This window comes from Macrotis lagotis, chromosome X, assembly GCF_037893015.1.
Source record: "Macrotis lagotis isolate mMagLag1 chromosome X, bilby.v1.9.chrom.fasta, whole genome shotgun sequence".
Lineage (NCBI taxonomy): Eukaryota > Metazoa > Chordata > Mammalia > Peramelemorphia > Peramelidae > Macrotis > Macrotis lagotis.
Genome location: NC_133666.1, coordinates 63,956,193 through 65,109,625, shown reverse-complemented (window position 1 = coordinate 65,109,625; position 1,153,433 = coordinate 63,956,193). Strand labels below are relative to the sequence as shown.

The 1,153,433-nt window shown below is 37.6% G+C and overlaps 2 protein-coding genes, 1 long non-coding RNA gene, 1 other non-coding gene and 3 pseudogenes across 7 annotated transcripts; 1 reads left to right on the top strand and 6 right to left on the bottom strand.

Moving 5' to 3' along the window:
• Positions 1–103,208: 103,208 nt before the first annotated feature.
• LOC141502927 (uncharacterized) lies at positions 103,209–163,059 on the bottom strand. Its single transcript, XR_012472720.1, has 3 exons — positions 162,975–163,059; positions 158,047–158,096; positions 103,209–103,642 (listed from the first exon to the last, which is right to left on the bottom strand). It is a non-coding gene; the product is annotated as an uncharacterized LOC141502927 (long non-coding RNA).
• LOC141502102 (uncharacterized) lies at positions 123,392–123,719 on the bottom strand (annotated as a pseudogene).
• Positions 163,060–224,694: 61,635 nt separating the features above from the next.
• On the bottom strand, positions 224,695–1,082,254 carry DIAPH2 (diaphanous related formin 2). Of its 4 annotated transcripts, XM_074205516.1 has the most exons (28): positions 1,082,114–1,082,254; positions 1,022,978–1,023,010; positions 1,019,752–1,019,928; positions 1,008,704–1,008,808; positions 1,000,576–1,000,596; positions 908,013–908,152; positions 884,058–884,132; positions 883,907–883,976; positions 879,601–879,737; positions 877,686–877,794; positions 860,889–860,999; positions 856,402–856,520; positions 854,568–854,684; positions 852,438–852,556; positions 849,516–849,580; positions 847,325–847,429; positions 842,952–843,260; positions 840,998–841,112; positions 733,504–733,602; positions 731,770–731,864; positions 710,205–710,306; positions 694,226–694,465; positions 658,833–658,962; positions 541,658–541,781; positions 473,124–473,289; positions 422,361–422,496; positions 369,833–369,925; positions 224,695–228,119 (listed from the first exon to the last, which is right to left on the bottom strand). In XM_074205516.1, exons 1-28 carry the CDS (start codon positions 1,082,237–1,082,239, stop codon positions 228,055–228,057), a joined length of 3,303 nt encoding a protein of 1,100 aa, XP_074061617.1. In that variant the 5' UTR covers positions 1,082,240–1,082,254; the 3' UTR covers positions 224,695–228,054. The 4 variants fall into 4 exon arrangements, with proteins under 4 accessions (XP_074061617.1, XP_074061618.1, XP_074061619.1 ...); XM_074205517.1 differs by lacking the exon at positions 1,000,576–1,000,596; XM_074205518.1 differs by lacking the exon at positions 1,022,978–1,023,010.
• LOC141499687 (eukaryotic translation initiation factor 2D pseudogene) lies at positions 251,711–343,445 on the bottom strand (annotated as a pseudogene).
• On the bottom strand, positions 595,026–619,267 carry LOC141503064 (calmodulin-A-like). The gene is given in 2 exon segments (XM_074208183.1): positions 595,026–618,840; positions 618,843–619,267. Coding segments are annotated over 2 exon segments (471 nt in total). The 5' UTR covers positions 619,216–619,267; the 3' UTR covers positions 595,026–618,742.
• LOC141503675 (U6 spliceosomal RNA) lies at positions 607,986–608,086 on the bottom strand (annotated as a pseudogene).
• A 55,799-nt stretch (positions 1,082,255–1,138,053) lies between the features above and the next one.
• On the top strand, positions 1,138,054–1,138,126 carry TRNAT-AGU (transfer RNA threonine (anticodon AGU)). The gene has a single exon. It is a non-coding gene; the product is annotated as a tRNA-Thr (tRNA).
• The last annotated feature ends 15,307 nt before the right edge of the window (positions 1,138,127–1,153,433 follow it).

Genomic DNA, 1,153,433 nt, shown 5'->3' with positions numbered 1-1,153,433 from the left:
ATTAAGTGTTTGTATGAAGCTACAGACTTAAGGCAAAAACAAAAGACAAGAAAAGGGGTTACATTATTTCATATGATAAGGTTGCCTCAATTTCTTCTCATTGTTTGAACTTGCTAGCATAGATGAAAGTAGATAAAAATAATAGATAATAGTAGATAAAGTAATAGATAAATGTAATAAAGCTCACTCTAATCTATCTTCATAACCACTAGCTATTTAACATGACCTTTTTCTTTCTTTCTGATTTTTACCCTTTCTTACTTCTTTACTCTTTCTTTTTTGGTTTTTAGCCTTTCTTACTTTTACCCAGTTCTCTCCTTTTACCCCTAACATACAGTTGCAGATTTTCATATTTCTTTGATAGTCAACTTCACACATTAATTATTCTGTCTAAAGAAGAATACTCGAAATGTGATTCCAGGCTCAATGTGTATCTTTTCTTGCCCAATCACCATGTAAGTAACTGGAATGTGTACAGTTTTAATATGCTCCTGTAAACCTCCATGCCAATCATTCTGGTACCTTCTAAAGTTTCATTATTATTTCCAAATCCATTTTTTCCTTTGATGGTAATTTTGTTTCTGTGATTTTAGTTATCCTTTTTATAACTAACTTATTAAAACTGTTTTGTTTGTTGAACTCACAGCAAAAGCTGTGTTTTGATTCAGAGTCACAATTTTTTTGGAGATCAAAGGGATCTATATCTGAAAGGAGCCCCCATTATATCATACTCAACAATACTGACTCATTCTGTTTTCTTCCCACTCCCTTTCATTTTAAAGTATTGAGTACAATGTACAATGTACTGTGCTGGATTCACAGTGATCATTCTGTGACTTTCAATGGAATGGTACTTGTCCCTCTTCTTGTTTTGTCGACCATTTTTATGGGAACTATTCAAGAAATATCTCATATAGCAAGGTATCTTAACAAACACATTAAAAATATTTGACTTTCATGTAAATTATGATCAATAGAACCCTTGCTTTCATCTCTGTATTTGCTTTCTGTCATCTCTTGCTTCACTTAATATTCTTTTCTGTACTTAAAATTGCTAGTCTCTGTCAATTTTCAAATGTAGCAGCTTCAGTTGACTCCAATTTTCAACAAAACTGGCCTAAAGTAAAACTGTTTCAAATATGACAACGCTGATTTACAATCTTTGATGGTCAAAGGCCCAAGCAAAATCTTGAAAAATAAGGAAAACTGCTTGTGTATCTCAAAACACTCTAGTAACTGCCAAACACAGAAGAACCACTTAAATCATTTTCAATGGGATGTATAAAAAATAGTCACTACATAATAGGTATTTTGAACCTGAGCTAAGCCAGAACTGTCAAGAAAGTGGACATCCACATAAATCAATAAAGTAGTTTTCCATGCCAAAATCTCTCTGACATGCCTCCCATCCCCATTGGACTTTCTCATCAAAAGAGTATGGTAACTGAGGGATGATATATCTCAGTGAAAATAAATCACTGTCTTCAGACAATAATTATCAGTAAATTCATATTTGTAGAGAATTTTAGAGAGTATTTGTCTGTTTTTAGAGAATAGAGTCAAGAAGAATACAGCAGCAGAGGCTGGGTTATTATTTCCCTCTAAAAGATTATGTGATCATAGAATAACACCTGAGTGTAGTTCTTCCAGTTTGAAAGGTAGGTGCCCCCCCAGTTGACAGCTACCTCCACTTCATGGTACTCTGGAGGTCCATGTCCTTACATTGATAATTTGTGAGTACACACTAATGTTGTGACCTGCTAGATAATATGAAAGCTAAGGCATTTAATGAAATGACATTATAAGAAAAAAGGGACAGACTATTACCCCTGTAACCCTGGTGTACATTCTCCTACAAATACACACAGTATCACTGGAAAGAGAATACAAATATAAGTAACACAGAGAGAGGTATATATGTAGGTATACATATTTGGAAGGGTACTCACTTCTCCAATGCTGCAGGGCCAATGGTGTCTTTGAGTGATGTCATCGCACACTGCTCTCCTAGCTTGTACTGGATGGACTTGTTCCATACTACTATTGTAGTCCCTCCTGGGGATGCTATAAGATGCCATCCATCTGTTGCCTGAAGAACACTTTTCTACCACCTCTAATTTTGGACTCAGCTGACATCCTTTTGCAATCTCTTCCTCATGGAAGAGCAGGTGCCACCATGCTTTCCCTCTGTTAAGCCCATGCATAGATTTTTCCCCCCCTCTGGAAACCTTACATACCCTTACAGCCACAAAATAATCTCCTATTCTGCTCCTTCAGATTCTTGACTGTGTGGGCCTCCTACCCAACTAACGCCCTAGAATGTAAATCTAACTGTGGGCATCATTTCTGGATAGAAAAAAGCACGGGAAAATAATACAAAGCAGGGGTCCCATTCATCATCTCTTCTCTTGGGTAATTGTGTTTGTGGTCCATTTAGATGCAGTATGGTCCAAGTCTAAAAAGAGAGTTGACTTCAGACTCTTACGTCTGAATCACAGATTATGGTATAGATTTAGAACTGAAAAGACTTCGGAAGTCATTGAATCTAAACCTCTCTTTTTTAAGAAAGAACACTGATACACAGAGATGTGAAATGACTTGCCTCAAATCACACAGACACTAAAATGGATATTTTGAAATCCAAATTCAATGATATTTCTGTTACTTAGTATGACCAAAAGCACTTACCCTTTCTGTGGCCAAATTTCCTCGTTTAAAATTTTCTTTCCTTTATGTTTTAGAGCTAATGAAAGATTTTTAAACTTGTTAAAGATGTGAAATACAGCTATTGTCGAGCCAGACATTTTTGCATATGTTAAAACATCTTCATTTTTTTCCAATTTATGCATGATGTCAATTGAACTGAACAGAATCAAATTCATATACATCTAGGTTTGATCTCTTTTTCTTAATCCTATTAAACTGGTTCTGATTCTCAATCTATGATTCTATTTATTGAGAAAGGTGGTGGAGAGTTAAAGTTTTGGTGTAATATTGTGCTGCTCCAGAGTAGTTCGTTCTGTAAATAGTATCCAAATCTCAGAGCAACCAACTTGACGATTGTATTGTGACCATTAATGTTTGTTCTTCATTTTCAAAGAAGACCTCAACATCAGGAAGGTGATGCCATGACAAGCACGTGAATTGGATTTGAGTGGAGGGGGAGCTTTGTGTAGTCCCCAGCCTCACTTTTTCCTCCAAAGGCATCTGGGTCCAGTGGTCAGATAGGAATCAGAATGACTGGAGATGACCCTGGATGCAAGGCAATCAGGGTTAAGTGACTTGTGACCATTAGGTAACCTGAGAATACTAAGAGTTCTGAGACAGGTTTGAAAGGTGTTGTGCTATGAAATCATGTTAATGTTTCTTGTGTCTTTTTACTCATTTGTAGTGAATACCCACGCCATCTGGAAAAGGTTTTGGCCACTGTCTAGTCAATTTCTTCAAGTAGGGAAGACTCACTAACTTCCACTTTGGGGCATTGCTAATGGTTAGAATTGTTTTCTGTTCATCAGACCTAAAACTGACTCTCTGCAAACACACTTTACCTTTCTATCACCACCCTTTGATCCTGATTATGATAATATTAGACAACTCAGTGACAGAGTGGATGGAGTGTTAGGCTTGGAGCCAGGAAGACTTGAATTCATTGTGACTTCAGATAACTGTGACTGTGAACCAATCACTTAGTCTTAGTTTCCTTAACTGTAAAGTGGGAATCATAGCAGCAGCTACCTCACAACAAATAAAATAATAATTGTTAAATCCTTACCGCAGTGACTAGCAGTAAAGTCTATATAAACAATAACTGTTGTTATGATTATTACTATTTGATTTTTGCTCCTACCTGCCCCCAGGGCAATGACTAAGAAAAGGCTTTTGATCAGAAAAAAACATGGTGACTTTAGTTCATATACAGGCAAAGCACAGTAAGTATTTATCACTGAGAAACTTGGCAGTAGATTATGAAACAAAGAGCCACAAGGATGACTGGCTGTTCACTGCATAATGGTTAGACTGGAACAACCAAACAATCATCACTTTCTTCCCCTCTGAATCTCCTGTATTCCCTTTCAAAATTGATCTAGGAATAAATTTTCCACCAGTAAGTTTTGTCTGCTATCATTTCGGCTTAAGATTCTCAGTATTTTTCCTAAACTTTCTTTGACCTCATTTCATCCCATTTCTCCTGTTGAATAATAACTAATTAGTGGCTCCATAAAGCTGGATGTCAGAGTGGTAGTTTCTTAAAAGTTGGTCATTACTACAGCCATTTCAGATGGGTCACTTTTCTTCCATTTTCTACCCTAGGAGCCTTGCTGTCAAAAATAGAAATCCATCAATGTTTTCTAAAGAGGGAGTATAATGGACCTATATGTGTTACACCTGAGTACTTAATCCCTATTTTAAAGTAACTGAAGTCATGAGGGCAGCCAAAGCCCTTTTTTAAGCAGGGGGTGCAAATGGACTTTTATCTTATCACACTCCCCTAGCACATAACCCAATCCCATACACACCCAAACAGAAGAAATTTGAAGACTCTGAATGAGGTATATAGTATATACTCCTCCATGGAATGAGAGTGATCACCTAATAAAGGAAAATTACCTTGTCCTGAAAGCCAAGTGATTTGCTCCTAATAAGAAAAACAGCTCCTCTAAAGCTTAATGATATGAATTTGTTATCTTTTAGAAGTAAATGATTTCAGTAGAAAGAAAAATGGTCATCTTGAAAAAAGGTCATCTACCTAAAGCCCATGAGTATTTACCCTCAGAGAAATCTTTGAACTCCATTCTTCATTTGGAACTTCAAATCCCAACTGAGCATCTGAAATTATCTGCCCAGATCTGGTTCCATAGCCTCTCAGAATGTCAGGCAGCTTTCATCCTTCAAGTGACATCAATAGAATGGAAGGTCTCTGATGTCCAGAAATCTGAGTTTGGTATAGATTCCTTGTGCATGATCACACTGAAATGCTGGGATTTTTTTTAATGGAAACTTCATGAATAAAAATAGGGTTTTTTATCTAGTTGAATAGATAGAATTTTCTCACTGTGGCTCAAGCTCAAATGAAGTGAGCAGTGATTTTATCTATCTGTGGAAGACCACAAGCAAGTTCACAGAACTGAACTAGTTAATAATGGTTAAATATGGTTTAGCCATCCACTATAAGAAAACAAAGTGGATGATAAAATGCGTTTGGTCCAACTTGACACAGTCCTTGATATACAAGCCATCAAATGAGTATGTCAGCATTCAGTCCACTGTATTCCAGGTGCTATTCTAGATATTGGGGTTACAGAGACAATAAAGAACAAAATAGTACTTGCCTTGGGTCTTCAATTCTAGCAGTAATAAGTATCATGTACCCAAATAAGAATATGTCAGACATATCCAAAGTTACTGAAGAATTGAATTAGGTGAACAAGTCAGTGCTGGAAATGATAGAACCTTTTATTTGGCATGTTTAAAGAAAGGTCACATATTTTGTTTAGGGATACTCTAAGGATCAAGTGGAAAGGGCAATAAGGGAAGAACACTGACACCAGGGCTAGAATTGACATCACCACAGTAAGACAACCCCTCATCTTGGAGCTAGAACTGGATACGGTACCCCAGTTGTTTTTTCCACATTGGAGCCACATCAGATATCTAGAAAGGATTAGGAATTGACTGCAAAGGGATCGTAAGATCATTCTTCCTATTGTCAAGTTCCAAACCAGGTCTGCTTCCAGCAGCCTGGGTCATATATACCTGCCTCAGGACAAAGATGACTCTTTTCCATCAGGCCCTGCAAAATTACCAGGCCTAGTCTTATAACTTAAATGATATGCTTCAGTTCTATCTTAGCTATGCCCAGAGATGGTCAGACCATTAACCTTGCCATCACCTACTAGTGTTCTTCTTTCATGTTGATGAACTGTGGAATTACTTGATCATTTTTTATCATTTCCTGTTTTCCTTATGGCCTTTGACCCCTAAACTTTACTTTTTAATTTAATTTTAATTTTTCTAATAACATGCAAAGATAGTTTTCCCTTTTCATCCTTTTGCAGGCTTTTGAGTTCCACATATTTCAATCACCCTCCCTTCCCTCCCCTGTCCCGATGGCACCATCAAATGTGATATTTCCATATCAATTTTGCTAATCTTTTTTTTTAATTTTTATTAAAGATATTATTTGAGTTTTACAGTTTTCCCCCAATCTTGCTTCCCTCTCCCCACCCCACCCCACAGATAGCACTCCGTCAGTCTTTACTTTGTTTCCATGTTGTACCTTGATCCAAATTGGGTGTGATGAGAGAGAAATCATATCCTTAAAGAGAACAGAATTCTCAGAGGTAACCAGATCAAACCATAAGACATCTGGGTTTTTTTTCCGAATTAAAGGGAATAGTCCTTGTACTTTCTTCTAACTCCACAGCTCCTTATCTGGATAAAGATGGTACTCTCCTTTGCAGACAGCCAAAAATTGTTCCCAATTGTTGCGCTGATGGAATGAGCAAGTACTTCAAGGTTGAACATCACTCCCATGTTGCTGTTAGGGTGTACAGTGTTTTTCTGGTTCTGCTCATCTCACTCAGAATCAGTTCATGCAAATCCCTCCAGGTTTCCCTGAAATCCCATCCCTCCTTGTTTCTAATAGAACAATAGTGTTCCATGACATACATATACCACAGTTTGCTAAACCATTCCCCAATTGAAGGACATTTACTGGATTTCCAATTCTTTACCACCACAATCAGGGCTGCTATAAATATTTTTGTACAAGTAATGTTTTTACCCTTTTTCCTCATCTCTTCAGGGTATAGACCCAATAGTGGTATTGCTGGGTCAAAGGGTATGCACATTTTTGTTGCCCTTTGGGCATAGGTCCAAATAGCTCTCCAGAAGGGTTGGATGAGTTCACAGCTCCACCAACAGTGTAATAGTGTCCCAGATTTCCCACATCCCTTCCACCAATGATCATTATCCTTCCTGGTCATACTGGCCAATCTGAGAGGTGTGAGGTGGTACCTCAGAGAAGTTTTAATTTTCATTTCTCTAATAATTAATGATTTAGAGCATTTTTTCATATGGCTATGGATGGCTTCGATCTCCTCATCTGTAAATTGCCTTTGCATATCCTTTGACCATTTGTCAATTGGGGAATGGCTTTTTGTTTTAAAAATATGACTCAGTTCAGAATCATTAGTTGTAAAGATTGTTTCCCAATTTACTACTTTTCTTTTGATCTTGATTACATTGGTTTTATCTGTGCAAAAACTTTTTAATTTAATGTAATCAAAATCATCTAATTGGTTTTTAGTGATGTTCTCCAACTCTTCCTTAGTCATAAACTGTTCCCCCTTTCCATAGATCTGACAGGTAGACTAGTCTTTGATCTTCTCATTTGCTTATAGTATTGTTTTTTATGTCTATGTCCTGTAACCATTTGGATCTTATCTTGGTAAAGGGTGTGAGGTGTTGGTCTAATCTAAGTTTCTTCCATACTAACTTCCAATTATCCCAGTAGTTTTTATCAAAGAGGGAGTTTTTATCCTGGTGGCCTGACTCTTTGAGTTTATCAAACAGCAGATTACTATAATCCTCTCCTGCTTTTACACCTAGTCTATTCCACTGGTCCACCACTCTATTTCTTAGCCAATACCAAACAGTTTTGATGACTGATGCTTTATAATATAATTTTAGATCGGGTAGTGCTAAGCCACCTTCATTTGCATTTTTTTTTCATTAAGCTCCTGGCAATTCTTGATTTTTTATTTCTCCATATGAATTTACTTACAATTTTTTCTAGCTCATTAAAGTAATTTTTTGGAATTTTGATTGGTAGGGCACTAAACAGATAGTTTAGTTTTGGTAGAATTGTCATTTTTATTATATTAGCTCTACCTATCCATGAGCAGTTGATATTTGCCCAGTTATTTAAATCTGATTTAATTTGTGTGAGAAGTGTTTTATAATTGTTTTCAAAAAGATTCTGAGTCTGTCTTGGCAAATAGACTCCCAAGTATTTTACACTGTCTGAGGTTACTTTGAATGGAATTTCTCTTTCTAGCTCTTCCTGCTGTTTCTTGCTAGTCATATATAGGAAAGTTGAGGATTTATGGGGGTTTATTTTATAACCTGCAACTTTGCTAAAATTGCTAATTGTTTCCAGTAGTTTTTTAGATGATTTCTTGGGATTCTCTAGGTAGACCATCATGTCATCTGTGAATAGTGAGAGTTTTGTCTCTTCCTTCCCAATTCTAATTCCTTTAATTTTTTTTTTCTTCTCTAATTGCTGATGCTAACATTTCTAATACAATATTGAATAGTAGTGGTGATAATGGGCATCCTTGTTTTACCCCTGATCTTATTGGGAATGCCTCTAGCCTCTCCCCATTGAGTATAATGCTTGTTGATGGTTTCAGATAGATACTGCTAATTATTTTAAGGAACAGTCCATTTATTCCTACACTCTCTAGTGTTTTTAATAGGAATGGATGCTGTATTTTGTCAAAAGCTTTTTCAGCATCTATTGATATGATCATATGGTTTCCGATAGGTTTGTTATTGATATAATTGAGTATACTAACAGTTTTCCTAATATTGAACCAACCCTGCATTCCTGGAATAAATCCTACTTGATCATAATGTATTATCCTAGTGATGACTTGTTGTAGTCGTTTTGCTAAGATTTTATTTAGGATTTTTGCATCTATATTCATCAGGGAAATAGGTCTATAATTTTCTTTCTCTGTTTTAACTCTTCCTGGTTTAGGTAGCAGTACCATATTGGTTTCATAGAAAGAGTTAGGCAGAGTTCCATCTTTCCCCATTTTTCCAAAGAGTTTATATAGGATTGGAACCAATTGTTCCTTAAATGTTTGGTAGAATTCACTTGTGAATCCATCAGGCCCTTGAGATTTTTTTAGGGAGTTCACTAATGGCTTGTTGAATTTCTTTTTCTGAGATAGGGCTGTTCAGGTATTCAATCTCTTCTTCATTTAACCTGGGCAACTTATATTTTTGTAAATATTCATCCATTTCACTTAGATTATCAAATTTATTGGCATAAAGTTGGGCAAAATAATTTCAAATTATTACTTTAATTTCCTCCTCATTGGTGGTGAGTTCACCTTTTTCATTTATAATACTAGCAATTTGGTTTTCTTCTTTCTTTTTTTTTAAATCAAATTGACCAGAGGTTTGTCAATTTTATTGGTTTTTTCATAATACCAACTTTTGGTTTTATTTATTAATTCAATAGTTTTTTTGCTTTCAATTTTATTAATTTCTCCTTTGATTTTTAAAATTTCTAATTTGGTATTTGATTGGGGATTTTTGATTTGTTCTTTCTCTAATTTTTTTAGTTGCATGTTTAGTTCATTGATTTCCTCTTTCTCCAATTTACAGTTTTGCTAATCTTACGATTAATCCTCACTGTGACCTTCATTTCCCCTATCTTTCCCTTCCTAAGTCATCACCTTTTTCCTGGCTACACTTTCCACTTTTTTTAATTGCAATCCCTTAATGAACCAGCTAAACTCTACTCATGTCTTCATCAGACTTAGAGAAGATGCTCACTAATAAGAGGTGTCCAAGCTCTAGGCTAGCTGACTAGCAGATAAGGACTTTGAGGAGAAGGTCTGGAGTAGAGGCAGAACATAGTTATCTCTACCAGCAGTCCTAGAAACGAATTCAAATTTTGATTAAGTCTCAAACCTCCCAGCAGAATATAACAATAATACTGGAAAGTATTTTGTTTAAATTTCTCTCAAGACTCAAAGAGCAGAACATTAGTTCCAGGGTAAGTTCTGGATTCCAACTCTTTTAGTCAGTGCACTAGGATTGGTCTTTAGCATTCGTGTGGCCTGGAAAGAAATGTCTGCCCATATGTGATTCATATTATACAATGAATACCTTTAGATTTCCCCTTTATCCTTGTGGAGATATCCTCAACATCAACCAAACCAGCATTATTTTTTGTGGTTCACCGATACAGGGAACATGATGAATCAAAGAGAAAAGTGAAACAGCCCTGTCAAAAAAGGCCAGGTTCTTCAAGACTTAATCCTGGGGGGAGGCTAGGTGGCACAATGGATAGAGCACCATCCCTGGAGTCAGGAGTACATGAGTTCAAATCTGGCCTCAGACGCTTAATGATTACCCAGCTGTGTGGCCTTGGGCAAGCCACTTAACCCCATTGCTTTGCAAAAAAAAAAAAACAAAACTGTGTGAATAAAGAATAGAGACTCCCCATAAAGAAATAGAAGAAAGCATACCAGACCTTTACATCTAGCATGGTTTCCATTGTGTTAGATATAAAGGGAGGACTGGATGGAAGATCTATCTTAACATCTTAGTCTTATGATTTCCATTCCCAAAGATGCTTCTCTTTTGTTTTTAAGGTTCCTGCAAGGCAAATGGGGTTAAGTGGCTTGCCCAAGGCCACACAGCTAGGTAATCAGTAAGCGTCTGAGACCGGATTTGAACCCAGGTACTCCTGACCCCAAGGCCGGTGCTTTATCCACTACGCCACCTAGCCGCCCCTAAAGATGCTTCTCTTAAGAATGAATCCTCCTCCTTGATTCTGTAGACATAAAATGAGGTGTTTGGCCCAGATGACTTTAGAAGTCCCTTTCAACTTTAAGTTTATGATCCTTAGCACAACTACAATGATTACTGAATTCCACTGAACTAGGACATGTTTTTGACTTCCTTATATGGAGTTGATTTTTTCTTAGACATGTATATTTCCTGTCCATTTATTTTATGTAAATGTTCCTTAAGTTATTTGGGGGTGAGGAGAGACTGTTCTTTAACATCATTGGGTGTTTCTCTTGCCCCCATATATATTAATTGATATCATTCCAGGCTGAACCTTATTCTTTTTTGTGTTACCCTTGTTTCTAACCAATTAATCTTCTGTTCTCCAAAGCATTTGTGGTACTTAACATTTTGGTATCATTGGATAATTTAATGTGTTTCTTTTAAAATTTCATTTCTGGATCATTAATAAAGATGTTAAATAAAACTGGGCCTTATGAATATGGCACCCCAACATAAATCCATTGCATTATGCCATCTATTACCTGATGCTTCCTTTCCTTGACCTTTTTTCCAGTTTATGTGATGTCATTTTTTTTGCATTTCCGTCCCAGAGATTAACCTAGAATCTTTGCCCATGGCTTTATCTCCATTAGATTATAGCTCCTTAAGGGTTGGGGTTGCCTTTACTTTTATCACTTGTGCCTTCAGCACCTAGCATAGTAGTGGTCACATAGTAGGTGCTTAATAAATGTTGATTGGATTCAATTGGTCATTTATTTTCCTGATCACTCACATGATTCCCTAGTAATTATTTCCCTTGCTCAGTATTTTCCTGAAATTCTCATTTTCCTTAATCAATAAAGCCTGAAGCTTTACAATGGCCCTGGATGCACCAGAACCAGCCAGGAGGGTCAAGCGGACTGTTCATTTTTCTGGTGAACATTGATACCTCAGAAATTGGCCAAGCTGCAAATTGGGCTTCATTTATTATTTAGTTAATTAACTAGACTTAAAAAACCATTAATATTAGAATTAAGAGTCCACCCTAAAAGTGTGAGTATATGTTTGTTTTCTCTGAAAGAACCAAGTTCTTAAACCTTTCCCAGCATTCCTTTGAGGCCGGCAAGAGTGCCCTTCAAGGCTGAGGGGATGAAGTAATCAGGGCCTGGTGGACCACAGCAATAGCAACAACTAGAAACAACAATAACGGGCATTTTATAGTGTTTTCCATCCATTTTCTTGAGTCTCATAACACCCCTGACTTTGTTTTTTTTACATAATAACTGGAGTTATTCTTCATTGTAGATCACCAAATAATACATATACAAATAAAAATATTACCCAAGCATGCTGAATTAGTGCATTTATAATTAATGAATTGCAGATATGAAGACTTAAAAGAAAGGAAACTTTGGTTTTTTTCTTCTTTTATTAATTAATTTTACTCTTTTATTTATTTATACGTTACTAAAATAGTCTTGTTGTAAGAGTAAATATAATCACTTCTCCTTCTAAAAAATAAAAAAATAAACTCACGAAAAAGAAAGTGAAAGAAAGAGGGGCAAAATGTGCTTCCATCTGTGTTCCAATGCCATCTGCTCTGTCTCTGAGGTGGATCGCATTCTTTGTCATAAGTCCATCAGAGAAGTTACTTCCATAGTTGCGGTTGCTGATTGTAATTCCCGCCATCTATTCCTCCCCACTACCAATTATTATATTTTCTCTCTCCTTTCACTTTGTCCCTCATCAAAAGTGTGCTGTGGGACAGCCGAGTGACACAGCAGAGAGAGCACTGGCCCTGGGACCAAGAGGCCCCAGGTCTACATCCCAGCCCAGAGACCCAGCTACTACCCATCCACATGGTCCTGGGTAGGCCGTACAATCCCACCTTGCAAAAAGTAAAAGAGAAAATGTGTTATATCTGACTATCCTCTCCCATGATCTACCATCCCCTCTATCACCTACTTCCCTCCTCCCCTCCCCCTGTCCCCTTTCTCCCATCCCCTTTCTCTCCTTTTTCTTCTAAAATTCTATGCCCTTTTAAGGATATATGTTGTTTCTTTTCTGAGCCTTTCCAATGAGAATGAGGCTCCCTCAATCCCCCCCTCACCTTCCTCCCTTCCATACCATTGCAAAAACTATTTCTTAACTCTTTTACCTGAATTATCTTAGTCTTTTCATTTCCTTTTCACCCGTTGACTCCATTTTTAAAATATATTATACTTTCAAATTCTGCTCTCTTCATGAAAGGATTTGTATGAACTGATGCTGAGAGAGATGAGCAAAATGAGAAAAACATTGTACAACCTAATAGCAACATAGGGGTGATGACCAATTTGCTCAATCCAGCAGTGCAACAATAAGGTACAATTCTGGGGTAACTGAGATGGAAAATACCATCTGTATCCAGAGAAAGAATCATGGAGTTTGAACAAAGACCAAAGTTTAATACCTTTAATTTAAAAAAACCCCGTTATTTATATAATTTTTCTATCTTTTATGCTTTACTTTTCTTCCTTAAGGATATGAGTTCTCTCTCATCACATTCAACTTAGATCAGTGTATAGCATGGAAACAATGTAAAGACTAACAGACTGCCTTCTGAGTGGGAGGAGGGAAGAAAAATTAGGGGGAAAATTGAAAAACTCAAAATAAATAACATCTTAAAAGAATGCACACTCAATAAAAAAATTCAACTCTCCTGTAGCTTAACTATAAAAGCTCCTTCTAACTGATCTAATAAATGAGAAGGTTCCTATGAGTTTTATCAGTATCATTTTTCCATTCAGGAATACACAATCATTAAATCCCTCATAATTTTCCCTTCCCTTCTACTCTGTCTTTATTTCACCTGTACTGAGTCCTGTACTTGAGGATCAAACTTTCTGTTCAGTTCGGGCCATTTCAACAGAAACATTTGAAATTCCCCTGTTTCATTGAAAGTCCACCTTTTCTCTTGGAAGTGGATGTTCAGTTTTGCTGGGTAATTGATTCTTGGTTGTAATCCAAGCTCTTTTGCCTTAAAGAATATTGTATCCCAAACCCTAGGAGCCCTTAAGGTGGATGCTACTAAGTCCTGGGTAATCCTGACTGTATCACCACAGTATTTGAATTGTTTTGTTCTTACTGCTTCTAGTATTTTTCTCTTTGATTTGGGAGTTCTGGAACTTGGTTGTAATATTACTAGGAGTTATTTTTTTGGATCTCTTTTCAGAGGAGATTGTAGATTCAATTTCTATTTTACCCTCTGCTTCTAGAATATCAGGACACTGTTCCTATAGAGATTCTTTAAAAATGGAGTAGAGGCTCTTTTCCTGATCATGACTTTCAGGAAAAGCTCAATAATTTTTAAATTGTCTCTACTTGATTTGTTTTCCAGATACTTTATATTTTCAATAAGATAGTTCACATTTTCTTTTAGTTTTTCATTCCTTTGATATTGGTTTATTGTGTCATAATTCCTTGCAAAGTCATCAGCTTTCTGAGTCATCAGGTTTCTTTTGCTCCGTTCTACATTTGAAGGATTTGTTTTCTTCAGAGAGCTTATCTCCTTTTCCATCTGGCCAATTCTGCTTTTTAAGGTATTTTTCTCCTCATTAATTCTTTGGGTTTTTTTAGGTTTTTGCAAGGCAAATGGGGTTAAGTGGCTTGCCCAAGGCCACACAGCTAGGTAATTATTAAGTGTCTGAGACCAGATTCAAACCCAGGTACCCCTGACTCCAAGGCAGGTGCTTTTATCCACTACACCACCTAGCCGCCCTCTCCTCATTAATTCTTGAACTGTTTTTTCATTTGACCTAAACTAGTTTTTAGTATGGTCTTTTCTTCAGCATTTTTGTATCTCCTTGACTAAGCTGCTGACTTTGTTTTCATGTTTTTTCCTGCATCTCTCACAATTCTCTTTCCAATTTTTCCTCTACCTCCCTTACTTGATTTTCAAAGTTTTCTGAGTTCTGAAATAGCCTGAAACCAACTTCTATATTTCGTGGAGCGTTTGGATGCAGAGGATTGGAGTTTGTCATCTTCTGAGTGTATTTTAATCTTCTGTGGGACCAAAGTAATTGTATATGGTCAGGTACCATTTTTTTCTATTTACTCATTTCCCCAGTCTGTGCTGGTTTTAGGATGCTTACTGAACTTTTGAGTATTACTGGGACACCTCAGAAGGACCTCAGTATGTGAGTCTCTTACTGCTCTCCTGGTCTTTTGAAAAGCCATCAACAAACCCCTGTGGGGCCCCAAACTGTGACTAGGATCTGAATGTGGTCAAGCCCCAGAGTCCTGTCCCAGGGACAGAAGACAGAACTCAGCACTCTCCCCCAGCCCCCTTACCTTTTGTGGACTAAGCACTCTGATCACAGCTGCCAGGTGACTCACTGCTGCCTGCTTCCATTTCCTGGGATCTGAGCTGCGATGAGAGCCACAGCTATGCTGATGTCCACAGCTGCACTGAGTGGCATGCTGGCTCCCATACACTCTGGCAGAGATTTTCCTGCTGATCTTCCAAGTTGTACTTTGAGTTCTCTGGGTTGCCAGGTCAAGAAATTGCTTCTGCTACCAGGCATCCCAGCACCCAGCAGGCTGTATTGGGAAGACTGGAGCTCCTTCGCTCAGGTGAGATAATCATGGCTGTGCTGCCCCACCCTCCACCCCCATGGAACAGAATTTTCCCATGATTTTCCAGGCTGCCTTGGTCTGGAGAGTTCCTTCTCTGGATTTTGGTGAGTTCTGTCTCTCGAAAATTAAGTTAGAGTCATAATATTGTTTTAATTAATGAATTTATTTTGAATTTTACCATTTCCCCCCCTAATCTTGCTTCCCTCCCCCACCCCCAGAGAAGGCGAACTGTTAGTCTTGATATTGTTTCCATGCTATACCTTGATCTAAGCTGAATGTGAAGAGAGAGAAATCATATCCTTAAGGAAGAACAATAAAGTATAAGAGTTAGCAAAATTACATAAGATAAATGGTTTTTTAAAAATAAAGGTAATAATCTTTGGTCTTTGTTCAAACTCCACAATTCTTTTTCAGGATACAGATGGAATTCTCCATTGCAGATATCCTAAAATTGTAGATTCTCTCAATTTCTATTTTAACCTCTGCTTCTAGAATATCAGGACAATGTTCCTGTAGAAATTCTTTAAAAATGGATTTTTAAACTGATTTTAAAAATGATTTTTGCACTGATGGAATGAGCAAGTGCATTAAGGTTGATCATCACCCCCATGTTGCTGTCAGTGTGTACAATATTCTTCTGGTTCTACTAATCTCTCTCAGCATTATTTCATGCAAATTCCTCCAGGCTTCCCTGAATTCCCATCCCTCCTGGTTTCTAATAGAACAACAGTGTTCTATGACCTACATACACCACAGTTTGCTAAGCCATTTCCCAGTTGATGGACATTCACTCAATTTCCAGTTCTTTGCCAGCACAAACAGGGCTGCTGTGAATAGTTTTGTACAAGTGATGTTTTTATCCTTTTTCATAATCCCAGTAGTGGTATTGCTGGATCAAAGGGTATGCACATTTTGTTGCCCTTTGGTCATAATTCCAAATTGCTCTCCAGAAAGGTTGGATGACTTCACAGCTCCACTAACAATGGATTAGTGTCCCAAATTTCTCACATCCCTTCCAACATTGATCATTGTCCTTTCTGTTCATACTAACCAGTCTGAGGGGTGTAAGGGGGGTACCTCAGAGATGCTTTAATTTGCATTTCTCTAATAATTAGTGATTTAGAGCAATTTTTCATATCACTATGGATCGCTTTGACTTCCTCATCTGTTAATTGCCTTTACATATCTTTTGACCATCTGTCAATTGGGGAATGGCTTTTTTTTTTTAATTTGAATCAGTCCTCTGTATACTTCATAAACAAGCCCCTTGTCAGAAATACTAGTTGTAAAAATTGTTTCCCAGTTTACTACATTTTTTTTTTATCTTGGTTACGATGGTTTTGTCTGTGCAAAAGGTTTTTAATTTAATGTAATCAAAATTATCTAGTTTGTTTTTAATGATGTTCTCCATTTCTTCCTTGGTTATAAACTGCTTTCCTTTCCATAGATCTGATAGGTAAGCTAGTCCTTGATCTCCTACTTTGCTTTTAATATTGTTTTTTATGTCTAAATCCTGTATCTATTTTGATCTTATCTTGGTATAGGGTATGAGGTGTTGGTCTAATCCAAGTTTCTGCCATACTAACTTCCAGTTTTCCCTACAGTTTTTATTGAACAGAAAGTTCTTATCCACATAACTGGACTCTTTGGGTTTGTCAAACAGCAGATTATTACAGTCATTTCCTGCTATTGCACCTAATATGTTTCACTGATCCACCAACTCTATTTCTTAGCCAATACCAGACAGTTTTGATGATTGAAGCTTTTTAATATAATTTTAGATCTGGTAGGTCTAAATCACCTTCTTTTGCACTTTTTCTTTATTAAATCTTTGGAGATTCTCAACTTTTTATTTCTTCATATGAAATTTCTTACAAAGTTTTCTAACTCATTAAAGAAATTTTTAGGAATTTTGATTGGTAGGGCACTAAATAAGTAGTTTAATTTAGGTAGAATTGTCACTTTTATATTAGCTCAGCCTATCCATGAACAGTTGACATTTGCACAGTTATTTAAATCTGATTTTATTTGTGTGAGAAGTGTTTTGTAATTGTTTTCAAAAAGTTTCCAAGTCTGCCTTGACAGGTAGACTCCCAGATATTTTACATTTTACATTTACATTTACATTTACATTTACATTTGAATGGAATTTCTCTTTCTAGCTCTTCCTTACCTTGCTAGTCATATATAGAAATGTTGAGGATTAATGAGGGTTTATTTTATATCATATAACTTTACTAAAATTGCTAATTGTTTGCAGTAGTTTTTTTGGATGATTTCTTGGGATTCTGTAGGTATACCATTATGTCATCTGCAGAGAATTAGAGTTTTGTGTCTTCCTTCACAATTCTAATTGATTTCTTTTACTTCTCTTATCGCTGAAGCTAACATTTCTAATACAATATTGAATAGTAGTGGTGATAATGGGCATCCTTGTTTCATCCCTGATCTTATTGGGAATGTTTCTAACCTATTCCCATTTCACATAATGGTTGTTGATGGTTTGAGATAGATACTGCTTATTATTCTCAGGAACAATCTATTTATTCTTATGATTCTTATGCTCTCTAGTGTTTTTAGTAGGAATGGGTGCTGTATTTTGTCAAAAGCTTTTCCAGCACCTATTAATATAGTTCTATGATTTCTGATATGTTTGTTATGGATATAGTTGAGTATACTAAAAGTTTTCCTGTTATTGAAGCAACCCTGTATTCCTGGGATAAATCCTGCTTGGTCATATTGTATTATGCTAGTGATACCTTCTTGTAATTGTTTTGCTATGAGCCATAGTTTTAAGTTTTTTGGAATATTTTGGAGAGAGCCCCTTTGAAAAGGCTGCTCTGATGCCACCGTCTTGGCTCTGTCCCCACACACCTGACTTTACAGAGTCACTGCATGGGGTGGTGGGAATTCAAAGGGATAAAAAGCTGCAATCTCAGCCTACTAAGGAGTTTATTATCTGGGGAGAAAAACAGGAGGATTCTGGGAAATATTTAACAATAGGCTCTGAGGGGAAATGATGCATGACTCAATTTTTAGTTCAATCTTCATTACCAACACTTTCACCATAACTTTTTAAGTCTCCACGATCAGTAACACCATAAGTAAATCAAGTGCTTTTCTGTAAGTTAGTGATTTCCTGAGATATAAATGCTCACTTTCAAAACATAACCAACTTTCCTGGGAGAGGATCAGGAAAGGCCCAGGGAAACTTATGCTTGAGCAGAGCCTCAAAAGAAGCTTGTGACTTTAAAAGGCAGAGATGGACCTTTTTGTGTTCCAGTCTTGGAGGATGGTCTGTGAAAAGACAGAGAATAGGAGGTTGAAGGTAGTATAAGGAATAGTAACAAAGTAGTTGTTATGGAATGGTGAATCGAGTTGTTTACTTCCTGAGTGATAAAGGAGGAGTATATTTGCCCAAACAAGGAGTCTATTTGCCCCTCCAAGAAACAGAGAGAGAGAGAGAGAGCGAGAGAGCGCCAGAGCCAGAGCCAGTGCCAGCCCAGGACAGCTCCTTGGAGGTCTCCAGCTCACTTGGCTACTACAGTATTCCTGATGAACCAGCAAAAGAAACTGATTACCAGGCGTCTGGCCCTGTTCCCATTCTCACTTCTCATGCCAACATTTTCACCTTGCTTCACCAAATTTAGCTTAAAAAATCAAAACAACTAAATCTGAGTTTGTTAGGTTTGTTTTTGTCCACACGAGTTCATGAGCTATTTACTATCTTTAAAAATTTGAATAAAGGACAAAAAACGGTTGGGATTTGTTTAGTTTTTGTGTCATACTCTGTTTTCTCCCAGGGAAAAGAAAAGAAAATTCACTTTGTTTTTCCTTTTCAACCTCGGAGTTTTCAGTGCTTGTCTGTTTGATTATGAATCTTGATTCCATTGCCTGGATTATCTCTCTGAAATGGTAGAGCAAGACAAAGAAGTAATATGTACATGTTTAATTCATTAGCTGACCTTTCCCAGGTAGATATTAAAGTTAAAGATGCAAACATTTAGCTCTGCAATATAGAAATATTTAGATATGAGATAACTGTACCCAGGGGTTCGGGTTCTAAAATGTGTCTTTGGCCTTAAATTGATTTTCCTTTTTTTTCCCCTGTAAAGCCCCATTTGACTTTTTTACCTGCTAACACTGACAACTTGCTGAGGGAAGTTGCTTTCATTCCTTTTCTCCCAAAGTCATCTGGAGCAAAAGGGCAAAGTAACCATTCCTCCAAATTGATGACAAATGATATGGAAAGTACTCCATCTCTTTTGCTCTCCCCATCACCTTCTCTCAGTCATCACATTCTTCCAATCCCCACCCCCAGCCTCTTGGCAAGATTATGACTTAATTCTTTGGACCTTACAGAGATTGGTTCTGGAATCGTTTGCCTCTTTGTGGATAATTTTTACTTTTTATTTTTTATGACATATACTTTTACAGGAAGCTGTCCTTTGCTCCCCTCATTTTGTTTACCTTTTTTGACTAAGTCTATATTTTGACTGAAGCTGAATGGCAAAGATGGCTCCTTGTAGCTATGCTGGTGGAGCTTTTAGGGTACAAGTCAGTATAGGGAACTATATCATTCCCAGGGTGCCACGAGGAGTTAGTCAATTTCACACTTTTTTATTGCCTTATTTCTAGCTAAATGGAATGTGACCATTTCAAATAGATTGCATAATATCAGTAGATCAATAGGGATAGAGCACAGGACTTAGGTCAGGAAGACCTGAGTTCAAATTTCCCCTCAGATGTGATCCTGGACTAGTCACTTAATTGCTGTCAACCTCAGTTTTCCCAAATGTAAAATGGGATCAATAAGAGCATCTACCTCCCAGGATTATTGTGAGTTGCAAATGAGGTAATATTTGTTAAGTACTTCATGTAGTACCTGGCAGATGGTAGTTCTCTCCCCCGCCCCTTCTGACTCCAGGCCCAGCTCTCTTTCTAGTATACTAATATGGCTGTCTCTTCAAAGGCGTTCTAAGGATGAATTCGAGGGCTGGAAGAGAGCAGAAGGATGTATTAGAAAATGAAGGGAATGTCAAATCGAAAGATATACATTTTTTAAATGGCATCGTGCTCTGCTGAGTCAGATGATTTTTTGTAAACAACAAACAGCAGGATGAGTCTGCAAATCTCTGTACCTTTCAGACAGTTGAGTTACTGTAAAGTTCTAATCTCTTGTAACAATAATAATAATAAATAACATTTATAAAGCTTTCTTCAAGAAATTGAAACCCAGAGAGTTTTAATGCCTTGCCCTAAGCCGTGATTCCAACAGAGGTCTTCCTGATTCCAAGTTCATCTTTTCATTGCCCTAGATATTATTCTTATAAAAACTCAAATAAGAAGAAAATTTTTTTTTCTGGAAATGTTGCGATTTCCTTAATATCTATTGAGGAGTATTTATTGACAGTCTCACTAGGATTTTCCACTTTCCTCGTTCCACTTGGAAGTATCTGAGGTAAAAGCTCCCTCAGTGCTTTCAAAATTCAGCCACCTCCCTCCAGCTTCAGTGTGTGTGAAGTGTGGTATAGTCACTTACTTCTTTTTCTTAAAGGTCTTTTCCACTTCTTATTAAGGATTTTAATGAATTTTTTTACATCCTCTTCATTTTGCATCACTTTTCATTTGTTTTACCAAAAAACCTTTCCCAACATCTCTTAATTTTAGTACCTTCCCTCTAGTCATTTTTTCCTGGTTGTTTGTTGTCCTTCTTTCTTAAAGAGGACCAAAATGATATCACTGTGTTGGAGTCAAGGAAACTGTGTCCAATTATGGCTGATCTGACCAATAAAAGTTCAGATACTCTGTCACAGGTCAGGCACATATAATACATACGAACATTTAGAGTAGAGATGCCTCTAAATTTGTGTATCTCATTTTTCTTTTGAGCTACTGCAATTCTGTTTCATTCATAGAGCATGGCACCTTCTTTGATGTGGGCATGCCATGTTGTGTGATCCTTTGCCAATGTCTCCCATGTCATGCAATTGACTGCAGAATTCCTTGAGAGCGTCCTTGTGTCTCTTATCACCATGTGAGTGTTTACCTTGTTTGTGTATTCCATACAATGGTCTTTTAGACAAATGCATACTTGGCATTCAAATAACAGTGGTAGTTGTAGTCTCTCTAGTTTGCGTGTTTGACACTTCTTCAAGAAAGGCCCTCATTGTCTGGTGCTTTATCTTGCCAGCTGATCTTCAACATCTTGCTAAGACAAATCAAATTGAAATGATTCAACTAGCAGTTTTTCTGGTGGAGAACCTGTTTTCTTGGTATTATTAGACCAAAATTAGTACAAGAAGCAGAGATTGAAGCTGAGATGCAACAGTGTTTGGATTCAAAGGCTGGATTGAGTGCCCAGCCTTCTGTGAATAAAAAGTCACACACCAACTCTCCTCTGTTAGTCTTGTTTTGTAGCCTTTTCAAATTAGATAATTTACCTTCAGTATGGAAGCTGCCTTAATGTCAATACTTTCATTGAAGGCTGGAAACAGAATGGGAACAAGTGTAGAATCTTGTTTCACTCCGTTTATGACTGGAAAATTGCTAGAGTATCATCCGTTCTCTGGAAATGAGGCAAGTCTGATGTCATGAAACTGATGAACAATACTGATGAACTTTTCCAGTCTACCAAATTTTGCCATTATTTTCCACAAGCCCTCATGACTGCCAGTATCAAAAGCTTTGGTCAGGCCAATGAACATACCTTGGGTACAGATCCTTGTTTTTGACTTGATATTTATCTTGTGCTTTTGGGTCAGTAAACACTATATCAATAGTTTCTTGGCTTCTTATTGACAATTTATATTTTGCTTGACATATGTTTGCATGTTATCTTTCCCATTATGAACTTCTTGAGAGTAGGAACTGTCTTTTGCTTCTTTTTGTATCTCTAGCACTTAGCTTGATTGATTTGTTTCCAAGCCTGGTCCCTCTCCTTTCCTCCCCAGTAAGCCATTCCTTACAATAAAAAGGAAAAAAAAGAAAGAAGAAAAAGACAGTTTAGCAAAATTAACCTCCATGCACATCAAATTGGACAGTGCAAAACAATATTTTATAGCCTTCTTTCTCCAAAGAAGAGAGGAAGAGTAATCTTATTTTATCTCTTCAGAAACAACTTTGATTACTGTTGGTCATTTTCTTTCCTTTTACATTTTTGTCATAATTGAGATTACTGTTTTCCTGGTTCTGTTTGCCTCACTCAGCAGGAGTTCATATGTCTTCCCATGCTTCTCTGAATTCTTCATAGTTTGCTAAACCATATTAGTAATTCATTGCATATATGTACCATAATTTGTTTAGCCATTCACCACTTGATGGGCATCTATCCACTTTGGAGAACAAGGTGTTAGAATACAAATATGGTGGCTCTTCTGTCACTGATAAGGAAAATAGATCATCAAACACTGACAAATCTATTCCATTTCCCCACTATTTATTATCTTCCTGCCAATTTCATCTGTGAGTGTACTTGGGATGATGTGGTTCATTTGGGTCTCCTGCCAAATGTTCATTAGACTTGTTTTTGCTTTCACCACTTTTTGCTGTGTTACTCATCTTCCAGCAATCTCTCTTAGTGTTCTATAAATGAGGGAGGATTGTACATCAGTGTCATTCTTGGCTATCATCTCTTTCTACTTGGCAGAACCAAGTGTTTGTCACCTGCCTACTTCTGGATTCTTCACCTCTACTTTCTGGTGACCACTTTACCTCAGTTAAGATGTTGCAAAAATGCCAATGATGGTAATTGATATCTTTGTCTCTTTTTTTTTCCATTTCCTAATTTTAGCATTATTTTAATAGGTTGATTTGAAGTGATTGTAAGTATTCATTGTCAGTTTTTCATCTTTAGTTTTTCTTCTAAATTGATTTTTATTTTACCGTGCTTTTAATACTTCAGTGACCTAAATGAATACTGATTCTGATTATGTCAACCACTTTAGTAGCAAGTCATTTTCAGTCCATTAAGACATAGTACATTTTATTTCTTATCAATTTTCTGTGTTCATTATATTGAATTCAGTTCAATTTAGTACAGATTTATTAAGTATCTGCTATGTATTAGACATTGTCCTAAGTGTTGGGGATACAAATAGAGAAATAAAGAGGCCCTTCCTCAAGGAGCTTGTAATCTAATGTAAAAAGACATACAAAACAGATTTATAAAGGGAGGGGTAACACCACAGTGTACCCTGCAGAGGAACATAATATCCCAAGGAGTCAAAACCAAGGGGAGATGCTGATGGAAAATAAAGAGTTATTTGGAAAGTTTTGTGCTTCCTTCTCAAAGATGACTTCGGGAGGAGCTTACTGTTCTGCTCTCCAGCTCTCCAATCAGAGGAAAGAAGCACTGAGGGAATAGAGAACATGTTAGTATCAAAAGCTAAGTCGGTCTGTATGATGATAAAATTTTAGGTGATCGCCTAATACTGGGGGACATATGAAGAATATCCTTCTGACACCTTTCTTAGAGAAAACATTTGGGATATTTAAGCAAGATTCTTCTGAGAAATCTACAAGCACCTTGTACTCTTATTTCTCAAAGTAAGGCATAAATTTTGCCATCTCTCACTGTGTGGACCTTTAGCTTAAAATCACTCTGTGCTCAAGTGTGTCTTAATTTACATGAGTCTTTCAAGATCTTTGCAGAATTTCAATTCTACATTCTCAGGAATGAATCTTGGCACATATACTACAGTGCTGTTCATGGGGAGGAGGGGATGTCTTTTTGTTTATCCTTTCCATTAGCACTGCAAGATGAGGTGACAATATATCTCATGAAATGATGTGTCTGATGACCTGTGGGCCTTCATTCTGTATAGCAGCAAAATTGTTCCTTTTGTCTTATGGTTTATTTGTAGTGATGATGTGTATATTGATATGGTTCTATTACTCATATAGGATATTAATTTGTTGGTCACTGGACAAAGACCTCACAATGTTAATTTCATGTTTATAGACAATTCAAAATGGATGTAATTCTCAGACCCTCTAACTATTTTCCTGCTTCCCACCTATGGATGCAAAAAGATGCCACACATGACTGGAAAACATTTTTTTTTTATTTTCTTGTATTTATGGGTTGTCATAATGTTCATTCTTCCTAGTAGCCACCATACTGGTAAAGAACCCCTCCATTTTAAGTTGCAGAATCAGTCTGTTCTAGATGACTTTCCAGAGAAGAAAAGCCTGCCAGAGCTTGTATTCCATTCATACTGTGTTAGTGGTACTGAACCAAACCTAGAATCACCTCCAAAAGAAGATGAGGCATCAGGTCCAAGAAAGGGGTTTATGGAGGTTCACATATTTTTTTTTCTATTTTCCATTTTCTATTTTCAAACTCAAATTGCTTTCAATGTGCTATAGTCAGTAGGTTACTAAGAAGCATTGGCAATGTTTACCAATACTGGCAGAAATAGAATGATTAGGTAAATGCACTAAAAATCTAATCATATTTTCTTTTGTGAATATCACATTTATCTCCACATCTCTCCACAGGTACCACGTTATCCAATGCCCATCAGAAAAGATCTTTAAAAGATTCTCATAGAGCCAGAAAAAAGACAGTCCCATGCAAGTAAAAACTCACTTTATAGGAAAAATAATCACACTGAATTTCTGTAATTGAAAAGCACTAAAAATCACCGTAGTTTCAATTACTCATGGATTGTGATGAAATTTCACCTCGTGAAAATGTAGGAAGTTAACCAATTTATTTATTTCTTTTTAATGGTTGATACATGAATAAGAGTATTACTATGTTATTTAAATCTAATTTTAAAATATAATTTACATGATGAAAATTGCTCTACTTCTTAATCAGAGTCACTCTGGTGGAACTGCTTTAATAAAAATTTCTTTTTAAATATAATTTGACTTTCCCATTAGGAGAGGAATTTTTCTTTCTCCAAATTCCAACTTGTCTCAGTGCTTGATAACCATTTCTCAGATCCTGAAATATCTGAGGCCAGGGAAAGGAATGAGACTGTGATAGCCAGAGTCTCATTTCTTTGACATTTTTATCTTACCTAATATCTACTTCTTGTTGTGCCAAACCCTCATTTGCCCCCCCCATTTCCCTGAATCCAAATAGCACCAAAAGACAGAGGTGAAACTGAAAGTTTTCTGAGCTGTTCCTCTTCCCAGACTTGTTCATTCATCAAAATGCACCCAGCCTCCCTCAGCTCTTTCCTGCAAAGGTAATTCCCTTCCCATCACCAAGGAGAAGCTAGGACAGCATGAACAAGATATGCAACCTCAGGGAAAAGAAAGGAGATATGCAAACTAAACAGTCTTTTTATGGGTATCATAGGAGTGCATCAATTGTTGATACCAGAACTTGACAGGGTGAAATTGCATGGATTAGCTGAATCAAGACTTAGGGGTCGATGAATCCTTTTTGGGAGAGATGAATGAAGCATTCCTCTTTGTAATAATCATTTCTTCCTAACAGGAGCATGTTTTTTTCTTTTAACCTACTCACTTTGAAATCTGGCCTTGTCCCCCCCTTATTACTGTTTTTACATTTAACTTCCCTTGTAGAAAAAAAGACCCTGAAATTCTTTGTGACATTTCCAAGCCAAGGCTTTTTCGTTATCCAGATTCCATCTACCTCCTAGCCATGCACACTCCTCCTTCCAAGTCTTCCTAAGCTGACACGTGTACAAGAAACTGGCTGTTTACCTCCCCACATCATAATGGTCGATTAGTCATTCTGTACAGAAAAGAATGGCAGCGGCCACTGTGACCTCTCTAAGGACAGTGGGAAAAGGGAATGAAAGATGCTGTAGCAATTTTCTTAATTAAGAATTCAGTTGTAATGAGTTTCAGAGAAAAGTAAGCATCTTGAAATAGGAGTATTACCAAATGTGAATATGGCTCCACAAGAACAAGCAGATTTAATCTTAGGAATATGTCATTTTCATTTTAGCTAATGGACATGAGTGCTTTTGAAAATGGAAGTGAACTTCACATTAATGGAGCCAGTGTGCGTCACTCGAATAGAGTCCCATACAAGAGATTTTAGGCCCATCGTAGTTTTTGACATATTGTGTTAATGAGTTTATTGGGTCTTCTGAAAGTACTCTCTGACATATTTTGGGTGGGAAATTAGATTACAAGGCTAGTAAACTGCTATAGAATTATAATTAACCATAAATCATTAAAGTGTGAAGTTAAAAAATACCTTCTCAGCTGCTAAAAGCGATTAATAACAGTAAATAAAGAATAATGAAAAAGCCAATTACTCTGAACTGTATTTTAAATATACCCAAAGTAAATGAGCAAATATATCACATTAAGGAATACTAGATGCTTAAAGCTCTTTTATGTGTGTGTGTTCTCTTGTTCATACACCCACACACACATATAGAAACGTAGCCAATTTGGCCACAGAATGATTTTGAGGGGGGAGGGAGGATATCTTTGTAATCTGTTGACAAGTGATTAAATCAACCTTGAATTCATTCACCTAAGTGTCTGAAAACACTCAGTTGGATGAATATGTGCTGTTTTCCATTGAGATCATTCTTTTTTGTCTCTGTTTCATCATTTCTCCATTGAAAAGAACAATAAGAACAATAATGTTATTTCAGGTATGATTTTTTAAAAGAGCTCGGAAAGCATAAAATGCTTCATAAATGCCAAATAATATCCAATTGAATCTAAAAAGGCACAATACTGGAAACAGGCATTCAGTAGGTCACAATAACAGTCGAAAGCCCAAACATTGTCCCTGATGGTTTTGTCGATGGGAACAGATTATAAGGGAATAGTGGGAGACAGTTGGAAAGCAGGCTCCAACCAGATTATGAGAGACCTCCAAAGCCAAGTCAAGGAGCTAGGATTGTATTCTGTAGGCAATCAGGAGCCACTGCAGGGTTTTCTGCAGGGGAGCAATGTGATCAGAGCAGTGTTTTAAGAAGATAATTTGAGTGAATTGGAGTGAAGGAGATACAAGAGCCAGGGATGCAAGTTTCAAGGCAGTTGTAATAACCTGAATCTGAAATAAGGCCCTAGAGTTGAGTAGTAGCAGGAGAAATGGAAAAGAAGATATACTGGGGGAGAGATTAGAAATGCTCAGCAGGACTTGTGAATGGGTATGAAGGGGAGAGAAGAAGATAAGTTTCTTTTAGTTCTTTTTAGTGCGAGAATGATAGAATTGCCAATAGAAATAGAGAATTGAGTAAGAAAGAGGGGTTGTTTGGGGAACAAGTACAGTTTTAGACATATTGAGTATGAAGGTGAAAACAGGACATCTAGATATTAAAGATCATCCTAGAACAGTTAGTCAAATTGGGAACACGGGAGAAAAGAAGGCTCGAGATGAAGACTTGAAGAATCATATATACAAGATGTTTCAAAATGACTTCATGTAGCTTTCCACTTTAATAGCTCATTAAAAATTTTTGGGACACGTATGTTTGATTGAGAGCCACAAAGCATGCTTTGTTTCACAGAGGACCCAAAAAGCAGAAGATACTTCTCTTCTTCTCTGTGAACTTCAAGTCTTAGTAAAAGCTTGATGAAGGCATCAGGGCCTGTCCTGAACATACAGGCACCTTCTGGCTTCTAGAAACTTCTAGGTGTGAAGCAGTACCAGATGATTCAACCAATGATAATGATTATAATCATCATTCATGTTTCCACTGGATTAAATAGTAACCATGACCGTCTCAATCATGAATATCAGAACTTGCTCATCTATCCAAGCCAGCAAGAAATTGGAGCAGTTTGGAAGAGGAAGCAGTCTTGATGAGAAGTGGTCACTGGCCTGGATCAGCCGCTTTGTTCAGTGCCCTTCTTTACGCAGTTTGCATGAGAATCTGCAAGCATGCTGAGGGTAGACTTTGAGTCCTTTGTGCATGGCCAGTGATTATTGACAGCTTTTTCTTTCATCCATTTTTATAGGAATTCCTTGAAGGGAGGTATTTCTGAATCATTGCAGGAGGGAATCTGCAGAAGAATGGATTCTATGAACTGTTTGATGTGTTTTCTGGTTTAAGAACATGATTTACAAGACTATATATTAGTCCTTTTTCTAGGATAAGTATTTGTTTTAAAATCATTTGCAAGGTAATAGTACAGTAAAAACATTTTAACCGCCCCCCAACTTCTGATGATGTTATCCAAAGTGTTCTTTAAAATAAACGATTGTGTGTGTGTGTGTATGTGTATATATTAGGGTGAGAGAGACACACAGAATTCAGTTAACTTTATGCCTTGAAGATTCTGGCATTCTTCCATGCCTTGCCTGCCAGAGGAGCCAAAATTTGATTCAGGAGTTGCTGAAAGCTTCTCCATGCTGCTCTGGTGGCCCAGAGATTCTGGCTTTGGACAGCACCATCTGGACCAGTGTGAATGACAAAGTCAGAGCTCCCACATGCCTTTGCCGAGATGTGCAAATCAATTTCTGGGCAAGGGCACAGGCTGCCACTTTCCTTGGTGGCTCCAAGTGCTCCCAAGGTGTCATTGTGCAGACAGCACACAGAGGAAAAGGCAGGTTGTTCTGTTGCACAGTGTGTTGTAAATAGTCCAAGTTGCCAGCTGCAATTCATCCAGCCTTTTGGCAGCCCCTCTCCTCTGCCATTCAGGGGACCTTTCTTGCATACAAATGTCAACAAGTGTCTTCTCTTTGGCACTTTCTATAAATGGCACCAGTGATGGCTAGTGAAATGGAGCTGACATCAGCAGGATCTTTTTCAGCTCAGGTACATCCTTCTCAGCGTAATGAATGGTCCTGCTTGTCCTTTGTCTGTAGCTTGCTGTTTTGGGTCTGCCTGCTTTACTTTTCCCTGTCATCTTTGAAAAATGCCTTGGCTTTGGAGTGATTGCCGCAGAGTCCTCTGCCAAAGAATGTGATCCTGGACACTTCTCCCCAGTGTATCAGTGTTGTAACTTTCAAAGACAACCTGAGGAACTCCCCCAATGCATCACCTTGACACTCCCCAGCAAACCAGAACTATGTTGGGAGAGGACCATTTTATAGATAAGTAAACTGAGCTCCAGTGAGGTGACAAACCTTTCAGAGTCACACAGAGATCAAGTCTCATTGGCAAGCTATGAATGTGGACATTGAATTCTAATTTGAAATTCAGTACTCTTTCCATCATAGCTTACTTACAAGTGACATTCACCTTGGTCCTTACTATGGAACAAAGAGAAGGTTGGAATGGAGTGACTGTCTTTCAACTACATTTCCTAGGATTTCTGTAAACAGCAGTAAATCCACTTTCTTAGCCTCTTGAAAGTTCCTTCTGATAATTAGAATTGGCCACTTACATCATCCTCTGAGGTAAGTATCACATACATTAGTATACCCATTTCTTTTTAACTAATTGAGAAACTTAGATTCAGGAAGGTTAATTAAATTACTTCTGGTAAAACAGTGAATTGAGTTTATTTGACTTTCAAGAATGGTGGAAGCCAAGTCAGCAAGTAAGATATGAGTGGAAACAAGATCTCTCCTGACTGTAAATCCAGTGTGCTTTTCAAAATAGCATACTTGCTGGCTTGGCTTCTTCCACCATTCTTGAAAGTCAAGTGGACTCAATTCACTGTTAAGAAACAAAAAGTGGGGGCGGCTAGGTGGCGCAATTGATAAAGCACCTGCCCTGGAGTCAGGAGGACCTGGATTCAAATTCCATCTCAGACACTTCATAATTACCTAGCTGTGTGGCCTTGGGCAAGCCACTTAATCCCATTTGCCTTGCAAAAAAAAAACAAAAACAAAAAAAAAGGGCCAAATACTTCTCACACTCAGAGCTGCCAGTTAAAAATGATGTCACTGTCCAAGGTGTTTTCAAAGGTGCATGTGTGTCTGTCTAATGTCACTACTAATTGATTTCTGAGGAATAATTGATTTATCCATCCAGTTTGCCAAAGGAAAAAGACCATCCTAACAAAAGAAATACTGTAGGATCATTGAAGAGATTGTTTCCTTCTTGTGGCTGACTTGTCACTGACGGTATTTTCTTTACAACCTCATATGTGTCTATGGACTATTTACATATATTGCCTCATCATACATTGAGAACTGGGAGGGAGTTTAGAAGTCATCAAGTCATTCTCCCTATATTTGCAGATGGAGAAAATGAGGAAGAGAAGGGTTAGGTCTGTGTCTAGAAGAATATTATTGTACTAGAAAGGAGATGGGACTGCAGGTATGCATGTATGTGTTTTGTTAACAGTCTGGCCATATTAGAAAGTACTGTAGGACAGTTTTTCTGCTCATAGGATTTGGGAAATGGAAGGTTTCTTAAAGGCTGCTTCCTTTTGATGTCAGTACCCCTCTGTCCAATTGGGCCAGTGATACACCTGCCTCCCTCAGTAAGGCATGGTCGTTACTTATATATTTGAGACTAATTGCTCTTGGGACTTATGAAGTGTGTTTGGGAATGTTCTTGGAATTGTTCTAATATTGTCAATAAGATACTCAAAAACACGAGATCCACTTTGGTCAGTTTTATGTCCTTCGTGTGTCTAGATATGATCTGAATCAACCTTGTAAAGTTTACATCAGTATGTAAGCTTTTTGCTTTATTCTTTCTGTCTTCCATGGGTGATATTTCAAGCAAGTCCCTGGTATTAACAGTGGTTAAAATGGATAATTTGTTCCTTTTTTTCCCTTGGGAAACTGGAACATCAGGAAAAAAGAGAGTTTGGTATGTAATTTGGTCACATTTAAGTTCATATTCTTTATGCAAACTGTTGGCTCTGGGAAAATCTGTGATACCGATGGATTCACAGATGCTTTATCCCAGCCCTATAACACAAGGTCTTACATGTTGGCTTCAGGTCAAGTGTTTTAGTGCTCTACATCTTTCTCAGGGTGAGTCAGGGTTATCCTTGAGTTTTATAGAAAGTAAGTAAGTAACAAAAAGGAGGGGGAAAGGACCCATATAGACAAAAATATGCCTAGCGCATTTTGTTGTGTTAAAACAGTGGAAATTAAGAGAATCCCTGTCAAACGAGGACTGGTAGAATGAATTTTGATATATGGGTGAGCTAAATGGCATACTATTGTGCCATAAGAAATGACAGAAAGCACAGTTTCAAAGAAATCTGGGAAATTTTATATGAAACGAGGCAGAGGGTAGTTAACAGAACTGGAATAATAACTGATACAAAGGACAACAACATTCCAAGGGAAACAACTTTAAAAGATTTAAGTACATTCCTAACTATCCATTGACCACCCACAACTCTAGAAAACCAATGATAAAAGCTTGTATCTCTTTTAGTTAGTGAAGAAATGGTGACCTAGACTGAGACATAGGACAAAATGAGACTTGAATTTTTCAGGCATGACCAGGGTTTGACTTGATGTCACTTAGCCATGCATATTTGTTATGAGAGACAACTTTGGGGGTGGGGAAAGACAGTAAGGGTGAAGAGCACTGGTGGGACCCAAGGTTCTGCTGAAAGAGATGGCCCCTGTTTAAAAAAAAAAGAAAAAATTGACAGTGAAACACATGCATTCTTAAATGCACAGAAGAGAACAGAAGGAAGGTTAAAGAAAGAAACAAACTAGCAGAACCACTCTGGAACTAGAATGTTGAATTCATTATATTCTGATCAAGTCACTTAATCCCCATTTGTCTATTTCCTCTTCTGTAAAATGGGAATAATAATAGAACCTGCTTCCCACAGTCATTGTGAGGGTTAAATGAGCTCTTATTTGTAAGGTGCTTAGCATAGTGTCTGGAACATTATAGAAATGTTAATTCTTATTATAACTATTATTGCATTAACACACATACACACAAACAAGTTGTTTGGAATAGAGTCACAGTTTCATGCTCTTTTTTCTATTCTTTGTGTATGAAAAGGTACAAAAATGTTTTTTCTGCATTGAAGACTAATATAATTACTGTTGTTTACAGAAGACCTAGCAAATGTTGTTGGAAAGAAGCCACCCCAACCTTCTCTTTGTTCCATAGAGATTTGTGATAAACTAGCTGCTACACCAAGGGGAAAAAGAAATAAGCCATTTACATTAGTACTACAAATCTGGTATGCTAATGGAAAAGTGATGCTCCTGAAGGTTTTATCTTGTGTCTCATCTTTTACCAAGTACCTGAGAAGTCATAATTATTGAGATCTCATTTTGGCCACTGTGAGAAAGGCAGAAGGAGAAGGAAAAAGACAAAAGTTCCCTAGATATATAGTGAGATCAGAGTGAATGGTAACCCTTAGGGCTATGAAAGAGCCATGGCTTTTCTTTAGCTTATTTTATATCTTACTACTTTACCAAAATATTTATTTCTTTTGTGTTGAATCTCTAGACTTCTTAAGTATTGATCACAGCATCTTTAAAAAGCAGCAGTTCTATTTGCTTTTTGCCTGTGTTGATTCCTTTTCTGTTTTATTTTCTTAATATTTTTAGAATGCTGTAAAATAAGAGTAGAGGCAACTGACATCCTTGCTGTACCTTATTGGAAAGTTTTCTTTCATTTCTCCATAATGGATATCACTTGCTGTGGGTTTTAGGTAGACACTGTCTACCATATGAAGAATGAGTCCATTTATTCCAAAGCTTTTTAATTTTTTTTTATCAGAAATAAGTGGTATACAACTGGATTCCCATTAGTGCAAATATGAATCCCTTGAAGTCATCACATAATTTGATCTCACATGACATATTTCCATTAAGTTGGATTCAATTACTATATTTTGCATAATTATAACTTTGAATAGCACACATTTGAATACATATGACCATTTCAGAGATTTCCTACTAATTGGAACAGAATTATGTTGTCATGTATTTTCAGCATCTGTTGATATAATACTATGATTTTGCTGGTTTTATTATTAATATGGACTTTGTCATGTTTGTAGTTTTTAAAAAAAATTGCATGTATCCTACATCTTTGGTGTGAATCCAATCTGATAATAGTATAAAATTCTTGTAGCATATTATTATTGCTTCTTTTTCTAATATCTTATGCAATATTTTATATCAATATTCAATAGAGATATGAGTCTGCAATTTTCTTTCTGAATTCCCTGACATAGATACCATTTATCTCAAAGAAGAAGTTTGATGCGATGCTTTCTTTTCCTATTTTTGCAAACAAGTTTTCTAATATTGGAATTAGTCTTTGAATATTTGCTCTGATTCTCTTCTAAATCCATATGAACCTAAGGGATTTTTCCTTCTTCATTAAGAGTTCCATTATGGTTTATTCAGTTTTTTTGATGTTAGGTTGTTTAAGTTTATTCATTTTTTTCTTAAGCTGGACATTTCATATTTTTCTAAATTTTTATCAATTTCATTACTATCTAGTTGTGTAGATATTTTATTGAGAAAAATTTATTTTATTCTTTCTTCATTTATTTTGAATTCTCCTTTTTTGAGTTTTTATCTTTTTAAAATCAAATTAGCCAATAGTTTATTTTCTTCCTGAGAACCTAGATCAGTATTAGCAGTTACATAGGACTTTTTTTTTTCAATTTTGTTTATCTCTTCTTAAGCTTTCTGAATTTCTGTTTTTATATTTGGTTGAATTTTTAGTTTCTACACTTGCCCTCCCATTTCATTGATCTCTCATTGATCTCTCCTTTCTCTCTTTTGTTGATGAAACTATATAGAAATATAAATTTTTATTGAGGATTTCTTTTGCTACATATCAGAACTTTTGGTGTAGTTTCTCACTTTGTCATTTTCATTGATGGAATGATCCATGATTTCTATGATTAATTCTTTAACCCACCACATTTTTTAGAATTAAATTATAAAGTTATAATTTATGTTAGAATAATTTCTGTAAATGTTTTTATTGATTATAATTTTATTGTGTCATGTTCAACAAAGGCTATATTTAACTTTCCAGCATTTATTTTTGAGCTTTTTATGCTTTAACACTTGATTAATTTTTCCCTTGTGAAACTGAGAAATATCTCAGTTCCTTTCAGTGCTCATTCAGAAAGTGCCAGAGAGCTTTCCAATCTAATCTTTTTCTAAAATACTATTCAGATTCTTCGCTTCTATCTTGTTTGTCGTTTTTTGTTGCTGTTAGATTGACTTACTTCTTTTTTAATGCATTTATTTTTAAAAATGTATTCATTTATTTTCATTGCTATGCACATTTTATATTTTTAAGTCACAAAATTTCCTTCCACCCTCCCTTCCCAGCCCCCTCTCCTCAGTCACAATCAGGTTAGCATTGTACATACATATTTTGATAAACATGTTTATAGATTAGTCATTATCGGTATGAGGAATTAGGATTAAGGGAAAGAGATACAGAAGAGATCATTTTTATAATGTGTTCAGCAGATTCGCAGGGGCTGGTTTGTGTGTGTTTTGTTTTGTTTTTCTTCTTCTGAAGGGGGATTATATAGGCCATAGCTAGGCTAATACAGTTGCCCTAGCTCTCCGAACTGCTGAGAGGAGCTGCTTCCATCAAAGTTGTTCTTCTCACAATGTTTTTTGTTGATGTGCACATTGTTCTCTTGTTTCTGCTCCCTTCTCTCAGCATCAGCGATTGTTGCAGTTCTGAAAAGGGTATAATGCAGTTTTGATTTCTATTTCTCTCCATAATTTGATTAGCCTTTCCATTTCCCATTTAACATATATATATATATATATATATATATATATATATATATACATGTGTGTGTGTGTGTGTATTTATATTAATATATATTAATATATGTGTGTATATGTTGAATATTGTTGTTTCATTATCTGTGGTATCTTTGAACAGAATATATTTTTCTTGTTTATCACTTTTAAGCATGTCTATCTTTATTGTTGCCATGTCTCAGGTCCTAATCAGCACCTCTACTCTTTTTTTTTAACCTGAAGTACAAGGGAAGCATTTCAGTCCCTCATTTTGAACTGTGTCAGTTTAAAGGTTTGCTTTTTTGTAAATAACATTTTGCTTTCTAATTCCCTCTGCTACCCTGTTCTCCTTTTTATGTGAATTATCCCATTCCTATTCACAGTTTATTATGATTAATAATATGTTTCTCTTCAGATTATCCCCTGATGTTTTTCTTCTCTTTTCACCCCAGCTTTTCATTTATACAAATAAGATAGTAAAAAAGAAGGAAGGTGTTTAACATGAGTAATCTTTTATTCAAAGTGATCTGCTTGTATTCCTTTGCCCCATCCACTCTTCAACTATTCTTACCAGTTACTGGTTTTTACATTTTTATTACTACTTTATGATGTTTAAATTTATTTTACTTATGTCTGTTGCCTCCCTAACTCTACCCTCCCTTGGAAACCACTTCTTCCATCTCCCAGTCCTTAGCTGATTCTCTATTAAATTAAATGTATGACCATACAAACAGCATATGTGTGTGTGTGTGTGTGTGTGTACTTATGTAGACAATTTTTGCCTGTTTGAATAACACTGAGTGTTCATAAAGACGAATTTTTCCCGGCCTTTTCCTCTGAGGTTATATATTCTTATCCTCATGTACCCCGTTATGCAAAATAGTTATCTCCATTTTCCTTCATTTTCTTTACATTTTCTTTCCTATTTTAAGACAAACCAAACATCTTCAATTTGTCTTCCTTAAGTTCCTTTCTCATCACTGAAGACAACTGAGTTTTGAAGGAACTCTTCTTTGTCTGTTAGAGTATATATATTTTATCATCATTTAGGCCTTTCTCATTGTTCAAATATGTTTACTTTTTAATGTTTCCCCTGTCTCCTGTGTTTGTATCTTAAAGATTCTATCTAGTTATGGGATTTTCACCAAGAATTCTATTAAAGTCCATTTTTCCTGCTTTAGGGTTTTGTTAAGTTTTGCCAGGGTAGGTTTTTCTCTGTTGTAAGCTTTTCTTTATCTTGTGCAAAACTATATTCCAAGAGTTCCTTTCCTTTATAGTAATTATAGCATAGTCTCATGTGTTCCTAACTATGGTTCCTTGGTACTTGAATTCTTAATGTCTAGCCAGTTATGTTTTTTTTTTCTTTGACATGGAAGGTCTAGTTTTGATTCATGTATTCCTAGCTATTTTCAATTTGGATATCTTTTAGTAGAAGACCAGTGAATTCTTTCTATTTCTACTTTTCTCCCTGGCTCTAATAAATCTGGGTGGTTTTATTTTGAGGTTTTTTTTGTAATTTCTTGTAGTGTAGTATCCATGTTTTTTTGTTTGTTTAATTTTGAAAATAGGATTATTTTTAAATTCTGTCTCCCCAGTCTATTTGTAAGTTAACTTGTTTTGATAGTAGACACCTAATACGTTCTTCTAAGTTTTCAGTACTTTGCTCTAATATTTCTTATGGACTTCTCTTTACATTTTCTTCTCTTATTATAATTCAGTTTTCACTAAGATTTTTCATCTTCTTTTATAAGATATTTATTCTTCCAGAGTTTTTTCCACTAAGAAATTCTTATTTCAATTATGTTTTCATTTTTTTTTTCCTTTTGCTTCATTTCTTTCAGTCATTCTTGAAGTCCTTGTTCCAAACCCATTCTTTTCTCTTGGGCTTTACTCATATTTGTGTGTTCTTCTTTTTGGGGGGGGTGGGGAGATTAATCTCTAGGGTTCCCTCAACCCATATGGCTGTTCATTATGGTTTTTTTTATCTCTTTGATCCTATGTCTGTCTCTGTTTTATGGATGGCATTTTGTACTAGAGACCAGTTCTACCAAATCCTAGAGTAGGTAGACCTAGTTTGACCCTCACCTTTCTGTAGTTTGAATGCTGTTGAAACTGCAACAGTGGGGTGGCTAGGTAGCACAACGGATAGAACATGGGCCCTGGAGTCAGGAGTACCTGAGTTCAAATCCTGCCTCAGACACTTCATAATTACCTAGCTTTGTGACCTTTGGCAAGCCACTTAACCCCACTGCCTTGCAAAAACTAAAAAAAAAAAAAAAGAAAGAAAGAAAGAAACTGCAACTGTGACATCTCTTAAGGGAATGAGGTAGCTGGAACCAAATTCTACACTCTGTTGTGACCCCTGTGGCCTCCTCTCCTGATTGCCCAAAGATTATGTTGGCCTTGCCTAATCTCTGTCTCCTGTCATTGCCTAATTTCTGGTGCGGAGTTGGTTCCATCCGTGGGAATAACCTTGACAAGCCCCAACTTGAGAGATGGAAATCAGACTGGATTGTGACTTCCTGCAAGGCTTCACAGAATGTGCTCCCAGTCATTTAGCTGACATTGTGTCCTGAGGCTCTGAGTGTTGCAAGACATCTACTACCCCATCATCTCTCTGATGGTGCTAACATTTGCCCCTACTGTCACTCTGATGGATTAGGACTGAGATCCCCAAACCTTCAGGTCCTGATTTACAAACTTGCATCTGCTTTTCCCAATTCTTGCATGGCATTTTTCAGGCCCTGTGAGATTGTACTGGACTTAGGCTTCCCTTGAGTGCTTGCAGACTGATGGATGCTTGCGTTTACTTCTGCCTTCCCTGGCATAAGCCTCTCCTAGATCCCCCAGCCTTCTTCAAGCCATCTTCTTCTTCAGCCCTGGACTAGAGAAAGGCATGCACTATTGCTTCCCCTGGTCTCTTTTGATCATTATTCTAACCAGTGTCTTGATAGATCTTTGCTAGACTCCTCTATGGGAGAGCTAGACTCCTCTGTGGCCCTTCATATCACCATCTTGAGCAGAAGCTGAAAGACACATTTTCGAATTTCTTTAAAACTATATGAGATGGGGGCAGCTAAGTGGTGCAGTCAGGGCCCTGACTCTGGTATCAGGAAGACCTGAGTTCAAATCCAGCCTCAGACACTTAATAATTACCTAGCTATGTGACCTTGGGCAAGTCACTTAACCCCCATTGCCTTACCAAAAAAAGAGCTGTAGGAGATGTAGCTTTTTAGCATCCTGAGAAATCAGGGGTATGGCCAAGGAGTTTCTTAAAAGATCCTCAAACAGCAGATGGAAGGGAATAGAATGAAAAGTTCTGCCACCTTGATCAAGTCACTTGACCTCATTTTTCTCATCTGTAAAATGAGGAAGTTGGACAAGATAACATTTCCAGACCCTTCCATGTCTAAATCTATAATCCTGTATCCTGAGTGAAAATATTTGCATGTAGAATAAATTGGGAAAGGGGATAGGAAGGAATGTGTTGCATATTATGGGAGTGTTTATGCTCAAATTTAAATAGTATCATTTCCTAAAAATCTTGAATTATTTTCCCATTCTAACTCTGGTATGCATAAGTTACTTCCATATTTTAAAGACCTGTGATTTTATCATCCGTCTATAATTTAGTAGCTGTTCTTTGAGAGTTGCTGTGACTGAAACATTCATCCCCTTGGGGTTACCCTAATGATGAACCTCTTCAAACTTAGCTAGGCTAGTCCTTGGACAGCAGACACACCATCCATCACTAGTCCTGTACTTGAAACCTTTCCAGCTTGATAGGACCTTAGACTAGAGGATGTGTGTCACCAGCTTAATCTTGCAGAACTCAGAGTCAGCTCATACTATTTGTGACAACAGAAAAAGGCATCAAATCATGGTGGGTATTATTCACCAGGTTTTATAGATGGAAAAACTGAGGCACACAGTGGTTATATGATTTATTCAAGTCACAGAAGAATAGGGAACAGGACTCAGTTTCTTGACTCCTAGCCAAGAGTCTATATTCCTAATGAATGTTGCCTGAAGGCAAACTTTCTTTGATATCTCTTCCGACTTTGGATTTTTTCAGGCCCCAAAGAGAGTGATATGGAAACTACTAATGTAAATATCTTTGACATGGAATATTTAGCAAATGACTTGGTGATGGGTTGCATTGTCCCAAATGCTTATTACAGAAAAAGAAAGTTTCTTTAGACATCTGTTTTCTCAAAAACTCTTGGGCTTTCTTATTGGTAGTATTTAAAGAAAATTATTTTTAGTTGACATTTTAAATTTTAACGAGGAATGAGCAAACCATGTGTTGCTGCAAAACACAACATTTGCACTGGGATAAGGTAGGTGGTAGGCTCTAATGTCTCAACTGGTGTCTGGTCCCGCAGCTACATTCTTCTTTTTTTTTTGGCCTCTGTTCAGACCATTCCCATTCCTTTTATGCCCCCCTTCTCTCCACTCCCCCCCTTCCTCACATCTCTGCCTATTGAAATTGTATCCTTCTTGCAAGAACAAGTTCAAAGTTACCTCCCTCATGAAGCATTCCCAGATTCTTTCCTCCTTCCCCCACCCTGAAATAATCTTTTCTTCTTCAGCAATCATAGTAGGCCTTGGAAATCGGCCCCTTTCCTTATGTATTGCTGATCTGTTTTGTAGTCATTTCATTTCTGCTGAGCCTCAGTTCCATTACCTATAAAATGATGGGGTTGAGCTAGCAAGTTTTTTTATCCCTTTATATTCTGAGATTTGATGATTCCATGCACGTCCTAAGAGCCTCCTAGCCTGTAAGCATCATGAATACAGGCCTGGATATTATTTGTCTTTTTATCTCCCCCAACACCTGGTACTTTTCTGTGCACATAATAGGTATTTTAAAATATTGGTAAACTACAGTAAGCATATCAGGTGCTTTTAACCCCTTTCATAGCATCAACCCTCCAGAAGAGGGGCAGATCCCTCGCTTGAAACCACTTCATTTCTTTTCAAATCCCTTTGAATCTGCTTTTCACAGAAATAGTGATTGACTGACCCCCTCAATCCAACCTTAAGATCTTTGACACAGAAACCCTGGGTAACTTTTGGTGCTTTGAATGCCTGCTTGGTCCTCTTTTTTGACATGGGTCAGAGGTAAGGCCTAGGGAGTGGAAGTCACTTCAGGGGGTTAAAGTACAAGGCATATTAATAATAGTAACAATAAAAATTCTTACTACAATTTGTACAGCTTCTACTGTGCAGAATGGTCTACACTTATTATCTCATTTGATCCTCACAGTTACTCCGGAAAATAGCAGCTGTTGTTATTAACCTTGTTTTACAATTAAGGAAACAGAGGCAAGCAGAGATAAGTGACTTGCCTGGGGTCACACAACTACTAAGCGTCTGAGGCTGGATTTGAAGAAATAACAATATTCAAATTTGGAAATGGCTTGGAAGTGGAATCAGCATCTGTCTCTGCTGGCATGAGTCCATAAAAAAAGTTACCTGAATATACAGAGAGAGAATTTAAGTTTGGACCAGGAAATAGGAACCATGGCATGATGGGTAGAGATCTGGTCTCAGAACCAAGAAAACTTGGGTTCAAGTCTTTCCCCTAATACATACTAACTGTGTAACTCTGAGCAAGTCTCTTAGCTGCTTAACTCTAAAGGAAATTTTCTGAGATTATACTTAGAGAGAAGACAATGAACCTGCATTACTATATCTGGCCCCCACCAAAAGTTCCATCCACAAGTGAAATCGGGTCCCATCCTAGCTATTAAATATGATATTAGATTCTAGGGATACAAATGCAAATATAAAAAGAAAGTGATTCCTGTCCTCAAGAAATATGCATCCCACTCTGGGTAAACCCATTTTCCTAGTGAAGGTTCAATACAAAGTACACAATGCTTTGGGAAGGCTTTGAGGAGAGATGGACAAAGAAACCCTTGAGCTAAGTGCAAGTGTTAAAGGAGCCTTGGCTGTTTGCATCAATTATATGAGATTACAGTTTAATAGGACCCTTAGATCTTTTTTCTTTCAGACTAGCTGTTGATTAGCCATGCCCCACCCCATCTTGTACTTGTAAGTTCTCATTCTGAAACCAACTTATAGGACTTTACTTTTGTCCCTGTTAGATTTCGTATTTGGTTCAGCCTTGTTTCCTGGTGGGTTGGAATTTGTATTTCCCTGGCATCATCTTTGAAATCCATGCTCACCTCTACCCCATGAAGGTGCATCAGAGGAGGGAAACATCAGGAAAGCCCCTGTAACTAAGACATTAAACATCATTAACCCTGTGTTCCTTACTCTTTGGGGATTTTGGTGTATTTTTTTGCCTTGAGAGGATGGTTGTTTGTCCATTGTCTATAAATATGGGTCATGAGATATGATTTCATCCCCAAGGTTTAAATGCAATTAGTGGTTCAAACTCCCTGTAAGAAATGCCATGTTCTGCTACCTGTGAACAGAAGCAAGCTGTGTGCACTGAAAAATTAATTTATCTCTGATAAACAAAAGGAATGGATTTGCTGCTTTCATGGCTCCATTAAAGGCCTGACTGCCCAATGTCACAACCCTATTTGCTATTTTCTTCGAGTAATGTGAAAGTCTTCCCTCTTGCACACATTAATAAAAGGAGACCATGAATGAAGACAGAAACTATAAAGCAAAAACCCAAGGATATGAGATAACCTCACATTGCTTCAGGTCATATCCCATTATAATAAATATCATTAAAAATAAAAATCTTAGTACAGAAAACCAGAAAAAGATGTCTAAATTCTGGATGATGAACCACTCATTTCCAGTGGTATTTATGCTTGCAAAGTTTGAGCATGGTAGGAAAATTTAAACAATATCAAGCCTTTGAGCTAGAACTGGATCTCCTTTTTTTTAATTGTCTACATTTTTAAAAAATTTAAAAAGTATGGGGCAGCTAGGTGGCGTAGTGGATAAAGCACTGGCCTTGGATTCAGGAGTACCTGGGTTCAAATCCGGCCTCAGACACTTAATAATTACCTGTGTGGCCTTGGGCAAGCCACTTAACCCCATTTGCCTTGCAGAAACCTAAAAAAAGTAAACTTGGCATATTATTTAAACAAATAGTTATTTCTTCAGTTCTGCTGCCCCCTAAAATAAAAAGAACCATGCTACCTGAGCTTCAGCCTTGTCTTGCCTTCCCTAGCTTCTGATCTTTAGTGGTCTTTACTGGTTATCTTCCTCTGAAACTACTACCATAACTTGGCCTACATCACCTGAACTACTGGATACTAAATCCTATGGATCAACCCATGCCTCAATGTCCACTGAACTGTCATATTACTCACATACAGATGGGAGGATTCATAATGAATAGGGAGAAGAGATAAAGGAAGGGACAGGTATGAAGAAGGAGAAAGAACGAAAAGAAATATTTAATGTATCTGACAATTGATTAGTGTGTGAGTATACCCTTTCACTGACATTGATTGTAACCTCCCCCTTGCATGGGCACACACATGCCTCCATAAGAGATAGATGACTTTTGGGAGTTTCTATATAGGAAAAATTTATTTCTCTGTGGCCACCCTGTTCAGGATCTTTTTCCACCCTTAGCTAGATAGGGATCACTAGAGAGCAGATGTGTAGTCCATCATTAGGTCAGTATTCAATGACTTTCAGTTTGGTAAGACCTGTTTTTTTTAATTTTTTTCATGCATATGCACATATATATTTTAAGTTACAAAATTTCTGTCCATGCTCCCTTCCCACCCCCCCCTTCCCTCAGTGGATACAGTCAGGTTAGCATTGTGCATATATATTTTTGATAAATATGTTTACAGATTAGTCATTTTCTGTATGAAGTATTAGGTTTAAGGGGAAAAGATAAATAAGAGATAATTTTTATAAAATGTTCATCAGATTTTGAAAAGCTGTTTTGTTTTGTTTTTCTTCCTCTGGATGGGGATAACATTGTCCATAGCTGATACAATTTGGTTGTCCTAGCTCTCTGAAGTGCAGAGAGGAGCTGCACCCATCAAGGTTGATCATCTCACAGTGTTGTGGTTAACATGGGCATTATTCTCTTGGTTCTGGGCCCTTCACTCAGCATCAGATGCTTTATGTTGGTAAGTCTTATTGAATATTTGCTCACAGGGTCAACTCGAGGCCCTGATGAGGCATTAGAACAGGATTTTAGTGTCAGTTCTACCTAACAAAAATACATCCTCAACCATCCGTTCACCAGATTCTAGGTGAGAGGCAGTGTAGCAGAGTAGAGAGAAGGCCGTTCTTAGAGTCCAGGAGGACTAGATTCAAGTTCCAAACTTGACACATGTTATGAACAAAGCACTTAGCCTTTCGACATTCCAGACAATTCTTGGGAGTTACAGATGAGTTGTAAAGGTCAGAGGTCTCTCCATAATAATAATAATAATAATAATAATAATGAAATCATAGATCCATATCATTATCACCCTCACCACCAGCACCCCAACCAGAAAAGTACTAAGTACTGTGATAGACATAATATGGCATACAAAGCTATCTAGGTCTTGGAACTTAGAATCTAGAAGGAGAGATAAGACAAGGTTCCAGGGCAGTACAGTATACTGTGAATGGTACCAACTAAGAACTCTGGGGATGATTTTGATCTTATTTTAGTCAATAGAAAAGGCACTGTGTGAAAAAGAGATGCCTTGAAGGTTTTATCAAAATGACACATAGAGATAGATGTGGAAGGAAGGGGATGTGTGCCAGAGAGAACGATATGAGCAAAGTCATAGGGAAAAAGTTCTAGAATTGAGAAAAAAGCCAATAATCCCTATCAAATGAAATGCAAGTGTGTGAAAAAGGGGCAGTGGTGATAAAGTTGGCTCATCAATTGGAACCAGAGCACAAAGGCCTCTCAAAATTTAAGGAGTTTGGGTAGAATTTCATAGACCTTGGGGAGCATTGAAAGTATCTGAACTGGGAAGTGACACAACTGAAGAATCTTGGAAGGAAAGAAAATCCGATGATAATGTGCAGACTAAGAAGGTTGTAGAAGGCCTGCTGGGGTGAGGTAGTAACGGCCAGAAATTTTGTGATGAGAGTGAAAATGAAGGAAAAGATGCAGTTGTGAACTGAAGAGTTCTAAGTACACGGAGACAGCTCATCACCTCATCAGTGTTCTCTTGCATATACTCTACAGTGGGAGTCAAAACTCATTCTAACTTCATTCCTTATATATATAAATTTTGAAAGATTCTTTTATGAAATTAATTTCAAGGAGATAATTTTCTTGGACATGATGTTATTTGGTCCTTAGGTCATTCAGCTGCAGGATCATCAATACATTATCAGGAGACCATATGTTTTTAAGTAATTTTACCTAAACCTTGATTCTTTCATCTTGTCAAAGAGGAGACCTTCAAAGTGATAATTGTGAGCAGGCCATTGAAGGGCAGGAGAATATAAAGATACTTGAGCAAAATGGAAATCCTTTTCCTCTCTTCCCCACAGAGATGCCAGCATGCCATTTGTGTACTGGCGGACAGTTAACACTCAACTACTCTGCTTTTCCCTGGACTCTTTGGTATGAAAGTGTTATGACCACATAATCCAAATGTCTGATGACATTGTTTTAACTGACATGACCTACATAGATGGTGTTATGTTGGCTCTAGAATCAAGGAGGCTTAAGTTTGCATCCCATTTCTTGAGGAGATGTTACCAGTCAGTTTCTTCTCTGAGCCGTGGTTTCCTCATCTGTAAAATGGGGATAACTGGACCTACCTCATAGGGTGGTTTCAGGGTTCAAATGGAATAAAGTAAGTAGAGTACATCATAAGCTCCATGCCAGCTGTTATCACACTGGATATCCTGCAATTCAGCCCTACAAAGTGACGATGCTCTAAGAAGGTACCTGTCTGGTTTCTAATGAGCTCTCTAATGAGCTCAGTACTGATTCAACTTTCCTAAATAAAATTTGTGAATCGCAGTTGTCAAGGGTTAGCAAGATGCAATCAAATTGGTCAGTCGAATAAAATGGACAATTTCTAATTAACAAAAAAGCCAGTGATAGGGAAGGGAATGCAATTTTCTCTTTCCTTGGGAAGTGACTGGCTTATGTAATGCCAACGTTCCGGTGAACATTGTAAGTTTTCATTATGAAGACATTGGATTTATTTGAAATCTATTTTTTTAAAAAATCAATGTCTCTCTTCCACCTGAGGGTTGGTTTATGCTGCAAAAAATCACATTATTTTTCTAATATTGAAATAAGTGCTTCCCCAGTTAAAATAAATTATTTATTTCAATAGAAGAAAATTGACATATGTCTAAAGTGGTTTCGTTTCACATGATTTATTTTGTTTGCCGTATATAATGTTATCTCCTTTATGAATGAAGTTAAAGTTGGATTTTTATTTTTACTCTCCTTAGCTGTTATAATTTGGACAATTTCTGCCTCCAGTAAGTCTTGGTTGCTTTGTGTATATGTGTGCAGAAAACCAACTTGTGTAGCCACGTGGTTGCCTAAATTTTATGTAGCAGGCCAGTCATACAGATTAGGATTGCCCAAATCCAACACGGCCACTAAGCAGTACTGGAGCAATGGGCACTAGAAAAACACAGAGTTAAATGAGCAAACCTTCCAAATTCTTACCACCAGTTAGAGCAAATGAATATGGGAACAAATTGGCCCTCACTCCTCTAATCCCTGGTCTTCCTTTGGAAGGAAGGAGCTAGTAGTCAAACCCATGCTAGCAAATGTCTATACACAGATGCCCAAAGTTTAGGAGGGGGAAGGAGAAGTCAGAGGACCTAGTCCAAAGAGGGCATGTTTGACCTCACACATTTCATGAGATTAAATTTTCAATTTGAATATGTCTCTGGATGAGTATTCCTCATTCAAAAAAAAAAAAAAAGGATGGGGAAGGAGGGGAAAACATGCTAAAGGTCATTTGGATGAGTAAGTAGAAGGAGAAACATGCTATTTTTGACTTGGTGATTATTTACTATAATGAGAAAAAGAAAATTGATGAGGAAATAGGGAAATGAATGACAAAGATGCCACTGAAGCATGATGGAGTAGTAACAGATGATTCCAGTTATAACAACATTTGTTGGAGTACTCTTTCTCTTGACTTTCTTAAATGATAATTCTATCCTTTAAATGGAGGAGGAATCAATAGGGGGGAATTCTTTCCTGAATGTTCTTCTCAGTAACAGGGTGGAATTGGTTGCTTTGATGAAACCAATGGGAATCTTGAGAGGAAAGGACTGTCCTTTATTAGATTTTGTGATAGAGGAGAGGGAAGCTAGCCATAGCCTGAGGGAGAACAGATTTCAAAGGGTTCTGAGAAAAGGAGAGATACTTCTCAAGGACTAATGTTGTACAAAGTTAATCCTAGGAGCAATGGGAAACTCACAAGAAGGAAATTCTGAAGATACAAGGAGGATCAAAGAACAGGAATTATCTGGAGTAGCAGGTGTGGTTGCACAGGGAACTCACCAAAGAGCTTAGACTTTTAAAAATTATTTACGCAAAATGAACCAAGGCAAGTAGCAGAATATTAATATAAGTACATGATAAGATCATCATATAATAGCATTCAGAGTTTTAAATCCCAGAATGAGCAAAAATTCATATAAACAAAAGGGTTCTTTTATTTTGGTATTGTTGGAGTTTTTTGTTTTGTTTTTCTTAGATAATATTGGAAAGAATAGGAGGTTCCAAGAAAGGATGGGATCACTACTTGGTGGTGGTTGGGGTGGGGGGGTTTGAGACAATGAAGGCTGACAACTGAGAGAAGACCAAGTGCCTCAATTCCTTTGTTGCTTTTGTTATCTCTGTGAAGAATTCTTTATGTTCAGAAAATAGCCAAACAAATATTACTAAAAGGGCTTTTGTATCCAAGATAAGAAAGGAGAAAGAGATCACCAAACCATCCTTGGTTAATTCAAGTCATCTGAATTAGAACAGCCATATTCTTAAGTTCTAAAAGTTTTGCCAGCCATGATTACTTAGCAGTAGATTGCGGAAAACAGGAGAAACATTATAAGGAGGACCATCCTGATTTTTGCAAAGAATGAAGGAAGAGAACAGATTATAGGAATGCAAAAGGAGACACAGAAGGACAACTTTGCTAGTCATGTGTTTAATGTGTGAGTATATTGGTAAGGGGTTGTGAACTGATGCAGAGTGAAGTTGGAAAACCTCGAGCATTTTATTCAATGACAAAACCTTGTAAAGAAAAAAAAAACAGCTTTAGAAGACTTAATAATTCTGTTGAATTTTATGACCAACCATGATGATGAAGACCCATGATAAAGAATATTGTCCCCCTCTTGGCAGAAAGATGATAGACTCAAGGTAAAGAAGGAAGTATACTTTTGAAAAAGATGTGGCCATTGAATATAAGTATTTTGCTTAATGACATTTGGTTTTTTCCTTTGTTTTCAAATGGAGGTGACCAGAGGAATAGGTATTAGTTATTCTCCCCCCAAAAGGAAAGTGATTAAATATATTAAAATGCCTAGAAAAAAAAACAAAAGAAAGTGCAGACAGAAGCACAAATAGGACAAATATGAAAGTAACTCATTAAATTTCCTTTTTTATTTTTCATAAGGAAGAGAGTCCAAACTAGAGACTTGTGGTTTCATATACTCTTTATGATCTGCAATGTATGTAGAAATGTTCTCTTTTTGTTGTTGAATTTCAAAATAAAGACAATAATTTAAAATAGTATCCAGAAGACTACCAAGATGTGAAGGAGGCTATGTCATATGGCCATTGGGAGAAGGAACTTGACATGTCTAGCCTGGAAAATATAAGAGGGTGTGTTTGGGGATAGGAGGGAATTTAGTAGATTTTGGTGGGAGATGTTATAAATGAATGAAAAGAAAATCTGCTACAGTGAGAGAAGATTGTACATTTTATTCACAAACCTTGCAAGAAACATCTTACAAGATACAGATATCTCACTCTTAGGCTTGAGGCACAAATTAGTCTTCAAAGTCAGGTAATTTATGGTCCTCAGAAACTCTTTCCCCTCCCTCTTGGATGTTCATGGGCTCTCAGAGTTTGAGTTACAATCTAAGAGGTCCACCCATTCCATGATATGCCCCTAATTTGATCCCCCCACCACATCATCTGAATCATGATATGCTAATGAACCCCAGTCGTCACGGGGGGGGGGGGGGGGGTGGGGTGGGGGTAATATTCAATTACCTAATTGAGCAAAGTCAGTAGCATTAGGTCAAGATCTCTAGGTTACTCTTGACTGGTTGAGAACCAGTTTGGGGTTTGGTATCCCTGGAATGGGATTAGGAAAACTCTTCCAGTCTTTTGATTGACTGGGCCATCCCCCCTTTGTAATGTGAAGACCAACACCCTACATTTCTCACAGAGATATAAGTGACAACCATATTCTTATTCTTTCTTTTGAGAACTCATTCAGAGAGAAGGGAAAGGAGACAGAGTTCTGTTTGTGGTCAGATCCTGGTCTTCTATAACCCTCAGTGTGACCTGTGGTGGTTTTGGGGATTTTCATCCCATTTACTAAGAACAGGAACTCAGCCTGAGGTCCTAATATTTCTCCTTATCCACCTAGAGGGTGATGCTTAACATGAAACCGAAATTGTGTATAGAGTGGGAGTGCATTGAATGGCAGGATGTTGTTGTGTGGTCTTGATTGAATGTTATAAGTAAATGGACAGGCCAACATTGTGAATGCTTCTGCAGATGAGTAAAAGCTAAATAATCTCCCAGAATACATTATCTTGAGTGTGTTTGCCAGCTGTTCCCTGCAACCATGGGCTTTGGTTATTATGATAGAAAAAAAGAAATCTTATTTGAGGGCTTGGGAAATTTCCAACCTCTTCTTCTCAGTCCAATTTCTATGCTCTGTGCTGATAATTCCCAAGGTAATTATCCCAGAGTACATAGAACCTAGTAGGTGAGCTCTTTGAGCCAGGTGAGGCAAGCTGACATCTCGAAAGGATTTGGCTGCATGGAGAGTGAGAATGTCCAAAAGATTCTACTTCCTCTCCTTCCCATTTACTTCATTTCTCTCTGATTACACCCCCACTAAATGTGAAGGCAGAATTGGTTCCAACTTGAAAAATATGTCCCACCCTTCCCCTCCCCCCCCCCCCAGCCTAGTGACCAAGTTGTTCTTCAACTATTTAATGAGATTTCTGACAACTTAGAAGAAATGACCCCATAAAGAAGCAATCCTCACAGTCAATGCTATTTAGGTTACATACTTTAGTTAGCCTTTTCACCACCCTTTTTTCCCTTTACATTGCTTTTAGGATAGGAGTACCAAGGTCCTTTGGGATCATGTGTTCATGATCAAACAAAAGAGAATGGTGTTAGATTATCATATGAGGCCTAGAGCATTTATCAGATTGTCTTTGACTTTCCTTTTGCATGGTCTCTTTATTTGTTATTGGAATTCCACTTCTCAAAAGTGAGAACTCAAGTTTAAAATAAATCAAGGCTTCTATTCTTTGGGAGTCTTTATCTTTCCTGTTATCTTAAGTGCCTTGCATTCTAATTGTTACCCTACATTTTTAGTCACTCTTAAATCAGAGCGGGGTTGGCAGAGATTGTATGGAATGAATCCATAGGGTTTTTTTCTGTGTATGAGTGCAGCAGTAATCACAGGGAAGCAGATTCACTTTGGTCCAGATTTTTTAAAAGAGATTTTATTGTTATTTTTATTTTTGGATCAACTTGATTTTCCCTTATTCCCCTCATCTTGGTCCATTTTTATATCTTTCGTAAGGTAGCTTATCCTAGTGTGTCTTCAGGAGTGATTTCTAGGTATGACCCACCTCTATACATGTCAAGATTTGGCTATATATATATATATATATATATATATATATATATATATATTATATATATATATGTGTGTGTGTGTGTGTGTGTATGGAAGATATTTTTATCTTTAATTTATCCATTAGAGTCCACTGATGGCAAAAATCTCAATTTTTGAGGCTATTTAGAAAGGATATTGATTGATCAAACACCAGTCCATTATGATTTTAAGGGATTTACATGTTATAATATTCGATATTGCTAAAGGAAATCTTGTGTGAATATTAAGATTTGATTTTGGATAGCTTATACTATTTTCCATCTTTTTCTCAACCCATCTCTGTTCCTCAACATTTCTTAAGTACCTGAAGTATTTAGGGTTTAGGGAGAGGATTTAGTTTTGTGCCCTTGCCTTCTTAGAACTTACAGTTCAGTCAGCTCTATCTATACTTATGAGAAGCACTGATGTATGTCAGTGAATAAATGGAGATGCACATCATCTTAGACCTAAAAAATTTAAATATTTTTCTAATTACATGCAAAGAGAGTTTTCAACATTCATGCTTTTTTCAATGTTTTTCAGTACCACCTTTTTTCTACCACTTTCCCTTCCCTCTCCCCTCCCCATGGCCGCGAGCAATCTGATAGAGGTTGTACATGAAGAATCGTGTTTAACATATTTCCATATTAGTCCTTTTGTGAAAGAAGAATTAGAACCAAAGGGAAAAATCATAGGAAAGAAAGAAAAAACTTAAAAGAAATCTTAAAAAGCAGTTATAAAATGTTTTGCTCCTCATTCAGACTCCATAGTTTTTCTTCTGGGTGCAGATGGCATTTTTCATAACACGACCTAAAAGCTTTAAGACGTCTCATACATGTTTTAGTTGCAACATTTCCAATTCTGAACTCTATTTATCTCTCAAAACCTTTCCCTCTTCTTAACTTCTCTATTACCTTCAGGGGTACCATTATCCTTAAGGTCACCCAGACTCTCAACCTAGTTGTCATTCTCAACTCTTTAATCTCTACTCCCATAATCAGGTTGTTACCAAGCAGGGCCTATTTTACTTTTGTAACATTTCTCACATATGCCCCTTTGTGATCTCTTACTCTGCCACTGCCCTGGCACAGATGCTCGTCACCTTATGCTTACACTATTGCAGCAATCTGCTGGTTGTTTCCATATGCAGTTTCACCCCTCCAGTCTAGTCTATTCCCTACTCAGCTATCAAACAGATTTTCCTAAAAAGTAAATTCTGTATACTCTAATGGCTTCCAATTACCTCTTGTATCAAAAATAAAGTCATTTGTTTGATGTTTCAAGCCCTTCATAACCTGACTCTTAATACCTCTCCAGTCCTTTCACATCTTTTTCTCCTCAATTTACTCCTGGATCCTGTTGGCTCCTTGTTCTTCCTCAGCACATGGCCCTTCATTCTTTCAACTCTGCATTTTCTTTTTTTAATTACTTTTTATTTATTTAAGGCTATGAGATCAAGTGACTTGCCCAAGGTCACACAGCTAGGCAATTATTAAGTATCTGAGGTCAAATTTGAACTCAGGTACTCTTGACTCCAGGTTCAGTGCTGTATCCACTGTTCCTAGCTGCCCCTCAACTCTGCATTTTCACTGGCCCTCTCCCACACCTGCCTTTCTGCCCCTCTTTACCTCATCTTTCTGGCTTCTCAGGTCTCAGCTAAATATCACATATTAAGCAAAGAAGCCTTTCTCACTGACCTTTACCTTTCCTCTGATAATATCAAAAGTTTAGCCTGTGTATGTTGTGTTTGTACATACTTATTTGTATGTTCTCTCTCCATTAGATTGTAACTCCTGAAGCATAGAGATTTTCTTTTTCTGCATCCTCAGCAACTAACACATAGTAGGCTCCCAACAAAACTGGTTAAATTGACTTGGCTTGCATTCAGCAATAATCTCAGTGTGAGCTGATACATTTGTGACAAACCAGCAAGCAAATTATCTAGTAATCAGTAAACGTCCCATTAGGTTTTTTTCCCTTTTATATGGCATCTTCATTCCTAACACCTCCCTTTTCCCTACTTAAACAAGCCATCCATTCTAGGGTTGTTTTTGGTTTTTTTGTTTTTGTTTTTTATTTTTTGCAAGGCAATGGGGTTAAATGGCTTGCCTAAGGCCACACAGCTAGATTATTATTAAGTGTCTGAGGTCATAATTTGAACTCAGGTCCTCCTAATTCCAGAGTCGGTGCTCTATCCACTGTGCAGCCTAGCTGCTCCACAAGGTATACATTTTAGCAAAGAAAAAAAAATGAGATAAAGGGACAGAGGCAAGTTTGGTCATCTTTTCATAGGAGATAAACTTGGTCATTACAGCTACACAAGGTTCAATGTCATTTTTGTTCTATGCTTTCCATTTGCATCATTGTTACTGTCTGTATTGTTTTCAGGTTCTGCTTACTCTATTCTCTGTGTATCTTTCCATGCTTCTTAGTATTCTTCATATTCATTATTTGCCATAGCACATACTAACTACATTCATGTACCACAGTTTAGCCATTCCTTTTGTTTCTGATTTTTTCTTAACCAGTCTATCCTACTGTTGTATTTTTCCACTTTTAACTATACCAAGTAGAATCACATCTCACAGAGTGTAAGGATCTACCTTTGAGGTCATGTAATTCAACCTGATGATTGTACAGATAAGGAAACTGAGGTAGGCTAAGTGATTTGCCCAAAGTTGCAGAGATAGTAAGATGAGGGTTTTGATGATTCTACATTGATGTCAAATCACCAAACTGGAACTTCTGTGCCCTCTTAATTCTTATTTTTTTCATTATTTACTTTTAGATTATCCTTTCATTTCTTCAAATGAATATTGTTATTTTTTTTGTATTTTTCTGTAAGGTTTTCCCTTGGTAATTTAATGAATATAGCAACAAATATAAAAATTAATTTTGAAAGTATCATCATTTTTGTTTTATTACCTCAGCCCAACTATAAGCAATGAATATCTTGTCATTTTTTGTCATTCTTTATTTCTGTAAAGAGTGTCTTGTAATTATATTCATATGCCTTCATTGTGCCTCAATAGATTAACTTCCAGATATTTTAGGCTTCATGGAGTTATTTGAATAGGATTTTGCTTTCTATTATTTCCTCGGTTTTATTATTATTATCTAGAAATGCTTTTCTGTATGTGTGTTTATTTTGCATCCTATTCCTTTACTGAAATGTCATTTGCTCATTTTCTTTGTTAATTCTCTATGGTATTACATGTAAACCATCATATCATCAAAAAATAAGAGTAGTAAATACTTCTCTCAGCTAATGTTTATGCAGCTAATTTACTTCACTTGTTCATATATATATATATATATATATATATATATATATATATATTGCTGTTATAATTTCTTTTATTATGTCAAGCAGCAGTGCAGAAGGCCATCTTTCCTTCCGTTCAGTATTCGATATGATACTAGGAATTCCCCATTACAAATAATGCTAGGTTTTGGTTTTAGATATATTCATTTTTTGCTTTTGTTGACCAGTATCCATTATTTTTCATTCTTACTACTTCGTAATATAATTTGAGATCTCGTAAGGCTAGACTTCCTTCATTCTTCCTTTTTCATTATTTTCCTTGAAATTCTTGACCTTTTAGATCTTTAAATGAGTTTTGTTATTATTTTGTCTAGTTCCGGAAAGCATAATTTTGGTTTGCTTGTTCTGGCACTATATCTGTATATTTAAGTGGAATTGTCATTTTTATTACATTAACTTTACTCAACCATGAGCAGTTAATGTTTTTTTCATTTATTTAAGTCTTCCTTTATTTCTAGAAAGACTGTTTTGTAGTTATGCTTATATATAAGCCCTGAATGTTTTGATATTTGCCTGAGAGGAGCTAATCAACTCATAGCTACACTCCCCAAGAGCCAAGTCTCCTTTTCATTCTAACCTTTGTATACCTTGCCACCCCACTTGACTTGAACTCCTCCCTTTCTATTTATGGCTTCAAGAACTTGCTTCTGGCAAGGTTGGGCATCATGAGTGGTGTCTATGGTGACTGTTGTTTTTCTCTTCATCTCTGTAGGACTTCATTTCAAATGAAGTCTTTAATATGGGAGGTGCTCGTTAAGTTTTTTTATGCTGATGGCAATAAAAAAGGAGACATAAATGCATTCTGAATTGAATAAGTAAAGTTCCAATTTCTCCATTTTGCTCAGTTCTGTGCTTCTTACTCTGTGCTGTAAAAAAAAAACCAGCATGAACTCAGAGACTGATGTAAAACTCTAAACTATTCACAGACCCAGATAGGTATTTAAGTATTTTGGCTTGAAAAGTCCCCCTACCCCCAACACTAAATGTGAAAAAAAAACTAATAGTTGAAATGTCAGTAAGGTAAGTAATGAAGGTGCTGTCATTAATTTTGAAAGCCAAAATGCTTTTAAGGACTGCCTTATAGGAAAAAAAATTCTTTTTCCTTAGCAAAGTGGTGGTAAGTGCATTTATTGGGTAGGGAAAAGGGACCATTACCCAGATGCATTTGTCAGAGCCACATTTCCATTCCTCTCCTAATTAGTCCAGTAAGGAAGCCTGCTTTTTAAAAAAGTACAATTTAGGAGGAAACTTTGTATGGAGGGAATAAAAGGAACTTGGCACCAAAAGAGTGTTTTAAACCTAGGGGAATGGAAGTGGAAGAATCAGAATGGGTTGGGTGTAGGGAAGGGAATGAGGAGAGAAAATGGAAGTCATTTCTGGAGGGGAGAAATGTAGAATGAGCTAAATTCAATAAGGAGTAATATTCAAGCTGATCCAGAGGGTGAATATCTGGGTATAAGGCAGTATCCTAGTGCATGGAAGGCAATTTTTTGCTCTCTGTCTTAAGATAAGATCAAAGGAATAGTCTGAACTCACTTAGAGTCATTTGCCAGTGGGAAGAGCTGAAAATATTCTTCCCTCTCAGTTTCTATTTTCTTGTTAATGACTTAACAGAATTTGATTGCTGATTACCTGCTTCCTACATAAGATAGCACAGTCCTTCACAAAGCCCTTTCAAAAAATAGGTGACTTCCTCCCCACTTAGCAGTCTGGGAAGTACAGTTGTTTTCAGTGAGGTCTTATCACTTTTCAGCTTATCTTTTTACTTTCCATGGGCCTGATCTCTTTTAACTGCATTTTATAACCTCTATTAAAGGAAATACATTAATACCTTCCTACTAAAAACCACAATAAGCTGAATTCACACCCTACCTTTTGTTAAATACTCTGAGTTTCTTTGACTATTGAGCAAGAGACCTAATAGGCCTTTTATAATATGTACAGCCATCAGTAATATATACAGCCTCTGTTTATCTGTGCTATCATTTTGCCAAATTGCTAAGTTGTTCATTTTCGTAGCTGCTTGGAGGTCAATTATATTTTCGTTTCCAACAACATAATACATTACACTTACATAAGACTTGCCATGAGATATCTGACACACTATTTGCATTTATTTATATTAATGTGCGTTTTGCAAAATGACCTTTCTGAGTTTGTTTTGACTTTGTGCAGTTAGATGCACTCCAAAAAGTTGTGTAAAGTGAACGTTTGTATCATGTCATATTTGCCTGTTGGTTTTCTCTATCATTTTAGAGGTGGATATACAAAGAAAAATTTTCTCCTAATATAATTTTTTTAAAAAATCAGACTTAATCCTAACATTTCCTTCAAGTTGTATTCCATATTTTTTCTCCCACTCGTTCCATTTAATAAATATTAGTCAACTGGAGGAGCAACTCTGATAGTTATTGCATGCAAATACTACAAAAAAAGTATACATTATACCTTGGCTGTGTACAGAGTACTCTGGTGGCTCTTTGGAGTGATAGCAAGTTTAGCTAAAACACAATGCCTGTCCTCATGGAGCTTGTATCTTTGCAGATGAATGAGAAAACATGCACATTGTTCTAATGATTAATATCAAAATATCATTGGATTTGGGAGTTAAGAGATCACTGCTGATCTTTGAGACATTTTGATGGAATAATGCTAAAAGACATTTCAAGAGATAGAGAAGTGAGTGGCTAATGAGGGGGAAAGTTGGAGGCAGTGTTAGGATAAAATGATGGTTTTTAATGACAGGAGAGACTTGAATATATTTGTTAGCAGAAAAAGAGCCTGTAAGTAAAATCTGAGCCTAAGAAGAGAAGCAAATTCCTTTAAGAGATAGGTGGAATAAAGATACTGGGAGAACCTTAAGGTATTATTCTTAATAAAAAGAAAGTCTATCCCTTCCTCCAAAACAAAAGCAAATATTCTGTCTGCCTGCCTCCATGACTCCTTTCTCACTTGTCTACTTCTCTACACTTTATAAGATCACCATCCTATTTCAAACTCTTATCTCCCCTAGTGTAAACTTTTAGAACTGCCTTCTTACTGGTCTCTTTGCCTCAAATCTCTTTCCTCCAATTCATCCTTTATATAATTGCCAAGATAATCTTTCTAAAACACAGTTCTGACCATTTCAATCCCTTGGACAAAAATCTTCCATCAGCATACATTTATTTGAATAGGCTAATTCCAGATTCCCAAGATTTCTGACAAAAGAATAAAACCAAGAAGTTTTCAAAGTAAGAAATGCAATTTATCAAAAGTCATGAAAATGCACACCTTTTCACAAAGTAGTCATTGTAATATAGCTTCTGGACAATAGATATTCATATTTGTGTCATGAAGCTCTGAAATGTGATTATTGTGGACATCAATTTGGAATAATATTTGATTCCCAAGATTCAGAGTCAAAGTGATTCAGACCCTTTGATCCAGTGGTCCCACTAATGAACAATAAAGGATAGAATGGTCCCATCTGTTCAAATTTATACATAGCAGCATTTATGTGGTATACATAACTGGAAACCGGGTGCCCATAGATTAAGAGATGCCTGAATAGACTGTGGCATGTATATATAATGGCATACCATTGTATTATAAGAAATTGTATAGAAATGCCAAGAAATCTAGAAAGAAATTCAATGAACTAATGCATAATGCAGTGAATATTACTAGGAGGAAATATAATATACAATGATTATAAAGGGCCATCTATTAGTTTTCTAATATCTTCCCTAATCACACCTCTTCAAACTATGTTTTCCCCCCTCAGAACGTCTAGTGCTTTCCCTCTCTTTGCAACAACTACTGCTTTGTATTTTATATGTCATATCAGCTTCTCCTCCCTGTGCTGCTTAAAGGCAGGGACTATTTTTTTCAGGTTATCAAATTCATTGGTATACATTTCTAGAAATTAGCTCCAAATTATCCTCCCCCCCCCCCTTTGTTTAGGTTTTTGCAAGGCAATGGGGTTAAGTGACTTGCCCAAGGCCTCACAGCTAGGTAATTATGAAGGGTCTCAGGCTGGATTTAAACTCAGGTACTCCTGACTCCAGGGCCCATGTTCTATCCACTGCATCACCTAGCCATCCTTAAATTATCCTTTTTTATTGATATTTTATTTTTCCAAATATATGTTAGGAAAGTCTTCCAACATTCTTCCATGTGTATATGTATATCTTTAAGTTGCAAAATTTCCTCCCACCCTCCTTCAATCCTCCTCCCCTCAGTGCCAAGCAGGTTAACATTGTGTGTGTGTGTGCACATGTGTGTGCATGTGTGTATATATATATGTATATATATATATATATACATATATATATTTGATATACAGGTTTACCAATTTTTCATTTTCAGTATGAGGAATTAGAATTAAGAGAAAGAGATACATAAAAGTTAATTTTAGAATATGTTCATCTGATTCTGAAGGATTTTGTTTTGTTTTTCTTCCTCTGGATAGGGATAACATTGTCCATAGCTAGTCTAATATAGATGAACTGGCTCTCTGAACTGCTGAGAGGAGCTGCTTCCATCAAGGTTGTTCATCATACAATGTGGTTGTTAATGTGTACATTGTTCTCTTGGTTCTGCTCCTTTGACTTAACATCAGATCCTGTAAATCATTCCATGCTTCTCTAGAATCCAACTATTTATGGTTTCTTATAGAACAACAATAATCCATAGTATTCATGTACCATAACGTGTTTAGCCATTCCACAACTGATGGGCATCCCCTCAGTTTCCAATTCCTTGCCATACAAAAAGAGCTGCTATGAATATTTTGGAACATTTGGGACTTTTCTCATTTTTTTATGTTTTCTTCTGGATGTAGGCCTAGTGTTGGTTTTGCTGTGTCAAAGGTAATGAACAGTTTTATTGATCTTTGGGCATAGTTCCATATTGCTCTCCAGAGAGGTTGGATCCATTCACAACTCCACCAGCAATGTAGCGGTGTCCCAATCCTCCCACAAGCTCTCCAACATTGATCATTTTCCCTTCTTATCATGCTACCTCATAGTTGATTTAATTTGGATTTCTCTAATCAACAATAATTTGGAGCATTTTTTTCCATATTATTTATAGCTTTAATTTCTTTATTTGAAAACTATTCATGTCCTTTGACCATTTATCAATTGGGGAATGACTTGTAATCTTATAAATTAGATTCAATTCTGTATATATATGTATATATATATATACATATATATGTATATATATTTATACATATATATACATATATATATATTAGAAACAAGACCTTTATCATAATTCTAGATGTGAACATTGTTTTCAAGCTTTCTGTTTGTCTTCTAATTTTGTCAGCATTGATTTTATTAGTACAATATCTTTTTTAATTTAATATAGTCAAAATCATCCATTTTGCAGTTTATAATGTACTCTAATTCTTGTTTAGTGATAACTTTGGCCCCTTTCCATAAATCTGATAGAGTATTTCTTGGTCCATTAATTAATCTATGGTGTCACTCTTTATGTGTAAATCCCATACCCATTTTAACCGTATTTTGGTATAGGCTGTGAGATGTGGGTCTCTGCCTAGGTTTTTCCATACTATTTTCCAATTTTACCAACTATTTTTGTCAAATAATGAGTTCTTATCCTAGAAGCTGATGTCTTTCAGTTTGTCAAATAATAGATTGATGTAGACATTTTTCTGCATTTTCTTTTTCACCTTTCCTCATCCATTGATCCATTATTCTATTTCTTAACCAGTTACAGGCAGTTTTGATGACTAGGGCTTCATAGTATAGTTTTACATTTGGTAGAGCTATGCCACCTTCCTTAACATTTTTTTTTCATCAGTTCCCTTGCTATTCTTGACCTTGGGTTGCTCCAAATGAATTTTGTTACAATTTTTTTCTTGCTCAGTAGTTATTTGCTAGTTTGTTTAGGATGGCACTGAATAAGTAATTTAATCTGAGTAGAATTGTTATTTTTATTTTATTTGCTCTATCAGACCATGAATAATTGACATTTTGCCAGTTAGTTAGATCTGACTTTATTTGGGTGAGAAGTGCTTTATAATTGTGTTCATACAGTTTCTGGGTTTGTCTTGGGAGGTAGATTCCGAAGAATTTTATATTGTCTGTAGTTACTTTAAATGGAATTTCTCTTTCTATCTCTTGCTCTTGGCTTTTGTTGTTTACTTACAGAAATGTTGATGATTATGTGGGTTTATTTTATATCCTACCACTTTGTCGAATTTGTTTATTATTTCAAGGAGTTTTTTAGATGATTTTCTCAGGTTCTCTAAATATGCCATCATATCATCTGCAAAGAGTGAAAGCTTTGCTTCCTCATTGCCAATTCTGATTCCTTCAATTTCTTTTTCTTTCCTTATTGTTAAATCTAATATTTCTAATACTATATTGAATTGTAATAGTGATAATGGGCATCCTTGTTTCACCCCTGATTTCTTTGGAAATACTTCGAGTGTATTCCCATTGTGAATAATATTTGTCGATGGTTTTAGATAGATATTATTTATTATTTTAAGGAAAACTCCATTTATTCCTGAACTTTCTAATGGGGTTAAGTGGCTTGCCCCAAGGCCACACAGCTAGGTAATTATTAAATGTCTGAGGTTGGACTTGAACCCACATAATCCTGACTCCAAGGCCAGTGCTCTATCCACTGCGCCACCTAGACGCCCCTCTATTTTTTTTTAATAGGAATGGATATTATATTTTATCAAAGGCTTTTCCAGCATCTATTGAGATAATTAACTGATTTCTGTTGGATTTGCTATTGATATGTTCAATTATGTTGAATGTTTTTCTGATATTTAACCATCCCTGCCTACCTGCTATAAATCTTACCTGATTATGGTGTGTTATTCTAGTAATAACATGCTGTAGTCTCATTGATAAAAAATTTTTTTAAATATTTTTTGCATCAGTATTCATTAGGGAGATTGGTCTATAATTTTCTTTGTCTGTTTTGGATCTTCTTGGTTTAGATATCAGCACCATGTTGATGTCATAAAAGGAATTTGGCAGAACTCCTATTTTTTAAAAAGTTTATATAGAATAGAATTTAATTTTCCCTTAAATGTTTGGTAGAATTCACTTGTTAATCGATCTGGACCTGAAGACTTTTGCTTATTGAGTTTATTGATGGTTTCTTCAATTTCTTTTTTTCTGAAATAAGGTTAAGTATTTTTTCCCCTCTTCTGTTACTCTGGGAAATTTGTATTTTGTAAATATTCATCTGTTTCATTTAGGTTATCAAATTTATTGGCTTACAATTTGACAAAATAGTTCCAAATTATCTCTTTAATTTCCCTTTCATTGATGTTTAGATCATCCTTTTTGTTTTTGATACTGGTAATTAATTATCTTCTTTCTTTTATTAAATCAGATTAACCACAAATTTGTCTATTTTATTGACTTTTTCATAAGAACAACTCAGTTTTATTTATGAGATCAATGATTTTCTTGCTTTCAGTTTTATTAATTTCTCCCTTGATTTTCAGAATTTCTAATTTGGTATTTAATTGGGGTTGTTTAATATGTTCTTTTTTTCTGGCTTTTCATACCCAATTCATTGATTTCCTCTTTCTCTATTTTATTCATATAGGCATTTAGAGATATAAAGTTTCCCCTCAAAACAGCCTTGACTGCATCCCTCAAATTTTGGTATCATGTCTCATTAGTATCTTTTTTCTTGGATGTAATTATTGATTATCTCTTTTATTTGCTCTTTGATCCACTTATTATTTAAGATTAAGTTTTTTAGTTTCCCATTAGTTTTTGGTTTATCTTTCCATGACGCTTTGTTACATTTAATTTTTATTGCACTGTGGTCTAAGAAGTGTGTATTTATCATTTCTGCCTTTCTACATTTGATAAAGGTTTTGTGCCCTACTACAAGGACAGTTTTGATATAGGTGCCAAGTATTGCCAAGAAAAAGGAATATTCTTTTTCTATCCCCATTAAGTTTTCTCCAGAGGTCTGTCATATATAAGGTTTTTAAGATTTCATTCACCTTCTTAACTTCTTTCTTTTTTATTTTGTTGTTTGTTTTATTTAGTTTTGAGAGAGGGAGGTTGAGGTCCCCCATTATTAAAGTTTTCCTAAGTCTCATTGTAATTCACTCAGCTTTTACTCTAGGAATTTGGATGTGATACCACTAGGTGCATATATGTTTAGTAATGCTATAGCTTCATGTTTCCTTCCTTATCCCTTTTAATGAGATTGATTTTTGCTTTTACTTTATTTGAGAGCCACATCACTACCCCAGATTTTGTTTTTATTTCAGCTGATGCATAATATATTTTGCTCTATCCTTTTACCTTTACCCTGTGTTTATCTCTCTCCTTCACATGTGTTTCTTGTAACAAACATTTTGTAGGATTCTGGTTTTTAATCCATTCTGATATCTGCTTCCATTTTGTGGGACAGTTCATCCCATTGACATTTATAATTAAGATTTCTAATTCTCTATTTCCCTCTGTTCTATCTTTCCTCATTTTTATTTCTTCTTTCCTTTCTTCTTATTCATCCTCAGCAAAATTTTTCTCCTTTTCCCCTTTAACTTTTCTTTTAAAATTTGACTTTCAGTTTATTTTTACTTACACTTTCACCTTCCCTATTATCACTTTCTTCTTCCCTTTTCTTTCCCTTTCCTTGTCCCCCCTTCCCTTGTAGATTAGGATAGATTTTTAAAACCAAGTGGGAATGTATCTTATTCTATCTCTGGACCAAATCTAGTGAATAGACTTTACTCAGTGTTCATACTCTCCCTTCTTTCTCTCTAAGATTATAAATCTTTGGGGCGGATCCAACATGGTGGCATGAAGGCAGCATTTCCTGGGAACAGCCTCCCCCCCAAAAAAATCCAAAAGCCAACAAATTATGACTTTAGCCAAACTTTAGAGGGACAGAACTCACAGAATTACTCAGTGATGCATTTTCCCAGTCCAAGATAACTTAGCAGTTCCACAGAAAAGCTGTATTTCACAAGGACCAGGAGTTGGGAAAAAAACCCTGGTAACAATGAAGCCCCAGAACAGCTAGAAGGGGCAGGGAGAGAGTTCTGCTACACCAAGAATGAGTGTGGAGTGAGGGAGCACTGGCCACAGAACCTGCAGTGAGAATTGGGGGAAACCAGCCTTTACCTCCAGAGCACAGGTCACAGAAAGTAAGGGGGTCAGGGAAGATTGCAGAAATTTCTCTGCTCTCCCTGGGGGGCAGGACTGTGCTGTTTGCCCACACTCAGATCCAGGTTGCAGTTTGGACTTCCATAGTAAGATAGCCAAGCAGGACTCCTTCTTACAGCTCCAGGGCAGGGGAAGTGCTGTGCTTATCTACATATCAAAGCACAGGCAAGAGAGCATAAGTCCTTGGAGGAACAAAGGTCCCATTGGGGTATCCCCCAAAAAACCCCCAAAGCCTTAGAAGTGCTGTAAATTAGTCTTGGGCTGAGGAAATGAGTAAACAACAGAAAAAGAAGAATCTGACCATAGAGAATTACTTTAGTCTCATGGAAGATCAAAACACATATTCATATGATGACAAAATTGAAGCTTCTGCATCCAAAACCTTCAAGAAAAATAGAAAATGGGTTCTAGCAATAGATGAGCTCAAAAAAGACTTTGCAAAGCTATATTTTGTCAGCAAAGCAGAATTAAAGTGGGTCAAAGGAAAAGTGAGACATTAAAGTTAACAGCCATGCTTTTTATCAGGGCTTTTTGTCTCAAACATAGTGATGTTATCTTGGACCTCTTCAATGGAGAGACATGACCCAACTATACCCATATCCTTTAAGTCCAAATTCTTCAATTACATTCAACCCTTTAATTATCCTAAAAGAAGTAAAGTTCTCAATAATTAGAATTCTTTTTTAGGGTTGTATACAATTTGATGATCTTGACCAACATTTGTTTTGTTTTGTTTTTTTCTTCCCCCTTTTTATTTAACTTTTAATGAATTCTTGTATTGTATATTTGGTGAATGAATTCTCTTTTCTGTTCTGGTCTTTGTGTCAGGAAATTCTAGAAGTACTGTATTTTGTTGAATATCCATTTTTTTTCTCTAACAGTATATGCTGAATTTTGCAAGGTAGTTAATTCTGAATTGTAATCCCAGGTCCCTTGCCCTCTGTTATATGGTATTCCAAGTCTTCCAGGCCTTCAATGATGAGGCTGACAGGTCCTATGTGAGTCTGTTTTTCTTTTGTATTTGAATTGTTTTCTTTTTTGCTGCTTGTAGCATTCTCTCCTTTGAGACTTCAGGAATTTGCCTATAACAACCCTTGGAGTTTTTATCCTGGGGTCTCTTTCTGGAGGGATTCTGTATATTCTGTATATTATTTTCTTATCCTAAAAGATTGGACAGTTTTATCTAATAATTTCCTGCATGCAGTTTTCCAGGTTCTTTTTTTGATGAAGGCTTTCTTGTAGTCTGATGATTCGTAAATTGTCTCTTCTGGATCTTTTTCCCAGGTCATTTCTTTTCCCTGAAAGGTACTTTACACTTCTTCAGTTTTTTCAGCCTTTTTATTTTGTTTGATGGAATCTTAAAGTCTCATTGATTCTTTGGTTTCTGTTTTGTTCAATTCTAATTTTTAGAGTTTTATTTTCTTCAATTGCTTTTTGTGTTTCCTTTTTAAAGACATTTAATTCTCTGGTCAATTTTTGAGAATTTCCCTGCATAACTTTCATTTCATTTTCAGTTTTCTTGTTTCTATCTACTCTTTTTTAGCTCTTTGATGATCTTTTGGACTTGAGTCCAAGTCATAGACTGTTTTGAGACTTCCCCTGTGAGTGATTTTTTACTGATTTCTTCTTCAAACATGGGATTGTTACCCTCTTTGTAAAGTACTTTTCTATAGTGAGTGCCCTTTTAGCTTTGACACTCATCTTTGTTGTTTTAGCTCTATCCCTGGGGTATAGGGAATATAGATCCAAGGTTTTATGCTGGGGCTGTAGCCTCATCCCTGACTTGTTATTGGCCATGATGTTACCTATGCAGTCCAGGCCTTTGTAGAGGTTTGATTCCTCCTTTATGTCCAGGTTCAGACTTAGCAGTGGTTTGTTCCTGACCCAGTCTTGTCTTTTACCCCAGGGTTCCCAGTGTTCAGACTTTGTTTGGGGTTGGGACCCTCCCTGTTGGCTTACTGTCTAGCTGTCAAGACCTGGTTTACGCTGTGGTTAAAAGCCTCCTGCTGGTTTTCTCATTCTCCCATCACTTGGAGTTTGCTTCCCCTTTCCCTCCAAAGAGAAAGACCTGAACTGAACATCCTCCTCAATGCCTACCATTGAAAACTTCTGGAGCAGGTATGTGGCACAGTGGAGAGAGCACCAGCCCTGGAATCATGAGGACCTGTGTTCAAATTTGACCTCACACACTTAATATTTGCCTAGCTTTGTGACCTTGGGCAAGTCACTTAACCTCATTGCCTTAAATAAATAAAATTTAAAAAAAATAAAACTTTTTTGAATCTTCTCTTTTTCTTGGTGGAATCTGTAACTTGAATGTCAGCACAGAACCTTCATTTATCTTTGATAGGGAAATACTCTGGGAACGTGTTTGCTTCATGCCGCCATCTTGGCTGTGCTCTAGAATCGGTACTATGATTTTTAAATAATCATCATTATCATGTATATATATATTATATGTGTGTGTAATATATATATTATATAATATATATATATATCTTAGCCCAAGACTTCATCAATATTTTCTGAATTGACATGGAGAAGGGATAGGGAAAGAGTTGAAATGTTGTGGAGTTGGAACTGACATTCAATATAGCTCTAGGATTTAAAGTGTAGGTGGCTGGAAGGATGGTGACTATCATCACCTTCAACAGAGCTGTATTCGAGGGATGAGTTGATTTGAAAAATATGGAGTTTAACGTGTCTGAGTAAAATACAATAGGCAACTGGAGATGTAAAATTGGAGTTTTTAAGAAGAGTGGATTTGGAGGAATAAATTTACCAATTATCTGCTTAAAAGTAACAATTAAGAGGCGGCTAGGTGGTACAGTGGATAGAGCACTGGCCTTGGAGTCAGGAGTGCCTGAGTTCAAATCTGACGTCAGACCCTGGGCAAGTCACTTGATCCCACTGTCTTGTAAAAAAAAAAAAGTAACAACAATTGAAGGTACTACCTAGGAACCTGTAGAAAAGAGGTTCGTGACATTTTTGTGTTATGGATTCTTTTTTTTTAGTTTTTTGCAAGGCAAATGGGGTTATGTAGCTTGCCCAAGGCCACACAGCTGGGTAATTATTAAGTGTCTGAGACCAGATTTGAACCCAAGTACTCCTGACTCCAGGGCCGGTGCTATATCCACTGCACCACCTAGCCACCCACTGTGTTCTGGATTCTTTCAATAATCTGACCATTGTGGGTTTTTACTTATATTCATAATTGAAGAAGATTCTAAATTTTGGTTAGATGTTAGATATATATTATATATTATATGCACAGACACACACACATACACATGCATATATGCATTTTTTCCTTCAAGGTCATGGACCCCATGAAGTAAGTCGTTGGAGATCTATGGACCCCAGGTTAAGAATCCCTCCTCTACCCCATTAAGATCTCTTTCAATAACAACTCTGTGATCAACTGGGAAGGGATCCCATAGGGATCTTCCCTGCTTTGTGTCATCTGCAAATTGGTTCCTTTGCACTCTCTCACTTTGCCTTTTTTCCAAGTCATTAATAAAAAAACTTTCAAACAATACAAGGCCAACCACAGATCTGTAGGATACTCTGCTGGAGACCTCATTCCATGCTGATATTGGACCATTAACAACAACGCTACTGATTAACCAACAAGTTCTGTATCCGTCTGATTGCATTATTGTCTAGCTCATTCAGAGATAATAATTAACCTATAATAAGAGATATTCTATCAAAAACTTTGCTCAAATTTATGTAAAATATATTGACGGCATTCCCAGTATCTCCTGGTTTAGAATTCCTCTTTGAGGAGAAGGAAATGAGATTAGTCTGGTAAGAGACAGGTAGGTTCTTTGTCTTCACTGCTTCCTTTCTAGAGATTCACTAGGCATCTCTATGATGATCTCTTCTAGAATTTTCCTAAGCACACTGCTCTATTAACTGGTGGTTCTTCTGTTTTTTTCTAAAATTGGGGCAATTGTCTGCCTCTAATCTTAGTCTCCCTCCCATTTTTCATGATCTTTCACATATCACTGACAATGGTCCAGCAGTCATTTCTGCCAATTTTTTTCAGAGCCTAAGATAGATATCCAGCAGGCAGTTGGAGATGCAGGATATATTTACCTAGATGACTCTCAGAAACTATTTTCTTTTTAAAGTTTTTCCCTGAATTTTGTCATTGCTATCTATGAATTCAGTTGATTTGGAGGCATTTCTTTTGTATCTTATTTTTATAGTCGCAGTTTATAACTGATTATTTTCTGAAGTTTTCTAATATAATCAAATACACATAATTTTGCTTCCTCTTTGCCAATGTTTATGTCTAGAATTTTTTCCACTTATTTTTATTACATGTAGTATTTCTAGCATTATTTCAGATAACAGTGGAAAAAGGAAAAAATTCTTGCTTTACTCCAGTACTTGTTGGGAAAATTTCTGTCTTCTCATTGCAAATAGTAGATCTAATTATGGATATATATTTTTCTCACATTAAAAGTTCCTTCTATGACCATTCTTTGTAGGTTTCATTTTTTAGCATAAATGAATAATGTATGTTGTCAAAGGTATTTTTCTGAATTTGTTAATATAATCTTGTGGCTTTGTGGGATTTTTGTTTTTAATATATTTATGTTAATTCTTTTCCTAATGTTTATGCATATTGTTATTATCCATAATGGAAATCCAAATTGATTGTAGTGATTTTTTAAACTATATATTGCTGTAGTCTCTTTTTATTGGATTTTATTTAACATTTTTCCATTGATATAGCCATTAATAATATAGTTCTTTATTTTATCTTTCTCTAGTTTAAGTGTTGACCTCAGTTTGTCTCATAAAAATAGTTTGTTAGAATTTTTCTTACTCAAAGTTTGAGTACAGTTCATGTAGCATTAATATTAATTGTTCTTTAAGCATTAGATAGAAGTAATCTGTAAATATTTCTAGTACAGAGATTTATTTTTAAGTAGCTCTTTTATGACTAGTGCTATCTTTGCCAAGAAAATCCCAAATGGGGTCACAGAATGTCAGATAAGACTGAAACAACTGAAAAACAACAAAATTTTATTTTTTGAGACTGGATTGTCTTCATTTTTCTGTTAATTTGGTGTATTTTATATTTTAACTAATTGTTCATTTTTTTTATAGATTTTTTTTCAAGGCAATGGGGTTTAAGTGGCTTGCCCAAGGCCACACAGCTAGGTAATTATTAAGTGTCTGAGACTGGATTTGAACCCAGGTACTCCTGACTCCAAGGCCGGTGCTCTATTCACTGCGCTACCTAGCCACCCCTAATTGTTCATTTTTTAAAAAATTCTTAATTTTGCCAACATTTATGTGTAATAGAATCTTATCATTTTTATTCTTGGTTAATTTTGCCTCAATACTTTTTCTTTTTTTTTTTTTTAGTTTTTTTTACAAGGCAGCTAATGGGGTTAAGTAGCTTGCCCAAGGCCACACAGCTAGGTCATTATTAAGTGTCAGGGGCAGGTTTTGAACTCAGGTACTCCTGACTCCAGGGCCAGTGCTCTATCCACTGTTCCACCTATCCACCCCTTCTCAATACTTTTTCTACTTTTATTTACTTAGTTTTCCTTCTCTTTCTAGATGACCTTGTTAGTTATAGATTTATCAATTTTACTTGTCATTCCAAAGGAACAGCCTTTATTTTTGTTAATTGAATCTATAATAGAATACGTTGATGATTTAATCTTTTTTCTCTTGTAATTTTTAAGATTTCCTATTTTGTGCTTATTTGGGATTTATTTGTTGATTTTCTGTGAGTTTTTTCGTTGCATACTCAGTTCATCCATCTTCTCTTTTTCTGTTGATATTTGTTCTCAGTGATCTAGTTTTTCCATTGAAGACTGCATTAACTACATTGCAGAAATTTCTGTATGTTGTCTCATTGTTATTCTCTTCCACATAGTTATTCATTGTTTCTCTGCTTTGTTCTTTGACCTACTCATTATTCATGATGTCAATATTAAGTTCCCATTTAAGCCTATTTTTCTTGTGTTCCCTTTATTAGTTTTTATTGCAGATGAACTTACTTTCATTACTCTAAATATCCTGTATTGGTGCAAAAAGAACACTGGAATAAAATACCACTCGTTATATTACCTATGGCAAATGATTTGTCTTCCCTGGGCCTCCATTTCCTCATCTGCTGAGAGTATGCTAGCCCACATGGCTTCTAAGTCCCTTCTAAATTCTAAGAGACTAAAATTCTTTCACCACCCCCTAGCATGACTGCCTTTTTGGTTAGTGTATTTTGTTTCAAATCTAAGCAGGAGTTCACTTGCTAATTAGTAGTGTCCTCATTGGAATAACTTACTCTCAAATGGTTCTGCAAGCTAGAATGACCTTTGGGAGCCCCAGTTACTCCTACCCCTTTCAACCTGCTCTAATCAATCAAATTCCTTTTCATAAGTGCCAGTTGTCACAAACTACAGGATGCACAAAGCCAAGCCAAATAGGATTTGGCCCATCTGTTTCCCTCCTTTAGAGAATCCCTCTACAGTTTGTTCTTCTGCAGCTTTCTACTGGCCCTTTTGTTGCCTATGCCAGGGGGGAGTGCTGATGGCATGTTCATTCAAAGATACTCTTGCCTTTCACCATTGCCAAGAATACATGTTCCCAGATCTCTCGGGCTTGCCAATTCCCCCCAGGTCTTTGTACAATTGCCACACGTGGTCAGCAGCAGGTGTACCATACAGCCGGGTTCTAGTTCCTGTGCCTGCCTTCAGGCAGGTCCACACAGAGAATTCCAAACACTCTCTAAATTCTTTGGCTCTCTAAAGAATTTTTTTTTAACAAGAAACTCACTGACTCACTCTTAACCTGCGTTTGCATTAATGAGACACTCAGAATCTGTGATGCTCTGCAGCTCTAATATAAAACTCAAATAGAAAGAGGTGCCACGAATCTGTGCTGATCTGTGGGCCACCTAGTGACTAAGTTTTAAATTTTAAATTTTCTATGATTTATTGGGGTTTTTATTAAATATTCCCCAGTTCCATTTTAATCTGCTTCAGACTTCAAGAAAGGATAGTTTGCCATCTCTGCTATACAACTCCTATGCTATGTGATCCACAAGTACAAGGGTGCTTGTCAGGGTTAGGCCTAGATGGGGACAGAAACATGTATCCTTATGCATGCAGAGACTTGCTTGCATATGATTGACCTGTTTTCTCACTAGAAGGACACAGTTGTAATCATGTACAAAATGAAGATCCTTTTTATACCTTAAGATTACAGTTTGCTGAAACAATCCCAGTTTCACAATTCACCTTTTCGTCACCTCTCACATAACTTTGGATGGCAACTATGAAATAACACTTGTGGATTACATTCTAGCAGCTTTGTCCAATGCTCAAATGGGAAGCGAGTCTGGTTTCTGTGCTTCCTTAGAAAGGAATGACCCTTTTGAAGAAAGAATAATTAATATAAGTCTAGTTGTTGAAAATAAGTGCCTGGGTACTCACTGAGTTGACATGGCCCCTTCAAAGTGTCCCTTATGTTGCTTTCTCTTGCCGAGGAAGATACATTCTAGATACATTAGTGTAATTGCTCAGCACCCTATCCCTTTCCTGAGAGTCACGCCATTGGCAATAGAGATCTACACAAGGGGCACATTTAATTCAAAAGAAAATAATGGACTGTACGTCTCTGAGAAATGATCAAGGAATTTCAGTGGACAGTAGAGGCAAAGGAGGCAGCAGCCTAAGTCAATTCAAATGGCTATAAAGGAGGACAGCCTAGAATCAACAGTGACGGTGGCCTGCCTAATTAGTTGCGAAGTATTCTCAACCAGGTCTGGTTTCAACCAAATTTTGGAGCAGTCAAAGCATGAAAATTAAATTATATTATTCATTTGTTTGTTTAAAATATTTTTATTTATGTATTTTGTTTCTACACAGCAGAAAGCAAACACTCAAAACCTCTTGCAGAGTACAGTGTCTAAAAACAAATAAATGGACTCCCCAAACAGAGTAATTATGGCTTTCAAAAAGGATCAGTTTCATTTTTAAAATGTACTAACTGCTAATGGAAAGGAAAGCTGTATGCTCTAACCCTAGTTTCTTATTAATTTTATGTAGTCCATAATCTGACTTTTATCTTTAACTTTTTCCTTTTGTTATTATAAGCATTTCTTTTACATTATGTCTAAGTTCTTACAAATCATTTCTCAAAAAAAATCATTTCTCCATTCTTTGAATTATCTGTGGCCCTTGTGGCTCAATCTAGTCTTCTATAGCATTAATTTCTTAATGCTATAGAATATATATGCACAGTATATAACATAATTTATTAATGATATCATTAACTTATTAATTTTTTAATATTTCATATAATTATCAGTTTTTTCATCTATTGATATAGACTTAATATAAGATTTACAGATCATTAAGTTTAGCACCATTATTTTTTTTAAATGAGAAAATTGAGATCCTCAGAGGTTAAGAAACTTGTCCACAGTCCCACAGGTAGTGATTGACAGAGTCAGTATTTGAACTGAGAAGTTTTGACTCTAAATTCCCTGATTTGTCTCTTGTTTGTTGTTGGTACATCTACTATTTATATGATAGATTTATTCTTTTAGCCATTTCCAACATTTTGGCATTAGGAGCTTGTTAAGTCAGGTTGGAATTGCTTCACTCCGACTCACATATTCTATTTTTGTATTGATTTTGATCTTTGCTCAGTGTTCTGACTGCACATAGCTAACTGGTTTGAAATGAATGGCCTATCAGTGCTGGGTCTTGATGTATTCAAATATAATCAGTTTTATTTCGGGGATGCTTTTTTGAAGTTCTCATGTCCAGAGTCTCCTAAATCTCTTTTTTAATGAAAGCGTTTAAAAAAAAGAGGAGAATTTTCTGTATCATCTACAGACCTTTGACGTATCTTGTTTTTTGCCTCAAACCATGTTTTACCACATGTTTTTGGCCGTACTCTTCAAAGCCCACCTTTGCATTGCACTAAGTATTTTCTAAATCTGAAGCTTTAAAGCTCCCAAATATCATTAGCATATGCACCATATAACACAGAGAGTTGTTGTCAAAGTGTGGATCTTCATTTCATAACCTTTGGCTTTTTAAAGTATATAGCAAATTCCTTGAGATCTTTGCAAAATGGATCCTTCTTGATTCTGCTTCTTTTGAACTTTCTAATTATTTCTTTTGTGTATTATTGGGTTTTTTTATTATTTCCACACTCTCCCTTTTTTCCCCACTCCTCCACAGTAAACAGCCAAAAGAAAGAAAAAAGTCAAGTAGAGACAGACCAGTCCACACAGTGACCCTGGTCAAACATATCTGCCTCTTCCTGTACCTTGAGACCATCCCCAGGACTTGATGAAATGGGGAATAGCTCATCAGAGTTCTTCTGGAGACATACTTTAGTTAGTCATAAGCACGCTCTTTAAAATAAGTTCTTATTTTTATTCTGAACTTAAACACCAAGTAGAATGGGCCTCTGAATATACATGAAACTGCCTAACTCTATGATATATAGCTGGCTTTTCATTTTAAGGCTATAATAAGATTAACCTTGAGCTTTCAAGGCAGTCCTGTGTGTCTGGTCTTCTTTGTAGCAGTCATATATGTAAAGGACTTTGAAAAGCTTAAAGTTCGATGTAAATGACCTTTGGGGAATTGTGCAGTGATTTTAATGATCCCAAGATTCTCCCTACTATGAGGAAGGCAGAGGCATGGAAACAATGGATAGAGGGGCAGCAAGTTTCTAAGACCCTTCTTGTGACTACCAGTAGTATTCGAAGGATTTTAATATACTTTTTGGCTGTAAAATATCATGATCTCTAAAGATCTCTAAAGATCCAAAGGGTAATGGAGAATTTTATGGAAGGAATAAACAGGGTCCATCATATTATGCTGAGATTATTGCACAGAAGTAACATAATAGATGTCATGAAAAAGATATCTCCTACCTCAAGTCTCTCCCCATTCTATTCAATTCTTCACACATATATCAAAGTGACCTCCCCTACTTACTTTAGGGAGTGGTTCTGCAGCACTCCTAGGATCAAAAATTAACTCTTCTGTTCCACATTCAGCACTTTTGACAGCCTGACCCATCTTACTTTTCTAGCTTCATTGCATACCATTCACAGATGCTCATGCTGTCCTTTATTCGGCTCTCCTCACCTCTGTCCTCGCTGTTCCCTATATACTCCCTTCCCAGCTCTGCTTCTTAGATTCAACTGGAACACCAGTTTCTTTGAGTCCCATCGTAGCTTGCTGTTGCCCTCCCATCTCAGAAATTACCTTTTATCCATTTTGAATGTATATGAAAGCTCATGTGTTTGTCACCCCTGATAGAACCTCAAGGGCAGGCAGCATAAGCATCAAGACCCCTTGAAGACACAGGAGGAGACACTGCCCCAACATCCACCTACTGGCCAACCACCGCCAAGAGGCATAACTTCCCATCTATTGTTTTGGTGACCAGAGGACTCAAAATCAGAAAAAGGATAGGATTTCATTACTGGAAATGTCATTAAAGAAAAGACATTGGGGAAGCTGGGTGATACAGTAGATAGAACACTGGCCCTGGAGTCAGGAGGACCTGAGTTCAAATTTGACCTCAGACACCAATTACCCCAATGGGTGACCTTGGGCAAGTCACTTAACCCCATTTCCTTGCAAAAATCAAAACAAAAAAAAAGAAAAAGCATTATTCTTTCTTTTACCATTGGACACCAAGTACCTGTATGTTTTGTCTCCCTTATTAGAATGTGAATTCCTTAAGGGAAGAAAGTATCTTTTTTATTTGTGTCCCTAGAGTTTAGCTCAATGTGTGGTATATGGTAAGAACTTTTTCATCCATTCCTTAGTATCCACCTAATGAGATCTAGAGAAAGGCCTTCCTAGACACTGAATATTGGTTGGTTTTTAAGGCAGCCATGGACAAGAGTTGTGTAAGATGAGAAAGCTTGAATGAGTCACAGTGTACCCCAATGGTGGGAGAAATCACAAGTTCATTGAGGTATTGGTGTATCAAGCACATGACAAAGATATAAACACATTTTAAAAAAATTGCTGCCTATCCAATGAAAATAGAACCTTTAACAGTTCTTGAAATGAGACAAAATTATCTCTGAAAGGAGAATTGCAATGGATTAGCAATCAATGCATGTCTTATACTGTGTGGAGCCTGCCACGTAGCTACTGGAGAAACTGATCAGTGTTTCTTTGTCTACTTGAGAGAAGAAAGAAAAGAGCCAAATTTCCTTTTTTCTGATCAGCCAGGAATAAAGAGAGGTCCACAGGATGAGAGCTCAGAAGAGTTTGTCGTTAAAAGCTCTGACTACTGCTTCTAGGTATTCCAGATCATACTTGTGTGTTTTTGCCTGCTTCTCAATCCTCCATCCCCTACCCCTCATGCCTACCTCTCCCCTTGTCCTCTACATATTAGATGCAGTATTATCTATATTCTAAGATCTGTCAGATCCAAAGTATGTGGGAGATGGCAACCCTTTTCCAAGGAAACAAAGCAGTTACAGGGAAGTAATTTTCAGCCAGCTATAACTGCTACTGAGGCCATCCTTCAGAATTGCAATTTAGACCTTTTTGACCTTAAAAACACTTAAATCCTCTTTGATGCATCCTATCAACAATTCCAATTGTTCATTATTTGGAAAGCCTAATGACACTTTTGAGGTCCCAGTATGATATCTCTCAAAATTTCATTTCTCATTGAACAAAATTTTAATATGTTGTTTCCAATTCTCTGGTGCAACTTTGATTAATGTTGCATCAGTAATACACATTACTGATTGTTTTCCTTGCAGACCTGCACGTTCATAAAGCCCATGTGGAAAGATTTGTGTGAGACAAGCTGGGACAATGGTCCAGTATCTTGGTTGCCCTTATTTCCATACTCTTGGTGAAATTGTCCCACCTGAAAGATTGTACTTAGGGGCCAAGATCTCTCAAAAAAAAAACAAACAAAAAAAAAAACAAGCCCTGATATTTCCTTCATGCCTTCTACCCCAGAAATATAATTTATGAGAACTCATTTTTTTTCTTCAAATAATTTAGATTCTACAAAGTGAAAAAAATGATAATGTCAGAAGTAGGCTGCATTGAATGCTAACTGTCCTATATACATAGCAACTAACTTGGAAGCAGCCCGTTATTGCTAAGAAAAACAAAACAAGTAAAACAAAAAAAAAAAAAAACCTTTCCCAGTGAAATGATGTAAACTATAGCATTACTGGAGGAAACATTCAGAGTGTGGCTATTTTTGGACTATGTTGTTAACCTTTTTTTTTTCTTGTGAAAACTTCCACATTGCCCCTCAGTTAGATCTCTAATGAACATACATCCAAATTCCTTCCTTCTTTTCCATCCTATCACTGAAAAGTGCCTCCTTTTGCTCCGTTTTCTAAGGAATTGCTTACTTTTGCAGAAAACTATGTGGAATAGTCAGTCATTGCCTATGGCCAGGTTTCTGTCCTGACTTGGGGCCAAGCTGCAGCTGAAGCAATTGCTACATAAGCCACAGGCAGAAATGGCGCTCCAGAGGATCTGCTTGTGGAAGAAGGTGAACTGAGGTTGATGAATTTCTCTTCTTCTAGCCCTGTGTAAGGAAAGGTCCCCATTCCTTGGTACTGATACATATGAAGGCCACTTTGAAGAGCACTTAGCCAGGGTCTCCTGGAAAAGACATCAAATATGTCAGATATGTACAGTCTATCTACTCTCTTCTGTTTGCCTAACTCTTGAGATGACTTTGAAACCATGAAATCAATCAATCTTATAGCCAGCATTTCTTCTCTGCTTCCTCTGTGTGAGCCCTCTGTGGGACTGGGTGTGTTCATCACTTTGTTTCCAGGTGCTAGCCAAGGCAAGCCCAGAGCCCAAGGAATGCCCTCTGTCTTGGCTTTGGACCATTGATTCCTGCCCTTTGGGAGAGAGAAAGCCAAATGGTGACAGAGATTTCTAAAAGTAATCTGAGAAGCTGTTTAAGAGAGCGGTAAATTCTTGAAAATGGATTGCTGTGAATTCACAGGCTTATGTGTATTAAGGCCACCTTCTTTCTCCTGTTTGGAGCCTCCTAAGGAAAAGGGTTGTGTTGGCTTAGAGAGAGACTCCACAGGAAGGAAATCTTATTTTCCACCCCTATTTTTCTTGTGTGCCTTGGAGTTCCATTTCTTTCATTTACTGACAAATGCATTCTTGCTCCCATTAGCAGCACTACAGAGCCAATCTTTCTAGGAGAGATTGAGGACAGGATTTTACCTTCAATACCAACAAAATCATCAGCTAGGGTCTCACTCCTGAGTCTTTGCTCCTGAGAATGGCTAAGGCCAATGGGCTGCTTCCAGATTGCCAACTGACTTTTTTGACTTGCTAACTTGAACCACAACTTATCTGAGTTGGCATAAATGAATGTAAGACACAGTACACAAAAGGCAAAACAAATCTTTTCAGCTCTTAAGCTTATTTTTCAGTACTATTCCCTTCATTCCTAGGATTCATGAATTTGAGGCCTCAGACATCTATTTGTTCATCCCCTTCATTTTAGTAAGAAGGAAACCTAAAGAAATTAAACAGGCTTTGCAGATGCTTTCACTTGACCTCATCCAGACTTTTAGCCGCTAGAGAGGAGCTTGAGGGGCATCTCTTTCTCTGTCTGTGTCTTTGTCTGTCTATCTCTATCTCTGTCATCTCTCACTCTGTTTCTCTCTCATGGTTCTTCTGAGTTGCTCCTTTGCTAGGTTTTCATCCAGATCACACCAACTAACCATGGATATACCTTGAGACTATGATGGATTCTCTCTCTTTTTCCCTCTATTCATGGTGTCCCAAATAGTCTCATTTCAGTTTTCAACTTGCATAGAACAGATTTAAAAGAGATCTAAGGACAGAGTCTTGAGGATCCCCACTGTTAGAAGGTTTGATATGGCTGAAGTACCAATAAAGTAGACTACGTAGAGAACAGAAAGATATGAAGAGAATCAGGAAAGAGTTGTGTCATGACACCCCAAGGAGAAGAGAGTATACAGGAAGAGGTGATCAACAATGTCAAAAATTGCACAGAAAAGTCAAGAAAGATATGAACTGAGAGAAGACCATTAGATTTGTAAATTACAGGATTGTAAGTGGAACTGGGGGAGATCATTGGTAGCTTTAGAGAGGACAGTCACAGAGGTTGGAAGAACCCAAAGGAATAGAGAGAATTCTAGCTAGCAGGAATGGAAAGATAGTGAGGGTATTTGTTCTTGTTTTTTGACCATGGGAAAGACGTGGTCAGGTCGGTGGGCAATACAGAAGGAGCCAGTAGACAGGGAGAGAGTGAAGATGGGAGGGGGAGGCAATCTGCTGCAGAGGTAAGGAGAACTAAGATGTTGATCCATAATGCCCCTGGTAGCAAAGAATCTAATAGCCATAATAAGGAAAAACTGTACCTGATCAGTTTCCCAATTAGAAAGTTAGAATCAATGCCATGCAGGCTTTGTGAGTACATTTTCCACTAAGAGTATAAGAAAGTGTGAACAGAGCTTTACCTGTCGGTATAAGTGCAATGCACACACATACACACACCTCACCCCTGTACTCCCACTCTTATGAGAGCCCTGTAACACTCTTAGTTTAGACACTTGTCACCTAATAACAATTATTGCTTTATCCAAGCAATGCCAAGGAGCAAAGAAATCTACTAGACCCCCATTTTAGGCTCCTCTTTAGGACTATGCTTTAGTTTTAGTTCATTTTCCTTAGATTCTACCTAAAATGACACATCCTCGCAAGTAGCAACTAGATGTAAGAGAGAGGTTGATGCATCTCACAAGCCAGATGTGATTGTAACTACTAGATGCTCGAGTCTCATTGTAGCTATGGTCCAACAAAGAGATTGCTTCTCCTTTGGGTTGCAAGAAAAACTGTGCTGCTGTTAGATTACCAAATTATCCCTATCTCAGCTTCATAGCTTGGTTTATAGCCCTGGCCATGTTTAACTATTGACTCCCATCAATTCGGCAGTAGGTACCTTGACACTTTCCAGCCATGTTGAGAGTTTTGTCTACCGTGCAGTGATTAATGAGCACTGTGCTTTTGTTTTAGAGATTTGAAAAGGGGGGCAGGGAAAGAACTAGTCACAGCTCAGCAAAGCTTCTGCTATTAAATATATGTTCCAAAAAAAACCTTGCCTTCTAATCACAAACATGATCTGGGCAGCCCCCAGCAATTGCTAAGTATTACAACCAGTCTGACTCTTTGGATCCAAATGACTGATCAGTTCAGTCAGACACCTAATTGGCTGGTCAATTCAATCAAAGAAGCTTCAGTTTTTTTCTAACCAGCTATCAGAGTTCATCAGTACCAATTCTTAGGAACCCAAAAGTCTGCCTTGAAGAAAACAGTAGAAAAATACCCCCAAATCCAAGCAACTTTTTGAGATAAATTTGTTTGAGGAAGGAGGAGGGCTTAATAACTTTGGTTGATCCAAGGAGGAAAGGAGACCCAAAACCATCATGGCAAAGCCATCATTGATACCAACTGAGTAGCATCCACTGGAGAGATGTTCCACCTCTGAGGCACTTCTACCACCAGAGGAAAAAGTGCCATCATGTAGCTTCCTATTTTAATTAGTTTTCACTCTCTGGACACTAAGTTCCCTCCAAATTTGGACACCCTTGGACACAATCTCAATCTACAAACCTCATATAGAGCTCTGCAAGATAAGTATTCTTGTATTGTTTGTAAGACAGCTCCTTTTCTCTCCAACACACCAGTACTGTCTGTCATGTTCTTGAGTGGCATTTCCCATGCCCTAGGCAGTCAGAGAGGCAGATTCCTTTTGTCTGATATTCTTTTACCATTGGCAGAAAAGTGAAATTGTGAAGTTATTTCTCAGATTTCTTGAGCCTTGTAATAGAGGTCACACCTCCATTCTCTCTACTTTCATTTCTGCTATTGTCTTCCAAGGGACAAAAACTGGGAAGGTTGCTGATGTCACTAGCTGACCCCTTTGAAACACTTTTGAGTTTTCACATGGTAGGAACAGCAAGTTAAAATACAGTCCTTGAGGAGTCTGGCATTCAGCAAGTGCCTCATGAATGCTTATCAACTGTATGCTTTATCACTATGCAAAGCCCTTGGAGGAGGAGCAGGTTGTGGTCCTTTAGTTAAAATTTTTAAAAAACAAGCAGGATAAAAAGTGTTTCCTCTTCCAAACTCTAGTCTTGAAATGTGATGGGTAGGTAGTGGGAGTAATGACAGCAGGTGCAATATTATTAGCTAGGTTGTGTGTACTGTAAGAAAAAGCCAAGAAAAGAAAGAAGTAAGAGAACTGTCCAAACAGATGAGAGAAATAATGTGGCTGGGAGTAAGTGAAATCTGGAAGGCTCTTCCCTTGGGGAGCACCTAGCAAGCCCCCTGCCATCCAAACCTTCAGTTTCTGGTGCTTCTTCCCAGACTAAAACACTGAATCTGAACGATTAGAGGGGGAGGCAAGGGAGTCTGGGAATAGAATCCAGGCCCATCCAAGAAGAATGGGGGGAGAAGAGATGATTGAAGTTAAAACAAAAAGGGGAATGCTTGGGGAGTAGCCACTTCAACTCTAGTGTCACAGAAACTATGAATAAATAGCTGAATTCTTGGAACTCCAGGTACCAGTAGTGAAGAAATGGATTGCTTTGATTTCTCCCAAGGGTCAAAAAGTGTACCACTGATAGGCACCGAGCTGTCAGAGCTGAAGGAAAAAATGTGGGACTGGATGACTTACTTCCTACCATCTCTCTTTTAGTTCTGTCATTAACACTGAATGTAGATTTATGAGGACAGAGAAGGGAGATGGAGCTAAGCTAAGCCAAAGATTTGTGGGATGGCCCTGCCTAGGATGTTGATAGAGAGAAAGGGAGTGACTTAGCAGGGTTTGAGCCTGCCGCTCAAAAAAGCTCTGCAGATTGGGAGGTGCTAGAATCTAATTTGGGGATTAAGGTTCGGTCTCTCTTTTAAAAATCTTTAGTGTTTTGGATAAATGACTCTATCTTGAGCCTGAGTAGGCTGCTTCCCTAAGGGACTTCTGCCATATTTCAGAAACAAATACATTTGAATAGCTCAGTGAAGGCCATGCAAGAACAAACACAAAGGGAAAATGCCAAATGTCTCTGAGAATTGTGTTTTTTTCCCTCCCCAAATATTAGAAATACTGGCAGACATGTGTATGTGGGATCCAGATAATAGGCAAATGAGCCCGCTTAACCTCTGGGCCAAGAGAGCTCTATAGAACATTCGTGTCAGATTGTGTAATGTTAAGAGAAAGCCACACAAGATGTCAGAAACAACTAGGCTGGTATCCATCAAATAATACATTCACCATTGTTGAAGAAATGCACTGACATCCAATTAGGAGACTTTAAAAAAAGAAAAAGAATGTCTATTTTAGCAAGCTGTTGCTTAGGGTAAATTAATGTCATCGAAATTTAGAGCTAGAAGCAATATCAGTAAGCTCCTGGTTCAACTCCTTCATGTTACAAATGGGGAAACTGAGACCCCGAGTAGAGACGGGACTTTATATCAAAAAACAAAGAAATAGCAGTAGATAAAAAATGGTTACAGGGCAGTTCTAATACTAGGCTGTTTGGTGCAGTGTTAAGAGAGATGGATTAGGTACCAGAGAGCTCAGGCTTGAATCCTGACTGTGTGACCCTGGACAAGTCACTTCATCTGTTTCTTTTCTCATGTGTAAAATGAAGAGATGGGATTGGATGACCTCAAAATTCCAACTAGCTATAAAAATCACGTCACTGTTCAGAATACCCAATCAAATGTTACGCTCAAAATTGTTCTGTAACAGAATGGGCGCCTAGTGGACAGAAATAATTGAAAACAGGAGAGAATGCTATTCAGAGTCCTTTCAAGAACACCTTGAATGGGACTGTTGTTTTGGGAGGCCAAAAAATATACTTCTCTATACTATATTTTTAGGAGCTCCTGATTATTTACAGTGGTTGATCACAGAAGTGTTCCAGAATTGGCTTGATATGCAACTCTTACTCAGATGCTTCCATTCTAAGTTTTTCATAGCTGAGGATGAGATGGGGAAAGGAACAGGGTCAAGAAAAAAAAAGGGGGGAAAGGGGAAGGTAGGAGCGGTTTTGAGCTCCTACTATGTCTGTATCACAGGCATTTCACAAATATTATCTCAATCTCATTTTGGGATTATTCTGTCAAGTGAGAGATACTGATAACAGTGTTTTATCTGTGGCCTAAATCCTAATTACTATCAAGTACTGCTGCAAGATGAGTCTGGGAATATGATTAAAATTTGATGGAGACCATAGGATTAGATTCAGAAGGATAGTCTAGCCAGTCCCTTCATTTCAAAGGTGACAAAAGTAAGGGTTCAGGTTGAATAAAGTGACTTGCCTCAGGTCACATGGCTAGTAAATGACAGAGTTTGGTTTCAAACCAAGGGCCTGTGATTCTTAAGTCCAAGTCTTGTCCCATTGCCCAGTGGGACTGCTCGGGTACTATCAAGCCCCTTCTGAAGCTGACTAATTTTAACTCAGAAGCAATACTTTCATTTAATGGTTCAATTGGGTAATTAATGCAGTGCTAAATTTCATTTGTAGTATCACTCATGATGCTTCGAAGACTGAGAAATGTCACCCTTTGGCTTTCTTCTTACCCATCTATCTGGTTGTGCTCTTCTTATTCAGTCCCATAGCACTAATTAATAGCAGAAAATCGAGGAAATGCTTTGATGCCAATTTACAACAGATTCCTGGGGAGTAACATAGAATTTAGAGGGAAAGTCCTATTTTTAGTCTCATAGGAATAATAGAATAACAGAAGTACATTAAAAAATCATATCTTTGAAGAATTCTTGGGTGCCAAAGTCACTAGATGCATTGTACAGTTTTCTTATTACCCTCTCTTTCTCCTATTCAGTTCAAGTTTCATTTCATCATCCAACTTCAATGTCTGTCTAATAGGCATAAGTGGTGTACCAACTCTATATTGTCCATCTAATTACATTGACATTAGGTATGATCTGGATACTGCTGCTGTCTGCCTTTTAGATTTTCCTTCATCCTGTATGAATTGTTAAACTGAATCCTTGAGCAATTGTAGATCTCACTTCACAGGGTTCTGCAGTGTTCCAAAGTGCAGCACAAAGTCACCTACTAACAGGAATATCTAAATGACCTCATCATCTCTAGGAAATTCCTCTTTGATGTGGATCTTGTGCTGAATCTCTTCTGTGATAATGTTAAATACCTTTGAGAAGCATCAGTGTTCTGTGACTAACTTGATATTAATAATCCTAGAGTCATTGAACAAAAGTATCCTGTGTGATTTGGATATTTTCAAGGGAGACACGTTACTGAATCCAGGTCTGGCTGTAACTCCCCTTCATTTCCCATTCTTTGCCATTATAAATAGAGCTGTTATGAATATTTTTGTACAAGTGATGTTTTTACCTTTCTTCACGATCTCTTCAGGTTATACACCCAGTAGCAGTATTGCTGGATCAAAGGGGATGCACATTGTTTATTGCCCTTTGGATGTAGTTCCAAATTGCCCTCCAGAAAGGTTGGATCAGTTCATAGCTCCACCAACAATGCATTAGTGGTCTAGATTTCCCACAGCCCCTCCAACATTGATCATTGTCTTCTGTGATCATATTGCCCAATCTGACAGTTGTGAGGTGGTACCTCAAAGTGCTTTAATTTGCATTTCTCTAATCAGTAATGATTTTTCATATGACTATAGCTATCTTTGATTTCCTCATCTGAAAAATTGCCTTTGCATCTCAATTGGGAAGTGGCTTGTATTTTTATGAATTTAACTCAGTTCTCTTTATATTTTAGAGATGAGTCCTTCGTCAGAAGCACTAGTTGTAAAAATTGTTTCCCAGTTATCTATATTTCTTTTGATATTGATTAGAGTGGTTTTGTTTGTGCAAAAGGATCTTAATTTAATGTAATCAAAATTATCCAGTTTGTCTTTAATAATGTTCTCTGTATCTTTCTTGCTCATAAACTGCTCCCCTTTCCATAGATATAATAGGTAAACTATTCCTTGTTCGCCTAGTTTGCTCATAATATTGTTGTTTATGTCTAAGTGCTGCACCCATTTTGATCTTATCTTAGTATAGGGTGTGAGATGTTGATCTAATCCAAGTTTCTGCCATTCTAACTTTCAATTTTCCTAGCAGGTTTTATCGAAAAATGAGTTCTTATCCCAGAAACTGAACCCTTTGGGATTATCAAACAGCAGGTTACTATAACCATTTCCCACTGTCTCTTTTGCACCTAGTCTATTCCACTGATCCACCACTCTATTTCTCAGTCAGTCTAGCTTTTGTAAAAGCGTATCTGTCCCTTTTTCATCCCTTTCTCAAGATTAGGAGAAGCTATAATAAATAAGATCTACATGCTTCGCTAGCAAAAACCTACTTTGCTCAAATGGAGTGGTCCAAGTAGGCTACTAATTGGCATGATAGTATAGAATGGCCGGCCATAAAGACCTACACAAATTGAAAAGGAAGCACTGAAATCCATTATGACTAGCAGGAGGGCCAAGGGCTTAAATTGATTTTTTAAAATTTATTTTTATTAAAGATATTATTTGAGTTTTACAGTTTTCCCCCAATCTTACTTCCCTCCCCACCCCCACGGAAAGCAATCTGTCAATCTTTACTTTGTTTCCATGTTGTACCTTGATCCAAATTGGGTGTGATGAGAGAGAAATAATATCCTTAAAGAAGAGATAAGAAGTCTAAGAGGTAACAAGATCAGACAATAAGATATCTGTTTTTTTTTTCTAAATTAAAGGGAATAGTCCTTGAAATTTGTTCAAACTCCACAGCTCCTTATCTGGATACAAGGGCTAAAAATTGTATGGAAGACAGTTTGGTCATATTTACATATAGTCTGGGTAGTGTCATTTTTCCTCTTGAATCCTCAGTCTTTCCTCTCTAAAATGAAAGCATTAGGTTGGATGATAGTTCAGTTTCCTTTTGACCCACAAATGTGTGATTTATGAACATTTTCAGTATTGCTATAAAATCACCAACTTCTAATATAAAGAGGGATGATATCTCTTCAAAGAATGATCTATTGGTCTGGTAACTATAGTAGGAGTTAGCAAATTTGAACTTGCATTCTTTCTTCTGTGGGATACCAGGGTCTTGGGCCATTGACTTCCCGTTGGTATAAAAGTAGCATTGTTTTTATAGTGTTTCCATACAGAAAATTGTAAGAATGAAGTATTTGAAACTGATGGCATCCTTAGTGTTTTGTAGACATGGTGTCACTTTCTTGAAGCTCTGTAAGAGCCTTAGGGTTTGCAAAACATTTTTTTCTCATGACAATCTAGTAAAGTAATTAGTGCCTGTATCTTTATTCCAGTTTTAAACTAGAGAAAAAAACCTGAAACTCTAAGAGATTGTTACTTTCTGATGTTCACAGAGCTAATTAATGCATATCTGAAGTGAGACATGAACCAACTCTTAAGATCAAGTTTGGCATTCTTTATTGACATCAGGTGGGTCTTTACCTTTTTTTGTTTCATGGACCATTTGGATAAACTGGTGAAGCCTGTAGACTCCTTGGAGAATCATGTTTTTAAACTGTCAAAGGTCAGTGGTCACACATTTATTTGTCTATTATAGGTATCCACCATATCATATTGCCTTATGTAACTGGGATTACAAGATAAAGAATGACAACAAATGGGAGCTTTTCAGGAAAACCTCTAGGAGTTGTCTGTTCCTTGTAATATGTCTTGCTACTGCTTGCAGCCACTCCAGTTGGTGTCTGCTACTGGTATTGGGATACTTCCTGGTAGACCAGAATCTTCTGGCTCCTTCTTGAGTCTCTCACTTCACCTAAAGCTTATGATTTTCCCAAGGGAACTAAACCCTAGGAATGTGGCATTAATTCCTTGTCATTGATTTTGATTAAGCCAGACATACTGCTAATGTCATAAGTCAAGCCCACAAACATTTGATGAGCTCATTTTATTATTTATTTTTTCTCCTCCATTTTTTCCTCTCATTAGACCTCTTTTGTGTTTTTTCTTTTGAAATTTTCAAACGTGACAAGACTATTTTGCTGTGTGATTTTTATATGTGTGTGTTGGGGGGAAGAAGAAAAAAATAAGTGCTTTGTGTGTTGTTTTCCTTCCCATGCTTCCTCAGGTTTTTACCACTCTCTATTTCAGCTTGTTTACTTAATAAAAGAAGTTGGATTGTTTTATGGACACTGACTTTGGCAAGGAGCCTGATCACACTTGCTGAGCCTCCTAGTAGTGATGTCAAGGAATTAATTAAAATGCTGAGAGCAGGGTACCTACCCAGAGGGGCGACGAATGAAAATTCTAGAAAATAACTGTCTCCTCTTCTCCCTGTGTTTCTGTGTTGATTTGTTACAATACCTCTAGGACACAGTATGTCAGTTTCTATTTCACTATGCAAGGTGACATGAGGCAATATGACATGCCAATTGTTTTATGATAAAACTATAGGAGAAGATTCCACCTCCCATCCTGCCTCGCCACATGATGAACCAAATGAAGTGGCACTACCTGTCGATTTCTCTCAGCCAGGCTGGAGCCAGGTATCTTTGGAATACTTTATCTTTGTGGAACCACTTGAGTGGGACTCACTTGTGAACACTTGAAAGCCAGGCAATTTGCTATTCTCTATCACTGGCATGCATGCAACCATGGTATGGTATTTGGTTGGAGTCCACTATTTAAGATGTGTGCTGTATGCTCAGAGGAGCTAATAATCAAATTAGTCTTCTAACAAATGGCAATTTATAATGCTGAAACTAATGAGAGGTCAAAGATCTCAACTCTGCTTGGCGTTTTAATTATCCCATCCGATGTGACTCCATAGGAACATTTTTAGAGGAACAATGTCACACAGCTTTCAGCGGATACTTTAAGTTTCATTAAGAAGATTTACACAACCTAGTAGAGAAATGTGAAATATGCTCTTTAATTCCAAGTAGGGGAGAGATTTAGTTGTCTACTTCAGGGGTGGGAAGCAAACAGCCTTCATTTGATGTTCAATTAGAGTCACATTTGTGGAGCTTCTGCTTGCCCAGGAATGCGGTGGAGTGAGGCACTGCATAACAGCAATAACAGAGTTCAGTTAGGTGGTAACTCCCTTGAGCTAAAAAGCCTTAGTAGTGGGAGCTGGGCTCAGATAGAATGGACTTTCTTGGCAAGAAATGGGTTTGTTATTGAGGGATCTCTGGATAAATGGATCTTTGTCCATAATGTCATAGAGGGGCTTGCTGTTGAGATTTCATTTAGTCTGGATGATCTCCCTGCATTTCTTCATTTCTGCAACATGCATCTATTAAATACCTTCTGTATAAAAGGGACATTAGTGATAGATGCTGGGGATACAAAAACAAACGGAGAAAGATGAGTAACTGAGGCCTATGGAAAAGTGTGGAGCATTTAAACTAAGAAGCTAAGTACTTTAAGAGGTGAAGGTGAGGAGGGAGTACAAAAGGTATGGAGGTGAGAAGCCATGTCATATCCAAGAATACCACAGAAATATCTTTCACTGGAGCACAGAGAATTGAGGGAGAGGACTATGAGATTTGTCTGGAAAGAGTTTTATACCCCCTTATGAAGGGTTTTAAAATGACAAATGGAAAAGTTTGTATTGTCTCCTATAGGCAAAAGGGATCCACTGAAGTCTCTTGAGTGATATAGTGACAAGGTCAGACCAATGATTTAGGAATCTCCATTTGATAGCTTTGTGTAGGATAGTATCTGAGGGATATCAATTAGTACATTTCAGTAGTCTACGCTAGAGAGGATGGGGGCTTAAAGATATATAAATATAAATATAATGTTTATTATTTTACTTTTATTTTCTGTTCCAAATTCTCTCCCTTCCTCTCTATCCTACCCATTGAGAAGGCAAGAAATATAAGACCAATTATACAAATGATATGTAAATCATATTTCTACGTTAGTTGTATTCTGAAAAAAAAAATGAAGGAAAATATAGTTCATTCCACACTTTGCTTCTATCGATTCACTCTCTGGAGGTTGATAACATGTTTCATCATGAATCCTTTGGAGTTGTGTTGAATCATTGTGATGCTCAGAGTTTGTAAGTCATATTTGCTCATCCTTACAATATTGCTGTTACTATGTACAATGTCTTCCTGAGTCTACTCATTCTACTTCACATTAGTTCACATAAGGCTTCTTCAGTTTTTCTGAATCTATTCCATTTGTTATTTCTTTTAGTTCAACAGTATTCCATCACAATTATATATTACTTGTTCAGCCATTCCCCAATTGATGGACATTCCCTCAATTTCTAATTATTTGCCACCACAAAAAGAGTTGCTATAAATAGTTTCGTAAATATTGATCCGTTTCCTCCTTCTCTGATCTCCTTGAGGTATATACCTAGTAATGGTATTGCTAAAGTAAATGGTATACACAAGTTTATAGCCTTTTGGGCATAGAAACCATATTATTTTAATAGGATGCTGAAATGCTTCAATTCAGGATATTTTAAAAACAAAATTATCTTCTCTCTTTTCTTCTCCCCTACTTTAGCATACTCCTCTCCCTCCCCTATTTTTATTTTCTGAGAAAACCTGACCACCTTAGTACAACTGCTCTAATCACCCTAGCCTTTAGAGTAGCCAGATAGCAAGCTCTGACTGGTTGGGATGTGCTCCAAGTGAATTTCACATGTGAGTATACTTGCAAATATAATGTACTGAAAAGAGTCCCAATAGCCAGGGAATCCAGAATGTCAAATATTTTGTCCTTCATCTAAAAGAACTATAAGAAGAACAGATCTTGTAGAGTTTGAGTACCAACTACAAGATGAAGTTGTCAGTGGAGAAGTTAGTCCCATTGGACTAAGTCTTCTTGGAATAGAAATACCTTTTCCCTTAGAAGAGGTTAATTGGCAGCAACCAAGCTACTTTAAGGTCAGAAATGCAAACTCATCTATCCAATTCAGCAAGAATTTATTGAGTGTCCAATACATATCGGGTTCATAGTAGGTATTCCTTTCTTAGGGTGCTTATTTGAAGTACAAAAAGAATAATGCTGGAAAGTTGACCATATACGTATCAATATGACCACAAGATGACCATTTTGAATATGAAGAGGATCAACTACTGCATTTGCTGAATATTAATAGGAATATGGATAAGCACAGCAAGAGAACTGGAATTCATGGGTAAGAAGACACAATGCATGAAAAGGCCCAGTGGCATCTCCTTATTGTTTTATCTTGTTATTTGACTGCTTCCTGTGTGCCTCTCCAGCTAGTGTGTCAAATTTCAAAAAGCAGTTCTGATGTCTTGTATGTCTCCTTAGTTTAAGTGACTTGAATAATGAAGGTTGGTTATATCCTCAATGCCATCAATTAGCCTGTATTTGTTGACTAACAATCTTGGGTTAGGTACTGCAGACATGCAGGCAGTTGAAAATAAGTCAGATCTCCTCAATCACTTTGTGTCAAGTAGTGGTATCAAAATCAAATTGAAATGAGGGACCCCTGAACCATATATCTGGATCCCTGTGAGCATATATTGACTTAGAAAATCATATTTTAGCATTATATATGTTTTATTCCATTTTTATTGATTTTGTAAATATTCCCTAATTACATTTTAATCTGATTTGGGTTGCTCTTCGGAGTACCGCAGGCTACATGTTTGACACTTATGAATAGAATAAGAAAGAGTCAAAAGAAAGAGTAGTGGGGGAACTATTCTTTTGCTTTGCATAAAAGTACCATTTCCCATTCCCTAATGAGAGTACAACATAGAAAATATGCATTGATTGTGGTGACGGGGGGAGAAGAAGGGGAGGGAAACTACCAAAATGGAATAAAAAATTCAAAGGAGTTGAGTCTAGCAAGTAAGGGAAGAAAAGGATTAATCTCATGAAGGGATTGGCTTACAATAAAAGATGAAAGGAATTTAAAGTGTAGGTTTCTGTGAACACTAATAGTTTACACATATTTGAAAGATAGCCTAAAGAGTGTAGGAGGAATGTGTTACCCAAGAACAAGAAGGTTTAATTAATTAATTAAGTAGATAGGTAAAGGAATTGAATTGACCAACTTCTCAGCTCTCAATTCAATGAGCAGAAACCCTTCTCTTTCTCCTCAACATTATAGTGTCCCTACCCTTTTTCTGAATAGAACCTTGTTGAGGAAAAATTCTTCCATTCCAATTTTTTTCTTCTTTGAGCAAACACTTACTAGCCACCTACTATGGCTAGGTATCATTGATAAAAATGATAGCAGCAGCATCAAATAACTCCTGATCTCCAACTGCTTATGGCCCACTTGGGGGGGGGGTATTATAATTCATAGAGAAATACACATGATACATAGAAAAATGTGATTAAAGACAAAAGGAAGCATCCACATATAGTGTTCTAAGCAAATTTGAGGCAGGAGAAATCATTTTCAGCTTCAGGGATCAGGGAAGGCTTTATAGGAGAGGTAGCACTCAATTCTCAATTTAATTAAGCAATTATTGAATAACTTTTCTGTGCATATACTAAGACACTAAGTTGATAATCAGTTCCTCATTTGCTACGGGCAGTGAGAATTTCTTTGCTGAAAATGAGGAAAAATGATCCCAGTGAAAGTTTGGTTTAAGTTCTAATGAATGACTTCCAAGGGCAGAGTCAAGATGGTAGAATAGATGAAATAGTGAACTTGAGTCCCCCAACATTCCCCTCCAAAGAACTGCAAAATAATGTTTCAACTGGAGAGGCAGAGCCAACAAAATATCCAGGTAAGACATCATTCCAGTCCAACACACTTGAAGAGGTCAGAAAGAAAGATCTGTGGGATACAGTGGTTGAAACTGTCCAGGAACCCATATGGATGAAGCTCCAGTGGTACTAGGTAGTGGCCATAGAAACAGCAGCAGCTTCAGATGTCAGTTAGTGGGGGCTTCAACTTTTCCCTTTCAGAGCTATTTAGATAAAGGTAACCATGAAATAAATATGAAAGAAGTGAAGAAAATGAATAGAACTGTAGAAAATTTAAATATGATAGACCTCTGGAGAAAACTGAATGGGAATAGAAAGGAGTAGGCCTTTTCCCCAGTTGTACATAGGAAAATGGACTATGTATTTGGGCATAAAAACTTTATAGCCGGATACAGAAAAACAGAAATATTAACTATAACCTATTCAGATCAAAATTCTGTAAAAATGCTTAAAAAGGTAAATTTCCATCAATGGGAGAATTTGCCTATTTGGGAAATTATGCTTAAAATAACAGAAATAATGCAAAGGGAACTGTACAAGTTATCATCTCTACCAAAATGTAACCACAGGCAATGGTCACATAGCATAAAATTGGTTGAATTGATGTGGTATTTTCCACAGGCCTTTATTAATAGTGGATAGAACCAGAAAACCTTGTAGTCAGGAAATACTAGCTTTAGGTCCTACCTCTAACAGTTCCTGTCTGCATTTTGGCAAGTTATTTACTCTTTTCAGTATTTTCATGCTCTTCTCTTAGACTATAAGTTATAAATGATTTGCTAATCTGCACCAGTGAAAAGAATTTCCACCACGAATGGAACCATAGATGCTTCATCAAAACTGGCATTTTGATCAGAGGTTAAAATGAATGGGAAGTGGGGTTATAAAAGCAGTGCGTATCAGCTTATTCCTTGTGATATTTATTACTGTAATTGCCATAGCTTTTTTAGCCTCTCAGAGCACTAAAATCTTTCACTATTGGGGTGGGGGACACATCTTATGTTTGTCCCACCTTTGATTTGGGTTCTTTTTAGCTCTAAAAGTAGCCATTCGCTATCCTGCAGAACAGGTCAACACAAAGTGAATCTGATGGACTCACTAAGATGGATGAAACATCTAAATACTGTCAAAATGTCATTGGAGTGACTGGTTGTACCTCCATAGCTCCAACCTGGCAAGGATTACCATATTCCCTGGCTAAAGAGGGCTCCCGGGTGACTTTAATTGGAGAGAGAGGGGGAGACAACTGCTTGCTACCATTTGGTAGTTAATCAGAGGATGGAAAGAGGGAGTTACAGGGTTTGGAAGGGGAGAGTGTACTATGTTGCTAAAAGAACAATTTGGAAGTCTAAAGGTGTCTTTCTGCCTTCGTACAGTGCTCAGCATACAGTATCTGTTTAGGAAAGACTTGTTAACTTGCTTGGAGATCTTCATTTCTTCACCCCTCAGTTGTACTGCAAAGATCAAAAATGTCTGGGAGCATTTTCTTGAGATGTAGATACTGAGGCTCCATTTAACTGAATTAGGTGGAAAATTAATCTTTTACAAGGAGAGATTTTTATTTATTTTTTTAGTTTAGTCTTGAAAGCTGAGCAAGAGGTTTGATTAATGGGAAGATATTCCCTCAACTGTTCCAGGTGTGTACATGCAAGGGAGGCACTTTTCATCGACATCCATTTTAATACTAATATCCTCACAAAATTTAAGTACCACCTCTTGACTCTCGACAACTCTGTTTTTCAAGTCATTGATTCTACTTGTGCCAGAAGAGTGCCAAGAAATAATTGGTTGGCAATCTGTGACCTTAAATGAGTGCCACCTCTTCAGATAGGAAGCAACTTGAAGCATGGTTCTTGGACCGCATTGGATCATAGCTATTGAAATTGAAATGCATAGGGGTGGCTAGGTGGTGTAGTGGATAGAGCCCTGGAGTCAGGAGTACTTGGGTTCAAATTCGGCCTGAGACACTTAATAATTACCTAGACATGTGGCCTTGGGCAAGCCACTTAACCCCATTGCCTTGAAAAGTCTAAAAAAAAGAAGAAGAAATTGAAATGCATAGTACAAATAGGCAAACAATGAAAGACGAGGCTGCAGATGTAAGAAAAACCAAAATGTTGGCCTAAAGTAGTCATCTGGAGCAGTCAAAAGATAAAGACCATATAAGAACTCCTATTTCTCTATTTGGTTTAATTTCTACATATCTCTTTGATTTCCCCAGCAAAAGGATTACTAAAGAGAATTCAAGGATAAAGCTAATAAGGAGCAAATGAAATAAGGCAAAATGATCTATACCTTCTTTTGTGTTGTTAGTTATGAATTATACCCCCCAAAATGGCTTCTAATGTGCATCCAAGCCTTGGATTCTATTAAAAGCCTAAGACTTTGGCATTATTTTTGAAATTTATACGTTGAGAGCGACATGAAAAAGAGGATAAGGATATCAGAGAGTGAGGTGGGGGAGTAAAAGTGGGGACTTTTACTGGGTCATCCTTAAATCTCAAGAGTTTGTTAGGGATATAAGGGACCATTTGGTTCCATCAATACCTGCACTGGAGGTATAGTGCAATAGGAAGAGCAGTGGTTATACAGTTAGAGGAACAGAATTCAAAACCTGACTCTGCTACTTCCTATGTGTGTGACCCTGAGTGGATGACCTCTCTGGATCTCTCATGGATAAGCCAAGTTCTGAGGTCTGTCCTTAGCTCTAGATTTCTGATCCTGTGATTTTTGAGGGCCTTTGGGAAACAGAGATCTTACTGCATCTCAAGGCTTCCCATTTGGCTAATAGATAACCCTAAATGGTAGGAAATTATTCAGTCTTTCAAAGTTCAGTCTTTCTTGTTGTAGTTTTCACCTGTTGCTCTTGAGTGTGAACTCTGGGGTCAGAGCAAATCCAAACTCTTTTTCATAGAAGTCATTTAGTTGCTTAAAGACAGTTATACTTTCTGTACCTAAGACCTTCTTCAAACCGTATCACATGAAGTCCAGGCCCTTTTATCATCCTGATTGCCCTCACTGAACCCTCTCGGGGTGATTATTGTCCTTCCTAAATTGTGACGCACAGAACCGTGTACAGTGAGTATGCAGTCTCTCCAGGGTAACTAGAATGGAAATCACTGCCATTGTTGCACTAGGCACTGGACTCCTTTTAGTACAGCCTACAAACCTTCTGAGGCCTTACAGATTCAATGAGACACCCGAGCACACGTGCTCCGTAGGCTTCCTTTAGAACTCTGCTGAAATCAACAGTGAATCATCACCTTGCTGATGGGTCGGCCTGAGCGAGGCAGTGACATTTTGGTCAGACAGAGAATAGCTCTATCTTGTGACAGACTGTTTTGTCACATTAAGATTGTTTTTTGACACACCCCAAACCCTGCAGTCACACTCTGACCATAATGCTGAAGCACAATTTTGTCTGGAATAAGTCAATATAAAAGTGATGAGCAAAAGAAAAGTCCTGGGGTCAGTGACAATGGGAAGGACAGTTGAAAGAAGAGTCAGAATCACATCATTTAAAGGGGAAGGGATTTCAGAGTTATTTAATTCTGTTTCCCTTATTTTGAGTGAAAAAACTGAGGTTTCAGAAAGGCAAGTGCCCTGTCCAAGATAAGGTGATACTGAAACATAGAACTTCATTAGTAATATCCATATGAGTCCATCGTAGTGTTTTTAAGAGTTGAGTTGATCTTTCCTTGCTGTTGTTTTTGGGGATTTTTTTAAAGCAGTGTCCTTAACACTTCCTAAGTTCCAAGAGCTTAAATGAGCTACTACCTCCAGGAACCACTCCTTGATTCTGGCCTCTCAGGAGCCACCTGATACCTTCAAGTTTTCTTAAATAAATTGGGGTTTTGACAAGGCTAACACTTCTGGGATCTGGAAACTGTCATTTTTCCATGCCTGCCTTTCCCATGTTTCTTGTTCCCTCTTGTCTTTGTGCCTTAAAACTGCGGCTCAGTTTTAACTATAGCATTCAAGATATTTGTGTCCAAAAAAAACCATTTGTTTTTAAAGGAACAGATGTACCCTTCAGTCCCATTACATCTCTAAAATGCCCACATATAATGAATCCATATAATATTTTTTTTGTCTCAGCTAGCATAGCCATATGCAGAGAAGGGGCCACAATTACTTCCATTCTATTCCCCCTTCCGTACAGCATGGCCCAGATGGGATATATTTGACTGGATCAGGAAAGCACACTAGTATAAGATTCTGGGGCTCATACAAATCTCCCTGCACCCATGATTAGATTATTTCTGTGCCCACATCATAAGCATTGTACTCAGGGAAACATAAGCAGATTGTGTTACTGTTGTTTTTTAACAAAAGAGGTAACTAGAGCTCACCACATAGAAATGACTGGCCCAAGGTCATATAGCTAGTTAATGGAAGGGTCAGATTTGGATTCTAACTGCCCTAATTTCTGGTTCATAATACTCTACCACTTGGAGTATTACCACACTCACTCTCACACACATGTACATGTAGACACATGTTTAACCCATGAACGTAAGAAAGTTACCCTTCCTGCAATCACATCCAGAGTTTCCATTTAATCACATGCCCTGAGCAACACTTTGAGGTTACCATGAGGCGTAAATGGTAGCAATGTACATAAAAGCACCAAATACCAATTAGGTGTAACATGCACACATAGGCAGTAGTAGTTGATTAAATTGATCAGAACAATGAACTGTCTGACCATGGCATCTGTGGAAGTCATTTGCCAGTCACAGGGTGGCAGCTACCACTTCAAACAAAGTCTTCTTTGAGGATGCAAAGGTGGAAGCAATGTAGTCCTGTAGTACACAGAACATTGCCCTTGATAAAAGAAAGATTGGCATTCAAATCCTTACTAGCTGAGTAGCCCTAGGCAAGTCTCTTTACCTTGATGTTCCTCAGTTTCCTCTTCTCCACTTAGTACTTTTTATGCTTTTCCAGTTAAATGTAAAAACAATTTTAACATTCCTTTTTGAAACACTGGGTACCTAATTCTCTCCCTTCCTCTCTCCCCACCCTGCCTCCCCCAATGAGAAGACAAAATATTTTCATATTAGTCATGTTGTGAAAGAAAACAAATAAAAATTAAAACCTCAATAAAATTAAAGAATTTTTTTTAAAAAGTCTGCTTTGGTCAGTGTTCAGACACCACCAGTTCTTTCACTGGGGAGGGAGAGCATTTTTTATCATAAATTCTTCAGAGTTGCCTTGTATCATTGTATCGATGGGAATAGATAAATCGTTTGCAGCTTGATCATTTTCCAAGGTGGCTGTTACTTTGTACATTACAGTACATTTCATGTTGTATCAGCCTATGTACGTCTTTCCAGGTTTTTCTGAGTACATCTTGCTCATCATTTCCCATAGCAGAATAGTATTTCAATATAATCACATGCAACACTTTGTTTAGCCATTCCACAACTAGTGGGCATCTCCTCAATTTTCTACTCCCTGCTTACCACAAAGAGCTGCTGTAAATTTTTTTTTTGTGTTTATAGATCCTTTTCCTTTTTGTTATTTATCTCTTTTTGAATATAGACATAGCAGTGGCATTGCTAGGTCAAATGGTATGTTTGGTTTTTTAGCCCTTTGGGCATAGTTCCAAACAGTTCTACAGAATTATTGAATCAGTTCACAACTCCACCAACAGTACATTAACATCTCATTTTCCCTACATGCCTTCCAACATTTGTCATTTTCCTTTTCTTTCCTATTAACCAATCTAATTTTTAATTAAAATATAGTGTTTTAATACACCCTTCTTCAGTCAAAAATGTGTTAGAGCATTTTTTTCTTATAGCTATGGATAGCCTTGATTACTGTGAAACTTGTCCATATTCTTTGATCATTTATTATTGGAGAATGGCTCCCTTTTTTATGAATTTTTTTATAAATTTGACTCAATTCTCTATGTGCTTGAGAAATGAAGCCTATATCAGAGAAACCTCCTTCAAAAACTTCTTCACAGGGGTGGCTAGGTGGTGCTGTGGATAGAGCACCAGCCCTGGAGTCAGGAAGACCTGAGTTCAAATCTAACCTCAGACACTTAATAATTAATTACCTAGCTGTGTGGCCTTGGGCAAGCTACTTAACCCCATTTGCCTCGAAATATCCTAAAAATAATTTCACAACCACTCTTGCTAATTATATTTCTCTCCATCCTATCCACCCCCGTTTATTGTTCTCTCCTTTCACCCCGTTCCTCCTCAAAAATGTTTTGCTTCTAATTTCCCCCTCCTGCAGTCTCCTGTCCCTTCTGTCATTTCCATCTTCTCTGATTCCCTTCTTCCCCTACTCAGTTTGCTCTTCTTGAACAGGGGCGTGATAATGGTACCCCCAACCATCTGTGGGGGTCAAATGAGAGAACTCAAACTGTAAAGCTTTATGTAAATGCGAATGGTTTTATTGCTGTTCTTATTGATTCTTCTTGGCATTATTATTATTAATTATTATTATTATTATTATTATTATTATTATTATTATTATTCTCTTTGGGACAGAAGTTGTACCAATGGAGTTCCCAATACTGAATTGTTAATATTATTTGGAGCTAGTCCAGACCTTTCATTTTATCAGTGTGGGGAATTCCTCATATAGAAGTCACTTCTGTGTACACTCAACTCAGCAAATCCTCCAGAACTTAATCCTTGAAGACCTGCAGTGGTGTTTTCCCAATGACCCAACTACCCTATGTTAGTTCTGTCTGGACTTGAACCTTGGTCCTCCCAACCAAGACTGACTGGCTGGATCTTGATCTCGATCTCTCTCTCTCTCTCTCTCTCTCTCTCTCTCTCTCTCTCTGTCTGTCTGTCTGTCTTTCTCTCTCTCTCTCTCTCTCACCATTGGACCTTTTTGACATAGGATAAAAAAGTACAGCTCATATAGGACAGGATGTAAAAATTAAATTCTGGCAGTCCATCAGAGGACATAGAAAGCATCCTTAACAAATTTATAGATGAAATAAACCTTGAAAAAGTAATGAATACACTTGAGAATCAAAACTCAAAAATATCTGTACAGCCTGAAACTAACAAGATGAAATATAATAAGGATAAATGTAAACTCTTGCATGTAGGTCTAAGGTCCCTGCCAACTCTGAAGTTTTAGGATTCTCAGACCAGATGAAAGGAAAATGTAGGAGGGATGAAGAACACCTTTTCCACCCCCAGTGTCTGGGGCACATACATTTCTGAGTATAAAAGGGAGAATTGATCTTTTTTCAGGTCTAAGCATTTATTCAACACACTGTGTAAAATTGCATAGTTCTATTTTGACCATCGCTGTAAAACTGGGGAGTGGGGAGGGGGGGGCATTGCTTCTTTTAACAGTATTTAAACAGATCCCACCATTCAGTATTTTTAAAAGCAAAGATGATTTGCTACTACTTCAAATAGGAACAAAGCCTTCTTTCAGGATCCAAAAAGTGGGAGCACTAGGAGAAACTTAGAAAGTATGTGTGCCAGACCATTGGATATTGAACTGAAAGATGTGGGGCACATTTAGGAAGAAGTGTTAGGCTCTGAAAATTAAGAAATATGGCATCTCTGCATTGCTTCACTTGATGCCTATGAAAGACAGCATCTGCAAATGAGTTTGAGTGTTTTGTTTAGTTGCTTAGTTGCATTGGACTGGCCCCATTTAGGTTTTCTTGGCAAAGATCCTAGAGTAGTTTGCCATTTTCTTTTCCAGTTCATTTTACAGATTGGGAAGCTGAAGCAAATAGGATGAAGTGACCTGCCCAGGGTCACAGAGCTAATATGAGGCTAAATTTGAACTTAAGTCTTTCTGACTCCTGATCCAGTACTCTATCTACTGCAGCACCAGCTAGCTGCCCACAGCTTGTAAAGATGATCTGATCCAACTCTCTCCATCCAGATACTTTCCCCACTTTATTTGAGAACCCTTAGAGATGGGAGAGACTCCTAAAGGGGCCGCCTGGCCTTATTGCTACTCAATGTTAGGCAACTTTTCCTTATATCATACTCAAAGATGCTTTCATTCATTGATTCAGATTTGAGTATCTAGGACCAGGCAAACTATGCTAAAACTTTTGTCTACAAAACAGCCCCTCAGACACTTGATGAAAATGCCTTGCCACTCTATATTTTCCAGGCTTTCCATTCCTATTTACTTCATCTAGCATTCGTATGGCTACTAGATTGCACAGTGGTAGACTGTCAGCCCTGAAGTCAGGAGGATCCAAGTTGAAATCCAGCCTCAGATCCTTACTAACTATGTGACCTTGGGAGTGTCTCACATCCAGGACCATCTCCATTCATCCTAATTCCTATCTGGCCACCAGACGCAGATGGCTCTGGAGGAGAAAGTGGGGCTGGTGATTTTACTCAACAACCCCTCACTCAAATCCGATACTTGTACTTGTCATGGCATCACCTCCCTGATGTCATGGTCTTTTTCCACTAATGAAGTACAAACATCATTTGGTGTGGTTTCAAGTTCCCTGTCTTTATCCTTAGCATACTATCACCTGTTAATGATATTCCCAAAGGATGGTATCTGGAACTGGACATGATACTTGAGGGAGGTTCTAATTCTGGTTCCATGGAGGCAGCCTAAGCTATATTAGCTTTTTGGGTTCCTATGTCATACTCCTGATTCTCATTGGGTATCATGATACAAAAGGAAGCATGCTTAGTTTGGAATTATGGAATTCAAGTCCCAGTTCTTTCACAATACTCTTTTGTTGTTGGGAAAATTGCCTAACCTCTGTGTGCCTCAATTTCTTCATCTGTAAAAAAGAGGTTGGACAAATGACCCTTGGGTCTCTTTCAAGTCTAAGTCTGTGTTCCTGTGAACTTAAGTGCAACTGTCAGCTAGCTACAACTCCCCCATCGTATGCTTGTGCAGCCAAGTTTGTTGTTGTAACTGTAAAAATTTATATTTATTCCCTTTAAAATAGTTTAGTCTTATTGAATTCAGCCCATGAGCAAATCACGTGAGGTCTGTGTACCTCCTTTTGCACATCTGTAAAATGGGTTTAAGTGTACCAAATAATACATACTTCACAAGGTTGTCAGGTGGCAGTGTGGCATAAAGGAGTGTGTCCTTGCTCTGAAATCTGGAAGACCTGGATTTGTATTCTACCTTAAACATTGTATTAGTCATGTGACCATGGGCAAGTCATTTAACCTCTCATGAACCTACTTCTGTATGTTACCCCAGTATGAAGGCTCACTCCTCAATAGAAGAAGTGAAGGCCCTGTTCTGTGCATAGGGTGGAGTTGGTGAGAGCTGAGAGCATCAGTTCTCAGTCTGGCCTGTCTTCTTCAAAGACTGTATTGCTTTGGGCACTTCTGGTTTTCCACTTTGAGAGGAAAGAAGAAAAAGGGTGTGGGGAAAAGACTCTGGGAAGATATGAAATGAGCTGCTAGTCTCCATCATGTTCTTATTCCCTGCTAGCTACAGCAGAGGTTTAAGAGAACTTCCCCTTGGGTGAGATCCAGGACACACCCATTTCCACACCTACACCTTCCCTCCCTCTCCCCCCTCCCCCGCTTTTGGTGGATATCAGTCTCTCTGTCTGTCCCTCTTTCTCTCTTATCTCTCTTAAATCTCTCATTGGGAGAGCTCCAATATTCTGGATTGGTTGGAATATGGATCTCTTACGTATACCTTGTTTGATCTCTTCTTTCCTGCTTTGGGATAAAAGGATTTTCTTGGTTCAATGCTATGTGCGTGCTTTGTGGAACTGAGTTTCAGTGGGAAAGAGGTCAAGCCTTGGTTATTGAGCTTGGGCAGGGGGCCTCCTTCCCCCCAATAATGACAGAGGGATCTGAAATGAGCATGAACCTGATTCTCTCCGCTGAACTACCAATATTCAAGGATACAGAGAGACCTATCATTCTGGCTCAATAACTAAGGAGACCAGAGAGGCAGACTCTGCTTCTAGCCTCCTGCTTCCTCTCTTGACAAGAGTTTAAGTCTTCCGTGGAGCAGAGTGGGAGAAAAGGGGCTCGAAGGACATAGTCTGCCCCGCTTCAAGCTACACACTGGCCCTGGGCTGGAGGTAAAAGGAAAGACCCTAATCCTATGAAAGGGCCATATTGATAGTACTTCTCTCACAGGGTTGTACTGAGGGCTCTGTATAGCTTTTAAAAGTACTATAGAGGGGTGGCTAGGTGGCACACAGTGGATAGAGCACCAGCCCTGGAGTCAGGAGGACCTGAGTTCAAATGCAGCCTCAGATGCTTTATAATTACCTATCTGTGTGACCTTAGGCAAGTGATTTAACCTCATTGCCTTGCAAAAAAGCAAAAAAAAATGAAAACAAAAAAGTGCCATATAAATGTATGTTATTATTATTGGCATTCTATTCAGTCAAGCCCTTCAAGGATCCCTTCTCTGCCCCATGTCACCTCTCCCACTAGGGCTGCCAATTTAGTAAGTGTGACATTTTTATCTTCATCTGAAAAAAAGGTGAAGAACGAAGGGTCAAGGACAGAGCTTATGGCTATTTGAAACTTTCCTCCATGTTGATATTGATTCAGGGATTCCCACTTTCTTAATTTGATCATTCAACCAAACTGTCTGACGGTCATTCAGCCCATCTGTCTCCTTGTTGCCATCTTATTCAGAAAGATAATGTGAGAAAGGTTTGCAGCTACCTTGCTCTAGTCTCTCTACCTTTCCCTTGCCCTAGCATGATCCCCGTATTCGGCTTTAAAATGGTAAACCCTATTCAGGTTTACCTCTAACTCCTTACCCCCACCAGCAAGAGGATCCATGCTGGCAATTGTCCTCCTTGATTCATCCCACCTCACTCTGATGCTTCTCCATTCTATACTCCAGTTATCTTGTTTTCATTTACCCTTATATTCATTTGTTTTTGCTGTTCAGTCATGCCTAACTCTTTGCAACCCCAGCTTGAAATTTCGTAGCAAAGATCCTGTAGTGGTTGGCCATTTCCTTTTGTAGCTCATTTTACAGATGAGGAAACCGAGGCAGATAGGGTGAAGTGACAAGCCCAGGGTCACAAAACTAGGAAGTATCTGATGCTAGAGTTGAACTTAGGTCCTCCTGACTATAGACCTGGCACTCTAACCCCTGCACCACCTAGCTGCCTTGCACATTCTCCTAAAATGGTCTTAAATCATTATTTAGTTGTTCACTTCCTTTTCCACATTGGTTCTAGCATAGGGCCTTTACAATCTTTGAGTTACAGGGGACCTTAGAGCAAACATATGTAGCTGAGAATCCTTTCCACAAGTTAGTGTTTTCCAGTATCTGTGTAAAAACTTCTAGATTTTTATTGATATTGAGCCTCAATCTTCCCTTCCCTGTTCCTACTTTTGACCTCTGGAGTCAAGAAGACAAAAGCATTAATCTCTATTTATTAGATAAGACATCTTGCAACATTTGGAGGACAGTGATTATATCCTCCCTCCATCTTCTCTTCTTCAGACTCCTCTGTGCTTAGGGGCCCTCGTCTCCTCTAGCTGGGGCTGTCGTGATAACTGCCAAATTTGTCCCACTGGCTCAAGTCTCTCCTCTTCCCATTCAAACCTCCACACAGCCGTCCTTAGGCCTTTTTTTAATCTATACCCTGATAGTAATTGTGTTCATTCTGCATATGTGGACATGCTGACCATGCTGTCTCCATCTTCTGAGTGTAAGCTCATCTACAAAAGAAGGGCTTATTTCCCCACTTTCTAGCATTGTTTTGGGATTAAAGCAAGATGATATTTGTATAGTTCCTGGTATGTTCAAAATGCTTTAGAAATGTTACATAATCCGATTGTTGCTGACAATCATTAAGTGAATTTCTCAAGGGTAGAAACTTTTTTATGCTTTTGTCTTTTGCAGCCTTAGCACCTGGCAGATGGAGAATAAATGTTCATCAATTGATATATTGGTCTCCAACACTGTCACCATCTTGGTCTTCCTTTATTGAATATACTCTTCCTTGTCAACGTCCTTCCTAAAATATGAAATTGCAACTCCAACTCAGTACTCTATATGTGTTTTGGCAAGGGCAAAGTACAGAGGAATTCTTACTTCTTTTGTCTTCTAGGTGCTCCCTTCATGCAGCCTTAGGACAACATTAACTATGTTGGATGTCATTATTCACTCTTTATCATGTTGAATTTGCAGTCTACTAAAGACTCCATGTTCTCTTCAGAGAAACCATCATTTAGCCACCCATCCTATACTTGTAAAGTTGACCTTCTGCACCCAGGTTACATAATGTCCATTTTCTTCCTCACTGTAGACTTAGCTCTAGTTCTAGCCTGTTAAGATCCCTTGGGATATTGACTCTATTGTCTAAGCTGTTAACTTGTCTTTGTATTATTTGCAATTATTTTCAGAGTTATTGTGTCATTTATTCCAAAAATAAGTATTTCACCTTTAAATCAAGATCTTTCAACATGAAGCCCAGAGAAGTGTAGTTATGTTTGGAAGTTGTAAAATATGCATGTGATGGATACATGGAAATCATGCTGATATAATGTTTCCTTGATTGGAGCAGGCTGAGGGGAAGGTAGAATCTGATGAACTAAAATTCTTGAAGGGAAGGCTACCCAAAAAGACAAGTTCTCATGGACAGAAATCTGAAAATATGATAAAAACAATTCCAGTTAATAAGAAAAAGATAGTTTTCTAAAGAGACAAATAAGGGTGCTCATCAGACTATGTTGCTTTTAAAGAAACATAGAGAGAAATTAGAAGTGACATCAGGTAAGCAAAGGCTGAATACACAAGTGTGGTGTACTCCTATAAGAGCCATGTCAGAAGTGAGAAAAATGTCAGGATGAGGAAAGTGAATGGCAAGAATAGTATTTTTAAAGGTATATTGGTGATCATCATTAATATGAATGTATGTTTATCATAGTTATTCGTGTATAACCAACCTATTGCTTTCTGTCAGTGGGAAGGGGTTAGTCAGGGAGGGAGGGAGAAAAATGTGAAACTTAAAACCTTGCAGAAAATAAAGCTGTATTGAGGAAAGGTGGAGGATCACCTTAGATCCTTGGTTTGTAGTAGATGACACAGTAACAACTGATAACAAGAGAAGCCAGAGATGCTCAATTTTTCTTTTGCTTTTGTTTTCTCCACCAAAGAGATTGACCTTTGGATTGGAAATGAAGGAGCAGCTATGGCTAGTTTAGGAGAAAGTAAAAAGAACACCCAGTTGCCTCTGATGAGTTCATCACACCTGATGCAGATGACTTTGGGCAATGAAAAAATAATGGCATCCATACACTTGTCAGTAAATTTAGAAAGACTGGGAGAGGTATGGAAGCTCTGGGGAAGGGCAAATTCCTGATTTTCAAAAAAGATAAAAAGAATAGAGCCTTCACCTAGCTAGAAGAATGGTCTTAAACTTGAATTTCTAGCAAAATTCTAAGCTATGCTATTAACAAAGCAGTGTTAAGAAAGGGAATGATCTTCATCAAGAATAGGCTATGTTCCATCAACTTTATTTATCAGCAGCTTCCTAAACTGGTGGATCAGAAAAATGCTGTAGATAATAGTATGCCTATATGTCAGCAAAAATATGATAAAATCTCTTCTACTGTTCTTGTGGAAAAATAGAGAGATTCGGGTTAAGTAAAAGTGCCGTTAAGTGTGGGATAGATAGAAGTGTAATCGGGTGGCCTAAAACATTTGACCAGATAGATCAAAAAAGATTAAATGAAAAAAGAATAAATGTCGTTTCACACTTGGGCCCCCAAATCAACTTCACATGTACATGATGGAGAGACAATCAGTTGATCAAGGAAAGATCTAGGCGATACTAGCAAACCATAAACTCTGGATAAAGGTTGTAGTGTGATAAGGCAGCCAAGAGAGTGAATGTAATCCTTTTTATTAAGAGACAGCCACTCCAGAAATAAAAATGCAACAGTTCTGTCTTCATCGAACCACATTTGGTTTGACTCCTGGGCCCTATATTTTAAGAAGGATTGCTATTATTAATAAGCCAACTCAGCATGATGGTAATGGTGGCCCAGGAATTGATAGCATAAGGATGAGTTCAGTAAAATGAGAAAGTTCGGCCAGCCACATGAAGAGAGATTAGACCTGTTCTCTTTAACCCTAGAGACTAGCCCTTGAAACACTGGTCTGAGTGGAAGAAAGCTAATTATAATCTATTACCATTTAGATCTGTCCCAAAGTAGAGTAAGAGTTATTGGGTTGCCCTTCATTGGAAGGAGGTCTTCAAACAAAGGCAAAATGACTCATTGGCTCTGCTTTAGAAGACTCTTTTCAGATTTGGTTTGTACAGTAAGGACCAGTGTCGTCCCTTCTAACTTTTGAAACTGAGATTCACAGGAGTGTTCATAAAAATTTCATGGTAAGGCACCTTTCTCCTTTCAATGGGAACAGTACATCCATATCAGGATAAAAAATTCTTTTCTATCTGAACTGTCCAAGCAAATAGTAAGACACAATACACACTTGTTGCTCAATTGATGTTTTATTGCATGTCAAGAGGGGTAAGCAAATTCTAATCATTGAGTAGTTACTCAATTTTTACAGAAGTTTAGAAACCAAATGTTGGGGGTTTGGGGGTATTTTTTTTTGCTTCCCTCGCATCTTTTTTTTCTCTCAGGGACACTTGTTGACAGAAGGGCGTGTCAAAATGTAAATCAGAATCACAATAAAGAGTATCAGGAGAAACACTGTGGGCAGCACCACAGTGGTGATCTGATGCCGGCTCTGGATCATTGCCTGTCTCCGTTCCTTCTTATCCTTCCAATTTTCCTTCCTGGATTTACCCCGGTTATGACTTATCCTTCCAGGAATTCTTTGGAAAGCCATGTTGAAGAAGAACCTTTCTTCTCTTGTCTGCTGCTCTTCTCCTCTTTGGCAAGTATCTCAAGCTGGTTTTGCTGTCAAAAGAGGGAATAAGGTTAGTAAATCACAATCTGGTTTGGATGAAGTCAAGTTAACTCCGTGATTTCTGATTCCCTAAGAGTCCGCCAGCCACCACTGTAATAAAATGTTTAAGGATTTTGCCAAAATGGAAAATCTTACTCAGCCAACCTATACTGCCATCTCATTTTTGGAAAGAGAGATAACATTTGCCATTTTCTAGTCTTGTAGTACCTCTCCTATTCTTTATAATCTTTTCAAAGAGCACTGTTCCTTAGCAGCCAATCATATATTGATTTTTTGGTCTTCCCTGGGGTCATCTGAACTCCTTGGGTGCAACAAGAGGTTCTTCCTTTCCATCTCCTCACTTGCTTGGTTCTCAGGTTCCTAGGAACCATGTTTATTCTGTTCTTCCCAGAACAAAAATCATTTTCCTTAGAAGGGAAAATAGAAGCAAAAGAAAAATGTTTGACTTTATTATCCCATTTAACCTAAACAGCAAGGCTGCCCTTTCTGGGATCCTCCACTTGCCCCAATCCAAATAGCTTAGAAAAAAAAGAGGATGATGGGAGCTCATTCAGAGAGGAGATGTTTTGTTAGTGGTATCAAAGTGCCCCAAGGGAAAGAGGAACAATGTGGGCTATGTTTATATAATGACACTCTGTTCTTCAGGATTTTCAAGGCCCAAAGTGTGTGCTGAAAAGTAAAACAAAAACCCATAAAAGTGTCAAAAGTCATTAAGTACTGGAAGTCTTTCTCAGGCACTTTTTGATCTCTTGGACCATAGTACCTGGAACAAATTAGTAGCTTGATAGCTGCTTATTGAGTGAATGAATGAATGCATGAATGAATGCTTAGCTTATAGTTTCAATGATGTCATCTCCCCTTTCTAAGGAATCTGACCCATTTCACGCTCTTTTAGTGTATCCAACCCTTTCTTTTGCTACTTCTAGTTCATACCTATTTGGTTTTAACAGTGGAGATAGCCTGGTCCATGTGCCAGGAGGTGTAGGTTCAGAATTGCAGCAAAAACTTAGCCCTCCACCCCAAATAGAAGTGCGCTGAGAGTGGCTATTTAGAGGAAGCTCCCTGGTGCCCTAGGGAGAAATTTATCTAATTCCTTCTAAATCTGTTTAGCTTAGGCTCTGTGGTCCTGATTCTGCCACTGAGTTACTTAGCCAATTTGAAGAGGATTAGGGACATGCTTGACCCCTGTCTAAAATGGCAAGCATGTTAGTAACTCTGAGCGCACTGGGGCAAACAGAAAAATGCAGTCCACTTTGACAGCTACAAACCCAAAGGCCATGCTTGATACAAGTACAATTTGCAAATGTAGATTTTACCAGAAACCATGTAGGACCAACAGTCCTCCTCAGTACAGCAGCAAGTCCAGTCCCCAAGTTCAGTTCTTTTGACTCTTGGGGAGCTGCATATTGCTTCACCTCTCCTAGAATACCATATAATAAAACAATCCCAAAACTGATCAATGAAGAGAGACTTACTCCGTAGAGAAAGTTTGATTTCATGCTTGAAGTAACTCCCTATTTTGTCTAATATTATGCATTCAGAATCTTTATCCCTTCTGTGTCACCCTCTCTCCCCATCCCCCCCACCCTAAAGCCCCATCCTGGTTTGATTCCCTGGATCCTGTTTTATGTTTGGTTTTGAATTCATTTTCCTAGTTAGGGAGACCCTGCCAAGACAGGTATGCCAACAGTTGTTTTGGTACATAAAGAGTTAGAAGAATGTTCACCTCGTGGCTGTGTCCACCAAAGAAAGACAGTAGCTAAATCCTCTAGAGGCCACCTGCTGGATGGATCTCCAATCAGGAAATAACTGCAATATTGGTAAGACACAGAATAAGCAGGAAAACAAAGACAAATAATGGGTAATGGTAACAGCCAGTTTCTTCTTGGAATAGCATATAGAGCAGCTCCCCCCCTACCCTTTACCCTCTCTCATTCTGGTTCCTTCTTCCTTCCTTCAACATGCAACTAAATGTTGGCCACTTCCCTTTTCAGTCTCACTGACTAATTCAGCTGTTTCTTGAAACTGAACTTTGAAACATATGGGTGCACAGATCCATCTATATGCAGAAAGATTCTTTGAACAGAACGCAAACAGTTTGGCATTACATGCTAGGTATCACACAAGGAAATTTCTACCACACAAAAGAATGTATTTCCTTATTGTGACACTTAAGATAGCAATAGCAAAGACAAAAAAGATGGAGCTCAACTTGAAATTGTTCCACCCAAATGTTGTATGTTTCTTGATAACAGTATTAGCCTTCATTAGTTTCTTGTTCCTTCTCTTAAGTGTGGAAAGCCAAGCTCTACCATAGGATTGTTCTAAATGGATTTGCAGATCCAGGGACTAGAGTGATTGCATTTCACCTGATTTCAACCCTCCAGGTATATGTACAGGCCTTTCTTTTCACATCACACAAATATTCCCTTTTGCCCTTGAATTCTCTGACTTATTTCTGTTTGGGAGTTGCTGTGGAAATGACAATTTCCTTTATATGTTACCTTTTTTTCCTGGAAAGAGACCAAAAGCAAAGCAGTATCACTACAGGATTTGGGGAAGACATGGAAAAGAGAGAGACAAGTGATAAGGTTTGATCTATGTTACTGGAAAAGACTTGGGATTCAGCCAAATATCTAAATTATATTACTAATTCCAGTGATTTTCCAAAATTGTATGATGAAGCTCTGGATCATGTGCATCGCACTTGTGATATGAAAGAGAACTTTCTAACATTTCTAAGAGCCAGTAAGGCCACATAGCTTAGACACGGGACTATGCAGTGGTGGGATTCAGCCGGTTCACACCAGTTTGGCAGAACAGATGCCTAATTGTATATTGAGTTTATATTGAGCTAATTTTACATTGAGTTGTTATATTATTTGAATCCCACCACTGGATGTATATAATTTCCAAATAATACAATATGGATTATTTGGACTCATGGATTATTGCTGAATTGTCCATCTCTCTGAAAATAGCTAATGAAGGAAGACCACAAAAGACTAGAAAGTTTTCAGTTGATGAGCCCTGGCGCTCTTCCCTTAGTGATTGAAAAAAAAAGCACGGTGCAAATACTCATTAATATGAAATTCACTCATTCAATTTTTTTTAATTTTCTAGACATTATATATCATCCTTTTAGAAAAAGTTTTGAAATTATTTCTTTCTCCATGAATCTGTAGTCTTACATCTTAGTAAAAGTCAGTTTTATAAAACCAAGTGATCAAAAGAAATAAAGGATTGTTTCATGCGTTTTCAACTTCTACTCCCCATTCTTGCCCATTAAAAGGACTTCTGTGGTTAGTGGATATTATTATATACTTGAAATATTATTGTATAAATGTTAAGGATTTTGTGACATATTTCACATATTGGCCTAACAGCAGCTCCAAAGGCAGTACAGCATAGTAGAGAACAAACCTGAGTCACCATGATGTGGTTTCAAATGCCACCTGAGACAAGTGTCATCTATGCTCTTGGTAAGTGATGTAATCTCTCTGAGCTCTGGCTAACCCTTTGAGGCCCCACATTGAATAGCAGTTGCCAGTCTGTGTTGGACACTTCCTTGCCTTGAGACATGAAATCACAGGCACGTGTACTGCTCTCCTCTGTTTCCCACTTTCTCTTTCCACTTCTCAAACAGTGACTTACATCGTTCTCTAACCTGACAGTTTCCAAATTGTCTGGTTTGGAATGCCAAGTTCTCCATGACCTCATTGTTATAGGTACTCCTGATACCCATACAGGAAAGAAGTTTAGAATCCTAGAATCTTTAGGGCCAGAAGGGATTTTAGAATTATTCTTATCTACTTCCTTTGTTTTACAATAGGTAAACTGAGGCCCTGAGAAGGGAAATATCCTCCACAAAGTCACATTGTAGGGCACATGCAGTTCATATAGTACAACACTGTCTGGGTAACAGCGACTTGAAGGTAGCTCCATTATTATATTTGAAAGTACTGAGCCTACATGTGTTTAAAGTTATTCTGTGATTCAGACTTCTCATTAATTAAACCAGACTGGCTTCATCCCTCACCCCCAAATTATTTGGAAATTATGAAGTGCTGCATCGCGCCACTACTTGAATATAAACCACAAGCTGCAGAAAAGTAATTAATTACCAAGTGGAAGGTAACCTCAGACCAGATGATAGCATATTGGCCTGTAAGGACAATTCTAAGTTTACTGATGAAATCAATTTTTATCAGCTCACTTACACTCCATAATAAGGCCACTGTGGCCCTTCCTGCTCACGGCACATAAGTGAGAGCTAGTGCAGATTTGATTTTAATAAATACTGTCTGTGGGAAGCATGGACAGCAAAGAACAGATGTTGGAACCATATGATAACAGTGTGTCAGGATAAAAAACCTGGGCATTTCTATGGCACACCTGGTGTTTATGATACTTCGGCAACTTTTATAGCTAAAGCATCTGGCCCTGTGCTGCTGTTCTTTAATTTTCAAATACCCAGGATCTTATGCCTCTTGCAGTGTAGACATGTCCATCAGGGAAAAAAACAACATCAACAGGAAACCTGGCATGTGTCTCATAGAGAACCTGCTGCCTCTCTACAAGGAAGACATGTGAAATCTGTTAGTGGAATAAACCAATAGAAGAAAGTGTGACAATTCATCTTTCTGTAACCTTTTCATGCAGAATGGCCCTGAAGAAGAAAAAAGTGTTTCATCTAGAGCAGAAAAGGAAAATCTTTTGTGTTGTTAATTTCCCTTTCCTTTCTAGACCCTCTCTTTAAATGTAAGCTAGAGCATTTGTGGATGAGTGTGTTCAAAAATCAACACAACAGTGTTCTATACATTGTGTACTCTGCTGTTAGCTGCCTTGAGACAGAATGATGCCATCCATTGTACCAATTTGACTGATGAGTGTGTTCAAAACCTTTTTTCTAGGCCATGTTCATTGGTCAAAATATACCAGATTGAAAAATGGCCCCTTTGACATTTTCAGCTATCTTGACAGTCAAGTGAAAACATCATAGCAACCGATACAATCTCTATGTAAGATTAATATTAATAGTGACACCCAACATTACTCTAGTGCTCTCGGTTTTACAAAGGGTTGTCCTCACAGCCAACATATATGGTAACTCAGGATCTAGATTTTCACAGACGAGAAAACAGCTGCTGAGCTAAGACTCCAGGAGTCCAACTTCCATCCACTCCTCCTAGTTCTGCCCTCTGGAGCCAAAGAGAACAAAGTTGATTCCTCTACCATAGGACAGACAGCCCATCTGATAGTTGGAGTTATTTCCCCTAAATCCTCTCTCCTGCAGGTTAAAGTGCCACAGACCCTTCCCCCATTCCTTCCCCCAGAGCCCCAGTCTGGAGATTTTGCCCTTGGGTCCAAAGCTCAGAAGTGGCAGGGTGTGGCTGATTGTAAATGAAGAACCTTATCCACTCCACTAGCCTAAAACAAATGAAAATAGGAGAAAAATGGCCTCCCCCCAACACCAAGAGTAGGTTTGTAGCCAATATGGACAACTGTCCACTTACATTGCCTTAATAACTTATCAGAGTTGCTACTGCGATGTGTGGATTTAGACTGGTATCTGTGCCAAGGGCAGCAGAATATTAAGATCAGAATGGATTGTTGCATCGCAAACTGAAGTGAACTTATAACTGTAGTGAACTCAAGTCATAAAGGAAACTCAGTGACCCTCCCATCCAACCAATAATGGCAGAAATAGCCATAGTAGTATGGCTCCCTAATTGAAAGTTAGTCAGCTTTGTTTAAGAAGCAACCCATGTCACCCCTCCAGGGCAGGCAAGGCAGCCTAGCTGAAGTACCTAGGGATTCTGAGGGAGAGATGAGAGGCACCATGTGGTGAAGGGAAGTGAAACCACTACTATCACCACCTTGATCACCATCTCCCCTTCAGATCCCAATGATGAGAGCTCAGAATCCTGAACCCAAGAACCTTGGGAATAATTCAAATTGCCCCAGATGTATATTTAGCCATGTTGTTCAGCCCAGAGCTTTAAATAGAGTAGTTAATAAATGTTTTTTTCATTCAATCATCATCTGTCACAGATCATTTGGACATTCCTGATGATACTCACTTATAGCTTGTACACCTAGGTCTGCCCTCTGGGCCTAAACATGACCAGGCCAATGTCTATTCTCTCTGATAACCCTTCTCAGACTTACACACGACTTACTTGCACACAGGATAAAGTAAGCATAACCAGTCCCTGAAATGGCTCCTCGTGTGACATTATCTAGAGCCCATTCACCATTCTGGTTTTCTCCCCTGGATGCTCTCTTGCTTATCATTGTCTTTCCTGCAATGTTATATTCAGTGCTTAACATAATATCCAAAATGTTTTCTCTGTCCAAGCAGAGGACAGAACAACCATTTCCCCCCACCTTCTGGGGACCTTGCATCTTTTCATATAGTTTAGGAGATTTTCAACCTTTTGGGATGGCCCTGTCAGACAATTTAGTCATTTTAGTCTCTTTCCAGTCCCTAGATATTTTTGACACCTGCTATCTGGCTTTACCTTTGTCATCTTGGACAATGAAGGTTGATTGCTTTTTAATCCATAAGTAAATAGTTGACATTTATTCCTAGAAAATTTCATTTTATATTTGCCTCAAGTTCCTACCCTATTGAGCTCTTTTTAGATTCTTCTCATTAGTCCAATATGCTTGCCACCCTTGACAGCTTCTTCTCATTTCAAAATTTGATGAGAAATACCATCTGGGCCTTCAACTATGTCATTTAAAATATATCCCTGGGGCCCTCCACTATAGACATCATTCCAAACTGTTCTTGAGCCGTTCAGATATATTTGGAGCAATCCCATGCCCAGCGATTTATGCTGGGGCCCATTCTAAGATCTTTATCAATGACTGCCATAGAGGACATGCTTACCAACTTGAAGACAGAAGGAGCATGTTGAATGACAGTTGGCATCTAGCAGCATCTTGACAGTCAAAGACAATTTAGTAAAGTTCAGTATCAAATCTCACCCTAGGGTTCAAAAAAATCAGCTTCCTAAGTCCAAGATGGTGGAAACACTCTTAGCAGTTCATCTTTTAAAAAGATTTGGGTATTATTGTGGCTTGCACACTCACTATGACTCAGCAATGTGATATGACTGCAAAATTAAAAAAGAATGACCTCTTGGGCATCATTAAGAAAGACAGAGGGGAAGCTAGGTGGCACAATGGGTAGAGCACTGGCCCTGGAGTCAGGACCTGAGTTCAAATCCAGCCTCAGACACTTAATAATTACCTAGCTGTGTGAGCTTGGGCAAGTCATTTAACACATTGCCTTGCAAAAAAGAAAAAAAAAAAAGACAGAGCTTCCAAGAATAAGGAGATGTTGCTACTGCTATTGTAAACCAACATGAGGAGCCTTGTGTGGGTATGACAGTTGAGGAAATATGTTAAAGAGTGTCCAGGGATGGGTGCCTGGGAAAGGGAAGGGCCCAGATACCATGCTTTATGGGGATTTATATAAAAGGAAGTGTCCTTTGCAGTGATCACCACTTTCTATTTGAGATGTTCACTCCCCATCCTGTTAATAAAGGTATTCTTTAATTTTCCCAGGAAACAAACCCAGGTTCATCAGACTGGTTCCAAAAAATCTATTCTTTTTCCATTTTTTTGAAAATCAAGTAGAGTGCCCTTTTTCATGGACTCTCCATAATCTCTAATGGAGACTTAGAAAAATCAAATCAGCTAGTTCAGTACTGTAGGCTGATGTTCATCTGGACTCATAGACCTCTGCCTCTAATTCCCAGCCTTCTTGCTAGCCCCAAAGGCTGAAAGTTCATGCTCCACATCTAAGGAGGCTCTTTGACCCCCTCTCTGACATACTGCTCTGCTCCATCCTGCCTTCATTCACTGCTGAATGGGGAGTTCTTATGTGACCTGGGCTAGGACTGCTTGGCGCTTCCACCTCAAACTGTGAGAAAAATCTAAAAAGAGATCAATAGTTTAGGAACTTGAGCTAAATATAAAATGAAATATTCTAGGAATAAATGTCAACTATTTACTTCTGGATATCATTACTATAATAATAATAACAATTATTATTATTATTATTATTATTATTATTACTGCTTCTTCCACCTTTTGAGGGATGCAGTGATTGTTGAAGTTGAGTTATGAAAGGATATGACTACTCCTTGGGGTAGATTGACAATTAAAGTCATTGACCTAGAGCAACAGACAGCACGAACTGGATGTGAACATCTAGATACACAAACCCCACATAGTGCACTGTAGCCATTTTTTGCCATGCCATACCCCTCCCCTCCCACACGTACACATACCCTTTCCACGTTTAACTCTATCAAATCAACATTCCCATCTCTACAATGTGTATATTAATCAAAGTCCTATGTGGAGTCCTATGGCTCCACTATCCAGTAATTTCTGGATTCAGTTACCCTTCCCTAGCTACCAGTCTCATAGATACATCTGCATTTGCATGTCCATCTCTGTGTATGTACATGTATCTGCAGATGCATTTATATATCCATGTGTGTGCATGCCATATAAATGTATGCATTTATATGTGGATATACATTTATAGAAATGAATATTTGCGTGGGTCTTATTGATATAATGTACTCTTTTCCTTTTTGTACTTAGATCCTGAGCACTTAGAATAATGCTTGGCATATCATAAGCACATTGTAAATTTTTTAATTCATTTATTCATTGAGCTTTGCTAGTGATCTCTTACTATTTCTTTATTTATCTTCTGCTTCAGCTCCCCATTAGCCATTATTTTATATCCTATATTTATAGTCCAGTGATCATTTTCCTTGGCATACAAAATAGTATTGAATAGTTCTCCTCTTCATCTTCTTTCATAATTCTTAACCCCCAAATATCAGCCCTATTCTTTCTGAATCTCTTTTTCCCCAATCGCCTGATAAAACCTCCCCCACTCTCCCTATTTTGTTGTTCTTAGCCCCTCTGGCACAGTGGAATTATAGGCCTGCCACACTTTGTATTCATTCTCTTTACCTGCCCTAGCTCCATCTTCTTCATATATGTATTTAAACCTAAGCCAGTCAATGAATTCCTTGCCAACCACAAAATTCGCTTTGGGTCCCCATTTCCTCGACTTCTTCAGTATCTTTGTGTCTTCAGAATTTCATTCTTTCGAGCCTCCCATCCCTCTAGGGATAACTTTTTCTTATAGAATTTTAGGACATAGCATACCTGGCTTTCCTGTGAACCATTTGAAATCTGTTCCTCAGAACCTAGGTTGCACAAGAGACTGTACCAAATTTTCTTCTCCTTTCTCACAGATTTTAAGTTAGAATGGTCATTTTGCCCCTAAGGCCCCCATCATTTTTACTGCAGCAGCTTGTTCACTGTTGGTGAGAATAAGAACAGAATAACAAGCCCCCCTGACAGCTAGCTGGCATAGTGGAGAGACCACTAGACTTAGAATGAGGAAAAGCAGGATCCTAGTCTTACCTCAGATGCTTACTATTCATGGGACTCCAGGCAAAGCTAAGCTCTTGCAGTCTCATTTTGCTCATTAGGAATAATGATAATAATAATATTAATAATATTAATAATAATATTAATAATACCTATTTTGCAGGGTGGTTTTGAGGAGCGAATGAGAAATACATCTATAATATCCTGCAATCCTCAAAGTGAGATAAATTTTAGCTATTATTACTATTATTATTGTTGTTATTATTATTATTACTGCTTCTTCCACCTTTTGAGGGATGCAGTGATTGTTGAAGTTGAGTTATGAAAGGATACGACCGCTCCTTGGGGTAGACTGAACAATTAAAATCATTGACCTAGAGGAGCAGACAGCACAATGGAGCTGACGCTGAACCTCATCCTCATCCCATAGGATTTTTAATCTCTCCAGTCGGTCTCTACAGTTTGAAAACTTTTCTGTCTAAGGAGCTCAGAGATTATGTACAGCAACATCTAATTAAAATGATCTGAAGAGGGGGCGGCTAGGTGGCGTAGTAGATAAAGCACCGGCCCTGGAGTCAGGAGTACCTGGGTTCAAATCCGGTCTCAGACACTTAGGCCTTGGGCAAGCCACTTAACCCTGTTTGCCTTACAAAAAAAGAAAAAAAAAACTTAAAATGATCTGAAGTTCTTATGGATCAATGTAATGTTCAGGTGGTTCGGAACTATAGCTTAGTTTCAATTCCAGTATAATTCATTTGGTGAATTTTCCAGAATATAGTTTAAGGTCCTTATTTATAGAATGGGGATTGATAATCTTGTCATTCTGTTGGAAAATAGTGACCTTTTGATGTATAACTTTAGCCACCAGATCATGCCCTGTTAGATATTTTGATGGTGCTCAATTTTCCAGACGACAGTGAGTAATGGGTTACCCAGTATTTTCCATAGCTTTGAATAATGTACATTGGTGAGAAAGTTCAAAGTCCTTCGGAATAATCCTCCTGTAATTTCTGGGGATGATTATCTGGTCTGAAATTGCTATCATATACCTATCCATTAGCACAAATTCATATGATACAGCCCTTTGTTTTCTACTCCTTTGTCTATACATTGCTGGCTAAATCCACATAAATGTTGCTCATAGAGGGTCTTAAAATTCCACTTTTTAAATTTTTGCTGTCTTAAGGACGCTATCCAGTGATAAATCACCTTGGGTTACAGGCAACAAATTTAATGGGTGGTATTCTCCACACACCCCCAAATACTAGAAATTCAGGGTGTTCTTAATTATGAGGAAAAAGAAAAGGTGTTTATTCCTGGGATGATGTACAACATTATAACAGTTCATTCCCTCTATTCCTGACTCCCTCAGCAACCAAATATCCTGGTGTATGTCCATAACTACATTCTAGTTAGAATGTGAGGAGGACAAGGGAGCTTGACTAGTCTTGACTGTTGCTCAGTCAAACTATACCTACTTGTTTCAAAATTTCTGTGGATTATTCTGTAGTCTAAGTAGGCTTCTTTATCCTTTTCAGTTAGGAAGGATTACCCTTTCTACAATTAATTTAGAAGGACTGACCCTGCTGTTTGTTAACATTATGCTGTTGGGTTAGTTTGATTTTTGTTTGATTGTTTTGTGGGGGGGCACTTTTCAAAACTGCTCTGGTAAATTTTACAATTCCAAATTTGTGCATTGAGATTGTTATTGTCTACCTGTCAGTTGTTTAAACATGTTCTTCCCATTTGGCTTTATTGCTATTGATGTCATTGCTGCCGTTTTAAGAGGCAATACTAAAATTTGATTTTTTTATTCAGGGAATATTACCTAGAATTTGATTTCATATGGTGGTGATGCCAGAAATCTGAAAGGTCTCAGGATTGGTACTATAATATAATTATTTTAACATGTCCGAGAATGAGAGGTGCCATTGCATGAAACGATTTAAATGATTAACAGGATTGTGACATCAAATGGTGTCCTACTTGCCCCTTTATTACCCTCTGCTAAGCAGCCATGTTACTCCCATGTGATACTGATGAACAGCGGTTCATGATCGTAAGCTATTAATATTAACATCATTGAGCTGTATATATGGATGGGAATGGAAGATGGGAAATACATATATGACCAAGAAAGGAAGTGATGAGTAATGTAGCAAGAACAAGGAAAAGTCAATAGCTTGACTGAATCTAAGTCTAGTATTCATGAAGACTTATAATGATCCAGGGAATTCCTCTATGAAAGACATAGACAGGAATTTCACAGGACAGGAAGACATAGATAGATTCTGATTTCCCCCAGTGGAGGGCTGTTACATCATGTAGTTATACCATATTCAAAAATTATGCACACATCTTTCAAACTGGAATTATTATCTTTCTTAAGTTCATTAAAAGTATTACTATAGGGGCAATCAGGACTTGAGTTCAAATCCAAACTCAGACACTTAATACTTACTTAGCTGTGTCACTTGGGCAAGTCACCTAACTGCATGGTCTTGCAAACCCTCCCCCCACACCCCAAAAAAGTAACAAGAAATCAGTAATATATGACAAAAAAAGGTGTAAATTGGAGAGGTTCTCTAAACCAATCCTCTTACTTTCAAGATGACTGAAATGAGAGGCAGCTAGGTGGCGCAGTGGATAGAGCACCGGCCCTGGAGTCAAGAGTACCTGGGTTCAAATCTGGCCTCAGACACTTAATAATGCACTAGCTGTGTAGCCTTGGGCAAGTCACTTAACCCCATTGCCTTGCAAAAAAAATGACTGAAATGATTTGAGCAAGGTCACTCAAACTGGAATTAGAATTCAGGTCCTGAGTCTAAATTGATTATGCTTTCTACTGTACCACACTGTATATTCCATAGTGACTATGATTAGAATCAGCTTCAGTCATGACTACTGACAACACTCTGGCATGAACCTTTGCTCAATCCTCTCTGTTGATCAACAAACATTTCAACAAACATTTATTAAGTGCTTACTGCATGCCAGGCACACAAGTTCTGGAATATTCCACCATATGCTTTGTGAAGGTGTGGGTAGGCTGCCCAAGAACCACTCCTCAAACTATTTCTAATCACAATGGGATCCACACTGGGCAGGTGACATAACCTCTGTCAACAGCCTTGGACTGTAAGGTTAGCTATGTTTGCTATCAGGATAAGGATTCCCATGGTGGACCACCGAGCACATTGAGTGGTGCTCATTATTTCTTGTGGAGATGGAGAGATGTTCCCTGGACTCAGAGTCTGCCTTTAGCCAAACCATGGGAAGTAATCATCTTGTATTTATTCTAAGTCAATATATAAGAAACGAGCATTTGGCATGTCTTATGAGTGATATCAAAGGCAGACAAAAACAGTAACACATAGGCTATTTTCTGACATCACCCACCCTTTAGGAGCCCACAGATTTCTACTGTTCTCTAGTGTGCAAATTGTTGAAAATTTGCAAAGGGTCTTGATAGAGTTGGGTCAAAGAAAACAGAAAAAAATACAACTGCTATTTCTAAAGTCTCCTGTACAATTTAAACAAAAACAATACAAGTTTGTTCCCCTTTTAATTAGTATTAATAAAATAACACCACTGAGATTGCTTACTATGATAAGCACCCAGGAACCAATGAAAAATTATTAGCAAGTAATTCCTTATTAGCAAAGAAATTACACAATCATGCCGTTATACATAATTTTGAATAAGCAGCTTCTCATAATTATGAAATATAGAGTTATGGAATCTAATTTAAATAATTCTACTATTCTCTAAGGTTTTTAATCACACCTATAATTTTGTTCAGGAACAAAGATTATAGGTTTCCCTTTCATGGGGGAAGACAATTTACTTATCAACAAATTCTTATTATTTTATAATGGCTAGGTCTATTTTCCTTTTGGGCAATGGTTTTCAATTATTTTTTAATATACAAACGTTGCCATTAATTTAACAATGTAAGTGAACATTGGACCTGTCATAGTATTCTCTTTAGAGTCACTTCTGATCAAATTGTCTCCAGTAATATTGCATGCATATATATGTATATATATATGTATGTATATATATATATATATATATATGTATATATGTTTATGATTGATAACAGAGTGACTGCTGCTGATCTCTATCTGATGATGAGGTTTGTCCTTCATTCTCTAAGAAGACCAGGAGGTCAGGGAGATGATGCCATGACAAGCACATGAATTGGATTGGAGTGAGGGAAGTGCTGTACTCAGTCCCCAGTCTCACTTTCTCCACCTGAGTCATTTGGGTCCAGTGGCCAGATAGGATTCAGGATGACTGGAGATGACCCTGGATTGCCCAAGGTTGCACAGCTAATATATGGCAAGTGTCTGAGGTCAGATTTGAACTCCCATCCTCCTGACTCCAAGGCCAGTGTACCACCTAACTCCCCTGATTTCTGTCTTTGGTATTATTGAAAGAAGACCATCTTGGAGTCTCTACTTAACAAACTTATGGCTAGTAAAGTTTTCTCCTTTGGTTAGGAGCTTAATCCCCTATGGGGAGAAATTTGTCACTCACTGTTGACTACTCTTGATGTTAAATTCTGCCTCAGTTTCCATAGTAGCATCCATACCACCTGCTGTAGAACTTCAACTCACTGCTGTTAGTTAGGCAGCATTGCTAGAAATGGGACTTAAGGGTATCCTTAAAATATTTTCCTCCCACAGAAGATTATTCCCAGGGAAAATGATGAAAGAAAAGTAAGATCTACATATATTGATTTTTTCATCACCATTAGAGTCATTAACTTTTATTAATTAAAAAAGGAAGTTTCTCACTTTTCTGCCTACTAGACCTAAATGCTCCCAATTGTACTTTAACTCCAATCCAACCAGGACATGATATGGATTTCTTTCCAAGAAACTAGTTCTGTGCCTTCTTTCCCCAGGATATAACCACATCCTTCCCTCAGACTGAAGTGCAAGCAAGGTTAAAAATACTGGCTAGCCCACACCGATTTTATCCAGTAACAGCATTTACACAAGCACTCAATGAAATCAAAACCCTTTATGAGTGATTGAGAATGATTGTGTTGGTCGGGACCAAGTCGGTTCCCAGCAAAATTCTAGGCCGCTTTATTTGGAGAAATGTTCTTCTGTATTAGGGGAAAAGCTGTGCTGTTTCTGTCATTCTCAATAAGTGTTTCTTCAAATTAACCTGTCTGCTGTGAACCCAGACTACCAAGAAACCATGGGCTTAATTAATTGGATTGTAGAATATAGCCTCCAACACCTTGGTTCCGGCTTGAGCTAATATTTTCTAGACTTGAGTTCAGGGGTCATTGTACCAAGACTAAGGTTAAAGCTCATCTTGTTATTGTTTCAAGATCCCATTGGCTAACAGCCACACCAATGATGCAGCACTAAAAGAAGTTTTCTATACCCTTAGTTGAGTAGCTAGAAACTAAAGAGAAATAAGGCCCTCTAGATTGGTTACCTTTCCACTGTGCTAGAGTGTATGACTGGGGAGACAACAAAGGTCAAGTTTGCAAGGCCTTGTATCCCCTACCCAGCTTTAGAAAAAACATATATAAATCAGAGACAACAGCAGAAAGTTGAAAGTGCCCTTGGAAGCCAGTTGGTCTAACTTTCTACAAGTGAAACCTGAGGACTTCTAGGATTTGGAACTTGTGTTTGGGATAGTTATATCCCCTACAATCCCTAACCCAGTGTCTTCTGCTCTGTCAAGAGCACCCCCCTTCCCTTTCCCCATCTACCAAACAACAGGGCTATGACATTTCCAGGGAACAGTGATCATCTTTATCATATAGAGTTATTTGTTGTGGATCATAAAAAAAAAATGCTAGAACAATGGGTCACCTAGTGGGCAGCATAATTACTTTACTAGAAAGAGCCCTTCTTTAGCTCTATTGTCTATAATGCTCTACCTTTAGGCCAATTTGCTCTGTGTCCTGGCTCACATTCAAGTCAGGATTCAAAACATCTCCCTGATCATTAAAAATCACAACATCTTTCCATAATGGCAGTTGACTATCTTTTTTTGTTTTGGAAACTTTGCTTTCCTCCCTAAATAATAGCACAGCAGGCACTTCTGCTTCATGTCCTTTTTTCCATCTATGTTTTATTGGATAAAAGAGTACTTCTGAATTAGTAACATAACTTAAACCATTAGCAAGTATTTTTTCCAATCTTTGTTCCCATTTATGCTTGAATTTGTTTGTCTCCATGGAACAGTGCCTAAACAAAGGCTCTGAAAATTCCTAAGTTCATGAATCATCTTTTCTCCCATCCCAAAGATGAAGGAGTATAATGGCTGTGTTGCAGTCTTGATTTGTAAATATTTCCAGTGCAGTGCTTCCACCTTTATAATCATTTTCTAGGGGGTATTAAGCCATTGAATTCCATCTTCTTGCCCTGAACTTGGATTGAGGTTTCTTCTTTTTAAAGGTTGCTCTCTAGTGGTGGCTAGGTGGTGTAATGGATAAAGCACCGGCCTTGGAGTCAGGAGTACCTGGGTTCAAATCCGGTCTCAGACATTTAATAATTACCTAGCTGTGTGGCCTTGGGCAAGCCACTTAACCCCATTTGCCTTGCAAAAACATAAAAAAAAGGTTGCTCTCCTCCTCCTCCCACACATCTAGTCATCCTCAGGACCTAATCATCCTTTTGGGGGTCTGGCTTCTTGTGTTTGGACTTAACTTCCAATAAGCATCTTGTCTTCTTCCTCCCCCTCAGCTGCTTTGGTCCTGTAATAAAGGATGTTCTTAACAGAAACACTTGATGAACTTTTGGCTTTCTTGGACTTTCATCTTGCTCACACTAAGTTCCTATGAAATCATTCACTGTTCTCTTAGGGTTTTTTCCTCTGTTCCATATTTAAAACAAGAAGGTGGACTTCTCTGGCCTACCTCTTTGAGCTAGTCCAGTTTAAGGCCAGAATAGCTTATAGGAGCATTGGAATCTACTACTGTTTTACAAGTTTGCAAGGGACTCCTTTGGCTATATCCTACTGTATCTCCTACCTCTGAGCATTCAGACTGCAAGGCACTCGGATTGATATGCCAAAAAGCCTCTGTACTGCTCTTGTTGCTCATGGCAAAGCCAAGGAAGATGAATTCATCCATGAACAAATCTGGGTTCTTTTAAAATATTCATGGGCTAAGTGTCTGTGAAAATATCATGATATTATTCATGCATGGAGCCTGTGAATCTTTCTGAACTTCTGATACACAGCTCAGACCAGTTCTGGGACACATTTGAGTTATTAGCCCTTTCTGAAGGCAAATGATAACTCCAGCTCTTTATTAAAGATGAATCATTCTGCAAAATTGACCCCAATAAATTCAGGATAATTGGTGGGACATTCATCTAGATTAGAGGTTCTTAACCTGAGGTCCAAGGTTAAATTTGAGGGGGCCTGGGAACTTGGATTGGAAAAGCAGTTATAGCTTTTTCTTAACTTACTTTCTAGCTGAAATTCACTATTTCCTTTAAATTTAAAAAAAAGAACATTATTAAGCAAGGTTCCATAGGTTTCCTCACACAGCCAAAGAAAGTAGTAACACAAAAAGTTTTTAAAAGCTTCACCATACACTCATGCACAGAAGCAAAAAAATCTTAGCAACCTCTTGAACTCCAATTGCCAGATCATTTGATGGGTTTGCTGGCCTGTCACCTGCTCTTCCAAGATCAAAGTCAGTTTTGGTCAACTACCCTGAACATTAATGCCCAAGGTATAGCACATCTAAGGAACACATTAGAATATTCAAGGGACATATGGCCTCAGGTTGTACCTCTATGGGTCTTCTTGGTAGAAACTGGTTGCTCTAATTCAGAGGTGATGGAGATTCCTAGGGACCTTGGAACACTTAGAAGGCACCAGGAAAAGCTTGGCCACAACCCAAGATCCCAGGCAGATTCGTAGGATGTTGAGACTTCACAGACCAGAAGAATTATGGATAGGCCTTGAAATATGCTGTTACGACTCTTCGGTGGTTCAGTGGTATTCATCTTGGCATCATGGCATCCACATATCCGAGCACTAATGCAATAATGTTCTGTTGCTCAGGATGAATGTGGTTGGGGGGAGACTGTCACAAGGTTATGACAGCTCTGGAGCAAATCCCCTTTTGTTTCCTTTGACACTAACTATACCCAGAATTCACAATAGCACCTTGTAGAGTAAATTCCCTGCCCAATGAAGGTCAGCACCTCTTCTGCAATTTCTGATCTTTGAGAATTGCAGAGATGTTCAGTGACTTGTTTGTGGTGACAGGGGTGACAGATTTTGTTGACTCTAGGACCAGCTCTCTTTCCCCATCCCAGCACTGTCTCTATCTTATAGGCACCAACAATCATATTGATGGTTACTAATTGGAGACTAGAATCATTAACGAGTCTAGGGAATTTACTTTCCTCTTTGGAGAGTTTAATTTATCTCGTGATTGTGTAGCAAAGGAGTTTAGCCTTTGTCTTGGATCTTCACTTGCTGACTGCTCATTATGACCCCAGTACCCTTAAGTACCTGAAGTCTGCAGAGCTCTTCTGCAACAGTGGTTCCATCTTTTTCCAGACTGCAATTGATTTTTCTCACTGCGGCAGACAGAGGCACAATGTGCCCACTGAGCCATGGCTTGAACACAGTATGTGCACAACAGCCCTACCACAGGAGATGGGAAGACGGCCACTCTCACGACAGATAGGAGACTCATGAGCACTTTTCTTCTGACTTCAGTGTCAGAGGCAAATTGCATCATAAGAGTAAATTGGGACCTGCCATGTGGTCCCAGAGAAAGGAGAGGAATTTCAGACTATCTAGAAGGGTCTTCTCTGGGCAGACTGAGGAAAATGATCCACTGGGCAATGCTTCTTTTTTAGTGCTGACCCCACTGGATGAGCTGTCCCTCCAGACTCTCAGTAGGACTCTCAGGTGCCCCACTCAACCCACTCCCTACCTACCCCACCATAGAACCTACTGGCTCTTAGCTATTACAAAATAGATAAATGAATTCCTACTATAATGTAAATGACTCATATGGAGTTAATATGCTGTTTTTCCCAGGAGTGTTAACATTTTAACAAGGGATAATCCTTTAATCCAATGGAATAAATCCCTTAAAGAGACAGTTTGGTACAATGAAAAAAAATGTTCTGGACGTGGAGTCAGTAAACCTGGCTTCACAGTCTAGCTCCATGATCCAGTATCTGTTTGATCTTGGGAAATTAGTTTAGCTACTCTAGGATTTCGTCTCCTGATCTATAAAATGAGTGCGATGGTACTAGATGATTTCTGAAATTGGGAAAATCTCGATTTGAAGTCTGCCTCTGCCAATAGCTACATAAGCCTCAGTTTCCTAATCTATGAAGTGAGGCTAATAGTATAGTATCTGCTTCATAGGGTTATTGTGATGATCAAATGAGATCATGTATATAATACACATTGCAAACATGAAAGCATTTTGTAGGTGGTACATTATTAGCATCCCTAAAGTTATTTTGCATATATTGTGCTTTGGTTTACCTTTTCCCAAGGTTGGCCTGGATTTTATCACTTATGAAATATTTCTACCATAAATAATTGGATCTCCAACTAGAGAGGAACCTTGGAGGCCATCAGAAATCCACTATCTACAGTACCCCTGACAAATGATCAGTTAGCTTTTACTGAAAGGCTTCTCTAGAAGAAAAGTCCAGCTGACTCTAGATTATTCAAAGCCCTGAATGCCAAGCAAAGGAGCTAGACCTTGACTTAGTAGACAGAAAGGAACTTGCAAAGCCCTTTCAGGAGTGATGTGGCTAGATTAAGTGTCTTTGAAGAATTATTGTGTCAGTGGAGAGAATTTCAGAGGAGAAAGAGGATGAATGCCATTAGGAGAGTACCATCTGAGCTGTGAAGGAGTACCAGTGCTAAGATGGCAAATAGAGAAGATAGGATAGATATGAGAAATGTTATAGGATTTCGTAATTGTCTAGGTATGAAAGAGAAGACAGAGTCCAGCCTGGACGGCTGGGGGGGAATAGCAGTAAAAAATGGCACAACTGCAGTGAATAGAGCTTACTTACTGTGTTTACCTGGACCAACCCTTTCTCCTCCTTGGTTCTCTGTTTAGCTATCTATAAAATAAGAGGGCTAGATTTAATGACCTTTAGTCAAGGTCTTCTCAAATTCTTGATGGGTGATTCTATGATAATGAGTTCTCAGAACATGATGAGATCACTTGGGGCATCAATCAGTCACCAAGGATTTGTTGGCTGCCCACTATGAAGCAAGGGCTACATACTAGGTAGCTAACAAAACAAAAGCAGTGAGGTAGAGCGGGCTTAGCCGCCGAAGCCATAGTGGGTGCGGCTCTGACGCTTGAGCACGTACACCACGTCCATAGCCGTCACAGTCTTCCTCTTGGTATGCTCAGTGTAGGTCACGGCGTCGCAGATCATGTTCTACAGGAACACCTTCAGCACGCTGCAGGTCTCCTCGTAGATGAGCCTCCTCGTAGATGAGCCCCGAGGTGCGCTTGACGGTGCCGCGCCGGGCCAGGCGGCAGATGGCGGGCTTGGTGATGCCCTGGATGTTGTCCCACAACACCTTCCTGTGCTGCTTGGCGCCCCCTTTGCCCAGACCCTTGCCTCCCTTACCACGACCAGACATGGTGAGATACTGTCCTAAGCTGCCCCAAAAGAAGTGATCTTTTTTTTTTTTGGTTTTTGAAAGGCAAATGGGGTTAAGTGGCTTGCCCAAGGCCACACAGCTAGATAATTATTAAGTGTCTGAGATCAGATTTGAACCCAGGTCCTCCTGACTCCAGGGCCGGTGCTTTATCCACTGCGCCACCTTAGCTGCACAATGTTTTGTATACACAAAATGAGCAGAGGCAGAGGGAAGGCATTCCAAAGAGGGTGGCCACGACAAAAGTACAAGGTACAGCAATAGTGGAGAAAAATGGGCTGGAAGGGAGGAGAACCAACGTCCTGTTAGAGATCAGATGTAGGGCCAGGATAAAATGAGAGAGACAGAATAGAATAAATGAGAGTGGGAAGGAATAGAGTGGAGGTACATCTAGGAATAGCAACTGAGGGGAAAATACTGAAACAACTTCTCTGCTGGATGTATTTATAAAGAAAGCAACTCACCCCAGAGACAGAGCCATTGGAATGTGAACACAGACTAAAGTGCATTTTTTCTCTCTCTGTATTCTTGAGGTATGTATGGTATGAAAACAATGTAGAGACTATCAGACAGCCTTCTGTGAAGGGGGGAGGGGAGAACTGTAAAGTTAAAAACCTTATAAAAATGATAGGTAGATTCTACTATTGTATATAATTGGAAAACAAATAAAATAACAAATTTCTCCCCCCCCCCAAAAAAAAGGCAAAGGAAGAATGCCAGATGACCAGAGAAAGGTCAGCAGAAACTGGGATTCTATTTTGTTTGGTTTGCAAAAGACCAGAGAACCTTGGTGGTTTAGGCTACCATATTATTATATTTTCCTCTTAAAATACAATGCCTTTGAACTGGCCCCACAGTAAGGTTACTTTCTTGTATAAACAGACCATCGCACTGGGGAGTTATGAGTTATGCTTGCTCTGCTCATTTCCTTCCTTTCTCCCCTTCAGGAAGGCTTTCACTTTTCAAAAACTAGCTCCCCTCCCTTTATGGAGAAGAACTATCTTTTCAAAGCCTAGTAGGGCAAATGGGGACATCAAGTAAAGTGAAAAGGCAAAGGATAAAAAATTGCCCAAACTTTATTCTGGACTCTGTTGTTCTTAACAGGTTTCCCTTGTTCTTTCTAGAGGTATCAGAATTCAAAATTCATCTCTACGTTTGTACTCTTCTCCTTTGTCCAATTATTATAAATTAGATCCCCAAGTCCCAGGTTCAGGCTGAAAGGAACTTTTTTCGCACCCTAGGTTAGAAAACAATCTCTCTCTTTTACCTTTTATTCACTTATGAATCTTAACTTCAATACATCCCCCAGCTCAACATTTCTGCTGATCACGAACCTGGAAGCTTGTCTTACCCCCTCATCAGAAAAGGAAACCCAAGATTTCCCTCAGACATGGAAGGTGGCACCACCACATCAGTCTTGGCCCTTTGAACATTTCTCACTGCACCCACTACTACAATGCAAGCAAAATACAGGATGAAGCTCAACCTTTAGCTAACTTCTCCTGTCCAATGCAATGCCCCAGCTTTCATATCTTTCTGTTTACTCTGCTCTGAATTTTTCCATCTTCTATCCACAAATCCTTCAAGTATGCAAGAATGTATTAAGGGATTCTTTCCTGCCAGACCCTCTACTAAGATATGGCCATCCACAGAAAGGCAAAAAGAGTCCTTTCTGTCAAGGACTTCAAGTCTCCTCAGTGAGCCAGCATGCAAACAGTTATGTGCATACAAGATGAATTCTCGCAAAGGTAGAAGGCAGTGGGCAGAAAGGCTCAGAAGTCAAGGTGACTGACCAGCTCACAGTCAAAAGCATGCTACCAGTTTCATAAAGAATAAATCCCCTGTATGTGGAACTTTAAGGTTTGAACCCTTAAGAAAAATTACCCAGCATCCAAATGGGCTTCCCATCAAGTATGCAACTAAAGGAATGGAAGGTTTGGATTTGGGTCTTGTAGTTTGACTCTGTGAAAGCAGGAGCAGGAAGTTCTGGGTGGGCCTAAAATAGTTTAGTGCCGAGAACATTTGCTGGGAAGTAAAGAACAGACATCAACTGGGGAGAACCTCAAATTTTCTCCATCCAGGAAACACTCTTTGAAATAACCACATTCTTAAACCAGCTCACTGAAGCTACTTGAAAGCAATCAGGTGCTTTGGGGGAAGGAAAAGGAGAGATTGGTTTCAGGAAAATGAGTGGGTGATTCCTTGTACTGTCTCTAATATTTTTCACTTGATGCTTAATAAAAAAGAGGCAGAGGAAAGAAACTCTGCCCATTTCCACTCTGCTTCAGAAAATATGAATTCATTGCAATTCATTGCAGTATTATCTGTGTAGCAAAGGTGTCCCTCCCCCCACACACACACACTCACACATGTGTCATGGGGAAGTCATTGTGTGACTTGAAAGGGAAGCAGAATAGACATCTTTCATTTTTTTCTACCCTGACCTTTCTCCAAAGAATACTTAAATTTCTACCAAGAGGTTGGTGCCAGAAGCTCTACCACACTGCTCTCCGCAGATAGAAGGGCTACCCTGCTAGAATTACATAAATCTGCTCCCCTGAATATTGCCAATCTAGGGGTATGGATTTCAGGTTCCAGATAAATTTCTAATTACTGTTCTTTAATTGGGGAAACAGAATCCCAATCTCTATATCCCTGATAGGGGAGGAAATGAGATGTTAAATGACTCTCCCCAGTTTTCCTTTCACAAAGCCTGAAGAAGGTCTCAGTGAGAACTGATGGGGCAGCTAGTTTGTCTGTTGACTAGTTTGGGCCACAACCCTAAAGAGTGTCAAAAATCTCAGTCTGTCAAGCCCTGGAGACATTTCTGGAGTTGGAGACATTTAGACTCTGAGTAGCTTCGTGGGCTGAGAGTGGGGTGTCTATCCTCCCCACCCCCCATCATCCCTGGGTGTCCCACAGCTGAGCCATCTGTTCAATAGGACAGTCTCACAGTTTAAGGCAGGGAGTAGGGATTCATATTCTCTACACAAATATAAATACAGAGAGTAAGCATGTCATGGGAGGAAGAAGAGACAAAGAGAAAGGAAGGATGGAAGGGAGGGAGGGAGAAACAGAGAGAGACAGAGAATGAACATGAGCATACCCACACCGTGGTAGTTAAAGAATGTAGATGCCAAGAAAATCAGATTAAGGGAACCCAGGTGGGTGACACCTTGCAAAGCTGCTGTGTCCAGGGCGAAGTAAGATGAGGTAAGGTATAATAAATAGGATGAAGAGTCCAGGAGAGGGAAAGATATGGGCTTTGGATGTGGGTGGAGATAAAAGTCCTTTCTTAATGAAAAGAATTACAGATAGAGACTAGGAGTATGCTGGGAAAATCTGAGCAGTCACCTTTCTAAAAAGAAGGCCTTTTTCAAGTTTAACTTGCTTTATTATCATTTTCTCCATCATGTTCTCAAGTCCAGACAATCCAAGGTCTGTTCTGTAGAGTTTCCCACACAGGACAAAATGCTTTCCCTGCTCAGTGTGACCTATCATCCACCTGAGAGAAGTCTTCTCTTCTTTTATTTCCATTGATCCTAGGAATTATAAGTGCCTATTCCCAAATGTTTGCCCCAGACTGTATTTTAACATATTATGACTTTTCCTTATTCCAAGATGCCTATAAATGTCATTTCATGTTATCTTGAGGAGAGGGATGTAGTCCAAGGGGATTATCCTGATTTGGACATTTCTCTTTCTTAGCTAGAAATGCAATCTGCTCTGTTTCAGGGAAAGAGGAGGCAGAAATTTGCTAATGTGCACGATTATCATTAGCCTTTGGAGGAAGAGAGTGGGAAAGATGGCAGGGGAGAAGTGGAGTGGGACAGGATTGGGCAGACACTATTTTTGGGTGTCCTTTCAAATGTGGTTGGATGGATGTTTTCACTTCAAAACAGCATTATTCATGTCAAGCAAAGGAAAATACATCCCACCACCACACCCACATCCCCCATCCCTCCTACCCATCCACATCCACCCTCTGGCAGCCATCACACTCTTAGGAGAATAACAATCATTTACTAAGTTTTTCTTCTGCTTACCTATGTTACCTTGATGGATATGGCCAAAAAGACCAAAAGAAACAGGTCTGTCTTTTCCCAGGCTAAGATTTTTGGATTTTCTCTGATTCCAAACTTATTCAAAGTAATACAGTTTTAATAAACACGGAGCTAATAAAAATAGTCCTATTTTAAGCTTACAAATTGTTAGGACTATTTTCTGTAATGATTAATGATGAATCATTTTCTAAAGCTTAGGTCGTTCATCAAAGGAACGGCATGCCCTTACCTCAGGTGTTCTGGGAATCTCCAGCTCTACAGTACAAAGTTTTTATTCTGTCTTTTGCTGGAGAATTCCCCAGTTCCCCCAAAAATGTGAACAGGTCCACAGGAAAGCAGAAAATATCTCCACCCAGCTCTCTGTGACTCCCTGCCTAGAGCCATCTGAAGAGATGCAACCATCCCCAAATGTATACTACTACACACGGAGTCCCATTTCAAAAAAAACACTAGAAATGTTATCTGTAAAGGCCTGTATGGTGCTTCTCCCCATCTCCTTCTTTCAACTGTTTTGTGCTTGCTGCGTTATCTTCAAGGATTAAGAAAAATGAGATAGCTGACAATGTGGGTCTGCCCCAGAGCTCAGATGTTGAAAAAAATGAGACCATTTACATAGAGTCCATCTCTTAAAAGGTGTGATGTAGGAAAATTCTATTGCTGATGAAGGAAAGAAGATAGGCCAAAGACCAAGGCAAGGGAGTTGTTGAACAATAACCTGGTGGATTCTGTTCTTCTGAACTCAAAACAACTATTATGAAAAGATGAAAGAATAATGATCATATCAGAATGGTCTTGATAGCACACACACACACACCCTGTAATTTACCTCAGTTTCCCTCTCTGTCAAATGAGCTGGAGAAGGAAATGGCAAATTACTCCAGTATCTTTGCCAAGATAATCCCCCCTGGAGTCAGGGAGAGTCAGACAGTTCTACTCATCAATAAAACAACAACCTGTGATTTCATTGGTATAGAGGCTTTCCAATGAGTTCGTTCTTTTCCTTTTTCTTATTTTATCTTAGACAAAGAAAATGTCTTTTCTACAGTTTTAGTTCCCCTCTCACCTCTCCCACCTGAGCTTATTTGCTAGTCAAGGCCTCCAGGGTTGAACTTAGAGCTACTTAGGCCTGAAGTCAAGGCCTGACTGTGGGACCTTAAGAACCTAATAACCTCTCTCAGTCTCAGTTTCTTCATTTGTAAAATGACCTCTAAAATCTGTTCCATCTTGAAATGTAAGGTACTAAGATATAGGATGTGCTCTCATTGGCTCAAACTTCACCCAGAGTTATTCCTTGAAAACATCAAAAATTTCCTTGAAAACATGTTTTGTTTTTTTCTCTAAAAGGGCCTTCAGTTTCCATGAAAACACTAAGAATAACAGTATATCAAATAGAGGAAAAGTTTTATTGAATTTGAGAGAATGCAAAGGATTCATATCCAAGAGGGGATGTGGGTGGGTTGCAGGGGGGCGCTCTGTGGCTATAGTTCTGTGTGTGTGTGTGTGTGTGTGTGTGTGTGTGTGTGTGTATAACATCTACTCTCCTGCGACCCACTTTCCCTCAGGACCTGAAGAGTCCACATATATCTCATTGGCATTGCTTGGATGGAACCAGATTGTTTCTCACAATGTGACTCCCTATTCCCCCTTAATAAACATACAATTAGCATAACCTGCAGAACTCTCTCCAGGTTCTAGGGAAATTGTACTCTCAGTGAGTAAGCGGGGACAAAATGGATAAATCACTGAGCCTAGGGTCAGAAAGACTTGAGATCAAATTCAACCCCAGACACTTACAAGCTGGGCAGCTCTAGCAAGCCAGTTAGTCACTGCCTGCCACAGTTACCTCATCTGTAAAATTAGATGTTTGTAAAAAGCACTTTATAAATCTTAAATATCATGTAAACACTAGCTTTTATCATTGATACTTTTGCTGCTGCTGCTGTTCCTGCTATCACTTTTACTACCACCACATTCATTTCTATGTCTACACTAGACACAACACTGCCTCTTCTGGTGGCCTCCCTTTAATTTGTCATTAATTGAGATTTCCATATCTTTATATTTTCCTGGAAGCCTTTCAGTCTGCAGTTCCTTGTAGTGTTTGCACTACAGCGAGTTGGGGGGAAGGTTTTATGTGGTTTCAAGCCCCAGTCTTGTCTTGTGTCCCAAAAAAGCTACACACTAAAACATGATTGAATCTGTATCAAAACAAAGACCTCAGCAGTGAAGCAAGAAGACACAGGACAAAAAAATATACCCTGGTCAGGAGATGAAAGGAAAGAGAGTTATCTGAATTCTCTCACCACATGCCAAGGTGTGTCCAATACACAGCCAAATATTTTCACCCAGTAATTATTTTATAAGCTATTTTGTTTTCCAAAAGCTCCTCTGCCCTATTTGTTGCACCACTGTTTGGATGAGGGTTTGGTTTTTTTGTTTATTTACTTGTTTGCATGATGATCTCTCGTGTATAGACTACCTGCTGTTTTCTGTATTTGCTTATGTCATCTTTGTGGTATAGCATATGATCAATATTTGTATCAATTCTGTAGATCAAGGAAAAATACAAGTATACCTATTGCTTTTCCTATTAAATTCTCTCTCTCTCTCTCTCTCTCTCTCTCTCTCTCTATCTATCTATCTATCTATCTATATATATATATATATATTAGAACTAGTTTATTCAATAGCAAATTTTTTTCTCCAATTTTTCTTTTTTATCTTTGTGTTATATTTATGATATACTGATAATAGGGTGTTAAAATCCTTATTTGGGTTTTTTTTTCCCAAAGCTATGTGGGTTTTCTTTATAAGGTTTGCTGCAGAATTAACAGGCACGTGTGCATTTAAGATTGATATACTCTAGAGAACATTTTAAAATAATATAATATCATTTATATCCTTTATTGTGCTCGGCTATGAATTCAACTTTGTTCAATAGCATCCATGTCATTACCACTTTCCATTGTAAATTTTTGAACAGCCTCTCATTTTGAATATATTTAGATATGTCTAGGCTAAGGCACATTATATTGCTGACTACTCTGACTCTTTTGCATTTATTTGGGGAGGTTTATCCATTTTCATTTAGTATTACAATGGTTAGGTCTCTTATTTGGTCATTCTTACAACAAAAGGAAATATAAAACTTTTTATTCTTAATGTGAATCCAAAATTAACAAAACCTTAATAAACTTGCTTTACTTAATAATAATAAATCTCTCCGTTTCTTAACCTTAGACTTCATCAATGAGAGGAGTTTTACTTTAGGGTTATAAGGGATTATGTGGATTATACTAAACCTTGCTTTCCCACTTTAAAAAATTATTTCTTTGAACTCTTTAGTGATTAAGGCTGTCATTCTATTAGCCAGTGCTTTTATCTTGATTTAAAAAATAATTCTTATGTTTTTTTTTTTTTATTGAGAGGCTTGTTTGTTGTTAAACTACTTCCCTGAAATGGCTTTGTTCCTTTAAACTTTTCAAAGTCTGTTTGCTACTCAAATATCCATCTTTCATCTCCAAAAAGCATTCTCAGTTTTGTTGGGTGAATAATCCTAGACTCCTGGCTTGTCTTTCTCAATTTTGCAAATGTTATATTCCAAATTCTGCATCCTCCCTTATCTTCCTTGAAAAGTTTGCTTCTAATTCTAATTCTTTGGTCTGTGATTTTTGTGCTTCTGGCAGCTTGTATTTTTTTTCCTATCCTTGTAGCCCTGGAATATAATTTGGATATGGTAATTCTTGGGTTCTTATATCAACAATACTGACATTTATTTAGAACTTTACTTACATCCTCGTTTGCTCCTTACGACATCCCTGTGAAATGAGTGCTAGAGATGTGTGTTCCCATTTTACCGACCAGGAAAATGAAGTTAAATGACACGCAGCAGTTAAGCATCAGAGGTATTCCTTACTCTAGATCTAGCACTCTATTCACTCAATCATATTGTTTTCTTTGTCAGGGTCTTGTGCATTCTTTCCCCTCCTTCACGGCTAGTTCTTATTGCCGTTTTCACTTCCTGAAATATTAGAATCCTGATGTGGTATTTCCACTTATTATTGATCTTGAAAATCATTTACTAAGTCATGGTTAGCAGATCCAGCTTCATCTGTAAATGGCCTTGTGATAATGTCACTCCAAGTTTCTGCAAGTTCATCTCCCAACCACTGTTTTTTCTCTCTTATTGTAGCTTTAATCTTCTTTCTTCTTCCTTGATGCTATTGTGCAGATGAGCTCATATTCTAAACTAGTTTTGTCTTGGGTTGTTAATGTCTCTTTCCATGGCAAAAAGAATGAAGTGGGGAGTAACAGCTGATCAAATACCTAGGATGGAGGAGCCAGGCCCTCAGAGATGAACTTTGAAAATTGCTCAAAGGGCAATGCATGGCAAAATGGTACATGATAATACATAATTTCCTAATGCGCATAATCATTCTTAATAATGGTCTCTTCCATTTCTCAGAAGAACTAGTTAGGAGCACCAGATAGTACCATGGAAACGTTGGTTAGAAGTGTAGGATTTTTGTGCATCAAATGTAATTTGGGAGCCTGAAAGATTTCTGAAACGTTCCAGGCGTCTGGAGGCTCGAGCAGCACTAGGATCTCTGCCACGGGAAGATCACCCCACATTCCTCTTTTAGATTGTTTGCTCCCATTTTGGCATCCCTCACAATGCCTTAGAGCACAGTTAATATTTATGTAAGCTATTCAACAAAAACCTGTTGAAGTGAGGAAAACTAGTTTCTCTAAAATGTAGGATCAGTGTTTTTGTTAATGCTTTTATTTTGGAGGAGGTCGAGAGGGTGACTGTACCTACTTTTCAATAATTTGACAGTTCTCTTACATGAAAGACTTGAGTGCAGCAGTAATAGGTACTAAATAAGTGAGATAGAATGGTGCATTTGTGTTTTAAAAGCCCTTGAAAAGACTATTAAGATAGAATATATACTTGGTCTATAATCATAATCCTATTCATAAAAGTCCCAGAGGCATAAGCATGCTTGGGTTCCCTGGGACTAATAAACAAAGTTGAACTTTACTTGCAAATGGCACCTTAAAAAATCAGAGCCTGTCAATAACAGAAAGCATAGGACATCCAATTACCCAGAAAGACTCAGCCTTTTTATTATTTCCAAAATGCTCATAACCAAAGGTGAGCTGAGGGACTGGCCTCTAAGATTGGTTTGTGAAAGGCAGAGTACCCAGCATAATGTCAGAGAGATGACCAGAAAACGAATGCCTCTCCCCAAACTGTCTGCAGTGTCATCTCCATGGGGCAAAGAGTTGAGGGAAGAAATAGAATGCCGAGGATTGCAGGGTACCAAAGTTCAGGGGTGAGGGGGCCCTGGGATGATTACAGGGGCTTGGAGCCTTCCTGAGGCAGGAAGCCGGTATCTGCTTTGGGAGCACTTCTTAGAGGAGAAGGAGAATCTGAGACCCAATACAATTCTTTGGAACCAGGACTTCCACATTCAAGTCTCCATTCTCCCACTTCCTGGAGTACCTGTGACCAAGACAGATTACCAAATTCTATCTACTGAGATCATCCTGTCACTGCCTGGGAAGGGGAGAAAAAGAGCCTAGGAAAAGTACTCCTTTTCCCCAGGGAGTTGGACCAATGATCCATCCATCAGTATAGAAATCTTGAAAATATAGGAGCTGGGGCGGGCTAGGTGGTACAGTGGATAGAGAACCATCCCTGGAGTCAGGAGTACCTGGGTTCAAATCCAACCTCAGACACTTGATAATTACCTAGCCATGTGGCCTTGGGAAGCCACTTAACCCCATTGCCTTGAAATATCTAAAAAAAAATATAGGAGCTGATATTAGGAAAGTACTCCCTTATATATTATTATTGAATATTCATGATTTTTGGTAAATTTTATATATATATATATATATTTTATTATAAATTGAAGAGTCATCAACAGGAAAAACAATATTCAACAAACATCCAAAATAAGGAGTCCTCTTATATCAAACCTTTAGGACTAATTAAGGCAGGGCCAAATAAATAACCCAATAAAAGAAACCAAAGTTTCCTTTTGTTTTGTGCCACCTTCTAGGTTGGTGTGAAGTTGTGTTGCTTCTGGTCTCGTATTCCTTTGGCTTCCCTGCTTCCCTTTCGCCTCCCCATGTCCCTTTGCCTTTCCTTTCCTTCTCAGTGCTGGCTCTGTTATTTGGTAGAGGCCTTTCTCTGTTTCCTTGTATGAACTAGAGCCTTTGGTTTGTGTAGTAGTGTGATAAACCATGATATCTTAGGGCTCCACCCCAGTGGAGGACTTTGGGGTGCTTTCCCCCAAAACCAGACAGGTCACTGAAAGATAGGAGACTTTTCTTTATGGCCCTGATGCTTGATATTTAAGAGGAGTTTGAGGGCTGGACAAATCCTCTAAGGTGGGGCAAGGACAGAGATAGGGATCCAAAGTTGGGTGGGATATAACTTTGGAAATTGTGGGTTTGTTCCTAAGCATGACAGGAGGAGGAAAGGCCACACTCGGGCTCTGTCCAATAATCCTCAACATCCCTGGGAGCTATGGGGGATGCGCAGCTGCCAGTCATTTTCATTCCAGAGCAACATAAATCATGGATCTCATAGGGATAGGGTGGGCTCTTCACAAAGTATGTTTGATGACTTTACTCTGTTCCTTGTGACGGGCAGGAAATGTGATATATTAGTTAATGCAAGGTGCCTGTTTAGATCAGACAGTAACAAATATGGGATCTGGAAGGTTTTAGAAAATATCAAGCACAAAGATGGGGGATATCCAATGTCCAGAGGAAAAGCCCCCTTTGGCACTAAAAGAATGAGAGAGAGAGAGAGAGAGAGAGACAGAGAGACAGAGAGACAGAGAGACAGAGAGACAGAGACAGACAGGCAGACTGAGACATACAGAAACAGAAACAGAGAGACAGTGACAGTAAAAGAGGTAGAGAGAGCCTTTACTACCAGATATCATATATATGTATATATATATGTGTGTGTGTGTGTGTGTGTGTGTGTGTGTGTGTGTATGTGTGTGTGTGTGTGTATGTATATAGTCAAAGCCCAAGGTGGTTTCAGGGGAGGAGTCCAATTTGGGGCTTGGGAGAAAGTAGACATAGAGACTCTCTACCTGAGTAAAGTAAAGACAGAATGACAGGAGATGGCCAAGAAGACATTTGTGAACCATATGGATCCCAGATAGGGTGAGAAGCTCTTTTTCTATGGGGATTACCTCCTTTTATAATTATTTCTTCTTGAACTTCCAGAGGGACTTGCATGGGGTTTGGGATTGGTGATAGAAACCAATCACATCCTTATCCACACTTCCATCTAAGTGTTTTCAATTTGATTTGATCAACTCTTGAAATGCGACATTGGAGAGCCCAACAAAAAGAGAGGCCCCTGGTGCTAGCTAAGCAAAGGCTTAATAGGCATGATGGGGCTCCATTACAGTTTTATGCTGCTCAGAGTTTGCACTCTCCTGACCCTGTTAATGGGCCCTGTGATTAAGGATATCTGGGTCAAAACCTGATCATTCAAGGTCACTAAGATTGCTCCTTTGCCAAGAGAAGGTTTAGTAACCCAGGCAATTCATGAAATTCAAATATTTTTATTTGCAAAATAAAATGGAAGATATTTAAATTGTTGGAACAGGTCAAAATAATTTGTCTAATGGTTCCCCATGCAGTCACTTTGTAATCTAAGTTGACACTGCTGACAGTGGTATTTTCCCTAACCAACAGTGCACAAAGTCAAGCCAAAATGGTTGCCTGGTCCAGGGAGAGCCCAGGAATGCTAACGAATGGCAGTGAGAATGTCCTCGCTGTTGAAGGGTGATGCCACATCAATGGAAGAAAGGAATATATGGAGAAAAAGAAGGAAAGAATCAGGGTAGAGGGAAAGTTGTATAGAATGAACCAGTAGTGGAATCCTGCTGCTGAAATCTTATCTTCTGTCTCTTGATGTTCACCCACCCAACCACCCACTGACGTGGAAATAGGCCTTTCCCCTCACTGCACTGTAGCCTCCATGTGCTGATAATGCTCTGTGTGTTCCCAAATATGGCCAGTTCTTCTCTTAGTTCCTCCTTCCTTCAAACCTTATCCTAATTATGACCAAAACCCTCAACACCAGAATCTTTTCAAGATAGTAACCCCTGCTTGTGTGTGATTGTCAGAGGTAACATCAATTGTCACCTGTCCGCTTATACGTTAAGCCGTGGGCAAGGGACAGACTCAGGGACCAGACCTATAAGGTCTATGGTCCGGGGAACCTCTGCACTGTTGTGGTATGTTGAGGTAGCTCCTTCTACCAAAACAGTTCAGTATTTTCTTTGTAACTTGTCATCATAGACTCTACTAGACAGCACTGAATCAGGTTCAAAGTCAGGAAAACCTGGGTTCAAGTCTCACTTCTGACACATACTGGCTATGTGGCCCTGAGCAAGTCATGTAACTTGTTAGTGGCCTGAAGAACACTCGATAAGAGTAGTCCCAAGGGAGGAAGGGGAGCAAATGGGGAAGACCCAGAAAGGCCTCGGGAGCTAACAACAACCAGCAGGCACAGTGGACAGAACATTGAACTTGGCACCAAGGAGTTCCTGGGATCAAATATGGGCTTAGACACACATTAGCTGGGTGGCCCTGAGTCACTTAACCTCTCAATGCCTCCATTTCCTCATCTGTAAAATGGGGATAATTTTAACCATGGAATTTTATGGGAATCAAATGAGGTAATATTTGTGAAGTCCTTGGCAAACCTTAAAGTAGTACATAAATACTAATCTATTATAGACAGAAGCAAGGAGGGAAGAACATTCCAAGTCATATATAATAAAGATGGAAAGGTCACTTGCAACCTGACTGTGAAGGACTTTATATATGAAACAGAAGTTTGTATTTAATCCTAGAGGTCATAGGGAGCCACTGGAATTTACTGAGCAGGAGAGCACCCCAATCAGATCTCTGCTGCATGAATATCACTCAGGAAGCTATGTGGAGGATGGAGAGGAGAGGTACGCTTGCACCCCTGTGATTGGAGAGAAAGGGGTAGATAGAAGAGCTATGGAGGTAACATCAAGAAACCTTGACAATTGCTTGGTTGACTCTGAAGTTGTGAATCTGGGGAAGAGGAAGCATGGTGAAGCCCTTGAGGGAAATGAGGAATTCCAAGTTGGGGGGTTATTCCCCCAAATCAAGAGTCTGTTTGTGATTGACATTCCCTACCATGCCCTAGGTCATTCACTGACCTCTTGGGCAATCAACTCCCAAAAAAGAATTAAGAGGGCTCAGAGCCTCTGTTGGGTGCCCACCAAATGAGGCAGAACAAGAATTCTTACCAGGCCTCTGTTCACTGGCATTTTACTACAGTAGGAGGCCACCAGTACCAAGATCATATAATGGACTCTACAGTCTTGTATTTCAAATTTGCTCTTCCATCTAGTTTTTTTTCTCACTCTTCAAGAGTATAAGGTACCTATACCAAAACAAATTCTAGTTCTGGAGCATCAAGCCCTGACAATATTTCCTTTGAGTAAGTCCCTGAAATAGCAGCTGTTCCTCCTCTCTGCCCTATAACATTCCAAGAATACTTGGAAACCTTGAGTGAAGAAGAGTGAAAAAAAGATAGCAGCAATTTGCATAGGAGTGCATCCAGTTCACCCACAGCTCTCCCTCAGGATTACTTTCCAGATACCATGGGGATAGGAAGGATAGGAACTCCCCCTGTCACCTACCCTTTGAAGATTTCCTAAGAGAACAAATCTCCTCTATTGATGACTTTCTTTCTTAATAGAATCCCAGAATGTTAGAACTGAAAGGAATCACCTAGTCCAACCCTTTTAGAAAGAAGGAAACTGGGCCCAGTGGTTGGGTGGGGGGGGGGGAGGGAGGAAGCACATTACTTGAAGTCCTAAAACTGGTTGAAGGCAGAATCAAGGCTAAAGGCTAGTTTTCATTATATAACCTTATAGTATACTATTTCCATTCCTTCCTCTCCCCCACCCCACCCCCCATCCAATATTGTTTAACATTCAGACACTAACTCCCAAGAAGGGTCCCTCTCCTACCCTGCCTCCCCCACTGCCTACACCAGTACACTGTTTTTACGATTCCCTGGGATAGCATTCCAGGTGTGTGATGAGAAATTGATTGGTCTGAGATGTTCAGGATAGATTTGATTTTGAAGTTATAAAAATAATAAAATGTCATTCACTAATGAATATTCTTAATCAGCATATCAAGCCAATAGTAATCCAAAACAGACTTTTTAAAGCGTATGCCCTACTGATTATCATGATCACAATTAAGTCTAGAAAGACTAAAGGAAAACACCATCTCTTTAAAACAGCCCCAACCCCTACCTCTCTTTAAGTTAAGCTATGACATTTTCCAATTGATTTCTAGCTCTTTCTCCTAATCACATATCTAATTCCCCTATTGAATCCCACTGCCTATTTATGCGTGCACACACACCCAATTACTAGCTGCTGCAGAGAATTTTAAGGCTGCTAGATAGCTAGTGCACAAAATCCTCTCTGAAAAGCCAAAGTGGTAACTTTATCAAAATCCCCTGGATTTCTATTCCTCACTAGAGCAAAGATGCACATCTCAGCCTGCAACCACTTGCCCTCATGCTTGGGCTCTCTTTCAGAAGGGGCCCAAGGATGTGGCGGGGCTGAAGCTTTCCAAATTTATCAGGGCCTCCCCCTCACCCTCTCAGCTGCTGGAATACATGGCAGATGTGGGCTGGGGCTCCCTATCTATAGGTAAAGCATTCTTGAAAAATGAGACTGCCTGGTTCAGATGATTTTCGTCCAAGCATCAGGATTTAAAGGACTCCCTCTCACCCTCAGCAACAACTTCTTTTTGGACACTAAGGGATAACTTTTTCACTCAAGCCAACAGGATAGGCCTGTTTTTGTATTTCTGTGTGCATCCAAATGAAGAATGGTATTCTTAAAAGGAAAGTCAAATAGAGATTGATGTACAAGGGAGGAAATCTGTTTGTAGCTATGGGACTAAAGCAACCTCAGGCCCTTGTTGACACTTTGACATAAGAATCTACTAGACAGCTTAAGAATCTGGAGTCCAATACTCCTACTACCTGGATACTAAGTGGTGCAGTGGCTAGAGTGTTGGACTTGAATTCAAATCCTTCCTCAAACATTTACTAGCTGTGTGACCATGGCCAAGTCACTCAACCTCTGTCTACCTTAGTTTCCTTATGTACAAATTGGTAATGATAACAGAATCTACCTCCCAGGTTTGTTAAAACAATCAAATAAAATACATATTATGAAGAGCCTTGCAAGACTTAAAGCACTAGATAAATGTTAACTATCATCATCATCATCATCAGCCTGGCACTGTAAATTGAAGGCATTATTATGATTCTGGTCTCCTTGATCCATCTTACCCTCCCTATGCCACCACTCACATAGTTCTAGAGAGTGGGATCACTTTGGAAGGTTATGTTTGGCATAAGTGTGGTTTCCTTTAAGAAAAGCAGGCACATTCTGACCATGAACAATGCAGGCATCTCAGAACATTGTTAGTTGCTGCTGATGTTAGTATCCAAAGTCAGAGAGCATGGAATTGGGATTGAAATGGTCCTCTGAACCCAAAACAGACAGGGCCTCCCAGTGACCTCTTCCTGCCCCAGCAAGATCCCTGAGAGGTCTTCCCAGCATCACCCTGGATGTTAGAATGACATATCCTCATACCTGGATCCTTAGTTGTTCTAAAGAGCTGATTAAGGCTTTATAGTTATCTATCACAGAGCCAAATATCTTAGACCCTGGGGGAATTTAACTCATTGACTTTTTACAGAGTTGCTTTATAATGCTTAGGTATTAATATCATTTTCATTTCTCTTAATACCTAATTCATCTACTGTAATGCCTTCTCAGGATGTGGAGATAAGCCTGGCTTCCCAAAGACCATGCCAGGAGAATGCTCATGCTCAGAGAGGTCACTGGAAATCAGAGAGACTTTGCATAGCAGCCCCCTGACAGAATGGATTGCTTGTCATTAAAGGCCAGTCTACCCATGTTCAGAGGCATCTCCCAAGACTGGAAATCATGACAACTCATCTATTAAATGTCAGTGGACTTTTGATTTCTATTGGCAACCCAGATCCCATGCATGTTGTTTACAAAAATTCTACAGGCTGAATGCCCAAGCTAAAGGCGGGCTTGAAAGGTCCAAGTGAGTTTTGTTTTGTTTTTTTAAAGATTTTATGAATTCTAAATGTGTTCATAAAATATAACCTTTGGGAGTGAGGTATTTAATACTGAACTGCAGTAAAAACACATAAAAAATGTGCCAAATGGTTATACAAGGCCACATTAATTGACCCAAATTTGGTAACATTTTGGACTGCTACCTAAACTTGTAAATATGTCTTTTGGTAGACAATCACACAAAGTTCAAATAAAAACTTAGGTTAAATATGGCATCATTTTGCGAGCCACAAGTTCAAGTGTTCACTTTATACTTTTGGTTTAAATATTTTATTTCCAAGGATGAAAAAAGATCTGGCAAATGATAGCAAACCGAGGGAACTTGGCAGTTAGTCAGAAATATACCTGCTAAGCATATGCTTTAGCAGCCAGGAGAGGCCTTAGGCAAAGCAATGGTGATGACATCTAGGTTTCTTGAAAGCCCAAGCAAAGCCTAGTGATCATGACTGCTGTCCTCATCAGCAACCTCCAGAGTGAGTCTCCAGCTCCATAGAACTGGGCTTGGGAAAAGGATCACTTCCCCTTGAGACCCACTCTGCCCTCCACTACACACCCCAGTCTTCTGTCTGCTGGGGAGGACCCAGCCCCAGTGGGGACTAAGAGAGGAAGACAACACACAGAAAGACCCCAGAGGCAGACATTCTAGTCTAGGAAGACTTCAGAGTCTGTCCATGTGTGTGCAGTGGGAGTGAGCTGGATGGTAGACCCCTTGGAAAGGACTGTTTGTGAAGGGCAGCTGTAAAGTGCCAGAGAACCATGAGGGTGTGAATGGGAGTGCAAAAGAGTGAGGGACCTACTGCATAAATACAGCAGCAACTGCAGCCCATGTTCCCTCCTTGCAGACCCAGGTGTGCTGGGAAAAATGATGACGTCAGCCCCAACTTAGGACATAAAAGTTATTTCCTCTTCTAAGAAATGGCCTGAGAGGGCACCAGGTGGGGAGAAAGAAGGAAACAGCAAGGGCCAGAATCATTTGACAGGAAGCTGAGGGGCCACAGGAGGCAACGAAGGAATAGCTTTTGTACTTCGATTGCCAAATGCGCCTAGTGAGAATCTCATAAAGAAAGCGCACAGCCAAGACACCAATGAGCAGGTGAATGAGCAGGCGGGCTGCTAGCAGGTGTACCAAGTCATAAAAAACTCAGCTTTCCTCCACTCGCCAGCCTGTCCTTGATGGCTGCTCTTGCTGCTTCTCTCCTGGCATGACAAGATTGTTTCAGTGCCCGGCCTTTTGAAACACAATTATCCTCCACAGAGGGATCCAGAGGCTCTGTGTGGGTGGGAGGTCAGGGGGTCATCGAGCTCTTTTCCCTATGCCCAAAGAAGCCAGGCAAGCAGAAGGATTTAGTAAAACGCTTTGATAAGAAAAGGAGTAGGGAAAGCTAGCATTGTATGTTGACTCGAGAAGGCCTGGGCAACCTGGGCATTGGAGCATTCCCAAGTCTTTGCAGGTTCTGTCCATTATGGTACCTTCGGTACCATTTGGGCACACTAGCACCAATGTGTGAGTGTGTTATCATTCATTTGTGACCTCTTCACCTCCAGTTACCTCACTGCCATCTTCAAACTCATCTTCTAACTCTTGGTCATTGCTATTTGTCCATTCTTTCAGCTGAAGTTCTTTGGTCTGAAGAGTTTCACCTTTCTCTTTGTCAGAGCAATAAGAAGGGACAGACCACTGTCCATCCTGGCTTCTGGAACTGGCAAACAAAACCATCAGTCCATCTGCAAATCATGTGCTACCCCAGCCCTGGCACCTATGTTGTTCAGGCACATTGGGCAAAGACAAACAAGAAACTCTCTCTGCCCTCAAAGAATGAATCTGTGCATATGTATGGAGATATGGATGTACAGACACCAGAATATATATGTGCAAAAACTAGTAGCAGGCAGAGTCTGCCTCATGTCAAAGCTCAAGATTAAGGAGATTTGAGGGGAAATATCAGGAATTCTACATGGTAGATATAAGGAAGGGGGTGCATTCTGGGCACAGGGGGCCAGCCTGAGCAAAGTGCAGAAACAGGGCCATAGGAGGAAGAAGAGCATTTTGGTTAGAGAAGAGCAGTACATGCCATATAGTAAAAGAAGAAGGGGAGATTAGACCCAGCTTCTGAAGGGTATTCAATCCTGGAAGACCTTGTATTGGGCCCTAAGTCATAACGTACCACTAGGGTTTCCTGAGCAGGGGAGCAACCTGTATAGCTCTGTGCTTTAGGATTGTCAAGGAAGAGTATTCCTTCATTACCACTCACTTGACAGATCCATTCTGTTGTCAAAGCTTTGAATTTCTACTTTCTTGGTATTTCCCAGAGCCACCAGCTTAGTGCATCAGCACTCTTCTGATTCATCTCTTTGCCTCCCATCTCTCCTCACTTCATTCAAGCCTCCACTCAGAGGGGCCTCTTCCCAAGGGAGCTTCCTAAAGTTCATGGTCTGACCCCGCTACCAACAGTGGACCCCCTATATAGAAGGTACTCTTTGGTGAGCATTTGAAAGCCCTTCCCAACCTGATTCCTTGTTAGCTTCCCATTCTTCTTATATAGTATCCCCCTCTACACACCCACTCTTCTAGGCCCCTTGCCACTGGGCACATCAGACTCTCCATCCCTTGACTCTGTGTCTCGGTGTAGCCAAACTTATCTTCTGCTCCTATCTCCTTGCTTTCCTCCAGAAAGTCCCTACCCTCATGGAGCTTACAGTTGAATGGGGGAAACAACACACAAATAAATGTACAAAAATCAAGCTTTCTACTGATCTCCAGGGTCAATAAGTCCAGCAATAGTGTGAAACATGGATTGGTTGGGGTAGGCTAGAGTGATAAAGACTGGACTGGCTGTCTTATAAAGGGAGAGAAAAGCAGTGAAATGCCCAAGCACATCTTTTAGGTGAGTATCCTCCTAGAGAGTGGTGATAAAAAGGAGTGAGATTGCGGAAGATATATTGTGACGGTGAAATCCATAGGATTTGGTAACTGGCTTGCTAGGAACACATGGTTGTTTCTATATTATTCCTTCATACTAGTGGAAATGCTTACTTTGAATAATAGTCAATCAATAGATTGAGATGTCATTGGAGCTGTCAGAGGTGCTCAAATCGAGGCACTTATTGCAAGGACCTTTCCATGGGTCCACATACTGTTGGGCTGGTAAATGTTTAACAACCACTTTTCCAAGGGAAAGAAAAGGACACATGATACACAAGTTTAATCTTCATTTATTAGCCTTTTCTCCATCAGTTTCTTAGTTCCAGTAAAGCAACGAAACAAACCAAGCCCTGATTTGTAAGCCTTTGCCAATTCTCCAGTGTAAATGCTCCCATTGAAAATTTAACAATCAGTTCTTGGGTGCCAGTTGGAACTGGTATGCCTATGATCCCCACTCCCTTAGAGCCAGCAGGGGAGATGGGAGGGCTCTGATGTCCAAATGGAAGCTGGCAATAAGAAGCAAAGCCCTCTCTGGCCAGATCCCCACCTTCCTTTTGAGTCAGTCTCACTTTGATGTTAGAGGAAGGAGAGCTAAGATTTGTTTAAAAGGCCTTCTTGGACTAGATTCTGCCTCCTTTTGTCTGAGGCTCCAGTTTCTAATACAGCTAATTACTTCCCTTTGCTGTGCTAAATCAAGGTGGCTTTATAATAGAGATGACCTGGTGAGTTTAATTATTCTCTAATGTGCCTCAAGTGGGAAAGGTGTGTTTACTACATAAATAACCCAAAGAAAAGGGAACTGTTTTTTTCTCTTGTTTCCCTAAAAGCAGAAGTTGTGGGCCATGGGGGGGTGCATTTTAGACCCCCAACATGCAGTTCTCCCCAAACCAAGATACTCTGGTGAAGAGTTATTAGTAAGTACCTAAAGGGACCAAGATTTGGTTTGGGGGTTTTCAGGGATTCTTGAGGAAGGAGAGAAGAAGGGGCAGGAATGGAAAGGTTATGGTGGAGCAAGGGCAGGAAGGAACAGATTCAAAGCTCCCCCTTCCCTGCTTAGCTCCAACTGGAGGAAAAAAGACTGAGACTCCATGTTCTGCACAGATCCCTCTTAAGGCAGATGCCTTCATTCCCTCCCTAACTACTTGTTGTATATTTGTCTGTCTTCACTATCCACTCCTGTTGAATAATTTTTAAATGTACTTGCCTCCCCCTTAGAACACATACTCCTTGGAAGTTGAGATTGATTCATTTTTTTCCCCTAATATCCCCAGTGACTATGAGACCTGGCTTCAGTTTGGTGATGTTTAGGAAAAGCAAACCATTTCCCTTCCTCAGAAATCCTTTGGTGGTCCTTGAGAAGAGGGCCTGAGTTCAAATTTGCCCTCAGTTACTAGCTGTGTGACCTTGGGCAGGTCACTTAACCCCATTGCCTTACAAAACAAACCAAAAAAATCCATGGATAGAATGAAACTCCTGGAGTTTAGGGACTATTCTTTTGGGGTTTGGGTTTGTATTTTCACCCCTACCACAGTGTCTAGCATATAGTAAGACTAAGGACGCAGTAGTGATTTATTAAATATTTGGTGAATCAAAATGAGTTTGAGAATCTAATGACTATTTTCTATTGATATACATTGAGACCATTTATGTGCTGTGGAAAATATTAATATTCTTTGCAAGATATGAATGATAAATAAATACTGATTGTCTGCATGGAGGGGCTTATCATGGATTTGTAAACGTCCCACATAGAGCAGTTTAGTACCAGGGAAAGGAAAGAAATAAGCATTCATAAACTGCTGTATACCAGATTGTCTTTTCTTTTTTTTACAAATATTATCTCATATGATCTTCATCACAACCCTACAAGGTAGGTGCTGTTATTCTACCCACTTTACAGATGAGGAAATTGCCACAAACAGTAGTCACACAGCTAGTAGGTATCTGAAGCCACCTTTGAACCTGGTCTTCCTTGACTTCAAGTCTAGCACTCTAGTCATGTGGTACCTCCTAACAATCTTTTGAGAAATACTAAATTTACAGAAAATTACTATGAGAAAACCAGTGCAGGTTTCCATTTTTCAGGACATATACACTAGCTCCAAGTTTAAAAGAAAGCAATTGGTAGCTAAGATCAGGTTTAGCAAGATCCCATATTCTCCCCCAAATTACAGTGATTATGACTTTGGAGAATTGTATTTTTGGTTGGAAATGGAGTTAGTTCCCGAGCTCTGCAGAGAGTTTAAGCAGCATTAAAAGATCTAATTGTTTCAAAGCAAGAATTATTAACTTTCTGTGTGTCCTGGACCCTATGTTTTACTGGGTCCAGTTGTACTGTTCACAAGAGTCGATTGTAAAATTCTCAGTGAGTGTACTTACACCTTGAAAATTGGCAAATGCTATGAGAATCAGGGCTTGATTCATTGCTTTTGATTGTCCAGATTTAAGAAAGTAATGGAGAAAATGCTAATAATGAAGATTTGACTTAAGACTCTGTTGTATGTACATTTATTTTTTGAGAGCCAGTTGTTAAATATCCCGGCATAGACCCCTTTGTCAGTCTGGCAAAACCTACAAACCCCTTCTTAGAATGATGTTTTAAATGCATAGAATGAGATGACAAAGGAAGTCAATTATATGTAAATCCAGTGTTTTGGTGTTTGCTTTTTAAGATGAGCCCCGAACTTGAACAAACCAAGTGTGTAATGAACACTGACTGCAAGGCCTAGTATAGCAATCAATCATAAGCATCTATTAAGCACCTACTATTATAAGACTGAGCAGCTTTTAGAAAAAAAAAACATGATGTCAGCTCCAAATTGCAAGAGAAAAACAGCTCAAGCCTAAGAGTGGACAAGAAGTTAGGGAGCAGCTGAATTGGTAGATTGCCCAGTAAGGAGAAGGCTGAAAGCTTGGGGAGATGAGTCAGTGCCCTAGTTATTTTGAGAGAGATGGAAAGGGCAAGCTTGTGATTGGCAGTAATGATGCTTGCTCATTAGACTTGCCCTTGCATCATGCTGAATGATGGCTAATGAATGAACTGCGATGTTATAATAACTGAAATAAATTAGGGATAGACAAATCTGAGAAAGGGAGAGAAATTGCAGCTAATTGTTCATTTTCCTAAAACTGAAAGTAAATACTCAATTTACAATTCATTTTATATCCTATTCTCCCTCTTCTTTGCTGAAGTCAAGTAAAATCAAATTACTTCAAAAGAGGGGAAAAAGTTCTAAAAGGAACATGGAGGTTCCTCATTCTCAATGGTACACGGCCAGCCATTTGTTCTTAAGTGTTCTTATTCTCTATTCAGTATACAGAGATGGAGTCACAGCATGGAAGTTTTTGTTTTCTTTCTTAAAAATCAGAACGAAACTTTGAAAGAAGTTTCTTCTACAGATGGTGCCTTGGGACTATTTAGGGCCCTGAAATATCCCCTATATCCTGGACCTATGTTCATTCAGTACTAGGACATGCAGAGAATGGTAAAGATAGCTTAGAGATCCCTGGAAGAAAAAGGGAATCATAGTCCCAAGGGATTCGGTTCTTTTCATCATTTGTTCATCTAATCTTTCTGCCTTGACATAATCTATAATCTTCTTATCCCAAAACAGAGCAAAGCCAGTACATTTTAGGGGGATGAAATCCATTTATAGTAAGTGGGAATCCAAGGGTAGCAAAGAAATAATTGGGGGGGGGGGCACAGAGAAGGGTAGACTTTGGTGATTCCTTTTATTCTGGGAACATGAGTCCCCATGCCACCCTGGGGTAGTAGTGGTGCTACCATTTGCCCCTCCCCTCCCCCTGCCAAAGCAAACCCTATACATCATATTTCTGATTAACTCCACCAGATGAGTGGACTTATATTTAGATGCCACTGTATGAAACTTGGTTGTCCTTTGGGCAATTTCCTGTCTGCTTTTAAGGGCTATCTTTTAAGGAGTATATGGTTGAATAGGAACAGGCTGGCAATGGAATGAGAGCCATGGCTAACAGAGGTGTGCTATACTCATGTAATGGGGAGGATCGGAGGATGCCCTAGGAGTCAAGAAGACCTGATCTTAAATCCCTCGCAGTATTAGCTGTGTGAGCCTGAAAAGACAGCTTAATCTATCAGTATATGAGTAATGCTTGCTGTGTGAACTTGGAAAAATCTCTTTGCCTCAGTTCTGTTGTGTGTAAAAGTCAGGCGTTTAGACTCAGTGACTTCCAAAGTCTCTATCAGCTCTTAATCTATGGTCCTATGGTCTGGCAAATGATAAAAAACCAAGAGGAGGCCCTTTTCGCTTCATGTAGAACCTCTGTGAGAACACATAAACAAGTATTACATGGGGAAAGAAAGTATGGATGGGTTTCAGTCTGTACTGATTAAGAGAGTTCTGTCATTGAGGTCATTATAGCAGATTCACTGCAATAAGCAGTCTGATTCTGGATGATGAACAGAATTCTAGGAAGTTCCATGAATGTGCAGATAACATACATACCCTAGATCAATGAAGGAAGTTAGATTCAAGGTGAATTTGAAGGACATTCTATCAGGGGAGACAAGAAAAGCCATAATCAAGGAGACAATTCTTACTGAATTGATGATGTTTCTCCTTTGTTCTTGAAGAAGACCATGACATTAGGGGAACTGAGTCAGATGATTGTATTACATAGTCTTCTATGGCAATTTCTTCTCTGTTCAAGTTTTCTCCTATGTTAGCACACTCGTTTCTCTTCATAATCATGTGAGGTTGGTAGGATGGGAGTCTATTTCTACTTGCCAAACATTGAGAGGAAAAGAGACATTCCTTAACTTGCTCAAGGTCCTTATTTCCATGTCCCATGATAAAATGTTCATTCGGAAGAACCTGTGAATGAGTCACAGATCCCACTGAGGATTCTCAACTATTGTCTTAGCTGGGGCAGTTGTTGAACAGGGTTGAACTTGGGCAAAATTGGAAATGGACACTGCCTGCCATTTATATATTGCTTTCTAATATCCCAAGTGACCTCCCTACAACACCACTCGGAAGTATCTCTGTTGGATGGATGAAAAGACTCATGATCAGTGAAGTCATATGACTGGTCTAAGATGACTGCAAAGTGTCACCCTTAAAACCCAAACTTGGGTCTTTGGTCAAGTTAATAGACATGTGGGTCCTGGGCTTGATGAATGAGCATGTCCCAGGTAACTATATCTACTTCCCTTCCACATTCTCAAGGACCTACCTCCTCCCAGTAGAGTACCCCATAATTATAGAGTTGTACTAAGAATCAAAAACTGTAACTCATACACATGATGATTAGAATATCAGATTGCCATTACATAAGCTCCTTTCTTTTTGCAGCCCCAGCACTTAACACAAGTGTCTGCACAGGAACTGCTCAGTGTTTATTGACAACTGAAAATAACCCTCCCACCATGACACAGCATCACCTGGGCATCTTCTGAACCTTGGAGAATTGGAGGAATCCAAGCTGTGACAAGAATTCTGTTGGGAAGCTATCTGGGATCCAATAACCATTTCTGCTAAGTCTTACTAGGAAGTGGTGCATGTTTTATTTGGCAGTAGAGTTGGCCTAATGTAAGGATTCTGGAGTACACATGAACTAAGACATTTAAATTGTCTCTAGGGGAAAAAAACCACATCATCACCTTGGCGGGCTGGATAAGTCCAAATGTGACAAGTCTAAAGCAAATTCGTTAGATTGCACCATTCACTTGCTCCAAAATACTAATGAACATTCATTCATTAATGTGAATACTCTCCCATAATTCACTAAGCTGTTTTTTTGGTTTGGGTTTTTTTTTTTTGCTTGATCGAGTGCATCTTTAATCCAATTGAGTTTGGTAAAAATTATTTGTGAATATGATAAATCATTATATTTTTTATTAAGCATTGAATCATATATGGAATCTATGAGGCTGGCATATTACACCAAACCCAAGTTCACAGGAACCAATTTGAATTGCTGGGCTGAGGAAACTTTTTGGAAAGGCCTACCAAAAGTATCAGTTGCCACCACACCCAAAGTCTCCAGCCTGGGCTCTTGTTCTACCAAAATCTGAGGCTCTAGACTTTGTCCCTACCTCCATGCCAGGGACAAGTCCCTAAAGGACACGAGAGACAAACAAAGACATAACCTGTGCATAGCAGAGACAATCCTTCCTCATTGCTCTAGTTAAAAAAGGTGAGTTGTTCTATCTCCTGGCTGCCAGTACCTAAGCCTTAAGAAGACAGGTCGTCCTACATTGTGCCTCTTAATATAACCATTTTACTCCCTTCAGCAGTTGCCACATAATATCTTACTCTGTTTTTCTTATATGTCAGTGTCTTCTGCATGACTGTGGATGACTCACTGCCCCCACCCCAAAACTCAGTCATTGCCTTATAGATGAGATGTCTATATGCCTTGGTGAAGGGAGTTTATATATGGGGAGTTCCCCATACTGAAGAAGTCACAGGTTCAGACAAAAACAAAATAACAACTATGTGATGTGTCAGTGTCCTGCTCTGATGTGTCATTGTAGAGTCTGTGTGCCCCTGGCTTCTCATAGGCTATGTCAACAGAGAACAAGGTCTAGCAGCATTGACCAAGCCACAAAGTCTGCACATTCAAGCCCAGTGATGCTTGTCATTGGCCAATGTTCAGAGCTACTTGCCATTGGGTCACTTGGTGAGAAATGTTTGGGCCACAATGCCTTGGGAAAACCACCTGCTGTGCTACAGAGCAGTAGGGACCTGCAGCACCTCCAACACTGTCATCCCCACTCCCTACCTGTCATGAATATTCTCTCCCACTGAAATCTTGTATTTGATTGTGAATACTCAGATCTATCCCTGTTGTCTCCCCTTAAAAAACGTTTTGTTTCTTTGTCTCCTGGGCCAAGCATAGTGCCTGACAGGCAGCAGGGATCTCATAAAATGCAGCCCCCGACATGCAATAGGAGTCTCATAAAGCTCAGTACCTGAGATGCATTAGAGATCTCATATAGCGCAGAGCCCGACACACAGTAGGGATCTCATAAATGTCTGTTTGATCAGCAGAGGGAATATCTCCACTTACAAGCTCACAAACCTTGAAATTTTAAGGAAGTCATTTGGTTCCATGGGGAAATTATTTTAATTGAGTGTGCACTTCAGAGAATGAAAAAAAGAAACTGAATCTCATTGAAAGAAGGGAGAGACAGAGGAAGGAAGGACAGAAAGGGAGAGAAAAGAAAGGAAGGAAGAAAGAAGGGAGAGAAAAACAAATGGAGAGAAAAGAATAGAAGGAAGGCAATAGAAAGAAATGAAGAAAAAAGGAAAAAGGAAGGGAGGAAAAACAAAGAAATGGAGAGGAATGTAAAGAAGGAAGGAGGGAGGGAAGGAAGGGAAAAAAAAATGAGTTGTATGAATGTGACGTGCCACTGGGAATGAAATACAGCAGAGTGACTGGTGCTGGCTACTCTGTCCATTGAAATGATCACTAAACTCAGGAGTACCTACAGGAAGTGTAGAGAGGGGTCACCCAGAGACAAGTTAGGAAGAGCGTGTGAACTTGGATGAAAAGCTTTCTGTAATTTTGTGGATGGTTTTCAAGAGTTGCCTTGACCTTCAAACCCCTAACCTTGTGACGCAAGCTTTGAAGGCCATTGTTACACTTCTCCTTTCTTTCCTTTTCTCTGTCTTGGAAATCCTCAGGGACCTGACCTTTGAATTCCATCTGGCTCAAAGCTCATTTCTGAGGTCCAGACGTTCTCCTTTCTGTCCCTTTTAAGATCCACTTCTGCTTTAGAAATGCAGAGGCCAAAAATGAAAAACAACTATGGCAAAATGTAGGTGACAATGGCCTTGTAACAATTTGATTTCATTTCTCAGTCTTTCTGGAAATGGTTAAGATGGCCTTTGGGAAGAACGTCTCCTTCCGGTTTCTCCAATATATTTTTCCAGGCCCTTTCCACATTGGTCCTTGCTAATCTGGAGGCACAGTAGTGCCTGCTGACCAGACTGCAGCCTGTCACCTCCTTCTTGAGGGACTTAGCACTGACTGGTAAGACTGCAGGAAAAAAAAACCCTCCAAAAAATCATTTCTAATTACTGCAGTATCCATGCTTGAGCTGACCAGAAGCCTCACAAATCCAACCTTATTTCTCATTGGAGTAGAGATTCTTAGTGTTGTCGGCTGCTTTTCTTGATCCATGACAATGGGCAATTTTTACCAATCTACTTGGGTCTCACTAAGCAGCACTGTAGTTTTCAGCTAAGTGAGAAGATATGGCAACCAAGGCAAGAGATAGTAACTGATGTTTTGTGACTTAATGATCACTCATCACAAGTGGTGTTTGTTTCACCAGCTTGAATGCTTCAGAAAATTGGATTTTGAGTGAGTTTCTACCCCTTTAGCCCCTAAGTCTCTACTCATTCCCATGGAAGAAATTCTGATATAAAATGGAGCTGTGTTTGTTAATATATGTGTTTCCTGAATGGGCCCAATGGATGCACAGGCTGTATATCACTTTGTCAAAGAGCAGGCACAGTCATCTGCCACAAGAGAATGATCAGAGGTCAAAGTGGAAGTAGGCAGAGTGCTTGGAATCCAGAGAAGAGTTGGCAGAAGCTGCTCATAGCTCCTCTCCATGTGGACCCATTCATCTACCGAGTCCTCTGGAGGAAAATGGCAAAGCCTTTGGGCCTCCAAGTCACTCAGGCTGACTTGGCCAGTTTGTGTCTGCCTCTTGACTTTGGGGAGGAAATAGGAGAAGGCGCACAAGCTGGAAATGTGCTCTGGTGTCACACTATAGAGGCCTAACTTGGATCTGGGGTTTTAAAAGTGTTTTCAAATTGTCTCCAATGGAGTGAGGTTGTAATTAGGCCTAAGTGCTGTAGAATGATGGAGGTCAAGGAAACTTAATGTGCCACTCATTTCAGCCAGTCTTGGTGAGGAGTAGAGTGGTAGAATACAGGATGTCCTGGATCAAGGTCCAGTTTGTCTTCATATCTCATTTCCAGAATGTATTTGCTCAGGACCACTGAGATTTCCAAATCATCTCTTTAGTACAATGACTAAGTGGAGGGCCTACTGGCTGAAATGTTGTATTTTGACAAACTACTCCAAACTTGATACTGTGCCTCTTCCCCCTTCCCTTCCCTCCTTCTGGGCATTGGGGGGAAGTGGGTAAAGTGGTTACTGACAGAGCTGAATACCCCCTTGATGTGACCAAAGTAGTAGCCTTCATCTATATAGAAAGTCTCAAGGGAGAGGCTCAAGAATGGACCCCATCATAGTGCTCTCAGGAAAGGTAAACAGATTTCTCCATCTTAGCAGATTGCCAGCATGTCCATGAGTCAATCACCAAACACTTAAGGGGGCAATATGTACCATCCACTCTAGGATACAAAGATACACAGATAAAAATAAAGCCATCCCTGTCCTCGAGGAGCTTCTATTTCTGCCAGAAAAACCAAAGAGTAAATGTGTGCAAATTAAGTACAAGCTAATGGGGAGGAGAGCCTAACATTTAGCATTGAGAGAAAGTAGAGATTCCCAGAGGCTCAGAGGGAAGCAATTTGAGGCCCAAGAGGCCAGGTAGACAGGAGGTGTGGTGTTCTAGGCCTCCTCCCCCCAAATCTCTGACATTTTTGTACAACTTAAAAGAACAGCAAACAGCTATTCTCCCTTCAGCAGCTATATCAGAGGCAGTGAGAACAGAATTTTGATATGGAGGTTGTTTTCAGGAGCCTAATCAAGCCATTTGATTCTGTTAAGTGAGCTGGGATGTGGGAAAATCCTGGGCAGGCTTGACTGTCTGGAGAAGCTTATCAACATTGTGTGTTCACTCCACTAGGAAATGATGGAAACAATTGTAGGTACAGGAGAGATATCAAAGGGATTTGCTGTGACTGATAGCGCTAAATCAGACTGCCTCTTTGTACTCTGATTACTTGGTATATACTTCTCAGCAGAGCATTCACCATGGATGCAGGTCTAAAGACTGAGTGGGAGGGGTGGGCTAGGGTGGACTTAGGGGAAGAAACCACCATGGTCAGTCTGTGATCTTCAGCAAAGCCAAGAAATTAGGCAGCCTGAGATTTATGCTAGTGTGGCTCACGATTACAAGAGCACATAACAAGCCTATAACTGGTGGACCCAATAATCATGCTGTGGTCTCTCCATGTCCAGTGAAAGGGAACCTCCTGGAATGTACCCTGTTCAGCTGCTCAGGGCTTGTATCCTAGGCCTATCATGTGCGGGAGGTGGGCAGGACAGGGGTGATGTTTTTTCTCTCATAAATTTTGTTTCAATGTATTATACAAAACACCAGTGTGCTCATAAGTAACAGCTTGAACTTGACCTTTTGTACTTTTAGAAGAGTTCTGAAAGGCAGGGTTTATGCTTCATAAGGCACTCCCAACATTGTTCATTGTGCTTAGTCCAGGTTTTGTAACCCTTTAAATCTGTCTTCATGGACATAGCTGGAGTCATTGTGTGTAATGGTCTTTCATTTTGGTATGGTTCACTGAGCATCACTTCATACAGCCCTTCCCATATTTCTATGAATTCTTCATGTTCGCCATTCCTTAAGGCCCAGTAATAGTCTGTAGCATTCATATACCACAATCTGTTCAGCTCCTCCATAATCACTGAGCACACAACTTGTTTCCAACTCTTGGTGATTACAAATAGTGCTGCTCTGAGTCTTTTCCTTCAGATGGATCGTTTCTTATTGTCAAAAATATCCTTGGGGTATAAGTCTAATACCAGGATCACTGGGTCATATGTATGGACAGTTTTATAACTTTTCTTGCATAACTCTAAATTGTTTTCTAAAATGATTGGACCAATTCACAGCTCTACCAGCAGTGAATCAATTTGCCCATTTTCCTAGCCACTTCACTCTTTGAATTTTTCCATCTTTTGCTTCTGTTACCAACTTGATGAGTTTGGAATCATAACTTATGTGTTCTTTTATTTTGTATTTCTGTAATTTCATTGATGATTTTGACTTATTTTAGTATTTTAAGTCTCCATTGTTTTTAGTGCTACCTTTATTATATGAGAAAAAAGCTGCAAAAGACTCCTCACCTCCTCAAAGCATATTAACATTGAATCATGCTTTAGGTTTTACTTGTAATTCAAGTGTTTATATGATACCCTGTTACATTTCAGCTGCTTGGATATAAAAGGATTTTTAAAAGTATAGTACTAGATTCCTGAATAGAAAGTATAGTACTAAAAATATTCCTAGCTGCCCTGTTTGTGGTGCCAAAGCACTGGAAATCAAGTCAGTATCCTTCAGTTGGGGAATGGCTTAGCAAACTGTGGCATAAGGATGTCATGGAACACTACTGTTCTATTAGAAACCAGGAGGGATGGGAATTCAGGGAAGCCTGGAAGGATTTGCATGAACTGATGCTGAGTGAACTGAGCAGAACCAGACAAAACACTATACACCCTAATAACAACGTGGGGGTGAGGATCAACCTTGATGGACTCGCTCATTCCTTCAGTGCAATAATCACGGACAATTTTGGACTGTCTGCGATGGAGAATACCATCTGTATCCAGAGAAAGAATTGTGGAGTTTAAACAAAGACCAAAAACTATTACCTTTAATTTTAAAAAAAAGGTATTAAGTAATTTTACTATCTCTTATACTTTATTTTTCTTCGTTAAGGATATGATTTCTCTCTCACCCCATTCAACTTAGATCATTGTATACCATGGAAACATTGTAAAGACTAACAGACTGCCTTCTGTTGGGGGTGGGGGAAGAGAAGCTAGATGAGGGGGAAAATTTTAAAATTCAAAATAAACAAAATCTTTCTTTTATAAACAAAAAAATGTATAGTACTAGATTTCTGAATAGAAAAGAATGAGATTTTGCAACCTCACTGAAAGTCAGCTTTCTTCATCAGGCTTAGTTTTCCAGGGAAGGCAATTTTAAGGTTAAGTTCAATCTCCTTTGACTTATTAAGCCTCTGTTGATTTTTTGGGGTCATGATTATCTTATGCATGACATTTGGTGTTTTTTAATATGTGAATTTCTTCCTTGTGGCTGCTTATGATATTTTTTATACTAAAAATATGGAACTTGTTCAATACATTGTTTAATGTTTTAAACTTAGGATTTCTTCTTTTGGTTTGTATCTTTCATCAGTTCACACTTTACCCTTTGTTTGCAGTATTTCTGGACATGTTCTTTATATTATTTCCTCATCATGTAACTTTCGAACACTACCACCATTCAGTAGCACCATACCAAAATTACAGAATACCTTTTTATAAGGTGAATAAAACCACGAAATATAGACCTGTAAAGAAAATAAGTAACAGAAAGCATAACTAATAGTATTTCAAGTTGTAGGCTGTTCTTAATAAGTAGTTCTCTGTCCACTTCTCTTCAGAATGTATATGGATAACTTCCTAATTATTTCACCTAAGTATTTGTGTTCAGCTACTAATCCATGTACTTACCTCCAACACAAAACCAGTTAGCAATTTTCAAACAGCACTTGACAGTTTGAACAATGAAGATTGAACACAAATTCTCAGATCAAATAATTTTGAAGTTAGCAACATAGTCGCTAAATAGAAGTAAACAGAGAACTACTTATAAAGAACAGCCTACAACTTGGAAGTGCTGTCAGTTATCTCATCACAATCCCCTCATAACTCCCTTAAATTTCTGTAGTATCAATTAAATTGAGAACAGGTTTAGATATCCTCCTTCAGCATAAGGACAAAAAGCGTGTCCTTCAAGAAACAATCCCCTGTCTTTTCTGTCTAATCTGGAAGAATGAGATATAACTAAAATGGGCTCTTTGGGCTTTATGGAGATGGGGGAGGGAGTAAGGTAGAATCATGTAAGCCAATGGGAGAGAGAGATTTGGGGATAGATGGAGCCATTTTATAACTGGTTGTCAAGGTCGAAATATAAAGATTTGACAACAGATTGGACATGTATGGTCAAAGGGACTGAAGAGTTGAGGATAATACTAAGATTGCAATTCTCATTGCAATATATCATATTTATAACATATATAAATTATAAATAAAATATAATAATAATAATAACTGAGAGGAGGATGACATCACATTAATAAGGGGGATGCTATGAGGAAAGTTTGAGGAAAAATATAGTAAGTTATATTTTGAACGTACAAGTTTGAGCTGTCTCTAGAATAGACAGTATGGAATGTTCCAAAATAGTTGGTGCCTTGGAACTGGAGCTTTGAAGACTTTGGGGCTATACCTTTAGAGCTGATAATTGCATACATAGAATTGAGCTCCTGGAGCCTACCAAGTAAGATAATACAGAGGGTAAAGAGAATAGGGGCCCAGGACAGAGCCTTGGAATTTACTTATGGTTAATGGGTATGTCCTTGAGGGAGAACCAGCAAAAGAGAATGAAAATTTAGAGAGAACCAGGAGAGAAAAGTATCACAAAAACATAGATAGGAGAAAGTATGCAGGAGGAGAGGGGTGACTGATGGTCTTTTAAGGGTGCAGAGAAGTTTTGAGTAAAGGTCATAAGATGTGGCCATTAAGAGATTGTTGATAACTTTGTCCAGAGCAGTTTCTGTTGAATGATGGGATTTTTGTACCTCTAACTTATTTAACATAGTGCTTGGCACACAGTAGGCCCTTGATAAATGTTTGGTGATTGATTTCCATTCATCTTAAAGCTACAGAGATTCCCTTTTTAGGTAAAAGTTTAGTTCTTTTAAAAAAATTGCCATGAAATTTATTACTTTGAAATGGTGAAGGAAGAGATGGCTTGTCAGCCTAGGTTTCAGCCAGATCCTTTCACCTTGACCAGGTGAAGGCTCATGAGTTCACTGGAATATTGGAATATAGGCTTATAAGCATTGTATCTCCCCTTTCCTCTCCACAGGAACAATTAAATGATTCCACACAGCAAACATACACTGTCTAGCAAAACAAATTGCCTCCTCGGTCATGTCCAAATATGCATCTCATTTTACATTTTAAATCTGTCACCTTTTGGCAGGAGGTGTAGGTGTCATGATTTATCTTAGGCCTCCCAACTCATGGAATGATTGCATTAGTCAGTGTTTGGAAGTCTTTCACAGTTGTTTTTTCTCTAAAATGTTGTCATTGTGTAAATTGTTCTAATTCTGTTCACTTCACTCTAGATCAGATCATAGAGATCTCCTTGGTTTCCTCTGAAACTGCCTCCTATCCTTTTCACTTTTCTATTTTAACTCTAAAAAGAAAATCAAAGAATCCATGGTAGAAGACAGGAAAAATATTTGTATAAACCAAAAAAAAACCATGGGGACTAAATGGTGATTTGAAAAAAAGACAAGAAAAAGTTCCATTTAATTATAGAATTTGATGAAGAATGTATAAACTTCACAATTATTACCCAGTATGGGAAAGGACTAAACTCATTATTATAAATAAAACTCAACTGTTTGATGCATATAAAAAAATGAAAACAAGGATTCATATAGGGTGAGTATGCTATACAAGAACTAGATGTATTATACTTCAGGTAATTTCAAAAATCAGGATGGTGCAAACATGCATTTATTCAAGACAACAACAGAAACAGTAGTTACAATTGTATTAGAAGGTACCCTAGGTAAATCACATTGTCACTATTGAGCATTCATGAACTAAATGGAATAGCATCTTCATTCTTTAAGAAAAGTAAACTGAATTTCAAAAAGACACAATAATTGAAGAAACTTTAATCTTCCTTTTTCAGAGTCAGATAAATCTAACAGATGAACAAGAACAAAATGGCAGGACAGATTATTGGGGAAATTATATTAGAAAGCTATAGTGTTTAATGAGTTGAAATATTAAAGGCTATATGTGTATCTTGCCATTGCACAGTACTGTTATAAAAACTAATCATATGCTTGCATATAAAGAATTCACAAATAAATGTAAAAAGGAAGCAATATTAAACACATACTTAATAGACAGTAACATAATAATTTTTAATATATGTTAAAAAAAAACGTGAGCAAAAGATACAAACCCAAACTGAAACTAAGGAAAACATAAAAAGATGAGTGAGTCAAAGAAAAATAACCCAGGAGAATAATAAATAATTAAGTTAAAGGGAAAAAATATAAATGACAACTTACCAGAATTTAAAGAATGTAGCTCAAGAATTCCTCAGAGGAAAATGTTACCCCTGAAAGCATCATAGGAAAAAATCAATTAATCATCACATAATTAAAATATACCAGGGAAAACCAAAAAATTAAGAACCCTATAACAAGCACAAATGAGGAAATATGGAAAATCAGAGGAGAATTTGATAAAACTAGTATGGGGGGGGAGGGGGGAAAGACTCAAACTAATGAAGAAAACAAAGTTTTTTTTTTTATAATTGATTGAACCATTAACTAATTTCCTCCCCAAAGAATGAGGAAAATCAATTTTCTAAAATATAAAAAGAATAAAGTAGATTCACAGCAAATAGAGAAGGAATACATTATCAAAAACTATTATACATAATTATTTGCAAGCAAAATCAAGATTTCATGTATTTATTTAAAAGAAATTATAATGATGTCTTTAGTTTATTCATTACACTATTTTCTGGATAGATTTTACCTCCTCTCTCCCAAGAAATTAAACCCTCTTTGTATCAAAAGAAGACAGTTAAAAAGCAAACATACAGTGACTACATCTAATCCCAAATGCAACATCCTATCTCTCTTGTCTACTGTCTCTTTAGCAAAAGGAGAGAGGGAACTTTATTGCATTTTCTGCTTTCTAGAATTAATGGTTCTCCTATAAGGAGCTGGGATTCTCCCTTTCTTCACCTTAACTTGCTCTTAATATAACTTGTAATTACCTGCTTATCTATGTGTTGTCTCCATCACTGGGTAAGCTAGGTGGCACAGTGGATAAGAGTGCCATGTCTAGACTCAGAAAGACTCATCACCTTGAGTTTAAATCTGGCCTTAGACACTTATTAACTGTATATTCCTGGACAAGTCACTTAATTCAGTTCGCCTCAGTTTCCTCAACTGTAAAATGAGCTGGAGAAAGAAATGACAAACCACTCCAGTATCTTTGTCAAGAAAATCCCAAATGGATTTATGAAGAGTCATAGGTGACCAAAACAACTGAACAACAACCAACAGAGAAATAGATAAGTGGAACAGATAGTATTCAGAAACAGTAAAAGAGCAAAATAAAAATAAAACCTGCCCTGTGTTTAATAAACATCAGGGGAGAACAGCAGCCAGATCCACAAATCAAAATCAAAATCTTGATGCAACTTGAAAACTGTGGGTGAAGAATTCAGTGTCATACATTTTCAGATTAAAGGTCACATTACAAATAAATAAGAGGCAAACCGAAAGAAGTGCCTTTTGGAACCATGATCACAGAGAGAATTCATAACCCAACAAAGGACAGAGTTGATTAGAAAACACAAAATATTCAATTTCATTTATATAAAATTAGATGACAGGAACAAAGTCAATGCAGCTACAATCAGACTAGAAGCTAATGACAAAGTTTTATATTTCTGTGAAAACATTCTTTGAACATAGTAAATTGACATCAATTTATAAAACCAAGTACATTCTCCAATACTTATGTACCCAGAAGATACCAATCTAAAGAACCGCATCCAAATACTTCAAATAATCAAAAATTAGAGAAATACAGATGAAACAACTCTGAGGTATCATGTTTTGTTTATCAAATTGGTAAAAATGATAAAAAATAAATATATATAGTCCATCTGGAGAGACTATAGAAAGGCAGGCTATACACAGAGAGCAGAACTGTGAATTAGTCTAAGAATTCTGGAAAATGATTTGGTTTGTTCCTAACTGATACTGGTACTGTAATACTGTTTACTGGACAGCCATTATGTCCCATATATATGTCACACTATACATCACCACCCTTGGTAGTAGAAAATAAATTTTAAAAGTTTCTCACCCATTGAGTAATGATTGGACAAATTGTGGTTAGAAGAATAAAATGGAATGTTACTATGCTTTGTGGAATGATACATCTTAGGAATTAAGATAAACTTGTGAGGGCTGATAAAGAACAAAAGAAGCTGAAGGAGTTAGCAAGACAATACACAGTGCCTACAAGAATGTGAATTATAATCAAAATCAAGGCTATAGGACTGAGATTAAATGCACTTACAATATTAGTCCCATATGATTGGTAGACAGTATGCTGTATATACTCAGTTAGAGGCACAGCCGGTGGTCTTGCCCAAGTATTGTAGTTTTTATTATAATAGAAGGTTTGCAGGAAGACAGGATAGTGATGCGATTTTGGATTACAAAAGCAAAGTAAAATCATCAATAAAACAAAGCAAAATAAATCTCTTGTATTTATCCTTCTTATTTTCTCTAATTTGTAAATAAATACTTGCGTTCATCTATCTATTGCCATTTCTTTGATTTCAAGTAGTTAATTCTGTAGAGTATCTAGCCCAGTACCCTCTGCCTCACAACTTAATAAATATTTCATCATGAGGATGCTTCTTGATTCTGAAAGAAAATACAGCCTCAATTTCTACCAAAACTAAGAAAGGACAAAATGGAGAAACTATTCTAGTTGGGGAAAAAACCCAGTAATTTAAGTCTACAGGGTAAAAAGGAGAGAAGGGTTAGAATGTTAACCACACAAACAATTTGGAAAAGCTGTGGCCCTCTTGAGAACTCAATCTGGCTCCCCAGAAGGATAATGAAATAGGAAAGCACAATCCAAAAGCTGTCAAGGAGAAAGCACTGCTGAGAACCCCTTCTAAGAGCTGTTGGCTCTCAGTGTACTGGGGAGGATGGATACTCCCTGTAACTGTCTTTCAGAGTTCTTGTTTTTCATTCCATGGTAAATGAGGACAAAGTTGAGGGGAGGTGTCCCCTAAATGTGTTTAAGAAGTAAAAAAAAAAAGCATGAAGCTTGTGTTCTTTTTTCCTTTTTTTTTTTTTTTTTTGAAAACAAAACAAATTCAGAGCTGGTCTCTCTTAGGAACAAGCATTTATTTTGTTCTGCTGTATCTTTTTTTTTCCCTTAAGTGAAGTATGTGGTGGCTGGACATACTGTAATGAGCCCAGTGATGGATTTGGTCGCTAAATTATTTTGGTAGCTCATGATTGTCAGTCTGTAAGTGATGTATAATCACAGAGAATCTGCTTGTTGATGATTGACGGGGAAGGAAAAAGGAAGAGAGAGAAATCAATTTAGACATAATGACTTAGCTTGCTAATTTTACTAAGTGATTTAATAGTTACTGTAAGTTTCTCTCATGTTCATATACCCCTTTCCAAAAAAAATGCACTATAGCCTTGGATAGGACCATATACTACAAAAATAATTCCTGTCTTACAGTAGCCATTTAACTAACGAAGACTGAAGGTCTGAGCAAACACCTGCCTGAACTGCCTGGGGGAGGAGATGCCTGGACATCCTCTTGGTCCTTATAGGGAATTTTTCAACCAAGCAAGAAAATCTATTTCTATCAGATCCTTCAAAAAGCATCAGCCTGCTTTCAGCTCTACATTTGGCAGGCAGAGAATCCATTGTCTATCCAGAAGGATCATGTAGATTGCACAGAACCTGTCTCATGTTACCTGGCATCTTGAGAAGGAGGGAGAGAAAGGAGGGAGGGACAACAAATGTGGGACTGAATCTTTTACAAAAATTAATTTTGAAAGCTATCTTCTTTGCATACAAATGGGAAAAAATAAAACCCAGTAAAGAAAAAAAAGAAGGAACATATAGTCTCATCTTAATAATATTCTCATCATATTTAGATGTTATATGGAGATTTTAATCAAGATTACAACCCATTTCCCCAACACACATTAAAGAATGAGTTAGTCTTAAAAGGCAATTTAAAAGCATTCTGGATACTAGAAGTCAGGTTCTCCAATTCTGCTTCTTTCGATTATACTGCTCCATATTCCCAAAGGGTCTGACTTAGGTCCTGAGATTTGAAAGAATCCATTGGTAGATTTAATCTCCCACTGATTGTGAGGATAAAACATTTGTAAAGGGCTTAGCACATGGCCTGGGACATAGCAGGTATATAGTCCGTGGTTCTTCCCTCCCTCATTCTCTAATGTCCAGGGATGAGGAACATAAAGAGGCAGTCGATTCTACTTCTGGTCAGCTTTAATTATTCATTGTTAGGAAGTTGCTTATGTTAAAACCAAACCACCAACCTGCTTGATTATATTCCTCTGGACACATTATCATTTCTCAGGGTCCCAAAATGTGGGGCCCAGAGTCCACCAGCTTATTCCTAGATCCGTGGGCTCATCTCTCAGAAACTATACCTAAGTCCATGTATTCAACTTTCTCCATCATGTGCTGATTCAGATGAGTTTTCTCCCCACAGAAACCTCTTTTGCTGTAAATTACTAGCAAGCCTTCAAATATTGAGCCCTGAACTGGGGAAGTTAATTCCTTTCACCAGTTGTTTCAGATGGCTGAGATCTTTTTTGGATACTGAGGCTGTTAACGAGAAAATTTGCCACTCTGCTGGACTTTGCATCATGTGTCATTTACGGCTTCGTATAAGTCACTGATAAAGATGGAAAGCTTAAGCACTTTTTTTGGTTTGTTTTCATGGTGGCTTCTTCCCATGATGATGCTTCCCGCCTGTTCCCCAGTTATCACACATACTCCATGAGTCAGTCTCTCTCTCTCTCTCTCTCTCTCTCTCTCTCTCTCTCTCTCTCTCTCTCTCTCCTGTCTCTCTCTTTCTCTCCCCTTATTCTCAAGAAAGTTTTGCAGAAATATCAGCTCCTCTTATCTGTGGGTACTCATCCAAAGTGGTGAGGCAAGTACACCAAGCTCTAAGCTGCCCAACTAGCCATACCCAATTGCTCTTTGGCTCTAGGGCACTCCAGTCATACTTTTGGTCTGGTCCTCCCTTGACTGAGCATCACTTCCCCCAAAAGCTCTTTTAGGTCTGTCTTTTTAAAACACCAAGGATCCTAACCCTCATCAATCTATCCTTTACTTCATCAAGCTTCTTCAAACATTACAGGGGAAAAATATCACAGAAAAAAGGACTTACTGGTCAGAGGTCAAGGGGAAGATGGTGTCCACTTACTTGGCTTCTTCCAGACTGAAGCAAAGTCCCGTCCCTGGACACACTTAATCCAAACTCTTGACCAATGACCAGTGGCCAGCACTAGTTAGCCACACCTCTCTCCTCCCAGACTCCAAATTGGCACCTACTGCCCTCATTAGTCCCACTATAGTTAGGGCAGTCTTGATCTACTCTTGTTCTCTTTCTGAGCATTTTTACTCTAGCCCCTCCCTTACCAATGACCCTCACCTCTTGGAGACTTTCATACACATATCCTCACCCATAACCCAGGCCTCCCTCCCATGGTTCTGTTTCATCCAGTCCCTTTACTACCCCTACTCTACAGCCCCATACACAAACGTGCAAGACGTACCCCCCCCCCCCCCGGCCAACTACCTACACTTACCTCACTCTCTGGTGGTGTATGAGAAAGATGAAGAATGTATAGGAGGCCTCCAAAGGATATGACCTTGTGAAGGCTTCACAAAATTGAGTCAGTCTGTAACACTGGTGATAAAGTTTGTTCAGTCCTGTTATCAGGAGGCCTTGGAGTAGGAGTCTCTAGAGATACATTTAACATAGTCTGTTCCTAAAACCAGAACAAATAAAGATAAAACTTACTTTGGAGATCTAGCCACCATTTGGAGGAATGGGGAGTCATGTATGACATTGACAACTCATGTAGTCAAATGGACAAAGCCAGAAAAATTATGTGTCAAGGTCCTTTTCTATACTTTTTTAAATGTTTCATTAAATGTATCAGATACAAGGTTGCATCATAACTGACTCCTCCTATGCAGTCCCACTCTCTCTGGGCCTAAAGTCAAGGAAACCCCAAGTTCAAATTTGACTTCAAACATTTACCACTACCTGTGTGATCTCGGGCAATTGATTTAACTTCTGTCTGCCTCAGTTTCCTCAACTGAAGTGGAGATAGCCTATCAGCACCTACCTTGTAAGGGTTGCTATAAGGATTAAATGAAATAATGTTATATACAGCACCTAATACAGTTACTAAATAAATGCTTAATCCCTTCTCTTCCCTTCCTTTCTACTATATTTTCAATTTGGCAATTCATTGTACTGCTTAGCACTGTTAACATAATTCTAAATGGGCTGTGCTTTTCCTCAAATATTAACAATTTCTTCCATCTTTTGTGTTAAACCTGAGTGATCAGTGAGGTTCTCTGAATAACCATTTGGGTCCCCTCATCCCCAGACCCCCTTTCCTTCCCCATAAGAATCCTTTACATTTCTGCAATGTTTATTTGATTCTTGGAAATTCCTTTTATTTTCCATGATAGCATGTACACAATGACTAGAGCATGAAGGATCCTCTGGTTATCATATATGATGGTGTTAAAGTTTTTTGTTAGTTACATGGTTTTTTTCTCTTGTTTTTTGTTTGTCCATTGTCTCTCTTTGTCACACCATTTGGGATTTTCTTGGCAGAGATGCTGGAGTGATTTGCTAGTTCTTTCTCCAGCTCATTTTACAGATAATGAAATTGAGTTAAACAGGGTGAGTTGTCCAGGGTCACACTGTTAGTAAGTATCTAAGGGCAGATTTGAACTCAGGAAGATGAGTCTTCCTGACCTGAGGTCCAGAACTCTAACCACTTGCTTCACTGTGCCATCTAACTGCTGTGAGTTGCAGGAATATAATACAAGAAGACATCTAGTCTCTCCTTAAAAACTTCCTATCTTGAGGCAGCTAGGTGGTACAATGGATAGAGATCAACCCTGGAGTCAAAGGGACCTGAGTTCAAATTTCACCTCAGACATATGATACTTATTTATCTGTCTGACCTTGGGCAAGTCACTTAACCTTATTGCCTTGCAAAAACAACAACAAAACAAAACCCCCCAAACCTTCATATCTCACAGCATCTCAGAGTTGGAAATGAGCTCAGAGGCCTTCTAGTTTACTTCCTACCCTACTAAATAGTCTACCATTTGTTAGTGACTAGCTTTTGCATGAAGAGGGACCCCTCACTGGCACCCAAGGCAGGTCAGTCCACTTTGGAATTGTTCTCATTGGTAAAAAATCTTGTTTTATGCAAAGCCTAAATTTGTTCCTTCCTTCACGACTTCTATCCTTTGTTCCTATTTCAGAACAAGTCCAAATGACAGGCTTTCCTTAAGACAGTTATCAAGTTATCCCACAGTCTTTCCTTCTCTAGTCTAAATATGCTCAATTTTTCAGGAAGTTCCTTTTCAGGAACTTGAGACCCTTCACCATCCTGGCTATCCTGATTTCTATACTCCAAGTCCTTGAATAAATATTGTGCCCAATTAATACAGATATTGTTTGATGAAGGCAGAGGGTCCAGAAGGACAGTCATCTCCATCATCCTAGATGCTGCCTTTTTTAATGCGGCTTGAGATGGCATTAGCTATTCTGGCTGCCATATCATTAATTTATTTAAATCCTGAAACAGACATAGTATCTTAGATTATTTCCAGTTGGAAGGGCCCTGAGAGAACAACATCATTTTCAGATGAAGAAACTGAGGCCCAGACAAGTTCTGTGATTTGCTGAAAGTTACAGTTGCCAAGTAACAGAGCCAGGTTTCCAAACTAGGGCCCCCACTTCCAGATCCAGCTAGCTATGGCTACATTATGCCTGGGGAACAAGCACAACATTTCAGAGGGAGGGCATGAATATTTGGGCAAGTTTTCCTGAAGGACATAAGACTTCTTCTTGTTTCCAGGTAGGCAAGGTTGGGATAGGTGGAAAAAACTAGCAACTTTGCCAGCTCAAAGGTGTAGAGTCGAGAACAACCAAAGTGTCCATGAGAAGTTGAAGTGAGGGACTTTCCTTGGAGAGTGAGGTTCACATAGAGTAAGCCCAGGTAAAATAGGCTCCAGTCTACAAATGGACTTGGATGCCCACCTGAGAACTTCAGCAGTGGGGTGGTTATGAGTGCCTGTGATTTTTTTGATATTTATGTTGCTTTGGGGCTGGCAATGACTTCTTGATATAGTTATAATGAACACGGTGATTGAGAATATGGTATGTACCATATAGATGTATGTTGAGAAGCAGAAAAATGTCACACATAAGAGTTCCAAATCTATGGTTCAGGGACCATAAGTATTTATGTGACCCTTTTCACATGGTCCTCTAAGAAACAGCTGAGATATAATGAGTGGAAAGAAAAGCTGTGTTCCTATCTGGATTTTTCATGGCTACATGACCTTGAAGAAGTCCCCTCTCTTCTCAGAACCTCTGGAAAATGCAGTTGACTATGCTTGTTCTTCCTGTTCAGGGTTCAACCAAGATTGTAAACTTCTCCAGTAGATTGTAAACCATTCTCATTAGATTGTAAACTCCTTAAGGGCAGGAGCTGTCTTTTGCCTGTTTTATTATTCCCATCTCTTAACATACAGTAGGCACTTAATAAATGTTGATTGATTGATAGAGCTGGGAAAATACTTTGCAAAGCATGATATACTCTATCCTGTAAATGTCTGATATTGTTCTATTTGTATTAGCTCACAGGGTGCCAGAAATGAAAATATGACTCCCAGTAGTCAGGTTGACTTTGGCTATGCTCTTTGCCCCTCTCATTCTCAACATTAGCTCTTTGTCTGGATAGACCTCTGAAACCCAGGAAGCTACCCACTTACAGGGAGAACTGAACTGTCCATGACAAGTTTCCATGAATACTACATGGGAATTTTAAATATATCAGCTCTAGTTAGAATTGATTTCTTCCAGAAAATAGGTATTGGTTCCATCTGAAAAAAATACTTAATAGAGAAAATGCTCTGATGTAGCAACTGTATATTCAAGTGATAAATAGACTGAATGTTAGTACCTGATCTCAGTGGTAGTTTCAATATAATTGATTGTCATTGTTTCACTTAATGGGCATAGCTTTCAGGACAAATTGGCTGGTGTGCACATGAACTGGCTGGGATAATATGCCATTGTCATGTTTCTCAACTTACATCTTATCTTTTCACTAACTGATTTCTATAATTTCTTTCTTAAAATCTTCTCCAGAATGGATGAGTGAGTCACAAAGTTCAGAAATGGAAAGAAGACTGGTTTCAATGAATTTCAGGTAGGACTTTTCAATTTATATTTCAGTCTGAGCAAGAGTGATCTTGAAATTTACTTAACGGCTTATCTTAGATTCTAAATATCGGTATAGACTCCCAGCCATGGGTAGCTTGCTTATTGGATTTTCCAACTTGGGTCTCTGTTGATGGTCCTTGATCAAAAGATGAATGTAGTCAACCTCACCAGGTCCCAAACAGTCATGGTAGCATTCTCATCCTGATTCCCTCATCATCAATGCCAGTCTTCCTTCATCTTTCCACTTTCCTCCTTTCCCTCTCTCTTCACCCACTTTCACCCACCTATTCTTTTATCTCTCTCCTTTCTCTGAAATTTTGCTTTACCTTTACCTATTCCTTAGACCTGCCCCACTGTTGAGCCATTCTGGGAGCCAGGGGAAAAAAAATGGTCCTGAGAACTAGTCTTCAGGAGTTAAATGACTTTTTTGAAGACCTTGGAGAGCATTCAGTGACAGACCATGTGTGTGACTGTCAGGGTCAAATTGCTTGTTGGTATTAGACATGGTCTGGTGCACAAATTCTCAATGTGTCATTTGGGAATAGGACAAAACAGTGCCTGTCTCCATTAGTAGGATCTATGAGAGGAGCGATGAGTGGGAAAATGAGCGAGGGAAGGTAGAGAAGAAAATGAGGATATGGCCAACTTGAGCTATCTGTTAAATTGGAGATTTTTTAAGTTCCTTGAAGATGATGATGGTGAAAGGCAGAAGAGAGTGAGGAAGGAGGCATTCCTAAGTGTTTTCTACTTGTACTTAAGCATTTCTCCTCTATTTTGGCCAGCTGCTTCTGAATTTCTTGCTGTTGTGATCACTCAGCAGCCTGATCACATGTGTGGCGGAATACAGAATATGACTCTTTGGGGGGCCCAGGTTTGGGAAGTTATCCCTTGTACATGGGAACTGTAGAAGAGGAGTGTCGAACCTTTTAGCTTTTGGGGCCAGCCACATTACCCAATAAAAACTCCCAAAGCCCCCCCCCCCCAATTCAATACACATTCAGGAAAACAGGAAAACAATGCAACCCACACCACCAAATGAGCAAAAACAAATAGCGGCTATAAGAATGGACCCTGGAGGGCCCAGAAGGTCACAAGTTGGACACACCTGCTGTGGAGTATCCACTTTGATGTTTCTGTTCCCCCAACAAAGACTGATGAGACTTGAGAAGTAACTGGATGTGACCTGCATCTTGCTTGCTCCCCTCCTCTATCCATGCTGAGCAAGAGAGATGCCAGGGCAATGGTAGCATTTTCCCCTGCAGCAGTAGATTTGCAAACCATGAAGCCTGTTTCTACTTTAGGGTCTGAGTTAGTTACCCAACCTGTGTGGCATGTCCTTCTGCATTGTTGACATTGTCTATGGGGGAGAGAAGACAGAAAATATAAAATCAGATTTCATATGTAAGAGCTCAGCACCACGATCCATCTTTTCCTTTCCACAATTGACCCAGGCGTCTCTTCCAGCTTTGTTCTTATGGTTTCCTGAGCTGCCCTCAGGGGGCAAGGCAGGGGCAGGGAAAATCATTCCTATTTCACTCATGTCTTGACCTAAGGGATGTGAGGAAAAGGGAGGTTTCTGTCTCACTCCCTTGTCCTTAAGGATGGTAGGTACCTGAACCTGGAAATTTCTTCACCGCTTCCCCTTTGCCCATCAGCAACTTGCTTGTGCAGCAAAGGGCTCCCCAGAGTATGGAGCTTGTAGCAATTGCTCCCATTTGTGACCCAGGAAGGCAGCAGAGTGAACCCGTCCTAATGATGTTGACTCCACAGCTAGGATCTGGTTCCCCCCTACCCCCACTACCCCCTTGATGAATCTGCCATTAGAAGGGCTTCATCTTCCAAGCCCTTTCAAGAAAACTCATTGGTTGAAATATGAATCCCCATCCATCCTTCACACTGCCAGGTCATGGAGGAAGAGCAGTGGACTTGGGCTCAGAAATGCAGGAGAGCTTCGTTTCTTCGCATAATGATTGGAGAGCGGAAAGCAGTCGAGAAGCTATGGCATGAAAGTGATGTCTATCAAGTATGCAGTTAAGCATTACCTAAATATAATAAACTGCAGGCAGCAGCATCCACCCAGGGCCACACAGGCAGATTACTGCCTTATCCTTTTATATTACAGTATGACAAAACCACTTTCAGAGAGAAATTGGGGCTTCTTCACAGCCCTTGCGAAGTTATTACAAGCTTAGCCCTAGCCACATGGGCTGCATCGATAAACATGGATCCTTTAAAATAAAACGCCATTAAAAACAACAACTCATGTGGCTTCTCCACTTGACAAACAATCCCTGCTGGCCCTGGTGACGCTCATTGTCGCCAACTCTGACTCCTGGTTGGACACTAATTTCATTCCTCCTATGCTATTAAGAAGCTTTGGAAATGGGGAGGCTGTGAAGTTAACTTCTCTCAAGGAAAGCCAGACAAGTCACAGTGGAAGAGCTATGAGGTGAAGGCTGTTCAGATCTGGCTTCTGGAAAGTCATTCTTTCTCCATCAAGGCAAATGGAGGCCAGTACTTAGTTGGGGCCCTGCTGCTCAGGGGACAAGTGCTCTTTCCTAGATGTAAGATCCTCCAATTCCCTGTTCCATCTTTGGGAATGGGGCATTGACACTCACTTCATGGGGAAGCTGAAGGCAAAGAGGCAGTTACAAGCTAGGGATAATGAGTTTGGGGCACTTGGTTGCTTCTTAGTTGGGTTTGGACCAGAGCAGACCCACTTGGGGTCAAGAACTAAGGCTGGGGTTAAGGAGATACCATGGAGAGGAGAGATGATCCCACAGGATTTGCCCACCCAGTGCCCTGCTGCTTCAGGGAAATGCTTCAGGAAATATATCCCTTTGGGGTACATTTTTGGGAACACTAGAAACTCCCACCTCACAATGCCACCACCAATAAGTGACCAATCCTGCGTTTTCCAAGTACTAGTCCTTGGCTTTTAAGACATAGGTGATCTCTTTTCAAATGCAAATACACCCCAGGGAGCATTCATCCATTGTCAGTTGGGAACAACTTTCTTTCCCATCTGACTAAGAATGGAAATCAGTTTAGGAGGTTCCCAAGGGTGCAATGTGGAGGGCAGTAGGCAGCCCAGGGGAAGCGAAGGGTACAATCCCAAAAGAAAGGAAAATGGGAGGGTGCCCTAGACAAAGATGACTGACCTTCCAGTTCTGCCAAGGGCCAATCCTGCCTTAAAATAGTAATACATAGGCCCAGAATGAGGAGTTTCTTTCACTTGATACTGATGATTCATTTGTCATGAAGACCATGACATCAGGGAGATGATGCAATGAAAAGCAAGTGAATTGAATTCGAGTGAGGGGATGCTGTGCTAAGTTCTCAGCCTCACTTTCTCTTCCAGAGGCATTCAAGTCCAGAAGCCAGATAGGAATCAGGATAACTGGAGATGACCCTGGATGGTGGGGCAATCAGGATGAAATATGTCCAAGGACATACAGCTAGTAAGTAGCAAGCACCTGAGGCTAGATTTGAAATCAGATCCTCCTGACTCCAGGGCAGGTGCTCTATCCACTGTGCCACCTAGCTTCCTCCATATTAATGTCCCATAGTGTATTCATTGCTTGTAACCTGTTCAAACTCGGAAACACCTATTCTATATTGTTCTGAGATCTCCTGTCCTCACTTTGGCGTTTCTGATTGATCATTTCCATTGGAAGCCAAAGCCACCTGGGGAGTAGGGACTGGACTTGTGATTTCAGTGATGGAGGGGCTTCCAGATGAGAAAACCCCAAGTCCATACACAGGTTGGCTGACAATTTGTCTTCAATTTCTAGTCTTTACAGTTACCTGAAGCACCAAGAGGCTGTGTCAGCTGTGAAAATTGAACTCAGGGCCTTATTGGTGCCAAGGCTAGGTCTCTCACTGGGCTATATTCCCTCTCCTGGATTTCCCACTGCCATCATTTTCTGTTGGGAATTACTTGTGATGACTGACAGTCCCAAGGCTTGCTTGTTGTCACCAGATTCCATTCCTGAAGAGAAATCATTAGCTGTGTGGGGAACAAGCTTCCCTTCTCCTTAAATGGTAGAAAGCCAAGCCTTGTGGGCAGCTGTGGTTGATTATCAGGATTTTCAAATTGACTCCACTGCTGAATGGAAGCAAATTCATTCTCTATCTAATTTAATCTGTCCAGTCCTTTTGTGTTAAAGCATTGGTTACCATTTAAAGAGGGGGAGCTGATGGTATTGATCCCCCGTGCTTAAATTGGCCAAGGTGATCAATTTGGGTTGTAAACTTTTGATGTTTAAATGCATTACCCTTAATACCATTTAAGTATGATCAATTGTCAACCCCATTAACCCATAGTGTACAGCCTGGATTTAGAATTAATTCAGCCTTTCCAGGATGATGACCTATGAAGCACATTTTAATAATTCTTAAGCAAAGCAAGTGGGGCTGAATCTTGTAGCCTGGTGGTTTCCCTATGGGCTTTGCCTAAAACAGGACTTCTTTCTTTTTAGAGCAAATGACCAAAAGTCATCAACTTCTGCCCAAATACATTGTAATCATTTTTAAAAAAGGTATTATCATATGTCTTTACTGAGCATGTTAGGAAGGATTCATAGAATCCCAGAATTTGAGTATAGGAAGGGACCTCAGTGGCTACCATATACCACAGGAAACCCAACTATAACACACCCAGTCAATGGTTGTCACTGAACCCTGACTACCTAGGTATACCATTCCATTTTTAAACAGTTCTCATTGTTAAAAAAAAAAAAGTTTTTGCTGACACCAAACTTAAATTTGACAGTTAGCAACTTCTACTCGTTCCAGGGTTGCTCAGGGACCCAGTGGATAAAGCACTGGTTTTGGAGTCAGGAGGACAGGAATTCAAATCCGGCCTCAAACATTTGACTGCTACTGTGTGACCTTGCCAAGTTACTTAACCCAGATTGCCTTCCATCCATTCATCCAGTGATTTAGCACAGCCCCCCTCACTCCAATCCAATTTATATGCATGTCACAGCATCACCTTGCTGATGTTGTGGTCTTCTTCAAAAAGTGAAGGTCAAATATTATTATTATCTACCCATTCCTTCTGGTTTTACCTTCTGAGGCCATGTACCCCTTGAGTCTTTTCTTCTCCAAGCTAAGCATGCCCACTTCTTTCACCTGATGCTCATATGACAGTAATTCAAAGCCCTCCTCTGTTTGGTGGCCTTTCTCTAGAAGGTCTCCAGCTCACCTGTGTCTTTCTCAAGCCTTGTTTCTCACAACTGAAACTAGTATTCCAAATGAAGTATGATGAGGGCTTAATACAGGGCGATTGTCACCTCCTTGTTTCTGGAAACTTGGCTCCACTTGATGTGGACCAAAATCCCAGGAGCTTTGTTGACCACCTGTATTGATCTGCTGACATTTTTCCACATGGACAGTATGGATGTTGCACTCTACCAGAAGTCTTACTATAATTTAGGTAAATCATATCTCTCATATTGTCTTCATATACTAATTTAGTAATCTCGTCAAAAAAGGAAATGAGATAAGTGTGGTGTGACTTGATGCCAGACTGATTCTTTAGGTTTGCTGCTTCCCTATCCAAGATGTTAGCCAATCATCTTTTTCTCCATTCTAGAATTTTCCCCAGAATTGAATTCTTAGCCTATAGGTTGTAGATTATCTTCTCTCCCCTTCTTGAAAATCTAGACAACATTTACTGCAATGGGTTATTATAATAACATTTCATTAAAACTATGCAATGATTTTTTTTGAAAAGGAATTTTGCCCATCCAAGCCCAGTGTCTAGCTAGGCACTGATTGCCCTTCTCTTTCCCACCTCATCCTTTTGTATCATCCTGAATTGTTCAGGGTCTTACTTCTCTAACTTCTTAGAAGCAGCTAGCGCTATGTGCATCTGGAGGTGGGATTTCTCCCAAATGCCTCAAATTCAGTCTCTGATCAAACCCCTTCAAGTCACCTACAGACTTTTCTTTTCCTTCTTATGTAATTCAAGTTTTCATTCTCTCTTCTCTAAAGAAGTCAAAAGTCAAAAGCACTTTCTGGGGCTTAATAGCAGCATCTGTGGCTTTGTGCATCACTCTATGACTCATTTTTAGTCATTTGTGGGCCCATTATTGAATTCATGATGACCAAGTATGAAGGAAAAAATACTGGGATACTTTTAAATGAAACTCCTATTATATGTTTAATGACGTTGATACCACCTCAATCAGCTTCCCATTCATCTGATAATCCTTGCCATGGTTTTGATATTCTTTAATTTTTACTTTTATAAAGTAACTTGATGAGAGGGATATAATTTGAATTACCTTTGAAATTTTACAAATTTCAAATAAACATCTAATTTAGGTTTATTATGGAGCTGATGAGAATAAAATAATGATGCAGGATGAAGCCTTTGATGTAAAGAAAGGACTGATGAACAGCTAGCTATTGCTCTGTCCCAGCAAATGTTCTCTGGACACCATTCTACTCAGCCATAGTTGCAATAAGTATCAGACCACAGATGAACTATTAGAAAAGGGTCTCTCTTGTACCTCTCCAGTGGTACGCTAGTAAATGTTTAACAACAAACTCTATGGGAAAAATAATGTATGCCCACATACTTTTAAGTTTATCGTGTAACATTAACATTTTATCCATCTCTTTCCTGTCAGTGAACAAAACAATAAATCAAGTCTCTGATTGGTGCCCGTTGCTGATTTTTGAGGTGGAAATGCTCACACTAAACATTTATCAGTCAGCTCTCCCAAGGGTATGAAAATTGACTCTCTCATTCCACTATCCCTCTGTCCATATGATAATATTATTGTATTAAGTATTATGTATTATTAGAAGGGCAGTTGATTGTTTCTTCTTTACATGTGCTCTGAGTTAGAATTGTGCTTTTTATGTTTTTCCTTTCCCCAAATATCCCAAGCTATTCTTTCCTTCTCAACCAGCTTACATGAAATCTGCCTAAACTTGAAAATCCTTCGGTAGAATTCCATAGGAAGAGGGAGTTGGGGGGGGGGTGGTGCAGAGAGTGAAGTGGGGGGAGCTAAAGTATGATGTTTCTCTTCTTTGAAGTCCAAAGCATTTCTTCTTCCTTGATAGATCAATTTAGTGAGACTTAATCATGAGCTTACTTTCATTAAACCTGTAGACTAGGCAATGGGATCTACTGCAGTTGATTCGTTATAATAACATTTCCTTAAAACCATACAATGGACTTTTTTTTTTGAAAAGCAATTTTGCCCATTCAAGCCCAGTGTCTAACTAGGCATTGATTGGCTAAGACCCTAGGTACTGATGCCCTGCCCCAGTTTCTATCATTTCCTTGCCTGGGTGCTTTGCCCTGAGTTCATGGCCCTTCTGTAGGGAAATTGGACTCCTCACATTCCTTGGCTCTTTTCTTCTCTCCCCTCCCCCCAACTATGCTGGATACAGTTGTGTCTGTCTCTAATCAAAGACCTTAGGGACTCTTCCTCAGTTAGGCAAGAAGCTCAATAAGGCCTCACCGGGACCCAGTTTCTTTGCAGTGCTGCTAATTAGCTGCTTTACATTTCACCTCCACTGAACACCATCTGATCCAATGCTCAACAGAGTCATTTCCCCCTCCTCCCACCTTCCCAGGAACCCAAAGCTGTGGTTTCTGTGCTCTTTCTGCTAAGAGTAGTCCCCTTGTTCCTGATGCTCCATCAGGACTTTTTAATATTCAAAAGGTTGATGGGCCAGGAAAGAAATTACAAAAAGAGAGGTGGGGTGACCAGCATCCTCAAAGATAAGCCTTGAGTCAGTGTCCAATATGGACAATGGGGTTCCACTATTTTGCCAGGGTACAAGAGACCCTTCCTCTATCTTGTGTGGAGTCACATCTTGTTTTCTTAGAAACCTGCCTCTAAGAGTCCTGCTGGTTGGAAATGGTCTTTGTTCCCACCGTGGTGCTCTGGGTCATCCATTTTTCCAGATCTGGAACCACTGTTTGGGGGTGGGGGTAGGATGAGACTGAGGTGAAGGGGTTTAATCTAGGAACAAATACAGAGTCAGGAGCAGGTATAGCCTGTATATATATCTGTACATCCCCAAAGAGGGCTAAATCTATTTGCCTGCCAAACTCCTTGGAGGGAAGGTGAGGAAGGATACAGCTTGGTGGTCCTCCATGGATACCATTTGGGTACTCTCAAAGATTAGTAGGCCACTCATGCCAAAGTGCCCTTTCCCAAAAAGATTTATCTTTCCACCTAGACCCTCCCAGGTGTCTCAGTCTAGACTCACTGAGTACATGGCATAGTTCTGGCCTTCTAGGACTCTTTTGTGATCATGGGTAATATGCTTTCTTTATGAGTTGATAATTATAAATTTCTTTGAGAAGTGTGTAAAAGACTTGGTCTATAAATGTGTTCTCCATCCCACCTCCTAGAAGAATAGAAATTCTTTGAGAGCTATTTTTGATCCTTGGGTTTTTAAGAGGTCCATAATTAGATGTTTATTGAATTTACATGATGGATACAGTTGGATTGAAAGAACATAGATTTCCATCTGGAAAAGACCTGAGGCCATCCCTCTAACTCCTCCCCCAGTTTTTATAGATGAGAAAACTAAGGGTGTTGAGGAGTTCAGTGATTTATCCAAAGCCCAAATTCAAATCCTGCTTTCCAGACTCCAAATTTATCCTGTCCTTTCCACTGGAGGTGATGGGCTCCTAAAGTGTTTTAAGCCCCATTTATTCAAAATTTATGATAAACATCAGCTCCTGTTCATATTACCTTGTTCTCTCAGAAGAAAAGACCAAGTGAGTGACTTCCTTGTGTAAATGTATGGACTTTGAAGAGCTGTATAAATGGGATCCAGTCAGCAAGCTAGACAAGAATGTAATGGAAAAATTAACTGGTCAAGCAATTAATTGATCACATTGAATATGCTGGCATGAAAAGCTGAGGCTCAGTTCCTTTTTTCAATTGCTATTAAAAATAAAACTGTTCCTTTCCTGTTCCATAAATCTCACTTTTTACTAATTGAGACTGTCCTGCCCCTCAATAAGGCTGAAAAGAGGCTTTCTTCAACAAGTATATGGTCCTATCTATTCAGTGACTGAGCCATTTGTTGATTGGCCCACGACAAATAAACTAATAAAAGAGCTTGCCAAAATGCAACAAAATGTTCAATACAGTTCAAATCCATATTATATGTTAACATGATTTAAAAGAAGTAAATTAAAAAAAAAACTTATGAAACATTCTGACTTGAAAACCATGTCTTTTCTTTATGATTTAGGCCATGAGAAAAAGAATGAGGTCTCTTTTGGGCACTAGTTCGTTTATCCTGATAATCAGAAGGCAAAGCCAATAATCCAGATGGGTTAGAAGGAATACAAATCTTTCTTGTTATTTCAACAAAGTTGTTCAGCCCCTTCACAAATGGACCAGTTTCTGCATATGGGAAATAAAAAACTGTGAGCAGAAAGAAAGCTCCTGAATAAGTCTAGCCAAAGGCTACAGATGATGTCAGAAATCATCCCTCTCCTTCATGAGCTCTGTAGTCTAGCCACATTGGTCATTTGGCTTACCCCCGCCACTTTTCATCTCTATATATCTATCTCTTCAATCCCTTTTCCATGTGCTACCTCTCACACATAAGCCTTTCCAGGTATGTACATGGATTTTGTCCATTTCTTCTAAAAATTCAGCTTAGTTCCCATCTCTTAAAACAAGCCTTTCTCATCTAGTCCTGTACCCCACCCCCCCAATCCTCAATTCTGAAATCAATTAGTATTTACTCTGTATATGTGGTTGCTGTTGTTCAGTCCTTTTCAGTCATATCCAACTCTTCATGACCTTATTTGGGTTATTTTTTGGCAAAGATACTGGAGTGGTTTTGTCATTCTCTTCTCTAGCTGATTTTACAGATGAGGAAACTGAAGTAAACACAGTGAAGTGACTTGCCCAGGGTCACACAGCCAGAGTCTGAGGCCAGAATTGAACTCAGGAAGAAGGAGTCTTCCTGCCCTGAAACATGGCACTCCATCTGCTGGGCTACCTAGTTGCCTACTTTGTATATGTAAGAGAGCATGTGTAATGGGGGAAGGTGTCCTTGAGATACTTTAACTAAAGTGAAAGGTCTAGAAAGCTAAAGGATAGCAGAAGGCCTTCAGATGCAAAACAGACACTCCCTTCCCTGGAAAGGGTCTGAGCTTGCGCTGTTCAATTGCTTAATGAAGAGGAGAGCAAGTTAATGAAGGTTCACCCAGGACACAAAATGCATTCATCCCTTTGTCCTGACTACAAGGTTTCTTGAGATTTTCAAAGCAGCACAGGAGGGAAAATCACTGAATTGAAATGAAGTCATGAAGGATTGTACCATGGGAGAGGACAGGACCTCACCCCCTGAGTGTCTTGAGGTGCCGAGCAATCTCAAAGCTCAGGGAGACTATGAAGGAGTCCAAGAGAAGAACCTTCTGGCCATCCTGAGGGAAGGATTCTTGTTGTCAGAGCTGAAAGAACTTGAGCATTCCAGCTGAAGAGAGTCCATTTTCACCCAGCTGAGCTAATGGCTGAAAGCAAGAAAGACTCTTGCTCCCCCATTAAAGAGCCAACCCAACAGATGCCTCATTCAGGCTGAAATGCCATGTCCCAGAAGGGCCCGGACCCTGAGCAGCAGCTGCTGTCCCAGCAGCAGAGCAACCTCCTTGGCATTGTCTGGCAGTAACTGAGCTGGCTCAGGGGCCAGCACAGCTGCTGAGCGGCCTACTTGACCTGGCCTGAGCTGTGACTGGTCAGATCACCTACCCAGCCAACCCAGACACCACACTCTGTAAAGAACTTTCCATCCCAATGAGATCCCCCACCCATGCCACATGAAGAGTGAAGACAATGGAACAGCAGAGTCGCTTACCCAACCTGTAGTGGGAACATGAGGACTCTCCAGAAACAGGAAGGACATCAAATCCCTTCAGTTCTGGAGGTGTAACTTATATTAGCCATATATACTCTCTACATGTATACTCTATTCTCAGTTCATGCCTCTATTTTCTTTCTAATTTCTGTGTGTAACTGTGGGAGAAATGGAGCCTTCATCAAGCCCTATTCCTGGCATAACAATAAATACCTCTGGGAAAGAACTAGTATACTATACCATTGACTGATCATGAAGGGGAAGCACATACTTCATGAGCTCATGTTAGGAAGATAGCCACCTAGTTACTTTTGAAAGAAGTACTTTGGGGGCAACTAAGCAGCACAGTGGATAGAGCACTAGTCCTGGAGTCAGGAGGACATGAGTTCAAATCCAGCCTCAGACACTTTAAAATTACTTAGCTGTGTGACCTTGGGCAAGTCACTAAACCCATTACCTCACAAAAACCAAAAAGAAAGTACTACTTTGGGGTTTCTTGCCAGTGCCAGAATGAATTGGGCAATTGAGTCCCAAGAGAAGCAGTTGCACATATATTATATATTTAATTAGAGGTATACCTGTTTAGGGACACCTAGATGGTACAGTGGATAGAACATTGGTTCTTTCAGTCAGGAAGACCTGAATTCAAATTTGTCATCAGACATTTCTTAGCTGTGTGACCCTAGGCCACTTACTTCACCCATTTGCCTCAGTTTCCTCAACTGTAAAATGAGCTGAAGAAGGAAATAGCAAACCACTCTACAGTCTCTGCCAGGATGACCCCAAATGGGGTCACAGAGAGTTGGACATAATTGGACTGAAGGGCAACAACAGCAACTTCTTTTTGCTTCCATTAGGACTATAAGAACATTGGTTTAAAGCTGGAAGCGACCTTAAAGGTCACATCACTTTCACTTTACATATAAATAAAGTAAGTTGTTGAGAGGTTAAATTCCTTGGCCAACATCACCCAATGCAATTGTAGTTTCTCTAACTCCAAGGCCGAGACTCCTTCTGCAGTGCCATGCTGCTTCCCCTATTAGAATATAAGCTACTTAAAGGGAAATGACTTTTGTTCATACTTCATAGTTCATAGATTTTAAACTCAAAGGCCCTTGTATCCCCAGCACCAAGCCCACTGCTTAGAGTGGGACATTTCATCAACTCAGTCATTCATTCATTTATTCATTTGGACCTCCAGCTTTCGATCAGTGACCCTCTAAACTACATTGTCTTGTAAGGTAACAAAACTACTTTAGTGGAGAGTAACTGGAGGGCCACCTGGATATAACTAAGTTCCAATTACCTTACTCACCTCTTTTCTACATTTTGGTGGTAACATTAGTCCAAACTCTTGAGTGACATTAGACAATTTTTTGTTCTTTTGCTGCCATTATCCTTTTGTTAAGAGGCTACTCCTTGATAATTATTGCAGTAGTGGGGTATAGCTGTGAGCACAAAGGCTAATGGAGGACCAGAGACCCATTCCAAACCAAATATGTGTGTAATCTGGCCTCTCATCAGTTGGCAGGGACTGCCTCAATTCACCATCAGCTGTGACACCTGAGTGACTAGTCAGCTCCACTGCTTCAAGGTCTTCATAGAACTGTGGAGAGGTTAGCAAAAGTTAACAAAAGAAATGTCTGCTGGAAGAAACATCCTTTACTTGTGGTCCTCTTACTGGATAGCATGCTTTTCAGGAGGCAGCGTTCATCGTTCCTTTGAACCTTAATTGAAGCATGCTGGGTGACATGTCTTTGCCAATCTCTTCTGTCTGTTGAGACATTTATCACTGCTCTACCTAGAGATTTAGAGAATGAGATCATTGTCCCTTCAGACACTAACCTTATGAGTTAAAGGAGATAGAATTTTCCAGGTGAGTGAAAATGGAAGTTCCGTAAGGAGAGTGTTACAGAGAGCGTGACCGGCAGGTAGAAGGTGGTTTCTAGGAGAGCTTGAAACTAAGCCCTTTGAGTACCGATGACCCCATTCCTGGGGCTTGTTTTTACAGCTAACAGAACTCTGAAAAAGAATCTGAAAACATCTTCTGGGGAAGTTATGAGTCCCAAGTATGGTTGTAAGTGCATACAGTTCTAGGCCTAAAGTTGGGAAGATCTGAGTTCAGATTCAGCCTCAGAAACTGCTTAGCTGTGAGACCCTGGACAAGTCACTTCATAACTTGTCGGCTTCAGTTTTGTCAATTGTAAAATGGCGATAAGAAGGACCACAGTTCTTGTGAGTCTTAAATGAGAATGGTTATAAAGCATTAACCCAGGGCCTGGCACATAGGAAACACTATATAAATGGTAGCTGTTATTGCATTTTTATAAATTTATTATCCTACAAATATAAATTATATGAATTATACTATTATTAATTTATGCTTTCTTGCCCAAGTTCAAGAAACTCACTGCCTATTATGGAGAAAGTGTAGTCCTCAGTTTGTTATTTTACCTGGCAGACTTCATATCTTTATCTTATGACAACTGGGTAGCACAGTGGCTAGAGTATTGGACTTGGAATCAGGAAAACCTTAGTTCAAATTCAGCCTCAGACAATTCTTTTCTGACCCTTAACCTCTCAACGTCAATTTCTCTCTATAGAAAAGGGGTGCTGAAAGCACTCATCTCATGGTTTACATGGCTCATAGCTTTTATACTCTGAGCAAATGCTCTTATAGTCAGCTAGTCTCCAAATTTCTCTGTTTATGAAAGGGGAGAGAGCCCAATCATGAGCCTTCCTGGAGGGTTGTAAGGGTAAATGAATGAATGAATGAATGAATGAATGAATGAAGTAACTACACAGTGCTTTTTCAAAGGACTGATAAATCCAAAATAATCATATAAATAGGATTCATTTAAAACAATAGATAAATAGTGGGATCTGCCACCTTTTATCATTCGTGGCATCCAGAGAGTGAATGATTCAGAATGATTCACTTTGGTCAGCTTTTGTATCATGTACAATTTCAGAATTAACTCTTTGTGTCCCTTTCTGTTGAATCATTTGATGTGCCCACTGGGTACTAAGATGAGTCCATCTATATTGTCCTTGTGATATCCTTAACCTAGTTTCCTGGGAGCCAATTACTGATGAGGAGGAAATCTGTCATCACCCCCTAGGTGGCACAGTGGAAAGAGCACTGACCTTGGAGTGAGGAGGACAGGAGTTTGAATCCAACCTCAGACACAACACTCATCAGCTGTTTGACTTTACCCTGCTTGTTTGGCATCCAGGGAGGGTCATCTTCTGTCGTCCTGATGCCTATCTGGCCAATGGATCCAGATGGCTGTGGAAGAGAAAGTGAGGCTGGTGACTTAGCACAGTCCCCCCTCACTCAAAAACCAGTTAAGGTGCTCATCATGACATCACCTCCCTGATGTCATGGACTTCTTTGAGAGTGAAGAACAACCCAATGAAACATTATAGGCCTATGAAGGACATGGAACAATTACAGTGATGATCAAGGTGGAAAGTTGGACTGCACTGGGGAAATAGATAGGGAATGCAAATTAAAGCCAAGAATGCAGTGAACCTACCTGTAGTAGAAGTTACTAGACCGCAAACTTAAAAGGATTCCCCACCTCACGTGGGTATAAATTGCAATGTTTCATGAAAAGAGCTATATGCTTCTGTTCTTCCATAAAGGTGCACTCTTAGGCAGGGACTGTGTCTCAATGATTGTTGTATCCCCCTTAATGTGTTGCATTGTGCGAGCATTGTACGATATGAGACATTGTACAAACTCAGTTGTCAAATGAATGAAACTGTCTCAAAATTCGATCCCTATGCCTACCCTTCACTCTTTTGCCCAGCATGTTCACAAAATTGTTAAATGTGGCAGAGAGGTAGGGGGGTCTCATTGATTAACATGGGTAGATAGTGCCAATTGGGGGAAGTGGGTGTTTTCAGATACATTTCTAAGTTAGTTTTGTGTCCTGGTTATCATTGCATGGTTTGGATATGACACATTTGCCAAATATATGTGAAAGATTGATTCTTAAAGAGGAAAGAGATGATGAAATTGAAGGTATAGACAATGCTTTCAACTCTAAAACAGTTAATGGATTGATCCTGCTGTGAAATAGTGCTTGGAGATCGAAAAAACCAAATGAATCTACACTCAGGCTTGATTTCATTTCTGGATCAATGTGCTCTGGCTAAAAGCCGAATAGTGGTGTTCTCAGCAAGGTGTAAGAATGAACATATTCCTGTAGGCCTGCATGTTAGCTTAAGTACCCTTTTATTCCTAGACCAAGATCTTTCCACAGAAAAGTATTCACTGAGCATGGCTCCCTAGTGTGAAGGAAGCCCAAGATTTAAGTAATTCAAATATTCCTGTGAAATGCAAATATAATTTTGCTTATTAACAAGCACTAATGTCCTATAATCAGGGTATAAGTGTTAGAAAAACAATTATTTTCTTTGAGCTGTAAATTCACTTATTTTCTAACTATTATTCTTAGCTATGACGTGTTTTCCTCCCATATTCTCACTGACATAATAGTAAAAGTCAGATACCACCATTCAATTCCTTTCTTGCTAGGTCTTCCCTTTCCTTCCAAAAAAAGCTATAATAATACATTCTGAACAACTGTGCAGTTTTTTTTGCCGTAAGGTCAAAAGCTCTGTATTGGCTCCTTGATGATGATAACAACAAAACTGTCTTGGGCTTTTTTTCAGCTGGCCAACTAATGGGATCCATTTCCCACATTGAAACTGGGCTTCAGCCTCTAGCCCTTCCCCACCATCCTTCCTCCAGCTCCTAGAGAGACTCTCAGGAAGTTCATACCAGCCTCTTAGATGGGACTGGTCCTAGTCTGTGAGGAGCTGATTAGTGTGTTTGGATGAAAGAGTGAAAATCCCACTGCACTATCAACATGTGGTACTTGGAACAAGCAACTCCTGTAACAGACCTTTGGTGCCATTGCTGAGCACATCTGGGGTGGTGGGCAGGTCACACAACCTACGGCAGTTTTCTCTTCTAACAAATCAAAGTAAGCTATTCATGACAGCATCTATTACAATCAGGAAGAGAGAAAGAGAGAGACAGAGACAGAGACAGAGACAGAGACAGAGACAGAGACAGGGGCAGAGGCAGAGGCAGGCAATGAAGATGATTTGGGCAGGGAACTGGCCATGAGAATGCTTGATCTTTTCTCCCAGTCTTGATGCCCAGGCCTCTGTGGTTCAGGTCTGTCAGGGTTTGAGCATTTTCTGACAATTAATTAGCTGCACAAATGCTTAAAAGCTGACTCTGAATTATACAAAGATGTGACAGAGTCACTCCACTAAACAGGAAGAGGTAAACTAATGGAATGGCAGAGAGGTGGGAAAATGGAATGGCAGAGGATTTAATGTTTGTTTCCTCTTGCTATCTGTGTCCCTGGAAAAGGAAAATTTAATCAAGGGATGAATCCCTTGAAAATAAAGTGAAGGCAAAAAAGCAAAGCAAATCAGAAGTTAAGAGAATACTGAGCTTCATGGCAGTGACTGTTGTTGGGAGGTTCTCTGATCAAAGAGGAAAATGAGAAGCCTGTGAGTCTCAAGTGTGAAAGCTGGATGAAACCTATCTTTCCAAATAGGACACAGGCCACTGATTTCAAGGCCGTCAATGATCCCGACAAGCAAGAAACAAGAAGGGGCAAGTCAGGAGGGAAATGAGATCAGAAGAGGTGGGAAATAGTTATGCTGGGGTGACAGGATGACAGCAAATTGCACTAATGCTTGGTCAGACCCAAATGCCAGGGCCCTGAGAGGTGGGGATGGAGAAAGGATGATATGAGCTGTTGATCAGTTCACAGGACCCTCAATAGTAAAATACAGAGGAAGAGCCTACCAGAGTGAGGAGGGGAGAGGTCAAAATGGATCCCCAATCGAGTTGGGTCAACTGTTAACTATGAAGGCAGGGCAAAAAGATAGAGAGGAATGCCAGCTGAGAGGAGTCCTGCAAATGAGATGGTACCCATGGAGAAGAGGAAGGTATTACAGGAATAGATTTGTAGCATTAAAGGAACCAGGGCTGAGCTTGGCCATACCTTGGCTGCAGGGAGAGGGTGGCATGACTCCCCTTGGATGTGCTATCTGTGTTTGATGCCTAGAAGCAATTCTCCATGATGCCTTTGCGCAATCCATACCTGCAGCAGCTTCTTCTTCGGCATGGCCTCTGGCATGCTCTATGCTCATCTTAGCCTAGCCTTCAAGAAATTAATCAACACCAATGGTGTTTTCAGTGTGAAGGAACATGGGTTTCCCCAGAACCTGCTGTGCTGTGGTGGCTTGTGCTTCTGTCCAAGTTTGACCTCATTCCTACACACTTGACTGTTTGGAGTCAGGCCTGGAAAATTCAACTTTAGACCTTGATTGGAAGCTTGTCTTGGCTTATCTTTATTTTACACTGAGTAGTTAAGGCAACTTGAAACGCTTACCATGCATTGCTCAAAATCCAGGTTGCTAATTATATTGGTGAAATGGGCCGCTAAGTAAGCCTTAATTACATAATTAAGTTTCCTTGGGAAATATCTCCATTTTTCAGCCCCCTAAGTTTTGACAGACTCTAGGTAGCTAGTTTCCTGTCATATGAGATGCCCAGATATGCCACATGAGTGCTTGACTGATATTGAGAGGCTGAGGTGGTCCTGGCTTAACTCTGTGTCTCCTCCTCCTGGCAAGTTCTGTTCCATGTGACCAAGCTTTAGGTGGGGGGTCTGAAAACATCGGATGCCCTCTTTGGTTTGGGAGCAAAGGGAAGTTCTATGTATTTTACCCATGGCAAGTGAAGGCTGAAAAACCCTAAGGAGGGATCACATCAGACCAGTAGAGATTGGCCCACATGCCCAGTGTGGCCCATGTCAATATGGGGAGGCATCATGAGCTCAAAGCTGGCTTACAATCATGGAAGAAATGACTCCCTTTCTGGTCTTTGTCTCCTGGTGAAGTCTTTGGTGAGTACAGCAAGGAAGAGGCCATGAACACTGATATAAGGAGTGGATTGTACTCACAGACAAGTGGCCTTGCTGCTGTCTTAAGATCACCTCTTCCTTAAGATGCAGCAGATTTTTCAATCTCTGTGGGCCTACTTGAGAGTAACGAATCTGGCTCTAAGAGTCTCATGTGTTAATAACCTTGCATAAGCTACTCAATTGCTCATGCATAAACACTTAGGGAATAGTTTAGCTTTATCTACAATCTTGGAAAAATTTGGAGAGTTTTACTTGTCATGTGTCTTCCCTGGTTTGAGATGCCAGCCACTGTAGAATGGTTGTACCCATCAGGAGCCTATTTGGCTTCATCACCAAAATGGCATAAATTGCTATTTTCTTTTTTTTTACAAATCCAACCAAAGCTGTGGGATAGCTAGCCATTTCGGGGCTCCCTAGAGAAACTTCCATCAAATTCCACAAACATTTGCAATGTACCTACCATGTCTAAGCAACAAGGAAGGAAAATGTTCTGTCATTGTCAACTTCCCAAGAGCTTCAGCATCCAAGTGCTGCTCCCTTCATTTAGTTCCCAAAGGCACTTGGTGAGACTGAACCTTAGCAAATTCTAATGCCCCACAACCATGGCAGTGGAGAATGATGCTTTGAGAACAAATGAAAAGAGAGGCTGTCACCTTTTTTCTTCTAGTTCTTATACATAATCTGGTTATTTCCTTTCATGTTAGCAGTTGGGAGCTAGAGACAACCTTGGTTTCCAACAAGTGGCTCCCCCCCCCCCCCGCAATGCACACACAAAGGTCTGCTAACATAGCATTAGAAGCAGCAGTAGCCTTGTTCTTGGATGAAACCAGGGCAATGTTTTCCCATTTGTTTGAGTGCCACGTGGGCTTTCCATACAGACCTAGCCAGGAAAAAAAAAAGCTCAAATGCCCAGTGACTCTGGCTTGTCACTTTCTCTGGCTTGACAACTTCCCTGTATTTTAAGCTCCTCTAACATGATGTCAGCCCACATGGACAGCCACCTGACTGATTGCAAAGGCAAGAGAAGAAGATTTTGTCCATTCCTTCTATCTTAGAAAACAACAGTCTCGGTCACCTCTTCAAAAGTGTCCCTTTATTTGCAATATTGAGCCAAACCCTCAAACTCCCATCCACCCAACCACCCACCCCTTCTTTTTTTCAGAAAGAAGCCACATAGAGGCTGGTTCTGTTTCAAGGCAGCTGCAAAGTTTTCCTTTCCACAGGCTGGAAATGGAAGATTTTGAAGATTCAGCTCCTGCTCATAAACATGTTAGTCTGGGACCTCTGATTGAGTATTCTGTCATCTCTTTAGGAAAGAGAGTGACTCAGGTTCTTTCTCATCCAGATTTGGACCTTTCTGTCTGCATTGCCGCTTTCTCATACACAGGTCCAGGAACTTTCTTATTTGTGGGCACAGAAAATAAAAGGAGATTGTGTGTAAGCAAATCTTTCCAGCCTGAAAATGGAAAATGAAAGCAAGATAGCACAGTAATGAACACAGATGAAAATGGTTTTGTGTATTCTCCCAGATTTCTCGTGGGTGATAAATAGCCTTGGCTGAAGAGATTTTCAAGCTAGAAATCTTCATACCACTTGCCTCGATTATGCAATGAAATTAGAGACCAAATATAAAGATGTCAGTTATTTATCTGTAGCATTATGATAATTATAGAGCAGCAGCCTAAGTCCCTAAGTGAACCCAGGGCTTCACACAGTTATTTAAATACTATTCTCCCTATCAAGATGCCTGTTAAAGCTTAGTCCTGGAGAAAGACCAGTGGACCATTTACAGAGTACATCAGTTAGTCTTGCTGCCCCTTTTTTCCCTTTGTTACAAGAGTAAGGCAACTGGTTAGGGGTGGAGGAAAGGACATATTTGGAAATTAAGGTGATAGAAAAACAAAAGATTTCAGTACTATTTAAAAAAATAAAATGAAGAAAAAAATGGACTTGATTAGCCATGGGCATTGGACCTGGCCCAGTACTGAAAAGTGTATTCTTTGGTCCATAAAATTCGACATATGCACTGACTCCAGGTTCCTTGGCCCCCTGTCCATGTCCCTGCAGTGGAAATGGTATCTAGGGCTAAGGAAACATTTCTGCTTGAGAGTGGATGGTTTATGGAATCAAGGTAACTTGATATGTGAAAAATTCAATACCATTTGCAAAAGATCTCTGAATCTCCCCAGGAACTAATGCCTCCTCCCAATGATTCCCCCAATGCCACCAAACAAGGAGACCAAAGGGATGTATACCAAGGGCACCACCATCATTCCCGCCCTGTTTTGAATACACCAAGAGCAACCACAGGTCCAGATATGGGCTCTCCCCCGCTTGAACTCATCCCCATTCAAGCCAGGACATGATCTAGTCAGCTAGAGTTGCTGTCATAGCCTTCATGCTTTGGACCTCTGTAAATAACTCCTGTGTGCCAGGTGCCCAGATTAAAACTCAAAAACAAAAGGGTCCCTGCCTCTGAAGGACTCACAATTCAGCTGGATGAGACAATCGCACAAATAATGATGCAGAATAGATAGAAGGTCATTTAGGGATAGGACTCTAGTAAAAGAGAATACACAGTAATCACTCCAGACCCTATACTCTATCTGCCACAGTAGTGTATTATTTTGATTTATTTGTTTGCTTTTTATTTCATTTCTTTTTAATGACTCCAAATATTTTTCCCAATTCCATACAAAGATAGTTGTCCACATTTATCCTTTTGCAAGCTTTTGAGTTCCACCTAGTTCTACCACCCTCCCTTCTAACCCCTCTGCCCATGGCAGCAATCCGATAAAGGTTGTCCATGTATAATCGTGTTTAACATGTTGCATTGTGAAAGAGGAATTAGAACTAAGGGGGGGAACGTGAGAAAGAAAAAAAAATATATAAGAGAAAAAGTTTAAAATCATTCCTAGTATGCTTTACTGTGCATTCAAACTCCCTAGTTTTTTTCTCTGGATGTGCATGTCATTTTCCATAAAAGGTCTCTCAGGATTGTCTTTGATCACTGAATGCTGAGAGAATCCGTGTCCATCACAGTTCATTATCTCGCAATATGGCTGTTACTATGTTCAATGTTTTGTTCTACTCATTTCACTTAGCATCAGTTCATACAAGTTCATCCTTTTCTTAAGTCAGGCCACTCAAGGTTTCTTATACCATAACTTTCATACACCATAGATTGTTCAGCCATTCCCCAGCTGATGACCACCCCTTCAATTTCCAATTAATTGCCAGCACGAAAAGAGCTACTATAAATATTGTTTTACATGTAGATCTCTTCCCCCCTTTTTTATGATCTCTTTAGGATATAGACCTACTATTTCTAAATCAAAAGGTTTGTACAGTTTGATTGCCCTTTCTATATAGTTCCAAATTGCTCTCTAAAATGGTTGGATTGATTCACAACTCCACTAGCAATGCATGTGTCCCAGCTTTCCCACATTCTGTCCAGCATTGGTCATGTTCCTTTTTTGCCATTTTACCCAATCTGATCAGTGAGAGGTGTTACCTCAGAGTTGTTTTAATTTCTCTAATCATTGATGATTGGGAGAATTTTTATATGACTAGATAATTTTAATTTCTTCATCTGAAAACACCCTGTCCATGTGCTTTGACCATCAAGCAATTAAAGAATGAATTATAATCTTAAAAATTTGATTCTGTTCTCTCTATATTTTAGAAGTGAGTCCTTTACCAGAAACACTAGCTGTGAAAATTTTTCCAGTTTTCTGCAATTCTTCAAATTGTGGCTTCATTGATTTTATTTGTGTTAAAAAATTAATTTGATATAGTCACAATCGTCCAGTTTGGAATTTATGATGTTCTCTTCTCTTGTTTGGTCATAAACTTCTCCTCCTCCATAAATCCAAAAGATGGAGTATTTCTTGTTCTCTTAAGGTTTAAATCCTGTACCCATTTTGACCTTATTTTGATATAGGGTTTGAGGTGTGGGTGTTTGCCTAGATTTTGCCATAGTATTTCCCAGTTTTCCCAGCAGTTTTTATCATATAATGAGTTCTAATCCTAAAAGCTGGTATAGTTGGTTTTCTCAAACAGTACAGTATTATAGTCATTTACTATTGTTTCTTGTGTATCTAATCTAATCTACTGATTCACTTCTCTCTTAGCCAGTTCCAGATAAGTTTGATAACTGCCACTTCAAGATAGAGTTTTAGATCTGGTATGGCTAGGTCACCTGTCTTTGAATTTTTTGCATTAATACCCTCAAATATTCTTGACTTTTTGTTCCTCCAAATAGATTTTGTTACTGTTTTTTCTAGCACTGTAAAAATTATGCTGAATCAGTAATTTAATTTAGACAGAATTATTATTTTTATTATATTAGTTCAGACTTACCATGACCAATTAACATTTTTCTAATTGTTTACATCTGACTTTATATGTGTGAAAAATTCTGTTCATATACTTTCTGGTTTTGAATTGGGAGGTAGATACACAAGTATTTCATGTTGTCTAAAGTTATTATAAATGGAATTTCTCTTTCTGTCTCTTCCTGCTAGACTTTGTTGGTAATATATAGATACCTTGCAAAGAATGAGAGTTTTGTTTCCCCATTGCCTATTCTACGTTCTCCAATTTCTTTTTCTTTTCTTATTGCTAAAGCTAACAAATATTAGCTAATACAATATTGAATAATAGTGGTGATAATGGGCATACTTATTTCATCACTGATCTTATTGGGAATGTCCCTTGTTTGTCCCCATTACATGTAATGCCTGCTGATGGTCTCAGATCGATACTGCTTATCATTTTAAGGAAAACTCCATTATTCCTATATTTCTCTTGTGTTTTTAACAGAAATGGATGCTGTATTTTGTCAGTCTTTTTAACCACCTGTTGAGATAGTCATATGATTACTATTAATTTTGTTATTGATATGGTCAATTATACTGATTGATTTCCTAACATTGAACCATCCTGACAAACCTGTTAAAAGTTGTACCTGATCAGAGTTTATTATACTAATAATAACTTGCTGTAATCTTTTTGCTAAAATTTTATTTAAGATTTTTTCATCAATGTTCTTTAGGGAGATTGGTCTATAATTTTCTTTGTCTGTTTTGGTTCTTTCTGTCAATTCTATAACAATATTGGCATTGTAAAAGGAATTAGAGAGGACTCCACTTATTTTTTCAAATTATTTATTGGAGTTAATTGTTCTTTATTGTTGGGTAGAATTCACTTGTAAATTGATCTGACCCTCAAGAATTGTATTTAGGGTCTTCATTGAAGGCTTATTAAATTTCTTTTTTCTGGAGTAGAATTATTTAAGTATATATTTATCTTTTTCACTTATTTTCGGACTTACATTTCAGTAAAATAACTCCAAATTATTGCTTTAATATCTTCTTCATTGATGATGATTTTACTCCTTTCATTTTTTATACTGGTAATTTTGCATTCTTCTGTCTCTTTTTTTAAAAATCAGTTTAACCAAAGTTTTATCTCTTTTATTGTGGTTGTTTTTTTTCATAAAACCAATTCTTAGTTTCATTTATTAGTTCAGTAGTTTTCTTACTTTCAATTTTATTAATTTCATCTTTGATTTTCAGAGTTTTTATTTGGTATTTAATTGGAAATTTTTAATTTGTTCTTTTTCTAGCTTATTTAGTTGCATGTCCAATTCATTGATTGCCTCTTTCTTTAATTTTTATTGATACGTGCATTTAGAGACAAAACATTTTCCCTAATGACTGCTTTGGCTACATTCCACAAGTTTTGGTATGATGTCTCATTGTTGTCATTGTCTTGGACGAAATTGTTGATTATTTCTATGATTGTTCATTGATCCAATTGTTCTTTACTTTCCCATTAATTTTTTGCTTATCATTCCATGTCTGCATGTAATTTTTCTTGCATCATGATCTGAAAAGGATGCATTTAATATTTCTGCCTTTCTGCATTTGATTGTGAGGTTTTTATGCCCTAAGACATGGTTGATTTTGTGTAAATGCCATGTACTACCATATATTCCTTTCTGTCCCCATTCAGTTTTCTTCAGAAATGTACCTTATCTAACTTTTCTAAAATTCTATTCACCTCCTTAACTTCCTTCTTGTGTGTTTTTATGGTTAGATTATCTAGTTCTGAGAAAGAAAGATTGATGTCTCCCAGTAATATAGTTTTGCTGTCTATGTCTTCCTCCAACTCTCTGGCTTCCCCTCTAAGAATTTGGATGCCATACCACTTGCTGTGTATATGTTTAATATTGATATTACTTCATTGACTATGTTACATTGTAGAAAGATGTAGTTTCCTTCCTTATTTGATCCTTTAATTTGATCTCTTTTTGCTTTTGCTTTGTCTGAGATCAGGATTATTCTACCCTGCTTTTTTTTTTTTTACTTTAGCTGAAGTATAATATATTTTGCTCCAGTCTTTTGCCTTTATTCTTGTATGTATCTCTCTGCTTCAAATGTGTTTTCTTAAACAACATATTGTAGGATTCTGGTTTTTAATCCACTCTGCTATCTGCTTCCATTTATGGGAGAGTTCATCTCATTCACATTCACAGTTACGATTACTAACTCTATTTATCTCCTTCCTATCTTCCCCCGTTTGTATTTTCACTCTTCTTTCCCCTTGTTTCTCCTCACCAATGTTTTGCTTTTAACCACTGCCTTCCTCAATCTGCCATCTCTTTTATAATATCCCACCTCCCTTTTCTTTTCCCTTTCTCCTTTTTGTCCTTTTTTTTACTTTTACTTTTCTCTTCTATTTTATCACTCCATTCTTCCTTTTTCTTTCTCTTCTCCCCTGCTTCCCTATAGGGTAGAATAAATTTCGTTGTTTTATGTAATATTTTACTTTCCCCTCAATTGTTTCTTTTTTTTTTCTTTTTTTTTTTTAGGTTTTTTTTTTTTGGCAAGGCAAATGGGGTTAAGTGGCTTGCCCAAGGCCACACAGCTAGGTAATTATTAAGTGTCTGAGACCGGATTTGAACCCAGGTACTCCTGACTCCAGGGCTCTATCCACTATGCCACCTAGCCGCCCCCCCTCAATTGTTTCTTAAACCGTTTTAAATATTTTTAATTTATTTTTTCCAATTGATATTTCATTTTATTTTTCCAGTTACATGTTATGAAAGTTGTCAAGAATCATTCACATGCATATGCATATTTTTAAGTTGCATAATTTCCTTCCATCCTCGCTTCCCACCCCCCTCCCCTCAGTGGTGAATCGTCTGGTAAATATTGTAAATACACATTTGTGTTTAGCATGCTTATAGATTAGTCATTTTTATACGAGGAATAAGAATTAAGGGGAAAGAAAGCCATGAGATCGGGAAGAAATACATAAGAGAAATTTTTTAAAAAATCTTTCAGACTCTGCAGGGTGTTTTGTTTTGTTTTGTTTTTCTTCCTCTAGATGGGGATAGCATTATCTTTGGACAATGGTAGTCTACTAGGGTTGTAGGATAAATTTCTAAATCCAATGGGGAAAGTATGTTATCCCCTCTTTAAATCAAATATCTTCAGAGTGAGGTTTACTCAGTGCTCACACCCTTCTTTCCTTCTCCTTTATTAGGTCCTACTTCACGTGGATTTATTTATCCTCTAATGTCTCTGCCTTCTTGTCCCACCATAACCCTTTTTCTTTTCCCATGTTCTAATTGTTTTATAGCTGTCTTGTACTCCCTCCCTCCATCAAAGTGTGCTCCTTTCAGCTATCCTGATAAAAGTTCAGTTTTCAAGATCCATAAGCATCCTTACATCATAATCAGTTTATTCTCACACTCTTTTCAAGAACACCCCCTCCAATTGTCCCAATATAAATACAACCCTCAAGAGCTAAGAATTGAATCACATCACAGTCAAGTACCCACACCTTTTTGTCTCTATATCCTCCTTTCAACTTTCCTAAAAGAAATACAATTCTCAAGAGTTACAAGTATTGTCTTTCCAAGCAGGGATGTAAACAGTTTAGTCTTATTGACTAATATCTACCCCATTCCATTTACTTTTTTTTAACACATCTCTGAATTTCATATTTGAAGTTCAAATTTTCTGTACTGTTCTTTTTACAGGTAAGTTTAAAAGTCCTCTATTTCATTGAAAATTTACCTTTTGGGGGGCAGCTAGGTGGCACAGTGGATAGAGGACCAGCCTTGGAGTCAGGAGGACCCGGGTTCAAATCTGGCCTCAGACATTTAATAATTACCTAGCTGTGTGGCCTTGGGCAAGCCACTTAACCCCATTTGCCTTGCAAAAACCTAACAAAAGAAAAAAGAAAAAAGAAAAAAATATTCATCTTTTCCCCTGAAAGTGTATGCTAAAGTTTGCAGGGTAGTTATCACTTGCTTGTAATTCAAACTCCTTCGCCCTCTGGAATATCATATTCCAGGCCCTCTGTTCCTTTAATGTTGAAGCTGTTAAGTCCTAAGTAATCCTGAATGTGACTGCCTGGTATTTAAATTGCTTCTTTTTGGACGCTAGCAGTATTTTCTTCTGGTTTACTTCTATTATTTCAGCCTTTTGGTTTTGCTTAATGGAATCTTGGTGTCTCATAGCGTTAGGAGTTAAATTTAAACAATTCTTGTTTTTTAGGGTTTTAATTTCATCAGTTTTATGTTTATTTTTCTAATTGTTTAATGTTACTTTTAGATGAGTTGTTTTCCTTTTCCATTTTATTTTCCAACTGGTTCATATTACTTTTGAAATTATTGTTTTTTCCAGTCCATTATTCGTAATTCTAGGAGGTGCAGTGGATAGAATGCCAGATTTGGAGTCAGGAGAACTTGAGTTCAAATGTGATCTCAGACACTTAATAATTGTGTGGCTTTGGCCAAATCATTTAAACTCATTGCCTTGCAAAAAAAGTTATTCATAATTCTACTTTCCTCTCTGGATTTTAAAATCCTTTTTGAGCTCTTTGAAGAGGTCTTTTTTGGATTTGAGATCAATTCATAAAGCTCTTTGAGGCTTCACATGTAGGCATTTTGTTACTGCATTCTTCTGAGATGACAATTTTATTATCCCTGTCAGAATAGTAGGTGTTATGGGTGGCTTGGTGGCACCGTGGATAGAGCACTGGCCCTGGAGTCTGGAGGACTTGAGTTCGAATTCGACCTCACACACACTTAATAATTACCTAACTCTCTGGCCTTGGGCAAGTCACTTAACTCCACTGCCTTGCAAATAAAATAAAAAAGAATAGGAGGTGTTTATGGTTATCACATTTTTTGATTTTTTTGCTCATTTTGATAATTGAATTCTTGTGGCATAGGGTGTATGATCCCAGGGTTTTTTTTTTTGTTTTTTTTTTTTGCTGGGAGCCAGGGTTCTGGTCCAGGGCTTTCCACGCTGGCATTTCCAGGCTTTGTGGTTTACTCCCTGAGCTGGGAGTAAACTCCCTACCCAATGCCACACCAGTATTTCAGGGCTAGAATATTGCTTTCTGAGCTGGGTTTGGGACCCTCACTACTGGCCTCCTGAGCCAGGACCTGAGCTGTGATATGAATAATGCCTCTTACTGCTTCCCAGCTCTCCTGCCGACACTTGGCTATACTCCCCTTTTATGTAGGAGAAGTACTTTTTCCTGAAGTTCCTCAGAGATGTCTCACTGAAAAGTTGTTTCACTGATTTCTTTGTTTGTGTACTTTTGTGCATCTTGTTGCTTTAAGATTTGTTTAGAGGCCTCATTCAATGTTGTTTGACTCTGGGAGCTTCGTGGCTTTGTACCACCATCTTTGCTCCAACTAAAGGTATATACTTTTTTTTTCATTTTTAATTAAAGATTTTATTTATTTTGAGTTTTACAATTTTCCCCACAATCTTACTTCCCTCCCCCCACCTCCCACTGAAAGCAATTTACCAGTCTTTGAATTGTTTCCATGGTATACATTGATCCAAATTGAGTGTGATGAGAGAGAAATCATATCCTTAAGGAAGAAACATAAAGTATAAGAGATAGCAAGATCAGACAATAAGATATCACTTTTTTCCTAAATTAAATGGAATAGTCCTTGGACTTTGCTCAAATTCCTCGGTTCTTTCTCTGGATACAGATGGTATTCTCCATGGCAGACAGCCCCAAATTGTCCCTGATTGTTGCACTGATGGAATCAGCAATTCCATCCAATTTGGTCATCACCCCCATGTTGTTAAGGTGTACAATGATTTTATGGTTCTGCTCATCTTGCTCAGCATCAGTTCATGCAAATCCCTCCAGGCTTCCTTGCATTCCCATCCCTCCTGGTTTCCAATAGAACAATAGTGTTCCATGACATACATAGACCACAATTTGCTAAGCCATTCACCAATTGAAGGACATTTACTTGATTTCCAATTCTTTGCCATCACAAACAGGGCTGCTATGAATGTTTTTGTACAAGTGATATTTTTACCCTTTTTCATCATCTCTTTAGGGTATAGACACAGTAGCAGTATTGCTGGTTCAAAAGGTATGCACATTTTTTGTTGCCCTAAAGGTATGTTCTTAATGCAGAAGAAAGTTAATGTTGGAAAGTGGGAAAGGCTGGACTTTGAATGGAACCAGAGATTCCATGAGGCAGTGGTATAGAGTCCACTCATGTCATGGGGGGCTACCACCACAAAAGCACAAATGGTATGCTCCCTCTCATGTTTTTTTTTTTACTTTTGTTCTGATTCTTCTTTCACAACATAACAAATATGGAAATATATTTAATGCAGTTATACATGTATAACCTATATCAGATTGTTTGCCATAAAAGGGAGGAAGGGAGAAAAATGTATAATACAAAATCTTCAAGAAAATGAATTTTGAAAACTCTCTTTGTATGTAGTTGGGAAGAAAAGTTTCAGAGAGGATAAAACAGGGAGTTCTTGATGCCTGGATACTGCTAAAAGGGAAGGGAATATGACAATCAGGGATGCTGGTATCATAAAAGGAATTTGGCAGAACTCCTTCTATTTTTTTTTAAGTTTTTGCAAGGCAAATGAGGTTAAGTGGCTTGCCCAAGGCCACACAGCTAGGTAATTATTAAGTGTCTGAGACCGGATTTGAACCCAGGTACTCTTGACTCCAGGGCCGGTGCTTTATCCACTACGCCACCTAGCCACCCCAGCATGGGGTTTTACAGTGCTCTGTTACCCTGCTTAGAGTGAGAGGCCTAGGAAGGAGACCCATTGTTGGGTCGTATGCCTTCCCTTTTTCTTAGCTCAGATTTCCTGATAAGGAAAGCATTTTGCTTGCCCTCTATTTCCCTCTTAAAAAAGGCTTTAACTATGCCCTTTGAGGAAGAAGTTAAGGCAGAAATGAGCAGCATTTCTCCCTTCTTCATATAACAAACCAGAGACAAAATCTTACTGACTCCCAGACAGATTCTCAGTGGTAACCAATCTTGGAGGCCCAGTACTAACTTAAACAATCTTTCCCCTCCCAATCCTTGCCTCAGATAGTATTTTCTTCCCACTGGCTTTTCTCTTAAAATGGACTGTAGTGCCAACTTGGAAGAAAAACAAGTAGCCGTCTACATCCTAATATTTCTGACAATTACAGCAATCTCCACTTTGGTCAAGGAGAGACCTCGCTTTTGCAGCAGTGCTGTGGTTCACTACAAAAGCCACAGGCAAGTCAGCCTTGCTGATCCTGAAGGGCAGCAGACTGCGACAGGCCCAGCCACTGAGGCTGCCACTGAGGCTGCCGCTAATCAAGGTCTTTTGGATGCCACTGTCTTCCTGACCCCATTAAATCCCTCTGGCAGCCTCTCCCTGCCACAAAAGTAGTAGTGTCTGGCAGGCAAGAGCACAGCCAGCTGTTTTTGGTCCAACACAGGAGGAGGGAGCTAAACCCAGAAAGGGACCATCTCTTTCCCACAGGGTAAACTGCTGCAATCAAGGCAAAGTGCTCCTCTGCTCCGCAACAATCCATGGACCAGTGGTAGGCCTGAGAAGTGGACAAGAAGCAGAAACCTATTGTCACCAGTGGGTTTCCTACCAAGTTCTGACCATTGGTATCCCAGGCTCCATTTCTGCAGGATCTGCTGTAGCTGAGACAAATAAGGGCCCAGTTGGGAAGCTCTGCTTCCAAAGGACGGTAAAGTTGGTAGCTGCTGCCCAATTACAACAGGCTTAAGTACAAGGCAATACTCTATTGATTATGCTAATGATGCTCTCAGAATTAAGATGAAAATATTTGCTAGTATTATAATTTGTCAGATGTGCACATTGATTTTAAAAAATCAATCTTACATAATATGGCTAACGTGTACGTAAAGGAGAACTTCATTGGGGTCGTTCTCTCTCATCATGCATCTAATATATTTCACTGTAGGTTGTGTTACATGACATTCTAACCCCTTGACAAAGCAGATAATGAACTCGTACCATACAAAGAGAAATGATTAACCTATTTCTAATTACCTTTGGCAATCCGATTATATCTGAGTTCTTCCTGAGCAATCACATTTTAATTTGTGGGACTCGAATCACTAAGACATCCTGAGCCCACCCCAGCCCTAGAGCCCAGAGCCACACAGTAGGAAACAAAGAAAATGTTGGCAGTGGCGGCTGCTCAGGTTTGTGGCCTTCGAAATGGGGCTCCTCCATGAGGCCACGGGAGCTTCTCTCATGGCCCTGAGGGACCTGCCAACTTGCTTTCTGCATGAATTCTTGACCCAGTTTGCACGCCTAGTTAGGAACTGAAATTGTTTGACACTGGCAAAGTGCCTCCAACTCAACTACCAGACAAGACCAAATGAGGGAAATGAGGCATAAATAAATTCTCTTTGTCCAGGCTATAGACACAGAGGTAGGGAGGGCAATTTCTAGTTAATTTTCCAAGAGACCTCAGCTGCTGCTTCTGCTCACAGTGAGACTGCTGGGAAGGACTCTGCATTTCTTCCCTTCCCAAGGAAGGGATTTGTCTCTGATTACCTATTTGTGACACTTGAATACCTAGAAAAGGGTTCACATCAGAAACTCCATCCTGGGTCTCCTGAAATCACCTCAGACACCCATTCTGTGAGAGCAGCCCAAAAGTCACATACTATTTTTTTACTTAATTGAGAACATAGAGTACCCTCTCTTTGCCCCCAGAGTCAGCCAGGACTCATCTGCCAAGAGGCACCAGGGAGTTTGATCAGGAGTTGCTCTGAGCCTGTGTGGTAGGAAACTACAGGACAATATGCATTTAGGACTTGGTTTTAGAACTTGACTATGGGATATTCCCAAAGCTTTTTTAAAGGGGAGGAGCTGGCCACAAGACACCCACCCCAAGAGTGTTTTTGGACAACACAAAATAAGACACCCCCCCAAGCCTAGTCTAGCCTTTAGAGTCCAGTGGTGAAATGATGGAAAGTAGATACAAAGATCTCTGGTTTGGGGAAGAGAGAGCCATAAGGAAGGGGAGGAAAGGTACCTTCTGGAAGCAAATTTTACCATCTTGAAAAGGACCTCCTCAGGAAGTGAGTCAGTGTTTCCTGGAAGCATGTGGCTAATTATCACTTTGCACTTGTCTCACCCTCATGGACGACTCTGAAGAGAAGGCAGGGAGCTAGTCAAAACTTATGTTGTCTCCAAGAGTGTTGGGACTATTAGGAGAACTGGATGGTAATTAGTTTCTCTTGTTGATTGCCCAAGTATCTGGTCAACTACCAATTCCTCAGCCATCTGCTTAGAAATTTCTAAGATGGATCCAGGATTGCAAACATTTTCTGAAAGTCTTTGGAAAATGGCCCAGCTCACAGTGTGATTGTTTTGTCCTCCTCTTCTTTCCAGATTTACATGCAGCACAATATGTCTGTCTTTCAAGAGAAATCCAGAACTAAATCATCAGAGATTTGGGGTGGAGAAATAGTCCTTAGGCAAAGGAGCAAAATGGAGGCTTAATCAAAGCAAAATATCATATAATCATAGGCCAAGGCCAAGGCATCTCACCTCACAAAACTCAGCTCTTTGGCATTTTCATTCCGGATTTTTCTTTTTTCCTCCCACCTTCCCCTTTTCCCCCTCTGCTGGTTTCTTCGAGCTGCAGTAAATCATGTTGTGAAATAAGATGAGTTGAAATAGCAAAAGCATTAAGATTTCACATTCTGCAGCATAACAATCAACTGCCTTATGTTGGAATTCAAGCTTGTTAGGAAAGCTCACAAATATTATCGTCTCCTGTGGTGGCAATTTACTCTCTATCCAGAAAAGTGACTTTTCCTAGCAGAGCCAACATCAACCCTGCCTTGAGAACTGCAGCTGGGGTCCCTTACCCCTAATACTGACTTCTGCACTGCAGGGTATCCATTTCATATCTGAGAGTTATGGAAATGGTATCTGTATCTGAGGTGTTCTATTAATGACCCGATAGCAAAGGTGCTTCAAAAGGGCGTTTGTCTCCAAACAGCAGGGCTATGTCTTCGATGGAGCAAGTGCTCAAGGCTGTCAAATGTAGTCTGAAGTCCAACAGCAGGTTGTCTGGGCCAAGGAGACAAGGGAGAGGAGGATGAGCAGAGGAGAAAGAAGAGGAGAGGAGGGGGAGAGGCGAAAAAGGAGTAAGAAGAGAAAAGGAGAGGAGAAGAAGAAGAGGGAGTGGAAAAAGGGGGAGGAGGAGGACAGGGAGAGGAAGAAGAAGAGGGGACTAGAGATGCCCACCTCAAAAGTGCCTGATGACACATTGGAACACAGAGCATGGTTCAAATTATAGCCTTCCAGCTTGCCTCCTTTTCCTTTCATTCAACCCTGGGAATTTGAGGAAAAGTTGAGGTCAGAGGTACATATCAAATTCTTTAAATGAAGATCTTGGAAGGGAGTAGAGAGGGTGCTTCTAGATACAGCAGAATGCATCTAATACATGCCCCCCCCCCCGAGGGATGAAGAGACATTAGTTTTTTCACCTTGACTCTAAGAGGCAAGGTTATATTCTCCCTCCCCCTCCCAAATATAGGAATGGAAAGGAATGAATAAACATGGAGACTCTGCCCCAGTGTTGGAACTAAACTCACAACCAAGTTCCTCCCCAAATCTGACATTAGGTACATCATGGATCCTTAATGAGGGCTAATTACCTTACCCAGTTTAGAACCAGAAGGGGAAAAAATGTTCTAAATTGACAGATCAGAAGGGATAATATGCAGATTAGGAACAAGTCTTCATTTCCCTAACAAGCAAATAGTTACCTAATTGGGACTTTGACCGGGAAGATTAACCTGCAAACTATGATGAAATAGAGGCGATATTTTGATTCTCATCACTGAAGCTGGAATCTGTTGATTATGAATTCCTTCTCCTTGGCTGTAAATGGAAACTTTGGATCATGGGAAAAGAAGGGGTGGATTTTCTGGGTTCCCAGAAGCAGTGAAGATAACTCTAATGAAAGGCAAAATGGTATTGTATTTTGGAGGAGGAATGCCAGAAAAACTTGAGTTCAAATGTCACTGAGGGGGATGTTTGACCATGAACAAATCATTTAACTTCTCTGAACCTTAAGCAATTATCTAAAATCAGAAGTTAGAGTGAAGTTGTGATCTGCCATGGTGAAGAGTCATCCAAATCCTGTCCTTTATATTACTATATATGTGACTCTAACATCTTCTGTTAGGTGGCCTAGTCAAGGAAAATGTTTGAATCTATGTGTCATTTGTGACCAATGTGTTAATCAGAAAGAAATGTAAAAGGAAGGTCTAGAAACTTGCCAGAGGGCTGGGAATTGGGGAGAATTTGGAAGAATTGGAGAATGGGGAGGAAATGTTTTTGGAAACCAAATCATCAAACACTTCTGACAGTTAGATGCTTCCCTTCTTGTGCCCATGTTGATTCAGCAACCCCCATCTCCATTCTCCCCCTTCTGTTTCTACCATTGCTCAGGAAAGAATGCGGCATTCTGCTCTCCTCTGGCACCACTTTCCAAGCCAAAACATTGTTTCCCACTACATAGAACATAAGGCCCTTGGGGACAGGATCAATCTCCACTTCTATATTTGCACCCCCCCCCCGCTTTGCTTAGCTTAGTTCTTGGCACTGGGTAAGTCAATAATGAACAGTGCTTTTCTGTTGCATGCTCATTCATTCATTCAAAGTGCCTTATATATGCCAGTCACTGTTCTAGGTTATAAAGATAAAAGTAGAACAGTCCCTCTTCTCAAAGAGCTTCTTTTCTACTAGGAAGAAAATGGAAGCACTGACACAGCACACTTTGGCTAAATCATCCCTGAAGTGAAGAGCACTGTGCCTATAGCTGGCAGAACATATAAAGTCCATGCAGTTTCTGACCTCCTGAGGCTCAGCTCATGGTCCAGCCATTTATTCATGTAGATTGTACTAGAGAATGATTGCAGTAGGAGAACTCAGAGATTCTGGAGGCCAACTGAAGGACAAAAGGTCAGGGTGTGTTTTGTGGAAGAAGGTGACTGGTGTGGGGCTTTAAAGAATGGATAGGACTTTGATGGGAAGGCCATTGCCATCATCAGCAAGAGTGTGGGCAAAGGCAAACCAGGTGGAAAGCATGAAGACCAGGTGAGGGGCCAGAAAGTTCTCTGCTTTGGTTGAAGCAAAGGAGATTTGAAGATAAGACTGCTAGGGTAGACTGGCACTCCATCAAAGAAAGCCTTGAATGCTAGTGGGAATCTGACTCTAGTAATATGGAAGCCACTGAAGATTTGTGAGCAAAAATTAACCTATGAGATTAGTCTAAAGGCTGTGGTGTGGGAGAAAGTCATTGCCAAAGTGCAAGCAGGTTAGACATGCAGCCTAAACCAGGGCAGGAGCAGAGGATGGAGAGAAGAGCTAGAAACTGACTGGATGAGAGAAGGGAGACTAATCTGAGTTCTTCAGGACACAGACTGTGTATTGGCCCTTTTTTGTATCCTTAGCACTGTACCTTGAATACAGTAAGCATTTAATACCAGACTTGAAAATAGAAGAGCCTAGGTAAGTGGTGGGGGACCAAGAGAACTAGGGAAGAGCAAGTCAAGTCAGGAGGAGAAGCAGGTTGGAGTTTTAGAGGATTTTAGGGTGTCCTGAGGGAAGCCAATGAATCAAGGAGATGTTGAAGTTGAGTGGTTGCCCCTACAGACATTCGTTCATTCCTTAATTCATTCACTATTCAGTAAATGTTTATTATGTCATTTGTATTCAGGGGATTGATTATACTAGGCCCTGGGGAGATACAAAGGGAGGAATAGAGGAAGCAGAGATTTCCCAGAGGTGGTTTGATATGTGTGTCTGGAGTTCAGCAGAGGTTAGAATTAGAAATGTCAACTTGATGATCCAGAAATGGGTAATTAATTGCAGTGTTATATTCTCCGTGGATCATGTGCCTGGTAGTCCTTTTGGAGGTCTAGGTAAGTTCCCTGATGCTCCTACTAATGGATTGCTACCCATCTTTCCAACTGGAGAGTGATGTGTTCCACCTCCTGACTGTTTGCATCTTGTGCCCATTGCTCCACTTTCCAAGAATATCTAGGGTCACCACACTTCAATCTAGCATTATTCCTTCACACAGACACTGCACGACATCACTAAAGAACCTATGTCTAAATCTTGTCTTTGGGCTAGGCTCTGGGGATATAAAGACAGAAACTGGCAATGGATAAATACCTGTTGATGGATTGGTTGGTTAGTAACCCCAGAGCCAATGGATTATCGTCTGTATTCACCAATTGAGATAGAAATTGAATGAAAAACCTTAGTTTGATATTTTTTCATTAACAACAAGGCACCATCTTTAAATCATAGCAATGCAAAAACCCTTCAGTACTAGTGGTATTTTCATCTAGTTTGACAAAAGGAAAAATGGTGTATTGTCCTTTAATTTTCATCCAATGCCTTATGAATGCACAAATAATCGAGGCGATTTAACAAAGCCATGGAGCTAGTTCAAAGACAGTGTATCTTCTCTCAGGAAAAAAGAAAAGCCTTCCCAAACATCAATTAGAAACATTTATTAGTGGTATGCGATTGACAGTTCACATTTATTTCCAAGAAAATAGAATGACCTCTCTTCAGGCTGGAATACTTAAAAGGTTGCAGGTAGGCAGAACACTCCAGAGTAATTGCTCAAGACAAGTGACCTTTGGATTCGAGCATTAGTCAGTTTCAGGAAGAGAAAAGGACCATGGGCACAAGAGTTATTTGAGGTTCATCCTTCGATTTCTTCAATGCCTCCTCTAGTTTAAGGCATCAATATGTATTGTACATAAGTATTGATTGTCTTAATAAATGAAGGAAAATTAGGCATAGAAAATCACTTGGAGAATGATTGGATATTGACTGAGTCCAGCTGAATGGTGTCTGAATAGCTACATCTAGCTTTTTAGCTAAGGGTATTATTCTACATATGGCTATAGGGTGGGTTCAAGGAGGACTAGTACTGATGTGAGAGCTGCTGAGCCCTTTGGGGGGCTGCTTTCCCCCTTTTATGTCCACCTGAGCCTCCTAATTCTCACATGTGGCTCCAGGAATCTATAGTATGCAAGGTGGACACAGCCCACTAAACCATTTTGGCAGATGGGATAAACCAGTTTGGCGGTAACCAAGGTCATTGGAAGGGGGGGAACAATACCAAGCATGTGAAGCCTTCCACTGGTGAAATGGACTGATGAGAAGAGTTTGTTTGAATGGCCATGAAGGCAGATGGACAAACGGTTAGATATTGAAGATGCTAAGGTTATCCGTTGCATCTAGAGCCATCACTAGTTGTCTTGACTCTGTCTTGCCACTGGATCATGATGGCTCTGGAAGAGAGAGTCATTGCTTTCTTTTTAAAAAAAATATGACTCTAACTTCACAATCATTTTCCAATACTCTCTTTCATTGAACCCTGTCTCATAATGACAAAAATTGTCATAAATGGCAAAAAAACGACCAACTAATAAAGCAACAGTACCTCATGATATATATGCCATGCCATATCTGTGTTCCTCACTTTTCTTCTAAGATGGACTGACGGTTTCATCCTCCATTCTCAAGAATCCAGTTAATCTGCTTTCATCTATTTTTAGTGTTTTCTATTATTGTGGTCATAGTTTATACTCTTCCCTCAATTCTGCTCTCTTTGGAAGGTAAACTGGTACTCATGCTAGTGCTAGATTTAAAGTCACAAAGATCTGAGTTTGAATTCTGCCTTTGGCACTTACCAATTTTACGATGACAAGTCATTGAACTTCCATGAGCTGCAGTTTCCTCATTTGTAAACTTGTCAAAATGCTCATCCCAGTAAAATTTCCTTCTTCCTTTCTCATATGGTTTAGATTTTTTCCATGAAATTTGTTTATTTTGAGAACTTTTCATTCCATATAGTTTGGAAGTCATGAGTGAATGCTCAGTATGTTAACATCTATTAAAAAATTCTTAAATTTTTTGTGAGTCTTTGTTGTGACTGGGTAATTGTGGGCTCCACTATTATCTGTAAGGAGCTGTTTCCAGTTCGTCTTAGTTGTAGCATTCTCAAGTGTATTTTTGAGGACTGAATTTATAGCAGGGGGACACTTTACTCTGCAGTCAGTAAACATTGATTAACCATCTCCTATGAACCAAGCAATGGGAATAAAAATACATATAAAAACAAAAATTGTCCCTGTCCTCAAGGCGTTTACAGTCTAACTGGAAAGATAGCACACAATAGGAAAATGAAAAGGGGAATGGAAGAGGATTATACCTGATATCAGGACACGTGGAGTATTCCAAAGAAGTCCCCAAGCAGTGGAGCTGGTAGGAAATGGGGAAGACTATGTTTAACCACACATTTACGTTATGTTATATTAGTTTATTTAGTATACCAAGTCTTTCATTACAGAATTCTGGCCATGTCATGATATCTTTCTAAGTATTCAATAGGTGCTATATTTTGCATTATCTTTCACAATTGCCATTTCCATTTCCTTGCAAAGTCCACATCAATCAGTGAATCTGAGCTCTATGAGTTTTCAGTAATTTCTGGAAGTAATAATGCCTATATAACTATCATGAATCCCTGTTTCTTATGAACAAAGCTATTTGACTTGTGGTCATTCGTTCAATACTACTTTGTCAACCTAGTGTTTGTTTTCTGGGTCGAGTTCTTGTGGATGTCACCCATGGTGGATCTTTTGGTTACTTTCTTAGATTTTAGGTGTTTCAGAGGCTCTTTTTAGTGTTAAACCAACTGTTAGTTATATTGTATAAGTCTAGGGAACATATATCAGGAAGACTTAATTTTTTATAGATTTCTTGTGATAGCCGGCCCAGTATTCTCTTAATATTGGATAAGTTTTTGTTTGAGTTCTTTTAAAATTCATTTCTGTTACTCTTGTAATGGTGTATGTTGAGACTGGTATGGTGGAGGTATGAAGTTTTCATTGACTCAGTAGCAGTTGTTGGAAGTACTATGAGAAGCCCCTGGTGTGGAGACTGGGGCATGGGTTAGGGGTGAATCATTACATGTCCCTGAATGCAGAGCTCTTGGGTTTTAATAAATAGAATATGGTGGATATTGTCTTGCTGGAATTTCTTGCCTTTCTTCTCTCTTGAATGTTTTGGATGTACTTTTTTGCATTTCCTATTGTGTTTGAGGTGGAAGTAAAGAGAACAAAGTTGAGTCAGAACCTTTTACCTGCCATCTAATACAATTAAAACCAATGGGCCATACTAAGGACTATTGCTAAACTTCCATATAACATTGAGGACCCCTTTATTAATTAGCTTTTCTCTCTTACTGAAACTTACTACTGACTAGTTATATCATCACGGGGTTATGTAATATGCCTTGCCATTCTGATGTCCTTCTTCCTTCTCCTTTTGCCCATGATGCTTGCTGTTCCCCATCTCCCTCCATGGAGTCCTATTATTGGCTTGTTCTCAAGTCATTCTTTAGACATTCCCCTCCTCAAACTTATGTATCTTGAATTCCATCTCTTTATATTTACCACTTACTCTTAATTTCCAATTAATTAAGTTGTGCTAAGGTATCATTGATAGGTTAATGGTTTGCTTTGTTTTTGCTTCAAGATAAAATGTGTTTTTGAATAGAGATGAATGGCAGGAGTTTCAGATATATGAATAGATATTTTAGCATGGAGGAGGTATCTCTGGTTAAATAATGAATATATTAAATCAAGTTAATAAGTGTATCTATCTCTATGTATATAAAACCTAAGATATTCTGCATTTTGGGGTTAATATTGAAGAGAATAGGATCCCTGTTCTTCGTGGTCTTATGTTAAAACTGTATACAACTTGTCTCCCCCTTTAGAATGTAATCCATTGAAGGCAAGGATGTTATTGTTGCCTCTGCTTCCCCAGCATCTAATAGAGTTCCCTGGTCAGACTATGTCTATAGTATTGTTTTCAGTTTAAAATGGCACATATCTAAAGAGTATCCAAGGGTAACTAGGTGGCGCAGTGAATAGATCACCTGCCCTGCAGTCAAGAGGACCTGAGTTCAAATCTGGCCTCAGACACTTAATGATGACCTAGCTGTGTGACCTTGGGCAAGTCACTTAACCCCATTGCCTTGCAAAAAGCTAAAAAAATAAAAAAGAGTATCCAGAGAAGGGTAGCTAGGATAGTGAAAGGCCTTGAGTCTGCCTTATGAGTATTGATTAAAAGAAGTGACGATTACCTTGGAGAAGAGAAACAATATCCGAGAACGCAAAGGACTGTCTTGTGGAAAAGAAATCAGACATGTTCTTTTTGATCTCGAGAGTAGAACCAGGAGCAATGGGTAGAATTTTCAAAGGGGTCAAGAAAACAATGCACAATTAGTGGAAATGGCGGGGCGGGGGGGGGGGGGGGAGTTAGGTTTGAGAAGTGACAGGATGGATGGCTACTTAATGGGCATATTGGAGAGAGCATTCTTGTTCTCAAGTAGTAGTTGGCTAGGATGGCCTCTGACATTCAGACCTTCTTTCTCCATGGACTGAGAGCTAGTGTTTCCTCATTACTTCTTCCTTCCCCATGTTGAGACCAATTTCCAAGCACTCTGGTCTGAGGGCAGACCAGACATTCTAGGGAGTTCATGGAACCTCCTAATCTAGTCTGATTCAGACTTACTTCATTAAGGGCATTTTCCTAGATTTTAAAGTAAAGACTGAAGGCTCCATGGGCCTGATAAATACCTAAACATTTTCTAGGCAGTGAGTATCAAGAGTGTCTCTTCCTACCTAAGGAAGGCCCCTGGGAGATTCATCCCAACTGTTAGATTCCATCATTTTCACTGCATTCTTTCCTGGATTCCAAATGATTCACTTTGGTAGTGTGTCTTCCTGTTCACAATTTTATGACCTGATGAGCTCACCTTTTCAAAGGTATCATTTAAAAAACAACAGCAGTGACACTAAACCACCTTTTGTTCTGGGCCTTACTCATTTTAAGTCCTTTGCTACCTAACTTATGTAAAATTGGCTTCTTCGAATTACAGGCAAGTATTGCCATACCTAGTATCTTCCTGTAACTTTATAAAAATAGTTTTTATTTCCATATATACGTATAAATTTATAGATTCATACATATAAGACACACATGTGTATGATATATGTATATATAATGTGTATGTTTTCTGGTAAGTTAATTATCACACATTTCTACTTTTCATGTTTATTTTGAGTGGAATTTCTCTGTATCATTTCCCCCTGGTTTTCATTAATACTGAAGAAATACTTTTAGAAAAATGACATCTTCAGTGGGTGATATGTGGCAATCACTTGCTTAAAAAATGGTAACCATTTCTTCAACTTATGTCTGATAATTGGGAGAGAGAAACTTTGGCAGAAACCTAGTCGTTTTATATAACTGAAGCTTTTACTGAAAAAAAAAAGTTGAATGTATTATTGAGCAGAAATTGTGAGTATTACAAAGGAAATTCAAACTTCCCTTCATTTGCCAGGGATGATGAAAACTAGCTTAAATCTATGAGGTGCTGATGGAGAAAATTATCTGAAATCTGCAGAAATTTGACAGAGTTCTGAATTTCTCTGTTTTTGTTTGTATTTAATTTCCTAATTTCCAGTGTATGTAAGGGGATGTATAAGGGGGGGGGGAGCTCACTCATTTAAAGCTTATTTCACTAAAATAGCTTTTCATTTTCTTCAGCAAACTTTCTTGAAATCATCCAGTATCTCCTGGGTTAGTCAATCGCAGCTCAAGCACTTGGAACATCATTTACAACATCAATTTAAAAGATGTTTAGAATAGTCCCAACTGACTGGGGGACCCAATAAGTGGCCCAAAGCTTTGAGCAAACATGACAATGTCCATCACTGGTGGGTCTTGCCTTTCAAATGCCTTTCCTGAAATTGATGATACGGGTAGAGTGCTAACATGGGGATGTTTGAAGCCCTGTAGCCAATAGCCAAACCATGCCGGTCCATCTCAGCCACTTGTGTTTCTATTTTCTGACCCGCAAGATTCTCTACTGCATAGTTTACCTTGGTATGACAATAGTCACTGAACAAATATTTAAGTTTTCAAAATATATATTCCATCCCCCAGCAGTCCCAAGTCTATTATTTGCAAATTTTTGTTCATCTTTAGTTTGGCTGGAGGATCCCAAAATGTAGGGCTAAAGAAGGTTAATACTTTCCAGGCCTTGCAATTTCTGAACTGAGATAAAATCTGAGCATTATGTTACCATAGTTGCTAATGTAGTTACATCGCACCACATTGCTCCCACCATCACCTGTCTGTCCCTGAACGTCCCATGGGACCAAGATGCAGCAGATAACATACGGTCCTCTCATCCCTGTTATTTGCACTTAGTAATTTTGCCTTAGAAGCTACAGGTTTACACAAGCATGTTTGCATGTATTTGAGCTCACCTTGCCAAAAACACAGAAACATACACACACACACACACACACACACACACACACACACACAGCAGAAAGCATATACAGATATTCTCATTTGTTTAAAAATATGGTAATTGAGTACGTGGATGCTTAAGATGACACTAATAAGATTGGGTGACTCCAACCTCAATGTAGGACTATCACCACTGAACAACCTAGAAACCAGACTGTTTGTCAGTGGCCAGAGGTCTACAATATCTATGGTTGTTGCCAGCCTCCTCTTTGGTCCCTAAGATGGCAGACTTGGCAAAAAATGACTTTGGGACCAGTTTAGCTAAAGTCTGGACTCCATCCCTCTCATGGTATACCATACCACCTCTTTGTTGCCACTTTTCATTACTGAAACTTGACTTTTAATGCTGGGGGAGAAGCATTCTCTGCTGATGGAGTGATATTTGGAGGTTTCCATAAGAATTACGTATTGACTCTATCGAGTAACATGATGGAAGGAGAAGTGAACTTGAAGCTAGGAGATGAGCAAACAGATCTCCGGCTCACAGAATGACAGCATCCCTTCCACAACTAACCCTTTGCTTGGATACCTCCTATGACAGTGAGCCTACCACCTCCCCAGCAGCCTATCTTGATTTGTTAGGAAGCCCTGGACAGCTAGGTGGCACTGCAGTGAAAAACAGGTCTGAGTTTGAAGTTGGGAAGACCAGAGTTCAAATTCAGACTCAGAACCTTCTAACTGTGAGCCCTGGACAAGTCATTTGACCCAGTTTGCCACAGTTTCCTCATGTGTAAAATGAGTTGGAGAAGGAAATGGCAAACTACTCTGGTATCTCTGCTGTGAAAATCCCAAATGAGAGCACAAAAAGTCAGATATGACTGAAAAGGACTGGATAACAACAACAAACATTTTGTTGAGAGTGAGTTCAGAGTGTCTTCCCATCCCATACACCACTACCTCCTGCCCCCTTGCCCATTAAAGTTACCACATAATCATCTTGTAGACCTGGACTGACTGGAAAGATCATTTTGAAACCCTTTTAGTCCCAAAACTATGCAAAGTCTGTCTCTTTCCAAGAATCCAAAGAACTAGAGAATGTTGTGATGTACTGCCACTTTGCAAAACAGTAATCATTCCTGGGGATCAGTTGTTGCCTTGATCTGGAAACCACCGACATGCTGCAAATCTTGACCTTTCTGAAAGGTCTGCCAGTATTAGGCTCCCAGAGGGCTTGGAGAGCCTTCCAGTGACCTCACCTCTATCTTATCTAGACTTAGCTTGTTTGACTGTGCTACTGTACAAAATCAGACCTGCCCCTCATTCAGAGATATCTCTTCTAAGTCTTCCCAGTTGTGTCTTCTTTGTACTTATAACCCTATTCTTGGCACAAAGAAAGTAGGTAATAAATACATATAAATCATCCAGTTCTGTTTCCAACCTTAATGTCTTTGTTTTTTCTTTGTATTGATAGTTTATTTTATTTTTCCAGTGACATGTTATGAAAGTTACTCAGCATTTATCCACTTGTATATTCATAAGTTTTACAATTTTTTCCACACTCCCTTCCCACAATGTTCCCCTCAGTAGTGAACACTCTAGTGAACATTGTACATGTACATTTATGTTTAACATGTTTCCATGTTAGTCTTTTTGTGTATTAGGAATTAGGATAGTGGGAAAAGAAAGCAAGCCATGGAATAGGAAGGAAAAACATAAGAGAAATTTTTTTAAAAAAGTGAACATACAGTGTTCATTAAGATTCTGTAGGGTTTTTTGCTATTTTGTTTTATTTGTCATCTGGATATGGGTGGTGTTGTCAATAACAGGCCTCCCAGGCTTGTCCTAGCTTTCTGAGAGGAGGTGCATCTATCATAGTTGATCACCTCACAATGTTGCTGTTAGTGTGTAGAATATTCTCTTGGTTCTGCTCCCTTCACTCAAAATCAATTCACATAATTCTTCCTATGCTTCTATAGAGACGAACCATTCATGGTTTCTTATAGAACAATAGTACTTCGTTACATTCATGTACCATAACTTGTTCAGTCATTCCCTGATTGATGGGCTCCCATCAATTTCCTGTTCTTTTCCACTTTAAAAAGAGCTGCTATGAATAATTTGGAACATGTGGGACTTGTTTTTTTTTTTATGATTTCTTCTGGATATAGGCCTAATATTGGTATTATCTTGCCACAAAGGGTATGCATAGTTTTATTGCCCCTTGGGAATAGTTCCATATTGCTTTCCAGGATGCTTGGATAAGTTCACAACTCCACCAACAATGCTTTCATCTCCTAATTCTCCCATAATCTCTCCAGTATTGATTGTTTTTCCTTTTTGTCATTTTAGTCAATCTGAAAGAGGTGAGCATTACAATAACCTTATAGTTGTTTTAATTTGCATTTCTCTAATCAATAATGATTTGGAGAATTTTTCCATATGATTATATATAGCTTGAATTTCTTTGTTTGAAAATTACTTGTTCCCATCCTTTGACCATTTATCAATTAGGGAATGACTTGTAACTTTATAAATTTGATTCACTTCTTTATGTATTTTAGAAATGAGACCATTATCACAACCTCTAACTTTCCCAGCTTTCTGTTTTCCTCCCAATCTTGACTGCATTGGTTTAATTAGTGCAAAAACTTTTTAACAGTATGGTTAAAATCATCCATTTTTCACTTTTTAATGTACTGTATTTTTTAGTCATTAATTTCTTCCCTATCCATAGATCTGAGAGAGGATTTCTTGATCTGTTAATTGGTCTATGGTATGGCCCTTAGGTATTGTCTAAATGCTGTACCCATTTTGACCTTATCTTTGTGGAGGATGTAGAGATGTGAGTCTATGCCTACTTTTTGCCATACTATTTTCCATTTTTCCCAACAGTTTTTTTCAAATAGTGAGTTCTGATCCCAGAAGTGATTGTCTTTGGTTTTGTCACACAATACATTACTATAGTCATTTACTACTTTTTCTTTTGTATTTTATCCTAATCAGCTGGTACATTACTCTGTTTCTTAAACTTTCCCAGGCAGTTTTGATGATTGCCACTCTATAGTATAGTTTTAAATCTGGTACAGCTAGACCACCTTCCTTTACCTTTTCTCATTGGTTTCCTTGATATTCTTCACCTTTTATTGCTCCAGATGAATTTTGTTACTATTTTTTCTAGCTCTATTAAATAGTTTTTTGGTAGGTTAATTGGTATGGCACTGAATAAGAATTTTAATGTGGGTAGAATTGTCAGTTGTGTTATGTTAGCTCAGCCTAATCATGAACAATTGACATTTTTTTCCAGTGTTTACATCTAACTTTATGTGAAAAGTGTTCTGTGATTGTGTCGTGGCAGGTAGATTCCCAAGTATTTTATGTTATCTGCTGTTATTTGAAATGGAATTTCTCTTTCTATTTCTTGTGCTTGAACTTTGTTGTTCATATATAGAAATACTGATGATTTATGTGGTTTTATTTTTATATCGTACTACTTTGCTGAAATTGTAAATTATTTTAAATAGTTTTTAGGTCATTTTCTAGGGTTCTCTCAGTGTAAAATCATGACACCTGCAAAGTGCAGGGAAAAGTTCTGGGAGTATGCTAGCTTCACACTGACAAGTTTTCTCTCTCCCATATCTAGAGTGCCCCATACCTCTTCCTTCCTAAGTTAGTTATTGTATAACCATACTTTATTTTATTTTACTTCTCTTTATAGTCCTTTTCAGGTATTGCTTTTTTCTTTAAAAGATTGAAGGCTTGTGGTAACCCTGCTTTGGCCATATTTGCACAATTCTCCGAGTATTTCAGACTTGATTTTTATTATATCTGTTATGGTTCTCCATGAGCAGTGATCTTTGATGTGACTATTGTAGTTATTTTGGGGGAACTTATATAAGTTTGGAGAATTTATATCCATATATAAAACATTGAATTTAATTAATAAATGTTGTATGTATCCTGACTGTTCCACCCACTGCCCTTCCCCATTTCTCTCCCTCTTCTTGGGCCTCTCTATTCCCTGAGACACAATGATATTGAAATTAGGTCACTTAATAACCCTACAATGGCCTCCAAGTGTTTAAGGGAAAGCAAGAGTCAATTGATATGGCAAACTTCATTGTTGTCTTTTCTTTAAAAAAAGAAATTGCCACAGTTGCCCCACCCCAACTTCAGCAGCCACTACTGATCAGTCAGCAGCCATCAACATTGAGACTGGGCCCTCATCAGCAAAAAGATTATAACTCCCTGGAGGCCTAGAGTAGGGTTAGCATTTTTGTGCAATAATATGTTTCTAAAATTAAGATATATACGTTGTTATGCATAATAGTATTGTCTAATTAACAGACTAAAGCATATATGCACTGGGAAATCATAAACTCACTTTATTACAACATTTGTTTCACTGTGTTCAGGAACCCAACCCACCATATCTCCAAGTGTACCTGTATGTGATTTAGAGATGTAACATGGTATTCATTTAAAAACATTCGACGCCAGCAGTCATTTAGGGGACCCCAACAGAGATTTTGCTTCTTAGGCAAATATCCCCATCACTCTTCTCCCTTTCTAGTTAGTGCCATTTCCTTTAGCAAGTTATATGCTGGGCCCACATTTGGTGTTTATCAATTGTCCCATCTTGGTGAATTGCTATGCTTCTGACTTCTCCTTCACTGTTGTATGACCTTTTGCCATCCTGGCTGGCCTCTTCTGACCTCTTTTGCTTACTATTCATCCTACCTGATGTCACCTAGAGCACAGTATTCCAGATGTGGTCCTAAAGCAGTGCAGAGGCCAGAGGGGCCATCATTTCCCCATTTTCTTCCAATATGCTCTGAGATGATGAGCAGAGCCCAACATCTCATAAGCTTTCTCAGCTACTGTGTCACATCCTTTAAAAGCTTGTTTCTGTTTTGTCTTGGCAAAAAAATGTACCCTGTCCCATGGGGAATGGATTTGCAATCAGCCCACATGAGTCTGTATCCAGATTGTTTTTGGAACCCAGTATATAAGTCCTATTCTGATGTTCCCAAAGGAAACCCTGCAAGGGGCCTAAACCAAAGAAAAGAAAAACAACTGAGAGCGCCACCTCCAAGACTGAACTGGGTCCATGGTTGGGGACCCACGTTACATGGCCATTTTGTAATGACTGAAAACTATTACACACAATCTCTTATTGGCTGTTCTCAACAAGGACAAGTATAATCATGCCCTGCCCCCTTTAATAGATATTCCGATATTGAATTTGCCTTGCCCAAGGTTGGTTACCTGGTAAGTGAAGTAGGCAGGCCTCAGACTCCAGAGGGTCTCTATCAGCTGAATAACCCTGGCATTTTGATGCAAAAGTGTCCTCTAAGTTAAGAGACTCAAGTCCTCAGAGGATTTCCATGACAGCATATTAGAGCGTGAAACCAGTCACTTTTTGGTACACTTAGCAGGGCTGATTCTTAGAGGTCATGCGTTCAATTTGGGGCAATTACTGTCAGTTTAAACATTCAAGATGAAGGAAGATGGTGGGCAATTAATTAAGCAGAGAGGTCCATGAAGCTTGACCACTAAAGATTTAATGGAATGATGGACAGAATGGGGGACGTGAGAAGTAAAGGCCCAGAGTTAGCTCCAGGAAGGGGAGGAAGGTGGCTCTCTGCACTTTGTGCTGAGTGCTAAACCTTTTTGCTTTTGGTCCTTTTGCTATGACCTAAACAGACAACAAGGCCTGGAGTTGGTAACAGGGTGTTGTTCCAACTAGGAGATTCAGATAGAAGATAGATTGAAGACTGAAACTGTTCTCTAAAGAGCTGCTCCCTCAAGCATACTGTCAGACCTTCTAGGTTTGGAAAATGAATATAAAGGGCATTGCCTACCATATGCCTCCCTGGGTACTACTGACTTTTTGTAGTAACATAGAACCTGGGAGCTCAAAGAGTCTCTTATCTCAATCATGCTTGTGTAGGAGTCCCTTCAGGATCTTCAATGAGTATTCATTCAGTTGTTGCTTAAAGGGTGAAGCTATTCTATCTAAGGGAAACTCATTTCAGGGTGGGAGAGGCCTAAGGGTTAGGTTCTTGACATCCAACAGAACAAATCACCTTTTCCTCCAAGCAGAACAAGTCTATCTTTTCTCTAAGTAACACTCCTTCAAATACATGTCCCAGGTCATATCCCATTGAAGTCTTTCCTTCTCCAGGCTAAGTAGGCCCATTTCCTCTAACCAAGCCTTGTCATAGTGTATTCAAATCCTACAATCTTGAAAATTTGGTAAATGGGCTGGAATAGATGAGCTAGACATCAGCATCAAGAAGAATGTGCCAATCCTGGGATGGCTCTGCTGCCTCCCTCTCTAAGCCTATGTCTTAGTATTCGTTTCATAGATTAGTATGTGTGTAAAATATACATGTATGCATAGATTGACTTGTAAAGATGTACATTTTACATGCTTAAAGATCTTAGGTTGTAGGTCAGCCCCTGGCAAAAACTCTGATAATGCTTCTCAAGTTAAATGAGATAACAAATATGGAATGCACTGAACCCCTGGGATGGAAGGTGTTATAATAGTATCATTAATTTTAATGATAAGTACCTACTTTTTGCAGGTAGACAGATAATGCCTTTAATGTCAAGTGATAAGAATTCTGGGCCTGGAAGGCCCGAGTTCAAATCATTCTGCTGACATTCCTTAGCTATGTGATCCTGAGCAGGCCATCTAGCCTTAGTGTTCTCATTTGTACAATGCAGACCATGAGAACCTTCCAGGCTTATAATGAGCATCAAATGAAGTAATCTATGGAAAAAGCTTTGCGGACAATGCTAAAAATTTCTAGATGTTATTGTATCTGTTATTCCAAGTTTTGCCACCAACATAGCCTGCTATCCTCTCTACTCTTGGAATTTGAGTTGTTTTGAGCTCAGATGGGCTTTCTATTTTTCCTGTATATGTCTTGGCTCTTTGATGGTGGCTGATTTTGTCAAAATATAGCATCAAGGACATGTGCATACACATACAGACATGATGATCAACATTCTATTGTTTGGGACCATACTTCAGTTGACAGTTTGGGGAGAATAGATTGAAAAGTGCGAAGACCAGAAGCAGAAGATCAATTATCAGGTGATATTATTTAAATTAAGAAGGTTAATTATGATATACAATGACTTACTTGTTATTAGAAAGGTTAATTCCTCTGGCTATGTAAGTGGAGAAGAGAGAAGTTGAAATAGAGAATATGGAGATTGTTTAAGCAGAATGGGTGACTGATGGGAAATGGGAATTGATCATTCTGAATTGTGAACCTGAGGGAAAAGAATTGTTTTTACCCCTAGTCGAATTAGGGAAATTGGGAGGAAGGATGGGTTTTTACTGCTTTGGCCATATTGAGTGTGGGATGCCTGAAAAGGAATGAGGCTCTGCAGAGAGAGAGAGAGAGAGAGAGAGAGAGACAGAGACAGAGACAGAGACAGAGACAGAGACACAGACCAAGAGACCAACCAAGAGACCAAGACCACATATGTCAATCTGGGAGTCATTGACCCCATGGGAGCTAGGGAGATCAGTAAAACAGAGTAGGCAGAGTTAAAGAAAAAAGACCCAGGACAGAGCTTTAGGGGATGACTCTACCTCCTTTGTGGGAAGAAGATTGCCTAGAAAAGGAGACTGAAAAGGAATGAGCAGAAAGGTAAGAAAGGAACCAAGACTTGAGTTTTTTGTTCCTTTCCTAACCCCTTTTCCCAGACTCCCACCATCAATCCTACCCTGTCCTCTGTCCCATTCAGTTAATTCAGTCAGCATTTCAGTCAACACAAGCATCAGCTATGGGTAAGGATGCTGGGTTCTGGAACTGACAGGCCCAAAGTCAAAGCTGCCTTTTTTGAAAAAGGGAGTCCCCCACCCCAATTCTAGCCGTCTTTCATTTATTCCTTCAATGAATATTTATCTTCTTGTGCAGAAATGCAAGGGGGGAAATATAAAAATGAATAGAAGTTGATCTCTGCCCCCAGAAAGCTTTTGTGGTCTCTATTGGGAGAGAGAATACATGTGTACAAGTAAATGCAGCACATATCAGAACATTAGACATGTGAAAGGCCCAAGGTTTATGTTAGATCCTGGGCAAGAGATCATTTCCACTGGGTAGGAATGAAAATATCTTTGTGGAAGAAGAAGCACACTTGAAAGGAGGCAGGTGAACCTTGAAAAATTGGTTGTGATTGGATAGGGAGATCTTAGTGGAGGTAGGAGAGGTAGGAATTCATTCCAGGTGGAGGAAGTGGCAAGAGCAAACACCTACATTGGGCAACCATGGTACATCTGGATGTGAGGGCAGGGAAGACTAGTACACTTTGTCTGGAGGGTAGGTTCAGAAGACACCCGTGGAAGATCAGGTAGGTTGGGGCCAAGTTAATGGAGGGCCTTGAGTTTCAGGTAGAGTATGGACTTTATTTGGTAGTCAATGGAAAATCCTTAAAAGGTTGTGAGCAGGGGTTTATAGGACTCATTTGATGAATTAATGAGGGAGAAGGAGTTAATGGCTGATAATGACTTCATGTGTTATTCCTTCCATATAACACTTGCATTTAAAAGGGTCTTGCTTGAGCAGGTTCTTTTGGGGATCCCTTAAATGAGCCCACCTCCATTGTCTGTGGGGAAGCCGAGCTCCGGATGGCAGAATCCCTGGCTTGAGATGTTGGTGCAGCCCAGGGAAAGCAGGATGCATTTATCCATTACCAGGGAAGAGCAACCTCCAAAGGGTTAAACACACAATTCAATATACTGAGATTAAAGCAATTATTGTAAATTAGCTTAATCATTCCTCTATGTGCCTTCAGAGGCAGGTTTTTTTTTCCCATTGTCACTACCAAATAAATGAAGGCTTGTAAATACAGATAAACTTAATTTTTAAAGGATTATCTATGCTCAAAGGTTCCAATGCTTTTAATTAAATTTCCCCCGTTGTATAAAAACGAATGGCTGTGTTGTGGCAGTGTGAGACTTCAGGAGGGCACAAATGAAATGGTGGTAAAATAATGGCCCACAGTGTGGCATTTGGCTGTATTTTTATTTCAGAAAGCTAGTAGCTCTGGTAGGGCCTTGCATTGGCCAGCAGGAACCTTTTTTTCAGGCTCTTCCCTGTCAGCATTTGACTGGCTACTGGGACAGGGAGCTGGTCCCAAAGTACCTGTGATGTGGGGGCTAGGGGGGTGAGGTTGGAGGTCAGAGGAGGCCCAAGAGATGCTTCCTCTAGAGGGAGGTATGTTTGACACAACTTGTGGCCAAGATTGTCACCTTGGAAACTGAAGTTCACACTTGGGTGCTGGCAAGGGAGCTGGGCTGGGGAGGTGCTCTTCACACCTCTTTGATGGTCTAGGCTAGGCCCTGTTCCCAGGCTTTCTGGTACATCTGTAATGCTAATTATAGCTAGTTTCAGTAAATAGTAGGCTAAAGGAGATAGTTGTGAATGAGTTTCCAAGTTTCACTTGCAGCCACTCTCCTGATTTTGTGCCTCTGCTGGGGTGGATGGCTGAAGCTGGCCATGTGGAGGAGGGGGCCCACTCGGGACAGGAGGGATCTTGTCAGAGAAAGGAAAGGAGAATCGAAAAGTGCAGACAGATTAGAGCGAGAGAGTCTTTTTGGTTCAGTTTTTGCTGTTTGACAGTTAAGATGATCCCTCATTGGGCTACTAAGTGGGCCTGGTGGATTCCAGATCAGAGATATAGTTGATATATTAATACAGGGAAAAGAAGACTAGGTCCGGAAGTTGATATCTGAGGACCAGGAGGCTCTCTCTAATCCTACCTCAGTGACTTTGAGGAAGTCGCTTTCCTTCTATGGGGCTGTTTTCTCACCTGTTTCATGAAGAAACTGAGGCAAACACAGGCTAAGTGACTTGTCTTGGGTCACACAGCTGAATGACCTCTGAAACCCCCTTCACTCTAAAGTTTTGTTTCAGAGGCTGACTATAGACCCATGAAACCCCCCACCCCCATCCCAAGGGACTTGTGGTCTTGTAGAGGAGACAAGTGAGTGTCAGAAAGAGGTAGATTGCCACCAAGAAGGGTCTATGCTGAGTGGCTGATGAGTGGACCAGTGGCCTATTTATTGGGTAGTGTGCTACAACTTGAGCAGAGTGGCTGCCTGGTTGGACTGTTCTAGAAGTCTCTTTCTGGTTGGTGTTGGACCCTAGTGGGTGATACCACAGTAATGTGACAGGGGAATCAGTCAGCGAACTCTAACTTTTTAAGGGCCTGCAATGTGCAAGGTGTGCTGCTAAAGATTGGGGAGCCAAGGAAAGATGGGTGAGGAGCTCCTGGTCTAATGGGAGCAAATAGAGTTTGAGGCAGGTCTGGAATGGCAGCCTTTAGGGAGACAGAAGAGAGGAGGGCATTTCAGGCATTTGCAATGGTGTGAACCAAGGCTTGCTAGTCCTCTGATTGTGAGTCTGGATAGGATAGGCAATAAGGATCGTCACTGGTTCTGGGAACTCCCAGATAAGGGAAGTCAGTACATCATTACAGGTTAGCACATAGTCCAGGATCACACCAAGTCTTTGCTGTTTGCCCCCTCCCGGGGCAACAAAGGGAGCAACACAACTGAATTATTCTAAGATGCTGCATAAATTCCAAACTATAAACCATGAGTGCCTTAAGGAGGTGTATCCCACACCCACATTCATTCATCTATCCAAGATGGACAGTGGACCGGGCCTAAAAGCTAATCAGAGTGAGTAGTTTGGATTGCAGGTGGGAAATTTCCCAGTATTTTCTGGAACCCCAAGCTTCTCCATGACCAACCAAAAAGCAAGACGGTTAATTTCTGTCTGAGTAGAGGAGGCAAGGTGCAGTTGGGGCTGTCAGGAGACACAAACCTCAGGATCTAGAGACAAGAAGTGCCGAGTTTAAATCTAAATTCAGACACTAGCTATGTAACCTTGGACGAGTAACTTAACCCCTGTATTCCTCAGTTTCCTCATCTGTCAGGTGGTGAGTAGCTATAACACCTTTCTCCCAGGGCTCTTGTAGAGGATCAATTAAGAGAGTGTAAAAAGTACCTGACATATCATTGATACTAATGTAAATAATGTTAGTTATTGTTTATTATTATTATTATTATTATTATTATTTGGTTGCATGAGATACAAAGTAGGTAGCAGATTGTGTAGGGTCTTCAAAGGAGTTTGGGTTTTATCATGCAGGCAATGAGGTTGGCATGGGAGCAACACATAGTAGGTTTTAAATCAGGAGACCTCAGTTTGAATCCCAGTTCTTCTTTGCTGTGTGACCTCAGCAAATCATTTAACCTCTCTGGACCCTCATTTCGTCCATCTAGCAAACAAAGGGGTTGAGTCAGAGACGTCTAGGGCCACTTACTGCTTGAAATTTATGAGTGGGGCTGTACTCCACTCACCATTTCAATTTGGCAGTTGTATAGAGAATGGATTGGTGAGAGGAGCAGCAGGAAGGCCAATTAAGAGGCAATTATAATAATTCAGGAGATGGCCTGAACTATGTGAATGGAAAGAAGGGAATGGATGAGAATGAGTCTATAGAGGTGGGATGGACAATGAGGGGATGAAAACCACATTAAGCCATTATCCGTCGTTAATGCCCCCTCCCTCATTAATTCATCAAATGAATCATGGAAGCCCCTGTCCAGAGGAGACCCATTCACTACTGACTTTGGGACAAACTCGCCACTCCATACTCTACCCTGTCATGCAACTATATCAAAAGGAAGGATTTCTGGGTTAAAAAGATGGCATTTTTTTCCCAGAGAAGCTTGGGGTTACTTCCTGAAGCAATCCAACCCATTGTCTCCTCCCTCCTGTTGGCCTTTGGGCCCAGGTCACAGGCTCTCTGCAGTGTCCTAGCTATGCACATGTGCATGTTGGCTTTTATAGTCTGGGGCTGGTAGCTTCAAATAAATCAAGGTTACTATTGCTCCCTAGGGTAGGGGTGGTGGCAAAGGTTTGGTGCAACTCTTGTTTTGTGTAGAAATAGAGATGCCTCAGGTCCTGGCCACAGTGAATGTCCTGTAGTCTCTTGAGAGGATCCTGAGAAACAGGAGAAAGGTTGACCTGGAAGAAATCCACCAGGAGACTCTTTCAGGAACTCCCCAGTTATGTCTTACTCACAGTATGATTGAATGAGAAATTGAAACCTGGCCTAGGGTGAGGACAGGAGGGCTTCTAGTGAAGGAGAAAGGCCTGGCTTCCCCAGTTGATGGAGAGGGTTGGCCAGTGGCTCAATTACACTGTCTACCCCAAAATACCAATGAATTGTTAGCCAGAGGAGCAGACTCCACTGGATGACCCAGGAAGCACTTTTCCTATACCCATTTATCCTTTGACCTAGTAACTCCTGCCTTTTGGGGTTTCCATAGTGTCCAGAAAGATTGAGTGCCCCCTCCCCCAATAAGCTAGAGTTAGAATCAAATTTTTACGCTGAAAACCAGGAACTTTGGTGATTTGGCCCCCCAAGACATTTGCTCAGAAGGAAGCTGACCACATTACAAATAAAGCCCACATTTAGGACTCCAGCTTTGATATTTACACTTACAAAGGAGGGGAGGGAGGCTCCTGGATTGGTGAGGCCCATTGAGAAACCATTAGCATAATTGGAAGATGACCAAATCTCTCCCTGTATACTGAAGCTACTTGATAAAATCTTGACCTTGAAGGAAAGAGTTTTCCTTATCAAGCTTGGTGAGGTCCTTGTGGGTGTCAGACAATGACTCTGCTCCCCCACACACATACCCTTTACCGAGGTGGCTCCAGACCCTGGCCTTCGAGCTGGTTTTTAGGCTTCCATTATTTGCCACTCCCCCCATTTTCATTGGCGATGTTCTTGGCGAGATGATTGTAATGATCATAATGAGATAATGGATGCAAAAGTACTTTGAAAAGTACAAAATGGTCTAAAATGTATTTTCTTGCTCCATTTTTTAAGTCAAATACCCGGAGACAATTCTAAATATGAACATGACCACTCCCTGGCTCTTCTTTCATTTGGGATGCAAGGGGAGGGAGATGGAAAAAGTCAGAAGGATGAAAATTAAAGCTTCATTGGACTATTGGAGCATCTAATGAAATACTGTTCTACCTTCTTGACTCAAAGTATCTCATTTAATACTCATGGAAACAGGTGGACAAAGGTGAAGTGACTTATCCTAGGTCTCAGAGCTAGGAAATGACTCAGCCTGTAATTGAACTCAGGTTTTCCTGACTCTAGGCCTGGTGTTCTATCCACTAAGCCATCTAGCAGCCCTTTGAATTCTATAATCTTTGATTTATAAGATATCTTGGAGGTCATGTAGTGCGGGCTCCACATTTTGAGAGGAGGAAACTTGATTATCACAGTGGATCCAGCCCTTGCCCAAGGTGTCCCAAAGTTAGCTGCCAGCTATAAATGCTCATCCAGGACAGTTGTATTAGGATATGGGCTGAAATCCTGTCTTGAATGAGTGCTATTTTGTGACTTTGGGTAGATCACTTTCCTCCTCTGTTATTTTATCTGTCAGTTGCGGGGGGGGGGGGGAGGTTGGGACAGGCAGGTTCTTTCTAGCTTCAGAACTTGGGTAGTCATCCCTGGCGTGTCTCCCATGGCTGGACTTAAATAGATTAGTGGTTGGATATTGGTGTTTCCATTTGGTTTTCCTGTTACTGCAGCTTTGTTGTGGGAAATGACTGAAATGCCAGTAAAAAGCCAGACCAGGCCAGGCAGCGCTATTAGCCAATGAAAGAGCATTTGCTGAGCCTAGGTTTAAAACTTGGGGGCCATGGAAAATGGGATTTTTTTGTACAAATATTAACAACTGTTATTTCTTTGATTCTTTGCCCTGCCCTACTTCCTCGGCAGACTGCAGTCTTCCTGGGAAATCAGGATAGCAACAGAATCTACTTACCTTTTTGGCTGGAGAAAGGGTCCCAATCTTAATGCTTTTTAAACATTAATGGGATGCCTGAAACCCTGACCGTGAACTAATTAAAGGTCTCCTAGCAATGCTATGACGTCTTTGTGGAGCAAAATCTGATTCATGGCTTTGAGTGGCCAGGCCACTAAAGTCTTGGTTGACTCTCTTTGGACAGCAATTCAGTATTTTGGTTAAGGAAGAGAAGTCTAGGCCCAGGGTAAAGATAGTCAAATAATGGATGATCCAGATTCCAAACTTTTCTTTTCCACCATGGGTATGCTGGAACCAACTTTAACTGATTTGTGGGAGGTCATTATATGTTCAAGTGGAAGCTTTATCCCTCAGAAATTTCAGGACTTGATTTGTTGTTGAGAAAGTATTAATGATGAAGATTAAACCCCAAATCTTGTGTTTCATACAGTGTGTATATATCTCCCCTCCCAGGAGAGTCTGGTTGTTAAAGATTTATGAGGATACCCTGGAATTACTCTCTAAACCTAAATGGGAGGGCAGCAGAAGGCTCAGGAAATGAAGTTCATCACAGGACCAGATAATAATGATGAGGAGGATGATGATATGTAGTACCTAAGTTTTGCAAAGTGTGTCACATTCATTATTTCATTTAAATGTCATAATCCCCTGGCTCCAGACTCTTACTAGTTATGTTATTCTGAGAAACCACTTCACTGTTCTCAGTTTCCTTATCTGTAAAATGAGGGAGTAAGGGCTTAGGCTCGATAGTCTCCAAACCCTTTTCTGACCCAAATCTATGAGAGTAGCTCATATGCAGAGGAAATAGGAAGTAGGTGGGAGACCTATTATAGTAAGATGACGAGGTTGGTATTTTAAAAAATCACAATAACAAGTCTGAAAATGGGAAGACTCTCACTGTACCACAAGAGGAAATTGGTGAGGAATAAATCCTATAACGCCAAAAAAGTGTGAAAATATTCACAGGAAGGAGCAGGAAGTGGGAAGACTATCACTGTGGCATCATAGGAAATAGATAGAATTATGTCATGCCATTGTACAGCAATGACAAGGAGGTGTGAAAAAACTCCCCACAGGAACAAGAAGACCAGCACTAGCACAACAGGAGAGGTGGGTGTAAGTTGAAGGAACAGAGGATCCTCTCTCAAGGTGGGGCTGGATTTCCATGCTGGTGCCCCACAGAGAGAAGTGTGCCAATTTTCCCCACCTTCCTCCTTAACACTATAGAGTCTCAGTTGCAGACAGATGGTTTCTCTGGCTCTTGTTTTTTTTTTTTCTTATAGTCTGTTATTTCAATTGAATCCATTTCCATTCTTCTACTTAACTTTTGCATCAATATTGTAATAGGGACACATTGTTTGCTTTTTTACTCTCCCTAGTAAGGACTCAGCCTATCTTGACCTGAAGGAAAAAGTACAGCCTTCCTGATTCCTAGATGGAGTCACAAGAAGGAAACCATTTTTCTTGGCAAACAAATATATGTGCCCTTGGTTATCCTTCCTTAGGTCTAGTGAGAATCTCTTATGAGCGAGATCCCAGGGAAAGACCAGGGCTTCTAAGTAGCTTTAGTTCTTGTAGGTCAAGCCAGTTTAACCCAATCAAATTATCCTCAGCAAGGGTGATCACGAGCTAATTTTTAAGGGTTCTAGAAAATGAGTTTCCTAAAACCTAGTGCTCTTGAAGAGCTCCCTTCCCTGCCACCTCAGCTCCTTATGCCTAGAATTAAGGTTGGAATGATAAGCGTTCTGAGCCCAGCCTCAGGAGATACATCCTTCAGTCTCCAGCTACTTGGACTTAACGTATTTTGAAAAGTCCTTTCATGTCTACATTTTTTAGGAAGTGCTATATTAGTGACAGTGGGAGCTCCCTGTAGCCAAACTTCTCTGGTTTGGCCTAGAATTGGGCAATCCCATTGTCCTTCAGAGAAAAAAATGTGAGTCTTTCAAAAGGAAGTCCTCTCCAAACATGGGAACTTCACTTTGGGCATCCCTTATTCAACCAAAGGATACTATGTTGGGTTGTCAGTCCTGTTGAGATTTTCCTAGTCCCTATGAGGCCAGTTTTCCATGCTTTCCTCTTCTTCCCTTCTCTCCAACAATGAGGGCAAGGGCTAGGTTGCACAGTGGTTAGAGTCATCCTCCAGCTCTACTTGTGAACTTTTCTTCTCCCCCTTCTCCAATTTTGAAGAATCAATCTTCAAAACTTTAAACAAAGTCCTTCTTCCCTGTCCTTTTCTTGAAGTTTATGGATCTTATCCCGAGCAAAGATTTGTGGCTATTTTATTTTGTGTTTTGTTATGTGAATTCCAATGATGGAGCTCAAAAGGCTAGCATGGGAACACAGGTGTACGCACAAATGGCCCAGAGTTTGTGTGTATCGGAGTTGATTTTATTGAATAGTGTGTATTATTGTCACATAAAGGTTTCCCCCCACCCCAAGCCACTGACTGGATACAGTTTTAATGCTTAGCTGAAATGACAACACCTGCCCCCGTGGTAGCTCTGCCACCAGCAAACTCAGCACAGCCTGGGGGCTTCCCAGCCTCCAAAGTCAGCTCATAAAGAACCCCTCAATTGCAGAGGTAGTTGGTGGTTCTACTGTGGCCCACAGAAGGAAGCAGAGGGCCTCCTTAAATACAGTAGGGAAAATCATATCCAACTTAATTGGTTTTCAACTGTATGACCAGAACAGACCATACAAGAATTCAACAGACATTGGCACAGCCAAAGAGCAAGCATTCAACAAACATCAGGGCATGCAAAGTAGTATGTGCAGACAATGATGGCATTTTTAGCGATGACCCCCATTTGAGTTGACAACCAAGAATGAATTAGAAAAAATTCAGCTATATTCATATGCAGTGACTAGCAAAAACAGTAGAAGGGCTTGTGGCAGTATTCAGAGTATTTTGCAGAAAATCTGCATCAATGGACCTGTTGCTTTGACCAAGAGAAGATTTCAGCATCATTAGATTCTCTGCTCAGTGGTTACATATTTTTACTCTGTACTTTTTCTTTTGTGATAGTTTTTGCTCTGAGTCTTGGTGGCAGATAGTAGGGGGGAGGATCACTGTGGAGTTAAGAAACAATACTTTGTAAATCATTTCACTTGAATTTCACAAAAGCCCCTGAAAGAGCTGTTGTTTGTTTGTGTGTGGGGGAAGCATTTGGGATTGCTCAGAATACAAATATAGAATCTAGCAATAATGGTTCTTGAATTTATGTTTTAAATACTAGAAAATAAGGCAGGTTCATGTCTCAAAAAGGTGAAATATGCACACAGGTCACTCCTGTCCTCTTCTGAGCTTCAAATGCTCAATTGATTCCATGGACCGCCCCCCCCCAACCCGGAGTCAGGGTGAGCCTTTCAAATGGCTTGTACTGCTGATGCTGGAAAAGCTAACCAGGCCCAAAGGCTTGATGACATCTGCAGCACAGGCACTGTATGTTTTCAGAAGTGAAGATAATGTTCTATTATCAGCCATACAAGTGATACTCTCATGAAAATCACTAGATAAAAAGAGGGACACAGTGGCAGAAATAGGCATATCAGGATGCTGCTGGAGGTCCTCTTCTGCCTGGGACCGGTTCCCAATCCCATACCCTAGAAAGGAAAGCTGAGGGAAGGGAACCTCAACTTCTATTGAGTCCTTTCTACAAACGGTGGTCATTGTGTTGGATGGTTTTTCGAGTTGATGAAATCCTTCTCCTTTTGATGTAAGGCCAACTTCATTTTTTTCACTATTAGAAATTAGTTGTCTTTATGAGCAAACATCTAAGCCTTTCCATTTTTAGAACTCTTGTATAATAACAACCAAATTTACAAGAATGAGTTTTCTAACCAATTCCAAAACTGCCATGCAACACACTTCCCAAATGGAGCCTAAACCAACATGCAAGTCTAGTTTCTTGAGGGGAAAACTAGGGATCTCTTTTCTTTTTCTAGGTGTTTTTTTTTTTACAACAGTAGTTTCTATTTTAGTCTCTGACTGGAAGAAAACTAAGAATAACAACTCTTAAGCAGTTGATTTGGAGAACTGTTCCTTTGGGATTGTGAAAGCAGTGACCACATCTGAGGAGAGAGGATTGGTTTTGATTTAAGTGCTAGAGTGTGGTAGCCATGGGGGAGGGAGATAAGGACACTATTGATGAAATAATACAATTGACCTTTCAGGCTACTTGTGTTTGCCTGGGGGAGAAGGCTGTGTCTATAAAGGCAGACTAGTTAGGAGAAATAAGGCTTTTAGAGCTGTAAGATTCAGCACCCACCACCTGCCTACAAAAAAAAAAGGAAAAGAAAATCCAGTGGCTACCCTAGATGTTAAGGATCAAACTGGTTCCAGTGGTGTCTTTCAGCTGATGGGGAAACCCAAGCAAATCCAAATAATGGAACTATTATATTCTGGAAAACACGGGTGAGAACAGGAGAGGATTCCCCCCAAAAGTTAATAAGCTCTGGGGAGTTCTGTGGCCAGAATAACCAGAAAGCCTTCCTCTTTCAAGGACCAGTCCCTAAAATGTTTCATTGAGGAAGCTCTGATTTTAAATTGTTGGATTAAGTTCCCAATTTCCCTCTAGCCAGCTCAGTATTCTGGAACCAGTTTCCAAATATTATATAGGTTTGCGGTAGACAGGGTGAGAAAATGAATAGCTGTTGGCACTTCTGTCCAAACAAATGGTAGGGTGCCCTTGGGTGCTAGGGAGCAGACAGAAAGGATTTTCCACTGCCTTAGGCTTGGCTGGCCCTCTAATAGTGCCCCATAGCCCATGAACAGGGAGCAAGGAAGAAGACAAGGGCAGGTGGAAAGAAAGAAGCGCTTTTGTCTCGAAGACAGAAATCAGGATAACAGAATTTGTGAAATCATCCTTAGCAGAAACAGTTAAAATGTGAGGTGCTTTTTCTCAAAAATATCTGTATAAACTATCTGTATAAAGTATCCATATATATGTGCACAATTAGAAAATACCACTTTAAATAAAGTTTAAAACTCCCTCTCTAGCTGGTGCCATCGAAATTGGGGTCCGATTTTGTAAGCAGTAACAAACTCTAGATTGAAGAAAAGTTTAATTTCAGCGAAAGCACATGAATCCATTCGATTTCCTCAGGGACCAGAATCTAAATCAATTGAATTGCGCAAGTGCTAAGGTGGCTTCTCTTTAAGCTGTGTTCTCAGTCTTCTTTAAGAGGCACATTTTTGATCTTCTATGACCAGAAATGGACTGCTTCTTCACGGGGACCTCATCACTGTGGTGTGGAAGAAGCTATTTCTCTTTTCTTCTACTCTATCCAGTGCTGGGCTCTTCCTTTCCTTACCTGTCCCTATGCAGGATACCACCTGAGAATACACAATCAATGCAAGTCCTTATGCAGAAGAAATCCCCAGTGCTGTTGACTCTGCTAATTGTGTTCCTATCAGTACAATCATGGGGCTTTGGGATTTAGCAGTAGATTGATAGAGACACAGAACGCGTATTTGATTCACTTTCTTTTTTGTCACTCCAGTCCAGGCCAACTCTGTTCAAAATGCGCTTGGTTTCCATTGCCACTGGCGAGGGGACTCATGCTGAGGTGATGGCTCCATTGTGGCGGGAACGGGACCTTTCTAAAGGTGCTCGTCTGTTATCTGGAAGACAGAAAACACAAACTCTGTAAGCCTTAAGACCCTGGCTACTCCACAAGAGCAGGAGGTTTTTCAAACAGTTTTGAAAAATCACTTCAAATGGTCATGTAACTATGCAAGTCCCACGCACGTCTCATGAAGACACTGCAGCTGCTAGACTGAGTCTTACAGGTCTACAATCAACTGTAAAATGATTTTCTGGGTAAGAGAGGTCAGTGGAATAAAAGAAAGGAGAGGTGACGGTAAATTCATTGGCAGAGATGTTAGGGTGCAAGGCTGGATGGATGATGGTTAGTACCTTCCTCTTGTTGGGAAGTGTCTCTCGAATGGCTGTCCCAGAGGGCACCCCAGTGAGGGCTGAGCAGGAATGAGTGTGGGCTTTTTGCTCTTGACCTCTGTGTTACTCAGACCTGCCCGACTGTATCTGGAGAACCACAAGTTCATTAAGTTCTAGAGTCATTACGGGGATGAGGAATGGCTATCCCTCCCTCTCCTCCAACTGACACAGGAAAACAAGAGTTGGAGAGCACTAAGAGTTGCTGAAAAGAGTTTGTGCTTTAACAGGAAACTGCATCTTGATGATGACTATGATGTTATTATCACCTCTGCTTTAGACCCAACTGAATACAATTGATGTGGGTGACAATCCTTTTCTGACAAAAGCATAATATCCTTACTTAGAATAAGACTAGGTCCCTAGAAATAATGATTACTATCAGCACTTACATAAATGCTAACACTTTACACATGTTAATTTGCTAATTCACACAACATCCCCAGGAGGTAAGCCCATTTCCTTCTATCCTATTATCTCTGCTTTAGTGATGAAGGTTCCACAGCAAATCAATGGTAGAATCAGGGTTATGATGCAGAGTGAATGCTCAGACATTAGGTTATGCTGCTGTGGGAGGTAGAATTTGGAGCCCAGTACCCTTTAGATGGGGAGCTGGATAATGACAATTAGAAAACATGGGACATTCTGTCTGCTGACCAGTGGGACCTCCCCATTGCTTCTAGGTCCCTGATTTACAGATCAGGGTACAGGTAACTAGCACTTTTGACCTTGAATGGTCTTTTGTAATTCACTGAATTGACATGCTTCTATAAAGCCAGATTTCTTTAAAAAGCCCAGTGTGGGTTGGGTGAACTTTCTCCATGAGACATAGCTAAGTTATGGATTATTTGTTGATTTTGTATCACAGCTATAAGTGTAGAAATAACATTCATGGATAAAATTATCTCTTACTTAGATTAGATGTCACTGGTTGGCATAAAGATGAGCTCGGAATGCTCTTTTCTATTCCTTTTGGCAAATCTTTGAGAAAATGAGATTGTAATAGAAGAATTTCCACTTCTTGTCATTTTCTTCAGTGGAAGTATTCTATCCTAAAGCAGTGGCCATTTGAGATGAAAGGATGCCAAAGTAGTGGGGCATTGGGAAGGTAAGAGTAGTTCCTTAAACACAGCATCACTCTTCAAGTATCACTTGGGACCTTCCCTTTGGACCCTCTTTGGGAAGGTACCAAGGCTAAGCCTAGGACTTTTCAATGCTAGCTTGGTACAGGCAACAAAAGCAGTCCACAACAGAAAAATTGGCCGAGTAATAATTTTTCATCTGTATTGTCTGAGTTAACAGTATAAAGTATAATTACTTTCCTTTGATGGTTGGAGGAGAGGGATAGCCATTCCTCATCCTTGTAATGGCTCTAGAACTCACGGAATCTGTTCTGGTGCTCCAGATATAGTCGGGCAGGTCTGAGTAACACAGAGGCCAAAAACAAAAAGCCCACACTCATTCCTGCTCAGCCCTCACAGTGGGGGAACACTTGGTTTGGAGGCAAGAACACCTGGGTTCAGATGTGGTCTCAGACCCTTACTTGCATTTGACAGTAGTCTCCTTTCTTGAATGTGCAAGATCCAACATGGGGGGCAGAGTAGTGAGCATATTTCATCTGCAGTGTTTATCATACCACTTATGTTTCTACAGTAGAGCAAGGAGAACATTTCTCTGGAAACTGGGGCAGCTGGATGGTCAGTAGGTATAGCACTGGGCCTCAGGAAGACCTGGGTTCAAATCTGGCCTGAGTTACTTGATGTGTGACCCTGAGCAAATCACTTAACCCCTGTCTGCCTAAGGCTGCCTGTCTTCCTAAGGCTATCATCTTTCTATTGATTGAAGAAGAGAGGAGAGAGGGTTCTACCACTTGAAGGAATCAGGAAAGGGGCCTGTAAGTGAAGGGATTTTAATGCCCAGATGAGGACTTTCTATTTGGGGACAGTTTTGAGCCAGTGAGTATTCTAGAGCAGGAGAGTGACATAGATTCCTTTGGTAGCTGCAACTTGCAAAACAAGTGCCTTTTTGTAAAGAATGCTGCCTCAATTTTATGCCTATCTGGCAGCTCAGAAGCTGCTGTAAGGAATAGATTATATTTCTAAACCTCACATGTGGAGGATGAATTAGAAGCCAGAAGACCAATTAGGAGATTTCCACCCATCCATGCAAGACATGATGAAGGCCTTAAATGCAGAGAAGGCAGGGAGGGTAGGCAAAGGGAAGGTCAAGGATGACTTTGAAGTTGTTGATCTGGGTGACTAGAAAGATAGTGATAACTAACAGATAAGAGGCAGCCCGGGGATGTCCTAGTCTGGGAGAGCACTGGGTTTGGAGTTAGGAAAACCTGATTTCATTGTGGTCTCAGACCCTAGGTGCAAGTCACTTAATATCTATCTCCTTCAGTTTCCTCATCTACAAAACCAGTATTTATAACTAACTCCTCCCTTCCAAGATCGGGGTGAGGATATTTGTAGAAACTTTTGCAAACCTTAAAACACTGTATAAATGCTGGTATTATTAGTTGGGTGCATATATCAAGTTCTCTTTTAGGCGATTAAGTGCCCTGCAGAATTGGAAGGGTCTAATACACATTTGTGGTAGGTGCCTAGAACTCAGGAGAGAGATGTGGATAGATAGACAGTCATATCTAATTGAACCTGGGGAGGCGAGAAGTGCTCTACTGAGAACATGAAGAGAAAAGGGCCCAAGACAGAGCCTAGAAGGACATCTTTGGTTAGGAGGTAGGACTTCAACACACATATGGTTTGATGAGTCATGGAGGCTGACTGAGAAGGAGCAGTAGCACAAAAATCCAGGGAAGATCACCATGTGTATAATGGGGTAGAGAGCTCATGAAGAAGAACAGAACCAATTTTATCCAATTGTGCAATGAAAAGACTGATTCCATTTGAGAGATGAGGTAAAAAGCCAGAGTACAAGGGATTTGGGAGGTGAGGAAAGTGGCAGCAGCAACCAGTGTAGATAGCTTTTAAAGCTGTACAAGGAATAATCTGATGGGATGGGGCCAACTGGGGCAAGCTGCCAGAGGAGATGGACTTGACCATAAAAAGGGTCATCACTTTGAACTTGAAGCAAAGGAGGAAAGACTGGGAACTTATGGTAGGCAAGTCTCAAGTCATTTTTGAGTAGGATGGGGAGAAGAAAAGATCTGGACTTCTTGGAAGCACAATAGGGAGGTTCGTTAGGGAATGTTAAAGAATTGTCATAGAGAAGTGAGAACCCACTTAAAACTGAATAGCATAAACAGTGGTGGATCTAATTAGCAAGCTTATGGCTTTTTCTTTAACAATGTTCAGCAGGAACAGGAGTAAGACCTGAGAAGGTGAATGACCCATCATCACAAAAATGTTCAATAGTCAGTTTGTAGGGAGTGAGGCCCAGGGACCAATGAAAGGATTTGGGAAGCTATGGCCAGACAGAGCTGTCCTTCCTGGGGGTAAAACATAGTGACGGGTGATAGTAAGATCAAGAGTACAATCATTTCTCCATGCAGCTGAAGAAATGGGATGCCAAAGCAACTTATATTTTTAGTGTCCCCTCATCTAAGGGCAGGAGGAGAAGTCATTTCAGAGACAATGAGGGGATGAGATATGGAACAAATCAATTTCAGAAGAATTGGGGAAATATGCCCTGAATATTGAAGGGAGCTCTAATGATAAATTAAACAATTCCAGTGCAATTCCCATCTCAATGACACAGTTACACTTTTAAAGTAGAAACAGGTCATGCTGAGTAATCGATATCCTTCATTACGTGCAAAGAAAGTCACCCAAGGAAAAATGAATACTCACATTATGGTGGTATCTTAGGTTGGCAGAAGAGATGGAAGTTATTTTAATGAGGATGATAATGGAAAGCAATAATATTAAAGGACTTCCCAGACTACTGTGACTATAGACATACAACTCCCATTAACTGTAATAGGAGTTAAGCACATGTAATGATAACAAAATAGACCCCTAAATGTCTTTTCAATTGGAAATGTGGTCTAGGTACTCACATACTTTTACATGGAAAATTCTGATAGCAAAATTGATTTCACATTGAAATTGTCCAGAGTCTGGCATGGGCAGTTTCCTTGGACTAGGGTGGTGAGAAATGATCTGTCTGCACGCTGAACATCTTTGCTCTAATTGTGTTCATTATTAGTTTGATTATTAAGAGAAAGTCTCAATAGTTGCAATGGATTTATTCAGTAGCTTGTTATCATCATGCAACTCTGCTGTGCTAGGGGGAAAAGGGAATGATATTTTCTAAAACTATTGCAGTAAGATTCCATCACTTTTCTGTGTTTCCCTTTTTTTCTTATCCCTCCTGCCAGGTAGTAACTCTGCTCTCTATCTCTATTAAGACCCTTATAGTTTGCACACTTGCAAGTTTAATAATATCGAGGTACATTCTCAAACAAACTCAATTATAGTAACTTTAGGGAGATTGAAGTCCATGATAAAAGTAAAAGCACGTGGCCCAATAATATAGCTTTGAGGCACTAAAACTTAATCCATATTAAGCTCCAAATGTAGGAAATCTCTCTGCTTACTTTTATCTCCTCTAAACAAGATAGTTCCCAAACAGGCAGAACTAACCTCTGGGGATTTACAATGACTATCATTTACATAATTGATAAGTGGACTTCAGAGAGACTGTGCCTTGGAATTCAGTCAAAAATATGAGTCATGGGGAAAGAGAATCTATTATTTAGTATTTCAACTGTATAAAAAGTCTGTGGTTGATTATCTTTAAAGCCGATGCAAAGCCTTTTAACAAAATGTCATTTTTTTAATTCCATTTTAAATTCCAAACTTGACCGAGACCAAATAAAATGAGCATTTTGACATACAAAGTAGAAAAGAAAAAAAAGGATTGTACAGGAAATCATTTATCTGTTATACACAGCTTTCTTTTCCTTTTTGGTACATCCTAAATTCAACGTGTAACTTGAAAGCTGTTTCTTTTGAGCCTTCTTTTTTCTTCTCTTCCTGTGCATTTAAAGAAAAAAAGTTTCAATGACTTTCTTTTAACAACTATACAGATCGGCTGCCTTCTTCTCCCAGAATTAGAAAGAAAAGAAAAAGACCAAACCTCTGTAACAATTATGCTCACTCAAGCAAAGTTAAGTCCCAGATTATCCATGGCCCAAAATGTCTGTCTCATTGTGCCATTTGAGTTCATTATCTTTCTGGCAATTGATAATTTACGTTATGGTGTTGCTGTTACTGGATACATTATTCTCCTGCTTCTGCTCATTTCACTGTGCATCAATTCATACAAGTCTTCACGGTTTCTCTGAAGCATCACTTTCAGTCATCATTTCTTATGGCACAATAATACTCCATTATACTCATATAACCATAATTTGTTCCACCATTTTTCTTGGTTTCCCTCCCCCCCCCACCATTAGTTTCCAGTTCTTTGCTATAACAAAAAGAGTTGCTACAAAAATGTTTGTCCATATGAATCCTTTTCTTCTTTAGGTTAGAAAGCCTACTAGTGCTATCACTGGGTCAGAGAGAATACATAGTTCTAAATTGCTTTTCAGAATTACCAGGCCAATTCACAGATCCATCAATAGTGACTTAAGATACCCGTTTTCCTGTAGCTCCTTCAGTATTTGTCATCTAATAGGAATGAGGCAGAATTTTGCATTTTTTCATATAGTTTTTGATTGCTTGGAATTTTTCCTTTCATTGTATTAGGGGAATAATTCATTTTATTATCTATTTGAATGAGGTCCTTATATATAACTCAGATATGAAACGTTTATCAGAGAAGATAGTCCCCCAGCTAATGGTCTCCCATCAAATGAGAAGTTTTTGTACAAAGAAAACTAAGGAAAAAATTGTCTATTTTACCAAACCCTTACCCATAGTTGGAAAACATTTTTCTTTGTGCTGCTAATTTGTTTATGATGTGATCTTTTAGGTCTAAATCCAACTGGACTGTATCTACTTGAAGCTTATCTGAGCATATATGGTGTGAGATCTTGGTCTGAATCAAGTTTCTATTGGACAACTTTCCAGTTTTCATCAAATAGTGAGCCCCTTACTTAAGCAATTGAGGACTTTTTAAATCAGACACTTTGCTGCTAGGTTCATTTGCTGGATCTTTTGTAGCTAATCTGTTCCAATGAGAAGCTTTTCTAATACTAAATAGTTGTGATGATGTTTGAGATAAGGTGCTGCTAGGCCTTCTTCCTTCTCACTTTATTTCCCCATTTTTTCCTTGAACTTCTTGACTTTTTGATACTCCAAATAATTTCATTATCATGTTCTAACTCTATAAACTAATCTTTTAGAAGTTTGGAATGGCCATTCATAAATGAAGTAATGTAAATGGATGGAAAAAAAAACATTTATTATGCACTTGTTTTGTAGGAAGCACTGTGGATACAGTTAGAAAATAAGACAGTCTCTATTCTCAAGGTTCTCATAGTGGAATGGAGATAACTACATGGAAGACTTTAAGTCACAAGTCAGGTTGTAGCAGCTCTTCTTTCATGCCATCCTTCAGGTAGAAACTATCTGATCATGCCAAGAACCTTCTTTTCTGGGTCTCTAAAGAGCTGTGGCTATGTAGCTATGTAGCACTTGACAGAAACAACCTCCACAGAGGTTGTTTCCCTGGATCCTAGGTTATGAGGTCCTGACCATGAGCAATTTAATATTTTCCAATTGTTTAAGTCTTTCTGTTTCTGTAAAAAAAGTGTTTTATAGTTGTATTCATACTTTATATATATTCTATATTTTCAATAGAATTTCTCTTTCCAGTTCTGGTTGATCTGATTTCTGTGGGTTTATTTTATATTCTGTAACTCTGCTTGAGTTATTGTTTCAATTAATTGTTAGCTGATTCTTTAAAGATATCTGCACCATCGTATCATCTGTAAGAGACAATGCTTTCCTCTTTGCTTATTGCCTCAATTTTTTCTTCTCTTACCATAGCTAGAATACCTAGTGCTATATTCAATAACAGTGGTGAAAATGGACTTCCTTGTTTTATATCCACCTTATTGGAAAGGCGTCTAATTTATTTTGGTTACAAAAAATGTTGACTCTTGATTTCAAATAGATATAGTGCTTATTTTTTCCCAACAGAATGGGTGTTGAATTTTAGCAAAAGTCAATTCATCCTATCTGTTGATATAATCCCATGATTATTATGGTTGTAATTTTCTTTATTTTGGATCAGGCTGAATTCCTGGTCTAACTCTACTTATCTAAAACTACATATTCTTTTAAATTTTTTAGTATTTTTAAATCATTAAGAATATTGGTTTACACTTTTCTTTCTGTTTCTCTCTGGTTCAGGTATCATGACCACATTTATATCTTAGAAGGAGTTTGGTAGAATTCCTTCTTTTCTTATTTTTGTAAGTAGTTTATACAATATTGCAATTAACTGTTCTTTGAATATTTATAAGAATTCACTTGTAAATCTGAACTGTCCTAGGATTGTGTTTTTGCATGTTAGGTGAAAAATATGTTTGCTGTTAGGTATCTTTGGATGGTTCTCAACATAGAGAAATGAAGACACTGAATCTCAATACTTGGAAATGTCTACCAGATCTTCTCTGTGTGTCTCTCCCACTTTCACCTAAATATCATCTCTGATGTCCTGTCTCTAGCCTACTGAATGAATCAAACTTTCAACTCTTAGCTCTTGTTCTTTATACACATACATGGTGTCCCAAAACTCTTAGTATAATTTAAAAATCTAGCAATTTATATATAGATATGTGTTATATGTAGATTTTCATATATGTCCATATTTATATTTCATATATGTGAGATTGTAAAAAAGAAATGTGGTCATAAGTGACAAGAAAAGTGAAAATTATCCTTCCTCTCTCTTTTTGCCAGATTCAGTAAAGCTTTTCCTATCACTATTCTGGGAAGAATGTTCTTTATTCCTTAGATTATAAAAGCAAAAAACCTTCTGAAACAATTATTATTGTTTGTCCTTCTTTTCAAAGAAGACGGAGGACATGATATCCCTGGGTGATTTTTTTGACTGTCCTATGAATTGGATTTAAATGAGGCAGAGTACAGAAACAAATAATTTCAGGAAAGAAGCAGCAGAATAAAACAGGAAATTTCATTCAAAATAACTACCAATTGTAAAAAATATCTGGCAGTCTATCTACCAAGGTACATGAAGGACTTAAATGAATATGACCTAAATAACTGGAAAGATATTAATTACTCATAGTTGGGCTAGGCTCATGTAACAAAATTGGGGAGATTTAATGCCATAGCAATTTAACTAAAATTATTATTTTACAGATTAGGGGAAAATCTATCTAGAGGAACAAAAAGGTCAAGAATCTGTAGGGAAATAATGAAGAAAAAAAAGAAATGAAGAGGGCCTGACATGCCAGCTGTCCAACTGTATTCTAAAGTATCAGAACTCTAACCAAATTGGTACATCTTGAGAACAGAACAGATTAGATAAAGTAGAAGCATTTGAATACAATAGTATATATTATTTGTTAAACTTGAGGACACTAAGTACTAGACTAAGAACTCCCTATTTAGCAAAAATTAACATTTAGACTAATTTGTTTTAGACTAACATTTTCTGGCACATTCCAGGATAAACTCCAATAGGATATATCACCTGAATGTTAAGGCTATCTTAAGGGGTGGTGGTGGTGGTGCTAATGTAACAAGGTGATGATAAAAGAAAAATGAACAATTTTGATTACATAATTGCATCTACATAAGCAAAGTAGTGAGAATCAAAAAGGGAATATCGTTAATTTGGAAAAAATATATATATAGTCAAGATATACAAATGTATAGGAGCCATTCTTTAAAGTATTTGAACAGGTTCTTCTTCCAAATGAATAAAGGCGAGCTATTAACACTTATGAAAATGCTCCAAATCACTAATAACAAGAGAAATTCAACAACTTAAAACAACTCTGCCATCCCACCTCAATCCAGTCAGATTGCAAAGATGACCACAAAATGAAAATATGGTTAGCAGTTGTAGAAAGGCAAGCTTACTAGTGTGCTCTTGGTAGATCTGTGAATTGTTTTAACATTCTGGAAAATAATTTAGCAACTATCCAAAAAACATTACTAAAATAGTTGGTTCTTGTCCTTTTTTTTTAGGTTTTTTTGCAAGGCAAACGGGGTTCAGTGGCTTGCCCAAGGCCACACAGCTAGGTAATTATTAAGTGTCTGAGACCGGATTTGAATCCAGGTACTCCTGACTCCAGGGCTGGTGCTTTATCCACTGTGCCACCTAGCTGCCCCCTTGTTCTTGTCCTTCTTTGTCGAAGAAGACCAAAATGACATCACTATGTTTGGGATAAATGACAGTGTGGCTGATTAGACCAATATGAGCTTGGGATGCTTCACCACAGGTTGGGCACAAATAGTACATGAGAACACCTGGGGTGGGTACTTTAAACTTTCGGATGTCAAGTTTCCTTTGAGCTGATTCACTTCTGCCTTCCTCATAGAGCACAGCCCCCTCACTGATGCTGGCATGATAAGCTGGGTGATCTTGTGCCAATGTCTTCTGTGCTGTATGATCAATTCTAAAGTTCTTAAGAAGAACCTTCAGGGTGTCTTGGTATCACTTCTTCTGACCCCCTTGGGAACCCTTGCCTATGGGAGTTCTCCATAAAATAGGTTTTTTTGGCAAGTGATGTCTGGCATTCTAACAACTTGTTCAGCCCCTCATAGTTGCACTCTCTAGTAATGTTGGAATGCTAGGCTAAAACAGTACAGAGACTTTTAACCCAATCATTGATATTATTACACATGTATTCAAGGAATTTCAAGGACTCACTCACAGGTCCAAGAATAATTATGGGCACATTTTCCTTTGTATCAGAAGTGGCCATCCTTTGGGAAATAACTGCATATATTGTGGTAGATGAATATAATGGAATTTTACTGCATGATAAGAATTGAGGAACATGAAGGAAAAGAATCAGTTAAACTTATCCAAATCAAGCCTTAAAAACAATGTGAGGGAAAGAACTCTGAGCAAAGCAGTGACCAATCATGACTTCAAGACGGGAATGAAATAGTAGTACAGAACCATGTAAGCATCTTCAGACATGGCCAATGTGTATATTTTTCTTCCTTGAATATCCATATTTGTTATAAAGGAGGACTCCTACCTGGAGGACAGTTATGGATATGAAAAATAAACAACTCCCCCATCCCAGAAATACACACACTCACATGTATTGCACATAGCGAGAATGAAATTGAACTACTAAAACAAGATTGCCTCTCCCCAAAACCACTCACTGTTTCCCTGTAAAAACAGTCGAGTCCCACTGGACCATGATATTGAAAGTGTTCCTTGAAGTCTTTACTGTGAGTTTGCTCCATGAGATTATGTATATAGATGTATAACAATTATTAGATTTAATATCTGAATGAACTCAGGTTCCCATTAGAGCACAAATGCTTCAGTGACCCCATTATTTTGCTTCCACTGCTCCCAGACCTGATCAACTTAATTATTCTGACTAACGAAACATTTAGGGCATGAATTTCTGATTTGTTTTAAACCAAAAGGGACACTGAAAAGGCCTTCTGCTTAAAAAACAATCACAGTGCCAAAGGAACAACTCCAAGATTGATGGGACTTTATCTACTTGTTACCTCTTGGTTATCTGCATTCCCCTTGAGTCTCGCTGCCTGGCCATACAGTAGGCATATACTAAATGTTGATTGTTTAATTCACTCCAAGGATGCAGTGGCTGTCCTATTTTGATTACTTCTTAGTATCACTAGAGACAGAAAGCATCTTTTAACAGAAGAAGAGGGACCAGAGCTAAATTTTAGCTCTCAGATATATTTATCTTTAAGTATCTGCTATATCATCTTTAAAATAACTAAGGTACCAGAGCCATTGGCTAGGAAGGGGGAGAAAAGCAATCAGCCCACAGTTTCCACCTTCACTGTACACCTGCAATGGGCAGGCCCTTTGGTACTTGGATAGTTAAGGTGAAATTCTTTTTCTTCATAAGAAGACAGGGCATGTCAGCCCAAACAACCCACATCTGAACATTACCTGGGAGCCAGGGCAAGTCTCTTAGAGACTCTGAGTTAGAAGGGACCTTGAAGGCTGTCTAGTAGCTGCCTGGATAGGACGTTGCATCCCTGAGTAGTCATGTAGCCTTCATGTAAGCTCCCGCTCTGTGATCCTAGGTTGTTATATTTTATAGGAGTGGCAGGTCAAATGTAAGTCTAAGCCCTCTACTTATATGACAGCAGTTCATATTCTTCCCCACCACTTCACCTGCCAAGCCTTTTCCCCTCATGTTTTCTAGCCATACTTGAAGGGCAGTCCCCTTGTCATACTCACTGACCTTCTCTGAGTATGCTCTGATCTATCAATGTGATACTTCAAACATAAATCCAGTGTGATCTGCTTCAGGTAGAGAACTTGGCTGATTGTGTTGTATGACCTTGAAGAAGTCCTAGTCTGGCTAGATCTCGGTTCCTCAGTCACAGAATGATCTCTAAGAACCATTCTTAGATGAGAGTAACTTTCTTGGCTGACATATCACATTGTTGATTCCTCCCAAACTTGTGTTCACCCCTAGATCTTTTTCATCTTGATATAACTTCCCCTTTCATGGACAGACTTTGTGACCTCTTTGACTCTTTGACCTTTCCTTGTATTAAATTCAGTTCACAGTTCCAGATATAGTCTAGATATATTATATTCTGGATTCCCTCACCCAGTAAGTTATTGATTCCTCCCTATGTGTTATCCATGGATTAGAAATATATCCTATCTATGTCTTTATTCAAGTAATCAAAATGATGCATAGATCAGGGTCAAGGATAAACCTCAAGGACAGATGTATCTAAAAGCAATACCTTCCACACCACCCACTTTTTTCAAACTCAAATCTTATAACCGCCGAACCATTATTGGTAGCTTCCAGATTTCATTATTGCCAATTTTGAATATATGGTAATAGCTCAAAAGAAGTTCTATTTCTTTTCTACAAAACAGAGAAAGAAATATATACAATAATGAATCTGAAACTTTTATAGCACCGATTTATTTCTCATCAGTGAATGCATTTGTCCTTAAAAAGAATGAAACTGACATCAAAGTGGTCCCCTTGCCCCTTGCCGCCTTTCACTAATGATATGTAACGGCTGCTGAGCCTGCAGTAAACGTGTTTATGTCCAGTTGAATTCCCATCATTTTACAATCCAATATTATTAAAAATAAAAGGCAGTCCCAGGAGCCCAGCACCAGCTCCTGCTTCAAGGCATTTCCTGACATCAGCCTTCACTTTGCACTTCATCTTCAAGTCCCCTATTTGACAAAGCACCCAGAGAGTCAGGAAAGAAGTCTCTTTCTTTGCCTCCTCTCCAAAGGGGCCTGACAAGAGTCAATAGTAATTCCTTCCCAAGGCTACCATCGAAAAATGCCAGATGCATGTCCAAGGGGAAGCTTTCTAAATTCCTTACAATATTATATTAAAGAGCAGTGTAAGAATGCATTTGACTCAGTGGGATTTTTCTTCTTTTCTTGTTCACCACAATCCATTGTAGCAGTTGGCAGGTTAAGTAACAGGAGTTCAAGACCGCCAGGCAGAGGGGCTTTTTTTCCCCTTTGCAAGCACTATCAAAGCAATGGATTCAAAGATGGAAAAAGCAAGAGGAAGAAATCCACTTTTCAATAAAGGACATTCTTTCATAATAGAGCCAGTAAAACTCCCCAGAGCTTGTATCATTCTTTCTATTTCAAATTGAGGGGTTACCATACTTTTCTTCTCAGCCCACAACTCTTCCTGTGTACTGCAGTCATCTACTGCTGTATTTTTAATGTACTCCAAACAAATTCACTTATTATAAAATAGCAGTGACAACCCCAGCTTGTAACAAGTACAATGTAAAATAAAATATCTTCAATATCATCATAATAAAGGCAGCCTATCCATAATTACTATTTTTAGGTTACATAAAATATCCACATTTTTTATTCATGCTTGGTCTAACAGTTGCAATTCAGCACTCTGCAATATTTAAATGGAACTGAATATGCTATGAGAAAACTTTGGGGGAAAAAACAAACTGGGAGTTGGCACCGTGATTGGTGACTTGCTCGATTTTTTCTGTGAATTTGATGATTTCCTGGACCCCTTATGGAGGATCCAGGAAAGACATTGAATAAGGGTTAAATTATGGTATGAATGAGAATAAATCCATGTACACATTTCTAAATTTACTTCTATTAAAATAAGTTCCAGATAGGACAACTAAGAAGAGATTGCCACATTTCCATTGTCTAAGATATTGGTGGGGAGGGGGGGCAGAGAAGGTTAGGAAAGGCAAAGTCTTCTAGGCTACTAGTGATTTCAAACAGTGGAAGTGACGGAGTGGTGTACTTCCAGAGTGGTGATGGGAGATAGTTTGGTTTATGAGGAATGGTAAGAAATACAGTTTTCCGGAATCAGAATGCACAGTAAAGAAGAGTCATGAATAATGTGCCTGAGTTGTAAAAGACTAAATGCCAAACAGAGGACTTTAGAATCCCTGAAGTAAGGGGGATCCAGTTGAGTTTACCGAGGAGGGAAGAACTAGGGTAAGTCAGGTGCTTTAGGGCAATGATTTTCACAGCTGAGTATGAAGGATGGACTAGTAGAAGAGAGACTCAAGGTAAGGGAGCAGTTAGGAGGTCATGGTTTAGGTTAGTGGTTATAAAAGCATGAAGAAGACAAGAGACATGCAAGACCATCATCCCCAATGTTTCAGTCTTCCACTTACTAGTTTTGAGGTCTTTGTCTTTCCTGTCCTTAAACAAAACTCTCAAGTTCCTAAGATTTACTCTAGCACCTTGATTGACAATCCAAGACTCAGTTGGGTACGTGAATGTATACATGTGTGTCTGGTGGGAGTGGGGAAGGGAGGTTCTTTCCATCTGGGTCTGGTGTAGTATTTCTAATATACAAGGAGATGCCCTTCGGGAATTGCAACAAGCCTGAAACTTTGTTCCCTTGTTATGTATGTATTTATGTACTGTTTCCAAACTTGCTTAGGCTGGCCCTGAAATAAGGGTAGAGGATGAGCTGAGAGAAAGTCGATGACTTCATGGAGGTTAAATTAGGCCAAATAAGTGAGTAAAGCAAGAAAAGAAGGGATAAATAAGAGAATCAAAATCCTTTTATAGTTTCTCAGAGTTCACAGGTTATTTAGTTAGTAACGGATTAATTAACCAAAATAGTAATGACTTCCATATTTACAGAGCAGGGAGAAAGACTAGGGTCTATTTATGGCAATTTCAGGATAAGCAGTCTTGGCTCAGGGACACAATGACAAGAACCTAACTGTTGCTGCTTACAAGGAGTTTGCATTCTAGCAGAAGGAAACCACAAAATCACATATAAATATAGATGCAAAAAGGGGGAGTAGCAGGGGACTTGGGAAATGTTTAGTGTTGTCGGTAGAACTTAAGCTGACCCTTAAAGAGAGCTTGAGCTTTCTTGGCATGAGGGACAGTGAGTGCAAATATCTTGAGGTGGGAATGTTGTATTTGGATGACATCAAGGTGGCCAGTTGGGTTGCAAAGTGGAGAGTGATATAGGGGGTAACATGAAGTCACTCTGGAAAGATAAAATGGCAGCTATGCCAATAATCTGGGCCAGAGGAGATATGATGTTGAAGTGGGGGTATGACCACACCAGTAGAGAAAATGAGATGAAAGGGACTGATGCTGTGGAGGTAGATTAAGGTATTAGAAATGTTTCCTAAGTTGTGAACCTGGGTGACTGAAAGAAAGGATAATGGTGCCCTCAAGGGTGAGTTTGGTGAAAGATGACATGCTGATTTGAGATACCCATGAGATATCTATGTAGCAAAGTCCAGTAGGCTAGTTCCTAGAACTCGGGAGAGAGAACAAAAAGGGTGCAGGGGATCTCAGATGTGCCCAGAAGAGAGAAGACATGGATACTGAGTCTACAAAGGACAGGTAAGGGAAAAAAGAGGAGAGGCAAGTGTTACTAAACTCCAGGGAGTAGAAGGAGGGGTTGAGGGTCAACACTGCCAACCCCTGCAGAATGTTCAGGTTTGACAAGTCCTTTGAATTTGGCAAACAAATAGCCCTTCAGGTCCATGGTGGGGTTGGCAGGAATGAAACTGACTTATGGACTATATAAATGCAAGCTACTATTGGAGCAGCTGCATACCTACTGTATTCCTTCTGAATTCCATTGTATTAGATTCAGTCCAAGGATACAGAGCCTGTCCTTTTGGACCTGCCTCTCCTCTCCTGCAGCTCTGCCTCATAGGTTGAGGTCATCTGTGAAGTTAATGAGTCCGCCCACTATGCTTTTACTAATAAAAATGTTCAGTGTGAACATCCAAAGACATACCCTTAGGGTTAGGCAACATCTTGCCATGCTGATACTGAACCATCAAGTCGGGCGAACTTGTCATCTGTTTCTTAATCCTTAATAAAACATGAGATACTTGGTCAAAAGCTTTTCTAAATCTAGATCAACTTTCTATAGCATTTTTCATCTATTATTTTAGTGACACTAAAAAAAAGAATTGAGAAGTAAGTGGGAGGTGATATGGTGGAGGAAATGAGTCTTGGTGACATGTTCTGGAAATTAGGAGAGCTTGGTAATGAGAGCTTTAGAGAGTGGCAGGGTCAAGTGAAAGCTTTCTTAAACAGAGGGAGCTTAGGAGGCCTCTGGCCTTCTACAGTTTTCCTTAACAATTACACTTCAGACCAACACGTTCAGGCACTGCCATAACCCACATATATTTTTTAGCAATATGTGATAGTTTAGAAACATGGCACACTTTGATTAGCCATTTCCACATTGAAAGACGCGTGTGGCACCACTGACCCGACTCAGTAGGAAGCCGCCAACCCTAGAAAATGTGTGTCCTCCCAGTCTCATCAATATTGGCTTATATCATTTCTATTTATTTTTACTACTTTAATAAGTATCCACACAGGCCCTTTAGAAAGTCTGAACTGGCCTTACTTTAATTACAAGTGAGACTGGGCCCTTCATGCCTGTTTATTATCTGCTTTTGGCATCACCCTTCTTTCTGCAGATTCATTAGGAGTCTGTGGGCCTTAGGTCCCTGGAATCCAGGGGACAAAACCCCCTGAAGTCTGAGATAGAGAAATGGTGGCCGAGTTGATATTTCTGCCTTAGGTGGAGTATGGGGCAAAGGGGTTATATACCAGCCAAGCCACTTTCCCCTAAAGTCAATTTTTCTAGTAGTACTCGCAGTCGAAGTTTGGGAATCCATATCCAGAAATGAATATTTTTCCCCACATGGGTTACATCACAGGCATTGTGGTTATCATGGAAGAAGCCCAATACAATACTTAATATAGCTGGGAGATGAGATGAATACAGGATGGATTTATTTGAGGGTTTGGGATCTTCAGAGACCCTAGAGCAGTACCTGTCCCTTGCTATTCCTGAGTAAATTTGTGATGGATTGAAGGGAGGAGTTATCAAAAGGAAAAAAAGGAGTTTAGAAAAGGGAGAGTGGCAGGGGGCAGCCTAATGACAACTTCAGTTTGGAGTCACTCAACTGGTCAGTCTGGGGTGAGGGCATGAGGATAAATGCCCCATGGATGATGCTTTATTTAAGGGAAAAAACAACTCTTTCATGAACTGCCTCATTCATACTCAGTTTTGCAACACAACTGTTCATACAGCATGGATTCTTTTTCCTTAGTTTAATAACCCCCAGAGACCAGGTATTGGGTCTAGCACTGTCACCTGTATGCAGTAGCATATTAATGCATTTTTCTATAGCATTTGAAGCTTTGTCTAAGCTCCATATAGAATCTCATTTGATCCTCATATCAATGGAACTCAAGGAAGATCAAGATGAGGAAGAGGCCATTCAATTTGGCTATTAAGAGATGACTGTCAGGTGTAGTTGAATGACGTTCAAAGCCACATTGCCATGAGCACAGAACACTTTCTCTAGGAACTCAGCCACAAAGTGGAAAGAAAATACAGGACAGGAGCGGATGGGGATGGATGGATGAATGGGGAAGATATCAGAGAGGTCAGGAAGGGCTGAGTTCAAGGATGGAAGGCATGGATTTCTTCTGGCAAGAAGAGCCATCTCTTTGTTTGAAAGTGGAGTGAAGATGTCAGATAGATAGAAGCTGAGGGTGGTGTGGAAAGCAATTGCTCTCAGGACAGATGGATGTCCCAGAGCAATAGAAAGTTTCCTGTTTGCTTCTGTTCAATTTCTGAAGAAACACTAGACCTCCCCATTGGGCAATTTCACTGGGAATCCTAAGATTGCTATTGTACCATGAACTTAATAGCATGGAGCACATCACCCTAGGAGTATCCCTTGACTTATCTTTCCCCCCCAAACACACACACACAGCGTATTACTTTATCCATGGGGAAGGTCAAAGCAGTTGATTGAGCCAAACTGTAACCTCAAGTTATATAGCCTAGAATAACTTAAGTCATTCTTATGTTTTTTTTTTCAAAATGGACAAATTACTTCTTAAAATAATTCAATTCTAAATTTCTGAGATTGAGAAAGTAAGATGTAGAGTATAAATACCCTCCAGTGGAAAGAATTCATACTTTCCTCTCTAGGAACAGTGAAGACTGAATACTTATGGAGAGTCCTACTGATCTTTACTCCACCTCTTAGAAGACACTAATGTGGAGGATTAATCTAGGAAATACCCCAAATGCATCCACTTACATTACCATTATTTTTCCTATTCTCCGCCCCCCCCATGTGGACTTGCCTTTCTGTATGCATCTTACATATTTAAAGAGCTTAATGCTGATCATTATTTCATTTTAAAATTTTTATTTCCTACTCTAGGAAGCCTTATTAAGTTTTACAATACACCCTTTCCAGATTGTAAAAAAATAGAGTGGATCAACAGTCCTTTCTGAAATGTTTCAATTCCATAGGGACGTTTCATGAATTAAAAAAAAAATTAACAGGTTTTTAATTTTTCCCAGTGACAATTCAATAGAAAATATTATTGAAAAGTCAGTGAGGAAAAAATGCCTTTAAATTCTATCTATTATAGATATTTGATTACATGAGGGAAATCCAGATTGAATGTGCTGGTCTTAGGGCCATCTAAGAATTTTTACCGATGTTGGAAGGGCTGCTCTTTTCTCCTCATCTGGGACTCTACTAGCCATGGTAGCTACCTTTGGTTGAAAGGACCAATAAGTTTTTTTTTCCCCATTAAAATTCCTATTTGATACAAGTTCATAAATAATCATCTTCTTCTTGTCCCCATGCCCCCCCCTGCCCTTGCTGCTAGATTATCTCTTGATCTTAGTAGGCCTTGGGATTTGAGCTTTTTTGCCACTTCCCCCATTCCTCTCTCTCCTTCAACACCATTCCTCTGAGCTCAACTCAGCATCCCCTCATTCAGACTCAGAAAATCACTATGTGTTTCCTTTCTTTCTTTACAAAGGAGCAGCAGGAGCCACCCCTTTGTCTAGTGCCTCATTCTGGCCCCTTTTGGACCCAGGGCTGCACAAGCAATTCTGATGTGTTTCAAACCAAGTTATCAAATGCCATGATTGTGATCTGGAAATGTCTGGAAGGTCTGAGGGGAAGGCTTAGCAAATGGCAACAAAGGCCTGGAGAGGGCCTGGGTGGAGGGGGCGGGACTCAAAGGGCAAGCACAGCCAGGTTGGTGAAAGAAAACAAAGAGGGCCTAGTGTGATCATGAGGGGTGTCCAGAGAATACCTCCCTTCCAGGTCTCTAAAAATGCGCCTTCAGTATATGCTAGGCTGAAACTTTCCTTTCTGACAAATAAACCCAGAAAAAACCAAAATGGCAGAAAGGTGCTCAGATAAGTAAGGGAAAGGTTTTTTGGTGCTCTTGGCCTATAACTGGCTACATGAGCGACAACAGAGGTGGCCACTGTTTTCAAGAGAGTTTGAAAGGAGAGGAATGACCTCCATCAAGACTTTCCAGTTTACCTGGACTTGTCCATGGGAGGACCCCACCCCAGCCTTTCAACTGCATTGGGCCTCTCTCCCAAGGTGAACAAAGCCCGGTAGAGCCCATACACACAGAGTAGCTTAGAGAAGAAGTTTTAAATGTTGACTCATTGGAATGGCTTCTTCCTATTAGTGCATCCATTCTCTTAAGGTGGAAAAATGAAGTAACATCATTTGTGTCTGGGATGTAAAGGAAGTTAAGTTAGGTGCTATCTAACATGGCATGGGATACCGGCAGCCCTGAATTTGGGATCAAGCCAAAGCAATGCCAATGAGTTGAACTCAATGAATAAAGACTCTTTTACTTGAATGAGGCTGCTTGTATGCAGTTGTTTACCCCAGCCACTTCATTAATGTGGAATTTAGCATACATCTACATTAACAAATAATACAAGTAAGCCAAATTCTTTTAACTATCTTTAAGAAGACATTGGTTTTGAAAAGAAATAAGGACTTCCGGCCAAGATGGCGGAGAGAAGACAGGCACAGTTCTAAAGTCTCCTGATCTCTTCCCCATCTATCACATGAAACAAACCTCTTAAAAGAAATCTGAACCAGGAAACCCAGAAAGAAAAGCCAGGAGAGGAAAATCTAGCTCAGGATTTGTCTCGTCTCCCGCAGCAGCCTTGGCTGAGTACTGGCAGGTGAGTCTGAGCTCCGAGGGAAGATCTGCCCCGGATCAGCCAGATCAACCGCTGAATCGGAACTGGGAGTCTGAGAGCCGGACCTGCTGGATCAGTGGTGGGGCTGGACGAAGGGGGCTTGGGTCCGTGGGGAAGCAGAGGCGCTGGTGTTGGGGCTGTCCCCCTGGAGCTTGGGGAAGGGGCTGCGGGGAGAGGTCTGGTGCAGGAGAGCTGCGGAAACCATCCCTAGGCTCCTGGGGTCTGAGAAAATCTGAGCCCACGCCTCCATTGCACTGAGGCCTCCTCCCAAACAAATGCAAATTATTCTGCCTCAGGCCCAGGTGGGTGAACAAAAGAACCAGCCCAGCTGAGGAATGACCTCAGGCCAGGGTAAAGCCCACCATTGATTGAAGGCAAAAGAATTCAATAGCTCCAATTTCCTCCCTCAAGGAAAGGGAGAAGGCCTCCCAACCAAGATCACAGACATTCCAGAGAGGGCAACCAGCACCTCCTACTGGCCAGCCAGAGAAACTGCACTCAGTAAAGCCTTTAGAGATCCCAAGCCCAGGTGAACCAGCCCCAGTCAACTCAAGGTCTTAGCATAATGAAGAAGGGTCAGCAGAAAGGTGGATCCATAGAAAAATTCCTGGAAGGGAAAGACCCCAACCCAGAGAGGCCTGGAACATCTGAGGAGAAGACAATCTGGTCTCCAGCACAGAAAGACTTCCTTGAAGAAATAAAGAAGGAGTTTAAAAATCAACTGGAAAATTTGGGGGAGAAAATTAATACCTTGTAACAAGAAAACAAAACCTTAGAAAGTAGAATTGGACAATTACAAAATGAGAACAATTCTCTCAGATCCTCAAATGAGCAAATGCAAAAAGAAATTAATTCTCTCAAAACATCAACTGGTCAAATGGAAAGCTCTTTCAAAAGTAGAATTGACCAATTCGAAAAGGTTAATGAAGAAAACTCCTCCCCCCAAAAAATAATGGATTCTACAGAAACTAATGACTCCACGCGACAGCAAAAGTCAGTTAAACAAAATCAAAAAATAGAAAAAATAGAAGCAAATGTGAAATACCTCATCAACAAAACCACTGACCTCGAGAATAGATAGAGGTGGGGGAACCTGAAAATTATAGGACTTCCTGAAAACACTGAAGAGAAAAAAAGCCTGGACTTAATATTACAGGATCTAGTGATGGAAAACTGCCCTGACATCATCGAATCAGAGGGCAAAGTAGTTATTGAAAGAGTAGATCGATCCCCACCAGAAAAAGATGCTAAAATGAAAACACCAAGGAATATTGTGGCCAAACTGCAGAACTATCAGATAAAAGAGAAAATCCTGCAAGCAGCCAGAAAGAAACAATTTAAATATCAAGGAGCCACAGTAAGGATCACACAGAACCTGGCGGCATCAACTTTAAGGGATCGAAGGGCCTGGAATGAGATATTTCGAAGAGCATGGGAACTTGGAATGCAGCCAAGAATCTACTTTCCTGCAAAGCTGAGCCTTCTCTTCCAGGGAAAAAGATGGACATTTAACAAAATGGAAGAATTCCAAAAATTTTTGATGAAAAGACCAGAGCTAAACAGAAAATTTGGATATCAAACAGGAGGTTCAAGAGACACATGAAAAGGAAAAAAAAAGGGGGGGTGGTAAAAGGAAAAAAATGCAATCCAGCAAGTTGAAACTGGCTATATCCCAGCATGGGGAGGGGGGAGAGACTCTCATAAATCCTGAGAAATGTAACTCTAACAGAGAGAATATACCAAGCCAGAAATGATGGACATCCATGACCTATCCATGAGACTGATATCTAATGGGATGTAACTGGCTTTAATTCCACTGGGGAGAAAGACTAATAACTCTCAGGAATTTTGACTTTATTCAACAGAATATACTGAACTAGAAGGGACAGACAGTCAGAATTTTCTATGACTTAGATAGAATGATCTAAAAAAAAATAAACTACCTCCCTAAAAAGGGGGACAGGAAAGAGACGGGAGGAGGGAGGGGATCGAATGGGACAAATCTCTTTACACTAAGAGGTACAAAAAACCTGTGGTAATAGAGGGGAAGAAGGGAGTAGAGGAGAAACACCTGAATCTTCTTCTCATCAGACTTGGCTTAAAGTCAACCTACACATACTCAGTTAACTTATGAAACATCTAACCTTTCAAGAAGTAAAAGGGGAAAAGGGGAGGAGGGACAGAGAAAGGGAAGGGGAGTGGAGGAAATAAGGGGAAATAACAAAAGGAAGGGAAGGGAACAGGGAAAGGGGAAAGAAAGGGGAGGGTGTGATATGGGAGGGCAAACACACTAAAGGGGGTGGTATTCAAAAACAAAATACTGGGGAATATGGATAAAAGGGGGGAAAAGGGGGAAAATACAAAAAGAGGGAAGATAGCACAGAGGGCAAGAAAGAATTATTAATCATAACCTTGAATGTGAATGGGATGAACTCTCCCTTAAAACGTAAGCAAATAGCAGAGTGGATTAAAAAACAGAATCCTACAATATGCTGCTTACAAGAAACTCATTTGAAGCAGAGAGATACATATAGAGTAAAGGTAAAAGGTTGGAGCAAAATATATTTTGCTTCAGCTGAAGTAAAAAAAGCAGCGGTAGCAATCCTTATCTCAGACAAAGCAGCATCAAAAATAGATAGCTTTAAAAGAGATAAGAAGGAAACTTTATCCTCCTAAAAGGTACCATAGACAATAAAGTCATTTCAATATTGAATATATATGCACCCAGTGGGACAGCACCCAAATTGTTAGACGAGAAGCTGAAAGAATTACAGGAAGAAATAGACAGCAAAACTCTACTAGTGGGAGACCTCAACCTCCCACTATCAGATCTAGATAAATCAAATCATAAAACAAACAAGAAAGAAATTAGGGTGGTAAATAGATTGCTAGAAAAATTAGATATGGTAGACTTATGAAGGAAACTGAATGGGGATAGGAAGGAATATACCTTTTTCTCTGCAGTACATGGAACCTCTACAAAAACTGACCATGTACTAGGACATAAAAACCTAATGATCAATTGCAGAAAGGCAGAAATAGTGAATACATCTTTCTCAGATCACAATGCAATAAAAGTCATATGCAACACTGGGCCAAGGAGATATAGACCCAGAGCAAATTGGAAAATGAATAACCTCATCTTAAAAAATGAGTGGACCAAAAAACAAATTATAGAAAGAATTAACCATTTTATTCTAGATAATGATAATAATGAAACAACATACCAAAACCTATGGGATTCATTCAAAGCAACTCTCAGGGGATATATTATAGCTCTAAATGCATATATGAATAAATTGGAGAAAGAGGAAATCAATGAACTAAACATGCAACTAAAAAAAATTAGAGAAAGAACAAATCAAAAATTCCCAATCAAATACCAAATTAGAAATTTTAAAAATTAAAGGAGAAATTAATAAAATTGAAAGCAAAAAAAAACTATTGAATTAATAAATAAAACCAAAAGTTGGTATTATGAAAAAACCAGTAAAATTGATAAACCTCTCGTCAATTTGATTAAAAAAAAAGAAGAAAACCAAATTTCTAGTATTATAAATGAAAAAGGTGAACTCACCACCAATGAGGAGGAAATTAAAGTAATAATTCGAAATTATTTTGCCCAATTTTATGCCAGTAAATTTGATAATCTAAGTGAAATGGATGAATATTTACAAAAATATAAGCTGCCCAGGTTAAATGAAGAAGAGATTAAACACCTGAACAACCCTACTTCAGAAAAAGAAATTTAACAAGCCATTATTGAACTCCCTAAAAAAAAATCTCCAGGGCCTGATGGATTCAAAAGTGAATTCTACCAAACATTTAAGGAACAATTGGTTCCAATCCTATATAAACTCTTTGGAAAAATAGGGAAAGATGGAACTCTGCCTAACTCTTTCTATGAAACCAATATGGTACTGTTACCTAAACCAGGAAGAGTTAAAACAGAGAAAGAAAATTATAGACCTATCTCCTTGATGAATATAGATGCAAAAATCCTAAATAAAATCTTAGCAAATTGACTACAACCAGTCATCACTAGGATAATACATTATGATCAAGTAGGATTTATTCCAGGAATGCAGGGTTGGTTCAATATTAGGAAAACTGTTAGTATACTCAATTATATCAATAACAAACCTATCAGAAACCATATGATAATATCAATAGATGCTGAAAAAGCTTTTGACAAAATACAGCATCCATTCCTATTAAAAACACTAGAGAGTATAGGAATAAATGGACTGTTCCTTAAAATAATTAGCAGTATCTATCTGAAACCATCAACAAGCATTATACTCAATGGGGAGAGGCTAGAGGCATTCCCAATAAGATCAGGGGTGAAACAAGGGTGCCCATTATCACCACTACTATTCAATATTGTATTAGAAATGTTAGCATCAGCAATTAGAGAAGAAAAAAAATTAAAGGAATTAGAACTGGGAAGGAAGAGACAAAACTCTCACTATTCACAGATGACATGATGGTCTACCTAGAGAATCCCAAGAAATCATCTAAAAAACTACTGGAAACAATTAGCATTTTAGCAAAGTTGCAGGTTATAAAATAAACCCCCATAAATCCTCAACTTTCCTATATATGACTAGCAAGAAACAGCAGGAAGAGCTAGAAAGAGAAATTCCATTCAAAGTAACCTCAGACAGTGTAAAATACTTGGGAGTCTATTTGCCAAGACAGACTCAGAATCTTTATGAAAACAATTATAAAACACTTCTCACACAAATTAAATCAGATTTAAATAACTGGGCAAATAACAACTGCTCATGGATAGGTAGAGCTAAATATAATAAAAATGACAATTCTACCAAAACTAAACTATCTGTTTAGTGCCCTACCAATCAAAATTCCAAAAAATTACTTTAATGAGTTAGAAAAATTTGTAAGTAAATTCATATGGAGAAATAAAAAGTCAAGAATTGCGAGGAGCTTAATGAAAAAAAAAATGCAAACGAAGGTGGCTTAGCACTACCTGATCTAAAATTATATTATAAAGCATCAGTCATCAAAACTGTTTGGTATTGGCTAAGAAATAGAGTGGTGGACGAGTGGAATAGACTAGGTGTAAAAGCAGGAGAGGATTATAGTAATCTGCTGTTTGATAAACCCAAAGAGTCAGGCCACCAGAATAAAAACTCCCTCTTTGATAAAAACTGCTGGGATAATTGGAAGTTAGTATGGAAGAAACGTAGATTAGACCAACATCTCACACCCTTTACCAAGATAAGATCCAAATGGTTACAGGACACAGACATAAAAAACAATACTATAAGCAAATTAGAAGATCAAGGACTAGTGTACCTGTCAGATCTATGGAAAGGGGAACAGTTTATGACTAAGGAAGAATTGGAGAACATCACTAAAAACCAATTAGATGATTTTGATTACATTAAATTAAAAAGCTTTTGCACAGATAAAACCAATGTAATCAAGATCAAAAGAAAAGTAGTAAATTGGGAAACAATCTATACAACTAATGATTCTGACAAAGGACTCATTTCTAAAATATACAGAGAACTGAGACATATTTTTAAAACAAAAAGCCATTCCCCAATTGACAAATGGTCAAAGGATATGCAAAGACAATTTACAGATGAGGAGATCAAAGCAATCCATAGCCATATGAAAAAATGCTCTAAATCATTAATTATTAGAGAAATACAAATTAAAGCTACGCTGAGGTACCACCTCACACCTCTCAGATTGGCCAGTATGACCAGGAAGGATAATGATCATTGTTGGAAGGGATGTGGGAGATCTGGGACTCTATTACACTGTTGTTGGAGCTGTGAACTCATCCAACCCTTCTGGAGAGCTATTTGGAACTATGCCCAAAGGGCAACAAAAATGTGCATACCCTTTGACCCAGCAATGCCACTACTGGGTCTATTCCCTGAAGAGATGATGAAAAAGGTAAAAACATTACTTGTACAAAAATATTTATAGCAGCCCTGTTTGTGGTGGCAAAGAATTGGAAATCCAGTAAATGCCCTTCAATTGGGGAATGGTTTAGCAAACTGTGGTATATGTATGTCATGGAACACTATTGTTCTGTTAGAAACTAGGAGGGACAGGATTTCAGGGAAACCTGGAGGGATTTGCATGAACTGATGCTGAGTGAGATGAGCAGAACCAGAAAAACACTGTACACCCTAACAGCAACATGGGAGTGATGTTCAACCTTGAAGGACTTGCTCATTCCATCAGCGCAACAATTGGGAACAATTTTAGGCTGTCTGCAAAGGAGAGTGCCATCTGTATCCAGATAAGGAGCTGTGGAGTTTGAACAAAGTACAAGGACTATTCCCTTTAATTCGGGAAAAAAAACCCAGATGTCTTATTGTTTGATCTGGTTACCTCTGAGAATTCTGTTCTTCTCTTTAAGGATATGATTTCTCTCTCATCACACCCAATTTGGATCAAGGTACAACATGGAAATAAAGTAAAGACTGACAGAGTGCTATCTGTGGGGTGGGGGGAGGGAAGCAAGATTGGGGGAAAATTGTAAAACTCAAATAATATCTCTAATAAAAATTAAAAAAAAAATAAGACATTGGTTTTATATTACCTTATTTTTTTCTTCAGACATTGATGCCCTGGCAACAGCATGTTTTCCTGCTATCTTTGTTCTTCATTTTCTTTATGTCTTCCTCCCCCTAGTCCTGCTTACCATACCATCCCCCAGTAGAATTTTTTAAATGATGCCTCTCTGTAAAAATAGTTCAAGTCTCACCTTTTCAGCCAGCCTTCTCTCCTACATAAAAACTGTAAAATGAAACAAATGACAAAACCCAAGGGGGGAGGGGGACTGAAATTTTTCCTCAAGTTTGTGGTGACAGCCTCCTTTCTAAAGACCAGGAGGATGAAATTTCTCATTTGCAGCCCCTACAGGCCTACGTTTCTTTGTTGGCACTAAGCTGAGTGATATCCAGGGAAGCCACAGTGCTCTAGGGGAACCCTCTTCTGTCTCTGTCCCAGTGACACATTTTATGTCCAAATAACCCCATATGAATAATGGTGGGCCTAAGCTGAGGCCAGAATTGACCCCTTTCATCAAAGCCCTTCTAACTTATTGAACAACACCATCATATTAATGGTCTAATGAATGTCACATTCTATATTGGGTGCCCAGTAGAGTATGGGTTACCTTTGAAGGAGTGTCTGCCTAATTCTAAACATGGAACTGGATTGGGAAGTGATAACTAACCTAGCCATCCATGTGTTTAGAGAAGCAGAGAATGTCAGGCCTCAACTTAGGGAGACAAGTAAAAATGTGCCAGCAGATATTCATTATCAGTGTGACCCTGGTAAGCCAATGAACCTCTGCCTCAGTTTCTTCCTCTTCTGGTTGCTTTTGGGGATTAGGGGAGAAAATCTTTGTAAAGCACTTGGTCCAGGGCCTGGTCCCTAGTTTGGCACATAATAAATGCTAAGTTCCTACAGTCCTGCCTTGGACACAGGTGCCATAAATATGCCCATGAGAACAAGAAAGGCACATTTCTTGAAACCTGTGACGTAGTTGTTTCCTTCATGGTTATTTTTAATGAGAAGCTTCAGTACCACTTTTGCTCTAGGAGGAATGTCAAAGGCAGACTACAATCCAGAAAGCCTTGCCTCTACCTCCCTCAGAGCTAGCTCTATCTTACATGGGGCAGTATCAGGATGCCAAACCAAACCAGAGAGCCTGACCCTTAACAGTTAGAAATAATCGTCCAATAGCCCTCATTTTGTGCGCAAAGAAAATGGAAGGAAGGACCAGTGACGTGGCTGGGGGTACCCAGAGCAGAGTTGGAGGTGGGAAGGGTATAGAGTTCTGCAGTGAGCTATTTCTGGTTTGTCTTTAGTTCTGAAGGGAAGATTTCTTCCCTTTACACCCCCAGGATTCAATTCTGGGAAGAGAGACTTTGGAGGACATGCTTCCTCCTTTTCAGGATCCAGAGGGTGGGGGGAACCTCTCCATTCTCTATCCTTCCTGAACTCAGAAATGACTGCTTAACTGCCAAATCCAAGACCTTTTGACTAATCTTGATCTTTGGATGCCAGTCAAAACCCTTTGCTCCTTATGATTCTCTCTTCTTGAGGTATTTGTGATGCTGCTCTCAGACCTCCAATTTGGCTGCTCTTCTCAGATTCATTTGCTGACCCTTTATTCACACCAGACCTCCCAAATTTCATCTTGGGCCATCTCCCCTTCTCTCTATATACTAGTTCTTGGCGACCTCATCTGCTTATAAGGTTTTAATTATCATCTCTATGCTGAAGACTCCCAGAGCCCTATTTTTGGGCTTTAATCTCTGCCCCACCCCATGCCCACATTTCTAATTGCTTGTTGAACATTTTGAATTGGATGTCCAAAACTGAACACGTCATCTTTTCTCCCAAACGTGCCCTTCTTCTGAGTCTCTTTATATCTGTTGAGGGCAATACCACACTGCAAGTCACTTAGGGTTGCAACCTGGCACCATCACCAATTCCTCTCTCATTGCCATATCCACCCAGTTTCCAAATCTTGCCACGCCTCTCTCCACAGCAGCTATCAGCTCTATCCTTTCTCTCTACTACTAGGGCTGCCACCACTGTAGTTTCTGGTGCTGAATTCCCAACCTCAAGTCTTATGGCTCCAAAAGGATCCTCCCAAGTATAGATTTGACCCTGACATGATCAAGAACTCCAGTGTCTTCCTATTACCTTGAGGAGCAAACAGAACCTCAAGGGTTAACAAGACTGTCATTGAAAGAATAAGCATTTTGAACACACCCTCTCAGTTGTAGCTATAGAAACAATAAGGCATGGACCCACAAACCCAAATAAATGACTTCCATCTTTCCAAAGATGAATTCTTTACATTATCACTTGACAACATCAAAGCTCACAGCTTGACACAAAGAGTGTTAACAGAATTCCATCATCAATATAATCAAAATCAACCACAATAGACAATATGTGGAATAGATTCTCTTACTCCACAGCACTGTGATTTTTAATAATGAAATGTGATGTATTTAATTGGCAATACATTAGTATTAAATGAGATGATTTAAAAAATTGGTTTCCTAACTGTAGTGACCCTTTGTCAGACTTAACCCAAGCCACATGACTTAGAGTCTCTCATTATCTCTCTTGCCTGAACCACTGCAAATGGCTTCCTACTTTGGTTGCTGCATAAATATAAAAAAAAATCTGGACATTCCATATCCATGCTTGGGAAGCATTGGTGGATCCTTACTGCCTCTACCACAAAATACAATTTCTTCATCTTGGCATTCATAACAACTTTGTGCCTGCCTGCCTTTCCAGTTTTTTGTCTACATTCCTTCCCTTTACACAGGTTAGAATTCAGTCTAACAGGTCCACTTGTTTCTTGTTTACCCTGTGTCTCTGCCTCCTTCAAAGCTCAGCTTCTGGGAATCTCCTTAGTTCCTGCTGGTTCTACATACCCTGGGCTCATCATGGTGCCTGGACCCTTTTCAGTACTTCCTAACTACTCAGTGGATAGGATAGGATACTGCTCTGGAATGGATATGTAAGTGTTTAGTATTTCCTGGGAATTGAGTTACTGGGGGAAACAACCCTTTTTCGCCAAGACATCATCCCCCAGTCTCACAGAGCTTACAATCTAGGAAGGTATCTAGTATATTGTGTATTGGAGCTCAGAACATTTGAGAGTAATAAGACTTAATCTGAAATCCATTCCCCCTTGGCAAAGGGAAAATATTTCTACAAAGTCAAGAAAGGCTCTAAGTTTAGAAAGTATTGTGTTCTGCTTAAGCTGGGATTCCAAACAGAAGAATCAAAACTCCTTGTGATGGCCTTCAGCAATAAGAGCCAGAAGTGACATTAGAGTGCTCAGTCAGGAAACAGTTGTCAAGTGGCTACTCTGGGCCAGGTGCTGTGCTAAGGCCTGGGGCTACAAAAAGTGCCCAAAGATAGTTCCTGCTCTCAAGGGGGTCACAACCAAAAAATGCAAAATCTACAGGTTAAAGAGGGTAATAAAGAGGAGTTGGGAAGGGCAGCCTGTAGATAGGATTTTAGTTGAGACTTCAAGGAAGTCAGTGGGAGAAATGTGGAGGAAGCTTTTCCAGACATAGTTCCAGACAGAGTAGACAGCCAGAGCAAATGCCTGGAGCAGGAAATGGAAAATCTTGTTTGTGTCACTGGATCAAAGAGCACAAGGTGGCAAGGTTATGAAGGACTCTGAATGTTAAACAGAGCATTTTGTATTTGATTCTAAATGCAATAGGAAGACACTGGACTTAATTGAGTAGAAGACTGAGATTGTTGTACCTACACTTTAGGAAAATCACTTTGGTGGCTTAATGGAGGGTAGAGTGAAGTTTGGGGAAACTTGAGGCAGCAAATCCTCCAACACGTAGTAGTAGTAGTAGTCTAGGTGTGAGGTGATGAGGCCCGCACAAGAGTGAAGACAGCATAAGATGAAAAAAGGAGGGTTATTTGAGAGATGTCACAATCCACAGATTGGATAAGGAGAGGGTGAGATAGTAAGGAGTCAAGGATGATACCTAGGTGGTAAGCCTGAGGGGGAGGATGGTGGTGTCCTCGAAACTAATAGGAAAATTGTAGGGGAAAGAATAGTGAGTTCCATTTTTGGACATGTTGAATTTAACAGGCAGTTGGAGAAGTGAGATTGTGGATATATTTGAGAATTATTGGCATAGAGATGATAATTAACTCCATGGGAACTGAAGAGATCATCAAATGAAGTAGCATAGAAGGAGAAGAGAAAGAAACCCAGCCTTGTTGGACACCTATAGTTAGAAGGTGTGATGTGAATGAGGATAGAATAAAGGAGACTGAGAAGGAGGGATCAGATATGGAGGAGAGAATTATTGTTGGCTGCAGACTGAAAAAAAGGCCATTTGATTAGACCATTCCGAGATCATCGGTAACTTTAGAGAGAACCATTTCTGTTGAATGTTGAGGTAGTAAATCAGACTCTTAGACATTAAGAAGAAATGAAGAAGAGAGAAAGCAGAGTAGCAGTCTATTGTAGATGGCTTCCTCAGACTTCAGCTACAAAAGGCAGAAGATAGATAAGATGATAATGGTGATCAAGTGAGAATAAGAGTTTTTCATATAGAGGAAGACATGGTCATGTTTGCAGGCAATAGGAAATGAGCCAGTAATAGAGAAAGACTAAAAATAACTAATAGCCATCTAGCTGAAGCCCCTTATTTTACACAAGTGACTTTCTAAGGGGCCAGATCTAGGAAGCAGCACAGATGGATCTGAACACTGATCTTGTTAACTCCATATGCTACCCTGGTGGCTTACCTAGTAAATCTATGAACCCTTGTTCAGAATGGTTTTAAATGCATAAAATAATAGATAGGTTTACAAAGGAAACCAATTATATTGAAACAGTTATCAAAATTAAATATTTTATCTGTATAAAAGAAATTGCCTGAGCACATGGAGAAACACATTTGAACAGGAGGACACAAAAGTGACCTTCCCAAGGTCACAATACACCCCACAATAGCTTAGGACTCCATCCCTGGAGAGATAGAAGGTAATAGCTCTGCTCAGAGGATGAACACTTTTTGAAATCCGAAGGTATAATAGCTCTATCACCCTGATGACACTTGTGGGAGAAGAAGAAATAGATGGGAAAAAAAGACCCAGGCCTTTATGCCAATTTGCAAGTGTCTTTTCAACTCTGTCATTTTAATTGATTTTCTATCCAAAGATTTAATGACAGAGATGTGACACTGAAAATAAAAAGTAATGGCTTCATGTTATTAGTCTGATTTAAGCAAACATTTGAAAGCAATATTATGTTATGCCCTTAGCTGAAGGGCTAGAGCAATTATTATGAGAATGGCATTGGGTTCTGAAATTCCTTCAGGGGTGGGAGTACAGTTAGGAAGGATACTTTACTTTTAGAATCCAAATTATTCCAATTTCATACAAATCAATTTTCAGGTTTATTGTGCTGAATTTTCTTTGATTTCAAGAGACTCCCCTTATACAATCAGCCATATGGATCTTCCATATATTCAGCCTTATTTGCATTTCAGAAACCTCTCTAAATGGATGAAAATAGATTCCCCCCTCCCCACTATTGAGAGAGTACTGTATACTTCTACTTTAATTCAGTTAAAAAAGAGAGGAAATATTTAAAAGGAAAGAACAGCCTCTGAATTCAATTTATTCAGTTTCCCCCATTAAGACTAAGTTGAAAATTGGATATCCAATTTACCACCGAGAGGGTATTCACATATTTCTGTTCAATCCCTCATTGCTTCTAAATTCACTCAAAAGGCAAGATTATTAATTCCTCCTGACAGAAAATCAAGTTTTAATGAGCAGCTGACAGCCCTTAGGAATTACAAGGCAAATTCAATAGGATAGTTTTGACTAAATAATGTTCTTTTACATACATGAGAAACACATTATGCAGAGTGATGAACACATCATAAATGTTAGCTTGGGCATTAGATTTGGTACAAGTGAAGATTTTGATCAAAGCGGGGAAAGGAGGCCTTTCCACCCATTCCATTCTCTCTCCATTCACATGCACAGATTATATAGTTTGGTTTGTGACTATAGAATATCTGAATGTTTCCTGTCTTCCAGTATTGGGCCCAAATCATGCCAGCTTTCTATATTTCCTAGAACATCAAAGTCGACAGCTGAGCTCACAGGAGACTGAAAGAATGGGACAGACTGAAAAACTCTTTTTAAATGGATTATTTTCTTAATTTATTTTTTATCTTGAACCTTCTCAAGTACCCTTTAAAAAGAAGGAGACTCTAGATTGCTTTTCTAAGAAAGAAAAGATGAAAAGAATTCTAGCCCATTCAGTTAAGGCAACCATTAGAATACAGCTAAAGAGAACGTCATTGCTGACAATCAGGGAATCTGTAAGGCAAGGTGCCCTTTGACCTCAAACTGTTCAAGTAATATCTTGCTTTTCATTTTACAGGAAAATTGATTTCTAGTCAGTAAAAATGACACGGTCAAAGTGATTCTTCTATGTGTTTTTAGCTTTCAGAGACCCCCATAGGGAATCAACATCAAAATACAGATTGGTGCCAGAAAATGGAGATTCAGAAACTTTGAATCTTAATGCATTCATTTCACTTTTGTCTTTCTGTTTCCCTGAAAGAATACTGTACAACTGAAGAATAAGCTAGTAACAATTCATGTAAAAATCTCCAATGACAATGGCATTACTTGGATTTAAGTAATAAAAATAAAATGAAGGTATTTGACTTGGTACATTATATATCTGATATTCTATTAGTTTCCCCATTTGTTTTGAAGAGAAATGTCCTAGATGGGCTCAAAAGGAGGATCAAATGAAGGTGAGTACACAAGCATTTAAGCAGCACCTACTGTGCATCAGTTACACTTCTAAATAGTAGAAATACAAGGAAAGGTTAGGAAAAAAGATCCAAATAAGCCTGCCTTCATTTTGCTCTGCTATGTAGAGAACATGCATCATAATTGCCTTTTTGCCCGTGGAGGGTTGGGAATTTGTGATTAAAATAATAGAGCAACTGAAATCCAATGTCACTGCTTGATTAAAAGATCTTTATATTTCTTATATCTACCAGTTTTCAGGAGAATCATACAAGCAATTCATGAACATCATTCCTCCCCTCTTCAAATGCTTGTGACAGCAGTAGTAACCTTTATAATACTCCCCAAGGAGGTAGAGACTAGAAGTATGAAAACATGGATCCTTCAGTGGGGGGTTGCTGAAGAGACATTGCACTTGTACCATGGCCTTGCAGGGACTGAACTTAAAGATCCATGTGGTTGTTGACTTTAGAGGGACACAGTTCAGAAACTTAATACTGCTGCTCTACCTGAGGGACTCAGCAGCTCCTGAGTTTTCAAGACTGGAAATGTCCATCAAAGGACTGTTATTTGGATTTGTGAACATATTTTCAGAGAACCATGAACATTTCACAGAATTTACCTAGTCTGAGTCATAGTTTAACATATTCCCCCAGCAATAGTCCCCACTGTGCTCCTGGATATATTCCAGTGTATTTATCAGTTGACCTTACAATAACACTATGTCTCTTTTAAAGTAGCCTAAGATTTTAGCTTCTTTTGGATGGTATGGCATACTTCTGCCCCATTTGGAGTTTACTATCCCTTAAAATCCACTGATGTTTTCTGACACTAATATTCCCTCCCAGTCCTTCTTCATCCTAATCAAGTTATGCTTTTTCTGTAACAGTACAATCTATTAATCCTGTCAAAGAATGAAACACGAGGTTAGTTTAGCATAACTCATTCTTGATAATGCCAGGCTAGCTTTTGGGGATCACTGCTACCTTTTCTACATCTTTTACTAGCCATTTCTACTAGAAAATATTCTAGAATTTTGCTAGGAATTAAGCCAAGATCACTGGCCAACAGTCTACAGAATCCACCTTTTTCAAAAACTGGGACAATATTTTCCTACCTTCTAGGAACTAACTTCCATTTTACTCAGGTATCATTGATGGTGGCAACTTCTCTATTGTCATAGCTGGAACCTTTTAGACATCAAAAAATAGAAAAGACTTTACCCCAAGCAACATTGGACTCTCCATGATTTTTTCTCCATTAAATTACTTCCTTCTTCATCCTCTTTTCCCCATGTGATTGAGTTTGGTAAAATATATTGAAAATATATCAACAGATTTAACTAAAATGACATCTCAACAACTAAAAATCTCACAATAAGGTAACAAGAGACAATTCAGGACAGGGGATAATGCCATTTTGGAGTAGGAAGAAGAAATAGAAATGACATGGGTAATGCCAACATATCCCCTGGGGAATGGAGAGTGGTCATCCTTCAGTAATGAAGAACTAGAGCTGATACCTCTTAGTATCTAGCAAGAATCCTAGCAAGCTCCTCAATCACAAATGAGCTTTTCTTTTTCTTGTTATGACAAACTTACCATTTAGGGTCCTACTTGGCCATGTCCCTTTCTGAATCTCCTTCCTCTTCTCTGACTTAAAAATGTTTCCTCACTCCCTCCAAAAAAAGGTAGCAAAAGAAAAAAATCTCTTCCGCAACCAGTAAGTACAGAAAAGAAACACAAATCCACACACTGGTCTTGTCTGCACCCACTCTAGTCTGTCACCTCTCTGTCCCAAGGTGGCACCTGTTCACCTGGCATCAAGCAGGGTGCTGCCTCACTGTGTTCGGTAGCAGTGTGATGGAGGGGACAGTGTCCACGGCTTCTTTGTAGCCAGCAGAACCTTGGCCATTTCTTTAAGATACTGAATTATGGAGAGGCTATGATCTGTGTCAGTGGAGGGAATACCCACTCTAGGAATTCCCAAGTTGCTGACATGTTACCTCAATGCACCACTATTCCCCCCCCACTTCTGTTGCAGAGTTCAAATGAAAAAATGAAAAGCATTTTGCAGATCATACATAAAGCTATCATTCTGAGACAAGGGTTACCTACAACATTCAGAACCATTTCACAATGAATCCCCCAAGAATTTATCAAGTACCCATTATGTCATAGCCCCTCAGTGACACACTGGAGAGAAAACTACAACGAAATCTGTAGGAGCAAGCTGGGATGGAGAGAGAAGGGAATAAGCACCCTCTCTGTGCCAACCATTGCAGGGAGTGCTTTACAATGAGCTCATTTTATCCTCACAACCACCCTGGCAGGTAGGTACTATTGTTAGCTTCATTTTCCAGGTGAAGAAACTGAAGCAGAGACTTGCTCATGGTCACACAACCAGACAATGTCTAAAGCAAAGTTTTTGAATTCAAGACATCCTGACTTCACGGCCAGAGTTCTACCCACTCACTTACCTAGCTGTCTCATACCAGGAAAAAACAAACAAACATCTTCCTACTGTTATGATGCTTCCCCTCTGCCTAAGTGCCTTTACTTTCTAATAATAGCTGTCTTGCTTTGCCATATTTATCTGAGTCCACACCCATGGATACATTCATCTGTTTGTGCAAGTAGCATGCCGATTATTTCCAAGTAATCAATAGCATTTATTGCAACTTTCCAGTTACTTTAAAACAGGATTGGGTGCCATTTTCCAGAGAAATTTCCCTGCCCCCTGCATGGCTTCCTAATGGTTGTGCTCATGAGCTGCTCAACTTCCTTATAGGCCACACTCTGTGCTTAATGGGTCATTGGGAAGATGAAGCTGACTTCTTCCATTTGGGTAGGAGAGCCTATTAAGTAGTGTATGGATGTGGTTTGGGACCCTCACTAAATATATTTCACTTCTCTCTTTTTCTCTTATCTTTACCTAGTATTTTTCCTCAGTTTCCGCTACTTTAGATTCAGCATACCAGTTTGGCACTTAATTGTTGGGGATGAAATGTCATGGTTAATTGGGGACTTTGGTTACCCATGAGGAGCAGATCATTTCTTCCATACCTATGAGTACAGGTGTTTTGTTTTTCTCAATTCTCTAGCTGTTAGTTTTAATTTCCTTTATAACTTTTCTTCCCCGATAGCTTAAGACAGGTACATGGATACATACTATATAAGTTCCATGTAATTATATGATCTTCTGTAAGAAGAGTTACAGAATTGTAAGCAAAGAATGTCAAGTGCACCTCTCCATCCAATGAACAGAAAGGGACTGTAGAGTATCATCATCACTTCTAAAGGCAGTTTCCAATAAAGCTGTTGCCTCCTCTGCTTCTAGGCTGTCTGTATAGCTGACTATTCCAAGTTCAACACTTGTACTTAGATGAAATTTCACTACTTGAAAGTATGGAGTGTGGACAGGGTAGTAGAAAGAGCATTGGCCATGAGTTTGGATTCAGTATTCAATCTGAATTGCTGAATAGTCCTGTGCAAATCACTTAACCACTCATCCACAGTCTCTACATAAGGAAACTGGGGACAAATGGTAGCATTGTTACCGTACCTTTATGAGAAACAAATGAGATTTCTTATGCAAAGTACTTTTGCAAACCTTAACCTGCTAAAATAATGGCAAATATTGTTTGATGCGTGATTAATTTTTATATTCAACTTAATAATGTCTATTAAGCTTAGTGTTGTCATTTGAGGTGCCTTTTTATAAAAATGATAACAATTTTGAAACTCAACCAACTTAAATCTAAAGGTAAATCTCTAACAACATCATACTGAACCAGCTGCTATCCATGCAGGCAATCACTGTGCCAGGGGTTGAGAGGCCAAGACTAACTTTGATAAAATATATTTGAAAATATATCAACATTCTCTGCTTATATTTCATCACAGAAAACATGTGCCATAGAAGGACACAGAGTATACGTGGAAAAGAAAGAAAAGAGTTCAGGGAAGACAGTCTCAAAGGAAGTAAAGGATTCTTTAGGATATAATGGAGGAGGGAGAGTATTCCAGGCCTCAGGGGTTACTAAGAGGAGAGACAAGGAGACAGAGGCAAGCCCAAGTGTGTATTAGGAATGGCAAGAAGGGCAGTTTGGCTAGACTACATCCTGTGGGAAGGGGAATACTGTAGAATGAGGTTAGAAAGAGAGCTTGAGGCCAGGTTGTAAAGAGCTTTAAATCCAAACAGAGGAGTTTATTTATATTTTATCATAAAAGCAATAAGGAGAAATTGGAATTTTTGAAGTAGGGGACTGACATGGTCAGACCAAATCAATACTGGGTAGGAGTTGTATATGCAATTAAAAACCACTAGAAACTCATTTCGATTTGTCTCATAGGTTAGAGAATACAGATTTTTTAAATCTCTTGGTTTCTGTGTCCATTCAAATTTGCAAACTTTGAATTAGAAAATTGAGCTCAGAAAGCAACAACCACCAAACAATGATAGTCAACACATCAATTCACCCAAAGACGTTGGGGAAATAAAAAGATAAGAGAACTTTTGACTGCAATCCTATTGGTGACTCATTGGACTCTGTCCAACAATGTTTTCAGATGATGTCTACTAAGGTTGCCATTTTGATTTCCCCAGTCCCCTGTTTTTTGGTGCCAAGGAGCATTGGGCAATTTCTCAATGTAGTTGAGGTTGATATCCTTCTCTTGTTCAATTCTAGGACCATCTCTAACCACAAGACATATTGTGACCTCACTTCTTCTTTCCTCCACTCTACATCAGTTACACAGAGAGATGACCATAGCCTTGATTTTGCCATCACCCACAAATTCCAAATTCCATATTCATGAACTCAGATATCCCTTTATCTAATCTTCTGTCATTCCTGTTTCTCTTTACCTTAAAACTCCAAATCCTAGTCTTAATCTTCCTCACGACCATCAGTCCTCTCTACCCTTCAGATCTGTCCCAGGGTATCACCCTTGAACAGGTTATTTTCTCCATCTTCACCTCTTAGAGAATGGATTCAGCTTGACATTATTCTCTATTCTCAAATCCCTGGCCTCTATCTTATTGCCCTTAACATTTTGCTAAACCCCAACACTCAATTACTTCTATCATCTGTTTCCCTCACTCCTATTCCTATGATACTAAATGTAGCTGGAGGAAATCATGAAACCTGGATTTCATACAAGTTTATGCTTTTTAATTTAGTGCCACTTTAATGGGATAGCTGAACCCCCAACCCCATTTCTTTAGGCCACTGCCCATGTTACAGTGAAGGTGAGCCCACCAGACGGATGGAACTATTCTATGAATGGCTAAAGATTTTTTTTACACCTAGCCACAAAGCTGTTTAATCATTCTGATTGAATTAGAAAACCAGTTGTCTTAAAGTGGTGAACCAGGTGTTTTATATTCCCCTCTATTCTTTCTAATTATGCTGAGCATTTTCCAAATTAAAGTGGGTTTTAGGTTATAATGCAGTAACAAAATGAAAGACGTGCTGATTAAATATAGTTATTAAAAACTGGCAAATGTGAAAAGGTTATCTGAACAATAGCAAAAGGAGTTTTCAGGGTAACTTTTTAGCAAAAGATTGAATCAACATATAGTGGTCAACTTTCCTTCACTAGATGAATAGAATAAGATAGAAATCAACCATAAAAAGAAACCCAATTCAGTTTATCTTAACTTTGACTCTGTGAGAGAATTTCTGGCTCCCAGTGTCCTTTTCAATTTGTTTTTGTATAATGTGCTACAGATACAATTGATTAATGAACTGATTAGCAACTACTTTAATTATTTTCCAGTAGTTTTGTTCATTATCTGGAACAAAGTTTATCCTGAAACTTCTAGTACTATTGGGACAGCCAAAAGCAAAACTCCTTATTTCAAAACCAAACCAAACCAACAAGGTTTTCCTAATATGTGCTTCTACAGTGCAAGTCCAGATTATGAGGGGAAAATGGAAAATAAATGCAGTATATTTCTTTTGTAAAGCACACTCAATCTTAAGACTTTACAAAAGGTCAAGATTGGATGAAATAAAATGAAGAGGAATCCTTGCTTTTAGGAACAATTCACTTATCTTAAGGTATATCACATGTAGATCAGTCAATAATGAATGGATATGTTTTTGTTTCAGCATTTACTCATTCCAGAAAGCTAAATCTGACTAGTTAAAATTCAGCTAGTCAATTCTTTATAATCCTCTAGTCTTTTGTGAGTGTGAGGGCAGGACTGGGTAACAGACAGTTCTGTCCTTGACTCTGCCCAAAGAAGTAGTAGTGGCAGAATGGAAACATATGCCGGTCTGGGCAATAGCAGATTTGGATCTGCATCTTGACTCCACCACTACTAGGAAATGAATACAAGATGACCATTAAGCACATCACTGACCTCAGAAGGTTTCAATTCCCTCCTCTGTAAAATGGGGGAATGGATGATCTTTAATAATCCCTCATAGCTTTAATGTTATGATTATTTCTAACCCCAAATTCAATAGTCTTGTGTCTTATGAGGCTTACTAGAGTTAGTAGATAGATATCACTATCTTACAGCACAGACTTCTGTCCTCCCTCCACATATCACAATGAGGCTATACAGTTCTCATTCCAATAAAAAACAAAGCTTACTAGAGAGAAGGAAGTGATGGAAAGGGAGTTCAGGAGCTTCCAACAATGTATGTTTTTTGTCTCTCATGGCTAAATTGAGTACACCATTTCTCTGGTTGTTGAAAATAGTGCATTCTGTGGTCTTCTGGTCAAGATGGTGGTTCTGTGGAGGCAGACAGATCAGCTAGTTCCCCCTCTAATTATTCCACCAAAGACTTACAAATAACCTCAAGCCAAATAACGATAAAGGGAATGCATTGAGACACTACAGTACATTCTTCTAATCCTGACTGGCACCAAATGTGCTCCAGAAACCCATGGGCAATCTAGGAAAAGGGGAGACTACTATGTGTCTGGAGGCAGTAAAAATAATGAGCCTTCTAAGGAAGTCCCTGGAGAAAGTATCATCCTAACGACAGCAATCAAACACTCAAGGGAAAAAAAACAATGAATATTTCTATCAGAACTCTGAGAAAGCAAAAAAATATTAGAACAGAATCAAAAGATGAACAAAACTGAAGAAAATGTAAGATACCTGATATCAAAAACAAATGACCTAGAAAACAGGTCAAGGAGAGATATTTTAAGAATCAGGAAACTCTCTAAAAACCATGCTTTTTTAAAAAAGCCTAGACACTATATTTTAAGAAATCATAAATGAAAATTGCCCATAATGGAACCAGAAGGCAAAGTGAAGACAGGAAGAATCCACCAGTCACTTCCTGGAAGAAACCCCAAAAAAGCAAACTCTCAGGACAAATCTGGAGTTACCATATTAAAGGAAAAAAGTACTGCAATAACACAGAATTAAGGAGTTCAACTGCTAAAGAACCGCATTCTGGAATACAAAACAAAGGAAACTTTTACTATCGAAAAAAGATATAGATAGCATATGCAAAAAAGGATTTATTTCATTTTAGACTTTCTATTACAGTGCCTGCCTAGCAACAGGTTTTTTTTTCCCCAAGGAGTTTTTTATGATAAAATCACTGAATGACATAAGAGATAGGAATGAGTGATAATGTAAGGAGAGTCATTTCATTTCTCTTCATATTTTAATACTATCTCAGATTTCGTAATTATTAAGATGTTAATCTCAAAAAAGATATATCTTAGAATAGGATATAACAAAAAGCATAGACTTATAAAGCAACCTAACTTTTCTTACAGGCAAAGAAAAATGGATCTTTAATGAAAAGATCACAACTAAGGTGGAACTCTGAAATGTAAACACAAGAGTCCAGGAAAACCTAGGAAGGGCAACCTATGTAAACAATTAGAAAGGGCTATATGATGATGCAGGGCTAACATTCTCCTAGGGGGGAGAAGAAATAAGTGTCCTTTCAGAAGCTCAATGTCTTCAAGGATAGTGAGGAAATTAAATGGGAAAAAAAAGAGAACTTGGGAGGGGGTATATTGGTTCTGGTTTGAGAGTTTTGGAGGGAAAAGATAGAGGGTAAAAGTAACACACAGTTCGGGGAAGCTAGGTAACGCAGTGGATAGAGCACCAGCCCTGGAGTCAGGAGGACCTGAGTTCAAATCTGTCCTCAGACCCTTAATAATTACCTAGCTGTGTGACCTTGTGCAAGTCACTTACCCCCCACCCAAAAAAACCCAACAAAAGATTCAAAAAAAAGTAACACACAGTGTAGAAAAGAGGAAGGAGGTTAGAACTTGCAATTTTTTTGTAATTGAGGTATATGAGACAAAGAATATGCAAATTTGAAAGGTGTATGAGTAGGACCTGACTTGAGATAAATTCTGTTCTTATCTGAACTAGAGAAAAAAAGGAGCAGCCAGAAATAAAACACACTTCCCAACATTCAAGGACGAATTAAAACAAACAAAAAATCTGGAATCTAAAAGAGAAATGGGAGAAAGGCTGAACAAAGTTTATGGTTTATGAATGTAATGGAATATTATTAAACTTGAAGAAAACTTGAAAAAATGTCAAAGAAAGTTGGGCAATGTAAACAAGAAAGAAAGTGGAGAATAATTTTTACAAAAAAAAGAAAAGCAACTCTGAAAGACTTGGAAACTCTGATCAGTGCAATGAATAATTATGCCTCCAGAGGACCTTTTTGACACAGAGGTGATGGGTTTCATGTATTGAGATGCACAAAATTTCTAGGCACCATCACAGGATTTGTTTTGTTTGACAACACTCATGGTTAGATTTTTTTTCCTGTTTTAATGGGGGGGGGGAGAGGTGAGGTTAGCATTTGCTGCCTCCTACTAAAAACAAAATAGGCCATCATACTGCTTTCACAATGTAAAGAAGAATACAAAGACAAATGGACTAGTCTTACAAGTACTGTGGAATGTATTATGTACTATATACTTTATAAAAAAGCAAATGTTTTATAATGGTTTCATATATAAACTTCTTTTTGTGTTTTGCTGTTTATATAAAAATGTCTATTCTTGAAAAAAGAAACTATCAGATGTTGATGTCAGATTCTTAGTCATTAAAAAGATGTTAAATTAAGCATAATGCCATCTTTCTTGGGAAGGAAAAGGAACTACATTTTGAAAAGATTTTCATTGGTGATAGTTGTTTTTTTTTAAATAGCACTATTTAAAGGAGTTAGAGAAAATTCACTTAAATGGAATAAAGTACCATTAGCTGTATGGCTATTGTAGTAGATAGATCATTCCACCTGGATTCCAGAAGAATCATCTTCAAGAGCTCAAATCTGGCACACTGGCTGTGTGATCCTGAGCAAATCACCTAATCCTATTTGCCTCAGTTTCTCATCTGTAAAATGAGCTAGAAAAGGAAATGGCACACCATTTTGCCAAGGTCTCTGGCAAGAAAGCACAAAATTGAGGTCACCAAGTAGGACATGACTGATAAAATGACTCTACAACAACATTCATTAGATGAGACTGAGGATAATTAAAACAAAACTCAATTTATCTTATGAACAGGTGAAGTTTTTACATTCATTTTTTGAATTAACTGAGAGTTAAATTATCAGAGAGCCTGGTTCCTGGGGATATTTCTGTCACATAACCAAAAGATTTCAGTTTCCAAACTGCTAAGGATAATTGAGGTCCTGTAAAAGTTATGATATATTCAAACTATATTTATGCAAAGAATAAAATAAACACTCCTCCCCCTCTCCAAGATTTCAAGTGCATCTTCTAAGGAACTACTGTGAGTTCAGATGGGCTAAAATACCCAAGGCTCACACAGAAAGTATTCAAAGATAAGAATAGCATTCAATTCTCCAGCAATCTTCAAAGAGATTAAATTTATCCTTGTCCAAGAAATGCTAAATACTGTAATGACAGAGCTGAGACTGCCATTGATGATTTTTTGTAACATGTAATTTTGGGGCTCCATGGACCCTTCACTCAGGGGTCTTCATTTGTACTGTTTTCCACATTTAGTAAAATGTGGAGAATTGTTCTGTGTTACAAGCGCTTTATTTGTATGTCATCCATATGGAGTGTAAAGCAATTCTCTCATTCAGCCTGTGCTTTCCCCGAGGATGCATAAAAGATTGGCGTGCACACTGCTATTTGTCCAAATTGCCTTCAACTATGCTATTATGTATTGGGATTTTATTATCATAATCAATCATTTTTTTATTCCTTTCATCATCCTTCATCCACTGTATGTCTAGTAGATGGTTAAAAGTTCTGCTTAATGTTAAAATTGTAAATATCTTTCATTAGAATGAATTTAAATTTTTCCTCTTTTTTTTTTGGCCTTAAAATATCTATACTAGCCAGTGATCTCAGGTAGCAAAAGTTTTCTAAGAAATACAGCAAATTCTTAATTTGGAAGTCTTCAAATCATATTTTCCCCTTCACTTTTTTTTTTTTTGCAAGGCAAATGGGGTTAAGTGGCTTGCCGAAGGCCACACAGCTAGGTAATTATTAAGTGTCTGAGACTGGATTTGAACCCAGGTACTCCTGACTCCAGGGCTGGTGCTTTATCCACTGCGCCACCTAGCTGCCCCCTTCCCTTCACTTTCAATACAATGAATTGTCCACCTCATCCCTTATAGATATATAGATAAATAGGTATTTTTTAAAAGTACCACACCCAGAGAAAGTGATCAGCAATTCAATCTTGGAAACACTTCACTTTACATATGTTAAGTAATGAAGGCAGAGAAAAATGTGGAAAAGTATTTTTTAGACCCAAACCCTCAAATTGTTGTTTATTTGTGGAAAATGCTGAATAGAAAAGATATACAGGCAATTGTTACTATGAATAGCGGCTGCCTCTCACCAAGTGTTTTCTGAATATTATAAAATACTTATTTCCTCAACTACTCTCTACAAACAATTTGAAACTTCAAGCCTCAGCCTTTTTTTTTCTTCTACCTCCCAGCCTCATGGAATTCATGGCTTCTCCTGGGAAGCGCCCCCAGCTGCTCTGGCCTTCCCCTCCCAGTCGCCCTCCCATCCCTTGCTACCAAAGTTGTAGGTGGCTCCATGGCAACATTCTGCCTCCTTCATTAGGACATAAGCTCCTTGAGGGCAAGAGACAATTTGACTTTTTCTTTGTGTCCCTAGCACTTACACTACATTGCGCCTCACATAAAGTAGGCATTTAATAAATGCTTCTTTGTTCATCGAATGACTTATTTCATAATAGCAATAAATACTTCTATCACCAGGTGGTGTTTTGTTTTTGGGGTTTTTTTTATCTCATTTTAATGCCTAGAAATTTTCTTCTTCCTTGCTGGGAAAAAGCCAAAATATTTTCTTGTGAGCTTAAATGAAAGACTACATATATTTGAAAAATAAGAATGGAGAGGAATGAAAATCATGTTGACACACTCAAGTGCCCCCAAAGGAATTAATAGGAAAGACAGAAGCATGAAATTGAGATGGGAAGCAACAAATAGATTTTTGTAAAAGGGAAAGAGGAGTAAAAAAATGCCAGCCCAAAATAGAAGCTGAAAAAAAAAGACAAAATAAAGTGGTGGGAGGGGAGAGAAATACGAACATCTTGAAATGAAGGAACAGCATTTTCCTGAGCTTGTGGTAAAAAAATAGCTTTGGTTGACCTTGGCCCCAATAGTTTCCATTTGAAAATGCAAGCTAGATTCAAACTTCCTTCCTCAGTTTGTTTAATCCGTGTCTGTGAATTTGAACATAATAACTGCTAATAATATCCCTTTCTTCTGCTTTCATTTTAAACTTAGTTTTAAATGAATCATGTTAAAGAGACCACTGGCATGGATGCATATCTTTGTTATATATATATATATATATATATATACACACACACACACACACACACACACACACACACACACACACGGTATAGTCCAGTACTTGACACAGTGGCTGGCACATTCGTTATGCTCAGTGCTGTTTGATTTTTTTGTGACCCTAGCAAGTGATCCTCAGTGTTTTCTTGGCAGAGATAATTGAGTGGTATGCCATTTTTTTCTCCATTATATCCCCATTGTACAGATAAGGAACTGAGGCTAATAGGAGTCAGGTGACTTGTCCAGGGCCACACAGTAATTGTCTGAGGTTAGATTTGAAAGCAGAGCTTACTAACTCCAGGTCAGTTCTCTCTCCACTGTGCCACCTAATGGTGGTTGACACTTAATTGTATGATTGAATGGAGACTGCTTTTCTCCACCCAAAAACTATCTTTGTGAAAATTTAAAAAATAGACTTACGGGAGCTACCCTTCTAGAGGGCTTTTAAAACTGATTGAATAAAAAGATGGAACAATAATAAATCATCTTATTTCCCAAATGCCAAAAAAGTCCAGAATAAACCTTTCAGTGTCACTTATTAGAAAGTTGTGTTTTTTTAAGGGGAGGGGGCTAAGTGGGAGAGGTTTGTGTCTGATGGAAGGAAGGAGAACCCTTATCCCTTAGTGCCTGACATTTTTTTTTCCATTGGAAACTTTGAAAGTGAAGCAGAAAAGAAACCAAGTCCAGGAACTGACCCCAGTTGGGTGCTTTGGTTGGGTCCTGCTCTCTCAGAAAGGTCCTATTTCGGACAATCATCACCTACCTTGCCCTCTTCCTCTGTTCTATGCCTCATACACCTAATACCTCATTATCTGGGGGTGAGAAGATACTGGTCAAGCTCCAGCTAGAGGCTGACTGGGTGATCCCCAAGATCTTGGCGCAACTAAATTCAACTAGGAAACTGGAAAGCTCCACAGCTTACCTGGTGATCTCTAGCTTTTCTCTACTGCAGGTGTGTACACACATATACACAGTCCAAAGTGTTCAAATGAGCTTTTTGGAAATATTATGGTCATCAACTTCATGACACTTATAACACTCATAACACGTTTTGGTCTTATTTTAGTAAGTCATTTCCCAATGCCAATACTTGAGTGTATTTTTTGCAAAAAAAGATGTGGATAATAGCACTCTTTATAGAAAAATCAATGTACCCAAATAATCATAAAACAGAATACTGCATCCACACATGCATGCATTATGCAAGTACAAGTAGATCGCCAAGTGGTCTATCCATCTAAGAAGTTCCTTTTTGCTATGGGACGATATTCAGGAATATTCAACAGGTGTTTTTTCCCCTCAGAACAAAGCCATAAGTTTTACCCTTTCCACTAGCAAATTACACTAGACATTTCATTTCAAAATGGAGTTCCTCTAAACTCAGTCTGAAGCATGACAGTGAGGATGAAGCAATGAGATTGTCCATGGGACAACATTGAAAAATAATTTTAGTTTCAGGTAATTAGAAAAACAATTTAGAATGCTTACAATGAATTTTTTGGAATAGTTAATGACATTATAACAACTATTCAAACTAGTGATATGCTAATACATTTGAATAATTATCCCTCTAAAAATTGAATTGGAAGGTTTAATAGGATATAATTCAGAAGTCAAGCACTCCTAACAAAGTCAACTTAAAAGATCTGAGAATGTCCTTCAGGCACAATGTTATTTTATATTCTAATAGTACAAAATGGTCATCTACATCACTGCAAAACAGCCTCAATATTCACTAAAGTATCTGTCAATCCTTTTTGGACTTGTGGCCATATCTATAAACATGCACATTAGCCATTTCTCACATTTCTCTGGCACCTTCCCTAGAGGGGCCTCTAGTGTGTGCCATAGCTGGTACCAGATGCCAAGCTGCAACCATATCCCATACAACCTGATTTTCTGGCCACTCCCTTAGTACCCAAGGATGTAGGGAGAGATTGTGGTCTTCCTTTTCCAGAGAACCAAACAGGACAGTGAGTGCCCTTTGTCACAAAACTGGTTACTGATAGGCCAGAGACTATCATCCAGGCAGCCTGGAGGAGCTATAGAGCACTAGACTTAGAATCAAGAAGACCGGAGTTCAAATTTGGCCTCAGACATTTATTAGCTGTGTGACCTTCGGACAGCTTCAGTTTTCATGATTGTAAAATGGGGTCATAACTGCACCTACCTTTCAGATCACTTGTAAGCACTTAGTACAGTGCCTGGCCCATAGTAGCTCTCTGCTACTACTGTTATTATTAGTACCACCACCACCTAGTCTATCTTCAATGGCAGATGAACCATCCTTTCTACAATACTATGCTGCATATTTTGGTACACAGAGATGTGATATTTTTAATAGCATTCATTATATTAAGTTAAAAGGGATTCAGGGATTGGCTAGGCTGAATGATCTCTCAATTTCCAGGATTGAAATGTTATCCTTTATATGGAAAAAGGTCCTGCTATAGTAAAATAAGCAGTTGACTTGCAATAGGTTTAAGGATCCTCTCTGATAGTTAGTAGCAGGTGGAACTCTGGACAAGTCATTTAATCTGTGAGAGCATCAGTTTCTTTCTTTGCAAAATGGGGATAAAACTATTTGTATTCCCAGCCTTGAGAATCCTATCAAAATATGAGGCACTGCTAGGACTTCTGTTTGGTCCATTTCTTCAAAGCCTTTTCAATACAATCAGTCTAATAAGCATCTTTCAGGAGCTCTCATTGGAATGCAGAGCAATTCTCCTAGGGTAGCTATTGAGTCTATAGAAGAGGTCTCTTTTTGGTATGAAATGCTTAATGTTTAAATTAAGCATTTTATACAGGCTTTTGGAGAACTCTGCTCTCAAATTCCAATGGATCTGTGGATATCTGTGCTAACAGTGTACAATGGAAAAACGTAAATGGACCAATTCAGCATGAACATACTGCTTTCAATTGCAGTCAATTTCACCTTTACCATACAATTCAACAATCTACATTGACATCAAGCCTATTATAGAAATACAAGATGGAGAGATTAAATTTCAGAATCTCAGAAAACTTGCACTTAATTCCAAGTTTATCTATTTTTCAAATACTTCTGACCAAATACACATTTATCCCATGAATGCAGGGTTGGTTCAATATTAGAAAAACTGTCAGTATAACTGACTATATTAATAACGAATCTAACCGAAATCATATGATTATCCCAATAGATGCTGAAAAAGCCTTTGACAAAATACAGCATCCATTCCTATTAAAAACACTAGAGAGCATAGGAATAAAAGGAGTTTTCCTTAGAATGATAAGCAGTATCTATCTGAAACCATCAGCAAGCATTATATGCAATGGGATAAGCTAGAAGCATTCCCATTAAGATCAGGGGTGAAACAAGGATGCCTGTTATCACCACTACTATTCAATATCATACTAGAAATGTCAGCTTCAGCAATTACAGAAGAAAAAAGAAATTGAAGAAATTGGGAAGGAAGAAACAAAACTCTCATTCTTTGCAGATGATATGATGGTATACCTAGAGAACCCTAAAAAAAATCATCTCAAAAACTACTGGAAAAAGCAACTTTAGCGAAGACACAGGATATAAAATAAATCCACAAAAACCCTCAGCATTTCTATATATTAACAACAAGATACAGCAGCAAGTGTTAGAAAGTGAAATCCGATTTAAAATAACATCAGACAGGGTGGACAGAACACCGGCCCTGGAGTCAGGAGGACCTGAGTTCAAATCCGGCCTCAGACCCTTAATAATTACCTAGCTGTGTGGCCTTGGGCAAGCCACTTAACCCCATTTGCCTTGCAAAAACCTAAAAAAAATAATAAAAATAAAATAAAATAACATCAGACAACATAAAATATGTGGGAGTATACCTGCCAAGGCAGACTCAGAAACTCTATGAAAACAACTATAAAACACTTTTCACACAAATAAAATCACATCTAAATAATCGGGAAAATACCAATTGCTCATGGATAAGCCAAGTTAATATAATAAAAATAATTCTACCTAAATTAAACTACTTATTTAGTGCCACACCAATCAAACTTCCAAAAATTACTTCAATGAGCTAGAAAAAATTGTAAACTAAATTCATATGGAGAAACAAAAAGTCAAGAATATCAAGGAATTTAATGAAAAAAAAAATGCAAAAGAAGGTGACTTAGCCTTATCAGATCTAAAATTACATTATCAAGCATCAGTCATCACAACTGTCTGGTACTGGCTAAGAAATAGGTGGATCAGTGGAACAGACCAGGTGCAATAGCAGGAAATGATTATAGTAATCTGCTGTTTGATAAACCCAAAGAGTCCATTTTCTGGAATAAGAACTCACTTTTTTTTTTTTTTGCAAGGCAATGTGGTTAAGTGGCTTGCCCAGGGCCCAGGGCCACACAGCTAGGCAATTATTAAGTGTCTGAGGCCAGATTTGAACTCAGGTACTCTGACTCCAGGGCCGGTGCTCTATCCACTGTGCCACCTAGCTGCCCCAAGAACTCACTTTTTGATAAAAACTGCTGGGAAAAGTGGAATATAGTATGGCAGAAACTTGGATTAGACGAACATCTTATATCCTATACACCAAGATAAGATCAAAATTGGTGCAGGATTTACACATAAAAGACAATATTATAAGCAAATTAGGAGAACAGAGAATAGTTTACCTGTCAGATTTACTGAAAGGGGAGCAGCTTATGGCCAAAGAAGCGATAGAGAACATTGTAAAAAACAAACTGGATAATTTTGAATACATTTCATTAAAAAGCTTTTGCACAAACAAAATCACTGTAACCAAGATCAAAAGAATTGTAGTAAAAAATTCCATCAAATGGAGAATGGCTAATAAATTGTGGTATATGTACGTTATGGAACATTACTGTTCTATTAGAAACCAAGAAGGATGTAATTTCAGAGAAGCCTGAAAAGACTTGCATGAACTGATGCTGAGCAAAATAAACAGAACCAGAAGAACAGTGTATACCCTAACAGCATCATGGGGGTGATGATCAAACTTAATAGACTTTCTCAATCAATCAGTGCAACAATCAGGGACAATTTTAGGGGATCTGTGTGGAAGAATACCATCTGTATCCAGTGAAAGAACAGTGGAGTTTAAATGAAAACCAAAGATTATTATCTTCAATTCTTAAAAAAGTTGTCTTATGTATTACATTATTTTGTTATCTCTAATATTTTCTTTCTTCCCTAAGGACATTTTTTCTCTCAACAATTCAGTTTAAATATATGCGTATCATGGAAACAAATGTAAAGAGTATCAGACAGCCTTCTGTTGGGGGAGAAGGCAGGGAAGGGATGGAGGGGGAGAAATTGTAAAATTCAAAACCTTGCAAAAAATGATTGGTAGAAACTATTATTGTATATAATTGGAAAACAAATAAAATATTTATATTAAAAAATATCACTTTCTGAAGCAAATGTGATGGTTTACTCAGAGAGAACCCTAGAGTCAACACAAAATTAAAATGAACAATTAATAATTTCACAAAAGTAGTAGAATTTGTGGTATATTTCTGAATTATCAAAAGGTCTCCCAAATGTAGAAGATATTAAATTATGTATATTCTTTGGCCCGCCAATACCAATAAAAAGGCCTTTACTGCAAAGAGATCAAAGAAATAGGATTCATAAGTATGAAAATATTTAAATCAGTTGTTTTTCTAATGGTAAAAAAAGGTGAAACTAAGAGGGAATTCATCAAATGGGAAATAAACAAATTCAGAGATGTCAATAGACTAAGTAGAATACTACTTGTGTCCTAAGAAATGATTAAAGGAATTTTTTCAGTGAAACCTGAGAAGACTGTGTGAACTGAGAAGAATTGGAAGAACAATTGATAGACTAACCACAGTAAAAACAATCAACTGAAGAATTTTGGTCAATACAATTGAGACGCTAATCTAGATGTAGATCTGGGCCGAATTCTAAGGTGAACTAATCCAGAATTGAATTTTGCATGACTATGAATATTTGTTGGAAGAGTTTTAGTTATTTTTTAATGGGGGGGGGGAGAAGGGAGGTAGAGAAATACATTTTTGTTCAATGAAATACATACAATTTAAATTAAGAAATTGTTAGAGATTGTTACAAAAGAACCTGAGAAGACTGGCATGAATTAATGCAGAGTGAAACTGCAGAACTGGGAGACCAACTTATACAACAACAACAATTTCAAGACAAACTAGTTGGAAAAACTTAATTCTGATCAGTACAATGATCAGTTACAACTCCACAGGCTCAGGGATGAAGTAAGCCCACCTACTTTTGGATAGTGAGAGGATGGCCTCAAAATGCAGAGACACATATTTTTGCATCTGACACAGATTTTTGAATATGACACCATATTTTTGCATATAGTAGAATTGGTTTTCCTTGAGTGTGTGTATTAATTAAATGACTTAATTCTTTTTTCACTGAGAAAAGAAATTGAAAGAAGTGAAAATAAATGCTTATCAGCTAAAAAATAAAAGTTAATAAAAGAATAGTCATTTAAATGTGATTTCATTATTATGTGATCAACCAAGGTAACAGTTGAATCACAGGTGTTATCCAAGTACAATTTTGTTTTTAAAAACAGTTTTCATTTGATCAATTTGAGCTATAATGATAATATCTATTTTTCTTTCTCTAAAGGAGGGGTGTCAAATGTGGCCCACCACACTCTACAGTGCTGATCAACCAGAATAAAATGTAATTGGGAAATCACAATATTTAGCAAAATAAATAAAAATACAAGACAATAAAGACAATAATACATTTAAAAACTAAGTCTATATGTGGGTTGCAGTGTAGTTGAGTGGTTCATCTCTATTTTATTTGACACCCCTGCTCTAAAGTGCTGGCTTATGGCTTATATCTATAGAAACATGCTTGCATTAAAGACTAATTAGAATGATTTGAATGCTGATTAATTTCAACCCTAAAAACTCTTCCCTATCACCTCCTTTCTTCTCTTCTCCTTAGGAACATCACACAGGCATCATATTTTTCCATTGTAATTCACTTCTCATGACTCAATTTCTTCTACTTCCGACCCCCTTCTTTTTAAATCTTTTTTTCTTTTTCTTCTCACTTTTGCTAGTTAAAAAGAAAACCTCTCCCCATTTCTTCTTCCTATACATGAGCCAAAAACATTACCCTCATTATGTCTCATATGTCAACGGAGTGCCAGAGATAACATATCAAGAAAAAGGAAATCTATAAGTTCTGGAGTAAAATGAAATATAATAAAGCCATCTCAAGTTCTTAAAAAGTATCTTCAAGTTCTCCTCAGAATCACTGTAAATGCTTCCATCTCCCACTTCATCTCATCATTAAGCCTACTTTTTGCCCCTCAGCATCAGCCTATTTGCAGATCTCAAGGATCTGTAATTTTTTTCCCTATAAGCAGGTTTGAGCTACAGAGACAGATTGGAACCCTTCCATAATAAAAGTCCTTCGAAAGACACTGTGATTGAAAAAACACATCATGCTACAGCTAACCTGGGAATAAAACTCTCATATCAGGCACTGGTAGGATGAGTTAGAACTTGCCTTTGCCTGACAAAGCCTTTCAGAACCCAGCATCATCTATGTATATGCTACCATTAAGCCAATCGAGTAGGACTTTGAGCTTTTCAGCAGCATTTAAGATGCAAAATGGTTGTTATTCTATTTTATTGCTTCTCAGGCCTCAGACCCTTTATCTAGTCTTTTAATTCCTTACTCCTCATGTGGACTGCATGATGGATGCAAGGGAGAGTGAATTATGTCGATGAAGAGTGGCATAGTTTTTGTATTCCTCAAAAATTTGACTAGCAAAGTTTGGGTGAAATTTAGAATTAATGAAGAAGAGGGTAAAATAATCTGGGAAGATAAGCTACAAGAGCCTCTGAATTTAAGACCCAAGGCAACGAAAAGGGAATCTAGCTATCCATATTAGAAGAAATGGATAATATGTTACACAGGTCCTCTATCAATGATTTCGGAGAAGCCACTGGATCAAAAATCATGCAGGATCCAAAGATCAGGCAAAAATGACCCCAAATGGGGATGGTTAATCCTGAAGAGGAAATCAAAATACAGGTGCAGTGTTATACTGTAGGTAGAGTTGTGAACTGGTCCGACCATTCTGGAAAGTAATTTGGAATTATGTTAGGAAATGACTGAAATGTCTTTACTCTTATCTAGCAATCTCACTGCTAGGCATCTATACCAAAGAAAGTCAAAGACAGAAACAAGAGAAAAAAGACCCAATAAACATCAAAATATTTTTAGTGACACTTTTTGATGAAGTAAAGACATAGAAACAAAGAAGTTGATCAAATGAATAGTGGCTAAACAAACTGTGGTAAATGAATATTAGGGAATACTGTTGTATGATAAAGAATGATGAAAGTGAAGAATTCAGAGAAGCATGGGCAAATTTGTATGAATTGATGCAAAATGAACTTAATAATCAGAAAAACAATATTCACAATGACTACAATGAAAATGGAAAGTCCAACATTAGAAGTAAAAAGATATGATCCTGAAGAAGAGAAAAGAAAATGTCCCTCCTTTTTTTTTTTGCAATGCTGGGGAATTTTGCCTTAGTTGATGGGTTGACTTTGTGGACTGCTTTTTCCCCTCCTCCTTTTTTATTCTTTGCTACAGGTTGTGAGTCTGAGGAGAGGGAAGGGAAAGATTATATTTGGATCTGTAGGTAACGTAAAAAATTAACATCAAACATTACCAAAAAGTAAAAAAAAAAACTTTTGTTGTTCACTTGTATGCAACTCCCCATGACCCCATTTGGGGTTTATTAACAAAGATACTGGAATGGTTTGCCGATTCCTTCCTCTGTTCATTTGATAGATGAGAAACTAAAGTAAACAGAGTCAAGTGACTTGCCCAGGATCACACAGTTTATACATGTCTGAGGCAAGATGGGAACTCAGAAAAAAATAAGTCTGGTTTCAAGTCCAGCACTCTATACAATTGTGCCACCTAGCTGCCCATGAGAACCCAAAGAACATTCTAATTTACATAAGTGGAAGGAGTCCCATACTGATGGGCACATATATCTAACCAAAGTGTCAAAAGCACATGTTCCTCTTTAATTGAATTCTCACTGCTTAACTATTAATACTGCAAGAATGCCTTAAAACAATGACAACAACAACCACCTGAACTGCTGTATGTTTATGTTAGTTCAGGAGAATTATGAGTTGAGTTTTGGTAGGATCTCCTGGGAATCTCCTCATTTACAGCCCTATCTCTAGGGAAAAACATTTTCTGAATTCTAAATGATGACCATCCAAACATCTGTATATCTCATAACAGTATTTGTTTTTGAAATAAGGGCAAATGGGTGCCCGCTGGTGCCCTATGCTTGGATCTTCCTTTTTAGTTGCTACTTATACTCCTCCAACATTTTCTAGTGACCAAATCCACATTAATCTCAATATTCTGGTACATGTTCTACTTTGTAAATGAGTTGAGAAATGAGTGAAACATGGAAGAAACAAATAATAGCTAAATGTTCAAAGCACTGCACACCCCACAATAATTGTACTTTAAAAAATAAGCAAGTGTGCTCATATGAAGACAGATATTCTGTACCTCCCCCATCCCCATCCTGCCTTCAGATGAAAAAAGAACGAAAATACTTCAAACATTGAAAAAATACACTGAAGAGAGCAAAAGGGAGTTTAGAAAGGGACAAAAATAGGCAGGATGATTCTGATGCTACAGTATTAAGTATGATACACATTTTTTGAAAAGAGCAAATTGCAAAATATGGAAGGTCATGCTTTCACATACAATCCTCTTCTTCTGTTCTTCTTTGTATATTAAGATGTTTTTATGTATTCTGGCAAGTTCATAAAAATAATCCTTTTTAAAAAGCATCTAATCAGTTCCAAATTTTCCTAAACTAACATGCTTATTTATTTTTGACTAACACATATGAAACAGGAATCAAAATGATAATAAATATTTAGTATTCAGATCTTTGACTACTAAAAAGAAGTGTCAAAACATTTCAATCAATCAACCAGTATTTATTGAATACCCATCAATCAAAAGCAACAAATACTTTGGCTATTATGTTCCAAGCAATACACTAGAGCCTGGGGATATAAAAAGGTGGTTTTGCCACAGCCCCTGTCTAAGTAGTTTATGATCTAGCTGAAAAGAACTTATAGAAACAATGTGAGAATTATACAAACTAACACAGCTCCACTGGATGCCCTCTTCCTCACAGGGAGGAGAATCCTAGCTTCTTAGGGGCTAGGTTAGCTTTTGACCAAATACTTAAGGGCATTTCCATAATGCCTAAAGAGTAAACATCAAAAAACATAGGAAAATATGAACCTCGGCAGGCAATTAAGCATCAGGAAGGGAGTTGATGTGATTACTGCATTTAATAGACTTTCAAAGAGCATGTCAAATGAATGACCTCTAAGAAGTCCTTCCACGGTTAAGATTGTAGCATGCCATAGTGCTCAGCAGAAAATTATAGAAGTTGTTAGGTAGATAGTACCAAGAAATTTCAGGCATTGGAAAAGACAAAGAATTTATCCTTGTAACAAGGGATTAATAGGTATTTCTGAGCCTGGGATGGTGTTCTTGTCATTCATTCCTCTCCTACATCTTATCTGGCAAAACTTGCTTTTATGTTTTTCACAGCATATGTGATCATTAACTATGTTGGGGGGAAAGGAGGCAGGGAGGAGCAGAAGGAAGAAGAAGAGTCTGTTCTTTTTGAGAGGTTACTGAGATACTGATTCAAAATCTGCTTCACGTCCAGAGCACATACCACTGTGTCAAATAACTTCTGTGTGATTGTTCCTGAGATTTGTGGAGGCCACAATTTGCTCAGGGTGGGAAAAAACACTTCGCTGGAGATGTATACACTGCTGTTGGGGGGTCATTGTTCTGAGGAAACATGTCTGACAAGACCACTGAGACTAACTAGACCCACCATTCCACATCAACTATGCCATTTCTGGGAATTGTTCCAGGATTCTGATGAACTTCTCTGGACAGGCAAAACTGGGAAGCCATTGCCAGAGGCCTAGTTTGCTGACAGTGATCAAGGTCAAAATTATGGATTATGAAGTGGATATTGTTTCCACAAAGTGCATCTGACAGTTTCTAAATCTAAGGGGAAAAAAATTTTACCCAGTGGGATCCCCAAGCAATGGCTTGCTCTACACCCATCCCCCAACAAACCACTAAAGACATGACCTCTCCCTCTCCAAGTCTCTCCTAGTGCTTTGCTTCATTTTCTCTTTGGCACCATTTTCATTCTCCCAAGTATGGCTGTTGTTTGTGTGCCTGTCTTTTCTTTAATTAGACTGTAAGCTCCTGGAGAGCAAGCTTTTGGTGCTATTTATCTTTGCATTCTCAGGGCCTGGGCCAGCACCTAATGAAGAGTGGATTAGCCTTAGAAAAAAAAATTGTTGAGCCAAATCAATTGTCCTGACTACTCAGAATTTCCAAGAACACCTCCAACCCAGCAAATTGACAAAGATATCAAAAGATGCGAACAATCAATGTGACAAGAATTGGGGAAAGCCAGCCTCATTAATTCATCCTTGGTGGAGTGGTGACTTGGTAGAACAATAAAGTTCCTTACAATGCCCATTCCCTTTGCTTCAGAGATTCCTCTGCTACATGAAGAACTCAAGGACTGAAAGAAAATCCTCAATATACATCAAAATATTTATAGCAGGACCTTAGTGTTAGCATAAAAACTAGAACTAGAAGAGATGCCAATAAGTTGGGGAACAGCTAAACAAATTGTGCTATGTGAATATAATTCAATAGCAGTATGCTATAAGAAATGGTAAACATGCTAAATGCAGAGAAGCATGCAAAGACTTAGATGAAGTGGAGCAAAATAAAGTAAGCAGAGCCAGTAAAATAATATTGAGAATGATAACTACATTAATGGAAATAACGATCACCACAAAACAATAAAAACAAAATTTTATAAAGAAATTTTTCAAGTACAAATTAGAAACAACAGGCTTGAGATGAAAGGACACTTCTCTAAGTTCCTTTGCAAAACCCAGGGGACAGTGTATATGTTTTTGTGTGTGTGTGTGTGTGTGTGTGTGTGTGTGTGTGTGTTATAAAAGTGTATAATATAGTAAATAATGTCACCATTTTAAAAGAATATATTGATTGGTTTACTGAGTTTCTTTTTCTCTTTTCTGAAAAATTCTTTGTTTTAAAAAATGACTCTGAGAGGGGGCAAGAGAGAGATGCCTGAGTATATGTAGGCGATACAAAAACAACTTCCTAAAAAATCATCAATAAAATTCTATTTAAAAAAAAGAACTTACCTGAATGCTATAATTTTCACCCTAAGCACTCTTTTCAAGGTTCAAGGCTGCTATTACAGACAGGAAGAAGAGAAGGAACAGGGAGGAAAAAAATCTGCTTCTCTGTCCCTAAATTGGGTGAAATCTAGGTTACAGAAAGGGGAGGTGGTCTTCCAAGACAATATATACAGTGGCTTTTTTATTAAGAATTCTAGATTTGTGATCATGGTGGTTTTCTAGCCAAGAAAAACAAGGAAAAAGAAAAGATGTATTAACCCTGAGAGCAGAAGGTGAAGGTCTGAACGCTTAAGGAAAGTCATTTCCTCAGCAGATCCTAACTCAATTCTTGGTATCAATGAGTTCTTGGACTTACTTCTCAGAAAAAATTCAATTTAGTTAATTAAAGCACTAATTACAGCAGTCACCTTCTATATTGTTTTACCAAATGTGTGCCATGGTAGAAAGCATATGTCAAGGAGTCTACTTAACATATAAACTGCTAGACAGTTTCATTATGAAATGGAGAAATCAAACTCTCTACATATCACCCCAAATAAAAACTCTAGATTACCTGCAAAATTCTGGCACAGTATTTGGCTCTGTTACCCACAGCAATCGGAAAACAGAGTTTTACTTCGTATCTTGGATACTAACCTGTACACTGAAAACAGAGAACACATGTAGATACTTGCTGCTGATAGACAAACTGATAGCATTTAGACCATTAACAAAATCCTCCTTGTTCATGTTATTTAGGTTTTAAAGGCTTTGATAAACTTAGAATGACTTTTTAAATTTAGGTAGATATACCGAGTTGGTCCTCAATAACTGTATGATCTTTACTAATATTTTATACATAATCCTATTAAGAAGCAGGGGGAGGGGCTGGCAGAGTCAAGATGGCAGAGAGAAGTGAGGAAACTACTGGAGTTCTCCCAATTTCCCTGAGGAATAATGTTAAATCAAGCCTCTGAAAGAATTGTAGAGTAACAGAATCCACAAAAATATGGAGGGAAATAATTTTACAGCTCAAGAGAATTTAGTAGAACTCCAGGAATAGAATGTCTCACTTGCGTAAAAGCCAACCCAGCACAGGTGGTATCCAGCTAAGCCAGCAGGAAACTGTTAGTCACAACATACATCAGCAACCAAGGCCCATGGTCCAGGCTCAGCATGTCAGTTGTGAGGCCTCTAGCCCCAGGGCAGCAAATAAACTGCCAGCCATGTAACTGAGGGTGAGACTAAGCCAGGTGGGCCATCTTAGAGCAGTGGATAAGTCGCTAACCTCAGAGGATCCAGCACAGAAATCCAGTAACCAGATCACTGGCACCCAGTCCAAGAAGCTTGAAATAGTACTCCCCATTTCCCAGGAGCAGAGCTCCATCTTTAAAAATTGACTGAAAAACCAAAAAAGAGCCCTGACCCTAGAAAGTTACTATGATGACAGAGAATATCAAAATATAAATCCACAATAGGACAAAACTGTCAAAATGCCTACATGCAAAGCCTCAGAAGGGAATATTAATTGGTCTCAAGCCCAAAAAGTCCTCTTCTAAGAGGTCAAAAACGATTTTAGAAATTAAGTAAAAGAGTTAGGAGAAACAATAGAAAAAGAAATGAAAGTTATACAAGAGAATTATTTTAAAAAGACTCAAAAGCTTGAAAAAGGAAACGAAAATTGAATGAAGAAATCAACTCTTTCAAAAATAGAATTGGTCAAATGGAAAAGAAAGTACATAAGTTAACAGAAGAAAATAATTCCTTTAAAATTAGGCTGGACAAGTGGAAGCTAATGATTTTATGAGACATCAGATATCAGTCAAACAAGTTCAAAAGAATGAAAAAAAATAGAAGAAAATGGAAAATACCTCATGGGGAAAAAATTACTGACCTGAAAACAGAACCAGGAGAAATCATTCAAAAATTATTGGACTAACCTGGAACAATGATCAAAATAGGAGCCTGACAGTATTTTTCAGGAAATTATCAAGGAAAACTGCTCTGAAAATCTAGAACAAAAGATTAAAAGAGAAATTCAAAGAACTCCTGAAAGGGATCCCAAAATATAAACTCTGAGAATATTGTAGCCAAATTCCAGAACAGATTAAGGAGAAAATACTGCAAGCCACCAGAAAGATACATTCCAAATAGTAATGAACTGTAGATAGAATTACCCAGTATGGAACAACTTCTACATTAAAGGATAGGAGGGTTTGGAATATATTCTGAATGGCAAAGAAACTTAGATAACAACCTAAAATCAACTGCACAGCAAAAATGAGCATAATCTTTCAGTGGAAAGGATGCATATGCAATGAAATAGGGGACTTTCAAATTTACCTGATAAAAAGATCAGAGCCAAACCAGAAAATTTGATCTTCAAATACTGGACTCAAGAGAAGCATTAACAGGAAAGAAAAAACCATGGTTTTCAATAGGGTTAAAATGTTTTTATCCCTGCAGGGGAAGTTAAATACTTATAATTCTTGAGAACCATATCCCTATTATGACAGTTCAAAGAAGTATACTTAAACAGAGTGTGGGTAGAAGTTGACTGTAGTGTGCAGATCAAAAAAAATGAATTAAGGGATGAAAATAAGCATTGTACTAGGAGAAAAGAAAGGGGAGAGGGAGATAGGGTCTCATAAAAAAGCATTACAGTTTATAGAAAGAAGGATGGGGGGTGAGTACTGTTTGAACCTTTGTCTCATTGGTTTTGACTCAGTGGGAATACTAAGCCTTCCTCTTCTAGTTCATGGAAAGAATTCCCAAGGCTTGTGTCCTGAAGCCTTGTCTATGCTTCTAGTTAAGGTACACCAAGCTTCTAGTAAGGCTCCTGGGTTTGCCTTTTCTTCAGTTCTCACTCAGGTTCATTTTAAGACTCTCACCAAAGAACAAGGTAATCCTTTTATTCCTCCATAACTGATTTTATTTCCAACAGAAGCTATTCTAAATTTTCTCTTCCTTTCTAAAGCCATGCCTCTTTCCTCCTCCCCCTCTTCTTTCTTCGTAAAGTATTTAGTCTCTTTACTGAGAAAATAGAGACATTTAGTATGATTTCCATCTTCTCCCATTTTCTTCATCATATCTCTTTCTCTCCTCCTTTTTCCCATTTCTAATCCAAGTTGCTCTTTCTCCGTGCCCAGACTAACCCACACATGAAAATTTGATATAGTCTGTCAGTTGGTTGATGAGCGTTTATCAAGTGCCTCCTGCTAAGTAGGTCCTGGACTGTCTTTTTGACTTTTTGGATCTTCAGTCAACTCTTCTCTTGTCCCTTCTCTTGAATCTTCAAACTCTTCCTATCACTTCGTTCTTTACCTACTACCTTTCAGATATGCTCGTCTCCTTCATCCTTTAATATATTTCACTAAATCCACATAAATTATCATCATTTCTGTACATGACCAATAAAGTCCAAGAGCAAGAGATAGAAAGAGAAATTCCATTTAAAGTAACTGTAGACAACATAAAATATTTGAGAATCTACTTCCCAAGACATATCCAGAAACTATATTCATACAGTTGCAAAATACTTTTGACTCAACTAAAGTCAGATCTAAACAACTGGGAAAATGTCAACTGCTCATAGTTAGACTGAGCTACTATAATAAAAATGACAATTCTACCCAAATTAAATGACTTATTCACGCCATACCAAAGTACTGAAGAACTATTTTACAGGCATAGCAAAAATAGTAACAAAATTCACCTGGTCAAGAATATCAAGGGAATTAATGGGAAAAAATGCAAAGGAAGGTGACCTAGTCCTACCAGATCTAAAACTATATTATAAAGCAGCAGTCATCAAAACTGTCTAGTACTGGCTAAGAAATAGAGAGCTAGATCAGTGGATTTGATTAAGTACAATACAAAAGAAACAATATTAAATGACTAAAGTAATCCAGTGTTTAATAAGCCCAAAAGACACTAGGCTTTTGGGATAAGAACTCATTATTGGACAAAAACTGCTGGGAAAACTGGAAAATACAATGGTAAAAACTAGTCAAACACTCACACCTCACACCCTATACAAAAATAAGATTAGGATTTAAACCTAAAGGATGATGCTATAGATCAATTAAGAGAACAAGAAATACTCCACCTGTTAGATCCATGGAGGAGAAGAAATCTGTGACCAAACAAGAGATAGAGCACAAGATAAATTCCAAAATGCATGATTTGTACTATATTAAATTAATAATTTTTGCACAAATAAAGCCAAACAGCCATGATTAGAAGAAATGCAGAAAGCTGGGTGGGAAACAATTGTCACAATTACTGTTTCTGATAAAGGACTCATTTCTAAAATATAAAGAGAACTGAATCAAATTTATAAGATTTTAAGTCATTCATCAATTGATAATTAGTCAAAGGATATTAACAGGCAGTTTTCAGATGAAGAAATTAAATCTATTTATAGTCATATAAAAATGCTCCAAATTATTATTGATTAGTGAAATGCAAATTAAAACAACCCTGAAATAACATCTCATACCTATCAGAAGGGCTAAGATGACAAAAAATGAAAATAATGAATGTTGGGAAAACTGACACATAACACATTGTTAGTGGAGTTGTGAATTGAATAAACCATTTCAGAGAGCAATTTGGAATTATACCCAAAGGGTAATAAAAATTATACCCATTGATCTAGCAATCTAACTACTAGGTTTATATGCCAAAGAGATTAAAAAAAAAACTTTCACTAGTTCCCACCATCCCATCAAGCTACTGTCCTATATCTCTCCTTCCTTTCTCAACCAACCTCGTTGGAAAAGTCATGTATCTACTTGCTGCCTCCAATTTCTCTCTTTTTGCTCTTTAACCCTTTGCAGGGCTTCTGACTTACTATCAAAACTGCTTTTTCCAAAATTTGAAATGCTCTTATTGCAAAATTTCATGTCTTTTCTCAGTCCTAATTCTTCAAGACCTGTTGTCTAGTGGCAGTCCCAGGTTCACTGACACTACTCCCTCCTCTCTGGGTTATCACAGTTCTCAACTTCCGGGTCATCCTTTATCTACTGTCTCCCTGCTCTTTCTCAGTCTTTTCTGGCTCATTTCTATAGCATGACCTCTAACTGTGGGTGTCTCTAAGGAACTGTGTGTACCAGGCCCTCTTTTCTCTACTCTGTTTCTTCTCAGTAATGTCATGAGCTCCCCCAGTTTAAATATCACTTAAATGCTAACAAGGATCTACAGCTCCAGTACTGGTCTCTGCCTAGCTTCAGTCCTGCAGAGATTTTCAACTGGGCACTCTGTTGACACCATGAATTTAACATGTTGACATCTGAATGCACTTTCTCCTAAATTCTCTTCCTCTTGCAAACTTCCCTATTTTTGTTGAAGGTGCCTCACTTCAGTTCCACGGAGGAGCCATGCATTTGCCAGATATGACGACTTTTTACTCAATAACATCTTTCCAAACTAACCTCTACTCACATTGCTCGTCACCTCTTACCTAGATGACTACCACCTAATTGGCTCCCTGCCTCAAGTTCATCCTACTTACTGGTAGCAAATTAATTTTCCTTAAACGCAGGTCTGACCATTCAGTTGGCTCCCATAGCTCCCAATTGCCTCTGGAATTAAAAATTAAGTCCTATATTTAGTTTGGAAACCCTCACAAACTCACACAACTTTCTGGCTTCCTTAGACTCTATACTGGTCTCCTTTATGTTCCTCACTCACACTGCTTCATCTCCCACCTCTGTCTTTACACTGGATGTAGCACAGTGGGTGTTTAGTAAGAACATGTCCCTTGTCCCATGACCAACTTTTCCTCTCACCAAATTCTGCCTGCATCATTCCTAGCAGCACATAGGGCAAGTCTGAATTAAATGGGTCCAACAAAAGACCCAACATGAGTTTCCTCAGGGTCTACTCTTAGGGCTTGAGCGATATTGGAGAAAGGCAAGGCCTTCTTCTGTGTCCGAGTCTGAAGATCCACAAGTCTTTAGACTTCAGCTATTCACTTCCCACACTACTGTGAATGCTGGCTGAACAGAGAAGCTCTCTATAAGTTCTGTTCTCAAATCCTAGGACTCCAATGAATCAAGAGGAAGAGGAGGGACCCTTTAGAAATAGATCCTCTGGAGGATTAAACAAGGTAATGTACTTGAGAACTACTTTAAAACTGTAAAGAACCCTATGAATAAAAGGTGACTTGTTATCCAATCACAAGACATTTCCTTCTGCATAATCTAAACAGGTAACAAAGCATTTCTTTCAAGTTTACATTTGGCCACTTAAAGTATGTTTAAAATAACAATCTGGAAAATCTTTAAACATAAATCAGATGTGAGCAATCATCCCAAAAGCCTCCTTGCTCTTATATGAATTAGTGGGGTGGGAATATAATTACTAATGAGATCCAGATCATTGATACTAATACTCAAAGACTTCAACCTTTAGCCAGGCCTGAGATTACAGAAAGAAATAAGTTTAAAGAAAATTCAAATATAAACAGTTGTTAAAAGGCAACATTTCAAAATCCTTTGAAGGTGGATGGATGAGTTTAACAATTTCTTCTGCTTCTGTTTCTTCTTCTGCTTCTTCTGTTTCTTATACTTTCACTCTCTCATACTCTCATACTCTGACACTCACTTTCATACTCTGACACTCTCACTCTCACACTCTCACTCTCACAATCTCTCTCTCACTCTCTCCCTCCCTCCCCTCTTCTTTTTTTTTAGGTTTTTGCAAGGCAAATGGGGTTAAGTGTCTTGCCCAAGGCCACACAGCTAGGTAATTATTAAGTGTCTGAGATGCCACCTAGCCACCTCTTCCCCTCTTCTTTATACATCAAAAACTCTCATTTCAATTGGACAAGTTGAAGAATAGTAGATAGCTAAGTTTTAAGTAAAGCCTAGCAACCCCAACACCTCAGGGAGGCACATTGAATCTTACAAATTACTAAACTAAGAATTAGAATTGGAGACTGAGGGTCACACAGTTAGTTAACAGTTCCTTACACAAATAAAGAGGAGTTATTTCCTTTTTTCTTCTCCTTGTGTCCAATATAGATAGTGCCTCTTTGGGAAGCAATAGGTTTCTTTCACTTTATACACTATGTGTTACCAGAAATTTTGTATGTAAACCAAATGTCTGTAGATTAAATACATTTTGAATGTCATACATACAGGGTTGAGTTTAGATGATTTAAAGAAATCTTATGATCAACATCTTCTTTTAAGGAAAAGAATGCTTTTGAAAGACAACAAAAAAGGATTTTCCTCCAGATTACTGACTTTATAAGCCTGCATTTATTTCCCTGGGTAAGGTTCTCTAAAACTGAAGTATACTTATATACATTTAGGGAAAAGATGGGACAGAGACAAGACTCCTCATGGAAATAGATTTCAGTCAGTTACATAGCATTTGTTTAGTAAATGCTGCAAGCTGGCCACTGTACTGAATCCTGGCCATAGAATGGACAGTCCCTTCCCTCGGAGAGCTCACAGTGTAATTTGGGAGCTGGAAAGCAAACAGCCATGTAGAGTATAGATATAGTATTGATATGGTAAATACAAAAAATACAGAATAGCTTGGAGCTCATTTCTGAGGGAGGCCCTGACCTTGGGATGGCCTCCTTTCCCTTGTCTAGGTAAGTCACAGGTGAGAAAGTACCTTCCCCAAAGGAAACTGGCACATTCTTTGCCATTTCAAAGTTTCACCCAAACTGACTAGTCTGGTTTAGGCTGTCTGCCAGTGTAGTCATCAAAAAAGAATGCTGCCTGATGTTCTATTGCCCCTCCTGTCCTGGGGGAAGTAGGCAGGCTGTGGGCCATAAATAAACATGTTCAATGCTTTTTAAATTTCACAAGGAATATAGAGTAAACTTTCAATGATCTACGCTAATGGAGGGGAACCGTGGCATGGTTAATTCAAAATGGCAAATAATCTCCAAATCATTTATTTAGATTTGGAAAGCAATTGAAAATCCTCTGGGGCCTGGAAGTGTGAGTCATCAGTCAAGAAGATTAGAAAGCGATATGGCGTCAGAGCCACCTCTCTGAACAGCTGCGTCAGACTTGGCTCTGTGGGTTTGCATGGGCCAGGGTCAGAGGCAGAGGCCCCTGGAATGTCTATTTTCAGGATGTAAAGCTAAGGTGCAGGCATCCAGGAAGCAGAAAGCAATGAAGGAAAAAAGATGAAAAATGTGTTCCATTTTCTCTTGAAAAGGATAGGGATTTTAAAATCCTACAATACCACCCTTCTCCCTCCCCCAAGCTTTAAAAACCACATCAAGTCTCTAGAATGCAATTAACCACTGCTGCAATAGTCTGGGACATCAAAAATATATTCCAATTGGGTAGCTTGTATACCTGACATTTGGGGGGGGGGGGTGGAAGGGGGAACAGAGACCTGACTACACCAGGTGGGGAAGAGGCGACCTGGAGTAAATCTGCACCATAGACTACCCTCTGTTAGTCGTTTTCAAAGGTTAAAACCTCCAGATAATGGACTCAATAGTAAATCCTTTGCATTGTTAAGAAATCTGAGCATGTGTACAATTACAAACAACACCCCCCAACCCCAACCTCTTGTTAATTTTTTTACCATAAATCAAAACCTCAGTCTTTGTCTTAAAGAAATGGGAGTAGGCGGGAAGGGGGTTAGGGATGACTCTTTCCAGGGAATTGCCCACAAAGCTCTGTGTTCTCAGCTCTGTTCCTCCAGGGGCATAAGAACTGGCCAGGCAGCTTGGGAGTAGCCACTGAAAAACCCAGAGAGGGCTGAGCAATCCAGTTAGGCAAATGATTTGGAATTTTTCCCAATGACTTTTGTTTGACATATTAGCTTGTGAGAGTGTCAGGGGAAATCATGAAAGTGCATCTAGGTGGCATAGTGGATATGGACTGAAGTCAGGAAGACCTGAGTTCAAATTTAGCTTCAGACACTTATTAGCTGTAGGACCTTGGGGAAGTCACTTCACCCTATTTGCTTCACTTTCCTCATCTGTAAAATGAACTGGAAAAGGAAATGGCAAACTACTTTAGTATCTTTGCTAGGAAGACTCCACAAGGAGTCCGACACAACTGAAAAACAGCTGAGCAGCAATAATACAATTTGAGTCAATTAATATCTTACACAAGCAGCTTAAAATAGGATTCGCAGTATTAGTTCCCATATTTTTCTGGTTATGGCAGGGATCTTGCCCTATTGAAGAAAAACCAGAAATGTTCCAGAGATATATTTCCTCCAAGTCTAGAAAGGGTAGCTTATGTATTTCTACATCCCATAACCATTATCCTCCTTCAAGAGTCTACTGAGGTGTTCCTCTACCTTCTCCAGTCAGCTCCCCAGATGGGGAGCTCTCTCTCTCCTCCAAGTTCCCTCTAATTGCCCCTTTTTTGGTAAGTGTCTCAGGCCCCTTTAGAATGGAGGCTCCCTGAAAGTTAATCTTCACAGAACCTAGCAGATTATCTTCTTAGAAAATTCCAAGCATCTGAAAATTATTTGTTGAGTTGAATTGAAAAGAAGATTGGAAAGAGACACTGAAGGGCAAAAGTAATTTGCCCAAGGATATAACTCTTCTTATATCCTCTCTATGCCCATCAACAAGTACATTCTCAGTTCCCTCCTTTAGACATTCAGTTCTCATCTGAACCTAAAGTTTGCTCATGTCAACCTATCTAAGAAAGATGAGGGCATATTTCCTGCTATCTGCCTTTGGAAATTAAGGGTACAGCAATAGTCCAAGAAGCATATCATTGCATTGGTCCCCACTGAGGAAAAAAGTGTGGATAAGTACATATTTGTTTTTTTTACACACGTGCCTATATATGTATTTCCCAGCAGCCCTCATCACTTCCCCTCTCACACATACTTTCCCACCTGTCATTTTCTTTTACTTCTCCACTACAAAGTTCTAGTATTTCTAGGAGCACATATTCAGTGATTACCAGGTCCAAATACAAACTCTTCTGGTAGGCATTCAAAGCCTTTCTAACCTAGTCTTCCCTGAATGTGCCCCCAATCCCAGATTCCCTTCCTTCTGCCCCCCCCACATTTCTTAACACTTTTATTGCCCATCATTTTAATGTCGAGTGGCTCTGAGTTCCTTGACTGTTTCAGGGCCAAGACATTCCATCTTCAGCCGCCAGCATTCTCTCTGGACTGTCTCTGGGCCTGCAGTGCTCTACCTCATCAATTCTTCCTACAGACCTCATTGGCTTCCTTCAACTTCCAAGAAAAATCCCCCTTTCTATAAGAAGCCTTCCCCAGCCCCTCACAATTCTAGTAACTTCCCTCTGAATTATTTGCTGTTTCGTTTGTCGCTAGCTTGTTTGTATATGTTGGTTTGAAAGTTGTTTTCCCTATTAGCCTGAGATCTCCCTGAGGGTAGGACAGGTCTTTTGCCTTCTCTGTAGCATGGGCTTCATGTTGCATGGTGACCTTAGTTCAGGCAGGTTCACAATACAGATGACATTCAAATCTCAATCTGCTACTCACTCGTTTTCATTTTACAAAGGAGATGGGGGCACGGATGAGGGGTCAATTAAATGGTCTTGAAGGTTATTTCCAACACTAAAGAAAGTTATAATCCTAACTGCTTTCCTCACAACTCTTTGAGGTAGATGGTATTTGGTCAGTCAGTAAACATTTATTGAGCACCTACTATGTGCTAAGCACTGGGGCTCCAAAGAAAGCCCATGGACACAGTCCTTGTCTTGGAGCTCAGGGCTGTGTTCATTTTACGGATGAGAATGCTGAGGCTCCTGAAAGGAAAATGACTCCCACCAAGGTCTTCCATTTTCACACGAGTGCTTTTTCCCTGAAGTCCCCATCTCTGGGTGACTAGATGTAGGTCACTGTCAAGAATTCTGAAGAGAAAACTCAAGGAATGAGAATCTCAGGGCCAGCTGGAAATGAATTTAAGTGATCTGAAACCAGTCGAGTTTACATATCCATATACAAACCAGCAATCTTTTTAGCTTCTTCCTGCCCACTTTGATCCTAAGAACTCAGGATAAGGAAATGGAATAGAGCTTAGAAGTCATCCACTCCAACTCCTTCATTTTACATATAATGAAACTGAGGCTCAGGGAGGGGAAGTGACTTGCTCAGGGTCACCCAGCTGCTAAGTAGAAGAGTGAAGATTTGGATTCAGGTTCAATGACTCACAACTCAGTCCTCTGGAAGCTGCCTCCTGATCCTGGCTCCATGACTGTAATGCCAGGAGCAGGATCTCCTTACTGATGTGGATGGTGCTCCTCTACTCTAAACTTATGTAACAGTTTCATTTGTGTAAATCTTGTCGGCCTGGAAAAGGAGGGTGCCTTCCTGTTCATTTTGAAACCTCCCATGAGATAGTTAATGTGAATAGGGCCCCAATGATTTCACACACTTGAGTGTGACCCTTAGGGAGCAGAGTCCATTTAACTGGAGTGGGCCTTTTTCATTTGGATGCCCTAAACCACTAATTGGTTTCAATATGCACAATGGAACGCTGTGTAGAAAAGGAACAGGACCTTGGCCCCAATTAGTTTTCAACGGGTGATGCTTTTCACTAATTACCCAGCAAGCTGCACCCTTCTAAAGCAGAGTTTAAGCCCTGGGAGTACAACTCTGGTAGATAAGAAATGATTGCATTCCAAGGACAAAACCAGAGTTAACAGTGCTTTGTTTCTGTCACTTTGAGGATCCAAATGACTTTTTGTTTTATTAAACTATAAACAGGAGTGGGTGGGAGAGAATAAATGCAATGAAAGAGACAGCCATCTAGGTTTGTGGGCATCATTATCTTTTCTATAGAAATCCTACCCATGTAAATCAGGCTAAGTCTATTATAATTTCTATCAGTTATCTGGGCCAAATATGTAATCCCATTAGTTCTGACAAAGGTCAGGAAACTCAAAATAATCACTACATACAGTAGTATGTTTTAATTTCCTTCATTGATAATTCGGATCCTCAGAGTTGCTGCCTTTCAAGGCCTTACTGGATCAAGCATCAATCTTCACAAGAAGAAAGGAAGGACAATTTCCAACTAAGGAAATTGGTCTGGATTAAGACTACCTACAGAAAAATGAGGTCAGTTCAGGAGAAAAGGGCAAAAGGGAACAAAGAGTTTGAACAGACTGTTTTCTTTCTACCAGTATCTCTTTCAATCAAGTCAAAAAGGACCAAAATAAGGCCGCACCTTTTGACTACCAACTTTCAACACCTTTGGAAGTTAGCATGCATTACTAAAATAAAGCATGGCACTGTTCCATTCTGTGTGACCTTGGACAAATCACCTCACCACCATCAGCCTGTTTCATCAAATACGCAATGAGTTTGATAATACCTGCTTTGCTTGCTTTATGAGATCTTGAAGGAACAAAGTACATGGTGGACAGTAAGCAAAGTCCCTTGGAAACTGTAAAGTGTCAAACAAATGTAAACTAGGTGGTGCAGGGGATAGAGGACCAGACCAGAGTCAGGAAGACCTGAGTTCAAATCTAGCCTCAGACACTTGATACTTACTAGCCCTATGATCTTGGCCAAAACACTTAATCCTGACTGCCCAGAACTATCTCCAGGTGTCCTGATTTATATCTGGTCACTGGAGCCTGATGAGTCCAAAAGAGAAAATGAGGCTAATGACTTGGCACCACACCCCCTAATTCAAATTAAATTCACTTGCTTGTCATTGCATCCCCATCTTGGTATCATGGTCTTCTTTGACAATGAAGGACTAAAATCATGAGTTATGATAATTAACATAGGAGGAAGATGTTGGCACAATAGGATTCAAGTCTCAAAAGAGAAATAATTACTTTCTTTTAGGTTTTTTGCAAGGCAAATGGGGTTAAGTGGCTTGCCCAATGCCACACAGCTAGGTAATTATTAAGTGTCTGAGACCGGATTTGAACCCAGGTACTCCTGACTCCAAGGCTGGTGCTTTATCCACTACATCACCCCAATAATTACTTTTTAAGCATGAAAAAGGAAGCCTATCTAAGCTTGAGCTCTATCCAATCTCCAACTGAGAGACTTGAGGACTGGAAAATTAGACCCCAAATATACCTTTAATTGTCAATTTTCTGATCCTGTTCTCTCCTTTCTGTCCTAAATTTTGCTCCTCTCGTGCCCCAATGCAATTCGACCTATCCGATACAATTCTCATATTATAATTAACAAATGTGATTTCATTGTATAGCTCTTTCTCTGTTGCTCCTTTCTTACAACATTCAAAGAGACCTGGGTTCTCCCAGATGATATGGCATTCCCGATCCTCTTCTGTAGCACTAGTAGCTCCTTTTCCTCCTAGATGCTTTTTCATCTTTGTTTTTGTGATACTGCTCTCTTGGTTCTCCCTCCTACTTATCTGGATCACTCTTTTTAAATCTCTTTTTCTTGCATTTGATCAATTTGTGGGTTAGGGGGACCACTAACTTAATCTTTCTCTACACTTTCTCACTTCATTAACTCCCTGTAGTTTTAATTACATGCACACATATGTGTGTGTCTATATAGATATATAACATTCTGCTTTCTTTCCTAGTCTTATACCACCAGGTGCCTCCTGGACATTTCCTACCAGATGACCCATAAACATAAATAGTTCCAAAACAGAATTTTCACTCCATCCCCTGTCCCACCAAATGCACCCTTCTTCTAAACATTTTGTAATTCTGTAAAGGATAGTGCCATTTTTTTCTCATCCCGGTGTGCAATATGTTAGATTTATCCTCAACTCCGCACTCACCATACATCCTATCAGTTGATGAACTCTTCACAATTCGACCTCCATAACATCACTCACCTCTAATCCATTGTTACTATTTTCATAGCCATCCCTTTACTTTAGAACTTCATCACTTCCACACTACCACAATGAACTCTAAAATGGGCTCTTCATTGGACTCTCTGTATTACAGTCCTTCGTACACACAGCTTCTAAAGTGATTTTCTTTACAAGTTGATGTGCTGGTGTCATTCACCTACTCCAGGAGTGGGGTAAGTCCAGGTTGTATAAGGCCCGAAAAATCATTTGGTGGGGGTGCTTCCACAGCAACGGCAGGCAGAAGTCAGAATTCAATAAATCTAGGAGCTTTTTAGGGGTGAATTAATTAACTGTTTGACCAAATAAAGCAGAGCTAATTTTGAAGTGGATAATTTTGTATGAATGGAGAATGATATTATAAATATCCAAATGGCCCTTGCCAGAAAAAAAGTTCCCCCCCCCACCTCCACCTTGGCTGATGAATTTCAATGATTCTTTCTCTGTTGCATCTAGGATGAAGGAAGCTCCTGCCCTTGAGCTTTTCAATAATCTTCCCAACCTGTCCCTCAATAACCATACTTCCCTTCATGCATTCATTCTCAGGTCCAGCAAATTGGCTTTCCCTCTTTTCTTTCAGCAAAGTGCTCTATAGTCTTTCCCCTATGTGTCCCCATGTCTACCATGTACCCTTTCCTCTGGTAGAAGTCTTGGAGAAGCGCTCAGTTCTTTTTGCACTCAGATTGAGGACTTTCTTTCATATAGATCTGTTCCTACCCTCCAGTAACTTGGATGCATTGAGATTTATTTACTATATATTCACAATGTTTATTTATGTGTTGTCTCTCCTTACAAAACGGGAGCTCCTTGAGGACACAGACCATTTTATTTTTGTCTTTGAATCTCTAATACCTAGAACAGTACTAACATGTAGCAGTCACTTAATAAATGCTTATTTGTTGATTTATTATAGCTGTCTGTCCTCTCATTAAAATGCCACGATTTTATAAATCTTTAAATATCCAGAAAACCAGAGAATTCCTAATTCTTTTTGATAGGAAAGACTAATAATTAACTTGTCACATGCATATAAGTTACACTAAGACCAAGTACTATTATGAAATTCCTCTTTATTGCAATGGAACCAATTTTTACATTTTTTTAAAATTAAAAACCCTTTTAATTGTGATGCTGTGACTATCTAAATTACATAATGATGGTAGGGAACACTGTATCTAAGATTCTTTTATTCTAATGGTGCTAAGTAATATAAACAGTGATATACTATGAAGATCCTGCCCTCCAAGAGCTTCCAAGTGAATTGTAGAGAGATAATGTGCTCATAAATATGACAGTATGAAATGGACAGATTAGAGGTAACAAAGACTTCAGAGGAGTCTTTGAAAAAAACTTTCAGAGAGCTGGGCCTTCAAAAACGGACAGATTTTTGATCTTTGAGTCAAGTTTAATATAGTAGGTAGGGGGGAACCATTGGAGGTCTTTGAGTAGAGAAGTGACAGGTCTTTTTCAGTAGTCCTTGTAGTAGTTAGACCAGATGATTTGACTTATTGGGTAAAGCTGAGATTACAGAAATCATTAGATGGTTCATTTGCATGAATAGAAATTCCACAATAGCATTAGCTTCCTTAAAATTGTGAACAGGCAAACCAATAAGCAGGTTGACCACGTGCTCATGTTTTCACCTTAGCACCCTCTTATTCACTATTTACACAAATGAAGCTCAATAGATAGAACTTGGCATGCTGTAAGTCAAAATGGTACACCTTCCGGAAGAAATACAAATTGTAATTGCAATTGATCAGGTTTAAAGAAAACCAAAAACTAGAATACAAAAATTGTGATTGTCAAGTACCAAGGAGGAAACAAAAGCCTTTTAGGCCAACTCTCACCTCTACCTGAAACAATCCAGTCCATCAGACAATAATGAACTTCAGAGAAATGGAGATATATCAGTTTTCAAGTGTAACAACCAGCTTAGATCATAATAATTAAGAAGTGCACTGACAACCGAGATCTGCTGCCAACTAAAACTGCCTATTACCATTTTTTATACAAAGTATTTGGCATTTTCAATAACTTGGTATATGTGTAGAGTCAGCTTTAGGCTGTTCTCCATTCAGTCGGGATACTACAGATATAAGATCCTGCAACTTTGTGAAAAGGTTCGAAGGTTCCCAGATGGACGAGTTTAAAACCAACCCTCATTTGCCGCAGTGTGCTTCAGCAGTCACTATGGCAGAATTGACCTTTCTGTATTAAGCACTGAATATACTTTTTCTTGACAAGCCATCCAATTGACTTCCAAAGGCTCAGAAGGTACTGGGATCTACACTGCAAAATCTGAGATGGCTACTTACACAAAGAAGGTAATTATTAAACACCATCCGTTTTTAGAAGGAGTGAAGGTCTAGACAGGGGAACAACATGACATATGCCCTGTCTAGAAGACGTGCTTGTGATTCCAGCCGAGTGCTGCCTTTGATAATGTGGTTGTTGTGCCTTGGGTTGTTCCCCTGTGTTCTCTGCTGATGGATGCCCTTTCACTGGTTACTGCTCCCTGTTGAAAGTCACTGTTGTCAGCATCATGGCATAACATGACTAGTGTCACCCCCCCCATAATGATGCTGCTGCTGAAATAGACATGGCATAGAAAAGAAAAGGCAGCATCCGTCATCAGAGAAAAGGAAGAAGTCCAGAGTCATTCATTTCTAAGGAAGACTGAAGGGCCTCCAATGGGGACAAAGCATCTCTGTGACTTAGAGGCACAAGCTGAAACCAACCAAGGTCATAATCTCATATCCGACCCATCAAGTTCACATTTAAGAAATGTACCACATGACGAGGAGTTGCTGTCCTGGTTTGTCACAATCATAAGGACTTTGCTGAATTTGTCAACATACCTATTAGCATTTTAATCCCTAAAATAAGACCTATCTTTCTAATCTGCTTTAGACACTGAAAAGAAACAGGGTATTCTCAATTGATTACCATGTAGACAATAATCCTGGAAAAAAAAAAACCCAATCTAGATGATTTATTCAAAGTCTGTCTCTAGTTCAAACAGCAGAAATGAGGGTCATTTGGATTTTTTTCTTCCTTAATAAGAATCACATGTGACCAAGGACCAGTCTTATAACTGATGTGAAATGCAGTAAAGTATGGGATTTTCCTACATAATGGAAATGTCTTTTTATCACTCACAAGGTTCACATGGGTGCAGGAAAAACAAAACCAAACAAACATCCTAGAGGAGTTAGAGTTCTGACTGCAAGGGACTTGCAATACACCGAAGATGATATACAAAAGTAAAGATGGAGAATCTGGGAGTGGAAGGAGATTGAAGGAGAGGAGAAGGAAGTTAGCCAGATTTGTGATAACATTGATGTAGGGAACCCCTAATAAGTTCTGTACTCCACTTGAACTGGCTTGCCTGTCAGCACAAGAGTCAAACTGAAAGTGTTCCAAACACAATTCATCTTCTTCTCCCCAAACTCTTTCGTCTTCCAAACTTTCCTACTTCTTTCAAGGGTACCACCATCCTTCTAAATCCCAAAAGGGACCAAGGTTTAAAGCCTCAGTATTATCAAACTCACCTCATCCCACACATGTAACTGGTTGCCAAATCTTTTCTAATTCTACAACATCTCTCACATTCATCTGCTTCCCTTTATAATGGTCTCCACCTATATTCAGTTCTTTTTCACCTTTTGGTTGACTTAAACTTCATTATTATCCTTGTTGGTCTTTCTGCCTCAAATCTCTCTCCTCTCCAATTCACCTGCCAAAAGATTACTAAAGTGATTTTCCTAAAACTCAGATCTAACCATATCATATAACTCTTCTCAGTAAGGTTCAGTGGCTCCAGAATTCTCCCAGGAATAGTTACAAACATCTCTGCTAACCACTTAAACATCTTCACAACTGGCCACATACTACATTTCCAGTCCTATTACGTATTTCATACCTCCCCATGCTCAACAATCCTCCTAAACAGGCTCTAACAGGCATTCCATCTCCCATTTCCAGGCCATTGTACAGGCTTTCCTCCATTCCCTCCTCATCTTTGCCTTGGGAGATTTCTGATCTCCTTGCCACTCAATTCAAGCAACACCTTTGCCATCTACCTGTGGCTGAACCTTCTGGATCAACGGTCATGCCCCAGAGGCTGAACTCTTTTAGCATTTAACTTACTACTCTGGGACCTTTACTGCCCAGATGGGTGATAATGTCATATGACCGTTCATGATCTACTAGGTCTAGCTGGTTCCAGTTGTGCTTACTATTTATTCTATGCCAGAAGTGTCAGACTTCCTGCACTAAATTGTTGAATGGGGTCCAAGCTTGATTAAAATGAAACTGAGAAATGTTTAACAAAATTTATTTTAAAAAATACAACAAAGATAATGTTAATTTGTGGTTTTCTTAGTCATTCTATGATCTACAGGGATCCATTGCTATCTGAGTTTGCCATCACTGTTCGAGGTTATCCTCTTGTCCTCCATCCTTCACCAGTCCCAATAACCTCACTCCCTTAATTGCTGTGCTTTGAAAGAACCTAAGCATTCTAAGGGCAGAAGGAAAGGACTATTACCTTAAAACCTTAGGGGACCTCCTATGCAAAGGCAAGGTGGTGTGTGATGGAATGCTTTTCCCAGGAAACTTTAAATGAGTTCCATCTGAAAGTGCACAAGAGTGTGGGTAAAGTGAAGTCAAATGAAATAAGACAGAAAAGTAAATGGGTCAGATGACTGAGAGTTTGAAATGTCAGACTGAAGGCTTTGTTTTGGATCAGGCAACAGGGAGATGCCAAATACTGTTAAGAAGGGCATTGGCAAAACTCTGATGGACTTAGCTCCTGAGCAGTTTGGTGATAAAGAACAATTCTAAAAGACTTGTGATGGAAAATGCCATCTACCTTCAGAGAAAGAACTATGGAGCCTGAATGCAGACCAAAGCAGATGATGTTCACTTTTTAAAACTAATTTTAGGCTTTTTTTCTTTTTTTCTAATGGTTTTTTTCCCCTTTACTTCTGATTCTTCTTTTACAACATGACTAATATGGAAATATGTTAAACAGAATTGTAGGTGTATAATTATCAGATTACTCATTGTCTTGGGGAGGAGGGAGGGAGATAGAAAAATGTGGAATTCTAAAACTTACAAAAAAGATGAATGTTGACAAGTATCTTTGCATGTAGTTGGGAAAAAATTAAATAAATAATTTCAAAAAAGAAGAGGTTTGGCACTATTATTTGGCTGTCGTTTAGAAATAAGTTTGGTAGCTACACAGAGGATGGATTGGAGAATGGCAGAGAGAACAAGGAGAAGGCTCCTGTGAGAATTTAGGCAATATATGATCACAATCTGAATGAAAGTAGGAGCTCTGTGAATTAATAGAAGACAGCCATAGAATTTCTGTGAAGAAATCAAGCTCCATTTGATAAATGGACAAAGGATATGAACAGTTTTCAAATGGAGAAATTAAAGCTATATATAGTCATATAAAAAATGCTCCAAATCATTACCGATTAGAGAAATAAAAATTAAAACAACTATGAGTCTCCACCTGACACCTATGAGATGTTTGGCTAAGATTACAAAATGGGAAAACAATCAATGTTGGTGAGGTTGTGGGAGAATTGGAATATTAATGCATTGTTAGTAGAGTTGTAAGTGGATCCAACTATTCTGGAGAGCAATATGAAGCTATGCCCAAAGGGCAATAAAAGTGATCAAATTCCTTGATTCAGAAATACTAATACTAGGGCTTATATCCAGAAGAAATCATAAAAAATGAGAAAAGCCCTACATATTCCAAAATATTCATAGCAGCTCTTTTTGCAGTGACAAAGAGTTGGAAATTGAGGAGGTGCCCATCCACTGGGGAATAGTTAAACAAGTTATGGTAGATGAATGTTATGGAGTACTATTGTTCTATAAGAAACCATGAATGGTCAGACTCTAGAGACACTTGGAATGAATTACAGGAACTGATGATGAGTCAAGGGAGCAGAACCAAGAGAACATTATACACATCAACAACACTGTGAGTTGATGAACCCTGCTGGATGCAGCTCCTTTCAGCAGGTTCAGAGAGCTAGGATAACCTTAGGAGACCACTTATGGACAATGTTATTCCCATTTGGAGGAAGGAAAATAATCCCAACACCCTACAGAATCTGAATGAACACTACATTCACTTTTCAACATATTTCTATTATGTATTTCTTTCCTATCCCATGATTTTCTTTCTTTTCCCTTAATCCTATTTCCTCATGCCCAAAATGAAAAATCTACAAACATGTTACAGACAAATGTGTATGTTCAAAATTCACCTGACTGATCACCACTAAGGGAAGAAGGTGGGAAAGGAGGGTGGAAAGAAATTATGTAACTTAAAAATATGCTTATACATGTGGACGATGTTAAAAAAAACTTTCATAACATGTAATTGGAAAAACAAAATAAAGTATCAATTAAAAAAAAAGAATTTCTGTGAAGGTAATATAAATAAGATTTAGGACAGATTAGATGGGAATGGGGAGGGGAAAAGGAGCTGAGGGAGGAATATGTATTCCATTTTCAACATGCTCACTTTGAGATGCCAATGGGATATGTAAGAAGAAATGTACAACAGGCAGCTGGTAATGAGGGATCAGAGTTCAGGAAAGATACAAGTCATAAATCAATTTAGAAAGCATTGGCATAGAGTTGACAGTCTAAAAGGGGAATAAGATGCAAACACATATTGATAATAAATAATATCACTTAATGAATGCCACGATGAGGTTGTAAGCACCTACATAAAGTCTGAAGGTAAAGGTCATCCCTAACATGGGGAATGAGAGAAAGCCTAATGGAAAGGCTGGGGGTTGAAATGAAACTGAGATATGAGAACTCCAAACACAGGATCTAGAAAGGGAGGAATGGTGCAGAAGAGGTGTGGCAACCCAGCCATAATCTATTCCTTTAGCCTCAAACCTAAAAAATCTGTAAAACAGTAGAAAGGATAAAAACGACAGGATGAGGTAAAGTAATCAGGTTTTTGCCAAGGCACCAAACATTTATTCAGCATCTACTGTGTATACAATCCTTGCTAATTGTTTTAGAGAAGATACGATCTTTGGTCCTGCAGATCTCGCAGACTAGCAGGGCAGAAAACACCAAGAGTCACAGTTTCAATAGATATGATTTAATGAAAAGTGAATTAAAGAGCCACAAAACATAAGATACCTGAGGTCTAGGAAGGGTCATTAATGTCAGAGTTGGGGATGGAGGTCACAGAGATAAGAATGTGAGCAAAGATCTAGAACCAGGTAAGGTCAGGGCCTGACTGGAGAACCACAGAGGTGGGCAGAATGACTGAAGAGGTAAAGTCACATCTTTCAAGATTCTATCAGCCCTGCTCCTGGGTCTCCCTGTCCTGTAGATATAGAGGGTGGAAGGTTCCCATCCTAGGTCCTCCATTTCACTGGAGGCAGTGATCTCATTATTTCTCAGCTAGCTGCAGGATTACATCATGGCCCTGAACTCAGTGCCCTCCTACCCCCACAGGATGGTCCTATCCCTAGGATGGTGACAGAGTCAGGATACAACAAGCTTTCAAACAAAATGTGCATAAAACAAGGAAACCAAAGAGGTCAAATAGAATAAATGATATAGAATAAATGATAAAGTCTAGTCAGTCAGTTAATCAAGACACAGAAACTTCTCTTATGTGGCAGGGCCAGGAAAATGACAGGATTGAGCTAAGTCAGATATGTGGATAATAGAGAATTAGCAGAGATATCTTTCCAACTTGCCAGGTCAGAATTCAATCTCTCCATGGATCAGTCCCAAGGAACCTGGAGGATCCCAGGGTCAGCATTAGGAATGCCACTCATGGCTTGGCTACTATGGGAGAGGGAAAATGACACACAGAGCATTTAGGTGCCACAGGATGTCAGAAAAATATGGAGTCTCATTCAGTTTCAACAAAGAAGAACAAAGCAGCTGCCTAAAGGGGTGGAATAATTTAAAGGAATTTGCTTCCTTTTCCTGGCTTCCATCATGTTCATGGGTTTTCTTTTTCACATTGCTTTGCTTCCTCCCTCTCCTTGGTTCTAACCCAGTCCTTTCCTATTCCCATAAAGGAGCTCATCTCAACTATTCGAACCAGAGAAATTCACATACTGAGGACATGTAGGAAAAGTTCTTGGAGCCAGGAGACACTCATGTTTAACTCCTGACTCTGACACTTAGCAGTTTAGTGGCCATGGAGAAGTCAGTGAACCTCTTTGTGCTTTACTTTCTTCATCCATAAAAAAAAAAGGACAAATAAGACTCTGGCTACTTACCTCAAAAGGTTTGTAGTAAACCTTTAAGAGCTGTATCAGTGGAGGTAGTTGTTATTATTAGCATCAGTAGAACTGGAGATGAGATCAGAGTATTGGGGAAGTCGGTCTTTTTCCTTAGTGTCCTGGATGAAGTATTAGGAGACCTTTATTCTAGCTGCAATGTGCCACCAACTAGACCAAGTGGCTACCAGCAGACCTGGGTGAATGGTCAATTTGTTTAGTACTTTGAAACCTTATTTTCCACAACTTGAAAGCTCAAGTCATATGGGGCTTAGATTTTGAGTGGAACAGGCTCATCGAAACGATCTAGCCTGACATCGTCATTTTATAAATGAATTTTAAGGGCAAGATAAATGCAATGTCTTGTTCAGGACCCCAAAGTGCTAAGTTGCACAAGCTGCATTGAATCCAGGCCCTGGAACTTGCCAGTATGGATTTTCTTCATTATCGCTGATCAGCTGATGTCTGAGACCCTGTCTGGCTAGTTTCTAAGATTGATACAGCTGCACGCTAGATGAAGGAATTGAGCTTAACTATCATAATTTTCAAAGCAACGTGAGACGCTGAAAGGCATCTCTACCTTTACCTCAGGAGATCCTGTCTTGGAAGCATCTTTCTATCGAGTCACTTATTGGCATGCATATATATATATATATATATATATATATATATATATATATATATATTTATATGTATATGTATATAGGTGTGGGTGTGTCGGAACCCTGAAAAGGTATCATATTCATGTGGAGAAACAAAACACTAAATACAAAGGGTTCACAGAAACCAGGGGAAAGAAAACCCTATTTCCCCTAGGATAAGAAGCAATGTGGCAGAACTGAAAGAGCCACCATCTTTGAGGTCCAAGATCTGAGTTCAAGTTTTAGTTCTCAGGGGTTTGAGCACAAATCAGTCACCTGATTGTTCTAAGCCAATCATTATCATCACTTTACAAGACAAAAATGATCTCCTTTCCCTCTGAACTCCTTCCTAGGGAACCTTGTAGCTCTGTGGCTGCACATTTCTACCTTAGAAGTTAGGGTTAAGGTTAGATACTTTACTTTTGTACAAAACTTATCACCTCACTTAGAAGTAAGCTCCACAAGGGTAGAGAACTCGTATCATTTATTTTTACTCTTCGCCTTCCTACCTATAATGCCTAGCAGACCATTGTGCACATAGTTGGAAATCAATAAATATTTGTCGAATGAATTGCAACATTCACTTTTATGCATGATGACTTCCCACCAATTGTATGGAAGCCAGTATCACTATAAAGTTTCATTAGGTGAAATCCTTATTAAGGTGAAGAAGAGCTAATAATATTGCTAGTCTAACAATATCTATACCTGAAGAGGTTCTGCAGTTAGACAATGAGTATGAACCCACAGAAATCAGACACTAGAGAACAGGTTGGATCATACAGAGAAAAAGTGCATTTCTAATGAATCTAAGCTCCTCACAGAGGGTTCTCTTGGTGATTTTATATGGCTATGAACATTTCAAAGAACTACCAGTGCCAGTGACCCAAAGGAAAGAACAATCTTTGGTGGGCACAAGGACAAGAACGACATGGGAGGGGCAGCTAGGTGACTCAGTGGATAGAACACTGTCCCTGGAGTCAGGACTAGCACCCCAAGATTTATAAAGGAAGGGTTGCATAAAAGGCATATACTGCTACCGTCACTCAGACTAGACCACCTTCTAAGAGCATCAAGATCTAATTTGAAAAACCCACTGCTCACCCTGCACACACACAGAGATTCATGGGCTACTCCATTCTTATTGGAACTCTGACTCTGGGGACCAAAGAATGACTGCAATACCCATCTTTCATTGAATGTACATATGTTGATAGTATATCATCTTGGGTAGCACAGTGCATAGAGTTCTGGGCCTGGAGTCAGGAAGACCTGAGCTCAAATCCAACTCCAGATGATTACTTGTGGCACCCTGTCAAGTCACTTAACCCTGTTTGTCCAAGTCTGCCCTCTGTAAAGTGAACTGAAAAAGTAAATGGCAAACTACTCCAGAAACTTGTCAAGAAAATTTCCAATGTGGTCAGGAGTGTCAGACCCAAGTGAACAACAACACATTATCTAATTTACATATAATTAATATTGTGCTGTTAAGCCTCAATAGCCCAACCCAACAAAAATTTATTATGACATTTGGAAAGGAAGAGCAAATATGGCTCTCAATTAAATTTTTACTTATGAAATTCCCAGGACCAGCAAAAAATAATGGAGACGATGGGCAGACCTGAACTTGCTAGGACTTATGTGGTGCTTTTTTAGGGTACTCTGGTGGGGAGGAGAACAATATATTTTACACGTGCCCATTATGCTTTCAATGGAGAGGAAGAACCCCTGTAGGTCAGTTGAAAAGCTGGAGACATTTATTGGAATCGCCTATTTTAAAAGTTTGCCTTTTTGCACCTCCAATTTCATAATTCCAACATTTAATGATGATTAATTGTGCAGGACACATGTACGACAATAATGCAGCTAAATGATGCATTTGTAATTCAGGGGAAACAACATAATTAGTTCTCCACGGGTTCATCGATATATTATTCTACTAAACAGAATACTTGAAGGTCCCACTTGAGTTTTAAATGCAATATGAAGCCTTTATTTTAAGCATGGCTTCCTCTGTGTAATATTCTCATAATTATTTTCTAGCAACAAGAAATATTAGGTTGATTATTTTTATTCTAGCTGTTATCCTATCATGCTGTGAAGAAAGCAAACGCATGAATTCATTTATTTCAATACAAAAGTGAAGTATGGTATATACTAGTTTAAGTAGAATAAACAAGCAGAATAAAGAGAAGGGTTCTAAGGTGAGAAAATTCATCAGGAAAGGATGAATTGCAAATATTAAATAAGAAAAAATGTTATAAGAATGTAGCAAACATTTTGTTCCTAACAAAAAAACCCCACCAAGACACAAACCCAAACAACAAAACCTCCAAAACTCTGAGTAATTTATTAACAAAGAGAAAATCCATTTTTCTCAGTTGATTTTTTTTTAAACTGAAACTAAACTACCATCTTCTAAGTTGCCTCCTAGTGCAATAGGATAACATAAAGGCTCCTCAAGAGAGATTTTGAAGGCCTTGATAAACTTATTTTTCCAACCTCATTGGACATTATAGTCCCTCCTAGATTCCCCAGTCCAGTCAAACTGGCCTTCTCTCTGTTATTCACTCATAGCACAACTTGGATCTCGACGCCTTTGTACCACTTGGTCTCCATGCTTGGAGACACCTTCCTCTTCACCTCTTTAAAGATGTAGTTCACGTAGCACTTTCTACAGGAAGACTTTCCAGATCCTGTCAATGTCCTCTCTCCCTATTCACTGGGTGTGAACCTACTGTGTACATTCCTTTAATTTCTGACACACACACACACACACACACACACACACACACACATATATATATGTATGTATGTATATATATATGTATATGTGTATCTTTATCTCTATATCTATATCTATAAAATTCGGCAAAATCTGGATTAAAAATGACACCAGATGAGAAGGCCTGGACTGGATATGATATTCACAGCCTAAGAGAATACCTATAGCAATGAACATCTCAAACTCCTATCAAGTGATTCTCTCTTCTCTGAGTTTTCAGGCCACTGTTCTCTCTCTTCTCTCCTCTCCCTGAAACTGGAGCTAGATGTAGAAAGAAAAGGAGTCATTTTCATAGAAATTTTCATTAAGAGGCAACTAGGTGGCACAGTGGATACAGCACCGGTCCTGCAGTCAGGAGAACCTGAGTTTAAATGCGGCCTCAGCCACTTAATAACTGCCTAGCTGTGTGACCTTGGGCAAGTCACTTAACCCCATTGCCCTAAATAAAAATAAAATTACAAAAAGATGTTATCATTAAACTCACAAAAATGGATGATGAGAAAGTATACTGAGAGGAGATCCTTGGGTTATAAGTGCTATTAGAGGGTATGAGACAGAGGGTGATACCGCAAAGGAGACTCAGTTATATTATAAAATTAAAATTACATAAATATGTATTATAAAAAAATAAACTTAATAAGTGTTGCCATGAAGCAGTTAGGTGGTACACTACATAGAAGATCAAGCCTGGTATCAGAAACCTCAACTTGCTGAATTTAAATTTGGTCTCAGATAGTAGCTGTGTGACTCTGGGCAAGTCACTTAATGCTGTTTGCCTCAGTTTCCTGCATCTGTAAAATAAGTTAGAGAAGGAAATGACAAACCACTCTAGTACCTTTGCTAAGAAAACCGCTAATGGCATCACGAAGTCAGAGAACTGAAACAAATGTAAAACGACATAAAAATAAACAGAAAGATAAAATAAAGAATAAATATAAAAACAAAAATAAATGTCAATGAAGTGGTATTCTGGGGGTGTGTATGTGTGTGTGAGAGAGAGAGAGACAAAGAGAGATCTCCCCTTAGTTTCCTTTTCTGAATTCTCAATCACTATATCATATTCTCTAATTGTGGTAATAACCCTAAGGTTCTTTCCTTTCTCTATACTCTCTCACTTGGTGATATCATGATTTCATGTAAATTTAATGATCATTTCTAGGAAAATGACTCCTTTCTTTACATCTCCAACCCATTTCCTGTTGAAACTATAATTATGTCACTAACAATTATTGGATCTTACATAACTGAATGGTGTACATAAATCTCAAATTCATCAGAGCTTAAGACAGAGCTATAACTCTGTCCCCCAGTCCATTCCTCTGAATCCTCCTATCGCACCACAAAGGACACCTCCATGTTACTTTTGATCCATTACTCTCACTCAGAGAGCCATTTTCTTGCTCTGTCTTATTGTTGCTTTTTCCTCTTCACCCACTCATACCTCTCTTCTGGAGTCCTTTTACAGCCTCCTAAGTGGACTTCCTGACTCAAAACTTTCTCTATTCCAATCTATTCTCCATAGACTTACTAAAGTCATATTCCTTACCCACAAGTTTGCTCCTATTATTCAATAAACCTGCCCTGGACAAGTCACTGAAGCCTTGGTCTACTCAGTTTCCTCATGTGTAAAATGACATTAACAATAGCATACACCTACCTCCCAGGGTTGTTATGGGGATAAAGTGACAAAGTACCCATAAAGTTCTTAGGAAACCTTAAAGGACTATGCCATTTTATCATTATTAGCACTGCCATCTTTGTGATCAAATAAAATTTCTCTGGCTTTTCACAAATGATACATCATAATCTGGCTTCAACCCACCTTTCCAGCTTTGGGATACATAAATCCTTTTTCTGAACTCTAAAGTACAGCTAGGCTCACGCTGATGTATGGTTACCAATAGTCTTCCTCACAGCAAGTATCAATTAGGCACTGTAAATATTATCCTCATTTGACAAATAAGAAACTGAAGCTTAGTTGGGATTTGCCCTTAGTCAGTGAGTCGGTAAGTAGAAGGCTCACATTCCAGACTAATCTCCTTGCCTTCTTTTGGACAGGATTGGTAATCTAGTAGGCAAGAAGATACCTTGTTGGTAGAAGTTTTACAACATTCCAGATGATGTACAATTCCTGCCCCCTTTCTTCTTCTGATGTGATTACTATCTGCCAGATGAGAATGGTGCTGCAAGTAGTTTATCAAACTGTTAGGTAAAAGTTTGTTTTTGAAAATAATTATTTTGATAGTCAATTTCATTCTTCCAAAAGCTGAAAACACAAAAAAGACTAGCTTAAAGAGATTTATAATTTAACTCTAAATTTAACTCTAAAGAGTCCTATTTAATTATTAGTTACTTATCATTCTATACTCTACAATATGGTCAAGCTCACATTTATATATACTGATAGCTCTCCTTATAATAATGCATTAGATATTGTAATATTCTCCTTATCCATCAAATAATAAACAGAATTTTGATGGCAGTTACTTGCTTGTAGGCTTACATTTCAAAACGATCCCCTCCCCTTTCATCAGGATTACTAAATGAGAATGCTACAAGTAGTTAATGAGATTTCAGAAAAACATTTATTTTTGCTTTCTAGTTTTAGAACAGCAGAGCTTATTTTCGTAAAGAGTATTATGTCAGTTTATCCAAAGCTCAAAATACTTGTGGAGATGAGTAGCTCAAATATTAGAGCTTCAGGAACCCTTGGAACTTGACATTAGAGTCCCTTAGTGCTTTTCCAGGCCCTGGATGTATTGTTGAGGGATGTGATATTCTTCAAGCAGGAGCCAGTTCAAATGACTGATTTTATTGCCCTGGATTTGGACTTGAACAGCATTCTTTATCCCAAGGACCTGGTTGACAGTTGCACTGGCCTGGGCACATTGTTGAAGCACAGTAGCCACAGAATATGGATTAAGACCATAGAGCTCCAAATTCTGGACTAGAGTCACTTTTTTCTTCAATAATCTCTTTGCAAAGGTGATGTCAATGGGAAAGATTTTTCCTTTCTTCAAAATAGGCTCTTGTCCATTAAATGTTACTTTATAGGCAGGCTGCATCCTCTCTAGAATTCTTGCAAAGAGATCATCCCATGGAAGCTTCCCTACTGTGGACTGCTCCATTTCCTCCAGGAGGCACTCACACAAGGTGGGATCCAAATGAACAGTCTTTGTTTTCTGCATCAATCAGCTTGTTTTTCTGTGCATAATCCAGGATGGCTCTTTGGACCTCACTGGCAGAAAGAATGCTCCCTTTTTTGTAGCCATATTCCTTGAAAAGAGTAGTCATTTTGACTGGGATACAGTAGAGGGATTCAATCTCTGGAGCATAAGAAGATTGTTTGCTCACCAGGAAAACTTGAGCTTCCAGAAGGATAAAAGAAGTGATGCTGGGGTGTTTCCAATCAATGGCCACAATGCTTTCTATACCTTTCCTCAGCTCTTTCACTTGCAGGATATGCTGCTTCATCATTTGGTGTAGAAACTTTTAGAGTTTTTGTAGCTTGACTTCTTAATGTCCAGCTGTTGCCCTTTGGGGCAGCAAGAAAACATGTGACTGCCCAGAAAAATGCTAGTGAGTAAAGGAAGATCATCTTTAGTGATCCAGTACTTCAGGGCACAGAAGAAACATTTCTGTACTAGATCATCCATTTCTTCTTGAAGGGTCTTGTTAGGAGTGGCATCTTGCCCCAATCCTGTCCCAATGGAGTTCTCTAGGGTTTTCATAGAGGCATTCTCTTCAGCCACCCTGATCTCTGTCTTATTTTGCATGTCTCCCTGAGCACCGAGTCCACCTCTTCTGTTGCCTCCTCTTTGGCACTACCTTTGCATCCTGAAGGAACCTGGTCTAATGAGGTAATAGAGGGTGGGGATGACTTGCCTCCAGATCTCCACAAATAATCAAGGTAGGTGTGGAGCATAGTAAAGCCCACACCCATCAGACCAGAAGCCAGCATCTCATCAGTGGACATCAGGGCTATTCCAATGCCAACAGGGGCCTGGTTCCCAAGTAAGGTAATAGCACAGAGGTCACCCTCCTATACCACAGGCAGACCACCAGGGGCAACAGTAACACTGGCAATATCAGATCCGCCCCACCCATTAACTTCTTCAGTACTGTTGGCCATATTGTAAAACCCGGTAACAGATCTGGGTAGGCACACAAGGTATAAACGGTTGGGTACACATTTGTCTCTATTTCAAACAGAATTGGGTTTCTGCCACTCACATATACTTTTATGATATTACCTTTGTGAATGCAGAGTCACAAGACATTGAGTTCTTTCCTCCCAGAAATATGTTCTTTTTTGATGCAGCAGTCATAGAGTCTTGAAGCTTGCACCTGTTGCATATGGTGGCAGTTGGCTCCTCTCCGACAGACCTTGTGAGGCGGTTGCTAGACCATGGTTTCCCTAGACCAGGGGCTATGTAAGCACCTACATTATTTGACCTCACTTAGTAAGGAGGGGAGACTTCCACCCAGGCTCTGGTGGTAATTCCTGGTCCTTCTCTGAAGAGTCCGATAGAAACGAAGATCTGTTGAGATCAGTGCCATAGCCAAAGGTAGACAAAAAAAAATGTTGCCCCAGAAACCCTAGTAAAACTTTGAGAAAACATTATTCTTATAGCTAAAAGGGAGAGATATGATCTAAATGATAATATAATTACATGAGTTCAAAACTGGTTGGCTCACTGAACACAAAGGGTTAAATCACATAAAATTAATATATCAGGATGTCTATGTGGAGCACAATATGGACCTATGCCTGATCTGGGCTCTTTAACATTTTCCCACAATGACCTGGCTTAGCTGGAATGCTGATCCAATCTATAAAAGGGATAACCAACACATTGAACAACAAGCTCTAAAAAGTTCGGGACAGGGACAGGTTAGAACTTTGAGGAGAGACTAAAAAGATAATTTTAATAGGATTCAACATAAATTTCTACACTTGAATACAAAACCTCTCAAAATTTTTAACTTACTTTTTATTTTTCCTCAATTACATATAAAGATACCTTTCAACATTCACTTTTGTAAAATTTCCCTCTTTTATTCTTCCTCCCCAAGACAGCTAGTAATCTGATATAGGTTATGCATCTACAAGCATGTTAAATATATTTACAGATTAGTCATATTGTGAAAGAAGTCAGAACTAAAGGAAAACTAAACACTACCATGAAAAACCCCTGAAATTTAAAAAAAAAAAGTGAAAATAATATGTGATGATCTGTATTCAGACACCTTAGTTCCTTCTCTGGATACAAATGGTATTTTCCATCATGAGCCTTCAGAATTGTCTGCATTGAACTGATCATAGTTACAATGCTGCTGTCATAGTATAAAGTCCTAGTTATGCTTACTTTACTCTGCATCACTTCAACTAAGTCTTTCCAGGTTTTCCTAAACTCTTCCTGCTCATCTTTACAAGAGTAGTCCATCACATTCATATAACACTTGTTCAGTCATTCTCCAATGGATGGGCAGCCCCTCAATTTCCAGTCTTTTGCCACCATGAAAAAAAATGGAGATACAAAGACAAAAGTAAAAAATCCCCTGGCATGAAGGAAATATTGATTCTAGTATCAGGACAAATCACAGTTCCTGGAAGCCTAGCTTTCTCTTTCATTGTCCTTCAGGGAAGCAGGATGGAAGAGTACCTTGGATAATTGTTGAATTAAAGGACGTGATTCGGGAGCCCTTAGATTTTTGGAATCCAGCCAGCAGTCAAAATGAGGAGGGCCACCATAATTAATTGGTGTAGTCACATAAGCAATGCCTCACAGAATGTAAGTGTGGGAAGGGCCTCAGAGGACTCCAATCCATAGCCAGGAAGGGATCACCACTACAATCTACCTAATAGCTGCTCTACCAGCTCTAATTCCTATAAATTTGATTATTTTCAACATATATCCCTTCCTCATGGTCCTGTCCTCTAGAGTCAAACAGAAAGGATCTGATTCATCTACAGGGGGGAAAATTACAAACAGAGGGAAGATAGCATGGAAGGCTATAGAGAATTAGTAATCATAACCTTAAATGTAAATGGGATGAACTCGCCCTGAACATGTAAGCAAATAGCAGTGGATTGAAAACCAGAATCCTACAATATGCTGCTTACAAGAAACTCATTTGAAGCAGAGAGATACATAGAGAGTAAAGGTAAAAGGCTGGAGCAAAATATATTTTGCTTCAGCTGAAGAAAAAAAAGCAGTGGTAGCAATCCTTATCTCAGACAAAGCAGCAACAAAAATAAATAGAGTTAAAAGAGATAAGGAAGGAAACTTTAATCTCCTAAAAGGTACCATAGACAATAAAGTCATTTCAATAGTGAATATGTATGCACCCAGTGGGACAGCACCCAAATTCTTAGAGGAGAAGCTGAAAGAACTACAGGAAGACAGACAGCAAAACTCTACTAGTGGGAGACCTCAACCTCCCACTCTCAGATGTAGATAAATTGAATCATAAAATAAACAAGAAAGAAGTTAAGGAGGTAAATAGATTGTTAGAAAAATTAGATATGGTGGACGTATGGAGGAAACTGAACGGGGATAGAAAGGAATATACCTTTTTCTCTGCAGTACATGGAACTTATACAAAAATTGGCCATGTACTAGGGACATAATTCATCTACAGGTATTGGAAGACAACTATTATGATCTCCAGAGACTTCTCTTCTCTAGACTAAACATACCCCTTGTCTTTACATGACATGGCCTCAAAATCTGTTTTGCCATCTTGGGTAATCTCTTCTCAATAGTTCCCAGGCTATTCAAATCCTGTGAAGGTGGGGTCCAAAACTGCACACAGTTCTCCAGTGGGGGACCTATCTAGCACTAATAGTCCTAAAATATCTACACTTCTTAAGTGAGTCCAAGATCACCACCATTGCTGACCTGCTGTCCAGGTCTTCCCCCCCCCCCAAATAGCTGTTGGCTGGCCATCTCTCCATCCTATAATGCTTGTGAATTAAGAGAGGTTTTGATTTTGGAGAGCAATTTGGAACTATGCACAAAGGGCAATCAAACTGCAAATTGATTGAACAATGCCACTACTAGATCTGTATCCCCAAGAGATCATAAAAAAGAGGGAAGAGAGTAACATAAACAAAAATATTCATAGCAGCTATTTTATACTGACAAAGAATTGGAAGGATCATTGGCACACATAGGCATAAGTAATTGGTGAATCTAGGATGCCTTTGAGTCTCACCCAAGAACAAGAATCCTCACAAGAGCATTCCCCAGCTATGCTTGTCCAAACAGGGCTGGAGGATATTCAGTAACAGGGAGCCACCTATTCTACATCAGAGACATCAAGCATTCTTAGCAAGTTTTCTTCCTTTCAAGCTCAAGCTACCTCTCAACTTCTTTCACCCAGTGCTTTTGATTGCATGGCTAGTTCTTCTTCCTTTTTAATAGCCTTCCAAAGTTGGTAAAGACAGCTACCACAGCCCCCCAAAGTCTACTCTCCTCTAGATCTTATGTTGTGACTTCTCCAAAACTGAGAAAACCATTGACTTTTTACTACTCAAAAGCGAAACTACTTCCACACTGGACAATAAGTCAAGGAAGATGAGACATTTAAAATTTTAATTTCTCATCTTACAAGCTCTTTGAGCTCTTGAAAACTACTGTCCAAATTGGTATTCCTACTTCTAGAGAGAGCTGAATGGTCAGCTGATTCTATTCCTTTGAACAAAGAGGAAAGTGAGGAGCTGCACTTTGCTCTGGTTCAAGTAGAGAAAGGAAGACCTTCTCTGCCTTCCTAATTGCCAACATCTCACTGTTTTGGAAACCATCCTCCCAACACTGAAAAATGGCAGCTGACCAACTCTGTCTTTAAGCAGTAGCATAAGATTCCCAGTGGCCTCCGCCCTCTCCATCAGACCCCTTTTTGAAAAGAATCCTCTGCTGTCAACTAAGGGAGGAAGGAGGGGGAGGAGAGCCTGAAGACCATCAGTTCAGATAGGTTCAAGGCTTGGCCTGCCTCAATACTAACCTTTCTCTCCAAAGAGAAAGGGAACCTGATTAAAATTTGTGTTTCCACAGCTCCTGTTCTTCTCCTGTTTTGTTTGGTTCTTTAGATTGTTGATGGGAGGCCCCCAGTTGAGCCGGCAGTTGTGATGAAGAGGGCAAGCCCAGAATTCAAGCCCATTTTCTCTTTCCTTTGCCCCAAATGGCCTTTGGAGCTCCCAAGTTCTTCAGATGGCCGGGAGGGAGGGCCTGCCTGGCCCCTTCCACACCCAACTAGGAGAACAAGCAGCACTGGCACTTAGTGCTCCAAGTCAGGAAATTCAATGAGTTCAGATCATCCAGGCAGAGAGACAGGGAGCTGCGAACTAGCTAGTAGAGAGCTTTTGTTTTCCTTTTTCTCCTTCTGAACTATTAATTCCAGTATGAAAACCATGAAAAATTAAAGGCCTTTTTTTCCAAAAGGGAATCTTGTTTTGTCCCTTTACAAAAGAGCAATAGAAAAGGTCCTCCTCTTGACAGGGTCCGGGAAAAATCTGATTATTTCCACCACACTCTCCTATTATTCACCTGTCAGTAAAATATGTCCTCTTATTGTCTCTGTTTGAATGCTGATTTTTATTGCACTGGGGCTATATGGTCATTTTGGATTTATTACTAAGTTCTTGAGGTCTCCCTGGCCATTTTTTTCCAAAGCGTGTTTCTGTCTTCTTTTAAAACACACACACACACACACACACACACACACACAAAACTGGGCCACAAGCCTCTGAGGAGAAAGCAGTACATTATTTCATTCCCACCTTTTCTTCTTTTTTGGCATCTCTGAGGCCTGCTATGCCCAGAAGTGCTTCCACTCAAGCTGGACCATCAAATCAATTATCACAGCAGTCTGCTTTCTGAATATGAATGGCAAAGAATGACAACAGGCCAGGCAAACTTTCAGCTTTGATTTGTCATTGGTAATGGAAATCTTCCCCCCCCACCCCTTTGGTCTGTTTTGTTTTATAGACATTTCTGAAGTGGGAGCAGTTCGGCCTTGGTCAAACTCTCCCCCTGCTGTTGACAGCTGCATTGTATCAAATCCTCCAATAAAAGCTTCACCTTTTTTCAGGCAAAGTCATAGGGAATGATTATTGCCAGAAAAAAAAAAAATCTTCCTGCTGCCCCCTTGGCCTGCTTATTACCGCAGCTGAAGAAGGGCCCAGCTGAGCAGAGCAGCCTAACTCATTTGGACCGATTCAAATGCTTGGGTCTAATTGTTTTGTGGAGCATGGTACTCATTTTCCTATTAAGTGCCCAGTGAGGAGAGCTGCTTGAATTTTTAAAATGGGGTTCCAGCCAGGCTGTTTGTTCCCAAAGGCCAAGTCTGGCTCCTGACTTAGGCAAAGGCTGCCTAGCTTTCCTGATTCCTGTAAGGGTGAGCAGTTACCACCCCCAGGGAAGAAGTTGGGATGAGCCATTGGGACCTCCCAGGTTGGTGGAGATTCTTCCCATGAGTACTACAGGGGAGCATGGGTCATCATCCAAACAAGCAACAAGCATTTCTTAGATACCTGTTCTGTGCTGGGCAACTTGCTAGGCTCAGGGAATAGTAAGACAAAAGCAAAACCATTTGGGGCCCTTATGGAGCTTAGATTCTAGCCAGATGTCCATTATCTACATCCATGCAAAACAGACACGATGGGGCTACAGAAGGAAGCATGAGCAGCTGGAGAATCAGGAAAACCATCTTAGAAAACAGGGTCCTGGACCCCTTTGGGAGTGTGATAAAATCGAGAAGGCCTTTTTCAGAATAATATCTTTGAATAATAGTCTTAGAAAAGAAATCACTTCACTGCAAATACGGTCAACAAGATTTAAAAAAACACCCAACAAGACCTAAGTACAAAAGTGAGTCTGATAAGCCCCAGGTTAAGAGTTCCTGATGTAGAAGGTGCTGCTTGAGCTGGGCCTTGAAGGAAACTCCTGTCTCATTCTTCTTGTGTAGCCCAAGATTTCCACTCTGCTCTAAGTGCTCTCAACTCACTCTTCTTCCATCTTAGTTTTGTTCCTACACGTGAACCCTAACCAGGAGAGTTATATACTCTGTTCTCCACTGTATCCTTTTAACCTGGTTTGCCACTTTGGGCCTTGCCAAACTCAAATACATACGCCTTTGTCACTGAATGCCTCTGGACAAAGTCACACAACTGTTCATACCTAAAAACTGTAGTTATCTAATCTCAACCTGGCCCTCCCTATGAGATGCATACCAATTCTTTTATTCTTCCCTGATTGATAGTCTCCTTCCTCTCATCTTCTCTCCTCTCCAAATTCACTACCTTTTTCCTTGCTGCTCACAAACCTGTCCTTAACTCCCCTATCCTTAAATGATCTTCACTAGACTCTACCAGCCTCTAAAGTTATCAATCTCTACCTCTTCTCCCTTTCACAATCTATTTTTGTTGTTGCTACATCTTTGCTTACTACTAACAACTTAGTTCTCTACAATATAATTTTTGATCCAATAAAATTGTTCTCTTCTAAGTAACAAAGAATCTCCTGACTACTAAGCCTGGTGGAAGTTTCTAAGTCCTTGGGGCCAGTTGCTTTCTTCCTTTGGGCTTTTGTGTCATTGGTTCCCTATCAGTCTGGTCACTCTTCTTTGGGGCATCCTCAGTTGAAACTTTATATATCCCCCAACCACTAAGTATGGACATCCCTGCTCTAAGACTTTCCTTGCCTTTCTTCTCTCTATATACAGCTCCAATGGATCGATGACTCTCCAATCCAGTTCTCCAAATCTCACATTTCTTCTGAGTTCTTTTTAGTCCTGTTTGCTTAACATCTCTACCTGAATGTCTAAAAGGAGTCTTAAACTCAACACTGCCTGGCACTGAAATACTTACTGACAGATGTCCAAAGGAGAACTTATTGGCCACCCTCAGAAACAAATCTATCCCTTCTATATACTTTTCTTTCTATTGAGGCTACCACCATCATTCCAATCATTCACATTAACAATTTAGTCATTCTCTTTTCCCTTTCTCTTACCTCCTCCACTCCAGTTACACCTTGCTAATTCCATCTCCAAAGTATCTTCTCACCACTCCACTCATACAGCCACCAACCTAGGTTAGCCACTTATCTGGACTCCAATTGATTTCCTTGACTCGTCTCTGCCCTATTTGTTTCTTCTATTTATCTTTCACACAGGTGAGAAAATAACGTTTCTAAAGCAAAAGTATGAGGATATCATTCTGTGGCTTAAAAATCATCAATGGCTCCCTATTTCCCCAAACTGGCATTTAAAATTCTTCACAGTCTGGCTCCAAAGTACAATACCATGAAAATGGCTTGTGATGCTTGATATGATTTCATTTCATGACAACAATGGTCATATGCATGTAATTCTACTGATACTAGGCTGACCACTAGTCAAAATGAAATTAGTTAGGTCTCTTTCAGTGTTGGATTTCATGCCACACACACATTCTGATGCTCTCTTTGCTTGTGTTTTGCTTTTATTTCTTTTGATTTTTTTAAAGAATAGATATCCCTACAAGACTACTAATTGGGGTTATGAAGAATAAATAGATTAGAACAAAACTTGCCAAAGGTAATCAAGACAAAGAGAAAAGGAGCAGAGAATGAAGAAAGGGACTAGTGGTACTGCCCATTCTTTTGGCCATTCATATACCAAATGCTTGTCAGAGATAAGAGTAGTTACAAGTTTTATGAGATCTGAGCAGCTATATCACATTATAAATCATCCCTTTCCCCAAACAGTTGTGGGCCCTTTTTTGACTTTTAGTGGGCCTGAAAGTCTAGCCCCTCTTGAGAAGGTGATGAATTCTGCTGAAAATGTTGATATACTGAGAAGCAAAATGGATCTGGAATTATAAACATTTTTAAATGGAGGGAGAATTTTGCAAACCAATCTGGGTCGGGCTACACATCACAAAAAATTTAAAAAAATGTATGCAAAAGGAGGAAATAAATGCTGCAGTGGCCTGTAAATTCCCCTGCTTTTCAGACTATCTGAAACCTAGCAGCCATGCTCCTAGTCCACTGATGGACTTGGCAAAATGGTCTGCTTCTTATCCAATGTAAGACAAACTTGGTTTCATGAAGAGTTACTGAATACGTGCCAAAAGCTTAGACCATAATGTTAATCATAGAAAACAAATAATTGCAACCTAAAGAAGTCATATTGCATATCAAAAGTTGTTTTTTTAAACAGTACCCCAAACTATGAGATCTATAATATGAATCCATAATGATGACACTTTTCCCCTAGGCCAGTTAGCTGTATACATTTTCACATTTCACACACTCTGTGACATAACCAAACTGCTTGTTTGCTATTGCCTGAAATCTGCAGTCTTTCCTTTTACACTGCTTTTGGGTGGTCTTTCCTCCAGTGTGAAATGTCCTCTGGCCTTACCTCAGTTTCTTAGAAACCCTTGAATTAAACCCTTCATTCAAAGTTCAGCTTTGGGGCCACTTCCTTAATTTAAAAAGCCCCCAAATTGTCCATACTCTTTCCTGCCCCCAAATTCTCCTTCCTGTATTCACTTATCTTTTTACATGTTTGTAGAATATATTGAAGGCTGCGACTTGTTTTCTTCCTTTTCGTTTTTTTTTAATCTTAGCCTAAGAGGGCATTGTAAACAGTAGGAGTTTAATAAATGTTTGTTCCAAAATAGCATTAATTTTATTTTTTGCATGTGCAAACACATTCGACTTAAATAAAATGAAGACAGAATATTACACCCCTTTCCTACTACTCTGAGGTGCATTTAGAAATTAACTATGTTTCTACTAATTTATACAATATTTCATTCAAAATATTCTTTACATAATTACATTTCTTAGAACTTAGTTTAAGAACAGCAATTTCAAATTAGGTGATTTCAAGTATACCTATATACCTAGATCTGAATCAAAACAAATTTTAGCATCATCATGTTGAAAAAAAAAAGGCAGAAAAGCCAAATAATATGTTGTAGATTAACATAAATTTACATAATCATCTATTCAAAAACAGAGTAGAATCTCATTTTGTTTGCCACTTTTGTAAAAAACTCAAGTTTTGCAAATAGTGCTTTAAGCATCATCTCAGCGAGCATCTAATAGAGGGTTAGAATTTCAGGCATTATTAGGCAGTAGGTAGCATTGGGAGCTGAATAGGTCCAATATGTATGCAATTCACATTTCCCTGGGGATTAACATACAATTCTGACTCTACCCCTAAGATTAATTATTATATAACAAATATTCCTTGTAGGTGAAGAAAAATGCAAACGAACTTGGCCAATCCCACGGAAGACAAACTAAATTAGAATAAGTCCCATTGAGGTCTTCTTGAAGGCCCAAGCTTTGCTAGTTTATTAAGTAATTGAGAAGATATACTTTTTAACATTCCTTCTATAGAAATCTCATGAACTACAATAATTGGCAAAGAGCCCATTAGGCAGACATTCAATTTAAATTCTATAATAACCTCCGCATGCCTGTACTTTTGGTGGTCAAACACTCATAGAGACAGCTATACAAGCTGTTCTATCCAAAAATGGTTTTAATCAATTCACACCCATTCATTAAGCACTGAGGACATCTGAGGTAGGGGGCAAACAAAGAAAAAACATGTCTATCACGCCTTCCCTCCAAAAGCTGACATTCTCTTGGGGGCATGAACCAAGTTTGAACCAGAACCAAAAAACCTGATTGGCTTTTCCTGGGAGGGTCTTCTGAAAGTCATAGGGAATGACATTAGAGGGGAATTTCACTTGTTTTATCCAGGACACAAATGATTTATTCAAGGTTAAATATAATGTTGGCTAGACAATAAGCATGTAAGCTTTTACTTCCTGGAGACTCAGAGCTCTGAGAATGGAGTAAGGAAGACCTGAGTTCAGATTAGGTCTCAGGCACTTCCTAGTCATGTGACCTTTGATAAGTTTCACATCTGACTGACTCAAGTTTCTTCAATTGTCATTGGGGATAATTAACAGCACCTGCCTACCCAGGCTGTTGCGGGGTATCAAAGAAGACGCAAACCAGTAGCCCAAGACCTGGCACATAGTGGGTACTAGGTAATTGATTATCAAGAACATCATCTTCATCACTTTCTTTATAGCTACAGTGGAAATGAATTTCCCCGACAGAAGATAAATCCACATGCTTTTTCAAAGACTTTTCAAATGCAATATTTAGACTGTTTCCCCCCCTCTTCCTCAAAGTCCCCCCCCCCACAGGGCTCTCTTCCTCTCCTCCAAGCTGATTAATAATAGGATTGAGAATGCCTTTTTTTTGCCAATTCAGGGAAGACTTCTGACATACAGAGATGACGCTTGGCCTGGATATTTACTTAGTCGGCATGGGATTGAAAAAGTAAAACTCACATTTCAAGTCTGAATATCAATGAGCAGCCCTGGCAGAACAGGGTTTTCTCTTTAAATAACTGACTGATCTAAAGTTATTCTCAATATCTTCCCCCCACGCCATCCTACCTTTCTCTCAGAAGTTCCCATTTCAGCCCTCCTAAGTCACTGGGTTTATCACTAACTTCTCTTCATCCCACCTCACCCTTCCTCATCCCACCACAAACCCCTCCTCATCCCACATTACTTCCTAAAAGTTTATTGTTTAATTGGAGAAATCTTGAATTATTTCTGCTCCAGAGGAAGAAAGACTATGCAGGAGTCCAGAGTTAAGACAAGAAGAATAAACAATTGAGGCAATTGCTCAAGTCTCCATTAGCATGAACTAATTACTAACTCCTCTTCATCCCATCTCAGTTCCTAAATGCTTATTGTTTAATTGGAGAAATCTTACAATTACTCCTGCTCCAGAGGAGGAAAGATTGTAGAGGAATCCACATTTAAGACAAAAAGAATAAATAATTGAGGCAATTGCTCAGGTCTCCATTAACATTAACTCCAGGATAATAGAAGAGGAGAGATAGCAGGTCTTGTTTGCATGAGAAGCTTCTAGCAGAGAGTTGCTTTTTACCAAAGGGTTAAATTTACATATCTCCTAAATCTTCCTGGAGTAATGGCATAATTTACATTAATTACATTGGCTATGTTTGGGATTCCCATACTCTGTCCCAACCCCCTATAAGTAACACATGTGGATATTATACATAGCTGGAGTTGAGATTCTCAGACAACTGCATTGTGTATGAATGAAAAAGGAGACTTTGCTGCATTTCTTTAACCCTGCCTATTTCTATAGGGCAGTTGCAAATTAAGTCTCCCAAGATAAATAACAAGTCATGCATGAAAACACTAGGTGCTCCAGATCTTATCCTCAGGCCTTGTGGGCTGACTACCTGTCAGATAAGGTGGAAGCTTAGGATGAGGCCTTGCTCAACTTGACAACCCACAGATATGGATCACTAAATCAAACTTACTTTGCTCAGTTAAACCCTCTGAACTTTAATTATCTCATATTTAATTAATAGGACTGGGCTAAACCAAAGGACAGAAGACTGTTTTCACAATCCAATTTCCCTTTTCTAATTCTGCATGGCAGGGCTCCAGGAGGTCATCTAGTCCATTCTATAAAGATAGCACCATTCTTAAAAATGTCCAAAGGAGAGACTTCCATATACCTTGAAAAGCAGTATGAACTATTAGGGACATATTAAAATCAGATGAACAGAAATGGAAACCATAAAAATGTTGCTCTGATCCAATAAAAATAAAGCATTATTGTCTTCTAGTTTTAAGAAAAAACAATACAGAATAAGAAATGTCAAAGTCATCCCAGCTCTCTCTAAGGGTCATCACTAACCAATCTTTCTCAACTGATGAGAGGTCAACTATCAAGGGAGCCCCCAAATGCCTCTTCCATGCTATTACTCTAGTCATCTTCTGTCATGATCTCTGTGGCAGAATAGGGGTGTTCAAATGCAGAAAGTCATCTTTGAGATCCCTTGACTAAATTTAAAAAAAAAAAAGGAAAAACAAAATCTTGTTCAGTACATGTGGTTACAAACACTGAATTCAGTTTGACCAATTGAATTAGTTTAGAAATAAGTGAAATATCATTAAGAAGCGCTTCCTAAACACTGGAGACACAAAGAAAAAAAATCCCCAAGTGGCTGACACTCTACTGGGGGAGGCAACAAATTAGTATATGGGAAATAAATCTCAAGAGACCCTTGGAGGTTATGCTGGGTGGGGTTAAGAGGGAAAAAGGAAGTAAGATGGGGAGGGCCCTAGGAACTGGGGAGATCAGAAAAGGCTTTGAGTAGGGGAGTCGAAGAAAGTTTGGAAGGAAGTCAGGGATTCTAAGAGCCACAGATGAGGAAAGAATACAATGCAGGCAGGGAGCCTAGCCAGGAAAGGCATGGAGGCTGCACATGGAATGTGAGGAGCAGCATTAAGCCAGCTTGGCAGAACCAGAGAGTTCCTGAAGGTACTATGTAACAGACAATGAAGGCCAAATACTAGGTTGGGGCCAGGTGGTAAATGACTTTAAAAGCCAAACAGAGAGGCTTAGGTTTGCTTCCAGAGGTAATAGGGAGTCACAGGAGTTGATTGAGCAGAGGAGTGACATGGGCAGACTTCAACTAGAGGAAAATCATTTTGGCAGCTGGGTGAAAAATGGACTGGACTGGTAAAAGACTTGAAGCAGAAAGACCAATGAAGAGGTTATTGCAATAGTTCAGGTGAAAAATAGGTAGAGGCTAAGTGAATGAGAATGAGCTACTGGGAGAGATGATGCTGTAGAGGTAGGCCTGAGGAATGAAATACATGGTTGACTATGTTGTGTGAAGAAGAATGAGAAGGAAAGGAGGATGCTGATTCATAAAGTGTAGTAATAATTTTTCAGGTGCTCCCTTCATTGTTGTTGCTGTTCAATACTCTCAGGCATATCTGACTGTGACCTCATTTGAGGTTTACTTGGCAAAGATACTGGAGTGGCTGGTTTGCCATTTCTTTCTCAGGCTCATTTTAAAGATGAGAAAACTCAGGCAAATAGTTGAAGTGACTTGCCCAGGGTCATGCAGCTACTAAGAGTCTGAGGCCAAATCTCACGTCTTCCTGACTCTAGGAACAGCCCTGTATTCATTACAGTACCAATCCAACAGTCTAGGGCTTCCTAACAAATCAGAACAGTCTGTTGGGAAGGAGCTGGGCTTGCTATGAGAGGAGGCTTGAATAAATCATTTCTGTGTTCATGATAAGATAACAGTAATTCCCCTTAAGGAAGTCATCATCAATAAAAAACAAATCTCCATATACTCCACAATATTTATGACAGTACTTTTTACGATAGTTGAGAATTGGAAACAAAGTAGTTTGCTCATTAATTGAGGAATAAGGACACTGTAGAATATGAAAGTAATGGAACATTACTATGTTGTAAGAAAATGACATGTGTGATGAATACCGAGAAGAATCTAATGATTTACATGAACTAATGCAAAGTGATGCCACAAGAGCCAAAAAAACCCCAAACATATATAGTAACCACAACAATGTAAAAGGAAAGAACAATGAATGATACGAAAAATCAAAAGTAAATATAACAAAATTATAAATATCAAGCATGACTTGAATAAAGAGAAATGAGAGGATATCTCAAATTCCCTCCTTTATGAAGGTAGGAGGGGCCACAGTTATTACTTCACTACTTAGGTTTCCAGATTTTTTACTGTATCAATCCATTGGTCTGATTTTTTTTCTTGCTGAAAAAATACTGTCATATGGAATGGTTGTTTGGGAGAGGAAAGGGAATACACGGGATAGTATGGTGATTTAAGAAACAGAAAATACCAATAAAATATTTAACAAGTGATAGAAAGAGCATTCAACCAAGTGAAGAAGGATCATAGGAGGGACAGATGTGATTGCTGAGTTGCTATCTGTTGCTTTGAAAAATCATGAAAAATGGGAGAAATATCAGAGGACTGAAGCACATAATGCCCTCAAAAAAAAAAGAAAAGAAAAAAAAAAGATAGATTTGCAAAATATAAGCCAGTAAACTCCACTGGATTCCTGACAAAATTCTATTATGCAGCATTAAAAAGATGGTGGATGCATAACTAGAAAGGGAAACAATGATCACTGAAAGTCAACATGGTTTTCTCAAGAACCAGGCACGTCAAACCAATCACATTTCTTGTTTTGACAAGGTCACTAGATCAGAAGATCAAGAAAACCACACTGCCACAGTTTACTTATATTTCAGTAAAGCATGTGACAAAGACTTTTTTTTTTTTGGCAAGGCAAATGGGGTTAAGTGGCTTGCCCAAAGCCACACAGCTAGGTAATTATTAAGTGTCTGAGACCGGATTTGAACCCAGGTACTCCTGACTCCAGGACGGGTGCTTTATCCACTGCGCCACCTAGCCGCCCCCAGTGCGCCACCTAGCCACCCCAACAAAGACTCTTAATGTATCTTTGTAGATAAGATGGAGAAATGTAGTATAGATGATAGTACAAACAGATTGGGAGCTGGTTGAATGACAAAACACAAAAGCTGAATCCTCAGGAATTCTCTAGTGCATTGGTCTAGGGCATTACAGGATTCATCATGTCCATGTCAGATGACAGAGTGAACAGCCAGAAATATTCTGACAGGTTGAAGCAATGCTTCATATCAAAGAGAATGCAATTTAGCAGCAATACACAGACATCCATTAGAATGGAATTCCGAGTGTCTAGTATGAGGGAAGCATGGCTGGGCTCCAGCTAATGGGAGAAACATGGAGGGTTTGGGAGGGACCTCAGCCTTTTTTGGTTGCCATGGTATGTGGTTAACAAAATCTCTGGCTGCATTCAGAGAGTAAGGTGTAGCCAGTTAGATGCATTTTCAGAAGCACAGTGAAAAAACTGGAGTCAGTCCAGAAATTCAGTAAGCCTGGGGAAGGGCTTAGAGGATATGCCTTATAAGGAGCAGTTGAAAAACCTGGGGATGTCAGTTCTGTAGAAGAACATTCTCTTCTCTGGGGAGTGGGGATGCAATAATGGTGGAAAGAGGATGGTGAAGGGAATCCATGTATTTGAAAGGCTCTCATATGAGATTGGGATTAAACACTATCTGTTTGACTCCAGAAGGAAAAAAAAGAGAAGGAATGAGTGAAAGTTACAAAAAGACAGATTTGGGCTTGGTGGAGAAAGTATCTTTACCATTGCAGGTATTCAAAATGGGTTGTCTCTAGTGGTAACAGAATCCTAACTGGAAGTGGTAGTGAACTATGTGCTCATTTGTTCTACATATCGGACCATGGAATACTGCATATGTAAGGGTTGAATTCTGACATCTCTTCCAGCTCTGGCCTTCCAGATGCAACTGGACTAACCTCCAGATACCATTTTCCCTTTCATACCCAAACACACTGTTACATTCCCCAGTTCCATTTTTTTCCCATCACTAACTCCAGAACAGGCTATTAGCTGTGTAACTGATTTTTTTTTGTTTGTTTTGTTTTTTTCCCTAAGACCATGAAGTGAATGAAGCTGGGAGGGATAAATGAACTTTTATACTGTACATAATACAAAGAGAGGCATTGGGGCTAGCACCAGAGAAAATGGGCTGAGAGAAGGACTTCTCAAAGCATAGTCAAATAAAGGCTGCTATGTAATCAAAGGAAAGGGGATATGTTAGCCAATTCTCCCATCAGTCAAATTTTCAAGAGTACCACTAAACATTTCATTATTCCTTGCTTTTCCCTTTTTCATTTTTCAACTCATTCCCATATCTTAAAATACCAGTGTCAACTCTGCTACTCATTAAAAAGAATTTCATTATTCATCTCAACTCTGTCTTAAAATGATGTTTCGGCAACCAATAGTGGATTTGGAAACTTTTCTCAGAGAAACCAACTCTACTATCCTTGGCAAATTGGCAGCTCCCAAGATATAAAGCTACTTCTTGCAGACAGATCCTTAAGCTGGATATTTCCTACAATATGGAGATAGCAGAAAAGTACAATTTCGCTGCTGTTCTTGCTGCTTGAGGTTTTTGCATTGTCCTGAAACATCCCTGAAGAGAACTACTGAAATCATGATATCGCTTCCTCTCTAGATATTTCTGTCTCCTCTGCTTTTAGTATAAAGTGCCCAACAAAGGAGATTTGAATTGTGGAAGAAAAGGTAAATTGCACATTGCCAAACACAATCAAAGAGAATCCAAATTAAGAGACTGCCAAATGTAGGAAAAATCACATGATATTCAAAACAATAAAGATTTCACAAGCTGAAATCACCATGTTTACTAATATAAATTTTAAAAACTTAACTTCCCCATGACACACACCTTTATATGTGATGCATCAAAAGAAAATAACAAGGTGCTAGAAGCAATGATTTCCAAAAATTCTTCATGCAGACCTGCTTTTTCTCAGCAATGCTATGACCCAAGAGAACTCTGAAGGACTTACGATATGCATCCCACAGACAAAGCTGATGTGTCTGAATACAGACTGAAGCATGGTTTTCCCCCCACTTTATTTTTATTGAGGTTTCTCTTTTTTCTGGGGGGGGGAGTTATATTTACTTTTACAACATAAACTATTGTAGTAATGTTTTTCACGACTATGCATTTTTAATGTAGACCAAGTAACTTGCTTTCTCAATGAGGGAGAGTGGAATGGTAGGAAAGGTGAGAATTTGGAGCTCAAGGTTTTGGAAGTAAATGTTGAAACTTGTTTTTGTGTAGCTGGGGAAAAATAAAAATTAAAAATAAATATATAAATAAGTGAATAATTCTTCATTCATTACATTCTAGGCTGACTCCATTTTTAAAAAAAAGATTAGGTCCATGGAATGAGACTTGTGGCTCTATTTGACCTGATGGCTTGAACTTAGATGTCTTTCAGCAAAGGCTAGATGACCTATTTGCTGTGGATATCAGTAGTTTCTGTTCAGATTGGATCACCTTACCTCCAATGAAGGTTCTTTCTAACCCTAAGATGCTGTGACTTTTAGACCCACTTCCTCTCTCTTTTCAACTTTGCACTTTCTGATAGGGTGTAGATTTGAGTACTTATTGCTTAGTCTTTTCTACTTGATAGAATTAATCCTTCTCCAGGTACCTGTCCTGTTTAACACAAGTTTTCAAAGATCACTGGTAATGATGCCTGCAGTTTCTTTTCATATACCAGGATAATAGTTCATCTGCCTTGAAATCCTTTAAGGCAGCTAATCATTCTTTTGCTCTCTTCCATCTCCTCTTGAGTACCAATTCCCTATCAGCAAATTAAGTTCAGTTTTTTCCAGGCCAGACAAAACAGAAACAAAATAATAGTTGAGCAACTCAGTTTTTTTTCCTCCATTGCTTATAATTATTGGCTGATTCCTTCAAACTGTGGTCTTTCTTTGAGTCTCTTCTTTTCCCCCCATACAGTGCTAAAATTCAGAAGCCAAATATCTTTATGTTTTTCTTAGCTTTCCTTGCCAGTCCCAGTACACTCTGCACTTTGGTTCTCTTGAGACTTCTCCCCACACACATTTTTCCATGCTCACCTAGTCTTAGAGTTTTCACCTTCCATACATTACGTTCATTGGTGAGCAAGCTCTGCATTCACACTGGTCTCTTTAAGGCACTCTTCCTCCTTTTTTTTCTCTCACTGTTATTGTTTTTCTTGATATTTCCATTTAGATCTTCCCATCTCACCTAATCCAAGACCTTCTTTAGAAATACTTTTTGTTACTTTACTAGAATACATTGATGATTTGACCTTTTGACAAAGAACTATCTTCAACTGTTTTTGCCCCCTGCAAGGATTAGGTTAGGATATAAAGGTCTGATCTTTTGGGCTTTCTTACTGGATGTTTTAAGTAAAACACCAAGGCCTAACTAAAGAAACAATCAAGAAGATGGCTAGAAAATATGTAACTAACTAAATACAGACATTCTTATTGTGTGTGCAGAATGCTGAATGAGAAGAATGGGCCACCTTCTCCTCCCCCTACCCAGCAGTCCCTTTCTAATAGTGTCTCAGCCCTGGGCTGTGATAACAAGATGAGATTTTCACCAAATTAGACTTGAGAAAGTGCCCAAATCACATTTGTACTTCATCACTTGTCATGCAGGTCATGATGAGTGTGTCACGTTATAAAGAAATGGAGTCCACTTCAAGTCTGTATTCTTGCTTCTTTCTTTAGAAAGTAATAAGGTAATGAATAGATGCTACTTTCAATGATCTGGATGTCCTTCACTATTACAATCCATTGAATTCAGGCAATGGATAAATATTCATGAATGTACACTCTTCTCAAAACAGGGATTTAGACAGTCTATTCCATTAAACATAAGTTGATTTTTCTTCCAGGTGTCAGCTAGGGAATCAACATTTCGGTCAGTGGTCTTTTCAAGATGTTTGTCCTTAATAGTTGCCACCTGGAAGTAAAAGTAACTTGTGTTTAATGGAAGAGGCTGTCTAAATCTTCTTTCTGGGAATGGGAAGGTTTCATGAAGAAATGATTCTGTTCTGAGAAAGAAGCAAAGATTTATAACTTCTACTTGGACTTAAATGATATTAATAAAATATCAATGGACAGAATGATGTCAATTTCTTTCTTATGTATGAATTGGAAGAGCTTTGTTTCATGTGATTGCATCCAAAGAGAAATTCCCAAGGTAGTAAATCCCACCACTGATGCCAACCTGTAACTCACTGCAACTCTGTGTCTGAGAGGATGGCTCCAGAGACTGAGAGGTTCAATTATTTGCTCAAACTCCGACAGCTAGTATGTGCCAGAGGTGGCCTTCACGGCTACAGTGCCAGGTGTTTTAGTGACTATATCATACTGAACTTCAATAATGTGAGATGCTACCAGAATATTATCAATCTGTTTCTAACCAAAGGCTTCACTGTTTTGCAGGAAAATGAGATATTTGGGCTACCTTAGGGCTGGTTCCTGCAGAACTGATTTGTAGAGCTACTCAGTAAGTCTGATGGGGTTGATATATCTGTTATTTTAATCTTACTTTTTAGGATCATATGAATGTGGCCATAATGTTAATCTCCAAAATGCTTTGGAGATATTAATTGATCTTCTAGGGCTAAAAATGATATATGGTATTGTTTTAAATAAAAAGCTCATATTTTTAAAATACTTTAAGATTTACAAAATGCTTTATATACATTATTATCTCATTTGATGCTCATAACAAATCCAAGAGGTAAGTGGTATTATTTTGCCTTTTGTACAGATGGAAAAACAGGGTTCCAGAGAAGTTAACTGCCAAAGATCCCACAAAGAGGAAAAAAATCATTTCAAGTCCACTGCTCCATCCAGTCTATTATCCTATCTTTCTGAGAATCAGATTTGATAAAACCACACCTGCTTAATTTGCTTCCCAGGCTTCAAACTTTTCTACAATGAGCTACAGTACTTCTTTAATAGTTCTATGCCCCCCTAAGTCTGTGATTCTCATGGTTCCTTTAAAAATCTCATCAGTACAAAATTTCTACATATGGTGTGGTTTTGATAAGTTAAAAAAAAAACCTGTTGACATCTCTTCATCCTTAACTAATAAATCATAAATGGCCAGATGTGCTTGACACAGTGTCTTTAAAAATAGAACCTTTTGTCATTTTGATAATAGAAAAGAGAGCCATTTATATTGTTTGTGTCACTGTGCCAGGTTAAGGGGGGGAATGGCACAGGAAGAATGCTAGATGCTGGCTGACTTGGGTCCTTTAGTCTTGAGGATCCCAGAGCCCTCTGGGGCCCCACTGCTGCTGTCTGATTGGAAGCTAATGCTTGCAGAGCAGCATTGAAAAGCTTGCAAGGTCCCGGAGGGCAGCGGTAAGAGGTGCACTCAAGAGGTAGGCCATTGAGAAATGTTTTGTGGCAATGATGCTGATGAAGAGGAGGCCAGCAGCGGCTACTTCTAAGTGGTCGAGCTACAAGCTTCCACTCAGGACGTGGTGACCTTGCCTTGCACCCTCTAGCAGCTGCACTCTGTCAGAGCAGCTGGAAGGGTGGGAAGGCCCAGAATGCAGCAAAACCACAAGTGGTACAATCTCACTTCAAGCCACTTAAGGGTGAAAAAAAATGGATTCTCCCTGGCAGCTTGCTCTGATTGACGGCTCTTACTGAATGACCCAATGACCCTTCAGCCTGAGAGCCTTCCCATACTCCCTGATAATGGAGGAAGTAGAGTTTGCCTCTGAGCAGCAGCTTCTAAGTCCTCATGATCTGACCATAGGGCCATAGCTTCCAAATACCAGTGCAAATGTGTTTGAGGCAGGAAGGCTATCAAACTGACTTTGCAACTTTTCTACACCCTCACCAAATCCGCTCGGACCAAACTAGTGTATGACTATAACATAAAACAGATTTAGATTAAATATCTCATTGTATACTCTATAGATATGACAGTGTATTACTGCTGGGTTTTCCCAAGGGTTAAACCACAGCATATTAAGTAATAAAGGGACATATGGATTTCTGAATAGCATTTAGTTAGGTATCTCTAATTAGTCTGGGAAATCTTTTTTTCCAGACAATTTTTGGGTCTGTTGATCAACTTGGGGTCAGATTTTTTTGGGGTGGGGGAGGTTTCTGTTTCTTTGGACCAAAGGAACACATTCCACATTTTTCTCAAAGCACAAATGTACAGTTCAGACACAACCGAAGCAGGGTCACCTGATATCAAGCTTAACACACAAAAAAGCGGAGGTGAAGGCCTATCATGACGTTATACTGTGGGATGCAATTCTCCCTTGATACTTCAATTCCCAATTGAATAAAAGGTTCATTACAATGATCTTCTACTTCCTTTTATCTATGAATCTAAAGTACAAAGCTAGAACCATTCATTTAGCTAACTTAACAGAAAAAAAGAACTGGAAGAATCATATTTCAGGGAGTGAATAAGGAAACAACTTTCAAATCTTTCCAAATTCAGCAAACAAGGCTATGCAGGTAAGTTAATAGAGGATACCACTTACTATAACCATGCCTATAGAAATTCAAGGGGAGAGAACAATGAATAAGTCCTCAACCCAATCAGATGCGCAAATAAAGCATGTGCCAAATACCAACATCATCTGGCAGCCCAGGAGTCCAGCCAGCTCATTTTATTACATCTTATCTTTCCTTGGGGGTGGGAGTAGTGGTGAGAAGAGGGGGTGTTGGGTTCAGACACTACAAGACATTAGCAAGAGCTGTGGTAAATTGGTCTGATTGTGGTTTGAGCAGCGCAATGGTGGTTTTCAGATGTGGGACACTAACACCCTCATTATTTTGAAGGATGAAATAGTTTTAATTATTTCTTAGCAGTGTATAGAGCACCAGCCTTGGAGTCAGGAGGACCTGAGTTCAAATTCAGTCTCAGGTGCTTAATAACTACTTAGCAGTGTGACCTTGGGCAAGTCACATTTCCTTGAAAACAAAGAAGCCAGGAATTCTAAGAGCATCTCAAAAATATGGGACTGTCTCTGCCAAAGGATAGCGGTGAGAGATGGGATGCTGGATGGCACTGGGTCAGCTTAAGTGGAACTCAACATGAAGGAAAACAATTATGAAATGAGACTAGTAAGTCAACTAAGAGGCAGAATATGTTTTATTTATTTATTTATTTGTTTATTTATTTATGTGTTTGTTTGTTTGCAAGGCAATGGGGGTTAAATGGCTTGCCCAAGGCCACACAACTAGGTAGTTATTAGGCACTCCTGACTCCAGGGCCGGTGCTCTATCCACTGCACTACCTAGCCGCCCCCTATGTATAGTTTTAAATGTCAGACTGAAGAGTTTATGCTTTGTCTGAGAAACAAATAGGGGACCACAGACCTATGTTTTAGGAATATCAGCTCTGTAGCTAGGTAGACTATAAAGTAAGAAGACTGATTTTATTTTGTCATTAATAAAATGTCTGTGTGTTCCATTTTACTATTTATTTTTAACATTTTATTTTTTGTAGGCAATTGGAGTAAGTGATTTGCCAATGCTCATATAGCTAGTGAGTACCTGAGGCCAGATTTAAACTCAGGTCCTCCTGACTCCAGGGCTCTATCCATCAAGAATTTTGGCCATGATGCTGGGAGTCTTCATTTAGGTGGTTTCTTTCAGGAGATGACTGGTAGATTCTTTCTATTTCTACTTTGTAGGTAGTTTGCTTTTAAGATATTTTGAAATATAATGTCTAGAGCAGTTTTGGTTATGGTATTTATATTAGTCCAATGATTCTCAAATTTCTTTTTCCTCAGTTTGTTTCCTAGATCTTTCCAGGTTTTTTTTTTCCATGGGATGTCATATATTTTCTTCCACTTATTTGGACTTTAATATTTCTTATTGTCTCATTACATCATTTGCCTTCTATTAGATCCATTCTAATTTCAGGAACTTTGATGCTTGGGCAAAGAATTACAACTTCTGAAAAGCTGTTAATTCCCTCCATAACTCTTGCTTGTAAGTCATTTATTTTCTAATTTTATTTCGTCTAACACTTTCATATCATTCATAAAATCATTTAAAAATTATTTTTAAAACCATTGCTTCATCTCTTCTATGAGTTCTCAATGAATTTTGACCCAGTCTGTGTTTTTCCTTGAGGCTTTGAGTTATTCTCTCATTTGGGGTTTATGTCTTGAGTCTCCTTGTCATCATAATAACTTTTGGTGGTATTCTGTTTTTTTGCTGCTGTTGTTTGCTCATTCTTCTAGCCTAATTCCTGATTTCAGAAGTGACATTAGGACCAGAATATGAGCACTTCTGGGTTGATCCAGTTGCTTCTTTCTTAGGGGATTCAGTGTTTTGTTATTCCAGTCTTTCAGGAATAGCTAAGGTTCATGATCTGAAAGTTGTCAGTACTCCCAAAACAATTTGTTCGTTTGGGGGCAAAGTTTGAATGATCCTCTTCTCATGGTTCCTTCAGTTAAAGAAAAATCTGCTATGCAGTTGGTGATATGAAATGGGGTGGGGCTCAGGAAAGATACTGGGCCTGGATATGTGTGTATGTGTGGCTGTGTGTTCATATACATACATATATATCACAAATGCATGAATCATCTTAGAGAAATGATTAATTAGACAAAAGTGGGCTAATCAAGTGGCTAAGCAAGATAATAAGCTCCTTACTCTCTCACTTGAGCTACCATACACCAAATATTCTCAGTTACCTTCCTAACATTGTCTATGAAATCACTACCTTCTTCCTGTGTTAGAATTCTTTCTCTGTTGTACTATGATGGTCTTTTCCTGTGAAGTAGTACTGATTTTTTTTTATGAAGAAACATTCAACCTCTCTTCAATAAACAGAATTCAGTGTGTTTTGCTTAACATGATAAGACAATATTTGGAGTCCTAATTCCTCTCATGAAAATATAAGATTTTTTTTGCTCACTACAGGTCTCTGCCCATATAAGGCTCCTCAAATGCTCAAGTATGGTCTATAATTAGCATACTGAAAATATTATTAACACTATCAACCTGCATGCCTATGTGTGGAAGACAAAGAGACAACTGCAAATTATAAACAACTTGATGATTTATAGCAAAAAGAATTCTATGAAGCTTTCTCAATGCAGTTTTAGTGCAATTTAGTTAAACGAGAATTATAAAACTCATTGAACTGAATGAGAATTAGGCATGTCAGACAAATGCTCATAAGGGGTTAATTAATTCACATGAACCACACAGCTCCATTAAAATGGGCTTGTTATTCTAAACTACGAACTTGACTCCTCAGTCTTGTCCTCATTCAGTAAGATAGCTTTCTAGGTCTGTTTGAAATAGCAAATGTCAAAAGACAGAACTGTTTTCAATAGAAATGACTAGCCAAAGACTATGAGATTATGGGGTAGAGAAAAACGAGAGACGGTCACGAAGCTACGTCAGCACACAGAGAAGGAAACAAGACTTACTAGCGTGCCATTGTTTACAACATTCCAGAGGGTTCCATATTTTTATCTGGCACACACACACACACACACACACACACCCTCTCTTCTTAGGTTCTAATTTAGTGAAGCAGACTACTTCTTTCCCTCATAAAAAGCTTTCTTTTCAAATTAGTAATTTAAGGTTCCTAGAGGCCAATGGTATTCTTTATCATCCAAGTGCACTGCTACATATAGACACTTTCTATACCTGTCTTTATGCCATTCTCATTAATAAAGTATTTAGTGGATACCGTAAAGAATATATAAGCTGTATAAAAAAAAAGCCTAGAAGAAGATGGTAATATCACCGACTGTAAAGAAACAGCTTTTTAAGCTTATTAAGTGGGTGTAGGAGACGGTAATAGGATTATGAGTTTTGGTTTAGCCTGTCCATCATTTCCAAATCCCCATAACTAAAGGGAATATCTTCATAGGGGTCGGAATTTAATATTGGAGCTGCTTTTATTTAATTCTTCCTATTTCATAATGCTGAGTGTTAATTAGTTCCATCCACTTTCTTCAGGCATGTCAATAAGGTAACTTGGAAGCCAAGAACCTGCTGAATTATGGATTAACCAGTTCTATAATAGTATGTTCAAGCACCCTAGTTAGTTGGTATGGGACAAGGTTATTACAGCCACAGGAAGGCATTACAAAAGACTTTTGTTGGCTTCTCCATCAAAAGAATCAAATAAATGGGCAGGTATGAATTCTTATTTCCAGGGATCAGGGGGTGGAGGTAGCTTAATGAAATGGCAAAAGGAAGCAGTTGTTTTTTTTTGTCCAGTCAGTCAAATAAAATTACATGGATTTCAAATGGTAAGCTAAACTTCCTTTTCATCTCAAAAGATAAGGTTTTGCTTTATGTCTCTGTAAGACTGACCATTTCCAAAATATTTGTAAATAACTCTTCCAAGGTAGAGTATGACATCTCTCTAACAGCATTCTTAATTTTGGATACATATCCTGACCTCTTTGGTAGCTATATTAAACACTTGTTATGGTCTTAAGAAACCATGGTCTAAGCATTTAATTTTTACAACTTACCCAAATATATGCATTTCTTTACCAACACATTAAAACTGCATACCATGATAACAGGACTGAGGCCAGACCCTTAACTCCCTACAAGGTGTCAGTCCTCTTCAGTTCATAGAAGACTTTCCCTAATCTGCTCCATGGCCTGGCTAACTTATGAAAAGGGGCTTTGTGAAATGAGGTTTCATCACACACTCTTGCAGGCCTTCTTCAATCAGGGGGTAGATAGGTACTGTTAATATCCCTATTTAATAGATGAGGCAACACAATCTCAGATGGGAAAAAGTAACTTTAATGATTATTAACCTCTTTTTTTTCCTTTTTTTTTAGTTTTTTTTGCAAGGCAAACAGGGTTAAGTGGCTTGCCCAAGGCCACACAGCTAGATAATTATTAAGTGTCTGAGACCAGATTTGAACCCAGGTACTCCTGACTCCAGGGCTGGTGCTCTATCCACTATGCCACCTAGCTGCCCCTAATGATTATTAACCTCAACAGAACATTTCAAGTTGTCAAGACTCCCTGCAATCTAATTAGTATGAGCTATCCCGTATAGTTTAGTGCCACCTTACAAGCTGGGATCCTTATCAGAAAAATAAAAAGGATATATAACACTTGCCCAACAATGGATTCCTGGGACATTCCACTAGAGACTTCTAAGAAAACCTGGGACCCATAATGACTCCATTCAAGCAGATCCAGATCCATCTAACTGATAAAAATCATGCCATAGACATAATGTTTGGCCTTTGTTTCCAAAGAAGATCATGATTTCAAGTAGATGATACCATAACAAACACATGAATTGGATTTGAGTGAGGGGATGCTGTGCTAATTCACCAGCCTCACATTCTCCTCCAGAATCATCTGGATCCAGTGGCCAGATATGGATCAGGAGATGGTCTTGGATGAGAGGAAATCAAAGTGAAGTGACTTGCCATAAACAAATATATATCTAAAGTAACTTGGAATGTGTAGTCTAGAGAAGCCTTAAGGACATATGATAAGACTACAGTCTCCAAGTATTCAAAAGCTTTCCTGCTAGAGGAGAGACTAGATGTTTTCTTATCCCCAAAAGACAGAAATAGGAGCAATAGGTGGAAGTTGAATTGTGGCAGATTTCGACTTGACATAAGAACAAACTTCTTAACAATTAGAAGACTTTGGAGAAATCTGTGCCTTTATACACAGGAAGGGATATTGATAAGCTATAGAATTATCTAAGGAGGGCACCAGTAGTTTAAATAATCTTGAGTTCAGAAACCGGTGATATTTATCTTGTAGAAAAGGAGACTTATGGGAAAGGACCTGTACTTGGATATCTTTCCTTCAAGGAAATAGCTAAGGGAGAACGTGTGCATGAAAACAGTATTTGCCTCTACTTGGCATCTTCTGGCAGCATTTGGCACAAACCGATCTCATGTGGCAAGGGGGTCAATGATCTGCTAAAGTCTCTCAGAATTCAATTCGTCTTCATTTCTGATATAGCTCAAAGCCAGAGATTTTGTTCAGTCACTCTTAGGAAATGTTTTAAGAGTTCAGAAAATAGCATGCTGTTTTCAAATATGCCAAGCAAAGCTCAGCTTTAACACTGCTATTTTCCTGGTGTTGTAATGTTGCTGTAAATCAGGGGATATCATAATCTTAGGAGAATCAAAACTGCATATGACCCACAAAATGATGCAAAGATTCATGGTAGCTGTAAAGAGAATGTAACATTTTTGTAATTTTGTTCTGCATGTTAAGAGTAGAAATAGTCAACATCCTCCAAATATGCAAGACTAGAAAGGGTGATGCCTAGGCTATACAGTGAAAACAGGAAAGATAGCTAGGGAAATTACTACATTAGCACCCTCAAATCTATGATATTGGGAGAATGTGGAAAATTTACAGAAGGTCAGAGACAAGAATTGCATAAGATAAGAAGGCATGATTTGGACTGGTGGAGAAGATCACTACATCAGTGAAACCATAGATCCACCCAAGTATCTAAGTTTATCTAGGAAAGGGTATATGTGAGAGGTTTAGGGTTGTATCAGATGACACCAATAAATTAAATTCTTCCCTACCCTTCAATTCATTTGATAAAATTGGAGGATATAAGGGACAGGCAATAGGGACAATGAGATAAAAAGGGTGTATTCCATCAGACTTTGGACAATTTGCATAAAGAAGGGCCAGAAAACTTTATTCAGTTTTAGCAGAGAAAATGAAATTGGCTACTTGGCAAGGATAGTCTTAGTAAGAGTTTAAAAGCAGAGGAAGATAGCTGTAGAGTCAATGGAACGCCAACTAAAAAGGAAAAACAGCTCTTGAGAGTTCCCTCTTCACTTTTCTTTCTTCCCTCTCTAAAGAGAAGCAAGGTGGGAGAATTTCTAATTCTCCCTCTTATTGGCAATGTCAACTTATAGCTGAAACACATGGCAGGAAACATGAGTTTACATGAGACAGCATTACTTCAAAGACATAGCTTCCCGAATTAACCCTTTTAAGGAATCCACTTGTAGAGTCAAATGTAGGAATAATATATATATATATATATAAATAAAGGTGTGTGTCATGGGGAAGTTATATATATAGTGTATGTCATATGGTGCCAGGGGCTAGAATCCTGCTTGGGACATGGCAGGTCCCAGACGAAGACTGTTGTTCATCTGACGATATGGGTTCCGGTTCTTTACCAAAGATTATAGCAGCACCTTAGCAGAAGATTACCTGAGGTCAAAGTTGGAAACACAGAAGAACAAAAAAGCATTGGAGTGCCTTGCCCAGCACAGGAGCAGGTTGGAGCCAACCTGCTGGACCAACTCAGCCAGAAGTGGTTTCATATCCTGCAGGGAGTAGCCTGAGGATCCATAGCCTCTTCAGCTATGGAAGTGTAGTGGTTCTTCTTTGAATGTATGTGTTATGGCTATATGGGCTCCCTAGTCCTGTGTCTCTCTTTTTTGTGAATTCTATTTGTGGCCATTCCTTCCCCTGAGGAATGTGTGCAATTATGGGTGAGTGCATTCCAGGTTTATGGGTGGGGGGAGTGTTATGAACTTTATTTCCAGGAGTACAGATCCATGGAGCAACCTTACACATGGGTTCAATGTTCCCCTAGGAACTCAGACAGATTGACCAGAAGACATGATATGACATAATGGAAAGCTGATGAGCTTTTTTAGTTACCCTGTCACTATGCTCATTTAACTGAGCTTGAAATTCTCCTAAATCTCTCAACAGTTGTCTATGTTTCTCTTAGCCTAAATATGTGAAATTTATTTTTTGAATTTATGGAAGCCATTATGCTGATCCTCACTAAATTCCATGTTTGAATTAAATTTGGTTCTAATTTATACAAGGACAACGCTGTAAAGACAAACTTTGACAGATTTTGGAACTCTGATCAATGCAATGATCAACCATAATTCCAGAGGCCCAATGATACATCCATTTCCTAACTGATATCATGGGATCACGTTGTAGAAAGGGACATGCATTTTTTTACACAGCCAAAGTGCAATGGAAACTATATATATATATATATATATATATATATATATATATATATATATATATACATATATATATATGTATATATATACACATATATATATTATATACATATACATATACACACACAGACAAATGTAAAAATATGTGTGTCAGTGAATTAAACAGTATAGTGCCTAGCAAAGTACTACATATAGTTGAACAGTTTTAAAAGGTGAAGTTAGCGTTTGAGATACCTCAGCAAAGAGGTAGACAGGAAAAATAATGACGAGCATTTATATGGCATTTACAATGTAACAGGCACTATGCTAGGAATTTTACAAATAAACTATCGATCTTCACAAAAACACTGGGAGTTAGGCACTATTATGATTCCCATTTTGAAGATGAGGAAACTGAGACAAACAGGGATTAAGTGACTTGCTCAGGGTCACACAGCTAATAATTGTCTGGAGCTGAATTTGAACTCATATGTTTCTAACTTCAGGCCCCCTTCGAAGACCTTAATGTGTAGCCCTATACACCTATACATTAGTTATGTGACCATGGGCAAGATGTTTAACTTTTCTGACTCTCAGTTTTTATCTCTAAAAATGAGGATAATAAACAGCAAAACTAAAAGTGCAATATAAATACTACTTTTAATATTATCATTTTACCAGTGTTGGTTTTGTTTTTAATTTACTCATTACAAATGGTTAAGTGAATGGTAAGTATGAAACAATTTTACCAGTGTTGTAAAAGAGAGATGGTTATTCACAGAGCAGTCTCTCAGGGAGATTTCTTGAGAGATTCAATTATTCATGATGTGATCTTAATACATTTCAATACTGAAAGAAACAAATATTTCTTCTGCTCCTGTGTGAATGGTCATCAATGACCAAAATGCCAATCAACAAAGACAACACTGGATAGTATTAACTTCACATCTGGCCAAAGAAATTATGCTCAAAATATGAATACCTTTTGTTGCATACCCCCTCCCACATATATACCAACATATATGCCCACACCCATGCCCACACATGTGTGTGTATGTGTGTGTGCATTTAAAACCCTTGATACTACAAAAAAATCAGCAGTCTATACTTGAGAGAATAAGATGAGATATAAAAACAAGAATATTAATTCAATAATACAAATAAACTGAGTACAAGTTTTTTAAAATCTCAGGACCAGCCTTGGCATTCCAGAGCCCTCGGGGAAATCAAGCATTCTGTAGAGTCAAATTGTGGAGATAGTGAGGGCATGACACCTTTAAGCACTAAACCATAATTTATCCACTTTGGATAGGACTCTTTATTGAGTATATCACATACTTCCCCTGCCTTTTGAAATAGAAAATATGAGACATAATGTCCCGTTTTCTTAATGACCTATGGTCATCATGATGTCAATTATTCGCCTGAGCCCTAACTAGAACAATTCCCTCGAGGCCTATCCAGGTGTATACAGTGTTCTATTCCCACAAGGCTATGCTTTCTGAGCTCTTCCTCCTGTTCTTAGTTTTTGTGCCTCCTCTTTTGCTGAAAACGTTCACTTCTCACTGCTAATTGGCATGCCTGTCTCTTACAGCCCATCTCCCCTATTCTAATTTGTGGCTTTTAATATGCAGTGGGATGGGAAACCAGCTAGCCTAGCTTGTTAGTGCTTCCAAAAATGACAGTAAACGGGTCCTGCATGAGGGCCTTTCCCGTGAGGAAAACACATGGCCTTTGTAACACCCCCCCCACCCCGTTTCAACTGCTCAGAAACCCTCATGGCAAACTTCTGAAGTTGGAAACAGGTTCTACTTAGATAAGATTGCCGAAGAATTCTCTTTCAGATGGAGGAGTTACTACATTGCTACTGTACAGAATCCCAAATTACTTAATGAGCAAGCTTTGTCTAGCTTGCATCTAAGATAGCATTTCATAAATTAGAACTCTGCTTAAAATTGGGCATCTTATAAGCCAGCAACAAATGGAGATGTGACTAAATATTGACATTGCGCACATACTAGGGTATTAGCTAAGCAGAATGCTTAGCACATAGTAGGGGTTAAATAAATGCTGATTGATTCTGTGTTTATCTATATGTACATACACTCACATAGATATATGTGTCTCTCTACATACATACATATATATATATATATATATATATATATATATATATATATATATATATATGTAAGAAATTCCCCTTCAAAAACAAAAATCAACTTTTCTCAATCTCTTCTTTGAAAAGCATGGACTTGTTCCCAACAAGATTGTTTGGTACCATCTGTGGAGATGCCCCCAAAATATATGAAGATGCTACAAGTAAAGAGAAGAGGCAAGAAAAAATGTTATAGAAGGCAAATGACCTAAGAACATAAAATCTTTTCAAATTAGAACTAAATTTTAGGATTATCTTCTACAAATTATACTCAACCAGCAGCTTGGTATGATTCAAAAATGTATTCATTGTACTTTGTATTTTCCCTTTGAAAATAGGAGGGGAAGAATTGTCTAGTGACGTTGCTTCTGGTCAACAAAGAAATGGATACTCAATGCCAAGCTTCTTATTCCACAAGTAAGTGATGTCACTCTTTCTTTCTGCTATGAATTTCATTCAGGCCTATTCATCAGTGACCAAATCAAATATAATAATAGGATGAGACTTAGGGTATTTGAAAATGAGCATATGCCCTGTTCTGCTCAAAGGGTCAAACTTTCTATTATCTCTGCAGGAAAACTCAGTATTAGTTTTGACAACCTGATGAATTTGTTATTTGTAGACCACACTTGAATATGTCTGGCCTGCATTTCCTTATAGGTGTCAGGGAGACAGATGGAAAACTCACATATGAATTTCATGATTTTGCCTCTGATAGCACTGAAGTAGGTCCAGAAATTATGATCCTAAAGATTCAAACTGTCCAGATGCTAATAGTCACAAGTAATGCTTGTTCACATTGGATTATTATCTATGGAAATCCTACTAGGATCATGACCAAGTTACTGTCCAAGAGATCTACTTGAATCTATATGGAATTCGTTTTTTAAAGTCTTATAACTCTTGAAGTCATTTAGGACTAAGATATTCAACAAATTCAATGAATTCCAGCACTCAAGATAGAAATACTAAAAGTCCAGGTTTTCACCAGAACTGAGGATACCCATTAAAGTCTCATGGTGAATGGACAGGAAGGTTGGGATACAGACATTGCTTGGTAAAACATGTCAAACAGCACCAAGAAACTTTTCAGTCACTCACTTTCTATGTACCAAGCATTGTGGGAAGTACAGGCCACAGAGCATCAAAAATGGTGAGAGAGCCCTGGTCCTCAAGCTGATTCCATCGTCAAGGTTCCTTCAAGCCATCAGTGATGTCAAGAGGTCAGCTTTAACATCCATTCTCAACTCTTATACAACTTGGGAAAATAGGAAGTTCATTTTGAATGGAGATGTTATACCAGATGGCAACAGCAAACTCCAATATAATACGCTCCTTGCTTACAACTAAAATTCCCATAAATTAATTATATATTTAGTCTGTTTGACTGGAGATGTGACATCAGCAATCTCTTCTATACTTTCATGCTATTAAGTAGAGCCAGAATTAAAACAAAAACCAAAACCTGGCAGATATCACTTCTTTTTTACAAAACAAAACAAAATCAAACAAAAACAAAGAAATAGTGGCTTGTTTCACAGAGAAGGATGTAATGGAATTAAATCCCAAAGCTTCAGCATGATGAGTATTGGAAATTCTCTGCACCTAAAACAATGCAATTTTGTCTAAGTCATCCTGTGATTTTCATTTAAAGTCTTATCCTTATTCTTCATTTCCTTTCCAAGCAAATGAATAGCTTTTTGGACTCAACATCACATTTAATTCACACATTCCAAATCTGAAATAACTACAAGATTCTGCTTTGCAACTGTCATCAAATGAGTAATGATCTATTAAATGAATAATGGGAGGAGTTGCAGCAATAATGAGAAGAATAAATACTATGCATGCTGCACTTAAAGGAGCCATTCATTATTTCACCATTGTGGGTACATCTCTAAAGACACAGACTGCAGTCCCTCCATACCTAGGTAAAATGCTTTTGTGATCGCTATTGCTAAAAAAACCCACCCCCTAATGGACAGCTTTCTAGCAATGAGGCTCTGTTAACACCTGATCTGATCTGTGGATGGCTCTTTTGGAGAAGCCCTGGAGCAACCAAAGACATCTCCATTAAAAGGAAGTATTTTTGTTGGAGCAGGTAGGTAAGCCTTCCATATTTCACTGGTGCTTTTGTTCTGAAGTAAATAAGGGGGGCATGAAAATGGGTATCGAAAAGTTTATGTGACTGTGGTCAAAGTCTAGCTATTGGCATCTTTCCTCAAAGTTTCTCTCTTATCCTTGCTCCCAATCATTTATTTTCTTCCTTTAGTTTTTGCTCTTCCTCCCTTCCTTTTTTTTGCATAGAAAATCCTAAATCAACCATGTAATCTTCATTTTTACTTGTAGGTATACATCAAATTTAACATGATAATTTCTACCCTGCTTGTGTCCCCAGGAGATAGAACCTGAGCTCTGGCCTCTGAAACTTTGTAGCTGCGTGAGTTGGGGCAAATCTTTTAACCTCTGTTTGATTCAGTTTCCTTAACTGTAAAAATGGGTCTAATAAACTAAGCTGTATTCCAAGATCGCTGTGAGGATTATCTGAGTTAATAATAAACTGCTTAGCCCAGGGCCTGCACATAGTAGGTGCTTAACAAATGCCTATTTTTTTTTCATTTCCAAACTTCCTCCAGGTCTCTGCTTGTGCCATTTTAAAAATGTTTCACTGACATTTTTTATCCCCAAAACAATGTCCATTTTCTAAATAAATACCTTTTCTTTCCAACTTGCAATTCATATACTGACTGACTGTAACAAATAATTATAGTCAAGGGAATACATAAAACACAAACACACAATTGGGGTTGTATTGGTCATGGTTGAAACACACATCTCCAAGAGATGAGGAGCCTGCCCTCTTCCTTGTTGGCCCCTCTTTGTCCCTTTCTTTCCACTGGAGCCTGTCCATCCTGTATTACAAACAAGCAGTAATTTTGTGCGAAGCCCTAAAGAGTATGTATGGCTTGTACTGACATGTGCTATATCGACATACTACACAGAAAATCTCAACATCATTTACATGATTATAAGAGGTCCCTGATTTTTAGGAACTTGAGAAAGGAGCAACAACTTGAGTAAAAAATACTACAATGGAGCTGGAAAAACGGGGAGGGGGGAGAAAATAGGGTGTCTCAACTTCTTTCTGGAGAGCCGAGAATGAAAGCTCCTTTTTATTAGGCCTATAGATCTGTAGAGATTTTTTTATTCTCAAGATTTCAAAGTTACTAAGGAAGCACACTACCCCAACAGGAAGGGATTTCCAAACACTGTCAATATCCAGTTGCTCCCATGGGAGCCATTCAATTCTATACCAGGTTTGGAAGGGGTGGTGAAGAATATTTTTCAGAATGCTCCAAGGTCAAGTTTTGTGCCACTCCAATTAAGCATATCCCCTGATTGCCCTCCACATTTTTGAAAAAGAGGTCTACCACACAATTTTATAAAACATTGGGGTATATTTACCTCTTGATAAACATGTGCTATTTCTATTAGCATTAATGTGAAGAATAACAAAAGGGAATATATATCTATTAATCTCATGGAAATAAAAGGGTTTTAGAAGCATTATTCATTTCTAGGCCTCTTGGAATTCAAGGAAATCAGTTAAAACAACAGAAAATGAAAGAAACAGAAAAAAAAACCCTCTAGCTTTCTCTTTACTTTGTAGCCTTCATTTAGATTCCACATCACTCAAGCAAGGAACGTGAACTGATCTCCACACAATATCCAAGAATCATTTCACCCGTCTAAGAAAAGGGGCAGCTGCTTCACAGGCTTAAACAAGCTCCCCCAAGAACAGAAGACAGCATATGATAAAACCGTAGCCAATTGAAAATGCACAAGCGATTTGGCTAAGTAGAATGTAAGATACCCAGCATCATGGCAAGCCAAGCACTTTCACAGACATTTTTGCATCCTGCTAATCTGAAGGACAATGGAGATTCACTCAACAGTATCATGGTGGGCCCCAATTCAGACATCGTTGTCCCCTTTGGCTGTGACTGCAACCCTTATTTCTTATCCATTCAGTGTGGTTTTAGTGGGTGAAATTCCCTTGGATTGTAATGGGAATTGTTTTGTTAAGAACCTGGTAATGCCACTGAAAACAGGAGGTTAGCTGTTCCAATTCCTCTTTTTGGAAAGCCAATTACTTCTCATGCAAAGTAAAGCTCATCAGCATGCTAGTCCCATCAGAAGATATGATTTATTTTTATCACTTTGATGATAAAAATCATCAAATAAAATGCACATGTAGTAAAAACAGATTATGCAACAAATATCTGTTCTCAAATGGCCTTGGCTTGAATGAAATTATGAATAGGCTTACCGTTCTGTAGATAACCCATATTTATATTGATCAATAAAAGCAGAGACTTCAAGCTTGCAGTACCATGGTTGGCCTGAAAGCAGGACACATTTATTATTAGAGAACCCTCCTTTATCTTTATTACATTTGGGGCAGTGCTAGTGGAGGGTAGCAGAGAAATGACAGTCTTCTTAACAGATATTTTTTAAATTCATAGCACAAATTTGGCTTTAAAAATCCAAAAGAAAAAAATTATTAGCATAGCAAGTGACAGGAAATTAAGTAAGTTAAAAGATGTCATCAAAAGAATACAGTCCTGTCAAAGAACCAATAATTGCAGTGAAAGAGTATCAGAGATTAGCAGTAGACTTTTGAAAAGTGGTACCAAGCCAAGAGAGACATTATTGTCAAAGCACAAAAGACATTAAACAACAATAGCCTATTATATTAACCCATCAGTGGTCCAGTATTGCCATCTTATCTCTCAGACAGAACAAATGACTCTAAAGAGGAGTACAATCCCAGAGTCTTTGCACAGCTAGTGGAAAAATTGGACAGAAATGGAGTTGACAACCAGCTTATACATTTCAGAACTTAATTCACCCCTTTTTCTCCCACATAGTAGGGTACTTAATAAATGGTGACTCATTGATCGAGGACAATACAACTTGAACAATACTCAAGGCTATATCTCTGTTTCTGAATAACTTAGTTTGTTACTGTCTAAAAGTAATTTTTTTTATTTCTCTATTCCAGAATGTGTAAGAAGTAAGATGAAAGAAGTTTGGTTGACAAACTTTCCTGGTTGACATGAATTCCACTCCATAGGGCTTGAGAGAAAAAAAAAGCAAAATAATCATTCTAACTTTTAGTAAGTTTGGGGAAAAAACAACAACAAAGAGACTGATAGGGCCACAAACCACCACCTCCATCAATCTGATGATGCAGATTTAAAAAAAAAAATCCACCAGGGGCAAGGGAGTTCATTACTTGTGGCTATGCCTGGAATTTCTCATTTCACAAAAAGACTATGGGGCCCTCTGTAATAAGGAAATGATTTACAGCTAGTGAAAAGGTAAGAGTCTGTGCTCTGGTTTCTTCTTTCCTATTCAAATCTAACTGTAGGAAAGGCTTTCAAGACAGCGTGCAGAAATGAGATGTCAAAGCTGAGTAAGGCACGTTTGGTTTCATTTTCTTTCTCCCAGTATTAAATTGAAACAGAAATGGCAAGACTATTTGGCAAATTTCCCCATCTACTTTTTTTTTTTTAAATTGTATTTAATACATTTTCCCACAAGGCTTTTTAACAGCAACCATTTTATAAACATGAAGATATTCAAAATAACAGCAATGAGGGGAAGAGGAGAGGGAGAAGAGTATGGAATGACAGAAAAGGCATTTTTAAGAAACCAGTAAGGCAGTAGCCAAGCCAAGCATGGTCATCCCCTTTAACCAGCTCTTTCTTCTTTCATGCTGCTAGTTAGTTAAACCCCATTCTTTGATATCTTGATCAGTTCTACAAAGAATGGACAGAATGCCTCAGTTCTCAAACAAAATTGAAACAATGGTGTGAAATAATGATCAGAAGACTGTTCCCAACATGTCTCTGCCAATTATCTATGTGACTTTGAGCAAATTGTTAAATCCTTCTGTCTTCTAGTTTCCTCATATGTAAAAATGAGCATAATACCTATTAAAGGAATTCAAATTATATTATACATGTGAAAAGACTTTTGCAAGCTACAAGGTACTAGATATGTATAAAAATCTGCTTGTTGGTACATTTAAACTTTTGATGATCCATATAAATTACTCCTAAAAAAATGGGCTCTCAGGCTCTCAGGAGCACAGATTAGAATGAGAAGCCACTAAAATTAAGGGAGGTTAGTGACTTGCCCAAGGTCAAGTGACACATCAAAAATTCCAACTTGGCTCCTCTGATTCTGAAGTTCTGACCAGGTGCCATGTTGCTACCTCCCTAATTGGGCCCATCACAAATATCCTAGACTTCTCTACAATTTCAGAGCTGGAACAAAAGAAGTGATGAATGTTGAAGCAGTAGTGTAAGGTCTGCCAAGCACTTTACAAATATCATCACCTTTTAGAGTTTGTGACTTTTAGTGTTTTAGTGTTTAGACTTTTAGTCTAAACAGCTGGTTAGTGAGTAGAGGGGTAAGGTGTGAACCCAAGTGTTTCAGACTTCTACTTGCAGGCCTCTTTCTGAAAGGGATCTCACTTCCATGGTCTAAGACAACATAACTGAGCCATTCATTGTCAAGAGTCTCCTTCCTTGCAATTGGGTTTTTCTAGTATCAGTAACAATAGCTCTCTCCCACCTGTCCATGTTCTCTTGTTCTGGTTTCTTTGATGAACAGTACACACATAGTAAATTGGTATAGAGTCAACTAAGAGGCAACAAAGCCCTTTAAAAACATGATTGTGCATTGTGCTGAGCCTCCTCAAACAGACCTTAAAACTGCAACTTCCCTGCAGAAAGAAACTAGGAAAAATGATGGCATATAATGCCACTGCAGCTGCGATATTTCTGAAGTAGGACATTCAGGAAAGGGCACACCATATTAATGTTTCTGGAAACATTAAGCTTAATTCCTCTGCAAAAGATTTAATAGCTTAGTGGAACCAAAAAAAAAAAAACTGTGAAAGAACAATTAGCTCTACAATGGAAATTTGCTTAAACTAATATTAGAAAGAAAATATTTCAGAATTGGTTGTCTTGAATAATCTCATATCCCGAGGCTAGAAGAAAAGGTCATGGCTAATTGGTACAAAAGCAGTATTGGTCACACACTTGGGAAGTCCTGCCCATTGGGTTGATGAATACCTCCCAACCAGGACCCTTTTCTTCTAATTATGCCAGGACTCGGAGCCCAGGAAAAAGTCAAACAAAGCCTTGTGTCCAAACCTTGCACCCCTCCACCCCTCCCCACATTCTACTATATTTAACTTTTATAACCCTCTCATCCCTCCTAATAGAAGGAAGCCCATTTAAGGGTCAAGATGAGAAGCTAAGTACTTGTGGAAAGTTCTGCAACATAGGAATACTCCAATAAAAACAGGTTGGAAGCTTTCTTTTAATCATCAGAGATTAAATATTCATTTTCTCAAGTGGAAGGTAGCGTATTATATGGTTTTCAGGATAAAAAGATTAGTGCCCATATCACAGAAGTCCACTTTTACATGTGCCAAAACACTAGTTTAAAACTGTCCATGAACAGAACAAGAGACAGTTAGCTCCTTGAGGACTCTTTTTGCTTTATCTTGGAACTTAGCACAGTTTTTCTGCACATTATAGGCACTAACAAATGCTAACTGAATTGGACTAGAGCCAAACTTGGCAGGAAAATCATTCACATGTAATAATCCCAGTAAAATTATATGAAATAATCTGGCTAAGAGGTCCTGAAGACCTAGGTTCTCTGATCCATCCTAGGACATGGCTGTGTCATTCTGGCCAAGTCCTTAGAAGACCTTCTGGACCTCTGGCAGGTCCCTTGGCCTTAACTACAAAGTCACTGTCAAGGAAGCTCTGTGACATTGGTAGAGGAAACCTCCCATGTTCAGAGTTCCCCAAAATGAGAAAATCATAGCTCTTTTGTGTATGCCTGCAAAAATTACAATGCCAACCAAACTTCTTGTTGCTATAGTGCATCCATATTTACAAAGCACGGCACTTTGGCAATTTGCTTTGCACACTGGAATGGTAAGACATCCTCACTAGAATACAGCTTCATTGTAGACCTGTTCCAATGTACTCCAGCATTTCTTAGGAATAGATATAGAAAAATGCAGGAGAAAAGGCCAATCTTCTTTGACATATAGCCTACTGAAACCCAGAGTTGATTTTTATTTAAATTATACACACCCCCATTTGTCAGGTTGGAAATCAATGTACAGAGTAATTGGAGGAAATAATTTGCTAAAGATTCACTCCCGGGTAGTGTCATCTTCTTTGGATGTCATTTTTCAGTTTAAAAATAAGAACATTGTAGTCAACTCTTTGGTTATCTAAGTGGGTCTAAGTATAGTATCTTGTCTATGGTAAAGCAATGAACAAATATCTGACTGGAACTGATTTGCATAAAAGTATTTATTATTTATCCTGATCATGTATAAACCCAGCTCAGTAATCACTACAGCTACTGAACTCCCACAAAAAAAGAGAGAAAACCCTCAAAGGACAGAAAGCTAGAAGACAAGTTGAGAAAAACAAAACATGTAAGTAAGACTTCTTCAAGGAATTTCTACAAGTCCGTGATGCTGGTCTCCTAAATGGCCTCTCTACCCACCTTCACCACCATGTTTTTATCTTGCACCAATGAAACAATAACACCCTGCAAAGTGAGGGGGATAGTAGATTGCAAACATTCATTCTCACATGTTTCAAAAAGTACACAGGACCACATAGCAAAGAATTTTAAGTCTAAATCTTGTGACAGCTTGATGTCCCAGAGATACCAAAGAAAGAGAAAGGGAGTTGTAGAGAAACCTGGAGGCAGACTGGGAGAATTCCCAGAGCTATGAGGAAATGCTGAGGCAGCAGGAAGGAAGGGTAGGAAGCAGAGAAGGACAATCTGGCCCCATAACACATGAGGGCATGAAAAATGGTCATTCAAGCTTGAGGCTAATTTGCAATACTGGTGAAAATGTGAAAGTTGGCCCTACTTTCAGCTTTTGGCCTCTTTTTAAGGGAAAAAACTCCTTAACATCTTCCTTGGCTGGTTTTAGTTCTAACTAGGCCATGCAAAGTAATCTATACCATTTATGGAATCTGCAAAAAAGCCTACATTCCTGCACTCTTTCATTCCTTCTATCCTACTCCATCCCAAGTTTCAAAACTGCCTTAAATTCCTTGGAAAATCATTGGTTGGAACACTGTTTCAAAATTGATTTTGACTGTCAAGTACATTTCAATTTTTAATGCTCACCTATCAGAAAGGGAGCCTCCTGGATCTCATGAAGAGACAAGTGGAAGCATGACAGCAACTGTTTGGACCCTCTCCATACCTGGACCTTTGCTGATGAATCAGAAATATGCTGGTAGATGAGAGTTTTCCTTTTGTAAACAAGGGTTCGAGTCTAAAACATATGCAGGAGGCTTCAGAGGATGATTACTTGCATATGAGGCAGAGATATCCTAAAGGCCTGAGAAGAGAAAGGACACAGGGCATTCTAGACCCTATTCCAGGAGAAATCTAAAGCCAGAGAGAAAAGAGTTGGGGAAATGGCAAACACGGAGAGGAGCAGGTGGCTCCACAAATCACTGTTTTCCAGGTTGCCATACTCAAGAATTCAGGGAATTAGCACTTGGCTGAGATGACAGTCTATCTGTCTTTCTGTCTCTCTCATGTCTATACATACAGAGCAGATATTATCTTTTGGCTTTTGGGGGAAAGGAACCAAGATCTTAGAGATAAGCAGAAACCCTGCCTTTTAAAGCAAAGTACCAGGGACATAGGTTCAATATAAGAACAAAATCTTTTTCCCGATTTTAGCAACAGTATGAGAAGGGTAAATGGGGAGTGGGGGGGTGGCTCATGGAATCTTCACATGGCAGAGTTAAACAACCTAGTGAGAGTCAGAACCTTCAGGGGAAAAGCTTCATGGGAAGCATAATTATCTAAGAACTCTGAGAGAAATCAGCTCGTATGGCCACATTTTGAGAAGCAGTGGCCCAGCTATTTGATTTGTTTGATTTTTTACATTCTAAATCTAGGATTCTAGTCCTCCTATATGACACTAGAATCTCAGTGCTACTGCTGCTACCAATATGTTCAATATTCCAAACAATTCAATGGACATTTCTAGAGAATGTGTCCATTGTGAATAATGTGAGTAAGGTAACACTCATGAACTGAAGGGGGGAAGATCACTTTCCAAGATGGGTCCATTAGACAGCAGAAAAGAACAAGGAAGAAATGTAGTAAATTGGGAGATAATTTTTACAACTAGTATTTCTGACAAAAGTCTCATTTCTAAAATATATAGAGAATAGAGGCAAATTAAAAAAAAAAGACATTCCCCAATTGACAAATGGTCAAAGGATATGTGGAGGCAATTTACAGATGAGGAATCAAAGTGACCCATGGTCATATGAAAAATTCCTCTATATCATAATTTATTAAAGAAATACAAATTAAGGCATCTCTGAGGTACCACCTCACACCTCTCAGACTGTACAATATGACCAGAAAAGACAATGATCAGTGTTGGAATGGTTGTGGGAAATCTGGGACACTAATGCATTGTTGGTGGAGCTGTGAACTCATCCATCCTTTCTGGAGAGCAATTTGAAATTACGCCTAAAGAGCCATAAAAATGTGTATACCCTTTGATCCAGCAATACCACTATTGGGTCCATACCCTGAAGAGATCAGGCAAAGGGTAAAAACATCACTTGTACAAAAATATTCATAGCAGCTCTGTTTGTGGTGGCAAAGAACTGGAAATTGAGTGAATGTCCACCAATTGGAGAATGGCTGAACAAACTGTGATATAGGTATGTTATGGAACACTATTGTCCTATTAGAAACCAGGAGGGATGGGAATTCAGGGAAGCCTGAAGAGATTTGCATGAACTAATGCTGAGTGAGATGAACAGAACCAGAAGAACACTGTACACCATAAGAGCAACATGGAGTTGATGATCAATCTTTTTTTTTTTAGTTTTTTTTTTTTGCAAGGCAATGGGGTTAAGTGACTTATCCAAGGCCACACAGCTAGGTAATTATTAAGTGTCTGAGGCTGGATGTGAACTCAAGCACTCCTGACTCCAGGGCCAGTGCTCTATCCACTATTCCACCTAGCCACCCCTGATGATCAATCTTAATGGACTTCCTCATTCTATCAGTGCAACAATCAAGCATAATTTGGGGGTATCTGTGATGGAGAATCCCATCTGTATCCACAGAAAGAATTGTGGAGTGTGAACAAAGACCAAGGACTATTACTTTTACTTTAAAAAAAAACCTGATATCTTATTGTCTGATCTTGCTATCTCTTTTTTTTTAGGTTTTTTTTTTTTTTGCAAGGCAAATGGGCTTAAGTGGCTTGCCCAAGGCCACACAACTAGGTAGTTATTAAGTGTCTGAGGTCTGAGACCAGATTTAAACCCAGGTACTCCTGATTCCAGGGCCGGTGCTCTATCCACTGCGCCACTTAGCTGCCCCTGATCTTTCTATCTCTTATACTTTATGTTTCCTCCTTAAGGATATGATTTCTCTGTCATCACATACAACTTAGATCAATGTATACCATGGAAAAAATGTAAAAACTAACAGACTGCCTTCTGTGGGGGGTGGGAGGAGGGAAGCGAGATTGGGGGGAAAATTGTAACATTCAAAAATAAAAAAAGAAATTACAAAAAAAGAAAAGAACAAGTACTACATGCTCATACAAGAAGTGGGGATGACAGCAGGAGAGCACACACAGACCTGATCTTTCAAAGGAATCTTTAACTTCGGGAGCTATCCAGGAGAAAGCTGGTATATAGAGTGTGCCTGTGACGAGGGTTTCATTCTCTACTTGTAACTGTGAGTTTAGAGGAGTTCCTATGCCAAACTACTGGGGGGGGGGGGGGTGAGAGGGCAATAGAATGACAAAGAGGAAGAAATAAAGGGTTGTTTTCTTTTGCTTGACTATTCTTTTATTTTTTTTTTAGAAATTAAAATCATTGTTTCAGTGCCATTACTCATCTGAGCCTACTAGCATGATAAACAATTATAAATACAGCCAGATCTCAGTCAAATTTTGAGGTTTCTAAATGGTTGGGGGCAAAGGAAGTCATCTACATGATTTATGATGAAGAATCCTACAGTCAAAGAGAATGGAGAAGTGATTGGTTCATAGGCTCCAAAACATTCAATGATTTTGTTAAATTGATCATAGAATCAAGCTATTTTAGAACCAGAAGGGATTTTGAGGATATTTTGTCCATCATGACTCTTCTGATTTTTTATTTTTATTATATTTTTATGGCAATTATATTTTATTTTTGGAGACATATATATATATATACACATATACATATACTGATGAATAAAACCAAGGTCAACATTAAAGGAAATAGTTGCCATGTATTCCATTTTGATAATATCTTCTAACATTAGCTAGACTGAACTAGCTGAACTGAACCAAGACTCTGGTTCAAATTGCAACTGGGCTGGTTACTTGGTTTTTATTCTACTTTATCAAAGACAACAAAAATGATATCCATATGTTAGAGACAAGTTACAGTGTGTCTGACTGTGGCTGATCAGATGATTATGAGTTTTGAATCTCTGCCAGAGGTCAGGCACAAATAGTCCATGTAAACACCTGGGGTGGGGACTCTAAATCTGCATTTCATGTTTCCTCTGAGCTGCTTCCATTCTGCCTTGCTAATAGAGCACAGTACCCCTCTCTGATCAGGACATACCATAGGGGTGGTCCTTTTTCAATGTCTCCCATGTTGCATAATCAGTTACAAAGTTCTTAAGAGAGACCTTCAGGATATCTTTGTACAACTTTTCTGACCCTCATCCCCTGCCGTGAGCATACTTGCCCTGTGTGAGTTCTCCATAAAAATAATCTTTCTGACAAGCATAAGTTTGGCATCCTAACAATGTGTCTGGCCCCTCGTAGTTCCACTCTCTGTAGCAATATTGCAATGCCTAGCAGTTTAGCTCTAGAAAGGACCTCCATGTCTGGTATCTCCTCCTGTCAGGTGATCTTCAGAATCTTCCTAAGACAATTTAAATGGAAGCAATTTAGTTTCTGGACATGGTGCTGGTAGACTGGCCAGGTTTCACAGGCATGTAACAATGAGGTCAACACAATGGCCTTGTGGACCTTCAGTCTGATAGTCAGTCTAATCCATCTTCTGCCATACACTTTCTTTCAGAACCTCCCAAATACTGAGCTAGCTTTGGCAATGCGAGTGTCAACCTCATGGTGAATTTGTACCTCCCTGGAAAGGACACTGTCACAGTAAGTGAACTTGTCCACAGTACTCAAAACTCCATTTGCTATAATGGATGATTCCACATATGGATGGTGTGGTGCTGGCTGATGGAGGACCTGGGTTTTCTTGGTGTAGTCGGGCCAAAATTAACATAAGCAACAGAGAATCAATTCTTACTTCATTGCATCTCAGCTTCAGAGCTGCATTGAGGGCACGATCATCTGCACCAACACTCCTTCTACTTTGGTCTTGGCTTATATAGCCTTTCCAAGTTGCAAATTTATCAGTAGTGTTACTTAATATCTGAGTGTCCTTCAGAGGTTTAAACAAGCTGGACTCCAAGGTCCTTTCTAACTCAAAATTTATGATTCTTTACTCAGACTGAAGAAAAAAGGGATTTTTCAAAACTTGGTGCAAAGTAATCCAAAAAACCTAGATAATGCTAACTGTGGGAATGTATGATTCATCAGTATGGACACTACCTTTCCTCAGTGAAGACTGCTAACCTTCCCCCTTTGCCCCATGCCTTCTCAATCTACAAAATTTGTGATGTCTTTTTAGAAATATTCTATAGAGAAACAATCATTTAAAAAAAACCCAACAGTTCTGACAATTAGCCTCTTTGTATTATATAATGCATTGCCTTCCAGAAAGCATTTTCCTAAGCCCAAACACATATAACTACTTTCTCTTCATTCAGCAAGATTAACGGCTGGTCCAGTTTTTTCACTACACAGCCATAGATTCCAATGTAACAAGGATGAAATTAAAGGAATCTTCTTCTACCCGTGAAAATGGGAACACAGTGACACTCATGAAACCATAAGAGATTCTTGTTTAGCAAACTTTGCAAGTAATAGCATTAGGCAGTACTTTATTTACTTCACAAGCTATTATTTTTTCTTCTTGATTAGACTGCACTTTAGCCAGAATTGAAGGAGAGCAAGAGATCTGACCATCTGAGAACCCAAACTTACCTCAAGAAAAACAAAAATTTGAAAAGTACAAAATACCTGGTGTACTTGAAACCAGGCCTATCTATGACAATTCCCTCTCCAGGTGTAGAGAATTCACTTTAATTCTGACAATAAAAAGAAATCCATACACCAGGAGAGGGAGTTACAGCTAAAAACAAGCTCTTGTATTTGTCTTTGACTTCTCTCAAAATCATTTTTCCATTTGATTTCAATTAGCTTGTGATATCGCAGTAAAATTAAACCTACAAGAACTACCAACAGTCAACTCCCAATTATCTGTGCCACTGAAGGTGAGAACTGGTGTAAATAATTGAAAAGCATGGATTATCAACACAGTAGGGTCATGGACCTTTGTTCTCTGATATACCTTTCCTTGTGGGAAGCATTTCTCAATACTCATGGATAACTGCTGAACAGATGAGGGAAGAAAGGGACAACAAAGATAGTAAAAAGGAAAAAAAAAACAGTTTTTGATTTTTACTTTTAAGGGAAAACAGATTTTCACTGCATCAAAGTAAAATGTTCTAACAATTAGCACAGTATGGCATTCCTCCTTAGTGAACTGCCTGTCACTGGAAGTGTTCCTGCAGAGATTACACAACAACCTTTCAGGGGCCTTTATGATAGGATTTTGAAATTGAGGTGGGAGGCTGGATTGCAGAATCTCAAATTTCTAAGATTGTATGAAAAAACTGTACAATTGCTGTAACATTACTGTGTAATGGAGATGAAAACAATTTGAGCCCTAAAGGACTAACTTTCCAAACAACTTTGTGAAAACCATATCACCCCCCCCTTTCCTTTTGGTTCAGGATCCACACTGACTTTCTCAAACCACTGCAGAAAGTTATGAATAATGTATGACATGAAAAATTCCTGCTCACTGCTCAGAAAGAACTAGATTGTTTGTTATATGCTACATACAAACCAGGCAAATAATGGAAAAGACCCATAAGCCCAGAAATCTCAGGGCCAAAGCTTTCCCTTGAAAAGAAAAAATGCTCTCCTGGCCCCTCATCTTGGGATAAACAACAGAAAGCTCTAGAATAGCCCTAGGGACTGCAGGGAAAGCCCCAGTTCCAATCAGATCCAGTTACTCAGGAAGCCAATGCAAAACTGGGGCTGGAGAGTTAATCACTTACTTGTCAGTTCTCCCACTCCTGTACACCTCCCTCTGTTAAGGACCACTGGAGACACTGAAAAGAAGGGGCCGAGCTTGTGGTTCATTTTAAGTAAAGACCATTATATTTTCTCATCAATATCCTGACTGTGTGACTTTTTTTATTTCCCCAGTAAGTAATTAGGAACTTTGCACTCAGAGCAGGAACAAAATGTGACTTGAGTTCGAATGACAAGAGGCAACAAACACACGCAGGAAGGACATAAGAAGGAGTCATAGCATAGACGCAGGTGATGGACCTGATAGCCATGGAAAGATCAGGTGGAGGGAACGGACGGGATATGAAACTACCCAGAATATGAATTCTGTTCCAGTACAATTCTACTTAGGGGGCAGCACAATCCAAGTTCCCATGTGTTTCAGCACCTTCTCTATATTCAAAGCTCAGTGTGACAGGAAAGCTCGCCTAAAGAAAAAGGTTGACCAGCCCACAAACCTCCCATCTTTCCCAGTCTTCTCCTTGGCTTTCAATTTCAGAGGAAGGAGAAGACTTTCATATTGTCTAGGCTATCCTTTCTATTGATGATGACAGACTGTCAGCTGGAAGAGATCTTGGAATTTATTTGGTTCAACTCCCTTATTTTAAAGAGAAGGAAACTGGGATCCCAAAAGGCAAAGGACCAGAGCTCCCTTGAACTCCTTTGATAACAAAATGAGTGTTCCTTCCAATGTCCCATGTTGCCTCCCTTGAGCCCATATTTTCATCTGAAGTCTGTTTTTTCTTAAATCTTGAACCTGTCTGCCTATGGCTATATCTACAAATCTTCATACAGTGAAAATCCCTCTAATAACTGGAGTTGATCCAAAGTGTTGAACAAGAGTGGGAACCCCTCCTTGGAGGTCTTCAAGAAGAGGCCAGTCACTCACTTGTTAGGTACAGCGGAGTGAAAAATGCTTTTCTGACTTGGCTTGGACCAGATAGCTGCCTTGAGTATCTCATTACTTCCCCATGACCTCCAGGATCAAATTCGAACTCATATGCTTCACATTTTGAGCCCTTCACAACCTGGCCCCAAATGACACCTTTGCAGGCTTATAACAAATTCCTTTTCTTTACTTATTCTCCAGGCAATCTCAGCTTAGGCCTCCCTAGAATGCTTTGCCCTGTTGATCTTCACCTCTTCAAATCCCTAGTTTGATTCAACTTCCAACTCTAATAGCACTTTCCCCCATGAGGTCTTAACTAATTCCTCTACTTCCCCCCCCATCTCCAATCAAAACCAAAAGACTTCCTATTTATTTTTCACATACTCAGATATGTCCAAGTTCTCATTCCTTATTTCTATATGTCTGAGTTCTGTGAGATCAGGGACGTTTTTCTTTTTGTCTTTGCATCGCCATGGCCTAGAGCAGTCATTGGTAAAGAGTAGGCACTTAATAAATGCTCCTTGATTCTTAGTGCAGAAAATTGAGTCTGTGATGGCTGAGTACATTGTTAGGTGATTGAAGGCACCAAGAGGACACACAGAAACTGGTCCCTGGCCAAAGAGACAACTGAGCTGTAGATGGTAAACAGCAAGTGACACAGAAAACTTTTGACACAAGGGGACTCAAATTTCCATTGTGACATATGATGGCTGTCCAATGGCTTCTGACATATGTTGTTATGCAATATTCCAACCAAGTCATATCCAAATTAAGTTTGGATCTTATTGGGAGAGGGAGGGTTGTCTGCACATTCTCGAATGCACTCCACACGACAATGTTGCAGAACCCAGAGCAAACCCAACACACAGCCACAGTGGCCCTGGGCAATGCTCAAAGGCTGAGAGTTGCAGCCTAGTGCCAGTCTACATCACCAGAGGCACTCCCTCACATTTCCTATGCAGATAAAAATGCAGGTCTACCCTGCCTGTGCTTCTCCATCCTCCCCGCTCCCAAATCAAGATCATCCATTAGATGTGGACAGAGACCAACCATCAGAACTAAGCAGGGAGTTGTGTGCCTGAAGTCATCTGCATTCATGTGACTCCAAATTTTAGCCATGGACTAAAAACCACCAAGTGAGTTACTGCAGCATATTCTTGCTTATCCCAACTCTACTCCATCCAGCAATATCAAAAGGGAGTCTTGTATAATTCATGTTCACACAAGAAGAGTCAAGTGAAAGTGACCCTATCACCTGCTATCCTGCAGAGATTACCAGTGAAGAAATGGGCAGGTGAGCTGGAAATATTGTGGTAGAGAGAAGAGGAGCAAAAGCGATTGAAATTTCTTTAGAGAACATTATCAGTACATGCTTAGAACAATTTTGCAAAGAAATAGGGCAATAACATGGGCTGTGGTCAAATGTTTTTCTAGCTGTTATCAAAGAATGCGATCAAGAAGAAACCTTCAAATCCTCCTTTTTCTTGCTTCTTTACTATACCAACCTGGATCTTATTGATCAGCACAGGTATATACACACATATACATAAGTATCCCTCTAAAATTAGAATGCTGTGAAGAAACGAAATGGCAAGGAAAGCTCCAAAAAATACCCAAACACAAATTTTCAAACAAAATTAATTCAAAAGAGAAAGAGATTTTATGAAATTTAGTGCAAAGGGATCAGAGAAAGAGGAATCAAGCAAAGGAATCTTGCCAATTAACAGCATTTAACAATGAAAGCAGAAGCATGGTCAAGGCTAAGCAAACAAAATCAGATATGATCATAAAGAAAGCTGGAAAACAAGAAGAAAAATTCTACCACCACTATTTGCTGTCTAACATCCTGACATTCCCAGGACAGGCCTGTATATACAAACTGCTAGTTGGACAGAGCTTCTTTTCCCCTGCAGATGAACTCTAGCCCCTCAGTCTCATTCTATACAGTAACCAATTTCTCCAGGAACCCCCAAGGGTCAACATGAAGAACTGTCTCCACAGCAATATCATCACCAACCATTTCCTTTCATCTCCTCAGGGGGTTCATATGTAGATACAGATTGTTCAGGGTAGTCCTAAATTAAAAATATATTGTTGAACTGACCATTCCCCTCCAAACCATTGAAATGCCTCAGAAGTTCCAACATTTTGGCAGATAACTGGATGAATCAAGTCAGTAAGTAAGCATGTAAAAATGGACTTAAGTCACAAAAGTTGGAGAATTACAGGTTAAAGCAAAGACTCAACTCTTTGGGCAAAACCCTGCATCCTAGCCTATATTGGGATGCAGAATCTAGTAGGAAAGGGGTTCAATACTGAATTTGAAAGTAAAGGCCTAGGTTTCAAATCCTAATTCGAGTATTTACCAACTGGGCAACTGTAGAGACATCATTTAACCTTTCCATGCTTCTGTATCCTCATCCATCAAAATGGAGGAATTGGAAGGAACTGGTCTCTGAGGTCCCTTTTAGCTCTATTCTTTATCTTTTGCTATGCACACAACAGAATTCCCAATCTGATTGTAAAACATACCAACCTTGTAATATGCTAAAAATACACACAACTGTACACATGACAAAGCTGATCAACTCGATTTCCTGATTTTTGACTAGGATCACAAGATCAAGTTTCTCCCCTTTTCTCTGTCTTTTTCTGTTTATAGCTCAGCTGATTGTACCTACAATCTTTTTGCTATATCTTTTTGAACACTTCCTTCTTTTTCAAACTATAAACAGCTACCCTTAAACATCACTCTTTCTTCGTCTTGGGAGTCAAAGAAAAGATCTTGAGCACAAAAAAATATCAATCTAAGATTAGCATTAATGCCACCTGGCTATCCAGGTAAGACAAACCAGCCATCACTTTTGGAGTGAGTAGCACCTACCATCAACAATCAAAAAAACCATCTGTTCAATTGATGACTGCAAGAGTGCTCAGCAGGGGGCACACATGCTTAACAAACAGGGGGCGACATATAAATGTCTATTCCCCTTCCATTCCCCATGCCATGCTACTCTATTCTCTCTATTGAGCTAGTTAAGAGGGGACAATCTCCAGATCAAAGCAGATCTTGCCTTCAAGGTGTTTACATTCCAAATGGTTTAAAAAGCTCTGAGGGTGCCACAAACCATGAATGCACATGTGTCCCCAAAGTGTCCATTTATCTCCTGATCTAATTAAATCTTTTTCTTAAGTACCAGTTTTCAATGTACATTTAAAATAGGCTAAATATGTGTGTATGTATTCATCATTTGAAAACTGATCACATTACAAGAGTGTTTTCCACTACTTTTAACTGTATGTGTTAAAAAGAAAAAAGCTTTTTAGGTCCAACCTTGGAATCAAACTTCTATGTATAACACTGAAAGGCAAAACAACTTCTGAGTTTCCAACAGAGTTCTGCAATGCAGCTTGCCTATACATTGGACTTTTCCTGTATCTAATGGCAACAAATCAGGCAGCCACCCTACCTAACCACAATACACTAAAATATAATTGCAGACAGTTTTTTTAAACTGAGTCAAGAAATATATACTGAAGGTTCACCATTTCACTGATGATTTGGTTTTCTGTAAGGGGCAGTGCTGCCTTTCACTAAATAAAACATATGTTCAAGTACACTGAGTTGGAAGTCAAGCAGAGTTTTAAGGACCATTTATCTAAGATATCATAGATGGTTCTAGGTATGGATTGGACTAAATGACAACAAAGGTCCATTCCTACTCCCAGATCCTATGAGCCTAGGGTCATTTCAACCATCTGGAATGATCACTGACTCTGAATTCAGTCATTTGTTTAAATATATAGAACTTGACACATTTTTTGTGTCCAACCATGATTGTGATGATGATAATGATGATGATGATAACCATCATAGTTTGGTGGTTTTGGCAATCATATGATTTGCCAAGAAATTACTTTATACATATATCTCATTTAATCAGATTCTAATTTTGTTTTTTGAGAGGGGAGAGAATGGAGAACTCCTGGTACAGGAAATATCCTTCATTAATGTAGACTAGAAATTTATAACTCAGAGTCTTAGGAAATTGCCCAGAGCATAGAGGTTAAGCCAGCCAATCAACATGCATTTATTATGAACCTACTAAGCACCAAGATCTGCTGCTAGGAATATAAAGATAAAAAGAGGCAATCCTTGTCCTCAGTTTTCATTCTAGGGGGTTAAATAATATGCCAATATGCATATAGGCAAAATAAATATATAGATTTTGGGGTTTTTTTTTTGCAAGACAATAGGGTTAAGTGACTTGCCTAAGGTCACACATGTAGGTAAGTATTCCGTATGTGAGGTCAGATTTGAACTCAGGTACTCCTGACTCCAGGGTCAGTGCTCTTTCCACTGCACCATGTAGCTTCTCTTTCTTTTATAAAAATTTTATTTATCAAACATATAATTTCTTTATTAGACAATGGAATACATATTATTAAGAATATAATTATTGATATTAAATAAATCATATTTACCATAACTATGAAAATAAAGACTAAAGCAGCTGGCAGAGATCAGCAAACACATTAGGAAAAAGGTAAGAGTGTAAGATGAACTTAAAAACAAGGGACTCCAAGAGTTTCTCATTCCAGGCCTCCCAGATCTGTGGTCAGATAGACAGTTCTGTCTTTGGAAAGGGAGGACTTATGCTGAACCTGAACTTCTGTCCAGCTGATTCCAAGGCTAGCTCAGCTTCTCTATCTACCAAACCCTGCTGCCCTTCATTTTCGGATACAAAGTCTATTCAATTACGTGTTTGGTTTTAGCAGATTTAAATTACCCAAATCCTAAGAGAAGATTTTTTATTGCAACTTGGGGACCAAATGACAGTCACTGCAGGGACTACATGAAGTAGCCATTATGGAAAAAGTGGCCATTCATTTACAAATGAAGGAAATTTCTACTTGAATGCATTCTATTCTCTAGGAATGACACTAGACCATTGCCCAGGGAAAATAATCATTCAAATTCTTTTTTTTTCCCCATAGGATCTACTTTGAAGATGACAAGGAAATGGAGGTTCCTATAAAAGGAATGCTTTAGAGGTCACAAGGAAAAGGATGGAATCAGTTTGATGAGAGTAAGAAAAAAGTAAAACAAACATATTAAATTTAGAAAGGGCTACATTAAAAATGAACCATTTTCCTTAGGCCTTAGCTATTTCTCAAAATAGGAATGTTCAGATTTCTTTCATAATAGTTTTTTATGTGGGGGTAAAAATGTTTTCCTCATATTATTCACCCTTTCAACACCAGGTTGGGTTGGAATTAGGGCAAATTGAGGTGCACCATTATCCACCTAATATCTCCCCCCCTCCCAATCCCAATCCAGTAATTCTTTTTTTTTCTTTGCTGCCTGACATGGTTTCTTGTTTCTGCCTCTTTGGAAGTACAAAATTGCCCCCTTTTCTTCCCATTTTATCAGATTTAAATTACCCTAATCCTAAGAGAAGATTTTATTATTTTATTATCTTGTTGACATTTATATATACAAACACACATACACACATAATACAGTTAAAAAATTTCTCCTTTTTTCCCCAAAGGCCCTCTTATGGATAGTTCAAGATCAAAGGATCGCTGAGGCAGGGCTGGAACAGACCTTCGAGGTTATCAAGTCCAGATCCTTTGCTGGACAAATGAAGAAAGTGAGGTACAGAGGAGAAGTGACTTGCCTAGTTACAGAGGTGGTATCTAAAATGAGATCTGAATCCAGGTCTTCCCATTTATTTCTTTGTTTCCTTTTCTTTGTTTCTTTCTTTTGTTTTATAATGTTACTGTTCCTTAAAAGTGTAATATTTGAATGACACATAAAAATCTAGCTGTCCTCAAACTATTTGAGGTATGCTAAGAAGGCAACAGGCTACAACAATTCAACAGCCAAAAAAAAAAAAACTACCATGGAGAATGGAAAAACAAAGAAATTGGAGGGATGACACTGGTCAAAGGAGGATAGCGAGTCACAAACCAAATCAAGATTATTAGGAGTCAGTGCTTTGGACCTCCAGAGGCCCCACATGCCTCTCATCCCAGCAGATGACCTTGTCTCCCATTTCTGGGAGCAGACTGCCACTCTGTTGCTAGAGGGCTGGCAGTTCCCCCCTCCCTACAACATCTCACTACATGTCACTTTCTCTTCCTTTGTCCTAGATAGGAGAGGAAAAGATGGCCCTGCTTCTTCTTGCCAGGGCTAATGCCCTCTGATGAGTGGTGCCCCGATCCCAGCTCTGTCTCTGTCTTCTTCGAATGGCCTTAGCTCATTTTGAAAAAAAGAGCTTATACAAATAGAAGAGAAATAGCTTGCTTTATATGACATAGAACTGGGTTGGTACTGAAATCATTTTCACTCTCTTTTCTTTTTCCTGTGTTTCTGCTTTGATATATTTCAGGAAGTAGCAGTATAGCTAAGGTACTATTCCTAAGCACGGGAGGGAACAAAATTAATTTTTTATGTTCCAAAACACCATTTAATTTCCTTTACTACCTTTTCCTGTCTCTTATCTCCATGCTGTTCCAACCTGCCAAACCACTCTTCTCCCCTCAATCCAAACTTATCTCAGAACTAATCTTCTCTGGGAAACTAACCCAATTAGCAGGGAAGCATATTCATAGGTACCCTTGGGCAAATAATTTCCCATCAACACTTAAAATAAATTTTAAGAACTCAGGAAAGCTCAGACAAGAGAAAGCTAAATTATTCTAATACCTTCTTTCAAGAGAATGTACTTCAAATAGAAAAAAGAGCACATTTGGGGTGTAGACTGCATAGCGTCTATTATACCAAAAGCATGCCGCGACTAGGGAATCAAGTTGAACTCAACAGAATACTAATGGCAGAAAGGATGAGCAACGGAATGCCCACTGCCGCTTGCCCTCATCTTTAATTATCAAGTGCGGAGAAAAATCTGCATTTCTGGCTTTTGCCAGCTTATCCAACCTATTACCCACTCGTTCCTTTCTTCTTTCGGTAGGCTCCTATGGGCAGTTAGAGAGTGGAGATCATTTCTTATGACAGAACAAAATTGCTTTAATATTTACTGCTTTCCATCTTGCTGACATGCCGCTGTCTCGAACTCATCTGCAGCCAATGTGCCAGTGTCTGAAAATGTCTTATTGGACATGTGGTCTATCCAAGCCAAGGTTGAGGCAATTTTGTCTGAGTAGACCTAATTAGTAAGTAAAGCAGGTAAGAAGGCCTTAGCTGACACTCTTCACTCTTCTTTATTTATGTTTACTTCCAGTACAGCTAGCTGGGAAGCCAGCAGGAAGCCTTTTGTAGCCAAGTGCTTGGTTATTCTTTAGCTAAACAGGAAAGGCAAGGCAAGGCAGCTGAGCAAAAGCCTCTGGATTGAGAGACCCTTTCTAACAGAAATTAGAGGAAGGAAAAAAAAAAGGTGGAGTCAGATTTCAATCTTTAAAGGCAGGGCTTGAAGGGCACTGAGTCCCTGGACCAGTCCCAAAGATCCCCAGTCACCTCCATTCAAATGTCAGGACAAGTTACAGATCATAAAAACAAATATAAAAAGGCAACTCACCTGGGTTGCTCTTTGTATACCTTAAAGTGGATCTGGTTTGCTACAAAATAAATCAGTCCCTAAAAAGCAAGACTAAATGCTGCCTGGCAGTCCCCTCACCTGTGAAACACTATTTGTGGCATGTATATGGCAAATTACACATACCCATTTCCTGCTACTTCTGATTTTAAAGGACCTTCTCCTCAAGCTAGAATCTCAGAAAATAACGGTTCAAAATAAGCAGAACTGAGTGTACTTTGAATGCTCTCTCTAGCGTGGGTTGGGTGTTTTCTGGAAAGCTCCAAGTGAAAGCTTGAGATCTCCTGGTTGTGACCTGCTGTGTTTTCCCAGGCAGGGCCACAGGCTGAGACCGGGGGAGGAAAGCTTCGATGCACAGCTGGTCGAGGGCAACAAGTCAAGGAGGAGTTTGGATTAGGATCTTACCTGGATTTCTCTGTATCCGCTTCCTTCGATCTCGGAAGGCTGCACCTGACTGCAGGGCCTCCAGCAGATTATCCATCACACCTGTCTCACCCTCTGGAGGAAGAAAGGAAGCAGAATTAATCTGGGAGGATTTCACATGAAAACAGAGGGAAATATAAGTGTAAAAGGTGGAAGTGGTGGGGGGGCAGGTTTGCATAATGCCCCTAATTTTAACAAATAACTCTATTTTACAACATGACTCCTGTTACTCTAGTACCATGGACTGACTACTTTATTATTTACTGTTAAGCAAAATTCATTCTTTTGACTTGAAGACCCTGTCTTTTGTATTATTGATGATGGCTTTGGATGCAGATAAACACTAGCTGATCAGCTAGCTTCCTCACAAGAGTCTTCTGAAATGCTCCAAAGCAAGAAACCACTGGCCTCCTTTAATGCAATCAAAGCAGAGGGACTTCTTTGATGAGGCAGAGTTTCACAAGGTTAAATACTGATTGTATTAATATGTCAAGCATTTAGCTGTCATCAGCTCCAGTCTCCAAAGACACTATTTTCAAAACACATTTCCATTTAATTTTGGCTTCCCCCTTCCCTTTTGCCCATTTCCACAAGGAAAAATTGAGCAGTGGCCTTTGAATGGAGTCATATCAAACAGGGAGATGGCAGCTGGAAACCATTTGTCCTACCCCTCTTGGGCAAAGAGCCTATTTTTAAAAAATCTTAAGGCTAAGAAAAAAATATGTAAAAGAGTCTTTTCAGAACATAAAATGTCAAGGAAAACATCTCAAACACATTTTCAACAATTTTTTCCCTCTTTTAACTTCCATTGGCCAAGTATACATACATAAACACACAAACACACACACACACAGAGTTACATTAGCCAATGGAAAGAAAAAGGTCTCAATAAGGCCAAAATTTTTTATCTTCCAGTTTAAATGACCATCAGTTCTCCTGGACTCCCCAAGTGATATGGGGCTACTTCTCCACTAACTAGCTGTGACCTTTGTATTCCTCAAAGATGAAGGGGAAGCTGCATGGAAAAGAGCTGGCTGATTCTCTGTAGTTTTGAGGTTCACTCTGGAAAGTCATACTTGAAGCCAACATCTGCTGAAGCCATCCTCTGCCTTTCCCTCTCCAGCTCATCCCTAGTAGCCTGACCCAGGCTTATCCATCTATAGTCTACTTGCTCATAACTGGCTGAGTCCTCTAGAATGGCTTCAGATGCTAACAGATTCCCCTTGAGCTAGGAGTCTTCCAAGTCTTCATTTCCTTGGGCTATGTCTCTCAGAAACCACCCTTTCTTGTCCTGGCTACTTCTTTGCTCAGGTTCCCCAGGCAAGGAAGAAGTGTTGTCATACTCTTCATGCCCTGGTCCTACTCCCAGGCCGTCCCCCTTTGGGTGCAGATTATTATACCACCATACTCATCACACAGTCCAACTCATTGTGGCCATCAACCAGATTCTACATGATCTCTCAACCTTCTGAACCTGGCTTTCAGTCTTCCTTCAGTGCTCATTAGAGATGACTCCATATTATACCTTGATATCCTGGCCTTCCAGTACATTTCCTCAACTCCCATAACCTCCAACTTTTCTTCACCTATCCAGAACTCTGTAATTCTTCTGACCATAATAACCTTCTATTCTTCCATTTCTTGCTCTTCCTCACCCCTACAAAACCCATTATTAATCATCATGACAATTTCCAGTCCCTCTACCTCTCCTTGTTATCACTTTTGATCATACTTCTCAATCTTGTTCCAGTGGCTAACTATTTCAACTACACAATAAGAACCCTTCTTTCATTCCTTTGTCCTTTGGCCAAACCCTTCATCTTCCACCCAAAGAATCAGAATTGGAGAGCTGGAGATGATTTGGGGGTCATCTAACACAATGTAGACCTGAAAAGAATAGTCACTAGAACATACCTGACAATTACTCAAACTGGGAGCCAAATGGATTTACTAAAAATTTCCAAAATCTATTCTCATTTGGAACTTCACTACCACCTGGTGATCCTTTTATTCTTCCATATTCATAATCACATAAGGAGGTCTGTCCTGATTCCTATTCCCCTCACTCTGCCTCCCTAATACTCAGAGCATCACCACTCTCTCCCACTCTCTTAGGTTCAATTTTCATCTCTATGTAGATGTACAGACCTAAATATCCAGTCCTAGTCTTTCTTCTGAGCTCCAATCCCACATCACCAACTGCTTTTTGGGTATCTCAATCTAGATCTCCTTTCAAGCGCACAATGTTCATGTTTATTTTGTCCCTTGAACTCTTCTCTTCCTAACTTTCCCTTTACTGTTGAGAGCACAGCCAATTTTTTTTAAGTTTTTGCAAGGCAAACCGGGTAAAAAGTGGCTTGCCCAAGGCCAAACAGCTAGGTAATTATTAAGTGTCTAAGACTGGATTTGAACCCAGGTACTCCTGACTCCAGGGCCGGTGCTTTATCCACTGTACCACCTAGCTGCCCCGAGCACAGCCAATTTTAAAGTCACTGAGGCTCAAGGGTGTTACCCTTGACTTCTCAGTCAATAACCATCTATTAAGTGCCTACTTAGTACCAGACACTATGCTAAGAGCTGGGGATACAAATGTAAATAAAAATGAAGACAGTCTTTTCCCTCAAGGAACCTATAGTCTAATGGGAAAAGCCAACATACACACAAAAAAATTGAAAAGTACTGTGGGAGGTGAAGGAACTGGGTGGAAGAACATGATGGAGAAATCTTAAAGCAGTAAAACTGGTGGAAATTGGGGGAGAAGATTGTGCTGGGTCTCCTTTCAGAGGGAGATTTTGGAGTTCATGGCTCTGCCCTCCAGTCACAGTGTTCTTTCACAGACAAAGGATGAAATGAGAGAGTACCAAGATTGCTTCACTCATGGAGGATAATGAGATTTCCCAATGATAGAAATTCCTTACTCATTCACCTTACAGAGATAATCAGTTTCTACCTTCACCACATTTCTCTCATATCCATCCCCTTCTATCTTCCCACGCAAAGACCACCCTCATTCTGGCCCTCATCTCCTCTCACTTGTACTATTATAATCCCCTTCTAATTGGACTCCAATCCATCTTCCAACTCAGCTGCCAAAAGGATTTTCCTAAAAGAGCAGCTTTGCCTACATCACCCTCTTCCTTCAATAAAGTTAGTAGGTCTCTATTAACTCTAGGATCAAATAGAAAATCTTGTGTTTAAAGAGAAGCTCTGACTACCTCACCCTCTTTCTTCAATAAAGTTAGTAGATCCCTATTAAGACTGGGATCAAATAGAAAATCTTTTGTTTGGTTTTTAGAGTCTTTCACAGGCTGACCCTTTATTACCTTTTTCAGTCTTCTTAGATATGACTCCCTTTTATGCAGTCAGATCAGTGTAATAACTAACCATGAATCCAGAGAGCTAATGAAAAAGCATTAATATCTACCTCCTCACAGAGACGTGAAGGATTCAGAATGTGCATAGTGAGGCAAACACACAGACATAGACACACACACTCACACACAGACACTTTTATTTTGGACATGGCTATTGTGGAAATTTGTTTTGCTTCACTATACATCTTTGCAGAAGGAATTTTATTTTTCCCCATTCTCAATTAGGGAGGGAGGAAAGGAGAGAAGGCAGTTTTTTTTTTGCTGATGTGAAAAATAAAATCCAATTTTTAAAATACCTTATACTAGACTTGACAAGTCCATGGTTTTATTTAGAAATCTTTGAAAACCTTTGGATAAAGTGCTATGATGCAACCAAATAAGTGTGTGGATATTAGCCAGAAGGAAAATTTGATTTGGATTTATATAAAATGGTCTAGATCTGCACCCATGAATATGAGCATCTGGCAGTGGAAAGGAAGATATGAGGACCTCAAAAGCTCTTTTAGTCTGACACTGGTGCAAGAGAAAGAAATGGTAAAAGGAGAAAGAAAAAGTAATCCCATTATGGTGAAAATGAGAAACAATGAGGAAGGACCCCGGGCCTATATAGATCCAGGAGGAAAGAAGTGGGAAATGAAATCAGCAGTTTCAGGGGTGAAGGGAAATTCCCAAACAGGACTGATCTTTCTCCAAGTTTCTACTCCTTTCAAAGTGCCTGTCTTTCCATAGATCAGATGCTGTAATAGAAACTGCTTGCCTTTTTTCACCCAAATGATTTTAGGACCCTGAATTCTGCCTCAACCACAAAGTGACCAGGAATTAACTGGGTGATAAATATAAATGTTAATCAGAGGATCTTACACTTTTTTTTGTCCTGGACTCATCTCACAGTCTGGTAAAGCCCCTGTAACCCTGCTCAGAATTATGTTTTTACATGCAAAAACCAAAACATATAGGATTACAAGGGTAACCAATTCCACTGAACTAAAGAGAACAGTTTCAAAAATAAAAATCAAGTCATGGAGTCCAGGTGAAGAAGCTCCGATTTAAATTAAACCTCTTCTTAAATGTTGGGAATTTTCCTAACTGGAGGCTCTGATCAATTACTATGAAATCCCTAAAGCTACAGAGAGAACCAAAGGGACCAAAGGAACTATTAGACTGTTCCTAAATTTCAATGAGCTCATTATTGTAAGAGCATAGCTAATTACACCTCCAGAGACAAAGGAGGAAAGGAGGCAAGACTGAGAGGACACTGCTCATTGGTCACCTATATGCTCTACAATCACATTGCATACCTACCCAGTAATTTATATGTTGCCAATGCCGCATGATGCTGAATGAAGATGGAGAAAACCATGCAACTACTCTCACTGGGTCTACTACAAATTGATATCAGCTAGCCTTGACTTGACTCTCAGTGAAGCATGGCAATCTTTTATCAATCCACTCTCCATTATCTTCCAAACCTTGTTACCCTTCTTAAAGCCTCCCATGGCTTCTTCTCTCCTCACTCTCTCAGTTCAGAACCTTATCTCATGTTTTTCAGGAAAAAAAACTGAGGCCCTTCACCATGAGCTCCCTCTGCTCCCCTCTTCCTCATCTCCTATCACTCAGATGCTTCTGCCACTTTATCCTCTTTCACTTCGGTATCACATGATTCTTCCTAGGACTATTGCAATAGCCTGCTGGTGGACCGCCCTCCCTGAAGTCTGCTCAATACTGTACATTCTCCTTTCATCCACCAGTGACTTTCATCAAACACAAGTCAGATCATGTCACTTCTACCTCCACATTCAAGAAACTCCAGGGGCTCCCTATCACCTCAAGGATCAAATGCAAAATCAGTTCTTTGTTTGACTTTCCAATCCTTTGTAACATAAATTCCCTCCCCTTCCCACACAATATTTCCACTCTTCTTACATCTTCCTCCCCGAAAGGGACTTTTATTCCAGTTGACACCAGCTCCTGAATGTTTGGCAAACAGGACCCTCCATCTCTCAGCTCCAGGCATTCTTTCTGGTTGCCTCCAATGCCTGGAATGTTCTCTTTCCAACTACTGACTTCCCAGTTTCCTCCACTTTCTACAAGAAGCCTTCTCCATCCACTCTTCATTCTAATGCCTTCCCTCTGTTCTTTTCTATTTAGCCTTGTTTGTCCACAGCCTGATTCCTTGTTGTGAGAAAGCTGGGTCTTTCTTGTGCTTCCCTTTGTATCACTAGGGCTTAACATAGTGTGAGGGATTTATAGGATCTTAATATATTTTTTGACTGGCTGAGAATATGAGTTCTTGAAAAGTGAGAGATAGTTTTTATTTCTATATCTTTAGATCCTAGCACATTGCCATCTACACAGTCATTCACATAATACCAACTGGTTGAACTGAATCAAAACTGAATCTCAAATTAGGAAGGAACCTCCCCAGGATAGAAGTCAAGCTGAACCTAATGAAAATTCCACCTCATACTCAGCAACTGTTCACCCAACTCCTTCATGAAGCCCTTCAGTGCCAGGGAACTCATACCATCCAAGGTAATTATTCCAATGCTGGGAAACTCTCCTTAGCTATTTTCAATGATCCCTTCCATTTTGAAGGATAATAAAGATCGGAATGCATTGTCTCAGATCAGAGAATAAAAGTACATTTTCTAACAGGTCTAAAATAAGATGGACAATTTTGGATTATGTTCTTCATTTGAACTTTGACACTTCTTCAAGATATTACATTTTTTTAAAAGACATACAGTAAGAAAAGGTTAGAGCTTGAAAAGAAGCTGGGGTCATCTAGTCCAACCTCTTCATTTTACAGATGAGTACAATGAATGGAAATTCCAGTATTGTTTATCCAATGACCGGTCTTTGGAATTAATGACAACAAAAAATTTCCCCAGGGAAGAATAAAGAGGAAGAAATGGAATGTCCAATCCCCCTTGACAAACACAGGGAAAATGAAAGGGGAAAATAGAACTTCAGTGGCTAGGCAGGGTTAGGCAGTGGAAGATTTTTGAGAAACATGAATTTTATAGGTATAATTTAATCCAATGATCATTTATTTTTTCATCATAAAACAAGGGCTGACTTTTAAGTTACTTTTTAAAGTTCATATTGAAAATTATATTTATAATATAAGGTGAATTTAAAATAAAATTATTTCACTCGAGATTTTTTCCTTGAAAAAATGTACAGTAATGATTGTCAAAGGTCTCTGTGAGTAACAGACAAAAACAGAGTGAGAGAGAACATAGAGTAGACAGACACGGGGGTCGGGGGGGGGAGAGGGGGAGGGAGAGAGAGAGAGAGAGAGAGAGAGAGAGAACAAACAAGAGAGAGGAAAAGAAAGGGAAAAAGAAATCAGTGCCCCATATTTATGTTCTTTTGAAACATAAATAATGTCTAGAGAGAAGGTTCTTCTTTTTCTCATTTATTCTACAAATAAAGTTAGAAGTTGACTGTTTTTGATGACATTTATAACCCCACTAAAGGAAAGTGAAATTAGTTTAATTTGTGGTTTAGTTTGTCTCTGAAACAAAATGACAAGCGATCAGTTTCTAAATTTATGTACCATGAGTAATTTTAAAGGTATTTCAATGAAATTCATTAAGTGAATAATAGTTTCTGAGATATTTGATTATACTGATCAAGGTGCATGATGCACAATTATTTAAATTTAAATCTAGGGGACTTTGGAGTTTTTCATTTGTACTCCAAAAATAACTTAGTAAATGTTTCTCAATTTCAATCAACCACTATCTAAACTTGACTTAGTTTACTGGTATAGTTCCAAGGCATACTCAACTGAAGAATCACAGAATAACAACTTTCTGAGAAACTCAACTAATTTATGTTACAGAAAATTCTGAATGAATTAAACACTTACAAAGAACTGTTCTAAATGTGGTAGAAATGAATGCAAAAGGAAGAAAATTCCTGTCGCCAAAGAACTTATGGTCTAACAGTAGCTACATTAGACCAGGGTGTCCCACAAAGGGAGCAGTCAATGCAAGAGTACAGGTCTGTCCATGGGTCTGGACCAGATACAATGGGAATGTTAATGAGATGCCAGTTCCTAGAGCAAAGGATGAGGAGAGGAGAGATTTGGGATGAATAGGAAGGATTTCAGTGTGAAGGTAGGGATTGAGAATTTTAGCTCCTCCCAGGAATGGGTTTGGAAGATGGAGACTTTTTCCTTCATTAATTTCTTCTAAACTATTATCAACCAAAGAGCATCTGTGTCCACATTGGGGTAGGTATAAATGATCCCAGAAGTTGCAAACGATTTGAATATTCTGAGTTCCTTTAATGTAGGGCTTGTTTGCTTTGGTTTTGGTTTTTTATCCTCAGCGATTGGCACATAGTAGGCTCTTTTTTTAGGTTTTTGCAAGGCAAACAGGGTTAAGTGGCTTGCCCAAGGCCACACAGCTAGGTAATTATTAAGTGTCTGAGGCCAGATTTGAACCCAGGTACTCCTGACTCCAGGGCCGGTGCTCTATCCACTGTGCCACCTAGCTGCCCCGATAGTAGGCTCTTCATAAATGTTACGAAAAAGAATGAAAAAAGTTGATAAGAGTTGTCATTTTTCTCTTCTTGATCTGCACCTGTGATTTCACTACTGTAGGGTCTGTCTTTTGAGCAAAGTCCCTCTTCTAAGGCAGAGCTCCAACTACTATGGAAGGGAAAGTCTTAGAGAGTAGCCTAGGATACTAAAAGGTTAAGAGACTGGCTCAGGGTCACCTAGTCAGTATGTGATAGAGGCAGAATTTAACTCTTATTGACTCAGGCACACAAAATAAAGAGAATGAAAGAAGCATTTCAGTGGAGAATGATCCCACCCCTTGACCTCCTACTCCTTGAGGGCAAGGCTAGGGTGCCTGAATCTCAATTTTGTACAATAGATAAAGCATTTAAACAAAGTCAGAAAAGAGTTTCAAAGACTACCTCAAACACTGGATAAGTCAGTATTTGTTAAGGTATGAAAAGACCTACATTATCTACTTCAAAGAATGATTGATAAGAAAGCTCTCTGTAAACCTTCAAATGCCATAGAAGGATTAGAACTTCTTCATCCTCCTACCCAAAATAACTAATAAACTTTCACTGGTGCTATTGTGGTTGAGTTGATTTAATCATGCACTACTCTTCATGAACTCATTTGGGGTTTTCTTGGCAAAGATATAAGAGTTGAGAAAACTTATGGCAAACAGGACTTGCCCAGGATTACACAACTGATAAGTGGCTGAGACTTGATTTGAACTCGCATCTTACTCAGAACTTCAGGTCTAGTGCTTAATCCACTGTCCCACTTAGCTGCACCACAGCATATTCTTATTGTTATTCTGTGCCCATACATCACTTATTCACTTGTTTGTATTTATTTGTTTATTTTTTGTTTCCCTCATTAAATTATAATCTCCTTGAGGGCAGGGACAGTCTTTTGCTTGACACATTTAATAAATATTTAGTGACTGATTGACCATTATCTCAACCACAACATTCTCAACCCTACCCTACCCCTACTCCAAAACTCTAGTCTTTTTACTATGCTCTCTGGAATTCCTATCACATAATGAACAAGCATCCCTTCATTCTGGACCTCCTCCTCTTATAGTCCTTCCATCTATTTATCCTCACAGGGCCTTCCTCCAAATAGCACTGTGTCCTTGGAATAATAATAATATCCCCTTGTATAAGGGAATAAGCTGAGGAGGAGAGGAAAACAATGAGCCAGATGCTGAACTTTTTAAGAAAAGAGGGAGAATGACCTGGAGACCAGTACACAAAAGCCACCAAAATCTGAATAATGGTAAAAAAAAAAAATTTAAGTGAACTTCAAAGAAAGAGATGTTGATGAGTGATGGCAAGAAAGGGAGAGATGAAGTTTCACTGGAGAGAAAGGAATATTTTATGACTCTTGCTCCAGGAGGTTCAATGTCATTGGGAGCTGGGAGAGAAGATACAGGTTGTGCTAAAGCAGTCCTTAACCTTTTCTCAACTTATAGTACCCTTTGGCAGTCTGAGGAAGCTCATTGGCGCCTTAGCGGAATAATATATGTTGACTATATTCATAAGGGAAGGAAATGTTAAATTTGAGCTAACTGTTAGTAAGATAAAAATATTCCTTTTTTTACTGTTCAAGCTCACAGCTGCCGCACCCCCCCCCAAATCTATACACAGACCTCTTGGAGGGAGGTATTCTTAGGGGGACTCCAAGTTAAGAAGAGCTAGGCTAGAAGGAGGTTGTCAGAAATTGTGAAACAAAAGAAATGTATTTTTGAGGTAATTTAATCATTTTATTAATGGAACATCAAGTTATTAATAAAAAGATGGTCTCGGGGCAGCTAGGTGGCACAGTGGATAAAGCACCGGCCTTGGAGTCAGGAGTACCTGGGTTCAAATCCGGTCTCAGACACTTAATAATTACCTAGCTGTGTGGCCTTGGGCAAGCTACTTAACCCCATTTGCCTTGCAAAAAAAAAAAAAAACCTAAAAAAAAAAAGATTGGTCTCTTGATTGTTGCTCCTAGACCAAAGACTCCTAATGGCAGCGGGGTCATGGTTTACATACTCTTTGAAGAGGAGGTATTCCTGAGAGGTGCCTATTTAACATCAGTGGGATATCTTGGGGTACATGATTAGGTCACTCAAACCTTAGTTAAAGAGTCATCAATTTCCATATCAGCTATCTTGATAATAGGCAGAATCAACATTTTCCCAGGATCTGATTAAACACAATGAGAAGGAATATATCCCTTTGTCTAAACTTGGAACTTCTTTTACTATCTGATCAGATCTTGTCCAGAGTTAATCTTTAAGAGAGATTTCCTATACTGATTGATTTCTAGATGTCAAAGTTGAAAACAGGAGAAGAAATAGATTCTTAAGGGCACAAATTTCATTTATAATGACAAATGATACTTTGCATAGAACTTTGAGCAATATAAAAGTTTCCAATGTTGGTATTATTGGCCAAACACTAATCAGGGGAGAAAAAAATTGAGTTTGTGAACAAGGTCAGCAAGTGACCCAATGGAAAGAAGAAACAGAATAAGCAAGCAGTGGAAAGCATAGTTCAAAAAACCACATTAGATTAAATCTTTTCAATACTACATTTCCAGCATAATCTAGAGTAAGAAACATACAATAAGATGCAGAAGGCTGTTTACTCAAAAAAAGAAGAGGGAAACTAAATCCCTTCTTTGGGCAGAAAAAACCAGGGCACAGGTTGACATTTTGTCAAATCGTACAATATAAGGTGGAACAAAGGGTGTCTGGAATGGAAAAGGAAGTAGAAGGTTGAAAAAATACAGCTAAAGGAACACCTGTAATTATAATCGGCACTAAGGATTGACAGATAACAGTGCTCTTAACATCCTGGAATCATGTCAAAGAAATTCAACAATTTAGTGAATCATTAGATAGTCAAAAGTAACGAGTTGTTTTCTAATCTCCATCTTATGGTGATCCTTTAGTTATTAGGGTGGCTTGGTATGTTGAGTTCTGTGTGTGGGGTGTGTGTGTGTGTGTGTGTGTGTGTTGCTTAATTGAAAGTGGAGGAAGAATAGGAATAATGGAGACTTAGAAAACAAACAGATGGCAACTAAGATAATAAACTATGAAGTTATAGCCATGTAGAGAAAATAGGAAAATTAAGGAATTATCCCAAAGAGATTCAAGGAGGGCATGTATACGGATACATAAAGTTCCAAGGGATATCAGGAAAGCAGATGTCACTGTTCAATGGAAGAAAATACTCAAGGGGGAAATGGGGGGGGGGCACAGGAGCTTTGAAGAAATGAATAGAAACCACAGGATGAGCTGAGGGCAAAGAAGTATTTACTTTATATTCAGGAGTTGAAAATTGGGAAGGCAAAAACAGAAAAACATTTGGCTCCCAGGGTAAGGTAATGCACAGTGCTATACACTGCAAAGTAAAATTAATCTCAAAGCAATTAAAGTTGAAGCCATAGGGAAGGAAATGCAGTTAGCTTCCAAGTTTGCACCTAGGTTATCTTTTGGTCCTGGACATGAAACTATTTTCTATGTCAAGGTAAAACCCCCAGGTGTAGGTTTCATGGTGAAAGCTACTCTTAACTAAAGAATTCCTGCCCAGAATATTTTAGCTGAATTCCCAAAGGGGCCACTGGAGTTAACAAAGTTAAGGGCTATTCAAGCTCTAAGGGACAAATGAGAAAGAGACAAGTTTTTAACCACAGCAGATTACTGCAGTATCCATTAACAGATAAACTCTGCTGGCCAAGAGTGAGAACTTTCCATGCTCTTTTCCATTAAAAAACAGTTCAAATGACTAAAGAATACAAAATTGGGACGAAAGACCCATTCTATTTTTTTCCTCTTTTATTCACTCATTCCAAATGAACAAGATTGGCAATATGTGAAATTGTGAAGGCCTTCTCTCTTTCGTAACAGCCTCTTCCCTCCCTTCCCTTCATAAACCTGATCATTTTAGGTCAATCTGTATATAAGTGCATAATAAGCACCTGGTATGTACCAGTTTGTAGTGTGGCTAAAGGAGGATACAAAGAAAGGCAAAAGACTGTCCCTGCCCTCAAGGAGCTCAGTCTAATGGTCTTTCTCCTCTTCTTACTCCAACTTTCATGCTACAAGTTTTGGTCCAGATACTCCCAGTGTGGCAACCCTATTCAGACCTACTTACTCAACACTGTCACAAAAGCTAAAAGATTAACAAAATGATTTAGATCATTACTGATTAGAGAAATGTAAATAAAACATCTCTGAGGTACCTCCTCACACCTCTCAGATTGGACAATATGACCAGAATGGATAATGATCATTGCTGGAGGGGATGTGGGAAATCTGGGACACTGATGCACTGGTGGTGGAGCTGTGAACGAATCCAACCATTCTGGAGAGCAATTTGGAATTATGCCCAAAGGGCAATCAAATTGTGTCAACCCTTTGACCCTGAAATTCTACCACTTGGGTCTGTATCCTGAAGAGATCATGAAAAAAGAGTCAAAATCCCACATGTAGAAAAATATTCATACCAGCTCTGTATGGAAATTGAGGGCATGCCCATCAATTGGGGAATGGCTGAACAAATTGTGGCATATATATGTGATGAAAGATTATTTTTCTGTAAGAATTCATGAGGGACACAATTTCAGAAAAGCCTAGAAGACTTGCATGAATTGATCGTAAGGGGAATGAGCAGAACCAGAAGAGGATTGTACACCCTAACAACATGGGGTAATGAGTTTGATGGACTTGTTCATTCCATCAGTGCAATAATCAGGGACAATCTTAGCGGATTCATGACGTAGAATACTATTTAAATCCAGAGAAAGAACTGTGAAGTTTAAATGAAGACCAAAGCTTATTACCTTTAATTTTTAAAAGTTATCTTATGTATTATGCAATTCTGTTATATCCAATGTTTTCTTTCTTCCTTTTGGATCTGATGGTTCCATAACACATTCAATTTCAATCTATGCTTATCATGGATGCACATGTAAAGCCAAAATCAGATTGCCTTCTGTTGGGGGGAGGAGGGAGAAAAATTGTAAAACTTATGACCTTGCAAAAAAAATTATTGAAAGAAACTCCCAGTGTATGTAATTGGAAAACAAAAAAAAATATTTATAGAATAAAAAAGTAAAAAAAGATTTAAAATTTATGCGTGAATCCAGGTGACTGGCTCAACATACTTACTCTCATTGGGATATTTAAAAAGATGTCATTGATAATTCAAAAGAATGGCACTCTACTGGTGACATTGCTATGGATATTTTTTTAGTCAGAGACCCTTTTCTGAAAGTTTGCCTTGGTGAGACAGACATGACAATAAACTACTGTTAAAATAATAATGATGATAATGACAATAACAGTATCAATAACAACAATAATAAATGATAATTTTATTCTTTTTTCCATTTTTTTTCAACTACTAGACTGGAGAAGAGTCTTACACATTCTGTCACTGAACTGACATTGAAAAAACAGAATGTTAAAGCTTATCAGAAAAACCTCTGTTGATGCTTCTGGTAAAATATGTCATAGTCAATATGTCAAATATTTAATAGTTTAAAGGGATTTTTGAAATATTTTCTGTGGCTCCTATTATTACTCTCCTATTCAATAAACTCTGATGACCCCATATTACCTCCAGGATCAAATATAAAGAATTCTTTGAGGTTTTGAAAGGCCTTCAAAACCTGTCTCCCTCCTACCTTTCCAGGTGTCTTCGGTCCTATCTCCCTCTGTATACTCTTCGACTATCCTCCATGGTGTTCCACATCCAATATACTCCAACTTGCAACACCAAGCTTTTTCCCCCCAGCTGTCCCCCATACCTGCAATGCTCTCCTTTCTCATCTCTGCTTCCTGATTTCTTTTTTCTGATCTCACCTTTTTTTTTTTTTAGGTTTTTGCAAGGCAAATGGGGTTAAGCGGCTTGCCCAAGGCCACACAGCTAGGTAATTATTAAGTGTCTGAGGCCAGATTTGAACCCAGTTACTCCTGACTCCAGGGCCGGTGCTTTATCCACTGCGCCATCTAGTAGCCCCTGATCTCACCTTTCTTAAGAATTATTTCCCAGTTCTCCTTAATCTTCCTTTTCTCAGAGAATACCTCTAATGTTTCATGTCTGCAGCTTGTTGGACATGGCTGTGGCATGTTGTTTCCCCTGAATTAGAATGTCAGCTTCTTGAGGGAAGGGGCTCGTTTTGTTTTGTTTTCACTTTATTTGTATCCCCAGCACTTATCACATAGCCTGGCTTATAGGTAACAACTCTGTTTCTGACATAGGTGTTAACTGAATTTATGAAATGATAGCAAACTTTGGAAAACTGTTCTTTTCAGCATGCCACTTTGATATGGAACTTCTAGCCATTTCAGAGATGAGGAAATAGGGTGAGTGGGATATTGAGGATCATGCAAGAAAGACAAGAGCAAGGTGCTGAACTCACTGAGGAAGGGGAGGGTTTGTAGAATTGGTGTAGGTGCCATGGAGGAGGGGAGGTTACTGAGTGAAGGGGGAGGGAACAGATGCATAAAGTATAGCATTTCAGGTGACTAAGTCCATGAGAAATACTGTGGTGAATCCTTATCCCTTCCCTTTAGACTGTCCATTGTTCCCAGATGCCTTCTGTGTTTTCTGGAAGTGGGAGAGTAACACCTGGGAACAATTTGTAGTTTGTCTGTCAGGGATGAGGAAGATAAAGAACACCAATTTATGAAATCCTTTCAACTTGAACTCTAGGTGGGAAACTAGGTTCCAAGCATGGAAGATAAGAGAGCTTTCTTAATCGGGATTGAAACTGATAACTCAATCAAATCCTCAATTGAGGATTGAGGCTGGTCAGTAGGGGGGCAATGGAAAGAGCACCGGCCCTGGAGTCAGGAGTACCTGAGTTCAAATGTGACCTCAGACACTTAATAATTGCATAGCTGTGTGACTGTGGGCAAGTTACTTAACACCATTGCCTTAAATAAAGTTTGTTTTTTTTTTTAAAAAGAGAGACAGTAGGGGCATAAAGAACCGACGAAAGGTCTCTCTCCCCCCACCAATGGGACAGCTAGATATGAGCAGGATAGAGTTAGAGCACTGTCAAGAAGATAGATACAAGTTCAAAATCATTCTTGGAATCTGACCAGCTCTATAACTATGGGAAAAACACTTAATTTCTTTCTGGCTGTCTCAGTTTGCTCATCTATAAAATGGGGAAAATAATTGTACCTCCTTCCAAGGGTGGGTGGGAAGACCAGATGAGATATCTAGAAAGTAACTGCACAGGGAATGGCATAGTAGGCACTTAGTAAATCAATCTTTACTTCCCTCCCTCCCTCCTTGCTACTTACAGTCTAACAAAAAAAATCTCCACTGAGGCAATTAGATAAGTCATGCAATGATTGGGATGTCAAAGAACTACTCCAATCCATTCATTGAACAGATGAAGAAAATAAGGCCTGAAGGTGGCAATGATGTGGATAAAAACCCACAAGATTTAGGATTCTTCGAGGTGGGAATTAGGAAGGGACCACAGATAACATTTCACTTAACCATTCCATTTCAGAGATGAGGAAACTGATGATAGAAGAATTATATGAGAGATCCACCATGACAACACAGGTTTCTTGACTGGTTGTCCACTCTCCCTTTTCTTACACTGTTTCATACAATAGTCATATCACCATGCAGGGCAGTGGATGATTAAATACCAAAAGAGGAAAACTGGGAAGGTAAATTTGGTGACATTCTGAGAGGGCCTTGGGTAGAGAGCTCATGAGAAAATTGGATCAGAAAGGGAATTTCAGAAAGGGTCAAGGACATGAGCAAAATCAACAGGAATGTGGGACAGGAAGACAATGAAGAAAACCAGTCTCACTAGAGTGATGACCTTGAGTTGGTCAGAGGAAATTCTGGTTGACTGAAAAGCCTAAGATCAAATTAGGCAGAGTTATGAATGGCAGGCTGAAGAATCTGGTAGCCAGAGTGGAGTCATGGGAAATTTCTAGTTATGGAAGTAGTATGTTTAAATGGATATTTCAGGAAACTTTGCACAGAAAGGGTTGTTTTAGGGAGACTAGAAGCAAGATTGGAAATTTACATCTTATGTAATACCCTACTAATAAAGCACGGGAGATATTCAGGCATGAAACATTACAAACAGTCCCACACACAACTGTGCAAACTATGATTCTTTGCTATGTAACACTAACTGGTCTAATTTAGGAAACAGAAATCTTCAAATTAGGGCCAAGCAGAGGCCTTGTTCATCATTCATGGTAGCATGTTAATGCCCTACGAAAAACTCGACTTGTTTGGCATGCAGTATATCTCAGAAACAGGGAGACAGAGATTAAAGAATTTTTGCCTTATAGCAGTAATTTATTAGCAGAGCCAACTCTTACATCATACCAGGGCTATGGATGAAGTATATAGAAAAGCCAAGGTCCTACCAGTTAGAAAAAGCAATTTATTTTACCATAGACTCATAGACTATATACTGTTAAATTATCACCAGATGAAAAATTTAAAAGGTGGATACCAACAGTTTCTACAAAATAGATGCTCAAAAAGAATGTTTATTTAGCATGTTTTCTACTGATTAAAACCAATTATTGCTTTCTCTTATTTTTTCCCTGCTTTCAATAACAAAATAAAATTCTTCTCTCACTTGTTAGAGGAGAGAGGTGGCTAGGTTGTACAGTGGATAGAGCACTGGTCCTGGAGTCAGGAGGACCTGAGTTCAAATTCAGTCTCAGACACTTAATAATTACCTAGCTGTGTGATCTTGGGCAAGTCACTTAACCCCATTGCATAGCAAAAGCCAAAAAAAAGAAGTTGAGGAGAGGAAACAAGTGGCTCACCCCTGGTACCTCTAAAGAGTTGAAAAAGAGGTCTCTAATTCTCTCTCACTAAGATTTAGGACTAACACAACATGTTTGCTCTTTTTGATAGTCCCATATAATTTCATCAGTGAAATCTCAGAAAACCAACCAGATTTAATTTAAGACTCTGAAGGGAAAATGCAATCCAGAAAGAATTTTGAAACACTATCTTTCATTAACTTAAGACTGGCAGCTGGTGACATTAATAGAAGGAGAAAATGACTTGCCTTCTCCCCTCAAAGAGAGGACGTGAATTGTCAAAGTGAATTTCTTTGGCAAAATCAGGGACAGGGATGGACTAACAATTCTTGAAAGCAGGCTCTCTACCTCTCAAGGCTCTTGTGATCCTTGAAAAATCTCTGTAACCCTACCTCATTCAGAAGCTAAGATAATATTTTGATGAGCTTCCATAAAGCAAAGCAAACGAATGTGGAGAACCTGTTCATTTCTGTAATGACCTTCCCCTGAATAAAGCTGCAGATAGGGGATTGATTCTCTAGCCTTTTCCCCGAGTGGTGGTTCTATACCTCTTCTCTACCCCAGCCCCCATCTCCTTTTCCCTCCTCCCAGACTCTCAGCTAAGATCCTTGCCCTCCTGTCGTTACTCGTGATTTCTCTCTCCTTCTCCTCACCTTACCACCCCATTAACATCATTTATTCCCCATTCTCTCTTTCACTTCAGTCTCTGATACAAAGATGTTCCTTCTCTTTGCCAAGGCTGGCACCTCTAGATGCTCCTTAAAACTCACCCTTTCCCATCTTCTCCGGCCAGAATGAATCCACATGCAATCTCCCTTTCAACTCTAATCTTCACTTTTTCTTTATCTACTGGTTCTCTTCCTGCTTCCTACAAACATGTCTTAATCTTTCCTATTTGTAAAGAAAAAAAAAGTTCCACTTCATCTTCCTTAGATATCATCCTTTATCTCTCTCTTCTCTTAATCAAACTCCTAGAAAAAAGTTGTTTATACTCAATATGTCCACTTCCTTTCCCAGAGTACCCTGGAGTACCCTGGGGCCCCCATTATACTGATTCAAGGGCCTCACATAGCTAGCTCTAGATATGTTTTACTCTCTGGTCATATTCTCAATTGCTACCTTAATGCTATATAAGTGCACACCTAGTTCCTAAACTTTCCTACCTCTCCATGACTTTAGACTGGTACTATTATAATCAAATCAATCCCTGCATTGCTACTGGAAAGGGACATCAATCTACTTTCCTACTGTTTCAATTCACCATTTGCTACTACTTCTCTAGGTGTTGTCTTCTCCAATTAAAATGCAAACTTCTTGAGGAAATGGATTGTCTTCACTTTTAAATTTCTATCCTGAACACTTAATCCAATGCTTGGCTTGGCTCAGTTTAAAATTCTTTTATCTGTCACTGATTTTCCTCTCACTCATTTCTCAACCCTTTGCTATCTGGCTTCCAAATTCATTATACTATGAACACTACTTTCCAAAGTCAATGATTCTTCTTGACTTCTCTGCTGGTCACCCTCTCCTATATACTGTCACAACTGCTCTCTTACTTTTCTTAACCATTTGACCATTTTTCCCATCTCCTTTGCTTGCTCATCATCTGTACCAAGACATTTCACTGTGGGTATGCCCTAAAGCTCTCTCCTAGGCCTCTTTCTCCTCTCTTTTTTCAGGTTCACTTAGTGATCTTATCAGATACAGAGATTTAATTATCATTCTCTATGGATCTATTCAGTACCCATGTCTTTCCTGTGGTCTTTCAGTACCACACCATCATCTTCCCAGCAACAGCTCAAATTCAACATACCCCAAATGTAACTCATTCTCTTTCCTCCCAGACCTGTGCTTCTACGAAAGTTCCCTCTTTTTTACCAAGTGTAACATCCTTCTACTATCCTGGGCTTGCAACTTTGGTGTGATCCTCAATTCTCACACTTGCCCATCCTAAATATCTAAGCTGTTGTCAAATCTTATGCTTTCTCACACAAAAACATCTCTCCCACGTGTTCCCTTCTCTCTACCCATACAACTACCCCCTATGTTCAAACCCTCATCGCTTCTCATGAAGCCTACTGCCATAGATGTCTAACTAATCTCCCTGTTTAAGTCTTCCTCCATTCCAATCTATTCTCCATAGGGTTGCCAAACTTTTCTTGAAGCACAGGTCTGACTATGACAGTGGCTTATTATCTAAAAGCCAACATGAAGTCTTCTATTTAGCATTTGAAGTCCTTCGATATCTATTTACTTTAGGACTCAATTCAAGGATCAACTTCTACATGAGGCCCTTCCTCCTCCTCCATTAAGGGCTGCTCAGGTCTGTGTGCAGCCCACCCTCCATGCTTATTGTGGACAGGTTGTTTTCCATAACACAATGGAAGCTGCGTTGGAGGTCAGGGTCTAGAGAACTTTTTGTCTTTCTGTTGCTGGGATTTATAGTTACAAAACCTGGCTTTAAATTATGCTTTGGGCATTTGTTGTTATTAATATGACCCTAGGCAAGCTATTTTACCTCTCTACATCTTGATTTCCCCATCTCTTAAAGGGAGCACTAGCTAATGATTCAGGTAATATCTAAGATACCATTTCTTTCAAAATCTATAATCCTCTGATAGTCCTCCCTCATCCTCACATCCAATCAATTATGGAGGCCAATTCAGGTGTCACAGTTTCTATGGATTTTTCCCAGATAATCTCAAATAAACAAGTTCAGACTATCCCCAAATGTTTTCCTATCATTGATCTGTATTTCACCTTTGCTCCTATCATATGTTTTGGTTTCATGCATATTTCAAAGGTAACCTGTTATATTCCCTTCTCCTTACCCCCTCAAGGTCAACATAAATATAAGGTCCTTGAGGGCAAGCCTCAGTACCTGCTAGCTATCAGTGTATCTGGCAGGCCCACATACTATTCTCCCTCTACCAGGAGAGTTAGCCATGCATCTGAGTTCTCCCATCTTGGCTGATTATATTACATAATATGCATGTTTCATACACAACTGCTATATTTGACTAAGAACCCTTCACTTTCCTCTCATTCTTCTTACCCCTGCCTCCCCTGACTTTCTATATCTCTCCTCAGTGAAAGCAGAACTGGAAGATAACTAATTATATCTCTGATATCCACTTTCAATGCAATTAAGGATGAAATCAGGGATTCTTAACAAGTTCGTGAACTTGTTTTTTAAAAGGTTTCAATGCCATTGGTTCCTTTGGCAATTCAGTGCATTTTATTATAAATATATTTTTAAAAATAATTCTGAGGAAGTGCCCAGAGACTTCATGAACCCGACTGCCAAAGGGGTCCCCTTTGATACAAAAATAGGTGAAGAAACCATGGCATAAGTAGAAGGATTAAATGGACCAATCTCTGCAACTCATTTTTTTCCATTTAGCAATCATTAATGTGAATTTGTCAAGGTTTTATAGTTTAGTTAAGATAGTGATGTATATTAGAGATAGAAAATAACATTAGTTTTTCCAAAGCTTTGATACATTCAATATTTCAATGAAAATTAGATTGACCAGTTCATTCATTAGACAAATTTTCAGAGGAAAATCCTGTCCTACATGAAGAAACAACCAAATTTATTCTTTTTCCTGCTGTGGACATGTAGACTAATCATTTCTTCAATATTACCCAGAATGTCTATATATTTGCCAGATTTCTCACTCCTTATTAACTGTAATTTTATGATGGTGTATTAGAGTTTATCAGATTTGGAAAACAAACCAACTCGGTTCAAACCAATATCTAATTACATTCTTCATGATCTTTGTCATTTTAGGGGAGTTTCTTGTAAGAGAATGTTCACGTGGCTTTTATTAATGTCAGAGAATGACTTTTTTTTTCCTTTTGATAAAAGAGGAAGGGACCTTCCACATTTAAAACCCATTTTTTCTTCCTATCAGTTCTGATATTACACAAAAACAATGTAAATAATATTATTATAATAAACATTAGAGTCAGTGACCAGTGAAACAAATTCTGAGCATGCTAGGAACACATTCAGTAATAAATAACATCAAAAATGTAATTTACATAATACTAAACTTTTAAGTAATACTGAATAATTCAAGAGTTCCTCAAATGACCCAAACAATTTACACAACAATCATGATTACCAAGAACCATCTAAATATTGGCAAATGCTGACAAGGGCAATGACAAAGATATTCAACAGTCTTAAACTGGGAAAAAAAAGCTGAATAAAATAATTCACATTCTCCCCTATTCCCCTCAAAATCACTTAAATAAATAAGAAACTGAATAATTGAAGATCATAGTATGCCTAAAGACAGTTGAACTTGCACTGAATGACAGTCTGGTGCTGCACTAAACACATCTGGACTAGATGAGAAATATCTTTGAGCTTCCAAATCAAGAGTCTTTAACCCTTTTTCTGCCATAGATTCCTTTGGCAAACTACTGAAGTCTAGGAACCCCCTCAGAAAAAGAATTTGAAATGCACTAAATTAAAGACACAGAATTAAAAAGAAAACCAATGATATTGAAAAAGAATTACCAACTTAATTTAAAATAGATTCATGGAACCCAGGTTAAAAGTTCCTGTTATTGACTCTTCAGCCCTGAACGTTTTAAAGGAAGACCACAAATAATCATTTCTCTTTGATTTTTTTTCCCAATCATTGTGTGACTTGCTCTCTTTTGAATCTGGTCAGAACCTGGAAGTTGCACCAGGGCCAGATGAGTACCTCCCTCTCTTGGCTAGGCTCCTCTTCTCATGCAGCTCTTGAGGCCTGGGGTGTTGGAAGTTACCCTGCCACTGAGAGGGAATGCAATTGGTAGTAGAAATCCTGACAGATTTCACTTTTTTATTTATTTTATTTATTTTATATTTATTTATATATATTTATATATATATTTATATATATATTTATATATATTTATATATATAATTATATATATATATATATATATAATATTTATATATTATATATATTTATATATATTTATATTTATATATTATATATATATTTATATATATTTATATAATATATTATATATATTTATATATATTTATTTATTTTATTTATTTTATATTATTACAATAATCTTGTTATGAGAGTAAGCATAAACTCTCCTCCCCCTGAAAAAGATGAGAAACCCCAAGAATAGTGAGAGAGAAAAAATATACTTCAGTCTGTGTTCATATTCCAATGGCTCTGTCTCTGAGATGAGTTGTTTTATTTATCATAAATCCACCAAAGAAGTTGCTTCACTCTCATTCTTTCTGTTCTCTCCTTTCACCCCATTCCTGTTCAAAAGTGGGTTGTATATCTGAGTACCCTCTCCCACAATATTCCTTCTCTTCTATTACCTATTCTTCCCTTCCCTCCCCCCATTGCCCCTTATCTCATCCCTTTCTGCTCATTTTTTCTAGGGTAAGATAGATTTCTATACCCTGTGTGTATAGTTTCCTCTCTGAGACATTTTTGATGAGAATGAAGGCTCACTTATTCCCTCTCGCCTTCCCCCATTTCATTCCATTGTCAAAACTTTTTCTTCACTCTTATGTCAAATATCTTACCCCCTTCTTCTCCTTTCTCTTCCTCCAAGTACTTTCCTTTATCATTGACTCCATCTTTACTGTATTATACCATTATATTCAGTTCCTTCCTGTGCCTTCTCTATATATGCTCCCTATAACAGCTCTTATAAATGAGAAAGTTTGTATGAGTTATCACTATCTTATTCCCATTGCAGGAATACAGACAGTTCAGGATCATTAAGTTCCTCATAGTTAGCCCTTCTCATCCACCCCCTCTATGATTCACCAGAGTCCTGTACTCGGAAATGAAACTTTCTGTTCAGCTCTGGTTGTTTCAATAGGAAAGTCTGAAAGTCCCCTGTTTCTTTGGAAGTCCATCTTTTCCCCTGAAAGAGGATGTTCAGTTTTGCTGGGTAATTAATTCTTGGTTGTAAACCAAGATCTTTTGCCTTCCAGAATATCATATTCTAAGCCCTACGAGCCCTTAATGCTGATGCTGCCAGATCCTGTGTAATCCTGACTATAAAGCCATGGTAGCTGAACTGTTTGTTTCTGGCAGCTTTTAGTATTTTCTATTTTACTTAGGAGTTCTGAAGTTTGGCTATAATATTCCTGGAAGTTTTTCTTTTGGGAACTCTTTCAGGAGGTGATTGGTAAATTCCCTCAAATTCTATTTTACCCTCTGCTTCTAGGATCTCAGGGCAATTTTGCTGGATTATTTCTTGAAAAATGAAGTCTAGGCTCTTTGGCTGGTCATGACTTTCAAGGCCAATAAGTTTTAAATTATCTCTCTGGGATCTGTTTTTGAGGTCAATTGTTTTTCTCCAATGAGATAGTTCACATTTTCTTCTAATTTTGGAATTATTTTGGAATAGTTTTATTTCTTCCTGATTTCTTGCAAAGTCACTGGCTTCCTTTGTTCCATTCTGCATTTTGAAGGAGTTATTTTCTTCAGGGAGCTTTTTTTATCTCCTTTTCCAGCTGGCCAATTCTGCTTTTTAAGGTATTCTTCTCCTCATTTACCTTTTGTGTTGCTTTATTCCATTTGACCTAAACTAGTTTTTAATATATTATTTTCTTCAGTATTTTTTGTATTTCTTTCAAAAAAGTTGTTGACTTGGTTTTCATGATTTATCTACATAGCTCTCATTTCCCCTACCAATTTTTCCTCTACCTCCTTTAACTGCTTTTCAAAGTCTTTTTTGAACTCATCCATTGCCTGAGCCTATTTTCTATTTCTCTTGGAGATTTTGGATACAAAAGCTTTAATTTTGTCATTTTCTGAATCTTCCAAGAGACCAAGAAATTTTCTATAGCCCGATTCATTTTTTTTCTTTTGTTTTCTCATTTTCTCAGCCTATGACTCATTTACCACACTTCCAAGGTTTTTTTTTTATTTGGAGGGGGGGGTTGAGACACTCCACTGGGACCTTAATCCCTCCAATGTCTTATGAGAGGCTCTGACTATTCTCTTGCCTGTGCTTTGATATGTGGATGACCACAGGTGCTCCCTCTGCCCTGGAGCTGTGAGGCTGGTCCATGCTCAGCTATGGTGGTATGGGGGCCCAGACTGCAACCTGGAACTGAGTGTGGCCAAACAGCAGAGTCCTGCCTCATGGAGAGCAGAGAGACTTCTGAAATCACCCTGAGCCCCTTACTGTCTGTGGACTGTGTGCTCTGGATATGCAGGCTGACTTGACTGATTTCTGCTGCAGGTTCTCACCTTAGGGCTGCTCTGAGGCCAGTGCACTCCGCACTCACTCTGGTGCAGCAGAGTTCTCTCACCATCCCCTTCAAGCTGTTCCTGTTGATCCCTGGGCCAGGAGGTCTGGACACCACCCCTTCTGCCGTGGACCCAGGCATCCCCAGGGATCTAGGCATTCTGCTTGACTGCACTGTACTATGGCTGTGGTGGCTTCTTCCAACCCGTGGTCCTAGTGAAACAGAACTTTCCTGTGGAATTTCTACATTGTCTTGGACTGGGAAATTGTATCACTCAGTCTTTCTCTGGGTCCTGCCCCTCTAAATTTTGGCTAGAGCCATAATTTGATGGCTTTTGGAGGTTTGGGGGAATGAGTTTCTGGGAACTCCTGCTTTCATGCTGCCATCTTGGCTCTGCCCCCTCCAGAACTCACTTTTTAGCTCATGTCTGAAGTCTGTGTAGTTCTCTCCTTCAACGATTTTGGGATGATCTGGTTTTCACAGGTCTCTCTCTAATCAATTCACTGATAAGGTCTTTCTATAAATTCATTTTTCCCTCCAATACTCCTTAGTGTTTTATGAACCAAAGATGCTTTGAATCTTATGTTATCCTTCTCCATAATATTTTATATATGTGCTTACATCATAAACTATGTGTTGTTCTTGGCTACGATTCTTCCACACTTGGGCTAAAAGATCAATTATTATAGTGCTTTTCAACGATTTCAAAATTCTTTCACAAACAACATCTCATCTTTACCAAAAACAAAACCCAGTAGCCTTGGGCTGATGAGTTATGGCTTCCAATCAATTGATTAAAGAATCAAAGAAACCTTAAGAACATATTAGACATTTAGTATTGACAAGCAAAGAGGGGCGAAGCCAAGATGGTGACAAGAGAGTAACATCTCTTAGAAGCTCTCTCATAAAACTTATAAACTAAGGAATCTAACTAAACTTTCAAGAGACAGAACCCTCAGGGCACACAGCAAGCAGAGTGGCCAGCACAGCCCAGATCCAGGAACAGAAGCAGGTCGAGCAGGTAAGCAGGAGCCCTCAGGGCATGAGCCCAGTGAATCTAGGGAGGGGAGTGAAGAGACTGCAGAGTTCTGTCCTCTGCCCCTGGAACAGGACTCTGGGGCTCTGACCAAATTCAGATCCTGATTGCAGTCTAGGCCCCCCTGGAAGAGCAGCAGGCCCCCCCACCTCAGCCTTGCGGCAGAGGGGGGTGCCTATGGTCATCCACAGGCCAGGTGGGAGGACAGAGCCCCACACACTGAGATCCTTGTGGGAGTGTCCCAAAAGCTCAGAAAGCACCCCCAAACCAGGCTCAGGCTGGGAAAATGAGCAAGCAGAGAAAAAAGAGGAAGACCACTGAGAAATATTTTGCAAATGAGCCCAAAAAGGATCAAAATACTCAGTCTGAAGATGAGGAAACACAAGCTCCTGCATCTAAAGACTCCCAGAAAAACGGAAAATTGGCTCAGGCTATGACAGAGCTCAAAAAAGACTTTAAAACTCAAATGAGGGAATTAGAAGAAAAACTGGGAAAAGAAAGGAGAGAAATGCAGGAAAAACATGAAAATAAAGTCAGCAGCCTAGTCAAGGAAATGCAAAAAAATGCTGAAGAAAATAGCATGCTAAAAACCAGCTTAGGTCAAATGGATAAAACAGCTCAAAAAGTTATGGAGGAGAAGAATGCTTTAAAAAGCAAAATTGGTCAGATGGAAAAAGAGATAAGAAAACTCTCTGAGGAGAACAAATCCTTCAGACAAAGAATAGAATTCAGGGAGATTGATGAATTTACCAGAAATCAGGAATCAATACTTCAAAACCAAAAAAATGAAAAATTAGAAGAAAATGTGAAATATCTCATTGAAAAAAACAACTGATATGGAAAACAGACTTAGGAAAGATAATCTGAAATTTATTGGAATACCTGAAAGTCATGATCAGGAAAAGAGCCTTGACATCATTTTCAAAGAATTACTACAGGAAAATTGCCCTGATATCCTAGAAGCAGAGGGCAAAATAGAAATGGAGAGAATCCACCGATCCCCCTGAGAAAGAGATCTCAAAAAACCAACCCCTAGGAATATTATAGCCAAGTTCCAGAACTCCAGAGTCAAAGAGAAAATATTACAAACAGCCAGAAGGACACAGTTCAAATACAATGGAGCTGCAGTCAGGATCACACAGGACTTAGCAGCAACTACATTGGAAGCTTGTAGGCCTTGGAATATAATACTGGAAAGCAAAAGAGCTTAGAATGCAGCCAAGAATCAACTACCCAGCAAGGCTGAGTGTCCTCTTCCAAGGAAAAAGATGGACTTTCAATAAACCAGGGGAATTTCAAATGTTCCTGTTGGAATGGCCAGAGCTGAACAGAAGGTTTGATCTTCAGATACCGGACTCAGGTGAAGCATAGAGATTGGAGGAGAAGGGGAAAATATGAGGGACTTAATGATGATGAACTGTATGTATTCCTGTATAGAAAAATGACATTGATATTACTCATATGAACCTTCTCAGTTAATAGAGCAGGTAGAGGGAGCTTTTATAGTTGAAGCACAGGAGAAAGCTGAATTTGAAGATAAAAAATGGTGTAAAAATGAAGTCAATAGGAAAAAAGGGAAATGTAATGTGAGAAAGAAAAAGGAGAGGGGGAATAAGCCAAGATATTTCATATAATAAGATTTTTCTTTATGACAATGAGCTATTATATGGAAGGGGGAAGGCAAGGGGGAATGAGGGAAACTTCACTCTCATCAGAGGTGGCTAGGAGAGGAAACAGCTTATATACTCAATGGGGTATAGACATCTGGAGTAAGAAGGAGAGGGGGGATGGGGGAAGGTGGAGATGTGAGTCATGGAGGAGAGGATGGACCATGGCGGGGAGAGGGATCAGATATAACAGATTTTCTTTTTTACTTCTTGCAAGGGGCTGGGATTGGAAGGCCTGTCCAGGACCATAGGCCCAGGTGGATGTTGGGCCTAAGGGGTGGTATGGGGTTTCAGGGCCTCTTGGCCCCAGAGCCGGGGATCTGTCTGCTGCACCACTCAACTACCCTACAGCAGAGTCAGAGTGAAAGGAGAGAGAAAATATAGTACATGGTAGTGGAGAAATATGAAAGGAGGGAGTTGCGATCAAGCAATGGCAATGGTGTAAAAATATGGAAGTAACTTTTGCCATGGACTTATCATAAAGAATGTGATCCACCCAAAACAGAGTTGTTGATGTTGGAACAAAGACTCAAGCACATTTATTAATATTATTATTTTTTGGGAGGTGCAGGGGCAAATGGGGCTGGGTGGCCTGCCTGGGGCCACAGAACAGGGTGATCTTTGGGTGTCTGAGGTCGGATTTGGACCCAGGTGCTCCTGGCTCAAGGGCCAATGCTCTGTCTGCCACTCAGCCACCCCTACTATTATTGCTATTTTATTTTATTTGGGGTCTTTTTTTCCCTTTTTTTTTTGTTTTTTGCAGGGCAGTGGAGTTCGGGTGGCTTGCATGTCACACAGATGGGTGATTGTTGAGCGTACGGGGCTGGACGTGGGCTCAGGTGCTAGTGGCTCCAGGGCTGGTGCTGCATCCATTGCACCACCTAGTCATACCTACAACTATTACTATTATTTTTTTTAATTTTAATTTTTTTCTCTCCCCTTTACTTTATCAAGCGTGTCTATATTTATGGGGGGGGTATTTTGTTTACTCTTAAACAAGAATATTTTATTAAAGTAAAAAAAAACATTATTTGTACAAAATGAGAATAAATATTAAATAAAAAAATAAAAAAATAAAAATTTAAAATTAAAAAAAAGTATTGCCAAGTAAAATACCAAGTAGGAGGGTTATAAGGGTGGACAAGAAATGACCTCCGCCCTCATACTCTAGTGGCAGACAACATGTATGTAAACACCTGGCAGTGTGGTTCAATGAGTATTTCTAGATACACTCACATGCACACAAATAAATTACAAGGAAACTTGAAGGGAAGACTTGAAAACTGTAAGGGAAAGCAAATGGGGTCTTTGAGCAAAGTTTTGAAGGAAATGTGGGATTGTAAAAGCCAGTGGTGAGGAGAGGGGTATTCAGGGCACCTGTGAAAACCTGCACAAAAGTACAGAGACAGGAGACAGAACACTCGTGTGAATAATGCCAAAAAAAGTCAGTGGAACTGGATTGGAGAGTGTGTGCAGCAAAGTGTAATATATAACAAAACGGGAAAGGTCACCTGGGTCTGGTATGTGAAGGGCATCAATGTCAAATACAGGACACTATATTTGATCCAAAAGGTAATAGGGAGCTACTGGAAATTTTTGAACAGGGTAATGCTGGGAGAACAGCCGCATTCTTGATGGAAATAGGTAAGTTTGGAATGGGACTACATTTAGGAAAATGTTAAGAACTTCTATTTGGGACACATTGAGTTGCATCAGGTTCAAATTGCTCCTTAAGTAGTTAGTAATGCAGGAGACTTAGACTTCAGACACCTAACTCAACTTGTAACCCCGGGGCAATTCCTAAAGCATTCCAACACTCAACTGGCTATAGTCTAAAAGGAGTTAAGGAGATCAGACAGTTTAAGTTTTCTTCTACTTTTACTATCTTATGAGTCTTAACCTACCTTCCTGTGGGCTTTGGAAAATTAATTTAATTAAATTCTGGACTTGTTAATAAAAAGAGCCTGAGATTTGTAGGTAAATGGGTCCAAATCCCAACTCAGCTTCTGGATGTCCTTGGACAAATCATTTTCTTTCCTTTCCCAGACTCAGTTTCCTCATCTGCAAAATGAATTAATTGGCCAACAACATTTCTTTGCCTTTCCCAGTTTAAAATCCATACTCCTTCCTTGTTGGAATGATCACAAGTGATCATTACTCTAAAATGTCTCATGGATATCAGGTGCAAGTAGAAAGACTATGCCAGTCTGTAGCAGCTGAATCATAATAAAACAGGATTCTGTTTTTAAAAAATTTGACAAAAATAATATTTCAAATTCTGTTGTCAGCAGAAATACACAGCTCACCCAAACTCTCACAATTCATTTGACATCTCTTTGTGCTCGGTCTATTTTGGCCCTTCCATTTTCTGCAGGGTTCTTCCCAAATCTAACTGGAAATAAGCCTTCCCCTATCCCTTTTATTATCTTCTCTCTCTTCTTTGTGGGGATCTTTTTGGGGTTCGGGTTCTGGCTTCTGAGGAGCAGGTTTGGCAGAAATTCAAGCCAGCTTCCTTTGGAATTGATATTGACATCGCCTAGTCTCCTCTTCTTTAACATCTCCATCAGTCTACCTCTTGGTCATGGTGATGATGGGCAAGTGGAAATGAATATGTGCTTCCTGGGACTCTTCCTAAGGAGAGTCAATCCTATTCCCCATGCCTTTTCTGTAAACTAAATATTTCTTTAAGAAAAAACCAAGGTCAGCTAGGTGGCACAGTGGATAAAGCACTGGCCCTGGAGTCAGGAGGAACTGAGTTCAAATTTGACCTCATACACTTCATAACTGACTAGTTGTGTGAACTTATGCAAGTCACTTAAATAAGTAAATGACTTAAATAAGTTAAAAGAAATGCCTTAAATAAGTAAAATAAGTTTAAAAAAGGTAAAGAAAAAACCAAAACCAAGGAAGATTTAGTCTTGGCACATTTGCCATTGTGTCAGCAGATAATACAGCTCTTCACTTGCACCTGGAAATACAGCAAGAGAAGCCAGAATGAGAGAGGAACAAGTGCAAAGAATGATGGTATTCACTGGCTGCTGCATTTGCAGGGTAAGTCTGAATCAACAAACTGTTTCTAGATAGAAATGGGATGAGAGAGAGAAAACATGTTGGCCTCCAATGGCTAATCTAATTGTGGATTACAAAGGGAGGAGAATGGAAACTGAGAGATACAGTATCATTTTTTCCAAAAGAAACTTAATTGCTGAGGCAGTTCTCACCACCTTATTTATAAATCAGATGGTTTGCAAATACATTAGATCACCCCCCAGGAAGTAATACATCAGAAGCAGATCTGTAGTCCAAAAGAAAAAAGGGGGGGGGGGCAGAAGCAATACTATGAGGGGAAAAAAGGCATCAACAAATTCAGGGGAAAAGGGATGGGAGGAGTTGCACAGGCATATCAAATGGAAGCAATGTATTGAAATTGGAAGGTAGTTCAGAGATTGTCTTTCATCAGAAGAAATGAGGATGCTGCCTAAAAAAAGCTTATATCTTGTGAACTGAGTCCTGGTGTTTCTGAAAGAGGTTTTGCATTCTTCTGATTAGCAAAGATGCAGCAACATCCAACTCAGGAAGGGAAGAGCAAGTTTTCCTTTCACAATGACCAGACAAGCACCTACTCTTAACTATTTCAAAGGGAAGAAACACAATGTAAATCCAGAACTAATGTCTTTTTGAAAATGAGAAGATTTGACTTATTAGTATAAGACTCTGGCTCCAAACACACTAGTGAGCTGTTTTCCCTTCGCAAGCAAACTGAAGGGATCGGATCCATTGTGCTTCAGGAATGAGGTCTTTTATCTGAAAGGTAGTTTGGAAAGTTAGAGGCCCACTGTTTACTTCTCAGCCCAGTGAAGCATGAAGTCTAGAATCAGAAAGACAAGATCAAATGGGGCCTGAGATATTTACAAGCTGAGTGATCCTGGGCAAGTAATTTTAACCTTTCTGCCTCAGTTTCCTCAACTGTAAAATGGAAATTATAATTTCCAGGGTTATTGGGATGATCAAATGAGATAATAGTTGGGTTGATTGTTTCTTGTCTTTGGGTATCGTAGAAGATCAAAATGACATCACTATGTTTGAGACAAATGACAGTGTGTCTGACTGTGGTTAATCAGACCATTATGAACTCAGGATGCTCTACCACAGGTGGGGCACAAATAGTCCATATGAACACCTGGGTGGGCACTCTCAACAACATATATCCCATTTCTTTAGAATTGCTTCACTTCTGCCTTGCTCAAAGAGTACAGCCCCCTCACTGATGAGGGCATGCCATGCTGGGTGGTGCTGTGCCAGTGTCTCCCATGCTGCATGGACAAGGTAATATTTGTACAGACAGCAAACTGCTTGGTACGTAGTAGTTCCTTAATAAATGTTTGTTCCCTTATTCTCCAAACTTCAAAGGTGGTTCCCTGGTTTACTTAGTGCCTGTGAGACCAGAAAATGCGGGACAGGGGACAAAAGATTTGGGCGGAGATGTCGGGAAAGGCTAAAAATGCTAGTCAGCAGGTTGGCAGGAGGGGTGCCCCAACACTCTTATTATTCACGTGAAATAAGCACCGTTTCACAGGACTTTGCCACAGTGGTACTGTTCACGGACAACAGGAGATGAGGGCACACTTCAAAGACGAACTCAGACAATGGCTATCTCACATTCTCCATTTTAGCAAGACCAAATCAGAGAGTTTCTTTATTACAGGGGGAGCATTCATTTTTCCAGACAAGGAACAAAGATGCAAGGAATGGTCTAACAAGGGGAAACAGGGTCCAGTTGCCAGTTTTGCCGGCTGGCTCCAACTGATTCAGGCTGGATTTTGCAAACAAGTAGACGAGTTTTTAAAAAATCTTAGCAAGGACACAGGGGAGGCCGTTTCTTATACCATATTGAAGTTCCATAGAACAAGGCCAGTTAAAGCATCTGTCCTGAGACAGACGCTTTTCATTTTCAATTGTTTTCAAATAAAAAGAGAGAAATTCACCTTTCAAACTGGATTGTTTAAATGCACCTCTAGCTACTGACATGTAGCAGAGGCGAGGCAAGCTCTCCCCACTGGTGCATTTCAAAAAAGCTTCAATTGGCCAAAAGAAAAGAGTGCAAAGGGTTTGTGGACCAAAGAGGACAAGAGGGAACATATTTTCCTCTCACACAAGTACTGGTGGAGGAAATCAGACAAGGCCAGGCCACAATACAAGACTTCAGTTCACAGCTTGGGGGTAAGAAAAACATGAAATTTGGCTGAAAGCCCTTCAAGTTATCGATATTGCATTTCATAAAATAATGGATTAAGAAGACTAAAGGACTGGAACAAGTAGACAGGAAGCCCCCTGAGGGCAATGATTGAGTCACCTTTCACCACGGTCTCAACAGCTAGCAGAGTGCCTGAAGACAGGAGGTGCTTACTAAATGTTTGCTGTGGAAGAAAAAAGGGGGGAGAGGCCACACCAGGGAAATAAGATCCTCAAAAACACAAGAAAAAACAAACACTTTGGGCTTTCAGACACCTTTCAAATGTCTATCATATCTTAAATGGATTCAGTATATAGGAATGTGATTTTGTGCTCATTATCCCAGACAACTTCAGACGAAAAAGATCTCCTGGGTTGGTATGGGCAAGCCCTATGGGATACAGAACAGACAGTGTTGGATCGGGGTGGGGGGGTAGAAATTCGCCAATTTTGAAATCTCACTTAGTATCTTACCAGTTGGGTAATTAATTTCTCTCAGCAAAGCACTTTGCCAACTTGAAAGCACTATAACATTATATCCAGTCTTAGCCCACTGAGGACACAAGTCCACTGGTTTCAGAATTGGAAAACCTAGATTTGAATCAGTGCTCTGCCACTGGGGCATAAGGACACACATTAGATGATCTACTCCAGTAAGTGTGAGGATCAGATGAGTTAATGTATATCATATGGCTCCTAACAGTGAAAGGGTCCAAAGGTTCACTGTTCCCATTATTACTCTTATCCCCAAGACAAAAGCACATCAACATGTTTCCAGATGTGAAGGCAAAGTTCCTTCTTTTTAATTGAGGGCAGCTCAAGAACATCCTAACAGCTTTCAGTCTAAAAACTCCAAATATAAAGGACTTGATCACACTGGGATCTTTGAAAGGCACTCATGGCAAGACACTACTTTGTGGAAAAGAGATCCTGATTCTGGTTCAGTACCCCCTCCTTTTGGTGATAAGAGCATCTATGTTTTCATGGTGTGCTAGGAGTAGCACACAGCATTCTAGCCACATCAGCTATTATTCTTATGAACAGCAAATGTCTCTGGCCCTTGGCTACCGAGAAACCATCTTGGCTGTTTGATTACTCAGACAGCTTGATTAAAATGGGTATTATCAAGTCTGTTCCTTCTAACAAGATGGAAGATAAGCAGGCCAGACCAGAGTTTGGGCCTTGCACGTGACTTGTTGGTCCAACCAAGGACTCCTGGGCTGAATCCATGACACTACAGCTGTACTTTATTGTTTCTGATGGCTTCTTTGACTGCATTGTGAACTCCTTGAGGGCAGGGCTTGGTAGGTTTCTCCTTATATTTCCATCTTAGTCAGTGCTACCTGCTTCTTAAGTTCATCCAGTAGTATTATCAGTGTGAGAGAGAAGGGAAAGTGGTAAGAGACCTAATCCTGTGCCAAGTCCTGCCTGGCACATCCTAGTTCTATGACCCCGTGCAAGTCCCAGCTTTTCAGCATCCCATCCTTAGAGACTGTAAGCCAGAGATGAGATGGACACAGTTCCCCATCAGTGGAAAAGATGTTTACATTGGCCATTCACCAATGAAATTTCAGGTCCAGGTTAAAGTTAATAATTCTCATTATGTAAAAGATAAGTCATGTAGATGATGCATAAAAAAGTTTTCTTTAAAATGGTCAGTCAAAGGGGTGGCTAGGTGGTGCAGTGGATAGAACACCAGCCCTGGAGTCAGGGGTACCAAAGTTCAAATCCGGCCTCAGACACTTAATTGATTACCTAGCCATGTGGCCTTGGGCAAGCCACTTAACCCCATGGTCTTGCAAAAACTAATAAAATAAAATAAAATAAAATAAAATAAAATAAAATAAAATAAAATAAAACAGTCAGTCAATTGTCAACAAGCCAGGCACTGTGTGATCAAGTATTTTAATTTAAAGTCATACTTTTCACTGGCAGAATAAAGTATTTCAAACCGAGTTCTTCCAATAAGTTACTTTGTCCTGTGCAGTGCTTCCTTTTGACCTATTAAGCATATGATTGCTTGTTTGTTTGTAATGAAAATGGGAAACTCAGAGGAGGGGAAAAAATGTTTCCTGGGAGAGTAGAATCTCCCCCTGCCCCCCCCAGTCCATTCCCCCTTGTCCCCAAAGATGTGAGGCCACTGAGATCATTCATAATGACAACAATCATTATAATAGTAGTTGCTACTTCTATAGCACTGGCTCTGTTCTAATACTTTACCAAAGAAACGCTTAGGAAATATGTGCTATTATTTGCATTTTCACAGATGAAGAAACTGAGGCAAACAGAGTGAAGAGACTTGCCTGGAGTCATACAGCTAGTAAGTGTCTCAGGTCAATTTTGAACTCCTGCCTCCAGGACCAGTGCTCTCTTTATAAATGCCACCTGGTGGAATCAAGCAGACTTGCCAGCACACAATGGTCACTCAGGAAATAATTTGGGAAAAGAAGAAAAGGTTGGCTTGCCTTGAACAACACACACACACACACACACACACACACACACACACACACACCCTACCTTTAGGAGACAAGAGATCCTTAATTCTATTCTGAAACAACTCAGGAGACCAAGGATTCAATAGGGGAACAAACAGTTTCCAAATTAAAAAAACAAAACAAAACAAGTCATCAGAGAGTGTTGGGTAAAAGTACAGTTTCTTGCTACTGCAAATGTGTTCGCTGGAATTACTGATGTGAGCTGAAATGGATTTGACTGAAGCTATACTGCAACTAGATCCATTGCAGCATGGATGCCTAGCAGCTATTCTTCATGCTACACTTTTCTGCAACTGGAATGTGAATATCAAAATATGAAAACAAAGCAAGTCTCTAATAAATGCTTAGGCCCCCGCTGGTGCTGCTTCTATTTGCACATGTGGCCTCCGCTCCACTCACGCGTTTTAGCTCAGTCATGTTGAACAAGGACTAGGATGTGCCAAAGCAGTGAGCACTTTGTGAGTACACCTCAGTGAATGCCAAGTCTACTTAGCTTCTCTCTAATATTGAACCAGCTCCAAGTCAGGCCCGATCTGGAGGTGGTACTGAAGCCATCCTATGCTAAGGGAAGAAGCCATGGGCCCCAGGGATTCACAGGTCTGGTAGTGAGGGGCTGCAGGGTCCCTTTTGGCTCTGGCTTTCCACAACAGTTTGGAAAAACTTGTCTTTGTGCATTTGGAATCAAACGTTTAACAAAATATAGAATTGATTTCCTATCTTGGGGTACACACACATCTTGGCATGCTATTCTAAAAATGCAGGTTTCAAAAAGTATTTTCCTGCTAAGGCCTTAGTAAAGGACAGAAAGCTTAGTACTTCTCTGGGTAGTGATTCAGACCATAAACATAATTATGTCTGAAATCGTAAACTAGTCTCCCATCCTGGCTAGTCAGATAATTTTCAACAAGGTATAGTAAAGCCTTGATTTAATAAAACTCTCAATCTCCTTTTTTTCCTCCACTTGATTAAAAAAAAAGAAAATGACAAGAAATCGAGCAAATAGTACAGATTTCTTCAGGGGCACAAGAAAATAAGAATTACAGAATATCAGAACTAGAAGATACCTTAGAGATAGTCAACTAGGCAGTGGAAACAGTGCTAGGTAAACAGAAGCCTTACTTTCTTATCTTTAAAATGGGGATACGGGTGGCTAGGTGGCGCAATGAATACAGCACTGGCCTTGGAGTCAGGAGGACTTGGGTTCAAATCCTCAGACACATAATTACCTAAACGTGTGACCTCGGGCAAGTCACTTAACCCCACTACCTTATAAAAACTTAAAAAAAGAAGAAGAAAAAAGTCAGACCAAAGGGTAAGAAAAATGTGCATACCCTTTGATCCAGAAATAACACTACTGGGTCTGTACCGTGAAGAGATCATGAAAAATAGTAAAAAACATCACTTGTACAAAAATATTTATAGCAGCCCTGTTTGTGGTGGCAAAGAATTGGAAATTGAGGAAATGTCCCTCAATTGGGGAATGGCTGAACAAATTGTGGCATACGTATGTGATGGAACACTATGGTTCTATTAGAAACCAGGAGGGACGGGAATTCAGAGAAGCCTGGAAGGATTTTCATGAACTGATGCTGAGTGAAATGAGCAGAACCAGAACATTATACATCATAATAGCAACATGGGGGCAATGTTCAACCTTGATGGACTCATTCGTTCCATCAGTGCACCAATCAGGGACAATTTTGGGGTATCTGCAATGGAGAATACCATCTGGATCCAGAGAAAGAACTGTGGAATTTGAAAAAAAGGTCCAAAGACTATTATCATTAATTTAAAAAAAAAGTTATCTTAATGTAATTTTGCTAAACATTGTATTTTATTTTTTCCTTATGGATATGATTTCTCTTTCAATACATCCAACTTAGATCAATGTCTAGCATGAAACAATGTAAAGACTGACAGACTGCCTTCTGTGCGAGGTGGTGGGAAGGGAAGCAAGATTAGGGAAGAAAATTGCAAAATTCAAAAAATAAATGAATTTTAAAAAAGCAAAGAAAAAGTGCAGAAACCACTGGATATACCAAAGACCAAACATCAATGCATACCAAAAAAGTACCAATTATATTCTTGATGAGAATTGGTATTACATAGAAGGAGGAGAGAGTATAGTCTCAGAGTTAGGAAAAACCTGGTTTCAAATTTCACTTGTGACACAAAACAGCTGTTTTCCTAGCAAGTTGTCCCTTTTAGGATTTTGGACAGCTAACTCTCTCTGAGACTTGAAGTTATAGCACTGGTGAAGAGACTTTGCTCACTAAGAGTTCCAAAAAGCAATGACTAAGGAATAGTCAAAACAGCAGGAAATGACTAGTTACTAATGCAGCATTTACTACATAATCAACTGTTTGTGTGCAACCAAATAATCAATTAATTAGAAAAAAAGTCAAAAGCAAAATTAAATTAGGGGAAAAATACAAAGGTTAGAAGTCACTGCTTGTGATGACAATTTAAATAGGCTGTCAGAAAAAGAATGGATGAGGAAATGGCTTCATTGTTTTTGACATTTTGTACATTTTTAGAGCTATATGAGGCAAAGTAGTTGCCATTAGAAGAAGCTGAAAAGGTCCTCAAACCACTTCAGCCAGCAAACAATTTCTTCATTAATTGGGGAGACATAATGCCTATAAGGAACTCCAACTTAGAGCTCTATGATGAAGCCTCTGGTATGTTAGAATATACCAGGCCAAATGATAGAATGTGGAAAATTGCCTTCTCAAACAGAGAAAAGCAGTTAAGGGGACCACAAGATTGACATGAAACTCAGATAAGTAATAAAATCCCAAGATCCTAAGCCTGGCTAGCTAAGTCTGAATGGCAGACAACAAGTAGAGATGAAAGGGAATGGATCTGCCCACATTTCCACTTATTTGACCTGACTAGTAAAGAGAATAGATTCTACAGTCCTAATTCCTAATGAGGAAGTGGCAATAGTGCTGAACATGAAGACAAAAAAGGATGTAGACTCCACCAAACAACTACAAAAAACATTCTCTAAGCAGGTTCAAAGATATGCATTTGTAAAGGGATTTTAAAATTGATTTGTTCAACATCTCTTAACAAGAGGAAGATTCCAAAAAGGAGAACCCATGATTACATTAATCCAATCAAGTTCACCAAGAAGATGGAAATACTTTCAATATTTCATGTCCTCTTTTTCATTTATGTAGAAGTAAGAGGTAGCCTCTCACAGATGACTTTATATAATTTACTACATTTTCACATTTGCATTCAGGATTAAAAAGCACAGAAAATCTATGATCCCTGCTGTGTTCTATTGTTTGTTTATTTCAAAATGGCATTTGATTCCACAGAATGAGAGGCAAAGATTTCCTTCAACAAGGTGCCTCCCACACACAAGGTAAAAAGTTTCAACATTATATGAGATGCAGCCATGGAGATAACTGTTCAACAATCCGCTGAGGATCAACACCAATCAGGCTAAACTGAGTCAATGTAAACATCTAAGGTATCTGCCATAGGTGCAGATATTGGTCTATGTGTATGTATGTATGTATTATGTGTGTATGTGCATATAACTCTATATCATATATATATAGATATAGATATACACACACAAAGCAAATAGAGAAAGGGTTGTGAATGGATGCTCTAGTTCCCAAAATATCAGCATATAGCTCTTTGGCACATTTACTGAGTCCAATCAATCAATATAAGTACTTATTAAGTGTCAATGATGTGCTTGATACTAGGGATACAGTGAAACAATCCTAATTCACAAGAAAGTAAATTCAACAAAAGATGGAGAGGACACAGGGCAGTTGGGAGGATCTGGAAAGACTTCATGTAGGAAATGATGACTGAGTTACTATATCATAAAAAAGATGAGAGGGGACTGTATGAGATGGAGGTAAGAAGGGAGTATATTCCTTTAATTCCTGGGAGACAGCCAGAGCAAAGCTACAGAGATGGGAGATGGAGGGTCTAGAGTATGGGACAATGAGAATGCCAGTTTGCCTGGAGTGTAGCATGTGGGAGTGGAAGAAGCATCTGATAAGCCTGAAAAGATAGTTTGGGGGTCAGACTACAGAGTTTTAAAAGCTCAACAAATGAATTTATATTTTATCTTAGACTACAGGAAAGTCCTAAACTTTATTTAGAGAACTATATGGTCCTATCTTTATTTAAGGTCTTTTATTTTGGCAGCAGCATGTAGAGAAAGGGAGACCAAAAGCAGAGACTAGTTAAGAAGCTGCTATAATTATCCCAGAGAAAGATGATTAGGCCTAAGGAGAAAGATGATGAAGCCTAACTTAAGCTGGGAAAATAAAGAAAAGGGTTAAAGTGAAATTCAGTAAGTTATGAAGCTCACTTGCACAACCACAAAAATACTGGGAGAGTTCTCTCCACTTACTTTACTCAAATTCCACGTCCAAAGTTAGCATGTGGATGGGATGCCATGATTCCTTGTAAAGTTCACCAAAATAAGACCACCTTCTCTTTCCCAACATGAGTTGGTACCTACCTCATGACCATTTGGTCACTGGAGATAGCTCGTGTCTGGCCCATCAGAATTTTTGGCCTTCAAGAGCAAGATCTGTCAACCAATGGGATTCTGAATTTTGTGTGGCTCCTTTAGATTACTCAGGAATCACATGAAGTATTGAACCTTATAAAAATAAGGACCTGGAAGGAGGGGGCATTTCATATCCTGAGGAAGATCTGAGCTCTGCTTCATTAGAGGGATCCATGGACATTTTAATAAAGTGCAATTGGCTCAGAGTTCTACCTCAGTGTTTTTTCTTGCAACCTGGGAAATAATAACCTCCACAATATCTCAAAATTGATGTCCTGTAGATATCTTAAACTCAAAATGCTCTCTTAAAATTAAACTTTTCTTCCAAACCCTCAATAATTCCTACCTTTCTTATTACTGTCGAGGGATTCATCATCCTCTGTCACCCAAGCTTACAATCTAGGTATCACCTTTGATTCTTTACTTGTTCTCACTCCACTACCTGTGCCCTACCCCCCATGACCAACCTGTTGATTTTGCCCTAGTAACATCTTCCCCCATAATCCCATTTATCTCCTCTGACACAGTGTCCACTCTGTGGAGACTTATCTCACACCTGAACTATTGAGAGAAATTGATGGTTGATCTCCCTATCTCAAGTCTCTTCCTATTGCAGTTAATTCTCCAGTCAGCTTTCAAAGTGAACTTCTTAAAAATATAGTTGTGACTATGTCACCCCCCATCACTTACTGAATGAACTCCAGTGACTCAATATCACTTTCAGGATCAACTATAAAACATTCTATTTGGGATTCAGCCTTCTTATACATTATACCATACACATCCCTCTTCTATACTCCCCCATTTAATTAAATTCTGCAGTGAAATGTAATTGGCTTTTTGGCTGTTGCCTGAGTTTGGCCATTTTCACTGGTTGCCCACCCCATGCAGGAAACTGTTCTCCCTCCTCTTCCATACTTCCTGGCTTCCCTGGAATCCTTCAAGTCCTAGTGACCCTTCCCAACCACCCAACCACCCCCATTTCTCTGGGAATTCTTTCCCAATCTTCCTTAATTCTAATTTCGTTCCTATGTTGATTTTTTTCAATTTTTCTACTCTAGATAGCGAGTGTGTTTATTACATGCTGCCTCCACCATTAGAATGTGAGTTTGAAAATAGAGGCTGTCTCCTATGTTTCTTTGTATCCTCAGTATTTACCATAGTAAGCACACACAGGTGCTTAATAAAAGTTCACTGACTGACTACTAGCAAAGAAATCGAATGTGAGAACTGTTGGACACCCTCCGTAATAGAAGGCTTCCTTGGTACCCACACCATGTTACCAGAAGCAAGTCAGCTTGAGGAATTCTGTCTTTAAGGATTATTAATGGAACGACCAGGATAAGAATGGGTCAAGATAACCATCAGTGGATAGGATACCATGAGCACCAATGTTTGTCCTTTATTTTCGATGGTGATGCCATGACAAGCACATGAATTGGATTTGAGTGAAGGGAGCTGTTCTAAGTCACCAGTCACACTTTCTCCTCCAGGGTCATCTGGGTCCAGGGGCAAGATAGGATATCAGGACAACTTGACCTAGAACTGAACCCTTAGGTCTTCAAGTCCAACCTCCTCACTTTACATCAAGGGAAAGTGGGACCCAAAGAGATTCAATGATTTGCCAAAGTATTTTGTCACACAGTGACAAAGCCAGGATTCAAATTCAAGTCTGGTGATGTGAGATATACTACTTCTAACCACACTGAAGTAACTACAAAACAACTGAAAAAATGGAAAGATCCTTGATAATGGAATATCTTTTTGTCCCCAAAAAATGAACACTTTTATCTAAGTGTGATTTTTCATCATTAATGTGTCACTTTACAATGTTACAAAAATGAAATATATTCATCTATAATAAAGAATTGCTCTCCTATACCCCAAAATAAATCTACAAGAGTTCTTAGTTTATCAATATCTCAAATAATCCAAACAAAATCATTACTTTCTGCTAAGTTTAGGGAAAAAAATGAAAAGTTTCCCTTCAAAAGAGGTCTAGGAAATGACTCATATTGAATACATTTGCATTTCTTGAAATACCAGTTGAAGGTAGTAGGACAGTTTAGGCAAACAGATAGGGAGTCAGCAAAGGTTACATTGTTCAAATTCTTGGATGGTCTTTTACTAAATCCTTTGTTTAAACTGAGGTCCTTAGCTTAGGAACAGGTTGAGCTACTCATTCGTAACTTGTAGGATTTTCCAGAAAGAGATCCCCATGAAGGTATGAAAAGAATGAGTGAATACCATTATTTGGGGTTTTCAGAATATATGTCTGTCACTGGTTCCCTAAAGTGGTAGAATACACAAACAACACAGTTCTGATTAGGGTGGATCAGATACGTTTTTTAATATGCAAAGCATTAGTCTATGCTTCAATTTGTTGTTGTGATTTAGTTTTTTTAAAGGTAGACAATTTAGAAATGCAAAATAGGTATCAACTACTTGAGTGAAGTCTAATTCAGATTCTTTCCAGCTCCAGTGGTCAAAATTGTTAATATGGTTTCAAAAGATGGATTCATTAGTAAGTCTGACTGAGACAGCTCATTCTTTATCCTTGTGCTAGTAGTAAAAAGGTGATTCTAATTGCCACGGTAATCAGATATAATGAAGAGCAAAACTGCTCCTGATTAAATAACATTTGCATCAGAATTAAAGTTGGAGTTTGCAGTTTTGAGAGCTTGTTTTTCAAGTATTACTTTTATATTTTAACATCCTTGAAAAAAAGCTTCCTGGTTATTTTCTCAACTTTTCTAAACAGAGAACATTTGTATCCTTTGGAAGACTGCTTAATTTAAGAACTGAATCAATTTATTATGCAAGACATGATTAATTTCCTTCCCATTCTTCTCGGAGTGGTCCTCAAATCCACCTTCAACTATACAGCACTCCAGAAATGGAGGCTCATATCGAACAGTGTGCCTAAGCTAGACAAAGTCAACATGGTAGAGGGCAGAGCTTCTCCAAATTGAGGGCCTCAGGATTCCCTTACCCTCACAAAAATTCCTGAACTTGTACTTCTATGGGTTACATCCAGCAATACTCATTGGAAGGAAAAAGGATATGCTATTATGATGAACCCCTTAAACGAGTCTCAGGGCCCTCCCAAGGATCCCCGGACCACATAGTGAGAACCTTGGATATGGTGCAAAGAGAGCTAGCCTTGGAATCAAGGCCTGCCTATGAGAGAGATCTGCCCATTCTTCACCATTCAGAGTTCTAGGCTGCACAGAAGGTGTCATCCCTTCACTGAAGCAGCAGTTCCCTCTCATTGCATCAATGAGATCAAAACCCAGTCTAACACTATTCACATCTTTTCTCACATTCATTTTTAAATATAAATGAGTCGACACCAAGCATCAGCATGCACATCTGAAGCTCCTATTCAAAGCATTCCACAAACTCACATAGGCTCTTGGAGACGATGTGCAAGGCAAAGGACAAGAAGTACGTGCAAAAATTCTAACCGAGGAAAATGGATCAAGCTTCATGTGTGAGTGTGTGTGTGCATGTGTGAGAATATGATGATGTTATACTATTTCTTGATGATTGTCAATCTTCATTAGTGCAAGCACTGCTTAGTGTTTCTTCTTGGCCCTCCCAATGGCTATCTGGGAACTGTCCTGCCCCTAATCTGCTATTCATAAGTTACCATCTGATAGACAAAGAGGCATGAACTAAATCAACTAGCATCTTAATATGAAGCCCTTACTGTGGGTTAGCCTTGGAGCCAAAGGCAGGGTTGCAAAGACAAAAAAAACCTAACAGTCCCTGGTGTCATGGAACTTCTGGTCTATTAAGGGTTATATATGTATATTTGAGTTCAGATGAGGAGATGTAAGATGAGAAGGGAAGACCTAGAGCAGCTGAGGGCCCTGAAAAGCAGAAGGCTGAACGAGGGTGGTAGTAATGAAAGAGGTTCATGAAGGAAGCCAAGAAATTAGAGGATAGACAGATAAGGAAAGAGAGCATTCCATGCATGGGGGCCAGCCAGTGCAAGGGCAGATAGCTAGGAGAGTCCCCAAAAAGACAGTGGCATCCATCATGCAACACGATGAAGGAAAAAGAGAGGAAAACTCCAAGGTGTAGTACAGTAAGTAGTATGTTTAAAGACTCAGAGGAAGTTGGTCCTCCAGCATGTTGGTTAGATCACTTAGGGGGTGATTTTGAGGAGCCCTTTGATAAGAAGGGCAAAAGGTTAGGGACTGACTATGCTCTGAAAGGCTGAATGGAGAACACAACAATTTAAACTCTAAGAGAGTTGCCTAGAGTCCTGACAAGTTAAGGGACTTGCCTAGAGTCACACAGCAGGAGAAAATGAATCCAGCTCTCTACAACACTACACAGAAGTAGATACCTACATATCCATGTATATGCATATTTGCATGCACATATGAATACATATACATATACAATACTGACTGTTGGAGCAGCAGATTATACAGGGTTATTAAAAACACCATGTAAGTTTGTTTGGGGTCCTGAGTATTATTGAAGCTACAGTAAGTAGCTTAAGTCTGTATGTATTTACATCATCAATATAATAAATGGTAGAAAACCATAAAACAGTGCAGTTTTGGGGGGGAAGACCTTCTGAGACTTTATGACAGTGCGAAGGTGAGATAAAGTTCTTGAAGCCATATTCTATTAAGGGCAAGAACTCCTATACCGATGACCTATTTGACTGACCTCTGGTAGACCTTTCTGAGCTCACATTAGTCTGATCAGACATAGTCAGTCACACTGCACCCTAAATCTCAACAAAATGTTGCTATTTTGGCACTCTTCAAAAATCAAGAATGGCAGATCTGTTAACCCTACATAACATTGGAGCACCTCATCACAAACAGCAACAGGTGCACCATTTTTCAGCTATATCTTTTCTGAAAAACAAAACAAAACAAAATATCCCAAAGCTGTGATCTACTTCAGTGGAAGGAGCTGTGACCTGATGTCATGCATGACGAAAGTATTGAAAACTACAAGGAATCTAAAAAGCAATGGAAAGATGAATGGGAGAAGGAGGAAACAAGCTGGGGCATTTGAACAAGAATGACTAGTGTTTAAAGAGTCACCTAAATACAAAAGAACTGGAAACACAGTGGAGCCTCATCAATTAGGGAATGGAGAAACAAGATGCAGTACATGAATATCATGGAAAACTACAGTAAAATACCATAAATAACATGAATACAGAGAAGCGTGGGAAGACTTAAATGAACTGCTAAGTAAAATCAGGCTAAGTAGGAAAACACGAGACAAAAATGACAACAAAACACCACTACCAACAACAAAAATGACACCTGGAGGTTGTATCCAAGAACCAAATTTGGTTCTGAAGAAGACACAGAATACACTTTCATAATATCAGATGTTCATACTGTACACAGAGATGGAAGGGATCTCAGAGGCCACCTACATCTAGTCTAGCCTCATTTTATAGATGATGAAAGAGGTTCAATGATTTGCACAGGTTCACATGGATCATAAGAATCACAGTTCAGGATGGGAACCTAGATCCTCAGAATCCAAAGTCAGTCTTCAGATCTGTTTTATATTACCTTCTAACCTTTTTGGTAGAGAAGAGGGATTGGATATAGATCACTGCATATCATATCATGTACTGATTAGTTTTTCTAAATTGCTTTTCCCCCTCTTAGTTATAAAGGATGGTTTTCTGGGGAAAGGAGGGGAAAGGGACATGTACAAAAAGAAAGGTCATGATAAAAAGAAACACAGCAATACATTTTTAACAAAGAAAAAGTCTACTGCATTTTCTAGTCATATATGTTCTCCATAAAGAGGTTAATTAATGAGACAGCTGGACAATCCAAGAAATATACTAGTTCACCCAAACCATTAAAGGAACCAGGGAATTGTCTTCAGTCATTCAAGATGGCAAAAGGTTATCTATGGGGATTAAGTGAAAGACATGGAAAAGAAAGGCAGGGAATGGTCAGATGTGGAGAGCCTGTTATGTATTCATAGAGGAAATATTTACAAGGATAAAATAAAGGATTCATTAAACCAAAATTTCTTGTAACACATTCCTTATAGCCTCTTATTGTCTTTCTTCCTTGCAACCCTTACATCTGCTGTTCTTTTTGTTGAGTGATAGTATGATAAATCTCTATTCATGAGGCTTTTGCATTCAAAGTCACTTAAGTTTCCTGAGACTCAGTTTCTTCATTTATAAAATGAGAGTAATGATATCTATAGGGTTGCTGTGAGTCAGGGTGACATAGCAAAGTGGTTTGTAAAACAAAGTATTATTTAAATGACAGCAATTATTTTTATTATTAACAAGTATAAGAGTATTTATGATTTGATCATTGCCTATACTTTTTGATTTCTTATTTTCTATTGGAAAAAACACATATGAAAACATTTCTTTGTATTTCCTGGGGAATATAATTCTCTAGTAGTGTGGTTTCAATGTTATCGTTACTTAATTCTGAGCTCAGTTGATCAAATCGAGAGCATAAAAATAAGCATTTTTTCTCCTTTCCACAATTATTGCAATGGATAATTACATTCTACAATGTTCCCCACTGATGAATGTGTACAATTTTACATGCCAATTCAATATATCTTACTGTTCTTACTTGCAGCTCTATGGGATCCTGACAGTGGGTGGTTTGTCAAAGATTACAGTGGAGAAATCACTGAGTAAGAGTATAGTTGCTCCAGCTATCGCCCACTCCCACAAAGCAACGTGTCTTTTGTGGTTTTTAACCTAAGGGACATTTTCCCCTACTAATTGTCAAATAGCATGTATCTCTCTTCACCAAGGTAAGGCACACATCTACCTTGTACATCACAAGGATTTCAAAACTTAATAATCCAATTTGTATGTTCTCAGTGCAAACTGTCAGGGGGTTTGGTTATAGTGATTCTCCTCCAAATACTCCAAAGTCTCCTCCAATGTCCCATGAACTACTCCTACACTGTACTTCAGACACACACAAAGTGGGTCAGACCCTTGATCTTGCCTCTACATTCAAGGACACACTCTTTTCTCTAGGTTTTCTGGACACCTTCTCTTGTCTCCTGGTTTTCCTCTTTCCTCTCTGACTCCTTTGCTGACTCCTTCTCCAGATCATATCCTCTAACCTTAGCTATCCCTCAAGGCTCTGGCCTGGGCTCTCTTCTCTTCTCCCTTTAGACTATTTCATTTATTGATTTCCTCAGCTCTCTAAATTACAATCTTTGTGCTGAGGGTTCTCAAATCTACTCATGCTATTCCAAATTCTCTGCTCAGCTCCAATCTCACATCTCCAACTGCCTTTCAGACATCTTGAACTGAAGATATCTTCAACTCAATGTGTCCAAAATGGAACTCATTCTTTCCTCCAAAATGCCTTTTCCCTTCCTACTTTCCTTCTGACTGTAGAGAGCAACATGATCCCCCCCACCCCAGTACCCTATGTTCACAATCTAGGTGTTATCCTGGATTCCACACAATTTCTCATATTCCCCACCCCCACTTCCAAATTATTTCCAAAGCCTGATGATTTCACCTTTGCAACATCTCTCCAACATGCTGACACTGCCCCAAACTTGGATCAGGCCCTCATCACCTCATACTTGGACCAGTGCTCATGAGTCTGCCTGCCTCAAGACTCTCCACATTCCCAAGCAATTTTTATCTATGATTCGAAGAAAGATGGCCAAAATATCATAAGATTCACCTGGGGTTGGGAGAGTCATTGAGAAGTGAGAATATTCTTTTTCTTTTTAAAAAGCCTGAATGAAACAGTAAAATGAACCATAATGAACTGTACCCTTAATTTGATCTTCTACCACTACCTTTTTGGGCTTGGCTTATGTTTTGTGCCTTCTCCATTATTAAAATTAGTTTTCTTTCGATAGAAAAGACGGTCTTCTCTTTTATGTAGAAAGCACATGGAACATGTGTACCACTTCAGAAAGAAAAGAATAATGCCATTATTTGCAACTGATATTTGTAAATGCCTTAATCAAGGTAGAAAACTGTGTCTGGCCCTCTTTCATTGGCTTGAATCTAGAGATAAGATAGCAGAAGGCCCAGAACACAAATCTTATTTGAAAATGTGCCATTCATGCTTGGGGCCTTTAGATGAACATGGACTAAAAACCATGATTTGGATAGCCATCCAGAGCCTTTGATCATTTTAGAAAAGGTAGTTAGCCACACTTTGACATATTAAAAACAAAAGTTAAAGAAAAAAACAAGAAAACAAGATCTTTTGTTTCTGTGTCACACTAAGCCAGTCAAGGAGTGGTCAGATTTGCAGAGCAATTGTGGATGGCTGCTACACCCTCTGGACATGAGGTTTAATTGGGAAGTGAAACCAAATTTCTGCTTTCAGGACTGCAAAACCTGAGGTTCTGTCAAGCACACAAAGTCAATTTAAAAAGCCCATGGAATCAGCAGAGATACTGTCCATTCAACAAGGAAATAAGTTGAAAGATTTTTTAAAAAACTAAGTACAATTGAAAGTGGAAAACCTCTTGTGACATTGAACTCGGGAACTATTTATTCCATTTCTCATTTTTTCCATGATAAAACAGTCAGGTGACTCCCCAGTGCTTAATCAGGGCAGCTAGGTGGTATAGAGGATAGGGCACCGGCCTCGGCATCAGGAGGATGGGAGTTCAAACCCAGGTTCATTATGTAAAATACTTGTCTTCACTGGAACCTGGACTCCTAGCATCCAGGGAGAGCAAGGAGAGAGGAGAAATGACTTTAAAGATGGCTTGGGTTGCATATAGTTAGTTAGCTCGCTCATCCTCCTCTCCCTTCCTCAGCTTCTTGCAGGTTCTAAACCAAGCAGATTGTGCCTAAGGAAAACCTCCTTTTAATTCTCTAATCTTCAATCTAGACGTGCTCCAGTGGTTTCTCACCAGGAGGTCCAACTGCTGCCAGTTCATGATAAACCACTCCGATAGCTTTTCTTTCTCATTATTTCCATCTAGGAAAGAATCTATCACATCTGTTAAGTGAGTAGAAAAGATGGGCTATAAACAAATGATGAAGATTTTTAGGAGTGTGACCAGTTTACTCAGCACAGTAGAGGAGCCAGAGGAAGCTTAAATAACCCTATGTTCAGCTTTATCCTGGTCATATGGCACCTTTTGATGCCCCATGGTTCTCTGGCCTCTTGAACGGCAAAGCTCTTTGAGTCTTGGATTGGCAAAGTTGAGACTCAAGGTTCACTCACATTCCCTTTACCTAGCATGCTCCTCTGCTGAACAACACGATGTCATTTTGGCTGATTAGCCCTATTCCACACTGTTCTTCATCAGGCCACAATGTCACACTATGTGCTTCAAAACAAAACTATCAAGGAAACAACCATTCATACCAGGGAGCCATCACATTCCTAAATAAAAAACGCCAGAGCATCTTAATCAAAACTAAGTATAGGGAATTAATTTAACAAGAACACCAGCTTCTTCCCCTCATTCCGCCCCCTGCCACCCACCCACACATGAGGGAAAACAATCTGCTTTAGGTACTTATGCACCCGGATGCCCAGTTTGATCTCCTGCTGTCTCAACGCTTTCTTCTTCCCTGGTAATAAGAAAAAGAACAGATTCCTGACATCCTGGAACAGAGACGGCAAGAGTCCTTCATTCCATCTAAAGGCAGGCAAACTCTCACCACTTATCAATTGATTTCTATAATTCGGAGTTGATCTCACACAAGGAAGAAATCTCCCTTGTCTGTTTTCACTCGGAGCTATCTCATGCCCATCCATCTTTGTTCTGTCCTTTTCTATTGCACCCTCAAGAGGAAAGACCTATTCTGATGTGAATTGTTCCCTTTAGCTTAGAGTTCTTTTCCCCTTCTTTTCCGGAGCTTCCTCTAGAAGATGCCAATTCCTACTAACATTTCTCTACAATAGGACACTCCTTCCATGTACTTTCTTCTCCAAGAAATTCCACTTTCACAACTGTTTCTTGACCCTCTTATCTTTTGGTTCTCCTTCCTCTCTAATCTTTACTTCTCAAACTCCCTTGGCCAACTCATCCTTCCTAATATGCCTGAGGATCCTTGAAGGTTTGGCGTTGGACCCTGTTCCCTTTTTCTTTTTGCCAGCATCTTCCCAGGTGATCTCACTGGCTCCTACAGGCTCGATTAGCATCTCCAGGCATCTGGCTTCCAGCTTAGTCTCCTTCCTAATTTCTGGCCTCCTGGTTGACAGTTCCACAAGGATGTCACCAAGACACCTCACTCAAAACATCCCCAATGTAGAGTTCATTGACTTTCACCCAATTACTGGGACTGGGGAAATGCCACCATATTTCCAGGCTCCCAGGCCTTCACCTTGAATTCTTCTAACCCCACCATCTCTACTCAGTTCACTCCAGAGTCTCCCTGGTGCCTCTAGGTTCACCCAGAAGGTCTTCATGGCTCAGTTTGAATGATTTCCATGCATCCTTTTCTGATTCTGCTGGCTACAAGTGCTTACCTGATTTCTAAAAAAATTTGTTTTTCAATTTGTATTTATTTTATAGTTAATTATTTGTGTGTATATTGTCTCCCTACTCTTGAAGCAAAGCATCCTGGGAATGAAAGGATGATTTTTGTCTTTTACATCCCTAGTGTCCATTATGGTGTTTGTCATAGTAATAGGCTGGTAAAATGTCTGCTATGGTTCTGTTTGCCCATGCCCCAGGGGCTGAAGTTAATCTAGTCTAGATCATTTCTTAAAAGCCAAGGAAGATGCCTCCATGGCTTGATTGACTCAAGGGATTAAGACTTAACTCTGGTACATTCTGACAAAGATTCTCAGTGGTCACAGGCCATGATGATTGGCTTCCCTGCACTACCACTGCCCTGTTGATCAGATAGAATTCTATATGAAGAAGGGAGATGCATCTTTTCCAAGTAAAGAGTTATATCTGTGGTGAATACCCTTCCTATATCATGGTGAAATATACCTTTTGTTACCTGTTGACTGACCTATGAGTATCCCATTTTATTCCTCAGCATTAGAGCTAAACTATCCTGAAATGAGCCCAGGTCAGGCCCAGCTGGTTAAAAAGGTGGTTAACAAATGTTTGCTGCGTGATGGCTACAGTGGGCAGGTAGCAAGAAGCCCACAGGCACTTCTGCAGCTTTTATCCAATGAGGCAACAAGCCAGACTTTAGTAGTAATCCATTCTGGATGACCTCCGAAAAGCAATACTTGCAGCTTACACATCGAAGTCCCAGAAGTGCAACAACAATAATAATGTAATAATAAAATAACATTTATGGAAGGCTTACCATGTGCCAAGCAATGGGCTAAGTACTTTACAATCACTACCTCCTTTTAGCCTCACAACAGCCATGAGAGGTAGATGCTAGTATTATCTCCATTTTACATATTAGGAAACTGAGACAAAAAGGGGTTAAGTGACTTGCCCAGGGTAACACCACTAGTAAGAGGCTGGATTGGAATTCAGTCTTGTTGATTCCAAGACTGGTGTTCTATCTACTGTTCTACCTACCTAGCTATCTGAGACTCAGGGTATTTGGTAGGTCTATACTCCTAAAACTAAAGACAATAGATCCCCATTAGCATGCTTCCCTTTACTAGTAGCCACTTGATGGAATTAGATCAAATTAAAAAGCATTTACTGAAATGGCCCCGTATTTACAAAACATCCTCCCCCCCACCCCCAAGCCTAGCATACATTCTACAACATCAGTGGAAAGACTGGGCAAATACAGAGTAGACAGGAAAAAGACAAGGTCAGTCAACCTGATGTTACTGCAACCAAGTACCTTCTCTGCTTTTACTCAGAAACTATTAAAGACTGATGAAGTAAGTTACACATCTATGATAAATAAACCCACTACATACAGTAGTTCCTTTCTCTTAGCTGGGTCTTCATTGTTGCACAGCCAATTTTACTCTTTCCTGATTAATTAGTCTTATGAGTGGTTATAAATCTTCTGAAACTACCTGTTGCCCTCCCCCATTCCTACCCCAGCATAGACTGCAAAGTTGTACCTCACTGACAAAATGAATGTAACTCCCTGGGAGTCTTCTCATTTCCAGGGGAAAATCCTTCTGTATTTTCTTCACCTATTATTTCCTTCATCAAATCAGTAAACATTTATTAAGAGCTCAATATGTGTCAGCCATGGTGCTAGGTTCTGCTTAAGTTTCCTAATCTGTAAAATGGCAAAAATACTAGCATCTACCTGTCAGGGTTTTTGCGAGACTTCAAAGCAGGTGATAACATTATTAGGTAAAAAGCAAACAGTTCTTGCTCTTAAGGACTTTACATTTATAGGATTGTTAGCTTTAGAAGAAAAAGAAGTTATAAAGTCTACCAAGGCCAACTGTCTCATTTTATAGAATAGGAGACTAAAACACAGACTGCTCCAGTGAATTTTTAAGGGTTATATTACTCCTAGTGTTTATAATGGGGAAGTAAACCAAGGCCTTCCTGACCCCCAAGTAAATCCCTCTGTTCAGCATACCACACTGTCCTATAAATTCTTTATTTTACTTAAATTTTTTTTTATTGATTGAAGGCAATGGGGTTAAGTGACTTGCCCAAGGTCACACAGTTAGGCAATTATATTATGTGTCTGAGGTTGGATTTGAACTCAGGTCCTCCTGACTCCAGGGCCAGTGCTCTCGATGCCCTGTCTTATAAATTCTAATGGGGAAGATAGCATACAATTATAACCAAATAAATGCAAGCGAGGTTCCTGAATAGGGATCAGGAAAGGTCTCATGATGGAGTGATGTCTGAATGGCTCTTTAAAGACAAACAAGTACCTCAAGGGGAGGTTGCAAGGAGGGGCTGATCTAGACAAAGATAATGCAAAAACATGGAGGTCAAAAGTAGAGCATTAGACATGAGGAACACTAAGAGCCTTAGAAGGATCAGACTGCAGAGGGCATAAAAAGGAGCAGCTTATAATAAGCATGGGGCCAAGGATGCTAGACACATCAATTTATATTTGATCCAATAGGCAAGAAGGAACCACTGGAGTTTCCTGAGGAGTGACAGGGCCAGACCTGTGTTTTAAGAAACTCCCTTTGGTGGGACAGACTGGAGAGTAGAAAGATTGAAGGTAGAGGGATTTGTAGGGGAAGGAGGTACTATAATAAATAGCTCAGGTGACAGATAGGGTCTGAACTAAGTTGATGATCATTGGAGGGGGGGGGAAAGAGGACAGACATGAGAGGCAGTGTGAAGGTAGAACCAATCAGAACTGGTTCATGAATGAAGATAGGAAGAGAGAGAGCTAGAGAGGCAAGGGTTTGAGACTGGAAGGACAGTGATACCCTCAATGATATTAGGTAAGTTTGGAAGAGGGAAGGGTGAGACTGGGAAAGATAATAAGCTTGGTCTTGCACACTTTGAGTTGAAAATGACTATCTAATAGGCAGCTGGTGATGGGAAACTAGAACTTAGGAGAGAGAGAAGAGGGCTGCAAAAAACTGGAAAATGTTATACGAAATAGAAAAAACTAAGCTGCCAACGTGGCAGTTAGAAACTTCCAGATGTCAGCACTGACCTCTGAGTGTCCCTGGTGATGGTCAGATAACTGCAACAGAGGGTCATACCTTTGTTTGTCTCCATCAGCTGTTTCTTCTTCTTCTGCCGTTCCAGCTTTTCTTGCTCAGCCTTCTCTTTGGCAAGCTTGGCTCTCTTGCTCTTCTCCTCCATTTCTCTTCTCTTGTTGTTTTCCTTTACCGCTTCCTGCATTTAAACCACAAAATACCAAATGCTCTCATAACTTATGAAAGAAGGACCAAAAACTTGGATGCACTAAAGATTTAAAAAGTCATGTCTATGTGCAGAGTGGGGAGGAACTTCCCACTACCTGAAGATAAATGGGTGTGCTTTGGAAAAAAAATAAGGTAATAATTTATCACAAAGTCCATATCTCATCAAGTATAAAATGATACAAGCAACCCAAGCTGCAGATGGCATTTCTTGGGTACCCCAATGTTAGAGAAACACAAATATTAAAATGGTTGATAAAAGCATTTCTTCTTGACAGACTAAAATTCAGAATATGTTTTGATAAACATAAAATGAAGCTTTAACATAATCAACTCTGCTAATAATTCATTATTTCATCACACACCTAATTGTTTTTTTAAGTATATAACTAATGATCCAGAAAACATAGCAATCTGTAATATTATTACAGAGACAAAATATCTGTGATTATCACAGTGTTTTTGTATGTTTAAACAAATCATTAGAAATGCAGAAAACTTTTTTTCTCTTGGGCTAACAAAAACCAGCAACTTCCAAGGTATAAGGGGACCATATTTCAAGATACTGTCATTTGTTCTAGAGAGATATTGATAGCTCAGAGGAGGATTAGAATATTCTATTAGTTCATCTGAGAAGATGACACAAAATAACCAGAAACAGTAGCAAATTGGGTTCCTTTCAGATCAGGGTTCTAAAATAAAACAAACAAAAAAAACTTGTATTGATATCTCTGTTTGTGTAATCACCTACAGAGAGCTATCCTTTATAAGAAAGAATGAAAAGAGGAAAACAAGAGTTGAGGAAAATTAAAGAACACAAAAAATTCTGATATTCTATGTACACAATCCCTCACCTCTGCAAAGCAGAAAGAGAAATACCCCCTTCTATTTCTTTTTTTAAGGGCCTAACTTGGCCATTGAAATTTCTGCTTAAGCATTTAATAATGCTCTCTCAATCATTCATATGCTGAATACATTGTTTTTCCCCCTTTTGGTTCTCCTTACTTCCCTTGGTATTAGTTCATTCAAACCTCATGCTTCTCTATGCTTAATCATATTCTTTGTTTCTTACAGTAAACTAATATTTTGTTACATTTATGCATCACCATTTGTTTAACCAATCAAGGGGTATCAAATTGGTTTCCTCCTTATTTTTGGCAAAAATTGCTGATAGTCAATACTTCAGCAAACGTGAGGCCTTTTTAATCACAGACCTCCTTCAAACATTCACCCAGAATCTGGATAATTTTAATCACTTTCTTATAATTCCAAATTGATTCCTAAAACTGTTGGACAAACGCACAGCTCCATTAATAGCCTATCTTTCCACAACCTCTCCAACTTTAATTATTGTCATCTTTTATCATATTTGCCAGTTTGTTGTATATAAGATAAAACCTTAGTTGTTTTGATTTGCATTTCTATTAACAATTTAGAGCACTCTTATCTAGATTGTAGTTTGTGGTTCTCTTCAGAACTATGTGTCTCTATCCTTTGATCATTGACCTACTTGGAAATGACTTTTGGTCTTATCACTCAAATTACTTTGGTCCAAAAGCATAAAGAAAAGGAAACACTGCAAGTGCATATTTGCATATGGCTTCTGCTAAGAAACACACAAAAAAACCCATGTCTTTTTACATGAGTCGCTTAAAACTTGTTTTAGCCTTTAAAATAGCTTTTAAAGAGTCACAAAATCTTGGCTTGTGAAAGGGACAATATCCATCAATTACAACTTACACCTGAATAACAGGTCACCTCTTACATCATATTACTTAATCATCCAATCCATTCTTGAAGACCATCAATGAGGACAAAAACACTACCTCACCTCCCCGGGCATCTAATTCTACTGCTGGATAGCTCTATATGGTTGGAAGATTTTCCTCACAATGAGCTGAAATTGGCCACTTTCCAAATTTCAACAGTGGTTCAATCTGTACAAAGTTATGAAGTGGGGGGGCGGAGCCAAGATGGCAACAAGAAAGGATCCAGTCTTAGGCACTCTCTGATAAAACTCATAAGCTAAGGACTCTAACTAAACTTTCGAGAGACAGAATACACAAAGGGACCCAGAGAGGCAGTTCTCCTACTCAAGGTAACCTGGAAAAGAGCAGAAAGGCTTTGCTCCCCAGGGTCAGAGGGGCGGCCACCAGAGGGGTGGCCCGCCAGAAGGAAAGAACTTCCGCCTCCCGGAGGCAGCCCCAGGGCGCTGGGAGCCCCAGCACACAGCTGCGGGGAGTCTCCAGAGCTGCACCCCTGAGACCACCAGGCACAAAGTGGGGGGAAAACGGGGGACCTCTGCGAAAGCAAGCACATGGAGCCCAGCCCTCGGGGCACACAGCAAGCAGCTTGGTCTTTCAGTAGCCCAGATCCAGGAACAGAAGCAGGCAGAGCAGGTAAGCAGGAGACCCCAGGGCATGAGCCCATTGAGCTGAGGGAGGGGAGTGAAGAGAGACTGCAGAGCTCTGTCCTCTGCCCCCGGAACAGGACTCTGGGGCTCTGACCACATTCAGATCCTGATTGCAGTCCAAGCCCCGCCATAGAACAGCAGGGCCACCCCCACCTCAGCCCCGTGGCAGAGGGTGGCGCATATGGTCATTCACAGACCAGGAGGGAGGACAGAGCCTCACACACTGAGACCCTTGTGGGAGTGTCCCAAAAGCTCAGGAAGCACCCCAAAACCAGGCCCAGGCTGGGAAAATGAGCAAGCAGAGAAATAAGAGGAAGACCATTAAGAAATATTTTGCAAATGAGCCCAAGAAGGATCAAAATACCCAGTCTGAAGACGAGGAAGCACAAGCTCCTGCATCTAAAGACTCCAAGAAAAACAGAAATTGAACTCAGGCTATGACAGAGCTCAAAAAGGACTTTGAAAATCAAATGAGGGAGAAAGAGGAAAAATTGGGGAAAGAAATAAGAGAGATGCAGGAAAAAACATGAAAATGAAGTCAGCATCTCACTCAAGGAAATTCAAAAAAATTCTGAAGAAAATAGCATGGTAAAAACCAGCTTAGGTCAAATGGATAAAACAGTTCAAAAAGTTATGGAGGAGAAGAATGCAAAAAGCAAAACTGGCCAGATGGAAAAAGAGATAAGAAAGCTCTCTGAGGAAAACAAATCCTTCAGACAAAGAATAGAATTCAGAGAGATTGATGAATTTACCAGAAATCAGGAATCAATACTTCAAAACCAAAAAAATGAAAAATTAGAAGAAAATGTGAAATATCTCATTGAAAAAACAACTGATATGGAAAACAGACTTAGGAAAGATCATTTAAAAATTATTGGAATACCTGAAAGTCATGATCAGGAAAAGAGCCTTGACATCATTTTCAAAGAATTACTACAGGAAAATTGCCCTGATATTCTAGAAGCAGAGGGCTAAATAGAAATGGAGAGAATCCACCGATTCCCCCGAGAAAGAGATCCCAAAAAACCAACCCCTAGGAATATTATAGCCAAGTTCCAGAACTCCCAAGTCAAAGAGAAAATGTTACAAGCAGCCAGAAGGACACAGTTCAAATATCGTGGAGCTGCAGTCAGGATCACACAGGATTTAGCAGCAACTACACTGGAAGCTCGTAGGGCTTGGAATATAATATACAGTAAGGCAAAAGACTTAGAATACAGCCAAGAATGAACTACCCAGCAAGGCTGAATGTCCTCTTCCAGGGAAAAAGATGGACTTTCAATGAACCAGGGGAATTTCAAAGGTTCCTTTTGGAATGGCCAGAGCTGAACAGAAGGTTTGATCTTCAGATACAGGACTCAGGTGAAGCATGGAGATTGGAGGAGCGGAGGGAAATATGAGGGACTTGATGATGATGAACTGCATGTATTCCTGCATAGAAAAATGACACTGATAATACTCATATGAACCTTCTCAATTAATAGAGCAGGTAGAGTGAGCTTTTATAGTTGAAGCACAGGATAAAGCTGAATTTGAAGATAAAATATGGTGTCAAAATGGAGGCAAAAGAAAAAAAAAGGGAAATGTAATGGGAGAAAGAAAAAAGAGAGGGGGAATAGGCCAAGATATTTCATATAACAAGATTTTTCTTTATTACAATGAGCTATTGCAATGATATGGAAGTGGAGAGGCAAGGGGGAATGAGAGAACCTTTGCTCTCACCAGAGGTGGCTAAGAGAGGAAACAGCATATATACTCAATGGGGTATAGGCATCTGGAGTAAGAAGGAGGGGGGAGCAGGGGGAAGGGGTGGGGATGTGAATGAAGGAGGAGAGGATGGACCATGGAGGGAGAGTGGTTAGATATAACACATTTTCTTTTTTACTTCATGCAAGGGGCTGGGATTGGAAGGCCTGTCCGGGACCATAGGGCCAGGTGGATTCTGGGCTTAAGGGGTGGTATGGGGGCTCAGTGCCTCTTGGCCCCAGGACCAGGGATCTGTCTGCTGCACCACTCCGCAACCCTAGAGCAGAGTCAGAGTGAAAGGAGAGAGAAAATATAGTACATGGTAGTGGAGAAATAAGAAAGGAGGGAGTTGCGATCAGCAATGGCAACAGTGGAAAAATATGGAAGTAACTGTTGTGATGGACTTACTATAAAGAATGTGATCCACCCATGACAGAGTTGTTGGTGTTGGAACAAAGACTGAAGCACATTTTTATGATTATTATTTGAGGGAGGGTGCAGGGCAAATGGGGCTCGGCGGCCTACCTGGGGCCACATAGCAAGGTGATCTTTGGGTGTCTGAGGCCGGATTTGGACCCGGGTGCTACTGGCTCAAGGGCCAATGCTCTGTCTGTCACCCAGCCCCCCTTACTATTATTACTATTTTACTTTATTTTGGGTTTTCTTCTTCTTTTTGGTTTTTGCAGGGCAGTGGGGTTCAGGTGGCTTGCATATCACACAGCTGGGTTATTGTTGGGTCTACAGAGCTGGATATGGACTCGGGTGCTCGTGGCTCCAGGGCTGGTGCTTTGTCCATTGCGCCACCTGGCCATACTTACAATTAGTACTATTTTTTTTTAATTTTAATTTTTTTCTCTCCCCTTTACTTTATTGCTCAAGCAAGTTTATATTTATGGGGGGGGTTATTGCATTTACTCTTAAACAAGAATATTTTATTAATGTAAAAAAACATTTGTACAAAATGAGAATAAAAAAACAAAGTTATGAAGTATAGTAGAGAAAATACCATAACAATTAATAATGAAAGGATCGTGAACAACCTCTAAGGAAACATTTTATTCTTTTAGGGTTCTTTCTTAGAAAACTCCATCACATTTTTTTTCCTTTATAATATTTAAGCTCTTCTTCAGTTTCCTTGTATCTCCAGCCTCAGTTCCCATTTTGGAATCTGGTGGCAGGGACAGGCTCTAGGCTTTACAATGGTCAGGCCTGATGTGATCCTGATCTTGTTTTCCTGCCCCTGTTGTGTCTGTACTCAGAGCATTGCTGAGCTCAAGGACTTGTGGTTAGATCTCTGCAGTTACCTGCCCTTACCACGGTCCTATCTTGGGCTTCTGACATCCTGGTGGCATTCCTGTTTTTGACAGTGCTATGGTCTTCTGCCTTTTCTGAGGTTCCCTGGTAAAGAACTGTCACTTCCATCTCCCCTTGGGGTTCATATGGCAGGGTGCTACTGAGGTCTTCTGTCTTCCTTGGACTGATCCCATTGGAACATTGACACATCTATCCTCTGTGAATCTTCAGTGCAGGGAGATGCAGCATGGAGCTCATTGGAAGCACATTTATAAGCTGGACTTCTTATTTGCCTGGGCTCATGCTAACTTCTCTGTGTTCTTCTTCCAGTAGGCACACTTACAGCTCTTTTAATATGATGCTAGACTAAATTAAGGAGCTTACTCTGAAGCTTTTGACAGTATTTATCAGCTTCTCCTCCTACATATTTTCTTGTCTAGTTCTTTGTGATACTGCTCTCTCCTGGTTCTTCCCTTTTTAAGTGACTATTCCTTCTCATTCTCCTTTGCTAGGTCTTCATCCAAAACCTACCCCATCCTGTGCCTTTTTCTTTGTTTGCTCCAGATAGCTCATTGGGTGATCTCAAGTTCCTATAGAGATCAGTGTAGAATATTCAAAACAAATGACAGAAAGAGGCAGAATATAGTAGTGGAGAATGGTGGGGTTGGATTTAAGGAGATCCGAGTTCAAATCCTGTCTCAGACAATTACTAGCCATGTGATCATGGGGAAGTCACTCAAACTTCTGTGTTAAGTGACCATTTATGTTAGGAGAAGAGTGGAAACAATGCCAGCTCTAAATCTATGATCTTTTTTTTTTAGTTGTTTTTTTTTTTTTTTTTTTTTGCAAGGCAATGGGGTTAAGTGGCTTGCCCAAGACCACACAGCTAGGTAATTATTAAGTGTCTGAGGCCGCATTTGAACTCAGGTCCTCCTGACCCCAGGGCCGGTGCTCTATCCACTGCGCCACCTAGCTGCCCCAATCTATGATCTTTTGATGAAAAACTGTGAAATATATTGTGTGGCAGGCTGTAAAAATGTTGAACTTATCAAACCTTGAATAAGATATAACCTGGTGGCTAAAATCACAGAGCAGGAGTGGGCTCTTTTTCATGGGGAGATAATCAGGTCTCATACTACACATACATATTTCAAAATATCCTGGAACTGAAGAAGAATTGGGGCAATTATCACAAACCAAAGACTTGCCTACTATGATCAGATGTAACACTGGTCCATAAAAACCTTACAATCAACAGTTTTTAATGGATTTTGTGACCCTAAACATGCAAAATCCTCAAGTTACATGTAAGGAAAACTTTTGAAAAGAGAGACCTATCAGAAGGGTTCAAAATCAAATGGGAACAGGATGACAACCACATAATTTCCATCATTCGATCTGCAACTGAAGTTATTCCTAGGATACTTCCACTGAGCCTAGAGCAGGTTGCATCTGAATACTTTTATTCAACTTCTCAAAGCAATTATTTTATCCACCTGTGCAACATTCTGTTCAACAACTCTAAATATAAAGGATGATGGCTTGTTCCAGGGCCATTTTTATTTGAAGATCATCAAAAAAGGAAGAGAATAATAATAATAGTAATAGAAGCTGAAGTTTGCATAATTCTTTTAAGTTAGCAAAACACTTCTTATACACACTATCTCACTGGATCTTTAAAATAACTTGGAGAGAGAGGTCTCAGAAAGGTTGAGATTTGCTATGAGACATATGACTAGTGACTGAGACAAGATTTGAATCTAGGTTTTCCTGATTCTAAATCCAGTTTTCTATGCACTAGGCTAGAGTACCTTTATTAATATCATCTCAACCATAAATAATAATAAACTTGTGAAATAATTTTTTAATTAAAAACATAGGGTAACAAATGACCATTGGTAAGACAGTTAAAAATACCCTCAACTGCCAAATAATGGACTGACATCAACACCATTTGTTGCTTATAATGCTGCCTTTCTAACCATAATTCAGGAATCTTTTACCGTGACTGGGAGGTAGCTATGTATCATTATTGCTTAGTGGATAGGAACACCAAATGCTGACACAGTTGTCCTTTGGTTTAGGATTCAGTCATGGCTAAATGGTGCTAATTGATGGCATGCTTGAACAGCACACTGATAAATAGATAAATGCATTTGTGGAAAAAATAAATGTCTGCACAAATCTTTTATAAAAATTGGTAAAAAAAAAAAAAAAGAAGCAAAGTAACAACAAATTACTGCAAACCATATTCACCAACTTCATTTTAAACCTCTTGTTAAAATTTCTCTTGCTTTGCTGAAAAATATGAATAAATTAAAAATCTTATTTCCCTTGCTGTGCATAATTAACAAATGAGACCTATGGACTAAAAATGTCATATGCAAAAAAGCTCATGTAAATGCTAAGACCTCTCATTTATTCCAATTAGGCTATAAGAAATGGATGAAATGGGTTCAGAAAATTCTAGAGTTTACATCTAAGGGGAGCAGCCACATTCAAGTTATTTTTTAATCTAAAGTCTGACTTTACTATTTGAAAACAAAACAACACAAAAGGGTCTCTTCAACATTGCTCTCCTCCCTTTCCTTTCTCAATCTATAATTTCACAGGCTCAGTTTCAGAAAATCATGGCAAATTTTGTATACTAACGACTACTTCCCTGTCCCAAGGAGGTTCTGCTGAGGACAACAATGTGCACAGTTGCAGTTTATTATGTATATTTTCTTGATTCTGTTCACTTGAGAATACATGAGCATTTTCAGATGTTTCAACCTCATTTTATATTATTCCTCTTTCTATTCTCTAAAGTCCAGTCCTTGTCTCTCTCTTACACTCCAGTCTTGCCATTTAGGCATCTCAAGTTGGATATCCTGAAGTCATCTTAAACTTAGCATATACAAAAACTCATTTTCCTGGCCCCCAAAAGTAATCATTTGATAGCTTCATTGTTACTACTGAATAAATAAATTTAGGCTCTATTGTCATTATACTGGCATTGCCTAATGAACAACTAATGGTTTTCAATATTTGTCAGTTATTTAGTTCTAGCTTTATTTCCCAAAGAGTGTTGCATAGTTATATTCATATAGTTCTTGTGTGAGTCTTAGTAGGTAGACTCCTAAGAATTTTATATATTTAGTAATTATAATAAATGAAAACTTTCTTTTCGAATTAAGGATGTAAGTATCTTTCCTTCCCAAATCTCCCTTGTTTGCAACTCAGGCATGTTACTTCTGTATCATCCTTGATTCCTCACTCACTATAACCCCATATGACCAATTGGTGGCTAAATTATGTTTCTAAATCTATGATATCTCTTGCACTTCAATTCTTTAATGACAAGGCTTTTGGCACTTTTGGTCACAACTATTTAAATGGTGTCCTAATTGAAGTCCCTATCCTAGGTCCTAGGTGGCTGTTTCTGTTTGTCTGTCTCTCCATTTCAATCCATCTTCCACACAGCTGCTAAAGTGTTAAGTACAAAAGTGTGCATCTAACCACTTCACTCTCCATCAACTTCCCTGGCTCTCTATTGCCTCTTGGATCAAACAGAAGTTTTTCTATTTGGCTTTCAAATTTCAAATTCCTTTGGAGACTATTTCAAACCAACCTTATTTTGTTACTCCATTCCTCACATTTTATGATTGAGGCAAACTAGTCTCCCTGATTTTCCTCACACAAAATACTCCATAATCCTTTCCTCAGACCTCTCCTCTAGCTATGCCCTCATGCCCATAAATCACTTAGAACCCCATCTCCTTCAAGATCTGGTTTTTACATGACACCCTACCTTCCTAGTGCTGAATTCCTTCCTTACCAGAATAACTACAGAGCTATTTTGGATATCTTTCTATACACATATGAAACAAGTTCCCTTATTTTTGAATCTCCTTTGCCTCAGCAGTACCTGGCACAATATTAGCACTTATTTATACTTACTGGTTTTTTTTTTTACTGCCTGACAGAAACTCAGAGCCTATTTAATGACCATTCAGTCTACCCTGAACTCATATGACAACATTTCTGTAGTGACTACTCTGTGCTAAACATTTCCCAAATATTATTCCTCCTACAAGGTAGATACTATGAGGATCCTCATTCTATAGTTGAGGAAACTGAGGCAAACAGAGGTTAAATAACTTGTCTATGATCACATATGTCTATGAGCACATAGCCAGGAAGTGGCTAAAGTTGGTCTTCTTGACTCAGGTCCAATATTCTATCCAACAAAAAGATATCAATACATTTTTAAAAAATTAAAAAAGAAAAGGAATGGCAAGGTTCAAGAAAGGATTGAAGGCAAAGTCAACAAGATTTGATGATTGACTAAATAATGACATTTAGCAAAGGATAAGACTAGGGTGACTTCAAAATTTTAAGTCTGGGTGTTGGAGTAAATGGATATGCCCCTGACAAGAACAAGTAAAATGGGAAGGGAACTATATGGGGAGATATGATGAGAAGTTTGTTTTTTAAGATGACTTGGTTATCAACTTTATTTTTTTCATAATTAATTACATGTAAAAACAATTTTCAACATTTTTAAAGTTTTGAATTCCAAATTCTATCCCTCCCTTCAGTCCTCCTCAGATGGGAATGATATGGGTTACACATATGCAATCATGTTAAACATTTCCATATGAGTTGATTATTAACTTTAAATAAGGTCTGATTGTGATGAGCTAAAGAGAAGTAGGAGGAAAAAACTGGTGAAAATACCTTATAGAAAACAAAGCTAAGGAATTACAGAGCCTCAATGAAAGGAACTTGATATTAGAGAAAGTAAATAAGATGTCTAAAAGATGAAGATAAGTTAACATTTGAACATAAATGAGTGTCCTTGTTCCTTTCATCCATCGACAATCTCCCACTGCCCAGTAGACTTGATTATGTGCTAGTGTAGGATAGACTATGGCAAGATCCCAATGTGGAATTGGAAGATTGTGGTTTAATCTTGGATCTGTTAATTGCTACCTGTGTGATCTCAAATCATTTGATGTCTCTCTGGCCATCAATTTTCTCTCCTGTAAAATGTTCTCCAAGGATAAGCTCAAAAATATATTCCCTTGGTTGCTTAAGAAAAGAACAAAAAATGAAAAGACTATAATGTTTAATCTATTTCTAGCATGGGACAGAAAAGCAAACTTTATTGGTGGCAAGACCACACTGTAACGTAACATGTTCATAAACTACCACTAAGAACTCTCTCTGTTTCCCATGTTAGATGCTAGATTCTTACCGAAGGTAATAAAAATTAGTTTGACGTACCTATAAGGACCAATTTGAATGGTAAAAACAACCCAGAACTTTGTTCATGTTGTACTGCTGTGCACATTAAGTCAACAGCACCATGTGATGATTCAAAAAATTAATGGGCTGTTAGGCAGTGTCAGGAATGAAGTATTCAGAAGATGGGTCCCAATGTATTCTTTCCTCATCAAAGCACATCTAGAATACTATGGTTATTCCCAGATGCCATGTTTTAGGAAGGAGAGTGACAAATGGAAAGCATCTGAGTAGGGACAAATAGAGCATTGGTCTTTTTAATTTTTTTTTAATTTTTTGGTTTTTGCAAGGCAATGGGGTTAAGTGATTTGCCCAAGATCATACACCTAGGTAATTATTATGTATCTGAGTCTGCATTTGAAGTCAGGTCCTCCTTACTCCGAGGCTGGTGCTCTATCCACTGTGCCACCTAGCTGTCCCCAACCATTGGTCTTCAACTTAAATATAAACAAGAGCTCCTAATATCTGGGTTTTAGTCTCTTTTTATTTGTTCTTACATATTTCTCAATCATAATTTAATCTGGTTTGTGCCACACTTGGGAGGGTTGTGGAATTGATGCACCCACTGGTTCACTTGTTCGATCCATCTCCTCTAGCCTATGTCATACTGAGAACTGGGGATACTTTTTTTGGTTTTGCAAGGCAATGGGTTTAAATGACTTGCCTAAGGTCACACAGCACTGGAATACTTAAATCTTAAAAAGTAAAGACAAAGGTGAGTGAGGAGCAGCAATGGTAACTGTCTTCGAGTATGTGAAGGGCCAACATATAGAAAACATACTAATTAGAATTGTTCTTCTTGGACCCAGAGGACAGAACCTACAAAGTAGCAGGCTGGAAGATTACAAAGATAGGCAAACACAGTTCCTGCCCTCAAGGACTTAATGTTTGTTATTTGCTACTTATGTGATCTCAAACTAATCATCTGAAATAGAGGAAGGGGGAAAATAATATGTCAATATGTCAATATGACATTCAGTAATATACACAAAAAAAGGCACTAGCATCAAAGAAAATGGCTGAGGAAAGAAGAAAAGGAAAAGTCTGCTACAGAACGTGGGATTTCAATTGAGTCTCAAATGAACCCAGTGAAGCTCAGAGCCAGAGCTGAGGGGGCAAAGAATTCCAAGATGGAGGCCAGTCAATGCAAAGGTATGGCAATGGGAGATGGAGAATCAGATACAAGGAATGGCAAGTAGGCCAGGGCAGATGGATCAGAAAGTGTGAGGAGAGGAAGACAAAGGCTCCTACCTGATGGCCATTGAGGTAACAGGGGTCCCTTGCACAAGGAACAGGGGAGTTACTTGTAGAGAGGAAATTTGATAAAATGAAAAACATATTGATAATTAGAACTCTGCAGGAGTGAAATGATTGTTTTGGGAAATGTTGCATTTTTTCCTCAGTTAAGGTCTCTAAGTCCACTTTCACATCCTTTATTTGCCTCTTCAAAGAGAAGTTGTGCTGTAGTGGAAAGAATACTGGCTCTGGAGTCAGAGAATGAGCTCAAATGTCATCTCTGACATTTACTACCTACTATTGACTGTGAGTAGGTCACTTAACCTCCAGGGTCCTCAGTTTCCTATATATAAAATAAAGTTTAACCAGATGACTTCTAAGGTCCCCTCCAACTCAAAGATTCTTTGACTTCTTTTATTTCATTAGATCTTGTTACATTTTTTATTTAAAGATTTTATTTTTTTTAGTTTTATGATTTCCCCCATCTTACTTCCCTCTCCCCACCCCCACAGAGCACAATTTGTCAGTCTTTACATTGTTTCCATGTTGTACATTGATCCCTATTGAGTGTGATGAGAGAGAAATCATATCCTTAAGGAAGAAACATAAAGAATAAGAAATAACAATGATCTTGTTACTTTTAACTCATATCAAGGCCTTTCAGCATCTGGACTGGGTCATCACTTAGGTTGGCTATTGCTCTTGGCATGGTGTCTACATTCATGTTCCAGGCCAAGTGCCTTATCTTATATATTCCCTAATTTCCGCAATTTCCACTGCTCACTTTTGTAGGCTTCCATAGGCTGTCCCCACATCCCTCTGCTTTCCCATCCTCATATTGCTTAGGCAGTCAGGTGCTACATTCTAGAGAAAGTCTTTTCTCAGCCTATTCTCTCACTTGATAGTGTTCTTTTACTTTATAGAGCAATAAATGCTTTATATGATATGGAATTACATGTTTATGTATCTACATACATGTGTAGAAACACACACATTTACATGTGTGAAAATTTGGCCAAATTGTCATTCTCTGTGCCATATTTTCTTTCCTAGAAAAAGAAAATTATAGTCCATATAACACCTTCTGGGATTTTAAAAATGTTACCTGTTAATAGCAGGAAATATTGATTGGATTATACTCAATGCTTATTTTAAAATAATTGCTGATACAAACAAAGAAGGATTAAATATTATTATCTAAACTGGCTAGATTAGGAATAGGACTAAATTGTTCAATGGAGTAGTCATTCTTTATGCTACTTTAGTAGGAAGAAGACTAATAAGGCTTAAGACCCTGAACCAAGGTGGTGGACATTTGAGAGGAGAGAGAGGAACCTGTGCTAGAGATGTTGTGGACAGAAAAAGAATGATATCTGGAAATTAACAATCTACATGAAGTGAATGAGAGTAAGGAAAGGACACTGATCCTGAGGTGATAAGAGCCTGGATAAATGGGAATATGTTGGGATCCTCAAGAGAAATAGAGAACATGTCCCAAGTGAAACACATTAACTTTGAAGTGTGATGGGTACATATTTAGGTGTTCATAAATATCTTTGGAATTGAATTGACCACATCCTATAAAAAGCATTATTCTGCATCATGAGTTGGTAAAGATACTGGAGTGCTTCACTATTTTCTTCTTTTTACAGGTGAGGAAACTGAGGCAAACAGGTTAAGTGGTTTGCATAGAGCCACACAGCTCCATAGTGTCTGAGATACATTTGAACTCAGGGAAATGAGTCTTCCTGACTCCAGGTCTGGGACTCTATTCACTGTGCCAATTAGTTGGATGGATTAGAAAGTAAAATCCATATGTTTTATGTTTTATGAAAGACACACACTTGAAACAAAGATTCTCTGAGAGTTAAAGCAAAGAGCTAAGGTAGTATTAAAAAAATAAAACAAGAGGAGCAATACCAATCTAAGACAAGACAACATTAGAAATAGAAGAGGTTAAAAGAGATAAATGATAAAACTACATTAGGCTTAGAAGCACTAGAATTAATAAACTAATATCAGCACTTAATAGATATGCAAAAGGTAGATTAGCATATATATGCTTAAAGAAAGAGCTAATGGAATTACATGAATAGACAACAAAGCTATAGTTGTTAAGGATCTCAATGGGTCCTTTTCAAACCTAGATAAATCTAATAAAGATGTAAACAGGAAGGAATATAAAAAGATAAAAATAATCTTAGAAAACTCTTATATGGTAAGTTTCTGGTAATTATTGAAGGGAAATTCAAACTAGTATTCATACTCCTCAGGTATGCACAGCATTGCTACAAAAATTGACCATGTGCTAAGGCACAAAAACCTCATGAACAAAAGGAGAAATATTAAATTTCCTTTACTCACCAAAATGTGGCAAAATTATAATCAATAAAAAAGCTTTTGAAGAAAAGCATCATGCTTAAGTGTAGACTAAATAATACAATTGTAAAAAATAGTGTGAAAGAATAAAACTCAGGGAAGTAATAGATCATTTTATCAAAGAAAATAACAATAGAACACTATAAACGTAACATTTTGGAGTTCAGCCAAAGCAGTCATAAAAGGAAAACCTATTTAAACACTCATCAAAATAAGAGCAACTGAGCAAACCAAAACAAAATACAATAGAAAATGAACTCCAAACTAGAAAAGCAACAAATTTTAAAAATACTAACCATAAAAAGAAAACTTCTAGGGGGCGGCTAGGTGGCATAGTGGATAAAGCACTGGCCTTGGAGTCAGGAGTACCTGGGTTCAAATCTGGTCTCAGACACTTAATAATTACCTAGCTGTGTGGCCTTGGGCAAGCCACTTAACCCCATTTGCCTTGCAAAAACCTAAAAAAACATAAACAAAAAGAAAACTTCTGAAAACTGTGCTGTTATTGTTGTCACCAATAGTCCTGAATGATGCCCAAGCAAAACAAAATCTTAAGTCTGGTATCTTCACAGTAGAAACAAAGGCCCAAAATAGTGGTTCTGAATAAAGCTTAGAGAGAATGTGGCCAGTTCAATTCCACAAATATTTGTAAAGACCTAAATATGGGCAATGAACCATGTGAGCAAATGTAGAGATTTAGGAAAGAAACCTGTAAGATATGGAAGGTCCAGTTTTGGTGAATTTTAGAAGATAGGTCAGAAAACAGTATGATCCCAGTGTGGAAAAGTAAAAGGCAGTATGGAGCACTGGCCAAGGTGGTAGCACTGTGTTCAGAGGGTTTGTGCCTAACCCTGGCTCTCTAATTTTATAGCTACCAAGTAAGTCACTAACACCCTCTGGGAACCATTGCTAAAATGATAGGGCTGGACTCAGTGCCCACTACATTTTCTTCCAGGTCCTCTTATTTTTTGTGAGGTGTTGGGGGTCCAAGGACAAAGTGAAAAGCTGTACTTGAAAAAAGGGAATTTACATTCTACTGGGGATACACCATGAAAATAGATCCATAGTTCAAGTTTTGAGGAGAGAGAAATAATACTCCTATGGAGGGGAATGAGAAAAGGCTTCCCTGAGGAGGTAGAACTAGAGCTGAACTTTGAAGGGAACCCTCAGGATTCCAAGAGGCAGAAGTGAGAAAGAAGCACATCATCAGAATGGGGGTACAGTTTGGACAAAGGTGTAGAGCTGGGAAATGCAATGCTGAGTTCTGACAGAAAGGATTCGAAGAGACTGGAGGTAGAAAGAAAACTAGGAAGCGAATACAGTGTTCAAATGAGGGCTTATGAAGTTTTGAACTAGGATAGTGGCCCATGCTAGAAAAGAAAATGGCACCATGACTGGTCTCAAGGAAATTCTATTCTACTGGAGTGATATGTACAAATGCAAGTTAAGCATCACACAAGAAAAAGTGAGAAGGGGGAGGGGAGTGAATGATTCATTACCTTTAAGTTTCAATATTTGGTGAATTTACTAAAAAAAAAATCTACTGTTTGGATAATCTAATGTTGACAATATTATAGTAAAGTGGGAAAAAACCGCTGAATTTGGGAGATGATCTGGGCTCAATTCATGGCCCTTCCCTGGACCTCAGTTTGCACAAGGGTAAACTAAGGCGTTTGGACTTGAACACAGTTCCCTTCCTTGTCTAAATCTCCAGTTCTATATATGACACCTCATCATCCTAGATTTCCCAAACACTTCCGGGAAAACTTTCAGCCTGAGCCTCTTCCACAAATGTGAATGTGAATGTGAGAACACCATTGTGTATCTGAGGCAAGGTCAAAATACTGGGTCCTTAGGCAAGTACTGCTTTACCATTGTTGGATATAATTTGGGATTAACTGCAAAGAAGATGGGAAAGTTCCTCCAAATTCATGGCTATAAATGACTCTCTTGGCAGAGAAAATGATTCATAGAAGAAAACAATCTGCTGCCCAGAAAGCCTTTGCAAATAAGGAAGCAAGCATGCATTGGCTCCTGTGTTTGTCAGGATTCACTGAAGCAGCCCTCTTGTCTTGAGCCCAAGCAGCTCACTGTCAAGCTTCCTTAGGAAACAAATTCAAAATTAATGCACCTCTCACATGCTGTCCGTTCAGAGCTGGAGGTTTGACAGACAAACAGATCTTTGTGTACCAGTGTGGTAGTGAAGAGAATCTCGAAGGTAAATTATTAAAAACCAGAAGAAAGAAACAGGCTGCTATGTGCAAATCTCCTTGGATATTCAACTTGCAGTTGGTTACAAAGTGGTCATGCACCGATAATGAAGGCTGGCTGTGATCCCTGAGGCCTTCTTTTAAAAATTTGCCTTACAACTGCAAAAAACATGTGATCTGAAGTTCGAAGGCAAAGCTGCCTCTCCCGTCACAGCCCATTAGAACGCTGAACTCTGATTAGCTAGAAGTTCATCTCCAATCTGCTGCACAGCAGAGGTTGGAAGATGCAGCAGGTTTCTGCAGACACATTTTTCTTGGTGCAAATTTGAGCGTCCCACTTTCTATCTGGGGAAGATAAAAACAATTGAGTTCGACATGCCTCTGTGACCCTGTACTTGATAACATCTATGAACTACTTTGAGCTCCTATAGAAAGGTGCTTTATAAATATAAGGTGTCTTTTGGTTTTATCTTGCAGCAAAGGACTAGAATGAAATTCCAAAGAAAATAATTGGTAGAATATTTTAATGGAAAAATGTCTACTGGGGAGGGAGGCATAACAAGTGGGGCTCCCCAGCTATTGGTCTAGGGTTCATTCCTTGGTTTAATGATGTCTTAGATAAGGGGAGAGAAAGCCCTCGTGGTCAGATTTCAGCTGGCACAAAAGGTGGGTTGGGGGCCTGGCACACTGAAAGAAGAGACGATGAGAATTTCAATGACCTTGGCAGGGAAAATCACAGGCACACAGAGCCCAGAGTCATGCTTATTCCAGGCTCTGGCCTGTGGGCCACTTGACATGGTGTCCCCCAGGAATCTATTCAGATATTTAATCACCTTTCTTATAAACAAATTCATCCTCAAATCACACCATAAGCTCTCAGTGATTTAAGGCCTCTGGTTGATTTGCCTTTGTGCAGACTGAGGAGCTGGGCAGTCAGCAGCTTCCTCATAATCCTCTTTCCTAGAGATCTAACTCTCCATTCCTCCCACCCTTCACCCACCTTTGGCGGTTCCTGCAGTCACCAGCACTGACAGATGAAACGGGCTGTTGTATTTGGCGAGATTGCTTATGACAAGGTGGAATGTTACATAGGATGGAATTGAAATCTTACTGAAATGTAGCTAGATTGCCTCCCACTTAACTCTAGGGTACAATGCTTTCAGAGAAGGTCATTAAAATGGCTGGGAATGTTCTACTCTTCTCCGAAGCACCCTCAGGGTGAGGTACTACTCTGGCAGTGCTCTTTTCTGATCAGTTGGAGTATTTACCCAGGTATTAAGTCAATAATAAGCTGTTATCCTAGACTAAGAGCTAAACAATGCCTGAAAATAACCCCAAAAAACAAAAAAAAAAAACCAAACACCAAGCAAACTATACAAAAACCCAAAGCACTACTCACATAGACATATGGCAACTGAGCCTGGAGGACATAAAAAGGGGAAATACAAATTAATATAAACATGACTATTTAGGAAGCTGCTTCAGGGACTCTAAACACATGAATATCATGGCTCCTTCATTCACAATGAAACCATATTCAACAACCTATTGCTTCTCCATTGATTTAACACATTATATGTTTAGTTAGTAATAATGGAGCCATCCATATCTCCTTTACATGTGCAGGTCTTGGGTGTGGCCTAGGTAAATAGGTTCTAATGGCCAGAGGCTTTTTGGGGTCTCCTTTTGGTACATGGCAGCCCTGAAAGAACTTCAAAGGTCAGAGTATTCCTTTGAATAGTACAGATGAGCACAGGGTTGTGTTCCTCTTCAGTGCCTGTCAGTGTTCTTACTGCCCTAGGGACTTTTTTCAATTGTTTAAATATTTATGGACCTTCTCTATGAAATGTAAATGATCAACAACCACATGCAAAAATTTCTAAATCATGAATAAGAGAAATAAAATCAACACACCTAAAAATTGCTAACTCGCCCCAGACTAGAAAAGTTGATAGAAGACGGAAAGAGTCAATGTCAGAGGGAGACAACCCTAGGCTAATAAAGTGTTAGTAGAATTGTGAACTGACCCAACTAATCTGGAAACCAATTAAGAACTATAGATGTGAAATTACTCAACTGTTGGCTCAGTGACATCAACCTGTCAGGGAAGTCAAGGAAAGAGGGAATCATCTCATAGATAAGAAAATATTTAAAGAAGTATTTTGTGGAGAGGCAAGGAATTAGGGGGGAGAAAAGGTGGAACAGTTAAATTAACAGCAAATATAAGGGAATGTTAATACATCCCAGAGAGTCAATGAAAATACTCTACCCATATTGTTATATAACTGTGCAATGTGGAACACAACAGTCTCAGAAGAGACAAAAATAAATATCACCTAGCGGGCAATGGAGAGGCACAAGGAGGGTGTGAGAAGGTCATAACGTATACAAAGAAGGAATTTAGAAAAAAGAACTGATAGTGAAAAGTGTGATCCAAAAAGAAGAGGAGCCGGTGCCAGTGTGGTTTCCTACACACAATTTTGCCCAGAAGAAAGGAAAAAACTCATCAAACCCACCAAGATAGAGAGTTTTCACCAATTTCCAGAATCTCAGGGGTGGAAGAAAAATCAAAAGTCACCTGATTTATCAATACCCAAATCTCTTCTACTACATGACCAAAAGAACACATGACCACATGAACAACAACCAAAAGACCCTCATAATGGTGAAGGCTAACAGGGGAATAGTCAGAACCAAGTACTCTAATGCTGACCTCATAGCATCAGGTGAAAACACTGATGGTTCGTGAACTGCATCCTCAGGAGAATCATTCAAATTGATAAATTTGTATATCATTTGAGTATCTTCACATGTGATCAAGAAATGATAACTACAAAAACCTAAAAGAAACTTTAGAAAACTTCTATGAAACGATGTAGAACACAGCAAGCAAATCCAAGGGTACCAGATAGACAATAATATAAAAGAAAAGACATTAAAAGTGATCAAAACTGGTGAATGCAATGTTGATGTGGCATATCTTGGTAGATATGTGATTGGCTAGAGAGAGAGAGAATGAGGAATAAGCTGACAGGCATCATCTTAGTGTCAGTTGGTTACCCCTAAGCTATACTACATCTAAGATGTTCTTTTTGTGGGCAACTGGTATTGGAAAATAATTCAAATAATTCAAAACATATTTTAAAATATGTTATACAGAGGAGAAGGGAAAATGTTTAGAAAAAAGAATACCTGGGTTTACATTCAAGCTGTGTGAATAAAAGCAAGTCAATTAACCTCCCAGTTACCCAGGCAGTAGTCCAATAATAATAGCTGATAGAAAACTTTGTAGAGTTCCTCCTACATGTTATTAATAAATTGATAAATCTCATTCGACCCTTGCAACAACCCAAGTGGGATCATTCAAAGTACTGTGTAATTTCTCCAATGTTACCCAGCCCGATATGCTGCTTCTACTTAATTGTGAGCTCAACTAAAGCTACATCTTTACAGCTCTCCATGTTCAATGGACTCAAAATTCAATAGCTCAGGGGACTGGTCATCCAAATATCTCTTAAAACATGAGCAATATGGATCCATAAACCTGTAACAGGATATACAGATGGTGCAACAAAATGTAGCGTGGCTATTTTGAAGACTGAGAAATGGGGTAGAAGAAAACATGGAGTGGAGGAATTCAAAGCAAGATTCTCTTGTCCAAACTGATTAATCAGGACCCTGCAGGAGAGTAGTGATAGCATCATGAAAAGTAAGCCATTCAATCTGGATAGCCAGGACCATGGCTAATTTTCCTGATCTATGACTTGCCACTGGACTCCAAATGACTCTGGATGAGGCTGAGGACTTTGTGCAGCTCCTCCTCACTTAAATACAATTCATACACAAGTCAAAACACCAACCTCATGATGTCACTGGACCTCATCAAGAACAAAGTATGAACAACAACAAACAATAACAGATGGACTAGATGTCATTTGTGATTATTCTCTTGCTCATGGCCTGGGGATTTGGCCAAACGTCAGTGTCTGTCCATTGATGGGGAATATCTTCTTTTGACTATGCCAATGATCTAATGCCATCTCCCCTTACTCTTTCTTCCTTTATTTATAGAGGTATTTTCTGGCTTCATCTTGAATCTTTTGAGTAAGTTGCCTTATTTCTGGTCAAAATGTTGAACAAATAACTTCCAAGGGGATGGAAGGAACCTACAGACAGAACGGAATGCCCCTTTTTGCCCCAAACATTGCAACAATAAAGGTCAGGTTTGACAGATGCATCCTGTCAATGTACCCACAGTTTGATGCTTTCCTGTACATGGTCATCTCTGAGTTCAGCAACCTCTCACTATTCCCTTCTTGCTTGTAAAACCATCATTTGTTTACTGTTATGAATTGACAAATTGGGGTAAAATGTTATAAATGATGCTGCTCTATGTTTTCAATTTGGCATGACTAAATTTGATTTTTTGCTACTTTTAAACACAATGCCATTTTGGTAAGGGGGAGATGGGGGGGGAGTCACATAGAAGAGAAATGCTAAGAGTTGGTCTCTTTCATGGTTTCATAAATAAGCTGAGCATGGAGAAGTTAGGAAGAAATGCTAGTGCTAGGGTGGTTTCTGAAGCACAATTTTGCCCAGAAGAAGGAAAAAATCCATCAAACTGTATAAACATAAAAGTCCTCACCGAATTCCAGAACATCAGGATTAGAAGGGAAATCAAAATACACCTAATTTACTAGTACCTGAATTGCTTCTTCCACATAAATAGTAATTGCCTTCCAGACTGTGACTGAAGGCTTCCCATAAAGCAGACCATTCCACTATGAGACAGCCCTAATTATTAGACAATTTTCTCTTTCAAAAGCTGAAATCTGACCCTCTTCAACTTCCATCATTTGCTTCTGCCCACTCTGGGGCCAAGAATAAACAAAAACCATTTCACACATGAACAGTCCTCAAGTCCCTTTCTAAGATTTCTCTTCTCTAGGCTAACTATCCTTCCTCTCTTCAATGGGGGCACTTACCAGTGCTTATTGGATATTTTCTAGATATATAATGTAGAAAAGGAAAAACAAAGTTCACATTTATATAGAATTTTGTAATTCAGAAAGAACTTTGCTAACAAAATTCCACGGGTCTGGTTGTACAAGTATCATTAAGTGGTCTAGTTACCCAGTCAAAAAGGGAACTAAGGTTCACCTGGCATGACCTGGGTCTGCAGCCACCATGGAGACTCATTATGATCACTGCTTCCGAGAGTCCTTGGGGGCGGAGCCAAGATGGCGACATGAAGGGATCTAGTCTAAGGAGCTCTCTGATAAAAACTCATGAACTAAGGACTCTAACTAAACTTTCAAGAGACAGAACCCACAAAGGGACCCAGTGAGGCAGTTCTCCTACTCAAGGTAACCTGGAAAAGTGCAGAAAAGCTCTGCTCCCTGGGGTCGGAGGGGGTGGCCCGCCAGAGGGGTGGCCCACCAAAGCCAAAGAACTTCAGCCTCCCGGAGGCAGCCCCAGGGCGCTGGGAGCCCAGGCTCACAGCAGCGGGGGAGTCTCCTGAGCTGCACCCCGAGGAGCACTGGCACAAAGTGGGGGAACAGCAGGGGACCTCTGCCAGAGGGAGCACATGGAGCCCAGCCCTCGGGGCACACAGCAAGCAGCTTGGTCTTTCTGCAGCCCAAATCCAGGAAACAGAAGCAGGTGGAGCCAGTAAGCAGGAGCCCCCAGGGCATGAGCCCATTGAGCTGAGGGAGGGGAGTGAAGAGAGAGAGAGACTGCCTAGCTCTGTCCTCTGCCTCTGGAACAGGACTCTGGGGCTCTGAACACATTCAGATCCTAATCCCAGTCTAGGCCCCCCCCCCCAATAGAACAACAGGGCCTCCCCACCTCGGCCCTGTGGCAGAAGGGGGCGCTTATGATCATTCACAGACCAGGAGGGAGGACAGAACCTCACACACTGAGACCCTTGTGGGAGTGTCCCAAAAGCTCAGGAAGCACCCTAAAAAAACAGGCTTAGGCTGGGAAAATGAACAAGCAAAGAAATAAGAGGAAGACCATTGAGAAATATTTTGAAAAAGAGCCAAAGAAGGATTAAAATACTCAGTCTGAAGATGAGGAAGCACAAGCTCCTGCATCTAAACACTCCAAGAAAAACAGAAATTGGGCTCAGGCTATGATAGAGCTCAAAAAAGACTTTGAAAATCAAATGAGGCAGTTGGAAGAAAAACTGGGAAAAGAAAGGAGAGAGATGCAGGAAAAACATGAAAATGAAGTCAGCAGCTTAGTCAAGGAAATCCAAAAAAATGCTGAAGAAAATAGCAGGCTAAAAACCAGCTTAGGTCAAATGGACAAAACAATTCAAAAAGTTATTGAGGAGAAGAATGCTTTAAAAAGCAAAATTGGCCAGATGGAAAAAGAGATAAGAAAACTCTCTGAGGACAACAAATCCTTCAGACAAAGAATAGAATTCAGGGAGATTGATGAATTTAACAGAAATCAGGAATCAATACTTCAAAACCAAAAAAATGAAAAATTAGAAGAAAATGTGAAATATCTCATTGAAAAAACAACTGATATGGAAAACAGACTTAGGAAAGATAATTTGAAAATTATTGGAATACCTGAAAGTCATGATCAGGAAAAGAGCCTTGACATCATTTTCAAAGAATTACTACAGGAAAATTGCCCTGATATCCTAGAAGCAGAGGGCTAAATAGAAATGGAGAGAATCCACCGATTCCCCCGAGAAAGAGATCCCAAAAAACCAACCCCTAGGAATATTATAGCCAAGTTCTAGAACTCCCAAGTCAAAGAGAAAATATTACAAGCAGCCAGAAGGACACAGTTCAAATACAATGGAGCTGCAGTCAGGATCACACAGGACTTAGCAGCAACTACATTGGAAGCTCGTAGGGCTTGGAATACAATATACCGGAAGGCAAAAGAGCTTAGAATACAGCCAAGAATGAACTACCCAGCAAGGCTGAATGTCCTCTTCCAGGGAAAAAGATGGACTTTCAATGAACCAGGGGAATTTCAAATGTTCCTTTTGGAATGGCCAGAGCTCAAACAGAAGGTTTGATCTTCAGATACAGGACTCAGGTGAAGCATGGAGAGTGGAGGAGAGGGGGGAAATATGAGGGACTTAAAGAGGATGAACTGCATGTATAGAAAAACGATACTGATAATTCATATGAACCATCTCAGTTAATAGAGCAGGTAGAGGGAGCTTTTATAGTTGAAGCACAGGATAAAGCTGAATTTGAAGATAAAATATGGTGTAAAAATGGAGTCAATAGGAAAAAAAGGGAAATGGCAAGGGAGAAAGAAAAAGGAGAGGGGGAATAGTCCAAGCTATTTCACATAATAAGATTTTTTTTTATTACAATGAGCTATTGGCAATGATATGGAAGGGGGGAAGGCAAGGGGGAATGAGGGAACCTTTGCTCTCATCAGAGATGGCTAGGAGAGGAAACAGCAAATATACTCAATGGGGTATAGACATCTGGAGTAAGAAGGAGGGGGGAGCAGGGGGAAGGGGTGGGGATGTGAATAAAGGAGGAGAGGATGGACCATGGGGGGGCAGTGTTCAGATATAACACGTTTTCTTTTTTACTTCTTGCAAGGGGCTGGGATTGGATGGCCTGCCCAGGACCATAGGGCCAGGTGGATTCTGGGCTTAAGGGGTGGTATGGGGGCTCAGGGCCTCTTGGCCCCAGGACCAGGGATCTGTCTGCTGCGCCACTCAGCTACCCTACAGCAGAGTCAGAGTAAAAGGAGAGAGAAAATATAGTACACGGTAGTGGAGAAATAAGAAAGGAGGGAGTTGCGATCAGCAATGGCAACAGTGGAAAAATATGGAAGTAACTTTTGTGATGGACTTATCATAAAGAATGTGATCCACTCCCAACAGAGTTGATGGTGTTGGAACAAAGACTGAAGCACATTTTTTGTTATTATTATTTGGGGGAGGGTGCAGGGAAAATGGGGCTGGGTGGCCTGCCTGGGGCCACAAAGCGAAATGATCTTTGGGTGTCTGAGGCCGGATTCGGACCCAGGTCTCCTGGCTCAAGGGCCAATGCTCTGTCTGCCACCCAGCCACCCCTACTATTATTACTATTTTATTTTATTCTGTGTCTTTTTTTTCTTTCTTTTTGGTTTTTGCAGGGCATTGGGGATCGGGTGGCTTGCATGTCACATGGCTGGGTGATTATTGGGTTTACGAGGCTGGATACGGACTCAGGTGCTCGTGGCTCCAGGGCTGGTGCTTTGTCCATTGCACCACCTGGCCATGCCTACAATTATTACTATAATTTTTTTATTTTAATTTTTTTTCTCTCCCCTTTACTTTTTCGCCCAAGCAAGTCTATCTATATTCATGGGGGGAGGGGTATTTTGTTTACTTGTAAACAAGTATATTTTATTGATGTAAAAAAAACATTTGTACGAAATGAGAATAAAAAAACATTAAAAAAATGATCACTGCTTCCTTTTCTAGACATTCCCAAACCATCCCCTTAATAACACATTTTTAGAATTTTGGCAGAATCACTCCATGTTCCCTTTATGAAAAGGGGGCTAGTTCCCTTTCTCGAGGACTGTGGCTCCTTTCGATCACATTTCCTCTGGTACTGGCACTGGCCCAGTATTCACATCTGTCAGCTCTCTCAGCCCCCTGCAAAGAAATTCAGCTAGGCCTGGTAACTTGAACTCACTGAAGAGTTAATCATCACTAAATGCTGCCTGACCTCACGTACCTTGGCTCTCTACTGCCTGGTAACCCATTTTATTCCATGCCTCCCTGTCCAAAGAGCACTTCCCTTGGAAGAGAAAAGAACAACAAAATAAAAAGTTGGTAATTCAGCCTTGTCACCATTGTCTGTAACCATCATTGCAAGCAGGGAATTGTTGAATCCCTTTCCATGATTATTTTCAGAGCCCCAAGAGAGCTTTAAATGCAGCCCAACCAAACACTGATTCATCACTGTTCTTGACTAGTCCCCGGTCATTTGGCGAAAGGTACAATTGTTACTGGTTAGTCTCTTTTGTTTGACCAGCTCTCATTTTTACTATCAATCCTTTTTAATATGGGATGGCTATTGAATTTTTTCTACATCTACATTATCTTTCTAGGGAGTTCCCCTTTCTGTTTCATGAGAATTTAATTTATGGAGAGGTTTCTTTCCCTCTTTCTCCTTTACATATACTCTATGATCCAGCTACTCTGGCCTATTCAACTATTCCTCAGGCCTGCCATTCTCTTCTCCAAGACTTTGCCCTGGATATCCCCAATACTTGACATGCATCCTTGTGTGTATATCTCTGGTTTCATTCAGATCTCAGTTCAAATACTCCTTTCTGCACAAGATCCTTCCAGGTTCCACTTCAGTTATTACAGTCTTTACTTTCAATCTGATCTGTGCTTTGGTGTGTGACTATACATACATGCATACATGTACATAAAATATATATCTTTTTGTTGGTTGTGGTTCAGTTATTTTTTGGTCACGTCTGACTCTTATACATGTCTAATTATTCATATATTTTCTCTTCCATTAGAATGTTGGCTCCTTGGGGGCAGGAGCTATTTTTACCTGTCTTCTGTATTCTTTACCATTTAGAACAGTTCACCTGGAAGCCCTTCTCCCCCACCCCTGCAAAATTCAACAGCCAAAAGAATTCCAAACCAATAGAGATGGTGGGGTAGACAGAGACAAAAGCAATATTATTCAACCACATAAGACAGGCCAATCAATAATCATTTTTTTTTCTGAGAAAAACCTAGCTTTACATAGAGTAGTTCTTTTAAGGGAATCTTTCCTCATGTATGTGAAAGGCTGCATGAGAGATTGAAAATGTTCTCCTTGTCATTGGAGGGAAGAGCTACAGAAGCAGTAATGGGTAGATGTAGCAAAAAAGGCAAAGGAAGGTTCGCCATATGGATATAAAGAAAAACATCACTTAGAATTCTGTCAAAAACCCAATGTGTTGTCGAGGAATAATAGCTACCATTTACATGGTGCACAAATGTTTACAAAAACACTACATATCTCATGTGATTGTCACAACAGCCCTAAAAGCTCGATGCAATTACATCCTCATTTTCCAAAGAGGAATCTGAATCTGAGAGAGGTCCTACAGCTGGTACATATCTCAGGGAGGTTTTGAACTCAGGTCTTCCTGATTCCAAGATCAATACTTTTAACCTAGACAGTGGACGTCTAGGAGTGGCAGATGGAAGGCTACTTATCAGGGGTTCCATAGAAGGAATTTTTTGGTTCAAGTCCTAGTAGCCTGGACCACCTCTCATGTGCCCTTTTTTCCCAAATCTGGGATTGAGGGCCTTTGGTTCTCTTCTACCAAACAAGCCTCCCTCCAACAAGTATAGTCAACTGTCTGAAAAAAAATATTCTTGTAGCTTAAGGCACTGTTCACAGAAGGCTGCTATAAAGGTGTTCATGCCTGGAACAGGAGAGATTAGCTGACTGATACTAACTGACTGACAACGGGGCCATGAAGGGATAGGTTGCACCACAGGTAACCATTCATGTGGATGGAACAAAGACTGAAAAAATCCAAAGTACATGCTATCCCCAGACAGGGGAAAGGGTGGTGAAGTCTTGGGGAAACAGCTGCACAAGGAGGGCTGATCAAAGACTAGGTCCCAAAGCCCATGGTTCACTGCTAGCTCTAGGGCAGGTCTGACTGAGAGGGGTAAAGCAGATGCATTCTAAGGCCTGTGAGATGTGGGGAAGTTGGAGGCAATGATTGTGTATTGGATTCGTGCTCACCTTAAAATTTTTCAAAATCCTAAGACTTCAAAATACACATTTACCTCTACTCCAGCATTCTGAATTATCACTTCCTTTATCACAGCTTTTTGGTTCAAGTCCCATATTGAATACTAATGACTACCCTGGTAACCAATGCATCTGAGTTATTTGGGGGAATGAAATAGCATTTAAATTGAATTTTTATTTGTCTGAAATGCTGTTTTTCAGAAACAAGGCCAAGGAGCACAAATTTGGAAATGCTTTGAAGAAAATGGTTGTGTTCCTCCTAGGGCTCTGTCTTTCTAAGACTAGTGGTCAAAAGGAGATGACATGCCCCATTTTTCTGGAAGCCACCTCCTGTTCCCCTACCCTCTAGGGTTAGACTGGCCCAAATTATTTTACTGAGATAAGATGAATGTATACAGAACTCTAAAGTCCCTTTTCCCCCACCTGTCATACAATCCACTCCTAACCATTTCCAAGATGTCTATGGATAAATAGACTATGGGGCACTTTGGATTACTTCGAAATATTGTTGTTCTTTTGTTTTTTAGTGGCACTGTGTGACCCCATTTGGGATTTTCTTGGCAAGGATACTGGAGCTCATTTTACAGATGGAGAAAATAAGGCAAACAGAGTGAATTTTCACAGCCAGTATGTGTCTGGAACTGGATTTGACCTCAAAGTATTTCTGACTCTAGGTCTGGCACTCTAGCTGTTCTGGTTCCTATTCAGAAATTATCTTATGATGTCCAAAAGAACCTCTTATTATGAATAGTCAGTGGGTCAGGGGAATGTGTGTTGGATTTAAATTCAGAAGAAATAGTTTCAAATACCACTTAAGTCACCTACTACTATCATGTTAGTCTCAGTTTCCTGAAGTATAAAATGCAGGCATGGCACTAACTAGATTAGAGGTTCTTAAGCATTTTTTGCATGTTATATAGCTAGTGAAGTCTATGGACACTTTCTCAAAATAAGTTTTAAATGCATAAAATAAAATATATAGCATTACAAAAGAAATTTTAATAAAAATAATAATACTATAACTGCAACTTCGAGGCACTATGCTAAATGCTTTACAAATATTTCATTCAATCCTAAAAATAAACCTCAGATGTAAATGATATTCTTATACTTATTTTATAGATGAAGAAAATAAGACAGAAGTTAAGTGACTTGTCCAGGGTCACAGAGCTAGCAATCAAAAGAAGTGGTTGAAGAGAAAACCTCTAGAGATCAACATAAGGTAAATCAGATTATCTTAAAATCATTAGTCCATGAAAATGTAAAGAGAAGACTAAAGGTAAGTCTAAATTCATTGGCAACCACAATGGAACTACCACCTCAATTTTCCTCTCAACCTAGATGCCTAGTCACCCTGCAATATTTCTCCACTGTGTGCCACCCTTCTTCTAATGGTGAGTTTGATTTAAGGTCTCCATTTTGGAAAGAGACCCAGATTGTTCCAGTTCATTCCATTATAGGTTATGCTCACGCCTTCAGTAAGTGCTGTCCTTCTCCATTAAAATGCAAGTTCCTTGACAGTCAGAAATTTTCTCAGCCCATTATTTGCTTCTCTTTGTATTTGCAGCATTTGCTCCATAGTCTAGCCTCTGCTAAATACTTAATTAGGACTTGTTATAACATACTTCATGATAGAGTGGAGATGATATGTTAAAAGGTATAGTCTCAACTTGACCAAGAGCAAACAAAATAGTGTGCCAAAATAAACTTCATTTTAAAAATAATTAGGAATTAATTCTCAGGATCTGTCTAAAACAAGAAGATTTTAAAAGAATGGAAGCTTTTATAAGCCATGATTTAAAAAAAAAAACAAAGGTAACTGAGAAGACTTTGCCAACTACCATCCCATCTGCTTGTCTCTTCATTTCTATAAAATGTCTTTTTTGCAAATGGTCTGTATATATACTGAAGGTGTCCTTAATGAAAATATTAAAAAATGATAAAATTTTCAAAGGTAATCTTCCACTGTGAACCATATTTTGTGGTATTGCAGTTGGCTGAGAGCTGGCTAAGAGCTAGCTATACTTATTATTTTAAGAAAATATTTTACTCAGGAAAAACAATGTAACCTTGAAGTCTCTTCAAAAATAAGGTATCAACCAGGCAGCCACAAAAAAATCACACAAGATAGGCAAATCTGTTTAACCATCTGCTGAGTATAGACCTCAAGTTAAATACTAAGTAAGGAGATATGATTCCTATAGTGATGGTTTGCTGGTTTCATGGGAGGCTGTTCTACATAAAATCTAAATCAATTTATTCCCCATTGATTGGGAGCCTCAGATATGCTATTTCCTCTAGCATAAAATCCCTGGAATAGCACAGAGGCCCAGAAATCAAAGAGATTGGTCTGGTTTTTTGTATGAATAAATAAAGTGAATGAAAAACAGATAATGCCCATAATAAGACATGCAGTTAGATGGGCAGTCCATTGTATTAGTTCATCAACATGGATATCTTGGACAGCAATTGCAAATGAGCTGAACCCAAAATAGAGTAGGATGATAAAGTTTTGTTGGATTAAGATTAGAAACTGAGCAGCACTTTAAATTATATTTAACTACCCATTCCTGTAAAATTCCATCCCTTTAACATAACTACTCTTCCAGTGATAGATGCGTGTAGGGATGATTTATGGAATACAGATATGCAAGGAGAATTTAAATAGTTTATAAGTCTATGAGCATGGTAGGCAGTAGCTAAGTGTAATAACATGTAAACAGAAATGACATACAGGTAAGAAAAAGTATCAAAGACATTCTTAAGCATGTATACTGGTACGGAGGTATTAAAAAGGAAGAAGAAGGTCTCTTTACTGGGGACTTAAGATAAAAAAACATGGATATGAATCACAAGAGGAGAAGGTATGATATAATGGTATTTTACCATTCACATTTCACCAAATATCACTCATATAATTTCACCAAAAACTGCAAATTACTTTGGAATTTATAATAATTTAGATTATGACAGTTTGAAATTAATTTTTGCATATGCTATAGAACAGAAAATAATGGAATGGAATCAAACCATATTTTGGACTTTGAACAAATCATTTAACTAAAGTCACTAGAAATTTACACAAATCTTTAAAATTACAAATTAAATATGAGTTTCAGAATTGCATGGCAGCTATGTCTGAACCCCTTTAATAAATGAGGGGGGGAAACATGTCAGGATTGCATACAAGGAAATAGGTCAGTCTATAATTTTTATTTTTATCAAGATATTTTGTTTTTATAATAACACTTTCCTTTTTAATCTCTCTCTCATTCAATAACCTCTTAAAACATTCTTTGAATACTCTGACAAATTTATAGAACAATGATAATAAATCTTTAAATATCAATTAATACCTATATTCTATGAATTTTCCCCCTCCAAAATAACAAAATCTTCTATAATCCTTTAATAAGAAAAATGTAGTCTGACTATCTTAAGCAAGGAAGGATAAGGCAAAGCAAGAGGACTATAAAGTCAATATTACTAATCAATACTGATTTTAAAATGTTTAAATATAAGAACACCAGTCCTGGAGTCAGGAGGACCTGAGTTCAAATCTGAACTCGGACACTGAATAATTAACTAGCTGTATGACTTTGGTCAAGTCACTTGCAATAATAAATGTTTAAACATATTCTAACATTATAGTTATACCAGGGATGCAAAAATGGCCCTACCTTAGGAAAACATTGACCATTACTGTTCATATTAAAAAACAAAGAGCTCAAATCACATGATTACACCAAAAGAAGCCCTTAGAAAATATCCCAATAGGAAACCATTGGCTATTTCTTAATAAAAACAGGAATAAAGTAATAGTTCTCCCATTGCCAGGGTGAGTCAATTTGTGTGACTTGTAATTTCCCTTAGGAGCAGTGTTTGTATGCAAACAACAAAATGACAAATTACGAATGTTACTTATCCACTAAGGCTCTTAAATAAGACCCTCAAAGAGCCAGAAAGATTAGGAAGAATGCACTGCTATTCAAGACCAAGGAAACCACACTTCCCTGGAAAGGCTGGATGGCAGAGACCTTTCCCTATAACTAAAGGATTCTATCTGCACTAGGTAAGATGTTTTGCTTTATGGTGAAGTCCTTCATTTACCCAAAGCTTTCATGCATTATCTAATCTGATTGAGGTAGAATATCTAAAGAGAAATGGAACTGGCCTTTGAGAAGAAAGGGCCAAAGAGAACTGTTCTCCCTTGCGGTGACAGCAGTAATACTAGCCAGGACACCTACTGGTCATGAGAATGATGGATTAAATTTGACCTTCTAGGTTTTCTTCCTCACTGGTATTTTGAAATTTCTCATGAAATTTCCAATTATTTATTCTTAGCCCAAAGAAAACTGAACTGAATCTATGAAACTATTTAAGAGTAACAGAAGATTGCCCTCAAACTACACACTTTCCAGTCTGCATACACTAGGCATTTGGGTAACTGTTATTAAAAACAACAGCAGAAAATTATTTCAACTTAACACTCGTTGGGATTAACCTATTAATTTGAAGACAGAAACAACAAATACCCAAAGAATACAGCCTTTGAGGCTTCCATCAATGACCACAGAGAACTGGGCAGAAATAAGTGAGTACTATTAGGAGAACACTATCTATGCTTCCAGATGCTCAAGAACTCACTCTAGATAATCAGATGGCTATGGGCTATGAAATTCCAGAAGATATCATATTCTTCTAGAAAATCTTTATATAATACTTATAGAAGAAAAGAATATAATTGTTTTTCATCAGAGGAAGGAAAACAAATCCTAGAATCTGAAGGACAGAGTATTTTTTTGCTTTCTATAGTAGTCTTCTATCAAACCAAAAACTAAAGAAAAACAAATGGTAGGAGGTAGAATATTGAAATTAGGCTTGTCCTAGAGAAGTGGGTTTTCTTTCAAATATGAAGTTGTCATGTGGTAACTGGAATCTTTTTTAAAATTACATTTCAGATCTTTTCAAAATCAACCTCTGTAGTAACAATAATGGCTAAATGAAAGTCCTATGGGTTGAAACAAAGAACAGTACTGCTTCAGAAAAAGTGCAGAGAGAAAACAGAGAGTGCTATACTTAGAAAATACTCACCTAAAGTTGGCCAAGCAGTGGCTTCCTTCTATCATTTTAAGGAAGCTGGCTACAAAAGCATAGATGTCTTAGTAACAAGCAAGAGGGGAGATCCTGAAGGTCAAAAGAGAGATGCCTTACACTAGTCATGCATCTTAGCCCTAATGTTTTAACCCAGAATGCAGGTGGCGCTCAACAACTGGGCAGAAAATTCTCTGCCAACAGCCCTGTCTGAAACTCCACTTCCCTTCCCCTTACTTCCTAACAACCGCATTCCATTAGCAAAGGTTAACCATGCTGGTATCATTCTTAATTCTTCCCTTTCTATCACCCAACCCCACTACCCAATCAGTTGCCAAATCTCCTTTCTATCTCTGTCAGATCTCTAACTTCAATCCCCTTCTCCAGTCATACCACAATCATAATTCAGTTTGGCCTCTCTGCCTCTAGTCTTCTTTCTCTTCAATTTATCCTCTTTGAGCAGCCACATTGATCTTCCTGAAATCCAGCTCTGGTCATATCACTTTCCTGCTCAAGATGCTAACTATTTTCACTAGAATCAAATAAAACTCTTGGCACTTAAAGGCCATTCCCATTCTGGCTCCAATTAATCTTTCCAGATTAGTCAATGAGGATATAATCCAGTACTGATACAATGCTTTCCCCATATTGTCTTCATTCCAGGCAAATTGACTTTTTGGCTATTTCCTATGCACAACATCCATACCCATATCTTTGCATTGTGCATTCCGTAAGTCCAGAAAATGCTGCCTTTTCACTGCTGTCCTTAGAATCCTAAGGTCACTTCAAGATTCAATTTAAGGATTAAGCGCTCCCATGTCACTTTGTTTTTTTTTTTTTAAATATAACTGGTATTTACTTAACCATATACATATTGTTTTTTCCTCTTAAAATATATTGTCCTTGAAGGAAGGGATTATTTTCTTTTTTTGTCCTTGTATCCCTAGAACCTAACACATTGAAGGTCCCAATAAATGCCTATGGGATTGTCTGTTCCCCTCGAGTCATTTTTCAGGTGTGTCTGACTCTTCACGACCCCATTTAGGGTTTATGTGACATAGATACTGGAGCTGTTCACCATACCTTTCTGAAGATCATTTTACAGATAAGGAAACAGAGTTAAGTGACTTGTCCAGGGTCACACAACTAGGATGAGTCAGAAATTGAATTTGAACTCAGGAAGAGGATTTTTCCTGATTCCAGGCCTGACGCTCCATCCACCTGGCTGAATCTACCAGAGCAGCAATCAGTCAATATCAACCTAGAAGCCTGATGAATAATACTGTCATCCTAACATCATTTTTATTTTGAAAAACCATTTATAACAATGTGATGAGCCATAATGATCCAAATTAGTCTTGTCCTAAAAGACAAATAAGTAATATCCCACAAAAAACAAATAGTAACTCCAAAAGGTGCTGCTTTAATCTTCGAATACCTCACCTGGGCAGATAGACAGCAAATGGAAGCTTGAGTGTCTGCCCTTCAGCAGAGGACTACAGAGGCAAAGCAAAATGGCAGTGGCAAGACAGTTTCCTATCTTACCAAAAGCTGCAATGCAAAAATTGGAGACAAATATGGATGACTTATCAAGTCAGTTATTCTATCCCAATAGAACCCTTCACCTTAAAGTTTGAGTTCCCTAGCAAGTTATTCTTTTTTTTCACGAAGAGAAGAGTCTAGTCACAACCAGAAGTTCTGATAAAGGTCTCATTTCTAAAATATTTGGAAAAATGCATCAAAATTTATAAGATCACAAGTCGTTCCCCAATTGATAAATGGTAAAAGGATATGAAGACAGTTTTTTAAATGAAGAAATTAAAGATGTGTATATATATATATATATATGTATAATCATATGAAAAAATGATCCAAATCACTATTGATTAGAGGAATACAAATTAAAACAACAATGAGGTATCATCTCACACCTTTTAGATTAGCCCAGATAAGAAAATGTGAAGATGATCCATGCTGGAGAGGTTGTCAGAGGATTGGGACATTGATGCATTGCTAGTGGAGTTGTGAATGGATCCAACCTTTCTGGACAGCAATAAGAAACTATGCCCAAAGAGCAATATAACTATTCAAACCCTTAGACCCAATAATTCCAATTCTAGGACTATTTCCAGAAGACCTTGTCAAAAAATGGGAAAAGTCCCACATGTTCCAAAATATTCAGAGCAGCTCTTTTTGTTGTGGCAAAGAATTGAAAACTGAGGGGCTGCCACCAATTTGGGAATGGCTAACCAAGTTATGGTACACAGATATTATGGAATATAATTATTCTATAAGAAGCCATGAATGGACAGACTCTAGAGAAGCATGGAATGACTTAAGGGATCTGATGCTGAGTGAAGGGAGTAGAACCAACACAACAATGTGCACATCAACAACATTATGAGATGAACAACCTTGATGGATGCAGCATCTCTCTTGATAGTCCAGAGAGTTAGGACAACTCTATTTGACTGGTTATGAACTATATTATCTCTAACCAGAAGAAGAAAAACAAAACATAACACCTAGAAAAAAACCAACCCTTCCAAATCTGATGAACAATTCATAAAAATTATCTCTCATATATATTTCCCTTAATCCTAATTCTTCATGTCAAAAATTACTAATTTGTAAATATGTGTGTAAAATGCTAATTTGACTGTTTCCTACTGAGAGGAGGGGGTAGAGAAGGGAGGGTGGAAGGAAATTTTATAACTTGGAAATATGCATGTACAAATGGCTGAAAATAAATAAATTTTAAAAAAGAGAAGAGTCTAGAATATTGTGCTAATTCCTGGGGGGGGGTGGCAAAAAATGCTTCTATTGTCTGACACATTCTCTTCTGATTAAATGCTTTGCTATTTGGTTAACAGGTCCTGCCTAGTCTGCAAATACAAAACACATTGGATGTACGTTCATATTGAACCTTAAAAAAAGTTTTCCCCAGAGAAGAGGGATATCCATCATATTACCAAATAAAGCCAGTTATTATCTAATTTTAGGTAATTTTAAATTTTTTGTTAAAAATAGAGCAATTATAAATTTGAGGAATAGATTCCTAGTATAGAATCTCTTGAGTAGAAAAATATAATCAATTTTATTTTTATATTTTTCTTCCAAATTTTGGTCCTATTCTATAGTCCTACTCAAAATGTATTTGAATATTATTTTTCCCATTGTTCTTAAAGTTCTATTTTTGTACTTTATTTGGCCTTTTTAGTTAAGAGTAACATGGTGTTTTAAGCTGTCATAGTCGGTATTTCTCCGATTAGCAGGGAAGGCAAGTACCTCTACATGTGGTTGCTAAGAGTTAGTTCCACCCTTGCAGCTCAACTGCTTTTGTGTCTTGTGAACATTACTTCACTGGGGGATAGGATGGAAACTGTCTTATGGCCACACTTCAGTTCCTTATAAAACCTCCCTGAAAGGCCTTTTTTTCTGAAAACAATTCCCTTCTTTTAATGATACTTCTTTGTCTTGTACAAAATCTTCCCTTTGAAAAAGCAAACTGTCCATTATCTCTATGGTGACTTTGATAGTAGTCAGAAGAAGACAACTCAATAACTTAGACAAAGTAAATTTTTTCTACATTTTTAAAATTTGTATTAGGTCCCTAATCCAGGTAAAGTTTATTGTGGTGTAAAGTGAGGTGGAGAAATTCAGATTCATTTTTTCCCCATATAGTTCAGAGGTTACCCAATGTTCGCAGCAATTTTTTAAAACTGAAAATTTATTACATTCTTTAGTGTCTTTTTTTTTAAAGTGCAGGTTTATCAAACATTAATCTTTGATAGTCATTGGGCTTTATGTACAGACTCTCTATTCAGTTCCATTGATCTAATTTGCTCTTCTCTTTTTCTATACTATATACATATATATATATATGTATATAGTATAGAAAAGATCTGTGTGTGTGTGTGTGTGTGTGTGTGTGTGTGTGTGTGTGTGTGTGTGATTGGGTGTGTATGTAGTTTCCAAAACACCTTTTATTTTTATTTTTTTTAGGTTTTTTTGCAAGGCAAATGGGGTTAAGTGGCTTGCCCAAGGCCACACAGGTAGGTAATTATTAAGTGTCTGAGACTGGATTTGAACCCAGGTACTCCTGACTCCAAGGCCAGTGCTTTATCCACTACGCCACCTAGACGCCCCCAAAACACCATTTATGAAGATGAGTATCACTAGTCCCCTTTGCTGGCTTTCTTTTAAAGGACACTCTATGTTATTTTCAGGAAGATTTTCCAGGAGAATCTGAAACTTTATCTAGTTCTATGAAATACCCTGGTGGTGTTCTTCGTAACATCAGTAGGCTGGTTTGGGAGACGGAGACATTTTTCCTGAGTTTGGGGAATGCCTCTGAGTGGTTGCTTGTTATTTGATTTCTGTCAAAACCATTCTGAAGTTGGTTTTGTATGGAGCTTTTAGATATCTCCTCAAGTTAATGTGCAAATAGTTTATAACTAATATAACAATGCAAACTTCTGTGAAGTTTCTTCATCCACTAGTACTTTATTAAAAGCATTATTTCTGTAATCTTCCTGTCTCGGTTTTGTTAGGTATATGATCCTGTTATCTGCAAATGCAATGATATCAATTACTTTCCTGCCAACATTTATTTTTAAATGTCTTTTTGCTGTATTATAGCTATCACAAAGACACTGAAGTCAATGTAAACTATGAGCAGCCATGCCCAGTTTGCATCTGGGTTTCTTCCATTCCATAGCTCCATTTTGGATTATGTTTTAAATTCAGGGCTATGACTTTGCACTGGGTGTAACCTGCTGATTTGGATGCATATTAACAGGATGATTCATGATTATATTTGGATCACTTCCATGTTTTCATGAGGGCAGACCTAAACCATTTATTCACCATACCATTATTTATTGCAATTTTTATAGCATTAAAGAATACAAATGGATCATACCGATTTTGGGCATTTCTACTGCCACACAGGCTCTGGAGTTACTTCCCAACTCCTACTTGCATTGGCATATTGAGGCCCGAGAAGGTAGACACCATGACATCCATCTGGATCTAAGGGTAACTGAGGAACTGGAGTCATTTTAATAATGTGATCACTAAAAAGTCGCCTCTGGTGTGCTTTTCCCTCTAATTTTCAGTTCATATCATTTAGTCATCCAGATCTAGACTCACTTTATAAACAGGTATTTATTATATGTTACCAAGGTACAAACTAGCACCATTCTCCCATCAGTTGGCACAGAATCCAATGGAAAATGAGCACAAACTTAGAAAGCTCAGGTACCAACAGGGAAATAACACACAGCTCTTGAAAATTCCTTTAGAGGAGTCAAGATGTTTCACTTTTTCTGCCTTAGGGAGTTCTGAGTTTGCCTTTATCATATTCACTATGTTTTCAGTTACATTTAATGCACAGACACTGTCATTAGACTATGGTATCCCAAGAACAAAGATGGTATACCAATAGTAAAATCCAAAGCAGCCAGTGGTCCACTGTTCATGAAGCCCTCCTTTGACAAAGCCATGGGAAGAGGACACAGGTTGAGACTTGGCCCAAGTCCTCTCCTTACCCTTTAGGGTAAGTCGTTTTTAGGGCCTTGGTTAGAGGCCTCTCAGTCCTTCCAGTCACTGAAATCCCTAAATCCAAACCGCTCTTCTATTTTCTACATCAGCCACAAAGCTTGATCCAAGTTTTGTCACCAATCAGAGCAGACTTTCTGTGCAATGGTATTCTACTTCATCCAATGGCTTTTCTTTTCTTTTCTTTTCTTTTCTTTTCTTATTTATTTATGCCTGTTTGTTTATAGGGATTTTTGGAAGGCAATGGGGTTAAGTGACTTGTCCAAGGCCATACATCTAGGTAATTATTAAGTGTCTGAGGCCAGATTTGAACTCAGGTACTCCTGACTCCAGGGCCAGTGCTCTATCCACTGGGCCACCTAGCTTCCCCAAACCAATGGCTTTTCAAAGCATCTAAACTGAGTTTTCCAACTTAGTTAAAGGACTATAACTGACTGATCCAATGAGGGAATCCAAGTGTGGCTCACATTTGGTAAATAATTATTATATATTCTCACTTGAAAGAAGGTTTCAAGGCATAGTATCCTGCCACCTACTTTAAGTGGTGTCTTTTTGTGGTATAATACCCATCATCAAATTTTGTGTAAAGTCTTTTCAGTAAAGCAGTATATTTTAGATTCTTCTTTTTGAACTATTATGTAAAACTTTTGTGTTTTATTGGAATGATCTTCCCATATGCACTTAAGCAGTAATCTAGTTTACTACTTTTCTTGAGTCAGAATATCAAAAAGAGATATAAACATTTTTTCAGAACATTTCTCACATTAGCCCTACTGAGTTATTTTAAAATTTTATTTAATATTTTATTTTTCCACAGTTACATGCAAAAATAATTTTTAATGTTTGTTTTTAAAACTGTGAGTTCCAAATTCTCTTTCCCCACTCCCCCCCCATTGAGATGGCAATTTAATATAATTTATACATTTCCACAGTAGTCATGCTATGAAAGAAAATATAAACTCCCCCCCCTCCCCAAAGAACGCATATAAAATAAAGAAAAAAATTTAAAAGTATGTTTCAGGGGCAGCTAGGTGGCACAGTGTATAGAGCAACCTGCCCTGGAGTTCAGAAGGACATAAGTTCAAATCCGACCTCAGATACTTTATAATTGCCTGTATGACCTTGTGCAAGTCACTTAACCCAATTGCCTTAAATTTTTTTAAAAAGCATGTTTCAACATTAATTCAGATACCTGGGGATGGATAGCATTTTTCATCATAAGTCCTTTAAAGCTGTCTTGAATTACTTTATTGCTTCACAACTGATCATCTTATAATATTATTGCTACTTTGTATACAGTACATCTCATTAAACAGCAGTTCATCTAAGTCTTTCTAGATTTTTCTGAGAGCATCCTGCTCATCATTTACAGTCCATCATAATGGCATACCACAGTTTGTATAGCCATTTCCCAACTGATGAGCATCCCCTCAATTTCCAATTCTTTGCCACCAGGAAAGATTTCCTAAAAACATTTCTGTACATATAAGTCCTTTTCCTTTTTTATTTTTTATCTCTTCTGGGATACAGGTCTAATTGCTGGTATTGCTAGGTCAAAGGGTTTGCATAGTTTTATAGTTCTTTGGGCATAGTTTCATTGCTCTACAGAATGCTTGAATCAGTTCACAATTCTACCAAAAATGCATTAACATCTCCTTTTTCCCACATCCCGTCCATCATTTTTCTTTTCTTTTTTTCCTTCTGTTAGCCAATCTAATAAGAATGAGGTAGCATCTCAGATTTGGTTTAATTTGCATTAATCCAATTAATAGTGAGTTAGAGCATTTTTTCATTCAGGTCTAGGTGGCTTTGCTTATTTCATCTGAAAACTTCATATCTTTTGATCATCTAACATTTGGGAAATGGCTCGTATTTTTTTTTATAAATTTGACTCACTTTGAGAAATGAGTCCTTTATCTGAAAAACTTTCTTCAAAAATTTTTTCAGTTACTATTGCCTTCTATCCTATCCCCTCATTAGTCTAAAGAGAGTAAGATCCACACATTCTCCCATACCTTCCCCCTTTCAAAGTAAAAGCTTTTTCTTATGTCTTTTATGTAAGATAATTTGTTCCATTCCACCTCTCCCTTTTCCTTTTCCCTACACTACATTCCTCTTTCACACCTTAATTTTGTTATTTTTATATAACCATCACATCACACTCAACTTGTGCTTGAGTTTAAACTTTAAAACTTATACCCTTTGTCTATATATAATCCTAACTTCCCTGATAATGAGAAAGTTTTTATGAGTTACAAATATCAATTTCCCATATAGGAATGCAACAATTTAACCTCATTAAATACCTTATCATTTCTCTTTCTTGCTTGCCTTTTTATACTTCTTTTAAGTCTATATTAGAAAGTTAAATTTTCCATTCAACTCTGATCATTTCATAAAGAATGCAAGTCCTCTATTTCATGAATATCCATTTCTCCCCCAGAAGGATTATCCTCATCTCAGTTTTGCTGGGTTGGTGATTCATGGTTGTAGTCCTAGCTCTCTTGCCTTCAGAATCCTTTCATATAGAAGTTGCTAAATCTTGTTTTATCCTGACTGTGGCTCCATGATTCTTGAATTATTTCTTTTTTTTTGGCTGCTTACAATACTTTCTCCTTGACCTAGGAACTCTGGAATTTGGCTATAATATTCCTGAGAGTTTTCCTTTAGAGACCTCTTTCAGGAAGTGATCAAAATTCTATTTTTATCCTCTAAGTCTAGAATATCAGGCAATTTTCCCTGATAATTTCTTGAAAGACAATGTTGAAATATATTTTTTCTAATCATGGATTTCAAGTAGTCCAGAAATTTTTAAATGATCTCTCCTGGATCTATTATCTAGAACAGTTGCTTTTCCAGTAAGATATTTCACATTGGCTTCTATTTTTTCATTCTTTTAATTTTGTTTTGTTTTTTTTATTCTTATGAAGTCATCAGCTTCCATTTACTCAATTCTTATTTTTTTTAGGTTGTTTCAAGGCAATGGGGTTTAAGTGGCTTGCCCAAGGCCACACAGCTAGGTCATTATTAAGTGTCTGAGACTGGATTTGAACTCAGGTACTCCTGACTCCAGGGCCAGTGCTCTATCCACTGCGCCACCTAGCCACCCCTCAATTCTTATTTTTAAGGAATTATTTTCTTCAGTGAATATCTCACTGCTGCTTAAGGTGCTATTTCTTTAGTATTTTATTTGCATCTTTCACTGTTGCTTTATTTTTCATGATGTTCCTACATCATTCTCATTTCTCTTCCCAATTTTTTATCTACCTCTCTTACTTGATTTTCAAAATCCCTCTTGAGCTCTTCCATGGCCAATATATATTTTTTTGAGGTTTATCTTCTTCTGAGTGCGTATTTTGATCTTTCTTGTCAACATGATAACTTTCTATGGTCAGAAATTTTCTCTTTTCTTCCTTTACTTTTAACTTTTTCTTAAAGTAGGGCTCTGCTTCCAGAGTGGAGGAAGCACTCCCCCAAGCTTCTGGTAGTGCTCTTTATAGCAATACTTTGGGGACCCATAAGTTTTCAGTTCTTTCAAGTTGGTATGATTTTAGGAGAGGTGTGTTTGCAATTCACTTTTTTTAAACGAAGCAGCTGTGATGAGAGTCTCTCTTCCACTATAGTCACCACCTTAGTAGACCAGTTGACTACTAGGGACTACCAACCAGGACTTAGACCTGGTTCAGAGGATGAGCAAAGCAAGGGAGTCCTCCTGTTTCAGGGCTAGCAAAGAGATTCTGTAATCTTCTGAAAAGTTATTTGATTCCTTTATTGTGGGCTGAGAGCTCTGGAAGCATCTGTTGTGTACAGAATTGAGCGACTCCTAAGGACAGCTCCTGGTTTGCTGAGGTGGGGTCTCTGCTGAGATTGCATTGAATTGTGCTCAAACCTTAACCAAGTGCTACAGGCCTTTCCTGCTGACCTTCTAAGTGATCCTTGGATGGATAATTATTTCACCCCACTCTTTTGGGGGTTCTGCTCCTCCAGAAACTGTTTGACAGTATTATTTAAAGATATTCAGAGAGGTTTGGGAAGAGCTCAGGAGAACTGCTGCCTTTTCTCTACCATCTTCCCTTTTCTTTTTATGAAATACCCTTCTGAAAAATATAATGACTTAGAAAATATGAAACCTAGAGGACTCACATAATTGGTTAGCAAAGGTTTTATCTTGGGTGTTTTAAATACTTATCTTTTAGGCTTAAAGCCCCATTTGTTGTTCAAAGACTCCCTTGAAGTGGATATGCCTCCAATGTAACCTTTTCAAAGTTCTGTATACTTCTCAAATTTCTAACACTTGCCTACATAAAGCCTGCTGAGTTTTGCTGGGTAGATAATTCTTGGTTCAGGGAGCATGCTTATTCAATTTTTAATTCTTTCATTCTAATTTCTGCACTCCTCCTCAAAAATTGTGTTGTGATCTGAACTATTCTACCTTACTAAATGATTTCTGCCTCCCCACCCCCCGAACCCTGTGGTATTTTTTCCCCATTTCACTGTCACACTGGAGTTTGACTAAGATTCGTCTTGCCATATTCTTTTTAGGACCCAATGGTCTAGTTCCATTTGTATTTAACTGGTTTTATTTGTAATCCAAGGACATATTTCATGACAATTTTATGAACATCATCATCCCCGCTCGTTATTTTTCTTAGGTCCACTGGGATGTATAAGACCTATAACCTCAAGATCTCTTGGTTAGATTTCTTACTTACATCGTATGTTTTTGTCAACAGTTTGATTAATTCAGTGATTTTTGTTGAAATCTGATTCTTAGCTTAACAACATTTATTTCCTGTTTTCCTTCTTTATAGTACTAAATCTGTTAGCTATTGTTTTGATGAATTTTTTGAGGTTTTCCAAAATATTTGGCCTTTCAGTTATTTTGCTCATCATTTCCTCCTTTCTTGCATATCTTAATTTTCTTCTACTAATGCTTTAAAATACCTCTATTTTTATTTGGTTTTATGCTTCTCTTAGCATTGCTAAGATTAATTAATTTTAATTTGTCATTTATCAACTTGAGGATGCTTTGCAGGATTACCACATGTGGGTTCTTTTTTTGGTAATATTAATGAGTTCAGATCTGTCCTCAGAAACTTACTACCTGTGTGACCCTTTGACAAGTCACTTCCCCCTGTATGCCTCAGATTCCTCATCTACAAGATAATCTGGAGAAGTAAATGTCAAACCAGTTCAGTATCTTTGCCATGAAAAACCCAAATAGTGTGATGAAGACGTGGACAGGACTGAATAACTTTGAACTGTATGGATACCCTGTACAATTTTATTCAAATATGTTCTTATTTTCATGTATGTATATGTGTGTGAAGAAGGGGACAGGGGCAGATGATTACTGGTTTTCCCCTCTGAAGTTTTTCTCTTGATGTATATGGAAAGCAGTAAGGAGTCTGGTTCCATCTAATCCTATCAGGCTCTCTTTTCCAACTTCTAATTGTATTTAGACACTAGTATGTCCCTCATCCTTAGCTTCCTTATCCCAGTTATTTATAATAACTACTCCCAGCCTCATCCCTGTTGTTTCCTTTTTTATTCAGATGAGCCTTTCTCCTTTCTGGTTCTTTCTCCTTTCTGGTTCCATTAGACTATTAGCCTCGGCATGAATTCTTTCCCTTTAGAGCTATAGAACATTTACTCTAGTGTTAACAAATGTGGCATATCTTTGAGTTTTTCCCTAATTATTCCATAAGTCTCCTAAATTTATTTTTTCTCTGATGATGTTCCTTGTTCTCTTGTAAAATTTTTCAAATTACGATGGGAAAGAGAAGGGTGGACAGATTCCTTTATTCTTACCACCATTTTGGCACTAGTGGCCTACTATCCTGCAGAGTCTATATCAACTAAGACTTTTTTTATCTGAGAGGTCATTTCACAGGGCACCAAAAAAATAGAGTGTTAAAATATAGTGAGACAGAAAAAAATAATTTGGAAAGTTACAATGATCACTCATTAAAATGTCTATTGTTCTAAGCAATACAAATTGATAGTGTCACTGGGAGGACAACTTTCAATCATAACAGCAAATGATAATTCATAAATGTACATGGTTAGCATGTTTCTGACCACAATAAAAAGCAATTAGCTCATTTTCTCAAAAAAAGGTAGCTAAATGTTCACTTCTGAACTCAGAATGGAAAAAAGGAAACCAAACTAAATTTTCAATCAAATGTAAAACAGAAAAGTGAAAAAAATTAGCATAATAGGAACAGGGGATGCAGAAAGATCTATTATTTCAGAAACTGGAATCATGAATCCATTTTTCTGCCTTTACTCTCAGAGGTCTTTATATATGCCAGAAGAGGCATTTTATTACTGATCATTATCTTTAACCAATATGGCAAGACCATTGAAAGTGGTCATCTGAACTCATATCGAGTTCCACATAAAGTTACTTCTTTTCAATGTTCAGGTATAATTAAACATTAAGCTTCATGGACGGACCACTTTTTTCTGAGAACAAAAATCACATGATCAGAAGCGCTGGTACACCCCAAGGTAATTACATTGTATTTTTAGGCAATGCTCAGTGTTGTTTTTAATCTATATCACTGTCTTGTTGTTGTGATCTCATTAGAAATAAGTAACTATTTGGATGTCTTGTTTTTAATCATGACCAGAGAAACAGAAAACACATGTTTAACATCCTTCCTTTTTGTAGGCTTTAATTGTTACTTTTATTTTTTTTTTTGATGAGACTGGATTTTGCTTAACTCTTTGCTGTACATTATTATCTAATCTTACTCTCTGTTCAATATATTTCCTTTTCTCATCGTCCATGTCCTTGATAATAGTTTTTATGTCTCTTGTGAGCTGAAGTTATCATGGGTCAGTCAATACACACAAACACTAGGCATCTTTTCATTACTCTTTGGAGAGCTGTGATTCATTACAAACTAGAATTTCCATGATTTGCATAGCCTTAAAATAACACTTGGAGAATAGTGGAATGAAAAGGATGGGTAAGTAGCCTGAGATCATCAAAAGGCTGCACAATTTTCTGAATGTAACCTAGTCTGTTCTGTTATCTCCTATTCAACATGGACCTAGGTGATTGTTTATCTGTACCATCTGTCTAAAATTCCTATTTTGATGCACTAATTCATTGGGTTGCTTCTCCAACTGCATACCAATCTGAGCAAAATGACTTTTTCATCCATTTTATTTCTCCAGTATCTTTAGTTTTGTACAGTTATTTATTCTTTTGATAATAAATATGAATAATGCTAGCAGAAAGAAATAAGATATGTTTGGCTTAATAAAAAGAGTAAAATAAAATGCATGAGGTAATAATTGGCATTTTGTCTTTTAAAATACTATAGTGAAGGCTGGCTGAATAAAAATTAATCATATTATGGCAGAGGGGGTGAACTGGATGTAAGATTACTGTGTCCCACACACAGTTCAGCAGATTTCAAGAATTCAATTAAGTATAGTTAACACTAAGGCCCACTTAATCTTCCTCTGATGATTCACAAGGCATATCAACTGTTACTGTACTACCACAATGTAGAGTTTCAGAAAGAAATTCCAATGATAAAACTGGATAGCAGATGTCTCTACATTCCATAAGATAATTTAAAACTATATCACGATAAAACAAATATGCTCCTTGGTTTATTATACATATTCAATCTCTTCCTCACTATTGTTTCCCTACTGCCTTCAGATAAGCCTGAATCCCTTATTCTTTAAGCAACAAAGAATTCATTAGGTTCCACAATCCCCTCAATATATCATCCTATTGCTTGCTTCCTAGGGTATCTAAATTCCTAGGAAAAGTTGCCCACCTTGTTGCCTTCACTTTCTTTTCTTTCCCTCCTCAGCTCTTTGTAGACTAGCTTCTGATGTCTTCACTTAAAGGTAACTAATCTGCTCTCCCCAAAGTAGCCGCTTATTGCTAATCCATATCTGATGGGCTTGCTCAGTCCTCATTCTTCAATCGTCTTGAATCTCTTACAGTATTTGATGTTGACCACTCTTCTCCTGTATACTACCTTCTTTCTGGATATTTATGACATTCCTTTCTTCATTTTCCTTCTACCTCTTTGACCATTCCTAAGTTTCCTTTGCTGGTTCATCATATCTAACTATGAGTATTCATCTTCAGAGTGATTCTGGGCCCACTTTTCTTTGGCCTCTATGTACTCTCTCATGTAAATGAGTCATAGATCTAAATACCCAGTTCCATTTTCTCTCCAAAGAATTAGTCCAGTATCCTAAATTGTCTAGTGGATACTTGACATTGGATGTCCAAGATGAATCACTAACTCAACATATCCAAAAAGAAACTCATTAATCCCCATCCCTAACCCACCAATTAGCACTTCTACCAAATTTCTGTCTTTCTGTCCAAGAAACCACCATTCTCCCTGTTTTTCAGGTCTGTAAACTCAGTGGCATAATCAACTCCTTCATGTTCCAACCCCTCATATCCAGTGTTTTGCTAAATCTTGCCATTTGTACATCCAAAGCACATATTGTATCTCACCTTTTCTCTGACCCACAGTCACCCCTTTAGTGAGAACTCTTGTTACTTTTTTCCAAGTCTATTACAAAAGCATTCTCTTTGACTTCTTCACCATAAATCTATCCTCTCTACCCAACGGCACTTTCTGCTCAACTTACTCTACCTTCCAGAATCCCTTGCTTCAGGCAACACAAAGCTCGACAATCTTCTACACAAAACCTTTTCTAACCCTTCCTCCAACTGCTGGTGTTGTCCCTCTCCTGTAAATTGTATTTATTCTCCAGAAACTTAAGTGTTGTCTCTATCTAGAGAATATGGGTGAGCTCCTTGAGAGGAGAGAACTTTTTTTTGTCTTTCTATCTTCAACACCTAGCACATCACAGCCCACAGAAAAGGGAAGATAGAAAGCTTGGACCTAAGAGAGGAAATACCCAGATGAAGAAACTTCCATTACCAATGCAATTTGGCAGCTGCTTCACAACTAACTCATAGTCTAAGAGAGCTAACTAGAGTACTGAGAGGCTAAGTGACTGATTGGCCCAGAGTCAGAGTCAGTAAATGTTAAAAGTAGAATCTGAACCCATGCCATTTTTTTGGTTTCTGCAAGACAATGAGGTTAAGTGACTTGCCCAAGATCACACAGCTAGTTAATTATTAAGTGTCTGAGGTCAAATTTGAACTTAGGTCCTCCTGACTCCAGGGCTGGGTGCTCTATCCACTGTGCCATCTAGGTGCCCCTGAACCCATGCCTTTTATGGCCCCAATATCAACTTGTTCTCCTCTCCAGTGGCTTCTTGTCACCCAGTTTGTTGACTGATTGAATTTCAAATCAGATTCTTTTCTAACTCAGATTATGCTTTGTGCATAAATAGGTTTTCAGGGAATGCCAGGTGGTCATAAATAAAGTTAAAATGATTTGACCCACAATTATTTAAGCTTTATTACAATCTAATTAATCCTCATATATTTAAAGGTTTACATGGGAAAAGTGAAAATTTGCTAAAGCTAAATTAAGAAGCAGTGAAGGAATATCTACCTTAAACCACAAATGGTGCCTTTATTTCCATCTTTTCCATTTCTGTTCTCTTCCCTGAATTCTTCTCTACCTTAATCCTGGGGCTCACTGGCTTATCAGCTATAAGTCTAGTGTCACCCGGCACATTCTGGGGCATTATGTCACCACACTGGCACTTTGAATGTCAATGGTCAACTTCAAGTCTCACTTCAAATTCCTGCAGTTCATTTCAGCAGACCTTTCATAAGAACCAACTCTGTGCTGGGTCCTATGCTAGGAGAGGTAGGGGAGGGAGAACGGGATATGAAATAGATGGCTAACTATAAACCATACCAATACAACATAGTATAAATCAAGTACAGACACAATGCTTTGTGAGGTCCAAAGCAAAAAAGTCACTGGGGATTAGGGCAGGGGTCACAGAAAGGTGCAGAAAGGACTAGTAAGGGACAGCTAGGATGGCACAGTGGATAAAACACTGGCCCTGGAGTCAGGAGGACCTGGGTTCAAATCTGGTCTCAGACACTTAATAATTACCTAGCTGTGTGGCCTTGGGCAAGCCACTTAACCCTATTTGACTTGCAAAAAAAAAAAACCCTAAAAGAAAGGACTAGTAAGACCGTAAAGAAATGGTTTGGACAAATACAGGGAGGTAGCATGATGAACAGGAAGGTCCATTTGGTTTTGCCAAATAAACTATGATACAGAACTTAAGAGAAAAGAACTCTGCAAGGATGGTAGAACACTCAGAAACTACACAGATGACTTGGGAATCTCAGTCATTATAATAGATAGGGAAGTAGGGAAGTATGCATCATGGATACCACATATTATTTTTTTAATTGTTTTACATTTTAAATTTTTAGTTTTTGCAAGGCAAATGGGGTTAAGTGGCTTGCCCAAGGACACACAGCTAGGTAATTATTAAGTGTCTGAGACAGGATTTATCCACTGCACCACCTAGCTGCCCCTAGTCATTCAACTTCTGCCTGCCTCAGTTTCCTCATCTAGAAAAAATGATAGCTAAAATGAGGATTAAAAACAAGATATTTGTAAAGGAATCTGAAAACCTTAACGTGTAAAATATTAGCTATCATCATCATCATCATCATTATTATTGTTATTACTGTTTGTATTTTTATGAAAAAAAAACCAGAAGCAACAACAGGAACCACAATAATTAAGAGAGGAAAAAAGCGTATTTGCCATAATTTATTTTGATTCATAAAAGCTAGTGAAATATAATACTTTCTGTGAACACACTCTCAACGGCTAAAATTAATTTGAATGGCTGAGCATCTTAGTGAAACATGTAAGGTTCACTTGATGATGAATATTCCATTCCCTAAACCTCAAAAGAAAACGTGAGACCTTTTATGCAGCCGCCATCTGAAATGATAGACTAGGAGACAGAGAGGACAAGGAGAAGAAGAATCCCTGGTGTACAGAGCACAGGTATCCTAGTCTGGGGCCCCCAACCACATGTTTAATGGTGATATATAATTCATGGCTAGTGTCTATCTCAAAATCTCACAGAGAGGACTAAGCAGCTAGGGAGCACAAGGCAAATCCCTCACACTGAATAAAAAAATATTTCCTGTGAGTTCCATCAAACATTATTCTGATTTCTGATACCATCACCTTTTCAAATATGTCAAAATCCTCATTTTAGCCATATGTGATTACAAGGGAGCTTGTACTGTAGCCTTCTCTGGGCAGGCTCTTCTCTTAGTGTACCTGGCATTTTATCTCTTAGATAAATTAGAGTCCAATAAGTTCTTAGAGGTAAGCACCCTGTGATTCACATTGAGCACCAAGAAAATGCTACCATGTGGAAATTTCAAGGCTTCCAGCTTTTGTCATCTTGGAACCCTTTTGAGCTCCATACTATCCTTTTGCAATTCTACTAGCAATTAATTAACAAACATTTATTAAGCATTATTCCAGACCAGGCGCTGTGGAGCACTCAGAGCTCAGTCAGACATCAAAGAAGTCAAGGTCATCCACTGCATCCTGAGTCATGGTTGGTCATTTGGACTAGATTTTGATGACTAAGGAAGAGAGAGGCTGAAGAACTTTTTCATCTCTGCTTCAACTCCGATTCATGTACAAGTCAGGACATCACCATGGCATGTCATTGGTCCTCTTAGAAAATGAAGAATAGTAACAGCAGCAATCTGTACCTTGATCTGATTCTAGCACAATGCTCTGCACACAATAGGTTCTCAATGAACAGAATTTTAAGACATAAAATCTACTAAGAATCTCCAAAAGCAGAAACTGAGAGGAAACCCAAGGTAGTAAGATTATTAAATGTTGTTCTTGGCTAAGAGGTAGGGAATGCTGTTACTTTTTTAAAATATATATATATATATATATATATATATATATATATATATGAATATGAATCCTTTATCCTCCAAGAATTCTTATTGTTTTGAACTTCTCTGCCCTTGTAGGTTCAATCTTTTCTCCTCCATCTTCAGAAAGTGTAGATGAAAAGAAATGCTCCCCCCATCTATCTACATAGCAGAGCCTTTTTCTCTTTCCTGAGATAATATCTTGGATCCCAGTTGCTCATATCCTATTATTGCTACCAATTATTCCTGTTGCCAACTATAATACACCTTTTCTTCTATTCCCCCTTAACTGTGAAAGGATCTTTGGGGACTCAATGCCATTTTCATGGTTCAATTCAACATCAAATTCTCATTTTATGCTACGCAAGAAACATTCATAAATCATGAACCTTCAATGTATTCGATGAGAGAAGATTGTAGATATTAATTTTTTAGTTAAGTTACATTAAAATATTATGCTGTGTAAGAATGTGAACCATTAAAGAAACAATTCATCCATTTTATATCGGATTTCAAAAAAATCATCTCTAGTGTATAGCTAAAGTTGAAGCTAATTCATTTAAGGCCTCATTATATATTCACCCAGCAAACAATTTTATCCATGTCATATTCATAAGACTCCCTGTCATTGCCTGTTATAGCAATAGAACATGAAATCAATGCAATCAATAGGCTCCATCCATTAGGGGAGTTTTGGTGGAAAGTTTTGACAAACAAAACATGCAGGGTTCCAGATCATACTGGTCACATCTTACTCACCAGGAACAAGGTGCGGAAGCTGCTGAGGTCACCGAAAAACTCGTCAATAGCCACTGTTTTGGTGTCGAAAATGAAGTACTCGCCAAGATTGTCATAGAGCTTGGTCATGTTGTTGTGCATGTTGAACAGTTTTTCATACTGGTCTCTGGCACTTTTGGCAAAGCTGTAGATTTGTGTTAAGGAAGAAAACCCAATACGATATTCAAAGGCATTCCTAACAAGGTGAGATGTCTGCTGTCATTTGTATAGAACGTACTGATAGTGTCAAAATATCAGGGAATTTGCTTTGGAAATGTCTAATCAATCTGAATTCAACAGTACTACACAGGCAGGAAGTATTTAATTTAACTTCATTTACATGAAAGCAAACCCCTCTCCCTACCACCACTAAAAAGTCACTAAGGAACTTAGAGAGCATGAGAGATGAAGAGAAAGGGAAGGACCTTAGGACTATCATTCTACAGAGTCTACAATATGCTTTCATTAATGTAGAATAAAATTAATGTAGCTTTTTGTGGGGAGGGGAGGCCAAGGTTCCTACATTCCATTATTGATTCCCTGAACTTGTCATCAACTACAACTACCAAGGTAATTTATTTATTTTTAAATAACTCTTAATTTTGTTTTGCTTTTTTGCAAGACAATAGGGTTAAGTGACTTTTCCAAGGTCACACAGCTAGGTAATTACTAAGTGTCTGAGGCCAGATTTGAACTCAGGTCCTCCTGACTCCAGGGCCTGTGCTCTATCCACTGCACCACCTAGTTGCCCCTAAATAAGCTGGGTTACTTTTACCATGCATTTGGGAAACTGATGTTTTGAGGCTAAGTGCAGGATTTTACATTTATGATCTTTGATTTTGACTTTATGAGGTCTAGCCCAAACCATTTAAAATCCTGTTCAAAACTTTTTAGATTCTGATTCTGTCATTCACTGCATAAATTAACCTCTCCAGTTTTATTATTTGCATTGAGAAAATTCTGTACATATTGCTATCTCTGGCTAGACAATGGGTCACATCTTCACCTCCCTACCACTCATAAACCATCATCATAGTTTTAGATATAGGTTTGACTAAGAGGCAGGGAATGTAGTTTAAATTTTTTACTTTGGATTAAATTATGTTTATGAGAAAATCTCTCAGAAAAAAGGTGTTTGCTTGCCACTTGAGGACCAACCTATCTCAAGCTTTAGAGAGGATCACTACCTGAGGGGCAACCACATTCCTTGAGGGCCATGTCAGAAAGAGAATGGGATTCTGCATCTGACAAATAGGTTGGATTTGGCGGGATTTGAAGCATGCTCAGATTTCAAAGATATTTTCATCACATTCAAGACTTGGCAAAATTACAAAAAAGTGACTCATTTCTCAGAACAGACCACCTCCTCCCAAAACCCAACTCCAATCCAAAAACCAAATCATTTTTTTCTAATCTCTTTTCATGAAACAAAAAAGAAAAAAAAAAAACTAAGTCCTCCCAGGGATTTACTAGGCAAAAACACTTTCCCAAGGTCATTTACTTGTAATCTGTTTACAATGCAAGTTATTAAACTGTTTGCATATTTCTGAAAGCTCAACATCTGCTCTCCACAGTGAAAAAGCCAAAGATAATCAAAAAGGGCCAAGACTCCAAGGTCTTCATATAACACAACACAATTTTTCACCTGTTAATACTGTCCTTGAAGCTGTGTACAATTCATGAGAACAGAAAGTGTTCGCTGAAATCCTAATGTATACCAATGGCAAGGACAAATCTGGAAAATTCTACAAATGGTTTAGTTTAGGATGAGAAAACCAAAAACGCCCTCATTTCCCAGACCTTTGTTCATCTTCCATGTGACTATTTTAGGGGTAAAAAGATGCTACAGGTGGAGAGTAATACTAAATCCAATTTACTAGAGGATTTGAGGTGAAAAGCATGTACGTAACATCATAACCCTCATGTGCTCATTTATTCCTCCAGGCATTATCTAAGTGCCAGCTACTCCGAGGCTATGTGTAATGGGGGAAATGATGAAATGTCACTGCTCTGCAAAAAAAAGTAGACAATCTAGTATGGTAAGTGGGTAAAAGTTATTAAAAACTAATTTCAATGAATTTTCCTTGTTCTACTAAAAATAAATTCATAAATCCACCTGACTTGTCCAGTTCAAAATTTGCTTAAAAAACCTTATAAAATTAATAACAAAAAATTTTTTAACCCAAGTTCCTTCATGGAAAACAAAACACATCATTTTAAAAATGTGATGATTAGGGTAAACTTTTTTTTTTAAAAAGCAAAAAATAGAGGCAAACCTGATGCTCAAGAATTAACTTGGCGAAATAATGAATTGGTTCAGTCATATTAAAAAACGACTTGGAACTATGTCCAAAGGGTTATCTAACTGTGCATACCTATTTGATCCACCAATACCATTACTAGAGCTGTATCCCAAAGAGATCAAAGAAAAAGGAAAATGACCTATGTACAAAAATATTTATATCAGTTCTCTTTTGTGGTGGTAAAGAATGGGAAATCAAACAGATGTGCATCAGTTGAGGAGAGGCTGAACGAGTTATGACATGTGACCATGAAGGAGAATTATGAAATATAAGAAATAAGGTGGGTGATTTCACAAAAACATAATAAGACCTGTATGAAGTGAAAAGAACCAGGCCATCATTGTACACAGTAACAGCAATGTTGTCAACATGAGCAACAGTGAGAGACTTAGCTACTTTGATTAATACAATGATCTGAGTTAATTCCAAAGGTCTCACAACGAGAACCACACCTATAGAGAAAGAGAACTGATGAACTCTTGAGTGTAAATGTGAGAATTATTTTTACTACCGTAATTTGCAATATGGCTAAAGTAGAAATAAGATTTTTAAAAATCATTTTTAGAAATTTTTAGAAATCACTTTTAGAAATCACTTTTATAAATCATTTTAGAAATATGATTTTACATGGATAATCTATATCGTGATGCTTGCCTTTTCAGTATATGGGGGGGGAGGTTGAGGAAGGGAGAAAATGTGGAATTCAAAATTTAAAAGAAAATAATGTTTAAGAAAGATTTTTAAAAATATTTAACCTGGAAATTAAAAAACAATACAACAGTAACAGAACTCATATATAATATTTTCAGGCCCAGAGCACTTATTTTAAAAATTACTTCAGCATTTAATTACACAGGATGTCCCTAAAGTCTTGGAGCAGTTTTCAGGGCCTGAAAATTGCACCAAGGTACCCTGCCTTTTAACTTGAATCATCCATAAAATATTACTACATTGTTAAAGTTTATCTGCTTACAGCATTATTATCTTACTCAGTTAATCAGTAGGATGAACTGCGGATTCAACTTGAAAGAGCTATAAATCAAACAAACATACATACAAACATATATATGTATAGAAACAAAGAGCTATCTGATGGTTTTCATGCTTTTCTATTCGAAGAGATTTTGGATTCATTACCTCATTCGCCACACTGACTCCATTAAAAGAAGCGCATATTTTTTTTAAATTACTTCTGCATATAATTGAGAGGATGGTGACTTCAGCAAAACCCTTAGAAGGAAGATAGGCCTTACCAGGTGGTAATAAGAGAAGGCCAGCGAGACAACCTCCAAATGTAGAAGAGCTCTGCTGAGAGAGAATTTGGAAAAACCAAGGGCTGAGGGGAAAGGCTACATCATCTCTTCTATTTAGTCCTCGCACTTTTTCACCTTTTTAGGCAATACATTACTGATCCAAATTTTCCTTCCCAAACCCATGAATTATAAAATGTCAGTTCTGTTGGAACATTGAGGAATACGGAAAAATCAACTTGAGATCCACTTAACCTTCACAGAAGCTGGAGGTAGAAACATGGCATAATTATCTACTTAAATGAAAGGAAGTCACAATGTATGCCATATAAGAACTACACATAGCATTAACTTGTTGAGAAAAAGTTCCAAAAAGAGAACTCCCAAAATTCCCATTCCTCCATTTATTATGGACTTAATCCATTGAACAATTATTAGTACTGAAATCATTCGATTTGACAAAGGATATTAGAAAAGGATTAAAAAGCAGAAACAACTACTAATGAAAATTCTGTCAAGAAGATGGGATGCCTGGGAGAAGCTAGGTGGCACAATGAATAGAACACTGGCCCTGGAGTCAGGAGGACCCGAGTTCAAATCCAGCCTCAGACACTTACTAATTACCTGGCTGTGTGGCCTTCGGCAAGCCACTTAACCCCATTGCCTTGTCAAAAAAAAAAAAAGCCCTAAATAAAAAGATGGGATGATTGAGCTAAAAATAATACCAGAGAACAACGTTAACTATGTGTGCTAGCAGCTTTCATTTGAAGTCCAAGCAATTACCACAGATGTCATCACTCTCCTCCCAGGGTATTTTTTCATGAGGACGTAAGGTGTGTTCATGGAACTCCATTCTGAATCTGCCAGTTCTCCTTAGCTCTAGTTTTAATGTGCTCTCCCCTTCATAAAAGGGAGATCAGCAACTATGGGGAAAAGGACAGAGAGGAGGGGAGAGGAGAAAACAGCTACACTACAGAGTAAATGACATTTACTAGGGGAGGAGGCCAAAAAATTGCCCTGGTACAATAAGATTTAGTTCCCAGGTAGAACTGAGAACAGTGGCTCATATAAGAGGAGAGTCTGGGAGTGGCAAACTGGAGTTGGGCTCCCTTTGTGACTGTAACTCACACTCTAACCCGCTTTCCTTTTCTGGAACCTAGCAGTAATGGCCATACTATTTTCTCATGGCCTTGCCCAGATTCTACACAATACTTTGGAAAACTTTAAATAGCAGCCCTGCGCCAGGGTTTCTGTGACCCTCTATTATTAACACACCGGACAGTGATCGGAAAACATCGGTTAGTTGCAATAGCTTCAGCTTGACGAGCTTAACAATGGAACTGGGCTTTTTTTAATTTTTGACTTAGGGATTTGCAAACTGTCTATATGGCCATTGGATAGTCCCTCAATATTTTAAGTGCCTCTTTTTTTTATTTGTAAAATAATGGGACAGACCTAGATCATATCTAAGGTCCTTTGGCTATTCCATCAACACTTCAAACACCACATCTAGGGAATTCATTGTCTTCTAGCCAGGAAACTTGCCCCTCTTCCCAATTTCCCTATTCTTATCAAAGGTGCCATCACTCTCCCAGTCACCTGGTCATCCTCACTTCTTCCATCTCTCTTATCCTCCATGATCCATCAAGACCTGATTTTTAACAACGAAATGCATTTTCCTTTTCCCCTTTCTACTCATCCTGTTGGCAGTTCCCAAGCCCACATCATTCTGTATCTGCTAACAACCTCCTTTTCCTATCTTCCCTACATCTAGCCACTTTCTCTCTTTCTCTCTCTCTCTAATGCATCCTTCACACAAATGCTAAAGCAATTTTCCTGAGAGAAGCTCAAAAAGGGACCAAAACAAACCGGGCAGCTCTATAACTTCAGTATTAAATCTAATCTCCATTTTTAAAAAGAAAAACTATATGTAGGGTAGATCTACTGTGCCATCAAAATCTCTTTAATCTTCCTCTTTGCATAAGGAAATGCTCATGTTATATTTATCAGTTTCATAATAAATAAGAAAATTTTGAAAGTCAATAAAGCAGTGTTCCTGAGGCCCAGGTTTGGTCCAACCATCCACTATGCTTCACCCTTCTGTACCTCCCTCTAGGATCAAATAACTCCTCAGCCTGGAACTGAAGGCTCTCTATGATAAGGCTCTTGCAGCTTCTGCTTCCCAGATGCCCATTCCATTCAATGTTTTAATCAAAGTGGACTGCCAGTGGTGCTCTGATTGCATCCTGCCCCTTCCCACCTTTGCAATCATGCTGATGACATACTCCTTCCTCCTCTATTATTAGCCCCCTGTTATTGAAAGTAGGTGTGGATTTTTAAGTCCAGGTCTGGTGCCATCCATTCCAGAAAACCTTCCCTGGAACCCCACCTGAAAGGGCTCACTCCCTCCACAAATGTGAGTAAGCACTCTGTATATAGCTCCTTAGACTATATTATGCCTGCACAACCGGGAATCATGCCAGTGGACACCCCCCTCTGTGAGAGCTGAAGACCAAGTCCTTTGGGTTTCCCTTTGCTTTTCCCCATCCCGATTTCTGTTCTTGGACATAGTAGGGACTAAATAAATGTTTGATGAAGAGAATTGAATTCTCTGACAGGCCTGTAAATTTACAGCCAATTGTCTATATTCTTTTTCACTACTCCTCATCTATTTTTAAAGTTCCCTCCCCAAACTGTGGATGAAATGAGTTAATATATGTAAAGGGCTCTGGACTCCTTAAAGTGTTACAGAAATGTCAAATATCATAATTCTGCAGAGAGGAGGCATTCTAATTTTTATTCTCTTTCTCAGCTCAATATAATCTAATTCAGCAATCATTTATTAAAATGCCTACTTTTTCGGAGGCCCTGCTCTGATTTCCTGGGGAAAGACAAGGAGGAGACAGAGTCCCTGCTCCCCCACAGAACTTACATTTGGTTTAACACATGCCTTAATTGTGCAACTGTGTTCTTTAACCTTCAAATCCAGTGAGATAGTTTATATGAAAGGTGATATACAAAAATCCCATCACTATCCTTTATTTTTTAGGAAAAAGTTTTATTTAAAACAAACACCAGCTCCAAAGCTTCAATAGTGTTTAGATTGACAGTGCAATTCTATCTTCAATGTTTTTGCCATCCTGAGCAAACACACTGTGATCAAACAAATTAAGTCATATCAGAAACCATGTGCTTCCTTCTGTTTCAAAAATAAGAATCTTCTGTTTGCAACACAATCTTTACTTTCCTGTCATGTTAAGCATGTAAATATACAAAACTATCCATTCTTGAACTTGTGAGTTGGAGGTTATCCTTGTCTTCCTGCTTGAGGTCACAAAGGGGTATATTTGAGGAAGGGGAAATGTGTGCGTGGATGCAGGCACATCCACTATGGCCATGGCATCCTCACTGAGCGAGCCTCCCACCTGAAATTCACTCCAAATGAAGCCATGCTACCACAGCTTGATGATCTGCAGTCAAGAGGAGTCCCCCACTGCGTCCTGGGGCACCTTGTTATATTTCACATCAGCTCAAATTGTTAGCAAAGTTTGACAGTTATCAAGTTCAAATTTGCCTCTTTGTACCTTCTCCCCATTACTCCTCCCTGTCCCCACTGGGACCGGCCTGTGAAAACTCTTCAATTTCTTAAACAGTTTCAAGTCCCTCCCAAGTCTTCTTTTCATGGACTTGTGTCATGACATCAAGGTCCTCTGCCCATTATGGCTGTCCTTCACTGCATACTCTCCAGGTAATTAAAGTACATCTGAAGACATGGCACCCAGACTGGAACAGAAGTTTTCAAGTGTGGTCTGGGATATGTATAGGGTATACAGTGGGGCCACAGCCTCCCTGAGCCTGAATGGCATCTAAAGGGAAATTGGTTTACTTGATCATCACAGCACAGTTATTTCATATTGAGCTAGAGTTCTATTAAGCCCCACCCCCCATGTCTTTTTTCAGGTAATCAGAAGCTCAGTAATGCTCACCTCATCTTGTCATTTTGAAGCTGATGTATCTTCCTCAAGACTAGAAGACTTTTAGTTGAGTTGGGGAAAAAAAAAAAAAACTTTGTAGATTAGGTCCCATGTTCTAGCTGATCAGATTGTCTGGTGATACCGCACTGGTCACACAGTGAGTTAGCTCTCTTCCAGTTTTGTGCCATCTGCCAGTTTTATGAAGATGCCATCTACACCTTCATTCTAGTCAGTGGTGTACACGGTCTAGAGCCCAGGGCCCCCTGGAATATTCTGCTAGAGAGCTCTCACTGAGGTGCTAGAGAACCACTGAGAATGACTGTTGGGAGCCAGTTACTAAAACAATTTGGAATCCACCCAATTAAAACATCACTTGGCTCATACATCCCTACTTTTTTCACCTTGGAGACAATGTCAAGTGGTTTCATTAACTCGGAGTAAGTTCAATCTACAATATCCCAGGTAGGTCCCAAGTCCCAAGTCTAAGAACTCTCAGAAAAGGAAACAAAAAAATGTGGAAAGGTGTGTTCATGAAGAAGAAGCCCTTCTGATTCAAGGCTTCCTCTTTCAAATAATCACCTACCATTCTTTTCATAGTACATTCTAGAATTATACCTGGGATCCAAGCCAAACACACTGGTCTATGCTTTGGAGACTCCATTTGCTTCCCTCTTATGAAAACTGGCACAGAATTTGCTCTCTTCTAATCTCATAGCACATCTTTCATTCTTCACAATATTTCAGTGATAGTGACAATTATATCAATTTATTCTGTACCTGTATCTGAGGATGTAATTCATCTGGTCCTGTGGTAACTTTGCTCCTTGAGCAATGGCATTACATATGAGCATTACTCAGTAGCACAAACACACAGTTATAACTCCATGTGGGAGTACTCTGGGACTGGTTAGTCCCACCTGCTATATAGCAAGGTTTTGGAGTGGTTTGTTGAGTTACTTAGGGAAATTCATTAGGAAAAAAGTCATGGAGATCATTAACATTAAGTAATCAACTCCTTTCTTGAAATAAATATAAGTAAAACACCTGGTTGGGTTCTCTTCCTCCGAGACAGCCTGGAGTACACATTTCATCTTGCAGTAATGAAAGGGGCAATGTGAATAGCCTACGTAAATGATTATGGATACTCCAACAGATATAGTTACATCTAGAAATAAAAAATGTGAAGCTCTAGTGAAATGTTCTTTCAAAATAATATACAAAATGGAGTATGTTGTAGTATAGATCAACATTAGACTTGCTCTATTTGAAATAAGACTATTTTTTTTTAAAAATGGATCCTCATTTATCAAAAAATTAGTTTCCCCTACTTAATATGCAGGAATGCACATATAAATTCCTTCATTCATGAATGCCTAGACACTATTCAGTCAGAACAGAACATGCCAAAATATTGGGTTGTTGTTACCTTGCCTTTAAAAACAATTTAAAAACAAACACACATTAACTGAACAGCAGATGGCAAAGAAAATTATTTAGATTACAGTGGAGGGTGAAGTGTACTCAATGAGTTCTTTAAAGATGGAAACTTAGGCATAAGAAGCACCAGATTGAGACAGCAAATGGAATGTCTAATCTGATCCTTTCATCACTATGGATATGATCCATAGTAGGTTTCCAGAAATACATGATCATTCTTATAGTGGAACCTGTAAACTATTTTGCATATATGTTTCCATTTGTGTGGGGGAGGCAGAGAAGTATGCTTTTATATTGCAATGTTAACTTTTTGATAGTTCAGCTTAGGATAAAGACTTTTAGTGATGTATTAACATTTTTCTAGTACAATTTTCTAGTTTCTAGGATAAAAGAGAACTAATGAGCAGAAGATACTAATGAAAAAAAGAGTTGAAAAATATGGTTACATGCTCATTTATTAAATAAAAGAAATCTCCACTTTCTGTGAACTATCTCATCCCTGGACATGTACAATAATGGCTTTTAATTCTATCCAAATTGCAAATTCTTCTGATTTGCAATAAAAAAAAAAACCAAACAAACTGGAAAAACAGGGACCCGTTCCAGACGAGAACATTTGCAATAAAATCATTAAAATGTCTGCACATTTATTACTGATTGGAGCCTAAGAGTTAATAAAACAAAAATAACATTTTGACTAAGTCAGATTTTAACCAAGATTCATGAGTAATGACAGATGTTAGATCTACAGAAAAAATATGAAGCCTCAGTACTTAGGGAATTAATACCAATTTATCTGGTGAAAGTGAAAATTAGAAGAAAACAAACTTTAACATACTCTTTACTTGAATCTTTCAATAATCTTAAAATATCACAAATAGAAATCTGAATTTTATGACAACAGGGCAGGGAATAAGTTCACTTTGGAGGTAGAGTCTCTCTTTCTAGAAATCTCTCCTAGGTTTTAAATCATATTTTTTAAAGCAACTCAAAATAATTGAAACTGTAAAAGCTCCCAAGTCTCACTGTCCTATGTAAACATTAGTATGTAAGCAACACTACTGCTTCAAACAGTATCATTAAGACATCACAGCTATATCAAACTAGCACATCCCATTCACCCGAGACCAGATAAGGTCTGCCCTGGCTGCTCAGCTAGAAGAACTCAGTCCTACTAGCAGTATTGCTGGAGAGCAGACAGTTCCTTGAAATACTGTTTCAATCAGTCTATTTTTTTGTCAAAGCATTGGACCATATTCACTGCAGTATGCCCGCAAAGAGTATCAAACATCATTCCCTTCACTTGGGAAATTCAGAGGCAGACACAAGTAATTCCAACTCCAAAAACATATACCAAGCCAACAAGATACAAAGAAAGGCAAAAAAAAAATACAACCCAAGTTTCAATGAACTGAATGATTAATTCGACAGCTAAGTAATGGATGGATTGGAGCGGGGAGAGATTTGACTCAGGTAATTCCATCAGCAGACTTGTGCAATAATTCATGCATGAGGTAAGAGGACCAGCACCAGGGTGGTAAGTAGTGTCAGAGGAGAGAAGGGGGTATACAGGAGAGATGTTACAGATGATTGGATATGGGCAGTAAGAGGCAGTAGAGAGTTGAAGATGTCACCTAGCTTGTGGGTGTGGGTAACCAGAAGGAAGGCGGTACTCCTGAGAGTAATAGAAAAACTAGGGTATAGGGGAGGGAGAAGCTAATGAGTTCAGTTTTGACCATGCTGAGTTTGAGATGGCCCACAGAGAGCTGACAATGTGAGACTGAAGGTGAGAAGGGAGATGAGGTCTAACCAAGTGTGTTAGAGAATCATCAGCATAGAGTAGACAAGGAATTCCTTAGAGCAGATGAGATCATCAAGCAAAAAGTATAGGAGAAGAGTAGAGGCCCTAAGGTTCTGCCCTGGAGCATCGAGTTTATGGTTTCTTCAGGGCTCATACAAAAGAAGAGAGAGAACTTTCTGATTCAGCTTTGCAAGAACCTTCCCTATTCCCATAAACATGCTCATCTACATCATTACCAAAGAGCTGGCTGCCTAACCCCACCAGATAGAGCCTTCCTCTTAAGAAAACAATAAAGGAAAAATGACAGCCAAGTGTGGAGCAACTCAAATGCCAATCTATGAGTTGGAACACATGCATGTCCACAAAGCAAGAGGCTGGTGATCAATCATAGTTGGTCCTGGATTGGAGCTCAGAAAAACTGCAGATTCTCCCTTGCCTTCTTTCAACTGATGTCCCTAAGGAAAGAAACTATCTTGGACAGTAGGATCTGTTCCTCTGACAGAAGGGGAGGTATTATTGTGGGCCAGATGCAAACAGGCTTATTGTGACCACTGATCATTGGCCCAGCAGTCGGCCATTTTGCTGCCCCAGGAACCAGTTGCTTTTGCATTAATGGGAAAGTAGGTCCCAAGTCCCAGACAGGTGGGTAGGTGGTTATTTCCGTCCGCAATTCTGCTAAGTTTCTAAATTTGTCATGCATTAATGAGGAGCTGGTTTCCTAAGCTATTTTAGTGTTAAAAATATATGGCTGGCTCATTCCATGAACACATCCCCAAACAGTGATAGAAACATTATTAAGGGGAATCAGTGTTTATGGAGTGTTCCATATGCTACCCGCTGCGAATCTTTTGCAATGTTATTTTATTGGGGAAAGCATAAGGAAAAGGTTGGTATACACAATGGCAGGCCCTGGTTTGTTCACTCAGTGTTTCTCAATTCCCTACAGATGGCAGATCTTTTTGTTTTAAATTTAATATCTGGAGAATAAAAGTTGTAGTAATTTGGGCAGAATCAAATAAAAAATAAAGGTGGGGGAGTGCAAAGAGGAAGTTCACCAAATCCTTCTACCATCCCCCCCCACAGCATGTAAGTTGTCCTTCATAATTGAAGAGGACTATGTAGTCATATATGTGACTTGCACATTATTTTTATTCTAGTGAGGAGACTGCTGTTCAACAATATTCTTCTCTTGCCTTTTCCAGAACCATTCACTCCTGACCTGATCAATAGGAAACAGAACTTCTAGTGAAGGTCTGGATGCTGTGGGAGTCCTTGGCCTCATTGATATGGTTTCTTTCTTTTATCAATGAGGCACCACAGAACACCAGCACTGCTGTCAAAATGCCAGTATGTGATTTCTGGCAGCAAACTGGAGACAGCAAGATCCATCCAAAACTGGAGTTTGATGGATAATTTTAAGTTTAGCATTTTTATGTCAATAACTTTTCACCAGTGATGTAAAAGTTAACTTGTCTCACAGTTTTGGTGACAATGTGGCACATCTAAACCTGCCGGTCAATGGATAATTGTCAGCTTCATAATTTTTGGTGATAAGCTTTCACTAATAAAAGTGTGGGCCAATTGGTGACAAGCCCTCCACAGTATGACAAAGACAACCTATCATTCAGAGATTTATGCTGCTTCTCACTGCAAGTATATGCCTCTGGGCTCAAGCTCATTGGACTATGCCAAACAAATTTAGGATTAACTTCTAGAAAAAAGCTTTCCAAGATGCAACCCCTCTCTTGAGCTCTACCCATTACAGGGTGGCACTGCCCTTCACAAAGAAAAGAGAACTCTCTTTGGAGCTCCCACTGGCTTCTCCAGGATCAGTCGCATTACCATACTGGCTAACAGGTGGATTTGGAGATCTGAATTCAACTCCTTTTTGTTGGGCTGAGAGCAATGAAAGCCATCTCCTCTCCTTCAGAATGGTGCATGCCTATTTCTCAGGACCAACTGACCCATGTTCAACTGCTGTTCATATAGAACCCTTCTACACATCTGCCTTCAAAGCTTTCTTTTGAATATTTGCTACTACCACCAAGATCTTACTCTTATTATCCAAAAACTGATGCCACACAAGGTAGAAAGATGATGACTCCTGGTGGGTGGGGCACAATGATAGGAGGGCTACTGAGGTGGGGATAGAAGCCTACAGTATGGGCCTAGATGGAACCCAAAATACATAGATTAAACCTCTAACAGTGCTGAAAATTTTTATACAAATAAAACCAATGCACTCAAGATTAAAAGAAATAGAGTGAGGAAACAATTTTCTCAACTAGCATTTCTGATAAAGGACTCATTTCTAAAATATATAGAGAACTAAATCAAATTTATAAGAACACGAGTCATTCCCCAATTGAAAAATGATCAAAGGATATGAATAAGCAGTTTTCAGATAAAAAATTGCATATGAAAAAAATACTCTCATTCATTACTGATTAGACAAATGCACATTAAAGAACTCTGAGGTTTCACCTCACACCTCCACACACAGAGATTAACCAATATGACAAAAAGAAAAATGATACATGTTGGAAGAGATGTGGGAAAATTGGTAATAATGCATTGATGGTGGTAATAATGCATTGATGGTGGAGTTGTGAATTAATCGAACCATTCTGGAGAGTTATTTGAACTTATAGCAAAAATGCCATAAAATTATGTGTCCTTTTGACCCAACAACACTGTTGCTAGACCTGTATCCCAAAGAGATCATAAAAAGGGGGAAAGACTCACATGTACAAAACTATTTATAGCAGCTCTTTATGTGGCAGAGTTGAAATTGGGGGATGCCCCCCAATCAGGAGTGGCCAGACTTTAGAAAAGCATGGAAAGACTTACATGAACTGATGCTGAATGAGTGAGCAGAACCAAAAGAACATTGCACACATTATCAGCAGCACTATGTGATGATCAAAAATGATGGACTTAGCTTTCCTTAGCAGTACCAAAGACAATTCTAAAGGCTTAATTTTTTTAAGGCAATGGAGTTAAGTGACTTGCCCAAGGTCACACAGCTAGGCAATTCTTAAGTGTTTGAGGTTGCATTTGAACTCAGGTCCTCCTGACTCTATCCACTGTGCCACCTTAGCTGCCCCAATTATAAAGGATCTGTGATGGAAAACATCATCCACATCCAGAGAAAAGTATGGAGTCTGAATGCAGACCAAAGAATACTATTTTCCATTTTAAAAATATTTGTTTTATACCTTATATTATTTTTTACCCTGTCATGGTTTTTCCCTTTTGTTCTGATTCAGCTTTCCCAATATGATTAATATGGAATATGTTTAACATCTTTATACATGCATAAACTATATCAGAATACTTGCTGGCAAGGAGAAGGAGGAGGGAAAGGAAGGAGGGAGGAAAATGTGGGACTCAAAAGCTTAGCAAAAAATGAATGTTGAAAACTATTGTTGCATGTAGTTGGAATAATAAATAAATTTAAATTAAAGTGTTGAAAAATAATTACCAAAAAAAGGTTAAGCAACAAAAACTAGAATTCATTAGGCCCTACATAATTTATTATATACTGCAGCATGCCCAAGGCTCATTTTTTAACTTATATGTATTCCTTTAACCAAAGTTTCTGGAAGCCAAAATGTGAATTCTGAGACAAGTAACAGTAAGCACAGCAAAACCAAATGAACTAAGTCAAGAATAAAAGGCCCACATCCTACCTTAGCTTAAATCACCTAGATTGCCTCTCCATTAGGCATGAATTCAAGAAGCATTGGGACAGAATAGGTAGGGTGCAGGATTCAGATTCAGAGTCAGAGGATCCAGGTGGGAGTACTGACTTTGCATTTATGACCTGTTTGAACTGGAACAAATATCTTCCTATCACTGAGCCTCATTTTGCTTCATTTTATGATCAGAGAACTGGACTAGATGAACTGTGAGGCCCCTATGCCTCATAGCCTTACACAAGATTTTCTTCCTCCCTGGTGACTCTCTGAGAAAAGACAGAATTATTACCAGGTTTTTATGAAACAATAGCAAAAACTCCTGTTTTCACTAGGTTGAACTCAGGGCTATTGAGGGTACCTTCCAGTTTGAATCTATGGCTCCATAAACAACGGTCACTACTCCAAATGCTGATGAGAAAAGAGTGACAGAACTCTCATGGGATATTGGTCACTCAGCTATGTTTTGTTCTCCTTCCATTTCTTTAAACTCAAATTCCCCTCCATTCTCCAAGTCTCCCCCTGCTTCTACCTTCTGAACCTTTACCTGGCCATCTCAGCAACCTCAAATCATCCCATAATGTTCTCCCATTTTATCATCTCTGCTCTGGCCTAACTTTGTTCTCTTCGGAGTCCTTTTTAAATGCTATTTTTTCCCCAGTCTTTACATCACAATTAACAATTCTCCAACTCTGAGTTACTTACTCTAGCCCATGCCACCCAACAACTGTTTTTCCATTTCCAAGCTTCTATGCTTGAACAAAGTTACATACTGACTCTGCTAAATGTAGCAGATCTAAGTTTCTTTAACTCATAAAAATTCTCACTTCATCTTGCTATCTTTTCAATCTATCATCTTACAGCTCTCTTTTCTTTTACTGCCAAGCACCTAGAAAGGGCAATCTAGACAAGCTAAGCAGAGTTAGTTAGGAGGAGAGCACTCAACTATCGTTTGTGAATTCATGTCACCAAATCCCAATGAACTGCATTCCAAGTTAGTGAGAAAGCTGGTAAAAAAATTCCTGAGTGATTTGAAGAGATTTTTGTAGGACTAAAGGAGAAAAGGAAAAGTGGTATAGGGTTTGAGATGAGCAAATGTTCTCCTAATTTTCAAAAAATAGGAAAAAAAAGAGTTGAGTTTACAATCTTTGGGTTGGTGAGCTTGAATTTACTTTTTGGCTAAATTCTACAAAACATTATTTTTAAGAGAAATTTAAGAATAGTTTATGCAAGATTAAATTCATTTTCTTTTTTAATGTCCTTACCCGACTAGGAGAATATGGGGTGTTAAGTAAGGACTAGTATCTGTGGTATGAGGGCTTGCTGAGACCTTTCCAGGGTTGTTCTTTGACCTTTCATGTCCACCTGATTCACTCAACTCTCACCTGTGGCTCCAAGAAGCTGTAGCATATTTAACAGCTACAACCTGGTAAAAACATGTTGGTAGATAGGCTAAACTAGACTGAAGGTAACTGACAGACCTCAAATTCACTGATGAGTTAGGTTGATGTTAACCCCAAACATGTGAAGATTTCTCCTAGTGGAACAGATAGGTGAGAATAATTTGTTTCAAAAGTCAAGAAGACAGCTGAAGCACTTAGAACATAGTCAGACATCATAAACGCCAAGGTCTTCCCAATGCATTCCAAGCTATCACCAGTTGGCTTGAATTTTGTCTTGCTACTAGACTTCAACAACTCAGAAAGAGAAAGTAACACTGATGTCCTTGTGCAACACTGTCTCACTTAAATCCAATCCATGTACAAGTCAAGACATAACTTTGTAATGTCATTAGTCTTTGAAAATGGACAAACATCTAGACTAAACAACCTTCCTAGGTTTCAAGGAAATGTTAGATCAGTAGTTTACTTATATTTTAGTTGGCAAATAAGGTGGACAATTTAAATTACATTTACATTAAAAGTTTTTTTTTCCACAAATAAAACCAATACAGCTAAAATTAGAACAGTTATATGGGAAAAAATCTTTGTGGCAAGTTTCTCTAACAAATGTCTCATCTCCAAGATATAAAAGGAAGTGATTCAGTTAAGAAAAATAAAAGTCATTCTCTTTTCAATAAATGGACAAAGGATTTGAAAAGTCAGTTTTCAAATGAAATGCAAACCATCAAAAGCCCTAGGAAAAATGCTCCAAATAGCTATAAATTAAAGAAATACAAATTAAAGTAACTCTAAGGTACCACTTCACATTTACTATATTTGCAAAGTGGACAAAAAAGAATAATGACAAGTTTTGGAATGGGTAATAGGCACATTAATGCTTTGTTAGTGAATCTGCAAACTGGTCCAGTCCTTCTGGATTGCTGTTTGAAATTATGCCCTCAAAGTTATCAGACTGCACATTATTTAAATCAGTACTACTATTGCTAAGCCTAAATCTCAAAAGGATCTAAGAAAGAGGAAAAGGAATCCCATGTGTGGAAATATTTATAGCATTTCTTTTTGTAGCAGCAAAAAAAAAAAAAAATGAAAACTAAAAGGGTGTCCATCCATCAAGTCGGAAATGGCTGAACAAATTATGGTCCATGAATGACAGAACATTATTGTATTTTAAGAAATAATCAAAGGAATGATTTCTGAACAATCTGTAAAAACTTGTATGAACCAATACAAAGTGATATGAGTAGAGCCAGCAGACCAGTTTATACAAGAACAGCAATATAAATCTAAAAATATCTGGAAAGACTTGAGAATTTTGATAAATGAAATGACCAACCATCATTCCAGAAGACAGATAATGAAGCATATTATCCACCATCCTGACAAATACAAGATGCAGAATGAGATATATATACTTTTTGTTTAACTTTGCATATTTATTTTAAAAGATTTTTTCTTTTTCTTTTCTATTGGCATAGAAAGTGGGGAGATAAAACAGCTTATACATTTTTAATTTTAAAAGATAATAGTATCATGCAAAGTCTTGCATGCTATTTTTATAATAGTAATCTTCTCAATTTACACTCACAACAACCTTGACTTAAGTGTTACTATTATCTTCATTTTACAGTTAAGGCAACTGAGAAAGACAGAAGTTAAATGACTTGCCCTAAGGTCAAACAGTAAGAGTCCAAGACTAGATTGAACTTGTCTCCCTGACTTCAATTTAGAAATTTATTCACTGCACTAACATTGTGGACAATTGTATCTGGCACCCAGTAGGTGCTTAATAAATATTTGTTAACTGACTGACAAGCAGACAAACACTTAGTAAACCATATGCTAGGTACTGCAAACATAAATACAAAAGTGAAATAGTCCATACCCTCAAGAATCAGAGGGAGATATGCATGATAGTATAATTTTTAAATTTTTAATTTGTTTATAGTCAAACAAATGTCAAAAAAGAGCATTTCCATCAACAAAATAGAATAGAAAAACAATTTATATGCAAAATCTCTATTATGAAGCAAGTCTGTATTATAACCAGCTTACTTTTTCTTTTAAGTATAAAATAAATTCAACATGAAATGTTCAAAGCTGTCCCGATTGTGTTTCATTCTGATCTTTCTTTGACTTACTTCAGTGCATTTTTAAGAAATACTTCAATGAATCTTTGTTTTTCTTTTTGTTTGCAAGGCAATGGGGTTAAGTGGCTTGCCCAAGGCCACACAGCTAGGTAATTATTAAGTGTCTGAGACCGGATTTGAACCCAGGTACTCCTGACTCCAGGGCCAGTGCTCTATCCACTGTGCAACCTAGCCAATCCACATCTTTTTTTTTTAAGAGGGGTAACTGTATCACTAATTTCTCTTCCTCCTGTTTTTCTGCCTTTGAATTGGAAAAAAAGGAACAGAAAATTCTTTAGATAAATATATATGGTCAAACAAAAGAAATTTCCATCCTGTATCTGAAAATGTATATTTCGATTTATTCCCTGAGTCAGTCAAGTCTTGATCATGATGTGGGTGGCCTGTTTTATATTTCATTTTCTGATTGGTCACAACTCTTGAGTCTTCCACAGTTGTTTATCTCTGAGATGGTACTACTGTAAGAGTAGTTCCTCTTAGTCCTGGTTACATTACTCTGCAGTGGTTATCATTTCTCTAGAACTGTCTTTTGATTTCGACTATATATTCAGTGTAGCATCCAATTTGGGATGCTACATTTTAGTAACAAAATTGGTAAGCATGTGGAGACTCCACAGACATGGTGAAGGATCCCCATGAACATTCCAGGGGATAATCAGGTAAGGGAATTAGAGATGTTTAGCTTGAAGAAGTAAATGATAATGAGTATAAAAACTCTTCAAACATGTAAAAGTTTTAGAAGTGGAGCCAAGATGGGGGTGGTGGGAAATATAAGAGCACAATAAATCTAATATTTGATAAAGTCAAAGATCCAAGATTTTGAGACAAGAAATCATTTTCAGACAAAACTTGCTGGGAAAACTAGAAAGTAATTTCGCAGAAACTAGGTACAGATAAACATCTCACAACAAATACCAAGATAAGGTCAAAATAGTACATAATTCATTCATAAAGGGTGATTCCATAAACAAATTAGGTGATGCCAGATCTGTGGATAAGGGAAGAAATCATAACCAAACAAGAGCAAATGAGCATAACAAGATATGAAACAGGTAATTTTGATTAGATTTAATTTAAAAGCTTTTGCAGGGGAGGGCTAGGAGCCATAGTGGATAGAGCACCGGCCCTGGAGTCAGGAGTACCTGAGTTCAAATCTGGCCTCAAACATTTAATAATTACCTAGCTGAGTGGCCTTGGGCAAGCCACTTAACCCTATTTGCCCTGCAAAAATAAAACACCTTAAAAAAATCTTTTGCACAAACAAAACCAATGCAGTCAAGATGAGAAGGAAAGAAGAAAATAGTAGAAAAAAAATACAGCAAGTTTCTCTAATAAATGTCTTATTTCTCAACTATATAGACAAGTGAGTCAAAAGTATAAAAATATGAGCCCTTCCATATTGATAAGTAGTCAGAGGATATGAACAGGTAGTTTTCAAAATAAGTGATCTATGATCACATGAAAAAATGCTCTAAACAATTGAATAGAGAAATAAATAAATAAATAAATAAATATATATAAACAACTCTGAACACATCTCACAACTACAAAATTGTCTAATATAATGGAAAAGAAAAATGACAAATGTTAGAGGGAATGTGGAAAAATTCGGACATTAAAGTACTCTTGGTGGAATTATGAACTGATCTAACACTTCAGCAGAGTAATTTGGAACTATGCTGAAAGGGCTATATAACTAAGGGGCATTTTGACCCTGCAATAACACTACTATGTCTGAATCCTTAAAAGATTAAAAAGAAAGAAAGAACCTATATTTACACCAGCTCTTTTGGGTGTCAAAAATTGGAAATTGAGGGGATACTGATGAATTGGGGTATGGCTGAACAAGTCGTGGTATATAATTGGGACAGAATACTATTGTACTACAAGAAATAATCAGTAGGACATTTACAGAAAAACCTGGATAGACTTACATGAACAGTTACAAAAAGAAGTTAGCAGAACCAGAAGAACACTGTACAGTAGCAGCAATATTGTGTGATGATCTTAGCTATGAATGACTTAACTATTCTTAGAAATACAAAGAACTAAGACAATTCTGAAGGACTAAAGATGAAAAAAAGCTATCTCCAGAGAAAGAACTAATGGTGTCTGAATTCAGATGGAAGAATGCTTTTTCTTTTTTTAAATATGTTTTCATGTTTTTTTGGGGGGGGTTATGTTTCCTTCACAACATGTCTAATATGGAAATTCATTTTGCTTAACTGCATACATATAAACTGTATTAAATCACTTTGCTTTGCAACGAGGGGGGAGGAGAGGGAGGGAAAAAAGTTAAAGCTCAAAATTTTAAAAACAACTTAAAATTTTTTATATGTAATGGAAAAAATAAACTATATTTTAAAAATTAAATACTAACATTGAAGAGGAATGAGACCTATTCTGCTTGGTCTCAAAGGGCAGAAGGTGCAAGAAATATATGAATTTTGGCAAAAGTTAAATTTCAGTTTGATATAAGGGAACTTTCCAATAACCAGAGCAAGTACAGAGTGGAGAAAGTGGAAACCCTTTCATCAGAGGTCTTTAGAGAAGTCTATTTGTTGGGTAGGAAGCAAAGGGGATTCTCATTCAGAGACAGGTTGAAATAGCCTTGGCAGTCTTTTCCTACTAGAAAAATCTGGAAGGCTTTTCTTTTTTTCTTTGACCAATCTGCTATGTCCACCGTGAACGAAGAATTGAATGTTTTGCAATTTTATTACTGTGCTGACATTTACTAACATTTTGAGCACTATAGTACTCTTCTGTGTACTTACAAAATAAGGAAAACAGTATGTTGTGCTGCTAGTATTGCCTAAGGTTTTGTTAAAACTTCTGCCCACCAATCTTAAGAGTATGCCTCCAACTAGTAACCCCCTCACTTCTATGGTTAAATGAGCTAAAGAAAAAAGCCAAAGGTCACACAACAGCAGCACCCTTTTGTAGGGAAAAGGGAAGCAGAAAAACCCATCTCCTTCAACTTTCAGCTCCATGGGGTGTTTATTCCGTTTCCTTCATAACTGCCACATAGACAATGGTAAACATTGCCAGGTACCTGAAGACCATTATCCGACACAGTGGGTATGTGATTGCAGGTTCAGATCAGTGATGCCACCTTTGCTACGGCTTTAGAGCACTTATTTAATATGTAGTGTATATCACTGAACATATTCAAAGAGGATAAAATTTCAAACAACAGTATTATCTGGAGTGCAAATGTGGGCCAAGAAACTGATTCCAAAAACCAATCAGAATTCTCCAAATCCCCTTGTTTTGATGTTTGATTCTAAAGGGAAAAGTCCAAGTTGCTAAAAATGACTCTGGTTGCCACCTCTTATTTTCATTAATTTCTGACTCTGCTGGGTAAAACTCAATCTTAACTGTCACTTGCAGGGAGGGGTGTGGCCAGACCTTAGGGCGGATACTATTATCCATCCTGACAAAGACCACCATGATAAGTTACTTTACCTTCCAAACATCTCCACAATAAAACCATGAGCAAATAGACAGCAACTAGATTATTCTTGAAGCTTTCTTTCCAGATGCCTCTTGGCACATATATGTAATTTTTCTCTTCAAGAAGTTATTAGTATTCTATAAAAACAGAGGTGAACAGTTAGAAAACACATCAGTGCCCTTTGGGAGTAATTAAAAATACATCCTTTTCCTGTACATTTTTTTTAAATGTATTTGTCTTTTCCCTCCTCTCTCCCAGTTCACAGGATACATTTTATTTTTACTGCCCTGCCCCTTAAAACACCAGGGAAGCAAATGTTCAAAATTATAGCAATGTGTCACAAATAATATTTTGGATTGCTAATTGGACCTTTTCACAGATTTTTTTAAAAACTGAACAAATATGGGAAAAGCACAAATGTTACTCCAATGCAAGTAGCTATGATACACAATAGAAAATACAAATTATATGAGATGGAGAAAACACTTGTATATGAACATTAACATATAATGCTCTCATGTTTCAGGAAATTAAAAAGTAGAGGTCATTTATAGCTATAATAAACTTGAAATGAGATTGTCTTGGAAGCGGTCTTCTGAAATCTCTCCCAGGACACTATAACCAAACTTAAGGGTACACTGGATTGGAAGGAATCTAATGCCCTGGATTAAAATCCAGCCTCTGCTATTTATTGCCTGTATCACCCCAGGCAAGTTATCTTCTCTCACTGAGTCTCTATTATTTCTACTCTGTAAAAGGAAGGGATTGGACTAAATGGTTTCTGAGGTTGCCTTGATGGCTTGTAACTCTCAACTCAGTCATCCCATGTTCCAATTCTACTTGATCTAATTAAAAGTTATATACTTTATTTCACTTTAGTCCAGTCACTTCAAGTATTGAGAGTTTGTCAGTTAAAAAATAAAAACTTGCAAAGAGTGACATGTTGCTTTTCCAAAGCTTTTATGTAGGAAAATTGTAGTTCTATACAATCTTCTCACAAATGAGTTCCTATTTTGAAAGAATAAATGCCAGTCACTGTAGGCAGATAAAGGTTAGATGAGTCAGACATAGAATATAAACTCAAATCCTTTGGAAATAAATCACACAAGCTATTCTGAAACATTTTTCCTTTTGTTTCTATAAACTATGCCATTTATCTTAGTTTCAAATATCTAAAATAAGGATGCAGAAAGATACTTATTTCAAGAATTAGTAAAATTGAGGACACAGATCAGCCCTGTGCTGAGAACCTGTGGAATCAGCAGAGCCACCCAGCACTTCCAGAATGTCCAGCCCACACACAGTAAGGAAATGGGGAGGCTACAGAGTTCTGCTCTCCCTGGGGCAGGACTCTGCTGTTTGCCCATACTCAGATACAGGATGCAGTCTGAGTCCCCATACCACCAAAGAGAAGCAGGGACCCTCCTCACAGATCCAGGGCAGAGGAGAGGACCTATGTCATCCACATACCAGAGCAAAGGCCAGGAGAGCAGTCAGAGCTTCTCACAAGACTTTGGAGGAATTAAGGTCGAGGGGGGGGTCCCAAAAATCCCTCAAAGCTTTGGAAGTGCTGCAAATCAGTCATAGGCTGAGGAAATGAGCAAACAACAGTAAAAGAAGAATTACTTTGGTCCCATAGACGATCGTACACACTCAGAAGATGACAAAGTTGAAGCTTCTGTATCCAAAGCCTCCAAGAGAAATAGGAAATGGGCTCAGGCAATAGAAAAGCTCAAAGAAGACTTTGAACAGCAATTAAGAGAGGTAGAGGAAAAACTGGGAAGAGAAATGAGAGCTATGCAGATAAATCATGAAAACCAAGTGAGCAGCTTGGTGAAGGAAATACCAAAAGATACTGAAGAAAATAACATGTTAAAAACCAGTTTAGACCAAATGGAAAACCAACCCAAAAGGCAAATGAGGAGAAGAATGCCTTAAAAAGCAGAACTGGCCAGCTGGAAAAGGAGATCAAAAGGTCTCTAAAGAAAATAACTCCTTCAAATGTAGAATGGAACTAAAAGAAGCTGATGACTCTGCAAGAAATCAAGAAACAATAAAACAATACCAAAAGAACAAAAAATTAGACGAAAATGTGAAATACCTCATTGGAAAAACAAGCAGCCTTAAAAACAGATTGAGGGGGGATTAATTTAAAAATTACTTGGCTACCTGAAAGTCATGACCAGGAAAAGAGCCTAGGCTTCATTTTTCAAGAAATAATTCAGCAGGGGTGGCTAGGTGGCACAGTGGATAGAGCATCAGCCCTGGAGTCAGGTGTATTTGAGTTCAAATCTGACCTCAGGCACTTAATAGTTACCTAGCTATGTGGCCTTGGGCAAGCCACTTAACCCAATTGCCTTGCAAAAACCTAAGAAAAAAATCAAAGAAATAACCCAGCAAAACTGCCCTGAGATCCTAGAAGCAGAGGGTAAAATAGAATTTGAGGGAATTCACCAGTCACCTCCTAAAAGAGATCCCAAAAGAAAATTTCCAGGAATATTATAGCCAAATTCCAAACCTCCCAAGTCAAAGAGAAAATACTAAAAGCTGCCAGAAACAAACAATTCCACTACTGTGCCACAACAGTCAGGATTACACAGGATTTGGCAGTGTCTACATTAAGGGCTCATAAGGCTTGTAATGAGATATTCCAGAAAGACAAAAGAGCTTGGATTACAACAGGGAATCAACTAACCAGCAAAACTGGACATCCTTTTTCAGGGGAAAAGATGGACTTTGAACAAAACAGGGAAATTTCAAACTTTCCTGCTGGAACAACCAGAGCTGAATAGAAAGTTTGATCTCCAAGTATAGTACTCAGGTGAAGCTTAGAGGGGATGGATGAGAAGGGTAAATTATGAGGGACTTAATGATGATGAACTGGGAATATTCCTACCTGGGAAGAAGATAATCATAAGTCATACAAACCTAGTTTATTAGGGCATTTAGAGTGAGCATATTTAGACAAAGCACAAAAAGGAGCTGAATATAATGGTATAATATAGGAGTCAATGGGTGATAAAGGAAAGTACAAGGAGGAAGGGAAAGGAAAGGTAGAATGGGCTAAGATATTTCACATAAAAGAGTCAAGAAAAAGTTTTTGCAAAGAAGTTGAAGATGGGAAGGGTGAGGGTGAGGGCGAGTGAGTGAGCCTTCATTCTCATCAGAAGTGGCTCAGATAGGAAATGATATACACACTCAAAAGGGTATAGAAATCTATCTTACCCTAGAAGAAAAAGGAGAGGAAAGAGACAGGAGAAAGGAGAAGAGGGGGACGGGAGGGGGGTGTAAAAGAAGAGAGAGAAGATCATGGGAGAGTGAAGTCAGATACAACACACTTCTGAACAGGGACAGGGTGAAGGGAGAGAGAGAGAGAAGAGAATAGATGGGAGTGGAAAGGAATAGAGTAGATGGAAATACAGCTAGTCATAGCAACTGTGGGAAAAATGTTGAAGCAACTTCTCTGGAGGACTTATCATAAAGAAGGCAACTCACCCCAGAGACAGAGACCATAGAATCTGAACAGACTAATAAGCTTTTTTTTTCTCTCACTACTCTTGAAGTTTCTCTATCTTTTGGGGGGAAAGTGGGTTTAAGCTTACTTTCACAACAAGATTATTGTAATAACATGAAATAAATAAACCATAAATAAGATTATAGGAGAAAGTAGTCTGATACAACACACTTGAGAAGGGACAGGGTGAAAGGAGAGAGAGAGAATAGCATAAATAGGGGTGGTAGAAATAGGATTGAAGGAAATATAGTAATCAATATCAATTGTGGGGAAAAATGTTGAATTAATTTCTCTGATGGATGTATGATAAAGAATTCTATACAGTCCAAAGATAGAGTCGATGTCATCTGAATACAGTTGAAATTCACTTTTCCCCCCTTTCTTTCCCTTTTTCTTTCTTTTTTCTTTTTTGGTTTTTGCAAGGCAATGCGGGTTAAGTGACTTACCCAAGGTCACACTGCTAGGTAATGATTAAGTGTCTGAGGTCGGATTTGAACTCAGGTCATCCTGAATCCGAAGCTGGTGCTCTATCAGCTGTACCACTTAGCTGCCCCTTCACTTTATTTTCCTTGAGGTTTCTCTTTCTTTGGGGGGAAGGGGGATTATGTTTAATTTTACAACATGACTATTAGAGTAATATATTTCATGGCTACACATTTTTAACCTACACTAAGTAATTTGCTTCCTTGATGGGGGGAATTGGGGTGGGAGGAAGGGAGAGAACTTTGAACTTAAGGTTTTGGAAGTAAATTTTGAGATTTGCTTTTTCATGTAGCTAGGTTTAAAAATAAAAATAAAATATATTTTAAGAAACCAAAAAAAAAAGAATTAGTAAAATCAAAGATCATGTGGGTTGGTACCCGCATCTGGTCAATTATAACCCTGACAAAGCATCCCTTCTGCAATATTTAACCTATCCTTGAAGGTCTCTAGTGAAAAAGGGCCCTCCTCATGCTCTCCCAACGTTTTGGCTGTCTCCCTCTTCATTTTGAGCCATCTTTAAATGGGCTATCATTACTTTTATTCAGGACAATGATACCAGCATACACATGTTCTATTTATAGTATTATTATCAACCTTAACGATCATTTTTAGGCCTGGTCACTCAACTAGTTTTGATTCTATCTTACTGCACAGGTCCAAAATCTCATCTTGTCCCCAAGGTTTATAGGAGGTTCTCTGTCCAATGTTCTTTTCTTTTTAAAATAAATATTTATTTTTCCAAAAATATGTAAAGATAATTTTGAACAATTCAAAATTCTTTTAAAGTCACAGAATACAAACTTTCAGCTTTCTATGACCTACCAGTTTAATAATTAACTTCAAAAACTGATATAAAAGAACTAATGACTCTAAAAAGGACTACAAAAATGACTACTCTACAAAATGACTACTATAAGCCCAGGCTATAAGCAAAGCTGATTAAAAGGGAGAATCAAAACTCCCACATGAAGTTATTAAAATGTTTAAAGCCCCAGTCCAGAATGAATAAAAATGTAAAAGATTACTCCAGTAATCTTTGGCAGTAAAAGATTACTCCAGCTCAGTAAATGAGCACATATTTTGCCATTTACTTCATAGATGACTAGGAATAAAAGATATTCGTTTGAATCTAAGTGAGTAGATGTTCAAAATAATAAAAAAAAAAAATTCCAAAGAATTCTAACCAATATAACCAAGTTGCTTAAATAGGGTATGGATTATTGTTGATTAAAGTCAATTAACATTTACTAAACACAGCTATGGTATGGAAGAGATCAAAAGATCATTAAGATTCAATCCCTGTCCACATGGATTTTACAATTTAGTGTAGCTACAACTTACAAAGTGTTTTTCAACTATTGGAAATTAAGGTGACCCTCCAAATAACTTCTAAGGTGTTAGGATATGTACTGTGATCTCCATTTTTCAGAAAAGGACATGAAGTCTCAAATAGACTAAATGACTTTTCAAGCCTCTGGGAACAGTATCAGAAGAGATATTTGAATCCAAGTTCAATGCTTTTAAGAATGAGATAGCATAGAGTAATATTTGAGAGAAAAATAAGGAGTCATCAATTTGCATAGAAATTTTCTCCACATTATATAACCTGTGCACTTTGGCAATTCTGGAAAATTCCCAAGGAGGTTTAGTGGAGAATTACAGATTATGTCTGGAAAATGTGCTTGGATAACATTCAACATTTATAGTATTAAAAGATTTATTTGCAGAATTTTTAAAGAACTAGTGACTCCCCCCCCCCCCAAAAAAAAGCCAAAACAAAAACCAAAACCCTAGTCCCTATTAACTCTTGAAAATAACAAAAAGCAAGTATGAGAAAATATTCTACTATTCTTTATTCTATTTTTTCAAACACTATAAAGTCTCTGTTTTGCTATTCCTATTACTGTTTTTATTCTCTCTAATGCTGGGCAATTTTAAGACACTGACTAAACATCAGTTTTCTCTAGAGTAGAGACTGGAGTTTCTAATCAGAGGACAGTCCACATATGTTCTCAACCTACAAAAAGCCACAGATTTCATCCCTGCCCCACTCCTGATGTGTGTTATACTTTAATACAAAGGCTGATGGTGTGCTTTTCTATTAATGCATCTCTGTTATTATTAGCCAAATATATATTCTGACAGAAGGGCCCAGCACTCTGAGTCAAAGGTCAACAAGGTTTGAAATGAATACTGGTCTCAATTTCAACTAGAATGTTCTCATCAAGACAGAAGATGAGTTTCAACATTAGACTCATTTTTTTCTGAATTAGTCTAAGGTGGGAGGTTCATATGCAATGAGAGTGATTTGTAAACAAGCCTCTTTCCAGTCATCAAGGAGGAAAAAAATGACACTCCAAACCTGTATGGGGCTATGTATTTGCTGGGCCTGGAAAAGCTAAGGACCAAGAAAGAAAGGTACTTGGTCTCTAGAAAAATAATTCTTTTCCAGCATTACTTTGCCAAGTCATTTGAGTTTAGCAAACTTTTTAACCGGTACCACAGACCTATGTGAGACAGAAGATGAAGAATTGTCTGACAAGAGGGCAAATTGGTGGCTGGGCTGAAAAGGCTTCTGATGAGTTAGATGTCAGTACTCCCTGTGTCCACCCGTGTTGCTTCATTTTCACAGATGACACCCACAATGGAGATCACAACCTTTTTGGTTCAAGCTTGACAGAGAGTCATCTTGGGTTTTCAGCAAATAATTGACACATTACAAGAATCATCACGCAGCTCATACTCCAGGCAATTTGCTTTCTTGCCTTGCCTAGGCACCCTGCTCTGGCTTCTATTACCTTTCTGCTCAATGTGCTGCTGTTCCCTCTTACTGAACTTAGAGAACATCTAACTTGGATTGGCTCCAAACCCCAATATAAACACATTTGCCCTGTCCACAAAACTTCTTGAAGATTTTGCTCAAGGCAAAGGAAGTCCAGAAGGAACATGTGCAACTTCTCTAAACAGCTTTCCTGCATAAGTCAAATTAAAGCAACCGGAGAGTGAGGCAGGGGTCAAGGGGAAGGAAGAAATGGTGTCTCCGCCTACTAGACCCTTCACAATTTTTCAGGCATTGGGAAAAGAGAGAAATTTAAAATATGTAGAGTTTCTTCTATTTCATTTAGAATGAGGTAAGAAAGAAAATGGCTCCTAAGGATGATGAGAACGGGCACTTATATTCTATGCCTAGAATATTTTTGAAATGGAGATTTTGTATGGTCAACCAAGGACTTTGCCATGTATGTCATGTATGTCATGTATCTGTATCTATACAACAGTTACTTTTATAAAAAAAGAATAGCTTCTATTTCCCAAAAATTTTAAAAATGAAGCCCATGAAAGATACAGCAAAATATATAGTCACAAGCATCCTGATTGCAAATTTACAATATGTTTCTATAATAAGGATGGCCAGCAAGGTGAGTGTTCCCTCACATCTGGGCCCCTCAATCTTGACATGACAACTGGGGGATTTACAGGCAAGTGTGGCACTGTTCATCATGTTACAAGTTACTGCACTGACAAATTTCTTCTACCATAGAACAAAATTCTTCTTCCCATTGCACAAATGCCATATGAAAAATCCAGACTTAAGAGAAGAGCTTCTAGAATTTGCCAAACGAAAACAGAATGCGGTTTCCCTAAGGTCAAAGAGGATATGCTAGGTTAAGTTTTCTTCTTTATTCCAGAATATACATGCATACATGCATATAAACATGTGTTCATGTTACATGCAATATACATGGGCACACACATAAAGATAAAAAATTCTATTCTCCCCCAGTTCATTTATACATTTTCTCACTATAAATTCTACTAATCAATGTTTTAAAAGGATACATGTCTCTCTACTAATGCTGACAGACTAGAGCAATGGTAAAAATGATTTCTCTCTCATCACATTCAACTGAGATCAATGTATACCATGGAACCAATGTAAACACTAATAGAATGCCTTCTGTGGGGAGTGGGGGGAGGGAAGCAAGAGCTGGGGAAAAATTGTAAAACTCAAAATAAATAAAATATTTCTTTTTTAAAAAATCACAGATCAATAGCATGTTACAGTAGAAAGAATACTAGATTTAGAATCTCAGGTCTTGGCTTCACATCTCAGCTGTACCACTTCCTCCCCATGTGACTTTAGGAAGTCACTTCTTGCCATAGACTCTCAACTGTACAAAGAGAACACTGAGAATGAGCATGGTACAGATGGATTTGAATCCTGGTTCTTTTGCCTTAGTGCTTATATAACTTTGGCCAAGTCACTTCAGTTCTAATGGTCTCAGAGTCGTCATATAAGAGAAAGTTTTGGGCCAGACAACCTCTAAGATCTTCTCTACTCAATCATTATGATCCTCTGATCCACTGATCCAATGAAGGGAAAACACTGAAACAATTCATCTCACATGATGATTTCACATAGGATGAGGTTCAGAGTACATACAGTAAAGTGAGAGAGGATGATGCCATGAAAAAAAGAAAAAGCAGGGTCTGGGGAAAACCACCAAATATCTGCGGAGACTCCAAGTGAAGAGCCAAAGTGCCAGAAATGATTTCTCTGCCAGAGAAAAAGGTTTCAAAGGGAGAACTTCATCCCACGGAACTCAAAGCTAAGGTAGTTAAACAGAGAAAGAGCCTGGAAGTTTTGATTATGCTAAAATATGATCTTATCCTCTTCAATACTAGAAGAAACCTGAGCAAACATTGATTATTCTTAAGTACAGCTTGTGGGTAAAAAATTATAGTAGCCTGAAGCTACCTTGCTAGATTACAGGAAATTAGCAATACTTTTAAATGAAACCACTAACACTGCTTACACTAGTCTTATCAGTATATTAAAAGAAGTTCTTACATCTTTTCAATTATTTTACTCAACACTGTCCAATTAATTTTTCACAGAAACAGTGGACCAAGTAACAAAGTTACTGCATTATTTCTCTTTACATAGAACGCAGAAAATGAACGAAACTTACAAAAAATATAGTCCTTTCTCATTTGAAGACAGTAAAACAAACTCATAAAACCACTTGAAATTACATTCGTGTTCTATTGGTAGTCAAACGTCTATTGTAGACAAATTTCCTTAGGATTCCTCAAAACGTCAAAGAGCCATGACTTCACTAGCATAGGCAATGACCTTCCAAGGGGCAAACTGTAGCACTTCTCTGCCACAGTGACAACAAGGGCTGAGGAGCCTAGTGGTCATTCTTCCATGGGATAGCTGGACGACTGATAGGCAAATACTCAAAAGTCAAATTAACAAGAATTTAAGTCCTTACTCTTTAGTCAAGCAAATAATGCTCCATCAGCGCCTGCAAACCACCTTTCCAGGGTGGCAGGTTCTCTCAAGCTGACACCCTCATAAAGAGTCCCTTGAAGTGACCTTGTCACTTCTAAACTACAATGAGGAATCAAATTCTGTGAGATGAATACCACTTTCCCCTGCCATGACCTTTCCATGGGGATTCTCCACTATTTCACTCTGAAGTAACAGAATTAGGTCAACTGTGCCCAGCAATCTCTCTCTGTCTCTATGAGTACTATACCCTTCTCAGCAAAGGTTACCAAAGGTGTTTGTTTCTGCAACATCAGGGACTCATGATCACAGTTTCCTTAGGTTCTCACATGATTGCTACCATTCAAGCTCATATAGATTTGATTTGCTGTGAGGTCAGCCTGCATTGTAGTGAGCCACCCACTACTATCTTTAGTATTTTTTATAGTAACTTAGAAAAATGAACTGCATGTTTCTCAACAGCAAATTCACATATAATGTTTATAAGTCTTGGTTGAAACTGGATCTCATGAGAGTCATTCTGGCTCATCAAATGCAGGTTTTGAACGGAATATCTTCCCCGCTGATTAACAACAATCAGCTCTCTATTTTCACAAGTCTGATGTGAAATTGAGCTACAGCACTGCTTTGGATACCAGGAACAGTAGACTTCACCTTACCTCTGTGTTTCTCTTCAATCAATGTGAGCAACTTTGATTTTTTGTTTCTTACAGAACGGCATCCCAAGTTACTGGCACCATAGAGCTCATTTGGGGATTCTCTATATTCAAGAAGATGTGTAATTTTTTTTTCTATCCTAAACCACATATTTTAAAATAATTTTGCCCTAGGCCTTTTCACCTCTACCTAACGCCTAGAAGAAATAGAAGAATAGATACATGACTAAATAATACAAAGGCCCAATTGAAAACATTTGCAATTAAACATAATTTCTAACAGAAATGTAACATGGCTCATTTGCTTAGGAACTCCTGCTCATCAAGACTGCTTATTAGAAATCTCTTATGTAACAGGACTAATAAGCAAATGGGATAAATAAAAATATTCAATATGTTTAAAGAGTTAAGCATGTATAACCTATATCAGATTATTCACTATCAAGAGGAAGTGGAAGGGAAGAGAAGGAAGAGAGAAAAAATGTGGAACTCAAAACCTAACAGGAAAAAAAAAGAATGTTGAAAACTATCTTTACATGTAGTTGAAAAATCAATACAATTTTTAAGAAAAAGAAATCTCCTGTGTAGTGTAAGACTGAGAATCAAGGGATGAGGACTTGAAATTGGCAGAAATCCCACCAATTCCAGTTTACTATACCTTCAACTAAGTTTGCATTGCTCTCCAATAATTGGTTACAAAAAGGGAAAGGAAGTTAGCTTTCAAGTTGCTTGATGGAGTTGTCAAAGGATGAAAACAAGATGCTATCCACTGAAGAGTAACCAATTTAATCTTCAGTAAGAGAATACTATGCATCCAAAGTTCAAACCTAAATCAAGAAGAACAAGAGACTTTTCAAAACAACCTGATCTGAAATATAACACACAAACCCAAGAATCTAGATGAATTACTAAATATATCTCAGATTTATATACAAGTCTTAGCTTAATTAGACAAGACATACAGCTTTGGGTTACATTAAGTAAAGAGCAAAGTTAGGTGCAGAAGGTCAGTCTGCAATAATATTATTTAGGACTAGCCAAAGAAGTAATTCTGCCTGTTTGGAATTTATATAAATCAACTTCAACTCACTTTGTAAAAAAAAATTAAAAAAGGCAAATTATCAGAAAGAGCATTCCTTGTATATCTTTGGGCTTCACTGATACAATTTTTAAAAATCATTTGAAATAACTTAAGATCTAGAATCCTAAGGGAGATGAAGGGAAAAAAAAGCAGCCACAAAGGGAAGTCTAATAGCACCAGACCTGAAATTTTCTCAAGGTTACTTAGTGCTTAAAACACAGAAAGGAGATTGTTGGACAGACGAAATGAAAAGAATGGGTCATAATAGACCACTGTTTGATAAACATAAGAAAACAAATGTGGGGGGAAATGATTTCCTAAACCACAAGAACTACTGGGAAATAGGAAAGCAATGTGGCAGAAATTATATTTGGATTACACCACATAATGAAATAACAATAACAATAATAGCTAGCATTTATATACAGCCTATACTGTATCAAGCACTGGCATTTTACAAATATCATCTCATTTGATCCTGATAAAAACCCTATGAACTTGGTACTGGTATTTTCTCCATTTTACAGTTGAGGAAATGGAAAAATGTAAGCAAATGGAGATGAAATGACTGTTTCAGGGTCAAACAGTCAAAACTTGTCCGAGACCATATTTGAACTCAGGTCTTTTTGTCTCCAGATACAGTGCTCTGCACATGGGTGCCACCTAGTGGTCTCCCAAATGAATGCACAACCAACATATAAATTGTTATATCATTAAAAAAAAAAAAACCAAAGGAAGTATTTCACGGCTATAGCTTATAAACATCAATTACTTTAGCTGTAGACAGATCCAAAATGAAAAGTGATTAATAGCTATCCAAACTGAGCTTAAAAAACCACTACTTGGGAAGCTTAGAATATGTCCTTCCTGCCAAGCTTTCACTCTTTCTGCAATTGCCCAAAGATAAATGAATTGCTGTTTACAAGCCACAAGAACAGGAGGCTTCTTCCTACAGGCTGACTAAGCTGGGAGGAGAAAGGCTTCAGCACAGATAGGCCTCCAATTCAATTAAGGATCTGATTCCTCATATAAAGACACAGAGGAAACAGAATGATTTCCCAGCTTTCCCCCCAAATGTTCACGTTTTCCCAAAGAAGAAAATTTGCCCAGCTTCACATACTCACATACATACACATTCACCAAAAACACAGTGGGATGTAAATCGAGGGTTTTTTTAGTCTTAAGCATATTTTTATACCAGTAAAATCTCTAAAGAATAAATCAGATAGAGGAGCTACCTTGATAAAATTTATTTAAACAGACATATCCCTTTCACAGACAAAGAAGGGAGGAAGATGAGGTGATAGAGTAGCTCATTTTCTGCTTAAGCAATGGAGTAATTCCCACAGAAAAAGGGAAAAGAGAAGGAAAAAAATGACATATCAAAAAAGCTGGAGATCCATAAATGGGGGAGACAGTGGTGAGGGAGTTAAACAGCTCACAATAGCTCTACAACCTAAAAGATATGTAGGCATATCTTCTAATATATATACAAATATTTAGAATAGTTAAAGGAGGTAAGAAAAGAGATTCATATCCTAGATTCTTGACTGCAGAAAACAAATCAGAGTCTGCCGGTCTTAGAAGGCAAACTGAATAACATGAATAAAGGTTTTTACTGATCTGAAAATACAACAAAAGAAATAAAAAAAAAGCCAAGGTCAGATCTTGGAAGAAGAACCCTATAATAGAGATTTAAGACGATTTTTTCACCTCAAAGCTGACACCAGGAGAAGAGAAGAAGGAGCAGCCAATGCTTTCTCAGACTCACTTCTCTGTTTATAGGTTTCCCTGTATGGGCCAATAAAATCATCGCAGAGGGAAAACAAACCACCTATTTCTAAAAATGCCACACATCAGGAAAAATCTATATTTCATCCATAGTTAATAGCCAAGGCAAGAAGAGACATTGGTTGGACTATAGAGAAGGAAAAGTTTTAATGGCTCAAACAGGATTCTGAATAGGGTTCATTTCCCTCAGGTATTTACAGAAGACAGAAATCTTAATCATACTAGCTTTACAGTCAGTCACTAGCCCTGGGGGACAGTTCTGGAGTTCCAGGAGAGTTAAACAGAGATTCTGTAATCTACTGTTTTATCTTTGGTCTTGGGTCTGAGGTAAAGCAGACACTCCTTGTCTTTTGGTGGGCCTAACCCAAAATCTGGCGAAAAGGAGAGCAAAGCATGGAGATGACAAGGGATTGCCTATTTATCTTTGAAATGGACGCATTCTAAAATAGCTTCCATGTCAAAAAAGAGAAAATACAGTCTGTCCATCTGACTCTCTCCCCCCCATAGGAAAAAAATTCTTAAACAATTAAAGGATAGAGGTGATGATAAAAGATAAAATAGTGACTTTTTTAAACATTTCTGAAAAATGTGAATAATATTTTATAAATCTTTTGTAGGAATAAAAATAATGCAGCTAATAAGAAAAACTATTAAAGGGGACAAAAGTCTTTGGAATATCTCTATGAGAATAATATGGAAACATGGGGAATTGACACAAATATAAACTCAAGAGCCATCCCCTAAAAGATACTTATTGGTAAAGGACGTCAGCAGTTTTCAAAAGAAGAATAACCAGCAATTACCTGTTATATAAAATAATTCTCCCAATCATCATCAGTAAGGGAAACAGAAATGAAAACAACTCTGGGCTTCTTCAAGTTGCAGAAATGGTAGAAGTGTCAGGATAAGGAGAATGGTAGACAACAGGCCTCCAGATACACTGTTGGAGGTTGAAGCTTTTAATTGATCTAAACCTTCTTTGAAAAAATTTGGAAGTATGGGAATAAAGTCCCTAAAATGTTCATATGCTTTAATCTACCAATGCCCTTACTGAGCATACAATCCCAGGAGATCAACACTATAAATACAGGCCCAAAACATAGCAAAATGTTCATAGTGATACTTCCTTTGGTAGCAAAAATCTGAAAACAATGTAGGAGCTCACTAACTGATAAATCGCTAAATAAATCAGAGCATATGAATCTAAGGGCATAGTATTATCCTATAAGAAACTAGAAATATGAAAAATTCAGAGAAACATGGCAAACCTTTGAAAAACTGTTGAGGAGCAAGGAAAGCAGAGCCAGGAAAATAATATCTAAAATAGCTGTGATATTGCAAATACAAATAACATCAAAAGATAGCTGAGCTCAGTGAAATCTCAATGACCAATCTTGGTCCTAGATAACAGATGAGAAAACTCATATCTTCAGGTAGAGAAGTGAAGAACTATGGGAATGGACATCCTCTCCTCATATTGTATGTGAGATGGAATAGTTTTTACTTGCTTTTCTTTATTAAAAGGAAGGTATCAACAGAAAGAGGTATATCAGCAAATTCCTATAATGTACAAACCATTTGGCATCAATAGAATATATTCACGACAGCATGAAAGCAAGCAGAAACCAAGGTCTACCTTCCTTATAGATAAGGTTAGAGAGGATATGTGTCCTAGCTTCTCCAGGTTAGTGTGAAAAGGCAGAATGGACACTGTTCTGGTTTTTCCATTGGCTTTCTGGTGGTTGTAACAGAAAAGCTTTCTTGGAGATGCTTTGAACTCTTGCCCCTCCTTTCTAACACACGTGGGCTCTCCGGAAATCTTGGGACTCCTTAGCATTTCCACTATTTCAGCAGTAATATTTAAGGGCTATCTTTACTGAGTTTGGAGTCATTCTTTGCCCTTAAAGTCAGATGGTTTTGACCAAGTTATTCCTCTTGGTTTTGAGCTGTGATTTTGTCAAAAATATTTCTTTTGATGGTACTGGATAAAACATTTTTTCATGTTATTTTTCTCTTTCACTCTAAGCTCCACTAGGGAAAGTACCATTAAGGTTTCATGTAATTCCCAATGTTCTATAAATTGTGGGTCCTGTAAGTATGTCATATATAAATAAAAAGAAACACAATAGATTGTAACATATTCATGCACCCTCACTAAATCTCTGGAGAAATCTGACCATATAGCTTGACCTCGCTAGATTTCCATTTTCCTTATTTATAAAATAATACCACTGTACTAAATGATTTCCTAGGTTCCTTTCAGTTCTGAAATGCTATAAAGTTAACTCAAAGTCTACTCTCTACATTGGCTATTCTAAATTAAAGAATTTATAGTCTTCTTTCTACAAAGTCAAGGGTACCCTGTTATGTCAGCAGTCTTTCATGATTAAACTTAACTTCACCCTGGACCTGGGGAACCAGGGCAGTGTACCGGGCAAGCTGTATATAATTTAAAAATCCTCAGAGATTTTCTCTAAATTCAAATTTGGTTCATTGAGGTTTATACATTTATCTCTAGATATGGAAAAGTATATATAGCATCTCTTCATTGGCTATCAATTCCATCTATATAATGATGAGATATGAAAGCAGAAATGTTAAGATGTTTTTCTAGAGCTAATGCAAACTGTGAAACTGACATCTTTAAATTATCCTGCGAAGAGGTCCAGTGGCAGTCTATCTTCCTCAGACAAAAGGGAAAGGTGTCTTATCCATGTCTCTAAGTATCAATCTCTATTATACATTTGACAGCTTTTCTCATCAGAAATTCAGATGACAAGAAGTGTTATTAATGTGAGACATAGTAGTATGCACTAGAAAGTGACGATTTGCCAGTCAGGAAATGAACTGAGATGTCAATTCAAATCTTTTAGCTCCTGGTCATTATCAATCACAATCACTATCAGAATGAAAATGAAGGCTTTGGTGTTGAAAAGGCATCAATTATTCTCTAGTTTTAGAGAAATTGAGTACTCTAAGAACCTGTATCAACATCTATTCTAAACAATTCTGGCCAGCTGTTCTAGGTGCTTGGAAAAACAAAGCTGATCCAACTGAGCAAACCAAAGAAATCCTCTCCTCAAGTTTACATTCAGTTTGGAAGGATAAAAATTATCTTTAGCTATTTTTTTCCATGATATCTAACAGGCCCATATTCCTGAAGAAATGGAGAGGTCCATCACTTTTGGGCCTCTTACATCACTGCTCCAGGACTCCTCAGTGAAGGCTTTTTTGAGTCAACAGGAGGCTGGGGCTGAGGAAAAGAGACTCGGAGAGAGGTGGGAGAAGAGAGAGATGTAAATAAATTATCTAACAGCACACACCAAGGTTTAGAAAGAGAAATTTTAGTAGGAGCACAGGCCAACCCTATCCCTAACTCGGGCTGTAAATTCACAAGAGCTGACTTGACTAATCACTTTGCCAATGATACCATCTCACTGTATCTTTTTTTCTCCCAGAGCTAGACTTCTTGTTAGCAGAATTTGTCAGATTAAAAAGCTTTCTACACATCATTACAGCACTCTGAGCCAGTCCTCTCACTTAACTACCCCCTTGCTAGATTGGATAATCGGTTCCAATGTTCTTCCATTGGAGATGATCCAGCTGTAAGTGTGAGGTGAACTTAGAATGCTCTAAGAGTACTCATAGACTTAATAGACACAAAATTGGCTCTCCTTTATAATAGTCTTTAAGAGCACAATTCTATAGGATTTTCTCTGACTGCTTCGAATTTGAATCATAAGAATAAGACTTTATAAATCTCGTCGTATTTTCATTTCCTTTTACATTTAAGTGGAGTTAGGACATACTGTTTGTCACATGATTGATTCTGTCCCATACTGAAATAGGAAAATAACCACCAAGTCCAATTGATAACTTTTGCTATATTTTTATATAGTACTAAAAACACTAATTATTCCCAATCCACTCATCCTGATGTAGATACCTCGAAAATCTCCAGTGGTTACATTTCTTTTTCTAATACATTATTAATTTCCAAAATCAGACTTTGGATAAAATCTAATTAATCAGGATACAACCAATAAGACAAAAGAAACATTACATTAAGTGAAATGGGAGTCTCTGTAAGCTACGCAAAATGTGCCAAGGTAGCCAGTAGAGTTCCCACTGTTCTTTATTTCTACAAAAACCATAGCTGTGTAGATCAAAACATCTCCTTTGTCAGGTCAATGAGAAGACTAACTGATGCCCTGGGCACTGATTCTAAGCTACCACTACCCACTGACCACAGTAGACGAATGGAAAGATACTTAGGTCACAAGAACCAGGAAGAGAAGCTTAGTCCTAAATCCACAGGTGATTCTTAAAACAGAAACTAGTGATGCACATTTTGGAAAAGAATTTTCCAATTCAAATTTCTGGCATTAGTCCTTTTGTATCCCCCTTGCCCCACCCAGAAGCACATGGGTTTATCATCTAATATATGCAAATGCTACCTGAAACTGTGCAAGGCTATCTGGGGAATAGGGTAGGATACTCCCCCCTTGTGAGTTCAAGTTTGCCACAAGTACTGTTTTCTTGAATAAACAACTAAGGCAAAATTGACAAAAGCACACTACTGATAGTGTGATTCAATGTACAATTCTTTTGCATTCAATAGCTGCTGTTGTAATCATGATTAGCTTTTAAAATGAGACAAAATGTGGGATCAAGAAAAGTATGTAAGCCAGTAACTGTGGGTCATATTGGGGGTGTTATTTAAAAAAAAGCATTTCCCAATAGGACTTCCTGTGGATCTGTTTTTGCTCTGATTTGTTGGGTACATAACATCCATATACCAGGGCTAGTTTGTTCACACTCTTAATGAAGCCAAGGTCATGAAAGTGATCTCCGTGTGATTTGGTTTTCCAGCACTCAGAAAAAACAAGGGATCCCTGCTCAGGTCCCAAGGTTCTAATCCATGTTGGCCATTGGGCATACTGATGTCACTGCCAATGAGAAGAGGAGGCAAAGAAAGAGTAGATGGTATAGCTCCATCACACTCTAAAACAACTGAGAACTCATAAAGGTAATCATTCCATTCTTCTAATAAGATAACATTTATTTCTGTATTCATGAAAATTAGGAGAAGCAAAATCAGAAGACAGTGGCCTGTATTCCATCTGGGATGGAATTTCAAGGATCCAACCTACCTGTAGACAAAAAAAAGTCAATCTATTCTTCCAGTGATTCTATATATAGAAGAGAATACTATGATTTATGAAAGTTCAACACTGAAGTGACCCAGAAGTCAACTGAAAAATGCACAGAACTCCGGCACATTGAGCGCCTAATAAATGATTTTACATTAGTTCATTCAATCATGGTAGATGGAAGCAAGTTAAAGCACATACATTGCTTGGAGGTACAAAATGGCAGAAAAGACATCAGAAGGAAAAAAGTAGGCCTAACAAAAGAGTAAGAAGGCAGGCTAACAGAGGATTAGTCCAAGTGTGGCACTAGCTGGCCTTTGGCATGCTTGGATGGATTCTCTACAGAGAATTTGGGGCAGAGTATGGTTAAGCATTACACAGGATGTGCTGACCCTGAGTGGGGAGTGCCAACATGGGTGAGATGCAGATTTCTCCAAATATCAAAGTAATCCTAAAAAATAAGCAAGTATACTCTGTCTCTTCAGTCTTTAATTTACCAGAGGTATATTAGATACCCTAGAGGAAAACAGACTTTTCATAAATAAACACACACATACATACATACACACACACACACACACACATACACCCCAGCCCAAACTCAAAGGAAATCTTACCTGCCAACTGTGAGAAGATATTAATAAAATGAGATCAATGGAAAAGTACTTCTGCCATCTTATTTTTCCTGTTACCCACAATGCAATCATAGCAACAGAAATCAATTGGTGCTAAAATTTCCATGACATCTTTGTCAACAGCTCTTCCATACTATACCTGATATTAAGCACAAATTGAGAATCAACTATGGAATATCAAAAAATCAAAAGACCATAAAATCCAAACCAATCTAAGAGATGGTTTTCTAAGGCTTTTCTGAGAAGCATAAATTTTCCATGACAGCAGAAATTACAATGAAGAATGAAGCACCTCCAAATAATCTAAAGACAATAATTATATAATATTTATAAGCCTCAATTTTCTTTAAAATATTTCGTGAAGAGAAGCATGGAAAGATTATGTTTTCAAAAACCTGAACTTTTGCTCATATTAGTTTTTTTAAAAAATGAAAGGGAGAAGAAGACAATGTCACCTTTGCTCAACAAAATACAAAAAAGGACTACTTGTACTAGACAACACACAATAGAACAGAAATTTCTAGTGGCATTAGGTACCCTTTAACATTAGAAGATTTGTTTGCCCTGAATCTTTCATTCCACATGCAACCTTTTAAACTCTCTTTTTGATCAATCTTCCCTTACATTTAATTAGCAAAAGCTTATCTGACTTGTCAGGCATTTCCTACTTTAACAAGCTTGAATTTGTAAGCCTAATATCCTGGTGAAGCATTTAAATATATTTTTAGGTTCCTCACCATGGTGGGTATTCTATGGTCTCTTTATTTAAGGGACCCAAAGAATCACAGCCTCTTGGAGCTCAAAATGACCCGAGGGGCCTACAAGAATTCCCTCTAAACCCTAATTTACCAATGGCCAATCAGTGCAGGCATTGAAGGTCTCCATTTAAAGCCCTTCCTTTACAACTGGACTCCCATCTATTTATGCAGACTTGTCCAGTGACTTCCCTTTATACAATCTACATTCCAGTCAAAGGGGGCCTTTTTGTTTTTTCTTAAATTAGACATGCCATCTCCCCCCACCCATTCATTCCTTTGGCAGAGTACATACCATGCCTGAAATGCACTTTCTCTTTACACTGTTTTTGTTGTTTTTTTCCCCCCAAGGCAATGGGTTGACTCATCCAAGGTCATCCAGCTAGGAAGTATTAAGTGTTTGAGGCTGAATTTGAATTCAGGACCTCCTGACTGACTCCAGGGTAGGTGTTCTATCCACTGGACTACCTAGCTGCCCCCTCTTTATACACTTTTTTAGGATTTTGCAAGGCAAATGGGGTTAAGTGGCTTGCGCAAGGCCACACAGCTAGGTAATTATTAAGTGTCTGAGACTGGATTTGAACCCAGGTACTCCTGACTCCAGGGCCGGTGCTTTATCCACTGCGCCACCTAGCTGCCCCACCCTCTTTATACTCTTAAAAGATGACTCAGGAAAGACTTCACTGACTGTCAAGAGACTTGCTTTGCTTGAAAGAGGGTGTGTTGCCTTGTCCTTCCTTTTCGAAGATGACCATGACATCAGATGGGTGATGTCATGACATGCAAGTGAATGAGATTTAAGTGAGGGAGTGATGAGCAAAGTCACCAACTTCACTTTCTCCTCTGGAACCATATGAGTTCAGTGGCCAGATATGGATCATGATAAGTGGAGATAGCCCTAGATGAAGTGGAAGACTTCTTAAGCTAAGGTCTTTAACAGGTCTTAGTTTGTCTAAGGCTATACCCATTCAGGGATTGTGGTGAGGTAAGAAAGAAAAGAAGGAAAGGATGGTATTTTTAACTAGACAAAAAAAAAAAAAAAAAACAATAAGGGAAGAGAAGACTCTCCGAGTTTGTGGCCAAAACAGAAGTAAAGACAGAGGGTATGCTAGAAACAACTAACAGAATAACAGACTGAGCCTGGAATGAGGAAAATCTTAGAGAATGAAGGAATGAACAAATGGCACAGGGGAAGTACTTGGTGAGGCTTAGGAAAGAAAAAAGGAGGAGGCATGATGAGTTTAAGAGAGTAATCGTTGTGGCTACTAGAACTTCTCATGCTCTCTTGAATTTTCCTAGGGGGCAGGGACATTTGTAACAGAACAAGCTGGTTACCAAGCACTCAATAGGGTGATGAACTTTGTGGTTGTTGGCCACATTGCACCTTTCTAACATTCTGAAATACTTTGCTTAGACTGTGTCACACCTTCAACTTTGGGACTAACTCTGTTCAAAAGGGAATACAAAGGGGCCTAAAAAATGATAGTTCACCAATTCAATATCACGTAACCTTTTTCCTGTACAAGGGTAAAAGGCTATATCTCTTCGTCTTATTTACAAGAAAAGGGTGAACAGGGCAGACCAATCATGACTCTGGAAGATTGATGATAAAGAAGAACACTTCTTACTTTTGGACAAGGAACTGGTGAAGATATAAAAGTTAAAATACATTCTTTTTTTAAATCTCTATTTATTTAAGGCAATGGGGTTAAGTGACTTGCCCAAGGTCACACAGCTAGGCAATTAGTAAGTGTCTGAGGCTGCATTTTAACTCAAGTCCTCCTGACTCCAGGGACAGTGCTCTATCCACTGTGCCACCTAGCTGCCCCAGTTAATATGTTCTTTATAAATATCTTAACTTGCATATAAAGGAGATTCGTGGTATCATATCTAAAGCTCTTTTTCTATTGCTTTTAGACAGAAATGTTCATACTTGGTGACATTTGGGAAGTCCTTAATAACAAAAGCAAGCAAAAAATGAATGAATGAAAGCAAACATCAATGAATAAATTCTTGTTGTACTGAATCACCTGTCACTCACACAAGTTGAATTTGAAAAAATCATTTTACCATCCAGTCAAAGCAAAAGGAGGGTAATTAACATCAACAATTTATTTTGTTCTATGTTGCCCAAATGAGTAACTCTTCTTATAAGGGTCCAACTAAAACCTGAAGATAGACAACAGCTCTCTTCAAAATCTCTTTATGCAGTGAGAGGTTATTTTATGTTGTTTTTTAAAAGCAAAAGAGATATAATAAGGAGAGGTTACCAATGACTTTCCCAAAACCAGGTAGCTACTCAGTAGGCTCTCATTGGTGTTATTTATCCATCATTTTCAAAGAGGATCAATGACACCATGTGGGTGATGCCTTAAATGCCTTGCTCATGAATTGCAGTAGGGCAAAACCTCATTCTCTCCTCCAGAGTTAGTTATCAGAGTTCAGTGGCAAGAAAAAAGTCACCACCATAACTGGCAATGGTCCATTATTTACCATCACTTCTCAACAGTTTTGTCAGTACAGCACAAGCTTTGCAAATTCTACCATTGTGATAACAGTAAGAACCTGAATCCTTTGCATACCAGAGCAGCCATCTTTTCAGTTGAAGATATAGTCTTGTTCTTGCTAAGCTCTTTGTGATTTGACTACTGGTAGAAGGAGAGGAGTAGTAAAAACTACTAGTCCTCAACTTATCCTTTGGGAACTCTACATGCACCTCTATACCAATGTCAGATGCCTTTGCATTTTTTGATTTACTTATCCATCAGCCAATGTGGCTCCCAAGGTGATTAGATAGATAAGTGAGCAAATCCACTAACTTAAAAGAACCTAGCCTATTTGAACTTGAATATCTGAAAAATAAAAAAGGAGACTGAGGGGCAGGCTTACTCATTCATTTTCTTAACAACTTTCTCAACATTTTGGTGGACATGTTGTTTGTTCATTAACTATTTTACCCATGATATACTTGGTCATAAAGAAAAAATCTAAAGCCTAAAATAGCTGAGATAAAGTCAGCTTTGGTCCTAATATGACCCCCTGGAAGTTGCCTTTCTTCATTCTTAGTTAATTACTAAAAAATGCTTTAGAAGTTCTGGGATTTCATCTTGGAGGATACTCCTTCAACCAATTCAGATTGTCGCTTCACCAAGCCTTGAGATGATATTCATGAGTTGTCAAGGTGAAAAATAAATCAACTAATCTCTAACTTGCTGGTAGTGAGTGTCTCCCAATTAACTACAGTGCAGAGTACAAATCCAGACTCAGAAATCTGACTCTTAATAACTGTATGATCTTGGACAAGTCACTTAATTCTGATTGCCTCACATCTTGGTCCATCTCCCATTATCCTGATTCATATCTGGCCACTGCAACCAGGTGGCTCAGGAGGAGAAAGTGAGGCAGAAAAGTAATCCCCTCACTTAAATTCAATTCAGGTGCTTGTCATGATATCACCTCCCTGATGTCATGGTATTCTTGGAGAACAAAGGACAAACATAACAGTGCCACAGTGGTCCAATATTGGATAGATACAATGTCTTGCTGCCTGGCCTCCTTTCAAAGCTTTTGCTGCTCATTGGGACCATCAGACTTTGCATTCTGCTAGTACACATTTTTTTTCAGTGCACAATAGCCTCTGGAATATGATAAGGCATCACAATAGGAATGTTTTGGGAAGGAAAGAATTCTTACTCTAAAAATAATAGTAACACCCAAAATGTACACAGGACAACATTTTACATTAGATATGCTCTTTCTAAATATTTACTTCAGACTCGCTTTGGTTACTGACTGGAGAAAGGAATGTATGGCAAATTAATTGGCTCAGGGTCATATAGTTCTTGGAAAACAGAGCCTGCTAATGACCCATAAGCCAGAAATGCCTAGAATAACTAAGCTGTTATGGTCAAAATATGAACACATTCATGCTAATATTAAGAGAAGCATGAAAGGGAGAAGATTACAGTAAATGGAGGGTGGCCTTAACAAAGAAAATGTGTTGCAAATGGTTAAGAGGGGCCTGCAAATGAACACCTCTGGGTAGGATGCAACTGCTGGCAGAGACAGAGGCATATTAAGACAAAATCCAGGTGTCTCCTTCCATTTACGATACCATGGGGCTTCTTTCATTTATTTGGTTGCTAAACTATGAACTTGCAACCTGACGAATTCAATTCTCCAAAACTAAAACTTGAAAACTCAGTTTCTAAATGAGAAAATCAATCTTTGGCTTCTATGAAAGACAATTAAAAAAAGTAACCCCCAAGGGTAGGTCAAGAAACTTCTCCTTTTGCTCCTTTTACAATTCATAACATTAGGTCCATTTCTCTTTTCCAGGAATACATGCATAAATAGTATTATACTGATAGGATATTTTTCTTTTCAGCTGATGATGATCAAGCTAGGAAGGTTTACAATATTTTCCCAAGTCCCTTTAGACTCATCAAAGAAAGGACTGTCAGTCATTTCTTTATAATCTCTCTTTTCATGCCTGTCTACTATGATATTTACCCTGGTTTAGGGACTACATTTAAAGGAATTAGTGGTCTAAAACAGACATGAATATCAGTATGGCTCAAGAACTCTTGAAGAGGGACCAGGGAGGTTTGCTCAATCACAAAAAGCCCCAAATGCAGTAAATAGTAGGAGTGTTAATCTATTAAAACCCAATTCAATGAAACAACAACTTGCTCCAGATGGATTATGACATTCCATTGATGTGTTTATATATAAATATATATCACTTTTCAATAAATACTTTATCTTCACGTTATACCCCACATGAGATTCAATAGCACTATTAAATATAAAATAATCCTAAGGGGCAAAATGTGTTTGACTTGTGGTATTAGGTTTAAAGGAACATATATCATGATAGAGAAAGAAATCCATCTTTCATTTTCCAAGGGATCTAATAAAGAGTCAAAGCACATTTGTACATTTCATTTCCCTTAGTTTTAAACTACTGTAGATACAGGTGTAAAATGGCCATGGCTCAGTTTAAATTAGAGATAGCTCAGAGCTATACAAAAAGAGCTAGTGGTTTTAATTTTATTCAGCATGTCTCTACCTTAGGGACCTAGGGGAATGAAGAGAAGTGCATTGCATATTTATGAGGCCTTTGGGACCCTAACAGGCTTCCAAATGGCTTGTTTGTTGCAATCTGCTTGTCAAACTATTAAAGAAGTAAAATCCACACAGAATCCCCTATTGTATATGCAGACTTTTTCTGTTAATTAAATCAAAACTATGTAATTGCATACATATCCCCGTCTTATGCCTTGCCTGATGTTTATGATCCAAGGGTCACTGAACAGTGATTTTTGTCGCTTTATCTTTCAAGGAATCTTGGAGGATTTGGATCCAGAGGTGGGTGATCCTGGGGATTGGTTCCATAGAATCAAACTCAGCTCCTTCATTTTGCAGATGAGGAAGCTGAGGCCCAGAGAGGTTAACAAGCTGCTGCCTAGAGAAAGTGTCAAAGACAAAAGTGACCTTGGTGGCTCCTCCAGCTTCAAAACAGTGGCACTTTTTGCTGTTATTATACAGCTGAAAAGATCAAAGAAAGCTGTCTGATTCCTATGTCTTGAAACGGTCAGCTAAACTAGTCCAATAACAACATTTTGACCCAATCTTCACAATGTCCATCCAGAATCTACTTCCAGCTTTTAGGGAGCTGGCCAATTCAGCCAAGTGCCTTGCCTGTCAGGGGTGGTCAATAATTATTCAACAAAGGTGAGATCAAATCTCTGTGATGTTGGACTTATTAAAGAATTTCAGGCAAGAGTTCTGAAGAATTCATCAAATGAGTTGTTTATTCTACTTATTCATTTCTTTTAACTTCATTTGGTTTTGCTCTGATAAGAATCAGCTTCTCAGCAGTCTTCTTTGATGCTTTGGATCTCATGCAATATTGACAGGGTTTTCAGAATTAGGAAAAGCTTTCCCAAGCATTTCTTACTGTCTTGCTCCACATCACAGTACTGCTATTACATGGGAGCCGAAGCATCAGAGAGACAGACGAGAGCAATGAGCCTACATGCTAGGAGTGAGGGCAGACAACATGGTCACACCTCCCAAACCAAAATTAGCACACTCTAGTGGGGAGGTAGAAATGAGGAAAGTCCCCCACAAAGAGTGATGTTTAAGTTGAGCCTTGAATAACTGGTTTCTAAGATGCAGAGGGGAGGAGAGTTCCCTACTTAAGCACTTGAGACACTCTCTGAGAAGAGACAGGGGTAGGAGATAAAATATCACAATAAATAAGGGCAAGCAAACCAAGACTGGCCGAAGTAGGGAGTACATGCAGGAAATTAATGCGCAATCAATTTGGAATAGTAGGTTGCAATCAAATTAGATTTGTGGGGTAAGCAATCAAGGATAACACTAAAGTTATACATCTGGGAGGCAGAAAGAATAGTAGAGCCTTCAACAGAAATAGCAAAGTTTTGTGGGGGGGGGGTAGGATACATGATAAAATGCAAAGTTCTGCAAAGTGCAGACAGCTTTTACTAGCAATTTGGCTGGGAAGGGAGAAAAGAAATAGGTTGACAGCATGAGACCACAGCAGGGACAGAGGAAGATCTCTGGTAAAGATGGGGGCAGATGAAAGACTGTTTGAAGACAACAGGGAAGGAACCAGTTCAACTTCCTCATTTGATAACAGGAGAAAAGGACCCAGAAACATTTAGTGACATCCTTTTGGCGAAGTTGGAGACCTGAATCTAAAACTTGAGTCTCCAAATCTCTTTTTCCCTTCATTCATTTCTGCAACAAGCATTTTTTGAGATGCCTACAATGTGCAAGGTACTCTATTTGGCCTTGCTGTTACCAACACAAACATGGAAAACCAGTTTCTTTCCTCAAGGGTTATTAGAGTATGCTTACAACCTATTACAGGATATAATGTATAAACAGATAACTGTATGGATTGTTTGAAAAGGGAAAGATCATTAATGAGTAGGGTCATCAAGAAGGACTACATTTAAGTGAGGGATTCCAAGATTTGGAGGAGATAAGAGAGATGGGAGATGTGAGCATGGCTCCTAGCAAGAGAAAAGCCTAATGGAAAGCACACAGAGGTTTTCTGCCCTAGATAATTTCAGTGAATTCAAAGGTAGAATTTTCAGAACATTCCAAAAAGTGGGGTTCTACAACTTTATGGACTATGCAGTCAAGGTTGTTCTTTGGTCTTTAATTTTGCCCTGTTTTCTAACTCAATCACCAATCTAATCCTGTTTCTTTTTTGATCTGTGTGGATAAAGCAGTTTAAGGTCTCCAGTCATAATAAGGCTCTCATGACCAGATTGCCCTGTGACATCCTGTATTCATATTTAAAAGCTCTTTCTTCTATATATCACAAATATTTCTTAGCTCATAACACTGATATTCACATTTGAGATCTCTTCACATGAGAAATAGTAAACCTTGGGCACTGCATCCTGGGAGGAGGAAAGGGAGATGGAACCTGCAAAAACAAGAAAAATGAATCTTGAATAGCAGCTGAGGGAGAGCAGGTGAGACCTGACAGGTTTCAATTTCTCCACATGTTGTTTAAATTTAAACTAAACTAAATGAACAGACTCTTCATTCCAAACTCTAAGAAATATGAAATTAATGTGATCTTGTTTATATGTGATGTCACTAATTGTCAACAGCTTTTCTGTGTTTGATTTTTGAAAGCACGTATTCTGGCTGTTTGGTTCTGAATGGGGTCAAATTCTACGTGTTAGACTACACCAAGAGGTACCAGACAAACCAGCTGATTATAAAGCAACTAGTTCTCTTCTATGGGCACCATTTTTATCCCAGGACAGAGCTTTGTTTTGATTGCATAACACAAAAAGAATTGGAGGACTAATAGCAGCAGCAGTAGTAGTAGTACTACTTGTTGGCTGTGACCAAGATTAAAAACATGGAACTATGGGATTGTAGGCAAATTACTTAAGGTTAAAGTGTTAAAGTTGCCAGTTACAAATTAGATGTTAATTGGAATACCAAGTCAATAGAATCACAGAGTAAATATTATACTAGCCCCCAGGTGACCTAATTAGTTATTTTAATTCTTAACACAATGGCCACTAGAGCCATTTTACATGGAACCATTCCTCCCATCTTAAACTACATGTTTTGAAAATAACTAAGAACCATGACTTCACCTAGATTTTGTCCTGACTCAGCTAAAATTTGGCTTCATCATTTTCCTAAGCTGAAAACAGTACTACATTGTTTCCTAGAATCAGTTGACCCTAAAAATAAAGAAGCTTCAGATACACAATCTTATCATTACAAGAACAAAATATTGTTAGACATTTGTCATTGTGTTCAACCGCAAGTGACTTCAACACTATATTGTGGTAACTCATGACTTACGAAAGAAAAAGAGAAGCTGAGTAAAAGATGCCATTCAAGAAACACAAGTGAAGAGTTTGGACTAGTCAGATGGGAAGAATAAGGCACAATAGATAGTCACTGTATTGGTTCCACTGGTATCAATTTGTCAAAAGAATATGAAGAAGGTCTCCGCCACATATAGGTCCATCCCTTGTGGTGAATTTAAGCGAGGACAGGGACAGGATGAACAGCCAAGGATGGAAGGGTTGCAGGCTAGAAGATACAGACTCATGGGCCAAATGAGCAGAGGGCAGGGCTGTACAAGAAAGAGACTGTATAGGAAGGGGGAGGAAGTTTGCACTCTTAAAGGGAAGAAGAACTAGTGGCAATGCCATACAATGGAACAGCTCTGGGTTTACCTTCAAATCCCATTTTTGCTACTTACTGGTGGTGTTACTTTGGGTGAATTGCTTATGCATCCCGGGCCACTGGATACTCTTCTTTAAAGGAGTGGCTGTGGCTAACTAAATGACTTCTAAGGTCTCTTCTAAATCCATGGCCCTAGCTAAAACAGGGAGGATGAGATGGTAATGCCATCAATAGGAAAGAAAGTAAATCAGAAAGGGCAGCAGATTCAGGGGGATACTAATAGATTCTGTTTTGGATATGTAGGGGTGACAAGTCAGTGGGATATAGGGATGGTTACACAGGATTAGAGTCTGAATGAGAGATTAACGCAAGCTATAGAAATTTGAAAAATGTTTGCAATGGGGTAATAGAGTCATCACAAAAGTTGGCATGAAAAAGGAAATCTCATCTGGAGAAATAAGAGAACAGGGTCATGAAGAGAGCCTTGGAGGACAGTGAGACGAACAACCACAGGTAGAAACCTCTGGAAGACTTGAACAAATGAGTGAAGGAGACTGAGGAGTAGTCAGAAAAGGAAGTTTACCAGGAAAGAACAAAGCAATCAAGAATGAGTCTTCAGAAAAAAATGGCAGTCATCAGGATCAAATGCTGACAGGTTAAAGAAGAAGAAAACTGAGGGGGGAAAAACATCAAACACTGAATTTAGCAATTAAGAGATCACTGGGGAGTATTAGACAAGAGTTGGATGAATGTAGACAAGGTGAATGGGTGACATAATGAACAGGAAGGCAGGGAACCCAGAGAAGGTCTCCTTCACCGTTGGTGGGTGTCACAGACTGGCAGGCAGGCTGGGAGAATTTAATGAATACTCAGAACAATGGTTTTGAATGCCTACAAATAAAATAGAAAGGATTACAGAGAAAATCAAAGCCACTGAAATACAGTCATCAACATATTGTTTACAAAAAGCAAATTTAAGGACTCCCACTCAGGAATATTCTTTCTAGGAGTTTAGAAGTGATGAAGTGAATGGAAAAAAAAATCTGAATGAAGTGATGATAGTGAAGGAAAGCTTTAAAGGCCACCTAGGCAAGAGGAAAGATGTTTGTTTAAATCAGAAAAGAGCTGATATGTTTTACACAGAGGAGAAGGAGCTACTAGAAATAACAAGAATGAGAGATGTGATTTTCCCTAGTCCCCATTGGCAAGTTACAAGCTTCCTGTCAGTTGTTCCTGGGGGTGGCCCACAACAGAGTGGGTACCCAGTACACATTGAGACAATAATGAACAAAGGTCAATGATTAGGGGCAGCTAGGTGGTGCAGTGGATAAAGCACTGGCCCTGGAGTCAGGAGGACCTGGGTTCAAATCTGGTCTTAAACAATTAATAATTACCTAGCTGTGTGGCCTTGGGCAAGCCACTTAACCCTATTTGCCTTGCAAAAAAAGGTCAATGATTAGCAACATGCAACATCCTACCCTTTTACTTTTGTTCACTGAGTCTCCTAAATGAAAATGACCATGCTGAAATCACAAAAATCATCCAAGAATGTGTACAATCATGTAGCATATAGGACTTCACCAATGGTTTTCAAAGCAATTTGTCCTAAACAAACAGATCCTGAGAAATGAAACATGAGGAGAGAAACGAGCATTAGTTCATGTTGTACAGTATTTCACATGAAAAAGTACTTTAATGTTTACTTTCAAGTGGTCTTTGTGAGGTAGGCATGGTATGATTATACCCATTTTACAGATGAATAAAAAGCTCAGAGATTATCTAACTAACATCACAAAGTTAGTAAGTATTGGAGGCAGAAATGGAATGCAGGCCCCTTGACACAAAGCCAAGTTCTCCTTCCTATCACTTAGTAATGTCTCTATTTACAAAAGAAAAAAAAATTGAGACAAAAAGGCCCAGTTATTTGCTTCAAATCTCAGAACAAAGTAGTGGCAGGGTTGGACCTAGAGTTCATGTCTCTTAACTCAGTCTAAGCATTCCCACTGGAACACAAAGGTTCTTCACTTGTCTGTGCAGGAAGATAGCTTTTTGAGAAGGCCACGGGAAGTTTATATAACAATTACTTACTGAATCAATGAAGCAGAGTAAATGCCAAGTCCCCACAGTGACATAGGTCATGCTCAGGACAGGAAACTAACAAAATGTCCCAGGGGTTTGAATTAAAAAAGTGTTTATGTACATAGTAAAATCATCCAAGCAGACTTTGAGTCAGTATAAGCATACAGTTCCACAATCGTTAACATGTCACATTTTACAAAATAATAACTAGAGGGAGCAGAGGGCTACTAAATACAACTTGAGGAATCACCAAGAGAAACAAACAAGTTGGACTCAAATCAGCAGTTGTCTTGTTTTTGTGCTGTAAAGTTGAAACCATGAGAAACTGAGAGGCCCAATATGTGTTTGGTAAATGGCTCTAAAGAACTTTCAAGGAACAGTTAGGTGGTGCAGTGGATAGACCACTGGCTGTGGAGTCAGGAGGACCTGAGTTCAAATCCAACCTCCGACACTTAATAATGACCTAGCTGTGTGACCTTGGAGAAGCCACTTAACCCCCTTGCCTTGCAAAAACAAAAACAAAAGAAGAAGAACCACAAAGAACACTGACTTCAGTTGAGGTAAGTGACTTAATACAGTAGGCCCTAATGACCAAGAGTTTTCCCTTAGCTTTTGTGTGAGGTGATGGTTTAGAATCCTCTCCTTCCAGGCACTTCAGTTCCTCTCTGGAGGGGTCATCTGGGCAATCCAGATGAATCGTTAAGTCACATAGTGGTTACTTAGCAGAAAAAGGTGAATGTCTTAAAGGAAAGCAAGAGCAAGAATTAATATAGCACTTCACAAAAACTACTTTATTTAATAACTGTTTAAGGTAGATACTATTATTTTCTCCATTTGACAAAGAAACTGAAGCAGACAAAACTTATGTGATTTACTAGGGTCATACAACTAGTATCTCAGATCACACTAGAACTCAGGTCTTGCTAACTTCAGACCCAAAGCTCTCTATCTTCAGGGTCACTTAGCTGCCTCAAGGAAACTCTTGGGTTCCAGGAGGTAGGTAGTTCAAGTAAAGTACCTAGTTTAGACAATTTTACCCATCTAGCAGGATCTGACATCCCCTGCCATGACCCATCCGTACGTTCAGAGATAAGTGAAAGCAAGGGTTGTATGGCTCAAAACAGCAATCTGGTATACAAGAGTTTCTTTCAGAAACAATAACTCGTGGCCCGATTTCATTCTCCTAGAAGAAGTTAGGTAGTTAATGGGGGCTTAGTATATGTCCTACAGTGTGACTGAGGGACTGGATTATTCCAATTCCGAGGATTGTCATCTTTCATCTTACTGACAGAGCAAAGACAAAGAGAACTCAGGCTCAGAGTACTGCAAAGGTCAGCTGTTTATGTGCAGATGCTATTTATAAAGATGCTAAGTACAGCCTAAACAGGTTAATTAAAAAAAGAAAAGAAACACTATAATGGATTAAAATGTTATGCAAAGGGGACATGTGGCAGATGATAGAGCTGAGCAACATTTACTGCAAGATCCAACTAGGATACAGCTGACGACCCCCATCGCAATTCATACACAGCATTCTTATTACTGACAAGTTGGCAACTCATTACAGATTTTTAATGTGGATAAAGTCAGATGGAACAATCAATAATTGGCTAGTTAATTTATATTACAAATCAACTCCACACACAGTCCAAGTGGCAGCATCTTGTGTAGCAAAATCAATTCTATTTCATGTGCATATTTCCAGTCATCTCCATCATTTCTTGGTTGGATAGCAAATATTAGAGAGCTTATTCTCATAGATCAACTGTATTTCTCAGCCTTAAAATTAAGCGAGCCAGCTTCTGTTATGCCATGGGAATCTTAACAACAATAAAGGATGTGTCCAAAAAATAAATTCTGCTAACACTTCAGAAAATCAACAGAAATCAAATTTCACATACACTGTGATGGCTCAAAGAATTAGCCTGTCATTTTTGACAAATGCAGTGGAATTGCAGTGATTTTGCTTTAAAGGCCCAACAGAAATAGATTTGGCAATTAAGAACATGTGTTGGTTTAAAAAAATGTCAATGAACATAGAGGAATAAAAACCATTAATATTTACAACATATTTTGAGAACAATAGGAGTTAGCTTGAACATTTGTAAAGGCTTTACATATGTTAGCTCACTTGATAAGATATTTCACTGAAACACAAAGCAAATCTAAGTGGAAGAGACAAATAGAATAAAAACGATTTAGATTTTTGTAACTCTTCCCCCTTCAAAAAACATCCATTTCCCCCCTCTAGTGTCTCCCTTTTAAGAAAGCAAGTACCCAGCAGAGTATTAGATGATACATTTACAGAAATCATAGCCTAGTTAACCACCTTGGCACCAATTTGAGAGGGTTTCTTTTGAGATTAAGATTCACAGAATTTTATATTACTAAATAAGGATGGTAATAACAGAAGAAATCTTACCACCATGCTAAAAGTACCCTGCACAAAGTAGGAAACTATTAAACATTTGCAGAATTGAGTATTATACACCAAAAGGTCACCAATGACAAACATTAGAAAGCAATAATCAAAGTAATGGCAGACACTAAGTCCATGAAAAGATGAAATGATTAGACAAAAATCATCTCTCTAAATGCACCAACCCAAAGTTGCAGAATGAAGTCTCGTTTTATGGCCAGGGAAAATAAATGCTCCTTTAACAAATAGTCAACTGGAGCAAATTAAACAACTTTTCCATATACACAGCCTACTAAGCCATCAAAAGAAAGAGCACTCAATGTTTTTTTTTTTAATGAAATGAGAAACAATGTTTTTCAAGAACTTGAAATCATTCTACAATTGTCACAGTAAATTCTATTAGAACACTAAAGAAGGTATTGCTTTTGTTCAGTCAATTCAGAGACATTTGACTCTTGCTGACCCCATTTGGGGTTTCCATGGCAAAGAGACTGGTGTAGTTTGCCATTTCCTTCTTCAGTTCATTTTACACAAGTGAAAACTGAGGCAAATAAGGTGAAGTGATATACTCAAGGTCACACAGGTAGGAAATGTGTGAGAACAGATTTGAACTCAGACTTTTGTGGCACCAGGTCCAGTGCTCTATCCACTGTGCCAATCAACTGCTCCCAAAAAGGAATAGGAAGGGTCAAAAATAGTACTAATAAATTTATAGGGACATTCTGACCATCACATCTTCTGAAACAGTCCTAAGCTACATGTAACTCCTTAACAGTAAACCTTTTCAACAGGAAGTAACTTGTATCTCCCTGTCAAGATAACATCAGATCCAATGTGCCTTCACCAACAACTGCTTTTTCAGTTTTTTTCATTAAGAAATTAAACACAGAGAAAAGAATATTTTCATCTATGGAAAACAAAGGGGTAGACACAATTCTGTGAATTTCCATTTCATAGTGTTTGATTTTCAAGTATGTATTAAGTATTACTTTCAAAACTGTCCTGCTTGTCTTGGGTCTCTTCTGAACTTCTGCCATTCACAGAATTCTGGATGGTGTGAACCTGAGGTACAAGTTATTACACAGCCCCATCCTAGAAGCAACAAACTCACCTCTTCCTGCTTCAATGGAAATGAAGCTAGCTGTCCCCAAACTACCCTCTATCATCTATCAGGCTTTCTAGTCTCTATCCTCGTTCACCTCAGCCTTACTCCTGTCCACTGCTATTTCCAGATTCTCCTCTTCCCAGTTCTTAGCAATATCACCCTCTTTGGAGTTTTACTCTATCTAGAAATGTCCTCTGATCCTATTTTCTGGGCCTCCAAGAAATGTTTGCCCCCTTCTCAAGGAGTTTTCAGTCTCTGGTGAATATTCTTTCTCTATACTTGACTTCTGTTCTAATTCAGTGTTTCCTCCAATACCCCAGTCTCCTAGTTCATCAATATTCTCAACTCCCAAAACCTTTTCTCCCACTGCAAATCAGTTGCATACACGGAGAGTCACCCTCTTGGTTTCATCATCCACAAGTATTTCACTCCCGAGATCAAGAACACAGAAATTTTTTTCTCTGACCCAAAGCTCCTATCATTCTAGCCTATCCAGTGTCTCACCTACTCCAAACCCATTAACTACCCTCAAAGAGATTTTACCTTTCCACAGTATTTTTCCCAGGTCATGACTCCTTCATTTTCCAACTGTGACCCTACAATTAATGAGTTCACCTCGATCCCATCCTCTACTCTTAAATCCTTTTCTCCTCTGGCATACTGTGTATTCTGTTAGATTTGTATTTCTCTTATATTAGTACCTTGGAATATATTTTCAAGTGTCCCTTTAAATTTTTCAATATGTTCTTTGTCATGTAAATATGTATGCCAATTCATTGTATATATTGCATATAAATCAATCAACACGCATTTTTTACTCTGTGCTATGTACAAGTCACTGTGCTAAGTGCTAGGGATACAAGAAAGGATTACAACACTGCTATTTCATATAAAGAAATTTCTTCACTATTATGTATTCTTATACAGCAATCATTGATATTATCCATATAAAATTTTTTTTAAAAAAGTTTAGCAATCAAAATTATCTATTTCATGTTTTAGAATTGACTCTTCTCCTAGTGTGGCTAGGATTTATCACCTTAACCATTCCTATGAGGAACTGTTCTCATTTTTTCCTAATTTTTTTTAAAGGTGTGACCATTTTATAATGAGTCTGCATAACCATTTGGGGCCTGGAGTGGGATATGATGGAGGGCAGTGAGGTAACAGATGCAAGAATACTGAATCTGTTCTACTGAATGAATAGTCATGAGCAAATCACAATGTTCTTGGGCCCTCTAAACTGGGGCCTCTAAAATTCCTTCCAGCTGTAGATCTTTCTTCTCAAACTTACAAAAAGCATTTGATATCTCTACTACACAAATTATTTCTTCAAATTACGAAAATATACTAGCAAATTCCTTTTAAAATAGTATATATACTTAAAACAGAGTAGGACAAAGCAAAGAATGAAAATTATAGATCAGATCAATATAACTAATAAATATTGATTTACAATTTTTCAAATCTAATCCTATCAAAAAAGACTGGAGCTATGAAAAATTGTTTACTGGGATAAAGATGGCATCACACCAGGGATGCAAGCATGTTTCAACATTAGGGAAAAAATTAATAGATTTCAGTATATTAAAAACAAAACACTCAAAATCACAAGATTATATCATTAAGAGCAGAAGAAGCTTTTGACAAAGTACAATACTTATTTATGCTAAAAACCCTACAAAGAATCTAAATACAAAAGTCATTTTCCTAATATTAATATAACCCAAAATTTAGCATTATTTGAATTGAGTAAATATTAGATGCTTTCTCAGTAAATCCAAGAATAAAGCAAAGACATTCCCTTTCATCACTGCTCTCTGACATATAATTAGGATTGCTAATAGCAACAAGACAAAAAAAAAATAAACCAAAGAGCAAACTCAAGCCAAGAGTAATAAAAAGTATCCTTCTGTGTTAATGACATGATGATTTATTTAGAAAATTTCCAGGGAATCAATGAAGAAACTGAAATAATTAAGAACCAGGAGAACAAAAAATAAACCCCAAAAAACCAACAGTATTTCCATACAGAAACAAGAAAAGAAAAAGAAAAAATAATGTAAAAGTAAGTCCTATTCAAAATGCATAAAATATCAGGAAGTCAGTCTACCAAAAAACATTACAGGCATATCAAAATAAAATTAATTACAAAACCCTGAAGGATTAAAATTGGAGAAATATTCATTACTCATAATTTGGTCATATCAATACAATAAACACAATAATACCAACTAAATATATTTACAAAGTTAATGTACCAAACTATGAAAGGAGTCTTTGAGAGCTAGAAAAATAAAACTTTTTTTTGGAGGATATAAAAGTCTAGAATTTCAAAGGAAATTACCATAAATTTTAGGATACATTATTTAGGTTAAAAAGAGTTATTAAACAAAAGCATTCTAGAATTAACTCTATAACCTCAAAAGTGGGAATCAGTGGATAAAATAACCTCTCAAGTCCAGCCATTTTATGTACTTTGTTCTAAGGAACCTACCAGCTACAATAGTTTATGTTCCAAGACATCTCCTCGCTCTAAGATTTCATGTTCTGTGTTTCAAGACCCTTTCAACTTTGATACTGTCAATTTCATGTTTTAAGGGCTTTCTCTGCTGGGACATTCTGTGTTTTATGCTATCATCAGCAACACAGCTTGGTTCATGAACATCATGCCTCCTCCAGGATAAGATCATAACCTGTAATCTTAACATCTTGCAAACTGACTCAGCTTTGATCTGAAAAACTTCAAGCACTCTCAGTTGCCAATCTCCTAAGATTGGAGAGTTGAAGAGCAGGGCAAAAAACTCCTCCCAAAACTTTCCTTGATCTACAGCTCAAAATTAAGAGTTATGTTGTCTCTTTATTGGATGGCAAATTCCTTGAGGGCAGAGAATAACTTTCTTCTTAATTTTATCCCCACCACTAAGAACAATGTCTGGAACACAGTAGGTGCTTCATAAACGTTTACTGAATATTGACTAACGTCGCTCCCAGCCCTGACATTCACATTTCTATATTCTAAAAATTCAGAAAGGTCTGACATTTTCTGTTCTGCTACTTTTTAAAAAATCGTATTAGTATCTTTTGTTTTTTTTAACTGCCTAGATTTCCTTGAATCCCTTCCCCTTTACCCCTTGCTGTGAGCTTCACTTATAAAAAGAATGTTGTGAAAAAAGAAAAAAGCAGAAGAAAGGGACAAGAAACAGGAAAACTTAAAAAACTGTATCAAAGACATTATATGCTACTTTATAGAAGTACACAAGATATAAAATTTATTTGACAAACAAAAGGTCTAGAATTTCAAAGGAAATTGTTTTCCAAGTAGGGATTAAAGAAAGAATAGCATTTCTACACAACCTATTAAATTTAAAAGTAATAATTACCAAGTCTATTCAGTACTGGCTAAAAAACAGAAAGGTAAATCAGTAAAACAAAACAGATTTGCTAAGTAAGAATCAAAAACAACTTAACTCAATACAACAATATTTGATCAAACTAAGAATATAGATTACTTGAGGAAGAGCTTTTAATTTGACAAAAACTGCTGGGAAAATGGAAACTCATTTAGCAGAATTTATATTTAGACCAATATCTTACATGATATACAAGAGTAAATGCAGAATGCAAACTTCATTTTGCAACACTGTGTCAGCTTTAATATTCACATCTCAATCAGTACCCTCATTACCCTCTGCCCCCATCAGATGGCTGGTGGGGGGCGGGGCAGGGACAAGAACTTGTTCCAAAACCTCCATATAAAGACTCCTAGATCAGTCATCTCTTCTTTCACTTCCTACCTGCCTGCATTCCTTGCACTGGACTTCCCAATGTCCCATTCTGGGTGCTCTCCCTCACTCATTTTTCAGTTTCCTTTTTTGAATTTTCTCCCTTGATTAGATTTCAAGTTTCTTGAGGGTAGGAACTATCTTTTTTATATTTGTATCCCTACCATTCAGCACAAGCACATAGCTAGTCACAATGGATACATTTAATAAACAGGTAGAGGAAGAATTCTTAACCAAAGAAGGGATAAAGACAATCCTAAAACATTAAAATACATCATCTTGATAACATGAAATTGAAGTTTTGCACAAACAAAAACAATCCAACTAGGATAAAAAGGGGAACTTTTAACTGAAAAAAACCTTCAAGACTGAAGATAAAGGCCAGCTGAATCAAGATAGACACACACACACACACACACACACACACACACGTGTTAGTTCCCCATATAAGACCAAGAGTCATTCTTCAATAAATAGTCAATGAATATGTACAATTATTAAAAGAAACGCAAGCTATTACCACATATGAAATATTACTCTAAATCACAAAAAGCAGAAATATAAATCCAAATATCTCATCTGATCAGCAAAAGATGGAACTAGTTCATGTTGGATGGAATCTTGAAAAGCAAACACATTGATACACTGTTGGTAGAACTATTAATTGATTCTTTCATTCTGGGATGCAATTTGAACCATGTTCAAAATGTCACTAAAGTATGTGTACCTTTTCAATTAGCAATACCATTAGGAGGGATATACCCTCAAATAAGTCAGAGAGAGATTTAATGTACCCATGTGTACATAAATATTTATAGCAACACTTTTTATTGAAACAAAAAACTATGATTAAAATGAATGCCCATCAGATAAGGAAAGGCTAAACAAATCATTGCATGTGGAAAATAAAGGAATAATATTAAACTACTAGAAATCAAAATACCTGAGATTTTACCTCACACCCAACAAATCAGTAAATTTCCAAAAAGAAATAGAAATATTAAATTTGAGAAGGGTTTCAGAAAGATAAAAAACACTAATATACTATTGGTAGAGTTGTGAATTGGTCTAACCATTCAGGACAGAAATTTGAAATTATGAACCAGAAATTCCACTAACAACCTCCCAAGGAGATTCAAAATAGAAAAAAAAGTCCCATAGAGATCACAATCTTTATATCAGTTCTTTTGATGGTAGTAAAAAAAAAAACTAGAAACAAAGTGGTTGACAATTAACGGGGAATAGCTAAACAAACTGTAGTACAGTTTGAATGTAAACCAAAAACAGTATGAATATAAAAGAACACTACTGTACAACGATTCAGTCACGTCCAACTCTTCATGGACCTATTTGCAGTTTTCTTGGTAAAGATAGTGGAGTGGTTTGCCATTCCTTCTCCAGTTCATTTTATAAATGAAGAAACTGATGCAAATAAAATTAAATGACTTACCCAGGGTCACAAAGGCTAGTAAGAGCTTGAGGTCAAATTTGTACTCAAGACCCCAGGCCAGGCACTCTATCCACTATGCCACCTACTGCATTAAAAGAAAAGACAAATTCGAAAAATTCAGAGAAGTTTAGCAAGAAATAAGAACTAATAAGGAAGTCAGGAAAACAACATATATATACAAGAACAATTCAATGAAAGAATAAAAAAGATGAATATAAAAACTTCTTAAAATGATCAAGTTGGGCTTTAAAGAAAATACATTCCCCTCCGTTCTTTGAGAAGAGGGCTTGGATGTAGAATATTACATAAATCAACAGATTCTTTTATTGTTTGCTTCTTTGAATGAACAGCTAGTTCATTCTTTTATTCCATTTTAAAGAAAAAAGATGGCTTGGGGTTAAAAATAAAGAAATTGCCAGAACAAAAGATTTCAAAGTTTTTAACAAGAGACCAACAATTTTTTAAAACCTCTCAAATTTAAATGGCTCTGGAATATAATATGCCTTCCAATTATGCCAGATAGCAATTCATTAATGGCTACTAACTCATCCTTGGTAACTGTAAATGTAATTACCCTTAATTTACCACCAGGAGTCTGTCCACTATGTTAGAGACTTTCCTCACTATCTTCTGACATCACAGACTTACTAATGGAATATAGGTGCTTTCCTCCAGATATTGCTCATTATTAACACATGACATTTTGATGATATGCCTTTTTCTTTTTCTTCTTTGAGGTTCCTTCTTTGCTTTATATTGGAGTTTGCTCCTTTCCATTATTTGTACGATACTTTTAATTTTTTAGAGACTGTTGCATTCCAAGTTATACTATAGTGTGGAGAGAAAACTGGTATTAAAACGATGAATGTTTGAAGGAAAAGTTTAAAGGAGCTTGACAATTTCCAAAAAGATAATTTAACCTGGCCTGCTCTTCCTGATTAATTCTGGGCCAAAATTATTTAAATCACTGTACAGTTGTATTCTCTAGCTATCTATCTATATGTATATATATAAATATATGTGAGTATATCTATATATATGGATATGTTTTAAACATATAAACACATACATAAAAGCATATGTTCTACTGGTTATTTATCTAACAGAGTGTCTAACACAGTCTGGACAAAAGCCATTCTTTTATGTACTTGTTTTTTTGCTGTGTGAATGGCTAGGATAAACATTTCGGAGTGACAATGAATGCCTTCCAAGTGATTCGGTAATGCTGTCATCACCCAATGTGATGTCATTCACAAACTAGAACATGTGGCAGATGGTAATAACAGACTGGATACTCTCCATGACAATGGCCAGCACCTGTGATGAACATACACCCCTCTGTTTTATATCTGGCCTAATGGTTAGGACTAAAGAATCATAGAACTAATTGATTTCTGATACTATATCTTCCAAAGAACCTTGAATACTTTGTTAAGTATTTGCTCTCCTGCATCAAATGTTGTTGTTGTTTTTAGGTTTTTTCTAGGCAAATGGGGTTAAGTGGCTTGCCCAAGGCCACACGGCTAGGTAATTATAAAGTGACTGAGGCCGAATTTGACCTCAGGTTCTCCTGACTCCAAGGCCAGTGCTATATCCACTGTGCCACCTAGCCGCATTCAAACGTTTTTTAAAATAATAAGCTACTAATACAATGTACACTGGGATGTGATCGTTTGTGTGTCTTCCAGTCAAGAATAAACATACTATCAATTTCATTCGTCTCTTGCTATCTCCTGCATAAAGGGCATAGAACTGTATGTTTTATAAACTTTCAACAGAAGATATGACCTAGCAATAAAAATGGATCTTTTGCTGTAAAAGAGATAATTTTATGGTCTACACTGCTATCTGGCAGCACTGGCCCTCTGGTCTGCAGGCCGAACCTCTGGCAGCTGCATTTTTCATTTGTATTTGAACAGACTGATCCCATGTTATTAGAGCTCCTGATTAAGCTCTTTAAATAAAAAAAGTCAATGTTGAAAGAGGAAACCACTGTAGTTAAGCTCTCTGTAAACCGGTAATGGGCAAACCTCTGGAGGTTTGAAAGTTTGGTTTGGATAAGTCCCTAAATCTATTCGAACCTCTTTCAATGGAAAAATCAGCTACCACAAGGTTGGCAGGGCTTTGGGGTTTTTGGCAGAAGCTGAAAAAAGTATCTGAAAATAGCCCTGTCCACTACCAGTCAAAGGTAAAAGTATTTATAATGGAAAGGTCAGAAGTAACTCTCACAATATAAAATACATTCTCTGTTCGGTTCTGTATAAGATTGTTTCTACACTTCCTACTTTAAAAGGCTTTTGGTAAGCATTCAGGATGCAAATTATTTACAATTTCAAGCAAAAAAAAACTTTATATACATTGAAAACACAAAAAATAAACTAGGATCAAGGCCTCTTGACTACCTTATACGGTTTAATTGAGATGAGTACATACATACCCATAGATATACAAAGACAAGAGAAAATATCGATAAAATATCTACTGGGGCAAAAACAAACAAGGTGCTTCTATGCCAAAAGGAAAATGTGGACTGGATGAGATTACTTTCAAAGGTTTCATGTTCTGTTCTGAAAAAGAAAATAACTAAGGCACAAGAGAAAAAATGCACCCTTAATAGAGCAATAATTGACTGAGGAAGCATTTAGCCCTTTATTGTAACATCATCTTGACCATACCTTTCATTCAATACAGAAGCTGATCCTAGCCAAAGCTAATTCAATGAACACATTTCTCAATACTAAAATTTACCCTTTCAAGGAAAAATAGCAATAACTTTTCAAAATACTTCTCTCCAAATGTATGCCTTTTTGTATCCTTAACTCTGAATGGTAAATGAGCTATCAATAGCCCTAATCAGTCTTATCCCCTCCAGATTCCTCCTGGAGAACTTTCACTCCTTCTGTCCAACAACCTTCCAAAGCCCAGCAGGGCCTCCTGCTCTTCTATTTTCTTAACCTGGCAAAACAGACAGGCGCTGATACATGGATGGGGAAAAAAAGAGCATTCAACATTTCCCCTTAAATTCTGCTTTCTACTGACTTTTAAAGGAGTAGCTAGGCCAGAGCAGAGGATATTCTTTTCGATCAAAAGAAAGGGAGTGGATTTATTTTTGTTGTTAATTTTATTGATCTAACACCTGACATTTAGGTGCACTTCTTCATCTTAACTCTGATTATCCTTTACTAGAAAAGGCTTGGGGGGGAAATGAGTTTGTAACCCTTGGGATCAGGTAAGTCTCCTGTGTTTCTGTTCCCCTGTTTCAGAAATTATTATGTTCAATAAAGGAATAGCAGATTAGAAATCTACAATTGTACTGTAGCAGAACTCCTCAATCTTTTTTGAATTGCTTAGAAAAGATTCCCCTCATAAATATAATTGGAAATTACTTCTTCCTCATTCCTTCCCCCAATAGAACAAGAAAACTCCAGGTGTTGATCCTTCCATGACAGGGTGTTAATGTCATTAACATTCTGTTACTACTTCCAGTCAATGTGTTAATAGGAGCACTGTGCTCAGCCACTCCCAGTCCTCTGTTTCAGGGAAACAAGTTAGGCCTCAGTCAATCAAAAAGCTAAGCCGATTTCTGACAATAGACATTTCTGCCACAGACAAAAAACAAAGCAGACATGGTAAAATGTTTGCTAACAAAATCGAAGCAATAAGGCTAATGGAGTTTTGAGGTAGTTTATGATGTAAAGAATACATGTCAAGGCATATGAAAAGCCTATTCCAGGAACACTGCTCAGGAAAATGGTCCTCCACCATATCAGCAGAAGCAAGGGACTGGATGAGATAAAAGGAGGAAGTTATATTCACAGTCACACTACTCAATTAGGCACTTCTAATTAAGAAGCCAAAAATTACAAGGACTGAAGCTAGGAATACTAACTGAATTCAAGTCAGTGAGAAAATGGCCCAAACAATTAGCAAGCTGTTCTTATCACAAATGCTCCCCCTTCCACCTCACTCAGATAGATCCTATTTTTCACATTCAGTAAATTGGATACAATCAGAAATCTCCAAGAATTGCATCAAGGCCCGACATATATGGACACACTATCTAAAAGCCTCAGGGAGTAAAGAACATGGTAGCTAGCAACTTATGTATTATGGATAACTGAATTATAACTGAAAACCATCCTTTTACAACTCTAGTCTGGAGCAATGACACTAGGATAGAGGTAATCATTTGGAACACTGAAAGTATCAAGTTTTATTTGAAGACTCCTTTGTTACACAGAAACATGTTTTACTGTGACTGTTTAATTTTGACCTCTTTTACCCAATAGGTGTGTCATAGGACTATCTGTGCAAAGCATAGATTGGTAGATACAAGCACAACTTGACTCTAATTTAGGGAATTGTCTTAGGGATGTGTTTTCAACCACATGACTAGATTGTAAAATTTTCCAAAACCCTTTCCTGTCTGAAAATGACAGTCCTGAGACTCTGAAATGTGTTGCTGCATGGAGAGACCCTCCACCTTTGAGTTTATAAGACATTTGTCTTCCCAGTGGCAGTGCCTCATGGTGTGTTACGGTAACCAGAGATGACACCTATGACAAACGTGGGTAGGACTCCAGTAGTCTATGTTCTTATAGTAAGTAAAGCCTCTTTGAGAGGAAGTTATTTCCATAATGGTTCTTGGACTTCTTCAATTTAACTAGTCAAAAACTCAAGATAAAATGATTCATTGGCGCAGATGACTTAGTCAGCCAGGAGAAATTTCACTGAATTTGGATTCAAGTGCCCTGGGTTCAAATGTCTTTTGACTAGGGATAGCTAGGTGGTGCAGTGGATAGAGTACGAGTCTTGGAGTCAGGAGGACAGAGTTCACATTGGACCTCAGATACTTACTACTTAATTAGCTGTGTGAACTTGGGCAAGTCACTTAACCCCACTGTCTTACACCCCCCCACCCCGCCGCCAAAAGCCCCAAACATTTGGCTTGACCATGCCCTACTTAAGGTCATTTCATTCCTCTTATTTTTTCTTTCTCTCTAAAACAGGGGATTGAAGTAGATGGCCTCTTAATTCCCTTCCATTTCAAAATCTATGATTCCAAACCAAAACCAATTGCAATATAGAGAATCACAACTTTGATTTTTAGACAGGTTGAAGTACTTGTCAAGTTCTACACCTAATAAATCTTCCTTGAGGAAGCATATGAACCATCATCCTGTGGAGACAGACAAGGGGCTTGGGTGCTTCTTTCTTCTCATACTAGCTGCCCAGGTGTTTTTCAAGGTAAAAGCACCCTTTTGGAGGATGGGTACAGTTGGACCAATCTGATTCAAAAATTCCTTCTTTAGCAAACAATTCACTCAACTTAATATTCCAATTTTTTCTGTGTAATAAATTGTTGCATGTTTTATTTTTGTCTTTTTTTTTATTATGCCATGCAAAGGAACAGTCCCATACATTTTAATATAGTTTCCAATCCCCTTGTGGACAAACAGTCACACTTTAGTGCCACTTAAATGAAGAATAACCATTCATCTGTAACTTGCAGATACAGAAGGCACTGGATTTTCATTTTTAAATACCTTAATTACCTGCATATAAAGTAAGAAATAAAATAAGGAACCCAGGCCAAGTTCATATGGGTTTGAAATTACTTTTCCTTTCCTAAATGAGCAACAAGAGCTTCTCAGTATTGCAAGCTGTTGTGTGGCTATAGACCAACAGTATAAAAAGAATGTTAACAGAATGAGGGGATCAGAAATCAAAGACCTTAAGAAAGCAACAGAATCAAAAAGAGGAAAAAGTAGGAACTGTTGACTACCATCAATCAATGACATCAATAAAGAAGGATTGAATCAGCCATAAAACAAATATGAACTTCATAACGATGGGCATCCGATAGCAAAACTGTCAGCTCCATCATTTAACTCACCTATGTAGTATTAGCCTTTCACTTTCCTGAAAAAGTCGCCAAAATTATCTGCTAAGGGTTAGCTTTCCTTAAAAAATATAGTGCTTGGCACAGTGGATAGAACACTGGCCCTAGAGTCAGGAGAACCTGAGTTCATATCCAGTGGAAGACACTTAATACTTACTTAACCTTGGGCAAGTCACTTAATCCCATTGTATTGCAAAACCAAAAGCAAATAAAAAAAACCTTATTGGGTATATAAATGGAAATTGGCCAACTTAAAGATATTAAATGAGAAGCTGAAACAGAAGAAACTTCCCTATATTCTCCCATAGTCATACTCACTGTAGTATTTGCAGATCAGTACCACTGATCTCAAGTTTAAAAAAATAAATAAGGAAATTGAAGCAGAAAAGGCAATAGTTTTAACCTTGAAAGGAGGTGCCTGCCATGCACTTTTTTTTTGGTTTTTGCAAGGCAAATGCAGTTAAGTGGCTTGCCCAAGGCCACACAGCTAGGTAATTATTAAGTGTTTGAGACCAGATTTGAACCCAGGTACTCCTGACTCCAGGGCTGGTGCTTTATCCACTACACCACCTAGCTGCCCCTGCCATGCACTTTTTAAAATAATTTACTTATAATCAGATAAAGAATGTAGAGTATTTATTCCCTCTGGAAAAATAAAATGGTGAAATCGATTTACAATTCAGCATATTTATTCAAAGGAGGATACAATTTTACCATTTTTTGTAAATCAGGCCAGAAGACAGGCTGAGAAGAAGGGCTAAGAGTGAGAAGGAAGTTCTAAGACTGGTTTTGTTTTTCTGCTGAAGCCAAACTTTGTAACCTAGAGAACTTCCTGTAAATAATTGTATCTGCTTTTATTTTCTATATATCTATACTGATCTTCAAATGAACAAGTAATACATAAGCAAATGCACTCGTGCGCGCGCGCACACACACACACACACACACCTGTTGACCATTTATATAGAATTGCATCCATATACAGATACACAATGAAATATGTGACTCTTAGAATACTCCATAGGCATAAATCATTTGCTAAACCTTACTGTTTCTACAGTTGCACATCTCTTGCACCCTACTCCTCTCCACTCACTTTTGTTCAGGCACTCATCATCACCTCTCCTCTAGTTTATTGCAACAGGCTCCTAATTGATCTCCCTGCCTCAAGTCTCTCCCAACTCCAGTTTTTCTGTAGACTAGAACCAAAGCAATTTTCCTTAAGTAGGAGTCTGACCACATGATTCCCCATCTCAATCAGTTCCAGTGGCCTCTTATTGCTTCTAGGACAAAATATAAACTCCTCCATTTAGTTTTTAAATCCTTTCACCACCTGGCCCCAAACAATCTTCCCAACCTCATTTGACATGACTCTTCCTCCCACAATCTGTCATTCATCCAAACTCTTCTCTCTTTCCCTCCCTCAGAATACTCATTTCTCATCTCCGTGCTTTTGCATTCCTAGAGAATGCCCCCCACCTCATGGGGGACCCCTTCTTCTTTTCAGATGCAGTTCAGATACCCCCCAGGTTGTCATACTTTCCCTTCCAAGTTGTTTTACATTTAAGTGGGTTGTGTTGTGTGTGTGTGTGTGTATCTATGTATTTGTATTCAGCACTTCATTTTCGCAATGGAGGCATTTTAAAGCAATCTGCTGTCTCTTTCACTTACTTGGAAGCTCATTGGGAGCAGAGATTGTTTCACTTTTTACACCTGCATCCCAAGGACCCAACACAGGTATTCATCAATCTTGTTGATTGTAGTGGTGGCTAGGTTGCACAGTGGATAGATAGAGCACTGGCCCTGGAGTCAGGAGGACCTGAGTTCAAATAAGACCTTAGACACTTACTAATCGCCTAGCTGTGTTACCTTAGGCAAGGCACTTAACCCCATTCCTTTGCAAAAGCAAAAAACAAAACAAAATTACTTGTTGATCGAAATCTCTCCATACCTACCTTTTGGGTTTCTAACAATGTTGTTACTATTCTCAGCATACAATTTCAGTAGAACTTTCTACCTAAAAAACAGAGATCCAAAGGAAGTTGCTTGAGAGGAAGTAAATGGGCAGTACTGTCACCCCAATGAACGATTCCAACCGTTCAAATGACTTGAATCTTCAATAAAAACCAACCCTCAAAAGGCTGTTTCTATTACTACTGAAAGCCAGGGTTAAACAAAAGACAGCTGGAAGCCCAAGAGGTCTAGCTGCCCCCATTCCCCTCCAAGATAAAGAAAGGATATGGTCATCTTTTCCACAAACTTGTCTTGTTTGTCTTCTGTCTTCGGGAATTTCTTAATGTCACTTTCCAGGCGAGCAATCTGGTGTTCCATTGCATCGAGGTTGCTCTTCAGAGTCTGAGCTGAAACTGAAGAAAAAGGTGCAGATTTACAAGACTGTTCCCCATCAGCTAGTCAACTTTGACCACATCCAGGACAACCCAAGAAAAACAACTGGCCTTTTAAAAGGTAGACAAGAGTCCCATTAAATACTCGTTTTTCTGCGTAACTCCTCATAACAATTCTACTCTTCATGAAATAAGTAAAAATGCATACTATAGTATACCAAATCATCAAATTTAATGGGAGAATGTTACCTTTTTATTCGGCCATTAGTCCAAATGAATTCATTTCTATTTAAATTTATTGATGGGAATTCTAATATTTCATTCTTTAAAATCTAATTTAAAGATTAAAGAGAAACTACGGTTCAAACAGACCTTATTAATGCATGTACTTGGCTGTATAAATGATTTAATGTTAAATCATCTCAAATATCAAATATTTTTCTTTTATTGAAAACCAGAAGCTATCAAAGTTTATCTTTTTTGGATCTTCCATACCTGCATATATTGAATAAATGGGCTGCCTTGATGCAGAGAACTTGTAGTAACCCCTAACATGACAGGCAGACAGGCAGACACATTGCTAGCCTCCAACGTAATAATTAATTCCTTTGAATTATGATTAACATTATTTAGCACTTTTCTTCTTTTATTTTCTTTGAAAATGAAGCATTTCAAGAATTGTATTCATAATGGAGGAAAATACCCCATTCCCAGTTTTCCTGGAAAGATTTCCCGTTATTCCTCTCTCCACAAACAGCCTGTTCTTAGCACATGACTACCCGTTGGTTGGTTGTTTGGTTACGGGCAGAGATCTGTTTGGCAAGTTCAATATTGGGTGTAGGGGTGGGGTGAAGGGGACAGTTCCCACTCAATGGACAGGGTGAGTGACATAAAGGCTGAGCAATTTGGCCTCTGCATCCAGGACTCTGAGAAACTGTCATACTAAGAAAAGGAAAGCCAAACAGATTACCATTAGAATGCTTTCTTGTAGTTAAGTAGAAATGTTTGACTTATTCTGAGACACATAGAAGCACCAGAATGGAAAATTCGAGAGGCTGTCAGCCACCAGCCCCTCCCCATCTCTCTCAACACACATATAGATGCATACGTGTGTGCACACACACACAGACACCCCACTATTGCAACCAACTCTTTGGATATGAATTCCTCAATCTGACATGAACACCTTCATAACTCAGGGGAGAAATCACCTGAAATAGACATGGTAGTTCAAGACACTGAAAATCAAACACCAACACCAAAGACAAATTATTTTTGGTATTAATCTGTCAGTTCCAATAGCAGCATCTGATTTAGTTTCATTTGCACTGATCTGACAAGCTTGGAAATGATTCTGTATTGGAGAAGTCTGAGGGAGTTTTGTCTTGTCAAAGCATTCCTAATGGCTCAGCAATCATTGCTGGCTTTATTTAAGAGATGGCTTTGGTAGGGAGGAAAACAAACTCTCTGACTTCACAATTAAATCAATTTCTTTCAGCCAGGTGTTCTGTGCATTCTAGCTAATTATTCAAGGAGTAAGTCCATTCTTCTCAGCTGTTTGACCACTGATTAAAGAAATGGAATAGTTACTTCTGGCACTTGAGTGACATCATCACATCAGACAACTGGACAGTACACAGAGGGGATATGATGTGACCCTGGGCTGAATAAGGACATGGGATTCTATCAAAGGCCTGAAGACTTTACCCACTGCTTGCTTGCTAGTGAGATGCCCTCAGAAATACAAATATCTTCAAAAGCAATAAAGGAAGGTTTGAAAGAAATCAGCTAGTGACTTTTAATCTTCCTAAAGTTAAAGGAGACATTATATTTTTAGATAAAAAATATTTATGTATGTATTATGGATAGACAGAGAGAGACAGAGAGAGATCACTGCATCGGCAGAAATGAATTTTTTTTTCCACATAAACTAATCGCTTCCAATTCTTAAACACTATTCGGAGTCCTCCTTAATTTGAGTCTCTAGTCTCTGAGACAATCCCCATTTGTCCTGCCTCTATATTTTGTTTATTCATAATTGTTATGCTGCTGCTTTGCACATGGGACTGTGAGCTTCCAGAGAGCAGGCACTGGATACTGTCTTTCTTTATATTCCTAATCTTAACACAGTTAAAGATATTTGATCAAGCTTTATAAATGTTTATTGAGTGATCCTGATTCTTCTCCAGTCAGAAGGATCCTGCTCAGCCCACTCTGGGCTCATCACTCAAGTCCCCCACCTCCCTACTTGATGGTTGATCCTGGAGCTCAGTCTTCTGCTCTTGAAAGGTGGGGAGGGAAGGGAATATATAGGCCCTACTAAGTGCCAGGCAGGCATTATGCTGAACCATTTACAAATAGCATTGTCCTACTCAGTTCCTAACAATTCAATTATCTCTATACAGACAACTCCTTGATCCATAAACTCAGCCTAGTCTTTCTTTGACACTTCAATCCAGTATTTAAAACTGGATGTATCCCACATCTCAAACTCAACATGTATCAAACAATTCCTTTTGTCTCCTCCACACCAAGTTTCCCTTCTAGAGGACAGGGCTCTACCATCTTCCAAGTGACCCAGATTCACAACCTTGGTGTCATCTCCTCTTCCTCACTCACTCTCACCCTCCCTATCCAAGTAGTTGCCAAATCTTGTCATTCTTAGCTCTGCAATGCCTCTCCCAAACATCTCCCTATCTTCAATCCCACACTGCCCTGCGCCTGCCCATTTCCCTCACTCTTCTTATTTGAGACTATCATGTGTTGCCTAGACTACTATACTAGATAGCAAAATGATCTCCCAACCTCAAGTCTCTCCTCACTCCAATCCATCATCCCCACAGATCCAAAAATGATTTCCTTAAGCATTGGACGATGAAACTTTCTTAGTCAACAAACTCCGATGGCTCTTTCCTGCCTCTATGATCAATATAAATATTGGCAGTCAAGTGGCTTAGTGGATGACATACTATACTGGACCATCAGGAAAAGTTCAGTGAAAATTCTGCTTCATACTAGCTGTGTTACCCAAAGAAAGTTACCTAATCCCTCTCGGCTCATTTTCCTCATCTGTAAATTAGGATAATAAGAGCACCAACATCACAAATTTGTCACAATCAAATGAATTAATATATGGAAAGTATTTTGTAACTTTTCAAAAGCTTTATAAATGGCAGCTGTGATCATCATAATTGAACTCTCTTTGTGACCATTTCCAGGCCTATGCAACCTGCTCCCCATCTACCTCTGTACCCTTATTACCCAGAAATTCACTGCCTATACTCTCTGGTCCAGTCAAAATGACCTTCTTACTCCTCCTCAGACCCAGCCCTCCATTTCCTTGCTATACATTCCTTTACACTGGCTACACCCCACACTTGAAATGGACTCAAACCTTAATTTTTGCTTCTTGGAATCTCTAATCCCTTTGAAGAGACCATTCCAGTCCCTCTGTTTCCACAAACCCTTTGAGGATTCCCTTAGCTGTTCCTACCTTTCCCTCAAAATGAGCCCACCTGGATTTCTTTGGCACACACTTCTTTTAGGTCCCTGCTGTTTTCCTCAATATAATGCCTACTTTTTTAGGGCATCTCTATTCCTTAGCAAAGTGGCTGGCCCCTGAGGCCACTTGAGATATGGTTGTTGACTGATTGACTGAAACATTATACCATTTTACCATTTTGCAGAAGAGGAAATGGAAGTGAAGGTAAGACCTGCATTTAAAGATTGCAAAATGTTTCAAATACATTACTTCATTCAAAACAACCATATGACAGCCCAGTGAGTTCATAAGTAAGGATATTGGTCCTATTTTATAGTCAGGGAAACAGGTGAATAGTCACCACGTTGGAGCATACAGTCCTCCCGAGTACTGGAGAGAAGATTCATATGAAAGCTTTCCTGATTCCCAGTGAGGCCCTGCTTTTACTATACAGTGCTGATTTCAAAAAGGTACCTTTTATTGCTGGAAGAAATCTGCCTATCAATGTTACAAAAGCAGCAGAGAAACATTTCATTATCATGACAGGCAGCATAGAGAAATGGAGAGGGAAGCCGACTTAGAGTGAAGAAGGCCGAATCCACTTCTGACATTATCTGGGAGATTTTGGGGCAAGTCTCTTAACCAAACTGAGTTTCACTATTCTCATCTGTAAAAAGGAGATTGGAATATTGGCACTCCTTAATGCAAATGTTTGGTCTGAGGATGGTGCTTTCAAAACCATAAAGAGCTATATAACAGGTAAATCTTTTTAATATTTGTTTTAAGCCTAGACTGATGAAAAAAGTAGGAAAATGCATAAAAACTGCTAATTAACAAAAAGCCTCTCTTCTCTACCTCCCATTGTTCTCCCATTCTATGGAAAATTCCCTCCCCAATGTCCTAATTCATTATTTCTCTGCAGCATGGAAGCTCTGACATGCTCTACACCTTGCTGGAAAAGCTTCTGACTAACCTGCCAACTGCTTGCCAAGGACAAGTCAAAGCTGGTGGTGCTAGGACACTTGGTGATGACTTCTTTGGTCATAAAATCAACAAAATAATGGCCTCTAGTCCTATGTGACCCCCTGCCACTTCTGTAGTGACAGTAATGAGTAGGCAGAAAAGAAGGCTCACAGTTCTAAAATTGACACAGCATTTGGATCATCTGTGAGTGAATTGTTAGTACTCTAAATGTGAGTCTTTTATGATGACCAACAAGTAGTCATACCAGAGGATTTTAATTAAATCAATTTTTCTATTTTCACTATAAATCAGAAAAAAAGAAGTTGCAACTAAAAAGAAGAATAGCTCATAGGTACTCAGAGAGACAGAGGGAGTAGTTGATTTTTATGATACATCCACCATTTAATAAGAAGCATTATTTCATGGGCATTTGGTCATCTTATAATACTATCAGCTTAGATCTGGAAAAGACCCCCAAGGGCATCAAGTGCAATTACTTCTGTGTATGTTTAAAACAACTCCATAAAAATAAACTGAAGCTTATAACAGTAACACCAGTTTCAGAGAGCTACAAGATTGAAATATTCTGGGTACAACCTCCAACTTTAATCAGTGGCTCATAGGTAAGACTATCATGTCTGATGTCATTAAGTTCTTACAATAGTTTATCCACTCACTCACTGTAAGTATCACTCTTTTAAAGTGCCACCTGGCATGTTATTATTCATAGACTAATATCTTTTGAAAAAATTTTGTTTAAATTATTAAAGCTTATTACAGGGTTCATATCAACATTTTAGACTGAACACTTTTGCTTTTTTTAAGATAACAAATCGAAGTTTTAGAAAAGAATTTATTTCTCCTGGGTTTAATATCTTACAAAAGTGGGCAGTAATTAATTTCAACATGACAACTATATGATTTTGCTATCAACTTTTCCTAATCTTAATATGTTCTTTAGTTCATAAGAAGCAAACAAAAGAGTGGTTCAGTGGGAAATGGGGTAACATATGCGATATTAGTATCACTGTATGGTTACCAACATTTGTCCCCAGTAAGGTCTTATGCCCCAGGGCTTAATTCTGTGGCTACCATTTAATATACTAATATGTTTTAGGTAGCTTTAATAACTATAAACATTTCAATGTGAATCATTTCCTGATTAGTCAATCTGGTGGCACTATGATCCACTCAATCCCCACATTTCACTTTTTTATATTTGCTGCTAAATTACTGAATCTGAATTATAATCCTGAAAATTTTAATTACAGCTTTTGAGTTCTTTAATATAGGTTTCTTGTTTGTATTCCATAAATAAATTTTGAAATTCATTAGTCACTTGAGTTATGTGTAGCAAAAACTTTACCAAACATTTTATTTTTTTACTAGCTTTAAGCAGAGAAAAGGTATACAGATTCCCTGCTTCCAGAAAGGATATTAGTCATTTTCCATTCAATTATAACCATTAAATTTATAGAATTTGCCCAATTTCTCTTCACATCATTAATAATGGAAATATTAGTGAAAATAGTTTGAGAGATAATTGGAAAACAGTTCTCCCCAGACTGAATGATAAAAAATATAAATCTCTGATGATGCAGCAACTCCCAGCAGTTCAGAGAGCTAGAACAACCCGGGAGACCTGTTAGGAGCAATGCTATCTATATCCAGATGAATAAAAACCAAGTAAGACAAAAAATTGACTATAAATTCTGTATGAACACTATATTCACTTTTTAAAAGTTTTTCTTATGTTTTTCCTTCCTATTTCATAATTTTCTTTCTTTTCCCTTAATCCTAACTCCTCCTACAGAAAATGACTAATATGCAAGCATGTTAAACACAAATGTGTATGTACAATGTTTACTGGACTGTTCAATGCTGAGGGGAGGGTGGTGGGGAGGGTGGAAGGAATTATATAACATAAATATGTATGTGGATGAATGTTGAAACTTTTCATTCATGTAACTGCAAAAATAAAATAAAATATCAATTAAAAAATATAAAAGCCTTCTGAAAAATTAACAATGCACACTTTTGGAATAATTAAATTACTATTTTTTTCTACTAAGTGATAACCTCAAAGTAATATTAATTATTTCATTTGAGGCCCCTGACATGACAAATAAAAATGGACTGGATGGCAGCAAGGTCATGTATACATTATCATTTTCTTGAACAAAATATACTTATGTGAAACATACCCATCAAAGGAGCACATTAACATAACTCATCCAAAGAGCAGAGGAAAGAAAAGGGACATTATGAGTATCCTGAACAATAGACACAATCAAATTCTTCCTGAAGCACATTTAAAAGTTAATAGTTTCATTTTATGTCAATGCAGAACATAGAAATGAAGGAATCTAATATATAAATAAATGTGTTTATGCTAAAGTGAAAACAAAGCTCATCATTGTGGGTTTCCTTGGACTTCAAAGGAAAATAAAAAGTAAACATTATCTAAGTAGTAATAAAAAATGAAAGAATTATCATTCATCTTTAATTCTAAGGGGCTACGTAAGACTTGGGAAGTTAAATTTTAAAATATCTGGACACGTATTTTAAAAATCACGTAAATTTGTTTTTAAAAGAAATGAGGTTTTAAAAAACAGCAAAATAGATCAGTGAAACAGAACAGGTAAAGAAGTTATCAGAAATAAAAGAATTCAATAAACAAAAGTTTTGATAAACCTGAAAACTAATTACTTGGGAAGAACTCCCTATTTGATAAAAATTTAATGGGGGTGGCTAGGTTGCCCAATGGATAGAGCACCGACCCTGGAGTCAGGAGTACCTGAGTTCAAATCCGGCCTCAGACACTTAAAAATTACCTAGCTGTGTGGCCTTGGGCAAGCCACTTAACCCCATTGCCTTGCAAAAAAAAAAAAAAAAAAAAAAAAACAACTAAAAAAAAAAGAATTTAATGGTAAAACTGGAAAGCTATTGTGCAGAAATTAGGTCTATGTCATACAAAACCAACATGGTCCACAGAAGGAATATAACCTGAATATACAAAGCCTCACAATTTAAAAACAACACATAAACTTCTTATCTTTCATACCTGTAATTAGGGGGGAAATGCTTTTTTTTTTAGTTTTTTTTTCTTTTGCAAGGCAAATGGAGTTAAGTGGCTTGCCCAAGGCCACACAGCTAGGTAATTATTAAGTGTCTGAGGCCGGATTTGAACACAGGTACTCCTGAATCTAGGGCCAGTGCTTTATCCACTGTGCCACATAGCCGCCCCTAGGGGGGAAATTCTTAACCAAGCAAAGGCTAAAACTGATCACAAAAAAATAAAAGAATAACTTTGAGTAAACTATATTGCTAAGTTATTGCCCAAACCAAATAAGAGCTAGGATAAGAAGGAAGAAAGCTGTAGACTGGCGAAAAAATCTTTGCATACAATATTTCTTAAAAAATCTGACATCTAAGATAAATAAATTAACTCAATAGATCTTGAAAATAGTTCAAGGAGAGATATTTTAAAAATTACTGCACTACCTGAAAGCCTTGACGGGCTCAAAATTATATTTCAAGAAAATATAAAGCAAAACTACTCAGATAGCTTAGAAACAGATGGCAAAGTAGAAACTACAAAAATCTACCAATCGCCTCCTGCCAAAATGAAAATTCTCAACAACATTATAGCAAATTTCAGAGCTGTTAGATCAAAGAAAAATATAAGAAGCAACCGGAAAGAAAGAACTTAAATACTGTGGAGCCACCATCATGATCACATAGGATTGGGCAACTATCACAATAAAGGAGCAAAAGGCTATTGATTTAATATTTCAGAAGGCATATGATATTCCAAAAGAGAAAGGACTTTGGATTATAACCAAGAATCTACTTGGAAAAATTAAATATAATCCTAAAGGGGAAAGTAGAGAAATTTAAAGTTCTTCTGATGAAAAGACCAGAGTTGAGTAGAAAATCTGATATTCAAACAAAAAACTTGAGAAAAACATAAATAGGTGAACATAACTGAGAAACTATAAAGGATTTAGGATTAAACTGTTTACCTTCCCATATAGGAAGATTATACCTGTAAACTCTAAGAATATTTTCTTCCAGTGATACATGGCACCTTCACAATAACTGACCATATATTAGGCCATTAAAAACCTCACAGATAAATACAGAAAAAGAGAAATATGAAATGCAGACTTTTTGGACCATAGTGCAATAAAAATTATATTCAATAAGGGAACTGGGAAGCAGAGATGAAAAATTAACAGAGAATAAATAATTTAATCCTGAAAATTAAATAAATAAATCATAGATATAATACATAATTTCATTAAGGATGATGACAACAATGAGACAACCTACCAAAATTTGTGGGACACAGCCAAAGTAGAACTTAAGGGAAAATTCAAATCTCTAAATGTTTTTATCAATAAAAGAGAGAAATGGGGCGGCTAGGTGGCTCAGTGGATAGAGTAAGGAGAACCTGAGTTCAAATCTGACCACAGATACTTAATAATTACCTAGCTATGTGGCCTTGGGCAAGCCAATTAACCCCATTGCCTTGAAAAAAAAACACTAATAAAAAGAATCAAATAAAAGAGAGAGAAAGCAGATCAATGAATATAGGGTATGCAAATTTTCAAAAAATCCTAAAGAAGGGGGTGGCTAGGTGAGGCAGCATATAGAGCACCTGCCCTGGACTCAGGAGTACCTGAGTTCAAATCCAGCCTCAGACGCTTAATAATTGTGGCCTTGGGCAAGACACTTAACCCCATTTGCCTTGCAAAAACTAAAAATAAAAAATCCTAAAGAAGAACAACTTTAAAATCCCCAAGTGAAAATCAAAATAGAAATCCTGAAATCCACAGAGAGATTAATGAAATTAAAAGGAAAAATAAAATCTATAGAATGATAAAACTAGAAGCTGGTTTTATGTAAAAAGTCACTAAAATATTTAAATCATTGGTGATGTGATTTTTAAAAAGGAAAGAAGAAAATCAAATTAAGAGAATAAAAATGAAATGGGTGAATGCACAATGAAGATAGAATTAAGGAATTAGTAAGAATTATTTTTGTCCAACTATATGACAAAGGAACTAGCAATCTAAATGAAAGGGAGAAATATTTACAAAAATATAAATTGCCCAAATTAACAGAAGAAGAAATGTAGTACTTAAAATAATGCTATCTTAGCCAAAAAGAAATTTAAAAAGCCATAAATGAGTTCCCTAAGAAAAATTGCCCTAGGATCAGCTGGATTTACAAGCAAATTCTATTAAACATCAAAAAAAGTTAATTTCAATACTATATAAAGTATTTAAAAACCAAGTAAAGAGGAAACCTTAAAAAACTTATTTATGACACAAATATAGTTTTGACACCTAAAGCAGAGAGATCAAAAACAGAGGGGAGAAAAAGTATAAATCAATCTTCCTAGTGAATATCGATGCAAAAATTTTAATAAAATCTTAGCAAAGAGAATACAGCAATATACCACAGAGATCATACATTATAACCAGGTTGGATTAATACCAGGAATGCAGAATTGGTTCAATATTAGGAAAAATTTAAGGTCAATTAACCATATCAATGACAAGAACAACAAAATTATATCATTATAGCAACAGATGCAGAAAAAGTCTTCTGATAAACTATCATATCCATTCCTATTATAAACACTAGAATACACTGAAATAAATATATCATTTCTTAAAATGTCAAGTAGTATCTATCTGAAATCAAGAGAATCTGAATTAGAGATAAACTAGACAAAATCTTCTGGGAATATCAGAAAATAGTCTAGTAGAAACAAGGCAAAGACTAACTTCTCACGTTGAGTACCACTATAAGCTCAAAATGGGTACATGATTTAGACATAAAGAAATATATCAAAAGCAAATTAGGGGATCATGGGAGAAAATTATTGTCAGGTCTTCAGATGGGGGTTCATGATCAAATAAGAGATTCAGATTATCTCACAGGAGATAAAATTGATAATTTTGATAACAAAGTTAAAAAAAGATTTTGCAGAAACAAAGCAAATATAGTAAAATTGGGAAAAAGTAGGAAAGTAGATGGAAATTTTTATAGCAAAACTCCCTAAAAATGTCTCATCTCAAACATATAGAGAAGTGAGTCAAAGCTGTAAAAATAGTATCTATTCCTCGATTAATGAATGGTCAAAAGATATGAGCGGGTAGTTTTTAGCAGAAGAAATAAAAGCTAACAACCGCAAAAAAACAAGCCCTATATTACTAACAAAGAAATGAGACAATTCTAAGGTACTACCTCTCAAACTCATAAGAATGGTTAAAGTAACAGATAAAGAAAGTAACAAATGCTAGAGAGGCTATGAGAAAATAGGTATAATAATGCACAGTTATTGGAACTGTGAATTGGTTCATCTGTTCTGAAGAATAATTTGGAACTAAGCTTAAAGTACTAAAAAAATGTATACCCTTTGACTCAATAATACTGCTACTAGGTCTATGCTCCAAAGAGACTGACCAAAAAAAAAGGAAAAAAGATCCATATGTAAAACAATATTTATGACAGTTCTTTTGTGACCACAAAGAATTAGAAACAGAAAGGATATCTATCAACTGGGAAATAGTTGAATAACTTAAGGTATATGATACAAAACTGTGATGTAAGGATTGATGAACAGGAAGGTTTCAGAAAAACCTGGGAAGACTTATATGAACTGATGCAAAGTAAAGTAAGCAGAACAAGATAAATAATCTATACAGTAAGAGCAGTATTATAATAACAATCAACTGTGAAAGACTTGGTAATTGATACATTGATCCACCACAATGCATATGAATTCCTGATACAAAATGCTATCCACCTCCAAACAGAGAAACCTGATAAACTCAGAGTGTAGTCGGAAACACTTTTTTTCCCTTTCTTCATTTTCCTTGCTTTTCTCCTGGAACATGGCTAATGCAAAATACTTCTAACAGTTATTGTATTTCTTTTCAATGACTTCTCATGGAGAGAGGACAGAAATTTGAATCTAAAAAAATTTTAAAAAAAGAAAGGAAAAGAAAAAGAAAAACATGGCTAAATAACGTTGTTACAAGACCATAACAGAATGTTACTGGACCAGAAAAGAAAAACAAATAGTGCAAATGAAGAATTCTGAGGATGGTAGGGACGATTTAAATGAACTAAAGTAGATTTAAATAATCATCAGGAATATAATATATAGAGTATGACAATGTATATGGAAAAATTAACAAAATCAGAAATGAATTTTTTGATAACTATAATAAACAAATGAATATCATAGTGTAGAAGAGTTTTAAAAAAATCATGTACCCTTTCAAGAAGTTGAGATCTGTGGGTATGGAATATTAGACAGACTTGAATGATATGTTCAGAAATAACCAGTTTTGTTTTGTTTTTTTCTTTCTGTAGGTAGGGGAAGGGGAAACGATACATTCAGAAATGACTCAATGTAAAAACAAAGAATATTTTTAATAAAAGAAATTGGGAGGAAGAATTCCCATTTTAATGATGCATTAAATAGGCATTTTTCAATAAAAAGGTATGTACTCGCCAAAATGGATTCACACTGGCCTAAGCTGATCCAAAAGTGAGATGAAATCAGAGAGTTTAATGAGATAACAGCAAAGTGAGCATTTGTGGTCTATTATTGCAAATTTCACTAAACATATTTTAGTGTTTGGGTTTTAAAGTAAGGCCTTTGCAAGTACTCAAACTCTTTACATTTCTAATTACTACACTGATTGGAAATTGCATAAGTGTGGAACAAGAAGAGTTAGAAAATCACCAAATAATCATTAGCCATCAGTCTTAACTAGGCAAAGCAATAATGAAGCATCCCTTGACCAGGAAAGCAGTTTTGGCAGCCTTATATCTGTGATCTCTTTCAGTAATGCAAACCAGCACTATGCAATATACTGCTGGGAAAACTGTTACTCTGCCTGCAGCAACCAGTATGTGTGAATTTTAAAATCAAAGGCTCAAATTCAACCTGAAATCTCTTTCTCTCATGTATAGTCTTAATACAAAGCCATCAATGACTAGGGAGTATAAAAGTAGGAGCTTCAGTACAATTTACCCTATATATGCAGGGCCGTTAGGGACACATTGTATGTCTAGTCTCACCACTAAGCCCCTTTTGGTTTCTTTCCTTCCACACATGGAGATGTGGATCCTATTGTAACCAGGCAAGTCCAGGGTGAATTGTGTGGAGACTAGGTTATGTTCCAACTTGTCTCCACCCTGAAATTGTAAGAAATGGCTGGCATGACATTCTTTCTGGATAAACTTAGCTTGTCAGTCTTTCAAATATTGATATTTCCCTCATTTTGATCCCATCCTAAAGACTTGTCAAATCAAAGGTGAACGTGGCATCTGACTTCAGAACACCAGTAGTGATAACACATTAAGTGTTGCCAAGAACATCTTGCAAAATTTTTATAAAATGGGAATTGAATATAGTATACTTAGGAACATGGAGCAATGGGAAAATGGCCAATATTAATTTCTTAGATAAGAACAGGAACAAAAAAGTCCCTAGTTTATGCAAAAATATGAAGTAACTTGAAGATTTAACTCATTGGAAAAAGTATACAATGATGTAGCTGGCAATCTATTTGGTACGATCTCCTTCATACACTAGTATAAAGTACAGTGTCTTAAGCAGATGCATAATAAATGTTTGTTAAAATGAATACTATATGTGGGCAGTTTAAATTAGGCGGTTTTTTTGGAAACATTTATAAGACAATTTTGGGAAAACTTAGAAAATATTTTCCCATAGAATCAACTTTAAAAATGGGATGGTTAGGCTGCCAGGTTAGCTATTAAGGTTAATTAGCCCATAATGCACCTTTAAAAGAAGAAAAGAAGGGAATGAGAGAAATTCTCAATAGAAGCTAAGAAGAGAAAAATAGTTGCTGGAATAGTTGGATGGGGATACCTATATAATCTGTTTAGACAGTTAAGAGCTTTTTTCAAAACTAAGAGATTAGAATGAATAAAAAAATGCTTTAAGTATTTACTACATGGCAAATGTTATGCTAAACACTGGGATAAAAATAAAGAAACTAAGACAGTTCCTGTCTTCAGGGAATTTCATATTTTTAATAAGGAAAAACAAAGTATGATCGTGGTGGTCAGGGAAGGATACTTTGCATTGAAAAGACACAGGGATGGTGAGTAAAGTCACAGAGGAGAAAACTGACACATCCTTTCTGAGGTCAATGACAAAGCAGATTTAATTATGGTTCCACAGAACTCGAAAGGATGGAGAAGAGGGGCCCCAGAAGATAGCATCACAGCTGGTAACTAGCTAGAGTATGAAGAAAAGAGTGAAAGGAGTGGGTCCTAAACCAGAGTAGGCAACTAGCTATCAGCACAGTGAATCCCAGGGCAGGAATTCCATGCATAATAGCAAGAGTGAGGTACTTCCCAGTTTGCTGACTTGTTTTTTGGTCTGGGTGGCATACTTTATTTATTTTTAAATTTTAAATTTGTTAAAATTATTGTCAAAGTTTTAAGATTACCTTAAAAAGATGGGTCATCATTCAAGATGGTTAAATATTTTAACTCATATATTTCATATATTGACTAACAAGACAAAAATATGTAAGCAAAAAAGAAAGGAACTGAATTCAAACTCTCTGTTTTGTTCTTTGCCTATGTTGACGGTGGGCAAATCACTTTCTTTGTGGCTTCAAAGTACTTTTATGTAAAGTGATGACCTCTACAATCCCAACATGAAATTCTAAACTTCTATGATCCTACAAATCTACCCATCTTCATCTTTAATGTACGATTAAAAAATAATGCATTCTTAAAACTAATCAATTCTTTTTAAAAATAAATTTTGATATTTTTCATTTTCATTAACATCTACATTTCCCAATGTATCACTTCCTTCACCCAGTAGCATTGAAGCACTACCTTATAATAGAGAATTTTAAAAGGAGAAAAAAATTCCATAGCAATACTGTTTTCCTGGTTCTGCTAATGGTGTTTTACATCAGTTCATATGTCTTTTCATTCTTCTCTGTCTTCATCACATTCATCATTTGTTACAGCACAATTCTTAATCAAATTACAAATAATATGTATATCCATCACAAATAAATTTCCCTGGTTAAATAGAGAAAAACTAAATATCCAGCATGGCAATCCAGAGGCCATAATGAAACAGACAGATTCTCTATTCCTTTTCTCTATTGTTCTATTATTAATTTCCTCTTCTTTTTTTAGTCCCAAATTACTGTATCCCTGGTCCTACTCAACAGAAGACCATATTTCCTATTTATTCCAAGGAAATAAAGATTATCATGAGCACCTCTTTCACGTAATTCCCTACCTCAAAAACTCATTCTTCTTCCCAGATCCTCTTTTTCTAGTGTTGGAGGAAAAGGTGACTATTATCCCTGTAAGGGTCAACCTTTCTATAGAAGCCCTTACTCCTACCATTCTGTCCAGATTTCCCTGAGAGCTTCCTTCTAGTTGTAATCATCAATATAATATTTTTATCTACTGGTTCTTTCTTTGCTGACTACAAACAAGGCCTGATAAGTCTCTTCCTATTCTCTTAAAAAAAGTCACTTGACCTTGTCACCCCCCTTCATGCTTTCTGTATTTCTCTACTCTTCCACAGAGAAACTCCTAGGAAAAAAGTTATCTTCATCCATTGTCTCCATTCTCTCAAAACCCATTTATTTCTCAAACCCTTTTAATCTAGCTTTTGACTCTACTACTCAACTGAAAATTCATCCTGTATGGTTGCCAATTTTAATGACCTTTAACTCATTCTTCACCTGCTGCTTTTGATACTGTGGATGATCTCTCTACTGGATATTTTCCTACCTTGGCTTCTATGACAGTGCCTGGCACATAATAGGCACTTAATACTGTTTCTTGTTTAACTAACTACTCCTCAGTCTCTTCTGTGGGATCCACATTTATGACTGGCCTGATATTTTGTGGTTTATTTGAGAAAGAACCTGAGATTCACATCATATAAGTAAATAATCAATAAATAAATAATCAATTTTGATGTTTGATGTTTCTTCAGAAAGAACTCATATACTCCAAACTCCAAGGAAGAATCTGAATCAGGATTTGAATGCAGGGCCTGGCACAGAATAAGGACTTAATAAATGGCTGTGCCACACAGAGATACATTTAGACCTGAGGGAAGAAAAGCTGAAAAGGTAATACTTTCTAACAGCAAATGACACTTTGCTGTATGAATGCATTTCTATTATTCAACTTATATTGAATATATGAGTTTTAAGGAGATGGGCAAAACAAGGAGTCTTGCAACTAGAATTATGAAGTTGCTAACTTCTTTGGTCCATAAATGCACCACAGTACCATGATGACATTCATCATATACATTGTTATTGTTCAGTTGTTTCAGTTCTGTCTGAGGGTTTTCTTGGCAAAGATACTGGAGTATCTTTTGCCATTTGGGGTTTGCCATTTACTTCTCCAGCTCATTTTACAGATAAGAAAACTGAAGCAAACAGGGTAAAGTGATTTGCCCAGAGTCACACAGCTAGAAAGCATCTGAGGTCAGATTTGAACTGAGGTATTCCTGACTCCAGGTTCAGCTCTCTATCTACTGTGGGATCTAGATGTCCTAATTATATACATATCATTTACCCATATATCCCTTATTTATATAAGGCAAGAACACATTCTCTAGATATGCCTATATGATACAATAAAAGAAAATTTCTTTATATTGATGACAGGTAACTGATTCACTGTGCTATCACATTCTTAACTTTATGGATTAAAAATAAATCTGTATATTTCACTCACAAATGTGCCCAAATCCAACACTCCACAAAGGACCATCTCCTAGAGATGGTAACTCTTCTAACACAAATCAACAGCTCTTTGCTATTTCCCCCAAATCTGAAATTTATCATTAAAGGTGGTCCCCTCGAGAACCCACTAGAATAGTCCAAGGCAAAGGTTCCAAATGCATGGGAAACAACCGTGACATACTTGACATAGGTAAAGTTCATCACCAATGAAATCCTAGTAAACATTCATGGGTAGTTAAGTGTCACAACAGGTAGAGCCCGGGACCTGATGTCCAGAAGACTCACCTGAGTTCAAATATGACCCCAGGCATTTACTCCTTGTGTGACCCTGGGTAAATCACTTCACTCTGTTTGCCTTGGTTTCTTCATCTATAACATGAATAGAGCACTGGCCCTGGAGTCAGCAGTTCAAATGGCAGACAGCTTAAGCTGATCTAGGTCCCAGAGAGAAGGGAAAATGATGAGAGAGAGAAAAATAAAAGGTGATACTATTAAGCCAATGGAAAGTTCAAATCCAGCCTCAGACACTTAATAATTACTTGGCTGTGTTTCTTTGGGCAAGTCACTTAAACCCCATTACCTTGCTAAAAAAATGAACTAGAGAAGGAAACAGCAAACCACTCCAGTATCTTAGCCAAGAAAACCCCAAATGGGGTCAGGAAGAGTTGGACACAAATGAAAAAAATGATTAAACAACAATATCCTGTTGGAGAATACACTAAGGGTGGTTTTGGGAAACTTTGGGAACCTTGCCGACTTGAAGTCAATAAACAGGATGGGTTTAGGACTTCTTTCTCCTGCTGTATGCTATGAGTTATAATTTAGATCAATTCTTCAAATATTCAAATCATATTTCATGCACAGATCCCTCAGTGATCTTATAAACAACAGCTCTCAGCCACATTTTTATCATGGATAGTAAGAGAAATCTCAATTCTATTAAGATAATCTTGTTTTATGGTCTCTCCACAGGTTTTTTTTTTTCCTTTGCAAATTGTGGCTGCTGTCACCCTTTAATGAGTAGAGAGGTACAGAGATTCTAATTTTATTTGAGATTTCATTCATTTAGAGGGAAAAAAAAAACTTTCCAATACTTTTCAGAAATAGAAAAAACGATATCTTATTTACATAATTGTAAATTGCTCATTTTCTTTTCTCCATTAGTAGAATATTGCTGCCTAATAAAGAGTATGATCTTAGAAAGAAAAAAAGTAAGTACACAGTAATGAGTAGTGCCAAAACAACAAGCAAAGTCAGCAAATACTATTTTTTTCATGTTTTTTTGTACGCGACATCAATAGTTTAACTTTTTACAGGAACTAATTTTCCTGATGAAAATGTTTTCCTAAAAAAATGTTTTCCTAGTTTCTAACGTCCCTGTAGAATGTAACACAATAACGAAATCATTTTAGTTCATGTAACTTTGTTTTAATTGTGGCTCAAAGGTTTTACTGTGAGGCATGAAGGTGATTTCTGACTCCTTGAAACAAAGTGAATCACTCTATATAAAATTCAGGGCTGTGATTTGATAATGAACATAATTAAAGGATTCAGGAATTTGTCTAGCAATAGTTTGAAACCACAGATTTAAATTTTTTGAGATCAGCTTGGCTGAGCATTATATAACCCAACTGTCAAGCCTAACTGAGTCTAAGAAAACGGGATGGGTTATTTGGTTGCTTTCTTAAAAAGTAAACAAACAAAATAACATGATGCCAGAATTTCACCACTCCAGAAAGTTAGTCTATTGGAAAGGCAACAGCTACTTCACTCAGACATTTGACAGACCATAGCAATTTGAAGAGATGGTACACATGAAGACATGTTTATAAGGGCTTCGTGAAAGCATTTTATTAGTGAGCATCATCTTAGTTAAATCCTTCTCAATTGCCCTGCTAAGGAAACACCAATCTCTATTAGCTCCTTCAGGGCAACAGTAGTATTTGTTCCTCACGGTGCCCAACAGATGAGAAGTTTTCTAGCAACATTTCTTGAATCAATCAATGGATTTACTAACAGTAAAGCCTATGCAGACTATGAGTAACAAATCAATACCGTTGAGAAAGAATGGCTAAATATTTAGCAAGTTTAGATCAACCAGGTGAGTCTAGAAAATTTCTAGAAAATTTGATTCTAGAAAAAAACAACAGAGAACTCTAGTCTGCAAAGAATCAAGAAGAAGTTATCCATAGAGCAATAGACAGGTGTATGGGGGAAGGGGTCTGAATAGGTTCCATTCTGAAGGAGAAACTGAGAAAAAGCAAGTTACCAAGGGATTGTATGAGCAAGACAGAAGACAGATTTGTCAATTGTCAAGGGCATGGGAGATCCCCAGTATGCTAAGTGTATCTCGCACATGGTCACCTTATGGTGAATCCACTAAGGCCATGGTCAGAAGTAGACAGACATGGATGGTCCCATATGGGTGGGTTTTCAATCTGGGGCCATGGAAGAAAAACCCACATAAAAGAGATCAAAGATACATTTGAGCATCCATTTGTCATGACTTCATATCAAACATGAGATAACTGGATCATGCAAGGTCTAAAATTTTAATGAAGCATAGATGCCTGTCTATGAAAGAAATCAGTGGAAAATGTTCAACAGAAGGGCAAATGACTATCCATAATACCCATGACTACACCTAGCCATATGTGGTGGAACAAATCCAGATTCTGATAGCCTGCACCTGCATATTTACATTCTAGGCTCTGAAATGCAAGTTCACTGTATACCCTTTAGTAACAAGCACCAGCATGTTTTTAATTACACTGCATATTTCATATCAAAGTATTCATTTTGATAGACTTAGATGCTACCAGCTATTCTCCAGGATATACTGCAAAAGAGAAACTGCTGTTAATGGTACATACACAGCCCGCTGTGTTCCTGAAAGATCACTCACTCATCTATAACACTGAGGAAAGTGGAACAGTCCTGACATCACATTGGCACTCTAACTTTCTCTTCTCTGAACTTTTGGCATCTGAACAGCATAACTTACCAGATGATTCTCTACTCTCTGGTATAATAACTCCAGAGTTATTCAAATTGTGCCTATCTTTTCTGGCCCAGAATACGAGTCCCTTGAGAAAAGGAAGTTCTTTCTGGTATTCCTTTTCTTTCACAGAACTGTGTGGAGCCAAGTGGAATTTACAGCTCCATTCTAAGAGGGACACCTCATGCTATCCAACCTCTGGAAAGGTTTCTCTCATTTACTACTAGGTAGCTAGGGTGCAATGAACTTCATTCCACTTTTAATTCAACCTGGGAAGAAAGGATGGGTTGCAGTCCTCCGAATTCTGCAGTCATTTTGAAATCCTCCCTTTTGGAGGGGAAAGGTGATTTTTCTATGAAATTAAAAACAAGACATTCAAAATGAAGGAGAAAATCAGACTGATTCCTGGCGTTTGCTGAATCTCACACCTCTGAAAGATTACATCACCTTAAAGCACACTCATTTACCACGAAAAGAATAAGAACACTCTGGTTTCTAACACTTTGCTGGTCTATTTTCTTGCTTCAAAAAGGAAGCAAGGAGTCAGACGGGAAGCCAAAGCTAATATTTCTAATGAGTACCAATTAGAAGCAGCAGGGCTCCTAACATGAAGCAATGGACAGAGCTCAATGAACAAGAATTTTCAACAGCTAGGTAGTACAATGAATAGCATAGTGAACCCTGGAGTTAGGAAGATAGGAGACTAAATGATTTCAGGTTCTTATTATGTGTACCTGAGTAAAACACTTCAGCTCTCCATACCTCAATTTCCTCTTTTGTAAAATGAAAGACTTAGACTCGATGACTTCTAGAGTCCCTTTCCTCTCTAAATCTATATTACTATAAACTATAATCGTATGATGCTTTGAGGTTCAGTCTTTGTAAAATCTCAGTCCCTTGTAAAACATAGCCACTTGCTTTTGTCCCTCTGAAAAGGGATTTCCTTTTGTTTGGTAACTTCACGAGAAGACAACATGTCTAAAAGGAACTACTTCTGTGACATTCAGAAGGTGCCAGCAATGGATCACTCAAGTAATATTTCTAATCCTTATGCTCTCATTAATAAGATAAGCCAAGAAAGAAGATTGCTTGTGTGCTTATAAATAAAGGATCAATTCACCTAGAATGGATCTATTACATTCATCAAACATATAAATGTCCATCCACTTAGGTTTTTAATGATAAAATTTAAGGGAGGTAAAAGAAAAACACTATCCAAAGTTATCTGTGTAACACTCATTCCCTCAAGAATCAAAGAAAATTAGTTTGTTAAGATTTACACACAATTATAGAGAAGTAGCATCATTAGAGGCAGAAAGTGGTTTATTGATGGCCCTCATTGTTCTCAGTCCATAAATGAAACCATTTTGCTCTTAATGACCATAATCCCCTCCTTAATCTTGACAGTGCTAAATTACAGTTGGATATCTAATGTTCTCCATCTTTCTCGTAGTTTATTAAAGTGTAAAAAAGATTAAGCAGATACTAAGTGACCTGAAAATAGTTACAGAAAGACCATATCCGAATTTTACTTACAAATCCAGTGGTAATTAGCCCAACTGGCATTTGTCACTATAGTACTACCACAAACCTTGGAAATGGTGACAAAAGTCCAAAGCTGGAAAGAATGATTCCATAGACGCCAAAATATTTATAAGCAATAATGTGATTGTGAAGAATACAACAAAGGAGATTTTCACAAATTCATTTTAAAGAGATGAAACATCAGTACAACATAAGAAATAATGAATATGAAGAATACAGGGAAGGATGAGAAAATTTATAATAATTCATGCAAGGGGGAATAAAGAGAAACATAAATAATATAAATGCAAAATGAATGTGACAATGGGAAATGGAAATATCAGCAAAATAGAATGCACTGAAATTATAAAAAGCAAACAATCTCAAAAAAAGAGATAAATATATATTTCTGCTTTCTTTGCAGGGACATGGAACACTGAGTATGATACTGTCAGGCTTCGGTGATGTGATGCTTGGTGAGGCTGAACTTTTTTCTCTCTACTTTTTTATTTATTCCTTGTTATAAGGGATGGCTTTGAATAGGAGAAGGATATATCTGAATATGAATGTGATAAAAAAGCAAAAGATACCAAAAAATTGGGAACAACCAGTGCTGAAAACCATAAAATGGTGTCCATTCTTTACATATGTGATTCCATAAACCTTTCAGATCACTGCAAGTATTATGTGATGGCTGGTTAAAAAGAAGGATCCCCACAATAAACACATATATTGTTCGTTATCTTTTTTTTAGGTTTTTGCAAGGCAAATAGGGTTAAGTGGCTTGCCCAAAGCCACACAGCTAGGTAAGTATTAAGTGTCTGAGGCCAGATATGAACTCAGGTCCTCCTGACGCCAGGGCCAGTGCTCTATCCACTGCGCCCAACCAGCTGCCCCAACATTGTTTATTATCTTCAATGTCTGTAGTTTTATGCATGTTGTTCTTCATTAGAAAGTGAGTTCTTTGAGGGCAAGAACCAAGTTTTTGCTTTTCTGTGTGTATCTCCAATACATAACCCAAATTCCTGGCAGATGAATGCTTGATAAACGTCTATAGATTGGAGTAGGTACTTATTATCTGCTCACATGAAGCAACGAGAAAAGGGACAACACCATACTTAGTAAAGAACTGTATCATTAAAATGGAGCAACAAATTTATGAATCAAAGAAATCCATGTGCATTTCCTTTGTCTACTTCCACAAATATTCAAAGACATAAATACAGGGCAGAAAGGAAGGGCAAAATCATCGAAAATAAAAGTGAGTTTGTATTAAGACGACCTGATAAAAAGGTCTGGGGAAAAGTCTGATAACAAAAGACCCGAATCTTTCTTTGATTGCAAACTTCCTTAACTGAGGAGGATGGTGCTAAGAAGAAATAGAAATCAGTAAAAGGGGCTTTAGGATCATTATAAGGAAATATAAACAATGATCTGAGTCATCCCTTGAAAGCATTATATAATAGCAAATTCTGGAATAAAGATGAGACTGTCACTTTGAATTGAAAACTAAAGATGATTCCAGGATGAGAGCATCTCTTAGACAATGAAGCAAAGTTCCTCTTGGACCCTGAAGACAAAAATGCTCTTTAGTCTCCAGGTAATCCTCTCTGTGAGTTTCTAGGGTCACTTTATAGTAGCATTATACTAAGATGGAAGTATGTAAATGATGGCAGACATTGATTCCCTTACCCCAACAGACCTTCCACAATTTAAGGACAAGCCATCTAAATATTACAGGGCATTCAGGAGAAATCTATGACAAAATTCCCAAGCAAGCTGGGTTCTCATCATTTTTAATGATCTACTTCAGTTACTGTATTTAGGTTAATCTGCTTTGGTCCAAAACACTTTACCATTCAGAACCGCATGCTATTCAGCTAGATAGTTGGCATTAATTTATCCCTACACCATTTTATTTTGTTGAAAATTAAATTAAATGACAAACCGGACCTATAAGCCTCAGGATGTGACTGAAAACATCTTGAAATATCACCATTTTCTCCTCAATATAATACTATTTAGTTTGCTGTATAAATGTAATCAATTGTAAACTACTGTGAAAAAATGCAACTATTTATATTAGTGAATGCTAATTTCAATATTTTTTCTCATTCAAAAATTTAGGGATGCATTTAAAAATGGGGGGGGCCGGAAGATGAGTCAGACTATAAATTTTGTGAATCCAGTACATTCCTTTTTTTTTTTTTAAGATTTTTTTGCAAGGCAAATGGGGTTAAGTGGCTTGCCCAAGGCCACACTGCTAGGTAATTATTAAGTGTCTGAGACAGGATTTGAACCCAGGTACTCCTGACTCCAGGGCTGGTGCTTTATCCACTGCGCCACCTAGCCACCCCAATCTGGTACATTCCTAATCTGGATAAAAGCTCTGAGGAAAAAAAGAGGGTGCGAGAGGCCATTAGAAGAAGGAATAAAAAGGGGGTGGCTTGGGGAGGAGGAAGAAGATGAAAGGAAGAAAAGGAACAAACCAAAAAAAAGAAAATATTTTATTAAATGGGAGAAATGACAAATTTTACACATGACTTCAATGTATTAAAGAAATTTCAATTACCAGAATGAGATAAAGCAAGGTATTTACTGCCCATTGGGTATATCATAAATATTTCTGTTTGTACTAAATTCTTTCAAGTTGAAGCACCAGCAAAAGAAGGTTTGGTTAATAAATTACATATCAACCAACCCTCTTATGGCAGTTCTACAGGGACAAATCTCAACACCTGTGCTAACATTATTTTTAATTGAACTGGACCCTCAGAAGGACTAGGGAATTTTATTTTGTCTTTATTTAGCTGGCAAAACCAAACAAACCTGCACAAAGTTATGAGAGTTTTTTTTAATTCTATTAAGTGCTAGTGGGTGCAAAGGATTTACTTTCTAACCATTTTGAGATACTTCAATGGCACCATAAAACTGAAAACTTCAGATTTACTAACTATGCATAGCACAGTTAGAATGTGATGTCAGACAAGGACATAATTCTCCTTCAACCAAACACATCTTTTTTTTAATAAAATAGTGATTAAAAGATCAAGATAAAACTGAGACATTACATGTTTACATAGTTCAAACAAATCAAGGACACATGAAAAAAGCCCTTTAAATAATGCTGACATACAATCAATGACAATGTTTTAAAAACATGTACTTATAATTTGGATGGCAATTACTGCCATCATTCTCAGTGGTGATACCACTACATACATGATTCTACTTTGATAATGATAGCAACAACCACAACAAAAGTAATTTGGGGAATTTGGACCTATGAGACAGAGGCTTAGAGGCTATAAAATCCAGAAAAATCTTTGTAGAGACTTATGGCAGAATCAGAATGTAACTGGATAAAATAGAACTGAAACCAGTCATAGCCCCATGCTTTCCTAGAAAAGGTTTTACTCCATTTCTGCCACTTCCTCATTCATGGCCCCACTCCTGCTACTTCCTATGGCACCATTCCACTTCAGAGCCCTCAGTGTTATAGTAGGACAAGTGAACAGAACCAAAATATTAGCTTTGGAAGTCATCCCTTTAATTCATCTAATCAGTTCAATTCAACTCCACGAGTCTTATACTCTAATAAAAGAAACAATTTGTACACATATTAGTAAAATAAAAATATGTACAGGAAGAGTAAAATGTAGTATAAGGGGAGCACACTAAAAATGGAGGAAGATCAAGAGGGTTCTCCCAGAGGAGAAAGTTCCTAAGATGTGCTTTAAAAGAAGCATGAGATTCCCTGAGGTACAAGTAAGGAAAGTGAGAATTATGGGCATGGGGGACAGACTTGGAAAAGCACAGGGCAGGGAATGGGATGTTGTGTTCAAGAAATAGTACACAGACCACTTTGGGTTAGACCTGGAGAACAGGAGGAGGTGTCCCACACAATCAGCTTGAAAAGATAGGTCAAAGTGAGACTGTGAAGGGTTCAAAATTTCAGAAATAGAAATTTGTAGAAACACAAAGAAGTGATGACAGCCTGGCCTTGGTGGTAGCCATGTGAATGGAGAAAAAAGGATGGATGTAAGAAATGTTGAAGAGGCAGATCAACAAGACTAGGCAACTGATTGTCGGGTGACGGAAAGGATGTGCCAAAGATACTGGGGGAGGGAGGAGGGAAGAGTTGATTTCTAAATTGTGAAACTTTGTAACTAGAAGAATAGAAGTGTCCTTCAAGAGAAAGAGGAAAATTTGGAAGGAGAGTGGTTGGGCAGGAAGGTATCAGATGATGAACTCTGTTTTGGATCATGCTGAGTTTAGAATGGCTCTAGGAAATCCAGTAGAATTGTTCTGCTGGAAGCTGGTCATGAGGGATTGTAACTTAGTAGAGAGGTGAGGGTAGACTATGAAGAGGGGGCAGTTACATGCACTGAGAATAAGCTGAACCCATGAAAGGAGAGGAGATCATCAAGAGACAGAGAAGACCTGAGAAAAGACTATGTAAAGTATGTTCATCTTTTAAAATCTATGAGCAATGAAAAAGACAGTCAAAAATAATTTATTGAAATTTACCAAGACTGAAATCCACAAATGCACTTTGACTTTTTAAACTGGGAAGGAAAAAAAAACTGGCAAAAGATTAAAGGAAAGAGCAGAAGAGAATTTTCAAGAGCTGAGCAAAGGAAATCACTATTTGAAAAGATATAAAATATAGTGTATTTTGGGGAAAAAAAAGCATTGCTATACAAGAATGATTGGGCAAAGAATCCATGCATAATGTCCAATAACATTTAACATTCATTCTGTAAGTAAAAAGTGGCTGGAAATTGGGCTCCATACTATCAGGAAAAAAAAACAATCCCAGAAAATTTGACTGATTCCTTACTAGGATTTCATGACTATAGAAAGACCAATTTTTAGGTTTTTCCTGGCCATGCCCATCTAAGTGGGCTGTAAGTCTCAATGCTGAATATTGTTCAGGCAGGAAATCGAATCATTTTGACATCTTTAAAAGATATTCTGTTGGTGAGCTAAATTAACTGGTGTAGATGCATGAAAGATCTGCTTTGGTATATAATCAACCTTAACTATGAGGAAAAAAAATGTGTGTGCATATATATGTGTTTGTATATATCTATATCTATGTCTATATCTATCTACATTCACAGAGAGCTTTGCTTTCAAGCCAGCCTTACTCCACATATTGAACATATTATTTCTGAAGGTAAATCCCAAATATCAATTGCTCTATTGGGTCAAATTTCCCCCAATGACTTCCATTATTATATCTAGGTCTGGTGTGTTGGGGAGGTGGGGGAAGAGGTTCAGTGTTGAGCTTGAAAATTAGATTGCAAGGGTTTGAGGACCAAGGGGAGGGCAAACAGAAGCAGAATATAAGTTTTTCTCAGTCGTCTAACTAAGAAAGGGAGGAGATATCAGGGACCAAGGCAATTCTTGAAGACCATAAATCTTCAAAGGGCTTCTGGTCTACAAAGGTTAGTCTTTCACCTCATTAAAATCTGAGGTCTGGATCCTTCCTTGCCCTTCCATACACCTCATTGCCACAATGTGCTAGTCAACAGGAATACAAAGAAAGAATAAAGAAACAGACCCTGCCCTCAAGAATCTTAGAAGTAATAAAATTGAGTCCATGTTTTGATAGAGACAAAAGACAATATATACTCCAAAACAAAAAGCATGTACAAAGTAACAAAAGAATTTCAAGAGGGAGAGAAATAGCTAACATTTACATAGCACTTGCTATATAAACCTTATTTGATCTTCACAACAACCCTGGGAGGTAGGTGCTACTACCATTCCCATTTTACAGTTGAGGAAACTGAGATTTAGTGATTTGTTCAGGAGCACACAACTAATGTCTAAGGCCAGATTTGAACTGAGGTATTCCTGAGTCTAGTTCCAGTGCTCTATCCACTATGCCACCAAGTAACTGTAAAATATCGGGAATTCTTGTGGCTGTATGTACATGTATGAGCACACACATGCTTCAGGATATTAATGGCTTTGATAGTTCCATAGTCATTACATAAAGTGCAAGTCCACACTATCAGTAGGTTGTCCTTCTGAATTAGTCAATGGGACACCAAAAGACTTCCCCTGGGGTTAGGGTTAGGGTGACTTGTGTGCTAGTATTTTACTTACATCTCTAGATGCTGACCCATGGTGAAAAAAGAAATGAAACTTCCCAAACTAGAATCTTATATGTATATACAGAATATGCATATTCATATACTCACATATATGATCTAGGTATATAAATTGGATGTCTCCCATGGGCTCCCTAACAGTGAAGCCATGATGTGGATTCTTTCAGCAGTAAAAGCCAAGAATAATGAGGGGTTTCCTACCATAATAGTGAATCCATAATAATCAAACTATGGAGTAACTATCAATGAAAGACAGGAGTAATGCAAACCAAGCTTAATGTAAGTTAAAAGAAAGCACACTGACCAGGACACAACCGGGACATGACCAAAATATGCTGAGTTCACAATCTTGTATGCCCAGGACTACAATCCAAACAACACTGACAGAGCACCCAGGTGTCTGGGAACCTGATACCAGTGATGAGCAAAATAAACCCAAAACTGCAGCCACCCCACACTAATATATACTGTATAACTGCTCCTCTTTTTGTCTGATTTCTATAATTACCAAGGGAGTTTGGGGGAATGTTTTGTGCAAGGGATGCAAGATTGTCATCTGGCTGTTGCCCCAGATTGCCCTGATGTGAGTATCCCATTTTGATTATTAAATTACTTCTATAATCAATCTGGAATATACCAGGCATTTTCTTTGGTATCATATTCAACACACCTTATTTTGGGAAACCCCAAATATCCCTCTTAAAGGGAATTTTGGGTAAGATGGAAATGTAACACTTTAAGTAGCAAAGGGCAGGTACTATTTAATGGTACAAAATTTAAAAAAAAAACCATTATAAATTTAATAGACTTCACTGATTCACTTCCATAAAAATAGGGGAGTATAAACACATTTAGAACCCCCAAGTAAAAACTGTATCATTAAGGTCTAGTAACAAAATGACACATCATTCTCTATTCATTAATGGAGAGCCACAGCTGAGAGTAGACAAAGGCCTTGAGTCACACATCTTTTCCAAAAGACAAAGAGGAATGACTTTACAAGGCTAGACTTATCAAAAGTTAAGTCTCAAATTCTTAAAAATCATGGCACATGTTTCCTTCTGGGTGGCTATAAATCATTGGCATCACTGTTATTAGAAATTATATTCTTAAATAGGTAGGGGAGAAAAACTCCCAAAGGTACAATCTGTTGGTTGAGCTCTATAAAAATCTTCTAGGGCAATAGGCAACAAACCTTCAATAAAATAAAACTGCCTAATAGCCAAGAAAATGATGTGCAAAAGATTCGCAGAGGGAGGACAGTCAGCCACATCTTCTCATAAGGGGGCTGATTTGATGGGTTCATTATGTTTTCATTTTTCCATCTGTTATTTTTAAAAAATACAACAACTAAATCCAATAATCTGTGTTTCATGTTATACACAAATTGAATATATTCTCTGGTTGGGGGAGGGAGGTGAGAGCTCAAGCATCATTACATGAAAATTATACAAATCTACCATTTGAATGACTAGAATACTCCAGTAGTTCACGCAGCCCAGTGTTCTGTTTTGAAAGTCTTTCCTTACAGTATAAGAAACTGTAGGAATAACAAAATCACCATTTTCTGCACCCCTCTTTGAGTCTTTTTAAAAACATGCAAATTTAGGGGTCTCAACAATTCAGAAATATCAAAAACATCAATACTTCCCCCCAACAAATATATATATAAAGCTACCCAGAAACACCCATAATCAAAATTTTCCCACAGAAAACAGTCAACGCTTCTCATTCTTACAACGGTCCAGTCAAAAAAGATATTTTTCCAATTCTCTACAAAAAAGTGTATAGGAATTCTGCCTGTACAATCCAGGGACAGTCAATTATTCTATAGGCCTCTCCAAAAGCTAATTTAACTTATTTGAAAACCACAAGTAATTTCTTCACTCCCAACAAGGAATACCAGTATATGTGACAGGCAAAAAGCCTTAGCTTCCAGCAGTAAACTATCACACAGATTTTTCCTAATCTGCAAATGATTTCTTCAAAAGAGATTGTGCAAAATCCCAATAACATTCTACCCTTTAATGGAAATAGAAGATTCTCAAACATGTTAGATAGAAGTTGCAAGTTTTGGATTAGAAACTCCACCTTGAACCAAACAGAATGAGCAGGTTTAGCAATTAAAAAATTGTATAGATACTATAATTACTTGTGTATCTCAATAGCAAATGTAGTAGATTGTGTAGGCATATAAAAAGAACATTTTGAGAAATGCTATTAAAATATTCATACTCTTTGATCAAGGGACTCGACTATCGGGTTTGTTCCCTACAGGGATAGAGAGACAAAAAAAGCAGTCTCACAAAAATTTACCAAATTTTCAGAGCAACAAAAAGCTGCAATCAAATCAGGTATCCACTGTGTAAGTGAACAAACCATGGCATATGAATTTACTTGAATATTGCTGCAACATAAGGCATGATTGATAAGAAGGATTTGGAGAGACCTGGGAAGATTTATAAGAAGAAAGAAGGCAGAACAAAAACAATATATATTCTTGCAATAATGTACATGCAAAAATATTCATAGCAGCTCTGTTTGTGGTGGCAAAAAATTGGAAATTGAGGAAATGTCCATCAATTGGGGAATGGCTGAACAAACTGTGGTCTATGTATGTCATGGCACACTACTGGGCTATTAGAAACCAGGAGGGATGGGAATTCAGGGAAGCCTGGAAGGATTTGCATGAAGGAACTGATGCTGAGGGAGATAAGCAGAACCAGAAGAACACTGTCCACCCTAACAGCAACATGGGGGCCATAATCAACCTTAATGGACTTGCTCATTCCATCAGTGCAACAATCAGGGACAATTTTAGGGTATCTGCAATGGAGAATATCATCTGTATCCAGAGAAAGAACTGTGGAGTTTGGACAAAGCCCAAAGACTATTATCTTTAATTTAGATAAAAGACTGTTATCTTATTATGTAATGTTGCTATCTCTTATATTTTTCTTCCCTAAGGATATAATTTTTCTCTCATCACATTCAATTTAGATCAATGTATAGCAGGGAAACAATGGTAAGACTAACAGACTGCCTTCTGGGGGGGGGGGGAGAAGCAAGATTAGAGGGAAGATGAAAAATACAAAATAAATAAAATCCTTCTAAAAAATAATGTACATGAAGACAACAATAAAAGGCAACATAACTACGGTTAAAACAAAATAAAAACAATGTTGATTCCAAACTGCTAAACTTTAAATATACATCCTTTCTGTTAAGGAATGGTAAATTTTCAATATGGAAAATTATATGCCCTATAAGTTACAATCATTATATTATTTCACTATTTTTAATGAGATAGTACTATGGAAGTCTGTTACTAAATGGCTAATGTGCCAAAACAAAACACAATGATAAAAAATAAAATTTTTAAAAAAGACAAAACAGAATTTTTCTTAAAAGAAATTCAGAAAGAAAATAAATGCAAGTATATAAGGAATGCAAAATAATTTATATTTTCAAGATTAGTGCCTGAAACATTTCTAATGTTTTAACATATTGAACATATTTCTTCTTCTGAAATAAACCTCAGATTGCCTAATTAAACTCTAAAAATCCTGACAAGAAGGCACCATGAACAGAATTTCTATGGAATGTGGAAATTGATCTATTATAAAAACTTTAGGCAAAGATCTGTTATTTCTAATCTTTGCTGTCTAAACACAACATCCCCCAAATTCAATCTTCTATATTAGTGAAACACCACTGCCCATGTGTGAATTCACTGCAAATATTATCAAACATTGAAGAAGATTCCCCAAACCCATATAAAACATTTGATTAAACCTGCTCTCAAACAGCAAATTATATAAGAAAGAAACCATCACTAAAATAAAACTGTACAGTAAAAAGGATCATAGCCCTTCCCACACTCTTTCAAAAATCAGAACTAGAAAACAATGAAACCACATAAAATTCAGGCAGGGAAAGGTACTTCCCCTTAAAGGAATCCTAAAATATCTGCGTTTCCTTTCAATAGAATGTTGGCTAGTAAATGATTTTAGCCTTCATCTTTTTTTAAAGAGATTTTTTAAAGAGATAATTTAATAATCAGACTCTGAAAACTACAAACAATCACAAAACCTGGATTTTCTACTTCAATAAATAAAAATATTGACTTGGTCCACCCATGAGCAATTCTAGTTCTCCAATTATTTGAATATGGCTTTGTGTTATAAAGAATATTTTGTAATTGTGTTCATATAGTTCCTATATATGTCTTGGCAGCTGGAGCCCCAAGTATTTTACATTATCTAGAGATATTTTAAGTGGAATCTCTTTTTCTATAGATTCTTGCTGGATTTTGTGGATAATTTGCTGCATAAGACACACAAATGGTGATCATTTGTGTGCTTTCATTTTATAACTGGCAAGTTTGCTAAAGATGGTAATTGTTTCAAATAATTTTTTTAGCTGACAATCTAGAGTTCTCTAGTAAATCATCATATCATCTGCAAAAAGTGATAGTTTTGTCTCCTCATTGCCTGTACTTTGAAAAACTATTAAAGAAAAGTGCTTTTCTGCTAGTACTGACAAAAAAAGAAAAGAGAAAGTAAAGTGAAAATAGAAAGAAAACAATGATCAACTACTAAAAAGAAACCTCCAATTGGAAAAAAAAATATCAAGTGAAATAAACAAAAAAAAATCCCAAGAATGTGACAGTCTAAGCCCAGAGTTTCCAAGTCTAAGCCCAAGTTTTCCAAGAGAAAAAGTATTTCAAGAAGACTTAAATGCCAAAGAATCCAATAAGCAATTCCCCTGAAAGCAATCAAAAAAGTTTATTTGCTTCCTTACAATAGAATGTTAGGCTATTTAACACCAAATGATTTTAGCTTTCATCTTTGTTTCCTAGAGTCATATATTAAGAACTGGATGAGATCTTTAAGGTCAGGTAGTCTAACAGCTTCAATTTAAGAGATGAGGTTAGGTAACTCCTCCCAGATCATATAAGTAGTAAAAGATACAAGATTTGAATGCAGGACCTTTGACTCCAAATTCAAGGGTCTTTCCTCTGGAGTCAATGACTCCTGAATAGTAACTAACTATTTAAAGAAAAAGCTAAGCAAATTACAGGTCACAAAAAGGACAAGAAAATTACAGTATAACTGTTGGGGGCTTACATAAGCTACTTGGAGGTCAATGCATAGCTAACAAAAAGATAGAAAAAGAAATTAATAACCAGAATAGCTTTTTACACTTCAAGACTCAGCTCGAAAGCCACTTTATATATGGAACCCCTTCCCTCTGCTCTTGGCACTCTGTCCACCTTATATTGTGTGTGTATACATATATACATGTATATATGTGTATTTATATGTATGTATCTATTTCTGTATATATTTCTAAAGTATATGTTATCTTCCTGTTTAGACTACAAGACTCATGAGGACAGAGATTATTTCACAGCTGGTTTTGTACCCACAGTGCTCATCACAGTATCCCATACATGCTTAATATGATTCTTGATGACTGACAGACACTGGAAAAGACAAATAGGTGGCTACCAGAGATGGAGAGAGGTGAAGAACAGACGATAAGCTCACATTACACAGAGCTGACATCATATTGTAAAGATAGAAGATATCTACAATACTATGTATAATGTCATAATGAGGCAGGCCTAATCCAATGTAATTTCTTCTTCACCAAAAGTTCTGATCTATTAACATGTAAGCTCCTTTGAGGGCTGGAGTTGATTTACTTTTGTCTTTTTGGTCACTCCCTCCGTTAAGCAGAGTTTCTTTTGGGTCTGGCACAATATATACAAATAAATATGCACATATGGATATAAGTGTGTGTGTATAAGTATACTTGTCTGCTTCATCTTTTTGTGTTGTCAACAATAACCCCACGAGCTACCACACATGACCATATTTTACAAAGGAAAGTCAAGCAAACGAGAATGATGCTTATAAAATTTTACTTCCTAACAGCAACAAGTCACACCTGAGAACTGTAACATCTTATCACCTACTGTAAGGTATCAAGTTTTTCTGAAAAGCCTAAAAATGCAAATTGTTATTGGACTTATAATAAAAAAAAGCCCATTTTACAGTAGTGCTAATAACTCACACTTAATCGGGCACTTCAAGTTCAACAAAATAGTTCCCTCCCAACAACTTCTGGGGTATTTTCTCCTTTGAAAAGGAAGAGTAAATAAAATATCAGGGTTATGAAGTAGTTTGCCCAAAGCAATACAGTCAATGAGTGAGGGAATCAAAATTTGAGTTTAGGACTTCCAGCCAAGATGGCGGAGAGAAGACAGGCACAGTTCTAAAGTCTCCTGATCTCTTCCCCATCTATCACATGAAACAAACCTCTTAAAATAAATCCAAACCAGGAAACCCAGAAAGAAAAGCCAGGAGAGGAAAATCTACCTCAGGATTTGTCTCCCACAGCAGCCTTGGCTGAGTACCAGCAGGTGAGTCTGAGCTCTCGGGGAAGATCAGCCAGACCAACAGCTGAATCGGAACCGGGAGTCTGAGGGCCCGAGAGCCGGACCTGCTGATCAGCGGTGGGGCTGGAAGAAGGGGGCTTGGGTCCGCGGGGAAGCAGAGGCACTGGTGTTGGTGCTGTCCCCCTGGAGCTTGGGGAAGGGGCTGCGGGGAGAGGTCTGGTGCAGGAGAGCTGCGGACACCATCCCTGGGCTCCTGAGGTCTGAGAAACTCTGAGCCCACACCTCCATTGCACTGAGGCCTCCTCCCAAACAAATGCAAATTTTTCTGCCTCAGGCCCAGGTGTGTGAGCAGAAGAACTGGCCCAGCTAAGGAATCACCTCAGGCCAGGGTAAAGCCCACCATGGATTGAAGGCAAAAGAATTCAATAGCTCCAATTCCCTCCCTCAAGCAAAGGGAGAAGGCCTCCCAACCAAGGTCACAGACATTCCAGAGAGGGCAACCAGCACCTCCTACTGGCCAGCCAGAGAAACTGCACTCAGTAAAGCCTTTAGAGATCCCAAGCCCGGTGAACCAGCCCCACCCAACTCAAGGTCTTAGCATAATGAAGAAGGGTCAGCTGAAAGGTGGATCCATAGAAAAATTCCTGGAAGCGAAAGACCCCAACCCAGAGAGACCTGGAACATCTGAGGAAAATACAATCTGGTCTCCAGCACAGAAAGACTTCCTTGAAGAAATAAGGAAGGAGTTTAAAAATCAACTGGAAAATTTGGGGGAGAAAATTAATACCTTGCAACAAGAAAACAAAACCTTAGAAAGTACAATTGGACAAACACAAAAGGAGAATACATCTCTCAGATCATCAATTGGACAATTACAAAATGAGAATAATTCTCTCAGATCCTCAAATGAGCAAATGCAAAAAGAACTTAATTCTCTCAAAACCTCAATTGGTCAAATGGAAAGCTCTTTCAAAAGTAGAATTGACCAAATGGAAAAGGTTAATGAAGAAAACTCCTCCCCCCAAAAAATAATGGAGTCTACAGAAACCAATGACTCCATGAGACAGCAAGAGTCAGTTAAACAAAATCAAAAAATAGAAAAAATAGAAGCAAATGTGAAATACCTCATCAACAAAACCACTGACCTTGAGAATAGATCGAGGAGGGTTAACCTGAAAATTATAGGACTTCCTGAAAACATTGAAGAGAAAAAAAGCCTGGACTTAATATTACAGGATCTAGTGATGGGAAACTGCCCTGATATCATGGAATCGGAGGGCAAAGTAGTTACTGAAAGAGTAGATCGATCCGCACCAGAAAAAGATCCTAAAAGGAAAACACCAAGGAATGTTGTGGCCAAACTCCAGAACTATCAGATGAAAGAGAAAATCCTGCAAGCAGACAGAAAGAAACAATTTAAATATCAAGGAGCCACAGTAAGGATCACACAGGACCTGGCTGCATCAACTTTAAGGGATCAAAGGGCCTGGAATGAGATATTTTGAAGAGCACAGGAGCTTGGAATGCAGCCAAGAATCTATTTTCCTGCAAAGCTGAGCCTTCTCTTCCAGGGAAAAAAGATGGACATTTAATGAAATGGAAGAATTCCAAAAATTTCTGATGAAAAGACCAGAGCTAAACAGAAAATTTGGATATCAAACAGGAGGTTCAAGAGACACATGAAAAGGTAAAAAAAAGGGGGGGGGTGGTAAAAGGAAAAAAATGCAATCCAGCAAGTTGAAACTGGCTATATCCCAGCATGGGAGGGGGGTAGAGACTCTCATAAATCCTGAGAAATGTAACTCTAACAGAGAGAATATACCTAGCCAGAAATGATGGACATCAATGACCCATCCAGGAGACTGATATCTAATGGAATGTAACTGGCTTTAACTCCACTTGGGAGAAAGACTCAAATAACTCTCAGGAATTTGGACTCTATTCAACAGAATATACTGAGCTAGAAGGGACAGACACTCAGAATTTTCTATGACTTAGAATGATCTAAAAAAAATACACTACCTCCCTAAAAAGGGGGACAGGAAAGAGACAGGAGGAGGGAGGGGATTGAATGGGACAAATCTCATTACACTAAGAGGTACAAAAAACCTATGGTAATAGAGGGGAAGAAGGGAGTAGAGGAGAAACACCTGAATCTTCTTCTCATCAGACGTGGCTTAAAGTCAACCTACACATACTCAGTTAACTTATAAAACATCTAACCTTTCAAGAAGTAAAAGGGGAAAAGGCGAGGGGGGGACAGAGAAAGGGAAGGGGAGTGGAGGAAATAAGGGGAAATAACAAAAGAAAGGGGAGGGTGTGATATAGGAGGGCAAACACACTGAAGGGAGTGGTATTCAAAAACAAAATACTGGGGAATATGGATAAAAGGCGGGGGAAAGGGGGAAAAATACAAACAGAGGAAAGATAGCACAGAGGGCAATAAAGAATTAGTAATCATAACCTTGAATGTGAATGGGATGAACTCTCCCTTAAAACATAAGCAAATAGCAGAGTGGATTAAAAACCAGAATCCCACAATATGCTGCTTACAAGAAACTCATTTGAAGCAGAGAGATACATATAGAGTAAAGGTAAAAGGTTGGAGCAAAATATATTTTGCTTCAGCTGAAGTAAAAAAAAAAGCAGGGGTACCAATCCTTACCGCAGACAAAGCAGCAGCAAAAATAGATAGCATTAAAAGAGATAAGGAAGGAAACTTTATCCTCCTAAAAGGTACCATAAACAATAAAGTCATTTCAATATTGAATATATATGCACCCAGTGGGACAGCACCCAAATTCTTAGAGGAGAAGCTGAAAGAATTACAGAAGACATAGACAGCAAAACACTACTAGTGGGAGACCTCAACCTCCCGCTATCAGATCTAGATAAATCAAATCATAAAACCAACAAGAAAGAAATTAGGGAGGTAAATAGATTGTTAGTATACTCAATTATATCAATAACAAACCTATCAGAAACCATATGATCATACCAATAGATGCTGAAAAAGCTTTTGACAAAATACAGCATCCATTCCTATTAAAAACACTAGAGAGTGTAGGAATAAATGGACTGTTCCTTAAAATAATTAGCAGTATCTATCTGAAACCATCAACAAGCATTATACTCAATGGGGTGAGGCTAGAGACATTCCCAATAAGATCAGGGGTTAAACAAGGGTGCCCATTATCACCACTACTATTCAATATTGTATTAGAAATGTTAGCATCAGCAATTACAGAAGAAAAAGAAATTAAAGGAATTAGAATTGGGAAGAAAGAGACAAAACTCTCACTATTCACAAATGACATGATGGTCTACCTAGAGAATCCCAAGAAATCATCTAAAAAACTACTGGAAACAGTTAGCAATTTTAGCAAAGTTGCAGGTTATAAAATAAACCCCCATAAATTCTCAACTTTCCTATATATGACTAGCAAGAAATAGCAGGAAGAGCTAGAAAGAGAAATTCCATTCAAAGTAACCTCAGATAGTATAAAATACTTGGGAGTCTATTTGCCAAGACAGACTCAGAATCTTTTTGAAAACAATTATAAAACACTTCTCACACAAATTAAATCAGATTTAAATAACTGGACAAATATCAACTGCTCATGGATAGGGAGAGCTAATATAATAAAAATGACAATTCTACCAAACCTAAACTGTCTGTTTAGTGCCCTAACAATCAAAATTCCAAAAAATTACTTTAATGAGCTAGAAAAAATTGTAAGTAAATTCATATGAAGAAATAAAAAGCCAAGAATTGCCAGGAGCTTAATGAAAAAAAGTGCAAAAGAAGGTGGCTTACCCCTACCTGATCTAAAATTATATTATAAAGCATCAGTCATCAAAACTGTTTGGTATTGGCTAAGAAATAGAGTGGTGGACCAGTGGAATAGACTAGGTATAAAATCAGGAGAGGATTATAGTAATCTGCTCTTTGATAAACCCAAAGAGTCAGGCCACCAGGATAACAACTCCCTCTTTTATAAAAACTGCTGGGATAATTGGAAGTTAGTATGGAAGAAACTTAGATTAGACCAACACCTCACACACTTTACCAAGATAAGATCCAAATGGTTACAGGACACAGACAGAAAAAAACAATACTGTAAGCAAATTAGAAGATCAAGGACTAGCCTACCTGTCAGATCTATGGAAAGGGGAACAGTTTATGACTAAGGAAGAGTTGGAGAACATCACTAAAAACCAATTAGATGATTTTGTATTACATTAAATTATAAAGTTTTTGCACAGATAAAAGCAATGTAATCAAGATCAAAAGAAAAGTAGTAAATTGGGAAACAATCTTTACAACTAATGATTCTGACAAAGGACTCATTTCTAAAATATACAGAGAACCGAGTCATATTTTTAAAACAAAAAGCCATTCCCCAATTGACAAATGGTCAAAGGATATGCAAAGGCAATTTACAGATGAGGAGATCAAAGCAATCCATAGTCATATGAAAAAATGCTCTAAATCATTAATTATTAGAGAAATGCAAATTAAAGTTTCTCTGAGGTACTACCTCACACCTCTCAGATTGGCCAGTATGACCAGGAAGGATAATGATCATTGTTGGAAGGGATGTGGGAAATCTGGGACACTATTACACTGTTGGTGGAGCTGTGAACTCATCCAAACTTTCTGGAGAGCTATTTGGAACTATGCCCAAAGGGCAACAAAAATGTGCATACCCTTTGACCCAGCAATACCACTACTGGGTCTATACCCTGAAGAGATGAGGAAAAAGGGTAAAAACATTACTTGTACAAAAATATTTATAGCAACCCTGTTTGTGGTGGCAAAGAATTGGAAATCCAGTAAATGTCCTTCAATTGGGGAATGGCTTAGCAAACTGTGGTATATGTATGTCATGGAACACTATTGTTCTATTAGAAACCAGGAGGGATGGGATTTCAGGGAAACCTGGAGGGATTTGCATGAACTGATGCTGAGTGAGATGAGCAGAACCAGAAAAACACTGTACACCCTAACAGCAACATGGGAGTGATGTTCAACCTTGAAGGACTTGCTCATTCCATCAGCGTAACAATTGGGAACAATTTTAGGCTGTCTGCAAAGGAGAGTACCATCTGCATCCAGATAAGGAGCTGTGGAGTTTGAACAAAGTACAAGGACTACTCCCTTTAATTCGGGGGAAAAAAAAAAAACAGATGTCTTATGGTTTGATCTGGTTAACTCTGAGAATTCTGTTCTCTTTAAGGATATGATTTCTCTCTCATCACAACCAATTTGGATTGAAGTACAACATGGAAACAAATTAAAGACTGACGGAGTGCTATCTGTGGGGTGGGGGTGGGGGGAGGCAAGCAAGATTGGGGGAAAACTGTAAAACTCAAATAATATCTTTATTAAAAATTAAAAAAAATTTGAGTTTATAATTTCTGCCTCTAAATTTATTGAGCTTTCTATTATATGACGTAGCTTCTCATCCTTTAAATGGAGAGGAAGGAAATTGAGTCAGAATTTTCCTGACTTAAGCAATTACACTTTATAGTAGCAACATACTAGAAATGAAGTAGATGCACAACCACTGGGAAATGATTGAACACTCTGATCCATGAATATAGTGGAATCTTGCTATAAGCAATGTTAATCACAATGAATTTGGAAAAACATGGGAAGATTGATATAACCTTATGCACACTGAAGTGAGCAGAGGCAGGAAAATAATATGAACAATGCTTACCACAATTTAAACAAAAAGAGCAACAACAACAACAAAAGAAAAGTGAACAACATTCTTATTACAATGACCAAGCTAGGCTCCAAAAAAAATACATTTTCCTCCATCTTCTGTAATCCTAAATTGGAAAAGATGGGGGGTGGGTGGTGGAGGGTTATAGACACTGCATACACTGATCATTTTGGTTGATATGGTAAATTACTTTTTTCTTACTTCTTTGTTACAAGGGATGGCTCTGTGTGAAAGGGAAAGGAGGGAGACAAAATTAAGGAACTTGAAATGATTAGAAATTAATAGAAAAAGAAAAATTAATAAAATTTCAGTTTTTCAGAAACAGTAAAATCCACCCAAATGAAGATGACCTATGATATCCTAGGAAATGTCAAGTAAACAACCAATCAGTGCTGATCCAGCTTACATTTGATTTTAATCTCTCTATTCCATAGGCAATATGCTAGCAAAAAACATTTCAGTTTTTTAGGGGGTACTTTTGCAAGGTAATGTGGTTAAGTGGCTTGCCCAAGGCCACACAGCTAGGTAATTATTATGTGTCTGAGGCTGGATTTGAACTCAGGTACTCCTGACTCCAGGTCCAGTGCTCTATCCACTGCACCACCTAGCCGCCCCTTGATTTCAGTTTTTTAAAGATAAAATTCATCCTATATGGATTTCACTGTTGTGTCTACTTTCGTTTTCAACAGGACAGGGCATAATTTTCAAGTTAGCATACTTCATAACAAGTCCAGTCCAGGGTAGTTCCTAGCCTCATCAGAGTTTAATGAGACATTCAATCTCAAGAAAGAAATTAAATGACATTCTGGGATCATGCTTAATGAAGCGGGCATCTACTGAAGCTCTAGATTGCAATAGTGGTCTCATAATCTACAGAGAACAGGACAGAAGACTAATCAATCACTGGGTACAAAATCGCACTGTGGTATAGAAACTACTGACCCTCAGTAGCTCGTGGTCTCAATTATGACCCAGAACTACCTAGATACTATAAAACAATTTCTGAATGTTTATGCTAATTCCATATGTCAATGTCCAATCATTGTCATAACTACACAGAAACAAAAACTGTGTGTATATTGCCTATGAAAACAAAAATGGATAATAATGTGATATTCAAACAATAAATACAAACAAGTAGGTACAGGATTTCAAGAGAGAAAAAAGGATGGAAGGCAGAAGGAAGGAATGTAAAAAGGAAGAAAGAGGAAGAAAAAAGGAACACAAATTCAATATCTATAAATGAACTAAGAGATGTCATCCTTTAAACTGTGAATCTAATGTATATAAAGTAAATATCCCAATAATTTAATATTATTAGTCTACTTTTTAGGAAATAAAATTTCTTTTTTGCTGTTTGGTCATGCCTGACTCTTCATGATCCCATGTGGGATTTTCTTGACAATGATACTAGAGTGGTTTGCCATTTCCTTCTCCAACTCATTTTATATATAAGGAAACTGAGGCAAGCAGTTTAAATGACTTGCCCAGAGTCACACAACTAGTGTCTAAGGTCTGTTGAACTCAATTCTTTCTGATTTCAGGCCCAGTGCTCTAGCCACCATGCCACCTAGCTGCCCCATCTATCTATCCCATCACCTAACAATTCTACTTTTCCTAGGTACTGGTCCAGCACATCATAATTTTTGCTTAGATAAACCTACAAATTTAACTTGTAACTTTTACTTTATAATTTAAAAATAGAATAAACATCTTACTTAAACTGAAACATTAAGAAATCAGTAAAAATAATTCTGATTTTGATATTCATGATCAAATGCAATTAGAGCTATAATTCCATCAACTAAATTCAGTCCCCCTCCTATAATCAATCTCCAAAGAGATCGTTAAGAAAACTCCTTATTTTAAAATTCTAGGAATTGGCCTACCCTACTGAAAGACCCTGACAGCCCAAATACTCTACTCCACATCCATAGCTTCCCATTTATAATAACTTCATGGAAACTTGTCATTGCCATTTCTTGTCTGGAATCCCAGAACCCTGCTTGCTTTGAGTCTGGTCACACTAGACTTCACATGGCACATCAACATCTACCAAAAGCTTGTACTTCCAGCTACTGATACATTTTGCCTGTATTCATTCCTCAATGATTAGAAGACTAATAACTCTCATTGCTGAAATTCTAAACTCTTTACTATTAATATAAAATACATTCTCTATTCCAAATGTCTGTATTTCTATTTAGCTCAATTCGAGCCTTCCCATGCACCATTCTATATCTAATTGACCCTCTTACTGTGCCCACTGGAAGACTTGATTCAAAATTAAAACACTTTCTCTCACTTCCTCCACTTTCAGACTGACTGAATCTCACTCATTCCTGACCCTTTCTGGTATAAGTTGCAGTTTTGGTCATGCTCTAAAAGATAAGTCACTAACAGATGAAATGCTCCTTATTCCTCAAGGTCACTGCCAGACTCTCCTAACACACCCATGCAAGCAATCTTTCCTGCTTTAAGGTTCCCAATATCCAAATTTGTCACCCACTCAGGACCTGGCAGACCACTACCTATTGACTCATAGTACATTCTCTTTCTTCAATGAATTCAATACCTGGTTTACAGTCTTTACTCTATGGCAACTCCTGCTTTCAGCATTCATACTGATGCTGCCTCAAATACCCTAAATTTTAAGCCCTCAATCTATTCCAATTTAGAGCCACCTGAAAAGTTCACACCCTTGACCCTTGCCATAACTCACAAGCGTTCCACCTTATATCTGTCAACTCTGAAACTTCTTATATGATCATAGTATTTTATTTTTCTACCTATCCCCTATGCCTTACTAGCCCTGCCCTCCTATCATCAATTATAGCTTTCTAAATCTCAACTGAGGATTATTCCAATAATCTATTTTTCACATCTATTCACAAAATACAGATGGGAATGAGGGGGGGAATCATGAGACCATACTGACTGACTTCATTATAAGATTGTTATTTAATATCAACACAACTCTCACCACAATAACACAATGATTTGACTCCTTTCTAATCAGTCAGCTAACCTACCTACCACATTGACTATCTATACCTTTTCACCTGACCTCAAGCCCCACAAAGCACCCTCTCACACTTTAATAGAGGTGAATTAAAAAAATGAACTCAAGAAGAGTTCCCTCTTCTCTTCTCCCCTCCTCCCCCTCTGAGGTCACTCAGAAACCATCCCCTATTATTTCTTTCATACTCTTATCTCCATTGAAGAGATTCCTTCAGGCCAAGGCCAACTTTTCTTTATGCATCTGTGATTCCAGATCCTGTTCTCATTACCTTCAGATTATCATTCTTACTTTCTTACTAGTTTTCTTTCATTCTATCTACTAGCTGCTTCCCTATGGCCTACAAACATATAAACATGTCTTCCTCATCCTTTCAAAAACCGCATCATTTGATCCAATCATTCCTACAAGCTACCATTCCATATCTCTCCTCTTCTTCGTAGTTAAATTTTAGAAAGTTACTGGGGTACCCTCACTTCCTCTCTTCTGAACCTCTTCTAAATTCTTTGCAATTTGCCTTCCAATTTCATCATTCAACTGAAATTGCTCTCTCCAAAATTCTCAATGATCCCTAAATTGACAAATTTAATGGCCTTTTATGATTCCTCATGTCTTAACCTTTCTATACCATGTAACTTAACTACTCAACCTTTCCTCTTTGGGCTTCGGTGGCACTACTCTCTCCTGCTTCAGCTCTTACCTCATCACTCCTTAATCTTGTTTGCTAGATCTTAATTCAAATCAAGTCTAACTGTGGGTGACTCTGAGGAACTGGATAGTTCCTCTACTATTTTCCAGATGTACCATCTCACCTATTGATTTATTGGCCCCTATGCATTCAATCATCATCTCTGTGCAGATGATTCCCAATTCTATCTATCCAGTCCTAGTTTTGATCCTGAGCTTCAGTTTTGCATCAACAAACTTTTGTACAAATCAAACTGGATTATTGAAGATATCTCCAACTCTACCATTAAAATAGCTCATTAACTTTCCCTTCAAATTCATTCCTCTTTCAAATTTTCCTATAACTCTCAAGGGTATGGCCATGTTTTGAGTGACCCACACTAACAATATTTGGCATCTTTAATCCCACTCACCCCACACATCAAATCTATCGACATATCTTGCTTCTTTACCACATATGTCATATATGATACCTTCTCACCAATCACACTTCCAGTATCTTATTTCAGGCCCTAATTGCCTCTTCCCTGGACTACTGCAATAATCTTCTAATTGACTGCCCTACCTCACCTCTCCCCACTGCAATCTATCCTACACTCAGTTATTAAAGAGTTTTCCTAAAGCATAGATCTGACCATGTAACTACCCACTCAATCAACTACACTGGCTCCCTTTAGCCCTTAGGCAATGAAAACTATTTAACCAGCCTCCCTTTCTTGCCTCTCCAGACATCTTAAACCTTAGTTCCCTCTTCATACTATATAATGTAGCTTCACTGGCCACTCTCTAGGAAAAAGGCACTCCATTTTGCTTGGCTGCTTTTGCACTAACCCTCCCACATGGCTAGTACTGTCACCTCTTGTCTCTATTTAGAGCAAGGATCAACACTTTGCAGCTAAAGGAGGTCTTTACTCGTCTCCCTAGCTGATAATATTCGCTTTGAGATTAAGTCTTATTTCCATTTTTTTGGTATATACTTCAATATTACATATCTTCATGCCCTTCAGAATATGAGCTCCTTGAGGATAGGGTCTGCCTGGCAAATAGTACATGAGTAATGAAAGCTCCCTGACATACCTTCCTTTTGGGGCCAGGGGCCAATCTATTTTTTATATTTTTTTTATCTTTTTAAAAAATTTATTTATTTTCATCCATATGCACATATATATTTTTAAGTTACAAAAATTTCCTTCCTCCTTCCCTTCCCATCCCCCTCCGCTCAGTGGCAAACAGTCAGGTTAGCATCATAGATACACATTTTTGATAAACATGTTTACATATTAGTTATTTTTGGTATGAGGATTTAAGGGAATTAAGGGAAATTAAGGGAAAGAGATACATAAGAGATCATTTTTATAAAATGTTTATCAGATTCGGAAGAGTTGTTTTGTGTGTGTGTGTGTGTGTGTGTGTTTTGTTTTGTTTTTCTTCCTCTGGATTGGGATAATATAGTCCATAGCCACTCTAATATAGTTGTCCTAGCTCTCTGACTGCTGAGAGGAGCTGCTTCCATCAAGGTTGTTCATCTCATAATGTTGTTGATGTGTACCTTGTTCTCTTGGCTCTACTCCCTTCACTCAGCATCAGATCCCTTAAGTCATTTCACGCTTCTCTAGAGTCTAACCATTTATGGTTTCTTATAGAACAATAGTATTCCATCGTACTCATGTGCCATAGCTTCTTCAGCCATTTCCCAATTGATGGGCATCCCCTCAATTTTCAATTCTTTGCCACTACAAAAAAGAGCAGCTATGAATATTTTGGAACCTGTAAGACTTTTATCTTTTTTTTTTTAATTTCTTCTAATAAAGACCTACAATTGGAATTGTGGGGTCAAAAGGTATGAACAGTTTTATTGCTCTTTGGACAAAGTTCCATATTGCTCTCCAGAAAGATTGGTTCCATTCACAACTCCATCAGCAATGCATCAATCTCCAAATCCTACCATACCTCTCCAACACTGATCATTTTCCTTCTTGTCATCTTAGCCAAAATGATAGGTGTGAGGTGATAATTCATTGTTGTTATAATTAGCATTTCTGTAATCAATAATGATTTGGAGCATTTTTTCATATGATTATATATAGTTTTAATTTCTTCATTTGAAAACTGTCTGTTAATATCTTTTAACCATTTATCAATTGGGGAATGACTTGTGCCATATAAATTTGATGCAATTTTCTATATATTTTAGAAATGAGTCATTTATCAGAATTCCTAGTTGTGAAGATTGTTTCCCAGTTTTCTGCTTTCCTTCTAAATTTGGCAGCACTGATGTAATTAGTGCAAAACCTTATTAATTTAACATAGTCAAAATCATTCATTTTGAGCTTTATAATGTGTTCTAATTCTTGTTTCGTCATAAATGTGTCCCCTCTCCACAGATCTGATAGACAGAGTATTTCTTGGTCTATTAAATTATCTATGGGGTCACTCTTTATGTCTAAATCCTGGACCCATTTTTGACTTTATTTTGGTATAGGCTGTGAGATGAAATAGTTTTTGCCGAACTATTTTTCCATTTTCCCAACAATTTTTGTCAAATAGTGAGTTCTTATCCCAGAAGCTGATGCCTTTGGATTTGTCAAATAGTAGAGTGCTGTAGTCATTTACTGTGGTTTCTTTTTAACCTATCCTATTCTCTATTTCTTAACCAGGTCCAGGCAGTTTTGATGACTGACACTTTATAGGATAGTTTTAGATCTGGTAGAGTTAGGCTACCTTCCTTTACATTTTTTTATCAGTTCCCTTGCTATTCTTGCCCTTTTGTTAAGGTAAAGTAACCAAATACTGGAGCAAAGGGAAGAAATAATATATATGAAGAGGAAAACATCCTCCACTACCAAGCTAGGCTTAAGAAAAGTAGAAAACAAATGCATAGGGGAGGAGAACCACTGTGGATTAAGTTTCTATACTTTCAAATAAAGAGTTGGGGTGTACAAGGTAAGAAAGAGTTTGATCCAGTCCCTGGGATTCACTGAAGTTCCCAGGTCCCCAGGCTAACTGGCTGACTCAGTTCTTGTTCCAAGATATCTAGGGCCCAAGATGCCACATCTTTCCTTGGGTGCTCACACCAAGGTTTATTACTGATACTCCAAACCTTCGCAAATGCCATGGAAAAGTAGGCTTTAATTTGAACTCTTTGAAACTCCACAGAGGCAGAGAATAATTGTCCAGTATCTCCCAGTTGGAAACAATCAAACAGAAGATAACCAAGTCACACTTTTGCATTCTCTTCCCCAAGGCTAAGGAATTTCAATTTCTTAGCCTTTTCCTCAGAGAATCTCTCCAACTTGGCCTTTTTCTTTGTTACTTTCCCTAGAAATCACAAGTGGTTTTTTTCCCTTTCTTATTCATATGTAGATTGTGAGTCCTCTCCAATTGTTTCTCCTGTGAGCCTTAGCTCCTTAAATAAGGCTACAGGTCCTTAGAGGCCAGCATCCAGACTTTTGTCCTAATACAAAGGCCTCTGTCTCAAGAGGGCTCCAGCCCTCTGAACCTCTAGTTGAAGAAAAAAACAAATAACATGCCTCTAAAGCAAATACAGTTTAGTTAATGAGCTTCATTGTGTGATGATAAATCTAAGTAGCACAGGGTAGGGATTCTTCATTCTTTTTTGTACTACCAATGGACCCCTTCAGGTGGAGTCTGTGGAAGCATAAAGGGCCTCTTCTCATAATCAAGGTTTTTAAGTAATTGAAGAAGTACTACATTTCAGTTCATATTTGTTAATGAAATTCAAAGACTTTTAAAATCTATTCCCAGACACCTTGGTTAAAGAACCCTTAAAATCTGTGATCATGGAGGAGAACTGTGAGTTAGATTAGCAGAAGGTAGACTTGAGTTGAAATATGAAGAAAAAAGTAGAAATTCTTTTTTGTGTTTCTTCCATAGAGAGGAGAGCAGATTTAGTTCATGTGTCCTCAGATCAACTCTTCTACCATAAATTAACCTTAAATGTTTAGCCCTTTAAGCCTTCTTATGTTCTTTCTTTAATCCTTCTTTGTTCATTTTTATCCAATACATTAATCTTTTGTACTAAACTACAAACAAGAGAAAACAAATTTCATTAGTCTTTTCTTCATAATTGCATTTATTTAGAATTATTTCCTAAGTTGACTATTTATAGGAATGCCTGGAATACCTATATTTTTAAAACAGTTATTGCTATAATTTCTCTTCACTGTGGACTAATCCTGTGTTATTTGAATTGCTTTTCCTTCATAAATGAAGATCCTTCTCTGGCATACCTGCACATGTTGTTATTGAAATTGCTAAATTTTACCACTTTGAATCTTGGGGCTTGGAGCTCAAGTTTTAGGAGTTTCATGGTAACAACCCGTGAATATCATCAGTGCTTTTCAGAAGTACTAGGCATTTCTTTGGGGGGGGGGGGGGGCTTGTGATATTTTGTTTTATAAAAATTTGTTCTTGCAGGAGATCTTCGACCCTTTGGGTATTTCTGCATAGATAGTTTTAATAAGGCTGCCTTTTGGCTTCTTTTCTTTTAAATATTGTTATCCAGTTCTTTTTTGGTCCAAATAGGTTATTTGTTCTCTCTTCCATTCTAGGTGGCACAGTGGATAGAGCATTGATTGGCCTTGGAGTCAGAAGGATGGCAAGACATTTGAATTGTGACGACCTCAACTTTCTCCCTTCCTCTCCACATACATGAGTCTAGGTAACATACCTTTACATAACACCAAGATTAGGTTTTTGAATGAATTAAGTACTTACTGCACAAGACTAAATTCTGGGGATAGAAACACTCAAAAAAGTCAGTCCCTACCTTTAAGGAGCTTATTGGTGAAGACAACATGTATGAGGGAATGGTAGCCAAAGAAAGACACTTTGGTTTGGGAAGTCATTATGAAGAGCAGAGGAAGTGGAACTATAAAGTCAACTGACAAACACTTCATAGAAATAATGAAAATATTGACTGATTACTGTTCCCAGAGCAAGAAATGAAAAAGGAGGAGGAGGGAACGGGATACTCTCACAAATAAAGGGGAATATGGTAAGGAAATGACAAGAGTGAAAGATTGAATGGAATATAAAGTATGGCCTGGGGCCAAGGGAGATACAGTACAGCAAGTGTTTTCTCTGGTTGACTTACCCTTGATTTTTCTGGCCCCTTGACTGATTTAACTTTTCATTCCTCAGGTTAAATGATAAAGTACAGCATATTTAGGTTACCTATATTTTCCTCTAGATACATCTAGTACTTTGTGCCCTATGGTGGCCTTTTCAACATTCATAACATGCCTAGGAACGACTCATTTCCACTGTCTTAGAAAAAAAATCTTCAGCTGATTCTCATAAATCTGACACTCTCTCTGCCAGAGTCCTATAAAGCTGTCTAAGTAGTACAAACATAACTGGCTTCAGAATACTGAGAAGTCTTCTCTTTCTTTAAAAAAAAACACACGTGACCTTGGGAGTCAGAAAAGAACAAAAAATACTAATTTTTATATATAGCAATATGGACAAGTCCCAAAGTCTTCTCTACTGAGCTGTAGTAACAAGACCATGAAATTGAATATAGAATTTTGGAATTTCAGTCAATTTATAGAGTAGGACCATTTTTTTTTGGGGGGGGGAGACATGGGAAGATATTCTTTGTATCCCTGTGATGCAGGGAAAAGATGAAGAGAATTATGAATGTAGAAATTGGGTGGAGATGTAAACTGACTACCACCTACTCTTGAGATGTAAATTGACTAGAAGAAGAGAATTATGAATGTAACAGAAAAAAATGTGTAATCTTAAAGACTGCTAAAGCTTGTCAAATTGGGTGGATTCCCATTCTTGATGGAAATCAACTACCATTGATTTATTGCTTAATGTAAAATTTGTATTCGGATCTCCTTAGGCTTCACTCTCTACCTAATTTTGGGTCCAGTATAGGGAATGGAGTTCACCTTTTGCCCTCCGGATGAGAGGCAATACATAAAAACCTGGATTGGACTCCACTCAGGGTCACCAGTCTTCTTTGACTTGCTGGTCCAGTCAAGCTGCACAATGCTTCTTGTCTCTTTCTTTCTTTACCCACCATTTTCTTATGTGTCATAACTTCTTTTAATATTTTTTTTATTTTTTCCCTGCCCTTGCTTTTTCTAGTCTGAATAATGATTCCTCATAGGCAGATCCAAACTCAAGCAGTCAGTGGCTACACCTGCTGTAGACAAACTCCTTTAGCCTGGCATTCTGGGACCACTTAATTGGCTTCAGCCTTCCTTTCAAGTCTTTGATGATGTTGTTGTTTTTTGAAAAGTAATGGGGTTAAGTGACTTGTCCAAAAGTCAGACAGTTAGGTAATTATTAAATGTCTGCGGTCGGATTTGAACTTTGGACTGCAGGGCCAGTGCTCTATCCAGTGCACCACCTAGCTGACCCCTTCCTTTCCAGTGTTACCTGCTCAAACTCTCCTATGTTAGCAGCACAATGAAAAAAAATAAAGAACCCTGAAAAGAGCTTCCAAATCTTTACCTTCATTTGAAATGCATGCTTCCTGTTTTCTTCCTATTCATCCTACTTCTATACATTTTCTAAAAATTAGCTCAAGACCAGTCTGCGGGGACCTCCCTCCCCTCTGAATTGAACTACACAACATCAGCCTTTTGGAACATATCAAATATGACTTTGTTCGATCAATAATCAATCTTGTCATGTTTCTATTTCTTGTCTTTCAAACCAGTTCAGTTCCTTAAGCAGATGGGCTAGACCATGGCTTAAACATCTGTGGATCCTGCATGGAACATGGATGGCAAAGTGGTCCTAGGTAACTCAATAAAGATCTAAGTGACCACAACACCAGTTGCTTTGGCCATAATCAACTGACAAGAAGGTGAGGAAGAAGAGAAAAGGCAACAAAAGAACAAAGTCTAAAAGTTCCATAACCTCTCAGCCACTACATTTGCATTCTCCTTGAGTTACCTATGACTACAAGGAAACAGTCAACTACAAGTATCCAAATCCCAATGTTGGTATAGTCAGGAAATAGGTTCATCACTCATTTTAAAGGTGGTCCAGTGGCTATACAGTGGGGGAATGGGCCAAAGGCTGCAGGTAAAGTCAGGAGATTCTCAGCAATGAAGGTCTGCAGGACAAGGCTAGATCTAAGCACTGGTCAAAAATGTCAGCCATGACCTCCACTGGCTGGCAAGCTACTTCAATGATAGAATCTGGCCCACTATAGAAATAGGAACAATGTGAACAACCGCATCCTGGCATAGAATCTGGAAAGGCAGGGATCACTTTTTCAAAATTCTCTTAAAATGTCGAAATTAAATTTTAAACGTAGGCAAAGAACTTGTTTATAAACAATCCTGGGAAGGAAGCAAGCAGTCTTGAGGATATAGCTGGGGACATGGAGTGAAATGCTGGAATCCAAAGGTCCCACAGGCCAACTTACTATTTCCATGTGAGCCTGAGGCTCTACTTCATCTAGAAAATGGGGATGTTACATGCTGGCACTGAAGCTCTGAGGTTTGTAGAAGGAATAGAATTTCTAAATCCTAAAGAAATCATAGATTCTGGAAACTGTAAAAGAAACTGCCCTATATAGACAGCAATTATACTTAGTCTTTCACTTTCTAATACCTACTTTTGACAAGTCTAGAGGGTTTCACTTATGATAGCCCTAAGGAAAAAAAATCTTTTTAGGCTATCCCCACCCTGTGTGGGTGTTAAAATCTGTAGCAGGAGCAGTAAATGAGTCACCTCCCTTCTTCAGGAGCCCTGGACTGAAGGAGGGGCAGATAAGACTTGGAGTTTCACCCCTCTTGGTGAGGAGAGGACCCACAGGGCTTAGATACAGAGGCAGAAGATATTGTTCCTTTCTGCTATTAAGCAGCTTTCTGTCTGAGTTCATAATTGAAGCATTTTGTGTGATTTTCTTCTTGGAATCTCAACCATGTCTCTGTTTATTAACATTTGGTGACAAATCCCTAGTTATTAGTTTTGTGAATTTGATACCACTAGAACCAGCACCTGGTGATAGCTTGAAGCCTGCAATCTTCTCTTAGATCCTACCCAGCTTCAAAGCAGATAAGACACATCAGAGGAGAATGGAAAATGCACACTTAACACTAAAGCTTTTCTCTGGAAAAATCATAATAAACTGTAAATGTGTCCCTCCCCCACCCTACCACCATCTTGGGTGGATCTCTGGGAAATGATGTCTCCTCCCATGACAATACATCATTGTTGCTTATCCTGGATTACCTTTTCTTCACTAAGAGGGAGTTAAATCAGGGTCAACCTTATCCTAAGCAAAGTTTATCATTGTCAAAGTGTTCAGATTACATCCTTCCCACCCAGGAAATCAAATCACTATCCAAGAAAGAGGTGAGATTTTCCTTACATGTGCATTTTCTCACTTGGTCTTTAAATTATCTGACTCCCAGGGTCCAGGCCAACCTCCCTGTGGCTTTCCATACAGGCTAAAATCTTCTTCCAGTTAACTAGGCCAAACTGACCACAGGCAAGGGTGGGAGAGCTCCCCTAGTCTCTCTTGGACAGCCCAGGGGGTAGGAAGGGAGCAGCCCTTCATGCTTGAACTAAAGGCTAGGAGAATAGATGGGAAAGAGCTTAGACTCAGCAAACCCTCCTAAAAAAACAACTGGGGACACTAAAAGAAAGCAAGTAATAACTGAAAGAAAAGAAGGGGAGTACTGTCCCAATGGCTAAGGTAGAAAATCATGCCATGGTTAGAAGGGACAAAACACAAATGGCAACAGTAGCAGCAACCACAAGCAGCCAGGAGGGGACAGCAAGTAAGGGATTGGGCTTAAAGTTCACCACTGGAAGTTTTTTTCAGTTTAAATCTAGGCTCATCACACAAAGACCAAGAGAAAGTAATGAAGAAGGAAGAAGATTAACAAGTGAGAAAAGGAGTCAATGGTGGATATATTTCCCAGACAAAAGAAAGTCATGGGTTTTCTAAAAGGCCCTCCCTCACCACTCTCCTTGACAACAGACCCTTGCCTGAATGACCAAGGAATACGACTTTCTACAGTCAAACTGAAGTAGTACTTTTCAAAGAATAAGCAGGATTCTTTGAATTTCTGGAACATCTTCATAACTGAGGTTTCTATACCATACGTGCATCCAAACACAAAATGTTCTGAAATTTGGAAAGACCACTGTTGCCATTAGATTTTAAAATGAGATTGACTCTTTTTACCTCATGACTCCAAATGGAATACTGTCCAAATTGGGGCATATATAATTTTAAAAGGATAAGAAACAAAGGACTTAATTCATCAGGATCATGGCAGGGACAGATAGAAAGCATGCTTTTAGATTGAACTAAAAATAATATTAATTTTTAGCATTTTACATATGTTACATTTAAACTGCAGGGAAATCTTTTGGCTCATAATCAGCTGAGAGTGGGAAATAATGTAACTAGCCTGCTGAAATGTTAAATTTTTAACATCTATGATGTTTCCTTTAACTAGTTTCCAGAACCTTCCATGCTATGATTTCTGAAATCTTAACTTTCTGAACCTAATGGATTCTACACATAAAGAACTGGATGGATATAGCATTTATTGTATCACTGAACCAGGTTTCAAAATCACAAAGTAATAATGCTGTTATAAGCAAGGAAACATTGCAATTTATCACTATATAGTTGCATTCAATGACTCTTCATGTTTATCATGTTATACAACAGAAATTGATATAAGGTAGATCTGTCTTAGACTTGTAGCTAAAGGGGAGTTCTTTCTTTAAAAAATGCTACTAATATCTTTTGTTTACATCACCTAAGTAAATCCCTAGTCCTTCTTCAGAAAGGCAGAGGAAGGATGCTAGGTCTAGAGTCAATAAGACCTGAATTCAAATTTAAGATCAGACACTTACTAACTGTGTGACATTGCCCATGTCACTTAACCTCTGTTTGTCTCAGTTTTCCCAAATGTAAAATGGGAATAATAGCACTTACTTCATAAGGTTGTTGTGAGGAACAGATTAAAAAACTATTGTGTTGAGCATGGTGTCTAGAGCACTTTTTTTTTTTCTATTTAGCCATTTTCAGTCATGCCCAAATTTGGAACCAATTTTCTGGAGTTTTCTTTTGACAAAGATATTAGAATGGTTTGTATTTCCTTCTTTAGCTCATTTTATACATGAGATAATAGTGGCAAATGGTGTTAAGTGACTTGCCCAGGGTCCACAAACTAGTAAGTATCTGAGGTCAATTTGTCCCTTGTCTATCCATATGTCCCCCCTTGTCGCCCATCTGTGTGTCCCCCTTGCTATCTGTCCATGTGTCCCCCCTTCCAAACTTTCTGTGTGTCACCATCTGTCTGTGTGTCACTGTCTGTGTGTCCCCCCACCATCTCTCCATGACCCCATTTGTCCCTGTGTACCCCTCCCCATCATCCGTGTATCCCCTCCTCACCATCAGTGTGTCCCCCCTCGCCATCTGCCCGTGTGTCCCGCCTCGCCATCAGTCCATGTGTCCCCCTTTGCCATCTGTCTGTGTGTCCCCCCTTGCCATCTGTCCATGTGTCCCTCTCGCCTGTCCGTGTGGCCCCCTTTGCCATCTGTCTGTGTGTCCCCCCTTGCCACCTGTGCATGTGTCGCCCTCGCTGTCTGTCCCCCTCTGTCCATGTATTCCTTCCCCCTATCCAAGTCCATTTTTCAGATCAGGAAACAGTGTCAAAATGGTGTTAAGTGACTTGCCCAGGGTCTACAAGCTAGTAGGTATCTGAGGGTGATTTGAACCCTGGTCTTTCTGACTCCAGGACTAGAGCATATCAGTTAATAAATACTCTTTCCTTTCCTTATGCTTCCTTCCAGAAGAGCCAAGCCTTAAGAGGAAGAGCAAAAATATCAACAAAAACAATTAACACATAGAAAATATTTGAAAATACATGCAATACTTGATACTATGAGCCATCCACACTTCAAAGGAGAGGGGAAGACTCATTTTTCTAATGTCTTTTCCTTGGGGATTTTGTGAGTTTTGTTTTTCCTTGTTTGGTATCTGTTCTTTCCCCTTCCATTGTTGGAGTCATTATTTTTCTTGCTCTGCTTACTTAACTCCATCAGTCCATATCAATCTTTCCATCCTCTGTAGTCTTCACATTTGTTTCTTGTAACACAGTAATAATAGCTAGCAAGTATACTGTGATCTCAGGTTTACATAAGCCTATTCATGTTTTATCTCCTTTAATTCTCACAACAAAACAGGAAGCTGCTATTATTATTATTATTTTTTTATTATTCTTATTATTAGTCTCACTTTGTAGATGAGAAAACTAAGTCTTTTTTTAGTTATTTATTTGTTTTGAATTTTACAATCTTTCTCCCACTGCTTCCCTCCCCCCACCCCCACAGAAGGCAATCTCTGTTAGTCTTTACATTGTTTCCATAGTATACACTAATCTAAATTGAATGTGATGAGAGAGACATCATATCCTTAAGGGAGAAACATAAAGTATAAGAGATAGCAAAAAGAGACTGAGCGACTTATTTACTCATGATGCAGAGAATTATGAATGTAGAAAAATTATAATCAGAAACAAGTTCTATAATCTTTTATTGCTGTTAAAATCTGGTAATCTTGTTAAGGGTGTGGAAGGATCTTTGCTCTTGAGATGCAAATTGATTCCTATTGTTTCATTGTTTAATGAAAAATTTATATCCTGTCTCCTAATTTCCAACCCCAAACCTTCAACCCTCTCCCTGGTTTCAATCATATAAGGGGGGGATTTTTCTTTTACCCTCAGTTCCCAGATAAGGGCTAATGCTGTAAAACCTAACCTGGTCTTCCACTAGAGGCTGGTCTCTTTCTCTGGCCCAGTCAGTTCTCTCTCACCGTCTTTATCCCTATGTCTCTTTCTCCCTATCTGTTTCTGTCTCAGTCTCAGTCTCTGTCTACCAAGCAAGTGCACCTATGCTTCTGTTGTTGATCCTTTGGGAGATAAAGTTTTTAACCAGTTTACTTTGCTATATTTTATAATAAAATTCCAAACAGTTTTAAAATCTCAGAGAACGCATGAATTCAATTTTCTTTCAGTGAACCTTGTTTCTCAGTTACCCCAAAATTCTTTAACTGGTGACCCCCTCAAAAAATCCCAGTGACAACACTCAGACTTACAGGGCTAGTAAGTAATCTAAAGGAGTATTTGAACTTAGATCTTCATGATTCCAAGTTTAGCACTATATCGTGCCACCCGGTTTCTTCATATTCCATTACAATTATGAACCATATTCTGGGTAACCATTTCCCATTCATTGGGAATGTATTCTGCTACCAGTTCTTTGCTACCACAAAAAATGGTGTTATACACATATAGACATATTTTGTTATCATTTAATAGACTTTCATTATTTACATCTACTATTTGCCAGCACTGTGCTAAGTGATGATACAAAAGAGGCAAAGACAGTCCCTACCCTCAATGAATTTATAATATGATTAGGGAGACAACATGCCAATAAATATATACAAAGCAAATGATGTAAAAGATAAATAGGACATCATTAAGACAGAAAAGGCACTGGAATTAAGAGGGGGGTGGAGGTTTCCTGAAGAAGGTAGGATTTTGGTTGGGTCTTAAAGAATGCCAAGGAGGTCAGCAGTCAGAGCAGAGAGAACAGTCCAGGCATGAGGGACAGCCGGAGACAAAGGCCCAAACCTGTGAGCCAAAGAATGGCTTATGGCCAGGAGGCCAGTCACACTGAATTAAAGAGTATATATTACAGAGAGTAAAATGTAAAAAGACTGGAATGGTAGGCGGGGAGATAGGTGATGAAGAGCTTTCAACACACACAAAATTATTTTGTATTTGATCCTGGAAGTGATAAAGAGCCAGTTGATTTTATTGAGAAGGGGAATGACATAGTTGTACCTTCACTTTAAGAAAATCTGAAAGGCTGAATGGACAATGGATTGGAGTAGGGAGAGACTTGTGGCAGCCCAATCCACTAACAGCAACTGTGATAGCATAGGCATGAAGTACCTGAACTAGAATGGGGGCAATGCCAAAGGTTGTATTCAAGACATGTTGCAGAGATGAAACTGGCAGATTGGAGGAGGGGGAGAGTGAGGAGTTCACAATGACTCCTAGGCTGTGAGCCTGAGGCATGAGAAGGATGATGGTGTTCTCTAAGCAATAGAGAGAGTAGGACTAAGGGAGAGTTTAGAAGGATAGATAATACGTTTTACTGTCAAGGCACTGAAGTTAAGATGTTGGTTGGATATCCACTTTGAAAGCTCTGAAAGGCACTTGGAGAGGTTAGCAGAGTTTGAGACAGGATAGACAGATCTGAGAATCATCAGGATAGAGAGAGTCATTAAATCAATGGGAGTTGATGAGCTCATCAAGTAGTATAGAGGAAGAAGAGAAGGGGCATCCATCACAGAGCCCTGAGGAATACCTACAATTAGAGAGTGGGATCTAGTTGAGGAAAAGTATAGTCAGATAGTAGGAGATGGTGGGGAGGGGTATCCTGAAAGACTTCAACAAAGGGTATGGACATTTGAGTCACTTGATTTGCATAGTTCCAAATTACTTCTGAGAATGGCTGCACTAATTCATAGCTCCATCAACGAAACACTGCTGTTAGCAAACATTGACTTTTCCTATGTTTTTTCATCTCTGTTATTTCACTGGGTATGAGTTGAAATCTCAGGATCCTTTGGATTGACATTTCTCTTATCATGAGCATCTGGATCATTCACTGTTATGACTGCCTCATTTGAGAACTATTTGTTCATTTAGCAGAATGCTTTTTTAACTGTAATGCCCTAAGAAGGCTTCTTCATATTCAGCGTAGGTAAACTCTCCTGTAGTTTTTAGAAGCTAATAGAAGGCTAACAGAAAAACCTGCTCAGGCTTCATTTCTTTCTAATGAAGCTACTTTTCAAATCAAGGTTTCAGGTCTGGAACTGAAGAGTTCTGTAGACTCCTTGGGTTTCCTAATTCTATCACGGAATTGTCAAAAGGCTACCAAGCACACATCTACTTCAGTAACAGGAGTCTCTGAGATCAGAGCACTTAAAAGGACAGAAAAGAAGAATATGGTTCTTGGTCCTTCAAAACAGAGCAAATGAAAAGCAAGGGAAGGCTTAGAATGGACTCCCCCACTGAGAAATCATAGCCACCAAGCTCAAAACCCTATTGCCAGGAGGAAGAACAGAAGGCCTGGACAACTTTCCAGCTCAGGTCATTTGTTAAGCAGCTTTAAACCTAAGTAATAATCAAATACAATAAAGCTGTGTAACACAGAATTAAATGTATGATTGGAGAGCCCTTTCTATTCTTTCAACATCATTTTTCTAGACTATGAAATGTAGTTCTCCATCCCCAAAGTCCAGTAGAATAAAAACAAGGGATTTGTTAAATGGCAGGAGCTCTCTGCCCCACCCCCTACTTTCAGAAAAGGCCTTTCCTTTTGGGCAAGACAAACACACCTTTAATTCATTTTAATAAAATGAGAGACAAACCAATAATTAAAAGGAGCTTGACAAACTAATTTAATTGCATTTCTAAGGCAATAGAATATAACAGACGCAAACAAACATTTAGAATTCACAAATCTGGAAAAAGAAAACATGGATTCATTCGAAATGACATCTTTAATGCTAATTTAAAAAGAGAAACTAATTGTGAGAGCTGTATCCACAGTGCCACCTTGGTCTGGAAACGCAGCTGCTTGTTTGTATGTAGGTTGGGGAAGCAGGTAACATTGTGTGAGTCTATATTTCATTGTATACAAAGACTGTGTGTGTGTGTGTGTGTGTGTGTGTGTGTGTGTGTGTGCAATCTTTGAAAGAAAAAACAAGACAGCAGTTTCTCTTTCTTTTGTTGGGGTGTTTTTTTTTCCCTTGGCATGAGCTCTAATAACCTTTCAAATGTTATTGCAAAGGGTGTGTTAGGCAGGATGGTTTGAAGACAGTGACCAACCCTGAATTTGGAGAGGTGATGCTATTCTTTTCTTGGGGTGGGCTCTAGGCATGGAAAGAAAGAGCCTTCCATTGTCAGCCAGGGCCAATGTGCTGGCTCCTTTTGGTGAACTCTTCTAGTTTGGAGGGAAGGGGTTAAGGAAGGAGAAGCAACCACTGCAGAATAGCAGTAAGGTTTAAAAAATATATATAAAATAGTTTTGGAAGCATCTGGGGATTTGTCTTTGGTCATTTAAGCACATTAGTATATTACTAAGCTATATTCTTTCACTCCTCCCTTTTGATGTACTGCAGCTCAAGGCAAATAGCAGACTTCTAATTTGTCAGAACCTGCCCTGATCTTCTTTGCACAAATGCAAACCCACTGGAGGGCAAACCCAAGCTCAGGAGACTGATTATCCACCCCTTCTCCTCCCTGGCTAGCCAATAATCAATGGTTACATTGAAACTGACTAGATTCCTACTGGGTTTGTAGGAAGTGAGCACCACCCCAGAATTTATTTTCCAAGGTCTGTTGGAGACATACTGACCTTCACCTCACCACTGGACTTCCCAAGTAGAAGCCAATCACTGTGGTGTCTTGGCCTTACCATTCTTTCCACAAAGTACTCCCAAATAGGTTTCCTACTGTGAATTCATCCTCTGACACCCATTTATGTGACTAAATCCAATCCCAGGTGACCTTCTTTGACTGCTTCCTGGGAGTTTAGGTACTTTGAAAAGCTTTTCTCCCCCTTAAGATACCATGATTTCACTTCTGCAAAAGCTTTGCAATTTCACATAACTGAAATTGTATAGTTTATTTTTTTTTGTCAAATCCTCTCTCCCATACCTAGTTAGAAGGGAAGTGATGAGTTAGGAAAAGAATTTTGCATCAAATATCTGTGATCAGGGTCTGCTACTCGAGATTCATAGGAAATGGATATATTAAAAAAAAGAGATGACAGCAAAAACATTCCTCAATGGGAAAGAGGTCAAAAAGAATAGAAACAGTGTTTAAAACAACTACCAATCAATAAAGGTCATGTGCTAAATTGCTCTAAATGGTAATAAGAAATGAAAATCAAAACTACATTGCTGTTTCACCTATTTGAAATGGTCCTTGTGAAATGGTCCAACCATCTGGGAAAGGATTGGAAATTTTTCTAAGAAACTAAAATGTTCATTCTCATTGGGAATTCTATAAAGAAAGGTTCTGAGGATGCTAGGTTGAGAGCTGGAAGGAACCTTGGAGGATATGAAGATCAATTTTTCTTTGATAGATGAGAAAAATGAGGCCTAGAAAGGCTCAGTGGCCTACTCAAGGTAAACCAAGTACTAATGATGTCAGGCAGGATTTGAAGTCAATTCCTCCTGACTACAAGTCTAGTGAGCACCACATTATGCACCAAAATGTTTCCATAAGCACTTTTGGAGGAAGAAGAGAGTGGCTGAACACTCTGGAGCACAATGGTGAACCATACTATAGTACACAAATGGTTTGCAATATTGCCACACAATAAGAAATAAGAAATATGAAGAATCTCAAGATGTGAGAGGCAGACTTAGATGAATGACTGTGGTCAAGTAGGGAAAATAACAGTCACAGTGACTGACTACAACAATGTAAATGGAGAAAACAATAACATCTCAGGGGCCCCTCTCTATAGAAGTAACATTAGACTGGTAATATGGATTAGATGTTAGCTTTAAAGGTTACGTTTCTCAACAATCAATTCATCTTATGTTTACTCCCCACTTTTGTCTCCTAGAATTCTGTGAGTTCTTTCTTTATCTCCCCATTCCACGTAAAGCAAATGGCTCGGAAGAGGTGGCTGATCTCACCAAAGGGCAGCCTGAGTCCACTCCATGGGCTGCTGAGGGTCTATGCCATTTTCAGTGCTTTGGAAGGGGAGATAGTTTTCCATGTGACCTGACATCTTATTTCCTAATTGCCAAGAGAATGATTAGGCCTTTCTTAGCATCCCTTTTACCTGGGAATCCCTGTGCCAAGGAGAAGGCCAGGGGTGATTTTTTAAGAGAATAGATAATGAATAATCTTGCTAAAAATGGACGAACAATGCAGAGAAAAATATTTTAATATACAAGTCATGATTTCAGGCCCTGTGAGGAGAATCATTTGTAACCTTTTGAACTTTTGAGTTGATAATGCTTAGAATTAGTCTTGTTCTTTTCAGAAGAAAATATGATTTCCTGTATTGGCTCTGCCTCTCAGCAAGTTCTCCTCTTTTACTGCATCTCTGACGTCTCTGTCCATAGCTCTTTTTTATTCTCCATATTCCCCTCCACTGTCACCCCAATATTCTGCTTCTATCACCCTAAGACACCACTTCATGCCACCCTCCTATCTCTGGCAATAAACTTTCTACCTCTAACACTCAAAGTAATCATTTCTATGGTCACTCATGACATTTTTGTCCCAAATACAATGTCTGTTCTCTTGATTTTCCCCTGCCATGATACTCCCTGACTTCTTGTGGCATTCAATGCTGGGAATGAAGTTTTCCCTTGATATGCCCTGCCCAGAAGGTAGAAATCAGTGATGTGGTGTTCTTGGGCTTCTCTTTCTGCCTCTGGGACCATACCCTTTTCCTGTCTTTTCTGCTGATTCTTCATGCTCCTTACAACCTATAATTCACTCCAAGGCCCTCTCCTCTCATCTTCTTTTTCCTCTAAGAAACAGTGAATTGGAAAAATGTCTGCTATCTCAGAAAAACATTCAACTTGGAGGCCCAGGACTGCAGGTCCAATTTGGGTTCTACCAACTCCTACTTATATATTCATGGCAAGTCACTTAACTATTCTGGGGCTCTGCTCAAAATGGGGGAACTGGATTTCTGAAACTCTAAATCTATGAGCTCATGATCTAGACATTTTCAGCATTCTTGTTTTTACTTACAGACAAACATTTCTTAAGAGTCCTTCTCCAGGTGCTACCAATAGACTATAATGAAACTTCCTAAACTCTTGGAGCTTGCATTCTAGCAGGAGAGTTAGCTATTACATTTGTAAGGATGTGATGGCAGCTGCTTCATGGCAAGGGGTACCAGAATGTCAATTTCACCCATTTTGCAGTACTTCACAGCTGTAATAACTTGCATGTAGTATGTGGCATAAATATGCTTCTATTAACCTAGGAAAATCATACTTATTGCTAAAATTACGCATACATGAATGTAATTAAAATGTTCTGTAGCATCAAAAATTCTAAGTCATTTAGTGAACAACCTTTGTTCTTCTTACTGGAAAACTAACATCTGTCTGTAATGACTATGTTATTAAAGTTATGCAGAGCAAAGAACTCAATTAATTCATTCTTATGGCAGTTATACTATAGGCTCATTCCTAAGCAGACTGAAGAGAATAACACTTTAAAACCATAACTAATTTCCAGCAATATCTCTAATAAGTAATATCCTATACCTGCCCCAAACAAGACATACAAATTGTTAAACTGGTCCCAACCTTTTACCTCATAAAATAGAGGCAAGCAACACTAGAGAAAGCTTGAAAAAAGCTGTAGGTTCTTCAACTCCTTGAGAATTCACCATTCCCATAACAATTACAAGACCAGCATGAATAATGCTGTGTTTCAAAGTATCCTAGCTTCACGCATGTGTCAAAATCACTTCCATATCTCTATATGTTCTATGACTGTGGACCACTCTGTTTTCTTTAAACTCATGTCTTAATTGCTCCTTCCTCATTTATGCAGACATTTATGTGTACTTCCTGAAAGGCTTGACAATGTAGAAATGATGCTTAGCAGAATCATTATGTAATGTAGGTAAGAGTTTCTAAGTCAGGAACAGCCAGTGGGGTGACTGGTTTCCTGGGAGTGGTTTCCAGATCTCTTGGCCCAGGGATTGAAATGACACTTGCCTTGGAATAGCCCTGCAGCAAAAACCTGTGCAGCCACCTAGCACTTCTAGAGTGCTCAGCCTGCAGAAGGTAAGGAGATGAAGAAAGATTTCAGAGTTCTGCTCTCCCTGGGACAGGACTCTGCCGTTTGCCCACACTCAGATGCAAGTCACAGTCTGGACCCCCATACCACCATAGCCAAGCAGGGACCCTCCTCACTTAGCCAGTGTGGAAAATAAAGTACTAGAGTTCAAGCCCAGTCTCAGACACATAATAGCTGTGGGACCCTGGGTAAGTCTCTTCCCTTTCTGTGCCTCAGTTTCCTCAACTGTAAAAGGCTAATAACAACACCTACCTCCCAGGGTAGTTGCGAGGATCATATGAGAATATGTGTAAAATGCTCAGTGTCTGGCACATAATGGTGCTTAATAAATGCTTATTCCAGCAAGAATGTATCCAGATTCAGGATTGGATTACTCCAAGCCTTCATTCTATTCGGATATTCTCAAAGATCCATGGGCTCACTGATTCAGAAGTTCCTCTAACAATGAAGGCTAACCCCCAAATCCATATTCCTGGCCCCTGTGCCCTCCTATAAAGTCATCCCAGAGACTGCCCTCTGTTGGGTGGCGGAGGGAAGGGGGTGAATTGTAAAATTCAAAACTTTACAAAAATGATAGATAGAAACTACTGATGTTTATCATTGGAAAACAAATAAAATAATAACAAAATTCACCCCAGAGGATTCACCCGCAACATGGTCTAAGTTCTCCTAACGTTCTCTCAACATTTTAGTATTACTAGTAGAACACTGTGGTTGGACATCATTTATTGCTCCTTCCCTTCACTACATGGAAACTTACTTTCTCTTCCAAAGGGGATGCTAGAGTCAGGAAGACCGGAGCGCAAATCTTGTCTAAGACATTTACTAGCTGTGGATTCTAGGTAAGTAATTTTACCTTTATTTGTCTCAGTTTCCTAATGTGTAAAATGAAAAGAATAATAGCATCTACCTCCTAGGGTTGTTTCAAGGAATAAATATGATACCAATGACAAAGTACTTAAATCTCAGCTATTACTATTATAATTAAAATAAATAGTTATGACACCACTGTGTGCTGCTACCTTTTAATTCTTTTGGAGATTCTTGTCTTCCTTGCTGCTATAGGGCAACAATAAAGGTACAATTTAAAAAGAAATGGATCTCTGCTTTTGAGGAAAGCCTGGCTTCCATAAGAGAGCTGGGAAATGTCTTCTATCTTCCTCCTGTCCAGTTCTGAGACCACCTCCATGTCTCTACTCTCTCCAAGATATACACACTGATAGACAGATTCACAACCTGAGATCTGTGGATAAATTTCAGAGTATCTAGAGACTTGGATAGGTAAAAAAATAAAAGCTTAATTTCAATATAATTAGTGTCCTGTGTAAAACTACACTCTATTTTATGCAGTTAAGAGAAAAGATCTGCCGCTTCTCCAATGATATGGAGAAAAGGTGAAAAACTCTTGTTCTTTCTTGAATAAAAGATCAATTCAAATTCCTTGGAGTGATGTGGGATCTAGTTTTGAGACTCTTAATGTCATCCCCAGACTGGAACCTCTGTTGGGGGGGGGGGGGCTCACTATTCATATGATGCCCCTATTCAACTTGAGACAAGGCACCGGATTTCCTTAATAATTGTGGTGAACAACTTTATTGACAAGCACATCTTCCTTCTTTATTCCTTGGCTGATATTTGTGGGTTAGAGGGGCACGGAACACGTTATTTCTACTGTTTCATCTCCCAAGGAATCATGAATAATTTTGATATATGGATGGGAGATGCTTTGTTGAAAAAGGGACTGACAGATGAAATTTTGCTCTAGAAAATCAAGTGCTTTTCATAATCAACAAATAAACTTCAATAGAATATTTTATTTGCTCCATGTTTTAGTCAAATGTGAAATGGTAAGGATATGACACATTGTTCAATCTCAGTTCTTAAAACCTGCTTGTACCCTATTAATACTCTCAACAAGGTTGCCTTCAATTTGTGTATAGCTACCTCTCAAAAAGATTTTATATTAATGAGAAAGTAGGCATAGGTCAACCATCGCTTATAATGAGGATTAATAAAGCTCGGAGATGTTTTACCATGAGTCAAGTATCTTCCCTACCTCCACAATACTTTCATTTCCATCACCCAACATGCTCACAATTGGATTGCTTCCAGCTTGGAACTCCTCTAGATATTCTTATTCCAATCTAGATGCTTTTGCCTCTTTATTTTAATTTCAATTTCAAAATTTCAAAATAAACATAAGGAAGGTCTAAAATACATTTTTGCACATATACTAATGCAAGTGCATTCTATATCTCCTTTAGTACACCCCAGTTGGTGGGGAAAGAAGATTTAGTCTTTCATAAGCATACATTCAATGTATTGAAGAGATTAGACTACAATAAGTTATACAAGATAATCCATACAAGATGTCCTCAGCAAACATTCTCTAGTTTTAGAGAGGACTTAAATATATACTCAAAAAAGACAGAATCAGAATAAAAATTATTCAGGGCTCCTGAGGACATGAGGACACATCAGGTATTTTACAGATGTCACTGAGCATATGGCCAAGCCATTCTCTAGTCTAAGAATTCTTAAACCATTTTTTGTGACATGGGCTCCACAGAGCTTTCTGGTCCCTTTTCAGAATCATGTTTACTGCTCACATTAATCACTGAAAAAAATGCTAAATTTCAAAGAGAGTTTACTGAAAATAAATATGTAAACAGTTTTCTCCATCCTAAGTCCACAGGGCCTTGAAATCTATCCACAAATCCCAAGTGAACACTTTGGCTCTATCAATTTGTCATTGAAGATAACCACTGGGTGGTAAATCTAAACACCTTTGGGTCTCAGTTTCCTTATCTATGAAATGCTAAGAACTGGCCTAGATGACCTCAGAGGTTCCTACCAGTCAAACAAAAAAGAAGCCTGTGTCCCAACGTGTTCAAATATCAGCAAGATGGAAAGGACCTATTCCACATAGAGAGGGCAGAGAGAGGCATAATACCGGATGTGATAAGAGGAGAAAGACACAGAGTGCACAGCAGAGTTCTCTTTGTGACTGACGGCCAGGATTGGGGAGGAAACAAACCTTGGCAACTACTAACTTGGTGAGGCCTCAACTCATCTTCTGTTCACAATAAGTAGGAAGATTGACAAAGCTAGAGCAAAATGTCACACTTTGGTCTCTTTTTCAAAGTATCTTCTGCCAATATGTGAAAATTATTCATGATTCCTTGGGAGATGAAACAGTAGAAACAACCCTATTCAATGGCCCTCAAACTACAAGTATCAGCCAAGGAATAAAACAGGGAGATGCACTCTCAACAACGCTGTTCATCACTGTCAAAGGAAATCCAGTGTCCTTCCTTTTTGCCCCAAGCCCCATTGCCTATATACCTGGTGTGAAGTTCCTACTAGTAAGCAAAAGCTGAACATCTCACTGGCTGAATGAGAATCTAGGCCTGAAGGTCAGTACCTTCCCAATCAGTTCCCCATCACAGTGATCCACAAAGAATGGCCATTTTCTCCCTTCTTTCTGGTTGTCCATGCAGCACATATTCATCTTAATGAGTACATGGGTTTTTAAATGAGAGTTGTAAAACAAAATGGCACTATTTGCATTTCAGAGTAATCAGTAATATCCAGCTTGAATTTTGTCCAAAACAATAATAGTGTTAAAAACAATCTGTCTCATGTTGATCAGTTCAAAATGAGAAGTTATAGCTTTAAAAATCTGCTACAAAATGATAAAGCTGTTTCTCAGGTATACAGAAGTGGGAAGAAGAGAAAGTTTAGAATGATGATGAAAATCACCTAGGCTATGTTCAAATGTAGCAAATTAATGACTAACCTCTACCTGAGGCCTTTCTTCCCTGAATGTTGATGCTAAGCCTTCTTGCTTTAATACCTTTCCACTTTGCTTCCCTTGAGATGCTTCCCTTTCTTCCCCATGACTCCTAATATCAACATATCCAATCTTTTCTCAGTCCTTAACAGCCTTGACCTCTAGATGAATCACTTAATGCTACCATTCACTCCTCTCTTCAATCTTTTTCTTTAAACTCTTTTCCTCCCTTGGTTTCCGTAACCATTCTCTTCATTCTCCTTCCCCATTTCTTTTTCTGGTTCTCCTTCCTTTCCCTACCCCCTCAATGTATGTATGTATGTATGTATGTATGTGTATTTGTGCAGTAGAGTGCTGGGCCCGAAGTCAGGAAAACATGAGTTGAAATTTGACCTTAGTCGATTAATACTTGTGAAACCCTTGGCAAGTTAACCTCTGTTTGCTTCAGTTTCCTCAACTATGAAAAAATAATGATTTACAACACTTACCTTCCAGGGGTGTTGTGATGATAAAGTGAAATAATAGTTGTAAAGCAGCGCTTTGCATTGCACAGAGGGCATTTACTAATTCTTAATTTAAAAATCAAACAGATACTTAAGAGAATAACAAGGGGGAATAGAGGTCCTCCTCAAGTACAGGACCTTTGGATGGAAGAACCACCCATGATATACATAGATGAGTAAAAGAAAAAATAAGGTGAATTGAGTAGGGATTGGCACTAAACACCGGGTTGGGGGGGGATAGGAAAGGGAAATCAAGGAAGCTTTTCTAAAAGGAAAAGGCACCAAAGCTAAGCCTTGAAAGAAGGATTCACAAATTGGCATGTCATCCTTGAGCAGGGGCCATGCCAATCTTTTCTGTATCATTCCAATTCTAGTATATGTGCTGCCAAAGGGAGCACCTAAGCCTTGAAAGAAGATAAGAGTTCTAATACATGGAGATGAGAATGGAATACATTCCAGGCAGGAGAGGCAGTATGGGAAAATGTAGAGAGATGGATTACTTGGGAATTTGAGGCAAAAAGTAGAAGAATTTGGCTAGAATTTGCCCTACAACGGGAACAGTTTGTTGCGTAAGTTGGAGCCAGACTCCAGAGAACCCTAAATACCAGTGTTAGGGAGCCTCTATTTTATCCAAGGCTCAGAGGATATAAGGAACTACTGAAAATATTTGAACAGGATAAGAGGCCCAGTGAAACTTTTTACAGCAATGCAGAGGATAGACTGGAAGAGGAAGAGACTGGGAGCAGAAAGACAATGTGAAGAAGGCTCCAAGAGGCCTGCCTGGAGTCTGAAGGAGTAGAGAGAAGGAACAGAGAGGAGAAAGCCCACAACAACCAGCAATTGAAGAGTTGTGGGCAGAAATTGGGGAGTGAGAAACACAGAGGGAGAAGGAAGAGACAAAACCACAGATCCACATGCCTGGAAGAATGTTAGGATCTACAACAGGAACAGGACATTCTTCAAACTGGAAAGGTTTAGGTCTGAGAAAGCTAATGAGTTTTATTTTGGATCTAAGGTGTTTGACATGCTGATGAAACATCTAGATATCTATGTCTCCAGCAGACAGGTGGTGATATGGATTAGGGTTTGATAAGGAGATTTGGCAGTCATTCACACGGGTATTATAACTGAACTCACTGGAATAGCTAAGAGCACACACACACACACACACACACACACATATATAGAGAGAGAGAGAAAGAGAGAGAAAGAAGAGAGAGAGAGAGAGAGAGAGAGAGAGAGAGAAAGAGAGGACCTTTGAGACAACCATATTTAGGGTACAGCAATTAGGTGACCAGAGACAACGTAGATAGGAGAAATGGGCAAAAAAAAAAATAAACAAGAAAAGAAACCAAAAAATGGCCCCAGAAAGAAAGGGGAGAATACACAGGAAAAGGGGGTGATCAACAGTGTCAAATGATAGAGGGAAAGGAGAATAAATGCTGGGGATGTGGGAGAAGGCCACTGTCTTGAGCAATCCAGATTAATGGTAATCTAAGAACAATTTCAATAGAGTAATATGGTCAAAAGCCAAATTGAAAGATAGTGTTAGATGAAAAGCAGGAAGCATAATGGACAGATAGATAAGTTTTTCTAGGAGATTCATTACCAATGGGAGCGAAAACATAGAATGATAGCTTCATAAGTTCTGCACTTGAGTAGCAGCTAGGTGGTACAACAGCCAGAGCATAAGCCCTGGAATCATGAGGACCTGAGTTCAAATTCAGTCTCAGACACTCTATTGTGTGATCCTGTACAAGTCACTTACTCTTGGCTCTCTTTTCTTCCATCACCCTCTTTCCCTATGATGATCCACTACTCCCACAGCTTCAGCTTTCATATTTATCCAGAAAAGGTCAAAGTCTTTATGTCATCTCTGATATATTTCCCAGATTCTGGTTTCTTCTTTTCTATGACCTGCTAGGCATCTCCATGTGAATGTCTCATCAACAACTCAAATTTATCCCATTTAAAGGTAAATACACAATCGCCTCAAAACAGCTGCTTTATTTATTTTACTATTTCTGCTAATGACTTTGCTTTTCTTCTAGTTCCAGAGGCTCACCAGCTCTCCAACAACCACTGAGCTTTTCTTTTTTCCCCCCCATATCCCTACCAGTTTCCAAGTTCTACTACTTGGTCCTTTGGGATGTGTGTCCCACATCTCTATCTCTTCACCATTTCTACCCAAGGCTACTCCTCTAGTTAGGAAACTCTTCACTTTTAGGCTGAACCACTATTGGAACACTCTAGCTTTACACACTCTCTCCAGTTTTCCTTCCTCTAATCCATCCATCACACCACTGACAGATTGGGAAAAGACAACTGTGATTTATATCAGTCTCAACCCCTCATTCTACAACTTCCAGTGGCCTTCTGATCTAAACTCCTAAGCCAGTCCATTATTTGTTCCAACTAAGCTTTTTCAGTATTCTTGGTCTTTCACAACATATGTCAGACAAAGGGAACTACTTGGTGGCCAAAATCACCTTGCATGTTCCTATCTCTATGATTTCACTAATGTTTTTCCCTATGGGTGCAGTGCCCCATCTGCTAGCTTTGTCTAATTGATACCCATCTTTTAAAGTCTATTACAAATACCACTTCCCCCATTGAGCCAGATAATTGAAAGTAAGCTTTCTATACATTTAAAAATGAATAACACTCTACCAGCATACCTGGACAAATTGTTCCTTCATGTATGTTTTCTTCTTCATATATTCTAATTCCTACTGAGGCAAGAGTGATAGGTGATCCACCTATGCACTTTCTACTTTACCTAAAAGCCTATTCTGTACATAGCTGTATCAAATATTCAGAACATAAATACAAAATATGTAAGATGAGGTTCTTCAACCAAAGTAACATTTTAACTATGGTAGGGAAACTTACTACTTAAAGGATTCTATAATTCATCCTTTGGTAATGTGAATAATCACTTCTAATTTATCCATGTTTCAAACTCAGGCTTTTTCATATATGCTTATTTAAAGCCAGACACATCTACATTATTAACTATAATGGCAAACAAGAAGGAGGAGAGAGGGGCACTGAAAATGGGTGTAAATGATGATTCATTTTCTAAAAATAAGTCTTAGAAGTTTTTTTTTCCATTTCATCTCTCAGAATGACGTATTAAGACCCTATCCTTTAGTTATAAAAACTAAATTTCTAGTATATTATCAGAAGCAATCTGCACGATACAAAAAAACACTTAAGTGCTAGCCTAATTACATATTTCAGTGATTCACAAACACCTCAAAACTGTTACTGTCAAAATGAAACAAAGTGAAGGCTGGGATGAGAGTTTGACAAATAAAATCTTTGTTACAGATGCTAACCAGGATGAGGAACAAGCACAACATGAGATGCACCCCCTACAAAACAAACATCAATACCATCTGAAGGAATGCCAGAAAGGCAAGGCAAGAAGGAGAGAACAGAAGGAGACCACTATATCATAGTAAAGGGAATGGGGAGTCATGAACAATGAGGCAGCATAGAGAGACCCACTGGACAGGGGAGCTAGATGAGGTCTACATACGCATTCTAACTCTGACAGTTATTCCTTGCTATGTGAACATGAGCAAGTCAGTTTATATCTGGGCCTGAATGTTCTCATCCATAAAATAAGCAAAAATATGGGAAAAAGTAACTTCTTCAACCAGCATATCAAGCAACTCTTTGGAAGACTCAAAGAAAATGGTGATTGACATCATTGAGGTCAGTCTCCTCCCTTGGAGGGACTGACCACAATGAAATCCTGTGCCTTGGTTAAAAGAACCCAATGCACAAGGTTGTTGGCCCTTGCCAATACAATGCCAATGCAACACTTGGCATTGGCAAATGATAAAGCCTTAGAAAATATCAGCCATAATAATTATGATTATGATAGCCAAGACAAACTCGTCTTGAATAGAAGTGCCCTTTAGAAAGGGCAACAATCTCACATGCCACATGCCAAATTAGAAAGACAGGCATTTGTTTCTATAAGACTCGAAATTTTGCAAAGTACCTTACACATATAACAAGTTATATTTGATACTTATATTAGATACTATGCTTGAGTTTATATATAACTGCTTTTTTTACAAGAAAGTTTTAGACATACATTACACACTTCAAAATTAAATTCACTGGCTAATCCTTGAGGTAGCAGCCAAAGGGTTAAGGAAGCTTTACAACCAGGGAAGGGAAGGAGTTGGACAGCAACTAGTCCAGATTTTAGAATTACTGTTGCTGTTTTTGACATCATTAAGAAATACAGATTCAATATTTTACTTTTTCCTTTCTTTTTCTAATTTTAATTTTTTTTGAACTAGGTAAAGAAAAAACTATGAACACAAAGAAATGCAAACATTTACATATGAAAAGACCAGAAAAAGAGGATCATATATAAAATCACAATCTCACTGTACACAGTTTGATTCTTTTAAAAAAGTATCCATGCAGTTCAGAATGTTAACCTCCAAATTCTCACAGATTTCTCTGGATCCTGTGGACTCTCCTTCTAATTTCTTCTGAGCATTTTCTTTAATTGCTTTTCTCATTATATAAATCATTCTTCAGGATCTGCTCACTTCACTCTGCCTGAATTCAGGCAAATCTTTCCATATTTCTCTGAATCCATCCCCTTCATCATTTCTCATGGTGATAAAAACAAAGATGACACCTGGAGAAATTGAGGATGACACCTGGGTGTTGGCTCAATTCTTCACTGTCTCTCATCTCCCCCTCCCCCCTTCTTCAAGCGCTTGACAAGGCCTGCCAAATTTACCTTCAGGAACCTCTCTCCTGAACCAGAAGAAATAGCAAAGGGGGTGAATGAAGTCAGAGCAAGAGAGATGGATTTGAGCTTGCTCTCATCTTCTTGCTTTTTATAGTCACTATCCTAGTACACGCCCTGATGATCTCATGCCTCCAATACATTGACAGCTTGATGACTAGGCTCCCTACCCCAAATCCCTCAATGGCCTTCCTCCTAATCTCAATCCTAGGGTCTACACTTAAGTAAACAATTGACTTTTCTTCTAAAGGGACAAAAAGAGCTGGGGGATAGACAGAGTAGCAGAATGTGATCATGGCTGAGCAGGAGAGTGGGTCCTACACAGGGTCTGCTGGGGAAGTACTTACTAAATTCCCTGTCATTTAGAGGTTTATCTTGTTTCTTACCACAAGAAGGGGGTGCATACTTTTCCGTCAATCACACAGATCAACCACTGACAGAATAATGACTAATAAGAAGCATTTCTACAGAAAGAAATATGTCAGGTTGAAGACATAGTAAAAGGTCTACAGAAGAAAAAGGAGAAAAATAGGAGATTCAAAGTAGTGCAGTGGAGAGAGTGCTGGGGCCAGAGACAAGAAGACCTCAGTTTCAATTCAATCTCAGATACTTAATAGCTGGATACCACTTAACCTCCGTTTTTCTAAACTGTAAAATGGGAGTAAGAAAAATCAGTGGCTGGCACACAGTAGGTACTGTATAAATGTTTGTTGCCTTTCTTCTTTCCCTCTGTGTGTAGTCCAGAAAGCTAAAGACAACGCCATTTTGTGGGCAGTTCCAATATGTTGCCCTGAGTCTGTTTGGATTGTGACACCCACCCTGTCTGAGGACTTCCTTCCTCCTGAAATCACAAGGACAGCAGGATTCCAGGAGACAGCTAACCTGAGGAAGAACCTTTCCTGTGACTAGCCCCAGCAATAGATTCTTTCCAATCAAAGGATACTACACCCCCTCTTCCTACCCAGCAAGCAACAATTCCTCTTCAATCTCAAAGTAGCTCATATACCACACATCTGTTCTATAAGCTTTGTCCTTTTGTTCCTTTGGAGAGTCTCTCCCTGGCTTCCCTTGGGAACAAATTTGAAAAACCTTCATTGCTTCTTCACTTTCTGGTTTGGGAAATGGGGTTTGGATTTTGGTTTAGATTTTGCTTGATTCTGCCACTGACAATTTTATCCAAACTTCCTAGTTAAGCAGGAAAAAAGATGACCTAGTCACACAGGCTAGTTCTTCGGGGCATCCCACATTCCTGGAAATCTCTTTCTCTAACAAAGAAAATGGCTTCAGTGATGTGGAATGGGAGAGGCTTCTGACAAAGAGAGCAGTTACCTTATATGAGCTAAATCCTGCCAAAGGCTCCCTACTTCTCTGGCAGCAGCATGGCTTTGGGGCCCAGATAACTTATGGCCAGGCATAGAACACACTCTATTTTACAACATTTTCTGAATACACCTGTGAAGGATGGCCACACACAAATAAACACCCCAGAGGATGTGTTGACAGGTCATTTACATCTGCATTATATACTGAGAAAGTAACTACCTCTAAGCATACCTTTCAGTTAGCAAACGATATTTGTAGTTTAGACGGCACTAATCTTTGCAGTCTTGTCAAATGTTTTAAAGGACCTTAGCAGAGCCAGTGACATCAGGCTAAACTAATCAGAGGCAGCTGATGCCCAGTTCACTGAGTAGGACCAACCTAGAGACCCAAGGTAGGCAGGGAGAGGCCACAGGCAGTCACTGCAAATCAAGGAGTGCTTTAATGCAAATGAAATTATTAACCTGTAACAATGCAACAAAAATGTTTTTTGCTGCCCATGCCTGGGCACAGCCACATTCTAGCTGCTGAGACATTCTGTTTGCACCAGACCCATGCTGCAGTCTGCTGAGGGGGAATTTCCTAAAAGTGAGGCTCACCAGTCTTTTTTTTTAATCACAGAAAGGGTTTTTCCCCTTTCTTCCCCCCCCTTCTTTTGATTCCATTGGTCAGAGCCTACTTTCGAGGTTCTTGTTTCCATGGCAGGCAAGCAGGCAGGCAGGCAGAGTGACAGCTCCACCTATTATGACATCCCTTAAAAACCAAGATCAAATGACAGGCAGCCTGTTAACTAGACTCTGGCCCTGCCTGCCTTAGTTTGGCTGAAATGCCTTTTTCATTCTGTTACTAGAAGTGGCTTGCTGGGAACAAGAGAAAGGTAGGTGATGCTATAACAAAGATGTCAGTTTAAGTTTTACAAACCAAATGGGTGAAAAAGACAAAAGCCAATTTTCCAGGACTTTTCTTCCTCACTGCCTCGAGGATGGGAAGCATGAAAAGAAAGTTGCATGTAGGGACAAGGCTTTCCTGGAGGCCACCCTTGTCTTCTCTTCTGCTGCCTTTTGGCTTAGCTTATGGTGACACAGGAAGCTGAGGAAGACCAAGGCCTCACCTTTCCTGGCTAAAGGTCAACAGCTGCTACCTCTGGAGTCATCACTTCACTGTCCCCAATAATCTGACGGTGCAATGGGGCTGAGCTGGTCAGCTGCAAGTAGCCCTGCACACATTAGAAGTTTAATCAATGGTGGCTAAAGTAAAAATGTTCACTTGCCCCATGCCAATACACATCACTCCTCAACCCCAACTCAGGCAGCAAATTAGAGAGGAACAACAATGACTGGACCACAGTATCTGATCTTCCAAGTCACCATAATCCCAGGATGTGCAGAAATGGAGGCAGCAGGTTCCAAAAAAGCAGCTTTTGACAATGTTCATCTGAAGAAACTTTCTGGTTCCTCAATCTCTCATGTGTGGCATGATGTTCCTGCAGGAGGCCTAAGAGCAAGGATGTGGCCTTTTCTTCTACTTGCACCCAATTCAGGTTTGGTGGCTTCAATTGAGCTATTTCTTAATAGTAAAGGTACTCTTTGGAAAAAAGGGAAGAAAAGAATATCATTTCAATTAACAGACTGATATTCAGGGATTTGGGTCTTTGAAACTATAAAGTCTAATTCTCTAAAGACAAAGCTCGTGGTCATCTGCAAGGTTCCCAAGCAACATGACTGTCCAGTACAAATGCCATCTCCATTGGCCCTCTCCCTGGAAATCATATCAGAAAGCTCCTGGTAAAGCTGAATTTCAGACTCTTCACATCCCTCAAGACAGTAACCTAAATTGAAAATTGCTTTCTTCACACCTAAGCCATGCCGGGAAGGTGGGGGAAAATGTTCAGCCTGTACTCTTTTTCAGGACATATGACAATTTCCAAAACTATTTTTCAAATACCGTTCATAGCATATATCAGATTCGATAAAATGACAAGAACTCAGAAACCTCAGTATTCTGGACCTTCGTGAAAGCAATCTGTTTTCCAATACTTTTCTCATAAACATTTGCTTCTGGAATATATGAAATATGACTTTTGAACTTCACTAGATATTAGGGGTGGTGAATGAGAGAAAAACGGGATTCTTTACCAAAATGTAAGTCCCTCATTTATGAAGACTCCCTCACACTCAAACAACTCCTTTTGACAGAAAATGCCAGGACAGAAAGTGAGAGGCTCAAAGTCCTCAGAGAAGGACTGAAGCAATGATTGAAAAATGATTTGGAGGAGAGAGCCTGGAGCTGGGAGATATATTCATAAGCCATTGAGAGGAAATGAAAGAAGACTAAACTAGGGTGGTGACAGTGGGAACAGAAAAGAGGGGACAGATTTGGGAAAAATTTCAGAGTGAAGTTAAGAAGATTTAATGCCTACTCAGAGGTGGAGGCAATGTGGTGGAGGCAATGTGCTGAGAAAACAGCCTCAGATGATAGTAAAAATATAAAAAGGTTGATGAGGAAACAGTGACAAAATCAATAGAAGAGGGAAAATGAAGAAATGATATTGAAAGAAGACTGGTAAAGTTCTAAACCCCAGAATTCATTTTGCAAAAAAAGAGAGCACTCAGGTAGAAGCCAATTGATCCAGAGTTGAGAGAGGTGAGTGTGCTTGTGGGCATGGTGACATTTGACTTCTGTCCAAGGTTTCCCCTCTTCAATCCCATGACTATTCCGGGACCAACAGTGTGTGTGTACTCCAAACACCCTGCTACTCTTCTCAAAAACTTATCTACTAGGGACAGCTAGGTAGTATAGTGGAGAGCATTGGTCCTGGAGTCAGGAGACCTGAGTTCAAAGCTGACCTCAGACACTTAATAATTACCTAGTTGTGAGATCTTGGGCAAATTATTTAATCCCACTGCCTTGTAACACTGCCCCCCCCCAAATACAGACAAACAACCTAATCTATTAAATAATATAGCTACCAGTTCTTTTTGTTGTCTACTAATTCAGGGCTCTCCATAGTGGAACTCCAACTTCGCTGCTAAGTCTGATTTCCTACTACTGAACTGCTATGTTTCACATTTCAGTGTTTCAAACTGACGAGCTGCTAAGTCAGCCATTGATACCTTTCTATACTCCAACATATCCTTCACTACTGAGCTCAGGAGTCATCCTCAACCTTAAGATTAGGGGTTCTCAACTAATTTTTTTTTATTTTGCTCCCTTAGAATGCCATTCAGTAAATGTTCTTATAAATGTATAGCAAAACATGTACTGAATTACCAAGGAACTTTTCATATTAAAAACAATTATCAAAATATTTATTTTTAAGTTTATGGTCTTCCCCTCTCTGCCTCTATTCCTTTGTAGATGAGGAAGGTACAAAGGCATGGAATACTGTTTTTAAAGTCCAGCTGTTTTGGTTTGTGTTAGATGTGTTGGTCAGTTTTTATTTATTTCTCCTCTTTTTCTTTAGAAAAAAATCTTTGTTATATGTTATAGCTCTCAAAGAAGAAAGGACAGGGATAATGGAGGGCAGGGATGATTTAGATGATGCAAAATCAAAAGATGTGAATAATATTGATTTAAAAAAAAGATCAAAACATTTTTCATAATCTAGTTTGTTTTATTATCATTTGACTACAGGCCTAACCCCTATTTCTTAGACTTCAGACTCCTGGATATCCAGAACTCTCATTTTTTGTGTTTACATTTCTTATTAGCCCAGGGTCCTGAAAATAGTCAAGGCTTCATGTTTGTTAAATTGTAGACAATTTCCTTGGAGAAGCAAAAACCAAGGAAGCCACACCATAGTTTCAATTATTTAAGTAGCATTCTGATGACATTTTTGCCTGGGGACAATGACCACTCAAGGTCCAAGTTAGCAATATGAATTAGATGCTCTGCTCTTCATGATTCCCTGGGTGTTGTTTCCTACAGCATTGGCCCTTCTCATCATACTCATACATGTCATCCAGTCCACCAAGTCAAATACTAATTGTATTGTTTTTAAACATATTCAACTGCATACCCTTCAAAATCATCCACTGACAATTGACTATTTTTTTTAAGTTAATGGTCTTTCATTGGAAAAAAAAGACTAGCATTTACAACTTGGAATGGACATAAATTATAATATCTTGAGCAGCCATGTTGATAGTTGTGCTGAAGTCCACAGCCTACTCTGCCAGCTCCAAGTCATGGTAGAGAAGGTTTTAAAAATAGAGAGTCCAAAGATGCTCCCTTGGTGAAGTTTTCTTTTCAAAAATTTTGCGTGAACAGTAACAGCCTGACATCCGTTTCACTATAGTGCAATGCAGACAATGCTAAACCAATAGAAACACAGACATGGCCATCCAGAGTTTAAGATCATCATTAGGGTTTGGAGCACACAAGTACAGAAGAACCACCATTAGGGCTACATCTTGAAATCCTGCATCCTTCCACCATATTGCTGCATACCATCCTGAGGTAAACCAACTTTACTTCATTGTATTTACTTTATTTTTTTTAAGTAAACCAGCTATGACAATTTATACTAACAAATTGAACTAAATAACCCACATGGGTACATTTTTAATTCTGTTTTTTTTTGTTTTTCTTTTTTTTAATACAAATGTCTGACTGTGCTCAATTGTCAAACTGCATGCATGAAAAACTGGCCAGCGCAAACAGTGTAATAATCATTAGCAAATGGAACTTTAAGGAGTTCACTAAGTGCTTCCTGATCATTTAATGTAGTAGTACAAGTACTTATATTGTAAAACTGATGTGTAACTTGATCTTTTGGGGACAGGACCACCAACCAATACATGCAGATTTTTTTTTTTGAGGACAGAAGGTACTTTGACATTCAGTTTTGCTATACAGAAACAGAATGAATAAATGAACTTTTTTTGCAAGAGGTAAGTAAAAGATTCAATTTGATTCATCTGGGGTGGGGAAAGGTGAGAGGAGGTCTTCATTTTGCAGTCATTATCTGTACAAATTCTTCATAATTGACTTGTCCATCTCCATCAATATCTGCTTCTCTCATCATTTCATCTACTTCCTCATCTGTTTTTCTCCTAAGTTTGTCATTACATAACATAGTTCTGCTGCACTGATGTAACCATTGCCATCCTTGTCAAAGACTTGGAATGCCTCACAAATTTCTTCTTCACTGTCTGTATCTTTCATTTTTCTAGCCATCATGGCCAAAAATTCAGGAAAGTCAATAGTGCCATTACCATCAGCATCCACCTCATTGATCATATCCTGTAATTCTGCTTCTGTTGGATTTTGACCCAATGACCTCATGACAGTTCCAAGTTCTTTTGTTGTGATGGTGCCATCGCCATCTTTGTCAAATAGGGAGAAGGCTTCCTTGAATTCAGCAATCTGCTGATCAGCCATGGTGCGCAAGAGGGGCGAGAAGGGAGCCCGAGAGGTCATTGGGGGCCGCTTCGGAGGCGACTCCGCTGCCCTGGCGCTCAGACCACCATCCCCTTCATAGCTCCGGCCTCCAGGGCTGCCGACGAGGTCGCTGCTGGGGCTGCTCTGGCTGCCGCTGCTGGAGCCGCCACCACTGCTGGAGCTGTCACCGCCGCCTGAGTCACGGAGCCCCCTAGACAATTGCCTATTTTATGAGAAATGATCAGAATCCAAACATGGGCTGGCCAGCCTAGCCTCTCTCAGAAGGAAAGTGCCTCTTATTCCACAGAAATATCTCACGATAGCATCCAGGGCTGCCACTTTATGAACAACTGAGCTATTAACTACATACAACACAGGGCCAGAGCCAATTAATAAAACTTGGCTGAAATTGCCTAGTTGATATAGATTGGTGGGGTTTTTTTAAAGAGAGAAAAATCAAAGCAAATGATTTGGTTTCTATAAAGAATAATTTTAAAATCCATTTTTTTCAACAGTAGTTTAAAAAATGGGTTATACTCAGGTGGCAAACAGAGAATTAACAACTCTGTTAAAACATGAAACAAAGGCCACAGAACATTATGGAAGACTGCTCAAGTCATTAGAAATTCTGTCTTGGTGCTTCATCAGCAGGATTTTCTCGGCAACAGTTGGTAGGAAATAGAAGTTCAGTGTCTAGGAAATACCAGTTCATTCTGTTTCTTCACTCATTTATGTAACTATACCACAACACACAGGAGAGATATAAAGCATGGCTGTCAGATCTAACCAATGGAAGCAGCATGACATGACTATTACTAGTTATCATATTTTGGCAATATCATTTGGCATTTATTCACCATTTTTACTCAAGTGATATTAAACCTTCTACCAGTAAATACCGTGGACTTTTTTTTTTTATCAGTTTGTCATTAGGTAGGATTTCCTTGGATATGGTTTGCTGGCCTTCAGTCTCAGAGGCAACCTTGTTTTTTTTTTCATAAAAATTACATTCTTTCACAATTCTCTGAGTACCCTGTGTAGTGGGAGGACCCAAAAAAGGAGGAGAGGAATCAAGAGGACAGAGACACAGACCTGAAAACTGGGGCATAGTAACTGGATTTCAGAAGATGTAAACACAGATGGTCTTACTTGTCATCCATTTAAATTCAGGGACACTGAAAAGGAAGTGAAAATTATGGGAATATCTGGGAATTCCTTAGATGTAGAAAGTCATCAAATTGAAGAGGGAAAAGTGGCTTAAGACTCTATATCAGAGGCTAATAGGCCTAGAAGCATTTTAATCATGGCTTCTTTCTGATTGCCTACTTAGTTTTTTTCTTTACTTTTTAAACTTTACTGATTTTTTTCTTTAAAAAAAGAAAATAATATTTTTCTGTTATTACTATTGTGTAATTACTAATTAATAATGATAAATGCTATAAGAAGTGGCTGAATGGTGCAGTGAATGGAGCACTAGCCCTGAAGTCAGGAAGACCCAATTTCATATCAGGCCTCAGACACTAAGTACTACTAGATATGTGACCCAGGGCAAATCACATCACTGTTTTTGCCTCAATTTTCTCATCTGTAAAATGAGCTGGAAGAAGAAATGGCAAACCACTATAGTATCTTTGCCAAGAAAGCCCCAAATGGGGTCACAAAGAGTCAGATATCACTAGCTGATCAAAAGAAAAGTGCTAGATAGTTCCCCTATGAATCTATATACATAGATATCACGTAATACTAATTATCTATATTTTTCCTTTAACCTAGACTTTTTTTAATGAATGTTTTGCGTTTTTTTGTAACTCAGACATTTAAAAACAATTTTCTGCTGCTTCAATCTGATGCTACTTTGAGATTTAAAGAAAGTTAGTTCCCCATCAGTGTTAAAGTGGTCATTAAACATGTAAATCAATAGAGCTTCATCATAACACATTTTAAGAAACTGAAACCTAAGGAGACCTATGAGGGCAAACACGAGGGATATAAGGGAGGCTGGAGGTTCATCTTGGACCCTGTGATCTCTCTGGCTACAACCTGAGGAGAGGAGCAATCAATGATGGTACAGCAGAATCAATACCTGTTCCCCTTTTCATCAAGGGGAGCAACAAGAGTCTCTTGATTCTGTTCTCATTCCCACACTCAATGCTCCCATCTAGCACCCCACCCCTCAAGCAGTTTAATGAAGAAAGGCCTTCTTACAGGGAGCAAGAGGCTCTTCCTTATTCCACCTCTGATGATTATTCCATTTCTGATTATCAGGCATCAAGATTCACCCCATTTCTCCTACCTCACTCTTAAGCATGAAAGTTTCCAGATAAGGTCAGGAAAAAAAGAGTATTACTCTGCACTCTTACCATTCCCCCTCCTCCTACTTCTGCTAGTCCTCCTCCTCCTACTATACACATATCTTAGATAGATCACATAGGTTTGTTCCAGAGCACTGAAATAAAAATGAAATTACAATATAGCAAATCTACAAGTATTTTGGGTTTCCAAGTGCACTTAAAAGTTATCTTTACACTATCTATAGTCTATGAAGTATGCAATAGTATTATGTCTATAAAGACATAATAACTAACTTAACTAAAAATATTTTATTGGGGCGGCTAGATGGTGCAGTGGATAGAGCACCAGCCCTGGAGTCAGGAGGACCTGAGTTCACACCTGATGTCAGATACTTCATAATTACCTAGCTGTGTGGTTTTGGGCTGGTCACTTAACCCCATTGCCTTGCAAAAAAAATACTTTATTACCAAGGAATGGTAACCATTATCTGAGATTTCCAGCAAATCATAATCTTTTTGATAGTGGAACAGCTTGACTTGGTGTTGAGGACTGCTGACTGAGCAGGATGTTGGCCTAGTCTTTCTTGGTTTTCAATATGTCTACTTCGTCACTAAGTTTAATCATTTCTAGTTTTTGATTTAAATGAACAGATGTGCAATTCTTTCTTTTACTCTAACACTTAGAAGCCACTGTAGGGATATTAGTTGGCCTAATTTCAATATTGTTGGGTCTTGGGGAATATGGCAGTCCAAGGATAGGGTGAGAAGTGGGGGAACTGCAGACAGTGGAACAGTAAGAACATAACCAATATTAATCAGTTAAGTTCACTGTCTTATATGGGCATGGTGCCCCAAAAGAATTATAATAGAAACATCACCCATCACCATCACAATTGTAATGATAATGAGAAATTAAATATAATGAGAATTGCCAACATGTTAATACAGAGACATGACATGAGAACCTGCTGTTGAAAAAATGTGCCCACAGACGGTTTTGGTTGCCACAAACCTCCAATTAGGAAAAACAAAAGGGAAAAATCCTACAATACCCATGAAGCACAATCAAATGAAGTGTGCCTGTGCTAGCAGCTACCATTAATATGGTGCTTGTTATGTACCAGACAAATATGATCTTATTCCATCCTTTCAACAGTCCTGAGGAGTGGTGCTCATATTATTCCCATTTTACACATAAGGAAACTGAGGTCATCAAGGGATCAAATGATTTGCCGTGAGTCACAGAGGTCAAATTTGAACTCAAGTGTTTTTGACTGAATGTCCAGTCACTCTACCCATTAAGCCATTTCTCTGTTTCTATGACTCTGCCCCCTCCCTGTAATCACATTTTACCTTATTGCTGCTGTCTCACCTTCTCAATGGGACCTCCAGAGACCATGTATGAGAGGGGCTCTTGCCCTCAAGTTTTTTACTTAGCCCCCTGTCCTTCTCTTCATCCTTCCCACCTGTGTTTCTCAGAGAACTATAAGCACTTGAAGTCTCCCATTGATCTATAGTAAAGGCTAGGTGGATGCCATAACGCTCTTGTTCTAGGTTCTGGACTCAATTCCCTTCTCCAGCAGCAGATGCTCAGGATAGGCAGTGTCCTCCATCAGAATATCAACTCACTGAGGGTAAAGTTTTATGGTCACAGAATGCAATCAACCAGATACACAGGAAAAAGAAAAGGGAACTTGGTGGAACACAGAGGAGGACTGCTATCCAGAGAGAGGAGGAGCAGACTGAGAGGGAATGGAAATTTCCAGAGTATCTGCTGTATGCAAGGCACTTGACAAATACCCTGTGAAGTAGTTATTGTTATGATCTCCATTTTGCAGCTGAAGAAACTGAGAAACCCCAGAGGTTAAGAGACTACCTTGGGACGGAAATAGAGGGTTGGGGCCAAGATGTGAAGGGCTTTCATAAAGCTTTTTACATTTTTTTTCCTAGAGGTGGGGGTGGCATAGTTTTATCTCTGTTCAAGGATAATCTCTCTGCCAGCCAAGAGGAAGATGAAAGCAGTGGAGAGAGAATTCAGGAAGACCTGGTGCCCAGGGGAAAAGACATTCCAGTGCTGGCAGTCTGAGTAGACAGAAGGGCAAGGATGCAAAGGATGATGGAGAGACAGAAGATCTGAAAAATAACTTGACATGTTTGATGACTGAATGCAGAAAATTGGAAAGAGGAAAGTTGGAAGAGAAGAGAATTTTTTCTGCTCTGGATGACCTGCATGAACATACTAAAAGCAAATGGGTAGGAAGACCTCTATTTCTCTGCTTATCTCACTGCTCTGACCAGCAACTAATGATTTCAACTGACCTAATGCAACTCTAAGAAAAATAATTTTTTCTAAAAAAGAAATACTATAACAAATCTTCCTCACTCTAGCTAAAAGTTATTTAAAAATGAAATCAAATTTTTTCTTCAATATGTAAAAGATTCATTGAATTCATATTTCATATATTTAACTAAAACAGCTGAACATGTACCCCAAAGAAAAGAACAAAATTAATAGTGATAGGATCAGGCCTGACATTTCACTGGTAAATAGAATACTCTGGAAAGGAAAATTCCTAGACCTCCCAGGTCACCACTATTTCTGCAACTTCTAGTCATCTGTTTAGAGTCCCATGGCCAGTATGAGTCAGAAGCAGGACTTGAATCCAGATCCATGCTATCCACAAAGCTGCACTGTCCCAAAATAAGTAAATAAGCCAGAAATCTGAAATTATTCATTCACATAACTGGAGTTCACTTACTTTTTAACCTTTTGCCTACATGACACAATCACAGTCAAGGTACATTAACAAGATAAGGAAAAAGTCTGTCTCTTCTTCCTTTCTTCCTTCCTATCACTCCCCAATAACCACTCTTCCCTACTTCAAAGTCTTTTCCTTTTCTCTCTTTTGTTTTTGGTGGAATAATGGTATTAAATGATTTGCCCAATCAGCTAGTAAGTATTAAATGTCCGAGGTCAGATTTGATTTGAAATCAGGTCTTCCACAGTTCAAAGCTGGTGCCCTATCTATTCACTATGACACCTAGCTGTCCCCAGTCAAAGCCTTTTCTTTGGAGAAATGACCATGGTGGTTTAGCCATATTTGTAAATGTGTGGAAGGATATTAAAATATCAAGAAATTATATTGTTTTGGTCTAAAAACACTTTCCAAACACCTCTCTACACACTCCCTTACAAAGCTAGATGGAAGGCAAAGGTCTTAAGATCATGGATTTAAGTTGTAAACTAAGAAAAACAACAAAGCATACTTCTAATGAGGTTAAGATCTTGCCCTTCCCTCCTAGATATCTCAGTCCCATGTTTCTCCATTCTAGGTTGATTAGACTAGGTCCAAATGAATTCCTTTGATTACTCCAGAACACCTGAGAGGAGCTGACCCAGAAGAAAGAGAGAGAGAGAGATGTCCTGATGTCCCTAGGACATGGGTGGATGTGGGGGAGGGGAAGAGGAAGAAAGCACTGGGTTACTTTAGACATATTTTATCCTCTAGCTTAGAAATGCTTGAATATTTGATTAATGTTAAATTTAATTTTAAAAAATTATTCTTGGCAATCATAACATAAAAAGCACAGTATAAATATTTCTTCATCAAACATGTGACTTATCCTGCACCAACATGTTCATCTCTTCTCTACTCCCAAAATGAGAGACACAATTCATTTTCAACATTCTAGAAACAATTCCTCAACCACAGCTCTTAAGTCTTTCCCAGTAGTTTGGCTTTATGTGAACAAGGTCATCTTGAAAAATTGTATTTCTGATTTTGAAAACTGCTTCATCAAGCCCTTTAGGTACAGAGGAGCAGGAAAACAGCTTATTCTAATATGTTGGCATAATTTCCCCACAACATATGACATTTCTCTATGACATACAATTCTGATAAATATATAAGAACTTTATTTGATCCACTTTGTGCAAATCACTTTTCACCATGTAATTTCCCAAATCATTCCAACTCATTATAATCCTTCCTCACTTTAAATACTCAATGGCAACACAATCACTTGACAAATTACTATGTCCTGGCCCAGGATATGGTTTTTTCTTGCATTGCAATTTCCACTCTTTTATTGCCATTTCACTTTCGTTTCATGCTGTGACCCCCAACTACACTGTGAGTATCTGGAGTAGAGGTACCATGCTGCTTTGGTTCTCCATGGTGCCTTGTTATTGGTACCGCCTAGCAGAGGATGTACAGAATTTTATGACAGTTTCAAACTCAACTAACATTAAGAACTCCATATAGTATAGAATGGAGAGTGCATGAAAATGAATCTGGAAAACTCTCTTGGAAGCAAACTCTGAAGGACTTTAAAGACCAAACAAATGGTGTTAGTACTTCATTCCAGATGCAGGAGGAAGCCATTAAAGGTTAGGCCTCTCCAACTGCCCCTCCCTATAACATTAACATAACATCTCTTCCTATCTCTAGCCTCCCCACACTTATCTTTTCCTATACCTGCTCAATATTTTAGCCCATATGGAGTAGTCACCATTCCCTATGCAAACCTGGCACTTTCTGTGCCTTTATTTGCCTTGGTCTTTATGACTAGAGTGCCCTTTTTCTGCCTCTCTTCCCATAATGGATCCGTCACAAGTACACTGATATGGGGGGGGGTGCTACACTGAATTCAGAATCTTAAGACCCACTTTAGAGGACCAGCTTGCCCAGCTGCTCCCTGGGTAACCTTGGGCAAGTGTTGGCATCCCTCTGGACCTCAATTGACACTGTGGCACATGAAGAGACTTGAAATCTTCTCTAAGATCACATCTGATTTTAAAACTTGGGATCAAATAAATCATCATCCCAGTCCTTCTGATGCTTACTGTCTAGAGGGTAGACAACAAATACATACAACACTGGAATATAAAATTATAGAAAAGTATATAAAAGATACAGAAATGAAAATATTAGGTGATATTCAGGGTGGGTAGGAGGCATCACTGACTTGTGGAATCAATATGTAATTGGGAGGAGGGAGGACAGAACCTCACACACTGAGACCCTTGTGGAAATGTCCCAAAAGCTCAGGAAGCACCCCCAAAAAACAGGCTTAGGCTGGGAAAATGAACAAAGAAACAAGAGGAAGACCACTGAGAAATATTTTGCAAATGAGCCCAAGAAGGATCAAAATACTCAGTCTGAAGATGAGGAAGCACAAGCTCCTACATCTAAAGACTCCAAGAAAAACAGAAATTGGGCTCAGGCTATGATAAAGCTCAAAAAAGACTTTGAAAATCAAATGAGGGAGTTAGAAGAAAAACTGGGAAAAGAAAGGAGAGAGATGCAGGAAAAACATGAAAATGAAGTCAGCATCTCACTCAAGGAAATTCAAAAAAATGCTGAAGAAAATAGCATGCTAAAAAACAGCTTAGGTCAAATGGATAAAACAGTTCAAAAAGTTATTGAGGAGAAGAATGCTTTAAAAAGCAAAATTGGCCAGATGGAAAAAGAGATAAGAAAACTCTCTGAGAATAAATCCTTCAGACAAAGAATAGAATTCAGGGAGATTGATGAATTTACCAGAAATCAGGAATCAATACTTCAAAACCAAAAAAATGAAAAATTAGAAGAAAATGTGAAATACCTCATTGAAAAAACAACTGATATGGAAAACAGACTTAGGAAAGATCATTTAAAAATTATTGGAATACCTGAAAGTCATGATCAGGAAAAGAGCCTTGACATCATTTTCAAAGAATTACTACAGGAAAATTGCCCTGATATTCTAGAAGCAGAGGGCTAAATAGAAATGGAGAGAATCCACCGATTCCCCCGAGAAAGAGATCCCAAAAAACCAACCCCTAGGAATATTATAGCCAAGTTCCAGAACTCCCAAGTCAAAGAGAAAATGTTACAAGCAGCCAGAAGGACACAGTTCAAATATCGTGGAGCTGCAGTCAGGATCACACAGGATTTAGCAGCAACTACACTGGAAGCTCATAGGGCTTGGAATATAATATACAGTAAGGCAAAAGACTTAGAATACAGCCAAGAATGAACTACCCAGCAAGGCTGAATGTCCTCTTCCAGGGAAAAAGATGGACTTTCAATGAACCAGGGGAATTTCAAAGGTTCCTTTTGGAATGGCCAGAGCTGAACAGAAGGTTTGATCTTCAGATACAGGACTCAGGTGAAGCATGGAGATTGGAGGAGAGGGGGGAAATATGAGGGACTTAATGAGGATGAACTGCATGTATAGAAAAACGATACTGATAATATTCATATGAACCATCTCAGTTAATAGAGCAGGTAGAGGGAGCTTTTATAGTTGAAGCACAGGAGAAAGCTGAATTCGAAGATAAAATATGGTGTAAAAATGGAGTCAATAAGAAAAAAAAGGGAAATGGAATGGGAGAAAGAAAAAGGAGAAGGGGAATAGTCCAAGCTATTTCACATAATAAGATTTTTTTTATTACAATGAGCTATTGCAATGATATGGAAGGGGGGAGGCAAGGTGGAATGAGGGAACCTTTGCTCTCATCAGAGATGGCTAGGAGAGGAAACAGCAAATATCCTCAATGGGGTATAGACAACTGGAGAAAGAAGGAGGGGGGAGCAGGGGGAAGGGGTGGGGATCTGAATAAAGGAGGAGAGGATGGACCATGGGGGGAGAGTGGTCAGATATAACACATTTTCTTTTTTACTTCTTGCAAGGGGCTGGGATTGGAAGGCCTGCCAAGGACCATAGGGTCAGATGGATTCTAGGCCTAAGGGGTGGTATGGGGGCTCAGGGCTTCTTGGCCCCAGGACCAGGGATCTGTCTGCTGTGCCACTCAGCAACCCTACAGCAGAGTCAGGGTGAAAGGAGAGAGAAAGAAATATAGTACATGGTAGTGGAGAAATAAGAAAGGAGGGAGTTGCGATCAGCAATGGCAACATTGGAAAAATATGGAAGTAACTTTTGTGATGGACTTACCATAAAGAATGTGATCCACTCACGACAGAGTTGATGGTGTTGGAACAAAGACTGAAACACATTTTTTGTTATTATTATTTGGGGGAGGGTGCAGGGCAAGTGGGGCTGGGTGGCCTGCCTGGGGCCACATAGCAGGGTGATCATTGGGTGTCTGGGGCCAGATTTGGACCCAGGAGCTCCTGGCTCAAGGGCCAATGCTCTGTGTGCCACCCAGCCACCCCTATTATTATTAATATTTTATTTTATTTTGGGTCTTTTTTTTCTTCTTTTTGGTTTTTGCAGGGCAGTGGGGATTGGGTGGCTTGCATGTCACATGGCTGGGTGATTATTGGGTTTATGAGGCTGGATATGGACTCGGGTGCTCATGGCTCCAGGGCTGGTGCTTTGTCCATTGCGCCACCTGGCCATAGCTACAATTATTACTATTATTTTTTTTAATTAATTTTTTTTCTCTCCCCTTTACTTTTTTGTCCAAGCAAGTCTATCTATATTCATGGGGGGAGGGGTATTTTGTTTACTTGTAAACAAGTATATTTTATTAATGAAAAAAAACATTTGTACAAAATGAGAATAAAAAATAAATTTAAAAAAAGAAGATAATAAAAAAGAAAAAAATATGTAATTGGCATGAAGTGTTACTGTTTTGTTTTTTATCAATAGGCCCTCAGTAAAGACTTAAGATGAGGGGAATCTAGGTTACCGAAAGGGGGAATTCTCTTCCAGATCTGGTATGCAGCCACAGGAAAGACAATGATGAGAAGCCAATGGGGATGTATTATCTCAGAATTGGTGATAGAGAAGAGGAAAGTTGGACATAAGCCAACATGCATGCCCGATCTGGGAGGAACCCATTTCTAAGTGTTTAGGGAAAGATTAGGTAAGATGGAAGAAATTAAAATTCTACAGGATAAAGGGGGGTGTGATATGGGAAACAAATCCCAATGACACAAAGAGATATAACTGAAATGAGGAGACTGAAAGGGGAGTTGTATTTAGAGACTAATATAAATGAAGAGAAAACTCATCAACCAAGATAGATGTTTAAAAGACAGGACAAGAGACAGAAAGCTCAAGCCCCAGCTGTTTCTGGTATTGTCTTCTCATAACTCCCATGCTGGGCCCACAACAGGGAACAAGGTGGGGCTTGTGCTTCATTCGAATTAACTCAAATGCCTACCAGAGTTTGGGGTATATGGAAAATACTGCCTGATTAAAATATATATTCAACCACAGGCATTCCATTAAGATGAAAAAGATCCTTGATTAAATCAAAAACGACAAAAACAGCATACACCACCCAATCTTCTAAATATCTAATTCAAGATGCTCAGCAAGGCTGCCTTCCCAAGAAGGTCATTGTACAGAAAATAAGGCACAACACCTGGCCCTAGGGCAGAGTAAACACTTCAAAGAGCAAAGCCCAAGCCAGAATTGGCCTCAGAACCTGACAGTGCACTATGGAGTTTGCAAAGTCATCAGGCTTTAAGATGGGCAAACTGCAACTTGCATCTTGCATGGAAAATGAGTTTTTGAGATAAGCAAGCAGACACTTCCTAGAGAAGGGCTTTCTGTTCCCTCCACTCCAAATCCAAGATAATTACTCAGTGTTCCTGATGGAGAGCCCCTAAGAAAATGACCAGTTCCATTCTTCCCACGATTCCCAAAGGCAGCCAGCAACTCTTCATCATCTTATTTCTGCCAATGTGTGACTAACAATGGCGAAGATGTGGAAGGGTTTTCCCGAGGACAACAATGACAGAACTCTATTTCTTATTACTGAAAGCCCTTTTAATCCCACTGCAATAATGGTGTGTCACCCCAATACAAGACAGAAACATTTTACAATGAGAGCATGGTGAGATTTTCAATTCTCCGATGTCATTAGTGCACTTTGGAAAGATGTGTTATAATCAAAAGTAAAGCATTTAATTACTTCCATCAGTGTGAAAGCTAAGTGACAACAATATGTACTTATCTAAGAGCACGGGGTTTTAAACTTTTTTTGTGGGTGTCGTAGAACCCTCAGAGAATCTTGGCAAAACCTTCAGAGTCCTCCTCTTAAAAACATGTTTTTGAGTGTATCAAATAAAATGCAATTAAAGCAACTCTACTAAAATAAAGATGTAATGGGATCTTTTGGCATTCAAGTTAGCAGACTCCCCCTGAAAATCATGGAACCCTTTGGGGCCCCAGTCGATGAACATTGGCTTTGGGTGATTATACTTTAAAACTCACAATTGCCTCTTTCTTTCCCCCACAGCAGCATAATTACTACATTTTAAACATCATTTCCTATCAATTATTGGTAATGCTTTTGGTACAGTCATAAGTAGCGAGAGCAAATTAACCAAAGAAAGCACTTTATGATTCATTATCTCAAAATAATAAAAATGGTTCCTGAATTTTTTGCTTTAGCACTACAAATATCTCTTTGATATCTAGTTCTACTTTGGAAAGATTTATTTACTGAGTCATAATAACATACCTTACAAAAAGCAGTTCAATATTTCATTAATGTTATTAACTGTCAGAATAATCTTGCATTTCCCTCTTTTTTCCTTAGTCTTTAGCTAAAAAAGACATCAGAGGCTTGAATTCTGGTAGAAAACCTTAAATCAGACAATTTTTACTGGCATAAGTCTAAAAAATTTTAGTTATTAGTTCAAGGGAGAATAGGCTACTGGTGCATGAGAAATCTTTCATTTTAAAGATTTCATCGCATTGAGGGATTTTGCCTTGTGAGTTCTTCTGCTCTGGGGGAGGGGGACGTTTACTCATTTTAGATCTAAAAGTAACCAAGTATTTCAAAAAGGAAAAAAAAGAAACTAAACAGAACAACTAGAGAGGCAGGGAAGGAGAGGAAGAGACTAAGAAATAAGTAATGGTTTTTTATATGTCAAAGGCAAAGAGATACCTGGGAAGAGAGCAGGAGGTGGAGATGGAGTTCCACAGGCTATCTACTAAATAAGGTTCACCACTTTGACAAGAGTATGAGAATAAACACAATCTAATAAGGAATTTTCATATTCAATGGGAAGCCTAAAAGAAAGGATACTAAAAGCAAAAGGGACCAAAACTCAAAAAGATGACCTTCTGTGAGGTACCTGTGTCTATCACTTGGCTGGTAAAGAATGTAGGCAGGCTTCTCAGCAACAACTTGGTCAGCAATATTCAACTAATGCAGGAATGACTCCAGCTTACATAGCACTTTTTGGTTTCCAAAGGGTATTACCCATACAGCTTCTCTAACTCAGATATAGCACTGGCATTATTAACCTTCCCACTTTGCATATGAAAAATCAAACTACAAAATTAAGTAATTTGCAAAGGGTCCCACATAACTCGTTTACTGCGGGAGAAAGAGTTCTCAACCAAGTCTCCTGTCTCATTAGGCCAGAGGCTTGAAATAGTTAGACCCCATACAATAACAAGAGGATATAAACAACATGGTTAATATAGCATCAGCAATGTATTAATCACTGCAGTTTCACAAACATGCTATAACATTCTTCACTTAACAGCCCACTCTCAACACTTATTTCCATGGAAAAAGTGCTCTAGATGGTTCTGGGCAAATACAATAAAATTAGCTAAGTGATGTCCCCAGACTGCTAAGATTAATTGTTAATGAGTTCATCGTTAACCAATGGAAGATGCAATAAAGAGGGTACTGCACAGAGAAGCCTTCTTTGTCTGCAAGGTGCAACACAGTCCTCCTGAACACAGGGAACATTCTTACAACATTCTCTATACGAATTCAAAATGAAGTAGAAGAGGCTCAGAACCCCCCCACTACAGGGGCAGGAGGGGGCTCAAAAAAGGAAGGACTTGTAAAATTAGGGCAAGACCAGACAAGGAGGTGGAACACTTCAAGAATGAATGGTTTAGCCATGCCAGGCTATGTATATATACAATGAACTAAATGTTCTTCCAAATTTTCACTCCATACTTCAAATCATAACTGTGCTTACTTAAGAGTTAGTCTAATTATTTTCCAGAAACATATTCATTGGATAAAATCAGATAGGTGTTTTGATGACTCTGAAAAGCATTATTTTCAGAAGACATTAATGAATTGGTTGTGACACATAATTTACTGGTTGGCACACCAAGAACACTGATAAAGGAGAGGCATTGCATTACCTGAGGACTAAGAACAAGTCCATCACATATACATTTTTTAACCAGCAAATTTTGATGGCATACTCCTTGATGTAAAAAAAAAAAACCAACTAAAAATGGAAGGCATACATATGAAAGACATACATGATTCAAAACATATACGCAAATCTCTTGCCAAGAGTGACATGTACAGCTAAGTTATAATTCCACCCCCCACTAAAAAACTGAAACCAAAACTATAATGGAAATAGTGACAACCACAACTCTGGTAACACAAAAAACATTCCCTATAATGAAATTCTTGTTGAGGTATAGCTCACATCAAAAGTAAAAGCCAAGGGCTATTAACAGCTCAGTACATTGAAGCCGTTTTTTACTACATTCGAAATCCTTACTCTTTTCAAACTAATACCTGGTGACTTTTCAGTGCCTTTTGTATTTTCTTTTCTTTTAATATGCATTATATTAATATCTCAACATGACTCCCTATAAAGAATTTGTCCTCATCTTCAGCTTCTGAAAGTGCTGATGAAACTTTTGTGAGATAAACATTATTTTTATCTGGCCTTGTTTTTCATTTTCAATATTCCTGGGAATGGACTCGTTTGGCAAATTAAGAAAAATTAGTGATTTTGTTACCCGAAGCCTACATTAAAATTGGCAGTGTAAAATTAAAGAGGATAATATTGTTCCACAACAGTTTAATTAAGCTCTTTGCTTTTTTTACCCCGAATTTCAAAGGAGTGATTCTTTTATTCCTTCATGCAATTTTTTTCAAAGACAGGAAACCAAGCATTTGAGTCAAGCAACTCTGTCCCAAGTCAAAGGAACAGTCCCCATTTATTTTTAATTAAGGTATTTACAATATTTAAAGCCTTTAGAGCCAAGCATGCAATAATTCCATTGTATAACTGGCAAGGAACACAGGCAAAGGAAGAGGAAGGGGTGCCAAGCAGGGGCCAGGTTCACCTTTCTTACCTCTACATTCTCTCCTATAGTTTCATTTTAGAAATCAAAATATTTAATACTAGTGTCTCTCTCTCTCTCTCTCTCTCTCTCTCTATGGAAGCTAGATGGTGCTGTGGTGAATAGAGTACTTGGCTCAGAGTCAGGAAGACGCATAGTCCTGAGTTCAAATCTCTCCTCAGGCACATAAGGGCGGTGTGACCCGGGGCTAGTAGCTTCATCCTGTTTGCCTCAGTTTTCTCATCTATCAAATGACCTGGAAAAGAAAACGGCAAACGGCTCTAGTGCCTTTGTCAACAAAACAACCATCTCTCTCTCTTGAGCTCAACTCCCACAGCAACTGCCTATTAGACATTAGACATAGATGTCCCTTAGGTACTGAAAAACATGGTCAAAATAAAACATTCTCTTCTCCCTCAAAATCATCTCTCTTCTCAGCTTTCCTCTTTCTGTTGCAGGCATTACCATCCTTTCAGTTAATCAGGTTCATAAGCTCAGCATTATTCTCAACTGCTCACTTTTTCCCATTACTTGTATGTAATAGGTTTCCAGATTTCCTTATGTCTCTCTCATATCTGACCCCTTCACTTTCTCAACCTCAGCTCCATATCTTATCTCCTCTTACTGAAAGTATCAGATTGCTGAAATATCCTTCTAACTGATCTCCCTACCACAACCTTCTCATCACTGTAAGCCACTCCAGTAGAAATGAATCTCTGCTGTCCACATATTGACTTAGAAAAATTCAAATGAACATATTTTATGTGTTTTGTTATACATTTCCGGGTTATATTTTAATCTGGTTTGAACAACAAAACACACCTCTGTTCCATACAACTGACATGGTAATATATTATAGTAAAGGTCTGGTCACATCACTCTCAATTAAATTCAAATTGCTCACTATTGTCTTTAAGGATCAAATCTATTATCTTTAAGAATCAACTAGAAACTCCTCTATCTGGCATTTAAAGATCTCCCCAGCCTGGTCACAATCAACCTTTCTAGCCTGATTACTCTCCTTTACATAGTCTACAATCCAGGCAAACTGGCCTCCTTCCTGTTATTCAAATGCTATTCCATCTTCTTTCTCCAGGAAGTTGTGCAAGACGCTCTCCCTCCTTTCTCCTGTTCATATGAAAGTGTGCAACCACATATCTTTCTTGTAAGAGGATCAAGGCTTCAGGTAGTAACTTGGGTCTCCCTTAAAATCCTTAGTAAATTAATTAAAATTTATTTAGGATAAGAGTATGATAATTTTCTGGTTTAATATTTTATTTTCCATAATAGACAAAGACAGCAGACCTAATTTGAGAGTTTGCACAAAGGGAATTATATTTCTAATCTGATCTCTGGCTTCAAATACTGCCTCTACCTCTATCTCTTCTTATAACATCAACCAAACTGCTAAACTCTTCACCATTTCCCATCACACACACACACACACACACACACATATAGATATGCATAAACACAGATGGCACACACACACACACACAGCTCACTTTCTAATGAAAAGGATTCAACCGATGTATATGCCAGATAGGTAGATACTTAGTCTCTTAGTCTTTATATTCTCAGGGCCTATCATGTAGCTAAATGTATATAGTAGGTACTTACTAAGTGTTCATTGAGTTAATTACATTTGCTAATTGTTGCTTCCTGCTGGACACTTGATTTAAGTTTTGGTAAACTGAAATCTGGTTTACACATTCCCTCAATAAAAAGTCCTACACGGCAGTGAAACTGACTGGATTGAGAGTTTGAGTACATTTTCTTATGTTCTTGAGTTTTCCTAGTTCCATGACCACAGACAACTAACTCATTTAAACTCTGGACCTCAGATTCCTTATCTAGCAAATGAAAAGCATACTGTCTAGAGGGCCTCTGCCTCCCTTACAGAATGTGGAGCTCAAATAAGTGCCTCTGTGTAAATCAAGCTCCATAGAAATGTCCACCATATCAAGAATATGACACTGAGGGATATCTATGAGATGAGAAGGTTCAGAATTGAAAGTAATTTCAGAGGCTATCTCATATAACCATTCTACATTACAGATGAAGAAACTGAGGTCTAAAAGAAGTTAAAAGACTTGTTCAAGGTTACACAATTAATAAATAGCTGGGCCAGGTTGTCATTTCCTCATTTTGACTCTGGAACCTAGGCTCACTTTTCTCTATTTTCTCTCAATATTGTTAAATCACAGTTTTAAGGCTGCCATTGAGGCTGAGGAGAAAGATCCACTGAGAATGAGAGACAGACTTAGAATTCCAATGAAGATATTGAAACCAAAAACAACAACAAAAATACCTGTATTCAAATGTTTTCTGGTCAATGTTAATGATTCTCAATGTAGTGGTTTCCTTTTCTAATCCTTCCAACACTTCTCCTGACAGCATTTTTCACATTTTTATGATTGTTATGTCAATTAGAGATTGCAACTGTATAAATTAGTTATCGGTTTCTCGGCTGACAAATAAGTTCTTAATTTTTTTCCCCCAAAAGAATAGCAATGATATAATCTCCAAATATTTAAGACATAAACACATAAAAATAATACACAATAAACACTGGACCTGGAGTCAGAAAGACCTGGGTTCAAATATGGTCTCAGACACTTGGTAGTTGCATGACTCCAGGTCAAGAAAACCCAAATGGGGTCACAAAGAGTCAGACACAATGGAAACAAATGAACAACAATCCATATGTGGATATACAACCAAAGAGCTTCCCAATGAGTAGAAAACTGCTTTTGGCTACTAGAGAAGAAGTCACCAACACAATTACTTGGGAAATATTTGAGCTTATATTTATGTGTGTGTCTATACCCTGAGTTTCACTGTATTTTTTCAGAGGCAGCTTCCTTAGGAGAACTGTCTTGGATGTTGCAGGGACTAAAAGAATGTCAGAACAACAAAAGAATCCTTTCTCTTCCAAAACAGTGACTGACCCCTGCTCATCCTGGGCGGAAGAAATCATTTCCCAACATTGTGCTCATTATTTTAATTTCCATTTCAAATCAAGTGTACGCTGAGTTACATTACTTGAAGCAATTAACAGAAATGTGGGGGGACAACTCTTTTCCCTTGAAGAATAAATGCTCTATGAGTGGAAATGCAGGAAGAAATATCCAAGTATAATTTGAGAATACATATATAATTAAACTCCAAAGAGAGGGAGTAAAATACTGAAAAAATGAAAGCCCCACCCTCTGAAGGGGAATATGTACCAGAGATCCAAAGGTTTAGAGTTGAAAGGGCCTTTAGAAGGTGACCTACTACCTCCAGCTCCCTTATTTATAAGATAGTCTAGTCATACTAGAAAACACAACAGAGGTGAACGAAGATGAATTTTATCTTAGTTAAGTCTTAATTTTATCTCAATCAAGCCAAAAAATTGTCTTGTCCTTCTTCTGTAGGATGTACTTTGCTGAGCACCAGGAGAAACAAAGGGAAGTATGGTTTCCAGATACAATTAAAACTTTTATTCAGGGGGTGACTAGGTGGCGCAGTGGACAGAGCACCGGCCCTGGAGTCAGGGTACCTGGGTTCAAGTTTGGCCTCAGACACTTAATAACTACCTAGGTGTGTGGCCCTGGGCAAGTCACTTAACCCCATTGCCTTGCAAAATCTAAAAAAACCCCACTTTTATTCAATAGACCAAAAAGAATAGAAGATAGAGATTGTTATCATCTCTTTTTAGGTAAGAACTTGTTTTATATTGTTTTTGGATAGAAGAGAGGTAGTGAGTGATACAGAATACATAGGTTGCTGGAATCAGAGTCATGAAGACCTAAGTTCCAAAGGCATTCCCTCTACAAGTTGCCATATTACCTAAGTCACTTGACCTCCAGGTGCTTGTGGCAATTTGGGAAAGGCTTAGCTATCAATACAAACAGATGCACTGCCATTTACACTGGAGGAAGAGAGTTACCAAGCTGGCAGGTACCTAAACTGACAAAAATCAGAGGTCATCTATGTATTTTCCAAGAAGGCAGGTGTCTACAAAATGATTTTGGTATGGTCTTGATGGATGAAGCCACAAAAATATGCTCAATGAACAAAGAAAATTTAAAAAAATCTACAATCTACATGAGATTTTTACAAAAGTAAATATAATTTCTAAAGTCATATTAGCATATTTCTATATTGTCTATCAAGTCTTTGCCTTTAACAGTTTTTCAGCTGTGTTTTGTGTATTTCCTACATCTTCATCTTCAGAAGTAACCAACAGACTTCTAACTACAGCAGTGGCAGCTTGGCTAAATAAAGGTGCCTATTTACGAAAGTACATAGAAGAAAAATATTTCTTTTGTTACCACAGAACTTGCTTAGTTACAGTCTTTTACCCTTGTTTTTCCCCTTTCCCCTAGATTGGCACTAATCGTTATTTAAAATACGAAATTATGTATCATGTGTCTTTTCTTTCCTTCAGTGATTGCAAATAATGATGATGAGGTGTTATCTTAAAGAAATGAGAGGAAATTGGAACTCTTGTGATCATTTCCTCTTTGATGTGGGGCAAAGATCCCTCCATCTGAGCAGAGAGAGGTCATTTAAAATGAGATGAACATTTATTCTTACAGACTAAATGCCAGTTTTGGGAAAAGTGACTTGAAAATCCCCCAGAAAAAAGGAAATATAAAAGAGAATCCCTAGGTACCTAATAAATCAGGGAGGTGTGGAGGAGAACAACAAAATAAGATTATTACCCCAAACAGCACTACTTCACAATCAGGGGTGAGAAAATCTTTTCAAACTTGGTCAAAGTTGGTTTAATGTAAGGAAAACAATGAAAGCATCGATCTCCCTACCTTGCATGCACTAGAGTGCATTTTTTCAAAGACCTTTCTGATTTGGTATTTTGTTTTAAACTCATAGTCACTTAATGTAGTAAGGGAATAAGGTAATAATAATGGTTTTAGAGGGGAGGAAATAGGTGAAATAAGTATTTCAATGACTTGATGACTAGTCACCATATTGGTGACAGATGCAACAACCAGATCCCTGGGGTCCTGATTCCCCAGGCCCTCTAACTTCCCAGGACTGGTTCACATTTCTCCTTGACTGCTAGAATTGTACTTGAAAGTATAGTTAGCTAGGTGGTGCAGTGGAACGGAGTCAAGGGAGACCTGAATACAAATTCAGTCTCTGGCACTTGCTAGTCAGACTCTGAACAAATCTTTTAATCTCTTTGCCTCATTTCCTTAACTGTATAAAAGGGAAAATAACAACACCTAGTTGTGAGTATTAGAGGAGATAATATTTGTAAAACAGTACAATTCCTGGAACAAGGCAGGCTCTCTATAACTGCTTACTCCCTTCCCCTAGCTGTTCTCTAAGAAAGCTCTAGCTTCCTTCTTACTGACATATACATACACACACACACACACATATTCACATATTTGCATTAGGTTATATAGGTCAAATGTGTACATACACATACACACATATGTGATCACCTCCTTCTGGATACTTTTCTGTTCTCTAGGTTCCCATGACACTGCTATTTCCTGATTTTCCTAGGTCTCTACACACTCCTCAGTCTCCTTTGCTGAATCTGTATTCAGGTCATGCTGGTGGGGTCCCAGGGGGCTCTTTACCAATTGGACGCTCTATCACTTGGTGATCTCAATCAGCTTCCATGGTTCAATGATCATGCCTATGCATATGATTCCCAGATCTAAATATTAGCCCTAGATTGTCTGCTGAGCTCTAGTAATGAAATGTTACTCTATTAATGTACTATAGACAGTTCAATCTTGATGTGTCCCAAATGGAACTCATTATCTTCCCCACCCCCCAAATACTCATGCTCCCAAAGTTTCAATTCCAGTTGAATTTCCAGTCATTCAGGCTTTGACTTTGGGGTCATACTGGATGTCTCACTCATATTTTCTCTTCATATCCAAATTGGGTTGAGAAATGGTCATTAAAAAGGAGCTCAATCCATACAAGACTTTGAACATGGGTCCAGATTTCTTTGTACAGATCATTTTTTGCAATTTTTATCTTCCAGGCTTAGCTGGTATTTAAGAACCCCACTGTCACCTTCAATTTTTTTTTTTACGTCTCTCCAACTAAAAGGAAATTTTTTTAATAGGGAAAAGACAATTTTCAGGTCAATTTTCAGTTTTGGAGGAAGAGTTTGTATCCCACCAAGACCTGACACAGTATCTTACATACAGTAGATGCTAAATAGAACAGAGCAACAAAGGAAGAAGGAGGAAATTCAACATCTTGAAGGTATAACGTACAGCTATGAAAATAAGTACTGTTTGCTGATGGGATAGAAAGGGTTAGGTATTTTGATTCCTGCTCTCTTAAGGAGGTATTTCTGACACATCTACATATTACTTCATTCAAAAGGTTTCAAAATTAAAACTAGAACTCCATAGCTACCAGTAGTGATGCCAACAAAATATGCATAATGTTTCCTATCCAATGCTCTACTTTTCCTGTAACTGACGGGTGGTCTTAGGATGCCGTGAAAGCAGCATTACTTAGATACTTGAATTTATGGGCATAATTGTGTTGTTCTCTAATTTGACTGCCGCATTTTTAGGCATGTTTTTACACCATTGATTTAGGCTTCTAAAAGCTAAAGTGAAATAATTTTGGAAAACCCATACTTCAACCCTGTCCCACAAAGTTAAAAGCTCTATGAGTGTTAGGATTTTAGCCCATAACTCAAAGATTTTTCAATAAAACCAGCAACAGACAACATAAAAGTTATAGTTTTTCAGGTATTAGACACTAGAATAACAGAAACATCAGCAGTTATACATTACATTGAGATGGTCTGTCCCATCAGGTCCTATGAAACTCAGCATTTCCTGCTCACCATAAACCTTTATTGCTCTGGTAGCCTCATGACAGCAAGACCTCTCCATTATTACTTTAACTATTCCTCTAAACCTGAAACCTCCTCTCTTAAGCAAGTAAAATATAGTCAAAGAAATAGGCATAGTGTGAAAAACACCAGCAAAGTCAAGGACTTTTCCAATATTTTCAGATTGGTATTTTTGCTAGAGATTTCATGTCATTCTGTTTCGAAACTCCATGATCTGTTTTTTAAGAATCTCATGGGGCGGCTAGGTGGCATAGTGGATAAAGCACTGGCCCTGGAGTCAGGACCTGGGTTCAAATCCGGTCTCAGACAATTAATAATTACCTAGCCGTGTGTGGCCTTGGGCAAGCCACTTAACCCTGTTTGCCTGGTAAAAAAAACCTAAAAAAACCCCTAAAAAAAAGAATCTCATAAAATCCCACCTCCTTCTCAAAACCAAAATTGCCTCCAAGTCAAGGTGCCATTTAATTACCACTCATCTCCTATGCTGACAAGTAACTACCCTTCTCCTAAAACACTGACAATAAATTCCAATAATTTCTTGAATACTCACTTTCTCAGCATCTCACTATATGTTCCTATCTTTGTGGATTACTTTGAATTGTAAACTCTGCTATGTTAAGGTGACAATTGGGGTTTTTTTCCAGGATGTAATAAGGTTCTGACTCAATGGTGATGATTATGAAGACTACACTAACAGTTATTTCCTGAAATTCTTATAATACCACACTTCTTATTTTGTACCCTTGTACCCTTTTGTACCCTTTCTTTAGTCACTTCATTTGAAATACTATATATTTTCAGAAAATTTCCTTTTATCAAGTGTTAAGTAATTGTGAAATATGTTCGAAAAAACAGGAGGGACAAATAGCTAAATGTAGTTAATCACATAAAATGGTTTACCCATCTACACATGGTAGATATCAAATGTAGTGCCTTGTCATTAACATTTACATTAATTTATACTATTCATAAGAAGTTAATGCTGTTTATAGGAAACTTAACCAGCTTTTATCTTGTAGAATGGGACAAATTTAAGTGAAGTGAAACTCATTTCAGATTTATGCAAAATCTTAGGATTAATAGTAGCTTCAAATCCATTAATATGATTTTCCCCCTATTCAATGAAATGGTTTTAATTAAACTTTACTAACCCTTTTGGTTTAATCCCTGGAGCTGACCTATAAAACACCAGAGGTTTTAAATCAAACTGTAAAAATCCTCAAAGCTGCAAGTTAAAGTGTTAGCCACAGGAGAAAACCAATAAAGGATTTATCAAACATGTCTAGTAAACCAGCAATGTTTTATACAAAAGAGAACTAGAAAAAGAAAAAGAGAAAGTCAGGGTGAAGTGAAAGGAAGGAATATGTATATGTATCAGAGGAGAGAACAAAACACAAAACATTAAAATTAATTCTTTGGGGCAAAAAATATAGAGTCATAGAAAAAGTATGTTCAATATATAAAGAGAACTAACAAACTTCTAGCAATAATTTTTCTCTCCTAAGACTCATTTTTCTTCATGTATGAATAGGAAGATGTGTAGATTTTAATGAGTGAAAATGACTAGAGAATGATATTTAAATTAGAATCACAATCTATAAGGGACTACATGAAAACATGCTTTAATCATAGAAATGGGATATTTAGAAATTAAAACAACTCAGATCTGACCTCGTATCAGACATACTGGTAACACTATCAGAAAATAAGAAGAGTCAGTGTTGGAGGGGGTGCTAGTGGAATTGTGAAATGTTCCAACTGATCTATATATTAAAGCCATTAAAGTGACTAAAATGTACCTGTCTTTTACATACCCCAAGAAAGTTAAACACAGAAACAAATGTCCCATAGACTGAGAGCAAAATATACAGGGCAGCACTATCTGTGAGAACAAATAATGTAAAAGAAAACAGATTTCAGTATAAAAAGCAAGGAGTGAAAATATGGTAAGATGATGCAATCAGTTATTGTGGAGTGAACAATGAACAGTTAGGTTTGATGTTGCCAATGTAGATTGCATATATATGCATACATAATAAAAAAATTTTAATGACTATAACTCAAAGTGAGGAATGAACAGAAATCTCTGGGATCTCAACTACCCCCCTCTTCAAGGAAGCCTTTGATTCTTGCCTGGAGGAGAGAAAGAGATTGAGTTCATGAGGCCTATTCCTTCCCCAACAAATGTTAGCTATGTGTCCAACACAAATAGTGAACAGAAAAAAAAAACTGATTTATCTGAGCAAATAGAGAAATCAGAAAAGTTTTATATATGTGTGCGTGTATATATATAATAAGTAGACAAAATCAAACAACATATAAAGTCTCCCACTGATAGAGAGTTATCTTAGCTCAACCAATAAAGAGTTTTCAATCTCACTCAAGGAGAAATTCTCTAGGGAGGACATGTGGAAACCTATGCCTGCTGTTTTCCAAAGTCTTTTTATTCTCTATAGTACTAAATGCCTAAAGAGAGGCTGGAACCACATACCCTCTCACAAAGCTAGAACCAAGAAGAAATTGACTCCTTTTCTAAGCTCAGATAAACTCTGTCCCTTGGGCACAGACTGGTTGTGTTCTGCACTAGCAAAGAAAGTTCTACATTAACAGTTCAAAAATCGCAGGAAATCAGAGACATTTCATGCATTTGTAGTTATCCTGAAACAATGCTGAAATCATGATCAGCTATTCTGATCAAATCACTGCTCTATCAAATTACAGACAATATCTAGCTACCAAAGCCCAGTAACAAATGAGTGCAGTTATAAAATGACCCAAATAAACTAGCTTTTCTATCAACAAGTTCATGATTCAGCTAAAGACCAAATTAATTTCATTTTATCCACATGAAAATGCTTAGATCTACCTCTTGATGCACAATGCTTAATTCTTTTTTTTGGTGAAGTAGAGAAAGAATTATAACTTTCATCAGGTGATAAATTACATAATGCCAAAACATGTTTATTTTTTGCTAGTTATTTCAATATACATAAATACAGAGTACCATAGAAGACAGAATGTCATTCAGCCATGATTACAGTATCAATAAAGAAAACAAAACAAATTAGATTTAAACATCAGGAAAAGATGCTTACCTTTTACAATGAGTTAGTTAAATGACTTGGTATTTCACCTTATTTTTTTCTGCCTAAATGCCAGAACATTATCTTCTTGGACTCTGATGGTATAATATAAACAAAAAGGACCAGTATTGAACCGTACCTTGCTAAATGATAGGCAAATGTTTTAGATGACAAGAAAGGGGAAACTTTCAGACACAGGGTAAGAAGAAAATGCACACACACCGATAAGTTACTGAAAGGAAATCACAGGGATTCAATGTAAAAGAGTACAGAAAATTCAGTACAGATATATGAAGAAGAGAAAGAAATAAAAGCAGAATGGAGAAAGGTGGAATTTGCCATGGAAGTTCCATTTGTGGATTTAGAGTCTGGGATCATGGGAAAAGCACTGGAAAATTAGTGGAAAGAACTAAGAAATTAAGAAATACATGCACTTTGGTCAAAGTAGTGAGATAGAAAAATTAGGGCAATAACGTTTTGTTTTAAATAAGATTTTATATTGATATTTTCTGTTTATTATATCATAGTTATCTCAAGTCAAATATCCTTTTTTTCCTCCCAGACAGTATCCCATATAACATATAGTATATTTATAGAGGAAGAAAATGAGCAAAATTGACACACTGAAAATGGTTGAAAGCCTGTGCATTGTGGGTCTCAAGTACACGATGGATTGAGATGGTGATGTCTTCTCCTATCTTCATTTAAGTCCTACTGGATCATTATAATTTGCTACTTTGACTTATTTTGTTGGTGTGTTGCTACTTTTTTCTCTTACATTGTTACAGTTACTTTGTATATCATTTTCTTGGCTCTGCTGACTTCACTGCATCAATTCATCGAGATCTTTCTGTACGTCCCTATATTTATCACAACTTATACTTTTTTCAGCACTATTATATTTAGGCATCAAAATTTGTTTAGCCATGATGATCACAAAAAGTGGTGCTATAAATACTTAGGGATTTACTTCTTATGGATGACTTGCTCAATAATGCAATCTCTGGTTCAAAAGGTATGAACATTTTTGTCACTTCACTTCCATTTTTCCAATTGCTTTTCCAAAATGGTTGCATCATTTCACAGCCCATCCACAGTGAATCTGTGTACTATAACCTTCAAACATTGACTATTGTTATTTTTTGTCATGTTTGAACTGAGGAAAGCAGGTTAAATGACTTGCCTAGGGTCACACAATAAGAAGTGTCTGAGGCCAGATTTGAACTTAGAAAGTTCTGGATTCCATCTTCAAGGCTCTATCCATTGGGCCACCTAGCTGCTCTGTGTGTGTGTGTGTGTGTGTGTGTGTGTGTGTGTGTGTTTGTGTGTGTGTATCTGTTTTATGGATTTTGAATATCAAACCCTTTTCAAAGAAATTTGATAAAAAGATTTTCCCTTTTGCTCACTTTACTTAACCTAGAAACATTAATTTTTATGTACAGAAGATTTCTAGTTTCATGCAATCAAAATATTTTATTTTTAATACCTATGTAGTGATATATGTGTGCATGCATATCTTATTAGCTAAGAATATATCTCCTATCCACAGCTGTGAGAGATAAATGATATTTCTCTTGTAATTTTTTTTATACTATGATCTTTAATGTTAAGGTCATAGATTCATTTAGATTGTCTTATGGAATATGGTATTAGGCAATGATCTAAGCATAGCGCCTAACTTGTACCAAACTGCTTATCAGTTTTCCCAGTGATTTTTAATAAAGATTTTCCATTTTATCAAACACTGGATTACTGAGTTTTATTGTTTTTGATTCTTCCTCATCTATTCTATATTATTTATCTGTTTTTTAACCAATACCACAAGGATGTTGATGACTGATACTTTGTAATATAGTGAGATCTGGAAGGCCTATTCCTCCTTTGTTCCTACTTCTTTTCATCATTTTCCTTGATACTTTAGGTCTCGTTTTTCCAAATGAATTTTCTTATTTTATCAAGCTCTGTAAAGCATTACCTTGGTAATTCGGTTGGCATAGCACTAAAAGTGTATATCAATTTAATAGTATTGTTGTTTCCCCCAATCTTGCTCCCCCCCCCAGAAGCCAGTCTGTTACGTTGTTTCCATGCTATATATTATCAAAATGGAATGTGTTGAGAGAAATCATATCCTTAAGGAAAGAACAAAATATAAGAGACAGCAAAATTACATAATACTATAGTGTTTTTTTTTTTTAATTAAAGGTAATAGTCTTTGGTCTTTGTTTAAACTGCACAATTCTTTCTCTGGATACAGATGGTATTCTCCAATGCAGATACACTAAAAATGTCCCTGATTGTTGCACTGACGGAAGGTGTAAGTCCATCAAGGTTGAACATCGCCCCCATGTTGCTGTTAGGCTGTACAATGTTTTTCTGGTTCTGCTCATCTTGCTCAGCATCAGTTCATGCAAATCCTTCCAGGCTTCCCTGAATTCCCATCCCTCCTGGTTTCTTTTCTTTTCTTCTGTTTTAGGTTTTTGTAAGGCAAATGGAGTTAAGTGGCTTGCCCAAGGTCACACAGCTAGGTAATTATTAAGTGTCTGAGGCCGGATTTGAACTCAAGTACTCCTGACTCCAGGGCTGGTGCTCTGTCCACTCCGCCCTGGTTTCTAATAGAACAATATTGTTCCATAATGTACACATACCACAATTTGTTCAGTAATTCTCCAACTGATGGACATTCATTCAGTTTCCAGCTGCTATGAATATTTTTGTACAAGTGATGTTTTTACTTTTTTCATGATCTCCTCAGGAAATGCACATTTTTATTGCCCTTTGGGTGTAATTCAAAATTGCAAGGAGCACATTATTATTAAAACTTTCTGTGAACTCTAGTCAATCACTTCCAGTTATATTGTACATTTTATAGATATTTGAAATGGGATTTCTCTTTAAAATACTATTTTTGTATTTGATATTTCTGTATAGAAATGCTACTGACTTTTTGAAGCTCTCAATCATTCACAACTTTGCTCACCCTACTGCCTTAATTAGTATCTTTGCTGATTTCCTAGGATTTTCCAAGTAAACCACCAAGTCATCAGCAAATGATGATAGTTTATCTCTTCTTTCTCTGTCTTAAAGCCTTTAATTTCTTTTTTTTTGTTTTACTACTGTTGTTAGCATTTACAGAACTATATCAAATAACAGTGGGCAGAGTTGGTATTTTTAATTCAATCATGTATTTAGTGGAAAATGTTCTAGAATATCCACCCATTGCACATGATGGCTGCTTGGGATTTTAGAGAGATAATTTTTATGATATTAAAAAAACTCACAAAACTTATTCTCTTTTAGGTTTTTAGCACAAATGGTGTACTTTGTTAAAGGCATTTTCTGCATCTAATGAAATGATAACAACACTTTAAAGACACTAACTGGGAGGATTGTGGACAATAGGGAAAATAACAAATATTGTTCAGGTGATAGATAGGAAATGATGAATTTGGAAATACTTTAGGAGGTAGCTGGTAGTACAGTGGATAGAGCACTGGGCCTGGAATCAGGAAGACATGAATTCAAGACCCATTTCAGTCACTCATCCTTTCCCTCAGTGCCCATTCTTATGGGCAAATTTGAAAGAGTGCTGGACCTGGAGTAGAGTGACTTGAGTTCAGAATTGGCTCAGACTAGCTGTGTGAAACTAGGCAAGTCAGTTAAACTCTGTGGGTTGCCCAATTTCCTCAACTCTAAAATGGAGATAATAATAACATATACCTCCTAAGGTTTTTATAAGGATCAAACAAGATCATATTATAAAGCAGTTAACATAGTGCCAGCCACAAGTAGATATTATGTAAATACTTATTTCCTTCCTTTTCCCTTCCCTACTTTAAAGACATTATGGCAAGAGATCCAAGTCCTAGAAAGCAATGATGCATTCATCTTTGAAATCACACTGCTCTGGTGCTGTGAGTCAGTCAGTGCCAAGACAAATATTCTATTATATCCAGGTCATCCCAGACCATGCTTCACACTCCATTTGATCATCTATTATCCCAATCTCCTTATTATCTATTTTGCCCTACCTACAGCTGTGTCCTCTCAACCTAAGCTTTCCATCTACTTGCTCTGAAAATGGTAATCAAAGAGTCATAAATTTGGTGCTTGAACCATTGAGTTCAATCACTGCTTGTGAAAAGGCATTGTCATTTGATTCCCCTAAAATTCTGTGATTTCCTAAATCAATGAACTGTTATTTGGCTACACCTTCCTTATATGCATCATCTTTCCCAGTAAAATGGAATATCCAAAAACAAAAAATAAAATAAAATAAATTGTAATCTCCTTGAGAGGAGGGATCATCCTGCTTTAATACTTGTATCTAGGGTGCTTGATACATGAGTATTTAATGAATACCTTTCACTAAACTATTCATGCATAGTCAAAAACTGACTTGTTAGGACAAAGATCAAGATCAATAAGAAAAAGGAGGAAAAAAACATGAGAATTATGACATTCAAAAAAGAAAATTACAACTCAAACTATTTTTAATCAAACTGTTGGCTCCACAAAATGGGAAATGGATTAAGACAGACATTTCTATGGACTATCACTACATCCTTATTCTTAGAAAGTTTAGCATTGTAAACTCAAGATCATGACAGGATAATCAAAATAATCTAAAAATTGCCTCATTCACCAAACATATTCTTGCCAAGATGAGAACAACATCATCATCCTCACCCCCTTCATTTTGAATGAGAAAACTGAGGACCTGAGCGATTGGTTATGTGCATTGGCAGAAAAAGGAGATGAGTCTGGGCCTTGAATGGAAATCTAGGATCATTGTACCACACTGACTCTGAATAACAAATTAATAGTAAATTTCACAAGAAAACAAAAACACCCACAATGGCATTTAAAGAGGAAACTTGTAGACAATAATCAGCTGGTGAATCTTTAAGCATTTATTAAAACTCCTATATGCTAGGCACCGCGTGAAGCACTAAGACAACAAAGAACGATAAAAGACAATGCATTCCTTCTAGCGGTTCAGAGTGTAATATAAAAAAGTTATATACATGATACATTGAAGACAATCAACAGAAAGAAGGCACTAAAATTAAGAGGAATTTGAAAAGACTTCCTACAGTTAAAAATATAAAAATATTTAGATATTTCTATAACCAATACTTTTGCCCATCAATTACAGTTAAACCATCACCAGTGGAGTCAATATCCCAGTTGTCTGCTTGGTTACAAGAGAAAATAGAAAAGGTGGTTAAGAAAATAAAGTTAGAAAGACAAGAAAGATCTCTGGGGAGGTGACCTAATTTCGAAAATGTTCAAAGAATTATTCTCAAGTTTTTGGAAAGAATAAAGAATACCAATGGCTATAGAGAGTGGTAGAAATTCTGATGCTATTTCTTTAATAAATAAAAGGTGATTATGAAGATATTAGGAGTATAGTAGTATAGATATTTAAGGCACGAAAATACCTTAAAGGTGATAATCCAAGACACTCACTTCAATCATGAGGAGACTGAGGCCCCCAAAAGGTAGAGACTTGTACATGGTAAATCAGGCTGCAGCATTTATAGCTAGGCCCTCATGTGTCATTATAGCCAACCAGGTCATTCATATTCATAACTCAGGAACATATCCTTATGCCTGCTTTTCCATTCATACAAAATAGTCATGATTTTATTTCTATAATTTACATTTCCAAAGGCATATTTGATAAAGGTAAAAGAAAGGAAGAGGTAGATATTCACAAGTGCTAACCTACAGGATGATATACCTTTATTGAACAAAAACTGAAAGGTGTGGGAAATAAAGGATTCCACTGTTCTGAAGCACTGACTATAAAAAAATTTGATTGATTGACTGCTGTCCTTTGTAACTGAAGAAGGTTAAAACAACAAGTGAATGATGACATTTGTACATTATGCTGACTAAAGTGAGAGGAATGCTGTCTGGGGATGTCCTTCTCCACTGCCTCTTCCATAACTGTCTTATACCAGTGGCCCAATAATACAGAAAACAAGACTTTTGGTGTGGGCTTGGATACAGCAGACTTTTAGATGTAGGTCTTTACTATGTCTTCAAGGCACCTTAGCATTACAGTGACAGCAGGCTGAATGGCAGTATGGTATTTTTATGGCAACAAACTTATGATAGCACAGTAAAGCTAACTGGACTCGATCATCTCTGCTACTCAGCTCTGACTTTCAATAGATCGCAGCAAGGGAGCTGCTCAAAACCCTGACCCAGAAGCAGCTCATCTATGAATGATTTAGCTTCAAGTGCCCCATCACATGTGCTGGATGCCTGAAAAGAGTCAAAAAGAGCAACATACTACCAGACTGACTTTTTTTTAGGTTTTTGCAAGGCAAATGGGGTTAAGTGGCTTGCCCAAGGCCACAACAGCTAGTTAATTATTAAGTGTCTGAGGCCACTTTTGAACTCAGGTACCCCTGATTCCAGGGCCGGTGCTCTATCCACTGCACCACCCAGATGCCCTCAGACTTTCTTTCAACAAGGTGCTTCCCACACATATGTCAAAATAATTTAGATTCCTTTAAAAATAGCAACACAGAAAACTTCATTTAATGACATTCTAGTTATTAATATCAAGCAAAACATGAAAGAACACAGATGCATGCTCGTCAAAGGTTTTTGCTGGTTTCTTGGAAAATGTCTGGTTACAGAGTTCACATGAAAAGAGATTACCTAGAATCATCCAGATGGTCCTCTTAATGAAAAACATTATTGTTTTTGTTGTTTTATTGTATTATTGTTCAATGCATCAAATCTCATGGAAGAAATACAAAAAAAAGTCAAAACCATGATCAGGCAAGAGAGTTTGGCTTCATTATTCAAACAGGCAAAACTGAGTAGGAGGAATTCCTATTGGTCACACTATACTCTGAAATAGAAGGATGAACCACAGGGTGGGCCACAAGAGATGGAGGAAGAGATGGGGCTGGTTGGCCTGTGGAAAACTGAGCAGGGCTTTTAGAGACCCCAAGATTCCCTGTGAAAAAATAGCTCAGCATTTAAAAACTAAAAGTCTTGCATCAGTTCTGTTTGGCTACAAATCATGAAATGTCAGACTTCAAAGAATTAAAGGAGAGGATCACCCAAAAGCCACCAGAGAAGAACATGAAAGGTTTGACCAGGATGTCACAATCAATGAATAAGCATTAAATGCCTATCATGGACCTGTCAACTAAATATTAACCAAGTACGCAACTCAGGTTATTTAATGGAAGCTATTAGCAGGAAATAAGACTGGAAAAGAAGATGAGTGCCTTGTGGCAAGAGTGAGGGATAAGTGATGGACAGACTGAGAACTTCATTAGTATCCACACAGTGTTGAGAGAATTAGAGCAAGACCATGCTTAGGTTGTGATCTGCATCATCTGACTAGATGCCTTGATAAAATAACAAACAACTGAAACTTCTAAGTATCATTATGTCCTCCAGATGTAATGCTTACTAAAAGGCTCACATACACACACGTTGACTCCCCAAACTAAACTGGATGCTCTTTGAAAGTAGGGACTATGGGCTTACATTAGTTGAGCATAAGCTCACTGGAATACATACTCCAAGGAATAATACATGGAATTCAATCCATCAGTGCTTTACAGGCAGATTTTTGAAGAAATATCCTTTATCAAACTTCTTTTGATAGCTACCAAGTCATAATTTCTATGCTTATCTATACTTCATTTTACTCCCTCATCTCTAAGCACCAATTCTACAACCAACTAGCCAAACCTAGTTGACATCTGCAACAGAGGACTGGTTCCCATTTAGTTCTTGAGAACTCCCATGATGCAAGTGATTCTCACACATTAAAAAATGAATGACAATAAGGTGGAGCAGTGGAAAGAGTATGGGGGCTTGAAGTCAGAAAAATCTGAGTACAAATCCAACATCAGACACTTTGCTAGCTGTGTGATCCTGGGTGAATTACTCAAACTCTGTCTACTTCAGTTTCCTCAACTGTAAAATGGAGATCATAATAACACCTCCCTCCCAGAGCTGTTGAGAGAATGAACAATGATCATATTTGTAAAGTACCTAGTAAAAAGTAGGCACTACATAAACTTGTTTCCTTCCCTTCTCTCTGATAAGTGTTTTAAGCTAGAAATTACTGCTCACTTGTTTCCCAGCGTTTTTTCTCTATGACAACAAACACGTGAATGTCTCAAACATTAGAGTTTTGCTCCATCAGTTATCACAAATGCCATGAGTATGTCAACAATGATTTTGGGATTTAGGCAAGAAGGGAATTTTCAGAGTCATCTGTCACTTGCATGTGCATCCTTAGTGCTTAGCACAGTGCTACCTTAAGTACTCAATAAACGTTTCTTCCTTGATTCACATAAGATATAGCACATTCAGAATCTGTGTTCTGAAACATGCTTGGTCAGGCCTAGAACTAGGAAACTTGAGTATTTCAGGCCTGCTTCCACTGCTATTTCTAAGGGAAGTGATAACATCTCCTCATGAATAACATGAGTGCCTACTAGTAAACAGTGCTTAAACTGCACATTCTGAGAGCAAGTCCTGTTTTTTAAATCCTTTCAGAAGCTTTTACCCACAATGCTCAGCTGTTGAAGACCCTGTTTTGGCCACAATATAAAAATATATCGTTAGGGCAGCTAAGTGACACAGCGGATAGAGCACCAGTCCTGGAGTCAGGAGGACCCAAGTCCAAATCCAGCCTTAGGTACTTAATAATTACCTAGCTGTATTGTGTGACCTGGGGCAAGCCACTTAACACCACTGCCTTGCAACCCCCCCCCCCATATACATACATACATACATATATATATATATATATATATGTATATGTATATGTATATGTATATATCATCAGAAAGACAGTTACACATAAAGCATCATGAAGAGAAGGATTTCCCCCATAACTGGTATAAACTAACAAAACATGTGATTATAACCTTTTCATCCTTTTGTTTCCTCCATTTCTACCTTAATTGGATTCTTATCGAAAAGAGCTGAGGTACATTTTCCTTTCCTTCATAAAACAATTTTAATTGCTTTGAGCTGGAGTACTGAAAAGGTAAGCTCATAACAGGGGATTAAAGTCAATGTGAAGTGAAGCAAGGGAAAAAGAAGTAGTAAGAGGAAACCCCAAGTAACATGGTATGGTGGAAAGAGGGCTGGCCTTGGGGTCAGGGCCAGCACGGACATCTATTGATTCTGTCACCCAGAGAAAATCACTTTAAATCCCTGCCTTGGGCAGCTCTATCAAATTAGAAATCAGGGGCTTATAAGCTGGGATCTGTGAACTTCAAAACAACTGGGAACTGCAATTCAGTATAAATGATTAATCCTATGTGCTTCCTTTTATGCACTTCAGAAGATAATTGTGAGAATGGGTCCATGACACAAAGCCATATACCAGCTTTGGCAAAGGGACCACACTACAAAAAAAAAGCAGAAAAGCTCCTACTGTGTGCTGAGCAGGTTGATTGAGTATCAGAAGGGGTTGCCTCACCAAGAAATAGCTCCCTATACCACAACAATCATGCAAAAAGCATGAGAAAAACGAAAAGGCTTTTTCTGCCTCCCTGGAGCCACTATTCCTAACGGCTCCTGGACCACCCTGGAAAGCAAGATGTCTCCTGCTGATGGATTTTTCTCCTGTTTACTAATCCTTGTTTCCTCTATGTCTTTACCACTTCCTCTGCAAAAAGTTCTGTTAAACTTCTGACATAGTGGTTCCTCTTTTGATTCAAATGACATTGCTCTAAACATACCAATGACTTCCTCTTAGACAAATACGATGGCCCTTTTCTAGTCCTCAGCCTTCTGTAAACATGCATTACATTCAAAACTGTAGATGAGAGCCATCATATAGTTTTCTCTTTCAGAGGAACCTGGAATATGGGTATGATCTGTCATTAAGTAATAAACTCTAATTTGAATCTTCCATGTGCCTTACTAAAACAAATTATTAAAAATATTTTAATGAAAGCACCATTAAAATGAACAATCTGAAAAAGATGGGAATTTAGTGCAAAGATTTATTTATGAAGCAAAATTCCAAACTCATATTGCTGTCTGGGCTTCTACAATATGACTTTGGCAGGCTGGAGTGGCTGATGTTATCAAAAGAAATTCTAAACTAGGCTCAATTTTTCAGATCATTTCAACCAGCTCCCTACTCAGTGACATGAACCAATCTAGAGCTGATATCTCAGCAGTCGACATTTTAATGATGGCACTTAAGGGGTATAACAGGAGGAAAGATGGAAATTAGAAGTAATTCAATTAAATCAAAATGAAGCAAATGAAATTTTAGTAATAGTTAATATATTAACAAATTAATTGCATATTAATGATGGCCATGATTTCAAAAATTTTAAACTTGAATCTCAGAAGGACAAGTGATATTATATATATATATATATATATATATATATATATATATATATATGCTACTGAAAATGAAATAATCTTTTAGAATATCTCTGGTAAATATTATCTCAAAGGATACACAAAAGATCTTTTATACAATAATGGAAACTAGACAGGTGTGAGTTCTTGCTACTGTGCATAAACCTCTGTGCCTGGAGTCAGGAAACTCACCTTTCTTAATTCCAATCTGGCCTCAGAAACTTCCTAGTTGTGTGACCCTGAGCAGGTCACTTCACCCTGTCTGTCTCAGATCCTCATTTGTCAAATGAACTACAGAAGGATATGGTAAACCAGTCTAGTATCTTTGCCAAGAAAAAAACCCATGTGTGGTCACAGAGAGTTGGACATGACTGAACACCTCAACAGAAAGAGTTGAAAGTAGTCTTCATGTCTAATTTTCCATATGAAAAATTGAACCACAGGAACTCAGAGAATACGAATAACTCCTTTATACAGCACTTTAAAGTTTGCTAGAAACAGTCTCTCAATTGATCCTCATAACAGCCTTTTAAGGGAGGTGCTCCATTTTACAGATGAGAAAACTGAAGCAGAAAGAAGCAAAGTGACTTTCCCAGGGTCATGGAGCTAGTGAAATTTCTAACACAGAATTCATTCTCATATCTTCTTCTTTCTACCATACCAGAAAGTTTCCTAAGTAGATACTTAATAATTTATTAACCAGTTAGAGGTAAAGTAAGAATCAGAACTCAATTCTTCTACTTTGCCAGTCCCATACTTTTCCCACTACAATCATGTTGCCCCCTGAAGAACCTTGAATAAGACAAATTCTGGATCTGAACTATTCCTTTCCAAATACCTGGCATTTTAACCTTCTATGGCTTGGTTTAAAAAAGAAAAAACAATGGATATCTAGCATTAACTACTTAGGGTCCAGTGAAAATGACAGGTCACCTGGCATTGCTGAGATAATATTCATTTGTTGATTCAACTTTCAATATTGCATAGTAAACAGCATTTTCCTTAAACAAAAATTAAAAACATTTGCTAGCAGCTAACAGTTACAGAATAGATTATTAGTTGGTGAATGAGACAGCATTAATGTTTAGTGAAGCTAATGTTTTTTGAAAATTATTCAAATGAAAAAAATATGACATGTGTCTATATATATATATATAGGTATATGTATATTTATACAGAATGATGCTTCTGAGAACAAGATGAAAATAAATGTTAAATTCAGTAATTTAAATTTCCAATGTAAAAGCTGTTATTTAATAGTATATTGGAATTGTTCTATTTCAGACATGAGAAGACTTGTATATGTTAGAGACAGCACTGAAAGTTCATTTTTTTACTAAAAGAATTTTAATTGGGAAGATGGTTAGGTAAATGGACATAACTAAAACCAAATTTTCATTAATACAGAGCAGTAGGAACTATGTAAACAAAGTTATAGTTTTCTAAATGAGGGAAAATGGATGTGTTCATAAGCAAAACCTTAGAGCAAAGTCACAGTTCAGAATATTAGACAGAAAATTTCAATACCACAAAACATATTCTAAAAAAAGCAGAATAAAAGAAAGAGAAAACTAAAAGAAAAAATCAATATGGAACAACACACAACAGGGTAAATTTTTTTTAATAGGCAAACCAAAAGCATGTGTGCAGTTTCTAAAAGCCAAAGCAACAAATCTAGAAGACAACTGAGGAAGATAATCATGGTTATCCTGGTTTCCCAGAATACCACATTTCACAAAATTACACAAGGAAATTGTTCAAAAGTTATCAGAGAAATAAGTGAAAATTCATGAGACTTACTAGACACTATCTGGGAAAAACTCACTTAACTCACCCAGAAAAGTAGTAAAAAGGCACAAAATCCACTTTCAGTATTCAGAAAGGGGAGATTTCTATTGTAAGCAAAACCAAGGCTACTCATCAATAACGAGACATGAAAGAAAATGTTGGAATGCAAACATATTAAAGGGAAGGAATGCACAGGATTTCTGGGTCAGATAATCAATAAGATTGGAATTTTTCTCTGATCCTTATGACGTTTAGAAGCTCTTCAGAATGAGAATTATGTACAAGGGTCTAAGGCAATTAACTTAGCTTCATAGTGTAGGCCATCAAGAACCTTTTCTAAACTTCTCCAAGATTTCCCCCATTGCATTCAACTCTATAGCAATCTCTCTATAGCTACTTATGCCTTCTTTGCTGACTACTATAAATAGAGCCAAGCCTGTTCCTTTCTTTAACAAGGATCACAAGATCCTACCACAGTTGTTATATGTCATGTTTCTCCTCCCATTCTCAAAAAACTCCTTCAAGAGCTCAGCATCAATAACTTTATCTTTTCTTAACTCTCTGTAATCACATTTCTAAACTTAGAGGTCTTCAGTTGTAATTTTTCACATAAAGAAACTGAAGCACAGGAATTTTGATCGTCATCATCATCACCACCATCATAATTCATTTACATGACATTTTAAAATTTGCTAAGTATTCTAGATATATTACGTCATCCCATGCTCACAATAACCCTGTAAGGTATGTACTATTATTAACTCAACTGAAACTGTTCTCTCTAAAGTTATCAATGAGCTCTAATTGCCAAATCTAATGACTTTTTTCAGTCATCAAGTCAAAAAATGATCAGCATATCTTTATATAAAAAAGAGAAGGAAGAACTATAAAGAGAAATGTCTTTGAAAATAATAAAATGGGAGGAGGGGGTATAGTTCAGATTTCAGTAAACTCTACTGAGGGTCTTAGAGACAACTAAAACAGCAGCAGTCACTTGGGAAAGATATGGTAAGAAGTAAAAAAAAAAACTGGTCAAAAAAAGAGATTCTCAGGGACTCTTCATTAGTACTGGGTCTGAATGACTACTCTGCAACCCATACACAGTTCTAAGTTGCAGTTCCAGGGCAGAAAAAAGCAGTTCTGACTGATCATAAGGGAGCAGAGGCCCTGATTTCAGGACCAAGGCACAGAAGAGTACTAACACTTTTGACTGCAAGAGAGCAGGGGTCTTTCCTGGGTAAAGACCACATACACATCTTAAAGAGCAATGGCAACACCTTTCCTCATATCACATTACTTCAGAAGCACCAAAAACTTGCAGATCCCCAGAACTAGCTCTGAAAACAGCAGCACTAAAAATCCTGAAATGGGACTGGGACTTTCTGAGCAGAGCCCATCATTAACAAAAAGTTTAAATCAAGATATGTTCCAGGAAAATGGGTGAACAACAGAAAAAAATTTGATCATAAAAAGCTACCATGGTGTCAGGGATGACCAAGAGAAACTCAGAGGACAACAATGTGAAAACAGCTATAAAAACTCTCCAAGAAAAATGTTCATTGGACCAAAGTCCAACAAAAATTCCTGGAAAGGTTTGAGAAAGAGTGAAAAGAGGAAGATGGGGAAAGAAATAATAGAGATGAAAGAAAATTATGAAAAGATAATTAAGGGGTGGCTAGGTGGCGTAGTGGATGAAGCATCGGCCCTGGAGTCAGGAGTACCTGGGTTCAAATCCAGTCTCAGACACTTAATAATTACCTAGCTGTTTGGCCTTGGGCAAGCCACTTAACCCCATTTGCCTTACAAAAAAGAGGCACGGAAAATACTCAAGAAAATAGCACACAAAAATTCCCCAGAATTAGCGTAACTGTAAAAGGAGCAAAAAAAAATCAGTGAAAAAAGAACTCCTTACAAAGCAGAATAGCCCAAAAAGAAAAAAGACACAAAATTTCACTGAAGAAAACAATTCCTTAAAAAAAAACCCAACAAAATTGGGCAAGTGGAAGATAATGATTCCATGAGATTTCAAGAAGCAAAAGAAATTTAAAAGACTGAAAAAACAGAAGAAAATGTGATATATGTCACTGATAAAACAACTAACAAAGAAAACAGATCAAGGAGCGGTAATTTAAGAACCATTGAACTTGAAAGTTCAGATTAACAAAAAAGAGCCTACACATCAAAAAAAAATTATCGAGGAAAACTGCCCTGGTATCTTAGACATGGGATAAAATAGCAGTTGAAAGAACCTACCAATCAATATTTTGGAAGAGATCCAAAAATTAAAATTTCCAAAAATATTATAGCTAAATTCCAGACCTCACAAGTCAAGGAGAAAATACTGGAAGCAATCAGAAAGAAACAATTCAAATACTTTGGAGCAACAATTAGCATCACAAGATATAGCCACTTCCACATTCAAGGAGTGAAGAGCTTGTATATGATATTCTGGAAGGCAAAGGAACTAGTAATATAACCAAAAGCAACCTACCAATCAAGCTGAATATAATCCTTCAAGAGAAAAAATGAACATTTAATGAAATATAGGACTTTCAAGCACTCTTGTTGAAAAGAATAGATCTTAAATTCAAACACAAGACTTAAGAGATGTATGAAAAGGTAAAAAAGAAAGCATAATCATAAGAGATTCCATAGAGTTTAACTATTTATATTGCCCTCCCCCAAATATAAGGAGGTTATTTTACTCTCTCTCTCTCTCACACACACACACATACACACAGAGAAAACTTCTATAAACACAAATATAAAATAAATATCACAGCAATAAAAGAAAATCTAAATAATTAGAGAAAAATTCAATGCTTATAGTTGGGCCATATAAACACATTAAAAATGTTATTATCATTTCCCAGAATTGAATTTACTGCTTTAAGATTTCTATTTATTATAAGTATTGATGATATGATTATTATTAAACCAATACAACTAAAATACTTCAGCTTTCATAACTAGACTGAAGTTGTAAAATCTATGGAAAAGTAAGAAGAGAATTAAAGAGAAAATGACATCATTTTTTTTGATAAAACATCTAAATTAGATGCATACCAATGGAATGTGATATATTGCCACATGAGACTTAAAAAGAAAAAAAAACAACATTTTCTTGGCTTTCCTTTGAAAATAACCCACCATGGGACTAAGCCCTGTAGCCAGGCTTCATAATGGGACAATTTAAAGGGAAACTTGCCAGCTGACAAAAGTCACATTGCTTACCCTTGCTTGCACTTTCAACATGCTCCAATTCATCTGGGAATTTAAGGATGTCCCGGTATTTTTCCTCACAAATTTCAGCAAGAAAATGTAAAAGCGTGGTTTTTTGATCTGATGATTTAGTATCTCTGATCTGGAAGAAAATGGGAAGCAAAATCATTTAGGTAATATCACCTCAAAGTCTGGGGTTATCTCTTAAAAACTTGGTTTGCCCATTATTTCAGTTCAACTTATTGCTCATTTAAAACGAAGTTGGGCAGAGTAATTTTCCAATGAGGACTATCAAGTATTTCACATTCCATTACTAAAATAAACACAGAAGAAAAAGACAAACATTGTATGCTAAAATTAATCATATTTATATATGTTCAAAATATTTTTATATTATATGTAGACATACATATATGTGTATATCTGTACATATATTTATATTCCTTTAAAACATTTTCTTTAACTTCCTTTTATTTTACAATAATTCTAATATTCTACTTAAACCTTAAAATTCTGTATTATGTAACTAAGTGGCTCAAATCCATTTTTATACTTTTAGATAGTGTTAAAGTTATACTGGTCCTTTAATATTAATTGAATATCATAGGTAAAGAAAAATAAAAGCAAGAATGTCCCCTCTGCCTACAAAGGATCAACATCTTTCTACCTGAGTACTTCAAGGGATAGCACCATCACTTTAATGAGGGATAAGTAGCCAATTTCCATGGTAGTTTAGACAGCTTTTTACCCTTCAGAAGTTTTTTCCTTAAGTAATTGAAATCATGCCCCTAACTCTGCATAAAATGTATTTGACTTGAAGGTACTCTTATAAAGCCTATTCCCCAAAGAAAATAAAGAAAAAAGCAAAAGGCCCATATGTCATCCACATACAATTATGTATGTGTGTGTGTGGAGGTAGGAGGGAGAAGGAGGAGATGAGAGAGAGAGAGAGAGAGAGAGAGAGAGAGAGAGAGAATGAGAATGAAAGAGGGAGAAAGATACCCCTTACTGTGGAATGGCTAATCAAGTGAAGTTTATAAATGTAAATGATCATGCCACATAAGTAATGATGAAATATAGTTTCTGGGGAAACTAGGAAAACTTGTATGAAATAAAGTAGAGGGAAGTGAGCAGGATCAGGAGACTCATTTAAGCAATAAGAACAATACTACAAAGTGAAACAAGTTTGCAAGACAGAAGAACTCTGAGGGAGGTGATAAGCAGCTGTCAATCCACAGGCCCAGTGACTAAGGGAGTGGCAGGGCACCACCTTCTCCAGAGAGAAAGGAGATGGACTTGGGGTACTGAATGAGACACATTTTTGGACACAAATCAAGCAGTAATTTGTTTTGTTTGAGCATACTTTTTTTGCTCCAAGAGCTTTGTTTTCTTTTCTTTTCCAGTCAGAGGAGGGAGGGGGGAGGGGGAGGGGGAGAGGGAGGGGGGGAGGGGGAGGGGGAGAGGGAGAGGGGGAGGGGGGAGGGGAGGGGGGAGAGGGAGAGGGGGAGGGGAGGGGGGAGGGGGGGAGGGGAGGGGGGAGAGGGAGAGGGGGGAGGGGAGGGGGGAGGGGGGGAGGGGAGGGGGGAGGGGAGGGGGAGGGGAGGGGGAGGGGGAGAGAAAGAAAATAAGTGTTAAGTGAAAGACTCAATTTTGAAAAAGTTTTTCCTTACAAGAGCCCCCAATCTGCTTCTCTGCATCTCTACTGCCTGTGCTTCATTATTGCCTCTTCTGGCCAAGCAGGATGACCATATGAGAGCCTTTCAAATGTTTTGAAGAGACAGAACATGTTCTTCCCAAACCTCTTAAGTCTCCAGGCAACACATCTGCAATACTAATTTACCTTGACTACAGCATCCAAATTATAATGAATGTTTTACTCCATTTATCCATAATATAATAATTACCAAAAAAAATGCCACAAGGTAATCAAGGGTGAATTGTAAAAACTTTAATGTCAAGCACACACACAAGCTGTCTTTCGTCTAAATATCTGGTATTTTCTTTGATATGACATTCATATACTAGACACAATTGCAAATGAAATCAAGAATTTAGCAAAGATGCAGAATATATGGCATCAAAGACCTAGTTTTCTCATTCTACTGGATGTTCTGCCAGGTGGACATTTTAATTCTATCATCAAGAAATCAAAGGCTTGTCCACTGATGTTCATAAACAGATTGACCTAATATGGGAAAAATTAAGTGAATATCTGACATAAACAGGCTTCAAGAAGTTATTCAAAGGAGCTGGGTCCTCTCTATGAAAGAAAATTCCATCCCTACTGCTTTGATGACTAAAGCAAAAAGACAGCTCAATTAATGAATCAAGCTGATACCAATGACTTTCTTTTTACCAGGTTCCCCTAAATTTTTTAGAGTTCTGACTTATTTATAAAATTTCAAATCTTCCCCCTAAGACTAGGAAAAGAAAAAGTTTTTCTTAGTGACAAAAATAAAAAAAGTTAGCTATGACAAAGATGTGATAGCTCAATTGGCAACCTTATTTTCATATTCATATTTAAAAAAAATACCTCATGTAGTTCTGTTCCTTAATCCTAATGCCTCATACCAAAAATGGCTCATCTGTAAACACATCTAACACAAATGTATATGTACAATATTATCCTGTTTTTCACTGAGGGGAGGGGGGTTGCAAGGAAATTTTGTACCTTATAATTATACATAGACATATGGATAAATGTTGAATGATACTTTTAAAAAAAATTTTATCTTCACAATTACCATTTCTGGGTGCTTTCTCTTTCAAAAACCAATTCTTTAATATTCAATGTGTTATCATGCCGATCCACTAAACACTTGAAGTGTCATGAGGGTGAAACAATAAAATGCAAGGACAAGCTATGACAACAGAAAAGAACCAAGTCCCTAGGGGCAGTGTGACTTCAGTCAGATTTGCTGCCTTTATAGGAAGCAGCAGGAAGTGCATTTAGAGAGAGTCGCCTCAGAAATGTATTGTGTTTTTGCCTGGCATTACTGCAGTCTGTACCATGCCCAATGCTAGATTAAGCAGTGGAAATAAATATAATAATAAAAAAGGCATTTTACTTTTTCTTCTAAAAAATTACTTTAAAATTTTACTAGAACTGCCAGTTGCTGTCTGAAAGTAAAACATAACATCCTGCTGGAGAAAAACATTATTAACTATCCATTGGGTAGGCAAACTTGGCTCTGTATTTCTATTTTTAAGGAAAAAAAAACTCTCCTCTAGGAAGCCTATGGTGCTCTAGAATGTGTATTGTTCCCATAATGCCATGTGAGATGGACAACCCACAGATAGACCATCAGTACAGAAGTATTGGATGACTGCTGAGCATAGACAATGAGCCGAGTCCAGAAATGAACAGGGCAGGAAGGCAGAGTAAATTGGATTTAGGAATCTAGGAAAGACTTTTAATAAGCCCAAGTTTCTCCCTGAAATAGGAGGCCCATATTTTCACTTTCAATACATGCGATGTTATATGGTTGTGAGTCACAGAATACAGCTTTCACCAAATAAAGCTGAAGCTCAGCCAAAAGGCCCATGATGAGCCCCATGGTAGATGAGAGGAGGCAGCAGGAAATCTGGGAAAGGAGTGCATGGCTCAAGTAGGGTAAAGGATAGCATTGGAGCAGTGCAAGCCTGGCAACTAAAGGAGGCCAGCTAGTCACATATAAAAAACAAAGGGTTAATGGATGCCCCACTGGTATCCAAGAAATGTGAAGAGATAGAGAGGAAGATCCTCTGAATGTTGGAAGACAAGCTGTAGAAATATTATGGGAAGAGATGGACAAAAGTTGTAGACAAGCATAGAGATATGGATGGTTGACAACCTGCAAAATTCACAGGGGCAGCCATATTGGTGCAACCATAGATCTGTCAAAGCATATGAATAACACCACATTAATACTGGGATTTATGGCTCATAAAAAGCTTTCCTCATAATTATGTAGCTCAAGTACCATTATTCCTCTCCTCTACTGTTCTTTTCACTATACCACATTGCCATAATTCATCAAGAGAAGTGATATTTTTCAAAGCAAAATTAAAGTCCAAATCAATTTTAGATTAATAGTTCAAAAGCTTCTAGCTTGGAAGGGACCTCACAGACTTTCTGGTAAGGTGACATCATCTCATTAATGACTAATCTTTTATGTCTGAACACTCAATCAATCAAATAGAAAACAAGCATTTATGGTTTGTTGGCTACCAGGCACTGTGCTAAGCTTTGAGGATACAAATTAAAAATGGTCCCTGCCCTGACCTCAAGGGCTTGACTTGCATTCAAGTCATGTCAACAGGCTGGCTCACAGAGCATACATGAAGTTGTGGGGAGGCACAAGAAGATTAGAAAGGGAGGTAGGGGTAGGATGGAAAGGACTTTAAAAGACAAGCAGAGGATTTCACATTTGATCCTGGAAGTAAGTAGATCTTGAAGGATCTTTTTTGAATCTGGGAGTGACATGGTCAGACCAGTGCCTTAGCAAAATCACCTTGGCTGATGATCAAAGGACAAAGCTCCTCTATTCATGCAGACTGGCATCTTCTTTGCAAGTTAAGAGTATTTTAAAGAACTGATAGAGTTGTGAACTGACTCAACCATTCTTAAGAGCAGTCCGGAACTATGTCCAAAGAGCAATAAAACAGTATATATATATATATATATATATATATATATATATATATATATATATATATATATATATATCCTTTGATCCGGAACTATGTCCAAAGAGCAATAAAACAGTATATATATATATATATATATATATATATATATATATATATATATATATATATATATCCTTTGATCCAGTGATACCACTACTAACTAGGTCTGCATCCCAAAGAGATCACAAAAAAAGGGGAAAGTACCCACATTAACAAAAATATTTATTGCAGCACTTTTTGTGGTGGCAAAGATTTGGAAATTGAGGGATAAGAAAGCATGAGCAGGGGGACATCAGAAAGACTTGAATGCAGTGATACTGAGTGTAATGAGCAGAACCAGGAGAACACATTAACAGCAATATCGTGTAATGATTAATTATGATGGACTTAGCTTCTCTCAGCAGTTTAGTGATCAAGGACAATTCTAAGACTGTGATGGAAAATGTCATCTACATACAGAGGAAAAAACTGTGGAGCCTGAAAGAAGACCAAAGCAGACTTTTTTCACTTTTTAAAATTTGTTTTATGTGTTTTTCTTTCTCATGTTTTTTTTTCCCTTTTGTGTTGATTCTTCTTTCACAACATGATTAATATGGAAATATGCTAAACAAGACTGTATACACATAACCTATATCAGATTTCTTGTTGTCATGGGGAGGAGGGAGGGAAGGAGGTAGAAAAATGAGACATTCAAAATCTTACAAAAAGATGAATGTCAAAAACTATCTTCACATGTAAATGGCCAGATGAAGGATCCAACAGATCTTATGTCAAAAGGAAGAATTGAGTTTAGGTTTTTGTGCCTCTGAGGTCAACTCGCTCTACCCACTGCCTCATGCTACCTTTTAATATATAAATATTTGTATACATTTGTATACACAGACTAGAAATCAATTGAATATAGGATAGTTTTCAAAAAACTGCACTAAAATACAATTCTGGAAGTTAGAATTAGGTTTTTTTCAAAGTCTTTTATTTTACTTTTTCTTTAAACTGAATTACCAGATGACTATAATAATGAAATACCTAAGATTGCCTCTCTATCTTATAACTGTCAAAGCACCATCAATTAATAAGCCATACCGCTATTTTAATTTTAATTATCATTTCACCAACAAGTAATTAGACTTGGAGATTAGTAACTAAATTTCTATTAATTGCATGTACCTTATCTCTAATCATTTTCTCAAGTGGTGCACAAATAGAAAAGACTTGGCTGGACAAGGTACAGCTCAGCTAATTGTGGCTTTTCTAATAGTGTGGTGTGATTTTTTTTGCCATTCAAACACTGTTTTCCTTTAGATTTGATAGATGTTTGCCAGATAGAGTGTGATAAATATAAATACTTCTCCAATATAAATATTCATACTTAAAAAAAGTTTGGTCAGGAGACACTGATTTCAATGGATTGACATTTGGTCAGAATTCTTTTTAATGAAAACCTAAGAAAAACAGGTTCAGGGTTGCTCTGCATTGGGACTGATTGAGCTCAGTTATCTGCATGGAGTGTTTCTGTGTCTGCCTCCTATTAAAGTTTCATGTCTCTTCAGCTAAACTTTTAACCATTTCTTCTTGTTTTCCTCTCAGTGAAAACGGCCGAGTAGTCATGATTATTTTTAAACAACTTTTAGAATTCAATGTCACTTGGCCTGTAGTAGTTTATGATTTGAATCTAAAAAAAAATCCTGTTATTTTCATCTTTCCACATAGGGCTCCAGAATGCTCCCAATCTCTTCTAAATATTATATACAAAATACTTCTAAGTATTCCATACAAAATATACACTACCTTCATGATTCTCAGAAATGGAAGGAACTTCAGGGGCCAGCTAGTCCGACCACGACATAACAAGACTCCACTTGATAACACATCCATCAATTAGCTCGTCAGCCTCTGCTCAAAGATCTCCAGTAAAGAACTCTCTTAGATCCAACCTCTTTGATCCCTTCTCTATGCCTTTGTACTGCCTACCCCCCCATTTCCTACTTAGTGATATCTCTTCTTTTAAAATGTGGTTTATACACTATACCATGCCTATATGCTATATTTGTGATCTATTTCCCAAAGTTAACTATTTCTAGTGCTTATTAAGTCTATAGAATAGTCTCATAACAATATCATAGTTATTTTTGCCTAGTTCACCTTCACCCAGATGCTCTCCTAAGATGTTTCTCCAAATTTGCCTTTGGTCACTGAATTTCCACAAATGATTTTTCTAGTCTATCTATGTGACTGTATCACACCATCTTTTTCCTACTGGACTGTCTTTGATGTTGTGATTTGGTTTGCTTGCTTTTCTTTTTTTAAAAAGAAGTTACACCCTTAGAAAGTCAAATTACAGTCATTAGTTTTATCCTATCAATTCTTAAGGATACCTAAGGGGTCAAAATTAGCTATCCTGCAGCGGGGTGCTCTAGTTACTCTTCCTTGTCCAAACAAACTGAATACATACTGAAAACCTTAGAGTTTATTTGCTTTTTCTTCCCTATCTTTTTGGCTGTTTTTTTTTAATTCTAAACCCCTTTCCAATTGTTTTGGAATCTTGTCCTCAGATTGATTCACATGGTCTATTAACACCTTTGTTTTACTGTAAATGAGTTCATCATCACCTGCAGAATTTGTTACATTCCAGTGGAAAGTAATCTACAGACCAAGTACTGATTTCGTTTGTAACTTTGTATTCTCAGCACCTACAATATTGATGGATCCACAGAAGGAATGACTGAATTTGGACAGTGACAAGTTGACAAGAGAGTCATCAAAACTGTAAAATAACCTAGAATTTCACTAGCAGTCACTTGTAAAGTTTAGCTATGAACAAGAGTTTGACCAGGAATTAGTTTCCTCCTATGGAATATGTTGTAGACAAGCTGGAATCACAGTAAGGTGGTGTGACTTTGAATTTCTCTATATTAAGGTTGTGAGCAACTCTTAATGATAGGCTTTCATTCTTTCCTCCTGTTACACTGATCTGAGTAAACTGGTGTTGGGTCATTAATGTACCCCAATCACACTTTCCCACAGAAGAGGAAGAGAACAGTCAGAATATGAAATAAACATGACAAAGCAAAATAACACTCTCCTATTCAAAGACAGCCACAGCCATTAAGGACACTGGCTAATCCATACCTTTGGTCTTCATCTTCAACCTTTTCCCAAAACTGCAGGACAAAGGCATTATGTGCATCTTACTGACCAAACTGTGGCAAAACTTGTCGAAGTGAAGTGGTAAATACCTTGATTGAAATAACACATAAAGGTGGGAAAAAAACTCAGACTCATTCAGGGGGTGAAAAATATATCAGCTTTGGAGAGTAAATAATTAGTATGTGAGGACAGGAAGAGGTAGACAGGAAGACAGAAAAGGCAGGTAGACTGAAAAGGAGTATATCATGGATGAACTTGAATGTCAGACTTCAGGATTTTGGGGAGGTAATGAGAAACCAGGAAAAATGTCTCAAGAGGGAAGGCCCTTGACAGTAAGAGAAAAAGCAAAAAGCAGGGCGGGATTGGGAGTAAGCATGAGTTTTGTTTGGGACATGTTTAATTTAAGATGTATACTGGACATACACTTGGATATATTTGAAAGACTCTTGGAGATGTGGAGATTGGAGGGCAGTGAAGGGGATAGGGCAGCATAGTAAGATCATTAGCACAGAAATGGTAATTAAATCTGTGGAAATTCATGAGATCACCAAGTGAAGTGGTATAGAAGGAGAAGAGAAGAGGGCCAAGGACAGAGACCAGAGGGAAACCTGTGGTTAAAGGACATGATTTGAATGAGGATTCAGTAAAGGAAACCAAAAAGGAGTGGTCAGGTAGGTAGGAGAAGAATCAGAAGAGAATAGTGTTCCAAAAACCTAGAGAGAAAAAAGTATCAAGGGGAATGGGGTGATTAATAGTGACAAAAGCTGCAAAGAAATCAAGGAGAATGAGAACTGAGAAATGGCAATTGAATTTGGCAACTAAGATATCATTAATATCTTTGGAAAGAGCAGTTTTCATGAAATGTTAAGGTTGGAAGCTGGGTTGTAAGAGGTTAAGAAAAGAGTGAGAAAAAGAGAAAATGGAGGCACCTATTGTAGAAGACTTTTTCAAGAAGTTAGCCATGAACTGTGCAGAAGAGATATAGGATGACAGGGATGGAAATACTCCAAAGTGCCACATGCTAGAGAGGATATAGATTGAACAGAAAGTCTATGAATGCAGTTAGTAAGAAAGAAATCACAGGTGACCTCGGAGTATATCACATCACTTGAGCAGTAGGACATAAGGGAGAACCAGATAATAGAAAGACAAAAATGGGTTGGAAGGAAATAAAGGCAATGAGTAAACATCATTTCTGAAGCAGCAGCAATAAGATGTTAGAAAGGTTCCTGGGGAGTAAAATTAGAATAAAATAAGGGATAGGGAATGAATGAGGTTATGTGTAAGGAAGAAAACTAGCAAACAGCCTAGAAGAAAATTTCAAGATAGTAGAGTTTTAGGGAACTAGGGAATGAAGTTGAATTCTGAAACAAAGAGAGATGACTACAGAAAAAATAAATGGATTATTATAATAAAGTCTTAGATGACAATTTGAAGTTACGCTCCAGATACAACTTATATATGTATGTATGTGTATATAATTCAACTTGTGCATTAACAATAGCCTAGGGTAAGTAGGGCAGCTCCTGTAATCATAGAACTTAGGAGAACTCTTGAATATCCTTCATTTTTTTTTGGAAAGATTAGCATTAGTATCTAGCATATACTGAAATCTGAATCTCTCAATATGAGCTGAATGGGATGAAAGAAGCTAAAGTAAATGCAGACTACTGGCTCCTCAGTCTTTGAAAGCATCCTTCCTCCCTCACTGAAAAGTGTATGCAAACGACATATAGGACTGAAGATGTGGGATGTATTGTCTGTTGCACCATCAGTGACAATCACCCAGACAAACCTGGCTGAGATCATTTATCTCTTCCATATATAACTAGATGCAAAGTCACTTCTGCCCAATAAACCTGATGTGTTTTTTAATTGGTTCGTTCACTAAGAATCTTGAATCAGAACATGAGGCAACTAAAATTGTTATGCAAATTAGAGAAAGGAGTTGCCAGGGCCTTTTGAGGATCATTTCTTTCTTACTATATATTATTTTTTAAAACCTGTGTTCCTGACAGACTTGATTTGCAAACAGCTTTGCGGCCACTAAGCCAGAGAGGTTGCATCTGCACACCTGCTGCTTTCCAGCTGCATCAGAGGGGAAGAAAGCCGTGCTTCCAAGGACTGCCCCAGCCCCCTGAATTTCTTCAGACCCCTTTTCCACAGTGGTGTACAGTCAGATCATCAGCAGTAGTCAAACTGGAACTCACTTCAGGAAAATGATTGTTTCCTGGAAAGAAGTCTAAGCTGAGATGAGCAGAGAATAGAGAAGGGAGACAAATGACCTTTCCCTCCCATTCTGGCTGGGGAATACGGATTCAGCAGAGGGGAAAATTGAGCTTCTTGAAACATATAAACCAAATGTAAAACACTAAGGATATTACTTAGGGAAAAGTTTCACAAAGCGTTTAAACATCACTATTTTTTACAAGACTGCTACAAGTTCAAAGGGCCATATCTACAGTATTCTCTGCAGACTGAACAAAGCATCATAAAGATTATATTTGAAGAGATGCAGTTGCTTCCTTTTATAACTACACCACTGTCCACATGCTCCTTATTAATCTAATCAACAGGTTCTGGACTACATGAAGAAATATAATTAACCAATCTCTCTGTTAAGGAAACAGTTCTAACCCAGAGCAAATCTGCCCCACATTCATTTACACTGGTTCGTCCTTGGAAATAAAAGATATTGAAATGCAGTGAAGCAGGGTGGGTGGGTCAAGAGTATAAAGCCATTGCATCAGGCAACCCATCACATCAGACAATTTCACCATACTTCTTTGACTGTGCTTGTTTCTCTTTTTCTCTCCATCACACACACAGCTTCTTTTCACAATAATATTTGTATATTCCTAGAACAGTTAATATTTAAGCAATCATGAATGCTCTGGTGCCTATATCAAAACAGCTACTCCTGCTTGCCAGCCTGGATACAGCACATGAATTCTAATGTTAGTTGCCTTTATTTAAACAAAATTAAGTTCTGTGCTCTCTGCCAAGGGTTGTTTACAAATTATTGCTTTCTTCAAAAACACCACACACTGCAATAACACCCAGAAAGATAATGTATTTTTAAGGATTTGCAATTACCATAAAGACATTAGCTCTGGAGCTATGACCAGACAGGTTGAATACATGCATTCCTGGCTTTATTTCTAAATCTGTCACCAAAAATGCTTTTCTGGGCAATGCAGGATCAGGGCTGACACTAATTTACCCAAATTGAATTTAGAGTAGAAGCATGTCTCCATTTCTCTTGGAGACCCAGTCTTTCCCTTTTTCTTCTCTTAATTTTAGTCATAATAGTATTTCAAAAAAAGGACAACAGAAGATGTCAACTGCGCAAAATTGTCAATTGCACAAAACTTACAATTTCTAAAGTTTTCTACTTGTTAGCTTAATTGATGGCAGCAATCTGAAGGAGGAGACTTGAAACTTGCAACTCTGTCAACTATTGATGCAATGCTCAACCTCATTAATGGTTTCAGGTCCAGCAGGATCTGTTATGTGGTCTGCCAAAGATGACTATGGGTGGTGTACTGTTATCCCTGAACTCCCCACCCCAGTCCAGAATGGTCTGCCAGTGCAACTCAACAAAGGAATGTTCTACTTTTGGAGGAGTCTGGATGCTGTTTGTAACTAGGATACTTCCATGGCTCCGTCATCTTATCATTGAGGTTACTCACTTCAACAATCCAGACTGGAGCCCTTTTTATTTTTTGTTGTTGACTTTTATCCATGATTTTCTTTTCTTTTTCCTTTCTTTTTTTCATCAATTTTTTTTTATTGTTGTACAAGTGATTTTTTTTATACATTACTAAAATATTGTTGCTTAAGAGTAAACATAGGGCGGCTAGCTGGCGCAGTGGAGGGCGGCTAGGTAGCGCAGTAGATAAAGAACCCGCCCTGGAGTCAGGAGTACCTGGGTTCAAAACCAGTCTCAGACACTTAATAATTACCTAGCTGTGTGGCCTTGGGCAAGCCACTTAACCCCATCTGCCTTACAAAAAAAGCCCAAAAAGAATAAACATAATACCCCCCTCCTCCCCAAAAATATAGACCCTCATGAGAAATAAAGTAAAAAAGATGAAAACATGTGTTTCAGTCTGTGTTCTGATACCATCAGCTCTGTCTCAGGTGGATCACATTCTTTATGATAAGTCCACCACAAAAGTTACTTCCATGTTTTTCCACAGTTGTTGTTGCTGATTGTAATTCCCTCTGTCCATACCTCCCCCCCAGTACCATATATTATATTCTCTTTCCTTTCACTCTGTCCCTATTCTAAAATGTGCTGTAGGGTGGCAGAGTGGCCCCACAGACTGATCACCAGCCCTGGGTCCAAGAGAACCTGAGCCCACATACCACTCCTGAGACCCAATAACCACCCAGCCCTGTGGTCCCAGACAGGCCACCCAATACTAGACCCTTGCAAGAAGTAAAAAAAATGTATTACATCTGACTATTCTCTCCTATGATCTACCCTCTTCTCTATCACCCACAGCCCCCCCCTCCTTTCTCCATTCTCTCCTTTTTACTCTAGATATCTATACCCTATGGAGTATGTATTCTGTTTTCTCTCTGAGCCAATTCTGATGAGAGCGAAGATTCCCTCATTCCCCCTCCCATATCATTGCAATAGCTCATTGCAATAAAATAAAAAAAATTATCTTTTATATGAAATATCTTAGCCTATTCCACCTCTCCTTTCTCTTACTCCTAGTACTTTTCCATTTGACCCACTGACTCCATTTTTACAATATATTATATTTTCAAATTCAGCTTTCTCCTATGCTTCATCTATAAAAGCTCCTTCTACCTGTTCTATTAAATGAGAAGGTTCATATGAATATTATCAGTATCATTTTTCCATGCAGGAATACATGCAGTTCATCACTGTTAAGTCCCTCATATTTTACCCTTCTCCTCCACTCTCTATGCTTCACCTAAGTCCTGTACTGGAAGGTCAAACTTTCTGTTCAGCTCTGGTCGTTTCAACAGGAACATTTGAAATTCCCCTGGTTCCTTGAAAGTCCATCTTTCCCCCTGGAAGTGGATGTTCAGTTTTGCTGGGTAGTTGACTCTTGGTTGCATTCCAAGCTCTTTTGAATTCCGGAATATTTGTTCCAAACCCTATGATCCCTTAATGTAGTTGCTGCTGCTAAGTCCTGTGTGATCCTGACTGCAGAACCACAATATTTGAATTGTGTCTTTCTGGCTGCTTGTAATATTTTCTCTTTGACTTGGGAGTTCTGGAACTTGGCTATAACATTCCTGGGGGTTTGGTTTTTTTTGGATCTCTTTCTAGGGGTGATTGAAGGATTCTCTCAGTTTCAATTTTGTCCTCTGCTTCTAGGATATCTGGAGAATTTTCCTGTAGTAATTCTTTAAAAATGAGGTCAAGGCTCTTTTCCTGATTATGACTTTCAGGTATCCCAATAAATTTTAAATTATCATTCCTGAATTTGTTTTCCAGATCAGTTGTTTTTACAATGAGATATTTCAAATTTTCTTCTAATTTTTCATTCTTTTGGTGTTTAAGTATTGTGCCTTGAGTTCTTGCAAAGTCATCAGCTTCTTTTAGCTCCATTCTACAACTGAGGGATTTGTTTTCCTCAGAGAGCTTTCGTATCTCCTTTTCCATTTGGCTAATTTTGCTTTTTTTTTTAATGCATTCTTCTCCTCAATAACTTTTTGAACTGCTTTATCCATTAGGCCTATGCTGGTTTTTAACATGTTATTTTCTTCAGCATTTTTTTGGATCTCCTTGACTAAGCTATTGACTTTTTTCCTGTTTTTCCTACATCTCTCTCATTTCTTTTCCCAATTTTTCTTCTATCTCCCTTACTTGATTTTCAAAATCTTTTTTTGATCTCTGTCATAGCCTGAGCCCAAATTTCTTTTTTCTCAGTCTTTACATGCAGGAGCTTGTACTTCCTCATCTTCATATTGAGTATTTTGCTCCTTCTTGGAATCATAGGCAATGTATTTCTCAATGGTGTTCCTCTTTTTTCTCTGTTTATTCATTTCTCCAGTCCGTGCCGGGTTTTAGGGTGCTTACTGAGTTTTTGAGTATTATTGGGACACGCCCCCACAAGAATCTCAGTGTATGAAGTTCTGACTTCCCTCCTGGTCTGTGAATGACCACAAGTGCAACCCTCAGCCACAGGGCTGAGTTGGGGGGGCTAGACTGCGATCAGGATCTGAATGTGGTCAGTGGCCCAGAGTCCTGTTCCAGCTGAGCTGACCATGCTGACTGCAGCAACTGCCCTGAGGAACTGATCTTTGTGTGCTCACTCTGGCAGAGGTCCCCCCCACTGATTCTTCAAGGTGTGCCTGGTGCTCCTCAGGGTGTAGATCAGGAAACTGCCCCTGCTGTTATAAGCCATGGCTCCTAGGTGCCCTGGGGCTGCCTCAGGGAGGCTAAAGTTTCTTCACTCTGGCGGACTGCCCCTCTAATGCCATGGAGAGGAACCTTTCTATTATTTTCCAGGTTACCCTGGTCTGGAGAATTGCCTCACTGGATATTTCTGTGGGTTCTGTCTCTCGAAAATTTGGTTAGAGTCATAATTTGAAGATTTTGGAACTATTATGGAGAGAACACCTAGGTTAGGATCTTCTCCTGTTGCAACCTTGGCTCTGCCCCCCAAGCAAGTCCTGGAGTCCTTTCAAACTGTGCTTCACCACGTGTGTGATTCTGGTCTCAGTTTTTTTAGAAACCTTCTAGAAAAGATTTACTCAACATGCTAGAAACTTTCCTCTATTCATTTGCTTCTCCCTACCAAAACGGCCCATTACCCTTTTCTGGTTAATCATGTTCTTCAATATGGCTTTTTATGCAAGCTGTCATTCTTTATTTTAATTCTCCCCAAACCATAGTGTGCTATGATTTACAGTCAAGGGACTATAGCACGTTGGACTAAAGTGATTGTACAATAGTGAGCAGCTGGGGATCATTTAAAATACTGGGAAATTGTCCACGTGTATTCATTCCTGCCTCATCTCCTCTTCTGTTCATTTACAAGACCAACTTTTTATTACTCTCAATGCTTGCTGAAGATATATAACATAAGGCTTAAGGCTATCGACCCAGAGCAAGACAGGAAGAGGGACTTGATGAGATCAAGCACATAATAGGAAATTCAGGCTGGAGGCAACACAACTGGAGGTAATCAGGGACTGATTTTCAAAGCATCGCAAAATGAAGATTCCAAAAAAGCAGAAGGCTTCAGCACTTATATTTGTGTGTGTGTGTGTGTGTGTGTGTGTGTGTGTGTGTGTGTGTTAGCCAAAATAAGGGAATCATGGTAACAATAGTTACTGACCTGTAACCCAGATTTTTTACCTCCTATAATTAAAGTATAAAAAGTGCTTTACGAACTTGCTAACATTCTATATAAATGTCAGTTATTGTTATTATTATTGTTGTTGCTGTTGTTAGAGGGAGGTAGTATGATATAGTGCCCAAGGGAATATACTTGGAATCAGTGATGCCTAAGTCAAATCTTCCCTGAAAAACATATTAGCTGTGTGATCCTAGGAAATTCTACTTTTCAGAGACTCAGTTTCCTGAAAAATGATAATGTAAGAGATAATAAAGTAGCAACTATATCACTCACTTCACAGGGTTCACTTTATTAGTAAGCTATTAAAGCTTAAAACTGCACTAAGACTTTTAGAAACACTGCATGGAAAATGCTTTGCAAACATTAAAGATACATGAAAATGTAAGCTATAGTTTTATACACATAAAAGCCATCCTTGATGAAAAAAGAAGAAAAGAACAAAAAGGCTCTTGCAAATGAATACTATCTACATTTGTGTTTACAAAATTGTCAGAGGTATATAGAATATGTGATCTAACTATCTACTATTAAGTAATTGCAGTAACTTATTTAACTTCATGGAACAAAATAGAGGTTTTCCCAGAAAAACCAGCTCCTTCGTCACACATTGAGATCTTACCAGGCTCCACGAAAAATACAACTACAGAAATAAATTGGTCAGTGATAAAGTACTGACATCACATGAGGTATTGACTAAGAAGCTATGTGTAATACCCAAAGAACTTCAAGAACATTATGGTCAATAACCCAGAGAAGGTCAAAACAAGAGATTTTTTTTAATTGATTGCCAGGTTCTGCATAGACACAGGAGATATTATTCTAATTGCAGCAAACCCCAGAACTGTGTGAAACTCCATCAAAAAAATCCATACCAAAGAGATGGATTTAAGCACTGATGAAGAAAAACAAAGTGGATGAAAAAATACACACTGCCCAGACTATGCAATACAGGTAAAATATACAAAATCAAACTGCTTCCAAAGAAAACATCTACTTTAAAAAAGTAAAATGTTTGAATCAGAGGAAAGCTTTAAAAAGCATTTTGGTTAAAAGTCTGGTACTTATACTCAATTGCTTTTGAGTCTTGGTGAAAGGCATAACTAACTACTAAGGTAAGCCTATGCTTCCTAAAACCAGAACCTTTCAGTAAATAGGATCAAGATTGTCACTAATAATATGACTTAATAGAAAATCCAGAGGGATCATAAAGAGTAGGAAACAACTAAAATGACAGAACAACAACAACAAAGTTAATCTGCACAAAGAAGATAATCAAACCCATAAGAGTTGAAGAAATCACCAATAGATTGTATAGGGGACAGAGCAAAGATGGCAGATTAGAGGTAACCCAGTTTGAACTCTCAACATTCCCCTCCAAAAAACTTTAAAAAAACTGTCTCAAATAAAATTTTAAAGCAGCTGAGCCAACAAAAATCGAGATGAGACATTCTTCTGGCCTAAGAAAACTTAGTTCAGCAGGATAACACTGTGACAGCAGCAAGGAAGCCTGTTCAGAGTCTACACATGTGCCAACAGCAACAGTATTAGAGTTCTCAAGCAAAACATAGTAAGGGAGTCAGATAACAGGTCAGAAAGACATTACAGGAAAACCTTTGCTGGCACTTGACAGAGGTGGCACCTTTATCATCCATTTGCAGTTCTGGATTAGAGTCCTAGCATTGTGAGGAGTGCTGGGAGTCAGTTACAGGAGCCCTGGTCACAGTTCCAAGGTGAAAAGGTGAAAAGAACTCTAGTGCTTGTGGCTATAAGGGACAAGAGGTCCAGAGCAGAGAGCAGTGACTACACCCCTGCTAGCATCACATTACAAAAAATTTACAAACCCTCAGAAGTAGCTCTGAAAACAGCAACACAAAAAAGATTTAAGTTTGGGACACTGCTTCCTATCACCAGCTGAGTATAAGCCAATTTTCAACATCAAGAAACAAACTTGGAAAATTGAATAAACAACAAAAAAAATAAACTGACCATAACAATCTACTACAGTGGCAGAGAAAACCAAGACACAAGCACAGAAGAAGACAACAACATTAAAAACGGATGCAATCAAAGCTTCAAGAAAAATGCCAATCAGATCAGGCTCAACAAGAATTCTGGGAAAAAGTCACAAAAGAAATAAGAGGGGGGAGGAAAAAAATGAGAAAATAATATGCAATTACATTATGAAGAGAATTAGCATCTTGGAAAACGAGGCACAAAAATAATGAAGAAAATAACATTTAAAAAACTTGAAGAGTACTAATGGTAAAAGAGGCACAAAAAGTTTTTGAAGAGAATTCCTTAAAAAAGCACAAGAGGTCAAATGAAAAAGGAGGTACAGGGGCAGCTAGGTGGCACAATGGACAGAGCACTGGCCTTGGAGTCAGTAGTACCTGGGTTCAAATCCAGCTTCAGAGAATAATTAGCTAGTCATGTGGCCTTGGACAAGCCATTAACCTCATTGCCTTGCAAAAAAAAAAACAAAACTAAAAAAAGAAAAAAAGAACTCCTTAAAAAGAAAATTGGCCAAATGGAAAAAGTGATATAAGAAAGAACCTAAATATCCTGTTTCAATAAATTACCAAGGAAAACTGTCTTGATATCTTAGTTCTATAGAGAAAAACAGAAGTTGAAAATCCACCAATGAACTCTTAAAAAAGATCCTAAAATGAACATTTCCAGCTTCAGAGCACCCAGGTAAAAGAGAAAATACTAAGCAGTCAGAAATAAACAATTAAAATATTGTGGAATAACAGTTAGGAACACTCAAGATTTAGTGACTTCCACATTAATGGAGCAGAAGACTTGGAAAATGATATCCCAAAAGGCAAGGATGCCAGGATTACAACCAAAAATACGCCACCAAGCCAAACAGTATAATTTTTCTTGCATGAGTGGGAGGCAGAAATGGATATTGAATGAAATAAGAGAACTTACAAGCATTTCTGATAAAAAAAAAAGATCAAAGCAGAATAGAAAATGTGATATTTAAACATAAGACTCAAGAGAAGCATAAAAAGGTAAATGTGGAAGAGTAATCACAAGGGTTGCAATAAATTTTAACTGTTCCCATTCCTATATTGAAAGATAATAAATGTAATCCATAAGAACTTTATCATTTTTAGGGCAGTTTATACAAAAGAGAGGGCATTTTTCCAGACAAAAAATGCACAGAAGAGTTTTTCCAAAAGAGAAGAAAATGGAGAAGGGGTGGAGGCAATGCCTATACCTCACTTTCATTCAAATTTGGGTTCAAAAAAGGAGGAAAATATGTGTGTGTGTGTGTGTGTGTGTGTGTGTATGTGTATATATATATATATATATATATATATATGTATATATATCTGCATGTCTATATATGTCTCTCTGTATATATATATATATATATATACACACACATATCTGTATGTATGTGTCTCTCTGTATATATATATATATACATACATACATATATATGTGGAGAGAGAGAAATATAGAGACAATAATACTCAGTTGTATATAAAAATGTTAACTAACTGAACAGAAAAATAGGAAAAGGGAATAAAGTGGGAAGGGAAAGATAAGAGGGTGGACAGAATAAGGGACACAATGGTTTGAAGCAAACTAGACTTTTGATGAGGGATAAGATAAAAAGAGAGCAGAAACAAGAAAGGTAGAGAGAAATACACACTAGTAATTATAACTGTGAATAAGAATGGGATAAGTTCACTCACAAAATGGAAATGTAGAACAGAAAGCATTATTAACCAGAATTTAACAACATATTCTTTACAAGAAACACAAGTGATACACAAAGTGTTAAAATAAGGACTGGATCAGAATTTAACATGCTTCGCTGAACTAAGAAAGACAGGGGTAGCAATCATAATTTCAGATAAAACAAAACGAAACAGGGATAATCAGGGAACTACATTTTGCTAAAAGATACCATAGACAAAGAAATAATAGCAAAATTTTCTATAGAAAGTTTTGTTAATAAAGGTGTCATTTCTCAAATAATATGCCCAATATTGAAATGAGGCAAATTTATAAAAATAAGAATAATTTCCCAATTGATAAATAGTCAAAAGATTTTTAAATCTTAAAACTGAAATAAGGTGAGGCACAAAGTTCTGAGCATATTCATTTTATTGGTAAGGCTATTGATTACCAATAAAATTAGTCTCTTGACACCTGTATCAGTCAAAAGACCATGATATAGGCCTTACTGACCTTCACAGAGTTTTAGGAAGTACAAGAGAACAAAGAATAGGAACATAAAACAATATAATTGATTATAAAGTCTGAAGTACCATAGATCATGAAAAACAGCATGACTGGATGGGAGTCAGGAATGCAGGACTAGCAACAACCCCTCCTTTCATCTGGTGGTATTCACTTGCATAGATAACAATCGAGAATTTCTTGAAGGACAGCCAACATTGCAAAGATAACAGACATTCTGGCATTCACTTTCATCTTGTAGGATTTGTTGGTGAGATAATAGATGTCCTTTAATTGTACATAAGCAGTAAAACGTGTATAGACAATATATTTCTTTAAATTAAAGTAACTGATGGGACCACTTAGCTTAGCAGGAGAGCAAACTTTTGAACTTACCTCAGAGACAAAGAAACAGGGCTTAAAAATTTCACATGTTGGGGGGGGTGATTAAAAAATAAAATCAATTACAAAATGGAGTCGGAATCAAACTGAGATACTCAGGACATAATCATGCAATTTTCAGAAGAACAAATCAAAGTTATCTATAGTCATAACAAGGCCCTAAATCACTGATTACAGAAAGGAAAACTAGAACAACTCTGAGGTATCATCTCAGAAATGATAAATGTTGGAGGCAATGTGGGAACAGCTATACTGATACACTACTGATGGAGCAGTCCATGGTCCAACCATTTTGAAGAACAATTTAGAATAGGATTAAAGGGCAATAAAATTGTGCGGCAATAGATCCATACCCCAAAGAGATCAAAGAAAAAAGAAAAGGATATACACATAGGATCTATACATATAAAAATGTCAATAGCAGCATTTTTTTTGTGGTGGCAAAGAAATGTAAATTGAGGAGATATCCATCAACTGGGATAGGGTTGATCAAGTTGTGGCATATGATTATGATGGAAAACTATTGTGTTATAAGAAATGCTAAGGGTGATGGTTTCAGAAAGAGATGGCAAGACCTATATGAATTGATACAAAGTGAAATGAGAAGAACCAGAACAATAATGTGCACAGCAATATTATCATGATAATCAAATGTGAAAGACTTAACTACTCTGATCAATACAATGATCCAATACAATTCCAAGGGTCTCATGATGAATAAAATGCTATCCACCTCCAGAGAGAGAGAGAGAGAGAGAGAGAGAGAGAGAGAGAGAGAGAGAAAGAGAAGAGATGAACTGATGAACCCCATGAAACTATTTCTGCTACTAGATTGCAGATGCCAAACTCCTTGATGGAAGATACTGTCTTTTGTCTCTTTCTGTAGTCACAGACATAAGCACCATGTCTAGCACATAGGATGCTCTTAATGTTTATTAATTGAATACTTTTATGAAAATACACACAGACTCACACAAACACATTTAGATTCAAATAAAAAAACACAGAGGTTTGTGAGTGAATGTGTATGTCTTATGTCTGTGTGTAAGTGGATTTTTGTGTAGAGTTGAAAATCCTCCCTGGCTCAGATTCAACTTCCCCTTCTTCCTCCTCCTTTTTCCTTTCCCTCTCTCCTTCCCTACCTTCCTCTTTCCATCTGTATATTTTTGCTTTCTCCCAGCTACTACTTTGAAGGTTTCGCATTTTCTTCATCGGGACAACTCAAGTGGGAGAGGCCAGGGCATACTCAGGCCCAGTCACCTCATTTCATGAACAATAGCATCATATGGGTTTCAAATTCAACTTCGAGAATAGTTTTAGGGAATAAAAGGCATTTGTTTTCAAACTTACTAATTACATGCACTAAATGCTGTTCATGTTGTCAACTTTCCCCCACTGTGAGAATTACAAAATCAGTCATAAGATTAAACTAAGAAAATGACTATAGTAATTCACTGAATACTAAGCCAGCTGGGTTCATTTAAATCCCCCATGGCAACAATCTTTTTGGTGATCCAAGTAAAACCTGCAGGTAAAGTCCCATAAATCATTATTTTTGAGGGGGCTGCTCCAGGGCTAAAATTATTTATAGCCATACAGATATGTGAGGGACACATTCTCCTTAAAGTCCTGAAAATGGAGGCATTGGTCATTTTTGCCAGGAGTCTTAGTTGCCTCTTTGGAAACAAAGTGGCTCAATCACTTCTACTCTCAGTCAAAGGATTCTAGATATAGAAGTGGAAGGGCATATTGAGGTCACTGAGTCAACCCCCTCATTTTACTGATGAGGAAGCTGAAGTCCTGGAAGCATAATAGGACTCCACCCCAGCATCACAAAGTGAGGACTTGTCAGAAGGCAAAATTAGAACCAGACCTTTCCTTGAAACCCTCTCTAGTCACTTCCCTGTTACCTCGACAAGGAGACTACATTTACACAATAACAGCAATCACTCAGTTATCCATCATCTATCATTTACCCACTGTGCTCTAAAGGAGTGTGCAGTCAGTCCAGTTGACTGCACATCTAGCTAACATGGTCAGAGGATCCTAGCTAGGGGCCAATGACTCCATGCAAGAGGATACTGAGGCTCAGTGAAGTCAAGTGACTTGACCAGCCACATACCTAGAAAGTCCACGGTGATTGGGGGTAGAGAAGGTACTAGGAGCTGGGGGGATCACAAAGAGTCCTTAAAAAATGGTAGGGCTTGAGCTGAACCTTGAAGGAAATGTGTTGAAAGAGATAGAGGTGAGGAGGGTTAACAGTCTAGGTAAGGGTCTGGAGGGAAAATATGAGATACTACACATGAAAAAACACAGGAAGGTCTCTTTAGCAACACTACAGAGTATATGGAGGGAGGGAGTAATAATTAAATAGGATGGAAAAGTGAGGTGTCTCCAGAAAGTGGAGGGCTTGACATTTGTAGAAAGAGTTTATATTTGACCCTAGAAGTAGAAGGGAGTCACTGATATGTATTCAGTAGGAGAATACCTAGTTAGTCAAGGACTATGTCCCACCTCCACCAGTAGGGATTATTCAGTTGTGACACACTGAAACAACAATATTGAATAAATAAAACCTCCTTTCTGCAGAAGTACCCCATCTTGGAGAAATGGTTCATAAATGAATTACTAATAAAATGAAGGGACATCCTCCCCCCCCCCCCACCAATCACCAAGGACATAAAGATACCTTCACCAATCCTCTTCAGAATCCATGCCTAGGATTTTAACAATTCAAAATAAGTTGCAATAGATTCAGTCTAGTAGAACATATTCCAGCACGACATCCTATGGGACGCTTTAGGTCCGGGTGATATGGAAATGAGAAAGTTAAAGAACACAAAAGTTAACATTTTCCCAATACTATCCAACAGGGAGGCACTTTCTTTTTGTTGGCTACTGGAAAGATGCCACTATTTCAACAAACTATCCAAAAGCTGCCAGAAGGTGCCATAGACTGGAAGAAATATCACTCAAGACCATCCAACTCACTCTGTACCACATTACTATGACTTCCTGCTTACAAAACAATCTGCTGAATAATTCACTTTAAGGTATCTTGAAACTAGGATAAGGGGCCTAAGATAGTAGACATAAACATCCTGATCTCTAGAAAGGGATATACACATTCTCTGGAACATTAACAAGTTGGCATAAAGGTTGATAAATCAATTTTCTAGGAGTTTGATTAACATAAATTGGGTATTTGAAACTTAATAACCCCAGTTAAAATGTATATAATTGAGTTTCTAAATCTGTAAAAGCAAAGGAACAGATCCTAGCTAGATGATGATCACACCCATGAATTCTTATTTTTTAAAGCCAAGTCTGAAAAGTTAGCTATACCTCTCTCTCATTAATAATATCTACGTCTCCCTCAGTTTATGTGCCCATGTAAAATTCAGAGATATTAAAGGTTAAAGGAAATCTATACTTTGGTCAATTACCAAAACCAAAAAACTGATGTCCACAATTCAACTACATGATTAAGTATTACACTGAGTTGCTAATAATTAGTGTCATAAAGCTATAATTCAGTTTAAGAATGCTTACTTGGTATTCTGGAAATAGCTTATGTCCATCAATTCATATAGGGGCTTTGTAACAGCTGCTAAATCAACCCTGTTTCTCTCGAAAAATCAATTTCAAAACATCACCCTATGTGTGAATTTGGAAAACATGGCCACTCTTGTTTGACAATATTCCCTAATTTTTTTCTGTCATCTCCAAATCAAAAATGGGGCTAAATGATACCAACATACTGTATATACTATAGTGTGATCACTGAAAAAGACCAGAGTGGCCAAGCCCAATAAAGCTAGGCTACTTTGAATACTAGGCATTCACATATTCCCCTAAGCAATCTTACTGAGCCACATGTGAGGCAGATGTAGAGGTAGCTTTACATATTCCAAACTAAAACTTGTGCCAATATTACACCCACACATAAGCAGGCTAACACACAGATTGTGATGGATATCGGTGCTAGTCACAGGTTCATTTCCAACAAGAGGAGAAAAATAGGTATCCAAACTGGGAAAGAGGGGCAAGGCCAATATTTGATCCCAAAGTGTAAGTGGAAAGAATATGGAATGTATCTGGAAGGTATGATCAGTGTCCCCAGCTGTATTGACAAGGAATACTAATCAATTTGAGATCAGACAAATTACATTTAGAGACTACTGCTCTGGAGAGAATTTAATAAACTGAAAACTGGGGGTTATAATGAAGTCTTCAAACCGACTTAACTATAGTGTTGTAAATGTGATGATATCTAAACAGATGTAATCAAGTTCTGGGAAAACAAACAAGGGTTACATTTAAAATATTAGCTGACTAATCTGTTCCCAAGAAAGTAAAATTCAGGATGTTTATAAGACAGTCATTAAAAAATCTAATGGGACATTCAGATGATTTTCTTGGGGGGTGGGGGATGGGGCACTGGTGGTGAGGAAAAGAATGAATAATGGGAACAAAGGAGCTACTTAAAACAACATTTTCCAAATATTGCCAAAACTCTTGCTGTTTATCTGTGACACTGAACCATTATAACACTTGACCAACATCTGACCTTCCAAAAAACCATCAAGTTTTTTCCTGGAAATACTTGGCTCCTTTCCCATGAAGAAGAAAGAAAAAATAATATATGCTACATCTATCTTTCACCTTCAAACATTTTTCTCTAAATGTGAGTTGAGGCAAAATGGGTAAAAGCCAGTATCTTGGAAAGCTATAATAATAATAAAGTCGTATGGCCTTCAAGTCAATAAAGGTGACCATAAATTCAAGTAGGGATGACTCCACTAGATGTATGAACTAGTAGAGTAGGTGATCACCAACTTTTCAAATGTTGATATTGAAGAAGAGGAAGGAAAAAAGCTCAAAAGGACAGAAAAGGTAAAAATACAAGCTGTGAGAATGACAAAATATGTTGTGGATTCCAGGGCAAGGGGTTGCAAATACACACCTTCCAACAAAAGCAATAAAAGAAAAAATAAGCAGGGCCAGGAATACAGGCCAAATCTCTTCCAAACAATACCTCAAAAACACCTTCTATTAAATTGACATAGAACATCAAAGGAAGCATGACAAAGTAGAAGGAAGCTTAGAACCAGGAGAGATGAGGGATGAAAGTTCATCTCTGACACTGATACCTCCCTATTGTGTCATCACGGGAAGTCATTTAAGCTCAAAGTTGTAGTTACTTCATGTGTTAAAGAAGGTTAACACATATGCAATTACCTCCCCAGAACTCCCAGGCTGATCTAAGAATCAAATGAGATAATGCAAACTCCAGCACAGAATACTGGCATAAAGTTCTTCAGCCACAGTTTAAGAAGGGCATTCATTGATAAGTTGAAGAGTGTCCAGAAGAGGGCACCCAGAATAGGGAAAGGTTTTAGGGGGTCTTGTCAAATGAGGATCAGTTAAAAGAACTGGCCACATTTAGTTTAGCGAAGACTCAGGGAGAGCATGATAGGTTTCTTCAAGTATTTGAAGGGTTGTTATGTGAAAGAAGGATTCAACATGCTGTCTTGGGTCTCCGAGGGAAAGTGCAGAAGGCATGAGGGGAAGTCACATAGAATTCAATTGCAGCTTCATGTCAGCCGCAACATCAAAATGATCAGAGTCATCCTCAAAGGGCCTAAGCTGGTCAGGTAGATCAGCAGATAACAGATGGCCAGTCATCAAAGACCACACAGTAGGGTCTCTTTTTCTGTATGGGTTAGATTAAAGAGCTTCAGAGATCTCTCTCAAAGCTCATCATCTGACCATTTGCAAATGGTCATACATGTGTTATAGAATTAGACATGAAAGACAAATAAGTATCTGATTGAAAATTTTGATTAAACAGACCATATGTATTACACATGCTTTGATGTTCTGTGTATAATTCAGTCAACAATACAAGAATCTGTTTAAAGATTATTTGTTAGGGAAGTTTATAGACTAAAAGCCACATCAAACTAAATCCCTAAGAGATTCTCTAAGTCTTCCCTCTTCCCCTCCCTCTCTCCAAAACTAAATTGAAAATTCTCCCAGCGGTGCAGCACCACAAAGGTGACACATTCCTGTTACAGTCCAGAAAATTATGCAGTGGTCCACAATGATAATGAGAACCTATTAAGTGCAATACAATAAAATACAATGAACTGAAAGGTCAAGAATCAAATAATATGAACAAAGCCAACCCTCTCAACATGAAGACGGACATTCTAGCTTTAAGTCACCCTGCAATGTTTTGTTCTTTCAAAGGTACAGAAGTGTGTAGCTCAGGCTAACCCTTAATTACTGGGTGTTTGTGTCTGGTGGTCAGGAATTATGAAGAGAAGGACCTACATGTAATTATGGGACACAATATATGACATTTCCTTTTGTTAAAACAGTGTGACTCAAATAAGTGCCAACCCATCTTTTCCTGGCATTGGTACTGACTGCTCTTAAGAGAGTGAAATGGATGATAGGACACAAAACTTCAGATGTGATGAGTTTACAGCTGAGAACTTCCTAGACTTGTGACAATGGGGCAGAAATTTAATTTGAGTCTTCACTTTTCTCAACTGTAAATTGACAATAATAATTCCTGCCATGGTCCCTCACTGACATGTAGTAAGCATCAAATAGCATCATGAAAGGGACTAAAATAAAGTAGACAATAAAATTAAAGAACAGGATACAGAGAATGGAGACAAGAATGAAGACAACATCAGTTGCTCAGTTCAACCTGAGGACCAAAGGATTTGGTGACGTTTAGCTTTGAAAGAAAAGACACGAATATATGATCACTGTCTTCAAGTATTTGAAAGGTAATTACCTGTGTCTACATGGCTGCAGTAGGCAGAATGAAGAGCAATGATAGAAGGGGAAAAGAAGCAGATTTGGGCTTGATGTAAAAGGAAGAGCTGGCTAAGAAGCAAAGCTATCCAAATGCAGAAGGACCAAGGCCATGGTGAGGTCTCTCCTCTCAGAGGTGCATTAAGCCAGTTCTGGGAGACACATGTCAGTCATATTCTAAGAGGATTCTTATTCAGGTCAAGAGGGGACTGAATGGTCTCTGAGCTTCCTTCCATCTCTAAGATTATAAGAGTCTGTGAACCTTGGTTTGATAAAATTTACTTTTTTTAATTATCACATTGTCTCTGTCTCCACAAGTCAAAGTCATACATCTCTTTTTCTAATACAGTCAAGGAAGATAGGCACTTTCCTCAAACACAACTATGCTCGAAGTGTTAAGGAGGGTGGAGTTGGAAAAAGAGAAGCAAAATCATGGGGAAAGAAGTTCTCTGCAGCAGAATCCTGGAAATAATGCCAATGTAAGACAATGGCAATTAGAAAACTTGAGTTTCACCAACCACCAAGTCTGAAAGGTATTTAAACTCATTGAAAGAATCTTCCAGTAATAATTGGCTACCACAAGATTGACTATGGCTAATACTGAAGTCATCAAAACGGAAAAATATCATAATGATGAAAGACGCTCTAATAGCAGACATGTTTCTATTTTAATTATATCTGAATTTTTGAGCAAAATTGGCTCCAAAGGTCTGAAAAAAAGTTAAAAACGTTCACAGTCCTGTTAAAACATAATAGAAAATGTGTTTTTGAATTGGGGAAGTAAATATTTTTACCCTCCCTTCAAAATGGCACAATGGACAGTGAGCAGGCTTTGGACCCAGGGAAGCCATGAGAATGTCACACTACCAGCATTTATTGGCTGGGTGACCTAGGCAACCAACTTCCTCTCTAGGTAACTGAGGCAACTCCTTTCAAACAGAAATTGCAGAAAAGCAGCAGACTGCTACAGGCAGGCACTTCTTCATTTGAGAGATCCCTGAACCAGTGACACCTCAGCTCTAGTCTCCATTTCTAGACTTATTTTACCAGAATGACAAGCTATCCAAATTGTGGTAGACAGCAAAACCTGTGGCAATGACTTCTCCACTCCCAAGTCTTCAACTATTCTTGATGAATCAATAACATTACATTAATTGCCTATTATGTGCCAACTAGTGGGCTAGATTCTGGGGAAACCAAGGCAAAAATGAGAAATTCCTTGGACTCAAAAACCTTCCATTCTCCCAGAGACATGCTCACATATCAGAAATGAGTAAACAAAGGCCAAAGAGATGCAAAGTAAATATCCAGAAATAGTGGGGCAGGGGGTGAAGAGGGCCTAGAAATGCCAATTGGGGGTAGTCAGGAGAGGCACCCTGAAATAGAGCACTTGACACAAACTCCAAAAGAGCTTGGAGCTCAAGAGGTGAAAAGGAGAACAATTCCACAAAGACCCAGAGCTGGGGGCCAGAAAAGACAGATGTGCCATATACAGAAAACAGCAAGTAATAGCAATAGTTAACATTAATATAGTCCATGGCTAAGCGCTTGATCAATATTATTTTGCTTGACTCTCACAACAAGCCCAAGAGGGAAATGCTATTATTATCCATACTTTAAAGATGAGGAAATTGAGGCATACACAGGTTAAGAGACTTGTCAAAGGTCATATAGATAAGAAGTATCTGAGGCCCCATTTGAGATCTTCCTAACTCCAGGTCCAGCACTGTAGCACCTAAGTGCTTCTAATAATAGTTATTAATACTAATAGCTAGGATTCATATGGTATGGTAAGGTTTCACAAGAGACTTTACACATTATTACATTTAAATATCAAAACAACCCTCAGAAGGAAATGCTATTATTATCTATATTTCCCATATGGGGAAACTGAAATTGAGAAAGGTGAAGTGGTTTGTCCAGGGGGAGGAACAAGGGACATTTTTGGCAATTGGCTCTTCAAAGCACCATATGCTTTTAAGTTGAAGTTGCTTTTTAAAAATTTTCTTCATCACTTTCTTAAGCCTGACAAGCAACAAAACAATAAATTAAACCTCAGTTCATAACATCTGCACATTTTCAAGGTCTAAGTTCACTGCAAACATAATACTGGCTCTCAGGAGCCAACTGGATGACCACCTTTGCCAGGGACCCACAGTGAGTGTCTTAGGGCGGGATTTGAACTCAAGTCCTTGTAACTTCCAGTCTAGAGTTCTACACCCTGTACCACACCAAGCTGACTCAACGGGAAGTTTCTAATTCATTTCAATCTATTAAGCATTTCCTGTATCAGGTAGTGCACTAGGTGAAAAATTCAACTATTCTTGCCCTTGAGGAGCTTGCAATCACCTGGAAGCAAACATCCAATATGATCCAGGGACTTGACCAAACTTTGCCATACATCTGACAGGCTCACGAGGGTATGCATTGGGTCCTTCACAATTAAATGTACACTCCAACAGTCTATGGATTCTTGCTGAAAGCAGCAAATCGTGTTTGTAACATCACTGAAAATGGAAATTAGCATTAGAACCATTTAGGTGGGAAAAATGGTGTCATTTATTTTTAGCATAATCAGTGGGTTAGAAGGGACAGTTTTCCCCCTTTCTGAAGAAACAGTTGAGAAAGAACAGTAGCCAATTATTCTCTGAAACTTTCACTTCAAGTTTTTAGCAACCCCAGCTAATCATGCTTTAGTATCTGGCTAATTCAGTTCTGAATCATTTACATAATGGTGTGCTCTTTATGGAGTCCAGTTAACATGCCTGCCATCTGACAGAGTGACAATGAAACAACTGCCTGGATTTCGTTTTTGCTATCCTCTGTTTGGAAAAAGCAGACATGCAGACTGGATTTCTTTTCCTAATAACAAGTAGCTCCCTAGAAGGCAGAATCTAAAGGATGAAAAAAATCAACAGATAAGAGTGTGCGTGTGCACATGTGCATGTGTGTGAGTGTGCACATGTGTGTGCATTTACATGTGTGTGCATTTACATGTGTGTGCATGCGTGCATGTGCACCTCAAAGTGGGCATGGGAAGATAGTAAAGAAGGGAGGAAGAGAGGGTTTCAAAATCTTTACGTCTTTCTCTTTTAAAAACCAGCTATCATTATAAGATACTATTTCCCGGTAGATTATTTTTTATTTTCTTTGAAGATGGCAAAAATCTTTGTGCCGAATCCTTTGAGCATACCTCTGGTGCTACATGTCAGATCAGCGCTGGATGGAAGAACTTTTATTTGACAGGTAGATGACAGGAAGAAGGCAATTTCCTAAACAGAGACTGGAAGTAGAAAATTCTCCAGTAAGATTAATGCTCTTTTGTGTTTCAATGTATAGAGAACTTACTCCGTCTCATTTCAAAGAAACCCATTTATGTCCACAGATAGAGTGAACATAAGCATGTGACAATAAAGAGATAAAATGCTTTGGGATAATGTACCACTCTTCAACGTACATCTAATTAAAGGAAAACTAGCTATGGAAACATATAAGGATACTGTTTCCCCTCCAATGTGGCATCTTAATGGAATGGAACATGACTTTGGGGAAGAGATGACAAACTCAAAGAAAACAGAGAAGAGTAAGCTTCAGAGGGTCATTCTAAGAGTCTGAACTGAAGCAACATAAAATAAACTGAACAAGGAAGACAATATTCAATAGCTACCACACGTAGTAAACAACAACAATAAAACCCCCAATAGCTGGTATTATAATGATCAACCTTTGTCTTGAAACTGTGGGAAGAAGACCTAGCTCTCCCTTCATTTTCAAAGTGGAAACATGTCTTGGAGCACAGAACACAAAGCCTGTATTGACAGATTCAACTGATACTTGCAAATATGATGGCCTGCCACCTCTCATTCTCTCGAATTATTTTTTTTTAATTGGTATCTTTTGTTTTTACATTACCTACATGTCTCTGCTGTCTTCCTTTCCTTTTCTTCTCTGAGAAAGATATCCTTTAGCAAAAGATTTTTTTCCCCCAAAGGGGAAGATGAAAAAAAAATTCAATAGAACTGATCAATATATCAAAAAAAAAACCTGAGCTGCTTTCTCTCTCTCTCTCTCTCTCTCCTTATCTAACTCATCCTCCCTTCTTTCCCTCTCTCTCCCTTATTCTTTGTATAAGAGATAGCCCAGGGGAAAGAAGGTATTTGGAAATGAAGGTGCTATATAAACAAATGGCAATTTTTTTTTTATTTTTGCAAGGCTATAGGGTTAAGTGGTTTGCCCAAGGTCACATAGCTAGACAATGATTAAGTGTCTGAGGCCAAATTTGAACTCAGGTCCTCCTGACTCCAGGACTGGCACTCTATCCACTGTGCCACCTAGCTGCCTCTGGCATTTTTTCTAAAAAAATAAAAATTACAGATGTGGACAAAATTAAGTTTCAATATAGTTTCATGCTTTTCATTTTTAAAATAGTATTAACTAAACACAAAATCAGAATGCTCTCTAGATAACAGAGTTGGAGCTGAAAGTGTCCTTTAACACAATTTCCTTCAAGCTGCTCATTTTACTAAGAAACAATACCAACTTAGATGTTCAACAACTTGCCTAAGATCACACAGGTGTTCATTTTCAGACATGGGTTCTGAAACAGTTCCTCTGTAAGGTGCCATTTCCAGTGGCTCATGCTGCTTGGGAAATTGGAATATTCTGACTAAGAAAAGGCCTTCCTAGGTTCACTGCCTTCCTCAGACCCACACTGCCAAGTCACATCCCTCTTCAGTACCCTGAGCAACTCTCCTGGGCTCAACCTTGTAGAAGAGAGTCACAGGATTATAAAAGAAGACTTCGAAGGGATTTGAGCAGTCATCTAGCCCAATTCAAACACAAAGAGAATTCCCACTAAATCATACCTATCTAAAAGTCCTCCAGCCTCTGCTTGAAAATTTGTGTGAAAGGGGCAGATAGCACCTTTTAAGGGAGCCCATTCCACATATGGGGGAGGGGGGCTCTCATAGTTGTGAAGTTTTCAACTATGAGATGCCCAACAGTTGTAGATTTACATGTATAAAGTGAATCTCCTCATCTAACTCATAGGTCTGTCCCTAAAAGAAAAAAAAAATTCAATTATCAAACCCCTTTGCAAGACTGAACATGACCTCAAAGGAGGGAATTCCAAAAGGGTCACAGAAAACATAGGTTGATACCATTGACTGAAATGCTCCAGGGGGATGTCAGCCAGGAGGGATCCGAAAGGCTCCAGAATGAAATTCTGAAGACATAAAGGAAACAATTCCAATGAGGAGGAAAAATGAGATTTGTCTGAAGAGACTGATGTCGAGGCATAAGAAGCTCACAAGCCAAATTAGATTTAAAAAAGAAATGTGCAGAAGATGGAAGCAAAGCTAAGTAAGAGAAGATGAATATAAGAGCAAGGCAGAGTACTCTGAAAGACTGTCAGGAATGCTAACACTCAGAATGAGCTAAGGCTGTGAGGGAAGCTAGGGATAACAAAAATAAAGCTTGCTCAGGTTTAGGATTTGGTAGTGATATTTGCAGGAAAAGCAACATTCAAGGAAGGGTAGGGTTTTTGCCCTGGGGTGAGATAGAAAGAAAAGAAAGATAAGATACAAAAGACCTAAGAAGGAGATGGCTCCTCCTCTGATTCTTGACCTAGGAGAGTGATCTTTTCACTGGAGGTTGACAGAAACAAAGTGACTAAGAGAGAGTTGCTCCACAGCCTCTATCAGATTCACATCACCTGACCCTGGTGAACTCCATCTTCAGGCCCCGAAAGGACCAGAGATGGAATTGCTGAGAAATTGTCAATGATACTGTAGAGATCAAAGAAAACAGGAGGGCTACCATGGGATGGAAGAAGGGCAAATGATGTTCCAACTTCCAAAAAAAGGAAAGAGAACACATTATAAACTATAAGCCAGTGAGTGTGCCTTTGAATCTGGGGAAAATTCAAGAAGGAATTATTGAAGAGACTGTAGATGAACATATTCAATCAGAAGCAGTGATTACAAAGAAGGTACATGGCTTCATCAAGAGTATATACCAGGTGAGACTTAACTACAATTTCTTTTTGTGAGAGGATTACAAATGAGTAGAGGAAGGGAATTCTGGGGAGAAAGTTTACCCACATTTTCACAAAGCTTTTTCTAAAGTATTTCATACCATCTTGTCGGAAAGACGGAAAAAGAGAGAGTAGACCTGTTCTCCAATTTTTCCAGTGGTAGAACTTGTCAGTTAAAAAAAAAACCAAAGAATCCTTTGGTAGACATCTTGTAGTAAAATCTTAAATTATTTGTTAACCAACAACTTAAGATCCATTAAAAAAAATCTATTTGAGGGGTGGCTAGGTGGCGCAGTAGATAAAGCACCGGCCCTGGATTCAGGAGTACCTGGGTTCAAATCCGGTCTCAGACACTTAATAATGACCTAGCTGTGTGGCCTTGGGCAAGTCACTTAACCCCTTTTGCCTTGCAAAACCTAAAAAAAACCTTATTTGGAGTGCTTCAGGGTTCACTGCTAATACAATTCCCAATGGAATCAGAACTTGGATGGCCAGGCTCAAAGAAGCCTACTTAACAAATCTTGTTAAGTCTCACTGTGTTAATGAGGCAATGAATCTTTAGTGGAGAGTCCCAGGGATCTGGGCATGGCTCTATTTAAAGCCTCCTCAAATTAACAGAGAATACCATGCTGAGGGAGATACGATGTGAATGATGGAGCAAGAACCCCAAAGCAATCAAACGGTAGCCAAAATCACTGGGCTGAATCAAATATGACACAATTCAATAGGGACAAATGGAAAGTCTTGCACTTTGGTAAAAAACTGAACTTCATAAGTACAAGATGTAAGAGGCATGTCTAGACAGAAGTTCTGGAAAAGAATGGGAGGTTTTAGTGGATTGCAAAGTCAGTTATGAGTTAATAAGATAGTCAAAAGAGCACATCTGATCCTGTACTGCATTTAAAGGGGCACAGTTTCTAAGAATAGGGAGAGGACCATACCTGATCAGATCTCATCTGTGTCCAGTTTTAAGCACAGACATTAAAGAACACTGATAAAATCTAGAGTGTATTTAGGATCAGTTGAAGGAATTGGCCATGTTTAGGCTGAAGGAAACTAGATCCAAGGGTGACAAGATTGATGTCTTCAAGTATGTGAAGTTCTCATGTGGAAAGGGTACAAAATTTGGTCCCTTTGAAAGGAATCAGAAGCAATGGATGGAAGGTGGAAAGAAGATAGTTTAGATTTGATGTCCTAACAATTTGAGCTACCCAAGGGAGGTGTGGGCAAGTTCTCCTCCTTGGAGATCTTCAGGAAGTGATTTTGGGATTAGTTGGCTGCTAGGATTAGGACACTTCCCTAGGCTCCTGTCATTTGCAAGATGCTTTCCTTAAAACCATCTCAGGAGATACCTAGGGTGACAAAGTACAAACTACAAAGGATGATGTTAGTGACAAGGCACTAAAATGGTTAGGAGACCTGTCCATGGCCAACCAGTGAGATAAGAGCTCAGGACCTTTGACCTCAACTCCAGTGTATGTGTGCTTTCATCAATGGCCACCTTGACTGAGAAGTCAGAAAGACCTAAATTCCTGCTCCTCCAATTCAGAGGGAGTGGCTAGTGACTGACAAACCACTTCAGCTCTCAGTCTCAACTGAAGGGTATTGATTGTAGAACAGCTGATGATCTGTGTCAGTTCATTTGAACTCTTTACACAGATATGACAAGTTCATGACAAAAACAATAAATCCCAAGGTCTATGGATAATATATGCCTTCATTTATCATACAAATGATCGATTCATTTGCCCTTTCTTACATGTTTTAGAATTCCTCAAATACAGTAACTCAAAACTAACATTCTACATTTTCAGATGTGAGAGAAGGGAAAAAGCCAAAGCCAAACCCACCCACAATAGGGGATTGTTATGTGTCCTGCTTCTTTTCAGATCTGTGCTTCTTCTCAAGCTGCTTTCCAATCTGATGCCTGCAGTGTGTCTAGTTAGCCCTCTCTATAGGAGCTACATCTCATCTTGGAAAAGGTACATAGGACCATCTGAGGAATACACATTCTCTTCCCCATAATATCTACAAATTTTGGTCCTTAAAACATAACAATATCAGAGCAATCACCAGGTCATAAAAATCACTGCAGATTTCAAACTTTCAATTAATGCAAGAGATTCCTGGAACTAGCAAATGTTGAAAAGGGTAACAAAACCACATCACTGAAAAACTATTAATACTTGTCAAAGCATTACTTTTTATCTAGGGGTGGCAAGAGGGGTCATTTTTAATTCAACGATAAAGAAAAGAGCTGTGGGATTTGCTAAGGAACATAAAGGTTACATGGCCAGTTCCCATATTCCAGTGCAGCCTCTGTACATGGTAAAAGTTGGTTAAGTCACACCTAATTTGCATGCATGTCTGGGCATACAAAAGCTTAAGTATTCAATAACCTCATCTCATCCATTTTCCATTTATTTAATAATCTTTTATTTTGTCTTAGTCAGAATAAAATGAGAGCTTAAAGAGTGATTCATATTCATTATGACTCATGTGAAGGCTAGATTTTCAGGTTTCTAAATCACATTTAAAATTGTACTCTGAGAAAGAAAAATACTAGGGTACCTGAATTGGAGGCTATGGGGGTCAGAGTGTGGAAAGAACACAAAAGAACTTTCTGCTTGTTTTCCGAACTCAGTCTCTCCTTCGGTATTTTCTCTGTGTCTTTTTTTTTTTAAACAATTTAAATCAGTAATACAAATAGCCACAGCAGCACAAAGTGAGAGCTTCTCTAAAACTGTGATTAAATTTCAACCTACCTTACAAAGAAAGTTGATGTTGAAACCCAGTGATTGGGCATTTCGGGAACCTGAGTTCATGTAGTTGCCAACCAGGAGTACCAACTCTAAAAGTCGATTAAAGCTTTCACTTTTTTTCATTTCTTCACAGGCAAGCGTTACTGCCATGATGCCCGGTTTGATGTTGTTTACAAGTTCTTCAAAAGTGAGCTTGAAAAGGATGCTATGGAGACGAGGTCTTAACATTTTCACTGAGCTCATCTGCAAGACAAAGGGATTCTCTGTAAGAATGAACAGTTATAAAAAAGAAAGTTTCCTTTAGAGGTCCCTCTGGCAAGAAAGAAGCTCATGCAGAGCTCTGGATTATAACAACTCCATAAGCTGTACCTCCTACAAGGGTCTTTTTACCCTTATGTTTTCCCTTAGATATTCAGTCGGGAGGGTGTACCAGAAGTTTCTCTGAAAACAGTGCGCTATCCACCTTGGACAACCCAGTATAACGAAAGCAATCGTGTTCATTGGAGAATCACTCAAAAGAGGCTACAGGTGCCTTTATGTACTCTGACTACAGTAGTAAATGGTCTCCCTCTAATGCATATACTTTCAAGGACCTTCCTTAAGATGATTTAGAGAAATATCTTGTAGAATATTGAGAGGGATGAGCAGGCCAAAAGGAAAGAAACAAAAGACACAGTGGCAAATACTTGGTGAGGCCTGATTTCCTAAGAAATTACCTATTGGTATGCTACAGAAAATACTCAGACTGGCTGTGATTGAGCAATTAATACATTTTTCAAAAATATGAAGTGCTTCTTAGAATTCTATTCATAAGACAGACAGACACACACACACATATATAAAATATTCGTGTTCTCTTTAAAGAATTTCCAATGCTTGGCAGGATGTGGATACTAAATGTGTGATGGTAAAATCACAGGAACTTACTTTCAAGTCCACATTTCAAAGATCCTTATATTGGTTTTGTCCAAAGCAGTTCATCCTGGTTTTAATTACTTGTTTCAGAGCCTGAGTGCATGCACATTAGACATTCCCTTTGGAACCGTTGCCACAATTATGAATGCTTTCTTAATCTTTCATAATCCATGAATTAAAAAAACCTGACCTACACATAACAATTTTTAGTCTAGCAATGACTGACTAGGCTAGCAGAGAAGTACATTTTAAACAAACAGAAGGAAGAAAGAAAAAATAAGGATCCGGATTTCTAATCATGGAGGTATTCATAGACATTCCTTGTCTTAATCATGGTGCTAGACTAGTTTGTACTTAAAAAATATCATTGCCATGAAGTTGAAAAAGGAGATTCGATCACTAAAAGAATAATAATAGTTACTATCATTTCTAGAGATCTTTATATATTGCATAGAAACACACACATCTATATGTATTCATGTGCGTATCTATGTACATATATGGATGTCCTCATATATGCGTTTGCATGCATGTGTATAAGTGTATTGTGAAACTTTATCTTCACAATAACCCTGTGAGTTAGATTCTATTATTAGTTCCACTTTACAGATGAAGAAACTGAAGTAGAGAGAGTTTAAGAACATTACCCAGGATCATACAACTCGTAAGTGCCTGAGTATATCGTAGATTTTGGACAAGAATTCACAGGCCATCATTTTATGTGTAAATTTTTCTGTCAAAGGATTTCAAATTTTGATGCCATTTCTTTTCTATTCCCTTCTATGTAGGAAATTCCAGTCCATTTTCCAATAGTCCACCTCACTGATGTAGTAGGAATTCTATACAATTAACCTATTATTTTTTGGATTCTTTCAAAGAAATAAAAGCAATATACCTTCAAGACCTGTATGTCCAGATAATCACTTAGCATCTTCGAAACAAATAGTGTATGCCAATTATGATCTACCAATTTATATTCCTAATTCATTCTTTGAAATTGAAAAGTTCAAAACAACTTTCATGGATATATATTGTACCTCTCATTAACGGCTAGATTAATTATTCAGCCTCTGCTCATAACAAAACAAAAAACTCATGTCAATGTGCTCAGGGTCACATTACAAATAAGGATGAGAGGCTGAATTTGAACTCTGATCTTCGTAACTTGAAGTTCAGTGTCCTTATACACTATACCACTTAGTGTTCATGAAGATAGCAGCATTAATATGATGTTTCACTGTTTGGAAGAATGAGAAAACCTATTTCACAGATGAGAAAATTGAGGCTCACAGATATTAAGTGACTATACCAATATCACTCAGTCAGTAACTGTCTGTGGTCAATTTTGAACTCAAGATTTTCTTACTCTAAGTTCAGCACTTCAAGCTGCCTTCAACCCTGAAAGGGAATCCTGGCTCTCTATTCTACTCCAAACCTATGGTCCACACTTTCCTTCCCAATGGAAATGAGCCAGGACCCTCTAATTCACTTAGCCCTCGTCCTGAGATGGGCATGGAGTTACCAATTACAACCCTTCCAGAGGGCCATCATTTGTGGCTGGTAGATAATAAACATTTAATAAATACCACTAAACCCTTTAGTTCACTGAGCATTAATACCTACTCTGTTACCATACCACCAGACTCTCAGGATTTGGCTCATAAGGACTCATACATAGGTTTGGTCACCCATCCTGAAGCTACCCCCTTGGGAGCACCAGACTCTTCCAGCCAATGTGCACTTTAACTCTTCCTTAGGTGTTCTCCCTCCCAAATAGAATGAGTTCCTCAAGAACAGGAACTGTCTTACTTTTTGATTTTTATTCACAGTGCTTCCTAGAAAGTAGGGACAGAAACTAGACTTGAGCTTTCACTGAGTCAGGTCTCCCAGATGAGCAATGCCCTTTCACATCTGTGCAACTGAGAGAGTTGTTTAGGACATGGAGAAAAGAACAGACTGGCCCAGAGACCAATCTTAAGAGAAGTCAAAAGCCTATTTCCAAGAGTCTGAGTTCACCTTGGGGAGTTCTCTCTATTAGTACATCTGACTGGTTTCTCCACTCGTTAGCTATGTTACTTGAGCAAGATGGTCAAAAAACATTTCTCAAGGGTTTACCTCAAATGGGACAGATACAGAGATGTGCCTGTCAAATAAGGCAACATTTGCAAGGGCACAGAGCTGGGGACATGCACAGTTCCAGCCTTTGAGTTTACATTCTTATGAAGGAAGACGATATAGAATACGGAACTGAAAAATGGAAAGGAAAGTAGTATCCCTGAGGAGGATAGAGCACAGTGGTAGAACATGGAGAAAAAAGCCTGATTCGTCTGAAGCCTTCTTCAAAACAGAGGTTCTATGAGAAACTAGTAAAGGGGGAAGGTGCCTTGCAGAGGTGGAGAGAGAAGGCCACTGATGCATGGTGGCCAAGGCCAAAGAACAAGCAGCCACTAAACCTTCTGAGCCTTTTCTATCACATCTCAACCTCACCATACTTTTCCAATAGGACTCCAGTAAGAAACAAAAAGTTATAATGCCCTAAAACCAGATTTGTGAAATCATGAAGGACATTTCAAAAGAAGGTGGCATCTTTAGGCAAACAAACATCCCTTCCCCAGGTAAAAGATAGCTCCACACTTCAACACACAGTTATTAAGTACCTACTGAGTGTTGGGTCTTATGCCAGACCATGGAGGATAAAAGTGATCCGTTCCTGAAGTAGCTTAACATACACATAAAAGAAATTAGAGAATATATATAGAATAAATACTATGTAACAAGGGGAGGGTGGGCAGGAGGGGAGAAAACACTATGTAGGAATATCAGGAGAAGTATCTTGTAGGAGATAGGACTAGAGCTGAGCTTTGAAGGGAACTTGAATTCCATGAAAGTGAAGTAAGGCAAAAGAGTTACAAACACAGAGGTAAAAAATGGAGAATATCAAATAGACCAGTCTGTCTAGAACATCAAGTGCCTGAGGGGAAGTGATGTGGAATCTGCCTGGAAAGATCACTTGGAGTTACTCTCTAAAGGGCTGCAGCTGACAAACCAAGGGGTTTGTATGGAATCCTACAGACAAGAGAGAGTCAATGACTCCATTCCAGCAGGAAACTGACAGAACAAGCAACAACATTTCCTGTTTAGGAGAAGTCTTTGATAGCATCCAATTAAACAAGTTTACGACGGTAGCAGGCAGTGGGCTAGGCTAACTAATGTATACAAAGAATGGATCCCTAGTCAGGTATAGAATTATTAAAAGGCCCTTGAGTACACCTAAGTCATATAAGTAAATAGAACAAAAACTATGCTGAAATATGTTTGCTTTCAGTTGTCATCCCTTGCAGCACTGGAGTTGACTGGCACTCTGTTTTATAATTCATTCCTTGAAGTGCTGTGGGACATTGACCATGGTGGTGTATTATGGCAGGGATTTATTTGTGTTATGAGGTACTTGTCTATCAAAATAACATCAAGGGGCTTCCACTTCTTGTGCTGATTTATATTATATTAAAAAAAATGCAGCGAGAGCAGCTACAAGTGGGTTATTTCCCCATCGAGTTGGCCGTACTTTTGTTTATAATCTAAGACTTCTATACTTCACTACCTAGGCAGCTGGTGAATACTACCTTGCAATCTAAGCATTATATTCATTTGCAGAAAAAGGGAACAAACATGAAAGAACATGTCAATTTCAGTTCATGGTCATGCATGTGTACATAGACTGACGAAGATTATAACCAAGAGCACCAAGTAGAAAGATAGCAGTTCATTAGAATACAATGTTTCTTAGGGTCAGCTATTTGGAGGTAGATGGAAACTCAGAAGCCTATTTAGGCCAGACATCTCTTATTATCTAGACAGTGAAATTGAGTTATATAGAGTAAATGATGTTCCAGTGGTCTCAGAGCTGGGTTTGAACCTGTCTTTTGACTCTAAATGTATGCATACGTGTTGATGTATGTTTATATGTGTGCATATTCTTGTCAAAGACAAATAAATGAGCTGTTAAAGTAAATAGGGATCAAATTCCTAAGCTAACACTCCAAAAGTAACCAATTTTCAATCTGATTTAAAATGGGAAAATATGAATATCAGAAAAGAACAACAATACATATACTTTTTGTCCTTTCCAAAGAAATGGATTTAATTGCTACTAGAAGCGAGGTTAGACTCCTTAGACTAGAAGGGATGTTAGATTTTACAGAAAAGGAAACAGATAAAGCGATTAAATAACTTGTCCAGGGTCAAATGGGGAGTAAGTAGCAGATATGGGATTTAAACTCAGACCCTTTGACTCTAAATCCAGTTCTCTTTCAAGTGAATCAACCTACTACCATCCACTTAGAAGGATCTTGCTGTCTTTACTGCTTACATATAATGTATGTCAGGTTCTCTTTGACATAGTTTACCACATTTCACCATGGCTAAAAGATCTCTCTAGAATTCATTGAACACTTTATATAATTTTTATGGTACCACTTTAAGAAATGATGACTGTTGAGAAAACTAAAAAGAAGTCCAGCAAAAATTAGATTTAGATAAAGATTTCACACTGTATACCAATATATCCTACAGGAAAAAAAAAGACTTGGACATAAAAAGTGTTGATATAAGTAATATGAGTAAGGAAGTAATTACCTGACAGATGTAGGGCTAGAGGAAGAACTCATGGCCAAAAACGAGATAGAAAAGATCAGGTAAGGTAAAATGAACAATTGTGATAACATAAAATTGAAAATTTCTTGGCATAAACAAAACCAATGTAGGTGATATTAGAAGCAAGCAAATAGAAAAAAATTCGTTGAAAGTATGTCTGGGGGGGCGGAGCCAAGATGGCAACAAGAGTGGAGGGTGTCCTAGAAGCTCTCTCATAAATCTTTGAAACTAAGGACTAACTAAATTTTCAAGAGACAGAACCCACAGAGGGACCCAAAGAGGCAGTGCTCCTACTCAAGGTAACCTGGAAAAGAGCAGAAAGGCTCTGCTCCCTGGGGTCGGAGGGGAGGCCTGCCAGAGCGAAAGAACTTCAGCCTCTGGGAGGCAGCCCCAGGGCGCTGGGAGCTGCTGCTCCCAGCAGCGTGGGAGTTTCCTGATCTGCGCCCTGGGGAGCATGGGGCACAAAAGTGGGGGACCAGCGGGGAACCTCTGCCAGAGTGAGCACCTGGAGCCCAGCCATCAGGGCACACAGCAAGCTGCCTGATCACTGCATTCCAGATCCAGGAAACAGAAGCAGGTGGAGCAGGTAAGCAGGAGCCCCGAGGACATGAACCCATTGAGCTGAGGGAGGGGAGTGAAGAGAGACTGCAGAGCTCTGTCCTCTGCCCCTGGAACAGGACTCTGGGGCTCTGATCACATTCAGATCCTGATCGCAGTCTAGGCCCCCCTGGAAGAGCAGCAGGCCCACCCCCCCCCACCTCAGCCCTGTGGCAGAGGGGGGCGCTTATGGTCATTCACAGACCAGGAGGGATGACAGAGTCTCACACACTGAGACCCTTGTGGGAGTGTCCCAAAAGCTCAGGAAGCACCCCCAAAACAGGCGCAGGCTGGGGAAAAAATGAGCAAGCAGAGAAAAAAGAGGAACACAATTGAGAAATATTTTGCAAATGAGCCCAAGAAGGATCAAAATACTCAGTCTGAAGATGAGGAAGCACAAGCTCCTACATCTAAAGACTCCAAGAAAAAACAAAAATTGGGCTCAGGCTATGACAGAGATTAAAAAAGACTTTGAAAATCAAATGAGGGAGTTAGAAGAAAAACTGGGAAAAGAAATGAGAGAGATGCAGGAAAAACATGAAAATGAAGTCAGCAGCCTAGTCAAGGAAATCCAAAAAAATGCTGAAGAAAATAGCATGCTAAAAACCAGCTTAGGTCAAATAGATAAAACAGTTCAAAAAGTTATGGAGGAGAAGAATGCTTTAAAAAGCAAAATTGGCCAGATGGAAAAAGAGATAAGAAAACTCTCTGAGGAGAACAAATCCTTCACACAAAGAATAGAATTCAGGGAGATTGATTAATTTGCCAGAAATCAGGAATCAATACTCCAAAACTAAAAAAATGAAAAATTAGAAGGAAATGTGAAATATCTCATTGAAAAAACGACTGATACGGAAAACAGACTTAGGAAAGATAATTTAAAAATTATTGGAATACCTGAAAGTCATGATCAAGAAAAGAACCTTGACATCATTTTCAAAGAATTACTACAGGAAAATTGCCCTGATATCCTAGAAGCAGAGGGCAAAATAGAAATGGAGAGAATCCACCTATCCCCCCCCAAGAAAGAGATCCCAAAAAACCAACCCGTAGGAATATCATAGCCAAGTTCCAGAACTCCCAAGTCAAAGAGAAAATATTACAAGCAGCCAGAAGGACACAGTTCAAATATCATGGAGCTGCAGTCAGGATCACACAGGACTTAGCAGCAGCTACATTGGAAGCTCGTAGAGCTTGGAATGCAATATACCAGAAGGCAAAAGAGCTTAGAATGCAACCGAGAATCAACTACCCAGCAAGGCTGAATGTCCTCTTCCAGGGAAAAAGATGGACTTTTAATGAACCAGGGGAATTTCAAAGGTTCCTTTTGGAATGGCCAGAGCTGAACAGAAGGTTTGATCTTCAGATACAGGACTAGGGTGAAGCATAGAGATTGGAGAAGGGGAAAATATGAGGGACTTGATGATGATGAACTGCATGTATTCCTGTATAGAAAAGTGACACTGATAATACTCATATGAACCTTCTCAGTTAATAGAGCAGGTAGAGGGAGCTTTTATAGTTGAAGCACAGGAGAAAGTTGAATTCGAAGATAAAATATGGTGTAATAATGGAGTCAATAGAAAAAAAGGGAAATGTAATGGGAGAAAGAAAAAGGAGAGGGGAAATAGGCCAAGATATTTCATATAATAAGATTTTTCTTTATTATAATGAGCTATTGCAATGATATGGAAGGGGTGAAGGCAAGGGGGAACAAGGGAATCTTCGCCCTTATCAGAGGTGGCTAGAAAACAGCATATACACTCAATGGGGTATAGGCATTTGAAGTAAGAAGGAGAGAGGGGGGGGCAGGGGGGAAGGGGGGGGAGGTGAGTGATGGAGGAGAGGATGGACAATGGGGGGTGGTCAGATATAACACATTTTCGTTTTTACTTATTGCAAGGGGCTGGGATTGGATGGCCTGTCCAGGACCACAGGACCAGGTGGATTCTGGGCCTAAGGGGTGATATGGGGGCTTGGGGCCTCTTGGCCCCAGGGCCAGGGATCTGTCTGCTGCACCACTGAGCTACCCTACAGCAGAGTCAGAGTGAAAGGAGAGAGAAAATATAGTACGTGGTAGTGGAGAAATACGAAAGGAGGGCGTTGTGATCAGCAATGGCAATGGTGGAAAAATATGGAAGTAACTTTTGTGATGGACTTATCATAAAGAATGTGATCCACCCACAACAGAGTTGTTGGTGTTGGAACAAAGACTCAAGCACATCTTTTATTATTATTATTTTTTTTGGGTGGGTGCAGGGCAAATGGGGCTGGGTGGCCTGCTGGGGTCACATAGCAGGGTGATCCTTGGGTGTCTGAGGCCGGATTTGGACCCGGGTGCTCCTGGCTCAAGGGCCAATGCTCTGTCCACCACCCAGCCACCCCTACTATTATTACTATTTTATTTTGGGTCTTTTTTTTCTTTTTTTTGTTTTTTGCAGGGCAGTGGGGTTCGGGTGGCTTGCATATCACACAGCTGGGTGATTGCTGGGTGATTGTTGGGTGTACGGGGCTGGATGTGGGCTCGGGTGCTCGTGGCTCCAGGGCTGGTGCTCCGTCCATTGCTCCACCTGGTTATACCTACAATTATCACTATTATTTTTTTTAATTTTAATTTTTTTCTCTCCCCTTTACTTTATCGCTGAAGCAAGTCTATATTTATGGGGGGAAGGGGTATCTCGTTCACTCTTAAACAAGAATATTTTACTAATATAAAAATAACATTAATTGTACAAAATGAGAATAAATATTAAATTAAAAAAAGAAAGTATGTCTGATTAAAAAACTCATTTCTAATCTATATATGGAAATAAGTCTACTTTATAAGAAGAGCTATTCTCCTAGTTGAATAAGGGTCAAGAGGACATACATAAGCAATTTTCAAAAGAGAAAATCAAAACTATTCAGTCATGAAAAAAATTCTCTAAATTCCTAATAATTACATAAATGAAAATTAAAATCAATTCTGACATTTAACTGCCACACTCCACAAATTGGCAAAATTAACAAAAAGGAAAATGTTAAAGGTGCTTTAGGAAAATAGGTATATTAATTTACTCTTGGTGGAGATGTGAACTGGTCTAATAATTCTGAAAAGGAATTTGGAACCATAACCTAAAGGTTCTTAAAATGCGCATATCCTCTGACCCAGTGAAAGTAATACTAACTCTATACCCCAAAGAGATTAAATAAAGAGGAAAAAGGATTATAATACAAAAATGTTATATACAAAAGTATTTACTTATTGTTTGAGCAGAGATCTGGAAACTGAGAGGATACCCATTTACTGGGGAAAAGTAGAAAAATTTATTGCACATTAATGTGAGACAATATTATACCAGCTTAGTATATCTTTGATAAAAGATAATGAAAGATACTGACTTAATGTAAATGAGAAGCATAACAGCAGAAGCTTATGAGCTATAGTAGTAAGAGCATAATATCCACAGTATTACAACTTAACCTACCAAACTAAGTAAAATCCTACAAGTAAATGAAATGGAACTTTAATAACAGAGAGGACTTTTAAGAATTATTGAAGAAAAGATAAAAACTAAACAGAAACAAAAAACTGAAAGCACAAGAATCAAAAAATATAAAAAGGTTAACTACATTAGAGCAAATGATAACTGAGAAAATATCTATATGATTCTAGACTAACCAAGGATTTTCTGCATCTAGTCTAAAGCTTCTGACTGATTAATTGATTCTACAGAAGAGTGGAGGCCTTGCTCAAACTTAGTTTATCCTTAAAATTGACTCAAACGAGAGATTTTTCACCTAATAAAGTTATCAGGACTAAGTAGGATGGGGGGGATTGATACCAATCCTCTCTTACATATACAAAAGTAAAACAAAATGACTGGAGGGGGGCGCTCCTAAGAACTAGAGCAAACCAGAAAAATTCTGTTCCCTCTTAGCAGCTAACACTTGAGCTGTAACTTAGAAAAGAGCTGAATGTTCCTAGGAGTAGAGAGGGAGTGCCTTCCATGCATGTGGAATGGTTCTCTGCTATGTGATACTGAGTTGTGTTGATATCACATCCCTGGACAATACTGATCATAAGTTCCTCTGAGGTAGGGACTCTATTGTTTTTTTATGTCAATAGGCTCAGTACCAACTAGAGGGACTTATACAACACTGTTACTGAAAAAGTTTGTCATTGGATAAAAAAAACAGTCTTTGGACATGGCAATGGAGGCCTGTACTAGGGCAGCTGCACTAAAAATAGAAAGGATTGGAGATCTGTGAAAGGTTTTGTGAAGATATAATCGACAGGATTTGAAAATGCAGTAAATGTGGGTGGTGAGGAAGGAGGCAAAGATAACAGCCAGGGTGACTGAGTTAATGGCAGTACCACTGACAAAAATAGGCACATGAATTAAGAGGAAAAAAATAAAAGGAACAAGAACATGAAAGCCTGCATGAGAAAATTATAATATACAGAGTACTTTATGTAACCAATTTGTCCCTCCAAAAATCATCAAGCCAACTGATTTTTTTCCAGAGAGAATTAAGACCCTTCTCAAGAATATAGAGCACACATATACTTACACATGAGAAGTCAAAGAAGTGGATATACACTAAATATATTACATTAGAAAATACAGACTACTAGGAGGAATAAAAAACTGTGACCATCAATGAGCAAGCTAATGTGAAATATACTACAGTGTGAACACCCCAGAAAAGTCACTGTTCAGTAGGAAAATGAAGGATCTGTTCAAGTAAGCAAATCTTTGTTTAGCATCTATTGTGGACACAGCACTTCTGTCATGTACACAATATATTTTGTTAGCTAGCACATAGTTTACTTTATGTCCTCAGAGAGCTAACCTAGTAGGATCCAGTTTTGTGGATGAAGGGTGGAAAAAGTACTTCCTTTTATCCTGATCATACCATCGGTAAGAGAATGTCTCTAGTTCAGTTCATCTTTATTAACTAAAGAAAACAGTGACTGCTTGGGATTGATGCTCCCAAATGTCACTGGAAAAGCAGTGGTCTTACTATCCCAAGACATATTTAACTATAAAGAAAAGAATTTCAATGGGCCTGCAGCAGGAACAGGCAAGCCAGGCCTTCCATTGCAAACGTTTTCATGTGCTCAACTCTCCACAGTTTCTTGTCAGATTATAGCTTTACAATGCTTTTAATTGAAAAACTATGGGTTATTTTGAAGTCAGAAAAACAGTATACCACTTACTAAAAGAACTAATTATGGCCTTCCTTTCCTCAGAAGATGTGTTAATTTAATAGGCACACACAGCATGGGTCTGTATCCCCAACTCTAGACACTCACCAGGCCACACTCCTGCTGGGAATTCTGTCATAGCTCTCCTGATCAGGTTTGTGTATTTTTCTCAAATCCAAGGAAATAACTGTAATTAGAGTGATGTCCCAAAACTTGCTTTTGCAAAGGAAATGTGTGGCCAGGCTTCCCCCCAAGCAAGCAGTTGTTCCCTCACAAAGCCCACTCCTGGAGGCTGAGAGACACTCCACAAGGAAGCCATGCTAAGATTTTCACCAGGCTTTTTTTGGGAAGCTTTGCAAGAGCCTAAGGCCTCTTTCTAGCATGAGTGGTTTTCCAAGTTTTTAGCCTTAAAGCCCCTTCCTTCTTTACAGTCTTAGAAACTGAATATTTTACAGAGAACTTTTTGTTCATGTAGGTTATAATCTATCAGTAGTCACAGTAGTAGAAATTTAAACATCTTGGCATTATTATGAAAAGAGATTAGACCTGTGACATTACCTTAAAGGCGTCAAGGACCCTCAGGAGTATGTGGAGCATCATTTGAGAACCACTGGCCTAAGCTTATGCTCACAAGTCCAATATCAATAACTACATTAGTATCACCAGTCCCATAGGAACATGTCTCCAAGTGTCTATCATGACCAGAAATTGCACTGATTGCGATTTTCACTTGAAATGAAGATAAAACTTCAAAGGCATCCAAATGTTTGATTTAACATCTAATTGTGCTAAAGATATGAAAATGTATGTGCTAAGTCAATTTTCAATCAGAAATAGGATAGATAGCAAGTTGGATATTTCAGTAAGTAACCCAAGTACAATATATTCTTTTGCTTAATGCATTTTAAATATCTAACTGACCTTTATTAAACTTGATTGGCATACTTATTATGTAACTAAGGTAAATTATTAAAACACCAATATGTTGATGCTCAGAAATATATTTTTCTTCAACTCAATTACTAATATCTTATTTTCTCTTAATCTTGGGTCTGAAGCACAATCTTAATAATAACACAAGTCCGGCTGCCCTTAGTGTATGAACTTTTTCCTATAATGAAGACTGTAAAGACCATTGCTAATTCAATTAGATGATATAATTTTCTTTAAAAAAATCATGTCTAGTCCTAGGTAAAAGTATAATTCAACTACATTTTTATCCTAACAAATAAAGCTATTTTCACTAAAGTTACTAGGTATACTGATAATATCCTGGGAGAATAGATGAAGAAATATGGGCTAAATGATAGCTCTTTTGCTTAGAACTAGCTGAATGACCAAACTGAAAGAGTATAAAGAGATGAACAACAAGGAGTAACTAGGTGGTGCAGTAGATAGAGCACCGGCCCTGGACTCAAGAGGACCTGATTTCAAATCCAGCCTCAGACACTTAATAATTACCTAGCTGTGTGACCTTGGACAAGTCACTTAACCCCATTGCCTTGCAAAAAAAAAAAGAGAGAGAAATGAACAACAATAATCAAGAAGAACCTATGTAGAAGACTGTGGGATATTATCCTCAGTGCTTTCTTTTTATTTTAGGTTTTTTCAGGGCAAATGGGGTTAAGTGGTTTGCCCAAGGCCACACAGCTAAGTAATTATTAAGTGTCTGAGACCAGATTTGAACCCAGGTACTGCTGACTCCAAGGCTGGTGCTTTATCCACTATACCACCTAGCCACCCCCTCAGTGCTTTCTTGTTAAATATTTTTCAGTCACATCTATAAATGCCTTGAAAATATACATACACATATATGAAAATATATGCACACACATGATGATGCTTGTTCTCTGTTCTCAAAGAAGACCAAGACATCAGGGAGGTGATGTCATGACAAGCACATGAATTAGATTTGAATGAAGAGGTGCTGTTCTAAAGTCCCCAGGCTCACTTTCACTTCCAGAGCCATCTGGGGCCAGTGGCCAGATATGGATCAGGATGACTGAAGATGGTCCTGGATGCGAGGCAGTGGGAGTTAAAGTGACTTGCCCAAGGTCACACGATTAGTAACTGTCTGCGGCCAGATTCGAATTCCCAGCCTCCTGACTCCAAAGCCAGTGCTCTATACACTATACCCCCTAACTGCCCCATGGATATGTATATATGTATGGATACAGGGGTATGTATATAGACACATACTCCTCAAATTCAGAGCTAACACAAAAATGAGCACATCAAAATGTAGAAAGATCTTGAACTCTAGGAATTCTGGGTCACAAAATGTTTCTAAATGAATATCTCTGCACCTAGTGATGCTTCCCGAATCCCTTCCTAGGGATGCTCCTTTCCAAATTTAGATGGGTCAATAATTGAAAAAAAAACAGTTTCCTGTTATACTCCACATCCTCCAAGCCTTTCCAGCTGGTTGAATTTGATAGTGCTGACATTCCCCTGGCACAGTCTCAAGGTCATAATGATGTATCCGAAGAAGATGCCTATTGGAGTTACAATATTTTTCATAATCAAGCTATAAAACTGAAATTTGGGGACACAATTATTACCTTAGTAATTTCCTTCCAAAATGTAATATTTCACTAACTTCTCTTTGGGTATCTCAGATGGTGATGTATTAAATCACTCACTGCCTACAAACACTGCTTTATAATGTCTTTGATCTTCCCACAAGTGGGTGTGTAAGGATAGTAGGCAGTGAAAAAAATGGTCAAGTTACTACTCATGTACTCAGAGGCAAAGAATTATTTATGGTTATGAGCATAAACAAGAAAATTGCTCAATTTTAGATTTTGCTTTTAGTTCCAAAACTATTGTCATTTTATGTCTCCAAACTTCATCACTTCTTTAGAAAACTAAAACATTTTCCAAAGATAAATACACTCATGAGAAATGTCTTACAAGGACCTAGATGGTATCCTGACTGAAAACACATAACCATCACACCTGTATTAATGTTGCCTGGATACTCTGATCAAGGAAATCTTTGGTCTTTGGTCTAAAATGTCACAAAGTGTTTCTATTTAATATCTAATTAATTTGGTTGACATTTTCCTTAATTTTAAAACAAAAACTAAAGTACAACTTAACTAAGAGTTTTTCCTTGGGCATCAGGATTATGTATGACCAAGTAACATAAAATGGGTATAATAATGATGATGATAATAACGGTAACAATACTTATATAGCATTTTAAAGTGTGCAGAGTGCTTTACAAATCACATCCCCTTTGATTCTTACAACTTCAGAAGGTAGGTGTTTCTATCATCTCCATTTTACGGAGGGCAAACTGAGGCAAATGGAGGTTTAAGTCGTCCTGACCCCAGGTTCATCGCTCTATCCACTGTACCACTCAGCATTATACAATTCTCTTACACCTATTTGAGTAAGAAAATGTATTAAAATACAAATGTGTGTAACAAATAGTTTTCACATCTCCAGAAAAAAAAGGATTTTGCCATATTCTGCTTTGCAAGTATCCCCTAGAATTTTAATCTAAAACTAGATTTTGAAAATCTAAAATTCTAAGTCAGAAGACTCTCCTTTGAGGAAAAGGATCAATCAACAGTAATAATTCGAAAACAAGAATAACAGAAAAGCTGCCTACTGCTTAGCTCTTGGATGAACTAGCCATCACATGGAGCACGTCTCATCAGGGACTCTGATGCCTTTTAATGAAAGTGATTCAGCTTTTTGGTTGCTTCTGGATAATCATCTATGGGTTGATTGATCATGTACAACTTATGTCAAACTGGTAAGTACTATGGGGAGGAGGGAGAGAAGGGTCAGTGGTCGAAAAATGTTAAATTCATAAGGTTGCAAACAGATGAATGTCGAAAATTGCCTTTGCATGTAACTGGGGAAAAAATAAAAGACGTTGTATGATGATCAACTGGGAATGACTTGGGCTACTAGTCATAAAATGATCGACAATTCTTAAGGACTTATAATAAAAATGTTATCCACCTGCAGAGAAAGAGCTAATATGGGCTGAACACAGATCATGGCATGGTTTTTAAAAAACTTCTTTATTTCTCCCTGTTTTTTTTGTTTTGATCTGTTTTCTTTCTCAATAGGACTAATAATGGAAATATGTTTTGAATGACTGTATATCTATAACCCATATCAAATTGCTTGCCTTCTCAATGAAGGAGAAAGGGAGGGAGGGAGAGAATTTTGAACTTAAAGTTACAAATTGTTTTTATTTTAATTGAGGAAAAATAAATATTAATTCAAAAATATATATGCATTGTCAGCGTCACAGTAAGAGTAATTGGGCAGTTTGGTAGCACAGTGGATAGTGCACTGGGTTTGGAGTCAGGACTATGCTTCTACTCAAGTTTATGTTTGGGTTCAGATTGACTAGTTGAGTCACTTTACTCTGTTTACCAAAGTTTCCCCACCTGTAAAATGGGCTGGAGAAGGAAAAAAATGTACTCCATGATCATGGCTAAGAAGACCCCAAATGGGAACATGGAGAGTCAGGCCCAGCTAAAAGGAATGAATGAGAGTAATTTCAAAATTCATTAAACAATAGGAATGTCTTTCTTGTCATTGTCTACAGCAAAAGACAATTTCGAGATGACTGTGTGGATTCCTCTACAACATACATACCACAACTCCAAATTGTTCAGGCTCACAGAGATCATCGTATTCATTCTTCAGTTCGGCTAAGGCACTAAGTTCCTTCTGCTCAGGAAGATTCTTGACCAGGTTCTGAAAGAAAGTAATAAGTACACAATGCATTATTAGATAGGTCTTAATGTCTAGATTTAATAGCAAATATTTCAGGAGAGAAGCTCTAAGACAAAGTTTTCACTGTGGCTCTTTGCAATCATAAAGAAGGTATGTATATAGTCTTCCCTACTGGAAGGGACAGTAAACCAGGACTCACACAGGAACCATGAGCACTTCTACAGGGTGTCAAGGGTTTTCCATGCATTAGCTTATATGAGTTTTGTAACAGGCATTAAAGGAGTTATTATTCTCATTTTGCTGAGGAAGAAATGGAGGCCTTGCCCAAGACATGATCACTCATCAGAAGAGGTTTCAACTGTGGCTCTTCTTGACTTCAGATCCAGCATCAACCATAACACATGTATCCATTTCAAGTTGGTCATGATGGAGGTCAATTGTTTAAACCCAACTCTTGATGTACACAAGTTCCCTTACCATGAGTAACTAGATACAGCACATGGGCATATGACTCATGCATCAATCTCTCTTTCTCACTAATCTTTCTTTTTTAACCAAAAGAAATCTTTGAACAAATTGATTCTGTGAGCTCACTATAGCATGGGGTCTGGGCAAATGACAGCATTTACTTACAGAAAATGGATTATTCTGAAATTCCAATATTTTAAGTTATTAGGATGTCGGAAGAAACCAATGACTATGGTTGCTGGACTCCAACTTAACACTAAGTTCGCTGTGTTTGTGACATGCTCATATCATACCAATTTATAATAGGAAAACTTTTGCAAACTCAAGCAAATATATACAAGCAGGCTTCTTTGTATGTCTATAGATGTAGCAAAAGAGAATTGACTCTTACAGCCTCATGCAAATTCATTCGAAATCTACCTATGTTGGACAAAGTTTTGTACAAAATTCTGGCCAGCCAAAATTTAATAAAATGTACTTGGCCTAAAGAAAATTCCCTATTATCCAAAATGGTGCTGTTTATGCACACAATGCATCCCGATGTTTAATGGGGAATTAAGCAAAAATGATAACATCTGCTGCATACTCATGTTTGGTGCCTGTGAGAATATAAATTGATTCATTCATTTGAACAGCTCCAGCTAATCCTAGACGCTGGGATGGACCTAATTGTTGTCATGTTGGCCTTCAACCAACAGGAGAGGAACCTCGATAGAATTTCAATAGATTACAAACATGATATTACAATCTGAGACAGACACTAACATGAAGATTTAGGATAGGTGCAAGCCCTTGATCAAATAACATCTAAGGCAAGGATGGTCCAGAGTTCTCTACAGCTCATGTTTTGGGTTCCCCCTCCCTTCATCCTTTTCTATCTCCCTACATTTTTCTTTCCCTCGAGGCTAAAGATACTGCTGCCGGCCTATGACTTAGGAAATATATGGACACATACATAACTGTAAAATCATCTGGGGAATGGAAATAATTTGCATTATTCAAATATATGACTTTTTTATGCAATGAAAAGGGTAGATTCAGAGTTTTATGTTCAGAAAAAAGATGAGTGAAGATTAAAGATTTATTTGTTTGTCCAGAGAATGGGAAAAGGAAATATGAAAAAGGCTCATCTTATCTTTTCAAAATCAAAATATTTGCTGATGCATGAAAATTATTCATTTTTTGTTTGCTTGTTGTTAATGGAATTTTGTGAAGTATTCCATTAAGGAAAACTAAGACTGATTTGGATAACTTGAGTGATTTTCACTACAGTGAAAACTAAATTTGAAAGATTAGGGATAATGTTATTAAAATTAGGGAAAAAAACAATTAGACATAAATCAAATTTTCTATCTCAATGATAAGTTTTAACTACTAAAACAAAGACTATGGAATAGATAAAGTCCCAAGGGGAAAGGAGATTGATCTCAAGCCCATTGTCTCTGCTCCTGTTAATCCACGCAACAGGTCCTTGGCTAGTTCTAAAGGGCCACAGCAAGCCCAGCCATGTTCTTCTTTTCTTCCTGGCAACTCCACTAAGATAAACTTGATCATGGAGCCAAGATCTCTTCTCAGCCAAGACACCTATTTCTCTCATAAGACAAATGCTGTACAACTATCAATGCCCTTAGCAAGGTCTCTCTAGAAAATGGCTTTCCTTGCTTTTGTGGTACATTCAAGTTTCTAGCAAGGCTAGAAGTATGAACTGGTGGTCAGTGACTCAGCTATCTCTCAAATCTTACACCACTAATGACCACTGGCCAATCCACAATAATAACAACAGGACTGGCTAAGAAAAATATATAGTGCCTATTCTGTGCCAAGCAACTTATAAATATGATCTTATCTGATGCTCAAACAACCTTGAGTCATGGGTGCTATTATTATTGTTATTTTACAAAGGCGGAAACTGAAGCAAACACAAGTTAAGTGACTTTACCAAGGCTGCACAGCTAGCCCATGTTTGATGCTGAATCTCAACTCGGGTATTACGGCTCCTGTGCTTTAACCATCGCACCATCTAACTCTCTCCTGACACTACTTACACATTTTTACATTCCTTAGTAATTGATGGCAATCTTGAGAACATGCTAATAATAAAGCAAACACCTATGTGGCAAGCAAAAATAGCTGAGATGCAGGACAAGAAAGACAGATTTAAGTATTATCAGTCTTGTCACTAAATAGCTACAGCATTAGGACGGACTTCCCTACTTTAAGAGGAAAGTGCAATTTCAAAGGAAGAAGTCAGCCCACTGCCTGAAGCCACCGCTGCTGACATCCTCTTCAAGCCAATGGAAGACACCGAAGAGTCCTTGAGGTGACTGCACCCTACCTGGACACTTTTTGCCTTGAGATATTATTACTTAAAGTCCAGCAAATGTAAAACCAGTTTAGGGTGATGGTTTAAAAGGTTACAAGTTTCAGCCTGAAAAATATCGATGAATTGAAGTTGAGGACCAAAAGTAAACAAAGAAATTTGCCCCCTAATACTCCCCAAAAGGAAACTGTCTCCATTCAAATAGATTTTTCTCTTCATCTCTTAGAGATCACAACCTCCATTTTCTAAAAACTGTCAGTGTGAGGAAAAAAGAATTCCTCTCAACAAAACAGGGACCTTGAACTACTTTCCCTATTTCTGCAATTATTCCACAAATACTTCCAAACTTTATTTTCTTTAAATGTTAATTGCCCACTTAAAGGTTAGTTTAGTGTAGGTATTGAACCCTGATGCTCTTTCCTTCTTGCCAAAACATAACCTTTCTTTCTTGTCTCGTATCATCTCATTAAGTCATTCCAGGATGAGAAGAAAATATTAAGGGTTCTTTATGATTAAATCTATTCAGTCCAATTCAATAAATATTTCGTGAATTGCTAGTGTGAATAAGAGACTTTTTGAGACAATATGAGGGATCAAAAGATGGTTAAAGCATTAATTATCCATGGTCCAGACACTGTGCTAAGCATTGAAGATACAAAGAAAGACAAAAAAATCCAGACCGTCAAGGAGCTCACAGTCTAAAGGGAGAGACAACATGGAAACAAACAAAATGTATACAGGACAAATGAGGGGTAGGCTCAAAGGGAAGGCCCTAAGAGTACAACAGGTTTCTTGAAGAAGGGGAGTCTTTAGATGAAACCTGAAGCAAGCCAGGGAAGCCAGGAGTAAAAGACAACAAAGGAGACATTGAGAACAGCCAGTAAGTACTCAGGTTTGGGAGATGAAATGGTATGTCAAGTATGAACCGGGGCGGCTAGGTGGTGCAGTGGATAAAGCACTGGCCCTGGAGTCAGGAGTACCTGGGTTCAAATTCAGTCTCAGACACTTACTAATTGCCTAGCTGTGTGGCCTTGGGCAAGCTACTTAACCCCATTTGCCTTACAAGAAAAAAAAAACCTAAAAAAACCCTGAAAAAAAATATGAACCAACCAAGAGAATAGCAAAGGCCAAATACTGGATCCCAGAGTACTCAAGAGGGTAGTACGCTATAAGAAGAGTGGAAAGGTAGGAAGGGTTCAGGTTTTAAAAGGCTTTGAAAATCAAATAGGGAATATATTTGATACTTGACATAACCAGGAACCAATGGAATTTATCGAATAAGGGAATGAATGGTAAGGCGAGACCTGCGTCTTAGGAAGAATAACTTGACAGCTCGGCATATGGTAGATTGGAGAGGTGAGATAGTTGAGGTAGGAAAAGCAACCAATATTTACTGGAATAACCCAGGTATGAAGTGATAAGGGTCTAGAGCAGAGTGATAATAATATCAGATGAAAGAAGGGGGAGTACATGAGAAAAGCTAAAAATGCCAGACCTTGACCACTGATTGATACAGGAGGTGATGAAGAGTGAGGAATTGAAGAAATCAAGTACCTTTTAAGTTTGGTTTACTAGACGGTGGTGGTATATTGCTCAGTAATATGGAAGTTTTGAAGTGGAGAGATTTTAGGATTGGGGAAAAGATAATCAGTTCAATTTTGGACATGGTGGGTTTAAGATGTTTATGGGACATTCAGTTTGAGATGTGAAACTAGGAGTCAGCAGAGAGGTCAGGGATAAACAAATAGGTCTCAGAGTCATCTGGATGATAAGTGAAACCATGGTAGCTGATAAGATCTCTAAGAGAAAGAGAATAGATGAAGAAAAGAAGATAGGAGTTTCAAGAGGAAAGCACCAAGGAAGGAGATATTTCAAGCTGGGCGGAATCAGAAAATGTATCATGGAAGAAGTGACGCTCTGGATAGACTTTGAAGGATGAGTAGCATTCTAAGAAGCAAAAAGTCATTTTAATGAAGGAGAGGCAATGCGAAGACAAGAATGGGACCAGAAGAATACCTAGTATATATTTGAGAATACATAAAGTCCCTCATCCCGATCTTTTACTGTAGGTTTTGTATGACCAGTTATCTTTATAATTTAAAAAGTTCTAAACTAGAATAGTACCTCTACCTTATAACACAGATGCTATGAACTTCTGGAATACAAAGATAGGGAGATCCGGTCCTGAAAATTAAAAAAAAAATTAAAGGCAATATTCCATTTTAATATCAAACATTGTGTAATATTGGTCCAACTAAAGGGGATCTCAATATAACATGAAGGAATGTCATCAAACCTTGGTGCTAATCTGACCTCTGCTGTTCCTTTAATGTCTATCCACTGAGTGTCCTGCCCTTCGAACGAGCTACCCTTCATCGTACTGCTCTTTGGCTTTGTGCCTCTGGGAACTGATAGCTCCAATTTGATGGAAAATACTATCCATATCTAGAGAAGGAAATTGTGCAGTTTTAATGCAGATCAGTTTTTATTAACTTCAACTTTTAAAAGTTGGCTTGTGCATTGTCGTTTTTTTCTATTTTCTTTCTCCTATTAAGATTTGATAGTTCTCTCACACACAATCAGTATAGATCTATCATTTAGCATGATTATGAATGTAGAATGTATACAGATTACTTCCTGTCAGGGGGAAGAGGGAGGGAAAGAAGGAAAGGAGAAAAATGTAAAATTCAAAACCTTGTCAAAAAGGACTGGTAAAAATTACTGTTGCATGCAGTTGGAAAAACAAAATACTCAAAAAAGAAAGATCACAATCAAATGATTATGCAACAGTTACTGATTGTGAGCTCATGGAAAAATTATGCTTCAAGTTTCTCATCTATGAAATGGGAATAATAGTGCTACTATTATCTACTTAACAGGAATCATATAAAGAAAAGAGCTTTTCAAGTTTTAAAATACTACAGAAAAGTCATTAGCCCTGTACATTTGTAACCTCAAGTTGGTTTTTATTTCTCTACCACCTGTGTCTCTCATATTCAGTCACTAAGTTCAGTCCATTCTCCACTCTCTTAGGTTCAAACCTGACTATCCATTTTTCAGTCCAAGCAAATACACAAGGGACTTAAACATTTTCTAATTTAAGTTCAATTAAATTCCTCAAAGCTTTCTAATTCTGAATTCTATATTAATACAGGTTTACAACTCCAGTAATTAAGAAAAGTAATTGAATATATTATGCATGTAAAACAACTTCCACAAATGTCATGATCTTATTTGTAAGAGGAATATATCATTTCTAAATTATTTTTTATGATTTATAATTAAAGTAAAAGATATTTATCAAAAAAATACACTTTTGGTGCCAACCATCTTTTATTTTGCTTCTGCTCAGTTTGTGCTTAAAGAAAATGACACATCATGCAGCCTTTAAATTAGGGGATTGAAATTCAAAATCTCCCAAACAATGGTCATACTCTTTTGATGACCTAAAAGCAATTAGCCCATGTATCTGCATCTAGAGACTCTCAGCACAGAATGGTAAAAATAACAGTCAGTATATTTCAGTATATTTCCTTTTTTTTATTAAAAAAGTGTTTCAAATAGCTCATTAATCAAGAGATTTTATTTCTATTAGAAGTAGAAAAACAAATCTCAACCTCATCATAGGGGGCCTGTGTTCAGAAGCTGTGGTATTAACAGGAGAGAACAATCATCTGATGTGCCACACTTTCTCATACTTCTTTAAGAAGGAATGGGGGTGGGGTGGCTAGGTAGTGCAGTGGATAGAGCACTGGCCCTGGAGTCAGGAGGACCTGAGTTCAAATTTGACCTCAGACACTTAACAATCACCAAGTTGTGTGGCCTTGGGCAAGCCACTTAACCCCCATTGCCTTGAAAAAAAAACCTAATTTTTTTTAAAAGAAAGAATGGGGGTGGGGGAGTGGGGAGCCCAATTTGACAGTGATAGGACTGGGGCACAAAGTTCAACAACAGTAAAAACATGGTGTCCAAATAAATCCATTCCAGTAAGGGAAGAGGAACACTCTTCCAAAATCATAGGTAGCTCTATTCATATTCAAATCGCTCCAAATGGGAAATCTGCAAATATAAAGAAAGTGTCCTCTTGGAACACTGGACTGAAAATATGGCCATATTCAGAGATCCTCAGCAGTCCCCTATTCACACCACCTCACTTGACTGCTATCGTGCTAATGCTGAAAAGCTGCCTCTGCTCCATGATTGTGCAACATAAAACAAGGAAAATCAATCGGCGATTCAGAAATGGAAGGGACCTCAATCCCCAAAGGCCATCTAGTTCAGCTCCCTTCATTTACAGATGAGAAAACTGAGACCCAGAAAGGTTAAGTCAAACAGTCAATATGCATTTATCAAGCACTATTGTCTATGCCAGATCCAGTGTTAAATCTTGTGGATAGAAAGAAAAAAGCTGGCAATGTTATTCTCCTTCCTGCACTCTATGGTCAAACTATTCTAGCATTCTTGCTGGTCCTCCCATGATTCATCTCCCATCTCTTTGCCTTCCTGTTGGCTGTCCTTTATGCCTCCAAAATGTGTAATCTTCACTCCCATCTCTTAGAATTTCTGCTTTATTTCTAGGCTCAGCTCTAGTACCACTTGTTAAATGAAGTCTCCAACTGAGACCTTAGTGCTTCTTGCAAATGCTGTGTATTTATTTTGTCTATCTTCTGTAAATATTTAAATATCTACATGACATTCCCCCTCCTCTTAAAATCAGGGCAATGTAAGAGTTCTCTTCTTGCCTCAGACACATAATAGCTAGAAGACCATGTATCACTTAAATTCTCTGTATCCTTGAAGACTTCCAAAGACACTATATATATATATAAGTCCCAAGTAAGTCTCATTATATCAATGGAGCTTCCTCAGCAAGATTTCCCAAAGGAAGATAATATAATTCCTAAACTAATACCATCCCTACTGCCACAAATAAAGGCACATTTGAAAGTCCACTACTACTGGCTGAAAAACTTTGAGCCTATGCAGATACACTATGTCCTGTCAACATTTTTATGGCTTTCTTCTGGTATTTCTAAAAATTAGCCACACCTCTTTAGGAAATATTCAAGTTTAAAGGAAATTGGAGTAAAGTTGAATTAGTAAATTAAAATTAGAAAAATGAATTTATGAATTCAAGGTGAGCTAACTAGGTGAACAAAGAGAAAAAAATTATAAATCAAACCTTAAATTTACTCTTATTTAAAATAATTTCCTAGAAGCAATATTCCAACTCTGTAAATTGATAGTAGCACATATCAGTGTATCTAACCTGGGGCATCAGGTTTCAAAGAGATATAATATCAATAATAGCAATTGCTTCATTTCTTAAAAAAACAGAAATACAGATTTATTCTAACATTCATTCATCCAGGAGATTCTGCCAATATTAAATGTAAAACAATGAAATGGCAAAAAAGCAGAATAGATTCTCAATAACATTTGCTGAACACCATAAAAATCAATTGCTTAGTACCCAACATACCCAAGATAGTGGGCCAAGATAGCATTGGAAAATACCAGTGGGATTTCACACTTGTCTCACCATCTTCAACACAGCAGGTCAGGTCATTCAATAAATAGGATTTTTTCCTCCAACAACAATAAAAATAATAATAGCCAACATTTGTATAGTGCCTACTATGTATATGACACTTTGCTAAGTATTTTACAATTAAAGTCACATTATTTTTAAAAGGGGAGGGCTAACAACAATGGAAGAGAATTTTGAATAGAAGAAAGACAAGAAAAAGAAGGGAAGCAACTAACAAATAAGATAAAAAGAATTCTGGACTACCTTCAAAGTTAGGTCTGTGTAGGGATGGATCAGGACTATATGGGAGAGGAGGGACAATTATTAGAACACAAGATACAGTTTGGAATTTGAACAACAGAGACTCCACAATGCCCTGTTGGCAGTCAGTCAGTCAATAAGCATGTAGTAATGGGCACCTATTTGGAACAGTGGATGGAATCAGGAAGACCAGAATTCAAATCTGGCCTCAGACACTTACTGTGAGACCCTGGTCAAGTCACTTAACCCTACTTGCCTCACATCCAAGGTCTGCTCTAGTCATCCTGATTTCTATCTGGCCATAGGATCCAGATGTCTCTGGAGGAGAAAGTGAGGCTAGTGACTTAGCACAGCCCCCCTCACTCCAATCCAATTCATGTGCTTGTCATAGCATCACCTCCCTGATGCCATGACCTTCTTCGAGAACAAAGGACCAACATCATCACTTAGTCAGTGGTTATGATGAGATAAGCGCTAGGGATATGGAGAAAGATAAAACCATTTCCTGTTCTCAATAATCATATTCTTTAACAGGGGAGTCAACATATAAATAATCAGGAGCAAAGAAGCAAGATACAAAGATAATTTTACAAGGGGAGGAATCGAGGAGGGAGGGGGTCCAGAAAAGATGAGGGACGGACACTCCTGGCCTGCCAGAATGCCAATGTAAAGCCAGGTGACAAGACAGGAATCAAGTGTAAGAAAAGGAGAAGTAGCAAGAGGGAAAGTTATGAAGGGTTTTAAATGCAAAACAAAGTCCTTAATAGTTGATCCTGGAGGTAATAATATGTGTAAGGTAATTAACATAGCTTTTGACACATAGTAGGTGCTCCATAAATGCTTATTCCCTTCCAGTTAATTTTATCTTCTGTAACTTCTCAGAAATCTCTTAATATTTAACTAAGGTGTTCTGCAAATAAACTATCATGTCATTTGGAAAGACATCTCATCATTTTTTCTTCTTTTCCTACATTTTCCCCACAATTTCTTTTAATTTTTCTGATTGCTAGAACTAGTATTTCTAGTACTATGCTAAAAAAATGGTTTTAAAGGAAATCTTTGATTTACTCCTAATCTCATTAGAAAGGCCTCTAATTTATCCCCATTACATATAATGCTGGTTCTTCAGACAGATATTATTTACCATTATTATCTATTTCTCTTTCTATTTTTTCAAGACAAATGGGTATTAAATATGGATGAAAAATTTGACAAGTTTTTTCCTGTACCAACTGACATTAACATATACTTTTATTTATTCTTGTCTATTATAGTTTTCTTAATACTGAACACTTCATTTTTGTTATAAAATCAAACTGGATACACCATTCAGCTATGTTGCTGCAGCCTCTTTGCTAATATTTTATTTAAATATTTTTGCACTGATGCTTATTATAGTTGTGGTCTACAGTTTATTTTCTCTACATTGATTCTACCAGGTCTACGTACTAAGATTAGATTTAGGTCAGAGAAAGATTTTGGGAGAATTTCTTAAGTTCATATTCATGCAATTAATTGTTAATAGGATGTTTAATAGAATTCATTTGCAAATCCAGGTAGTACTGGGAATTTTTTTTTCTTTGGGCAGCTCATTCATGGCAGAGATTTGTTTATTTAAATCCTCTATTTCTTATTCTGGGATTCTTATATTTTTATATTCTTTTTATCTTCTTATATTTTTAAAAATATTCACTCATTTAATTTAAATTATCAGTTTCATAGCAATGTAGTTGTGCAAAATCATTTCTAATGGCTTCATTTACTTGTTCATTTGTTGGAATTTTTTCCCCATTCTGATATTAGTAATTGGATCTCCTTCTGTTTTAATCAGATTACCAGAAATTTTTTATGTATTGTTATTTTAATGTTTATCAGGCTTTTTAGTTGTATAACCAATGCTCTGCTTTCTCTGTTTGTTGCTGAAAGTGTTTAGTGATATAAACTTTCCCCCAAAGACTGCTGCTTTGGCTGCATTCCAAACATTCCAGTATATTGGCTCACTGTAGTTTTCTTTGAGAAAATTAAACTATTGTTTTTTTTTTTATGATTTGTTGTTTGACATACACACTTTAACACTGTTATTTAGTGTTCTCTTATGTTCTTATTTAGCCAACAAAGTATATGGAAAAGCAGAAACATTGAACAATCTTTTGTTGACTACAATACAATAAAAATTCTAATCAAAAAGTGGTGTTTCAATAAAGAATTTTAAATGGAGTCTTAAGAACATAATTAAGTTACTAATGCTGAAAACTTTACTAAGACTTTTGAGACCTCCTGTATTTTAATTGTTAATAGATCTCTGATATCAAACCCTTTGTATAGAAAGTGGAGACAAAGCCCCCCCCCATTTAATGGTTTCCATTCTTATCTTAGATATAATTAATTTTCTTTGTGCAGAAACAATGAATAACTTCAGGCAAGTACCAGAAAATAAAATAAACACACAAAAATGATCAGACTTTCCATTTATTAAAAATACCATTTGACAAGTGAAAAGAAATTTCATTCATAATAATTTTAAGATCCATTAAATATCTGTCAGATGACATACTCAAAATATATACAAAAACAAGAAAATCTATACAGAAATAAAAGATAGCTTAAATCATTGGACGTCATTTATTTGGTCATGGATGATTATTTCAGAATGACAAAAATTATGACATTTAATAAATTTTGTTCATCTTGTGCTATACCAAATAACCAGAGAATTACTTTATAAAATGAGACAAAATAATGTCATAATTTATCTGACTTTGCAAAAGACCTATAACCTCTAAGGATTTTTTTTAAGTTTTTGCAAGGCAAACGGGGTTAAGTGGCTTGCCCAAGGCCACACAGCTAGGTAATTATTAAGTGTCTGAGACCGGATTTGAACCCAGGTACTCCTGACTCCAGGGCCGGTGCTTTATCCACTGCGCCACCTAGCCACCCCGATTTTTTTCTTTAAAGTAGGAATAAAGGTAGAACAGCTTTTATGGACCACAAACTATGTTATAAAGCAATAATCATTAAAGGTATTTTATAATAGTTAAAAAATATTAAGTTTAATCACAGGAAAAGGCAAGAAAGATCTCCAAGAAATTTAATCAAGTTGTCTAGCTTCCAGTAAAAACAACTAATGGGGCAAAAATAATAAGACTTATCCTTCATTTTTAAGGAAGACATCAGGGAGGTAATGCCATGACAAGCACATGAATTGGATTTGAGTAAGGGGGATGTTGTGTGAAGTCGCCAGTCTCACTTTCTCCTTTAGAGCCAACTGGGTTCAGGGACCAGATAGGAATCAGTACAACTGGAGAGGGTGATGGATATGAGGCACTCAGGGTTAAGTGACTTGCCCAAGGTCACACATCTAGTATGGAGTCAAGTATCTGTGGCTGGATTCGGATTCCTGTTCTGACTCCAAGGTTAGTGCTCTTATCCATTGCACCATCCAAGGACACCTTCTTAAAAGACCTACTGAAACAATTGGCCTTTTCTCAAATCTGTATCCTTCCTGGCATGCCTGCAGCATGTGGCACTGATGACTGATCACCTTCCAATCTTGTATCACATTACTCTCCTCCATGTACTCACCAATCTAGGAGCTTCAAGCTCCTTGCTATTCCCACATACACAGTGCAGCTCCATTCTCCAAATCCATGCTTTTATTTAGCTCCCCCCATCCCTGTACCACCCAGCTCTAAGTGCTACTTCCTCTTAGATTATGTATAGGGGGTGGCGGTCGGGGTATACATCTTTAGAATTTTCTATTTCTCCCCAAAATGAGGTCCAAACTCTTGTACATTCAGTTCTCTTTCTCATCTCACATCAATCTTTTCCTCAAACTATTCACCTTTACAAACACCTCACTCTATCCCAAATGCCTTATTCACTATCCTGCAATGATATCTTGACTGACTATACTTTGAAAAGACCAAACAAGCCACTGAGAATGTCAACTGAATCTTTTACTATGCAAATTTAACAGAACTGGACGCCAAACTCAATTCTCCCCTACACCAGATTTCTTTAACCATTCAAGAAAAAAAAAAATTATCTCGCTGCCTTCATAATTATCAAGGGCTTTGACCTAATTCTAGTTAACATAATTGAGATATTTTTGACTACTGTTTGGTGATGGTGCTCAGGATTTCTCTTCCCTTTTGGCAGAAAGTCAAATGATGGTAGAGACTGTTTCCTAGTACAAGTAATCACATCTAAGAACCCTCACCAGAAACTGAATACTATAAGGATCTCAAAAACAATAGGCACGCTTATCTGACAACAAAGATAGCATCACTAAGCTTCTGGAGTTTGGTTTTTATGATAAACATCCAAATAATGATGATGATGACATTTATGCTTCATCATCTCAAAGAAGACCATGACATCAGGGAGATGATGCCATGACAAGCAAGTGATTTGGAGTTATGTAGAGAGGAAAGGATTGCACCAGTCTCACTTTCTCCTCCAAAGCCATCTGGATCAAGTGGCCAGATATGAATCAGGATGAGTGGAGAAGGCCCTGGTTATGAGGCAGTCAGGGTTAAGTGACTTACCCAAGGTCATACAGCTAGTGAGTGCCCAGTGTCTGACACCAGATTTGATTAGTCGTGACTCTAAGACTGATACTCTATCCACTGTGTGATCTAGTTGCTCAATAAAAAATTAAATAAAAAGTAAACTGTTTACCAACAATAAACTAGTAAAACTGGGAACTACAAAACCTAGTAACAGAAATACCAACCCAAACCAATGTACCCACTGGTCTTCCCAATTCATAATTATATGCTGTACTTTATATAATATTTGACTGGGGATATTTGCAATTTAAGAGCTACTAGCTTTTCTTTCAGAATTGCTAGTTTCTTCTGAGAGTCTTCAGGGGTAGTAAAAATAATAACAAGCAGCTTTGTAAACAAGTCATTAATTTTTTCCTTACATTAATATCAAATGTTTCAAAACTTTACTTTCAATGGTTCTTATAATTATTACTGAAAATAAAATATTAAATTTGTATTTCTATGACTTTTTAAATACTACCATTAAAATTTCTGAAATCAAGGATTTTTTAAAAAAGCATTTTCACTGCTCTCCACTCACTTGAAAAAAAGAGACAAAAGTGATGAAGATAAAAAAGTGAAATCTGATTTGAATGAACTTTATATGTAAAAGGAGATGGCACTATGATGTAAAACTCATCTTCCTAAGTTCAAATCTGGAGTTGGACACTAGTTACGTATCCCTGGGTGAAGCACTTTTCCTTGTGTGCCTCAATTTGCTCATCTGTAAAATGAACTGGAAAAGGAAATGGCAAATCAGTCTAATATCTTTGCCTTGTAAACCCCAAATGGGGTCACAAACACATAAGACATGACTGAACCCCCCCCAACAAATATGATTTCACAGTATACGGAAATATGGAAAGGAAATTTTCTTCTTCCAGGGCATATCATCCCTGAGAGGAGAAACTCTTCAGTTGATGGTCTTCAGAAGAATCCTGAGGCACTGGGAGTTGGTGATAGCTTGTTGAGGAGTTCCAGACAACACAACCAGCTCTCTACGAGACTGACCCACATTGTCTCATGGCCTTATAGATAAAGCATTCTGGTTTGGTAGAAATGCTCCCTAGCAAGGACAATGTCTATACTGTAATCTTTGAGTGGGAAGGAGAAGGCCCACTTACAGCTGGTATTTAAGATGAGAGTTCTCAGAGTTTGCCTTTCCACCCACACAGATAAAAGAGTGCTCCCCAATCTCCAACCACCAGTGAGATACAGCATATGGAAGCTTGGCTCCTATGCCCATACACCCTATTAATCCAAACAACAGAGAGTACTTTCTAAGCTGTAATATTCATTGCAAGGCATTTTCAAATGCAAGACATTTTCAAGTCTTACTACTGCTACCACTCCAGGGAACTTGCTGAGTTTCAACAGTTTTGAGTACAAGGACTGGGAATTCAACGCAAGTGTACTATGAAATGGAGATTGGGCATAACAGCAAAAGAAATGACATCCCATAACTGCAATAAAGGTGGAAGAAAAGAACTAAAGCTTGCTACCAGTCACCCATGCTGTATGGAAGAGACTAAGGGAAGGAAATAATAGGCTGGTCAAAAAGGAGAGGAATTAAGGGCAGAAACATATCATTTTGGGAGTTTGAGTCAAATAAATCACACCTTTCTTGGTGTACAACATAAGTATTAAGTATTTTCCACATTCCCCTGCCAGGAGGGCAAAGGATGGATTTGCCTGCATGATTCCTAGTAGTCCCAAAACATTCCAAAGCTTCCTGTTCCCCTTATATCTGTTTGGTGAAATCCTTTAATAGAAAATGCCATTGCATCCATGAAGCCTCAGAAGATCCAACTCCCTAACTTTTCCTCTTTCTACACCACATTGATCACAGAGTACTGTACTGGACAGCTATTTTGCATATGACTTCTATCATAGAGGTTGTGTGCTCATGAGTAGTCAGATCCGGGCATCCCTCCTAGACACGAACATGGCAAATGATGGTTCCATCTTCTTTCTAGCTCCTTCTAACTTTACTAAGCTGTGATCAATCTCAGGACGTATTGGCTCATCTTTGTAGTGCTATATTTCTCAAAAAATATTTAAGAAAAAATCCTACTTTAATTTCTTGATGTTGTTGAACAGCTTATCAGCAGGATTCAGGGGAAATATATCAGTTGGTTAGTGAACAAGCACTTAAACGCTGCTCCTTGGGCCCAGCACTGTGCTAAGAAGTAAGGATAACAGCACTCATCCCTTCCTCACCCAAAAAGGCAGCACTGGTTAAAAAAGAGAACAGTAAAGGTAAGAAGGGACAGACACTTGGTTGTTACTGGACAAAGTGATTTATTTCATAGGACCAAAGATTTAAAAGAGCTTGAAGTGACCTCAGAAGCCATTGGATGCAACTCCTTCATTTAAAAGATTATGGTACTCAGGTCCCCAGAGGAAAAGTGACTCGTTCAATGTCATTAGTAGAACTAGTAGCAGAACTGAGGTCCTTCACCATTCAATCCAGGGTTCTTTTCTCTACAACATGCTGCATTAGTTCTAAAGATTCTTAACAGAGATGAAGGAGTAAAATTGAACAGAGAGGTACGTCAAAGAACTCAAGAAAACAAAGACAGATTTTTTGGGTCAAAGAGAAATACTAGGAAGGAAGCCAAGAGAAGCTACAAAAGACCAATGAATTCAGAAGTTTGAAAGCAAGAAAAGGAAAACACTCACAGTATTTAGACAGGATGCTTTTCATATTTTTATCATCTCATTAAAAGTAATTAATTACACATTTCACTATGATGATGAACTGGAAAAACATCTAATTGTTACTATTATTGCCAATGTTTCATTTTCCCCTAAAGAACCATGAAAATGAACATAGTTAATAAAAGTTCCCATTTAACCAAAAAAAAGCACTTCAGTTCTACAACCCGATTAGCATTATTGGCTCCATTGATATATTCAGCATCTTTGCTTCCAAAGAGATGGATAGACAGACATACAGACGTAGACAGAAAGATACACACAGACAACTTCAGTGTTCTTTACTCTTTAGAATCTCATCATCTAACAAGATGATAGCAATTCTGAAATTCATACCTCCTCAGTTGCACGTGACCCTAGGCCCTCTCACTCTCTCTGATTGGAGAGGGTAGAGGGTAGACATTGCTAAGTTCCTCCCAGATCCTCAATTTAAAGAGGGAGCCCAGGATTATTATTTCAGCATTTCCCACCAGAGAACATTCCTCTGAACATCATAACATTCCCAGGCACAGTATCGTCCTCGCTCTTTTTGGCTTTGTTTGCATTACCCAACATTCAGTTGGCACACAGTAGGCACTTCATAAAAGTTGAAGAACTGACTTAGAGTCATAATTGGAAAGATGGATTGAGGAGGAGGGAAAAATCAGCATTATTAACCATGAATGTAAGAAAAATTATATAGAATGTAAAACTGGTTGTAAGAATATTTATGCTCTAAAATTCATTAACTGAGGGTTATTGAGAAACTTTTTTCCTCCCTAATGTCAAAGAGATAGTCACCTATTTTTGATAATTTGGGTACATTAAGACCTGCATGCTAAACAAAGGGTTATATGACTTTCAGTTCTGTCTGTTTTGCTTCTGTTCAGCAATGGATTTAAAAGATCATGTGATTTGACTTTATATGCGATACCAAATCTGGAGAAGATTCATGCCGCAAGGTTGAGTTGCTGCCCTGATGCAGCTGTGCTGTACAACCACATGGGCTTCAGAGAAGTAATGTGTCCCCCACAAATGTGCATCATCTGCAAACAGGAACGGAAAGTAACGAGACCATTCATAAGTAACAGTGACAAGATATCCTCCATGGAGGTATTTCTCCAGGTCCAGATATGAAAGAAAAGCCCAGGGGTTTTATTTCTCTTCTGCTCAGGCACAGAATGAACACCCTGGAGAGTAAAGACGGTGGTTCATTTGTAGTGATGGAAGGAAGAAGAGGAAAGAATGTGAGAGAAGGGACAGTGAACAAATCACACACACACACACACACACACACACACACACACAAACACACGTCCGGTAGAGGTAGAGCTACTTCTAAAAAAAGTTACTAAATTAGGAGTCAAAGGATTTAGAATAAGTGTAAGTTTCATTTATGAAATCCACAGGCCTAGTATGTAGCTTTGAATCGAAAAGAGCTGGAAGGTATATATTGAACTGCATAAATTCCAAGAAATCACAGGTAAAAAAGAAAATGTTTTCCTTTGACTTTATTGTGTTCTATCCAGTATCCCATATGGACCCCTCCATACTGTGCTCTACCCAGTATCCCTTTGCCATCCACCACAGTACAGTGACCTAGTTCTTCTGCCCTTCAGACCATTCTTCCATCTCCTCTCTGAACTTCAAAAACTAACATGTTCCCCAAAGCTCTTCTCTCATCCCTCTTTTCCAATATACTCACCCATTTTCATAGTGTCAATCATCACTTCCATGGTCAGGTGAATTAGGAGTCAAAGGTCTGCTATTATCTGTGTGATCTTGGACAAGTGATTTAATGACTTCAGGTTCAAATTTTCTCATATGGAAAAGAAGGGAGCTTAGATTAGATATTTCCTAAATTCCCTCCTGGTCCTAAATCTCTGGTGCTAGGATTCCAAAAGCTCTCCAAAGCTGACTTCTACTTGCCCATCACAAATTTCTGCTACAGTGCCTCTCTATTACCTCTAACTCAATATGTATAAAACCTCCACCTTCTACTTATCACCTCAAATAAATACCCACTCCCTATCATAGCTTCCACATTTCTTGCTGTTACCCAGGCTTGAAATTTCAGAATGTTTTTTTAATCCACTTTTGACTCAGCATCATACCTATTCCCAACTCCCAGGATTCAAAAAAACACACATATTACTTCTTCCATTGTAAAACTTCTTCCATTTATGGCATAATTCTTAATCTCCTGGAATATTGCAACAACATTTTGACTCATTTGCTCGACTCTACTGTCTCCCCTCCAATCCATTTGATATGACACCAAAAGACAAATTCCTGAAATACTGTCTTATTTTGTTCTCCTTTTTATAACATCTTTAGGACTCTGCAAATATCTTCAGATCATCAAAAATCTTTAGGTTGACATTCAAAGATTTCTAATCTGTTAACCACATGGGTCAAATTAATACACTAATATCACATCTTAGACATTTCTAAATACAATAGACTTGACCTAAGAGGCTACTTCCTACATGTCTCAGAGATATGAAAGCTGTTGTTTCTCTTTCGAGGACAAATGCAAATCCCACCTCATCCAGGAAGACCACTTAACAAGTCGCTCATTTAATCCATCTTTTATTCTTTTACCAGAATAATACGTTTGATGTATATATCTAATATATATATATATATATATATATATATATATATATATATATATATATATATATATATAATCTTCCTTGTAAGCAAATCATTTAACCAGGCAGTGTTCTAGGCAACTCTTTCAGACTAAAGATCACAGACAACCCATCTGTATTGACAGAAAGCATTTCCTCACCTGGGAATTGTCTCTATCAATGCAACCCTAAATCCAATCCCATCTCTATGGACAGATTTAATTTCTTCAAGATTCTTCAGGGACCTCATATTGCCTCAAATAAAGTGCAATTCCTGCTACAAGTTGGTAACAGGCTCACTCTCCAGGCACCCAGCCTATCACTCTTCTCCATGTACTCTAATAACCAATTAAATCAGTCTAATCTCTGCATCCAAACCCACACTGTACACTTACACCTCCATAACCTTGCTCAGAATTTTCCCATAATTCTGGATTGACTCACCCCCTCCACTTCATCTGATCAATTCCTATCCAGATTAAAAGATCACCTCACATGCAATTTCTTCCACAAAGATGTCCCCCCCCCCAAAAGTTACTTGTTTTATAAATTTCGAATACATTTACCACTTGATACTGTGAACTAGAACTCATCAAATGATACTGTGAATTTTGTGATCTCCTTAACAGCAAGAACCACAGTGTTTCTCAATGTGGTAATTGGCTAAACCCAATAGGTTTTATCAGTGCTCCGTACATGGTGTTAGCTGTATCATATCATAAAAGTTCTCCAATCAAACTAAGCCACAAGGATTTCTTCCCTGTGTGAAGGTCTATTGACCTTATTCTTAATAACAATCATTTATAACTCATCACACTATAATTTATATAAGTAACAAAATTGTGTGTATCATTCTGTGTTTCCAATATGTTTCTTACTTTATGATCACTTCATTCTGGCCCACTTTCTCCTCAGCAGAGGAACAGTTATTATACAAAGAGAGATTAGACAAAGATACTCTTCTATGTAACTCTGGAAGCAACACTGAGAACCAAGTTTAGGAAGATTAGACAAAGATACTCTTCTATGTAACTCTGGAAGCAACACTGAGAACCAAGTTTAGGAAGATTAGACAAAGATACTCTTCTATGTAACTCTGGAAGCAACACTGAGAACCAAGTTTAGGAAGATTAGACAAAGATACTCTTCTATGTAACTCTGGAAGCAACACTGAGAACCAAGTTTAGGAAGATTAGACAAAGATACTCTTCTATGTAACTCTGGAAGCAACACTGAGAACTAAGTTTAGGAAGATTATGTCTTTCCTGTTGCCACATTCAAAGGCTAATTGAAAGGGCAAGTAGGTTTTAATTAGGAGATTCAGTCTAAGCATAATAAAGAACAATGCTTGTCCAATACTTGGGTCAGAGAACATAACAGAAGGATGCTGCAAAAGGGAAAAGAAAGATAGCCAGCAATAGCATGAGGGCCAGAAATACCATTGCAAGGAGAGCTTAGAGTTAAATATTTAAAAGGATATAGTAGGAAATTATTACTGATATCCAGGTGGTGTACAAAAATACTAATTCTATCATGCAGAGATTGGTTTTCTGCTATATTTAATTCACAAAAGCATGTATCAAAGTATAACTGTCATTTAAATGAACATTAATAAAAATAAGAGAAACACTGTACAAAGCTCATTAAAAATAGTTCCATGCCCAGAAAGCTAAGTCATGATGCAATTTCAGATTCCCAATTAAAGAGTTGGAGCGTCAGGGGACTTAAAATACAAATGTAAGGTGTCAGATGCCAGGAGACTCTCTGGATCACACTAAAGTGGTAAAGTCTACAAAGTGACATCATGGTATCATATCCTTATGTCTCCAAAGAAACAAACCAAGAGGAAAGGGTGGGAAGAAAAGGAGGAGAAAGTCTTCCTTCCACCTGTGGAAAAACCTCTTGATAGTTATTACTTCCAATGATCACCTCCAGAAATAGATTCCAGAATAAAAACTCGAAGCAATATTTAGTCAAATTTCAGAATTCTCAGTTAAAAGGAAAAAATACTGCAAGCAGTCAAAACAGAAGACATCTAAATACCAAGCAACCTCAATAAGAATTGTACAGGACTTACTAGCTTTGACATTAAAGGATCAGAGGGACAGGAATAAGATATTACAGAGGGCAAAGGACCTTGGATTACAATCAAGAATCAATTATCTTGCAAAACTTAGCATATTCTTTTAGGTGAATGGATGGTTTTCAATGAAATACATGACTTTCAAAATTTTCTGATAAAAAGATCAGAACTGAAAAGCAAATTCAGTCTTCAAATTCAAGACTCAGGAGATATGTAAAAAAAAAAAGGTAAGTGGAAAGGGGAAAAAAATGTTAGTCAAGAACATTAAATTGTATACATCCCTACAAGGAAAGAATACTTGTAACTCTTTAGATAGGTAAAAGAAACCCACTTAGAGAGAAGGCATGGATATAGGATGACCATGAAAACAATGAGCCTTTAGCCAATGCTGTAGCTAATTAAGGTTGAATATAGTTGGAGGGATTGTACTTAGAAGGTATGGGTATAAATGAATCATGAACTGATGTTTCTTACAAAGGTTGTATTTCTATTGGGACAGAGGGAGGGAGGTCTGTATATAAATTAAATCATGAAATCATATTGCTTGATTTGATACCTTAGGTTAATGAAGACTGTATTACCATAGAGACAGAGGGAGGGCTACACTAGTTAATGAGAGTTGTAGCATACCAAGGACAGAGGGAGAGAGCGTATTTACAAGGGTTGAACATAAATGGATCACAAAGTAACTTTGTATCATTCCATACTTTAGGTAAACAAGCATTGCAGGACTATAGGGACAGAGGTAGAGAGTATACTCAGAAATTAACTTTTCCAGAAATAAAAAATCCAGCTACATGTGCATAATTAGAGAAATGTTCTAAGATATTCTCAATTCAGTATTAATTGGACAATGTTTCCCTCTACAAGGTAACAACCAATAACCTAGAAAAAAGTTATCCCAAAATGAATGAAGCATAAATCAGCTGTTTAACTTACATGAATTAAGGACTCACTCAACATGTCTTCATTCACCTCCAGAATGATGTTTTTTATATCTTCATAAGACATGCGATAAGAACCCAGGAAGATAGCTAAACAAGAGATTTAATAACAATTAATCTCAATATTAAAAGCTAAATCTCCCAATGCAAATTTCATTTTTGGTTTCATAGTGATCACATAAGAAATAGCTACTTCTAATCATAATCTCCACAATTATTAAAAGCTGTTGTTACCAGCCAATGTGTTATCTTGGCAGTCCAAGACAAATGCTGCAGTCTCAGAGCCCAAGGTCATATATTTACCACAAAGGAAGCCAAACTGAGAAGGCCTCTGTTTCTAGAGTGTCTCCTTTCAGCTCAAAGAAGGAGCTCCAACTGATTGAGAGATAATGGCCCAGTTACTTTTTCTCAGGCTGGAGGGAACCATATCATTAGTGCTACAATTCTTCTCCCTCGAAAAATTCAAGGCAACTGAAAAGTGAATGCTGGGTGCATCCCTCCTGGGGCTCCTCAGAGTGCTCTTAGCTGCTTTCTACTTGGAGTCACCATTTCTTCTGTAAAGCATTTATTTTACTGGACACATATCATTATGTCTTCCTATAACCATTTGCAAATTATATGAATAAAAGTGCCACAGCTTCTCAGAATAATTTTTTTTCTGCAATCCCATTTCACATTTGGTTTTCTATTGAACATCAATTTATGTTGGAAGTTTGGAAAGCATTCCTTAGAGCTGAGAAATGCACTAGTCAAGCAATTAATTTCATTATCTGGGAAAATAAAAGTTCTCAATTTTCAAAGTAATCTAAAGTAAAGTTAGATTTCAAAGGTCAATTAGAAGTATGACCATAAGAAATATTAATGAGAAACTGCAAAACTCATATAATCCACTAAATACTGATGCATGAAAGTATGTCTCCCAAATGAGCCCAGTCACAATATTTCCAATTCAGTTACTGGGAGAATCCAAGAGAATGCTCCTATACTGAAAGTCATCTTTCTCGCATAAGAATTCCTTGATGAAATGGTCTTTGATATAGAATTGCAATCATTATAAATAAATTTTGTTGAAATATTAAAAATGAATCCCTTAGTAATTCTATGAGCACAAATCTATTTAGCCACTTGATCAAAATATATTCCACTGAGCATAATTTGGCCCCAAACTCAAAATTATACTAGATTAAAGACTTTGATGTGTGCATCAATAAAGACAGCACCAATGACACGTTTGCTCTTGCGAATTGTGGATGGGCTGGTTCCAAAGATTAGGTTTCAAAGAAGAGCCTACATTGTGAACACAGAATCCACTGTGTGTATAGAAAAAAACCCCAGAAAGTTGGGCATCTATGCAGTGGGATCACCTACATGTGTCTTAGAGAAAGAGAACAGAATTTAAAGGCAGTAGAACTGAGACAAATACTGCACAACGAAGGCAGGAAAGGTAAGTTCCTAAAGGCATCTTTTAGGATCATTTAACATGTGTAAGAATTTTTTCACAAATTAGCTATTATTATAGATGATTTTTAATGATCTTAAAGAAAACCCCTTCTCCATGGAAAGTTACAGACTAAAATAAGTTGGAAGACAAGAATATTCAAGGAAACTAACAAAATAGGTTAAAGCTGATAATTGGCAGTTTAATGAAGTTATGAATTCAGTTTTCTTTAAAGCATTTAGTAAAAATGGGGAGGGGAGAGAAGAGGAACCAAAAGAATGATTTACATACAGAGATTCTGAGCAGTTTTTCCATCCAAAATTCTCAATTCTTTAACTTTCTTCTTGGGAGCAACCTTCTTTTCTTCTGTGACGTCGATGTTCTTTTTAACTGACAAAAAAATAGGAAAATATATAATCACAACATTAGAGAAAGTCATATTAAATACATTAACAAAGTTCATTCAGAAATCAATAAATGTATTTATTCCATTAGTTCAAGGAGAAACTGAAAAACATAGACCTGTTTAGGAGTTTCAGGTGCAAATTAAAGGCCAGCACTTAGCAAAACTGATAAGCAAAGGAGAATCAAAATCAATCATTGCTTCTTACTTAATGTGTAGCATTAATTATCTCTACCATTACCAACAATATAACTGCGATTAATATACAGGGAAGTCAGACTAATCTGGATGGACAAGAAGGTCAATGAATATTTCTTTTAATATGTTCTCTAATCTATATAGGTGACTCGTTCAGTATTATTATCTTGAAGAAAAAACAATAAAATTAACTGCTAAGAATTTGCTAATTCAATCCTCCTGGGCTTACTTGTAATACTACTGCAGACTTATTTGTCATGAGCACATTACTGGCATCACTGTGTATATGCATAAAGATCTGAAAATTTTCCCTCCAGTAAGAAGGGAATGAATTGGGATCAAGCGGACCTGGATTCAAATTCCACGTTTAACATTTAAAAGCTGGGTTCTGAAAGGCAAATCATTGGAATTCTGAGTTTCTATTTTCTCATTTGCACACCAAAGATAACTTTAATCTGCCCTATCCAACTCAGAAGTTGGGTAGAAGCTCAAATGAGACAATTGAGGTTAGGAAAGTTAAAGAGCTACATAAAAAGTCACCTCAGATCATCACTGTTATTTGCTTTGGCCACCCCTCTTGTCAGAGGAAGCAGAAGATTCGTTTGAGTCCTAGTGGCCCTCCCCTGAACTAAGCCCAACTTGACTGTCAAGCTTTGGCTTCCCCCCCCAGCACTCAAACAAGTCCACCTGCTAAAGTGTAAGAAGAGGCCCCCTACAGCAGTAAAAGGGAGATCACAGAACTGAGAGAGCAAGAGTTTTCGACAAGAAACCAAACAATATTATTCATTTCAAGATAAAAATACCTTTCAATATAAACTTGATAATTTCGGAAATAAAGAGCTCAACTATATTCCTGTCTTTGAACAGAAATATTTTGGTAGTGAAAGGAAAAAAAAACAATGCCTTACTGACTTCAGAGAAGTCAGTTTTGTTTTGTTTTTTAATGGGGGCCAGGGGAAAGAGTACAGATTTATTCTTTTTTTATGTTCTAAAGAATACTTCAAAAAGGACTCCCTCTCCCATTGAAGATCTCAGTTGCTCCTGCGGCATATTTCTCCAGTCTAACCAACCACTCCTTCGAGGTCTTCATCACATACATGCCAAAGTGTTTTCCTCAAGAACAGATCTGACCATGTTGTTTCCTACTCAAGAAACTGCAGTGGCTCCTAAACCTGTCTAGAGTCAAATATCAAGTCTTCGGTTTGATCTCAAACTCTTCCTGAACTTCCCTGTCTTTTTCTACTTTACTCCTTTCCATATACTCTATTAACCAGTTATATAGATCTACTTGCTCTTCCTCAAATATCACACTTCATCTCCTATCTCCAGAGCTTTGCACTGGTTGCCCCCATGCCTGAAAAGCTCTCCCTTCAAATCGCTGCTTCTCAGTTTCCCTGTCTTTTTTTCAAAAATAAGCACAATACTATTGTTCTGCAAGACATCATGAACCGGCAGATTTCAGAAAAGTCTGCATAGACTTACATGAAACTGATGTTGAGTGAAGTGAGTAGAACCAGGATGACACTGTACACTTTAATGACAACATTATGTGATGATTAACTATGATGGCCTTAGCTCTCCTCAGAAGTACAATGATTAAAGGCAATTTTAAAGGACATATGATGGAAAATACCATCCACATCCAGAGAAGGAAATATGGAGTCTGAATGCAGACCAAATCACACTGTTTTCTATCTGAAAAATCTGTTTTATGTTTTTTCCCCTCTTGTGGTTTATGGTTCCCTTTTGTTCCGATTCTTCTTTTACAATGTGACTAATATGAAATATGTTCAACACAGTTATATCTATAACCTATATCAGACTGCTCATTGTCAAGGGGGGTAGAGGAAAGGGAGGGAGAGGGAAAATGTGAAACCCAATATCTTTTTATTTTTAGGTTTTTGCAAGGCAAATGGGGTTAAGTGGCTTGCCCAAGGCCACACAGCTAGGTAATTATTAAATGTCTGAGACCGGATTTGAACCCAGGTACTCCTGACTCCAGGGCTGGTGCCCCATCCAGTGCACCACCTAGCCACCCCAGAAAGCTAAAATCTTATAAGAAAATAAATATTGAAAATTATCTTTCAATGCAAATGGAATAATTAATTACATTTTGGAAAACAGTAGGTTCAAATTCTACCTTCTGAAGGATGCTTTTCCTGATCACTCTTTCCCTTAGTGCCTTCTCTGACTGCTTACTATATCTTCTATCAAGGTATTTACATATTGTCTCCCAATTAGAGTCCTTTGAGTGCAAGGAATATTTTAGTTGAAGGAATGCAAACTTAGTTCAAATTTTGAAATTACAACTGAGAATGAGAAGTCAGAGAGTGAGATACAGGCTGAAAACAACTCAAGAGGTCAGTGAAGTGACTGACCTTTTACGATAGCCATAAATCATTTAATGCAGTGGCTACTGTTTTTGGAAATAGTATTTGTGATTTCTAAATGCTTTCCTGGGAAGTCACCACACCACCTCACAGTTTAGAGACTTTCTGATGATTAGCACTGAGACATCACACTTCTCCCTGTAGTAGTAAAACTGATAAGTTAAAAATTTCTAGGTTCCACAGTGACCACAAATTTCTACAATTTGAGTTGTTTATGCTTTCATATGTTTCTCCAATAAAAACAAAAATAATTTTAGATTCAAACCAATTTGGAAATTACGTGAAATATTTAGATAGGAATGACCAGCTTTTTTTTTTATCATCTCAGCACAGACAACATGACAATCCTTTTTCCTCATTGAGATAACTAAACTACAAATACTCTAAATCAAGAGTTGCCAACATTTGAGCTCTTTTGGGTGGCATCACCCTACAAAACCTTGTGAAGGGTCACATGTAGAATTTAATATTTATAGCTACAACACAACCCATATCACCAATGAGTATAATACTAAAGTGGAATAATGCCACATGAATGGATTTTGAGGGTAGCATACAGCTCTCAGACTGTAGGTTGGATTTACCTGTTCTGAATGATGATTACATACTGAGGTGATGCTTTTCTTTTCTTCCTTCCTTTCTTTTATTTCTTTCCCAGATCTCTGATTTCATTGAGGTAAAAAACTCCCAGGGAGGCAACTCTATTTGCAATGGATATTTGCAGCTTAAAGTCTTAGAGTTGTCTGGTCACCAAGAGGTTAAGTGACTTGTTAATAGTCACAGAACCAAAATGTATTAAAAGTAGGACAAGGCTGCAGGTATTGGGACTCTAAGGACTTGGAATTTATCCTGTACTCTTTATTTCAACAAATGCTGCTCCCAAAAGCTTGATATACAGGAAAGCTTCATAACTACAAGAGATGTACAAAACTGCAGCAACCTACCTCCCAGAATACAGTCCCCCCTCCATTGAGATTCTAGAATAAACCAAAGGTCATTTGGAGAGCAGATAATAGAGGAATTCTTGAGGACTACATAGTATCTGCAGTCCCTTCCAGTTCTTAGATTCTTTAATTTTGTGATCTGGGTTTGCCCTTTGGAAAATCACTCAGTCTCACATAGCATGTCTGGCCATTAGACTAAACTAGTAGTACTCAAACTTTTGCTTCTCAGGATTCCTTTACAATCTTAAAATGACTGAAAGCCTCTGAGAGCTTTCATCAATATTTACTCTATTCAAAATTAAAACATCTTAGTATTATCATAGAAACAGTTTTGAGTTCAAAGAAAAGGATGACAGGGACCCCTCTGGATTAGGTGATCATGAGGTGATGATGAGGTCCCCTCCAAAACTAAATTATAAGATCTTATAAGCAAATGCATGTAGCCCATTAAGTTAATCAATTTCATGTAAAAATTTAAGTGAAGAAATCAATTAGTATATTGAAGATCCATTCTATTGTGACTGAAGCTGATGTCCTAATCTTTTTAATATTTTTAATTGTTAGTCATTCATGTGACAAGCACTTGTTAAGCTGTTACTGTGTACTAGGAATTGTGCTATGCTATCAAAATACAAACAAAGGGGGTGGCTAGGTGGCATAGTGGATAAAGCACCGGCTCTGGAGTCAGGAGTACCTGGGTTCAAGTCCGGTCTCTGACATTTAATGATTACCTAGCTGTGTGGCCTTGGGCAAGCCACTTAACCCCATCTGCCTTACAAAAACCTAAAAAACCCCAAACAAAAATACAAACAAAGGCCAAAACATTTCCTGTCCCAGCCAAGGCATCACACATTCCACTGGGGGAAGACAGTGAGTCAAAAATTTGGTACATTTTGGTACTCAAAGTGGAATGAAAAATCTCAGAACTAAAATCATTATCAGCAGGGGAGACTATTACTATTATTCAGCTTGTAAATAAATTTAAAATACTGATAATTACTTTTCCACAATATGTAACTGAATTCTGATATTTCTGCACAGCTCAAATATATCTGCTCAGAGGATTCTCTACATCATGAGAAATAGTAATCTAAAGGTTGAGAAATCTAGTATACTTGTGAAATATCAATTTCCTATAGATAAGCAATGGAAGCATATGTATGTATGTGTGTGCATACAAGACTATAAAGTAATTTAAAATACTGATGAGTATTTTTCAACATTATAACTGAATTCTGATGTTTTTTCACCATAACATGAATCTACAAAAGGTATCTATCTGTTCAGAGAAATCTCTTAACATGAGAAAAAGTAATAAAAAGATAGAGTCCAGTATACCAATGAAATATCAATTACTTCTAGATACAGATATAGAAATGTATGTATCCACAAACATGGCTGTTAAAGAGAAAAAGGTCACCACTTCTTCATGTACAGAAAATAGTCATCACTGAAAGAGATTATTCTCATGCATATATAACTTGTTCCATTATAAAAGCAAGGGGGTACATATAGACATATTCCAAAAAATTACTGTCTATTTGTGTCAGGGATATTCAAAAAACAATTTTTGAAATGGCAACTATCCCCAAAGTTTGTAGTAGGAATAGACCTCAGAGGGTCATTTAATCCAAACCACCCCTTAAGTCAAATCTTCTCAACAACCAACCCGGCAAAACAACCTTCAGCCTGTGCTTCCTGATCTCCAGTGAGAGGTGGCTAGCTGCTTCCCAAGATTCCCCCTTTTCTACTTTCAGGTGCTTCTAATTCTTAGTAAGTGAAGTGATTTAGTGGATATAGTGGTGATGGACTTAGAATCACAAAGAAACTGACTTCAAATCCATCCTCAGACACTTCTGAACTGTGTGGCCCAGGCAAGTCACCCTGTTTGCCTCAGTTTCCTCATTTGGAAAAGGAGCTGGAGAAAGAAATGGCAAACCACTCCAGAACCTTTGCCAATAAAACCCTGAATTGGGATTGTATGGGATCATAAAGAGAACCACACAAAATTCTTAAGACCTTTTCCCAAAAAACTAAATTTGTCTCTTAGCTTGATTCTTAATGCATTGATCCTAGTTTTACCCTCAGGGACTCAGAAGAACAAATCCAATCCTCCTTCCATATCGATACCTGAAAAATGTCTTTCATCCTCCACCCCTGACTCTCATCTGTTCTCTTCTCTCAGCAAAGACAGAGAGCCCTTTCTGTGGTTCAAATTTTAGAACACAATAGACACAGTCCAAAATATATGACTAGGGTAAGCAGAGAAATTATGCTAGCAGTTCAAGTAAATAGCCAGTTCCTACAATGATCCTGTTGAAGGTGTTTCTCCCCCTCACCCCCACCCCATTAACTGGTATTTATAATTACCTTTTGTACTGCAGTATTAGAAAAATCCTGGAACCAGAGAGAGCAGAGAACTCCAGCTCTCAGACCATGCCCCAATTCCCTTATTGTTAAAGTTTATTTAGCCAGATAGGTTTAATCTGGCTTGCCAGGACCAGGAAGAGCCAAGGATCAGTCCAGAATACCAACCAGTCTGGCAAAATCGGGTAGCATCCAAGGTTTTCTTTGCAATTGTTCTTGAGTTTATTTTGTGAAGAGTAACATCTTTGTTTACCAAAGCTTGGGGGGAAAAAAAGCTGATGCCAAGAGGCAGGAAGAAATGGTTTTTCACTAGAACCAGCCCTGATATGGGCTGCTCCAGCTGGGGAATTTGGACTTTCTCTATTGCCTCCAGCTGTGTGCTAACTAAGGCAGCCTCCAGAAAGGGAGATTCATTGTGACACCCACGTGGTACCTTAAGTAATCGAGATGACATTACCACCGGTGTTCCAGAAGTTTAAAGCAGATTCAAACAAGACTAAGGCTCCTAATGGCAGGAATCACACACAAATAGCTGATAATGAGACCCTAATTAAGGAACAAACCTTACTGGTTGGAGTTTCTAAAAGCCCACCCCAAACCAGGGAGCACATGTTCCTCGGAAAGGAACATCTGCATGACTAATAGATTTGTACACCTGTTCATTAAGCCAATTACTAAAGACAGCTAAATGTCACCAGAACACTGGGTTTAACAGCACGGTGCCTTTTTAAAATATATTTTAGGAGGGTGCTCAGGTCTCAACAGCACAGGTGGCATTGTGCAAAGGTCAAAGATGAGCCTCTTCAAAGTTCAGGGACTGACTTGTTTGTGGCTTTCTTTGAGAACAAGGAAGCAAACTAAAATTCAAGTAGCTCCTTGGAATCCTGAAAATGGGTCAGGCAGGTGGCCTAGTTCAGACAAGTAAGTGGCTGGATGTGACTGTTCAAGGTTCTTCCTATGAAGCTTTTAATAACTTCTCATCTCTGGTTCTTCATTGACCATTGAATTTCCTTGGGGCAGTCAGGTGGTGCGGTAGATAAAGCACTGGCTCTGGAGTCAGAAGGACCTGAATTTAAATATGACCTCAGACACTTAATAACTGCCTAGCAGTGTGACCTTGGGCAAGTACTTAACCCAGTGTTTTAAATAAACTTAAAAAAAATTGAATTTCCTTCTCAGCAGATAGGGATCAGAATGATTTGAAGGAAATACCTTTAAAGACCATCAATGAGATCACAAATCCCTTGGAATGGCTGGCTATTTGCAAGCAAGCATATGGTTTTCTTGGTTGGAGGGAAAGGTAGTGGGTGAACTTACCATATAGATTTCACCAAGTATAATTCCATGAGCCTTCCCAATTCTGGCCATGAATCACAACCCCCAAATCCCAGAAGGTTATACAAACCCTCAAACTAAGATTATGAATGAAGAAAATGCATTGGAACATAAGAATACCACAAATTTGTACCACCAACCTAACACAATATGTTTGTCTTCAATTTCCTGAAGATCTTAGTTCAATTTCTCACCTCTAAATTATTTGCTGTGTTTTTTCTTCAACTGCCAACAATCACATTCATAAGGCACCTGAGGCAACAGTCCTTTTGCTAAGCAAGAAAGGACAGTAAACAAAGTGACAGAGAACCAGAGTTCCAGAAGGGAACTCAACAGGTGCCTCATGAAGGTCCATTACTAAAGCATCCAAGACAGATGGTTCAGAGGAGGAAGATGCCAACATGCCCCATGAAGCCCTAACCCAGTCTTTCATCACCCTTGCAGTCAGAGTCCTTTCTGATGCCTAAGCAAATGGTCCTTTTTGGCATCTCCTCTTCCTCATCCTCTGGAGAAAAGATCAGCTATTTACCATGTCTCTTTCTATAGCAAAAGAAGGGAAATGGTCCAGTAAGGAAAAATTTGGGAATCAAATAAAACTAATAAGCATCTGATGTCTAATAGAGCACAACACAGGGAACTAAGACAGATATGTGACACCAAAAGCTATTTCCCAATGACTAAGTGATCAAAGAATAAAAACTTAAAATAAGTTCTTAAAATAAGAATAACAAACTATTAATAGACATATGGAAGACTGGGTGACATTACTAATAATTAAAGACAATTTTTGATAAAAAAAACCCCAAAAAAACTTCAGTGTTTCATATCACATCAAGCCAACTAACCAAAATGATGAAATGAGTGAATCATCAATTATAGGGGGGCTACAGAAAGACATATACACTCTTAGAGGATTTCTACATTGAACCACCCAACATTGAAAGCACTTTTAAATTATGCTACAGAAAAGGACCTTTAAATGTTCCTATAACTTGAACATTTTTGGCCCAGAGATTTTACTGCTAAGCTCCAATATTAATATTAATGCTAGCTAGTATGTCCTCATTTCCTACTATGTGACAAACAGTGTGGTAAGGGCTTTGCAAATATTGTCGCATTTCATCCTCATCACAATCTTGAGAGCTTGGTGCAATCGTTATTCCCATTTTACAGAGGAGAAGCCAGAGGTTGTGACTTCCCCAGAGTTCTACCATTAATAAATATCTGAAACTGGATTTGACCTCTGGTCTCCCTGACTTCGAGCCCAGTGCCCTATATTCACTGTACCACCTTGCTGCCTCCTACAAAAAAGGGACAGAAAAAGAAAGGCCCACATCCACCAACATACTGATGACAGCACTTTGGGAGTAGCAGTGAGGTGGAAATAAAAGGGAGACTCACTGAGTGGGGAACAGGCTCAGAAGCTGCAGTACTCAAAGATAATACAGTGCTAATACAATGTAAGAGAACATGAATATCAGTAGTACAGAATGGGCCAGGAAGATGTATATGCACTGATAGAAAGTGAAGCAAGTGGGACTATAGCAATAATATAATGAGGAAGGAAGGAAGGGAAGAAGGAGGGAAGGGAGGGAGGGAGGAAGGAGGGGAGGGAGGGAGGAAGGAAAGGAGGGAGGAAGGAAGGAGGAAGGAAGGAAGGAAGGAAGGAAGGAAGGAAGGAAGGAAGGGAGGGAGGGAGGGAGGGAGAGAGAAATGAGATAAGAAGGGAGAGAGGATTTATTATGGGCTAAATGCTTTGCTCAGCACATTATGAAGATGACTTCATTTGAGTCTCACAACAAAGTTGAGAGGCATGTCCCATTCTCAATTTACAGATGAAGAAGCCAAGGCAGAAAGAAGCTGACTTGTCCAGGTACATATAATGAGTAAGTTTCTGCAGCCCTATTTGAACTCAGGTCTTCCTGAATTCAGACTCCACATTCTCCCCACTCTGCATTTAGCTGCCTCTGGTGACAACAATCCAAAGTGAATAATCTAATAATGAAAATACACAAGCTTGCAGTTGAAGGGACATGTGAATGTACTTCTCAGCAGAAGTGAAACAGCATTCATTGATTGTTGGATTTTTATTAATGTATTGGTTAGTTTCACTAAATTCTTTATTTTTGTGCTTTCTAAAAAGGATGGAGCTCTGAGTGAGAGAGGTGGCAGGCTATATGGGGCAAAGATATAAAAATAAGAGATCAATAAAACATGTTTAGAAATTAAATGATTTTTCACTAACTTTTGGAGAGAATAGCATCAACTGGGTGATAAGATTGCAAAGCAAGTACAAGAGGTTGAGAAGTGAGACAAAAGGAAGCAGAGGCAACTTTTCCCATTTTAATAATGGTAACTGGATGGGCCAGGATGTAAGGGAGACAGAGAGAAAATATGACACTGTGGGAGCAATATATAAGAGGAGATAGAGAGAGATGGGATCTTGGGGACATAGAGTGTACTCAAGTTGGCCCAGGCAAGGAGAAGGGCCAATTCTTTAAGGAGAAAAAGGGGAAAACCACACAAAATTTGGAGACTTTGAATAGGGGATAAGCAATCAATCACCCAGCATTGATTACTTATTTTGGGTGAGATACTCTGCCAAGGACTGACAACAAAAACACAAACATGAAAGTCTCAACTTCTGAAAAGCATCTGTTCCTTCATTCTTCTTATATCATTGTATATATATATATATATATATATATATATATATATATATGTAAATACAAGATCAATCAAAGGTCAACTATTTGGAAGAAGATAAAAACAGGAGGGAAGCCAGAGATTGGGAAAAATGTAATGAAGAAGATGGAGCAGACTCTTGCTACAAGGCAGAGGGAAAGCATGGGGGGCAACTAAAGCAGGAAGGCAGTAGAGGGCCACTCAGAAAAGAAATCAAATCAGTTTGAGGGGACTACAGAGTGTGGGAAGGGAACCAGGTTGGGGTTAGATTGTGAAGGAATATGCATGTTACACAAGTCACTAAAGGTTACTGAGTAGGGGACCTGACACTGCCAGAGGCCTCTCCTTTCTCAATCAAGTATCCAGCTGAAAGGTGGAGGGGGTGAGGACGGACTGGAGGAGAGGAAGAGTAGATCACCCTCTCTAGTGGACCTGGCACTCTACCCTGAACACCTCAGAATTTAATCGGGGCTTCCCTGGACAGAAGATCATTTTGTGTTTTCCCATTCTTTCCTGAGTCCCTGTGGGCAAATAATTCATTACCTAATAGCTTGTAATGACCTTCTCTCAGTTAGCTGGGCTGTTCCTTAGAAAGAAAATTCTGCCATTAAGATCCCATTCTCAGTAACAGAGAACAGATTTTTAAAATTAATTTTAAGTGATTTAACAGAGCATATGTTTAATCATTTAAGTGAGATTAACTGGGCATTGTCCATATGTATAGATGTGTTCCTTTTTTCTCTTTTTTGAGATAAAAGAAAATTAGCAAGGCTTTTAGACTAACTTTAATGATGACATGTGTTCCAAAGAGCTAGTTTAAAGTAGAACACTCAATTCCAGAGCAAGGGCTACCTGAAATGTATAGTTGTTTGGAAATCAGCTTCTCCAAGAATCATTACTGTTTGTTATTAAATGCAGAGAAATCGACATGATAAGAAGGTATGATCTGTGGGCAAGAAGAGGGTTAATAATGCTGGCTGGACATTGGGGAGGGGGGTGGTATGGAACTAGCTCCATGCCTAGAGAGTTCTAGAGTAGTGGAGTGGGCACTTGAACCTGCAAAAGGTGGAAGAGGTGACATGAGGCAGAGTCACATGGTTCAACAGAGTTCAATTATTCCAGATGTCTCTGCAGAGGGTCTGAACTGGGATTTCAGAAACGAACTAGAAGAGTTGCTGCCCTAAGACCAAAAAAAACTCCATAGAAATCCTCTAACTAGAGAGCAGCCAAGTTTGTCTTCTGTGTCTACAAAGCTGGAAGTGGATCAGATTCATTTTTTAAAATATTTATTTATTTATTTATTTTGTGGCCATTGTGTCCATGGTATACAATGATCTAAGTTGAATATGATAAGAGAGAAATTACATCCTTAAGGGAAAAAAAGAAAGTATAAGAGATAGCAAAATTACATAATAAGATAATGGGATTTTTAGATTAAAGGTAATAGTCTTTGGTCTTTGTTTAAACTCCACAATTCTTTCTATGGATACAGATGGTATTCTCCATCACAGACATCCCAAAATTGTTCCTGATCGTTGCACTGATGGAATGAGCAAGTCCATCAAAGTTGATCATCATTCCCATGTTGCTGTTAGGGTGTACAATGTTCTTCTGGTTCTGCTCATCTCGCTCAGCATCAGTTCATACAAATCCTTCCAGGCTTCACTGAATTCCCATCCCTCCTGGTTTCTAATAGAACAATAGTGTTCCATGACATGCCTATACCGCAGTTTGTTAAGTAATTCCCCAATTGATGGACATTCACTCAATTTCCAATTCTTTGCCACCACAGACGGGGCTGCTATGAATATTTTTGTACAAGTGATGATTTTAGAGTGGATCAGATTCTTACAGGAAACTATGATGACTGTTAACTCTGAAGAACTGAAGCTGAAGATGAGGAATGATGGAGATAAAGGGATGATGGTTTTAATGCAGCTCCAGTGAAAGAACTAGGGAAAAACCTTAATAGAGAAAAGACAAAGATTAAGCATAGAAGGAAGAACAAAAGGATGTAGAAAGGATGAAGATGGAAAATCTTTGGAGAGGAAATTCTTTCCTTTAAACTTATTGCCTATTCAAGCCTCAAAGTACGATCAAGTAAAGAGAAGCTGGGATGATAATGTCTTTAAGAAATGTGCTAGACTTCTCGCCAAGATGGCGGAGAGAAGACAGGCACAGTTCTAAAGTCTCCTGATCTCTTCCCCATCTATCACATGAAACAAACCTCTTAAAAGAAAGCCGAACCAGGAAACCCAGAAAGAAAAGCCAGGAGAGGAAGATCTACCTCAGGATTTGTCTCCCGCAGCAGCCTTGGCTGAGTACCAGCAGGTGAGTCTGGGCTCCAAGGGAGACGCAGCCTGGGATCAGCCAGATTAACAGCTGAATTGGAACCGGGAGTCTAAGGGCCTGAGAGCCGGACCTGCTGGATCAGCAGTGGGGCTGGACAAAAGGGGCTTGGGTCAGCGGGGAAGAAGAGGTGCTGGTGTTGGGCTGTCCCCCTGGAGCTCAGGGACCAGGCTGGGGTAAGAGATCTGGTGCAGGAGAACGACAGACACCATCCCTAGGCTTCTGGGGTCTGAGAAACTCTGAGGGCACGCCTCCATTGCACAGAGGCCTCTCCTCAAATAAAGGCAAATTACTTCTGCCTCAGGCCCAGGTGTGTGAGCAGAAGAACCAGCCCAGCTGAGGAAAGACCTCAGGCCAGGGTAAAGCCCACCATTGATTGAAGGCAAAAGAATTCAATAGTTCCAATTCCTGCCTTCCAGCAAAGGGCCTCCCAACCAAGGTTAGAGACACCACAGAGAGGGCAACCAGCACCTCCTACTGGACAGCCAGAGAAATTGCACTTAGTATAGCCTTCAGCTGTCTCAAGCCCAGGTGAACCAGCCCCCCCCCCCCCAATTCAAGCACATAGCATAATGAAGACGGGTCAGCTGAAAGGTGGATCCATAGAAAAATTCCTGGAAGGGGAAGACCCCAACTCAGAGAGACCTGGAACCTCTGAGGAGAATACAATCTGGTCTCCAGCACACAAGGCCTTCCTTGAAGAAATGAGGAAGGAGCTTAAAAATTTGGGAGAGACAATTAATACCTTAGAAAGTACAATTGGACAAACACAAAAGGAGAATAAATCTCTCAGATCATCAATTGGACAATTACAAAATGAGAATAATTCTCTCAGACTCTCAAATGAGCAAATGCAAAAAGAAATTAATTCTCTCAAAACCTCAATTGGTCAAATGGAAAGCTCTTTCAAAAGTAGAATTGACCAACTGGAAAAGGAGTTGCAAAAGGTTAATGAAGAAAACTCCTCCCACCAAAAAATAATGGAGTCTGCAGAAACTAATGACTCCATGAGACAGCAAGAGTCAGTTAAACAAAATCAAAAAATAGAAAAAAAAATAGAAGCAAATGTAAAATACCTCATCAACAAAACCACTGACCTCGAGAATAGATTAAGGAGGGGCAACCTGAAAATTACAGGACTTCCTGAAAACACTGAAGAGAATAAAAGCCTGGACTTAATATTACAGGATCTAGTGATGGAAAACTGCCCTGATATCATGGAATCGGAGGGCAAAGTAGTTATTGAAAGAGTACATCGATCCCCACCAGAAAAAGATCCTAAAATGAAAACACCAAGGAATGTTCTGGCCAAACTGCCAAACTATCAGATAAAAGAGAAAATCCTCCAAGCAACCAGAAAGAAATAATTTAAATATCAAGGAGCAACAGTAAGGATCACGCAGGACCTTGCTGCATCAACTTTAAGGGATTGAAGGGCCTGGAACGAGATATTTCGAAGAGCACAGGAGCTTGGAATGCAGCCAAGAATCTACTTTCCTGCAAAGCCGAGCCTTCTCTTCCAGGGAAAAAGATGGACATTTAACGAAATGGAAGAATTCCAAAAATTTCTGATGAAAAGACCAGAGCTAAACAGAAAATCTGGACATCAAACAGGAGGTTCAAGAGACACATGAAAAAGTAAAAAAGGGGGGGGGGGCAGTAAAAGGAAAAAAATGCAATCCAGTAAGTTGAAACTGACTATATCCCAGCATGGGGGGGGGGGGGGAACTCCCATAAATCCTGAGAAATGTAACTCTAACAGAGAGAATATACCTAGCCAGAAATGATGGACATCCATGTCCTATCCATGAGACTGCTAGCTAGTGGGATGTAACTGGCTTTAACCCCACTTGGGAGAAAGACTCTAATAACCCTCAGGAATTTTGACTCTATTCAATATAATATACTGAACTAGAAGGGACAGACACTCAGAATTTTCTATGACCTAGATATAATGATCTAAAAAAATACACTACCTCCCTAAAAAGGGGGACAGGAAAGAGACTTGAGGAAGGAGGGGATTGAATGGGACAAATCTCATTATACTAAGAGTTACCAAAAAACCTATGGTAATAGAGGGGAAGAAGGGAGCAGAGGAGAAACACCTGAATCTTCTTCTCATCAGACTTGGCTAAAAGTCAACCTACACATACTCAGTTAACTTATGAAACATCTAACCTTTCAAGTATTAAAAGGGGAAAAGGGGAGGGAGGACGGAGAAAGGGAAGGGGAGTGGGGGAAATAAGGGGAAATAACCAAAGGAAGGGAAGGGAAGAGGGAAAGGGGAAAGAAAGGGGAGGGTGTGATACAAGAGGGCAAACACACTGAAGGGGGTGGTATTCAAAAACAAAATACTGGGGAATATGGATAAAAGGGCGGGAAGGGGGAAAATACAAACAGAGGGAAGAAAGCACAGAGGGCAATAAAGAATTAGTAATCATAACCTTGAATGTGAATGGGATGAACTCTCGCTTAAAACTTAAGCAAATAGCAGAGTTGATTAAAAACCAGTATCCTACAATATGCTGCTTACAAGAAACCCATTTGAAGCAGAGAGATACATATAGAGTAAAGGTAAAAGGTTGGAGCAAAATATATTTTGCCTCAGCTGAAGTAAAAAAAGCAGGGCGTAGCAATCCTTATCTCAGAGAAAGCAGAAACAAAAATAGATAGCATTTAAAGAGATAAAGAAGGAAACTTTATCCTCCTAAAAGGTACCATAGACAATAAAATCATTTCAATATTGAATATATATGCACCCAGTGGGACAGCACCCAAATTCTTAGAGGAGAAACTGAAAGAATTACAGGAAGACATAGAGAGCAAAACTCTACTAGTGGGAGACCTCAACCTCCCACTATCAGAGCTAGATAAATCAAATCATAAAACAAACAAGAAAGAAATTAGGGTGGTAAATAGATTGTTAGAAAAATTAGATATGGTAGACTTATGGAGGAAACTGAATGGGGATAGAAAGGAATATACCTTTTTCTTGGCAGTACATGGAACTTATACAAAAAGTGACCATGTACTAGGACATAAAAACCTAATTATCAACTGCAGAAAGGCAAAAATAATGAATACATCTTTCTCAGATCACAATGCAATAAAAGTCATATGCAATACTGGGCCAAGGAGATATAGACCCAGAACAAATTGGAAACTGAATAACCTCATTTTAAAAAATGAGTGGACCAAAAAACAAATTATAGAAAGAATTAACCATTTTATCCTAGATAATGATAATGATGAAACAACATACCAAAACCTATGGGATTCATTCAAAGCAACTCTCAGGGGATATATTATAGCTCTAAATGCTTATATGAATAAATTGGAGAAAGAGGAAATCAATGAACTAAACATGCAACTAAAAAAATTAGAGAAAGAACAAATCAAAAATCCCCAATCAAATACCAAATTAGAAATTCTAAAAATTAAAGGAGAAATTAATAAAATCGAAAGCAAAAATACTATTGAATTAATAAATAAAACCAAAAGTTGGTATTATGAAAAAAAACAATAAAATTGATAAACCTCTGGTCAATTTGATTAAAAAAAAGATAAAAGAAAACCAAATTGCTAGTATCATAAAAGAAAAAGGTGAACTCACCACCAATGAGGAGGAAATTAAAGTAATAATTTGAAATTATTTTGCCCAACTCTATGCCAATATATTTGATAATCTAAGTGAAATGGATGAATATTTATAAAAACATAAGTTGCCCAGGTTAAATGAAGAAGAGATTAAATACCTGAACAACACTATCTCAGAAAAATAAATTCAACAAGCCATTACTGAACTCCCTAAAAAAAATATCCAGGGCCTGAGGGATTCAGAAGTGAATTCTACCAAACATTTAAGAAACAATTGGTTCCAATCCTATATAAACTCTTTGGAAAACAGGGAAAGATGGAACTCTAACTCTTTCTATGAGACCAACATGGTACTGTTACCTAAACCAGGAAGAGTTAAAACAGAGAAAGAAAATTATAGACCTATTTCCCTGATGAATATAGATGCAAAAATCCTAAATAAAATCTTAGCAAAACGACTACAACAAGTCATCACCAGGATAATACATTATGATCAAGTAGGATTTATTCCAGGAATGCAGGGATGGTTCAATATTAGGAAAACTGTTAGTATACTCAATTATATCAACAACAAACCTATCAGAAACCATATGATCATATCAATAGATGCTGAAAAAGCTTTTGACAAAATACAGCATCCATTCCTATTAAAAACACTAGAGAGTGTAGGAATAAATGGACCATTCCTTAAAATAATTAGCAGTATCTATCTGAAACCATCAACAAGCATTATATTCAATGTGGAGAGTCTAGAGGCATTCCCAATAAGATCAGGGGTCAAACAAGGGTGCCCATTATCACCACTACTATTCAATATTGTATTAGAAATGTTAGCATCAGCAATTAGAGAAGAAAAAGAAATTGAAGGAATAAGAATTGGGAAGGAAGAGACAAAACTTTCACTCTTCGCAGATGACATGATGGTCTACCTAGAGAATCCCAAGAAATCATCTAAAAAACTACTGGAAACAATTAGAAATTTTAGCAAAGTTGCAGGTTATAAAATAAACCCTCATAAATCCTCAACTTTCCTATATATGACTAGCAAGAAACAGCAGGAAGAGGTAGAAAGAGAAATCCCATTCAAGGTAACCTCAGACAGTGTAAAATATTTGGGAGTCTATTTGCCAAGACAGACTCAGAATCTTTTTGAAAACAATTATAAAGCACTCCTCACACAAATTAAATCAGATTTAAATAACTGGGCAAATATCAACTGCTCATGGATAGGGAGAGCTAATATAATAAAAATGACAATTCTACCAAAACTAAACTGTTTAGTGCTCTACCAATCAAAATTCCAAAAAAAAATACTTTAATGAGTTAGAAAAAATTGTAAATAAATTCATATGGAGAAATAAAAAGTCAAGAATTGCCAGGAGTTAATGAAAAAAAAAATGCAAACAAAAGTGGCTTAGCACTACCCGATCTAAAATTATATTATAAAGCATCAGTCATCAAAACTATTTGGTATTGGCTAGGAAATAGAGTGGTGGACCAGTGGAACAGACTAGGTGTAAAAGCAGGAGAGGATTATAGTAATCTGCTCTTTGATAAACCCAAAGAGTCCTGCCATTGGGATAAAAACTCCCTCTTTGATAAAAACTGCTGGGATAATTGGAAGTTAGTATGGAAGAAACTTAGATTAGACCAACACCTCACACCATTTACCAAGATAAGATCCAAATGGTTACAGGACACAGACAGAAAAAAACAATACTGTAAGCAAATTAGAAGATCAAGGACTAGTCTACCTGTCAGATCTATGGAAAGGGGAACAGGTTATGACTAGGGAAGAGTTGGAGAACATCACTAAAAACCAATTAGATGATTTAAATTACATTAAATTAAAAAGCTTTTGCACAGATCAAACCAATGTAATCAAGATCAAAAGAAAAGTAGTCAATTGGGAAACAATCTTTACAACTAATGATTCTGACAAAGGACACATTTCTAAAATATATAGAGAACTGAGTCACATTTTTAAAATAAAAAGCCATTCCCCAATTGACAAATGGTCAAAGGATATGCAAAGGCAATTTACAGATGAGGAGATCAAAGTAATCCATAGCCATATGAAAAAATGCTCTAAATCATTAATTGTTAGAGAAATGCAAATTAAAGCTTCTCTGAGGTACCACCTCACACCTCTCAGATTGGCCAGTATGACCAGGAAGGATAATGATCAATGTTGGAAGGGATGTGGGAAATCTGGGACACTATTACACTGTTGGTGGAACTGTGAACTCAACCAACCCTTCTGGAGAGGTATTTGGAACTATGCCCAAAGGGCAACAAAAATGTGCATACCCTTTGACCCAGCAATACCACTACTGGGTCTATACACTGAAGAGATGAGGAAAAAGGGTAAAAACATTACTTGTACAAAAATATGTATAGCAGCCCTGTTTGTGGTGGCAAAGAATTGGAAATCCAGTAAATGTCCTTCAATTGGGGAATGGCTTAGCAAACTGTGGTATATGTATGTCATGGAAAGCTACTGTTCTATTAGAAACCAGGAGGGACGGGATTTCAGGGAAACCTGGAGGGATTTGCATGAACTGATGCTGAGTGAGATGAGCAGAACCAGAAAAACACTGTACACCCTAACAGCAACATGGGAGTGATGTTCAACCTTGAAGGACTTGCTCATTCCATCAGTGCAATAATTGGGAACAATTTTGTGCTGTCTGCAAGGGAGAGTACCATCTGTATCCAGATAAGGAGCTGTGGAGTTTGAACAAAGTACAAGGACTATTCCCTTTAATTTGGAAAAAAAACCAGATATCTTATTGTCTGATCTTGTTACCTCTGAGAATTCTGTTCTCTTTAAGGATATGATTTCTCTCTCATCACACCCAAATTGGATCAAGGTAAAACATGGAAACAAAGTAAAGACTAATGGAGTGCTATCTGTGGGTTGGGGGTGGGGGAGGGAAGCAAGATTGGGGGAAAATTGTAAAACTCAAATAATATATTTAATAAAAAAAAAAGAAATGTGCTAAAGAGGTAGCTGAGTGGAGAAGGGAAACGATTTAGAAATGATATCCTTCCATTAGAATTTCACAGAAAGTTTATGAAGAAATATGTCAGGTAGTATGGTTGAACATGTTTAATTATTACAAGGCTCAAGAGAACTCAAAGGATCATTTTGACTTAAGTTTGGTAGAATTTTCTTCCTCTGCTCTTAATGGCTCATAGATTTCCTTACTTTTAAAATCCCAAATACCTGTTTTATCTGCAATACCTAGATCTGGGAACAGGCTTAAGCTTCTTCCTACACTATAAATTTATAATTTAAGCCAGTTTGTTATGAGAATATTTACAGCTGTTATGCCATTTTTTTCTTATAAATGTTGGAGCATGAAGGAATCTGATTTTCAGTAAGGATTTTAATTGCTTAAATTAAAAAAAAACTAACAGGGAAGCAGTATCAAGTAACACAGCATATGTTTTTAAAAACAAGAGTGATACAGCCTCAGAATAGTCATTTCATTGTTTATTATATTTACTTTTTCTCCAATTACACATGAAAACAAATTTTAACTTTTTTTTTAAAATTTAGAGTTCCAAATTTGATCCTTCCCTCACTCTTTTTTCCCCTCCCTGAGGCAGTAAGCAATCTTATATAGGTTAGACATGTACAATCATGTAAAATATATTTCCATATTAGTCATTTTTTGAAGATCCCTCTCCCAGAGGGAGAGGGAGAGGGAGAGGGAGAGGGAGAGGGAGAGAGAGAGGGAGAGAGAGAGAGAGAGAGAGAGAGAGAGAGAGAGAGAGAGAAGGATGGAGGGAGAGAAAAATAGTGTACTTCACTCTTTCACTCTGTATTCAGACTTAATCCTTCTTTTTCTGGAGGTAGATAGCATTTTACATCATGAGTCCTTTGTAATTGTTCTGGATCGTTATACAGTTGAAAATAGTTACGCCAATCACAGTTGATTGTACAACATTGCTGGCTACTAGGTATAATGTTCCACTGGTTCTGCTTACTGCACTCTGCATTGGTTCATGTAAGTCTTTCCAAGTTTTTCTTAAATCCTTCTGCTTGTCATTATTTTAGAGTTCAATACTATTCCATTATAGTCATATATTAGAATGTGTTCAGCTAGTTCCCAAAGGATTGGAATTCCTTCAATTTCCAGTTCTTAGCCACTACAAAAAACTGCTCTCTATACCCATGTACAAAAATGTCCTTTTCCCTTTTTGTAATCTCTTTGGGAGACAGAAGTAGTAGTTGTACTGTTGGAGCAAGGGATATATACAGTTTTAGAGCCCTTTGGCCATAATTACAAATTACTTTCCAGAATGGTTGGATCAGTTAACAACTCCTCCAATCATGAATTAGTCAGAATAGTCATTAAAACAATAAAAACATAAAAAACAACCACAACCTTAATGGAAAGAACTGCCTTAAGCTCTTTTTGTGGTAGCAAAGAACTAGGAACTAAGGAGATACCCATCAGGTGGGAAATGGTTGGACAGATTATGGAATTTGAATGTAACGGAATATTATTATGTGTTGCTAAGCGATGAATGATGAAAAAGATAGCATCAAAGAAACGTCAAAATTTATATGAACTGATGCATAGTGAAGCAAGTAGAGCCATCAAACTAAAAAATAATTGCAAAAACAAACTTTGAAAGACTTAAGAATTCTCATCAATGAGATGATCAATCATTATTCTACAGGGTTGATGATGAAGTATTCTACTCACCTACTGACAGAGAGGTGATGGATGCATGACTAAAAAGAAAATGTGTTGTTGTTGCTGTTGCTTTACACTTGACTGCATATTTTTAAAAGGGTTTTGGTTTTCTTACATATTCCATTGGGGAGGGGAAGTAGGAGAAAAAGAAAACAAATGCTTGTTAATTGAAGGAAAAATATGAATTCAAAAAAACAACAGAATTGCCTTAAGTTCCTTAAATAAAAAAGGAACAGACTTAGAACTAGAACCTGTATAACTCTGTCCAAGCCAAATGTTTCAGTCCTATAGTGTCCAACAGAAACTTGGCCTTTTCCATGAACCTACCAATCCTAATGATGCCACTATAAACATGGCCATATGACTGATTTTAACTTCAGCCTAGACTGTAGCTTCAGGGAGTGAGCAGAGTGTAGAGAGAAAAGAACACCAGAATAGAGAAGCCAGAATTAAGAATATTTCATTGCAATTCAAACCCTCACATTCAGAATCTCACTAGTCCCTCAAACATCTTCCGACCAGTCAGTAATCAGGAAATGTTTATAGCTAGAAACAAAACTGTGCCTACTGAATAGGCAATTATGACATAAGCATGTAAAAGAATATTATTGCCTGAAATGAAGAACGCAAAGAAAAAAGGCAAACTCAGTCTTTGATGTGACTCAAACCTTTGGAAAAGAACAGACAGAAAAAGAGATAAAACAGTCAGCAGCACACTGCAGGCAAGACTCTAACAGGGAGGAGCTGTGGGAGGATAAGAACAAACATCCCAAGTTCAAATCCTAACAAGTCACCAAATTGGCAAATGCATTTAACCTCACTTTCCTATGGCTAAGCTAGGTGATACTAAGCTCCCTTCTAAATCAAAATGTGATGATTCTGTAACCTCTGAAATGCAACTAAAGTATCTTCAGAGAAGTTACCAGGGAATGGTGCCAATTCCATCTCGAGCACAGGGAGGAGTACTAGGCAACAAGAAGACCCTAGTCTCAATAAAGCATGATATCATTCTAAAGAGGTATTTATCTGTGTACGTAAGAAACTAAATGTGATCAAAATAAAGATATTTTAGAGGTCAAGGGTGATTTTTGGCTGGGCTCTATTATGCTGACCCAGGGCATTTCTGTAGCTTCAAAATAAGAATGAAGGAAATAAGAAATTCAGTAACTCTTTTTCCATTTAGAAAACTACAATGGCTTGACAGTTCTATCATCCTTAGAAGAAAAAAAAAACTGTCTGGAGCTAGATGTGGCCCTAGGCACTATCCAGAAAGCCCAGCAAACTAAATATACCATTGTATTGAAGCTAGAAGAGAAATGCTGGGCTATGCAAACCAGTGACAATGTTCTATTGTGCTTCTCCTATAAGAGGGCAAGATTAGTCAGCTGGTTAAGAAGCATTTTCTTTGGGCTTACTTTGTGCTAGACACTCTAAAGTAGGGACTCAGCAAGGTCTATGGTCTTCTTGTCTGGAGAATGAAAGATGACTGGGCTGAGATGTTCCACAACAGGGAGGTTCCTAGATCATAGCTAATGTTTCTGGAGTGCTTTTCAGATTGCAAAGGGACATACCCATATTATCACATTTGAGACTCACAATAACCTTGGGAAGAAAGAATTATTGTTACCTCCCTTTTTTCAGAGGAATAAATTGAAATAGAAAGGTTCAGTGATTTGGTCAGCTTCATATAGTTTTTAAGTGCCTGCTTTAAGGATGATACAAAGTCTCCCCCATATTTTCTCAGGTGAGATACAGTGAGACAGGTAGGGATGGAAGTCTGGCTCATCAAAGGGAAGGGCTGAGTACAGGGTCATGGCCAAGCCTCAGACCCAAGGATAATGGTTCCAAATACAGAGTTTCTCCCATTCTAAACTATATCATGTTACAGAAATTATTTGAGATGATCAAGATAGAGTTCTATTCTATGTTTTTCTATGACAAGAAAGCACTAAGATACTGAATTTAAAAACAACTTCAATAGCATCTATAACTGCAGAATAGAATTGTTCTGTATCAGAGACAACTGGTGGAACACAGAATAGAATACTTGGGTCAGAAGTCAGAAAAACCTGAGTTCAAATCCAACCTCAAATAGAGATGAGCTAAGAAACTGAGAAAATGATTTAAATTTTGTCTTCCTCCATTTCCTCAAATATAAAATGGGGCAGAACAATAGCATCTACCTCACAGAGTCAACTAAAATATTATTTGTCAAAAGTGCTTAGCACAGGGTCTGGCACACAGTAGGCCCTATATAAATATTTATTCCCTTCCCTCTATGATGATTTACTGGAAAAGATCAATACAATTATTTTTTTAAAAGATTATAATGTTCAGCAGTCTTTGCTGCATCAATATTGAAAAGGAAGTGAGAAAGATGATATAGCATTTACAAAGCTTCTTACTCTTTAATAAAATCACTCAGCCCCTGGTCAGCAGAAACTAGCCTATTTTCCTTCTATTTTCTGATGACATGGAAATGAAAAGTGAAGGAGTCATAATAGGAATCCTCCATCCCTAGGCTGGAAGTGCCTTATGAACCAAATGGACATCTGGCACCCACTGCACACAAGACTGTCTTCAACCATCCAACAGGTGGCTCTGTTTGTCTGAAGCACTACATGACTTCTAGTAGGATTTCAAGAGTAAATAAGGAAGACATACTTTGTGACTACATAGAAAAAACTATAATGGTTTGTAAAAGAGAAATGAGCAATTTGATGAAGTTAAAAGGCTTTCTAATGTTCATCATCAGTGTTCTGCAATATCAAGGGCTTGTCAACACCATTATCTATGGAAAATACACTGGCTGCAACCCAGAAGCCTTTGGAGCTTACTGGGGCTGTGCAAACCTCCAAGCAGAAGAGCACAATCGATATTTTGAAAGCTGCCCACCACAGCAAGTACGACTGTACAGGCAGGAGAGGCAACAATTAGGTGACATCTCATCTCACTGAGTGCCCTTATATTCTCCTTGAATGCAGACCATTTGCAGAAGGAAAACTGACAAGGTCAACTCAATGAGAAAAACTTACTGATCAATGAAGGGCATTAGAAACAGAAACTTAATGGAACAGGGTGTGTAGTGAACCTGATGGAGCAGCCAGAAAAGAGGCATGAGAGATAAGAAACAGTCAATAAAATCAATGCAATCAACATTTCCTAAATAACTACTGTTTAAAGGGTGTTTTGTTAGGTAGTGAGGGAGTGACCAAGAACAGAAAAGACACAGTACCTGCCCTCATGAAGAGCATTCCATAGGAATGTGAAAAACTTTCATTTGCAACATTACACAATAAATGCACTGGAAAAGAGTAGTCTGAGAGAGGGCCATGACCAATCAGGGAAAGCTTTTATTGAGAAGTGACATATGAGTTGGTCTTTGAAGGTAGATAATGATTTTAACAGACAAAGGGGAGGGAAACTATTCCATTCATATTGAATAGCAGGAGCAGAAAGCACAGAGAGAGGAGAGTATAGCAACACTAGTCTCCTGACGATAGGGAGTGGAATATAGGTAAACAAAATTGATCCAGTTGGATAGAAGTGTAAAGATTATGAGAGAAGGAAGAGAGAAAGCCGAAAAGGAAGGGAGGTTATCGTGGAGGGCCTTGAATGTCTAGGAAAGGAGCCTGAATTTCAATCTCTTGACAATATTAAGTAACTAAACAATTTTGAGAAGAGGAGCAACTTGACCAGATGGACAGGAAAGCAAGTTTTTTCTAGCAGAATTTTTGAAGGGAGGATTAAAACTCTGTAGGAGGGTGCAGGCTGTAAGAACTGAAAGAGGTCAAGTAATAATGAGGCCCTCACTGGTGCTCATTAATATATCAATAGGCTAAGTGTTGGAACGGCAGAGGGAAGACAAACAATGAGATGAAGAGAAGACAAGTTATGAAGATGTAATCGATAGAACTTGATAGATGACTGAATATGAAAGGTGAGGAGAAAAGTACCCTCAGGGATAATAGCAAGATTATGAACATGAAAGACTGGGTAAAATGGTGGCCCCATAGCCAAGAAACAGTGAAATCGGGAGTAGAGCAGCTTTCAAGGTAAAGATAAGAATTTGGGTTTAGGGATTTGAACTTAAGGTACTGGGAAAAATATTCCAGGAGATCTGAATATTTAAGAACATGAAGAAGAAAAAGAATTAGTGTCAGATATAGAAAGAGGTATTAGAAATGTGATTAAGAAAATGAAGCAATTATGTTGTCCACATATGTAGCTAAGGGGACCAGAAAGTCTTCAGGAGGAAGAAATTATCAACTGTGTCACAAGATGCAGAGGTGAGGGAAGATGAGGCTGAAGAAACAGGCTATTTGGCTAAATGCTTATAAATTCATTAATGATACATCAGAGGAGAGGTGGGTGCAGAAAACCAACTGCAAGATGTTGAGAACATTCAATAGAGTAAGGAAGATGAGGCATCAACTCTAGACAAGTTTTTCAGGAGGCAACTGGTATAGACAAGGTTTTCAGGAAATTTAAGAGAGAAGAGAAAGTGAAAGCTGACATCATTATCTGTGAGGGGTAAGAATGGTCAACAGAAACTTCTTTTTGCTCAGGAAGGGGCAGCCTTGATTCCTCACTATCTCTCAGCTCTCATTCTTGATCTGCTTTCAAGGCCTGTTGATTTTACCATTGCACTACCTCTTTGAATACATCCTCTTATCCTTTCTGACACTGCCAGTTACATTCTTTCAATTCCTTATGTCTGGAATACTGCAGTAGAGAATTAGGTAGCACCACCCTGGATAGAATACCAGGCCCAGAATCAGGAAGATGTGAGTTTAAATTCAGTCTCAGACACTTGATAGCTGTGTAGACAAGCCACCTAACCTCTGTATGCCTCAATTTTTTCAACCATAAAATGAGTTTAACAACACTTAGCTCTCAGGGTTGTTGTGTGTTTTTATAAACATATTTATTACCTTCCCCTCCTTCAATAATGGGCTATTTTGTCTCTCCTCTCTTCAATTCATCTCCTACACATCTGTCAAATTGACATTCCGAAAGCACAAGTCCAACTATGTCAACCCCCTAATTATTTTTACTCATCCATTCACAAAGTAAAAAAGAATTTTCTCAGCAAAAAAATAAATAAAAAATAAACAACAAAATAAAAAAAAATAAAAAAAAACACTTGGAGAATGAGTTAGCTCTTGATTGAAGAAGAATCAAAATAATAACTAAACCCTGTCAAATACTAAAAAATTCAAGGTACTGACTTTTTAAAAAGCATTTCCAAACCCTCACAGACTTCCTACCTTGGCTGCATTTTCTTGAACCACATTAGAACCTTTTAATAATGGAAATCAATGAAAATGAACTATGCATCAATACAAAAAGGGAAAACGACTTGACGTCAATCATTTAAAATATAATGTGAAAACTGTATCAAGAATACATTTCAGTGTCCCTCTTACTTCTTATAAAAAACTTTCTCTTATTAGGAGTAATCTGACACTCCACAATTTGATGTCAAGGTGAGTGTCTCTGAGGATTGTTAAAAATAAGTTACAGTAGATGTAATAAGTTGCTAGGAAACTAAGCAGAAAGTGCTCAAACTTTAATGATTTTTAAAATTCATCAACTGATAGAATCAGATGATGCTACAAATTAGAATTTCTTCCAGGGAAATATAGCTTCAAATATCTTTTAGAACTACATGTTGTTTCTATTAAATAATATAAAATTGCTTTTAACCTTCCATACTAATTCATCAAAATAGATTCCAATCTAAGGATGAAAAGGAGCCTCTACAGTCTTGTATTTCCTTCTTAGGCAGACCACTTAATAAACAGTGAGCATTGATCTCTGCCTTTCAATCCTTTAATAGCAACAGACAGCAGCTCTAACCCATTTCCCAATGGCAAAATCCTGCAGCATCATGTTATTCTAAAGGATAAGCAGAGCTAGATGGAAGATTTTCCTAATATTGACATTTATATAATATGTTAGCAAAAAACATTTTAAACACATCACTTCATTTAAAACTAAAAGTAATGGGAATCTCTTCCTGATGTCTACCTCCTCAACTCTTTGTGCCTTCTCTCCCTACTTTGTAATGTTTTGGATCACACATTACTTAAGGATAAATTCATACATGTACATATTGTCTTCCTTAATAAAAAGGAATCTATCTGAGGGTAGGATTTGTTTCACTTTTTAAAATGCTATCATCTCCATTTTCCCCTTGAGGAAATGATGGCTTCACAAAGTTAAAATTAAGAAAATAAAAAGCTGTATGACTGGGCAACTCATTCTATTTGTATTATAAGAGAGAAGGATGAGTCCACAATAACACTGAAGTTACAAACCTAGGAGACAAGGAAAATGGTGATGCCTTTGACAGAAATAGGAACATTTAGAAGAGGGGTGGGTTTGGGGCTAAAGATAATGAGTTCAATTTTTTGGACAATATTGAATTTGTGATGTCTCCAGGACATACAGTGTGCAATAATAAATAGATGATGATGGTGTGCAACTAAAGTTCTGAGACAGGGCTAAAATCATCTGCACAGGATTAGAGATGAAAGATTTCCACCTGGAAAGTACCTGAAAACAGAGGCCACTAAGTTCAACCCCTTCACTTCACAAAGAAATGATTAAACTGGGCCATGGTCACACAACAAGAATCAGAGGTGGAATTTGAATTTAGTTCTTTCTCACTCTAGATACAAGAGAGAGTTGTAGGGAGAATACAGAAGCAAATACACTATAGATTCTAAGAAAGAGTAGACAGACAGGAAGAGAATCAGCAGAGAAAAGCAAAGATAGGAAAAGATATCTAGGAACAGAAGTTCAGAGAAGCAAAAAGGTCAAGAAGGAGAAATAAGTAAAAGACCATCAAATATTGTAGTCTTGGTACTACTGTGTTAAAATTAATTTTTTAAAAGAGATTATTAATAACTTTGGAAAGAACAGTTTCAATGGATGAGGTCAAAAGGTGGATTGTAAAGGGTCAAAGAATGAATAGGAAGAGAGAAAGTAGAAGCAATGAAAATGGATGCCTTTTTCTAGGAGTTTGGCTTACAAAAGAAGGGGAAAGAGATATAGGATTATAGTTTGAGGGGATTTTAGGGTCTAGTGAAGTGTCTTATTTTTTTAGGATAGAGAAAACTCAGGTATGCTTAAATGTGGAAGAAAATCAAATCAAAGACTAAAACAAAATTATCTCTAATCTTAGCATATGCATGAAGGCTCCTTGTTGGTACGCTTCTTTCAGTCAGAACTGTTACAAACATTTTCCAAAGAGGTCAGAAACAGAATGAAGCATCTAGGTGGCACAAGAAGCAAAACATTAGTCTTGGGGTCATGGAAACTTGAGATCAAAACTTGCCTCAGGCACTTCCTAACTGTGGGACCCTTAATCACTTAACTTCCGGAAGACTCACTTTCTTCATCTGTAAAACAAAAGAGTTGGACAGGCTGGAATCTAAATTCCCTTCCAGTTTTAAATCTGTGATGTTGAATGATCCTATGTTGTTTCTCTTTTGTTTTGTTTTGTTTTAGGTTTTTGCAAGGGAAACAGGGTTAAGTGGCTTGCCCAAGGCCACACAGCTAGGTCATTATTAAGTGTCTGAGACCAGATTTGAACCCAGGTATTCCTGACTCCAGGGCTGGTACTCTATCTGCTGCACCACCTAGCCGCCCTAGAATGATCCTATGAAGAGCTCCATACATAAATCAATATTGCAAACACATCTTTCTGCAAAAAAAAAATGGAAATACAAGAGATCATAATATTCACCTACTCAATAATAGTGGCTTCCTCTAGAAGTAAATGCAAATGTCCCTGTTAGGTCTTTTAAAGCTTTATCAAAGCTATCTGCCTAGCCTTATTTTCTAATACTCTGCTCCCCAAATGCTAGGGTCTAGTCTGACTAGTTTTCTTGTTATGTCACTTGGATGAATTTTTGTACATTGTTTTCCATGTGGTCAAATCTGTCAATTCTTAAAAGAAGTTCTCTTCAGGTAGTATTTTAAAAATATTTTGGGTGCCTCCTTTTCAAGCTGCTGCCACTTTTTTTCATGATTTGCTGCATTACTCTCATTTCCCAGTTTTCCCTCTACTTTCTCTTATTTGACTTTGAAAATCCTTTTTGGGCTCTACCAGGACTTCTTTTTGGCTGAGCACTAATTCACCTTCTTCTTTAATGCTTTACCATGTAGCAGTTTTGTTTTGTTGACTTCTGAGTTTGTGTTTTGACTTTCCATGTCATCAAGTAACTTTCTATGATCAATTTCCTTTTTTTTATTGTTTGCTCATTTTCCCACCTATTTCTAAACTGTTTCTTTTTAGTTTTTCCAAGGCAATGGAGTTAAGAGGCTTGCCCACGGCCACACAGATAGGTAATTATTGAGTGTCTGAGACCGGATTTGAACTCAGGTACTCCTGACTCCAGGGCCGGTGCTCTATCCACTGCGCCACCTAGCCTCCCCTATTTCCAAACTTTTAACTTTGTGTTAAAGTTGGACTCTGCTCCTGGGGTTGAGGGGGTACTATCCTAAACTTCAGATTTTTCATACTGCTGTTTTTCAGAGCTGGTTCTAGAGGTCTCTAAGGTTTCTGTTCTTCCATGGTGGTATGATCTAAGGAGAGGAGTGGTCACTGTTTTTCTGGATTATGTTCTGGTCTATGAGCAACCAAAATCACTCTTTTTAGCCCTGGAAATGTACCCAGCATCCCCACTCCTCTGCAGTCAAATTTTCTAGTGTGCTAGCACTCCTCCTCATCAAAGGACTACAACTTAGGTTCTACATATGAACAATGCAGCAGACTCCTGCCCCCAGTGCCAGCAAGAGATTCTTATAATCTCCTGACCAGTTCTCCAAGCCCTCTTACCATCTTTGTCCTATAGCAAATACATTATTTGTAAAATCATTAGGATAGTGTTGGGCACTTAGGTGGTTAATAAATGTTTATTCCCTTCCCCTTGCCCCCCCCTTCCCTTTTCATACAAGACAGACTACCTTCCATCTCCTACCCTTTGTCCTAGATGTCTAGAATATTCTCTCTCTTCATTCTTGCTTCTTAGAAAAAAAAAAAAAACCTGTTGGGGGCGGCTAGGTGGCGCAGTAGATAGAGCACCGGCCCTGGAGTCAGGAGGACCTGAGTTCAAATCCGATCTCAGACACTCAATAATTACCTAGCTGTGTGGCCTGGGGCAAGCTACTTAACCCAGTTTGCCTTGCAAAAGCCTAGGGAAAAAAACTGTTGCCATCACAAGTGAATTCAAATATCTTTTATAAGAAGTCTTTCTCCAATGTCCTCCCCTCTCCCCTGTGTGTCTCTTCTGTCAGTCTCAAATTTACCTTGTTTTGTTTTCTGTATGAGGATGTCATCTCCCCTGGTAGAATGAAAGCTCTTTGAGGGCAGAGACAGTGACCGTAGCATCTAGTACACTTCATGACACACAACAATAAAAACATTAAATAATTCCTTGAAGTTATTTACATATCTGATACAAATTCTATAAGCTAATGTCTTGTGTTGTAATTTTTCTGCTAATGGACAGATTCAGAAATATGCCTTCCCTCATTTCTGTATTTATCTACAACAAAATCATTTTCAAGCTGGTCATTTCTCTTCATTTTCATTTACTTCCCTTTTGTGGGGACTTGTCCCATTCAGAGAGAGAGTGTGTGTGTGTGTGTGTGTGTGTATTTAAGCAAGTATATTTTGAGAGAATGCTGGGCCAGGAAGAATCTAAGTTGTTTGTGGAATTCTCAAACTACATCTGATCACTCCAGATTAATATAGTTTGTAAAAGTTCTAAGTGCTACCATTTCAAAAATGATATATCAACAGGCCTAATCTAACTGAAGTTAAAACCTTGAAAAGAGGAAAAAGTGGTGATCGTTAAAGTTTAAGTAAGAAAAGCAAAGAGAAATGGAGGAGACAGAAATGATCAAGCAGTAGTATTTGATAAGGTAAAACAATGTGTAAGAACCACTTTTTAGCAGAATATAAGTATTTCACTTTCCAGAATTCACTGGAAATTCTCTGATCATTTCCAGCCCAGTCATTTTAACAGCTAAGATGAAGGAAGCTCAATCGGTCATCCAAGTTCATGCTAGTGGGAAAGCTGACATAAGAATTCAGAACACTGGCCTCTTCATTCTCTCTTCTTTCCACCAAACAACCTGACATTTTACAGCTACAGTTGGTCTTTGATTGCAGAGCATTTTGTCATATTTGGCTGGCCTAATTGAGTAATACTGGTTGAATGGACTCTTGGAAACCACCAAAAAAGATCAATTTTTTTACAAGGGAATAAAGAGGGGATGGCTAAAGACAAAGTATTTGAGACACAATGAGTGGGGGGGGGATTTACTAGAGTGGCAACAAATAACCCCAGGAGGAATAGAGAGAGTATTAAAACAAGAGATAATTTTTGTGTTTTCTTAAGAAATTTTTTGATATATTAAAAAATATATCCTATCAGGATTTAGAAAGACTTTTTTAAATCACCTAAAGACCTATCAATAAAATGACATGGTTGGATGAGGCAATTTCTAAATTTCTTTCCAACACTAATTATTGTCATTTGGCACTAGGATATAACAAACAGAAGCCCAAGGATTTTTGATAATCTTGCTTTTGAGTGTGAGCAAGTATCTCACATATTTTCTAGACCTACAAACATTGTTACAAGAAGGGTTTGTGATTTTCAATTTCAGAGATTAGGTGTTAAGAACAAGATAAAGAAAAATCACAATACCAGGAAACATTTATTAACTCTAAAAAGGGAGAGTTATAGCACTACTTGGGGCACCGCCATCACTGGTTAAAGTAAAAGTAGTTTTCCAACATGTATGTATATGCATATATGCAAATACATGTGCATATGTTGTTCCATTTCAGTGGCTGACTCTTCATGGCCTCATTTGGGGTTTTCTTGGCAAAGCTATCAAGTATTTGGTTATTTCCTTCTCCAGCTCATTTTACAGATGAAGAAATTGAGATAAACAGGGCGAAGTTAGTTGAGCAGAGTCACTCAGTTAGGACTTATCTGAAGTCACCTTTGAAATCAGATGTTCCTAACTCCAGAGCTGGAACTCTACCCACTATTCCACCTAGCTGCCCACATAAACAAATACATATATGTAATATATGTGGCAAAACCAAAAAACCCAACACATATGCCTACACAGTGAAATTAAACCATGCTGCTATAGACTTTCCTGGTTGAAACAAACAAAGAAAAACTTGCCTCTAAGTCTCAGACTTATGGTTTCACTAGGTTGAGGAGCTCTACAAATTGGATTAAGTAAAAAAAAAGCACCTCTAGAAGACCCAGGGAACACAAACAGCTGTCACAAAGGTTGACTGTTGGGATAAAGACCCAACTTCCCAAATATGGGCTGAGGAGATGAAGTTTTAGTGGAATGTAAGATTTGATAGGAGGCTAAACCATAACAGGGTGGTAGAAGCAACAGATGAGATCCCAACAAAATGTCTTTAAGAGAGACTGAAGAACGGAAATCAATGTATACCATGGAAACAATGGAAAGACTAACAGACTGCCTTCTGTGTGGGGTGTGGGGGGGAAGCAAGAATAAGGGAAAAATTGTAGAACTCAAAATAAATAAAATCTTTAACAAAAGAGAGGTTGAAGAGAGAAGAGATGTCTACTGCTTTTTGTGAAGGCAGTAGTTGCTCTATTCTGCCCTTCCTTGATCCGCTACCACATCTGGAGGATTCTGGCCAGTCCTGGGCACTTCAGTGGACAAAAAACAAACAAAACTATGGTCTATTCAGAAGAGAAGGTAGCAATTCAGAAGTTGAGAGGCTGGAAAAAACATACTAATCAGAGATTCTACTGAAGGGATTGGCAGTGGGGTGTCAATATGTGGGCCAGATAAGATCAAGTAGGAAGATAGCTAGCTTGAAGCAACTTAAATGAAGCAAGATGAGATGTTTTCTTCCTGGTCTTATGGGTAGAACAAGGATACTGTAAAGAAGTACTCTCAGGTTTTATATCAGGAAGAACTTAATTACTGGATCCACAAAACAGGAAGGATGAGAAGCTTTGTAGGTGCCAGGCCTTACCTCATTGGAGGTCTGTAGGTTGAGGCTAGGTGACCATTTACTGAGGATATTGGAGAAAGGGATTTTAATCAAATACAATGTGGACTAGAGAGCCTCCAAAGTCACTTCAAGGGATTAAATCAAAAAAGGAAAATGGTGAACGTTGGAGGGGCTTTGAACCAGTGAGTGGTATGAGTACTAGGACTATGACCCCAAAGGGGTCAAAGAAAAAAGGAAGAGCTTATCCACACAGAATTATTTATAGCAACACTTTTGGTTGCAGCAAAGAAATGGAAATAAATGGGAAATGGTTGGACAAATTATGCCAAGTGAATGTAATAGAATATTAGAGCAGTGTAAGAAATGATGAAAGCAACAGATAAATCTGGAAAGACTTGTATGAGTTAATTCAGAATGAAGAGAACAGAGAAAGTAAAGTAATCTGTGTGATGAGTACAGTAATCTAAAGGGTAACTATGAAAGTCTTAATAATGGTGATCAACGCAATGACCAATTGTGATTCAAAAAGCCTGATGAGGAATCATGGTTCCCACCAGAGAAATGATGAACTGCTGGAGAAGAATGAAATGTTCATTTTCAGTCACAGTCAAAGGGTGGATTTGCTTTGCTTGACTATGTTTCTTTGTTATAAAGGAGGGCTTATATTTCTGTAGGATTAGAGACAGAAAAAATCACAAAGAATATCAATAAAATATTTTTAAAATCTGTAGAACTTTCAGGAGGGGGCATAGACAAGCTGGACAGTGTTAGTATTAACCTCTTAAATGTAATATATATGTGTGTGTGTGTGTGTGTGTGTGTGTGTGTATATATATATACTTTAAAAATAAGCTGTCTATAATAGATTCACAACTTCAAATCCAACCCCACTTTTTGTCCTTTTTATTTGGAAATCTTTCTATTTGCTTCTATGTATCAAATGAATAATAAATAAAAACATTTTGAGGAAAATATATTTTTGGAAAAGGAAAACAAAAATATTATAGAAACTTTAAGATGTCAAACAGAGATATTGCTTGATATGTGAAGCCTAAGAGCAGGCATCTATTTCTCTAGATACTTAGAAATAAATTGGAAAATATTTAAAAATTCAGGTTTGTCAAGCATCTGCTAACCACAACCCCGTCAACACAAACATGTCCATTAAGTCAGCAGCTGTGTGATCAATCCACATATTCCCAGAGCCACCTGGAAAGAATGCAAATTGTACAACCTTCTTCTGAAGAGAAAATAAATAAAGTGTCTCCACTGCATTTCTATCCTCTCCATAATCATAAAAGTTAACAACCCTGTCAAGGGAGATAAAGATAAAGAATTATATTTGTAATACTTTTTAAAATTATAATCAGTCTTAACTATCACTTTAAGTATTTTGTAGGTCATGAAAGTGGGGGAGGGGGACACCTGATTTCCTCTGGAATTGTAGATCATCATCATCATCATCATCACCAAAAACATTTAAATGGCCATGTGCTGCTAAATGAAAGACACTGGTAAAGGGACCAGTAAAATTAAAGAACTAGTCCAAAACATATACTAGAACTAGAAATTGTAGAAAGCTAAATAAAAAAAAAAGTTCTCCAGAATTCAAGGATCTTACATCTTAATTTCTTTTTTTTTAAGGGAGAGACACGATAACTGACAAAACAAATGATATTCCTCATCCTTTCACCATATAGATGGTAAATGCTAAAAAAAATTCTTCAGAATTCCATTAAATCTAAGTAATCTGCAAAGCCAGTCTGCAATGTGGACATTAAAATTTAAAATCCAAGTTCTTAAAAGACGAACACAATTAAATAAACATGAAGAAGGAACAATGATGAACCAAAAGGAAGGGTTAAATATGAGATGTAAGGTATCACTCAGATATCAAGACTCTTCTGCTTTGAGCCAAACCCCCTCTCCCTTCCACCTTTTTTTTTAAACATGGCTTCACAAACATGATGCAGCTAAATAAAGCCCATGATGACTCCAGTTTAATGTTGGTAATATATAAATATGATAATATGCAAAGTATGATCCAGCAAATGTCTACTGCTTGTCAAAACCTCTCAAAGTCTTGTTCAATAGGATGGGTCAGGAGTCTTTTAACATTATACCATGATTGCCAGCAAGAATTCATGTGCCAATTTACAAAAATGCTTGAATATTCAAAGTAAACAAGAGATCTACTAATAAAACAATTATGTATCCCAAAGAAAACTGGATAAGGAATACTCCAAGATTTGAGGCATATAAAAAAGGTTCCACAAAGCCATCATTAAATGATTATCGTATGCCACAACAAAGGACAGAAAATCTCAGCATCTATTCAAGAGGTTTTTGGGGAAAACTTGCTGGTGCAGTGGGGGAGTGCGGAGATAGATTTTGAAAGAGAAAATAAAATGTTGAAAAGTGGCAACTAGCTTCAACACTAGCTAGCATATAAATGAAAAAAAAATAATGAAGCTACAGAGTGTAGAGTCCTTCTATTCTCTGCTCTCATATAACGTCTTAGGTATTCGAGCAAACCACAGTATTGTGATGGCGAAGAAGGAAAGCCAGAGCAAGCTTCAATTATGACCATTAGTACGTAGATTCAACTTGACAAATGCTTCTTAGGCACGTACTATGTGAAAATTTCTGTACTTATTTTAAAACTGGAATCAGACCTTTTGGTCTCTTGCCAAATGATAAGCCACGTGAAGTTAGGTGTTCACTGCACCAATTTATTATGCTGGTTTGGGGCTGGGAAAATTGTTTAGCAGAAAGGTGATTTCAGAATAAGGAAAGGAATGTGGATGGTCCAGAAGGAGCCGATATTTCAGAAAGGAATTAGGGTTGCAAATAAACAAGATTAAAGAAGAATACCACCGCCTTTCCCAAAGGAAATTTGTCAGAGTGTGTTTCATCAAAAACTACTTTACCATTGAAAATTAAAATGAAAATAAGTACGACACAAGAAAGGTCTACTTTAGACAGAGGAGAGTAGCCATCTGGAATCAATTCCCTAGAGGTTTTACAAGATGAGCATCTAAGTAGGTTCAAGAAAAGTTGAGCTAACCCTTATTGAGCCAGACTGGGTTTTGAAGAGTGAGTTAGAGCCATGCTTAAGTTCTGTCCCTAACTCTTTGAGGTTGATTTCATTGAGGTGACCTATAATGCACTGTCACACAACCTTCTTGGGCTGAATGATTTACTGCTCTGACCCTGAATGGTATTTGGAAGTTCTTATGTTCTTAATTGAGTTACAGAAGTAACTCAGCCAGAGGGTTAACATATGGCCAATCGACAGTGTAGGAGTCTTTTCTTTATCCAAGGACAGCCAAGTATTTGCTATTCTTTCTCTGCACACACTAATTGCTATTAAACAAAAACTCCTCACCTCTAAAACTATAATTATAATTAAGACACTACATACATACTTGCAATAACCTTTCAATTGGACCACTTCCAATGCGCCATGTGTTAACAGAAAAGTGAAAACCTATGTTTTGACTAAAAAGGTTATACCCTAATTATATTTTTCACACTTTATATTTTATCATTTTAAAAATATATTATTGCAAATTAAGCCAGTGGCATCCACCCTTTTTTAGTGTTCCCTAATATGCTACCTAGTATGCTCACACTGGACTTTCTTTAAAAAGGTAAAAAACCTTGGTGCTATTCCAAATGTTATTACTGTCTAAAAGGAAAGGTAATGCATGTTCAAGAAGCAGAAACTAAAATGTTCTTTTCTTCCTCACACTAGGCATCATTTACAGAAATATAGATACCTCTGAAGGAAAATATCCTAATATAGGGGACAAATGGTAGCCTTGCCAAAATGTTTACCTTCAGTCTGTTTTTGTTGACTTTGGCAGGCACAGACATTTTCAAACCTTCAATAAATATCATATAACAATGTCTAATGCCCAGTGTGCTTCAAGAGAAAGAAAATTGGAGATGGAACTCAAGAACATGAGATCAAATCCCACCCCTGCTCCTTATGGGTAAATAATTTCAACTTCCTGGGCCTCTCTGTAAAAAAAGGGGGGGGGTGATCTGGACAAAATACTTTTAAGGCCTTTCATGCCTTTAGAAACTGATCCTATGAAACCCTCAGACCTTAATTTCTAATTTTTGCAATTCTGGCTTTTTATTTTTTAATATGATCATCAAACACGAATATTTTCCCACAGAAAGAGCAGAAAACAGGGGACTACATGTGAAACTTTGAATCTCCCCTACTTAAAACTTATATATCTATACAAATCCATCCATCCATCCATCCATCTATCTATCTATCTATCTATCTATCTATCTATCTATCTATCTATCTTAAACACTGCCTTTGACAACTGAACGTTGTTTTGAACTTGCTTTGGTTCTTTTCATTGTATTTTTTAAAATGAATTAACAATTTTTTTTCTTTTTAGTTATCATTTAGTTATCATTCTCCTCACTCCAGTGAGGCTTCTTGAGGAGTCTCCTCCCACCAGATAAAAACCTTTTCTTGTAATTAATAAGCATAGCCAATCAGAACCAAGCCATGTATTGGCTGCATGTTCTCCAAAGGTTGCTTTCCCTCTTCACTCTTTGGGAAGGCATGACTGGTCACTGCCAGATCCTAGCTCTTTCATTTTTGACAGTTGTTTCTCTGTGTTAAAATAGTCTGTCATAAATTTCTATTCATCACATCCCAAAGGCAGCAAAATAGTATCTATTTCTGTGAATGAATGTGAATATTAATATTACAGATGAATAGAGTTGGAAAGAACTTCCTTGGATCCTATCAGACATGCTCATTTCAGAGAAGGTGACAGAATTACACCAAGAACCCAGGTTTCCTGGGTCACAAAACACTGTTCTTTTCCAAAACACTGCAATGTCAACCTTTTGTGTTTCCAGGCCTTAAAATGGGAGGCTTTAGTATAGACATTCAAGAAGTACCTCCATTTATTCCTCATCTTAGTATGCTTTCTTTTATTACTATCTATATATTAGAAAGTGGTGCAGAGAATGTAGAAGGAAACATAATTATCTGCTGGATAATGGCAAAAAATAATGAAAACAACTTAAAATGAAGTGATACTGATTTGGAAGTAGATTTTTGAAAACTGAAACCATGGCCATTTCTCAATGATGCTGTGAAACATTAGCTAACATGGCCAAATAACAAAGTTCCCTTTGTTATCTCTCCAAATGGAGAGCTCTAATGAGTCAGAAATGAAACAACTATCTCACAGATAATCAAGCAGATAAACAAGCGACTCTTTTCTTCTGGTGCTTTTATACAAAGATTGGGCAAATTTAATTTGGGGATGCAGAAACACACAATTATGATTATATTGTGGTGGACATCATGCCTGGCTTCAACTTGCCTGCTGTTTCCTGCGTCACGATTAATGAGAAGAAAGCTTGGTGCCTGCATGGCTGGAATATTTCTTCTAAATTATGTTGATTAAGTATGTTGTACCCACAGCACTGGCTGAAATTGTTTGCTTTCCTCTTAGCATTTTAATTTAGAGCTTTCTAAATGCAAATGTAAGGAAGAAAAAAAGGTTTCAGAACAGGAGACAGTCACTAGTATTTTCTCTTTCTCATACTTTTAGTATATTAGGAGCATTACTGTATTACCAGCACATTTACATAGGAGTTGCATGAGTGACCTTCCAAATACTTGATAAATAATAGACACTGTCAATAAATATCCTTTGCTGGATTTTGATCAAGCTAAATTGCAATTACCCTATATATGAACAGATCAGATATTATGACTGACATGCCAGATACTGAAAATGAGCAGCACACTTCCCCAAAGGACCAATGGGAACTGTACAAGAATCCTCATCTCTGCAACTTCAGACTCCAAAGAATGTGGCAAGCTAGGGAGACAATGGGATGGAGAGAGCACTGAATTTGGAAGAAAGAGGACTGCAATCCAGATTCTTTCTCAAATATTGGTTGTGGGCCTCCAAGTCAATTATTTAACCTCTCTAAACATCAATTTACTTATTTTTTTTTAAAAACTGAGACAAAAATAGCACCTCCCTCCTAGGGTTAAGAGAATCAAAGGGAATAATCCAAGATTTTAACCTGGGTCTTAGGAAAAGTTTATTGACAATGACTTTGGGGTCATCCATCTCCAGTCATCCTGATCCATAGTCACTGGCCTCTGATGATCCTGAAGGAGAGAGTGAAGCTGCTGACTTTGTACAGCCCTGACTCACTGAAATTCAATTCACTTGCAAGTCAAGGCATCACCTGCCTGATGTCATTGGTCCTCCTCAAAAATGAAGGGCAAATAACACATTGTGGACCCATGTAAAAGTAGGCTCCATGAATCTTATTCATTATTATTTTTATATATTTGACAAGAGTTGAATCCAAACTTCAATTTTCTATTCCTTTTTTAAAAGTCAACCAAAACCCCACTCTCATCATGCCAAAATAATGCATCACACAGCTTCTCAGTGTTCCCAAATTAGCTTAATAATTCTAAATGGTTTTGTGAGGAAATGATATCAAAAAAAGAAGGAATAGAAAGGAGAAACTTCTGAGCCTCCTTAAAAAGCAAATATATATCCCCCGCCTAGTCTTGGATCAAATTTAAGGACCATTTAATATCTATATTCCGAACCTGATTCCAAGAACAAATTTCAGTCATATCAGTAGTTAGAGACAAAGAAGTTTGGATTAGTAGTCAGTTAGGTGGCCAAGGAGATAGAGAGAGAGATGGGTTTGGAATCAGGAAGACCTAAGGTCAAATGTGGCCTTTGATACTAGCTGTGTGACATTGGAAAGTCACTTAACCCTGTGTGCCTAAACTTCCACAATTATACAGTGAACAAAATAATAACACCTACCTCCAAGGGTTGTAGTAAGGAGCAAATAAAATTATAATTTTCAGGTGCTTAGCATAACATTAGTCACTAAAAGCTGCCGAGAGGCTATGTGCACATTTATAATCTAGCAGGAATGGCAAAGTATTGGGAGCTTATATCTCCCCATCTGTAGGGTGATAAGGTGATCTGAATGAAAGAAAGGATAAGAGAAGGGAAGAGGCTTTGGGTTCACAGATGGATGAACACTGGGAGTCAATAGGTATATTTATAGAATCTAGATGAGCTAGTCTACATTGGTAGAAAAATGCATCAATCAATAAATAAACTGCCTATAGGGAAGGAACTTTGAAGTATAAGTAAATCTGGCAATCCTAAGAGAAGGAGCATAATTATGAAAATGTAATTCCTAATGATTTTTTTATAAGGCAATGGGGTTAAATGACTTGCCCAAGGTCACACAGCTAGATAATTATTAAGTGTCTGAGGTCACATTTGAACCTAGGTCCTTTTGATTATGGAACTGGTGCTCTATCCACTGGTGCCACCAAGCTGCCCCATGATTTTTATTAACATGGATAAAACTTTAACACTTCAATGGATTTCAAATAGTACAGTGGAAGGAAGGCTAGATTTTGAGTCTGAGTACAGGGTCTCCAACCAAAGCTCTGATTTGGACTGCCTATGGAGAACTGACTCCACTTGTCTTCATATGTAAGATGAAAGCACTGCAGGAGCTGATCATGATATCATCGATGTTGCCAATTCTCTCTGATGAAGAAGATGGCAAACCATACAAATTTTCTTCACCTACACAATTCTCAGATGTCTTCCACACAGGATATACCCAGCAGATTTAAGGGCATTCTCTGGGTAATAGCTTATACTGAGATGGCCAGTCCGTCTCACAGACTGTTCTAATAATCATCTATCACCACCCTCAATTGATAACTGATCTCATCTCATTTCTGATCATACTACTCTTGAACAATGAATTACACATTTTGGGTGAACAGCAAGACAAAACAAAACACAACAATAAACATAAAAATCCCCAACCTTTTGCATAATAGACTCTACATCTCAAAGATTTTTGAAAGGAAAGGAAAACCAATCTCACATTTTTAAAAAAACCATTTTCAACTAAGAATATTAAAAATAATTTGAATTTGAAACTTGGAAAAACAAATAAAAGGGATAATTTACTTGTCAAAATATTTAGCTGTAGCAAAGAGTGACTAATTTGAAAATATGTGTGGGTATATATATTTAAACAGTTCTCTTTTTTTCTACCCAGAAATATTGTTACTAAGCATAAAACCCAAGAAGGTCAAGGATAAGAAAAACAATAAGTACACAAAAGATTTGTAGTTTGTACTTTTGTCGAAGAATAGAACTGGAAAAAAAGGAGATACACATTGACTAGGGAATAGTTGACTCAAATTCTGTTACACAAAGACAATGGAATATTCCAGTGCTATACTAACAATGAATATGGATAATATAGGAAGGCATATAAAAACTTAAATAAACTGGTGAAAAGTGAAATGTGAAGAATCATAGAAAACAATATTTGCAATGAATGCAACAATAAAGACTGAAAGGAAAAAACCTAGTTCAATGACAACTGAGGATGAAGACTACAATTAGATCTGAGAAGAAATAGCAGTTTGATTTTTCCAAGTTAGAGACTAGAAAGGAATAGGATTTTAATAATAATGTTTTTATTATTATTATTATTATTATATAGAATTTATTATATGCCACAATAAACTTGGGCAAGTACAATTATTTTCTCATTTTACAGAGGAAACCAAGACAAACAGGATAAGTGACTTGTCTAAGATCATAAAGTTTATAAATAAATGTCTGAGGTCACATTAGAACTCAGGTTATCCTGATGCCTGATACTGTGCTCTATCTATCCACTACTTAGTTGTCTTCAAATAGAAGGCAACAGCAGATGAATTTGTGTTTCCATCACAGAACAGAGATGCAGGTTTAGCACACAGCTCCAAGATAACACCAGAAGAGAAGTAACTAGGGGAGAGAGCTCAGAACAAGTAGATGGATCTCTTTTAATCAAAAGAGTTTACTCCCTACCTATGACAGAAATTGAAGCCAAAAGCAGTCTACTAGATGTCCAACCAAGGGCAAGTTGCTGTCACAAAGACCCAAAACAGTATCAGCAACAGAGTCAATTACAAACATATTTAGAAGGTCGATTATAAAGGGGGGGATAAGACTGAGAGGAGACTTGAACATAGGACAAGAACATATTACGGCAATCTCGAAAAGAGGAAGAGAAGAAGGAAGTTATGAGGAAGTAGATTATTGTACAGACCAAGCATGTGCCATATTCTATACACTCCTTATCTCATAACACATTTTCTTCTTAGAAAAAGGGGGAGGGGTGGCTAGGTGGTGCAGTGGATAGAACACTGGCCTTGGAGTCAGGAGTACCTGGGTTCCAATCTGACCTCAGACACTTAATAATTACCTAGCCGTGTGGCCTTGGGCAAGACACTTAACATCATTGCCTTGAAAAATCTAAAAAAAGGGGGGGGGGAAGAGGGCATAGAGAAGGAAAAGGATAAGAAAATATAATGGACGGAAATAGCCAATTAACATCTATGATTAAAATGAAAAGAACACACCCATAAAACAGAAGAAGATAGCAAAATGAACTAGAAAGAAGAATTCAACAACATGGTTTTGGGTTTGGTTTGGTTTTTATAAGAAACACATGTATAATATTAAGATTCAGATAGAATGCAGAGGCTGCAACAAAATCTAATATGCTTCAAGAGAAGTGAAAAAAAAAAAGTAGAGAACAGCAATCATGACCTCAGAAAAAAGGCAAAGCCAAAACAGACCTGATTAAAAGATATATGTATGTGTATATAAACATGTGTAATATGACACATAGACTTGTATATGTATAATCTCTATCAGATTACTTGCTATTCAAGGGAAGGAGAAAACTTTACAAAAATGAATGTTGAAAATTATCTTTACATATATTTGGAAAAAGAATAAATAATGAGGAAAATATCTTCTTCTTAATAAAGGAATATTCATCCTTATCTTGTTCCCTAGCTCCCAAATAGAAGACCTCTCTCTCCATTTACTGGAAATATGAGGGGTTATGGATATACAACATAGGGTATAATCTAAGTTTAATATGCTATTTTTTATTGTTTAGCCATTTTCAATTGTATCCAATTCTTTGCAAGCCCATTTTGGTTTTCTTAGCAAAGATGCTGGGGTAGTTGACTATTTCTTTTTCCTGTTCTTTTTACAGATGAGGAAATTTGAGGCAAAAGGGTGAAGTGACTAGCCCAGAAAGCATCTGAGGTCAAATTTGAACTTAGGTCTTCCCAATTCCAGGCCCAGAGCTCTAACCTCTGTGTGACCCACTTGACCCTGATATATTGGTTAGTTTTATTTAAAAGATTTTTCTTTCTTCTCTTTTTTTGTTTTTTTTTTCTTATAAAATATAGATTACAAGGCACAGAAAAGAAGGGGTAAGATATCTGGAAATAAGGGCGATATAGAAACAAAAAGAAAGAAATATTTTATTTTTTTAAATGCAATAAACATTATGTTTTTTAATACCCTTATAAATGAGCAAACTAAGGCTTGAGTAGATAAGCTATGGAGCTCACAGTCACATGGTCATTCCATGCTTAATCTGGGTCTGATCTGACCTAGGCCAGGACTTTTAATAACTACATTCTACATTGCTGTGCTTTCTCTTCTAGAGAATCATTTACTAAGTAACTGAAGGTTGCTGAAATTTGCTCTTTTAAAGCAATTTTCTGATATGCTTTGATTCAATATGGTTGAATTGTTTCAGAAAATGTGCAAAAGATGAAGACTGTTTAAGTGTGAACATTAGTTAGATTATGATGCAGTCTCCATATAGAAGTAAAAACAGGACTTCTCAGACTAGACTCTACAAAGACCAGTGTCCTAGATTAGATATGGATCTGTATATTGCAACAGGTATTCTCTCACATTTCAGTCCTAACTAATAAATATAAATTAAATAAGCCTCTTAAATATGTTAAACAAGTTCTTTTTACTATATAAAAATGGGATTGTCTTCTTTCTCAAAGAGTTATACTCTCATTTTCAATTTTTAATTCAATAAATTATTTCAATAAATAAATTCAAGAGAGGCATGATGTTGGAATCGATAAAGGTCCAAGCTTCAAGTAGGGCAATCAAGTCAAGGCACCAAGTATTTATTAAGCATCTACTATATGCTAGGCACTGTATTAATCCTGGAAATAAAAGGACTCACCCCCCCCCCCCAAAAAAAAAGCTCTATTCTCAAGGAAGGAAACAACCTAAATATGAACACATAAGATATGTACAAGGTAAACTGGAGGTAATTTTAGAGGGAAGGCACTAAGATAAGAAAAAATGCTTCTTGCAGAAGGTGAGATTATCTGAGATATGAAAGGAAGAAAAAAATAAGACAAAAGGAAGAAGAGAGTTCCAAGAGGAAAGGGGGAGTGGGGCTGAAATAGGAAGCCTGAAACTGTGATTTCAATGCAATGAGGAGCTTCTAGTGTGAAAACTCCTTCCACTTATACATATCAGACTTTTTTTTGCAAACTGTAGTTGCAAAACTATAGCGACAGTTTGAATATGAGGGTTCAGAGGCAGTGAAGAATCTTGGTTGACTCCTAGGGTTACTAGTCTGAGAGTCTGGGGAGTATGCTGTTGCCCTCTATAGTACTTTAGTCAAAGGCTAAATAGAGGTAGAGGAGGATTGAAAATAAGTCATTTGCTTTGAGAAAAAAAGAGACCACCAGTAATTTTAGAGAAAGGCGTTTCAGTGGAATAAAGTCCAAAGTGGGACCCTAGGTGACAAAGTACCTTTCAAATTGGCCCTGACTAAATGTAAACTCACTATTTAAAAAAAATTAAATTCTCTTTTAAAAAATGATGAACTTCACAACCATCAAGGTGCAATTCAAATGGCAAAGAAGAAAATGGTTTGCTACTCAAAAACATGAATATATGCACACACACACATAATCACATAGTCATTTTGTCACAAAAAAACATTAACCAACCATATGATCACCAGCCTTCTGCTTTTTAAAACACTAATTCTCTAGTTTAGGCAGACGAACTGTTATTGAATGAACCAAATGCTATGGTTTTCTATTTGCCCTAATTTGGGTAGAAAGTCTACTGGTCAATTTCAAATATGTGGAAGGATACAAAGACATGGATAGCCATGCACATACCATATGCAAAGCACATGTAAATATGCTTGTTCCATTGAGGGTAGTCAAATGGAATTTAGTAAGCACATGTAATATGCAAAGCGCTTCTGTACAAGTTCGAGGTTAGGGGCAACTAACTCAAAGAATGCATCTAAAGGTTTAAGTAATCAAAGTTTGGATGGGGAGAGAAAAGACTGCATCCCTGGTTGCCTTGAGCACTGAACAGCCAGGCATTGAAGGAGTTAGTTTGGACTGGTTTTGTCCATTGTTATTGCAATTCAACAACATGCACTTACAGAATCACTTTGTCATTTTTCAGGGGGATGTTCAACCATCAGATGCAACAATAATCCTTACACAGAAATAATGTATATACCAGTTCAAAATCTCCTAGAAAACCTGCTTTTGTGAAATAAGGGAATTATTTAGTAGATAATGTTTTCTTTGTTTATTTGTTTCATACCTCAAACAATTCAAGAATACTGACTGCATCAGTGAAGCAGCTTCAGACACTCTAGAGGACCCTAGATGACCCTTGGGGAAGTCACTTAATCTCTAGGTCTTTTTCTTCACCTATAAAATGGAAGTAATAAAAGCATCTCTGTTCAAGGTTTGTTTTTAGGATAAAATCAGATAATATTTTAAAAGTGCTTCACAAACCTTCAAGGTTCTATTATTATTAGTGGTGGTTATTATTCAACAGGAAACATGCCAAGGTCATTTGATCCAGGTCAGAAAACTCAAGTATAATATTCACATAGAATTAAAGATTAGAAATCAGAGAGTTCAACGTCCTCATTTTTCAGATGTAAAGAGGCACAGAAGGGAAGAATCTGACTATGGTTAGACAATACGAACTGACAAAGACTGGATGCTAATGTTTACTCCAAATGTGAAATGCAGTATATTCTGCAATTTTGATTTGGTGTTCACCCTTTACGTTCAAAGAGGACCATGCTGTCACATGTATGATGACATGATGACTTGCACATTTTGTTTGTTGCAAAGAGGGGAGTGTTGTACAAAGAAATCCTTCTCATTTGCCTTTATCAGAACCATTTCATCCCATGGCTTGGTTTGATAGAAAACAGGGCTTTTGGATAAGGTCAGGATGCTGTGGGAAGCCTTGACCCTTTAGTATGATCTTTTTCCATCCATATCAGTGGGACACTTCAGTACTCCAGCAACGTCCACCAAAGCACAAAGATGAGATAGCTAATGATGAACTGGCCACTTATAGCATACAAGGCACCATGAGGAATGTTAGGCTGCACCAACACAACTAATCCAAATCTGTTTCTCAATGGACTACTTGTCAGTACAGCCCTTTGTCTCAGACCTTTAAACATTAGGAAAATGTCAACTAGCCATCATAGGTCTACGCTGTTCTGCTCTGCTACTATACTCCCTAGAGCTCAGGCTCAACAGACACTACTGGTACTGCAAAACTTTCAAGGCATGGGCCCTTCTCTCAAGAAGAACTCATTCCAGGATGGCCCTGCCCTTCACAAAGCAAAGAGAATGCTCTCTCCAAGGAGACAATGGCTTCTCCAGGACTGGTGGCAATACCACATTGGACACCTTGCAGTATCCATCTCTGCCATTCCAAATTTGGGGAAACTGAACTCGATTCCCCTTCCATCAGCCAAGGGCTACCTATCCTTTCATAATGGCCTTCAAAGTTCTTGCTTGAATATTTGCTGCTATCACCTCTGAGAAGTTGGGATGCTGGCCACTTGGGGGACCCATGACTAGTCAGCATGTCAGAGACTCATTCCTTATCAGAATTAACCTGATAAATTGCGAGAATATGGTTGCAAAACTGAAATTTAAAGGAAATGATAGAAGGGCTCCTCAAGAGTTGAACCTGCTGCTTAATTTGATTCAACAAAGGAAACCTCTCCCAACACCAGATAAAGAAAGGATTGACAGAATGATAGCTCTTTCTTGATTCTGTAGGTGGTACTTGGCAGTTGGACTCTATCCTGTTGTTAAAGCTTTATTTTAAAAATGACCAATCTATCTGCCTAATCACAAACATCTTTTAATGTGACGGAAGTGTGTGTGTGTGTGTGTGTGTGTGTGCGGGGAGACAGTATTGGCAATGAAAAAAATGTGTCTTTCTAATACTCAAAAATTATTCAGAAAAGAGCTTTAATCTTCATTTTTAAAAGAACATAGGATTTCTAGGTGGAGAGGGTCTTCAAGAGAAATGAGCTTCACAAAGGTAAAAATGAATAAACAGAGGCCCTGGCACAACCAGATTCCAAAATGTCTTTTATATTCATATTTATTTTTAAGAATTCAACTAATTAAGTTCCTTGCTTTTGCCTTTCTTTGTTTTCCTGACACAACACAATACCTGGCACAGGGTACATGCTTAAGAAATGCGTGGGCCTTGAGTCATTGGTTGATTGAGAATTAGGTACCTTTATATTAGTCAATTAGACTAGTCAATGAGAAGTCAGTTTGTTTCCTAATCTTTTCTTTACCCTACTATTACTTCTGTTCCTTCTTCCCATGAGCTTTTTCACAACCTTACAAGTAATTTCTTTCTTGAATCCCAGCCCAAGACTGATTTCTTTGGGAAAGTCGTCTTGGAACACTCCCAGAAAACAGAGACTAGACTTTTCAACTCCCAGAATACAGGTTCTCTTTTTGGAAGACAATATCACCCATATTACTTTTATTTTAAATAAAAGCTAGATCACATCTGTAATGGACCTTTTCTTTCAAGAGATTTAAGTCAAACTCTTTTTCATTAAGTTAATTGGTTATAATAAAAGGACTGCTCCACACTTGCCTATTTGGGCTTTTGTAGGGAAATAGGTCTGCCTTTATTTGATCTTGCCTTTTCAGAGCTCCCAGTTTATTTTGTTCCAAAAATTGAGGCTTTTCAGAATCAATATCTTAAAGTACTATTTTAAAATTCCTCATATGGTTTTAACTTCAGAATTTCTCTTCATTAAATTCATGCAAAAATCATTTCCTATAATGTAGCTGCCCCACAGATCAAGAATACTTATAAAAATGTATTCATACTTCATGCTAATTAGTCCCCATACACATAATCTGTTTCCCTCGTGTGTCCACTGCATGTATGTCCATCCTAGAACGCTCATTAAATCTGCTAAAGTTCATTTGAGCACCACATCACTATGTCGGAATTAGACATTCCATAAACCAAGGCCTGTATGCTTCCTTTCTCCTGTGTATTTTTTACAAAATCTTTACAAGGCAAGCTCTGGTCATGTTGTAGAAATAATGTATCCAGTAGTCGATATGTTCTCTAAGTGTATAAACAAGGTTATCACAATGGTAGATGGGTAACCTCAGTGCCTTGATTGTGCATGCAGGTAATATGGCCAACAATCTGACAAGGCTGAAGAAGTAGCAATCCTTATTCTTTTTAATGGGGACCTCTGAGACCAACACTGTCTAAAAAAATACCAAGCTCTCTTGTACAGGGAGTCTTTTCTGAGATTATTGTACAGCCAAGACCTCATGCTTCCTCTAAAACCACAGGAATATCCTTGCCCCACCCCAAAACAAAAAAAAAAAGAATAAAATTAAAAAAAACTGTTTAAAAAAATAAAAGAACAGGGAATGCCCAGAAGTTACCAAGCTAATATATTCTTACCTACACTACACTAGTTCAAATCTAGTTTGTCCTAAGTGACAAAAGAAGGTTATGGGTTTTTTTTAGGGTTTTTTTTTTTGCCAGGCAAATGGGGTTAAGTGGCTTGCCCAAGGCCACACTGCTAGGTAATTATTAATTGTCTGAGACCGGATTTGAACCTAGGTACTCCTGATTCCAAGGCTAGTGCTTTATCCACTGCGCCACCTAGCCGCCCCAAAAGAAGGTTATGTTAAATAATACAGTGGTACAGGGGTTTCTGGTATGGATTAATTTTTAAATCATAACATGGCTGAAGTTTCGTTTTTATCTTTTTCCCCCTAGCTCTGTGTTATGAAAGAGCATTGCTAGAGGAAGAAGTCTTGGATTTTCTTTTTAGAACTAGTTCTGTGCAGTGCCAAGGTAAGAGATTCTGTGTCTCGACAACACCACATCGATTTTCACTTTCCTATTCTTTGAAGCCTTAGGATAACAACATTTTGTTTTCAAGCTAGAGTTCATACACTGCATAGGTTGTAGCTGGTGGGTGGGGTTTTTAAGGTCTGTTGGTACAATGAATATTTCTGCTCAGAAAGTCTGGAATAAGGTGAAAAGTTCTATGAATCAAATAGTCAAAAACAGAATTTTGGGGGCTTTCCATGGATCCTTTTTTTCCCTTCTTTTTTTCCGTTCCATTAAAAACTCCTTGAAGACTCCAACTACGACTAATCCCTAGTGTTCTACACATAGTTGGTACTTAATAATTGGTTATGGTAGTTGCCATTTGCTCATAAAAATAGAATTATACTGTATAAATAAAATTTTAAATATATGAAGTCTGTAAATAAAATTCACATTTCCTCTTTAGAACTGATAGTTTTGATTCCTAAAAATACCTACTATTGCTAAGCTAAAATAGCAAAATACTTTCATTGACTTAAATTTAAGCCCCATATGTTGAAAAAAATAATCCTTTGAGAATCTCTTATCTATTTCTCTATCAATACTCTTCAAAAAGAGATGGAGAAAAATTCTAGGAATTTTCTGAATAAAAGGCAAGTTGTCCTCACAATAATTAGAAGATACTTTATATAAAAAGCAGAAAATCCCTGTTACTAAAAGAGCAAGCTTGAAGACTTAAAAGTCAAATAAGCAGCAAGTTGGCAGAATGCTCACTCTTCCAAGATCCCTTTACCTCTCTTCCCTACTTCCCGAAAGGAATTATGAGCATGTGTAAAGCACCTCTCCCAATTGGTATATGACATAACTCTGGAAATGCTGCAATAGCAGTATGACAAGAGAAAAAAATTACGCACATAAAGATGGGAAAGAAGAGATATTATTAACCACTTTTGCTTATGACAAGATGGCTTTCTTCAAATAAACCAAGGAATCAGCAAAAGAATTAATTACAGCAATTAGTAACATCAGCAAAGTAGCAGAGTACAAAACAAACCCACAAAAATAAAAAAACATTTTTACACAGAAAATTTAAAATCCATGAAGAAAGAATATAAAGGGTTTTCCCACTCAAGATAACTGTGAAATCATTAAATAACTAAAAGTATATCTACCAGGGCATACTCAAAACTTACCTAGATACAATTACAAAATATACATTAGAGAAAGAAAGAACTTAAATGTCCCAATGCTCTTGGCTGGGCTTTGTCAACATGAGGACCAAACACAAAGGCATACTTTAAAAACTAGACCAAAAAAGGGAGAAAAGATTTAGAACATAAAGAGAAACAATTTCTGAAGTAGGAATAAAGAGGAAATAGCATTTCTAGTATCCTAAGTATTATATAGGCAAGTATTAGATGAAACTAATTAGGAATGATTTAAACATAGAAAAATTGATCAATGAAATCAAACAGACAAAGAGGAATCATAAAAAATTCAAAATTGAACCTGATATCCCAGGTCTGAAAAACTTGAAAAAATGAATTACTTATGGAAAAATACTGTAGAGTTGTCAAGAATGGCCATTAAAAGCAGCCTGGGAGAACTTTCTCTGAGCCAAAATACAAAAACCTTAAAAGTTATGTGACTTAAATATTACAGAGCACATCCTTAAAAAAAGTCAGGAAAAAAACTTTGCACCAAATATATCTGATGAGGATTTGTTATACAAAATTCATAGGCAACTAACAACCATATAAGAATAAAAACATTCCCCAATAGATAACTGATCGATGAACAAAGAGGTCTCCAATGATTTACAACCATATGAAAGAATGCACCAAATGACTAATAAAAAAAGAAACGCAAATTGAAACATCTCTGAGAATTTATCTTATACCCAGAAAATTGGTAAAGGTTCTTTTAAAAAGGGGAGAATAATGGTGGAGGACTTCAAATACAAGTGGATTACATGTCAATCCTTGAATTTGTTCAACCATTTTGGAAAGCAATTTAGAATTTCAGATGCCAAGATTCCATTGCCAAGTATTAAGCCCACATAATTCAAGAGAGTCTAAGACAAAAAGGGAGCCTCTAAACACATTGAAATTATTATAATAATACTTTTGGGAGCAGCAAAGAATTGAAAATCAGGTTGATGCCTGCTAATTGGAGAATGGATAAACAAGTTATTAGTAGGGGCGGCTAGGTGGCGCAGTGACTAGAGCACCAGCCTTGGAGTCAGGAGTACCTGGGTTCAAATCCAACCTCAGACACTTAATAATTACCTAGCCGTGTGACCTTGGGCAAGCCACTTAACCCCATTGCCTTGAAAAATCTAAAAAAAAAAAAAGAACAAGTTATTAGGAAATGAATGTAAGGGAAAACAATGAGTAAAGTACACACAGGACACCACTGGAAGCCTTATACAAAATGAAGTAAAGTGAAGTAAGCAGAATCAGGAAAACAATATAAACAATTGCAACAATGTAATTGAGGGGAAATGACAAAAACCCAAAACTGAGTGCTTGTGAAATTAAAAAGACCAAGATTAACCCCAAAGAAGAGAAAGTTACATTCTTCACTTTCTCATAAAGATATGGGACAATACAAATAATGTCAGACCTTTTCAATCTATTGATTAGTTTTAATGAACTTGTTTTTTCTATTTTTCTAATATTTTTTGTTATATAAAGCATTGCACTGCGGGGAGAAGCAGGAGAGAAGATACATTGGGATGGAGCTTATGTAAAAACGATTACAGGGGCCGCTAGGTGGCACAGTGGATAGAGCATCGGCCCTGGAGTCAGGAGTACCTGGGTTCAAATCTGATCTCAGACACTTAATAATTACCTAGCTGTGTGGCCTTGGGCAAGTCACTTAACCCCATTTGCCTTGCAAAAACCTAAAAAAAACCGATTACAACAAACATTTTCTCAGTGACTATACTGTATCAGGTCCTTTGCTAAGAGTTGGGAATACAAAGAAAAACAATCTTTTCATTCAAGAAGTTTACAGTTTAACATATGAATACTATGACTGGGAGCTAATGGGTCATGGGACCAACAAGATGTTCCTCATAACCTCACAAAAATAGTTTTAGGGATTTCCACAATTGAGGTAAAAATAATAGCAGAAAAGACTGATCCCTAACCCCTAAAGTACTCAGGCAGCATACTTTCTCTCACCATCCAACAAGCTCGATTATTGGTACACAGTTCAACCCATAGACTTACAAGTTTATTCTAAACCACCCCTCACCTCCAGGTGCCCAGAAAAACCAAAGGTAGGAGTTTGTCTTCACTTAGCACCTTTGTCACAGAATATCTATTTAAAATCAAAATCAAGCATTATATACAATGGGAATACAGTTGAAGCTTTCAGTAAATTAAGGATGCTCAATTTACCCAGTATTATTTTGAGAGACTTCTAAAAAATGCTAATAATACCTATAAGACAGGAGAAAGTGAAGGCATAAAGATGGGTAAAGTGGAGAAAAATTATTTTAACTAATATTATGGTTTACTTAGAAAATCCTAGGAATCAGCAAAGATATCAATTGAAACAATGAATGAGTTCAGTGAAGTTGCAGGCTACAAAATACAACCTCGCATATCAACAGTATTTCTACATGATAACAAAATTAAAGGGGTAATAATAGAATGAATGCTACAAATCACTAATAATTTTAAAAGTGCACAATAAAAGCACCCTGAGCTTTCCCATTACATGCTGCAAACAACAAAGATGACAACGGATGAGAATTTTTAACATAGAAACAAAGGATTTGGGGAAGATTGGTTGGTGGAACTATAAATAAGTATAACCATTTTGGAAAATAATATGGAATTATGCAAATAAAGTAGCTAAATATCTATATTTTTGATATAGCAATTCCATTACTAAGCTTATAATCTAAAGAGGTCACTGATAAGGACAAAGTACACACACACACACACACACACACACACACACACACACACACATATATATATATATATACCAAAATATTTACAGGGGTACTTTTTTTTAACTTTTTACAAGGTAGTGGGGTTAAGTGACTTGGCCAAAGTCACATAGCAAGGAAATTATTGCGTCTGAGATCAAATTTGAACTCAGGTCCTCCTGACTCCAGGGCCAGTACTCTATCCACTATGTCACTTAGCTGCCCCTATGCACCACCTAGCTGCCCCTAAGAGCACTGTTTTGTGAGAGTTAGAAACAAAGAAAATATTCATTGATTTGGGGAACAGCCAAACAAACTGTGGTACATGAATGGATTGGAATATTGCGAGAATACAAAAAAATTAGGGAAGTTATGAATACAATTCAGAAAAGCAAAGACCAAAACTACATGAACTGATCAGAATTAAGTAGACCCAAGTGAAACAATATATACAATAACAGTGTAAAAGGAATGACCACACAGACACATATGTATATACGCACATTAATGAACAAAACATTGCTAAAAAGAAGAGATATGAAAGAGAACTCCCACCACCTCTCACAAAGGTGAGAGGTCCACAACTCTTGTACAATGTGCATATTTTTGGAATTTTTCAATATGGTGATCATTCATACTGATTTTCCCCTCTTTGTTTTTCTTTTTTGTTTATTTGTTTCAAAAATACCATTTACTATATAATATGGCTCTCTGGGAGGGAGAGGAAGAAATGCTGGTGAAAATTCTAGTGATATAAAAAATAAGACATCAAAAAGAAAAGAGAGACATGGGCAATGGAAGGATTAGTTTTGCTTAACTATACCTATTCAAATGATGAGTAGAAGAGGAAGAAAAAAGATTTTAAATTTTTAAAAATCAATTAAAATTGAAAATGAAATAAAATTTTAAAATAAAGTAGCAATATAGACTAATTTAAGATTTCCTTAGCAAAGTAACTACTAAATAGGGAAAATCTCTCTACCAATTCAAGCTGGCAACTTCTCTATAACCTTAGAGAAATGCTTAAAACATTTTTTTTAGGTTTTTTTTCAAGGCAATGGGGTTAAGTGGCTTGCCCAAGGCCACACAGCTAGGTAATTATTAAGTGTCTGAGGTCGGATTTGAACTCAGGTACTCCTAACTCCAGGGCCGGTGCTCCTTCCACTGTGCCACCTAGCCGCCCCAAAATGCTTAAAACATTAAAAGACTAAGTGACTTGCTCAGTGTTTACTAGTTGTGCCAAAGGCCGTGCTTGAACTCGGGGCTTCTACATTTTGAGGTCAGCGATACATAGTACCATTTTGCCTCAAAAAAAAAATTAAAAGCAAATTTAAATCACTTCAGTCCTCTACAAATATGTACATATTATTCTTTAGATGTTGATGTCTAAAACTCATATCTTCATTTTTCATTATCAAGATTATAATATGGCTTTAAATAGCCCTCATAAGCTCATTTTTTAAAAATTACCCCAATCCACCAACTGTAAAAAAGTGAATATGGTGATTCCTAAGTAACTGACCCTATGAAATTAATTAATTTTTGTGATAATTAATTGCAAGTCTCATCTTTGGCTTAACATTTCTTTAATATATATGTGTTTTATATATTCACACTGCTTTAAAAATTTTAAGGTTTTAAATAATTCATAAAGTTCTCTAATTTAGTTAAAAGTTAAGTTATGGTGTGCCAGTGATCTTTAAAAAAATTTCAAGGACAGCAAAAGAGGAACTAATGGCAATGACCTTTTAAAAAGACATTTACTAGTGTTCCAATGCAGCAGACTCCATTTAATAGGTCTTGCATCTTACTGGTGTCAAATGCTATTTCCAGACTTTGTAAAATAAGACTACTTTGGATAGAATGTTTCCTAGTATTTAATGTTCTTAACTAGTTTTAACTATCTTCTCGTTGTCCAATTTCATTTTTTCATACCAAAAACCCCAAAACAAATAAACAAAAAGATAGTTACTAGCCTGTAGATAGAAACCTTACTATATATGCAGGTCAAGTAGTATCAACAGTCTGCAATTAGTGCTTTAGAAATAATTTTCTAGGGAATGGAGGTAGGAAAACAAAGAGGATGGGTGGCTTCTAAATCTGATACATTCAAATGGAAAAAAACAAAATCTAAAAACCTTTGAGAACATGACAAAGTGACCTGATCTTTTAACAAAAAGACAGAAATAAAGCTATAGATAGGAATAATAAAGCCAGATTATTCTTAACTTGCAGATTTTAACAAGCTTATTCTTATCTTTTAACAAGACCCATGTAGAGGATATCTAACAGTAAGTATTGTCCAGGAAGGTCAGACATTCGTTAAGACAAATCTTGCTTTATGTTGTATATATTTGCTGAAAAAATTCATGTAATTTTAAGCTTGTTTTAAAGGCTCTAAAGGTCACTAAATAAATCCATCAGTCAAGGGTCTAGAATGGGAAAAATCCTTTCCTAGCATATCTTTTGGGTACTGAGGATCTGGATGCTCACTATTTTTGTCACAAGAGATATAGATGTAACCATAGGTCCCCTCCCCTGTCCTACCAACACAGAAAAAAATAAAAAGTTACATAACTACAGTACCCATAATGAAGAGAATTCCTAGGAAAAACAGATTTGGAAAAGTGCTTTGTTAAACAAAGCATGGAATAAGAAAATGAAAACCAATTAGGAATGTCATCAGAAGTAAAAGTCAAAATTCAAAGAGAAGGCACAAAGAAACAGCACATTTGAGACAACTTCTAAGTGAAAACAACACTAAACTTTACAGTTTCTGTCTGAAGAAATGTCTCTTAGTATACTTCCCTTCTCATTCCCATTAGGAAATAGCTGTTGGTATAATGAATCAAACACTGGACTTGGAAGCAGGAAGACCTAAACATCTGTAAAATGGGAATAACAGTAGCATCCACCTCACAGGCCCAAAGTGAGTGCTTATTATATGTCTGTGGAATGACAAACAATAATAAAGAGACTGTGGAATGAGAGGCACATTAAAACACTATTGGAGAAGTTAGGAATTTGTCCCCACATTCTGTAATAGAAGATGCAATTACAATCCAAAATAAGTGACTAAAATGCCCATACCTTTCATCCAGAGATCTCACTTGCTAAGGGTACATCTCAACAAGGTCAAAAACCAAAAGTAATGTCTCATAGTTACCATATTTTCTGCAGCAATACTTTTTAGAATAAGAAAAAAAACGGAAATAAATTATATGTAAATGAAATGGGAATGGCTAAACGCACTATGATACATGAATAAAATGGAACCTGATCTGTAAGAAAGGACAAATATGATGAATTCAGAGAAGCATGATGCAAAGTGAAATAACTAGAACAATGAAAAGATATGCAATGACTACAAGACTCAGTAATCAAAATGATTGAGCTTGGTCTATACCTTCCCTTCCTAGCAGAAGGGAGGGAGGAAGCAGAGGAAGGGAGCAGATTGGAATGATCATGGGGGTAGTTCTGCCCAACTGCTCCTTCTCTGTTTTATCCTTTGTTGCTTACAAGTGACAGGTCTCCAGGCAGGGAAGGGTGGGGGATATATTCAGAAAAAAAGGGAAGGACAAAAATTATCAATAGAAATGAAAAAATTCCCAAACTGATAAATGGAAGTTATCCTAGGGAAATAGCAAGATAAACATAGGATTTGAGTTTATTACTCAGGGTAGCAAAATATACTATGGTTAATGACTCAGCCAAAAAATAGGCTTTGGAAATAAAAATAATAGAGATAGTAGCTAACATTTATAGAGGTCTTTGAGGCCTGGATTTCCAAAATCCTATCTTCAGTGCCACGTAGCTACTCTGAAAAACAAGAGTCTATAGAGATAACACCTTTTAAGGAAAAATACAATTTAAACACAATTACATATTAAAGTCCTCTTTAAAGATCTTATTTCAGGTCAGCTAGGTGGCGCAGTGGATAAAGCACCAGCCCTGGAGTCAGGAGTATCTGGGTTCAAATCTGGTCTCAGACACTTAATAATTACCTAGCTGTGTGGCCTTGGGCAAGCCACTTAACCCCATTTGCCTTGGGAAAAAAACCTAAAAAAAAGAGATCTTATTTCATAAGTGAGTAAAAAATGAAATCAGAGTTTGGGAAATACAGTCATTTATGAAGTTCAATTTGCATATAACAAAAAGCAGGTAGGGACAACAAACATTATCAGATCCATACAAAGTCAGAAGACAAAAATATTGGAATAGATACTGGGCTTAATCTACTACAAGGAACTATAACAGTTAGAAACTATTATGCTTGGGTCATAAAATCAACTTTATGAGTACAAAATGGGGGAGAATATGATCATACAACAGTTTGTCTGAAAAATATCTGTGGGGTTTAGAGAATCTTAAGCTCAAAATCAACCAATAATATGATATCATGGGTGGGTAATATAATCTGGGATTGCAGTGATGGTGATGATGATGATGATGATGATGGCTGTAATTATATAGCACTTTAAAGTTTGCAAAGATATTACCTCATTGGAACTTGATAGATGTTGTTTTTGTCCATATTTTACAGGTGAAGAAATTGAGACTGTAAGGCTGTTGCCTTCCTAGAATGTCACAACTAGTAAGTATCTGATGCCATATTCAAACCCAGATCTTCCTGGCTCTGTCTTTAGAATACTCTCCAATGCATCAAACAGCAGCCTGGAGAGAGGCTGAACTTCCAACTCAGACCACTTGTGCAACAGGAACCACATTTTAGGGAAGACAGATTAAAAGGGAGAACAACAAAAGGAAGGCAATCAAGATGATGGAGGAGCTTCAATCTGTGGCAGATGGGCAGGGTATGTCAGCTGCTCCAAGTGTTTGAAATACTGTCACAGAGAACAGAAGTTATATTTGTTCTGGTTGGCCATAAAGGGCAAGACTGGAAGCAATGGGCAGAAGCTACAGAAGGGGAAACTTTGTTAAGAACAACAATTAATTAAAAGTGGGACTGGCCACTTAAAGAGGCGAGGGGGACACCTCTTCAGTGAAGAGCTTCAAGCAAAAGCTGGATGACTTATGATTTGGCAGGTATGTTTAGTGGGAATTTCTCTTCGGTATAGATTAGACTAGAGTGCCACTGGGTGACTTCTGACCCTGAGAATCAATTCAAAGGAGGGGATACAAGATAGAAAAAAGAACTAAGATGTAAAAAGGAAAGATAACAATAATTTTTAAAAGAAAAATAAAACATTTAATCAGGTGGTCTTTAGTGAATATTTTCTCAATATTTTAAAGAATACAAATATTCCTCAAATACATTCGAGGTATTTTTAGCATATGTCTACCTCCACTAATATATAAACCAGAGAATTAATTTACAATCATTAGTAATTCAAGAGTGGTGCAATCAGTGGTTCAGTTTTATTTGCAACTGTTCCATGAAAATGCATTTGAATAAAAATTCAGAAGAGTAAATGGTAATTTTGTACCTTAAGAAAACGTGACCTTGATGAACAATTAACAATAAATTTGTATCTACAGTATGTAAAGAGGTTTCCTACACCATTGCTACACCAAAGATACATGTACAGTGTCTGTTGTGTAGGTTGAGATGAGAGAAAAGTTGTTAAGTCACTAGCCAACACAAATTACAAATAAAATAGATATTGTTTTTCTCCTGATTTTTTTTTCTTTTCCTTGCTTCCAAACACAAGTTATAATCTCTGTTTACACACTGGGTCTATGGAAACACACCTGTCATATTGAATAACCATTCCAAAAAACATCACTAATGCTTATAACATGGACTTATATCTGTAACAAAGGACATTTTACCACACTGCTTTGTGAAAAGAATGAATTGTTGCAGAGAAGGGAAGACACAGAAGAAAGGGGTCTAGATATGATTTTAGTCACAATGTAGCAGAACTAGCCAAATCTGTTGGTCAGGGGAAAACTGTGTGTGTTTCTGTGTGCAGAGAACTGTTGTGGAGAAATACACATAAATTATAAAGGCCTAAATATGGTACAGTAGTATCAAGATCAGTAGGCCAGACTCAAGGAGGTAATTCTTCTAAACTCTCTCACTCTACCCTCCCATTATAAACACTCTAAAAGCTTCAGGGAAATACTAAAAATAATGGCTGATATTTTCAAAGTGCTTTCCTCAAGACAACATTGGAAAAGGAAGGTATCATTCTACTCATTTTACAGATGAATATAAAGGGGTCATGATGTGCTACATCAAGATATACCCATAAATGAAGTGTTCCCCTTAGCACCTACAGTAGGCTCAATATTTCAATGTAATATAGATAACTCTATGGAGAATCAACCAAAGATATCAAAAGAGAGGGGAAGAAGAGGATAATGATGAGTGGTAAGAGAGAGATAGGAGCCAAGTCAGGATAGCATAGTAGTACAAGAATGCAAGAAATGAGAGGGAAGTGGTTATGCCACCTAACCCAATGCAAGAAGATTATATAAAAGTCAATATTTCTATCAAGAGAAAGAGAACTTAGAACAATTTCAGTGGAGTGAGAAAGGTAGAAGTCAAATTGGTGTGTGTGGAAAGTAGTTCAAGAAAGGAAAGTCTGGTGAAAAAAGGAAAGACAAGTGAGCAAAGAAATTTGTTATAGACATGGAGCCCTGAAAAGAATAAGGAACCAAATCTATTTATTAAGAAATAAGAACAATATTTCTATCTAAAACAATTCTCTTTTTAAAAAAAATAATTGTTTTGCTGCAGCTTTTTGATTTAAAAAGGCAACCTAACACTTAATCATTATAGTTTTAAATTACCTCCCCCCCCAAAAAAATCAAGGCTCAAGGAAATCATGGAAAGAAGGAAGGAAGGAGGGACAGAGGGAACAAGAAATGAAGGAGAAAAGGAAGGAAGAAAGGAAGGAAGGAAAACAGCTCAAACACTTACAAGTGCCCCTACTCTCTGGAAGTTTCCGCTTATTTCAGGCATCACTGGAATGCTTCTCTTTATATTGCTCCTTTGTGCAGCAATGAATGGAATGGGTACTGATTCTCTCAAAAGAAAAGACTTTCAATCTCCATTCAATAGAAGCAGGTGCTATCAAATGGCTACTGTTTGCACAGCGACTTTGCAGACAAAAACTTGACACAAATGGAACACACTAATAATTCCTGGGAGGCCTCCTCTAGGAGGCACCAGGACAAAGGGCCAGCTGCAGCAGGGCCACATGTGTCATTCTTAAGGTCAATCTGTGTCTAATTTATGGAGCTACTACAAGTTGATTTATATATTCACGTATCACCGAGACTCAACATTTAGGATTATATTTTATAATTTGATGAGTGAGAAACTTTTATAACAAACATGCTTCAAGTTATATCAGGGCTTACGGTTTTGATTCAATTATGCATGGAAAAAGTATTTATGGAAAGCTTTCTTTACATTAGCGCTCATAGTTTATAGTTGGTCATTATTTTTGAAGTAGCCGTTGTACTCAAATGACTAATTCTGCACTTACATGATTACGTGTAAATCTCATGGAAATGTAAAGTTATTATTCATGAAATAATCAGGACTCAGGCAAAGAGTTATGTTATCATCAAATGACTTTGGAAAAGTAATCAGTAGAATTGATATCAACCAAGATCCAAGGAATGAGAAGTTCATTTTAGAACTACTTTCATCAGTAGCAGAGGCATAAGTTTCCTCTAAAAGAGAATCAGCAAATATTCTCCCTTAACTTATTTTCTAAAATACTGAGAATTCCAGCCATGATTTACTTTTTAAAAAATTCTCTAATTTTAATATAGAAACATCATTTGGTTCTCATTTAAGGAACAAGACAATGAATAATTGTTGTTTTTTGTCATTTTTTTAGTTTGCAATATCCCCCTTTGGTTTAGTTCTTTAGTTAAGTTATCACTTGTATCATCATCCACAGTTATTAAAAGTCTTATCTGTACATCAAAAAAGATGGATAACTCTGCTGGAAAAATGATATACATAAAGCTATCAGGGAGCCATGACAAAATTAAGCAACAGTTTTCTGAGCAAGTACCTTTCCTGGAAAACTAAGAGACCAGGAGATCTAATGAACTAACAACCACTGAATTCAGTCCATGCTGACTATGTCAGGCACTGAGTTATTACTGAGAATACACAGAAATATATGTGATTGGTACAAGCCCTCCACGAGCTAACATTCCAGTGAGTGAGATAATAGGTGATTCTAATGTAGCAGGATGGCCCCAAACAAACACCAGACAATTTGGGAAGAAGCTCGAGCAACTGAGGAGAGGTAACAACAGAGAGGAGTTTATAAAGTAACTGAGAATTTTATGAGGTGCACATGTTCCAGCCACAGGGAATAGGCAGTACAAAAACATGGAGACAGGACTAGTAATTAATAAGAATGGAAAGAGAGGTTAGGAGATGAAGGGTTTTAATGAAATGTAGAGGAATTTGCTAAAAAATAGAAACAGTCCGGAACTTGAGCTAAGTCAAAAATCAAGACAGCCACCATTAATTTAAATTGTGTTTCAATTTATTTTTATTCTCTACTTAATTTGAATTTTTGAATTTTATTTTTTATTCTTAATTTAAACACCAAATAAAACGGATTTTTCCATATATGCTGCCGAATTGAAGAAGAGATTGTAAGTGCCACTATATGACTCTGCCATTTAGAAGTTAATTTCTTTTTTAGGTATAAAATAAATTCAATCTGGAACTTTGTAAGCTAGCTGGCTTGTCTTGGATTCTTCAGTATTTCTTTTGGCTTCCTTCAACAGAAAGCCTTTCCTGATGCCTCTTCATGTTAATGCCTTCCCTCTGTTACTTATTTCCAATTTATCCATCTACAACTTATTTGTCCAAAGTAGTTTTCATGCTGTCTCTGCTATTAGGCAGTTTGTGCCTTGAGAACAGGTACTATCCTTTACCTTTCTTTGAATTCCCTTCATTTTCATATTCTTATTTAACAATTTGAATTCAAAAGAAGTTCCAAAGTTTCTTTGTCATCTTTATTTCATATAATTTATTTTCATATACTTTTTCTCAAACTTAAACTATTCTAAAGAAGTAATCATAAAAACAGTTAGGTAGCCTTCTGCTGAATGTTCCAAAGGAGCACATTCTTCTACAAATACCCTAGTAGAGATCTAAAAAGAAGCATCAGGGAGAAGCATGATCAAGAAGATAAGAGATAAATTTCTAAAACCAACTTTGGTGAATGTGTTATTCCCTCTTTGAGCCAAATCTGAATGAGAGTAAGATTCAAGTAGTTCTCATTCCCTTCCATCTTTCTCTCCACTGCAATAGGTCCTTTGTGCCTCTTCACATGATATAATTTACTCCATTCTACCTCACCCTTCCCTCCCACGTCATTACAATCCCTATCCCCTTTTTAATGCCTTAATTTTTTAAAATCATTCCATCAAAATCAACTTATAACTAAAAAAAAGATATATATATATATATATATATATATATATATATATATATATATATAAAAGATTCTTGGTGTCTCATGGAATCAGTAGTTTCCACTAGTCTGAACCTATTTTTCTTTTTCTTTTTTTTTTTAGGTTTTTTGCAAGGCAAATGGGGTTAAGTGGCTTGCCCAAGGCCACACAGCTAGGAAATTATTGTCTGAGACCGCATTTGAACCCAGGTACTCCTGACTCCAGGGCCGGTGCTTTATCCACTACGCCACCTAGCTGCCCCCTGAACCTATTTTTCAAGGAGATATTTTCTTCAGTTAGCTCTTGCATCTCCTTTTCTAATTGGTCAATTCTATTTTTAAAGGAGGTGTTATATTTTTCTCTTTGTCAGTTGGGTTTAGAAATTTACTTACCCTTCAAGTATTAATGGGGAAAGGGAAGGGAGAAGGGAAGGAGGGATTGATAGAAGAGAGGGAAGAAAGAAGGGGGAAAGAGAAAGAGGAAGAAAAGGGAGAGTGACTGATAGAAGAAGAGACATATTGAGAATGTTGGCATTGAGAAGCAAAACACTCGTGAGGAGGGATATGGTGAAAGGAGGGGGGGAAAGTACAAAAGGAGGAAAGACAGCATAGTGTTAGTAATTATAACTGCAAATAGAGTGGATTAAAAACCAGAATTCTACAATGTGCCACTTACAAGAAAAACATTTGAAGCAGAGAGATATACACAGAGAGGGTAAAGGTAAAAAAAAAAAGGTTAGGGCAACACTATATAATGCTTCAGTTGAAGTGAAAAAATCAGGGTTAGCAATTCTTGTCTCATACAAAGTAGCTATAAAAATAGGTCTCATTAAGAGGGATAAGGAAGGAAACTATTCCTGCTAAAAGGTACCATAGGCAAGGAAGTAATTACAATACTATACATATATGCACCAAGCAGCATAACATCCCAATTTTTAGAGAAGCTAAATGAGTTACAGGAAGACACAGACAGCAAAACTCTTCTGGTGTGGGACCTCAACCTTTTTCTCTCAGAATTACATTGAACCATAAAATAAACAAGAAGGAAATTAAGGTGGTGAACAGAATCTTAGAAAAATTAGATATGAAAGATCTATGGAGAAATCTGAATGGAGATAGAAAGAAATATACCTATTGTCAGCAATACATGGTACCTACACAAAAATTAACCATGTCCTAGGCAGAAAAATTTCATAATCAAATGCAGAAAGGTTAAAATATTGAATCCTTTTCAGATCATAATGCAGCAAAAATCATGTGTAACATGAGCCATGGAGAGATAGACCTGAAATTAATTGGAAACTAAACAACTTGATGTTTTTTTTTTAGGTTTTTGCAAGGCAAATGGGGTTAAGTGGCTTGCCCAAGGCCACACAGCTAGTTAATTATTTTAGTGTCTGAGACTGGATTTGAACCCAGGTACTCCTAACTCCAAGGGCCAGTGCTTTATCCACTGCACCACCTAGCCACCCCAAAACAACTAGATTTTAACGAATGAATTGTTTGGGGTGGCTAGGGGCACAGTGGTTGGAGTGCCAGTCCTGGACTCATGTGGACCTGGGTCCAAATCTGATCTCAGAAACTTGAAACTTACTAGCTATGTGACCTTGGGGAAGTCACTTAACCCCATTGCCTCACAAAAACCAAAAATAAAAATAAAAAAGAATGAGTGGGTCAAACAATAAATCATAGAAATAATTAATAATCTCATCTAAGACAATGACAATAAGGAGACAGAAAACCAAAACTTTGTGGAATACAGCCAAAGCAGTCATTAGGGAAAATATATCTCTAAGTGCTCACATGAATAAAATTGAGAAAGAGGAGACCACGGAATCTGGCATGCAACTAAAAAAAGCTAGAGAAAGAATAAATTTAAAACCCCCAATTAAATACTAAATTAGAAATTCTGAAAGCTAAAAGAGAAATTAATAAAATCAAAAGTAAGAAAATTACTTAACTAAAAAATAAAACTGAGAGTAGGTTTTGACTAAAAAAAGAAAACAAAATTACCAATACTTAAAATGAAAAAGGGAAATTCCTCTCTAATGAGGAGATTAAAGGAATAATTCAGAACTATTTTGCCCAAGTTTATGTCAATAAATTTGACAATCTAAGTGAAATGGATGAATATTTAGAAAAATATAAGCTACCCAGGTCAAAAGAAGAAGAAATTAAATACTTAAATAGCCCCACCTCAGAAACAGAAATTGAACAAGCCATCAAAGAAATCCCTAAGAAAAAATCTCCAGGGTCAAATGGATTCACAAGTAAATTCTACCAAACATTAAAGCAACAATTAGTTCCAATTTTATATAAATTATTTGAAAAAAATAGATGGAGTTCTGCCAAATTCCTTCTAGGACACCAATATAGTGTTGATACCTAAACCAGCAAGAGTCAAAACAGAAAAAGAAAATCAAAGACCAATTTATCTAATGAATATGGATGCAAAAATTTTAAATAAAATGTAATTTACAGTTAGTTATCACTAGAATAATACACTATAATCAAGTAGAACTTATACCAGGAATGCAGGGTTGGTTCAATATTAGGAAAACCATTAGAATAATTGACTATATATGAATAACAAACCTAAAAGAAATCATATGATATTTCAATAGATGCTGAAAAAGCTTCTGACAAAATATAGTACCAATTCCTATTAAAAACACTAGAGAGCAGAGAATTAAATGTACTGTTCCTTATAATTATAAGCAGTATCTATCTAAAACCATCAACAAGTATTACATGTAACGGTGATAAATGAGAAGCACTCCCAATAAGATCGGGGATGAAATAAGAATGCCCATTATCACCCCTATAATTCAATAATGTAATTAGTTTTAGCAATAAGAGAAGAAAAAGAAATTAGAATAAGTAATGAAGAAACAAAACTTTCTCCTTGCAGATGATAAGAGAGAGCACTAAAAAATTATGGAAAAAACCACCTGAAACAATTAACAACTTCAGCAAAGTTGCAGGACATAAAATAAGCCCACAGAACTCAACAGTATTTCTATATATACATAGCACCAAGAGACAGAAAGAAAAATTCCATTAAAAGTAGCTGTAGCCAACATAAAATACTTGGGAGTCTACCTGTCAAGGCAAAGTCAGAAACTATATGAACACAACTTTAAAACACTTTTCACACAAAGTCAGATCTAAATAACTAAACAAATGTCAGTGGCTCATAGGTAGGTGGAGCTAATAAAAAAATGACAATTGTACCTAAATTAAATTACTTATTCAATGCTATTCCATCTTCCAACAATTACTTCATTGAGCTAGGAAAAAATAGTAACTAGATTCCTATGAAGGAACAAAAGAATATTAAGGGAATTCATGAAAAAAAATCATGCAAATAAAGGTGAGTTAGTCACATCAGATCTAAAATTATATTAAAAAATAAGTCAGTGGAATAGATTAGGTGCAAAAGACACAATAGTAAATAACTATAGAGTAATCTGCTGTTTGACAAGTCCAGAGTCCAGCTTCTGGGATAAGAACTCACTCTGATAAAAGACCAGTCCAGAGAACCTATGATTGCTCCTCTGTCTAGTCTTGGTCTGCATAAGAACACCCTAATGAAAGAGAGAAAGAAGTCAAAGCTGTGGAAGGGGAAGACCAATGCAAGCTCTTGTACTCAATCAATATATCATAAAACATTTAGTTAGTACCTGCTTTGTTCCTTGTACTATGCTAAGTAATGAGGATTCAAATTAAAAAGAGAAAAGCTTGTCCCTACCCCCAAGGAGTTTGAAATCAAACAGAAGATCAAGCACAAAAGAAAGTTCAAATGGGGGAGAGAGGAAGAGGAGGAACAGTGGAGGGAAATAGGTACTAGATGCAGGGGCCTGTAGAAAAGTCAGGCTGAGAAGCCTCAGGGTAGCAAAGTCAGTTGCCTAAACTGAGCTCTCTCATTCCCCACAGTCCTACATTCCAATCACCAAGGCAAAAGCTAATGAGGAGGTAGAGAGCCAAGGTTGATGGGATCATAAAGGATGATGAGGTTTTCCTAATGTTGAGCTTCCTGGGGTACAGTAGAGCAGTGAGCTAGTTTCAAAGTAGTGTAGTCAGGAAGCCTGAAACATGCAGGCAGTCTTTTTTTTAGGTTTTTGCAACGCAATGGGCTTAAGTGGCTTGCCCAAGGCCACACAGCTAGGTAATTATTAAGTGTCTGAGGCTGGATTTGAACTCAGGTACTCCTGACTCCAAGGCCGGTGCCCCATCCACTGCACCACCTAGCTGCCCCCATGCAGGCAGTCTTAACAGGGACAAGACAAGGTAGTCAGAAGCCAGGACAAGTCACAGTGAGGGATGAAGGGAAATGGACATGAGGGTAATGCTATAATCCATAAGCTATCTGCCCAATCCAAACTGATGATGGTGATGATGTTTGTCCTTCATTCTCAAAGACCTCAGGATGGTGATGCTATAACAAGCACCTGAATTGGATTGGAATGACGGAGAGGCTGTGCTACGTCACCAGCCTCATTTTTCCTCCAGAGCCATCTGGGTCCAGGGACCAGATACGAATCAGGATAATTGGAGATGGTGCTTGATTCAAGGCAATCAGGGTTAAATGACTTGCCCAAGGTCACACAGCTAGCAAGTGTCTGAGACCAAATCTGAACTCAGGTCCTTCTGACTTCATCATCAGAGCTCTACCACTGTGTCATCTAGCTGTCCCACTAGCACAAGGGACATAGTCATCTTAGGTAACTGGCAGATTACTACAGAGTGATCACTTGTAGACACAAAAATGTAGACACAAAAGGAGGGCTTTTCTAAGAGACCTTAGACCCACAAGGTCTCCAACATTTTAATGAGAATTTTCTGGGGCACAGTAGGAGACAGAACCAACTGCTTGCCAGTATTTGATTGGGCAAGGAGGGAAAAAAAACACTTAGAAGATCAGATGGAGATCAGTACTGGGCCAGCAGAAGAGACAAAAGAAGTCAGGAACCAGAAGATGGGAGTGAACTAGGCTAATCTTTTAAAAAAATGCAGTTGATGGTAGCAATGAGCCACTCTGGTTCTTTTGTACATAACCAAACACTGTGTCCCACCTCATGAAAGATTACAGAGAAAGGCAGAGCTGAACCCTAGGACAAAAACCCCATTCAGAAACTAAAGCTAGAGATAAGGAAAAAAAAGACAAGGAAGAAATAGAATGATCTAAGAAACACCCAAGAAAGTGGCACAGAAGTATCGCCTCTAAGAAAAGCCTCTGGTCAGGAAAAACTCCAATAGTGGTTAGAACAAGCAAGAGATGTTTTAAAATGAAATGAGAATTAAAATTTGAGTTCTGAAATGAAAATTCTTGATGAACAATGAGAGCTATGAATAGAAATTCTTACCCAAGTAGTGAGTAAGCACAATTAAAAAAGGTATACTATAATCCTTTGAAAGGATTAAAACTAAAAGACTAAAAATTTAATCATGAAGAAATGATAAGTTAAAGAATAAAACAAACAATAAATAATTTCATAAAAGAAAATTACAATGGCGAGACATGACAAAACTTTTGAAGTACAGCTAAAATAATCAGAGAAATATTTATACTTTATAAACTAAAAACAGAACATATAAATGAACTGATCACACAACAAAAAACAAAGAAAAGCAATAAATTAAAAAACTTCAATTAAAGACAAAAATTGAAATTCTGAAAATTTAGGTGACCAACAAAACTGATAAATAAAACTAGTAACTATTTTCTAGGGGTTGGGGGAAACAGTCAAACTGTTTGCTAATTTGATTTTATGAAAAGAGGTAAAAAGCCAATTACCAAAAATAAAAAACTTAAGTCTAACAAATAAAGGAGAAATAAAGGAAATTAATTATTAGAAATTGCTTCCCTATAAAATATGAACTAAATTGATAAATGAAATTGACAGGTAGATATGAAATAAGACATATTCAGCTCAGCAGAATAAGAAATGGAGAATTTGAATAACCCAATCTCAGAAAAAGAAACTAAACAAATTACATAATTACCAAGGAAAAATCTCCCAAGAACATATGAATTTACAAGAGATTTCTATTAGATATTCAAAGAACAACTAACTTCATTCAGTGTTATATAAACTAAACATTTGGAAAGAAGACATTTTTTAAACTCTTTCAATGAGACAAACAATATAAACTAGGAAAAGTGTAGGGGGAACCCCCAAAACAAAGACCAAAATTTCTATATATGGATGCAAAAATATTGTATAAAATATTAGCAAAGAGGCCAGGGCAACATACTCAAAAGATTGCATATATGACCAGATTATATTTGTGCTTGGAATGCAGGGTTAGTTCAATATTGGGAAAATGATAACTTTAATAAATGAAGTCAATAACAAAAAAAATCACAATTGAATAAGGAAACAAAAAAATTTCTGATAAAATATAACACCTATTTAAATTTTTAAAATATTTCACAAAATAGGAGTAAAATGAATCTTTCATTAAGATGGCAAATAGTATCTAAAACTAAGAACATGTACTATATCTAATAGAGAAAGGTTAGAGGCCATTGAGGGCAAAAGATGTCCACTGTTACCATTAATATAGTTCTAGAAATGCTAATTATAGCCTGCATATATATGTACTATATATATATATATATATATGTATGTATGTATGTATAATTATAAGATGGGGAGAGAGAAACTGAAGGAAAAAGCATAGTAAAAAATTTTTAAAAACCCAAATTATTGCTTTTTGTATATATTAAAGATTGAATATCCAAATGTTTGGCTGATTCAGACTAAATAAATTTTAGAAATAAAGGAATTTAAATTTTTGTATAAAATATAGCTTAGGAATCATCAATGAAGTTTAATTATGTATTATGTCTCTGAACCCTATTACCATCAGTAAATCAGGACTAATAATAAATTTAAATGCTGATTTCTCCTCACAACTCTCTCCAGTAGGTCTTGATTAGTGTAGATAATGATTCCCCTGAAGTCACTGAAGGGAATGTATTCGAATTCCCACTATTCAGAAGTTATAATTATGTCAAATATCATGACTGCCTCAAGCCCAAAGGAAATATGCAGTAAAAGTCCTACTGATGGATTGATATTTGTCCTTCATTCTCAAAAAAGACCATGACATCAGGGGAGGTAACGCCATGACAAGCACATTAACCGAATTTGAGTGAGGGGCATGCTTTGACAAATCACCAGCCTCACTTTCTCCTCCAAAGCCATCTGGGTCTAATGGCCAGATATGAATCTTAATGACTGGAGATGAACCTGGATGCAAGACAGTGTTATGTGACTTGGCCAAGGTCTCTGAGGCTAGATTTCAACTCCCATCCTACTGACTCCAAGACAGTGCTCTCTCCACTGTGTCACCTAGGTGCCCAGTAAAAGTGGGGTCCAGTGAGGCCATACTATTTAGATAAGAGATATTTCTATTCTACCCTATTCAATTCATTGAGTGAGAAAAAGGATTTCCTGTCATTTCTTTGATCCAGTCATTGGTAACTGAGGAGTTTATTCACATAATGAAGACCAGTGCCATTCCTGTGTGGTTAATCCCACAATGAATGCAGCATTAATTTTCCAACTATGGAAATGACTTAAACCTACAAACAGTTTAATGATAGTCTTTTTGGAAAGGTCTAACAAATGGTCACCATTTCTAAGGGTTCATTTGAGATGACACAAAGGACGTGGGAGAAAACCAGGGAATTAAAAATCTCTTCCCTTCTCAGAGAGGAAATCAGTAACGTATCCAAATCCAAATCTGTAATGTTCTATTCTAAACAAAACTTATGGATAAATTTAGAGTCAAATTCTAATATATAATAATATGAAAATAAAAAACAATTTAAATGGTTCCTAAACTATCTAACTCTGCAGCAACCCAGCTGAAATGACAACAAGCTTCTCTAATCTTAACAATTTCCATATTTCTCTATCCTAGTTACTCCCAAAAAACTGCCTGGATCCTGAACCCAGGTAGGAGCTGAGGTTTAGGGCCTCAAACTTGATTAAGTTTGACTTCACATATGAAAATTTTCACTGCTTCATTTTGGGGATTCCTCCTTTCCCTCAACCGCAACTGAGCCACAGTTTTACCTAATATGTTCTGAATAAAGAACAGTCTGTAAAGCTAAAAAGGGTCTATTTTAAAATGGTCTCTTATTGATTGGCATTTATTCCTATAGACATTTTGCTTCCTTGGGGCAATACTGAAGTTGATTTGTCAACTTCAGTTATCTCATAACTGAAAATGCTTTACTTTTAGCATAACTGCCACAAAGTGGAGCTATGGATGATCAAGATGTGGAGTCGAAACTATTAGATTATATGGATAAAAAGTAAATGGCAAATAAAATATGAAGTCTCATAAATCCTTTGTCAGTAAAGAATCATATGATGCCCTTTGATTCTCGGTGGCTATATTCTTTATGTTGTACAGCATGAATCTAAATCTATTTCAAATATGTTGCTCTTATAAATATTTAATATGACAGAAGTTAAAAACAGTGATATATATTTCATATACTAACATTCCCAGAAAAAGATGCATTTTAAAAAGCATAGACTAGCAATACCTTCCGTTCAACCAGAAGACCTAGAATTCATTAGGACAATTTAAATCAATTAACAAATAGGTTCAGAAAGATAATAAAAACATGTAAAATTCAATAAAGCCCATCAAAAATAAAATAATAGGAATAATGAAAAGGTAAGAAAAAAAGTCATCCTGATTGATATATGCCATGAGGCAATTAAAAATGTGAAAATCAAAACAATATCAATCCTAGTAGCACTAGTGAAAGTCAAATAAACAGTTATAATGAATGATTTCCAACTACTAATTAGTGTGAAGTAAAGGACAAAAACCCCCACAAAATGGCATACTAAAAGAAAACCAAGTCTTACCTGCTAAAGTATATGTATATTTAATAAAAGGATATGTTAGTGTTATTTTTGCAGGAATTTGCTCACTTTGAAATAAATTATTCTTTCAAAAAATATGTTTAGATATATTTCCAAAATGGTCAGTCTTTAGAACCAAATGAAAACCTCTGTTACATGGAAAATTTTCATTTTTTTTGTTTTTATATGGTATTAACATTTCATAACTTTGACTTCTCATCTAATAGTATTATGATTTTGGGGATTTCTTTTTCTTTTTTTATTTATGCACTCTTTAGTGTAAAACTATTTTTTCCAAGCGATAATTCAACATGTTTCCTTTCGCATTGAATTTAGATCACACAGTTATCACCACCCTAAGTGATCAGTGCACTACAGCTAATGATTTCACACTAGTCAATACAAATTCATTTGGCCTAGCAGGCTATGGCTTAAACTAACAAGCTCAGAGACCTTGAGTCATTAACACTGATTTATCCAGTCCTGAATAATTTAACCTTAACAACAAGATACATAAGGCATTTCACATACTTGATCTGAGGTTACATTATCAAGCTTACTGCAGTATAAGTAAACTACCAATCATCTATTTCTTGTTAAAGTCAACTAGTGCTAATCAGTTTTTCCTCATTTTTTAGACTGATTCAGTTTAAATTCACCAGCACTTAAGACTGGAGAGTGCTGGTAAATTTTTAACAACCAATATTGTCTTCACCATTTTCTCATCCAGACACAAAACATAACAAAAAACCTATTAAAAAAAGGAGGGTGCCATTTTCAAATTTTCAATGTGTAGATGCTCACACAGAAAACTTAATCATCAATTCTGAGCCAATCTGAGGGAGCTCCAGCAAGCCCCTGTTCATGACCAGATAAAATCTCATCCATGAAGAATCTGAGGTCATCATCAGCATGTTACCCCCATCTCACAAGTAATTTCTTTTTAGGTCACTTTGGCACATAATGCCAGTTGTTAATTGGAGATGATGTATATAAATGGAAGAGTCCCTTGCTCTGTAAAGAACCAAGCATTTTTCTTAATAAAAAATGAGACCCACAAAAGGCATGCGTAATAGAGCCCTGAAGTAGATGTTTTGGCTGTGAAAAAAATATGTGTCTCAAACTATGTTTCACGGATACTTCTGCTCAAAAATGTTTCTAAGCACAGTATCTCCTTTCCTTTCTTATGCCCTAATAGTGATAACATATGTATGGGATAGTGAATCAGTGAGCCCCAGTGCCACAGGGTTAGGAGTTCATGTTTCCACAGTTACTTAAGACTCCCCTGGATGCAGTTGCCAGAAAGCTTCCATTATCCCTATTCCCATCAGAATATAGGGATAATCCAAGTACAGGAATCATGACATTAGCAGCTTCCCTTTGTCCCCCAGGGCTCTGTTTTACATAATGACATGACAATCCTGTTCTTTTCAGATTTATAGATCTTCACTAACAGCCATAGTTTTCCAGTTAAGTCCTCTTTCTTTGAACACTTTTAAAGAAGAATCAATAAATGAAACATTCTCTGCAAAATGAATGAAACTGAACTGATCCATTCACTAAGAGTTTCAAAATGTATTCTAAAACATGTTCACTTTAAATGATAATACATTACCTACATTATATATGAATATATACTTGTGGCTAAAAATGGCTAGCAATCAATCTAGGTGATTAAATTACTAGAGACAGGGAGATAGCAAGTGATCAATATTTTTCAATAAAAAAGAATTTGGTTAAAAATTCCAATTTCTGCATAAGGCATCATTAAATACAAAAGCATAAATGAAATGTTTGTAGAAATAATCACCAATTTATTCCAAGGTCTAATAAAGATGGACTTCCATCATATCATTGCTATAGATTAAGAATAAAAAATTCTAAACCTTCAGCTCACTCACTGTAGAAATAAAGTGTATGTGTGTGTGTGTGTGTGTGTGTGTGTGTGTATGTGGGTATATACACATATGTGGGTTTACATATACAAAGAGGCAGAAGAGGTTATAGAAATAGAGAGATGTAAAAACAGTTTTACATCCACTTTTATAAAGCTCTAACTTTCATTTTTATCCATTTTTAATTTCACAATAATGAAAGTTTTAAGTAACTAACAAGACTACTAGTCTCACTTAGTAGTCTAGTTTAAGTAACTAACAAGACTAAGTGTCTAAGATCAAATTTGAACTCAGGAAGATGACTCTTGATTCCAGGCCCAGCACTCTAGGCACTATGGCGCCACCTAGCTGCCCATTTTAATAAGACTAGAAATTTTGTTTCAATATTGAATAGCCAATTCATCACCATCACAGGAGATGCCAATATGGTGCCATAGAAAAACAACTAGGTAATACTTAGACTTTAGTCAATGCCCCAGGCCTATAGCTGAGTAATCTCAGCTATAACATTTTACCTCTATAAATCCAAGATTAGGAATCTATAACTAGAAGATGGTTAACTATGTTAGGAGTTTTCAAACTAGGGCTCATGAACTTGTTTTGGAAATGATAAATATATTGTGGTCAAGCAGCTGGTGGCAGAGTCAATAGGGTCCTTGCTCTTAAGTCAGGAAAACCTGATTTCAAATCCATCCTCAGAAACTTGCTGGTGAAAGACTTATATAAAGTGATGCAAAGGAAAGTGAGTAGAGCCAGGAGAACACCATACAGAGAAACAGCAATATGATACAACGATCAAGTGTGAAAGACTTAGATATTCTGATCACTACATGATATGTGACAGTTCTACAGAAGTGATGAGGAAAAATATGCTATCCAACCTCTGGGAGAGATCTGAACTCTGAGTGCAGATTGAAGCCAACTTTATTTCCTTCATTTTTCTTGTTTGTGTGTGTTTTCTTCTGTAATGTGGCTAACATGGAAATGTTTTGTCTGACTTCACCCAAATGTTATATAGTTTGCCTTCTCAAGGCGTGGAGGTGGGTGGAAGAGAGAAAGAGAATGTGAAACTCAAAATTTAAAAAAAAATGAATGTTAAAAATGTTTTACATGTAATTGGGAAATGATGAAATGATTACAGTAGGCACTTAAGAGATGTTTAGTCCCTTCTTTTTTCTTTCCTTCCCTTCAGTGTAATTTATTTCCTTTGCAATTCTCCATATTTTTAAATGCATTTAAGAACATGAATCAAAGCAAGGATTCTCTGGCTTCACCCAATGACAGCCCAAGATAGTAGAAAGAAAAGGAGGAATCCACAACAGAAAATGTGGTGAAGACCTGGATTGGAGGATCCTATCTGGATCCTTGATTCTCCAAAAACCTTTGAGCTCCTAGAGAGCAGAAGCTATTTGTTTTTACTGTTCTTGGAATCCCAGAGCTTACTATAGTGCCTGGCCCACAGTAGGCCCATAAAGGATAAATAAAAGCTTAATAACTGAAATGCTAGCTGACATGATGTTCATGTTGAGGTAACTGTGAAATATTCAACTTCTTTTCTAAAATGTTTTGTTGTTGTCATTGAGTTGTTTTCAGTCTTGCCTGACTCTTCATGACCCTATTTGGGGTTTTCTTATGAGAGATCTTGGAATGGTTTACTATTTCTTGCTCCAGATCACTTTGCAGAAGAGGAAACCGAGAAAAACAGGATGAAGTGACTTTCCCAGGATCACACAGGATGTGTCTGAGACTGGATTGGAACTCAGGAAAATGAATCTTCCTGATTCCAGAACTAACACTCTATCCACAGAACTACCTATCCTTTCTAAAATGTATCAAAAGGATATGAATCTAAGTCTAAACTTCTGAAACAAAACTGACAATAAATTTCACCAAGAACAAACCATGTTTAATAGATATAAACAAAACTAACAACTTACAACAGTTTTGCAGACTGCCATTTCCCTGCTCACTTCTAACTCTATGTCTCTGTCACATTGGAGTGGGTAAACACCATGGTGGAATTTTAGCATCTGTAGAACCAAAAGATGAAACCCTTGCACAGCCTTCATTCATTCCTGAGTGTTTGATTAATTCCTTTGAGGTTATCATTTCCATGATATTAGCTAATCTAGGTTTTAGTTGCAACTAGATAAATAATTGGTAAGTGATCAGTCAATCAATAAACATTGATTAAGTGGAAATGTAGGATTGGGTCAGGTGGTGAAGACCTTTAAAGGTCAGCCAAAAGAACTGTTCTGATCCCAGTGATAAGAGGAAGCCAGTGAAGTTTATTGAGAAAGTACTTACACTTGAGTTTTAGGAAAATCACTTTGGTAGCTATATGTGAAAGAGACTTGAGGCAGGGAGAAGAATTTGGGTAATGATAATAATAATACTGTCAATGAAAGATCCTAGGCTAAGCATGGGGAACTGCAAAGTAAAACAACCATCAACCCTCATCCATCCCCTCATTTTAAAGATTAAGATTAAAGATTTTTAAAGATTTACCTTTAGGGAAGATGAGATCCAGAGTTACTTTCCCAAAGTCACATCAAGGCTAGGATTACAATCTAAGTATTACTGCATTCTATGTCTATTTCCAAGGTCCCTTTCTACATTTCAGCTTAATTAAGAATATGGCATCGCGCTTGCCCTAAAAGAGGGTGCCCTTTAGTACATCACCCAAAATTTCCCTGGTCAGGCTAACAGAATTAAAGGAACACCTACTACTCCAAATCTTCACTAGGCTAACTGATAAGGGATGGTCTTAGGCCAGGGAATGAACACCCCAAAATTATGTATGGAAAAATTAAATTGTATTATAGAGAGTTCAATTGGAAGTGAGACATTATAGATTCAAATTCCAGCATTGTTACTTAACAGGGAGGAAGATTCCTAAACTGTCTTTAAATCTAAAATTCCTATAATCCCATGACCTATACTATATGCTTATCTGTAATAAATGTAAACAAGATGGAGAAAAGCAAACATTAAAGGAACCTCATTTCCATTAAAGAGCAGGGCCAGTAACAGCTGGGAAATGACAGTAGAAGAAGACAGACAAATTCAACATTCAGCAAATGGGAACGGGTTCATTCTTTTAAAAGAAGTGTACTAAGAAAATATTAACTCCATGAAGCAAAAGTATCAAAAGTAGTGGATTGTGTCTTGAGTCAAGAGGAATGACAAGAGTGGGGGGGGGCAGTCACATTCTGGTGTTTATACACATTGCACACAATGATCATTATCAACAGGATCATTCTCTTAATGCTAAAAATGATATTATGTGGCTATTTCACTTAAATGGATATAAAGAAAGCTGATTAGCTTTTATTCTTATTCTCTCCCATAAAACTGACCAGAAGTCATTACATGTTATGGGGGGAAAACAGCATTTTAAAATAAATGGCTGACACTGAGTGCATTCTAATACTAGCAAATATGTTGTGTTTGTTTGTTTGCTTCTTCTACTTTCTGCTAAATCGTTTTAAATGAATCAAACTCATAGGTTAAGGTATTCTCCAAGACAAATAAATGAGAGCAACTGAACCTTAAAAAGAAACCAGCATTTATTATCATCTTCAAATTTCATGAAAATAAATTACCCAATAGTGGGCTTGGATTTCATGAAAAGAAAAACAGAAAGTCGATTTCACACCCAGTGAGCTGACTCCTGACTGATCCAAGTGAAAAAAAAAAGAAAGAAATTCATCACCAACATTTTGACAGATTGGAACTTATGTCATCACAAAACTGTACTAGTATACCAGACTTCTGGTAACCCACTAAGAAACAACAAAGGAAGGAATCAGTAACTGTTCTCAGACCAATGGGGAGATAATTTATGTGTCTGGATATGTTCATATATGTGTGTACAAGTTACATACAAGTAGATAGCCAGGAAATCTTAGATGGAAAAGAATTATAGTATTAGCAACTTCTAGAACAAAGAAGGGTCTTCTGGAGATGACTTGAAGAAAGCCAAAGGGAGCTAAGTGGCACTACAGCAGATAGACCACTGGACCTGACCTCAAGAAGACCTAAGTTCAAACTTAACCTCAGACACTTAATAGTGTATGTGTGTGTGTGTGACACTGGGAAAATCACCTAACCACTTTCTGCCTCAATTTTCTCATCTGTAAAAGGGGGATAATACTATCACCAACTTCCCAGGTCTGTTGTGATCAAATAAGATAATATTTGCAAATTGTTTGCAGACCTTAAAGCTTTATATAAATGCTAGCTGTGATTATTGCTGTTTGTATTGCTATTCATAGTAGAACTGAGACCAGAACCTTTGTGTTGTGATTCAGCCATCTTTAAATGCATTAACTGTTTTCCCCACCTCAGAAGTTTCATGGAGAAAAAGACTTTCATCACTCACTTACTTTTGTGTTCCCATCTCAGAGCACTGGGCAAAGCTGAGCACAAGAATGGTGAATTGACTGTTGAATTAAAGTACAATACTGTGGATGGAGGGAAACCTTATAAACAGGAACCTTTAAATAGGAATCCTAATTTTAAGGACAATCTGAGGTACACACATTTAGGATAGAAACTTATCTGGGGGCAGCTAAGTGGCACAGTGGATAGAGCACTGGCCCTGGAGTCAGAGTTCAAATCTGACCTCAGACCCTTAATAATTACCTATCTATGTAACCTTGGACGAGTCACTTAACCCTATTGCTTTGTAAAAAAAAAAAAAGAATTGGTCTAGAATTTTATCTAGGATTATGTATGTATGTATGTACGTATGAAAATATTTTGAACATAATGTATCAAGGAACTTAAGCAATAGGTATAAGTATATATGACATCTTTCTAAATTTTATTTCTGGAGCTGCAAGGCAGATCTATGGTCCAGGTATGAAAAGTAAAGACTATAGATGTGAACAGTGAAAACTGTAACCATTAGAAGGAAAGATCTTTTCAAAGGGATTCACAATTCCAATGGGCAATTTAATTTTAAAGGACTGGACATTTTAAGCTAGTGAAAAACCTAGAAGTCTTCTCCTTTACCCTCTCTCACTCTACAAATGAGGAAACTGAGACCCAGGTTAATTAAGTGACTTCTAAGGTCACACAGATTGGAACTTATGTCACGACAAAATATATTTTATATAATTTTAATAATTTATATAATTATATTATATATAATCCCATGACCTATACTATATGCTGATCTGGAATAAATGTAAACAAGATGGAGAAAAGCAAACATTAAAGGAACTTCATTTCCATTAAAGAGCAGGGCTGGGGAGAGCTGGGAAATGACAGTAGTAGAAGATATTAAGGTATTAAGGAGCAAATTAGGGATTAAAATCTAGGACCTATGATCCTAAATTAAGAACTCTGATTACATAAGGCTGCCTTCACTTCAAGAATCCACCTATAAAGTTATCTGTATGAATACTAATAAATACTTCATACTTTCTGATCTCTAGAAGTTTATAAAGCAAACATGTTCTTGTGGATTCAGCTTAAGAAAGAGACTTATACTGTCTAAGACAGGCAAACTTGTAGAAGTGGAACAGGCAAGATTAATGTTGTCTTTAGAATATACTGGAATCCTAAAAGATGCCATAAGAGGCTCCTGGAATGACAGATGTCCAAAAGCACTAAAGTAACTTTAAAGTAACGAGCTCAAATTGTTTTAAACTGTAGACATTATTCTTCCATGGGAAAAAACTGATAGATGCCATTTTCTTGTCACTTATAGAGAAAATGAAAAAGGATTTAGAGCATAATTCTATTTCTACTTCTGTCCATTTGTGCCAGCCTATTAATGTACAAAATACAGAAAAGACATTCAAAATTCAGAGAATTCATTAGAAAAGATTGTTATTTAAATCAACTCATAATGTAGGTTTTCTTGCAACTAAATATTTTACTCCATTATCAAAATGTCAATTCCATGTCCTGGACTCATTAACATTTGACATTCAGTTAAATGGAGATTCAACTAATACATCAAAGGCAGATGTTCCTGTCCTTTCACTCTAGTTTGGAGAGAGGTGAGCCTGCCAAAGTGAGGCATCCAAGCAAAAAGGCATGAAATGCTATGGATAATGGTGATTTGAAAGTAGAAAGAATGAATAAAATTGGTAATAATGGGTAAACTGAGATGTAACCTAACATGATTAATGCTTAAACACTTAACAGTTAAGCTCCTACACAAATGAATAGTTAAGATTATGTATACAGGGACTGGCTGTGACCTAAGGAATGACAACATATCTTTGGTGAGACTAACACACAGTCGTGGATAAATGACAGAATGATCAATGGAACATCTGTCATTCTTTTTGCAGTGTTGTTATTAATAATGAACTGTTTATCATCTTGAAAAAACATAAAAACAGGAAACTCAAAGTAAACTACACTCAGAGCATTTTTTGTTTTCATGCAGAGGCATAACAAATCCACTCAAGGGCCTGTAGCAAATGTTTAACAATGGACTCTCTTTTGGGTGGGGAGGCTGTGTACTGGACACATTCTTAAATCTAATCTGCATTATTAACATTTTATTCAGAACTTGCATAAGAACAGGGAATCAACAAAACAATAAATCAAGGCCTTATGTGTCCCATTTGCCAATTTTCAAGGAGAAAGTGCTCACAAGTGGCAGCACAGTGGACAGAGCAGCAGCAGTGGAGTCAGGAGGACCTGAGTTTAAATCTGGCCTCAGGCACTTAATAATTAACTAGCTGTGTGGCCTTGGGCAAGTCATTTAACCCCATTGCCTTGCAAAAAAAGTGCTCACACTAAAAGTTTAATACTTGGTTTTCGCATGCCAATAGGAGGTAGCTCCAAGCCCAACCCTGTACTTCACCAGACTGATATCATTCATATCATGCAGCCTCCCCTTCTCAATTTTCCTTAGCCTTTACTTGCATTTATATGCATCTGTTTCTATCTCTCCTGAATGTATTTGTGTGGTATATATGTGACATAAGCCCTTGGAGTTTTCCCTTTTGCCTTTGTTCCTGTCTGAAGCACAGACCCCTGGCATAGTCTGAGGGATCAGTTAGCACAGCAACTGAGGTACTTCACCAATTAAGCAGACTGCATCCCATCCTTGTCCAACCATCCCACATCCCTTGTATATAGCAGTCAATTTATAAATGGTTTGAAATCCTGGCAAATCAGATGGGGCAATTCAATGAACCGAGGCAAAATAAATCTACTGGGAAAAATTTCAGTAGTCTGAGGACTACTGTTTAATAAAAGGCAAGGTTAGAAACTCATGAAAGAATGATACTTCAAAGACCATCTTATCCTACATATACCTAAAGAGTGAGCCTTCTCCATAATCCTCCCAGCCCCCAAATAGTCATGACTTGACTACTAATCTCCTACCCATTAAGGCAGCTCAATCTCTTATAAAGTTTTTTTTCCTTCTTGCTAGCCAAAATCTAATGATCTGTCACTTAACCCACTGCTCTTCACTTACTCATAAGTGGCAAACAGAAATAAATCTAATCCCCTTTATCACTCCATCCCAAACAGAGGTTTCTTCCTCTGTTTGGTTAGTTGTTCCCCAAACCTCCATAATAAGGAAAGTATGCAAACCAGTCTGAATCACTCCTTCAGTCTTTACTGTGTTCTCCTACAGACTCTATGTACTTCTTTCAATACTTTCCTGTAACTTCTTCCTACTCCCTCTTCTTCCATTCCCTCCTTTTTCAGCTCTCTTTTATATTTGGGCTTCACCCATTAGAAAGTAAATATTGTGATGGCAGGAATCAAGTACATATCATAGTACTCTTATAGATCACTTAATACTACCTAATTCCGCATTACAACTTCCGGGTCCTTTTTATATGAAATCTTCTCAAATCACGCATTCTTAACGACATGCCCACACATCTGATTTTCAAAATTTACACTGACATTTACACCTATTCAGGTTCAATCTTGGTATATTCAGGTCACTATAAGACCTATAAAAACCTTCTCAGACCAATTCTGTCACCCAAAACGTTGGCTATTCTACCCAGTTACATTACATTCAAACTGGAAAAGTATGTCATCTAGCCCCTATTTAAATCAATTACCAAAATGTTCAGGAGGTTTGGGCCTTAAAACATTCCACTACTTATTGCCTGCCTGTGTAACATGAGTCCATGAAGCAACATGGGGTTCATTAGCTTATCTGGTTCTAACCTGACTGTAATATCATAACGAATATATTTCTCTACTTGTCAAAAGAGACCATGGTAGAGAGTCAATGCCTTCCTAAAAAGCAGGATACTGTGACTACAACATTCACCTAACATATTCATCTAGTAACCCTGTCAAAAATGAAATGCAGTTAGCTTGACATTATCTCATAGTGAGCTTAACTTTTTTATTTCTATAAGAGCTCAGAGACCATTTGCTTAAAAATGTGTTCTAATATTTTGCCAGGAATCAAGGCTGAGTTCACTAGTTTATCATTAAAAGGCTCTTTCTTCTCCAAGTTTTTAAAAAATCAAGACAATGATCACTCACCTCCAAATTGTACAAAGCTTCATTTGTTGTCAAAACCTTTTCAAAGATTACTCAACTTCAACCATCAAAATCAAAAGTTCTTTCCATCTCTTCTAATTCCATTCATTCTCATTAAAATTCCTAAATTAGGCAAAGGTAGTAGCTAGGTACCCTTTAATCATATCTTTATTAACTAACCTGCAAGAAGCCAAGGCTGGTTTACTTTGGCATATATATCTCTAGTGCCTAACATTATCCTTGATACACAGTTGGCACTTAAAAATACTTAATGACTGATTGTTTACCTTGGGTTTTCGATCTCTGTTAATCATGGTTGTTCTACCCCAATAAGAAGAAGAAAACTGTCAGAGGCAGAACTCTTTGTACCAGTAAATTTGATAATCCGAAACAAAAAGCACATGACGCTGTAACACATAATGGGATACATGTACACCTGCTACATTTGCCTAATTCTGCTTGAGCTGATATTCAAATGAGTTTGCTTTCCCTGGGCACTGAGCTGACAAAGTGAGTCAATAGTGATTAAATAGCAATTTTGTATACAGAATATAGAAATCAAGCATTTCATATACACTCTTCTTTTGTCTGTTCTTCTTGGAATACTAAAATACTCCTGTTTGCTGATACTTGTCAAATCGCTACTTTAAAAAAAGAATAAAAAAGAAGTGACTAGATAAGACTTTCTAGAAAGATCTGAGGATAGGAAGTTCAAACCTAGTTGGTAAACAGAGACTATGGGGTATCTTTTTTTTAATGGAAAGCATTTCACTGAAGCAATTAGTGTGAAATGCAGATACGTTGCTTTGGCTGAACCACAATCCTAACTAAGGGGTAATAGCGATTCAAGATGATCACATCAGGACCAGGAAGTGAAGAAGAAAAAGCAATGAACTGCATCTGGCAACAAAAGCTTGTTCTGGACTCTGAAAATATTCATGAATAATCCACAAGCTACATAATCAACACTATTCATTATACTTCTCTCTCACTTAAGATAATATGATCAATTGATTTTTGTAGAATTAATGCATTTAGGGCAAAAGTAATGAAGTAGGTAAGAAAAATAATGGCTGGAATGAGTTGGGACCTTGAAACAAAGTGATCGTCTTAAAATTGCTCTCAGTAAATCATGTGAATAGTGAACAAGTTAAAAATAAAAAATTTCTACCTCCAAATCACTGGGTGAGAGGTAAAACTATAATATATACATACTGTACCAAAATCATCCCAGATTATTTCATACTACTTACTACCTTTCCTAATGTATGGTACACACAATTGATTTCTTTAAAAGTATCACTACCGGGGGCAGCTAGGTGGTGCAGTTGGATAGAGCACCAGCCCTGGAGTCAGAAGAACCTGAGTTCAAATCTGTCCTCAGACACTTAATAATTGCCTAGCTGTGTGACTTGGGTAAGACACTTAACCCTTAAATCAATTTAAAATTTTTTTTTAAAGTACTACTACCTATAGGGCAGTTCCTCATCTACAAAATGAGGAAATAATGACAAACCACTCCAGTATCTGCCAGGAAAACCCTAAATGGGATCATGTAGAGTTGGACACACCTGCAACAACTCAAAAATAACAAGCACCACTAACTACATTGTCCAGTAAATTATAGAATTTATATTATAAGAACCAGAAATTAACAAGACATTTCATGGAAAAATCATTTACTTCCACAAGTAAAGCCACATATAATTCGCTGATGAATATGGAATTACCCTCTACTTCTCAAGTCAAAGAGAGGTAGTATGATAAAAACTAAGACCACTTAACTGAATCCACTGAAGAAAATTAAATAGAAATATGTGCTCTGACATATAACCATCACTTTGTTACTTTAAAAATTTTGCTATATTCAATGACTTTAAATGTTTGTTACCCATTGAAACATATTTTCATAGAAGAAATATGAAAAGAATGACATTCAATACAATCGAAATTATAGAGCTCATAAGTTGAAAAGAGAAAACCCTATAGAATAACAGAAAACATGGATTTTTTTAAAAAATGGAAATAGAAATGACAAGTGAGAATGCTCTCTAGAGCAATGCAGTTCTAAAACATAGGAGACAACTCACAAATACTAAGCTAGTCATGTCTCAGATCTGTTACCATGACAAGCACCATTAAGCAAAAGAGACTTGTGACTAATGGAAAGCCTGCAGTTTTCTATCATTTCATTCAAACACTGGTCTTGAAAAGCGATAAAGTTACAAATTAAATAACTACATGTGAATCAACTGATATGGTTTGAGTATTACTATATTATTTCACTGAATAAATACGAATTAAGTGTCTATGATAGAGATGATTATATGTCTTTAGAAGGGTCATAGAAAACACGGGTGAACATTGAATACATATTAAACATGGTAGGAATATGTATGTAGAAATACTTACCATGATATAAATAAACTTTTACATATAAATTCAAATTATCCAAAGAATTTTGCTAGCAAATTTCTATCAATATAACAGAACTGGTCATAAAAAGAATTCCTTTAAATTTTTACTTTCCAAGAAGACTCTTATTAGACCAATAAAAGACCTATAAAACACATCCTTACTTACACTGACTGCCTAAAGAGGAGAGAGGAAAAAATACTACACACTTAAGGAAGCAGTTCATTTTAGATGCTTTACTTAGCCTAAGACTTAACTATTCTTCAGAATAAGATAGCAACTTGAACAAGAAGGCAGGATAAAACTTTCAGTCCTTTGAGAGTCAAGGTATAATTTATCATAATTGTGGCAATAAAAGAAAGCATTTATATTGTATCTTAAGGTTTATAAAAAACTCTATACATATTATTTTATTTTATCCTTACACTGATACTGGAAGGTAAGTGATGCTATTGTTCTGTTTTACATATGAGGAACTGAAGCACTAAGAGGTTAAGGGACATTTCCGGGGTCACACACACACACACACACACACACACACACACACACACACAAATTGTCTGAGGTAAAATTTTAAACTCAAGTTATCCAGATTCCAAGTCTAGAACACTCTCCACTACCACCAGTGAGCTGTGTCATAGAATCTCAGAACTAAGAGGAAACCAGAAGTCATGTAGTTGAAGAACACTTGACAAGGAATCCTACTCAGTAAGTTGTCATCAAGTCACAAGTGAAAGTCTCCACTAGGAGCTCACTACCTTGGCAAGGTCACGAACTCTAGGAAATGTTCTCTTTTACAGAGACAGAAGCAACATTTCTACAGCTTCTACCCACTGATCCTAGTTCTTTCCCCAGGAGCCAAACAAAACAGATCTAATGACTGTTTTCATGATAGCAATCATTCAAAGGCCTTTAGACTTCTCTCCAGGCTAAATGCCCTGTTGCTTCAATATATCCCCCTTATGGCAGTGTCACCATTCACTGGGTATTCTCCATTTTGTCAATTTTCTTCCTAATCCAGGTTAGGGAACAGAGAGATGATCTCCCGCATTTTGGTCACTATTTCTTTTTTATTGCAGTCTAAAATTGTTATGGAGATTCCCTCCGCAATACGAATAATAAGAGAAGACTTTGACATTACACTTCAAACTTTACAAAGTGCTCTGTATGTGTTTTCTTACTTAATCCTAATTCCAGGTCTCTTTCTCCATCTTCATCCTTTTTGGTCTTGCTGATGCATTTGACAGCAGTGACCATTTTCTCTGCCCTCTGGGTTTTGTAACACTGGCCTTTGCTCGTTCTCTCATCCATTCAACCATTCTTTTTCAGGCTCCTTTTACTGGATCTAATCCTTGTTACTACCTTAAATGTGAGTGTGCCTGGCTTTGTCCTGATTCTTCTCTACTTTATCTCTTGATGCCCTCTCCAATTTATCTACTAGACAGCCACGAAAGTAATTTTCCTGGAGTGAAACTTTGGCCATCTCATGCCTTTATTTGATAAACTCCAGTGATTCTTCATTACTCTAAGGACCAAATATAAACTCTTCTTTAAAAGCCTTCAAAACTAGGATCTCTCTTATCTTTAAGACTCATTGCCAATATACTAAAATCCAACCAAACTAGTCTTGCTGTCCCTCATAAAAAAACCGACCAAACAAACAAAAAAAGTCCTTCTCTCATCTCTATGCTTTGCGTTGACTAATAATCCCACCCAAAATGAATACCCTCCACTTCACATCTACCTCTTAGAATCCCTAGCTTCACACTCACCTCAAATGTCCCCTTCTATATGAAACCTTTCCTAGTTGTCTCTAGTGGTTAGTGCTTTTCCTCCTAAATTAACTCGAATCCATTTTGAAGTTCATGTTGTCTCTCCTGTGGTTAGACTACAAGCTCCTTGAAGGAAGGCCCAGATTTCCTTCTGTATTGTCCTCTGTAGCACTATGTATAAAGTAGAGGGCAAAAAGCAGGCATGTGATGAATGCCCACTGATAGACTGTTCTTTACAAGAGTACAATTATCCATGCATAACATTGAGAAAGTGAGGTAGGATAAAAAACCAGGAAGGTTGCAGAACCCAAGATGAATGAATCAATATCCTGTGTTCTGCTTCAGGCAGCCTCTTTTCAATTGGAAACATGAGTTCCTAGCTACACATAGAAATGTTGAAAGGCAGCTGAAACAAACCCAGTTTAAAGTTAACAATTATCGAGATGACATGAAATTAAATTTAAGTCATTACTATCAGTTTACATATAACGATCATAATCTGGCAACCAACTTACAAAAAATCTGTAATTAAAGCATACTTTGGTGTCTCCAAGTTTTAACACAATATGTATCCTAGTTATGACAATAAATTATTGCTTATTACCAACAAAAACCTGAGTATATTCCAGCCTTACCAGGTTTCTTAAAGAGACAATTGTATTGGCAACTGCAATTTGGATACCCACTTAATTTCAGTCAAACTTTTATTGATAAAAACACCTTAATAAAATCTTTGACCTTTAATGAACAGCTTTAAATATGTCAAATAATTATTTTTCAGCCCTATGGGACATTTTACAAGGTTGTTTTCAAAAAGCATAAGTAAATAGAGGGTAGGTCAGTTTGTAAAAGTACCAATGTTACTGTAATAAAAGTGTAAATGAGAAACTATGAGATTAACTATAGTTCATGTTTTTCTATTATCAGTAATTATGTGGCCAAACAATTTCCTTTTTTTAAAGGTTTTTGCAAGGCAATGGGGATAAGTGGCTTGCCCAAGGCCACACAGCTAGGTAATTATTCAGTGTCTGAGGCCAGATTTGAAGTCAGGTCCTCCTGACCCCAGGGCCACTGCTCTATCCACTGGGCCACCTAGCCACCCTGCCAAACTATTTCAAATTAAAAAATGACCCTTTCTAAATACTACATTTAGTTGTGAAGCACTTACTTTGATATCAAAGCTATAACTAAGCTAATTTTTTTAGGTTTTTTTTTTTTTTTGCAAGGCAAACTGGGTTAAGTGGCTTGCCCAAGGCCACACAGCTGGATAATTATTAAGTGCCTGAGACCAGATTTGAACTCAGGTACTCCTGACTTCAGGGCCAGTGCTTTATCCACTACACCACCTAGCTGCCCCCTAAGCTACTAATTTTTAATGAAATTATTTTGACATTTCATATCACCTCTTAGATAAGTCCCAACAAATTTTATATCTAGATTAAAAACAAAAGAAGGAAAAAAATAAGCATATTGCTAGCTAGACAGCTTGGTACCAATTAAGAGAGTGTGATTGACAGATAAACAATTTCATTAGTCTGAATTTTTGTTTCTTTGTAGTGTCTTATAGCCAAGGTCAATTGTTTTATGAAGGCTTCGGCTTTGATTAGAATGCTTACAAATAGTAATTGATTATAAAATGTGTCTTTCTTTCATATTTTGTAATTTATATACTCTTTGAAATTATATAATTGATAATTGCCTAACCAAGAACACCCTTTAAACATTAAAAGTGCTAATGAAGGCAAAAGGACTTTGTTAAATAACTAGTCTTGTCAACAAAGGACTAGACAGAAAATGCATTCAACAGTCAAGTGTTCTGCATTCACTCCAAATTCTACTATGCATGTATCTACATACATAAACAAACCCAAAGGAAACTGGACATAGCATAACACATTTTGGATCAGAAATGTGTTTAGTTCACTGTGTCCCAAAAGTCTTAGAGCAACTTTAAGGTAGCAAAGCTTAAATATAATTAGCTATTATGTGTTCAAGTATTATAAGCTTTTAAAGTTTAATGTTGCCCTAAAATTTGTGGGATGTGCGAGAGATTGATACACAACTTGATTTCTAAGAGCCACCTAGAAGAAGCAAGAGGAACTGGTGAATAAATTGGGACATGGGAAGGGCTACAAGTGTGATAGCACTATGGACAGAGTTAAGTAGAGAGGGCTCAGTTTTGCCACTTATTTGATTGGTGACCGTAACAAATTATCTCTGCTCTAAACTTTTATAATGCACAAAATAAGTGGCTTGCTAAATAATTTATAAAGTCCTTTTCAATTATAATATTCTGAGATTCTTTGTAAGTATTTCACCTTCTAGCTCAACTGTTGGTTGGTAACAAATGCCTAATAAGGAAAGGGATCCAAAGCATCACTATATACAAATAACATTACTGATCTATCAATATTCATTTGCAGGAATGCACAAATAGGGTAGGAAGAAGAAACCATGCAGAATTATCATGCTGTATATTCCTACAAGAAGCAGCCCCTAGCTCAACATCTTTAGAGTCCATGTATTCTCATTTAGGAAAAGACACCCTTAATGGGCACAATCATTTTCTTCCTTAGTTACCTCGACAATTAACAGCCTCATCGGACTCCTGTCCATTTCCTAGAAGCCTCTCTGATCTCAAGACCATGGAAGACTCTTCCCTATTTATCTGTCCATTCTAAGACAAATGCTTAACCTTGTCTGAAAAAATTCATGGTCTTCTGGCGTTATCTTCAAACCACTCTGTAGACAGACAAGTCTCTTAAATAATTCTCCTGAAGTCTCATGGGAAGTTATTTTGGATAACTAGGTTTGTAAATCTCTAAAATTACTACCTACTTCAAGGTAGCTATCTAAAAGTAAGGACCATAATAATACATAAGGGGAATAAACAAATGGTCTTTCCAGTGAGATCAGTGACAATAAAGAAAGAAGATCAATGATCACTATTATTATTTTATATACTGTAAGAAAGAAGAGATATCTTTTGGGTAAGACAAGAAAAAGAAATGGAAGATTAAGCACAAGAAAAGAGAAGGACAATTATCACTTTTGCAGATGAGATGATAATTTATTTAGAGAACACTGAGGAGATGATGTGTGGAAACAAGATGGTAGCACAAAGACAGGGACTCACCTGAGCTCCATCAAATTATCCTACAAATAACTTTAAATAATGCCTCAAAATAAATTCTGGACCAGCAAACCCATAAAAGGATAGGGTAAAACAATTCTCCAGTTCAAGACTATTTAGGTCAGCAGGAAAGATGCACTACACTAGGGTGACAGTGGAACAAAGTTCAGTGTAGCTAGAGTAGGCTGAGTCCCAGAAAAGAAACAGCAAGCCTTGGGAGAGACTGAAACAGTGGTGGCAAAAAACAATTTCCAGAGCTCTTACCTCCCAGATGGTAAAGGGGCTAGACAACTGGCCAGAAAAAGATTTCAGGGGTCTCTTTTTTGGCACAGGTGTAGGATTCTGTTGAAATGCCCATATGCTGTTCTGGGTTACAGTTCTAAGGCGAGGAGGAACACAAATGACTAAAGTTTGGGGCTACAGGGGAATAGGGACCCTGATCACAGTTCCAGGACTAAAAAGAGTGATTGTGGCTGCTCACAAACCATAGCATAGGCTAGAATAGTAATCGTATCTCTCCTTAGATAACACCACCTTGGAAAAACTGAAAACTTACAGATACCCCACAACAACCTCTGAAAATAGCAGCACAAAAAAGCTGAAGCTTGGGACAGTAACCCCTCCACCCCAGAAGCAGAGCTGACTTTAATATGGAGTAAAAAAAAATCAAGAAATAGGCTGGATAATTAAGAAAATAATAAAAGAAAATCCTGACCATAGAAAGTTATGAGAGGGACGGGGAAGATCAAAACATAAACTCAGAAGAAGAAAACAAAGTCAAAACTGCGACATCCAAAGCCTCACAGAAAAATATGAATTAGTGTCAGGACCAAAATAAATTACTAGAGGAGCTCAAAAAGAATTTTCAAAATATAATAAGAGAAGTAGAAGAAAAAAATGGAAAAATGAATGACAATGATGTAAAAGCATCATGAAAAATGAGTCAACAAATAATAATGGAGGTACAAAAAATACTGAAGAAAATATCTTAAAAACAGAATAGGCCAAATGATTAAAAAAGAGGCAAAAATATTCACTGGAGAAAAAAATGCCTTAAAACGTGGAATTGGCCAAATGGAAAAAGAGATACACAAATTCAATAAAGAAAAGAACTCCTTGAGAAGGGGAATTGACCAAAAGGAAAAGGAGGGACAAAATCTAAGTGAAAAAAATAATTCCTTAAAAATTAGAATTGGCCAAGTGGAATCTAAAAACTTTATGAGACACCAAGAAACAATCAAACAAAATTTTAAAAAACTGAAGAATAAAATAGAAGAAAATGTGAAACTACCTCATTGGAAAAACAACTTATCTGGAAAACAGATCTAGAAGATATCAATTAATAATAAATGGAGTACCTGAAAGCTATAGTGAAAAAGAGCTTACATGTCATCTTTCAAGAAATTATCTAGGGGCGGCTAGGTGGCACAGTGAATAGAGCATCGGCCTTGGAGTCAGGAGCACCTGGGTTCAAATCTGGTCTCAGACACTTAATAATTACCTAGCTGTGTGGCCTTGGGCAAGCCACTTAACCCCATTGCCTTGAAAAATCTAAAAAAAAAAACAACAAAACAAACAAACAAAAAAGAAATTATCTAGGAAAATTGCCCTGATATTCTAGAACTAGAGGGTAAAAAGAGTTAAGAATTTATCCATTTGTTCTTGAAAGAGACTCTTAAATGAAAACTCATAGGAATATTACAATCAAACTTCCACGAGACCAGTTCAAAGAGAAAATATTGCAAGCAGCCAGAAAGAAACAATTCAAATGTCATGGAGCCACAGTCAAGATAACATAAGATTTAGCAGCTTCTACATTAAAGGATCATGGGGTTTGGAATATATTATTCAAAAGGGAAAAATTAAATTACAATAAAAAATTACCTACCAAAACAAAAAAAAATCTTTGGGGAGGTAGGATAGAAATTCAATGAAATAAAGATCTTTCAAAACATTCCTGATGAAAAGACTGGAACTGAATAGAAAATTTGACTTTCAAATACAATATTCAAGAGAAAAATAAAAAGCAAGTATCTCAGATAAAAGCCTCATTTCTCAAATATAGAGAGAAGCGTGTCAAATTTATAAAAATAAGAACCAATTCTCAATTGATCAATGGAGTAATCAGAACTATATGTTAGTCACATAAAAAATGATCGAAATCTCTATTGGCTAGATAAAGGCAAGCTAAAACAACCATTAGTACTACTTCACACCCAATCAGATTGACTAATATGACAAAAAGGCAAAATGATAAATGTTGATAGAGGTGTGGGAAAACCAAAACATTAATGCACTATAGATGGAGTTGCCAACTATTCTACAGAGCAATTTGGAAATATGTCCAAGGTCTATAAAACCATGTATATCTTTTGATCCAGCAATAGCAACATTAGGTCTTTAACCCAACAAGATAAAAATCAAAAAGGAAAAGTACCTATGTCTACAAAAATATTTACAGCAGCTTTTTTTTGGTAGAAAATGATTTGGAAATTGAGGGGATGCTCATCAATTGAGGAATGGCTGAACAAGCTATGGTATATGATTGTGATGGAATATTAATATTAATATTATGCTATAAGAAATGGTAAGTATGATAGTTTTAGAAAAACTTGGAAATAATTAAATAAAATGATGCAAAATGAAAGCAGAACAAGGGGAACATTGTGCACAGTAATAGCAATAATGTACAACAATCAGCTATGAATGACTATTCGTAGCAATATAATGATCCAAGATAATTCTGAAGGATTTTATGATGAAAAATCATAGCTACCTCCAAAGAAAGAAGTGTTGGGAGTTTGAATGCAGATCAAAACACACTTTTTAACCTTTTTTTAAGGTTTTTACAAAGAAATGGGGTTAAGTGACTTGCCCAAGGCCACATAGCAAGGTAATAATTAAGTGTCTGAGGTCACATTTGAACTCAGGTCCTCCTGACTCCAGGGCCAGTGCACTATCCACTGCACCACCGAGCCACCCCCCTTAACCTTCATTTTATGGCGGGGGGGTTGGTCTAGGTTTCCTTTCACAACATGACTGATACAAAAATAGGTTTTTCATGACTGCACATGTGTAGTCAAAATTAAATTGTTTGCCTTCTCAATGAGAGATGGAAAGAGCAATTGGAACTCCAAAATTTTGTAAAAGGATGCTAAAAAATGTTTTTATATGTAATAGGCCAAAATAAAATAGCAATAATTAAAAAAGACAGCTTCAGAAAGTCAGTTAAAAATTAATTGAAACAATAAGTTTAGCAAGATTAGAGGAAATTGATAGTACAAGAATGTGTTTTGCTTGAATACAAGGGTTTTCTTTTCTTTCTTTTTCAATGTAGTAATGATGAGAAAGGTAAGTAGAAAAGGTAGATTTTTAATTGAAAAAATAAAATTTTAAAATGTTTAAAAATCGCTATCTACTTTAAATGCATCCTAGAATGCTACGTGAAGAGATAATTACCCAGAGAAAATTCATTATCTCCTTGAATTCAAAGTTCTAGAAAATTTTCACAAATTAGGTAACTAAAATGGTACTAAATTGCCTCTCTGTCAAAATGAAGTGAAGGAGAAGAAAATCATACTTGAATATTCATCAAAGTCCTGGATATAGTTCAGTGAATTAGTCAACCCACCATAAAATCTTCTTGCCTAGCAGGTTCAGTGTCAAGTTTTTTTGGGGGGGAGATAAAAGATCTACTTTTCTTGAACCAACTCTTCAGGTAGATTGCTTTATAAGTATGAAACAGCAGATGTAAGCTGAGGACATATTTATAACATATTCTTTTCAAAAAATTTCAAAAGTCATCCAAGACATAACGGGTCACTAACATGGCTGAGTATAACAAGGACCACAGATTTCACAAATATTGGTTCTCTCTTTACAAGACTGATTGGCAGCTCTCTTGCCACAATAACCATAATCTCTAACATTTTTATAGCATTTACCATGTGCAGCTGTGAGTGCTTCACAATCATCTTCTCGATTGACCCTTACAAAAAACATGGGAAGTAGGAGTTATTTTTATCAAAACTTTACAAAGAGAGGGGCGGCTAGGTGGTGCAGTGGATAGAGCACTAGCCCTGTAGTCAGGAGGACCTGAGTTCACCTCAGACACTTAATAATTATCTAGCTGTGTGGCCTTGGGCAAGCCACTTAACCCCACTGCCTTGCAAAAATCTAAAAAAAAAAACCAAAAAACTTTACAATGAGGAAATTGAAACAAACAGAGGTTAAGTGACTTGCCCAAGGTCACAGATTGAGCAGATAACTCAGGACACGTTTGAACTCAGGTCTTCCTGACTCCACATCCTGTGCTCCATCCAGTGTACCACCTAGCTAGTTATAAGCAAAAAAGGTTTAACCTTCTGTTAATGACTCCCCTGAATTTGTTTAGGGTTAAAAGATTCTTATTACTGAGATGCAACTTAAATCTTTCCACATTTTTCAACACTTTCTCCCCACCACTCCGCATACTTGATTTTTAGTTGAAATTAGCCAATAAATAATTTTAAGCAACTATTGTAAACTACAACCAGAAAAAATTGGGGATCATCCAGAGTGAAGGTAGTAGAATTATGGGGATTTGGGACAGGATTCCTATAAAATGAGGGATTTTATTTGGGACTTGAAAGAAATCAGGGAAACCAGTAGGTACAGAAGAAGAGGAAGAACATCACATGCCTGGAGGAAAGTCAATGAAAATTCCTAGAGTCAGGATATGAAATATTTTATTGAGAAGTGGCAAAGAGCCCAGTGTCACTGGATTGCAGAGTATGTGGACTGTGAAGGGGTGTAAGATGCCACAGGACTGGAAAGGTAGAGAGGACACAAGCTACAAAGAGCTTCAAATATAAATATTTATTGATTTAATTTAGGAAGTCTCATGTATCTTCATAGTATTTCTCTACTTCCCACTAATGTGTCTCTTAATTCTCTGTACCAGTTACATAAATTCATGCTGAACTGTTTACATCAAGATTGTGATACAAAATGCCAACTGAGGAATAGTAAATGACCTTGATGCTACAATCAAAAAGGCTCTTCAGAAAGTATCAACCCAAAGTTTAAGTGAATTCAAATCCTTCTCCAGATTTTCTACCTTTCAAGCAAATTGAAGGTTGTAGATAGGTATGTAGAAAAGCCCCAGAAGCCCTTACTGAGTGCCAAGTGACTGAGGAGAGACAAACACAGCCATCAAATCCAAAAGGGAAAGATGTGCTCAAGGACTGTTAAAGGAGTGAAAGGATACAAGAAGAATTAGAACAGAGATCAAATGAATGAAAAAGATCATCAGTAGAACCTAGCCATTTCTGCCCAAAAAATCACCACCAAAATCAATATGGCATGTGTCCTGCCCATTGTGACTACAAAGCTACATGAACATGGTGAAGCAAATTAAGGTCTTTTAAGTGTTAAAAAGGAACTTAGAGTCCTTCAGGACTCTGAATATAAATTGTTTTCTGATTTTAACCATCACTAGAAAAAAAGAACAATTCCAAATAGGAAATGGAGCAAGAAAAGATTTCATATGAAAACATGAATCTTTGTTACATACAGGTGGCTTTTAAAAAAAATTTAAATATATATATATATATATATATATATATATATATATATATGAATAATAAATTCACCATGTTCCTTTCAAACTTTTCTGGCTTGTATGCTGCCTTCTGAACATTTCTGGGCCTTTATTTAAATGCTACACTGCCATTCTTTTCTTACTTTAATTGGGCAACTCTATAGGAGCTCTCTTCATTCTCCTTAACTCCCTCTCAAAAAAGAAAACATTATCCTTGAAAGAAATAAACATAGTTAAGCAAACAACTACACATATTTAGCATGCCTTTTTTTAGTCATTTACATGAACAAGAGAAAACAAAGATGTTCTGTTTGCTTTTCCCAAGATCAAGAATTTATTTTGTTTTTGACTAAAAAAAATTCAGATTAACCAGGAAAAATCTTTAAACTGTCCAAAGGACGAGTTTTGGCCAGATGCACAGCAACCATTATTCCCCACTGTATTTCTCATCCTTTTTTGTTTTTACGTCCCACTGGAAGGGAAATGCACGTGCACAGTATTTGGAGGAAACTAAGGAGATCACTATGCCAGAGACTTATTAGGTAGAGCACTCAGTTATCTTCCCCTCTTCAGCTTATAATGAAAATCTGGACATCTGTTCCCCTCTATCAACACACATAACTGATGCAGTGAGATTCAGTTCATAAATGCTAAACTTCAACAAAGAGATTTTCTACATGGAGTTCTATCGTGAAAGTCATAAACAAAATCACATCAAAAACTGGGAGATTTTTTTTCCAATGGGGTTGGATTAGGGTTTTATTCCCATTAGATAAATGGCTTTATTGTTTAACACCAGTCACTCTGCAGAAGTACCCTGCCATGTATGCAAGGTGCATGTGATCAAACAAAGTAATGTCATTTTTCACAAATCATCTGGTCTCTTCATAATTTATGAAGAAATAAACATCAGCAAACAATTAAGTGAAAGTGAGATTGTAGCATTAAGATTACTTTTAGGAGGTTCACTGTTGGTAACTTTCTCTGATCAAGAAAAGTTAAGTTAAAAAAAATTATCAATTTTTCCCGTTGGAAAGACAAAGTAAAATAGTGCACTTGGTTATTTTTTAAATATATCTAAACTGGAGTGAATAGGGTTTTGGATGTGAAGGCAGAGAAAATATCCTCTTTGATCCCTGACCTTTAACCTATCTAGAGCTGAATCGTCTCACTGGTAACATTTTGAAAGGAGGAAACTGGTAGGTCTCAAATATCTGTTCTGGCTCTAAATCTATGATTTATGAACATTTACATGATATGAGGTTTCTGAATCTTCATCTGACAAGGTGAAAAAGTGAAACTTCTTGTAAGACATTCTATATCTGAATATTGCCAACAGAATTATAGTGATCAAAAAAAAATTTTAGATCTGGGACAGCAAGGGATTCAGGGAAGCCTGGAAGGATTTGCATGAACTGATGCTGAGTGAGATGAGCAGAACCAGAAGAACATCCTAACAGCAACATGGGGGCAAGGATCAACCTTGATGGACTCGCTCATTCCATCAGGGCAACAACCAGGGACACTATTGGGGTATCTGTGATGGAGAATACCATCTGTATCCAGAGAATGAATTGTGGAATTTGAACAAAGACCAAAGAATTTAATTAAAAAATGTTATCGTATTTTGCTATCTCTGATACTTTATTTTTTTCCTTAAGGTTATGATTTCTCTCTCATCATATTCAACTTGGATCAATGTAGAGCATGGAAACAACATAAAGACTAACAGACTGCCTTCTGTGGGGGGTGGGGGGAGGGAAGCAAGATTAGGGGAAAAATTGTAAAATTCAAAGTAAATATTTTTTTTTTAAAAAAGAGAACAAAGTATTTTCAGGCTTTGAGGTCATCTTCTAAGGAGATTGTAGAAAATTCTAAAAGAAGTCAATAACCTAATTGTGACTAAGACCAAAATTTCTGAGAATGAGATATCCAATGGACATTCTCTAAATATAAACAATGTCTTGCCATAACTAGAAAAGCTTCCTAAAAATACTATCCTTGAAAGCATTTGGTTATGCAAAGGGAATCATTTTTTTTAGAAATATGTAAGCTAGAGTTTTTTAAAAAGTGCAATTCCAGCTGTTATAAATATAATGTCTTCCTGAAAAACTCTGATCCTGGGATTTTAGAACCATGTTTTTTTAGCACATCTTGAACATCTTACAGTACAATGGAGTAAGAAAATTCATAAATTGCCACTGGGGGAAAAGCAGATGCATAAGAAGTAGAACCAGAAATGGCAGCAGTAAGCAGGAATATAATCTGATATTGTAATAGTGCACAGTAAATAAAACCTGGGAGAAGAGATAGTATCTTTAGGATTGTTGTTAATGGAACAAAAGGTATCTAATCATATCAGCTTCTCTTTTCAAAGAAAATTACAAATATCCTAATAGCATCACATGTCACTGAGTAGTTACTTCTGCTGCCTTCTATTAAAAGGAATTACATGCTTTCAAACAAGGCATCCCTTGCCCATCGCCTGAAGCACATTATCAGTCTATTCTTATCACATTAAGCCAGACACAGTCAGTTCTCAACAGTCTATACTAATGGAATGGATATGGATAATTCAAAATAGTTGATAATCCAAAAATTATTCACATTTGGCTTTGGCATACATTTTATTGTTACAGTAGATTTACCTTCCTAATTATGTTTTGCTTAGACTTATGTTAAAATTTGTTTACCTTCTTTCTGTGATTCAGTTTCCCTAAGCATATATCAACTGATGGATTGGAGGAGGGGAAGCAATGATGGGGAGCTAGGAAACTAAAATACTATGGAACCAAGGGAAATTAATCATGCATTAAAAATTGACTATAGCTCATATCTATAGTGGGTCATACACACAGGGTAAATTAAAACCCGGCTGTATTATAGTACAGAACTTCTGATACAGCAACCTAAAAACGATTGCTTTGCATCATAACATTGACAAGTTCGATTCCAACAAATCAAATAGGCATTTCTTATGTGCCTATTCTGTCTAAGGAACTGGTTAGATATAGGGGAATAATAGCTACAAAGACAAAGATCAAAGACAAAAGTCTGACAAGACCCTAATATTTGATTAGGGAAATAGGTGAGGATATTTGTCCTTCACTCTTTTTTTTTAAGTTTTTGGGTTTTTTTTGCAAGGCAATGGGGTTAAGTGGCTTGCCCAAGGTCACACAGCTAGGTAAATATTAAGTGTCTGAGACCAGATTTGAACTCAGTTACTCCTGACTCTAGGGCCAGTCCTCTATCCACTGCACCACCTAGCCACCCCTGTCCTTCATTCTTGAAGAAGACCATGACATCAGGGGGTGATGCCATGGCAAGCACTTGCATTAGATATGAATGAGGAGGAGGCTGTGCTAAGTCACCTGTCTCACTTTCTCCTCCACAGCCATCTGGGTCCAATGGTCAGATAGGAATCAGGATGACTGGAGATGGCCCTGAATGTGGGGCAATCAGGGTAAAGTGACTTGCCCAAGGTCACACAGCTAGTAAGAGACAAATGTCTCAGACCAAATTCCAACTCCTGTCCTCCTGACTCCAAGGCTAATGTTCTATACACTGTGCCACCAAGCTGCTGGAAATAGGCAAACAGATTAAAGAAATATGAAAGAGATTCAAAGTAAATATGAAATAATTTGGGGGAACAAGAAGGAAGGCAGAGTAATAGTTAATGAAAGATAAAATACAACTATGCCAAAATTTAATGTATGAAATAATCATGGATGTCACTTAAAATAATCAATTCCAAAAACCCAGGAGGGTTACTTTTATATGGACATAATAGATCTCTATTTGTTACTTTAGTAAAATAGTAAAAGTTAGTAAAAATAATAAGACATTATTAGAATGATTCCACCATGTAAAAGTAAAAATGGAAATTCAATTGAGATTTCTATAAATGGAATTTCTAAAAATACACAATAATTTGTTTTTACAAAACTCTAAATGATCATAATTGCATATTTTGGTTAATAACCTCCCTTGGCCTGTTTCCTTAACTATAAATGAAAGGACTGGGAGACTTGGGTTCTGAGATTGTTTCCAACTTTTAAAGTGATGACCCTATGATCATAAAGTACTTAGTTCTATTGTAAAATGCCAGTGTGTGTGAAGGGCAGAGGAGGGCAAGAGAGAAAAACAGGAAGGGGAGAGAGAGAGAGAGAGAGAGAGAGAGAATAGCTAGTAAAGCCTAAGCTTTTGGTCTTATAGCTAGGAAAGTGGGAGATTTGTTATGCCATACAGTATGGAAAAATCTAAGTTATGATATATCTTAATAAAAAAGGTTTTAATGTATTACCAATGTCATTGCAATATTGTAGCAAAATCATTCATTATCACAATAACAACAATAACAGGAAAATAAGTAAATCCTCCACAAAAATCTATTGGGAGATTGATACCCAGAAGAATAGCAAAGCAAGTTACGTCAACATGCTAGCTTAGGGCTTTTTCATTACAAAATGAAAATTCCACTATTTCACTATTTCCAAATAGCCATTATAAAATAGTTTTTCTTTGAGTATTCAAACTACAACATGAGCTATGTTTCATGGACATTTTAAAGTCATATAGAATTGTAAACATATTTAAGTTTTCATTCAAAAACAAATCGATTGATAGGTTCTCCATGGGCCATTGATAGCCAATCCTTTTGGTATATCACAATATATAGTCTTGAGTAATCCTCTGGGAAGTATGACTTCTTAGTAAAATAATCTCATTAATCTTTCTGTCCTTTCATTCCTAAAGAATTCTGATTAGCTTCAGACCTATTTTACAGATGGATAAATAGACAAAGAGAAGGGGGTAAAGGAACATGCCATCAAGGATAACTGCTATCCAATACCCTATATCTAAGTATTGTTTTTTTTTTTAAGCGGATGTCCTCAAGGATATGACACTCTGGCCTCAACATACATCCAGAGAGAGGGAGAAAGGTAAAGAACCAAGTCTGAAATGTTGGCAGAGGTGGTTAATTTCTGGAGTCCAGTGGAGGAGGGTGCATAAATAACTGGTATAAAAAAAACCCAATAACACTTTTTTTCTAATGGAGTTCACATTCTTTGGTTACATTTTTTTCACTGATCCTGTTGTCTCTTGAACTCTTTGCATTGAAGTTTCTACTTCCAATGAGCTTGGCAAACCTTTAAGAGGCATAGAAATATTAACTGCTACATTATTTTTGTTAATGTTGAAATGGTTCTCTAAATTCATTAATGACCTCCAAAATATCAAATCCAGGGGTGGCTAGGTGGTGCAGTGGATAGAGCACCAGCCCTGGGATCAGGAGTACCTGAGTTCAAATCCATCCTCAGACACCTAACCCCATTGCCTTGCAAAAACCTAAAAAACAAACAAAATATCAAATCCAACAGTCTTCTGATTTCTTCATTGATCTTCACTCTCTCCTTTGTTGTCTGTGATACTATAATCTACTGGTTCTCCTTCTATCTCTGTAGTCACTCATTCCCTGTTTCTTTTATGAAGTCTTCACTCTCTTCATAAATACTCCCCATGAGTATTTTCCAAGGATTGGTCTCTGATACTCTTCTATCTCCCTCTCCTCTCAGGGAATTTCCTTAATTCCCACATCTTCAACAAATACCTCTCTGAAGCTGATCATCAAATCTATCAAGTTTTGTGGTTTTTAAAAATTTGGGGGGAGGGTCTTGTTAGAAAATTCAATTCTTTATTCAATAAAAATGGATGAGCACCATTTGGGGTTTTCTTGGCAGAGATACTATTATTGGTTTGCCTTTTCTTTCTTGAGTTCACTTGAGAGAGATGAGCAAAGTCAGGCAAACAAAATGGCTTGCCCAGGATCACACATCTATAAAGTGTCTAAGGTTCAATTTGAACTCAGTTTCTCCTAATTCCAGGTCAGCACTTTATCTATTGTGCCAACTACCTAAGTCCAAATTCACATCACTTCAGAAATTATGTCCTCTTGGCACCTTCTATTCAGTAAGTCCTAAATTGAAGTCATTAGCTTTCCTTCCCAACCTATTTTTTCTTCTCTCTTCATTATTTCTGCCTAGGGCAACATCACTGATGCAGTTTTACATGTTGATAACTTTGAGTTTTCCACATATGAATGTGGTCCAACCTTTTCCAATTTTCCCTCATATAACTTGCTTATAAAAGGTTCACTATTGGGTAAATTAAAAAAAAAAATCACACTGTCCAAGAAAAGGAAAATCAAGCTGAAGACTATGCAAATTAGGTAAAGTGTCAGTCTACTTTTCAAAGGAAAGTGAACATCAAAAACAAAGATCTAACAGCAAGAAAATCACATCTTTGATATTGTAGACTTTCTACTAATATTCTACAACTTATTTGAATTGTCATTACTACAGGTGAGCAAAAATTAAAAATAACAATGATATGAAAAGGACACAAAGCCTGTCAGTTTTATAGATTAAACAATTCCAATTGCAATTTGAAGTTAATAGTTTTGTATTTGCAAAAGAATCTGTCAAGCCAAATTATTGTTCTAAAAATGAATAAAAGAATTTACATCAGAAGGTCTTAGCCAAGGAACCATGGATGAATTTCAGAAGGTCAACGAACACAGAGAGGGAATTTATGTTTATCATCCTTTTCCTTTGTAATGCTATGTATTTTACATTATGAATTTAAAAACTTGATTCTAAGAATGGATCCATGGAACAAGGAGTTAAGTGTACTAGTAATAATTAGTAATAATCTAGTAATAATTCACACAAGTTTCTTTGTGCTCAGCAGTAGGGTAATGAAATGAAGATGATCAATTACTTTTTATTCAAATTTTTTATTTATAACTTAAAAAAGTGTCAGATTTTTGCAAACCTACTTATGTTAAGAAGACTCAGGAATGGGGGTCATGAAAATCAAGTGTTTCTTAGATCTATATTCATATATAATAATAATTTGGGAAAAAATTCCTGCAAATATATAACTGACTTACTTGTTACTAAAAGCTCCTGTGGGATAAAGATGTGTCAGACTTCCATTACCAACTTCCAGTAAAGACCGCAAATGAACAAAGCAATGACACAGCCAGAGGCACTATATTGCCCACTGTGAGTGTGGTATAAACCCAATTCTTCAACTTGGTAGTAGAGTAGACTAATGCAAAGTGCAAGTAGACTTAGAGACAAAGATATATGGGATCCCAGCACTGGTTTGGTCATTTATGAGCGATTGGGATAAAATGAAATCACAGAATCATGGAAGTAAAATTGTAGAGATAAACTTTTTCTTTTTTTAAAAATTTATTCAAGGAAAGGTTACACAGCCAGTTAATTAAGTGTCTGAGTCTAGATTTGAACTCAGATCCTCCTGACTCCAGGGCTGGTGCTCTATCTACTACACCACCTAGCTGGCCCCTGAGAAAAACTCTTTTTCAGTAATCCCATTCTGTAATTGCAGCAATTAAGGGTCAGTAACTGTAAAAGCAACTTGGAGTTGTGAAGTAGTAGATTAAGCCACTTTGCTCTCCACACCTTGCATTGTAATTTTCTGTGTACAAATGGTATTACCACCCCCAACTGGATGGAGGTTCTTTAGCATCAGAAATAGTTTCATTGTTTTTCTCTTTCTCTTTACAATGTCTCCATATATCAGTCTCTTCATAAATGTTTGCACAACTTGGAGAAATATTGCTACAAATTCTCAAAGAATTGACTGAAACTTCAGCAAGGGGAATAGTACCTGGTTTATTTCCAAGTCTAAGGCTATCACATTTGAACCAAATTCTGCAACCCTTAAAATCAAAAATTAGGGCAAAATCATCTTTTCCTTAGCAAGCAAGTCCAACTGGTCTCTATTTGAATGCAAGGATCAGCTGGAAAAATGCATGAGGGGAGAGAGTTTAAAGAGGGCAAAGACCCTCTTCTCATGGAATATGAATCCCAGAAGGTTGTTGATAAACAAGCACAGTCATAATTCTAAATATTTCAAGATAAGTGGCTTTTAATGTTGTATGTGTTAAGTAAGGTACAAGGAGGAAGGGTGATATGGAGAGGGCCGATAAGAGAAAGTTGCTTAGAAGAATGACTTGGAAAGCTTCTTGGAAGGTGGGAAGGCAAGCTGTTATCCTCAAGGGTTAGATTTAGAAGCACATATATTTCTACATGTAAACAGACATGTAAAATGATGGCAATAAATGATACCAATTATTTTTTATTTATGGAAACTCAAATGACTTTTGCTTTCTTTTGCCCAAGTTGCCTGAAATGATTGTCTCAAAGCATACAAATTATTGGTCTAATACAAATGGTGAGCTGTTTTCCAGACAGAATCAGAACATGCTATTCTATTTCACCACCTGAAATAGCTCTCTAAGTCCTTTCCATTTGCCCCCGCCCTGAGTATTCAAGCTCACAGTCAAAAAACAGGCATGGACACCAGACCTTCTAGGTCATACTCCCCTTAAATAATCATATACACACTTTTGACTTTCCAAGGTGACATAATTATTTTTGACTCAATCCAACGAAAAGTCAGCATTATCAAGACAGTTAGAAATGGATTATTTTGTGACCTTTTTATTATTTCCCTAGGGGAAGGAATGATGAAATGACAACATCATTTGGTGATCATCAAGAGAAGGGTTTCTAAAGAAACATTAAGATGACTTAAAAGATGATCCCAGTATCCACCGTTCCAAGCTTGAATGATGCATAAAGCCCAGAGAAGAGAAGTGACATGACCAAGGTCACACCGGCATGAAGTAGCAGAGGTGAAATTGAATCCAAGATCTTCAAAATTCTTCAAATGCCAAAGTCAGGATTCGTTAGAAAATGGGCTTTAATATAAATGTTCCAAATCATTTCTAACATGGTGTTGGACTTTTGCTGTAATACTTCAATTATTAGAAAAAGACATTTTTATCATTAATAATATTTATAATCATCTCATTTTTCTCTTATCAAGAATGAAGCTAAATTCTATCATTGAAGCCTATTATTTAAAATGTGCAATTATATTAACTCCTTATGTTTATTCCCAGTATTTCCTCTGAGCAGCACAAAAATCCAAGAAATCGCCTGCAAGTTTCATATGTACTATCTTTGTTCTTTCCGAGGTCCCGAGAGAACCCTAGAAATTCTAATTAGTATTAGCAGTTATTGCCTACATGTTTTATTATTATTTCAAGTGTAGTTAATATTAACAGTCATTACTCTAATTCTTGTATAATATTGCTATTATCTGTGATTACCAAGGATCTTTACTAGCAATAATGACCATACCATTATAGGCCCTCTGGTTATACTCTGCTCCAAGGTCATCAGATTGAATCCTTAATACAAAAATGGAGGACAAAATGAAAAATAGCAAAAGTATTCACGATGAGTTTCAAATCATATTAATAAAGTCTGTTTCAACTATTTAGATTCCTATACAATTTAATCAGAAATAACTTTGAAACATATCATCATGATCTGATACTACTATGGCTGATAAGGGAATTCAAATTATTCAATGCAAAACAATTGGATTTCAGGGTTGGGAAGGACCTCAGAGATCAAGTACAGTTACTATAATTAATATTCAATGGCATCTTGCTCTAAGCTAATTAATTTTTTATAAAACACTAAATGAAAATAAAAACATCCTCAATGCCTAATAAAAGTAATTTAAATAGAAATATTGAGCATGGCACTATTTTATAAGCTAAATATAATACCGATTAAAAAACAAACCTCAGAAAGGCTAAGTCTGCATAACAATTTAGGAGAGATTCTATAGTTTACCTTTTTAAATGTTCTCACTAATTTGCAAAACAAAGCCACATTAGTTTTTCAGTTCCTTCTTGAAACTAGCAGTATCTGTAACTCAACAAAACATTTCCAGGGGACAAGGCACAGGTTCATTGAACAACTACATTAGAATGCAGGCAAAGTTCTAGAAGGAGAAATATCAGTCTCTCAGGGAATAGGTCCCCTCCCCAGGACAGGCAGAATCGTGGGAAGAGGTCCTAAGGTAAGCAAAGGTTTAGTAAGGACTTGTGGCTTTCACAGATAGGTCAGTGAGTAGGCAGTGAGCAGGTGAGAGAAGATGAGAAACTAAGAAAGCAAGATCAACATAACTTATTCATGCTCCACAAGCAAGATACAGGAGCACTGGTCTGAGAATAGACTTGAAGTATAGGCTGCAGTTCAGACACTTTCTCCCACTGGCATCGTAGGTAGCTCATCGGATTCTTCTGAACATAAATTTGCTCATTTGTGATCTTTGTGTTATCTACCTCTCAGAAATGTTAGATCAAAGAGATTTTTGTAAACCATAAAGCTCAACAGATATGAGACCTATCAGAGTAGGGGTAGAATTTCATCCTGCATCTTCTGACTTCAAGGCCGGTGGCCTCTACTTCCCCAAGGTGGCTCTTATTTTTTTCTTTAAACACTTAGGATAAAATGTTTCAGTATCTCTATACCAGGCAAAAGTTTTGATAAAGTGTTTATTTAATTTTGAAAAAGTCAAAGTAGTGATTGCAAAGGACTCTGAAATCATAAGGGAAAAGGTCCCAGAGAGCTGAGCAAGACAGCTCAATGATACCAAAGAAAAGAGGTCAGAGATCACAGAAGGATTTCTCCCATTGCTCTCCAGTGTATGACAGTCAATTCAGAATACATTATGAGAAACAATGAATATGTTACAAGTGATGAATGTGAAAAAACACCGTGGGATGTATTTAACTGGGACAATTTTGATGTACTTTTATAAATCTCCCAAAAGAAATGCACCTGAATATTAAAGATGATATTAAAATTAGAAGAGATCCAGATCAGGTACCTTTAACAACTATGTCTAGGGTATGAATTCCTAACCAAATAAGATAGAGACAATCATAAAAAAAAACAAAATGGGTCATTTTGATTTCACGAAATTAAAATCTCTTGTATGAACAAAATTAAAGCAACTAGGATAAAAAAAAAGACTATTGGGAAAATAATTTTACCAAATATATTTGACAAGTTTATGATATTCAAGATAGACAAATAATGAAAAGTTCCCAACAGATATGAAATAATAATTTTTAAGGAAGAATAATTAATGATTAGCAACCATATGCAAAAATTCTCCATTTTAAACCATTAAAAATACAAGAAATTAAAATCACAATAATTCTTAAGTTTCACCTCACACCCAGTCAATTTGCAAAGATAAGGAAAAGGGGGAGCAATCAGTATATGAGGGCTGTAGAAGGGTGAGTACACTAATAAAATGTTAGTCAAGATGTGGACTGATTTAAAACATTCTAGAAAGCAATGTGGACTTAGGTTTACACAAATGATTGAAAGTGTCCATAGTCTTGGACCATGAGATCTAATTTCTAGCCCGAACCCCAGAAGGTGAAAGACAAAAAATAAAATACCAAATGTAACAAAAATACTTAGTGAAGTACTTTTGGTACTACCAAAAATCCCTGGAAATTCAGTAGATTTCATTCATCAGGAAAAAAGATTAAGTTGAGGTATATGAATGTGACAGAATATCACTGAACTTGAAAAAACAATGAGGATGGAGAATATAGAAAACTGGAAAATGTATATGAACTGATAGAAAGTAAACAGAACCAAGATAAAAGTCTACACAATGACTACAATAACTTATATAGAACACCAATAAAAATTTACAGAAAACAAAACTGGCCCCAAAGAAGAGAAAGAAGAAGGTACCTTTCCCCATTCTTGGATGATATGTAAACATTATAAATAATGTCACTTGTTTCTGGTGTGTGAGTTAGTTTGCCCAAATATGTGTTTTCATCTTTTTTTTTCCATTGTTTAAAGGGTTGGTACTTTTGGAGGCAGAAAAAAAGGAATACAATGGGAAACACAGGTGAAAATATAGATTAAAAATAAAGAACAGAGGAACCTTTAAAAATGAATCTTTAAAAATTCATATGCAGAGATCCCAAGGCAAGTGTCATATATCTGATGAAATAACTGGAAAAGGTATTTGTCACTTCCAAAAGTATGAAATAATATAACATGCTACTTTTTGGGTTGAAACCTGTCTTTGGGGGAAAAAACCCCACTAGAATAGCTTAATTATTTTATGTTTAATTAATGAATTATAAAGGAGAGAATGTGATCAAAATGAGCTATTTAACCTTTCTAATCTTGGATTTCTTCACAGGTAAAACAGGAAAAAAAAAAACAGTAGTAGCCACTTTGCAAATTTATTGGTAGATTAAAACAAGTAATATGTAAAGCACTTTTCTAACTTTAAAATTTCAGATATCAACTTGTATACTATTATAATTATTATTCCCTTAAAAACAGAAAAAAAAAGTTTACAATTAAATGATAATCCAGCTATGCTTCAAAACAATGACTGATAAGATTGGGAGTTTTAAATCAACTTTAACTCATTTGAATTGCAAAAGGAGATGGAAGATTGAGAAGTTGTTAAACACACAGTTTCAAATTTGTATAAGTGGTGGCAGTGAGAGTTCCCAATTCTGTCATGATTCAGTTCCCTTACAAGACTCCTGTAAAGCAGGCAGGCAGCCCAGGGATTAAGAGACATGATTTACAAATGAGAAAGGTTACATGATTAGCCTGGGATCACATGGTCAGCAAGTTCCCCAGGCAGGACATGAAGTCAGGCCCCCAACTCCAAATCCTGGGCTCTTTCCACTATGCCATCAAACAGATACACAATAGTTCTGAGAATTAAATTTCTTCATCGTCTAAGTGTAAGATGGAAGCCTATTTCCCCTGCTGTCAAAGTTTCTATCAACTTCATTGAAGGCTGAGACACAAAATTGATATTTTTTTCACATTATTTTCCTGCAGATAGTGAAGCAATAACTAGATCTTATAGGGTTCCATTAAAAAAAGAAAATTTTGCTCCTAACATTTAACCAATAAAAATAGTAAATTTTAAAACAAAACAGAAATTATAGACAGATATTCCTCTAGGAAAGTACGCCAGAAGAAGTCTCACTTTACAGCCAAAAGATCATAATTTGATATCATTGAATTGGGCAAAACAATCCACAAGATTTTCTTCCTCTAAAATGCTTTGGGGAAACATAATAAATTATATCCTTGATATATTATTAAAGTGACATAGGGAAGAATTGTTAATAGTAAGAAAAGCAAAAGTATCTTTTTTGTGAAACCTCTCAATGTACCTTTAATCTGTGTTGCAAAAGTGAGTGCCAGTTTTGCAAAGAGATCTGGATTTTCAAATTTATCTTCCTTAACTTTTAACCAGAAACAGTTTTCTGATATTTCCTGTGGCTCGATCTGCAATAAAAAGCAGCAAGAGTAATGTGGTCAATTATTACGCATTAGTTAAAAACAAAATGAAGTGGCCCTGCAAGCTTGATGGTCAGTTCATCATTTCTGTCTGCTGTTCATTAATTCACTTAGAGGCTCTGTTCAACTAGTTTTCTGGCCCTCGCTAATTAAAGCAGGGACAGTATGGCACAATGGATAGAGAAGTGGCGTTACAGTCAGGCAAACCTGATGATTCCAGGCTCCCCGCTTTGACCTTAGTGGTGCAGACAACTCTCAGTATAGGTGCCAACCTTCCAGACAAGAGGTAGTTAGTTCCCTCTTTTGGAGTTCCAATATATGCTAGTGAAGTTCCAGCTCTAGCTCCTAGTCATATCTCTAGCCATTTATATTGAAAATTTCAATTTTTGACAGTTTATAGAAGAAAAGTCATGTGGCAGAAACATTCCACTGATTATGCTGACACAAAAGAGGGTTTTCTATAGTGGCCATAACTCTTTAATGAGCCTCTGAATTATTATCCCTCACCACTCTTCAAAGGATCAACTGTTAATCAAGGCAATAGTACATTATCTATGCCAATTCAAATGGTTGCTGTTCATTGACTCACTTAACAAGCAACTCAGTGAGTAAACTCTGGGATTTAACACTATCAAAAACCCTGATTTGGCATCATATGGTTTAATCCAATTCATTATAGAAGTGCTAACACTAATAATGTCTATAGATACAAGCTTCAATTTTGTTAAACAGGACTAGAAAAATATGACATTAGGAATATTCATTCTATGTTAAAAAAAATTCTTGCACCTAGCCTATCTTCTAAATTTCTCCAGAGATGCAGATTTATCTATTATCCAAATAAACTTCTTTATCAACCCTAATTTCCCACTTCCCTTCTTCTTTCCTTGGTCTTTCCATTTTTTCTCCTCTACCCTCCCACCCTCTCTCCAACTTGCCATCTTCTCTCTTTTTTACCCTTTCATAAATATTCAATATAGAAGAAGTCTTCATGTGGGTGGTTTTATTTTATAATAATTATATGTACTAAAAACAGTATGTACATACTCTGTCATCACTAATTTAAGTAATCTCTATTTGAAAAGGCAATTGTGAATACTGTCTGAAAGCTATAACTCAACAGAAAGACCATCATTCCCTTGGAACAAAACTGTGAACTGTCAGACATTCAGTAAGTAAAAGGAACAGAAAAATATTATTTAACTTCTTATTCTTGCTAATAGTATCATCCAATACTTTTAAGAAGAATAGCAAAGGTAGGGGCAGCTGGGTGATGCAGTGGACAGAGGACCAGCCCTGGATTCAGGAGAACCTGAGTTCAAATCCAGCCTCAGACACTTAATAATTGCTGAGCTGTGTAACCTCAGGCAAGTTACTTAATCACACTGCTTAAAATACATTTTAAAAAAAGAAAAGCAATAGTAAAATAAACTAAATAAAATAAAATGCCTCTTTGCATCTGGATTATCTCTATCCATTCTTAGGCTGCCTCACTAATATCTTTTATAACTGGTATCATCCTTAAATTCATTTTCACTACTTCCAATGACCTAGATAGATCCTACCTATATCACTTTATGAATAATGAAAATCTGAAATAGTTAACAATTAGGAAGAAATGCTCAATTTAGTAGTTATCTAAGATGTAAAGATTCTAAATGAAGAAAAAAATTATCACTATAAACTAATCATGCTATAAAACAAGTCTAATCTACTCTTGTGATTATTCCCCTATTTCAGCCATCAGTTCAGTTATTCCCACATCAATGGTGCCTAAGATCCCTGTCTAGCATCTATAACCTTAGCTTTCCAGTAAAAAGCCATTACCTTGGACCAATTGATTCTTTTCATGGTCACTTCTGGTTTGTATAATTTTTTTTGCTTCATTCCAAAAGGAAGGGAATCAGGTACTCCAGGAGGACGAAAAATACCACCCAGAGGTGGTGGAGGAGGAGGTCCCCCAAATAAAGGAGGTGCTGGTGGTACAGCTCCTCCAGGTAAAGGAGGGGGAGGAGGAGGAGGAATTCCTCCATGCAGTGCTGGAGGAGGAGGTGGAGGAGGAGGAACAGCACCATCTGATACCGGTTGTAGTACGGGGGTTGGTGGAATTCCTGATGAACCGGAAAGTCCATGTCCCTGGAATATACATTTGAAATATCAGACATCACACCTTTGTAATGGTTTCCAGACTTACTAAATTAAATATTATGTTTGCTACACAGGATATTAACAATTCAAATAACACTAACTTAGGATGGGGTAATGAATTTTTCCAAAGTTTATGCATATAAATATCATCCCTATGTTTTCTTATTAGCATTACAGACTATATTTGAAAAATATTACTTTTACCCTACTTGCAAAATGATATTTAGTTTTTTAAATAACCATTAAAATAACAAAAAGTAAAATTCAAATTATACTATATATATATATATATATGTATATGCTGAGAATTGAGTATTTTGTAAAATGGTTTGGATCTGTTCAAGCAATTGGAGAGAATACAGCACTAATTAGGACAAGGTCATGAATGCAATCCCCAAATGGGCCAATTAACTCTGCACAAATAGAATCTGTCTCATAGTCCCTGTAACCCACTTGTCTAATAATTATTATAATAATACTAATGAATGTTTTAAATTTACATAATGATCTATATTTATCAAAGGATTTCCACCTTCAAAATCTAATTTGATCCTCATAGACTTATAAGATAGGCTAAGTAGGTAATATTGTGCCCATTTTTACAAATGAGCAAACTGAGGCTGAGAGAGTTGAAATAACATGCTTCTCCTCCTATGGCTAGTTAAATGCAGAGTCCAGAAAAGAGTAGCAATCTCCAGGCTCACAATTCAGTTCCCCTTCCACCATGACATGCTACTTCCCTGCAAATATAAGTGACCATGTGAGAAGATGAAAGGGAATGGGAGTGGCAATGAAAAGTCAAATCAAGCAGAGCACATTGTCTACAAATACGTAGCAGCATCCTCAACAATGAACTGTGCATGTGGAGGGCCTATTTCATACCATCTCATTTTCTTTTTGATGTCTAATCTATCAATGTTCCTTGATAGGAAATACAAATGACTGAACACCACTCACTTCCCCTCCAAATGGTATAATAACTCATGCTTCCAAAAGCTTACACTAGAAATCTTTTCAAAGTTGTTTGAAGAATGGCCAGTAGGGCAGGCTGAATGGATTGTAGGATTTAGGAAAAGGAGGAAGGTGTAAAGAGAGAGAATGAGGAGGAAGGTACCAGGCTAAGAAGAAATTGAAACGCCAAACAGAGGGCTGTATATTTCATGCTGGAGGTACTAGGTATCCATGGGAATCCATTCTGTCACAGGATGATGTGCTTTGGCAGCTGTGTGGAAAAGGAGTTGCAGTGAGGAGAGACTAGAGACAAGTCTAAGGGGGAGATGAAGGGGCCAAGCTAGAGTAGGAAGTGGCTGAGGAGAAAGAAGAGAACTTCCAACTCTTCTTATACAACATGATTAATATGGAAATATGTTTAGTATGATTGCGCATGTATAACTTCTATCAGATTACTTGTCAAGAAGAGGGGGATGGAAGGGAGGGAGGAAGAAAAGTGTGGAACTCAAAGTCCTAAAAAAGAAAGACTTTTGAAAACTATCTTTGGATAGAATTGGGAAACAATAAAATAAAAGAATGAAGAGAACTTGAGAGGATGGTTGTAGGGAATGAAACGATAAGTTCTGTCAAGTGATTAACACAAGTAGCAGGGATAAAAAAAAATACAAGAAATACAGTCCCCTCCCTTAGGGAGTTTATATTCTACTGGGCGAAAACATCAGAAAAAGAGGCATGGGATGGAAGAAAATGTGAAGTGAAGGGGAGGTTTGGCTGGGGACAGGACAAGACAAAATCTAAGTCACCTGACAGTGGAGTCCAGTGGAGGAGGGAAAGGTTGCAAACTTTATCAGTTGCAAGGAATATCCAGGCACATAGGAAAGTCACAGAATGTTCCAGTATTAAGTGGATTAACTGGGTTACAGCAATGTACATGAAGTTCATGAAAATCATTCAAGTTTTCACAACTAATTTAATCAAGCTGCAGGGATTAATAAAAGCCACTGTAGACAACACAAAGGAATAAAAAATTCACTCCGTCTGTGAGTTCACAAGTAAATCTCCAGGGTAGTATGGGATCCATGTCATGAGTATTACCAATTGCTACAGAAAACGTGAGGAAGGAGAGGTAACTTCAATTGCTGTGCAACCAGAGACTGTGGACACGAGTTGGATTTTGAAGGATAAGAAGGCAAAGAAGGAGTGAGTTAGAGGGCATTGCAGATGAAATAAATAGCATGGAAAAATTACAAACACAAAAAATCACAAGTGGTCAGTTTAGTTTAGCTAAATAGAAGGGGAATATTATAAGATAAAGATGGAAGCAGTGGATGAAGGCACAACATGGAGAGCCTTCAATAGCTGGTTAAGGAAGGTATATTTAATTTAGTGAAGGAAAAGGGAGCCAATGAGGCCAGATGTAAGAATATGACAAGAGCTGAGTATTAAGGAGATTATTGGAAATAAAGGATGGAAAGGGTGAGGGATAATAGAAAAGTTGTAAGGATATTGTGAGAAAGTAAGGGGACAGAAAATGAGTTTGATAGTAAGAACATGAAAGATGGGAAAGTTACCAAAAAAATTACAGAGTTAGCATAAAAAGGTTTTGGCAAATGATCAGATAGGGATGATAAGCAACCGAGGGGAGTCCAAGATAATGAGTCTTGGAATCCTAAGTAGGATAGCAGGGGCAACTTTCGTCAAAATAATAAAGACAAGATGAACAGTTTGTTTCAAGGAAAATGAAACACAGGTTCAGTTTTGAGCAAGCTAAGCCTGGGGCAATGCAGCTTTAGGATAACAAATCTAGGTAGATATACTTAAAATGCAGTTGGAAATAAGAAGGCAGCCTTGAAGAGGGGTTAGGAGTAAACATATAGATTTGGAAATTGGCATAATGGTGACTAGAAAAGTAAGGTTTGTGGAAGAAATCACTAAAATCAAGAGAGAAGAGGATCAGAGATGCCAACTTGAGGTACATCCACAATTCAAAGATGAAGATGAATGAGGGAAAGGGACCGAAAAGAGATATTCCAAGAAGAAGAACCACCAAAAGAATGGAACACTGTCAAAATCAAAGGAAAAGAAATTCATCAGAGGGGCAGTCACTCGTGTCAAATAAAAGAGATCAATGAACATGGACATGGGAATGGGGTAATTAGGAGGCATCTAGCTGATTTTGAACAGGAGTTTGAGTACAGTGAGGAAGACCAGAGGCCAAACTGTATAAGGTTAAAGACTGACTGTGTGGGAATGACACTAAAGCAGCCAGCATAGCTTTGCTTAGGCTGGAATAAGTGCTTGGGAATGCACTTATTCACTGAGAGAATTTCCAGCGTGAATTATGTTAGACATTGTCTCTTGGTTCTCACTACAAATCTAGCACAGGTGGAAAGCACAAACCATCATGCTCTCTTACAGAGAAGCTAAAACATTTGCCCAAGTGTGCTAAGTGTCAAGACAGCAGTCACATCATTGGAATTTAGAGACATGAGCTCACCCATTTTCAGATTTAGGGCACATTACAAAATTCTTTCCAAAATACACATAATAGGTGAGTAGGTAAGTTGTAGGATTTTAAAATGAGGGAGTCAAATGTGAAAGAGAATTGTGACTTAAAAAGAAAAGCAACTAAGGAAATGATTAAAAATAATAAGAATTTTTTCAAATTGTAGATCAAATTATTTTATATAAACCATGTTACAGAAATATACTGCTAAACTAGACTTTTTAAAGAAATTAATAACCTTTTAAAAAAGTAATTCTTATAAATGTATCATATGAATTTATAAATAATAAATGCATATATACATTTACAGTTTGACATGAATGTTATAGTATTAACTTTATATTAAATATATTTCATATACATTCAATTATATGTATATATATCCATATCTGAATATTTTTAACTACTTCATTCTTCTTTTTTCTGACATTTCAATGATACAGTGTTTTCAACAATAAACTTTGTAGAACCATTAACAAAATTGCGAAAGTGCCATCAACAGCTAGGGAGTCTCTTACCAGCTATCCAGGATGGCCATTCTCTACTCTGTTCTCAGGCCTAGCCCCTCCATCAAGTTTTGCCGTTGTTTCATTACCTGAGTTCGGAGCTGATGGAGTTCTGTTTCAAGTTCTTGTATTTTCTCCTCTCGTCGCTGAAGTTCAGCCTGAGCTTCTTGTCGTGCTGTGAACTCCTCATCAAACTGCAATAATCATTCACATCAGTGTACTCATCCACCTAGGAGAGACTTAATACTAGATTTTGAAAAAAAGCTTCAGCAATGGCACGGAGGGAAAGAATGAGGGGCTTGCTGGGGGACAGAGGAAAAATATTTTAAACAAGTCTACATAGAAAATAACATAGCTCAGGGGGTTTTAGTTCCCTCAAAATATTAAGTCCTCAAAAATGTTGGCTAGAGGTAATAATATTTCTATACTTCTAAAAACATGACGTGAATTACAAGTAGGTAGAGATCAGATAGGATCTGCTGAAAAAAAAAAGGACAAATTGTGCTCTGTTCAGATCTCAGACAAGGCCAAATACAAACATTCAGCTCAATCTGGAAATGAAATTGAAAAACATAACATCAACTATTTTAACGTCATGAAGAGATTTCTTTAACAGAAATCAGATTCTGAGAATGGCCACCTAAAGGAACTTCAAAACCAAAAGTAGAATAAAGCACAACCATTTTTGGCTGGCAAGCATTCAAAGGACAGCTTTTAAAAAGCTGATATTGTAGGAGTCAATTACAATAGAGGAATTCATCATGGTAATGATGCTCATTCTATACAATGAGTAAGAGAAATACTTATGTACAAATATTTCCAGAGGCTACACAAATGGTTAACATAGAGGGATATCATCAGGCACAGAGACACACATACAGAATCTGATCTACAGAATTTTGAAGCCCCAAAGTTTCCCCAAAGGGAAAATCTAGACCAAAAGTTTCAATGGAAAGTCAAGGAAAGGGATGTATGGAGAGCTCATTGTCAAAGCCAAGTGTCTCCTAGGAGAGGTTCCCATTCTCCTAATGAGAAGTTTACTTCTTTTTCACTCTACTACACCACCACCTGAAGTGACTCTTTCAAGAGGAAAAGTTACAGAAGTCACATCACCCCAAAAGCATTTATACTCCAGCATTCATGAGAGCAGTTAACTGATCAATACGATCTGTTTTACAAGACTTCCCTGGTGAAAACTCAGAGAAGCAACACTGACCCCAGTCAATTAGTGACATGGTACAATGTTCATTAAAAATAAAGCATAATCTAAAAGTTTTAAAGGGAGTTTTGGGGGGTGCTACTTCAAAAAACATATTGAGTATTAGAGAGAAAAAGTCTTTTTTGTTAATCAAAAGGTACCCAGATCTCTTACCCTTAGTGTTGCTCTGGGGAAAATGATGCCTCCACACCAACAACTGCTGCTCAAAGCCCACTAGCACCTGAGAGAGTGCAGACCTGGCTCCAAATGCCTTGAAGAACTCTCAGTGATACTACGTAATTTCCGGAGCAAAAGCCAAGATGGCTATCTGATCTCCAGGCAAATCATACTGTTCAGGGAATGGTACTGGACAATCTCATTAAGAGAAAACTATGGGACTCTTGAATGTTTTTCTCCTTTGTTCTGGCACAGGGAGATGAAGAGGGAAAGTATATGGGTCCAAGAACCACAGAAGGGTATTCTAAAGAAATGATCAAGGGCAATGACTACCTTCTGACTGTCTCTAATAAAAGCCTAAATTCAATCCCAACAAAGATCATGGTCATAGGGGCTTACAAGGAGGGTTTGCTCAAGAGCCTTTCCTACAACAAACATGCTACACAAGAGTTTGAAGTTTGTTCCAAAACTAATTTAATGGTTTCATTTTGTTTCCACAAAGAGAATTGAAATTCTCATAGATAGGACTATCCAAACATCTTCCAGCTCTCTAAAGAGCTACTTACCATGAGGAAGAGAGTTTTAGGAAATAAGGGAAAATTTCTTTTTCATGACTGCTATCATTCATATCACTTTAGCAACTTATTTACTATCATTTTAATATGTAATATGGCTTCCTTTTTCACAATGTATTAAGGGCTATGCCAAGGGAACAGTGTGAAATGGTGATCTTATTTTATTAGTAGAAAATGTCAATATTCAGTGGTTATAAAATTGGCTAAAATGTATACTATAATAGAGCATGTGCTTAAAATAAAATTTTCCTGACATCCTGATTTCTACATAAAGGTAAAAAATTCTACTCAACTATAAAACAATGTCAGCCCAGTATTGCATGATCTTACCTTTTTGGAAAATTCTGCAGCCTTTTGTTCACTTTCTTCTACTTTAGCTTTGTCTACACATGCATCTATTAAGATTGACCAAAAGCAATTAGAAATAATGACATCACATACTTACAAGGAAAAGGCTGTAGTGCTTGCAGATTATCTTCATCTAATGTGAGGAAGAATAAGTTTCCAGCCCTCAAGAACGTAATACATCAAAAGGAGGAAAAAAATCTCACCATTCCATATGTGGAACATAAACAAGCTTGCATTTTTCCTAGTGCGAGTCACCACTCTTCAAGACAGACTCACTGGGGCATGGAAATGCATAGATGAAATTCCTCCCGGATCAGTTATTAGAGTACTAAGAGGCACTATGCAGTTATGGAGACAGCAAGGCCTGAGTTTCAGTCCTATCTCTAATATATCTGGCTGTGAAACTCAGAAGTAACAGCTCTAAGAAACTCCCTAAGATTTTAAGTAGCAGAGAAGGTCTCCACTTGTACTGGGAGGGGGAGTTTCATAATCTCACTGTACCTCATGTGAAGGGAATCAAATGTCCTGGCCTTATCCCTTTCTCTAATATTAACATAAATTACCTAGGTCAGTGGGTTTTCTGCTTTTAAAGATCACAGAGTCCTTCTAACCTGTTTTTCAGGATTTGATATTAGATTTATGTCCCCCATGGCTGTCAGAGGAAAAAAATGAATCTATTCTAAAATGGCACTAATAAGCTGAACAAGGGAATGCACATACAGTGAAACCTCATCAATTCAGGGTACAATGGGTAGAGATGAAGTCTATCTCACATGATCACTACAGAAAAGATTTGCTAAGTTCTAAGTTTTAACAAAAGGAAGGAGATAATGTATTTTATTTCTTTTTTTTTGTTTAGTTCTTTGCAAGTCAGTGGGGTTAATTGACTTGCCCAAGGTCACACAGCTAGAAAATTATTATGTGTCTGAGACCAGATTTGAATTCAGGTCCTCCTGACTCCAGGACTGGTGCTCTATCCACTGTGCCACCTAGCTGCCCTGAAACAATCTATTTTCGAGACAAGCTTTCCAATTACCTAACCACCATGTCAGGAGCTTTGGTTTCCTTATGACCAATATGATTTTAATAAATCATTTTAATTTATTCATTAGACATATTACTTAAAGGCCTCAAATATTCAAGGCTATATTGGTCACTAATGTTTATACAGAAAGCAAAAGAATCATGTAATCTTTTTTTTTAAAAAAAATTTGTTTATTTAAGGCAATGGGATTAAGTGACTTGCCCAAGGTCACACAGCTAGGCAATTATTAAGAGTCTGAGGCTGGATTTGAACTCAGGTCCTCCTGACTCCAGGGCCGATGCTCTATTGACTGAACCACATAGCTGCCCCAAGAATAATATCTTAAAGACAAGAATGGACTTTTTGTATCCTTCATTCCAACCTTGCACCAAATGTAGAATTCTTTCTTTAATATCACTGCCAGATGGTCATTAACCTTTACTTTAATACTTCCAGGTGTATGAAGCTCATTCTTTTGCTAGGCAAAACAACTCTGATTCTTTGAATTATTGAAAATATTTTCCTTATGTAGAAGAGATGATCAACTCCCTAAAATTTCTACCCATTAATTCATTCTGTGCCCTTCTCTGAATAATAAAATTTCATCTCTTAAAAAATATTTAATATTCATATTTTTTCAATAATTAAAACAGAAATAATCCAACTTTGGTTCAAGTTGTGAGAAATCACTTTACTTTTTTAAACAAGGATGACACATCCATAGAGCCAAGGAGAGATTGGTAATAGATGGCAAAAAGGGATTTGTTATCATGTTAAAACAGAAGCTAAGGATAGCCCAGTTAAGTCAAATTATTATCATAAAAGTTAGCTTGACCCTTGAAATAAACAAATAGGCCTACAGCACAAGTCCAACAATAGACTAATTTCTATTATTTTGGGTCTTTTATAACTCAAGTGTGTTACCTCAAGTATAATAAAGAGGAAAAAGGCGCTACCCTTGGAAAATAAATTTGGATTACTGGATCACCATCACTAGCAATCCTACTTTTAGCTGCTCATACCCCAGCAATTATTAAATCATCCAACGTGAGAAATGCCAGAGATGACATTAGAGAGCCTAAGGCCATCCAGGGCTTCCATGCCTTCCCAATGTCATACAACTAACTGCTGGGCTGGTGGTGGAGGAAGAGTTTGGGCTGGGCTAGCTTCCATCACTCCTCTGGTTGTACTATAAGCCACTGCAAAACTTTTAAAGACATTGCAGGGCAGGAAAGAAAACAGAAAAGACATCATCCTTTGCCTATATAAGGCAGAAATAAAACTGTTTCAATAGAATGTTGATATAAGAACAAACTGGGCACAGGGGGTTGAAGAATCTCACTTTGAGCTATTTTTAAAAGGTAAACACGTATCATTTCTAGTCCATCCTTGATGGGTAGAATGATGACTCTCTCTGCCTTAGAGTCCTTTGAAAGGAGAAATTGATTGCTCAAGCTACAGAAGGACAAAACAAGTTTGTATTTATTTCATTTTTCAAAATTGTACTCTAGGACCCCAAGTTTGAGATTAATTACAATTAATTTCATATGGAGTTGTATCCATGTATATAATGCCTCACTGCAAGTAGCAGAATCTATTGAATGCTTTGATAATAATAAGGCATCTAGCTACAGAAACAACTGACAGCCTTTGGGACAGGAATTAAGTCTGAGGGTGCTATCAGGATCAAAATAAGACAGTTATTTTTCATTATCTGTATGTTAGTTTCTCATAATAATCACAGTAAACAATCATATTCATAGAATAACAATGGGCACAGGAGCTTATGACTCAGACGATTTTACTAAATTTGAAAAAAAAGATTTCTTTTCTTTAAATGAAGGACAATAGGTGAGAGTATTGAGATTTTCATTACATACCTATTAGATGAGTAAAGTCAACATCTAATCTTTGTCGATATTTGAAGTCTGGGTCCATACCACTACCATGGAGCACTATCTGTGAAACACACTCTTCAATGATCTTGTAATATTGTGGCCTAGAGATGAGCAAAACCAAAATGGTATTATGTTCAGCTCTCAGAAAAAAAAAAGAAAGTTTTTCTTGAAAAGTCAGAAGAAGAAAGACAAAAATTACCTTTTTTTCTTTAACAGTCAAATTGAGAAACTCAAGAGACAAACAGAAGAAATGTCAACTTTTGAATATATCAAGCTTATTTTCTAATGTACAATGAGAGAATCTAATGACACCACTCAAGAAGTTAATATTCTTGTCAATTTGGTTTCAACCTTGGATTCTCATTCATATAAGCAACTCCTTATAGGAGCTATAGAAATTGGCTAGTTCTCGTGGAGGACCTGCAGCTACTGCAGCCAGAGAAAAGGAAACCATTGAAGTCGAAGTCCAACAGTCCAACATCTAAAAGAGCATTTTCTTCATGGAAATGACATTAAAGGGGCGGTTAGGTGGTACAGTGGATAGAGCACCAGCCCTGGAGTCAGGAGCACCTGAGTTCAAATCCAGTCTCAGACACTTAATAATTACCTTGCTGTGTGGCCTTGGGCAAGCCACTTAACCCCATTGCCTAGCAAAAAAAAATGAAATGACATTAAAAAAGATGGGTTACCATATGCTTTGCTACTCCACCCTATGACCCAGGATAGGAGGTGAACCCTCCTCTATTAGGGAAAGAACTACAACCCTGGCAATTAGCAAAGTAAAGCATATAAAAATGCTTTGTCTTACCTTTATTTATTCAGTGAATCATAAAATTTGAGAAGGAAAAAGGACCTCAATGATCAGCCTATTCAATTTCTGAATTTTACAGATGGAAAAAATTCAGGCTGAAAGAGGTTGAGTCCCTTCAATGATGTTCTGCCAAATGAGTCAGGACAACACTTAGGGTTACTGACACCCAAGGCAGTGCTTTTTCCACTTAATCAGTGCACAAGAAATTAAAATGCTCTGAGTTTCAATCTCTACATTTGTAAATGGAAATAAATAACCTTGGAACAAAAATATCTCACTGATCTGAAATTTTAGGAGTGCAAAGGCAACATAACTAAATCTTCAAGAAAAAATACAACTCAGGATCCTTTTTAAAAAAATCAATCAATTAATTAATTAAAAAAAAAAAACTATGATCACCTGAGATAGAAACTTGTCAAAAACAGGCAATATACTCACTTGCTTTCTTAACAAAGAAAAAAATCAAAATTAATCATCTTTTCTTAATTATTTACCATCTTTACAACTAGGTTTTAATATAGTGACCTTGCCTCCTTATTTGCTATAAGGCATCATTTCTGCAGTCTGTTTAGTTCTAATTTACTTTTAATTTGCTAGAATCTGAGAGTCATAGAATCAGAGTTATATTGTTATTTGATACAAAATAGGACTGTGCTATGGAGGTTTGAGTAGACAAGAAAATAGCTGAGCTTTGGGATCCTTATTTCATCTGCCTTTGGAGATAGAAGGTGTTTAAATGATGAACTATTTCTTTCTTTTTTTTAGCTTTTGCAAGGCAATGTGGTTAAGTGACTTGCCCACAGCCATAGAGCTAGATACTTGTTAAGGGTCTGAAGCCGAATTTGAACTCAGGTCCTCTTAAATACAGGGCTGTTGCTCTATCCACTGTGTCACCAAGCTGCCCCAATGATGAACAATTTCTAATAGTTCATCTCAAATGCTTCCATATCTGAAATATTTGTTTAAATGGAAACTTAAATGGTAATTATTTAATAGACATGAATGAAACAGGAATAACAATAAAATAACAATAAAAATATAATATATAAGTACTTTTGAAAAAAAAAACTGTAACTATTCATACTATTCAGAACCACTTCATTTCCCACCTAAGATACAGAAATCAATATATCAGTAGCATTTACCAAATAAATCTTATTAACTCATTCTGTCTGCGAGTGGATGCTATCATTGGTTCTTGCCTGCTGCTTCTTTCTGAGTTAGACATATGATCTCATCCCTTTTAATATACTTAATCATGGATGCAAATTAAGAAAGATATTGTCCAAGTTTACTCTTACCTGACATAATAATCATTTCTGATGAGCAAGAAATGTTGTAGAATAGAGAGCAAGTAATTTTCAGATGATGTGTCCTTTAGCATGTTATATAGAAGATGATAAACTTCATTCATATCAGTAAAATAGCAGTTAAGAAATAAAATAAATTTCATTTGTCATACAGCAAGATTTTTTTACCTCAGTGTTCCCCAAAACCCCCCAATAAAACCAATTTTACCATTTTGCTTTGGTAAATGCTTCTTAAATTTAAATTCAATGAATGAGTTTTGTAACATTAATATAGATTATGTTTTCTGAACTGACAAGTTCAAAAACATAATAAGATAAAGTACTTAAAGAAGTGATCTTGTACATTAGTTTTAAAATAAATATAGGTAGGAACATCATTATTTTTACAAAAGTACAAGGTGGTCATTGCTACACCACCATTAACAGCATACACTCACATGATTTATTCCAAGAGTTTGCATGACATTAGTGTTTATTGGTTTCTACTCTCTTAAGTCTGACAGTTGTTAGAATTGTATTCTCATGAAGCCTCAATTTCCATCATCATATTTCATGCTACAGATATTCAACATAAATTAACAGAAGTAGTCTTATTTTATCTAATGGCATGCTTAATTGGGTAATGTAAAATTAACAATGTTTTTTAATTCAATACTTTATTCAAGATGTAAAACAAAGACAGTGAAGACTGAAATATATTTAATTACTGATATAGACACTGTTAACAGTCATAATATTGTTACTTACCTATATAACTTAGCTAACAGATTTACTTTAATTTACATTTAGAGTAAAAAATGAAAACGACGTCAACAACTTTTCTATAGTATTATTTGAGAGTAGTATTAAGCATGAGGTAACTCTTTTGGGACATTACCTAAGGATGAAAGAAGTATTAAAATGTGCCTATTCATAGGTAATAACATCTATAAAGACAAAGAAAATTCAACTTATTATTTAGAGTCTTTTTTTGCTTCCCTTATAAAAAGGAATATTAGTATCAGAAATATCATTTCAATTGGGGGGGGTGTCACTGTGATTACAACTTAAAAAGAATAATAAGGGAACATTGGAATTTCCCCCACTTAATTTTCTCATTATGATTCCTGGTGCATCTTGTATTATGGGGTAGGGTAAGACATTGCTTCTTAAGTAAATCCTATAATCTCATCACAGTATGAGACTAAAAGCTAGCGGATATCATATTACCCCTTAGAGGATCTTCAGTAATTTCATAAGAAATTATCAATCAATGACAATTGCCTTTGCCAGCTATACTAAACTCAAGCTATCCCAAATCTCTAGCATTTATAATACTATATGGCAGTTATGTAATTTTGTCAAGTATCATCTTTAAACAGCAAGTAAGCCCTTCATGTATCAGAAGGAAGTCATATTTTTGGGGTTAATGGAGTATAACTTAGTCAAACAGAATAGTACCTTATCTGAAAATGTACAGCCAATGAATTTTTCCCCTTAGAAGTCTCAATTTATTTCAATAAGCACACCTTATTCTACATGCCTGAAAAAGAATACAAACAAGAGCTGTGCTATGACACGGCCCATAATGGTGCAGATTTCCATAGAGTCTGGGTCTACTGGGAGCTTTACTTGTCCTTCAGGTCAGAAGCAGCTCAATAAAAGCAGTCTGACACACCCACAGCATAAAGCCCAAATACAAGATTCCAATGAAGCTGAATGTACTTCAGTAGATGCAAATTGGGTTGGCAGACACGAATATCATGTAATGAACTACAAAATTACTCATCCAAACCTCTTTCAGAAATAAATCAAAAACAATTTCGGTGGTTTATCAGAAGGATATTCCATTTCTGCTCGAATGTCATTGAGACGATGTGATAATTCATTTAAGTCGTCATCTTTGTTCTCATCAAATACTCTCAACTGGATATCAAGTTCATCATTGTCTTTTTCTTTCAGGCCCTAATATAAAAAAATAAAACTTCAAAGGTAAATATGCTTCTAGATAACATTAGGCATTTTACCTGTTAAAACATGTACAAAGCAATCTTATTTCCTATAACTACACATGGCAATAGTATCAAATTTTGATCTAGACTCACCATTTCCTCAAAAAAGCCAGTGTAGATAATTTCCAGATTTCAAAGAAAGAACTTTTTTTATAAGTCCCCCCCAAATTTTTCATATTCAGGTTCAAATATCTACCTATCAGATTTAAAACTGAAAGTTATATTGCACTTAACCACTTGCTACAAACCCATATTTAATGTAATCCTTTTGGGATGGATATAATAATAAAATAAAATTTTAAAAAATCTCATTCTGTTACAACCATCACATATGCAAATAGAGACTAAACATATTAAGGACAAACAAATAGAAGGCTATATATTCAAGGACAATAGTCCCAAATATGGCATGGAAAGTTGCATATAGGTTCCCCCCCTTTAAAGGTGGTATTTTGTAATTACAAAGTATTAAATTTTTTGCTTAAATGGACCTAAAAGCATATTCTTCCTCTATTCCTATTTCATATTTCTTTTAAGTAATCACAAAATAGGAATTTGGGTACTAATGGTATTTTTGGCAATACATTATCTGCACATACATTATAACTTTTAATGATAATCAAAATAATCATAAAAAAAGCTTTAGAGTATGCCACACTGAAGACTTGGGCTCAAAATATATCACCTGAAATGTTTTTAAATTTGCCTCTCCCTTCAGCTGCAGTTTTCAAGACTCAAATCAATTTATTACAACTGTGGATGATTAAAGGGGGTACAGTCTATCGAACTAGGGTGTTCTGATTTAAGCCTGGACTGTTAAAGGAAGATGCAATGATTCTGAAGTTTAGAGAAAGAAAAATGAATGGAATATATTTTGGGTAAAAAAAATGGCATGCTTACTCAATGGAATAAATAGAGACTTAATGACCACTTTTAACACTAAAATTGAATACAAATGTAAATTTTTTTCATGACATTTTTAACAATTTTCATAAAAATGGAACTAAACTATACTAATTTAGTTTCATATAGCATTCGATAAATATTTAACACTGTCTTTAAACATATTCCATAAAAAAGGGACTAACCTAAGTTTTATTTTTAAGTTGTAATTAACTAAGAACTAATTATCCACCCTGATTTTAACCAAATTTACACTGGGAAAACAATGATAATTTACAAAGCAAGACAATCTAAACTTGTTGGGTCAGTGAAATGTGCTAATGTTGTCTATTTTTGAAAAACATCTACTTGACTTTTCTCTAATCTGGAGGATGTTTTGTATTGTTATCTTATGGCGTCAAACAACATGTGACCAAAGGTCAATGCTATATAGGACATGGACTTTTTATAAATTAAAAAGTTACAATCTACATAGAATTATTGAATTGAACTTACATTTCATCCACAAAGAAACAAAATTAAGGGTTAAAATACACCCCATGGCTAAGACACTTAGCAAATACTAAATTTAAGAATAAATTTAAATATTAATTAATTGAAACATTACATGAATCCTGAATTAAAATTAAACAGACACAGGTCATCACTCACATAGCAACTGACTGCACTTTACTTAAACCATATGATAAATCTTGAAAGATATGGTGCTAAATTCTTGAGATACACTTAAAAATATAAATATTTAGCCATTTTTTAAAATTTGTAAGCATTGTGCTATACATTAGATCAGTCTTAATCAAATACCTTCTGTTATATTGTATGTATAGTTTTTTATGATCCTAGTAAATATTAAATTTGTTAAAAAAAAAAAAAAACCTCTTTCTTCCTCTTTTTCACACTGTCTATGTGTCTATGAAAAACAAGACTTTTCTGGCAAATATGCACTGACCTCCAATGCAGGCTTCAGGCTCAGATTTATTTTTTTTTTATTTGATGATAGTTGAAAATTCTCTTCCATTTGTTTTGTTTTATTGTTTCAATTATATCCAACTCTTTGTGATCCCATTGGGGGTTTTCTTAGCAAAAATACTGGAGTAGTTTACCATTTCCTTCTCCAGCTCATTTTACAGATGAATAAACTAAGGCAAAGAGAGTTAAGTGACTTGCCCAGGATCACACAGCTGGTACGTAGCTGAGCGAGATTTGAATTCACTAAGGAAAGTCTTTCTGATTCCAGACCTAGTACTCTATCCGGTATGCCACCTAGCTGCCCTCTCTTCCAACAAGGGTTGAATTAATTTTAATCTGTTTCTCAAACACTAAGATACTAAAGAGAAAATATAAAGAGTACAGAACAACAGTCATGTCATTCTGTTTTTCCTTCACTTTAGAAATTAATTCAATATATCATTAAAAGGAAATGGGAAAACAAATTCTAGAGCCCAATTTTCTTTTTTTAAGGTTTTTACAGGGCAAATGGAGTTAAGTGGCTTGCCCAAGGCCATACAGCTAGGTAATTATTAAGTGTCTGAGACCGGATTTGAACCCAGGTACTCCTGACTCCAGGGCCGGTGCTTTATTCACTGTGCCACCTAGCCACCCCTAGAGCCCAATTTTTTTGAGTATTTCAATGACACTGAAGCCAAAAAAAATTTAGAAATAAAAAAAGAATAAACGTTCATTATGGCCGAGAGATTTTTCTTGATCGTCAATCATACTAGAGAAAGGTTCTATGGTCAAAACGTCTTTAAAAATACTTCCCATCAAGGAGGAGAAAAAAATTACACAAAAAAATACTTTAGTAATTTCATTTTTAAAATTGATTTCAAAATTATTGTGACTCTCAAGAAGCCTAAAGAATCAAATACCTAACAGAGAACCAAAAATTTTATAATGACAATCTTGAAAATGTTTCAGCTAGTCTTAAAAGCCAAGAAAACCTACTTCACATAAACATAACTCTCCCTTGCCCCCAACATACCTTCTTCACCATTCTCCATATATCTTATCATTCATGGCAAAACTGCCAAAGAAGATGAGTGAATTATTTCTGAGGCTGAGACATCAAAATGTACATGAAAGTAGTTGAAGTCATTTGCTGACATTTAAACATATCATATTCTGGTACTGTATGTCACACATCATTATCCACTAAGAATAAGAATAATAAAGTATACTATAGAAATGAATTTTCTAGACAAAAGAAAACTATCTACTCCTTCAAACATTAAAAGAATGTTTCTTATACACATTTTGTATGTAAAAATGTGTTTCTCATGTATTAAACAATTTCCTACCATCCAAAATGGCACACACTGACCATATTTGAATCTTGTCTGAATGTCTTAAGGTCATTATTATGAACATCCCTAACTGTCCTATGAAATGATGATCTCAGGAGGCTCAATGAGTCGAACTGACTGGTTCCTATATTAAATGGCCTCCAGTTGTTAGAATTTTGAGTTTCTATGACAGATCATCATTTTCCTGTCTCTTCCTTTGCTGATGGCTGTCAACTGGCACTTGACTGCTAGAGGTCCTCTAGCACCATCACCTCAAATATTGCCATCACGCCAAATGCACCTATATACATACACTGTCACCTCAAACTTAGTCCTTTTAGAACTCTATTTACAATATTAGTACATGGTACATAAAAAATGGATCCCAAGGATCTTTATGAATATATAGCAAAGGTTTTTATTATATGGACTTCCTGGCTTTTAAAAACCTTACTTCCTAGTTTCAGCTTAGTTCTAGATAACTGAGGCTGCTGGCTTACTGACTGCTGAGTACTCTGCTGAGTATCCAACATTCCTAGAGGCCTCTAACAAGCCCAAGACCAAGGTCCACTCAGGATCTCAAATCATAAGACTTAATGAAGAGAGCCCATAGGCACTCCAAAAGGACCTAAGGAATAAATATACTCATTCAGTGCCATCCTATAAAAGAATTTCAAATGATACAAAAGCCCATTTTGAAATGCTATGGTTTTCAGTTGAGAAAAACTGTCTGAACTGTCTGAATCAATTAAAAGCCAGAATGAAGTTTTCCAGCAATTTGACTAGGATGGATTACCCATATACTTCTGTTTATTTTCAGAATGAAACTAAATTTAACCCACACAAGGGAAGTAAAGTTGAAACAAAATAAAGGTATTTTATTTCCTCAACAGTCAATTGCCAATAAATAAATACCAGTTTCAATCCCAGGAATGGAAAAAGGAGTTCGTTGCTGGACCCATTATCCACAGATTTGAATTATCTGATATGTATAGTAGCTATTACAGTAATATTTAGAAGTTTAGAGGCCAAGGATAAAATATATAATGTTGAGTTAAATTTACCTTGATTCATTCATTACCTTTCCATGGAGAGATATCAATTCATTTGAAAAATAAACCAGGTACATCACTTACTGGTAACATTTTCTTAAGTCCAGAACGGAGAAACTCATTTCTTAAATGTATCCGGAAATCAAGTTCATAAGGAGAGGTAACAAGGGCATTTATAAATTGCATACAGGCAACCTGAAATGAGAAATCAAATGTAATTAAATAACCAACCTAAGACGTAAGAAACCATACACTTTACTGCACAAGAAAATTCATCTCCGCCTCTCCCAACTGTTTGTACAATTTAAAATACTACCAGAAATTGAAACTGTCTCCCACAACAAAGCTCTGGAAGTTAGGAGCATTTGAAAATGGGATCAATTGTTGTCAACTCCTATAGCCCAAATAATTCTGATTTCATTATCAGATAGAGCCTAGGGGATAACTTCACATGTAATGGATGGTCAGCTACAATGCTTGGTTTATGCTGAGATTATTAACGTCCCTTTTGGAAATGCCTACAAACCAAACACTGACGGTTCTTCACTTCCATCGTGAGCTCCCTTCGTCCAAGTCACTAAATAATAAAACTTCAATTGTCTAAGGCAAAAAATTATTTTCTAAAATTTACTCAATGAAGTTATGAGAATTTTCTTAATGAATAATGAAGAACATTATACACATTACCAACAAAATTGTGAGATGATTTACTATGATGAATGCAACTCCTCTCAGCAGTTTTGTGATCAAGGACAATTCTGAGGGATGTGTTATGGAAAATACCATCCACATGAAGTGGAAAAACTATGGAGTCTGAATGCAAGATCAAAGCAGACTATGTTTACTTTTTAAAAAGTTTTTTTGTTTTCCTTTTCATTCTCATGCTTTTTTCTTTCCCCTTAATTCTAATTACTCTTTCAAAACATGACTAATATGGAAATATGTTAAACATGATTGTACATGTCCAACTTTTATCAGACTGCTATGATGGGAAAGGAGGGTGGTAGAAAAATGTGGAACGCCTAAAACTGCAAATGGGTGAACGTTAAAAAAGAAACAAATAATTTGCATTTCCAACAAAAGAGAATAGAATAAAGAGAATTGGACAAAAGTAAATTGTGTGAAATCATTTCTAGTGTTTGATCATAGTATATTTGATGCTGATAAAAAACTACAATTGATCATGATATATAAGATGAATTAATTTATTACAGCTGAATAAATGGAAGCAAGTGAACAAAAAACATTTCCTATGTGCTGTGATGCTAATATGAAAGTTTGTTACAAGCTAGAGTAAATGCTATTTTCAAGTAAAGATTTCTCATTTACTATGCCATTTATAAAATGAGCTGCATTCCCCTACTCCCCAGACCTAATCCTACTCTCCTGAAAGTGACCTTTTCTAAACTGATGCCTCCCTCCTATTCCCCTATCCCACCATCTACAACCCCAGCAAATTGCCGGACAGAATGCTCATTGCCAGATGCTCTATATATTATTCCCAAACAGCATTTCTGAAAAATGCCTACTGAAGTATCAGGCTACCGGCTAATAGTTTAACTGAACAGCAGCACATTTTAATTGATTTATTTTAAAATCAGACTACCAGTAATATAATGCTAAAAGAACTACTACATACTCAAAATCTGCAAGGAGACACCTGGGAAATAGCAGCATTGATAGATGTTAACTTCAAGTAGAAAAGGTAACAAACAAATCAATAATTTCTACAGAAAAAAGTCAGTATCAAATGAAAACTCCACCCCCTATACAACTTAAATTACACTCCCCATCACTGTTTAACCAAACTGCTAAAGGAAATATAAGGAGACCAGACTTTGGTGATGATGCAGTTAACAGAGATGCAGCCTATTAGGGTAGGGAACTAGTCCTGGTATCAGGAAGACCTGGGTTCCAAACCTAATCCTGACACAAATTAAAATGAAGTGGTTCTGGACAAGTCCTGTAACCTCAGACCACCCTCTGACACTCCAGAGGAAGATACTATTATGTAAATGGTAGAAGTTTCCACAGTAGAAGCTCTCCAATTGGACCAATCACTAGACCAAGTTAAAACAAACAGCAGATATTTCCAAGGTTTTGCCAAAATAGCTGACGTATAGGTACAGATTTAGTCAAACCACCCAATGTGCCGAAACACTAAGAAGAATAGTATAATGCAAAATATCTTGACTTTGGATCAAAATGGAAGGTGAAGGCAAAGGTTTTCATTTTACATCTAGATCGATTTGGCATGTACCTTATCATACCATGGCTATAACGCTGGGTTTGCAAAGCCCATTCTTAGAGGTAACATATCCTCTGGCAGGCCCTACCATACCAGATGCCTTTGAATACAAAATGTGCACATACCTGTCAAAAATGTCTAGGTCAAAAAGGCTTGTTCCCAGGGGCAAGTCATTTTTTGAAGCCATAACTATGATTTATGAAATCATCGATTAAAGCTGTAATCGGGGTCAGTGAAAGAAGCACTCACATCAAGGAAAACAGAGATCCTTGAAACGCTGAAGAAAGGATACACTATCTGACATAACTGGAACTTGGCAACTTGAGGACGGCCCAGCAATGACGCCTACTACACAGTGTGTACCTATTAGTAACTGCTTTAATTAAGGGGCAAGTTAACCTTGATATTTATGATAGAAAACCCCAGCTATTCATATAGTTGAAAATCAGCTGGGAAGTAGCTTTGGATATTGCACATATCCATAACTATATTATCATCATATCTGCCTGAATGAGCCTTATTATGTTATAACTATGACATGACCGAACAAGCCAAAGTACATGTCCAATCCAAAATTAATAGAGAGAAAAGTTACCATCTGCTGGGATTGTTTTTGCCAGAAGAAATTCTAGCTTAATGGCTTGTATTAATACATTACAAGTAAAGAGAACATTTGCACCAGAAACAAGTTAATGAGTCTTGCAGCTCTCCACCTTTCTACCTCTATACAAATGGAGGTCTATGGATCACAGAGGAACTTTCTTTCGAATGAACTTATTGAGATCAAGAGCATGATATAGAATAACACCCATACCCATTTCCAAAGGATGGATAGAATATTACACCAATAGGGTAAAAGGACTTTAGACTTTAGTCTATATGGTCCCAATGTCTTGCCCATGAGAAAGAAAGGTCCTTGTGTAAGACTTAGTGACTGTTCATTCACAGAACCTAACACAAGGCCAGGAACAGAGGAGCAGAGGCTTCACAAAGGCTACCTTGCTAAGAAACTCAGGAGTTTGGGGGTTTTTTAAGCCAATTATCAAAAAGGAGGAATACGGTGAGCTATCAATTGGAAGTTTCCATACAAATGAATACGAACAACAACTTCATTCTGCATCAGTAGGGCTGAAATCAGGTTTCAATATTATTTTTATAAATGCTGGGGAGAGGAAGCTGAAGGGTTTGATCATGGTATATTTGCCCAAAATATATAGGGCATATTAGATAGATAAGATGAATTAATTTATTCCAGCAGAATAAGTGGAAGCAAGTGAGCATATTTTGCTCCTGCTATCTACTCACACCAATATTCTTGATGACTTTACAAAGAAAAAAGAACAGTCATCTAAGCCAGCAGAACAATGTCCATACAGAACTGGCCTATGTAAAAGGAAAAATGGATATTAGTTTGAGCGCAGGCTCCATTCCTCCCCAGTTTCTAGTTGAAATTCTGCACGAATGTATGCATTTGACATTTTGCATTTTCTCCGAACAGTTAAACACAATCTTCTTGTAAAATGTCACAGGAATTGACTGACCATCACACCACACTTTGCCACCCAACACAGTCTGGGAGAAGGCTTCAGCTATGCAGGAGGGAGTCAACAATCACCCAGCACATCACTCTTATGGTGGGAGGGAGGAGATGGGGGTGGGGAGAAACAGGGCAGCTGAGGAGAACTTAAAGCACCCACTTGCCCACAAGATTTCAGAGTGAATGAAAAGCAAAGTCAAGCTTCCAATTGCATATCTCCCAATTGCTAGTTCTTTCTACAACACACAAAAGTGGCATCATTCAATAACATTGCCCCCTTTCAAGAGAGAAAAAGAAATGGGCTTGAAGTATAATTTTGACCATTAAAACACCTGCTTTCAGACATAAAAGTCCCTTTATACTGGTCTTTTAAATTACCAAAATATTCTCTCTCAAACCTCTTTACCTTTTCAAGAGGAAAAATTACTTACGAGAGATAATTGCCCATTTTGTGATAGAAGGAATATCTTCCTAGGGCCCTGTCATAAAGGTTGAGCTAGTCCTGAAGACAAGTTTTTCCTTAAAAAGGTATGGAAACTCTCCTCAGAGCTGGAAGTGCCCAGAAGACTAAGGCCCACACTAATACTAGTGCCTCTGGGGCTCCTAAGTCCTCTCTCTGGCTTCACAGTTGGGCACCAGCACTGTCAGAAAGGCAGAGAAACTGCAACACCTTAGCCTCACTCTAGTGTCCTTTCTGGGTTTTGGTTAAGGAAATGTCCTTCTCTTGCCCAGAAGATGACCTACAAGTCCATTCCATTCCAATTCGTAATATGAAGCTCTGGGCCTAGCCCACAATCCCTCTGGAAATATCTGTCATCAGGATTCACATCCAAAATACAAATAATTTGGTAGCATCATAAATAAATGTATTAAGGCATAGCTATGAATTTTTGTCCCAACTCTTTATTGCTAAAACTAAATGACTTTCTAAAGTTTTACACTTCACTAATGACTTTCTTATCTCATACTTAAATTTCTATATGCACTTGTAGTCATACTACATAATTAATGCATATATGTGTAATGGCATTTTTTTTGCACGTATAATTACAAACTAATCACTATTAGTATTTTCGCTTCTAGTAATCACTTAGCTCAAGGCTCCTTATTCTACAACAATTCTTTTCACTTTTGCATTTGGCCTCAAGGAATGGAGGGAGAGATGAGGACCTCAAAATTCATTTGTGATTTAACTGAAATGAAAACAAGAATAATATCTATTTTTGAAACTGATTCAAACGACCCAAGAGTCAGTGATGAACTCCTCTACTCTGAGGAGACAAAAAAAGATAGAACGTGGACCAAGTTTTCAAGGAACTAACAATGCTCTATTCAATACAATAAACACATGAGAAGCTATTATATGTTTTAGATTTTCTATGGGGATTCAAAGACAAAGATTAAACAGAACCTGCAATCCAGTTTATATTCAGCTATGTTTCAGGGTGAAAGAGGGCTGAAAATATCAAAACGAAAAACAATTACGAAAAGGGAGGTTGAAAAATGCTAAAAATGAGGAAACAAGAAGATGAGTCATGGAAAGGGCAGAACCTGAGCAGAACTTGGAGGGAAATTAAAGATTTTGAGAGAGATACATTAAGTAAAAGTACATTTCCAACATAGGCTTTCTTCTCTGTGAGAATACAGAAAGAGAAGAAGCAGAATATGGAGAAAACAGAGTCTCATATGGCTTGGAATATGGATTTCATGTAGAGAAAAAATACTAAATAATGCCTTGAACTATAGGTAAAGGCCAGACTGCAAAGTTTGTATTTTATCCAAAAATGAAAAGGGAGTCACCGAATATTTTTGGGCAGAAGAATGACAACCAGACTTTTGCTTCAGGAAAGTTACTTTGTCAACTTTGTAGAAGACTGGAAGGAGGGACATCTATCAGGAGACTTCTACAGTAGTCCAGTTAAGAAACAATGAATGGGACAGCTAGGTGGCACAGGGGATAGAGCACCAGCTCTGGGGTCAGGAGGACCTGAGTTCAAATCTGGTCTCAGACACTTAATAATTGCCTAGCTGTGTGACCCTGGTCAAGTCACTCTTAACCCCATTGCTTTAAATAAAAATTTAAAAAATTTAAAAAAAGAGACAATGAAGGTCTAAATTAAGGTAGTGTTTATGTAAGAAAAGAGAAGGAGATGGAAGCAAGAAATACAATATAGAACAACTGTCAAAATTTGGCAAGAGACTAGATTTGAGAGATGAGGGAGAGTGACCAATTAAAGATAACTTCAACGTTTCCAAACTGAGTGAATGAAAATTTTTAGACCTTGACTATTATATAACAGAATTTGTAAGGGGTCTCTTATTGAGGAATATGCACTTGGCAAAAATGACACAGCAGCTACTGATTAGACCCCAGGGACTAGGGTTGTGTTAATTGGCAATGCATTTAACATGACTGGTTATGGGCTGACCCATGTCCTAATATGAGATTGCTAGGTAGTCTCTAAGTGTAGGGCTTCACACCACTGAACCCAACTTTTTCTGGGGTTCTATTGCTAGGAATTTCTCTACTGTATACTTTCCTTAAGGGGGAAGAGGAAGAAGAAGGGAATACTTTTTCAACCCCCATTTCCCTCAGCAACAGTAGTGACTATAACAGGAACAAATGCTTGCCTAGGTGAGATAGATCTATAATGGTTATTGGCTTCTGATTTTCTGTTTCACTTCATGAGTCAAGGTCAGCATCCAGTGTTACTAAGAAATTGATTTGTCCAGTTTTGGTCATAATCTTATGGTCTGAGAGCTCTACAGCGCTTTGGTCAGATACCAGACAATCAAAGGGGGAAGAAATGTGCAGAGGAAAAGAAAGTTACTGTCAGATCATCCTGTAACTAATCACCTCCACAAAGTGCAGGTCATGGCCAAGCTGATCACATGATTAAAACAAAACCATCAGAGTTGCTCAGGCAATGTATATACAAAGTGAATGGGAAAGTGAAATAGCAATGCTTCAGTCCCACAAAAATAGTGATGTGCCTGGACATCCTCTTCGGTGGGATATTCAAAGTTTTATCATGTAAAGAATTCAATTTAATATCTATATATTGAAGAAATGAGCTGGGAGCTCCAGATTGATAAAATAAGCAGTTTAATAGACACACCAAGGCAGTCTAGGGTGGCTGCTAGACAACAATCAAAGATCCTCACAAAGATCATCCAACATTCCCATGGTAATTATAGAAAAGGCACAAAGAAAGGAGGAGCTGCAAAGTATGCCAACTATGGGGATGATATTTTTGGGTTTCCTCACCTTAGAACTGACCTTGGGTCTCAGACACCTGAGTGCCACATCAGAATTTGCTTTGAGTAAAATCCTGGGCTTACAAAGCCTTGTACTGGTCATGCTCTAGTCAGTATACTTTCCTTTGGCTTACATTAATCTTGCTTTATATTATTCACGGAGAGGAACACATTCATCTTATTATGAATTTCATTGATAGGAATTTTTGCTGGGAGAACTCACTTCATGAACTTCACTGCTAGAGAGACTTTTGCTAAGTACCCAGATCATAATTCTCCCTGCTTACAGGGGTACACACTATTATGGCTTTGACAGCTTGATGGACCAACATTCCAGGCTTTTAACCAACTGGGACCCTACAATTATCTCTGCCTCCCAGAAGAGAAAAATATATGTGATGGGTTATGGCTTTATATTACTATTATTTGTGAAAGGATACCTATGAACCTTTTTTTTTGTTTTAAGTCTGAGGTAGAAGCAATAAGATGCAATCCTATACCTGATATTATTATTTTAACCTGGCAACCTTTTCTAGAAGAGAACCTGTTACTAGGGTTTTAAGGAAAACCTAGACAAGGGCTATAATTTTGGTTAGGAGATTATCCAGCAGACATGATGAACCTGAAAGTTAAGCAAAGAATGACCTCTACCTCCATTAGGGGATCAGAATAAGAATTGCACAAGACAAGAAGGTATAAATGGGCTATGCCATGTACTGGAAGAGGAGGATATGCCACCAAGTAGATGCAGAATTCACTGATATAATGAATCATCATCCTACAAGGCTGTAATCCGGTTTAGTACTCATATAAACCTCACCATAGTAGGTAGAGCAAACAGAGAAAACAGTAGGCACTTAATAAATATTTTAAAATCCAAAGAAGGACAAAGGGATGGGCTCATATTTAACAATTATGAAAGTATGGATAATTATATAAATTGATTGTTTCTATGGAATAAATGTTTGAGAATGCAAATGATGCCTCCTTTTGCTTTTTTCTGACTTCCTCATTTTATGTTCATAATATTTTAATAAGGAACCTGCACTTCAAAGGTTTGAAACTGTCAGATTGAATAATTTATGCTAATTGATAACTATAAAGGTAACATAAGATTTATCTAAAATAATTAATAGTGATAAAGGCAACTTCTAAAAGGTCACTGGAAAGAATAAAAAAATTGTAATGAATGCAAAAGATAAAAGTGAAGCTCTGGAAAGAACAGACCCATTTCCTACAAACGGAAAGGAAATGATGTGGAAGCATTTTGCATTCCTTAAGCAACTTTAGTCTTAAACATTAAATGACACTGTTAGAATGAAAGAACTTTGTTCTCAATTGCTTTCATTTTCACCAGTAAATCAAGGAACATTTGTTAAGTATTTCCTATATACCTGGGGCTGTGAGAAGTGCTGGGAGTCTAAAGAAAAAGCAAAAATAGTCCCTGCCCACAGGTTATTTATATTCTAATGGGAAAAGCAACACACATACATATGATCAGGTAATATACATTCATTTATTAAGCAATCCCTAGGTACCAGACACTATATTAAGCACTGAAGATACAAGTAAAAATTAAAAAGAGACTTCTTGGGTTCAGAGAGCTTAAGATCTAATAAAAAGACAATACCCAAAATAAAGAAGAAAAGGGTCCAGCTGGGGGAGTACCCAAGGGCATAATGGTGTAATCCAAAGAAGTTCAAAAGTAGTAGAGCTTGTGGGAGATGAGAAGACAGTCCTTGCCCCCCCCCATCTGAAGTGGAACCTTCTTAACTAAAGGCTCTTCCCCAGGATTAGAGTTCACACAAGATGATTCCCCAACTGAAAGAAGAGAATCTTAGAGGGGCTAGAAAGAACAGGAAAGGCTCTTTGTCTTAATGGACACAAGAGATGAAACATTAAATAAATCATTCCAATAAATGTTAAGAATGAGCAACTAACAGGGATCTTCTACGAATTTAAACATTTGCTTCTAAGTGTGTGTGTGTGTGTGTGTGTGTGTGTGTGCGTGTGCACATATGTGAGTACATGCATATCCATGTGAATGTGCATGTGTACTGCAAGACTATTAACAGGTAAGCAATGAGGAGGCTTTCAACAAGACTAAGAAATATTCTGAAAATGACTTGAATATTAACTTAAAAATTGTTAAATACCAAACACTATGGAACTGCAAATATGTTTTACCCTAACTACTCAACAATATAGTCATGATTTTATAGACAGGCAAAAATATTCTTTAAAAAAAAAAAAAACTAACTTTAGGCAGACTTTTACTGGTTTTACTCCAGACTTAGTGGAAGTCCAATAAAACATAGATACTGGTCCTGAGCCATCTCTGATGAGGTTTTTGACATGTTTTATGACTGCCAACTTGGTAGTACAAGCTGCAGAGGATTCTGGGTCATATTAAATAACTCTGGGGCATGGGGAAGGTCTGACATAGTGTAGATGTGGATGTTAAAAGTGAGTAGATTTTTAAGGACTCTGAGAATACTGTAATTTGTTTCCATTGCTCCTATTTCTACACTTTCTGAAGTATCTTCTAATCTTTGTCCCCCAAACTAGAAGACAACCATCAAGGCTACTTTTCCTCTCCTTATTCTCCTCTTCATAAAAGTTTCTCTTCTTCAGGCTAAGAAATGATTTTTAATAAAACATTTTCATTAGGGTAAGTTGGTATAGTAGAAAGAGTCAGAAGTCAGAAGAATTGAGTAATTCATCACTTAATAACTAAATTAATCTGAACAAGTCACAACTTCATGGCCTCAGCAAAGGACCTGGTAAAGTGCAAAAATGTTATAAAAGAAAAAAATTCATCTATCATTATGTTACTTCTCTTCTCTTTCTTGAGCTATTATCCAAATATGTGAAAGAGAAAAATATTAACACTCAGGAGATTTTGTATTAAAGGTGAGTTAGAAAGATTTTCGTGAGAAGTTAATAACATGTTTTAAAGTCCAAAAGAAAGAGGTATATAGCTGTTATTTTAAAATGTAATTACTGCTATATTTTAACAGAATGACTTCCCAAGACTACAATAACATTTTGAGAATTCTCAAGATGCTACAGAAATAGAGAAGCCATTCTGTTAAAATACAGCACTAATTATTTTCTTTTAAACAACAGAGCTTTGTACACTGTCTTTTGCCTGGTCCTCTCTTATCATATTGAGGATGGTGGTATCAATTCACACATAGTGTCTCAAAACACCAAGCATCTACTTCATCATTGCAGGCAGTGCTCTTAGACATCACCATTCTCTCATTTTCAAGATAAGCCCAAAAAAGGTAAAATGAATAGAAAGGGAAAAGGAAAATAGTCTCATTATGAAAGAAAGAAAACTTAGGCCTCTAAGCAGGACCCCAAAGAGAGATGAGACATGCTTCTTTACTCCTCTGCAGAGGTGAGAGGCCAATGGATATAGAATGTTACATATATTTTCAGGCTTTTTAGCTGTATTGATATATTTGGCTGATTTTTCATTTCATCCTCCTATTTTCTTAAAAAGAATGTTTTTGCGGGGCAGCTAGGTGGTGCAGTAGATAGAGCACTGGCCCTGGAGTCAGGAGGACCTGGGTTCAAATTCAGTCGCAGGCACTTAATTAAGTAGTTGTGTGACCTTGGGCAAGTCACTTAGGCCCACTGTCTGAAAAAAAAGAAGGAAGGAAGGAAGGAAGGAAGGAAGGAAGGAAGGAGGGAGGGAGGGAGGGAGGGAGGGAGGGAGGGAGGAAGGAAGGAAGGAAGGAAGGAAGGAAGGAAGGAAGGAAGGAAGGAAGGAAGAAAGAAAGAAAGAAAGAAAGAAAGAAAGAAAGAAAGAAAGAAAGAAAGAAAGAAAGAAAGAAAGAAAGAAAGAGGTCATGTTTCAGTTCAAGTATCAAAGTCAGGGAATAACTTAGTCCTCACAGGCAAATGCGTGACACTTACAAAGCAGTGGGTAAGCAAAGGTGCTAAGTCAGCAAGCATTTATAAAGGCCTAGTGCTCTTATGAGGGGCGGGGGTTAAGGAGGACAGATCCCCCAGTCCAATGAGGGAGCCGACATGTGAACAACTAGGCAAAACAAGTTAGGGACAGGAGAAGTTGAAAGGGATCTCAAAGAGTGGGCACTAAGATTAAAGGGGGCTAGAAAAGTCTTCTTGTAGAAGGTGGGATTCAAGGGGAGGCCTGGAGACCCAACAGAGGAGGGCAAGAGTTCGAGGCATGAGGACAATTTGGGAAAATGAACAGAGTAGGGGTCCTGAGCAAGAACAACTTGAAATGCAGTTTCTCCCCTGAGTCCCTGGGCATGATTTGGAGCTCTTGAGCTGTACAGCTTTAGGAAATTATGTCCAATCTCTCAGGGGTACCCCTAAGCACAGACCAAAATTAGGAGACCCTCATCAGTCTAGAATAACTGGAGTAGGAACTAGGAGAGGAGTACCAGGTTCTGGCTATTTTCAAATGCATATACTAATATCATTAGAAGTTAACTAATTAAGCTTATAATCTGAATGTGAAAAAGCAATAAGAATTTGAAATTTTGTTTAGAGAAAGACAATGCCATACTAACTTAGCACAAAAGTATAGATTTATAATCAGATCTTAACTTTAAAGACGAATTTTCATTATGAATGTCTGAGAATCTCTGATATTTTTCTTCCCCTCAGATGTGTCTTTTTTTGCAACATGATTAATATGGCCTTTTTAGCATGATTTATACATGTTATATGTATACATATATAAATCATGTTAAACAAAGATCCATATTAATTTATAGAGAAAGAGAGTGTCTGCATTATGCTACTTTCTGTCAGGGGAAGGGGGAGAGAAGGGAGGGAGAGAGAAAAATGTAAAAAAAAATGACTGTTGAAAACTACTGCTATATGGAATTGGAAAAATAAAGAAAGAAATAGAAATTAAAAAACCTTAGCTGACATGAATACTACCACTATCATCATCATCAAAACTTATAGTAATTAGACATATTTCTTGCTTCATAAGATTAATGATGATGAAGATGACAATGATAATGATAGTTAATAGTTCTATAGCAATTATGTGTTAAAAACTGTTTTACATTATTATCTCATTTAATCCTCACAAGAATGCTGGGAGGGAGATGCTATAATTTCAGGTGAGGAAACTGAGGCAAACAAAGGCTAAGTGATCTGCCCAGGGTGAAAGAGTAAGTGCCCTAGGGTAGATTGGAACTGAAGTCCTTCTTCAGTTCTATCCATTAGGCCACCTGGAGCCCTTGGCAAACTTCCAGTTCTGCTTCCATGTCCTTGTATGTATGGGTGTATGTACACAGATATGGAAAAATAAGTATTATTCAACATACAAGCTTTTGATTTTGAAAGGTTTGTGAAAAACTGAAGAATATAAAAATTAAAGAGCATTTTAAAATTTTCTAATCACAAGGGAAAAAAATTCTTAGAATGTCAATTCTATAAAGGCCTGAAAGAGGACAGAGGTTTAAGGGAACTGGGTGCCACTAGTACCGCAAATTATGAGCAGGAAATTGCCAAGGGGCCTTGTGGGAGGGCAGAAAGCAGATCCAACAGCATTCTTTCTTTAATGGCCTTTAATCATTAACTCTTTGGCAATATCTTTTTTTTCCTACTTTTTAAGTACAATTTATTTATAGCACAGTTCCCAACTGCCCCTTCCACTTCTAACCAGCCCCCTCTCAAGTGAACAATAAGTCAATAAAATGCAAATAAAACTCTCATTACAAATATATATATATATATTCCAGCAACCCAAATTTCTTCATTGGACATGCTGAAAAATCTCTCTTGTCCTGCACTTCTCAAGAAGAAGGTGGGAAGTATGTTTACCTCTAAGTTTTCTGGCATTGAACATTATTGCTGCATGGACCAGAGCGCTAAAGTCTTTCATCATCACATAAATTGTTCTCCACATTTTGCACGTGTCTGCTACAAGGGTTTTAATTTTTGTTTTTTCATATGGAAAAGGAGAAGTTTTGGGAAGAAGAAAATAATTTTTTGTTCATAGAAAAAAATAAAAACAGAGTTTAATCAAAAACCTGGCCTCTAATCCTATCTGTACAACTTGTTTAGTTGATTTCAGTGTATAGAGCACTGGCCTTGTAGTCAGAAGGATGGGAATTTGAATCCAGCCTCAGACACTTAACACATACTAGCTGTGGGACCTTGGACAAGTCACTTAACCCAGACTGCCTTACATCCAGGGTCGTCTCCAGTCACCCTGATTCCTATCTGGCCCCTGGACCCAGATGACTCTAGAGGAGAAAGTAAGACTGAGCACACCCCCTCACTCAAATCCACTGCATATGCTTGTCATGGCATCACCTCCCTGATGTCATGGTTGTCTTCAGGGACAAAGGACAAATATCACCAGTTGATCTCAGTCATGTCTGACTCTTCATGATCTCATTTGGTATTTTTTTAGCAAAAATAATGGAATGGTTTTCCATTTCCTTCTCTAGTTAATTTTACAGAGGAGAAAACCTAGATAGAGTGAATAGACATAGGGGGCAACTAGGTGGCACAGTGGAGGGCACAGCGTGGGCCCTGGAGTCAGGAGGACCTGAGTTCAAAACAGGCCTCAGACACTTGATTTCCTAACTATGTCCTTGGGCAAATCACTTAACCCCATTGCCTTAAATATATAAATTTTTTTAAAAAAGAATGAACAGACATTTGGAAGGTCATACCGCTGGTAAGTGAAGCTAAATTTGAACTCAGGAAAAAGAAAATTCCTGACTTCTGACTAGCTGCCCTGCTGCTTACTCCCTACTACAAAATAAGGCAAATAACTTAGATGCTCTGAGCCTCAGCGTCTTCCATGATAATATAAGGGGCCTAGACCTCCAAATTCCTTGTAGATCCGAATCTCCAATGTTCCATACCTTTCACTTACTGCACTTTTAAGTGGTGTATGATTTTTAACCAGACAGTAGAAACTATTTTCATTGCTGTCATTTTTCCCCAAGAGTCTGGTTAGTAAGTAGACCCTTCAAAAATGGTGCTGAATTGAACTGAGAGACTATGTTAAATAAATGGCTATGGGGTCAACAAGGCTTCTCTTATGACTCTATATATCAACCTAAAAATAGATACATAAATATCTCACATTTTCTTTATTTTTGGATGAAGTCAATGCTACTAAGCATTATTTTTGTTTTTTTAATCATTAAAACCTGCTACAGATTTTAAAAGTAAGATTTGAGTTTTTAATCAAGGTAAATGACAAGAATAGATCATGACTTAAGGCATCAGTGCTAAAACTTATTTCCAACCTTTCCATTTCTGAGACATCATTCCAATTTTGCCCTTTTCCAGTAGGGATTTGCACCTGATACTCTTTACATATGGGAGAAGTAGCTGAAAGAATTTCAAAAGGGCATGATTCAAATTATAAAAAAAAGACAAACTGTCAAGAGCTGTAAGTTTCTGGAGCTCAGCTGATGAAGTAATCAACTGAATAACACAAGAAGATTTCTTTATCTTAGCAATACCATTTCCAAGAGCCTTGATAGAAGTGCGATAGTGGGGCGGAAAACAAGAGAAGTCATCTTTGCCTCCATTTTCTGTAAATTTTTTTTTAGAGCAAAGTGGACACTGGATTTCCCATGCATCTACATTGGACTTTTCAGACTACTCCTTTTCCTTATCAGATTTCTTTCTCTTTAAATAGTCAGCATTTCATTAGGGACAGTCCAAGGAAGGATAAAAACATTGAACCTCTGCCCCGACCTCCAGCTGACTTTCCATTAGGACTTTTAGTCCATGGCATTGTGCCTCTTCCTCTTAAGAATTCTTTCAATTGCACTTTCAAAAAAATCTAGGCTACATTCCAGATTCTACCTAGTTTTCTTTTTCTCTATCACTAATTCTTTGATTCAATAGTTTTTTCTTGCTAAGAATATTACTACACATAACTTTACAAATCAGTTCTGCTTTGTTGCTAAGAATCAGAACGGAAACTAAGGGGATAACCATGAATGAAGAAATGAATGAAAAATCATTATTTATGAATGTAAGAAATTAAGAGAAACCTGGGAAGACTTGGATGAAGCTAATTCAGAGGGAAGCAAGCTGACCCAAGAGAACATTTTCTACAACAACAAAGCATAAAAAAATCACCTTTGAAAGATTTAAGGACTCTAATCAACAAAGGGATCCACCATTATTCCATAGTCCACTCCTTGAAAGGATAGTGATGAATGCAAGATGCAGATAGACATTTTGGGACTCTGAAAATGGGGGAATTACTTTTTCCTGCTTGGCTATGCCTACTTGTTATGAAGGATTTTCTCCCCTTTTTATCTTCTAAATGGAGGAATAGAGGGAGAGAAAAATAACTATTAACTGAAAAATAAATAAACACATGAAAAGATAACATGAAAAGATAGAGGAAAGAAGGAAATTACCTTCCAACCACATTCATTCAGTGTCCACATTAGATGCTACTGCATGGAATTAATCCAGTTCACAAATCAGATTTCAAACTCTTTTTAAATAAAAAAAATACCTTCCTAATAATTGTGCAGTAGAATCCCAAACAAATTTTTCTGAGGGTTTGAAGCGGCATGAAATTTAGAGGACTATAGAACAGTAGTACATAATCATAGGTCACACTCATTGCAGAACTTTTTTAAAAGTATTATCTAAGATTAGATTTGAAAAATATAGTTTTTAATCACTATGGATAATATCCACTTAATTTAATAAGATATAGTGAACTAAAGAGTATTTCTCCCTGAAAGTTACCTAAAACATTTATATTAATTTCACAGGTACTATTAGTTATTTACAAAGTACTCTTGAAAGAAGAGTTGGTAGACTGAAGACTTGTGTTACTTAAGAAAGGTAAATTCATTCTTCTGTCTACTTAAATAAAAATGGGTTACTCCTATCTGCTGCTGAAAAAAATCATAAAAAGAAATTAAGTTGTATATTTTTCCCATGAGTTAATCAATGCTTAAAAAAATAATATTGTTTGTCCTTCATTTTCAAAGAAGACCATGACATCATGGAGGTGATGCCATAACAATCACATAAATTGGATTTGAGTGAGGGAGACTGTGCTAAGTACCCAGGCTCACTTTCTCCTCCAAAACCATCTGGGTCCAGAGGTCAGATGTGAATCAGGACAACTGGAGATGGTCCTGGATGTGAGGTAATAAGAATCAAGTGACTTGCCCAAGGTCTCACAGTTAGTAAGAGACAAGTGTCTGAGACCAGATTTGAACTCCTATTTTCCTGACTCCAAGGCTAGTGCTCTATCCATTGCAACACCTGGCTTCCCTTCTTAAAATCTTAAATAATTCAACAACAGCAAATGATAAAATATCCCTTGATGGCTCTATTGCACTTACACCATGGGGCACACAAAACCACACTAATGCCTTTAGGAGAGAGATAATTACCAAGATGGCTTTAATCAAATAAGCTATTTCCAAAAATCAGCTGGGAAATGGCAAATTTCATCTTCAGCCTATGTTCCCTGCTAAGCAAGACTTTTGAGTCTCGTCTATATGAATTTCAACCATGCAACTACAAACAAAAATTTTATTAAATCCAACAATTCCATCCAATTAGATAGAAAGATTTCAGAAGTCTATGGATCAAACAAAGAAAATTAGTACTTTTTCAAGTCAATAATAATCCCAGGCACTATATTCACAATAACCTCTGACATTTCCTAGGATTGAACATTTTATATTGTAGATAAAATGTTCAACTTGTATAATGAGTTCTCTTTTCAACACTGCATTCTACGTTGATGTATCCAAAATTAATGTTGGAAATATGCCAAATGATGAACAAATACAAGTGAATAAGCTATATGAGAAAAGGCAAAACCCACCTGCAATTGCAAGGCTTCATGGTTTTCCAGTCCTTCTACAATCGGTGAAAATCGTTCTTTATTGTTTCTTTCAGCTGCTGTAGTGATAGCCCCTAAAAGTTTGTCTAGACTGATGAGGAAAATAAGAAGAAAAATAATAAAAAATGACAAAAAATACTGTATTATCAAATTATCAATATGGATTCCCTCTTTTAGCCTTTCAATTTCTTTCCCTTTTCTTGCATTTGTAAACCACACTAATGCTTTTTAAAAATGTGTTACTGTGACACATTTCTAATAAAATACAACTGATTAAACTTTAAATTATGACTACCTCCTCAAATTGAAATTGAGCTCAAATGAATACCTTTGGGGAAAGTTCTTAATGATGCTAATATACCCATATTTATGTGATAAATATTCTAATTCCAATCATTTCCTTTTTTATCTTACTTCTTACACCTAAGTGAAATTAACATCTATTTAACAACAAATTTACCACAACATGACACCTATTGTTGATACCAGTTAATGCCAATGGAACAGCCCATGTTTTATGAATGAGCTCTCGGGAAAAGTCAACATGGAAAACAAAAAGCAATGCTAACAATATTGACATTCTTTTACAAAGGAACAAAAAATAATACCTAATAAAAAGGCTCAGATAAGAAGGAAACATGCCTATTATTAGTCTAATATAGATCAAATTATCTCAACAAAAATTAGCTTCCTAGCATGATTTAATCTTTGACAGATATAATTTATCAAACTGAGTACTAAATTGTAACATTTTATCCCCTTTTAAAGACAATTTGCTTTCATGCAGCCTATTATTCTTCCCAAAAGATTTCTGAAATTAGTATCAAGTGACATCAAATTATTTTAGGATAGATTCTCTTTTAAAGACTAATAAAACTGTGACATATTAAGAGGATGCTCTTTTGTTAGCTAGAATAAGCCACTTTATAGTCTGATGCTGTTCTGACATAAAATACTATTAAATCTGAGATCATGGTTTATCAGCTGCTCCTTAAAGTTTTGGTTTTTCCTAAATCAGAACCCATCAACTTTAATCCATTTTACCATTACTTTTTTGTTTAAAGAGGTGGAAGAGTAGTAGTCTTCCTGTACCACTCTTAAATCTGGTCATTACATACATGGCAAGTAAGGAAACCAAAAGCAAGACTAAGCCATTGGACAGTTAGCTTGACCATCTCGCATCAATTGGAATCTCTAAAGGAGGACAAAGTGTCCAGAAGTTTGAAGTTTCTGTTTGTGTATTAGGTGGAAATTTCAATTCACAAAACAAGAGCTCCCATACAAAAGATGCTAACCAATTCCAGTACCGACTGGACTGTGTGATTCTAGGTATAGTGAGCTCAAAACCAATTTTATTAAGTAGGTAAGTAGGCACAGTCTTTTCCTTTAAATATGTTTTAGTTTACATTTACACTTGGCCTTCTTAGACAAGACACAGCACAAATTTGGAAGCATGAGAACCTAGAACAAGTAACTGATTCAATGGAGAGGAAGCAAAATTCATCTCCCTAAGCCCTGGCCTTTCTTTTGATAGTGTACAAACAAACTAGGGACTCAACAAGAATATAAAATAACCATCTAATCAAATGGATAGATAAACAATTAGTTTGCTTTTTTTCCTCTCATTTTTCTTTCAAATGACTGTTTTAAATTAGGTAGGCATAGATAATGTGCTCACTTTCAAGAAGAGTTTCACTGTTCAGATTTTATCTACCATTCTACTAACAAAGGGAAAATTAAGTGCTAAAATGTAAAAGGTGAGATAAATATTATCCACAAATTTCCTAAAGTTTTGCAGTGTTTTCAACTCAGATTTTTAATGTATTAAAAAACATAGTTTTAATCGATTTTGCAAGATTTTTCTTCTAAAAAGCAAATATAATGCAATACTACTCACATGTTATCTTCTCCAACAATGCAAATAGCAGAAAGTATTTTTACTATTTCAGTCATCATACTGGGCTGTCTGGGATCAATTGCCCTTGCCAGCAATAAAAGGCTTCTTTCATCACCTAGAATTCTTTGCAATCCAAACTATTAAAAAAGGGGAAAAAAACCTGTAAGTTGGGGGGAATTTAGACTGTTATATGTTTATCATTTTTACAGACAGAATACATTTGAGCCAAAAAATAAATCTATTTCTTTTCATTGATCCCCACATGATAGCTCCAAAATAGGAATTATAAAATAATTATGTCCTTTTATCCAAAATAATTCACAAGATTAGACCTTTAAATCTAGAAGGGATTCTCAGGGGACTGAATCCAATAGCCTCATTTTATATATACATATATATATATATATATATATATATATATATATATATATATAGAGAGAGAGAGAGAGAGAGAGAGAGAGAGATTGAAGCACCAAGAGGTTGAGTGCCTTGCACCACGTCACACAAATAGTAATTATGTGAACCAGCAACTCAGAACTTTTTGATTCCACTGTACCATGTTATCTCCATTTTTTAAATTGTTTTATTGTTTTTACTTGATATGCCACATCTTCTACCACTTCCATTCAAGTACAATCTCCAATAGATTGCTCTGATAATCACAAAAATAATTTGGAGCTATATGTGACCTGCCTCAAATAACTAGTAAAGCATATGTATATTCATAAGATTTTTTAAGAAGTCATTCTATTCATGTCATTGAGCATGCCAGTGAATGTCTGGAATTCAAAGTTAAAATCATAAGTAAGAAACATAATAAAACATTGAAACTGAAATGCTTAGATGCTCACTAATTGGGAATGGCTGCATAAATTATAGATGTAAATGTAATGAAATATGGTTATACTGTAAAATATAACCAAAAGAAAAGATTCAGAAAAACATGAAAAGATTTGGATAATAGAGTGAAATAAGCAGAACTAGGAGAACAATGCATACCTTAGCATTACAATATTGGGAGAGTGAGGTGTAATGAGAGCAACAGATAGAAAAAGGAAATGCAAATCAAATGGGGGCATTTAAACATTCAGAACTACATAGAAAATAAAAAAAGAACTTTCCAAAGAAGTCAAAGACAAGAGTAGAACTACCATATTAAATGTAACCCAGCAAAAAAAATTTATACATAGCATATTCATGGTTTCACATGCCATCTTATTTCTGGTTTTCTACATAGATATGTTCATATCTGTTGAGAACTCTTAAGTTCATAATTTTAAAAAATTAGAAAATAAATTGAAAGGCCGTTTTATATAGTATATAATAGCCAAAGAAACAATGAAATGCATGCATCCTCTCATAGTTATGTGTTATGCTAAAACTTATGAAATGTAAGGAAATAACTCTTAACGTTCCATACATACCACAGCTGGCCAGGATAAGTAATGCAGGTTATCATTTTCCTTCAATTCTTAGGCATAACTATATAAATTTTTTTTCAAGAAGATTTTCTAAAAGTATGGTCATCATAAGAATGAAGATATAATTTTTTAAAAAAATCTGTCCCAAACTATATTTAAGGTTCCATGTAAAATGCTATGTTTTTGCTCAAAGGTCAAATTTGGCCTGTGAAGACCAACAGGAAGTATTCACTGAAGCACAATTATCATGAGAGGCTAAACTTTAATAACAAAAATCTAAATATTGCAGTATTCAGCAATGACTTTGCATAAAGATCATTTGAAGTAAGGAAATAGAGGTGGCTAGGTAGCGTGGTGGATAGAGCACTGGCCCTGGAATCAGGAGTACATGAGTTAAAATCCAGCCTTAGACACTTAAAAATTACCTAGCTGTGTGGCCTTGGGCAAGCCACTTAACCCCATTTGCCTTGCAAAAAAAATTTTGTTTTAATTTAAAAATTTTTTTAAAAAGGAAATGGAGGAGGCATGTAGCAAGAAAACAGGCAGAAAAAAGGGAGAGATGCAGGTAGAAAAGTACAGGTCAAAATGAATGAGTCACTGAAGTTAAATTAAGTATCTTAAAGAAAACTGGAATTCAGAGAGAAAATAATTTAATTTCCCAATGATTTATTATTTCAATAATATAAGCATAATCCCAAAAAGGTGATATTTAAATTGTTGACTTAAAAACTATAACTTGATGTTATACTATAAATAATAACATGACATCATTAAGAAAATTTAAGTAGTTTCTTGGAGTATGATCACATTAAATCCGAGTTAAATGAAAAGCATTTTGAATCAGACCTGAGATTTTATTGGGGTGCAGTATTCCTAGTGAGAAAACACCCTGTACAAGGGCAGGGCAGTACTTGATTTTGAAAGCTGCCTGGGTCTCTCTGAGAAGCTGAGTGACTTGCCCAGGGTCACCTGAGCAATGTGTATCCAAAGCAGGACTGGAATCCATGTCTTCCTGAAGGGGAGGCTAGTTCTATTCTGCCTTTGGGGAAAATTTGGGGGAGGATATAGGGACAAGAGATACACAAGGTTGGGTGTAACATTGCCGAACTGGAAAGAAAATATGCACCAAGGAGGTTGAAAAATGATTTGAATTTGTGTAAATCTGAGGTAAAACCAAATCAATTTATTAACTGAGCACAAAGAAGTGGGAAAAACACTAGAATGCCTTAACTTAAGCTATAGTCCACTCATCACCAACATAGACAAAGGGATGTTTCCAGAAATCTTTCAAACTGTAAGAAAAGGTCATATGATAACATTGTTTTTTAAGGGGAAAAACAAGCTCCAGAAGGGGAGATGGCACAAATTTTCCTGGTATGAATAATTTTTATTGACTAAAACTATCTGGGAAACCTAAAGATTTGGCAACATCAGAGCAAGGGATAGAAAACTGACTTCCCTGCATCAAGAAGAATGTCTTTTTAATGGAATCAACCACTGGCTGAACAGGGAGGAACAAGGGCACTCAAAGATCTACAGCATTGTACTTTATCATGAATTTAGAGATGATCGGACAAAACACACAGTAGAGTTGAGCAAGCTGTTTTTTTTTTTTTTTTTTTTTATCATGGCAAACCTTTTGGCAAAGGCTGTAAAGGAGGATCAAGTAGCATTGGCTGCCCAAGTTTAGTACCCAAGCAGTAGAGAAATTCTGTGCTAAGATGGGATTTCTCATTCCTTTGCAAATGTCTTTGTTGCCACAGTGGTCTTAATGCTAATGAATTTTTTTTTCATTTTTATGAACACTGCTTACAGATTATTTAAATGGACTATCTTATTGCATTAGTTATTAATAGTTATATTTCACACTTGGCAATTTCATTGTTATCACTATAATTATTTATTTCTATTAAGTATTTTGAGATTATTAAAACAACATCTGAAGGGAATTAAGTAATTAAATGAATTAGTCAATGATATTTCACCTATAGGCATAGAGAGAAAATACTTTCCAAGTCAATAACTTTAAAATGGCCTGTGGAAAAAGAAACAAATTATATTTCTCTTTCAAAACTACTAAAAGTCTAGACTATTTTTAAAAAGACAAATATTTCTCTTAAATCCATTAAGCAATGAAAATGTAATTTGCATTGGACATACACATGCAATCACCACTCGCTACAGCTCCTCCCTCACCAAATCTTCTAGAAATATTCTTTCCAAGCAAGGACCCATTAAGTAACTGCCATCAATTTAACATCTAACACAGGGAAGTATTAAAGCAGCAATGGTTCTAACAAATGAACCAATAGAAAATATAAGGATCCATAAACTTTGCTTTGCTTCTTCCCACCCTCTACCACCCCCACACCTGAAGGAGTCATAAACAAAACTCAAGATCTCGAAATATTACGGGCTATACATTTTATTTTTCCACAAATATTAACTCATTACTATACAGAGGATTATCTAAAATGAGAGTACCCTAGGTCCACTTATCTTTGCCACTTGATAACATATGTCCTTTAAAAATGAAGCATTAATTATATTTGGTTTTTTTTTTGTTTATTTTTTAGATTTTTCAAGGCAATGGGGTTAAGTGGCTTGCCCGAGGCCACACAGCTAGGTAATTATTAAGTGTCTGAGGTCGGATTTGAACCCAGGTACTCCTGTCCCAAGGCCAGTGGTCTATCCACTGCACCACCTAGCCGCCCCTAATTATATTTGAATTAAAATAAAATTTTAAAAGGAGGAAATCTAATTCAATTTGTAATGAAGCACAATACACAGGACCCTTTTGGAAGGTGATTATATCTGTGCATTTTGGTATGTATCAAACTTCTTTAAGCAAGACATGTCAAGAGGTAGATGTAAATTTATCTTACCTTGTTATTCATAAATGCTTTCAAGCATTGAATAAGCTTATGTTGGTTCTTCTTGTCAATATTTTCTTGCCTAAATATAAAAAATAAAGACTTTATACTACTTTTTAAAATTTTCACCATTGACAATATTTTAAAAATATGTTATTCTTACTGTTTCTTATCCAGAAGTTTCTCTAATAGATCCAATAAGACCCCCAGACCTTCATGGCCAAAGTTGTTAACCCAGCTGCAAGACAAACAAAACCCAGAAATAAGCAACCTCGTTTAGAAATAACAACTTGAAACAAAGTCAATATTTTAAATGAATGGATGTAAAATGCATTTGAGTATTTTACCACCTTCATTTTATATCAAGTTTAACATAACATTTTTATAGATTAATAAATCTGAACTATTCTCAATTAAAAAGTACCATTAGAGTGCCTTATTTTTTTTCAAACACATAGCTAAGTAAGGGTTTTAAAACAGAAATGAAATCACTTTGGAAATTTGAATATTATGTTAAGAAAGGCATTGGAAAATCATGGTATTAGAAAAATGTTCACATGAAAATGATCCCAAGATAGTTGGATGAATACATAAAAGGTTATCTTGGGAAACAATTATAAGAGATAAGCATGTGAAAGGGGTTAAGGCGCAATACTTGTAAAAATAAATGAAATTTCCACAAATACATTTAAAAAATCACTTCTAAAGCAGAGTGGAGGCAAAAATAGATTCATTTTATGAAATATTTAATATTACCCAATACTACTCCTTCAATTAGTTCCAAATTCTGCTAAAACAGTAGCTACAAAACTGAATTTTAGGACTTTTTATATTTTAAGCTTTTCTTAGTTGTTCAATCAAAATAAAGAAATAGAGAATTTTAAGAAGTAACATATTTTGTTTTGCCACCTCTATTACAGAAATATGGAGTATAATAGCTGGTAGGAACTAGAGAGCATCTAATCCATTCCATACATATAAAAATCACTTTAAAAATATGATTTCTAGAGGATAACCTAGCTTTTCTTGAAGGGAATCTTCTATCACCCAATGAAACCCATTCCACTTTTGGATCTTCCTAAATGTCACATATTTGTTTGTTTTTCATATCATGTCTTTATCTCTTCTTGATATCCTCTGTCTGCTTCTTGAACATTATGAGTGATTACTGGACTGAATGTTCCATTCCCCAATCCTCTGTCTGGGTGCTGAGTCAGAAAACTTAATGAAAGAGTGGACACTGAAGGGCACCATACCCAAGAGAAAAACAAAAAGATGATTTTCACTGTAAAGCCAAAAAAACTCCGAAAAATTTAAGAGCAATGATCAAGACGATGATTATTCATGATTCCAGAACAGTAGTGAAAAATTACGTTACCTTTTTACTCACAGAGAGGCAATGGACTCATGGTGTACAATGAGACATATTTTTTAGACATGACCAATGTAGAAATTTATATTGTTAGTATATCTGTTAAATGGAGTTCGTTTTTCTTTTTTAGTGCGAAGTGGGGGAATACAAAAGAAAATATATTTTTGTTAACTGAAAAAGCAAAAATTAAATTTTAAAAATTTCAGCGGGTGGTGTAATGAGAGGGAACTCCCAAATAAAGGAAATTGTGGATGCATTTGAACAGGTGAGAAAAATAGCATAATGGATAGACCTGAAATGACTACATGACTTTGGTCAGTCACTTAACCAGACCTCCCTGTTGCAGGCAGCATGAAGTGACAAATGTGTACATAATATAAATACAAACACATATGTATCCAATCAATCAATCTTTGAACATATGCCTGCCTATCCTATTCAATTTGTCCATGATCTCTCAAAAGTTACACACAGGGTATTAACCCAACATACAGGAGTCCTTTCTTTTTCCCCAATATCACCATGGTACCACCAAAGCATTATGGTTCTCATCCTGTGACCAGGCCATCTTCTTTTTCTAATATACAATTTTTTGACAACATCTTTTATTCTTTTTAGTCTTTGAAATTCCTCAATGGATCTAAGTTGCAGGCTCTTACCATCGACCATGTACCTCTCCATTTCTTTTTGTGTTATATTTGTCTTTAGTTCTTCAGAAGCAATGGTGATACAGTTCTCACTGCCATATTACAATAGTAATAAAACATGAGTATTAATAAGATGGACCTATGTTTTCATAGGAAACAAGGGGTCAGTAAAAGACCTTTGCAATATTTGGAAAGCAATCCATTCTGTTTCCCTCCTCTTGTTCATCTCTGGGTCCAAGTAATTATCTATCTATACAATCTATAGAACAATTTCCATAAGGTATTCATCCAAATAGATTCATGCTTTCAACAGGAAATAGACATTATTTATTCATGATTTAAACAACACAATGCCATCCACAGACAACAACACCCAAAGAGGATTCAACTGTGATCTAATCTCTGCATCCAGATCTCTTCCATCTAAGAGGTAAATCTTTTTGGTGAACATACATCTCCATACCTGCTGACCTCTTATTATCAGAGGGTCACTGAACAGTTATTTGTGTCATGTCTTACCAGGAAGTCTAAATGATTTTGATTTATGGATGGACAATACCATGTAAAAGGGTCTATGAGACAATATTTTGTCCTACTGAATAATCTTTTCATAATCAAATAATAAGCACAATGGGGAACACTATATATATATATATATATATATATATATACACACACACACACACACACACACAATATACAGAAAGGTAGAGATAGAGAAAATGATATAGTATTTATTAGTGTATATGGCATATAGCTCTCCAAATCCAATGTGAGGTCCTCAAGGGATCTGTGTTTTATATCTTCAGTACCAGGCACTCAGAAAATGCTTGTTGAATGAATCAGTGATTACCTATCATAATTAGATTCAGAACAAGATACGCGAGACATTTCTTCCTCTGATAAGTGTCCTATGTAGGTTTAATTAGACAACACAGTTGGATAAGACCAAAAGGCAGAGATGAAATTATGACCTTGGGTGGGTTTAAAAGCCTAAGTGAAGACAGAAATAGATCTAAGGCAGGGTTGGTGCTGGAACTATTAGTGGAACCAAAAGCAGAATCTGAAGCAGGAAAAGAAGATAAGAAAAGGGACAAGTAAGGAGCAAGAATTAGCTCACTAGAGACTTTATTGCTTTAACTGTTCTGGTTTATACAACTGTCATCATGGTAAATTTTTATTCTGCTAAGTAGCAGAAATCAATAATATATACATACAGCAAAGATGATAAATATTTTCCTTTTAAAAATAGTTATTGTATTTTTTTACAAGAAATGATTCTATGGGGTAACTAAGTGGCACAGTGGATAGAGCACTGGCCTTGGACTGAGGAGGACTTGAGTTCAAATATGACCTCAGACACTTAATAATTAACCTAGCTATGTGACCTTAGGTAAGTCACTTAACCCCACTGCCCCCTCCCCCACACACAAACTTTATAAGTAGGTAAAGGACAAATGTCATTTCGAGAAATTTAGGTGATATAAAGACAGATTATAACACAAAAATATTAACATAAATATTTACTGAGTATGTATAATAATTTAGACTATACTAGTAGACAGAAAGCTCCTTGAGGGCATATTGTGACCCCCTCAAAGTTCAAAAGAATACAAGATAGGTAAGGACTTGGTTAAATTAAATTTGCTAATTTATGGTAATAAACACTGAGACCCCAATTTACACTTTGCCCCAACTTTTAGGGTTTTAAAATAACTCACAAATATATCAGAAAGAGCAGGTTCCAGTAAGTTAAATACTTCAAATCCTTATTCTAGAGATCTGAGTACTGGTTTCTTTTGCAGTCCACAAACATTAACACCATTTAACTCAAATCTAATGAAAGCTCAGGTTGTGTTCCAAATACAGATATAAAACCTTCGTTAAACATGCGTTAGAAAAAAGAGAAAATCCTTTAGTAAATAAAAACACCTCAAATATAAGAGCAACCAATCACAGCTACAAGACATATGAAAGTATATAAGACAAATTCTGCCTGAATTTCCACAGTGAAAATGAGGAGGAAAAAAATCAATATGGTATTGTAATGATATTTGGCAGAAAACTACTATTCAATTCCAGCTTGGAGGAATCAAACCCAGTGAGATATTTTCTTCTAAGATTTTGAGATAATCACTTGGGTGGTAGCAGAAGAATAAAAGGTCATTAGAGATTAGCAGTGTATTTAATCATCCAAAAAAAGGTAGAGGAGATCATTACAACTAGATCAACTTGATGCCAAACTGAGAATCCTATGAATTCTAGACAGAATTGTATATAGTATATTTCTGTTTTTTTATTCTTATAATTTGTCATATAATTTGTCACTTCTCTGATTTTTATACTTTAACACCAATATCTTAATGCCAAATTAGACTCACCGATTTCCAACATGCCTAACAAGAGAAAATTGGGGGTTGCGTTCTTGAGTGCTGTACATATTTGATAATATAGCACAATTTTCCCTTATTGGTTTTGCAAAGAATGAATGAAAAAACATTAAGTGCTTTCCATATGTCAGGGACATTGCTTCATGCTTGAGGATACAAAGACAAAAATTAAAAAGCACCTGTCCACCAGAAGTTGTTCTACTTGGAGAGTTTTGTTCCCTTTGAATCATCCTTTTACTTAGTCATAATTTTTAAGCACAATTTTCTTTTTTGAAAAACATTTTAATATTATTTACTTTTAGCACTCATTTCTTTTTAAATTTTGAATTTCACATTATCTACCTCCCTCCAGTCTTTAATCCGATGAGAAACCATTCAATATGATATCAATAATAAATATGAAATCACACAAAACAAATTTCCATATTAGCTGTATTTCAAAAAAAAAGCAAGAAATAAGATGAGACTTATTCATTCATTTATTTATTTTACCAACTACATGCAACAGTAATTTTCAACAATCATTCTTGGCAAGGTTTTGTGTTTTGCATTTTTTCTCCCTCCTCTATCTTAAACATAGATCCATATTAATGATATTGTGAAGGAGGAAGCAAATCAAAAGGGAAAAAAACATAATACATAAGACAACTTTTAAAAACTGAAGAGAGTAAGCTTGGTCTGCATTTAAACTCCACAGTTCCCTCTCTGGATTTGGATGGTATTTTCCATCACAAGTCTTTTAGAATTGTCTCCGATAATTGTACTGCTGAAATGAATAAATCCATCATAATTGATCATCACCCAATGTTGTTATGAGTGTGTATAATGTTCATCTGGTTCTGCTCACTTCACTCAGCACACGTTCATGCAAATCTTTTCAGACTATTCTGAAGAACCCTCCCTCATGATATTTTATAGAATAGTTTCTTTTTTATTTAAACCAGTTACAATGAAAGTGAGGTTCAAACGTTGTATACCACCCCACCATTTTGCCCTCCATTGTAAAAGTCCTTTCCTGGGTCCCTCTTTTACATGAGAAAATATTTCTCATTCTCTCTCCTTTCATCCTTTTCATAGTACATCTTCTGAACCCCTCATTTTGGGGGATGGGAGGAATCTTTCAAACATAATCAATTCACACATATGCCTTCTATATAACCTTTCAATTGACCTAATAATACTAAAGTTCCTAGAATTTACATGTATTATCTTTCCATATAGGGATTAATCAGTTTAACTTTGAGTCCCTTCTGATTATATTTTTATGTTTACTTTTATGTTTTCCATTTTTATGCCTTTCCACAGTCTTAATAATTCTTACATTATATCTCTTTGATCTATCTTTCAGATCAGTTGCTTTTCCAGTGAAATATTTCAGATTTTCTTCTTTTTTTTCATGTTTTGATTTTGTTTTATTATTTTGCGATATCTCATGGAATTATTTGCTTCCCCTCACCCAATTCTAATTTTAAGGTATTGTTTTCTTCAATGACCATTCATAACTCCTCTTCCATTTGATAAATTATTTCTAAGTTCTCTTTAGTGAATTTTTATGTCTCTTCTACCATGAGGCCAATTCTATTTTTAAGGTATTTTCCTTCAGTAGTTTTTGATTCTCTTTTACCAACCTGCTAATTCCCTTCCAAAATTTTCTAGTATCAGTCTCATTTTTTTCCATTTTTTCCTCTACCATTCGTCTCTTTCTTTAACTCTTCTAGAATTTCTTGTTGAGTTTGGGTCTAATTAGAATTTTTCTTTGAAGCTTTTTGTCTGTTGTTTCTTCTGAGTTTATGTCTTTGTCCTCTCAATTGCCTAGTAACCTTTCATGATCAAATTCTTTTTTTTTCTTCATTTGCTCATTTTTCCAGTCTATTTCTTCACTTTAAACTTTATGTTAAAGTTGAACTCTGAACACCTGAATATAGGGGAGGCACTGTACCAAAGATCAGGATTTTTCAGGCTGCTTTTTTTCAGAGGTAGTTCTAGGGATCTGCAAGTTTTGAGTGTTTGCAAGATATTAGGAGAGGTATGGTCACTGCTGTCCTGGTCAATGCTCTGGTCTTTATTCTGGAAGGGTCACTGATTCCCTTTAGCCACAAACACTAGTGTTCTTTTTACCTTAGAACTGTGACCAGAAACCCTGCTCTCTTGGAACCAACGCTAGCACTCCTCTCCACCCTGGAATTATGATCGAATGTAAGCAAAGGGCCCCTGGAATTTCTTCCTCACCAGTTTTCCAATCTTCTTGCCATCTCTGGACTAAGAGATCTTCAAGTTGCTCCTGTAGTCACTATGACTCCCTCTGCATGTAGGGACTCAAGAAAAAAATAAGCAAACCTCCTAGGTGACACAGATTTCTCCTGATGATCTCTTTAAGTTTTCTTGGGTCAGAAAAGTACCTCACTCTTTTCTTAGTTCTCTACTTCAAAATTTAATTTGAGGTGATATTTTAAAGTCATTGGAAAAAGAATGTTGAGAGAGTTCAGCTTGATGAGTGTCCCTAATCCATCATCTTAGCTCCACCCTATCTTTCTTGAAAACTGTAGTTGTACATGATTTGGTACTTTCCTTAAAAGCTCACAGTGATCATTATGAATGTCAATTTTCTTCCATTATTATAGTCACAGATTCATTAGTTGACATGGGCTATAATATTAAATGGTTGCTGACCAAAGCAGTGGTCTAAATATTGCTTTTTTGAAAAAATTCTTGATGCTAGCTTGTTCTTTGGCTATGTTTCTTTCTAATAAAGTTAGAATTAAGTCTGCATCCCATGGAGCTGTATTAGAGAGTTGTCTTTCAACAATATTAATTACTGATTCAAAGTTTGTAGTAATTTTCTCTCTATAAAAATCACCACTTAGTTCTGTTGTTATCTATGCCTTTTGGGACATTAGCAATAACTTTGAAAACTGTAATACAAATGAAAACCCTGAGTCACTCAATCACCAAAGGTTTTCTTTTATGGGCACAGGGTTTAATTATGCTTGATCTCCCACAAATTTACCTATAAAAACTTATGTTACTTTTCAATGAATTTGTTTTTAGACAAGTCACATTATTGCTAATATCACAGAGCTTATTGTGAGCAACTGGATTTTGTTGATACTTTTAAAAGGTATCATGGATTCAGCACAATTAAGTGACAAAACCATTACTCCAAACTAAGGGTCCACCTCCATGTCCAGAGCTGTTATGCTATAAAAAGCTAAAATTGTTGCATAATCTGTTAATAAGTTTCCTTTGATTCATTTTTGGGTTTGCCATTTATATTCTTTAAGCAAAAAGAATAATCACAAAATATTTTCAAATGTATATGAATGTTTTAAACTAGAAAGTTCTCATAAAACTTCGTGGATTTTATCGCTATTTTAAGGGGATAATTTATCCTGCTCAAACTAACCAAAAATAAATAAAAACCAATACTTAATAAAAATGCCTGAAAATTATTTATCTAAAAAAATCAACAAATACTCTCCCATTAAAACTTCAAAAGCTTACAAAGGAAAAGACATCTTTCATTTTCTGTTACCTTGAATAGAACACAAAAGGTCACCTCTTTGTCCAAAGAGAAGAGAATCAGATTATTTTTCTCCAGGTAATTCTGATGTAAAAACAACTTGAGAATTGAGAGACTTAGAGAGTTAGAATTGGGGTTAGACCAATGCATAATTGTTCAATACACTGTACATACTACTGACCAAAAAAAAATGTTGCATAACCTGTAAAGAAGCTTCCTTTGATTCACTTTCATTTTTGAAAAAAAATTAAAAGAAAATTGGAGACCATAAGGAATTCTGCGTGCTGTAAGGCAATTGAGCTAATTTAAATAAGGTAATGTTAGTCATATTATTTCTTTGTCATGCTTTGTACAGGTCTAAAGGCAGGAATGAGGGATTTTTGTTCTTTACAAAGAATTCAATATCCATCTAATTTCTATTTCCATGTTTCTATTTCCATGAATAATCTCACACTTACAATAACCCAAGTCACTGGAACATCAAATAAAACAAATGGAATTTCCAAGATTCTTGAAGGATTTAGAAAGGTGTTAAAATTACAAAGCTTCAAGAAAAAAAGCCTTTAGTCTCTCCTTTTGTATATAAAATCATAATTAAATTTATTAAACAATAAAATCACAAAAATGACCATAGTTTTAATACAATAGACATATACCTAGATAAATGTAACTGGGGATATCTGTATCTAATTCTCATCAAGTCTTAGTTAACAAGAATAAAAATTAAGAAAAGGCATAAAACAACCCTGAGATACCTACCACTGCATGCCTATCAAATGAACTAAAATGATAAAAAAGAAAAATGATCAGTGTTGGAGGAGATATAGGAAAAGTGGGACACTAGCGCACTGTTGGTGGAGGTATGAATTTATCCAACCACTCTGGAGAGCAATTTGGAACAGTGTCCAAAGGGCAATAAAATTGTGCATACCCTTTGATCCAGCAATAACACTTCTATATCGGTATCTCGAAGAGATCATAAAAAAGGGGGAAAGACCCATATTTTCAAAAATATTTATAGCATCTCTTTTTGTGGTAGCAAAGATTTGGAAACTGAGGAAATGCCCATCAATTGAGGAATCACTGAACAAATTATGGTATATGAATGTGATGGAGCACTATTTTTCTGTAAGAAATCATGAGTGGCCAGACTTCAGAAAAGTCTGGAAAGATTAGCATGAATTGATGCTAAGTGAAGTGAGCAAAACCACAACACTGTACACAATAACAGCAATATTGTGAGATGATCAACTGTGATGGACACAATTTCCCTCAGCAGTTCAGTAATAAAGGACTATATTGAGAGTCTTATTATGGAAAATGTCATTCACATCCAGAGAAAAAACTATGGAGTCTGAATGCAAACCAAAAACATAATATGGTCATTTTTTAAAAACTTCTTTTATGCTGTTTCTTTCTTTCTTGTGGTTTTGTGACCTTTAGTTCTGATTCTTCTTTCACAACGTAACTAATATAGAAATATATTAAACACTATTGTACATGTAGAACCTATATATCAGATTACTTGCTGCCTTGGGGAGGGGGGAGAGGGACGGGGGGGGGGGGAGAAAAACGTGGAACTCAAAAACTTCCAAAAAGATGAACACTGAAAACTACCTTCACATGTAATTAGAAAAAATAAAATAACAAAAAAAGAACTGCAGGCAACGCAAAACAGTGAATAATCCAAAATAATCAAGGGCATGTGTTCAAATCAAGAGTTTGCAACCTAAAGCACTGGATGTAAGAAGCAAATTTTAGTAGGACTATCAACTATTTTAAAGAGATTCAAAAAAATCAATTTCACGGTCATTTCAATCGGGCTAAAAAGAAATCAGCCTATTTTCTTACGACATGATGGTTTGCTCAGTGACAAAGCTGTACGATGAAAGAATCAAGTTCAAAATCAAATAGCATTAGTGTGAATCCAACTCCAGGAGCAGAGTAGAATCTTAGTTCTAGCTTCTAGCTGATTCTGAAGTCTGCATAGGAATAAACAGGGCAGAACTCCTAGTAAGAAAGGGAGCCTGTAATTCTGTAATTAAGAAGCAGTAGGGTTTCCCAGATAGTTTATACTGGGTGTGTTAAGTAGTAGCTCACCATTACTCAACCCCAAACCTAGGTTAAAAACTTGCAGAGCACAGACTGGGGACTGGAGAGAAGTAATTAGACTTTAATTTGGATCAGAGCCCTTTTGCAACTAAGAAAGGCCTGCAGGTCCCCAGCATGAGTTTTTCCTGAGATCTTAGACTAATACAATATTCAAGACTCCAAGAAAACCACAACAGAACTAACCCAGATCTTTCCTCCAGAAGTACAAAGAGGCCTGAAAGTCAAGTCTAAAGTAAGGAAGTAGGTGGGAAGAATGAGAAAATAAAAAGAGAAAACAACATATTCTGAGCTCTGAGCTCCTTTATAATTAAAACTTTGAAATGCAAAGTTGAAATTGTTGCTTTAAAAAAAAGAAAACCAAGAGAGGAGAAAATAATCATCCCATGTGACTAAATGTATTAATTATCAAATGGTGATAATGCAAGTTAAAACAACTCTATAAAATCATGTTCCCAATTCACATAAGTTATGCTTGTATTTTATATACAGACTTCAACTGCAGAAAAGATTTTAAATGTTCATCTCCTGGATCCCTTACAACCTCTTTGATTGTAAGGATCCAAGTACAAAATTCCAAAGAGACAAAGTCAGAATCCCAGTCAAAACTTTGAAGTCATTGACAAAGAGGTGCCAACAAGATAAACCACAGTATAATCACAGTATATAAGGCAATCCAGTTGGGGGAAAAGACAGAAACCAAAACAAAGTAAGTCCAGCACTTCTCAACAAAAAGCTGAAAACCTAGCATTTGTATATTATTATATATAATATATACATTATATATTGCAGGTCAATAAACCAAATAATCCCAGAAAAGATTTAACTCCTTTCCACCAGATCTTTATTTGAATCAATCTAGAAAAGTCCTATCATACTGCCAGATGGAAAATGTATACACTATACTGCTGAGAGACCTGGCTATGCCTTGTAAATAAATCTCTTGAAAGTTGTTTGTGACTTAGGACATTGAAGGTCAGGAGCTCATTCACATCTTGATTTTCAGGAGGCTCCTGGCTAAGTACATCTTACTAATTAGTTTGAAAAGTAACAAGCATCAGAGATAAATTGCTGCATCAAAGATCCAGGTTCTAGTTCTGTTCCACTGTGTAAGCCACTGTGCCTCAGTTTCTTTATTTGTAGAATCTATGGGCCAAATGAGACAATTTCCAAGGCATTTTGTCTTTGCTGCATGATGTCTCTCTCAAACACTAGGCTTTCTGTCATGTATTAGATACTTTCAACATGTAAAAGAAATACATTCCTCATCACTCTGCATCTGCCCTCCTGACTTGCTTGACCTTCAATCCTTATGCTTACATTCCTCTTTCAGCTATATTCTGGCTCTTTTCTAACACATCTCAGAAAACTCTTGACACTGGAAACTCAGTCCACTCCTTCAATTCACACACACCCTCAATCCCTGTGCCTCCCTCTGACGGGATGGTGTCTCCCAAAATGTTCAAACAAGGAGAGCGATCAGGTCAGCTGGTCATTTTTCTACAATTTTACACTCAGACCTTCTCTACTATGTCTGCTAGCCTCATTCTACCCAACCCCATCTCCAGCTTCCTTTCACATATTAACTTTGCCCAATAAAATATAAGGTCCTTGAGAGCAGGAATTATCTGTCTTTCTACTAGTATTTGTATTCCCAGCCTGTGACACACAGTAAACTCTTTTTTTAAGGTTTTTGCAAGGCAAATAGGGTTAAGTGGCTCATCCAAGGCCACACAGCTAGGTAATTATTATTAAGTTTGTGAGGCCGGATTTGAACCCAGGTACTACTGACTCCGAGGCCAGTGCTCTATCCACTGTGCCACCTAGCCACCCCTCATAATAAACTCTTAATAAAGATGGTTGACTGTAGACTTTCTACATGGATTAGTGAATTATGACATAACTGAGATCCTTTGATCATATACTCATTTGATCTACATAGAACTTAAGCAATGACCATTCACATGATTTTCACTGTACTCATGGTACATACAATGCAACTTGGAGTCAAGAGAATTACTAGGTAACATATTATCAATAAAGGAAAATTAACATGGATGAAAAAGCAAGCTACTGCACTGAAAGGAAAAATAAATGCTTTTCATGAGTCAAAAAATGGTGGATATCTATGAATGGATGGAGTCAAAGAAATAAAACAAAAATATAGACTAATGTTATTGTCAGACCTCCCAAATTAGTAACTGCACCCTATTCACTTGATGATACTGGTTTTGAGGCTTCTTTTCTCTTTGAAGATGATGTGGCCAAGAGCAAAGTTAACTCCTGGTTGAAAATGTTTTGGATAACCTAAAAAAACTATAAAAATATTAACTTCCCTTAATATTATTTTTGTTGTTGTTGTACAGTTGTTTTCAGTCATGTCTGACTTTCACAACCCCATTTGGGCTTTTCTTGGCAGAAATAAAGGAGTTTTACTGTTCCCTTCTCCAGTTCCTTTTATAGATAAAGAAACTGAGACAAGCAGGGTTAAGTGACTTGCCCAAGGTCACAAAGCTAATAAGAGTCTGAGATCAATTTGAACTCAGGTTTTCCTGACTTCAGGCTAGGTACTCTATCCAGTGATTCACCAAGCTACCCATATTATTATACTGATTGGTTATCAGCTCCAGAAATCCTTTTCAGATTGGGGAATTGAAGGCTTGATTAGAGCAATTGAAGAGGTAAATGAAGTTTTTTAAAAAAAGGTTTTAAAAAAAAGTTTTAGTCTTCTTTGTTTAAATTGATTTGATTTACTTACCAAGAAGAAAAAAACTCATACTAGCATGTTACTTAGGAGAAAAAACAAAAAAGAAAGAAAGCTTCTCCAAGATTCCAAAGTGTCAAGCATACTGCCACCAATTACTCAAATGTTAAACTCAAGATTTTAAAAAGTATGTATAAACATCCAAATATAAAAGAATACTCTTTTGGTTTTCCAAAGGAAAAGCAATTGTCAACCCAACTATAGAGGTTATGATACTGGGGGAGGCTATTAAACCATCTGGAAAGTAGCCCAGATTTGTAGCCAAGCCACCTAGATTTTTTTACATTTTTTTAACTGGAGTAGGAAAAAGAAGAAGAAATCTTTTCAGGTAGCAGAGAGAATGTGATATTTGATGGTCCAAGATTCTTTGGAATCTTGGTTTCTATCCCTATGAAGGCTTTCCTGTATCCTTACACTGATTGTGATTCTTTTCATTACAACTTAAAGTGTTTCTTCCCCAAGGTCCTGTCTTTTGGCCTCTCACCTTTTTTCCCCTTTCACTGTTCCTTCACAATCTCATGCAGTCCAATGGCTTCAAAGATGACTCTTAGATCCTGTTTTCAAAGTCTTAATCTCTCCTAAGTTTCTAACATGCAACTTCAACTGTCATGTTTCCAATTGCCACTCCAAATGAAGGGCATCTGATTGCCCCTACATGTCTGGCTGTGATATAAGGTATAGGACAGTGAGCAGCATAAGATAAAGCTCAAAAAATAGGTAAGAATTATAAAATGAAGTACCCTAAATGCCAGGATCAGGAGTTTATATTTATTCACTAGATAATAGGGTACCACTGAATCATTTTAATTAGTAGACTTATAGAAGCAAAATAAGAAAGATAGCCACTAATACCTTTTAACCTTCCCAGAACAAAACATCCTTCCCTAGATGCCATTCTCCTTCATGGCTCCTTCAGGGCAGGGATGCTTCTTTCTTTTTTTAATATTTGTGTCCCCAGCAGTTAGAAGACAGTCTAACCCAGAATCTGCATTTAACCAATACTTTGTAATTTATTCATTTTTTTCATTCAAATACTTTCACTAAGGCTTTTCCCCATTTCACAGATCCTAAATCACACCATCCTTGCAACACATAATGAGAAGTGATTCCAAAAGTCATTTTAAAGACAGGAAAAAAAAGTGAAAATAACATATATGCCCAAAATTGATAACTATGATATTGAAGAGCAGGAAAAAATATGAAAGTACAACTATTCTGGGTTATTTTTTATTTTTGAAAAGGGAGAATGAACTGCACATCCAGAAAGGAGATTAAATGAAAATGCCAAAGGGCAAAAATGAGATCGAATAGAATACAGCTGTATTCTCTGAAAGAACAAACTTTGCTAGACATTTTCTTTTTCCTCAGATCAAATTGTCATTTCATTTTAGGAAATTGGGATTGTCCTATTATTTTCTCTATTCCTTTATGATAAAAAGGGAAATCTTTTACACAAATTCTCAAGGATTTTATTCTATCTCACTTAACCAATTACCTTGAAGTAAACCAAGAAATAAACTCCAAGAATAGGAAAGCAAACACCAATTTTTACCAACATGTTGTCAGAGAAAGGTTGATTACTAATGGATTTCCAAGGTTAACAACAGTTGGACTATGGTCTGCTGAAATAATAATTATATTTCCATTTCAATGTAAACAATCTCATGGTAAAGAAAAAACAAAACAAGAAAAAAGCAAATAAACCTTTTCATTCATTTTCAAACTATGCAGCCTGAAATTTGGTAAACTTCCTTACTCCCCCTCCCAATACAAACCAAACTTGGTCCAAGGGACTCTCAGAACTAACAGGGTAAGCCTTCCAATTTTATCTAACATATATGAACATTAGATATTCTGACAAAATTATATCAATGCCACTATTTGCTTGATGTAGGAATTTGAGAAGAAAAGTACTTTTTAAAATTTCAATAATTAATACAACAGCCTCATCCATGCTGTCTTAGACTAAAGTAGGAAAAAATGCATATTAAAAGACTTCAAAGATCAAATGAGTATGAAAAAAGGTAACATCTAAGAAAGTCAATCTAAGGGGCACAAAGTAAAATTCTACAAGTCTTTTAAGGCTTCAGTTTTGAAAGACTTTTCTTGAATTTCATAAACACAAAAATTCTAGAATCATACACAGGAAAGAAGCAATTATGAATAATAGTTCAATAGTCAAACCAATAAGCATCTATTATGTGCTTATTATATAATTTATAGTACAATCTTTCAGTTTCTATTTTACCCTTTGCTTCTAAAATATTAGGGCAGGTTTCCTTGATAATTTCTTGAAAGATGACATCTAGGCACTTTTTTTTTAGGTTTTTGCAAGGCAGATGGGGTTAAGTGGCTTGCCCAAGGCCACACTTGGCACTTTTTTTGATCCTGGTTTTCAAGTAGTCCAATAATTTTGAAATTATCTCTCCTGGTTCTGTTTTACCAGGTCAGTTGTCTTTCCATTGAGAAATTTCACATTCTCTTCTAGTTTTTCTATTCTTTTGGTTTTGTTTCTTGATTTCTCACAAAGTCATCAGTTTCCCTTTGCTCCATTCTGTATTTTTTTAGGTTTTTGCAAGGCAAACAGGGTTAAGTGGCTTGCCCAAGGCCACACAGCTAGGTAATTATTAAGTGTCTGAGACCAGATTTCAACCCAGGTACTCCTACTCCAAGGCCGGGTGCTTTATCCGCTATGCCACCTAGCCGCCCCCATTCTATATTTTCTTCAGTGAGATTTTGTATTTCCTTTTACATTTGGTCAATTTTGCTTTTTAAAGCATTTTTCTCCTCATTGGTTTTTCGGACCTCTTTTTTCCATTTGGTCCAATCTAGTTTCAATCTCCTTCACCAAGCTGCTGAACTGGTTTTCTTGATTTTTTGATATCATTCTTATTTATATTTCCTCTACCACTGTTACTTGATGTTCAAAATCCTTGGACTGAGACTAATTCATATTTTTCTTGGGGGCTTTGGATGTAAATGTTTTGACTTTGTTATCTTTTTTCATGCATGGATTTTGATTTTCCTCACGACTATAGTAGCTATCCATGGTCAGTTTCTTCTGCTGCTGTTTAATTATATCTCCAGTCTATGACTTTGTTAAGGTGGGACTCTGCTTCAGAGTGGAAGATACACTGTCCCAAGTTTTGGGGGATTTTTGAAGCTGTTTTCAGATATCTTTCTAGAGACCTGCAAGTTTTCAATTCTTTCAAGGTCTTATGATCCATGCTCTGGTGTATGGGTGATCACAAGGACTCCTTTCAGTCCTGGAACTGTGAAAAGAGTCCCTGCTCCTGTATGGCAGTAAACTCTGTTGTGCTTCTACTGGGGCCCCAGACTGCAATCCAGACCTGAGTATGGGCAAAACAATTGAGTCCTGCCTCAGGAATAGCAAAGAGACCTTTATAATCTTCTGATTCCCTTACTGTCCATGGGCTAAGTGCTCTGGAAGCAGTTGTCTCTGCAGATTCAATGGCTCCTGAGACCTGGTCCTGGTCTGCTAGGCTTCTGCGCTGGCTGTGCTCCAATTTCATTCTGGTGGAGCAGACTTTTCCTGCTGACCCTCTAAATTGGCAATCCCTGAGCTGAGAGATCTGGAAATCACCACTGCTGCTATTGACTCAGTAGTTCAGCTTCCTGCTCCTGGATGGTTGGGGGCAGTTTGCTTTGGTATAGCTTGAACTGCTCTCCACTCCCCTCTTACCCTGGTACAGCTGACCCTTCCTGTCCAATCCCCCAAGATGTCTTTTGTGGGGGTTCTGCCATCCTAGAATTTGGTTAGAGTCATTATTTAAAGGTATTTGGAGTGGTTTGAGGGAGAACTTGAGTGAGTCCCTGTCTTACTCCACCTATTCCATATAATTTCAACTTTTTCAATGTACCTAAGTTTTGTTATTTGATTTTTCTCCAATTTCCTCTTTTCTAAAAAAAAAAATTATTGATTATAGGGGATGGCTCTTTGAGAGGTGGGAAGGTAAGGCTTGGGGAAATTTTGATGTTATAAAACCAAAATATATAAATAACAATGTTTTTAAGGGGTTTTTTTGCAAGGCAAATTGGGTTAAGTGGCTTGCCCAAGGCCACACAGCTAGGTCATTATTAAGTGTCTAAGCCCACATTTGAACTCAGGTCCTCCTGACTCCAGGGTCGGTGCTCTATCCACTGTGCCACCTAGCCGCCCCAATGGCTTTTCTTTTAAATTAAGTTTGGGCATACAGGGATTTCTCAGTCCAAGACCTGTTATCTTATCTCTGTTTATTTTTCCTTCACATAGAGTTCTTCTCCCTACCATCACCTCAAACTAAGTCTTGAAATCTCCCAAATCCACCCTTCAAGCCAGAGAAAAACTTATATGGTACATATAGACAGTGTAATGCAGATGTCTATACTCCTGCCCCATTGAGACAATTTGAATTTTGGGGAAAAAAATCTTAAAATATATTTATTAAATGAATACAAAAGGTCTAGCCAGAATAAACTCAAAATCAACTGCTGAATTAACTTTGAAAATATTAATTATAATGTACCTCTTGCTAGCAATTCTCTACAGATATATGCAAACAGGAAGGGGGAACTCTTGAATGAATCGAGATGCATGTTAATACCTCTTATTATAACATAAAGGTCAAATATATCAAGAATTTAATGCTCTGCAAATTATTATTTTTTTAGCAAAGGGTCTTAAATATTTATCACTTAAAATCAACTTGTCTGATGTAATTCTTTTTTCTTGCTGACCTCAAAGTGAGCACCACTTTTGATGATCCAAGTGGCTGGCTCCCTGACATTACAACTCTTTTTCTGAACCACAGTGCTCTATGACTGGGAATCAATTTCCACTGGAAAACAAAACTAAATAGCCAGCATTTATGTGCCAGGCTCTATGATAAGCACTTTATTATCTCATTTGATCCTCAACAATCTGAGAAGTAGATACTGTTATCATCTCATTTTAGAAATGAGGAAACTGAGGCAATCCAAGGTTAAGTGACTTGCCCAAAGTCATACATTTGGTGTCTGAAAATATATTTAAACTCACATTTTTCCTGACTCCTGACCTTGAACTCTACGAAGCTACCTATAGCAACCTTTTACATGAATGTCTCAAAAAGCAACAAATGACCCATATTAACAATGACAACTTCTGTGCATGATATAACAGTTAAATAGATTCTTTTTATTTTATTTATTTTTGAATATTACAATTTTCCCCTAATCTTACTTCCCTCCCCCCACCCCACAGAAGGCAGTCTGTTAGTCTTTACATTGTTTCCATGCTATACATTGATCTAAGTTGAATATGTTGAGAGAGAAATCATATCCTTAAGGGAAAAAAAATAAAAGTAGATTCTTTAGGGAAAAGAGATGGGTGTATCACCAAAGGAAAAAAGTGCCAAATGCCACACTGGGATTCCTGAATATTAACAGATTCTGCATGTTTCCATATGTTTAATCAAATTCTCTATGTTGACCCTAGGGAAGGAGATGAACAAGAATTGGACAAAATGAAAAATATGGAGGGGTTGCTATTTCTGAATTCATGGAAAAAGCATTTCCATAAATGGGATCACTCACTCATGCATTGAATCATAATCTGACTGGCTGTACATTCACAGTTCTGAATGACTAGTCTAACAGTGGTAGAAAGTGCTGCTGCTGCAGCATATACTGGAAAAAACACAATTTATTTGCTATTAAAAGGGAAAGTTTCAAAAAAGACATTTTGATTATTTTAATCAAAGTTTCTTTTAGACTGCATTGGAAAACTAGAGCTCTTCTGATTCTGATCTTAGAGAAATAAAAACCTATATATCTGGCTGCATCTTCATTTGAAAAGTACCTTCTCATTAAAGGGGGAGAGCCAGGTGATACAGTGGATAGGGCACTAGGCCTATAGTCAGGAAGACTCATCTTCCTGAATTCAAATCTGGCCTGAGGCATTTACTAGCTGTGTGACCCTAGGCAAGTCACTTCAAATAGTTCGCCTTATCTGTAAAATGAGATGGACAAGGAAAGAGCAAACCTTTCCAGTATCTCTGCTAAGAAAATCCCCAAAGCCAAACAGGACTGAACAAGAAAAGCTGCTTTGAGAAGCAACAAATTACTTAGTACATATGATCAAATGGGGATACCCAGGCCCTAAAACAATCCCCTTTCTGAAAGCAGACACTTCACAACCAGAGGTTTAAAAAGTGACCAGTTCCTCCTTTTAATGCCAAGAAAGAATTTAATAAATCAGTCAACAACCATTTATCAAGTATCTGCTTTGTGCCAGTCACTGTGCTTGGTGCTTGACACAAAGACTTAAAGCAGCCTCTGGCCTAGCTAGGGAAGATGGGGTCAAATCATTACAATTTAATAATTAATCACGAGATTATTTATAGAAATGTTACACTGATGCATAAAAAATATAAAATATGTTAGCTATTTTATAAATGTCAACTGCTATATATAAATATGATACAATATATTATATAGAAACAATTAAGCATAAATACATTCATATGCAATATACTTTGATATTTAAATGTCCAATTTAGGAAACTCATATGGTTAAGAGATAGATATGACAAAATAGACACTGATGATTCTATTCGTATAGAGAATAAAATTGGATTATAATTATAATTTCAACAAGTTCCTTAAGAATTCTCATAGCTTCAGACCTGGAAAGAAGTTCATATGCCACTAAATTCAATCCCCTTGTTTTAAAGATGAAAAAACTGAGGTTGAGGAGGGTTGAAGCCAGCCCCAGGTCACACTGGGACTTTGTATAAGATTTGAATTCAGGTCCTCTGACTCCAAAGCCAACAATTTTTCTTTTTCTGTTCCTCTCCACTTTCTTAGATTATATATGGGCTTCTTTCTTCATTTTCTCTTCCCCCCAGTCATACAGAATATGAGCACCTTGAGGTCAAAGACTGATGCATTTGACTTTGTATCTTCAGGATCAAATGCAGTTATGAGCATTTAGTAAATTAAGGACTTAATAAAGGTTAGCATATGGAAGATACTTAATGAAAGTCCTTCATTAATTCCTCACTGTGATGTGGAAGATATCTTTTGTGTTTTGAAGTTTATGCCAATGATATTTGTTTTTAATTTTTAAAGAAGACCATGACATCACGGAAGAGATGCCATGACAAGCACATGAACTGGACTTGAGTAAGTGGGGGATGGCTGAGTCACCAGTCTCACTTTCTCCTCCAGAGCCATCTGGGTCCAGTGGCCAGAGATGAACCAAGGTGGCTGGAGATGGCCCTGGATGTTGCTCAAAATCATCCATTCAGCATCTGAGGCTGGAGTGGAGCTCCCATCCTCCTGACTTCAAGGTCAATGCTCTATTTATGGCACCACCTAGCTGCTGAAGACTATACAGAGAGAGAGATATCTCCTGCAGTCTGATCCAATAAGGGAGCGCAGTCCAGATGACAGCCTCTCCTGAGGCCTCTAAGGGATAAAGCAAAGACCATTTACCCTTTGCCAATCTCCAATCTGAAAGAGTTAAGGCTCAGAAAAATCTATTCTCCAGCACCAAAGTTACTGTGAATATGTGGATATGTACGTGTGTGTAGATATCTTGATCTATGTACATGCATACATACAAGCATATTCTATCCTTCACAGTTGAACCCTTGACAAGGGAGTCAAGTGGACCTGGAGCCAGGAAGTCCTAAATTCAAATTTTTCTCCCTTAGCTTCCTCATCTACCAAAGGAGAGACTATCTGCATCTACCTTCCGGGTAAGGAAGAAAATGAGCTAATATTTGTGTCCCACTTTTCAAAGCTGAAAGCACCAAGGAAATACTGGCTCCCAGCCTTCCTTTTATAAAACCCACTTTCAGATTTTTTTAGACCAATAATACTATCCATGCAGGTTGAGTAGAAATGACAAATGTGAGAACTGAGGAAAAAACCTACTTGAGTGACTTCATGTATATTTCTCTCTTAAGTTTCCTCCCTCTCTTGCTCTTGTTCCTAAGGGAGAGTGTTCCTCCAAATAAAGGCAGAAAGATTAAGGAGTAGTAGGTCACAGAGAGGAAAATGTGAAAACAGAGTCAAAAAGCTGTTTTCTAATCCTAATTCTGACACTTAGCTGGTCATGTGCAAGTCACTCACCCTCTCAAAGGATCAGTACTTCATCTGCAAAATGGGAAAAGAAGACCAGTAACATCTACTTTATAGAGCTATGAGACTCAAACAAAATGATCAGTGTAAAACGTTTCATAAATCTCAAGTGTTACATTTCCATGAATTACCATTGACTCTCCCTGGACTTTTGGGAGATTGTGCATATGTCACCAAAGGAGTAGTTTAAATGTAGAAAAAGTCTCATCACCACTTGATAATCAGGTGGTCATTTTGTTTTTCAAAGCAATAACCATTAATGGATAGCGACCTCCTATGGTTTAGAGATGAAATCTGCATCAGTGAAGAGAGGACTTTGACTGAAACATCATAACTTCATTGAAATATTGAAGGAGGCGGTCTTTCAAAAATGAAAACTACACAGAAGGATCATAGGAGATGGCAAACGGAATGTGAATCAGGATGTCATCTAGCTACTCACTCTACTGCATTCCGGAGACATTAATCAATAGAAGAAGGAAAAAGAGACTCAATGAAAGTAGAGAAGGGGTTCATTACCTGGGCTTAACATCTCTGGGAGTCCATGAAAATTTCTATGGACAATGATTGACAATAACCTTTGGTTATTTGTCTAATTCTGTGTATCTTATTTTATGCTTTTAAGAATGTTCTAGATATCACCGAGGCATCACCAGCCTGCCAAAAAGGATCCATGATGTGACGTAAAAAAAAGGTTAGGAACCTCTGGGTTAAAGTAACTCTCTGATTTTTTCCATAGTAATATTTTTCATTAAACAAATGACATAAGTAAAGACAGAAATATGATGTGTGATATTTCTCCTCTCTGGCTAAACAAAACTCAGTTTCCATTATCTTAATATGACAGGAACAAATCTAAGGGTAAAAGTAGATATCAAAACATTAAATTAACTTGTCAGATTTGAACAACATATAATGCACATCCTTATAGAATGTGACAGCTATTTATGTTTTAAAAAACATTTTATAATAATTACCACATGAAGAACTAAACAAATGGCAGGATATTTCCAACTCATGCTTAGGGCACACAAATCTAGCAAAAACTGTAATACTTACAAACGAACTTAAAAGATTTAATAAAATACCAATTCTATCCTATAATTAGCTAAAGTAATCTGAAAATTTGTATGGATAAATTCACAAAAATATAGAGAACTATGATCAAGAAAATCAGTAAATGGAAATGAGCACTATCAAATCTCCAAATGTACCATAAAAGCAATAATTTTCAAAAGCCATCTGGTACTATAGGATAAAAAGAATAAAGAAATCTACCCAGTAGGATAGAGAAACTAGAAATAGAAACCAATGAATAGAAAATATTTGAGTTTAATAAACCCATGTTTGCAAAAGCACTATACCAAAGAATACTTAAAAAAACACAAGAAAAAAACTGGATAACTACCTAGTCAAAACAAATGGTTTGGGGGGTCAACCCAACATGAAAAAAACATAAACTAGATTAGCAATATAGATATTTTAGAATCACAAAAACTGGAAACAAAATGGTTAAAATACATCTTGCAAATGAGAAAGGGAGAGAAATTTCATCAGTCAAATATAAGACAGTATTCTAGACAAAAATCAATGGATTTGTTTATATGCAGCTAAGGTTTTGCATAACAAAAAGTTATCTCTCCAAAAATTAAAAAACAAACCACAATAGAAGAAAATATTGGTAGTGGATACATCATAAAACAGTCTGCCAATTAAAATCTAAAAAGAACATATCAAGATCTAAACTGGGGGGCAGTTAGGTGGTGCAGTAGATAGAATAAGGGCACTAGAGTCAGGAGGACCTGAGTTCAAATCCAGCCTCAGACACTTAATAATTCCCTGGCTATGCGGCCTTGGGCAAGCCACTTAACCCCATTGCCTTGCAAAAACCTAAAAAAACCAAAAAGATCTGAACTGGCATCTGAATTTGTCTCCTCCCTTGTTTATGATGGTCAAAGGATATTAACAATTATGAAGGAGGAAAAATTACTGGTACATGAAAAGATACTTAAAAATCAAAAAAATCAGGGAAATACACATCAAAACAAATTTGTAACATCTGACTGTTACAAAAATATCAAAAATTAGAAAAATCTAATGCAAGAGCAGTGGAAGAACAGGGACTAAGATACACTGTACGAATTGTAGACTACTGCAGGCAGTCTAGATAACAATAGAGCAAAATGAATTGTCAACAAAATTAAACATATATTTTGTTCCATCAATTCAACTTGTGGGACTCCGTATCAAAACCATTCTAGGGAATGGACACCTATGTACAGGCATATTAATAGATATGATATATATGAAAGAAAATAACATATATGACCAATAATAGGAGAAATTATGGAATTTCATGTAATTTATATGAAGAACATAAAGAAGTATCACAAGACTGATGAACAGATCCTATCTGTGTGAGCCTGGCACTTACTTCATAGCCCTGGACCTCAAGATTCCTCATCTGCCAAATGTGGAGAATTGACAAGATGACTCTGAGGTCACTTTCAATTCTCAATCTCTGATCTCATGAGCCCTGAGGAGAGGCAGAGTGCAATCAGAGGAACCAATACAATATGTATGCTGACTAAAATTACAGAAAAGAAAGACAAAGAAGAAAAATGGCTTCTGTGATGATAAACTGAAGGGAGTGAGAACAAGCAATCTCTCAATTAGTCTGTTGTTGTGAGTTCATTGTCTAACTATAGGCTAAGGTTCTTGTGAAAGATGCTAACCTTTCTATGCGCTTAAATTGTTTTTGTTGAGGGCTGTTAAGGTTAGAAGAGAAAATAATTAATAATCATCAATGGAAAGAAGAAAAAACACAACTATGTTATTATTCCAAAATTTAAACTATTTCAAATCAATGTTCAATTATTTTAGAAATTGTTCCAGAAATTAGTCTTCTATTCATTTTTAAAAACTGTTCATGATAAACAAAATTCTGACACAATTTAAAATTTTTAACTGAAATTGCACCTTTATATATGTTACTTTTAAAAATGTAAAAGTAATTTCATTAGCTTGATTCTGAAATCAATTTTGAAATGTATTAAGTATAGTCAATTTCCAGGTTAATAACTTATGTTGTTCAAATAACAAGAAAATCAGTTCTATCTAAAAATAGAGATATGTGACATCAATACTTATAACTAGAGAAAACTATTTTTGAAAATGTGAAGGACTTACCTGACAGGATTGCTGGTCAAGGATACCCTCAAAGACTCTAGGCAGTTAAGAAGTTTCTCTTCTGAGATGCCAGACCGTAATTCATGGACATATTCTTGTGAAGATAAGGTACATTCATGCTTGCTATTTTTCAGTCCTCCCTACAAAAGCAAAGAGACACATTATTTTAGGGAAGAATAAGAAATAAATTACTATAACAAAACAGGAAATACTTATGCATATGATTATATTACTTTATCATGAAACGACAGAGAATGCTAGGCATATACAGCGGAGGTTTTTAATGCATAGTTTGGGGTTGGTGGCTATTTAATTGAGTCTGATGATCTTATATGTCTGAGAGCATCCTAATCACTACATTTCAAAGGGAAAATCATGGGTAATGTGTTCAATCTGACAGAGAATGTGGACACCTTCTCTACACATAAGGTGATAATTTGTGCTTTCTAAAGTGCTTGGATGAACAAATCCAGGTTTAAGATGAGCCCGTCTCTGCTTCTGAAAAGTCTATGCTATTATTTTTGCAGGTTAAGAGATTTTCCCTATCATTCAATAAGATACAGAGAATAAAATGTGATTAGTATAAAACATGATATACAGGCCAAATGCATACACTGAAATATGCCAGAAGTCAAGGTGATTTACTAAAAGTAACAAGCTATCTGAAAATTTATAAAGCAAAAAGCAAACTTCCTCAGTTCCAATTCAAAGAAAATTGATTATGTATTAATGTTGTGCAAAGATTGCTGTTGGAGCTGGGATAAAAAGGCAAAAACAAAATAAAATCTATCCTCATCGAGCTTATAGTCTAGTGGGGTCCCATATCATGTACACAGATCTTATGCATGTGTATGTGTAGATACACACAGAGGCACTTAGGTGGTGCAGTAAAGAAAATGTCAGGCCTGAAGTGAGGAAGTTCAAATCTAGTTTTAGACACTTACTAGCTGTATATTCCTCCACAAGTTAAGCCACAGCTGTATGCCTCAGTTTTCCTATCTGGAAGATGCGTGTCATCCTAGCACTTCTTTCATAGGACTGTTGGACCAAATGAGATAGTATTTGCACAGTATCTATAATACAGTAACTGTTTAATCATGCTTAGTTCCTCTCTTTCCTTCCTTTCTTCTTATACATACATACAAAGTAAACAGACAATTTTAAAATGGAGATAGGGGAAAATATTAAGAAAGAAGAGGAATTGGTAAAGTAGCAAACAGAAAGGGACATCTGTGTCTTGAAGGGATTTAGAACTCTAGAAATCAGAAGTAAAAAGAAAGGCTGTTCTGAGCAAGGGTGACAACTAATACAAAGTCAAGAAGACGACTATGAAATGTGAATGAGAAATATTTCCAGTGAGTTTGCCAGAGGGAGAGTGTAGAGAAACCACATCTACTACTGTGGTTTGGAACCTACCATCCCCACCCTGAGCAACTGGAAAGCTTTCTAAAAAACAACAAAACCATCGTCAAGACTTCAAAAGTATTAGAGACTGCTTGGCAATGGGGGTACAGAAACAAACAAACAAAAAAGAATGAATCAGTCCCTCCACTCAAACAGTTGATGTTTTGCTGGGGGTGGTTCTGCTTGGGGCAAAGGAGGAATGACAAGGGCACAAGGTAGAGAATGGCCCTGTCACTCAATGCTTCATGAACTGACATGTCTTCACACAAGCTTAAAGAAGCTGTCCACTGCTAGGTGGACAAAACTGAAAGAAACAATTATGTTAAGATAGGAAAAAACTAGGAACTGTTTTTTAAGAAAAACCATCAAATAGACATATTCAGAGAAACCTAGAAAACTTATGAACTGATACAAAATCAAGTGAGCAGAACAGGACAATAATTACAATACTGTAAAGGGAACTCAGAATTCTGATCATTGTAGCAATCCCACCTTGTAATACAGAGATGACAGACTAGGTGTGCAAACTGAGAAACCATTTGGAAGACATGACCAATGCAAATAATTGTTTTGCTTCATGATACATGCATCTGTTAGGTGAGAAGACTTCGAGATTTGACATTTAGGGGGTTTGGGGGAGGGAGATAGTATCATAGACATAAAAAAGAGAAAAGAACAACAATGAATGTTTAAAAACATACAAGAAAAGACCAGAAGGGAATCCAGAGAGATAAAGAATAACAAGACAATCTGAGAACTACAATGTTAAATTTATTATATTATTCTTTAAAAAGTCAGACATAAGAAATATACAGTTTTATACACTATCTTTTTCTGCCCTTTATGTAATGGACCAAACCCTTCATATGAGGCCAGTTTGGCTGCTGAAAGAGGAAGAAAAGGAGTATTTGTATTTAAAAAATGATAAAAATTCACTTGGAAAGAAAAATGGGCTGTAAAATAAAATATGAGGAGCAACACAGACTTTTCTGAGAACCATTGAGAGAATTACACCTTAAATTAATATAGTATCAGGATCTTACTGGAGACAGAAAACGAATGAGAAAGTGACAATTGTAGGGCATTATGGTCCATATGGCCTTTCTTTCAGGTTTGCAAAGCATTGTTCATATCACCTAAAACTCATAAAAACCCTAAGTAGGGGTTTTTCGATTGTTAGCATCATTTTTTACAAATGATGAAACTGAGACAAACAGGTTAGAACTTAGGACTTAATGACTCTAAATCTAAGTGTTCTAGGCTGTGTGTGTGTGTGTGTGTGTGTGTGTGTGTGTGTGTGTGTGTATCCCAAACAAACAGCATTTTTAGAAAGTTAATCACTGAAAAAAATTTAAGTCATACAATTGTCTGGAAACTATGGGAGGATTAAATAAAGACAGTTAGGTTCATCCCTGACAAAGATGGACTTATTTCTTGAGTTCCACCTCAGAAGGGAAAGGTTTCCCTCCCTAAAAAATCCATGCATGACTCTCCCAAAGGAATGGTAGTTCATGCCATACTTGGCCTACACTTACATATGGAAATGAGCAGGTCTGATAATGTTTATCAAGATCCTAATAATGATTTTCAAAGATATTTTAGATGACCAAAAAAAAACATGAAAGCTTGAAATAAGTCTAGGTGAGTAGAGAGTAGACAGATGCATCAGATGCAGAAACAGAAAGATCTGTCAATTGTTGAGTTATGTGAGGTCAAAGAGAATAAAGAGGTGCAAACACTGCCAAGTTTAAGAACTTTGGAGATTAGAAAAATGCTAGTACCTTAGAAACAGTGAAGGAAGTTGGAAGAAAATCAGGTTTGAAGGGAAAATTAGCTTTCTTTTAGATATGCTGAATTTGGGGCAGCTAGGTGGCACAGTGGATAGAGCAGTGGCCTTGGAATCAGAAGTACCTGGGTTCAAATCCGGCCTCAGACATGTAATAATAATTACCTAGCTGTGTGGCCTTGGGCAAGCCACTTAACTCCATTTGCCTTGCAAAAAAACCTAGATATGCTGAATTTAAGAGGTCTTCAGGACATCTAGCTCAAAATACTCAATAGGTAGCCGATGCTGGGTGATGGTGACTCAGGGGAAAGATGAGTGAACTGGTAATCATCATCAGCATGATGATGATGATGAAATCCCTGGAAGCTGAAGAAAGTCACAAATGGCAAAAGTATAGAGAAAGCTTGATATGGAACTTGGGAGAATGCCTACAGTTCAAGGGTTTATTCAGTATTATACTATAATTCCATTTCTCCTAAAGTTCATCTTTTCTATCATCGTTACTAATTTGTTATACTCTATATGGATTGAGAGCTGAAAGGAGTTTTAGAGATCATCTAAATCCAGTTTTACTGCTGAGGAAACTGAGACATAAATAAATTAAATCATTTACACAAGATCACACAAGTTGCACAACCAGATTCTTAAACTAAGGTCCCTCTGATCTAAGTCCCAAGATCTCTTCCTTATTCAATTACATAAGCAGCTAAAAATGGAAAGAATGATGGACATTGATGAGAATGATTTATAAAAGCAAAACTGTCAATTCTAAACATTTTCACAGTCACATAGGATTTATGACAGAGGAAGAAAATCTATTTCTTGAACCTAGGCAGAAGGAAGAAAAAGAATAGGGGTGAGTTGTACGGATTGACTGATATTAAACATTTTTAATAGATCACATATCACAAGATATTCATATGAGACAGGACCTTAAGAAACATTTAAGTTTTACTGAATTATATAAAGGAAGAAACTGAGGCCTACACATTTCAATGATTTATTCAACACTTCACAACTATTCTGAAGCAGACCTTGGAATGGATCCCACAGGTACTTCAGTGTACAATAAACCTAAACTGCTTCACCATGCTCAATTTTAATATATGTATTATAATATATAATTTTTAACCTTCATCACAAAAATAAAACAAAACAAACAAGAGATCTGGATCTTAATCAATAAGGTTAAAGAAGATATTTCTTAAGGTCGCTGAAAAGCAAAGGAATACAATAAATTAAAGTCTAGCTATTTTTAACAGAGCTGTAATACAAGAATGGTTTATTATTAACATCCTGTTCTGATACTGAACAAAGGAAACAACTAGATAATGGATGGATAATAATGGAAATTTTAATTAGCTGCTCTGTATGAGATTAATGAAAATTACCACTGTGCCCATTTGATCTTTAAAAAATAATGCAGACAAAGTTAGCAATTAGTGTATATCATGCTATTGCAAAGCTAGGTGAACAAAAAGCTTTCCTAATTTAAAGTTATTCCATAATTCGAAAATTATTAGGAAAAAAGTATTTGTTGGCATAATAATATTCATACTTTTATATAATCATACACAAAGAACCCTAAAGATATTTGGGGTCAATTGAGTAATCCTTTTTGATTAACTTAATTTCTTACTCAGTATGTGAATGGCAAATCCCATAACACAAACAATATTCTCACTGAAGCAAAGTTCTAAAATTTGGATTATTTCTGAAAGTTGACTGAATCATTCTGAACAAAAAATATACTCCTCTATTGTAACTACAGACTTACAACTAGAGAAAGGTCTTCATATTTCTTCTAACAAAATTAACTAAAAGTTATTTAACAAAAAAATTCCATTGAATTTGTTAGTTCAAAATTTTTAAATATCCATTATTTATTAAAGGAAAATTCAGTTTTGTATCCTGCCAGGATGAGTCTCATATGTAAATATCATATTCACATATTCAATTTCATGAAAAACACAGGAGAGATCATTTTGTTCTATTATTTTCAAATTAGCATAAAACAGGGAGTCATCTACTAGTCAAAGGTAAGTTCTAGTGCCCTGAAATGGGGTCCACACTAAAGAAGTCTAACTTGTACATGGTGAAGTGTGAAGATGATACTGTATTGACTGCATCAAACAACCCTAGAATGCTACAGAGCCTTCTAAATGATATTCAGAACTACCATATATTTGCCCTATCTACACTAGATAAAGCAAATGGAAGAAGAAAACCTTTAATCAAGAGACTGATACACAAAATGAATGGACAGATCATTGAGTTGATCTGATGGGTCAGCTATCTTGAAAAGACACCATAAATGGACAATATGTTCCAAAATCGAACAGGAAGAAAATAGGATAAACTGAAAGTGTTAAATTATACAGCACTTCAGAAATCTCAAATTTCTACCCTGAATCATAATCCAATCTTTTAAAACAGCAATATTCTTTATATAATGCTACCTGACAGCAAATCATGGATTACCATCACCTCAGGGATATTTACAATTTCAGGTCAGTGCAATGGAGAGACTCACTATGTGTATAAAAAGGCTGTACAGTGTACATAAACAATAAATTACATGCAAAAGTCGGTGTAACAGACTTCACCAATAAATTGATGGCCAAAAAGGAGGTGAGTCAGTCATAAATTAAAAAAGCAAAGAACACTTATCTGGTGCTCTCCTAACTGCTGGGGACAGAAGGGGGAAAAAAAGAAAAAGTCTAATCTGAGATGTCCAAGAAGCAATAGGTGACATGTGACTATAGAGGGCAGCAGAGAGATTGAGGCTAGATGTAAAGATCTGAGAATCATCAGTACAGACAACTGACCCTATGGAAACTGATCAATCACAAAGGGAAATAGTATAGAGGGAGAAGGAAAACAATGATCAAGAAAGGACTTTGGGCTATACCTACAGTGATTGGGTATGCCCTGCAAGTAGGTTCAGGAAAGATGAAGAGCAAAAGAACCCGGAAAGGGTAGTGTCACCAAATCAAAAAGGAAAAATATACAAGACAAAAAAAGTGACTAATAGTGTTAAAGACTGCAGGTAGCTCAAGGGTGAGTACTGACAAAAGGAAACTAAATTTGACAATTAAGAGAACATTGTGGGGCGGCTAGGTGGTGAGCAGTGGATAAAGCACCGGCCCTGGAGTCAGGAGTTCCTGGGTTCAAATCCGGTTTCAGACACTTAATAATTACTAGCTGTGTGGCCTTGGGCAAGCCACTTAACCCCATTGCCTTGCAAAAAGCAAAATAAAAAAAATTCTAAAAAAAAAGAATATTGTAACCTTGGAGAGCAATCTCAGTTAAATGATGAGCTCTGAAGTCAGATTGCAAAGGGTTTAGAAGCAAGTGAGAAAAAAAGTAGAAGCATCAAATGGAGATGGCTTTCTCAAAAAATTTAACTAAGAAAAGGAGATATAAAGAGGACAAGGTCAAGTGATGGGTTTTTATGGGTTGAAGAGACATAGGAATGTTTGGGGTAAGCATATAAGGAGCCCGTGTAGAGAGAGATAAGGAAGATGACGAAAAAGACATAGATGTAGACGTAGATAAAGAAGAAGAAGAAGAAGAAGAAGAAGAAGAAGAAGAAGGTGACTAAATGTACATAAAGTCATTTATGCATGCTTGTTTTTATACATGAATATGTATGCATGATCCAAACATGAAACGAACTTCAAATACTTGGCCAAGTTCCTAATAAAAATAAGTTTTAGTATTTTCTACATAGACCTAGAAAAAATTATTATGAAATTCACATGAAGTATCAAAAAGTGAAGAATCACAAAAACGAAGTGCAAGGAAGGGAGATTATCAGTCAGTATCTCAAAATGTATTCCAAAGCAATAATCTTTAGTGATTTGGCACTGTTTTTTAAAAAAGAGAATTTGCTTAATAGAACAGCATAGTATCCAACAGAGAAGCATAAAGTTTAATAAACTTGGACTTCATTTTCTAGAAGGACTCATTATTTGACAAAATCTGCTTGGAAACATACAACCTGGGAAAAACTAGGTTTAGACCAACACATTATACCATACATCTTGAAAAGTTCCAAATGCATATAGCTTCTAAATATAAAAAGTTGAATAATGAAAAAAATTAGAAAAATAAGAACTGACTTTTCAGATTTATAGATACAAGAAGAGTTCATGACTAAAATATGATGGGAGTCTCATATGAAATAAAATGAAAAATTTTGATTATATAAAATTTTAAAGGGTTTACAGAAATAAATCTAATTGAGAAAAAATAAGAGAAAAGTGGAGGGAAAATCTTTGCCACAAGTTCCTCTGATAAGGGTCTCATACCCAATTTATTTAAGAAAATGATTCAAATTTCTCAGACTAAGACCCATTCTCCAACTGACATGTATAGGATATGTATAGGCAATTTTCAAAATCATAGGAGAAACACTTTATATCTCCAATATCTAGAGAAATGAAAACTAAAGCAATTTTGAGGTAATACCGCAAAGCAATCAGATTGGCAAGGATGACAAGAGAAGACAATGACAAATGTTGGACGACTTGGGGGAAGACAGGTAGAGCTCCACCATTAGTGGAGTTAAGACTAGAATTGGTCTAGTCTTTTGGGGAAACAATTTGGAGCTACGCCTAGAGAGTTACCAACCTGTGCCAAGTCTTTGACCTAGTGATATTACTACTATTCCTATATATCAACGAAATAGAGGAAAAGACTTCAGTATGTATAGTATTCTATATAGTACCAACAGACCAAAAGTGGCAACCAAGAAGGTATCCACATATTAGAAAAAAGCTAAGGAAATTACAGTATATAAATGCAAGGGAACATAACAAATGTGAAATGGACAGTTTCAAAGGAAAGTGGGAGGACATCTAAGAACTGATTCAGAGTGAAGTGGACAGAAGAAGCAGAATGCTTCATACCATGTTGACACAGTTATTTAGAACTCTGATGAATGCCATGATAAACTATAAGTTCAAAAAAATTGAAAATGAAACAGACTACTCACCTTCTAACAGAAAAGTGCTGAGCTTAAAAAAAACAAACATTTTCAGACATGGCTAATGTGGAAACATGTTTTTATATGCTTGCAATCATTAAGAATTTTATTTTTTCGAGATTTTTTTCCCCATAAAGTAGTTGAAGTAGGAAAGGGATAATGGAGGAGGATAGACTATTTTTGAAAATACTTATTAATTGAAAAAAAGGTAATAAATTAAATTAAAATACCTCTCCTAACATAGCCAAGAAGTGGTCATTCAGCTTTTGTCTAAAAGCCTCCAACAAGGGTGGAAAACCATCTCCCAAGGAAGCCCAGTCCACTTATGAATGTTCTAATTGTTAGAAAGATTTTTACTGACTTTGAGTCTCAAAAAGGGTTTCTTTAGAAATCAATAGCTTTCTCTATCTGACGAATAAATGCAATTACAGAGCAGTTGAGGAAATCTAACTTGCCATGGTGATTAGTAAGATGGCAAAATGGTTCTTTTCAGCTAATCATCCTTACTTCACCAGCCTAAAACAATAAGAAAAGTGTCAAACCTACAGCAGTTAAAATTGTACCAAAAATATGGAAACATGCCCCAAAGAAAGTCTATAATTCTGAAAAATATATTTTTTTAAAAAGCAGAGGGGCAAATAACTTGTCTTGTATTTCAGGCTTTAAACTAGCAGAACTCCTATATGCCAAGATATATAGACCCAGGAGATCAAAGATTGAAAGAATAGCTCATACACTTCAAAATACATAACAATACTTTTGGGAGTAGCCAAAAAGTATAAACAAAGTCTATACTAATCAAGTGAGGAATGATTAAATAATAGTATATTATTAAATATTATTAATACACATTGTTATTACTTTATATAAACCATTTTCTGAGTAATAATTTAAAAAAGGGAATACACAAAATGAAGTAAGCAGAACAAATGGGAACAATATAGAACAGTTAAAATAATATAAACAAGATAAAATGTAAAAACTATTCAATTAAGAATAACCACAATGACCAATTTTGACCTGGAAGAACAGAGGTAAGAGATTGTAAGAGTGAGAACTATACCAAAAAAGTCATTTAACTGTAAACTCTTTGACCCACTGATACTATACCTAGATCTATAACCCAAAGACACAAAAGAAGGAAGAAATGCAACTATATATACAAAAATACTTTGTAGTAGCTATTTCTGTAAGGGAAGCCTTCAATTAGGAAAATGACTGAACAAATTATGGTATATGAATGTACTAGAAAGTTACTGTGCCAGAAGAAATGCTGAAAGGGTAGGATAGACCTGATAAAAGGTTTTTCAAAGAAACCTGGGAAGACTTGCATTTAATTAATATTAAGCAAAGTGAGCAGAACCAGGAGAATGATTTATTCAATAAATATATAAAGATAAATGGCTTTGAAAGATATAAGAACTCTGATCAAGGCATTAGTCAAGTAGGATTCCAGAGGACTGATGATCTTTGGCAGAGACTGGATACATTTATGATATTGCATTTTACATAAGATTTTGGGCATAGATAATGAAGGTATCTGTTGTTCCTAAAGATGAACACTTGTAAAAAGGATTTTGTTCTGTTTTTAAATGGGGGGGCAGGGAGAAATCCACACTACTGATGAAGGAGAGAAAATAGATGCTTGTTAATTGAAAAATAACTACAGACTACAGTTGTGGAAAGCTGCATACATTGTTGGGTATATTTACTGTGCCAGTTTGCTTAACTGTTTTTCATTAGAGGGACTAGGAGAGGAGATATTTGGAAAGGACTATGATCTAAAAACAAATTTATTTTTAACAAGCTTCTTTCCCTATTATTTACGTATCATTATTATTAAACATCAAAAAATATAAAATTGTAGTTCCAATTTTCTCCTAACACACAAAAGCTGCCTTCTTGATCATTTCAGATTGTGAAAGACATTTTAATGAAACTCAAGTCAAATAAAAAAATAAAGCCGATATTGCACAGATACAATTCCATAAAATAAATGAAGAGATGTATATACTTAAATTCAGAAACTGCATGATGAATAATATATACTGTGTCTAGAATAACTTAATTCTGATGATAGTATATTTGATTAAACATATTGGAAAAAATGGAAGTAAATATTACAAATGATGAAGAAGTGTTTTTTCATATACACAACTCTTATCACATTTTTCCGCTGGTTTCTAAACTAGGTAACTCAGTTGGTTCAGCCACTATACCAAAGAGCTTAAAATAAAACTTTTCATTCCAAATAGAATGGTTGGAGATGCATGCCTCCAACTTCTTGGCAGGAAGTGGGCTATAGATATGGAAGGGGCCATTTATTTTCAGACAATGCCACTGTGTTATGGTTTGCATGCCTTAATTGCTCCAAGGGAAAATTCAATGGGGGGGGGTTGCAAGGAGTCATTGATAAGTGATGATATTTGTTTAAAAATTAAATAAAAGGTTTTAAAAAGGAAAAAAGAGAAAGGTGAGCTTCAAACCAAGACAAGTTTTGGCTATGATATCCAGCAACTTCCACTCCAACGAGCTATTTGGCTTTGATTTCAAGAGACAGGCAGGGAAATGTTCTAGACAATGCATTAAGCCCATGTACAAAATTGTAAAACAAGATCAAGGTGCCTGTCCTTTTGATAATCAACCAAGTAGAATCATATTTAGGCATGTGTTGGAAAATGCTTGCCAAAAGGTGTGGAGAATGTGCATATGGCACACTTTCAAGTTTAGTCTACATTATGAAAACTTTTTTTTAAATCTAGATAATCAACCAAACAAAAAATCAGGCCCTAATTAAGTGTTTGCTGTTTCTTAGATGTGAATGCTTACATTGAAAATTTAACAACCAGTTCACCAGTCAACAACTCCCTGACTTCATATTTGTAGAATGTATAAACCAGTTTTATGTTTAGGAAGCCCAACAAAGAAAATATCTGTTAGATAAGAAGTAGGAAACTAACTAAATTTGGAGTCAAACATTTCTTCAGTGTTTGAAATTTGAAGGATAGGCATGTAGTACAATAATGAGGAATTATTGGATTAGGAAAACAAGAAACATTATCTCCATTGGCACTTATTCTCTGTAAAGCATCTAACATGGAAAATGGACTCTTTAATCATCCTCCCATTCTTTTTAGTGTCAAGTCCTTTCAATTGAATTTCCAAGGTAACTATGCAAATATATTCTTACCAGACTTTGTTGGGTAGACTCTACTTCTGGATACAAATCTGTCATCCCTGCACTGTGGTACAGAAACCTGGTCCCATTCTTAAGACTCCACGTTCTTTCCCAGTTATTTACTTCCCAAATTAACATTTCTCTTCGGCATCCCTTGCTTTCAGTTGGTAACAATAAGGAAAATATCTGTGCCACTGTGGTCTCCAGTTTCTTGTCCAACACTTCACAATCACTGGCCACATCTGTTAGGTGTTTTCTGGAAACATAATTTATGCCTACATATACCTAGCAAAATCTTTATAATCTTGAACAGTCACTAGAAAGACAATGTACCCATCCTCCTATGTAGTTATGGGTCAAAAGAGTCATTTGCAATACCTGTCCAAGGCAGAACCATACATATATATATATATATATATATATATATATATATATATGCATGCACATACACACACACATACATATTGAACATAGATTGCTCAACTAAATGCATCACCTTGTCTAGACTAGCACTACCAAGTGAGCTTCCCAAGGACAGGGCCTGAGTTTTTTGTCTTTCCATCTCATTGCTTAGATAAGGGCATAAGTTGTAGGAAGCACTTAATGATGGCTGACTAAATAATTCAAATTAAGTTCCAAAATTATTTGAAAAAGAGAGAGTTTTCATTTCCATAATCTGAATGGGTATACCAAATCCAAATAAATGTATTTCCTATGTACTTCCTTAAGCTTTTTAAAAATTTTTTCTTATTAAGTAATTTGCCTCTGCTACAGAGTAGCAGATTTCAATAACCCCAACAACATATAGTAAGGAGTACAAAAATAGAGTTTTTTTTCAAAGCCTTAACCTAACCTGAAAGGAAAACCAGATAAGTTTATAAATTTTATGGCTGGACAATTGATAGCTAAAGTAACTTTATAATAGTATAATCATGGCATAATGGACAGAGACCTGACATGAAATCAGAGAGACCTGGGTTCAATTTCTAACTGCCATATACTGTCTCTATGACCCTTGATAAGTCACTTGACCTTCTCAATGTTTGATATCAGAGGCATCAAATTCATCAAATTCATGCTCCCCATCATATGAACCATACAGCATAATGAGGATTATCAAAAAACCCCTGCAACACTGCCCAATCCATGTCATTGCTTGTATGCTTGCCCAGGCACTCCCACAGACATAAATGATCATTTTAAAAATAAGAAGCAACATCCTGTTTTTATCAAATAATTACTTTAAAAACAACACTTTCTTTACAGATGATACTTTTCCACTTAATATTGTAGGCTGATCATTTGCTTCGTGGTGAGGAGAAAACACAAAGTAGTCCACAATTTAACACATAAACCCCCTAAAAGCCTCCATTTCTCATCTCTCTATCACCCAAAGTAGAATGTAGGAGTTATTAATTATCCCCAACAGTCATGTTAAGATAATTAGGCCCAGTTTGTTAGTAATGTCATTATAAACTTCCTCCCAGAATTGACTATATGCCTTTCAGGCATACAAATATATTCAGTAAGGGTCTTGGAAGGCAAAGAGTACAGCTCATGATTTTTTAATGTAGATGTTTATTTTCCGTAAAAAACAACAATTTATGCTACATCAGTCAGATGTATACTGCCAAGTCCACATTTCTTCAAAGAGAAGGAAAAAAATAACCAACACCATCTGGAGTTAAGAGCATTAATGTGTCATTCAGATAGTCTCAACTGGTAGACTTCAGGGTAAAACTCTACAGAGAAGAAGTTGCTTTAATGTGTAGTTTGGGGGGGAAAAGGAACTCTTTCAGAATCAGAAATCTAACTCTCATAAGGAAAACTGGAAATTCAGAGTACATTTTGGCAAGAACCAATACAAAGACTCATTTACTGACTCATACCTACCCTCTTGAAGGTACTGTGGTGCACATGTACCCGAATGTATATAGGATGGGTAAGACATGTTTCTTGCCTCAGTAATCCAGTAATAGGAAAGCTTTGTTCTTCACTGATTACAAAGAACCTTAGTTGATTTATCAGAAATTCAAAGGCCCAGAGCAACAAATGTTATGGTATCACAGACTGGCAACCAGAATGACTAATAGAAGCCATCTAGTCCAACCTTCTCATTATATAGATATGGAACTAAAGCCAAGAGAAAGGAAATGACTATTCTCAGGTCAAAGAGCTACCAGTGTCTAAAGCAATACTTGAACCGTGTTCTTGACACCAAGTTTCATGTTCTAATTGAAAGAGCAGGCTGCCCTCTCCAAGGCCACATAAATATCAAATCACAGGGTTAGGATTCCAAATTGCAGCCCTTAACTACAAATGCAGATCTCTCTCTACTACACAGCACAGCCTAAAGATGTTCTAAATGCAGGATATGCCATACTCTCTACAACCTCAGGATGTAGCTATGGAAGTGATGCCAAGTTTCAAATCAATATGATCTAGTTAACCCAAACATCAGTTAGCTTTCTAAATGCTAAGTCTCTTTTGGTAGCCACTTCATATTAGGCTTTATTATATCAGGTCCTTTTTTCTATTCTCTTTACCATTTGTTTCTTATTCATTTCATAAATTTTCATCTCTATACAAATCTATAACCTTACTCCTGAAATAGTTTTGCTTTAAAAAAATTGCTCACAGAAAGGCAGCCAGGTGGTGCAGTGGATAGAGCACTGACCCTGGAGACAGGAGGACCTGAATTCAAATTTAGCCTTGGATACCTACTAGCTATGTGACCCTGGGCAAATCAATTAGCTCCAATCCCCCCCCAAAAAACACTGCCCATTGGATATCTTCACATGCAAGTTTCCATCAACATCTCTAACACAGTAAGATCAATATGTAACTCATATTTCTCTTCAAAAATCCTACTTTTTTCCAAAATTCACTTTTTTAATTAAGGGTGCTCACAATCTTTCTAGTCATCTAGGTTTACAAATTGGGAATATATATCTTGGACCCTTCTTTGTTGTACATGCCCCCACCCGCAAATTCCTATCTTTAACCAGTTCTATCAGTTAGTTCTCTTTCTACAATGTTTCTCATGTCTATTTCTTTCACTCTGCTTAAATAGCTACCATCCTACAGAAATTTATGACTTACTTTGGAAGGGAAAGGAATAAGCATTTATATAGCCAAGGACTGAGCTAGGGCACTTCTTATAAACATTACCTCATTTGGTCCTCACAACAACCCTGAAAGATAGTACCCTTATTATCCCCGTGTTATAACTGAAGAAACGGAGGCAAATGGAAGCGAAATGATTCACCAGAGTCAAACAGCTAGAAAGTGTCTGGGTCAATTGAAATTCAAGTCTTCCTGACTGCAAGACTAGGATTCCAGCCACTGACCCACAAACTTAGGACAATCATATTGTCACAACAATCTTTGCATGTTTCCATGATTCTAGGTTGATCATTAAATAATCATGAGCAATGAATGATTGTGTTGGTTTCCTCACCTTTACATAGCTGTTAGTCAGTTGGGGAGTGGCTTTTAAGGTACACATATGTGTTTCATTGTTCCTTCTTGTTGTATTTTTAATTCTGTGGTTTACAAGAATGGTATTACTGCAAAGAACCACTAAAATATCTCTTAACAAGTCTACATCAATGAATTTTAGATCTATAGAAAAGTTAGTGGTGTGGGAAGGTAAAAAAATGTGAAGATAATTCAAAACTACTTTGGAAAATGATTAGTCTCACAAAATCACAAAGGAAAGTACAATTTCAAAAAAAGAAAAATGAAAAACAGTACAGAGTAGCCTTCTTGAAGGGAGAAAAGAAAATAGACCAATTAGACAAAGAACTACTAACCATAGCTATGAAGAAAAATTGTTTGGCATGGACAAGATAATTGAAGAATAAGAATAGTGAAGATTGCAAAAGGGTAATTTTCTCTTATGTAACTTACTTTTTTTCCTTCAGAATTCTATCAAAATCTTTACCAGAAGAAGTTTAGAAGAGCCAAGAATGTCTAATCATTTCATTTTTACCAACAAATTGTTCTAAGGATTTTTTTTTTAAATTTCAAGTGGTACTAGAAGTATAATATCTACTGAGGGAATTATGAATTCTGATAAATATATCACTACCCTGAGAAGCAGAATTCATCATGATTACATAAAAATTTCCAAATGGAGATGAACTATATTAACATGACCTGATACTATACCACACGTCTTGGAGGATTAAGAAATATATTCAATAAATGGAAAATGTGCTTTTTTAGTGAGGTAAAAATTCACCTCATCTTAAAACTACATTAAAAGTCATGGCTTATGCAATAAGAGAAGGAAAAGAAATTGAAGGAATTAGGATACATAAGAAAGAAATGAAATTCTCACTCTCTGCAGATGATATGATGATGTACTTAAAGAACCCTAGAAAATCAACTAAAAAATCTACTTGAAAAAATTAGCAACTTTAGAAAAGTGGCAGGATATATTATAAATCCACATAAATCTTCAACATTTCTATATCTTACTAACAAGACACAGCAGCAAGAGCTAGAAAGAGAAATTCCATTCAAAGGAATGGTACACCATAAAATATTTGTAAATCTACCTGCCAAGGTAGACTCAGAAGTTATATGAAAACAACTATAAAACATTTTCCACATAAATAAAATCAGATGTAAATAACTGGAGGAATGTCAATTGCTAATGAGTGGGCCAAGCTAAATTAATAAAAATGACAATTCTACCTAAATTAATTTACTTACTCAATGCCATACTAAACTTCCAAATAATTACTTTCTTTAATGAGAAAAAACAGTGACTAAATTCACATGGAGGAACAAAAGACAAGAATAGCAAGGGAATTGAGGTAAAAAAAATGCAAAATAATGAGGCCTAGGCATAACAGATCTAAAAATTATATTATAAAGCATCAGTCATCAAAATTGTTTGGTATTGACTAAGAAATAGAGTGGTAGATCACTGGAATAGACTAGGTGCAAACAAAACAATTGGAAATGACTATAGTAATCTGCTATTTGATAAGCCCAAAGACATAAGCTTCTGGGCTAAGAACTCACTCTCTGATAAAACTTCAGGAAAACTGGAAGACAGTATAGCAGAAACTAATAGACCTATATCTCACGTCCTATATCAAGATAAGGTAGAAATGTGAATAGAATTTAGACATAAAAGGTGATATCATAAGCCAATTAGGAGAACAAGGAATAGTTTGTCTGTCAGATCTATGGAAAGGGGAACAGTTTATGTCCAGAGAAAAGAAAGAATATTGTATAAGACAAAATGAATACTTCTGATTACACTAAATTGAAAGTTTTTTGCACAAACAAAACCAACGTAACCAAGAATAAAAGGAATGCAGTAAATTGGGAAACATTTTGTACAAATAATGTTTCTGACAAAAGACTCATCTAAAATATATAGAGAACTAATTCAAATTTATAAGAAAAAAAGTAATTTCCCCACTGAAAAATGGTCAAAGAATATGGAAAAGCAATTCTCAGATACACACATGCATATAAGTATTAAAGCTATTTTAGTCAGATGAAAAATTGCTCTAAATTATTACTGATTAGGGAAATGCAGACTAAAACAACTTCACCAACATGCCATATAGACCAATATGATTAAAAAGGAAAATGATCAATGTAGGAGGTGATATGGAAAAGCTGGGACACTAATGCATTGTTGGTGGAGTTGTGATGCAATCTAACTTTTCTGGATAGCAATTTGAAATTATGCCCAAAGGGCAATAGAAATGTGCCTACCCTTTGATCCAGCAATAAAATACTACTAGGTCTGTATCCCAATGAGATCATAAAAAAGGGGGAAAACTCACCTGTACAAAATATTCATAGCAGCTCTTTTTATGGTGTGGCAAAGAATTGGAAATTGAGGGCATCCTCATTAATTGGGGAATGGCTTAACAAATTCTGGTATATGAATGTGATGTAACACTATTGTTGTATAAGAAATTATGGGGGCAGCTAGGTGGTGCAGTGAATAGAGCACAGGCCCTGGAGTCAGGAGGTCCTGAGTTCAAATGCAACCTCAGACACTTAATAATTACCTACCTGTGTGACCTTGGGCAAGTCACTTAACTCCACTGCCTTACCCAAAAAATTAAAGAGAAAAAAAAGAAATCATAAAGGTCATATCTTCAGAAAAGCCTGGAGAGACTGTATGAACTGATGCTGAGTGAAATGACCAGAAGCAGAACATTATACACACTAATAACACTGGGTGATGATCAACTGTGATGGACTTGTTTATCTCAGCAGTTCAATAATCAGAGACAATTCTAAAAGACTTGTGATGGAAAATATCATCCATATCCAGAGAAGAAACTGTGCAGTTTAAATGCAGACCAAAGTTTACTAATCTACAATTTTTAAAAGATGTTTTATTTATAATGTCATTTTTTCTCTCTAATGATTTTTTTTCTGTTTTGATTTGATTCTTCTTTCATAACAAAATTAATATGGAACTATGTTTAATATAATTACACATGTAGAGCCTATATTAGAATGCTTTTTGGGGGGGGAGGGAAGCAAGATTGGGGGGAAAATTGTAAAACTCAAATAATATCTTTAATAAAAAAAAGAAAATTAAAAAATAAAAAAGAATGCTTTCTGTCAGGGGAAAGAGGGAGGGAAGGAAGGGAAGGAGAAAAATATAAATCTCAAAACCTTGCAAAATAAAGATTGGTGAAAACCACCATTGCACATAGTTGGAAAAACAAATAAAGAAAAATATCTAAATTAAACAAAAAAGCTATGACTTATAATCAAGGCTAGACTTAGAAAAATGGACTCAGGTCATCAAAGGGATGCTTAATATAGAATATATATGTGTGTGTGTGTGTGTGTGTGTGTGGATTCTCGATGAAGAATTAAAGAATGTGTCAAAGTTTAATAAATTCAGGGTCAAATTATATAAAACAAGTGACTGCAACCAAAAAAATATATCATGTATAAAAATGTAAATGTAAGATCTATTTATATATCAACTACTTTTATTACTGGGCATTCTTTTAAGCATTTCCCCACACCACTGTGATTCAGGCCATCATCACCTCTAACCCAACTGTCCCAGTACACTTCTAATTGGTCTCTCTGCAATCTCTCCTGTTTACAATCTATCTTCCATCTAGTTCTCCTACTGATATTAATGAAACATGATTCTGACCATGTCTCTGCTCTGCTCAAAAACTGACAGCTGTCATTTATGACCTTGAATAAAATCCAGGGGTTCTCAGTTTGTCTAATAAAACCCTCTACAACTCAGATCTAACCTTTCAATCAATCAATTGATCAACCAATTGGTATTTATCAAGTGCCCACTTTGTGAAAGGCATTATGTTAGGCAACGCAGATATAAATACAACAAAATAAACCATCTTTATTCATAAAGCATTTATGTGGTAATGGAGAGAAATAAATATGCAAATATATGAATGTACATATATGTGCATGTGTGTATACACATGCATATAAAATGAATATATATGAATATGTACAAAGTAGTTAAATACAAGTTTATGCAAATTATAAAGACAAATAGAATATAGTATGAAATGGAAGACACTAGAAGTTGGGGAATCAAGAAAGGTTTGGTGAAAACTAACTTTGATGAAGAGAGGGCCTCTATGAGACAGAGAGAAAGAGAAGATGGCATATTCCAGTTATGGAAAAGTAAGAGAAATTTATTAAGTAAGTGTCTTATATACATCAAACACTGTGCTTTACAAAGATTATTTCATTTGATTCTGACAACATCATATGAGGTAGGTGCTAATTTGATTCCCATTTTACAGTTGAGGAAACTGAGGCAGCAAGTGATTGAGTGACTTACCCAAGGTTACACATCTAGTAATGCCAGAAGCATTACTTGAACTCTTCTTCCTGACTCCAGGTCCAGGACTCTATCTACTGCACCACCTAGCTGACTCAGCTACAAATGATGGCCAGAACAAATACATGGAAAGGAGTGTCTTGTGTATGTAATGAATAGTAGTAGAATAGTGAAAAGGCCAGTTTGGCTGGATAACTAAGTGTAGGAAGGGGAGTAATATTCGATGAGTCGAAAGATAGGTCAGGGGCAAGGGTATAGAGCTTTAAAAGCTAAACAGAAGAGTTTCTCTTTTATCCTAGGAAACAATAGGAAGTCACTGGAGCTGATTAAGTAGGGAATCAAATTTTGTATAAGGAAAACCATGGCAGCAGTCCTTTGTAGGACAGACTGGAGTACAAAGAGATTTGAGGCTGTTACAATTAGGATGCTGTTACAATACTCTAAGAAGTGATAAAGGTTGGAACTAGGGTGTTTAATCATGTGACTGAAGAAAGGTTGTATTTAAGAGATGTTCTAATAATAGATTTGGCAATTGATCAGAATAATTGAGTGAGGCAACAGGTGAGAAATGATGAGGATCTAAATAATAAATTAGTGGAGAAACGGGATTGGATGACAGATATATTGTGGCATCAGAAAAGGCAAAATTTGACTGCTCTTTGGTTATATGAGGTGAGAGAAACTGGGGGATAAGGATGACACCACGAATACATACCTGAGAAACTGGAAGGATAAGGATCCCTTCAACAGAAATAAGGAAGTCTGGAAGAAGGAAGCGTTTGAAGACAAAGAAAATGAGTTCAGTTTTAAACAAGCTAAAATTAAGATGACTTATACTCAGTTTGAAATGTCCAATAGGTAAATGGTGGACAGGACTAAAGCTCAGGGCAAACACTGGGGCTGGATATATAGATCTGGGAATTAATATTGACATCAAACACTGAAGATATATAGATCTTCAAAGTTAAATTCATGGGAGCTAATGACGTTTCTAAGGGAAAGAGTACATAGAGGGCGAAGAAGATCCAAAACAGAACTTTAGAAAATAGTTAGGAAGCATGCTGTGCATGATGAGGCAGCAAAAGAAACTGAGAAAGATAATAGAATCAGGAGAGACCAATGTCAAAAAAACACAAAGAGGAGGAGCCATTCAATAAAGTCAAATGCACCAAACAGGTGAAGATATGTTATGATTGAGGGGGGAAATCACATCTGGCAATTTAACAGATCATTGGGGAGCAGCTGGGTGGCACAGTGAATGGAGCACTGGTCCTGGAGTCAAGAGGAACCTGACTTCAAATCCAACCTCATACACTTAATAATTACCCAGCTGTGTGGCCTTGGCCAAGCCACTTAACCCCATTGTCTTGCAAAAAAAAAAAAAAAACGAAATGTTTTTTTTTTTTTTTTAAGAGATCATTGGTAAATTTGGAAAAAGATGTTTCACGTGAGTGATGAGGATGGAAAGCAGACAGGACTAAGGATATACTAGCATCAAACAGAAGTCAGCTTTCAACAAAAGCAGGTAGATGAAGTAGTATGTGAGAGGATGAGGTCAAGGATAGTAGAAAGTTTGTCCACTTTGGAACTGGAATTCCAAAGGGCATAGTGGAAGAGGTAAGCAGGGCAAGGCAGACAACTGGACAGGGTTGGATTAAGGAAGATGGGGAGGAGTGAATAAGAGAGACTAATGCATTATAAATTCATGTCTTGCCATCTCAATGGATAGGGAAAGGGATAAAGGAAAGAATTTAGAACTGAAAATAAAAATTAAATTTTAATGTAAAGACTAAAAACCTGCCCTCTGTGAGGGGGTGGGGGGAGGGGGCAAGATTAGAGGGAAAACTAAAATTCAAAATAAATTAATAAATTTTAAAAATTAAATTTTAAGAAGAGACTAATGCATTTAGTTCTTTTGCTGATTAAAACAACTTCTCCAAGGTCACATAGCATCACAGACAAGATCTGAACCCAGGTGTTCTAGCTGCAGAGCCACTGATATTTTAATTCTGCCATAGTGCAGATCAAGAATACCAGCTGTGGTAAGAGATGACTGCTTACCATAGCTCTCAAAAAAGCAAAGACAAGAAGCCAGATCAGCAATCATAACAGTAAATAGTTGCCTGCCATAGGAAGGAAAGCATTCTCTGATGAGTCATGCATTTTAGTTCTCTAATACCTCTTTGGTTTTTTTTTTAACATTTTTCATTTCAATTTTATTTTTTCCAATTACATATGAAGATAGTTTTCAACATTCATTTATTGTAGGCTTTTGAGTACACAGTTTTCTCCCTTCCTCCCTTCCCTCCACCCTTCCCATGACAGTGAATAATCTGACATAGGTAATACATGTACAATCATGTTAAACACATTTCCACATTAGTCATGTGAAAGAAGAATCAGAGCAAAAGGGAAAAAAACTGTAAGAAAGAAAAACATACAACAAATTTTTTAGGGTGAAAATAATCTGTTTAGGGCTGCATTCAGACTCTATAGTTCTTTTTCTGGATGTGGATAGCATTTTCCATCACAAATCTTTTAGAATTGTCTGATCACTGTTTGCTTAGAAGACTAAGTCAATCAGAATTGATCATCACACATTGTTGTTAAAATGCACAACAATGAGCCCCTGGTTCTGCTGAATTCATTAAGCATCTGCAACTTTTTGCTGACCTTTTTCCTATCAAGATATGAATTGCCTTCTGGAATCAGTTTCATTGTGTCTATGCAATCATGTTGTGTAACTCAATTGTATATGGATGTCACAAAGGAGGTAAAGCGAAGCATATGGTTTAACTAGATAATTCTATAGTAACTTTGGTTCGGAACTAGGTAAATCATTATTATGTTGCTGTCACCTTAAAGGATGAAAATTGACCTTGACCTATGTGATTTAACAAGTTTATCATAAATTTGTCATTTAAAACTTTCTATCAGCTCATTAAGGCTAAGAGGGTCAGAGCTGGTGCTGTTGGAGAGGAAATGTTCTCATCAGGATGTTCTACATTAAACAGAGGAAATCACAGGTCCAATCCAAAGCCAAAGCCAAGCAGTGATTTTGATGAAAGCAGATTTTTCACATTTGCAGATAGTGCAGAGGTGGGAAAGTTAATGTGTGAGGATCCCGAAGGACCTTAATGGGCTCAGATGATAAGGTGAAACCACAGATGGTGACATTTAATTAATGGGGGTAAGTGTGAAGTCCTAAACTTCAGTTTCCAAACCAACTTTCCATTAGAGTATGGGTCAGCATAGCAAGACAATAAATTATCTGAATAAAAGAGAGTTTAAGCTGACAGAAAATTCAATATGGGACAAAAATAAATTTGATCTCACAGTATACTAAAAGTCCTCAGAATAAGGGACATAGCAAGGACATGAAATATCTAACTAAACTCTAAGCACATTTTAGTTAGGATACTGACAGACTAGAATGTGTTCAGAGAACAAACAGGTTGATGAAAATACACTAGAGGCTTTGTCATGTGAGGAATGAATGAAAGAATTATACATGTTTATTCTAGAAAAGATAAAGCTTAAAGTAACCAAGAGAAAAGTTTTTATCTATCCAATGTGCTATAATATGGAAGAGGAATTGTATCTGTTCTCCTTGGTTCCATAATGTAAACTTAGGAACAAAAATAATAATAATAACTAACATCATCATTTAAGAATTGAAAACTACTTTATATATATTATTACATGTGATCATTGTAACATACCAGGGTAGGCGGGGGTTATTATTATTGCCCATTTTACAGATGAGGAAAGTGAGGTTAAGAAAAGTTAAGTGATGTGCACAAGATTCATACCCAGGTCTTCATGACTTTAGGGCCACCCCCACTGTCTCCCTAGCAATAAGTAGAGATTTCAGTAAGGCATCCAAATTCTTAATATAATTACATACATACATATATATATATATATACATACATACATATATAAATATATATATATATATATATATATAAAACACTTTATAACTGTTCAAGGTATCCAATATAAATTGGGACACCTTAGTAGGTAATGATTTCCTCCTCCATAAAGGATTTTAAGAAAAGGCAAGATCATTACTTGGAAATGCTGTCAAGAGGATTCTGCAGATACAGGTAAGACAAGATGGCCTTCAAGTACCTGCCAACTCTGAAACTATAGAGCATTCCTCATGCCACAATTTCATTTTTTTCAGAATTAGATCACATTACAGCAAAAAGAAAACATGTAAAAATCAGTCACCTGCTAATGGCAAATTTCAAAACACTTAAAAATTGCTAATTTACAAGTTCCATTTCAATTTGCTTTGAGAATCCATTTTTAAAAATCTTTCATAAAAACCAATGATATTCAAAATTATCTTTATTGCTATCCAACCTCTAAAAATTTTCCTCTGTATTTCAGTAGACCCTAACTGCCAATTTTCAAGGGAAGTGATATATACATTGTGTCATGTATATGATCTCACACAGACTTCTCTCAAACTTCTTGACTGTTCTGTTATTTGCCTTTAGAGCTTGTTGACTAGAAAATGTCTGAATTGGCAAGGAAAATAAAATTTGAAAGTAAAAGATAAAATTTCCCATTAAAACATAGACTCTTGTTTATTACCTTCAGTAATTTGGTGACACATTGCAACTCTTCTAAAAGAGTATAAAAACTAGAATAACTCACTAATCCCACAAGTATCCTTATAAAGTGAGACATATTCCCATTTTATAGATAGGGCAGGTTCCTTAATCAAAACTGGCCTTGCTACACAGTAACAAATGGAGTAGAAATAGGACATCTTACTTCAAGTCCAATATCCTGCCCATTACTCATTTTCTCTTTCATTCCTTTGTCAATTCATATTGTCCTAAAATGCTATTCAAGATCACCTCATCACCAGAAGACTGGATCAGCCAGCAAGGTCACAAAGACAGGAAGTTTGAAGAAAAAGGGATTTTCTTTAGGTTGTACACACACAACAAATTATTAGAATACTGCACAGAAATAACAAAGCAAAAGTAATATACCTGTTGGAAAAGATATTTATCAAGTGTCTATGAAATACTAAGCACTGAGGATGAGATTCCTTCGTCTCAAGTAGTCCACAATCTAATGGGGAAAGATAACACATTAAAGAGAAGCTGAGGGTGGCTAGGTGGCACAGTGGATAGAGCACTGGCCATGGAGTCAGGAGTACTTGAGTTCAAATCTGACCTCAGACACTTCATAATTACCTAGCTGTGTGGCCTTGGGCAAGCCACTTAACCACATTGCCTTGCAAAAAAAAAAAAAACCTAAATAAAAAAGAATCTGAAAAGCACAGGGCTGGGGTGGGGCAGGGCAGGTGATCAGGAAGAAGTGGGAAATGATCCTGCAGATGATTAAGTTTTTGAAGATGATTATCACTCACTCTGCTTTTGAAAAGAACCAATGGCAACACAGGATGATGTTGTGCTTGAATTACATTGAAGTGAGACAGAGCTGCCCAAAGTCATCAGCCTCACTCTTGTAGAATGAAATCTAAAAGATCAACCAAGGGGGAAATGAATTCCCTGGGAGCCCTCTTCAAACACAGAGTCTAGGAGGAACACCTCAATGTTTACCCCCCAGTCTCTCCAGAGGGAGGAAAGGAGCCCAGGGCAGGGGAGTGGTGAGGACGAAGAAGTTTCAGAGTTGATTTCTTCTTGCAGAATCAGGACTTTCTGGAGATAGTGAAATCTAAAAGATCAGCTGGAGAGCAAGGAAATTCAAAGAACACGAGAATATTCAGTAAGCACAGTTAATTTTGGAATAAGAGACTTCTATATGTGAATAGGTGTAGAGGAGGAGCCAAGATGGCAGAGTAAAGGCAGGGACTTACCTGAGCTCTCCCCCAAAGCCCTGCATATACCTTTAAATTATGACTCTAAACAAATTCTAGAGTAGTAGAAGCCATAAAATAAGTATGAGGAAAAAATACATGGATCTGTATTTCCTCTCTCGAACAAATTAATTAAGAGAAGCTAGGTGACAGGTGCCATGGATAGAGTGCTAGGCCTGAAGTCCAAATCTGATCTCAGATATGTACTAGTTATGTGACCCTGGGAATGTCACCTAAGCCTGTTTGCCTCAGTTTTCTCATCTATTAAATGAGCTGAAGAGGAAATCGCAAATTGCTCCTGCATCTCTGCCAAGAAAACTCCAATTGAGATCAAGGAGGGTTAGACACAACTGAAGTATTCCTATCTTCCTGGTCTTTGAGTGAAGAGTTGGTTCTCCACTGCAAAAGGCAAAGTCTCTTGGATTATGTATATCAAATGATGAAGAACAAATTACCAAACTCGAGTGCTAACTGTATTTTAATTTTATAAGAACTCAATCATATTACGTAAGGAAGCAGGTATAGACAACCAATTCTTTAGAAGAAGCGAAAGAAGAAAAGGATAAAAGGTAAAGAAGACCACAGAGTAAAAGATGGAAAGGTGATGGAAAGCAGTCAAAACCTAGCATGAAGAAAGACTGAACTGAGTATGAATGGGTAAGTAACAGTGTCTGGATTCAAAAAAAGGTCTTGACAAGCTAGATTGCTGGGTTGAATTTACTATGATCAAATTTAATAGGGAAAGAAGTAGTCTTAGATGTTTACATTATAAAAAGTATTTATATGCATGTAGTATCAACTTGGCTAGATAATAAGCTCCTTGAGGCAGGGCCTTGTTTATTTAAGTTACAATAACTGTAATTATACATACATAGTGGCATTTTATTTTTATTCAAGAAATATACCTCTACTTTCTACCAAGATGGAAATTAAATTTCAATCTCTCATTTCCTCTTTTGTTCTTTAGTTTTTACAAATATTAAGCCTTTAATAAGGGCTTATCATTCATTTATTCCTAAAGGTCACCCATTTCCATATTCTCCATTCACTTTACAGGAACAGATCAAGTACTAAGGGAAGTCAAGGTCAATTCCTGACAGATACCTGGGGGGAATCTTGGCAGTGTGACATGGCATAGGAGTCATTAGAGTGATTAACTTTCAACACCAGAAATGGAGGAAGAAATATTTCCTACAGGGTCTCTCAGGTACAATGGCAAATGAGTGAGAGCTATAGGTCTAAATTAAGTAATATCTTCTATTGCCTCAAAGCTAGGGTTGAACTGGTCCATTTTAAATCAATCCCTAAAAAGCAATTTATCAAAATGACCAAGAACCAAAGAGCAAGAGGAAAATTATCTATTTGGGATGGTAAAAGTTATTATCATAAAAGGAAAAGTATGTATTTGGGACGATAAAAGTTATTAAAAAAGAAATCTCAGACAAACCTGCCTACTTACTATATAGTGAGCTAGCTAAAGTTCCCAATAACTATGACATTAGTATTTTTATTATTTAGATATTTTGAATCTGATACTATTCCTGGATAAAGCACAATGACAGCTTCTCTAGGTTTTCACATCTTCAGTGATCTGAATCTCAATCCACCTTCACTTTTCACAATTTAAAATTATCCCATGGAAAGATCTCCTATGTCAACATGAAAAACAGTATTCAAAATCAGTAACAGTATGGGTTGCTTATTGTGCTTATCTTTACTTCATTGTTGCAAAGGAGGGTCCTCTTGCAGCAAGGGAGTCCTTGGGAAGTGGCAACTATGTTCAAAAGCATCAGTTGAAGAGGAGGAGTCAATGCTCACAGTAGGATAAACTTTATCTCCTGGTAATGTCATTAAAACCAAAACCAAAAAAACAAAAGCTCCATTAGGTAGTCTCAAAAGTAATCATTTGACGAACTATACACAGATTTTTACTGTCAGTATCAAGGGGAGGAAAAAGCTCTAAATCTTTGTTGTAAAGACAATACTGTTGTTTGAATCTCCTCTGACTTGATCTAAGTCAAACTTGATTGATAGATTCTTATTTGGAACCCTAATTATTCTATGAAGAATTTTATCATCACTATGCTAGTTAAAATGCTCATTGTTACTAAACTAGGTAGCTTTAATATTTTAAAAAATCCTCTCTTAAAATACTTAGGTTTTTTCTGAAGTCAGAGTAAGAGTTCTTTAATACCAGAAAATATCACCCACTGGAGGAAAACTTTACATACACACAATATAAATGTGAACATTACTGCTTTTGTACAAATATACACAAGTCAAATACAGGAAAACATATCTACAGGTATCCAGTTCATTTTAGTCTTTTACAAAAATAAGAATCTGGCATCCATTTGACAAGTAAAGACTATTGCTAACCTAATTAAAAATGACAAAGTCAGAACAGGTTTCAATAAAGGTAAAAATACCAACATGAGATATAAAAGAAGGAAGGTGCTTCTCCATTTAGAAAACTCCCTCCCCTAATTTGGTCAACAGTACAAGTCTCCCAGTCTGGATGATCTAACAGGCTTCCATGTGATCTCCTTTTTTTCCAAATTTTTCCAACTGTAATGCTTCCTACATTCAAGTACTAAATGGAGTCATTCAGTAAAAAGAATACCATCTTCGGATATTTTCCTAGCAATAAGCTGAAAGGATTTTAAGTGGGAAAATACAGGGGACTGATCACACCTACCAGTACACAACACAGAAAGAAAGGGTTTTGTCTTTGGACCCATTTCATTTATTTTAATTCAGTTTCACAGAAATTATTGAGTATCTGATATGCTAAAAATGTGACACAATGAACTGGCTTTGGTCAATGGGAGGAAGATTCCATTTTTATCATAAAAGTCCTAGCATTCTACTGGTAAAAATGTACACCAGGAATGGAGCACATCCCCAAGTTCTAGGAGGCCAATGCACTTAAAAATACACAGCTTTTAGACACTTCAACAAACAGGTAGGAAAAAACCAAATGGATCCAAGATGATCTGGCCATGAACCAGATTTTAGAATCCACCTCTGCCCTTTTGAATTTGAAAAACTACTATGCCTCGACTTTTTTTTTCACTGACCTGAGGGTTCTTCAGAATATTAATTTGCAGGATCTGAACATTTCTGCAAAGAAGTGAGTTTTCATTATTCTGTTCTGGAGAACTTGGCATACGTTAGCGTGGCAATGACATAATCAGATAATCAAGTTCATCAAGATCACAAACGTCTGTATTTAAAGAACTTTCACTTCAAAGGGTGATATTATGAAGGCACCAATTCTACAATAGATCTATTCACTTATTGTCTCACACATTAAATTACGAGTTCCTAGGGGAAAATGGCCAAGTACCACATTTCTTTGGTAAATCCCCCAGCACAGTGGGCACATGGCTATGAAGGGAAGAGATGAACAACAAATATGTGCTGAATGAAGAAAGGAAAAAAAGAATAAAGAAATGAAGTGAACAGAGACATCAGTTGTCTAATTAGGGGTCTGGGTCATTTTCCTTTTCAATATTAGTAACATAGTGAGCTTTAGCATTTTGAGAAGAACCACCAAGCACACATATAGCCAAACAGGGGTCGGTAGTGTGGTCTCAGGAGAAGATCATGACAGAAAGGTTGGACTCTAGCTACAAATCTAGTTTCTAAGGGTTTATTATTATTATTCTTCAAATGGTGATATATATTAGTGATAATTGTGGGTTTCTTATAAAGATTTCCTGGATATCTTTAGAAGAAAAACTGACTAAAATTTGTTCATTTTTGCCAAAATGTACATAAAAATTTCAAAAAATGTTAACAAAAAATTGAACCTTTCAGAGGAAAATACTTTAGTAAGAGCACAGAGGTGCTTCCTCCCTTTGTTCCACCAATATCTTTAGACCCATAAAACATTGCCTGCAGGGTATCTCAAACCATCATTTGGCCATCCAGGTTTCCATGTGAGCTTGCATGTTTGCAATGCATGTGTGTTTCTAAGAACCATTCCACCTTGTAATTTTCTTGTTATTCCTAGCTTACCCTTGAAAGGCAACTTGGATAATCCTAACTACCTGCCTAATTTTCATTACTCTCTCCCGTAGATTCTTTCTTCCCTGAGGACAAGGGTCCAGTCATCCCCACCTAATGCCACCTACAAGGCGAATGCACAGGGAGATATAGACACATGCCAGGCAAGTGAAAACACTGCCATCATATGAACTGGGGGAACTAGTCCAGAACCTTGAGCCCAAGTCCTGAGAATTGCATAGTCATCTTAAGTGGAACAATCACAATGGAGAAGGGGACTTCCTGGGACTTCTGGGGCAGAGCCAAGTTGGCAAAATTAGGAAGGTCCTAGAAATGAAGCCTCTATACAGCCCCTAGAGATACAAATCCCACCAAAAAAGAGGGAAACAAGTTCTCAAATCAATATTATGAAGGATCCTCAGTAGGGGTCTGTCACTTGTGGGTAAAAGGAAAGTATAGCCCAACATAGGCAGAAGAACTAGAAGGCCAGTGGGAAGCTCTTACCCACAGCACAGCTCAGGTGAAGGCTCAGAAAGCCAGCAGGGCAGCAGGTCAACTGTAATAGTACCAACCCCAGCTCAGAAGACAAAGTTCAAGCTGGGAATGCTGGTGCAACAGGCTGGAGTTGGTTGGGAACAAAACACTGAATAAACCAGATCCTGGCCACAACACAAAAAGCTTGGGTTCCATTGTGGATACAGCACCTGGACTGGAGTCAGGAAGTATCCTCTCCCTGAATTCAAAGCCAGCTTTGGTCACTTACTAGCTGCGTGACCCTGGGCAACTCAATTTGCCTTGCCTGCCTTAGTTTCCTCATCTGTAAAGTGAGCTGGAGTAGCAAATGGCAAACTACTCCAGTATCTCTGACAAGAAAATCCCAAATGGGATCATGAAGAGTTGCACACAATTGAAACAAAAACCAACCTCAAGTATACAGAAATTGTACTGTAGCTGTTTTCTATACTCATATTTTGTCAATAATGCTGTTAGTTTTAGTATGTTTCTTTCATTTTAATTGGGACAGCATACGTAATAGGGTTCAGTTGATTACTAGGTCCCATGAACACTCTTCATCCTCCTGAAGAACAGTTTAAAAAATTATAATGTTTCTAAAACATAACAAAGAGCAAATACTACTCCATTATTTACAAGTGAAAAGAGACTTTAGGTCATTTCTTAACTTCAGATACATTTGAACAACACCAAGGACCAACAGTCATTCCCACATGAAAAGAGTACCCACATCACTGAAACCAGAGGATCATAAGCAACTAAGTATCAAAAGGCCAGTAATAAAATGTCAGACACAAAGGAATATTTGAGGTGTCTTCTCTTGAATATTTATTTATGAGGCAAAACTATTTATAATATTGTGAAAATGTGACTTTCCCAGAGAGTTACTTAAATATTTTCACACATTATACAATTAATGACAACAGAAGGGAAACGGTACTGATGTTGCTATTCAAAACCTATCAAACTAGATTAAATCCCCAAGTCTATCTTCTCCAGTTCAGAAATGTCAAAAATCAATATATATGTATGACATGAAATTGTGGTCTCATTGTCTATTAAAAATACCAAAATATTCCTCTTTGAAGTTAATTGGAATTCAGAAAAACATAAAAATGGGTATTTTAAAGGCAGTTTATATATACAGATAGGCATAAAGTCATCTAAGAAATGTTTTAAAAACACAAATTTATGAAATTAGAGCCATTTTACAATTTGTGCTTATCCCTCAGCTTTGTTCTTATAACATGGAAGTTTAAAAAAGGAGTTCAGAGTTTATCAAAATATTCACAGCAATACAAGCAAAAAAAATAACAAAAGTGCCAATCCATTATAGAATAGCTGAAAAAAATGTGGTATAGAGATGAAATAGAATACTAATAGAAGCTAAAAAGAAAACATGGAATTTTAAGATACATGGCAATAATGATAGGAAGTAATGCAGAAGAGAGTAGGAAGAAGATTTCTAATTATGATGATGACAACATGAAAGATTGTAGAGAAGACCATCTCTCCTACAAAACTCCAACACATATCTGAAATAAACTGCAGAAAGATCAATGACAAAGAAATAAAAGGTAAACTCCCACCATCAAATGTAGAAGTGCACAAAACCATGAAGTAACGGATAAAGAAAAAGGAGCTGCTGTATGGAAAAAGAAAGCCACCAATGACCTTAGATCAACCTAGAAGCTGGAGAAGACAGGATAAATGAAAAGAAAACGTCCAAATCTGAAGCAATATAGAGTGAGTTATACCAGGGAAGCCAGAACCAAAAATCACTAATAAAACTGAAGCAAATTACCAATAACTTAAAGAAAAAGTCACAACAAATGATAAAATAAAGGAAATTATTATCAATTATTTTGCTCAGGTATATAGCAATAAAAGTGAAAACTAAAATGAAATGAAAGGACATTTACAAACAACAACAAACAAACCACTTAGATTTACAAAGAGAATCAAGAAAACAATATACACAGGTATAGACAATATCAACTGAGAGAAAACTAAAAGTCCCAGATAAGTAAGGACTTGAATTGAGAATCTAGCCCAAGTTGTAAAGATCGGTTGAGTTTTGAACCCAAAACCCCAACTCCAAAGGCAATGCTCTTTCCATAGAATCATGATGCTCTCTCCCTGGGCTGCTGATGATGTATGTCCTTCATTCTCAAAGAAGACCGTGACATCAGGGAGGTGAAGTCATGACAAGCACATGAACTGGATTTGAATCGCAGAGGGGGTACTGTGTTAAGTCACCAGTCTCATTTTCTCTTCTAGAGTCATCTGGGTCCAGTGGCCAGATATGAATCAGAGATCACTCTGGATGTAAGGCAATAAGGGTGAAGTGACTTGCCCAAAGTCACACAGCCAGTAAGTATCTGAGGTCAGATTTCAACTCCCATCTTCCTGACTCCGAGATCAGTGCTCTATTCACTTCACCACTCCCTGGACTTCAGGTACATAAACAAACACGAGTTGTTAGTTATAAGCAATTTGTACATTTATTTTGATTAACTTTCCTTTTTTATTACATAAAAGGATAGAGAGGAAAGGATAAAATTTTGGAAATTGACAATCATGTTTTGTTTTTTGAAGAGCAGGAACCAAAGAACACACACACACACACACAGACACACACACACACACACACACACGAGCTTGGGTTCAATTATATAGAAGAGTATATTCTTCTAAGAGTATACCAAGAAACAGCTGTAATATGAAAAACTAGAGGAATGAGGAAAACTAAAAACAAAAAAAAGAACAGCTCCTGGTTTTGGCCTCTTAGGCCAAACAAGTCTAACCCTCCTACTACATAAGAGCACTATGAATAATTGGAGACAGTTAAAACATCATCCATGTGTCTCCTCTCCTCAAGCTAATTATACCCAGTTCTTTCAACCAATCCTGACATGGAATGGACTCAAAGATCTTGACTCTCCTGGATTCTCTCTTCTGTAAGCACTTTATCTTATTTATCAGCACCCTTACACTATGGTGCCCAGAACAGAATATAGTCCTCCAGCTTTGGTCTAACTAGAATAAGGTACAGAAATACTGATAGCTCCTTTGTTCTGGAAGCTATATCTCTCTGTGTATAGTGCAAGATTTCATTCATTTTATTTAGCATTGTGTTGCTTAAACTGTTCAGACAAATTATTTCTCCCTGACCCTATAATTTTGAAACTGATGTTCTGGAAGCCCAATATAGGACTTAAGACTGATCCCTATTGAATGTCATCTTGGGTGATTGAGGCCCATGCTCCCTCCTGCCAATGTCTCATCTGATGGTCACTGTATTGTAGCTATTCTAGCCAGCATCATATCATCAGAGAATTTGCTGAGCATACCATCCATGCAATTATCTTAAAAACTGATCAAAATGTTAAGTAGTCTAGGATCCAATACAGTTTGCTGGGACATTTCACTGCGTGCTTCTTGCCAAATGAAGTCAGAAATTTTTATCATTCTTTATCTTTATGCCTCTACCATATCAATTAGGGCTTTTCTCACAGTAAGCCCTTAATAATAAAATATTGGCTGAATTAATTCCCAAACAACAAGAATATTTAGGGTCTTAAAACATATCAGTTAATTTTCTCATTAACTGAGGGCTGGCACTTCACCACTACCCTTTTTATTTAAAACCATGTTGTGGAAAATCCTTCATCAATATGGTATCAACTCTGCTTTCTTCTTTTATTAAGTAGATAATTGAATCTTGCAGGGCCTGAGGGTCATCATTATGCACATCAATTATCAGACTACTGGGCTACAGATATAGAAAGAATAAGACATTAAGCCATATGTGTATTGACCTCTCACCATGGATTACTCATAATCTCAGATAATTTTGAGAATATGCAATGATTAAAATGTCCATTTCCATAGGTTTATAAACTACAATTGGTTAACACAAAAGCAAAACACTCCTCAGTGATTTCATACACTGTGTAGCTCCAGAGAAAACATCAAAATTACTATAAAATAGAAATTAACAGAAGGAAAAATGTGCTTCTCACTGCTTTTAGATTCTCCAAAAATGGACAAAATGATGAAAATCACAAGATTCTACTCTTTTCCATTTCCCTATTTGACCCTTCCTGAAGGAAAGACAATAAATTGCAAAAGGGCTAAGATATGAGAAAAGAAAACACTAAGGGAACAAATAATATAACAATTTAAAGTCAATCTCTTGTCTCTTTCCTATCAAACATAATGGCAGGATACAATGCAATGGCTAGGTGATCTTATTTTTATGAAGACTTCATCCAGTGGTACACACTGTCTTCCATTCGTGATTTCCCAGCTATAGGTTTCTTGTTCTCATCTTCCCATGAATCCTTCATTAATGTAGCTAACGAGCTACTCAACACTTTTCCCTCCCTCTTACTACATGACTAGCTTACCTTTTTCAGTGAGACATGTTCTGCGAAGGTCCCCTTTACACTACTTCTGCCCAATTCTTCACTTGCAATAGGTCGCAACTTACTCATACCTACCAATGCAGACCCACAGCTAATTTTTCACATGTTTCACAAGCCTGAACTAAAAAATTAAGTCAAATTGAGGTAAATATATTAGAAACTTGCTAAAGCACTACCTACCACAACATGTAATTCAGCATAAGCTAAAGCTCTCACACTGGTACCAAAATTCTAGATTATGGGCAGCACATGGAATTACTAAGATTCATGCCTAATAAAGGGCCTTGAAAAGGAGAATGGCAATATCGATATGATGGAAAAATCATGTATGAATCTCTTTAATGTTAAAGACACAAGAAATGTTCACTGAGTTAAAGAATTATTTTATTGAATTGAATGCCTTTCACTTGTTTAATAAATGTTTCTTGAACTGAAAAGTGGTATCTATTGTGGCTGCTCTTTTGGGGTACTTCCTGATTCTTAACACTACTTCCCAAAGATAACTTGGCCACAGAACACAGTGTTGGACCAGTGAGGTGGCAATAACTAATTTCAGTAAATTGTCTTCCAAAAAAATCAGTCATTTCTTTACAATGATACCTTGCATGTGGGACAATAAGTTTTCAATTTGAAAAGAGGTTTCAAAAGTTTATCAGCAAATCTGTGGTAACTCAATGCAATATTTTCTACGGAAAATGTCATAAATGATATTTAAGCTTCCAAGCTGGTACATCAAAACAGTTTAAGCATATGATATCACTGAATAACAGTAAAAGAATTACTATCTTTCATATTTTCTCTGGGAAATAGAATATTACAAATAGAGCATATTCTCTCTCTCTCTCTCTCTCTCTCTCTATATATATATATATATATATATATATATATATATACATATATATCCTGAAGCAATCTATATAAGAGTTCAATTCCTTTCACCTTGTGACCTCTCATGAATATATATATATATATATATATATATATATATATATATATATATATATAATCTTGCTTCCTCTCTTCTTTCTACTCTTCCTCCTTTCCTCTCCCTCACTGAAACAAGTCTTTAGGCAGGAGTATCAATCATATAAAAAAGAAAAGACTGATAAAAGGTAAGGGGAGACTCCAAAATTGTGTCTGCATTTCAGGAACATTTCATATATTAAAATATACCTTAAATCACTTGTCAGCATCACTGCTTACAAGGTATGTATTAAGTGCCATGTGCCATTCACTATGCTAATCACTGGGAACACAAAGAAAGACAAACACAATCCCAGTCCCCAAAGACTGAGACAATCTACAAATAATGCTGCATCAGTTCAGAGATCTCTCCATGCTTCTCGATATTCATCACATGCATCATTCTTTTGGGACAGTAATATTCCATTATATTACTGTACCATGATTTCTTTAGCCATTCTTAATTCAATAGGCCTCTACTTTGTTTCCACTTCTTTGGTATCACAAAAAATGCTTCTAAGCATATTTTGATGCATGTGGCAACTTTCTTTTTACTGATGACTTCCTTGGGATAACCCAATAATGGAGTCTCAGGTTCACAAGGCATAGACATTTTATTCACTTTATTTGCATAATTACAAATTGCCTTTCAAAATGATTGCATCATTTTACAACTGTGTCAGCAATGCTTGGTGTGCCTATAAATTCACAATTCCTCCAACAATGATTATTACATTTTTGACATCTTTTGTAATTTTCAGGGTTTATAAATAATATTTTAGGGAAAATGCAAATTTTCAACCACAATCAAATCACTAATAAGAAGAATATAAATTAAATCCACTTTGAGATTTGGTCTCTTACCTAACATATTTACATTGGTGACAGAAAAAACAAAACAAAACCAGAAATAACCAGTACTGCAGGTGTTAAGGACAAATTTAGAGAAATGCTAGCAGCTCCTCTAAATCAGATCACTATTTCTTAATTAGCCTTTACTAAAAAGAAAAGGGTAAAATTTCCACTTATTTTTGAACACATACATACATAGATACAGGAAATTAACCTAGATACTTAAACAAGCATACTAAGATACTACTCTTGAATTTACTGATCTTGCTCTTTTCGCTCAGTTAATCTTTGTTTTAGATTAAGATGAATTGTGCCATTTTAATGGATGCTTTTTCTAACGCCCACATGAACAGTTTTTTGTGTGTGTATGTGTGTGTTAGGAAATGTAGTGCAATGGAATGAACACTGCTCTGTCTAAAGATTTGGATCCTATATTGCTTCTGCTCCCTGTTATTTCCGTTCTCTTGGGGAGAGTCACTTAACATATCTAGGTTTCCATTTCCAAACTGGTAAATGGAGACGGCTGGAGCACACATACTCTTAAGTTCCAATCCAAAATTGAGATCACTTGTGTGCGTGTGCGCATGTGTGTGCACACATGCATGATGAGAAGCCATTAGTCAGGATATAATATACCACTTCTGATCAATGATAGTTTTTTGGAGTTCTCATTAAAATACAGCAGAAAATAAACAATGCTACCTCTTGAGATATTTACTAGATTTTCCCATTCATAAAACTTCTTGGGGGATGCAATTAATGACAAAAAGACAAAAATCTTGTTACAAAATGAGCTGCTGACATTAAAAATGTTTAAAGATCAGTCTCTAAGAACAGTGAAATTGAGATATATATATATATATATATATATATATATATATATACATAATAGGTAAAAAAAGACTTTGGCAAAAGTTTTTTAAATACATCTCTTAAATAGTTTTTATTTTATATATAACTAACATAAATAACTTAAATAGAATGTTGACAGTAAGTCTATATTGTACAAAGGTATGTTAAATACCCCAAGGAGAGAGGGGTTGAAAGAAGGATAAATTGTGAGAGAAGGTATAATTATATGAGCAGCATTTCTTCTCCTGTATATGCTAAACACCACTGAAACATAAGTATGTCATAATGCCTTTCTTAGAGTCACTGCTATTTACTCTTATCCACTAAGTGAAAATGATCTAAATCTTATAACATATGAGATTGCATGAAGAAATCTGATTAACCATATTATCATTTAATATATTAGGTCATTTACATATATAAACCAATGAAAAGCTTGCAAATTAAATAAAAAGCAAGGATATTTTTATTTCCTTCTGGTTTATGTTAAATCAAAGGATCAATTGTATTTTTCTTTTTTGGTACAAAAATGATACAGTTTTAAAAAGAATATACAGGAACTATTGCTTTTTGTTCTGGGGTACAGTTGGAAAAATTTCTATAGTGAAACACAGTTGATTTTTCATAGATAAATGCTAACTTATACAAATGAAGAGAATCCCAAGGATGAAACTTTAAATTCTGATCACTGGATATTTTTCCTTCAGCTTGTTTAATAGAATGTCATTCATTTGCAATGTGTCAATATACCGAGAGGAGTCAGGTAAAGGTTCTTTGAAACACCTAAAAGAGAAAAGGTCAGGAGAGTTGCTAACGAGGAAAGGATTAGACTGGTGATTTCCAAGTTATAGGACCCTCCCAGGGAAGGACTCCCTCTACTAACGTAGATCATCACCTCCCCTGAAACTTAAGTGTCTTAGAGTTGCCTGGAGAGCAAACAGGTTAAGTGACTTGTTCAGAGTCACAAAATAAGGCTATGTCAGAAGGAACATCTGAACCCAGGTCCTTGAGGTTCTAAGGAAATCTCTCTACTTGTACAGCATACTACCTTTCATAAAGCAGCTAATAATACAAAGAAAAAAATGCAACAAAATTACTAAGGGAAAAACTCCTTAAGGCTTATACAAGACATTGCATACTAATTACAAATCATTTTCAGCCATTCATTAAAATGGTCTCTTAAGGACCACTAAGAAAGTTGTCATTCTAATTCCAATCTCAGCATCTCAAGAGTAATAAAGTTGAATTTCTTTCTGTCTGGGTTTCCCTTCCCAAGCCCATCCCCCAAAACCATGAGTCACCTATTACTGAATTCATCTATACATTATAGACTTGGAAATTTCAGGTCATCCATAAACCTGGTATTGTCAAACAAAGAAAAAACAAACATAAATGCAAATGTACAAACATTATAAAGTATTGAGTTGGAGTGTTAGAAGAGGTTGACAGGTCAGGAGTCCAGAAAACCCCAGCTTCCATAAGCAGCAGAGAAGTGGGAAAACCCTTCTCCCTGATCACCCAGGCAACTCCCAAGCTACTCTATATCTACAACTTCACTCCAAAGATTCAACATCCAAGATGCCTCCAAAATAGGACTGGAGCCAACCTATCCTATTCCAATCCTAACCATTAACTTGTTACCTAACTTGGGATAATGATTTAACTTAACATTGTCTAAAACTCCAAGGTGAAGGCCTTCGCCTTGTTCAATATCAATAATGCCACAGTAAGAGTTCAATAGAATTGGACAAAGTACTATATCTAGAGTGAAGAAGACCTAATAGTCAGGAAGACCTAAGTTCAAAACCCTGGCAAGTCACTATCCCCAATCTCAGCTTTGGTTTATCATCTGTAAAACAGGGATAAGAACAGCACCTAGCTCACAATGTTGTGATAATTTTTTTAAATGAGAGAATGCATGTAAAAGTAGTTTGCAAACAGAAATGCTAGCTGACATTCTATTTGAGTAGGTCTAACTAACAAGCAAGTGCCAATAGATAGCCACATGTGATCCTAAGATTTGCCTGCTTTTATCCTGGTTCTTGTACACATTGACTAAACAGAGTAGGCAATGTCTCAAATGATCCAGAGTAAAAGAAGACCAGTTGGTTATAAAGTCTCAGTATCCTCTCCTCTGAAACATAGAGAACTGTCCTGAAAAAAAAATTACAGGTTGGGGAATTACACCCAAAGGGCAATAAAACTGTGCATACCTTTTGATCCAGCAATACCACTATTGAGTCTGTATCCTAAAGTGATCACAAGAAATGGTAAAAAACCCACATGAACAAAAACATTTTTAGCAGTTCCTTTCGTAGTGGCAAAAAATTGGAAATTGAGAGGCTATCCATCAATTGGAGAAAGGCTGAACAAACTGTGGTATATGAATGTGATGGAACACTACTGTACTATAAGAAATCATGAGGGATGGGATTTCAGAAAAGCCTGAAAAGACATTCATAAATTGATGCTGAGTGAAATCAGTAGAACCAAAAGAATACTGACACACCAACAGCAACAATGAGTGATGATCAACTACGATGGACTTGTTCATTTCAGTAGTTCAAAGTATGTGTTAATAATGTAGTTCAAAGAGAATTCTAAAAGACTTGTGATGGAAAATACCATCCATATTCAGAGGGAACTGTGGAGTTTAAATGCAAACCAAAGCCGACTATCTTAAATTTTTAAAAGTTGTCATGCATTATGCTTTATTCCTGTTTTGATTTGATTCCTCTTTCACAATATGATTAATATGGATCATATCTGGCCACTAAACCCAGATACCTCTGGAGGAGAAAGTAAGGCTGATGATGCCATAGTCCAGTCCTGCCCACTCTAATCCAAATCACAAGCTTGTCTTGGCATCCACTCCCTGATGTCGTGGTCTTCTTCAAGAATGAAGGACAAACATCATCATCATCAATATGGATCTATGTTTAGAATGATTACACATGTATAATCTATATTAGATTGCTTTCTGTCAGGGGGAGGCAGAAAAATGTAAAACTCAAAACCTAGCAAAATATAATTGTGAAAAACTATCAGTGCATGTAGTTGGAGTAAGTAAATAAAATATTTTTTTAAATGACAGGTTGGGGCAGCTAGGTGATGCAGTAAATAGAGCGCCAGCCCTGTACTCAGGAGGTCCTGAGTTTAAATCCAACCTCAGACACTTAATATTTACCTAGCTGTGTGACCCTGGGCAAGCCACTTAACCACACTGCCTTACCAAAAAAAAAAAACCTAAAAATAATTTTTTTTTTTAAATGGCAGGTTGTGGGGTGGCTACATGTCGTAGTGGATAAAGCACGGGCCTTGGAGTCAGCAGTACCTGGGTTCAAATCCGGTCTCAGACACTTAATAATTACCTACTTGTGTGGCCTTGGGAAAGCCACTTAACCCCATTTGCCTTGCAAAAACCTAAAAAATGGCAGGTTGTAATGACTAGGTGATTTCTATACAGTCTGGGTACCTATGGAAAATGGCTGGCAGTAGAAGTCAGGGTCCATAAAGAAACAATGTGTCAACTGTTAATTTTCCCTGCCATGGGTTATTAAAAAAAACTATATTCTGCCTTATATTCTAAATTTTAATAAAGTAGGCTTCCTTGCCAGGACATCTCCAAGGTCTTTTCCAGCTCTACAAGGTAGTTCTGGTAGCTGTCTGAAAGTATTTAAAGGGCTAAAAAAATGGAAAAGGCTTTAGACCTCTATATGACTCTAAAGAACAAAAGTAGGACAAATGGTAGCTAGGTCCAAAGAGGAATATACTCACTCGGTAGAATGGCAACATAGAAAAGGGAGCTGGAAAGCTAGAGGTACGGGTTCCCTTCCCATTGAAACTTGGATGGATTGGCAATTGTCAAGTAGGGTCAAATGATTATTTTTCAAATATGGGTTGAACTAGATGGTCACCAATGCCCCTTCCCAAATGAAGAAGGAATAAAAAGTAATTAATAAGCACTTACTATATGCAAGGTACAGCAAATTCACAAACAGAAATGAGACAATTTCTACACTCAAGTAGCTTCTAACCTAAATGAGGTGGTACAATGCAGAGATAGAAATGGTATTTTCAGAACAAAGAAGGATGCTTCCGTTTGATTACTATGTGGGAAGAATACATTCATAACAGAAAGACAGATGTCAACAATACATATATATATATATATATATATATATATATATAGTGAGCAAACTGGAGTTTAAATCTAATCATTCACCCATTAAGACAGAATTTAGAATTTCTACCTCTAATTTCTATGATTCTTTAACATTTTAAGACTATATTCCATCAGAACATGACGGATAGGGAAAGGAGACAATGTTATGCAAATATTTCTATTTCATTCATTTTTGAAAAATGTCATAAACAAAAAATTATACCTAGAATTAAAAACATAGCAACAAATTTACTCAACATCATGCCATCAAAATATTCATGATATAGTATAACCATAAACATTAATTTTTAGTAAATGAAAAATCAACCATTAAGCAATCTTAGAGTGACAATTTAGAAAGAACATGCAAAAATTACAATATTCTTTCACTGTTAAAACTACGACATTAATATTTGGCATAATTTGACAGAATGAAATATCTGGCTGGCTGGTGTCTCACTGTGTCTAGAAAAAGTTATGAGTAGATGAGAAGTTAGCAATGTTGACTAGGCTTAGCTCCTCTTGGAGATATTCACTTTCTAGAACAATGAGGATGACTATGATGATGATCCATCATCAAAATCCTAATAGCTAATATTTAGATGGTCTTTAGCCTTTAAAGTGTGCTTTATATGGGGCAGCTAGGTGGTGCAGTGGATAAAGCACCGGCCCTGGAGTCAGGAGTACCTGGGTTCAAATCCGGTCTCAGACACTTAATAATTACCTAGTTGTGTGGCCTTGGGCAAGCCACTTAACCCCATTTGCCTTGCAAAAAAAAAATAAATAAATAAAAATAAAATAGAATGTGCTTTATATTACATTTCACTTGTGAAACCACCTATTGGGAGATCTGGATTCCTGTAATGCATTTTCATTCCAGTTCCATTTCCTTGGATTATCCTTTATGAAGTTGAACTTGGTAATGTTTTTCTTTTTATTTTATTTTATTTTTTTAATGTTTTTCTTTGGTTATGTTTCATATGACACTTATCTTCACTGTTAAGAAGTGTTTGTTAATTAGGGTTATCTCTAGGTCTAATTGCTTAAAATTACTCAGGGGAATTAGAACTGTCTAGAATGTTTTACAGTGCCATCTTAAGCAGAAGACTCTTGCATTTATATGTGTGTAGATCTTCGTCAATCTTGAAGAACTTTTTCCTCTTACCCAAATTTCTTAAAATAAATGATCTAGAAAAACAACTCTAAAGGACTTATCTTGAAAAATGCCATCCATCCCCAGAGAAAGAAGTGATGGAATGTGAATACAGATTGAAACATACTTGTTTAACTTTATTTTTCTTGGGTTTTTATTCTGGTCCATGTTTTATTTTATGATATGGCTGATATGGAAATGTTTTTCATGATTATACAAGTATAACCTATATCAAATTGCTTGCCTTCTCAATGAGGGAGGTGGGAAGGGAGAGAGGGAATTTGGAACTCAATTTTTAAAATGAATGCTGAAAATTGTTATTACATGTAATGGGAGGAAAATAAAATATTACAAAAATGAATGATCTGCATTCCAGTCTGGAATTTCCTTATTAATAAATTTGGAAATATGCTTGCCAAGATGTATTAAATACATATCCATGAAGATATATATATATATATATATATATATATACACACACATATATACATATATATGTGTGTGCAGACACACATACAAACATAAATATATCTGTGTATGTGTATATATGAAATTCAGATTGCTCTACCAGTACTTCCTGTAAAACCTGTGTATATAACAAAAAGTAGATGTGTTCAGAAACATTTTTATCCTCCTTTAAGAAATTAGAATTATACATATATAGATATATTATATATATATATATGCACTATGAAGAATTAAATATATGGCTATGTATATGAGAATGCCAATTCTGTGACAGTAAAAATGGCTCCTTTCATAGTCAACTGAAATACTAACTTAGAGAAATTCATTACAATTCTACATAGACTTAGTGCCAATATTAGCAACATGCCTCGAGGCTCATTTGTTGGAAAATTTCTTATTCAGCATCTAGGCTGCACTGGTTTTTCCACCCAGAAATGAGCAGGTAAAAATGGTTAGTGCTTCATAATGAGTCAACATTAACATAATTACTTTCCATTTCATCTATTACAGCACACTGTTTGACTCTCTCATTTCTTTTCATTTCAATCATTCCTTTAGAACACCCACAAGGCCCTGTTAAAGAAATGAGACTTCAGAGGCTATACTATGGAATTGGAGGTGAGCTAAATAGTTTTGTAATTTTCCGTAGGAAATGATCAAATGATCCACATTAACACATACTGTATAATTATGTACACCAACACAGTATTTCCTTTACATATTTCAAAACAATAGGTACAATGAAATAATGCCATGAAAATTGGTGAATGTCATCTACATCAGCAAGAATTTGAGTACATGTTTATTATGTGTATACATCTGTGTGTGAGTATCATAACTAGGGTAATAATTTGAAAAGCAACATGGTGTGTTCTGAATAAAATGCTAAATTTAAGAGTCAAGAAGTCCTCAGTTCAAATTCTACCTCTGATCTTGCAGGTTATGCAACCCAAAGCAAGTCACTTCCTGTCTCTATAGTTCAAGCAACTCCGTTTAATTAAATTCAGAAAACATGTATTAAGTACTTATGAGAGGCAAGGGTTGCCAAATTGAAAAAAAAAATATGGCACAATCCTTGCGCTTGAATAGTTTACAATATACTGGGGATTGGAGAAAATAAGGAGGATATGTCTTATACATAGAAAAGTATGACAACAAGACAGAATATTCTGAAGGGAAAAAGAACTTTCAGCTGAATGGGGAGAGAAGGGAAATTAGGAAATCAGGTTATCAAGTAAGAAAATGTGAGTACAATGAGATCCTCTATGCCACAGGTTCTCAATGGCATTCAATAAGTAACTGTCATAAGCATTTTTATACACATAAGTCCTTTTCCCTTTTTTGATGTCTTTGGGATATACAGTAATTGTCCATTCTCTCTTGGATCTTCTCCTCAGAGAAGTGTGCTATACGAAATAAGCACTCAACATTCACTAACCAATTATGGCCAATTTATATTTTAAATTCAATTTTCCATATTTTAATACTGAGAAGACAGTAAACATTTTTAAATATTTTTATCCATTCGTTCATTCATTCTGTCCAAGTATGATTAGAAAAAAGAGTCCAACAAAAGCATATGTTTGTTTTCTGAATAGAACAATGTTAAAAATAGAAACAACCTCACATATATATTAAAATTATTTATCATCTGTAAACCAGTGTACTGTGTGGTTCGAAAGTGTTTTATTAAACATTTACCACTTGCAAGGTACTATGCTAAGAAAAGGCAAAAGAAAGTTGATCATTATTGGGAATACTATGTCTGGTCATTTTCTTGAGATTCTGACACATAGATAACTATTCAAGGGCAAATTGAATAAGTGCTGGAAGTTTGAGCAGGGTAAAAATTATATCCATTTGCATATACTCATCATACATAGAAATTAAAAAAATATTAATAGTTACCAACTCATGCCTACTTTATCATCTCTACCAAATCTCTGGGGTCATTAAAAGTATAGAGAAATTTCACGGAGAATAATTTACACTTGTACAGAGTATACCCTTGAGGAAGGAAACAGGTTTTCACAAATGGACTCCCTGAGCTCCAAAAACTCATCCTTCTGCAAGATGCCTTCAACTCAATAACTCACACAGCCTCAGATCATCTCTTCCCTGGCTACAGGACTTTCTCCTGTCCCCATGCCAAGGAGCTGCCCCCATTAGATTATCAGCTCCTTGAGGGCTAGGATTGTCTTATGCCTTTCTCTGTACCCCCAGGACTTAGCACAGGCTTTATCACATAGCAATGTTTATTAACTCTAATTCTGACTTTACAAGAAATCTTCAAGGAGACTACATCTCAGCATTCATATATTTGACAAAGATGCAGAGAATCAGTGCTCTTACTGTGATATTATAGGCTGTTAACAGCATGCTCACCATAGACACCATGAAGGATGTCCACTGCAGAGTTACAATAGAAGACGGATTCACTATGAATAGTACAGTCACCAGATGCTCCATTTTGCAAAGGATGTTGTGGTGTTTACATCAAGTATCAGAACACTGCAAAGCCTCCAAAAATAGGAGCTATTATAATACAAGAAGGACAAAAGGAATGGCAGTTATAGTAAGGACAAAGAAGAGGGGAAGGCACAAGGAGAAATGGGAAGATAAAATATTATGAACAGATAAAGAAATTTTAGACATCATGAACATACTGTGATCAATGTATATTTGAAGTTCCCTAAAATAAGAGCATATGTTGTAGAGGAGATTTGATAAAGGCAATGAACTCATTTAGAAATTAAGGACAGTGTCCTGATTAGAGTTAAGAATAATGATCACCCAGACAGCTAAGTGGTACAGTAGATTGAGCACCAGTCCCAGAGTCATGAAGACCTGGGTTCAAATCCTGCCTTAGACACTTCATAATTACCTAGCTTGTGTGACCTTGGGCAAGTCACTTAACCCCAATGCCTTGCCAAAACCTAAAAAAAAAGATTAAAAAAAGAATAATGACCACCAAGATTTAGAGTGAGTGGTAAAGAAATGCTAATGGGGGTCCCTAAGTGACAACAGTAGATTGAGCCTCAGGAGTGGCAATGGACCACAGTACACAGAGCACTGGATTTGGAGTCAGGAAGATTTGAATCCCAATCCAGCTTCAGACACTTACTAACTATGATCTTGGGCAAATCACTGAACCTCTATTTTCCTCAGTTTCCTCAACTATAAAATGGGGATAATAATCACACCTACCTCTCAGGGTTATTATAATGATTTAAGAAGATAATATTTAGAGGTGGCTAGGTGGCACAGTGGATAGAGCACTGGCCCCCTGGAGTCAGGAGGACCTGAGTTCAAATCTGACCTCAGACACTTAATAATAGCCTAGCTGTGTGACCCTGGGCAAGCCACTTAACCCCACTGCCTTGCAAAAAAAAAACCTAAAAAAAAAAGAAGGCAATATTTGTAATGGATTTAGAATTCTGCCCAGCACAAAGGCGGGGCTATATAAATTCTTATTGCCTCTTTGCTCCACTAGATCTGATGAGTCAGGGGGTATGAGGAACAAGTATATAAAGTACAAGAAAGAATGGCACATCCAGGACCATTCTGTTAAGAACCGAATGAAAGTGTTTCACTGTCTGTAATGGAGAAAATATTTTTCTCCAAAGGTTTGTTTGTTTCTTGGTTTTTGCAAGGCAACAGGGCTAAGTGACTTGGCCAAGGTCACACAGCTAGGTAATAAGTATCTGGGGCTGTTTTTGAACTCAGGTGCTCCTGGCTCCAGGGCTAGTGCTCCATCCAACCATGCCACCTAACCGCCCCTAGAGGTTTGTTTGTTATCTCCCTCAATTTTCTTTTAAGATAAACTGCAGAAAGGGAGGGATTTGAGGCAAGAAGACCAAGTAGGAGGCCACTACATTAATATATAGCAAAGACATGATGAGAGCCTGAACTAACATAGTGACCAGGGGACAATAGAGAAGAGGTATCAGAAATGGTATGGAGGCATAAACAGCAAAATCTGGCAATTAATCCAACCCATGATGTTGAGGTAGAGTGAAGAGCCTAGAAAGATTCTGAGCCTGTGAACTGTGAGATTGTGAAAGATGGTATTGCCTTCAATAACAAGGCAAGGCAATAACAATAACAAGGCAAAAAGAAAGGTATGAAGAGGATAAGATTAGAAGGAAAAGAGCATATGATTTTGGATACAATGGGGGACACTTTCAGTTGGCTACAACATCCTGTGCTATTAATTACACAGTCAGCATATAACCAATATACTGGTTTTACAAGAACTTGTAAAATGTAGGTGTCTAAAGCACTGCCTGGAATATTAGGCTTGTCAGACCTTAAACTGCTCAAGTAATAAATGGATTTCCTGGCAATGTATGAATTGTGTAAGAAGTCTGAAATAGAACAAAGTACTTATCAAATTTCCCTTTCTGGACCACTGTCTTGTCATGGCAAAGGTCTTCAGCAGGTACAGCATGCAGGGTTACCCAAGACAGACAAGTTATAGTGGAGAGTTTGGACTAAAGATCCGCTATAAAAGGAAATGATAACCCACTTCAGTATCCTTGCCAGGAAAAGCTCAAGGGCAGTATTAAAATGATAAAAGAGATAACATCAGAAGAAAACACTTCAGGTCAGAAGGTGTCCAACAGACTACAATATTGCATAGGAATCTGGAATGTAAGATCCATGAACCAATATAAGTTAAATATGGTCAAATAGGAGATGGAAAGTTTAAACATCAACATTGTGGATGTCAGCGAACTCCAATAAATAGGAATGGGTGAATTCAATTCAGTTGATCATTACTCACTCGAAAATACCCTGATGTTGGAAAAGCTTGAAGGCAAAAGGAGAAGGAGAAAGCAGAGAATGAGTTGGATGGATAGTGCCACAGAAGTCATAAACATGAGCTTGGATAGACTTTGAGAGATAGTGAAGAATAGAGGGCCTGGTCCATGGGGGTTACACAGAGATGAACATGATTGAATAACTAGACAACAAAAGCAAAATTTGGTGATAGTATTCTTTTAGAAAACATATACATATCATACCCACTATAATGTCAGACCTTTTTCACTACATTGCTAAGTCTTAATAATTTTTTTTCCTTTTTTTATTCTTTGTTATGGGGAAGGTGGCTTTCTAAGAGAGGGGAAGGATAGAGGGATATATTAGAAAATATAGGCTATATTTTTAAAAAGCAGTAATTTTTTTAGACTATACACACACACACACACACACACACACACACACACACACACACACACACACACACACACACACACACACACACAAATATATATCTCAATACAAGTCTAGGTATTATCCAAATTCTGAATCCCTTATTTTTTCTTCAAATAATATGATGATTCTATAGGTCCCTGAAGCATTTGCTCTCATTTAAGATTTCACAAAAGCACATTAAGAAAGGTATAATTTGAGGACTAAGAGTAAATCCAAGGCCATTAGACTAAAACTTTGACAATATAACTTGATTAGCAACTGTTCCTGTGAATTACTATTGTAAAATAATTGAAACTCAATCAGTATAAATGGGATAAATATCTACCTCAATACTTTAGTACCTAAGTATAGCTGCTGATTGATACAAACAACTAGCTCTAAAAAATAGTTCATAACTATGTTTTGGGGGGGAGGGGGGAGGAACTCTAGCCGACTGACAATCATTAGGGGCAGATGAATATGTAATGTTGAATTGACACTGCCTTTTTTTCTCACTGATTTATCCTATTTGTAGCCTACAGCCTTTATTCTAAATCGATCTTTGACTTCCAATAAAGTTTTAACAATGAGCAAACCAATCAGGATATCAGAAAAGTCAAAGCACTGGCAACAAAGCAATTTTCCATTGTTCTTTTGTTCTGTTTTTACTTCTATGAATAAAACATTGTCCAGTCTTAGAATTCAACAACAGAATTAGCTAGTGATGCACATTAAATGCTGGCATCTAATTAAACTACAACATTCATTTTCAGAAAAAAAAGTTAATACAACTCAGCTCAAGACGAACAAGGGAGAAAATGCTTTTCTATAATATGCCTTTCATATACTGGAAATTTTACTGAGGCATGAAACAAATTTCAATTGGGAAAAGGAAGTTTGGAGATAAAATGATCTCTTTCACTCTCAAGGCAGAAATGTTTTATCATTTTATTTTGCACTCGAGATGACTAAAGAACCCTTTGATTTTCGTTTCAAGTTCTTTGACATAGCACTGTAAGGTCAAAGTAGCATTCAGCTATGTCCAGAAACAAATTAATTTTTAAATTGCATTCGAATGAAGGGGTATCTGGGGAATTACAAAATTAAATCACGAGACCACACCATAAAAGGTATGGGTTTCCAGGTTCTTCATTTTGCCCCTCTTCTCTCATTCTTTCCCCCACTCCACTTCATACTAAGAATGGCCTTCACTTCTCAGAGTGATGCAGAGCTAGACTCTCTTCATAGACTTATTGATTCAAACTTTCTGGGGAGAGGAAAGATGAATATTTTGGATGACAAGCTTTCCTTTTCCACCTCTTCTTCGTGATGGGCTAGAATAAGAACAATTGCCTTTCTCAAATTCAGTGAGTCAAGTAGGGGGTCATGCTATAAGAAATTCAAGAACAATGTCAATATCCTCAAACTGAATAGTCCACCCGAGGAACGTGAATAAAAACAGGTATTAAATCCAAGCATGTCCAAAGATTCCAGAAATATCTAAAGAACAGATAAGAAAAGATACTATTAGGAATTACTTTTGAGAGAAAAATCCATGGCATTTCAGCTCTCAAAGAGTTCATAACAGAACCATCTCCAGGAAACAAAAGATTTGTAACAAAGGAATCTTCCTGAGAAGATAGACCAATACAGAGTCTCAACTTGGCTTGATTTCTGTGTTATACATTGTTCTTTGACGTGATATTTCCAATTCCTTTTTACTTAAGTTCCTTTGACAAGGCAGCACTATGATCAGCTCCACTATGGGTTACTGTGCTGGTGTCATTCCTTTGTTGAATAAATGGCTTAATAAAAATGTTTAGAGTAGGAAACCACTCATGTTGAAAATGGGAAATGTCTCCTTTAATGGACAATTAAGCATTACCACATCGATGTGCACTGCATACATATTTCAATGGACATTTTTAAGCAAGATTTAAACCAGCCTTGCAGATGGGGGGGGGGGGGTCAACCAAAGTTTTGCCTTCCGCATGTTTATGAGGTCCTTTCAAACTTTACCGTTCAGTTAATGATCCAATAGAGAATTCTCTATCATTGAAGTTATTCAAGCAGCCGCTGGAAGGCCACTTGTCAAGGATGTTGCAGAAGGAACTGCACCTCTGGTACACGTTAGATGTTCAACTCAGAAGTTTCTTGGATCCTATTTGAAGTGATCAGCAAACAGTTTTAAATAGAAGGGGCACGAATTTATTTCAATAGGCATTCCTTAAGAGTCTATAATATGACAGGAACTGTGTAAGCATTAGACTTTGTAGAATGGATTTTCTAGTTTAAGTTGTATTATTCTTTTTTTTTTCTTAAATATTTTATTTATTCATGTTTCCAACTCTATGCAATGGCAGTTTTCAACAATCATTTTTTGCAAGGTGCTGAATTTTATATTTTCCTCCCTTCCTTGTCCTCTCCCTGCAATGGACTGCAATCTAATATAAGTTATATATATGTATATATATATATATATATATATACATATATATATATATATACACATACACACACACATACACACACATACACAAACACACACACACACACACACATATATACATATGTATATACATATATATATATATATATATATATATATATATATATATATATTATTCTAACTAAAATGTAGCAGTTGTTAGGAGCAGCCAGGTAGCACAGTGGAAAGACTACTAGCCTGGAGTCAGAAAGACTCATCTTCATGAGTTCAAATCTGGCTCCAGATACTTAGTAGCTGTGTGACTCTGGGCAAGTCACTTCATCCTGTTTTCCTCTGTCTCCTCACTTATAAAAAGAATTGGAGAAGGAAATGGCAAGCCATTTCAGTATCTTGCCAAGACAAAACCAAATGGAGAGGCAGAGAGTCAAGTATGACTGAACACCTGAACAATAGCAGCAAAGATGCTGCTGAGTTTGGGGTTTGGATGTGTGTGTTATTTTTCCCCAAGAGCCACCAGGAGATTCAAAACAAGGATCTAGTTTGGGTTGTTTTTCCCTTACATTTCTAGGGATTCTGTTAGGAAAGAATTTAGATCCCTTCTAAGTTGCAACTCTGTGTCACTAATGGTGGGACCTCATGCACAAACTTTTAATCTTTTGTGATTTTTCTCCAGGTCTTCCAGGAAACTATTCAAAGAGAAGCTAACCAATATGATGAAAACCTTTCTTCTGGGTCTTCTGGCATTACACAGCTAACATAGTGGTTTGAATGTCATTATCACTCTTAAGAAATTGTTTCTTTACTAGTTTTGGTGAGTCAGCAGTTTTCGAAAAAGAACTGAAAAGTTTTGATCCTGTCATTATAGTGGAAAGAACACTGGATTTGGTGCTCAAAGACTTCTGCTTCAACTAGAGCCCTGCCATTAATTCTAGACACATGGTGGGTATGAATATGCTATCACATTTTAACTCAGTAAACTTCAGTGTCAATTAAATTCAGATTGGATTTGTTAAACAAGCATTTATTACATGCCTACTATATGCTAAGTGCTTTTTAAATATTATCTCAAATGATACTCACAATGACTCAGAGAGATAGTTATTATCATTATCTCCATTTGCAGGTGAGTAAACTGAGGCAATGAAGGAAAGTGACTTGCTCAAGGTCACACAGACCAAATCTGAACTTAGCTCTTCCTGATTCTAGGTCAAAAGCTCTATCCACTATAGCAACTAGCTGTCTCTAAACTAGGAAAGAAGACTGACTCAGAAAAGGAAGGCATCATATAGTTGGACTGTCTGGGAACTAGAATGGAAAGGTGGGGGTAGGGGGGAAGGCTATCACAGAATAATTTTGCTATGACTCAGTTATTTCAAGTATATACCAGAAGAGTCAACTAGGAACTCAGTTCCATGTTCTCCTGGTTCCTGTTAGAACAATAAGGATGCAGAATGGCAGTAAATTTTCTCATTTCCAATGAGTTTAAGGATTTTCACATTTGTTGGTGACAACCTGATAAACGATAGAATCTTATCAACATTTTAAAACTAGTTCATATAGTTTTAGAGAGGATATAATAAGCTCAGTGGGAAAACAATTTTTTCTTAGTATTCAGGAGCAATTACTCTTTCAAGAAGACAGTTATCACTTATTTATGTTGGAAAACTTCTATAAAAACACAGCACATATTATTATCCATTTCTTCAAACCTATCAAGAATTGAATTAAGGAATTTCTTCTTCAATAAGTATAGTATGGTGTTGCTTTAGCATCAATTTCTTATAACTAAATAATTCCCTCAAATTAAAGGATGGTATTTTTATATTCTTTGATCAAATACACAAATGAAGAGTCATTTCATATTAATTGTTTACTTTTCTCATAAGTTTTCTAGGACTTATTTTATCTCCTTTTATTCAAGCTACAGGAGGAACCATTTTCCATGACCACCTTCTCAAAACTTAACAAAACACTTCAACTAATACTCTGGGAGAGGAGTAATTCCATTATGACATGATGTTATAGACAAATGAACAAACTGCTCTGATGGTGCCGTACAATACAGTAAATTCATGTAAACTAAGACAATTCTTCTCCCTATCACAGCACGAATTCTTGCTGCATGCTTCACTGCTTATTTCCTACATGCTCAAATCATGTGTTCATTGCCTAATCTAAGAATAAATGTTGGAGAATTGTTCTCATAAGGCAGAAGATAATCATTTTTTGAAAAGAGAAGCAAAAGGTGATCCAATGTGATTCACTGATTCTATACTATGAAATCTATAAGGCAGTAAGAAGAAAGAATTAAGACAAAATGTGAGTATTTGAGGAAAAATTGAAAGGTAGCCAATAAAAAGTCAATTATCTACAAAAAAGCTGAAGACCTTTCTAAAGCACTTTCCCAGAAGCCTGGCAAAAAGAGTGAGTCAAGGAAAAACTGTCCAAATCTGAAAATTTGGAAAGCCAAATACTGCAGATTAGAGGGTGAAGTAGAAATGTGGAGAACCTTGTAAGGAAATCCAAAAACAAAAACAACAAAACAAGGAAGACCATTAAATACAGCCAAGGAAAAGGCTAGCTAAAAAAAATCAGTGGTAATCTTTCACACGTTTTAGAAAAAAGAATAAACATGATATTAAATTCAACAAACTTTTCTTAAGTAACTGGCATATAGCCCACACTGGGCTACTCCAGGTACTGGAGTGGTGATGAGAACAGTACAAAGGATATGTCAAAGCAGCAAGGTTTATGTCAAAGAACAGAGAGAAATCAGGGAGGTGGGTATTTTGGGGAAAGGGACATCTGGGAGGGATTTGAAAGCCAGGACAAACATAACATTTAGAAATAGAAGAGATGAATCAATCAACTTCTTAAAGCCCTGAGGACATAAAATAAAATCTTCAGTCCCTGCCATCAAGGAATATTCATTTAATTGGGGTGAATCCATGTACAAAGCACATACAAGATCACTTGGGAATAGGAAAAGGCATTAATAGTGGAGGTTTTAAAAAAGGTCTGCAGAAAGTAGCACTTGAGCTGAGTCTTAAAGAAAATCTGGGGATTGTGAGAGGGGAGTGCAATGCAGATATGAGTGACAGCAAGTGCAAAAGTCTAGAAGTGAGAGATGAATGACAAACATAAAGAATAAGAAGGCCAGTGTGGCTGGACAATGGGATGTCTGGAGGGACTATTGTATTATAGGGCTGGATTGGTAGGGTCTTGGAGCTTTCCAGAAGAGAAGGCAGAAATTCGACTTGCAGCTCTCTCCACCCTCCATCTAATTCCCAGCCTGGTTTTAACTCCACAGAACAAAATGTCCATCCCAGAGAAATCTGATTACTTCTGATCTCACCTCCATGCTGTTAACTCAAGCCTTGGATGGCACCACCCTCCATTCTCCATTTGCAGCTTGTCCTGGTTTCAACTCCAGAGAACAAGAAAACCCTGGAGGATGTGAAGCTGGATCCTCCCTAGTAGCCCCCTACTCTGTCCCTTCTAGGTTCCTAAGGACAGGGATTCCTTTTCTCTTTCTCACTCCTATCCACAGTACTTAGGATAGTGTCTGGCACGAAGAAGATACTTAATAATGTTTAATGAATTGAACTGAAATTTAACAAAAAAAATTAACCTCATGCTTTACATCTAAGAAAACTAAGGTAAAATGACTTGATGGTTACAAACCAGGGTGTCAGGTGATACTGTGGTGCCCATTAGGGAACCTTAAGAGTAAAAGATGTCAATGTCAGTTTCTGATGTGCCAGTGGAATATCTAGGTGGAGGTTATGGTGAGCAGGCAGCTAAAAATGGGGGAGAACTTCAGGACAGATCAAGAATGTAGATAAAGAGAAGGAAGCCTGGAACACAACAGGTGCTTGATAAATTTTTACTGAATAATCCTCATAGGGATAAAGGAGCAGACAGGATCACCAAGAAAAAGTTTAGAGAGAAGAGAGAGAGATTCAGGAAGCAGACATGGTCAAAGACTGATAAATGGAGATGATGATAATAATAATAATAATTATAACAACGGCATTTAGGTAGCACTTACTAAATGTGCTAAACATTTTCCAATAATGACTTCATTCAGTCTGATCTACAACCTTGAGAAGTGGATGACATTCTTATCCCCATTTTACAGATGAGAAAACTCAGACAAAAGAGGTGATTTCCCCAGGGACACAACTTCTAAGTCTCTGAGGTCAGATCTGATAGTCTTCCTGATTCTCAGACTAGAGTTCTAAGCACTGAGTCATGCAGCTGCCCCATGATGGAAACTAAAAACCAACAATCAGACATGCAGAAGGAGAATCAAGAGAAAATTATCTCCCAGATTCCAAGAGAGGAAGGCATAGTCAGGAAGAAGAGAGGGTTAACAGCATCAAAAACAGCTGAAAGGTCATGAAAGATAAGATCTGTCTGTGAAAAAGTTGTACAATTCAAAAACTATTAACCACCTTATGGAAAGCAATTTTTATAAAGAGATAGATTGGAGATGTGATCAAACTACTCTCTTAGAAAGATTGAACTGGGCACAATATGCCAACAGGGCTGGATGAAAGAAAAAATACAGACAAGAATATCAGTTAGAAGGATTCTGCAGGTACCCAGGCCTGAGGCACCACTCAGGGACTGGACATAAGTGTTAGCAGATATCATTCAGAGAAAGGACAAATCAGCTAAGTTTAGAAAGAAGAATCAACAGGAAACCGGATTTAGTTACTGACAGAAAAGATGAAAGAGATAAAGAAGAATGAAAGCAGGACTCCAATCTAGGAGACGAAATGAATGGTGAGGTCATAGACAAACAGTTAAGAAGTGGATGTAAATCAGTTACTTTGTGGGGCACTGGAGGGAGAGGGGCATTGTGGAGGCAGGTGGGGAAAGGTTTTATTCTAGACATGTTAAGATAAAGTAGGTACCGGGGGAGGGCTAAAATACAATAAAGTCAAGATGACATATAACAGAGGTTTGTAGTCTGGGGGCAGATTTCAGAGGGGGAGGAAGGGCCTGTGAAATTGAATGGGAGAAAATTACAAATTTATTTTCACTAACCTTTGGTGTCTTTTGTAATCTTCTGTATTATACTTTATGTATTTAAAAGCATCATTCTGAGAAAGGGCCCATAGGCTTTATTAGATTGCCAAAGAGGTCTAGACACAGAAAAAGTGAAAAATCCTGTCCTCTACAGGGAGTGAAAGGTCAGGGCTAGCAAAATAAATATGAGTAGCTTCTGCAAAAAGGTGAGAGCAGAAAGCATGCAAATGGATAAGCTCAGTCGGAGAATGGAGAATAAGAACTAGGGACTGAAAATAGAATGTGGAGAAGTACCCACAGTTAGAAGGTAGAAGGAAAGCAGATGAGACACAGAAAGTCATATAGAAAACCAGGAGAGGGGAGGATCAAAAAGGAAACTTGAAAACTGGAACAGGTGATTAAGACTGTCAAATGTTGCAGAAAAGCTGAGGAAGAGTAATTAAAAAGCTATTCTATGAGAAACTCAGTAGTTTCAGCAGAATTAAATTCATTTCAGTAAAATGTAAGCATCAGCTAAGTAGTAGACACTGAGCTGGGTTCTGGGGGATACTAAAAAACTACAACAGAACCATTCCCTGTCCCACTAAAAGGATGCAAAATGGCTACATTTAATTATACAATATTATATATATCCCATATGAATTTTGAAATCCTACAAATCTATATCAATCTGCATTAAATCCTATATAAAACTAGAAATATAAATTTCTATATCCTATATAAATATACAATCTTACTAATTAATTTCAAGAGGGAAAAGTATTAATAACTGAAGTTGGGAGTAAACTGGAAAGGAGACCAGGAGGAGAGAATCCCTGATGCAGAAACTCCAAGAAACAAGAACACAAAGAGATCTAAATTCGAGTGCCTTTCTTCTCTTTGGCTTCCTTGCTAGTTATCTTGTTTTCAGCTTGTTTGTTCCTAGTTGTTTGTAGATGGTCATCTCACCAAGACTGCAAGTTCTGCAAGTAGAGGTACCATCCTCAGCCTTTCTTTGACTCCCCAGGACCTAGCATGGGGCCTGATAAGTGATTAATCAAAGTTTATTGATGGACTGACTGATTTGAGTTTAAAGAATAACAAATGCTACCATTTATATGGAGCTTTAAGTTTGACAAATGTTATCTCATTTAATTATCACAACAATCCTAAGAAGCAGGTGGTATTATTATTCCCATTTTGCAGTTGAGAAAACTGAGGCAGGTTTAGTGATTTACCAAGGGTCTCACACAGCTAGCAAATGTCTGAGGTTGAGTTTGAACACAGTTCTTCCTGACTCCAGGTCCAGCTTCTCCCCTCTAATACCTGAATATCAATTTGGCAGCTCTGTGAATAGTGGACTGAAGATGGAAGAGACTCGAAACTCTAAACAAACAAACCAATTACAAGATTTTTATATAGTCCAGGAAAGACCCAATGACCTTGCAGACTAAGATGATGAGGATGGCAAGTCACGCACTGGAGGCTCAAAGGCCTTGCTGCTCCAATGCATGAATGGACTACATATCTAGGAGACTTTTCTATGTTTCAGGCAAGAAGTTGTATTAGATTTTTTATTCCAGGGGATATCACCTGACCTATAGCACCATGTAACTAAATCAGGGCTATGAAGTCATATATCTTCTATGAATGTTAGACTAACATCAGAAAGGAGAAATGTGTGATGACTGTCAAGTATTGAAATGTTCTTATGCAACAATCTGCTATCTATTTTCCACCAATCTCTTTATAGTTGATCTCCAAGTTGTCTAAGCATGCGAAAGTTCTGTCTACATTCAGTTAAGCTCTATCTTAATTCATTTTGTCAGAACATCTCCATCCACATTTTTAGTAATACTGTACATTAAAATGATGGTCTGAACTGTCCCTTTAAGCTAATTCATCTCCTTCACAATGAGATAAAGGACTTCAGGAACTGAAAGTGACAATAAAAAAAATATGGTGCTGGCATCTACCAATTGTTGCTTCAAGTCAAGATTGACTAAAGAAATCTTTCTACATGATTTAATGATTGCTTGCTACAGCAGCACCGTTCTTTTGTCTGGTCTCTAATACAGCTCCCTAGCGATCCTTGTTCAGGAGGCAACAAAACAATGATGGAGGGTTTTGACAAAGAGTCTATCTCCCTATTGAGGTAGCATTACAGGATAATAGCTGTCTAAGCTATATCATTCAATGAGATATATTTTACTATTAAAATATCTGTTAATCAGGGTTTTTTTTAAAGCTGCAGTGTTCAAAACTCAGAACAATATGTAAAACATTCCTTCACCAAAGGGAATGACTAATCTGCTGTACAGCTTTGATAAGTTACAAGAAATAGGTTTATCTCAGAAGACTGGTTATGATTAATATGCAGTTTCTAAAGCTCCTTAGCTCTGTATGGTCTCTCTCTAACTGAATCTAATAAAGATAGGTCACGCATTTTTCATATTCCTTTTTCACCCATGACAGATCTCTAATAGGATTTATATGCATTTGATATTAATTGTATCGGGGACTGTACCAACTGCAATAATCCTTCACTTCTTGGCCCTTTTTAAACCATACATAAATTACAAAGTTTCTATTTTTTGTCTGGCTGCAGAGCTCGCTAAGGAGCAACCATGTTTGCTATTAATGATGGAGAAGTAGAGAGCAGATGAAGAATTATTGACCATCTAACGTGACTCACTGGAATACCTGGAGGATTCCCAAAGCTTGAAAGTTCTGGTGGAGAGCTGCCTTAGAGGTCTCCTCCCTTGTATCAGAACAGCTAAAGTGTACAACCTAGCCCACACTCTGAATGCAAGAGCAAAAGGCAAGTTTGCAATAATCACCTCACAGAAGGATGCTGGCAGCAGCCCATCGTTTGAATGAAGAATTGCTTTTCTAACCATCTACAGAGATAACACAGGAAATGTAAAAATGAGATAGTGCTACCTAGAATGAAAAACACAGTGTCCTGGGAACTCCATCTAAAACAGTCCTTACAGTCCTTAATTTTAGCTCTGAGCTCCAAACAGGCTTCACTTACGTCTGGGAGGAAAGAGATGCTTCTTATGAGACCATTCCAATTATAATTGCAGTTAATAGAAGTGGACAATTATATTTTCATATCCTATATTCTGCACTGACACATAAGTAGTAAAAAATTTCATTCTGCAAAAGAGTATAGCAAGGGATTTGAGAAACTAATAAAATGTTGCTCCACACTCCATCAAAACACTTGGTTATTAGTGAACAAAAATCCAAAGGAATAAAAGTAGGTCAGTTTTAATGGTTTGCTTTTGGTTGAGATTCCACATACAAATTCAGCATGTAAATGTCTCTCACACGTAGGGGAAAAAAGAAAAAAACAAAAATGGCATCTAAAATCTACGTAAGTGATTCAACTTTGGGGCAGTAAGTCATGTGGATATGCGGGCGATTTCTTTTGACTGAACACTGTCAAAGAGCTTACACTCTACTGAGGAAGGCAGCAGGGAAGGAATAAGGTACAACTAAAAGATAGAAAAGATGGAGCACAATCTCTTAGGAGGAGGCAGCCACCTTGGGAGAAGGAAGTAGAGGGAATGGAAAAGGCCTCTAGCAGGAGATCAGATTTAGGCCAAGACTGGAAGGAAGGCAGGAGAACTAAGAGGCTGAGATGAGCAGGCCTAAAAGAGGAGATTACCAAGGGCAGATGTCCCAAGTATGATTGAGCTGAAAGACTGCCTCATCTGAGGAGGCTATGGGAAGTTAGTTCAAAGAAAGCCAGCCTGCACTCTCTCCTAACACCAGTATTGGTGAATTCTCAGGTGCCCATCACTATACTCCAGCATCTTTTATAAGAGTAAATTAAATTTAAAAGGTCAATATACTTCCAAAAGAGGAGTTCATCCAAAGTGGTCATTTTTTTTTTCCCAGAACACCATTTACAACTTCTATTTCTTGTCCATTCTGCTCAGTATGCTCTTGATGCTCCCCAGCACATCTTCCCCTCTGGAGAGCATCAAATGATTTCAGGTATGTTTGCTCACAGCTGGCTGTGACCAGGCAGACTCTGGAATGAAGACCAACAGGCTTCCCAAAGACCTGTTCCCAGAACCATCCCCTTTAATTTTCAAAGATGTTCAGATCTTTCCCCCTCCACTGTTTCTTTTTTTCTGCTTTGAGCCATGGAAGGTCTGGTCAGTAGCAGTTCTGTCCCCTGTTTTAGACTGAACTCCATGTGCCTGAAGAATCCTCTCCAGGGCTACATCAACCAATCAATAGAAGGTACTATTTGCAGACCTGGCACAACATTCGTACATCCATTTCAATCTCCACTTGAACTTCCCTTAAATCCTGTGAGTTCCACAGGGAAGACAGAAGAACCAAACACACTGTGTGACTAACCTAGAGTCACACAACAAACAGATGGTAGAGACATGATGATATACCAACACCTGCCCTTCACACAGCCTCCTTCTCATTCATCCCTTAGGATAATACTTCTTTTTCTCTTATCTAATCTAAACAAATATTTCTTCTCCCAGAGATTGTAACTGTTACAACTTGGAACCCTACTTATTTTCCGATATGTATACAGAGCCCAGTAGATCAACTCTATACACAAAAGGCTAAAGAATTCAGTTTAACCGACCAAATCCTTTCTCATTCTAAGTACATTGGCTTAAAACCAGAGTTCCTTTTCCATTGGGAGTGATGACTTTTGCTTTGGGATTCGAACCATCTTCAGGGAGGGACCTATAGCATTCTTCTTGTGATCAAAAATGTATACTTATTGAAGATAAGATCAGGAGAACAATGTTGACAGAATAGAACTGACCACAGTAAGAAGTTTGTAATGGATAGACCTTCAGATAATTAGTCTAACTGGTAGTATGCTGGAAACAATTCTTTAAACCCAACTACATTCTTTCATTAATCTGAGGAATGAAAATGTAAGTCAGAAGAGAAAGAATGCTCAACTCTCTAGACAAGTGCTACCCTTGGACCCAACCCTACTTTCCAGTTCTGGAACCATAATCAAATGAATATCACCATTACTTTTAGAAAGGCTTCCTCAAACTATTCCTCTTTGGCTCCATTCAGCATCCCTCCCAAAATTAATCCAAAAATATTTCTCTACCCCCCACCCTGTCTCCTTATCTAATAGAATGCAGACTCCTTGAGGGCAGAAACTGTCTTCTCTTTTGTTTTTGTTTCCTCTTCCTTTGAGAATAATAAATTTAATAAAAGTTTTTTGATTCATTCATCAGAAAATCTGATAAGCATGCCCTCTAGACCTTCAAACAAGTCAAAGATAAAAATGTTAACTAGCATACAGGTAAGCAGAGATCCCTGGAGCAGTTCACTGGAGACTTCCTATCATACAGGCCCTGAACTACTGATGGGTTAGGATTTGAACTAGCTCCATAACTATCTAATTATACTATCAATCACTCAATAATTAACAAGTATTGATTAAGCATCTATAATGTCTCTGGTACTGAGAATAAAAGTACAATGAATAAAAAAAATCTACTCACAAAAAGGCTTCCATTCTAATGAGGGAGATACCAAGTACCAGGAAAAATAGAGAGTACATAAATATAAACTGAATGAGTACAAAAGTATACAAAGTAGTTAAATCAAAGGTAGTCTGAGAGAGAGAATGTACCAGCAGTTGGTGAACAGGAAAGGTTTTATACAGAAAACTTGCCACTGAGGAACTCTAAGAGGTGGCAGTAAAGAGGAATGGATTTTCCAGGTATGGGAGACAACCAGTTCAAAGGCATGTAAAGGAGAGGGGCAGAATGTCCTAAGTGAGAAGCAGAGAAAAGTTCCATCTAACTGAGTGGCAAAATAGGAGAAGGGAAATTGGAGTCAATCAGAGTGGAAAAATGGGTTGAAACCAGGCTACAGTTTCTATTTTACGCTAGAGGCAAGACACCACCAGACTCAATGACTGAGTTGGGGAGTCATATAGTCAGATATATGTTTAGGGCAATTATTTTGGCAGCTATGTGCTGGAAGGAGTAGAGTGATGAAAGCCTTGAAGTAGGGAGACCAATTTGGAAACTACTGTAATAATCTAGGTAAGAGAGGAGGAAGGCCTAAATTAAGGTGGCAGCTGTGTGAGTAGACAGACAGGATCAGACGCCAAGTGATAATGAGACAGAAGAAATGGCAAGGTCTGGCAAAGATAGAACATGTGGGATACTTTAGAAAGAGAGAAGTTTGGCAGACAGGGAGATTTAGAGGGAAAGAGAATGAGTTTTGCATAGGCTGAGTTTCAGATGTTTGCAGGATGTTCAGTTTGAAATCCCCAAGAGGCAGTTGGTGATGCAGAAGTGAAACTCCCAAAAGACAACGGGAGAAATTTGCAGAGAGATGATAGCTCAATTCATGGGAACTGCTGAGGTCATCAAGGCAAAGGGTATAGAGAGGGAAAAGAAAAGCACTTTGGTCAGAAAACTGGAACACCCATAGCTCCAGAGCATAATATGGATGATGAACAAAGTAGATTGAAAAAGAAGAGAGTAGTATCACAAAATCCCAGAGAGAAGATGGTCAACAATGGTGAATGCAGCAAAGGGATGAAGAAGGATTAGGACTTAAAAAAATAGACAAAAGATTTGACAGTTAAGAGATGAGTGGTAACCTTTGTAGAGTGAATAAATTCATTTGAAAGATGAAATCAGAATCCAGAAAGATAAAGAATGAGGGAAATGAGAGAGGACATGGAGGTAGAAAATTCAAACAGATTTTTTAAGGAGTTTAGCTAAGCAAGGGAAGAGAAATAAAAGGCAATAGCTTTCAGGGGATGAAGGGTTTTTTTTAATAATGGAGAAGACTTTGGGAATGTTTGAAAACAACAGGAAATGAACTAGTTGATAGGGAGAGGTCAAAGATCGGGGGTTTAGGAAAGGAGGTGATGTAATCCACTGGAGTGGACAGCAGGGATGAGATCAAGGGCTGACCTTGACCAGTAGAAAGGCCACCTCTTTGTCAGAGACTAGGAGAAAAGAAAAATGTCAAGAGATGAAGAGAATAGGAGGAGAGCCCACATCAAAGATCTCAGTGTTCTTAATCAGAAAAGATTGAGTTCAGCTGAGAGAACAGATGGACAGAGAGGTGAAGAAGGTTTAACTAAGACAGAAAAGGTTTTGAAATAGCTTTTGTGTGGTGTGAGATAGGGCATCAATCATGAAGGAAAAGAAGCCTGACTATAGTTAGGGCTCAGAATCGCAAGCAATCTCCTGTCTTTCCCAATTATCTAAAATGAATTTGCATTTATGGTAAGTCTTCTTCTAACCCTGTTGTGAAACAAGCCCAGATTCTGGAGTCAAAGCATGATTAAGTACAATTAGACTATGGGAGAAATGGTCCCAACACAACAGAATTCCAGCCCTAAAAAGGGCTGCTTATGGCCCAAGGTTGGGCATAGATTTTTTGAAGCATGTGAATTCGCTAGTAATTATTTAACTAATACTTCCTAGGAGCCTATTCTTAAAATGTAACTTTCATTTCAAAATGTAATGTGGCTGTCATGATATTGTAATAATCAACATTATGAGACACCCAAACCTGGTTAAAATATCTAAAATTTAAAAAAATGAAAATTCAAGTGTATTAACCAGCACCAGGTCTCTGAAGTGACATTAAATTTACATATTATCAAAATAATGCTTTTATATCAATTCAAGTGTTCAGCTGTAACATATGTTCTTACCATAGGATTAAAATAAGCAAGAATATTCAAAATGGTGTGAAAAAAAATCACTGAGCTTACATATGTAAAATAGGCTGGCAAGTCCCTAATTTAGTTATACTTAATTTTCCAAACCTGATTTCTAAGTTAGTTGCTTGGAACATGAAACATATCTTCCCTTAGAAAACATGTGATAAATTATGATTATGTTCCCAGGATAGGCCACAAAAATCTATATAACATTTACTGGGGTAGGACTACATTAATAATATGCCTAAACCATATGGCTCTCCCATACTGAATGGGCTTCAAGTTTTCCCATTAGGAAAAAATCTCTTAATTATCACAGTAAAATACTTCTGAGAGGAGGCAAGGCAGTAGTAGAGTAGTTCCTTAGCACAAATCCCAGTGAAGACGTGGAAACCTTAGGCATTGTACCATCAAAAAATTCACCTATGTCCCCACCTCTACCCCATCCCATAGGACAGGGATGGAAAATGCTTAACCTTTGGGTGGAATAAAGTCTGTGAAATCATTTGGTCTGGCACTGCCATGGCAACACCAGGTGGGACTCAAAATTCAATAAATCTAGGTCTTTTTGGGAAACATTAATTAAATGTTTGACCAAATAGAGCTTGTGAATGATACTAAAAACATCCAAATGGCCCTTGGAAGAAAAAATGGTCCCCATACCTGCCATAAGAAGTCAAAATGCCAGCTTGCCAAAGATTTCATTCCTGAGGTTTGCAAAAGCAAAATGGTGCTGCAGATAGTGTTTTCTTATAGACCTGCCAGATGGTAAGACTCCTTTTCCCCATTGGGAATGAGACCCCTTTGACAACAAGATCCATGTCTTGTTTGTGCGTCCCCCTTCCATGCATCTGGAATGTTAACATAAGACAAATAGAAATTTTGACTTGCTTTGAAAAACTTACCAACAACTTCTGCCTTACCATAAATCTCTCATTTTGCCTACATTCAATATTTTGACGCAATGTTAGTGTCCTTCCTAAGTCACATTTAGATATTCTATGTGCTCCTGACCATGTACTCCAGACACCAGTTTCTCATCTACTTAGGTGCAAAAGGTCATTAAAAATGTCCCTTCAGTCCCTTTTTGGAGAAGTCATATAATCCCCAGCCTTCATAACATAGTAGAAATAAAACTCGGCCAGAAGAATGCAATTGCAGCTTTGTCACTCACTGACTTAGTGACCTAAGACAAGTCACTTAACCTCTGGAAAGAAGGAAGTTTCATTACCTAATCTATCTGGTCCCTTTTAATGTGACAGTTTTCCCCAAGAAGATCCTGAGGCTTCTCTTGTGTATTGACACCTAATGCATTGACATGAAGTCTTCAGGTAGTCCTCTTGCCTTGGGGCCACAGCTTTTGTCATCAAGTGTTGCTGAAGTCATTGCCCATTTACCCTCTCTAGCTGAACTTCCAACTAGAGAGATTTTGAATGCCATTGGGCTTCTCTTCTTTGGCAAAGTATCTGGTGCTAATTCTATTCCAACTGAGATCTACAAGTTAAGGGGTTCATTACTCATTCAGAAGCTGATTGAAATCTCCCAAGTTATATGGCAAGAGGAGAAATCCCTCAGCAGTTCAAGGATAGCTCCATAATCCAACTCTATAAAGGTAAAGGGAACAGACTACCCTGTGACAATTACCAAGGGCTGATTCTCTTTTAGCTACTGCTGGCAAGATTCTTGCCAGAGTCCTCTTTAGTAGGCTGATATTTCACCTGGAAGATGAACTGAGAGCCAGTGGAGTTTCAAAAAAAAGCCAAAGAAGGAGTAATATCATGTTTTCTACCTGAAAACTCCAGAAGAAATGCCAGGAGCAAAACAGAGTTCTGGACACAAGGTTTGTTGATCTGAAATGGGGCCATGGATTCTGTTAGTCATGAGGGCTTGTAGGAAATGATAGCAAAATTTAGTGGCCTAGAAAAGTTCATCAATATTGTGTGTCATTTTCATGACAGTGTGCTTGTCCATGTTCTAGAGAAGGAGGATACTCCTCCACTTTCCCAGTCACCAATGCAGTGAAGCAAGGCTGTGCATGTGCTCCCATGCTTTCTAGCATGATGTTTTCAGCAATGTGGTCAGACGTCTTCATGGAGGATGAAAACAGGATTGAGATCACCTACCTCACTGATAATTATTTAACTTGAAAAGGCTACACGTCAAGACTAAAGTGGAGGACTGGTGCATGATTTTTTTGTCTGAAGATGATTGGGCATTCAATGTAACCTCTGAAACCGAGTTGCAATAAAGTATGGGTTGATTCTCCAGTGCTAGTGTTCATTTTAGCCTACCAATTAACACTAAGAAAACAAAGGTTCTCTGTCAGTCAACACCACATCACCCATATGTGAAACTATCGGTTACAGCAAATAGAGAAAAATGGAATGTTGTGGCTAAGTTCACTTACCTTAGCAGTATACTTTCAGGGATCTACAGACAGATGATAAGGTTGTTGCAGGCATTGCCAGAGATATTTCAGTGTTTGGGAGGCTCCAAAGGAAAGCATGGGAGAGAAGAGTTATCAGGCCATCTACCAGACTGAAGGTCTACAGCACTGAGCTGATCTCATTGTTGTTAGTCTGTGAAATCTAGATAATCTCCAAATGCCATTGTCAGTAAACTGAATTGTTTCCATTTGAACTGTCTCTAGAAGATTCTTAAGATGGCCTGGCAAAATTAGGCACTGGACACCAAGTCCTTTTTTGAGCGAAACTCAAACTCTATTAGAGAAATCCCAACTCCAAAGGGCTAAGAACACTGTTCAAATGCCAGAGGTTTGCCTAAAAACTATTTTACAGAAAACTAATACAAGGCAAGTGCTCACATGAAGGTCAGAAGAAGCGATCCAAGTATACTTGCAAGATCTCTCTAAAGAATTGTAGAATCAATTGTGCGACATGAGAAACACCAGCAAAGGACTGTCCAGCACTGGCATACCTGCATCAAAGAGGGCACTGGGCTCTATGAACTAAGTAGACTGTAATAGCTCAAAAGAAATATGAGAGGCGCAGATTTAGAGACATCTCCACTCCAAATGTTCATGTGGACTATTTGTGCCCAACCAATGGAAAAGTCTTCTGGGGTCATATTTGGTCTTATCGACCACTGCCAGATACACTCACTGTACCTTGAAACTAACATAGTAATATCATTTTGGATCCTCTTCGAACACAAGGACAACAACCAACCAAATAATCAGCCTGCTTCAAGTCTTTCCCATTTTAATCCATCCTCCATTCAACCATTAGTTACTTTCTGAAAGTGTAAGTCAGATCATATTACCCGCCACCCCCCATTCAAAAAATTCCAGTAACTTCCTATTGTTTCCAGGAGCAAATACAAAATGCTCTGTTAAGCATTCAAAATCCTTTATATCCTATCCCACTCCTACATTTCCAGTATTCTTATAGGTTACTCTCCTCCACAAACTCTTAGATCCAGGGACAATGGCCTCCTGGTTGTTCCATGAAAAAGATGCTTCAGCTACTTTCTCTGGCTGTCTCCCAGGCCTAGAACACTCTTATTCCTCAACTCTATTGGCTTCCTTCAAATCCAAAATTCTTCAGGAAGCTTTCCCCAACCCTCTTTAATTCTAGTGCTTTCCACCTGTTAAATATTTCCTATGTAACCTTATTCTATGTATATAGCTTACTGTGTATTTTGCTTCTCCCCTATCAGACTATAAGGTCCCTGATGGCAGGAACTGTCTTTTGCCTCTTTTTGTAACCCCCAGCACTTAGCATAGTGTTTATACATAATGTTTATTGATTTCCTAATTGATTGACTGATTCATCACTAGGCAGAGGAATCACAGTAGTAGGCTAGAATTGAGTGAGGTCCTCAGAAGCTAGTGAATTCCATAGCCATTCTCACTATTCTATTCTGTCCTCTTATTTATTTTTATGCACGATTTTCTGGATTTTATATACAGTTGCCTCAATAAGGGTCTGAAGATCTGACCTCATACCACATGGCATTTCTTTTACTATACACTAATTTATATCAAGGGCAGCTAGATGGCTGTGTAAAGAATACTAGACTTGGAGTCAGGAAGATCTGAGTTCAAGATAACCTCACTTTCTCAACACTGGGAAAGTCATTTCACCTCTGATTGCCTTAATCCACTGAAAAAGGAAATGGTAAACCACTCCATTATCTTTGCCAAGAAAACCCCATGGCCAGTATGGTCCATGGGGTCACAAAGAGTTGGACACAACTGAACAACAACAACAATTTGAAGTGCATAGAATCAAATATTCCACAGTGGAAAGGGCCCATAGATGCCACCTGAACAACAGAATGACTCACCACCCAATTTGTTTTTCTTAACATCATGTCCCTAATTCTGCCCTTTGCTGCCATGAACACTAAGGTTTCTCCCTCTTCAACATGTCAATCCTTCATATGTTTAATGATATCGAAGAATTAACTCTTAAGTGGTCTCTTCTCCAGCTGGGATACCGCCAGCTTTCTCAAGTGATGACTGACAGGGAATCCCAAGATTGGAAATGAGCAGGGAAAGCATTTCAAGCAATGAAGACAGCTAATACAAAAGCACAGGAAAGGGAGACAGAATCCACTATTCCATAACAAAAAGCAATTAGAACAGTGTGGTTGGAGTATGGACTAAAATAAAAGAGAATTGAATAAGAGAAGACTAGAATGTTAGAATGAAGAAAGGCTATGAAGAACTTCCAAAGCAAACCAGAACACTTTACATTTGTTCCCAGAGGAGCTAGGGAAGCTTTAGAGCTTAGTGAAGAGGGAGGAAGGTTACATGGTCAAAGCAGGGCTTTAGGGAGATCACTTTTGCACCTGATTGGAAGATGAACTAAACTGGGGAGATTTGAGGAAGACCATGCAGTCAGCAAACTATTGTAAGAATCTAGGAGTGAAATGATAAAAGCTTGTCCCAGGGTGGCATGTGTGTGAGTGGAGAGAATGGGGTCTGTATAAGAGAAACTGTGATAGAAAAAAAGGCAAGGGGAAGCTAAGTGGCACAGTGGATAGAGCACCAACTCTGGAGTCAGGAGGATCTGAGTTTAAATAAGTCTCAGACACTTAATAATTGCCTAGCTGTATAACCGTGGGCAAGTCACTTAATTCCATTGCCTTGCAAAAACCAATGCAAAAAATAAAGAAAAGAAAAAGAGACAAAATTTGTGTATGTGATATTAAGTGTGAATGAGAAGTACAGGGTGACACAGGTTGCAATCCTGGTGAAAGGATGATAGCTTTGAATAATGATAGGTTATGATGATTTCAGCAGCTACCCCACCCCTACTACACCAAGGCCCTAGAGAAGCTCTTATCTTCTGAGTTAACATGTCAAAGGAAAGAGTACAATAAGGCCAAAGACCTCTTTTCCCACAGGCTGAAAGTCTGAATATTAACCAGCTGCCCAATAGCTGGGAGTTCAATTCTGCTGCTTCCCACTCCTCTTCCCAAATGCCTAGTCTTATAAAAAACCTTATATAAACCCATGTAGCAGGTAGATAGTACAGTGGATAGAGCACTGGTCTCAGAGTCAGGAAGACAGGAATTCAAATCCAACCTCAGATACTTGATACTAGTGGTGTGACCCTGAGCAAGTCACTTCACCCTAACTTCCTTGAACCCAGGGTCATCTTCAGTCATCCTGATTCAAATCCACAGGACCCAGATGGCTCTAGAAGAGAAAGTAAGGCTGGTGACCTAGCACAGCATCCCTCACTCAAATGTAATTCACATGACTGCCATGGTATCATCTCCCTGATGTCATGGTCTTCTTCAAAAATGAAGGACAAACTATTATTATGATTATGATTATGGTTATTAACAACCCATAAATTGTATGGGTTTATGTGTCCTCTACCAAGCCTCAAAGGACATGACCTATTTCCATACTCCTGGTCTTTCCTCTTCTAATCATGAATATTTCCCCTAAATAAAATTGGGTAGCTTTACTTTCTCTCTTTTGAACTTTACTCAACCTATATTAAACCATAGACAAGGGAGAAAGAGGGGAGGATTGGAGGGAAAGACAATGAGTTCTTTTTTTGAATAGGCTAAGTTTAATATGTCTATACTAGATATATAGATCAAGATGCCCAAGAAGTAGGTAAAAGTGCCAGAGTAGAAAAGGCAATTTGGAAAAGAAGAGAGTAGTAACCAGGAAGATGAGGAAAGGCTTCTTTCTAACAGGTGGCTCCTCATGGGAGTATTGTTGAAAAACGAGTGTGATGTGGTATATGTATGTCATGGAACACTTGTTCTATTAAAAACCAAGAGGGATGGGAATTCAAGGAAGCCTGGAGGGATTTGCATGATGCTGAGTGAGATGAGCAGAACCAGAAAAACATCATACACCCTCACAGCAACATGGGGGTGATCATCTACCTTGATGGACTCGCTCATTCCATCAGTACAACAATCAGGGACAATTTGGGATTGTCTGCAATGGAGAATACCATCTGTATCCAGAGAAAGAACCATGGAGTTTGAACAAAGACCAAGGACTATTATCTTTAATTTAGAAAAAAAAAACTGATATCTTATTGTCTGATCTTATCTCTTATACTTTATGTTTCTTCCTTAAGGATATGATTTCTCTCTCATCACATTCAATTTGGATCAATGTATATCATGGAAACAAAGTAAAGACTGACAAATTGTCTTCTGGGGGGGGAGTGGGGAGAGGGAAGTAAGATTAGGGGAAAAATCGCAAAACTCAAAATAAATAAAATCTCTATAAAAAAAAAGTGAGTGTGAGTATGTTTCTGACAATGGCAAACAGGAAACAGAGACTGTTAAAGGCATGGCCATGAGGCCAATTGGGCCCATAGATGCCACCTGAACAACAGAATGACTTACCATCCAATTTGTTTTTCAGAGTTAACCGGGAGTAAGAAAGTGAAATAAGCCTGGAAAGGTAGTCTCGAGCCAGAATGTAAAGGGCCCTAAAGTTGCCAAACTGACAACTGAGTCTGGATTGTTATCACTGAAGCAGTAGGGAGTTACTGAAAGATTTTAATTATGGTAGGAACACGGTCCACCTGTGTTTCAAGAAGATTCTTTGACTCAGCTACATAGAGGATACATTGGATCATAAGATAAGAGATTTAGAGGTGGAAGGGCCCATTTCAGAAGTCAGTTAATCCAAACACCTCAATTTATAGATGAAGAACTGAGGCACAGATACTTTTAAGTAATTTGCTCAAAGTTCATGATGATTCAAAACCCAGCTCCCAGGTTCGCCTTATTCCTAGTGAGGGGAGAGAGTTGTAGATATGGCACATTTGAAGAACTCTATAGCTGCACTGGAGATCAGAAAGCTGGAAGTATTTAAAAATGAAAAGGATGCGAATCATCAAATTATTCTTGTTGCAAGTTCCCTTAAATATAAACAAAAAGCAATTAAAAAATCTGATTATATCAATATATTTAGCAAAAGCTTTAGACAAAGTACAAAAGTCATTATTGTTTAAAAAATAAAAATCTGAAAACTACTGAAAGTACAGGAATTAATGGACCACACCTTAATATGATAAACAGTATCAATCTCAAAACAAGAGCTAGCATTATCTATTTTGAAGAAATATTATTGGTCTTACCAGTAAGATCAAGGGTGAATGAAACAGGGGTACCTACTAGCACCAGCATTACTTGATAGAATTCTAGAAATGGAATTCTATAGCAACAAAACAAACAAATAAAAACAACAAAGGGGATACACAGAATTAAGGAAAAAACAAAATTCAAACAAAAAGAGAAAATATTTTTGCAGATAACATAGTTGCTTAAAAAACACTAAAAAAATTTGGAAAAAAGAATGGATCTGGGAGTATTGGAAACAGTTACTTTAGTAATGTAGTAAGAACTATAAATGAAAAGGTTGGTATAAAGGGCCATCTAGGATCTTATGATATAAACCAAAACAAAAAAAAATTGTCCTTTAGTCTCTATTCTTGTGGATAGAGCACCAGGACTGGAGTCAGAAGGACCTGAGTTCATATCTGGCATAGACCCTTGAGACTTACTAGCTGTGTGACTTTGGGAAAACCACTTCACCCTGACTGCCTCTTCTGATTCCTATCTGGTCACTGCACCCAGATGGCAATGGAGGAGAAAGCGAGGCTGGTGACTGAGCACAGGCCCCTCTCACTCCAATCCAATTCACGTGCTTGTCATGGCATCACCTCCCTGATGACATGGTTTTCTTTCAGAACAAAGGACAGACATCATCATTATCATCATCACCATCATACACATATATGTATAAACTTATATTTTATGTACATGTGTATACATACATATATATTTATCTTTTACCCTTACCTTTTTATTGTTTATTCTTAGTTGTTCTGTATATTACTATTATTCTGCTTTTAAATGATTACCATATGTGTTCTTTACTAATCATATACTAACAGCTGCTTGGCTATATGTTTAAGGACCTTTTATGTTATTAGGGGTCAGTTCGAGTTTGTCTTTCTAAATATGGGAGACTAGATACCTTTCATCAATCACTGCAACTTGATTTTCTTTTCCTTCAAGAATGAATTTCTGTAGAAAAACCCTCTCCAAGGTTACTAAAGAGCCATACTTAACTATAAGTTAGAACTCAAGTTTTCATTTGAGTTTAAATGCAAGTAGATTTTTGTCAAAATAGCAGTTCATCTGATGCAAAAGCTTAAAACTGTAAGACTAATTTGTACTGTCCTAATCAACCATGCTATACCTGAATAAGTTAAAACCCACTTTGTATGGAGGTGTGCTAAATGAAATTGAGTATTATTACTCTATGAGAAAAAGTTCATCAAGTTTGAGACTAGGCAGTACTCAGCAAAACTGTTACCTAAATTTTGGCAAGGAAAAAAATTTGATAAAGGGGGTTGGGGAGTAAAATAAATCTTAAAATCATTTTAATCATTTCATTAAATGTAAACCTTTTGCATTAAAAATCATCAACTTCCCAACACAGAATATTAGAATGCTCCTGAAAAACGCTATCTTTGAAGGCTTCAAAAATATATTAGTTCCAAATCCATTTCTTGGTTCCCACTGAGATTTAAATTACCTGAGACTAATAGCCTCACCACAAGAGTTCTCTCTCCTGGCTGGTAAGTTGAATTCACCAGCATGACAGCTATGTTTTATATATGTAAATTCCACAGGTTTACTGTAAATTCATGACATCGACAACAGTGGTTTCCTAAAAGATTGGTACTGCGACTGAAACAAATATAGAAAATGAGACAGGAAGTACCTATAATTTTTCCTCCTTGCCTATTTTATTGCAGTAATCATGGAAAAAATGGAGATAGTCTAGAGCATACAAACTACGACAGCAGCCAAAGGCAATGTAAACTAGAAGAAAAAGAAACATTCTACTATAAATCAAGGTAAGCAATAAGGTTTACATCATGGTGCATAATATAAAATTATTTTATTACACAAGCCACAGCTTGCATACTAGCTTCAATTATTACATTTTCTAGAATTTGGCACAGGCGATATTAAAAGAAAATTTACTAGCAATAACATATACAGTACTGACATGAGATCTTTCTTGCATTTCAGCTCCCATCCAATGACTGAGGAAGACTCCAGATATAATAGCAAAACAAAAAAAAATTCAGAAGAATGAAAGCAATATCAATAAGATGGAACCTAATAGTGATAAATGTAAAGTCTCATACTTCGGTTCAAAAAATCAACTCTACAAAATATATGTGGGTAGTCAGCAGTTGATGTGAAAAAAATCTAGATATTTTAGACTATTGAAAAGTCCTCTTGAGTCAAGAGAGATGTAGCAGTAAAAATCTTTCTGTCAAAAGACGTAGTTTACAAGTCTGGATAATCGACAGTTGATGTACTCTGCTCTGGTCTAACCACACCTAGAGCGCTGTATTCAGTTCTAGGTGGCACACTTGAGGGAGGACAGAGATAAAAAGGAGAGTTTATACTGAGGAGAGTGACAAAGACAGTGAAGGGTCTTGAAAGTATACCACTGACAGCAATGTTGAAGCACTCGGAGATGTCCAGTTGGGAGAAAAAAAAGATCTGAATATGTGATATCTGCTGTTAAGGAGTTGAAGGGCTATCCTGTGAAACATCAATTATCTTGATTTGCTTGACCTCATAAAGCTGAGGCAGGAATAGAGGATGGAAATTGCAAATATGGTCATGAATTTAGGCTTAATAAATGGAAAATTTTCATAAGCAAAAGAATTATTGAAAAGGGGAAGGGGCAATATTAGGAGACTCTGTCTTCCCCTTCACTAAAACTCTTCAAAGACAAGGTCAGCTGATCACTAGTTGGGAATGCTACAAAGAAATTCTTGGTCAGGTTATGATATGGAACATAACCCTCCGAGGTTCCCTTCCATCTTAGATTTTCTGATCAGTGTCTTGTAAATGAAAACAGAATGTGACAAAATAAAACAGTTTAGTCGATTACATGTTTCAGATGCTGGAAATCTCACCTAGTTTATTCTTTTGAGTTCTGTTAAATAGCTTTGCTAACAATATTGAAAGCAATGCTCTCACTAGAATTGGGATGGCTTCTCAAACCAACAATAGAAATTAACCTTCATTTACACAAGCTTTCCATTGGAAAATTTTCATACATTGTACATTTTAATACTAAGATGGTATAATTTCATTGATGAGCATATTCGTAAAATGTAAACCATTTACACCCTCTCAGTATCATTCAACAAATCATCAAATCATGTTTTAACAGTTCCACAAAATTCATTTCAAATGTAAAAGAGCAAAGTTAATCTAGGTGGGGCAGGTAAAAGTCTTTGATGGAAAGGTTATATAATCTGAACATTAACTTTATAAAGATAAGCTGTATTATTATGTGAAGTATACAAATTTCAAGTAATCAGAAAGCAAATCAGCACAGTATAATCTCTTATTGAAACTGAGAAGAAAAAGTCAATCTGGACAGCTAATGGTTCATAGTCCCACATTTTTTGTTTGAAGGAAATAAGGAAAGTTTTGTGAAAGAGGATTTCAACTAGGTTTTAATAGTCAAGCAGAATTTGAAAAAAGCCAGGGGAAGAGTAATTAGAAAGAAAATAGCATGATTGAAGGGACAGAGTGAGGAATGAACATAACTGGGGTGTTGACAATTAGCAGTAGAAGGAGCTAAGGTTGGCAAGGAAGCATTGGGTAAATTGTGGGATGAAAATGCTATAGTAATTCTAAAAGTAATAGAAAAGCTGATGAATGACACATTTTCCTCCATTATTTCTACTTAGTCATACCTAAACTCCATACCACAACCAACATCCATCAAGAATTAAGGAGTCTAGGCCTAGCATTCTGTGTATTATAGCACCCCCTAGAAGTACATACTATATCATGAACCTTACAAAATTTATATTAAAAAAATTTTAAGTATGAGATAAAGATGAAATGCTATTTAATCCTATAGTAAAAAGGGAGCCACTAGAGTTTACTGAGAATGTGAGTGATACAAACAGACTTGTACTTTAGGAAAATCACTTTGGCACTTAGGGAGTATAAGTGGGAAAGAGGATCAATTTGAGGCAGAAAGCCCAATTATAAGGCTACAGTTGTAGTAGAGAGGTAAGAAGTTGAATTAGGGCGATAGTTGGGTTAAAAGACAAAAAGGTTAATTAAAGAGAATGTGGGGGAGGAAATAGAATCAATGAGATCTAGCAGTAGATTTAGCTAAGTGAGAGAGAATGAATAGTTGAAGATGAAAATGAAGTTGTGAAACTGAATGAGGGATGGTGGTACCCTCAAAAGTAATAGGGAAATCTGGAAGAGGGATAATTTAGGGGAAACAACAATGAAATGAGATGTGTGATCAGATTACAACCCATTCATGCCTGCTTATTTTAAGCAACTCATTTTGATCAACCCAAAATAGAAAGGAGAAAGATTCCCACTCATCAGCATGAGTGACCTGTCAACCATAATCACAACATGAGAGGAGGGGAAAAGGCTATGGAACTGAAGAAGATAGAGAATTTTCTCAATAGTACTTAGAAAGTTCTTGCTATGGATGCCCAGATGGTGGTCAGGCTATAATTGCCCTATGATGCCAACACCCTGCTAAGAAGCATGGAAGTTAGAAGTTTGTACAATGTGGGAAGAAAGAGAGAGAAAAATGGGAGAATATCTAAAGGTAGGTGAGCTTTACAGAAACATGATTGTCTGTCAATGGAAAGATGAGATGTAATCCATCTTTCAATTCTCCATTGGTTGATCATAAACCCCTTGAGGTCAGGCCATAGCCCCAACTTTAAGGACTATTGTACTAAAAGTAAAAAGCACACGGGCAATGCATATATTGCTCAAGATAACCAACTATTTTGGCAATATCTATTTTCACAGGTATATGATATTATTTTATTTTTGAGGAATGAAAACCTTTTGTGGACATTCTACTGATCCTAACAGAAATCTCTAAAAAAAAATTCAAAACAATCATTATATTGGAGATAAAAATTAATGTAGTATACAGCAAAGGACAAAGCCAATTGAACTGAAAAGAACAAGTGACAAAGTAAGATGCTTCACATCAGACATGGTCTAGAAACAGGTTTTAATATACAGCATATTTGTAAGTGCTACGTAGCAGAAAGCCTAACTAAATTCCAAATATAACATCTTTAGAGAATGACAGTATCCTGTCAGATATCCCATTATTTTTAAGTTCCACTACACCTGCCTAATGTTCATTTCCACAAAAAACTACTCCTGGATAAAAGCCAATGAATTAGTATGGGTATAATTACCTCATAACAGTACAAACAAACCAGATATTAATTGTTTAATTTCTTTATTTTATTTGTTACTTTCAGCAAGTAATAGGAATGCCTTTCCATATTTTCTACCCACAAGATTTGGCAGTGACTATCTTAAGAAATATACAAACAAAAAGTAAGATCAAAATGAGTGACTGAATAATAAATAGCTTATTGACTTTTAATAAGAGCATTATCAACCAAGCTTCCTATCTTGTTTGAATGTGGTTTCACTCCTTAATTTATTATGTCCATGAACTTAAACAATGTGTCAGCTGATTGTAATCAACCTCCTGAAATACAATAACTCAAAAATAAAATTAGACAATTGTATACTCACACACAATCTGAAGTGACATGTTATAATTGGACATTAAAAACAAAAGCATGAAATTGTTGTAGCAGCTATTTGAGTCTAATCATCTGTTTAATATAGAAAGGAACTGTGCAAATGAAGATCCTGGCTCACTAGCTGCAGTAACTCAACAGTACCCTCAAAATAGGAATGAAAAGTAAAACATTTTAATTCTTATTAACAGAGTCTTTTGCAACAAAGACTCATCTCGGTCTTCTGAATTTTGACAAAGTAGACTTATCCTATAACTAAGAGAGAATCAGTTCATGAGTATCAAATTTTCAAGTGTAATAAAGTATGGAAATTTCAATACTGGTGAACTACAGGAAAACAAGCATGTTGACCAAGTTTTGAGATGCTCTAATCTTTTTGGAAAACAAGTGGAAATTATGCAACGTTACAAAATCACTCATGCTCTTGTATTTAGCGAATCTCAACTATTGACTTTATATCCCAAGGAGATTATAGACAAAATATCTGTATAACAATATTCACAGCAGCATTATTTTAAATCAAATACATACTATATGCCCAATGACTGCAGAATGGCAGTACCAACTGTGATACGAAAATATATAGAATAATACTGTACCATCAGGAACAATGAAGATGAAAAGAAATCAAATAAACGTGGAAAGAATCATGCAAATGAAACCAAAAAGAACCAAAAAAATAGGCAATTACTATAAACATGTGTTAAGATGAGTTTAAAGAGCAACAAAAAGAACAAAAAATATTTGACTATACTGGTACTAACTCATAGTGTATATATGTAGGAATAAAAGAACTCAAGACAAAATAAACTCACTCTCTCTCTCTCTCTCTCTCTCTCTCTCTCTCTCTCTCTCTCTCTCTCTCTCTCTCACCATACATCTTTTCAGATGTTTTCCTTAACTACTGAAGGGGAAGTTGTACCCTAGGAAGATGCACCTGGGAATGTAATGAGAGTATGCATCCAAAAAAAAGTTTTCAATAAAATTTTTCAACTAAATAACTATGCCATCCAAATTCCTACCACTAATTTTAGAAGACTAAAATGTTCCCAAAACTGTTTATTTGTTTATTTTTGAATTTTACAATTTTCCCCTTAATCTTACTTCCCTGCCCCCCACCCCCACAGAAGGCACTTTGCCAGTCTTTACATTGTTTCCATGGTATACATTGATCCAAATTGAATGTGATGAGAGAGAAATCATATCCTTAAGGAAGAAACATAATGTATAACAGATAACAAGATCAGACAATAAGATATCAGATTTTTTTCCTGAATTAAAGGTAATAGTCCTTGGTCTTTGTTCAACCTCCACAGTTGTTGCTCTGGATACAGATGGTATTCTGCATTGCAGACAGCCTCAAATTGTCCCTGATTGTTGCACTGATGGAATGAGCCAGTCCATCAAGGTTGATCATCACCCCATGTTGCTGTTAGGGTGTAGAACATTTTTCTGCTTCTGCTCATCTCACTCAGCATCAGTTCATGCAAATCCCTCCAGGCTTTCCTGTATTCCCAACCCTCCTGGTTTCTAACAGAACAATAGTGTTCCATGACATACCTATACCCCAGTCAAAAACTGTTTATACAACCCCTGAAATGAAACATCTTCCTTCATTTGTCCAGCTATTAGTCATTCCTCCTTCTCTGAATTACTCATACCACATCATTTGACCTAGCTTACATAGTCATCATATGATAACACACACTTCTTATACACCATATACAAGTGAAGATAAACACATGCACAATATAACAACATAAATCTAATTGCTACTGGCATTCCCTTTGAGTGTTTCTACCTTTAGAATTTTCCATGAAGGAATGCAGTCATACAGTATTTCAAGAGTAATAAAGAATAATGAAAGAGTAAAGATTTATTTATCCTATGCCTAGTAGTAAGACCTGATAAGACCTTTTCTGGAGGCAAGGATGAGTACTTGCTAAAGGAAGATGATCAAGTGCAATGAACCCAACTACACAAAACAAGGATAAGGCTGACAAGAGCTGAGACTATACACAGCAGCACTGGACACAAGCTACTCAAATTTCTTTTCCAGAAACTATCTCATTTCCCAAAGGGAATATTGCACCCAGGCACCTAAGCCTCCTTTTGAACATAATAATATCTGATACAACACAACTACCTCTGAGTGTAATTCAGTCCTGTAAAATACTGGCAAACATCCAGAATAAAGTGTTTACTGTGTTTGCTTTATTCTCTCAAGTGATCACCTTTTATGCTTAGTACCTTTTTACTTTTACAGAGTATCCATGAAGGAGCAGAAACCTACAGAAGACATTCCCTTTGGATCTGACTAGAAACAATCATTTCCAGGTAAAAGATCATATGACAAAAATTAAAAGGAAAAAAAAATCTCTTACAGAATCACAGATAGGGGAAAGTTTATAACCAAACAAGGGATAGATGATTTCAGCAAGGCAAAGTAAATTATCTTCATTATAATATCAAAAAGTAATTGTATGAACAAAATCAATGGAGCAAAATAAGGGAAAATGCTGAAGGAGAAAAGTTTTCACAAATACCTCTCTCTGATAATACCTGGATACCTTAAATATATAGGGGCTTAGCTAATATAATTTAAATCACAATACTACCTAAATTAATCTTAAGATTCAATGCTAAAAGACTGCTTTATAGAACTAGAAAAAATAACAAAATTCATCTGGAATAACAGTGGAAATAATTAAAAAGAAAAGAAAGACTGGCAATAAGAGATTTCAAATTATACCAAAGTAGTACACATAAAAACAATTGGGTACCAATCAAAAAAAGAGAAAATAAGATCAATGAAACAGATTAGCTATTTAAAACACAGGTGCAATCTAAGAGTGACTCAAGTGTTCAACAAATCCACAGTCACCACTCACTTGGACAAGGACTCACTATTAATTTCTGGGAAAGTTGAAAAGAAATCTGGAGAAATGAAGTTTAAGTCAATGTTTCGTACTATATATAGGAAGAGAACATGGGTTTATTAAGTATCTACTATATGCCAGGCATTATACTAAAGGCTTTACAATTATCTCATTTAACCCTCATTTGAATTGTGATTAAAAGAAATATTACTGTCTGTAATCATATATAAGCAAGATTTATATTCTTTCAGAAACAGTCCAGTAAAGCGATACCTTACCCCTGCAAAAATTTCTACAGCCTGAAATATTTGAACAATCCTTTATATATGGTATTCCATTTGACCCTCCAATAACCCTGAAGAGAGGTGTTTTTTTTTAATCTCCATTTTACAGATAAGAAAACTGAAACTAAGAGAAGTTAACTTCTTCCTAGGCAAGAGAACTGCCCAAGGTCACACAACAACTAAGTCATTAAAGTAGTATTTGACTTCAGTTCTCCCTGTCCCCAGGTCTAGTATTCTAACCACTGCGGCAGTTGTAGTTTTTAAGCTCACCCATCCATGGAGTGGTTGTACACATTTAAAGAATGCTTAAGGACTTCCGTTAAGAGGAATATTTGGACTAAAACATAAAAGTCATAGTAAAATGAAAATACAGGGTCTCAAAAATTTTAATGTAGTTTTAAGCTAGCTTTATATATTCTCTTTCTTTTGTTCTTGTACTCGTACCCTGGTGTTACTAAGTGATTTAAGATAACAAAGCCTTTAAGACACTCCATGCCCAAAAGGAAATGCATCCTGGTTATTGGTCATAAAATCAAGAAAGTCAAGTAAGCTGATCAAAAGACATTAGAAACTATAGTAATACAGACTTATCCAGTGACATAAGGCCAAAGGTTCTCTGTTCTAATGTATAAGAATATGGCATATAAAAATGAGAGCCAGGAATCTATCTTCTGTAGATGAGGAAGCTAAAAATTATTCAGAAGGCTATTTTCCTTAAAGCTCAGGAAGGCTGATCAGAATGGGGGAAATAATATAAACAAATTCTAGAATTGGGATCTACTTATACTTTATTTATAAATTACATTACACAGGCATTGCCAGAAAATTCAAAACACTGACACTACAAAATCTACACAGCTCTTTTCCACTGTTCTTCTATTTGATGTCTTTCCATTTTCCCTCTCCTTGAATGTCCTCAGGATAATTTGTCCTGTTCTTTCAATTCCTATGACTTCTACCCTATAGTTCAGGCTTTCATAGCCTCCTGTCTGGGCACTGTGTAACAGAAGGAAACAGAATTTGAAATCAGAGGACCTGGCTTCAAAGGATATGTACAATTTAGTGACTTTGTGGCATTGCTTCAAACTGCTTTCCAGAACAGTTGGCCCAATTTGCAGCTGCACCAATGTGCTCTCTCAGGGTGTTTGTCCTCCCACAACCTCATCAGCAATTTGTTGTTTTCTTTTTTGTCACATCTCCAATCTGATATATTTGAGGTAGAACTTCAAAGCAAACAATATATAATAGACATTTATTTTTCATATATAAACCTCTTTTTCTGTTATACCATGAATATAAAAATGTTCTTTTTCACATTCAGAAACATTTCATTCAGAATGGAAATTTTAAAAAAATTCTAGAGAATAAGCAAAGAAAATTATTAATCAATAGCTTCAAACAAGTAACCTATTCAAAATGTGTATATTTATACACATTATACATATAAATTAGATATTACACATTATTATACATTACATTTATATGCATATTGCATTTTTATATTTGCTTATATATCCACATATAAAAATTATATACATATATATTTATATAAGATATCATTTAAAGGGAGAATCCTATTCCAAATTAACTACAAAGTGTTTAAACTAATCGGGAAACAATCTGCCAAGCTGTATCCAAGAGTTATAATGATGTAGTAACAAAACTCTTGTCCTGCCTCTCCTCCTCTTCCCTTATGAGACCAAGATCTCTTGGTTATACTATTACATTTTTATTCTTTCGTTTCCTACCTCAGATAAAAAGGTGTTTGGGCAGGAAATAGGATTAGATTTTGCAATAAAAACAAAGTCACAGGTAATTTTAAAGAGTTCTATAACAGGATGTGTTAGAGGAAAAAGTTAATTCAATTATAATCTTCATTGTTAACAGGATAAATACCATGAATCAAGAGAGCTGAAGAACAGATTAGAAAACAAAATCCAAATAATTTCTCAAGGTAAAATATTCACAAAACATAAAGAATTACAGAGAAAGACTAGTACAAATTTTATTATGCTTCAGTTGAATCCAAAAAATCAGGGCTTACAAAAGTTTTCAGGTAAGTCAATACGTATAGATTCTGGCATGAGACAAATGAGAAAAGTTAAGTCAAATTTTCAGGACCCAGGATGAAACAATAGTAATAACTATATGTGACTGATATCCCTACTTTGGAAATTGCTAAATTTAACAAATATAAACAAGAAGGCAACCTTGCATCTCAAAGACTGGAAAAGTAAAACTGACAGACCTACATGCAATTATTAAATGGGAATCTAAAAGACTATTCTTACTTCTCAGAATTGCATAAAACCTTTACTGAAAAAAAATCATATGCTATAACATGAGGAACTCAAATAAATGCAAAATAAATTTAAGATATTTACATGAGACTCCGGGAAGATGAATAATAAGTAATTCATGATACAAGCATGAAGCTCAAAAGGTAAATAATGGATGGATACATAGATCTAGGAGTCATCTGCTAAAAGATGAGAGTCGAACTCATGAAAACTGAAGAGATTACCAAGAAAGCTAGAGACGGTGTGGAAAAGAAGAAAAAGGAAAGAGACATGGGAGCAGGGAGGAGGAAAGACCAAAAATAGAGCAATTTATCAGTTGACTTGTACTGGCCTATTTATATTTTAGCAGTCTTAATCTGTCACTTCCTGCACCCCCTCTCCCTTGTTCATAAAACTTGAAGAGCTCATCATTACTACCAGAATAAAATATAAATTATTGTACTTGGCATTCAGTTCTTCCCAATCTAATTCAAACCTATTTTTCCAGGTTGATAACAATTATGCCTTACACAGACTATATCCTAACCACTGGTCTATTTTCCTGAAAGCAATATTCTGCCCACCCCCCATTTCCATGCTTTGAAAACAGGCAAGCTCACTCCCATGTCAGGAATACTTGGAGTCTTCACAGCTACTTGTTAGCCTTCCTAGCTCTTTTCAAAGTTCAGCTCAGGTATTTGTTTCTCTTGTGTAAGTTCTTATCTTCCACTACCCCTACCACAAAAAGTGAAATCCTGAGAAGCAGAAGAGGTGTCCTTATGTCTTGGAATTCTTAGGGCACAGCACAGCACCTGGTATATACTATCTAATGAATGCCTATGGAACTGAATTTCAACTCAGGGGAAGCACCATGGCCACTGCTGGTGCAAAGCTACTGAAGTGAAAGTAACAAATATTTTTCTGGCAATAATCAATGCAAACTTGAAAATGATGGCACTCTACAGAGCTCTCTATTATTAGTAGGCAATTTTGCTCCATTGTCCTAAGCAAAGAAATTCTTGGGGACTTTCCTTTGGATTTTGGGGGACATGGAGGGGGTCTGTTGCAGCAAAACAAAATCTATCAATAAAAAATATTTTTCTCTTACAGAGTACAGTTTTAGAAGATTATAAATAGTATTATCATCACATAAAATAATGAAAAATGGTAGGAGGAAAAATGAATTTGCAGAAAGATTGGCTCATGAACAGATGAAGTTAGATTAAAGTCATCAAACTGGAGGTGAAACCAGGCTATTGAAGGGCTTCAGAAGCTGACCCCTTCCTATGTTTCCATTCTTCTTGTATCTTACTTTCATTCACATGCTCTGCAACCCAGTGACTCTGGTCTTCTTGCTTCTCCTGACATAAGAGACTTCATCTGTTGACTCCATGTACTTTCACTGGATGTTCCCAGCTCCTGCAATCTTTTTTTCCTCCTCATCCTCATTTACTAGCTTCTGTGGTTTCTTCCAAGTCTCAATTAAAATCCCCCCTTCTGCAAGAAACCTTTCCAATTACTCCTAAATATTAATGCCTTCCCCATCATATTATCTTGAACCTAGCCTGTATAATTCTTACTTATTCACAGTTGGTGGCACATGGGTCAACCCCACCCCTTCCCAGTGAACTCTGAACACCTTGTTGTTGTCGTTGCTGCTTTGGGCACATAGTAGGAGAAACTTAATAAATGATGTCTGATTTCACTTGAGTTGGAAGGAAGGCAGCAGAGACAGATTAAAAAATGGAAAATCACTCAACATTTTTATAATGCATAACAACTACAAAACAACACAAGTGTGTAAGTGCTACAAGAGATAATGGAGAGATCTAAAGGAAAGAAAGATCATTTTTGACTGAAACAGTAAGGAATTTAGGGAAGGTTTCACCAAAGTGGAGGGCATAGCATTTAAGTTGGATACAATTTCAATAGACAAAAAATGAAGAAGGAAGGAATGTATTCTAGGTGCTGAGCCCAACATGAACATAGACATGGAGATAATATTAGCTAACATTTACATAGTGCTTTACAGTTGACATATAATACATTATTTCCTTTGATCATAAGAAGACTGTGTAGAAGATTCTATGGGTCTTGTCTCCAGTTTATAGATTAGGCAACTGAGGGTAAAAATTGAAAAGTTTTGCCACAAATTACACATCTAGTGAAGTTACTGAGGCAGGCAAGCAAAGCAGGTCTTTCTTGTCTTCCATTTTAACATTTTTTTCCTCTCTCATGCTATAAACAAAGGACAAAAACATCATGAGGGTTGGTGAGTAGACTAGGAGACTTCTCAAACTATACAATATAGGCAAAGACAAAAAGAAGATAAATCTAAAACAGTAGGATGGCATCACATTGGGGAGAGATTTGAATACCAAGATATGGACAATGATATGAAACAGGAAGTCAACTATGGATGTTTAAGAACCCATAAAAGTCTCATTCCATAGATTAATCTATGATCAAACTTGGAATGAATGTGGCAGAGGAGGGAGGGGAAAGAGGATGAGTGGGGTCAGGAATATTGATTAGGAGGCTAATGGCAGTAGTCAAGTAGTTGCTCATGAGGGTCTATATCACGATAGTGGCTACAGGAATAGTGAAAAGGGTAACCTATATGAGACAGATTGCCAAGGTAAAAGTTAACAACAGTTTAGATATAAATGATAACAGAAAACAAAAGGAATCAAATATAACAGTGAGATTTCGAGCATGAGCAACTAATAGTGGAACCATTGAAAGAAACAAATTAGTTAGAAGAAAGAACTGCTTTTATTTTGAGGTACCAGTCAGACATCTGGGTAGACCATTGGAAATAGGAGTCTGGAACTTAGGAAACACATCAGAAATAGAAATACAGATTTTGGAGTATTTTGATTTTCTAAAAAGTGATGGCCTTGGACAAAAAAGGATATATTTCCTCAATCTATATACATTAAACTCTATGGTGGCAGTAGTGAACCTTAGTTTGTAAAGATCATGCTGGAAAGATTATGCAAAGTTAATTTTTCAACTACCTGTAATAGAAATAACCTATATTGTATAATTGGTAAAAATGCTAGTGTGAGGGGCAACTAGGTGGTACAGTGGATAGAGCACCGGTCCTGGAATCAGGAGTACCTGAGTTCAAATCCAGCCTCAGACACTTAATAATTACCTAGCTGTGTGGCCTTGGGCAAGACACTTAACCCCACTGCCTTGCAAAATAAATGCTAGTGTGTGTTAAACTGTTATTTAACAGTTGAAAAGTCAAAAAATTAAGAATTTATTATATTTTTTCAACTACAAAAATCAACATAACAGAAAAATAGGTAGTTACGTTTTTGAAGGATCTCATATAGGCTCTAACTTTCCAAGGGGATAAAATGTTACTTACATATATAATCAGTGGACTATTGAAGTACCTCATCATTTATGTATGAGTACACATGAGAAAAATAATACCAAAATTACTTTATTACTCCAATGAATCCACAATCTTGTCAGATTGCTAGCTATCATGTTGTCTCATACTGCAAAACTCTTATCCAAACTTTCCTCTAATTATCCAGAAGAGGTTCAGATTGTCCTAGACTTTTTGGCTAGTCTTTTAATAGCATGGAGGCATCAATGGACAACCTGGGTTATTGTTCACTCTCATTACAAAACAGGCTTTCTCCTTTTCTGATTCTAAACATTATCTTTTATGCCATTTTATCTAGAGGAGCCATCAATGGCAATAGCTACAGGTTACATAAACCTTCTATTCATCTCTCCTTCACAAAATATATTAGGGAGAAATTCTACAGAATTCTTCATGATAAAAATTCTCTAAATGGCATTTATTTAACATTGAATACAATAAGATTTATGTAACACCTGACAGTAAATGAAAAGTATCACTGCTATTTAATAAGAGGAATTTTAAGAAGATTCAATGACTTTCCCAATGCAATATGAAAAAATAAGTAGCAAAACTGGGGTTCAAAAACATATCTCAGGGTAGTATTCCTTCTACTAAACCCATGCTCAGAACTGCAAAAGTACAACCATCCCAGAGACTTTTGATAACCAAGACATATCACAAAATATTTTCATTCCTATTTGTAAATTTCAATTAATTTACAAAATATAAGTTAGAAAAAATGAGAAGAATTTAAACTTTTTCCTCCTAATAAATGTCCATAATATTAATTCATCATCTACATTCTTTTGGCATCTTTAAATATTGAATTTATCTTTGCATAATAAATGTAATTTTATTTATGGCAATGCATCCTAATGTAAGGAGAAGCTTGGTTAAGGAAATGTTCTTCAAGTCAGTAAAGATAAATAGAATTTGGGGGGCTGCTAGGTGACGCAGTGGATAAAGTACCGGCCCTGGAGTCAGGAGTACCTGGGTTCAAATCCGGACTCAGACAGTTAATAATTACCTAGCTGTGTGACCTTGGGCAAGCCACTTAACCCCATTTGCCTTGCAAAAAAAAAAAAAAAACAAAAAAAAGAAAAGATAAATAGAATTTAAAAGCACAAAACCATAAACCAAGACAAACATACATATCCAAAACAAGTAGATCTCATCTGATTATTTTTTATTAAAATTAAGGAATGAGAAAGTAGCTATTTATTGTACTAAATGGATGTGAAATTTAAAAAAAATTAATTGGGAGTTTAGCAATGTTTATGCAATTTTTAAAAGATCACTTCTAATCTCCTACCATTAAACAGTTTCAAGTCTTATTTTCATCTGATTACCACATTAGTTTTTTGTTGTTGTTTTTTATGCACCAGTTAAAAAGTAATGAAATTAATCATTTTTATTCTAATTGAATTTAGATATTTTCAACAAAATTGTCACTACCATAAAATTGAACATTTTACAGTAGGCAGCTATTCCAGCTACCAAAACTAAATAAGGAAAAAAACCTCAAAGTCAACTATGAATGCAAATGTTCTGTCTTTAGAAGAAAAGCTACCTCTAGACTCCAATAATGCACGGTTTGTCTCCCCCTTCTGGCCTGCACAATTAATTAATTATGCAGAAAGCACTGAGTAAACTAAGATTGAAATCTTCCTTGCAAATTTTTCCTTTATTTAAATAATTAACACGGACCAACTAGACCATAAAATGCTACACCTCTTAGAACCATTTTGCCAATCGAGAACTTATCATCAGTTAAATGATCCACCCAGTTAGACAAATCAGCCTCCAGCACTGCAAGGTTTAGCAGTATTTTAGGAATAACATTATGAAGATAGCTAACTAACAATGACATCTGCATATGTGATACACAGATAATACATTCTCAAACTAATCAGGAATGGAGTTTCAGTATGACAAGTTCTCCTAACCTATAGAACCATGGAACAATGAAAGAGGGGAAAAAAGTGATTCTGAATAGTGCTCAAAATTCAAAATTTTGAGGAGTCTAATAATAGGCTAAATGAAATGTCTGGAATTTTCTCACCTAAACTGAACAAAAATAATGAGCTATTTACCCCCACAGTATAAAGGGAAAGCAGTAGATATGGACCCAGAGGTCCAGGTTCAACATCTTCCTTTCCAACGGTATGAGCCCAGAACAAGTCACTTACCCCTCCAGATCTCAGTTACCTTCTCTATGGAATGAGGAATTTGGATTAGATGACTTCAGAAGTCCCTTCTAGCTCTAGGTCTCAGATCCAGTGATCCTTTCTAGACCATGGGTACCTTCTATGGACAAAGGGCTGCAAAGAAGTGGTTCAAATGGCCCAGACTGCAAGCACCGAAATTCCTCAGCCCATTTTCAAATCTATATGAGATGCTACCCAATTTTTTGGGTGGAAGATCCTCCAAGGGAGACTCCATCTGGGCCTCTCTGCCATAATCTCTCATTCTAAACTCACATAGTTAAAACTCTGGTATCTTGAGAGGATACATTTGTGTTTCAGTGAATAAACAGAAGAAGAGAATCAAAGGGTATCTCTCACAGTACTATTTTCAAACCTCTTCAAGATTTGATTAAATCTTCCATAGACAATCAAATTCTCCCTTAATCACAATCTGATGGAACAACACAAAAAAAAGGCTTATGCTTTCAAGCCCCTGGACTATGAGCCAATTAATATGGACTTGAAAAAATAACATCACCACAGAAGGAATTCTCAGTTTTCCCATGTTCTGCTACTCAAAAATGCTGCTATAAATATTTTATTATATATGGGATCTTTTTTAGATGAGACCTCTGTCTATTAGCTAACTTTGGTTGGGAGTACTTGCTAAAATATGTCACAAATCATCTCCTTCTCAGGGTTAGGAGACATTGCCTTGAAATTAGAAGGGATGAAAAAGTTTCCATTGGTCCAGTCTCTTCACCCTTCTCCAAATCATCTATCCTATGTGCAAATATTTGCAGAGAGAGATTGCACCATCTCTCTTGTAACCTATTTCATCTCTGTCAAATCCTGTTATTTTATTAATCCCCTAAAACAGCTTTGTCAATGTTATCCTGAGGTGATATAACAATCTTTAACCCACTTCAAAGCCCATTGGCAAACATCTAGACCAAATAAAATATAGGTGGCCACCATTATGCCACAGAGGAATCCCTGTACCTTTGGCTGCATTCCTGCTATAGCTCCAATGTCTTTCCCATTTTGGTCAAATCTTCCCCATTATTCCAGTCCACAATAATGGCTCTCTCTTCTAATCCCATAGTACTCTATATTCAGTACTTAATGAGTTATCCCATTATACTGCAGAATCTACTATTTTTTTAACTTCCACCATGCTCTATCTTATGAAGCCAAAGAGACATGAACTAATACTAGATCTATGTACAAAGCATGTTCTAGGAGCTATAAGGGAGCTATAAGGGACAGAAAGACAGTGAAGCAATGACATAGAAATACAGTGCTATAGAAACTCAAGGAAAGGCTTGACTTCTGACCAAAGAGGTATAGGAAGACTTCATGGAATAACTGGGATAGAAGAATAAAGAAGAGTAATGGGGGCAAAAGAAAGCATAGGAGCTTTAATTGAGCCAACTGTTGGGTAGACCAATCTGGAACTGTGCAATAAAAAACACAAAACTCTTCATGCCTTTTGACTCAGTAATGTCATTACTGGAAATTGATTCATTGGAGGTTAAATTCAGAACTAAATGCCCCATATATACCAAAATATGTATAGTGATCATCTTTGTGGTAGTAGAAAAATGGAAACCAAATGAGCACTCTTCAATAAATAACAAAGTTAACAAACTGAGAATTAAATGGAATATTACTGTGCAATGAGAAAGGACAAATCAAGGAAGGCACAGATGTAATGGCAGACAACTGCACTAACATAATATTAAGAAAAGAAGAATGAGGAGAACCGAATACATAATAAATAAAAAAGAGACATCACTAAAAGACAGCACAATTCATGTTAAATGCAGTGACCAATATGCATTTTTTTAGGTTTTTACAAGGCAAATGGGGTTAAGTGGCTTGCCCAAGGCCACACAGCTAGATAATTATTAAGTGTCTGAGGCTGGATTTGAACTCAGGTACTCCTGACTCCAGGACCAGTGCTCTATCCACTGCACCACCTAGCTACCCCAACCAAAATGCATTTTAAGAGAGTAGATGAGGAAACATCAGCTTCCCTCCAAAAAAGGGGTTGAAGACCATGGAAACATAGTGTTTTATGTGCCAACATTGATTTATTACTTTGTTGGTCAGTTTTGCTTAACTGTCAGTTTAAAGTTTTGTTTTGTTAGAACAGTACACTAATTTGGGAAAGAGAAATATCAGGAATTTGACCACAGTACTAAAAGCATCTATAAATTGTTTCTTTTAAAGAGAACTCTGGCTATGAGGTGGAGTATCACATGAGGAAGGGGAAACTTAAAGGAGAGGAATAACTGCAATAGCAAAGGAGAGAGAGAGACAAAGATGAGAGGAAGCAGTAGGAGAAGAAATTCAGGAATAACTATGAAGTACAAAGTGAAGCATGAATCTCTAGGTTATGGCAACTGGTTGCATTACAGGGCACAGCTGAAGATGTTTCTGAAATCTCATTCTGGTTTCTGATCTCATTAGTGAACTGAAACTGCTCCCTCCAAAGATCTCAATAATCAGCAATTAAGAACTCTGATCATACATGACCAAAGCAATGTCTGATGAAAAGGTCCAAACATTGTTTGAATAAATGTAGAGTGAACAAAAACTGTAATGACAATAATAATATGTTTGCAAAGCATTAGATGCATATTTCATTTGGTCCACATAACAACCCTGGGAGGTAGGTGCTACTAGAAATTCATACAAAGTTTAAATCTAAACTCGATTTTAAATGGCAATAAAGACAATGTGCAACTCCTTCCTTCTACCTAAATTCTTCTCAATATCCAACTGTCCATATCCCCCACAAAATTCCAAAATAGAACCCAGGAGTGCAAGGCAGGAGGCAGTTTTCCCCTACTTCCATGAACAGTGAGGAAACCTTGTACAACTCTACCTTCAGAGTACCTCAGATGTTTGTCCTTCATTCTCAAAGAAGACCGTGACTTTAGGAAGATGATGCTATGACAAGCAAATGAATTGGATTTTACTGGGGGGGGGGGTTGCTATGCTCAGTCACCAGCCTCACGTCCTCCTCCTTCAGAGCCATCTGGATCCAGTGGTCAGATAGGAACCAGCATGACTGAAGATGACCCTGGATGTGAGGCAGTTAGAATTAAATGACTTGCCCAAGGTCACATAGCTAGTAAATGTCAAATGTCTGAGGCTGGATTTGAATTCCTATCCTCCTGTCTCCAAGATCAATGCTCTATCCATTGAGCTACCTAGCTTCCCTTAGAATACCTCAAATTAAATTTTAATGAGGCATTCTATGGTTTTGGGAGAGATACTAAGGAAGCTGTCTAAGGAAAACTTTTTTCATTGCATAAATTTACTTCAGATCTAGACAGCACATTTGATCTGTCTTATTTTCCAAATAATAAGACTAAAAATTTATAAGAATTTATATAAATTATGACTTAGCATAGTTTACTATTGGCAAGCTTAATGAAAATTCATGCAAACTGAATCTGGATTTAATTCACAACATGCTTCATTTATTTGGGGGATAAAGAAGAAAAAACAGAAAACTTCAGGTGCCCCAGGTAGAAAAACTAACAAAGTTCTTGAGATGGATGTGCAATGTATCAGCACTTGGTTTTCCAAAGGATTATTACATTCAAAGAAGGCTATGCTAAATGAATGTTCATTTGATATTCCAGCCTGGGGCCAGATGGCCATCCCTAACCCTATGGGGATTTTTTGAAACACCTGAGAGCAATTACGCAAGCAGGCAGTAGCTATCTTATGGTGGTGCAGCATTCTAAAATATCACATTTAAGTTCACCATGTGAGGTTTTGTGCTTACAGGAATCTGATCAATATTACAAATGGCAGTCTTTGAGACTCAAAAAGTTTATGATATATACTGGAACTGACTGAAAGTTTGGGTACTGTACTGGTAGCCATCAAACATTAACAAATAACCAGAGGCCATGTGAAAGAGTAGTCCAAATCAAGTAGGTTTCACCAGCATCTCCAGCACTAGTTTTCTCTGGAGAAAACTGAAGCGGTTGCACAAGGAAGATCAACTATTCATTAGGAAGGACCCTAATAAGATCATACATTTAGAGCTAGGAAAAACCCAAGACACCACTCTGTTTAACCCTTATTAAAACCATTATAACTATTATATAGCTCCAGGAAGGAGAACCATAATGGTTAAGATAACTTGGTCAAGGTGGTGCATGGAAGTGAGTTTCAGAGTTAGAATTGAAATCCACATGCTCTGACTTCAAAGAGCAGCAGGGTGGTGCTACACAACTTTGGGCAGTCTGTACAAAGTTCCAGTGATAAGGATACTTCATGTATAACAGAGAGAACATAAAACTGCAAGACTGGAAAGACCTGGATCCAAATCACCTTTCATTGCTCACCAAACTGTGTGTTTAACAGAAAGTTATTTGACTTTATTGACTCTTCATTTTCTCATCTATAAAATGGGATGGACTGTAGTAAGAACCTCACAGATATTTTTGGGAGGATTAAACAGAAAAGCTATGTCAAGAGTTTTACATACTTAAGCTATTTATATTACTTTTCACTAGTACCTGACTCAAATTTATGCATTAGTCAAGTGCCTTAAAAATGGAGGAGGGGTCTTCCTCCCATACTATTGTGTCAAGCACCATCCTTCATTGATGTTTTACATGCACTTTTCACTAAATCTTCCCATGTACCTTCAGTCAAGTTGAAGAAGTGCGTATACTCTCAGGTCAAATTAGGAAGGCCAAAACCTTTATGACTGGTTCTTAACACCAAGATGGACAACTCTTGGCCTGGTACAGAATGGTCAATAACCACAGGATCAGGATATTGTACTTAAAAAAACTACTTGGTTATTCAAGCTGGAAGGGACCCTTAGGAAGCATCTTGGTACAACCTTTTGTTTTATAAATGAAAAAACTATGACCCATACAGGGTCACAAAGATAATTGATGCCATAGCCAGGAAGAGAATCATAGAGTCTCAAAATATCTAGTCTAGTCTAATTCTCACTCTACAATAGTGCTCAACCAAGCACGGTGAATAAATCAAAAGACAACTCCCCCCACCCTATGCCCACCCCCACCAGCAGAGTTCCTGAGTAAGGTGTATCTGTGAGAACCAATGGAACACCAGGAAGAGCTAAGGCAGTACAAGAACCCCCCACTGGGGTACATAATGTCAGTGGGATCCAAAGAACTGACAAGTTTAGGCTCAACTTTGAAAATGAGAATGTAGCTAAGTTAAAATCATATTAGGAATCATAATCAGAAAATAGAATCATATTCAGTGTTTTTAAGTATTTAAATAATAGAACTTAATGAGATTCAAAACTGCACATGGAAAAACCCTTCCTCTCAATATGTCTCTCATTACTTTGGTAGGAAACATGCAAAAAAAAATGAACCATTCAGGTCAAACACTATTTTATAGAGAGATATAGAGATAAAGATATATATGGATTTGTATATGTATATATATATATATATATATATATTATATATCTACATACACATATATTTCTTTATCATATGCGTATGCACACTTTTCAAATGCTCAGTTCTCCAAAAGTAAAAATCTGATTCTGAGGCAGGGAGGGGGGAGGAACAACAATGTATTATTTGTACTTACCATAACTTTACTTCCAACTATCTGCATACAGTTGTCACCGGAGAGTGATTATGGTGTAAAAAAAAAATAGCAACAATATTAGTAACTAGAAGCTTTTCACAAAATTAGTTAAGTGTTTAGTAAATTAGTAAATACCTAGTTCTACTTGTTATAGAAATTATATCTGATTAGAAATGGAAACACAACACTGATTATCATCATCTTAAAAAATAAACAAACAAGATGCTCTGAGATTACTAACTGAGAACATCCAGACAAATAAGAGATTAGAATTATTTCAGACTGAATAGTTTTAAAAGCTTACTCTAAGAGGGTTCATAATACTAATATCAAGTAATAAAAGATATGAAAAGTCAAAGTGAATATTAAATATTTTTAAGATTTATAGTGATAATTCAAGTGAATACTAAGGAATAGAATAATTTTAGAGATAGAATTTTTCTCCTTATTATGACAAGCATACAGTTAATATTGAAATGTTCAATTTATAAACATGAATGCTAGTTTGGAAAATCCAGTAAGTAATTTAAGAAGTGGACTATGGATTTGAATCTTAAATATTTACATAAATCAAGCTGCAAAAAATGCTCATTTTTGAAAAAGTAAAACCCACAAAAAAGGACATGTTACTTTCATTGCTCTAGTTTTCCAGGTAATTATTTTATATGTCATGGAGGATTACTTTATATTGGAGGAAGACAAATAAAAATTATATCTACACCCATATCTAATATCCCACACATTTATTCTGATCAAATAAATAACTCTAAAAACTCTGGCTGAGCTTCTCCTTGAACAGGATGGAACACAGTCTAAGTTTGCAGACAGAGATTCTGTAAAAGGAAGGAAATTAAGTGATACTCACAAATAGTATACTTTTTACCAAAAATCTAACTATAAGCATTTGGGTGATTCACAAAAGTGGCAGAGTGATCAGAATGGCCAGGAGCACTGGTGTCCTCCTGTTCACTACTTCTGCTGTGAGATGGGAGGCACTCTACAGGTCCTAATAGCATCCCCAATGTAGGAACTGCACTCTTTCAGATGACTTTACTTGAACTGTGTTCCTATGCCAGGCTTCTCAAGCCCTGAAATCAGCTAATCAGTAATGATCTTTCAGTCATTTAGGTAGAAGAAGGTCCCAAAGATTTGGGGGTCCCTGTCAAAAAGTGGTAAGAGCTGGTAGGAATGGCATCTATTTTCAGATGCTGTGATTATTTTCCTTTAAGAGGACTAGGAGGTCATTCTCAAGATTTGGTTGGTTCAAGAGATTAAGGCTCAAAGCACTGGCATGGCTTCCCCATGAGGAATAAAAAACTAAGTCTATGGTGATTCTAGCCCCTTAAGTTTAGAAGAAATTCCATTGCCAACATGACAAGTGTGAGGGTAGGAGACAGTCTCATTCACCAAAATCAATTTTATATCCAAATTAATCATTTTTTTGGTTAAGTGAGTTTTTCTTTGTTAATTTTATCACCTAAAAATGTCACTTTGTGATCGAGTCTGAAAGCATGGAAGTGGCCTGAGTTAAGAAGGAAAGAGGGAGGGAGGGAGGGAGGGAGGAGAAAAAAAAAAAAGAAAAAAGAAGAAAATAAGAAAACAAGTTCTAATGGGTCCTACATCGACATAGTAAAGTCAGACAGTCCAAATGATGAGAAAAGATACAAAATATAATAAGGGGCCCGAGATCTGTAAGAACCGGTCATCGAGGCCTGATTCACAATACATCCAGATCGTCACAACGACTGATTTTGGCTAAAGTAGATCGTATCAATTGGTTACATTGGCAGAGGCAATGGGTCTGCCATCTATAACTCAGGTGTTGTCACCAACAAGACCAACGAGAAATGGTAAAATGAATAGTGTTCTCATATCTGATACCAAAAATAAATCAAAATCAATTTTCATTGAAATAAGGGAATAAGGGGGCGGCTAGGTGGCGTTGGGGTCGGCTAGGTGGTGTAGTGGATAAAGCACTGGCCCTGGAGTCAGGAGTACCTGGGTTCAAATCCGGTATCAGACACTTAATAATTACCTAGCCCTGTGGCCTTGGGCAAGCCACTTAACCCTGTTTGCCTTGCAAAAAACAAACAAACAAAAAAAAGAAATAAGGGAATAAAAATTAAGTATAAACAAATGTTATGTGTACCCACTCACAAAATACATGAGAGGTCTCATGGACTGTGTGATAGAGAGTTGGTTTTGGAGTCAGTAAGACATAATTCAAATCCTGCAACTGCCATATCCTGCCTCTATGAACCTAGCCAAATGGCTTAATGAAGGAGTGCTCTATGAAAGGTACACTAGTGCCATAAGTTCCCAAAAGTGTCACAAATGGACTTTGGCACAGAGTTTTCCTATGGGGAGGTTCCCTGTACTGGAGAAATGGCAGGGATTTTTCCTTCTCACTTTCATATGCATAAACAAACATGCACAGGTATACATGTGTGTATACATGTATTCATGTGTGTAAAGGTTCGTACACACATGAAATTCAATCTATCTGCATGTACATACACATATACCTAACTACTCCCCTCCCCCTATTTTAAGTGAGAGCTCACTCTCTCTAGCAGCTGAAGTGTGACATCATTTTAAACCATTTACCCTATATTTTAAAATGCATTAAAAAGTCTAATATGATAGAAAGTGACAACGAACATTCCCAGAAAACCTCATATCTATCTCCAAACATACTTAAATCCTTTAAAAAGTGTTGAGGTAAAAGTCTTCAAGATTTCATAATGTCTATTCAATGAAACTATCTTCTAAACTTAAAATCATCCTTACAATACTTTAAATGCTTTCAAGTATAAGTAGTTATAAGGTGCAGAACTATTCTGGAAAATCCAAGAGAGTCTATTCCATTTGAGTTGATATAAATCCATGCCATCAACTGAGTGTGTCAGTAATTTAAAAAAAAACAGCCACATCATTTCTCTCAAAGAAATGGGGGAAAAAAGGTATACATCCTTGAAATTCAAAAATAAATTCCAACAAGTAAAATATAAATCCAATTGCAGCAAACAAATAGAACTTGAAATATTTTTGAAATGGATATTTTACTTAATATTATTTTCTCAATTTCTATGAATCCAGTCAGAAGGAAACAGGTATGAGGATAATCTAATTAGGTTATAGATTTGGGGAATCTTGAGATTTCATTTCATAGGTTTGGGGTTAGGGGGAGAAGTTTTCCTCCATCACAAAAGTAAGAAGTCAGCTATGCAAATTGCCTTTTCTAAAAGAGTGCTGTCTTCAGTCTATTGTGGTGATATAAATCTCATTTTAACAGATATGTCACTATTGCAGTCACTAATAAATCTTTTATTCCTGGCCTTTGGAATCCAGCTGCCAAATGTGTATTACCTCTGCCTATAGTATCTGCATCTGTCAGTGCAGCTGGGGCAAGGCCAGAGAGCCATTCCAAACAGCCGTGACAGTCTTCATCGAAGGAAGCAACAGAAGCAGGAACTCTTATCCTGAACTGGCCCCCTCCTCACTTTCACTGGAGACAAAACAACTCTCTATCCAACAGCCACAAAGCCTAAATCTCATTTAATAACCAATATGAAATGGGGAAGCAAATGAGATCTATCCAAGAGCCACTGTGCAGACCTGGCCAGTCAGGTCGGGCTTTATCTGCTTCTCGCTTCATCTATGGCTCAATTTAACATAGCACCCAGCATAGCAACAATAAGTTGATTTAAGAAATGGATTTCTAAGACATGCCTCTATTTGCTTTCGTTTTCTTCTAATGTCATTATGCAGGAATCTAAGGAGAGAATAGTGGGCATTTATTAATGAGCTCTGGAGAAACAAAAATGTGATTAACTGCAGGTTAAGAAAAAATTCAATTTATTTTAAAAACTAATGCTTGCCTTCACATTTTAAACATGATGGGGGGAAAAGGTTAGACAAATGTTTTTAAATGATGCTGCCTTTTTAAAACTCTAGAACAGTTTTAAGCATTTTTATATTTTTTTATAGCACAAGTATTAAACATATATCTACATTTATTAAAGGATTTCTTTAAAAAATGTATCAGTGCAAAAAACCCAGGTCTTATTTTTAAAAAGAGCACACTACTCTCGGCTTCTCTTCCTTTCTGTCTGTCTGTCTGTCTGTCTGTCTGTCTGTCTGTCTCTCTCTCTCTCTCTCTCTCTCTCTCTCTCTCTCTCTAACAATCCAAATTACAGCCAGAGGGAAGAAAAACCTTGGTGAGACATCCAGGCGGAACAGCTACATGAACAGTCACAAATGATGGACTTCTCACAGGAATCATTCATGATCAGTAATGGGCACCAAATTATGGATATTGTTTGTCACAATATTCTCCCTCCACATCACCTTCAAATAAGGAGATTACAAAGCAGTTTCCTTTGTTTTAGAGATAGAAAAGACAGCATTCAAAAATGTCTAATCAAAACCTAGAAGCAAGTTTGAATCCAGAAAAATATTAGTAAATGATACCTCGAATTTGACCTCCTAATAGAAAAGTACTATGCACATGACCTGATTCCAATAAATATTGGTTAGACTAGTTTCTAATGACTGCTTTGGTATTACTTGGTTGATTATGAGTTTAATAATGCTTAACCTTAGTCTTTTCATTCTTTTTTTTTCCTGTCTAAGCCAATTGTAATATGGTAATCACAGTGCAGTGGGCTCTGCATTTGAAGTGAGAACAGTGGGCCAGGTCCTGCCTATACCACTTATTGATCACAACTGGCAGGATTCTTTCTGGGTCTCAGTGGGTCATCTGTAAATAAGGGGGGCTCGTCCATATGACATTTAAGTCCCTTCCAGGTTTATATCTATATAAGTCTATGACATAAGTCCAAGTGAAATTTATTTTCTTGTCCAACTGAATCTTAGAAAATTAAAAAAAAAAACCCTGAAGGTCAAAATTAAAATCAGTAGCAAGATGATATTTAAATCAAAATTCAATAGATTAAAGAAGAATTTTTTTTACTTACAGTCATCACACTCAGTCCTACTTTTATAAACAAATATGGAAGACACATTTAAAATCTTATTTATTTTTTAAAATCACCACATGATTATTCATGTATCATTATCTGTATTTTGCACTCAGATTTAGTTACATAGGTTTACTAGTGTTTCTGCCTTCAGGTATTTAAAGAAATAACACTGAATATACAGTCTTTATTTCCCAAAGTATTTTACTGTAAACAATAACTTGAATGCAAAAATGAAAAGAGATTCATCAGAATTTCAAAGTAAAACCCTATGCATCACCTAATTCTATTGAAAACGATGCTCATGGCAAATTTCACTTATCACTGAAAACATATTTCTGCCCTTGGATACCAAAAACAAATTAAAAAGCGAGCTGTTGCTTTGCTCAGGCAGCTGCAATGTGTTATATTTAAATTGTTCCACATTCAGATTCAGCCTCCTTCAAGTGTAATATAGAACCTAGGCACTAGTGGAATTCAGGAAACACTTCATTTATAAATTCCGCTGGAATCACTACGCTTATGCAGAACTGACATCATAATTTTATGATATATTTTTAGAGAGCACAAATAAGACTTTTCACTAGTCACCTTTTAAAAAAAATTAAAAGCCATTACAGCTCTAGTCAATAAGTTTTATTTATTAAATATTCCTTCCTTAGAAATGCAAAAATTCTGAGACTGAAAATGTAGTTTCCTTGGGAAAAGTTGAACTTGAAGCTCAATGTTGAAAGGATTGAGGGTGGGGAGGGAAGAACAGAAAGAAATGCCATTCTCTCTGAGGATATACTGTCAAACATTGCATTACCAAGTTCATCATCACTCCTGTCCCTTGAAATGCCCATTTCAAATCTCAAGAATCTCACAAAAACATACTGTGATGAGAACTGCTATTCAATGTTCTCCTATGTAATCAAATAACAATGCAATGACTGGCATGGGGTAATTTACATGGTTGGCATCACATATGAAAAAGTCAAGAAACAAACTCCAGTGATTCATAGCAAACTGCTGTGAATTTCATGTATGGGCATGTGAATGTTTAATAAAAACAGAGGCAAATGACAGGATACAATGATTCCCAATCTGGGAGTCCCAGGACCCCTTTTTAATGTTAAACTCCCAGAAGATAATAGTTGCACTGCATATGAAAAAATACAGGATAATCAAAAGGTACTATATTATTTAGCAACATTTTGAAATGAGGTTCTTTCACAGGGCAGGGGAAAGAAGCCTGGCTTTGGAGTTTAGATGATCTGGGTATGAATTCCAGTTGTATGATCACTCATGTGGCAGATCACTTTGACAAGTCAATTAACCTCAAATATAAAATAAGGGTAGTGGATTTGAAGGTTGGTCTGGTCCCTTCCAGCACTAAATCAAGGATCCTACCTATAGCACAAGAGCAATTATATACACTGAACAAATGGTATGGGGGAAACATATTATTTACTCATTCTATTGAAGGTACATTTGCTTATTTTTTATCTTTTTATTTATTTTTTTAGGTTTTTGCAAGGCAATGTGGTTAAGTGGCTTGCCCAAGGTCACACAGCTAGGTAATTATTAAGTGTCTGAGGCCAGAATTGAACTCAGGTACTCCTGACTCTAGGGCTAGTTCTCTATCCAGTGCCCCACCTAACAGCCCTGCTTATTTTTTAAATAACAAATTCAGTTCAAATAGCATTTATATAACTTCCCCTATGTGCCACACAATGTGCCAGATGCTGGGTCAGGCACTGGGGGATCCAAAAACAACAAAAAGAACCCCACAAGTTTCTGCCCCCAAAGTGGGGCAATTCTCTAAAGGAAATCCTATCTGTATAGATTGGTAAGTAAACACCAACTATATACCACGTAATTCGAGGATGGAGAGGAATGCTCAGAACTGGGGAAATCAGGAGGATCTTCACATGTGAGGCCTTTACTTAGGTGAAGCAGGAATTTCAAATGGTGTTATTAAGGAAAATATACATCCCAGGCATTGGATTTCTGTGTAAAGGGAACATAAATGAGCAATGGACTGTTATGGGATGGGGTGAGGGCAGAGTTAGTAAGTCACTTTGGCTAGAACACAGAATACATGAAAAAGGAATAAAATGTGGCTCAATCTGAAAAGCTACACCAGACTGGAGTCAGATTATGAAGGGCTTTAAATGTTAAACAAGGGCATTTGGGTTTTAACTTCAAGAGAATAGGGAACCACTGAAGTGTCTTTTTTTAATTCGTTTTTTGTTATTGTTTTTGCAAGGCAATGAGGTTAAGTGACTTGCCCAAGGATACACAGCTAAGTAATTATTAAGTGTCTGAGGTCAATTTGAACCCAGGTCCTCCTGACTCCAAGACTGGTACTCTATCCACTGTGCCATCTAGCTGCCCCTGAAGTGTTTTCAATAGGAGAGGTCCATGGGCAAACCTGTGTTTTAAGAACCTCAATTTGGCAGCTATGTGAAGGATGAATTGGAAAGGGCAAAGACCAGAAATCAGGCAGATCAATTAGGAGGCTACTACAAAAACCTAGAGACTGGGCAAGGGCAACTGTGGTATGAGGGGAGAGAAATGGATGATGTTCTGTCTACTGAGGAAAAGAATTGCCAAGCCTTGGCTCTGATGGGCTTTCTATTTTGCTGGAGATGCATAAAGTCCATCTGGTAGACCTTTTAGAATAACTAACTCCAAACACCAGATTAGTGAACTACCCTATAATCTAGAGCATTAATATTTTCCACAAATACAGAATTCTTTTTAACATAAAAGGCATTTGTGATTTTCATGGCACTTTAATCAAAAAGGGCTCCAATCAAATCTCAAGTCTCATATGGTGGGGCCATACAAATTCTACTCCAAAACTCCTAACTCCCCCCAAAGCAATAGATTTTAATCTTTCTTACTGGTTCCTAAGTTCTTAAAAATATCATACTTTAGATAAATGGTTGTGAGACAAGTAATAAATTCTAATAAATTTATCTAATGAATTTGGTAACCACAGTTGAGAACACATTTAAGTACATAATATAAATAAAACGTTGCAGGGTTTTTCCTTTTCACATATCCAAGTAGGGTCAACTGACGCAGAAATATGAAGGTTTAGCACATAGGGGCAAAAGCAAAGAAGGCCAAGCTCATCCAATAGCATGGCTACTTACCGATTTGGCAGTGGCGGAAATGTACTGGACAACCATTTCATGCTTTGTGCCAAAATCTTTATCTCTCAAGGGAGCTTTTCGTTCTTCATTTAGATTCATATCTTCCTAAAATTACAGAGAACATACAGGATCAGAATTATATATCCATTTCCAAAGGCCAAATAAAGCCATCACCAAAGAAGGACTAGATCACCACGCAACCTGTGAGCATGCATATCTCCATCAAAGGAAGAGTTTCTTTCAAAGAAACTTCATTATCATACTCCTCCTCTTTTACCCTTAGAGATCACTGACATCTAACCACACACTTTCCAGAGTAAAGCTACCTGTTTTGTATGTAAAAGAGATTCTAGACATTTGAATCCAAGTCCAAAAGGGATTACTGGGCTAGTTTCATGTGAGTGATACTAAAACCAGTCTCTTGACTCTCTCCACTAAGAAATTATAAAATGTAAGAGTGAAATGTTCCAAGTTCTGTCACCTGTAATCACTGTATTAAACACTGTTCCTGCCCACGATTTCCTCATCTCCTCCTCCTCATTCTTTGCCTCATGTCACAAGTATATGCCACTTCCCTCTCCCACATTTCCAGCAAGCCCCCCTCCCACATTTAAAACTAAGAACTCTAATCAAATAGATATAACCTCTGTAAGAAAAGTGTGTGTCAAGCTGTGTCCCTGTGGCCCCAATTCATCATCTTTGCCTAGCTTACACTATCCTAAAGGTGGTGTGTAACTCCATGAACATGTAAGCATCTGCAGGCAGGCACTGGCCTGCTATGGAACCTGCATCCCCAGCATTTAGCAGCATCTTGTCACATAGGAAGAGCTAAACCATCAAGAGCTGTTGCATTCTCTTATTCATTTTCAGGCAGTGACTCCACCTCCGCCCCATTTCCACCTTGGCCCTCACAGAACACTTCCTTTTGGAATTTTCCATGTAACTATAATTCATGATATAATGTATTTGTTTTTATGTTTTATCCCGAGGTGTGCTGGAGTCAGCTCAAACTGGCTGATGGGAAGTGACTATTATATTTTCAGTATGAGCATTTAGATCACAGAAATTGGCACTCTAAATTAGGGCCTTGATTTTTTTGTTTTGTTGATTTTCTAGGCCAAGGAAAATAATGGTAAAAATATTAATAACACAGATTCAATTTAAAAATGTGCTGTGAGTACATTTTCCCCAGAAAGCCAATTGTTAAACCTTACCAGTATATGATTGTTCTTATTCCTCAATTAAGGTAAGTTAGACCTCACTCTGTCTAAACTTGATCTATATCCAAGCACCATCAGCATGCAATAAATATATGATAAACATCTTTTGAACCAAGAAATGAACTTATACAATTATCTTTATATAAATTTGAATACAAAAAAAATTTAAATTTTGGATGAAGGGTACTAAACACAAAAGGAAATGTACAATGTTCCTTTTGTTTGGGCTATTTCAACCAGGACATCAGAGAGGTGATGTCATGACAGGCAAATGAACTGGATTTGAGTGGGGGGGGTCCTTCTTCAAAAATGAAGGACAGACAAATCAAACTATCTCCAAATGTTTTATAAGCATCAGTAAATTTGGGTTTTTGGTTTTAATTTTTTAAGTGGAAAAGAAGATGTAAAATGTGGATAAACATGTGAGAAAAGTCATTACCCCCTCTGAGCCTCACATTTCTCAATTAAGAAACTGTTGATGTTCAGCTGTGTATGACTATCCATCACCCCATGTAGAGTTTTCTTGGCACAGATATTGGAGGAGTTTGCTATTTCCTCCTCTGAATAATTTCACAGGTGAGAAAACTGAGACAAACAGTGAAGTAACTTGTCCAGGGACACACAGCTAATAACTATCTGAGACAGGATTTGAACTTGAGAAGACGACTCTTCCTGACTCAGGCCCAGCAATCTATTCAATGCGCCATCTAGCTGCTCTATTCGTGAAACTGGAACACACTCCTTAATTTGCTTTCAAAAAGGCAGCAAATTAGATTCCACACTGTTTGAAAATTTAAAAAAATTATTATCAGTATACTGTTCATATTATCTACTGCTCCACAAATTCTGGTAGAAAAGAAATTTGATAGGGTCACAAAATTTAGAGATGGAAGGAACCTGAGTAACTCCTCACCTTCACACTACAAAGACAATGATAGCCAAAGAGAATAAATATGAGTTTCCCAAAGTCACACAGGATATGAGTAATAGAGCTCCAGGTGGAACCCAGCTACTTTTACCTCAAATCCAATGCTCTTAGCAGCTGATCACTATTAAATAGTCCTCCAATTTAAAAATATAAAGTAGACATTTTCTACCAGGCAATGCTTTTGCTCACTTAATTCTAAGTTTATAATGTAATAATGGAACAAATGACATATTTAAAAACAATCATCCATTTGGTTTTTAAATTTTTATTTTATTCTGAACTTAAATCCTAATAAAATGGGTATTGCCATACATTTCATTGAACAGAAAAAAAAGACAACTATGTAAAAATAGGTACTAAATTCAAGGTGTAGTTTTCAAAACTGTCCAAGTTTTCTGTGATTCTTTGTGACCCTCCATCTGATTTCTTCTGCACACAGCTAGGTAACTATTAAGTGACTGAGGCCGCATTTGAACTCAGGTACTCCTGACTCCAGGGTCAGTGCTCTATCCACTGTACCACCTAGCTGCCCTCTTCTGCATATGTTTTAAAGAGAATGTTGCCTTTTCCTTTTTTCTTTTTGTTATCCTTATCCTAATTAATCTCTCCTTCGTACCTCATGGCACTGTAAAAGGAAAAATAAAATCCTTCACATAGAAACTTGTTGCAAGTGATTTTTTCCCTCAGTTGCCTGTTTCCTTTCTAGTATTTAACTAGATTTAACTAGAACATTGGTTTTATTCATGTAAGAACTTTTTAATTTTATATAATCAAAAATTGTTCTCTTCCCCACCCCACTGTTGCTCCTCCCCAGCTTCCCACTTCTTTCCTCCCCCCCCTTCTTAGAATTCTTCTCTCCTGAATTCAGGATACAAATGTTCTATAACATTAGTAACCAAATCTTGTGTCAAACTTAAAAAGAAACAAAAGTTCCTGCAGGAACACTGATTCAGAAAAAGACATATGAATAGTATCTATGTTTTATTTATTTTTATTTGATTTTGTTAAATAATTCCCAATTATATTTTAATGTGTTTCAAATTGTGCTCAGAAGTATTTTGAGTGTTGGGCAGCCAGGTGGTGTGGTGAATAGAGCACTAGCCCTGCAGTCAGGAGTTCAAATTCAACCTCAAACTAAAAATTACCTAGCTGTGGGACCTTGGCCAAGTCACTTAACCTGGTTGCCTTGCAAAAAGCAAACGAACAAACAAACCAAAAACAAACCAGAAATATTGTGAGTGTCATGAGCCTAACCATTGGGCAGCCTGTTTGACATGACTGTTCTAAAACAAAACTCTTAAGAAAGTTGTAAATGACTTTCTATACCTAAAATGTCATCTTACTAATAATCTAGACCCAAATTGAAGATGAGTGAGCTATCAAAACAACCTGGTCATTAGAAAATATAAATGGTATTAGAAATATTTTAGCAAAATATTTGTTATCTCATGAAAAATTCAATTAGGGTCCTCAGTGGGTCACATCAAATGCTATTCATGTGTAATAACATTTATCAAGAACTTATGTAAACACAGATGTTAGTCCTGACATTTGTTTTTAGGTTTTTGCTAGGCAATGGGGTTAAGTGGCTTGCCCAAGGCCACACAGCTAGGTAATTACTAAGTGTCTAAGGCCGGATTTGAACTCAGGTACTCCTGACTCCAGGGCGGGTGCTCTATCTACTGCACCACCTAGCTGCCCATAGTCCTGACATTTTTAAGACAAAATCATTGCCAACTGAGTTTATGTAACAAAGGGAAATGATTCAGTTAAGAAGCAACTGTATTTGGTTTGGTTTCTTCATTTGTTTTCCTCACCATTGTTTTAAACCTGCCAAAGAGGCAAAAGCACAGAGGGCATGAATGGGTTTTATCCATTCAATCTTAGTGATAATACAACTGCTTGGATTCAAAAAACATTCAAGTCACTCTGAGAACTAAGCAAAGTCATCATTTTATTTTATACAGAAGACCAATTTTGTAGTCCTTCACACTTAAAAAAGGATTATAGATCAATCTTTTTATTCCAAAAGGACCCTCTCCAAAAGCTCACTTTTAAAGCAAATATCACTATGGGCTATAATTAGCTATGTTCATAAACGGGTGCTATATGCATTCAAGCCACTTTAGCTAACTATTCAAACAGGAAATATTAACTGGGTAAAGAATGGTGAAAATCTAGACCCAGTTACAATCAACAAGCATTTCTGAAGGACCTACTATGTACCAAGGCAGTATGCTAAGCATTGAATGTGCAAACAGTAGTCTCTGCCTTCAAAGAGCTTCTGTTCCAATGGATGATAGAGCAGTGACTGGTTATAAAGTTGGTTTAAAGAAAGTTTATTAACTTATCCTACAATAAGCATAAAGAATAGAAACAAAAAAATGGAAAAGACATACAAGAATCATCATTTCACCAAACTTTTTTTTCCATTTGGACCATCACATCTGGACCCCCAAGCCTCTGAGATGCTTACAGAAGATGGAGAGATGGCACAAAAGGAAACAAGCACAGGTACTCAGTGATTTTAGATTTATTATAGAGAGAAAATCCATTCTGAAGGCAGGACAAATGTGAAGAGATTTAAGGACCAATATACAAAGGTCTCTATTCAGAGTAAGATATCAAAGGGGTCTGGGAAAAAAGTTAAACATTATTAATCCTCCCAAAAGGTACCTGACAGGACATCAATAACTAACAACCTATATATCAACTCTCCCATATGTACAAAACCTTTATATTGTCTTTTATTTGCTAATTGAAGGCATCTTCAGAGATGGCATTACTGTGAAGCCTTTTACAGATATTATCCAACAATTATAACCATCTCATTTCAAATGATTGAAAGATATAGAAAAATAAAAGAACTCACAGAATTTATTGTTTATTGATTACCAAAAAAAGCATTTGATTTGGTGGAACAAGATATTCCTTAAAGATTCTTTTATAGCTAGTGATCTCTCATCTGCATAACAAGATCATTTAGGGTTCCACTGAGGATGTAACAGCAGAAACAATCCTGTTCAACAACACTCTGAAAATAAACATCAGGAGGGATAGGGGTAAAAAAAGGAAGCTGTACGCTCACCAAAAATAGTCACCATTGTACTGGAGGAGGTCCAGCATAGGGTCAAGGTTAAAGAGGGACTTCCTGTGGCTGGTCCTGTTTGGGGATGACATTGTATTAATTTCTGGGACAAGTGGTATAGATGAACAATGATCTAAGTCCAGAGTTGAAACAGAGGAAAAGAGTAGCCCGGATTGCTTTCAGAAAATTACAAACAACTTGTACTGAACCCAACTCTCCCATAACAGTAAAGGCCTAACATTTCGATACAAGTATTTCTCTCATATTTCACTGCTGCAAGACAGTAAGATCTAGAATAATAGTGCCTCTGAAGAATTAAAAACGAATAACCCTTAAAGTGAAAAGATGTATGGATGATATCAGCAAGCTGCAACAAATAACCAACAAGGAAATCTGAGAAATAAGAGTAAAAAATGTCATCAAAGAATTGAATGACAGAAAAGAAAAAAAAATAGATTGGTCAGCTGGTAAGAGCAAAGAATGATGGGTAGCTAATAAGATTGTCCCACTGGTACCCTAGTGATGTTAGGACAAAGGGAGAAAGACCTCTACTATACTGACAGAAAGCAAGGAAGGACACCAGCATGCTAGGCAGACATTTTCTGGCAAACTTTAGGGAGGACATGACCAAAAATCTAAGAGGATAGGAAGGTATAAATGAGTTGGAAGCTGCATTACTGGAGGAAATTTCAGAATTGATAAGATCACAGTTGCATTTGAGTATCTTCTTCATCAAGCAATCTAATATATAAATAATTTTTTAGAATGACTACTCTGAAACAATATATTTGGAAGGCAGTTTAAAAAAAGGTAACAACAATTCATGATAACCAAATTTTAAAGGTAAAAAATAAATTTTAGTAAGAGTAAAGTCAGAGGAGACCAAATTACCCTCCCAATGAATCTGGCATCCAAATTAAATAAAATCTGCATCACCTTATAATATCCAATGTAGAAGTATAAGTCTTCTACTTCTTTTCAGGTTTTTGCAAGGCAAATGGGGTTAAGTGGCTTGCCCAAGGCCACACAGCTAGGTAATTATTAAGTGTCTGAGGCCGGATTTGAACCCAGGCACTCCTGACTCCAAGGGCGGTGCTTTACCCACTACGCCACCTAGCCGCCCCTGAAGTCTTCTACTTCTAATCAAACTAGAGTCAAAAGTGACAGCAGAGAAACAGAAGGAATGGCCAACAAAATCTCAATGATCTCGATTTGCATTAAGACCGTACTCAATTAACTGGAGCCAAATTACTCTCTTCACAATAAGAGGGTCAATGACAAGTAAACAAGTGTAACAGAGATTTCCTATGAATACACACATTATATTATGTAGTCACTATAGATTAAGGCTAATCTGCCATATCTTCCAAAATGAAAGCTCTGAAAAATGAGACTTGATATTCATAATTGTGACCCTAAGGCATTGCAAGCTTCCCATGGGAAGATTTGATTGTGTTCAGTATATTGTGCTTAATTTCTTGTGAAAGATTTTCAATGAGATTATAAATTTAAAGAATTTTTCTAGTTAACCCTGAGTTAAACAGAAATTTATTCATCCAAAGATACTATTTCTCTCATCCCGGCAGTACAGTTGGTCAAGCCTCTACTCTTTACCCTGACATTGCTATTAAATAAATGATCCAATATGTGATATAATGTGGCTATTCATAATTGGATAATATCTTTACACAAATTTTTAGCCATATTTCATCCCTGCGACATGTCTAAGATCTTAAACACCAATTTACTATTTACATTAAAGAATTTGAACATATACAAACCTTTCAAATTTATAAAAATCTAAAAACTATTAGGGTACAAAAAGGAGTCCCAGAAAAAAAAACACAAAATTTCTACAACTCTCAAATATTACATGAACATCTTTCATATTATTTGTACAAAGAAGGAATCCAGTAGGAGTGAAATGAAAATAATTTTTATAACTCTCAATTTGGTTAAAGGATTCACATTCCTTCCCAATCAACTGTCTTAATGACATTTTAAGTTCTCCATTACTAAGTTGATGGCCTCTCTCTTTTCCACAGGAATTCCAGGATGAAAAAAAATCTCTGGCGACTCAATTATCAATGACAAATATTTGATCCAGGTGGGCTCTACCAAGTCACCCAAAAAAACTCTGAATAGCTTTTACCTGTTAGTCTATGTGTATTCTAGGAAATCAAACTAATTTTACTTTCCATTTAAGCAAAATCATAATCATTTGAACTAGGGGTTTTCAAAAAAAAAGTTGTCCTCTTCTAAGTCAGGTATAAATGATTTTTTTTTTGAATTTTATGTGCAACTGTATTGTCTGCTATCTATAATCTAGTTTAAATTATATAATTTGAGCACACAAGTTTTGAGCAGTAAATTCAAGATTTAAAAAATCATATTACAGATAAAGTTATTTTCTGTGATTAGTAGTAGTTCTGTAAGATTAAGATTTAACATATTACTGCAAAAAAGCAATTTTGCATTTGAATTTTTCAGGAGACAGTTTTAGCCATTATCAGTTTTGATTATATTTCAACGTAAAGGTTCATCAGATAGCATATAATTTTCAACACTGAAGGCAAGCATATGCCACACTCTAGAGAACAGACATTCCTGGATAAATGGCTGTTAATAAATAGTTTTCTACACTAAAGCATATTAACCTTTGATTTCCATTTTAAAATTAGAAATGTACTGCCATTGAAGGAAAAAAGATTCAGGATTTATTTTTTTTTCAAATATCACAATAGTAAATTCAGTAGGCAAACCTTTTAAAAATCAGACATTTTCTGACATAACATTGGCAATATTTTTCAAGACAAAACAAAAAAAAATGTTAGAATGGCAATGGAAAAAACTCTGTGGTCCCAATGACCATCTTCTCTGGGGACTGAGTCCCCAAGTGACAGTTGTTTTCTGAGCTGCTTGATCCTTTAAGTTCAGTGAATAAACTCAGCCCTTTAAAAGCCCTTTATGTCTCTTGGCAATCTGTTATAAATAAGTTTATCTTAATTATGCCTTATGTTAAAATCACAACCATTTAAAAGCAGCATATCAGAAATATTAAAAGAGATGTTTCTATAATTAGTTATATCTATAAATGAAGTTATATGCAGTAGGAAGGTAGTGCAGAATTATATGCAAGGAAAATAAATGATAGATGAGCCAAGAAAGGCTTCTACTTTAGGAAAGAGAAAATGCATTTGGAAATGACAACTGAAGGGTCTGTGACCAGCTTGGGTAAATGCTGAACCAAGTTGCCCTTACGATATCAGATCTGCTACATCCAACCTATTCATGTCTATCCACTCAGAAGTCAAATTTTTTTTCTGTTCACTATGACAAGTCATGCATCCATGAACTCCAAGTCAACCACAATGGAAAGCTACTCACCTAACATCATAGAACAGGATCAAATGGAAATGCACTAAAGGTCATTCAAGAGCCCCCCAAAGCTTTGGGCTAAGTCTAACAATCAACCCATTAATCAACCCATAAATATTTCTAAAGCATCTGTATGAATCATGCACAGTCCTAGGCACTAGGGATACAGAGGCAAAAATTAAACATAACAGTCTCAAGCTTCAGTAGCCTTACATTCTGTTAGTGGTCATTATTTCTACTTTATTAAATATATCTTATTCTTCCTTTTTTCTCCATTCAAAAGGCCATGGAGGTCCTCATCACTCCTAGCCTGGACACAATACCCTTTTAATTGAGCTCCATTTTCTAATTCTCTCCCTCTCTAATCTATCCTCCACTTAGATGACAAGGGGATTTTTCTAAAGCATAGACATGGGTGTGGTAACACCCACTGTCCACCCCATTCTGACCCCCAGATCAATGAACTCCATTGGCTTCCTATGACCTCCAGGATCAAATATCATATTCTCTGTTTGTCATTTACAACTTTTCTCTATTGGGAGTGACAGTGAAGAGGCAAGGTGAACTCCAAGACCAGGATCCAGAATGGACAAGAGAACGGTGTTACCTGACAGTAACACAAAGTTCAAATGGGAGATGAATTTGGCAGGAAAAGCACTGAGCTTTCTTGTGGCCTATTGAGTATTCAAAGCATAATTTGAACACAGAGCTTCATGACTTCAGTTTTGGCATTCCATACAATCTATCACACTGTCCTTAGCTAGGGATTGTGGACAAAGGAAAAATATTATTTCTGGCTTCCGAAACTCGTTACTACAGAGACCTACAGCTGAAAGGACTTCGTTTTACAAATGGGCATACTGAGAGCCATCAAAGTAGTGACTTGCTCAAGCATACAACCACATCAAAAAAGATAAAGAAGGCATCACTGTTAAGGTTTCGTTGTATAGCATTTGTAGAACTTGGACAGGAGATCATGAAGTTCTCTACTCAATCTAATTTTCTGATCCTCAGAATCTCATTTTATTCTCTCTACATTATCTCTCTTCAGCTACTTCCATGGATTTAATGATCTCAATACAGTCTGTCTGTCTGTCTCTGACTAGTCCTTCCTTAGCCTGGACTCTGGCTTCTCCAACCACCTTTTTCACTTTCAAACTGAATGTCCTGTAGACACTTGCAGCTCAAAATGGAACTCATCTTTTCTATGAAAATCCATCAATATTCCAATCATCTCTATTTATTTCAACTGAGGACACCACCATCTTTCCAGTCATTCAAGTGTGCAAGTTGGGTGTTACACTTGTCTCCCCACTCATCAAGCCAGTTTTGATATTTTCACCCCAAAAACATTTTTTAAATCCAGACCTTTTCAACCATGGCTACAACCCTTGTTCAGGCCTTCATTACCTAGTATCTGGATTGTAAGAAGGACAATAATAAAACTGGAGAGAATCCAAGAAGGCAACCAGGATGTCAAAGGGCCTCAAGGTTAGTACACATGAGAATCAGTTCAAAGAAAAGGGAAGATTTAGCCAGAGTAAGAGAGGACCCAGCTGATTTCCTGTATGTATAAAGCTGAGGGCACAACAGGAGCAATTAAGGCTCACTCTCAGGAAACACTTCCTAAACACAGGATGTGTCCCAAAGGGGAATAAGGAGGTGTTAGATTCATCTTCTTCAAGTCTTCAGACTGATGCTGATTCAATGCCCATTTGTCAGGTAAGTTACAATGGGAGTTCCTTTTGGGTACAGGGTAGACTAGATGGGCCCTGAAGTCCTTTCCATCTCTCCAATTATGTGGTTCTGGGCAGTCAAAGGTATTGGAAAAAGCATGGATTTATACCTGCCTACTGGATTCCATGGGAGATAAACAAGAGATTATGCACAGTCACCTTCAACCTTCAGCTATAGTGAAAACTTAGATAAAAAAGTTTAAGACTCCTGGTATGATATTAGTCTGGTGCTTACGATCACATGAAGTTTGCTAAGCCTAGAACAGTGCTCTGATCAAGAAATAAGGCAGATAGGAGCTAGACAGTACAAGGTTAAAGATAACTGATCAAACAGGGCAAATATACAAAAGATAGTTTAAAAATAAACAGAACAAGGCAGCAAAGCTTTCCAGTCTTATTTTTATTGTAAATTTTTCTGGGTAACCGTTTTTGTAATTCTAGCCTTCCTCATCTCCCAAGACCATGAAGATTTGAGTCCCATGTCACTCCAGTTCATGACCTCTCAGATCAAAAAACATCAGTCAACAATCATGTCGGAGTTAGTTGTTGGGTCGCCCAATTGTTCTTATCTCTCTTCTAAGTGGTAGAAACAGCATGAACACATAAACAAAATCAATCCAAGTCAAATCTTTTAAAGAGCAAGAACCAAACCTGAAACCTACATGACAATTTATCACAAAACAAGGGATCTGACTTACCATCATTTTTTCAAAAAGATCCAGCACTTCTTTTTCGGACAAATTCAGGGATCGCTCCTCATAAAATGGCTGTGCTGCTGGAAACTCAGTCATGGCAACTTGAGAGTCAAGAGGGTGTTGAATAAGAGGTTTCTCTTTCTTGACAGCAGATTTTCTAAAACTTGTAATTCGGTCTCGCTGCAAAAAGGAGGGGAAAAACTCTAAGAAAGGGGCCAAGAAACACTAAGAAAGGAAGCATCCAAATAATTCTTAATAAAAGATATCAAATAAGGCACAACTATGACAAAACATTTTTTTAAGCTGCAAACTAATGAGAGAATGTACTGATTTGAAATTTCAAAGTAGTTCCTCAAGGGAGATTTGTGGGACTGAGAAAAGGTTCTTCTCCAAAAGCTTCCTCCTTTCTCAATGCCTAAAAAAAGAAAAAAGCCCACATTTCTTCATTCCAAAAATGACAGCATCCAACCAAGATCCAGGCTTTGGAGATATATACATATATATATATATATATATATATATATATATATATATATATATATGGAAGAAATAAAAACAAATGCTTTGCTTCTAAATAGGGTTTGATAATTTAATTACAGGGAAAAGGAGAGAAGGGATTTCCCTCCTTCTAAAGACTATGAAATATTTTCATGGGTAAAATGTCAGGAAGGATAACATTCCACAGGAAAAGCAGAAATCTAGGGTGGCAGGTACTCCCAACAAGAAAAATTTGAAAAGGCCATTTTGTTCTCTGCTAAACAACAATAAAGCAGGGGGAAAAATCTTATTTTGACATGGTCACTTTCTGAGGACTGCAGTGTTAAGAGACAAACCAAATCTTGAGGAACTGTTTCAAAGCACAATCTCAATTAATTAGCTTGCAGTTTCACCAAAAAATAAAGGTTAATTGTTTAAGTTGTGTTTAAAAACAATTCCATTTTTTGGTAATCTTAAAAAGGTATTAGACAACACAGAATTAGTCATGTCCATAAAACTGAATATTGTTCAGTTTTATTCTGGTTTTCCAGTTATTAAGCACTACATGCATACCTGCACCATTCAAAAGAAAAAGTCCAAGCATTTCATTCCCAATAGCAAGGACAGGTTTCAGCCCATCCAGGCTGAAGTTTATGTTCAATTCTCCATCTTCCATTGGCTTACCCACACTTCTCCTATCTCTTTAATACTACTAAAAGGAATACAGATGTTATGAATAAAACTTTCAGTCATCATGAAAGAGTAAACCACGTTATTTTAATCATTCAAAAACACTTTTATGAAAAAAGATGCATGGGAAATAACAAATTACACACAGGCTTAAAGCATCTTATTTAGGGTTACCAAAATGACATTTGAGTCTGGGTAGGTCACATAAGTTATACATAATAAGATATAACAGAACAATAAAACTGAAGACCTGAAAACAACCATGCAAGTCTTTTCAACACTCCCCCCCATACACTCTTCACTCCACCCCCACCTCCATCATTTTAATAAGGATCCTGTGTTTACAAATGTGTATAAAGGTATATATTTTGCATATATATATATATATATATATATATATATACACACACACACACATACACATACACATACACAAGTGAATGTGTATATATAATATACAATTTCAAATCCCCATAATCTAGGATTTGTAAAACTTAATTTTTAGAGATAAATTTTCCATACCTAAATGAAAAAACTTAAAGTAACCCTAAATAAGGCATGCAATATATCTAACATATGTGTTATATTTTACAGTATACAAGACTATTAAGGACATTAAAACATCTGTATATGTAGGAAATAATCAATATTTCATGATATTTCTCCCATTACCCAAAATACCAATTAATAAAAAAAATTAGGGAGGATCATAAAAAAATCATTGACTGAGGGCCTCTGATTCTAGGGTATATACACCACCAAAGGGTCCATGGATAGATTTTAGGTGGTCTATGAACTTGGAATGGAAAAAAATAACATTTATTTTCACCTGGCTCTAAATGAAATTTAGCATTTTTTCCAGTTATTTGAAAAAAAAAATCTTATTCTGAGCACAGTCCTTGGGCTTCTCCAAGACTTCTTCCAAATAGTCCAACTGACCCAACAAAGGTGAAGAAGTCCTGGAACAGAGATCAAAGGGTGCTCTGAGGTCTAACCTCAAGGAGGCAGGGTAGTATAATGGGAAGAGAGATGCAGCATTTAAACCTCCATTCTGCTACCTCACACTTAACTGATCTTGGGTGACTCACTGAACCTCTTCTGAGTCTCAGTTTCTTCAACTACAATGTGAGGGCTGGATTAGATGACTTCTAAAGTCCCTTCCAATTCAGTCTAGTGTCTACTCTTTTTTACGGATAAATAAACTCATGCAGGGGAAATTAAGTGACTTGCCCAAGGTAAAAAAAGGAAGCTAGCATCAGAGATGACATTTCAAACTAGGTTCTTAGAGTTCAGATTCCAACACCCTTCCCATTGGACACACAGCAAGCATTATACGCATGTAAAAATAATGGTACTTATATACTCTTGCACTATTTATTATTCCTCAAGTTCTAAATCTAGTCATGTTGTCTTGAATTCCTAAGGAACTTTTGCCTCTCTCTTTCCAAAGGGAAATAAAATGAAGCAAAATAACATCACTATGTTTAAAGTACCAGCAATAACCTACACTATTATTTGTATAGTTAACTTTTAAATAAAAAGAGGTGCTGTTAATTTTTTTTAATTTAATTGGTCCGAAAGCAAATGATAGATTTAAACTTTGAATCAACAACCATTTCCCCAAAATTGTTGATGATGGCATCAAACTTCTCCTGAACAATTTAAGGAGGTTTTTGCTTACTATTTGACAAGTTGTTTTCTAGATTGTTATTCAATAATTAGCTAGTGAAGATGAATATTCACCAAAGTCCTACTGAAGCCCTTATTTCTGGCATGAAAGCCAAATGTTTCTTTGAAAAGAATGTAATTAGTTTTGAAATTTTTAGTTTTTAATTAATTGTTGATGTTGCCAATAAGCATACTGCTTAAGAAATTTGTAAAATAAATCCACGTTATAACTCTAATAACAAAATTGCTCAATAACATCAACATTGAGGATACAGATATATAGATATATTTTTATGTTCTTACATATATATCAATGTTTTAATGTCCATATACTTTAGTGGAAAGATAACATGCATGGGGAATCTAACATAACATGCTAAGAAGGCCACCTTACCATGTCATCGGCCAAAGTTTTTATTTGAATGTTCTATTAAAACCAAAAGGAAACAAAAAGAGAATTACCTGTCAGATATTTTTACATATTTTGTATATAAATTATAGTATAAGAAAAAAACAACTAAACTTTTCTCTCTTTACTGAAGCACTCCATCTCCAAATAATTAAGAAGTATCAGGAAATTGTGCAATTTTGCAAGAAAAAAAAAGCAAACACACATGTGGAAGCACATACCCAAATTAAGAGAACCAAAGAAGAGAGACAATTCCCTCAAAGCTTTTCTTTACCTTCCTTGGCCCAGTGCCAAACCCAAATAAAAGGAAAAGCACTGAATGAATATCGGTTAAAGACCTATGTGTTCCCTTCTATGGAAATGTCAAGTTTTGACAGTTCCTGCTATATTGGATCTTTGAGTCCTGTAGGATGTTGTCACACACACACACACACACACACACACACACACACATCACTAATCAGGGCACCAAATACTTAAGTTCATCAAACAGGTTCCAAGTGGTAGGTGAATTCAAATTTGAAATCTGGGATGATGGGGGTGGTGAAAAGAAATCAGACAGGACTTGCAAGAAGCAACCCTCAAAAAGATGGCAAAGAAGCCCCCCTGGGGGGCAGGGGAGAGGCATTTCAGATATATTTAAGAGGATGAGGAAATGGCAGAAGCCTCACAAAAAGGGAAAGCCCATAGGAGAGGCCATCAGGGGTTCAGGGAGGTTGAAGAATAAGGTGACTGTAGGTACATAGGAGAGGTCAATAGGAGCTAAAAGTAGAAAAGGCGGGGAGCCTCCAATTACTGAGGGTCACAATTACCAGGCAAAATCATTCCAGGCAGCCCCACCCATCTGGAGAAATTCATGAAGCCTGGCAGCAATGTGAAGACTATTTGGAGATACAGTCACCTACTGAGGAGCTATAACAACAGTCCAGAGAAAAAGGAAAGAAGTATTTCTATAGCATTACTATGTGCCAAGCACTTTACAAATGTTATCTCATTTGATCTACACAATAATCATATGAGGTAGGTGCTGTTATGAAACCCATTTTACAATTGAGGAAACCAAGGCAGAAAGAAGTTAAATGACTTGCTAGAATCACACAGCTAGTAAGTGTCATTAGCTGAATCTGAACTCTGCTGCATTTGACTCCAGGACCAGCACTCTGGGAATTGTGATACCCACAAGTTACCTCACTATATCATCCAGACAGATATGTATCCAAAAACACTGTTCTCGGTGCCAGGAATGCAACAAGGAAATAAATCTAAATGTAAATGTCTCATTCAACAAGAGACTGAGCATACTAGGTAAATATAAACATCTAATATGGTTAGGGGTTTTTCACATAGATTTCCCACCTATATTTGAGTCCAAATGTCAATGTTGATGAATATATTCCTTAGCTCTTCCTTTAGTAACTACTCAAAAAGAGATAAGCATAAAGCCAATTTTAAAATGTAAAAGGGGTTGTTATGGGTTTTTAACCCTGATATTAAAGCATGTTTCAAGTCCAATGTAGAACTTTCCCTTAATTTATCTAGGAGGGGGAAAAACTATTTTCACCAACAAAGTAAGAGTTAACTCAATTTTCTCTATACATTAGTCACAAAACAAGAAACATAAAAAAACAGATGAAATCAAAAATTAAAGGATCCAAAAAAAGTTGATTTCATTAAAAGATTGAATTATATTGACTATATTCCTATCTTAAATACCAAATAAAATCATTTATTGCATTAAAAATAGATTTTCACATATAGTGAACCTGGGGAACAAGATGAGACATTTTCATCAAATTTACATTATGAAACCAAGAGGGATGGGAATTCAGGGAAGCCTGGAGGGATTTGTATGAACTGATGCTGAGTGAGAGGAGCAGAACCAGAACAACATAGTGCACCCTAACAGCAACATGGGGGTGATGATCAACCTTGATTCACTTGCTCATTCCATTAATGCAACAATCAGGGATAATTTGGGGTTGTCTGCAATGGAGAATCTCATCTGTATCCAGAGAAAGAACTGTGGAGTTTGAACAAAGTTCAAGGACTATTCCCTTTAATTTAGAGGAAAAAAACTGCTATCTTATTGTCTGATCTTGCTCTCTCTTATACTTTATGTTTCTTCCGTAAGGATATGATTTCTCTCTCCTCACATTCAATTTGTATCAATCTATACCATGGAAACAAAGTAAAGACTGGCAAATTGCCTTCTGTTGGGGCTGTGGGGAGGGAGTAAGATTAGGGGAAAAACTGTAAAACTCAAAATAAATAAAATCTTTATAATTCAACAAAAAATTACATTATGATTTACATTAAGAAGCAAAGGTGGAATTTTTCCCAAAGTATACAGAATCACATCACTACAAACAAACAAAAGAGATTTTGGTCATATACCTAAATAAAAAAGCACTGATTAAAGTCAGTGTTACACATTTTTAATCTGCAGAACTAATGATAATAGGCATGATGAGGGAACACTGACCATCTATTATCATTAAAAGTAAAAACTAGAAGCCAATGGTATATTATAATCGCAATCAAACTTGATTAAAACTTAATTTATGATCAACTTTATTAATATAAACTAATACTATATATCATGTGAGCATCACTTGAGAATCTCAAACCCTTAAGGATAAGAGAAATGTTTGATTTAGTTATAAAATCTATGTTGATGTTCTGATTACAATACAAGAGTCATTCATTACTGAAAGAAAATTAAGTTTTAATTTTCTCAATCAGCCAGAAATTAACAAAAACAGCAAGAAATAGGGAATCAACTCTCTCATGGTTAGTGTTAAATGGTAATGCAATGATTTAGAAACAATGCTGAAATTACCCTAGTACAAGGAAATTGGCCAGCTAAATAGTATATAATTCAAAACTCTTCCTCCAACTAAAAAAGAGAAGACATTAGCTTTCTATGCCTTCTTTATTTTGTGTGTGTGTGTGGGGGGGGTGGGAACCTATATATTTACCGAGAATAAGAAGTATTGTCAGTTACGTATGCTACAACAAGAAAGAACAATAACTCATCCTTGGTTAGAAATCTTGGAGGGCTGCCTACAGCATCAAGAGGTTAAATGACTTGCCCAAAGTCACACAGTTAAAGATGAAGGTTGAAGGCAAGATTCAAAGCCAGGATTTCCTGACTTTGAAGAAGAATCTCTAGCCACTAGACTATACTTTCTTTAAATAAGGAAAATAAATAAGTTAATGATTTCAACTAAAATAAAGGATTCTGTAGCATACAATCTTCAATCAGAAGTCTCTTCTGATTTTCAGTGAAAGACTAATCAATTAGTTCCTCAAGGAAGACAGTAAGCACCAAGAGCCAAAGTCATTAAAATCAGATTTCTCTCCATCTGTCCAGTTATTGTGTTCACTCCAAACCTTAACAGTCTAAAAAAAGAAACTAAAAGGAAGACTTCACTTATTCAATAGTATACTTCACTACAAAGCTAAACATTTTATATATAACTATACTATAATAAAAAGTTGTTTAAAAAAAATCAAAAAGGAGGCTCATTTGAGCAAGACTGAAGGAGCTATAAAATGGGACTAGAGGACCCTTGAGCTGACCATTGAAAAGAACAACTGGTCCTTCAAAGACTGACTAAAGAGGGAACAAAAAGAAAACTAAGGCTAGATCCCCAGATGTTATAACTAAGTAAAGGTCAGGTAACAATGGGGGATACAATCAACTACAAGTCCATCTAGTACCTTTCAGTCTTTCCACGCAAAATGATCTGTAAGGACCTAAAGCAACATGGGGACAAAAAAGATTCTCACCATCACACTTCCTTCCAGGTCTTTTGTAGTCATTTAAGAGGAAACACCCCCTACACACACATTGCATTTTTCAGATTTAGTATAGAAATGGGGTAGATCAAGAGTTAAAAGATATTTTTTGGTCACAATTAAAGAAATGTTTTTATTGTCGTACAGTTGTTTCCGTCATGTTTAACTCTTCATGATTTCATTTCCTTGGCAAAGATAGTAGAGCAGTTTGTCATTTCCTGCTGTAGCTCATTTTTCAGATAAAGAAACTAAGGCAAATAGGATAAAAATGACTTGTCTGGAGAGTCACTCATCTAGAAAGTGTCTGAAACTACATTTGAGCTCAGGTCTTCCTAACTCCAGGCCTGTTACTCTATCCACTGTGCCACCTAACTGCCCAAATAAGAATCTAGACTGAGAATATTCAATTAGAAACCAAGAAATTTAGTTCAAAAGACAAATTTAAATGCCTAAAGACTTTTATAGCTTGCTGACCTATTGTGGCTTGGTAAGGTCTACCATCATAAAAAAGCTGAAACCATAGCTAAAAAAACTGAAAGAAATGTGGCTGAGCTGCCAGCAGAGAGAAAAGAATACCAGGGAAATTCAAGTCAAGAGACAAGGCAGTAAAATGACATAAGCAAAAGGGACAGAGACAGAAAAGGATTCCAGCAGGGATATCACCAAAGAAGCATGAGGAGTCCCCTCTAAACATGTTCTCTAGGCATATGTGTTCTGAAAAGTCATTCCCATTTTAATTAGAATGATGGTAACATATACATACATATGTGTGTAATATATATATATATGAAGAATTTTTCTTGATACAGATTTTCCAATCAAGGGTAGGGAGGGAAGTCTAGGTCCAGAAAAAAAAAAAAAAAACCAAACCAGACCCTCTGCAGATTGAGTCAGTCCAATATGGATTGAAAGTGGTTTCTGGTTGTTTGTCCTTTCTTCTTAAAGAGGAGGACCATGATATCAGGAAAGCGATTCTACTACTTACAAGTAAAGTGGACCGAAGTGAGGCAGGGCTGTGTAAATCACCAACCTCACTCTCTCCTCCAAAGGAGTAGTGCAGTGGCCAGATACAGATCAGGATAACTGGAGATGCTAGAAACTGGCAACAAAATATAAATGACCCATCATTACAGTAAGGAGAGTATGTACCTGTATATTCATTCATTCTACTGGGAGGATGGGAAAGGGTAGGGACCCCCAGATCAGAAGCAGGAAGGATTCAAGATGAATAAGAAGGGACAATGAGGTTAGACTTATTCAAGCCAAAGAGAGAATTTGGAAAAGAAAAATTTCAGAAACTTTAAAGATATGATTCTTTGAGTTGAAGGAAAAAGAGAGAAAAAGAGAGTTCAATTTGAAGAAGCGAATCTGAAAGAGGGAAAGGGTTGAGGAGTAAAGATCTAAAGAAAAGGACTCAAGGAGAAAAGAATCAGCAAGACAAAGAAGAAAGGCGGAATAAAACAAATTGGAGAAAAAAGGAAGAGGCTGGAAGAAAAAACAAAGGAAATAGATTCTGATTCAAAAGTTTCTGAGGAAAAGGAGAGTTGGATGAGGTTAGTAAATGCCTTGAGGGAGGGGTTAGGAAGTGAAGTTTACAAACCCATTTAAGAGATCCAAAAAAGAAGAGATAAAGAAGAAAAGAAATTAATTGAAGAAATAAACAGTTGACTGGAATGCTATCTAAAATAGGGATTGCTAAACCACAGGTTAAATATTTTAATATCCTGGCCTGGCCAAAGATGAAGCATACTTAACAAAGGCTGGAAAGAATCTACTTACCTATTATCTTCCAAATCAGATCAAAAAGGGTTAGTTAAAAGGGCAGTTAGGTGTTGCATAGGATAGAGCACAGACCCTGGAGTCCAGAGAACCTGAGAACAAATGCAGCCTCAGATACTATGGGACCCAGGCCAAAGGACTCAACCTCCATTGTCTAGCAGAGAGAGAGAGAGAGAGAGAGAGAGAGAGAGAGAGAGAGACAGAGAGACAGAGAGACAGAGAGACAGAGAGACAGAGAGACAGAGACAGACAGAGACAGACAGACACTATTAAGGGGGTAGGGGGAAGAGGAAGAGGGCAAAGCACTGAGCCAAACTCTTTACAAGTAACATCTCATTTGATTCTCACAACAATTTTGGGAGATAGCTATTATTATCATTCCCATCTTACAGATAAGGAAACTGAGTCAGACAGAGATTAAGTATGTCTGGAGTCACAAAGCTAATGCATATCTGCTCTTCCTAACTATAAACCCAGGGCTTTATCTACTGCATAGATAACAGGAAGAAAACTGCTTATCAAAAGTTCACAAGATAGATATCATCCAAAAAAGTAATAAGAATAAAGAAGGGATTTTTTTACCCTTTTTGTGAGATGAACCCCTGTGACAACCACACTGAACCCCTTCTCTGAATGATATTTCGAAATGCATAAACTATATAGTGAAAGTTTATTGGAAGAGAAGGAACACAAGCCCATAGCATCTCAACAAGCCATTTCCTTCCCAAGCTACCTATACTGTGCCTTATGTCTGAAACAGGGATAAGTGGGACTTGATTCACCCTGTGTGGTAGGTAGCTAACACTCTCAGAATCTTCTCCTCTACCAATCTTGCCTACAGTCTCCAGACCTCTTCTCAGCCATTTCAACACCATGATGTTGGTCTAAAACACGCAGACCACCCTTTCTAAGGAATCTATCAAGGAATAAAAAGACAGAGAGTCCAATGGTTTCCAGGAGTGACATGATCAAGTAAATGGGGAAACTTGGGCATGTTGTAGGGTTCATGGAAAGTGCCCAAGTCTAAAGAGATTGAGATGCACGACACTGAGAAGAGTTGAGATCATGGAGAAGAGAGAGGATTTAACTCTGATAGGGAGATATTCAAAATCTTCTCATGTGAGTTGGTGTTGTTTGTCCTTCATTCTCAAAAAGGACCAGAGTCAGGGGGGAGGGGGGCCTTGAAGGAAAGGACAGGTTAAGAGCCAGTTCCTGCACAGGGTGAAGCGAATACTGCCATCCCCATTTCAGATATAAAGCCAATGTGCTTCACAAATTCATCTTGTCTGCCATCACAAAGTTAATATACATCAGAGCAAGACTTCAAATCCAGCTCTTCAAGTGATGACAGGTGCCTATTGTGAAGCTTATAAATGGGCAATGGAAACAATTCTAAAAGAAAAACTCCAATTTATTTGAACATCTGAGGGAGTGGAAGGGGGCCATGACAGCAGCATGGCTGGGCTAGAAAAGGAGAAAATAATTGTGCAGCCTTCTCAAATGACTTTTCTGATAGAGGAAACACTTTCTAGAAGACTTAAATTCAAGGCAATCCAAAAGAACCTACTATGTACAAAGTATGGTAGTAGATAACAGGGACACAAATGGAAAAAAATCAGCCTCTGCCTCCAAGGAGCTTGCAATCTATTGGATTTCTTTCTGGTCTATTAGTCTGTGACACAAAATCTCTTTTTGCTATTAACAATGTAAGCAGAACGCATAACTTGTGCCAAAGATATGCCAAGGAGAATAAAGTGAATGGCCTTGTTGCCACCTACAAATCTCAAGGAGAGATAGGTCCTTGATCCCGTGGGTGGTAACAAAGAAAGAGACTAGTGGCTAATGCAGACTGTGCTGTGTCTCTTTTGACAAACAAGGGAAAAATCAATCCTAAAGAATAAAAGACCACACTTGCCTTAATTTCACTGTTATATAAAACATAATAAGGCTGATCTTCCCTATAACCACCACTACTTAGAACTTAATTTCTATAAGGATTATACAGTTGATCAATAATCAAATATAAAATGAGAAATCCAGAAACAAGCACAGACAAGGACAGTTTTAGAAACTACCATGTTCAATTTGTTACAAATTTTCTTAAAGGAGAACCTAACAGACTTATGATTTCATAGGCATCATTTTCTATTCATTATATTGTATGTGGAAGCTATTATGTTTGTTGATGCTCAAGTTCATAATGAAAATTTAATAAAATAATAATCCAATGTGAAGAACAATCTCGGAACTGCAGTAAAATGCATCCTGCAATACAAGGTCCCATATACAAAAATATATTTATAACAACATTTTAATAGCAAAGAATAAGAAATAAAATTGATGCCCAATGATTAGGGAATGACTAAACAAATTGTGTTACCCAAGTGTAATGGAAGCAACATTACTGCTCCATAAGAAATAAAGAATATGATAAATACAAAGAAGCAAGACTAATGAAGAATGAAGTGAACAGAACCCAGAAAACAATAAACATAATGATTGCAATGTAACTGAAAAGAACAACCAAAAACTAAGAACTGAATGCTAAAAAATGAGAATTCCTGAGCTTGAATGTAAAGATCTAGAAATGTATTTCTTGCTCTTCTTCCTTTGCAAAGGTAGGGGCTCTAAGGGCAGGAACTGACACATGCTGTTGGACTTGGTTTATGGTTGTTGAGTTTTGCTTAGTGACTTGGGTTTTTTGTAATTCTTTGCTCTAACGTCTATTCTCCATGAAAAGAAGGTTGGCAGAATACATTGGGAAGTGTACATAAACTAAAAACTAAACATATCAAAGATTTTCAAACATCTATCTATATATGGACACACACACACACATACACACACATACATCAAAGCATGATAAAGAAATAAATGTGATCCAAAGCAATTACATTTCATGTGTGTCCCACTTCCTTCTAACCATGACTGATTAACTTCAATGCTGACACGGAATAAATCTGAAATGTTCAATCAATAGTGCCCTGTGAAAGCATACATAATTCATTCAAAAGTGAATTACTGCATTAAATATCCCAGGAGTATGACTTGAAATGCTATTTAACTCTATTAATAGTTTGCACCATTAGTCTGTAATTGTAGCACTGAGTCAAAAATCTTTGATGTAAACTTCATCATCTTCTCCAAAGCGACTATATTATGACTATATTATATCTACTCTGTGTGTTCAGATTCATGCCTTGGTCCTTCCATTTTTGTCCCTTTAAGGTTGAGCACATTTTTCACAGTGACTCTCAAGATGATGATGTTTGTCCTTCGTTCTTGAAGAAGACCATGATATCAGGGATATCATGATAAGCACATGAATTTGATTTGGGGGGGGGGGGCTGTGCTAAGTCACCAGCTTCTCTTTCTCCTCCAGAGCCATCTGGATTCAGTGGACAGATATGAATTAGGATAACTAGAGATGGCCATGGATGCAAGGCAAAGAGTTAAATGACTTGTCCAAAATCACACAGCTTGTGAATATCAAGTGTCTGAGACTGGATTCAAACTCCTGTCCTCCTAACACCAAGGCTAGTGCTCTATCCACTGCACCATCTAGACACCCAAGGGCAAACTACATAAAGCATCAGATCGATTTAAACTCCTCTCTTTTCTATTGTACACAGATCTCCTAATTTATTCCAAGTAAACTTCGAGGGTAAGTTTTTTCTTAAATTTGATACATTCAGTTTCACTATTTTACTATTCATAATTATTTTTTTTTACTTTTATTTATTTAAGGCAATGGGGTTAAGTGACTTGCCCAATGTCACACAGCCAGGTAATTAGATAATCTGATGCTGGATTTGAACTCAGGTCCTCCTGACTCCAAGGCCAGTGCTCTATCCACTGCGCCACCTAGCCGCTGCCACCTAGTCGCCCCTATTCATAATTCTTAACAGCAAGATATCACCTAATTACTTTTGAACTAAGTTCAATTTCGTGATCATACTTTCTCACTTAGCATTACAGTTTGAGAACTGTTTTCCTCAATAGGTAAAGAGAGATGAAAAAACTTTCCAGAACTGATGCTTAAGATCAATACATGTACTCAAAATCCTCCAAGGATCTGTGATTTTCTGATGCAAGAAAGCAGAGAAGTTTAGTGACTTGTCCAGGATCACCCCACCTAATTAATGTCACAAGGTCAGATTTAAACATTAGGGGGTAACAAAGGAAAGAAGGCAGAGATGCCCAATTCAAATTTTGTTTTTATTGGACTTTTTTTGTTTGTTTTAGAGTTTGATGTGCATTTGTTTTTGCTTTTTTTTTTGCAAAGGAGAATGATCTTTGCACTGAAATTGACAGAACAAAAATACCTAACAGAGAATTAATACCCCAAATAAATAAGGAAGTAGTATTAGAGTACCTGCACTGCTCATGACCAATTTAAGTCAACCAACTCAAGATGAATTAAATCCTCAGGAAGTGAAAACAAATGAAACTAGTATCAGTGACACTGAAAAATTATGAAAAATAGCACTGCGAGGTAGACCATAGGCAAATTTCCTAATTTTCAAAAAAAAACAAAAAAAGGAAAGAGAAGATTGACTTCAAATTTTAGTCTTTGGGCTTAATTTGATCTCTGGGAAAACAGCAGAATGGCTCATCAAAGAGATTGTCAGGAAATACTTAGAAAGGGAAGCCATGATTAGAGAAACAACACAGCTTCATCAAGAACAAGTCATGACAGACTAACCTTATTTCCTCTTTTGACAGGATTATAAACTAGAGATAAGATAGTACACTACAGACATAGTTCACTTAGATTTCAGCCAAACTTTTGATCAAGCTAACATGCACATGGTGCTGTAAAGCTTGCAAAATGCTTTAGATATATTATTTTCTTTAATTTTCTTAACACCCATGAATATCCATCTCATTTGTATCTCAAAATATTCTTGTAGAGGAAAAAGAAACACATTAATGAAATAAAATAATTAGATGAAATTAGAACTGTTTGAATGGCTTGACTCAATAAGTACATTAATGGTTTAAAAGTCAACATGGAAGGTCATTTCCAATGTGTTTCTTGTGTTGAGTTAGGTATTTTTTTCCTTATGTTGCTTTACTGGTTTTGTTTTTAGTTGCCTACCCGATTTTTTATCTCTTTTTGGTTGATGGAAGTGTTTGAAGAACAAAAATTTCCCCTAGAGATAGCTTTGGTTACATCTTAAAAGTTTAGATATGTTGTCTCATTCTTTTTCTTTTCTTTTATGAAACATTATTTCTATGGTTTATTCTTTGACCTATCAATATTTTAGGAATAAATTATTTACTTTCCATTTAAAACAAAATCTTTCTTTTTTCATTGTATTGTGGACAGTAAAGGATAACTTGAATGTTTCTCTATACTCTGTTTCAAGTATCATTCAATAGTCACCAGTAAAAAGCAATTCAGATCCTTAACTTTATTTTTCTCTTATTTATCATTTTCTTAGATTTCCCTTCATCAAAAAGGGACACATAAAAGTTACCACTTATTATAGTTTTACTGTCTATTTCTCCCTATAATTCAATTAACTTTTCCTTCAAGTACTTAGATATGATGCTATTCAGTAAATTTATATTGAATATGGATATTAATTCATTATCTATGGGTGTTTTTAAGCATAATGTGGTCTCCCTGATTATTTTTTTCAGTCATGTCTATTTTTACTGTCACATTGTCTGAGATCACAATTGTTACCTCTCTCCTTTTGAGAATTTGCATGAGGCATAAAAAGTTCTGCTCCAGTCTCTCATTTTAACTCTGTAGGATCTTTGCTTCAAGTGCATTTCTTCCAAACAATGCACTGCTGGATTTCATTCAGCTATCCTCCTGCATTAAACCTCTCCATCCCTGGCTGATCTGCCTCCTTTTTGACCACTGATCTCTTTGGCTTCAAATTCCAACTAAAATCTCTTAATTTATTTAATTTTGGTACACCTTTCCTCTATTAAGTGCTTTGTATTTTTCCTATTGGACATATTTGTTTAAATGTTGCATCTCCCAGCAGACTAAGTTCCTTGTGGGCAGCAACTGTCTTTTGCATCTTTTTGTACCCCCAGCACTTCACAAAGTACCTGGTACAGAAGAGGTACTGAAAAAGTTTATTGCTTTATTAATGACTGAGATATTATGACTAGGATGACTTCACCTCCTGGGGAGAGCCTATGAAGTCACAATAATGCCTCGAAGGTTGAATTCTCATTCTAATACAAAGTTTTCGAGTTTTCTTTGTTATTCACATTTGATTTAAGTGCTTGAGAGAAGCATCTTGGCATGAGTCAGGAGATAGGGGTTCAAATCCCACCTCAGAAACTTATATGACCATGGGCAAGTGATGTGAATTTTTATTACTTTCATATCTTCATGTTTAATATGGGACTAAAACTCCTCTGTTGTTTTCTAATTTTTCTATAATATGCCCATCATTTCAAACAAATTTTACAACTACTTAAATGGAATAGCAAAAATATGAAATAGGTTATAATGAAATTTCTAATAACTTGCTCTATTTTAATAGAAGTGAACTTCATGTATAAATTAATATTTGGTAAACTAAATCATGTTTTAAAAGTCCTAGCCCTGCTTACTAAAGGAAAACTATAGCGAAATCTTTCTTGAAATAATTTCTCTCAAATTTCTAAGTTTTATAAGTTCATTTTTATTCATTTATTATTTTTTTCTATTACATGCAAAGTGATTTTCAACATTCATCCATCTGCAAGTTTTTTAATTTCACAATTTCCTACTACCCTCCCTTCCCGCCCCTCCCCTTGGCAGGGAACAATCTGATATAGATTGTACTTGGAAAACCATATATAACATATTTCTGTATTAGTCACATTGTGAAAGAAGATTTAGAACTAAAGGGGGAAAAATATGAGGAAAAAAAACATAAAAGATGTTTTAAAAGTGAACTTAGTATGCTTTGCTCTGCATTCAGACTCCATGGTATTTTCTCTGGACATGGATGGCACTGTCCATAGCAGGGCTCTCAGGATTGTCCTTGAGCTCTAAACTGCTGAGAGGAGTTGTGTCCATAAAAAGCTGATTATCAATCAATGTTTTTAATATGTACAATGTTCTCCTGATTCTTATCACTTCACTCGGCATCAGTTCATGCAAGTCTTTCCATGTTTCTCTAAAGTCAGGCCACTCATAGTTTCTTCTAGAACAATAGTACTCCACAACATTCATATACCAGAACTTGTTCAGCCATTCCCCAATGAACAGCCATTCCCACAATTTCCAATTCTTTGCCCCCTCAAAAAGAGCTACAATAAATATTTTTGTACCCATGGGTCCTTTTCCTTTTTTTTAATTATCTCTTTGGGACTTAGACCTAGTAGTGGATCAAACATTATACACAGTTTTATTGCCCTTTGGGCATAGTTCCAAATTGTTCTCCAGAAGTTCAATCAGTTCATAACTCCCCAACAGTACATTAGTGTCCCAGTTTTCCACATCCTCTCCAACATTTATCATTTTCCTTTTGTGTCATGTTAGCCAATCTGATAGGTGTGAGGTGGTACCTCAGAGATGTTTTAATTTGCATTTCTGTAATCAATACCGATTTGGAGCATTTTTCATATTACTATAAATAGCTTTATTTTCTTCATCTGAAAAATTCCTGTTCATATCCTTTGACCTTTTATCAACTACAGAATGAGAGTTTATATTTTCTAAAAGGGAGACTAATTATTAGAGATTTACAATACTTTAAAATGAAACCCCTATACCACATGTTATTAACCTTGGATCCAGGAATGCATATATATATATATATATATATATATATATATATATATATATATATATATGTATATATATGAACTGCATTTCAATGTAATTGGTGTCCTTGGTAATTCTATATATTTTATGTATTTAAAAAGATTATTCTGAAAAAGAGGTTATAGGCTTCACTAGATTATCAAAGGGATCAGTGTAAAAAATAATTTACAAGCCCTGCCCTACACATTATAAATGACTTGTGGTTTTCCAGTAGTTTGCATTTGTGTTAATTATTTTTAATTCTGAAAGCATTTCTCACATGCTGAGTTGTAAGACATCATCTGGAATATGATATCAAGTTCTAAATGGCACATTTAGAAGATATATTGACAAACTGGTACATATAAGAGGAGAGTGTTGTAATTGTTCATCTTTCCTTTTCAAAGAAGACCAGTGATATCATGATAGCAACACCTTGACTGGCAAGTGAACTGGAGTTCAGTAAAACAGAGCTGTGCACAGTGTCATCAGCCTCACTCTCTCCTCCAGAGTTATTCAGTGTCTGGTGGCAAGACATAGCTCAAGATGATTGAGGGGCAGCTAGGTGGCACAGTGGAAAGAGCATGAGCCCAGGAGTCAGGAGGACCTGAGTTCAAATCTAGACTCAGACACTTAATTACCTACCTGTGTGACCTTAGGCAAATCACTTAACTCCATTGCCTTGCAAACACTTAAAAAAAAAAAGATGATTGGCAATGGTCTCAACTTGGCCTTTTTAAGCTAAGGTGACTGGAATGGCAAAGTGTAGCCTTCACACCCTACCTGGAACACTTGAAGCAACTAGGTTAGTGAGCTGGTCCAAAATGTAATGGACTTCTACAGTAGGAAGTAATTCACTGATCATCAGTAAGCAGAGATTTAATGATCACTGGTCAGGAAAGTCATTGACAGGATTCATGCTCTGAAGAAAGGCTGAAATAGCTAACCTCTGAAGTTCCTTCCTACTCTGTTATCCATACTCAGCTTTAACCTGCTAGTTTCTCAGCTATCTAAACCCATAAAAAACACTTTCAATGAGAAAACAATTACCTACTATTACAACATTAATCTTACTCTTTCTCTAATTTCCAAGAGGACTTCAGGTGCATCTCTCATAGAACTGACATAGGCTTATCTCTTTTCCTCTACAGTGTCTTTGTCTCTATAAGTTCACTGAGGGTTGGGAGTTTGTCATTCATTTTTCTATCTCTCACAATGCCTGGTGTCTCATACAATAGTACTCAAGGAATAAATGTTCAATTAATGATTTCTTCCGGAAAATACCTTCCATGGAATCCAATGTAAAAGGAATGGGCAGTTCAGAGAATACTGGTGTGCTGCTACACAGCTTTCCCCTCACAAGAAATGTGCTAATGTCAGGAATACAGATAAACATATACATATCTGCCATGATAATTCCAACAGATACCAAGAGAGAAAGCAATATGGCAAGTCAGGAAAGACTTATCTTGGCAACAGCTCTGGGCATCATCTAGTCAATGACATAGGGAGAAGGGAATGATCCAGTTCCATGGGATCAAGGGACATAGGCCAGATATTTAGTATAACATTCATCTGCAGAGGAATACCTAAGGCAAGATTTTAAACTCAGGAGAAAGGGCCATACTCAATTTTGATTAAAGTTTCATTAGGAATTCACTCACAGAGATTTTACATGTGAAATTCCATAACAGTATTTTGTAATCCAAATCTCTTCTATTTCAGGGACAAACACCTTTGACAAGTATACATCTCACTGTTTTTTGCATTGCCTGGAGTTTATCAACAGAGGGTCAGTGACTAGCATTATTTCTGTTTGCCTTTGCCTTTAAGAAATCTTAAATGATTTTGCTGTATGGATGAAAGACACATAATTGGAAGACTATAATGCATTCAGAGTTATGCTCTACAAATTCAAATAAGTTTTCATCATCTACAAAAAATAAGCATAGGTCTTTGCATTTGCCAAAAGTCAATTGGGAAACAAAAAATATGCTCCATGATAACACATTGCTTACAAAAGCCTTCTTGCTTACTGCTAATGCCCAAAATAAGAAAATAGATCATGTGTAGATGAAAATTCAACATTTTGTACACAGAGGAGAGTGAACATATAGGTAGACTGATATTAAAAGTCTCCTGGTTGCCATTTTCAGTATCAATAAGGTCCATGATTTTTTTCCATGTCCTTGGCCTCTTCTACTCTTCCAGATAACTTATAAATCCACTCAACATCATGACAGTTAAGTCACTTCATATACACATTATTATACAGCTGCTTTTTCTCTTTTGGCATGTAAGACAAAGCTACTTTGAGAGTTCTTTTTGGACTCCTGCTATTGTAATTGATTAACATTGGTTACACTTCTGTTTAAAATTATTATGAACCATGTCCATTATCTAGCTTTCATTATTAAGTACCTGTTTCAGTTAGGACTGAGTTTTTTTTCAGTTTGCCTCCTTTTTTTCACATAAATCTTTCTGGTAACTTTTTACTAATTCTGATCTTTACTCTGACAAGCCAATGGTCAGACTATGTGCAGACAATTCAGGAATGACTCCCACATCAAGAATCTACATCAAGGGGTGGTTAGGTGGCGGAACGGATAGAGTGTTGACTCTGGAGTCAGGAGTACCTGAGTTCAAATCCGACCTCAGACACTTAATAATTACCTAACTGTGTAGCCTTGGGCAAGCCACTTAACCCCATTACCTTGCAAAAGCCTTTAAAAAAAGAGTCCATATTAAAATATTATCAAGTTCGTTTTTGTGATGCTATTTAGTGTTCATCACATCCATCAACTATTAGTTATTTTCCTTCTTGAACCACATGTTCTGCTTGATTCTCCCCCCATCATCACCTCTTTCCAATGACAACAGAGAATGTCAAAGTATATGATAATTTATTATCCCTTGAAATAATACTTCTCATTGCCTTTCAAGCATACAACACCACCAACTCCTTTCCTTGCCTCTCCAAGGATTAGCTGGGAGCCATCCCTCCAATTAACTACAACTGTCTTTCTTTTGTTTCCTTCATTGCAAGTATATCAAGATTCATATGATTTGGCAACTCAGGTTGAATTTGTGCTCTACTGGTATCCTTAACATCTCAGAATAAAATAAGGTAAGCCTCCAGCACATTGAGCAGACTTCTGTACAGCAAATGTACAGAAAGTGGAAGAGGCAAGCACACAGGATAAGTATGTATTTATGGCTTGCTATCTGCATCATTAAAAGGAATATACAGATCAATGATATCACAAGTCCATTTGCATATCTGAGATCTTGTACAGCAAGAGATGATTAGCTCCATTACTGGCACCGTCAAGAAAGTGAAGGTTTGTCATTCTAAATGACATTAGAATCATTTTATAATTCAATAAAGAAGTTGGAAAATTTCCCAGTTGTATTACCTACCTAGGAATAACAACTATCTTTTTATATAGTTTCATACTGCTTGCCCACAAAGAAAGCATTTACCTTTAGTAAAAATACAGGTAAAGGTAATTGATTTATACATAAATCAAGAAACTAAGAATGAAAAATAAATTTTTTCATTTTAGGCATAACTTTTTGTTTGTACCTCAAGGCAGCTGACAAAACACCATCTATGGTAATGTGCCAGGATTTAAATGAAGTTATAAGAGTAAGTAACAGACAGAACTAAACTCAAAGAGTGATAAGAAGGTGATGGTGATGGTGACAATGGTAAGATTTATATTGTACTTTCAAATTTGCACGGTGTCTTACATAAATTCTCTCATTTGATTCTCACAACAACCCTGTGGGGTAAGTACTATTAGTATCCCCATATCAAATAAGAAAAAACTGAGGTTTGAGGGAACTTAAGTGATTTGTCCAGGATCACCCAGTTAAAAATTATCTGTTTCAAACTCAGGTCTTCTAGATGGCAAGGCAAACACTTGATCTAGCACACCAATTAGATACCTAGAACAAATAAATAATATCTAAATAAATAAATTATTTTACATATTTGCTATCTGCATCAAAAATACATATTAGAAAATAATTTTTAGCAATGCAAATGCCAACAAGGCAACAAAACTTAATTAATCTGAGACATATAAAAATGAGTCAAACTAATAAAAATAAGAACCATTCCCTAAATGATAAATGATCAAAAGATATGAACAGCTTTCAGATGAGATTATCAATCTATCTATAGACATATTAAAAAATGTTCTAACTCACTACAGGTTGGAGAAATGTAAGTTAAAAGAATTCTGAGGTATTACATCATACATTAAAATGGTTAATAGGACAGAAAAGGAAAATGACAAATGTTGGAGGGGATGTAGGGAAAATGAGACATTAATGAACTGCTGGTGGAGTTGTGAACTGATTTAACCATTCTGTAGAGCAATTTAGAACTATGCCCAAAGGGCTATAAAACCATGCCTACCCTGTGACCTAGCAATGCCACTACTAGGTATATATTCTGAAAGAGATGAAAAACAAAAAAGAAAAGGATATATATCTATATATCTATATCTATATATACACATACACACATATAAGGATATTTATAGCATCTCTTTTCTGGTGACAAAGAATAGGAAATTATGGGGATGCCCATCAGTTGGGGAATGGATGAACAAATTGTGGTATGTGATTATAATGGAATGTAATTCTTCTTATAAGAAATGATGAGCAGGATGTTCTCAGAAAAACCTGGAAAGACTTACATGAGTTTATGAAAAGTGAAATGTACTATGCACAAAGTAAAAGCAATACTGTAGGAAGACGAGTTGTAAAGGACTTAGCTTTTCTCAACAATACTGTGATCCAAGACAACTCTGAAGGACTTAGGATAAAGATGGCTACTTATGCTCAGAGAAAGACCTTTAATACATATTGGAGCATATTTTTTAACTTTATTTTTCTTGAGTTGAGCTTTCTAGGTTTTGGAGGGAGGTCCCATTTTTCTTTCATAATATGACGAGTAAAGAAATATTTAGTAAGACTACACATTAATAACCTATATCAAATCACTTGCTTTCTTAATGAGGGAGGATAGAGTAGATGAAGGGAGTGAATTCATTTTCAAAATGAATGTTAAAGATTGTTTTATGCATAACTGGGGAAAAATAAAATACTAAATAAATTTAATTTTAAAAATAGAATTAGTACAAGTTACCACACATATATAGACTACCCTAGGCTAGAAGTTGCTGCCCCTTAGGAAATATGTTCCTTTGGGTCCTTGTCTCAAGCCCCAATTATGTGACTTAAATCAGTAACACAGCTCTACTTAATTGTAAATGAATCCTAATTTATTTGGATATTAGGAGTGAAAAGTCTTAAAACACAAATTCAAAACACAGAATCTCAATTATTAGACTCTATTCAAAAGTATCTTATGATTGACTAATTTTTCAATGAAGAGATAAAAACAAAAATGTAAAACTCTTGAGCTATGAAATATCAGTAAGGAAAATTTCATGTTTTTTTTTTTAAATAAAAAACCTAGCAACTTCCTGTTGATTATTTTGGATACTCAAATTTTACTCAGTCTATTCATTGTGACAGCCTTGTACATTAAAAGTCAATTGACCTTTAGAGTAGTATCTGGTTTAGTTTTTATCTTTTTTTTAACTTAAATCTTTGGGTCAGAGACAGCAGAATACTAGGTTTGGGAGAAGGGGGCATAAGTCAATGAATTAACTATCATTCTATGTAAGCAAAGTATTCTATATATGGAACATGTTTGATTTCACAGATTCAAAGTGATAAATTAAAGTATGTCCCAATGTATCAAACTGAATAGGAGCCTTACTGTTTATATTACAAACAGATCAATTTACTATGCAATTTTGACAAAGAATTTGAAACTTTATGAGTTAAGTAATGGTCTATTTTTTCAGAATGGAAAATGTTTTTTTTTCAAATATGTGGTCAAAATCATCATGAGTCAAACTGTATGCTATCGTCCAGTCATATCCTACTCTTTTGCTATTTCCTCTGCAGCTCATTATACATATACAAAGAAGGTGAAGTGAGGTCACATTTGAATTCAAGTCTTCTTGACTCCAGGTAAAACACTCTATCCACTATGACACCTAGTGGCCCTATGAGATACTACCTATCACTTAATAGTCTAGCAAAGTTAATTAAATTGCTATAGTTTCTTTGACTATAAAATGGGAACACCTACCTCCTAGGGTTGTTGTAAATATCAACTGAGATAATAACAGTAAAGTTATTAGCACACCGTCAAACACAGAGTAGGTGCTTTAAAAATACTTGTCTGTTTTTACCTTGATCTACTAGTTGACAGAACTATCTTCCCCTAAAACCTATATTGTTATCTACTAGTTGTAAATGTTTTCTGCCCCAGGAGAATGGAAGCTCCTTAAGGGAATGGACTGGTTTTCATTTTGTCTTTGTATTTTCGCCAGCTAATACAGGGCCTCTGACAGAGGAGCTACCTAATAAAGATGTGTTGAACTGAACAACTTTTTTAAAGTATTTTCAATGTCTCAAGACACTGGTGATACAAAGATATCTTTTCTGGGTGCTTAAAATTAGTTTGCCACTTCAGAAAAGGTAAAAAATACCCCAGAGGTTTCTCTGCCTCAGACTGTATTACCTAGGGGTGCACAAGCCTATAAAAGCATTTCCAATTGAAGCCCAAGAGCTACATTTTTTAAAAAACAGAACAAAGAAATCGAGGAGGAAATAATGACATGTTGCCAGCATAGACTAAGGGTCTACCCATGGTTAATATGGCCCTCAAGCTAAAGAGTGCTACAACAAGCTAAGAGGTTCAGAAAGGATGGGAGGAATTGTTCATCAAGCAATCAAGAAGTGCTGAGAAACAGAAAGAATTCATATACCACACTGGAAAGGACATAGATCTTTGGTTAGTTGCTTTTTTGGGGGGGAGGGGTGGTGGACCTCTTGCACAATTTCGGAAGTCTTTTAAGCAAAGGGTGACATCAATCTGAAGAGAGACAACTGGGAAGGCTTTTTCCAAGTTAATGTTTGCTGCACTGAGTCCTATCTTCTAAGATATTTGCTCAGCCATGTGTCTAGAAGAAAAGCAAGAAGAGATAGATGAGACTTCATATGGAGGAGCTTTCAGGAGATAAGAAGATGAAGATCATGTCTAAAACTTAATTCTCTACCAATATTGCAACTAGTCAGTGTCAAAAAACATGAAAGAGGAGGTACTTGGAGAAATAGCCAGAAATCACTGGCTATAGTGAAACCAAAAAATAGATAAGTTAAAAAAAAAAAGCCAAGTCCAAAACCTGGATTTGTAAAGAGGTCTCAATTCCACAACTTCCTGTAGTGATACAGGGGAAAGATTACTGGATTTGAAGTCAGACAACCCAGGTTCAAATCCTGGAACTGCTCCTTCTTACCACATGACTTTGGGAAGTGGTCAGTTCACGTCAGCTCTATATGCCTCTGTTGCCTCATCTGTAAAATGAAGGGAATGGACTAGATGGTCTTTCCAACTCTTTCCAGCTCTAAATCTCTGATTCCATGAAATGAGGATGTCAATGATGAGGGAACAGTGACATTTTCTCCAGGAGAGAGAAGATGTGGTCAGGTCCCTCTCAAAACAGAACAAAAGAATACAAGGAAGGGAAGAACAGGGAATTAAAAGAGAGTAAAAAGAATGCCTAACTTTACTAGGCTGCTTTAAGGAAGGGATGAAGATGATTGACTTACTGTACCTACCCAGGTCAAACTACATTAAGAGTATCATGTTCAGGTTTAAGGAACATATTTTAGAAAGTTTTTGTATTTACCACCATAAGAGGTGCTTAAGATGTCTGTTACCTTCTATTACTCTACCTTCCCTATAATTGAAGGCATAATAAAAAAGCCATATTCCATTCAGTGGCAAAACCCTGTGAATTCTATGTCCACCAACTCACTCTTAACTCATCTCATTTTCTCCAGTCACACAATAACCAATCTTGTACAGCCTAGTTCAACTCCTCAACAGATAAGCTAGACCACAGAAATAATTCCTTGAGCGATCTATCTTCTGGTCACTCATCTCACCAATCCAACCTTCACAAAAGAACTTTCCAAAAACCTAAGTCTTTCCATGTCACTCCCCTACTCAAAAATCAGCAGTAGAGCCCTCCAGCCTATAGAAGCCAAATTCAGTAGTCTGGCCTTATTGCATCTGGCTCCATTCCCACTTTCTGACCTTTTTTATATTCTTCATGCAGAATCTACATCCTCCTGGACTCTGATCATGAGTGGATGGGTCCAGGCTTTATAACAGTTCAACTTTTGGACAATTTTTTCAAGGTTTGGCTCGGGCATGTATCTCCTCCTGTACAAAGGTTTCTCTTAGTTCCACTCCTCAATTCAACAAAGTATTCCCTACCTCCTTTACTGGTCCCAGAACTCTTAATAGGATTTCTTCCTTTCCTCCCATCACTTACTCTCTCCTTGGATTATACTTAGCCACATTCACATAACATCCACGCCCCTCCCCCAGTGGCAGTCATAACTTGTATATTTATAGAGTACTTTAAGTCTGCAAAGTATTTTCCATAAGTCATCTCATTACATTCGAGCCACAGCCCAGTAGAATATAAGCTTTCTACAACAGAAACACTTTAATGGATGACCTATGTTCTCTCTATCAATTCTACTTTTCTTTTCCAGGCCTTTGTGTTTGTCTGTTGCGTGTGTGTGTGTGTGTGTGAAAGGATTAGGATCTAAATAACCTTTTGTACCAACATACTACTTGATACTAGAATCTATAACATGGGGCTAGAATCCTCTAGCTAATACTAATTTACCCCATCCTTATGCCTTCTAACTAAAAGCAGATGGTACAGTTAAACTTTTATGACAGCCAATTCTTCTGCAAAATAGATTCAGAAAGTAACAGGAGAAGGTAGGTGGTTCTTGGCATTTCCTTTCCTCTCCTCACAAAATCAAGAAAATCTTTTAAGTAATGGGATATATTAATTTGACTTTCTAGCTAAGCATTTGCAGTTCATATGAAGTGAAACTTTTTCCTCTTTGGGGGTAGAAAGTTAAAGAAAAAGGGGGAAAGAGAAAGAGAAGGGTGGTAATGAACAGTAAGATCAAGAAACTAGCTGATTTGCAGTGCAACCTATTTTGTCTTTTCCTTTCAAAAACATTCAAACAAAATTAAAATTGAAGATATCATATGTCATAGAACACATATTAAGTAAACTTGACCGATTCCTGTCCAGAAAATAGCTTATAAGGTTGTTGGAGGCTTTTTCTTAACCAAAACCAAAGTCATGTGTAACAGGGAGTTGGCCAATGATGGCACAGTCCTTCCAGCATGTGCAACATTTTCCACTTGCTAACATTTTGTGAGGAGGTCTAGTAAACCTGCTACAGGAAATGTGTGATGAAGGGCTCAGGGCCTTCTCTCTTTTAGAGCATGCTCAGATAACCCTATGGCTGGTTCTTGTCACTTTACTGCATGGCACTGAGCAGGAGCTGAGGGTGCATACCAAAAGCATTAAGGAACAAAACAGTCCTGTCATCCCCAGCAACCACTGAGTGTAAAGAAAGAAGAAATGCTATAAATCTCAAGGGGAGGGAAGGGTCAATGGTGACCCAAATAACAGTGGCCTGTCTTCTTACCCCAGCTTCCCAATCTGGGGTTACCTGTTAATGACTCTGTTGTGTGGATTTTAATGACTCTATTGTGTGGATTCTTCCCTAAGCAAAAAGGGGAATGGGTCTGAGAGACAGAAGAGAACAGCTTCCAATCCTGTCAGTTCCCAAAGTTGGAAGAGCTACTGGACGTCCAATAAATGAAGTCTGTTGGTAGCCACAGCAGCCAAGGTCAATGAGTAAACACTCCTGGGAGAATGCCAGCTTGACCCAGTACAGCAGTTGGTCAGTCCTGCAGCCAAAATACCCATTCCTGCAAGCCAAGGAACAACTTCTCCACTGGCTATGCCATACAAACAAGAGAACTCAGTGGGCTATCTATAGTCACCAATTGTAGTTGATTCTTCCCAGAGACCTTGGTGGTCAAGTCCTGTGGACTCTTAAGTTTCAGGAGTTTTTTCTTGCTCTAGGTAAATATCCTTTTGTAAAATCTGATATCAAATGATTAATTGGTATGGGGAGAGATTAACTGGCAATCAGTTACTGGGGGAGAAGGAACACATTGGGGTGAGGAATTGTAAGAGGTACTATTATAAAAAATCTATGCCCTGCTCCTAAGGGTTACCCAGAGAAAACTGAGGGGTTTCTTTCTACCACCAAAGGGAAAAAAAGTTTCAGCCCAAACTTACCTCTATTGGGGGCCTGGGAGAACCTGACCATGTGCTACTCAAGAATGCCAATTCCATTCTATATAACAATTATTAAGCATCTAGATACAAGGTACTAATCTAGACCACTATGGACGGGGGGGGGGGGGGGGGGGGGGGGGGGGGGGGGGGGTGAGAAATGAACCACCTCTGCCCTTAAGGAGCCATTCTATTGTTTCTCCTAAATATAGTCAGTGCTACTATCTATTAAATAATTGGCAAAGATAACCCAAAATGTCCTCAGACAGAATCTGTCTTGACAACAAAGCTAAGCTGACATTGAATATAGCTAGGCCTAATATGGCCAGTAGAGTTTGGACTCAGACTTTGAGTCAGAGTTTTAAAGCTACTCCAATTTTTTTCTCTTCACTTTGAAACCTATCGCATGAACCTGAAATAATCGATCAAATGGCAAAGGAAGGTGGCTGGTGAAGGTTCACAGAATCATACAGACAACCTGAAGGGGCCCAGAGGTCATCCAGTCAAACAAACTTTATTTTCTTCTGGTAAGGAACTTAGGTCCACAGAGGCTGAGTCTTTACTCAACTACCTTGGGCTTTAGGAACTATTATATCACCAATTTAGTTGAGGAAACCATGGCAAACAGAAGTTGAGTGACTTGACCAGGGTCACAAAATTAGTAAGGGGTCCAGGTCACATTTGAACTCAAGTTCTCCTGGATATTCAGGAATCAATGGCAAAAAACAGGATGGTAATTATGTGAGAAAAGATCAGAGACAAAAAAGGGGAGCAATCTTGTCACTGGAGAATACTAATAAGAACCTAAACAAAAAAAAAAAAAAAGAAAATAGATGAGTTGAGGAAGTTATCAAGAGCCTAGCACAAAGGCATGAGACAGCAGTGCCAGGAACTTCAACCACAAAGGCAGTGGCTGGAGTACTCTCTCTTTTTGCCAAGATCAACTAACTAATCAACAGTCAACATACCTCAAGCAAAATTTCATCCCTCATAAGGTGAAAAAAACCAACAAGAGGGGCAGTTAGGTGGCATAGTAGATAGAGTACCAGCCCTGGAGTCAGGAGGACCTGAGTTCAAATCCAGCCACATACACTTAATAAGTACCTACCTATGTGTCCTTGGGCAAGTCACTTAATCCCATTTCCTTGCAAAGAAAACCCAACAAGAACCACTATTTTACATCAAAGTCTCACCAACTAAGACCTAGGAGCCAAGGAGGTGAGAAAGTGAAGTTTCAGGGCCTTGGGGTAAAAGACAGTAACCATTCTATTAGGGAATTCAGAAAGAACAAGAAGGAAGAGAGGCCTAATTTTATATGCACTTCAAACTTTGTGAGACCAGATATGAAAGGGTGTCAAGAAAGCACAAGTGGTATCCCCTTTGGCCTAAACTGTGCAAAGAAAGAATAGGAAGTTCTCAAAAATAAAATTCTGCAAATGCCACAAGAAATCATTGTGATTGGGGGGGAAGGGAGGAGGAACTGTCCAATGAAACCAACATGGACACCCAGAGAGCTCACCAACAAACTTCTAACAGTTCTAACAGTACATGCACAGAAGATGAAAGCAATAGAAAAGCAAGGCAGGTGCTAGGAGAGCAGTTTTGTTCACAAATGCTCCAAATCAGCTGAGACTGGCAAGGAAAGCTAAGGATACAAAAAGAAAAAAATAAATTGAATCAGGCAGCCATGCTTGGGGAAAAAAGATAGAGCTGCTACTTAGTTTTCTTCTGAACTCACTGGGTGTCAGTGTGAGTAGGGAAAACAGTCATATTAAAAAAAACTGATAACCAAGCTAATGAAGAGAATCATAAGAAAGCACCAGAGACCATAGGGAGAGTGGGTTCTTTGGAGTTTTCACTTTGCCCATGGGGGACCAGAAATAAAAAGGGGGGGAAGGGGCAGTGGGTACTTTCCTTACTAAGTCAGGCCTAGGCTTCCCAGAACCATATTCCAACTCAACAAAGGAGGATCTCAGGGTTCTGGAGGGCAGAAGGAAGATATAATTCAGAAGCAGAATGGACTAAATAAGTCATTCCAAGGAGGAGACAGAAAAAGGTCAGGCCAGAGAGCGATACAATGCATTTAGAGACACTTGAAAATATGTGCATGAAATGATACTGAACAGAGGAAGTAAAAGCAGGAAAATTATTGAAATAATACACAAATGCAAAAGAAAGCAACTTTGAAAGGCTTCAGAACTCTAAAGGCAGTGAACAACCATGACCAAAACAGCAATCACTAAACTTTTGTGGTGATGCATTTTATCAGTAAAAACTATAAGGATACATTCAATATGTGCATTTATTTATTCATAACTATACTATTAATTATAAGGCAGTTAGAGGGAACAGTGGACTGAGTGTGGGATCTGGGGTCAGAAAGACTTGAGTTCCAATCCAACCTCAGAACCTTACTAGCTAGGTGATCCTGTACAAGTCACTTAACCAGCTTGCCTCAGTTTTCCCTATCTATCAGGTTTGCTGTAAGGATAAAATGAGATAATCATTGCAAAGTGCTTAGAAAGGTGTCTGGCATACAGCAAATGCTTAATAAAGTTGTATTCCCTTCCCTTAATAATTATGTTTATCACAAACCTGCATAAATACCTCTATAATACTGTCTTCATGTATATACATATATGTCTTTTAAGGATGATGAGACAAAGAGAAAATCCTATTTGATCCTTGAGTCAATAAGGAACCACTAATGTTTACTAAGCAGATCAGCAGCCATTCCAAGGAAAGATTAGAGGCAGGGAGGCCAGTGAAGAAGACAAGAGGTGAGGGGACCCTGACCTTGTCTAGTGTCTGTGTGAGAAGGGATGAAGAAAGGACAAGCTGTGGCAAACTGCCATGGAGTGAGGGACCTAAAGAGGTAAGTAGAGCACAAAGCTTGCAACCTGGGCCTTCAATAAACATAGCAAAGTTCGAAAACGGGCTCAGGTTTGGGTGAAAGTTAACAGGTCTGCTCACCCTAAACAACTCATTCTGTCTCATAGAAAAAAAATGGGAGTTGGGGAGGTGGGGAGATGGGGTCCCTGGCCTCAATATAGAGCCTGCTTTCTGAGAAAAAGCCTGACAGAGACAAAGCTGATCTTACCCAGGTAAGAGGTAGACTACAAGCCTGCCATGAGGGACCAATAACAAGCTGAGAAGGGAAGAGATGGAGAGCCTGCACAAGTGGAGGAAGGAGGAAGAGTGAAGAAGTGCTGAGGGATCAAGACTGTGTTGCAATGAAGCCATTTTGAGAAGGGGATGATTGCTATTTCCATTCCCCCCTTTGCCTGATCACAAACTCCTTGACTCTGGACCTCAGCCTCTACCTGTGGAGAGACCACAGCTTCAGAATCATGACCAGGAAGGATGCTGGCAGGCTTTCACCTAAGAGGCCCTGGAGGATATGTATTTGCAGATAACGGCCAGTGTGGGGAAATTTCACTTCATGACACCTCTTAATTACAAGAGAAGACAAAATGTGAGGTGGCAATGAGGAACAAAAAAGAAAGGAAAGAAAGAAGAGTCAATGCATTTTTTAAACACATAAGAGACTAGAAAGAAGTTCAGAAAGGATACAGATGAGCAGAACACCACTTTCCTATTAAATTATTTAATTTACTAAATACTGTACATGACACAAATACAGTTTCATATATAGGTGGCACAGTCGTTAGAGCACTGGCCCTAGGTGAGATAGACCAGAATGCCAATCCCGCTTTAGGCACCTTACTAGCTGTATCACACTTCATTTCCCTAACCGTAAATGGGGATAGGAACAGAATCTGCCTCCCTGGTAGGTTTGTTGTGAGGATCAAATGTGCTAATATTAGTAAAGCGCTTTGCAAGCCTAAAGCATGATATAAATGCCGACCATTATCCTTAGCTATTCACAATCCTCTCTTCCTTGGGATATTGAAATATTCATGTTGATATTTAAGTTCAGAACTAAAAAAATAATTTTTTATAAGGTCCAGACTCCATATCACATGGATCCGAGGTCATCTGAGCCAGGCCACGTGTATTCTTTGTGAAGCAATGTTCCTGAGGGCAAGGATCGTCTGAAGACAGGGCTTCCAAAATAAAAAAGGAGAAGGGGGGAGAAGAGAAGCTCAGAATCTGAATGCACACTCAGAAATTCACCAAATGAAGGAGAGAACAAGGACTCTGCCTCCAGAAGCCCAACGAGCTCATAGGCTAAACTACATGGAAATCTGGTAATTCATCAGCTCAGAGTCCTAAAGACACAAGTTGGCGCACCAGGAAGGCAGGTCATTCACTGACTACCGCAGTTATGGTGCTAGGCAAAGTCATTACAAATAGGATCTCAGTGGATCCTAGAAGAGAGATGCTATCACAGTCTAATTGCTAGTTGAGAAAACTGAAGCAAACGTTCAATGACTTGGCCAGGGAAACAAAAGTGAAATACATCTGAATCTCTATCTGAGCTTAGGTAATTCTACAGACCAGGCCAACCCAGTCAACTTCATTAGTCAGTCAGTAAATAGTTTTTAAGGGCCAACTATATGGCAGGCCCTTTGTTAACTAAGAGATGGGGATACAAAAAAAAAAAAAGGGGGGGGGGGGTCCCTGTTCACAAGGAGTCAACAACCTGCTATGGAAAACAACTTGCACACAGCCACGTACAAACAAGGTACAAGCAGAAAAAAACAGAACTAATCAGCAGAGGGAAGGCCCTAGAAGTAAGGGAGTAGAAAAGGTTTCCTGAAGGAGGAGGGAGTTTCGGTGGGATTGGAAGAATTGCAGGGAAGCCAGGAGGCAGAGTAGCTGAGGAAAACAGCCAGTGAAGAGATGGCTTGGCTTTTAACAAAGCAGAGTCATGAGGTCATTACAATGTACTATAGAGGATGGGAGAAAGAGGAGAAGAAGAAGATAAGAAAGGTGGAGCTGGCAGGTTATGAGGAGCTCTAAATGTCCAAAAGAATTTTGTATTTGATCCTGGGGGCAACAGGGAGCCTCTGGAGTTTACTTGAGTGGAGAGATGAGGAGGCTGACAACTAGAGAGGAGGAACTACATCTAATAGTGACAGCAGCACTCTTTCAGTAGCAATGAGCTAGAAACAAAATAGAAAGAACAACAATCACAAAGCAATTGAAAACAAATGCTACAAGGGCAGTTAAGTGGCACAGGGGACAGAACACTGGCCTTGAAGTCAGGAAGACCTGAGTTCAAATTCAGCCTCATACTTGCTAGCTGTTTGACTCTAAGCAAGTCACTTAACCCCAAGTGGAGAGAGAGACAGACAGACAGACATACAGATGGATAGGCAGGCAGGCAGGCTGGCCTCAAGAGAGAAATATGAAAAGATTCCTTCCCTGCTTCTCAGAGAGGTTCCAACTAATAAGTGTGGAATTTTGTATAGAACATCACAGCTTGAAAACTAGTAATTTGCTTTACTATTTTATTTCTCTTCTTCCTCTTTTTTTAATTTAAAAAGTATTTGTTGTGAAGGATGGTTCTCTCGGGGGGGGGGAGGATATGGGGTCAATTTTAAAAGATATCTAAAAATTTTCAGTTTTTAGTCCATGGATTTTGTTAATTGGCGTTATATACACTAAGAGTAGGAGGGGGCTATTTTCTCCAAATATTTATTTACATCCCAATAGTCACTACTAGAGAATCTATGAACAATAGCATAAGGCTTCTTCATAAGAAAAATATTTTATTAAAGTAAGCAGAAAGTCTTCCCATAATAAGTAAGTTCTAAGTGAAGACAGTGAGAATCAAGAGAAGCAATAAGCTATTAGTGGAGGGAGTCAACTGCCTGAAAGCCAGAAAGACTTAGGACAGTGCTTGGCAAATATTAATCATAATAAAAAGTTTTTTCATTTAGTGAAGTTCTGTTTCTAACATATACTGATTGGGTAAGCCTGAGGAAGTTATTTAACTGCTGTTTTTGAGGCAACTCTTGAAGATCACAAGTTGCTTGAAAGGGTTCACATACATCAATAGAAGGGATTTCTTCACCCAGGAGTTCCCTAATTCAGTGAAATTACAGGTTTAATTTCTTCCCTAGGTCAATTAAGAATTATAGCAGACTGTGTATATCCTCTGGTATATCAAATTGAAAAGTTTAGAAATAAAAGTCTACCAACTCTTAGTTTATCCCAGTAATCTATTACACAGCTGTCATTTCTTAATTCATTTAAAGCCCTTTTCCACAACTATTTACTTAAGATTGAGCAAGACATAATGATAAACCAGGAGTACCCTATTTAAATTTCATTCAAGAACAGTAATTCAACCAAAAATTATTACACATCTACTATATACAAGGCAGTGGGTTGGATGATGAGGATCAAGAACAAATGAACCTAGCTCCTCCCTCAGGCTTGATCAGCACGCCCAACACAGAAGCCAAGAAACTACTCAACTAAATCAATGCTGTATTTCCATTTCTCTCCATTCTTGTTCAGTTTAATCATGTCTGATTACTCATGACCACTTTTGGGGTTTTCATAGCAAAAAGAGACTGGAATTGTTCATCATTTTCTTATTCAGTTCATTTTGCAGATAGGGAAACCAAGGCAAGCAAAGTTAAATGACTTGCCCAGCGTCACAAAGCTATTAAGTTTCTGTGGTCACATTTGAACTCAGGAAGTCCTGACTCCAGACTCAGCCCTCAATGCACTATGGAGTTGCCAAGCTAGCTGGCAGTAAATATTTCACTTTGGTTCCAATCCCAAATCTGAAAACACTGGACCAGCCTGAGTTGGGTCTCACCTATAACAAAAATTAAAAATATACAGAGAACCAAGAAAGAACCGATAAAGTGTCCCAAAAGTCTTCATGGCAGTTTTAAACTATTAAAGCTTGAAATTGCCAAGAAGATTTTTGGGACACCTTGTAGGTGATATAGGTTGATTCTTGAGGCAGCTAGATAACACCACAGGACACAAATCACAGGACCTTGAATCAGAAAGTTGTCAGCTCAAACCCAACCTCAAACACTTACTAGCTGTGTGACCCTGGACAAGTCACTTCATCTCTCTGTGCCTCAGTTTCCTCATCTGTAAAATAAGGCTAATAATAGCCATTAACCAGCAGGGTTATTGTGAGGACAACATGAGACCTCTATAAAGAACCTGGTACACAGTGACTCATTCATTTCTGAAGAGGACCAATGACATTATGGAGGGATGTCTTGAGTCACAGGTAAACTGCATTCAAGTGAAGCAGAGCTGCATATAGTCATCCACCTCACTCACTCGTCCAGAGTAAGGAAGCCCAGGGGCAGGACAAAGGTCAAGATGCCTGGTGTTGGCCCTGGATGCTGTGGATGATGCTGGTGTATTTCATGTCTGACCAAGTCAAATACTCTATAACACTTTCTTCAGCCACTTTCATGACCACTGAAACAAAACTGTTCTAATTCACCCATTCTGCCAAGAGAAGTCTTCCCATGCTTCAAAAAACATGGTACCTCATTGAGGCCTCTGGGTCACACTCAACCTGATTTAGCCCTTCTGCTGAGAAGATTTTACTGGTGTGTGACCACTGGACAAGCCAGAGCTTCTTGGAGTCACAGGGTGAGAGTTTGTCAAGTTCTCAAGATGATGGTTGTCCTTCATTCTCAAAGAAGACTATAACATCAGAGGAGATGCCATGCTAGACACATGAATTAGATTTGAGTGAGGGGGGCATGTGCTAAGTCCCCAATCTCATTCTCTCCTCCAGAGTCATCTGGGGTCCAGTGGCCAGACAGGTATCAGAATTACTGGAGATGGGCCTGGATGCCAGGCAATGAGGGTGAAGTGACTTGCCCAAGGTCCCACAGCCTGTAAGTGTCAAGCATCTGAGGTCAGATTCAAACTCTCGGCCTCCTGACTCCAAGGCCAGTGTTCTATCAAGTGCCCAGCATACACTGGCACACAGTAAGGTACTACAGATATAAAAAAAAAACCCTTCTCTTTCCCATTTTCAAATAACAGTCATGATCTGTAATTAAATTTCAAAATAGTCTAGAAGAAGAAAATAAGAGATGAAAGACAAACTAAGGAACTTTAATTAGGATAAGGTAAAGAAGAGAATCTTTGGGAGGAGTTGGAAATCAAATTAGCATAAGTAAAACTAATTGCAAGGACAAAGCACTAAACTAAGAGGGGAAAATCAATACAAAAGAATGAAATGGTGGAAAAATACCAATCTTACTCCTATGACAGTAAACATGAATGAATTAAAACTCCTCAATAAAATCAAAGAATGAAAGATGAGATAAGAAAACAAAATCAAATAAATCTTTTAAAATACAGAGTCTACATTGTGGTAGCATATATCACCAAGGCCTCAACTGTATTATAGATATTAAGAAATAATATGAGAGTGAACTATTCTGAATTCTTTGGTCTCACTTGATCTAATCACTATTCCTTGAATAAAAGACAATTCCAAGGGAGGAGCCTGTTTCTCTGATACTAAGAAAGAATTAGTCTTGGGTTTATTGTTACCAAACCAAAGGATAAAGAATGGATCTCTCTTTGTTTAATTTAGTTAACAGAACTATTTCTGTTCACCTTTGACCAGTCTGAAAAGAGAATAGTGACAAAAGTTACTGGTTTCAGGAGGGGCCATTTTTTCGTAGGATAAAGTAGAATATTATTATTATTTGCTTAGTTAATTTAAAATACATAAACAAATTAAGTACTCCTATTTTACATTGCTATGAAATTCAGGTCTTCATTTTAGTATTACTATAAAATCCGGAGACCGAAACATATGAGTTAGAATCATACCTGAGATTAACCAAATCCCTGGGAAAATCACTTAACTTCCCTCAGCCTCAGTTTCCTCAACTATGAAATGGACATGCTAATAAGTACCTTATCTCCCAGGATTATTGTGAGGACTAAATAACTTTGTAAAGGGTTCTTAAAGCATGTGCCCAATCCCCTAGCCCTGGCATGCAGCTCTCAAAGCCTATTCATGCCTAGCATGACGTAACAAGAAAATGAAGGAACAGGTAAGCACATGTGCCAGTTTCACAATATCACAGACCAGGTAAACGCTTAACTGACAAGGCTGAACTGATATTGTGAAGGCTTACAGAGTGCTGAAGTTGGGTTTTTTTTTTGTTTTGTTTTATTTTTGCCAAAGATATGCAAATACAAATTAACATCTTTATTTTAAAATGTCATTTAACTCATTGTAATTGCAACTGACAACTTCATCGTATATAACATTAATTGCAATTTTGTCACAGGAATTGGAGAATAGAATTCAAGATATTACAAAACCACATTTCAGTATATTTGCTACTCTGTTCTCAGTTGATACCAACATGCTGCCCTGCAAAAGGACAGAGTCACAATCAGCTATACAATTTAAAGAAAAATGGATTCAATTGTCTTTATTAGAAATTTACAGGTTGTACCTGTCTAAAGAAAAATATTCAGGGCAGCCAGGCGCCACAGTGGATAAAGCACAGGGCCCTGGAATCAGAAGGACCAGAGTTCAAATCTGACCTCCGACATTTAAGAATTACCTAGTTGTGTGACCTTGGGCAAGTCACTTAACCCCAATGTCTTTCCCAAAAAAAAAACCCTAAACAAAAAAATATATTCAGCATTTCATGAACATACCCTGTTCATATGAAGCATACAAAAAGCAAAAAAAGAGCAAAAATTTCAGTTGAGCATCTTGAAAATATTCTTCACATCACTACAACCTCTATCAAACTAGATATAGTTTTAGATATGGCAAAAAAAGCAGGCTCATTGTTCACATTAAAAATGGCATGCTCAGTGCGGCTGGGTGGCACAGTGGATAAAGCACTGGCCCTGGAGTCAGGAGTACCTGGGTTCAAATCCAGTCTCAGACACTTAATAATTACCTAGCTGTGTGGCCTTGGGCAAGCCACTTAACCCCATTTGCCTTGCAAAAACCTAAAAAAAATAAAATAAAATAAAAAATAAAAATGGTATGCTCTTATTTTTTGTTTAAAAGTGTTTATTATTATGTTCTTTTTAATATTTTATTTTTATTATACTTTATCACGTTATTATATTTTATTATTATACTCATCGGTAATATGGATTGTACTGTGGTCATAAATATTAAATTCTATACAGACAAGTCTTTGTTAAGTGGCCCAGAAGACCTAAAAGATTGGACACTCATACCTTAAAGCTATGGAAATGGCAGCTGTTATGTTCTAAGTGGGAATTGCTTGGGTCATGGAGAATTCCAATTAGCAGGGGAACAGTGCCAATTCCCACCATTCTTCAAGCAGGAATCACTTATTAATAAACTGTCTCTGACAGATTTTGGCTAAAGTATGGAATATAGAGTTTTTCTACTGCAGCATATACCAAATAACATAGCATCTGAATTTTTAGAGAAAAACTAAATCAATCTTAAAAAACAGGTAGCCACACACTATTTACAGAAGACTTGAGGCTATCTAACCCCAAAAATAGACATATAGGGAAAAAATAGCTTAACACACTTGTTGGAAAAATTTAAGTTATAAAGTTTTACGATACCTTCTGAATAGGAATATTAAAATATAAACACATCACAGGTCCATATGGTAAATTTACAAAAAATGATTGTTTGCTAAGAACCTAACAAATTTTTAAAATGCTCAAATGGATGTGTGATCTCATCATTTTTGATAAGTCATCCAACAATGAAGACTGTCATTCATTCACCTCTTGTTTAGGTCCTCCTATAAAGTTCGGAACAAGGAGTTCACCCAACATGCTGGTTATCTTCCTCATTTTCTGACATCTCTAGGATACCCTTGGATTGTTTACATTGGCAACAGGGCAGAAAATGAAGATCATTCAGCAAGTTCAGAACTGAACAACTTAACTTTCCTCTTAGGCACGGCCTCTGGAAGTTTGATTTGAAAGGTAGCAAAATGGGAAGGAAAATGCAGGTGTGTGCGCCACAAGGAGTCCAGATCTCATTTTCTTAACTCCTCCAAGCGAGGGTCTCTAGAATTCTGGTTTGAAGAACAAAACAGTAGAGTCAAAAAGGACTGGGGTGAAGATAATGACATGAAATCTATATTGCTAGAAAAGCTAATAATTAAAAGGAATATAAGTAAACTATTCAGGCATGAAAAGAAATTAAGTAATAATGTCTTGAATAAGTAGGTCAAAGAATAAATTCTAAAAAATGGCTCTGAAGAGAATGACACCAATGAAACAATGTATCAAAATTTGGGAGATGCAGTTAAACTGTAAAAAAAGTTTCTCTCTGGAAAAAAATAAAAATAAAAAGAGGATTTCTTAATTTGGTCATGTAATTTTTAAAAACTAGGAAAAACACAAGATATTATCAAAGTCATCAAGACCAAATGAATTGCATGTAACGATACTGAAAATATATGAGAGCCACTGTCAGTCATCTCTGAAATATCATAGAAAAAGGAAGAGAATGGAGAAGAACAAATGTCCTGGTTTTCAAAAAGGGGGAAAACAGCAGAATCGGTTAACTATGGGCCAGTGGTTTGACTAGAAATCCTGATAAAACCGTAGAACAAATCATTCAAGGGATAGTTAGCAAACATCAAGAAAAGGAAGTGGTGATCGCAAAGAGCCAGTAAGGCTTGAGCAAGACTGGCTCATGGCAGGCTTACCCCACTGCCTTCTCGGATAGCATCACTAGACTGGCAGATGGGGGGATACTGGAGATACCATTTACCAAGACTTTGGCAAAGTATATGATAGACTCTCAGGACGTTCTTGAGGAAATATGCAGAGAGCTAAGAAGAACAATAAAATGGTCAGATAATTTTAGTACTGGACTGGAATGGACACAAAGACTGATCATTAATAAACATGTCTTCAGGAGCATGCTCAAGGAATCTGTACTGGACCCTTTCAGTAGTTAGCATTTTTATCCATGACTTGAATACAAAGGCATAAATGGCATGCTTATCACGTGTACAGATGACAGAAAATGGGGAGGGAAGAGCTAACACATTGCATGTCAAAGTCAGGACCCAAAAAGATCTTGACGTATGCAAACATTGACCAAATTGAAAAATAAGAAATTGAAAGGGGAAAAATGTAATGTCGTAAATTTGGATTAAAAAAAAAAAACCTGACTAATGCAAGATGATAGAGGTGCAGCTAAAAATTAGAATTAAAAACAGAATTAGAAATGGGCAAAGATCTGGAGCCATAGTAGCCTGAACTGACAGTATGATACAGCAAGTCACCCAAAACAAAATCCTTAGACTGCAGTGAGAGGTGCAGTGCCTATAATGAGGGATGTATTAGTTCTGCTGTTCAGACCACGTCAAAGAACTGTATCTCAGGAAGGGCTAGACAAAGGGCATAAAGGTAGACCAAGTCCAAAGGAGATAAGCTAGAAAGTGTCCACAAGAGACCAACTGAGAGAGTCAAGGGCTACAAGGTCATGCCACAGGAGGATTAATTTCAAAACCAAGGCTGTCGAGCCAGGAGAAGAGGAGAGGGGAAGGAAAAGGAAGAGACATGACAACTTTCTTCAATTTTGTGAAGGACTGGCACACAAGAAAGGAATTAAAATGGTTCTGCTTAGAGCCAAGAAAATATTATACACAATGACTAAAAAGAATCACAAAAAACAAACAAAAATGGGGTGGCTAGGTGGTGTCGTGGATAGAGCACCGGCCCTGGAATCAGGAGTACCTGAGTTCAAATCTGGCCTCAAACACTTAATAATTACCTAGCTGTGTGGCCTTGGGCAAGTCACTTAACCCCATTGCCCAGCAAAAATCTATAAAAAAGGGAATGTTGAAAATAATAAAGAATCAGCACGGTTCAAAATAAGAGATATAAGGAGATACTCCAAACCTATCCTTTAATGAGGGAGGAGGGCCACACATTATACATATGTTCAGGCTTTTTCAAATATCAATCAGTAATGCTGAATTTTTCCTCTTCTTTTTCTTTTTTCTGTCTTTAAATAAAATCATTTACTGTAAGGGATAGGCCTCTGGGAGGGGGAGGGCAAGGGGAAGGGGCAGAGAGAGGGGGAGAGTCACAAGGGAAATTATGGTGATATGAAAGACATAATAAAAACTTATCTCAGAAAAATAAATAAAATAACAAAAAATAAACTTGTTTTTCTAGGCCCCAGAGGGTAGAAATGAAAGCAATGAATGGAAATTGCAAAGAGGCAAATTCAGCTTGACATCCAAACAAACTTCTTTCCAAAGAGAGCTGCCCCAAAAGGCAATAAGATGCCTTTAAGCAACAGGTTGCTTCCCCCTTTTCCCCACTTCAGGCCTTGAAGCACAAGCTGGATGAGCTGGTTAGGTGTATGGAAGAGGAGACAGGGAAAGGCTGGGCAATACAGTCTCTCTTAATCTCTTTCCAGCTTTGTGAATCTCTGAATAACAAAGAAAAACATCTCGGTTTATTTGCCCCTACAAGTCTCCTTTTGCCCGAGTCGATTTTTGTCCTTTTTTTGTTCACTTCTAGAGTTTTACACAGAAAAAAACAAACAACCTCACTTAGAATCCATTGCCTGATAATAAGTTGTAACTAATATAACAAATGACAAAGCATATAACCACTGCCAAGAGTACTGCCAAGGATTCTTCTAGTCCTTAACCCAAACAGAATAAAATCTTAAACTGGAAAGCAATTAGCCCTATTTTGAGGATTGCAAAACAGACTCAGAAAGCTAAGTAATGTAGTCAAAGACACTCATTTGAAGGGAGAACAGAATATGGCTCTCTAGTCTGGTCAATGTTCTACTATAGGAGATACCTAGGTGGCACAGAGCCTAAATTCAATTCAGTTCAAGTAGAACCTGACATACCTACTATCTGTCCAACCCCAGACAAAACACTTTTCATTGTGTGCCTCAGTTTCCTCTACTATAAAATTGGAATAAAAACAGCGCCACTCCCCCAGGGTTGTTAAGAGAATCAAATAAGATAATATTTATAAGACAGTGAGTATAGTGTCCAACCTACAGCACAGACTTAATAAAAGCTTTTTTCTCTCCTTTGATCTAATATTCGATGTCATCTTCTGGCAAGAGACATTACCATAAAACACTTCACTGTCTCAGAAGAATTAAAATCCTACTTTGGAAGCTATCATGTCCCAAAGAAATGAATACACACATGTATGTGTCTGGGCAATAAGCCTCTGACTCTTGTGCTCAGCAACATCAGACTGGATGATGCTTGTTTACAAATAGGATAACTGATGGAGAATCACATCTCTTTCATTTTGGAGGCTTTCTGTAATTGAAGACTGCAGTACACACTGTACTATACCGAGAGCACATGATTTGAGCCCCAGATTTCCCAAATCCACAGGAGAAGCAGCTGTGGGACCTTAGGGAAATCACTAAACCTTTATGAGGCAAATGGCTGTAACAGAGACTCAATAACCTGAAGAACTACTTCCCAAGGCTGCTGTTAAGATCAAATGAGGGAGGCAGCTATGTGATGCTACAGTGGATAGAGCACCAACCCTGGAGACATGACAGTTACTAGCTGTGTGACCCTGGACAAGTCACTTAACCCTATTGCCTCACCAAAAAGAGATCAAATGAGATGATGCATAAAGAATATTCTGGAAACTTTAAGTAACTCAAACAACATCCATTGCTATTACTTAAAAAGCAACTTTACTATGGAGCCCTCCATCTCACAGAACTGTTGTGGATATCAAATAAGATAATACATGGAAAGTGTTTTAAATCCTTAAAATGCTATATTAATGGGAACCACTGTTATTATCATGTGACAAAAGACAATGGCAAAAGAGAGAAAATAATCTCCCCTTAGCAAAAAATCCCCAAATCCCACTATGGACACACACCAGGACAAATTCCCCCACTTTCTAGGTTTATGTATCCCCATTATTACTGAGGAACAGTAGAATAGGTTGCTTTATTTGGGTAGTATTTTGGAGGGGAGTATTTAGGGAAGGAGAAAGGAGGGAAGATGGGCATATCAATCAATGTTCCTCAAACATGAGCCTAAAGTTTAGACTTGCTATTGACTACTCACTCCCTCAACGTCCAGTTTATAAATAGACCAATGTTCTTTAGTAATACAATCAGTGTTCATAATGGCAAAGTACAGGCTCCAAGTTAAATTCCTAAGAAGAATATTATCTGTTAAAACAGCAATGAATTTGGAGCTGCAGAAGCCTGAGCAAGAGCTGCCTCATTATGATCAGGCCCTTAAAAAACTGGCAGAGCATCTCCATTTACTTTAAAGCTCTAGATGATTTTGTCATTGAAAACAAGTACCACTGAAACTCATCCACAGAAGAGATTACAATTTACAAGTCCAAAACCTAACCTAGAGCACTGTTTCAAATATTAAAATGAGGATGCTCATTTCCTGCAGTGGTAAAATCCTCCATCTAGTTTAATGTAACTGTATACCATATTAAATGTACTCACAAGTCATCCACAGAGGACCAAATCCAAGTAAAGTAAGGGAAGTGGTACCAAGGTCAAAATTCACTGAAAGGTGAGCTTTTGAAATTAAATTGTGGTGATTATCAATTATTTACTCACATTATTACAACTTGTATTTGTCTATGCTACTCTTTGATCAGATAAGAAGATATAAGCTTTTAATGAGAAAACAAGAAATAGTAAGAAGGAATTACAGGTTGGAAACGTGTTGCACCTCTGGGCACCCTCCTTCCTTACCAGAAAAAGCTACACCAGCTCAAAGCACTCTGTGGATTTATATGCACTCAAAGTCATAGTTCATGAACCCCTACAGATGTGTTTGCCTTTATAAGTCAATCAGGGCACACAAATGTGTCAAAGCAAAGGCATTTAAAGAATAGCACTGCCTGAAAAGTTAGACTAGAACATTTCCTGATAAACATGGACATGCTCAAATACACATACCACCAGTGACAAGGGTAGAACACACCTAGGGGACCACATGTGCAGGGGCACCCATCAAGGGGCACCCAAGGCTTCCAATGTTGCAAAGCTGGAAGAGTCTTTTGATGAGGTTGTCATGCTTCTTTCACGGGTCTTATGGCCGCAGTCAGGTATTGGGTCACTGGTCTAGTGGTTGTGAGGCTTCTCTGTGCTCCTAGCTTTAGCCATGGTCCTTATCTGAACTGTGGGGAATGAGATGGGTCATTTCTTTTAGCCTAGAGCTCAAAGGCTTCAGTTATTTTAAGTGATGAAGGAGATAGGCCCTTCAAAACCACAATACTTAAATTGGGGGGAGGGGGGTTTAGATTACTTTCCTTACAGAAAGAAGGCAGCTATCAGTCCTGACAGTCTTAGCTGTGTGCCATTTTCCCTCTCCATGAGATTGTTGCCTCCAGCTAGTCAGCCTACTTTGGAACAAAGAACAGTCATCCATACCTAGGTAAATAGTATGTTACATTGAACCTTTGTCCTCCTGCTTGCCAGGACTCTCTTTTCCAAGATTCTACCTGACTTGCAATTAGAAATTCTTTAGTCATTCCAGATAATCCCTTATGGGAATTCTATTCCTTTAAACTCTGAGAGGAGGTGTGTCTGGAAAGACTATGAAAAATCACACCATAAAAACCTTACAAGAGGATTCCCATGTAAATGAACAACAACAACAAAAAAGAGAAAACAATCCAACAGAAACTGCCATCATATCATGTTTCATTCACCTCAATCCTTGATACCTGCCTTTCTGTCCATGTAGTCTCCACTAAGTCTCCCAAGCTTTGAGCTACCACACCACATGCAAGGACTGGGAAAGGGTAGGAAAATCAACTTCTAACAGGAGCCAAGTCAGGTTCCTTAAAGGTTTTCAGAACAAAAAGAGAATTTCAATATCTAGCTCAATGTATTTGCATTTTGTGAAAACACAGGCTGAGAAAATTAGTGACTCCTCCATTGTCAAACATAAAGTTATTCAAAGAAACATGACTAGAATCCATGTCCTCCAAGAGCACAGTTTAGTGGTCTTTCCACTATACCAATTCTCTACAAAATATATGGATTAAGGAAAAACACTATTATTTAATACTTTATAGAATTAAGCAAAATAACAAAAATTCATTTTTGAGAAAAAATGGCATATCAAGGGAAATTATGAAAAAAGGTAGGTCTGAATGAGAAATGATACCTCCAAGTATATTATAAGCAGTAGTCATCAAAATCAGTTGGCACATGTTAAAAACTTGAAAAGCAACTCAATGGAATAAGTTAGTCAAGGAAGAATCAGAAACAACACAACTAACCTAATACACTTTTTGCTAAACCAGAAAACACTAATTACTTAGGAAAGAACTCCCAAAAGTGGAAAGCAATAGGGCAGAAATTTGGTTTCGAACACTGTCTTGCTTCATACGCCTTGACAAACTCGAAATGAATATTTGACCTGAATAGTTGAGATTATACCACTATAAATCTAGAAGAAGACTACAACACGGACCTGCCATAGGTTTGGCTAGGGAAAAAATGAAGATAGAGGTTGTCTAGATTGTCTCCAAACAAACAGATCATTTCAACTGCATAAAACTGAAAAACTTTTGTATAAACAAAATGCATACAACTAAGATAAGAAGGGAAGCAATCAACTTGGAAAACATTATCAAATATCTTTGATAAAGGTCTGCTATCCAAAAAACATAGGAAACTAAGAGAAATTTAGGAGACCAAAAGGCATTCCCCAATGGGGAATGGACAAAAGATATAAATAGCTACAAATCATTAATAAGTATATCAAAGACTAAATACTTCTAAGAGAAAGACAAATCAAAATAATCCTGAAGTTTTACTGACCTTATACCTAGTAAATTGGCCAAGATGATGAAATATGAGAATTGTCGAAGTCAGAGGGGCAGGTACACCAACAGTAGAGTCGGAAATCAGTCCATACAATCTGGAAAGCAATCTGGAATTATTTGAAGAGGGAGACTAAAATGTCTAACCCCCTCTGACACAGAAATTTCATTATAGGCATATGCTGCAAAGAATCCATTAATAAAATAGAAGGCGCCATATTCACCAAAATATTTATAACACCACTTTTGTAGTGACACAGAACAAATTGTGGTATGCAAGAAATAAGTACACAGAATCATGTGGAAATTTACATGAATCGATAGGGACGAAAACAGAAGAGAGATAAAATACTCCAACTCCAATAATGTATATGTAAATAAAAACACAACAATCAAAATTGAAAGCTATGACCCCAAGCTTGACCCCAAGAAGAAAAAAGAGAAGGCATCTCCCCACACTTCTTTGCAGGAGTAGGAAACGATGGAGATAGAACATTTATTTGTACATAACATCAGACTTAGTTAATATGTTGGTGGCTAGTTTCACTGTTCTGTTTCCTCCACTTTCATTTTTTGCTATAAGGGATGACTCTATAAAAGCAGGAGAGAAAAGGGAAACACCGAAAGTGGGATAAAAACAAAAGATTTCAATAAAAAATTTAATTTTTAAAGGAATAAGAGCTGCCATATAAAGAGCAAGCTGTCAAAGCTGTCTATATGGAAATAATACAATCTCCACAATCTAGATGAATGTCAACTTTTCTAAAACACATCTGTGCTGTAAAGTGAGGTATATGAAAGAAGCAAAAATATGAAAAGCATCGATGCTTCTAACAATTCCTTCTAATATAATAACCCCAAATCAGTACTGTACCAAAGACCTACCCCTTCATGAAACTAGTACATTACATGATATGCACATACTCACTGTATGAATAAGTGGGAGGAGAAGTGAAAAAGTCAAATCCAAAGAGGATTAAATCTAAAGATTTATCCAAAGATTAAAACCACAATGGAAACAACAGCATCAATCTAGGACTGAAGTTTCCAGCTAGCCTGCCCTGCTGTTCCAATAGATCTTCTATAAAACTGCTTTTGACTATACCTGATATTCAAAGAATTTTCATTCTAGAACTGGAAAGAACCCCAGGGACCATCTAGTCCAATCTCCACATTTGACAGATTTAGAAAAAGGGCCAAGGAGGTCACATGACTTGTTCAGTGACAGTAAGCATACAGATATAAGCATTAGAGGCTAGATTTAAACTCCAATCCTCTGACTTTTCTGAGTCCACACGCAGTGCTTCTTCCAGGCTGCTTCCTTGATTCTTCCACTAGACAGCTATTCTAAGGGGAGGTAAAGACCCTCAAGAATTTCCTATTGAAATGGAACATCATTTAATAAATATTTACTGAACCCTTTTAAAATCTGCAAAGCCCTGGGAGCCATACCAAATTGCATAGGATACAGTCCCTGGACTCAATAAACTAAGTCTAGTCAGGGCAAACAAGCTATTTACCCCAAGTTGAAGATCAGTTGAGGTACTGTACATGTTGAAGTATTGCAGCTGAGACAAAAGAGAAGTTACTAGGAGCTAGTGAGGATGGGGAAAGAAGATGCCAAGGAAGAAGGATCACTGAAGCAGAGCCTGCAAGGAGAGGCAGACAGCCAACAAAGACATTTCAGCATGAGAGACCTGGAAAAGCAAAAAGAAACAAACCAAAACAGGGGGGAAAGTCACAAGGAATGTTTAAGGACAAGCATGGAGGCAAACTGGGCGAGAACAAAAGGAAGCAAAGACTGGAAAAGCTGGTAAGAGGCTGGGGCCAGACTGGGGAAAAGCTGGAAAAAGAAGGCTTAGCATCAAGGAAGCAGGAGAGAATCAGAAGCAGAGGAGGGACATGCAGATCTTCATTCCGATGGCCTAGCTAGAGGTTCCTGTCTACACTACACCACAGGGTCACAGAGGAGAGAAATGAGAGTATAAATGACTTTGATTCAACATTTTCCATTGTCCCCGAAAGCTCAGCTTATCAGGTGAATCCCTGTCCATTCAGAAAGAACGGCTCCTAATTGAGGCAAGGTAATATAGCACAGCCTCACTCTGAAGAGCTTCTAGAAATTTCGATTTCAAAATGAGACTTTTCCTAGAGTCTTAGCTTCCAAAAGCATAGAGCTCCACCTACCACATACTGGATCCTCCCTCCCAATCATACCCATGAAACCTTTAATAATCAGACTCAAACTAGAAATTTGAACTAAGATTCTCTTCCTCCCCTATCCCCACTTCTATGAAATGAGAAAACGCCATGCAAATGAGCTGAAATTGAGAATTTGGTGAGAAAATGTCTAGATTATGTCCTGAATTTAAATATGAGTTCATTCAAGGATATTATTGGTATTGATAATTTCAATTGAAAACTAAATCTCGACTTCATCTTTACCCAAGCAGTCTCTGAATGATTCTAGTTATGTGAATGTCTAGCATCTGTTGCAGGTCACCCGGATACTATCATGGATTTTTCATTATTGAGAAGAGCTAAAACAACACCCCAGAAACTGCAGAAAGAGCTGGGGGGAGCATCTACTGTAATTCAATTTGCTTGATCCTTAAGCTAATATATTATTTGGAGATAATCATTCATTAAACCCCTACTATATACAAGAGCCCAGAATGAGTCCTCTGGGGTCAGGTAAGAAAAAGTAACTACTGTTTCTATTTAAGAAGAGATCTACTGGGGGCAATTAGGTGGCACAGTAGATAGAACACCAGCCCTGGAGTCAGGAGGACCTGAGTTCAAATCCAGCCTCAGACACTAAATAATTACCTAGCTGTGTGGCCTTGGGCAAGTAAATTAACCTCACTGCCTTGCCAAAACAAACAAAAAATTAAGCATTGAATGAGCACTATAACATTAGGTGAGAACAAGGTAGAATAGAAAATTATCATTTTTCTGAACTCCTCCCAAAGGAAAGAAGCTGAATTATTCTTTTTCACTTTTAACTCAAAGGAGTCTGACAAACAATGACTTAGTGGATTAGCTACCCATTAACAGTGGAATTTCTGCTTTTCCAATAAAAAAAAACTTTCTCTCCTCTTTAGAACTTCAAAACCTCCATTGCCTCTACTAAACAACAACCAAATCTTAAAAGAATTTTTTTGGGGGGGAGGTTCAAAATTTTCCAGATCTTTCATCATTGTGTGGTATGCCTCCCCACCCATGTAGATATGCAAATCATATAACCTGTGTCCTTACAGATTTGTCTGGGGTCACTGAGAACTTAGATGACTTACTCATGGTCACATGGTCAACATGTGTCCAAGTTAAGGCTTGGAGCCAGGTCAACACTTTGCAATTGACATGTGACATCCCACTAAACATCTACATGTCTCAGATGTCCTCCATGCCTGCATAGCACTGCTTCACAGAATCCTTAGCTTCTTTTCAAAAGTCAGATCATGGACCACTTCCTTTTGGAGGTGTTCCTTCATCCCCTCAACTGAGAGTGCCCCCTCCAAACAAATTCCTTAGCCTTACTTCATTTGTCTGCATGAATGCTATTTCTCCCCTTACCCCCAATAGAATGTAAGCTACCTGAAGGCAGGAACTATTTCATAGAAAAAAATAAATCTCAAGGATTGGGGGCATGGCTCAATTGTGACATGTAATAAATGAATGTAATAAAATACTCTGCTATCATCACAAACAGCAAATAGAAAGAACTGGTAGAAACCTGGAAGGAATTCTAGAAAAATGATACAGTGAAGTAAGTAGAATCAAGAAAACCATATATACAATAAGTACAATAGCATAAATGGAAAGACCAATTATAAAATGGAGTAATAGACAATGAATCAGAAAGTTCAAGCTTGCATCTAAAAGAGCTGAGTACTCCAAGGCCTTCAGTGAACATGCTGGGGACTATGCATATGAAATACTGAAGATACTATCAGACATTGTCAAAGTGTTTCTTCCTTTAGCACAAGTGGGGTTTGTTTTCTTATTGTTACCAAGGAAGGCTTGTTGGAGAAAGGAGAATAAAAGGATATATTCAGAAATGAATGTGAAATAAAAACAAAAGATATCAAATAAACAAAGAAAGCTATAAAAAAGGAGTTACTATTTTAAAGAGAAACTTGGGGTCAATAACAAGTACTACCTAGTTCCCCAAGTATAAGACATCTTTTTTCTCCTCTTTCTCCTACTCCATTCTTTGCCCAATCATTGTTCATCTGCAGTGTCCAAATGTACTGATGGACCCACTCAAAGATTTTCCATCCAACTGGATATCAGAGTCGGTACAAGAGACATTCTACATCTGCTTAGTGGTTCCAGTGGACAGTGAGGCTGAACTCTTGAATAAGCACAATATCATCTTCAAACAGAGGCATCTCATCATTACTAAGGAAGCCCTCTTCAATTTAGTCAGCTAGACATCCTCCATGATTGCACCTTTGTTGAATATACATTTCCTTTATTCCTAGGATACCGTTTAAATTTTTAAGGAATTTTATAAGATTTTTTGCATGTGTTAAAAGGATGATATATTCATTAGTTGGATGAAAAGAACATTCTTATCAGGTCTGAAGAGACAAAACTAAGGAGAAGAGGCTTTATTTATGGCAGATAATGAAATAGTGAATCAAATCAAAGATAAAGAAATGTAATAGGGCTATTGTTTATCTGAACACATTCAGAAGAGGGCAACTGATAAGGTCAGAGAACAAGGGACTATGCCCTAGAAACTGGGAATTATGTAACCTACAAAGGAGGCTTGGTATAGAAGTGTGGGATAATAATTACTGCTTTATAAACTTGTAAATGCTATATCAAATGTCTGCAATTATTCAAACAATAGAAAAGTCCTCTCGAGAAAGAACTAGATATATCCTACTTGGTCCCACAGAACAAGAACTCAAGTGTAATATCACCTCTCAAAAATGGAATAGGCTAGCTTAGGATAGGTGAGTTCTCCATCACGGGGGTGTCCCAAATAGACAGGCCTAGCAGGGATTAGTCTTAGGTGATCACTGAAGCCCATTTATGCAGCTACAATTCTATTATTCTAACCAAGAAGGCGTCACTGAGAAAGAGGTGAAATATATATACAAAGCAGGATTTGAAACAGGTTAAGAAAGGGCATTTCAGGTTGGGAGGTAGGAAAAAAAGAACATTAACAGAGGTGCGAGAAGGGGGAAGAAAGATACCATTTTCTAAGCTGTGAGATTAGATTCCCTAAAACTGAGGGTTATGGAATAACTACAGATAAATTTGGATAGATTTGAGGATAGATTAGAGGGTACAAAATATAGATATTTAGAGCTGGAAAAACCCTCAGAAGTTACCAAATAAGAAATCTGAGCTTCAATTTTATCCTTTAAGCTCAAAAACCTTTGAAGAAAAGAGAAAGCTGCTATGAAAACAGTATTCCCAGAATAATGTTAGGTGCACAGAGAACAGTGCCTAGAGTCAGGCAGACCTGAGTTCAAATTCAGTCTCAGACACCAGCTAGCTGTGGGACCCTGGACAAGTCACTTCATTTCAGCTTGCCTTGGCCTCATCCTCTGTAAAATGAGGATCATCATAATCTCTACCTCCCAGGATTATTCTAAGGATCAAATGAAATAATAATTGTAAAGTGTTTAGCATAAGGTCTGAAATATAGCAAGCTCTATATAAATGTCAGTTATGAGTAGACCAAAGTTTGGTCAAGAAAGAGTTAAGATGGGGCCAGACAAATAGCAAGTGCTAGATATTTCACTCCAGAACATCAGGCCTGTCTTAAGAACTGGAATCTCTAACATTTGATTTAGGAAAGCTTCTATAAAACTCTACTACCTTTCTAAAGAAACCTTCCACAGTACACTCAGTGGAACAAAATGCCTCTCCAACTGTTACTTCAGCTAACCCCTAGGGGAAAATGGTAGAGAAAGGACACAGTCTATGAGTACACCAGTTGCCACTCTCCCTACAACTGGCTTAGTAGGCCAAACCAGCAAGCCAATCCCAAACACTCCCTCCCCTTGACTCCACTACAGAAAGTCCAAGAGCCCTGGCAAGGGGAATGCTTCCCAGGCCTAGCAATCCTGCCTCCAACCTACCCCCTGAAGCCAGTATAGAAAAGACACCGAAGGAGATGGAACCTTATAACAGCATCTATAGGTGATTCAGTCCCCACCTGAACTGGAAAACTGAAAAAGCCTTGGCGAGTGATTCAACATTATCAATGAAAATGCCATGCAAAAGTTGACTCACCACCTACTTGGTTCCCACAGCTTAAGGAGCACTGTCCTGGAACCTCTAAGACCTCATAGATCATTGGAGGTTTCTAACTGTGCTCCTGGGATTGGCAGAGAACTATGTACACAGCAGGAGCATAATAAATACTTTGTAATTCATCTATTTACCTATTGATAGGAGGTTGTGAAATAATATGGTTTTTAGAGGTCAACCTGGTCTCTTCACTTCACTGGCAAGGAAACCAAGATCCAGACAGTTTAAGGGGAGCAATGGGGGTGGGGGAAGGGGAGGAACGTGAGTTTGAATCCCAATGCTAGCACTTGGTGACTTCTGCCCAAGGAATGCTGAAAGCATATAAAACGAGGACTGGTCTCACACTACCTATCTCACAAGGTTGTTCTGTGAAAAGGATGTGGAACATTTTAAAGCTCTAGTAAACTGAGCTGCCGCTGTTCTTAAATGACTTGCCCAAGGTCATAGATTTTGAGCAAAGACTCAAATTCAAGTCTTCCACTCCAAGCTTTCAGAATTCAATTAGATCTGTGCCACTCATCTCATCAATGAGATACCATACCATCTTACTGGGTTTTGCCCAAATTTTCTAATTTCATGGAGTCTTTTAAATATCTCTTTTATGTCATCCTCATTCAGTACTTCTATTCCTATTTGATGGTCATTGGCTGTCTCAGATTTCTTAATATTAAACATGTAAGGTGAAAAGGGAAAGCTCAACTGCCATAGTTTATTTTTTAATTGATGACAATGCTCAAAGAACCTAAAAGAATCAGTTGAAAATATTTCATTTTCCAAGTGGGAACAGATTGGGGGTTCTTAACCCTTCTCAGAATATTTATTTTCCATAATTGATGTAAATGTTAAATTGCAATGAGAGGTTAGTTTAGGAAAGATAAAGATACACTTTTTTTTTCTCATTCAAGGCCACAGACACCTGGAAATCTATCTATGGATTCCTTGGTTTGAAGAGCATAGCTAAAGAACTCCTGAAGTAGATAGACTTCAACTTTTTTCAGAGTTGGTTATTTGGACACTATCCCAACTAATCCGGAGAAGAAAAGTAACCAATTTTTTTTTTTTCTGCAATCACTGTGTGGGTAGGTAAGCACCTATTTCCACACCTGCAAAACTTGTGTGAGAATCCTTTCCAGTAGTCCCTTCACCCTGGAATCTCTCATAAGAATAGCCTTGGCTACAAATTTCTCTCTAACCCCTGACAGAACTTTTTAAAAGATGTAACAGTAGGGGGCAGCTAGGTGGCACACTGGATAGAGAACCCACCCTGGAGTCAGGAGGACTTAAGTTCAAATCCGGCCTCAGACACTTCATAATTGCCTAGCTTTGTACCTTGGGCAAGTCACTTAGGCCCATCACATGAAATTAAAAAAAATATGTAACAATAATATCACACTAATATAGGTTTCAGTCTAAAATATTTTAATTTTTACCAAAATTAATTACTTTCTTGGTAGAGGCGGAGGAAGGAGGCAATAAGAAACACAACTAAACTCAAATGAAAAAGTATTGCTTTGCAGGATACTTAAGGCCAATTTCACTATCAACTTCTAAATTGGCAAAGGACAGATCTCCATTTCTACAGTACAAAATATCCTGGCCAGACAAGGGATTGCACAGAAGCATCGATACTAAACCCATGATACCACATTATAGTGGAGAAGAGTATACAACATTAATAAATTTGAAGATCCAGATTCTTATCTTCACATGATTGCTTACCAGCTAGGGGCACAACCTTTAAAAGTCTGAGCTGTCTATCTGTAAAATGGGAATACCATCTTACGTGAATAAGAAGGATCTTAATCAGGTCACCCTTTGGAGGCGCTAACCTGTAAGAGCTGATGAAGACCCTAGAGTTAAGTACCCACACACAACTCAGGGAATGAGGATTAAGACAAATCATTCAGCCCTAGGCGCTCATCGGTTTATGTTGCATCTGCACAGCCTGTATTAGGAAGGATGTTTGGGGAAATCTCTAGAGAAGGAGTCCTAGAACTTTTTTTTAATATTTTGATGACTGTATTTCAATACAAATGATTTCTTTTTTGACTAGATATGTGTCTAAACACACACAGATACACATATACATGCATACATGCATATATATCTATATAAAATGAACCTAAAAAACCTAAGATTGTCAAAGGGATTCATGAAACGAAAAAAAGGTCAATAAATTCCTGCTCAAAAGTAAGAGTGATCTGAAAGTCCAATGACCTAGAGGAGGTGATAGTCTCACCACACTTGACCCTGATCAGAACATGTGTAGCTTTGTATTCAGTTCCAGAAAGACACAGTCAAGCTGGACCACTGTCACAAAGTGGTTACTAGGACCAAAATACATAGCACTATATCCAAATAGAAATCACTGGAAGGAAGGAAGAATACTTAGCATGAATCTAAAAACAAAGGAAGGGGGAGAAGTGGTAAGGAAGGGGGTTTATGATCACTTCCTTTGAATTCAGAAGACTTGCTCTGCATGTCCTCAAAGGTTAGGAACAAAGAGAAGAAACTTTCAAGAAGCAAAGTGAAGTTTGAGAGCTGAGGAAAACCAGTTCCCAAAGATGACAGCTAACCAGAGTGCACTGAAGCACCAAAAGGATAATGAACACCACCTCCACTTGCTCAAAAGCAGAAGGATGTGGATTCGTGGTCAGGTATGACCGGAACTAGACAACCTCTGAGGTTCCTTCCAACTCTGAGATTCTATAATTTGCAGTTCATTTAGAGTCAAAATATGATTTCGGCATCTAGAAACAAAATAGCCAAAGACATGCTTGGGATGGTACTATATTAGCCCAGTGATTCACCTTGGGTACTTCCAACTGTTTCCCTAAATCTTTTCATAACCTGGTCTCATACTTGACTCCCTTTTGCATATTTTATAATCCAGAAACAACTCACACCCTTTTCGCTGCTCCTCCCACATAACCTTCCATCTTCCAACTCTGATCTTTTTCCACTGAACATCCCCCAAGCTAAAACCCCACCTTTTGCTAGAAGTATTTCTCGGTCCTATTCAATGTTTATCTTCCCTTGAGATTTGTTTTCCAATGTGTCCTGTAAATATCTTGTTTTTATATAATTTTCATGGAGTCTTCCTCCATTATGTTGTGAACTCCTTAAGGTAAGGACTGTTAGTCTTTCTACCCACCCAAGGACTTGAAACAGTGTCTGGGGCATAGTAAGCATTCAATTAAATACCTGTCAATTTGTTTAATAGAGTATGGTCTCCAAAGTGGAAGACCATGACTTCAAGGGGAATGTGATAAACCAAATGATTGGAAGATAGAAAGATGAACAGACCCTTCCAAAATATGGGAGAAGGGACGTTTCTAATAAAACTTAAGCAGAGTTCATCCAATCCTATCCCTCCCACAACTGGCTTCCCAAAGTGATAACACTATTTGGCCCTCAAGGCAGTTAATATCTAACCTAAACTCAGGTACCTACAGCATGTAAGCAAAATTCCCTGACCACCGCCTCCAAAATCCCCATACCCTGCCCCCCCCCCAACCAGAGCATGGAAGAAAGCCATGGCAGGTATTCTTCATTTAATAGTCTCTATTCTGGAAATGTTCAATCAGCTGCACCTCCCTCCCCCAACCCATATTCTATTTTTTCAGAGGGAAAGAAGAAGGAAGCATGGATGGGAGACCTCAAAATATCATTACATTATCTTTCCCATCTCCACCAAAGCCACAACCCTTCCAAATTTCCCTATTTCTCCCCAGTGTCTTTTCAGTTTCCCAGGTTATCAACCTCTTTGTTCTCCTTGAATCCTCACTTCTCTAAAACGGCTCTCTTCCCAAGTTACCCATGATGCCTTAACTGCCAAATCTGAAGAACTTTTCTCAATTCTCAGCCCTCTTGACTTCTTTGCAAGGATTTGATATTGCTGACCCCATTGTTCTGGATACTATTCTTTCCTCCCTGGGTTGCTGAAATGAATGAATGAAAAAGTATTTATTTTAGAGGTTCTTAACCTGGAAACCAAGAAGTTTTAAAAAAAAATATGTTGATAACTATATTTTAATAGAATTGGCTTCCTTTGTAATCCTACAAAGCTTTACTTACTACACTAAAAAGACATTAATGGGGTGGAGAGGGCAAGAGGTCAGGAGTTCTCCATGTTAAGGTCTCTGTGGTTAAGGAAGATGGTACAGGATGGAGGATTTCATTGTATCACTTCTAAATAATCTTCTCTACATAGAAACATGGAAAGAAAATAGTCAAACATTTTTTAACATCTTCTAAAATCAAAGAAATTTCCGGTATCTTTTAAATTCAATTGTTAAAACTATAAAAATGTAACACCTTCCCATTTGTTTGCAAGAACTGATTGACACCTGTGAGGACAGAAATATAACTAGCCAAATTTCAACAAAATCCTTTGTGCAATTGGTGCATTGGATTGAAAAAAATGAGTATCATTACTTAATTAGCATATCCAACGATGAACTAATCTTCGTGAAGGATCTTTTTCTAGCCGTGTATAACACTCATTAAAACGAGGTAACAAAATAAACTTAGCTTAGAACTAGACCTTTGAATTACTGTATCACAAAGTATGAAACCAAGATTTTAAAAAATAATAAATCCTATCAATCACAGTGCTCTCATTAAAAATACTCTTAATTTTACTGAGAGCAAAAACATTATATATTGTTAAATGCACTGGGAGAAGGGAAAAGGGGGAGGTAGAATGGGATAATTTATATGACATAAAAGAAGTCTGAAAAATGTTTTATAGTGGAGGGGAAAATGGGAGGGGGGAGGAACACATGAACCCCTTACTTTCATCAGAATTAGTTCAATGAGAGTATAATGTACCCACTCAGCTGGGTGGAGAAATCGATCTTACCATACAGGAAAGTATGAAGAGAAAGGGATAAAAGAAGCAGTGGGGTTAGAAGAGAGTTCCTAAAAGGGAAGGTAGCTTGGGGGAGGTAAAAGTTAGAAATAAAACACTTGAGAATGAACAAGATAAAAGGAAAGAGAGAAAGTAGAATAAGCAGGAAGAAAATATGATAGAGGAAATCATCACTGTGAAAAATTTTTTATAGTGTTTCTGATAAAGACTTCATTTCTCACATAGAAAATTGAGTCAAATTTATAGAAATAAGAGCCATTTCTCACCTGATAAATGGTCAAAGGATATGAGCAGGCGGTTTTCAGACAAAGTAATCAAAGCTATCTATAGTCAGGATATGAACAGGCAGTTTTCAGACAAAGTAATCAAAGATATCTATAGTCATATAAAAATGCTCTACATCACTATGGATGAGAGAAATGCAAATTAAAGCAACTCTGAGCTACTACCTCAAACCTGTCAGATTGACTACAATGACAGGAAAGGAAAATGACAAATGTTGGAGGGGATGTGAGAAAATTAAATCACTAATGTATTATTGGTGAAGTATACTCAACTCAGCCATTCTGGAGAGCAATTTGAAATTATTACCAAAGGGTTATAAAACCATGCATATATCTTCTGACCAAGCAATAGCACTATTAGGTCTGTATCCCAAAGAGATAAAAAAAAACAGAGGAAAAGGACCTATGGGTACAAAAATATTTACTGAAGCTCTTTTAGTAGTGGCAAAGAATTGGAAATTGAGAGGATGTCCATCAATTGAGGAATGGTTGGACATGTTGTCATATATGATGATAACAGAATGCCACTATGCTTTAAAAAGCAATGAGCAGGATGGTCTCAGAAAAACCTAGAAAGACTTAGAAAAACTGATGCAAATGAGTAGAACAGAAGAATATTGTACACTGTAATAAATTATATTATGATGATCTCTTATGAATAACTTAGCTATTCTCAGCAATATAGGACTCTAAGACAATTCTATAGGACTTATAAAAGATGCTGTGCAGCTCCAAAGAACTGGTAGAGTCTGAATGTATATCAAAGATACTTTTTCTTTGCTTTATTTCTCTTGGGGTTTTTTAGTCTGTATCTTTTTTTCATAGGATGACTTACATGGAAATGTATTTTGTAAGACTTCACATGTATAACCTATGTTAAACAGCTTGCTTTCTCAAGAGGAGGGAGGGAAAGGATTTGGAATTCAAAATTTGGAGGAAAAAAGAATGTTAAAATTGTTTTTTGCATGTCATTGGGAAAAAAATTTTGAAAACAAAATTAAATATTTCCTCTTCATCTTCTCCTTTCTCTGAAGTTTTGTAATCTATATAATTAAAACACAGTAGATTCTGTATATAATTTATCAATATGCCTATCCATATAGAATAAGTAGGCTTAAAAACGTTTTACAGGTTGAGTACTTAGAGAAATCAAAAGTTCCACAGATACCTCAGTGTCAAGTCTAAATATGACCACCCAACAAGGGCAAGTTGAGTCACCCCAGTATTCCTTCTTAAGCAATGACTCTGCCTTGACCTGCAGCTTGATGGTATAGTAAGTAGAGCACTGGTCTTGCAGCACAAAGACCTGAATTCATATCCCTCCTCAGCTATCTCCTAGCAGTGTGGACCTGGGTCAGACATTTCATTTCAGACTAATCCTTCATCTATAAAATGAAGATAATAATTGCAACTGACTTCACGGGACTGGTGGAGTAGCCCTATTTTGCAAAATCTTAAAGCATTATATAAATGCTGGCTATGATGAAGACTAAAAAGCATACTCCTAACTCACCTTGACAAAATGCCTTCATTTTAAATGATTCGTTTAACATGCCTAATTTAGCCTTGCAGTTAGATGACATATTCAAGTCAGAGACTAACTAGACGGTTAAGTCATCACACACACAAAATCAAAGTATCATTAGTCAAGATTTGACAAGTGTTAAAAACAGCAGGAGTGACTACATGGAGTAGATCTCGCAAGTAAACTTCAACATTCCTAGCTTTTAAATCCTGGACAAAATCCATTAGTTTCTCCCAGAGACAGTTAAGAAAAATGGATCTCCTTAGTACTGATTAAAAAGCTCATGCCACGTTAATAAATTAAAGTGATCTCCATGTACAGAAAACATGTCCTTGAACTTCAGTTTTCGGGAACCACAAGGGGCCTGATAAAAATTCAAATAAAAGCACTTTGTGTTATCTATGACCCGTTTCAACAGCTAAGTGGGGGGAAATGGGTCTGTACAACTTCACTACTGAGGCTGTTCCAACAAATAAATAGCCCTTATAAGACTGAAGATTTGCAAAAGAAAAAATAATGTATGGAACATACTAGAATCTTAGCAAAGGCCACAGTACATTTTATACAGGCAACTAATTGACCTAATCCCACAAATGGATCTTCTTCATTGCAGATCACTTATGTTGGTTTGTACCATTCTCCACTATACCACATGGTACCAGATCAACATTTTTTCCCCAACACTGTCAAAAACTATTTTATACTAACTGCAGTCAATCGTTTTTCTATTGCCTTTTTTGTTTGCTAAAAAAAAAGAAGCTATCCACAACACTTCCCAAACAAGAAAACAGCAACTACAGTAATAATTGCTTAATTAAAACAAGATAATGGAAACACTTAGACAGAATGTTTTATTCTATTAGGATTATTTTTTTTTGGTTGAAAAATCTGAGTAAATTGTTTCCTAAGAGGACTTATGGCTTCCCACATATTATTTTCATACCCAAGGCCTAGATTTCAAAAAACTCAACAGAAGGGATATAGATTAGGACCTGACACTTTCACCCATATAGAGAACTTCCAGGTGAGGAAACTCTCTCCCACCAAAGCAAGTGACTACTTTCTCTGCAAATACAAGGTTAAGTGACTTGCCTAGGGTCACAGCACTAATATGTGTCAGGGGAAGGAACTAAACTCTCCCAGTTCCCAGGCCAACTTTCTGTCTACTACATCATACTTACCTTTCATCATTAAAAGACTTACATGCTTTCCCCAAAAAAATAAATGCTACAAGTCTTTTGTCTATGATGTGTTTGCCTTAAAATATGTTGCTCTCCTAAGTCTGCTTTTGTTTTGCCCAGTCAACTTTTAAGATTGACTGTTAAATTATGCTGATTAACTTCCAGGTTTAGTCTGAGAAAAAAGAATTTACAAAGGACAGAGTAACCAAAGTGTATCCCTGCTTAAAGCAGTGTTACATATAGGACATCTTGAAGAGTTGACAGTATCACGTTTTGCTAATAGCTAGTTTCACCACCACAGACCTATCTAGTTTCTTTGTCTAAAAGAAGTGAAACATAAAAGATAAAACAGGACAAATGGCCAAAGGCAAGTTAAGAATAGAATCAAGGTGTAATTACCAACAAAGATAAACAGTTTCCCCTGATAGCAAGCTTTTTAAAAGCAAAAGTTTATTGTTAAATGGCCCAACCAATTACTTGCGACTACTGAAGAATTTTTCAGGTTGGGTAAAAAGGGAGTTTGAGTATTATACCCAACCCAAAAGACAAGCTTATTCCAAATTCCAGAGCAGAACTTCTAGAAGGATAGATTTACAACTAGAAGGAACCCTAAAGACTACTGAGCCTCATTGGTGCCTTTTGGACATGAGGAAGGTGGTATGGGAGAAAGGGGCCCAAGATCAGTTTTAAGTGACTTGTCCAAGGTCACACATGTCAAACATGTTATATAGAGCTCTGATCCTATGTGAATCCAGGGGTTGACTCCTGATTCAGCGTGTCTTCCAATGAACCCCCTATGAAAGTAAGCAGAGTATGATGATGATACTCTCATAGAAAATCTGAAAATTTTCTTCATGAGATACAAAAGAGGGGCAGCTAGGTGGCACAGTGAATATAAGCCCTGGTCCTAGAGTGAGGAGGACATGAGTTCAAATCTGAACTCAGAAACTTAATAATTACCTGGCTGTGTGACCTTGGGCAAGTCATTTAACTCCATTGCCTTGCCAAAAAAAATATGAGATATGAAAGAGGTTGAAAGAAAGCAGTGAAGTAGGTGGGAACCAAACAAAAACCAATTGAACCAAAGCTTGCTGTTTTGAGGCAAGTCATTTATAGTTTGTGTGATTCATAATAGAATTTGCTTCTGTAGTAGAGTCAGAAAAAATAAAAGTGCATGCTCATTGACTGGTGAAGGGATGAACAAATTGGGGTATATGAATGGAATGAATATCATTGTGCCAAAAGAAAAGTCACGGTGATGAATTTAGAGAAGCATGGGGAAATTTGTATGACTGATACAGAGAGAATTGAGTAGGATTAGAACATTCACAATGACTAAAAGAGCTATACCAAAAATAATGGACTGAGGACAAATGCCAAGTCATGTTAATGATTTCTCTTGGAGGAGAGATGAACACAAATGCACATCCCTCCTTTGAGTAGAAAAATAGGGGAAATACATCTCATTCACTGTCTCTCACAACAAATTGGCTCAAGAAAAATGCAGATGGGTTTCTGTGAGAAGGCAGATGACATGTAAAACTGATTTTCATTATCTTTTAAGATGAAGCAAATTGATATAGAAATGGCTTTTCACATGCAAAGGTAGTGCAATTGACTAAGTACTAGAGATGAGGTCTGGATGATCTAGGTTCAAGTTCTAGCTGTGGTCCTAATGACAGCATAGGTAGCAGTCTGGATGCCATCTTTGCAGCACAATGTAATAGAAGATGTTCCATTTCTTGGTTTGGGCATTTTATTTGGCTGTTCTCCCAAGATGGAATGCTCTCTTTATCTTCATCTCCACTTCCTGAGTTTTTTCAGATTGTAGGGAAAACACCACATTGTACAAGAAGCCATTCCCAGGGGTGGCTAGGTGGTTCAGTGGATAGAGAGCATCAGCCCTGGAGTTAGGAGTACCTGAGTTCAAATCTGACCTCAGAGAGTTAATAATTACCTAGCTGTGTGGCCTTGGTTAAGCTACTCATCCCAATTTGCCTTGCAAAATTCTTAAAAAAAAAAAAACAAACCTTCCCTATTGGGGCAGCTAGGTGGTGCAGTGGATAGAGCACTGGTCATGGAGTCAAGAGGACTGGAGTTTGAATCCAGATTCAGATACTTGGCATTAACAGATGGGCAAGTCTTTTAACACTGCTTGTCTCAAATGCAGGGACATCTCATGATTTATAAATGGCCATCAGCTCTGGAGTAGAAAGTGAGGCTATTGACTTAGCACAGTTCCCCTCAGTAAAAAAAAAAAAAAAAAAATTCATTTCCCTTGCTTGGCATGGCATCCCCTCCCCATGTCGTGGCTTTCTTTGGCAATGAAGAATGAAGGAGAAACATCACATAATTCTAGCTCCTTCCTTGTCATTCTCTATATAGTGTAGCCCATTACTTGCCTTTGCTCAGTCTTCCAATGAGCTTCTTGAGGGCAGGGACTTTCTTTTACCTTTTGGATCCCTAAATGTTTAAGTCTTTTCCTAGAACACAGAAGAGGCTTCATCCATGCTTATTGCCTCAGTGACCAATGCTAGTGTGTGCTTCACAGTAAATATTCTACAGGTCCTATGGGTGCATTCTAGGTATGTGTATGTGTGTCTGTATATCCACACCCCAAATGCCTGTGTGATTGGTGATCTGTGGAGATCAGCCCGGGACACACGTTGTTGTCCCTATCCAGGTCTCCCCAAGTTTCATCTCGCAGGTGCCGGTAGCCCCTCTGACGCTGAATCTCCCAACTTCCAGTCCTGTTGCTTCATGTGCTGACTGACTCATAGGAGCCACTGAGGCCCCTCCCTTCCCCCAAGATCTAGAAAGCCCAAATCGGGCCAGCGAAGGGGGAAGAAGTTTGCTGCACGATTGCCCAATCTGATCCCTTCCTTGGCCGAGGCAGCGGCAGGAAGTAGCTGGAGCTGCTGCCCAGGGCCCTCAAACTTGCTGGTGGAAGCCAACGAGACACCCCATCCCCCACCCCCTGCCTGGAGCTCTGCCACACCAAGGGGGGAGAAGGGGGGGCCTAATGAAAAAAGTGAGGAGAGGAGAGAGACAGAAAGAGAGAAAGGAAGAAAGAGACAAAGAGAGAAAGAAGAAACAAAGAGACAAAGAAAGGAGAAAGAGAGAGAGAGAAAAAGAGAGAGAGAGAAAAAGAGAGAGAGAGAGAGAGAGAGAGAGAGAGAGAGAGAGAGAAGGGGAGAGAGTGCCGGGGCGGGTCAGCGCGGCGTGTGCAGCCCGCTCTTCCTCGGAAGTTGTGGCCGGGAAGGCGGCGCACGGGGCAGCGGCGGCCCGAGCAGGGGCTTCTCGGGACGGGGGCGGCAGCTCCTCTCCGCGGCCCCCGAGCCCGCAGCCCGGTGCCCAGCCGCCACAAAGAGGGTTGGGCGGGGAGTGGGCGCGGGCGCTCGGGCACGCGCACAGCCAGCAGCGCCCGCTTCCAGCCCCCCCCCCCGGCGCCCCCGCCCGCCGGGCAGGCCCCTGGCCCGGGTCTCCCGGGGGCTCCGCCCGCGTCCCCCGCCCCCCGCCGGAAGAGGGGGCGGCGAGGCTCGCGGGTTGGCAGGGCGGCAAGCCTGGGGGGGGGGGAGCCCCGTCCCAGCGCACCCCGGCGCACCCCAGCCCCGGGCCGGGCCGACTCACCAGCTTGGGCTTGTTCTTGGTCTCCTCGTCGCCGGCCCGGCCCCCGGCGCTGCGCTTGGCGGCGCGGCCCCCGCCGGGCTCCTCGCCTCCGAGACCGGCGGCTGGCGGCGGCCCGGGCTGCTCCATCTTGCCCCGGCCCCGGCACCTGTGGGCCGGGCCGGCCCCAGCCCAGCTAGCCGTCCGACCGCGCCCGCTCCGCCCCGAGAGAAGCCGGCCCCTGGGGGCGCGGCCGCCGCCCTCGTGCCCGGGGGGGGGGGGCGGCGCAGCCGGCCGAGCCGCTAGCCTCCGAGGAGCAGTGGCGCCGCGGGGCCCGCGCGGGCGCCTTTGGCTTTAAGAGGGCCTGGGCACATGGGCTGGGGCCGAGGGGCGCTCAAAGCACAGCTCCCGACTCGGCTGCCTGCTCGGGCCGCGCTACTGAGCATGCCCGGCGCGCGGGCTGAAGCCGGCCGCTCCGCGCCGGGGCCGCCGCCACCGCCGCCGCCGCTGCAGCTGCCGCCCGGCCACTCCGCTCCGCCGCTCGCCCGCCCGCTCGCCCTCCGCCTCTCCGAGTGCGCCGCTCCCCTGCCAGGGATGGGACAGCGGGCGGGGGCAGGGCGGGCGCGGCGAGGCGCTAACCGGGGGGAGGAGCCCATCCTCCCGACGGGGAAGCGGAGGCCGGGGGACTGGGCCCAAGTTGCCTTGCCACGGAAGGGCCCGCCTGGGCGGGCCGCCTCGACGCCGCCCTCCCCGCGCTGGCAGCCGGAGGATCGGGACGGGGTGGGGGTGGGGGGTGAAGCTCCCCTTGGCCCCTCCGGCCCGGGGCCCTCCCCAGCCACCTACTGCCCCGCTTGGTGTGACCTCGGCCAAGTGCCCAGCTCTCCCCGGGACTCAGATGCCCATGATGGACGAGGGCAGCCCCGCCAGAGCAGACGCGCAAGCTTAGGCCAAGGATGCTCAGAAGGGCAGCAGAAGCTGGCCTGGACTTGACAGCCTCTCCTGAGCCTCCGGGCCTCCAAGGCCCCCCATTCCAACAATCCCTAAACCAGGGTGTCCTTTCCAATGTACTCAAGCATCTCTCGTCTAGGGGCTCCCTAAGGCCCAGAAGATCAAAGAAATTTCTGGATCTCTTAAAGCCCCTCACAATCCGGCCCTGACCATAGTCCTCCCCCTCATGGATTCATGCAGTGGGGCCACACTAACCCTTCCCCTGTTTCCCACCCACAGCACCCCATCTTCCCGCTCTAGGCCTCTCTGCCAATGGTCTTGCAAGCCGCAAACACCTTCCCACATGTCCAGGTGGCATGGCTTCAAAATGCCACACAGGCCCCGGATGCCTAGGCTGTGCTGCCCCTCTTCCCAGAGACTCTCCTCCTATGGATGTTTAAGCCTTTCCTAGATGTACGTTTACATCCAGTCGAATATCAACTTGGAGAGGGCAGGACTTACGCTTGAGTCTTTTTGTAAGCCCAACAGAGTGCTAGGCATTATAGAAGGAGGGGGTCACTGCGCTGCCCACAACTTACCTATTTATTCCAAAGCAGGGAGATCACATCACATAACCACAAACTACTGTCTGAATTTGTCCCTCTCTAATGCCTTATTATGCCACACAGTGCAATACAACCTCTCCAAGGTTTTACCAAAGAATCACAAGTTCTGGTTGGTCCCAGCATAATAATAACCCATTTTTCCCTAGAGGGCTAAGGCCTGTGAGACACTTGCCATAGTGTCATCCAGTCCTCATTCCTATGACAACACTACTACAGATCCCCATCATTGTTTAGAAGACCTACACACTCCAAGACAGCATGTCCCTTACTTGGGAATCTCTTAATTCCAACTTCAACCACGAACACCAAACCACACTCTCTTCTTTGAGAATAGATGTTCCTGGAGCACCAAGGATGAGAGGGTTCTGATTCTCTTTGTCTGATAGATATGGACTGGACACCCATAAGATGCATATGAACAAACTGAATTCTGAGGCCCATAGACCACATGGATCACCCCACTTATATACACAAAAGTATGGATGACATTTGAAAAAAATGCAAGGAAAAAAACTACCTTACAAAATTCACCAAAAGTACAAAGGACTTCTTGGGGACATGATGAATGTCCCATGACTGGAGAGATTCAAATGTAAGCTACGTCACTCATTGGCTATATGGTCAGCGGGATCCTATTCAGATATAGGCTTGATGAGATCGCTCAGTTTATGTAAACCAAAGCAACTTGGCTTTCCATGGAAGCTTCTATTCTTTGGGTTTGATATTTTTAGGAGAGTTACTGAAAAAAGATGTCCCTGATCAATTCTGTTTGTGTTTTACTTGAAACTCAACCCTTGCTCTTTTAGTTTTTGGTGTTTATTTTTCAGTATTTTGTTCCAGTTAATGTCAATAATGAAAACCCTTTCAGACATGAGGGGACATTGCCCTCCGTTTGAAGCCAATATACCAATGTTACTGCTGCTCACTAGCAAGGACACAGTCAGGTGATTGTGGAACTGGCACCACCTCAACTTAGAAACAACCTTGCCCCACCTACATGCCTCTTTTCATTTCTACCTTCTTGGGAAACAAAGAAAGACTACGAAGAGAGACACACCTGAGCCATAGGGCAATATGAAGAAAGGAGAAACCACCCACAGCTGAAATTCTATAAAGTTATACAAAAGCCACTGACATATTTGGTTTCTTTTGTGGTTCCTCCTCTCATAAAGAACCCAGTAGTCTAGTGCCCAGGGAACATAAAAGAGTCAGTGCTGGGGGAGGTACTTCAATGAAACCATGACCCCCAGCCCCCATGAGGGTATTCCCTCCACTGCTGTGAAGGGGAAAACTTCTCTATTATCTTATCCTGAACAAATCAAGTGCTCATGTTCCCAAAGAGGATCTGCTCAGTGCACTGCAGGCCTTCCTCTGGTACAGCACAGGGATTGTCCATCTGTTCTCTCTCATTCTTACTACATGATCAGCCACCTCCTTTTCTAATTATATTGTACACATCCTTGATTTTGAGATAAGAAATGTGATTAAATTAGCATACATGAAGTAACTAGGGAACAGTTAGATGCTAGGCTCCCCCTCTATTATGCCTTCTTCCCAGAATCCCTAGGTTCTTTCAAAGTTCAGTTCAAGTACCCCCTTCATAAATGAGGCCCTTTAATATCCCCAACTTCCAGTGTTCCCCTCTAAAAAACTTCTTGGACTTCATATATATTTAGCTGCATACATCAGAAGCTAAGCTCCCTCATTAGTGTTCTGCAAGAAATGATGACTATTATGAATTCAGAGAAGCAGTCAGGAAAACAACTTACACAATGACTACAATGCTGATAACCAGAGCAACCACAACTGAAAAACAAGCACTGTGAGTGGTTGAGGTAATACCATGTGAGCCAGGATTCAAAGTGAATGTGGAAGAAATGCAAAGCACAAGTATGGCCTAAAAATCATATGAGAACAGACCTCCCCTCACTACTTTTCAGAAGTTTGGAGGACCAAAGCTATGGAACATTGCATGTATTTTCAGATCTTTTTCAATTGATTGAACTTGTGTTTTTTTTTCTTCTTCATCCTTTTTTCCCCTTAAAAATATTTATTATATGGGGGCAGCTAGGTGGCCCAGTGGATAAAGCACCAACCCTGGAGTCAGGAGTACCTGGGTTCAAATCGGGTCTCAGGTACTTGATAATTACTTAGTTGAGTAGCCTTGGGCAAGCCACTTAACCCTATTTGCCTTGCAAAAAAAAAAAAAAAACTAAAAAAATGAAAAAAAAAAACCATTATATGAAAAAGCTCTCTGGGAAGGGATAGAGAAATTGAGGTGATATGAAAACAAAAGATATTTTTAAAAATTACTTTAAAAACTGAATGTGAGTTCACTGAGGGCAGTAACCAGCTTGGTATTCCCAGTGCCTCAAAAATAGTGGGACTTTTCTTAATAAATGATTGTTAGATGACTCAAAAATCATAGAAGCTAGTTTAAAAGAAATCACTTATCTAGTTTTCTAGGAATCATATTTGTATGGCTTTTCTCACCTAACACCCTACAGAATACAATTCACCTCAGCTGTGAGACAAACTCATTTCTGACCTTTTCCCTTCTCATCTAACAGTGACTGTCATATAGTAGGCAATTAATAAATGTTTATTGACTCATTGTCTTTTTTTTTCTTTTTTTTCAAGAAAATAGGGTTAAGGGCCTAGGTGGTACAGAAGAAAGAGCATGACCTTACAGTCAGGACGACCAGAGTTCAAATCCAGCCTCAGTCACTTAATAATTCCCTGGCTGTGTGACCTTGGGCAAGTCACTTAACCCCAATTGCCTTAAATACATTTAAAAAAAGAAAATGGGGTTAAGTGACTTGTCCAAGGTCACATAACTAGGTAATTATTAAGTGTCTGAGGTCGAATTTTAACTCAGGTCCTCCTGACCCCAGGGTGGGTACTCCATCCACTGTGCCACCTGGATGCCCTATGTTTATTGACTCTTGAACAGTTATGGCAAGAATTCCACCTTTACCAAGTTTTCAACTCCTGTTTTCCTAAACAGTGAGCAAAGGAGCATTGGAATACCTTTCTTTACACCCTACTGCCTTGCAGTGTCCCAAAGAACAGCATGCCTTTTTCTTTTTCTCTTACTTTTTCTCTTTTGGCCAGTAGTTGTTTACCCTCTCAAATTACTTTGTATTTATTTTGTATTTTTCTTATAGTGTACATAGAGTTCCCTATCACACCTCTTCCCCAATGGAATGCCCTCTAAGGCAAGAACTGTTTTTCTCATTGTCTTCAGCTCTCTAGCACCTAGCATAGTATTTAGCACATTGCAGTCTTATAATAAATGTTTGTTGAATTGAATGGCTCCAAACTTAGATTTTAAAAAGCCTTTTCTGTAGTCTTTGGGAATGGAGTGTGACACTGGTGAGTTCCAAGTATCCCATCAGCACCATGGGCAGCTGCAAAATGAAGAGAGCCCTGCAAAAGTTGGCACCAGTGGAGCTAAGGACCATGCAATTATCAGAGCAAGATATGTACTCAGAAATCTGGGTAGAAAACAAGAGAGTTAAAAAGCATACAAATACCGGACATCAAGGCAATTCAGGAATCTAAGAAAAGATAAGAGGATTCCATACAAAATAACAGCAATCTAATTGTCATAAGATAGACCTAATAATGAGACAAAGCTTAGCTTAACCATGAACCCTTACATAGAAAAAGATAAATGACCCTCTGTAGGAATCCAGAAGAGTTGTTGATAAATCTTGATAGAGAATCCTCAACCACATATCAATAATGGTGGAAAGCAAGTAAAGAAATCTGGGTGAACGATGATTACATAAAATACTAAGTTTTATGTTGCTTTTCTTTTGTGGATCTACTTTGACTTGTAGGAAAATCCTAGTGAATATCACTGCATTAAAGCCCTAGAAGGAAAAAAAAGACAGAAAGAATTTAGGAAATGCCTACTAGGTTCCAAACACTGTGTCAATTCCTCCGATCCAGAGAAAAGCCTAAGACAGTCCCTGCTCTCAAGGAACTCAGTCCAGTAGAAGAGACAACATGCAAAGAATTCTGTAAAAATTAGGGGCAGCTAGATGGTGAAGTAGAGGACAGTAGAAAGAGTACCTACAATGAAGTAGAAACAGTAGATAGAGTAGCTGGAATCAGAAGACATTTTCCTGAGTTCAAACCCATTCTCAGACACTTACTATCTATGTGACCCTGGGCAAGTCACTTAGCCTTTTTGTCCTCCATTCTTCATCTGTAAAATGTACTGGAAAAGGAAATGGCAAACCATTTCATAATCTTGGCCAAGAAACACCAAATAGGGTCACAAAGAGAGACATAAGTGAGCAACAAAAACAAATGCGCAAACAAGACATATAAGGTATGAACTGAAGACATTCTTAGAGGGAAGACACTGGGATTTATGAAGACCGGGAATGGCTCCTTGTAGAAAGTGGGACTTCAGATGAGAAGTGAAGGAAAAAAGGAAATCCCAGAAGTAGAAATGAGGAGGGAGAGAATTCTAGCCTAGTGAAACATCCAGTAAAAATGTACAAAGTTGGGAAATGGAATTTCTTATTCAAGGTAAAGCAAGGAGACCATTGTCACTGGATCAGAAAGTATGTGGAGGGAAGTAATTCTAAAAGAATCGCCACTCATTAATGGCTCTTGTCTCCTATAATTGAATCTCTGGGATAGTAACGCAATGTCACTTTTAGCTTCTAGGGCACTGCCTAAGGAATTCAGACTTTGATATATTCCCCAGTCACACCATCTTTGTATAATGAAACCAAGACATTGAATTTCATCTGGAAAGGAGTGTGAGTTTTAGAGTACAAAATATGCACTCCAAGTAACAATAACTGTCATATAGTACAGGAAGTCTACTAGTCTTGTAGACAACACATTTTAGTCAACTTCTGCACAAATTAAGGTCCAGTGTATTTAAAAGTCACAGTGGGGTTGACTGGGTGGCACAATGGACAGAGCACCAGCCCTGGAGTCAGGAGTACCTGAGTTCAAATCCGGCCTCAGACACTTCAAAATTACCTAGCTGTGTGGTCTTGGGCCAGCCACTTAACCCCATTGCTTAGCAAAAACTAAAAAAAAAAAAAAGTCACAGTGAATGGAGGATCGGGCTCAAAATCAGGAAAATCTAGATTTGAATTCTACTTATTATTTATGTGAATCTAGGTATGCCTGTCACTTTACTTCAGCCTCAGTTCCATTATCACCAAAGTGGGGGGGTGATCATAACCTCTTCACAGGATTATTATGGAGATAAAACAAAAAAAAATATGCTGAAAGTATTATACAATTATAATTACTATTTAATCATTATTATCCTGATTCATAGATAACCTATGCAGATTATAATACAGTCCATTGTGGAATCTGTTTACTTATTAAATCAACAAACACTTATTCAGCACCTCTATATTAAGGATTAAACTATCTCTAAATATAAATGTCTCACATGCGATTAAAAATGTATTGCCTATTCAGATTTGTAGTTAGTGAATGTGAATAGGTGAAACATATTACAATAAAAAATTACACAAGGAAACACTGTAAAGAATGTCATCTAAGAGTCCTAAAAAAGGAGATGGATCAATCTTGTGATAGGAATGAGAGATAACCAACCTATATGGTCCACAGGCATCCACACAATGTCAAGAGAACTAGAGGAAGGCCCCAGAATTTTGGGTGGATTTTCTGCAGAAGATTCACAGAAGAGCTTGCCTAAGAATGACACAGTATAAGAGGGCATGGATGGCTTTGGAATTTTTATTTTTGGAAGAAACATCTACATTAATGAGATCACAGATCCATTAATATTTCATTATTCCTCTCAAAACTATTTCAATAGATTCAATTGATATGGATACAACCTCCATGGGTATACCATAGATGTCATCCATCCATGTCTCCACCTCCTTTTAATGAATCATATCTTTATATCCTTTCATGCATGCAAGTTATCGCTGGTAATAGACCACTTATATTATCCCACCATTCTTATTTCCATTCCATTTCCATTCCAATCTTACAATTTTGATTCTTGGGTGATTGCGTTGTTTCATAGTTATATAGCATTACAGAATATTGGGGTTAAAATTATACTTTTGTGTCAGAGAGCAAGATGGGTTCATTAAAAGAGCTACAGAAAATCAAGGCAACTATAAATAGATCAAAATGAAGAAAAAGAATACTAAAAGACATCAGAATTCACTTTAAGCACATTGGCCAATCTGAGGACTGATGATGAAACATATATAATTCCATCCTCTAGCATAAAATTGGTGCACTTGTATGCAGAATGATGCATAAACTGTCTAATTTAGTCATGTTATCGGTTTGTTTTACCTGTCTTTCTTATAAGAGAAGATTGATGGAGGTAGAAGTGGTAGGAGTATTATATTGGGAAGTGACAATGATATAAAACTTACAAACATCCAAACTTTTTTTCAGTGTCACAATTTTCCCATTGCAATCTAGTTTGCCTCCTTCCTTTTGTACAAATCACGACCCAGTTTGTGGAGATTTGTACTGCTTGTACAAGTCATGTACTCATGAGCCAATCCATGGATGACCCACCCAACCCAATGCAATAGTCTCCATTACAGTCATTTTCCCTTCATTTGGTGCATATTATTTGAACAATTTCTTTTGAATAGTCCTGAATTTCTTTGAGGGAAACCACTAATGTGCCCTGTATACAGTTAGCATTTCTCAGTGTTCTGTCCTAGGCTCTCTTCTCTTTTCACTCTATACTCTCTCACTTGACGACCTCATCTGCCTCATTGGGTTCAATTATCATCTGCATATCAATGACTCCCAGATTGAACTATATATCTACTATAGGAGTATATGAATATCTCACTACATATTAACCTCTCTCCTGAGCTCCAGTTTCATATAAACATCTGTCTCTTAGACATCTCCAATTGGATATCCCAACAATATCTCAAATTTCACATGACAAAAACTGTACCCTTTATCTTTCCGCCCAAAAGGGTCTCCTTTTTCTACTTTTCTGGTTTCTTCCCAGTCACATGCAACCCTAATATTATCAACAATCTGTATCCAAGTGCTGTTTTTTTTATACTTTCATATCTCTCATATAAACTTTCTTCTCTTCACTGACACAGTGGCTTCTGTGATGAATACCCTCCTTACTTTATCTTTGGATTGCTGAATTGGCCTTCTGGTTTCGTTCTCTGCCTTGAATCTCCCCCCCCCCCCATTCCAATCCAATAGCAACACAGCTGCCAAAGTGATCTTGCTAAAGCACAAATCTAACCCAGTCACCTCGCTACTCAAAAGCTACTCCAGTAGCTCCCTATTTTTACCTCCAGGAAGAAAGAAGAAATAAATGCCTCTTTATCTTCCCATTTAATAAGGAAGATGAGAATAAACAATTGCTCCATTTAATCTGAAAACTCATTATTCTTGTTGCATTAATTAAATTGAAAAAAAAACACATGACTTTATGACCTTTTCCAGTACATTCCCCCTTATTTATTGAACTTCCTCTGGATATAAATCATAATTAGGAGCAGAAATGTTTTCAATGGGAAGTATTTTTTCCCCCTTTCCCCACCTCTTCCTTTCTCCTCTTTTCCTCAGCTGCTGGAGGAAAAGATGAGAATCCCCCCAGAGGGGTGGCCTCTGGCCAAGAGGGTGCCTCCCCTCCCCAGGGCTGTGGACAAGAAGGGGAGCGGCTGAAGAATCAAATGGAATTTAGCCTGGAAGGAGAACATTAATCAGTCTCTCAGATGACCTTTACAAGTAAAATGAATACTATCACTTATTTTGTCAAGCAGTTGAACCACAGTTAGTGAAGAAAGTTGATCAGTGGGTGTCATTGGCTGAGCCAGTGTAAAGGCAAAATAGGAGTAAGTCAAATTGCTAGAACTTTAAATGCCTAAATATCTTATAATACCGAAAAAGGTTTCATTTGGTTCCTAGTACAGGGTCTGTAGTCTCTTGACTCAAATTTATTACCATTTTTAATTTCATCTACAAATTAGAAGACTGGATGGCCTCCGTTTAGATAAACCAGGTTCTACCAATCTTTATTTGGTTGCAACTATAAAAATATTGTCCAGGATTTTTAGACTTCAAATTCCAAATCCAGATGCTGAGTTCTCAGTCCCAGATTCCACAAAAAATGAGTAATACACACCAATCATTTCGTGAACTGGGGCTGCCAGTGGCATTGCCAGTACTGTCTTAACAGTTCCTATCTGCTATATCTACAACAGAATAGAATGATAAGTGGGAGGAACGTTGTGGGTCTTAGAATCATCTAGTTTAAACCATCCATTAGGGCACTGAAGCTCCATGATTTCCCCAGGTTCACATAAACAGATCTTTTCATTCAAAAAACAGAGGAACTAGAAGTCAATAGGATGACAGAAGTTGGTTTATTTACGGAATAAATAGATATTAAAGAGAAGGTTCCCAAAGAAATGAAGTTCCCAAATCGTCCTTTTCTTCTCCACATCCCATTAAAGAAGGTGCCAAGAAGACAACAGCAGCTACCGCCTCATGTTACTACTTTCTTATTTTTATGAAATTTTTATGGTAGTGACCTATACACAAATCAAAGGCATCCCAGATGCAAATAGGAGAAGTCAACATGAAGGCTTATTCCGATTATTTTCTGTGACTGACTACACATCTTCTCAGGTTGAGAACTGTAGAGAATATTAATCCTTCATTTTATCTAAAATTTACTGATTTCCATAAAACAAATTCCTGAACCAATATGTATACATGTATGTATGGATGTCTATAGGATATCTGTATGTCTATATGTGTCTATATGTATATTCATATTATATATACTAGATAGTAAAGAATAGAAGGGGGCGGCTAGGTGGCAGAGTGGATAAAGCACCGGCCTTGGAGTCAGGAGTACCTGGGTTCAAATCCGGTCTCAGACACTTCATAATTACCTAGCTGTGTGGCCTTGGGCAAGCCACTTAACCCCATTTGCCTTGCAAAAAAAAACCTATTAAAAAAAAGAATAGAAGGCCTCATTGGGTCCACTGTTTTTTTTTCCATTTCAATAAAACACAATTTCCCAGAAATAAATTCAACCTCTCTTTAAAAAAAAGTGATCTCCCTCATGATAAAATCATATGAGATGCTATGTCAGATACTATTATGGAGAAATGCTTGTTCAATAATCTACTAAGAATCAATGTTGGGCAAAGCATTCAACAAGAACACACAATAAGCTCATCCAGGGTGTTCCCTATCAATGGCAAGATTTTACAAAGCTTTTTGTAGATGATATTATACTAAGTTCTCCAAGTATCAGAACATTCATTATAGGATCTCCTCCCTGTATTCAAGAGACCAATTTAACTATCTTCACTGAAAAAGCTGAGAGCACAGATAACAACATGCAGCTAGATTAACAGTAAATTGAATAAATCCAACTATAGGTGTTAAAAACAGACAATGAACAAGGACCAGAATTAAATAGGAATAAGAAAAGAGACTGGATAAAATATGAGGAATCGTCTAATACTTTCGGTGATTACAAACTGCTCTGCCACAGAAGCCCAACTTTTCTGAGCAAATATTGTAGGATTATGAAAGATTATAAGTAGAAGCAATTTATTAAACAATGTTAATAGGAGTGATCCCTGTAGTGGAACATGACTCTGGCTCTTTCCTGAGCAGCATAATATTTTTGTCCTTCATTCTCCAAGAAGACCGTGACATCAGGGAGGTGATGATGTGACAAGGAATTGGACTTGAGTGAGGGACAGCTGTGCTGAGTCATCAGCCTCACCTTTTCTTCTAGGGCCATCTGGGTCCAGTGGCCACATATGTATTAGTATGACTGGAGATGGCCCTAGATTTGAGGCCATCAGAGTTAAAGGACTTGCCCAAGTCCTCCTGACTGCAAGGTCAGTGCTCTATCCACTGTACCACTATACATTTTGAGATGATGCAAACAATTCTTGATAAGTCACCTGTGATGAGAATTGTTTTTTAAGATGATAGGCTTCAGAACTCAAGAGATATTCATTGTAAAGGCCCTAAAGCCCAAAAGAACCATCCATTCTGTAGACTGTAAGAATAAATACAGAAAAACAGTCTTCTTTTTCAGAATTCTACTATTGTTTCCTCTCCTTTCCACTTTCAGAAAATGGTTGGAGGTGAGGGATAGGAAAGAAGGGAGAAGGCAGAAGGGAGGAGGGAAGAAGGAGGAGGGAGGAGGGAGAAGGGAGAAAGGAGGAGGGAGAAGGGAGAAGGCAGAAGAAGGGAGAAGGGAGAAGGGAGGAGGGAGTTCTGCCTATAAATAATGGGGTCTATAAAAACATGTGGACCTAAATCCTTAGCCTCTATCCTCTGCTTTCTGTTTTCTTCCTTGAACATAGGTCAGCGAAACTGGCATTAGTTCTGGCATTAGTCTTGTGAATTCAAGGGGTGGATAATTCCTCACTCAGATGTTTAGTTTCCCATCATGCTTTCATTTGTATATCAAATCTGTATATTGGCATCACATGTGGGAGGAGCAGTAGCTCTGGCAGGAGCATGTGGAGTTGAAAGAACTAAAAACTAAGAAGTCAGAAGACATGCCCTGACTGGCCAGCCAATTGGGATCTTTTGAGCTGGTTGATTAATGCAAGTCGGAGATGAAAGCAAAATAGCTATGCAAGCAGTCCTGTGAAATTGTCTTTATCTTTTGGGAGAGAATAAGATATGTAATGGTTTTTCTTTTGTTTCTGTACTTGAGAATACATATTTCTGAGTCTTTTGTGCTTTAATCGTTTTCAGTGATGTAGGAAATCAACTACCATTCTATAGCTAAGGAGATATAGATGGCACAGTGGATAGAGCACTGGTCTTGGAGTCAGGAAGAATCTGGCCTCAGACACTTGACTCTTCATAGCTGTGTCGCCTTGGGCAAGTCACTTCACCCTGATTGCCTAGCATCCAGGACCATCTCCACTCATCCTGATTTGTATCTGGCTCTGGAGGAGAAATTAAGGCTGATGACTTAGCACATCATCCCTCTCACTCAAATCCAATTCATGGACTTGTCATGCTATCACTTCCCTGATGTCATGGTCTTCTATGAAAAAGAAGGACAAACATTATATATATATATATATATATATTACATGTATAATTCTCAAGGCAAGAGGGAAAGATAGCTAACCATTAGAAAAAAAAAACATGGACATTATTACTATCCCTCAAATGCCAACCTGAGGATTCAACTTTCTTATCTCTAAAGAAATGCTAAGAACTGTGTATACAAGAGCTTCCTTGATTAAAATGAGAAGGGAAGTCAGGATGTAGCATACAAAATAAATGACATAGCAGGGCACACTTTTACCATCACTCAGATGACTGAAAAGTGGAGGGAACCCAAGATTCTACTGAGCTTATCTTTTGTTGACTATTCAAGGCATTTGATTCATTGTCACAAGGTGTAGCCTTGTCCTCCAGCTAAGTGATAGACACTATAGAAGTGACTTTGATTATCTTCTGTTTATTGTGATCAAGCAAGTCAAAAGTTTTTGTTATAAGGGTGGCTAGGTGGTGCAGTGGATAGAGCACCGGCCCTGGAGTCAGGAGTACCTGAGTTCAAATCCAGCCTCAGACACTTAATAATTACCTAGCTGTGTGGCCTTAGGCAAGCCACTTGACCCCATTGCCTTGCAAAAACCTAAAAAAAAAGTTTTTGTTACTATTAGGATGTCTAACATAGAATCTCAGTGACAGTTCTATTCCCTATTGATGTTGACGTGCTTCCAATGCTGTTAGCAGATGACAGCACTTATTGCATTGATCCCAATAATATTATTGTTTCTTAAATGAGATTCATGAGTGTTCAGAATTCAACCCAACTGTGGGCATCGAGCAAACCAACAATGGTTATTCTTCATCCTAAACATGTTATTTATTTAAGGCAATGGGGTCAAGTGACTTACCCAAGGTCACACAGTGAGGTAATTATTAAGGTCTGAGGCTGGATTTGAACTCAGGTACTCCTGACTCCAGGGCCGGTGCTCTATCCACTGTGCCACCCAGCTGCCCCCTATTCTTCATTTTTTAAGAAGATCATGACATCAAGTGATGCCATGGCAAGCAAAAGAATTGGATTTGGGTGTGTGGGGGAGGGCAGTACTGAGTCACCAGCATCACCTACTGCATGTGCATCAGGATGGAGATGGCCCTGAATGTGAGGAAGTCCAGTGAAGTGACTTGCCCAGGGTCATGCATCTAGTAAGTGGCAAGTATCTAAGGCCTGATTCGAACTCCCCTAGGGTAACTAGGTAGCACAGTGAGTAGAGCACTGACCTTACAGTCAGGAAGATGGGAGTTTGAACTTGTCCTTAGAGAGAGTTGTTCTATTATCATATGAATTGGACACTGTAGATGGACAATGACCTAGGCCAAGAATTGAATAAGAAAAGTAATCTGGTTAGTATTAGGAAAAATAGTTTCAATGAACTACAATTTCTCCCTGAAATAAAATCCCATCTTTTTAATATAAATATTCTTTTGGAGATGCTTAATGCCTATGAATAATAGAACACTGAAATCTCAAGGGACTCAAAATTTCAAGTCACCCAAAAGACTTGATGTACACAAATAGGCAGTAACATGTTACCAGCAACAAATTTTATGTACAAAATGGCATCAAAAGATGTATGACCAGAAAGGGAAGTAGACTAGTTATGTACTGAAGGCAAGGTAAAAGGAATAATCTAAGTGTGACGTTAATAATAATAAAAAGAATAGCTAGCATAGAGTGCTTTAAGATTTGCAGAGCAGTTTAGCTATATTATCTCATTAGATCCTCATGAGCCTGTAAGATAGATGCTATAATTAACCCCCATTTTATGGATAACAATATCAAAATCGAAAAAACTACGTGTTTTACCTAAGGTCATTCAGTTGGAAAATATCTGTCCCAAGATTTGGACTCAGATTTTCCTGACTAAAGTCCAGCATTCCCTCCACTACTCTCATTAAGAGACCTTGAGGAAGATCCCAAACACACTGGGCGGACAACTTGTGGAGCTTGACAGGAGATCGTGAACAAGAAGTGTCCAAGTTGAGAAGAGCTGGACAGGCTATGATCAGCACCACTGGAAAGAGAAGATGTACCAAGGAGATCAGAGATTCATCATAGCATTATAATTTAGTTATGGTGTTATACAAGGAGTTTTGTAAAACAAGCGTGAGATGAGAGGTGGACGAGTCCAGTGCAGCTCTGGTAGCCATAAGATATTAAGAGAACAGAGGAAGATTTCCAGTACCTTAGATAGATTGAGTTTTTTTAATTAAATTTAATTTTTTCCAATTATATACAAAGACAGTTTTCAATATTCATTCTTTACCAGTTTTGGAGTTTCACATTTTTCTGCCACCCTCCCTTCCCTAGCCCCTCCTCATGGCAGCAAAGAATCCAACATAGGTAATACATGTACAATCATGTTTAACATATATCCATATTAGTTGTATTTTGAATGAGTAATCAGAACTATTGGGGGTGGGGAAGACATGAGAAAGAAAGAAAAAAACAAAAGAAATTTTAAAAAGTAAGCATACTATGCTTTGCTCTGCAGTCAGACTCCAGAGTTTTTTCCTCTGGATGTAGATGGCATTTTCCATAGCAGGTCTGTCAAGAATATCCTTGATCACTGAATGCTGAGAGGGACATCATCCATCAAAGATGATCATCTTGGGGCACCTAGGTGGTGCAGTGGATAGAGCACCAGCCCTGGAGTCAAGAGGACCTGAGTCCAAATTCAGTTCAGATACTTAATAATTGCCTAGCTGTGTGACCTTGGGCAAGTCACAACTCCATTGCCTTAAATTAAAAAAAAAAAGATGATCATCTCACAATGTTGTTACTATGAAAAAAGTTCTCTTGGGTCTACTCACTTCACTCAGCATCAGTTCATGAAAGTCTTTCCATGCTTCTCTAAAGTCTGGCCTTTCATGATTTCTTACAGAGTAATAGTAGTCCCTCACATTCATATACCATAACTTATTCAGCCATTCCCCAATGAATGGGTCTTCCCTCAATTTCCAATTCTTTGCCACTATGAAAAAAGATGTCATAAATATTTTTGTACACATGGGTCTTTTCCACTTTTTTATGATCTTCTTGGCATATAGATCTATCAGTGGTATTACTGGATCAAAAGGTATGCACAGTTTTATTGCCCTTTGAGTCTGGTTCCAAATTGCTCGCCAAAATGGTTGGATCAGTTCACAACTCCCCCAACAGTGCATTAGTGTCCCAGTTTTTCCACACATCCTCTCCAAACAGAGATCATTTTTCTTTTTTGTCATTATAACCAATCTGATAGGTGTGAGGTGATACCTCAGAGCTGTTTTAATTTGCATTTCTCTCATCAATAATGATTAGGAACATTTTATCCATGTAACTATAAATAGCTCTAATTTCTTCATCTGAAAATTGCCTGTTCACATCATTTGCCATTTCTCAATTAGAGAATGACTTGTACTCTTATAAATTTGATTCAGTTCTCTATATATTTTAGAATTGATTCCTTTATCACTAGCTGTGAAAATTCTTTCCCAACTTTCTGCCTTCCTTCTACTCTTGATTGAATTAGTTTTATTTGCACAAATACTTTTTAATCTAATGTAGTCAAAATTATGCATTTTGCAATTTCTAATATTCTCTATCTTTGGTCTAATATTCTCTACATTTGGTCATAAACCCCTCCTCTCTCCCTAGATCTGACAGATACACTGTTCTTTGTTCTCCTAATTGGCCTGTGGTAACATCCTTTATTTCTAAATCCTCTACCCATTTCAACCTTATCATGGTATAGCCTAGAAAGATCCTTTCTGGTGGAATTATGAAACGACATGGAGAAGATCAAGCCAAGGTGAGAAATCAGAGAGGTGTAGAGATCTGCACTTGGGAATCAAGTGTCCATTAGCAAGAATATAGATCTTTCAGAGTATTAAACCTTGAGGGATGAGATTGAAAATCCATGACAACTTTCAGCCTGCAGTTGTTAACATTTATGAACATGTCATCTTTCTTTTTTCTTTGCTAGGGTCCTTAAAAAGCACCATTTTAAAGACACATCTTCAAAGAGAATTCACTGACCTTTTTTCCCTGTGGCAGTTGCTGATCCAATACCTGTGTTTCAGTTTGTAACATCACATTTGAAGAACGAAAAAAAAAAATAAAAAACCCAAAAACTAGTAATGAAGATTCTCCAGAGTAGGCAGAGATTTGTGATCAATTTCTCCCTGGCTCCCAGGTAAAATGGTGGTATTATGAAAAATCATTTTGAAATGACTGAAAGTGTATCACAGCTTCAAGGTAGATTTTTGAAGATAGAGAGCCATCTAAGAGAAATAGTACGTGATAATGAATTGGGTTCTCTAATGCCTTTAAAAAAAACTACCGTATGCAACAGAGAGGACTGGTCTAGATGGTACCAAATAATTCATATATTCTGGTTTTGAACTGTGTTTGGATTTCAGAGTTCTTATGTGTCAATCACTCAGATTACAGAGCCCTCCTAGAGTAATTCCTGAGTTGGGTACAGTGCTCTGTGAGTTCAGGGCCACATTAATGCAAGAAAAAAAGTGGCCTCTATTTTTTTCTACATCTATAAGTCTACAATATTAAAAAATTTTGTCATAAAAATGGAATAGATTTTAATACTTTAGACAAAAAACTAAAAAGATGAAGAAGGTAAATTAAAAAAAAAAGTCCTGCTCAGTATGTAGTTTGTCACCCTGGGAATTTTCTCTGTCCTCATAAGATCCTTCACCTTAGTTTTATCAGCATGGGTGCAGAGCAGGGCTGTGCTGGTGCCAGCTCCATCTGAATCATAAGAGTCAATTGTTACATTTTTACAGTTAAAAATTTACAGTTAAATTTTGCAGTAAATATATACAAAATACAAGTTTTATTTGTATCTCAGAAATCAGTAAACCCTATGAATTAGGGTTTAATTTGTTGTTTTGTTGACTAGCTAGATTTAAAAAAAAATGATGGAAACAATGGTAATCATGCAGATTAAATTAAAAGGTGTGATGGGTGTACTTGATTTTTTTCCTGTTGTCAATATTTACCAACACATCTTCTTCAGCTTTCAATGCCTCATGTGACTTATTACTAACAAAGGATCTCTAGAAACGTAAACTGGATAGATACATTCATTCATTCAGCAAATTAATAATTTAATAATCAGGTTGTTTCTTGGAATTCTAGAGAAATTCAAATTATACCTCTTGTTTCTGCATAGTAGAAAGTAAGCTCCTGGAAGGCAGGGGCTGATTTGCTGTTTTATGTCCCTAGCATATGACATATGACATATGACATAAGTATTTGATAAATACTTAAGGAAAAGAATTAAACACTTAAGCTAGGTACTAAGAATACAAATATATAAACCAAAACAGCCCTTGTCTTCAATGAGCTTATATTCTACTCTACAGAAATACAAAGTACAGAGAAAATTGTTAATGGTTTTTTTTTCCTGTTTGACCTCTGCCAGTTTTGACTTCTTTTGGAATCTCATTACCTTAGCCCTGTTTGAAATCTCATTGACTATGGGCATCTGTTCCACTTGGGTCATTGTCCAATCCTTCTACTTTTTTTGGTTCATTATCATCACTTATATTGCCTAAAATATATTAACAATGAACATTAAGGATCAACGTGAATCATCTCAACTCAGGATCATACATATGTGGGTCAGGAAGTTTGTCTTTGGAAATAAAGAGAGAAGAAATTGAATTCGGAGGTACAGAAAAAAAGAAACTAGGTCTTTGAGAAATCTTATGGGTGTCTAGGTTAAATTTTAGAATCAAAATTAATTTATTTAACGGCAGAGAAGAGGGCTTGGCCTAAGAGTAACTGCATGGGAATCAACTCCTATGAAACAATCTTTTTTTTCCAAAAGAAAACAAAAAGTTAACACTGAGAGAAACCTCCACAGTGAAGTATTTTGAAAAACGAGGCAGTACATCACACTCTTCTGAGGCTAGATAGCATATTTCTCTTGTGATATACCCACCTCTTGAGAGCCATGGAGATAGTAGCTTTCACAAAAGTAACAAAACACATTAGCAGATTTCTCAGCAGAATAATATTTCTAGCCACAGGCAGAATATTCAGAAGTTATCCAATTTAGTTTGAGAGTAAAGTCCTAGGACTCCATAAGGATATAAGTGATTCAGCTCCCAAGAGTGAGCTAGGCCATGATATACTCCAAAGGATTTATTTCTATATTCCCATTGATCTATTTTTTTATGAACAAATAGATTGGACAACTTTCCAACTAAAGAATAATCCATGTATTGACTAGGGATTTCTTCTTTTCAAACGAGAAGTTGTGGGGTCCATGATACTTTCTGTTATTGACCAAGTGACAAATTAAAAATTTTAGTGACTGTTGTTAAGATATTTTCATGAAGAATGGCTGCATTGGTAGTATGCCAGAGTACTGGCGCAAAAGACAAAAATGAATCAAGTGAATTTATGGGTCATCTTAATGATCACAGCAAATCAAGTATTCGGCTTCTCTCTCTTTCCCTCTTTCACTCTCTTTTCTCTCACAAATAACTGTGATCTGTTCACTAAGTCAAGGACTGCAATTCTTTTCTTTTCAATATGTACCATTTCTCAGAGTAACAAGATCTGTTTGCTTCTTCCTTAATATTAAAATCAGTTTTATTATCTTTCATTGGGATATTTTCAATAATTGGCCTGTTTTATAGAGATGGAGAAGAGGCAACATATAATGACTGCAGGGCCTGCAAAGAATTAAGTATCAAGAAAAAATTCTTTCCTCCTTTATTTATACCTTCAATTCCTTGCTATCTATGTGGTCAAAATTTGAGAACAATGACTGTTCTCCATGAATGGGTTCCAGTAAACAAATGATTTGAGAAAGGCAGAAAAGAGAAAGAAGCCAGAGGTACTCTGGATGGGGTGGCCTGAAGACCTGAGAATTTTCCCTACCTTAGACTTTTGTCCATGACCAGTCCTGCCTATAACAACAGCAATAAGAAAGTCATGTTTTGATTTTTTAGTTTGCCTATCACAATTTTTAGTTGAAACAGTCACAGAAGTTTAGCACATTCTGCTTGTTCCCTAGTCTTTCAGAAACCTGTTAAGTAAATAATATCATTTTTGTATTTAGAGTGATGTCAATCCCCTTTCCTACATCTTTTATGTAAACTGGACACACCATTAATTCAAGACTTCTGATTTAAAATTTCTACCTCAGACATCATGTGGTAGCTATTGTTGTCCAGTCGACTATAACCACCAAGAGACTAGCATCAGTTTCCTTTTTGGCTGGTTTATGTTTCCTGGCTAGCCAAGTGAATAATCAATTGTGAGGCATCTACTGGGTACATGTGAGTTGAGAAAATTGAAGGGATTAAGACAAATGGTTAATTGTGGAAACTCAGTAGTCCACACATGTTCCATCTTGTGACTCAATTCTGGAGTTAGTTCAGTTCCCTTTCTACTCAGTTGTGGGTCCAGTCAAAATTCTATCTTGTGAGAAAAGTTTATTCAATTATAGGAACTGGAAAAGAACATTATTACAGTGTTTGAACCTAGGTCTGAGTGGCTGGGAAACTGAACCATCTCCCCTTGCTTCTTAGAGACCCTTCACCAAGGACCTAGTTCTGCTGATCAGATCAGATGGGTGATCAGATGGATGGATGCAAGGAGCTTTCTCACAGTTATACATCTCAAGGAACCCATGAGTCTTATGTGAAAATTGACCCTGACCTATCAATTAGATCTTGTTTCCAGGTTCCCTTGAGTGTTTATAGACATTTGGGAAAGGGACACCTCCTTTTCTAAATTAGGGGACTTTTATCTGTTCACTCTCCCCTCCCAATGTGGAAAATACTATTTTTTCAATTAATTTGAAATCAGATTATCAAATGTTATATTGGTTCCTTTTAATTAATTGGTCTTATTTGATTATTGGTTTTTAGTACATAAACATCTGTCTCCCCCTGTATTCTGGTTAAGTCCTAAGCTTAGGAAGGGATCTGGTTCCACTTTTTAAGCAATGAGCTCTCATTGCTTGATAAATCAATAAGCTTGGAAACAAGCTATTGTTTTCCTCAATTATTTCATGTTTTACCTGCTACAGTGCTAAGCACTGGGAAATACAAATGCTTGCTGAATCAGCCTGGAAAGGGGATTTTCATGGTAATTACAAAGAAGCGGATATAATAAGACCTCACATTTTCATAGCACTTCGACATCTATGATTTGTTTTTCTTAAGAAACATCTCTCTTGGGCATCTAGGTGGCACAGTGGATAGAGCACCAGCCCTGGAGTCAAGAGGACCTGAGTTCAAATGTGACATCGGACACTTAATAATTACCTAGCAGTGTGGCCTTGGGCAAGCCACTTAACTCCATTTGCCTTGCAGTAAAAAAAAAAAGAAACATCTCTTCCTAAATGTTGGGAATAGTGGGACTGAAGCTGCCCAGGATGGAGTGGATGGGGGGAAGGAGCTGAAGGGGAGGGGATAATTGAGAGAATTCAAGTAGAGGTGCCAAAAAGAAGCAGAGAAGGTGATTGGACTGGAAAGAGGAGGACTGCAACATACCTCTCTGCATGGGAAATAGGAGTTGAAGATTCCAAGAGCAGAGAACACTTCCAGGCAGGAAGGCCAGAGGTTAGCTACTCCATGTTAGAACCTACCAATGAATTCACTCTCCCTCCTCTGCAACAAGCTAGGAGAAACAATAATAGTTAACATTTCTATACCACTTACAATGGGCAACTACTGTACTACTTACTGGATCCTCACAATAACCCTGGGACATAGGTGCTCTCATTATGCCATTTGCCAGATAAGGAAAGTCACACAGTTAGGAAGTGTCTCAGACTGGATTTGAACTCAGAACTTCACTCTATGAAGGACCTTCAATCCAGATTTGGCATTCTCTCCACTGTGCCACCTAGTTGATGTTTTATGTATCATTTTATTGTTTTTTACTGATTCAATGACAAGAGTAAATCATTATACATAGTTAAAGATGCCCTTTTGGTTCCTGTAGGGAGTTGGCTTCATTATGCCATTGTTATATAACCAAGGTTCAGTAAAATAGAGTAGCTTCAAGAGGGAAGTGAAGTTTCTTGTAAGACAGGGGTTCAGAGTTAATTCTTTTTTGAGAAATGCATACTAACCACACCTGCCTTGGCAAGTCAGCATGGACACCTAGAAATGGAACTACAGGCAAAGAAGATGTGAATAAAACTAATAACCTATATTTCTTTAGCATTTAAACACTTTACTAAAACGGGCACACTGGGTAGAATCAGAAGACTGAGATTTGAGTTCTGAATGCTGAACACCAGTTTGTGTGATTTTGGGTGAGTCACTTCCTTTCTATGGGATTCAGTTTCCTCCTCTGTTGAATGCATTGGGGGTGGGGTGAGAACAGGACTGTAGAGTAGGCAATCTTCAGTTTATTTGAGCTGTCTGATCCTGTTTCAGATGTGAGCTTCTCTTTGAGCCAGATAGGACTAAAGTGAATCTTTGCTTTAGGTTATAATTTAAAAGCTTTAAAAGAGAATAAAAAATTTCCATCATGCATGTTTAGTGAAAGAGTATGCTGAACATAAACTGCAAAAAAGGTGAAGGTCACAAGGGACAAAGACAAAGACTACAGCAACATATCAAAACAATTATGTATTATGACGAAGTTGGCTTTATGTCAGGTATTCAGGGTTAGTTCAATGTTAATAAAAATTATAAACTCAACTAACAATATTAATGACAAGAACAGTAATCATATGAGTCTGTCAAAAGGTGTAGAAAAAAGCTTCTAAAATACAAATTTTTTTTCTATTAAACACTAAAAACATAGGAATAAATAGATCTTTAATATGGCAAATGCTATCTATCTAAAACTTAAAGCAAGCATTACATGTAACGGGTCTGAATTAGAGACCTTCCCCATAAAATTAGGGGTAAAGCAAAGATAAACAGTATTACCATTTCTATTTGATAATAGACCATATTAGACAAGAAAAAGAAATGGAGAGAAAAACATAGGTTAAAAGGAAATAAAACTGTCACTTTTTGCAGCTGATATGATGGTTTACTTATAAAACCATATACAATTATCTAAAATTAATTAAAATAACTTTATCAAAGTTGCAGGAGATAGAAAGTCCATTCAAAATAACTTTTTGTTGCTATTGTTCAGTCATGATCCAACTCTTCATGAACTCATCTGAAGTTTTCTTGGCAAAGGCCCTGGAGTGACTTACCTTTTCCTTCTTCAGCTCATTTTTATAGATGAGGAAGCTGAGGTAAACAGGATGAATTGACTTGCCCAGGAACACACAGCAAGTAAGTATATGAGGCTGGATTTGAACTCAGGTCTTTCTTTCTCCAGGTCTGGCACTCTATTCATTGTGTCACATAGCTGCTGCTCAAAATAACTATAGAAAGTATAAAATATTTGGGAGTCTTCCTACTAAGGCATATATAGGAATTATATGAATACATCTACAAAACATTCTTTATAGAAATAAATGGAGAAATATTCATTTCTCATGGGTGGGCTGAACCAATATAATGAAAATGAAAACATTAGGTTACTAGTATTAGTAGTATTAGTATTACCATACTAATCACACTTACAAAGAATAATGAAACTAATTTGGAGGAACAAAATGTCAAAAACAAAAAAGTTTTAATGAAAAAAAGGTGGGAAATAAAGGGGCCAAGCAGAACCTAATTAAACAGATTAGTTCCACAACACAGAAAAGGAAATTAATCTAATAGCCAAGTCTTTAATAAACCTAAAGATTCCAGTTAACTGAGTGGTCAAGTGCATATTCAACCAAAAAACTAGTATTATGGCAGAAATTAAGTATAAAATAGATCAAGATTTCAAATTTTATACCAAGATAAGCTTCAAATGGATACATGACAGACATAAAAGATCATATCATAGGTAAACCACTCAGGAAAGAACCAGTGTATGTATGGGCCAGTTCCCCAAGCCAGTCCAAGGTCTAAACAGTCCTAGAAGCCTGGGAGGAATTTATGCCTGGCTGATTTTCTTGTCCTATAATTCCCTGATTAGGAAACAAGAACATTGGGAACTGGGCAAGATGGTAGGTGCTGCCCAAAAGGTTTCTTTACAATTCTCTGCCAAGTCTCTCTTTAACCCTCCACTGTCCCATTTTTATTTACAAATCTGAATAATTCCAGGCCAAAAAGGAGGGTAAGGAAAGGAGGAAAGTGTGGTCAGGGACTAAGTTACTACAGTTTAGTGGGCCGAAAAGGTCACAGTTTGCATCTCAATTGCAGCAATAAAAAGGGAAAGCTGTGGTTCCAGTCTAAGCAAAAGAGGTCAGGGGACAGCTGGAAAAGTTTGTTAATTAATTAAGCTTTAGCTTTGGTGGAGCCACTCACAGGCAGGCTCTAATCCTTTTAAAGGAAGAAGGTGGGACAGTGTGGACAACTACTTGTATTTCTTCCCCTTGTTATCATCATCTCTACTTGTTTATTGCTCCCAGTCCTTTCCTCTGGCTGTATGGAATTTAGGATTAAGATTGTTCATTACTAAATTATTTGAGGAATGTATTTGGAATTCAGGAACAAGTTGTATGATACAGAAGCTGTTTTCCAGCATCTTCACTTTCTTTTTATAGGCTCTACCTTCACTGATGTCATTGGAGAAATGAAGAAAATGTTTCCTATTTGTCTTGGGCTGCATTTTATTTCTTGATGCAAATAAAAGTCCTTTACAAGTGGAGAGTAACAGAATAACCAGGTAGCTCTATTCAACTAAGCATGATGACAAGTTACATGGGCAAAAATGGATGCTGACCCAAGAAATTCTGTAGGGTTTTTCTCATTCACCATGGCGGACATGAGGAAATAGTTTTTGGAAATAATGAAACTGGTATCTAGAAGTTCCCAATGTGGGCCTTTTTAAGTAGGAACTCTTGCAGATCAGATCAGCTGATTTGGTTCATTTATCCATTGCAAACTGTTTCACTGAATACTTCAATCTTCCCTCTCCCCAATTCTATGAGGTGGAGAAAGGGGTAATCTTTTAGCTCTCTACTTTAATTACTCTTGCTAATTTGGTGCAAAGTAGAGTTATTTCAAGTTGCTGAAGGACAAAAGAGCTATCAAGTGTAAATAGAACACATTTTAAAATTGGATGATCTTCTAAAATCATGATTTTAAAATTATGCCTTCTAAAATTTTGTACCCTATGGTAAAATATCAATCATCTGCCCTAATTAGAGCTCTGCTTATAATTTTCTTGGAAGTAAAGATATTCCCGTTTGATCACCATTTGTCCATTTTCCTAGAAGCGGTTATTAAAAGAAATGAAGTAACTTGGCCATCTCCAATCTCAAAGTTTTTACAAACCGGAAAAGAAAGTGGTACAATCCAATGGAAGGATCATAGAATAGGGTTTTTAAGTCGGAGACTCTGGGTTCATTATAGTGGGCCGATAAATATTTAACAACTGGCTCTGCAGTATTAATGTTTCATCAACTTCTTAAGTCTCAACAATCAACAAAACAATAAACTGAGTTCTGATTTGTGGCACTGGCAGATTTCTATGGTGTAAGTGTTCCCACTGAAAACTGGCCAATCAACACTTCAGGCTGTTCAAGTTGACTTGGTTTGTGGTTTCCTACCTGTGTGATTCTAAAGGACTCAGTTTCTCTTAGTTTCACATTTTGAAATCTTTCATCATTTCCAACCCCAAAACATGGAGCCTATGATCTGATATTAACCTCCATTCATTCAAATGGGGAAAGGATTTGATTCTCAAGGTCCTCACCCAGAGACTTGAAACCATACAACATGCTTCCCAGTTTGAGAAGTGTTTCCATTCAAATGTAGATATTTCTAAAGAAGTAACCTTTTCAAATGTCATTTTCCTTCACCAAACCTACTTCTACCATTTCCAGATAAGAGCCCCCCCCATAGTCCCATGTAACTTTTGATGAATTCTATTTTATAATAAAATAGAGACTTAGGTCCCCCCCCATCACTGGCACATCCAAGAAATCCTATCACAAAATGTATTCTGTTATATAGTCTATTAAGTATTACTCAGAAGTGTGAGAAATGAAGCAAATGTAAGTATGTTTTGCAAGTTTTTTAAATATCACTCAGCAGAAGCAATATCAGGCATTACCTATTAGAAAATTATATTGGTAAGAAATTCATATCTTTCTGTAGCTTGCCACTTAGACTGAGAGGCCAAGCCTGGAGAATATGATTTTAACCGAATGCTGTTTATGTTGTCATTAACATTTCTTAGAACATTGTAAAAAATAAAATAAAACTAAGTAGGCATAAATGGAACTGTGCTACAGGAACCAAGAGTTTTTTTTTTTTTGTTGTTGTTGCTATTGTTGCTTATTAGCTTAAAACTAGATAAAGAGCAAATGAGGAATGAGGAAAAAGAGGCTAGGGAGATGCCATAAGAGAACATTTAGCAGATGCTATTTTAATGTGTCTGACATTACTCTGCATAACTTCACACCTTTATGAGTCTATTATAATGGTGGCAGGAAGATCCAGCCCTTTGCATCTGTAAAGAATCATACCATTCTGGTTACCTTCCATTCAAAGCTCAAGAAGATGATAGTAATATGTCCTTTCAGCTGTGGAGAAAACACCCTCCTTAGACTCAGTTTGACTAAAGGGGACAATAGTTTACCAACTGCAGAAAACATATCCTCCCTTCTTTTGTTTCTGGAACATCCACAACCTCATCCTGATTGAAGGAGAGAATAACCTTTCTCAGCTTTGGAGAAAATACACACTCCTCTTTCCATACTGGATTTCCTCCAAGAGTCAGTTGGGGCCTAAGATTGACACAATAGTCAAAGAGCTTCCCTACTTTCTAAATTGCAGAGAAAACATTTTATGTTCTTTTCTCCTTAGCAGTTAGCCTGAACCTTGACTAAGAAGTGAGAAGAGTTTCTCAGGGATTGCCATTGAAAATGATGACACCAGTACAAGCAATCCATCTGGGGTTTATTTCCCTAACTCCCATTTACATGGGTAGACTATTGGCTACTTCTCCCCTCAGGTTCTCTAGCTAAGGAGGACTTTTTTTCAGTACCTTTAGTCTCAAGCCACCATTGATATGCTCCCCATTAAATAACAGCAAGACTTAATTAGTTGTTAGAAAGCATATTTACTAAAGTCATTATAGGAAGAATCATAGAAACAAAATGCCCCCCTCTCCAAAAAAAGGGTACAGATCTCCTCCTCCCTAAAGCCTGGGGTACATTCCCACAAGTATATACCGAGTCCAGGGTAAGAGTGGCCTTCACCTTAGAGTATGATGATAGTGATGTACATTCTGGTTATAAAGGGCCTTTCTTCAGTATTAGCTAGAATTTTCTAATTCTAGGTGTCTGTACACCTTAAAGTGGATACCCTCTAGGGTCACTATCTTTCTTCCTCTCTCCATGCTTATCTTTATATTGTATTAGATGCATTTTTTTCCCTATTGGTCCATTCTCAAAGATACCAATCTCTTCCTGCTTCCCCTCCCCTCAACCCATCCCTCCCTTGGCTCCAGGGTTCCCTTCCACGGTTATAGCTCAAACTGCAATCCTAAACTCCAGAACTGAAGTCTTCAATCTCTGGGTGTGGCCTTTCTGACCCAAGCTCACTGATGGACTATTATTTTATATGTAGACTCTTTTTAAAAAAAATATCTTATTTTCATTCTAAATTCTCTCCATCCCCAGGTCATTGAGAAGGCAAGAAACACAATACACATTGTACATATGAAGTCATGCAAAACATATCTCTGCATTAGACATCTTTTTAATTTAATAAATTTCATTTATTACCCCTCCCCCCAAGCACATTCCCTTCAATTGTAGACCAAGTTTCAAGCAAAGCAAAATCTCTTCATGTTTTCATGTCCAGTCTCTGTAAGTCCACTCTCTCCCTCCTTCTCTATGGTACTCCAGCCCTAGCCTTATAGCCCTCCCAAACCAAAGTAGCAGGTACACTCTCTCCCTCTGTCCCTTTAGTACCCTGACCATGGTACTAAAACCCTCAAGTATGGATTAAGGCAAGATCACTTCCCAATCTATTTCTGTCCAACCCTTCTCAGTACACCCCCAGCCTCTTCCCCTATTGGACTACAATACTCCTTAACTAAGGTATCTGATAAAGTAAGGTCACTTCTGATTTAATTATGTATAGTGCCTTTAAGTACTTGAAGAACTGGAACATCTGAAGGTCTCTCTTAAGGACTTTAGAACTGATTGCTGATTGTAAGGCAGGCAAGGGAGACTGCCCAGCACTGGGTGCCTTCAACAGAGAAAGTTCTGAGCTCTATGAGCAGGGCAGGGTAAACGTAGCTCAAAGGAAACCTAGACTATTAGTACTTGACCTGTGGTAGAGCATTCTGAGCTCATATTGCTCTGATCAGCCAAACTCAGACACATTGTAATTTGTCTCAAACATAGTGATGTCATTTTGGTCTTCTTCGATAATGAAGGACAAGAACTAACCATAGCCATATCCTCCAAATACAATCCCTTCAACCATATTCCACCTTTTAACTATCCTAAGAGAAATACAATTCTCAAGAGTTACAAGTGTTATCTTCCTTTGTAGGGATATATACAATTTAACGTTCTTGACTAGCATTTGTTTTTCTCCCCCGTTCCATTTGCCTTTCTATATATTTATTGAGTTTTGTATTTGAAGATAAAATTTTCTGTTCAGTTCCAGTCTTTTTATCAAAAAATTTTAGAAGTCCTCTAATTCATTTTCCCCTGACAGAATATGCTGAATTTGTAGGGTAGTAAATTCTTGGTTGTAATTCAAGGTTCTTTGCCCTCTGAAATACAATATTCCTGGCCCTCTGATCCTTTAATGTTGAAGCTGATAAATCCTGTGTAATTCTGATTGTGCTTCTTTTGTGTTTAAATTGTTTCTTTTTGGCTGCTTGCAGTATTTTTCTCTTTTATTTGAGAACTCTGGAATTTGGCTATGATAGTCTTTGGAATTTTTAGCCTGTGGCCTCTTTCTGGAAGTGTTCTATATATTCTTAGATCTATTTTCCAGGTCGTTTGTTTTTCCTAAAAGGTAATTTATATTTTCTTCACTTTTTTCAGCCTTTTGATTTTGTTTGAGGGAATCTTGAGGTCTTATAGATTCATTAGTTTCTATTTGTTCAATTCTAATTTCAAGGGTTTATTTTCTTCATTTTTTTTAATTTTTGTGTTTCCTTTTCCAGTTGGTTACTTTTACTTTTCAGTGAGTTGTTTTCCTTCTCCAATTGGTCGATTTGACTTTTAGATGAGTTGAATTCCTTTTCCAGTTGATCGATTTTATTTTTTGATGAATTGTATTCTTTTTCCATTTGGTTATATTTACTTTTAAAGGAGTTGATATCTTTGGTCAATTTTTCATAATTTTCCTGCATGACTCTCATTTCTTTTTTCCATTTTTCTTCTTCTCGTCTTTGGTTTTTAAAATCTTTTCAAGCTCTTCTATGAGGTTTTGGATTTGAGTCTAATTCCTAAACTCCTTTGAGATTTCCCATGTAGGTAATTTATCACTGTTTTCTTCTTCTAAGATGGCATTCTTATCATACCTATCGGAATAGTAGCTTTCTAATATTAGTGCTATTTGTTTTTTTTGCTCATTTTGATTGATGATCTCTGTTCCTGGGGTATAGGAAATATAGTCCTGAGCTTTTTGTGCTGGGACTGAAGTCTGATCCCTGGCTTATCACACAATAAGATGTTGCCTACATAGCTCAAGTGTTGTCTATGGGTTTGTTCCCAACCCACTCCTGTCTGTAGCTCCAGAATTCCCAGGGTTCTGACATTGTCTAGGGATGGAACTCTCCCCTTCTGGCTTGCTATCTAGCTGCTGGGACTTAGACTAGAAGCCTCCCATTGGCTTTCCTGCTCTCCTGTATGGCCAGGCTTTACTTTCCCTTTTCCTCCCAAAGAGACAGACCTTCACTGAAGATCCTCCACAATGTCTACATTTGAAAACGTGTTTCAATTTTTTTTGGAGGTATCTGTGACTTTAATGTCTGTGTAGAGAGGTTTCATTTAACCTTGTGTAAGGAAAATCTCTGGGAGCATGTTAGCTTCATGCTACCATCTTGACTCTGTCCTGGAAGTCCCCAAAATGATCATTTTTGATGAGGCCTGAGAGGTAGATCAGTATGAAGTAAAGATTGGAAGGTGTGATGGCTTTTTACTTGGTTATCTTGGAAAAGAAGAGAAAGAAAGAAAAAGGAAGAAAAACTCTTTTATTTTTATACTCTGTCTTGAGGACATCAGTTTTCTATCAGGAAGTCGATACTGTTTTTCATCATGAGTCCTTTGGAATTCTGGTCATTCATTGTACTGATCACAGTTACTAAATCTTTCACAATTGATTATCTTTACAATATTGTTGTTACTGTGTAAATTGTTCTTCTGGTTCTGCTCACTTCACTTTGGATCAATTCATACAAGTCTTCTAGGTTTCTCCTCATTTCTTACAGCACAATAAAAATACTTCATGTTCATATTCTATAAGTTGTTCAGCCATTCCCCAATTGATAGTCACTCCCTCAGGTTCCAATTCTTTGCTTCCACAAAGAGCTGCTATAAATAATTTTGCACATGTATCCATTTCCTTTTTGTTTGATCTCTGTGGGATGCAGACCTAAAAGTGGTATGTTGGGCCAAAGGGTATGCCTAGTTTTATAGTTTTTTTTTAAACATAGGCTGAATGGGCTCCTGAAAAGTTATCTGCTCCATCTTGTGATAGCCTTTCCTCTAAAGCTCCTAAAGGTGGGCATGCTCACAGAGATAATGTTACACAAGAGCTGAGAGCCTGGGGCAGAAATTACCTAGAATATGGCTAGTATGCAGGTTGGCTCAAAGAGAAGATGAAGGAATGATGGGCATGAGAATGGTCCTTCCCTCATCATTTTTGGATCTGTCCCTGCATCTGGTTCTACTATTCCATAAAGAATAAACAAGCAGTGAAGAATAATGGTTCTGTATTTCTCAATGACTCAGTCATTCTGTGAACTAAGGGGGAAAGCAGGATCATGGGTCCTTTCCAGTGACAGAATGGCAAGTAAGGAATAGCAATAGGGAAATGCCCTGGTTCTTGGTCCCCCCCCCCCCCCAAAGCAGTGGACATCTTAGGAGATGCCTGCAAGCTTCCTATACAAGTGGCTGAGGAGGAGGTTTAAATCCAAGCATCTAATCTGAATCATCTGAGCCTGTTAGCAAATTATACTTCTTTCTTTCTTGACCTACTCAAAGAGATCCACAGCTATGCAAAGAGATCACAGTGTATAAACTTTCTACACATTGAAAATAACAATTGGGCTGATTTATTAGGTAGGGGTAGGGGACCTTAATCCTAAACTGGTGATAGAAATAGTTATATGAGGGAAAGGAGCAATAGAGGGGGCATACAGTAGCTTAGTAGATGAAGTGCTGGCTTTAGAGTCAGTAAATCTCAGATTTCTTCAGTCACGTCACTAGCTGTGACCCTGGCCAAGTCAGAAAACCTCAATGACCCTTCTAGGAATTTCCTACACTGAGGAGTTGACTGTGTCATTCTTTGTGTATGGCTGAGGGGTGAACAGTGAGTTTCCAGGAATTATATCAGATCTCACAAGACCAAAAGCCCCTATTTTGGAAGAAAAAGGGAGACCAGAGATCAGTAATAATAAAACACAAGGTGGGAAGACTTCCAGGCACATGAAATATCATGCAAGATTTGGGTTAAGCTCAATGTGAATTAAATTGATTAGGAGAAGGTATTTTGAGGGCTTCAGAGGGCAGATGAAAAAAAGCCTGGGGGGAAATACTGTCAAGCTTGACCATTGGAAGTCCAGGCTTGCTGCTATGGTGTTTCAATTCTTAAATAAGTGAGAAAGCTACTTCAGCCCCTCAAGGGAAAACTGGCTTAGTGGAAGAAAGATCTATGTGGAATATCTAGGCTGCTATGAAACAAAAATATAGGCTAGGAGGTCATCAACTACAGTCTCTTGAGTCTGAATAGTATTCCACAGAAACTAAAAAGAAAGGATTTCCTTAAAAATTTCATTTGGGGAAGAATTGATCTTAAGTGAATTTGTAGGATATTTTCTGAGCATAAAGACAGTTATCAGTGGAGGGTTGATACATGATCATTCTGAAGCCTAGAGCCCCAGGCATCCAAAGGATTTGGGGTGATCTGGTTAATTCACATCTTTCTAACTAGGTGTTCAATGCTATTTGATTTGGAAGAGAGATTTAAATTCCACAGTGAATGTGATTGTGCAGTGAAACATTGGGAAGGATGTTTTCCCCCTGAATTCCAAATTGTATTCTCTGCCCTTCAAGACAAGGTCTGCTTTACTATGGAACTTTCTCTGGCACAGTATCAACACACAGTACTCCTGCCCTCCCCATTTCATTCTTTTCAGATAGTGTTTCTTTTTGGCATTTTTAGGGTACATTGCAGATTCTCAGACTGGTTTTCAAGAAGTTTAGTGCTGTGATTGCCCATCCTTCCTATCCCAGCTGGACATATCTTCTTTATGCCACTCCTCAAAAATCTTCAATGACTCCCTACTATTTCTTAAGCTACTCTTAAAAGCCCTCCGTATTACCCTCTTCCAACTACTTTCTACTTCAGCCAAACTATCCTATTCTTTGATCCCCAAATGTCCTGCACATTCTTCTCTTGATGCTTTTGTTCAGTTGGTAATTTACCTTGTCTTTAATGGATACCCTCTCTCCTTTGCTTAATGTTATGAATTCTTCAAACACAACTTAAATGACATCATCCTCATTAAAACCTTCCTTGTGTCCCCCCACCAACCTAACAACCTTTCTTCTCATAGCACTGTCTTTTGTACCTCCCTAATGAACTTCTGTTTTATTATGTCTTGTGGTTGTAAAGTCCCAGTGGAAAATCTGTTCTCTTGATATTTAACTTCCTGTGTATACTAACTGGAACCACTGAATAAACTTTTCAATTGAACTCACAATGATCCTAAAGAAGTGGCTGCCAGTGTTGACTCTTCCTCTGGGACCTCAGACCCTGAGACTGAGTTTGAGAACTTGAATAGGTTATAGGCATCTGACCGGGCCATGACTTAACTGGCTTAATTTTACTCATTGGAGAGCATTCGACCGTTCCCACTGGAAGTCTTTTCTGGGCAAACTGAGCAAAACCAGACATGCATGCTTGGGCTTGGCATTACATTGTACTGACTTAGTCTGCTCCCTAAATATTGGAGCTTGGCCACCACTTCAAGAGCAGATGATTGATAGCAAAAGAGCATGCGTCTCAAAAAGATGACCACAAGGATGGCTAGGTGGCGCAGTGGATAGAGCACCGGCCCTGGAGTCAGGAGGACCTGAGTTCAAATTTTACCTCAGACACTTAATAATCATGTAGCTGTATGACCTTGGGCAAGTCACTTGACCCTATTGCCTTGCAAAAAAAATACACTGAATCATCTGGTTTTTCTTTGGATTTTGCCTACAGACAGTGAAGAATTTGGAATCTAAGCAACTGAACTGATTGCTTTGCCTAAAGACCAAAAAGGATTTGAATTCTTGGGTCTGGGATGAGTTCAGGCTCTGTTCTCATGCAGTCATTGCTTTTAATATATTTGTTATTTATTACTTTTGCTTTTGTGGTAACGAGTCATGAACTATGCATGGTTAAGTCATGCTTATAAAATTAATTTCATTATGTCATGCCTGTTGTATTTGGAATCTATTGAAACTCCATGAAAAGGATGAGCTACTGCTGATCTAACTGGAAGATCCCCACATACCACATCCCTAGACTAACTCAGGAATACTGGAGTTCAAATTCAGCCTCTGTCAATTCTTGGCTTTGTCACCCTGGACAAGTCATTTGACTTTTGTTTGCCTCAGTTTTCCCATGTTGATTGAAAGAAGGCATATTTCAGGGATGGGGGTGAGGGAGTGGCAGGTGAGGCAGAGCTCAGTCTCTCCTCTGATGGCAAAGAGTTTAATACATATATCAGTCTCAAACAATTAAGCTTGTGCCAATTGTACATTCAGTTCTACCTCATCTACCATCCCCTCACCCCATATCCCATGATCAACTGGAGAAAAGTCTAGAGCATTGGCATGGAAGCTTAGTGAAAGAGAGTTGAAGCTTGCTGTTGGTGCTTATGGCCCCCCCAACAACACCTGCAATTTTGGAGAGGGGAAATTTCACAGAGGTGCTTGGTTCTTCTCTACTGCTCTCTTTGGTTTAAATGGGAGAGCAAAAAGAGAATCTGGAACTCAAAGTGTTTAAAAAAATGTTAGAAATTGTTTTTACATGTAATTGGGGAAAGTAAAATACTAAATAAGAAAATTTTAGGGGAGGCTAGGCAGTGGATAGAGCACCAGCCCTGGAGTCAGGAGTACCTGAGTTCAAATCCAGCCTCAGACACTTAATGATTACCTAGCTGTGTGGCCTTGGGCAAGCCACTTAACCCCATTTGCCTTGCAAAAAACCTAAAAAAAAAAAAAAACAAAAAAGAAAATTTTTAAATGGGAGAAAAAAGAATTTGCAATTCAAAGTGTTAAAAATGAACATTAAAATTGTTTTTACATGACATCAGGGAAAACTAAAAAACTAAGTAAGAAAATTTTTAAAATGGGAGAAAAAAAGAGGGATAGATAGGTTTTGCGCTTGGAGCTGATTTGGCAAAGCAGAATCCTGTCAAGTAAAGATCTAGCTAGGCTTATGTACATTTGTGAATAACTGTGGTCTCAGGAGCTTCAGCTCCTAGTAGTAGTGTAGGTCTCCCTTCTTTCTTACTTCCTAGTTGTCTCCAACAGAGTTATATTAAGTCCTTCTGAAAGAGTCCTTCTCTGGGAACCCTACATCTTCCAGGATTAGGGTAGGTTGGAATGAGTAAACCAGACCAGAGAAAGGAACTTTGCCCCACCCTTTGACCATCAACAAGTCATAATGTTCAAAGACCTCAAAGAACAGATCGAGTAGTAAAGGTAACAGAAGCTTCCAGTTGCTAGCCTAGAACACTCGGAAAGCAAGCAGTAGTGACCAGTGCACATCAGAGATGAGATCTTTTCCAGTTCAAAAGGGGAAATTGATTATCCCATCTTTGTAAGTTGCTTCTCCTGTTCTGTCACCTCTCCCTCTCTTCTCTTGGCATCTCCAGCACCAGCACAAGGCTTTACCCACAATGTTGTTGTTGTTCAGTTGTGCTCTATTCTTCATGACCCCACTTGAGCTTTTCTTGGCAAAGATACAGGAATGCTTTGCTATTTCCTTCTCCAGTTCATTTTACAGATGGGGACCAGAGACAGACCAGGGTGAAGTGACTTGGCCAAAGTCACACAGTAAGTGTTAGATTTGAGGTTAGGTTTGAAAATAAGTCATGCTGATTCCAAGTCCAGTACTCTATTCATTCACCATCTAGTTGCCCTTTCCACACCCCAGACACTTAATAAATGTTTGCTAAATTGAATTAAATTCTTTTTCCTTCCTTCCTTCCTCTATACAAAAGGTCAAACCCCAAGCACAGTTCTTAATAGATCTTCTGCTGTGTTGCCAAAAGGCTGATTGAAAAGTCAAGAATCCAGTTGATCAACTGGTTGCTGGTTCAGTGTGATGCCAAATTGGCCCATTCATTGAATTGACCAGTTCATTTGGAATATAGACAGAGGTCCTCACTATGATTTCTGTGGGATATTATTTCCATTCAAAATTTCTTTGTCCACTTCTTAACACTTTTAAATAGTAAACTTATTCAGTGTTTTGTACACACTGAGGACTGAGCAGACGTATGCATTGAGCTGTCTGTGATGAACACTTGAGATTTCTTTCCCCAAGAGGTTTCAACTCATTCCAAACCTATCAGGATATGCAAACAGTTGAAATTATAGGTTGAAATTATATATTTTTCCCAACTTGTATTGCCTTGCACATATCAACATTAAAGTGTATCTGAAATTGTTCATCTGTTGCCCAGTGATAACATTTGGTTAGTTCCCCAGAAGAGCCGCATAATTCTTCCTCATCTTACTTGCCTTTAATATTCATCCCCATCTTGATTATTAATAAATTTATGGAACTGCAGCCCCAGTAATAATACCTGGAATGGAAGCACCTGACTATTAACCTTTTTTGTACATTTAGAACTGGCCATTTATTTTTACTCTTAGCGGCCTACCTCTTTGCCACTTTATAATCCATGATTTCAGTGAAACTTTTCCACCCTCTGGTTACCAAATTTAATATTCAAGTGAGACCCAAGGGACTTGAGCAGGCTGCCTTTGCCACACTGCCATTCTCTTCATGCAGAGGCTGCAAATGTGGTTCATCTTTTGCATATTAGATATGTGGAGTTTTTCACTTTTTTTTTTTAAATTTGTCAGATATATTCCACTTCTGCTCACATATTCATAGTGGTCTCTTCAACTATCTAAATGTATCAGAAAGATTTATTTTGTGGATATTTATTCATAAGATGCTTTATATTATAAATGCTCATTTCATTTTTCTACATATAATGGCTCAGGAACCTATGTCAGTATATAATAGCTATATATGCATATATGGATTTGTTAGTGGTGGTAGTGGTAGTGGTGTGGTGATGGTAGTAGTAGTGGTGTGGTGTGGTGTGGAGGTAGTGGTGGTGGTGGTGGTGATTTATTTCAGCAACTTTCTCCCCTCTCATTTTTTTGCTGAAAGCACTACAAAATTTCTCAAAAGGAAGAAATAAATATTATTCTCAAAAAGAAAAGGATGACAACAACAATAATGATGATGATAAATTAATAAGACACAGCAGGTTCAATTTCATTTTCCCCTGATGTTGTAATACAAGGAGCTAACACGGGAAATTGTAAAGTGATCATTCTCTGGGGTATGAAGAACCATGAGTTCAGAGTCCATTGCAGTAGATTCATCACAGCAGCAAAACTCTCAGTGTCTGGGAACTAATTACATAGGAGCTACCAAGGTTTGGGCTTGTTCAGGCCTAGAAACAGTGGCAATCATGATCTCCTCAATTCTATGTTTTACTAACCTCTGTGGTTTGAAATTCTGGTACTTTCAGTTTTAAACAATCAGTTTCTCGATTTCTGAAAAAGAATCCAAGCTCCTGGAGGGCAGGGACTGTTTTTTATTTTGCCTCAGTATCTTCAGGGCCTGCACAGGGTTTTGACAGTAGTAGGCCCTATAATGGGGCAGCTCAAATAGCACAGTAGGTAGAGTGTCTGACCTACAGTCAAGACTTCCCTTCTTGCTGAGTTCCAACCAGACTTCAGGCAGTTACTAGCTGTGTGACCCTGGGCAAGTCACTTTATCTTGTGCACCTGTTTCCTCATCTGTAAAAATGAGATGAAGGAAATGGCAAACCACTCCAATATCTTTGCCAAGAAAACCCCCCAAAGGGTCAAAAGAGTAGTAAACTACCGAAATAGCAGATTAGACACAAATATTTGTTGAATTGAATTGAAAAAACACATTGGAAAAGATCACTGTGTTCTTAGTTGGGAACCCTAGGTTCTAGTACCATTTCTGCCACAGTGTAACCTTGGGTAAGTTATTTCCCCTCCCTAGATTTCTCCTGTAAAATCGAGAAATTGGATTAAATAGTGTTTGCTTGTTCTAAGAAATTCACTTATTGTACACTTGATCTGTTGCAACTATCCCAATGCATGTTTGCACTGATGAGTTAGAATGAATGGAAAGTCCCATTGGTCCTTCACAGTAAAGGAAATGTGGAAAGTTGCATTTGTTTTTGACATTCTTTTTCAATTGAAAAAATTCTATTTTCTTTCCTCCTTGTCTCCCCCCAAATGGAAAAAAATTCTTTTAACAAATATGCACATGGGGCAGCTAGGTGGTGCAGTGGATAAAGTACCAGCCCTGGAGTCAGGAGTACCTGGGTTCAAATCCGGTCTCACACACTTAATAATGACCTAGCTGTGTGGCCTTGGGCAAGCCACTTAACCCCGTTTGCCTTACAAAAAAAGAACACCTAAAAAAAATAAAAATAAAAATTGCCCATTCCTGGGGACCAACTAAAGAGACATGTTTTTCACATTTTCCTAGCAGGTTTCTTTTATTTTTAAAGTTTTATTGATGCTTTTTATTTTTTAACTACCTCATACCTCCCCCATTAAACTTTCTCTTGTAGCAAAGAAAAAAGAATGAAATGAAATCAACTGACAGCAGGTATAACAGCATCTGATAGGATATAGTGATGATGATGATGATGATAATGATGACAATGCCAGACACTATACTAATTGCTTTAGAAATATTATCTCACTGATACTCACAATAGCCCTGGAGGAAGATGCTATTATTAACCCCATATTGCAAAAGAGGAAACTGAGGCTTAGAGAGGTTAAATGAATTTCTCAGGGTCACACAATTAGTCCCTATCTGAGTCCAAATTTGAACTCAGAGCTTCCCAGCTCTGGATCCAGAGTTCTAGCCCCTGCACATTATGCACACAGAGCCTCATCATTATTTGTTCTCTGGGCCTGATTGCTCAAAGTCATTCATGTGAGTTTGACTGTCTTTTCAGTAGTCTTTGCTTTTATGTTATGGATACTGTGTGTGTATTTGCTCTCTTCAACTCTGCCTCCTTTTGTACAAATCTTCCCTAGTTGTTGCAATCAATCAATCAACATTTATTAAGTACCTACCAAGTAGCAGGGCCTAGATTTAGCCTGGGGTGGGGGAGGGAATACAATAAGAGACAAAAGACAGTTCCAGTCCTCAAGGAGCTTACAATCTCATGGGGGGAGGGGCAATACACAAACAACTATATACAAAGCAAGCTCAGTGTATAAAAGAAATTATTTTTCCTTTCACAAAATAGTATTTTTTCCATTATACTCATCTACCACAATGGGTTCAGCATATCCCCAATCGACAGGTACTCACTTTTTTCCTGGCTACCACAAATATTTTGGTAGATATAATGTCCTTTTTCGAAGAAGACCATGACATCAGGGAGATGATGTCAAGAAAAGCACATGAATTGGATTTCAGTGAGGGAATGGCAGTACTAAATCACCAGCCTCACTTTCTCCTCCAGAGTCATCTGGGTCCAGGAGCTGGATAGGAATCAGGACAACTGGAAATGGCCCTTGATGGGAGGCAGTGATAAATGACTTGCCCAAGGTCACACAGCTACTAAGTGTCTGAGGTCTATTTTGAACTCAGGTCCTCCTGCCTTGAGAGCCAGTGTTCTACCCATTGTGCAATCTAGCTGCCCTTTTGGTAAACATGGGACCTATGTGGCAGTTGCTTTTTTTTAATCCCCTTGTGGTATCAGGATGTTTTCAAAGAAAAAAAATAGGATCATTAGGTCAAAGCTGAATCATTTTCCCTCACAGAATTCTGAACTGCTTTCCAAAACAGATGAACCAATTTGCTGTTCTCCCAACAGGGCATTATTTTGGCCTAATGCACTCGAAGGTGAGATAGGCATAGATGATTCCAAAGCGAGTAAAGCTCCTCCATTCACTTGTTTATTTAAGATTTCGATCCTACCTAATTCTGAAAAAAGTTGTGGTTCCTTACAGATTAAAATGCAGACCAAAATGTCATCTATGAATAAAACAAAACTAACGTCCTCTGAAGGAAGCAGGAATAGATGCTTTTACACAGTTGACTTGGACATCTAATAGCTGTTTAATATGAACTGAATTGAATTGAATTATACAATACTTGGGCAATAAATAACTGGGGAATTTTCTGGCGGCTAAAGCCAAAAGAAGCTTCGACATTCTGACAACAGGCAGTACAAGAGGTTTGATGTGCTAAAGTAATGATACCACTTTCCCAAGCCACATGCAAAAATCAATTTCATTCCCATATGGTCACACCTTAAACAGATTCATCTATGGAGGGAAAACTTTCCCCAGAATTGGAATTTATTGCCTGGTTTACGCCTGGTCCCAAGGCTGTTTTGTAGTCTAACTGTAAACTATGGTCACTGAGCCATGAAACTTAGACAATGGGACTGGCCAGGACCTAGGGAAGATGAGCAGGACCACTGGGGAAGATGGGGCTGTCCAATTCGAGCCGTTCAGAAAGTCTCTACTCACATGAAACGGCCTGGAAGGAGGGGAGGGAACAGGTATTCCTGCCTTCCGACAACTGAAATTATTTGATTTTCCATAGTGCGCCTTATGGTGTGAAATAATAATAGTTGATATTGATATAGTTCTTCCAGGTTTAAATGGTTTACACATGTCTCACCTTTTTTAAACTATATTGTTTCATATAGTAGGAATAGGAAACTTCAAGTATGTGGATGGCTATTAGAGATCTCTCTCTGCCCAAAGATAATTTCTTAACTTTCCTTAGTGAATTTCTCATTCAAAAGACAGAGTAACCAATAGAGAGAACATCCCTGCTAGACCCAATTTTTACCAAGTAGAAGGAACTGGTTGGTAAAACAGAAATAATAGGAACTTTGGGATTCAGTGACCACAGCATCTGAGAATTTATAATAGAGGTGAGGAAGGTCAAGCATCATTTGAGGACCACAGATGTCTTTTTTTATTATTTATTTAGTTTTAGTTAATCTGAACTTGTCAAACGACCACTAACACAAACATTTCTCTTGATCAAGAACAAGAGAATAGTATTTAATACTTAAAATCTCTATTGTATAGAGCTTGTATTACTTTCTTTTTCTTTTTTTGTGTCACAATGGGGGTAAAGTGACTTGCCCAGGGTCACACAGCAAGCACATGTCAAATGTCTGAGGGTCAAATGGAAAATGGAAACTGCGATTACTGAGCCACTATCAGTAATTTTGGAAAGACTGTGCAGACCAAGAGAAGTACTAAAGGCCTGGAGAAAGGCATTATCTCATTTTCTGTTTTTCTTTTGCTTTTGAAGGCAAGTTCATTAGGCTTGTGAGTTTAACATCAATTCCTGGCAAAATTCAAGAATATATAATTAGCAAATATACAGAAAAGGAAGTGGTGATCACACAGAAACAGTCTAGCGTTATCGAGAAAGGTGATGCCAGACTAACCATTTCCTTTTATGATAGGGTTCCTAGAGTGATAGATTGGGGAATGCTATAGAAATTGTCTATCAATATTTCACAAAACTCTTGATTAAGTCTCTCATGCTATTACTGCAGAAAATATGGAGAGATCAGACTTAGTTGAGAGTACAATTAGGTAGATTCAGACCCAAAGAGTAGTCAATAAAGGCTTAATTTTAACATAGAATGAGTTCTCAATTGGAGGACTCCAGGGATTTGTACTCAATCATGTACAGTTTAAGATTTTTCATCATTGACTTGGTTATAGGGATGGATGACAAGCTTATTAAATATTCAGATGATACCAGGCAAAGAAAGGCAGCTAGCCCATCTGATGGCGGTGTCAGGATCTGAAAAAGATCTTGACAATCTAGAACATTGCATCAAATTGAATAAGATGAAATTCCTGAAATACTGAAATGGATCAATCTCACCAATTCAGGAGGTTTTGCCAATAAAGCCAATCACAGCCCATCCATGACTGCCCATCCTGGGTGACTTGTGGCCATCCATTTTCCCCTAAGTTCACGAGATTGGTTCAAACAATGTTATGGATGCCTTCCTCTTTCTCCTGACATTGTATTATTGGTAGAATATTCTGATTGTTCACCTTTTCCGTTCTGGTTGTCCTTTATTGCTCTTGCCACATGACCACCCTTTCATCTTGTGCTATATTCCTTGCATCTTTTCTTGGAAGTTCCCCATTTGTCATATGTTACAGCCTCCTCATAGCTACTATATATTCCTATTGTTCTCTGTATGATATTCATTTGTAATTCTTGGAAATCTGTTGTATTCCATACTGCATACCATATGGCAAAACAAACAGAAAGTTGGTCTCGTGATAGGGAGATACAGATGACCTGTATAAAATTATTATAATTGGTACTGATGTCATTTCTGATTACAAGTCTTCATTTCTTATCACTGATTACTTATTAAAATAATTCCAGATTGTATTATTTCACTAGTACACCATGTATTTTTCTCATCAAGATTCTTTCTTTTTGTTTTTCTACTAATTCTGATCTTTGCCCTGACAAGTTAGTATACATAGATAGTTGATTCAGGGATAACTCCCACATCAATAAGAAGTCTTTCCCAGTATCTTAGAATATCAACTATTTCATTTCTTGCAATGTTATTTGGTACTCACCACACTCAGAACCTACAGGCTCTTTTTTCCCTAATTTTTTTCAAATAAAGTGTTCATGCTATGTAGGTAAGAGGCTTCCATGCTTCTATGAGTAACAATTTCTCTCCCTTTTTTTCCCAGTCTATTCTTTTCCACATAATTCCTACCATGTTTATTTATTGTCCATCTTTGCAGTGATGTCACCAAAAGTCACAGTGCAAGATGATTTAATTTGGAAGTTTTAATGGAGAACTCTGTAAAATCTATTTCTTCATCCTCAGCAAATAATGTTGGTACATAATCCATAATTGATTATTTTATAGGGATCTTTTTGCAAATATATATCAGACCAGATGGCAAGATATTTTGTGAAATGATGTTTTACTGCTGCTTTGGGATCTACTTTTAAACCAAGTCTACCAATTCCTTTCTTTGCCTTTCCAAAGATTACCTGTGAACTATTGTCTTCTATATTCAGCTGGAATTTTCTGCATTTTTTATAAGATGTCAAGACTGACATTATGTGAGTCCTCCAGTACATTCATTTCATGCTGATCATTCGGCAAAGATTTCAGTTAGAGTATCAATAAATTGAATTTTCAAGTAGTCTAAGAACTGTCTCCTTCACTGTCCCCTTTTATACCACTCTGCCTTTATCCCTGCAGAAGCAAATGGTGGCCATCCATGCTTGAGGCCCATTTAGTATTTTCTTTTGTTCCATAGTTTAATTCATCACCACGTGCCCCATTTACTGCTGATGAGTCTCTCTTTGTGTAGTTGGCCAGTCCTCGGAAAGCAGACTTGGTCTGTTGCTGGGGCCACAATCAAAGCCTTTCTAGAACCTGCCAGGGCTGGTGTTCCACTAGCTCACCTAGACTTTGGGAGCCCTGGGGCACCTCCACATCAAGAGAAAGCATCAAAGCAGGAATTTCTGGAAAGCAATCAAAAGGTGCGTGATGGGCATGAGGAGGTGGAAATACGCTAGTAATGACATACTGCTCAGAAGCCCCAAAAGTCATTAGAGAGAGGTATAATCATAAAGAGGAAGAAAATGGGGAAATAGAGGCCCACACGAAGTATTTGCTAACATTATGTAGCATAAGCTGTAAAGGGTCCAAATGGGAGAATGATAGTCTAAAGATGGGGAGATCCTTCAGATATTCCCAATTTCAGCCAGTAGTTTTGACCTCCCCTCCAAAAAGAACCCTTTACTAGAACTACAGGTAGTCAAGAGTCCATTTACTTTCAGTAATCTTTTGCAGGTACTGATGATCAATTAAATGCCATATAGGCTGTCAGACAAAGGGAGTAGGGAGATTTACAAAAACGATTGGGAATGGTGTAAGGGGAAGAAGACCTGAAAAATCCAAAAATTGGATAATCAGTTTCCAAATGGATGAGAGTAACTGCAGTGGATGGCAATACTTCAGCATGTTGACAAATTTGCATGTGTGCGTGTCCTTTTAGTCCTGCTGAATTTTGTTCTGGTCTTGGAAATTCTCAATACTACATCATTTTCAAAGGCAGAAATGAGAAGGTATTTTTTGTTAGAATTCAGCTAATCAACTGCAGGCTCTCCTGCTGCTCAATAAGGCCAACAGGCTGAGTCTGAGTTATGGCTCTGGCAAGTGACCCTGCTTTTTGTCCAATGGGAATATTATCAACTGCCTCCTATTTCCTTTAGGGCATCACTGAAATTTATATTATTTGCACAAAATTAATGTTTTAGTAAACAGCCATTTGAAAGTATTGTTATGGTTAACATTTTGTGGTTTATGTTAAGCATTTGGTTTTCAAGAATGGGTGAAAATAAATGTTTTTAGAGTGCAATTATTTTAGTGTATTACACAATAAACTCTAATATTTGTAACTAAAACTGTATCTATGTTTGATTAGTAATTAAGCTCTCAAATGGTTGGGAAAGTAATTTCCTTTTATAAGGCAGTGGTTTAGGGCAAATTACTTGATACGTGCACTGATATTTGGGGCTCAGCTATATCTACATATGATTATTAATGATGTTCTTTATAGTGGTAGTGAAAGTGATTTCCATTTATAGCAGTAGTTTAAAACAAAGTACATTGTAAAGTTACTGATATTGGTAAATAAAACTGTGTCTACATGAGTATTAATTATGCTTTCTATAGCAATTGTGAGGGTCCTTTCCATTTATAGCTGTTTGGAGCAAATGGGAATTTTGATCATTTTAATGTCACTGGATAGTTCCTGATTTTGTCCCATGATATTGTATCCTTTTGCCCAAATGATGAGCAACGAGAAGAATAAGCTGGACAATTTGACTAGTTTGAGTGCCATTCTAACCTTGGCTTTAAATCAAGCAAAAGGAAATGACAAGTAATTTTCACTCAATTCTATGACCTAGAAAATACAGGGATGTTGTTATTTATAATTTGTTTTCAACGAAGACCAATGACATCAGGTTATGATGATGTCTTGACTCATAAAAAAAAATGGATTTAAGTGAAGCAGAGTTGCAAAAAGTCATCAGTCTCACTCTATCTTCCAGAATCATCAAAACTGAGTTGTCAGGACAAACGTCAAGAAGAATGGTGATGTCCCAGGATGCAGTGGATGACCTTGTCGTCTTTAACATCCAACGAAGCTTAGAGCAGTGGTCTAAATATTTTTGATCATGTACCTATCAGTAAAATAAAATTTTTGAATATGTATCCCCAATATATGAATTTTAAGATAGTTCTAAGTCATGTGTACAAACTGCTATGCTGATAACATCCACATTGTAACATAAAATATATATTTTTAAAGGGTGAGGAAAAGCCAAAATTGTATTTGATCCTAGACTCAAAAGGGAACTTTACAATAGGAATTAGAACTTTAGAAACTTGAAGAAAATTACATCATGGTTCTATGGAGGATAAGTTGGAGAAGGAAAAGATTGGAGACAGGGAAAGTGATTACAAGGCTATTGTAGCATTCCAGGAGAAATGAGATGAGGACCTGAACTGTGGTAGTAGCTGTGTGAGAGGAGGGATGGGAATGGACACTCTAGGTGTTGTGGATATAGAAATAGCAAGATTCAGCAACTGAGTGTATATGTAGGATGTGGGAGAGTGAAGAGTCAGGGGTAACGACAAGTCTATAGATCTTTTTGTCTGAAAGGATGCTGTTATCCTCAACAGAAAGAGGGAAATTTGGAAGATGGGTATGTTTGGGAGAAAATATAATGTAAACACAACACATCAAGGACTGTTTGAATTGTACTACTTCCTCTCTCTTACTAAAAACAAAAATTGTATGTGGGGATGCTTGCACTCACTGGCCACTGCTCTAAGACCTAGAACCTACGCCCAAAGGGTTCCTTCTATTGCCATCAAGTGATGGGGGAAGACAGACTCTGGAAATGTTGTAGGATCAGAGTGCTGTTGGGAATTTTGTCTGTACTAACTACTGTCAGTGTCTGAGTGGGGGTAGATTATAACTTCCCCAGAAATGCCCTATGCCAATTTTGACGCTAATTTGCCCAGACCAGTCTGGAAGCTATGCCCCCTATTGTACTGAAGTGCAAAGATTCCATTCCAGTACAAAATAAGCTCCTTAATCACGTTTTCATTTTTGTCTATGCCTAAAAACATAGCTCACTAGACTTTCAACAAATGCTTTTTGGGTTAGGTTGAATCACATGTGGATAAAAATTTTATTGCAGTATGTGAGTATTGCTGCCATATAAAAATGGAGAATAAATGCTTTACTTCACATTGTAGTAACAGCTTTCAGATTATTTTATTTTGTATACTTGCAAATGATTTCCAGATATTTTGAGGTCCATAAACATTCTGCTTAGTACACAAAATTTCAATTAGTCCTATAGTTACACCAATGCTACCTGGCCATGATTCCCGATCATCCTCATCTTTCTTCCATTCCCCATATGGATGGGCTGAGAAAATGAATACACTTTGTTTCCCATTGATAGGAATTCCTGGGAAATTCAAATCTAAAGGGATGAGTTTTCATTTCTATAGTAAAATATGACTTGGACTTTATGATTTCAAGAGTGGAATATCTTTTAACAGAATGTCTCTTCTGTTTTAGAGTTTGAAAATTTTGGTATTGCAGTGTAATGGAAGTTTGGCATTCTGGGATTTGTAGTTCAAAAGACAAACATTCCCTTTCCGCTCTGAGAGTGAATTGACTATCACAACCTCTAAGCCAGAGGGCAGGTGAGTCATACCTGAGAGTTTTGGAAAAGATTGCACCATGCAAAGAAAAAAAGATTCAGATGAAGAAAATGAGACTTTAGAGGTTCAGCAACAGTGACAATGGAACTAAATGAACTGAGTAAGAAGAAAAGAGAGAATTAGAGAAAGGGGAGCTATACAACAACAGAGCAGTGTAAACCACTGGGTCCCTGCAGGCATCTTGGAACAAAGAATCAGGCCTAGAACTGTCAATTGGAATCATTGCTTCAAGGGAGTACCAGAAGATATCTTTCCCCATCTTCCCCTCATTGTGTTTATCTAGTAACAGGAGCTGTTATATACTCGACTTCTTTCAGCTAAACATTTCCTATATCTTAATTTCGCTACATAGTTAAAAAAAAAAAAACGGAAACCAAGGTTGGTCATTGAGGTAGGAGCAATATTTGAAATCCTCCTAAGCAAAGGAGGCTATTTCTACTTTAAAAGGTACCATTATAGAGATTTGGCTGATTCAGTGGATTAAATACTCACAATAAGCAACTTGGATAAGGAAGCATTGCTCAGCTGAATTGACTAAAGGTGCCTTGGTGCTTATCTTTATTGAATATCATTCTGTTACAACTAAGTAAATCTCTTTTTTGTTAAATATTAAATGACATATGAGTATCTCATTCTGTTTAATATTGAAACTAAAGTATCAAGGGATTGGCCTGAGTTGGGCCCAGCTCAGAACCATCATGAAGACTGGCATTTATTGCTTAGTCTGGTCCAAGATATACAACATGTATTTTAGCGCATAGAGCCAAACCCCTGTTTGAATTGTAGGAAGTTTCCTAACTGGGAGCTCAGAACTGTTATAACATTAACAACATTTTCTTCAATAGAAACTGTATAAAATAGTAGAGAAAGTGACTATGTGGACCTGGGGGTCATTATTTTAAAAGCAAGTTAATTATTACAATGGGGCAACTAGCTGGCACAATGGATAGAATGGTAGCCAGTGGTCAGGAAGGTTCCTCTCTGTATGTTCAAATCCACCCTAGGTCACTTATTAGCTGAGTGCTCTTAGACAAGTCACTTAACCTTGTTTACCTTGGGTCCTCATCTAATAGGAGAAAAATATGGCAAATCACTTCAGTATCTTTGCTAACAGAGTCTCAAAGGGTCTCATGGAGAGTAAGCTGTGTCTGAAAAATGATTCAACAACAATTGTCATAATGAAGAGAGTAACTGTTTAAATCTCTTGTCCCTGATTGAAGGAACCAGATTGGAAATAGATATGGCCTTGAAGAAATCAGAACTATTCATTTCCAGAGGGGAGGAAGGAATAGGAAGGATCAAATGCAGGTTAATCAATGTTACCGTCTATAGTAACACCCGCTGGCACTATACTGATTAAAGTAGTTCACATTTGGTATGCTTTCCAATAATCACATCATAGACTATGGCCTGAAGTACCATGACTATTTCTATTTTAGGTCATTTCCAACTTTCATTAAGGTGCCTTCAATTCCCTTGTCAGCAACAAGTTAACAAGACATGGAACACAGAGTCATTAGATAGAATGACGATTGAGAAATTCAGTGAATTTCTGCACCCCACAAGTACAAAATGGCCAGCCTGAAGCTCACAGGCAATAGGAAAGGAGGCCACCAACAAAACCAGCACCAGCACCGAATAGTCAATCAAAATGGTACATTTACAACATCAATAGAGATAGGTCTAAGATGTATAACCTGGAAAATTCTATGTTTTGAAGCAAAAAAAGTGAAAGGCTCCCTAAAGAAAGCCCCAGGATGGGGCCCTTGGAGTCTCTAGGGGAATGATAGCAATCAGTGAAATTCAGCAGCATTGAGACCAGAATAACCTTGGTCCAGGGACTCTGAGGTCCCCTAATACTTTAGTTGGATATGCCACTGAGTTCCTTGAGAAACCTGTACTCTGAATCTTATATATCTAGGGGTAACCAACTGTAAAAATATGAACTCAGTGTAGAAATCCATGTGACCCTTAACAAGCCAAACAGGGCAGATCAGCCTACACAAAAGTATAACAGGCTTCATATTCGCACAAAGTCCCAATTAAGCTAAAACTGGATAGATGAGCAAACCAAAAAAGTTTTCAAAAAGTATACAAAGTAATTGTAGAACTAAAGATCCAGTCAAATAAGGATATAGTAATTCTATCATTTTGAAAAAAAAATAGAGTTTGCACGTGGGTTATATGAATTCTTAGAAAAATGAAGCAAGAGAAAGAAAGGAAAGTTCTGGAGCAAAGAAAGGAGAAAAAATAACTTAAAAGAGAATGGATTAAATCTTACTCAAATAATGTATTCCCTGAAAAGAAGTATAAACAAAGTCAATGACTCCATGAGACATCAAGAAATAATAAAACAAAATAAAAAAAAATTAAAATAGAAGAGACTACAAAGTATCATATCGAAAATGTGATCACAACATTAGGTCAAGGAGAATACTTAAGAATCTAGTTTCTCATTATCACAAAAGGTGCTGCTATAAACATTTTGGTATATATGAGTTTTTCTTTTTATCTATGACTTCATGGCAGACTAGAACTCTTAGCCAGAGAGAGACAAAGATGCTCCAGTGGGTTCTATCTGAAGTATTGAGGAAACTTGAATTCTCTTTGTCAGCTTGAACCTCTCTGTCTTCAAATATACAAAAGACAGTTGTCACTGGAACAGATAAGAGATTCTTGAAGATAAGGAAATTCCATTTTACATATTCACTAAGTCATCAGCTCTTCCTACTCAGAATAAGACTCTTCATCATCTTAGAGTGTAATGCCTCCAGTACTGAGTCACATGTGGCAGAATCAGACTCCAATATGGTCCCTGGGAACCAAGAAGGGCAATCCCAAGCATGTTCCATGATGGGATGACCTTCAATAATGCTCACTTTTAGAAGTTCCTAGCATTTTCATTCTTCAGAAGGAAGTAAATTGTTATTTTCAAGTAAAGATTTAATAAGTTGCTGCTGTAAAAGACATAAAAGACATAACAAGAAATTCTAGTGCTTGGGAAAAGCACTAGTCAAGAAGTTGGGAGAGTTTGTTGGGATGGGTCTTGAAACGCAGAATACAAGTAGAGAGGGAGTCCTTGGAATGGGAACATTGGCTATCCTGAGGGTATTTATACACATATTAAACATTCAAAGTCATGCAAATCTTATTTCCAAATTAGCCATATTGCAAAAAAAAAAGGAAAAGACAATAAAGAGAGAGAATGTGCTTCAATCTGTACTCAGAGTTCATCATTTCTCTCTGTGGAGGTAGATAGCATTTTTCATCGTTGGTCCTTTGGAATTGTCTTGGATCATTATCTTGACCATGGTAGCTAAGTCTTTTTTTTCTTATTAAAGATATTATTTGAGTTTTACAATTTCCCCCCCAATCTTGCTCCTCCCCCCCCCCCCCGCCCCACGGAAAACACTCTGTCGCTAAGTCCTTTTTTTAAAGTGTTAGTGTTCACCAAGATGTCAACACTCTCAATTCATAAACATTTATTTAGCACCTACTATATGACACTGTGCTAGGCTCCAAAGATACAAAAAGAAGCAAAAATCAGTCCCTGCCTTCAAGGAGTTTCCAATCTAACGGGGAAGACAACTATGCTACCTCTTTAGGAATGATGAAACTCTCCCTGGTGGAATTAGAGAAGCAGTTTAACTTACTAGTAATGTTGTCTGGTTGATGGGGAAAATGGTCAATTCTTCAGTCACCTTGAAAAAGTTAACATGTCAAGCTCTGTCGTCAATGCAGAGACCCTGCCCATGCTCAAAACAATATACAAGGAACACAGAGAGTTTAATCACCTGAGAAACGAAACAGCTTCAAGGAGTGGACCCTCTCACAATAAATGAGTGCCCTTGAGAGAGTAAAAGCCCTGTCATTTGAGAACTGGGATTCGTGGGGGAGCAGCTCTTGGGAACACAGTTTGCTGAACTTCCTAGCAAAAGTTCTATGGCCAGAGGAATGGAGCAGGAGGATTCCAAAAGAAGAAAAAAATATATATGGAAGTTCAAAAGGACCAGAGATATGGATTATCTTGGCTGCACGCATTCCCTATATGTGGGTCATTAAATCTTGAGCTCGTTCTTCTTATGGAAGGATGGATGGAATTGTGAGCAAGCAAACTCCAAGATTTATGGAGGGGATGTTTTGTAGCTGTTATTATTATTCTGCCTTTTTAGGAAATGTCATTTCTTTTGAGTTAATTGTATCCACTTGTGGTTAAAATGAATGTAACTTGTGGGGAGGAGTGAGGCAAAGTTCATGAACTATATGGTTTGGGGAGGGCTGGACCACAGATTATTCTAGCATTGGAGAGTGGCAGCCACCTTCTGGGTGCCCAACCCTTGAATGCAAGTGCCAATGTAGGAGAATAAAAGAAAGGAGGTGCTACATAGACAAGAGCCACACCACACCTCAGTTTTGTTGTAGATTTTTCCCCATACTTCTTTTCCCAGGTAGGGAACTAATGACTCAGAGGGTGAGAGAAACCTGATGTCTTCATTTTGGAATCAAGCTGCCCAGAAGAGGAATCTGGGTTCCATTTGAATTTAAGGTAGGAGCCACTTGGAACCTCCTAGACTATAGGACACATTTTTTAATGAGGTTTTGCATAAAGAGCAAATGCAATAAGAATCATCTTTCACAGTTCATCATCGCTTCAATATACTTAAAACTCTATACAACATTTTCCTGATTCTGCTCACTTCACTTTTTATCAGTTCATGCAACTCTTCTCATTTTTTTCTGAAAGCATTCTGAAATCATCATTTTTTCTTTTTTCTTTTATTTTTTAAATTCTCATTTTATGCAAATGTTTTTTTTTACATTAATAAAATATTCTTGTTTAAGAGTAAACAAAATACCCCTCATCCCCCCCCCCCCCCCGAATATAAACTTGCTTGGATGATACATTAAAGGGGAGAGAAAAAAATTACATTAAAATTTAAAAAAAATAATAGTAATAATTGTAGGTATGTCCAGGTGGTGCAATGGACAAAGCACCAGCCCTGGAGCCACGAGCACCTGAGCCCACATCCAGCCCTGTAGACCCAACAATCACCCAGCCGTGTGACATGCAAGTCACCCGATCCCCACTGCCCTGCAAAAACCAAAAAGAAGAAAAAAAAGACCCAAAATAAAATAAAATAGTAATCATAGTAGGGTTGTCTGGGTAGCAGACAGAGCATTGGCCCTTGAGCCAGGAGCACCTGGGTCCAAATCCAGCCTCAGACACCCAAAGATCACCCTGCTATGTGGTCCCAGGCAGGCTACCCAACCCCATTTGCCCTGCACCCTCCCCCAAATAATAATAATAAAAAATGTGCTTCAGTCTTTGTTCTAACACCAACAACTCTGTCATGGGTGGATCGCATTCTTGATGGTAAATCCATCGCTAAAGTTGCTTCCATATTTTTCCAACATTGCCATTGCTGATTGCAACTCCCTCCTTTCTTATTTCTCCACTACCATGTACTATATTTTCTCTCTCCATTCACTCTGACTCTGCTGTAGGGTTGCTGAGTGGCGCAGGACAGATCCCTGGTCCTGGGGCCAAGAGGCCCCAAGTCCCCCTACCACCCCTTAGGCCCAGCATCCACCTGGCCCTATGGTCCTGGACAGGCCTTCCAATCCCAGCCCCTTGCAAGAAGTAAAAAAGAAGGTGTGTTATATCTGACCACTCTCCCCTCATGGTCCATCCTCTCCTCCTTTATTCACATCCCCACCCCTTCCCCCTGCTCCCCCCCCTCCTTCTTACTCCAGATGTCTATACCCCATTGAGTATATATGCTGTTTCCTCTCCTACTCACCTCTGATGAGATCTAAGGTTCCCTCATTCCCCCTTGCCTCCCCCCTTCCATATCATTGCAATAGCTCATTGTAATAAAAAAAAACTTATTATATGAAATATCGTGTCCTATTCCCCCTCTCCTTTTTCTTTCTCCCATTACATTTCCCTTTTTTTCTATTGACTTCATTTTTACACCATATTTTATCTCCAAATTCAGCTTTCCCCTGTGCTGCAACTATAAAAGCTCCCTCTACCTGCTCTATTAACTGATAAGGTTCATATGAGTATTATCAGTGTCATTTTTCTATGCAGGAATATGTGCAGTTATCATCATTAAGTCCCTCATATTTTGCCCCTCTCCTCCAATGTCCATGCTTCACCTGAGTCCTGTATCTGAAGATCAAACCTTCTGTTCAGCTCTGGCCGTTCCAAAAGGAACATTTGAAATTTCCCTGGTTCATTGAAAGTCCATCTTTTTCCCTGGAAGAGGACATTCAGCCTTGCTGGCTGCATTCTAAGCTCTTTTGCCTTCCGGTATATTATATTCCAAGCCCTACGAGTTTCCAATGTAGTTGCTGCTAAGTCCTGTGTGATCCTGACTGCAGCTCCATGATATTTGAACTGTGTCCTTCTGGCTGCTTGTAATATTTTTTCTTTGACTTTGGAGTTCTGGAACTTGGCTATGATATTCCTACGGGTTGGTTTTTTGGGATCTCTTTCTTGGGGTGGGGATCGGTGGATTCTCTCCATTTCTATTTTGCCCTCTGCTTCTAGGATATCAGGGCAATTTTCCTGTAGTAATTCTTTGAAAATGATGTCAAGGCTCTTTTCCTGATCATGACTTTCAGATATTCCAATAATTTTTAAATTATCTTTCCTAAGTCTGTTTTCCATATCAGTTGTTTTTTCAATGAAGTATTTCACATTTTCTTCTAATTTTTCATTGTTTTGGTTTTGAAGTATTGATTCCTGATTTCTGGTAAATTCATCAGTCTCCCTGAATTCTATTCTTTGTCTGAAAGATTTGTTCTCCTCAGAGAGTTTTCTTATCTCTTTTTCCATCTGGCCAATTTTGCTTTTTAAGGCATTCTTCTCCTCAATAGCTTTTTGAACGGTTTTATCCATTTGACCTAAGCTGGTTTTTAGCATGCTATTTTCTTCAGCATTTTTGGATTTCCTTGACTAAGCTGCTGACTTCATTTTCATGTTTTTCCTGCATCTCTCTCCATTCTTTTCCCAGTTTTTCTTCCAACGCCCTCATTTGATTTTCAAAGTCTTTTTTGAGCTCTGTCATAGCCTGAGCCCAATTTCTGTTTTTCTTGGAGTCTTTAGATGCAGGAGCATGTGCTTCCTCATCTTTAGACTGAGTATTTTGATCCTTCTTGGGCTCATATGCAAAATATTTCTCAATGGTCTTCCTCTTGTTTCTCTGCTTGCTCATTTTCCCAGCCTGGGTCTGGTTTTGGGGTGCTTCCTGAGCTTTTGGGACACTCCCACAAGGGTCTCAGTGTGTGAGGCTCTGTCCTCCCTCCTGGTCTGTGAATGACTATAAGCTCCCCACTCTGCCACAGGGCTGAGGTGGGGGGCCCTGCTGTTCTATGGGGCATGCCTAGACTGCTATCAGGATCTGAATGTGTTCAGAGCCCCAGAGTCCTGTTCCAGAGGCAGAGGACAGAGCTCTGCAGTCTCTCTCTCTTCACTCCCCTCCCACAGCTCAATGGGCTCATGCCCTGGAGGCTCCTGCTTACAGGCTCCGCCTGCTTCTATTTCCGGATCTGGGCTGCTGAATGACCAAGCTGCTTGCTGTGTGCCCTGAGGGCTGGGCTCCACTTGCTTGCTCTGGCAGAGGTCCCCGCTGTTCCCCAACTTTGTGCCTGGTGCTCCCTGGGGTGCAGCTCAGGAGACTCCCCCGCTGCTGTGAGCCATGGCTCCCAGCGCCCTGGGGCTGCCTCTGGGAGGCTGAAGTTCTTTCGCTCTGGTGGGCCACCCCTCTGGTGGGCAGCCCCTCCGACCTCGGGGAGCAGGCCTTTCTGCTCTTTTCCAGGTTACCTTGAGTAGGAGAACTGCCTCACTGGGTCCCTTTGTGGGTTCTGTGGCTCGAAAGTTTAGTTAGAATCCTTAGTTTCAAGTTTTATCAGAGAGCTCCTAAGACTCGATCCCTTCTTGTCGCCATCTTGGCTCTGCCCCTCCCAACTGAAATCATCATTTTTAAGAGAACATTATGTTCCATCAAAATCTTATACAACTTGTTCAGCCATTCCCCAATGGATGGGCATCCCCTCAATTTCCAATTCTTTGCCCCCACAAAAAGAGGTGATCTTTTTTTCCTTTTCTTTGATCTTTTTGGGATACAAACCTCATAGCGGTATTGCTGGGTCAAAGGGTATGTACAATTTTATGGTATTATGAGTATAGTTCCATATTGCTCTCCAGAATGGTTGCATCAGTTCACAACTCCAACAGTGCATTAGTGTTCTATTTTTTTCCACATTCCCTCCAGTATTTAGCATTTTCCTTGTGTAACATCTTAGTCAATCTGACAGGTGAGAGGTGGTACCTAAGAATTGTTTTAATTAGCATTTATTTAATCAATAATGATTTAGAGCATTTCGTCATGTGACAGCTTTGATTTCTTCTTCTGACAACTTCCTGTTTGTATCCTTTGGTCATTTACCAATTGAAAAAGCTTCCTATTTTAAATAATTGTTTCTAACTAGGTGTTAAACTCAGTTATTTTTTACCTGATTAACAAGATATTATGCTCACTTATTTCTACCTGAATTACAGATGCTAGTAATTTAGGCACCCTGGAATAATGCCCTAATTGCCTAGCCCTAGTTATTTCTGGCCCTGGGTATCACAGAGTTAATGCCATTACTGCCAGTTTTTTAATGAAACCATCTTTCCATTGCCAAGTATAGTGAGTCCTATCTGATGAAGGTATAGTACTATAGAAATAATTTATAATTACATTTCTTTTATGGTGAAATGAAAGGTCACTTGCATAGGTCTTTGCTCACACTGAATGGGTCCTCTAATAAGCTGTATTTAACTTTTTTAATACCCTATCTTTATTGGTTTCTCTCTGTCCTCCCTTTCATTTTACTGTGCTGCATTTCTGTTTATGCCAGAATCCTCTCTTAATGCTATGACATGCTCAGCAAAATCCTACCACTTCTGGCCACTGACCAAGCCTTATACAATGTGCTTTCACATAAAAGCTTCCGCATGGCAGACTGTTATGTGAAGTATTTTGGTGGGGATTTTTAAATGCTGCTTTGTAATTAAATGAATGAAAATTAAAGATCCAGTCTCAAATTAGCTTATCCAAAGTCATTATCTATCATTCTGATCAGGAAAACAGGAGCCATCCTTCATTTGAATAAGATGCTAAGGGGAAAGAACATAGAAGCTTTTCCAAATCTAAAATCACGCAGCCATCTTTGAATATAATGTAATTATATTTACTTAAATGTAGAGAAACAAGAAACCATCTAGGTATTCTTGGATAAATCACTTCACTTCCTGGGCCTCAGTTTCCTCCTTTGTGAAAGAGAAGGGCTGGATTAGATAAACTCTTATGTCCTTTCTGTCTCTGAATTATGAACTCCAAGATGTCTCTCAAGAAAGCACAGTACAATGAAGAAAGGAGTACAGAACCAGGTTTGATCACTTAGGACCTGGGTGACCTTGGACAACTCACTTCATATCTCTGGGACTCAGTTTCTCCATCTGTAAAATGAAAGGGTTGGAAAAAGTTCACTTTCTGCTTGTAGATACTCTGATTTCATGAAAATGTATAATATAAAAATGTTTTTTAACCTAAAAATATCTTAAGCAAGCTTAATAACATGCATTTTAAGAGTTGGCAAAACATTTCTGAATGCTTAAAAATGTTAAGCCATGGATTTCAGTCTTTGAAATATAACTGACATGTCATGCTCACATTTTAATTAAAGAATTTTTTTTTTACAAAAAATCTGAAAAAGTAATTAGGTACTCCTCGGCTAGATCTAAGTATGAAATGAGAACGATTTGCCCTATAACATATATCCACTTTTTAGTGGATGGAGACCACTACCTCACTTTCCTTGTAAGCATCAGCTAATAAGGTCTTTCCTATGTTGCTTATGTAACATGGATTAAAAACACCAATTTCTAGACTTAGACCGCCCCCAACATTTAGTTGACATTTTAAACTCTGCATTCACTTGAGGGCCTCATGGCTTAGTGGTTAAAGCGCCTGCCTAGTAAGCAGGATATCCTGGGTTCAAATCCCAGTGGGGCCTCAACCCTTTTCTATCAACACTGAATTGGGCTGGGATAAACCAGCATTAAAATTAGTGACTTCTGATTCTCTTGTTTTATTCTCCCCCAACTGAGGGAAATAAATGATAATCAAGATAGATCTGTCTGGTAGCAGCAGCAGAAAGGAAGGAGTAGTTGGGGGAATTTTTGGCAAAGTCACCCAGAAAATATGGATTCTACTCCTAACTGGTTAAGGGGAAGAAACCAAATAAACAGGTCACAGATCAATAGCTCAAAGGGGAGCAAAACTGATTCTTATGGCCAAGCCTCAGCTTTTGGGTCACGTGACCCTATACAGTTCTCTGTATTTAATCATCAGCTGCAGTCAGGTGCAACTCCATTTCCAGTGCCTGGGCAAAGAATGACTCTAAACCAAATATTTAGTCCCATCTGGATCTGTTCCTGCATCCCAACATGGTGGAAGGCCAGTTACCAATGCCCCCAGCAGGCACGCCAAGGCGCCTCCCTTGTCATCTGTGAGCTCAGACCTCAAGAGAGGCTGAGACTATTTTAAAAAACAAAAACACATTATCTTTTTATTGGTGCAATTTAGAAAAACAGCAGTCAAAGTATCCATCAAACCTAACAGGCCTGCATCATAAAATGAGGATGGTTTTTATATATGGGCCCACCTGTCACATAAGGTAATTGTATTTTTTTTTGTCTGATCTTCCTTCAGGCTCTCTTCCCAGAAAACAAAATGTGATTATCCTTGTTCATTGAAATTTCCTCTTTGCCACTTTGCTCTATTCTCTCAGCACAGCTGGGAAGACCTGGCAGACACCACTAAGCCCAACTGCTTGGAGCTTCAGGTAATTTTGTTGAACTTAAGAACATTAACAATGTACCCTACTGACTGGTACACTTAAAAAAATGATGGCTTACCATCTCCGCATCTTGTTAAGAGGAATGGCAAGAAGTATTGGAAGAAAACAGAATTTCATTTAATGCAGCATTGTTTAATCATTTCAAATTCTATCCACCTCACTTGGGATTTTCTTGGCAAGGACTCTGGAGTGGTTTGCCATTTTCTTCTCTAGTTCATTTTACAGGTGAGGAAACTGAGGCAAATAGGGTGAAGTGACTTGCCCAAGGCCACAAAACTAGTAGTTGCATGAGGCATCATTTGAACTCAGGGCTTTTACCTGGCCCCTTGCTTTTCCACTGCAACACCTAAAACAGCATTTATTAAATGACTATAATATGCTGAGCATAGAAAAGAAAAATGCAATAGTCTGTGACCTCAAGGAACTTCCAGGAGCTGGAGGACTGAGTCTAGGAAGCAGGCAGGTGACCCATTTGGTTAGAATGTAGAGCTCATGAAGGGCAGTGGGGCCTGATTACAGAGGGGTCTAAAATCCAAGCTTCAGAGTCTATATCCTATAGCCAATGAAGAGAAATTCTCTGCTGGGCATTCAAAGCCCTTCCTTCCTACCTTTCCAGTCTGTCATTCCTCAACACGAAGTTTTTGATTCAGCTATACTGACCTCCTCCTGGCTGTTCCATGACCAAGATATTCCATCTCTTGACATTGAGCATTCTTCCTCCATGTCTGGAATAGTCTCACTCCTTGGTCCCTGGCTACCAACCTCCCTGGCTTCCTTTAAATCTCAACTAAAGTCCCCAGATATCCCATACTGGCCCAGTGTTGCTGGAACACCAAAGATGCCTCACTGATATGGGAGGAACAAGATCGTACTCAAGGGCCAAGGACTCATACAGCACCAGACCATCACCAGAAATCCTGCTTCCTAGAAAATCAGGCCATGGGGTAAAGTGGTTCTGGAAAAGGCTCGTGAGAAGGATATCTTTGCACAACATTTCCCGTAATTGTGTAAGTCATGTCATCATGCATACGATGGTATGCATTCTTTGAATATGAAGGACCAACATTATCATTGTCAAAATCCCACCTTCTACAGGTATCCTTCCCCAAACTCTCAATTTTAGGGTCTTCCCTCAGTAAATTATTTTCTATTTATTCTGTATATTGTTTTATTTGGATATATTTGTTTGGTTATTATCTAACCTATTAGACTGTAAGCTCCTTGAAGGCAGAGACTGTCCTTTGCCTCTCCATTGTTTAGTATAGTGCCTAGTACATAGTAGTCTCTTAATAAATGTTTACTGATTTACTTCTTGGTCATACCTATGCTTTGGGAAGATTAGTTTGGCAGCTTTGCGGTGAATGATTTAGAAAAGGGAAGGGCAGGAAGCATGGAGAGGAATTAGGAGTTAATTATCACCAGTATAGTGTCTAGTATGGCCAGAATTGGGAGTGGAGAAAGGTGGAATACTCACTTCTCCAGCGGTTCTTTCAACCTCCTCAGTCTTCCACCAGCATTGCCCTTCTCCTTCACCCTGTTCTAGCCCACTACCATTGTGGGTTCCACAGGCCACCTCATTGTCACAACTCCCATTCCTCTTTCCCAGAGCCCAGTAACTGGTACTGGTGTACCACAAGAGTTTCAGTCTTCAGCACCCTAGGGTTGAGAAAATGACTTGTCATTAATTTTCTTATGGGTACCCTCCTCCCCCTTCCTTTCCTAGGCTTACCGTTATATCCCCTTCCATCTCCTCTGGGGGACTGAGGGTCACTGGCCTGCACCCTCAAGGGTCAGACTCTCCGAGGTGGGGATTCTTTACTTTTTGAGTCATGGATCTCTTTTGCAGAAAACCTATGAAGTCTTTCTTAGAATACTATTTTTTTAGGTTTTTGCAAGGCAAATGGGGTTAAGTGGCTTGCCCAAGGCCACACAGCTAGGTAATCATAAGTGTCTGAGACTGGATTTGAACCCAGGTACTCCTGACTCCAGGGCTGGTGCTTTATCCACTACACCACCTAGCCGCCCCTAGAATAATATTTTTAAATGTATAAAATAAAGTCAAAGAATTGTAAAGGAAATTTATTATAGTGAAATTCAGTTATCTATCTATCTATCTATCTATCTGTTTAAAAGCAAACTCAAGAGACTTGAGGTTAAGAGCTTGTGCTCTAGGGGGAGGTTTTCTGTGCCTCATCTAACCTTGCTGTACCCTTCCATGAATGTCTTACATGGAAGCCACCCTTGATACAATTAAGGCAAGACTGACCCATCCCAATAGAGGTACAATTCTAAGGCGTTTCATACTCTGGGCTCCTCTGGCAGCCTCTCCTGCAATGATCTTACACCTCACGGTTTTTCCCTTCAGTACCTCAAGGCAGGCGCCAGCAGGTCTAGTTCAAGTTAAGGAAGGGCTGATGAGGATCTAAACTAGGGTGGTGGCTAAAGATGAGAAGAGGATACAAGAGATGTTATGGAGGTAGAATCAAAATTTTAATAAGGTTAAAACTGCACTGAGACTTTTAGGACATCCTGTTCATGATTATATTTACTTATTCTTTTTTACAGCCTTAACTCCATATGGAACTGTATGCTAACCAATGCTGGGCAGACTTCTACTACAAAGAAGCTATTGAGCTCCTTGTGTGTGTGTGTGTGTGTGTGTGTGTGTGTGTGTGTGTGTGTGTGTGTGTGTGTGATTCATTTTGATTTTTGACCCCATCAGTCACTCAGCAAGTGTCTTGTATACGATATCTCAGACACTGTGCTATGCATTGGAGAGATGCTAATCTGGTGATGCTCTGTGATGATGATCCATGAAGCGGTGAAACATCTGGACAATCAAATATATGAGGGTCCCAAAGGACGATGGAGAGAAACATGGCAGCAAATTGCCAAGGGGACTTATATAGTTGGAACTGTATAAAGATATTATCCAGGAGACATACTAAAAGAAGAGTTTGGTGAGCTGCATGATGAGAGGAAGGATGGAGAGGGTGAGTGTGGCAGTGTTACCCACTGAAGGCTAATCAATAGAGAGGAAGGTCTCTAGAATATTGGGTGGTATGTTACCCTTACCCTAAACCAAGGGAGATCTGTAAGAAAACATGGAAAAAAGGCATCTCACAGAATGGTCTACATTGATTGGAGGGTCAAACTTCATAAGATCACAGACTTCTTGATGTTGTGAAGTGTCATTTCAAGTAGCTGAGATGATGGTTTCCTTTGTTCTAGAAGAAGACCATGACATCAGGGAGATGATGCCATGACAAGAATGTGAATTGGATTGGAGTGAGGGGGTGCTGTGCTAAGTCACCAGCCTCACTTATTTCTCTGGAGCCATCTGGGTCCAGTGGCCACATTTGAATCAGGACTGCTGGAGACAGATGTGAGGCAATCAGGGTTAAGTGACTTGCTCAAGATCACACAGCTAGCAACTGTCAAGTGTCGGAGGCCAGATTCGAGCTCCCAATCCTCCTGATTCCAAGGTCAGTGCTCTATCCTCTGTGCCACATAGTTGCCCTGTTTCAAGTAACTGGAGATTTCATATAAGGAAATCAGGCCTTCTAATAGTAATGTCTGCTTTAAATATATTTAATTAGTATTTAGGGTGATTTGAGCTTATTATCTTGAATGCCTTCTATATACTACTGCCATATTAGTTATCTTATAATAACACTTTCACCATATCACTGCTCTTCTTAGCTCCCTCCCACCTACCTCTTTAAGGTCAAAAATCCCTGCCCCAAACCCACCCAGTCTTATTTCCCACTATCAGCTTTCCAGACAGGTCTTTGCATTGTCCACCTATGATGTTCCCTCCACCTGGCACTGCCCCCTTAGTTCCCTTCATCTCTTCAAAATCCAACTCAAGGTCCGATTGAAACCTTACATGTCCCATAAAACCATTCCCAATACCTCCAGCCCAGTGACCCCTCCTTTTACAGAAAAGGAAACTGAGTCTGAGAAAGGTTAAGTAACTTGCCCATTGTCACACAGTTAATAAGTGTTTGAGACAAAATTTGAACTCAGTTCTTTGTGACTTCAGATCCAGTTTTCTATAATCTATAGTTCTTAGTTCGCTGTTCTCCAGAAGTCTACCTTCTATTAGCAGAAACAACATGTATACAGATAAGTAAACACAAACAAATATATTGTGTGTGTGTGTGTGTGTGTGTGTGTGTATCCAAAATCATTATGGAAGGGAGAAGGCACTAGCAGTTGAGGTCAGGAAAGGCCTCTTGGGGAAGGGAGCATTGAAAATTCGATTTGATAGAAACTAGGGATTCTAAGAAGGAGAGGTGAGAAGTGAATGCAGTCTGTGCATGGCAGGGGGAGGGAGGGAGGCACAGCTGGTTCAAATGCATGGAAGTAGGACTTAAAATATCACGTATGGGAAATAGCCTGGTAATTTGATGCCAACAGCATGCTAGCCAGAACCTCCATCTGCTGTCTACTGCAAGTATAATGCAATCCAATATAATTCTTCTTCCCAAACCTCCACCTGTTGTGTGCTGTGGTTACTTCCTTATTATCTGTTCCACCCTTATGGTCTGTTTGTTCTCCCCAGGTCTGGCCATACCCAGTCTAACCTCTCCCACTATTAACCAAACTGTCATTATGATCACTTTGACAGAGGCTACAGGAAACATAGAGCAGTTACTTTGAGATGGCGTTCCAATCAATCTCAACAATTTGGTTCTCGGATTGTTCACCTCTGTCTAATTTTTTCAGCACGAAAATGATATACTCCTTCCCAACTCATTCTCGTGTAAAAAAGAACAAACAGAATTCAGAATATACATTGGCAACTTGGAAATCCAATATACAAAGAACAGTGCCATTGTCTAGACATAGAATTCCTTAACAAAAGTCTTACTAGGCTAGTTTGCTTTGATTATGCCATTTTATATTTGTTTTTTTAAAAATTAAATTGTCTCTTTTTTAACCAATGAAAATCTACTTTCTCTCACTCCCACTTTCCCATCTGCCCCTCACTAAGAAAGCAAGGAAAACAAAATTTGTTTCAAACATTTATAGTCAAGCAAAACAAATTCTCTCATTGACTGTGCCTCCTCCCCAGAAATATGTACCAATCACCCTAAAGCCATCAATTTTCTCTCAGGAGGTGGGCAGCATGTGTGATCATGAGTTCTCTGTAATTGTGACTGGACATTACATTGCATATAATTTCCAAGTTTTATAAAATAGTTCATTTGTACAATATTCTTGGTATTGTATTATTCTACTTGCTTTGCTCTGTATAAGTTCATACAAGTGTTTCCAGGTTTCTCTGAAACCATTTCTCAAAATACAAAAGCATTCCATCATAGCCATGTGTCATAACTTGTTCAGCCATTCCCCAATAAATGGCTGTCTCCTCAGTTTCCAGTTCTTGACCGCTATAAAAATAGTTTGTAAAAATTTTTTGGTATGCATAAGTCTTTCTTTGCTTTCTTTGGGGCACAGTTCTAGTGGTGGTATACTTACGTCAAAAAGTATAAATAATTCATTAGCTATTTGGGCATAGTTCAAATTTGTTTTCTAGAATGGCTGGGCCAGTTCACAGCTCTACCAACAGTGCATTAATGTACTGTTTTCTGATAGCTCTTTCAACATTTTCCATTTTTTGGTCATTTTTGCTAATCTGATAGGTATGAGTTGCTTTACGTTGCATTTCTCTAATTATTAGTGATTTAGAGAATTTTTAATGTGGATATTGATAGCTTGAATTTCTTCCTCTGAAAACTGCCTGTTCATATCCTTTGACCTTTTCAATTGACAAATGAATTTTCAAATCAAATTCCTTTATATCTTAGAAATGAGTTCCATATCAGAGAAACTTGTTATGAAGAGTTTTTCATTTGCTTACTTCTTTTCTAACTACAATTGTAAGAAAACATGGATTTTGTACGTGTCAAACAATTTTTAATTTTATGTAATCAAATCCTCCATTTTACCTTCTCTGATCCTGATTTTTAATTTGGCCATTAACCTTTCTCTTATTCATAGATTTCATATGTACTTTATTCCTTGCATATTTATAATCTGACGCTTTAGGTTTAAGTCATATATCCATTGAGAATTTGGTCTATGGTGTGGTATATGGGTCGACACTTAGTCCCTTTTAGCCTGACTTCCAGTTTTCTTTTGGTGTATCAAACACTAAGTTACTATACTTGTTTGTGTTTATATATTGTCAACACAATTTTGTGCACTAACCGACCCTCCATTTCTTAACTAATATAAAATTGTCTTGATTACTATTTTGTAATATAGTCTGAGATCTGTCTCCCTTTGTTCTCACATTTCCCCCTCACTCCACCATTTCCCTTGAGATTCTTGGTCTTCTGATACTTCAGATGAATTTGCTATTATTTTTTCGCTGAATAAGTAAAATAATGTAGGTAATGTTGTCATTTTGATTATTGGTTCAATCTTTCCATGAACAATTAATATCTCTCCAGTTATATTGATGTCTTTATTTGCATAGAAAATGTTTCATAGTTTGGTATTCATATAGTTCTTGTGGGTGTTTTTGGCAAGTAGACACCAAAGCATTTTATACTTTTTTGTAATCATTTAAAATTGAATATCTCTATCTCTTACTGCTAGTAATTTTATTAGCAATTTAACGAATCTGTTAGAATTCTAAAGAAACTGAGGTTTGCTAAAGTTGTTCATAAGTAAACTGTTGTATCTTTCACAAAAGAGACAAATCATCTTTTCTTACCATTTTTGTATATAAGTAAAGAAGAATAAGTATATTATTCCCTTAACTCCTCTTCCTTGTCTTATCCTAATAGTCAGCATTTCTGGCACAAGAGTGATGGTAATAACGATGAGAATGGTGATGATAATCTTTGTTGTCTTACTGGAAAGGTCTCTTGTCTCTCTTCATTACAGATAATACTATTTCTTAGGTTTAGATAAATACCACATATCATATTAAAGAAAAAAACAGTTATTCCTATGTTTGCTAATTTTTTGCATCTTATCAAAATCTTTTTCAATTGATATAATCATATTATTTTTGTTGTTATTGTTATTAAGATAGCCAGTTATATTTATGCGTTTGCTAATATTGAATCAGCCCTGCATTACTGGTATAAATCAAATCTCATCACAGAGTATAATCTTTCTGATATATTGCTATATTCTCTTTACTGATATTTTAAGGAAAATGTTGCCTTGATTGTCATTAGTGTTATTAGACCACTCTCCCTGGTTTAAGTATCAACAACAAATTTGTATCATCGAAGGAATTTGGCAGAACCACTTCTTTTCTTATTTTTCCAGTTTATGTAACATTCAAATGAATTGTTTTTTTAAACGTTTGATAGAATTCCATTGCAGATCCATCTGGTACTGTTTTTCCCCCCTATTGGGAGTTCATTTATGATTTGTTCAAATTCCTTTTCTAAGATTGAGTTAATTAAGCCTTCTATTTTTTTTGTTCTGTGAATCTGATCATTTAATATTTTTTGTATTCATCCATTTCATTTAGATTTTCAGTTTTAATGACTAATAAATGGAGAAAATAGTTTCTAATGATTTCTTTTATTTCTTCTCTTTGCCTATGAATTCAGTTTTTTTCATTTTTGATATTGGAAATTTAGTTTTCTTTTTATTCCAAAAAGTCAAATTAGCTATGATTTAATTTAATGATTTTTCCCTAGTCTTTTTAAAAAAATTATTTTCAGTTTCAAAGTCCCCTAGTCCCTTTACCTCCTCCCCTATGCATTGAGAAGGCAAACAATCTGATACCCATCATACAGGAGAAGTCATGTAAAATATATTTCCACTTTATCTTTTGCAAAAATAAATGAAAAGTCAAAGAAAACAGGCTTCAATCTGTCGTTGTAGGTGGATAGCATTCTTCACCATGAGTCCTTTGTAATTGTTGTGGTTCATTATATTGATCAATCAAGTCTCACAATTAATCCTCATTACGATGTTGCTGTTTCTGTGTACAATGTTCTCCTGGTTCTGCTTACTCCACATTGCATGAGTTCATATAAGTCTCCCCAAGGTTTTCTGATTCCGCTCATCATTTTTTATAGCAAAATAATATTCCATCACAACCATATACCACAACCTGTTTAACCATTCCTCAGTTGGTGGGAATCCCCTAAAATTCCAAATCTTTGCTACCCCCCCCCAAAAAAGAGTTGCTACAGGTATTTTTGAAAATACAATTCTTCATTTTTCTTTGAACAATCTGGGATACAGACCTAGTGGTTGTATTGCTGGGTCAAACGGTATTTACAATTTTATAGTCTTTTGAGCAAAGTTCCAGATGGTTCTCCAGAATGACTGGACTTGTTTTATACTTTTTCCATCTTTTTTGCTTTCAGTTTTGTTAATTTCTTCTTTGATTTTCAGGATTTCTATTTTTTGTGTCTTCTTGGGGGGTCTTATCTTTTTGGGTTATTTAGGTTTTTTAAAAAGTTAATTATGGAACCAATTCATGGATCTGCTCTGTTTCTCTTTTATTAATGGAAGAGTTTAGAGGTATTTTCTTTTAAGGATTATTTTGGTTATATCTCCAAAATATTGGCTTCTCACTATGATCAGCTTCAATGAAGTTTACTGCTTATATGATATATTCTTTGATTTGTTCATTCTTTAGGATGAAGTTATTTGGTTTCCAGTTCTTTCATGATCTTTTATTGGATATGATTTTTATTATATTGTAGTTCAAAAAAGATGTATTTAATATTTCTGCACTTATGAGGATTTTGTACTCTAAAACACAGTCAATTTTTCTGGAAGGTGATGTTTGAGCTGAGAAGCCAGGGCTTTTAAAAGGTGAAAGTGAGGAGGAAGAACATTCCAGGTATGGGGGACACCCAATACAAATATGAGACAACTAGGTGGTGTAGTGAGTGGAGTCTGGAAGACCTGAGTTCAAACCCAACCCTAGATACTTACTAAGCTTTGTGACCTTGGACAAGATATTTAACTTCAATTTCCTCAACTGTAAAATAAAGATTAATAATAGCAACTACCTTCCAACTATTGAAAAAAAAATCCAACTCAATTTATAATGGAGTCACAGGTGTTCCAGAAACACTTCATTCTCCAGTATTTTGGGATGGTTGCTGCCACTGCCAAAAACATTCTTTTTTCATTGTGGTTTCTTAGGTGTTTTAATTTCCTGCTGTAAATTTTAGACCATGCAAGGTGGGATGGTAGGAAGGGTATGTGGTAAAAGTGGGAAGGAAAATGACTAAAGTGCTATCCTGTCCTGTGGTTAAATAGCAAAGTCACTTTGGTCATGGCTGAGAGTGGTGAAACTAAATGTAAGTTTGGCCCAAGAATGGCTTGAGATAGTGTCCAGAGTCTGAAATCCAAGAAAATCAAGGATCTAGGTTTATCTTGGAGCAGTGCCTGAATCACGAAGAGCTCTGAGTAGATCAAGAATATCAAGGATACCCAGCTAAGCTGGGACCTCCCAGTTGACATAAGGCAGTAGGAAGGCTTTGATAGTCCTGGGGCAAGAAACGCCTTCCATTCTGCTGTGTTTCTTTCCAGATCTGAAAGATCAGTTCTATTTCCTCTAGGAGTAGTACATTTTGTATGGTAGATTCCTGCTGTAGTGAGATTGTAGACTCTTGAAAGTCAAAAATGTTTTCCTGGGCAGCTTGGTTCTGGGGTCCCCCAAGTAAGGTCCATGGCAGATGAGCAAGTGTGTCTAACATATGGGTCATTTTGGAAGTCTATTCAGTTACACAATGTTATGTAGCTGCCTAGATCAGAAGAGAAGGAGGAAGTAGCTTTTCTAATATGTATTCTGACAAGGTCAAAGCAATTTAGGGAGTAAAAAAGGGTGGCAAATAGTGCTCGAGCAGAAATGCTAATGAGAAACAAAAGAACTCAATGGTCAGCAGAAGGAAAAGGAAAAAAGAGAAAGGGTCTGGATATTCCACAAATCGATGGAATAGCTCTTGAGGAAGCAAAAGTCAATGGTATAAACAAGGCATTTTATCTATAATAGCAACCCAAGGGTCCATGTTGAATTATACAGTGGAAAAATGCGGAAAATTAACCTACTTTGGGAGAAAAATGTAGCATCTAGGGCTAGTTAATATTATATAGCCTCTCTTCCTATGCTAAGGCCTTGCTGTGACAAGTGAGGAATTGGGTCTAGGGTTGTCTACCTTGAAGGGTAAGTATTAGTGTAAAGACCAAAAGAAGCTCTTTATAATATTATTTCACCTCTAATAGGAGCCTGGAGGATAGCATTAGAGTGAAACACCACTCTTAGGATTTTTACTGAAGCGTGCCCAAGCCCATTTGAACAAATTAAGAAATCTGTCTTGGGCATCCATGATAATGGTCTAGATATCTTCCATAAAAATCTAATAGTTATGGGAAAAGCCCCAAATCTTATCTGTGCGAATTGTCAGCTGCTGATGTTCTTTTAACTTGAAAAGTTTTAAAAATCCAATCTAACAGAGGGCAATGTGGTGACTATTAAATAAGAAAGAAAGTCATATGAGACCAAGACCAGAAAGAGAAAACTATAAACCTTTTCATTCCTCCTTTCAATTTAACTCAGGTTGCAAGAGTATAATAACTAACATGGTATGCTACACAGGGAGTTCGGAATTTATTTCAGATATTTTAATTCAAAATCTTAGATATTGTGTAATTTCCTATATTTCATTCATTCAATACCAAAAGGAAATGTGAAGTCACTGTAGTGAGGATTCCTGACACTGATGGAAATCACAGCCCCATTACAATTCCAGAGATGATCTTCAAGAGTTGTCATGACCCCAAATTCCATCATCTTATGGTCAACGTGTTGATAAGCCTCTCTGAACTTAGGGCAGTCCTCAGCTAGTAGGCATCCAGTCCGTCACTAGGCCTGCACTTGAAACCTTTTCAGAGTTTGTACTCTGGAGGGACTCATGATGGTATTGCCTTCAACAAGCCAGGGCTAGCTCCACAGCACAAAGAGGCATTGGAGGAAGAATTTCATAGGCTTTTGGAAGCATTAGAGTTGGGCTGGCTTCAGTGGTCATTTATTCCAAGCCCAGACAAAAGGAATTCCCATTGTGATATAAAAGACAAATGGTTTTCCAGTCTCTGCTTGAAGGCCTCTAACTTAGATAAAGTCGTCCTGTGTCTTGAACCAATGGCAACTCCCCACCCTGTAGACCTTCCTTTGAACGTTCTCCATCTCATTAATGTCCTTTTTAAACTAAACAAGTATTATAGGAGGATAATTGTCTATGTAAGATTTTTAAAATATCAACAAGGGATGTGGATACTATTCATGTGTTACTCCTTAAGGCAGTGTGGTACAGTGAATGAAGAAGGGACCTTCAAGCCAGCAAAGTCAGGGTTTCTGTCTCATGAAGACTCTGTGACCTTGGACAAAATCCTTAAGTGATCAGTGGTGTAGGCAACACCTTAAAGCTGCAGTTGTAGAAGACAGCCTGGCTTAACAGTGGTAGACATTCCTTACTGAAGACATTTCTCCCTTTGGTAGAAGGTCCTCACTGAGAGATCCAATAAAATCACAGACCCCTACTCTATGCCTATATCCACCATGTAGTAATGAAGGGATATCCAACATAGTCTTTTTTTTCTGTTTTTCTTTTTGCAAGGCAAATGGGGTTAAGTGGCTTGCCCAAGGCCACACAGCTAGGTAACTATTAAGTGTCTGAGACTGGATTTGAACAGGTGCTCCTGACTCCAGGGCCAGTGCTTTATCCACTGCACCACCTAGCTGCGCCCTCAACATAGTCTTTTAAAACTATTTTTTAACTACTCTCATGGAATATGTAATAGAATTGTCATAGAGAAGATCTATATCTTAGTATAGCAAATGCTATACTAAGGACAAATGAGTCTTGGACCCAGAATTAAGAGAAATGACTTTGCCTAGCTCTGTGAATAACCAGTTACGTGACCTCAGAGAGGACAGTTTCCCTCTCCGGGTTGCAAGTTCTATCTCTAAAAAGAGAAGTTTGAATAGAAAATCTGTCACGTTTATAAAGTGTTTTCCTCACAAGAACCCTGTGAGGGAGTTAGATTTATCTATTTTTTTTAGGTTTTTTGCACAGCAAATGGGGTTAAGTAGCTTGCCCAAGGCCACACAACTAGGTAATTATTAGGTGTCTGAGACCAGATTTGAACCCAGGTACTCCTGACTCCAGAGACGGTGCTTTATCCACTACACCACCTAGCCACCCCATGATTTATCTATTTTTGACAGATGAATTGAGGTTCAAAGAAATTAGATGACTTCTTCAGGAGCACACAGCCAATTGGAATCAGGATTCAAACTCAGGTCTCTTGACTCCAATCTAACACTGATTTCACAACATCTCAAGTCAGGTGTGTGGTAGTAAGGTTTCTTTTTCAGTTATACATTGTGCTAGGCAGTGACTTAGGTCCTTTCCAACTGTGAAATATTGCCAAAATCTAAAAACCAAATTTTTGTCATCATCAAATATCACAAACATTAGAGAATGTTGCATAATTCTTTCTTAAATTCTATTCCAATATACGTTTCATCAAGAAAATGATGAGAATTCATATAATTCCTAAATTCAACTTAGAAGATGGAAATAGATGGTTCTGAAAAAAATTTATGGATTTCAATTCAATAAGACCTATGAGAGCTGGTAAAATAAATATAAAACAAAATTATACATATTGAAAATTGTTGAGTCTCTTTCCATTCCTCCATCAATTGGTCAAAGAACTTTTAAAGTGACTACTATGTGCTAAGTGCCATGGAAACAAGACAAAAGTGCAACAGTCCTTGACTGTACTGCAGCACACAGTATGTACTAAGTAAAGGTTTACTGACTATTGAAAAAGCTTACATTCTTTTTGTAGGGGTTATTTGAAAAAAATTTATTTAAGGCAATGGGGTTAAGTGACTTGCCCAAGGTCACACAGTTAGGCAGTCATTAAGTGTCTGAGGTCAAGTTTGAACTCAGGTCCTCCTGATTCCAGGACTGGTGCTCTATCCCCTGTGCCACCTAGTTGCCCCCAATAGAGGTTGTTTCTCTTTTTTATAGAAAGGTTTTATTTATTTTGAGTTTTACAATTTTTCCCTGAATCTTGCTTCCCTCTGCCCCCCCCCAGAAGGCAGTCTGTTAGTCTTTATATATTTACATTGTTTCCATGTTATACATTGATCTAAGTTGAATGTGATGATAGAGAAATCACATCCTTAAGGAAGAAAAATAAAGTATAAGAGATAGCAAAATTACATAATAAAATAAAAGTTTTTTTTTTTCTAAATCAAAGGTAATAGTCTTTGGTCTCTGTTCAAACCCCACGGTTCTTTCTCTGGATGCAGATGGTATTCTCCATCACAGATAGCCCAGAATTGTGCCTGCTTGTTGCACTGGTGGAATGAGCATGTTTATCAAGGTTGATCATCATCCCTATGTTGCTGTTAGGATGTACAATGTTTATCTAGTTCTGCTTATCTTGCTCAGCATCAGTTCATGCAAATCCTTCCAGGCTTCCCTGAATTCCCATCCCTCCTGGTTTCTAAAAGAACAAGTGTTCCATCACATACATATACCACAGTTTGTTAAGCCATTCCCCAATTGAAGGGCATTTACTTAATTTCCAATTCTTTGACACCACAAACAGGGCTGCTATGAATATTTTTGTACAAGTGATCATTTTACCGTTTTTCATGATCTCTTCAGGGTATAGACCCAGTAGTGGTATTGCTGGACCAAAGGGCATGCACATTTTTCTTGCCCTTTGGATGTAATTCCAAATTGCTCTCCAGAAAGGTTGGACGAGTTCACAGTTCCACCAGCAATTTATTAGTGTCCCAGATTTCCCACATCCCTTCCAACATTGATCATTGTTCTTTCTGTTCATATTGGCCAATCTGAGAGGAGTGAGGTGGTACCTGAGAGATGCTTTAATTTGCATTTCTCTAATCAGAAATGATTTAGAGCAATTTTTCATATGACTATGAATCGAAAAGCTTACATTCTAATGGAGCATGCACCTATATGTAGTGTGGTGTGTATGAGAAATAGCAAGCAAGCCAGAATGACTGGATTGTAGAGATGATAGTGGGAAGTAAGGGTCATATTGTAAAGAGCTTGAAACATCAGGTGTGTTTGATGCCATAAGGAATAAGGAGCCACTGGAGTTTTCTGACTAGAGTAGTAGGATTTAGGAATATCACTTTGGAAACTATGTAGAGACTCTACTGGAGTTGTCCAAGAAGAGGTAGGTTGGCCAATTCAGAGGCCATTGTCATAGTCCATGTGAGCAATGGATCAAGAAATGAGGTAGGATAGGAACTGCGAGTAGAGAGAAGGGGCTGTACATGAGTGTTGCTGGTGAGATAGAAATGACAAGGAGAACTGGATGCAGTGATCAGTTATATAAATAAAATAGCTCAAACCTACTTAATTCTCATTATACGAATTCACAAAATCAAGTCTACAAAAATGGAGAG

Coding starts and splice junctions, on each gene's coding strand:
- DIAPH2 (XM_074205516.1), bottom strand. CDS start 1,082,239: ATGGAGCAGCCCGGGCCGCCGCCAGCCGCCGGTCTCGGAGGCGAGGAG. Junction 473,290..541,657: donor AAGTTTGTGGAAAAGATGAC/CATATCCTTTCT, acceptor AACACAAATCTA/CAGCTTTGCCAAAAGTGCCA. Junction 369,926..422,360: donor GCTGATGGAGACAAACAAAG/GTATGACCCTCT, acceptor TTCTTCCTCCAG/AGGGTGAGACAGGTGTGATG.